General features: G+C 41.6%; 3 protein-coding genes and 1 long non-coding RNA gene across 9 annotated transcripts; 1 reads left to right on the top strand and 3 right to left on the bottom strand.

Annotated features, from left to right (window-relative positions):
- Positions 1-46,690: 46,690 nt before the first annotated feature.
- LOC119651662 lies at positions 46,691-47,562 on the top strand. The gene is made up of 3 exons (XM_038055350.1): positions 46,691-46,905; positions 46,991-47,148; positions 47,211-47,562. Exons 1-3 carry the CDS (start codon positions 46,724-46,726, stop codon positions 47,258-47,260), a joined length of 390 nt encoding a protein of 129 aa, XP_037911278.1. The 5' UTR covers positions 46,691-46,723; the 3' UTR covers positions 47,261-47,562.
- A 170,534-nt stretch (positions 47,563-218,096) lies between these two features.
- LOC119652509 (complexin) lies at positions 218,097-756,549 on the bottom strand. Of its 5 annotated transcripts, XM_038056699.1 has the most exons (8): positions 721,840-721,952; positions 721,159-721,729; positions 626,890-626,919; positions 539,590-539,711; positions 293,445-293,611; positions 245,799-245,928; positions 229,068-229,654; positions 218,097-223,299 (listed from the first exon to the last, which is right to left on the bottom strand). In XM_038056699.1, exons 4-7 carry the CDS (start codon positions 539,642-539,644, stop codon positions 229,581-229,583), a joined length of 426 nt encoding a protein of 141 aa, XP_037912627.1. In that variant the 5' UTR covers positions 539,645-539,711; positions 626,890-626,919; positions 721,159-721,729; positions 721,840-721,952; the 3' UTR covers positions 218,097-223,299; positions 229,068-229,580. The 5 variants fall into 5 exon arrangements, with proteins under 5 accessions (XP_037912627.1, XP_037912628.1, XP_037912631.1 ...); XM_038056700.1 differs by lacking the exons at positions 721,159-721,729; positions 721,840-721,952 and adding an exon at positions 755,742-756,549; XM_038056702.1 differs by lacking the exon at positions 218,097-223,299 and adding an exon at positions 223,313-223,917 and having other exon boundaries at positions 721,159-721,886.
- A 13,181-nt stretch (positions 756,550-769,730) lies between these two features.
- Positions 769,731-770,825, bottom strand: LOC119652744. Of its 2 annotated transcripts, XR_005249593.1 has the most exons (4): positions 770,772-770,825; positions 770,529-770,718; positions 770,336-770,470; positions 769,731-770,227 (listed from the first exon to the last, which is right to left on the bottom strand). It is a non-coding gene; the product is annotated as an uncharacterized LOC119652744 (long non-coding RNA). The 2 variants fall into 2 exon arrangements; XR_005249592.1 differs by having other exon boundaries at positions 770,336-770,718.
- Positions 770,826-783,570: 12,745 nt separating this feature from the next.
- LOC119652301 lies at positions 783,571-784,359 on the bottom strand. Its single transcript, XM_038056303.1, has 3 exons — positions 784,177-784,359; positions 783,887-784,041; positions 783,571-783,831 (listed from the first exon to the last, which is right to left on the bottom strand). The coding sequence occupies exons 1-3, from the start codon at positions 784,311-784,313 to the stop codon at positions 783,785-783,787; spliced, it is 339 nt and encodes a 112-aa protein (XP_037912231.1). The 5' UTR covers positions 784,314-784,359; the 3' UTR covers positions 783,571-783,784.
- Positions 784,360-1,072,230: the final 287,871 nt, after the last annotated feature.

Below are 1,072,230 nucleotides of genomic sequence, written 5' to 3'. Positions count from 1 at the left end.
TGGGGAAAAACTTTAAACGCATATCTCCGTTAATATTGAGAATTTCGCAAAAAGGAGCTTAATTCGTGATCACTACTACTGGTAGAGGGTCTGAGCTTCAAAATGGTATATAGGTTGTGGGGTCTAGGTGCCAGGAAAATTTCTGATTTTTGGAGGAATCTGGGGGAAAACTTTAAACGCTTATATCTCCGTTAATATTGAGAATTTCGCAAAAGGAGCTTAACTCGTGATCACTACTACTGGTAGAGGGTCTGAGCTTCAAAATGGTATATAGGTTGTGGGGTCTAGGTGCCAGGAAAATTTCTGATTTTTGGAGGAATCTGGGGAAAACTTTAAACGCTTATATCTCCGTTAATATTGAGAATTTCGCAAAACGGAGCTTAATTCGTTATCACTACTACTGGTAAAGGGTCTGAGCTCCAAAATGGTATATAGGTTGTGGGGTCTAGGTGCCAGGAAAATTTCTGATTATTGGAGGAATCTGGGAAAAACTTCAAACGCTTATATCTCCGTTAATATGAGAATTTCGCAAAAAGGAGCTTAATTCGTGATCACTACACTGGTAGAGGGTTCTGAGCTTCAAACGGTATATAGGTTATGGGATCTAGGTGCCAGGAAATTTTCTGATTTTTGGAGGAATCTGGGGGAAAACTTTAAACGCTTATATCTCCGTTAATATTGAGAATTTCGGAAAAAGGAGCTTAATTCGTGATCACTACTAGTGGTAGAGGGTCTGAGCTTCAAAATGGTATATAGGTTGTGGGGTCTAGGTGCCAGGAAAATTTCTGATTTTTGGAGGAATCTGGGGAAAAACTTTAAACGCTTATTATCTCCGTTAATATTGAGAATTTCGCAAAAAGGAGCTTAATTCGTGATCACTACTACTGGTAGAGGGTCTGAGCTTCAGAATGGTATATAGGTTGTGGGGTCCAGGTGCCAGGAAAATTTCTGATTTTTGAGGAATCTGGGGGAAAACTTTAAACGCTTATATCTCCGTTAATATTGACAATTTCGCAAAAAGGAGCTTAATTCGTGATCACTACTACTGGTAGAGGGTCTGAGCTTCAAAATGGTATATAGGTTGTGGGGTCTAGGTGCCAGGAAAGCTTCTCATTTTTGGAGGAATCTGGGAGAAAATCTTTAAACGCTTATATCTCGTTAATATTGAGAATTTCGCAAAACGGAGCTTAGTTCGTGATCACTACTACTGGTAGAGGGTCTGAGCTTCAAAATGGTATATAGGTTGTGGGGTCTAGGTGCCAGGAAGATTTCTGATTTTTGGAGGAATCTGGGAGAAAACTTTAAACGCTTATATCTCCGTTAATATTGAGAATTTCGCAAAAAGGAGCTTAACTCGTGATCACTACTACTGGTAGAGGGTCTGAGCTTCAAAATGGTATATAGGTTGTGGGGTCTAGGTGCCAGGAAAATTTCTGATTTTTGGAGGAATCTGGGGAAAGACTTTAAACGCTTATATCTCCGTTAATATTGAGAATTTCGCAAAAAGGAGCTTAATTCGTGATCACTACTACTGGTAGAGGGTCTGAGCTTCAAAATGGTATATAGGTTGTGGGTTCTAGGTGCCAGGAAAATTTCTGATTTTTGGAGGAATCTGGGGGAAAACTTTAAACGCTTATATCTCCGTTAATATTGAGAATTTCGCAAAAAGGAGCTTAACTCGTTATCACTACTACTGGTAAAGGGTCTGAGCTCCAAAATGGTATATAGGTTGTGGGGTCTAGGTGCCAGGAAAATTTCTGATTATTGGAGGAATCTGGGGAAAAACTTTAAACGCTTATATCTCCGTAAATATTGAGAATTTCGCAAAAAGGAGCTTAATTCGTTATCACTACTACTGGTAAAGGGTCTGAGCTCCAAAATGGTATATAGGTTGTGGGGTCTAGGTGCCAGGAAAATTTCTGATTATTGGAGGAATCTGGGGAAAAACTTTAAACGCTTATATCTCCGTAAATATTGAGAATTTCGCAAAAAGGAGCTTAATTCGTTATCACTACTACTGGTAAAGGGTCTGAGCTCAAAATGGTATATAGGTTGTGGGGTCTAGGTGCCAGGAAAATTTCTGATTATTGGAGGAATCTGGGGAAAAACTTTAAACGCTTATATCTCCGTTAATATTGAGAATTTCGCAAAAAGGAGCTTAATTCGTGATCACTACAACTGGTAGAGGGTCTGAGCTTCAAAACGGTATATAGGTTGTGGGATCTAGGTGCCAGGAAAATTTCTGATTTTTGGAGGAATCTGGGGGAAAACTTTAAACGCTTATATCTCCGTTAATATTGAGAATTTCGCAAAAAGGAGCTTAACTCGTGATCACTACTACCGGTGGAGGGTCTGAGCTTCAAAATGGTATACAGGTTGTGGGGTCTAGGTGCCAGGAAAATTTCTGATTTTTGGAGGAATCTGGGGAAAAACTTTAAACGCTTATATCTCCGTTAATATTGAGAATTTCGCAAAAAGGAGCTTAATTCGTGATCACTACTGCTGGTAGAGGGTCTGAGCTTCAAAATGGTATATAGGTTGTGGGGTCTAGGTGCCAGGAAAATTTCTGATTTTTGGAGGAATCTGGGGGAAAACTTTAAACGCTTATATCTCCGTTAATATTGAGAATTTCGCAAAAAGGAGCTTAACTCGTTATCACTACTACTGGTAAAGGGTCTGAGCTCCAAAATGGTATATAGGTTGTGGGGTCTAGGTGCCAGGAAAATTTCTGATTATTGGAGGAATCTGGGGAAAAACTTTAAACGCTTATATCTCCGTAAATATTGAGAATTTCGCAAAAAGGAGCTTAATTCGTGATCACTACTACTGGTAGAGGGTCTGAGCTCCAAAATGGTATATAGGTTGTGGGGTCTAGGTGCCAGGAAAATTTCTGATTTTTGGAGGAATCTGGGGGAAAACTTTACGCTTATATCTCCGTTAATATTGAGAATTTCGCAAAAAGGAGCTTAACTCGTTATCACTACTACTGGTAAAGGGTCTGAGCTTCAAAACGGTATATAGGTTGTGGGGTCTAGGTGCCAGGAAAATTTCTGATTATTGGAGGAATCTGGGGAAAAACTTTAAACGCTTATATCTCCGTTAATATTGAGAATTTCGCAAAAAGGAGCTTAATTCGTGATCACTACAACTGGTAGAGGGTCTGAGCTTCAAAACGGTATATAGGTTGTGGGATCTAGGTGCCAGGAAAATTTCTGATTTTTGGAGGAATCTGGGGGAAAACTTTAAACGCTTATATCTCCGTTAATATTGACAATTTCGCAAAAAGGAGCTTAATTCGTGATCACTACTACTGGTAGAGGGTCTGAGCTTCAAAACGGTATATAGGTTGTGGGATCTAGGTGCCAGGAAAATTTCTGATTTTTGGAGGAATCTGGGGGAAAACTTTAAACGCTTATATCTCCGTTAATATTGACAATTTCGCAAAAAGGAGCTTAATTCGTGATCACTACTACTGGTAGAGGGTCTGAGCTTCAAAATGGTATATAGGTTGTGGGGTCTAGGTGCCAGGAAAATTTCTGATTTTTGGAGGAATCTGGGGAAAAACTTTAAACGCTTATATCTCCGTTAATATTGAGAATTTCGCAAAAAGGAGCTTAATTCGTGATCACTACAACTGGTAGAGGGTCTGAGCTTCAAAACGGTATATAGGTTGTGGGGTCTAGGTGCCAGGAAAATTTCTGATTTTTGGAGGAATCTGGGGGAAAACTTTAAACGCTTATATCTCCGTTAATATTGAGAATTTCGGAAAAAGGAGCTTAATTCGTGATCACTACTAGTGGTAGAGGGTCTGAGCTTCAAAATGGTATATAGGTTGTGGGGTCTAGGTGCCAGGAAAATTTCTGATTTTTGGAGGAATCTGGGGAAAAACTTTAAACGCTTATATCTCCGTTAATATTGAGAATTTCGCAAAAAGGAGCTTAACTCGTTATCACTACTACTGGTAAAGGGTCTGAGCTCCAAAATGGTATATAGGTTGTGGGGTCTAGGTGCCAGGAAAATTTCTGATTTTTGGAGGAATCTGGGGGAAAACTTTAAACGCTTATATCTCCGTTAATATTGAGAATTTCGCAAAAAGGAGCTTAACTCGTTATCACTACTACTGGTAAAGGGTCTGAGCTTCAAAACGGTATATAGGTTGTGGGGTCTAGGTGCCAGGAAAATTTCTGATTATTGGAGGAATCTGGGGAAAAACTTTAAACGCTTATATCTCCGTTAATATTGAGAATTTCGCAAAAAGGAGCTTAATTCGTGATCACTACAACTGGTAGAGGGTCTGAGCTTCAAAACGGTATATAGGTTGTGGGATCTAGGTGCCAGGAAAATTTCTGATTTTTGGAGGAATCTGGGGGAAAAACTTTAAACGCTTATATCTCCGTTAATATTGACAATTTCGCAAAAAGGAGCTTAATTCGTGATCACTACTAGTGGTAGAGGGTCTGAGCTTCAAAATGGTATATAGGTTGTGGGGTCTAGGTGCCAGGAAAATTTCTGATTTTTGGAGGAATCTGGGGAAAAACTTTAAACGCTTATATCTCCGTTAATATTGAGAATTTCGCAAAAAGGAGCTTAACTCGTGATCACTACTACCGGTGGAGGGTCTGAGCTTCAAAATGGTATACAGGTTGTGGGGTCTAGGTGCCAGGAAAATTTCTGATTTTTGGAGGAATCTGGGGAAAAACTTTAAACGCTTATATCTCCGTTAATATTGAGAATTTCGCAAAAAGGAGCTTAATTCGTGATCACTACAACTGGTAGAGGGTCTGAGCTTCAAAACGGCATATAGGTTGTGGGGTCTAGGTGCCAGGAAAATTTCTGATTTTTGGAGGAATCTGGGGGAAAACTTTAAACGCTTATATCTCCGTTAATATTGAGAATTTCGGAAAAAGGAGCTTAATTCGTGATCACTACTAGTGGTAGAGGGTCTGAGCTTCAAAATGGTATATAGGTTGTGGGGTCTAGGTGCCAGGAAAATTTCTGATTTTTGGAGGAATCTGGGGAAAAACTTTAAACGCTTATATCTCCGTTAATATTGAGAATTTCGCAAAAAGGAGCCTAATTCGTGATCACTACTACTGGTAGAGGGTCTGAGCTTCAAAATGGTATATAGGTTGTGGGGTCTAGGTGCCAGGAAAATTTCTGATTTTTGGAGGAATCTGGGGAAAAACTTTAAACGCTTATATCTCCGTTAATATTGAGAATTTCGCAAAAAGGAGCTTAATTCGTGATCACTACTATTGGTAGAGAGTCTGAGCTTCAAAATGGTATACAGGTTGTGGGGTCTAGGTGCCAGGAAGATTTCTGATTTTTGGAGGAATCTGGCGAAAAACTTTAAACGCTTATATCTCCGTTAATATTGAGAATTTCGCAAAAAGGAGCTTAATTCGTGATCACTACAACTGGTAGAGGGTCTGAGCTTCAAAACGGTATATAGGTTGTGGGGTCTAGGTGCCAGGAAAATTTCTGATTTTTGGAGGAATCTGGGGGAAAACTTTAAACGCTTATATCTCCGTTAATATTGAGAATTTCGCAAAAAGGAGCTTAATTCGTGATCACTGCTATTGGTAGAGGGTCTGAGCTTCAAAATGGTATATAGGTTGTGGGGTCTAGGTGCCAGGAAAATTTCTGATTTTTGGAGGAATCTGGGGGAAAACTTTAAACGCTTATATCTCCGTTAATATTGAGAATTTCGCAAAAAGGAGCTTAATTCGTGATCACTACTACTGGTAGAGGGTCTGAGCTTCAAAATGGTATATAGGTTGTGGGGTCTAGGTGCCAGGAAAATTTCTGATTTTTGGAGGAATCTGGGGAAAAACTTTAAACGCTTATATCTCCGTTAATATTGAGAATTTCGCAAAAAGGAGCTTAATTCGTGATCACTACTACTGATAGAGGGTCTGAGCTTCAAAATGGTATATAGGTTGTGGGGTCTAGGTGCCAGGAAAATTTCTGATTTTTGGAGGAATCTGGGGAAAAACTTTAAACGCTTATATCTCCGTTAATATTGAGAATTTCGCAAAAAGGAGCTTAATTCGTGATCACTACTACTGGTAGAGGGTCTGAGCTTCAAAATGGTATATAGGTTGTGGGGTCTAGGTGCCAGGAAAATTTCTGATTTTTGGAGGAATCTGGGGAAAAACTTTAAACGCTTATATCTCCGTTAATAGTGAGATTTTCGCAAAAAGGAGCTTAATTCGGGATCACTACTATTGGTAGAGGGTCTGAGCTGCAAAATGGTATATAGGTTGTGGGGTCTAGGTGCCAGGAAAATTTCTAATTGGATGGATTTGCATGGATGTTACTGGATATAGCGTGACATTTATGTGTACGTCATTCGAGTGAATAAGGAGGAAAGTTCCGTTAGTAGCCATCTCGCTACCGTTCTCGATGATCCTTGCATTGTTGTCGTTGATGAGTATTGTATTCTCGTCGATTTGTACAATGAAATGTGGTGGGCTGTCGTGGTGTTGCACGTGGCTGTGGCGTTACTGAAAATCTGCATTAAACAGTGGTCGAAGGGATGCTTCTGCCAGATAGATAAACTAAAGGCTTCTTTGCAATTTCTTAATGCTTGGTTTCCTGACTCACACGTAGAGATATGCTGATGAAGCAGATTTAGAATAGTATTATTATGAACTACGGGAGAAACTTTTACTAATGGACAGATTTCCTCAATTTTTGGAATTTTAATTAAATATTTTAATATGCTTTCGTCGGAATAGACTTTAACTTGTGAGGCTGTCATTAAATCATTTAGACTAATAGTAACGTTTGAATTAATCAAATCTCTTATTTCATAATTTGCTAAAATAATAGGATTTACAATGTTTAAGCGTGCAAAAGTAACCGAGTAGACGACATTATCTAATAGACCTATTGCTCTTTCATTTCTTATTGAGATTAGTTGAAATAGGCTGGATCTTGCAGAATTTTCCACCCTGATGGAATTACGTTGAATCGTATTAATTTGAGTGGTTAATTCGTTAATTTTTGCAGTGAGTTCTGTATTGGTCTCAATTTGTTGATTTTCCGCTATAAGCAATCTAGATTGTTTTTCTTGAAGTATTGTCCAGTCACTATGATCAGGAGTGCCAGTAATAAATTTCAATGCAGAGCCTATGAAATCAATTGATCTTTTTTGTTTGTGGAATCGCAAGGAGTTTAGTAATTTCGTAATTTCGTTAAAATCAGCTTTTTTTCTTTTTTAACTTAAAATAGCTTTTCAAAGTTCAGAATATTTTCTGCGATTACTTCGAATTCGGTTAGGTTCACGGTGTGTATTAAATAAATAAATTCTTGGTAAATCGCCACGTTACCCTTCCGGAAAGGTATATACATAGCCGTTGAGAAGTCCAATAGTCGTGCGTTGATTGTGGTGAAGACTAGTAATCCGAAAAGACTTTTATCGAATATTATCTTTGTGAATCTTTTTGCCATCAACTAATACAGTTGTCCCTAGATCTTCTTGAACAATCTTCTTTACGTATCTCCTAGTCAGTTTTGTTCCTCGCCGTTTGTCTATTCTAACAAATATTTCTTGACCGGCGTGGAATTCACGGGATACCCGTTTCTTATTCTGGATTTGACATTGTTTCTCTTGAGCTTTCTGGAGGAGATATCTTACTTCCTTAATTTCCTTTTCAGGTAGGGAAAATAAGACGTCTACAGGTCTTCTTTTAGTTACGGAGTGAATTGAACCATTATATTTGATGGCGGCTGTTAATATTATTTCCTCAGTGTCATCGGTGTGGTTCTCCATATTCAAAGTTCTCGGAATTTCAGCAAGTGTTGAATGAACCATTACTTACGCTATGCATTGCAGGTACGGTATAGTGAGATAAGTTGAACTTGTTTTTAATCAGAGATTCGATAGTTTGAGAACAGAATGAAGGTTCATTGTCAGTAACCAGTATTCTTGGTTTCCTAAAAAATCCAATAATCTTGTGTAGAACATTCTTTGTATCGACTATGCATCGAGAGGATATACGTTCTACAATGGCAAACTTAGAGAACTTGTCGATACATGTGATAAAGTAAAGACCATTTGTGTTAAAAATATCCACGTGCAAGATCTCACCAGGGTAGTTGGGGATTAGAGTAGGAGTCAACATCTCTTTCTTCGGATGTCTTGCATACTTTCCTTGCACACAAATAGCACATTTTCCCACGAAAGCCTTAATTTTCTGCCTAAGCTTGGGAAAGAAATAGCTATCTAAAATTTGCTGGTAGTTCTCGTTTGCTGAACGGTGTGCTCTTTCATGCTCTATAGCTATGGTTTCCACTTGATCGTTACTATTGAGAAGATCAATAACGAATTTAGTAGTGTGCCTAAATCGGACTGATGGAAATAATTCCACTAATTCGTTTTGGATTTTTCCGAGCACATCAAGCGGACAATAAATTCCGTTTACAATATTATAGTTAATTACATTTTTAAGAACCATATTTAATGAATGAAAATCCTTAAATTGAATATCGTGCCGGAGATAGCCGGCGAACGGTGCTGTCGTTTTTATTTCGGTTGATTCTGCCGGTGATAAAAATATTTGGTTTCTGAAACTATTTATCGGTTCATACACGGTCCGTATGTACTGAGTAAAAGATACTTCACTGTTTGTGCAAGTTCTCCCAGTGGAATTATCGTTGCTGAGATGTTGAATGTACTGACGAGATAGAGCGTCTGCTACGACATTACTATTGCCAGGTTTGTAAAAAATTTTTGGTGAAAATTCCTCAATGAAACTTCTCCAACGTTTAAGTTTTGTGTTTGGATTACGGTCGGAAATGGAGAATGTAAGCGGTTGGTGATCGGTAAATATTGTGAGATCACTAACGCCATATAAGTAGTTCCGTAACGTTTGAAGTGCCCATACTATAGCCAACATTTCCCGTTCATTAGTTGCATAATTTTCTTCAGTAGTACTAAGGGTGCGAGATATGAAAGTAATTGGTTTTCTGTTCTGTGAAAGAACTGCGCCTATAGCTACTGAAGATGCGTCAGTAGTCAGTTCGAATGGCTTTCTAAAATCCGGGAAAAGGAGGGTTACATCTTCAGATACCAGGATTTTTTTTTAATTTATTGAAAGCTTCTCTAGCCGTTGAGGACAACGCTATTTTTCTATTTTTGGATTGGTTGGTGCCAATATTTCCATTATCGCCTCGTAATATTTCCGTTAACGGTTTGGCAATTGAAGCGTAGTTTTTTATAAATCGTCTATAGTAGCCGGACAGGCCTTAAAACGATCTTAGGGAACGCAAAGTGGTTGGCTCCTCATACTGAAGAATTGCTTGAACTTTATCAACAGATGTTTTCAATCCGTCCTGAGAAACTGTGAAACCAAGAAACTCTATACTGCTTTTAAAGAATGTTGATTTTTCCACTGCGATTTTCATATTAGCGTTAAGCAATTTTTTTAAAATAATGTCAATATCTTCAATGTGTTTTTCCGCATTTTCTGAGAAGATTATAACATCATCGATATAAACGTGACAACGTACACCTATTTCACCACGTAATATATCATCAATTGCTCTTTGGAATATTGCAGGAGCATTTTTCAATCCAAATGGAAGTCGGCAAAATTCATACTTCCCATTATTGACTGAAAAAGCTGTTTTCTCACGATCTTTCTCTGCTAAGAGTATTTGATGAAATCCAGATTTCAAATCTACAGTAGTGAAATATTTAGCCTTTCCAAGGTTAGCTAGAATTACTGAAATATCTGGTATTGGGTATCGATCAGAAATAGTTTTATCGTTCAGCTTACGAAAGTCGATAACTAACCGTTGTTTCTAATTTCCTGATTCGTCGAGATACAGGGCTGTTATAGGGTGATTGGCTTTTGCGTATGATACCAGCTTGTAACATGGAGTCAATTTCGTTCTCAACAAATTGTTTTGCGGACATTTGATATGGGTATGTTCGACAATAAATGGGTTCACTAATCGTAGTTCTAATGGTAGCCACTACTGCCGTATTGTATGGTAGAGCTTCGTTTGGATCAGCAAAAACGTTCGAATTACATCTCAAGATTGATCTGAATTCCGAACGAACCTCTTCAGGAATTTTACTATAATCCATCTTCAAGGTATTTACCTGAGCACCCTCCATAAAGGAAAGAGGTTCCACGCCTTTTTATTGTCTGATGCAGCTTGAACCTGTATCAACAGTAGCGCTGATTTCCTTAAGGAAGTCATAACCCAATATTCCGTCAAAGTCAACCAGGTTCGGTAGAATGAAAAATTCGGATTCCTGTCCTAGAATATGAATGGTGCATTTTTTTGAAATTTTGGTTGACCCATTAATTGATGAAACATAAAATGGATTCTGTACCGGTCTAATAGATTTCAAAAATGAAAGTTCCTTGATATAATTCTTTGCAGCTCCAGTATCAATAAGTACCTTCAACTTTTTTCCATTAGCTGCTGTTTTCACAATAAAAGGTAGTCGAGAGCTAGTGTTCAATAAATGAAGTTGGTCAATAACATTTGAATGTTCTTCATCATCTGAAACATTAGGATAATTCTGAGCTGACTTTGATCCGTATTTCTGTGCACTAATATAATTGGCACGTTGTGATCTTTTATGGTCTTTACCGGATTCTTTATTCTTAGGTTTGCCTTGTCGGGAAAAATTTGTCACTTGGTTTTGGTGGAACACTCTATTTGGTCCACTTGTATTAAAATTTGGTCGGTGAGTCGTCGAATACCTGTTCTGAGTTCTTTTAGAATTTGATACATTATTGAATCTCGAAAATGATGGATCTATATCCATAGGCTCGGGAGGAGGTAAAATCTGTTTCTTTGTTTGGGACTCTACCTTGTACTGTGGAAAATGTTTGCGAGGCATTGGATTGAAAGTTTTTCGTTCAGCGAATGCACTAGCAAAAGCTGACCTTTCTTGGTTCATTTCCAATTCTTGAGCCAACGCTAAAGCACTAGGAAGATCTACGGGTCTGCTGGAAAACAGTATATCGCTTAATGGGCGATTCAATCCAGATATAAATACACGCAGTGCGTCGCTCCTGTATTTTTCATTCAGCAATTGCAATGCTTCCTGGTTCTCGGAATATTGCATTAACGCTTTGTTTGTTATTAGAATGAGCTGTTTTTCCACGCTATCGTAATACTTTACTATAGATAATTTACCCTGCCGAAGAGTTGAAAGTTCCTGCTCTAAGAGATGCAATGGCCTTTTATCACAATACGTATGGTCAAGTCTAACTAGAATAGCTTCAAAATTCAAAGGAGTGCCAAAGGAAGACAAGACAGTGTCGGCTGCTCCTTTAATTTTATTACGAAGAATTGCAATCGCTTGATAATATCGATTTGATCCAACGTATCTCTCATAAGGCTTAATAGCCGCTTTGGCCGATTGTCGCCAAGAGGGGTATTTCTCAGTTATTCCTGAAAATTCTGGCACGGTTTTTACAACGTCCAGCAAAATTTCACATGGAATAGCATCATTAATTTGTACATCTTCGTACTTTTTTACTTCTTTAGAAGGAATAGCAGAATGAAATTGGCAAGATAATTCATTTTTTTACGATTGGAGTGCATACTGAAGTCGCTTCCGCTGAAATCTTTTGACTTTCTATGGCTAATGCATTGATTTGCCCTTGCACTTCGAGTTGCATTTTAGATACAATCTCCGTAGTGACTCGGGTTATAAGGTCAATAATGGCATCTGCGCTCAGTGACATTTTTTCGAAGTTTACGAAATTTCAAAAGAGAATAGAGAAATAAGAGCAAAGTTGATAATATTAGCTACAAGGTTTTACAAAAAAAAATTACTTACAGGATTAACATCGAGATATTTTCACAGGTAACTATAACTAACACTTAACTGTCTCTAATTGCTCGCCAGAATGCCACTTATCACTGCTATAACACCGTGCAACTCGACGCGATTATTACATGTACTATACACTCTCTCTTATACCGGATATAACTTTCCCGTGAAAAAATTTATCATGGAATAGGATAGGTTCAAATCCTTTGTTGGGCGCCAGTTAACAAATAACAGTTGACAAATGGGTTAACAAATGAAACGATATTTGTTTTATACTTTTTTATTCATTCACGAGGGCCAGAGTGCCTACGCTCTGGTAGTACTCGAGGAACTGCTGATCTCCGTTTCTACACCCCCTTAAATACTACGTCTTATTTACTAATGAGTCGACAGGGAAATATACAACACATATTTCCTTGTGACCCATGGTTCTTATCTTTAACACAGGGAAACTTTACAAAACATGTTTCCCTATGACCTGTGATCTTTATTACTATATGGGTTCAGACATTTATTACCCATGGTGATAATGTTCCTGGAAGGTCGGGGATTTATTTATCTAATGGGATATTATTCCAGGAAGGTCGGGGATTTATTTGCCTAATGGGATGTTATTTCAGGAAGGACTACAGACATTGTTATCTATTGAATTGCAGAAGTTGGCATCTGCTTCATCGACTATGACTGGCGCTTCCTTGATGAACACCAACAGAGAGACGAAGTGGTTATGATACACCTGCCATACTTTGAACTTTATGGTACTTTTCGGATCGTGGTAGAGCAATTGGACTTAGCGCACGAGTTCTTCAGGCACGAAGTGTTGTCGTAAAGCATGCCAGATGAATTCGTGTGGTACACGGTCAAACGGTTTTTCCAGATTCAGAAATGCAATGTAAAGAGGGCGATGCTTCTCACGGTGTTTCTCCATGAGTAACCGCGCAGCGTGTATTGCGTCAGTAGTTCCGCAGTTCTTCACAAATCCGGCTTGATTCACGGTTATTTCAACGATTTCGCGAATGCGGTTGGCAAGAATGCATTCAAAAACCTTTATGGTATGGGAAAGTAACCGGATCGGATGCTAATTTGAACATTCTGCTGGACTATCTTTCTTCTTCCATTTTGGAATTGTGCTACTTTCTTCCCAGTCAGATGGTGTTCTTGCTCTTCGCTTTCCAGAGCTCAAATGCGATGTCGTCGTCCTATGGCTTTTCCCGATTTCATTCCTTTTTTTTGCTTTCTCGACTTCAGTTGCACTGACAGGTGGAACTGCTCCATATGTCGGCAATGATTGTGCAAGCAGCATTTGGCAAGTCGGTAGAGATCTTTCTTGTCATCCCGAGTATCCAGTTTATTGTAAAGATTTTTGTAATGGTCCACTCGGGTGACATCGACCGGCTTCTTAGCTTCCCGGCATTCTTGTAATTTTCCCAATTGGCCAGTGTTTTATCATCGACAAATTTGTGGTAGAGGCGTTTCTTTTCACGGACCTTGATTTCAACATCGTCATACGAAAGCCATGTATCTCGGTTGATGTACCGCTTACCTGGTTTGGGGACCCCTAGGTTGCAGAGGCCGCTTTGTGGATCGTGCCTTTCATTTGGTTCCACGATTTTTTCCACATTCGTCGACCATTAAGGTCGCGGGCAATGATGATGTAGTCGTCAGCAGGCACGACACAAGTCTTTTCATCGAGAAGTTGCCAGAAGACATCTTTCTCGTGAATAATGCGATCAGCTGATATAATGATGAGCTTCATCAGCCGATCATCAAATCGTTCGACCTCTTTAAGGAGGTCATCCCGTGTGAAGGCCGTTTTTCTGGCTTTTTTTAGAAATTTTTTGTGAAGAACTAGATAATGATACAAATACGAATTTTTCACCATAGATTTATTAATATTTTGAGCGTTCATTTTTCCAGCCCGGTAGCATAGTTCGTTATTGAAATACAGAGCAATCTATACACCTATCTGCTGCCACGCTAGAGAGCGCCGTGTAAAGCTTTTTTTTGTGAGTTTTGGTGTTTTTTCAGGGCTTCTTCAATGAATAAAAAAAAACTACCGAATGAATCGCAACTATCCTAGTTTGGAGACCGTAGAAATATGTTCTGAATAAGTCGTGAAAATTTCAAAGAATTTCGTTGGATAGATTTTGGGCTATGGTGGCTGCCGATTTTCAACATACAGTTTCGAGAGAAACGCATTTAAAAAGTAGAATCCGAGTTTTAGATATAAAACCTTAACTGTCCACTAATCTTCTATACCTAGTCCATAAACCTTAGGTTTCTTTAAGAAACACATGTACAGCCTTGGCTTCAATTTTTGTCTGTTTAGCGAAGTCATTCGAACGTCGTTCGGACCGATAAATACGCGCTTTAATATGGCGATCGACATAAATCTGGCATATGACTTATCTCGTGTTTAACACTATAAATTATAAACGACTCCGAATACCAAAAAATTACTTTGCCTATATATTCTACACTACACTGCATGGCATCACGGAAACCCTCTGAGATGGCAATGCCAATACCATATTGAGTATGTGGGCTACTAAAATAGAGAAGTTTATAGCTATTTTACTTGCTGAACCAACACAAACAGCTCTACTGCCAAACCCTACCTCAACCTCCACGTGGTGACCGCTGGGAGCTCTTTCTTAACGAAAAGCTGGAGGCGGAGAGGGATGAAGGCGAGGCTCCCGCGCCTAAAAACGGCAAACGAAAAACCCGGCAACCACGGCGGAATAACAGTCCTAATATAAGGCTGGTGCAACAGCGTTGCAGGCGATGCATTGAACAGGGACCGGTTTCCTGGAAAAGAGTCACTACACCATATATTATAGTGGCCATCCAGTAAACCACGTGCTCAGAGTAGGCTTCCCAGTCAGCCAAAAAATGAAACCTGCTGTTATCGGCTTTGAAAACATAACTGAACGGCTGTATACTCTACGCTTGCGAGGCAAATTTAGACATTTAAACCTCGTTAACGTGCACGCCCCTACAGAGGAGACTGCAAAGTCGGAGAAGGATACCTTCTACGAGCCAGTCGAACGTACCCTCGAAGTCTGGGGATTTTAACAGCCAAGTAGGGAAGGTGCCCGTATTCAGGCGATACGTTGGGTCCCATAGGTTACATCAAAATACAAATGATAACGGACTGCGGGTTATTCGATTAGCAGTGTCAAATGATTGTTGGAAGTACCTGGTTCGCACGAAAAAAGGTCCACAAACAAACGGGGGCCTCTCCAGGCGGGACCACTTTCAGCCAAATTGACTACGTGTTGATTGAACGCTGCCACCTTTCAGTCTTCATGAATGTAAATAAGAACACCACCTAGAATCCACTCTCAATTAGGTGAGAGTGAACACTGAAGCCATCCACAACCCCCTATAAGATGGAAATGGATGCCGCAATATCCATAGTCAACAGAGATCCTGTAGATGAAGCATCAACGTATGATCTTCACAATCACCTGAAGAACGTTATCACAAAAAGAGCCGGAATGTTGCATACCGAGTAATGTTGCATTCTCAAAAAACGCGGGTACGCGTAGAGACTTATAACCAACTCCAGCGAGCGGACAAGCGACTTAACAGACGGAAAAGGACGCTTGGGAGAACCAACAGGCCTGCGACCTCGAAAAGTACAGGGAGCAATCACACCAGGCGCGGAAGTTTTACTAGCAAGTCAGCGGGATGTAGTATTATACACCTCGATGATCATCCTGCCAAGACAAAGAGGGAAATCTGATTCCCGACAGAATGGGCATATTGGAGCGATGAATTGAGCACTTTGATGAACTACCGAACAACCAGAACATCGGTGAGTTGGAGGTCCCACCAACTGAAGACGACGGACAAATACTGGCACCACCAACTAAAGAAGCGAACCCCCCTTTTACATGTATGGGGACCCCAATAAATCTCAACGTAGAAGGATATCACTCACTGCATGTCTGGGGGTCCACAGGTCCCACCTTTTCACCAAATTTCGTTCCTGAGAAAAGTGCCTGTGGCAGACAGACAGACAGACAGATGGACAGACAGACAGATACACATTGAACCGATTTTATTAAGGTTTTGTTTTGCAAACAAAACTTTAAAAAGTGGGATATCACGCAGTGCACAATTATAGAGGTATCATGTTGGTGAGTACCATCTATAAGATATTCTCCGCTGTCTTGCTAGGTCCCATAGCCACATACGCCCAGAACATCATTGGCCCATACCAAACAGGCTCCAATCCAGGGAAACCAGCAACAGATCAGATTTTCTCTCTGCGGCAAGCGATGGAAAAACTGTTGGAATCTGGACATCAGTTGCACCATCTTTTCATGGACTTTAAAGCGGCCTATGATAGCATAGCCAGGGTAAAACTGTACACGGCCACAAGAGAATTCGGTATCGCGATGAAATTGATAAGACTGGCTAGGCTGACCCTGACCAATGTGGGAGACCAGATAAAAGCGGCAGGATCACTCTCAAGACCATTCGAGATCAACAACGGTCTACGACAAGGAGATGCCCTATCATGCATCCTCTTTAACCTGGCCCTCGAGAAAGTCATCCGTGATGCTGAGGTGAATGCGATGGCTACGATCCTCTTTAAGTCTACCCAACTGCTGGCCTATGCTCACGATATCCACATCATGGGAAGGACCACCCGAGACGTACAAACTGCCCTCATCCTGATCAAGCAGGCGCCGCTAGATCTTGGGCTGCACATAAACGAAGGCAAAACAAAATACATGGTGGCAACGTCAGCACCAAAAGTCAACCAACCATCAACATTAAATCGCACTGATCGAGCGGGAAGAATAAAGATTGGTGACTACAACATTGAGACGTTGAAAATTTCTCCTATCTAGGGTCGAAAATCACAACCAATAACAGTTACGATGATGAAATCCGCGCACGATTGTTGGCTACCAACAGAGCCTATTTCAGCTTACAAAAACTGTTTCGCTCAAAACGTCTCACCATAAGGTCAAAGCTCTTACTGTACAAGACAACGATCTTGCCAGTCCTCATGTATTCCTCGGAGACTTGGGTTCTTAGCAAGAAAAATTGTGAAGTCTTGGTTTCGTTGGAGAGAAGAATCCTCCGAAGAATTTTTGGCCCTTTACATGAGGATGGACGATTCCGTAGTCTACATAACGACGAAAGCTATGAGCGATACCATGACCGTCCGGTTGTGGATAAAATCCGGCTCAATAGGTTACGGTGGGTGGGTCACTCAATCCATATGGGTAGGGATGATCCAACCCGAAAAGTCTAGAATGAAATATCTACCGTAGAAAAGAAGATGAGGCAGACCCTGCCTGAGATGGAGTGATGGTGTAGGTCAGGACGCCAGACAGCTTTTAGGGATATTGAATTGGTGGACCTCGGCGCAAAACCGGGATGTCTTGTGATATTCTATTGAAGAAATTTCTGTTCAAGTGAAGGGACCTCGTTCGGAAAATCATTGAGCTTCATTTCTGCGATGAAGAGAAGTATTGGAAGGCTGCTCGTAAAGAAGTAATGAAAACTTTTGAAGTCAGTAATAACATGAGAAAATGTTGAAAATATGTTGAAAAAAAAAATTTACATGTAGAATAGTGGGTAGTGATAGTAGCAGGAATAGTGTGAATAAAGTATTCAAAAAGAAAACATTGATGGGGCATTCGAAAAGAGTAGAGTTCGCGAAAGCTCGAAGCACTCTCCTATATTCAGGAGTCGCGGCCTTGAGTCGGCTAATGGCGAATGTCGGGGGCCCTATATCAACTAGGAGACGTCTCCTCATGGGAGCAACGCAGTCCGTCCTTCTCTATGGTGCGGAGGTATGGGCTGATGCCCTTGACAAGGAGATGCATCGTAAACGCCTCGCTCAAGTGCAGAGGCGGGGAGCTTTGCGAGTGGCGTCTGCTTATCACACCGTCTCCGAACCGGCTGTGATGATGATTGCGGGTGTGATCCCCGTTGCCCTCCTTGCCAAGGAGCGCAAAGCTATCTATCGCCGTAAGGGCGAAAACTCAAGAGAAGTGGTTGCCCGTGAAGAACGTCAACGCACCCTTAGCGAGTGGCAACTTTTTTGGCAAAATGAGCCAAGAGGCAAGTGGATTGCGCGGCTCATTGACAAAGGACACAGACAGACACAGGGGAGCTCTCTCCAGACAACATTGTCAGAGAGATGCTGAAGAGCGCTGGCAGCTGGAATCGTATTGCGCATTATGTTCGGGCTCTTCTTACTACGAAGAAGATTGAACTCGACCGGCAGAGGGATCAAACGGTAAGGGGTTCCCTGAACTAACAACAACTCCCTTCCTCCCCTCCCCTCCCGTTGGTGAAAGGAATTCCCTGACTTGAAGACTCCCAAACGGTCAAACGGTTCCAGGCTAGTTCTCTGATGACAGGGAGGTGTTAAGTTGGTAGTCCGCCAGCGTGCTGTTGCGGGAGTCCAACACTCTGTGCGTAAACGCATTCACCTACCCTACTCCTAAAAAACAAAAAAAAAAAACTCTCCTATATTTATGAATGAAGAGAGAAATCTGAAGGAAACTCGAGGGGAACTGTACGGAAAATGCTTGCATGCTAGAATGGGTTGGAACGTGATGAATTCCATGGTCGGATTTATCGGATATTAGGTGAAAGAAACCGAGCAGACCAAAAAGAGTAGAGACCTAACTAGAGTGAGCTAATTTCCTCACCGTGATGTAATACCTTCTAGTTTTCCCCCCAATGAAAGGGGGTTCTGAGATATGAAAGCCCTGGGGGTTTAACGTGAGTACCTGCCGTGTAAGCATAATCCCACGGTCCTCTTCGGACACGGATTGATTTGGAGACCACAATCAGTTCCCTGCCATGACTGGCACAACGATACTGGTTTATACTGAGTGCAGGCTCAGCATTCATGCCAGTGGATGTAAGGCCTATTTAATACGTCTGCCGGAACTAAGGTACTCGAGTTGTACAGCGCAATTCCACGCTTGAGCTCCGAGGAGCTCTATCCGCGATGTAGGCATAATCACAACCACCATGAAACTCCCACTAGGTGGCCACCCGCAAATAACTGGGCCAAGACCACATCTTTTAGGAATTCTCTTGCAGCATATGCTCTCAGAGGGCCGTCTCGGTTCCCATGGTACCAGATAACCTCCGGTGAGGCTTCGTGGCAGAGCCACTTCAGATGAGTCCCTTGCGGACTCGGGTCTGGTCACCCTCCTCCAGTACGGGGTATCTGGGACAGTGATTTTTTACATTGCCTCCACAGACATTAAATCAACTTTATGAAGATTTCATTGTATACAAGTGGTGACTAAATAACTCAAGCGCTGTCGAGGGGTATCGCCAATTCCAAAAAGCCTCTGGTGTTGGAAATCACTGTGGCTTATTGTACACCAAGAGATATAATCAGCTTGTAATCGTTATCGTCATTATGAGAAGTAAAAGTAAAACTCGTAAAAAGACAAATAATTATATATTGTAAAGAACGGTCTGGATAATACTCACAAGTAGTTGAATTGTTCCCATTGTAACCCCCTCGAACTACACTTATCTCACGCTAGAGATACGGGACAATGACTCTGAATTTATTGAGTTATGTTTCTATCTTGCGTTACTATTCTAGGTCACGGTTTTATTAACACAACACCACCAAAGACGAATTACATCCGAATGGGGAAAAACATGAATTCCTGGTTCTGATAGTGAAAATATTCTCTCCAGTACTATAAAAGCGGAACCGTAACGATTTTCTAAATTTCTTAAGTTTAGCTTTCGTTTTCATTTTGGGTATTCTGTGTACAAGGTGATATCGCTGCCAATGTCGTTCATATCATTTTTATGATATCAAATTCCATTCTACCTTGAATGCGAGGAGAAACACAATACCTCAACAGAAAATGGCAGCCACGCATCCTCGATAGCTGGAAGGAAACGCAACACCCTTTTAACTTAAAGAAAGGCAGCGAATAATAAAATGACGGTTATCATGAATTTTATGATATCGTGATGGCATCTCCGTTGCTCTCCTACAACAATTTATGCCAACGGTCGTAAAGTATAGGGAACGTGTTCATGAAAATTCACCATCACCAGGCGAACTCAACTAGGTTCCAGGACGATTGGTACATTGCCATTCAGCGAAAAAAACATCTAATAATATAATACAATACACCTCTGGCGATACCTTTGTAAAAATTCCGATGCTTGTTCTTTCGGGACGTGGTCGTGCTTTCATGAGCGGAAATTACGTATTTTCGCATCGAACAGGCCATGAAGCTCTACGTGCATTAGATATCCCTTCTCTCCAGGAAGAGAAGTAAATCTACGAAGGTGAGTCTGTAATCTGTTATCTATTTATGGAAGGATACTTTCTCTGTTGGCAGCTACTTAATAAAAACGGCTTTTTGGTCGGCTGAGAAAAGATTGATGGAGGAAGTCTATTTTTCGGTCTTAATACAACATACTGTCGATGTTCATCTAGAAAAATATCCAATTCTAACAATAGAATTTTTGCGGAAGTATTTGCTCGAAGTCTGCACCTTAATTCATACCACGTCCTTTTTGAAGGATGTATGTACAATGCAATCAAGTATTTATAGCCCGCCTCCAATCCCCAACCAAACTTGAAGATCTGTTGAATCAATAAATAATTTTTCCATTTTCAACCCCCTGCAGAAGTTATACCTGTTGTAAAAAAAGGACAAAAGTCCGATAATCCAAAAAAACCCGACTTGTTAAAATCTTGATATTATAAATCTTGATTAGATATAACAAGATGTCTAAGGGTTGATTTTATCCGAAAAGCTCAATTAGGGAATAATATTTAAAGGAAACCTAATTCCATTCCTCGGCCCGTTGGAGAGATCCCCCGCCAGAGACTTCATTTAAACAAAACTGCAAAGTTTAAAGGAGTCATCCACCAGATGCTCGTTTAATACACCAATTTTCCCGGAGAACTAATTAAAATTGCTTCCTGCTGATGGAGCTTGAAACCGGACCATCTACGGATGAACAACCAGTTCGGAAAATTGTTTTATCTTCAATAATAAGGGACAAATATCGGAAGGATGTTGGAGATTCTGTTGTGTGCTTATGCTTGAGCAATTAAAAAACCATTTTGTCGTTCATAATTTTGTCATTCGAAATAATTGGCAGTGATGATTATCACTATTACCAGGTCAAATGGAGAAAGGAAGTCGACGACAACGTCGGCTTCATTAAAAGTAAGAATCGATTTTCAATGTAGCATCACGTTACCGGCATATTGGCGGTGCTTTGGGAAATTATAGAAGTAATAGAAGGAGACGTACTCGTATAAGACGGTGAAGTATACTTTTACGGGTAATAAAATAATCCGAGATGGAGTTGATTATTAGCCAATAATACTCGGCGGACGTTTCAAAAATTCATAATAGTGGAAGGGTAGATTGAAGTTTGTTTTCTTGGAAATTGGAAATAACCAGCAATATCTTAAATTCATTTCATAAACTCCATCCTCCCTCCTGTCATTCGTGGAATCATTCTAAGGTATAACATTACTGGGCAGAATTAGCTAATTCTAGCTAGGGATCCTTTATACTATAGGCGACATTTCTCTCAGTTTACTTTGGATGGATCATGTTGGTTGCACTCCAATCCTTTTGGCATTGGCCGTACTAGAAAAAATCGCTAAGTTTCTTTAGTCATCCATGAATCTCTGAATTTGGACCACCAGGTCCAATCCAAGTTTGTAGAGGTACTGAGGTTTAAAAACCGTAAGACACCCCTTTTTTGCGCCGAGGTCCACCAATTCGATATCCTTAAAAGCTATCTGACGTCCTGATTTACGCCATCTCTCGATCTAAGGCAGGGTCTGCCTCGTCTTCTTTTCCTAGAATAGATATCGCCCTTATAGACTATTCGCGCTGTAATATCCTCATCCATACGGATTAGGTGACCCGCACTCCGCAACCTATTGAGCCGGTTTTTATCCACAATCGGGCGGTCGTGGTGTCGCTGATAGATTTCGTCATTATGTAGGCTACGGAATCCTGCATACCCATGTAGGGGGCCAAAAATTCTTCGGAGGATTCTTTTCTCGAACTTGGCCAAAAGTTGACAATTATTCTTGCTAAGAACCCAGGTTTCCGACGACTGGCAAGATTATTGTTTTGTACAGTAGGAGCTTTGACTCTATAGTGAGACGTTTGGAGCGAAACAGTTTTTGAATAAGCTGAAATAGGCTCTGTTGGCTGCCAACAACCGTGCGCAAATTATGTCGTCATAGCTGTTATCGGTTATAATTTTCGACCTTAGACAGGAGAAATTTTCAACGGTCTCAAAGTTGCAGTTTTACCCTGTCTATGCTGTCATAAGCGGCCTTGAAGACTATGAAAAGATGGTGCAACTGATGCCTATATACCAACAGTTTTTCCAATGCTTGCCGTAGAGAGAAAATCTGTTGATGATTTTTCTGGAGTGAAGCCTCTTTGGTATGGGCCCATGATGTTCTAGGCGTGCGTGGTTATCCGGCCTAGCAAGATAACGGAGAATATCTTATAGATGGGAACCAGCAACGTGATATCTCTATAATTGCTGTATTGTGTGATATCCCCCTTTTTATGTATAGGACAAATAATGCCTCGCTGCCAGTCATCAGGCATTGATTCACTGTCCTACACCTTGAGCATCAGTTGATGAGCCGCTTGGTGTAATTGGTCGCCTCCATATATAACGAATTTACTGTAATTCTATAGGTTCCTAGCAACTTTTAAGCCGATGAATTGCACGGACTGTTTCTTCCATGCTTTCTCTGTCGTCTTCAGTTGGTGGGACTTCCAACTCGCCGATATTAAAATTACTCAACCCATCGCTCCAATATGCCCATTATGTGGGAAGTCGGATTTCCTTCTTTGTCTCGGCAGAATGAGCATCGAGGTGTATAAGGCTTCATTCTGGTGCGATTCCCTGTACTTCTCGAGTTCACAGACCTATTGGTTCTTCCAGGCTTCCTTTTTTCGTTTGTGAAGTCGCTTCCCCGCTCGACGGAGTCGCTGTGCATGCCCGCGTTCTTTGAGAATGCAACATTATTCCGTATGCGGCATTCTTTCGTTCTGTTGCTAGCTTACACTCGTCGTAATTGCTTAGGATATAGGAGATCCTAAGTCCACATCTACATGATGTTTAACCGGACCAAATGGAGAGCAACTTACTCTCACTTTTTTGGTTCACGGATCTCTCGTTTGGGATATTTCACCCAAGCATTCAAAAAACAAAAAGGACTAACGGTTTCGTTCACGGTAGAGGTGACTCTTCAGACGCTGCCTCACCTTTGCCCTGGAAGCAGCGTAGAACCAGCCGTTCCGACTTTTCTTGCGGTTGGGGCCAAGTATATTTGTGACCGTATCAATGACAACGCCTTTGATTGTATAGATTATTTGTTAATGCTTCATCTCCAGCACATCTGTTAATTGCGGTTATTGCAGCATCCATTTCTCCCTTATAGGTGTTACGAAGGGCTTTGATGTGGATGGCTTCAGTATTCACTCTCACCTGATTGTTAGAGGGAATTTTACGTGGTGTTGTAATTCGAGCTCGGAGTACTTTGTGGACGAGGTAGTGATCCAAGTTTATATTGGCCCCCCCTATATGTTCTGACATTTATTAAGGCTGAAAGATGGCGGCGTTCAATCAGCACGTGGTTAATTTGGTTGAAAGTTCGCTTTCCGCGAAACTAGCTACTTCCTAGCACCATTTCGTGCGACATTGCAATTAGCAAATTCAATTAGAATAATTTCCAGTCCGTTATTAATGGTATCCTAATGTAAGATATGGGAACCGACATCGCCTGAATACGGGCTCTGTTCCTACTTGACTGTTACAACCTCCAAGTATGTTTTTGATATCATACGTGGGATTTTTACCTACTGAAACCATCCCTGTGTTGTGCTCGTGCTACAATATAATGACGACGGGGAGACGATTTCATCATTAGGGAATACTTAGGTGACTTCGAATCCCGACGATCGACAACGGACCAGATATTGGCAGTTAAGCAGATGCTTGAAAAGCACTGGAAATATGATGTCGATGTGCATCAACTATTCGTTGGCTTCTATCAAGCGTACGACGATATAAATCGTAATGTTCTGCACAGAATAATGATGGAGCTAAAAATTGCACTGAAGCTAGTCCAACTTGTCAAAGCCACAACGAGGGACAGGTAAAAATCTAAAAGGAACTGACACAAAGCTTTTCTGTAGTGTCAGGACTTAAGCAAAGGGATGGTTTCGGCCCTACCCTCTTTAACTTGGTGCTGGAATACGTCGTCAGAAAGGTGGACTCAGTTGATACCAGAGGTATGTTACTGGTAAAATTCGCACAATTGGTGGCGTATACAAATGACGTGGATTCAAGGACCCACCAGCATCGACACAATCAAAATCCAGAAATTGCAATGGGGTGGCCACATCGAACAAGGGAAGAATTCCGAAATAAGTACTGAAAGGCAGGGGTGATGGTAACCGGTAACGAAGATAATTGGAAGCGATGCATCCGGGAGGCCAAGGCTCGATTTGGGCTGTAGCGCCGTCAAAGAAAACCACCCTGACTTCCTCCTCCTACTCCGACCAAACTAACTCATTTTAGTTTGGTCACCTTTCTTGCATTTGCAGTTTGCTCTGGATAAATCTGATTATGGAGTCGATCGCATTTCAATTCTCCTCATATGCTAGCATTCTCAGGGCTAGATTTTATGGTATAAGCACCTCTAGAGTTTGCAGTAGGTTTCCCATTCCTTCCACGAATCTAGGACAATGGAAGAATTCGTGTTCTTTTCTGAGAGTTCTTAATGCTGTTGTCATCTATTTATAAAGGTAGGGTATAAGGGTATAAGGGTAGTATAGGTCCCAGGGCGAAACGTGGATTGGTACCCACGATGAAGCATAAAACCTGGGAAACGCCTGCTGAACCAACACCAACAGCTCTACTACCAAATCCTATCTCCACCTCCACGCCGTGATCGCTAGTAGTTCTTTGTTAATGACAAACTGCAGATAGAGAAGGATGAAGGTGAGTCTCCCGCGCCTAAAGACGGGATAAAAGGTACCAACTAGTCGTCCAGGTTGGGGGTTGGATAGGGCTGACAACCCTGCACGGAAAACCTAAGTTACGAAGGAGCCTCGGACATGTTGGATTTTACAACGATGAACCCGGCAACGACAACAGATTAACGATTTGCCCATTTTCTCATGGAACGTGCGCTCTCTGTACATACCAAATGCTGCTGAGCAGCTAGCCGATACCCTGTCCCAATATAAGGCTGATGTAACAGCGTTGCACGAGATGCGATGGAGAAGAGCCGCTACACCATAAATTATAGTGGCCATTCAGTAAACCATGTGCTCGGAGTAGTCAGCCAAAAAATGAAACCTGCTGTTATCGGCTTTGAAAATATAAGCGAACGGCTATGCACTCTGCGTTTGCGAGGCAAATTTAGAAATATAAGCCTCATTAACGTTCACGCCCCTACAGAGGAGACTGCAGAGTCGGAGAAGGATACCTTCTACGAGGCAGTAGAACGAACCCTCGAAGCCTGTCCCAAGTATGATATCACAATCATACTAAGGAGAATAGAGGAACAGAGACCGTATTCAGGCGATACGTCGGCTCTCATAGTTTACATTGGGATACAAATGATAACGGGCTGAGGATTATTCAGTTAGCAGTATCGCACGATATGGTTGTTGGAAGTACCTGGTTTGCGCGGAAAGCGGTCCACAAACATACTTGGGCCTCTCCAGACGGGAACACTTTCAACCACCAAATTGACCACATGCTGATTGAACGCCACACCTCTCAGCCTTGATGAATGTCAGAACATATAGGGGGCAAATATAGACTCGGATCACTATCTCATTGGCATGGTGCTGCTTTTGACAATGAATGTACGCTAGCTACGGAAAGGAAGAATGCTGGATACCGAGCAATATTGCATTCTCAAAGAACGCGGGTATGCGCGGAGACTTATCACGAACTCCTGCGAGCAGAGAAGCGACTTCACAGACGGAAAAAAAGCCTGGGAAAACCAACAAGTTTGTGAACTCGAAAAGTACAGGGGAGCAACCGCACCAGACGCGCAAGTTTTACCAACAAGCCAGCAGTATAAAGCCTTACACACCTCGATGTTCATCCTGCCGAGACAAAGAGGGAAATCTGATTTCCGACAGAATGGGCATATTAGAGCGATGGGTTGAGTACTTTGATGAGTTACTGAACAACCAGGACATCGGCGAATTGGAGGTCCCGCCAACTGAAGACGACTGACAAGTACTGACACCACCAAGTATAGGAGAAACAGTCCGTGCCAATGATTAGCTTAAAAATCATAAGTCGCCAGGAGCCGATGGAATTACAGCCGAATTGGTTAAATATGGAGGCGACCAGTTACACCAAGGGGTTCATCGACTGATGCTCAAAGTATGGGACAGCGACCCTGACGGCTGCCAACGAGGCATTATCTGTCGCATACATAAAAAGGGGGATATCACGCAGCACATCAAATATAGTTGTTGAGTACAATCTCTAAGATATTCTCCGCTATCTTGCTAGACCGCCTAACCCCATACGCCCAGAATATCATTGGCCCATACCAAAGAGGCTTTACTCCAGGCAAATCAGCAACAGATCAGATTTTCTCTGTGCCGCAAGCGATGGAAAAACTGTTGAAATATGGAGATCAGTTGCACCATCTTCCAATGGACTTTAAAGGCACCTATGAGAGCATAGCCAGTGTAAAAGTGTACACGGCCATGAGAGAATTCGATATCCGAACGAAATTGATAAGACTGACTAGGCTGACCCTGACCAATGTGCGAAGCCAGATAAAAGAGCAGGATTACTCTCAAGACCATTTAACATCAACAACGGTCTACGACAAGCGGATGCCCTATTATGCTTCCAGTTTAACCTGTCCCTGGAAAAAGTGATTCATGATGCTGAGGTAAATGCGAGGGGTACGATTCTCTTTAAGTCCACTCAACTACTGGCCTATGCTGACGATATCGACATCATAGGAAGAACAACCCGAGATGTACAGTCTACTTTGATCAAAATCGAGCGGTGCGAGATCTTGGGCTACACATTAATGAAGGCAAGAAGCGTCAGCGCCAAAATCAAAACCAAAAGAACGAACAATATGGAATCACACTGGTCAAACCTCCTCGGAGACTTGAGTCCTTAGCAAAATAAATCGCGAACTCTTTTCCGCGTTCGAAAAAAGAATTCTCCAAAGAATTTTTGGCCCCTACATGAGAATTAGCGATTCCGTACCCTGCATAGTGTCGAAATCTATGAGTGATACCACGACCGTCTGGTTGTAGATAAAATCCGGTTCAACAGATTACGGTGGGCTGGTCACCTAATCCGTATGGGTGAGGATGATCGAGCCCGGAAAGCCTATAAGGGTAATATCTATGGTAGGAAAAGAAGACGAGGCAGACCCTGCCTGAGCTGGCGCGACAGCGTAGGTCAGGACGCCTAACTAAACTTAGAAAGCATATGATATGAAATTAAGGATCCAGGATGGATTGTGTTACTTTACTGATTTATTTTATTCGTTGCATTTTTACTCCTGATTCAGAAATATGGGTAAACAATAGAGACATTTAGGTTTTTGTTGTTATTTCCCTTTTTGGTGGGAATTAAATTTCAAAGAAAGTTTCAGCGAGTTTACTTTTATGAAGCTGAAATTATTGAAGTTGCTTGCCTACTGTCATTGCAGAGCATTTTGTCCTTAGTTAAAAACATTATCGCATTTTCTTAGATTACATTGCTCGAATGCCTCTTAAAATTCCAGTAGGAATCGCAATTTCCATGTTCTGAAATTAATGTCTATCAAGTATTCGCGTCTTACAGAATTGCATTAGCTGGAATACATCTATTAAAGTAATTGGATTTATCCGAAATAAAATTCAATTCTCTGCTATAATGGCTAGCACTTTAATGAGACGCCTGTTGTAATGTAATATGAGCGTTTTAAGTAGAGTTGAAATGAAAAGCAAGCAACCCTTAGCATCTTAAGTTCTCTCTCCACATAGCCCGAATACGATGAACACAAAAATGCCATTAACTCGAACAGTTTTTTCCTTGCTTCTGCTATACACACGCACACATACGTACTCTCCATTCTATTGGTTGGCAGCAGGATACAAAACGGAATGGTTCCTCCAGATGCCTTAAGAATAGGGACATTGTATGCGATACATACATATAAATGGACGCGAAATGAACATAAAAGGCCTCTATTCTCGCTGTGCGTAGAGTCCATTCGTTTCCTTTGCAATTTATTCTTCCAGACGATTTGATATCCAATCAAGTTGTCTATTACAGACCTCTTAATTCCTTTTCTACATTTTTTCCCACTAATAAACTCAACTGGTCGGGATTTTTCTTTCCGCCACACAGAAATTAATTGAAGACGTTGCTTAGGATCTCGTAGTCCATTAATTATGACGAAAGATGATATCTGCGAGGCTTCCGTTCTATTCAAGGCTTGCACATTACTGTACGATTCTCGCAAAAGGAATCGTCTTGGCGAAGAATTGATAACTCAGATATCCTTAACGGAAGTTGGAATTCTATTGTGGTGACCGTCTCAACATTCCAGGAAATGACGCGGGAGCATTATTCTTGCTTTGATTGACAACATGAAGTTTCCTTCGAGAAAAAGCAGGACTAGTCAGTTTCAATTAGCAGCGAGGAGGCTGCGTGATTCTTTAATTAGTGTTAGAAGGTTCTGACAAAAGCTACTTAGGGAAGGGGGATGTACGTTGCTACATTGTGACACAAGGTTTATGCAAGCCGCTAAGGACTTTCAATCAATAATAAACATTCCTTGACTTCAGCCAAATGATGATCGACGCTTTGTTCCAGCAGTCATCGCCAATAGGATTCTTTGTATCTACTCGTATATCTGCAGCTCCAATCAAGAAAATCCCTACCTTTATCTTCAAGTCATTGAATCAAGAAAATTACACCAAGGAATGAATAAAACAGAACTTTTCGATAATTTTACGACTCTTCCCCTAGCGAGAAGCAGCAGATAAATGCAACTTTATTGTTTGTATAATCTTTCTTAGAGGACGACAGGATTTCGTGGAATAATCCCAACTATCCGCTCGCACTGAATATATTAGTGCGGAAAGCTTTTACTTTATTACCTTTTTTACGGTTAATTTGATAAGTGGGTCATGTGGTTCATGAAAAATGTATCAAATGGAATTCATTGGTTATCCATTCCTGGCTATACGGTGTAACTGGGAAGCGATGATAAGACTGACGCGTTTTGCTTTGGGATAGTTGGGGACAAGTGTATTTTTCCGTTTTTCGCAATTTATCGTATGGTTTGTAGATAAAACTTTATGTATTTTGAAGAGAAAGTGCTTTGGTCCCAGAAATTGTAATACATATTAAGTCCCATGTGGTTATGCTCAAGAGCGTCGGTTGGTTGCGGTATTTCAGAGCTAACCTCTTCATAAATAAACGCTCAAAATTTCTGTGGTGGATTTTAAGTAACAAAATGCCAGGGGAATGTTGTCCATATAGTGTGCACATATTTGCATTCATATGGAGGAATGCTACGTACATCGATGATAGTCTATCATGCTTCACTTATCTATTCGTCCTTTCTTAACCTGCCAATTATTGGTCCTGATTAGTAATGTTTTGTAATGTCCATGTCGTCGCTGAACTGCAATGACTAAATGGATTGGGCGGTTTAAATCTCGGCCGTAGTTGACTTAGGGGCTTGACTGTTGTGTCCCTTCAACACGCGCTTGAACGCCTCTGTGCTAGTCAGGCTCCGGAAAGTGGAGGGGGACCACTTTTGAACACTTTAGCGTTTGAGGTTCCACCCTTCTTTCCCATCCTTAGGTAACAAAAATAGAGGATGCCCCATCTGTCCGCGTGAGTTTGGCAGGTTAGGAAGGAGAGTTAGGCTTCAAGTGAAAAAACGTAGTTCATGTTCTTCTTTTTCTTCAGCCTTTATCCCGTTCACAAGCAGGGTCGGCTCGTTGTGATCAGCTTCGCCATTTGGCTCCATCGAATGCCTGATCTGGGTGCAATCTTGAGGCTTTCAAATCCCCATCCAGCGGATCAAGCCACCGTTGTTTAGGTCTGCCTCTACCATTGACTTCGACGTTCAGACCAATCTTGGCAAGCGACTTCTCGTTTGTACGAATTGCGTGACCATACCATCGAAGACGCCTCTCTCGCAACTTTTCCACGATTGGTGCAACCCCATAACGATCGCGGATATCTTCATTTCGAATGTGTGACGTGTGGCGCCACTAGTCCAACGTAGCATCTTCGTCTCGATTACTGCAAGACGCCGTTCATTGTCTTTTATGGTCGGCCAACACTCAGAATCGTAGAGAGCGACTGGACGGACGACATTGCGAAAAATTTTAGATTTAAGACATTCGTTGATACGTCGATCACAAAGAACACCAGTTGTGGAACGCCACTTCATCCAGGTTGCGTTAATGCGTGAAGCAATTTCATAACGCAGTTCTGAATTGGCTGATTGTTTTGGCCCGGGGTATTTAAATCGCTCAGTTCTGAGCAGATCACTGCCGCTGACAGTGATTGTACCTGTTTTATGGGAATCGGTCGTCAAAAATTCAGTTTTGTTTAAATTCAATCCGAGACCGTGTTGCATGAGGCGATCATTCCATTTTTGTACAAGTTGCTCGAGATCATTTTTGCTATCAGATGCTAGGAAAACATCATCTTCAGTGTGTAGGGCGCTGGACATTGGATATCCCGTGTGACGGTGTCCATAACAAGAACCGGAGGAGGAGGAGGTGTGGTGAGAGGGCGCTTCCTTGATGAACACCAACAAAGACACGAAGCGGTTTTGATATACCCGCCATACTTCGAACTTTACTTTTCGGATCGTGGGAGAGCAATTGAACCCAGCGTACGAGTTCTTCTGGCACGAAGTGTTATCGTAAAGCATACCAGATGAGTTCGTGTGGTACACGGTCAAATGCTTTCTCAAGATCCAGAAAGGCAATGTAAAGAGAGCGATGCTTCTCACGGTGTTTCTCCATGAGTAACCGCGCAGCGTGTATTGCACCAGTAGTTCCGCAGTTCTTGACAAATCCGGCTTGATTCACGGTTATTTCAACGATTTCGCGAATACGGTTGTGAAGAATGCGTTCAAAAATCTTCATGGTATGGGAAAGTAACCGGATCGGACAGTAATTTGAACATTCTGCTGTACTACCTTTCTTTTTCCATATTGGAACAGTGGTACTTTCTTGCCAGTCAGATGGTGTTCTTCCTTCCTGAATAACCCGCTTAAAGAATTCACTTAGCCACAGTGTTGGGTCCCAGCTCTTCGCTTTCCAGAGCTCTGATGCAATGTCGTCAGGTCCTGTTGCTTTCCCCGATTTCATTTGTTTTATTGCCTCCTCGACTTCAGTCGCGCTGACTGGTGGAACTGCTCCAAATGTCGGCAATGATTGCGGATCGTGTCTTTCATTTGGTTCCACGATTCTTCTGCATTCGTAATGGTCGGCAATCGTATGAGTGAGACCGTTTCTTCTCTCTTCTCACCAAATCGCCACCATTTAATCGTGGTGGGCCAGTGCGTTCCTCACCCTGTTTTATCGGTGGCTTAATTCGCAGGACGGCAATCAACGGCCGATGTTGAGGTGCGATGGTCTCATGGGGAACGACTTTGCAATCAGTGACAGTGGTAAAATGTTGGCGTCTTATGAGAATATAATCGATTTGCGTTTTACTGTTCCCACTATAAAATGTAGGAAGATGAGACAATCGTTTGATGAACCATGTATTCATAAGTACAAGGTCATGGGTGTCCGCAAAATCGATTATACGCTCGCCACCCTCATTGCGCGCTCCGAACCCCTTTCCCCCATGGCACCTGTTACCGTCTGCCTTTTCACCCATATCACCATTAAGGTCGCCAGCAATGATTATATAATCGTCAGCAGGCACATGAAAAGGCTTTTCATCGAGAAGTTGCCAGAAGGCATCTTTCTCGGCATCAGGTCGACTTATCTGTGGTGCATACGCGGTGAAGAAGTGAATAGTGCGATCAGCTGATATAATGGTGAGCTTCATCAGCCGATCATCAAATCGTTCGACTTCTTTAATGGTATCACGGAAACCCTCTGAGACGGCAATGCCAACATCATATTGAGTGTGTGGGTTGCCAAAATACAGGGTGCGGCAGCATAACTTCCTTTTTTAAAATGCGCGCCACTCAGTTAGTTGATGTCATAGTGGAGCGCTAGTGGTCTCATTCAAGAGGAGATACTGTAAGGTTTTGTCCTGACATGGTTCAGTCGCCATCATGCGTTGGAATAGTGAGGAGCGTGCCTTTGCCGTTGAGGTTTACTTTTCAAACGGATGTTCGGTTATTGCAACACAGCGTGCATTTCGGAATCGCTTTAATTTAGCCCCGTTGGCTCCCGTCCCAGACCGCAAATCAATTGTTACATGGGTCACTACATTCAGACAAACTGGAAGCGCGACAAAAGGAAGAACTGAAGTCCCTCGGCCCGTTAGATCACCTGAGAACATTGAAGCAGTGAGAGCGTCAATGTTGCGATCGCCACGGCGTTCTGCGCGCAAACACGCATCTGCTCTTGGATTATCCGATCGTTCTGTGAGAAGAATTCTTCGTGATGATCTTCATTTTCATCCCTATAAAATGGCGATAGTGCAGGAACTTTCAGAACGTGACTTTAATTCTCGGATGAATGCGTGTGAGCTTCTTCTTGATGTCGTTCCCGAGGGTGCTATTGTGTTTTTTAGCGATGAAGCCCATTTTCATTTGTGTAGGTCGGTTAACAAACAAAACATGCGCTACTGGGCTGACACCAACCCTCGAGAATTGCATGAAAAGCCTTTGCATTCACCCAAAGTCACAGTGTGGTGTGCAATTTCCTCAGCTGGAATTATTGGTCCCTGGTTTTTTGAGGAAAACGAGGTTACAGTGACAGTGAATTCGGACCGGTATGTAAACATGCTACAGAATTTTTTTTCCCCACGGATAGGAAATTCGGATTTGGGGGACACTTGGTTCCAACAAGACGATGCAATAGCACACACTTCAAGAGCATCGATGGCTTTTGAGGGAGCACTTTCCAGAGCGCCTTATCTCAATTAGAGGTGATTTGGAATGGCCGGCACGCTCTCCCGATCTGTCCCCTTTTCTTTTTTTCTATGGGGTTTTTTGAAATCCCGTGTTTATGTGAACCGTCCAAGAACCCTACAAGATTTCAAGACCAACATCCAAGAAGAAATTGCCAACATAACACCTGCTATGCTAACAAGAGTCATGACAAACGCCAGAAATCGGTTTCCGAAATGTATGGAGAATGGGGGACGTCGCCTAACAGATTTGATCTTCAAAACAATGTAAATAAAAACTTTAGACATGTACCTACATTATAAAAAATAAATAAATATTTTCCGATGCATACAATAGTTTTTATTGAGTTTTGAAAAAGGAAGCTATGCTGCCGCACTCTGTATAATCAAAAAATTCCCTTAAAAAATAAAATATTTGGATACGACGGATTCTCCACCACCATCAGCGCTCCTTTAGTTTTTGAGTAGGTTGGATCGTCCAAGCCTAAATGCTTGGGACTTAGTGTTAGCATTAGGTAAAATCCGGCATTTGCCGAGATTGTGACAACTCGGAAATAAAAAATTAAATTTCACCGTAATTGGTCCCAAGCCTGGTTGTGAAAGGAGGAGGATAAATATCATAGCTTCAGTCTGAATGGCAGTACTTGAGGAAAGTGCAGGAATTTTGCAGTCGTGCAGATTACTCACTGAGGAAGCTGTTCCCATACCTGACAGTTAGGTAGCTTTGAATTTGCATTTTATACGAAAACCCAGAAATGGGAAGAGGGAGCAATTTGAATTTGGCGTCGAAACTGTTCATTGTGGGGCAGTTTGACGTCCTGGCGTCACAATGACCAAGAGTACTGCCGCGTCTGCTGCAGCTATTTCGTTATAATCTGTGGCGACCACTTCAGCAGGTTCGTGTAGGCAGCGGGTGAAGTGGACTGAGGAAATGAACTTCTTTATCATTCGCTCCTACCATGAAATAAGACAGGGGTAGTTACAACATCTTAATATCCCCATTGCAACAGGGATTCTTCAAGCGTTTCCCGCAATACGCGCATGCTACTGTGCAGATCAGTACCGTACCGTATTATTCGCAGCCACACAATCCCAGCCGTCATCAGGGAACTTGTTTAACTTGAAGTCATCGCGGAATCTGATGTCTAAAAGTCAATGGGGGCAGAGGCGGTGGCTGGCATCAATAAGACCACGCTGCACTGCAGACAACAGTTTCAGTACTCACCGCAGCTCTCTCCTTCATCATCCAGCTGAAGTTTCCGCTGAGGTTCGGGACAAATTCCAACAAGTCGGGAGACTGGAAGCTAGACGCTTCAAGTATGAAAGGTTTCCTTTGTTTCTTATGTAAGTATATTTGAGTACAGAACTATTTCATTTGTAGGTAGCCCGTACTGTGTATATGGTTAATTTGGGAATATCATACTTCATACTATAGTCTTTATTATCGCAATTTTTTGTAAATCTAGGATATACTTAAGATGGGAGGGGGTTAGTTTCCCAAAAACACAATAATATACTATTATTATGGTCACTTTATTAGAGTTGATATGGGTGTAGACAGTATTTTGAGGCCTGGACACTGAATGGAGGCAGCTTTACAGTTTTTTTCAGATTTTTTGGTTGGGTAGTTGCTGAGAAAGGGTCATCACATTCTACCCCCGCCTTTTCATCATCATCATCATCAACGGCGCAATAACCGGTATCCGGTCTAGGCCTGCCTTAATAAGCAACTCCAGACATCCCGGTTTTGCGCCGAGGTCCATCAATTCGATATCCCTAAAAGCTGTCTGGCGACCTGACCGACGCCATCGCTCCAGTTCAGGCAGGGTTTGCCTCGTCTTCTTTTCTTACCATAGATATTGCCCTTATAGACTTTCCGGGTGGGATCATCCTCATCCATGCGGATTAAGTGACCCGCCCACCGTAACCTATTGAGCCCCTTCTGCTCTTTAAACTAAACATAGAAAAAGGTAATTTACTGTATGCGTGGGCGTTCACAGTTCCCACCTTTTCATCAAATTTCGTGTCAATCGGCATAGCGGACAAACAGACAGACAGTCATTGAACTGCTTTTCTTGAGGTTTTGTTTCACGAAAAGCTTATATAGAATTCTCGGAAATGGATCCGTTGTATAGACCAGGTATTCCCAGGCTCTATGCATCTCCAGCAACTCCAAGAATTCTATCTCAAATCAATGATGAAATTGCATCTCGACTGTGTGTTGTATGTCGTTGCTGCAACTACAATCACTTGTGCATTGTGGTGCTGTTGCGGCTATCAGATTGCACGGTCAGAAGATTTGCTTTCGCGTTATTGGTTTGAGTGACCGGGACACCATGGAAAATTCCTCTGGAACATCGGCGGGACTCACTAAGGCAGGACATTGCTAGACTGATTCAGAGCAGCACTGGCAATGCCAGCAGATAAGTGAAACGCCCGTAATTGAAATTTTGGACACACTAAACCAGAAACTTTCTATAGTATGCAGTCGGTTACGACGGTATGGCGAAGATCACTCCAGACGTCACCGGAGACCAGCGGAGTTTTTTCAGATCTTTCAATGAATCTCAACAGAGCATCCGGACAATGCAGTTTTCGGTAACGGAAGCCGAGTGGATCACTGCCGAAGGCACAAACCATGCCAATACGTCTGGTATGAATTTTGCGGATGTTGCCGAAGAGGAAATTCGACGAGCCATAAACAGCTTAAAGAACTGGAGGGGCCCAGGTCTGGATCGGGTGCAGAATTTCTGTTATAAGAAATTTACCAATCGGTTGGCGCACAGCATAAATCAGGTCATGAGTCGGCCGGAGGAATTTCTACCCTTCCTCACTGCGGGATTACCTACCTACCTTATCCCTAAGAAGGACACAGTGTAGGACTGCGCAGACACAAGACCGATTACTTGTTTTCCAACCCTCTACAAATTCATAACGTCCATTATTAGTGGAAGGGTCAATGCAAACCTCAAGACCAACAACATTCTGTTCGAGAAGCAGAAGGGCTGCCGAGTTGGGGGTTGCAAGGAGCAACTCATTATCGACTCGGTAGTTCTAGGACAAACAACTAGAGGGCAAAGAAACCTCTTTAGTTGCTAAATCGATTATGTCAACGATTTCGATAGCGTTCACATACCTGGCTAATCGATGTCCTACATCTGTATCGCATTAATCTGAAACTAATAAAGTTTTTGGCGATAGTTATGGACACATCTTATCAGTGCGTACATCTGAGGGTGCTAATACCTCAGCGCCGTATACGGAGAGGCATTTTTCAGGGGGACTCGTTAAGTCCCCTTTGGTTTTGTATGGCACTGAATCCCCTTTCATGGCTACTGAATGATGCTAGAGGGCATGGTTTTGCAATAAAGTATGGCCTACGTGCTAAGTGCGAACTGACACACTTGATGTACTAAGATGACATCAAGTTAGAATTAGAAATCTGTTGCGAATATTAGACATGTTCAGCTGTGATATTCGGATGGAATTTGAATTAGACAAGTATCGAATCCAATCCATCGGCAAAGGTCATCACGAGCTGCATGCCGGACATAGCATTGGTGACCTCCACATTGAAGCTATAACCGAGACAGACTTTTGCAGATACCTAGGAATTCTGCAAGGAACCCATCTTCGATTGGTGATCTGAAGGATACTCTGCTGTCCGAATTCCTACGACGTGTAAAGCTGATGTTGAAATTGCATCTCTCGGGGAAGAATAAAATAAGCGCATTGAATATATTCGCTTTCACTTCCCTGGCTTATGCATTCGGAATATTGTCGTGGACGAATACCGATCTGGAAAACATCCGGCGGCGGATATGGATTACTATATTCAAATTCCGAATGTTTCATCCAAACTCTGCAGTGGAGTGGATGAACCTGCCTCGTGATATCAGAGGCGTAGTTGACGTGGCGGCACAACATCATCGCCAAGTCGACTTGTTGCACCCTTATTTTTACAGCAAAGAGCAGGCGAGTCCCTTGCATGCGGCTGTCTGTAAGGTAGACTGTGGACTGACTCCATTAAACTTGAAGGATCGATCTGTCCGGTTTACTGATATGAGCCGTAAGCAGTACTTGATAGTTCAGCTTTCAGCATGTGTTGGGACCGGCAAGCTCTGACTGATCGCCATATTGCACATAACAAGCCTGATGTACTGTTAGTTGACAAGACGGGTCGCCCCGCATATATTATTGATGTTGCTATCCCCCATAACAGCAACATCGAACGGAGATACATGGCGAAGCAGGTGAACTATGAGTCACTGGCTCGGGATCATGCGATCAATCAATCAAAGCTTGGTTACGAATAATTAAATAGGACCTAATGGACAAATCAAAACCAGGGCGGTCCTTATTAAAAATCACAGGATAAACCATACTGTCAAAATGCGGATTACTAATCCTCCGCCTCAACATCCTAGAGGCGTTTGCACTATGCGCGAGACAAGGCCGCACAGGATAGTTTATCTCTAGCAGACATAGTTGCCGGCTGCTTATTGCAGGAGTGTTGAAATCCATCCTGCTATATGCGACTCCTGTCAGGGTCGAGTATAGACAATACGACGAACAGAAGAAGAGTGAGTTGGGTATACAGGCCAATCGCGCTGAGGGTTTGCAGCGCATATACTATAGTATCAGGTGAAGCAATATGCGTCATCGCGGGAATGATTCGCTTGGATCTTCTAGCGAATGAGACGCATTTTCTCTAGCGCAGAAGAAGAACGAATAGGTCTGGATTATTTAGGAAAAAGCAGAGGGCCGAGCCGAAACACAAAGAATTTTATTACCATTGACCCATAGTTCCTTACGTGACAGGGTGGTTACAGGAAGCGTTTGCATCAGTTCTATATCCAAGGCAACTCAGACCATCTTATGCTCCATTGTCCGGGATACGTGGATGAAATAGGGAGGCTATCTGGTGCCCTCAACGTGCTGTTGAATTGGATAACCACCATACAAAAAAGCTCCAGGAACTCCATCCATAAAAAGTGCATAATTTATTATAAAATGTATAAAGTGTATTAACAGTTTTTTAAGAACCATCACTAAGGGTGTATTGTGTTTTCTTCTACTTACTATCTGGGTTATTATATTCGGATTGATTGTTTATTTATTTGAGTGCATTTTAAGGAAAGTTGACGTATAATACGTCTCACAGCAAACCTTAAGAATAAATGGTGCTCTTTTTACAAATTCTGTTCAAGTTAAGTGCAAGTTTGTGATCGCTTTTACATGGCACCTACTAATGTTTTATGTGGATTATGGGATATCCACATAGCTTTTCATTATTGCCCGTCAGTTTTATTATCTTTACATCTTAATAACAGCTTACACAAACGAGATAATCACAAAAAAAATCATGAACATCTATGTTTTAGATGACCGCGGTCCGTACCCTAGACAACATCTGGATTTAGAGAAGCTAGCCTGTATCTTACTTGGTTCATACGTTTTCAATATTGAATAGAATTTATGTATTTTTAAAATTCTAGTTTGCAGTTTCATATCGATGTTCAGAGAAAAAATTTCTTTTATAGATAGCGTATGTATTTTGCTGACTTTCTTAGTATTTTTTCGTGTTTTTATTTAAATAGCCGAGGTCGTAATGTTATCAGCCTTAACGAAGTGGTTATGTTTTCCAGCTTAGTTAACTTATTAACAAGTACTTTTAGGCGTGATTGATAGGTGACACGGCTCTGACCCCTGCTATTAATAAGCATGTTTAATTTTGCTGGAATGAAGCAGGTTTTAGGGTTTTGTGTAATGCAAAATCTGATTGAACTCGAATTAATGTCTGTCGGCCTGTCGGTCACTTGCAGTTTATTCGAAAACGTGTGCACTCGCTTTGGAATCGCATGGGTAATGACATGACTTTATTGTGATTTTAATTAGTAGGATTAGGTAGTAGTAGGGAGTTGTTGTGATGAGCGGTAACTACCTGCCGAAACAAACTGAAAAAATGTTCGAGGTACCTTTATACGAAATATATCTCGTCCTGTTCAAATAAAATTTTAAAAAATATGTTGCTGAATTTCAAAACCTTAAGTTCTACCTAGGATTTCAATTGTAGAAATAGCATGGGAGCTAAATTGTGGAAAGTTTGGTATAAATTCAACTATTACCAATAAAGTCAGTACTATGTAATAATTTCAGGTATCAAAGACGGCCCTGATAGCTATAAGCTACTGGGCAATTGTGCACTAACCTCGCAGAACTCAATAAAGCAAATAAATGTTCAAAAAAAGAAAAAAATAAAAAAAACATGTTACCTTAAGGTTCTTATTTAAAAAACTGCAAAACCTTTCAAACATGAAGCGCTAGGTTTACGGTTTTCGAGTTGTTTGTCAATAGTCACGGTGCTGTAGACTGTAAACTTGTTGGTGAGCTCGCACCTGAGAGTTAATAAATATAATTAACATAATTTGTAGTCTTTAGTATTCAAGGATATAAATCAATGGCCTCTAGACTGTGACATTCAACTTATTAGTTGTTGAGTAGGCGAGAGTATTTAGATAACTTAGAGTTTGGGAATATTTCTGCTTATTTACAATACAATTGTGAATATTCATATTTTGTGCACTTTACTGAGTTTTATGACCTTTTTGGGGAAATGGGGTATATCGCATCATTCATTATAGACTTAGAACGTACTCTTGAGCAGTTTTGGCAAATGCCAAATTATCACTTTGATTATAAGCAGCCGTACTAGTATAATAATAGATACTTTAGTGCGAAGATGTTGCAAATAACTGCAGCTAAGGTGATAAAGTGGCTCCATATTGGAATAAGCACAGACTCATTAAGGTTTTGTGTAAAACAAAACCTTCTTAAAATCGATTCACTATCTGTCTGTCTGTCACATGCGCTTTTCTCCCAAAGGGCAGAACTATGAAATCCCACGCATACAGCGAATCACATAAATTTTTAAGGAGTATGAATGTACGCAGTTAAAGTGAGACAGGACTCATTTTCGGTAACTACGCAATCCAAAAATCTGAAAAAATCGGGAAAGTTTAGATGAAATCTAGGGCTCAAAATGTGTCTCATTCCGGTATCTGCTCTAATTAACTTATATTACGTATATTATCAACTTTTAAAAATTGACTGAAAACCCCCCTTAAGTTCATCCTAGTAGTAATAAATTTGCACTCACATAGAGGGCAGTGCATACACATGCCATGTTTTATGCAAATCCGACTATTAGTGTCAAAGTTATAGCAGTTCAAACATCAATTTCAAGCGAATTTCTCGCATCCTAAGCCATACAAATAAGATGCTGACATCATAATTAACGAGAGTAATTGACATTCGAATGAAATATTAAAATTCCATTCCTCAAGAATCTACTTCTCCTTAGCCCCCTGTGTAAAACAAAACCTTATTAAAATCGGTTTACTGTCTGCCTTTTTCTTGACTGGCGGAAATCCATCATGGATACGCATCTGAATTCTAGGACACGCATGTCGGACTCTTATCGAATAAAACCTCCCATATTTTCTCCACACTCTCCTCGCGGAACCACCATTCCGGTATTGCTTCGCGGGACTGTTCAGTTCTTAGCTGTTCACTCTACTGCTACTGCTTTGCGTGGCGGTAATTGCAGTAACTCCCCTTTTTTTAGCTGCTAGCGGATCCGTTTCACCATTGCAACTACCGCGTCCCATGCTGGATTTGATTGCACCATGTACTTTATCAGATTTTCCACCGTTAAACGGGTATTTAGCCCTGTTTCAAGTTTTCTCCCTGAACTTTTAAATCTTGGGCAGACGAAGAAAACGTGTTCTGCATTTTCGCTGCACTTTCGCACGTAGGACAATCGGGTGATTCATCTAGACCAAACCTATGAATTTTTGGGCGAACAATGACGAAACCATCTTCCACAATAATCTAGGGCACATAATAGGAGGGGACCTTTGCCTTTTATTGCTGACATGACCCACTTGTACGCTCCTCTCCATTGATCTGAGTCTGCCTCATCACAGAGTTGTTTGAACCAATAATTTATACTTTTCGTGATGGCACACTGCAACTTTTTCGTGCCTTTTTATATTCGAGGTACCGTTGTTCATGCTCTGGCATGTTTCTTCGGCGTTGACTGCGCCTTCTGGCCTTAAAGCATTCCTTACGATACTTCGCTACTTCAGCGTTCCACTAGTAGTTAGAGTTGCGCTTCCGAGAGTGTGGCCGTCTTGGCATGGGAGCGTCAATGCTCGGTATATCTGTTGGGACAGCTGCGATGCTTTTTCTATGGGTGTTCCAGTAAATTCGGTGTTCCACGCAATATCTCCGGAAATGTATCCACATCAAGTGCTCTTGATGGCCAACTTTCCTAGGTAGTTTCCGAAGCTGGTCTTAGTTTTGACATTTATTAGAAAGGTGTAGTAAGGGGGGTCGAAAGTGATCATTTCTTTAACGGACCCATTCTCAGAAACTACCAAACTGAAAAATTTGAAAAGAAAAATCAAGAGGCTGCCATTATATGGTGCCTAGGCTCTGAAATACCTTCCACACCGATATCTGTTCAAATAAAGTAATAATTTTTGGTAATTGGCTGCAAAACCTCAAACAAAAGGTTCATCTTAGCACAATGATGCAGTGATATCGGCTACAACATGAGAGCATGATCCTACCAAGTTTGGTGCAAATTGCACTATTACTCACAATGTTATAATAGGTCAAAGTTGTTGTTCTTTTGCAAATTCAAGACTCTGAATGTCAATATCACCAGAAAGTCGACACTCGCACATAATATATGCAAATATTACGTGCTACGTACTAATGGGGCAAATGCACACTCAAATCTCTTTATATAAGAAATACACAAAGCCTTTCGTACCTGAAGCGTCCAGCTTCCGGTTTCCCGACTTGTTTGGTTATAGGTTAAATTCTTCGCATTTACCAATAATATTAAACTCCGGGTGTGAAGCGTATGAGCTTGACTATTATTAATACAGGGCTTTCCATCAAATGATTTATTTAAATCGCTTTCTAAAAAATAGACAGCAATAGAATTTTTAACTATGTGACACGGTGTTGTCATGCATTCGTCGCTGTTCACATTTTCTTCTTTTCCTTCAGTCTTTGCCCTGTTCACAAGCGGGGTCGGCTAGTCATGATTGGTTTCGCCATTTTATTTTATCAAACGCCTGATGTAATCGCGACACTTTTAAATCCCCATCCAGCGTATCAAACCCCCGTTTTTCCGACTGGTCTTTTGGTCGCTTACCATTGACTTGTTCAGATGTTCAGACTAATATTGGAAAGTGAATTCTTGTTAGCGCAAATTACGTGACCATACCATCAAAAACGCCCCACTCGCAGTTTTTCCACTGTCGGTGTAACTCCATATCGACCGCGGATATCCTCGTTTCGGACATGTCACGCCACTAGTTTAATGCAACATCTTCGCCTCCATTACCGCAAGACGCCGTTCATTGTCTTTTATAGTCAAGGCCAACACTCAGAACCATAGAGAGCGGAAGGACGGATGACATTGTGGTAAATTTTAGATTTGAGATGTTCGCTCATACGTCGACCACAAAGAACACCAGTTGTGGAACGCTACTTGATCCAGTTTGCGTTAATGCGTGAAGCAATTTCATTACGCAGTTCCCCATTGGCTGATAGCATTCATCTGAGATATTTAAATCGCTCAGTTCTGGGCAGTTTATTGTCGTTGACAGAACTGAGCAATTTAAATATCTCGAGTCAATGCTATCAGTCGATGGAGAACTGCGATATGCTCCTCATATAGGGAAACACAAAGCCTTTTATACCTGTAACATCAAGCTTCCGGTTTCCCCACTTGTTTTTATTTTGTGATTGCTTTCATGAGTATCATTCCACCTTTTTCTCACCATTCGTTTGAAGCACTAATTGAGGTTGTAGAACAACTTGCGTGTCGCATGCGCGTAAGTGCCAATCGAGTTGGCCACGGCACGCATATTACCACAGGCGCTTGGTGGCGGTTGGTTATTGTGAATTCAATAGATACTTTGAATTTTCCCCGTTGAAAAGATGAATCCTTGTATCCAGGCACAATGGCCTACAGCTTCGTAAAATCACCTTCGTCAACCGGCGTGTAGTCAATACTTCATTCGAAGCATTGAATCGTTTCAGTTCCACTGGAACTCCTCTTGTTTGAATATCAAGTTTACTTATTTCCGACGAACTTTTGCAAACCAAGGTGTTTGCAGATCTACAGACAGTTGTTGGTCTTCGCCACTTCACATGGTCTCTAAACCCAATAGCAACTACAGACGTCTGAATGCCCAGACCATTCCAGACCGCTATCTCATATCACTTATCTACGACTTTGCGCACCCTATCGCAAACTACCGTATTTTTTCGACCTTAACCATACCATACCATCAAATCCCTGTAGCTCCCGAAGATATTCCGAACACGACAATATGCACACCTTTGGGATTCTTCGAGTTCACTAGGATAACTTTTGGACGGTGCAACGCGGCGCAAACCTTTCAAAGAGTCATTCACTCTGTGCTACGAAACCTCAACTTCTGTTTCGTATATTTGGATGATATTCTGGTCGCGTCTTTTTCTGAGTCTGAGCATTTACAACACCTCGAAGGCATTTTTCAATGTCTCCAGTCTAGTTCTTAACTTTGACAAACCCATATTTCTACAATCGCAGGTGAGATTCTTCGGCCACCTGAATACCTCTGAGGCCATCCAACAAGACCCAGTCAAGACGCAAGTGATTCCGAATTTCCCGTTTCCAAAACTGTTAAGGTGGCCATGTTAAATTTCTATCCCGACTAATCCTTAACGCCTTCTTGTTTGCGCCGAAAACCGAAGACTCTGATTGTGTGGTTTCCACAGGCCTTTTTCTACCATAGATATCTCCTTTATTGATCGGAGCTGGATCATCCTCACCCGTACAGATTGAGTGATTCGCCCACGGCAACCTGTTGAGCCGGATTTTGTCCTATCGGCTACGGAATCGACTATCCTCATGTATCTCGAACGTGGCTAAGAGTTCGCGATTGCTGCCAATAACCGTACGCGCCATAGCTGTTATCGGCTGTGATTTTCGATCCTAGGTAGGAGGAGTTATCAAAGGTCTTTGTTGTAGTTTCCCATCTTTATCATTTCGGTTCACCAGTGCGATTTGATGTTGTTGTGTTTCTTAGTCACCATGCCACCATATATTTCTTTCGTCTTTTCTTCGTTGATGTGCAGCCCGAGATCTTGCGCCGCCTGCTCGATCTGGATAAGGCAGTTATTGTCGCGGATTGCTTTTTTCAGGGCTAGGTTCAAGAGGACGCATGATAGGACATCATCTTATCTTAGACCGTTGTTGATGTTGAATGGTCTCGAAAGTGATCCTGCTGATTTAATCTGCCCTGGCACATTGCTCAGGTTCAGCCTAGTCAGTGTTATAATTTCGTCGGGATAGCGAATTCTCTCAGAACGTGTACATTTTAACCCTGGCTATGCTATCATAGGCAGCCATAAAGTCTATGAAAGGATGGTGTAACAGATGACCATATTCCAACTGGTCGTCCAATTGGTCGTCTCCATATTTAACCAAATCGACCGTAATTCCATTGACCCTGACGATTTATGGTTTTTAAGCCAATGATTTACACAGACTTTTTTTTCTATCTTTAGTGATGGAAGCATTTGCCCGTCATTTTCAGTTGGCGGGACCTTCAACCCGCCCAAATTTTGGTTGTTGAGCAGTTCCTCAAGGTATTCAACCTATCGCACCAATATGCCCATTCTGTCAGAAATCAGATTTCACCCTTTGTCAGGATGAAAATCAGGGTGTATAAGACTTCATTCTGCTGAGCACCTCTATCTGTGAAGGCGTTTCTCCCGTCGATGGAGTTCGTGATAGGCCTCTACACGTGGTCGCTTTCTTTTAGACTGCAGCATTGCCCGATATGCGGCATTCCTCCGTTCCACTGCTAGCTTACATTCATCATCGTACTAGCCGACCTGACTTTTGCGGCTGCGGTCGTATCAATGATAACGGTCTTTAGGAGGTTGTGAAAATGCTTCTCCTCCAGGACATCGGTTAGTTGCGCCATCCGTTTCCCCTTCATAGGTGTCACGGAGGGCTTTGTTGTGGATGGCTTCAACATTCACTTTCACCTGATTGTCAGAAAGGATTGTAGGCGGTATTGTAATTCGAGTCAGGAGCACCATGCTAACGAGATAGTGGTCCGAGTCTTTTCATGTTCTGATATTCATAAAGGCTGATAGGTGACGACGTTCAATCAACACGTGGTCAAATCAAACAACTATTTCGTGCGATACTGCTAACTGAATAATCCGCAGTCAATTGTCATTGGTATCCTTACGTAAGTTATGGGAGCCAACGTATCACCTGGATATGGACTCCCATTTTGATATCATATTTGGGTGATCATTTTGATATCATACGTTAAAAACCCACTCCGATCACATGGTTTACTAGATGACCGATACCGGTTCCTGTTCCTGCAACGCTGTTGCGTCAACTTTATATTGGGACAATGTATCGACTAGTTGCTGACCAATATTTCCTCTGGCCCTGTGCAGAGAAAATGCGCAAATCGTTATTCCGTTTTCGTTGCCGAGTTCGTCGTTGTAAAATCCATCCTGTCCGAGGTTCCTTTCGTCGCTTCGTAATATTGGTTTTCCGTGTAGGGTTCCTGTCCCCCAACCTGGAGGACCAATTGATACAATTTGTCTCGTTTTTAGGCGCGGCTCGCCTTCATCCTTCTACGTCTACAATTTTGCATTAAGAAAGAACTCCCAGCGATCACTATGTAGAGGCGGAGATAGGGTATGGTAGTGGAGCTGTTGGTGTTGGTTCAGCAGGCGCTACCCAGGTTCTATACTCCACCATGTGTACCAATCCACGTTTCCCCATGGGACTTTTACTACCCTTTGACTGCTTCTTCCTTTGATTTAGTAAAAGTTGGTTTCGGTTGCAGGCTCTTTTTTTTCCACAAGCGTTCCTGCAGGGAGAAGGAAATTTCCGTAACGGCGGTCAGAAAGGCTATTGTTTATGTGTACTCATCGATCCGAATTGAGTCCTGTTGGGGAGCACATCAAGATATTTGCAGCTACTAGTGTGGGGCTCCTTTTGTTCGCGATGTTGCTGATCGAAGAGCTTGCTCTATCCAGTGTAGGCTTTACCGAGGTTATTACCTTGTCTGCTGAAAATTTCGGATCATTATGTTTGATTTCTCGTTATATCGCCATTCTTGACGATTCTGTTTTCTAGCGCAGTGTCTGCCGTTGGCTAGGAATCTTTCCAAGTTTACGTTGTTCGCCCCGCATCAACAAGTTTTCACATATCGGTGTCAAGGCAGCAGCCTTCACATTACCATTTTCTTTTTCGCTTACTTTTTCAGATAGAGACGAAAGAGAATATTTCAACCGTACTTTTGGCGTATCTTATCATTTTCTCCCATAATGGGAGGGGAGTGGGTGAAAATAGGTGGTTTGATGGCTCATTTTGAAATCGTTACTATGATTGAAGGATGAAGTAATTTGTTTCATTAGCATAATTAATAAATTTTTTGTTGTTTTATAAATCAGCAATATTAAAATATTGATATTTTGCAGGAAAGGTTAGTGGAAAATTACCAGCATCGCAAGCCATCCAATATAGCAACTTACACAACAGGTTTCTAAATTTTTGCATTAAGTATGTAATTACTTTGGAAAGTAATGTACTTGGATCTACTATATATAAAGAGATATTCTGGCCGTTCAGATGATAGATATCAGAACCCCGCGAAGATGTTAAGATCCGCTTTTCGAAGTTACTTTGTGTTAATTTCCATTATTTATCTAGTTTCTTGTGATGCTGAGAAACCGCGGGTTCTAAAGGAACCTCCCGAGTTGAATTATTTTAGTATAATGCCGACAAGTAGGGCCAAAAACTCCGGTATTATCTATGGCGATGGTAGCTTCGAACTTGCGTGAGTTCTTCCTGTTTGGTTTTATAGTGTGATTGTGTTTGAAATGCATCTAATCGAAATAAGATTTCAATTTGGTTTTTTATAGTGCTTCAGCTGGATCAGATGTGTCCGTTCAAGTTTATGGATATAGAAAAGAAATAAATGGGACACTTACATTTGTTATTGGTGGTGCCTACAAACAAGGAGGTTATTATCTAAAGTTCTCTGGAAGTGAAGCCACCGGATTCGCGATAGAAACGCTACGTATGACTTTTCCGAATAATACTAGCCCATATGTTTTAATAACTTTTTTCCATTATTCACAGCCATTCCCGCCGCATATCCATTAAAAGTGGTATCAACCATTCTTGGATAGCTGTGTTTCATTATCTATCTTAAAATCATCTTATATTTACGACGGAAGAAAAGTATTATATATACACGAGCCAGAGAACATAGTTTTCTCTACGAAATATTTGACACTAGCAGGGGCTGTTGAAGTACATAAAACGCAACAGATTTGTCTAAAACTAAAACAGTGGATGCCACAATGTGAGTGATTAAACCTCAGCGAACAAGGAAGGTTCAGTACCCAATTGTTGTGTTAATAATATAAAAGTATCATTAAAATTCTATAAAATTGATCCAAATCTTAATAAAGAAGGTGATTGCAGCCAGGGTGAAGGTTTAATTTTCTATTAGCTCTTATTGGAAGCTTGTACTCAGTATCAGGTGACAGTATTTGTCAGCCGTCATAGTAAGCCACATTGAACTTACAAATGAAGTTTAAATGATTTTTACATTCCTGAACGATTTTTGAAGTGATCAGTTGCCCCAGGATAAATTGAACATCGCTAAAGAATACGATGCGCCTGTTGTCCAATCGCTCTTACTGTTCTTAGCATCGCAAATACTTGACCGTTTTACATGGTCTCAAGGGAAAAGCACACTTTTTGGCTTTATCCAAAAGGTAGACTTCTGCTGTAGAACCTTGTTTTAATTTCGGGCCAGAAAGACTTCAAGGTCACGCAGAATGGAATACTGCGTGAGCTTGAAGTCTTTCTTACCTTCCAGTTCTTCGCCGTATGATCTAAAGTAGTCGACCTTCTGAGATCCTCTTATAGTCAAACTATGAACTCCTGAAGTTTAACCAGTTTTCATTCTGATTTCTTTTACAAGCGCGATTCTGAAGTCATCGTTCTTTTTTAAGCTTCTGAAATTCTTGGTTCCATCAGCGAATCATTTTACAGTGTTTGCCTTGATTAGTGTAGCATCAGCTTTCTTCATCTTTAAAAGTGTGCAATTCAGAGTTGAGTTTCTATCGTAAAAGGGGGTACTTAGTGGCTTAGAAAGCTGTAATTTATTGCCAAGGAGCTCATCGAAATTTACCTAATCCAGTTTCCTAGTATCCCCTTTTCCTAGCACAGTTTTTGATGAACAAACTATTAAGCCAATTACGTGATTTCCTTGAGTGTATTTGACATAGTTAGATTTTAGTTTCTGTTTTTAGCCCTTACATGTTCTTTGATGCGTTCCAACTATTAGCTATTATCTTTACAACGGCAGGGAGCAAGCAGATACCCCGCCAATTGTCATGGTCCTGTTTGGAATCTTAACGGTCATCATCTTCTTCTTCTTTCTGGGAAAGGTGTCGGATTCCCAAGGTTTTCGCACGAATGGAAGCAGCAGATCTGCAGTAACTGCAGGTGCTGCAATAAATAACTCTGTGGCGAGATTGTCAGGCCCATCAACTTTATTTTGTTTGAGCGGCGAATCGATGGCTGAAATGATTTCTTTTCTGCTTGGAAGAAGAGTCCGTATCCGCATGGCACGATAACTGGCCTTTTCATCCAAAAAAAAGAAGAAATTTCACCGGATGTGATACGGTTAAGAACCGTGGTGAAGTATGTATTATTTCCACCCCTGCAGCTTTCATCATGGATGAGAACATAACGGATAACGTCCTTCACACAGTTCTGAAATCATTGCCTTCTGCGGCATCTTCTGCTTCTCTGACCAGCACAATAATAAATTCCCTTTGTTGCGGCGCATACAGCGGTAAACTTCCTAAGCTTTTGCTCGGTATCGGAGTTCGAGAACATCGGCATCACACGCAGCACCCAATAGAGCCTTTAAGTGCTATCATTCATCGATCCGCTTTCACGATTTGGCAGGCAGTCAGATCTTATGACGCTCTTTCAGGGCGTGCCTTACGACCTGTGCAGCACCTGATTAAAGAGCATTAGCACCTGAAAAAAGAGCGACCCAACGGTTATAGTTATTCTCAGACGGGTTACTAAGTGTAAGTGCAGTCAGATCAGGAAATAGTTCTCCTAATGTCAAGCGACAGCTGGATCAGAGGTGGGGTCGATGTTGAACTTGAAGGCAACAAGTAAGCGAACTTAAGGGACCATAAAATGTTGTCCGAGGCTAATATCAGTGCATCCAGGAGATTGCTCGTATGGTGGCGTTAATGACGAGGCGGTAGAAGCTGCAGAAATCCACAAAACCCCCACAATTATCGTTATTGTTGGCACACCCATGCTTCTTAATCACATGTCCGAGCAAGCTATTGTCAGAACTCGCCTTGGCATTGAGATCTCCATCGTGATCACCATGTCATTTCTGGGAAGTCTCTTCTGTACCACCTGTGATTGCTCGTAGAAAGTATGCTTCTCCACTATATGGGAAGTCTCCTGAACCGGAATCTTGCAGTTCTGCCTGCCAGAAACCGGCTTCCAAGTCAAGAGAGCGTGCCTTGCCGTATCTGTCGGAAACAACGCGACATTGTAGTCCCCATCTACTAATACTCGGCTTTTCAGAGTACAACATCACATTGCTATAAGAGGGAGAGGGGTGCTTTCTAAGGTTCAAACATCTTACTCTGCTTAGGTCAAGATGTCCAGTTTATTTGGTTCGAAGTCTCGCACGAGTTGCAATATGCGAGTATTCTGGCTACCCTGGTTACGGTTGTCGGGGAGCGTGCGCACCTTAAAGAACCCAATCGTAGTCCGTTTTATTGCGTGAGGTTAGTACCTAACCGGGGCGTTGTGGGCGTTCCGGTAGCAGCAAAGTTTCAAAATTTGTAGGATGCTAGCCGACAAATTTCCATCCCTTTTAGTCGCCTTTTATGGCAAACGGTAAACGGAGTCTATTCTTAAGCCCTAACTCACAGAGCAAAGGTCATGAAAGTCAAATGGAGATGCGTCTGGTTCTTTGTGTGAGTTCCACGAGGAGTTAGAAAGGAAAGTGAAAATGGGTCCTCAATGTAAAAAATTACTTAGATAAATTTAGGTTCATTATTCAAGGACATAATCGAAAATGTAAAATTCATGGCACAACCTGGTGGTGAAAGGAAAAGGGATGGATAGCTTCAGTCTGACTGACTGTAGGCCACCGCACCGTGAAAGGGGTTACATACAGGAACTTTGAAGTTTCGCAGATTAGTTACCACATCTGGCAGCTACGTATAAATTGTGCATCACCAAATGGGGAAATGGGGAAATTTAAGTTTCGGCGCGAATAACTTTGGTCGGCCTCCAGCAATCCACAGCATTGTGTGGAAGTCCCTAATCGATGTGGACGGAGGGATTTTTGTGTTCCACCAAAACCCTGCATATAAGGATGGATTCATCGGAGGAACATGTCCGGTTTAGTGATATGAGCCGCATGCAGTACCCGATAGTTCTGTTTACAGCATGTATTGGGACCGGCAATTTCTAATTGATCGCCATATAGCGCACTACAAGCTTGACGTGCTGTTAGTTGATAAGAAGTTTCGCTTCGCGTACATTATTGATGGTGCTATCCCTTATAACAGCAACAAGGGGGGGGGGGCTAATTAAAAAAAATGGTGCCTCGAGAATGGGGTTGCAGTTCCCATAATATTGTCAGCTACAGATATTGTACCTAAAGTCCTTTCGCCATCTCTTGATGTCAGACCCTAGTGGTCCATTGTACTCGATTCCCCCGTCTAACGGAATATCACGGATTCGTTTATGAATCGCGGGATTTCCGTTAGTGGATGTAATGCTACTCGCCATAGGCGAGGCACTTACATAGAAAATGTTCCGCATCATCATATTCTGAACATATGCCCAGCTAATGAAATATGGCCAGTGAGAATGGCCAGAATACTTCTCCAAGTCTTTCTGCTTTTCGACAGGGTAAACTTTATAGTATGGTTGTTTGGTTCCGGTGGGAAAAGTTTGAGGTGTTTAGCAGCATTGATGCGCAGCCACCTGCCATAATGGGAAGCTTATTCCTCGGTTTTCATAGCGGCATTAGGGAATGCTACTGACACCCCAATTGCTGGTTCCGAAGCGAGCATCGGAAAATTGACCTTCCTTCGCTAAAGTACCCCAGAGTTCATTTCCCTCTACACCACAATGGCCGGGTACCGAGAATAGTTCCACCGTATTGAATCTAGAAACAGAGTTCAATCGATTTCTAGACTCCTGAACGATTTTTGAAGTGATCAGAGGACATCTCAACGCCCTCAATAGAGCTTGACTATCGCTACAGATTGCGGTGCGCTTGCCCTCCAGTTTGTCGCCCTTAGGATCGCATATGCTTCAACCGGAAAGACCGTTGCAGATTATCTCAAGGGAAAAGCCCAATTCTGACTTTTATTCAAGAGATAAATTGCCGCTCTAAAATCCTGTTTTGTTTTTGAGGCATCGGTGTAGAAAACGTGAGTGTATCCTGCCACGCATTCCTCTGGAACTTCTCAGTTTTCTCTTCATTTCAAGATAACTTCATATTTTCTACGAAATAGATATATAGGGATCTAAGAATCAGAAGGCATTGCGAAAACTGGATTCAGTTCTGCCAAACAACCCCTCCAATATTCTATGCCCTCTACGTCCATTGTTTCTCCGTAGGTCTAATCGAATTAGTCTATGAACTGCTGTCATTGCAGTGCTTTGAATAAACAAATCCAAAGGCTTCAAATTTAGTAATGTAGTCAGAGCTGCGGCGGATGTCGTGGTCATGGCACCGGTGATACCCAGACACACAGTTCTTTGCAGTGTAACTAGCTTATAGCGAAAACTCTTTTGTTGCACCTTAACCCACCACACTACGGATGCGTAGGCAACATATATCCACATTACTAAATGAGGCCGAAGTCCCCATGTCGGGGCAAAGGTCCGCCTACACAGTTCATAACCCGTGAGAGCTCGTTTCATCTTTACTTTTGTATGTTTGTTCTAAAGAAGCTTTATTTTTTTGAATAATTCTGAAGGTATTGCACTTCTTCAAAGAGTTGAAGGTATTGCACTTCTTCAAAGAGTTGAAGGGTTGTACCCATCATCTCTGGAAGCTAAACATCATTCAGTTTGCTCCTTTTCGTAAATAATACCACTGTGGTTCTATTTGGATTTACTGCAAGTCCATGCCTGAGGCACCAACTGTCAATCAAGCCAACGGTACGTTCCATTTCGAGACTTTGACCAACAACTAGCACCGCCACGTCCTATGAGATTTTGCAGTTTGCATAGTAGTGAGTCAATCAATATACTCCACAGAAGTGGCGATAGCAGCGATCAACACCCACTTCAACATGCGGTAATCTCTGCGTTAGCGTAGCATAGATCCAGTTCGTTAAGTTTCATCAAACCATGTTCTCTCTGGCGGGATCATAGTGCTTTTGGAAGAGCATAGAGTCAAATGCTATTTCAATGTCCACGAACACCCCCATTGCGTACTCACCATTCAGAGTTGCGTCCTCTATCTTTAAAACCAAAGAGGGAAGAGCAGACTCACAGGACTTTCCGCGTTGGTAAGCATGTTGGTTTTCATTTAGTGCGTGCGACCTTAGCGCCTTTTCGCGAATGTGACGCTCATACTGGTTGTTCAGACATATTAGCGAAAACGATGTTATGCTAATTTATCTAAAGTTCTTTGGGTTTGAATAGTCATTTTTCAGAGGCTTAGGTATGACGATTACCTTTACCTTCCACGAAGAGGAGGCCACGCAGCCCGGAGCAGGACATAAACGAAAAATATTTTTTGAAGTTGGTTTAAGCGCTTTATACTCTCCTTGAGCATGACTGGATAGATGCTGCAGTGTTCCAATTTTCGCCTGGAAGTTTCCTTTTCACCTTCCAGTTCCTCACAGTATGCTCTAAAAGAGTCTCGTTTCGAACGTTTTGCGAGTCTCCTATATTCACGCTGTGAGTTCTGGAAGTTTAGCCAGTCTTCATCTTTATTGCTTTCGCAAGCACAATTTAGAAGTTGTCTGGTTGATTTCTTGAGTCTTTGCAGTTCTCGGTTCCCTACGTTCGCGGTCATCAGACCAGCTGAAGTTATAAAATCAAACAGCTTCTTTCCTCTAAAATCGCATTTGCAACTGCCACAACAAATATGCTGAGCGTTCGCATTACAACCACAGCCTGGAAGTTTCCTTTTCACCTTGCAGTTCCACACAGTATGCTCTAAATGATTGTCGTTTCGAACGTCTTACGCACCTCTTATATTAATGCTGTGAGTTCCGAAAATTTAACTAGTCTTCATTTGCAAGCAATTCTCGGTTCCACCATCAAACTGTTTTACCGCTTTGGCCTCGGAAAAACGGACAAGCTTCTTCAAAGCAATCTAAAACGATACTATTCAGAGTTTTCAATTGATCTTCTGTCGCCAAAGGAGACCTTAGTCCCCTTGGGAACTCCATTTTGTTGCCAAGAAGTTTCTTGAACTTTGTCCAATCCGTTTTCCTAGCATTCCGTCTTTGTATTACAGAGCGTTCGCTTGCAATAGGTGGATTAAATTCTAACTTTGATCTGAGAGTGAGACTTCATCTAGTATCCACCAGTCTGTAATCAATTGTAGCACCTTTGAAGTTCAGATTGTTAGGTTAATTACTTCACTTCTTCTTGGTCTCACAAACGTAGGGTGCGCTCGCGGTCATGAGACTAGTTGAAGTGATAAAATCAAACAGCTCCTTAAGGATTGCGTTCGCTACTGCCCCAACAAATATGCTGAGCGTTCGCATCACAGCTTATTAAGAGTTCAAGACCACTTGATTCTGCATACACTAACAAAACCCTTAGTTCTTGCGTCGTCTGAGAAATCAAAGAATCATGGGGCAAGTAAACAGAGGCTACAATGACGTTTCGCATCTTGCCATCAACCAGGTATTCTAAGTTGATCGTAATAAGGCCGTGGGAATAGAATTGACTCACCAGGGTTGCCTCTAACAATTTTGACATCAGGACGCAGGTTCTCCGTTGCGAGGATCTCGCATCGAAGAAGATCCTAGTCCCTTTTACTGATCCAATACCACATATTCTGTTAAAAAGAACCCATGTCTCTTGAACCAAAGATATTTAAAGACACTCCTGCAACTCTGCCAACTTTGCGGTCAGTAGAAAGGATCAGGGTTTGGCATTCTGCAGGTTCATTTGATTAACCTTTTGTTGTTTCCACATACCGGAATTAAACTGATTGTAGCCACATCACCATCTTCCGCTTTTCCTGATAGAGGGCGGAGGAGAAGTTTCTGACAGGGACGTCTGTAGTTTCGTTCTGCCGAGCCCTCCTCACTCGTTTTCTGGAGGAGTTAGGCAGTGTCACCGACAGGCCAGCCGTAGTCAGGTTTTCAGTTTCTCTCACTATGAGAGTCGCTGTACTATCCGTTCTGGCTGACTGCGCTATGTACAACGTCTGCAGGTTTTCCACTGAAGTGGAGAGCCTCTCTTCCGAAACAGGATTACTCAGTAAACAATCTAAATTACACCCTGCTCGGTTTTCGAAATTGGAGAATGTGGTCATTCAACCGGGAACAGAGGAGGTCAAGACAGTGTCATAGAAGAAATTTCTGTTGGTAGGAATCGCAAAGTAACTGGTATCTAGTTTATCGACTTCGGTAGTTCTTTTAAATGGCGTCTCATACTTCTGGATTCTCTGCGCGATTGAATGAAGGAGCACTCCAAGCTGTAACAGCTTTTCACTGAAATCTTTACCTTTGAACTTTAGTTGTTAGGCTTTCCATAAAAGAGCCTGCTCATAACATTAGGATTTCCCTTTTCAATGTCATAACACTTGACATTTCACATTAAAACGAATAAACAATATAACCAGAAACAACTTCAAAAACATATGCTCGGTAACGTATTCCTGTATGCCACAATAAGGAACGTAATTAAGTATTAATTTTGGGAATGATTCACGGTCTCTAAGTACTAATCGACGCAATTATACCTGAATTATTTCCGACCTGCCACGGAGAGCGGTTATGAATGAACCAATCTATGAAGATGGGATTCATTGATTCCCAGGCGAGTTCCGCACGCAATGATTTTCCAGTTTATTAGAATACACAATATGACAGGCTCTCCAATAAGAAAGCGCAAAATGAATCCTGGAATAAAAGTGCTTTTTAATTATCTTGGCAAGTAGATTATTGTGCACCAGAAGGCAGTCAAACTCATCTTCTAGATTGCCTGTCTGACTGGTTGCTAATGAAGTCAATTAGAACGGCAGGCGCACACAGCTTCTCCCTTGGGAGCCAGAAATCGCCTTAAAAGCCTTTGCCAAAACTCAATTAGTTTTGCCAAGAGCTTTGCCAATTCGAGAGACAACTCCGTGAAGTATATTGGGCTCAAGAGGAATGCTGAAGATGCAGAGTAAATAGAGGTGATGCCGTTCAGGTTCAACACTCTATTTAGGTATTGTACCCAATGTGTTCCATGAGCTGGGAACTGTAGCGTCCTTTGGAAGGTATCAGTTTACTTATGACTATGCTGCATTCGTAATTATTTTAAGGATACTAGGCCAACAAAGCCACTATATATCCATACATAACAGATACCTCAAATCAAATGTGCAGGTCCTCAGGACAATTAGAACGTTCAGTCTTTGATTTCTATTTGGCTTGACAATAATTGCAATGAACGCCACTAACTTAAAGCAATCCAGAATCAAGTGCAAATACAGTTAATGGCAACCCGCTCAAATAGAAAGTGCTTGGCTCCCGTATGTGTTCCTTCCATATTCTGGCTTCCTTCGTTCCGGATTACTTGGACTTGTGATCCCTAATGATGATGGTATCGGTAGAAGTTGTGGTTCGTTGTCCACTTGTTAAGTGTAACCCACGCTCTTATGTCTTACTTCATGTCCATCTCCGTCTAAGTTTTATTGATACTCGTGGTCAAGAGTGTGCATTATCAGTCAACCACTTATCGATTCCGACATTTATTCCCTCGATGCATGGATAGAAACTTTCCCATAGATTCAAAAAGATAAAGCTAATCTGGTACGAAATTTAGCATACCCAGCTTACAAACACACCAAGAGGATTAAGTAGGGTATACGGTCCTTGGTAAGCTGTTTGGGGAGTTGTTTTGTGGTTCGAGAAATATTTTTGTTAATACAAATGAATTATTTTAAAACTCTTCTTTAAGCCATTAAGATATTTATATTAAAAATACAAAAATGTTTACTTTTTATCAAAAAAGCGTAACTCATGTCGGTAGGGTAGGTTAATGAATGAAATGAAAATTGGAAAATTGGTTAGGATTTGTTACCACAATGAATCATGCATTATATAGGAAAGATGCAGGTCCACTGAATTGCGTGAGTGCCAGTTACGGATTTTGGCTACTCTCGAATCAAAGACTCCCTTAGGAGATTACATTCTTTACGATAATATGGACAATAAATGCATAGAAGTTTCAAGCCAACTTTACCTCTGTAAATATATGCCATGCTAAAAAAAAAAAATCGGCGAAAATCACGGAAGGAGGAAGAGCTGACTGCTCTTGGGCGCAACACGAAAATGCGTCCCGATGTGATACCGAGACGCGGGGAAGGCAACTTCAATATCCTGAAGTACTCGTATCTCTTTTCCAGAAAGAAGCCAAGTCAGGATCGCTAGTCTTGAGTAGGTGGACTCGGATATGTACCGGGTTGAAGTGTATTCGACCATCCTAGCTAGAGCAGAGGAGGAAAGGCTCATCAGGAAATTGCGAAACATTGGTGAAGCGTGTGTGGTAGGCAACGTTCCCCCAGAAGAACGTCAGCAAAGGTGTCAAGAATGGGCTGATGGAACTGAAGGAACTACTGGACCAGCAGAAAGAGTCGCATTTCCCACTGAGAGCACTGCAAGAATCAAGCATAGTGCAGATACCCTATTGCAAATGCAAAGAAGAATAAAAGGGAAGAACTTGCTTCGCCGCCTGCGGCCGGTCCATCCAAAGACAAGGAGGCTCAAAGCAAAAGCCAGTAACAGAAAAGACTAGGAAACGGAGAAGGACTAGACCGTGGGCTCTGCGCATTAAGCCGACGGATAGTAAGACATTTGCGGAAGTCCTTAGTTTAGTCAACTACCGTATGAAACTCGAAGACAATGGAGCAGAAGTGTCTTCCATACGGAAAACGATGGGTGGCGAAGTCCTCGTCGACGTATGCCCGGAGGCGATTAGCAAGATCCGTCAAGGACCTGCTGTTTGTTTTGAGATGAGATTTTAGATGCTTCTTGGGAAATTGAGTTAATTTTTTCGCAAAAGTGTCTCCATGATGATGACATTTAGCTAATCGTATGTTCTTTTTTATAGATTTCTGCGCCCCTTTGTACCGATTCCAGCCAGCGACTGAATCAGACTTCAGAGCACGATTGAAGAGTACCCTGGCGTTCTCCTTTGTTTTGCTAAATTCGAGTTCCACTATGGTGTTTTATTCTACTTTGAATTTTTGAGTGAGCTCTCATCGAATGCTTCTCACATGCTAGTTGTGATAATCTGGTTTGTTTCCTCAATTTCAGCAATTTCGGTGATCTTAAGTCAGGCGCTTAGTTCTATTTTATACGTCGCCAAATCTGTTTTCCGCGGATTTCGAAATTAGCTAGTTGGAGAAAGTGGGTTCATTACCCAAATCTAGGATCTGCAGATCGGTTCCTATAAGACACCCTAACCCCCTCAATTCTCTTGTGTTGATGTTGGAGCCGCCGCAGAATATGTGGTGGGCGTTGATATCATAACCTACTATTACCCCTATGCCTTTAGTTTTGGTATATTGGATAGCTCTGGCGCTGTTCACTATTTATGGTCAGCTTAGCCGTTGTGGTATCGCCATTACATGGTTAACCCAGCTAGCTTGAAGGTCTTTTGAAACCACCATTCAGGAGCGGGGTTATCACTTCCATTGGCTTACAACAGGTGTGCATGTCGGAAGTTTGTCCCGCTAGTAGCCCATAGTTCCTCCCCCTCAGACACCACCTTGCCGTGGTGGGGGAGCCTGTAGTAGTTTACTACTACACTAAGGGTGTCCAAAAATATGAATATGGAAACGATGGATTTAAACTCTCCAAGTGGTAAGAAGTCACAAACTTCGAATCCACCTGCGACCATGAGCAATCATGTCGCGGCCGAGGCCCGGATTTTGGAGGCCTCACCACATTCATACAGATCAAACTGTAGAAGGCATGCTTTCCGACTCAGTGGAAAGTTTGCACTTGGTGCCTACGGCGAAGTTAGCCAGAAAGGAAAGTACGGAAACTTTCAAATTGGGAGAAACTGGAAATCCGACTACGGCTGAATTCTGCCTGTCAGAACCTTCTCCTTCATCCTTACCAGGAAGAGCGGAAGAACGGGAAGCTGGTGACGTGGACGCTACTGGTTTAACGCCGGTGTGTGGAAATGGATCCAAGCAGTCCGGACACCGTGAACCTGGAAAGGCCCGAAGTCGACGGCAGAAGAGAGCACTGCGAAGGAAGATGAAGCACCTTGGGAATGAGGACATGGACGTGACTGTACCATTAGGCGCGGTAACGCCCAGAGAAATCGGACACAAGGAAGCGGAATCTCCGGTGGAAGGTGGGGATAAACTGGAAACCCCGGTAAGATCCACACTGGACGCACCAGACTCTTCTGTCAGCGATAATGCGCGCAAGAAGCGTACGACCAACACATCTGCTGTGGACAACGCTTTATTGTGCACCGCACCAGGGCTTATATTCACGCGTTTCGCGGGGATTAGGACTGCTGTGCCCCCCGTATGGGGGCTCGCATTGGGGAAGGGACTACAGAGTGAATCCTACCTGCTAGTAACTTCTCCTACACCTTCCAAGGAACAGGCGGAAGGAAGAGCAGCCAGAGACGTGAACGGAACTGACTTGATGCCAGTTCGAGTGATCGAATCTATGCAACCCGGACACCGCAAACCAATTAAGGTGCTAAGTGGAGAACAGACGAATGCTCTGCGAGATGAGATGAGATCTTTCGTGGATGAGAACATGGGAATTGCGGTACTTACGAGTACGACTTTTCTCAGAGAAATCAATCACGAGGGGATCGAGTCTCTGGCGGTACGGTGTGGGGGAAACCCCGTCATACGCGGACTGCCGCATACGCTTCTAACTGTTTTCCATAAGACAATAGACTAAGTTTATGTCGAAAAACATAAAGATTGGTCAAATCAACCTGCAGCATGCCAAAGCTCCCTCCTACCTGTTGGCAGCTAGAATGACAAAGCTGCAGGATTTCCCCTATATCTTTCTGGTGCAAGAGCCGTGGGTTCGATTTAACAGAATCTGTGGCATTGGATCAGTAAAGGGGGCTAGGATCTTCTACGACGAAAGATCCATAAGACCGAGAGCTTGCGTCCTGATGTCAAGACGGTTAGAGGCAACTGTGCTGAGACAATATTGTTCCCAGGACTTAGCTACGGTCATCATACAATACCAAATAAATGGCGAGAGGAAAAACATCATAGTTGCCTGCGCTTATTTACCCTATGATTCTTTGTATCCTCCACCGACGCAAGAACTTAGGGATCTGGTGGCGTATGCAGAATCAAGTGGTCTCGAACTCTTAATAGGTTACGATGCAACATATTTGTTGGGGCAGTAGCAAATGCAATCCAAGAGGAGAGAAGCTATTTGATTTCATTACTTCAGCTGGTCTTATGACTGCAAACGTAGGGTGCGCCCCTACGTTCGTGGGACCGAGGAAAAGCGAAGTAATTGACCTAACAATCTGTACCCCAAAATTGTTAGAGTTGTTTATACACTGGCGAGTGCTAGACGAGGTCTCACTTTCAGATCACCGATATCTAGAATTCAATCTGACTATTGCGGGCGAACAGTCTGCAGTACAAAGACGGAACCCTAGGAAAATGGATTGGGCAAAGTTCAATGAACTTCTTGGCAATAAAGTACAGTTCCCTAGGCGACTAAGGACTCCTTTGGTGCTGGAAGATGAATTGGAAACTCTGAACGGCACACTTTTAGGGTGCTATGAAGAGGCTTGTCCTATTTCCCGAGGCCAAAGCGGTAAAACGGTTCCTTGGTGGAATCGAGAACTGCAAAAACTCAGGAAATCAACCAGGCGACTTCTAAATCGTGCTTGCAAAAGTAACAAGAACGAAGACTGGTTAAATTTCAGGAACTCACAACGTGAATATAAGAGGCTCGTGAGGTGCTCGAAACGAGACTCCTTTAGAGCGTACTGTGAGGAACTGGATGGCGAAAGGGAGACTTCAAGGCTGTACAGAGTCCTCAAAAGGGATGAGTCGGCCAAGTTGGATTCTCTTAGAAAACCCGACGGTACTTTCACGAGCTCCAGACTGGACTCAGTACAGACCCTCCTGGAAGTACACCACCCGGGAGAACGGGTGAGAGAAGTGGTAGGGGGAGAGTTGACGGTTCTTGCAACCCCCTCAACACGCAAGTGTTGCAAGAGGAACTGGAACACTGCGAAAGCGGTTGTTACTCATGAAAAGGTGAGAGCTGCCATACTGTCCTTCGAACATTTCAAAGCACCTCGCATGGATGGCATCTATCCGGCGATGCTAAAGGAGGGTATGGAGCATTTAGAGCGACCTCTAAGAAATATTTTTCGAGGATGTCTTGCTCTGGGCTACGTGCCTTCTTCTTGGCAACAGGTTAAGGTAGTTTTCATACCGAGACCTGGGAAAGATGACTATTCTAATCCAAAGAACTTCAGACAGATCAGCTTGAGACTTCATTCTTGCTGAAAGGTTTGGAGAGACTGGTGGAGCGTCACTTTCGTGGAAACGCACTTAGGTCACACCCACTTAGTGAAAACCAACATGCTTACCAACGTGGAAATTCCTGTGAGTCTGCTCTTCATTCTTTGGTCACAAAGATAGAGGATGCAACTTTGAATGGTGAGTACGCGATGGGGGTGTTCGTGGACATTGAAGGGGCTTTTGACTGTGCGCCTTTTCAAAAACTTTGTGATGCGGCCAGAACGCATGGTGTTGATGATGCTTTAATTAAATGGATCCATGCTATTCTAACGCAAAGATTGTTGTGCGCTGAGGTAGGAGTCGATCGCTACCTGACTTCAGAGGCGACGAAGGGCTGCCCCCAAGGAGGTGTGCTTTCGCCGCTTCTGTTGAGTATGCTGATCGACTCACTGCTATGCGAACTGCAAAATTTGCCAATACACGCTCAAGCTTATGCTGATGACGTGGCTGTACTTGCTGTTGATCGGGATCTTGGAACGGTGTGTAGGTATATACAACGTGCCGTTGATTTGATAGACAGCTGGTGCCTTAGACATGATTTGTCAGTTAATCCAAATAAAACCACAATGGTTTTATTCACAAAAAGGAGAAAACTGGATGGACTTTGTTTCCTTGAAATACTACCCTTCAACTCTCCGAAGAAGTGAAATATCTGGGAGTCACTCTAGATAAAAAACTTCTTTGGAACAAACATGTAGAGGTAAAGATGAAACGAGCTCTCACAGCTTATGGGCTGTGCAGACGGACCTTTGCCTCGACATGGGGACTCAGGCCTCATGTAGTAATGTCGATATACGTGGCCATCATTAGGCCGATGTTCGTATATGCATCCGTAGTGTGGTGGGTTAAGGTGAGACAAAAAGGTTTTCACCATAAACTAGACGCACTGCAAAGAACTGTTTGTCTGGGTATAACTGGTTCCATGAGCACGACATCCGGCGCAGCTCTGAATGCACTACTCAATTTGCAGTCCCTGGATATATTTATTCAAAGCACTGCAATGAGAGTAGCTCATAGGCTAATTCCATTAGATCTATGGGAAAACAACGGATGTGGGGGGCACAGAGCATTGGAAGGGTTACTGGAAGGACTAAATCCAGTTCTTACAATGCCTTCCGATTCTCGTGTCCCCATACATCCGTTTGGTAGAAGATATGTAGCTACCCTGCAGCGTAGAGAGGGCTGGGAAGACCCAGAGGAATGCGTGGCGGGATATACGGAAGTCTTCTACACCGATGGCTCAAAAACAGAAGAGGGTTCTGGAGCCGGAGTCTACCTCTCGAATAAAAACGAGAAGTGGGCTTTTCCTTTGGGACAATATGCAACGGTTTTTCAAGTCGAAGTTTATGCGATCCTAAGGGTGGCAAACTGGGTGATTGACGAGCGGTTGAAGGGCAGGCGCATCGCAATCTGCAGTGACAGTCAAGCTGCACTGAGGGCATTGAGCAGTCCTTTGATCACCTCGAAAATCGTTCAGGAATGCAGAAACCGTTTGAACTCTATGTCTAGATTCAATACGGTGGAGCTACTCTGGGTACCTGGTCACTGTGGGGTAGGGGGAAATGAAATCTCTGACGTTTTAGCGGGTATCAGTAGCATTGGCTAAATCTGTTTTCAAAAACTGGGAACAAGTTTCCCATAACGACAGGTGGCAGAGCTTAAATGCTGCTCGACACACCAAACTTTTCCTGCCAGAACCCAACATACGTACCACAAAGTTTATCCTGTCGAAAAGCAGGAGGACTTGCAGGTGTATTGTGGGTATTCTGACAGGCCATAATTCACTAGCTGGGCATATGTTCAGAATAGGAATTACCGAAGATGATACGTGTCCCTCCTGTAATGAGAAAGCGGAATCCACGAAGCATTTCCTATGTGAATGCCTCGCCTATGGACGCATCAGGCATCAGATCTTTGGTGCCGATGTCCTCCAATTGCGACGGGTAGCATCACATCCACTAACGGAAATCCTGCGATACGTTAACGAATCCGGAATATTCCGTTAGACGGGGGAGGCGAGTACAATGGACCAACACGGCCTGAGTGCTCAGAAGCTGTAGCTTCTCCCCCACCATACACACACACACACACACACACAGCCCATAGTTCTTGTTTAAGGTACATATATATATATATATATAAGGTATATAAATCACTTGTAACTATTGTTCTCGTATAGGGACTGATTTCACGGCTGTGACCTTTGGCTATCGAAAATGGGTTACGATTGGTTTCTGTAGTGTAGGCACGCTCCATGACCACGGTGGCGAGGGTACGCAGGGCGCTCGCTTACTCCACATCGAGTGAGAATTCCAACGATACAAGCTGGACATTCTGGGCATAGGCAAAGTAAGATGGTGAGACTGTGGAGAGTACTCTTCCCCTGTGCTTTGCCGGTTTATGAGAGACTTTTAACAGTAAGATTTCGGTGCAGGTTAGGGAGCATCACAATTCTACAGTGTTGCATCGACGGAGATTTCCGATATAGTGGAGAAGGAGAGTCTTCCTAAAGGTGACATTATCGTCCCAGGCGCACTTGGGGTACAACAATAAAGGAGGAGTGCGAGCGTCGCGGGAAGTCGCTTAACCGCAAACGATGGCGCTATACCTCACCAAGGGACATGGCAACCATAGATATCTCTTCCTTAGGGCTGTGTGTCTACCTCTTGTCAGAAAGTTAAGCTAGTTTTCATACCGAATCTATTAAAGATAACTATTTAAACCCAAAAAACTTCAGAGATATCAGTTTGATATCATTCTTGCTTCTGCTTGGAGAAACCTTTTGAGCGTCACATTCGTAGGAAGATGCTTATGTCTTCATCATCAACAACGGCGGAACAACTGGTATCCGGTTATTTGCTTTTTCTACCATAGATATTGCCCTTATAGACTTTTCGGGCTGAATCATCTTCATCCATACCCATTAGGTGACCTACCCACCGCAACGTGTTGAGTTGTATTTAGTCCAGACAGTCGTAGTATTGCTCATAGATTTTGTCATTATGTAGGCTTTGGTATCGTTCATCCGTAAGTAGGGGGCCAAAAATTCTTCGGAACATTTTTCCCTCGAACGCGGCCAAGAGTTCCCAATTTTTCTTGCTAAGAACCCAAGGCTCCGAGGAACACATAAGAACTGGCAAGATCATAGTCTTGTACGGTGAGAGCTTTGACCCTGCGGTGAGACCTTTCGAGCAAAACAATTTTGTAAGCTGAAATAGTCGTTTTCGACCCTAGATTGGAGAAGATAGGAGAAATTATCAACGGTTTCATAGTTGTAGTTTCCTCTCTTTACTGTTTTTCTTTTGACCAGTGCGATTTGATGTTGATCATTCTTTGGTTCTTGGTGCTGACGTTGCCATCATGTACTTCGTCATTCCTTCATTAATGTGCAGCCCGAGATCTCACGCCGCCTGCTCGATCAGGATGAAGGTAGTCGGGTTGTTCTTCCCATAATGTCAATATCGTCAGCGTAGGCTAGGAGTTGGGTGGACTTGAAGAGGATGGCACCTCTCGCATTCACATTTGCATCGAGAAACACTTTCTCTAGGGTCAGGTTGAAGGGATGATAAACTGTTGTTGAAGTTGATTGGTCCCGAGAGTGATCCTGCTGCTTTTATCTTGCCTGGCACAGTGGCCAGAGTTAGCTTACGCAGTCTTATCAATTTGGTTGGGATACCAAATTTTCTCATTGCAGTATACAGTTTTACACTGAAAAGATGGTGCAACTGATGGTCACATTCCAGCAGTTTTTTCATCGATTGTAGCAGGGAAAGATGGTACTCAGCAACGTGATACCTCTATAATTGCTGCACTGCATGATTTCTTCTTATGTATGGGACAGATAATGCCTCACTACCACCACTACCAGATTCGCTGTCCCACAGCTTGAGCATCAGCTCTCGAAACACTTGCTGTAGTTGGTCGCCTCAATATTTAACCAATTCGGCTGTAATGTCATCGACTCCTGGGGACTTATGGTTTTTAAGTCGATGAATTGCATCGACCCTTTCTTATATGCTTGGTGGTGGCAGTATTTGTCCGTCGTCTTCAGGTGGCAGGACCTGCAACTCCCCGATATTTTGGTTGTTGAGCAGTTCATCAAAGCACTCAACCCATCTCTCCAATATCCCCATTCTGTCGAAAGTCAGATTTCCCTCTTTGTCTGGGCAGGATGAGCATCGAGATGTATAAGGCTTCATCTTGCTGACTTTTTGGTAAAACTTCCTCAGCTGGTGCGCTTGCTCCCTGCACTTTTCGAGTTGACATGCTCTTTTCCCAGACTTCCTTTTTTTTGTCTGTGAAGTCGCTTTCCCGCACGATGGAGCTCCTGATAAGCCTCTGCGCGTGAGAATGAGAATGCGGTATACGGCATTCTTCTGTTCCTTTACTAGCTTACATTCATTGTCGAATCAGTCGTTCTGACTTTTCTTGCGACTGGGGCAACGAATGTTTGTGACAGTGTCAATAATAACGCTCTTCTGGTGGTAATAAAGACCAGTTGTTGATGTTTCATCTCCACGACATCTGTTAACTACGGTGATTACGGCATCCATTTCCCCCTTATAGATGTAACGGAGGGATGCATTGTGAATGGCTTCAGTATTCACTCTCACCTGATTATCAGAGGGAATTGTATGATCGGCTGATGAAGCTCACCATTATATCAACAGATCGCACTATTCACTTCTTCACCGCGTATGCACCACAGATAGGTCGACCAGATGCCGAGAAAGAAGCCTTCTGACAACTTCTCGATAAAAAGGCTTGTCACGTGCCTGCTGACGACTATATCATCATTGCCGGCGGCCTTAATGGCCATGTGGGTGAAAAGGCAGACGGTAACAGGTGCCATGGGGAAAGGAATTCGGAGCGCGCAATGAGGGTGGCGAGCGTATAATCGATTTTGCGGACACCCATGACTTTGTACTTATGAATACATGGTTCATCAAACGATTGTCTCATCTTCCTACATTTTATAGTGGGAACAGTAAAACGCAAATCGACTATATTCTCATAAGACGCCAACATTTTACCACTGCCACTAATTGCAAAGTCGTTCCCTATGAGACCATCGCACCTCAACATCGGCTGTTGATGGCCGTCCTGCGAATTAAGCCACCGATAAAACAGCGTGAGGAACGCACTGGCCCACCGCGCATTAAATGGTGGCGATTTGGTGAGAAGAAGAAAGAAACGGTCTCACTCATACGAATGCGGACCATTACCAATGTGGAAGAATCATGGAACCAAATGAAAGACACGATCCACAAAGCGGCCTCTGCAACCCTCGGGGTGACCAAGCTGGGTAAGCGGTACATCAACCGAGATACTTCGCTTTGGAGTGATGATGTTGAAATGAAGGTCCGTGAAAAGAAACGCCTCTACCACAAATTTCTCCACGATAAAACGCCTGCTAATTGGCAAATTTATAAGAATGCCAACCGGGAAGCAAAGAAAGCGGTCGCTGCCACCCGAGCGAGCCATTACAAAAATCTTTACGATAAACTGGACACTCGGGATGGCGAGAGAGATCTGTATCGACTTGCTAAAAGCCGTAATGAACGCACACAGGATATCGACCACTTCTGTTATGTTAATGACAAGAACGGTACTTTGCTTACCAACCGTCGAGCTGTAACGGATAGATGGCGAGAATACTTCAAGCTGATTTCAACTGAAGAATTTGCTCATCCTCCACTTCCACAATCATTGCCGATATTTGGAGCAGTTCCACCAGTCAGCGCAACTGAAGTCGAGGAGGCAATAAAACAAATCAAGTCGGGGAAAGCAACAGGACCTGACGACATCGCATCTGAGCTCTGGAAAGCGAAGAGCTGGGACCCAACACTGTGGCTCAGTGAATTCTTTAACCGGGTTATTCAGGAAGGAAGAACACCATCTGACTGGCAAGAAAGTACCACTGTTCCAATATGGAAAAAGAAAGGTAGTCAAGCAGAATGTTCAAATTACCGTCCGATTCGGTTACTTTCCCATATCATAAAGATTTTTGAACGCATTCTTGACAACCGTATTCGCGAAATCGCTGAAATAACCGTGAATCAAGTCGGATTTGTCAAGAACTGCGGAGCTACTGACGCAATACACTCTGCGCGGTTACTCATGGACACCACTCATGTACCACACGAACTCATCTGGTATGCTTTACGACAACACTTCGTGCCACAAGAACTCGTGCGCTGGATTCAATTGCTCTACCAAGATCCGAAAAGTACAGTTCGAAGTATGGCGGGTGTATCAAAACCGCTTCGTGTCTCTGTTGGTGTTCATCAAGGAAGCGCCCTCTCACCACTCCTCTTTGTTCTTGTTATGGACACCGTCACACGGGATATCTAACGTCCAGCGCCCTACACACTGCTTTATGCAGATGATATTTTCCTAGCACAACTGGTGTTTGTGATCGACGTATCAGCGAACGTCTCAAATCTAAAATTTACCGCAATGTCGTCCGTCAAGTCGCTCTCTACGGTTCCGAGTGTTGGCCGACTATAAAAGATAATGAACGGCGTCTTGCGGTAATGGAGACGAAGATGCTACGTGGGACTAGTGGCGTCACACGCTTAGATCACATCCGAAATGAGGATATCCGCGATCGTTATGGGGTTGCACCGATCGTGGAAAAGTTGCGAGAGAGGCGACTTCGATGGTATGGTCACGCAATTCGTGCAAACGAGAATTCACTTGCCAAGATTGGTCTGAACATCGACGTCGATGGTGAACGACCAAAAGGCAGACCTAAACAACGGTGGCTTGATACGCTAGATGGGGATTTGAAAGCCAGGCATTCTATAGAGCCAAATGGCGAAACCGATCACGACGAGCCGACCCCGCTTGTGAACGGGACAAAGGCTGAAGAAAAGAAGATTTAGGACTAGGTTTTCTGTATAATCACTGCTTTATTGTCTCTTAATTCGTTTCAACGTTGCTTCCATATATAGAATGCTATTTATCAACCTCGCTTTTAATTTAAACTCCACCAATGGATTAAAAATTTCTATGCTATATATTAATGATTGAGAATACTCAAATAGCCAGGTATTCGCCTACCTTGTTTCGTCCCGAAACAAAAAAGCATGAAACTTCTATTTTTCAGCATGAATGATTTCGAACCATTATCTAATTGAATGGACATCTAACATGGAAGTGGGATAGTTTATAGCAAAATAAGTTTTACACAACGATGAACTTTCGCCAACTCTAATGTACTTCACTCATTTAACCCGCAAGTGGAAACTTTTACACGAAGTCAAAAAATGCCTGGAGTCACTTTGGTTTACTTCCGCCGTAAGGGCTCTCAACTGCTTCAGGAGATAAGCTCTGTAATTTCACTGGAATCCAATTCACGCTTGGTTACGTAACATGTCATTCCTCCTTTGACGAGACTTCCGTGTCTTTTACGATAAATATGTAGAGGTACTTTCAAAGAAAATTGTTACAATCATCAATTTTTCACTCAAGTTCACTTGAATGTTTTTCTGTTTCACTTGATCCCATAAAATGTTGTTTTATACAGGACTCGATGTTGTCGGTCGTCCCGTTTTGCGGTAACCCGCCCAAGAAACAACGAAACCAGTGAGCAACCATTGAATACCCACATTTTCTCAGCCACCAAAGTGTCTAGTTTTTACCATCTCGTCCTTGCTTTTATTATCGTCTATGTCGCAGCCACGACAGCTTTTTGTCGCTCACTACTCCCCCGTATTAATGCTTCTATGAAAATTTTTTTCCAGGGAGTTCGGGATCTCAGTGCAGAAGCGGCAGGACACGGACAACAGCTACTGGAAAAAGTGCCTAAGGTAAAATGATTACTTCCATGGCAATAAATTCGAGTGAACACAAACACCTGGTAAATTAAGGACTCTCAGTCTGTGAAAGTTTTAACGCAATTATTGTGTTTGAGTCAATCTTGTGGTAATAAATAACCGTAGGGTAGGTGATGCTTAAAATGTCCATTAATCTATTTTCTTATCAGAGCTTTGATTGAATTTTTATATTCACTTACAACAAAGTGGCTGTTTTTTGGGGATGATGAAACCATTTTCGCTTATTATGCCATTTTTCGATAGAATAATTTAATGGTAATGAATAGGTAGAAGGGCAGTTGGTCTATAAACTTATGGTAAACATCATCTAATTATGTAGCACTTTTAAACGCTGCCACGAGTCCTCCTTCGTGAGTTAATGACAAAATATTAGATATTTTGTTAGGTAGACAACATGTGGGATGTATTTTATGTGATGTGGCAGCTTTAATATAAGTAGAACATAAAGCTACAACAAGTTGAATGGATTTAAACAGCCAGTCAATGGTCAACATTTATCAATAAAGTAACGTCCAAACTTCCCAGTCACATGTAGCATTCACCATTTCGAGACATCATCTTCAAGATGATACGTTTCTATCTTGTAATGAAAAAGCGGGATCCACGGATCATTTTCTACGTGAACGTCACGCCTATGGACCCATCAGTCATTAGATTCTTGGTGCTGATGTGCTCGAACTGCAGCGGGTAGCATCATATTCAACAACGGAAGTCCTGTGATACATAAACAGAACTGGGGTATTCCGCTAGATGGGGGAATCGAGTACAATGGACCACTAGGGTCTGAGCCTTCAGAGGGGTTGCCTTTTCCCCACTTCACATGCACATATACAAAAGACAGCGCTTCACTGCTCGGATTTCAATTGAAGGACACGGTTGATGGATTAAGATGGTTGGAGGGAGTATATTCTGAAGGCCAAGGCCCGAAACAAGCGTAGAGCCTCGACGAAGACGGTGACCTCAAAAGACCTCATAAAATAAGTGCACGACTTCACAAATAGATTTGAATCATTAAAAGTTGTAATTTTTTATTTGCATATCTTATCCGGTCCGGCGGTCAAAGGGTAGTATAGGTCCCAGGCCGAAACGTGGATTGGTACCTACGATGGAGCATAAAACCTGGGGAACGCCTGCTGAACCAACACCAACAGCTCTACTACCAAACCCTATCTCAACTTCCACGTGGTGATCGCTGGGAGTTCTTTCTTCATGGAAAACTGCAGACGGAGAGGGATGAAGGCGAGTCACCCGCGCCTAAAAACGGGACGAAATGTACTAATTGGTCCTCTTGGAAAAGGCTGACAACCCTACACGCAAAACCAATGTTACGAAGCCACAGAGGAAGTCTCGGACAGGATGGATTTCAAAACGTTGAGCGATGAATGGACCGGAAGAATGGCGCATATCAAGCAATGTTGCATTCTGAAAGTACGCGAGTACGCGAGCACGCGAGCACGCGCGGAGACTAATCGAGAACTCCGTCGAGCGGAGAAGCGACTTCACAGACGGAAAAAGGAAGCCAGGGAGAACAAATACGTCTGTGAACTCGAGAAGTACAGAAAGCAACCGCACCAGGCGCGGAAGTTTTACCAACAAGTGAGCAGGATGAAGCGTTATATATCTCGATGCTCATCTTCCCGAGAAAAAGAGAGAAATCTGATTTTCGACCAAAAAGGCGTATTAGAGCAATGGGTTGAGTATTTTGATGAACTGCTCTACAACCAAAATATCGGCGAGTTGGAGGTCCCGCCAACAGAAGACGATGGACAAATGCTGTCACCACCAAGTATAGAAGAAACAGTCCGTGCAATTCATCGGCTTAAAAACCATAAGTCGCCAGGAGCCGATGGAATTACAGCCGAATTAGTTAAATATGGAGGGGATCAATTACACGAAGCGATTCATCAAGTAATGCTCAAGGTGTGGGACAGTGAATCAATGCCTGACGACTAGCAGTGAGGCATAATCTGTCCCATACATAAAAAGGGGGATATCACACAGTGCAGCAATTATAGAGGTATCACGTTGCTGAGTACCATTTATAAGATATTCTCCTCTATCTTGCTAGGCCGGGTGGCCCCATACCCACGGAACATCATTGGCCCATACCAAAGAGACTTCACACCATGCAAATCAGCAACAGATTAGGTTTTCTCTGTGCAGCAAACGATGGAAAAACTGTTGGAATATGGACATCAGTTGCACCATCTTTTCATCGTCTTTTAAGCGATCTATGAGAGCATAGCCAGGGTAAATCTGTACACGGCCATTAGAGAATTCGGTATCCCAACGAAATTGATAAGACTGACTAGGCTGACCCTGACCAATGTGCGAGGCCAGATAAAAGCAGTAGTATCACTCTCGAGGCCATTCAATATCAACAACGGTCTACGAAAAGGGGATGCCTTACCATGCCTCCCCTTTAATCTGGCTCTGGAGAAAGTGATCCGTGATGCTGAGGTAGATGCGAGGGTTACGTTGCTCTTTAAGTCCAGTCAACTACTGGCCTATGCTCACCATATCGACATCATGGGAAGAACGACCCGAAATGTGCAAACTGCCTTCATTCAGATCGAGCAGGCGGCGATAGCCGCGAGATTTTGGGGTGCACATTAATGAAGGTAAGACGAAGTATATGGTGGCAACGTTCGCGTCAAAACCAAAACCAAAAGAACGGACAACATCGAATCGCACTGGTCAAACGAAAACAATGAAAATAGGAGACTACAACTTTGAGACCGTTGATAATTTCTCCTATCTAAATCACACAACAGGTACGACGATAAAATCCGCGCACGGTTGTTGTCAACCAACAGAGCCTATTTCAGCTTACAAACACTGTTCCGCTCGAAACGTCTCACCATAGGGTCAAAGCTCTTCCTGTACAAGACAATGATCTTGCCAGTCCTCATGTATCCCTCGGAAACTTGGGTTCTTAGCAAGAAGAACTCTTGGTCGCGTTCGAGAGAAGAATCCTCCGAAGAATTTTTGGCCCCTTACATGAGGATGGACGATTCCGTAGCCTACACAATGACGAAATCTATGAGCGATACCATGACCGTCAGGTTGTGGATCAAATCTGGCTCAACAGGTTGCGGTGGGCGGGTCACTTAATCTGTATGGATGAGGATGATCCTGCCCGCAAAGTCTATAAGGACAATATCTATGATAGAAAAAGAAGACGAGACAGACCCTGCCTGAGATGGAGCGATGGCGTAGGTCAGGACGCCAGACAGCTTTTAGGGATATCGAATTGGTGGACCTCGGCGTAAAACCAGGATATCTGGAGTTCCTTATTAAGGCAGGCCTAGACCAGATACCGGTTGTTGCACCGTTGATGATGATGATGATGATACCTTATCCAGAGGTTGTTGGTGAGGGAATTAAGGGCTGAATGTTCGGGCAAGCTGAAGCGCTACACTCGGTTCATGAATGGTGGTTTCGAAAGACGAAAATTAATGTAGGTAACGATCAATAAAAATTGTTAGAAATTCAAAATATTCTTTCAGATATGTACATATTTATTTTGGGATCAAGATTGTTTTCCCCTTTCTGTATAATATGGAACGTACTGATAAGTCGGTATTCGGAGCGGTTTTCAACAGCCGTGTATATGCGCTCGGTCCGTAGAACAATCGTTGGTTCCAGCACCAGGATGTTGATATTTAGGGTGATTCTCCGTAGCTGCCTTTTTCGGCTGTCCGTAAAAGTTGTTGTCGATGGCCGTCGCGTGGCCGTGCTCGTTCGCTGTTCGACCAAGAAGAACTCTAAGGACATATCGAGGTCGAGTTGCTGGAAATATTGGCGCAGTGCGGTGATAAACGAAGCTGAGTCCTAGTTGTTGTGATTTGACGGCGTTAGAAATTGACCAGGAAGCCGGAGACGTTGGCCGTAAATAAGGTCAGCGGCATTGGCTTCTAAATCGTCGTTTATTGCCCACTCTCGTGGCATCGGATAGCAGCTTTAAGCTGCCGATGTAAATGCTCCACATTGTACAGAGATGAGTCGTACCTGTTCAGTGACTGAGTGATTTGAACAGGTGCGGTTAGAACTGTCTTCTCTGATCAGTTGTTAATCGAAGAGGTGTGCCGAGACCACATATCCAGCCGTTATAGAATGCCCAAACAACGGTGTCAGTTTATTGGTCCGACATCGGGAACGCTTCGGGCTAGGGAGAGAATCTGCCAATACACGTGAAACAATGTTGTTTACGCTCTGAGCATAGCATAACGGTTATGTCGATATGTACATGCCCAAAACGTGATGATGGTGGCGAGAAGCTACCCAGCGGTGTGCGAGTGTATCTCGAGATTTCGGAATGCTAGCACTGGAGACACCCTTGCCCCATGCGCGAATGGATGGCCAGATGAAGCAATTGCTGACTGCCTGTACAGTTACCTTCATGCTTGGATGAGATAGGCGATGGATTGAGTCGAAAGCTTCTCGGCTTCTGAAAGTTGAAGGCACGCGGTCTAGCAGTTTGTGTGGAAATATCGCAGTAAATTCGAACGTCTTCGCCTGGAATGTTTATTTGCTTCAGCTGGAGGGGAGGTGGACAAGCGAGTAGTTGTTTCAGCTCGTTGTCATCTTGTTGTGCTCGTGCTATCGCTGCATAGCCAAGTCGTCTTGATATTTCCTCGATTCGAGGGAACGCAACAACTACGGCATCGTCCTTTCCAGCGGTGTGTCGAGCGCCCATAGAATACTGGACGATGAATACTAGGTGTTGAGGTTGGTGTGGTGAAGCTTTGTCGTGTTTCTGATGGAAGACGAAAGTCAGTGGCCTGTGAACTGTGAAAGTTACGAAGTCGCGTCCCTCGAGTATGTGTCTGAACTGCTTGACAGGCAGGTAGGCAGCGAGCAGCTCTTATTTGAAGGTGCGGCAGCGAGTCTGTACAGGACTAAACTTCTTTGAAAAGAATGCTAGCGGCTCCCGCACTTCATGAACTGCTGAAAGGTCTCGTCTGCGCCGAAATCAGAGGCATCCATGAGAAGCGCAAGCGGCGCTCCAACTTGAGGATAGGTGAGCAAGGCCACTTGCGCGAGGGCGTCTTTTGTCTTTTGGAAAGCCGCTTCAGCTTCAGGAGTCCAACGAAGTTCGGTTTTTCCTCCGATGTTGCCAACTATAAGGCCGTTGAATATTGCTTGTGTTTTAGCGCAGTCCGGCATGCAGCTCTTGTAATAGTTAATGACCCCCACAAACATACGTTATTCCTCACATTTCGACCTTTTCGAAAGGTTGTCGTTCGGGTTGCATGACGCAAGAGCAAGAGGTTTTCCCGTTGAATGGTATGGCCTTCTTCGGATGATCTCAGGCACGACTTTTGTTTCCGAACACTACTTACCGCTTCCTTGATGTGTTCATTAAATCTAGTCATTATCAGGCATTTAGTCTGTCCTATTTATATCTTATTACAATCCTTGTACATTATTCGGTAGATACCGCTTTATTCTTCCGCTGCCAAAGGATCCTGATGTTGTTAAATTGATAGGAATTCGGGATATTTATCCGCCTTGTGGTGGCCTCCTTATGCTGCGAGAATAGTATTGTAAAGGAATGTCTATTGTGTTCCTTGATTTTTCTTACGATTAGCTTCTGAATAGTCTGAGGAATATACCCATTATTAATAGCGGTGTCGATAATTTGCTGTCGTTCCTTGTTGTAGCCGTATTCCGAAAGAGGGTATGTAATCAATCGGTGAATCATGTAGTCAAGTTCCTGGTATCGTTCTCTGCGTTGCTGCAGGGTTACGGCATATCTCCAACTTAAGCTTCCCGCTAGAGTTAACGATATTCAGATCTAGGGAGGGTAGAGCCTCATCCTTTGCTACCTCTAGTGTAAATTCGATTTTATGATGATGTCCGAGAAGGATACCTTCTACGAGGCAGTTGAACGGACCCTCGAAGCCTGTCCCAGATATGATATCAAAATCATACTTGGGGATTTCAACGGCCAAGTAGGGACGGAGCCTGCATTCAGGCGATACGTCGGCTCCCATAGCTTACATCACAATACAAATGATAATGGACTGCGGATTATTCAATTAGCACTGCCACACGAAATGGTTGCTGGAAGTACCTGGTTTGCGTGTAAAACGGCCCACAAACAAACGTTATCTTCTCCAGACGGGACCACTTTCAACCAAATTGACCACTTGTTGATCGAACGTTGTCATCTCTCAGCCTTGATGAATATCAGAACATATAGGGAGGCCAATATAGACTTAGATCACTGTCTCGTTGGCATGGTGCTCCAAGCTCGAATAACAACACCACCCAGAATCCCCTCTGATATCAGGTGAGAGTTAACACTGAAGCTATCCAGAATACAGCCCTCCGCAACACTTATAAGAGGGAAATGGATGCCACAATTACCGCAGTCAACAGAGATCCTGGAGTTGAAGCACTAACAAACGATCTTTACAATCACCTGAAGAACGTTGGTTTGACGATGAATGTAAGCTTGCAACATAACGGAAGAATGCTGCATCCCAAGTAATGTTGCATTCGGAAAGAACGTGGGCACGAGCAGAGGTTTATCACGAACTCCGGCGAGCGAAAAGGCGACGGAAAATGGAAGCCTGGGGGAACCAAAAAATCTGTGAACTGCAAAAGTATAGGGAGCAACCGCACCAGGCGCGGAAGTTTTACCAACAAATCAGCAGGATGAAGCCTTACACACCATCTGATTTCCGACAAGCAAAGGGGCAAAGAGGCATTATCTGTCTCATACATGAAAAGGGAGATATCACGCAGTGCAGCAATTATAGAGGTACCACGTTGCTGAGTACCATCTATAATATTTTCTCCGCTATCTTACCAGGCCAGAAGCCCCTTACGACCAAAAAATCATTGGCCCATACCAAAGAGACTTCACTCCAGGCAAATCAGCAACAGATTAGGTTTTCTCTCTGCAGCAAGCGATGGAAAAACTGTTAGAATATGGACATCAGTTGCACAATGTTTTCATCGATTTTAAAGCGGCCTATGGTAGCATAGCCAGGGTAAAACTGTACACGGCCATGAGAGAATCCGGTATGCCGACGATAAGACTGACTAGGCTGACTGTGGCCCATTTGCGAGACCAGATAAAAGCGGTAGGATCGCTCTTGAGATCATTCGACATCAACAACGGTCTACGCCAAGGGGATGCCCTATTATGCGCCCTCTTCAACCTGGCCCTGAAGAAAGTGGTCCGTGATGCAGAGGTAAATGCGAGGGGTACGATCCTTTAAGTCCACTCAACTACTGGCCTGTGCTGACGATATTGACAGAATGGAAAGAACAACCGAGACGTACAAACTGTCTTAATTCAGATCGAGCAGGCGGCAATTGGCGCGAGATCTTGGGCTGCACATCAACGAAGGCAAGACAAAGTATATGGTGGCAACGTTAGCAATAAAAACCAATCAACCAACAACATCAAACCGCACTGGTCAAATGGGAAGAATGAAGATAGGAGACTACAACTTTGGGACCGTTAACAATTTCTCCTATCTAGGGCCGAAAATCACAACCGATAACAACTACGATGATGAAATCCGCGCACGGTTGTTGTCAGTCAACAGAGCCTATTTCAGCTTACAAAGACTGTTCCACTCGAAACGTCTCACCATAGGGTCAAAGCTCTTACTGTACAAGACTATGATCTTGCCAGTCCTCATGTATTCCTTGGAAACTTGGGTTCTTAGTAAGAAAAATTGCGAACTCTTGGTCGCGTTCGAGAGAAGAATCTTCCGAAGAATTTTTGGCCCCTAGATGAGGATGGACGTTTCCGTAGCCTACATAACGACGAAATCTATAAGCGATACCATGACCGTCAGGTTGCGGATAAAATCCGGCTCAATACGTTACGGTGGACGGGTCACTTAATCCGTATGGATGTGGATGATCCAGCCCGGAAAGTCTATAAAGGCAATGTCTATGATAGAAATAGAAGACGAGGCAGACCCTGCCTGAGATGGAGTGATGGCGTAGGTCAGGACGTCAGACAACTTTCAAGGATATCGAATTGGTGGACCTCGGTGAAAAACCGGGATGTCTGGAGTTTCTTATTAAGGCAGGCCTAGACCGGATACCGGTTGATGATGTTGATGGTAGAAGTTGCACTATTACTAAGAAAGTTACATGAGGTCAAAGTTGTCACTTTTGTGCAAATTTCTTGTATTCTTAGACTTTGAATGTCAGTATCATACGAGGTAGGGGCAAATGGGACAACAATGCCCACTTAAACATGCTCGTATAAGAAATCTACAAAATCTTTCATTCCTGAGGTGGTTAGCTTCCGGTTTCCTGGCTGGTTTTACTTTCATTCCAGTTTAGCTCGCGTGATGTTTTTTCGGTAGGTGCACGTGATTCTTCATATTTGTTTATTTTATTTTTCAGGATCCCGTGCGGACCCAGGCATCGCAAATAACATGTCATTCTTTGTATAATGACTCGTGAGGGATTGAAGTGTTCGAATGACCCCCATTTTCCCGAGCCTGGCTAGCACAGAGGAATACTTTAATGGAGTTTCAACTTTTGCGGGTAGACCTGCACGGTCAATTTTGCCATTTTTTAAAGGTTTTTGGGATAGTACTCCTGTCTTGGTTGTCTCCGCTCGTCCAGAATGGTCTTTTAGCCATTGCAACCTTTTTGTTATTACATTAATTCACGACATGTTTGGACGTTCACAGTTCTTTTTTTGCCAAATTTCATGTTAATATCTGCAGCCGTTTCTGAGAAAAGTTTGTGTGACAGATAGGCAGTGAACGTAGTTGAATAAGGGTTTGTTTCAACAAAAAATCATACAGAAGTAATATGAGCAATATCTGGTAGCAAACATATATTCCCACAACCCATTTTAGGGTGCCATATTTTGAAATTGTTGCCTGTCTGTTGATACTTCTCGTTTGTGCTTGCTTTTACCTGTAATTTTGTTTCGTTATCTGAGGTATTGATTTGCCTACCACTCTATGCATCAGAAAATCTACAGTCTTTAGCTTATAAAATCTTTTTCTGAATCGGTATTTAATTTCTGTTCTTAAGGTTTCGTGTAAAACAAAACCTTATTAAAATCGCTTCAATGTCTGTCTGTCTGTTACACGCATTTTTCTCCAAAACAGCTAAACCGATCGGAACGAAATTTGGTGGACAGATGGGAGCTATGAAATTCCACGCATACAGCGAGTGGCATAAATTTAGGTGCATGCCATACATGCAAAGGGGGGATTCAAACATTTTTTCACCGGATATTGTTGCGTAGGGTATCAAATGAAAGGTCTCGATTTGTACTTTCTGAAACTGACATTAGTTTTGGCATAAATTGCAAAGTGCGTGAGTAAGGAGTCAAAATGTACGCACTTGAAGTGAGACAGGACTCATTTTCTGAAACTACCCAACCTAAAAATCCGAAAAAAATCAGGTAGTGCATGAAAAAAATCAGGGACTACCCTGACCATGTACTAACATGAAATCTAGGTCTCAAAATATGTCCCATTCCGATATCTGCTCAAATAAACTTACTAATAGTATATTACACTCTTTAGAAATTTACTAAAAAACCCCCCTTAGATTCATCCTAGGACTTCCAAATTTTGTACCAGCATAGAGGACAATATTTCGTAAATACGTGGAAATCTGACAATTAACGCCAAAGTTATAGCAGTTCAAACTTGGCAATTTCGCGCGAGTTTACTGCTTCCAAAGCCATGCAAATCAGATGCTGACGTCATAATTACCCGGAATAATTGACATTCGCATGAAATATTTAAGTCGCATTTATGAAGAATCTATTTATCTGCAGCCCTTTTTAAGGCTTTGTGTAAAACACTTATGTGAAATCTAATCTTCGAGAGATGTACCATTCCGGTATCTACTCAAATATATTTACTAATAGTATATTATCAACCTTTTGAAATTGACTAAAAAACTCCCCTTAAGTTCACCCTAGGTGTACTAAATGCACCGGCATAGAGGACAGTTTCATGTATACATATGCCAAGTTCCATGAAAATCCAACTGTTAGTGTCAAAGTTATAGAAGTTCAAACTTATCAATTTCGTGTTAATTAACAGCATCCTAAGCCATACAAATAAGATGCTGACATCATAATTAACGAGAATAATTGAAATTCGAGTGAAATATTAAAATTCCATTCAAGAAGAATCTAATTCTCCTAGCCCTTTTAAGGTTTTGTTTGTAAAATAAAACCTTATTAAAATCGGTTCAATGTCTGTCTGTCTGTCTGTCTGTCTGTCCGTCTGTCTGTCCGTCTGTCTGTCCGTCTGTCTGTCCGTCTGTCTGTCTGTCTGTCAGTCTGTCTGTCTGTCACAAGCACTTTTCTCAGAAACGGCTATACCGATTGACACGAAATTTGGTGAGAAGGTGGGAACTGTGGACCCCCAGACATGCAGTGAGTAATATCCTCCTACGTTGAGATTTAGGGGGGGTCCCCATACATATAAAAGGGGGGTTTAACAATTTTTTTCACCAAATATAGTCATGTGGGGTATCAAATGAAAGGTTTCGATTATTAATTTTCGAAGCCGATCTTAGTTTTGAGATTTGTTAAAAAGGCGGGGAGTGGGAGGGGTGCAAAGTGATGATTTCTTTAACGGAGGCATTCTCAGAAACTACCTAACCGAAAAATGTGAAAAAAATCATGAAGCTGCTTCTGTACGGTACCCAGGCCTCAAAATACTCTCCATATCGATATCTGTTCAAATTAAGTTAATAATAGTATATTACCGTATTTTTGGGAAAATTGAGTAAAACCCCCCTTAAGTGTATGTCAGAGTTATAAAAGTTGGTAGCAGTATAAAATATAATATGAAGCATATTATCTCCAAGTTTGATCAAAATCATACTAGTTACAGTAGCTCAAAGTTGCCTTACCGTGTAAATTTACAACCCGAAGTAATAAATCTGATATGCTAAATGCATATTCTTAACGGGCTACGTACAAATGGGATAGTTCTACACTCAAATATACTCACACAAGAAACAAACAAAACCTTTCATACCTGAAGCGCCCAGCTTCCGGTTTCCCGACTTGTTTATATTTGATGTTGGTTAAATTGTTAGCATTTGCTAATAATATTAAACTCAGAGTGTGAAGCGTATGGGGTTGACCATTATCAACACAGGGCTTTCCATCAGATGATTTATTTAAACCGCTTTGTAGAAAATAGAGGGCAATGGAATTTTTAGCTATATTACATGGAGCTGTCGTGCACTTGTCGCTCCTCACATTTTTTTCTTTTTCTTAAGCCTTCAGTTCACAAGCGGGGTCGGCTCGTGGTGATCGGTTTCGTCATTTTACTTTATCAAATGCCTGATCAGGATATAATCTCGAGACCATTAAATCCCCATCTAGCGTATGAAGCCACCATTGTTTTGGCCGGCTTTTTGGTTGCTTACCATTGCTTTCGATGTTCTGACCAATACTGGTTGTCGAATTCTCGTTAGCGTGAATTACGTGATCACACCATCGAAAACGCCTCTCTTGCAGTTTTTCCACGATCGGTGCAAACCCATATCGATCGCGGATATTCTCATTTCAGACGTAATCAAAACGTGTCACGCCACCAGTGCAATGCAACATCTTCGTCCCCAATGCCACAAGACGGCGTTCATTGTCCTTTATATTCGGCCAACGCTCAGAACTATAGACAGCGGCAGACGGACGACATTGCAGTAAATGTTAGATTTGGGACGTGTGCTGATACGTCGATCACAAAGAACACCAGTTGGGGAATGCCACTTCATCCAGGTTGCATTAATGCGTGAAACAATTTCATTACACAGTTCTCCATTGGCTGACAGCATTGACTCGAGATATTGAAATCGCTGAGTTCTGGCAATGGCAGTAACCTGCCAAGAACTGAGCCATTTCAATATCTCGGGTCAATGCTATAAGCCAATGGAGAACTACGTTATGCTCCTTACATAGGGAAACACAAAACCTTTTATACCTGAAGCTTGTTATTTGAATAAGTTCAGTCCATTTGAGTCCATCGAAAACACAAAGCTGGAAAGTTGTGTGTGTTAAATATGAAATCAGCGTACCTTCTGGTAATATCTTTTCCTTTATCAAAATCGCCGAGTAGGATAAAAATGTTGCCAAAATTATATCATCCATGGCTTCAGTAGATTTCAGAAATTTAAATGCACACGGAATCATCGTTCCTGGTCTGCATATTATTTGAATGTTATATTCCCACATTTCATAAATCAAAACTTTGAATTTCTATTCAGGACCTTCTTTCCCTTTATTCGATTCATTCAAGTAATATTTATGTATGTTTCCACCATTCTGTAGAACGTTCAGATTTTCCGTCGAATAAGCGAATTTTCAACTTCTGCATTTTGATTATTCGGGCAGATTTTAACTGGAAAATACGGTCTCGGTGTGTGCTTAATAGCATAGAACTTTTCCATTTCGAGAACTACTCGCAGGTACTTTTATTACCGATGAAACTTTCGCCTGGAATTTTTCTTTAGCAGTTAACAATAGTTTACTGCAGAACTGAACGAAAACCAATTAAAATTTCAGCAATACAACACCACTACCTTAATAACTACTATCTTCAGCCTTTCCGTGAACTGAACTTAAACGCTTGCACTTTTTATCTGAGAGAGTAAAGGTAAGCACACTGTTGAAGCCCAGTCAAGCATCGCCTGTTAAGAATGAAAGTTAGCACCCAACAGTGCGCATTATTATCTATTTAAAATGGAATCAATTTTCAAAAAGATTCCCACGACGTAGCTAAATATTGTCTTGAATCCGTTCTTGGGAAGACATAAATTCATTCAACAATAAAAGGGGCATTAACTGGATAAGAAGTCAGAGTGCGCCTTGAGAATAGCTACGAAGTGTAAATCCACTTCACACCAGGTAACGAAGGTATAAACAACGACTTTACTTGAACGGAATCTCACCTGATCATTGATAAAATGTTGGGCGGAATGTCGCCTCATCCTTGTTGGATGCCCCAGAGCGACGTTGAAGTATCGATAATCTCACTCCATTCCCAACAGGATTACATGAAAGTAAAGCATTTCAAAAGAATCTCAGAGGCCACGGTAGAGCAAGCTTCGAGACAATCTTTTTGCATTTTATTACGTGTTGAAAAGATTATTATACTTTGTAGATTGCAATTTTATTACATGGAGTGTTCGGTAAATCCTGAAGGAACAAGCAATTGCATCTGCAGTGGACAGGAAAATGAAATTCTCAACTGACTTCATTACAATATAACTTCAGTACTGACTACGACGAATTATGTACAAAATGCGGATATTTAAGGGAAAATTTGCACTCGCAGTACATCTGTACTGTTATCGGGAGGGGTAGAAGGGTAAGAGGGTGGTCCTCCTCTGTAACCTCTGTAACCCCCCATTTTTTTCCCTCTATATATCCTCTTATACTATTATATACTTTTACTCTCCGGGATTATGGTTGGCAAACCCAGCTATATCAAAATACCCCCCATTTGACAGTGAAGCCCATGGTGTTTTACGTAGGCACCTGTCGTGAGACTTAATCCTAAGGTCCTCTTAAGACACGGATTGATTTTGTGACGACAATCAGAGCCCCGCTGAGACAAGCAACAACGGTACCAGTCTATACCAAGTGCATGGCTTAGCATTCATACTGGTGGATGCAAGAATTACCTAAATCTCTACCGAACTATGGAGTACGGCACACGTGTTGATACGCAACACCACGTCGAGGCCCGAAGGTCTCCTCTCGCTTGAGCATAACCACAACCACCATGAAACTCCCACTAGGGAGGCCAACCGCAAATAACCGAGCTGTCCCCACATACAACAGGAGTTCACCCGAAGATGGGGGGAAGATGTGGGAGGATCCGAGCTTGAAAACGGTGTATAGGCTGGGGGGTCTGAGTGCCAGGAAAAATTGGTGATTTTTGAAGGAATCTTGGGAAAAACTTAAACGCTTATATCTCCGTTAACACTGAAATTTCGCAAAAAGGAGCTTAATTCGTGATCACTTGGATAGAGGAGAATTAGACCTTTAAAATGGTATATAGGTTGGGGGGTCTAGGAGCTGGGAAAATGACCGCAAAGTGGGGGAATCTTTTGAAAAACTTCAAACGCTCTCCATTAATATTGAGAATATCGAGAAAAGGAGCTTACGGCCATTTTCCCAGCTCCTAGACATCCCAACCTATATCCCATTTGAAAGGTCTAATTGTCCTCTGTCCAAGTGATCACAAATTAAGCTTCTTTTCTCGAAATTCTCAATATTCACGGATATATGAACGTTTAAAGTCTTTCAAAAGATAATTTACGGCCATTTTTCTAGCTCCTAGACCCCCAACCTATACACCATTTGAAAGGTCTAATTCTCCTCTATCCGAGTGATTAATTAAATTCCGTTTCTCGAAATTCTCAATATTAACGGACATATGAGGATTTAAAATTTTTCAAAAGATTCCCCGACTTTACCGCAAATCACTTTCTCTAAGGCCAGGTTGGAGAAAACGCTGATTGGGGATCCCCTGGTCTTAGCCCGTTGTTGATATTGAATATTTTCGAGAGTGATCCTGCTGCTTTTATCTGGCCTCGCCTCAGTGTCAGCCTAGTTACTCTTATCAATTTCGTTGGGATACCGATATCGATATCGAATTCTCTCATGGCCGTGTACAGTTGTACCCTGGCTACGCTATCATAGGGGGTCGTAAAGTCGATTAAAAGATGGTGGAACTAATGTCGAGATTCTAGCAGTTTTGCAATCGTTTGCTGCACAGGGAAAATCTGATCTGTGGCTGATTTACCTGGAGTGAAGCCTCCAGTGGGCATATGGGGCTAGCCGGCCTGGCAAGGTAAAGGAGAATATCTTATAGATGGTGCTCAGCAGCGTGATATCTCTATAATTGCTGCACTGCGTGATACGCCCTTTTTATGTGTGAGACAGATAATGCCTCTTTTCCAGTCGTCAGGCATTGATACGCTGTCCCATACCTTGAGCATCAGTTGATGAACCACTTGGTGTGATTGGCCGTCTTCATATTTAACCAATTCGACTGTAATTCCATCGTCTCCTGGCGACTTATGCCTTTTAAGCCGATGAATTCCGCGGACTGTTTCTTCAATACTTGGTGGTGGCAGTCTCACGCATAAAAAGGGGGATATCACACAGTGCAGCAATTATAGAGATATCACGTTGCTGAGTACCATCTATAAGATATTCTCCGCTATCTTGCTAGGCCGGATAGCCCCATATGCCCAGAATATCATTGGCCCATACCAAAGAGGCTTCCCTCCAGGCAAATCAGCAACAGATCAGATTTTCTCTGTGCGGCAAACGATTGAAAAACTGTTAGAATATGGACATCAGATGCAGCATCTATTCATCGACTTTAAAGCCGCCTGGGACAGTATAGCCAGGGTAAAACTGTACACGGCCATGAGAGAATTCGGTATCCTAACGAAATTGATAAGACGGACAAGGCTAACCCTGACCAGTGTGCGAGACCAGATAAAAGCAGAAGGTTAACTCTGGACACCATTCAGCATCAACAACGGTCTACGACAAGGGGACGCCCTATCATGCGTCCTCTTCAACCTGGCCCTGGAGAATGTGATCCGTGATCCTGAAAAATGCAAGGGGTACGATCCTCTTTAAGTTCATTCAACTACTGGCCTATGCTGATGGTATCGACATCATGGGAAGAACGATCCGAAATGTACAAACTGCTTTCATCCATACCGAACAGGTGGCGCGAGATCTTAGGATGCACATCAATGAAGGCAAGACAAAATATATGGTGGCAACGTCAGCACCGAAAGCCAACCAATCAACAACATCAAACCTCACTGGTCAAACAGGAAGAATAAATATAGGAAAATATGACTTTGAGACAGTTGATAATTTCTCCTATCTAGGGTCACAGCCAATAGCAGCTACGACGATGGAATCCGCGCTCGGTTGTTGTCAACCAACAGAGCCTATTTTGATTTACAGAAATTATTCCGCTCGAAACGTGTCATCATAGGGTCAAAGCTCTTACTGTACAAGACTGATCTTGCCAGTCTTCATGTATTCCTCGGAAATTTGGGTTCTTTGCAAAAAAGAATTGCGAACTGTTGGCCGCATTCGAGAGAAGAATCCTCCGAAGAATTTTTAACCCCCTACATGAGGATGGACGATTCCGTAGCCTACATAACAACGAAATCTATGAGCGATACCATGACCGTCAGGTTGTGAATAAAATCCGGCTAAATAAGTTACGGTGGGCGGGTCACCTAATCCGTATGGAAGAGGGTGATCCAGCCCGGAAAGTCTATAAGGGCAATATCTATGGTAGAAAAAGAAGACGTGGTAGACCCTGCCTAAGATGGAGCGATGGCGTAGGTAAGGACGCCAGACAGCTTTTAGGGATATCGAATTGGTGGACCTCGGCGCAAAACCGGGATGTCTGGAGTTCCTTATTAAGGCAGACCTAGACCGGATACCGGTTGTTGCGCCGTTGATGATGATGATGAGAAGACATAATTCTGGAAAGTTTGAATGGAATCCAACTAATGCTAGCATAGTAATAAAAGGTCAGTATTCCACATGAATTCATTGTAGATGTGTGACATCATAATCATATAAACTGAACTCATATCAAATGCAGTCGACTGAATGGCGATCCCACTAATTTAAGGAGCAACTAGCTCCGTTCCGCTCTTCAGTAAATGGCGGCCTTACGACCACTCATCAGCTGCAACCAGTCTAGGTGCAAACCAGCCGCTTTCGAACGATAATTCATATCTTTGTCGAGCTTTGAATTAAAGAAGGGTAGAGCATAATGCCCTGGGTTTGAAACCAAACAACCACAAAACTTTTCTGGGTAGTGTTCCATCGAAGTGGTTAGTGTCTACGTTTATACCAGCCGTATTCAACTTTTGTACTTATATACGTACAAATGTACGCTTTGCTGCATGCAGGAAAGTGGAAATATTCAGATGCGTACTATCAGTTTAGATACTGGTTCAATGCGCACTACCCGACCAGGGCCCCGAAGGGGCTGGCTTCTTATGCACGTCACAATTACCACCTTGCCAGAGCTAGGTTCACATCACCCCATCGACGTCGTCAAGGAGTTGCTGATGGCTCCAGGGACTCCCAAGTGTGTCCCGGCGTGTATAGGTCATTAGCAGTTCGTTCTCATTATTATGCATTATGCTAACTAGGGGGTCAAAACTACTTGCTCGGGCACCTCAGGGACGCCACTCGCCGTATTGTAAGCGACCCGTTTAGGACCGTTGACCTGATGGGTGGATTTAATGGGTAAGAGTCCTACATAAACGTCTGGCAGAAGCCAATAAAAGCTTTTGGAGATTTTTGTCTTCCATCGAAAAAAAAAAGACCGGGCAAGAATTTAATTTTGCAGGGAAGCGTAAAGATACTACTGTTTCTGTCCCGAGCCATTCTTCACTGCCAGCTTCTAGGGGAATGCTATTCAATTATTGTTTTGACCCACTTAATGGGTTGATAAGGGCAAAACCGAACTTCTTAATTTGGTAACAAATCTGTAGGACTAATTCGGTTCTCCAAAACCAGACGCTTCGATAATTACTAATTCAAACCAAAAATTAGGAAGACTTCAATGGATAGAACTACCGAAAATGATCCACTTATACTGCGGTAGCCAAAAATATAGTGGGGCCTTTTCCTTCCGAATGGCAGAACTAATCAATACAGAACCGATTCACCTAGTGCACTGCAGTATAGTGAAGATAAACCAGCAAATTAATCCTCACTTTTGGCTATATAAAGATTTGCATATGCGCTTGGGATTCGCTCGTGTGCCGCATTCATTTTGCATGAAGTCATCCCCAGTTCATGCGGAAGCTGAATTGCAAGCAAAATTTTAACTAGGGACATTTTTTTGTTCGTTTATAATTACTGCAGTCTCATTCCTGGTAGTTTATGGTAATCTAGATTTTTAAAATTATCCCAGTAGGAAACTAATTTGCATGTACATATGTATGTATTGCGTCCCAATGAAGTTGTTTTCCTTTGAGGTCCTGGAAGTGAATGCCCTTGAGTATCTCATCATCAAGCTTAAGAGTGAAAGTTAGTTAGTCAGGCTAAAAGATTTCGGAGGTTTAGATGTACATACACAACTCAGGAAACATTGACTCGTCAAATTCAACATTGTATGCACTTATTCGGTTCTTTTCGAACCGAGAGAAGTTATCTCCTGTAAAATCGTCCTCATGTTGATGGTTTAGATACAAAGGACTTGAAGCTCCTTGGCACTCACTTAAAACAACTCTATTTCCTTCATTCAGTGGACATTGTCGCCAGGACACCTCTTGCATAATATATTGTACTAACAAAAGTAAGTGGCAAGGATACACAATTTCCACATTACTTTACTGCTGCCACACGCAAGATGAAATAGGATCCGTAAAGTCTTAACTCATTATTCTCGATGCGATATTCAAGCAATTTGTGTACATTAAAATTTTAGTATTCATCCTGGCGTCGACAGCAAAACATGACTACATACGGACGCAATCTGCATGACTGTGTGTATGTAGTCAATCGTAACTTCAAGTGTATCCTTTGCCTTTCCATTCACCTTCTTCATTCCACAACGGCATTAAAGTAATCGCTTCTTGGTAACTCTGTAGATACATAAGATCGGGAGGACAACAAAAGAACTTTGCCCTGAGGATTTCAATGTTGACCGATGTATTAAATTTTATGCGGGAACTTCGAAAGGACGATGGCAACGTGATAGTTCAGAACCTAACCCTCTATTAAATTTCTTGTCCTACGCCCAATAGGTTGAGATTGGGGTGACCAGTGTTTATATTTGTGGATTTGGCCTTGGTTGCGGATATGGTCTCTTGTATATTATTCCGTGTTATTAAATGGCTCATGGACTAATACCCAACTGTTTGTTGTGAATAATGTTCCTTGCCCCAAACGAAGTAATTTCTCCGTGAAATTTTGATAATGTTTTCATTGAATTGGGAGGAGGAAGTGTTTGGTCACTTTGATTTTGTATCGATGTAATTGTTATTACGTCTCGCGGTCTTCTGACCTTAACCGTTTCTAACTTTAACTTCTGCAATTATAATTTAATCCAGATTATTCTACAGCATTTAGCTAAAAGGGCTTTAAGGTAAAATAACTGGATGAAATCTTAACCTTGAGAATATAGGTATAAGCATAATTACATATCTCTATACCACTCCTCGTTTCGTACCCCTTGAACTATGACTATGTACTTTTTTAAGGTTTTGTGTGAAACAAAACCTTATTAGAATCGAGTCGATGTCTGTCTGCCTGTCTTTCTTTCCGATAGAAGGTGGAAAGCTTCAAAAGCTACCGCAGGCTCCTGCCACACGGTTATGTGGGACTCTTATCCACTAAAACCACCTCTTTCTTCTTCCACTCTCCCCGCGGGACTCCCATTTGGTATTACGTCGCGGGGCTGGATCAGAATTTATTCTGTGCTCATGTTCTCGTTGCTCGTGTTCCTCTCGCGTTCATTCTTTCGGATGACTTCTCCCTGCCTAAATTTCTTTCCGATGGCTGCAATCACTTTTTCGACTTCGGTCCATATCCCCTTGGCTTTCACCATAAGTTCCATGATATTTTCGGGTGTAAAGTGTTCCCCGGTTGTAGCTCTAATGTAGCCCTTTGGGCTTCGAATCTGGGGTAATGAAAAAAGGCGTGTTATGCGTCCTCTGCAATATTTGGGCACTTTGGGCAATATGGCGAATCATCTAGCCCAAATCGATACAGATATGCTCGATAGTCTCCATGTCCGCTCAAGAATTGAGTTAGGTCGAAACCTACTTCGCCGTGGGGTCGCTCGATCCATTTCCGGATCGAACTGACCACCCTGGAAATAAGGAGTTGACGGCTCGGCCTTGGGCCACCTATATTTGGGAGCATTCTCGCAACCAGCGCTCCGATGTTATATGCTTGGGTTGCTGCACCCTCCACATGCAATCTGAAATTTAACCTCTGGTCAATCATTACACCTAAGTACTTAAGTGCAGGCTTGGAATGAATTGTTTGCGTTCCAACTTTGCGAGCTGTAGACCAGCATTCTCTAACCAGGATTTAATCTCATAGACTGCTTCATTTGTATAGAGCTCGACTTCTTCGAGAAGGCGTGCAACAACCGTCACACCAATATCGTCTGCGAAACCAATGGAGGCCACACCAGCAGGAAGGTGTCTTTTTTTTTTAGGAGGTGGAAATCTTCAAAAGATACTTGCCTGGATACGCCAGCGTGTGGGATTCTTACCCACTAAAACCACCCCGACTCGCTCCAAGCCCCGTGGAACCACCGTATGGTATTATATCACGGGGCGGAGTCAGCTCGTTTTAGCTTGGTTCCCTTTCGTCTCTACGCGGCGTACGCAACCGCGCTTTTCTGGTCTCCTCTGCCTTTCGCAGTTTGCTCTGGATAGATACGACCATGGAGTTAATCGCATCCCAGTCTTCCTGACATGTTAGCATTATTCGCACCAGATTCTCTGGTACGAGCACCTCTCCTAGAGTCTCCTCTAGGTTCTTCCTTTCTTCCACAAACCTTGAACAGTGGAAGAATACATGCTCTGGGTCTTCTGGGACTCCATCGCAGTTTGGACAGTCGGGTGAGGTATCTAGTTCAAACCTGAACAGGTACTGGCGATATCCTCCATGCCCCGTGAGAAACTGAGTAAGATTATAATTAATCTCACCGTGCCGTCTCTCCAACCACTCCTTGATGGCAGGGATGAGCCTGTGTGTCCACCGACCCTTTCCCGAGCATTCCCAACGCTCTTGCCATCTATTTAGCGATCTCTCCCTTTCGGCGTTTTTTGTCTGCGATAAAGGAGAGATAGACTTCGCATTATATATATTCGTCATCTCATCTGCCAAAATGTCAATGGGCATCATTCCAGAAATAACGAATGCTGCATCATCTGAGACAGTCCTGAATGCCGAGCACACTCTTAGGGCTGCTCTTCTGTAGACTGAACTGAGTTTGTTACCGTTAATTGTAACCCGCAATGCCTTTCCCCAAACTGGAACTGCATAGAGCAGGATCGAACTCACTACCCTAGCTATAAGCAACCTGGAAGCATGCCGTGGTCCTCCACGTTCGGCATCATTCTTGCCAGGGCCACACTCGCAGTGGATGCTTTGTCATAGACATACTGCACATGTGCTTTATAGCTAAGCTTCCCATCTATCATCACTCCCAAGTATTTGATCGCAGGCTTAGAAGTGATGATATGATTCCCCATTTGAATACGGGCACAATTTCATTTTCGGCGCTTGGTGATAAGGACCGCTTCCGTTTTTTCCTCCGCAAGTGTCAGACCAGAACTTTCAAACCAACCCTTCACAGCACTGATCGCTTCGCATGAGTATAACTCAGCATCTTCGAGATGCTTTGCGACAACAACCAGCGCTATATCATCGGCGTAGCCCACCACCGTGGCTTCCTCCGGAAGGGGAAGATTAAGAACATCGTTGTACATGATGTTCCACAGCAGTGGGCCCAGTACGGAGCCCTGTAGGACACCCACGGATACAACGTACTCTTGGGGTCCGTCATCGGTGTCATACCAAAGCCTCCGTTCTTGTAGATAGCTGTTGACAATAGTTGCAAGATAGGCGGGAATACCAAGCTTCGCCAGAGATTCCCGTATTAGGTTCCAATTGGTCGAATTGAATGCATTTCTCACATCCAGGGTCACTACTATGCAATATTTGCTAGTACTGCCCCTTCCGTGGATTGCATCTTCGGCCAAGCCAGTAACCATTTTGATGGCATCAATGGTTGATCTGGCTTTACGGAACCCATACTGCCGATCTGAGAGACCTCCCTGGCTCTCAACAACCAGGAGTAATCTATTATAGATTACTCGCTCTAGCATTTTGCCCACAGTGTCCAAAAGACAAATAGGTCTGTAGGAGGTTGGCTTACCTGGATGTTTGCCAGCCTTAGGCAGTAGCACCAACTTCTGTCGTTTTCATGATGCAGGAAACATCCCCTCGGACATGCACGCTTCGAACAAATCAGCGAACATGCCCGGTCTGGATTTCACGGCAAGTTTAAGGGCCTTATTCGGCACGCCATCCAGACCCGGAGCTTTGTTATCTCCTATCCTAGTGCAGATCTCCAGCAGGCGGTATTGCCGTGTCATTCAGAGGTCGCTGGAAGCTGTCTATGCCCTCCACTTGCTGAGGGAATAACCCCTGGATAATTTTTAACAAGAGTGAAGGGCACGTGATCTGCGGGGATGATCGGCTTCTGAATCGCCCCATCACGATTCTATAGGCGCTCTTCTACGGGTTTACGTCCGCTTCTAAACAGAGCTCCTTAAGGCATTCCCTCTTGCTCCGTTGGATGGCGAGCTTGAGGGTTTTGCGGTCTCCCTTATAGGCGCGCTCTTTTTGCCCTTGGTCGATTGTGCCTACTGCTCTTTGAGTCGCTCTTCTGGCTCGGTGACAGGCTGATCGAAGGCTGGCCAGTGGGAAGGTGTCTGTCTGTCCGTCTGTCTGTCTGTCACAGCCGATTTATTCGGAAACGGCTACACCGATTATCACGAAACTTGGTGGGAACATGTGATTTGTTGTTCCCTTTACATACGCAAGTACCGCCATTTTGTGTTAAGCCTCAAAATACATCCAGTTCCGATATCTGCACAAATAAAATTAATAATAGCATATTTCCACGTTTTAGAAATTTACCCGGCAACCCTACAAACTACAAAAGTATGAGGGTAAGGGATAACATAATGCACATCTTGGTTAAGTTTAAAGAAAATCCAACCATTATTAACAAAGTTACAGGGGCTGAAACTTTGCCATTTTTGATGAATTTCGTGAATTCTTAAACATGCATGACGTCATCATCACATATCAAATCGTCAATACTACACCCAAGGGAGTTCGTATGAATGAGGAAATCTTAAAAATACGGTACCGCGCTGGGTTGTAGGAGTGTGTGGGATTCTCACTCACTAAAACCACCCTTACCTCTCCAACCATATCCCCGTGGGACCACCTTGAAGTATTACTTCACGAGGAGGGTTCTGGTTTACACCAGCACAACTAAGTTACGCGTCTGTCGTGCTTTCCGAGTTCGATCCAGTTGCTGCTGCTTTTCTTGTATTGCAGTTATTGTTGCGTTTATCGCACTCCAATGTCCTTCCGATTTTAGCATCCCCTCCACGAAATTGTGGGGTCCAATAACCACGTTGGACGTATCGTTCAACCTTCCTCTGTCTTTCGCGGATCTCGGAAAGTAGACTATAACATGTTCCGGGTCCTCTGGTGTAGCGCCGCATTTGGGACAGTGTAGGGACTCATCCAATCCGAAGCGATGTAAGTACTTCCTGTATCTAGCGTGTAGCGTAAGGAACTATGTTAGGTGATAATTCAACTCTCCATGCTTCCGCTTGACCCATCTCACAATACAGGAGATCAGTGTATGGGTTTAGTGGCCTTTTTCAGAATTATTCCACCATTGCTGCCATTTCCTATTCAGCTCCTTACTAGTGGCTTTTCGGAAGCCCGCGGTCACTTCAGCCGTATTCACGCTCCTTCTCCGGTGAGCACAGTGTGCCTCATTTACTAGAAGATCCAAGGGAATCATCCCCGCGATGGCACATACTGCCTCACCTGATATTGTCCTGTATGCACTGCACACCTTCAACGCGATTCGCTGGTATGCCGAACTTACCCTTCCCTGGTGTTATCCATTGCACACGCCCAGACGGCGGCCGCGTTTAGTAGAATGGATTTCACCACCCCTGCAATAAGCAGCCGCAGACTAGATTTTGACCTTCCGATATTAGACATCATCCTTCCTAGAGATGAGCTAGCGCTTGCTGCCTTTTCTTTTGAAGCTCAACTTGGCATCGATTATTACCCCCAGATATCTAATGATTGATTTTGAAACGACCTCATGATTAGCAACCCCAATTTTGACAGTATTGTTTTTCCTTCGATTGGTAATAAGGATCGCTTCCGACTTATCCTCCGCCAGGTCCAGTTTCACCATTTGGAGCTATACTTTGATGGCATGAATGATTTCACTTTCATACATACCCCGTCCTGGCGGTGTTTTGCAACTACTACCACTGCCAGGTCGTCTGCAAAACAAATGTCTCCTTTGGCATGCGAACGCCGCGCCCTATGTCATACATTATGTTCCACAGCAGGGGCCCCCTTTGGCCGGTGGTCCGTCTCGTACCGAGGAAATCTCTCCGAGAGGTATCTGAACCAAGTAAGCAGGGACATCCAGTTTAGCAGAGGTGCCTTAATCTAACCCCCGTTGGCTGAAGGCTTGAAGGCTTTGATAAGATGGCACTCATCTTCACACTTCCTGCACCTTCTCGACCTATTGTGCTCACTAGTACATGCTGCTGTGTGACTGAAATCGAGGCATCTGAAGCATCTCTTGGAAAAAAAAGTCAAGCGACGACGGCTTTACGGTTTCTTACCAGGGCAGAGGCAAATCGTCAGACGCTGCCTCACCTCTGCCCTGAGAGCAGCGTGACCGTAGCGGCTCGCAGATGTTGAATGCGCCTTTATATAATTCGTAGAACACGACATGCCTACGAATTATATTGAGCGCAAATCCGCCTTATTGACCAGAGCTTGGCATCTCTTGGAAGGTACGTGCTCACTAAGTCGGAAGCCTATTTGTACCTTGTCCTTGGTAATCAATTTAAACCCTGCATCAACCGGTGAGCTAATGATAGCGACCTGTGTACCTTCATACGCCTTATCCGTTCTTTTTATCGCGCTTTTTTCTATTCCGCTAAGGTTGAATTGTTCCCTTAGGACAGCACAGATATCCTCTCGTGATTTCACTACGTCTAGGTCTTTACACTCGGTTACTGTTTGTGTTTTCGAGCTTTTACTTCAGCTTCCTCACCTAACATCTTCTCCACCTGGCCGGGAAAACTCTCCGTTGTCTTCTCGTTGGATTTGTTTAGCTCCAGGATCAGATCCCCCTTTTGCGTACGTCCGATACGACTCACACTGCCGCCATGGTCTGTCAATCCCGGATTGACTTTGAATTTCTGAAAGATACCGGCGTAGAACCGGAACTGGAAATAATTATTATTTCCGGACGAATTTTCTTTTTTTGCCCTTCTGCCGCTTTTTGTGCCCACCTTTGTCCATTTTTCGGATTTACGATCTATAGACTTTTCCTCTTCCGTCAAAGTTGGGGCCGTAGTTGAAGAAGTACCCGGAGCTTTCTCCGGCGCAGCTTTCTTCGCGAAGAGGTCTTTTCCTCTTTGGCTACTTGCTGGGCATCGAGGGGTTCACTTATTCCGTCCCTACTCCGTTTGACGTCATGTCCATAGCGCATGCACAGAGCGTTCCCTTATCCACACGAAGGGGCGCGCCTGATAGGAGATTTGGCAACTCCACACAGGTATGACTATGTACAAACGAAACCCATTATCGCATGAACATAGCCTGGTGGAAAAATTAACTAGCTAACCTTAAATAGTTAGTCACTAAACGAGATGAACGTGGCAGAGGGTAGTAGTAGGCAAGACTGACAGAAGTCTGCAAGAATCTCATGCTGATTATCTAGTGAACCAAAAGAGGACCTCTTAAGGAACTTTCCATGTGAAAGAGCGCCTATGCGATTGCGAAGGTAAGTCCCCTTGCCTCACTTCTTTACTGAGCATTTTCGGAAATCATTCTCTCTGAATGATAATAGCGTTGATGGCTTCCCGGGACCTCTGGATCCGACCGCGATTCCTCAGTAAGAAGCTCTGAGCCTGGGCTGCACCAAGAATGGGGTGGTGAAGTTGACACCATCGATTTACTTGATTGGCCTTTTGAATCTTTCCCTATCGACCATAGCTGAACAATATGCGGTATTCACATCGAGATTTTGTTCGCTTTTTATTAATTCTGATAATCCTTTTACCAGCGTTAACTGAGAGTCAAAGTAGTCTTTCGTTATAAACCTTGAAGTCTGGGAGTAGTTTGGTCGTTCCCGCGGAAACGAATTCCGATTGTCTGTATGCGTGTGGGCCAGACGGGGGAGTAGCAGAGCTTCTATGCATTCAGACCGTAATGGTCAAGTATACTCAGTTCGCTCGAAATATCCCAGATTCATTTATGTACCACAGGATTATCATTAGTGGATGTGATCTTATCGGATGCAATTGGTGAATATCAGCACCAAGAATCTGTTATCTGATGCGTCGACAGGAGAATCCAAGACTACCATGTGGCTGCCTTCAAATTCTCATCAATCATCCAGGTTGCATATTCTCCGAAGGGAAAAACATACTTTTCGTTTTTAATCGAAAGATGATCCAGAATCCTGTCCTGATTTTGAGCCATCGGTGTAGAAAGCATCAGTATATCCTGCCACTGGTTTGTTTAAGTTTTCTCTGTTTGAAGATAACTTTATGCCTTCTGTCAAACAGAAGTATAGGGATTGGAAAATCAGGGATCAGAACGAAAATCGGGCTCAGTTCTCCCAATAACACATCCAATGCTCTGCGCCCCTCACTTCCATTGTTTTCCCATAGATTTAATCGAATTAGCCTATGAGCTGGCCTTATACTAATGCTCTGAATAAATAAATCTTAAGGCGATGTTGTGCTCATAGCACCGGTAATGTCAAGAAGCAATTCCTTATAGTGAGGCTAGTTTACGCTCCATCCATGATGATTCCAAACTAGCTTCTCGTCTAGAATAATTGTTCAGAGAGTTGAAGGGTTGTACCCTTCATCTCTGGAGGGCAAAGATCGTTCAGTTTCCTCCTTTTGGTAAATAATACTATTGTGGTTTGATTTGGATTGACTGAAATTCCATTCCTGAGGCACCAACTATTGAAGTACGACCGCATCTAAACTACGCGACGCGACAATACATCCAGCGCAGACATGTATTTCACTAACGCGGCAGCCAACTGCTGATGATGAAAAGTTGCCGCAGATAATGATGATTACCCCACCGAAATTGCAAGTGTTGAAATACTTGAAATGGTCCAGTCAGAGACGTCAACAGTTGGTTCCTCATTCACGATGATGAGCAACTTGAGAGGTGGAAACAGCATTTCCGCACGGTTCTTAATCATATAGGATCCGGTGCAGTTCCGTAGATGAAATGGATAGTCGCCAAATAAATGTGAAATCACTGCCCAAGAGTTTTGCAGCCCCTGTAGTCTCTGCGGAAACACTCCTTACGCTCCTGCGAACCTGAGATCTTGCCCGCCTTGAATGCAACAATTGGGCGAGTATTTGCATGCTCCTTGCTATAACAAAAGATAATAGGTAGAGTTGCCCCGGAATGGATTAATGACACACTTAAGCCCATAGATTTCTACCTCTTCTAGTCAGGTTTTATGACAAGCAGGGAATACTTCACTTACTGTTGAAATTTAACTCACAAGTTACAAGACCTAGAATGGGCTGAGCGACATTTCAGCGAACCGGCAACAAACGCGCGAAGGGTGGTTGACGCATAAAGTTCCATTTGGAGGATAAAGGGACCCGTATAATACACTCGTATATGTACAGAGTGAGGGGACGATGGTTGTGACATTGTTTCTCGGTAAGCACAGCTTTTGTAGTGTTGGTGATGCCACGGCTCTTGAAAAAGGAGTCTTGATTATTGGTAATTTCAACAAATTTACGAATATGCTTGTGAAGGGACAAAGGCTGAAGAAAAAAAAACAAGTCGGGAAACCGGAAGCTGGACGCTTCAGGTACGAAAGGTTTTGTGTATTTCTTAGTCCGTAGCAAATAATATATGCATATATTATGTGAGAGTATCCACTTTCGGGTGATATTGACATTGATAGTCTTCAATTTTCAAAGAAGCAACAAATTTGAGGTATTATAACTTTGTTAGTAATAGAGCAATTTCCACCAAACTTGGTAAGATCATGCTCCATATTATAGCCTATATCACTGCACAATTTCATGGTGCTAGGATGAACTTAAGGGGGGTTTCTAACCAATTACAAAAAATTGTAGTAGTATACTATTATTAACTTTATTTAAACAGATATCGGAATGAAAGGTATTTCGGAGCCCAGGCACCATATAGTGGCAGCCTCCTGATTTTTTTCAGATTTTTCGGTGCGGTGGTTTCTGAGAATGGCCCCCTTAAAGAAGTGATCACTTTCAACCCCCAGCGCTCCCCACCCTTCCAACGAATGTCAAAACTAAGATCGGCTTTGAAAAGTACTAATCGAGACATTTAATTTGATACCCCACATGACTATATTTGATGAAAAAAAATTGTACACCCCCCTTTTGCATGTATGGGGACCCCCCTTAAATTCGACGTAAAGGGATGTAATTCACTGTATGCGTGAGCGTTCACAGTTCCTACCTTTCTACCAAATTTGGTGCAATCGCTATAACCGTCTCCGAGAAAAATGCGTGTGACGGACAGACAGACAGACAGACAGACAGACAGACGGACAGACAGACAGACAGACAGTAAACCGATTTTAATAAGGTTTTGTGTTTACACAAAAGAAGGTACTAGGAGCATTCCGCTGGATTACCTACCGGAACGGTTGTTTCGCTACAAGATGGTGTTTTATTGTCCTCAATAATATCGGTCGCTATAAACTCCTATGTGGGGCGCAGCAAGTCTACCACATTCACGAACAACCGCTGTCAGGTCCTGGCGATCAAGATTGCACTACTCCTCCAATGTTCAATGCCAAGTAGTCCAGGGTGACCCATCAATCGACCAGTTTTCTTTCATTACAGCTTTAAATCTCTTCCATAGGAACGTTTTAGCTCGGAGTAGATTTGACTTTTTTGAAAATACGGGAGTACATCTAATCATTTTTTTAAGATGATCATATATTCACGTTGTATTCGGACCACGTCTTGGGGGTACCCTCTTGGGGCTTCACCTGTCTTTTATCCATTGAAGCTGGCACCGCTCCTTCTGCAATTTTATTTATTTTCTTGGCCTTTTTCTTTTTACAATGAGAGACATTTTTGCCTATTAACGTCTTACCAGGAACCGTTCACCCCATATTTACTCCTCTTCACTTGTATGGCTAGGTGGGTGTTCGGCAGTCTTGTACAGAACCGTAATGACCATGAAGGTGGGTATTATAGACAATTTTTCTTGAAACTCTTCTTTCAAGTGAATTCAACAAAGCTAGCATGGTGGTCCGCGCTTTGAATCCACAGCGCAGGTTTAGGATTTACATCCTTGAATTATCAGAATGCATTGGGCCCCTTTATCTGAAAACGTGAGGGATTGCGATATGATGTCAATGTTGTCTACGCAGGCAGCTGTGTACTCCTTGGCTACTGTCTTGCTATGCTAGCTTTCCCTCTGGAATTTGCGAAGTGGGCTGGATTTTATTTTGTATATCCTCCTCTCCTATGGGTTTTCGCGAGGTAATGGATGGAGTCGCGTACTTCCAACTATTTCAACCTGGCATCTAGTATTCCACTCTACACCGGCGTTCCTGACACTTTCCTGGCCAGTTCGTCCGCCGCCTCGTTGGCTTCTAAGTCAATGTGATCTGAAACCCAGAGTATCCACACCTTATTGAGCGAACCACATACCAATTTGGAATTTGGACCTAAATGACTTAATATCCGCATGGCAGTCGGTTAGACTAGGAATGCCTTGCCCCGATAGCTTATCTATCTTTGCCGAATATTTTCTCCCGGAATATATTAGTTTGCTTACCAATGGGTTCCGAGTACTTTTTACTTGGATCAATAACCCGGCGCCGGGGATCAGTGTACCAGATAATCAGTTGCCGTTTTATGCCGAAGGTCACTGCCGCGATCTCCCAGTGAGCTCTATTGCTCCAAACTTTCTAATGGGAGTTAAACCTCACCCCTTTGAGTATCAGTAATTCGGGATTCCGGCTAGAAATAATATCAATTTTCCCTCGATTTAGGCACCCCATTTGGAACTCTCAGACAATCTGAAAATCGTCTCCTTTCCACTGTCTATATGTGCAGACGTGGAGGATTCAATCCCAAAATGGCCTCTAGCGATGCCATGGGGCATGTTCTCATTGTCCAGGTGATTAAGCATACGCTTCCTATTGAATTCCATTATATAACTTATGGGTAGATTTTTGTACATACCCGGCTTTTTACACTAGTTGCTAGTAATTCGTAACTCTGTTTGGATTCTGCCACATAGGGTACTTTGATATTTGCCAATACAGATTAAAACAATGGCATCAGCGCAACCTGAATTTATATTCCAGTATTTGTTAGCTCTCTTGGGAATTCGAAAATTATCATACTCCACATTAACAGCAATAGTATCCTATTCGGTGAACAATGTTGAGTATTATTCATGACAATATAATTTGTACCAGTTCCAGGAGGCTTTCTTGCGGGTCAAGACGTCCCGTATCTCTTGCGTGATGTGTTGCCGAACGCTCCTTACACACACAGTCTACTTGTTTTGTCCATCAGCTGATAAAAGGCAATTTCTGTAGACAGTCCTTCCTGGTAAAGGTGTTAACATGGCTGTAGAGGATTCTATATTAGAAAGCGTTGGTTCTATGATCTTCTCCGCCGTTTTGGATACAAATGATGTTGGGCAAATCGGTCTGAAAAATTTAGGTTGAGAAGAACCTTTTTACCAACTTTTGGAGTAGAGTCCACTTTCGTTCACCTCCACGCGACTGGTATATATCCCAAGGCTATGGTGCTGCTTACCACTATTAGAAGAGATGGTTTCTTACCCACTCTGCGGTAGCATTGAGAAAATATCACTCACTCTGGAGGATCTCAATAGTTTAAAGGTTCTCATTGACTATCTTACTCTAGCTTCCAAGCATACCCCTTTTGCTATTTTCCAATTTTCCTTTTTTCCCTTTCTTTCTTCTGTTCTGAGAAGCAGCTGTATTCTGTCCTCCTCATTCTCAGTAAACATTCCATTTTCATTCTTCAGAAAACTCTCTTTGGCTATAGCTTTGTATGGATTAATTTGTCCATGGTTTGTTCAATCCATTCTCTGAATTTTCTAATGCTGTTTCGTTTTGCGTGCCTGATCTCGCTGCTATACGCTATTCGTGAATTTTTGTACCTCTGCCAATCAACTGGTTGTTTTGTCTAGTTGAATAACTTTCAGATCTCTGTTCTCAATTTGACTAAGTTCCTGTTCCACATACGCCTTTTCATGACTTGACTGCCTTAGCCTTCAGATGCTTCAACAACAACTCCAGCTCTTTTTTAATCCTCATTTCACCACCCACTTGAAGGCACGCTGTTACTCAGGTGACTCCCAGTCTGTTCTCAGGGGACTTGTTATTATTTTTTCTACTTCCGAGTTGGCCTGAATGTCAAATCTGATTATTCTGTGATCCGACAAAAAGGGCTCAATCCTCATCTTAAAATATTCGACGAGTGTTTCCTAGAGTTCTATCTAGTACTTCTTGCCTCGAGCTGGTTAAAAATATTGGGATGTTCCCAGCATTATGTTTTTCTAGCTTATTGATAAAGTTGAATTCAAGAAAATACTTACTCCTTCGATAGCTCTCGCTGCTACCCAGATTTTATAATCGCCGCTGAGGGGAGGGCTCCTAAAACGTCATCAGTCTAAGGGCTAGTCAGATCCAGGTGAATGATGCAAGTGCTTGGTTTTTTGAAGGAAAGGTAACAAATTACTTGTATGCTGCCTCCATGCAAACCACGAATCCGCCTCCGGTATAGCTAGGGTTCTTGAGACATCACTATTCCATTGTAATCCTTAGAACGCGCACTTACCACAGATACAGCTTTCGCATATTGGAAGTTTACCTGGTCTGTCTTAGTGATGGTCATTGTTTCCATTAGCGCTTGAAAATTGTTTGCTTCCTTACTTGCCCCTTCCTTACAGTCACTATAGCCTCCGCGATTCCTTCGGTGATTTTAGTAGGCTTTCCACCTGATGTATGCTGAAAAGTACCTTTCCTTGATTTCTCTCTGCGCACGTGCGTAGCAATGCCACCAAGCCCGAAATTGATGATGCAGTTATGGCACTTAATTTCCTTTAGGGATCGGTCATTTACCCCGATCGTGAGAACTTTGCCTTTTCTTCCCTTCTAGCTTCTAAACACTGTTCGATAATCTCTTGTGGAGAAGTTTCCACGTCACGATCAGTGATCGTTTCGATCGGTAGACTGCCACTATTTGTACTCCCAGTATATCATCCTCAGCACATGATATACTAATTTTACCCCCTTCCAAATTGACAATTTAAACCAATCCGGCTCCCTGGGTTCGAGTTTCTTGGGAGCATTCCCTTTTGTAAGCTGATCTTCGCTACACCCCGCTTTCTTAGGTTTTGTGTTGAAAGCCGAGTCTTCTTAAGGGCCTGTTGTGGTTTCAGACATTGCTTTAGATAGCGCAGATGCTATTTAACACCTAAGCTACTGGCCTGTCTCCTTCATGATCTGGTGTGCTGACCTTAGACGTACTTTCGCTGGTCTTCGCTTTTTGACCTCCTGACTCGCCCCTTCTTGAGTACTGGCTGACTGTTATTATTGCGGAGATGTGCATCTGCCTGACGGACCAGTAGAAGACGGGTTAAGAGGTCCACCGTGTCATAACCCCCATAGCACGGTAATGTCAAGCTTTTTCACTACAGCGACCACCGACTGCAAACTATCCAATGGGCACGATTCACATGGCACTGTGAATTCTGTCGGAGATATTTTATTCCGCATCAGTCTATGTTGCATTCAGAATGCTAGGAGATAATTTTCTCTGGTTGAGCGTATGGTCCATTCGCTTGAATGTAATGCCATGTGGGAATGTGCGAGTCCTTTTACGAATGCATCTATGTAAAAAGTACGTCGATTTCATGATTGGATTTCAGCTATTTATGAAATCAATGAGGCTTGGCCGCTATAATTCGAAGCATAATGAAGAGTGGGGCCAGCGGTTATTAGGCATTGCGCACCCTTGCCTAAAAGTCGCAAAGTTCTCTTTTTGCCTCATTTGATTGCAGTCAAGTCCAGATTATGGTAAAAGTTGTCTTTAACTTCGTCAGTTTTCTCATTCTTTGGGGTGCATATTTTAGCTTTAAAGTTTAGCTTTAAATCACACGCATTCATTCCTTCACTCTCACTTTAAAGGCTATTCCAAACTCCCGTTTTCCTGATAGCTTTTCACTTTTGAAAATTATATCCAACTTCATGTCAGCAATCTCGCAGTCAATCCACTTCCTTCCCTGGGCTGCAGGTACTTTCGGTCTAAGACTGCTGGCCTCCTCATAGTGCCGTTTAAACTATCCAACATTCCAGGATCCAAGAGCATAGCTAGTTGTTTGTTTGTGCGATCATCCCGATAGTATCAATCAATCCGAAGCAACATTGTATTGAGTTTTTATGAACGGCTAGCTCAAACCCCTCGCTCCATAACCTCTAAACTAAAGGACTAGTCCGGTTATTACTTCCGTTTTGGGACTGGAAAAACTCACCTTTCACCGTTGGTCATTTCCAGCTCAGAAGAGCTCCTAGTAGATACCACGTGGATGTTGAGCATTAGATTTGATAGGAAAGTTGGGGATTTACACTACTCAGGGTTTCGCCCCAAGAATTATACTACCGTTGCACGTTGAAAATTAGTAATTTCTCTGCTCGTTTTAATAAATTATATCTAAAAAATTTAAAAACGCAAATTAGTATTTGGTTCTCTTTCAAATTCGGTGAAAGAACCTGGTAACTCTGTTGATATACTTACCAGCCACCACCATTAAAAGAAGTAAGTCTGTCAACCCTTTACAACGCAACTCGTATATACCTTGTTTGTAATCACATTTACTAGAATATTACTGGGGATGGTAGTCGTTTCACGTGGTGCAAACCAGAGCCTAGAAGATACGCAGGAATAAACCGAACCCAAACACTGAAGGACATCCCTCCCTCGAATGGACGATACCTTAAGAAGCAAACTTACGGCTTAAGTAGTGCTTTCAGGTTTATATCCGGATCTTAAGTGAATGCTTGCGGTGAACCCATAAATGAGAAAATCCTTAGCCATAAATGTGGTTAGTCGTTGACATTCATGTATACACATATGCTTGGGTAATATGAATATGTACGAGGTGGATATGGACGACAAGGCCGAGAACTGTAGCAGTGCACAGCAAGGTGTAATTTTCTTTGCAACAAGGTCGTAGGGGTGATATTTTGCTAGTATTTAAGTTTATTTCCTGGTTCTTACAAATAACCGTAATAATTTCATTTGTAAATTCTTGGGATGTAGCAAGATGTTGGTCGACTTACAAATTTTGTAATAGTTTCCTAGCTTTTCCAATCTTTATGGGGCAGTGGTTAGAAATCATACTTGTGCGAAAGTTGCTCCCGGAGAATGGCATCCAAACGAGTTTACGCTATTGATTAAATAATGATTTGGTGTAAAATTAAAAGGAATTAATACCTTCAATTCACCAATCAGTATCTGTGATTGGCTCCCCCATTAGCCTCCAATTTATTCGCGTCGATATTTCCGACAATTAACACCATCCAATTATTATTACCAATGAAAGTTTTATTAGCTCACTTAATTGTAGCTCATCGCTTGCCCGGTCCGTTGCTTACTCATTAAGAAATTGCAACGACGATTTCAGTAAATAGCAATTAAAACTTCTGAAGTTACCCTTAAAGACTGTCGCCTATTATTCTCTCTAGTATCTAGGGTATATACATATGTACATACTTTTCTTGCCAACAAAACAATTGTTTGTAGAGAAATTCGAAAAGATCCCGCAGTGCCGTGGTGTAGGAGGACGATGGTAGTTGTCTCGAAGATATTGTACTCAAGAAAAGAATTAAAGGCGGACACAGCTTAACTCAATTATCCTAGAACAACATTCCCGATTGGACATGAAGAAGATTCAATTTGCGAGAACTAACGAATGCCACTCTCAATCTTTAATGTTGTTTTCACCCACCGTTGTTAGTAGAAGCTTCAATTGTATGCAATGAATCTTCTTAAAGTCCGTCTGGATTTCAGATGACAAACTGATAAAATTTATAATGTGAAGATTAGGAAAAAGCGCTCACAAAGTGAAGAAAAACTAACGCTACTTTGGAGCATCTTATGAAGTACGTTTCCATAGGCCATCCTGGATCGTGGTTTTGTTTATACTCAACACAATTTACTCACCACAACCAATCATCATCAACGGCGCAACAACCGGTATCCGGTCTAGGCCTGCCTTAATAAGGAACTCCAGACATCCCAGTTTTGCGCCGAGGTCCACCAATTCGATATCCCTAAAAGCTGTCTGGCGTCCTGACCTACGCCATCGCTCCATCTTAGGCAGGCTCTACCTCCTCTTCTTTTTCTACCATAGAGATTGCCCTGATAGACTTTCCGGGTGGGATCATCCTCATCCATACGGTTTAAGTGACCAGCCCACTGTAACCTATTGAGGCGGATTTTATCCACAACCGGACGGTCATGGTATCGCTCATAGATTTCGTCATTGTGTAGGCTACGGAATCCTCCATCCTCATGTAGGGGGCAAAAATTCTTCAGAGGATTCTTCTCTCGAACGCGGCCAAGAGTTCTTCTTGCTAAGAACCCAAGTTTCCGAGGAATACATGAGGACTGGCAAGATCATAGTCTTGTACAGTAAGAGCTTTGACCCTATGTTGAGACGTGTCGAGCGGAACAGTCTTTGTAAGCTGAAATAGGCTCTATTGGCTGACAACAATCGGGCGCGGATTTCATCGTCGTAACTGTTATCGGTTGTGATTTTCGACCCTAGATAGGAGAAATTATCAACGGTCTCAAAATTGTATTCTCCTATCTTCATTCTTCTTCTTCTTTGATGTTGTTGGTTGATTCGTCTTCGGTGCTGAGGTTGCCATCATATATTTTGTCTTGCCTTCATTGATGTGCAGCCCAAGATCTCGCACCAATTGCCGCCTGCTCGATCTAGATGAAGGCTGTTTGTACGTCTCGGGTGGTTCTTCCCATGATGTCGATATCGTCAGCATAGCCCAGTAGTTGGGTGGACTTGAAGAGGATCGTACCTCTTGCATTTACCTCAGCATCACGGATCACTTTCTCGAGGGCCAGGTTAAAGAGGACGCATGATAGGGCATCCCCTTGTCGTAGACCGTTGTTGATGTCGAATGGTCTTGAGAGTGATCCTGCTGCTTTTATCTGGCCTCTCACATTGGTCAGGGTCAGCCTAGTCAGCCTTATTAATTTCGAAGGGATACCGAATTCTCTCATGGCCGTGTACAGTTTTACCATGGCTATGCTGTCATAGGCGGCTTTAAAGTCGATGAAGAGATGGTGCAACTGTTGTCCATATTCCAACAGTTTTTCCATCGCTTGCCGCAGAGAGAAAATCTGATCTGTTGCTGATTTGCCTGGCGTGAAGCCTCTTTGGTATGGGCCAATGATGTTCTGGGCAAATGGGGCTATCCGGCCTAGCAAGATAGAGGAGAATATCTTATAGATGGTACTCAGCAACGTGATACCTCTATAATTGCTGCACTGTGTGATATCTTCCTTTTTATGTATGAGACAGATAATGCCTCGTTGCCAATCGTCAGGCATTGATTCGCTGTCCTATACCTTGAGCACAAGTTGATGAACCACTTGGTGTAACTGGTCGCCTCCATATTTAACCAATTCGGCTGTAATTCCATCGGCTCCTGGCAACGTATGATTTTTAACCGATGAATTGCACGGAGTGTTTCTCCTTAAGTTGGTGGTGGTAGTATTTGTCCGTCGTCTTCAGTTGGCGGGACCTCCAGCTCGCCGATGTTCTGGTTGTTCAGTAGTTCATCAAAACTCAACTCATCGCTCTAATATGCCTATTCTGTCGGAAATCAGATTTCCCTCTTTGTTTCGACAGGATGAGCATCTAGGTGTATAAGGCTTCATCCTGCTGACTTGTTGGTAAGACTTCCGCGCCTGGTGCGGTTGCTCCCTGTACTTTTCTAGTTCACAGACTTGTTGGTTCTCCAGGCTTCCTTTTTCCGTCTGTGAAGTCGCTTCTCCGCTCGACGGAGTTCGTGATAAGTCTCTGCGTGTCCCCGCGTTCTTTGAGAATGCAACATTACTCGGTATGCGGCATTCTTCCGTTCCGTTGCTAGCTGACATTCATCGTCAAACCAGCCGTTCTGACTCCTTTTGCGGCTGGGACCAAGTATGTTTGTAGCCGTATCCATGATAACGTTCTTCAGGTGATTGTGAAGATCCACAACCAATATCCTATCGAAATTGTGAGTATCCTCTCAAGTAAGGGGGTCATCCCGTGTGTCGGGTTGGAGAAATCGATTTTTTTGCATGATTTATATCTATATATAGTGGAGAATATGTGGGCAAAGGGATTTTCCGATATTCCGAGTCGTTCAGAAATTACAGTGTTAAACAGGTAAGGAGTTTCCAGCCGCGGCTAGAGTACTCGATGAGAAAGAACATCGAATCTTTTTTACCTGTTAGTTTTTTACCTGAGCCTTATATAATAAATCCGAACATAGCTATAAATATAAAAAAGATGGAAAACCAATCAATTGTCTAAACTTATTTGCTGTTTGGAATAAAAAGGATAATCCAGTCTAGAGTGAGCACTGAAAGGCTTTCAAGCTATACTCAGTTATATTTTGTTGTAAGTATTGTGCTGTTTGTGTGTTCAGTGATTGTTTTAAATGGATCGTACGAAGGGAGATCGCTTTAACGTTCAACGTCATGCTCGCACTAAAAAACGAGTATTTCATGGGAATCGATACTTATCAGAGAAGAAAAGGGACTTCGCATCAACATCGGCAAAGACAATTTTAACAAGCATGAACATGGATGTTCCAATTGCGACAATTTTTGTATATTGTATATTGGATTTTGCTGGAGTTTTCTCCGGTATTTCTGCAAATTTCTGCAAATAATACAAAATACGTGGTAGTGAAAAAGGAATGCGTAGGACATGTCGAGAAAAGAATGGGAACGCGGCTTAGAAATGTAAAGAAGAATCACAAAGGCATTGGTGGGAAAGGGGCTGGGAAACTTACTGATACGGTTATTAACGACCTCACTATATTTTTTGGGCTAGCTATTCGTCGACACGCAAATTCGATAGAAGGAATGAAGCAAGAAATTTGGGCAACTTTCTCCCATAAATGTTCTACAGACGAAAATCCTCAGGATCAAAATTGGCCAGCAGGCGAGGACAGTTGGTGCAAATGACGCAAAGTGGGAGCTAAAGCAGAACTGGATGGTTTCCACCACGGGAAGGCACCTTTGACTGAAGAAGTTCAAACAGTCATCAAACCATTCTACGAATATTTGTCACGAGATGATCTCTTGAACAGATGTTTAGGAGCAGAGACCCAGAATGACAATGAGTCGTTAAATGCATTGATCTGGACTTTCGCTCCTAAGCACCTTCATTCTGGTACCAAGGTCGTAGAAATAGCCACTTTTCTGGCTGTAATTATTTTCAATGAAGGATTCAATGGCATTCTCAAAATCCTAGCGATAATGGGATGTTAAGTTGGTCACATATGTCAGGTTTATGTCGACCGCCGTAATGAAGCGCGAATTTGGCGGTCCGAACGACGATCGACTGACCTCGCTAAAAGAGCCAGAATTGAAACCAGAGAGCAACAATCGGCCTCACAAGACTTTTTTGAAGAAACGGAGGGTGCTCTCTATGGACCAGGTATAGCAAATTAATGGTGAGTGAAAATTTTACTGTTGATAATCACATTTAAATTTTTCTCGAAACTGCATCTTGAAAATCGGCTGCCACCATAGCTCAAAATCTATCCAACCAAATTCTTTGAAATTTTCACCACTTCTTTAATACATATTTCTACGGTCCGCAAACTAGGATAATTGCAATCGGACGGGTACTTTTTTTTTAATTCATAATAAAAGCCGTAAAAAAACACCAAAATCCAAAAAATTAAGTTTAAAAGCCCACCAAAAATTTACCTTTTAATATTTTCTAATTATCCTAGTTTGCGGACCGTGGAATATTGTCCACATTAAAATACCGTTTAGTTTTTTTCCACAGATGAACACAGCGCCCTCCAGCGTGGCAGCAGAAAAACACCCTTTTTTGGAGATGGGTGCATAAATTGACACGTATTCCAAAAACTAGCTACGATATCAAGCTGAAAAATTTATCACATATATTAGAGATATCAGTAAGCATACGCTTCTTCTTTATCCAGTCCTCCAAAATAATTTTTCAAAAAAAGGCAAAAAAACCGGCCTTCACTCGGGATGATCCCCTTAAGGATTAAAAATTTCCTCGCTGGCCATCAAAGGCGAATATTTGTGTCAACCCACTTGAAATTTCCAAAACTTCCTGTTCCAAATAAAATATCATCTTGTGCTGGACTTTTTATTTGCGATGATATATGTAGATCAGCTTCACAACTGGCGACCACTGCGATCGATCCATCAACGATCACCTCAAATTGTAAAATGTACCGCGTCCCGATGGTGGAGAAGAACAAAATTTTGGCATTCGCGGCTGATATGGCGTTGTATTCATCGTGGGGAGGTCGCCAGAGCAGCACTTTCGATGTCTGTGCTTATGTAATTCGCGTTGATGAGAACTCAGCCACCCAAAAGCCAACTGAAACACCAATATGGTAGGATAGTTTGGGTGTTAAAAACATGCAACTCGTACCGGATTCCGGGACAGGGTATATTTTAATCGTCATCTTCTCTCTTCTCTCTCTTCTTTTCAATCTCGTCCTTACTCCCTTCTCTCTCCTATCTCCTCTTTCTTCTCTCTTCAGTCCACTTTGCTCACTCCTCCCTCCTTTCCTGTCTCTCTTCTATTTCCTCCGCTCTCCGCTCTGCAGAGAGAGGTGATGCGACATGATTCACCACTCTCAACGCCCTACCCTATACAATCAGTATTTCGTCAGTTTCGTTTCAGTCGGAATGAGAAATTATGGCAAACTGAAAACTTATGGCAATAACTGGTAGACTGATGAATGTTAAAGTTATGGCAGACTGTTGAAATATTGACTGTTTATGATACTTCTAAGAGTATTATTCATCATCATCAACGGCGCAACAACCGGTATCCGGTCTAGGCCTGCCTTAATAAGGAACTCCAGACATCCCGGTTTTGCGCCGAGGTCCACCAATTCGATATCCCTAAAAGCTGTCTGGCGTCCTGGCCCACGCCATCGCTCCATCTTAGGCAGGGTCTGCCTCGTCTTCTTTTCCTACCATAGATATTGCCCTTATAGACTTTCCGGGTGGGATCATCTTCATCCATACGGATTAAGTGACACGCCCATCGTAACCTATTGAGCCGGATTTTATCCACAACCGGACGGTAATGGTATCGCTCATAGATTTCGTCATTGTGTAGGCTACGGAAACGTCCATCCTCATGTAGGGGGCCAAAAATTCTTCGGAGGATTCTTCTCTCGAACGCGGCCAAGAGTTCGCAATTTTTCTTGCTAAGAACCCAAGTTTCCGAGGAATACATGAGGACTGGTAAGATCATAGTCTTGTACAGTAAGAGCTTTGACCCTATGGTGAGACGCTTCGAGCGGAACAGTCTTTGTAAGCTGAAATAGGCTCTGTTGGCTGACAACAACCGTGCGCGAATTTCATCATCGTAGTTGTTATCGGTTGTGATTTTCGACCTTAGATAGGAGAAATTGTCAACGGTCTCAAAGTTGTATTCTTCTATCCTTATTCTTGTTCGTGTTTGTGTTTGACCAGTGCGGTTTGATGTTGTTGGTTGATTCGTCTTCGGTGCTGACGTTGCCACCATATATTTTGTCTTGCCTTCATTGATGTGCAGCCCAAGATCTCGCACCAATTGCCACGTATGTTTGTGGACCGCTTTCCGCGGAAACCAGGTACTTCCAACAACCATTTCGTGTGACCCTGCTAATTGAATAGTCCGCAGTCCGTTATCATTTGTTTTTTCGTGTAAGCTATGGGAGCCAACGTATCGCCTGAATACGGGCTCCTTCCCTATTTGGCTGTTAAAATCCCCAAGTATGATTTTGATATCATATCTGGGACAGGCTTCGAGGGTTCTTTCTACTGCCTCGTAGAAGGTATCCTTCTCCGACTCTGCAGTCTCCTCTGTAGGGGCGTGAACGTTTATGAGGCTTATATTTCTAAACTTGCCTCGCAAGCGCAGAGTGCATAGCCATCCGCTTATGCTTTCAAAGCCGATAACAGCAGGTTTCATTTTTTGGCTGACTAAGAAACCTACTCCGAGCACATGGTTTACTGGATGACCGCTATAATATATGGTGTAGTGGCTCTTCTCCAGGAAACCGGTCCCTGTCCATCGCATCTCTTGCAACGCTGTTACATCAGCCCTATATTGGGACAGGCTATCGACTAGCTGCTTATCAGCTTCATCTCTGTACAGGGAGCGCACGTTCCATGAGAAAATGCGCAAATCGTTGTTCCTTTTTCGTTGCCGGGTCGGTCGTTTTAAAATCCGTCCTATCCGGGGCTCCTTTTGTGGCTTCGTAACAAGTTGTTTTCCATGTAGGGTTGTCAGCCCTACCCAACCCCCAACCTGGAGTATTATTGGAGCAGAGAAATGAATGCAACAGCAAATATTCGCATGCAGGATGACATGATGAAGCTAGAGAGCGTTCGTGAACTAGGAAGGATTGCGTACATGCCAAAGTTTTCACAAGAGGCAGGTCATAATCTATTGTACAAACTGAGTGAAAAGTAGTAGAAAAACTTTTGAACTTTTCCTTCAAATTTTTTCTTGACAAAGTCAGGTGGTATCATATTTTCAATTTAATAAAGATTCAAGATCTATCATTTCGTACATTATCGATAGACGGTGACGATAGAACGGCACATTAACTTTTACTCTACTTGCGCTCTTCTTCTTCATCTTTTTCTTCAGCCTTTGTCTCGTTCACATGCGGGGTCGGCTCTTCATGATCGGAATGCCTAATCTGAGAGCAATCTCGAGGCTTTTAAATTCCTATCCAGCGTATCAAGCCACCATTGTTTCAGCCGACCCTTTGGTCGTTTACCGTGGACCTCGATGTTCAAACCAACCTTGGCAAGTGAATTCTCGATAGCACAATTTGTGTGACCATACCATCGAAAACGCCTCTCTCGCAATTTTTCCACGATCGGCGCAAAACCCATATCTACATGTCACGACACTAGCCCAAAGCAACATCTTCGGCTCCATTACCGCGAGACGCCATTCAGTGTCCTTTATAATTGGCCAACACTCAGAACCCTAGAAGGCGACAGGATGGACGACATGGCGGTAAATTTTAGATTTGAGGCATTTGTTGATACGTCGATCACAAAGAACACCAGTTGTGGAACGCCACTTCATCCAGGTTGCGTTAATGCGTGAAACAATTTCATAACGCAATTCTCCATTGGCTGATAGCGTTGACCCGAGGCAGTGTTTCATGTTTCATGGGGATCGGTGGTCGAAAATTCAGTTTTGTTTAGATTCCATCTGACACCGTGTTACATGAGGCGATCATTCCACTTTTGGACAAGTTACTCGAGATCATTTTTGCTATTTCATGCTAGGAAAACATCATCTGAATAAACCAGTGTCCCGTGTGACGGTGTCCATAGCAAAAACAAAGAGGACTAGTGAGAGGGCGCTTCCTTGATGAACACCAACAGAGACATGAAGCGGTTTTTTATACACCCACCATACTTCGAACTTTACTTTTCGGATCGTGGTAGAGCAGTTGAACCCAGCGCATGAGTTCTTCTGGCATTAAGTGTTGTCGTAAAGCATACCAGATGTGTGTGTGTGTGGCACACGGTCAAACGTTTTCTCTAGATTCAGAAAAGAAATGTAAAGAGGGTATTGCTTCTCACTGTGTTTCTCCATGAAAAACCGCGCAGCGTGTATTGCATCAGTAGTTCCGCAGTTTTTGACAAAGATTTCGCGAACACGGTTGTCAAGAATGCCTTCAAAAATCTTAATGGCATGGGAAAGTAACCGGATTGGACAGTAATTTGATCATTCTGCTGGACTACCTTTCTTTTCCCATATTGGAACAGTGGTATTTTTTGCCAGTCAGATGATGTTCTAGCTTCCTGAGGAACCCGGTTAAAAAATTCACTGAGCCATTGGGTCCCAGCTCTTTGCTTTCCAGAGATCAGATGCGACGTCGTCAGGTCCTGTTGCTTTCCCCGATTTCATTCGTTTTATTGTCTCTTCGACTTCAGTTGCGCTGACTGGTGGAGCTGCTCCAAATGTCGGCAATGATTGTGGAAGTGGATGATGAGCAAATTCTTCAGTTGAAATCTGCTCGAAGTATTCTCGCCATCTATCCGGCGCGGCTCGACGGTTGGTAAGCAAAGTGCCGTACTTGTCATCAATGCAATAGAAGTGTTCGATATCCCGTGAGGATTCATTACGGCTTTTAGGAAGTCGATACAGATCTCTCTCGCCATCCCGAGTATCCAGTTCATCGTAAAGATTTTTGTAATATTCCGCTCGGGTGACAGGGATCGCCTTCTTCGCTTCCCGGTTGGCATTCTTATAAATTTGCCAATTGGCCAGTGTTTTATCGTCGAGAAATTTGTGGTAGAGGCGGATCTTCATTTCAACATCGTCCTTTCAAAGCCAAGTGTCTCGGTTGATGTACCGCTTACCCGGCTTGGTGACCCGGAGGGTTGCAGAGGCCACTTTGTGGATTGTGTCGTTCATTTGGTTCCACGATTCTTAGGCATTCGTAATGGTTGGTAACCGCGTAAGTGAAATCATTTCTTTTCATGAACGCCATTATTTAATGTGTGGCGGGCCAATGCGTTCCTCACGCTGTTTTATCGGTGGTTCAATTTGCAGGACGGCAATTAACGCCGATGTTGAGGTGCTGATAGTGAACGGTTTTGCAATCAATGACAGTGCTAAAATGTCGGCGTCTTATGAGAATATAGTCGATTTGCGTTTTACTGTTCTCACTATAAAATGTAGGAAGATGAGACAATCGTTTGATGAACCATGTATTCATAGGTACAAAGTCATGGGTGTCCGCATAATCGATTTTACGCTCGCCACCCTCATTTTCGCCCAGATGGCCATTAAGGTCGCCGGCAATGATGATACTCGTATAGTCGTTAGAAGTTGCCAGAAGGCATCTTTCTCGACATCAGGTCGACCTGTCCGTGGTACGTACGCGGTGAAGAAGTGAATAGTGCGATCAGCTGATATAATGGTGAGCTTCAGCAGCCGATCATGAAATCGTTCGACTTCTTTAATGGCATCACGGAAACCCTCTGAGATGGCAATGCCAACAGCATGTCGCAGCTTTTAGCACCAGACCATCGGGTTTCTTTCTGCGCTGCGATATATATTCAGATAAAGTTAATAAAAGTATACTCCTATAATTGTTAGTAGTTGGCTGCAAATTTCATCCTAGAACCTTGAAATTTTGCAGTCTAAGATGCTTCCAAATTTCGTTAAGTATGATCCCACCAAGTTTAGGGGATCGCACTACTATTAATAAAGTTATAGTAGGTCGAATTTGTCGCTTCCTTGCAAATGCTAGATACTAATGGGACAAATGTTCATTGAAATGTTTTTATAAAAGAAATACACAAAACCTTTCATACTTGAAGCGTCCAGCTTCTGGTTTTCCGACTTGTTATGTAAGGTACAGACAATGCCTATTTGCCAGTGACCAGGCATTGATTCTCTGTGCCACACCTTGACCATAAGTTGGGCTTTTTCTTATGAAGAAAAATTAAGATCTCTCTCGCAAAAAAGCTTTGATTTTTGTGAAAAAGTTGTTAACCAATAATGGTAACTCAAATAGATAAATTGTATTGATATTAAACGTTTCGCGGCGGCAGTATAGAAACAGGATGGCATGTTTGGTCTCAAAAGGATAACCTGCTCTAGAAATGAGCGAGAAATTCCAATAAGGTCAACTCGATGTGCCATATAAGAATTGGGTTTTACGTGTCGACGTCCATCAAAGAAACCGCCTTTTACCCCTGCGATGATGAAGAAGTGGCTCAATTGATGCAAATAACGTTTGAATTGGATTGTTGATGATTGGGAAAAGATAAATAGGCTTCTTTTTAATGAAAATCGCTAGCCATTTAGCTTCCATATATGGTAGTCTCAGTTTCGTAAAAGTAAAGTTTACTTCTCGGATAAATCATCAGCATATCAGATTTCGTGAAAAGAAGACCTGGTGAAAAAAAAGAAAAGAAAAGAAGAAGAAAAGAAGATTGGATCGTAAAAATAGTCAAGCATCTATTCAGGATTATGGTCTGCTTAATGTTTAGCAGCAATAGGGGAGAGCGCCTGTTGTTTATCGAAAACGCCATGAAGCAGGCACAATATGTAAAGAACTTAGAAACCAGAATGCTACTCAGATATTTATATTTTTGCATGACGCTGCTATATGTCACAATGCCAAAAAGGAAAAGAAATTTTTAGAAATCCTTTGGGTGCCAATCAAAAGCACAAATATTTCAAAAAAGTATAACGATAGAAGCTTTTATTTCTTTATTCTGAGCATATTTTAAATGTGTCCTCAATATTGTTTAACAACATAAATAATTTGTAAAAATAACAAGTTTATTACCATTTCTTGCATATAAACTGACGTATTCTTTTCAATAATTTGAGTAGTAAAGGTATCTGGAGTGTAGCTGCTGAAATTTGGTGTAATGTCGCTACAATTCAATCAAGAAGCCAGTCGATTACTTCACCACATACTTCAGATTTTAACAGACTGTTATTTTCGCCTGTCTTTTGTATTGCATAGATATTCATATTATCCCTAAAGATACATATATCTAAAGAGAAAATTTAGGGAAATGTGGAGTTTTTTCTTATCACCCCGTAATGCTGATTGGGTTCCGTTACACAAGGCAAAGTTGCTGATCACCTTTAACTCAGCAAAGGCCAATCATGATCCCTGTCTATTTCTGGATCAAGTTGGCTCAAACCTCCCAGTGGTAGCCTTGGATTACTATTAGACACAGCACACATCCTAATACAGAGACCGCTGAATCTGGCAATAGGTATAAATTGTAATGTAGCGAAATCACCTCAGGAAATGGAAAATAAGCGAAAACCTCGAAAAGCTAGAGAAACTTATTATTATTTTTGTTAAGGGAAAGTCGCACCGCGTCCTTGAAGAACTATTGTGCCCCTTTTACTGGTTATAGTGTACTTGTTGATCATAGTATCTCAAGCAGGCCAGTAACCGTTAGGAACTTTAGTATGTTCCCCACTTCCAGAAGTTTCAGCTTTGCATCTGGTATTAAGTGTTCTCCCAGATGTATCGACCTACTTTGCACAAGTGCTGGACACTGTCCCAGGACGTGCATAGAGGTTTCGTCCTCCTCTTCACAGAACCTGCAGGCAGTGTCCGTAGATATCCCTAGCTTCCCTAGGTGGTAGTTCAGCCGACAATGACCAGTGAGAATTCCCACTATGATTCGGAGGTTCTTTTTGGTGAGGTTTAAGCAATCCTTTGTGCGCATGGGTTCGTATCCCCCAATAAGCACCCTGGACTGCTCCATCCCTGGTAGGCCCGCCCAATATAGTTCTCTCAACCGTTTTTCTTCGTTTCTTAGATTCATAGCCATGAAACCGTTTCCGATTCCACAGAAGGGTTCTGGCCCGTATAAAGGCATCCCTGCTCCCTTCTTGGCTAGTTCATCCGCTGCCTCATTGCCTTCCAGCCCAGCATGGCCTGGAACCCAAAGTATCCAGACCTTGTTGGACGAGCCGAGTGTATTCAGTCTCTCAAGGCATTCCCATACCAGTTTAGAGTTCACCTGGTTGGACCTAAGTGCCTTGATCGCTGCTTGGCTATCGGTGAGAATAGCTATGTTCTGCCCCCTGTAGTTCCTTTGCAGATTAAAGGAGGCACATTTGTCTATGGCGTAAATTTCCGCCTGGAATATGCTAGTGTACCTGCCCATTGGCTCAAAGTACATTTTCCTTGGACCAATGACACCGGCACCCGCTCCCTCTGCTGTGAGGGATCCGTCAGTGTACCAAGTAATCAGTTGCTGGTTTAAGCCGTATGTCACAGCCACGCTTTCCCAGTTTGTCTTGTTACTCCAACGTGTTTCAAACTTCTTATCGAAGTGAAACCTCGTTGTCATGTTGTCCCTCGGTATCAGTAATTCGGGATACCGCCTAGAAAGGATATCAATCTTCCTTCGATTTAGGCAGCTCCCCGCCTCACTCATGCTACCGGCCATCCTGAATATTGATCTCCTTGCCTGCATCTGTATGTGCAGATGGAGAGGGGTTAATCCCAGAAGGACCTCCAGGGATGCCGTTGGGCATGTCCTCATTGCCCCACTGATACACACGCAAGCCAGCCTTTGGAGCTTATGTAATTCCCTGGCTTGTGTGCTGAGTTGGGTTCTTTCTGCCCAGATTACCGCTCCATAGGTAATCATTGGTCTTACTATTGCAGTATATATCCAAAGTAGTATCTTCGGGCTACAACCCCATTTTTTTCCTGCTATGGATCTGCAAATCATCAGAGCCCTCGTGGCTTTCCGACAAGTGTTTCCGACATGTGTCTTCCAGAGTAATTTTTGGTCTAGCGTGATTCCCAAGTATTTGACCTCTGTTTCTCTTTTCACCTCCATATCATGTAATGTTATGGCTTTCAGGTGATCCAGTTTACGCCTCCTAGTGAATGGTACTATGGTGGTTTTGGTTGGGTTGATCCGCAATCCCACCTTCCTGCACCAGGCACTAGTAACCCTTAATCCAGTTTGGATTCTATCACATAGGGTATCTTCATATTTGCCCCTACAGATTAGAACAATGTCGTCCGCGTAGCCCTGGACTTGTATTCCAGTATTAGTTAACACGTCCAGGAGTTCATCCACTACCATACTCCACATGAGCGGCGATAGTACTCCGCCCTGTGGACAGCCTTGAGTGGTGTTCATGATAATAGAATTTGTACCTGTTTGTACCTCTATTTGTCTGCTTTCTAGCATTTTGCCCATCCAGAGTGCCAGGGTGTTTCCCACTCCTTTGCGGCTCAGGGCATCCTGTATCTCTGTGTGCGATGTGTTGTCGAATGCTCCTTCGATATCCAAAAACGCGCACAGTGCAATTTCTTTTGTTTCAATGGCGTCCCGTAGTACCTCTGTCAGCTGATACAGAGCAGTTTCAGTTGACCTTCCTGCCCGGTAAGCGTGTCGACAGTGATGTAAGGGATTACGCTTTAGAACGTTAGTTCTAATATAGTTGTCTATGACCTTCTCCACCGTTTTGAGTACGAACGATGTTAGGCAGATTGGTCTGAAAGATTTAGAGTGAAAAGGATCCTTTTTACCCGCCTTCGGAATAAAGACCACTTTTGCCCGTCTCCATGCCCTTGGTATGTAACCCAGTGCTATGCTCCCCCTTACCACCCTCAGAAGAGACTCTAGGATAATTCCTAGGCCCCTCTGGATAAGTGCAGGGAAAATGCCATCTGCTCCGGGAGATTTCATTGGTTGAAAGGTTCCCACTGCCCATCTTAGCCTAGCTTCTGAGCATACCTCTTTTGCTAGTTTCCAGCTCTCTTTCCTTCCCCTTTTATTCGTTGTTGGGGTGTCAGGCAGATTAATGTCGCCTGCCGCCGAGGGGTAGGACCCCGGGAAATGAGTTCTGAGAAGCAGGTGTACCCTGTCCTCCTCATTCTCGGTGAATGTCCCATCTTCCTTTTTCAAGCAGACAGAGGATATTCTCCCGTCTTTGGCTACAGCCTTGTACAGCCTAGTTGCTTCTGTGATCTGTTCAATTCCTTCACAGAATTCCCTAAAGCTATTCCGTTTCGCTTCCCTGATGGCGTTGCTATACGCAGTCAGTACATTTTTATACCTCCGCCAGTCCCCGGTTCGTTTTGCCCGGTTAAAGAGTTTTCGTACCTCCGTTCTCATTCTGGCTAAGTTTCTGTTCCACCATGGTACATCCCTTGATGACTTGACTGTCTTGGCCGGACAGCTGGCCTCATATGCGTCAATGACGATTGTGTTGAGGTCTTCCACCACCGTTTCTAATTCTAATTCGCTCCTGATGTCCCCGCTCCCTTGAAGGTGGGCAATGTTGTTGCTCAGGTGCATTGTGTAGGATTCCCAACCCGTTCTCTTGGGATTCCTTATTATTCTTTTTATTTCGGAGTTACCCTCAATGTCGAATCTGATTATCCTGTGATCAGACATTGAGGGTTCATCCGACACCCTCCAATTCCTGACCATCCCGTTCATTAGGGTATTTCCTAGAGTTATATCTAGTACCTCTTGTCTGGTGCTGGTCACAAATGTTGGAGTGTTCCCTACGTTGTATATTTCTAACTTATTACTAAGAATAAATTCGAGAAGGTACTCACCTCTACGATTAGTGTCACTGCTTCCCCACACTACGTGGTGGGCGTTGGCATCGCAGCCGAGAAGAAGTGGTAACGCCCTCTCCTCGCAATACTCCGTCAGCTTTGCGACTTGTTCCGGTGGAGCCCGGCTCTCGTCTCCTGGGAAGTATCCCGATGCTACCACTACCTTTCGAGTGCTCCTCCCGGCTTCCAATGAGACTTGGATAGCCACAAGGTCCCCGGTTAAGAACTCTGAAAGACATATGTATTTTAGATTACGTTTGAGAATTATGCAAGCTCTTGGTTTTTCACAAGACGAGTTCCAAATTACCTGCATGTCTCCTCCTTGCAGACCGCGAATCTGCCCCCGGTACACCCAGGGCTCCTGAGCCAGCACTATTCCAATGTTCTCCTTGGAATTTGCCCTTGCAATCACTGCAGATGCAGCTCTCGCATGGTGGAGGTTTATCTGGGCTATCCTAGTGCTGGCCATTGGCTCCGTTATTGTTTGGAGCTCTTCTCCACTGTCGGAGTGTCACCCTCCTCCTCCGACATGGCGCTTTCCTGCGCGTCGCTGTCCACCCCGAGCCCTAGCAGTCCTAGGTCTAGGTCGTCCAGCTTCTGCTCTTCACTGGGCAGCAGGTCTATTTCCCTGGTTGATCCCGTTCTTTCCGCCTCTATGGCTTCCGCGACTTCTTCAGGGACCTCGGTAAGTTTTCCACCCGATGCCTCCTCCGAGGTTTCTTTCCTTGGCTTTTCCTTGTGCACATGCACGGGTATGTTGCCAAATCGGTAGTTGATATGACAACTCCGACGTTTAATTGCCTCTAGTGATCGGTCATCTACCCCGATCGTGAGGAGTTTACCCTTTCCCTCCACCTTGCTTCTGAAGACTCTCCATAGTCGAGTATGGAGATCTTCGTTCTGAGCAATTAGGAGTCTCATGAGGTCTTCTGTTACTATTGCCGCGGCCTTTGGGAGAAAAACTGTCACCATGTGGGCTCCTGGTATATCATCTCCAGCACATGTTGACAGTTCCGCCCCTTCCCAGCCTGGCAATCTAGGAATTATGGTTCTGACCCATTGTGCGGTACCTTCCGTCGCGCAGTCCACCAGTATAAGGCCTGGTCGAAAGCGTATCTCGGTGAACACCAGTTTCGACGTCCATCCCTTGATCATCTGCTTGACGACCAGTTCTTCAATGGTTTCCTGTTCCTCCCGAGTGAGTATTTGCTCGGGAAACCTTTTTGGCAGTATGGCCAGCCGAATGCCCTTGACCGCACTAGCATAGCTAATGCCGGGCTTCCTGGGTCCTGCCTTCACTCCTGACCTGCCCGGGTTTTCTCCTCCCGTGGGTTCAGGTCTGGGTTTTTTGGGGGCATTCCCTTCATGCGGGCTGATCTCTGCTGCTCTCCGCTTTCTCGGCTTAATTCGCAAATTAAAGAACTATAACAGGAAAACCAAATCCTCAAAACAACAAGTCAAACTAGTTCAGTCCCAGAGAAGTGCCGCAGCCCTAGTTTAAATGAACCAAACGGATACCATACAGATGAAGAAGAATTGGCCAGTTTCTCTGTCTGGATTTTACAAACATGGAGAGCGTCTAAGAAAAGAAAGGCGGACTCGTCACCGGGTATTATTAGACTTCGCGTAAAAAGCAATCAAGCGAAAACTCTAACGATATTGAAAGTGAAACTCCCTCCGCTAGTTAGCGGAACCGATAAGCACCACAAAGTTAAAAGCTTCTTATCGGCAACCATGAAAAAGGAGTACTCAGTAGTTACTCTAAAGAACAATGTTTGAAAATTATGTACTGTAAACGCAGATAACTACAGAGTCCTCTCGAAAAAGCTGAACATGGAAACATGGTACACGTATGAAGATAGAGAACTAACAATAACAAACAACAGGTCTCTCAGGGTTATAGCTACGGGACTCCACCCAACGTCCCAAAAAGACGACGTTGTAGAAGACCTAAAGGATTTTAAGATCATAGACGCTGTATATATTTAAAAAAGAAAAAAAATCAATGAAAAGGTTGAATCAATAATCAGTAAGCAAGAACTTCCAGTGTTCATGTTTACGTTCGACAGTAGTGAAGACCCAAACAAAATTCTCAACTTAAGAGCTAGTTATACTCAAAATAGAAGCACTGAGAAAACTTAGCGACCTAATACCGCAGTTCACAAGGTGCCTGGGTTTCAATCATACTCAAGGTATTGTAATCGAAATCCAAGCTGTGTTAATTATGGTGGTGACCATGAATATTCAAAGTTTGTAAACTATAAGGCCAACATCCAGCAAATTACACAGGGTGTGAAGTAGCGAGAGAATTACAGAACCTCCTGAGACGTGAAGGACCGCTGCCGTCAAAGTTGGCTGCTCTCGAAAAACGAAAAAAGTGAGTCGCGCCAAACCACCCCAACGTCTGTTGATAGAGCCGAGAAAATATAATATTCGCAGGTGGTAAGACAAAGTGCACTAACCAAAGAAAAAATGACGAGGGTATTCAAATGTTGAAAACAATTTAAGATAAATTTGACATTTTGAATATAAGACTCAGCGAACAACAAATTTACCACAACAAATTTTTGACAAACCTAAGCAGTATAACGGAAGGAGACAGAAATATAATAAGAAAACCACATGACAAATGTCCTGAAAATCATAACGTGGAATGCAAATGGAATGTAACAGCACCTACAAGAGTTGGAAGTCTTTCTTAATATTGAAAAGATATGCCTCATCTCAGAAAGCCACCTCACTGGGCCTACGAACGCTAAAATCCGTGGATCATCTCATGCAACACATCCAAGTCAATAAGCCAGAGGGGCAACTACAACCTTCGTTAAAGAGGATATCAGAGACAACCAATAACAGAAAATTGATGATGAAAAAATGCAGGTTATGACTATTGGTGTACAACTATTTAAAAAAGTTGTGAAGATCTCCTCAAATATACTGTCCGCCTCGGTCCGGCTGAAGATTTCGCTGGCATCTCTCAGTTCATCGGAAGCGCCATCATTTCAGAAGGTGACTTTAGTCCAAAAAATGGATTCTGGAGATTTAGTTTAACAACATTCGAAGGCACAACGTTATTTGAAGCAGGAAGAGCACAAAAGTGCAACTTTCACTCCAGCAGTAAGCTTACATACTGGCCATTTGACGTAACAAAAACAAGCGATGTCATTGTTTTTTCGTAACTAAGGGGATTTCAGACGAATAGAGCCGTGTTGTCAAGAATAAAAATATATTCTCCGATCACTCACGTATTATTATGTTGGTCAGCGAAAAATTGAGGAGAAAAGACTATCCCTCAGGACTGACTAATAGACAAACAAAGTGGGCAGTATTCAAAAAGCAGATGTAAGAAAACATTTGCACAAATGACCAAATCAACAATGCTTATCAACTCGAGGAGGAGATGGATCTGTTTACAATGAAGATACAACAGGCGGCTTGGAAGAACACCCTACTCCTCATGGACCGAGTAAAAAATATACTGACTTTACAGCAGAGATTAACGAACTAATTACAGAGAAACGTAGAGTTCGCAAACTATGGCAAAGAAACCCTACAAAGAAACGAAGTAAACCCTTAACTTTCTGACAAACAAGCTAAAGGGCTTAATTAATAAATATAGAAACGAGTCTTTCAGTAGATATGCCACTAATCTTATAGCACGAAAAGGCGTAGGCTACTCTCTGTGGAGGGCTGCAGAAGATCTGAGAAGACCCGGACAACAAATTTCACCTATTAAACAGGGAAAAAGGCAATGGGTTCGTTCTACACAGGATAAAACAGATCTGTTCGAGAAGCATCTAAAAAGTACCTTCCGGCCTCCAGATACACAAGCGTTTACATACTTAACGTCAGTCAGTAAAGTGGACGATTACTTAATACACCGTGTAAGACCAAATGAGCTGAGGACAGAAATTAAAACGAATTTGCCTCTTACTAAAGCTCCTGGCTATGAACTTATTGCAGGGAGAATAATAAAATAATTAATGCAACTTTTAGATTGAAATACGTCCCTCGATGATGGAAAGTGGTCAAAGTTATAATGGTTATAATGGTTATAATGGTCCCCAAACCAGGCAAGGAGCCAAGTAGAGTCAAATTGTATCGATCAATATCGTTACTCTCTACTACAGCCAAGCTATTTGAAATACTTCTCCTTAAGAGACTGAAGAAAATCATTGTAGATCGAAATCTAATACCACCTCACCAATTCGGTTTCCGCGAAAAGCATTCCACAATCCAACGGATGCACAGGATCACGAATCCGATTGAAAATGCATTGGAAAAGCATGCGTGTTCAGTCATTTTTCTCGATGCCGTGCCGTCGTTTGATAAGGTGAACCACCAAAGTCTGTTGTAATTGCATAGGGATCTCCTAAAAGAATTTTTCGATGTCTTAAGGAACTCATCCCATGTGTCGGGTTGGAGAAATCGATTCTTTTTTGCATGAATTGTGATTTTCGGATATTTCGAGTCGTTCAGAAATTACAGTGTTAAACAGGTAAGGAGTTTCCAGCCGCGGCTAGAGTACTCGATGAGAAAGAACATCGAATCTTTTTTTACCTGTTAGTTTTTTACCTGAGCCTTATAAATCCGAACATAGCTATAAATATAAAAAAGATGGAAAACCAAACCATTGTCTAAACTTATTTGCTGGTTGGAATAAAAAGGATAATCCAGTCTAGAGTGAGCACTGAAAGGCTTTCAAGCTATACTCAGTTATATTTTGTTGTAAGTATTGTGTTGTTTGTGTGTTCAGTGATTTTTTTAAATGGATCGTACGAAGGGAGATCGCTTTAAAGTTCAACGTCATGCTCGGACTAAAAAACGAGTATTTCATGGGAATCGATACTTATCAGAGAAGACAAAGGACTTCGCATCAACGTCGGCATAGGAACTTTCAGCAAGTATGAAACATGGATGTTCCAATTGCGACAAGTTTTGTATATTGTATATCGGATTTTGCTGGAGTTTTCTCCGGTATTTCTGCAAATAATAAAATATATGTAGTAGTAAAAAGGAATCTGTAGGACATGTCGAGAAAAGAATGGAAACGCGGCTTAGAAATGTAAAGAAGAATCACAAAGGCATTGGTGGAAAAGGGGCTGGAAAACTTACTGGTACGGTTATTAACGACCTCACTACATTTTTTGGGCTAGCTATTCGTCGACACGCAAATTCGATAGAAGGAATGAAGCAAGAAATTTGGGCAACTTTCTCCCATAAATGTTCTACCGACGAAAATCCTCAGCATCAAAATTGTCCAGCAGGCGAGGACAATGGCGCAAATGGCGCAAAGCGGAAGCTAAAGCAGAACTGGATAGTTTCCACCACGAGAAGGCACCTTTGACTGAAGAAGTTCAAACAGTTATCAAACCTATCTATGAAGATTTGTCACGAGATGATCTCTTGAACGGATGTTTAGGAGCAGAGACCCAGAATAACAATGAGTCGTTAAATGCATTGATCTGGACTTTCGCTCCTAAACACCTTCATTCTGGGGCCAAGGTCGTAGAAATAGCCACTTTTCTGGCTGTAATTATTTTCAATGAAAGATGTTAAGTTGGTCAGATATGTCAGGTTTATGTCGATCGCCGTAATGAAGCGCGAATTTGGCGGTCCGAACGACGATCGACTGACTTCGCTAAAAGAGCCAGAATTGAAACCAGAGAGTAACAATCGGCCTTACAAGACTTTTTGGAAGAAACGGAGGGTGCTCTCTATGGACCAGGTATAGCAGATTAATGGTGAGTTAAAATTTTACTGAGATAATCACATTTAAATCTTGAAAATCGGCTGCCACCATAGCTCAAAATCTATCCAACCAAATTCTTTGAAATTTTCACGACTTCTTTAATACATATTTCTACGGTCCGCAAACTAGGATAATTGCAATCGGACGGGTTGTTTTTTTTATTCATAAAAAAAGCCGTAAAAAAACACCAAAATCCAAAAAATTAAGTTTAAGTAAGTATGTAAGTAAGTAAGTAAGTAAGCCCACCAAAAATTTACCTTTTAGTATTTTCTAATATATCTAGTTTGCGGACCGTGGAATATTGTCCACATTAAAATGCCGTTTAGTTTTTTCTCCTCAGATGAACACAGCGCCCTTGTTGTGAAGAAGCCAAAATAGCGACATTTGCAGACAGCCATCTTACCACGCGTAAAACTACGGAAGAAGTAAAAATTAAATTACAAACAGCTATTGACAACATTGTAAATTGGAAAATAGAATTGAAGGAAAGCAAATCGCAACGTACATTAACTTTACAAACAAAAAAGAAAATCTAGCTAAACTCATCATAAACGGACAAGATGTGCCACAGGGGTGTGAGGTCAAATATTTAGGTATGACACTCGATGCTAAGCTCAGCTGGAAAAGACACATCCTAAAAAAGAAGGACGAGCTAAATGCCAGATACAGACAGATATACTGACTATTCTAGCTGACCATTGCCAACAAGCTGCTAATTTATAGGCAGAGATAAGGCCCATATGGAAGTACAGCATCCAGCTCTGGGGCTGTATCGAAGAATCAAACCTGAAGGTCATACAAACGTTAGAAGCATAGTAAACGCTGCCTGGCTCATTCGTAATGAGTATCTGCATAGGGAGCTGAAATTACAGTTGGTTAGTGAAGTCGTTAAAGGCCAAGCCATTAAACATAGCCCCGACTACGATCACATGAGAATAACGAAGTCCGAAAATAACGGATATCGCTGATATAATGAGACCACTGAAAAGAGTAAAGTCAAATGACTTGCTAACATAAAGGATGCCTAAAGATATAAGCTACTGAAAACCAGCCAGTTCCTCATCGAAGTCAACCAAAGTGTTAGGGTGGACCACAGGGTCTTCTCCCAAGAAAAACGAAACCTAAGTTTGCAAAGAAAGCGGTTGGATGGGGAAATCTCAGTCATAGCGTGGCGAGAGGTAGTTTTAGTGGGTAAAAATCCCACACTCTCAGGGATCGTGAACCCTTACCTCTTAAAAACAAATACCCTTAATAAATGATTTTAAATTTTTTCTACCTGAAATTACTCAATATTTGAGCTTCCAAAATAAATTCGTTCAACTTTAACTATCTTCACCGAAGTAGATAAAAATTTCAAGAATCAATTCATCATCTATAGATTCAATTTTCGCTATTCAGAGTATTATATCTGAGCGCAGCACTGGAAACGAGAATATTTTGATAACGATCCAGCTCATAACTTTCTTCACTTCAGGGTTCTGGTTAAACTTTTGTATTCTTCCCTGAATAATTTGTTTCGAAAGAAAGTAAACAATTTTGTTTGAATAAATTTTATCCTCTTTGATTTTCCGGAATATTCTAAGCATTCGCAGATACAATACTTTCTGACCAATTTTCCAGCAATATGTATTTAGATCGTTGTTATTTCTAACATAATAAAAGAAAAAAATTAAAAATAATAATGATAATCTGAATCCCGTATATCCTTAACCCTGTTCCATTTCCATCGCCAGTACGTTTTCCTTACATCACAGTCTGCAACCCTTTTTGCTCCACACATGTTTCCTTTTCGAGCAGGGGCGGTATCCAACAAACAAAAGCACCACTAAATCAAAATGTCTGAAAGCGAAACAAATTTGTGATATATAATGTTAAAATGCTCGATATATGAGTGTAATTTTTTACAATTGGAAATTCCGTCTCGATTTTGTTCCTGAATTATTTCACCCGAAATAGCAAAGTGAAAAACATAAATGTTGGAATCGGAGAAAGGAGAATTTTTCATGTCTTATACAAGCATTTGTATTATAAATATATTGTGTATCGTTTGGAAAAAGATGAATTTGCAATGGTTTTAATGGAGCGAAGTTCAAGACTGTAGGGCAATGGGAATGAGAAAGAATGTTGATTGATTAAATTGAAAAATATGACCCCAAAAATGTAACAAATCAGCGGTACATACACTGGGAGCTTTAATTTATTCTGTTGAATGTTTAAATGTCTATTATGCCTTTGGATATTTTTGCGACCAAGTAATTGGGTAATTCTTTCTGAATTAACTTCTTAAAACGGTCAATCCTCCATAATATATCACATAAATCTATATGTAACATTAAAGTATGGGAAAAGTAAAACTTTTAATTTGTATTTTTATTAGGAAAATTGCAGTAGGATACCGATTGACCTGGGATATAAGAACATATTCAAACCATTCAATGCTTGTCACCGACTAAAATTCCTGAATCTAAAAATTCTGAAACTTTCAGGCTATTGAAACCTCAACGGCACCTCGGGTAAGAACTGACCTTACAGGAACGATTATTGGCAGGTTTGCTCTCCACCACGCCAAAAGAATGTTCGCTTTCTTCCACTATATAGAGATTTTCCGCCATAAACGCTCGACATTCTGGTCTTGGGAAATGATGGGGCTCTAGAAAATACTCCCCTCTACCTTCTCCATATCGATATCTGCTCAAATTAAGTTAATAATAGTATATTACCATATTTTTGGGAAAATTGGGGAAAAACTCTTCTTAAGTTTGTCCCAGCATTATAAAAGTAGTAGTAGTATATTCTATAGAATATAATATGAAGCATATTTTTCCCAAGTTTAATCAAAATCATACCATTACTAACAAAGTTACAGTAGCTCAAAGTTGACTTTACCGTGTAAATTTACTATAACTAAATATCAATATCACACTAAAGTGAGTAGTCTGACATGCTAAATGCATATACATAACGGGCTACGTACACATGGGATAGTTCTACACTCAAATATACTCGAGAAAGAAACAAACAAAACCTTTCATGCCTGAAGCGCCCAGCTTCCGGTTTCCCAACTTGTTTAGATTTGGAGGTGAAAATCTGAGACAGACACTACTACGTCAGGTTGCAGCAGTGAATCAAATTCTTACCCATTAAAGCCACCTCCACTGGCTGAGAGCATTACTTTATAAGGACGGCTTCGTTTTGAGTGACTAGGTCTTCCGTTCATTACGGTCTCCTTGCGTCCCCGCCTGAACCCTCTTTATTACGTAATTCATTGCCTACCAGTTTTCCTCTGACTTCATCATTTTCCCGACGATTTTTTTGCGGGGTTAGACTGACTCACAGTAAGTCTTCTAGGCTCCTCCTCTCTGAGAAAAATCGCAGAGAGTAGAACAGGCAAGTGTGCAACAGCATTCAAGACAAAACAAAGCATCATCCAACCTAAATGGGTACCGGTGCTTCCTGTATAATGTATGTTATATATAAATATATGGCTCGCATTGACCTCTTGGTGAAGTGTAGCGCCTCAAACATACCTAGGCGTTGCTTCAACCCGAGGCGCTCACACTCCTTCGCTACTCTTCTGCACTGCATTGCATTCCTTCGTTTGCGATAGTATCAGGTCAGCGTACTCCGACAATACGGCGCAGACAGTTGTTGACAAAGACTTAGAGCCTTCATGTGACAGTGGGGGTCCATGTGCTACTCCCATATTGCAACACAGAAAGAACTGCATGCAGACAGACTAGCATGGTCCACATTCTACAAATTAATATGCACCGGAGTGCAACCGCTCACCAGTTGCTAGTGCAGTTCACTGCAGAGGTAAAGATTGATCTAGTGCTAATCAGTCAACAATACCGGAACAGGGACCCGGTGTCATAGTATCTCGACTTATCGGGTACCGCTGTGTTAGGAACGGCTTTCGATTTCGTGTTCTTGCCCAAGGCCAAGGGAATGGGTTTGTCTGGATTTGGTGTTTAGGGATAACTTCTTTTAGCGTTTACCTGATGCCGAATGATATGATGCCGGACTTTCGGCGTGGGCTTGATACTCTGGAGGAGAATTTTTTCAAAATCGACCTTTTTACTGCATATATTGTTAGCCTAGCTATTCGAGAATACGCTGCAAAAATTTCAAAGCAAAGGTCGTGGTTATTTAGATTTTATAGAGGTAGAAGCGGATGATTGCCGGGTACAGACTTTATGTCCTTACCAAATCTGGTAGTGTTATTAAATAGTGTCGTTATAAATACTTGGCCTTAGTCCCTTGTACGAATGCATTTGTATTTGTTTTAACTGTATTTTGTTCGTAATTAAGAGTGGTAAACGTCTTTATATCCGAAGGGGGATTTTTTCAAACAATTTAGTTTAATTTTTAATTTTTAATTTGCCCTATCCTTTTGATGAAAAATATCCAAGAGTTATTACTCCAGAAAAAAGAGGCATTGGCGGCCCCTGGAGAGCTGCCATCAGAGACGAGCTGTTGGAAATTAGCGACAGAATAGGGGTCAAGAAATACTGGTTACTGATTTGATCAAAAAAGACATTGGGTGCGAACGGAAAATGAATTCAATTTGCGGAAATGGTGCCTCATACAGAAGTCGCTGCCGAACTTAGCATTCTCAGCTATCCCGTTGCAATTGTCGATAACTGATAAAATGAAAGAAGGCTCTGGTATACAACCTATGGCGAACCCAGGGCATGTATTAACAAAACGGGTATCCCACAAGGCTCCGTACTTAGCCGGTTCCTGTCTAACATCATGTGCAATAATATACTTAATCTCTCTATTCCGGACTATATTCTCGTGACTCTCGTGACTGATAGACCTACAGGCAGGCAGATGGACCGTGAATCGATTTTAGTAAGGTTTTGCTATTCACAAAAATTTAAAAATTGTAGTCAATGCAGTTTCATCATACTTTGGAGCCACGGACTTTGATTTGTCGTTGTTTCCGCTTACGTTTGCCTGCGTGGTGCATCCGCCACTTCTCGCATAGTTTGAGAGCTGCAATCATCACAGTTCACGATTGACCGCTTGTAATGTCCAGCTCTTGCCTGATAGTGGGAGGAGTGTCTTGCTGATTGGACGGCAAATACAGAGTAACCCGCCTCAGAATATCGATGAGCATTGAGCCGGCATCAGAAATCCTTTCAGGTACTACGCAGGTCGTCGACCACGTCCAGAATTGACGTCACAAGATCTGGCTGAGTTCTATCGACCGCTGCGAGTGATAGCGTACGTGACGCGCTCGAACTCCAATACAATGTGAACTCTAGAGAAGCTCAACTGACCACCTACACATTTTCATAATTTTCGTGACCTACAAGTTGCCCACATATGACAAAAGCTACTTCCAAAAATAATTAACTTGAAAGGGACTCCATAATTATTCGCAAGTGTCTAGAATAATTTTGCTACTACACTTTTTAGTACGACTACTAATGCAGCTCGGGTCATTTTGGTAAGTTTGCACAGAAGATGTTTCACACTAAAATTTATCGATTCAGAATTTCTATTGTAAGTATGTTTGGGTCCGTGATAATTCCATTCATACATAGTTCATTATGCACAAGCATTGAGTATACCAAACTATTCACTTTAATATTGACCTTTTGCGGCTTTAGGAGCAGTGCTGTCATTAGAAAGGGCAAAGCCTATTTCGCTTCGTTTGTAAAAAAAAAATAAAGTAAATTTTTAGAACGGGTGGAGTACCTGATGAAACCGAATCGCAGATCCTGAATTTGGGTTATGAACCCGCTTTTTCAACGTGTTCAAGCAAGAGGTCATCGGCATCAAGGTGACATATTCTAAAATTGCGGCTCTTGTCGGGGAGTGGAGAGCATCAAACGATATCACGCTCATGGATCACAGGGGCATTGATTTCGTATTGGGCATGGATCCACCTCCACCCAATCCATTTTGGAATGCACGTAACACTGATTGGGCGATGTACAAAACAGAGCTGAGCGCCCGAATTACGATCCCTGGGAGACGCATCAAATACACTACTGGAATTGAGAAAACAACCCAGATGATTACAACTAGCATGAGAAAAAAAGACGGACACATTCAGCCTTCAACAGAAAGATTGGACTCTGGCATGCAAAGTAGTTTCACTGGAAGCATTTAACTCGTTCCCTAGATGCAAGTCTGCAGGGGGAATGGATGCTATGGGTCTACATATTCGGAAAATATACCGCACTTGCCAAAACATTCTGATATTTCAACCAGCTGGCGTGATATGAAGGTAATATTTATTCTCAACCCAGGGAAACCCACCTACACAGAAGCAAAAAGTTTCCGACGGATCAGCCTAACTTTCTTTCTACTAAAAGGACTGGAAATACTAGTAGATCACTTCAGAAGGGATACATACATTCTTAAGTGGCTACTTCACTGTAGGCAACATTACTATCAACGGTGCAATAACCTGTATCGGATCTAGGCTTGCCTTAATAACAACAACGCTTAATAAGGAACTCCAGACATCTCGGTTTTGCGCCGAGGTCCACCAAATCGGTATCCCTAAAAGCTATCTGGCGTCCTGACATACGCTGTCGTTCCATCTCAGGCAGGTTCTGTCTCGTCTTCTCTTCCTTCCATAGATATTGGCCTTATAGACTTTCGAAGCTGGATCATCCTCATCCATACGAATTCAGTGATCCGTCCACCGCAACCTGTTGAACCCAATTTTATCTACAACCAGACGATCGTGGTATCGCTCATAGATTTCGTCATTATGTAGGCTACGGAATCATCCATTCTCATGTAGGGGAGGATTTTTCTTCTCTCGAACGCAGCCAAGAATTCGCATTCTCTTTCCTAAGAACTCAGGCTTCCGAGGAATACATAATGACTGGCAGGATTACAGTCTTGTACAGTAAGAGTTTGGTCCTATGGTGCGACGTTTCGAGCGGAACAGTTTTTGTAAGCTGAAATAGGCTCTATTGGCTGACAACAACCGTGCGCGGATTTTATCACCGTAGCTGTTATCGGTTGTGATTTACGACCCTAGATAGGAGAAATTATCAACGGTCTCATAGTTGTAGTCTCCTTTCTTTATTGTTTTCGTTTGACCAATGTGATTCGATGCTGTTCGTTCTTTGTTTTTTGGCACTTACGTTGCCACCACGTACTTCATCTTGCCTTCGTTAATGGGCAGCCCGAGATCTCGCGCCGCCTGCTCGATATGGATGAAGGTAGACTGTACATCACGGGTTGTTCTTCCCATAACATATCGTGAGGGTAGGCCAGTAGTTGGGTGGACTTGAAGAGGATGGTGTCTCTCGCATTTCGCCTGCATCGCGAATCACTTTTTCTAGGGCCAGATTAAAGAGGACGCATGAAAGGGCTTCCCCTCGTCTTAGACCGTTGTTGATGTTTAATAGTCTCGAGAGTGATCCTGTTGCTTTTATCTAGCCTCGCATATTGGTCAGGGTCAGCCTAGTCAGTTTTATTTATTTCGTTGGTATACTGTATTCTCTCATGGCCGTGTACAGTTTTACCCTCACTATGCAGTCCCAGGCGGCTTTAAAGTCGATGCAAAGATGGTGCAACTGATTTCCATATTCCGACAGTTTTTCCATCGCTTGCCGCAGAGAGAAAATCTGATCTGTTGCTGATTTGCCTGGAGTGAAGCCTCTTTGGTATGGGCCAATGATATTCTGGGCGTATGGGGCTATCCGGCCTAGGAAAATAGGGAAGCATATCTCTATAATTGCTGCACTGCGTGATATCTCCCTTTTTATGTATGGGGCAGATAATGCCTCGTTGCTAGTCGTCAGGCATTGATTCGCTGATTTGCTGCCTCGAGCGTCAGTGGAAGAGCCGCTTGATGTAATTGGTCGCCATCATATTTAACCAATTTGGCTGTCATTCCATCGGGTTTTGGTTTTTAAGTCGGCGGATTGCACGGACTGTTTCTTCTATGCTTGGCGGTGGCAATATTTGTCCAGGACCTCCAACTCGTCGATATTTTGGTTGTTGAGCAGTTCATCAAAATACTCAACCCATCGCTCCGATATGCCCACTTTGTCGGAAATCAGATTTCCTTTTTTGTCTCACTAGGATGAACATCGAAGTGTATGAGGCATCATACTGCTGACTTCTTGGTAAAACTTCCTTGCCTGGTGCGGTTGCTCGCTGAAATACTCGAGTTCACAGACGTATTGGTTCCCCCAGACTTGCTTTTTCCACCTATGAAGTCGTTTCTCTTTTCGCCGGAGTTCGTGATAAGTCTCTGCGCGTGCCCGCGTCCTTTGAGAATGCAACACTACTCGGTACGCTTCCGATGCTTCATCTCCAGGACATTTGTTAGCTGCGGTTATTGCGGCATCCGTTTCCCCTTATAGATGCTACGGAGGGCTGTGCTGTGGGCGGCTTCAGTCTAAGCTCTTGCCTGATTGACCACGAAGACACGAAGCAAACCAAAAGGATGACATTTTCGAGATAAGGATGCATCTTAACTTGTGAAAGGGGTAAACAATTCTAAGAAGAAGAAAATGACGTACTGAAAAACTGGCTGCTCGAATTAAAAAAACTGTAAGCAAATGTGAACACTTTAATTTTTACCTTTTTAATAAAACTTAAAAAATAGCAAAATTTGCTTTGCACTTCAACGATGCAGGAGACAGCAGATCCTTTTGTTTGTAATACGACAATTTTCTAAAGAAAAGATAATTCCACGATTGTGAATAAGAAAATGTTATGGGAAGATATCCTTTTGACTGCCATCAAGATCGGAGCAAGGTAACCAGAAAATACAGATTGCTTTGGAATAGATTTCCATATATTGAAGTAATTTGAAAAAATAACACATCCATCACTCGCAGGAAAGAATATTGTGAATTGTGAAAACAAAGTGGATTGAAATCGGGTTCCAACTCGTCAAAATACAAAGTTCAACTCGAAATGAAATCTACAATTGGAATCATTGACCAGACCATTTATCATCAGTAAAACTCGAAACTACCATTACCCGGCTGCCATCCTTTATCCCAGTCGCATCCTGGCTACCACATCTCCTAAGCTCTGATGAACCGAAGCCTGGAAAATGATGACCCGTTGCTCTACTAAAATTCTTTCCAAGGTTGTAGAATTCCGTATCGTCCATTGAATGCCAGCATACAATCGAAAAAAGTTTCGGATTACGTTACTGCACCAGGAAAGGATATGCATACTTCCCTTTTGAAATAGATTCAACCGGAATATCTGTCGGGCGATTGGAAATTGTATTAGTATTCTATTTCAACAAGGCTGGGTTAATGCACATCGCTAGAAAAAGAGATTATGAAAGTTCATGTTCATCACGTATGGATGCTAATTGCGGGTATCTGAATTAACTTCATCAGAATTCGGTTGAATTCAATGAATAGCGAATAATTTTCATTATAGTTGGGTTGGAAGGCTCTTTTCTGATTATCATCAGTTGAGCGATTTGGTGGATGCTATGAACGATGGTTCAAAGTAATCAGGAATTTTCTGAGATACGTTCTCATCAATTAAACTTTTATCGAAGTGAATATTAAATTTAATAATAAAACTTTTTACTGAAAGGAATTCTGACCAATATGTAGTCGAGGTATTATTATGATTCAACTTAGAATTGCATGAAAACAGCATATTGAAAAATGAAATTTCTAACCTTTAATTCCCTTTTATATTGTATGTACTTAATGATCGTCTTGAAGGTTTCCTGTAAAACAAAACCTTATCTATTACAAAAGAGCAAAGGTGTCAAGTTTCAGGCATTCACTTCTTTACTTGCAAATTGTGTATATTTATCCTATACTCGTATATGATGGCAATGTGATGTCAATAAGTAGGAAGCAAGGTTTTTCTACGAATCGATGAGGAGTAATTGTTCGAGTTTTTGGGAAAGCTGAACAAATCTGATATAAGAAGATATATGCGAATGTTGACGAAATACGACGTACGATAACGCAAAGACGGCCGAATGGAAGTTTCGATAATTATCTTCTTTCGAAAAAAATATTTTCTCAGAATAGATCCTTATCATCCTAATATGATAATATTATCATAGAATATGATAATGCTGTGACATAATTACTTTGATATAATCACATTGAATTACGCAATTAGCACATGGATTGAATAACAGCAAAACGAATATTGCTTTTAATACTTAAGCTTGGTTTGATAAGGTACTCCTATGGAAAGTTCTACGAAAACCTATTGTACGCACTATCCTTTCCTGCCTACGCCGACCGGAAAATTCTTCGAAAATAGTTAATACCTCAAATCGACCTTTATTCAAAACTGATTCAGCACTGACTTGAATGTGGCCGCCTGAAACCCGGGTGGCTCTGTTGCCCATGCAGTAGTGAGGCCTTTATTATCCGGTTGTTGCAAATGAAGTTGCCGTTTTAGTACTAAAATTTGAAACGACTGTAAACCTTACAAAAATTTATTTATTTAGTCAAAATAGGTGCCAGTCGATTCAAAACTCTCTCAGCGAGATTCAAGAGCACGTATGTCAGTTTCGTAGAAGTCCAATTGTCGGGTGTTGATAAATTGGTCGAAGGCAATTTTGACAGCCTCTTCGTTCCTAAATCGTTTTTCCGCCACAAAATGATCCAAATGCTTAAAAAAGTGGTAGTCTGTTGACGAAAGGTGCGGTGAATATGGTGGATGAGGCAGAGTCTCATACTGCAATTCGTTCAACTTTTGAACCGTGGTTCTGGATACATGAGGTCGTGCATTGTCATGGAGGAGTACCACACCATCTCTGTTGACCAATCTCGGCCGTTGAATATTCAATTTTTGGTGCATTTCCACGAATTGGGCACAGTATTTCTGTGCATTAATCGTTTCTCCAGGTGCCAAAAAACAATAGTGGACAACTCCTGCTGTAGACCACCAAACAGTCACCATTACCTTCTTCGGATGGAGGTTCGGTTTCGACATGTGCTTCGGTGGCTCATCAGCATCTAGCCATTGCGCTGATCGGCGACGATTGTCGTATAATATTCACTTTTCATCACATGTCACTATTCTGTGCAAAAAGGGATCGCTTCTGTTGCGAAAGAGTAAAGAACTGCAAATTTCCATTGAAAGCGCCATGTTTTGCTCCGTAAGGGCATGCGGAACCCATTTGTCGAGCTTTTTCACCTTTTCAAGTTGTTGCAAGTGCCGGGAAACTGCCGAATAGTGTATGCCCTGTTTCTCCGCAATGTCTTTCACAGACTGACGTGTGTCGGATTCGACTAGCAAACGCAGCTCGACGTTGTCAATCGATGGTCCTGGATATCCACGTGACTCACTTTGAAGATTTATGGCGCCTGGCCGGAATTTTTGCAATCAGCACCGTGTGGTTCGTTCGCTTACCGTATAGCTCCAAATGCGCTTTTAATTTTCCTGGTCGCCTGCGCTGCTTTATGATCAACAACTTCAACCTCAACCTCAATGAATCAATGTCATGTTGAGGAACCAGCGATGGCACCTGAAATCAAGCGGTAATCAAAATACTAAGCAGAGGTGTGACTACCATGTCGAGGATAGAATAGACATCAAGGTTATGCTCGCTCCGCCACAACACCCCACCCACAGCCGAAACCAAAGGGGCTTTCAGCGAACAAATAGCCCGGCTCCTTCAGCGAGCAAACAACACGACTCCTTCAACCCTGCCACTTAAAGTCAAAATGGGCGCGTCGCGCGCATCTTCATCTGATTGCGCTCTCTTCTTGCAAGAAGGACTTTAGTTGAGCCAAGGAACCCTATTTACCATGCCTCGACGTAGAGGCGATAACGGTGTGGGCCTCGTTTGGACGCTCGGACTTCAAAGGGGCTTTCGTAAGTTGGCTGCAGTAGCTTCCCAGGAACATCCGCCCTAATTAGGACACGAGATTCGAGATCCCTGGGAACGTCACGGTCATGGTTTTTGCGTGGTTCGGGGGTGATGGTGGCTTCAGCTTCTGTATTGTGTCTTTGTACAGCCGCAACAGTAGCGTTGAGACCCGACCTGATGTCGAGAACAGGGTCGCTGGGGAGTGTTAGGTTCTCCCCGTATACCAGCTTGGCGGGACTTGCAGTAAATTTATCTCGATTGGCTATCCGGAGGTCAAGTAGAACGAGTTTTGGGCCATTATAGGGGGTGGTATGTAGTTGTCTGATGGCGTTTGAAGCCGAGGAGTTTGTCCAACTCTGAGAAAAGGAAGGACTCAAGTTGCATTCCTTGGTTGATGATTATAATTGCCGAAACACCAAAGCGTGGAATCCATTCTCGATAGAAGGGCCTCTTTACAAGATTTCGCAGTAAGGTCATTCAGAGTTATCGCCTCAGGTCACTGCGTCAACTTATCGATGATTGTGAGTTAATACCTGAAACCGTGCGATTCTCCCAAAGGGCCAAGGATGTCGAGGTGGATTGTGTGGATATGCTTGGTGGACCGAAGGAAAACTTCGTCCATCCTCACATGCTCTGTAGTCTTACTCTTCCGGAATACGATGCACATACTGGCCCAAGAAATTATGTCCTTGTTCATGGACGGCTAAAAATACTTTGCGGTGACTAACCCCTTCGTTGTCCGAATGCCAGGGTGCGCTAAATTGTGAACGGCGTGAAATGCTTCTTTTCATAAATCGGCCAGAATATATAACCTTGGTTTCTTGTCTGAGGTCTCGCAGTATATACTGGATGTTTAGCCGAAGATAGGAAACTCCTCAAACACGTATTTTGAATTGGTCCTCAAGCTCTGAAGAACTGCATCGCCCTTCTGTGCCTTGGCGATTGTCGCAAAATGGACGGTGGTAAAGCGTCAGTAACCACTTTATCTTTCCCAGGCACGCATTGAATGTCGGAAGTGCCTTGAAGGGAATACCGAAAGTATTTAATTGTGAGGTATGCGGATAATAACCCACGATCGTAGGTTCTGTAGTTCCGTTGAGTAGGATTCAGCTGTTTAGGGAAGAAACTCAACCGCTGCCAGATTTGATTCACGTTTTGGTAAAGAGCAGCATCTACGGCAATGTCTGAGACACTGACGAATGTAGCTAGGGGTGCATCTTGCAGACGGAATGCCAGAAGTGTAGCATCCACCAGCTGTTGCTTGGTGGTCTCAAAGGTCTGGACAGCCCCTGGGAACTACACAATCAGACGGGAGTCTTTGGTTTTTGGCCCAGACAAAAAGGCGTTAAGGATTGGTTGATGGTGGGCGGCATTGGGCAAGAAACGACAACAGAAATTGAACATGCTCAAAGACGTTTTCAGATCTTTAACAGTTTTTGGAAGCTGGAAATTCGAAATCGCTTGCACCTTGACTGGGTCCGATTAAAAATGCCTTCAGGGGTAATCAGGTCAAGAAATCTCACCTGCGATTGAAGGAATTTGCATTTTTCAACATTAAGTACTTGACCGCCTCAAGAAAACGTTGAAAAATGCACACCTGGTGCTCTAAATCCTCAGACTTGGAGGAAGACATGACCAGAACATCATCCAAATATAGGAAAAGAAATTTGAGATTTCGCAGCACAGAATGGATGAATCTCTGAGAGGTTTGCGCCGCGTTGCACAGTCCAGAAGCCATCCTAGTGAACTAGAAGTATCCGAAAGGTTTATATATTGCCGTTTTGGTAATGTATTCGGGGGCTACAGGGATCTGATGATATGCCTTGACTAAGTCCAAAGTTGAGAAAATGCGGCAGTTTGCGATAGAGTGCGCAAAATCGTGGATGAGTGGGATGGGTATTGGTCTGAAATCGTTTGTGCATTTAGACGTCTGTAGTGGCCGCAAGATCTTCATTCGCCATTGGATTTAGGGACCATGTGGAATGGCGAAGGCCAATAACTGTCTGAAGATCTGCAAATACCCTTCTTAAGAAGTCCATCGAACTCTTTCCGCGAATTGGGAGGATTTCCGGAGTTGGTTGCAACTGAGAAAGAATCGGGTAGCCGGTAGTGTAAATGTGGTCCTGGATATCATGCTTAGCGGACTCAGCGAGACTACGCTCGGTATTGATGTTGCCGTATTGTTTAAGAAGTGCGCGAATACGTGCGTCGGCACGTATGATGACCTAAGGAGAGTTGTGGGGTCAGTAAAGGACCTGGTATGAAGATCAACGATCGATAGTGGCACAGAAAATCTGCACCTACGATGGGAATGCTGACGTCCGCGATGACGAAGCCTGCCTGTGGCTATCAGATCGACGAGTGTCAATGATTGCGGTATTAAATTTTGAGATGGGGATACGGGAAGAACCGAGATAATAGCGCCTGTATCGACGAAATAGTTGCGCCGGCCTAAGGAGTCATAGATTGTGAGGCGACGTGGTGCTACATTTCGGGCAAGTCGGCAAGTCTGGTTTCCTCGGCGCGAAATTGCCGAGGCTGGTACATTTCTTTGTTTTTTCGGCGAAGCTATGATGGCCCGCATCATAGGCATGTCTCTGTACTTGGGGAAGATCCCGGCGACCTACTATCTGATCGCCCATTTCGGAATCTTCTCTTACTTCCCGAACGCAAAACACCGACGTCTTCTACCAACTTAGAGACGATAGCTGTTAATGCTGCCACCATTTGCAGCAGTAGACCCACCTAGTTTGACTTGTCGTGAAACACTTCATCAACCATGGGTCGCGCGTAGACCTCATACATCTTATCCATGATGGCGCCCAACGTGCCCAGAGACCCCGAATCCACACATGCCAGCACGATTTATGTGCTCTCCGGCAGCCTCTGCAGCCACAAAATTTATAGCAACTCAGTGCCAACATTGTTACCACCCAACTGCTTCATTTCGCACAGCAGTTCGTTTGGCGCACGGTCACCTACCGTAGGCTCCGTCAGTAAGTGGTTAAGTTTACCCGTCTCACTTACTGACTGGCGCTCTATGAGTTGCTCCTTCAGTCTCATATTAGAGCAGTCGGCGTGAACGTCGAAGACAAGCTCAATTGCTTCCATATCTAGCCTTACCAGCGCGTGATTGAAGCGAATGGCATGTATTGTAACGCCGGCCAAAGCAAATTGTGCCTCGAGCTGTAGAAACCACGCTTCCGGGCTCCTACGCCAAAACTGCGACACCCGTATAGCCACGACAGTTACCATTGTGGAAGAACGTCCAGAAGCGAATCGTAGTCCGTTTTGGGTAGCCAAAGGTCTTTGGCGTGAGGTCAGTCCCCATCTGAGGCGCTATTCATGTTTCCGTAGCAGTGTAGTTTAAAATTTTACAGGTTGCTAGCCCGCAAATTTCTTTCGCTTTAGTACTCCCCTTGCGACAAACAGTGTATTTTTAAAGCCGAACTAACAGACCGCCGACAAAACCTTAAAAACGTTCGTCTGAAATTCCCAGCAAGGAAAATATATATCTTCTGAAAAGCAATAATTTCACTTACTTTAAAGATTTGTGAACTTTCCGAGAAAAATCTCTAGCCAATGTTGGGGTCACATTCGGAAAATTCAAACCTTTCTGGCTTCAAATCTGCTACACTCTCAACCCTGCTCCACCGCCTTATACTTTTGTAAAATGTACAGTGTTTTCTGATGGCTCGGCTGAAGTATGTGATTTACTCTTATTACTTTTCCTCGGTATATTACTTTCACATGCAAATTATTTTCTAACAAAACTGAAGACTACCGTTTTCCGATCCTAGAGAAGAAGCTTTTACTATTCCTACGCAATAATGACAATGATATTCAGACCACCTTGAAGTTTAGTAGAAATGGCTTTGTGGAAAATCGGTCGACTGCTTCATGATCAAACGCCTAAATCAACGAAAGGAAGTGAGCTTATCTATATGGATTCCTTTAAAATATTTGACTCTATTAATTATACAATACCTCCATCCTAACCAGCTGCATTTAACATATCCTAATTACTCGTTAGATTTCCCACCTTCTACCTCTCCAAACCGTTTTTTGCTCATTTCTTTTGATGGTTACACATTCCGTTCCTCTTTCCTTCCTCCTTGGGTACCACAACAGTGCATACTAGGTCCACTTCTATTTTTATCCTTCAACAATGGCCTTCCTACTCTCTTAAGTTGATGACTTTAGGCTCTTTTTCACTGTAACCAGAATAGACTGTATGTCTATGAAGTTAGGCACCTTGTGCTCTACTAATGAGTTGACACTGAACGTCGTGAATGCCACAGAATATGTCACTCCCTTAAATCTTCCCAACGCGGTTTTCTTTTCTTTTAGCTCCCACCCTTTAACATAGTTGAGCTACGTTAAAGACCTCGGTATAACTTTCGATGATGAGTACCGCTTCGATAGATACTGTCTTCGTATAACACCGACAACGGAAAATTTTTTTTCAAAATGACAATAATTTATAGATAGATTTTTCAGGAAACGTTTGCTTATATCTCCTGATTAAAGTTAAAATGAATTTGAGAAACGTTTAATTGACACTCAATCTGATAGCTCCTCCAAAAAGGCTGATTTTTCCATAAAATTAAATATAGACTTTATTGGAGTTGTACCAACTGGGTTTTCCCAAAAAGTAGAAAATTTCAGCAAACCTAAGAACTTGAATAATTTCAAACAATTCGCAACAAACTAGTGCTAGTGAGCCTCTGCAAAATCTGCTGATAAAAACTTCAACAATGCTCCCTCCTACGACTGACTGTGAGCCCAAAACAATACTTTCTAAATTTGCTTGGAAAATGCTTTCACTCTGCTTTCACTAGCAATTTTCGCTGGTTTTTTACATAACACTCGAACAGTTCTGCTGCCTCCCAAGTTATCATATGTTTGCTTGTTGTGAAAGGGCTCAATTCATATGAATTTCAAGTTACTCATATCATCAGTGCCAGTGAACAATGAGCCCTTGATGATTGGAGCAGTGGTTGTAAAAGAAGTGTCTCTGACAATCGGAAACAAAACGATTTCCTTTTATGGACTTGATATCAAATGGTCTGTGCGAAAGGAAGGCGAAACCCGATAACGTGCCCTCACTCAGCACTTCGTAGAGAGAGTGCGGCAAAAGTTGGAACAAGTGGGTGTGTTCATGACACATTTATCGTAGAAGCAGTCATTTAATTAATTTGGAATACAGCTTCAGTTCCGGGCATCGCTAGATGGGAAAGAGTGACGCAGCACTTACTTCTTGTTATCCAATGAAGTGGTGTAGCTGCCATCCTTTGATGGTCCCGTCATGGAATAATATTTTGTAACTTGTTTGTGATACACATCCAGTGAATTTTCAATAGTCGACACTCTTCGCTCCGTTTCAGGAATTGTTTTTATCATCAAATGGAAAGCAGGAGTAAGTTCAGCGCATATAAAGCGGAAGCGACTACGATTTTATCTGACAGTGAGGTCATTTTATCTAGTCAGAATGCAATATTAGGTCATGTAGTATGTCACATGAAAACATAATAGTTTTTCCTTGTGTGAGCCTAAGTTATGCTGGTATGAAGTTGGGGGTTCAGTAACACTCCTTATCTATCGGAAAATAATAGTTCTTTGAAGTATAGTATGATAGTGCACGCGAGAATATTAGATATACGATTTGAACTCTTAGGAAATCCTGTCAAAAGCAATGGAAATAATTGAGCTTCCAGCAATTACAGGCGAAAAACCACTAAATTTGAAAGAAATCACAGCCAGAAGAAAAGCTAACGACGAAAAGGAAAACCGGAATTAAAGATAGTTGGCGACGAAACTGGTCTGATACTAGTATGTGAAACTGAATTCCAACCGACGGCAGAATAAGGGGAAGGGGATATTGCTACACTGCTGGTAACCTCGATGAGACCCTCTCCTGCGCTTTTAGCGGAACCAACCGAATAAAGGACAGGTTGAAACGTGAACAGAACCGGCTCGATACCAGTTTGTAGAAAACGTTAAATCGAAAATAGGAGAATATTTTGCACCGATAGGTGAGATCCATTGTGAGCGGGTGCATTAGCAGTTCTGCGCCGCCAACTATGGCAATCCTCAGAGAAAGCAATTGTGAGGGGACGGCGTCTTTGGCGGTAGAATGTAAGGGAAACCAATGATGCAGTGCTGTTCGGATATCTTTTTCGTGTAAGATGCATGTGGTGTCAGACCAATTAATTGGGTCATTGTAAGTTATACAATGAAAGTCCTCAGTTAAAATTATTAGAAGGGTCCTGAGTTAAAATTATTAGAAGCAACCATGCTGAGGGAACCCCGTACCCAGAACCCAGTTACGATAATCTTGGAATGTCAGAATAAAGGCAAACGAGAAATGTAATACTCCCCTCTGCACCTACACTTTTCGCCGCGCAAGAACTAAAGAACCTGGTAGTATATGCAAAGCCAAGTGCAATAGGCTCCCCGCCTCATTTTCACTAATGGCGGAAATCACTTCAGACGGTTTCTGAAAAAATAACTGATTTTTAATATTATCAGCATTTTAAATTTCAATTAAATTCAAACAGACTGAATCTTTCAAAAACTTGCGATCCATTGTCGTTCAGGAAAAATGTCAGAATTTGCTATATAGCTGTTACCAATCCTGCCGAAACATAAATTACTCTAGAAGGATTGTCAATTCACGTATCAGTTTCCCACTTTTCTCTTAAAAATTGGTCGATTACTTCAAAAGTAACAAGTAACAAAGGCTAAACCGGATGACTTCACATAGATAAGATTGAAAGTTCTCGCTCGATAGCACCACAATATTTTCCTTTCTGCCTTATGAGAATAAAATTTTTAAACCATTATAATAAACAACAAATAGGCGGTCAAAGGATAGTGTAGGTCCCAGGGCGTAACTTGGACTGGTGCCCACGCTGGAGCATAAAACCTAGGAAACGCCTGTTGAACCAACACCAGCAGCTCTACTAGTAAACCCTATCTCCACCTCTACGTGGTGACCGTTGGGAGCTCTTTTTTAACGAAAGCCGTAGACAGAGAAGGATGAACGCTAGTCTCCCGCGCCTAAAAGCGGGACAAATTGTATGAACTGGCCTTCCATGTTTGGGGTTGGGTAGAGCTGACATCCCTACACGAAAAACAACTTGTTACGAAGCTACAAAAGGAGCCTCGGACTGGATTGACTACACAACGACGAGCACGGCAACTACAACGGAATAAGGATTTTCACATTTTCTCATGGAACGTGCACTCCCTGTTCAGAGATGGAGCTGCCAACCAGCTAGCCAATACCCTGTCCCAATATAGGGCTGATGTAACAGCGTTGCAACAGATGCGTTGGACAGGGACCGGTTTTCTGGAGATATCTTATATTATAGCGGCCAACCGCTACTCCTACCGGAGTAGGTTTGTTAATCAGCCAAAAGATGAAACCTGCTGTTATCGGCTGTGAAAATATAATATAAGCGAAAAGCGTCCACGTCTCTACAGAGGAGACTGCAGAGTCGGAGAAGGATTCCCTCTGCGAGGCAGTTCAGCGAACCCTGTAAGCCTGTCCCAAATATGATATCAAAATCATATTTGAAGGTTTCAACAGTCAGTTGGCAGTATCATGTGAAATGGTTGGTTTGCCCAGAAAGCGGTCCACAAATATACGTGGGCGTCTCCAGACGGGACCACTTTCTACCAAATTAACCACGTGCTGATCGAACGCCGCCACCTCTCAGCCTTGATGAATGTAAGAACATATAGGGTCCAATATAAACTCAGATCACTATCTCGTTGGCATGGTGCTCCAAGCTCGAATGACGAAACCACCCAGAATCCCCTCTGACAATCAAGAGGTCTGTGAACTCGAAGAATACAAGGAGGAATCGCACCAGGCGCGGAAGATTCACCAACAAGTCAGCAGGATGAAGCCTTATACACCTCGATGTTCATTCTGCCGAGACAAAGAAGGAAATCTGATTTCCGACAAAATGGGCATATCGGAGGGATGGGTTAAGTACTTTGATGAACTTCTGAAACAAAACATCGGCGAGTTGGAGACCCCGCCAACTGAAAACGACGGACAAGTATAGCCACCACCAAGCATATAAAAAAAATCATAAATCGCCGTTAGCCGATGGAATTACAGGCGAATTGGTTAAATATGGAGGCTACCAACTACACCCATCAACTGGGTAAGACTGCACACAGCCATGAGGGAATTCGATATCCTGACAAAATTGATAGCACTGCCTAAGTTGACCCTAACTAAAGTGCGAGGCCAGATAAATGCGGCAGGATCATACTCAAGACTTTTCAACATTACCAATGGTCTAAGACAATGGGATATTTTATCACGCATCCCCTTTAACCTGGCCCTGGGAAAGGTGGTCCGTAAAGCGGATGTAGGTACGAGAGGCAGTATCTTCTTCAAGTACACACAATCTTGGGCTGGCCATTAGTGATTTTAATGGCAAGATGAAGTGTTTGATGGCAATGTTAGGAAAAAAACAACATCAAATCGAGCTAGTCAAATAAGAATAATAAAGATAGGAGACAACAACTTTTAGATCGTTGATTATTTCTGCTATCTAGGGTCAAGAATCACAACTGATAACAGCTACGATGAAATCCGCGTCGTGGATTAGGAGATGATCCTCAAATTGTACAGTCTGTTTTGACACACGTAGTTATCAGTAAAATTTACAGAACGGAGCCATGGGGTAGGTCAGGACGGCAGACAGCTTTTAGGGATATCGAATTGGTGGACCTCGGCGCAAAACCGGGATGTCTGGAGTTCTGGAGGCCTAGACCGGATACCGGTTGTTGCGCCGGTGATGATGATGATGATGAATGCTGTCCCGAATAATACGATTAGAGAAAAGATCCTAAAGGCAATAATCATTGCCGGAAATTTTCATGCTTAGTTGAATGTAGGGGCAATTAAGTAATAAATCGTTGAGGGCAAGTGCTGCTGAAAGTATTAGTACCATTTGACAATTTGTTTGCAAACACAGGAAATTCCTTCATCTATTGCAAGGAAACGGCCAGTTCAATAATGAACTTTTATTAGAAGCATCTCTGTGTGTGGACTACCCTGCCACATTAATGAAAAATGATAAGAAATAAGGCTCGGACGGAGGTTTCAATAAAGCAGTGAAGGTTGTGGGGAAAAGAAGCCGGGTATATTTATCAGTGCCTTCATTAGTGAGGAAATATCTCAGAAGCAATGGAAATGTCAGCTGCTTATATTCAGTGTCAAGCAAGCCCAATTCACGAACTACATTTCATCATGGCGGCCAATATGTTTCCTGAGTGCAGTTGACACTTTGTCGTAAAGAGCGCATGGCGACCTTTCAAAATACCATTAAAATGGTACGGTCTAACTTCAACACAATCAGCCCGCTCGTCAACTTCTGGCGGCGAATAAAAAGGCAGAATAGACAATTGCTGCAATATCGCCATCATGCTAGAGAAGGGGATCAGCAGGTTAGCGAGGAATACCATCTTTTGGAGCATAGGTTATGGAATACATCAGACAAATGAAGGTAGACATATCAGCTGATTCCAAAAGTTGGATTCTGGCTTATTTATAATCATGGAAAATTAAATTACACTCAATGTATGACTAGGAACGGTGGCTACAGTAGCAATTCCTATCACATAGGGCGATCCTTATTGTGAAATTTGTTGCATTGAATGTTGTTGCATTCCGTGAATCAGGGCTAGGGAAAAGAGCTTCGTTCGGGGCCAAGTGCAGAATTGAGAGTTAAAATGCGCTAATCGCTGTGAAGTGATATTTGACCACAGTTCATGAGGATAATAGATAAATGGAGAGGGTTAGTTGAAATACCTCGCCCCCTCAGCACTTCTCGTTTCTGATAACAACAACTAATGTGAACTTTCTACGGGGGCAAATCCGTAAACAACCGGAGAGAAATATGGCTTCGGATGCGGTTCTGATTTAGCTACTCAGTTTCCCGTGTAAACACAAAACCTTATTAAAATCGGTTTACTGTCTGTCTGTCTGTCCGTTTGTTTGTCTGTCTGTCAGTTAGTCTGTCTCTCTGTCTGTCCGTCACATGCATTTTTCTCGGAAACAGTTGTAGGGATTCGCACCAAATTTGGTAGAAAGGGGGGAACGCATATAGTGAGTTACATCCTTTTACATCGAATTTAAGGGGGTCCCCAAACATGCAAAAGGGGGGTGTACATTTTTTTTTCATCAAATATAGTCATGTGGGGTATCAAATTAAAGGTCTCCGTTAGTACTTTTTGAAGCCAGTCTTAGTTTTGACATTTGTTGAAAAGGTGCGGAGTGCGGGTGGCTGAAAGTGATCATTTTTTTAACGAACCTATTCTCAGAAACTACACAACCGAAAATTCTAAAAAAAATCAGGAGGCTGCGACTATATCGTGCCTAGGCTCCGAAATACACTACCGACACCTGTTCAAATAAAGTCAATAATAGTACATTACTATAATTTGTAGTAATTGAAAGGAAAACCTCCCTTAAGTTCTCCTTAAAATCACAAAATTTTGCAGCAATATAGTCTACAGCATAGAGCATGATCTTACGAAATTTGGTGAAAATCGCACTATTACTAATAAAGTTATACTAGGTCAAAACTGTCGCCCCTCTGAAAATTCAAGACTATGAATATCTTTTGGAAGTGGATATTTTCACATAATATATGCATATTTTACGGGCTACATGCTAATGAGACAAATGCACGCTCAAATCTCTTTATAAAAGAAATACACAAAACCTTTCGTACCTGAAGCGTCCAGCTTCCGGCTCCCGACTTGTTTATTATAACATCAAATAAGTTAGTGGGTAGAACGCACTGCAGAAGTTGGCGGTTCAAATCTGACTGATGGCAGAGGGAGTTGTATCGTGACTGGATGTCGGGTACCAGTTGACTCAACCGTAAATGGGTGCCAAAGTCAAATCATTGTAATAATCACCGATACTAACGGCATTGCATCCTACAGTGCACCGTTCTGGTCTTGAATAAAGTAGCTTCCTCATCAGTACTTCGACATCTAATTGTCCCATACGCCCGTAAAGCTCTTCATTCGAAATTTTGAATACCCCGATACAGACACGTGTTCATGTAGGCTTGGTTTCCTCCTTCTTGCCCCCTTTTCCAAATGCAGAGCAAACATATGTGTGGCGCGGCAGGATCTGCAGCATTCGAAATTTATTTCGGATGTTGCGGATGCGGACGGGTAGATGGCGCTGAACGTGGAAACTCTCCACTCACACGTTTTCAGAACGCACCGGGGAAGTGGAGAGCCAGCGGTAAAAAAGTGCCGTTGGTTGGGACAGTAAGGACCGCATGGAAATAAGTCGGTCTCTTCTGTTCCCAACCGCGACACGGAACACTTCAGCGCGATCATTAAAAAATATTATAATCAAAAAAGTAAGAGTTAAATAGTGAAAATAAATCAAGTCAAATCATTACAAGTCCAACCTTTCCTTTGCTTTCGCTCCGATCTCGACTTTTCTATTTACTGTCCTCGACACCCGAAAGTTACAACGAAAATTCCCCGGGCATCTCACAAGAGCGAGCTTGTCGTGCGAACGGACAATTTTCGATTCCGCCTCGTGAAGTGTGAAAAATTCTGTTTGATAAAAGTTTGAAGAGTTTCAGGGCTCCATCGGTCAGTCTCCTACAAGTGCGGAAAAAGACTATTACTAAAGTGGTGACCCCGACGTGATCTGAACACGCAACCTTCTGATCTGGAGTCAGACTTCGTCGACACTTTCTTTTTGTTGACGAACGTCGTCAGATTTTTACGCCCTTAATCCGCACACACATTGGGAACACTTCTGAAGCGCGGATAGTATTTCCTGCAAAGATTGTCGGAATCTCGTGGCAATGATGGCTGGTCCGGTGTGTGAAAGGCGTTTGAAAGTTCTATTTCTGCCGTGTTGCTCGGACGAATTTTGTCGTCAATAGAACTTCACCAATGGCGGCGATGGCGGATAATTTGTTACTTGTTCTTTATCGGGGTCACCACTTGGAAGCACAGTTCCAAATGTCCGGTATCACATCGGACGCGACCCGTTTCAACTACGCGGTGGTCGGCCTGGACGAAGAGTCCATACTTCTGGTGTCCGACGTGGTGAAGTCGGCATCGTACGCTCAGCTCAAGAGCGAGTTGATCAGGCGCCTGTCGGCAAGCGAGTCGGCAAAATTAGACCACTTGCTGGCGGGTTTAACGTTGGGTGATCGAACTCCCAGCCAATTGCTTCGTGAAATGAGGCAATTGGGTGGGAGCAAGATCGGCGACGACCTGATCAAGTCGCTCTGGCTGCGTCGGCTCCCGGAGGGCACCCAGGCGATCCTAGCCTGCGTCTCCGGTTCCTTGGAGGAACTAGCAGCAACGGCCGATCAAGTACAGGAGGTGTACGTTCGCCCAACCATAGCGGCCGTTCAACCACCGTCGGATGAGGTCGGCGACTTACGGCGCGAGATCGCGGCCTTAACTGCCAGCGTGGCCGAGATGCGGGCGACGTTGGACGCTCAGCGTTCGAGTGCCAGGTCGCGAGCTCGCTCACGGTCTGCCACACGAAAAGGGCGTTCGGGTAGCAGGTCGTCAAGACAGCCTGCGGACCAGGGTATTTGCTGGTATCATCGTAACTTCGGAGATAAAGCGACAAGATGTACGCTACCTTGCAAATTCGCGCCTACCACAAAAAACTAGGTCCGCGGGGGGTCTTGGCGACGGCCACCCAGAGCGCAGCGCCACGTCGCCTAACTATTTTCGACCCCCTCAGCAGGCGCAACTACCTCGTCGACACGGGTGCGGAGGTTTCGGTTCTTCCCGTACCCCAGCATCATCGACTATATCCACAACCCCTCAAACTGGCGGCAGCAAATTCATCCCGCATCAATACATACAGGTACAGGCAAGTGGACGTGAGTCTTGGCTTGCGTAGGACGTTTCCGTGGCGTTTCATCCTGGCGGATGTCAGCTTCCCCATATTAGGCGCAGACTTCTTGTGTCACTATGGGTTGCTGGTGGACTTGCAACATAAGTCCCTTATAGACCCCACAACCAAACTAAATTCGTCGGGCCAAATGGTATCTCACGCTGACAATAACCTTTCCGTTCTTTTGGAAGACATCTCCGACTCTCGTGTTCGGACACTCCTCCAAAAGTTCAGCCAGATAACTACCGAATGTAGTCTCTCGAAACCAGTAAAGCACAATGTGCAGCACCACATAAATACTACTGGTTCCCCGATTTTCTCAAAGGTGCGTCCTCTACCACCCCAGAAACTGGCTATCGCGCGGAAAGAATTTGAACAACTTGTTCAACAGGGTATCTGCAGGCCCTCAAACAGCTGTTGGTCTTCCCCTTTACATATGGTCCCTAAGCCAAATGGCGAATGGCGTCCCTGTGGGGATTACAGAAGGCTAAACGCACAGACTGTTCCTGACCGATATCCGATTCCACTCATCCACGACTTTGCGCATCACCTCGCGAATTGCCGCATCTTTTCGACCTTGGACTTAGCCAAGGCATACCACCAAATCCCAGTAGCTCCTGAAGACATTCCAAAGACGGCAATATGCACACCCTTTGGACTCTTCGAGTTCACCCGAATGACTTTCGGATTGTGCAATGCGGCGCAAACCTTTCAAAGGTTCATTCACTCAGTCCTGCGAAACCTCGATTTCTGTTTCGTCTATTTGGATGATGTTTTGGTCGCTTCTTCTACTGAGTCTGAGCACTTAGCCCATCTCGAGTGCATTTTTCAACGTCTCCTTGAGGCCGGTTTAGTCTTAAACGTTGAGAAGTGCAAATTCCTTCAAAAACAGGTGAGATTCCTCGGCCACTCCATTTCCTCTGAAGGAATACAGCCCGACCCAGACAAGGTGCAAGCAATAACAAGCTTCCCGCGTCCAAAAACAGTGAGGGAGTTGAGGAGGTTCTTGGGCATGCTAAACTTTTACCGTCGTTTCCTGCCCAAGGCCGCCCATCACCAGTCCGTTTTGAACGCGTACTTGTCTGGCCCCAAAACAAAAGACACACGAGAGATTGTGTGGTCTGAAGAGGCTGTCTGCGCGTTCAATAAATCCAGACAGCAACTGGCTGATGCTACACTTTTGGCATTTCCTCATCAAGATGCACCCCTAGCCGTTTTTGTTGATGCCTCTGACATCGCAGTAGGTGCTGCCCTTCACCAAAAGGTGGACCAAGTTTGGCAGCCGTTGAGCTTCTTCTCGAAGCAGTTGAATTCCGCTCAACGGAACTACAGCACCTACGATCGCGAACTGCTCGCCGCATACCTGTCCATTAAATACTTCCGTTTCTCCCTAGAAGGCAGGCCGTTCACAGTGTTCACGGACCATAAGCCTCTCACGTTCGCTTTGAAACAGAAGCCCGACAAAGCGTCCCCTCGTCAGCTTCGACACCTGAGCTTCATAAGCCAGTTCACGTCAGACATCCAGCACGTGTCCGGGAAGGACAACATTGTTGCTGACGCTTTGTCTCGTGTCTCCGAAGTTAACATCCCCGCCGACAGGTTCACGCGGTGGCCTGAGGCAATACCTCTGAAAGACATTACGGCGCAATCTTGTGCCGAAGCCCTCTGCCGAGAGTGGATACCTCGCTTTGGCGTCCCTGCAGTGATCATCACTGACCAGGGAATGCAATTTGAGTCCACCCTTTTCTCCGAGTTAGGTAAACTCCTGGGTTTTAAACGCCAGCGGACTACTGCATACCACCCGCAGTCCAATGGGATGCTAGAACGTTGGCACCGGACGCTGAAAGCCGCCATTATATCACGCGACGACCCGTCCTGGACTCAAGTCTTGCCTCTCGTCCTACTCGGCCTTCGAGCAACCCGCCGAGAGGAATTTGCTGCCAGCCCCGCGGAGCTGGTTTACGGGGAGAACCCAAGACTCCCAAGCGATCCGGTCTTCGACAAGAGATCGGGTCTCACGGAGTCGGGGTTGGTGCGTCTGCTGAGGGACAATCTCCGACGCATCAAAGCGCCACCGCCCACTCGACACTCGTCCATACCTGCTTGTTCGCCCAAGGAGCTGGACACGTGCACGCACGTGCTGATCAGGACGGATGCCGTCCGGAAGCCGCTGCAGCCTCCATATGAGGGCCCGTACCGCGTCCTCGAGAGGGGAGAACATTTCTTCCAGCTCGAGATCGGTGGTCACAAAAAGGCGGTCTCTTTGGCCAGGCTGAAACCCGTGTGCGCCCCGAAGCAACGTCGTGTCCGCTTTGTGGATTAACGGCGAACGAAGTTCGGGGATCCGTCGCCGAAACCCCCTAGGTTTCGTCTGGGGGCGGAGTGATGTGGCGCGGCAGGATCTGCAGCATTCGAAATTTATTTCGGATGTTGCGGATGCGGACGGGTAGATGGCGCTGAACGTGGAAACTCTCCACTCACGCGTTTTCAGAACGCACCGGGGAAGTGGAGAGCCAGCGGTAAAAAAGTGCCGTTGGTTGGGACAGTAAGGACCGCATGGAAATAAGTCGGTCTCTTCTGTTCCCAACCGCGACACGGAACACTTCAGCGCGATCATTAAAAAATATTATAATCAAAAAAGTAAGAGTTAAATAGTGAAAATAAATCAAGTCAAATCATTACAAGTCCAACCTTTCCTTTGCTTTCGCTCCGATCTCGACTTTTCTATTTACTGTCCTCGACACCCGAAAGTTACAACGAAAATTCCCCGGGCATCTCACAAGAGCGAGCTTGTCGTGCGAACGGACAATTTTCGATTCCGCCTCGTGAAGTGTGAAAAATTCTGTTTGATAAAAGTTTGAAGAGTTTCAGGGCTCCATCGGTCAGTCTCCTACAAGTGCGGAAAAAGACTATTACTAAATATGTATGCATGTCATCAACGCAGTCGAGCTATTTAAAGAAAGATACCATGGTCCACTTCGACCACCTCCAGACTTAATTAACTACTTCGACCTACCATTGACGTCTATGAAGTGGCCATCGTGATGTGTTATTTAGTTCTGAAACCAATATCATTTGAGAAAAAATTGATTACCTTTTTCATCGATGACAAAGGTAATCCATCAGACGCTGCCTTTTGCCCTGGGAGCAGCATGACTGAAAGTAGCGACAGGTGGTAATCGCTCTGACATAAGTGCGAAATATATTCAACTGAAATCCGCCGTGTTTTCATTCCACGGACCCCTACTTTGGGTTAAATGCCCAAGGTTTTCAAAAAAATTGACACAACCAGTGAACAACAAGAGAGAAAATAAGTTGCTTTCCAGGTGACCCGGTCCGTCATCAATTCGATGCGGACTCAGAACTCCCTCAAATCTCAAACAAACAAAAAATATCATTTGCATCAACTGATTTTCCCTTCTGTTTCCCGACCGCAATAATAAATTTCCTTTTGTCGCCGCGTTAACTACGCTCCACTTTCCGATATTTCTCACATTGTCAGAACTTCAGGGGGTCACTCTTGAGACTGCTAACCTAAGTAGGTGGTCGAGAGGGCGGTTTTCCTATTGTCGAACGACAATCGCATCATGTAAGCGATGGGTGTGAAGCTTAGGTTCCCCCTAGAGGTTGAAGCCCTCCAAACCTGCAAATAGCAATGGATGCGACACAAGGGTGTAGACAAGTGGACGTTAGCTAATAATCTCTTGCGAGATCTAGATTGGGGTCACTCTTATAAGCATATCCAAAAGTGAACATCCAAATCTACCTTTGATTATGATGTGGTGGTTATCGGTCTGTTGAAACCCAATTGGCCTTATAGCAAGCTGCGTGTTCGAACAATGTTTCACCAAGGCCCAGGTAAGCTGCGGAAATCCACAAACCCGAAACTTTAGCATTCATATGAGCCATAATGATGGGGAAATCACATTTAGAAAGCTTCTGCTTGACTGGATTCTGTTGCTCATAAAACGCCTCTCTCACTATACTAATAAAATGTCTCTTATTTTGGACTGGAGTTAATATCCTGTCCGGAACCATATCCTAGGTAAGGAGCGTAACTTGCGGATGCCGTGAGCTTTAGTATAATACCGTATTGACGTTTACCTACGTCAGGCTTTCCGTAGTACAGTAGCCGCAAAAGAGAGAGAAGCGTTCTTCATAGTCCATCGCTTAACCCCTGGAACACCAGCTTGCAGCGAGTATTCTGGGGCCCCTCGGCACCAATGTTGAGGGGCATATGGGCATTATAAAGACCAAATCAAATCCTATTACGAAGGTGGAAATTCACAATCGATAAGTTGGTGCTCATTCGGGGCATGGATGACGTCACATTAATAGGGAAAAGATCGAAACTTGAAAATTGCTAGCCCACAAATTTCTGTCTCTTTTAGTGGTCTTTTTCAACAAACAAGGATTAATAATGAATGCTGCTAATAAGGCTTAACTTACACCCTGAGACGCTTGGGTATTGCATGGACATTCAGTGTCAAGTTCCTATCTCTTTTTTTCTAACAAGGGCTTGGGATCGTCTTTGGCAGAGTTGGGGAATATCATTGTGCATTCATTCCTAGGCCATCGCTGCCTCTATTAGCAAGTTACCTCTCAATTATAAAATGTTGAAATAGGTACGTTACCTTGCCGAATATATTTTGCCTATTTCAGCTAACGGGTCGTCGAATAAAAGTGACTCCTTGATTTTGGATAATTTTCTATGAACTTGGCAGTGCAAAATACTATAAAGTTCTTGTGAACTTTGACAAGCAAAGAAGACAATCTGCCCTTTCTGTGGTTATATTGAAATATTTTTCCATGCCAGTAACGGGAACGCTAAGGTAACTGGAACGTAATTTTCTCATAATATATTATACCCTCGTTAGTAAGAAAAGCTAAGCCTCGCTGGCTATATTCAGAGACACAAAACTTTAAATCTATTTACTGACAACAAAGGCATCTTTTTTGCCACCCAACAAAATCATCTAATGGTATGCCAACTTTCAAAAGATTTATGCAAACATTTAGGGAAACATTCTTAGAAAATATTTAGAGAACTGCTGAAGAATGTACACGAGTAAGTTTACAAAATTCATCTGCTCAGTCCAATTTCCTCCGGTGGCTTATGAAAGCTAATATTGCCTGACGATGTGTTTGAAATGCTAAGAGTTGAAAGTTACCATGTGGAAAATGAATGTTTGCCGCCCTTCCTACAAATTCTAAATTGAAACCTGTTTTTCACATTATCAAATTTTCAAAGCTATAATCACATCATTATATTTTTTATATCTCCAGAAAATAAGAGTCCTGCGAGTATGTGTTACTGCGACATTGTCAGTGCGAAGTTTGAAATGAAAAGTGTTGTACCGTAATAATCGGATACTAGCTCCTGGAAATGTCGTTTTAACCTTTCAGATTTTCCAAAAACCCTCGCTGATTCCACCCAAACAACTTGGACATAAATCTTAGCATTCCACACTTTTCCTTTTTGGGAAGAAAGATATTTCGGAGGCACTAGCGCACCCGATGTACAAGTATTTTGTGCAGCAAACATTTACAAAATATTCAAAACGTCTCACCTTATAAATTATGGAAAACATCCACCAGAGTCTCGCTCTCTCGGATATCCTGCATATGCACATGTTTATATACATATCTAGTGACTTATATACGAAAATATTTGCATGTGAACGCAGACACATACAGACTAAGATGCTTTATATTTTCAATTTCACCTCAAAGCATAAATTTCCGTTTTATTTGTGAAGGATAACGTGTGTGATCCTGGAACGTATGACAACTGCAAATACTTTTAACGCCACCCATATTTTATTTGGCCTCGCTAGGCTACAAAAATTTCTTAATAAAAGAATAACATGCCCGAAGGAATTTCAGGTATGTGTGTGGTCCTGGCACCTATGCCTGTTCCGAGACAAAAGGAAAAATTACGCAAGAAACGTTCCTAAATAATCCGATAGCAGGTTAAAGGCATGTAGGTTGTAGCAAATGTTTATAGGTTACGGGATGACATTAAAATTTTATGCTGTACTGAATGTTATGGAGTTATGGAATCTTCAATACGAAAAAATAACAGCCCCGGGTTTAGAGCTACTCCGTTAACTTGTAGTCATAAAAGGGATTGTTAGTTTTCTGCTTCAAGGAAACTCTTCTAGACGGAGCGTGTGGATTTCTTCCGAAATTCTTATGGCTTATCTGTAAAAGCAAAGTTTTGCACTTTGAAATATATGAAATTTTTCCAAAAGAAAATTCACAGATGAACTTCAAATTTTAGCTGTCAAATAAGGAAGGGTCATTAAGATTCGCCACTGAAGGACGGATGTGTTCCGCAGGAAAACGTTATACTGTCACTGGTGTGAGAACACCAGCCTACAGCATTTCATTTGTGGTATCTATTTCATCATAAGTAAGCAACTACCCATCTAAAAAGATGGAGCACATATGGTGAAGTATTTGCATAAACTGGGAGCCTTTCATTTGTATGCCGTGTCAAATATAGGAAATTCTAATTGCCTGTCCGTTCGAAAGGAGACCAATCTATACTACGTTGAATAGCTTTAAAATGACGCTTCCTCGTTCATCACAAGAAGTCACCCAAATGCACACCTTCTGACTCCTTTGCCGTCTCTAAATATGCTTCATCTACATTTTTCCCTCCCCGATGATAAAATTCTTAAACGTATCTAGTGCTGGTGTCATATTTTTTATCTTCCACCTAGTTAAGATTCAAAAACGTAAATTAGTCTCTTCCATATTCATCTATATAACATAAAGACCGCGATTATCTCAATTTATGTTCTTTTTAAAATTAAAATAAAAATATTTAAATAATTTAATTTGCGCCCTATGGGTTAGGACTTAAGAATACACTCAAAGTCTTCTTTGCTTGTTGTAAGAAACGACTAAAAAGGATGGAAATTTGTGGGCTAGCAACCTGCAAATTTCGAAACTTTATTACTACCCAAACGTCAACACTGCCTTGGATAGGAACCAACCTCACGCCGAACACTTTTGGTTATCGAAAAAGGACTTTGATGGACTCATGGAATGCACGCATGCTCCTCGACAACCGTAGCGAGGGCCGTCAGAATGCGCGCTTACTCTAACTCGAGAGGACATTTCAGTGACATAAACTAGACATCTTGGGCCTTGGATTGTGGGACCATTCATCTTGCCACATTTATGGCAATGAAAGCCGAGTGTAGGCAGACGCGAATCCGGTGTCTGACGGCTACCGGAAGGGTCACGGTTTCTGACAGACTTCTGACTGCACATTCCGATCCAGTTCATATCGGCCTCAAAAGAGATCACCATCTGATGGTCGCTTATCATCACCTGCGTCATGCGTCCACCACTTCTTACGGGTTGGAGAGCTGCAGCCCTACAAGTTCAATATATATAAGGGTCCTATAAGGTCCACCCGTCGCTCGACATTGGTATGACAGATATTCCAACAAATTCGCCTGAGAATATCGATGAGAATTGGGCCGCCATCGAAAACGCTCTTTTATCGGGTGTGTGTGTTTAAGGTGCAAGCACCCAAACTTTAGTGGTCTATTGTACTCGATTCCCCCATCCAACGAACTATCTCGGATTCGTTTATGTATTGCAGGAGTTGATGCTACCCGCTGCAGTTGTAGTACATCAGCCCCAAAAATCTGATGTCTGATGCGTCCATAGGCGAGGCACACATATAGAAAATGTTCCGTGGATTCTGCTTCCTTATTGTCGAATGGACACGTATCATCTTGGATAATTCCTATTCTGAACATTTGCCCAGCTAGTGAATTATGGTCTGTCAGAATGCCCACAATACTTCTCCAAGTCTTCCCGCTTTTCGACAGGATAAAGTTTGTAGTATGTTTGTTTGGTTCTGACAGGAAAAGTTTGGTCTGTCTAGCAACACTAAGGCTTCGCCACCCGCCATTATGGAAAGCTTGTTCCCAGTTTTAGATGCCAGCATCAGCTAATTCTACTGACACCCAAAATGCTGGTTCCGGTCCAGGCATGGGAAAGTTGCAGCCTCTTTTGCTAAGCATCCGAGAGTTAATTTCCCTCCACACCGCAATGACCAGATACCCGGAGTAAATCCATCATACTGAATCTAGAAACATAGTTCAATCGGTTGCTACATTCTTGAACGATTTTTGAAGTGATAAAAGCACTACTCAACGTCCTCAATGTAGCTTGACTATCGCCTCAGATTGCGGTGCGCCTGCCCTTTAACCGCTCGTCAATCATCTAGGTTACCGTTGTTACGATCGCATAACCTTCAGCTTGAAAGACCGTGGTATATTGTCCCAAGGGAAAAACCCATTTTACGCTTTTATTCGAAAGGTACTCTTCTACTCCAGAACCCTGTTCTGTTTTTGAGTCATCGGTGGTGGTCAAAGGGTAGTATAGGTCCCGGGGCGAAACGTGGATTGGTACCCACGATGCAGCATAAAACCTGGGAAATGCCTGCTGAACCAACACCAACAGCTCTACTACTAAACCCTATCTCCACCTCCACGTGGTGACCGCTGGGAGCTCTTTCTTGACGAAAAGCTGCAGACGGAGAAGGATGAAGGCGAGTCTCCCGCGCCTAAAAACGGGACAAATTGTACCAACTGGTCCTCCAGGTTGGGGGTTGGGTAGTGCTGACAAACCTACACGGAAAACAACTTGTTACGAAGCCACAACAGGAGCCTCGGGTAGGACGGATTTTAAAACGACGGATCCGGCAACGACAAAGGAACAACGATTTGCGCATTTTCTCATGGAACGTGCGCTCCCTGTACAGAGATGAAGTTGATAAGCAGCTAGCCGATACCCTGTCTCAATATAGGGCTGATATAACAGCGTTGCAAGAGATGCGATGGACAGGGACCGGTTTCCTGGAGAAGAGCCACTACACCATATATTATAGCGGTCATCCAGTAAACCATGTGCTCGGAGTAGGTTTCTTAGTCAGCCAAAAAATGAAACCTGCTGTTATCGGCTTCGGAAACATAAACGAACGGCTATGCACTCTGCGCTTGCGAGGCAAGTTTAGAAATATAAGCCTCATAAACGTTCACGCCCCTACAGAGGAGACTGCAGAGTCGGAGAAGGATACCTTCTACGAGGCAGTAGAACGAACCCTTGAAGCCTGTCCCAGATATGATATCAAAATCATACGCCGCCACCTCTCAGCCTTGATGAATGTCAGAACATATAGGGGGGGCAATATAGACTCGGATCACTATCTCGTTGGCATGGTGCTCCGAGCTCGAATAACAACACCACCTAGAATCCCCTCTGACAATCAGGTGAGAGTGAACACTGAAGACATCCACAACACAACCCTCCGCGACACCTATAAGAGGGAAATGGGTGCCGCAATAACCGCAGTCAACAGAGGACCTGGAGATGAAGCATCAACAAATGATCTTGACAACCACCTGAAGAACGTTATCATGGATACGGCCACAAATATACTTGGCCCCAGCCGCATAAGGAGTCGGAACGGCTGGTTTGACGATGAATGTAAGCTAGCAACGGAACGGAAGAATGCCGCATACCGAGTAATGTTGCATTCTCAAAGAACGCGGGCACGCGCAGAGACTTATCACGAACTCCGTCGAGCGGAGAAGGGACTTCACAGACGGAAAAAGGAAGCCTGGGAGAACCAACAAGTCTGTGAACTAGAAAAGTACAGGGAGCAACCGCACCAGGCGCGGAAGTTTTACCAACAAGTCAGCAGGATGAAGCCTTATACACCTCGATTCTCATCCTGCCGAGACAAAGAGGAAATCTGATTTCCGACAGAATGGGCATATTGGAGCGATGGGTTGAGTACTTTGATGAGCTACTGAACAACCAGAGCATCGGCGAGTTGGAGGTCCCGCCAACTGAAGACGACGGACAAATACTGCCACCACCAAGTTTAGTAGAAACAGTCCGTGCAATTCATCGGCTAAAAAATCATAAGTCGCCAGGAGCCGATGGAATTACAGCCGAATTGGTTAAATATGGAGGCGACCAGTTACACCAAGTGGTTCATCAACTTGTGCTCAAGGTATGGGACAGCGAATCAATGCCTGACGATTGGCAACGAGGCATAATCTGTCTCATACATAAAAAGGGAGATATCACACAGTGCAGCAATTATAGAGGTATCACGTTGCTGAGTACCATCTATAAGATATTCTCCACTATCTTGCTAGGCCGGATAGCCCCATTTGCCCAGAACATCATTGGCCCATACCAAAGAGGGTTCACTCCAGGCAAATCAGCAACAGACCAGATTTTCTCTCTGCGGCAAACGATGGAAAAACTGTTGGAATATGGACAACAGTTGCACCATCTGTTCATCGACTTTAAAGCCGCCTATGATAGTATAGCCAGGGTAAAACTGTACACGGCCTTGAGAGAATTCGGTATCCCGACGAAATTAATAAGACTGACTAAGCTGACCCTGACCAATGTGCGAGGCCAGATAAAAGCAGCAGGATCACTCTCAAGACCATTCGACATCAACAACGGTCTACGACGAGGGGATGCGCTATCATGCGTCCTCTTTAAGCTGGCCCTCGAGAAAGTGATCCGTGATGCTGAGGTGAATGCAAGAGGTACGATCCTCTTCAAGTCCACCCAACTACTGGCCTATGCTGACGATATCGACATCATGGGAAGAACCACCCGAGACGAACAAACTGCCTTCATCCAGATCGAGCAGGTGGCGCGAGATCTTGGGCTGCACATCAATGAAGGCAAGACAAAATATATGGTGGCAACGTCAGCACCGAAGACGAATCAACAAACAACATCAAACCGCACTGGTCAAACACGAAGAAGAATAAGGATAGGAGAATACAACTTTGAGACCGTTGACAATTTCTCCTATCTAGGGTCGAAAATCACAACCGATAAAAACTACGATGATGAAATCCGCGCACGGTTGTTGTCAGCCAGCAGAGCCAATTTCAGCTTACAAAGACTGTTCCGCTCGAAACGTCTCACCATAGGGTCAAAGCTCTTACTGTACAAGACTATGATCTTGCCAGTCCTCATGTATTCCTCGTAAACTTGGGTTCTTAGCAAGAAAAATTGCGAACTCTTGGCCGCGTTCGAGAGAAGAATCCTCCGAAGAATTTTTGGCCGCCTACATGAGGATGGACGATTCCGTAGCCTACATAATGACGAAATCTATGGGCGATACCATGACCGTCCGGTTGTGGATAAAATCCGGCTCAATAGGTTACGGTAGGCGGGTCACTTAATCCGTATGGATGAAGATGATCCCACCCGGAAAGTCTATAAGGGCAATATCTATGGTAGAAAAAGAAGACGAGGCAGACCCTGCCTAAGATGGAGCGATGGCGTAGGTCAGGACGCCAGACAGCTTTTAGGGATATCGAATTGGTGGACCTCGGCGCAAAACCGAGATGTCTGGAGTTCCTTATTAAGGCAGGCCTAGACCGGATACCGGTTGTTGTGCCGTTGATGATGACGATGGTATAGAAGCCGTCAGTATATCCTCAGATGCTTCCTTATAGTTCGTCCCAGTTTTCTGTGCATATATTGGGAACCAAACATCAGAAAGAATTTCAAACACTGCATTCACTTCTCCCAAAAACTCTTCCAATGCTTTGTGTCCCCATGTCCATTGCTTCCCAATAGACCTAATTGAATTATTCTATGAGCTACTCTCATGACAGTGCTCTTAATAGACAAATCCAAGGGCTGAGAATTGAGTAATGCATTCAGAGCTGCGTCAAATGTCTTACTCAGGGCACCAGTGATACGAGACACAGTAATACGGATGCATAGGCAAACATTGGCCTAAGGATACCGACGTATATCAACATTACCACCTGAAGCCTAAGTCCCCATGTCGAGGGAAAGGTCCGCCTACACATCCCGTAAGCTGTGAAGCTCGTTTCCTCATTCTTTTTGTAAATAATACCATTGTGGTTTTATTTGGATTTGTGGCGGCACATCGGAGGCGCGAACCTAGGTGTCATTGTAGATTTACCTCCACCGCTGCATTCAATGGCCGCAGAGAACAACTGAGAGAGGAACAAATGTCAATGACGACTTTTGTCAACTGTCTAACGGGAACTCAAGTCTTGTCCGCCGGCCAGAGCGCCAAGTTAAGTTCAAACTCGAAACAACATTTTTGTATAAGAATTCGTTATAGAGAGCTGCGATAAAATTGTGATAATTGATGAATTGGTTAGAGAAATGAGGTTCAAATAAATGAAGTTGCAAAAATTCAGACACAAATATTAAATTATTGGGGAATACAGTTCCCCAAAGATTTTGCTGAAAGTCCATGCCTGATGCACGAATTGTCAATCAAATGAACATAGCGTTGTGTATTTCTACACACCGTTCGGAGATCTCCACCAACTACCAGCACAGCCACGTCATCCGCATTAGCTTGAACGTGTATTGGTAGATTTTACAGTTCGTATAGCAGTGAGTCGATCAACATACTCCACCGAATTGGCGATAGTACGCCTCCTTGAGGGCAGCCACTAGTCGCTTCTGTTGTAAGGTAGCGATCAACGCCTACTTCAGCACAACAATCTCTGCATTAACAAAGCGTAGATCCACTTAATTAAAGTTTTATCAACACCATGCTCTCTGGCGGCATCACTGAGCTTTTGGAAGGACGCACAGTCAAACGACTCTTCAATGTCCACGGATACTCAGATCGCGTTCTCATATTTCAGGTTTGCATCCTCTATCTTTGAAACCAAAGAATGAAGAGCAAACTCACAGGGGTTTTTACGTTGGTAAGCATGTTGGTTTTCATTTAGTGGGTGCGACCTAATCGTCTTCCCACTAATGTGGCGGTCAACCAGTCTCTGCAGACATTTCAGCGAAAATGATGTTAAGCCGATTTGTTTGAAGTTCTTTGGATTTGAATATTTCCCTGACTTTGGTATGAAGACTACCTTCACCTTCTGCCAAAAGGAAGGCACGTGGTCCAGAGCAAGGCATACGCGAAAAATATTTCTAAGTGCTCTATTCCTCCTTTAGCATCGCTGGGTAGATGTTCAAATGATAGTATAGCATGTCTCGCCTTTTCATTGTTGACAAAGGTTCACGGAGTGTTTAATTCCTCATGTTGAAAAGTTTGTAGAAACCGCCAATTCTCTTCCTCCCGCTTCTGAGACCTGTTCTTTCGGGTGGAGTAGACTCATTTCTGGAGTTCCTGAAAGTACGAAACGGTTTTCTAAGAGAGTCCAAATTGGCTGACTCATCCTTATTAAAGACTCTACGCAACCTGGGAGTCTCCCTTTCCTCTTCAAGTCATACGTATTACGAGCCTCTTATATTCACGCTGTGAGTTCCGGAAGTTGAGCCGTCTGGTTGATTTCTTGAGTCTTTGTTGTTCTTGGTTCCACCAAGGAACCATTTTATCACCTTGGCCTTTGGGAATAGGACAAACTTCTTCAAATAATAATAATAAAAATGGCTGGCGCAACAATCCATATTGGATCAGGGCCTTGAAGTGTGTTAGAGCACTTCATTCAAGACCGTAACGGTATACTACAGTACACTGTAGGAGGCAATGTGGTCACGATTACGCTCGTCCGAGATTATTGCCTGATTTGACTCAGGTACTCATTCATAGCTGAGTCGACTGGTATCTGAGGTCAAATTACGATTCAAACCCACTGCCACCAGTGAGATTTGAACCGCGGACATTCCGTACGACAGCCTCGTGCTCTAACCACTCAGCTATCCAAACACTTCTCCTGCAATAGTCAGGCTAAATTCTAAGTAACGGTCGGGCGTTAAGCAGGCGGTTGGCGCAAGATGGTGCGGCATAAAATCTAGTTAAAAGCGGAATCAAGGAACCGGATTGATTAAATGAAAAGATTGAAGGCTCTACTAATTGGTGCAAGTAGTGTGACGTGTGTGACGCGTCATACTCCAATATCGTGCGAAATCCCTAGAAGTTCTACATAGTGTTCGTCGATGAAAGAGAATTTGTTAATGCAAGGAGGTAATGGTCAAGGAAGCAGAAGATGCTGCAGAACACAATGATTTCAGAAGTGTACATCGAAGCACAAAAGATCTTGCGACTCCTACTGCCGCTGCATTGGCACCACCACACGCTTCCTCCTGCGCTTCATCGACGCCTATCGCCGCTGACCCGAAGCCACACCTGCGGTCTTCCCGATCTCATGTCGCCCCACCAGTCCCTTTTTGAACGTTGCCTTGTCACCAAAACAACTATTCGTGCCGAGACTAGCATACTCCACTAATTCCGATGAAATTCTAACCTACATGGGAAGCAAAACCAACCCAACTGGGTCACCTCTCTCATGTGTGAAGCTGACGAAGGATGACTCGAAGTCGTATCAAAGGACTAAGTTTCAAGAAAATTTTCGGCCCTCGCCGAAGTTCAATGATTTTCATAACTTTAGGCAGAATGTATGGAGTCTAAAAGCCAAGCTGTCGGGTTTCAAGCGGTCTGCCTTCGCATTCCAGTATTATGCCACCTGCATTTCTGAGACGTCGTTGAATGATATCATTTTAGATTCCGAGCTCTTCGAAAATTACTCGGCCTCAGCCCCTTCTCTATGCGAGGATTCCATCGACAGATTGTCAGAAGTGCTAATCGTTTTGTTTCCCTAACTTCGTTCTTTACCAACTTTAATCTTCCTATTCTATCCTGGGCTACTATTCCTGGCCTTCCCTTCGACCCAAATAACTCCATCATCCTTCCATTCCTTTATCCGCTTTCATGAATGCTTGTGCCGCCCCTCAATTTAACCTTTTTAGAAAGAACTTAGATGGCACTCTTGACCTCGCTCTTTCTAACCTTCCTGTGTATTGGCTTTCCTAATCAGCTCAAGCTGTATTGCTTCTGACGCCCATCATTCTGTTCTCAAGTTTGGTGCTGTGATACCTGACTACGCTTCTTTGTCGCTCGCAAGCCTCCCAAGTTTAGGTTTCGTAAGCCGAACTTCGGGGATCTCAACTCAGCTCTGGGGACCATCAATTGGGTTCCCCTCATCTCTTCATTAACATGAACTAAGAACTCCGAGCCTTCTATACCATTTTATCTGATGTTCTCCCCTGTTTCGCTCCCTCCTCTCCTAAGTACTTGCGCTCTTAACTTGTCTGACTCACCACTGAAGTCCACGAAAAAGTTCGATAAAAAAAAACTGCGAGGAAGAAGTTTCTGTCCTCTAGAACTTATAATAACTTTCAAAACTCTGTATTCCTCGGTCAAGTCCTTAATATGTAAGTCCAGAAAGGAATGTCTAGCTAGTGTTGAAGACTCACTGAAGCGTCAAATCCTGAAAGTTTTCTGGTGACATATTGGCAATTCCCGCAGCCCCGCTCAGCTATCCCTTGTTCATTAAATTCTCTGGCTCGTTAGCAAACTCACCAAACTATCTTGTGATTTAGTCTGCTGCTAGTTTTCTTCAGTCTATGTTCCCTCTCCTCCTTCATCTTCCCTCCCGCTAGTAGATGTAGCCTGCCCCGCATTGCCTACCATTTCCCCCTTACGCCTCTTCTTGTGGAGTATCTCATAGTCAGTCTATCTCCCTCCGACTTTACCAACTTTGCCGCTGACTGTCTAAATTCACGACAGGAAGTTGAAACTATCTACACGTACTTTGCTGAATCGTTTGACACTATAAATCACAAGGTACCTTTGTCGAAATTCTTGTCTCTAAGCTTTCCCATACCATTTTTTTTATGGCTTGTCTAGCAGCTTTCTAACCGATTCTGTGGTGTCTCCCTTGATGACTACGCAAACCGATCCTTCCCCGTCCTTAATTGCCATTGTTTGTTTTATGTGCTTTGTTTTTCCCGTCGCCTATAGATTCTGTTTTCCTTCAATTAAACCTAGACACTGTGGTTCATTGATGTTTTGATAATGGCTCAGCGCTAAACGTCAAAAAGTATCACTCTATGTGCTACTCGCTTAAATCTCCACCCACTTCCTTCTCCTAGTCCTTTAACATACATTTCTTATCGTACCAGAATCCCACTCAACATCTGGGAGTCATTTGCAACAGTAAGTCACCGACCCCCATTGCACCGCAGTCACCAATTAAGCACCAAAATTGTCAGGCTTTATATTTCTCTCCTCCGTTGACTTTGACTCCATCCGCTTCTAACGGCATCTCTTGTCGTCCTGCGTCTTATAATACAGGCAACGCAGACATTTTCAACGTGTTCTTCGCGGAGCCTCGAAGTCTACTTCCATTCCTCGATACCTAGACTTTGCCGAAGTTATAACGCACAACAGCTTCGCCCTTTGAATTTCCGTTGTTTAAGTACTTTTAAGCATAGGTTAGGGTTCTTGCTTTCTCCTATTGGTAATTTCCCGATTGTGTGCAGGTAAATCTGAAATCACCCATGCGCGCTGGGCAGATGAGTTAGATAGAGCTAACCTTACTGCGCTTTCCATTCAATCACGGCGGCACGTTATTCATGGGATGCTCGGTACTTGTGCCCCTATATTCTCTTTCTCACGATTGCTACTATGGCGGAGCGAGCAGTTTGGGTGTTGGACGCGAATTGCGATGGCCATGACATCGAAAAAGATGTCAAATTAGTTGGAGTCCGAGCGGAGAAACGAACAGAAAAAGGGCTCCTCTCAATGTAATTGAATAATTTAAAAATAGGCTTAAATTTAAAGGATAATTCTACCTTGTGCTGGAAGTGCGGAGGCTCTCTTCACAAGCGCCCACTTCCTTATTTCCCTTACCTCTTCTGGGGTTTATAAACCTCAACTGGTGGAAAGTGGTCATAATAACTTCTGCTATCACTACTGCTGCAGAATTTTCTGCAGTTTTACGAATGTACTCGAAGAAGCGCATCTTCGTGTCTATCATGATGTCGAGGTATCTCACTACCAGCTTGCATAAGACTATGATTTCATCAGCCTGAATAGGAAAAACTGTGTCAACCCTCTCCTTCGATTTTTTCCAGAGCTAGGAAGGATTCATATTCATTTCAGTCATTCATCTGACAGCTGACTCACTATTTCCCGCCTGTGTTGTGATTGTTCGACCGAGCTTGTGGGACAATATCATCTGCGTTTCCCACCAGATGCAATTTATCAGGCATCTCGAGTCGTAGAAGACCATCGTATATGGCGTTCCAAAGGTTCAAGAACGGATCCCTAACCGACACCTGATATCCTTCCCAGGTTTCATAGAGCCACGATCCTTTAAGTAGACCCTTAATAAAGGCAAAAGGTAACCTGAAATATGAAAACAGTTTCCCAGTGCTTTGAGCGTGTTGCACCACCTCGCAGAATTGAAGATATTTCTTATATCTCACGTCACAAGGAGCACCGCTTGCCGACACTGGCGGCTTTGTGGTTCAGGCCATTTCATTTCTTTGGGCGCTTGCTCAATTGCTTCAATTGCGGATCACCACGTCCTAAAATGTTGCATTAGTCATTCCTCAGTACTCCCAGGATTTCTTCCACTTCCGCAGCTTCAACGGAAGTTGATGATCGATGACCACCGCGTTTTTTGGGGCTTGTGAAAATTTAGTCACCTAGTTTGAAGGGCGATTTCAGTATTTCTCAATATCATTCCTCATTAACATTAATCTACCCCTCCATTTAAGGGTATGATTGGTTGGAGCAAACTATGGGTGGTCAACGGCATCACCGCCAAAATATCTAAGTGCGAAAGTCGCCCTGATTGTGTGATGTGATTCTCAAGATTGTTGCGTACTTTCTTGCTATTTTTTGCTCCAACAAAAACAAATGAAATCAGTATCCCCAATAGTGAGAAACAGTCAACCCTAGACCAGAGCCCCAATGTTGCAATTTCCAAAGTTTTTGATTGATTGATTTGATGTGATGCTTAAATTTCACTTCAATGTGCATAATTCAAAAAGCGCCTTAATGCCGAAGGACAGAATGAAGCCACATAGTCATAAATTCTTGGATAATCTTTTCGCTTGTGGTGAGGCAACATTCAGAGTAGGGTGGATTTCGCAATGCTCAGGAGTTTCTATCTTGGATTTACCTAAATCCATTTCAATTCATTGTGTGGCTTTGGAAACATCGTCTACATGTACCTGAACATTGACCTGTGAGTGATATTATGCTAGCGGCATTTCAGGCGGGAGTAAATACAGAGGACATTAACTAGCTGGGGAGAGACATACATAAGTTTTGCATAGTGCTGGAGTGGCAACAGCGGGGATTATATGAACATATCTTTGTAGATAATAGCACCAAAAAGTTCTTTACCATAGCTGCCACGTGCCAGAACGTGCTAGAGTGGTAGGAGAGCCACGTATGCACCTTCGCGAACTGCCCATTTTGAACTCAATCAGGAGAGACCATCTGCATCATTTTAAGATTTATATAAGTTAAAGGACATTAAACCCAACACCATTGCGTCTGCAACTGCTTTTCAGAAACAGTGAAGGTTAGAACTAAACCGAAAGAATAACAACATTTGGCTTATACCCTCATAAAATTATGTCGTGAATATTTATCACCTTCATTTGAATTTTAAATTCCACAAAAAGATATTAAAATCCGTGAAGTGGTTATAGATTGAATGAGTAATTTTAGGACGAGTAAATTCAAATTAAGCCCTAACAAATACTAGAGCGTCGTCTTCAACGTGTGCAAATAATGCGTTTAATTAATAACAATGGGTTCGATCCAGAGATTATGCACTGAATGCATTTGAATATTCAATTAATTGAATAGTTTTATCCACTCATTGTGCCAGTCGATGCATTTAATGATTCCAGTTTTAAGGCATAAATATCGCCTGATTCAATAATCCCATAAATTAATCAATACAGATCTCTGCCTAAATTAACTATTGAATAGTCAAAATCGATAAGTGGATTCAACTTGATACGAAACTAACACTTCCATGGAAGATACTCATCTAGTTCACAATCAAGTTTGCAATATATTCGGCAAGCACAAATCCATTGCATTCATGATGGGTGAACTCCTAGCCTGGAGCTGTTGCAATCTGTTTATTTTGCCAACACTTCATTCCATGATGATATTTTATTGTATTATACAAGGAAGGGTTTGATGAAGGCGTTTCGATGAAACTTAAAGGATGATTGGATGAAGTTTTGATAAGTTTTACGTTATGATGAAACTTTAGATCGGATGATGGTCGGTGGTGATAAAGAACTGTGCTGAGGAAAGAAGGAAAGTTACTCAGAAGAGCGGATAATTCTGCTTTATTCAAATTATTCATAACACTGTGATCTGGGACTTTGAGAAACAGGACTTTCGATCCTTGTAAATGCCTGATAAGATTTAAATTTAAGGTGGAATTCTTGCATCTACATATATGTATGTTATGCATATGAATTGAGAGATTTTATTGATTCTGAAGTCTATACTTCGAATACAATCTTACGGGAATGCAATCACATAAAATTGAGACATTGCTTTAGCAAGAATGATGAAAGTCCCTTAATAATTCGTCAAGTGAAACTCAAGTTTGAAGTGGCTCCTTAAGGAAATAGTCTCGCCGGTGACAATGTCCTGTCTGACCTGTTCTTGAGAAGTAAATACGTTTGAAAGCTTTGCTGAAAGTAAATTCCTTGCAAGGTGTAGGTTGGAAAGACCTTCGCCAAGATGTAAAACCCAAGTATGGACTGCAAAGAATACTTTCTTGAAGAACTCTGATTATTGCCTGGAAATGCAGCTTGAACTTTCGGTATAGGTATGGATAAGAACTACAAACAGAATACGAATCAAATCATTAAGGGGGCATCCTTCCGACATTACTTTGTCGTAGTGGGGAGATCCTGTAGTAGTTTATTGGATTGTAACTCTTAAAATGGTAAGAAGTCATAGACTTCGAATCCACCAGCCACTTTAAGTAATTACCAGATTCATGCTCCCCCACGGAGAAATCTGTTGAAGATATGCTCTCCACTCCAGTGGAAATTACCAGGTATCTATGGAGCCAGAAAGGATAGTACAGCAACTCCCTTAATGGGAGAAACTGGACACCTGATTACAGCCTGTTGGTGACACTGTTGCCTCATCGTTCCAGAAAATGGAAGATGAAAGCGCGGCAGAAGGAAACTTTAGCCGCAAAGGAGAGATGACTACAGGCTTGCCTGTTAGAAGCTTCTCTTTCATCTTTACCAGGAAAAGCGGAAAGCAAAAGAAGGCACAGTTTCTTGAGAATGAGGCAGCAGACTCTTCAGTAAGCAGTGGTTCTCACATTAGAGTACGCTTATGTCTACAAACATTAAGGCTAGTCAAATGAACCACAGCATGCCAAAGCCTCTTTTTGCCTATTGGCAATAAGGCCGGCAAAGTTGCAGGACTGTCCTTGTATAATTCTAAAACACGAGCCAACCTAAAAATCTGCACTTCACTGTTACCTACAATTTAATCTAAATATTGAAAGCAAACAGTCTGTCATACAAAGAAGGAATCTTAGGAAAACGGATTGGACAAAGTTCGATGAACTTCTTGGCAAAAAAGTGGAGCTCCTTAGGAGACTAGGAACCTTTAGCGAAAGGAAGTCAATTAGAAACTATGAACCGCACAGTTTTAGAGTGCTTTGAAGGGGCTTATCCTATTTCACGAGGCCAAAGCGAGACCAGCGAGGGTATGGAGCACTTAGAGCAACTTCCAAGAAATATTCTTCGAGAATGTCTTGCTCCGAACTACGTCCCTTCCTCTTGGCAGAAGGTGAAGGTAGTCTTCATACCTAAGCTTGACCATCATTGTCGCGCATTTTGGTTGAGTGTCACATTAACGAGAAGGTGCTAAGGTCGCACCCACTAAATGAAAATCAACATGCTTACCAAAGGGAGAAGCCCTGTCAGTCTGCTCTTCACTCTTTGGATTCAACTCTGAAAGGCAAGTATGCGATGGGAGTGTTCGTGGAAAACCGCCATAAGTACGGAGTCCGGCATAGCTCTAAATGCATTACTCAATTTGCAGCCTTTTATTTAGCGCGCCGCAATGAGAGTAACTCATAGACTAATCCGATTAGATCTATGGGGAAATAATAAACATTGTGAACACAAAGCATTGGAAGAGTTATTCTTTCTGTTATCTTGAAACATCTCAAATAAAAACGAGAAGGGTTTCCGGTGGGACAATATGCTGCGAGGAGGAACAAGTTTCTCATAATGGCAGAGTCTTAATGGTGCCAAACACAGCAACTTTTTCTCTCAAAACCAAGTAAACGTACTGAAAAGTTTATCCTGTTAAAAAGCAGGAAGGCTTACAGAAATATTTTAGGCATTCTGGCTGGCCATAATGCACTAGCTGGGCATTTGTTCAGAATTGGGATTCTTTAGGATGAAACGTGTCCACCTTGTAATGAGGAAGCGAGATCGACGAAACATTTTCTATATGAGTGCCTAAGTTCCTCTGAGTTCAAGCAGTTAAACCACCTCGAGTGCATTTTTCAAATTCTCCTTCTGGTCGGTATAGTACTCAACGAAGTGCCAATTCTTGCAATCGCAGGTGTATTTTATCGTCCACCTGATTACCTATGAAAGGCATGCAATGGGACCCAGTCAAGGTGCAGTTAAGTCCTTGAGGGTTTTACATGAGCACCTGTCTGGAAGACTTAATCCCACGGTCTTCTTAGGACACGGATTGTTTTTTGTGACCACAATTAAAGCCCCGCTGAGACAAGCAACAACGGTACCAGTCTATACCAAGTGCATGGCTCAGCATTCATACTGGTGGATGCAAGACCTACCTAAATTCTATCGAACTAAGGAGTACGGCACCCGTGTTGAAACGCAATCCCACGCCGAGGCCCGAACGTCTCTTCTCGCTTGAGCATAACCACAACCTCCATGAAACTCCCACTAGGGGGCCAACCGCCAACAACCAAGTTATACTTACATACAATAGGAGTTCACCCGAAGTATAAGAGTCCTGGGGCTATCCCGGTTCCCATGGTACCAGTATAACCCTGGTAAGGTTTTGTGATCGAATTGCTACTCCAGATGAGTTCCCGTGCAGACTCGGGTCTGATCGCCTTAATTGGGCCTTTGGAGCATTCGCCTACTGCATCACGGCCGGCAAACCAAAGTGAGTACAGCGTCCCCCGGTGCCACCACTATGGAGGTTCTCCTCGGCTACTTGGTTTTGGTTTGGGCGACAGGGTTGCCGCCCCGTCTTCTCCCAGTCAAAGTGCAAATGAATTCGAGCTTCCTACTTTCCTACCTTCCTAGAGCATGACAATTTCTGTCCTCGTTTATTTCTCAAGGCCGCCTACCATCAGTTGACCCGTAACGCTTACTTGGCTGGGCCGAAGACCAAGTAATCCCACCTGATTATGTCGTTCCCAGTGGCTGTCCAGGCGAGATCATCAAGCAACAGCTGGTGAACGCTACACTTTTGGCACTTCCTCAGCAAGATGCATTCCTAGCTGTATTCGTCGATGCCACACACACTGCCGTAAATGCTGTTCTTCAACAAAAAGTCAACCAAATCTGAGCTGCCTCTCCAAACAGCTGAATTTCGCTAGCCGAAATTACAGCACTTTTGATCGTGAGTTATTAGCCGCCTACCTCGCAATTGAATACTCCATGTATTCCTTTGAAGGCAGGTTGTTCACATTATTCATGGACCCTAAGCCGCTTACTGTTGATTTGAAGCAAAAGTTCCATAATGGATCTCCTCGCCAACTTCGGCACTTGAGCTTTATCAGTCAGTTCAATCCTACCGTTCAATATGTCTCTGCAAAAGTGGTTGCCGACGGTTTGTTACGTGTTGCAGAGATCAAGATCCCCGCCACCGTCGATTTCCAGGCAATCGCCGAGGCGTAGAAGGACGACGCAATTCTGCAAAGCTGGAGAGCCAACTCCAAATACACTTTTAGGGAGTTTCCTATCTTCGGCTCAACATCCAGCATATGTTGTGAGACCTCAGGCAAGCCACCAAGACCGTATAATCCAGCCGATTTTCGAAGGAAGTATTTGACACCGTTCACGATCTGGCGCACCCAGGTATTCGGTCAACGAAATGCATAGTCACCGCAAAGAATTTCTGGTCGTCAATGAACAAGAATATTAATTCTTGGGCCAGACAGGGCATCGCATGCCAGAAGTCCAAGATTACAAAATATGTAGGGAAAGAGCAGGAGTGTTCCCGTGGTCTACCAAGCGTTTCCACACAACACATCTCGACATCATTGACCCTTTGCGAGACTCGCAGGTTTCAGGTATTACCTCTGAATCATCGATAGGGTGACGTGGAAGCCTGAGGCAATACATTAATGCACAATCTTGTGCTGAGGCCCTCTGTCGAGAATGGGTTCCATACTTCAGTGTGGCCAATTATAATCACGTACCAGGGAATGTAGTTTGAATCCTCCCTCTCAAAATTGCGCAAACTCCTCGGCTTCCAATGCAACCGGAACACCGCGTACCACCTGCAATCCAATGGGATGTTCGAAAGGTGGTACAGGACGCTGAAGGCCGCTACAGTGATCCAAGGCAACCTTTCTTGGTGGCAGGACTTGCCATTCGTTCTATTTGGCATCCAAACAGCCAAGCGAGAAGAATTTACTGCGGAGCTGATATACAGGAGAGCTTGAGACCCCCAGCGACCCTGTTCTTGACATCAGGTCGGGACTCGGGGTATGTTCAAGAGGGTTTCCTTGGCTTGACAAAGACCCTTCTTCCATTAAGAAAGCGCGACTTGCCTTGCAGCAGCCGAGTTTAGGGAGCCGTGCGTCTGGTGAAATTATACCAATAATAATTAATTATAATGATTCAATGAAGCATAGCAATAGAGTTAATTACTTAAGCTTAATAGAAGAACAACCCAGCTTTGATGATCCGCGATTAACAGCTGGTAATTGGAATAATTGAAACCGAAAATTTGGAACGGACACGTGGATACAAGGGGATACGGAAAAAATCCGTAAACTTTCAGAAATGCCGGCAGATAAGCTGAGCTGACGTCAACTTATGCATCCGTAGCACACTTAAAACAAATATCTGCTGCACACTGCGTCTCAATCCATTTAATCTACAAAAACCACGATACTCCAATTGCTATCTTCCCGGTTCAGAAATGCTTTCTCGTGAACTGTCCAGTTAATTGCCAGTGGATAGCGGAACGCACATTTGGTAGTTTCACAACAGTATACATAAATATTTCTCTATTGCCCGCATCGATTCTTTAGCTAAAAAGCATTTAATTGTACGCTAGCAGCTAATAGCACTGGAATAATTTGAAACAATTAGATGAGTTTTGCTTTCCCAATAGCTACACGTGTAGCACTGATGAAGGTTATAAGTAGTTCCCGAAATATCACCATATGCAAATAAAATAAATTACATTGAAGGGAACGCAAAAGCCGCTTAATTATTTCAAATAAAGCATTTGAAAGCATTTTTGCCAGTGTTGAAGTCCCCGCTTTTTGCCCAGTAAACTTTAAGTGGGGTTTAAAGCTCAGGTTGGAGTCGAATGTTACTCCCAAGTATTTCAGCGATGGCTGAGAGTTAACAACGTGCGCCGCGATTCAAATTTCAACAGTTTTTTGTTTCCGCCACTTTGTAGTGCGCTTCGTCGTAGACTTTTCTGGCTAGCTCGAAAACCGGTTTGATAGCATCAATCGCTGACCGAGTTGGTAAATAACCGCCACTATCAATTGATGGATATAGCCGGTTATAGAGTACCCGGCCGAGGACCTTGTCTATTGTATTCAGAAGACAGAAAGGTTTATAGGATGATGGTTCACCTATCGGCTTACCTGCTTTTGTAATTTCCACTCTGCGGGAGAGGACCCTTCTTTTAAGCAGTCTGTAAATATCCGTGAGAATATGCTTGGCGCTATTCTCATTGTCAGTTTTAGCGCGTTATTGGGCTGCGGTATCGCGGACGTCCAAGACTTCATCTGTGGTTTCTGTAGGGGGAACAATGACGAAACTATCTCCCACAATAACATAGAGCACATATAATAATAGGAGGGGACCTTTTGCCTTTTATTACCCACATAATCGACTTGTACGCTCCTCTCCATGGATCTGAGTCTGCCCCATCACAGAGACGCTTGAAGTAATAATTTTTACTTTTCGTGATGGTCCACTGCAAATTTTTGCGTGCCTGTTTATATTCGAGGTTCCTTTGTTCATACTCTGGCGTATTTCTTTGGCATCGACTCCGCCTTCTGGCCTTCATTCATCCACCAGTAGTTAGGGTTGCGCTTCCGAGAGTATGCACGTCTTGGCATTGAAGCGTCACATGCTCGGTATATCTGTTGGGGCAGCAGTAATAATTTTGGGGTTACGATTTTTGAAGTCTCTCGCCAGCCAGTCTGCCCGCCTATCTGTCTGCCTGTCACATGCATTTTTCTCGGAGACGGTTGCGAGCGATTAACACCACATTTGGTGGAAAGGTGGAAACTGCGGACGCTCATGCATACAGTGAGCTACATAGTTCCACGTTGAGTTTAAGGGGGGTCCCCATACATACAAAAAAGGGGAGTACATTTTTTTCATCGAATATAGTCATGTAGGTTATCAAATGAAAGGTCTCGATTAGTATTTTTCGAAGACGGTCTTAGTTTTGACATTTGCTGGAGAGGTGGGGAGTGCGGGGGGTTAAAAGTGACCATTTCTTTGACGAACCCATTCTCACAAACTAACCAACCAAAAAACTTGAAAAAAAATCAAGAGGCTGCTTAGGGTACGAAATACCTTGCATACCGATATCTGTTCAAATAAAGTCAATAATAGTATATTACTATAATTTTTAGTAATTGGCTGCAAAACCCCCCCGAAGTTCATTCTAGAATCACGAAATTGCAGCAATATAGGCTACAGTATAGAGAATACCAAAATCAAGATTTTGAATGTCAATATCAGTTGGAAGTGGATATTTTCACATAATATATGCATATATTACGTGCTACGTACTATGTAACAACTGCACGTCCAAATCTCCGCATTAAAGAAACACACAAAACCTTTTATACCTGAAGCGTCTAGCTTTCGGTTTCCCGACTTGTTAGATGTATACAATTGTATATACAATATATTAGGTAGGATTTAGGGTTGCAGGATTTTTTGATTTGTTCAGGGCTAGCATTTGGAGTGAAGTCAACAAAGTAATTTTGAAAAGTTAATATTTAAAGAACAATATTGTGAGAAAACTGAAATAAACGAATAAAGGAGCAGAATGATTTACATGTCATGAATTCGCAGATACTACAGGACAATACCAATGAATTTTAAACACCGTCATCTCCATCCTGTTCTACACCAAGATCCCTTCTCAAGATATTGGTGTATTTTGCTGCTAGTGTCCAACTCGAACCGATTCGATCATCTTGTTGAATAGTCCTGAAGAAAGGACAGAATTAAATGGTAAACTTTCTTGAAATAATCAGATTGGATATTTATTCTCGATCAGCCTAGAAACTTTCTCTCCTTTAAAATATTATTCTGGATATTGAGAAGTTTTATTGGAAGAAAAACAGATGTTGCGATATTAAGATGAATTTTAAAAGAAAGAATTCCCAAAAAAACACATATTTATGTACATAATGTAGGAGTTGTCCCTAATCTGTTTAGAAAACAAAAACAAGTCGGGAAACCGGAAGCTAGACGCTTCAGGTATGAAAGGTTTTGTTTATTTCTTTTATAAAGAGATTTGGGTGTGCATTTGTCCTATTAGCATGTAGCACGTAAAATATGCATATATTATGTGAAAATAGCCACTTTCAAGTGATATTGACATTCATAGTCTCGAATTTGCAGAGAAGCGACAGCTTTGACTTAGTATTACTTTGTTAGTAATAGTGCGATTTTCACCAAATTTGGTAGGATCATGCTCTATGCTGTAGCCTATATTGCTGCCAAATTTTGTGATTCTAGGGTGAACTTAAGGGGGGTTTTCCTGTCAATTACTAATAATTATAGTAATGTACTATTATTAACTTTATTTGAACAGGTATCGGTATGGAGGGTATTTCGGAGCCTAGGCACTATATAGTGGCAGCCCCTTGATTTTTTTCAGATTTTTCGGTTTGGTAGTTTCTGAGAATGGGTTCGTTAAAAAAATGACCACTTTCAATCCCCCGCACCCCCCACCTTTTCAACAAATGTCAAAACTAAGACTGGCTTCGAAAAGTACTAATCGAGACCTTTAATTTGATACCCCACATGACTACATTTGATGAAAAAAAAATTTACATCCTCCCTTTGCATGTATGGGGACCCCCCCTTAAATTCGACGTAAACGGATGTAACTCACTATATGCGTGAGCGTTCACAGTTCCCACCTTTCTACCAAATTTGGTGCCAATCGCTACAACCGTCTCCGAGAAAAATGCGTGTGACGGACAGACAGACAGACAGACAGACAGACAGACAGACAGACAGACAGACGGACAGACAGACAGACAGTAAACCGATTTTAATAAGGTTTTGTTTTACAAACAAAACCTTAAAAAGAAAACCAATCAAAAAGTTGTTTCAAAATTTTTATTTCCAAGAAGTTAAAACCACAATAAAATCTACTCAATTCAAATCGACAGATTTTCATTCTGCCAGCGAAAATCCTCTCGCACATTTTCCCATCATTCTCTGCATTTCATCTTCAATCGCTTCGGGAAAGTCCATTCTATAAAGTAGTCGTCGAAGAAATCATATCTTCTCCAATTGCTACGACGAAAATGAATTGACCGGGTGACCCCCAAGCAAAATAATTTTCTTGATTTCGGGAAATCCTTTTGTAGTCAGTACAAGGCAATCACAATAGCAATCACATCCCGGCCAAAGCTGCTGGATTCCCATTCAATATCTACTACGTAAGTATACGTACAGTATTTTAAATGTCCTCACACTCTCTATTAAATGAACTTTTTTGGATGGAAAGGAGGAGACCGGGACGAAGGAATTGTGAACCGAATAAAAAACCATAAAATTTAAGGGATAATACATAAAATAGAATGACTTTTACCCTTCAAAAAGTTGGAAATGAAAATTCAGTGCCTGTTTCCTGCAATCGTTTGAAGTTGACGCTATCGACATCCTAGTGCCGCAGCCACGGGACAACCTAGGACGGGACGAGAAATGAAAATGGAAAAATGCTTCAATATTTCCCTTAATAAATTTACATTCAGATTCAGTGAAATCGATTCATTGCGATTTCCTTGATGAGGTGTCTTTCTCGCTTGTGTCGCTGTAATGTGATAGAAAGTGTCCATTAAATTTTCAATTTATTATTTGATTTAGTCATTAAATTGGTATTCAAATGAAAATATGCTGCAGCTGGGACGATGAAAGAATTTTCTATGGAGGCTGAACAGATTTATTTGGAGGCGAAATAAATGAAATTAATTGAGGATGGAGAATGGCGGGGAGGCGGGGAAGCGAAATCAGATGGCGGAACGGATGAACGGAAGGAATGATATTCATTTAAATTATTCGAAATTTGGATGAAAATTGATATGAAATTTCAGCCCATGGACTCGATAGAATATAAGTGTCAAGGCTCTCTGAACATGCATGAGAGGCACTGAGGAGGCATAGTATTTTCGAGTATAAATGAATACTGATTGCACCATTAATGTTTCAAGTATCTGAACGAGTAAAAGACATCCTCGTGCGGAATTACGCAGAACTGACAAAATAAACGGACTAATAAGAACGTAAATTGTCTGCCTTTGAGCGCAGTACACCACTGGAGAGAATCAGCCTAAACTTCATCAATAAATCCGGATAAATTAGAAATAAATCCAATCAGCTGTCTGAAACTTTCAAATTTGATAATTATTCATCAATTTATTAGATATATTTACTCAAGTAGTATCATTATTATTATTCTGTCGCACTGCGTCCTTAAAGAACTATTGTGCCCCTTTTACTGGTTATAGTGTACCTATTGATCATAGTATCTCAAGCAGGCCTATAACCGTCAGGAACTTTAGTATTTTCCCTACTTCCAGATCTTTCAACTTTGAAACTGGTATTAAGTGCCAGATGCCTCGACCTACTTTGCACCTAAGACCTGTATAGAGGTTTCGCCATACTCCTTACAAAACCTGCAGGCAGTGTCCGTAGATAACCCTAGCTTCCCTAGATGATAGTTCAGCCGACAATAACCAGTGAGATGCTCCTTCAATATCCAAATACGCGCACAGTTCAATTTCTTTTGTTTCTATGCCATCCCGTAGTACCTCTGTCAGCTGATACAGAGCAGTTTCAGTTGACCGTTCTGCACGGTAAGCGTGTTTACAGTGATGTAGGGGATTATGCTTTAGAACGTTGGTTCTAATATAGTTGTCTATGACCTTCTGCACCGTTTTGAGTACGAACGATGTTAGGCAAATTGGTCTGAAAGATTTAGGGTGAAAAGGATCCTTTTTACCTGCTTTCGGAATGAAAACCACTTTTGCCCGACCTCATGCCCTTGGTATGTATACCAGTGCTATGCTCTCCCTTACCACCCTCAGAAGAGACTCTAAGATAATTCCTAGGCCTCTCTGGATTAGTGCTGGGAAAATGCCATCTACTCCGGGAGATTCCAGTTGTTTAAAAGTACCCACTGACCACCATAGCCTAACTTCGGTGCATACCTCGTTTGCTAGTTTCCAGCTCTCCTTTCTTCCCCTTTTATTCATTGTTGGGGTGTCAGGCAGAATGTTGTCGCCTGCCACGGTGGGGTAGGACCCCGGGAAATGAGTTCTGAGAAGCAGGTGTACCCTGTCCTCCTCATTCTCGGTAAATGTCTCATCTTCCTTCTTCAAACAGACAAAGGATATTCCCCCGTCTTCGGCTACAGCCTTGTGCTCCCTGGTTGCTTCCGTGATCTGCTCGATCCCTTCACAGAATTCTCTGATACTTCCCTGATCGCGTTGCTATACGCAGTCAGTGCATTTTTGTACCGCTGCCAGTCTCCGGTTTGTTTTACCCGGTTGAAGAGTTTTCGTGCGTCTGTTCTCATTCCGGTCAGGTTCTTGTTCCACCATGGTACATCCCTTGATGACTTAACTATCTTAGCCGGACAGCTGGCCTCATAGGCGACAATGATGACTGTGTTGAGGTTTTCCTCCACTGTTTCTAATTCCAGTTCGCTCCTGATGCCCCTTGAAGATGGGCAATGTTGTTGCTCAAGTGTGTTGCGTAGGATTCCCAATCCGTTCTCCTGGGAGTCCTTATTATTCTTTCTATTTCGGAGTTACTCTCAATGTCGAATCTGATTATCCTGTGATCAGACATAGAGGGTTCATCCGACAACCTCCAATTCCTGATTATTCCGTTCATTAGAGTATTTTTTAGAGTTATGTCTAGTACCTCCTGTTTAAGTCATATATTTCTAACTTATTGGTAAGAATAAATTCAAGAAGGTACTCACCTCTACGATTAGTGTCGCTGCTTCCCCAGACTTCGTAGTGGGCGTTGGCATCGCAGCCGAGAAGAGGTGGTGACGCCCTCTTCTCGCAATACTTCGTCAGTTTTGCGACTTGTTCCCGTGGAGTCAGGATTTCGTTTCCTGGGAAGTATCCCGATGCCACAACTGCCTCTCGAGTGCTCCTCCCGGCTTCCAATGAGATTTGGATAGCCACAAGGTCCCCGGTTAAGAACTCTGAAAGACATATGTATTTTAAATTACGTTTAAGAATTATGCAAGCTGTTGGTTTTTCACAAAAGGAGTCCCAAATTACCTGCATGTTTCCTCCTTGCAGACCGCGAATCTGCCCCGGTTCTCCTTGGAACTTGCCCTTGCAATTACTGCAGATGTAGCTTTCGCATGGTGGAGGTTTATCTGGGCTATCTTAGTGCTAGCCATTGGCTCCGTTATTGTTTGGAGCTCTTCTCCACTGCCGGAGTGTCACCCTCCTTCTCCGACATGGCACTTTCCTATGCATCGCTGTCCACCCTGAGCCCTAGGAGTCCTAAGTCTAGGTCGTCCAGCTTTTACTCTTCACTGGGCAGTAGGTCTACTTCCCTGGTTGATCCAGTCCTTTCCGCCTCTATGGCTTTCGAGACTTCTTCGGGGACCTCGGTATATTTTTCACCCAGTGTCTCCTTCGAGGTATCTCTCCTCGGCTTTTCCCTGTGCACATGCATAGGCAACATACCCCCACATCGGTAGTTGATATGGCAGTTACGACGTTTGATTGCCTCCTGGGATCGGTCATCTACTCCGAACGTGAGAAGTTTACCCTTGCCCTCCACCTTGCTTCTGAAGACTCTCCATAGTCGGATATGGAGATCTTCCTTCTGGGCGATTAAGAGGCCCATAAGGTCTTCCGTTTCTATTGTCGCGGCTTTTGGCAGAAAATCTGTCACCACCTCCTGGTATATCGTCCCCAGCACATGTTGACAGTTCCACCCTTTCCCAGCCTGGAAATCTAGGAACTATGGTCCTAATCCATTCTGCGGTGTCACATCCACAGAGAGAGATAGGTTGGCCGCGTCAGTCTATCCTGCAGTGAACTGCTTGATTCCAAGCAGTATCATACGAACATACATAGTGGGGTGACCAAAAAGTTCTCGGGATTACCTCCTTGTGGCGCGCCTACGTATTGATTTTAGCTCTATAAAACAAAGCCTTATTAACATCGGCTTACCGTCTGGCTGATGGCAAACTCCTGCCAGTGTTAGTCCCATATAATGGGATTTTTACCCACTAAAAGCACCATCCTTCCCATCTCCTCGCGTAACTCCCATATGGCGCCCCACAACGTCGCTGGATTGTACCATTTCTCTGCTGATTTCTTCCTTGCTTTCCGATGGCTAGCAACGCCTTTTCGATTTTAACTTAATTTTTCGGGTGTTAAATGCTCCCCAGTTACAATTCATGCTTTAAAATTGCGAACCTCGGGCAATAAAATAAAACATGTATTCGTCTTCAGAAACGTTCGAGGAGTTTGGGCAATATAGTGAATTTTCCAGGCCAATACGATAGAGGTATGCTTGATAACATTCGTGTCCGCCCAAAATCTGGGTTAGACTGAACACACTTCACCACAGCGTCGCCCAGTCGACTTCGGAATATTGCGTATGATTCTGTGGATCCTGCGTACTCTCTCAGTGATTTGTGTGCAAATTTCCGTCGGCACACAGAAGTTTTCCTGATATCGTCCTTCCTTTGCCATGATCCATGCTATAGACGATCTCAATCCCGATTGAAACAGAACGAGAGATAATACAGTCTAATCGCTCTATAATATTTTGGCATCCCAGTGAGGAGGTGGGCCCTACTCTAGCTTTACCCAGACTAATTATATTTACTTTAAGGACAGGATGTCGGTACTCCCTGTAAGCTAGTGGTGCGAAATTCACCCAAAATGCTCCCTGGTTGTGATAAAAAGCGAATAGAAGAGAAAGCGATTTCTGGGATAGCAACTTGTAAATATTGAATTTTTTCAAACTTCGGAGGCCGCTATCAATCCTCAGAATCGGGCTAATCCTTCGAGCATAAACTTTTGGGTTAACTGATACTTAACGATTACATTCTGGAATATTCGAATGTTTATCAGTATGAAGGCCCTCAGAATACTTCCCAGCGATACTGGCTGGAGACTCTGAGGTTAAGCGAAGCAAGGTATTCCAAGGGGAGGCTTCTCCCAAAAGTAAGCATGAACCCGATATCGGACTAATGCATTTGTTAGTCGCACTATCTTCTGGGAGATGGGATCCGGGGAGATCAGGGAAAATAATTGCGGGATTCCGATCCAGGGTGAGGAATATCTCAATAGTGCCATGCTGTGAACCAACGGAGACTTCTGATGCTGAGGAAAAAAGAGGATTTCTATGAGAAACTCAATATGCAGGAGAGACTTGTTAATGGTAACATGCCTTCAATTTTGTAACATGGACAGATATGCTAGGCACAATCACACACCTATATTGACGGATTATCTGAAAGACCACTCTCTGCTCTATGAGACGCACTGTTGAACAGGCGCAAAGCAGACTTGGCATGTAGATGCGACCGGTAATCGAAATGATAACTGCTCATGGTTTCAGCCTTGCCCTTAAAAAAATCGAAGTAGTCATCTTGATCACAGACAGAATGCGTTCCATATCGATCAGCGAGTGAACTATAGAGTAAAAACCAGCGGTTAAATACCATCGTTTGATGCTCGACTCGAAGATGAGCTTCCTCGAGCAAATCAAAGCAGCGAAACGCAGGTCTGCAGCTGGAGTCTCGCCCTTGAGTCGGCTAATGCAAATGTTGGGGCCTCAACATCTACTAGGAGATACCTTCTTATGGGACGAACGCAGTCTGTTCTACTCAATGGCACGGAGGTTTAGGCTGATGTCCTTACAAAGGAGGTGCATCGTAAACACCTTGCTCAAGTCCACGAGGAGTTTTGCGAATGGCGTCTGTTTATTGCACTGCCTCAGAACCGGGCATGATGGTGACCGCAAGATTGATTCCCATCGCCCTCCTTGCCAAAGAGCGTAAAGCTATCTACAGCCGCAAGGGCGAAATTTAAGAGAGGTGGTTGCCCATGAAGAGTGGCAACCTTCTTGGTAAAATGAGCCAAGAAGCCGATGGATTGCGCAACTCATCGACAATTTAGATCCGTGGCTGAACTGATCGATTGATTACTTCCTCTCTCGACTTTTAAATGGGGGTCGAGGTTTTCAGTTGTACTTACACAAGATTGGAAGGCGCGATCCTCTGATTGTGTGTTCTGCAATCGAGTGGCGGACGAAGTTGAACCCACATTTTCTCTTGCGAAAGGTGGGACAGCTTTCGTCAGCTTCTGTATACAAACACAGGGGAGCTCTCTCTAGACTATACATTGTCAGAGAGATGCTGAGGAACGCTGGCACGAAGAAGATTGAACTAGAACGGCGGGGGATCAGATGGCAAGCAGTTCCCTGAACTAGCAACTCCCTTTCTATACTCCCCTTCCGTTGGTGAAAGGAATACTCTGACTTGAAGGCTCTCAAAGCCGGGAAAGCGAGAGGGCAAAAAGTGTACCATAGGGAAGGGGAGGAGTTTCAATTGATCGGTAAAGTATATTTTATCAGAGCGACCATATCGATAATAGCAACTGATTAAGTAGTTATATTCGGGAAAAGCGAAACAAGAAACATTGGCCCTGATCGAAATCATGGCTTGGCAGCCGCTTGTACATTGCGTCCGCATTTTCCCGGAAGATTGGTGAACTTCCCCTCCCCCTCCAAAGCTTAATATTGTTTGTTTATCGGAACCAACTGTCGTTCGAGAGTGGGAGGGCTACCTTGCTGACCTGACAACAGAGATCTGGGGGCGGGGGGGCTTGATCGTCATTAAAAATGGTTTTCTCTCCGTGGCAAGTGGAGTAGTTGCTCTTCTCCCAAAGAAGCGCTATAAAGTATAACTGACTTCAGGGACTTAGAAGCTTATCTTGGAGCGGAGGAAACTGGACCCCCCGATTCCACTACCAGTGGAAGCGAAGGTATTGTGCTTGAGCTCCTGTACCGCGGAAGGGGGAAGTGCTGCGTAGTCTACACCGGGATAAAAATAAATTTGTTATTGCGCTAATCAGGACAGCAAACTCTTCCGAAAATGAATACGATTTTGCTGCCGTATACAACATTGCCAAAGAACTTAATGGTAGTAGCAATTATCCAGATGACTCTGTGAAAAACACTAATGGCAGACCGCTCGTTCACGACGGCGAACAGCTTAAGAGGCGAGGCAACCCAACTGGGACTAGGAATCGGAGAGAAGACATAAATCCAAGGTTCCCAGTAATAATAATAGTAATCGCTGGGGCAATAATCAAATTGAATCAGGTCCTTGAAGTGTGTTAGAGCACTTCATTCGAGACCGTAACGGTACACTATAGGATTACAGTACCGTATAAGAGGCAATGTGGTCAGCCTTGCGATCGTGCTAGATTATTACCCTGATTTGACTCATTCACAGCTGAGTCGGCTGGTGTGGTGGTGTGTGGTGGTGGAGATTGTGCCTTAAGCCGAATTAAGAACTAAGGGATCTGGTAGTATGTGCAGAATTAACTGATGTTGAACTCTTAATAGGTTGTGATGTGAACGTCCACCATAATTTTTTGAGGGAGTGGCAAATGCAACCCCAAAGGAAAGAATCTATTCAATTTTATCATTTCAGCTGGTCTAATGAACCCGAACATAGGTTGCGCTCCTACATTCGTGGGGTCCAGAAGAAGAAGTTAGCCTTGATGAATGTCAGAACATATAGGGAGCTCGAATTACGACATCACCTACAAACCCCTCTGACAATCAGGTGAGAGTGAATACTGAAGCCATCCACAACATAGCCCTCCCACTTATAAAGGGGAACTGAATGCCCTCATATCCGAACTAACAGAAGTCATGGAGACGAAGCAAACAAATGATTCACGCAACCACCAAAGTAACGTGGTCATTGATACGGTCACAAAGATAATCGGCCCCAGCGGCAAAAAAATCGGAACGGCTGGTTCAGCGGTAATTATAAGCTAACAACGGAACGGAATGCTACAAACCCTGCAGTCTCAAAGAACGCAGGCACGCTCAAAGGCCTATCACAAATTCCGTCGAGTGGAGAGACGTCACATTAGAGATTTCAGAGTCTTAGGCTGGTTGACGTAAATCTGCGACATCAAAAAAATCCGATAGAAAGACGTCTGGAACAGTTAAGTCGCGGGATCTCGCCGGTAATGCAAATCAAAAAAATGGGAGATTAACTGACCCGGAAATACTTCCTTCAGAATATCGATTGTTGCTCGAGCAGTGTGCGTCGTTGCAGCGTCCTTTGGAAAAATTGAGGAAGAAAAAATTTGGTAATCATGACTCTGAAACGCGCGGCTTCCACCGTCGTCGTTTGGCCCGCGCGTTATAAAAGAAAAATGGCCCGATGACTCCTTCAGCATTCACAACACACCACGGATTTTCGGTGCTTAAGAAACGATTATTTTGTTTATTCACGTGACTGCTAAGATAGAATTGACCCTCTTCGCGCATTATAATTTTCGATGAAAAATAGTCTTCCTCTCCGTTGAGATTCAGGATGACTTGAGCATAGATTAGACGCGTTTGGCGGTCAACATTTAATAACTGGTGCACTGTCGGGACGTTGGAAAAGCACATCTTCAAATCTTCCACCAAAATTCTGCGCAGGTATCGCCGGCTAATGCTTAATTGCGTCGCACGTCGTCACAGCTTTTCTCCAACATCTTGGACAGTAGCAGCAATAATCTCAGATGAGCGGCTGCTCCGGAGCCCGCCAGCCTTGGGAACATCCAATGTTGTCACAGTCTCTTCACTCTTGAGACCTCGATAACGGTCTAAGGCAGGGGGTTTCCCTACCTTGTATCCTCTTTAGCCTGGCTCTGAAAAAAGTCCAAGTATTGATCTACGTTCACGACATGGGCTACCTTCATCCAGATCGAGCAAGCGGAGCGAGATTTTGGACTGCACATTATTTAAGGAAAAACGAAGTCCACGGTGGCAACGTTAGGACTAAAAACGAAACAACCAACAACATCAAATGGCACTGGTAAAAAGAAAACAATGATTGGAGATTACAACTTTGAGACCGTTGATAATTTCTCGTATCTAGAGTCGAATATAATAACCGATAACAGCTACGAAGATGAAATTCGCGTACGGTTGTTGGCTGTCAACAGAGCCTATTTCAGCTTACAGAAACGGTTTTACTCACAACGTCTCATCATAGGGTCAAAGCTCCTATTGCACAAGGCTATGATCTTGCTAGTCCTCCTGTATTCCTCGGAGACTTGGATTCTTGGCAATAAAAGTTGCGAACTCTTAACCTCGTGAGAAGAATCCTCCGAAGAGTTTTCCGCTTCCTACAAGAGGATGGACGATTCCGTAGCCTCTATAACGATAAAATTTATAAGCGATACCGCGCCGTCTGGTTGTAGAGAAAATCCAACTCAATAAGTTACGGTGGGTTGGTCATCTAATTTCTATGAATTCAGTCGGGAAAGACTCTGCCTGAAATAAAGCGATAGCGTAGACCACGACGCCAGGCAGCTTTTAGGGATATCGAATTGGTAAACTTCAGCGCAAAACCGGAATGTCTGTAGTTCTTTACTAAAGCCCGCTATCCACGTATAGTTCGGCCTGTCAGTTACGACTAAAGAGTCCGCATTTGGCTAGTGACTGTTACGTGGATATGAAGCAGTTTATGTGTTAATTTTGACTGTTCAGGCGGCCAGTGATCGAATGGAAAATGTTTCGGCCAACCGACTAGACATGTTTGTTTAGACTGTGAACTAGAACTTTATGGGCATCAAATTCCCGTCTCAAGGCCTTCCACGTCCAGAATTGAACTGATGATGCTGCTTGGCATCAAGCAATGTTTCGCAACTTTCGCAAAATTTGTTGTTTCCCATTTTCAATTATTTTAGAGTTATACCGACCAATGAAGACTTGCGGGGAATTAAACGAAAAGGAGGAGGAAGTGTTGATTAACAAGAGCATTTCTACTTTCCGAAATTAAACTTATCCAATACATTCACATGTTTGATGGCATTGATTTCTGAAAATCAAAGTATGAAATAGTAGCTTAGCAACTACAACCTGATCGAATTGCCAGAGATATCTGGTCAACATAGTTTCCGTTTTCAAAGAGTTTGTTGGGAGATTCTAATTAATGGGCATCGGAAACTCAAACCACAAAAACTAAAGGAGAGTTCTACATGGAATACCAACCACTCCCCATTACATCAATTTGCAAAATTTGTTTCAAATGATCCTTTGCAGATACATTAGATTGAATCTATTCCCTTCAAGGAAGACTCCTATGAGCTGTCTTAATAGAATATCTAATAACTTTTCCTGGCTGTCGAGATTAGTGATCAAAACCCAATTCTAGGTAAAAGCGACATTGAAATGTTGGGAGTGTGCATGCAATCCGTCTTACGCCTAACGAAACTTCCAAGGCAAAGTTTAATGCTGATGCTACGAGTGTGTGTGTAACGTTACCATGTCAACAAAAGGATATGTAAATTAAACGACAACTTATGAGTATAGGAAGGCAAAATATATCCTTACCTTTTCACTGGAAACTTTGCAAAGCTGTTGTGAAACGATAACAGAAACAGATGTCTGTTACGGTACTTGTCATCCTGATGCCTTCGCTTACAGGCTTAGTTCTAACACCGTTTCTAGCTCCTCCGACGCTCCATGCAGGGAAGGAACGCTACACCTATTTGAAATTCAGTACCGAATGTCGAAGTACAACGTCGACGAGCCCGACTTCATCTACATTTACAATCTCTCTCTGACAAACTGCCACTTGAGCAACTATTTAATGTAATTAAAGAAAATTAAAGGGGGATTGGCAAATGGCAGAAGCTTGTATTCGCATTCACGTATTGAATAATGACACGAGGAAATGGGGGATGAGAAGAGTCCTATTCGATCGGCAAGTTAGACCGGCTGAAATGGAAGTTTACTAGATGAGGTTTTCGAAAATCTGTTCCGACAGATATTTTGTAAAGAAGTCCTCGAGTTCTGAGGCAATAATTCAATATTTAAAGTCGAAATTCGTCAAATTTTCAGATATGCCTCAACAAATTGTTTAAAATTCATTACTGGCAATTCGAAAATATTCCGGAGTATTGCGTCAAACATAATATTCCCTTGTGTTTTCTTAGAAAGTAGTTGTTTGATTCATAGAGGAGGGGGAGGGAGGATTTATTCATTTCAAGCATTTGACTCTTTCTAAAAACACTGAGATTTTTTTGTTGGAGTATATTTCAAAGCCCAGTTATCATAAAATGGCAAGAGTGCTCCCGTCGCTCCAGGACTTTAAGAAAGTCCTCGTATGGTGGGTGTAGCGGCCTCTGAGGAGCGCCCATCCTTATAAGGACTTGTGTGTCATGAAGGTGGAATTGTCTGCAGTTGCGAAAGCGCGTCCCTGAGCAAGCGCGACATCCGGGAGTCACTTAACCCTGTCAATGAATTTCAGCGGAAACCGCTGAAGAAGGCAACAAGTGGCTGCCGAAATGGGTATCCGGGGAAATAAACTAAATTAAATTCTTTGACAAAAAGAAAAGTAGAATCAATTTGCTTGTTCGGACATGAATTCGGGGCAACACGCAATGCCACTCAACCTTGCTCAGATATCTAGCACTGGGTCGGCGGGGAGTCACAGACTCTCCCTGTACACCATCTGCGCGGGGCCTGGCCGTAAACTCCTCTCGGTGAGCTGTGCGGGGGTTGAGGAGGGCGAAAGGCAAGGACTGTGACCACAACATTGCGAGCTATTGGGCGGCTTTTAGTGTCCGGTGCCAACGTTCCAGCAGTCCCATGACATTTGAAACCAAGGAGCTTGCCTAACTTCGGGAAAAAAGTAGCTTCAAACTGCATTCCCCGCTCTGCAGAGAGCCTGTAATCTCACTCAGAGGTATTGCTTCAGGCCAGCGCGTAAACCTGTCGATGATTGTGAGGCCACGGTTGTATCCGTGTGATTCTTGCAAAAAGCAAATGATGTCGAGGTGCATGATATGGAAGCGCCTGGTTGATCTAGGGAATATGCCTACTTCCTTTCTTACGTGCTTGTTGATTTTACAATTCTGGCACGCGATGCACTATCTAGCCCGTCTATGTCGTAGTTCATGGACGGCTAAAAGTATTTTCCAGTGAATAACCGGTTCGTCGTCCTGATGCCTGGGAGTCCAAGATCGTGTACTGTGGGAAACACTTCCTTGCTAACATGGGCCGGAATGAATGGTGTAGGTCCCTTATCTGGGAAACTCCTTGAACTTGTATTTGGAGTTTGCCTTCAGGTTTCGAAGCTTTGCCTGGTCTTTTTGCGCCTCTGCGATTGCCGTATAATCGACCGCTGTGGTGGCAGCGACTTCTGAAAAGCAGTTTTGCGTTACGGTGGTAGGTCTCGAACTCGTTCACGGTCCTTCACTGGAAATGGACTATCAGGTAGACGCGCGTCGGGGAAAGAAATGTGTCAGCCCGTACACGTCTACGGCTTCAAAAAACTGAACTCGTTGCGAGCTCCAGCGGCGGCTACCCTGAATGTAACTCAACGCGACTTAATCATATCTGATCTTTTGAGTAAGCGCCATTACGTACCAGACACAGACGTTTAATTTCTCCCGGTATCGTGAAATTACAACGGCGGCAAACCCTTCAAGCACATACACTTACGGCTACAGGCAAGTAGATGTAAGGCTGGGACTTCGACGAACATCCTTATAACGTTTTGTTGTAGTGGATATCAGTAGTCCCATATTAGTCGCCTACTTTCTAGGTCTATGGATTGCTAGTGGATCTGCAGATTAGGTCTCATAGATCCAGTAATTTCATTTAGATATTCAGGAGAACTTGCCACCTGCTCTACTGTCAGTCTTTCAATTATTTTGAAGAAGTAGTCGACCCTCTCATTCGCGCGGTTCTCCAAAAATACAGCAATATAACTATCGAAATTAGTCTCTCGCAGCCAGCTAAGCACGATGTACAGTACCACATCCGGATTACTGTCTCTCATATTCCGTCATACCTTTAAAGCAGGGTGTTTGCAGACCATCAAATAGCTGCTGCTCTTCTCCGCTGCACATGGTCCCAAAGTCTAGCGACGAATGGAGACCATGTGGCGATTACAGACGTCTGAATATTAAGACCACTCCAGACCGCTATCCGATACCACTTATCCACAACTTCGCTAGCCGTCGTGTTTTTATGATGTTGGACTGACCTAAGATGTACCATCAGATACTTGTAACTCCAAAAGATATTCCAAAAACGGCAATATCCACATCCTTCGGAATCTTCGAGTTCACACGGATGCCTTTTAGTCTGTGTAATGCGGCGCAAAATTTTCAGAGGCTCATCCACTGTGTCTTGCGAAATTTCAACTTTTGTTTCGTGTACTTGGATGGAGGGGACCAAAACGCCTCTTCTTCAGAGTCTCAGCATTTGGAATATCTCGAATGCATTTTGCAACGTCTCCATGAAGCCGGCCTTGTACTTAACATTGAAAAATTAAAATCCCGTCAACAGCAGGTGAGGTTTTTAGGCCACACGATTTCCCCTAAGGCTTTTGGACATGTGAAACTCCTATCGTCGTTTCTTGCAAAAAGCCGCACAACATCATGTGATTCTCAACGCCTACTTGTCTGGACCCAAGACAAAGAATCACGCGTGATTACATGGTCTACAGAGGTCCTCTAGGTATTTGAGCTAACCAAACGATAGCTTCCAGATGTTAAACTCCTGGAATTCCCTGAACCTGTTGCACCCGTAGCCATATTCATCGATATCAGACATCGCAGTAGGTGCTGCCCTTCACTAAAAGGTGAACCAAAGCTGGCAGCCGTTGAGCTTCTTTCCCAAACAATTGAATACAGCTCAATGGAACTACAGCACCCACGATCGTGAGCTATTAGCCGCGTACATGGCAATAAAGTACTTCCGATACTCGCTAGATGGCAGGCCATTCACAGTGTTCACGGACCACAAGCCCCTTATTTTCACTTTTAAGCAGAAGCCCGACAAAGCGTTCCCTTGCCAACTCCGGCACGTGTCTGGCAAGGATAATGTAGTTACAGATGTTTTGTCACGCATTTCAGAGGTTAAAATCTCTGCCACGGTTGATTTTTCGGCAATCGTGAAGCCTTGAAGGATGACCCAGTGCCTCAGGGACGATTTCAAATAAAAAATTTCGGCTCAACTTTCGAAATGCTCTGAAATACACAACCTCTAAACAGGGATCTAGGACATATATTCCGGCCGCTTTTCGCAAAGAAGTATTCCATGCAATACACGATCTTACGCACCCAGGTATTCGGACAACGAATCGGCTTGCCACTAACAAATGTTTCTGGCCCTCAATGAATAGGGATGTTAACTCCTGGTCCAGACAGTGCATCGCGTGTCAGAAGTCTAAAGTCACCAAGCACGTACAGAAAGAAGTATGGTCGCAGCCATCGATAGGTTCACGCCGTGGCCTGAAGCAATTTCTCTGCCCGACATTTCCGCAGAATCGTCAACGGAGGGCCTTTATCTGGAATGGATCCCACACTGTGGAGTTCCGGCAGAAGTTATTACTGACTAGGGAATGCAGTTCGAGTCTATCCTGTTCTCGGAGCTGCGCAAACTCCTGGGCTTCAAAAGCCACGCGATGACTGCGTACTAGCCGCAATCCAAAGGGATCTTGGAACGTTGCATAGGACACTGAAGGCCGCTATAACGGCACACGATGTCTCTTCGTGGTCGCAAGTCCTACTTTTCGTTTTTCTTGGCCTACTTACAGCCCATCGTAAAGAGTTTGTCCCCAGCTCCGCCGAGGTAGTATACGTGGGGAATTTGATGTGTGTTCGATACCAGGTCAGCCCCTACCTACCACTGGGGTCTTGTGTTTGCTCCGGGACACAGTGGCAAGATAAAAATCACCTCTAGAACCTCTTCATTCTTCGACGAGGGCTAACAGCTCCAAGGACTTGGATATCTGCACACACGTCTTGGTTCGCCTGGATGCTCCCCGGAGATTTTTGCAACTACCATATGAGGGCATATATGAAGTGTTGAACAGAGGAGAGCACTTCTTTAGGCTGAACGTTGACAGCAGATCCAAGGACGTCTCCGTAACCAGGATTAAGCCTTTTGTCCCTGGGGCTGAGGTTTCGGGAAATGGCGTGAGAGGGGTGCAGATCACCCCTAAAATTGGTGGGCCAGGTCAGAGCTGAAACCATGTATCAGCTGGGATGGAGTAGTGTGGAGTTGATTAACGAAGATTCGTCTGAGCTCCCCACCAGATTATCATAATTCACCACGTTGGTAGCGGATTGGCAGCCACGACGGTTGCTGGTGGGCTGGGTGTGTTCCCTGTGTTATTCGAGGTATATTTCACCTTTAGTAATCACCTATTTTTCGGCCGAGCATTTGTTAGCCAAAGGCACAAACCCTATCACGCTCCGACAGAGGATACGATGCGAAAATTAGTACAAACCTACAAAGATTTCCTTCCACGGTCATTTTAAAAAAGGTCGTCCTTATCCAGTTTCAGCTTATGTGCCGCGTATTCTGCCACTTTTGATTCCTTGTGTTACTACTGCTCATGAATTTTCATTATCTTCATTATACTCAAATAACATTATTAGTTTCTTTCAATTTTCCTGGTCCTATTGCAAGCATTGATCGTTCTTTAGATGTTCACTCTAGGATAACTGCTTGTCGAATTACTATGGATAATTAGGCCCAAATTGGCTCGATATTCGCGAGAATCATAACCATGATGTATTCATTCAACATTTGACAGTTGGTAGAGATTCCCTACTGCTTAAAAACGCCTAGTTTCTAATATTGACCTCCACTATCAAAAACAGCATTCACTTTTCAAACTTGGTATATGTATGTCTCCTATTCAGGTATGGAGCAGCTTGCTTTGAATTGCTATTTTTCCTCTATAAATCATTTTCAATGGACTTCACAATCATCACCTAACGCTGCAGTAAGGAGACAAACACAAAACAAGACAAGCAACCATGATCAATCGCAATTCTAACTTGGGGGTAATGAGATTGAGAGACTGACGGTTAACCACCTCGCCTATCACACCGTTTGTCATTAACAAAGTTAGGACTTTCTCACTTAAACTACTTTTTAAGTGAGGATTCGTTGTGTTGTCCTCAGTACACTAGCTCGACATAATTGAACAATGCTATCGGTGATTACCAACGTTGCTGGCAACATGAATTTACCGTAGTGGAAACCTGCTTGTTTCCGCATATGTGCTACCTCAGGCACTATATCTGTCCAGATTGAAAAAAATCCTCCCTGTAAGATTCTTCGTATGGGTGTATGCTATTCTGTTTCGTTGGCAATAATAGTAATTCACTGGAGATAAAAAATGCAGCGCCGCTGACACAGTGATACAACAATGAACAATGAATAAACCATGAAAATTGGTCTCTCACACTCTATTACAGGACGATAGGGAAAAATGAATGTTCCGGAGGTTACTATCGCCAATAATTAACTTTTCGAATTACCGTAGTTTTGCATTCATTGTCAATGCATTTCACATTCACTAATTTAGTGAATAACTATGGGCTTCCAACTTCCAACCCCGTACTCCCCTACAAGATGGTCAATGCCGATCGGAAGTCTTAAGCTGAAAACAGGAGGAGACTATAAGCTTGTCGTTGGGTAGCTTAATAGCGAAAAGTGTTTATTAAGGGCGTCCTTCATACTTGCGAGATTGGAAGAAATTCTGCTGGGTTGCTATTGAGTACACATAACCTACCCTCGTGCATGCGAGCAGAAACACCCTGACGGGACATGTGAGCATAACAGGATACGTCCTCGTCAATGGGTGTTTCAAAGTGAAACACTTTTGATGGAATTTTAAATCGATTTCTAATATAGCGGTAAAAGAGCTCTTTTAAAACTTTGATGGAGTTTTAATTTCTTTGATAGTCGTCTTACTTTGTGAGGAGCCTTTTACATTCAACGATGTGGTTTTACGGGTAGTCAAACAACCAGGAAGGTTATTTTATTGTAGAAGTATTAAACTTTTGTAAATTGGAATAGAGTATGTATAAGTAATCGAGCGAAACTATCACGAAAGGTAGTTGTCTAGCGGATACGTTCAAATTTAGCTTCGGATATAAAATGAAAAGCTGTTACGAGAAAAGGACTGGAAAGGTGGGTTTTTGCGAACTAATATAAGAGTCATTGGAAATTAAGAAAATGTTCTTTTGAGACTTTGTGTAAGACAATGTTTTACTAAACTCGGTATTCTATCTGTCAGATCATCATGTGCATTTGGTGGGCATCTGCTGACTATGAAATTTTTGCATTTAGGAAAGGAATGAATTTATGGTGAATTTAGGGCGGGACTCCCCGGGGTCCATAAGATCTTTCCCTTTGTAGGCTTTTGGGGTGCGAAGTTATTAGTTCCAAAGAAGGTCTTAGCATTCATATCGGCTTTGGAAAAGAGATGTGAGGGACCAAAAACTACAGACTTAAAATGAGACAGGGCGGAAAATACCAACCTAAAAATCGTTGAAGTCAAGCATTACTGAATGTGGCTAATTCACAAATGTCTTTAAATTTCCAAACTGTTTCAATTTTTCTACAGAATGGAGATAGTACATTTAACGACCGGGATTATTCTCGATGCTCTTTAAGTGACCTAGGATAGTATCTTGAAAGGACGCGCTAGCAATCGAAAATATCTGTTGAGATTGGAAGAAGATACTTTGGTCCGATGGAACTTGCATTTCCAGTTTCACACAAAGCCACTGGTCTCCAATGAGCCGGATGTCTCACCCCTCATTTCCTGCGCACAATACGCGCTTTGGGTTCGTATTGCACTCCCCGGCAATATGGCCTCTCCTCCCAAAATTTCCAGCAAACTCACTGACACAAGATTATATACGAACGGTGAACATGTGTTTTGAAGTCATCTCTTAAGCGTGTTAAAACACTTTCAAAAACCTTCTCTGTTCAAACCTTAAATCTACATATGTCTTCTATTTAATTCTTCGTAGAACGTGGAGGTTTTGAAGTACCCATTTTTAAGTTTAGTGTCTGTCTGTTTGCCAGTTCGTCGTTTTTTGTTATGAGGAAGTGGAATCTTCAAAAGATGCTGGCACATGGCTGCGTGTGGGATTTTTCCCCACTAAAACCACCTCCGACTGCCCCATGCACCGCAGAACCACCATATGGTATTACATTACGGGCCGAGTCAGCTCACTCTGGTTTCGTCAACTTTCGTATCTACGTGGCGTACGTAACCGCGCCTTTCTCTTCTTCTCTGCTTTTACAAGTTTACTATGAATAGATGCAATTATGGAGTTGACCGCATTTCAATCCCCCTCACTTGCAAGCATTCTCCACACAAGTTTTCTGAAACCAGCACCTCTCGTGAACGAGAGAAGAAGTTTGGATAGGAGGTATCCAGAGTAAACCTGTACAGGTACTGGCGATATCCCCCATGGCCCGTGAGAAACTGGGTAAGATTATAATTCATCTCACTGTATGGTTTCTCCAACGGTACTCCAACTGCCTCCTTAATGGCAGGAATCAGCATGTATGACCATCGACCTTTCCTCGTCCTTATGGCTGTCCTCCTGCAGATTGCACTCAGTTTATGAGCGTTAGCTGCACTTAGCCTTTCCCCAAACTGGGGCTGCATACAGCAAGATCGAGCTCGCGGCACTGGTTATAAGCAAGCTAGAAATATGCCTTGACACTCCCACGTTCGGCATCATTCCTGCCAGGACCATACTTACAGCCGATACTTTGTCGGAAACATATGTTATGAAATTGCTTCACCCATTAACGCAACCTGGATGAAGTGGTGTTCCACAACTGGTGTTCTTTGTGATCGACGTATCAACGAATCAATCTAAAATTTATCGCAATGTCGTCCGTCCTGTCAGCTATATATTATAGTTCTGAGTGTTGGCCGACTATAAAAGACAATGAACGGCGTCTTGCGGTAATGGAGTCGAAGATGTTGCATTGGACTAGTGGTGTGACACGTTTTGATCACATCCGAAATGAGCCAGTTAACCCGTTGGGGAGTTCCGTCCCCACGTACTCGAGGAGGGCGATCAGACCCGAGTCTGCAAGGGACTCTGAAGTGGCTTCGTCCACGAAGCCTCACCGGAGGTTATCTGGTACCATGGGAACCGGGACGGCCCACTAATAGCATATGCTCCAGGAGAATTCCTGGAGGATGTGTTCTCGGCCCGGTCGGTTAGCCCCCTAGTGGGTTTCATGGTGGTTGTGGTTATGCCTACATCGCGGGCAGAGCCCCTCGGAGCTCAGGCGTGGAGTTGCGCTGTACAATTCGGGTGCCGTACCCCTTAGTTGCGGCAGAGGTGTTAGATAGGCCTCGCACCCACTGGTATGAATGCTGAGCCTGCACTCAGTGTAAACCAGTACCGCTGTGCCAGTCATGGCGGGGCTCTGATTGTGGTCCCAAAATCAATCCGTGTCCGAAGAGGACCGTGGGATTATGCCCACACGGCAGGTACTCACGTTAAACCCCCAGGACTTTCACATCCGAAATGAAGATATCGGCGATCGTTATAAGGTTGCACCGATCGTGGAAAAATTGCGAGAGAGAATTCTTCGATGGTATGGTCACCTAATTCGCGGTAACGAGAATTCACTTGCCAAGATTGGTCTGAACATCGAAGTCGATGGTAAAGGACCAAAAGGCAGGCCGAAACAACGGTGGCTTGATACATTGGATGGGGATTTAAAAGCTTCGAGATTGCATCCAGATCAGGCATTTGATAGAGCCAAATGGCGTAACCAATCACGATGAGCCGACCCTCTTGTGAACGGGACAAAGACTGAAGAAAAAGAAGAAGATACTTCACATGCTGATTTTAGCTGAGTTTCCCTTCTATCATCACTCCCAAGTATTTGATGGCGGCTTGGAAGTAATGATATAATCCCCCAATTTGAATATTGGCGTAATTTCTTTTACCACGTCTGTGATAAGGACCACTTCTGTTTTTTCCTCTTGAAGTATCAGACTAGAACTCTCTAGCCAAGCCTTAGCACCACTGAATGCTTCGCATGAGTATAATTCAGCATTTTCGAGGTGCTTTGCGACTACAACCAGTACTATGTTGTCGGCATAACCCACCATCGTAGCTTCTGGAACTGGGAGATTAAGTACATCGTTGTATATGATATTGCACAGTAGTCGGTCCAGGATGGAACCATGCGGGACTCCCTCTGTGGTGACTGCTGGAATCGCCATCTCCTTCAAAGATTGCTACAAGTTGTCGGTGGTTTTCTCTTGCGGGGGGAGTAACCCATTCAGGATTTCCAATAAGAGGATAAGGCACCTGATCTGCGGAATGGTCTCTGAACCGCCCCATAACGATTTTATAGGCGCTATCCCACAGGTTTACTTCCGCTTCTGGGCAGAGCACTGAAAATATTCCCTCTTGTGCCGCTGGGGTGCTCTTTCGCCTCTGGTCGATACTGCCTTCTGCATTCTTCTGGCTCGGTGACAGCCTATTAGAAGGCCGACCAGCCCTCCATTCCATTATCTCTTGGGCTTGGACGTGTCACATGCTTTGATGCACTGTACCAGATAGAGAGCTGTATCTGCAGAGGTATCTGCTCTATTAGGTTGGTCTTGCCGCACTCCATAGTTCAAAGAGGATTGTCTGGTGATCGCTGTTGGTGTAGTCATCTCTGATGCACTAGGACATACCACGTACGAATGCAGGGCTATCTAGATCACCCTCGTTGGCGATCCCAATTGCGCAAAATTCTCTAATAGACTGTGCCCCCTTGCATTATTTTCTTCGCTAACCCACTCAAGTGCCCAAACATTTAAGTCGTCCTCCTGCGTCGAAAACAAGATTGTCAAGCATTTCTTCGAATTCAGACAGTCTCAGGCTTGGTGGTGCATAACAGCTGTGAGCGTATACGCCACTTAATTTTGCCCACATAAAGCCTGGTTGAATGATTCATAGTACACTGTAAGGTTCGTCGCCGATGTCGCCACACCTCCAGTCAAATCTGCAGCCAATACGCCACAGTGATGGTTTTTATAAGGTTCGATTTTAATGGCAATTTCCATCTCCGATTCGTAGGTGGTCTGCTCAAGCAAACCCTGAGCAACCCTGCAATCATTGAGATTTAGTTGAACAAACTACATTTTCTCATTGCAGTCAATGCTTCACTACTTTCGGGCAATGCACCGGCTTTCTCACCCCTCCCTTTTGCACTCCCTGATAATATAGCTTTTCCCCACACCCTCTGCATTAATTGAATCGATGCGGTTCATGGACGCTCAGATCCTTTTTTTGCTAGAGATAACTATAGCCTCTGGGCGAATTCGTGCTTTTACTTTTCTTTTCGCTGTTGTTGGTAACCTTGATCCATTCAGTACTCCCGTTGCCCTTGGGTTTCCCTACACTAGCCGACATTCATGCTTTAGACGTGTTTTTTCCCCTTTTTTAAACTTTTAGTTCCGCTTTTCGGAACTTCCTGTATTCCTTTCTTTCGAATCGTGGACTGTTGATTCTCTAGGTGGTTCCCCTCCTTTTTCCGTACTCTCTTATTTGGTCGTAATTTGATAGCATTACGGTTAGACGTCACTTGAGTGACCTGTGAGGCTATAAGGCAGTAGGTTTCGGCATTTCCTGGGAATCCTCTCTTCCCCCTGCGATTTATTTTAGAGGACTCTAATAACTCTTATTACCTTCTTTATGGCTTGGTGCATCTTGTGCTTGTCGTTGATAAATTCGGACATCTGAACTATTTTTGCTCCGAGGTGGGTAAAGCGTATTTTATCCGGATCAGGGCTCTGTTCCTTATGTGCTCTAACGGGATTACTCCTTTTATACGCTGCTTTATCTTTGACTTGTATAGACTTTCCAGTATTCTATCTTTTACAGTCTTTGGCATTGGCGAAGATCTCCAAGTTGATGACCTCCTCCTGAGTGGCTTCTTATCCGGATCTTGGAGTACCTCCTTCTGTCGACCCTCTTGAACAGACGCGGTGGGTGTTATTACCGCTTTTTCAACCCAGCTATCTACCTTCAACACACTTTGGTTTTATTCGCACTACGCTTGAACACTCCTTTCTCCGAATCTAAAACATTTGTAGCATTAGATGTCACGGTGGCCAAGTTGTCCGCCACCGAGGCACTGCGGCCGAGGGATATCGTCGGCCGGGTCCTCGGCCTTAATATTCTGACAGTAGTCAGGACTTGTTTCTGACTTGATGACCGTAAAAGTCGGCCACACAGTCCATGTAGAGCTGCCAGTATTTGCGTCGGTAACACATTATGAAGATCCCTGAGGCGAGCTTCCTGAGGTTGGATAAATCTTCATTCCGTTACCAGGGAACACGCATATACCCCTCCAATTAACATGCAAAAGAATGACCATTTTTGAAAGCTTGACAAATTTTAATTTCCAGAGTTTACGGATCAGTAAAAATAGCAAGTGTTCAGGGACTGCTGTGGTGGTAAGAAGCAATTCTGTTTTGAGACTGTCAAGCCTAGTGCTCCCGCTCTTGCGCACTTAAATCAATAAATATCCGCATATTACAATGACTAACTACTTCATCCACAAGAGGCGGTAATTTTAAGAAGTTATGAACTGCGGTGTAATATTATCTCCGCCTCTTAAGTCGTTTTTCATTGTGAATATGGAGTAGACAGTTAACGTCCTTGATCGGACCATTGAAAAACTTGCGACCACTTACAAGTTCTTTCGAGATGTGGTGTACGGTAATCAAATCATTATTATTTGCCCCAGCTTCTGCTTTTTTGACCAGCTCAATAATAAATTCCCTTTAGCACGGTACTGTTTCAAGTGCTTTTCCCTTTCTAGCATTGGCAATAAGAGCCTCCAGCTCCTAATGCTCGTCGATCCGCTTCAAACTCCAACTGTCAGCCAGGTATTCGGAATATTTGCAATAACTTCTCTCTCCCCCAACACATTGTATTCGGAGACGAAACAAAGACAAATAATTTAAGGTCGTCTGCGTAAAGCAAACACGAGCAGGTGAGGATAGAGGCGAGGTCATTGTGAAAAACAGGAAGAGTAGGGGGCCAAATATAGAACCTTAGGGAACGCCAGAGGAAGAAGAGAAGGAACGAGGTGAGCAACCATGAAAAGAAACTTCGCAGGAACGGTATGAGAGATAGAAGGAAAGTCAGGAGATGACTGAGGGAGGGAAGTCGAGCAATGAGAGTTTAGTGAGGAGAATATTATGCTCAACGGTATCAAAGGCTTTTGAGAAACCAGTATTGTCGTGAATTAAAGTATTTAGCAACGAATTTGGTAAAGATCTGAAGGTTTGAAGCCGTAGATCTACGTTTCACGAAACCATGCTGCTCAGCGGTCAACCAGTCGTTGACTTATCTTTCCAGGATTTTGGAGCAAGAGGAGAGAAGAGAAATGGAGCACAGCAAGAGAAGGGTTTCCGCTCTTGATGATAGGGATGATAAGGGTGTCTTTCCAAAGATGGGGAAAGTAGCATTCTTCTAGACTTTTGTTGTAGATTATAATCAGAAGAGGTTAGGAAGGCCAACGGGACCAGATCTGACATTAGGGTCAAAATTACCAATGAGGAACTCAACCAAGGAAGGCGTAAGAAGGGGAATGGCCAGAGATTCGGAGCAGCCAGCAGTGAGAAGAGGCGTAGAGGGTGAAGAGGTTGAGGGAGAAAACACTGAAGAGAAGTAGGTGCAGAAAAGGACCCTGGATTGTTTTCGGGAGTTAGCAGTGGAGTCAGCAAAACTGGCAGAAGAAGAAAAAGATTGAGTGGGATTACGAGAATTCCGAGTGTGAGGCCAAAAGGGTACCGTGGGCAAGGGCGGTGTCGACGCGCAATAAGTACGTTTTGCGCGCTTTTTTAACTATTGACTTCACAGTAGAGCGCATGGTCTTAGTGAACAAGTTCGCCGTTATTCTTAGAAGCCCGAAACTTCTTCCGCAGTGCATGCTTCAGGCGAATGTTATTAAGAATCTCCGTTGTAAACGAAATTGGGTACGAACATAGGCTAGCTGGGGAAGAAGGGAAATAACCGGAGAGGAGATCGGACGGGATATTGTAAAAGGTGTTTAAAGCTTGATCACACCTTTAGTTGCTTAATATATGTACCCAGTTGAAAGACGCTAAAGCTGAGTTCAGACCCTCAAAGTTGGCTTTGTGGAAGTTGAACTTAGTAGATTTACGCTCGGTTTTGGGGTTTGAAAGAGGGACCTCCGCTTCAAATTCGAGAGCGGGGTGGTGAGCGTCCGTTTTGACATACAGGGATATACAAGGAAATAAAGAGAGATGGCGCTCGGGGAGGTGGAGCATGGGGAGATTGAAATCTCTGGAAAGGAAAAAGGGAGGGAAGGGAATCTGACAGTAAGGAATTCAGACACTGTCAAACAATTCTTCATACAGGTGAGAAGGGCTAGCCCAGAGGCAGTATACACAAGAACGTATACACATGAACGGGAGGAAGTTGGGCGGGGAGACACGAAGAGCCAGAGGAGGATAAGACGAGTTCGGCGGGGAGTGTATTTTTATTGCAATTAGGAGCCCATCTTCGGTGGACTTACGAGATGCATCCCGGTCCCTGTCACAGCGGAAAGTTGAGTACCCTTCGGGGAGCTTGAAGTTTAATATGGAATCGTCCTGTCGGCATTCGAAGATACAGATGGCACGGTGTTGCTGAACCAGCGCGGGTAAATTGAAGGTCCCCAGCTTGGTTCTTAAACCCCTAACATTCTGGGGCGCTTATATGGCTTGATTAATATACCTTCAGGCCAGAAAGAAGGGTTGCCGAGGACATCAACTTCGTGTAGATAAGTCACCTTGAACGATGCAATCACCTGGTCGGTGTTGTTGTCTTTTGTCAGTTTGACATAGAAGTTACCAACGCTAGCCTTAAGATAAAGAGCCTTTGGCGCCTTAAGATAAAGAACCTTTGGCTCAGGGCCGCTGGTATGAGTGGATGAAGTGTCAGGATATATGAAAGCGGCGGGAAATGGAGCTTTGTTGGAGACGGGAACGATGTCAACAGATGGAACGGCTGTGTTCCGATTCATGATCTGCTGAGGACGCTGCGGGTATTGTCCCGTTAGAGGCGCGATGGAGCGAGACAGGATCGGAGGCTGTGTGGACAGTAACTCGTCGCATAGCGGCCGCTGAATCAGGGGTGTAGAGCGAGTTGAAGCAACCCTGATGTTGGAGGGTACTGCCGATGAATTCAGCTCAGATTGAGAGACCTGAGAAGATGTTGAGGCTACAGTATTAATGACAGTAGGAAGCACTTTTCAGAATTCAAAGTCGCGTCGAAGGAATTCTTAAGTGACCAGGAACACGTAGATAGCGACGACTAAGTAGATCTTTGCACTGCATCAGTGTTGCGATTCACTTTTTCGGCAATGGCACAGTGATTGTGCTGAATTCCTGGGTTTGGTTCAGTCATCCTTGGCAGGAGGAGAAGGAGAAACAGCTGAAGATACAGTCGGTACCGCCGGTAGAGGGACTTTATTCGACTGTGGTACCAAAGTAGAAGCCTCAATGGCGCGTTGAATAGCTGCCAAGGTCGCAGACTGTTTATTAGGCAGCTTCATCGCATCCGACAGCGTGGAGCCATGGCAAGTATTGCAGCGATAGGAGATGTTGTTGACAAACTTTGTTCGAATCTCGAAAAATATTGCAGGAATACCTAGCCATTTGATGTGGTAAGATTTCCCGCAGTAACCGTCGCAATTGAAGAACTCAGAGCGGGCTGATTCAGGTTTGTTACACTGCGTGCATCGGATATTATAAATTAGAGATGACGTTATATTCAGAAAACAAAATCCAGCCGAGAATCAATAAAATATGCGCCTACAAATATGCGAATCGCAGGTGAACAATTCTGGGGGGTCAAGCAGTGTACTGCAGGATAGACTGATGCGGAACATAGCTCCCTGAGGCCAACCTATCTTTCTCTAAGGATGAGTTGTCTCTCCTCTGGGACGGTGTGTGCCTTTTCAGGGGCCAAGCCTCTCGTCTACCAAGACCGTTAGTGAGTGGTGATAGCCACACCCTGTACGAGGTGACCCTACTATTAACAAAACGCTACGGATCTAGACTGGGGAGTCGAAAAACACCTCCCCCAATCCAGGGTGTCATGTGAACCGTGCCCATTGGATAGTTTGCAGTCGGGGGTAACTGACTGTATTCGAACGGAGCCTCACTGATACCTGGTCGCCTCAGTGAGTAAGTTAGATCTTACCGTGCTACGGGGGGCTATGGCACGGCGGACCTCTTAACCCCCATACTCGTGGGAATCAAATGAGTACTAAATTGGAAAAAAAAAACAAAAACCAAAAAAGCGGGGCCCCGTAACGCACCGAAACTGGTTAATCAGGTGGAGGCACGTCTCCGAATTACTGAAAGCCAGGTGACTACACCCAAGAAGGGAGAAGTTGGGACGTCAAGCAGTGGATCCGAGGTGAGCATTGGTATACTGCATGGACTACAGCCAACAAACACCACTGCTCAAAGAGCAGGGACCAGCAAAAGCACGTCTGAGATAAATATAACAGACGTCAGGAAGGAGACAGGTCTCAGTGGCGCCGGGGTTAAATGGTACCTGCGCTATCTGAAGGAAGGCCTGAAACCAGAAGAGGCCCTTAAGAAAGTTCAGGACAGACCTAAGCCATCTCTACCGGAGCCGAGAAAGCGGGGAGCAGCAGAGATCAGCCCGCATGAAGGGAATGCCCCCAAAAAACCCAGACCTGAACCCACGGGAGGAGAAAACCCGGGCAGGTCAGGAGTGAAGGCAGGACCCAGGAAGCCCGGCATTAGCTATGCTAGTGCGGTCAAGGGCATTCGACTGGCCATACTGCCAAAAAGGTTTCCCGAGCAAATACTCACTCGGGAGGAACAGGAAACCATTGAAGAACTTGTCGTCAAGCAGATGATCAAGGGATGGACGTCGAAACTGGTGTTCACCGGGATACGCTTTCGACCAGGCCTTATACTGGTGGACTGCGCGACGGAAGGTACCGCAGAATGGGTCAGAACCATAATTCCTAGATTGCCAGGCTGGGAAGGGGTGGAACTGTCAACATGTGCTGGAGATGATATACCAGGAGCCCACATGGTGACAGTTTTTCTCCCAAAGGCCGCGGCAATAGTAACAGAAGACCTCATGAGACTCCTAATTGCTCAGAACGAAGATCTCCATACTCGACTATGGAGAGTCTTCAGAAGCAAGGTGGAGGGAAAGGGTAAACTCCTCACGATCGGGGTAGATGACCGATCCCTAGAGGCAATTAAACGTCGGAGTTGTCATATCAACTACCGATTTGGCAACATACCCGTGCATGTGCACAAGGAAAAGCCAAGGGAAGAGACCTCGTAGGAGGCATCGGGTGGAAAACTTACCAAGGTCCCTGAAGAAGTCGTGGAAGCCATAGAGGCGGAAAGAACGGGATCAACCAGGGAAATAGACCTGCTGCCCAGTGAAGAGCAGAAGCTGGACGACCTAGACCTAGGACTGCTAGGGCTCGGGGTGGACAGCGACGCGCAGGAAAGCGCCATGTCGGAGGAGGAGGGTGACATTCCGACAGTGGAGAGCTCCAAACAATAACGGAGCCAATGGCCAGCACTAGGATAGCCCAGATAAACCTCCACCATGCAAGAGCTGCATCTGCAGTGATTGCAAGGGCAAATTCCAAGGAGAACATTGGAATAGTGCTGGCTCAGGAGCCCTGGGTGTACCGGGGGCAGATTCGCGGTCTGCAAGAAGGAGACATGCAGGTAATTTGGGACTCGTCTTGTGAAAAACCAAGAGCTTGCATAATTCTCAAACGTAATCTAAAATACATATGTCTTTCAGAGTTCTTAACCGGGGACCTTGTGGCTATCCAAGTCTCATTGGAAGCCGGGAGGAGCACTCGAAAGGTAGTGGTAGCATCGGGATACTTCCCAGGAGACGAGAGCCGGGCTCCACCGGAACAAGTCGCAAAGCTGACGGAGTATTGCGAGAAGAGGGCGTTACCACTTCTTCTCGGCTGCGATGCCAACGCCCACCACGTAGTGTGGGGAAGCAGTGACACTAATCGTAGAGGTGAGTACCTTCTCGAATTTATTCTTAGTAATAAGTTAGAAATATACAACGTAGGGAACACTCCAACATTTGTGACCAGCACCAGACAAGAGGTACTAGATATAACTCTAGGAAATACCCTAATGAACGGGATGGTCAGGAATTGGAGGGTGTCGGATAAACCCTCAATGTCTGATCACAGGATAATCAGATTCGACATTGAGGGTAACTCCGAAATAAAAAGAATAATAAGGAATCCCAAGAGAACGGATTGGGAATCCTACACAATGCACCTGAGCAACAACATTGCCCACCTTCAAGGGAGCGGGGACATCAGGAGCGAATTAGAATTAGAAACGGTGGTGGAAGACCTCAACACAATCGTCATTGACGCATATGAGGCCAGCTGTCCGGCCAAGACAGTCAAGTCATCAAGGGATGTACCATGGTGGAACAGAAACTTAGCCAGAATGAGAACGGAGGTACGAAAACTCTTTAACCGGGCAAAACGAACCGGGGACTGGCGGAGGTATAAAAATGCACTGACTGCGTATAGCAACGCCATCAGGGAAGCGAAACGGAACAGCTTTAGGGAATTCTGTGAAGGGATTGAACAGATCACAGAAACAACCAGGCTGTACAAGGCTGTAGCCAAAGACGGGAGAATATCCTCTGTCTGCTTGAAAAAGGAAGATGGGGCATTCACCGAGAATGAGGAGGACAGGGTACACCTGCTTCTCAGAACTCATTTCCCGGGGTCCTACCCCTCGGCGGCAGGCGACAATAATCTGCCTGACACCCCCACAACGAATAAAAGGGGAAGGAAAGAGAGCTGGAAACTAGCAAAAGGGGTATGCTCAGAAGCTAGGCTAAGATGGGCAGTGGGAACCTTTCAACCAATGAAATCTCCCGGAGCAGATGGCATTTTCCCTGCACTTATCCAGAGAGGCCTAGGAATTATCCTAGAGTCTCTTCTGAGGGTGGTAAGGGGGAGCATAGCACTGGGTTACATACCAAGGGCATGGAGACGGGCAAAAGTGGTCTTTATTCCAAAGGCGGGTAAAAAGGATCCTTTTCACCCTAAATCTTTCAGACCAATCTGCCTAACATCGTTCGTACTCAAAACGGTGGAGAAGGTCATAGACAACTATATTAGAACTAACGTTCTAAAGCGTAATCCCTTACATCACTGTCAACACGCTTACCGGGCAGGAAGGTCAACTGAAACTGCTCTGTATCAGCTGACAGAGGTACTACGGGACGCCATTGAAACAAAAGAAATTGCACTGTGCGCGTTTTTGGATATCGAAGGAGCATTCGACAACACATCGCACACAGGGATACAGGATGCCCTGAGCCGCAAAGGAGTGGGAACCACCCTGGCACTCTGGATGGGCAAAATGCTAGAAAGCAGACAAATAGAGGTACAAAAAGGTACAAATTCTATTATCATGAACACCACTCAAGGCTGTCCACAGGGTGGAGTACTATCGCCGCTGATGTGGAGTATGGTAGTGGATGAACTCCTGGACGTGTTAACTAATACTGGAATACAAGTCCAGGGCTACGCGGTCGACATTGTTCTAATCTGTAGGGGCAAATATGAAGATACCCTATGCGATAGAATCCAAACTGGATTAAGGGTTACTAGTGCCTGGTGCAGGAAGGTGGAACTGCGGATCAACCCAACCAAAACCACCATAGTACCATTCAGTAGGAAGCGTAAGCTGGATCACCTGAAAGCCATAACCTTACATGATATGGAGGTGAAACGAGAAACAGAGGTCAAATACTTGGGAATCACGCTAGACCAAAAATTACTCTGGAAGACACATGTCGGAAACACTTGTCGGAAAGCCACGAGGGCTCTGATGACTTGCAGATCCATAGCAGGAAAAAAATGGGGGTGTAACCCGAAGATACTACTTTGGATATATACTGCAATAGTAAGACCAATGATTACCTATGGAGCGGTAATCTGGGCAGAAAGAACCCAACTCAGCACACAAGCCAGGGAATTACATAAGCTCCAAAGGCTGGCTTGCGTGTGTATCAGCAGAGGGAGCGGGTGCCGGTGTCATTGGTCCAAGGAAAATGTACTTTGAGCCAATGGGCAGGTACACTAGCATATTCCAGGCGGAAATTTACGCCATAGACAAATGTGCCTCCTTTAATCTGCAAAGGAACTACAGGGGGCAGAACATAGCTATTCTCACCGATAGCCAAGCAGCGATCAAGGCACTTAGGTCCAACCAGGTGAACTCTAAACTGGTATGGGATTGCCTTGAGAGACTGAATACACTCGGCTCGTCCAACAAGGTCTGGATACTTTGGGTTCCAGGCCATGCTGGGCTGGAAGGCAATGAGGCAGCGGATGAACTAGCCAAGAAGGGAGCAGGGATGCCTTTATACGGGCCAGAACCCTTCTGTGGAATCGGAAACGGTTTCATGGCTATGAATCTAAGAAACGAAGAACTATATTGGGCGGGCCTACCAGGGATGGAGCAGTCCAGGGTGCTTATTGGGGGATACGAACCCATGCGCACAAAGGATTGCTTAAACCTCACCAAAAAGAACCTCCGAATCATAGTGGGAATTCTCACTGGTCATTGTCGGCTGAACTACCACCTAGGGAAGCTAGGGATATCTACGGACACTGCCTGCAGGTTCTGTGAGGAGGAGGACGAAACCTCTATGCACGTCCTGGGACAGTGTCCAGCACTTGTGCAAAGTAGGTCGATACATCTGGGAGAACACTTAATACCAGATGCAAAGCTGAAACTTCTGGAAGTGGGGAACATACTAAAGTTCCTAACGGCTACTGGCCTGCTTGAGATACTATGATCAACAGGTACACTATAACCAGTAAAAGGGGCACAATAGTTCTTCAAGGACGCGGTGCGACTTTCCCTTAACAAAATAATAATAAAGAACAATTCTGGGCAGACAAAATGTTGTGTCGATTAATATGTAAACGTAATAGCACGCCGAAGGGGGCAGAAAAGAGTCATTTGGATGTCTGTTTCACACTGCGAGGTTGTTCGAAAAATAAAAACGCATGTTGTTTTTAACTGTCCGGAAATTAACGAGAGCCGAGCCGGAAATTGACACCGGACAATGTTGGCCTCAGTAAAAACCTGGAGGGCGGTGGAAAAATTAATGAAAACGATAGACCATGAGAAGGAGGAGCTTCGGACGAAACTTGCAAATAACGACACGAACCGCAGTTTATAACTGACCCACGGGGTAAGCAAAGAAGAGAGGGGTGGTTTTAGTGAGTACCAGTATGACAGGAGCAAACGGTAGGTTTTGAACTTTTTCGCCTTCAAACGCCAGGTTTGTTTTACCGAAAACCTTAAAAAAGGGAGCTATTTTTGGAAAGACTCTTCTTTTTGGGGACGGGCTAAGTTTCGGTAGCAGAAGAGGTATTAAAACTTGCTTGAGTTACTAATTAACTAGACGCAAAAATGTGATATAAAATTTTCCACTTTTCCTTTCCCTTTTTTTGTTTGATTCTTGTTAGTTACGTAGAAAATGATAAGGATATGAAAATAATCTTCTTCTACACCATTAGCTTGTGCTAGACATGAAAATTACTAAAACCCCCCCTAAAACTTCTCCATTTCATAAACGCCACTTTAATTAAAAAGATTATTATACTCGAGTGTACAATAAAAATTAAATGCCGCAATTAGCTTTCCTTGAAATAAATTGCACACAAAAAGATTTTTCGCCACAAAAAACAACGGTCCTTCCATGAAAAATAGAATGATAAGGAAAAAACTGAGAAAAAAAGTCACAACAAACTGAAAACTTGAGGCTTTTCCCTCTCAAGCACAAGGTAATGTCACGGGTCAGTATGAAAGTGCCAGTAAATTCTAGGATTAATCTGATTTAACTCGAGGATGTATTGCATGCTCTCATTTTTGGGGATATCCTGTGGGAGTCCTTTATTTGAATGAGAAAAAAAGGAAATCTGCGAGGAAAATCTTTTCGGTTTCAGCTTTTTTCTGCGTGGTTCATTTTGGCAAAGTCGGCATATTCCAGAATATTATTGCTTCGGGTCAGAATACGTTCAATATAGATGTAATTTCGCGAATATGAGGAGCAGGGTTTAACGATCCTAAGTTAATTTCTGCGATTAACAGATGATTTCTTTTAATAGATATCCTAACAGCGGAGTTTGGAAGCAAAAGGCGAGAAGGTGAGTGCCTTTGATAGCGATTTAAATAATTTATTAAGCAGCTGAAGCGTAAATATGATCTAATTATAAGTGAATGGGAATTATTAGTGAGAGGGTAGCACATTATTACCTCCTCAGCTACAAGCTAGTACCATTTCAAGAGATGATGTTATCACTGGAGTCGCTGAGAATTCTGGAAAACATTGCTTTGAATAGAGAAAGTGAAATATGGGTGGTGACATTTTTCAATTTTAAGTAAATAGCAATGTATACATTAGAAAAGGAGAGGAGAGGAAACACATTAATTATCGCAGGGATTCATTTCATTTCTTCACCGAATTGGATCTTAATAGGCTCAGACGTATTAAATGTGAAGAAAAGATCAGGCTGGCAGTGAATCGATTTCCATAAAACTACATTTCTTGCTGATACCATATCATATCTTAAGATGCAACGATTTCCAATTAGAAGAAGCATGCCAAATAAACAATTATTATTATTCTGTTAAGGGAATATTAGTCATAGTATCTCAAGCAAGCCTATAACCGTCACGAACTTTAGTATATTCCCTAATTCCAGATCTTTCAACTTTGCATCTGGTATTAAGTATTCTCCCAGATGCATCGACCGACTTTGCACAAGTGCCGGACACTATCCCAGGATGTGTATAGAGGTTTCATCATCTTCCGTAGAAAACCTGTAGGCAGTGTCCGTAGATATCCCTAGCTTCCTTAGGTGATAGTTTAGCCAACAGTGACCACTGAGAATTCCCACTCTAATTCGGAGGTTGTTTTTGATGAGGTTTAAGCAATCCTTTGTGCACATGGGTTTGTACCCCCAATAAGCGCCCTAGACTGCTCCATCCCTGATAGTCTCGACCAGTATATTTCCCTCAACCGTTCTTCTTCATTTCTTAGTGTCATTGCTCTGAAACCGTTTCCGATTCCACAGAAGGGTTCTGGCCCGTGTGAAGGCGCCCCTGCTCCCCTCTTGGTTAGTTCGTCTGCTGCCTCATTGCCTCCCAACCCATCATGGCCTGGAATGCAGAATATCCAGACCTTGTTGGACGAGCCGAGTGTGTTCAGTCTCTCAAGCCATTCCCATACCAGTGTAGAGTTCACCTAGTTGGGCCTAAGTGCCTTGATCGGTGCTTGGCTATTGGTGAGAGTAGCAATGTTCTGCCCCCTGTACTTCCTTTGCAGATTAAAGGAGGACATCTGTCTATGGCGTATACTTCCGCCTGGAATATGCTAGTGTACGTACACATTGGCTTGAAGTACATTTTCCTTGCACCAACGACACCAGCACACGTTCCCTCTGCTGTGGGGATCCGTCAGTGTACCAAGTAATCAATTGCTGGTTTAAGCCAAATAAACAAGTGAACAGATTCTTAGAAACTATCAGATCATACCAGATCTCTTATAAGGTGCATTTCCTGCAGCAAACAGAAAGACTTGATTATTAGTATATAAATCTCTACTGACGCATTTTCTTGCTGTAATTACATATCTTGGTAAATGATGGACTAAAATGTTTATGAAAAGGATAATGTTTTGGAAAGGCTATCAGTTGCACCACGTTTTCATCGAGTATAAGCCTTATCATGCATCCTCATTAACCTGGCTCTGGAGAATGTGATTCGCGATGCAGATGTCAATGCAATAGGCACCACCCTCTTCAAATCCACCCAACTTATGCTGACGATGTTGACATTGTGGCGAGAACAACCCGAGATTCAAAGTCTACCTTCATCCAGATCGTGCAGGTGGCACGATTTCTTGAGCTGTACATTAATGAAGGCAAGACGAAGTACATGGTGGAAACACTAGTGCCAAGGAGCAAAGAACCAACATCAAATCGCACTGGTCAAACGAAAACAATGAAGATAGGAGACTAAAACTTTGAGACCGTCGAAAATTTCTCCGTTGATGATAACGATAATCAGAACAGAAAATGAAAATTAAAATCGAATGACGTCCATCAAGGACAAGTACAAAATGTCCCAAAGCACCGAAGAGGAAAGACAAGAGTCATATTTTAAGTAAAAAGGAAGAGTCCAGGAATGAGAGCAGCGTCTTTTAGTAAGCCGGCCACTCCGAAAAGATACTACCTCATGTGTGAGTGTCAACCAATCAGTTAAAATCGATTGATTAGACTCAGAATAAATTCGGAAGGGCAATAAAAAAGAAAATAATGTGAATACGCGAAAAGGACTGTCGTTCTCCAGAAATTTGACATATGTGAAACTGATATTGATCCCAAGACTTTTAACTGAAGGGTCAATGAATGCAGAATATAGTTCTCAGCCAAGTTTAAAAGATTGTTTGTTTTATAGAAGTGGAGGCATAGAAAATATCGGGATCTAACCCGTTGGCCCCCTCTGTTCACCCGCTATGACCTACGGAGCCCGATCCACTGGTTTTTCGTAGGCGCTTAAGCTTTCAAAACTCATCCGGAAAGCAATTTATGGTATCATGCATGCATTCCACACTTCTTGAATTCTAATATTTATAGAATAATTATCTTCCAACTCCGGCATGCTATTAACGTAGCATTCTGGTCCCAAGCCCAGGTAAAGGTGGAGGATTTGAGGCAGGCCCCGCGACAGGCCGACCAAGAAAATGCATCCAATGTCATTAGAAACAACATGATCGGTTCGAGTAACAAGCCTCGCAAAAATGCTACCACGTCCACCTCAGTCGATGTGTCCGGCCCTTCCGAGAAATGGTCAAGGGTTCTTGATCCATGGACGGCATCAGGACGTAAGTAAGGTAATCCAAACAAAACAAATTCGTCTACACACTGAATATTGGCAACCTAACTGGAAAGACCGATGAACTCGCAAGAGCCCTTTGAAAAAGGCGCATTGATATCTGCGCTTTGCAAGAAACCCGATGGTGTGGTGCGAAACTTCCCTATTTTGGTAGCCCACACACTCACCGTGTTGGAATTGCCACCTCAGAGGATTCCCGTGATGCCATTAAAGAAATCGAACGATCTGATGACTGGCTGATGAAGTAGTTGCCTAAGTGTCAGCAATTTTGTTACTTCCACTAATTCGCAATTGGTGGTAATCTGAGATCTTTTTCACTGAGCGGAAAAAGGGGATGATCGTTGATATTCCAAGAAAAGGGACCCGTCTTGAGTGGGGAGGGAAGGGGCATTTGAGTGCTTCCTGCCGTGGCAAAGATGTCACTTAAAATCATCCTGGATAGCATTATTCAAAAGCTTGATCGACAGAAAGTGAGTTGGTTTTCACCAATCTGGAGCAGTGCGGAGTTCAGAAAACCGCTTCATCTGCTTGCCATCGATTTCGATAGCTTGAGCAGCCAATACGATTGTAATAGCTATTATCAGGCGTCTTGTCACCGATACTTTTCTTCTCGTCATTGTTGACTTTTCTCACTTGGCCTTAATATATTTGACTAAGCTGAGGACATCTGTGTGGTCTCTCTCCGAGTCATGGAGCTTCACTAAACAACTCTCGATAAGAGGCAAGTAGAATTGAACTGAAGATAAACATTAACAAAGCCAGTCAGCCTGACTGGTCATCGGCCCTTTACTATCTGCTTTAATAGGTAGGACGTCTGCTAAGCGTTATTTCTGCTATGTTGGGACCGAACCTGATGTCACTGAAAACATTAACAGCCCTAAATTGGCCTTTACTATTTTGTCTAAATTTTGGACAATGCTGGTTACGCCATGCAATGGAATCCTATTTCCCAAGACTGCTGACGAATAGGTCGTCCTGAAAACGTATAGTTCAGAGCAGTACAGGAGAAGTGTATGCTTCTCAAGAAGTCCTTGATGTAGCTGAAACATATTTAAACAAACCGCCCGACATAGTTGTGAGTGAGTATATGAATCAAATCAGGGCGAGCCCAATATTAACTACATTGCTTCTACAGTGTACCGTAGTCCCGTAGTCTACGGCTTCAGCCGATTAAACTCCCAGATTCTGTCGCGCGAACGATTATTTATGGTAGAACACCCTGGCTGGGATGGAGCAATGGCGTGGGTTAGGATGGCATATAGCTTTTAGGGATATCGAATTGGTGGACCTCGGCGCAAAGCCAGAGTGTTGGAGTCCCTTATTAAGGCAGGCCTAGACCGTATACTGGTTGTTGCGCTACAGCTCTTCTTTGAAGGCGTTTAATCGACCCGAATTATTCACCAAATCTTCATTAGTGGAAATGATTGGACGGTTCTTCTTTCCCGCTAGTATACATGTAGCACTGAAGAAGGGAGCAAATAGCTCCCGAAATACTAGCGAAAAAGAAAAACTATCCAATCATCGCCACTAACATTATCGCTGGAAATACCTCAAGAACACGTTTAGATAATCATCATTTTTCCCCGTCAAGAAGTTTCTTCACCCCTTTCACGGGAAGGTTGATTTTGGTCCATTTTTAAACTCAGTAGTTGACATACATCGTATATATCTATATATCTCCTTTCTTGACGTATCCTTCATGTTCGACAAGCATACCGCCAGTTAGGCGGGAAGTCGACGGAGACAGCACCCCATGTGATAACGGCAAAGATTGAGAAAGTGATATCCGATGAAGAATATGTCTTAGGCACGTTCATGGACATCGAAGGCAATTTCAATTATGACTCATTCCTGGAAATTTGAAACGCGGCATGACAGCATGGAATTGATCCGCTGTTATCAGTTGGATTCTTCACATGCTAAAGTGGAGGTAGATCCACATATTGGTTGGACAGAAGTCTACTGAGGATGTTTTAGGTATTGCTTACAGGGTTCTCTCTCCCCTGTTATGGTTCCTAGTTATAGACACCATGCTATGACTCCAGGCGGGCACAAAAGTCTTCGTACAACCATTTGCATACGATCTAGATGTAATAATTATCGGCAAGTTTGCCGGCACAGTATTTTTTTTTGTGTGTACACGGAGGTGGAAAATCTTAGAAAGACACGTCCGCCGCAACTACCCCGCGTGTGGGATTCACACCTACTAAAAACCACTCCCGGTCTCTCCAGCCCCAACCCCGCGGGACCACCATTAAGGTATTACTTCGCGGGGTAGGTTTGCTCTTAGGCACTCATCCTTCTCCTATTTGCGGCTTTCCTCCTTCTTTGTTCCTTCAGCAACTCCTCCTGCATTTGAATGATTGCGGAGCCAACCGCGAGCTACTTCTCCTCGGACTCCAGCATCTCAGTAACCAAGCTCTCCGGGGTCCCGCTCCTGCCCAGCACCTGGCTTAAGCTCCCTCTTTCCATCGTAAATCGTGGGCAGTGAAACATCACATGCTCTGGATCCTCCGGTATGCCATCGCATCTGGGATAGTTCGGAGAATCATCCAACCCAAAGCGGTGCAGATACTGCCTGTAGCAACAACCGTGTCCCGTGAGGAACTGGCTAATGTGGTAGTTGGTCTCCCCATGTTTTCGCTCAAGCCACACCCTAATGTTGGGAATGATCCTGTGCGTTCACCGACATTTCGTAGACTCGTCCTAACTGCGTTGCCAGAGATCAAGCGACTCTGACCTTGCCGCATTTCTACGCTGTGCATGCCCCTCCATACGTCTTGCATTGTACAGGACACTCATTTCCTTGCCCAGAATGTCAACTGGGATTATGCCTGCCACCACCAATACTTCCTGACTGCACTGCAAACCCACAAAGCCATCGCCGGTAAACCGAGTTCACCTGCTTCCGTCTCTGAGAGTTTGCAAGCGCTTCTGCCCACACAGGCGACGAGTAGAGCAGGATGGAGCGCACCACTCCGGCTAGCACCAACCTCCGTTGGTCCGTCCTGTTTCGGCCCATCAATATTTGGCATTATTTTGGCAAGTGCCGTGGTGGCACTGCCTGCCTTTTGGCATGCATACTCTAGGTGTTCGCTAAAACTCAATTTGGTGTCAATTATTACCCCCCGGTATTTAATAGCCGGCTTTGATACGACCGGTTCGTTATTAAGACCGGTTCTGTTTTCGCGTCTGCCAAGGTCAGCCCCGCTTTTTCTAGACAGGACTTTACCGCTCTCACTGTTTTTGCTTTTTCCACTGGGCAGGGAATATTCCTTCTGTTAGGCACGCCTCGAAGGTGTTGGCGAAAAGTCGGGCCAGTATGTCCGCCTAAATGCAACATGCCTCCGTAATAAATTCACGGTGAATGCTAGGAAGACTGAACGAAGTATGTTCACTGGGAACGTCAGGCGCGGCAGCTACACGCTACCCACCTTAACATGGGTAGACTCGAGTTGGTACAAACAGTAAAATATTTAGGAGTACATTTCGACTCCAAATTAACACCATATCCAGGAACAATACCAGAAATCCTGCAGATTGTTCTGGTACTGCAGGACTGGGATTGGTAAGATTTGAGCACTTTCATCAAAATGAATTCATTGGATATATACATCCAGAACAAAACCCATTTTGATGTATGCATGCATCATCTGGTGGCCAAGACTCAACCTTGCTAACAGCAGGAAGGTACTGACGCGGATTCAAAGGCTCAGTAGCCTAAACATTGCTGGAACAATGAGTAGTAAGCCTACCGCAGCACTCGAAGCTATGCTAAATCTACCGCCATTCAATTGAAGGTGAAACGGAAACTAACTAACGGCGCATGCAGGACTGATAATATTTCCGCGTGGAAAGGGGGCTAGTCATACGGTCATGCGTCCATTTGAAAATTTCTTCGGAAACACCAGGTGGCTCTGATGCCCGCGGATCACATGGTTTCGAAATTCGTCTTCGAAAAGACATACTCCGTTGCAATCATCAAAAGATACGAATGATCGATAAAAGCCCACGAGTCCTTTGGAATCACAGACTTATTAATCTTCACCGCGGGTTAGTCATGGAAGACGGATGGGGTGCAGATGTGTTCTAGGGAAATCCGACTATCGAACTGGCTCGCCCTCTGGAAAAAACGTGGGCGATCAAATTGTACCAACCGGTTCTTCAGATTGGGGGTTGGTTAGGGCTGACAACCCTATATAGAAAACCGATGTTACGAAGCCACGAAAGGAGCCTTGGACAGGATGGAATTCAAAACGACGAACCCGGCAACGACAACGGATTAACGATTTGCTCATTTTCTCATGAAATCTGCGCTCCCTGTGCAGACGGAATGCTACTCAGCAGCTAGCCGATACCCTATCACAATATAGGGTTGATGTAACAGCGTTGCAAGAGATGGACAGGGACCGGTTTCCTGGAGAAGAGTCACTACACCATAAATTATAGCGGCCATCCATCATGTGTTCGGAGTAGGTGTGTTAGTCAGTCAAAAAATGAAACCTGCTGTTATCGGCTTTGGAAACATAAGGGAACGGCTACGCACTCTGCGCTTGCGAGGCAAATTTAGAAATATAAACCTCATTACGTTCACGCCCCTGCAGAGGAGACTGCAGAGTCGGACAAGGATAACTTTTACGAGGCAGTAGAACCAACCTTCGAAGCCTGTCCGAGATATGATATCAAAACCATACTTGGGGATTTTTGCAGCGAAGTAGGGACGGAGCCCGTATTCAGACGATACGTTATTCAATTACCAGCGTCATAAGAAACTGGTTTGGGCGGAAAGCGATCCACAAACAAGCGTGGGCCTCTCCAGACGGGACCACTTTTTACCAAATTGACCACGTGTTGATCGAACGCCGCCACCTCTCAGCCTTGATGAATGTCAGAACATGTAGGAGGCCAATATAGACTCAGATCACTATCTCATTGGCATGGAGCTTCGAGCTCGAATAACAACAACACCTAGAATCTCCTCTAACAATCAGGTGAGAGTTCATACTGAAGCCACCCACAACACAGTTCTAGGAGAACCAACAAGCCTGTGAACTCGAAACGGACAGTGAGCAACCGCACCAGGCGCGGAAGTTTTACCAACAAGTCAGCAGGATGAAGCCTCACACACCTCGATTTTCATCCTGGCGAGACAAAGAGAGAAATCTGATTTCCGACAGAATGGGCATATTAGAGCGATGGGTTGAGTACTTTGATAAACTACTGAACAACCAGAACATCGGTGAGTTGGACATCCCGCCAACTGAAGACGACGGACAAATACTGCCACCACCAAGTATAGGAGAAACAGTCCATGCAATACATCGGTTTAAAAATCATAGGTCGGCAGGAGCCGATGGAATTGGTTAAATATGGAGGCGACCAATGACATGAACTGGTTCATCAACTTATGCCCAAGGTGTGGGGCACCGAATCAATGCCTGACGACTGGCAAAGAGGTATTATCTGTCTCATACATGAAAAGGGAGATATCACACAGTGCAGGAACTATAGAGGTATCACGTTTCTGAGTACCATCCATAAGATATCTTGCTAGGCCGGATAGCCCCATACGCCCAGAACATCATTGATCCATACCAAAGAGGCTTCACTCCAGGTAAATCAGCAACAGATCAGATTTAATTTCTGCGACAAGCCATGGAAAAACTGCTGAAATTTGGTCATGAGTTGCACTATCTATTCATCGACTTTAAAGCCGCCAATGATGCGTCCTCCGGCAATCCTCCGAAGAATTTTTGGCCCCCTACATGAGGATAGACGATTCCGTAGTCTACAAGACGAAATCTATGAGCGATACCATGACCGTCCGGTTGTGGATAAAATCCGGCTCAATAGGTTACGATGGGCGGGTCTCTTAATCCGTATGGATGAGGATGATCCCACCCGGAAAGTCTATAAGGGCAATATCTATGGTAGAAAAAGAAGACGAGGCAGACTCTGCCTAAGAAGGAGCAAAGGCGTAGACCAGGACGCCAGACAGCCTTCGGCGATATCGAATTGGTGGACTTCGGCACAAAACCGGGATGTCTGGAGTTCCTTACTAAGGCAGGCCTAGACCGGATGCCGGTGTTTGCGCCGTTGATGATGATGATGCCACAGGCGGATGTAATGTATGCTATTTTATTGGCAGCAGAAGAATGTTTGCGGCAAAAATGAAGGGGTCGGTAAATCTGTTCTGACAGTCGGGCAGTCGGTATAGAGTTCCCTTCAGGTGCTGGTGAAACTTGGCCGACTGAACGAAATATTCCTGAGGTGAGGCCAGGGCACTCAAGCATCGCTGATAATGAGGAAGCTGAAGAACTGAGTCGCTGAGTTCCTGTGTCCACAATGGTGGGGCCAGAACCAGCTTTTGGCTTCCAGCCATCCACTTTCAAGCAATTCAAATTGCAAGGATTCAAGCAGCCGAGTGGAGAAATTTGAACTTTTACCGGCAGGCGAAAATCTTCGTGAGGGAAACTGGGGCCACTAGAGCAGTATTTTTATTGTCCCTTAAGAAGTGGGACATGAAAACCCTAGTAGGGCTTTTAACGGGAACTGCTCCTTCAAATGGAGTGGGTGGTTTTGGCCATATGCAGCTAATATGAGGAGGAGGAAGAAACGGCCTTTAACTTCGTTATGCAGCTGCAGATACCTTGGTAAAGAAGAGTCTGCGCATTCTCTGTCTCTGGAGAATATCCTCCCATTCGCGAAAGTTTGCGATCGCCGTAAGCTAGAGGCCGTTGAATAGACGATCTCCGGGGATATTACAATGGGCCTAACAAAGGTTTCAGTGCTTTAAGTTGCGGGTCCCCCCTACTAAACTAAACTAAACACCACCATCTTCCGGCTTGACGTTGCTGGGAATTTCCAGAAAAATCTCCGGAAAAGATCTCCCGTCATTTGGGTTAATAAGAAGAGCCTAAGACCTTGCTTTGTCCTATCTCTTCTTCTTTGGTGTCTGTTTTACTATTACAGTTGACTCCAATTTTTCATGGCATATTCGGAAATTTGAATATTGCGTCCGGTCGTTCATGTGTGCCAGGTTATTCTTTACCCATATGGTTACTAAATTGTGATGCAATCAAACGGTGAATACTTTAACCGAATTTTACTATTTTACTTACCTTAACTGAAAGCATTTTTAGCAACAGGGTTCAATGTGTTTCTGGCAATTAAATGAATAAATAAATTGAACAGTTTGATGGGTTTTATTGTAATTTTTCATGTTTATTTTAACATCATTTTTCATGTTTCTTACTTCGTCAATTTTTGTCCATACATGTTTTCAATAAATATATATATTTATATATACACTTGCGTTCAAAACGTGTATATCTACATTGGGAATCAATAGCAATAGTATAATGTCTTTTTAATTTAAACGAAATATGGTTGCTACTCGTCATTGTTTCACTTCTCATTCATATGTTTTTTTTTTTCTATTTCCTCTTTACTCAGATAACTCACTTCGTGGTATTTTCGGATTTTCTCGTTTTGTCTCTTTATTTTCTTAAATATTCAGTAAATTGTATTGTATGTATATTACTTTTTCTTTGCTTTATTTAAATTGTAATTTATTTGCTTTATGTTGCCATTTAATTTCAATGTAACTCAACTCAGTATTTCTTTATGTGGATTTTTTCTTGTTTTACTTCTTTTATTCAATAATATACATTCATAAATGCTTAGATATAAATAACAACAACTATATGTGTTTTTAATGATGACAATAATCATACAGATACAGTTTAAAACTTTTATTTAAGTTGTTGTAATACAAATACCGGGATTTCTGACTAGGGGAAGTGGAAATTGAAATAATTACAATAAAATCCTCTCTCGCTATAGAAATTGCTTGATGTTTTCTGATCATGTGACAAATGTCTTCCTCAAACGATAGTTCAAAGGTAGGTGAATTTCAAACTCAGGTGGAGTAAAAGAGTTGTATGGAATATGTGAGTAAGAGGGATGTATCGACTCAACCAATTTAGATGAGAATGAATTGTTGTTTGTTTTACTTCGCTAAGGACCTGCTGGAATATGAATTTCGTTCCGAATTACAATTTGTTTTAAATATATATATATATATATAATTTCAATGTATATAAGTATATAATATTGTTTTATGCAGTTTTCATGTTAATGTTTAATAAATTTTAACAACTTTTCAGTCGGTCTATCAACATAATATAGACCTTAAGGTTCCTATTTTATTTTTTTCATCTTTTCATTTCATTTTACCTATATTTTACACTAATTCTACGTTTCTTTATTTTTTCAAGATTTAACCTTTTTTTTATGCTTTTATTTTTTATTTTTAAATTTTGAATTACAACAGAGGTCAAAAAGCAACGCTAATTGATTTTTTCAACAATCTTAAACTTGCTTTTAATGCGGCCACTATTTTTGGGTTCATTTCGTATAGAAACGAACTGTTCGAAATAATGGCAATAGCTTGTCTAAAACTTAAGCGCGTTCATTATCGATCGATGCTTTGATAACAATCGAGGCCAAGGAAAATGCTGGCGAACGAAATTCTCGAAGTTTGAAGAATGCGTAAGCAAAAAGAACTTTCTAATATTTTTTTTTCTTCAATGGTTGTCTAAAATGTATCAACAAAGTGTATTTTCTCTGCATGTTCTTCCTAATAATAATATTTTTCCTTAACACTCTAAATAACAATACTTCCCGCCCTCTTTACTCTTTATTATACATATATCGTCATCACTTTATTTATATATACACTCACAAATGTTGTTGGTTTGTGTGCTCGTGTATGTTAAGTATTGCCTGATTTCTCTCTAAAGAGGCACACAAACTTACTAAACCTGTGCATATATAGAGTCCAGTGTGCATTTTATTATATTAATAGCTTTTTAACGATAATAATTCAGTGCTATCGTAAAGTTGCCCTAAAACTTTTTACATATCTTTCAAGACTGAAAATAATCAAATGGAAAAGAAGTTAATTCCTACAAAGGACCATGAAAATTTAGAACACTTTTATTGAGATTGAAATTTTCCATCTCAAAAAACCAACAGTGAAAATTATCTCTAATCTGTTATATTTCGAGGTTTACATTCTAAGTTTTAGCTTCTATATAATATAAATGTACTAGTGTCGTTGTCTCGTGAATTTGTTGTTGCTTATCATGTACTTAGATGTAAATATTTGGTTGTAATACACGATTCAAATATGATTATATAAATGGGTCTTTCAGTGTTTGATATTCAGTATCTTTTTTTCGTTTGGGTTGATATTTCCTGTGTAATATTTATGAAGTAGAATAAGTTAAAAGTTCGAAAAGTTCGTTTTCCTCTAATTAAGCTTTTGTACGAACAGACTTTACATTCCACATTTATTTCCTTAAATTTTTCTGAAATAGGATACGGTAACATCTAAGGTAAAGGTGAATTATTGAATACACTTTTCGTTAAAAATACTGGAGATAATATTAAAGGCATTTATAATGATTAATGTTTATGAGAGTTTTCTCAATTATTTCGATGAAGATACGTTTTCACGTTTCATGTAAGTATATATGACCTCGTGAGTTTACAAACCAGGATCAACTATAAAATTGTTGCTAAATCACCATTTACCCATCTATTTCCCCAATAGAAAACACTTTCGTAAATGGTTTAAATATTTGTTGTTCTCAAGAGGTTGTCTTAAATATTTTCAAAAAGGATTAATATTCGTTAACCAAATTATTTTAGTTTTTGTTTCATCCAAACTCCAAATTTTTCTCATTATTGAGTCATAGTAAAATAACAATTCTTTAATAATCATGAACTCCTTTTATTTCGAATTCTTTTAAATGAAAGGTACTTACATTGAAGCGAGTCACATTATGGTGGAGCAAATAAGACTGAAAATGGCTTCCTGCACCTTGTGTCGTCATATGGTCACTACTTGCGAAAGATAATGAAGGTTTCTTCTCCAATAGACGAAAAATATAGACAAGAGGTAATTTTCAAGCTTAATTATCTCCTCGTGCTCATCTACTTCTGCGTAAGTTGTAAGGTAGCAAAAAATAGAATCTCCCAATACGTTTAAATGTTTTTAATTTAACGATCAACAAAATTTAATAAGTGACGCGATTTCGCGATAATAAGAGAAGGAAGAAAAATTCATAATTATCCAATTGTGATCACCAAACCAATTTAAAATTAATTTGTTTCTTATGAAATAATACAATAAAAAATGCTTATATTACTTACCTTTCGCTTAAATTTGTGTAGTACTTATGTCCTGAAGTAAGTGACACGATAACACGGACATAAACTTTAATTTATGCATTATTTGCACATTTCAATTTTAACCAAAAAGTTTAGATGTTTTTTGTTCGCCTTCACGCAAAAAGCAGGATATTGGTTAACAAAAATAATATTTTACCATTATCATTTGAAAGAGGAAACACCGATTAGGAAAAAAGAGATAACGACACTGAAAGTACACTTAGAAGATGGAAGATATTTAAAGCACATACATTTATACATATAGAGATATCATAAATACATCGATGTAACATGTATTTTATGTAGAGTATATATATTTTCACATATTTCAATATATAGTATAGTAACATACATATTTCGCTTAGATATATAAAGCGCATGTAAATAAAGTGCCATAAATATTTCAAAAGTCTGCAGTAAGAATGTAAAACTGAACTATAATGTCATCAGCGAATATTTTATTTCAACATAAAAATGTTCTTTTTTTTAAGTACATGCTAGCGATAATTTATTGTCGCACATTATATTATTTATTTATAATTGTAACAAACAGAAAAAAAATGGTCTCTTTGAAAAATATAAACCATAACTTGAATCATAAATAATAAAAAGTTGTAGAGCAATTTTAGACAAAAACTTTTCAAGTTTCAATGAACGATTAAAACATACATTTATTTTCACAGCTACGATTTGCATTTTATTGTTTATTATTACTTTTTTTCGTGAATTATCAATGCATAAGAAGTGTCCGCTTTTTTATTAAGCTAAGCTTCGTCAGGAAGTTTAGTTTTACGAATAATTCGAAAATGATTTTAAGGCTTTCGAATTTTTATAAATGTGAATCAGATCTAAATATGAGTGTGTGTAAATGCCCATAAAATGTGTTTTTTTTTTCTTATTTTGGAAAGAATGTTTTCAAAATTTCGATTAGCAGGTTTCATTGTCAGGTGTGCTTCGTTATTATATGGAAATTTGGTAGATTTAACATCATAGTTATTCACAAGAGCATGCGAGAGAGAGAGAAGGTTTAAAAGTAGATACATGAAAAGGGAGGCAAAGCGACAGAAAAGAGAAATAATCTGGGATATTTCTTTGAAAAGACAAATAATTGAAGAGAAGTGAGTAGAAAATGTAAAGCAGGATTTAGTTTTTTTTTAAGAAATTAGATAGATAATACCGGATAATATATGTGTAGTTTGTATTGACTGCATTTACTATTTTTATTGTTCTTGTAATCCCGTCGGTAGTTTTTCTCTCAGGTGTATGTATGTGTATCAAAAAATTACATTTATTCAACTCTTCACCTAATGTATTCGAAAAATAGCTTGAATTATAAAACTAATTTGAAGAGATAAAACTGAACTTGGATTATTTAAATGTTTTCTGTCTCTGCAAGTTATACAAAATTTTTTGTTTAATAAAACTATGTAATATTGATGTAATAATATAGTTCCCTCTTTTATATGTTTCCCTAATTTTGTTTCAAACGATTCGTTTACTATTTGTTTTTAAATACCATGTACATACTAAATATGAATAATTATTAAGTATTATTGTGTGGTAAAGATTTAAATATTTATTTGCTTGTTTTCCAACAATCATAATCAATAATAGGACAATAAGATAAATATATTTGAAATGTTTCAATGTTAAATATATACTGTTGTAATTTGTAATTAAATATTTATTTTTCTTTTGTTATAATTGACACACATATTGTTTTTTTTTTATTTCTTGCTATGTAAAGTGATGAAATTGGAATTTTCTACAGTTTCTATTTGTCATTTGAGTGATGCCTGGATATGAGCTGGTTTAGGAAAGGTAGTTTTCAGAGAACAATCCGCTCAAATTTTTCGGCTTTTCAATTCGAACTAAAAACATATGTTTCAGTTCGGAACAGACTGTTATATATTTACTTTTTTTTTTAAACTTTGCATTGACGGGTCGAAAAAGTGTTATTGTATGTTTGTTTCTTTTGATTCGTAGAGTATTGGGATGAAACTATAACTTTATTCTTTTTAAAAACTACACTGATAACAGGCGGAGGAAGTAGCAGTAGTAGAAGTAGTAGTTGTTGTTGTTTTAAGTAGAAATAGATGTATAGTTAGAGGAAGTATGAAGAAAAACGTGTTCAAATAGATTTAGAATTTTCCAGCTATAAATAAATGAAAGAAAATTGAAGTATATATTATAAAATTCGAGTTTATTAGTAAGTGTAAAAGCAAAATGTGTATATTTGCTTTGAGAATATGGTAAATATTTGAGGTGAGTGTCTGTGAATTTTTATCACGTCTTGAAAGGTTGCAGAAAACATAGCAAAAAAAAAATTATTCGTCTTTATTTTAAACGCAATTATAACTCACCTCAAGCATTTAATATTTTATTTTACATTTAAAATATTGATCGGAATATTAAATTGATAGTTAAATAGCTACAATAACAAAATGCACAAAGAAGTAACAAACAGAGTGATGTAAACTTCAAACAGCATGCATATTCCCGTTCGCTATATATATTATTAAACATGTATATTGTAAAATCTAAAGACACTTCACTTTGTATTAGTATAATACATCAAAAAAGCAACAACATATATAATATTTACAAGAATTGTTTTTTTTTTATTATCAGCATCGTTTATGAATGCAAAGACCAATAGTAACGACCTATTGGAATTTAATATGATTTCTGTCAGACCGAGGATTGAAAGGGTACGGCAGCGTCAGATTAATTATTGCGGGAACAGGAAAGGACTAGCATCGTTTTAAAAGTCCTGTGAAGACATCAGATTAGAATAATTGGAACTTGCGAACATTATAAAAATTTTGGCTCAGAAAATCAATTAGTTATTTTAAACATGTTGAACAAAGAAAATTCTAATCAAGGGCATGTTTAGAAACGATTTGAAGTCATCAAGGTTCATTTGTTCTAGATAAACTTCCAATACCATATATTGTTTTTACACTAATTCTACTCGCTGAAGTAGAATTTGGTTCGCGTAATAATATAGTTATAATATATATAGCTGGTAGCAGGTGACTATAGTATTCATACGTGAAAGAGTTCATCTATGCCTACCGATTTAACTTGAGTTTGGTATGATCTTAGATTTTAATCGTTAAATAAAACAAGTCGTGAAACCGGAAGCTAGACGCTTCACACATGAAAGATTTTGTGTATTTCTTTTATAAAGACATTGGTGGGCATTTGTCCCATTAGTCCCTATCACATAATATATGCACACATTATGTGAAAATGTCCACTTTCAAATGATATTGACAGTCAAATCTTGAATTTGAATAGTGGTAGCCTCTTGATTTGTTTTTGGTTGGGTAATTTCTGAGAATGGGTCCGTGAAAGAAATTATCACTTTCGACCCCCTGCACTCCCCAACTTTCGAACAAATGCCAAAACTAAGAGCGGCTTCTGAAAGTACCTTTCATTTGATACCCCACATGACTATATTTGAGGAAAAAAGACATATTTTGCAAGTTCGACGTAGAATTATTTAACTCACTGCCTGCCTTTTGTTTTCTTTTACACAAAACCTTAAAAAGACGTTTATCAGCTAAGATAAAGCGTATAAGGGGCAGTATTGACGTAAATTGAGGGCGCTTTAAGATTGTATTAATTCTGAAAAGAGTTTCAAATCATAAACGTTTGCTACAAAATTTCACCAATTTTCGTTAAAGCAGATGCAAATGCACACTTTGATCAATGGGTATAGAAAATGTCCCCGAAAATTGCCATTAATTCAAGCATGCTACTACAGTGATTGTTCACTTCTAGCTAGTAAAGGGGCGTGTCTACACTAGACTTTGCTGGGATTTAATCCAATGGGAGCAGGGACTGATATTCGATCAGCTCGCTAATCGAACCTACCTCACTTTTTATGAAAACCTATCTTTAATTTACTGCCAAAGTACTGTGGCGAGAAAGGATATAAAATTTCTGGCTGTTACCAGGAAGGATGTAGGTTTGCTGATAGTTTCCGAAATGGCAACATGGAGCCAAGGGGAGATTGGCTCATTAAAATCTAAGTTTTCTCTCCTAATGATAGGAGTTTAATAATCTTTCCTTCTCTTCTAAACACAATAGGAAGGATTAATAGAGAATGACGAATATCTTAACAGGAAGTAGCTCATTACAACTTACCAAAACACGCTGGTGCAGGCCAACGTAAATCTTTTCCTCCTGTTTTTTTTTGCGCGCCTGGCAATTTATATATGGTAATTTTCCTAATGCCTTGTCGGCTACATCGGGGCAAACATTGGAATTGGACGCCCTTGTTTGTATTTCACAATAGACACAGTACAGCGGCGGCAATATATTCCTGCCAATTTCTGTTCGCGAGCTTAACTTGCTTTCCACCATCAACCTGTAATTTCTCCCCGCGTACTTCGTCATTAGATACTTCCATTTCTCTCTCGAGGGCTGCCGTTCACAGCCCGACAAAGCATCTCCTCGCCAACTTCGGCAACTGAGTTCACTTGGATATTCAAAAAGTATCTGGCACGGACAAAGCGATTGAAGATGCTTTGCCAGGTGTTTCCGACGTCACAGCACCCGTCACAGTCGATTTTACAGCAATCGCCCAGGAGCATAAAGAAGATGCAGAACTTCGGAGCCTAAATACAGATTCCAATTATGGATTCAAGGAGCTTCGGAAATGGGAACACGGTGATTCATCCCGGTCGCTTTTCGTAAGGAAATGTTTCACGATGTCTACGATCTCGTGCACGTAGGCATCCGGGGAGTGAATCCTTTGACCTTCCATGAATAAAGACATCAATTTTTGGGCCATACAGTGCATTGCATGTCAAAAATGTATAACTTCGTTTTCAAACCGTCCACCTAGCATGGTTTCAGTTATTGCTTCACAATCATCGATAGGTTCAGGCTGTAGCCTGCGGCGATTCTCCTAAAATTCATTACGGCACTATCATGTACCGAGGCCCTCTGTCGAGACTGCACTGACGCTTTGGTGTGCCGGCGATCATCATCATTGACCAGCGAACACAGTTTGAATCCTCTGTTTTCTTAGAGTTAAGCGAACTTCTTGGTTTCAAATGCCATAGGACAACTGCATATCACCTGGTAATGGCTTAAGATGATCGACCTTGGGCGCGCAGCGGGATGAATTCCCAAACAGCCCCACAGAAATGGTGTACGGAGAGATCTTGAGACTGCCCCCTGACCCCGCGCTTGACACCAGATCGAGGTTGGTGTGCTGCGCTTGCTTAAGGTCGCGGTTCCGAAGCTGCGACCGCCTGCACCTACGCGACATCCGACAATCACGGTTCGCGCTCCTAAGGATCTCGAGACGTGCTCGCAGACCCTTATCAAAGTGGATGCTACTCGAGAGCCGTTGCATGCACCATAGGTAGGCCTCCTCAAAGTCCTGGAGCGAAGCACTGACGCAGTCAAATTCAACGCCCGGGGCGGACTCAAATGGGTCCAAGCCGTTTACGGCGCAGCAGCAGCAGCACCACCGTATCCATCGGCATTGAACCGAAGTCAGCACATTTGGCTGTCGAACCACAAAGCCCCCAATCACCCTCAAAATAGATTTGTTTAAATTATCAATTTCATTTTAATTAATAAGTAAAAATCCACCCAAAATATGGTCTGACTATGTTTACCGCATGAACCACACGATGTATGAAAGGGTGTTCAAGGGAGAGATGAAAACGGGCGGGAAAAAATCAAGCAACCGCTGGGTAGATTCTGTTGACAAGGACTGCATATAATTGATCGGATTTTGAAATTGGAGGATGCGATCCACGGATCGATATGATTGAAGGAAAGACATGCTGAGGGCCATGGCTCGAAATAGGATATAAAACCTAAACGATCATCTATTGAAGAATATCAGATCCAATCAATCCAAATATTTAAATATAAAACAAGTATTGGAAAAATGCTGGGAGCATAATTATTTTTATGGTGCCTCCAAGCCTAGGATTAGCAGCTATCTTAATGTTTTGAATAAATATCTTCTTGAGTTACGAGTCTTGCCAATACTACCCCGATCATCAATAGCCTCGATAGATAGTATCCAATGTGAAGTGATAATTCGCTCTGAGCTAGAAATATTGTTCAATTGTTTCATTATTATATGAAAATTGACTAAATAAGTTGCCACTATCTGGGTCTGCAAAAAAAATGTAAAAAACAAGCCATTTTTTCACCGAATTAATCCTAGCCCCTCTAAAGTAGAAGCTGTATAAAGTAACTTAAATACTTTTTGAATGAAAGAGGAAGATTAGGGCAATGTGCGGTCGGCTTTGGTACTATTGGTGGAAGTCAATAGTGATTATAATTTACATTATGACGCTGACTTTCTTTACATTTTGTCTTTAATCAAATGCGCTTTTTAATGAACCACTGCAGACTCAAACCTAATTCAGAAATAATAATTTCAAATATTTCCAACATGCCATGCAAAGGATAAATTATAGATATAATTCTTGTATTCATTTAAATTTGAGCGCAACATTCGCTACCAGTCCTTCTCGACGACTCATGTCAATTTGAAATTAATCTTATGAATAATAAATTAAAAGCGAAGTTAAGTGAAATCTATTCCTACAAAAACCACATAGAAATCCAATTGAAAAGCAGAGCAAGCAAGAGCGTTCAAATCACTAGGGTTCCTGTGGAGTGATGCCAAAAATTGGGAATTTGGATGAACAAATCTAATCGGGGTTTAGTTGAAAATTATTGAGAACAGAAAAGAAGGGTCAGCTAACTCAGTGGAATATTTATATATATCTTTTCTTTATACAAACAGCGAAATTGGGCTTCGTTATCTACAATTTTAACTTGGCCCTACCTACAAGATCTATCGCCGTTCTATTTCCATATTGCGTTTGCTAGTAACTTGTCAAATTTGGAATTATATTTGGCTAAATATGTAAGATCACAACGATTGGTAAAGAAACGTAAAACAATCGGAAATCCATTAATCAAATGGGGTCTAGACAATATGAGGAATATTCTCTAGATGTGGTGAGAGCCATATGGTAATATGCCTTCGTCCTTTGATAATTTTTACTTCTTTATTAAATATCAACATTTCATACTTGCTTTTTGTTTTTTTTTTTTAATATTATTATTATTTTTGTCTTTACACATTTTTGGTTACGTACAAATCCAATCAGAAAATTATCACAGATATTTTGTTTGACCAGAACATTTTTTTTGCATTTGCTTTCATTTATAACTTTTTCAATTTATTCGCGTCTCCAATCTTTTCGAAACTTCATCTCGTGCAAAACTCCTTGTGGGTGCATTTATCTTTTAAATCATCATATTCTCATCTTTTTTCGTCAGACACATTTTTGAATGTTTCTTTTTTTCGTATAGGAAATAATAGGATTATGGAAAATTCAACAGAGGCTTTGATGTTGAAGGTCATACGATAATTTTCCGAATGGCGAGATATCCGTGAAAATTTAGAGCCTAAACGTGAAAAGGATGAATCACATGAAAACAACAATGGAGGTCTAACAATAATTTGTTTCTTCTAGTATGTAGGTTAGTTTTCTTGGAAAATTTCTTTGGAAATATATCACATACGCTTTGCATTATTTAGATATTTTCTTGGTTATGTTTTTGTTCGTTTTCTAAGTAGATATTATCATTTATTATCTCATGTTAATACATGTGTATAAGTTCAAATAAACTCTGCTCTTCGGTGTTGGCGACTAATCAATTATTCAAAACACAACTGGGGACAAGGTTTCGTCTAAAAAATATTTAAAACCTATTTATGCCTACAGTAAAACGTTACGCTAAGAATTACAATATCCAAACGTGGAATAAATGAAAATTAAAACAAAAATAAGGAACTCAATTGACTACTTCAATTGGAAGCGATTTCAGCTATCTCATGAAAAAATAGGTTCCAAGTTTACTTACATCGTATGTTGCTTTCTGTTCATTTTTAAAACAATTTTCGAAATTAAGTAGATCGGCTGCTAGGTCGGGTGTTGGTGAAATCAGCAAATTGAAGTAGAAGTTGTCCTGATGCTTTGGGAGTGGCTCCCAAAGTCGGTTGCTGTTGATACGCGAAGCTATTCTGCCAGTGGCGGCGTTTTCGGTTCTACATGTCTATTTGCATCTTGGTACAAAAGCGATAATAAGATTTTCTGTTGTGTATGTTAATTTCTGGTTCGTCGTTAGTTCCAATTTTCCTGTTCTGATTTCTTCGTTTATCCTTATTTTTACTTGTCGGATATTGCATTATCTTTAATTTTATGGTTATGTGTCTGTTTATTACTACACTGATGTTACACACTACATGCTTCTAGGTGTTTGAACAGTACTGTTGTTGGTGTATGCCGGGAAGGATGTTTTTGTTGCTTTTGTTACTGGTTTTGAAATGTAGTGAGTTGTATGAAGGATGTTGTTATTGTTAATATTAATGGCATATCACTGCATTACACATTTTCCTTCTATTTGTGTTTTTAACTCGTTTACTTGTGTTTCTATCTGATTTTTCAGCTCTGTAAAGAAAAAGAAATGTGGAACCATTGTAAAATTTATCATTCACAAAAAACAATTTCAATTTGTTATATCTTACGCAAGTGTAAAATTTTCTATTGATTAAAAAACAAAAGGAAACTCTAATAGTTCTGTTAAGCTGCTCGCACTTTCTTTTAGCAGATAGTAGAAGTTATCAAGTGAAGCCTTTTGAATATATCACGAATTTGAGTTCATTTCGATGGTGTAGTGGAAATTTATTATTACTAAATAACCTAGAATTCAACAGAAATGCAATAGATTTTGTTATAGATCAAAGTGCAAATCTGCAAAAGACGCTTCGATTCGCATCCAGTAAAACCACTCTCACTTTTCCGTCTATACTCCCTTGAGATAACCGTGTTCTTTCACCGCATCAAATGACACCTCCATCGTCCTTGTCGATCAAGTTCCAGTTCCAAGGAATTCTTTGTATCGCGGTTTTTTCTTGCATCCGACCTTAGCAATATTGAATCCAACAACTACGTCCGAAATGTCGCCCAACCCCCTTCTTTCATGAACTTCGGATAGTGAAACATAATATGGCCCTTAAGTGTAGTGGCGCATTCAGAAAAGTAAGAAAACTGGTTTAACCCGGAGGCATGCAACTATTCCCTGTTACCAGCGTACCTCGCAAGGAACTCTTCTAGGTAGAAATCTACTTCTCCATGTCTTCGTTCAACCCATTTCTCAATACATGGGATCAGTGTATAGGTCCGGCCGCCCTTTTCGTAATTTTCTTAATTTGCTTTCTATTGTTATTATCTCGTGTATAACTCATTCCTTCTGGCCTTTCGGAAGTCCGTATTCACTTCCGAAGGGTTCGCTTCCGCCCCCCCCCCCCCTGGTAGAGATAGTATGCCTTATCGACCAGAAGATCCATTCATCAAGACATGTATTATTTCAGCCAATGTCATTTTATATGCGCTGCACTCTCACCGGGGTTGACAGGTGAGAAGGACTCGTGACTTACGCTCATGTCAAGATAGAAACCGCATATTGTAGGATGGATTTCACCATCCCTACTATAATCAACGACGGTTGTGATTTATATTGGTTGAAGTTAACCTCTATGTGGGTTATACCCTGTCAACCATACCTATGCGCCATTGTCGCAAATTCCTGACAATATGCTTTAACATTGACATCCACTGTCCCCCATCGTATAGTTCATGTGCACCTAGAATTGCATCTAAGGGAAGTAGAACAAGTCACAAAACCGCAAGACGGACATTTCAGGTATTAAAGGTTTACAGCCAATCCCCAACCGAGAAGCAAAGAAAGCAATGGCTGCCATCCGAGCGGACCATTACAAAAATCTTTACGATAAACTGGACACTCGGAATGTCGAGAGAAATCTGTATCGACTTGCCAAACGCCGTAACGAACGCACACAGGATATCCAACACTTCTGTTGCGTTAATGACAAGAACGGTACTTTGCTTACCAACCGTCGAGCCGCGACGGATATACAGCGACAATACTTCGCGCAGATTTCAACTGAAGAATTTGCTCATCCTCCACTTCCACAAGTATTTCCGAAACTTGGAGTAGTTCCACCTGTCAACGCAACTGAAGTCGAGGAGGCAATAAAACGAATGAAATTGGGGAAAGCCACAGAACCTGACGACATCGCATCTGAGCTGTGGAAAGCGAAGAGCTGGGACCCAACACTGTGGTTCAGTGAATTCTTTAATCGGGTTATTCAGGAAGGAAGAAAACCAGCTGACTGGCAAGAAAGTACCATTGTTCTAATATAGAAAAAGAAAGGTAGCCCAGCAGAATGTTCAAATTACCGTCCCATCCAGTTACTTTCCCATACCATGAAGATTTTTGAACGCATTCTTGACAACCGTATTTCCGAAATCGCTGAAATAACCGTGAATCAAGCCGGATTTGTCAAGAACTGCGGAATTACTGACGCAATACACGTGGTGCCGTTACTCATGGAGAAATACCGTAAGAAGCATCCCTTCTTTACATTGCATTTCTGAATCTAGAGAAAGCGTTTGACCGTACGCCATACGAACTCATCTGGTATGCTCTACGGTAACACCTAGTGTGAAAAGAACTCGTGCGCTGGGTTCAATTGCTCTACCACGATCCGAAAAATAAAGTTCGAAGTGTCGCGGATGTATTAAATCCGCTTCGTGTCTCTGTTGGTGTTCATCAAAGATGCGCCCTCCCACCATTCCTCTTTGGTCTTGTTATGGACACCGCCACACGGGACGTCCAACGTAAAGCGTCCTATACACTGCTTTATGAGGATAATATTTTACTAGCATTTAATAGCAAAAACGATGAGTTGCTGCATTGGTGGCAAGAATGTTACCAAATGTAAGTGGCCCTAGGCAAAGCCGTCGACTCCTTATCTCAGGAGTTGTCAGCTCAGTCTTGTTTTATATAGCTCCCGTCTGGGCATCGGCATTAAAGATAAAAACAAATGGAAGAAAAATCGCAGCCTCATATCGATTGAGTGCATTGTGAAGGACGAAGCAGCATGTGTGATAGCAGGCATGATCCACATCGAAATCTTGAAGAACGAGGGTCGATGACTCTATTACCCACCATATGCAATTGGCGAGTCCTGCACAATTAAAATTTTGGAGTGGCAAAAGAGATGAAATGGTCCAACTAAAGGACACTGGACTCATAAGATTATTCCAGATGTCGTAAAATTTTTCAAACAAAAGCATGGTTAAGTTAGTTACTACCTGACTCAGTTCCTAAGCACGCGCGGAGGGTACCGTGCATACCTTTATCGCTTCGGGAATAACGACTCTCCATATTGCCCATCATACGAGATGATTCCCGCGGATGCGGAACATGCTGTTTGTAACTGCTCCGGGTTTGCCACACACAGAGTGGAGGCGGAAATTGACGCCGGGGCGCGGTTGTTACTATCGTGGATGAAATGTTGGCCACTCAAAAAACTTGGAGGGTGGTGGGAAGATTAATGAAAGCGATCCACAATCCGCTGAATAAGCTGGGGCTTCGGAGGAAAGAAGTAAATAACCACACAAGCCGCAGTTCGTTTTTACAAAAAAAACTTAAAAATGGCTTGAGATTTGGAGGATGAAAGTCCACGAGTCGAAGTGTGTGCAAATAACTTGCAAAAAGGAAATTGTCCTCAAGTGGAGATGAACAACATTGCTACATCCCAATCGGAAGACGTTAAATATCTGGGGATGCACCTTGATATGACCGCTCTCTTTGAACTGCAAGTTCATGATCTGCAAATCGACACTTAAACCTCTATGGACTTCTGGAATTCAACTATGGGGCTCTGTCAAACCATCCAACATTAACCTCCTTCAGCGATCCCAATGAAGAATTCTGAGATGTACATATATCCGGCGCTCCCTGGCATTTCCGTAACGTTGATCTCCATAAAGATTTGACGACCAAGCCAATAGTAGAAGGAATTGAGTGTTCCGCTAATAATTAATTAGGCGGACGAAATAGACCCCAGCACAATGGCTAAGAGAATTTTGTCTCATTCGAAATTCAAGCAGGTGAAAAGAATTGATCCTCTGGGCATCGGAAAGGTGTCTGAACTAAAACAGTTTAAAAACTTTGCTTTTTATTTATTTTTTTATTGATCAACAGTCTAAAAATTTACGCTTTAGTTAAAGGTTAAAACTAAAACCTAAAATTTCCAGTATTGGCATGGAATTATGTAAATAATTTACTACATTCTAAGATATGGAAAGTGTATGGTTCGAGCCAAATAATAAATATTAATTCAAAAAAAATATATATAAATCCAAGGCAACCCAATCATTGGAAAAGCTAGGATGGAATCAAATTTTCGTCCTTTCTAAATGTGTAACATATCCATTCCTATTTTTGCCATTTAATAAATACTTCTACGAGCATCTGACCCTCGCGCCAGTGAAGTTTCTTTTATGAAACTGTGTTCAGCCAGAGAACCTGGACGACATGACTCAAACATGTACTAATGAAACTTTGCAGCATCCTAGAAACGGCCACATTCAACTTATTGTTGGTGTCTTATGTAGTTACATTAACCGATTTTGAACAAAAGAGTGAATGCAGGTTTAGTGACATCAGGCTTGTCAGCGTCGGCCGTTGGCATAAACAACAGCTCCCAGATAAACAAAGTGATCAATGCCTTGATGTTCTGCCAATTAATATAAATAGGAAGAGAGTGACGTTCAATCAAACCAGTGAACCTTCGATGGTATTTGCCTACAGTCAAATTTTGCTTGCCTCCTTCCCCAGAGCCTGGGTAGAGAACTCCTAATGGACTTACTGTTCACGCGTAGGAGAACTTTTCCAAAACCGATGAGAAGCATATGAAGCGGTGATCAGAACTCCGTACACTGTTCCACAATGATTTGGAGAGTATTAAAGTGGTCATTACGAGAAGATTCAGAGCGGAAGCTAACCTGCTCTGTGTCAATCAGGTTTTTAGCTAGTAATTACGCGACAGTGTCCGGATAGCTGAGTGGTTAGAGCACAAGGCTGTCGTACGGAAGGACGCGGTTCAAATCTCGCTGGTGGCAGAGGGATTTGTATTGTGATTTGACGTCGGATACCAGTCGACTCAGCTGTGAATGGGTACCTGAGTCAAATCAGGGTAATAATCTCGATTGAGCGCATCTCTCTACTACAGTCTACTGTAGTGTACCGTTACGGTCTTGAATGAAGTGCTCTAACACACTTCAAGGCCCTTATCCAATATGGATTGTTGCGCCAACGATTATTATTATTAATTACGCGACAACCGAAATCACGCGAGAATTTGAAGAGCCCTGTATGCCGTTGCCGAGGAGTGTACCCACATTTCGCATAAAAACCAATGGATTACTATGATAACCGTTATATAGCATTTCAACCTTACGTTAACTACATTCCTGATGGAATTAACAATCTTCCAAACCTAGTTGACGACTTTCCACATCAAATTCACGTCTTTGCAAGACAAATTCACGAATTTCCAAATGAAATTAACTCTTTACCAAATCAAATTAACAATTTTCCAAATAAAATCAAAATTTTTGCAAATTAATTTTACAGGATGAAATTAGTAAGTAATCTAAATGAAAAACCCATATTTGGAAAATGGGAATGCACTTAGTCCCCTTTCATATATAGCTTTTTTGTTGTTATAAAATAAATTTGGTTTTATTTGCAAAATCGTTTAGATTAGATTTGGGAAAAAAGTTAATTTCATTTGAAAAATTCAAATTTGACTTGGAAAAATTTGAATTTTATGTGGAAAACCTTTAATTTCATTTAGAAACGGTTTTTTTTTCTTATCATTCAATTTAATCGGCAATCAAGTTTTATGGAACAGATTGATGTTTTGGGAATTTCGACGAGTGCGAGGAAATATTGGCACTTTTGTGTCTTAGAAAAGAGGTCAAGTCTGGCTCGGAAAACAGAGCTTATATTTCCCCAAAAGAAAAAGAAATGATTCCGAACATATTTTTGCAGTCGTGTGAAAATTTTTGCAGTCAGTGAAAATTTGCCGGATCTGAGATATCCTCTTGCCTTTTGTAATCAGAGACAGTACCGTCCGATGCCTCCTGTGTCGTTGAGCTTGATTCGCGGCTGTTTGGGAAGGTTTTCCCTCGATTGTGTTCTGTACTGTAATTTGAAGCAGCCATTCATGTAGTGTTGTGGGAACAATTAATCAACTCTCGTGTAAGGAAGTGAGAGGCGTGGGTCCGAATCATGGCTGCGTGGTAAACCAAGAACATGTGTCAAATGACACTTTCGGGAGCGTAAAAATCAAAGCTGCTGTAATTTAATTACTTTTCTTTAGAAAGGGCTATACGTGGTCGGTAATATACCATTTGAAGTTTAGGAGCGTCTTCGTCGTGTAGCAGCCATTCACCGACATCTAAACTCCAGCCACTTGACGGTCCAAGCCAACTCAACTTTCACTTTCGTTGACCCCAGCATGGAACTTCGAATTTGATGTTGACGATGGCGAAAATAAAAATTACATCAACATTTCACCATCCAAATCGTTACAACAACAAATTCTCATTCACTTCAGTCAGCGACAAACATTTTAGGGTTGCATACAATAAAATGCAGCCTGGGCAAATTTATGTGCCTATTCAGGTCATTCAGGCATTGTAAGACGTCTCAGTAACTTGACTGTAAGGGAAGTTTAACAAAGAATAAAATTTAGATACCAAAAAGTGTACCCACGTTTAAACCTTTTCATGTGCGACGAATTGTCTGAATATAGGAGCCATGATGAGGACTGAGCTCACGGCGAAATTCACGTTTTGTATTTACAACTGAGAGAAATTCGATAATATTTTTTTAAGAATTTACCGATTTCAGATGAGGAGGGGTTCGCGGTAAATTTTTAAAATATCATCATCATCAACGGCGCAACAACCGGTATCCGGTCTAGGCCTGCCTTAATAAGGAACTTCAGACATCTCGGTTTTTCGCCGAGGTCCACCAATTCGATATCCCTAAAAGCTGTCTGGCGTCCTGGCCTACGACATCGCTCCATCTTAGGCAAGGTCTGCCTCGTCTTCCTTTTCTACCATAGATATTGCCCTTATAGACTTTCCGGGTGGGATCATCCTCATCCATACGGATTAAGTGACCCGCCCACCGTAACCTATTGAGCCAGATTTTATCCACAACCGGAAGATCATGGTATCGCTCATAGATTTCGTCATTGTGTAGGCTACGGAAACGTCCATCCTCATGTAGGGGGCCAAAAATTCTTCGGAGGATTCTTCTCTCGAACGCGGCCAAGAGTCCATAATTTTTCTTGCTAAGAACCCAAGTTTCCGAGGAATACATGAGGACTGGCAAGATCATAGTCTTGTACAGTAAGAGCTTTCACCCTATGGTGAGACGTTTCGAGCGGAACAGTCTTTGTAAGCTGAAATAGGCTCTGTTGGCTGACAACAACCGTGCGCGGATTTCATTATCGTAGTTGTTATCGGTTGTGATTTTCGACCCTAGATAGGAGAAATTATCAACGGTGTCAAAGTTGTATTCTCCTATCCTTATTCTTCTTCGTGTTTGTGTTTGACCAGTGCGGTTTGATGTTGTTGGTTGATTCGTCTTCGGTACTGACGTTGCTACCATATATTTTGTCTTGCCTTCATTGATGTGCAGCCCAAGATCTCGCGTCGCCTGCTCGATCTGGATGAAGGCAGTTTGTACGTCTCGGGTGGTTCTTCCCATGATGTCGATATCGTCAGCATAGGCCAGTAGTTGGGTGGACTTGAAGAGGATCGTACCTCTTGCATTTACCTCAGCATCACGGATCACTTTCTCGAGGGTCAGGTTGAAGGTTTTTAAAATATATTAACTTTATTTGAGGAGACATCGTAATGTAAGATATTTTGCGGCCTAGATGGACTACGATAATTATTTTCAGATTTTTCTGGGGTAGTTCTAATAAAGCTAGGAATAAACAGGAAAATTTCACTAGTAATAATCCAGTCCGTTCTTTGTCCTAAAATGGATATGCAGAGCATTAACTGGGGTTTGTGGGAAAATTAGGTGGAAATTACCAGCATAGATAACAGCATCGGATGTAGTTGTATTGAATATCTACTCAATAGCATAGCATATATGGGAAAGTTCAATATTACCCGAAAGTAAAGCAAAAACGTAATTTAAAAGCTCACTGTTTAGTCAATAACCTGTGATCGGTTTCTTTTAACAATGTTCGGATTGTTATGACTTCACTACAGCACCTCTGCAGGCTAATAAACTATTTCCAATAAATCATTACTCCGCACCACGTATGTTATTAAATCGTACTTGAAAAGCAATACACGGTAATAGGAGGCATATCCATGTTATCGATTTGAGATAATCATAATTTATGGGGTTGCAAATGAAATCACTACTCCGAGGCTAACTCACTTGAGCTGTGTTGAGACTAGGATTATTGTTCCGAGAGTCGAAGGTGGAGAAGCAAGCGAATAATGGGGAGATCATGTATCGAATCCAAAGCAAGGATATCATTAATTAGCGCTAATTAAATGTGATTCGACGATAAACACCACTTTCCCTAAATAATTTTATAATCTTCCAGCTTTAACTCGACTCGACGTGACTAAATTATCTGAGACGACAGGAAGGTATTATATTTTGGAAACAATGGGGGTGTGGTCATGGGTACATGGAACTGGGCAACTTATGCCTTCCAGCAACTGCCATATTTAGACAAAAACTCATTTAAAATAAGAACATATAGCACACTATGGCTATAATGTTTCTTTTTCACTTTGGGGTGTAAGTGAGTAGCCTTTGAGTCCGCCATTTGTCGGGAACAAGAACGAACGATGCCTTTTAATGAATCATTCCTCCAGAAATAAATTGGTTTCTTTGATATACTACTTTGAAACGTGGAACGCTATCTTGCGCCCCAAGTTTATTACATCTAAGATCATTAATTATAAAAGAAGCTTTCGAAATGAATTTAGAATATGTCATCCGCAGACACACAGGACCGTAATTAAGTCGCAATTTGAAATGTTATCTTTTGAAACATATTTTGGTATCAGAGGAATTTAAATTGAGTGGAAATGGTGTAAATTATTTGGAAGAATCGGGCATTTCAATGAATTATAGATACTCGTTTTATATAAAAGGGAGGTGGGTGAAATTTATGATAACGGGCTATGTTTAAGCATTTTTAATTAATAAATAATTTATTTTTCTGTAATTTTTGTGCTTTTACTGGAAATCGACAATTTTGTAACGAGATACATTTACATACAGAAGGAACAACAAACAAAAAGAAATATTTCCAAGGAATAATAACAATATCAGTCGCTTTCGCATCATTGGTTTGATTGACCGAAACAATCCAGGACCACGAAATTGTTAGGCTGACTCAAATTAGCATTGGCAATGCTAGCAGATGGATAGAGAATAAAATGCGGAGAATTTACTAGAACTTCCTGCAGTTAAAATTTTGGACACACTAAAGCAAGTATCCCTCCGTTTGCGACGGTAGGAGGAAAGTTCAGAATGAACGTATGCAAGGAACTAGCGGAGTTTTTCAGACCTCTCAACGAATCCAGACAAAGCGTCCAGACAGCACAGTTTTCGACAAGGAAGCCAAAGAGCAATGGTGTGAGTTATTCGACCGGTAAGCTGAGCATAACGAGTGTACTATAGTCGAAGGCTCGCCCCACGCCACTATGCCGGGCATGAATTTCGTGGATCTTACCGAAGAGGAAGTTCGAATAGCCATAAACGGCTCGAAGAACTGGAGAGATCCTGATCTGGATCGGGTATAAAGGGCTACTGAATGATGTTAGAGGACATGGTTTTACAATGAAATATGACCTATGTGCTAAGGGTGAGGGGACCAACTTGATGTACTTAGATGACATAGAGTTATATGATGATTCTGATGACCATATCAGAAGTCTGTTACGGATAATAGGCATGCGTAGTCGTGATATCCGTATGGAACTTGGATTTGACAAGTGTCGAATCCAAACCATCTGCAAAGGTCATCACGACTTTGGTGACCTCCAAATCCATACTATGACCAAAACCGACTTCTACAAATACTTAGGAATTCTGCTCCTCGAGTTGATGATTTGAAGGATGCTCCGACGTCCGAATTCCAGCGAGGTGTAAAGCTGACATTCAAATCGTAACTCTCGAGAAAGATTAAAATAAGCGTATTGAAGATATTTACTTTTCCTTCACTGGCTTATGCATTCGAAATCCCGGAATTGCCGCGAATGAAGGACGATCTGCAAAAAGTACAGCGGCGGATACGTGCAACTGCGGCAAAATGCTAAATGCATTACCTAAATTCTGCCAGATTCTGGAGCGGATGAACCTATCTGGTGACATCGGAGGCAGGGGCGTGGTTGACGTGGCGACAAAACATTACCAGTAAGTCTACTGGCTATGCATTTATTTTTGCTGTGAAGAGCTAGCGAGTCCCTTGAATGGGGCTGTTTGCAAGGCTGACTGTGAATGGACTCCTCTGAATTTGAAGGATCGATCTTTGAATCCTCTAAGTGGGGTGAACTCAGACCAGGCAATGCACGGTTAATGCGTTAATTATTTTTGGTAGCCATTTGTAGACCTTCTTATGTCGAACGTAATGCAAGCATGCCGTATGTAAAGGGATTCGTCAAATAATTGCATACAATCATGGGCTGATGACGGGAACATGCCCGGCTTACCGTTATGAGCCGCATGCAATACTCGATAGTTCTGCTCACACTATGTATTAGGACGGGCAAGTTTTGACTAATCGTCATGTACCACATAACAAGTCTGATGTGCTGTTAGTTGACAAGACGGGTCATCCCCGTATATTGTTGATAATGCTCTCACCTATAACAGCAATATTAAACGGGAATACGTAAAGAAGAAGTTGTGGGGAATTATTATAGCATTATAATTATAGCATAGATAGTTTTGGTCTTCACAAGTTGGTAGGATCGTCCAAGCCTAAATAAGAGAAAGCTGAATTAAACTATAATGGCACCACCCTCCCATCAGAGCTCTAAACGTATTCACGAAAACAGAAACAAAATCGATATGCTCCCATGAATAAATATACGAACATCATAAAAAGATGAGAAAACCAATAAATTTGCAAAAGAAAGAGATATTTAGTCCCAAAATCTTGTCTCAGGGAAGTACACAGCCTGATATAATTAAAACATTGTTTAGATTTGTAGCTGTCAAAGGGAGTACAAACAGTTGAAGCGATAAAGACCTCCGGGAACGGGGTCAGCAACGAGCTAGCGTTATGAAAGGACCTCGCTAAATACCAGGCGACTTTGGAGGAATAAAACAATAAGCAAAACCTATCTCCTTCGAGCAAAGCCTACCTCATAATAAGGTCGACCAGAAAAGTAGCACAGTCTGCAACGGTTTGGAAGAGAAACAGCCTCTATCGAGACCGAGAAGCTACAAAGCCCCGTGGCATTGACAAAACGTAATGCCGCTAGCGTAAAGTGGCGTCGTCGGAGCTGGTCACCCAGCATCCCCTGTATCTGCTATAGACAGCCATGCAAGCACTGCCTAAATAGGTACAAGTCGGCTATTATTTTGAAAACATCCAAAAAATATTTGCAAGTCTGCGGGACTCAGTGAAATTCTGGGTAAGGAACATAGGAGCACATCCTTTCTGAAAAAAAACAGAAGACACCTAGACGAAATTTTCTGGTGAGTCTCTGAGGGCGTCAACGAGGAGGAACGTGAATCAGAAGCCCGCTTGGAGGCTATGCAGCACCAGTCATGTGAGCTTGTCGCATAAAAAATCACGGGTAATGAAGTTAGCTGGGTTGTAAATATGATAGATCTAGATCCACCTACATTCGAAGAAGTGATGTACTGAGAACGCTGAGAAATAACAAAGTGCCAAGTGTGAATGGAGCTATTAATGAGTAGAAGTATGAGAATGTGGAATACGCCCCATGAGCTCATGAACACTATTTAGTTTGGCGAAACTATACCGAAAGGTTGCGACGAAAATGTGATTTGTCCTGTTTTTCAAAAAGAATGAAAACTCTGTTTCAAGAACTATACGGAGGTATCGTCGTTTTGTATATGTTAGAAAGAACTGTTAAAAACAATCAGGGTCAAACCAATGTCAAAAAATATTGTTGGCAAATACTGGAAAGTCAAAAACTGATCAATTACTCTCAGATGTTGGGCACATAAAATTGATGTCCACTAAATTTTCGTTGACTTGAAACAGGCATACGGCGATATCAATTGATCGGTACTCTGCAAAATATAGTTTGAAGTTTAAAGGTATCTGATAAGACTCATCAGAAAGGCGATACGTCAGTCTAGAGCTCCAGAAAAGATACAAATCCAACTAATAAAATGTTTCGGCGAAGATTCCAGGTAAGATTAAAACAATTGGCAGGCCCCAACACTATTCCGCTTCGCTCGAGAAGCCGGTATACCTCGAGAACAGTGTCCCGATGGTGGACAACTTGGCTACCGTGGGCATTGAGTACTATAAGTGTTTTAGATTTGGAGAAGGAGGTGTCCATAGAAAATGTTACTCAGCCAAAAACACCAAAAACAAAGTTAAAGAATAATACTTCAATGCCAAAGACGAAGCCCATGGAAGCTCAGCAAATGATAAAATTCTGACCCAGAAGAACTGTCTTTCATGCAGCATGGTGTTAAACTAGTCAAGCTGTCCGAATTCATCATGGACAAGCACAATGTGTACCAAGCCATTAAGAACACGGTGAGAGCTATCAAGGTGCTTTACAATAGGTCGCAGAAGAATAAAGAAGACTAAGGAAAAGAGAAAAACTGTTATCCCAACAGTATAACAGGTGACCCAAGTGACACCAAGGCCAAAGGTCATCTTCTTCCGATCAAGTAAAAGAGGGCGAGATAAAGAGGGCAAAGCTTTATGGAATCAATTGGGGCCAAAAAAGAAAAAAAGCATTTTGGTCAGTCCAACAAACGGAACTAAAAGTTCAGACGGAGAAAACATGTACCCAAAGCGTTGGTTAGAGAAGTGAAATCTAAGAAAAATGAAAACGGTGAATGGACTAAGATCGCAAATAAAAAGAAGAGCAAGAAACCAAAGGTGCGAATTCCTCCAGAGGCAATTGTAATCTATATCAAGGAAAATCTATAGTATGCGGATATACTAAAAGCTGATCCAATTTAAGACACCTAGGCGGAAATGTCAACAAAATCCGAAGGAACTAGAAAGAAGAAATCCGGCAAAGGAAAAACTGACTGCTTTTGTAATCATGTTATAAACTCAATTGGGGAGAATGTCGCGGTACGTTCCCAAAAACATGACATCTATGTACACTGCAAGGGTCTCGATGAACTGACCCAGGGAAGAAATTTGCACTGCCTTGAGAAACAAGAATTCAAGTAGAAAGAATTCGGAGAAGAACCCGTCGTGGGTTTTAGGAAAGCTTTACGGTGGTACTGAAACGGCCACAATGCGACTACCAATGGAAATAATGCAGAAGTTGTAAGCCCTAGGAAAATTTCGAATAGGATGGGTTATTTGCCATCTAAGGCAACATATCTCTCTAAAGACAAGCTTCAAATGCCTGATATTTGGACACCAGCGGCGTCGACCAGTGCGGTTGATGTCGAAGGTAGGGAGAGAAAAGACACATTGCCAAGGAGTGCCATAGAGACCCCAAATGCAATTTGTGAGAATGAAAATAGGGACGTGATAACCGGCATATTGCCGAAAGTGATAAATGCTCGAATTTAGCAAGGCGTTATTTGAAACATAAAAACGAGGCTCGTATTACCTCGAGCGTTCCAAAGTTGCACAGGATTTGTAGACGCAGAGCACTTACGAATCCGCAATAGAGATTGCCATCATAAGTGAATCCAACCGATACCTTGACGGTGGTGTAGGGGTCACAAATTCGACTGCTGAAGTGACAATGTGGGCGTGCGGTCACGAGGCTAGTGGCTTTGTGTGGGCGAAAATAAGCGGTATATTCGTATACAGCTGCTTTAAACCACCGAGTCTCATATTGTTTGAATTTAAAGACCTGTTAGACGATCTTGCTTTTGACTCAAGAGGATGAAGTTCGAAGGTGATAGCCAGTGATTTTAATAAGTGGGTCATCGAGTGGGACAGTAAAGAGACCAACGCAAGGAGACGGTACTTTTTAGAAGCATTCGCCCAGTTAACGCACTTATCGGAATGGAAAGCTCAAATGTAAATCTGACTATCTTACGTGCTGGCAAGTTCAAGTACAACTACCACCAGACAATCACCTTTAAACTAGGGACGGAGCCACAGAGCATCACATCCACAGGCCGAAAGTCAAAATCGAAAAGAACGCCAGGATGGTCTGCAAAAGCAAAAGGTTAACAAGCATTTATAAAGATGTGACTAGACTAGCCTAACAAGGCAGGCACCTCCACGGATAGAGCGCTCCATGTCCCGCAATGCATCGCTAAAGCATGTGACACATCGACGCCTAGGAGATACTCATTCTCCACTGGCTGATTCAACTGCCGCTGAAATAGTGAACTGGAGAGCCTTTGATGGACTTGCAGCTAAACCAAACGAACAGCTGAGAAGACGGTAGGTAAGATTGATCAGGGCCAAAAGAGCATGCCTATGAGGAAGCTCCCGAGAACCTCAAACTCATTTCGGCATTCACTAGACACAAATGTGCGAGATTTGCGGTAGAATATGCGACAGTAAAGTGCAGACGGCATATCGAATAAGACCCTCAAGCTTGACGTCAAATGTAGAACGGATATATTCGCGTAGTGGTTTGAAGTGTGCTTGTCCGATTAGATGTTTCCTGCATCATAGAAATGGCATAAGCTGGTACTGCTGCCTAAGACTGGTAAACCTCCCCGCGAATCATTTTCGTGTAGACCCATATGTTTTCTAGAAACTATGAGAAAAATGTTGGAGCAGATAATTTACAATAGATTACTTCCGATCATGGATCTTTAAGATTGGCAGTATGGCTTCCCTAAAGCCAGGTCATTGAGGTCATCATGGTTACTGGTTCCGGAGAAGGCCAGAGGGTTACGCCGACGACATAGTAATGTTTGTGGTTACAAAGCACCTCGATGATGCTGAGTTGCACTCAAGCGAAGTAATCAGTGTTGTCTGTTAATGCTTATTTAGATAGAACTGGACAGGCAGTTGCGGAGGAAAAGACGGAAGTCATCCTCTTTACTAAGACAAATTATGCTCGTATTAGAAATGGGAAATCATATCATCTAAACCGGCCATCAAATATTTGAGGAGTGTTGAAGGGTGAAATAATCAATTTTAAACAGCACATAGAGTAAAATTGTGACTCGGCCGGAGTATGAGCCTACCGAGAATAATGCCGATCGTAGGAGCGCCGCGACACACTTGCAAGCTACTCATAGCAGGATGGTGTATGCTAGCTGCATGCAGCCCCAGTTTGGGAACAGCGTTCCATATTTTATGTTATGCATTAAGCTGAGTGCAGTCTACAGTAGCCCTAAGGGTGTGCTTTGCCTCCAGGACCGTCTCGGATGATGTGGCGTTCGTCATGTAGGGAATGATACCGATTGCCTTTCTGGCAGACGAGATAATGAAATGTATAACACCAGGTCCGTCTTTATCGCAGGTGAAAGCAGATCCAAAGAAGATGGCAACAACGGTGGGACCCTGCGGACCCTAGGAGGATACCGCTAATACCTGTATAGGTTTAAATTGGATACCCCACCAAATTGTTCAGACTACGATAGAGTGCGAGAAGCCAGCGCACGTATTCTTCCAATGCCCCGTCGGACGTCATGGGTAGCTTGCGAGGAGGATTGAGATGCAAGGCTTTGTTTCACACCATATCTTAAAAATGTGTACAGGAAAACAAAGTTCACAATATATACAGCTTTGATCCTGTGTTATGGCATCAAGACATGGATGATAAAGTAGGCAGTAAAAAATCTTAGGCCTAGTGAGGTTGTATGGCGGATGACGAATATTATACAACAACACTTATTATGAGATAAACCACGAGCCGCTAGCCATATTAATAGTGACTAGCTAGCATTTATACACATAATCTATGCTAGTCTTATGTAGCCTTTTCATCAAACAGGCAGAAATTTTAGATAAATGACAAATAAGGGGAACTCCAATAAATAATTGATTATCTTTTCACATATTTGTTGTACTTTAACTTCTGTTCGAACTAAGTCATCGCTCCAGGTCGAGTAAGTAGATTTATTGATTTCGGGCGATGGCCTTGAATGAACGGATTGACAGAAGAAGGCTGACCTTGACATTTAGGAAATGGTGCTGCATAATTAAATTCATCTCATATATTATTACCAAAAAACTGGAAACCTCCCTTAAGGGACCATTTTGAAATTATAATTCAATGTGAATTGAGCAAGGCCAATTTTAATGCAATTATGTTTTCCTTTGCTGAAATGTTTTCAATTCCCAGAAATTTAACCTCTTTCAAGTATCTAAAGATTTTTTTTCGACAATTTAAAAGTGAATTTTAAGCGAGGAGGCCTTATACGTAGGAAATGTTCTATCCACGTTCATTTGTGGCAAATACCTTCGCATATCTAGGCAAGAAGTAAGAGCACCGTTGAACTTACATCCAAAAATCTAAATCTATAAATATAGTATTTACAATGTTACAATCTATGACCTACTTGTGAAATCATCTAAGTCTTCCTGTTCCGCCTCCGCAGCAAGTTCCTCGGGCGTTTTCTTTTTTCGCATCAGGGGATTTGGTTCCTCTTGTTGCGTTTCCACGATCTCTTCCTTCTTCTTTATGTTATACTGGAATTGAATAAGACACCAGAGATTATTAGAGATTCAAGGTTAATAATAATCAAGACAATTTGAAATGAAAAATTAAATCAGAAAGTTGCTAAGTCTTAAAGCTTTTGAGCCGATTTTTAACGGAATTTTCTTTAGGTTGACTTTAGGGGTACAATATCAAATTTCTAGGATGTGATGGAAAAGTTTTCGATTCCCGAATGAATCACGTTTCGCAAGCAAAAAGTCGCCTTATTTCCTAATTTAATTTGGCGTTCAAACAGAGATTCTATTACTGGTGTATCTGCCGAAGGGCAGACGGAACCGATGAAGATACATTCCATGTTGATGAATTTTCTAAATATTTGGAATTATCGATAAGAAATGCGCAGAATTTATGGGTGGTTGAACTGAAAGGAAAATTGTGCTTAACCAAGGATGGTAAGCGTGTCAGATAATTAGTATTAACTTTTTTTAAATTTTAAATTTCATCATTTTCCTAATCAGGACAATTTGTGCCTAAACTCTGTCCCAGCCTATTATTGGCGGTTCATAGCGTCGCAATCAATGTGACATTATCTAGTATAAAAGCCAATACCGTCACTTTCGCTCGACTTGGAGAGGTCAAGCGTGAAATTTAATCTGAATCGCATCATTGCTTCTCCCCAGATACAGACAAGAGATATAGGAAGAATATACCAATATACGCGTAGGAAAGATGCAAGGAATTTTCCGAATTTGATTAAAATTTGATTAAAAATTCACTGGCAGCAAGGAAGAAGGAATGCGAGCATGGCCACAGGCTACAATCCAATGCGCCCGGGAGAAAATGAGATATTTACATAGAAGGTTTTTCTGTTTATCTTGTAGGAGTCTCTCAGTTTTCGATATTAGGTTTCACACGCTTCACTATGGATAACTGCAGAAGTAGGAGAGACCGCAGGAGAAATACGTATGAAATGTCTTTAATGAAAAAATGGTCGTGATGGTGTTGATAATGATGATACGACCCGAGTGCAAGAGTGCCATGTTTACATGTTTACTTTGGAAATCGAGAGAATTACTACAAATGGGAAATTCAATATTAAAAAATTAATTGGGAGGGCAGACCTTATTGACTGAATTTAAATTTAATGACATGATATTAATGATATTGAATATCTTCGCTCAGGAGGCAATCACTATCAGTTACATACATATGTCATATGTCATGTATTGCTTTTCCCAACATTTTATCAGTATTTAAAAAAAATGTTGACAGTTTCGTCCGTTAGAGTAGAGTCAAACTGATCGGACCCTCTTAGTGATTTTATTGATTCCGAATGTCAATTCAAATATCCAATCGATAATATCGACCGAAAACCTTGGCGTATATTATGGCAGATATAGGGTGACGACTGACATTCAAAGTCTTCGATTGCTGTAAATTTGCAGAAAACTGACAACTTTCATCTATTATAACTTTGTTGGTAATAGTGCGCTCTCCACCAAACTTACTAGTTTCATGCTCTACATCATAGCCTATATTACTGTTACTTTTTTATGATTTTATAATGAAAGAATGAAATTTGTATTTAAATTTGAGAAGACATCGATATGTAGTTACAGCTTCGTGATTTTTTTCATATTTATCGATTGGATAGCTTCCGAGAATGGTCCCGTGAAATAAATTAACACTTTCAAGCTCCGATACTCCCCACTTTTGCAACCAATATCAGGATTAATTCCAACTTTGAATAGTACTAATCGATACCTTCATTTGATACTCCGTGTGGCTATACTCGACGGAAAAACTCACACTTGCCTTTTGCATGTATGCGGACCCTTAAAGTAGAACGATGTTACCACAGGATACTTGGGAATCATAGTTAGCATCTTCCAACCAAGTTTTGTGTCAATAGAAGTAATCGTTTCTGAGAAAACTTCATGTGAAAAATAGATGGACAGGCAGGAAGCTTCGAAACTAAGCTTTCAACTATATTTAAAGCTTACTGAGCAGAATATAGCGACCATCAGCTCGATATTAGCAAGGAAGTTACTGAAGATTATTTTTATCCTAAGTCAACAGATCTGTCCTATTATACGTGACAGCATGTCGGTGCGAGCGCGTGTGAATCACAAACTACTTTAAGCCATATATCGGTATATATAAGAAGTTGAATCCATATGGAAGCCTGGAGACCTAACCGGAATATAATCTTAAACACTGGGTCACCATAAAAACTTTTATATTCCCGCTGGCGCAAATCAAGTTGTTGACTAGGAAATTAGGAGTTGGTAGACCGACGAGCTACTATTGCAGAAGCCCAACACTCAATGCGTAAATGCATTCAACCCCATCCATAACTTTGCGCATCTTCACGCTGGTAGCCGTATTTTTTCCAACTCGGATCTAGCCAAGGCCTACCACCAAATATCTATAGCTCCTGAAGACATGCCGCAAACGGCAATATGCATACCTTTTGGACTCTTCGAGTTTACCGGGATGCATGTGCAATGCGGGAAATGATTCAAAGATTTATTCACTCTGTTCTATGAAATCTAAGCTTTTGCTTCCTTTACATTGGTGATGTTCTGGTCGCTTTCTCTTCAGGGTCTGGGCATATAACACATCTTGAGTATATTTTTCAACGTCTCCTTCAACCCGGTCTCAACGCTGAAAAGTGCAAATTCCTCCAACCGCTGGTGAGATTTCTCGGCCACAATATAATGCCTGATGACATCCAACCGGACCCGGGCAACATGCAAGCAATCGTGAAGTTTCTGCTTCCCAAAACTGTTATGGATCTGAAAAGGTTCTTTAGCATGGTAAACAACGGTAGTCGTTTCCTGTCCAGGGCCGCCCACCATCAATCGATCTTTAACAACTATCTGTCCAAGTCGACAACTAAAGACATCCGACCGACAGAGTGGTCCACAGAGACTATCCAGGCATTTGAGACAACCAAGTAAAAGCTGATGGACGCCACGCTTCTAGCATTTCCTCAACAAAGTGCACCGCTAACCATTTTCGTCGATGCTTCGTAATAGGTGCTACTCTTCACCAAAAGGAGAACCAAAGTTGGCAGGCGTTGAGCTTCTTCTCGAAACAGCTGCATCTCGACCAACTAAACTACTGTACCTACGATCGTGAGTTGTAAGCCGCGTACCTCGCAATATAATACTTTCACTATTCTATAGAAGGCAAGCCCTTCACACTGTTCACAGACCACAAGCCTCTACCATTTGCCTTAACACAGAAACCAAACAAAGCTAGTTTGCTTTGGATATCCAGAGGGTGTCGAGAAAAGGCAATGTTGAGGAGATCAAGATCCCCGCTACAATCAATTTTGCGGCAATCGTGGAGACGGAGAAGGACGAAGTTCTTCAGGGACTGAGAAGTAACTCCAAGCACTTTCAGGGACTTCTTCATTTTCAGGTCGACCTCTACACTCTACGCTTTTCGTAAGCGCATCCGGACAACAAATTGATTGGTTACTGTGAAATATACCACCTTCAGTCCAACAGGATGGTTGAAAGATGGCACATGACACTAAAGGCCGCTATAATGGCGCAAAACGATCCTTCCTGGTCGCCAGTACTACCTTTCATCCTGCTCGACCTACAGACAGCCAGCCGTGAGGAGTTTGCTGCAAGCCCTGCGGAACTTCTATATGGGGAGAACCTAAGACTCCCCAGTGACCTAGTTCTCAACGCGTGGTCGAGCATAAATACAACCGGCCTGTTGTGTCTACTCAGGGATGCTGTGAGCTGGAATCTTGATTCGTGCACGCACGTCTTGGTAAGGACCGACGGCTCCAGGAGGTGGTTGCAGCCGCCATACGACGGAACACAATGTCCTTGAGCGAGGTTCGCACCTTTTATCCTCGACGTTGGGGTGTGCGCCCAAGAAGCTCTCAACAGATCGCCTGAAACCTTTCTTGCGGGTGAAAACGCGAGCGGCGCGCCGGTACGCCTTGAAAAGGTTCGTTGGATCTAGCGGTGAGGTTGCGTCGCTAAATCTGACCATAAGGCTACCTTCTTCAAATTCGGACAATTAGTCGAGATGGTCATAATCGAAAGTTGGTAAATAAAACAGTTAAGAAAACCCGAACAATTTAAAATAAAAGTTAGTGATACCTCACAGTTTCCTTCATTGGTCAAATATTCGTTCTCCACCTTATCTACTCTGTCAGTGATGTGAGTTTGAGTTTGCTTTGTTTGTTGTTTTTTTGAAGAAACTCACGCGGAGGAGATAAGTTTGGTAATAATAGTAGGATCATGCTCCTAATGTGATCAAGACTGTTATCGCATTCAAGTGAATTGGAATAGACAGACAAGATTTGAATATTATTTTATTTTATACAAAACCTCAGAAAGCACTGAACGTTATATAATCATTTCTCGTCAGAAAAAGTCATATTTTTATTTTTAATTACGTACCATACTCCTTTGCGTGCAGTACTTCTACAAGTACTTAATCAAATGAGGAATACAGCTAACCACGCTATTTTCCACAACATGACAATAATTTCCCGGGCAGAATCATTGTTCATTTTTCCCTTTCTCAGTATGTATGGATGTTGATATTATTAATTTGTTTTTAATGGGCTTTTCCCTCATTTTTCCTAATGCGAATGCAGAATTAATGAAAATGAATCATTCTTGAATGTTTTTCTACCAATTTAGGCGTTATAGATATTACATCATATCAAAAGGATTCTTTCGCTAATCACTGCCAAATGCAATAAAATCCTCTGATTGTTTCAGAATGAAATTACTCTATATCCTTCAGAGTTGTTTGTTGTTCATTTGTACACTATAAATATACAGATACGTGTTATAGAAAAGATACAACTGTTTGTGTGTAGCATTTAATATAAATACCAGAGTACGATGTTTTGGTAATGTTCCCAGGCTTTTTATGTGTTCCTGCTCCTGACGATTTAAGCGTGTAATTATGGTAGACAGACAAATTCGTGACTATTATATGGTCCTGGTTCCTTTGAGTGAACACATGTTGAAAATGATATTATTGAATTGGAGGCCAAATGAGATTTTGTACTAATTTCTTTTTTGTTTCAGTCTTGCTTTCTCTGAGCTGATGAAAATGAGTCGCATTCTGGCGTAATTGCAGTTGGTTGATGTTTTTCTATTCTAATTTATTAATCGCTCGATATTAGAGTTGGAGGAGGGATAAATGGGAGGTTTCGTTGACTTCTTTGATTTTAAAACATTTATTTCAGCCAAGAAGATATAAGAATATCTATGTGTTATAGATTCTTCTTCCAAAGCCGACAAACTTTTAAGGTACATACGGTCATATGTGGGTTCCGCACTAAAACATTCTCCAAAATATCCTTGTAGTCCCTGGCGAACCAATAACAACAATTTACAAGGATATTTCGAAAGTGAATCATAAAATATTAAAATTTCCGATAATAAAGTTCTAAACCAAATCTCGCAAATATGGATGTGGTACATTATCCTGAAAATTTCCTGTAATACGTGATTCTAGAAAACTTATCTAAACTAGTCACGTAAAAGATTCATTCTGCTTTCAATTTAAATTCTTCGATTTATCGCTCCGCTTAGATAAAAGAGGAACAATCAATTCAACTTTTCCCTGTACCCTTTAGCTTGGTGATTGCCGTCATTTGTTATACAATACTTTGTGTTAGGGCAGTATGTGACGCTTCATTGGTAAAAGGTTGATTTTCTAAATTCTGTTGTCCTGTTGTCCCGGTATTCGTTTTTGAAGTTGAGAGTGTACGTGCACATGGGACAAAATACTTCCAACGTTCAGATCATAACTAGCTAAAATATTACAATCTTTGAGCTACAGCTTGATCCCACTATTGATTTTCATAAGTTGAAGGAAAAACAACGTATCTTATTCAGGCAGTATTGTGGTGTGAAGTGCAAAATCTGGTTTAGGCAAAAAACAATATTTTTGATAAAGTAGGGAGTACCATATGAGTTTGACTTAATTTCAAACGATTTTTTAGCTACAAAGTATTGTCTACCATAAGCTAGGTGGAAAAGGATCTTTCCGGGGAAAGGCTAATTCAATGCGGAGGCAATAACTTAAATATGTTCGGAAGGGATAAATGAATCGGCTTATGCTTTTGTGTTTTCGTAGAAACTATTAATAAACCGGAGCGGAAATACGTTGAGAACGAGGTATGCTTGATATGTTATCCCAATGCGTACCTTTATTGCAATCTTGGTTGATTTCGTAGCACAAGATCGTATATGGGCATACAGGAAGATGACATAGCCGTGTCTTTTAGAGCCATTCGATCTAATGGTGTGGAAAATGTCCCTAAGTAATGTTTTCTTCGGATAGTGGAAGCTCTCGAGAGGCGCGTATAAAACTCATGTATATGTAGTATTCCGGTCTGCAGATTATGATGAAAGTTCACCTGGACAGCACTTCCGTTTTTCCATTTCAGTTTATTGTGGTGAATCCTTTCTCATAAGCTATTACGATATCAATTAATGGGAGAGTTCTCTTCAACATAAGCTCTCGAATGCATTCATTTACTTTTACTGGAATTACCTCTTCTGAAAAGAGCGATATTACTATTTTGTAGTTTTCTTAGGTAAGAAAATAGAAGAATTGCGTACTATTTGCCTATTCAGATCATCCTAATTTAATAAATATACGAAATCGGATAGGTATATCTGCAGTATGTCGGTTTATTTACTTCATGTCAAACTGACATTCGATGATGCCCTAGGGAGTAAATTCACATAAAACACCCCAAACTTTTCATATTATGCTTCGCATCGCTATAAGTCCTCCAGAATTTGCGAAGGAACAGGGTTTAGTAAAATTGAGAAAAATATGAATGCCATGTTATTTGGATAGCATGCTGGTCCCAAGAACAGGTACATGAGGAGAGTTTAAGGCAACGTACTTTGTACTATCCTCAGTAAAACAAAAACTAAATGTTGCCATCATGAAAAGAGATAAATAAAGTATAGTTGGAGTTATTTCACTATGCTAAATTCTACCTTATTTCTCTTAGTGACAGGGTCAACGACAGGCCGTCATTAAGAACAAAATGATCATGTTAAAGCCTCGTAGAAATGCTAGGGCATCCAACCTAGTCGGCGCGACAGGACGAGCTCCAGTTCTATTGAGAAATGGGTATGGGTTCTTGACGCATGGCCAACATCAGGACGTAAGTAAATTACTCCGAGCAAAACAAATATGTGTCTGCACGCTAAATACTGGCACTCTCCCTGGGGAGACCGAGAAACTCGCAAAAGTCCTTTGGAAAAACGAATCGATATTTGCGCTCTACCCGATGGTGTGCTGCCAAAAGCTGCAGCAGAAAACACGAACGCGATAAAACTTCTCTATTTTGGTAGCCCACACGCTCAATACGGTATTGGTGTTGCCATCTCAGAGGGCTTCCATGACGCCATTAAATAGGTCGAACAATCTGATGACCGCTGATGAAACTCACCATTACCTCAGCTAATCGCACTATTCACTTCTTTACTACGTACGTAAAACAGACAGGCCGATCTGATGCCGAGAAAAACGCCTTCTGACAATTTCTCGATGCAAAAACCTGTAAGGTGTCTGTTGATCACTACATCATTATTGCCGGCGACCTTTATGGTCATGTGGGTAAAATGGCAGACGGTAACAGGTTCCATGGAGAAAAGGGGTTTTGAGCGCGCATCGAGGGTGGTGAGTGTAGTGTAGTCGATTTTGCGGACATTTTATAGAGCGAACAGTAAAACTCAAATCGACTATATTCTAATAAGGCGCCAATATTTTACCACCGTCAATGATTGAACAGCCACTCCTTATGACACCATTGCACCTCAACATTGGCCAGTGAATGTCGTCTTGTGAAGCAAGTCACCGATAAACGCACAGGCTCGCCGCGCATTAAATGGTGGCGATTTCGTGAGAAGAAAGAAGAAAAGATCTCACTTACGCGATTACCAACCACTACGAATGTGGAAAAAGCGTGGAACCAAGTTAAAGACACGATCTGCAAAGCGGCCTATGCAACCCTCAGGGTCACGAAGCCAGTCAAGCGGTTCAATAACAGAGATACTTGGCTTCGGAATGGCGATGTTGAAATGAAGGTTCGTAAAAAGAAATGCCTCTACCACGTTTCTTGACGATAAAACGCTGACCAATTGGCAAGTTTACAAGAATGTCAACCAAGAAGCAAAGAAAGCGGCCTCTGCTATCCGAGCGGTCCACTACAAAGACCATTGCGTTAGATTAGTTAGTTGAGATGGCGTCTGTATCAACTTGTCAAAAGCGGATAAAAACGCACATAGGATATCGAATATTTCTGTTGCGTTAATGACAAGGACGTTACTTTGTTTACCGGCCCACCTTGCTTTCGACTGCACTCCTTTTCCTCAGACCGCCTAGTTAGTATTGCCAGGTATGTAACTACCAACTTCTTCACTAAATTTAGTATCCTGTCAATCAAATTGCAGAGCTTCCTTCTCTCTGGGCAACCCAACATATAGTATTTGATAGTACATTACGCTCCTTATAGGAGACCTCAATAACGAACCTTGACGAGAGTCAAGCTAAATAAGTGACGACATAAAATTTTCTCAAGGTCTTGTAATTTAGGCCTGTATTGACTTAATTGGTCCAATGGAAGCATTTACAATGCCTAGCATCACCATCTCATTCCTTTTGCGAAGGCTTATCGCGTCTTGAACTACATCCACGACCTTCGCTGTTGCATCAGCTATAGAACGAGCTCACCAAAGGCCAGACAAATGCCTCTTAGTCCCTGCATTGTAAAGCACACGGTATTTACAGGGTCTCTTTTTTGAGATTTGTCGAAAACATTTTTTGAGCGGTATCAATGGCTTCCAGTAGTATTTTCCCAACTATCATTACGTCTTGAGAACAGGCGTAAAGAAGCAGCGAGAAGATTATAAAGTGATCACTAATTTCAAAATCCCATTATTAGAAACTACCAAACTAAGAAATCTCACAAAAGCCATGGAGGTATATAACGTCTAACCTTCAAGATACTCCCCTTTCCGATATCTGCTCAAATAAGATAATAATAATATATATTTTCCAAATTTACTAAAAACCCCGTTTAAGTTCATGCTAGGGCCATAAAGTTTTGTAGTAATATATGTCATAATGCGGAGCACTGTACTGGCGGAAATCCTACTATTATTAGCAAAATGACAACAAGTCCAAATTGACTTTAAAATGTCGGTATCACGTTGAAGTTAATAATCGGACATACTCAATGCGCATACACTACAAGCCTTGTACAAATGCAATCGACCTCTTCGCAAATACTTTTATACGACAATTCCACAAAGCCTTCCATAATTGAAACAGAATTGGGATTTCATTGTTATTACTGTTAATGCTTGCTGTGCAAGTGGTAAGCTTAGAGCAGCAAGACAAAAACAAGTACTAGCACAAACACTCATGAGAAAACGAGAATTCGTGACTACCGCCAAGGACTCGAAAGGCTAATGCTCAACCAACTCGGACGTCGCACTGAGAACCATAATTTTAGTCCTGATAAAACCACCAACGTTCTCAATGATTGGAACCAACCTCTTATATAAGACTTTCCTAAAATCTCGGCTTGCTTCCCCTTTTGATTTACGCGAAGTTTGCCGTCTACTGCTCTAACCACCCGCTATTTATCCCGGAATATTAAGTTTCATTGCACGGCATAACCGGCATGAAGTTATGGCCCTTTCTTAGTGTACGGTCTATCCACTGCATCTCGCACCCCGTTTATAACAACTCTGAAGACAATGATCTAAGAGTCCTTTTCCACCATGCTTTAAGGGGGTCATCCCGTGTGTCAGATCCGCGGGATCGAACTTTTTTTTGCATCAATTGTATCTAGGTATAGTGCAGAATATATGGCCTAAGTGATTTTTTGATATTCGGAGTCGTTCGGAAATTATAGTGTTAAACACGTGATCAGTCACATGCCAGATTTATGTCGATCGCCGTAATATTCATCATCATCATCAACGGCGCAACAACCGGAATCCGGTCTAGGCCTGCCTTAATAACGAACTCCAGACGGTTTTGCGCCGAGGTCCACCAATTCGATATCCCTAAAAGCTGTCTGGCGTCCTGGCCCACGCCATCGCTCCATCTTAGGCAGGGTCTGCCTCGTCTTCTTTTCCTACCATAGATATTGCCCTTATAGACTTTCCGGGTGGGATCATCTTCATCCATACGGATTAAGTGACCCGCCCACCGTAACCTATTGAGCCGGATTTTATCCACAACCGGACGGTCATGGTATCGCTCATAGATTTCGTCATTGTGTAGGCTACGGAATCGTCCATCCTCATGTAGGGGGCCAAAAATTAATATTCGCTCGTATTTATTGGTTCGAACGATGTTGGAATGACTTCGCTAAAAGGACAAGAATTGAAGCCAAGGCTGTACATGTGTTTCTTGAAGAAACCTAAGGTTTATGGATTAGGTAAAGCAGATTAATGGTCAGTTAAGGTTTTATGGCTAAAAATCGTATTCTACTTTTGAAATCCGTTTTTCTCGTAACTGCATGCTGAAAATCTGCTACCACCATAGCCCAAAATCTATCCAACCAAATTCTTTGAAATTTCCAGGACATATTTCTACGAAGTAGTTTTTTTTTATTCATTGAAGAAGCCGTGAAAAAACATCAAAATTCATAAAAAAAGTTTAACACGGCACCAAAAATTTAGTTTTCAATATTTTTTAATAATCCTAGTTTGCGGACTGTAGTTAAGTCTGTGCGTTAAAATGCCGTTTACTTTTTTCTTTAAGATGATTACAGCGCCTTCTAGTGTGGCAGCGGAAAAACACCTTTTTCTGGAGATGGGTGTATAAATTGCTCTGTATTTCAATAACTAATTATACGATCGGGCTGGAAAAATTACTGTGAGCAGATATTAACAAATCTATAGTGAAAAATTTGTATTTATATCTTCATCCAATTTTTCACAACAAATTTCTAAAAAAAGGCAAAAAAAACGGCCTTCACACGGGATGACCCCCTTAAGCTGCTTCGGAAAGGTCAGTCAGTCTCTTGCTGTCATCCGCCGTGCCTAGCCCGACGCGTATGACTTTTCTTATCATAGCATCATCGTCTTCTAGAGTCGTCAAAAATGTATCCCCTGAAAACGCATCATGCGGACCAACGAGGTGCCCAGATAGCTATGCTGTAGGGGGCCTAGGGGGAATTGGTTTGTACTTTATGTAGGTGTCGTGTTCATTAACAAGATGACCATCCAAATCAAAGAGGAGCTGACATAGGTTGGGTTGACAATGGAGCCTAACTACCTCAAACTGGCAGGTCGTCAACTGTCCTACTTGATCTGCACCATGATTTAAGGTGAGTGTGCTTCCAAATATTCGTCAATTAGCTATATGTCGCAACCATTGAATAGAAATAAGTTGTTGCCTTTGGCGTGCGACGGAAAAGTATGCAATATCTCATTATGATGTACGGTTACTGCATTGGAATGGTCTACGAAAGCAAGTTCTGAACCACCTCGCTCGTACCAATCCCGACACAAAGAACTAACTAGTCCTTATAAGTCGAATTTTGTAGATATAGTAGCGAAGTACACAATCCACTCTTGATAACAATTCTTAAGTAAGTTCAGTTGGCCATGAATAGACGGTACACTTCTCTTTTTCTACTAACTATTTCTTATTTTGCCAAACATGAAACTATTGATTAATAAACTATGAAACTATAAAACAATGAAGTTTTCTTAATTTCCACCTCTTAAGACATTTTGCTAAGTTCGTTCTCTAGATAGGACGAGAAGCTCTTTACAATGAATTAATGCGCTTCTTCGTAACTAACATGAAATTTATCAGGAACAATAGAGACTAAAAAGTTTTTGCAAATATTTTCACTTCATTATTCCTTGAATAAAATACTCAAATGGATTATTTGACAGAAATAGAAGTTTCCCACTGCCTTTCAGCGAGTTGTATTGCAGCAATTTCAAATTAGTCCATATTATCTCTCTCTTGCTGTGGGCTCTATAAAACTTTAGCAGTTTAGCCAACGAACGGGAAATTTGTTTGCAACTGTTTGGTGGAGATACGTATTTCCTGAGGGTGTTTAAGGACTGAGTTTCACTCCCGATAACATCCTGTTTGCACTCATTTAATTAAACTCATTTTCAATGTATCGAAAATGATTAAAAAGATATATGTACGTAGGGAGCGAATTGTGTATAGATGGAATCCTTGTATGTAAGCTTGGAATTATTGGCGTGAAAATGAAATAAATGCGTCTATTTTCATAGTACATATATGTATGTGTTCAATAAGCAACTTGGTTACAAGGACGAGCGTGTGATTTTGACAGCAGCCCTTTTGTGGCGAGGGCGATTTCAGAGTTCAATTGTGTGTGAGGCTACAATTCATTTGGGATCAAAGTTAAAATTTCGAATGCAATTTTCCAACATCAATGTTCAGAAGAGAGTATAGGGGTGGCTTTATCAAATATAGCCAGAAATGTATCAATCAAAAATTTTTTTGGTTTAAATTTAAAAAGTTCTTGGACGGTTTGAAATTTTCTTTTAAGGCCAACGTCGAATCGCATCCCTTCGGCATATTTGATACTAAATTCTTGGCTGAATATTGAACGTACAACAATATCTCACTTATTATATATTCCATCCCTTTAGAAAAAAACAGCTTTATTTAATCATCCATGACAAAGCCACCCATCCATCGCTCCTTCACGTGTCGGATCTCCTTCATAATGAAATACATAAGAAACTTTTAAGTATCCAAATTATTTATGATAGCAGTCATCTTTCTTCATTTTGCGAGGTAGCATAACAATGATAATTCTACTTGTAATGACATTAACTTACCCTTCTTGGCTTTATGACACAAAGCTCTTCAATAAAGTTGGGAGTCTTAATCACAGAACAAGACATCTGTGAATTGATAATGCACATCATCCCATATGAAGAGCACAAAAGCAACCAACCGAAATAAAATCCAAATCATAAATTAGCTTTTCTATGCATGGATCATATACGTTTGTGTACAGGGTTCAAGTACGAAGACATTTTCGTATCCCATCCCAAACAGGATGCTGAGAAGAAAAGTTTTTCTCGAGATAACTCGCAAGATGTTCCTTTATACTTTGAGTTCTTAGACGTGTTCATACGACAAATATGTCACTCCTATTCCATTCGGATCATGCAGACAAACAGACTCTAGATGAGGCGAAAGGATGCGACGGGGGAAATTTGAATGAAAAATGTATTATTTATGCATCAAAGTTGTACATGGTGGGTAGTCGCATGAGGCATGGACTAGGAAAGTTAAATGACGGTGATGAATTTCCGAGATGAGAAAAACTGTTTGGAATATAAATATGTATGCTTCCTTTGTCTAACCGGAATAGAAAAACTTAAGCATGTTTCGTATATTATGGCATATACTTTGGTAGCATAATACACAAACGTCCAATTTTCAGAAGAGAAAAGAACTCAATTAAAGAATAAAACAAAGCGAATTTTCAAAAAGCAATGGTCTACTATAGAAGGCTGAGAAATTTACATTTTTAAAAATGCAACTTAATACTTAATTCAATAACAATTTGAGTCTTCACCACTTTGAAAAAAGATACTCTATCTTCTTTGAATTTCTGCCCGTTGAAGCTTCATATTCAACTAAGATGGTCGTTCGAGCTCGAAAATTTAGAAGAGTTAAAAAATTGCATTGCATTCATATCTATTGCATTGTTTCCAAATGTTTATCCGTAAACAGAACAAAAGGGTCTGCTGAATTTCATAATTTAATAACTCAGTTCATTTATAAGAATAATTAAAAATGTTGACCAATCCCAATTCATTTAATATATTCAATTTCTTGGGACGTATTTTACTAAATGCTAGGAACGTTTCGCGATAATTATTATTTACTTTTCATTTAAAGCTTCATGAACCAATTTACAACTTTCCAAATACTACCAGATCTGCTAATCCTAAAAGTTCAATGCAGACAATTAAAACTCAGATCAACCTTCAGAGCCGGATTCAAACGCCGGTTCGTCATGGATGTTTGTGATCGTTTCTGCGATCTCTCACTACTGCAATCTCATCACTTGCACAATATTAACAGTTTAAGGGAAGTATGTGTCCTAGCAAGGCATACCGTATGGCATGGTACCGTACCTTAAAAATCTTGGAAATCTATTTTGACTTATAACTTACAGCTCTTCTACCAAATCATATTCTCCCCTCCACCTGGCAAGCGTTGGGAAATACATAGGTAGCCAACGAAAGAAGAAGACTAGCATGTTCCCTGAGCCAAAAAAACGGAATACTAGGAGCAAACAACTTTGAAGTTCAAAAGAGAGCACGTAGCTGAAGGAGACAATTTGTTGTTTCGAGTGCAAGACCCCATAAGGGGAATCATATAGTAACAATTGATAACAGTTTTGAGAAAAAATCCAACTAATAAAAATACAAGTAACATGAAGTAATACCGGACGGCCTGGTTGGACAATCGAGGAAATCGAAACAATATTATGTAAATAATGTAGGGGCAGATGTACAAAATAGAGGTGCGGCAAATATCTACGGTGACCTCAACGCAAGGGCTTTCAGACTGGGCAGCAGGCATACTTAGAGCAATGGAAATAGGGTATTCGAAACATTTATGTCTTTACACTTAAAGTAAAGCCGGTATAGGCTCGATCATTGACATTACTTTCGCCAATTTTCCGTTTCTGCCCAAAACGCGGTGGTAAATTACTGAGGAATTTATGTACAGATAATAATGTTCGAAATCAAAGAACACAAGAAGGTGTAAAACCAAAACTCGAAAGGGTAAAGTGGAGCGATACAGACGCGTTTGAAGCATGAATTTGCATTAACCCAACATCAGCAGAAAAATTGTCCGAAAAATTAATTCAATGCATTTTCAACGCCAAGAATAGCACTCAGCAGGAAAGGTTGTCCTTGCGAAAATAGAGGAGGTTAAAAAGCTTCCAAACGTAAACCTGATCAAGTAAAAATATAATGTAGAATCTACAAATATACAAGCAAAGAAGCTCAAGTAAATTTCTGAGGCACAGCCTAGAAAGCAGTAATGCCTAGAATAAAGTGGAAGAAAAGGAGTTTGCATTAAGGAAAAGCAGCTTCACCGTCGATGATGGACGTGGCATCCGTTGTCCTAGAATGTGAGAGATGACGATAAGGAAGCAATCAAATATGTAGGATTACTGTTCAACAATAGACTAAAATTTATACCCAACCTAACTACGCCATCACCCCATCTCAGGAAGGGTTTGCCTCGTCTTCTTTTTCTACCATACATATTGCCCTTCTAGACTTTCCGGGCTGGATCATCCTCATCCATACGGATTAGGTTATCCGCCGACCGCATCGGTTTAGAGCAGAACGGTTTTTGTAAGCTGAAATGGGCTCTGTTGGCAACCAACAACCGTACGCGAATTTCATTGTAATAGCTATTATCGGTTATGATTTTCGACCCTACATCGGAAAATGTTCAGCGGTCTCAAAGTTCTAGTCTCCTATCTTTATTCCTCCCGTTTGACCAGGGCAATTCGATGTTATTGGTTCTTTGTTCTTTGGCGTTGACGTAGCCACCATGTACTTCGTCTTGCTTTCATCAATGTGCAGTTCGGTATCTCGCGACACCTGCTCGAGCTCGATGAAGGTAGACAGTTCATCTTGGTTTGTTCTTCCCATAATGTCAATATCGTCAACGTAGGCCAGTAGTTGGGTGGACTTGAAGAGGTTGGTGTTTCTTGCATTGACATCTGCGTCGCGAATCATTGTTTCCAGAGCCAGGTTTAAGAGGCCGCATGGTCGTAGACCGTGGTTGTGAGTGTTCCTGCTGCTTGCAACTGGCCTCGCACATTGATCAGAGTCAGCCAAGTCAGTTTTATCAATTTCGTCGGGATACCGAATTCTTTCATGGCCGTGTACAGTTTTACTTTGGCTATGTTATGGTGGGCGGCTTCGAAGTTGATGAAAAGATTGTGTAACTGATGACCATGTTCCAGAAATTTTTCCATCGCTTGTCACACAGGAAAAATCTGAACTATTGCTGATTTAACTGAAGTCAGGCCTCTTTGGTATGGACCAATAAAGTTCTGGGGATATGGGACTATCCGGCCTAGCAAGATAGCGAAGAATATCTTATAGATGGTACTCAGTAATGTGATAGATCTATAATTACTGCACTGCCTAATTTCCCCCTTTTGGTGTATGGGACAGATAATACCTCGTTGCCAGTCGTCAGGCATTGATTCGCTACCCCACACTCTGTCCACGATGGATATCTAAAATACTTGCAGAGGTTCGGGCAAGACGACTATCCAGCATATTCAATTTGGCCAGGCCAGTTAGGAAGGGCAAGCAATGTTCTCATACATGCAACTTATATAATTATCTACCTTATCAGCACTTACGACGAAAGTATTCCGAAAAGTTTTCTCCGACAAGAAACTTGCACACTCTCTGAATTTAGGAGACATTCGCAGATATACACAGGAAACCGACTGAATAGTCATTTTAGGATTTAAATGAAAATAGTATGGATTATCGTGCCCAATAGTTCCAAACTAAAACCAGTTGAGACCATTCAACGCTAATATTCTCCTGTTTCATCACATGATACATATGGAGGTGAGAAACGTTGGCACTCACGAGCTGCAAAAAACCCGAGTTTTTGCCCGAGCACAATTTCAAAATTCTACAAGATCAATTAAGAAAAAAAGTATTTTTGAGTTACGATTATAGAATTGGAAATTTGTGTTGGCATATTATTGTATATAGTTGAGCATGTCTTTTCTCTCCTTATTTCGGAACAAAGATTTACATCCACGGAACACCATTAGACCTAGCTAAGAAGTCATTGCAAGATGGAGGCTTTACCATTTAGGAAACGCAGTTGCAGAATCGAGATCTTCGAAAAAAGAGCGTTGACGCTCTTCCCAAAGAGCAAATAGCGGTACCATCTGCAAAAGAAAATGGTCATCAAGGACAGCGTATGAGGCCTAGAGAAAGATGGCTTTCAAGAAAGGTAGTCAGAAAGAGGATGTGACCGGAAGTGACCATTATATTCTAAAAAGAGATAGATACATGCCGAAATTTTTCGAAAAAATCAAGCAGATCTGAAACTCGAAGAGCAGAATTTGATGATAAAAGCTTTATGTAAGGTCTGCGGTTGCTGCAATCACCAACTGAAATTCAAAGTGGCATTTAACATGGCTAGGCTATGGCAAAAGAGGTTGCGACATACAACATCGTAGCAGGGAATGGGAGACAACACGAAAAAATATTCTATCCACACGTCCTAAAAGTAATACCCGCCCTTTTCTCACCCAACGAAAGCAAAAGCCCATGACGACACAACCCACTGAGACCGCGTTATAACTTCAGTTACTACATTTCTAAGTAATTGGCGAAGCTGTTCGATAATATTTTTTAGAGACAAGACTATTGTATACGACGTATGATAAGTCCAGAGAGTGTCAATTTGTCGTTACAAGGATATACTGTTATGGAATCTCAGGAGGATCCGTGGTTGTAAGCCTTTTTATTAAATTGCTTAATCTCTACTTCTGTTCCAACATAAACTTACCGAAGGATACCAATTTTGAATTTTAATAGATTTGAAATCTGTGCGGTAACAAAAGTCAGACGGATTCCTTAAAACGTTCGTTTGCTGGAAGTTACAGCAGAACTTTTATCAGTTCGGTCGGATGATTTTGAAGTTTAGATTCATAAGCTTGGTTGATTCCATTGATCTCGGTTTTTCATATCGCTGTGGGCATTCACAGTTTTTACATACAAAGGAGCTTCAGTAGCAATACATTAGGCTACGTTCTTTGCAAAAGTTCAATGTTTGACTCCAAGTATAAATGCCACGTCGGCTTGATTGCTACTATTTATAAAAGGATTCTGTATTGAAAAGAATAGAATAAGGCTGGCCTAGACCGGATACCGGTTGTTCCGCCGTTGATGATTATTGAAAAGAAATCTTCTCGTCCTCCACTATTGACAAGTGCATACTATTTAAATTTATCCACATTTCACGTTTTTTGGCTTCTATTTACTGTCATCAATTAAGACGTTTGTAAATGTACATGCCAAGGTGTCTGACGTCTTCACTCGAATGGAGGAGAATGTTTGTCCGTTTATGTTCACAGGCTGCCCTTTTCAGAATAAAAGTATTATATGTTCATTGGTTTTCATTACTTTTTGTTCACAGTGAAAGCCAATTTTGAGATTTCTGAGGGAGTCTACTGAGGTAAGAAAATGCCACCATTCGGCGAAAATGCGCGCTCAGTTTTATGGTATCGCTTGCAAATATTTCCTTATTACTTCATCACTAACATCCGGCTTCTCAACTTTCATTCACCAGGGCAGTGATAAATTCGTCAGATGCTGTCCACCTCTGTCCTGCGGAGCATTGTGACCGAAAGCGATTAAAGGCGGTGCTGGCTAGGGTATGAACTGTAACAACTGAAAACCCCCAGTTTGAAACGTAGACTGCCCTGAGCCACGATCGCAACTCTATTGTTTATTTAGGGATTGAGTGGTTCTCGTCTAATTTTAAGGACTGACTTACTTCTTGTTTATACGACCAAAATCCCACCCCAACGAAAAGTTGGGTATACGCCCAAAGAGGGTTACCCATGCCCCAGGAAGAAGGAGTAAGTCACTCCTTTTAGTTAGTTATCTATTTCATCCCTAAACAAAAGAAAAGTTCCTCTCTAAATCGGTCTGGACAGGTACGGGCACAGTCCTGAATTTTGAACCAAATGCAGGGCGCGACCGAAATTTGATTTAGCTGCTTATATAGAACGAATTATTTTTGATCAATTGAACAAAGAAGTAAACACCGGACGCCAATTCCAGTGTCTGCAGGTTGAAAGAAATGGAGGTTGGATATTGGAAAAATTGAATGTAGTATTAAAGGTTTACCTTTATGCCTCAGTGCTGATTCTCCCACAGTCTATCATAGATACCTAGTAAAAATTCCATTTAAGATATTAAACTAAAGATTAGCCAACTTTACCAAGACATTAAAATCCGCCAAGATGTCAAGGACAATGAAACAGTAATGCTTAACAGGAAGGACTATAAAAGCAAACGAATGTACTCACGAAGGAAGCTTACTAAGAAATAGTCCAGAATCTTCCCTCTAGCTTACAATCATTACAATCATTGTGCTGGACCATTGAAGGCAGCTTATTCGGGAAACCCGGATACCAAATATGTTGTACCGCGAAGAGTTTCTTGCTGTTAAGAAGTGCTAATCCAAAAGCTGTATTAAGCTGTATTCTCAACGAAAGGTCCACAAATAAGGGATTCCTGTGCAACTTATTGAAAGGTTAGTTCAGGGGAAAGGCTGTCAGTTTTCTCTAGTGTGAAACATGTGGTTCCTTCTAGCAAGAATCTGCACACTCTCTGCCTGCTATCTCCTTTTTTGTAAAAATCTACGGCGCGGACAAGAAACGGTGTGGATTCCCTATTCTATGACTGCTGCATATTCCTTATTCCACTCAGTTCATCCCTGAATTGCTATCGTCACTTTTGTGCCTATTTAGTTCTAAATGTGATGTTTTAGTTTCGCTATCAACAAACTTAATATTCGCAAACCAAGATTTGAACTTGGGGTATGAAAACTAAAAACCAAAGCTTAGCCATCCATGCGATGGCATTAACGCAGGATCAGGACAGGTTGTTGCATTTGTCAGTAAAATGTGGAATGCAAAAACATAGGAGAGGAAATGGAAACATCAACGTAATAAGACCCAAGTTAGAACTCAAGTAAGACAGATGAAAAGGACAATTCGAGTTTACCATTAGACCGAGATGAATGCCTTTGAAAAACACGTGAATTGAAGACGAATCCTTGGATTTCTAAGCGTAGAACGTCATGCCATGTGTACTACATATGTGCAATACAGATGCACTAAAAATAGAAGGAGTGTAACCGAGGAGCGTAATCAATAAAATTTTCTTTTTCTTTTTTTATTCAATGTATGTATATATGCTTATAAAAATAGGAACTGCTGCAGTCGATCATTCTACTAGAGCCTTGAAGGCAATTTCTTTCCGAAACGCGAATTTCTAGCATGCTGTATCGCATCTATAAATAAATCATCAAATATTTACCTGAAAAGACAAAAGATGGAAAATTGGCCTATCTAAGAAAAGCAACTAAAAATGGGTAGGGGCATGACGTATAAGCATACAATGAAATATCAGGATCATAATCAACAGAAAATTGTCTAGCTCTTTGATGAATGACCTTAAGGAAGTCAATCTGACTCCGTTAGGGAGTCGCTTTAATAAACGGACTCCCTACTAGAGTCAATTTGGCCCCGATCAGGTGTTTATCTGGCGTCAAAAATCAATATAAAATAATACTGTATCTAAGATATAAACTGTATCTAAATTCCGAAAAAGGGTTTTAAAAGAAGCACATAATACATATGTATGTGTATGTTCGATTTTATTTATTTAAATCCACTATATTGATACATACTCTGTCGTCCTTATAATATTCAAAAATTCACCACACATATTGTCAGAATCAATGGCTTAAATTGTGTACAAAAATGCTTAAGATGAAATGAATATTTAATGGAATTATTCGTGGATAACATCATTGCGACACATTACATTCTATTATCTTTTTATTGTGATTTGTTGTACAATCTCGCTCCTTTGCAGGTCTGTTGTCCTTTCGAAGCAGCGCCGAGTTGTTTGTTTTCTGATTGCATTAAATTTTCAGATTTCGAGATTTTCTCATAATTGAACACGATTAGACTCCAGAGATACTGCGTTCCACCCACGTTTCAGATTTCAATTGTGTAAATTTACATTTAGGATCATGGGTACATATATTAAAATATATGTATGAGTGCCTAAGGGTATTATGAGGTATCATACAGACTGAATGTTTGGTCATGTTTGGTTTCAAAGAAGTGCGAGATACAATTTGATAATGAGCTCTTTTAGATATTGCTATTTATTTTCAAAATAAACCTTTTGATTTGCATGATTTAGTTAAAACGTAAAATGTCAGCATTACATACAAATATCCCTGCCATGGTCATTTACAAATTCTGGAAGTTAGTGCTTCCAATTGATGCACGGATTATGGCAGCAAATATCAGTCAATGTTGGTCAATAGTTCAAATCCTAAATAATTTTCCATGGTCGACTTTGATCGTTGGCAATAATTCCTAATGCACTTTGCTCCATCAATGTATGCTATGTTGATGAAAACAAAGTGAAATAGAAATGGCTGCGGGGGACCTGAGTACGGTTTAGCAGGACTTAACGTTATTGAATGGTTGCGGCTTGAAATCAGAGCATCGTCATGAATTTAGTTGAAATGAAATTAATTCTGTTTGATGTTATGCAAAGCAGGACAATCACGTGAATTAGCATTTAATTTCGAGTTGATTCTAAACCGGGTGGTTACACTATCAGAATAGCTGTCGACGAAAGGGTGGCAGAGGATTTCGGAGATCCAGCTGCTATCAAAGTATACTTGATGACAAGGAGACAAGAAAATATACCAAGAGAGATTAATTTTGATGGACTATATCGACAATGGCAAACTGATGATAGTCAAAAAAGGGGATGTCAAACAAATGACCACAGTAGAGAGAATACTTTACTCATTTACTGTGATGGATTTACTTCAACAAAGGCGATTTAATATTTTAGCTGATTAAGCGATTAATTGCTATTATGAAACGAGATAATCGGGATTACCCTCCATAGTGTGTTAGAATGCTCAGAGCACCTGGTCATATCACAAAAGAGATCAAAACATATCTGAAATCAAACCATGTATCTTAATATAACTCACAAAGCAAATTACCTATTTAGTTTTAAGTTTAGTTCAATCAGTTCCCTAAAGCTAGACTTTTCAATTAAGGTCTTGTTTTGTTTAAGGATTAAGGGGTCCAAGTCTGCGTCCACTTAATGTCAGACTAGAACAAATGTAGAGTAACTAACTTAGCGCCCAAAGTTCAAAAATGACGAAATCGTAAGCCGCGTTATCGCCGACTTTTCAACTTTGGGTTTTTCGAATGTATAAAAGAAGAGCGTTGGTACCTACGAACTGCTTCGCCAATGTCTGATGAGGTGGCTCTGCTCTCGACGACGCCGTAAGTCGTCCGCGTTCTTGATTTAAGGCTTAGGAAATGAATAATTCATTCTGCTGCTCGAAACTACCGAGGACCCTCACTTCCTCAGCAAGACTAAAAACTCCCATGCAGAAAATGAAGCATGGCAACGAGAAATAGGAAAGCAGATCAGATTAGTCAGTCAATTAAGGGATATAGTGAAATTCCTAAAAATCAAACCTTAGCTAACGCTCTACATCTAAGCCAGAGGAATCCACACAAATAGTATCCACTGGCAGTGTCAATATGGAGAAATGCAAATAAAGGAAGGACGGTATGTATCTTCACAAAAACCCATTTAATTCTGTCATCAGGCGAAAAAAAAAATAAAAGGGAAAATTTGGCACCAACATTTTAAGTGCCCCTACAGACAGTAAACCTATTCTTTGCAATTTGATCCTACTATCGACCAAAAAAAAGAAAATTCCTGCAATCATTGTATATAATGTGAGAGAACCATCATTTCCAGAGGCCTAGAAAGAGAAGAACTTCAAAGGGTTCATTATTGGAGAGAATGTCACAACAAGCACACCACAAACACTAAGGACTCAGTCCCTCATAATCAAAGGCCTCCACAGGGAAAGAGATCCTTAAAATATCCTTTTTAATTACCATGCAGCATTCCCAATCAAAATTGAGGAGTTTGCCACTGCCACTTTCAAGCCCTATCAGCAGCTTGAAGATATTATCAAAGTGAAGTACATCCTCCACAAGAAGATTGCCCAAGGCAGCCTGCTGATGCGTAGTGGTCTAAATGTCAAAGCTTCGGCACATTCCTAAGGATTTTCGATCATACATAGATCCGTTAAGTGTATAAACATATAGACTTTTCATAGTGGGAAAAATCATAAAGTTTGGCCAAACCAGGTCTTTCTTGTGTCGAGGTCGCGAAAAGATCTTCTCCTAAAATGTGACCCCATCTATTCCTACTTCTTCTCCTGACACCTATCAAGATTTGGCTGCAAGCAGTTCGAAACGATCAAGCTTGTTATGCATTTATGGAGTTGAAGGGTATGAACTTCAACCTCATGCAACTGATCGGACGTCCCCAACGTGTCACTACACAGATGCTGGTCGATTCTCTTAAAGTGAACTTCTACTGCATTTCAGAGACTCATTTTCAGAGCATGCATAACCTCAATTTCACCATATATAACACCATTCGGAATGACTACAACACGGGCGCTAGCCTTTTTGTTAAAAAATACTATGATTTTGAGAAAGTCGCCAAAGAGAATCTGCTCTCTTATTTTGACGCTGCGGCAATAGTTAAACCACTCATAAATAGGCGGATTTTGATAGTTTCATCTCGTCTTCGGTCCCGATTTTAATTCAAGGCACACGTCCCAGTGGAAAAGGGAGACTTAAATTTAAGATGGTCTTGCTAGGTTTACCAACAATACCAATCCGAGCAAACAGGACAAAGTTTTCAGGTAAAATCTTGCAAAAGGCTACCAGGCATATCCAATCAGTAAACAGTTAAGGTTGAACTGTCCTGGTCTTACCAGCTGCAAAAGCGAACAATGACCGCAGTAAGATCTTTTGATCATATTAGCTTGAACAAATACAAATCAAAGTTTACACCAAAGCTGAATTTGAATAAATATATATTTGGAGATTGAGGGAACCCAAATCCGCTAAACGCAACAACACTGAGTTTGGCAAAGTTGATCCTCTTCGGTACCACTTGCTCCCTCGTGAAATCATATGACCCTTGTTCCTATCAAGGCAAATTTTCAGAACCAAAAAGAAAATAAAACTAGTACTGACTATAAAGCACTGCATCCCTGGCTTAATGGTTTGCATCCAACAATCCAAAAAATGGTGACGAAAACCAGGCGATGAAGACGGTTTACAGTTCTGTAGGAGGGTAGGCGCAACTTATTATACGTTACCTCACCTCTGTGCTGGGAGCAGCCTGACCGAAGAAGTTAGCAGATGTTCAAAGGTCCTTTATATAATTCGTATCTTTGGACGATTAAATAAGGTAACGGAGAATTACAAATCACACAACCTCCTCCCTCCTAGTAAAGCGAAAGTCTTTCTAGAATCCGATGCATTTCAATTCTAGTTTTCTTTGAGAGAAAAAACTGACTAAAACTTCCATTATTAAATCAGTGGTCAGTGATTTAATTTCGGTGGGTTCACTGCTTTCCATTTACTTTTGCTTAGAGGTAACAAGAAGGCCAATGACACTGCAAATCTGTCTGCTGAGCCAACACTAAACGACCAAAGGAGAACGTCCTTCGTGGCCGTGGATGCAGTAGGGGAATGCTGAAAGGCCTAGGGTGTCAGACCCGTTTCCGCAAGGGGCCCATCTAAAGCTGTCCTTCCCATGAAGCGTCACCAGAGGTCTGGTGCCATGAGAACCTAGGTGCCCTCTGAGAGCATATGTCCCTTGGTTGGTCCACCTGTTGCCGCTCGAGCACCATATTTGCTAAGCTTATCAAAACTCACAGATCTTATCAAAAATCAGCTGGCGAAATCCCTAACTTCGCCATCAGAAACCTTTCTACGAATACGATCAATTTTGCTCATGTAGTTTTGAATTCCAGCATAAACATTGGCGATTTTCTCTCCACCTGAATAATAGCTAAAATAATATTTCTCACAAACCAGAAACTTTGGGACCATTTCCTTTCCATCAAATTTTGAAGAACTTTTTGAAGGAAAATCAACATTTGAGTTGGCGCAGTAGTGCGACCTAAATAATATTATTACTAACAATCAGCCATAAATACCATGTGCATTCGATTTAGAAAAGGCTTTGGATCTCGTATGTTTACACGCACTAATCTATAAAGTTAAAAAAAAATGAGTTTATTAGCTCGACGAGTAGACTTGCATCGTTTGAAAATTGACCTGAGAAGTAAAATGGCTGATGTACGTCGAGAGTACCGCAAGGATCCGTAACACACAAGTGGCGTTCCAATCCGTGACCTGATCCAATTTGGTGATCATACATAAAACGCAAGTCTGCTTCTAGTATTAATGTTGGGAGCAGCACAATGAATAGATCGAAACCGATCAAATACTCAGCAAATAAACTTAATATATTCCTCAAATTCAGTCTCAATTTTGAGCTTATTGTCAGTAGTGTGAGTAGTGAGCAGCGAATTGAGTAGCATCTATTATCTTTTTTATTTACAAATACCTCAGACGACCAATTGTTTGTTGCTTAATGGCAGCCATTGGAAAACGCTAGCTTTGGAACACTAGGTCTTACGGCGTTGTATTCACAATTCTTACAATTCGAAGACAAAAAATTATGGGAGAAATGCGGTAGTATACCGATGAGCTAATGTTGAACATCTCCGAGAAAACGTTCTGAAACTGGCTGGCTGGAGAGAACTGAGAAGCATCACTTACCAATAGTAGCCGGTCATACCAGCAGAGTGAAACACTCTCATTTTAGCGCAACCTTCCAACTGCAGGGCTTGAGCCGTGTCAGAGCATTTCGTTCGTGACCAAAACGTGATTATTACTCTGATTTGATTGGAGTGCTTACGCAGCTCAACTGGTATTCGCAGTGGAGTTGTCGCTGTTTCTCAATGTGTCACCTATGCACTGCCACTTCTGTCTTCTGATGGCTATATCTATCGATCCGGCTGTTCTTCATCACTTATTGCCTCAGGCCAGAATACGCCGATGACACGACGCAGACATAAATTGGCGGTAGTAGTTACTTTTCATTCATTACCCTCATATGGTAGGACGGAGGGGATATTGGCGCAAAAAAATTTCAGCTTTATGTTGATGTTGAGGTAAATGCATTTACAAATTGTAGGCATCCGCAATCCGCTTTGACTAGATTTACCACTACTAAAGCGTCAAGTGACAGCCAGCTCGGTGTCACCGTCGGTAGAAACAATGCTGCCTAAATATACAAATTTTTCAAGCCTTTGATATTCTGCCCATCAATGCAAATGCTTTTTTCTCCAAATTCAGAGCCATTTATACAAGGTTCATGACCCGATGAATAAAAACTGATCGTCACTAACATAGTGGAGGTGCTTGAGGAGAGATGACATTGTCCACCCTTACACCAAATGCGATAATTAGAATGGAAATGAAAGATATGCCAAGCATGCGCGGTATGTATATCGAACGTGCAGACTTTGGGCACCCATGGCCTCTATTACTAGCACAGGAATAGTGTCATTTGTGGTCACAGACTTATGTCTAAGAAGCGGTCCATTTTAATCGTTGAAATGACAGCGTTTTTCAAGCTAAGTTAATGTCTCTGGGTTAAAGACTTTGGTAGGGTCTCGGTCCTGTGTTGTAATGTGATGATGATTGGATACTGCCTAGCAAGTGCATTTCAAACAGATTCCAAGTGAACATAGTTAGCCAGCAGGTTACGTTCATTGACTCAAGGGTGATGGCTTCTTTGCAAAAACACGTTCTTGATGATGATTTAGTCGACCTTATTTAATTCGTCAGCCGATTGAATTAGACTTCAGAGTTCAAGTGAAGGTCCTGGTTCTCCACGGTTTCTTTAGCTTACTGAGTGAATAGCTTCCTTTGGAAGATTCTATCGTATAAGTTATTATTATCTGAGTTGTGTTATCAATTCCGGCCATAGATACCTACCGCCCCAATCGGTCGTCCGCTTTTTTCGTGACGATGTCCATCCGAAATCCGAAATCAATCTGCCTTTGATCTGAGAGCTTGACATCGTTTCTGTCAGGGGCTATTGTGAATATTAGATCTTTTCTCTTCGACGGTTCGATTTATTACAGTCCCTAGACCCACAATGAGACTTGACACTACCTGTCAAAGGCGTCACAGATAATTCGAAATTACAGTCGTCATCAAATCGTTATTATCTACAGGGAATAAGTTAGTTGTACACGTATAATAAGAGCGGGAAAAGTTAATGTCAATGCGGGTTTAGAAAGTCGCTAGCTGACCACATCGGCTTTTCATATTAGTCCCTTTTTCAACATCCACTTTAATATTCACTCTCTAAAAACATTTGAGACTTCTGGGTAGTTTGTATTCAATTAGACGATCCTTGCAAAAAAAGCTGGATCAACATAAATTCCCAAATAAAGTTGAATTTTAAATTAAGAGGTCAAGATTTTTTCGTACCTTCGCAAACTTCCTCTTTCACGGCCTTCCTACATTAGTACACAACTTTTTTTGATACGGCAGTTTGCGCTATCTCCACCATCCTATTTCACTTGATTTTAATTGAGGAGTGCAACAAAGATCCTTTGCTATCTTTCCAACTACTTCAGGAAGAAAAATTGAAACTCTGACTATGTTTGAAGTAGTGAATGCTTTCCTACAGGATTTTTTTTGTTTTTTTATTTATTTTTTCTTCTGCATGAAAACATGTCTAAAAGTTGTGCTGAAGTAGATGAGAGAATGCTTGGCAGTAAATAACTGGAGGGAATTTCTCGTTCCGAAAGTTTATGAGAACACCAGAGAAAGGAATGAATGGAAATGCTTTGATTATATGTGGTGAGTGTATGTACATATATAAATAAAAATAAATACGTCAGCAACGGGCCTCCTTTCAAAATAAACATGAAATGCAAGTGGGTTGAAGTGCTGTATGTCATAGCAATTTGTGTTTGGCTAACAGCATTGTATACGGTGCGACTATGTATGTATGTCACGTGAAAGAGAAAATGGGCTAACAAAATGCCGGGAAATAAGGCTTTTTGTATTTTCTATGTAGTCCTTAGTTGTACTAGAAAAGCATTCTCGACCTTGTGTGCAATAATTATTGTTTTTCCTATTGTAAAACATCTGTCCGTCACCCAGGGGGCGTAATTTGTTGGAGTCGAATGCCGAATGTTTGAAAAGTTTCCAGGTTAGATTTGTATTCAGAAGTAAATAGGACTCAGCATTGCAATTATTTTTTATTGTATAATAAATCAATTATAACATTTGAGCATACTAAGTATAGTAAAACGTTGACCGAGTGACACTTAGCAGTTTATGGCAGTATTAAGGCTCCAGAGGACTCTCAGAAAAGATTTATTTCACACAGGGCGGTTGACCACTCAACGTTCGTCTCGAAGGAGGATTTCTACAAAAACAGGGTTTGACTTTGATATTTCCATGTTCACTTTTATGTAAAATACCCCGATGTGCGCCGCATTAAGAGGGCCGTCAAGTATCTTTTCACAAACTTTAAGAATTGTTTTTTCAAAGAAAGTTTTATTTATACATTACATTCTTTTCACAGAATTCACATACACCACAAAATTTTAATATTTTTCGCACTCATGGTGATGTGGATGCCTCAAAAAATAACATTTTTAATTGGTTCACTTAATATCCCGGCTCTGAAAACTCTGATGAAAAAAATTCAAAATGGAGATTGAAGTCGCTATAATTCATGCCAAAATCAGGAAATTTGGGTAAAAAAAGACAAATTTGCGATTTTCCTAATTTTATGACTCCCGTTAAGAAAATGGTATTAATGAAAACTAATAATTCTAATACGGACTATAGCTATACATGGATAAAATAATCCTTCAAAATTTGAGCCAAATCATAGTGGATCGTTCAGAAACTCGTCAATCAGTCTAAACAAGTCGAAAAACCAGAAGGAAGGGTTTTGTATTCATGTTGTGTAAGAAATTTCCTACTCAAGTTTTCCCATTCGCATATATCTCCAATTCAAAATATTCCTAGATATACATATATATTTCCAAACTCTAACTCCGCCGTTCATATGAGTTCACTTTTTATGATGTTGAGGTCAGATACGTCTTAGAATGCGGGAAATTCGCGTGAAACACACAAGTTTCGCCTTCTATAACTTTGTTTATAATAGTTGGCTTTTTATCAAACCAAAATTATGCACTGTGTTATTGCTTACAAACGTATCCAATTTTGTACATCTTTTATTAACTTAAGGGGGGTTTCGGGTAAATTTCTTATAATATGCTGGTATACTATTATTAACTTTATTTAAGCAGACATCGGGATAGGATGTTAGTGTTTTTTCAGATTTGTCGACTGGATAGGTTCCGAGAACACTTTTCGGGGCACACACTTTTGAGCTCTCACTCCCCTATGTTTCACGCAATATCAAAAATATCACCATTTCCGAAAAGTACTAATTGAGCCTTTTCATTTGATGCCCCACACGACCATATTCTGTAAACAAAATATACACCCCCCTTTCACATGTACAGTGAGCCCCCTTAAACCCAGTGCAAAATAATGGAACCCGTTATATGTAAAGGGATTCACAGACCATACGTTCTCACTAAACTTTGTGACAATTAGTTTAGCTGTTTCCGAGCAAATCGAGTGTGACAGACAGACAGGCAAATAAACAGAACCTTGAGCAAAACGTTGTTGACGGCGCCCACTTGGCATTCAGATTATCCATAATGGTTGCAATGTTACTTTTATGAAATCTCTCCTTACAGAAGATATCCTTCTCTTTTTTATCGAAAATCGCCATTGGTGTTTAGGACTGCAGAAATGTGATGAACTTTAACCTGCACCTGTGTTCGGACGATCTTGTAGTTAGAAAGCTAGACTATTGCGAAAAGTTGTGGTTCAAATCTTACTGATGGCAGAGGGATTTGTATCGTGACTGGATGTCGGATACTAGTCAACTCTCCTATGAATGAGTATCTGAGTCAAAATAGAGTAATAATAATGGACAAGCCCAATGCTGACCACCTTGCCAATTGTATTGTCGTGTTAACAACTACTATTTTTATTATTAATCTGCACCGGAATCCTGCAGTCAAAATCCTGTCGGAAGCCAGCTCCCAAGTGACAGCTAGCTACCACGCGAATTTCCAAAGTGCAAAAGGGTACTGCTTCAGAGTTTCAGTATCTCAAGGCAGTCTATAGTAAGAACGAAGTGGTTTATACAAATTGCTCCTAATTTTCTCAGTAAATAAAATATGAAATCATACCCTTGGCGGGTTTTGAATTCAATAAAAACCAGCTAAATGCCACCCGTTGCCGCTTTCGGTCACGCTGCTCCGCAGGGGAGAGGCGCTGGGGCAGCATCTGATTAGATCGCCTCTGCCCTGCAACGAGGTCGCCGCACAGAATTGGCGAAAAGGCAAGTTGGATCAGAGTCTATCGCTGAAAGATGAAGTGAAGAAGGTGCGACGACCCAAAGAGCGTCTATTTCAGGAGAGAGGCACTATATTGATCGAGAGAAAACGTATTGCGAGTAAATTTGCAAAACTTCAGCACCTAAGAGATTCGGATGGTAATTCATGCTCACCATCATAATACAGATTACAAGCTGCTAACGGTTCTGTGCACCTATTGCGATGCGCGAACAACAAACCAGAATACAACACAACTATCATCATTCAAATCATTCAGAACACCATTACCATTCGTCATCGCAAGGACCACAGCCACCATCATCTTCTTCACAGCACCAAAAGGATTGAGACACACAGCAAAAGTCTAAAAAATGTTTAGTGGGTACCATTCCCTCGTTGCAGGATAGAAACGTTTTATGTTATATTTCACTATTCTCAATATACATATGTCCAGGTTGTGAGTTGTGGCCAGTAATAAAGCCCAAAATAATTCTACATAATAATAACCAGACAGACAGTTCTTCGTAGTAAGGCAAGAAGACTGTGTACAGGAGGAGCAAATCCAAAGGGAACGGAATGCCATTGTGTATTTTTGGGGTAGGGACAAGATAGCTAACTGGCCCGTGGTGCTTAGATGGTTTCCTCGTGTATGTTTCCCCATTCCATGTAATAAGCCATAAACAGCTATGCAATTCCACATGCCCGCAACCACGTGGGTGCACACAAATGCAGCGCATCACATACACGGAATCAACACGAGATCTTACGCGCGGAATTTCTCCCCCGCAATTATCGTCGCGATCGAAAACGCGCAATGATTTTTGGCTACTATAAAATTTCGAACAATACGCTGGGTGTTGAATCTCCTGTATACAGTCTTCTTGTAACGAAGCTAGCTGCAACCAATGGGCTGGTTGTGAGAGCTTGTTTCAACTTTGCATCAACATGTCTTTTCTTACTCAAATAGCGAGGCGAAATGCCCCTCATCTTTGGAAGGCAAAAAACATCGAATTTCCCTCTTTCTTGAATAAATCATTGTAGTTTTTTTCGGTTTCGATTCACACCCATACCTGAAGCATCAACTGTCAATCAAATCAACGGCGCTTTATCATCCGCATAGGCTTTGTTGTAAGTCGATTAACATATTCCGTAGAAGTGACGGTAGTTTATCCTCTGCTGTCATGTTGAGATTTACAATTCCTTCAACCCATAGCAATCTCTTCCACTTAACCATGGTTGCTGGCAGTATCTCAAGGTTTTAAGAAGGGCGCATAGTTAAACCCTTCAATGTTCATTGAGAGGTACTTACTGGATGAATACATGAGTTCCACAAAGCTTACAAAGGTGGATAATTACATGCACCTGTTATGTTTCTACTGAAAACATGGATGAATATAAGAGAATGTACAGTATATCAACTCACGCTTACCCTTTATTCTATGTTAGGTTTTCAGTTTAGCTGCGTCCTTTATTTAGTAAGTGGTGAAACCTGACATCACAATTTTCAGAACGGAAAGTATTAGATTGGTCAGCTCAGTGAAAACTTGCAGTTGGCTCCAAACTAGCTCCCAAATTACTGCCCAAATTATCGTATATGTGGCAGATACTGCTCATATATGCGGTATATACGGCACCTTCTAGAAGTAGATAGCTTTCAGAGCGAGTCAGCTGATATTTAGAGAAGCACTCTAATTGTCCTTGAAACCAAGTAGATCTGAGCACTATTCGCTAATTTATCACTGGAAAAAGTCGGAGTTGTAGACGCAAGTCTACTTGCAACCAATATTAACAAGAGAAGGAGACGATTCTGCAATTCATATGCTATTTATTCCCTGCCCCACAGATTTAAGAAAAAAATAAGTCAGTTAGCTAAGGATCTGCACGCTTATTGTCGTTGGACGACATTCGCAGGGCCTTTAAGTGTGTTAAAGCACTTCATTCAAGATCGTAACGGCACACTACAGTACGCTGTAGGAGGCAATGTGGTCAGCGTTCTGCTCGCCTTGATTTGACTCAGTTGAGTTGGTAATTCGAGATCCAGCCACGATATCAAATCCTTCCTCCCCGCTACGACAGCCTAACTTTCTAACCACTTGAGCCATCCGGTCATAAGTCTTTTGATAGAACAAAATAGTCCAACCGATCATAACGAGCCGATTCCGCTTGGAAACCGGACAAAGGTTGAAAAAAAAAGACGATTGGCAGGATATGAAATCAAAAAAATCGGACTGTTCGTCCTAGCATTGACATCAGAACACTGGGTTAATATATAGGTCACCATGGACTTCATGGGGTCAAGAATTTGGTTGAGGTGAAAATCAAGCAAGGACTTCTCCAAAGAACTATGAAAATTTTTTCCAGGAGGCTTAGCTGACAAGTAAGCAGAGATTAAACATAGAAAGGAAGCAGAGGTTACACATGAATCGACGATTATTTATTCTAGATTTTATCAATATTTCAATATATCAGAACCCAATAATCTGGGTAGAAATCTATTCGAAACGTCTAGATAAGGAATAGTACCTTCCGTAGTCCCATATTACAAGGGATAACCTCGAAGTTTAAATTGTGTTTTTGCATAGTCTAGTGGGGTATATTTCGGACTAGGGAAAACATCCTGATTTTGGAGCTATACTATGTAAGGTTTGAAGCAATACCAATCAATAACTTTTTACAAAGAATTGCACCTTTATATGGTGGTAAATATTTCCTAAATGGAACAAAGCGCGTACACCATACCAAAGTGCCATCGTTTCCAGTTCATGGAAATCGACTTTACTTCTCCCGAAGTCTTCCCGAGAAGCTCACATTTCTTCTCAACTATTCCGCGTTATATGGTTCTAGCGTACCCCACTCGTCGACTTAGGTCATCGTTCGAGATTTTTCAGGCCGGAGTACACTGATGACATAGCAGAGACACGTTTTAGCGGTTACTGCAAGGTTTTGACTAACAGTGGTGGTCAGTTTCCATGCGATACTCTCAGGTAACAAAACAGAGAGAAAATTCTAGATGTTTTGCCTGCAGAAAGAACGAGTACAATGGGCAGTCAGAGAACCTTCAGTTTGTTGGTATTTATCTTCAGTCTTTCTTCGTTTCTATTTTCATATCCAGAGCCATTTGGCTAACGTTCACGGCCCTGTGGGAGAACAAACAGATGTCATCAGCGTAGTCGATGAGATTGTGGAAAGATGTCATTGTCCATTGAAGTCAAGCTAGGCAGCGTGGGGAAAGTCACCAGTAATATGAAGGAGTTGTATAGACAACAGAACACAACCTTGCCAGATTCCGACTTGAACTTCAAATTAACCAGAAATTTTACCTCGTAGCAGTACTTGACATTTTGGATCTCTCTGATAGTAGCTATTAGTTTCCCGGAATTTTCATCCTATGTGGAACAATTCAGATACACTCTCTGTACATTTTCTCGAAAGCCTTCCTGAAATCGATGAAGAGCAGGTGAAGCGGAGGATCCAGAGCGGAAACCAGTCTGCCTCTTGTCAATTAAGCTATCGCGATGTTCTTTAATGCGGTGCAGGATAATTTTAGCCATTATCTTTCCAACGCCAGGTATTCCAGCTTTAATTCTTCAGTTTTATTACAGGAACCACACTCACATCTTGAAACTCTGCTACCTAATATAGATCAAATTAAAGAAAAGTAAAACCGAAAACACTTAATACACAAAGCGTTTGAATTTCCTTAGCAACGAGACTTACTTTGCTCATTCTAAATGCTAATTAAAGTAATTACCAGTTCTTGACAAGGAGGAAGGGTCGTATTTTCTGCAAAATGTAGCGTACATAAGAAGCAATTTCATTAGCAATTTTAATAGGAGACTTAATGGTAATTCAAGTTGTTTCGAAGCTTTTAAAATTTCATTTTTCTTAGTATTCAGTGTCATCTCATCCTGATATCTTGGGGCTGTCATTTCTATAATTATGCATAAATAACAAAAAGGCTTCGTAGCTTCTTAAAGCTTTCGTAATTATTTTCGCTCTTATATGCAATATTTAAATATCAATAACAGATAAAGTGATAGAAATAATTTATGTTGCAGGAATTCATGGATTTAGTTGCAAACTGGTTTGGAAGAAGCAATTGAAGTTCTTTATTATCCTTCACATCTTTGTTGCTTATTTTGTAATATCCTTATTTTTTGCGGTGCTCTCTATACTAGTAGCAAATCACTGATCATGTGTTCTATTCGGAAACATATGAACATGAATTTATCATTATTAATTTTGCATTTGAAATTGTGTTTATTGGAAAGCGTTTCGATTTTTCTACTTTTGTGCAGTAGAAAGTGCAGAGAAAGCTTACTGTATTCGGCATAGGAATGAATTCAATTTATATGCAAATAAGATCCACAGGGAGTTGTTTAGTTTTATTTCAATGCAGTAGTAAATTGCTAAGTGCACAAAGAGTAGAAACAATTGTGGGTGGATTTTGGCTTGCAGCATTTCTTCAATGCATGTGGGTAAATAGTACGAGTACAAAGAATATACTTTCGTGTACAGAATCACAATAGAATTTTGAAGTATTTTCAGTTTTTACTTTTGTCGCGGAAGCATTGTTACCAAGAACGAATGGAGAATAAGAGAAAAATAATGCGAGATTCATATTAAATGAGCATTTGGGAGATTTGCCAACAAAATCTTGTGGGATGCAATTTTGCTATTTTCTTATTTCACACACTCGTAATACCTTTATACTCATATGTATATATTTATGTACATTCTAAAAGCATATATATGTATGTAAATTCCAATCCTTACTTTGGCAACATTCCCCAATCGCTACAGCAAAACCATTGAGGATAGTACCCGACCTATTTGCTTCAATTGCGGGCAAAGTTCCAAATACATTACAGCAAAAACGTGCCAACATTTATCGATCCTGAACTATCAGAAAAAAAAAAAACAACCACAAAACACAAACAATCTAGGCTTTCAGGCGACTCTGCTTCGTGCCTCAAAACACTTGTCCTTACGGTGCACTTACAAGTCTCCAGACGCTCCTGCTTCCCTTCACATGAATGTACAATGGCAAGCAAGACAACCAGCGTCATTTGTGTTCACCTCCCTACGTTCTCAGCAAAATGAAACTTCCACTATTATTATTTTGCATTGGTAAGAAGCAAAGAGTAAAATGTAGGATGCACAAGGACACCAGCGATGCTCTCGAATCACTAACCAGCAAAGAATAAAACATAAGCTGAAAAAATGATATAAATAACGATGTTGCTGGCGCTCCAAGGAACAAACTGGAGAAAGTAAAATTCTGCACGAAGGAAAAAATGCTATATTAAGGATTTGCATAAAGGTGTTGGCAACGATGTTGCTTACTTTTCTGTCGTCTATTTGTTTGCGTTTTCATTCCTTTTCATTTCCCGTATAAACCTTGAAAATATTTCGACGCGTTCTAGTTTTATCACCATCTCAAAGATTTTCATTTGGGTATCCTTCTGGATGAAAGTCAAGTTTCTGCCTATTATTTGTAAGTGAAAAAGGCCAGGGCGTTTCTTGGCATTCGTTCGAGGAGTTCTGTGCGTTTTTTATTTGACCTAGATATGAATTCCGCTGTTTTTAGTATTTCCTTTATTCTTGTGGACAATGAACGAGTTTTCTTAATGGTAAAGGTATAATTTGAGCGTGCTGCTAATTAATGGGATCCGAAACTTTTAGAAAAATGAAGAAGTAAGGAATCATTGCGCTGTGCTTAACGAGAATTTCACTTCTACAAATGTTTTGATTTTCCTGGGTTCAGGGAAATACGAGTATTCAACAAAGTTTTAAGTACATCTCCCTGCGCTCACAGTTTGTAAGTAACCACACAATTCAAGCCTCCATTTATATAAAAATGTTCCAAAATTTTGTGCTGGAATAGAACAACTGCAGGACATACTTAGCAGTTACAACCGGCTAAAGACTATGAAAGAAATCCTGGATTTTAAGAGTTGGTTTTCTTTCAAGCATCTACACAAATAGTTTCATATATTAATGGAATAAGAAAATATAAACAACTTTACGCTTCCTTTTTTGGCAATGGCTTTGTCTATGTTGAATATTACACCGAGTGGAAGTATATTCCCCAATATAACGTACCCTACTCCAAAACAAGCGGGAATACCGAAAGCTCGATGCTTCAGATGTAAAGGCTTTGTGTTCATCTTCCGTGGAAAACTTTCTATCCGCGCTCTCCCATTCGTAGATATCTAAAAATTCGAAGTATTCCGTGATTTACGTATTTCAAAACTCCATCTCCCTCGTTCATATAAGTTCATTTCATATGGTGATGACGTCATATACGTTTTAGAGTCCGGTAAATTCACGTGAAATACACAGTTTTCACTTTCTGTAACTTTTTAATAATAGTTGGAATTTTCAAATTTTCCAAAATTGTGTATTATATGTTACTTATAACGGTATCAAAGTCCACACTTCTAGAATAAACTTAAGGGGGGTTTTTGGGTTAATTTATAAAATAAGGTAATTTACTGGAATTAACTTTATTTCAGCAGGCATCGGAATGGAAAGTATTTTGAGACAAGATTTCCATGAATGCACCATTGTGATTTTTTTCAGATTTTTGCGTTGGATACGTTCCGAGAACGGAACCTGATACACTTTTCGGGCACACATTTTACTCCTCACTCTCCGTTTCTCCCGGTGAAAGAAATAAGATTAGTTTTGAAAAGTACTAATCGAGCCTTTTCATTTGATAACCCACATGACCATATTCTGCGAAACAGAAGACACTACCCGCAAACTTTATTAGCACATATATATACCTACATACACATATATGGCTGTCAGGAATAATTGACATTGATACACAAATGACTAAAAAATTAAAACGAAATGTTTCTTCGCAACCCCCCACTCATATGAGCTCACTTTGGTATAGTATTGACGAATTATTATGTGATGAGGACGTCATACAAGTTGTAGAAAGCACGATATTTTGATAATAATAGTTGGATTTTCTTCAAACTTCATCAAACTTCATACTATTGCCAAATTCTAGGATGAACTTAAGGGGGTTGCAGTGTAAAATTCTATAATATACTATTCTTAACTTTATTTGTGCATATCAGCACTGGATGTATTTTGAGGCCTAGATTTCGTAGAGATGCACCACTGTGATTTTTTTAAGATTTTTTGGTTGCATAGGTTCTGAGAACGAGACCTGCTTCACTTTTTGGGGGAGACATTTAGAGCCCTATCTTCCCTATGACACGCTATCAGAAGTAAGATCAGTTTCAGAAAGTACTATTCATTTGATGCTTCACATGACCATACTCCGCGAAAAGAAATTTTACACCCCCCTTTCGCACGTAGGGGGAGTCTCCTTCAAACCCAACACAAAATAGCGCCACTTACTATATGTAAAGGGACTCACAGACCACACATCCTCACCAACACCTGATTTAGCTGTTTTCGGATAAATCGGATGTGACAGGCTTTGTGTAATCAAGACAAGAAAGAATAAGAATAAAAAAGAATAATATGTAGTGCAGTTTGCACCAAACTTAGTAAGACTATACTTCATATTATAGCCTATATTATTGCAGATTTATTTGAAAAGATATCGGTATGGTCGTATTTCGGGGCCTAGGTACCGTATAGACACAGTTTTAGGATTTTTCTCAAATTTTTCGGTTTGGTAGGTTCTAAGAATTCGTCCGTGAAAGAAATTATCACTTTCCAGCTCTCCCCTTCCCTCTTAGGCTTAAATTGTCAGAATTGAGCTGAGCATTGTAAAGCACTGATTGAAATCTTTTCTTTGATACCCCACGTGACTATAGTTGGTGAAAAGGAAATTCACATCCCCATTTCACATGTATCAAAACCCCCCCTCAAGTTCCATGGCGACATCGTTCAAATGAAGCATTACAACTTGGTCCGTTGGACTGTTCCTCCTACTATAGTTTTAAGTGGAAGGTTAGTTTTCTTCTCCTTTACCGGCGAATACCCAGTTGGATTCCCCCGCTAGTTGATAGTATATTTTTTATGAAAGAATATTTCAAATATGCACATATTTCGGCAGGGTAACTTCTAAGGGCGGGCTAACAATTTTTAGTTTCAACTTTCCATCTTCATGCACCTCTCGTAAAATACTAACTGAAACCTTTCATTTGAAATCCCACGGTGAAAATGAAATCACACCACCTCTTTGCCTGTACGGGGACCCCTGTAAGTTCAAATTTACTTGACGCTATTTATTGAATACGTACGGATTTACAGTTCTAATATCTTCCCCGAATTTCAGGTCAATGGGTACGACCGAACGAAAGAAAGACAGGTAAACAGGAAGATAAACTGACGGATCTGTGGGAAGTGGTGAAATCTCTTACCAGGCGCGACTACAAGTAGCGGACTGACGAAGTTATTATTTGTTCACTGCAAGGGCTCGGAACCTTAGCCATCGATATCCCTCGAGAAGAAATATCCAAACTGGACATCCCAAGCATTACTAGCCTAACATCATCCATTCTGATCTAATGCCCGCTCTACAGGTTGGGCCGCAAACTCCAAACCTACACAACAAATTTGGCAAACCAAACGTCGCCATCCACACGTTTACAAGTCCAGTATCTTCTGGACAAGCAAGCAAATTCCCCTTGATTTACCCAAAAAACTGACACTCGATCGGGTCAGCGGGAAGCGCTTACAAACCTACACAGAGCAAACCAGATACCCTATCCACACGTTTGAATTTGCCATCGCTTGTTAAAGTTTGGCAAGTCTGTGGATCCGACATAACACATAAGTTACAAAGAATTTTCAAAAGATTTGATACATAAATCGCAGAATCTGATAGGATATTCCAGCGGTATTTATAAGCTGCTGAAAGTGTCCAAAAGAGTACATCAAGAAAACCAACAGGTTAGACAGAAGCAAAAGAAAGGCTCCAAAATCCGGGGTAGATCTGGAAGAGAGTCATCGAATAGAGTAGCCGCTCGAGTTTGAAGAAAGCACAATATGCATTAAATAACTTTTAATTGTTCGGCTTCTTCTGGGGTCTGACAACAGCCAATCTATTATAAGCATATTTTGATATTCAACGTCGTACTCTTGGTTGGTACTCTTTTAATTTTTAACAGCCCCATGGATCATTTACCTGCCCAGCAATTTCTAGCGCGTGTAACTTATAACAAAATACCAATAGTGAAGTTTAAAATCTAATCTACTCCCCGATTTGAACTAATATGAAGAGAGGGTCCAGCTTCGCCTCTTGGATTTTTTTCCTATGACAACTTTAAGCAAAGAATAGCTTACCTATTTCCGCCTCCAAATATGTAATAGCATTAATCTATTGATTGTCTTCATTAGTAGATAAGTAAACATTGGAACATCATGTTCACTTGATGATGAAAGGAGGGATGATCTGGCTCAAGGATTTTTGCAAAGTAGTGTCCAATTTCAGATTTTCTTATAACCGGTTTTGTAAGTTTACGTAATCTAAGATTTCATCTATTTCAATTACTCATATTACACAAATCAGGAGTAAAGGTGGATAATCACCCTTCTGCATTAAACTAGGCTTTGACACATAAGAGACTGGGAAAGTAAAACCTCTAATTATAGAGAACATCAGTTGAAATCCTTTGCACTGTCAAACATTCAGCTACCATGAAGTGATACCGGCTAATTAGTAAGTACAAAGAATACTTATCTTTTCATGTGTAACACAGTGGAAGAGTGAACATTATTTGTGAAGTGTTAATTAGAGGTTGGGATTCATTGAGGTCAAACGCAAAGGTGATCTAGAAAAACTATTCTATAGAGGGTAGGAAAGTGGGAAAAAGTTCACAAAGCTCTTGAATAAAAGGTATGAACTACGGGAAAGTGGAGCTAAATTAGCTGGACTACATAGGAGTGCATTCCAAATATTACTCGCAACGTTTCAACTAATTATTTTAATTAGCACTAGGCAAACTGACCAGAAATACTCAAAATATCCAAAAGGTAGAATAAGGCCTAAATCCAAATAGTGGATATGAAAATTCATAAAAGATTGAATAACCATTGTTAGAACCATACAAAATCTGTAGATACCCAATACTAAAAAATCGAAAGTAGTATGACTCTCATCGGTGTTTTTCAAGAACTTACTTTCATATTATGAGTACGCGGCAGTTATGGCGGAGGCCTTTCAAGTTATGGAATGGCAAGATAATTTCATATTTATAATTTTTGAATTTATTTCCAAGTTTTTATAAGCTGATGCGCAACGCTTATAACATACGATATTTGTGAAAGTATCGGTCCTAGTTAATTTCATTTTGATGTTCTGGCAAATTTCATGGTTTTGGCTTTAGGTGCACTAATAGGGAAACAAGTGATATTATAGTTTTTTTATTTTTCAAAAACAGAGGTTACACAGAGGTTAAGTTGCTTGGGAGTGGTATCTAGTAAGCAGATAGCCCTTTTATAGGGATGATATCTGCGTCAGTGAAACTTAATATGAGTGAACTGTAGGATATGGATAGCGCAAGTGTTCATTGCTTACAAATAACAGAGTATTCGTAAAACGTCATTGAGACCTTTACTACCCCAAGCAATATAAATTTTGAATTAATAATGGTTGAGTTATTGAAAAGTCAGAACCATTGGCGATGGGAAGTCTATAAGATACGAAGATTGAGCAATGTCATATTGCCAGGAGATAATGAAAAAGCAAGACAAATAAAAATTAGTGTAACTTGTAAATCGGTATTCACCCTAAAAAGATTATATCTCATGAAGAAGGCCTTGTTGGCCAGGGAAGTATTTTATTATTCTCATCATGATAAATAATTGATAGATAGCAAAGGATTAGACGCCTGTTAAGTACGTCCAACCTTGACGACAAAAGTGCGAAAACAAAGTGCGAGGCAAGAGAATCAGAATAAGTTGATCGTTCAGTGACAATGGACGTTTCCCTTAAATTGTATTTGAATAAAGTTGCCTTTTTCCTTAAAATCTGGACCTTTGTTTAGAGTAGCGTTCTTTTTGACAGATCATGTTTGAAACGTGTCAAACTGTCATGTCGCAGGGTACACTCAAACAAGATAGATTTTAAAAACTGAATACAGTCAATTTTTCTTTCCAATTGTAATACCATTTTTACCATAAAGTTCAATTTCATACCTCTTATTTGAATTTGAAAACATGTCGGGAAACCGGACAGTAAGGAGGTCACTCAATTGGAAAAGTCACGAAGAATTTGGACATATCTGTGCCTGCTCACTTGCTCATGACCCGAGCCTGAAAGTTTCGTATTTCCATAATTATTTTGAGGTGCATGCAGGGTCTTTTTGTAGTTATTGAAACTTCAAGAAAAGTTACACCGGGTCCGGATGGGGGCGTTTTTATTTGCATTTCATATCGCGAAAGATCGTAGGCCGCACAAAATGGTAATACTGCGAAACAAGAGTATACCTCTGCTACTCCCAGCCGAGTGACAGTATATCTAATAGGCAGTACCAGCCTCAATAGACCGGAACCGCGAATGTATTGGGGAGTTTTTCCGTACACATCATAGGCCCTCAACACCTGGTAGCACCTGCATATCACGATGAAATGCGATTATTGTATTCCATACGTGTGATTGTAACTTGTAATTTGTTAAAGAAACTACCGGTGACCGAACGATCCATTAGCTAGGAACAAAGAAACAGATGACGCGGAAAACCGATCACGAAAAGACATCCACGCCGCATACGACAGCCGAATATTGTGAACGCTAGCCGTGAATGCATTTGTTGCAATTCTCTACATCACCAGTAACGACTAGCATCCGAAATAAACATGTCTATAAGCAGTACCATTCGTATTTTACGGAAAGATCTTTAGCTTACGCCCAAAGGTGATCCTTTACTGAAAGAAATGCGGTTAACTCGATGTTCTGCACTCCTCAAACGCTATCGCGGCAAAAAACATCGCGATATTCTATTTATCGAGGAGAAAATCTTTAAAATCTAGGAAAAGGTTAATAAGCAAAAGGATCAAATATACGCCTGAAGATCTTATGAAGCGGAGGACAAAATGCAGCAAGTCCAACGTAGTCACCACCACAGGTCTGTTGGAGAGCATCTTACTATTGGTTTACCGATATTCATTCCTGAGAAATTGGCGTAAAACCGAATTCCACAGTCTACCAAACCATGCTGGAAGAGGTTGTTGAAACCGTAAAAGATACCTTATCAGCTGGAGGGAATTGGTACTTTCAACGAGGGTCATCGTCGGCGCACAAAAGCAAGCGAATTCGATACTGACAGAGCCTGTTCCTAACTTCATCTCCGCAAATGAAAGGACCTTTGGTAGTCCCGATTTAAATTCACTGGACTGTCGACTATGAAGCAAGTTGGAAGAAGTTGCTGCGCACGTTGACATACAACTTTTAGTAGTTTGAAGGCGAGTGTAGTAAATACTGCGCGAGAAATACAGCTTCATACTATCCGTGATGCTATCGACGCTTGGCCCCACAGATTTCAAGTTCGTATAGATCCAAAAGGCGGTCATTTTAAAATTTTTTTAATGAAATCGGTATATATTTTTCTTTTTCTTTTCTGTATGAATTTCGAAGAATTCGCTCTATTGATTCGTGAGGAATAAAGACATGTTTAGCTGCCTGACCTTATGGCTATACTATATACATACAATAGTGGTATATTTCCATTCGAGTAGGTAAAATAAAATTATCAAAAAATTTTACCATTTAGTTGGCGTTTATTTTCGTTGAAGTATTTCCGTAGATTGACCCCCAAAACTAACTAAAAAAGTGATCACTAGGTGAAAAGTTGAGTAAACGTGAAGGGCGTTCCACATCTTGCTGAACCAAACTGGGGTAATGCGCTGTCTTATTAAATCGGGAGTAAATAATGGCGGAACGTGATCAGATAGTGACCGTTGGTCAGTCACTATTCGTCCGTTTTCTTGAAAGTAGCAGGACCAGAAGTTGAAGATACGCCACGCCATACTACTACTCTTTTGGTATACAAAGGCCACAAGTGCAGTTCTAGTGTGTCACTGGATGCCCAGTTTCAAAAACTTTGCTTGTTTAACGTTCCCGATAAAATGGAGTGGGAACTGCCTTTTCTCAGAAACTCTAATATCCTTTCTCTGAACCTGAAGCCGTTTCGCCATTGTTATTGGACATGGTATAATGTACCGCCGGCTGACAGGGATTGACTTTGACGATTTCGTATCTTTTCAATGTTTTCTGAAATTCGTCAATTCTATCACCACTGCAGATGATTCCCGATTTCACAGATACTGTTGTTTAAAAACTATTTCCCCTTCCCCCTTCATAATAGTACCTCATTTTGGGTATGCGACCATAATAACTAACATTGAACTGATTGCCAAATCGACGCGCACTACACAACGGCTCATTTGAATGAATGTGAGGAGCACTTCCAACGAGTTCACATTAACTGTTCAAAAAACTTTCGGCCGAATCCATCCTGAAAAACAGTCTGTCAAAAATACCACATCTCACCCCCAATATAATGCGGAAGGTAAAGTTTTCTGTTAATCTGCAACGTATATGACATAAAAGGCTTTGCTTAGAAACAGAGGTGCTTTATAAAACAACAATTCCAAGGTAGCTTCTGGGTGATTTTCGAAGATTTTTCTACTTTGCAAAGTCAGTACTGGGCGAACAGGGGTCTTGTAATTAACAGTGAAGATAAAATGGTATTGGAATCTCAATATGCTCATTATTTTATCGGACTTTTCCTATTAACTTATGAAATAACCGGAAAATTTATGATTTGATAACAAGGAGTAAGGGTGCCAATTAATTTCCCTATTTTCTCTCGTCTAAGATTCATCTCTCTATTTATTTAGTAGGACCTTATCATCATCATCATCATGAAAGGCGCAACAACCGGTATCCGGTCTAGCTCTACCAGATATCCCCGTTTTGGGCCGAGCTCCACCCATTCGATATCCCTAAAAGCTGTCTGGCATCCTGGTATACGCCATCGTTCCATCTCAAGCAGGGTCTGCCTCGTCTTTTTTTTCTACCATAGATATTGCCCTTATAGCTTTTCGGGGAGGATCATTCTCATCCATACGGATTAAGTGATCCGCCCACCGCAACCTATTGAGCCGGATTTTATCCACAACCTGACGGTCAGGGTATCGCTCATAGATTTCGTGGTTATGTAGGCTGCGGAATCGTCCATCCTCATGTAGGGGGCCAAAAATTCTTCAGAGGAATCATCTCCCGAATGCGGCCAAGAGTTCGCAATTTTTCTTGCTAAGAACCCAAATCTCCGAGAAATACATATGAACTGGCAGTCTTGTACAGTACCCTATGGTGAGACGTTTCGAGCGAAGCAGCTTTTGTAAGCTGAAATAGGCTCTGTTGGCTGCTAACAACCGTTCGCGGATTTCATAGTCGTAGCTGTTATCGATTGTGATTTTCGACCCCAGATAGAAGAAATTATCAATGGTTTCAAAGTTGTAGTTTCCTATTGTTTTTGTTTTTTGTAGTAGGGCCTAGTCATCCTTGAGAGAAATTTGATTACGAAAATTTCGAAAAGAGATGCTATCAGTCCGCTATGCTATCAGAGATGCTGTAGTCATATAAGGCATAAAGTAAATGACCTCAAATATCACTCACCAAACTAACTTTACGCTCGCTTTCGGTTGAACCAATAACGACCATGTTATATTCGAAATATTGGAAAGAGATTAAGAGTTCGGTGTCGGATCACAGAATAATAATGTTCAACATTTAGTGCAATTCTGAAATAGACACATAAGGCACCCGAGCAATAACATCGCTTATTCAGAGGCAAACGGTAAAATTAGTACCAAATTGGAGAACTGGGAATTGAGAACAATAGCGAAAAACTTTGGCAGAGTTTTCATTTACGCGTGTGACGCCATTAGTCCGAAAAAAATGGTCGCTTTAACAAAAAACCCTGATAGCACAGGAACCTAGCCAAACTTAGAATGAAGGTGCGCAAACTCTATAACCGGTTGAAACGAAGCGGCGAGTGGCAAAAGCACAACAAACGCTGACGATATAAAGCCACTCGATAGCAAAGCAAAATGACTTCAGGAAATTCTGTGAAGGAATTGAATACATCACAGAAGTATCCAGGCTGTGTAAGGTTGTGATATTTACCGAAGATGATGAGCATCTCAAAACTTATTTGCGAGGGTTGTATCCCACGGCTGAGGACAGTAATATTCTGTCTAATACAACAACCACAAGCAAAGGGAGCAAAACGGAAAATTGGAGAATGGCAAAGGGGGTTTGCTTGGAGACCAGAGTAGGATGGGTGGGAACTTTCAAACCATTGAAATCACCCACAGTTTATGGCATCTTCGCAGCATTACTCCAAACAGGCCTAGCACATCATTCTAGGCTCCTCTTTGAGGGCGGTAAGAGGCAGTATAACCTTGGGACACATAGCCGGGAAATGCAGGCGGTAAAACTAGTTTTCTGCCAAAACAGGGATGAAAATGATTTTGTCACCCGAAATCTTTCAGACCAATTTGTCTGGCATCTGTCGTGGGAGAGGTCTTGGACTATTGCAGTAGAACTAAAGGTGTAAATTTCAACATTTAGGTCAATCTGCTTACCAGGGAGGACGATCACTTGGAACTGCCCTGTATCAGCTGATAGATGTATTTCACAATATAATAGCTGCCAAAGAAATGACTCCTTATGCGTTTTTAGATATCGAAGATAACAGAATCCTCGAATCCACAAGAGGATGGGGGGGAGGAGGGTGGAAATGTGTATCAATCCTGCAAAAACCGCCATGATTCACTAGTTATCAAATGTGAAATTGATCTCCTAGGAGCTAAGACCAACTCGTTGATCTCTAAGTTGATATCAAATTGCGTTAATAAATTGATTACATATACAATAAGATCTGGATAATCTGGATACCAGGCCACATTAAGTAAGAAGGCAGTAATACAGCGAATGAGCTGACCAGGAAAGGAGCACACTATACGTAACAGAATCATTTTGTGTAATCGGGAAGGAGTTCGTAGCCATGACACTAGGAAATGAAGAGGAACAGCTATTCTTGACGAACTTTCAAGATGCTTCTGGGAAAATGTCGACGAAAGTATTCGCAGGATTGTTTGAGCCTCAGAGAGAGTACTACAAAATAACATAGTAGGAACACACAAATTGCATTCCGTTTTTATATTCTAAAATATTCAAGAAGCTTCTAGATTATTTGAATTGTATAAGGAAAACACAAAAGTGCTCACGGTTGAGGCACCGAATCTCCAGTTTCCGGCATATGTCATATAGCAAATATATTTTACCCTCCCACAACAAACAAAATCCTTCGTTTCTTAGATTAATATTGTGCCGTTTTCTTACGTTGGTTTACTTTCTTATTCGTTCGCCCACGCTAGAAATCTCTTCATCGAGATTCACTGACGAATATCTTAGTGTCACCAAGGTCGCACCCCAACTTACTATGCCATTATTCACTCTTTTTGAGTTTTTATCAGTTGAGATTGAGTGTACTTTGTTTCAGGCTTATCCACATATCAAAGATATTTTCAGCGAGCTTTTCATCGGGACTCATTTATTTAAATCATTCAACGCTATCTTTTAAGATACTCATTGGTAAAATTTGTTCCGGGGTATCTAGGGATGCATTTTATGTGGGAAGAAATTTTCAGAACATTTGATGGCATGGTAGATAGATACAAGGGCGTAGATATCAACACAATATCTCGAGCTTACAATAAGTTGAAAATAATGTTACAATGAATTATGCTTGAAACTGGTACATATAAGGATTTTACTCAGTGTTAACATAAGTAATATAACATATATGAAAACATATATAGTTTAAGTCCTCTCTTCGTAAACGCTCCAATATAATGAATATCTCCATAGCCCATGGTGGAATTTTTCAAAGGCGATTCTTTCAGGGATGAGAACCGCTGCCCTAAGGTACACAATCATGTCACCTTACGAAACCCAGTTGTGCAAAATTTTTTTAGCACTATCCTCCGGCTTAATTAAATTAACAATAATCGCCTCGACCTTTTCTTCATTGCCCTATCTGCATAATTATCGTAAATTTGTTTTTCCAACAAGCAGTTGTATCAGTTTAGAAAAAAGTTTCATCTAATATATATTCACGCCTTCGGGACTTTAGGGATTTTGTAGATTTACATTGGAAGACAGCAAGCAATTTGGTTTCAAAGTTGTGAGAAAATTCAATCTAGGGACGGCTGTCCTCAAGCAGGCTATTATCTTATAATCATTAAAAAAATCAAGCAAAAACATAAGGTTCTATCTAGGCTATCTTACCTTATCACGAATCTCTTGTCTCATCTTTTCCCTTTCCTCTTCCATTTTGCGATGCTTTTCCTTGCGTCGTTCTTCGGCCTCACGAATGGCCTCCTGACGCTCTCTCTCCTCCTCCTCAGCCTTCTCCTTATCATCACCGTCATCACCGCCATCACCACCAACTGCGCCTGTAACAAAGCAAAATAATAAAAGTCAGTATAAAGTAATCACACTGTTGGGAAGTTGACGAAAAACAGTTCAATCAAAAGAAAGATAATTGAAAACACGTGGTTCTGGTTACATGAGTAGAAGATGATATACGTTTTTCCACACAATGAAATGACATAGAGGCAACCAATTCAGGGAAAAGCTTATTGCAGACAACAGCGTTGAAGTAGTCTGTGGCGGTATGGGCCTTTCAGATTTAATGCAAGACACTCAAATCTGTCCTTTCGAGGGTTTATTTGTGTTTAACCGTTCAAAGAAAAGATCCGAAAAAATTCCCTAAAAAATGGAATGGTTATGGTGCCAAAAACTTTTTAAGCCAAAATTTCAGAATTGAGGTATTATCTTCCAACCCTAAAACTGTATTTATTTTTGTCTGTCAGCTCCAGCAAACCCTACCAGCGAAATCGTCTCATTCCGGTGACATATTTTCAAACGCCTGCATGAATTTTGAATACCGAAACAAAAAAAATATATCGGGAAAGTCTCACAGCTCAAACCTACAGCAAAAAGTCAAAGCGATCCCGTAAAAAACATCATTTATCATCCATGCTCCATGTCGTCACGCTATCAATCAGGATTAGTCTTTTATATCTTGCCAACGGTTTACAAGGATCCTAGTTCTAGTTCTAGCACGACACCACCCGGGTCGTGATGATGCCAACTACATCATTGTGTATTTTGTATTTAAGGTGAAAAACAGCTTCACACACTCTCCTTTTCTAACTTCCTTGTTTTTCTGACCGAAAGAAGAAATAAAGAGGCGAAATCCACGTTGCTACTCCAAAAAGGATTTCATGACAAGGTAAATATCCTGGATCGGGAACGGTATGGTTTTGAGTTTTCATACTTCCCACTTTACGGTTATAACCGACGGAAGAGGAGTGGCGGCAATAGCCTTTTTTCGTATTCATTCAAGGTAATCTAATCGAAGGATTCATTTTTCGCTGTTCGTTTAGGTGGAAAAAATAAATTATTTTACAAAGCTTTGGTGTGTCTTTATCTACAGCGTTAGGAAAGTTTACAGAGAGGCCTATACCTGGTTGATGGAATTGCAGGTGTGCGTAATAGGGCGATGATGTGATGAGTTTTTGTTCAACGCAAGGAAATGATACACGGAGAGGGAATACGGTAATGAGGACCGATTTGTTGATGTTTTGTAGGAAGGATAGTTAGGCGTGATTGGAATTTCGTGAGTTTCTAGTAGAAAACTTTTCTTCCTCGGTTATTGGAAGGTAGTATCCATTCATCATTGTAAAATATAGCGTGAGCTTATCAGCCAACTTATTGTAATCAAGCGAAGTTTTCTTTTACGACTAAATATTTTTACGCTATAGCATACTCAACACTTCCGGAATCGTTTTCCCTGCTCTTCATTGCATCAATTCTTTGAAAATGTTGAACGAAGAGTTCATTCAGTCAAAGACACCATTTGCTTGCCATTGAAGAGTGATTATCGCTTTACCATTTAAATTATCTTTCAACGTACCTATGAGATGTTAATTGCATGTTTCAATTTTTTATGGTCCTTTTCTGGGAATTCACTTATATCTTACTATCAATGAAATCCTGCGTGGTTTTTTGTAAAAGGTTCATACATGATAGTTTAGATAGCATTCAATGCTTTTAGATGCGAAACTTACAGTTACAATTTCAATTTTTTTAGGTAAGCAAAAGTGGTTTAAGGTATGGGCTTACGAGCCATTTTCAGTCCTGAGACTACAGCATATAATGACTTGATGGATTGGGGGCTGGGCAAATGACCATCCAAGTCGACCGAAGTCAGAGCTATTCACAAAACATTAACAAAAGACAAGAAGAGAAGATCCATTAAAATCGGCTAAAATTAAATTCAATGTCATTTAAACACACGAAAACGTAAACTGTACTATCGAACCCTCGGGTGGGCATAAAAACTGCACAATGTAACTGTCAATTCATACGCAAAAAAAAAACGCCAATGATAAATTAATTCTTAAATTTAGATTTCCCGATACTGCCTGACTCAGAAAATGTTCCTTTTCACCCCAGTGATCATCAGTGGTACTTCCTCCGAGAAACAGTGTACAGTAACACATCAATAAAAAAATGTTTGCCATTGCCTGAACTGAAGCCGCTAGGCAATAATGCATTTGCTAACACATCAGCATGCCCATGATGCAATTTATGGAGAAAACAACAAAAGAAAAAGTTCATGATAATTTGCATGTTTGACAATTTATGTAATTGAATAATGTTTAAAGAAGTTTAATGGTTTCGATGAACTTAAAGAGAGGAAAGAGTTTTGTGATAGAAATTTCAAAGAGGAATTAAAATAATCATTTATAGATGGGAATGTCAAATGTTAATGTTTTTATATAAGGTGATATCGAGATGGAATTTGAAAAGACGATTGTGGAAGTTGTAAACGATGGAAATAGAAGGAGAAGAATAAACGTCACATACAAGTAATCACATCTTTTCGTTAGCTCCGTGCAGGACAAAGATGAAACGAAGTGATCTACTACTATTATTATCGCTAACTATGGTTGTTTGAACAATTTTTCCCGGAGTGCAGTCTCTACAAATCTAAAAACGTTTTTAAGGGCGGAGAGCATCATTTGGGCAAAAAAATTTACCATGATGTCTTCGTTTCAATTGTAATATAGGTCTGCCACCCTTTCTAGCGTTAGTAAAGTTTACTACTCTGACTTTCTCAAGACGAACATTGCATTAGAAAGAGTCGATAAAAATGCCACTCGGACAGTCTCAAATTCAGTCACTAAGACCCATGCCTACCAGTAGGAATTCAAATTTGCTTGTATATTTTCCTTGTTTAGGCTAATGATCACCTCGAAGAATTACTAATTACTAACTAACAACAGCTGGTAAAATCATTGATTCACATTTCTTCAAAAGCCAGGTCAGACAACGTAATTGTCAATGGTGACCGCTATCAATGAAATCCGCGCACGGTTGTTGTCAGCCAACAGAGCCTATTTCAGATCACAAAAACTGTTCCGCTCGAAACGTCTCACCATAGGGTCAAAGCTCTTACTGTACAAGACTATGATCTTGCCAGTTCTCTAGATACATTTAGATGAGCTAATGATATCGTTTTTAAAAGTTTACCCGGAGTTTAGGGTCAGTTTAGTATTAATTTACCTAGGGAATTTAAGGTCACAAAGGTAAGACTTCCATATTTCACTAGGAGAGTGGTAGAAGCGTAAAAATTAGAAATGTAGGAAGAACAGTGGAGAAAAATTGAATGAGCACAGTTTAGTACCTTTCGGAAAAGTAGGTAGGGAAAACAAACTGAAGGGCAAATGGGAGGATCGAAATAAACAGGGGATTACATCCCAGGACAAGCGACTATTAATTCAAGTATCCTTGCGGAATGGATTTGCAACTGCTTATGAGGAGAACAACTCAACGCAATAAGAATGTATAAGAATGGATTAATGACAGCCAAATAAAGTGGCCTCAAAGCTCGAAAACTAACGTAAATTGATTCTACTGAAGCCAGCATCACAAGTATGGGAGGAATCTGATCACCGAAAAAAACGTTCAGATAAGTATAGCAAAACTTAAATAAAGGAAACCTAGATAACAGTATAAAAATTCGAAGGAAACCGGACGCTTGGCAGTTCACGTATGGAAGGTTTTGTTCATTTTTTATGTAAGAATATTTGGGTATACGATGGTTCCAGGTATACATAGTTTACAGTGTACGTATGTTGGTTATTTCCGATATTTTTATCACACTGGCACTTTACCTCTTAGGGAGAAGTAATTTAACTCGAATGAGGCAACTTTGTAAATAATAGTGGGATTTCCATCAAACTTTTGAGTATGAGTCATATTATAACCTATGTTACTTCCAAATTTTACGGATCTAGAATGAACCTAAGGGGGGTTCGTCGTAAATTTAAAAAATGCATTATTAACTATTAACTTTATTTGAGCAAATATCGCAGCGAAGGGCAATTCGCGGCCTAAAAGACCACCGTATTTTTTCAGATTTTTTAGTTGGGTAGTTTCTGAGCATAGGTCCTTGGAATTGCATTGCAACCAATTTCCAAATTAATATTTGCTTGGAAAAGTAACCTTTCATTTGATACCCAACACGGCTATATTCGATAACAAAAACTTTCCACCCATCTCTTTCACATATATGAGGACCTACTTTTAACTTCAAAGGATAGCAATATAATTCACCGCATATGTGGGGGTTCACGGTTCCAATCTTTCAACCAAATTTCGTGTCAATAGGTGTAACTGTTTCAATGAAAACTGCGTACAACAGACGGTCAGACAGACAAACAGTGAACTAATTTTAATAAGGTTTTGTTTTCAACCATGTAATAAATGTAATAAGTGGCAATATTTTTGTTTGGGAAATGGGTGATGCTAAGTCCACATCTACTTGATGTTGGACCGGATTAAATGGAGAGCAACTTGCAAACATCAAATGGAGGTGGACGTCCCAAAGAAAAGTCCAGCTTTGGCCTAGGTTAGGCCCAAACTATTGGGGGTTTAAATTTGAATATAATTCGCACTCGTCTCATGTTTTCCGATTATATAAAAAGGAGCGTGTTCTATCGGTTACCACCTTCGGTCACGCTGCTACCACAGCAAAGATGAGGCAGCGTCTGATGAGTTGCCTCTATCGTTAGCCGTCTTTCTTTTGAGGCGGTAATATTTTGATTGATACTCCAGAGAAAGTTGATTTGGTAGAGCTATATTAGTGTAGTCGGTTGCAGGTACTAACACAGAAGAGTAATATTAATCGATGATCACTTAATTAAAATCGTTTTTAAATGAAAAGACCTGTAGAAAGACTCGTGGCATCATTGGGACCTGTATGATTTTGGCCAACAAAAATAATAATGGATGCTAGAAAGAAATAAAGCTCGAATCGTGACACGATTTTCTGCACAATGGCCTGAAGCCCACTTTTACGAAACCTCTACTTGAATGTGTCGAACAGATAACATACAGATGGCTCAACAAAATGAATAGAATAGAAAAGTATAGGCCAAGTCTCCATATTACCTGGTAGAATCATTGAAAACGATAATTCAATAAGAAAGAGGCGCTAGCAATATTCGAGTAAAGTCGAAAACTATGTTCTAAAATTTCGAAACTTGAGTCAAAATAATAGTTTAGTAGAGAAACGTCTGACTAGGCTGACTAGCAGCAGGATCACTCTCAAGACATCAACAACGGTCTACGACAAGGGGATGCCCTACCGTCTGTTATCATGAGTCCTCTTTAACCGGGCCCTCGAGAAAGTGATCCGTGATGCTGAGGTAAATGCAAGAGGTAAGATTCTCTTTAAGTCCATCCAACTACTGGCCTATGCTGACGATATCGACATCATAGGAAGAACGACACGAGACGTACAAACTGCCTTCATCCAGATCGAGCAGGCGGCGCGAGATCTTGGGCTCATCAATGAAAGCAAGACAAAATATATGGTGGCAATGTCAGCACCAAAAACCAACCAACCAACAACATCAAACCGCACTGGTCAAACGGGAGGAATAAAGATAGGAGAATACAATTTTGAGACCGTTGATCTAGGGTCGAAAATCACAACCGATAACAGCTTTGATGATGAAATCCACACACGGTAGTTGTCAGCCAACAGAGCCTTTTTCAGCTTACAAAACCTGTTCCGCTCGAAACGTCTCACCTTAGGGTCAAAGCTCTTACTGTACAAGACAATGATCTTGCCAGTCCGCATGTATTCCTCGGAGACTTGGGTTCTTAGCAAGAAAAATTGCGAACTCTTGGCCGCGTTCGAGAGAAGAACCCTCCGAAGAATTTTTGGCCCCCTACATGAGGATGGATGATTACGTAGCCTACATAACGACGAAGTCTATGAGCGATACCATGACCATCATGTTGTGGATAAAATCCGGCTCAATAGGTTACGGTGGGCGGGTCAATTAATCCGTATGGATGAGGATGATCCAGCAGGGAAAGTCTATAAGGGCAATGATGATGACGGCCTATCTGTGTAGAATTTATCATTTACAGGAAATATGGTGACGGCCTACAGAGTTATGTTACGTGATATTGGCAAAATATCAAGGAGACACAAGAGAAGCAAATCGAGTTTTTAGGCGACACGAAATGTTGCATATACGTAGGTTAGGTACGAGGTAGCTAACTGGTACGTTGTCCATGACATCTAAATGGGTTAGTTGTTTGTATGTCCCTATCCCATGCATGACAAACAAGACACTAACACCCTTGGAAATTTGAGAAATTTTTCACGCGCAAGTGATTGAAGATCGTCAGACATGCGCAATGCTTTTCTTCCACCATACAGACTCAAGCAACGGGCCGGAAGATAAATATCCTGTATTTAGTATTATTGGGAGGGATTCGTGTAATAGTAATGTACAGATCATCGATTAACAATAGTAGAACAATCAAAACTCATAGATGGAGAAGGGTGTATTAAAGTGAGCTGGAACTGATTCAGCTTTCTAGAATAGCAGTCTTTGAGACTTTGTTCGCAAGTATTCGAAATGAGCTTGACTTTCACTATCGAAGAAACACGACCTACAATAGTTTTATTCGGGGAAGATCTACGCTATATTTCTTCAATATTTTTAATCAATGTGAAGCTTTGCTGCTATCTATCATTCAAACAACTTCCCAGAGAGAAATGAAAGCATATCCTGACACTTCACTTGCAAGTTCATGTACATTTGGATATTGAATCGGCCGTCAATCAATCTCATTGCTCGACTCTCTCATACATGCCATATGTGACAGGAAGCAAGAATTCAGTGGGTAAAAAAGCAATCGTGATAAAATACCATGTAAAGCACATTACTAGAAACCAAGAGATCTCCCTTGACACACTATACAAGGATAGTGCCTGCCGCATTGCTATTGTGTGAAAATGGAAAATACGTTTTTATCTGCATTCCAAAACATGACAACAAAAGGAAAAGCGAATGTTCATGTCAACCTTTACTACAGCATTTCGGTGAGGGTGGAATTTCCTACCCATATGTGGGGTATTCGCTGGTGTCCCAGAGTGGTATCAAGGCAAAATAGGAGCATGGGGAGGTAGTAAGTGTCTAGTGAAAACGATGTTGATTACATTTTGTGATTTTGCTTCTTTTTTCGGTGGTTATATGCAGACATGTTCCATTTCATTTGGATCTCGAGAGATTCCCGTTCGTTTTGAGGAAACAATGCGAAATGTTTTTGAATGTCTGTTAATGTCAACTTCTATTGCTTGTGTGATGGGAGATGTTTGTTTTTAGTATACAACGCAATGAACGAAAGAATGAAATGCATTTGAGTGGATATTATTGGTTTAAATGTTGCCATAATTGAATGGCAGTCTTTGTTGTGCAACATCCATTTTTAAGGTTTTGTGTGAAACAAAACCTTATTAGAATGGTGACGGTGTCTGTCTGTCCGTCTGTCCGTCTGTCTGTCTGTGTGTCTGTCTGTCTGTCTGTCTGTCTGTCACACCCGATTTATTCGGAAACGGCTGGACCGATTGTCACGAAAATTGGTGAGAGTATGTAATCTGGTGATCCCTTTACATGCAGTAAGTGGCGCCATCTTACGTTAAGTTTAAGGGGGGCTCTCCGTACATGTGAATGGAGGGTGCAAATTTTTTTTTCTCAGAATGTAGCCAAGTAGGGTATCAAATGAAAGGTCTCAACTAGTACTTTTCGAATCTGGTTCAATATTTGATATTAGATGAAACATAGGGGAGTAAGGGTTGAAAATATGACCCACAAAAAGTGTAACAGGTCTCGTTCTCAGAACCTATCCAACCGAAAAATCTGGAAAAAATCACAGTGGTGCATCTCTACGAAATCTAGGCCTCAAAATATATCCGGTTCCGATATCTGCACAAATAAAGTTAATAATAGTATATTTCCACATTTTAGAAATTTACCCGGCACCCCCCCTTATGTTCATCCCAGAAATACAAAATTTGGTATGAGTGTAACGAAGAGTATAATGCACAGTTTGGTCAAGTTTGAAGAAAATCCAACTATTATTAACAAAGTTATTGGGGGTGAAACTTTACAATTTTTTGTGAATTTCGTGCACTTTACAACCCGCATGACGTCATCATCACATATCAATTCGTCAATTCCACAACGAAATGAATTCTTATGAATTGGGTCGCAGACAATTATTTTGTTTTAGTTTTTTAGTTATTTGTCAACCAGACATGTGTATATGTAGGTATATAATATATGCGTGCTAATGAACTTTGCGGCTAGTGCCTAATTCAGATAGATATAAGACGTAAATCGGAAATATGGGTACGATAAATTTAGATACGTGCATATATGTGTACAGCAGGTAATAGGCAGTTTGTTTGTTTAGGGTGAGCGTGATATCTATGGCTCTAATATGTACGTATGTCTCGTAGTTTGGAAAAATATGAAGGATTATGTTGGATTTGTAGCTATATACGGACAGAGAAATGTGCGTCTCTTACATAAGATGAACACAAAACCTTTATACCCGAAGCGCGAGCTTCCGGTATTCCGACTTGTTTTATATTAGACAATAGTGGTATGCTTTGAATTTGATTTTGTTGCAAAAATTCTGCAAGTCGCTACAATTGTTAGATATTTCGCTGCAGTTTTATTGAAAGAAATGAAAAAAAAGTTTATTTAGTTGAGCGTATAGAACAGAACGAAGTGAAATATGCATCGTTAACATTTCAATAGAAAATTCAATGGAACATAAAAATTTATGGTTGAAATTTTAAGAATGATAGAAATCAGCATGAAATTGCGTTCAAAGGACATAGCTTTTATACGATTCTACTGGTATGAAACCTAATAACTAGATTCTTTGACCCTGTCTAGAATTACCATATATCATTGAAATTCTTCCTTGGACAGATCAAGCAACGGAAATGAAAAATCCTGTCCTACAACTTCTATAAAGCAGACTAATTTTTGCGGTCCACGCAATGTCCATATTATATTTTGAGATCGCTGAATTGCGAGCTGAATAAGCTCAGCAAAAAGACTGGAAAAATATTCTTTTAAAAAGTGCAACAGTGTTTTGGGATAACAGATTCAAAGCGAGAACATTGTCAAAGTGACGATTAAGGAGACATTCGCCGCGACCATAAGAAAATAGTTCATACCGCATCGCTTACCGCGGGAATTTAAAAGGAGATCACAAGTTTATCGACAGAAGGAGGGGCTAAAAATAGTAGCCGCTGGTGAAACCAAAATTGACTGTTTCGTTTAACGAACCTGGGAGCTGTAAGTAATTTTCCAAAGTACTATGAATTTGATCATATAGCTGGTGTACTTAGCGGAGAGTGCGGCAGGCTGGTGGAGCCCTGCTTTGCTTCGAAAAGGACGAGCCAAATGTCGATATGCCATAGATCATCAAATAGGTTCAGTATTTAGAAAAATTTAATGTTGTAAACCTAATACAAATAAACCTCTACCATTGTGAAGTGGGTATCTAAGGAAAGGACGCTTTATTGGTCATAATCTGTAAATCTAATTTTAACAGTCGTAGTAGATCCTGGCATGGCAGTAAATTGACTTGTAGGAATGAAGCCATTCAAGAAGTGATAGAGTTCCCGGAAACCGGATTCATTAGAACCATGCCTCCCCTAATGTATGGATGGCACAATGCGGCGGTTCTAATGTTGCAAAATGGAACAGTTGATTTACATATGTTGCTCGAGAGACAAGAAGTATGACGCTTTGAAACACCGAAAGTGCATTCGTTTTCTGAAGGATATATTCTTCTTCAACCTTTGTGCCATTCAGAACTGAGGTCGGCACGCCTTTGGTCGGTCATATGGCTGATCTGTACGGGGTCGAAAAGCTCTCAAATTACCATTTGGCGTATCAACACAATGTTGTTGAACGGACTCGTGGTCATCTCACATCGACCTCGATCTTCCGGCCAAGTTTGGCAATTGAGTTTTCATCAGCACAAATTACGTCTGCATCATTGAAAACGCTCCCCTTGTAATTTCTCTTCGATCGGTCGATCACCGTATCCATCGTGGATGTCCTCAATTTGGATTTGCTCATGGCGCGTTATGTAACTGATCCAGTGCAACATTTTCGCCTTCATCATCGCGAAGAGCAGCTTATTATGTTTGGTAGTTGGCCAACACTCGGAATCATAAACGATAACAGGGGAAAGGACATCTCAATAAATTTTGCATTTGAGGCGTTCGTTGATGTGTCGATTACACACTTCCGATTGCGGTTTACTCGCCATACTTCGAGCTTTACCCTTCGGTTAGTGGTAGAGGAATTCAATCCAGCGCAGCATATCAGATGAGCTCACGTGGCGCCTTCTCTAGATACAGAAGTGCAATATAGAGAGGACGATGCTTCTCACGGTGTTTGTCCTTATTGGAATGGTCGCGCCTTTTGGGCAGGAGTCCCAAGTGCTGTTGTTTCTACCGATTTAATTCGTTTGATTGCTTTATCGACATCAGTGGAACTGCTCGTGGAAGTGTAGGCCATGTTGGGATTCAATAGTGCTTTTGGTGCATATACATATATATCATATTAATGACGAGACTGATAAGCCGAATTAGTGTCCAATTTATTCACAGCGACTAAAGAACAACATAGAAAATGGATCATATGACTTAGAAGATCCAGGTTTTGAAGTGTGTTAGCACACTTTATTTTAAGACCTTAATGGCACACTTAGAGGCAATGTAGTCAGCATTTCCCTCCCCCGGGATTATTATCCTATTGTGACAGCTCCGGATTCAAAGCTGAGTCGGCTTGTATCCGACGGAATAAATCTTGCTTCCACTACTCAGATTTAAACCTCGAATTTTCGTTGTTACAATTTATTCTTCTAACCAATAAGCCGCCACAAATGAACCAAATTAAAAAAAAAAAAAATAAGAGGACACAATGAATCTTTGTGGGTTGGCTTAAAGTGGCCAAATCAAGCGGGAATGTTTCCAAGAACTTTGCGTGGAAGCAAATTTGTATCCCTTTGTGACAGCGTGCAGGATTCATATACAAAAATTGGGGAAGGAAGCACTATAGTCTATGTGGTCATATCCTCTTCCCAATATAATGATGGTGCGCTTTCCATACTGAAATGGAAGCACAATAAAAATAAAGAGCAGGGGTGGATTTCTGCACTATAAATGCGCTAACTGCCTGTGAAATTTTATGGAAGAATCCGGGTCAGTAAATGTATAAACTTGGAAGCCATTGCTAATGGAGCTGCTAGCTAGCTATTCACACTAGAATTGTCTTGTGAGGCATACATGGTGGAGGAGTTTTTTTAACACTTCATGAAGCAAATATATACTGGTTTTGCTGTCGAAACACAATAAGTGCGAACTTGGGGTGGAGCAAGTGCCCGTTGCCTAATACAATGCCCCTGAATATTGTTTTTAAAAGCTAATCGAGAGTTACTTTTCCAAAAATGGATTTTGATTCCATGCATTGATAGGCAATCCTTAAGCCATGTTGTAACGCGGTATGCAACGGAATTCCGTTTTACAGATGACTTCGCTTGCGAAACCCCTTAAAGCTAATGTGATGTCCACAGGCGGTATTATTTGCGCCATAAAATTGAGGTCGGAAATGGTTGAACCTGACCTAACAAAGCAAAAAAATGGAGGTGGTATTGATCACCAATCGTAGGAAAGACAGTGCGGCTAATATTTGTCTTGCAGGCTACCTTATTATTCAACCCCAATTTAGTATTTGAGGGCGATGACCGACGTCTAGCTCAATTTTATTGGTCGTCTGAATAACACTTGGAAGAAGGAGGCAAATACCTGGTTACCGCAAGCGTGAATGATGACAAATATGAAAGGACAAAGATACATACATATAAAGATACATTTTCGACGGGTTTATACGCTCCACTGGTTTAGAAGAAAGCACTATCAATCGAAAGCCATTGAAAAAATCATCCTTATGAATTTCCTGGTAAGGGAGTCGCACTAGCTGTTCGAGGAACAGGGAATGAAATGCCTCTCAAAAAGGTGCAAAATTTCAAAGAACAGTAAGGAAAAAGGTAGTAAGAATTGTCGACTACGGGGAGATGATTCGCAAACAAATCATTGGAATCATACACTAGTCCTCCTTAATGAGGAGTAGTTTATGCTTATTAACATAATTCCGTAGAGTATACAGTAGTTACAGGAAGTAGCTAAAGTAGCAAAGCAGATTTCACTAGCTGATTTAACCAGGAGGGGTATCAAAATTAAATGAAGGTTCGCATAATCCTAAAAATCTTTACCAAGAAATTCTCAGTCAAAGGAAAATTCATACACATTGAATTTCTTAAGCTTAAGAGTTTGAAGGAACGGAACGTATAAAAAAGCACATGTGTGGTCACTCAACGTTGAGCCTTCTCGTGAATTGGTACTTCACAGTAGTTTTTTAAGCAGACAATGGGGGTGGTTTTAGGAAATGTGAGTTGCATCTACTGTTGTGACCCGATGCAGCGGCCTTTTTCTAATATTTGCATCGATAAAGAAAGGTAGACAGAGAGATATTAAAACAATTTTAATAAGTAAAGCTAAGTAGTAAGATTGAACCTTCACACCCTTAATTCGCGACTTAAAATTAAGCACCGTTAAGGTGAAAATACCATATGTTGGTTATACACTTGGAACTTATCCATTGTCAACATCATAACTTACAAACCAGATAAGAGAGGTTGGGTTATTCATCCCTTCCAGTTGTCCTTTATGTTCTGTTCATTCACTTGAACGAATGTGCGGCATTCCTTTAGTCAATGTCTCAATGGCAAACAAGAACAACACTTCGATAGAGCCAACTGACTGCATAAGGCATAGTGAAGAGAATCCTGAGCTTTAAACCGAACAATAAGAAGCAGTGCAAAATTATAGTATCGGTTTGGTTCGCTAGTTTTCCAATTCTTCAATTGGCTTTTGCCAGAGTAGACGAACGTACATTCAGATGTCCTCAACGACTTCTCCCTTACCTCACCGCACTTTTTGCTTCCGCCTCCTTCAAACTCTCATTGTTCCCATTCCATACATGAATTCTTACTTAGAGAAATTAACTTCCACAACTTTTTTTTGTGGAACTGTTTGGGAATTCTTTTCCCGTTTATTATTATTTATTAATCTAAACTTGTTAGTTCTAAGTTTATCAAAAAAAGAATGTTCATTTACACTTCGCTTCCTTAACATTGATGTTGTGCTATCGGTGGATTTATGATCAACTGTATGTACAATCTCCGAAATAGTAAGCGAAATTATTTTGCGTAGGCTGATCTGAGGAATAGGTGCTTAATGAAAATAAACAATATCATATTGAGCAGCCGGTATAATGTGGAGGAATACTTTTTCAGGGATATTAGGTTTCAACGCAATCGCACCTACTAACTGTGTCAACAATATGGAGTTTTTATTGAAAAGTAGGACAATTTGAATATTGAATGGTGAGTCATGGTATACTGATAAGATGAGGAACATACAACATTTCAGAACTCAGAAAAAAAAGAGCAATTTTTCCAAACTGCGACAATTCCTTTGGTTTGCATTACTTTGTTCTGTGATTTATTCAATCATCTACTGATTTCAATTACACAATTCATCTACAAAGCTGTGGGATCTTACCATCTGCAAAATTAGCTACAGACAACGTCTTAAGAGACGAAGATGCTTAAAGTCGGCATATAGATGTTTACAATATTCTCTTTTAATATAATTGAATTAGAATACCAAAAGATATAATGGGAAACATTCAAGGCGAAAGATAATTAAAATATTCACTTTGATTTTCGCCGCTAGCAAGTGGCGGATTTTAATTCATCTCTCCACAAACCTACTTCTCACGCTACCCATGTTTCTCAGAGCCATATGAAATTTACAAAATAACACCCCCGGCAAATTTCGTTTAACTTCAAAAAATCTCCGTTCATCGTAGTGTCGACACCCCGTCATAATTAATTACGTCCAGAATAACTGAAAAAAAAAATTGAAAACTTAACTCCACAAAGCTCATAAAATTTCTTACAAAATCGCAGAAAATCACTTCCAGTATCCCCCCTCCCCCACAAAAGGACTTGCAAAACCAATGACCTAGAACTAATTACAAATCCTGGAGTTATGCTTCTTAGCTCCGAAGCTACTTCGCTCCTAAACGGTTTACCCAAAAACTTAAAGTTTTTAGCTTAAGCCGGGAGTTGGCGAAGCAATGGAAATCGCGATGAAAACGGTTTTACTAACAAGAACTGAGGAAAATTTCAAAAGTTATGTTTCCCTTCAACTTATTTTCCGTGTGGCAAAATACCACCCCGGGATAATAGTATGTGTAGTAATGGGGTTGGCAGTCACAGCTATTCATCGACCATTTCTCCGCTGAAAGTTATGTTGCCTCTTGGAAAAGTTGGCGGGTGAGATGTTAACTCGTTGCGACAGTTTTCCTTTTGGCAACCACGGAAAACCGGCAACAACAAAAATAACAAAAGCAATAATAGGATTCTATCGAGCACAAAAAGAAAAAAATAAAGAAAGCTACGAGTGAAAAGTTGCAACTTTTTGCCGAATGAAAATTATGAAGTCGAATAACTTTCATAACTTTCTTATTCTTCGTCTTTCAGTTTGCTTGCTCTTTTTATGAAGTTTTCTCGCCATCTTTTTTCGGGTCGTAGTACTTAGTGTTCAGTGTTCATCCGTTTGGACCCCCTACCCACGGTCTACTGACATCGGCCAACTTTGCTTATTGGGTTGTGTTTGATGTTTTTTCCGCCCCCCCTTTTGACTTTAAACCAACTTCTATCTTTGCCTTTTATCGTACAGAGTTTTCCCTCTTGGTGGACAGCGAGCAGAAAAGTCTTGATATGAAAAAGATGAAGTCGATTCGAGTTGGAAAATAAGGTAGAAGAATATAAGTTTCCGTTCAGGGAGCATTCAAATTAGAAAGAATTTTATCGTGTGATTGGTTCGAATTTAGCTGATATAAAAGTTTTTCCCTTTGCTAGATTGTATCTGAGCACTCACTTTTTTCGATATGAAATTCCCAACTATATATTGGGTGGAATGATTTAATTTACCTCCCTTCCTGGAAAAAAGTTAATTCTCAGGAGAAATGAGGGTATCATTTTAATACTTCTGTAGATGTATCTACATGAGAAGTTCAATCTAGAAAGGTATCCGTCTTTTAATATTTCTGGAGTGGTATCCACCTTCAATTGTAACGATAATAAGGATTATAATTGAAACTGCCTGCGTAATGGGATTGAACAGAGTAAAATTTTAAGGCTGATAACCATTTCAAGGTAAAGGATATATCTTGTCGGTCAATAGGGTACTAAAGAAGTTATAGGTAGACAGACAAAAAAAGCTCAGCTGTAAATAAACTGAACTGTCTTACCATCGAGGACAACGCAACAAAAAGGCCTTCCACAACTAACTTCAAGTTTTGACACATCTCATTAACCGCAAGGATGTAGAGGGAACATTTTAGAACTTATCACATGATGATGATGCGAAAACAATACAATTCCTGTCGAAATTTGTGGTAGTAGTCCAAGTTGCAATTGGCACCACGTAAAGTCTTGGCATCCAATATATTGAACGCAGCTTTTTTCTGGAAAAGGATAAAACCAGCGTTCGTCCATTCGGTAATACGGTATCAGTTCAAATGCTTCAACGGGAGCTACTCAAAACTCGGCTCCGTTTCAATAGGGGTGTCAAGCATGAACGGCACGAAAGAGTAGAATGGATACCAAAAAAAGACAAATTATCAGAAGATGACGACGTTAGTAGCACCCTAATCCGTTAGAGAAACTGCACTATGAATAATTCTCTTATAAGGAAACCAGATACTATGTAGAACAAAAATTGCAGCTTACAAAATTTTAAGTGGAATCCAAAAATTTTCATAAAAAACCATCTAGGATGTGGTGGCTTAATAAAGTAAGAGATTTTATGTTAAAACTACTGAAACTATGTTGACTCGATACGCTGGATGATGACTTAAAAGCCTCTCGACTCCGTCTACCTCAGGCGCATAACCGAGCAAAATGCGTAATCGATTAAGATGAGCTGACTCCGCCGCTAAACGGGGCAAAGGCTGAAGATAGTGGTTCACCATGTACAGCAACGTAGGTTTGTGGCTTTCCCTATTAGTCCCTGCTGTGCCCCATCTCAGCATCTGCTCACCTGACTCGCTGTGGAAATTCTTTGTTCTAAAGTTGCAGAACCTAAATGTCTGCAACCTTTTTATTTTAGGGTGGAGTGGTTCTGATGGCCTGAAAGATTAAATTTGAGCCGCAATTTACTCTATCCTCCTAATACATGGATCACTTTCAGAAAAATATCAATCCATCTCCATCCTCAGCAAAAATGTAAGTATATCTAAAAATACGTTAGTATCAATGCCATCAAGGAAGCCTTATTCGGTCTTAGATTGGAGTGGTATTTTATGCATTGAATGATATCCTTACTTAGAACCAGAGCTAGTAATTATGAAGGGAGGTAAGCCGCCGGGTGGTGCTACTTTTCCAGTGCTTTGGTTGATAGTGATAGACGAAATTTCACGGGTGTGGGGGGTGGGTGCAGCTGATGAAGCTGGTGGCATACACAGACGACTTGGTGATATTGTTGTCAGGGATGTTTCCCTCCGTAATGAGTGACATCATGGAAGGAGCGTCGGCAAAGGTGTGCCTGTAGCCCGCAGATGCGGCTCGGCATAAATCCGACCAAAAGAGAGCTGATACTATTCGCCACCAAGCCAAGGGTACCCGAATTCCACCTCGCGCAGTTAAATACCCAAAGATAGGTTCTTTCCTCCAATACAAAGTATTTGAGTATAATCCAAGCTAAATTGGTGATCGAACATAGAACCGTGGATTAAGAAGGCCTGTATAGCCGTCTATGCATGCAAGAAGACATTCGCATAGGGACAGGTTTTCGGTTAGTTCCCAACCTAACGTGCGGCTCTATTGTATGGTGGCATGCGGAGAGCAAAAAGTACAAAAGGACGAAGCTTAATAGAATTCAAAAAAAGTAGCACTTGCACACGCGGTGCTACCGGGGGTTTGCAGTCCTAGCCCTCTACCTTAAACACGTTGTAGCGTGCAGTGCTGTCAGCGGAAGTACTGGCGATACTGTCGATGGTTGGACATCATCGGAACCCCAATCGTAACGTAGCCATTCTGACCAATAGCCAAAGGGCTATTAGGGCCTTGGACTCAGTGGCGATATCTTTCAGGCTGGTAGTGCAGTGCAGAAACAAGCTTAGTAGTGTGGGTGACACGCTAATGTCACTCTCCTTTGAGTTCCCGGTTGTACTAACATAGAGGGGAATGAGCGGGCAGACGGACTGGCGGAGCGGGGCGGGGTGGCTCTGTTCTGGACAGTCCTTCGGTGGGAACAGTCCGCGTCCCGTTGGTGATGTTCAAGGGCGGAATCTATTCACACTACTTACTTAGAAACGGACTCCCAGATCGCAGGTTGACCAGTAACATTGCTTCAATTGTCAGTGCCTCTTTTCTTCATATTTTTGCTTTGCCAAAAAATTCAGAGTCTGCTTAGTAGAATATCGTTTGCTAATACAAAAAAAAATCTATTTCCTAAATGGTTTTTGAAAATGTGACAATAATACGCAATTAAATTCTGTGTCAACTTCGGAAAAAAATTGTGGTAACATAACGTTAATTTAATAACCTTGTAGGCACTCTTTTGCTTCTAAAATATCAAAATGCTTAAAAATATTAGGAAAAGCTAAACTAAATATTACCAACGTTTGTAGTTGATTCTTGGACCCACATTCGATGGTATTAAGATGATTTCACAGAAGCTTACCTATTAGGAGACCAGGACCAATCGATCCAATCTGAGTAAACTTTAAATACATTTTCAAATTTAATATCATTTCTTAAACAATGTCAAGGGAAAGCAGAAACTTGATTACTCTCTGAAAGCCTGGTTAACCTGCGATGGCGGAATGAGTCTTGAAATGATTGAATATTGTACATCCTTCGAATAAAGGCAATAAAGGTGTGCTCTAACCCCCCGCCCCCGGAACCTATTCGGTTAGCTTTTGTCTGCAACCGAAGGGCGGTGATATGTCTTTGTTTGCAATGTTGTCACCTAGGACAAAAAATGCGCATTTAATTCAGAGGTGTTCAGAGGTCAAAGATAATGCTCCACAATGGCGAAAGGTACACTTCGGCCTCTCACTGAAAAAAAAGAATGAAAGAATGAGAATGTCAAATTCAAATAGCACTGGTTGAAATTTTCGAGTATAGACCGTCCACACTCTCTACTACGCAGGATACTTGACGAGCGGAAAAAATCATAGTGACCGTGATTGCCTTTTGCAATGCAATTTGGACACATGGATCCAGTCTCCTTACATTGCAAACATAGCTTTGATAAATGTTTTCCTTTATTTCCCCGAGAAAGGGCAGTCTTACTCTCAAAATACAATCTTTAGTAGTATCTTAGCTATTCAAGTTACCGTGACAATTTCTTTTGGTGAGTTTCTCGTGAACGCTTTCTGGAATAAGTAACAAATATCTATTGAAGACATGTATTGATATACCAGTGATATACGCGGTTTCTAGATTTTTGTAGCACTTACAAATCAAACATAACTTTCTGTCTTGACTTCGCAAATATCTATACTCGTAAGGATTGCAAGTGGAGGTGCGTAGAATGTCACCTTAACAGGTAATGTGATATCATACCAATTTTTAAAAAGGAGACATTCAAAGGTGATGTCACAAACATCACCTCACCACCACAGCCAACTTAAAATTCACGCAAGGAAGTCATCCGCAAATAATCGGGCCAGGAGTACATCTCCCAACAATTCTTCAGGAGTGTATGTTTCAGATGGTAATCCCAGTTCCAAAGTTATCATCTGATTTGTTTACTTTTTTCAGGCATGAACAAAACCCGCAGCTTTTGCAAATATACCTAGGCAGAACAATATCTGCCGAGTTCAGCTATGTAGTATCGTACAAATGGTTATTTTCAATATTCTGTAGTCATTTGCTGGGTTTTAGCCAGAAAACATAAATTCGACCTATAACAACTTTGCCAGTAATAGCACCATTTGTACCAAAAATTCCAATGTTGATATAAAATTGTGTGCTCATGAAATGAAGAATGTGTTAATATATTATAATTAACTTTATTTTATTATCCATCATGACATGCATTTTGGTTTAGTTGAGACATAGTACTAATTTTTGTCACCGACATATCCTATCCATTCGCTTAAGTACTTAAAACATTATGACCCAAACTGAAACTATTTCTCAAGAATTTGAAGTCCGCAGTGGAATTGTTTAGGAGTGTACCTTGTTATTGATACCATTTTCTGTCATGTCCAAATTCTATACTCAACATTAAAAGTTATATGGGTTATTTGCTGCAGATAATTATAGTTTCATATGTGGAGAATACATAACTTCTTGCAAATGATGATATTCTCAATAAGTTGTACTGAAATCTTCCATTTATATGGCACAAAGAACAACTCCTTGATAATTCTTTTTAAAATTTAAACTTCACAATTGACAGAATATAGTATTGTCATAACTTATGCTAACACCCGTTTTCCTAAAATCTTTATCTTAGATAGAAGATAGATAGAATCTTTATCTTAGATAGAGGGGGTTGAATGTATATTGTCCTTACTGTTCGAGCCGGTGTCAGCCAATACATTTTCACATTTTTAATTTAATTTAAATATAATTTTGCTAATATTTCACACAGTCTTCACAATTTTCTGTATTGCGTAGTACGTCTAAATTAGCCGCTCCTAAGTAAATATAAAATATAATGCAATTTTAGTAACTTCGCACTCGGTAGTATTCTTCGCAAGTAGTTTCTTCATTATTTCCACGAAAAATAATGACACACGTTATTATTTCTGAACTCAATTTCGCCTCCATAAACAATGCAAACGTACAATGCATGTTTACATATTAACTCACAACAAATTTGAATAATTGAGCAATAAATCTCAAACGTCGTGATTCATATCATATCCACTATGTTAAGCAAATCATCCCAAATCCTGCCTTGATTACACTTCTATTATCCTAATCCTGAACATATGCCCTGTTTATTACGCGTCTACCTATCAACGTTCCCAGGCCGTAATGCTGTAAACAAGATTGCTGCTATGTATCGGAATATCACTAGAAAAAATCGTATGTAGCAGCTTATGTCCTGTGTATCAACGCACATTAGTCCATTAAACTAACCATAAACTTATACTATTTAGCACCACTCAAAGGTAATTTGCTTGACTATGTTTCCGAGTTTTAATTAAATTCTCTGGCGGCCAGGACGCAAGGACAAAGTGACCGTTCGTCGACCATCAGATAAACTCCGGTTGTTGGTAGACAACACTTAATAAACCTGTTCATACGCGTAATGGGATCCTATCCATTCTTCCCATGCCTGCACTTAGCAGTGGGCTGATGGCTCACATTCATTAAATAACTACCAGGGCCGAGAATAAAGGGAACGCGTAGATACATAGTGGTGGAAGCCATAGAACCCGGAAACTTCAGTTGGTAGCTCAAGGAAGGTCCAGAACCCCAGTTTAGTTGAAGGGAAAACGAAACAGACATTGCAAACCGCAAGAATATTGAGTTAGTGAAGTAATTGAATTTATGATATATACATTCTGGAAAAACAGATAGCAGATGCGAATGTCTTTTATACAAAATGATAATGCCACTTAGGATGCCTAACGGACCAACTATCGCACATGTGACAAAGCTTCAAAACAATGAAAAGTAACCTAAAATTTTCCAGTGGTTTCTTTTCCAGTTGGAGAAAATGAAAACGAGTTCTAAATGGCATGAATCTAGGTAATGGAATTCAGGAATAATATAAAAGGATACGGCACTGAGAAAAAACCCTGTCTCTTTTTGGAAGATGAGACTTCGATAATATGGGCAAACTGAACTGAATATTAGATAGAAGGGCAGGGTTGTGGGATAAATTGAAAATGCGTCCTTATTGTGTAGTTTCGTTTAATAATACGAGCCTCCCTTTTGTTTTATAATGCTGGATAGCGCAAAGCTGTAAGCGAGAAATTAACACGTGCTAAGGATATAGTAACTATTATCAAGCTCATATATATATATCCACACAATACCAAAAAGTTGGTGTCATATAAATGAAAATCTATTCATAGAATATCACGAATTGTGTCAAAGGAGCACAATACCAGGGAAAGCATTTACCTATATATTGTAGGGACTAGGGGCAGTAAAATCTTCAGGTAAGATGAATAACTGACTTTAATCAACGTATTCAATGCTGCTTTAAATCAGATCAGATCGTGAAGAGAAGGGAGCGATCGCTTTTGCTGGAGCAATCAAATTGAAGGAGTTCGACGATAAACTGGACAGTCGTGACGTTGCGACCGTTTCTGATTAAAATTTGGCACCAACATGCCCATCATATCAAGCAATTCTGTTGTATTAAGGACACTATTCATAACATAGTTGAATTCCAGCAGCACGTCGACATTTGGAATAATTACCCGTCATTAAATGTGAAGAAAAGAAACATCTGATGATCGCAATCAGTGACAACCTGTCAAAAAATGAATACTTTAAATACATTGAATCGACACTTTCACCTAATGCTGAACGGCTCCATGAAATTGCTTTCCCATCAGGTACTTTCCAGGGCTCAAAAGAAGAAGGCGAAGAAAAAACTTTGCTTAAATTAAGGTAGACACTGTGGATGGAGCCCTACAAGAAAAGGTGGTCAGACGCCGCTGGCTCTCCTTATTAAGCCGACGGAAGGCAAGACCTTTGCGGAAGTCCTCGGTGAAATCCGTTACAAGATCAAGCCCGAAGATAGCGGAACAGTAGTGTCTTCCATTCGAAAAACGAAGGGTGGTGGAGTCCTAGTTGAATTAAGCATGAAGAAAACCAATAAAGTTACGTTCTGTGAAGCAGTCGAGGTGCTTCTGGAAGAAAAAGCTTCGATTTCTAGTCTATAACCCACGTGCTCTCTGTAAATCCAAGACCTTAACTGCCTCACAGGAAAGAACGAAGTAGAAGAGACTATCAAATGTGAATGTCCGGCATCACCTCTGCGAACTCCCAAGGCCAAAAAATCGCTGTGGTAGAAGTTGCGAAGCAATATTCGAGAAAGCTTCAAAACTGCGAGAAAATCAGAATATGTTGGGGAGTGTGTTGGATACGAATCCAGGCCGCCACTATCAAATGTTACAGATGTTTAGATTATGGCCACATGTCTGCAACCTGCGTGGGACTTGACAGGAGGGCAATATGCACGTAGGGTGAGAGCGTTGCACACACTGCGAGCTCGGGGCGGTCGCCAGCCTTCAGTTTAGAACTGGAAAGAGCTAGGACGCAGTGAATATCATCCGCCTCCTACAGGTAAATATGCGACGAAGTGCAACCGCTCGCGAGTTGCTAGCGCAGTTCGTTGTGGAGACCAAACCTGATCTAGTGCTTATCAATAAACATTACCGCTGTCATCTGGATTCGAGAAGGTACTCACTTTAAGATTCTTGCCCAAGGCCGAAGGGCGGCTTTGTCTGGATTCGGCGATTAGGGGTAACGTTTTTCAGTATCTAGCTAACATCGAATGAGATGATGCCAGACTTCCGATGCAGGCTTGATGCTCTGGAGGACACTATCTTGGGCTCAGAGGGGCGGGTTCTTATCGGGGCCGACCTCTATGCTATGGCACTTGAATGGGGCATGCCTCCCCCGGACTCCAGAGCGAAATGAATTCTCGAAATGTCGGCGAAAATAGAACTTGTAGTTTTAAACACGAGACCCACCCATACCATTCGGGCGCCCGGGCTGCGAGGGAAGCATTCCAGCCGTAACCTTCGCGGCGTAGTCACTGGTGACTCTGGTGGATGGGTGGCGAGTTCTGGAAGACATCTCGGCAAGCGACGATCAATACATTGACTTCAAAGTGCTTGACACAAACTCTTTCTGTGCAAGCAACTTCGCGAAGGTAAACATGAAACGAAACTCTTGAAATAGATGGAGCTGCGCTGGGGAGTACTCCTCGGAATGGTGGCGTTGCATTTGACACTGTCGTAGATTCAGTTATGAACTTGATAACGACGGCCTGCTGAGCTGTTATGCCCAGGAGGGCATCGAGACCTGGCAAACCTTCTATGTATTGTTGGACGGCGGAAATTCCAGAGCTCCGGAAGAAGTGTCACAGACTCCACCGCTTGACACAACGTCTAAACGACAGGGAGGAGGCATGTACCATAATCACAAAGTACAGATCAACAAAACGAAGACTCTGTAGCGCAAAAACCAGGAGCAAAGCTCGCAACTGGCAAGATCTGGTTGACGAGGTGAATGGAGCTCGGGAGGCTTGGTTACAAATTGGTAACCTGAAGAATCGAGGCTCAACGGAAACCCTGTTCACTTAAGTACGAGCAGATGGATCGCACTGTACGGACACTCCCTGCGTATATCTGCGAGTACTGCGGACTTTTCTCTATAAGAGTTGTATTAGGCAGTTCTCTCTATGCGAAACAAAAAGGCGCCAGGACCCGATGATATCCCAACAGAGGTATACAAACTTGTGTTCCAACATCGGCAGGACCCAGTGCTCGGCGCATTCAACGCTTATCTGAAAGAGGCTATTTGCCCTTCTCGTTGAAAGGTGACGAGGCTGATCAGTAATGGTAAGTTGACCCTGATTTACCGTTTTCATACCGCCTACTTTGTATACTTGCCACCGCCGGGAAAGTGTTTGAAAATCTCGACGAGTGGTGCTCCTTGTAACGCTTGACGTCAGAAAGGCCTTCAATTCCAGTAAGATGGAAAGATATTCTAAGTACATTAGACGATATTTTCCACGTGCCGAACTATCTCTTACGGATATTGAAAGACGATCTGAGGAACTGTTCCCTGCTCTATGAAATGCTAGTGGATCAGAGGAAGATGGAGGTCACGTCGGGGGTAACGTAGCGATCCATTCTAGCGCCGGACCTCTGGAACGATTCCCATGATAATCTACTTAAACTCGACATGCCAGAAGAGTCCCGCTTGGTCGGTTATACAGATGATATCGCGGCGCTTGTTGCTGGACGCACTGTCGAACAGGCGCAAAGCAGATTTGGCATAGTGATGTGACGAATAAGCGGACGAATGACTGCTCATGCTTTCAACCTACCACTAGGAAAACCGAAGTAGTCATCATGACTAAAAAGGGAATTCCGATCCTGCGTCCCATATCGTTCGCCAATTTGATACTCGAGTCAAAACCAACGATAAAGTACCTTGGACTGACTTTTTGACTCAAAGATGAACTTTTTGAGCAAATCAAAGTAGCAACGAACAAGCAGCAGCTGGAGTTTCGGCGTTAAGTAGACTAATGGCAAATATTGAGGGTTGGCGACGTCTACTGATGAGTTCAACGCAGTCTGTACTGCTTTACGGCGCGAACGTAAAGGTTGACGGTATTTGCAAGAGGGTAAGCGTCTCGCGCAAGTACAGAGACGGAGAGTGAGTGAGGATATGGTGACAATTAAGATTGCATTTAATGAACACCTTCTTGATGTAAACTATAGGACCTTTTCAATATATTATATTTCTACCCTTTGTGTTGCGCAATCTGCTGAATTTCATTACAATTGCTCACTCATATCGATGTTTTCCCATCATAACTTTACAGTCCGATGTCCTTTTTGTATAAGTGATAACTCATCATTTTTGTCAAGCCAAATACAAAACATCTTTGCACCTTTCTTTCTCTTCAGTTCTCCAACAAATCATAATTTTAAATCTGCTGATCGACTGATCATCTAAAGCCCTTCCTAAAATTTGGATTGATGATTCACTGACTTCTGAACTTGGTCCTGCCCTTACCGATGTTGACGATTCTAGTGTATCATCGGCAGTTGAGATTGCCAATTTTAACTGATGAGTACCAGCACCACTTCTGTTATTGATAAGTGAGTTTCCTGTGATAGGTAACTGAGGCTTTCAAAATGACTTCAAATACTCGCGAACTTTCTAAGTTTTTTTGGTCATTAAACGTGATTGAATCCGAATTTCCAAATGGTTTCAACACCAAAACCAGCAAGGGAACTCAGCTTTTGGGGTGCCGTGAAATTTTACGAAAACTAAGTGCTAAGTGTGATATCGTGCTCCTGAAGAAGGTCGATTGTCTGTCACGTACCTATCTAGATTCGAAGAAGACCTACTCTTTTAGTTGTCGAATGGCTTTTAATTAGTGAAAATCTGTGAAAGGGAGGAGGGTTGTATAAGGTAGTATATGTCACAAGGGCGTTTGTAGATTTGACGCTGCAGTTTTCAATAAAAACCTGCGTTATTCAAGCCGATTTAATATTTGCAGTTCTGTTACCAAACAGTAAACTCACCTCCACGCTGGTAACCTCCCGATATTACTGTAAAAATCAATGCTTTCAAACGTCAAGGCTTCAAAGGCCCCGTGTGAGGTACAGCAGCAATGAGTTGTACCAGTATTGTGACGAAGTAATAGGTAGACGATTACTCGAAAGCGACGTAAAAGACAAAAGACCAGATGGCAAATCCCGAAACAGATAGGAGGATTCAAAAGACATCAGAAGTTACATCCTGCCCGGTTTCCGAAATTTGGGGCTGCGGGATAATACTTATTGAAAATTCGTATTTTGAGAAGCAGGATCAGGGTAACTAGGCAAATTTGTTGGGCATATCCAAGCACTTATTCTGGGGACTCTTGAAACCAGCAGACGCTACAGTTTTGAGTTCAAAATTTCTCATAGTATCGTTCTCTTTATAGCTCCTTATAGCTTTGAGTGATGGTAAACTACAAAAGACAATAAAGGTATTTCGTAGTTGTTGAAATGTTTCCTTTTACACGAAACACCCGATTTCAGTATTACAAAAGTAGAATTTTTTATATAATAAAAACTACAAACTTTTCACCACCCGAATTTACTTCTCGGTTGTAGTTCTAGAAAGCTCATTGAGTACCGTATTATTTCACAAAAGTTGTCGATGAAACTCCATTAAAAGGGTTTAACCAGTAAAGCTGGTATCCCTCCAGTCAGAAGCAACCCTCCAAAGCGAAGAAAATTTTAGAATGTGCATAGTACAGATATGGATGATGGATTAAAGTTGAGTTCTTTTGTTACTACCTGTCACTTTATACTTTCCATATTCAGGATATTCCGATATATAACTTTTAAAAGGTAGAAAATGGAGTGAACATTGAAACTACCCCTTCAAAAAAAAAATATATTCTCTGTAGTCTACCACAAAAGTCTTTTCGAAATTACATAATAAGAGCTAATAATACTTTTGGCACGAGTCAAATAGACAATTGGACATCTACTTCGTAGAAGCCTTACTACTATGCCTTTTTCTATGTTCCAAAGTTCAATACTTACATAAGAATAAGTATAACCATTTTATAACCACTTTCTTCCCATATCCAGGCACCCATCAATTGGATTTCGTAACACCATCCATGTCAATCGAAAGGAAATTGAATTTTGCTCGAATTTCTTCGTGTTTTTTCCCATTTTATTTTCTCCTATTCCTGCTACCATCCCGTCGATAACTGATACTTAGACAGTGAAGACCTAATAAGTATGAGTTGCACAAGCCGAAGGAATCACACGGACATAGCTACGTACAAGGAGGCATCATATGCGTATCGAAGTGATACCATCCTTTTGGCACCTTTACCACCAATAGCTGCCTCCTGGCATAGCAATATTCAATAAAACCGAATTAAAAATAGGCCAACTGCAGATGACAGTTCCAAAAATGTAAGCTAAAAGAAAAAGGAAAAACGATGGAGCAGAAGATGAAGCAAATGGAGGAATGGTTTTTATGGTTGCCAATCATCATTGAAATAAAGCCATAAAATATTTATTTGCAGCTGTATACAGGCCGGCATTAATTCAAAGGCGAAATTGTATGTTAGCCGTAATTGGGATTTAATGGCCTGCTTTCTTCCTTGGCATTCAGGACTAGGATGGAAAAGACCCTATACAATGCCATGCATCATTAGCAGCTCCTCCCGAATTGAGTTTCCTCGCCAAGTCCTACTATTTGCGGTTTACGACTCTACTAATGGAGAGCTAGTAAAAACGTCCTCCGAATATGATTTGCGTTAATTTTCAAGTACTGTAAGTAATTTGTATTCGACAAATGGGATCGCATTTATTGTAACGACTCTATAACCTGACAGTAAACTATTTTAGGGTTTTCAGTCTCCAATTTTTCCATTGGCACAGAATACTTTTTACCCGAATTTCTGCAGGACCAAAATGCCCTATTGGCAGTTGTTTAATATTGACAAAACACGCAATTGCAGAAATTGCGTGCAGTTGATTGCTGATATGTAAATGAGCATGGAAATGTTTATACTATTTTCAGGAATATTTCACCAAAAATAGAGTTGGAAAAAAGATTCTTTTTGTAATGGGATTTAGCGAATCACCAAGGTATGTTTGCTTGAATTGCTTTTATGGCTTTTGTGCGTTTTTATGTGTTATGATGAGTGGTACGACAGGATTATGGCAGATGCGTATAAATTCAAGTATACTTTGGTTTAATATATGTATAATAAAATGTCTGGATTGGTATCAGACTGTCAAATAATTGCGAATGTATATTACGATTATTTGCGTTGTTTTCTGACGACCCCGCTACTGAACGAGAGTAAGGTTAAAGGAGGAGAAGCTGATTGGCGTTGTTTTCGACTTGATTCATACGAACAGACAGGTATGAATCAAAATAGATACACGCAAACTCTGCAAATGTCTGGGAAGAAGTACTTTTCGTTGAAAATTAAGAGTACCCTAAATATAGCATTTTAACATCACATTAACGACATTCCAAATGAAATCAATAATTTTCTAAATCAAAGTAATGGCTTTCCAAACCATATTCACGCCATTCCAAGTCAAATTCACTATTATCCGAATGAAATTAACTTTCTCCGAATCAAGTTAATCATTTTCCAGATAAAATTAGCATTTTTTTAAATCAAATTTACAGCATCAAATTTACAGGATCAAATTACTAAGTAATTTAATTTAATTTTAAAACCATGTGTGACAATAGTTTATTTTTTTAGATTATGAAATAATTTCATCCTGTAAATATAATTTGGAGAAATCTTCATTTTTATTTGTTTATTGAAAACCATGAATTTCATTTGGAAAAACGTGAATTTGGGGTGGAAAGCCATTAATTTGATTTGGAAAATTGTTAATTTCCTCTGGAGTGTCGTTAACTAGAGGTGGAAATGCTTGTACAGTTTACTTTTACTCAAAAATTTAAACTATATGAAAAATCTCGCAACAGAGTTAACACCCAAAAACGTAAACATCCATGATGATCATGAATAGAGAGGAATATCTTTATTATGTGCAGCCCATAGAATCCAGACGAAATATCGAACAAAAGTTGAAAATCCATGTAACGAGTTAGTCGCGAAATATCAAAACGGCTTCAGAATCGGAGGGGGCTCTATTTACAAGATATATATATTTCCAGTCAAGTAGACATTGCAAAAATGATGGGAATTGAGCAGCGACTTACGTATTCCAATCATTTCTGGATTTCCTCCAAGCTTAAGATAGCGTCATCCGTAACACTTTGCTTATCCTGTTTCTAGTGTTAAAGAATCCTACTTAAACTGGTCCCCTTAATAAAGACTACAGTGAATCATACTGTGTCAAGTGAATATAAAGTAGCTAAGTTGCTTGTATATGGGACAGAATCAAAATTAAGAGATAGTTTTGTCCCTATCGTCTTTAAGTCTGCTCAGAAAAATGCTACGTTACTAGTAAAGTCAGTGCAGTGAGCAGCCTGTGTAGGTGACGTCAGAATAATAGCTAGACCGCTCCATCAATTGATAATGGTCTTCCAGGGATGAACGTGAGGGGTCGGGCTGGTCAACGATAGTAAAACGGATTCCATGGATATAAACCAGAAGAACTCTCCATATGCAACAAAATGTGACAATGACAAGATCGAAAAAGGGGGCAATTTTGCTTACTACTACTGCAAAAGTTAGCTGCGAATTTACACTTATCTTCTTCTATATCAGTATCAGAAGAAGACGATAACCAAAACATCATATAATTGGATTGACACCTTCAAACAACGGATTACTTGGAAAATATGTGGACTAAGCAAACAAAGAGGTCTATCGTGTTGAGGTCTAACAGAGGCAATATATGTTATTTAAGTTTCAATAACTTGAACGGTTCAGCTGCGTTGATTGAATGGACGCAATATTGCCCAGCTGGTGAGCTAGGAGGATACGACTACTTTTCTAGGAATACCAGACTGGAAGAAAGCGATCATCCTCAGCTACAATACACATACGCTATTGTTCTCCATTCTTCGAAACTTCTCGGTTTTCAGCTTTACAGGTTGAATCTTTTCAATCGACTCGAGAAGAGTTTTCGAGGCAGGTCAGGAGAATAGTCGGCAGTCATATGATGCTAGATCAGGCGACCATGATGTATTATCGTGATGCAAGAACCAAAAGTTACATCTTAATAATTCCGGCGCCTTTCTAGAAGATTATCCTCGGAACATAGTAATAATTATAATGTGCAACCCGCTTCACATACCTAACTACACCGAGCACTGAGCAAGTTTGCCGGATACGTCGACAACTAGGACCGCTTGCTTGCTGAAGAAGCGGGATTCTGCCTAGTCGAGCGAAATCTATCGAGTCGAAAAATTGTTCAAGGCCTCATTGCCGTTATTTTCGACCTGTGTAGTTTAAGTGACGATTCGTATTAAATTAAAAGCGTCTGGTAGAAGTTCTCCTCCTTAACGCTTTATAAGTCCTTTTCTACAAAATTTTGTCAAGTTCGAGCAAAGGGAATTAGTGAAAAAAATTGGTGACCTCGACGTGATCTAGAAGCCTTCTTCTAGCCTCTCTAGAAATCAGTAAGAGTTGTTGATGCGTAAACGGCCCCAGGACATGAGCATATAATCTGAGTCACACAACTCCTCGCCTGTTATCTTAATATTATATCACTTCAAGAGCCCTTCGGAAGAAGCATGTCGATATTTGCGCTCTGCACGGGTCTCCGATACATAACTTGAACGGCTACAAACATCCAAATAATCATAGCCCACCCATTCATCTTTTAGAGTTTCCGCGACGTCATTACAGAAGCTTAGCGATTTAATGACCGGCTGATGAAGTTGACTATTACCTCAATATTCATTTCTTTACCGCCTATATATTTTCGACTCCGAAAATCACGCGCTCTGATAACTACTCAACACAAAAGCCTGTAATATCATCATTACACGTGATCTTAACAGTTTTTCGGCGAAAAACAAACAGCAGCTGGTTTCTTGCGGGTAAGGATTTGGCACACACAATAAGATTGTCTGACGACTCTGGACTGGTTAATACAACATTTTTTAAACGGCTATCTTATTTCACTCTATTTTATACTGAGGACAATAAGGAATAAGTCGAAACTTTTCTGAAATGACGGATTCAACAGAAAAACTATGTGCTTTGTCAGAATGCCTGCTTAAAAAACGCTTCTCTCAACCCTCGTTCTTATACACTAACTTATGGAGATTACAATGCGTATTAACCGGAAAGTAGAGAAGTTGCCCCTCAATCTCAGGTCTCAGCTCATGGCATAACAAGTCCACCAATCTGCCGGTTGACAAATTTCCCATCAAATCGGATAGCAAACGCACAGTTTTAAAGTAGCTGCTAAAATCCTGGCAAGGAGATTGAATGTGACCTCGCATCAGTTAAATGATATTACATTCATTTAAAGCGCTGGAGAAAATCCTCACGAAAGAAGTCCACTCGATTCGTCCGACAAACTAGTATCCCAATATCAAGATGCTGCTTTAAGTTTAAAGACTACAGCAGCCTAAAAGCTCCCTGTACGGTTGAGTTAATCAATGCCTCCACTCGAAAAAAGAACTGATTGATTGGTAAAGTTGTCAGGTTACCGTCACAAACTAGCTTCTAGTCTAGTACAACCTGCATGGATAGTATTAAGCCGCGCCTCATGATCTAGTGGCGAATAGACGCTTGTTCGTCGAAATTTTAAAATTTGCCTGTCAATTAATTGGCAGCAAGAGTTGAAGTAGACAGCTATTGTTTGATTCTGCACACAAAGGACATAAAAACAAACACCACATAGCTCACAAATTGAACTAAAAAAAATCTAATTTTTCTCGAAAAAGTGCCCGAAGAGCTATATTTCGAAATTCTAATCTAGGAATGAAATTGATTCTCAATAGCGAGACCAAATTTAGTCATGTCGCAACCACTTTTGGTCTTTTGGCCACCTTTTTGAACCATCTGAACAAATTATTGACTAATTAGCAGACTAACAGAGGATTTAAGGCTCAGACCTGATCATACTACGACTCAAAGAAATACCAACACATTAGACACTGCCCCAACTCTACCCTGGTTCCCGACCTGGTTCCGAGGTGTTATTCACTTCCTCATATAAATTCACAGTGACCAATACTTGGAGAGTACTTTTGGTTAAGCTACTCCCAGGGCGAACGTGAAACAGAGTTTGATAAGTTGCCTCTGCCCTGGGGGAAATCGCAAGGCGTCTTCTTCTGAAAAAAAGCTCTAGAAAACAGAACGTCATTTTGTTTTAAAACCATATGTACTGGGAAGCTGAAAGACTATGAATACTTTATACAGCTGGAACCGCTGCGCTGTTGGACCGATAAATCACCATTGTTGTTCATTTATTTTACTCGAAAATACTAAATTTATTTTTTCTCAATCAGAACAAAAGCCACTTCATCCAGCATGGTATTTTTCTTTATACATTGATATAATAGGCAAAACCAAGCCAAACATCACAAACTACCCCGCTGCCCCCGAAATTTGTTTAGTTTTTCTTAAAATCACACCCTTTACTTCACTTGACTGGACGATGATGCAGCACTTCCCATAAACATTAAAAAAATTAGCACGTGGGCCTTTGTCCCTTCAGAATCATGTGTTTTGACTAGGTCCGAGAAGAAATAATTCCTTTGTCCTTCTATATGCAGGTCTCCCTTCTTTAATAATATACGGTCATTATATACTAACGGCGGTTCTATACCGACGCATATGGAACTATATTTTTTTTTATTTCATTTAATTATTTAAATCAAACTACGCAGCCAACCGACTTTAAAAAAGGCAGATATATTTATGATACAGCAGACAACGATAACCGAAAATACGTCGAGAAATTCAAGGAATTGGTACTCAAACGTCATCGACTGATAATTAGGAACCTTTGCAAACAACATTGAAATTTCAATTGGATCAGTTAAAACAATTGTGAAAGACCATTTGGACCACAGAAGAGTTAGATCTCGTTTGATACCATAAACACTGAATTGCCTTAAAAAAGAGCTTATCACCCAGTTTTGGTTCTTCGCCAAAAATTGCGCTCATGTCATTCCGCGACAGCTTTATTAAACTGACTTAATATAATAATGTAAGGTAAATGCAAGAGGAACGATCCGCTTTCAATCCACCCAATTACTGGCCTATGCTGACGATATCGACATCATGGGGAGAACCACCCGAGACGTACAAACTGCCTTCATCCAGATCGAGCAGGCGGTGCGATATCTTGGGCTGCACATCAATGAAGGCAAGACAAAGTATATGGTGACAACGTCAGCATCGAAAACCAACCAACCAACAACAACAAACCACACTGGTCAAAGAGGAAGAATAAGGATAGGAGAATACAACTTTGAGACCGTTGATAATTTCTTCTATTTAGGGTCGAAAATCACAGCCGATAACAATTACGTTGAGGAAATCCGCGCACGATTGTTGTCAGCCAACAGAGCCTTTTTCAGCTTACAAAAACTGTTCCGCTCGTCTCTCACCATAGGGTCAAAGCTCTTTCTGTACAAGACAATGATCTTGCCAGTCCTCATGTATTCCTCGGAGATTTGGGTTCTTAGCAAGAAGAATTGCGAGCTCTTGGCCGCGTTCGAGAGAAGAATCCTCCGAAGAATTTTTGGCCCCCTACATGAGGATGGACAATTCTGTAGCCTACATAACGACGAAATCTATGAGCGATACCATGACCGTCCGGTTGTGGATAAAATCCGGCTCAATAGGTTACGGTGGGCGGGTCACTTAATCCGTATGGATGAGGATGATCCCACCCGGAAAGTCCACAAGGGCAATATCTATGGTAGAAAAAGACGACGAGGCAGACCCTGCCTAAGATGGAGCGATGGCGTAGGTCAGGACGGCAGACAGCGTTTAGGGATATCGAATTGGTGACCTCGGCGCAAAACCGGGATATCTGGAGTTCCTTATTAAGGCAGGCCAAGACCGGATACCGGTTGTTGCGCCGTTGATGATGATGATGAATATAATAATGTGACTTTTGGCTATTTGCCACACTCAAAAGACCACTCCAGGGACACCACTTTGAATCTGATAAAAGCTACACAGGGAGACGGATTTTTTATATCCTTCCTAGAATACAAAAACGATGGTGTAACGGTATTTGTCGCTGATGGATTACTTTGAAAGGAATGAAATTGATTTGGACGAATGAGTAAAGTATATTCATTTTATGACAAAATTTACGTCACTTTTTGAACACAGTGGTAGTACCTTCTTGTGTCCAGGGAGATTTTTCGTTACTAAGAATTCGAGTGTCCTATAAACCCTGATTAATATTGCGGTTTTGATTGGATAACACTTTTAATTGTTTTGGCTGATACTGCCAGGTGAAAAGTGACCACTTTGCACGAAAGACATTTACAAGAACGAATAAGGTTTGTTGAATACAGCGATCAGTAAAAGGATTTTTGGCATTATGGGTTGACGACTGGTATGTATTTAAAGATTCTACTTGGTTTGTCCGGCACAATGTAAACAAGACTCCCTTGGTCCTCCTTTTTCTGGGGTATGATTACCACCTACATAAGTTAGTCTATAAATAACAATTTTTTTTTAAAAAAGTACATACTATATGTACTTAAAATTTTAGATAAAAATTATGAAGCGTATGCAACAAATTCCATTTGGTACTATGCAAACTGGCACTTAGCTGACCTTTCAAGTTGGTACCAATTTAAATTCCTGAAATATCCTTATGGCTCCGGTATCTACTATAGCCCAAATACTTCACTAAAATAATATCAGAACACTGTTTTTACATTTAATGAATTTATGTAGGTTTTATAGTCCTTACAGCGCACTAAATCACGTTTGTTTTCACTCTCCCCCTACTATATCACCAATACACAACGAAATCATCCCTTGAAGTTAAATAAAGCTCAAGTAGAAAAGTATACCGGAAGAATATTTACTTAGGTCCCTGGCAAATATTTTCCCGAACAATATTCTTTATAGGTTCACTTAGTTACAAGCCAAAGATAGGCATATAAAGCACACAGAAAAGTTGTTGCCCTTTTCATTCTTTCTTGTGTTCGTACAGTAAATAATCCTTCCGAGTATTTATTGTAAATTAATTTACGATATTGAACCTGGAAGGACCGGGAAAAGAACAAAAGTTGAATAAGGATTATTGGCTTATAAAGTATTAATGAAAACGAATGATTGGTGTTGAATTGCGCCCATTCATTAGTGTCTGAATGGACCTATTAATGAGTTTAAACTTTAACTGGTCGAGATAAGGATAACTCACTGGATTCTGTATGTGAAAGTTCATTTATTACTCAACGAATTGTATTCACTTACTCATTTCACTTGGATGCGAAATTTTGAACTTTCCCTTGATGCAGAAAATTCGAAGAAAACGGGTCCAGCTAGCTTTGCTTGCTTTGGTGAACATACTGAGGATCCTACTGATGTTTTTTGAGCGCATCAAATATGAGAATAATCAGCTCATATGTGTTTGTGTATGCATCCCCATATAGGTACGTAAAGAACAGTGAATGCACTCTTGATTATACTGCAAGCCAAGCGTGTTTTCTGTTTCGAAGTAATTAGCCCAGCAGTGCCACCTCAGTATGGAGAAATTATAGAACAACGCTATCAACATACTTGAGAATTTTTAGAAAATTAAAACAAAAATCAAGCGGCAGCCGCAGTTCGAGACCTTAAAGGAAAACTAAGAAATCGATAATCGATTTAACCGGGAAATGCTCTTCACCAAATGAAGGCTTTTTAATGCTAATTCCCACATGAGTAGCACTAGGACATTGCTAGAGGTGGTGGCAGTGATTGGAGCGCACTACATTAGATTAGGCACGGATGCATTGCATTTGTATGTATGCAAAGCAGTTTTTCATTAAAGTTGCACATGCCGCATGATTGGCGTGTCGTGTTTTCAAGTGAAAGTCCGCACATCTTTTAAAATTAATTTATGCGTGCGCTTTCGATTAAGGGTGCATGCATATGCAAAGAGGCTGACGTGTGTAACTGTAAGTTTCCGTGACGCATTCCTTTATAACTCGATGCAACAAAGATTTTGCGTTGTGATTTTGCTCATATGTAGATGCACTCGCACTAGCAGATGGATATTCACTGAGGATATGCATTTCATTTTACTTCACTAGTTGAAATGTTGCACTCTTTGCTTGCTTGTGAAGGCTGCCACCAGTCAATTCGTATGGAGGGAGACCGGTGGGATATCTAGATCAAGTTGCATTAAGCGGCTCGTATGGATGCTTCTGTTAAGGAAAACGCTAAAAATTATATGAGGAACCTAACAGGGTTCTCAGCATATCCACTCAAATCAGAAACAACATTTACTTGCAAGGTAACAGGATAAAAACAACTGAAAAGTAGCATGTAATTATTGGCGCCCAACGTGGGAAAAGTGGAAACAAATTATTCAGCTGAGCAGTAATAAGTGTGATTTGGAAAATTACAATAGCCGGAAGCTGGCCGCTTCAGGTATAAAGGACATGTGTTCGTCTTGTGTCAGAAATACCCTATTCAGGTTTCCCGTTCGCGTATAACCCCAATTCCAATTATTCCTTGATATATACATATATTTCCAAACTCGCCGTTCGCAGTTCACATGAGTTCACTTTTAATGATGATGACCTCAGACAAATCTTAGAGTGCGATAAATTGACATGAAATACACAAATTTGACCCTCTATAACTTTGTTAATAGTAGTCGGATAATTTTTTCCAGATTATGCATAAAATTATTACTTATAACCGTACCAAATGGTGCAACTAAAGGAGGAGTCTGATGAGTTGCCTCTGCCATGGATGAAACCGTTAGTCAACTTTAAACTCAAACAAATCGGAATACCGGAAGCTCGCGCTTCGGGTATAAAGGTTTTGTGTTCATCTTATGTGAGAAACTTCATCGCACATTTTTCTGTCCGTATATAGTTACAAATCCAACATAATCCTTCATATTTTTCCAAACTACGAGACATACGTACATATTACAGCCATAGATATAACAAACAAACTGCCTATTACCGAATACTGTACACATATATGCACGTATATAAATTGATCGTACCCATATTTCCGATTTACTTCTTATATCTATTTGAATTAGGCACTACCCGCAAAGTTCATTAGCACGCATATATTATATACCTACATACACACATGTCTGGCTGACAAATAACTAAAAAACTGAAACAAAATAATTCTCTGCGACCCAATTCATAAGAACTCATTTCGTTGTGGTATTGAGGAATTGATATGTGATGATGACGTCATGCAGGTTGTAGAGTGCACGAAATTCACTAAAAATTGTAAAGTTTCACCCCCTATAACTTTGTTAATAATAGTTGGATTTTATTCAAACTTGACCAAACTGTGCATTATATTCTTCATTACACGCATGCCAAATTTTGTACTTCTGGGATGAACATAAGGGGGGTGCCGGGTAGATTTCTAAAATGTGGAAATATACTATTATTAACTTTATTTGTGCAGATATCGGAACCGGATATATTTCGAGGCCTAGATTTCGTAGGGATCCACCACTGTGATTTTTTTCAGATTTTACCGTTGGATAGGTTCTGAGAACGAGACCTGTTACACTTTTTGTGGGTCATATTTTGAACCCTCACTCCCCTATGTTTCATCTAATATCAAATATTAAACCTGATTCGAAAATTACTAATTGAGACCTTTCATTTGATACCCCACATGGCTACATTCTGTGAAAAAAAATTTGCACCCTCCATTCACATGTATGGGGAGCCCCCCCTTAAACTTAACACAAGATGGCGCCACTTACTGCATGTAAAGGGATCACCAGATTACATACTCTCACCAATTTTCGTGACAATCGGTCTAGTCGTTTCCGAATAAATCGAGTGTGACAGACAGACAGACAGACGGACAGACGGACAGACAGACACCGTCTCGATTCTAATAGGGTTTTGTTTGACACAAAACCGTAAAAAGAGGAGTCCATGGATTACAAAAGAGGAAGTAAGTGGCTGCCCAAGGTCCGTTACCAACTGGATGTGGGCTCAGGACTCCCAGCATCCTCAACAGAAAAGTTTTCGTTTAAATTTTCAAAGTGTGGTAATATGCTATTATTAACTTAATTTAAGCGGATATCGGAATGAGATGTATTTTGAAGATTTTTCGGTTGAATAGGTTCTTAGAACGAGACGTGTTACACTTTTTGGGTCACAGATTTTGAGCCTCCACTTCCCTATGTTTCACCATGTATCAAAATTATTATGAGTTTCGAAAATTACTAATTGAGCCGTTTCTTTTAATATCCCAAAACAAATTACACCCCCCCCCCTTGCATACGTATGGGGAATCTCCTTAAACTCAACAGAAAATGCTAATGTAAAGAAATTCACAGGCCACATATTCCCCACCAAGTTTCGTGAGAATAAGTTTAGCCATTTCTGATTAAATGGGATGTGACAGACAGATAGATAGATGGACAGAGAGACATCGAATCGGTTTCACACAAAACCTTAAAAAGGAGAAGAATCTAATGATTCTGATTAGGATATGCTTCCAGTAAAAACCGTGGATGAAAAAGCAAATTCTTAACAATTATTGATTAAAAACTACTCCAATCACAAGTTGATAATCACAACCGACAACAGTTGTAATGAGAAAATCCCCGCAGAGTTCTTGGCAAGGAAAAAACCTATTTCAGCTAAAACAAATTTTCGCTCGAAATTTTTACACATTCTTCAAAAAATTGAGTCCTTAATTAGAAAAATTGCCGCCTTCGAGGGAAGAATTTCCGCAGAATATCTGGTCCCCTATAGGATAGACAAAATTTGTAAGCGACATATGGTTATTTAGTTTCGGATAAAATTCGCCTCAATAGGCTGGCTGCGGTCGATTGACCACCTAACCCACATGGGTAAGGACAATACATCCCCGAAAGTCTCTAAGGGCAATATCGAAGATCAGGATGCCATCCAGTTGTTACGGATATCGAATTGATGATCCTCGGCATAAAACCGTGTTGTTTCGAGTTCCTTCCTTATAAAGACAAGTCCAGACCGGTGACCAGTTGTCTCGCCTCAGTGGCTTGATTTTTCATTTTGCTAAATTTCCTAAAACTTTAACCGGACAAAAAACTACACCAAATATGTCCGAAAATCTTGTTCAATTTTTTGAAGGAATTTGTTTATTGTTAAATAAGTTGCGGATCACTGCGGATCCTCAAACAACCACTAACACCAAGCTTTTAAACAAAACTGTGAGGGAAGTTCACAAAGCGACTTCAATCACTGGGGGATATTGTGGTCTTCAAGCAATATAAAAATACTGATTTTATGGAATTACATTAGGAAGTGGTCTTCCAAGACTCTCCAGTATCGCTGAAGATCGAGTGACGTCTTGCAGGGTTTAAAACGATTCAAGGAAATCTGACATTTAAATGTACGCAGAAGGCCACATGAACGTGATTTACACCAAGTATTTAGTAAGTCGAAGACCTTCTATTTGAAATATGCCTTGCAGGAGAACAGTGGGAAAACAGTTGATTGAACGAAACTCGTGTGGTACGCTTAGATTAAGAAAATGGTGATACATCGTAAGGGGGAGAAGACTGGTAAAAGGTTTTTTCACCAGACAAAAGCAAGTTCAATCAAATGTTTCAGCCGACCTCTAGGTTTAATTAGAGACAAGATACAGAAAAGTAAATTCCTAGTTAAATATTGTGCATAGAGGGAGGAGCAAGAAAATGGGTTAACTTGCGCTTAAAGCTAGGGAAGGAGACTAAGCCTCGAGATTGGGGAGTGATAGTAAATGTCGAGCTCCAAGAAGGTACATCAAAAATGTCCGCACAACATATACTTCGAGGGTCGATGCGGAAAATAATATTGGAGTTTGCAGAGCAAACCATCAGGCAATTATAAAGTTTGAAAAGGGTACACAAATCAAGGAAGACGCGGCTTTGCTGCAGGGCAGGGCAGGGGTGGGGATCCGTGACGGATAGTCCACCGGGAGAAGAGAGAAAACACGACAATCTTGGTTGCGGAAAGAGAAGCAGACTACGCGGCAATATTTAAGGATGTTTCTGACAGGCGAGTTAAAAAGTGTTAAGGAGGGCTGAATTGAGGGAAAGTCAGAGATGGAATATAGAATAAAGCTAGACATTTTAGAAACTCGATTGATGATGTCAATGAAGTGGGAACTGAAACGGAGATTACACTCAGGTCTTAAATGACTTTGCTGATATTCAGAGTCAGCTTGTTACCCGAGTACAAATAGACGAAAGTGTCAAGGTTGACTGGAAGAAAGCACAGTTCAGCGCAGATGAAACAGAGGCAAATAATTTAAAGTCGTCAGCATACAGGAAACGTAGGCAGTTCAAGACGGAATGGAAGCCATTGATAAAGAACAGGAAAACCAGGGGTCAAATTCGGAATCTTGAGGAACACAAGGGGAGGGAGAGAAGGAACGGGATGGGTGTCCATGAATAGAAACTTTCCAGGAACGGTATGAGAGGTAGCAGGAAAGCTCGAAGATTATTAAGGAGGAAGAAGAGATAATTTGGATTGGAGAACATTCTGGTTACCGATGTCAAAGGCTCTGGCGAAATCGAAATAAATAGTGCGTACCTTTTGTTTCGATTTTCGATTCAATTATTACTGTTGCGTTTTTGAAACTTTTCTTCCACAACAAAATCTTAAAATCGATCCATTGTCTGTTTGTCTTTCACGCAGACTTTTCTCAGAAACGACTGTACTGATTTAAACGAAACTTGGTGGGAAAGTGGAAACTGGGAACACTCACACATGCGGTGAATAACATTGAGTTAAGGGGGGATCAACATATATCTTAGCGCTGGAAGCAATAATAAAAAAAAAGTAAGAGAATTTCGCACATATGCTTCGAAAGGGATTACCACGATAGCAGCTTAACTTCATTTGCATTTTGCTTCCGTATCCATTCAGTAAGGTGAAAAGGTCCCACCTCCCACGTTGGTCAATGAAAAAAATTATCTTCTTAACTACACGGCAAATATCTTGAACATTCCATTGGAAAATATTGAAGGGGTGCCATAAAAATGGATTGACTGAATTGCATGTTTGGGACTAAGTTGAGTCTTCTGATCCTAGAAATCAAAACAGTTACTGCTCTTGGAAATTTTTCTAATCGTTTTTTCGAAAGGCAAGGTTTTCGACGAAACTTTGTATACTTTGTTGATTAGTAGAAACTCACGTGACGGTATGACGTTATCAATGCATTACGAACGGAGGGGATTCAATACTTCAACCACAGAAAACCTTCCATATCGTCAGTATTCTAACAAACTCTCGCCCTAGGTCAACATTCGACAAGACTTTTTAGTCCACCTGAATTATGTGAGTTTCCGAGAAAACGCCGGTACGATCGATACAACCCACTTTCAATTTGGCGGCGAAAAATACTATATCTTAATTTTGCTGTGTATTGGCAAAACTGAGTTCATGATATTACGATGGCCGTAAAATAGCTTTTATCCCGATTCAGGGCGCATTTGATATGAATTTGAATGATTGATACGAGTGGAAAGAAGGGCAAGAGCACATTAGCAGTGTGCTTACCTGTACTTCTTTGAATTCTGTTAAACTTCCTTTTGCAGGTACATGTTTACACACACCACCACATAATAAAACCGCAAGTGAGAGTATGACTAACTGAGCTCGACTTTACAACTCCATTTTCCAGACTTTTGCACGCATAGAAAGCCATGCAAAACAAAATTGAATATGTTGTAGCTCAAACTAGCCAAGGTTTCAAACCTGGCAGTTTCTAAGCTGTCAAGCTGCTCCGCAGGACACAGGCGCGAGACCGCGATTGATGAGATCCTCGCTACCGTGCGAGCGAAACCGAGGCTACAATCACGAACCAATCTTGTATTTTTTAAACTCTTGTCATCGAGTAAATAAAGGATTTTATACGCATGTTCCTTTTTCGGTTTTCTTTTACGTCAGTTCAATACTAACCAAATATTGTGAAGGGTATCTGACAACTATTGGCATCAATCTCTAAAGGAAATATAGTGCGATAACAAACTTTGACAGATCCTGGCGGTATCCTTCAAGCACAATTTCTATATAAGCCGAAATATAGTAAAAAGCAAGCCATGGCAATGTTACCTGCACTAGTCAAACATAGTCTCGCATCATCTTTCGGAAATTTCGCAGAAGGCAATTGTGTCAAAATTGCATAAAACTAAAGTGTCAAACTTGTCATATTGGATTTTTCATTCGGATTGATAAAACAGGTAATCTGGATACCATAAGCTAAGAACAAGACAATTTTAAAGTCATTCTGAAAAGATTTTGAGTGTGTAGAGAAGTTGACAAAAGTCTTAAAAATGAACGTGAAATTGTGAGCAAAAGAAGCACAGCATTGAATTTGATGGTAATAAAAATGGAGCACAGTCTCACCGGATAAAGGCAAGAATATAATATCAATAAGAGAGAAGAGACCATGCGTATATCCTATCTTGTACAAACAACAGGAGACATACCACCGCCTACCACACCCCGCATGTTTTTTAATACCATCATTTCCGAAAGCCTCTTCCCCTTTCTGAAGCTTATTCCATCCATTATTCTTCTCAACACAATCATGCGTAAACCATTTGGTAACCTGCTCCCTCGCCCTTTGCCATCTCCCATCATAATTCCATCATGAAAATGTATCATTACATTATTGTAAAACCTATCTAATTCCCTTTGTAACGACTGTCCTTTGCTAATCAGGTTACAGAAGGTAGCTATTATCAATAATTTCTGCTTTCTTAGGTAAATGCGATTAAAACGAAGAAACGAAAGTTAATTAAGGAATCAAAACGGTACATTGTTGGAATTTTTCTTTTTTTAAAGGCCAAAGTTATAAGGGAACGAGGTGTAAGTGCTTTAAATTCAAGAGTACGTGGATTGCTTGGGCCCTTGAGTATTTGCATTTGGGGTATCATGAAATCAACGGAGAGAAAGTAAGCAATTTTGGGAGGAATTATGTTCACTGGAAAGAAAGTCATTAATCTGGAATAATTGGACATGCTTAACTACGGTTTAAGCAACGTATAAGAAACGACAATCACAAAAATTAGGTAAAAAAAACTTGGTATAATCGATATCGTCCAAGAAAATGAATTTACCAATAAAAGGCCTGTATGAGTATCTTTTTTGATAGACGATAAAAATCATCTCCAATTCAACAAATTCTCCAAGAACTTTAGTAAATTATGCTAAGGAAGATTAAAGCGGACACCTCTCAGGCTAATATTTAAGTAAATATCCCAAATACATAAGTAAATAAGAAAATCCAGCGAAGACAACAGTAAAGTTTCCTCTGTGTATACTAATTTCGATTTCAGCAGGACCTCACTCGCTGCCGAGCATCGAAAGACAGAAGTATACGTCGCAGGGGTTCACCTGTAATGTAGTTAACTAGCCTATAAACGTAGGCATTCGGATCAGGTAAACAAGCTCCCTGGCCGGACGGGGAGCCGTCAGGTGGAAACTTTCACAAATCCTCCAAAGGACCTAGCCAGTCCGCAGTCAACAAATTTATGCTTGGCCAAATTCTTGACTGACAAACTTCATTACCGTGTTTGGCTGAGGGTGCTGGCGAATCAATACTCCCCAAGGAAAAACAATAATAAATTTTGTGTTGATGGTTGACGCGCAAAATTCTGGTAAACTTTGGTCGTCTTGCATGGAACCGACGAAGGATAATAGTAGAAGCAGAGTAAGGGAAACGGGGGGTGACGAGGTACTTGGTTAAAAGTTATAAAGTATATATTTGGTATTAAGCAATTTATTAAATTTCGATTTAACAGCATATTTGTTTTATAGCAGTGAGTCTGCTCTTTCGGCGGAGGGTGAGAAGTTTTTGAGTCAATAATGTGTTGGAAGTTTTTAACGAATTTATGGGTATTGTTTTGCTTGATTTAATAATTCGATTGGGAAGCTATTCTACGGAAGTCAAACTGGAATTTATCAGCTCGGGTGGATGGAGGTAAAATAATTATGATATACTCGAAGTAGTGGAACGCTTTGTGGAGGGAAGTCTGTCTCCGAAAGAAAATTTATTTGGGAAAGTATACACGCACTCATATCATTAAAAACCATTTTGTCTGAATAAATAAAAAAACTATTTTGTTATCAGCAGGTCCCGGCTAGGTTAAAAGCACAGTCGGCCATTAATTCATATTCGAAAATGAAATGAATACGATAATATTCAGCAATAATTATCCTTGAAACAAAAACTGGGAAAAATTTTCCATTTTTATCGAAACGAAAAACCCTAATTTATTACAATTAAACACGATAATATCAGGGTGCTATCAGGAATTATGAAAGGTACTATTTTCGAATATATTTATGGCGTTTGTGATAAATCATACCAAAATATGTTGTACTACATATTGAAAATATTTTAATTAAAACCAAAAGACCAGATGTGGTAATGGCACTACAGAATACAAAGCTGTAAATGCGTGAAGTGGAATGAATACACATTATAAAGTGGAGAGGGCTGCATGTCACGAACAATCATAATGAAAGTAGGTGTGTGAGGAGCGTGCTTTAATAAATTAAATCGCATTTGATGTAAATGCGTATGTACATATGTATCAATGTGTATAATACATAAAAGCGATTATTCAACGGCTTTATTGAATTCTCAACCGATGGTTTTTTTGTAAAAGGCAGTCTGGAATTCAAATTACATTTAATTATAGCCACTTTCGGTCGTGAATAGTGCTAAATAGTATTTTTGAAAACAGAAGTAAGCTCCAATGGAGTAATTGCATGATTAACCCTATTTTGAAGTTGCTCCTTTGCACATCAAGTAATCCGCCCCCCCCCCCGCTCAAGAAAAAGAAAAGATTGAAAACTCTTCAGTTGGTATACTTGAGAAACCATAGCCCCCTGAATCAGAAGATCCAGTGGATTCACAGGGCGACATCCTCGCTGTATTCAAAAGCAGGTAGTTTCAGTAGTCTCAAGAAACATAAGGAAGTATAGGCTGAGTCATGAGTAGGCTAAAGGAGCGCCTCAAATTCGACCAATTTATAATATCATTTAGTAGCAATCTAGGCAGGTTTAAATGGCGAAGTAAATCCGGAGAAGGATGACATCTGATCAAGGATTGCCCTGGAAACCCATGAAACCAAAACAGGTTGTTCAAAGGGCAAGAAGTTGTTAATATCCAACATGGTGGAGCTGACCGCAAGTGCGCGGTATGTGGAGATGAACCTTCCAACTAAATGAGAGTGATATGAGTCAATTATAACCATTGCGAGGCGGCTGAAGTAGAATGTAATTTTCTAACTACCATATACAACATGAACTCATTTGGTATGCTCTACGACAACTCTTAGTACCAGAGGAACTTGTTCGCTGGGTTCAATTGCCCTACCACGATCCGAAAGGTAAAGTGTTTCGTGTTTCTGTCGTTGTTAATCAAGGAAGCGCCCTCTCACCACTCCTCTTTTTTCTAGTTGTGGACACTGACACACTGGACATCCAACGTCCAGCGCCCTAAATGCTGCTTTATGCATGTGATATTTTCCTAACGTCACACATTTGAAAATCTCCGATCAATGCTATCAGCCAATGGAGAACTGCGTTATGCAATTGCTTCACGCATTAGCGCAACCTGGATGAAACGACACGGTCCACAACTAGAATTCTTTGTGATCGAAGTATCAATGAACCTTTCACATCTAAAATTTACCGCAATGTTATCCTTCCTGTCGCCTTCAATGGTTCTGACTGTTGGCCGATAAAAGGCAATGAACAGCGTCTTGCGGTAATGGAGATAAAGATATTACGTAGGGCATGACACGCCCTGATCACATTCAAAATTAGGATATCCGTGATCAATATAGGGTTGCACTGATTGTGGAAAAATTGCGAGAGAGACGCTAACAAGAATTCACTTGCCAAGATTGGTCTGAACATTGAAGTCAATGATAAGCGATATAAAGACCGGCCGAAAAGGCGGTTGGTTGATACGCTGGCTGATAATTTGAAAGCCCCGCGTCCACATATTGATTAGGCCTTTAATAAAATAAACCGATTACAACAAGCCGACCCCGCTTGTGAACAGGACAAAGGTTAGGGAAAAAGAAGAAGATAAGGGCCTTAGTTTCGTGAGCTGTACATGGAGTATCGCCTCGATATGACCATATACGAAATAGGCCCGCCTAGAAACTATAGTGCACGAGGGAGGCAGCTTTGTAGCACCTGCTACGGAGGGAGTAACAAAAGTTCAGCAAATTGACATTTTAAGTTTTAATTGGGTTAATTTCATATGTGGGGATGGTTTGTCATAGTTTAACGATATATGTGAAATTCCAGGAAGTCCAGTGAAAATGTAGGCCAGAAAGCGTGCATTTGGTGATGCTAGTTCTGCACCAATTCCGGAAATCGATGCGTTACTTACAACGGTTTTCACAGTCATCTCCAGCCAACGGAAGTTTTTAATGAACGCCAAAGTGCATATGAGGCAAATGCACCTTTTTTGGAATCTGTGGGAAATTGGTTTGGACGATTCTACGTTTCTCTGAGGGACGATCCGCGCGAAGCTCGCCGAAATCTTTTACTGTTGATAAGAATACAGACCATGGGAAAGCTAAAAAAAATAAAGTTCCCAGATTGATCTAAGAAATGGTCACCAATGAACTGGGCTTGAATGCCATGGCTTTTAAAGAATACTTGATCATCATCTGGCAACAAATCTTCTCGATAGGCACCACGCATTTTAAATGGCGTTTAAAAGGAGGCATGCATTCATTTCGTTAAATATTTACCTCCGACATCTAAAAGAGGCCAGTCTAGCATCTTCGATAAAATTCCTACAGATGACGAAGTTTGTTTCTATAAACCCCACCCGAAAACCAAACGGCAGTCCATGGTATGGAGCCCAGAAGGAGCCAATCCGCCAATCACCACAGCCAAATTTATAGTTCCTCTGGAAATTGGTCAAAAGTAACAGACGATTTCAAGGAATGCTTTAAAACAGACTCAAATGCAAGGATAAGGATTTATAAGGATGCACAAAAATAAGCATTTCTTATTTTTTATTTACCGAACTTTTGATAGTCCCCGTACGTACCTTCCAATGCAAAGCACAATTTGAGAGGGTCTATTAGCTACTAAAGAATAGAATTAAAAAAAAAATAATGGTGGGTGATTCTTATCCGTTGGCGAGGAATGAGGCTAATTACAGGGTAAATACTACTCCTTGCCTTTATCCTACTAGCCAACATTTGCAACCAAATCACTTTTTTTTTGAGAGTGAGGGCCAGTACCGCATTGACACAAGCTACACCTACATTGCCCATCACCTTCCTTGATATAGGCGACGAAGGATTCAGCAACAAAAAAAGAGTATCTGTAAGAAGATAAGAAGAAGCCTGGTTTGTCAGTCAAGGTTTCTATCGGCCTTAAAAGTAAATGTTGACCCACAGAAAACAGTCATGAATGCAACCGTAAAGTTGTCTCAATACGCAACCCATGTACTTGACGAGATAGTGGTTCCTCAACGGCAAAAAGCAGAGTAGTCGACCCCCCCCCCCCCCATGGTTGTCTTCGCAGGAAAAACTGCATCAAAGGGCGAAACAAAAAGCAGATCAACTGAAACCGAAACAAGAATACCGGAATTTCTGAGAAGCCACAGGGGCAAGTTCGAAATGTTACTGAAAATTCTGCCTTAAACCGCACATGAAACCGAGCCATACTACATACAAAGTTGTTTTGAACAAATGATTAGCGTAGTGAAAAATTAGATATAACTTAGGCATTAGTTCGACTCGGTCTTTAGATACCCTCAGTTGACGAAGGACGTATTAGGGACAATACCACTCTAGAATTGAATAGAATTGTGATCAGATCTTCCAAGCTAGCTCCAAACACTTTATAAGTACTGTACATTTACTGTGTTTTAGACCATACGGGGAGGATATTAAAGGCGATGCAGGTATCGGCAAGCCAAGGGCATTAGACTGGTACTATATGGAGATATCAGATGTCCAAAATGTGTTTAATTCTACTCAACTGAGACTAAACTAAGGGCACTTTAGTCACTGTTCTTACTTAGCTGGGCTAATCGAGAATGGTATACGACTGCTGGAATACCGAAGCAATGCACTGCTACGACAAGATTTCGTCAAGATCGTCATATTTATTGAAGTTTTGGATCTTCTTATTCCTGAGAAGGCTACCGTTTCCGGTTTCAGAAAAAGTTTACTGGTTGAAGTCGTAAACATGTTCTAGCTAAGGGAAATAATTCGTCCAATCATCAAATTGTGGTGTGAATAGCCAACACAATGATCGATCGATGATGAGTTGGGAACTTGGAGTATGTCCACGAGAGAGCAGAAAGCGCTAGTTCATTTTTAAGAAGTGTCGTATTTAACACCGAAGAACCAAAATGCAATCCAGGCGGCAATAGTAGTCAGTGCCGGACGCTGCATTATTACCGATCACTGAAAGGCACCAAATCTGAAGGTATGCATCGATATAAATTTAATTAACAGGAGCGAACACACAAGCGAATAATTCCTTTCTTCGAACTTGGAATGTCCGATATTTTAAAACTCCTCGAACAATAAACACCTCCTCGCACAGGCCACGTAGCAATCAAGCGAGGGTATAGACCAGGAATCGTATACCACCCTTATTGATAAAATACCGAAATCACTTTTTATAGACTTCAAGCGCAAATTGTAAATGAGGACGAACAATGACGAACAGCAGGAAGACACAGTCTTCACGGTACCAATAATCGCAAAACACGCGCCCTTATCCATTTATCATTTACCAGAGAAATAATGATAAGCCCCACATACATTAAAATGCCTGGGCATCTCAGGATGGCCGATCCAGATCAATTATGTGTCTATTCAAAAAAGACGAACCTCCAGCATCTCGGTGTTATTGTCTACGGAGGAGTGAACAATGACTATGATGATCACCTTGTGAAAGCCATCTAACAATGCCGGACGTCTTTACTATATTAAAATAACAGCTTGTGACTCGGGGCTTAAGAATACACTCAAAGTCCACCCTGGCCGCCGTACGTGGCGACTAAAAGGACTAGCAATTCGTGGGCTAGCAACCTGCAAATTTTGAATTTTTACTGCCACCGAAACGTCAACAACGTCTCCGATACGATTTGACTTCACGCTGGAGACCTTCGGATATTGAAAGTGAACAAATATTGGTTTCTGGAATGCGCGTACGCTCTTCGACGACGGTAGTGAGGGACCCCATAATGCTTGCTTTCTCCAACTCGAAAGAAAATTCCAATGGTATAAACTGGTCATTCTGGGCCTAAACGAAATAAGATGGTGGAATTCCGGAGAGTACTCCTTTTTCTCTTACCACACTAATGGTAACATGCTTCAGCACTCTGGAAAGCCAAGTGATAGCAGACGCCAATCCGGTCTCACATTTCTGACTGCAATATTTCGTGTTATGCACCAGCGGAGACTTGCGATTTAGTAAGGAAGGATGCTTTCTACGCGCAGTTCAGGAAAGGCTTGATAAAGTTGACATTGTTATCGTGACGGGTCAAGATCTGAATGTGAAGGTGGGCTTCAATAACACCTTCCTCGGACATGTGATGGAGAAAAGCTCTTCGTGACAGTAATGAAATTGACGGGAGGTTTGTCGACTTCTGCAGTTTCGTCCACGTCATTGTTTTGTTTAAGGACAGAGGTCATTTGGCTTTCAACCGACCGACACTGTACGAGCAATCAGACTGATTACTTTTCGATCACATTAAGGAGTACAAAACGGTGGCAAAAGGTCTGGCTAAGTTATTTTTGTTATTTTAAAAGATTGTTTTTTTATTGTTCATTTTTCCAATCTATATACTATTGTTACCTATTTCTTAAAAATAAAAATGATTTTAAAAACAAAAACAAAAACGTCTGGCTATCTCCGGAATCTTGGAAACAGATCAGTAAGAGGAAGGGACTGAAAATTCTATTGACCGCTATGAGTGATAGCGGGCATCACGCGCTCGAACTTTGATACCATGCGACATCCCGAGAAGGTAACGTAGTTTGGGCTATGACAAAGGGAATTTGCTATTGCGGAACGGAACATGTTGCAGAACGCAATGAAGAAGTGTATAGCGCATCATCACACAACTTGGTAGTGGTCACAAATTGTTCGATGGCCCTGTGAAGGACGTTAACGGTCGACTAGCTGGCGGCCAGCTAGCCGAAAATCATTACTATGGGGACTATTACGAATTTTAGGACTCCCTGTAAGACGCGGATGAATAAAAAGAAGAACACTCTTATTGTACGGGACATATAGAGGCCGTTGGAATATATTATATCAATTCCTTTTGTAATAGATGGTGGAGTGTTCGACCTTCTTGTTCCAAAGACGGCAATGGTTACTTTCAGTCATCGAGCATAGTGAAGAAGTGGAGCTATGCTCCATAAACCACCAAATGGTCAAGCTGGACCTGTTCAAGAAGCCTTTTTCTTAGCGATAGTTACTGTTAACCACAGAAAAAAAAACATTGTTAACATCTAACCTGATGGTTAAATATTTGGGGTGCTGATCGATGCCAGGCAAAGTTTCAAGGGACACTGAATATATCCGAGAGGATACAGCGAAAGCTGCCTTAAGTCAAGAATGCAAGCCAAACATAGAAGGAACCAGGTGCATTCGCAGTCTGCACGTGACTGCAGTGGTGCTACATATCTTGTTATATGCAGCTCTTGTCAAGGCGATAGTTGGTTAACATCTCGAATTAGACAAGGGCAAGCATTTCTGACAACGTTAGTATATTTCAACCAGTACTATGCTTATAATAGAAAGGAAGGAATGTGAATCCGTTTGATGTGACTGTGATTTTCTGAAGAACTACTGAGAAGAAATTTTATTGAAATGGTGGGACAATACTGGAACCATATACTTATCCCTTGTATTGAGAAATGGATGAAGTGAATATTTAGAGGAATTAATTGCCACCTGACACAATTCCTACGATACATAGTGATAACAGGGAAGATTCATATTCCTTTAGGTTAAATGTCTGGAATGTGCGAAACACACAGCTATAACCGAGGAGCGGGAGCTTGTATTGTTCCATTCTCCGAAGACCATGCAGGAGAATGGGAGGTTGATGAATATCGTCATAAAATCAACAGAGAACTGCTTATCTAGATCAGGCTTCATAAAACTCCACGAGGTAAGAGAGAACCACCCTCGGTTTAGGAAAACGAATTGGGCACACTACTACTGCCTCTCTAGGATATCGACCATTAAAACAGCCTTCCGAGTCATAAGTTGGATATACAATATTTCTTAGCATCGGTATACTTTCATAGGAACCATTATTAATAGTAATTACTAATAGGAACAGTGATATTTCTAGCTGGAAATAGTAAGCCGTAGTATTTAAATTAACCTTGTGCCAGGTTTGCGCACATCAAAAAAATTTATATTATATTTTGATTTATCAAACGTTGATATCCTTTATATTTTGAGTGCCCTTCGTTGTGTGCTCATAACTCGATATCATCATTTGGTAGAATATATAAGAACTACGCGCTAAGACCTTTCAAAATTAAACTGACAATATTAAATTTTCCATTTCAGTCCCATTTTTGTTTACAACGCACCGGAAAAGCCCTTGAGAATTTCACTCAAAGCAAATCTTAGTATATTCCCCTGCCATGAACTTATTAAATATATTAAGAGGGAGAAGATCGTGAAATAACAAAACATTCCGAAGAAGCTGGTTCCCTATTCTCAAGAGTGATTCAATTAATAATGAACTTTCAACAATGTAGGTACATATGTCGACTTTATTATATTTATTTCTTCGTTTTCTTGTGCTATGTACCATTTTCTGTGGAACTCTTGATATCGGCTGCATGGGAAAATTTTCTTTGATTTCAAGACTAGCAAAAGAATGGAAGAAGTTCATAAGTCTCTCGTTGACTTACTTCGAAGCGAGACAACGGAGCTAGGACTTAAATCCTCTTAGGTTTTCATTTTTCCTCTGCTAGAATTATAACAGACTTATGTTGCTCACTTTATAGAATTCTTTCAACTTTTTTTCTTAATATTGTGACGGCGCGATTGTATGTGTGTATGAAAGTCCAGAAAATTAAGGTACATGGCTACCAGTTTTCCTTTAAAGTTGACCGAAATGTAAAATAGAATGAACCTGATGGAAGCTGTAGTAAGTACAGGGATAGAATATTGTCTTACATAAATTTTGTTGAAACACCCTTGAATACTTTTTGAAGTGGGAAACCAGCTTAATTTATCTAGAAATTTCTGGAATTTTTTTTTAATTGGATTATTTATCTATTAATCAAGATATATTTCTATTTCGAATCTCATTCTGGAGTTCATAGTCAATAGGTACTTTAGGAGACTCTACTGATTTAAAAAGGATCCCATAATCATTAAATAGACCTTCAAGCAAGAAGATAGAGAACTCTTCCCTTTTTGTTGGTCGCACAACACTTTGAGCCATCTTCTTTATAATAGCAGCGTTCAAACTAAACCGTAAGAAAGGGAAGAAACTTGTACTTTTAAGGAACGAGTGGCTTTTTGCCATAAAATATTAGAAAAGATCGAAACTTTTTACAATTGATAACATTTCGAAATGTCTAACTTAGAACATTCACCAACACAACAAATTACTTAATTCGATACTGTATCTTTATTCAGCCATACGGCAACGGTTAATTTTTTACCAGAATTCAGGATCTTAGAGGGATAATCCGGGACTGGGTCGAAAATTATGTGAAAAAACTGGGTCCATTTGTGGGCCCTTATTATCCCGGCTTCCATTAAAATTTCTTTCCCGTCCCCAGGAGAACCATCTTTCTTCCCGCCTCTATTGTCAGATATTACATCTATAAAATATGTATGGCGGATTTGTTCCGCAATTATGTAATATTGAATTGTTTCCCGAATTTTGATTTAAAATTTCACGTATCCAAACAAGAGTACGAGTAATAAGGCAGACGAAAACGAAAAAGAGATACATTATCTACGAAGAATTGTTCGTATTTCAGCCATTTCTTACTGAACTTTCATTACATTATAAACAACGTTTTGTTGGTAGTCCACCCCAAGAAGGAACATCTCATAAAATTGCACCTTCCCCTCTCCATAATCCGAGCAATAAGAAATTAAATAATTGACATCTTTGGTTTTATTTTTTCTTCTTTTTCTTCAGCTTTTGGCCTGATCCAAAGAGGTGTCGGCTCATCTAGATTAAGTCTGTCATATTCTTCTCAGTCATAGCCCCGGCTTAGTGGAGTCACGAGATTCCTAATTCGTTATTTCGGTCCACGTTTGGATTATTTCCCATTGACTTGGATGTATAGGGCAATCTTAGTTAGCGAGCCTCATTCAGCTCAGACTACATGTCCATACCATAGAAGACGCACGATAAGCAACACTTCGACGATCAATTTCGCGCAGAAAATTTGGACCATTAGCGCGAGGCGGCATTCTATGTTTTTATAGCCGGGCAACAACCGGAACCATAAAAGGCGGAGGGACGGAAGGCACATCTCAAAGCCCATTATCTGCCCATGATCAGCTGTTTGCAATAGTAACTCTACCGAGTATTTATGAAGGGAGGAAGGAACGCACAGTGCAGACCATAGTTTCTAATTTCAATTTAAAGTTCCTATACAATAACAAGCATACTTTCTTGAGATTAAATATCAGCATAACTGGGGCTGTTCCTTATGTCTCCCTAATTAACACAAGGGCATATTACCAGAGAAGATTTCCAATAAACACCGTTGCCCATTTATATCCAAAGTTTGGCACATTCAACTTAAGGCTAGACTTGGTACAACACATCTTAACCCTGACTCAAGTAACAGAGAAGCAGGCAGAACTCTCCATTTTTTATTAAATGGAAAAGGTTTTCCTTAAAAATTCTGGTAAACTTCTGATCTCGAGCCACTGTTTAAAGCAAAACAATCTGCGCACAGAAGTGTCAGAACAAATTCAGATGGCTTTTGTGATTTTCCACAGGCAAAAAAAAATGGAGCCGAAAGACGAAGGGGAAAAAGCAATGCATGGAGTAATACTCGTTGACCAATAATCGCAACTCCCGTATAATATGCTGTTGTGTTACGCAACACTTCTCGCCTTAAAAATTCAATGGGACTCTAGGGAACACAATTCAACAGCACAAAGCGTAGTTATCACCAGGGATGGGCAGTATAACATATGCATGCATATAATTGTTCAACCCCTCTTGTGAAATATATCCCTTTGAAAACGCTATATCAGTTTTAGTTCAAATCATAGTCTGCAGAGAAATTATATTAAATCAAATTAGAATTAATGCCCAAAAAAGAAGGGTCTAAGTGATTCCAATAACTTTCAACCCACTTTGAACAGTTTTCCCAAGCTGGTCAATGCCAACACAAAAGCCAGAATGATTTTCTTCATTAAAGATGAATAATTGTTTTGACTATATGAAGGATTTTCCAGTCAAAAAAACTACAAACAGGAAGCACGGAATGTCATTGCGTATACTTGGGTTAGGTACCAGGTTGCTAGCTGGCGTGTGGCTGTTGAGGTTTATGTATTTGTGTATTGATTTTTCAATGACGCATAGATGATTTTCCTATGTGTGTTTCCCCAAACTGAAATTCACGCTTTCACTCCGATCGACACACCGGAAGCAAAACGTCAAATATGCGCAGTGCTTTTCTTCCACCTTACAAATTCAAACAGTCGGGGATGGTTCTTCTCAATGCAGTCTTCTTGTTGCCAAATTAATAACGATGTCTTCCTAGCTTGAGGGATGAGGCACTAGATTAAATCAGGTCAGACGCCATTGTGTTTCTGAATGATTGTGGTAGACATAAACTACCTCTGAATCTAAACAAGTCTAGAACGATAACTAACTCACCAGAAAGTATTTAGGACCAAGTCGACCACAATAATTACACAAAATGAAAACTGTAGTTAAAATTATGAACTTTGAGTCTCTCAACTCAAACTCAAGCTTTATAGAGGAGCCATTAGAACGATCCTTAACTATGATTCCCCCATTGTTAGAAGATGTCTGGAACTAAAGTCGTTTTTGTCTTTGCCAATGAGCTTGTTTAAACTCTCACCAAGAGAAATCATTATGTGTAACGTAAATAACACCTTTACCTCCCACCAACAAGATTTAACCACCGTCTACCGAAAATTTAGCCACGATTTTGGCAAAATGATGGTAGGCAAGGTCTTATACGTTTACATAACCTATTTAATTAATCTTTTTGGAAATTAGGACTGGAGTATCAGATCTGCATTCGCTAAAACTTGGAAAAAGGAAGCTTTCAGGCTGACAATAATGACTACTTGAATGTAAGCACTGATGGTGTTCTGGGCACCGTGGAAATTTCTATAATGACACATGAGGCCGTCAAGAATACGCTTAGCTGTGGTAGACCAGTGAACCTTTCGCAAACAGATTTGACACCTAAAGTGGGAGTCAAAATCAAGTCCAAGAGGAGTAGAATGAAAAGCTATATTGAAAGCCATATGCTCCGTGCGGGTACTTAGCAAACAGGACAATGAATCACTAAAAGGACCAGAAATCTCGACGCAATTAAACTTGTTAGACCCATTCGGCTATCACTTCTTCGGTCCCATGATATATTTCGTTCAAGGATGGAAATGGGAGTTGAAAGTTTTTCGCCTTTAGGGAAAAGGTGTACATAGAACTTTCGTAGGATCGAGAACCTTGCTTTCACACAAGATACCCCACGTCCAGTGCTTTATGCAAATGATATTTTCCTAGCGTCCAATAGCAAAAGTGATCCCGAGCAACTTATCCAAAAATGGAATGGTCGCCTCATACAACACGGTCTCAGATTAAACCTGAATAAACTGAGTTTTTGATGACCGATCCCCATGAAACAGGCACAATCACTGTCAGCGGCAGTGACCTGCACCGAATTGAGTGATTTACTATAAAAGTCAATGAACGACGTCTTGCGCTAATTGAGGTGAAGATGTTGCGTTGGACAAGTGGCGTGATACGCTTTAATCACATCCGAAATGAAGATATCAGTAATCGATAAGGGGTTGCACTGATCGTGGGAAAATTGAGAGAGGCGTCTTCGACAATATGGTCACGTAATTCATGCTAACAAGAATCCACTCGCCAAGATTGGTCTGAACATCGAAGTCGATGCTAAGCGACCAAAAGGCCGGTCGAAACAACGGTGGCTTGATACGTTAGATGAGGATTTGAAAGCCTCGTGATTGCATCCAGATCAGGCTTTTGATAAAACAAAATGGCGAAACTGATCACAACGAACCGACCTCGTTTGGAACAAAGGCTGAGGAAGAAGAAGTATAGTATCTCTGCAAATTTCAAAGCTTTTGTAGCGGTTTTGAGCGGTACTCAATCAGGTAGATTTCATTCATTTACTGAGTTGCAACCCTCTTTGTCCTGGCCATTGCATTGTGGAGTATAGGGGTGTGGCTGCCTGTTGTTATTGTTGTTTAGCCTCATTATACCCCTTATTACTTTCAGTCAGTCTATGCTCAATTTCATTATCACCACACTTAATGTTGTGAAAGTGGTAAGTAAAGTAGCGAACTCAAGGACAAAGAACACAACCATGCATACCGGCGGGAATTCGACCCCAGGTTGAAAGTCTGGCATTCTACCCCCTTATTGACCTGCCGTGCTACGTTTCCATGTGATTACGTAAATTCTAGGGAATCGGGGAATAATTTTGAGCATTAATCGGACCCATGTCGCCAGGCATGAAGTGAATATATTTTCAAACAATAAGAAAATACCCCATAGTGCTAAAGGAAGGTAGACATATGTACATTCTCAGGAATGCGATATTACAAACAAGACCGGAATATCGGGACGTGATTGATGAGTTCCTTTCTCCGCTTATTTATTGGTAATTATTTTCCGTTATTTCAGCATTTTACAATACTTCCCGTGTGCAGCGTCCTTTAATACATACATACGTAGTTACCACTTTTGGGTTTTGTGGTAAATAGGGTAAGCGGAACTAGTTCTTACTCAGACTCTAAAAAACTAACATTTTAAACAGAAGTAGGAACTATGTACATATGAGCAAAATGTTTATTTGAAATATCACTTTAAATTTTATATATTTCACATCCGAAATGATTTTCACATGTTTCAGACAACTCGGAAACCTCAGAACTCTAAAACTTCACAAGGATAAGGATACATATTTATACATATACGAGTATGTGCAAATTTCCGGATATCCTAGATAATGTAGTTTTGTTTAAACTTGTAAATCAAAGATACCATGCCATTTAGTTTCAGTGTTCCAGCGAACTAACTGAATCCCACTCTAGTTGCAGGAATTCGTAACTAAATGTGGTCCCATTATGTGGGCTTGGATATCGGTCCAACCGCAAAACAACTTCTTGTTAGATAGAAAGGGTCACTTTGTTTGAATTTAGGAAAATGGAGAAATACAAGATTTTTTACTAGGAATGCATATATTGTTTCCTCTTAGTGGAAATAGGTGAGAATTAATTTTAAACACCAAAAGGGAGTCTATAATTAACGACAGTTAAGCATGTATGGCCAACAAACTTTTCAACAAACCAACAAACTTTTTAACAAATCATGGGTGGAGGTGAGGCAAATGAACGGGTGGGGTTCTATAATGATGGGCGTTTTCAGGGGGAAAGGAGACGGGCTAAGTCATTTGTAACCAGTTTGGATGAGACCAGACGGAGTAAATGAAGTTCTTCTTTAACACGGAAACACTCGTCTCTAGTTCGCCTCTTTGGGGGGACTTCCATCCAAAAGCTGAAATTACAATTTTTGCCAAATCATCAGCTTCGATAGTTTCCTAACAGCATACGTGGTATTTCGCTAAAAGGTAAGGTGGCATTTGGGACTGGTTAGATGAATTGTTTCGACTCCAAACCGTGCAATTTCTGCTATAGAGTTAGTGCAAAGTGCAAAAAAAAAACAAAATATTTATCATAGATTACTTTGTTATTATTGTTTAACTCGAGAAAAGCTTTACCGAAAGTAAAACATAAAGCAGGATTTTTTTCGTGTGGACTGTACTTAGGAGAGAAAATTTATTTGATACAAGGCGTAGCCTCCACTGGCCAGATCGAAACTCCGAAATAAATCTTCCGTCCACATTTCTTTAGGCGTAGTTCGCATACAGAAAAAATAAATGAAGTTTGCCAGACCAATCCTCCTGTGCCATGCAGGGCAGTCTGCCCAAGCCGTGAACCACTGCAACTGAAGGAATATCGACAAATGGGGCTGTGTGTATGTAAAAAGGCTCAAGTACTTATCCTTGCATATAGCTGAAGCTGATGGAAAAAGTAAATCAAACATTTATTCTTATTTCCCTCTAATGTAAGATTACGGATTTATTGTTTTTCATAGCGAATAAATATTTATGAATATTTTAAGTGAATTTTTCAAAATTTAATGTCAGAAACACGAAGACCCAGATGTTTTCAAATCAGAACTTATTACCCTAGACACTTACATGACTTCGAATAAAACTCTCAATAATAATTTTCCCTAATAAAAGAAACCCATTTTAACATAGGACATCCAAATAAATTTCATCCCCATACTTCGGCCCCCTGCTGACTACATGTACGGCTCACCATTGATAAAAACTCCTCCAAAAATAAAACCTGAGATAAATTTATCAAATGTCCTTCTCTATTTTGAATTTATTGCAATAAATTTTTGAGATCTGGTAAACTGTGTGAAATGAGGACTTTAAAACTTTTAGGCTGTTGCTCAATGGCAAATACATACGAGTATGCATGGAAATATAATAGAAATTCAACAGCTTAAAAACACAGAGGGGAATACAATTTATTTTATCAACGATCGTAAAAATTTTGATAATTTAATTGAGGTAAAATTTACAAGAGAAATGTGTCATGACAATTGTAATGGGTTATGCTCGTATGCAAAAGATTTCATTTTAAGGTATGTATTTCCGTGATAATAAAAGAAAGCAGTTACTTGATAGAGACATGGATGTTAAAATATCCATAAACATGCGCCTTTCTGTTTATGATGGGGCGTTGGCATTACCACTCTAGGGCAGTAATGCGTTTAATTTCATGGCATTTAATTTAGATGTTATATCTTCTATAATGTTATAACATGGAAATAAACTGAAATTTCCTGGAATAGAAGGTGAACTGAGAAATTAGACGTGCGTATTTCGGGGGCTCAAAAAGCAGAATAACTCTGACTGCTTTTGGAGAAATTCAATTGTTGAAATTTTATACTGAGGTGGAAATTGCTCCATATGCCATTTTTGCCTTTTATGGTTACTCAGATATGTGGGAGTAGTTCTTGAAAGATTTAAAAAATTAACATGATAGTGGGAATATGAATTTTCCAGGCAGTCACTTAAAATAAAGTCAGTTATCCGCAAACTGGAATCCTCAATTAATTATCAAAATTGACTTTATCTCCTCTCTAAAAGGGAAAATTTCAATTAATTTTCAATTTATTCTGAAAAAGGTCAACTTCGATTTGCAAATTATTTCTTTATAATTCCTCTATATTTCCACCCATCGTTGGTTACCCTTTGAGTGTTCAATCAACCAAATAAAATTCTCAACCAAAATGAATTTTATCATATAGAGTTCACCCCATGTGGCAATTTTATATTCGAATGATTGTCAACGCTACTGCAGGGAACAATCGACGAAAACTTTCCTCGCAACAGGATATTTCCGTTTTCATATATTTTTGGGAATTTTTTTGTGTTATTCATGATGATTCAATTAAATCTTCTGAAGTATTCCGGGAACCGCATCTATTTGACAATGGGCGTAGCTAATAAATTAATGCTTTAATATTGCACTTTGATGCACTCCGTTGTCATTTAGTGAAAATATATGCAATTATCATTGCCAGTAAAATATTGGTTTCAATGGGATTCGGGTTTTTCGTCCACCCAAATTAGCTGTAACTGGTATTGAATTTATAGTTTTTAATGAAATTTAATTGATACACCACTCAATTCTAGATAGGAAATTGAACTAAGGATAGACGGTAATCTGCTACGTTGAAGTCGAATGAACCTAAATTGTTTTTTTTTATTGAAAACTGAAAATGAATAGAATTGTTTAGTCAAGTATGGTATCTACGTGGGGAGTTCTTCCGATTAAGAGGTGTGAGCTTCCTTAATAGAAGAGCCCCACAAATGTAAAATATAGCATGCACATTACAAAAATGTACGTGAGTTGTGGTGAGTCGGGGTTATAAGGGGTGAAATAGCGGTACAAAGTTTTGGGAAAAATCGAGTTTTTGCGTGAAACTTCATAACGGTAATGTAAATACAAAATACCCCAAAATACCTAGCGTTTAAATATATTATTGTATGAGGACATAAAGGTCATTTTTCCGATTTTTTACATTTACCGTTACAGTTGATTAATGCTTAAATCCACATCCTTAAAAATTTATCAGTTCAGAGTACTAAGGCATCCTCCTATAGGCTCCCGAAATTTTTTCGGGGTATGTCCTTGTTTAAGGATTTGGCGACCGTGACAATTCACTCAAAGAAAAATTATTTTTTTCATACCCTGTAAAAGGAGAATCACATGTTTTCATGAATTCTCAATTAACGATGCAGGAGATGTTCAGGAATTTTCAATAAAAGGAGGAGGTGTTGCACGTGGTGCCAGACAGAACCGCCAGCTTATCACATTTTTATTATTATTTAATTTGTAAAATTCACTAATTACATGTAAGGCAAATTATTAGTAATTTATTGGAATTTTATATCGATGCCGTAGAAACTCACATCCATCCATCTTTGAAGAAATTCATTTTGAGGACTCGCCGGCTACTTTTAATATTTTGGGTATGGCATCCAGTAACGCTATCGACAAAATTTTTCCTATGGTTAACAGTTTTGTGATCAACCAGTCTCGAATAGTCTTTCCAGTAATCAAAAAAAAAATTATTGAAACCTTATTAAAATCGGTTTATTGTCTGTCTGTCTTCCCGTCACACGCATTTTTCTCAGAGAATGTAGCAGCGATTGACACCAAATTTGCTGGAAAGGTGGGAACAGTGAACACTCCCGCATACAGTGAGTTACATCCTATTACGTCCAATTTAAGGCGAGGTCCCAATACATGCAAAAGGAAGGTATACTTTTTTTTTCCACAAATATAGTCATGTGGGGTATCAAATGAAAGGTGCCGGTTAGTAGTTTCTGAACCTTAGTTTTGACATTTGTTGGAAAGGCGGTGAGTCAGTTGGGTCGAAAGTGATCATTTATTTAACGGGGCCATTCTCAGAAACTGTTCAACTGAAAAATCTGAAAAAATCAAGACGCTACCACTATATGGTAGCTCGGCTACCTTCCGTGCCGATATCCCTTGAAATAAAGTAAATAATATATTAAGTATATTACTATAATTTTCAGTAATTGGCTGCTGAACTCCCCGTAAGTTCATCCGAGCACCACGAAATTGCAGCAGGGTCGGCTATAATATAGAGCAGCAGTATAGGCTATAATATAGCGCCTAATCCTACTAAGTTTGGTGGAAATCGCACTATTACTAACAAATTTATAATAGATTAAAGTTGTCACTTCCTTGGAAATTCATTTCAAACGTGAATATCACCCGAAAGTGGATATTCTCACATAATATATGCGTATATTACGTGTTAGGTACTAATGGGACAAACTCACGCTTAAATGTCTTTATAAAGGAAATACACAAAACCTTACATACCAGAAGCGTCCAGCGACTTGTTTATAATATTGAGGAGAGTTTCAGAATCAGGATACCGCCGGCATATTTCAATATGATAATTGTTAGAATTTCTTTCAATCATACCGACAACCTAGTGTCCATCCACTACACGTCAGCGCTCATAATTCCGCTTGCAAATTTTAGCTTCATCCACTTCTATAATTTTAAGGGTACCGCCAATTTGTCGTCTTTGTTCATATAATTGGTCTAAAACGATCATACAAACTTCTCTTGCATATGAATACCGATCGGATACAATTTTGGAACTGAGGATTTCATCAAAAATAGAAACTTCCCGTACAGCATCATTGAAAGAGAAGTTATGGACAAAGCAATACCACAATATAGTCACTTGTTAGGGACGCACTCGTGATGATTCAAACCCTGTTCCTTTTAGTCCGAAAAATTTTATAGCGTTGGCATTCTTACCAGATGAACCTTTACATACAAATAAAGCTAACACAACTTTCTCGTCGAGAATCATTTCTTTCTTATGTTTTTTACAGTATCTCGTCCGCGAAATTAAACCTTTTCTTCCAACTATCGTCATTTCGATAAATTTCACTCAATTTAAATAAATTCTTCATGTTATGAATTTTTCACTTGATCACACTATTTAGACTTTCTACGGGTGGCTTTCTCAAAGAAAAGCAATTTTTCTAATCTAAGAAAGTCAAAGACGAACATTAGAAACAATTTGCAGCTCATATTAAAGGAGACCCGCCTCGGTGAATTGGGGAGGAGCAAATTATTATGATTATTTCCACCAGACATGATAAAAATATTATATAAACAATGACCTGAATGCTTTTCAAATGTAAGTATTTAGATGAGCGACCGATTCAAGTTCTCATTTATTATAAAGGTTTTCATGAACTCATCATTTTAAAAGCTGCAGAATGATATATGAACGTCGCTCTTGTGACCTACTTGAGAGAAAATTCAAACTGAATCTTATTGAGATGGCACAATATTTTAGTTGTAGAGAGTATAGAAGTCATGTTTTCCACAAATTTATAATTCTCTTCCCCGAAAGGATTCCAAGGATGATATTCGACTTCCACTCGATGACTGACTCTTGGAAAAATCGAATACGTTGATAAGATAAAGATAGATCGAGCAACCATACCTGATGAGTGTTACATATGTGTCTCCCGTCCACTTCTTTGTAAGTCATATGATACCCACAATTCTAATTCTAACTACAGTAGAATCGTGATAATTTGTCTCGGAAGGGACTGGCGATTTGGTATGAATTATCGGGATAACCAATTATCGGGAGTACGAAATAAAGTGAAATTCACTCTGGAGACTGGAAGAATAAACGAACTAGCCGGAAATACAATTAATCGGAATACGAACTATCGGGACTCCACTGTATTTCTTTCTGACTTCATTTTCAATGAATCTATAATTCAATGTCGTTTTCATAACACTCAATGCTGTGCAAGTGATAAGCGTGCAGAAAAGGAGCAAGGACAAAGGCGTTCAGAAAGATCCATAACGAACCAGACTTCTAACCCAAGACCGCGAGGCCGATAGGCCACCAATAATCACAGCATAATTCCCTCTACTAGGCTTATGGTGAAAGTACTCTATTGCTTAGAACCTGTCAACGGTGACTTCCGTGGTTTAATAGTGGAAATTACGATGAAATATAAAGTCTTGGATAGCCAAAAAAGCTCCGATATGAAGATTCGGAGACGTCACTTGGAAAAGGGTCCAACTAAACTCAAGAAGTTAGTCACTGAAACTTAGCCACAAAGCAATTTCTAAGCACCTCTATTTACTGGGCATGAGCCGAAAACAAGAAAATTGGGAACCGAAAGAAAAAAAATTCGGGCCATACATTAGCACCGTTAGCAAAGCCAAATATCCATCCCTCTAAGTCCATGCTCTGTATTTTGCGACATTAGTTGGACGTATATATATATATATATATATATAGGGAGATCGATATTAACTGAAATACGAACAAAGACACCACAAATTTATCATCCAATATGACTACGCCCAATCGAGTATTCCGAAACACTGACATGGGATATGCACCAGACATGACTCCCTTTCGAAAAAGAACCAACCATTTTTCTATCGTGACATCCGGATGCATTCAGAACAATAGGAAAAGCCAGTAGCTAATTTTGGATTAAAGCCTGAGCGATTTATTTGTCATTGTCATCACCGGCGCAACAACCAGTATCCGGCCTAAGGCTTAGTAAGGAACTCCAAATACCCCGATTGGGCACCAAAGTCCTCCAATTCGATATCCTTAAAAGCTATCTGGCATCCTGGCATATGCTATCGCTCCATCTGAGGCAGGGTGTTCCACGTCTAACTTTTCTTCCATAAATATTGCCTTTGTAGATATTCCGGTTTGAATCTTCCTCATCCCTACCGATTAAGTGATACGCCCACCAATCTGTTGATCCAGGTGGTCGTGGCATCACTCATAAATTTCGTCGTTATGCTGGCTACGAAATCGACCATCCACATATAGAAGGCCTGAAAATTATTCACAGGATCTTACTCTCGAATGTGGCTAAGAGCGAGCAATTTTTCTTGCATTTGGAACGATTGTCTGTGATAACCTACAAAGGTTTTGTGTTCATTCTGTGTGAAAAACTGGACATTTTTCCACTCATACTTCTCTTTCTTCAGTCTTTGTCCTGTTTACAAGTGGGGTCCGCTCGTCGTGATCGGTTTCGCCATTTGGTTCTATCGAATGCCTGATATGGGTGCAATCTCGAGGCTTTTAAATCCCCATCCAGCGTGTCAAGCCACCGTTGTTTAGGCCTGCCTTTTGGTTGTTTACCATCGACTTCGATGTTCAGACCAATCTCGGCAAGTGAATTTTCGTTAGCACGAATTGCGTGAAAGCACCATCGAAGACGCCTCTCTCACAATTTTTCCACCATCGATGCAACTCCATAACGATCGCGGATATCCTCATTTTGGATGTGAACGTGTCATGCCACTAGTCCAACGAAACATCTTCGTTTCCATTACCGCAAGACACCGTTCATTGTCTTTTATAGTTAGCCAACATACATACGGAGTTCCCTTGTGTTCACTTTATATAATATGATGAACAGGTCATATACGTGTTAGAGTGCAATAAATTCAGGTGAAATAAAAAATGTGTCCTTCTATAACTTTCCCAATAATAGTCGGATTTGCATTCAAACTTTTCAAAATTATGTTTAATAATGCCACTTATGCTGATGCCATTTTCGATAAGTATTAACCGAGCCGTTTCATTTGATACCCTACATGACCATATTCTGTGAAAAAGCAGCCCCCTTCTTGAAGCCAACACAAAATGGTGCAACTCGTTGCACTTGTAGCGGTTCATAGGCCATATATTCTCACCAAATTTCGTGACTCGCGCTCTAACCGTTTTGGAGTAAATTCAGTGTGACAAACGAACAGACAGATAGACGGGCAGACGGATAAAACAGGTTTTAAGTTAGTCAGAAGAAGCTGCTTAAAATCACATTATTATATCGTTACTGGCGGGTATAGAATGGTACTCATTCGCAGCTGAGTCAACTGATACGCAACATCCAGTGGCGATATAAACTCTTCGGCCGCCAGTGAGATTTTAGCCGCAACATTTCACTATGGCAGCCTAGCGCTCTAGCCACAACCAGTCAGACTAATGGAGTCCACTATTATATCAATTGATCGCACGATTCATTTTTCCACCGGATACGCACCACAGGCAGGTCAACCAGACGCCGGGAAGCATATGCTTGGCAAATGCACTATCAGTCCCTTTCCAATATGCACCAACAAAATAAACCACTGGAGTGCCAGCAGCACCAGTCTACATTAAATTAAGATAATTATAAAGTCCTTTAAACTACAACATTAACGTCATGATCGTAATTGTGATTTTCCACGTTGGTAGCAGTTGTAATTTGAATTTGATGCAAAAACTTCAGATGGAAACCGAAAAGGTGAATTCATAATCATCATATTCATCAACGGCCCAACAACCGGTGTACGGTTTAAACCTGTCTTTTTAGAGAACACCAGATATACTGGCTCTGCGCCGAGATCCACCACCTAACCAGATAAGAACAGTCGGATGTCCTGGGTTACGTCAGTGCTCTATCTCAGCCAGGGTCTACCAAGTCTCTTTTTAAGGTTTTGTGTAAAACGAAACGAAAGATTAAAGGGAGTTTTCATCAGAATATGGTAATACAGTGTATCAAATGAAAGGACTCAATTAGTAATTTTCAAAACTGTTCTTACTTCCTGCTGAACTGTGAACCTAGATGAACAGTACCTTGTTCATACGCAACTATCAATGGCATTTTTGAAGTTTAAGATGACCAGGTTTCCCGTCAAAACACACAAACGATAATCGGAAGGAGCCAGTTCTTTTCTTTCAGTTAGTGTTTCCAGCGTGCCCTTGATCCGTTTCGGTATGTGCAAAGATGCATTATTCTGCCGCTGTTGATAACCGCTTTCATTTGTTATTAGCAGAGTTTAGCGGTAACAGTTCTGCTAGCACCTAACAGCCGGTAACACATCGCACTCGGCTGATCTTCTTCTAAAGCCATATGGCTGCGTGGTCGACATTGCCAGTTATCCTTAATCAACCTATGATTTTCTGTGATTAGGATTTTTAAAATAAATTCCCTTTCCATCGCTGATAGCAATGGGGGGCATTGGGTTGCTACTAACCAAAAACCCTCTCCCTACCATTAAGAGATCGAGAAAGCATGTCAGTTAGTCCAAGCAGAGTTATTGCATTATAATTTTCAAAGTCAAGCGAACCAATCAATCAATTGATATATCTGAAACCAATATTTATGCGTCAACTTTGGTCAATATTTTGATAAAGAAGTTACGACATATACCCGAAACATGATCGAAGACCTTCTCTAGCATTAGCTGGTGTTTACCGGGAAAAAAGTTCCAATGGAATTATGATCACTGACTTTGCAGAATTTAAGGTGATTATGAAAACTTACTACCAATATCAATATCTGGTGAAATATCTTAGGAGTTAAAACTGGGCCATAATTGAGATAAGTCAGTTTACTAGTTTAATAGTTTAGTTCTAATACTAATAGTCTAATTCTACCAAATTTCGAAATGCATTGTTTATAAATATTAAGGTATGGAACACCACCTAATTTGAACAATTATATTTAATATAGTTAGAACAAAACGATGACATCTGTTTACCCCTTTGCAGAGTAATGGGTACTCACATAGTGTCTTCGTATTATCATTTATTCTTCTTGATTCGAACTCAGCGGTACGATGTCGAGAGTCTGATGCTCAACAAACTTGACCATCACACCGTTTCAAAGGGAGGACAAAAACAAAGCATACTGAAAATTATCTGATCACCCTTTGCCATTTTCGCCAAATTCGACAATAAAACCGAATCATAAATGTTGCCTTTCACCGCCTCCTATATGTGAAATTTTCTCAGACAAATTATATCTACTTGGTAATGAATATGGTTCACGGAAAAGAACACCGACAATAATTATTTCGAAGCTAACTAGAGTTCAGACATTTGTAATGGAGATATGAAGGAGCTCACAAGTCAAAAAGGGATCACTACCCGAGCAATAACCTAAAGTAGCCTCTTTCCAAATTCCTACTGAAATCGGAAATGTTCGATCGTAATGCTCGACTCTTTGACTCTTTGGCATTTGTTTTAATTCGATATCCTCGACGGAATGTTGTCCTTAATTTTATTTCTGTACTTGGGTTTTTGTCATTTATCATCGTATTCGGTTCAGTTTATGTCACTTTCCATTTCCTTTGGCAGTATTCGCTTTGTCTTTATATGGCATGAATTATTAAGATGATAAATAGAGGTATGTCCTTATCAGTATTTGGACGAATAATAATTACCACAAAATTTTACCTCGGGTTTCACATAGATTTGATGAGCAAGCATATTATTATATTTATATCAGGTTAACATTTACTTGATCACTTATGTCACTTGCACAGCTATTCCGGAATTAATTCGGTTCGTCAAAATTATTTGGTCAGAAGCATTAAGTTTCAAACTAAATAAGAAAAAACAATGCTTTGCGTATGGAAAATGTTACGAAGTTATCAATCATTACGTGTTCAGCAGAAAATGTTATTATTGATTAATAATAATTGTTATGCTATGCTCATGTAACCGTTCCTTTAATGATGACAAATCATTATAGGGTTCGATAATTAAGTTGGAAAAAATGTAATAAATTTGAATAAATTGGTAATGTTTCTGGGACGAGTTAAAGGTTTCATTTCCAATATAAACATTATAATAATAGTGATGGGCGCTTTTTCTCAACCACAATTTCAAACTAAAACGATTGCTTTTGTATATTTACGTAATCAATGTGGATCCACTTTTTTCACTTGATTACGGAATCATTTGGGGGGACTGAGCTTATAACTTACAAGCTATGATAAGTGGCATAACCATTATTACATATTTATAGACACTTTACATATAGAGTTACTAGTTACTAAGCAAAGAAGTTAAATGATGTTAATTTTAAAGTACGCAAATGTAGTCCAGCCTATGAAGAAGAATCAGTTGAAAATATTTATTTCAAAATGTGCATTTCTATGCGGATTCCATTAGGTCTATCAAAGGTCAGGACCCTTTAATCCCAAGTGAACAGTTAAGTAAAATTGTACCTTTCTAGATACATTTAGTCAGGATGCAAAGGTCCTGAAAAAGCCTGGAGTCATTTTCAAAAAAATATCTGCATTTGACTACATATGAGAATTGCAACCACAATTCAAAAAACCCAAAACTCTTTGTACCGGTGAAAAGTGTCATAGCAATTCAACTAAATGAAATAAAGGCAGCTTGAAGTTTCAAATGTAAATCCAAATATTTTTCTCTCTCCTTTCCGCCCGCCCTTTAGGGATAAATCTCTCCGAAAACGAGTAATGACCACCGGACTCTGAGCAACACACATAAATCCCTGATTCTTAGTAAATGGGTTGATACATTACCTTTCCCATTCATTCTTTGATGAATTTTCCTTTATCATATTATTTAATTAACTTAATATCAGTGACTGCTAAAATTAGACGAAATCGGATCGATTTAGCCTTATACCATTGTGTTAGCTGGGAAGCATACCAATTATGTATTCAATATTATGAGAAAAATTGTATTATTCTAATTCAGACTTCGGAAAACTTATTTAGAATTCGAGCAGATGGTAGCCTCTTTAGTTGAAGAGAGGAGTCTCTGTAGGAAAATGGCAAATATACTACATACTATATGTGCTACTATGATGAACATACATATTAACTATATATTCTTGATAAATGCAGCTGGAAGAATAGAGAAATGAGAGCAGAAATACAAGCGTACATCGTAAACTATCTAAATTTTTAAAGATGTCTTGGTCATATTTTTGATGAGGCCAGATTTACGACTCTTGGCTGTTGCGAGTAATGGCGGGCGTGACGCGATCGAATTCCAATATCGAGCGAAATCCTGGAAAATTCAGGATAGTGTCATCCGCGACAAAAGGGAATTTTCTATTGCGCTGATCAAGGAAGAGGAAAATGCCGCGGAACGCAATGATTTCAGGAGTGTATTCCACATCATGAAAGAACTTACATGTGGTCGAAACTGGTGAAGGAAGTTAAAGGTCGACTTCTCTTCGACAGTGACGAGCAGCTGAAGGTGTGGAAGGAACACTTCACCACTGTTCTTAACCGTATCTTGGGCTGACTAGTCACCGTAATACATACATATCATCGGGTACAGACTGTTCCTCCAAGCAAGAGAAATCATCTCGGTCATCAATGCATTCAAACGGAGTAAAACCGCTAGTCTTGACGGTCTCCCCGCAGAGTTGTTTATCGCTGCACCTTTAGTTACCGCGCACTTGCTACTTCCACTCGTGGGAGAATTTTTCAATTTGAAACGTTTCCCGCAGAATGAAAGAAGAGAATGATCGTTAAGATTTCGAAGAAAGGCACCCGTTTTGACTGTGACAATTGGAGCGATAACTGCTTGCTCCATGCCGTTGCAGTAGTAATAGCTAAAATAATCCTGGAACGCATCAAAGAATATCTCGAAAGCTTGATCGATAGAGAGCAGGCTGGTTTGCGCTCCAGATCCTTCTGTATTGACCACATCAAGACCCTAGCCATAATATAAGAATCGTGCGCGCAATTGAGATCTTCGCCTTTTCTGCTCTTCATTGATTTCAAGTAAGCCTTCGATAACGTGAGCAGGGAGTATATCCGGAATGCTCTACGCAGGAGAGGCATTACGGAGAAACTAATAGCTGTTATCAGAGCGATGATGGCACAAAATGTCGTGTGCTAGACCGAGGTAAAATCTCAGAGGAAATTCAGCTCGAATGATTTCTGCTTGTCACCTTCCTGTCATTGGTGGCCTCTCGGATGCTACCTTGTCCGAAGCACATGGAAGATTACAATATATCATGATATATTTCCTCAAACACCTCGACTACGCTGATAACATTTCTTTGCTCTCTCATCGGGCCATGGTCGTCGCACAGGCCTAACACTCACTTTAATAAAGAGTGACAATTGTATCGCGGGCTTCGCCATGCGGTGGAATCCACTCTCCCAGGATAGCCGACGGATGGCTCGTTCCACAGAAGAAGTCCTGGCATGAACTAAAGCGCACTTAGGGTAGCAGGAAGCGCTTGGATCTAGGTATGGTTGACGCGTTATGCTCCACCAGGAAGTAAACGATGAACATATTATACTACATAATAATCTGAAAACATCTCTGATAGCTTTTATGGTAATCAAAATTTTCTCTAGTTTTTCCTTGATCGCTACGGAAATTAAAGAGGAAGAAAGAAACATCTCTGCATAGCCATTGAGCTGGTGATAAAGTGATAGCTAGTAATTGGTAAAATCGCAAGTCGTGTGGATCTGAATTTTGTTGTTAGTCTACATATATCAAGGAAGACGGAGCGTTGTGTAATTCAGTATCCAAAAATACAAGATAAGAAAGCTCTGCAGAAACTTTTGAGCCTGTCATCACAACTCAAAAGATTTATTGTCGACTATTCGGACAATGCAAAGCCATTAAATATGCATTGGCTAGATTAACTAGACGCTATCAAGGATGGGTGCGGAACTATACTGTTACAAAAAGATACTGATGACCAGCAACCCAAGATGTCAAACTCAAGCCTATTATGAATACATTACAATACTTATAAACCGAGAGATACTGTAAAGGCACCCAAATAAATTATATTTACTCAAGGCTTCGTAAATTATATTTAATGCAATCGAAGCTTCATAAAACTAATTGGTTTCTGACCCATTCGAAAGCCATTAATATTGGAAAAAAACGATCCCGCAAGTTTATGATTCGCGGAAGAGCACTTTCAATGGAGTGTCAGAGGGCGAACAGCCGTGTTCTGTGTTTCGATTAAAATGTATGGTATTTTCAGCAAATTGGATCTGTTATTTTCGACTAGATTTCGAAAAACCTTACAACGTCAAATACCAAGTGCCGACAGTCAAAAAATTGAGGCGCATCTACGGTGGTACAGTCTTTTTTTTTCTCGTGACATAATTGGTCGTGGGTTTAATGACTGTAGCCAACCACTGCAATTTTTGTGTTTTATATTATCGCCTTCTCACACAAATGGGTCAGCGATTGGATTTTTATGTACCTCAATAAGCTTTTGACTCGAATGACGAAGAGTTGGCCGACGACCACGTGACCGTCCTCACAAAAATTGTTCAAACTTTCAAACATTCAAAACATCTTTGATCTTCGAAGCTCTATTCATATGTTTTCAATCAAATTGGGATACAGACTTATACGATCATACTTAAGTAATAAGCACCGGCATAAGCGCAAAGAAAAACACAAATATCCTTAACGAACTGGAATTCAAACCCAAGGCACTTTGTACTCCATTGATATAATTCGTTCTCTGAGGAGTGCTTAAATTCATTTTCCGCTTACGAGTATAATAAATCCACATAGCACAAATGCTGCAGTTTAAACTAAAATCATCAAAAATCCTATCCTCAGAGTTCTCCCTCCTTTAGGGGATATACCTATGCGAACATATGCTATCAAAAAATTTGGGACCCATTCTAGATTTTTACTTCGTTAGTCCTTTCTCTACTGTAATTATGTTTTTCTAAGGTTTTGTGTGAAACAATAGCATTTAGTGTTAAGTTCAAGGGGACTGCTCCCAGATATGTGAGTGGAGAGTGCACAATTTTTTTCATAAAATGTGGCCATGTGGGGTATTAAATTAAAGGGCTCAATTAGCAGTTTTCGAAACTGGACACATATTTGCTATCGGGTGAAACGTAGGGGAGTGAGGGCTCAAAATATGACCATCAAAAAGTGTAACAGGTCTCGTTCTCAGAACCCATCCATCCCAATCTGAAAAAAATGACAGTGGCGCATCTCTAGAAAATCTAGACCTCAAATTTTATCCGGTTCCGATATCCGATAAAGTTAATAATAGTATAATTCCACAGTTTAGATATTTACCCGGCAACCCCCTTATGTCCATCCCAGAATTTAGCATAGGTGTAAGGTATAACAAAAGGCACAATTTGATCAAGTTTGAAGAAAATCCAACTATTGTTAACAAAGTTATAGAGGGTGAAACTTTCCCATTTTTTGTGAATTTCGTGCATTCTGACGAGATCATCACATACCAATTCGTCAATACCGCAACGAAGTGAGTTCATATGAATGGGGTCGGAAGGAATTATAATATTTTCTTTTAGTTTCTTTAGTCGTTTGTATATGAATATCAATGACTCCAAAAAGAATTGTGCTAATGAAGTTTGCAGGTAGTGGCTAATTCAAATAGATATATTTGTACATTAATCCAGCAGTATTTAATATATGTACTATATATGCACATATGTATGCTTTTGTGCAGGAAGCCAATCAATCAAATATGGGTACGAGCTTATATACGGGCACATAAATGTACAGCATTCGGAAACAGGCAGTTTATTTGTTTAGGGTGAGTATAATATCTATGGCTGTAATATGTACGTATGTTTTGTAGTTTGGAAAAATATGAAGGAATAGGTTGGATTTGTAGTTATATGCGGATAGAAAAATACGCGTAGAAGTTTCTCACATAAGATGAACACAAAACCTTTATATCCGAAGCGCGAGTTTCCGGTATTTCCACTTGTTTTGTATTCGTTTAGTGGCTTGAAGAAAAAATGTTACTATAATTATTTCCTGGGTATGTCAGGTATCGGCTATGTTAGAACTGAACTCTGCAAATGACTCTACATGTCGAAAAAAGATTCCCTTCAGAACAGCAACTATGACTTATTATAATGCAAATTATATATTTTATATTTTCAAAAAGCGAACCCTCATCAAAGTTGTTCAGTTGAGCTTCTGTAAATGATTAGAGCCTATGGTTTACATCGCAGCCAATAATGAAGTACTTTTGCTGTAATACCCATTGCTCATTTACTTGCACAAGTTGTAAGGAAACCTTATCAAATGCCTGATACAAAGAAAGATGTGTTTTTCTTCATTTATGTCCTAATCTGGGATTAATAGGCGAACTAATTTATCTGATCGTCACGTCAATATATTACCAAATATCCACAACTAATTCAGTAAAGTAAAAGAAAGTACCTTACTTGCTTTTTCAAAAATATCAAGAAAATCATGGTCTGCATCGAGTAATTTTGTTTATCTGAAGATGACAAAGATCATCTCTCTATTGAGATCACTGCTGAAAATAAACTGTCAACCCTTCTGTCGCATCTAGAATACCATTAATTTATTCTACTATCAACGATGACTCGGAAGGATTTAGTGTTCGCAAACATGTGGAATATACAGGCTCAACATTTGGAGTAACCAGAAATAAATAGCATTTTTTGTCCACTGTAAACACTAATGCTGTCCACTATAACCACTTATTCTAGGAGAAGCACATTGTCAAGAACAAGCTGGAGTTATTTTGCACAATGATTCCTTCGGTTGTCATCTGGATTCACAGCAGAGAAAATTGCAATTTACAAGTACAAAGGTAGTCTCAACATCACACCATCGAAAAACACATTTCTTCTAATATACTAATCCTTACATCAATCAAATTTAGGAGAGCCAATACCGTTTGCAAATAGTTTAAAGCCTCGTTGTTGTTGGAGTCAATTCTAAAGTGGATATCTCGAGGTTTCACCTGATGGGTATCTTCTACCTTCTATTCGAACCAAGCAAATTGCAAGTGATATTATTCTTGTTAAGGCTCATAATGAAGGACGATATCTCATCTCATTAGGCAGAAGGACACTTCACCTATCTCTTGACTCTGAAGAACTCAAACAGGTTATTGTACATTAAAAGCTTCAGATTATTGTCCATTAAAAGCTTATAATTGATAATTTACGAATTATTCCTTCTAGGTGCCCTATGATTTCTTTTGTTCAAAACTCAACTGAACAACCGAATGTGCAACTTTTGCGGATTGTTTCATGAGTCCGGGAAATCTGCGAAAATGCATAAAGAATACATAAGGAATTAAAACAATCCCGAATCAAAAAAACTTCCGACGAATGTGACATATCCTTGATAATCCTCATTGCAGACGGACGGACGGACGTGACAGAGACGGGCAGTATTACTGCAAGACGACGGTGCAGCCACCATGCCAACAATGAGTTATGTTAGTGATTGTGTGATATTTATATTTAAATCTACGCAGTAGAAAGTTTGGGTAAATTTTCAATAATGTCTAATATGTTTGACAATTTTTTGTAATATTTTTTATAATATTTAAATATTAATTATTACCGAAATGACTTATTAAAATGATAACAACAACAAATTAATAACAACCTGCTGCAATACTTCCCAAATATATACATTATGTGTAATATCGGAAGAGAGAGAAAAGGGAGTAATTATTGTTGATTACTGGGGGAGAGGCGTCGAAATTGGACTTAAAGTTGATTACGTAATATATGGATAGCCCTTGATAGTATTTGCAGCATTTAGATACCATTCCATCTCAAGACTAGTAGTGTCAATGCAAAGGAGATTTTCTGAGACGGAACACTTCGACTGATCAAAGTGCCTACATTCAACGACTCATTAACGTCGAATATGTTGCTGACATCATGAGCGATTAATGCTGAAACTTCCAATAAAATTCTATTATAGATGATCATTGTTGTGCTCAAAACTGAAGTAAGGGAAGATGTTTATTCTTCTGTGAGAACAATTGGTAAAAGGCAAAATGCCGGGGGAGCCGATTAATACTGCCAGGGTACAGTAAAAATAGATTCTTCAATATTAAACCTGAGCATTTGGTAGATGTTCATGGTTTAACTCTTTTTCGATTAACTAAATGAATATATCAGAATCAACTACTGGTGCTGTTCCCGACAAACACATGATGTGCTAACCTTTGCGAATCCATTGCATAGTACTCTAAAACGCACTAAACCCAATTTCTAAAATTTAAATTCTCCATTTTACTGATTTTTCACACATCCAATTTCACTCGTTTCACTGGTCTTATAACATATTAAAGGGTTTTAATTTTAATCCTTCCCATTAGTACCCTGAATTTCAACGTTATAAATGCAGCATATCATTTGTTACACACTAAAGGATGGATAATAACTCGAAAACTTCCTTAAACCGAATCTGCACATAAAAGAAACCATAAAAATGTTCAAAGGAAAGTTTCAAGTGTTGAATAGAAGTGCTATAATACTAGGAAAACCATTAAACATATGTACTAAAGGGTTTTATATTATTTTATATCGTATAAGAGTAGTTAATGTGAGATATTTTTTTGGGGTGGTTAACTTTATGGGTATGTACTGAAAAACTGTCTGAAGCAAAAGGGCTTGGTTTGAAATATTTATTTTAAAATGGGGTTGAACATTTTTTGATCCTGCATTTTGCTTCGCGGATGACCCAGTTTTAATAAATTTCCCAGGAACACGTCTTAAACATTTCTAAATGCATTTCGTTAATAATGAAGTTTCGGTGTAGCTGTATGCTCGTAATCGCAATCCACGCCCTTAAGTAGCGGAATGATTTGTATCTAGAAGTATATTTCGCTTATTTGGATATGTTCGTCATTCGGTTGCCTGGACCACACCAAGTGATTTATTGCGAGTAGCCCGCTTTTTGAATTAGATTTCTGTGTCTTAATACAGCCTTAAAAGGCAGGTTTAACATTTCCCGTCTACACTTCTTATCAGATCCATTGGTTTCAATAAAATCCAAATACCAATTACTGGATATGTAGGATTTTTTCCAGAGTACATAGAGCAATCTTCTCATCGTGAGGAATGAAAGTGCCAATAAAGCTTGCATATCAGGATACAATACCTGCAAAACGTTCTAAACTGACACTTGTTAAATAGAAATTCAGGACATTCAGGCTCTTTTGAGCATGATATTCTGGCACACCGCGACAACTGAAGGTGGCAAGAGGCCACGAACAAAGATAATGCGCATGGGGTGGATCCTTCTAGGGCACAAGGGCGAGGGATTTATTTATCGGACAAGTTAAAGGATTAATTCGAGCACAATTGGCTCGATTTCAATCCACTTCAATCCAAACACACAAGCAGTACAGCAGGCCACACAACATCAGTCCGCTTCAACTTATGCGGCACTTGTAAATTACAGAAGTAAAGACAGATTTTATATTTTTACGGAATTCACGGCAGATCCGGATGCGACGACTATGACAAAGTGGACACTGATGACACACCTCTAGAATGTCAGGCACGTCGCTTAATATAGTTTTTGATAGAACCCCAATATCTTTCTCCCATTACAAGATCTTTTTCTATATGGGACTATTAACTCACTCAATTCTACAGGGGGATTTTGGTCCATCCTGTTCAGAAGTAAAGCCGCCAATCGCCACCGTAACGCTCTTTGTAGTGAGTTTAAATTTGTCAGGGCTATCCAATATATCAAAAGTAAAGGGGTAATATCAGGATATAATTTGAACGACTACTTCATATGCTGGGAAAGTTCTAACATCAACGCAAGTAGGTCGAAATTGTTAGAGTATGTGGAATGAACCGATCTGCAGACCCTCCTTTTGAATAATGAACCCACTTTCATCAACGTGGTCAGGCAATAGGTCATCGACATCACGGTGGCTTTCCCTTACATTGCGGCTCGTATCGGAGAGTGGAGAGTTGCATTGATTCTGTAATGATTCAGCCGCTACCTGGAATCGATACAAAGAGGCTTAGGAAGCTCTAAAAAAGAGGCGTTTTAGCGAAGAGACTAACACTCTTGAGGCAACCTGAAGGGGATCCTTGTCCTAGGTTATCTACGTTTACAGAGCGGGAAGTACACAGAAATCGATGAAGAAACTGTCGAAGCGTTCCGATTCCTTAATTTTGACGAACACGGTTTTTTTAATGTATAGATTATAGTCTAAATAAAAACGAAAAAAACCGTACATAATCCTTTTGGACACTTCAAAATATTCTCGTTAAATATTTCTATGGCTTAAGATGCAGTAAATTCGCACAAATTGATTATTTGGATCTACTATAATTTTGTTACTAATAGAAGGATTTGCACCAAACTTTCCAGTATTTTGCGCTATGCTATCCTCTCTGGTGCTGTAATTTGACACTTCTGGGATGAACATAATGTCGGTTTTTGTGGCCTAAATTTGATACAAGTTCATTATCCTGGATTTTAAGATGTTCAGATTATGTAAATTTCAAAAATGAATCCTGTCCACTTAAATATAATCGCGGAGCGATCTCCATCTGTCGTTACTTTCGGTCACGCTGCTCCCAGGGCAGAGGCAGCGTCTGATGAGTTGCCTCTACCCTGGACGAAACCGTCAGTCAGCTTTTTCGTTCTTTTTTGAAAAATTAAATAGTCCTGGTGAAAGGTCATTTAGCAAACTTCTGAAGTCCACGTAACACGGGAAACTTTTCATAAAATCTTAAAGCTCATGACGAAGCAGAATTTGGATACAATGTCTGCTATTGCCGGAAATTTGGCCATTGCGAAAGAAATCATCAGAAGAAAACATAAGACGAATATAAGAAATAGGATCAGGATCATATGCATCACATATATTTTTTAGTGCGAAGAAATTCACGAAAAGTAACCCCTTGGAGGCCAACAATTAAAGTATTAACTCTTTCAGCCTTAGTGTCACTAACCACCTATTTTAGATTTTTTTTATAAAGATTCACGCGCATCAGTTACCGTAAACTTCTAAACTATGCTTGACATAATACCACTTATGGCTCGTATTTCAAATGAATGATAGTTGAATTTAAATTGCGCTAACATGCTTTTATTGTGCCTGTGATGAAAGAATCTGTAAAACGGGTAAGATTGTTTCTTCAAGGCTTTTTACTCAATTTATTCCAATAGATCTATTTTAAATGTGCTCGTAAGAAGGCCTTATTATCTTTATATTATCGTTATGTTTCGGTGGGTACTAAGCAAACCACGAAAACGAGTTTTGCAAATTTTTTGCAGCATATCGTGGCGGCTATAAGAAATCACAGAGTACGGAAGACGTACTTTCAGGTTCCGAGACTGTGATAAGGAGCACCTAGGAGAAACTGAAGTTCAACCAAATAGTCTGACATTAGGCGATTTAATAGGAGAAGCTTTAGATAACAACTTTACCAGTTGTTATGACAACTTTGATTAAGATGATGACCCTATTTGTTTAAATTAATAGGTATGAGCCTTAATTCTACAGAATCCAAACCAACAAAGTGGAAAAAAGAACTATTAGATGGGTTTACCTGAAGGGGTTTTTTGGAAGTGTGGGCATATCCGATCGCATGGAGAATGTTACACCTCTTCTGCTATTTCACCTGTTTAGGCAGAGGATCTACAAGCCTTAATATATATATTTCCAAACCAATCTTAATGTTTATATTGCTTTGAACTAAGTAATGGATTCGAAAAAATTGCGGAATTATACAGATTCTTGGTCTTCTACTCCTGACTTGCATGAAAGTAACTTTTCACGATTTATAAGCCCCAGCAAGTTCAGTTTGCTTTTGAATTACTTGCGTGTAAATGGCAATAGTATGTATAACGGCAGATAGAAATGGCCCAAAGTTTTATAAATTTTTTCGAAGTTAGAGTATCATCAAATCTTAACGTAAAAATTACCTCTAGCAATACATCCCAAAATGCCGGTAAAAAAGGAATACGAAGTCTGGTGAAAGTGTGGATAGTCGGGCCACTGTTTTGATTTTTTTACAGAAAGAAAGGCAACTAATATTATAACTGATTTAGATGGTAAAGCTATCAGGAATTTCTGTAAAAATTTGCAAAAAAGACATTATAAAATCTATTTTGAAAACTACTTTAACAGTTACCCTTTACAAGAAGACTTACTGAAACGCAGAGTTTTTGGAACAGTAGGCTCAAACAGAAATTTTTACCGACATTAAAAGAAGATAACCACCTACAAACGGACAATATGATTACCCAGTTAGTGGCATAAATCAGTGTTAATTTTGTCAAACTATTATGGCGAAATTGATCACAAAGAGCACATGGCACCAATATTGAAATATTCTGTCTAAAAGCCACGAAAGATTATAACGCGAATAAAAACTTCAAAATTCAACCAATTTAACGGAAATTATGCTGTTGACAGAGAAGGTGGTTGTCCAAGATTTTCTTTCATTTTCATGACTTTTCTGCGGTTAAAACCTTTTTGGTTGATAAGAAATTGCATTCCTTTTCACATCTAGATTTAAACACCCTAACTGTGAAAGAATTTAGATGGAACATGTTTCATAAGCAAGGAGAGGGACCAATTAGTAAACAGGAACCGTACCACGTGCCGGCCATAAGGCTGCAATTACGAAGGAAATTCGTCTAAAATGGGGTCGTCAGCAATTTGTCAACTTGAGAGAACACATTCATGAAGATACTGCAAATGTAGCACTACATTATTTGTAATGCGTCCTAAAAGGCAGTACAATATATGCAAAGTCCCAACTTCTTTGCAGAAAGTAGAGACATCTTTCTCATATTTACATGAAATTTAGCTTATTGCTTTGCAAATTATAAAGAGGAGTGTTAACAGCTGCGAGTCTCTTCGGTTAGACTGCTCCCAGGACAGAGGTGAGGCAGCGCCTGATGAGTTGTCTTTGCACTGGACATGACCGTAAGTCGTTGTCGTCTCTTATTATTGACTTAATTCAAACTATATTATTTCTTATAATATCAATAAAGTTAAAGCCGTTAGTATCATTATTCATCTTAATCCTCGAAATCCTTACGTTCTAAATTTGTTTTTTTCCTATTTTTTTTGTAAGCGGTAAATAAAGCCAGAACAAAAATAGAGTTTTTGAAATGTTTGGTAATGTAAAAGTGTAACTGAAAAATTTAAGCCCCCCCTGAATAAGAAGAAAATTTCTGGGAAATTTTAATTATGATGGGTTGAACGGGAAAGAAGCTTTCAACGAATTTCTATCTAAAGAATATCATTTTTCAAGCCACCACCATTTATTTTTTAATTTTTGTTTATTCTTCTTGTCATTGAAATTGATTTGTTGAAAACAAAACCTAATTAGAGTCGGTTTACTGTGTGTCTGTCCGTCACAAGCACTCTTTATATTTTTAAGACGGTTTTGGGAACCCTACTGCTTCCAGACATTTTTATTTCGTAATTGGAGAGAATTTTCTTTTTATTATGAAAAATGTTTCGCAATTAGAATTTTGATAAAGAAATATAGCTCAAGTATAGAGTATACATATGTATATATATGTGTTCATCATTTTCACCTTTTTTAGAGGAATTTTTTTTTTTAGAAAGCTGTTATTTTATCATAAAAGTATACTCGGTATTTAAAGTTTTTAGTAATTATTTTACTTGAATTCCAAATCTTCCAACAGCTTTTTCAATAATTTAGGGGTAGTTGCTAATTTATGCAGTAATACTTCCTTGACATTGATTCTTATACAATCAACTATGTCATCTATTCTGAGTTACTTGTTATTATATTGATTAAGAATCTATTTGTCGGGCAGTGCTAAATATAACCAGAAAAAAAGACTTTTCGTCGGCTTGGTTATGGTTTGAAAAAAGACAATTTTTCCGATAATGCCAATTTTTTTAAAAAAAATTTATGCAGTGGTATTCTGACGACCCTGCCCATTAGTGAATCTTAGTCTGACTAAGATTGATAAATACAGCAAAGACCGGCAGTACCGAAAAAATTAAAAAACTAGCCCTTTTTCTAACTATAACGAAGTCGAACAAAATGACACACACAAAGGTAGAAATTAGTGGAGCTAATGGAGCTACCGCCTATGGCACCCCGATGTTAAACTAGTTTACTCTACGAAGTGAAAAATATATTCAGGAGCATACGGAAAATGACTACCGTATTAGTCTGCAAGCATTACAAGTCCAACCGGATAGTTATTTCACTTATAAACAAATTCGTGTAAGTCAAAAAGTTTGAAACTCTCTGCTTGCTTTTTGCATTGCCACTTAATTTGTGCCAAGAAAATGAGCCATATTTAAAGTTGCGTTTCGTGATTTAATATATATAATTTTTTTGTGCATATTTAAAAAATTTCACAACATAAAATGAGCACTGGTAAACCCCGGTTCTACGCTGATAGAGAGAGAGGACTTTTTTGGTTAAGAAATATACATATTTAATAAATGGTAGAGTGGTCCTTAGTCTATCCATCTACTTGATGACGGACTGCACTAATTTCGAGGAACAACTTACTTTTTCCAATTAGTACAAGGACCACTCTTATATCACTTTTATTTTTGATAAAAAATCATTTTTAACAAAAAATGGCTTATCCTGTTATGTCGAGAAATAGTAACTCCAACTATTTTAGAATTGCTGAGGAAGCATATGTATGTTTTTTGGAAATTTTGGTGATTTCGTGCTAAAGCCAGAATTTACTTTAAATCATACAAAATATAACAACTAGAAGAAAAGTCACTAGATCTAAGGATCCACTTCATATTGTAAGTTTAAGAAAGTAAATTTTCATGAATCTGTGAGACGAAAGCTCCATTAAGAACTGGTTCATTGCTGCTTTACATTATTTAGTTGACTTTCTTAAAATTAAACTATGTAATCTGAGAAGTTTTGCTTCATTCAACTTTAATCTATTACTCGGAACTTTTGTTTTTAGAACTCGTAAGGACGAACTGAAAATAATTTCAGGACAATGCTGTCATATTTGAGAATAGAATTGAAATGAATATTAATGCCGAAATTTTTCTAATCAATCAAAATAGATTTTTTATTCAATTTACTCAAAGTGTTCAAGGAGACTGCTGAGCCTGACACTGAAAATGACACTTTTAAGGCAATAAGAATATACTTCGAGAACTCTTCTTAGAAGAATGTAATATGCATTTATTGATTTCGATGTGAAAATTAAACTACTCAATGGCCTACTTCCATATCGTCTACTTATTATAGTGCAATCGATTGGATTTGCTAAGGACTTTCCACCCCATCTAAATACTCAAGTATATAGAATAGGAGGAATGTTAAACTTGAAAACAATGCCTTTGATCAACCTTTTCCCATGAGCTAGACATGGAAATAACAAATTGGCTTAAAGTTACACAAATCGCATTAGGGTATTGACAAAAACCAGCAGCCTAGGCAAGGCAAAAAAACCGAGAACCGGAATGAATCCAATCTCGTCAATTAAAAGCTGCCAACTTTCTAGGTATACTTTGTAAACTGTACACAAGCATATGTGCCCACATGTAGAAAAAAGTCGAAAGTGTACCTTGAAAAAATATTGAACGACAAACAATATGTTTTCCCAACAGACTATGAATTTTCCGGTCACTTCTCGTATCCAATATGTTTCCATTGTATGGGACTGAATAAATCTGCTTTTGGAAACTCACACATTTTTTTTTTGTTAATGGTAGCCCAGAAAAACGAACACGAGGAAAAGAAAGAAAAATAAAAGAGAAAACTGTCAGATCGAATATTTATTATAAAAATGAAATGGAACTGCTGAATGGTCATCAATCAGAAACAGATATTGGGGACAAGTGGACGCTTATTTTATTCTCTCCCTACTTAGACAGGGCATGATAGATTCTACCTACATTTGTACATATACAAACTAAGCGTGGGAATTTTGATAAAGTCTATCTGAATATGTTTGTTAATGATATCAAGTTGAGCATACTTGGGTCTCAAGTATATAAAACATTGAGAAAAATGCCGCCGGATGGAATGTTGAGGTAAGCCGAAAATATGAGACACCAGAACAAATCACGATGTTAATATCAGATGCATCAAAGACCAGAAACCAGATCGATTTGATTTTGGAATTTCTCACGGTTTATTCCCGAAACTTTGCAAAATTTCACTAACAGATGTTTCGCACACAAACACTTTCTATTTGCCGGAATGAAGGACATTTTGATCACTTGGATCATTATATGATTTTAAACGACAATATATACACAACACTTATATAATAAATGGAAAATTCAATTGAATTTCATAACTTTACAGAGAACATATTGTGTGAAACCATATTTAGAACTGACTGAACTGAAACCAACATTCTTTCTCAACAAAGGATCAAATTCTCAAAAACCAAATATCTACAACACTTAGATCGTAAAAAAGTACAAACATTTATTATAACTTTAAATTCTCATACCGTACCAATGAAATTCATTTCTTTGGCGCCTTAAATAAATACTAGCTCGCCAAGGAGTCCGTCTTGATTTTAAGAATTTGGTTTAGATACCACTTGCACTGCCGCACTTTGTGCACTGAACTCGATTTCATGACGAATTGTTCGTTCAACACTAACTTGTGACTTTTTACTCGCATTCGTTACGTCGGGGTACATTATATGGCAAGCGGCATCAGAAAGTTTAACTACTTCAGGAGTAGCGCGCGATTTTCCGCCGCGCCGGATCAGGATTCAGTTTGCCAACATTACATATCAAAAAATATGTTTTTCTCCTTCGTACATGAATCCTTGAGCCGCTTGTATACAATGCCCCAACTACATGGTATACCCCAATGTCAAATAGTTGCAAATGTCGCAGGAGTGGGAAGCACAGGATTGCAAATGTAAGTCAGTTCTAAGGACGAAGGGAACACACTTCAGGAGTAGTATGCTCCTGACAGGATTGTTGTATATAAACGGGAGCTTTTCGAAGGGGAAAAGTAATGACGTCAGACTATGACGAAGTAGGAAGAAGAGAAGTACTCCATATAATCCCACGACTGATTTGCACTGCAATAAAGGGATGCGCATGCCCACTGCTGGATCCCCTACGTATTTGCACTTTCGAGCTGCGAGTTAGAAGGCATTCGTTTCCATATTTATATCGTGACAGCTACTCTGAAGAAACCACCCTTCCGCATGGGAAAATGTATGCCAAACGCGATTTCTGCCGTTATAGTTCTCCTCCTTGTTCCCCGAATATAGTCCGTTTTGCAACCCCTGCGTACATAATTTTCTTGATTTCACCCCGTTTTTAGAATGCTTTTTCTAGACATGGGAAATATTCCGGTTGACATACTATATGATGATGTCGCATATCTTACTTTTGAATAACACTTCCTTATGTAAGGAGAACCTTACGGTTTTCATGTATACATAGGCTCGTGGATGCAGTATTCCATACTCTATTAGAAGTGGATAATCCTTGCACTATTCATTATCTGCTCTATCTGCAAGAGCAGATAGATGGGCAGTTTAGATATGCGTGCCCGCAAATAGTATTATATATAAAGTTTGCTATGCTGCGGATACACACACACCTTACGCTCTGGTACAGGAAAGCCTTGATGGTCCACCATATATCCTCAAGGCTTTATTCATCTCTCCAAATATTTTCAACCCATTTGCAATACAATGGTTCCAACTATAAACTTTTAAATGAATTTTAAACGAGCGGAATGTACGAAATAGTTGGTCTTACTTGCTACAAGGCCAAAGTATTGTTCAACTATAATACATACCTCGGAAAATTATCTTCCGGCGAGTCAACTTCTGTTCTCTCTAATCCGAGTTTACTCATGCATATATGCCAGAATGCAACCATTCAAGTCAAACCATCCATGAAACATATTTTTTGTTAAAAATGCAAACCACCCCCATAAACTTATCATCCGCATAGACCGGAATATCGCGGTAATAACTCAGAACAACGTAGCCGTGTAAATTAAATATCTACACTGAAAAAAATCAGACTACAAACTTTAATATGGGTCATACACACTCCATGTCCCCAGCCGCATGTAGTAGGCACACAGTAAATTGTAGAAATGAAATGAACTGGCTCGACCGACATGCCGACATGCATATAGTTTATATCTTTTTTTTTCATTTAAAACTTGAGCGGAATAAGATATTCCCCAGTGGGTGGAGAAGGGCTCCAATATCAGGACGGTTAGGATGAATACCCAGATGAAGATGATGACTATGGGTGGTGACATCAATTTTATCCCCATTATACTATATGTATGTGTATAATGTACTGACCCGATAACTGTTCTTTATATTCTCGGTCGTTATTCTGTTCCCACTCCTTATTTTTCCTTGCGTATACGCTTACGCAGAACGAATAAATTTGGTAAATTATTTAGAAAAGTTTCTCAAGTGGTGACAATAAAAGTAGGCGTTCTAGTCACTTTGCAAGGATCTGAATTTTATGAAAGGTTGCTCAGCGTCAAGGAATTCAACCACAAGCCCTACTCGTGAAGCCATTATTAACTAACTTCCGAGGCGTTCCATTTTTTATTCCGGGAGCAGATGCTTTCAAAGGTTGTTAGTGAAGATTGCAAGACCGTGTTAACCTGAATGAGACTCCGTTAGTGAATATGTTCGCAGTTAGGGTTCGACTCATGTTTTTTTTGCGTAAAAAGAAAATATTGTAGTGAATTTTATATGAAAATTCATTCGGAATGAAACAGATTTGAAGAGTTTAGAAAGCGTGCATATATACATATGTAAACCTTGCTTCAATCTAAAATCATTTCCCAACTAATTTCACAGTAGCTTTTCGTTTTTAAAAAATGAATGAAAAAAATGAATGAATCTAAAGAATCTTCATTTATCAGTACAAATAATTTTTTTTTACTCTTATTAATTGAAGATATTGGGATCGATTTGATAGAATTGTTCATGTTTTATGTTTTTTACAATTTTAAAATTTCCGAAATCAAAAATAATCATGTTGTCCTTTAATTTAAAAACAATCCATTACTTTAGATTGCAAAACAACCGATAAGTTCAAAATCTATTTATATGTGGAAGTGACATATCCATGTTAGACTGAAAGATGTTTTATCTTTTATTCGAGATTATCGTCTTTAGAAAGGTGCAGCAAAAGCTCAGACAAATGGTATTTGATGGATGGTGGTGGTGATGATATTTATATTTTTGACGCTAGAGTTGGAAGATTTCTTAATTTCCATTTAAAATTTTAATGAATTTTTGCAATTTTTTCGAACAGATAGTTGACAGATAGTTGGACTTACTGATAAATCCAATTTTTTGTTATTGAACAACAATAGATTCACCAAATAGTGAACAAATTAAAACAGGACTTGTTCATTATTTCAAAACATTACTTTGTCTGTTGCAAAATGACTACAAGAAAAACAAAGAAGATTATATAAATTTGATCTTTCTTCACTGCAACAACTTTTTATATAATAAAATGTGCAGAATTTCTGAAAAGTTAGTTTCCATTCACAAGCCTTCCGTACAGTTTTTTTTTCCTTGGTACCATAGATGCTACAGCGACACTAACATAAATTTTTAAGTTAAATTTTCCGATTTTGTTTTACACAAAACCTTATGAAAATCGATTCACTGTCTGTCTGTCACACGAACCTTTCTCCAAACGGTCAAACCGATCTGAACAAAATTTGGTGAATAGATGAGAACTATGAAATCCCACGCATACAGCGAGTGACATAAATATAGGTGGAGTTTGAAGGGGGCTCCCCATACATACAAAGGAGGGATTAAAAAAACAAATGTTCACCGGATATAGCCGTGTAGATCGTGAAAGGTCTCGATTAGTTCTTTTTGAAACTGACATTAGTTTTAGCGTGAATTGCAAAGTGCGCGAGTAAGGAGTCAAAATGTACACACTTAAGGGAGACAGGACTCATTTTTGGAAAGTACCCAGCCCGAAAATCCTAAAAAATCGGGGTGACGCGCTTGGATGAAATCTAGATATCCAAATATGTCTCATTCCGATATCTGCTCAAATAAACTTTCTAATAGTATATTACCAACTTTTGGAAATTGACTGAAAAAACCCCTTAAGTTTATCCTAGGAGTACGACATAGAGGACTGTCTCGAATATACACATGTCAAGTTTGATGGAAATCCGGCTATTAGTGTCAAAGTTATAGAAGTTCAAACTTACCATTTTCTTGCTAATTAACAGCATCCTAAGCCATACAAATAAGATGCTGACGTCATAATTAACGAGAATAATTGACATTCGAATGAAATATTAAAATTCCATTCATGAAGAATTTACTTCTCCCTAGCCCTTTTTTGTATCCGTTGTATCGATTGGTGCAACCCAATATCGATCGCGGATATCTTCATTTCTGTTGTGATCAAAATGTGTCACGCCACCAGTTCAATGCAACATCTTCGTTTCCACTAGCGCAAGACGCCGTTCATTGTCTTTTATAGTCGGCCAACACTCGGAACTGTAGAGAGCCGCAGACGGACGACATAGCGGTAAATCTTAGATTTGAGATGTTCGCTGATACGTCGATCGCAGAGAACACTAGTTGTGGAATGCCACTTCATCCAGGTCGCATTAATGCGTGATACAGTTTCATTACGCAGTTCACTATTGGCTGATAGCATTGACGCGAGATATTAATTCGCTCTGGGCAGGACACTGAAGCTGACAGCACTGAGCAATTTAAATATCAAATAGATAAGCACAAAACCTTTTATACCTGAAGCGTCAAGCTTCCGGTTTTCCGACTTGTTAAATGATGATTTGATCAATGATATTTTTATGAGACGTTATTTCCCTAGTCTACATTATTTTAAATTCATTAGAAAATAAATTTTAAGTTAGAATTAATTGGCCAAAAAATTGCTCCATTTTAAGGCGAATCACGCAATTGATCTGAAAGAATATCGCTCTTGCCTCTATCTTCAAAATCTCAGGAACCCAAAATTCAAGTTTTACATGTTTGGTACAGTGTGATACTAAAGGGTAAGGGCGCAGTGAATTAAGGGTAATTTTTCAGAATTTATGCATCTAAAATAGCTAGTCCCAAAGTATATTTAAAACTTTTCTTTAGATTTTTAAAAAGCAAAATGGTGTTTCGGCCAACTTAGCTGGGCAAACTGCTACAGGTCGCAGTTTTAAATATGGAAATGAAACAGAATTTTTTTTTGTAAAATTTAGTGAGGATTTTTTTCCAAAAGTGTTTTTAAAAAGAATGACATCAATTTGAATTTCTCTCCTGGCTTTTAGCCATAAAATGGTTTAAGCTGTTTACCTGGTGGTCACTGAAATGCCTTATAACATCAAAGCACTACAATAATCATCAAATATGTCGCATGCACAAAGGTTAACAGCGTGGAATAGAAATCTATCAGTTCCTACAGTCTAACCCCGTATACCACAACCTCACAAATATTAACGGCTACAATATACAACATACCAACATAGTTCGATGCGTCGTCAAAGGTAAAAACTGCAAATTGATGGCCACCCATATGTCATAACAAGTAATTTTGGATACACAATGGATGCTAGCAGTCAATAATGAGCATGTCCTCCATAGAATCAAGAGGATGCATGGAACTTAGACATTTAGACATTTATTCGAAATTTTTGACAACTTTTTAAAAGCAATACCACGAGGATATCTAGTAAACCGATAAAAGCCAAGACCATTTCAGGAAACTATACAACATTTGTTCGCTTGATCCGCAAATCTATGGTGGTATACGCCGGCGTTCGATGTAGACCCCGCCGCGCGGCTACCCGAGCACGTCGCCTTACAGTATACGACCTTGTGGATTCAATCATCTAGTGGACACAGGCATAGGAAATTCCACGTGCATGGCAACTTAAGGCTACACGCAAGTAGACGTGAGCCTCGGTTTGCGTAGAAACTTTTGGTGGCGTTTCATTTTGACTGAAATTAGGAAATTAGGACCCATATTAGGCATCGACTACTTCTGTCACTATGGGCTACTAATGGATATGCAGCATATAATAGACCCCAGAATCTCTCTTCGGTTGTTGCGAAAATTGTAACCTGTTCTAACGACAAAACTCTTTCTATCATTTTTGAGGACATTGCCGATGAACTATTTAAGCAGTGTATATGCAGACCTTCCAACAGCAGTTAGTCATCTTGCGGAGATTATAGACGCCTGAATGCTTAGGCGATTGTTGAATGGCACCGTAACTCCCGAAGATATTCCAAAGATAGCAATTTGGACTCTTCGTGTTCACATGGATGACTTTTGGCCTACTTAACGCCTTTGCGCCTGGTCCTAAGACCAAGGATTCGTGAACATCAGAAAGATGACCATTGAGAAAAATTGGAACTGAAGACGATTCTCATAGAATCTTTGGAACTATCATATCATTAACTTTATTCCATCTTTTCCCTGTATTTCGTAACATATCGAGTGTAAAATATATGAACCAGATATAAAATTCCTATAAATAGTCCTTCGGTGGCGAAATTTTCTTTTTATTTGTAGAATTATCAATCTTTTCAACTGTTGCCCAGCTCTTACTTTTTGGCATTCCGGACAAAAACTTATTTCTTCGTTATATCCTTTTGCGTTTTGTATCCCGCAATTTGTGCAGAATTTCATTTGCTTTTTTCAGAGGCAATTTTACTAGGGAGTATATTTAATAATAAGTAATATTCCCTCTTTTTCGACTCCTGAGCCTTCCCAATATACTCCCCTTAATTTTCTACTTTCCATCCCGACATTCGTTTATATCCAAAATTTACTATCAAAATGATTTATTATATTTATTTAAAAAAAAAAACATAAGAATAGATAGCTGCCCCATAAACGCTAAAATCCGTTTCCATTTGAACAAATTCCCAATTCTCTACAAGCCCAAAGTTAGTAATAACCGAGGAAAACATATGTTAACCCTCCCGCTTGCACATAAACTTGCCAAGGTTACATATTATTGAATGTAGGCACACCGGTTAACCTTGACTGGGGCTATGCCGCTGGCACCGCAACAATTTGATGTAATTTTTGCTTCTGCTGGGCCGATTTCGAATTTGAATTTCAAAGCCGGGGTCGGCAGAATCAGAAATTAGCGGGATCGGGACCGGCTGCTGAGGTCGATAAATTGATCAACCGGATTCGGCGGGGAGTTCGTTCTTGACTTGGGCAGAGTGATCGCCCAGTGTATAGCTTGTAGAAAAGAATTTGGCAAAGCATGTGCCCTTCGGCGATCACCGTTATTCGCGAGTCGATCGATAAACTTTAAAAAGAAAAAGCACCCTACCAAATCGGATTGATGCTTATTTCGCGAAGTTCATGCGTTTTCGTAATAAGCAAATGCAATGAATTCGGTTGGATTCAGATTTTTTTTTTTCCGGTGTAGATTGCTGAAAGTGGAGCCAACGCGGCGCGGCACAAGTTTCGAGGAGGAACAAGGGGAAAATATTAGGGACATTACTTCTGATATGTCAAGTTGATTGGCTTCGCAGTGTCTTTGGGCGGAAGTCTCTTAACTTAGTTGAGTGTGGGTGAGAACCCGCATCAACATCACTAAGTGGATCGAGGAAATATAACTATGTCAGTCAGTTGGAATGGAACGGTTTAGCATTATAAATAGAAAGCGTAGCTTTGTACTGATGAAGGAAGTAAGTTGCTCCCGAAATATATATATGCACTGCAAAATAAAAATTGAAGTTTGAAGTAAGCTACTGGTCTATCAATTTTAGGCTTGACTACAAATAGAAGACAATATCTAACCTATTTTAAACAGCTTCCCCGGTAATTGTATCTTTCTTCTTTCTTTTCTTCTGCATGTGAATCCCACATTACCACATTTATACATAAATACCCCGTCAATGATGTCGTAAAATATATGGAAGAACAGAGTGTAATACGAAACAATATCCGCATGGATTCTAAATGTAGAAGATTGACACATTTTGTGCTGTCTATGAAAATGCCGAAATGTGAGTGAATGTGTTCACGTTTTCCACCGAAGAAATTACTTCCTAACATACTCGATCTCGGTTCATGTTCTGTACTACTCTTGAGGCTCAAAGCAAGTAGAAGAAACTGTCAAATACAGAATCTCTCTCTAATTGGGTGACTTCCTCTCCCCTCTTTTCCTTTTGTAACCCACAAATGTCACGAAGGGACTTCCTCCAATAAAATGGCATAAGGATGCCAAGGCAGAGAGCGAGCCTCAAAGACTGCGCGCCATTGCACGGCTGAGCTTGAAGAACCATCGATTGAGGATGCGGTCCGTCGTCTCATAATTTGCCTCTATTCTGCACCAAACCGTGACTACTTACTACTATCTGAGAAAACCAAGCAAATTTCTTAAAGAAAATCTGTGTTAGCATTACCTGGTATAATATATTTAACCAGTTTGCAGTTCAAAGTGAATTATCATAATGCATTCCCAATGTAGTAATATTGCGAAAACTCGCAACGACTCGTAAATTATCAGATACGTAAATCGATGAAGTAATTACTTTGATTAGAGACCATCATCAAGCTACGCACAGCAATGCTAAATAAATCGAAGTTGATAAATTTCACCGCAATTTATGAATTCCAACCGAAATCTGAACGGAATTTTCACTTTTACGACGATAAAATCTAATTCTGAATGAAAGACACCGCTTCCTCGGATTTTTGACACATTCACTTAAAAATTGACGCCTATCATACCCGGGCCAAATATGTTTCCGGCACCGGCGTTCTTTCTTAAAATAGGAAATCAATTTTCGTCGATACAAATTATTGTGAAATTGATCGAAAACTAGCTTAATACACCGCCTCCGTGTAATAACCCAGCTATTACCTCGCTTGCCAATTCCTCAAGCTTTCTGTCCGAGAACTTCTCTGATCCGACCATTTGACCCTCAACGATTCCTTTAGACGAGCCAATGATTTCGAACAGATTGCTGGGTTTATTACAACCCACAGCCTGCCCCAAAAATCCTAAGCGGTTAGCAGATCATGAACGACCAAATACTTCAGGGCGAAACGTCAAGAATCCCTTAAATGTAGCCCCCATTTAGAGCTGAAAAGTGCAAGGTTCTGTTGGAAGCATTTACTTCATGTCAAAATTAAGCTGGTTTTAGATGAAACCCTATTAAGACCGATTATTCACTGCGTAACTGTCAACATGAAATGAAATCATTGGTTCAACCGAAGCTATGGTAAAATACGAATTCCATAATGGGAGGATAATAAAATGCCAATGCAATGCTGAAATCTGCCGGCGAAAAGGACAAGACCTTTACGGAAATATAACTTAACGGACAAATATACTGCAATGTAATATTTCCCCATTGACGCCATTTTTAAGTCACTGTCAAATCTTTCTCCTTGTGTTTCATAATAGTTACAGATTGAATGTATGTATAGCTACGATACGAGGAATACCTTCAGGTCTGATTTAATGGATTTAATGTCCTGGGAATCTATCTCAAGTGACGGAACAATTATCAAGTTTAGGTTAAGTTAAAGATGATGATTGTATATGGCTCTCCATTGAACAACATTCCGTTGTTAAGTTCCATCAAACCTTCTTGAGAATTTAAGTTCTGGTGGATATTACAATTGCACCTCATCATATGTCATTCCTTCTGCGTGTTTCACAACATATAACAATATTTTTTGTTAAGGATGCTGGGAATCCTGAATCCGCACCTACTTGGTGACGGATCGGACCACTTGGAAAGCAACTTACTTCCTCTTCTGTAGTCCACGAACTCCTCTTTTTAAGGTTAAACACCCAAGTTTTCTAAGGTCTGAATTTATGACGGATTTCGTACCCATTACGTATTTGCGATTATATATGAATGGAGTGATTACCATCTGTCTTTATTTTGGTCACGCTGCTCCCAGGGCAGAGGTGAGGCAGCGTCTGATGAGTTGTCTCTGCCCTGGACGAAACCGTCAGTTCACTTTCTCTTTTCTCTTTTTTATATAACAATAGTTTAACAAGATTCAATTTCATGTCCTTTTCTGAATATGCTATGGTTATAAATAGGACAATTATATCTGGAAGATGTAAAAATTTAATCACAAATCTAGATACGCCATGTTTCTTAATATTGATTGAATTAATCCTTCATTTTAAATCCAAAGGCAATGCATCTTCTTTGATTAATCATCCACTACCATAGTGATTTTAGGGGTGTTTTCCGAACGATTACTATAAAATAATCTTAACATTATGTATCTGCTCCACCCAAAATTATCAGACCGTCATGCAGTAATCTTTTGTATTTAACTGTTTCAATTCACCCCACTTTCTCCTCCCCCCAAAATCTAATGAATATATTGTCTACCAGTTTGGAAGGTGTCTGCTTCAAAGCGATTAGCTTCATTTATCATCTTACTAATATTACACTTCTAATCTGCTTTACAACAAGCGCAACGAGTCAAACGGGAGAAATTCGAAGGAACTTCATTTTCATGTCTTAAGCTTACATGTTCGCAAGAAGAGGATTAACGTCATGGAAGCGACTCTAGAGTGCTTCAAGATTAATCAACAGTCTACGATGGGGTTTTGGAGGAGTTTGATAGTGTTTGAAATTGAATTTGTTTCAAATTTAGTATTATTTGTGTCCTTTATTTTGCTACCTTTGATTAAAACTTCGCATTTTCTACGTCTCAAAAAGTATTCTGCGAAACTCAAGGAATATATTAAACGGAGCGGAACGTATTGTTTGTTATTTGGCTATGAAAATTATACTTCTACTTATCGTGTGCATACTGTACACTATATGGGTATGCATTTCCCTGTGCTTAAATATATCAATTGAACATTTTCTCATCAATAGCATCCAGTTGAGATTTTTATTCAGGAGTTGAGTTTTTTGTCTAACATCCAAGTGACACCAATTTCATTCTTCTTCTTCATTCTTTATACCGTACGACAGCGGAGTCAGGTCAAGAAAAGTTATGATTACCCATGGCTAGATAGCTATCATTGACTGATCGATGAGATCAATCAACATTGTGGCGTACCGTTTTGATGCCACAAATTCCTAAAACCGTGACTACTGTGGGGACAACAGGAGGAACAGAATCAAATTGCCCCAGATCTTTAAAGCTAGACTGTAGTGTTTATGAAGGATAGCAGCTCCCCCAGATGTCTTTGTGGCCCACAGGGAAGTGTTGGCCTAGCTCTAGTTAGAGCTGGGCAATTGCAAAAGGAGTTCCTGAGGGTTTCTGTATCCTTTGCGCAATTTCGAAAATAGAGTCCTTAAGCCCTCCATATAAGCTCTTGTAATTACGTAACGTTGTAGGAGGACTAGATTCTCCTTGATTCCATCGTGATGAGTCTTCGCCATCTGAACTCAGTGGGTGTCGAATAGTGCAAGTAGATTTCACCCTTCATAGCAGCCAGCAACACGCTGACTGCATGTCCGAGAGACTATTAAGAACGGTACCTTGCCTGGCTAGGGAGTCTGCCAGCCTGTTATCTTCTATGTTTCCATAACAGGGAACTCAGAAAATGATCACTGTGTCTTTGTGCTTCCCACCAGCCTGGAGTATATCACAAGTACTGGCTCTTAATGGCGATATGACTGTCGATCGGAATGACTAGGTTGTGCATGGAGCTCGGATCATGCTTTAGCCAAGGACAAGCCAATATCACCAGTACATTCGTTCGGAATACACTGTCGCATCCAGCGTGCCTACACTATGTGTATCGAAAAATACATCGAATCTGCTGTCTACTTTTGATCCGTCGGTAAAGACTACTGTGTCATAATTTGGAAGGCCAATATCCCCTGGGATTGGCCGGAGTTTCCGAGGTACAACGTCTAGGATGCTAATACAGACGGAGAGATTCGTTGTCGGACAGCCAAACTCACGGAAACAAACAGCACTGGAGAGCCTTGACAGCAGCTTCACATGCTGTTCACAGTAGAATGCTTTTGGAACCAACCATGACTGTATATATCATGTCTTCCACCAAAGAACCCATTTTCTAATGAAGGTCTTCTTACAGACCTAGAAGGCTAAACAGGACTTAGGCCCCAGTTCTATGTAGATTTGGTCTCCAATTTAACTTACGATCTAGCACCACACGCAGAGACTTTATGTTTGAGGAAATTGTAAATCTTTACCTATTTAGCGATCAGATGCGAAACTTGGGTACCTTGGTGATGATTATCCATCAATATAGGTAAATACTTACACCAGCGATTTAGGATCTATTGTACGTTAATAGAGAAACATTAACTGCTAATTTGGAAACACAATTTTTAATAGAGGACATTATAGAGAACATTACTTTGTTGTAATCAGCAAATTAAAAATGGTCATAAAGAATTCAGTCAAACTTCCATGGATACTGCCGGTTATGCAATACGCTTAATTATTCAAGGGAATTTTCGCAGAGGATAAAGATATAAACGTAATGCAACCAAAAATCTAGTAGAAACTGCTTTTCGGGATAAGTGGTTCTACTTACGACTGGGGACATCTATAATATTTTCAATAACCTTAGGTGGGCTGATGTAGAGGCGCTAAACATACTTATAGAGACCCAGGATATTTGCGAAAGTTACTACAGATTTATCTGAAAGATCCTAAGACTATATTTAAGAAAAGATATAAACAAAACAGGTAATAAGTGGTGTAGCTCAGGGGTCGATTCTAGGTCCTGACTCCGCCGATTGATACGAGATTCTGGGCATAGAAATTGCAAATAGTACGCATCGATGAGGCCGCTAGGCAAATCAGGTGACGTTAAGGACACGGCCGTGGCTCGAGGCAATGGTGTAAAGTCGGAACATGTTTTTTTAACCGCCATAGGCTGTCCCAAGCCATAGTCGAGAAAGGAGGAGGGATAGCTGCAGCCTGAATGGCTGAGTTACATCTAAGCATCTCATGTGAGTAGGGTGTCATGAACTATATAACAAGACCTGCAACACAACTGTGTGATCGCTGACACATTTCGAACCACCGAGGCCAACGCCAGGATTTTGCAATAGGCAGACAACCCTTTTATGTAAAAACACTCCATGTAAAGGAACCTGGAAAATTTGCCTCGGATTGGACAGATAAACGAGGACGACGAAGGAACGTTTAACTGACTATTCTTTTGGATCACTTCATCAGATCGAGATTTATAAAATGAGCATGATTGCAGTCCAGGAAACAGGAATTTAGATTTGCATTTATAGTAAACAAGCAACTCAAGCCGCACGTCACCGACTTCAAACCTATCAACGAAAGGTTGCATACGATTGGCATCAGGACTCCTTTTTTTCAACTTCTGGCTCATCAACGTGCATGCCCCGGCTGAAGTCAAGGAAGATGCCATGGAAGACGAGTTTTAAACAAGCCTGGAGACACTGTTTAACGCACTGCCAACAAACGATGTCAAAATGCGGTTGAGAGAATTCATTGCGAAAAACAAAAATAAAAGCTGTCATCGGGGAACCGCTAGAGGACACAGTCTCCATGATGAATGCAATTCTAACGGTCAACTATTAATTGACTTCGCCAGGAGTAGAAATCTTTTCGTAAGCTCCACATGCTTCTCGCACTAGCGCATTCATAAACACCAGACGCTTATACCGCCAACCAAATTGACCAAGTTATCATTGGTAAAAGATGGACGTGCAGTGTATCGGATGTACAAACCTATCGAGGAGCAAACTGCGATTCAGACTATCACTTACTGAAGGTAACATATCGGTGCAAAATATTCTCAGTGCACCAATCGGGAATCAGCCCTACCAAAACTTTCGCTGTTAATAACGATGCTATGGCGCAGGCATATACAGCCGCCCTGCAGGAAAAACTATCACCTATGCTACACGACATCAGCAACACAGGGATACGCGGGTTCTGGGGAGAACTTAAAGGTACCAACAAGGAAGTCGCAGAGAATGTCATGGGATACAAACCCCGGTGAACGCGAATTGACTGGTTTGGTGATGAACGGATGAAGCCTACAGACAATATATCAAACGTGCAACCAGAGCCAAAAGGAAATGTATAACTTATGAATGCAATATCTGGCGCCTCCATTCAAGTAGCCCAACTCGATGATGGTATTGGTGATCCTGGCCGCCTACGACAGCAGAAGTAGTTGTGTTCCTAGCAGTCGAATATGCTATCAAACAGTGGAACACCAGCGCGATGCTACTCATTAAGTCGACACAACTGTTAGCGTACGCGGATGATATACTCTTGACACTGCGTCGAAAGAAGTGTGACTTCGCATCATTGAGGACAAAACGAAAATAATGATGCAATCAAGAAGTAGGACGCCAGCTCATTCGTTATATATAGAGTTAGCAGCCTGTCAAAGGACGCCAATGAGACCAATAAAATCAAAGCGTATACAAAACTATCAAACCAGTGCTAAGCTATGGGTGCAAAACCTGGACCCTAACATAAACCTGCAGATTGGTCCGTTTGAAAAATTTTATGAAAATTGCAAATTTTGACTCAGCTAGGAGATTGACCGGACGAGTTGAAAATGAGCCATCCCTTTACCGAATCTTAACTTGTTCAAATTATAGTTTCACTCTAACTAGAAGTCAACCCGAAAGCCTAAGCACACGTTTGTTGATGAGTTGGATTGTGGATTGGTGCATACAGGAATAGAAGTAGCATCGAGGGCGACTTTCATTCATTAAAGCTTGATCATATCTAAACAAAATGCTGTCAAAACCCATTGCGCTAAGTCCTAAAATGGAAGCTATTCCTAAAGAAGGCGATGCCTGACTGCTGCGTGCGTGGACCATAATTTGATGAACTAATGTCTGAAATGTACATAAAATATAACTCTACCCCAACCTCATATGTGGTTGGAAACATTCTGAAGCCATTAATGAAAATTTTCCAGATGCATGTTCAGGAAAATGCACACTTTATTATGACATTTTTTAATCATTACCATACTCTTTTTGCGGTAACCACCCCAATAACTTCCATGTCATAATACCCTAAGTTTCAATTATTAACAATTACGTACTCATCATAGCAAAATAAGCCAATAAAACAACACAATTGGTAGTACCCGACACTATTTAAGACACTTGTATTTTGCTTTGAAAATGGCCCTCTCAACAAGCTCATGTTACTGCGAGCCACCCTTAGGTACTTTCTTGTACATATTTGAGTATGCGATCGATATATTCAAGGCAATGATGGGGGATACTTTTTTTTCATTTTTTACTGCAGTCTTTCTACACAGATTTCATGCCCTTCAAGAAAACGGCCATTTTTAGCCATTTGGTAAAGTACAGCCTGCATTTTTAATGTCAATATTCTGTTTGAATTTCAACCGCAGAATCGACAAAAGCAAAATTATTTATAATTTAAGATTAAGATGTAAAAATTGGTTATAATGCCACGCGTAGGTAATGCCCAGATGGGCGTGTGGGATGTCACCTTAGTAGGTAGTGGAAAATTGACTTTGGTAAGACAAATCTGAGGTAAGATGACCTTATATTTCTTTCCGTATTATTTAAACTAGTCTAGCAATGTTTTTTCAAGTCACGTTAGAGACAGCCAAGCTATTATCCTAGACGCTAATTGTTCACCGCCGCTTAATATGTAATTCGAATTTTGTTAATTTTTTCAATACGCAGAATAATTTGATGAAGATCCCTTGATTTAGTGAAATAAAGTGTTTTACGCAAAAAGACTACACAAGCGCGAAGCAAATGAAGTGTTTTGGGGGCGCGGAATATCTGTGCGTATCGATGGGGTAGAGAAGAGGTAGCGTGACCCTTATGGTTTAACGCATTAGTGTGTCCTAGATGGTTTTCTTGTGTGTGTTTCCCATGTGACAAGCCGCCAACACTTGCACAATGCCACATACTCGCAGCCAATACACTGCATCACGTACGTGATATTAACACCAAACCTAATGTGCGGAATTTTTCTCGCGCATTCAACGTAGGCAGTCCAACATGCGCAATGATTTTTCCCCATCATACAATTGGTTTAAAAGAAAAAGTTTTTATCAGTTGAACTCCTCCATCCTCTCTAATCAAACGGTAGCAGTATGGATCATCTATCAGAAGTAGTAGCAGATAAGATATACAGTACACCCTCAACCTATTCGAACTTCCCCAAAAGGATAACTTTGTGGCACGTAATATTTTGTATAGGTATATTTGGTTTTTAACAGAAACTTCAATCTGGGAAGCCTTCCTACACAGATATAGATATGGATATCCTAGGGGATTGGGTTCAGTATATTGCTTTTGCCAAAGTTTGGGTAATTTGACTCAACCTTCTCCGTGACTTTCCAAAAAAACGTATATCTTTTCGTCCAATTTACCCAAAGAGGCGACTACCCAACCTTTCTAGGTTAGAGAATAACCAGCAACGCATTGCTATCTTTTTTATGGTATGACCTAGCCACTGCTGCTACGCCCTATTAATCCATTACATAAGTACGTCTTATATATATGTCTAAGGGAATTTTCATTTGAAATTGTTTCGGGCAAAAATATAAATTTCAATCCAGAATATAAGTGTCGAAAGTTTAAGCCTTTCGAGTGATGAAGGCGGTCACTATGGAAGACAACAAAACAACGTGGTGGTATCTAGCTACGTTTAAGAAGACACAGTTTCAGATTTTAGACAAACTAACCACCAACACAACGTATTTAGCAACTCAGGTAAGTCAAACAAATTGTCATTTTAATTTTACTCCTTGCGACGACCAATTATTAAACTTCAGACAGATGCCCTTTTCATCCCTGCTTTGGAAAGTGTTTTAGTATCGCTAGTGGTATAAGTTTCAAATTGTAACTTATCTGAAGTAGTTTCAAAGTATTGAGTTCAAAGACTGTCAAGTCCGTCTATTTCATTTCATCAGTTAGAATTGGTTGTGAAGATACTTCCCACTGCCTAGAAAAGACGTTTCGGAAAACATCATAAATGTTTCCAGATAGACAAACGATTGTGTATAGAGTAAACAGTTAGAAAAATTCTAAGTCTAAAGTGCAGCTTTAACTAATATTCTGAGTTCCACTAATCAGAGTGGAGTCCTCCACGTTACCGTTTTTAGAGGATATGCAAAAGTTCAATGACAAAGAAACACGTCCTTCATTATTTCAGTTCAAATGACTCAACGAAATCGACGATTTGCTTGAAACTGTCAGACCACACATCCGAAAAAGATAATGATTCAGAGAGGGTAAGTACTGTAATTTCTTTTCAACGGGCTTGGTCCAAACACAAGTCTGAGAACTAACTTTGATGAAGGGTTAGAAGTCAATCTCTCACTAAAAAAGGGACAAATGGTTCCCGAAATATGGTATGCGGGGTAGTTCAATAAAATGTTGAGTTCGAACTGGAAAAATATATTACTATGCATTGAAGGATTATATTTCATCATTTACACTTAAGCTAATTCCAAGCCTAATTGTATTGGCTTTTACATTTCAATGAGTAGTTTGTAGTTTTACATTAATTGATACCCCCAAAAGAAAAAATTTTAAGGTCAGCACGCAGATCTGAGAAAGATATCTTCCGTATCAACTGTAAACCGACGAATCGTTGATAACGATTTAGGTAATTTCTGTAGGCGTCGAAGGAAAATTTACTTCACACTGGCAGTGCTTAAGTATCCTCCTCCCTGGGCATACATACATCCAGGATATTTTGACCTTTAGTTGGGATGTTTCAAATGAACATCGGCACATTTCATGTCTACTTTGAGCATTTTTCATCCAAGACGTCTTCTTCTCTCCTCTATGGCTTTCAAATTTTCAATTACCTAGCAAAACACCATGAAAAGCAAACAATTTTTTCGTGAAGAGGCACTAATTACAGCTGGAACTATATTTAATTGAAAGATAAGTTGAGTATACACCTATCTTTCGCTGATGATGTGATTATAGGGTAGTAGGAAGAAAATTGGAGCCCAGGGTGAAAATGGTAATGTGAAGCTTTGTATTAAACTAGGCACCAGTACTCTAGGAGTCAGTTTCCTCCATTTTAAGTACACGATTTTTTTTTGGAATTTATTGGTTAAGGAGAATGAAAATAAAGCAATGTCAGTATCAGGAAATGCGATTCGATACCTCGATGTCATTTCACAGTGAAAGAACGTTCCAAAAAAATCAAGATGCCCTTAATAACTAAGCGTAATTTTATTTAATGCAAATGTTTCAAAAAGAATTTCAACCATAAGACTAAAGATCCCCCCAGAAAACAAGAGGGGAAGCATGGCTTTCATATTTGTGGAATACATCAGGGATAATGCAAAAATTTTCGTTCCAATCCAAGACAACGCGTTTAAAGTTATAACCAGTACCCCTCCTTCTGCCTGCTCTTAACTATTCGAGCACATTATGAATGAGATCGCGGTAATCATACCCAGCTAAAATTGCCAAAAATAAGTCTCTACATAAGGAGATTCTTGCACTGCCGATTAGAACTTTGGAACCATCTCCCCAAACTGGCTTATATAGTTACTTAAAGTGTTTGCAAAGTACCCTCATAGGTAATGCCTGAGGTAAACAGTTCAAACGCCATAAACACTCTCATGATCAAATTAGACATCTTCTCAACTATTGGCGATACACAATGTAAAAGGAAATGGAGACAAGAAGCTAAAGAACAAAAATTCATCAAAGCGATATGGGTCAAAGGCCCAGAGGCATTGATACCATAGATACTACGAAGAATTTGCAAAAAAGTTTGTAGAGTCAAGCTCAGTCTGTACATGACAAAACAATAAAACTAGGTTAACGCAGAAGTAGCAAATGCTTTGTCTTCCTTCTCATTAACCGCAAAAGACCCGTGTTATTTACTAAATAATTTAACCTTCACTTAAGCACACTTCCGCCCTATATCATCCCGACTATATGCTACATTTGAACATCTTCCATAGGAACCCCTAATTGGGTCATTGAGAAAATCCCTAAAGTAAAAGCAAAGCTCCTGCAGAAGCAATCCTTTTTTGCTAGTAAAGGGAAGAAGTTGCTACTAAACTTTAGGCCATCTTTCTAACTAAGGGAAACTTCTTCATAAAGCATCGCGATCTCAATAACATTGTCCTCTAGAAATTGCATGGCCCGCGGGGATAAGGTTGTTCGATTTATTTCGTTTCAGTACACTAATTGTAGAGTTTGACTGCTATCTACAGGAGTGATTGTCCTTTTATGTGCAGGAAGCAAACATATCATGCGCAAAAATTTCACCAAAAAGCCAGCAGGATGAAGCCAATGCACAATCTACTGAGGCAAAGAGGAAAATCTGGTTTCCTACATGATGGGTATATTGGAGGAATGGGTTGAGTACTTGCTCAACAACCAAAAAATATTGACGCCTTGGGGATTCCGCCAACTGAAGACGAGGGATAAATGCTGCCACCACCAACCATGAAAGAAATGATTCGTACAATTCTTGGGCTTAAAAATCATAAATCGCCAGGAGCCGATGGAATTAAAGTCAGACTGTTTAAATATGGAGGGGACCAATTACACCCCATTACGCAGAACATCATCGGCCCATACCGAAAGAGGTTTCACTATAGACAAATCAGCGACAGACCCGATTTTTTACTGTGTAGCAAGCCATTGAAAAACGTTGAAAAACGTTAGAATGGGGTTATCATTTGCACCATCTTTTCATATTCAATTCAATTTTATACGGCAAATTCTGTGTACCGATTTCATTGTTAATTCTGACTAGCCTGGGAAAAATGATCAGTGATGCTTACTTTAATGTGAGATTCACGATCCTTTTCAAGTCCACCAAACTACTAGCTTACGCTGACGATATTGACACTATGGGAAGAATAACCCGAGATATATGGGAGAGCCTACCTTCTTCCAAATAGAGTAGGCGACGATTTTCGCGAGAAATTGGACTGCACATTAATGAAGGCATTCTAACCAAATTAGAACAATGAAGATACAACTTTGAGACCGTTGGTAATTTTTCCTTTCTGGGATCAGAAATTGGAGCCGTTCGCAACCAACAAAGCCTATTTCAAAATACAAAAACTCATTATAAGGTAAAATCTCTTAGTGTACTAGGCGATAGTTGTGTCAGTTCTCATGTTCTTCTCGGAGACCTGGATTCCTAGTAAGAAATGTTGGGAACTTTCAGTCTCGCTTGTAAGAAGAATCCTCCGGAGACTGTTTGGCTACCTTCATGAGGGTAAACGATTCCGATAAGGACACTATCAATCCACGAGAGGTTTAATGCTCAATAAGTGGAACCCTTATGGATGTTATACTATTGAGAATCGTGGGTGGTATGCCTTCATTTCCTACCAATAGCGTGCCTCACAAGGTAATCGGAAGACTGGTAACGATCTATGGGCAGAGCAAAGCAGAGTGAATTTCAATGTTTCACTATGTAGCCAAGGAGGCAGTTTTCTAGTCTCTTTAGGCAGGTTTTATGTTGAGCCGTGGCCCAGTACTCGGATAGCACCAAAGCCGGCAGCACCCTTGTGCCGGTTCAGAACAATATTTTTGGAAAGCCTCTAAAAAGCCAAGAAATAGCAGTAATAATCAGTAAGAAAATAGATGTAAAATTTCGGTATAATATTTTGTTCTGCAGCCGAAAAAGACCAAGAACAGGAACAAAATCAAAATAATGTCATTTAAAGATTCTTTTTTCCATAACTTTTAACTCCAGTCTAATCGAAGAACTTCTAAATGATGCTGAAAAATAACCACGTCAAACCCACTCCGGATATTAAGCAGATTGAGCCAGGAACTCGAAGAAATAAGATGGGGATGAAGCCAGTCAGGAAGCAAATGGGGAGACGAATACAAATAACATTTGTCCAGCAAGATTTGAAGTTAGAGTACGCTATTTTCCATGGGCTCAGTTTTGTGGCACTTACAGAATGGTAGCTCGACGTTGGGCCCTATTTTTAAGTTAGATCGAAAGTCCCGATCCAGACTTGAGGCAAACAAACCGTGCGTAGAAGGAAAAAACATTAACAATTGCGGAAAGAATCTGCAAAAGTGTACGAAAGAATCATCAGGGCAAAGGGTTGAGGGCATCCAACGCGCCCTGAGAGTTTCTGCACTTTCGTTACATGCAGGATATAGTGGCTAATTATTTCAGTCTGATTTATATGGACATTTAATACTTTTCTTTTCAATTTTCAAATTTTATAGCTTCATTTTTATTGCCTTTTTTTGGTGGGTGGGACTGGTATTTATCAAACTTCTAGGATGCTTAAATAAAAGTTTGTGATTCCAATATGCCGCTATATTCACGCACAACCTGAATTAGAGCAACAAGAAAAAATGGGAGGTTTCTTTCTTTCCATAAGCAACCGGGCCTTGAAGTGTAATTGCAAATTGATCATTCATTCGCGGGGCAAGACTTAATTTTTGCCCCAGGTAGTTTTAGAGTTTCTTTTCCTTTCTCTTTCCTTCTGCTCAGGATGGGTAGGAACGGTTTTAACCTTTCTGCAAATTTCAAGCCGTCATGATAGATGAATGACCAGCAGGACGTTTCGATAGTGCGTCGTAAATTGAGTGGATTATCTGATCTGAGCTCTCAAACTTTTAAAGCATAATAAGGACATTTACATTTGCTAGCCATCATAATTTTTTAATTATTTAAAAGATGTATGTCTAAGTGAAGGAATCATAATAATCCGGAAGTGCTAAAATTTCATCGTTAAATTAACAATTCATCCCTCTCTACACTCCCTACTTCCTAACGCAACAAAATGGAGGCATCTCCATCTATTGCGAATAGAAGGTACCAACATAAGGAGGTCAAAGGCTTGTCGGAGGGCTTCACAATTTTTTTTCAATATAAAAATTTGGAGTAAATCTCCGTGCGACAGTCAAACGCATTTTGATTTTCACTGATAACATTCAGCTTCCAAAACCTGACTAGCGCAGGACCAAGCAAGCGCGTGTCGATGGGACAGCAGAGTTGAGCGCCGATAGACCTACTCACAAATTTTCACCACTTTTAATTTTGTTAGCTTAGCTTCTTCATGGGGGTTGACTGTAGTCAGTATTATGGTGATTTTATGCATTCCCAATAGTGCATCCTGAAAGTAAGTGTGATGGTGCTCTTCGGGCCATAGGGAATGGTTTTCCGATATGTCGGTAGCACTATCGTACAGCCTCACTCCTCTCCTTCAAAATAAGACCAGTATCGGTATCTTAACTCTTGATTCAGGACCATTCCGTGGGAAAAACGTTGACTCCAAATGCGTACGGTCATCTGCCACCTCGCCATGAAGAGAGAAACTCCAATTGAGATTTGTAATAAAGTTAAAACTGTCTATGGTAATGGCGATACATAACTTTTCAACGGGAATGCATCGACGCCGCTGGATTTTCGAATAGTATGAGTGGCTGAGTGTAATTATGCGGTGTTTCCAGCGATTAATTATCTGAAATAATAAAAAAAACTTGTTGTTTCTTTTTCGTTGGTATAGATATTTATTCTTGCAAATGCCGATATTTCGGGAACCACTTGTTCCCTTCATCAGTGCTAACAAGACTAAATGAAAAAGGAACAACAAGTTTTTTTATTATTTTAGAGTATGAATGTGCTCAATTTGTAATATGATAATTAGGTGAGCGGTATGCTTTCAATTGTCATTGACGAACTTGCAGACTGACACTGGATAAGGCTTTTTTCGATATTTCCGTAAAACTCCCAGCTCTTTGCTACACAAAGTAATAACAGAAACCCTCGGATATCTGTCTGCGAATTGGGTCACAAGGTAGGTGACAGAATAACTCAAATTGAGTTGTGTGCAGACCTCCAAAGAGTTTTAGGAGCATCTGATGCTAGATCAGCCTTCTACACGTCTGCAACTAGAAGACAATTATAACAAATCTCAACTCCTTCTTTCTCCACCAAAAAATGAAAAACCGCAATTTCAGAGAAAAAAATCACGGCATCCATGTTTTGGGACCATCAAGGCATAATTTTGATGAAATAACTGGCTTCGAGGAGACCATCACCGCGGCAAGATACTGTGAAGCCAGAATAAAAGCATAACATTGTTGACAAAGGACCTCACACGGCCGACGGCACGAAGCAACTCCTGGATTTCTGTAAATGGAACGGTTTCCATAACCCTCGCATCCCACTAACCTAGCATTTTCAGATTACCACACGATCACTTCGCTGAAGGTGCGCAGGAATGGAGAACAACAGATATGGCGGTGAAGATTAAGGTAAAAGAGTGAGGTCTGGTGGAGTTTTCGAGGTAAGCATCAGGCATCTGGAGTGTGTGTTACAATTTCGATTACCTGAACAGCATGGAATATTTTCAACTATTTCTTCCACAAAGGTGGGGGGGCAAGATACGAGGGGATTTTGGATGCCGTTATGATGGAGCCTACTTACATTCCAACAACTAATATTTGTCTTTGAAAGATAGCAAAAGACCTTGCTGAGAAGTCCACCCCTATCCCAAGCATGCACAATGCTTCATAAGTAGTCATTTCGTTTGCATTCCTTTTAGTCTCATTTCATGGTATGCAATTAACACTTTCAATTTTAATTCTCAGCTTAAAAAGAAGTTCCTATTCCCTAAGGATATCTGTTGGCTTGGCTTAATAATGAATGTTATTTAAAAAATGAAATTCAACACGATGGTCATTTAGTTTATAGAAAATCATCTCTCCATCTTTTTTTGGACGAGTTTACGACCATTATTATATTTGAAGTGACGAAGTTTGCAACTCTCATCCTGTATTTGTATTGTAAAAAGCTTTAAGATTTTTTATATGTTTTGCTCCGAAAAAACATTAAAAGTCACCTTTTAAATTCAAGTTAACTCACTTAAATTAATTTTTAATTTCATGGAATTAGCAGGCGCTGAATTTCAAATCTTTGAAAATGATGGACGTTCCGGGCTCAACATCTAACATCAAGTGTCAATAACTGCATAATTAACACCTACCAGGAATTCTTTTTCTTGACATCTCGAAACGTGACTCTTATTGAAGTTTGAAGAGCCTTTTTGGGCAGCTAGTTCGGTCCCATGGTAATGTTTTCCAGGAAATCGATGCTACTTCGGTAATTAGTTAACCATCGTTAAAGTCAATTAACGATGTTCCAAAAAGAAATCACCGCGCAATGGAAGCATTCTCCCTTGGTTACATATTTACGGTGTTGTATTCAGTTCGTTGATATACGTCACTCAATGGAACTTTAAAGATACTACAGAGTTTCCATTCCCACTGGTTGTAATTAGTGGGAATAAATTACTACCAGGGGGGCTGTTGGTAATAGCATTTATTTTTTAAGCTGGCTTTCATGAAGTATCCATGATTGGAAAAGTAAATTAAAAGAGCATTAATGGGACTGAGCTAATAACCGATTTTCCCAGAAATTATGTCAAATGAAGAGGAGGAAATAAATTGATATCCACCATCAGCCTGAAATTGAAGGCAATTACATAATGGCTGCCCTTCTCCTTTAAATTCCGCTTTTGATTCACTTATTATATATGTTATTTCTATATACATATACAGATGATTTTGTCCAAAGAATTTCTTGAAAGCACTTCCTGCTACAAATCCCTCTTCCTCCTTCAAATTCCGCAGTATCTTCTCCTCTCCACGTGGAATGATCTGCAAGCGATTTGCATACTTTCAAATTGGAATATTCAGTTTACCAAATTCTTGGGTAAATTGCTCAGTGAGGAATATGAAATTAGTCTATCGCCTACGTTACGGGTATGAACAATTCAAGAAGGCAAAATTAATCTCTCCGTCATGGTTGCCTTCAAAGTTCCACACAAAATAATGCAACTCGATTACGGCATACCCACAGTGGTAGTTGCTTAGTATTAGGCCATTAGTTCCTCGTGTTCATACTAAGGAGACGTACGTGATACGCAAGATTGATTTCAGTCAACTACGAGACTAAAATAATTTCCAAGAGAATTTCCTCATCATCTTATCTAGCACATCTTACATATTTAGGAGCAAAGAACATCCCAAAATATTCGATAAGGAATTCCCCAACATATTAGCACCATATGTATTGATGCGACTAACTAACTCAAGCGCTGAAATTGTGTGAAGAGAGCATCAAGGATCCTAAAGTTGGCAAGACAGGAGAAAGGAAGATTGTTTGGTGAGAATATCTTTTGAAATATTTACCGATTATGTGGCTTTATGTCCTATTTTCTTCTTCCGTAATGTGATCTTTCTGTTCCTACATCCTCTTCCTTCTACATGAGCCCTAATGTAGGACAAATGTAAACGAAAATGAAGACGAAGGTCAAAAGTTCCACCAGAAGTACGTGCGTGATGCGAGCGTAATACGTAGATGTGTACATACCTGTAAATAGAAAGAAAGAGAAACAAGTTTCTGTTAATTACTTGAGTTTACATAACGAAATGTGTTGTTAGATTTTGATTAATAGATTCGAGTTTCCAAGGAAAAGATATTTTGATGTACGAGTCTGTCTAATGTGGCAATCTTGATGTTTAATCTTTGAACAACTTTCGAAGAAAGCACTACAATACGACCTGATAGATAGTATTGTGAATGAATCAAGAAATTAATTACTTGGATATAATAGGAACGAGGAAGAACTTTTGATCGCTGAATTAGTATCTGAAAGTGTATGGTCTGTGAAAGGCATTAAGGGATTTACTGTAGATCGAAAACAAATAAAATTTGGAGGCTATTGGACAAGCAAAAGAAAATTGAAATAATTTATTGCAACTAGCGATAGAATGCTGGTATTACTGTTGATAACTATCAATATAGACGAAACTAATGACTCTGGCGTCTGTCCGTCTGTCTGTCTGTCTACCCGTCTGCCATACGAGATTTACTCCGAAACGACTCGAGCTATCGTCACGAAATTTGGCGAGAATATGTGGTCTGTAAACCGCTACGGACGTAACGAGTTGCGTAATTTTCTGTTGGGTTTAAGTGGGGGCTCCCCATATATGTGAAAAGGGGGAGCAAATTAGCACGAAAAGGATTTTCATTCTGATATTATGTGAAAAACAGGAAAGTGGGCCCCAAAATGTGTGACCGAAAATTGAAACAGGTCTCGTTCTCGGAACCATTGAACCGAAAAGTTTGAAAAAAGTGATGCATCTATACAAAATCTAGATCTATCTGCTCACATAAAGTTAATAATATCACATTACTATATTTTACAAATTTACCCGAAAACCCCCTTGAAGTTCATTCATAATTGGTACCAGTATAGATGATAATATTAGACATAATTCATAAAAGTTTCAAGGCAATCCAACTATTATTAACAAAGTTATAGAAGGTCAAAGTTTTCGATTTCACGTGAATTGATTGCACTCTAAGACGTCTGTGACGTCATCATCAGATAAAGTGAACTTATATGGAAGGCGAAGTTGTTAAATTTATTATGAAAAGGTGGTTTTCGAAACTATCTATGTCCATGTAGTAATTGGGTGCTTCTCACCTAAGTGGAAGGATTTGTTTTTACAAAGTGAGACCATGTGGTGGTATATCAAAAGAGGGATTCAAGTAATTCCATTTGACCCTGACAATTCTAAAAATTGAAATGAATTTCGTTTTTATCATATCCAATGAAAAATGTTGGAAGACAATCAGAATACATCTACGCGAAGTATAATGTTCAAAAAATGCAATATTTTTAGAAAGTTTCCGGAAACCCTCCCTAGTTTATCCCCAGTACAAAATTGGTTTTGGACAATTTAATGCAAAATTGTATTATTAGCACAAAAGTTCTGAAACTCAGAATTTGTGAGCCTAGTGAGTCCAGCGGGTTTTGAGGTTAAGTTTTCTTAGAAGCAGTTGACCCTTATATGGGGAACATGACCAGTCGAAGTTTACCTTTTTAAGGTTTTGTATAAAACAAAACTTATTAAAATCAGTTTACTGTCAGTCTGCCCATCTGTGTCTCTGTCTGGTGCTCTGACGTGGCGGCGGGGCCGATGGGGCAGCACCTCTGTTAGTCAGACCAAAACCAAGCAGCCGAAGAGAAACTCCACGTGCTGCCAACGAGAAATACTGTACTCACTTTGGTTTGCTGACCCCGATGCCGTAGGCGAATGCTCCAAGGCCTAATTAGGGTAATCATACCCGAGTCTGCACCGGGACTTATTTGAAGTGGCTTCGGTCACCAGGGGTATACTGGTACCATGGGAACCGAGATAGCCCTCTGAATTTACATGTCTGAGGAAAATTTTTGATTGACGTACCTTTAGCTCGGTTGCGCCGTACTTCTTAGTTCGGGAGAGATTTAGGTACGTCATGCATCCACCAGTATGAATGCTGAGCCTTGCACTTAGTATAGACTGGTTCCGTTATTGCTTATCATAGGGACTCTGATTGTGCTCATAAAATCAGCCTATGTAATGGCTTCAAAGAATTGTTTTTTTATTCTAGAGCATGCATAGAATACGCTGGCAAAGAGATTAGATTTTCGTCTGCTACTTGTAGTTCGGATAGCTGAGTGGTTACAGCATAAGGCTGTCATACGGAAGGTCGCGGTTCAAATCTCACTGGTGGCAGTGGCATTTCTGTCGTAATTTGACGTCGAATACCATTCGACTCAGCTCCAAATGAGTACTTGAGTCAAATCAGGGTAATAATCTCAGGCGGGCGCACTGTTGACCACATTGCCTCCTATAGGGTACTATAATCCTGTAGTGTACTGTTACGGTCTTGAATGAAGTGCTCTAACACACTTCAAGGCCCTGATCCAATATGGATTGTTGCGCCATCGATTATTATTATTATTATTACTTGTGATGTAGCCTAAAATTATAAAAAAGGAGTAGCTTCCTTCAAACTACAATTTCTGGTTTTAAACGAAAATATGTATTTCGGGAGCGCGTTACCCCCCTTCATCAGTACAAAGCTTCGTGCTGTAAGTCACTCCCGAAATATATATTTACGTTTAAAACCAAAAATTTTAGTTTGGGGGAAATTACCTTTTGCATATTAATTTTATGCTGGAGAAGTAATTTTCCAAAATTCTAACTCGTTGGAAAGTTGCAGCAGTTGAAAGGTAAGGTGGGCAGCTGAGCACTCAATAAAGCCCAGAGAAGCTCTTTCGAAAGGGGAATGAGGGGCGCGGAAGGAGGCGATAGAATTTCAGTCTCCATTTTTATGCCGGGAAGCAAATAAGGAAGGGTGAAACGGGAAAGACCACTCCTCTTGGAAATCTGAAGTAAGAGAGACATCTATTGAAGATAAGATCTGCCCTGGACCATCCCTCTCAATAGCGGCGGGTCTCCATTTTTTTTCGGGGGTTTTGCGTTTGGCTCCACTTCACTCCATATGCTTATTTCCTTTTCCAGGTTCCGGCACGGCATTAGAGGGCCTGAATTGTTCAATAGGACCCCACATTCCCGAAACTCTTTAGCGCAGAGGTGTACAAGCACGTGTTGACGGGACACTTCAGTGGAGTTGCATTATTTGCGGGCCGAACACAACGATCAATTTCGCTTTTTCTTCGAATTTTTAGGATAGCTAGCTGTCTTGTTCGAGCTGAGTCAATTTATATGGAAGATGGGAACTGTGACTACCCTTGCATGCAGTGGATAACATTGTTTTACGTTGAGTTCAATGGGGGTTCCCATACATGCATGACGGTATAAAATGTAGAGCCATGTAGAGTACCAAATGAAAGGAGCAGTGAGGGGTCCGAAAGGGGTCAATTATCTTAACGACCCGTTCCCAGGAACTACGCAACAGAGAAGATTGAAAAAAATCACGGTGGTCCGTGCACACGGTATTTAGGCTCAAAATACTTCCTGTTACGATATTTGCTCACAGTTAATAAAAGTATATTACTATATTTGGAAAATTCAATGGGAACCCTTTTATGTTTATCCTAGGTCCGTAAATGAAATGAGATAGACGTTTCGAGCGGAACAGTTTTTGTAAGCTGAAATAGGCTATGTTGGCTGACAACAACTGTGCGCGGATTTCATCATCCTAGCTGTTATCGGTTGAGATTTTCGACCCTAGATAGGAGAAATTATCAACGGCGTCAAAATTGTACTTTCCTATCTTTATTCTTCCCGTTTGTCCAGTGCGGTTTGATGTTGTTGGTTGGTTGGTTTTCGGTGCTGACGTCGCCATCATATATTTTGCCTTGCCTTTCTTTGATGTGCAGCCCAACCTCTCGCGTCGCCTGCTCGATCTGGATGAAGGCAGTTTGTACGTCTCGGGTTGTCCTTCCCATGACGTCGATATCGTCAGCGTAGGTCAGTAGCTGGGTGGACTTAAAAAGGACCGTACCTTCCATTTACCTTAGCATCACGGAAAACTTTCTCGAGGGCCAGATTGAAGACAACGCATGATAAAGCATCCCCTTGTCGTAGACCGTTGCTGACGTCGAATGATCTGGAGAGTGATCCTGTTGCTTTTATCGGGTCTCGTACATTGGTCAGTCTTATCAATTTCGTCGGGATACCGAATTCTCTCATGGCCGTGTACAGTTCTACCCTGGCTATGCTATCTGTCATAGGCAGCTTTAAAGTCGATGAAAAGATGGGGCAACTGATGTCCACATTCCACCAGTTTTCCCATCGATTGCCGCAGAGACAAAATCTAATCTGTTGGCGATTCGCCTGGAGTGAAGCCTCTTTAGTATGAGCCAATGTTGTTCTGGGCGTATAGGGCTATCCGGTCTAGCAAGATAGCGGAGAATATCTTATAGATGGTACTCAGCAAGGTGATACTGTGTGATATCTCCCTTTTTATGTATAAAACAGATAATGCCTCTTTGCCAGTCGTCGGGTGTTGATTCGCTGTCTCACACCTTGAGCACAAATTGATGAACATCTTGTTGTAATTGGCCGCCATATTTAACCAATTCGGCTGTAATTCCATCGGCTCCTGGCGACTTATGATTTTTAAGCCGATAAATTGCACGGACTGTTTCTTCTATACTTGGTGGTGGCAGTATTTATCCGTCGTCCTCAGTTGACGGGACCTCCAACTTGTCGATATTCTGGTTGTTCAATAGTTCATTCAAATACTCAAAACATCGTTCCAATATGCCCATTCTGACGAAAATCAGATTTCCCTCTTTATCTCAGTAGGACGAGCATCGAGGTGTGTAAGGCACCATCCTCCTGACTTGCTGGTAAAACTTCCGCGCCTGGTGCGGTTGCTCTCTGTGCTTTTCGAGTTCACAGACCTGTTGGTTCTCTCAGGCTTTCTTTTTCGTTTGTGAAGTCGCTTTTCGGCTCGCCGGAGTTTGTGATAAGTCTCTGCGCGTGCCCACGTCCTTCGAGAATGCAACATTACTTGGTATGCAGCATTTTTCCGTTGCGTTGCTAGCTTACATTCATCGTCAAACCAGCCGTTCCGACTCTTTTTGCGGCTGGAGCCAAGTATCTTTGTGGCCTTATTTATGATAACGTTCTTCAGGTGATTGTGAAGCTCATTTGATGCTTCAGCTCCAGGATCTCTATTGACTGCCGTTATTGCGGCATCCATTTCCCCCTTATAGGTGCTGCGGGGGGCTGTGTTGCTGACGACTTCAGGGTTAACTCTCACCTGATTGTCAGAGGGGATTCTGGGTGGCGTTGCTATTCGAGCCCGATGCACCATGCCATCCAGTCAGACGCTTCTGTTTTGGCTTTGTAACAAGTTTTTTCCGTGTAGAGTTTTGAGCCCTACCCAACCCCCAACTTGGAGGAGCAGCTGGTATAATTTGTTCAAAGTAAATACTCATGTATGCAGAGCCTTTCATACCTGGGCGCTGCTGTTTCAGTTTTCGAATAATTTCCTTTTGAAAGGCAAGCAAAAAGAACCTAGAGTAGCTACGAACACAAATTATTACAATGTGACTGGCACAGTACGCCTTTAAAGCTATCTACTTTCCTTAATTTTAGGTGCAGACACTATCTTTCCTTCCAAAGGATTTTTTCGAAACTCACCAAATAGACCTGTTAAAGCTACTACTGCTAAGGATGTCCCAAATTAACTTATGGGATTGAATTAAGAAAGGTAAATTCTTTCCTGACTTTAATCTTCCGGAAAAAGTTCTGTTACCAAGTTGTATCATGTTTAAATGTCGAACTATAAGAAATTCATGAAATCTTTCACGTTTAGATCAGAATCTTCAAAACTATCCTTAATAATTTTCTTAGTAAGGTGGTTGTATTAATGATAACATTGTTGTTAGTTGAATATGCAAAATATTTCTCAACGACAACTAGACAGTTTCTAAGAAAATTTGGCAGGAGTGGTAAATAACTATCTTAACGGCTGTATCTAAAGCACTAGAAACTAGCAGTAGAGGGTGAACATTTTATTAGTTGTGGGATACCTTATTCTCTGGAAGCAACAAACCTTTTTTTATTCTCATACAGAGAGAATATGTAGAGTATATTTTGTTTTATATGTGATAAGGAACTTCGTACGATAATTTTATTAAAACTAGAAATGTTGAGGGAGGATATGGAAATTAATTAGTTTTATGGGCACTAAATACTTCAAGTCCGGCTCCTTGCAGTAGGTTAACTTAAATCACTTAGAACCCTGATTACAGGACCCACTGTTTAAACATGCATTCATGCATGCATACAAAGATATGTCCATACTGATTTTGGCCCCAACTTGTACATCACTCCAATCATCTGATCTGGTTTCTGTGCAAACAAGTCGGCAAGTTTTGTGTTTTTTTTATAAAAACATTCCAGTGGATATTTGTCCCACTAGTAATAAGCGTGCAATATATGTATATATTATGTGGGAATAGCCACCAAATGAGAGTATGGATATGTTCGCGGAGCTGGTTGAAGCGTGCATGTCGAGGGTATCTTTCCTGCACGATGGAAGCGGCAGTAGCTGATGCTGCTGCCTAAGGCCGGCAAACCCCCAGGGGAACCGCTCTCCTGTAGACCAATGTGCCTTCTAGATTCTATGGGGAAATGGTTACCGGCTTGGCCGAAAATGCAATTCACGAAAAGGGAGTGATTGGAGAGAAAGCATGGGCGGATCAATTATAATCACACCCAGTTGTTCACCGCCCATGGAGGATACCGTCAATACCTGTGCAGGTTTAAATTGGACCCCTCACCTATTTTCCCAAACTGAGACGACGTTCTAGAGGACCCAACTTACGTATTCTTCCAATATCCTAGGTTCGCGAAAGAAAGAGATTTTCTCTTTACCGGGAGAATTAGGATGGGTAGACGCAAAGTGGTTCCACGGGGTACAGGGGAGTTGGGGGTGGTTTAAGTGAGTAAAAATCCCACACTCTGGCGTGCCCAGGCCAGTATCTTTAGAAGATATCCACCTGCTCACATACGGATAGACAGTACAGCGACTTTAATAAGGTTTTATTTTACACAAAACCTTAAAAAAGAATACCACACATTTGGCCATTTTATTATTTTTTATTATAAATATATTTTTTCGCAATATTTCCAAGATGCATCTTTGCTATAGAAATATAGCCATCCCGGAGACCCACAACACAAAAATTCTTGCAAGAAATCATCTTAGTCAATGTCATGCAAGTACAAGGGGACTACTTTTCTAGGAAGTTATGACCCGATGACCCGAATAGAATATTTTCTCAATCGCTCAGTATTTCCGTCGTTTGATATACTCGCATAAAGCCATCATTATCGGGTAAGTTACCAATTTCCTGACGATTCTCAAGTTCCTGACGGACTGACCGCATGTCTGCATATTTTTTCTCTTTTGAGGAGTGAAATTCTTGATGTCTGGAGTTGATACCAATTTTTCTTTTTCCATAGAGCCGAGCATAGTGAGTTTAAATCGCAAGTGACTGACGGGTGTAAAATTTATTTTAAGATTTGATGCTGACATAAATATGTAAAATTTTCTAAATGTCAATCCTGTCTGCCTTCCACGGTAAAGTGAGACTCTCTCGCAAAAGATTCATATTTTACGACGGTCAAATTCAATATAAAGAGGATGAACTGGGGCTGAGTTTAGCGGCAAGCGTATCCTGCGAGTCTCTGTGTCAGTTCTGTAGGCACCCTCTCCGCCCCCGTCTAGTACTTCTATCGACATAAAGCAGCTAAAGCCTCATTTCTCAGCATTGCAAAATTATCTGAATGGGTTATATGAGTAACGTTAGATATTAAGAATTTGAAAACTCATTATTGGAGACTCCGTAAACGTCCATTAATAGGACAACTGACCCAGTTCTATTTTAGACGTTCTTAGTTCTTATCTTCTGAAATGGATTCCTCACTCATTTTAAAAATAAAACCAAGATTCTAAAAGAAAAAGGTCTGGGGAAAGTTTTTGAAAGTTTGCGTTAAACGCGACTTAATTGAAAGTCACCTTTATGAAGCCCAATTTAACGAGTTTTACCATTTTTTCATTTTATATACTAAAAGGCGCTGATAAAATTCCTTTAAAATGAGGACCCATGAATTTTCCTTTTATGAAGTTTTCTTTATTTTAACATGTTGTGTGAAACAAATTCTGACTAAAATCGGCTCAAGTTTTATCTGCCCATCTGTCTGCCTACCACGCTATCACGTTCGATTTTTTATATCCTTTGCATGTAAAATGATTTATTATTAAATTTACGGAGAGGTTCGAAAAATGTTTAAATTTATTTTTTTTTCACAATATGGTCATGTGGGGTACAAAACGAAATGTATCCGCAAGAAAGTGAAGAAAATAGAAAAAGAAGAGCCAACATAACAAACAAAATCGTGAGAATGGTGCACTTATACGAGATTCAAGGCTCAAATTGCATTCTTAATTTTTTTTTAATTTTTTTTTTATTTATTATTATTTGAGAACTCCCTGTAAGTTCATCCAAGAGATTAAAAATTTGTAAGAAACTACGTTATAATGCTGCTTGCTCTAGGAAGTCTATGTGAATTTACTGCACCTTAGGATATATAAAGTGTCAATATTTCAATAGTTTGAGATACTAAAAGCAATCACGCGAGAACCCCACTCAGGTGAAATCCATTTATTAATGAAATCTCAAAATTACAAATTACTATACATCAGATCGAATAGTATTAAACTACCCGATATTATATTACATTCCATTAACAATTGCTGGGAGGTAATTAGGTCCTGGGTGGCTGAGGGACAAATCATCATTTTCCAATCACCCAGGTTAAGCGCTGCTGCGAATCGCTAACTCTTAGATGGACGACAGAACAGAAATATTTTATTTTATATTTATTTATTTATTTATTTATTATATTTCGTAGATGTTCAAGTTCTTTAAACATCGCACACACAAGCACCTGCTATAATCCATATTGTCTGACTGAAATGGAAAGAAGATGTAGGACAGATTCTATTGCACTCCATAGATCGACAGATTTCTGAGTGTATATGATGGCCTCGATACCCAAACCTTGTATATTTTCCCCAGAGCCTGTGCTAAATGGGAATATTTTTTTAATTTTATACATTCCATTAACTCGTCGTCTCGTGATTAATTAGGATTTAATTTCCAAGACGATCATGTAGATTTGCGCAATGTTGTTATATTTTTCGGGAAATGCAAACCAAGGATGCTATTTTCAGATAAATGTATTCTGAATAGGAACAATTTCTCGAATATTTCTAATCCCTGTCTTATCTTTCTCGATTTTTTAATGGTAGGGTAATAGCAGTGTATAAGTTAAGCACATTATCTATCCTGCTAATTTCTACACTAAACTGACTCGACTAGCCTTCTCGAATGTATTTTTTTTCCAAATAATCAACATTTTCTTGCTTTTGGAATGAAAAAGAAACCCCTAGGGTAGCAAGAGGACCCAAATATTTGCGTTATATGACAAGCAACAATGTTATAAGAAAATTAACAGCCACTGCTTACTTAACAACATCCCTTAGCTCCATACAAGCCGTGTGGGCATCAAACGTAAGGTCCTGATAAATACTTTCCGATGCAGGTCTGACATTGTTTGCGAAATGGAGGGAAGTGAAACGGGACTCATTGTCATAAAACACCCAACCGAAAAATATGAAAAAAATCCTGTCGAAGCTTTAATATAAAATGTAGGTTTGAAAATATAGTACCAATCCCTATTCAAATAAAATTAAAGGTAGTACAACACTATATTTTCGCATTTAACTGGAAAGCCTCCATGTTAGAATCCTAAAATCTCTCAATTTTAAAGGTGTAGAAGGTCAAAGTTGCCTCCTTTATGAAAATTTCAGAATGTGCCAAAAAGGGCCAAGGTAGCTCCTATAAACCTCCAATATAGTAAAACCGTTGCGGCAATATTTGACCAATTAATTTGACCGTGGAATTTTTACCAATACGTTAACATGATGAAGCCTTATACACCTTAATACTCATCCTGCCGCGACAAAAAGGGAAATCTGACTTCCGACAGAATGGGAATTGTGGAACGATGGACAAAGAGAGATATAACGTAGTGCAGTAATTATAGGGGTATCGTTTTGCTGAGTACCAACAATAAGATATTCTCCGCTATCTTGCTAGGTCGGATAGCCCCCTACGCCCAGAACATCATTGGCTCATACCAAGAAGGCTTCCCTCCACGTAAATCAGCAACAGATCAGATTTTCACTCGGCGGTAAGCGGCGGAACAACTGTTGGAATATGAACATAAGTTGCACCATTTTCTCATGGAGTTTAAGGGCGCCTATGCTAGCATAGCGAGCTCTACACGGCCATGAAAGAATTTGCCATCTCGACCAAATTGATAAGATTGACTAAGTTGACGCTGATCAATGTGCGAGATAAGATAAAAACAGCAGGATCACTCTCAAGACCACTCAACATCAACAACGGCTTCAGACAAAGGGATGCTTTATCCTGCGCTCTCTTTAACCTGGACCTGGAAAAAGTGATCCGTGATGCAGATAATTGAAGAAGGACCATCTTCTTCAAGTCCATCCAATCACTAGCTCATCCTGACGATATTGACGTTACGGGAAGAACAACCCGAGAAGTATAGTTAACTTTCGCCCAGATCGAGGAGGCAGTGATTTCTACCAGATCATGGGGTGCACATCAATGAAGTCAAGACGAAGTATATAGTGGCATTGTAACCATCAAAAGAAGAACCAACAACAACGACTCGCAATAGTGAAACGAGAACAATAAAGGTTGGAGACTACAACATTGATAATAATTGTTGGTAGCCAGCATAATCAGTTTCAGCTTGCAAAAACTGTTTCGCTCGAAACATCTTACCATAGCGTCAAAGCTCTTACCGTTCAAGACTATGATCTTCCAAGTCCTCATGTATTCCTCGGAAACTTGGGTTCTTAGCAAGGAAAACTGCGTACACTTGCCCGCTTTCGAGAGAAGAATCTTGCGAAGAATTGTTGGCCTTCCATATGAGAATGGACGATTCCGTAGCCTATCTATGAGCGATACAATACCATCTGGTTGTGGAGAAAATCTGGTTCAATAAATTGAGGCGGGCTTAATCACTTAATCCGCATGGATGAAAATGATCCAGCCCGGAAAGTCTATAAAGACAATATCTATGGTAGGAAAATAAGACGCAGCGGACTTTTTTTTCTTGCTATGAACCCAAGTCTCCGAGGAGGTGCTGGCGTTCGATCAGCACGTAGTCAATTTGGTTGAAAGTGATCCCCTCTGGAGAGGCCCACATTTCTTCCTTTTTTTCACCCTTTTCCCGTTCACAAACGGGGTCGGCTCGTCGTGATCGGTTTCGCCATTTGAATGCCTGATCTGGATGCAACCTTGAGACTTTTCAATCCCCATCCAGCGTATCAAGCCACTCCATATTGATCGCACATATCCTCATTTCGGATGTGATCAAAACGTGCCACGCCGCTAGTCTAACGCAACATCCCATCTCCATTATTCCAAGACGCCATTCACTGTCTTTCATAGTCGGCCAAAGCTGGACTGGACGGACGACATTGTGATAAGTTTTAGATTTGAGACGTTCACTGATACGTCGATCACAAAGAACACCAGTTGTGGAACTTCATCACTTCATCCAGTTTGCGTTAATGTGTGAAGCACTTTCATAACGCAGTTCTCCATTGGCTGATAGTGTTGACTTCGGGTATTTAAATCGCTCTGCGCAGGTCACTGCCGCTGACAGTGAGTGTTTCTGTTTCCTGGAGATAGATCGTCAAAAATTCAGTTTTATTCAGATTCAATCTCAGACCGTGTTGCATGAGGCGATCATTCCATTTTCGGGCAAGTTGCTCGAGATTACTTTTGCTGTTAGTTGCTAGGACCGCTTTCCACGCAAACCAGGTACTTACAACAACCACACTGCTAATGGAATAATCCGCAGTCCGTTACCATTTGCACTTCTATGTAAGCTAGGCGAGCCAAGGTATCGCCTGAATACGGGCACCGTAACTTATTATTATTCTGTCAAGGGAAACTCGCACCGCGTCCTTAAAGAAGTATTGTACCCCTTTTACTGATTATAGTGTACCTATTAATCATAGTATTTCAAGCAATCCTATAACCGTCAGGAACTTTAGTATATTCCCTACTTCCAGATCTTTCAACCTTTCTTCTGCTATTAAATGTTCTCCCAGATGGCTCGACCTACTTTGCACAAGCGCCGGACACTGTCCAAGGACGTGTATAGAGGTTTCGTCACACTCCCTCCCTACTTGGCTGTTAAATTCCCCAAGTATGATTTTGATATCGTACCTGAGACAGGCTTCCAGGGTTTGTCCTACTTCTGTTTGTAGAAGGTATCCTTCTTCGACTCTGCAGTCTCCTCTGTAGGGGTGTGAAGGTTAATAAGGCTTATATCTCTAAATTTTCCTCGCCAGCGCAAAGTGAATAGCCCTTTGTTTATGTTTTCAAAGCCGATAACAACAGGTTTCAGTTTTTGACTGACTAAGAAACCTATTCCGAGCAGGAAACCGGTCCCTGCCCAACGCATCTCTTACAAAGCTCTTACATCAGCCCTATATTGGGATAGAGTATTGGCTAGCTTGGCAGCCCCATCTCTTTACAGGGAGTGCACGTTCCATGTGAAAATGTGCAAATCGTTATTCCGTTTACGTTGCTGGGTTTGCCGTTGTGTTGTGAGTCCAACACGAGGCTCCTCTTGTGGCTTCGTAAGAAGTTGTTTTCCGTGCAGGTTTGTCAGCCCTACCCAACTACGAAACTGGAGGACGAGTTGGTACAATTTCGTTCGTTTTCTCCATTGATGCGTAGCACTGTACAATAGTGGTGATCCTTAATCTGGACCGAAATCTTGCAGTCAGAAGTCTGTCAGAACACTCCATGCGGTTATTCAAAGTACAAAACCACATTACCATAAATGCGGCAAGGGGAAGACGAGTACTTTCCATAGTCCCATCATCTTACTTCGCATAGGCCGGAAATGTCCAGCTTATATGTTGGAATTCCCGCGCGAGTTGGAGAAACCGATCATTCTGAGGATTCTCGCTACCATTGTTGAGGAGCGTGCGTACATTGTAGAAACTGACCATAGTTCCGATTGCCAAAGGCCGTTTTCGTGAGAGCAATGCTTATCCGAGGCGTTGTTAACGTAAAAGCAAAATTTCAAACTTTGCAAGTTGCTATCACATAAATTTCCATCCCTTTTAGTTGCGTTTTATGACAAGCAGGGAGTCTGATATGTCGAAACCTCGAGAATACGAGTTGTAAAAAGATTGTAAAAATGGCTGTACACATGGTAAAGAATTTGCTTAATTCTAGACCCCTATCCATATCACATCGAAGAAAGCGTCAAAATGGTACTTAAAAATCATCATACTAGCCTAAGAGAGATTGCTAGTGAACTTGCCATTGTATATGGAACCGCTCAGCACGTTGTGGTGGAAATTCTGCGAATGGGACGTGTCGGATCCCAACTCGTCCCAAAAGACTTGAATTTCGTGTTAAAACAAAATCGCAAGGCGGTTGCTGAGGGCGTGGTTTTTGAAGAGAATAATGACCTGAACTTCATGAAACACAGAATTACTGATGATAAAGCGCAGGTCTACGAGATGGACATGGAGACAAGTAAAAGGTCATTCGAGTAGCGCTTCGAAAACGAGCCGAAGCCGAAAAACAGAATGCGGCGAGAGAGCTAAAGACCATCCTTTTGGCGGGTCCTACCAAAGATCCTTTATTTATAAGTTTTATTTTTTAATCGTAGGGTATATTTGTAGGTCTCAGTAGCTGCAATTAAAAAAGTTTTCAGACAGGCTTAGCACTCCTGAAATTTACCTCCGCAATATAGTAGATGTTGTGGATGTAAAACCTTTGATTGAAAGACCTCTGCCTCTTTAAATTTTTCTAACTCATAAATTCAAGGGTGCGGGTGTTTTATATGGGTAAACTGAGCTGCTTCTCGTAAGGGAGGAATGCCTGCAAGTTAGAACTGTATAGACTAATTGAATCTAAGTTCAGATTATCAATGTTAGCTACCAGTTTTTACCCTAGAACTGTAACTTTTTTTACATGTACATACATATAGTCCTAATCTATAACAGAGTAAACTAACTTAATGCACATATCTTTTTACAATCTTTAAGCGAGCATTAATAAAACCTCAGCTTTCAAAATGTTACTGAGTTGCAATAATAATTCCTCTCCTATTACAGAAGAATTCAACGGAATCAGGACATTTTTCTAAATTACTTGCAATTTTTAATCCATTTAAGTACAGAGAAGGAGCGAATATGCCGGATAGACGAAATTGAAGAACTTAATATTGCAATTTATTGTGGTCGGAGTAAGAAGCGCTATTCATTCACGTCTTGTGGTTAATTTAGAATTCCACATATGGCAGGGAAAGAGCCCTGAATATACAGTAAATGGTGGAATCTACACATTCGCGTGGAAATGATGAAACGCTGCAGTCTATCTTGTCTATTGTCTACCCCAGCAATCACTCAACCGATTTCGCTTGGAGTTTCCGTTTCGATGGCAAGGGAATCTCCCCACCGAGCTCTGGTTGAAGGGTGAATACATCCTGCAATTTCTATATAGAGTTACTGATAATGTAGGACAATTTACGTAAGTAACTTGATGCGAAGGATTTACGTAGCGCAATGGGTAACTAAAAAGGATTTGAATGAGTAGGAATGAAAATTTTATGCAACTTTTATAACCGCTTTTGGAAATAATGTGAGGTTTGAGTGTCACTTTTGAAATTAGTGAAGAAAGAAGAGCCTTACACATGTTTACTTTCTTATTTATTTCCGCTCAGATTTAAATAAAAAAAATGTTTCTTCAGCAAATTGCCAGGGATACTCTGGAAGGGAAGTTGTCGGGACCTGGGATGCCTCGAGGAAACGATCAGTTTTTGCTTTTCTACAGGATATATATACCAGGAATTATCGAGAAGTACCCCGATCCGTTGACTAAGCGAATTTAATAAGTTTGGGTCTATCAGTGACTGTGAAGCAGGAAAACTATCATTCGCAATCCATTATGAGTTACAATTCCCCACGGAGCCCCACAGACACGACGCTTTTCATCGGAACTGCTCCACATTCGTCCCCTTTTCAATGTGGCTACAGAAATTCTATTCTATCTCGTACGCCATGTGTGCAATTTTATTCGAGTGAAGAATTTTGATTTATCGCTAAAACGAGTCCTAGCGCATAAGGATACGTTGAGCTTGAACTCTAGCTGAAGCTAGGGTGCGAATTGCCCTGGCGCTTGCCGGAACTAAATTAAAAACCCCGTCCTGAATGATAAGGGCACGTTAGGTAACGACGAATGACACGCTTCGCACGTTCATTTCTACTTGGGTTTGATTTTGGTTCAAGTGTCCTTTTCTCGTATTCTTGTTATTTTACTGCAATACGCTCGGTTATTTTATTCTCTTTCCTTTTTTATACTGCACACTATGAAATGAGCTCTTAGTTCGTATTTTGTTCAAAAGGGACAAGTATTTTTATGGATTCGAACGTGCTTTTATCCCACGATTTATTTCTTTACAGCCTGAAGAGGTTCTAGTGAGAAAATTATTTCTATGTATGTGGAAGTGTATGGGTAAAAAGGCTTCTCCTAACCAGGCGGAAGGAATAAGTTTACGTAGAAGTCTTGCAGGGTGATTACTAAGTTCATCATTCTGTGCTTGTGATTAAGCCTTTGATTTATTGTGATAGTTAATATAATACACATTCAACGAAATCAGCTCTTACGTAAATTATTATCACTATTCTAAGTTTCTTCTGAATTTGACCTAATTTCAATATACATTTATTATCATCTTTATGACAAATTTAAATAGACTTTTGAAATTTTCCCCCAAATGAATAGGAAAATCTCTAAAATACTCATTAACCATACAATTTAGAGTTCACTTGCAAGTTTTCATTAAATTAAATCTTCATGAATGCAGAATAGATGTTTAGAATAATTCATGAAAGCCTTTTCGTCTTTGAATATTTCTAATTATTAACATTGTATGTCCTATTCAGCTATATAGGGGGCAAACCGTTTGACATCATTATAGTGGGGTAATTTTCGTTGCATGGTTATTACGATTGAATGAATTTTCAGGAACCTGGATATGTTGGGAACTTGTGAACTTCCACGCAGTCAGACATGCTATTGAATTAAATATAAAGGCTTTCTTCTTCAAATTTTGAATATATTGCTGTTATCAGAGATAAAGTTTCAACTAATATTCCATGATGTTAGCTTTAAAGGAGAAAATAAACAAAACAACATCCCTGTGCACTATATGGACATTACTATAATTTATTTCTGATAACTACTCAAACGAACTTAATTACAATAGACTCCTCCAGACACTAAGGATGTCCACAAAGCCAATATGAAAGCTACGGATTTGATCCCTCCATGCTTTCTAACTCAATGGAGGACTTGTATTACGACATTGCGGCAACACATTGAAAGTAGACAATTCACGCCTTGCCTGGAAATCCGTCTACGGCCGACCCGTCCGCAGTATTACTGCCTAAGTCGACCCGTAAACGGGACAGGCAGGCTCGACAGAAGGAAACTTCAGCCACTAAGGTGGCGGGGCTACAAGTTACATCCTGTCTGCCAGAATCCTCTCGTTCACCCCTACTAGGAAGAGCGCAAGAAAGGAAACCTGAAGGCGTGGAAGCTATTGAGAATGGAGTCAAGTGTCTCGGACACTGTGAATCTGAGAAGGCTTCCAGTCAAGGGCAGAAGTAGGCAAAGTTTCTTGGAAATGAGTACATGGACACGGCAATGTCCAGAGAAATAGGATGCAAGGATACGGAATCTTTGGTGTAAGATGGGGACAAACTGGTAGTCCCAGTAAAACATACACTGGATGCCACAGGAAGAAAAACCGTAAGACCCACATATCTGTCGTGGGTAACGCCGGTGCGGCGAGAGGTTATCAAATCAATAAGAGAGATCTCAACAATGCTGGTCTCTTCCACAGCAATACGAACACGAAGGCGAGCAAGAAAAGGATAAATGCGCTCTTTCTCACCGTTGCCGAGGAAGCTTCTTCCAAGAAGGCCAAAATGTCACAGGCTTAATTTACCATCTTCCCAGAGTGCCTGGAGCCTGGAACAAAGCCAAGATTTAACAACAAAGGTTTTTCCATTTTTAGTGCACACGCGGCTTCAACAGGCAATCCCCGCATTGGGTTGATGTGGCCAAGTACAGAACATATCGGATGTTAGATACCTAGCCCTTGAAAGAAGGCAAGGGATATCATTCGGATGCCGGGTGAACAGAACCCGGGCATTGATTTCGGACACTGGAGGATAAAATTCATGAATGAGAGGAAGAACCAAACATGAAAGGTTTCAGCATGGGGTTCGAACTGTGCCCAAAGATTTTATTTTGTTAAGAATGGAGGGAGCATTAAGTCTGCTATCCACTTGATGGGTGGCCGGACCAATTGGAGAGTGACTTTCTTTCTTCTCCCGTGGACTCCTCTTTTTCGGTTACTACCCAAAGTTTAAAAAATTCAGACGACGGTTTCGTCCATGAAAAATGAAACTTATCAGACATTGCCCTGCCTTTGTTCTGGGAGAAGCGTAATCGAAATGGTTCGAAAGTGTTTTTTTCACGCTTACATTCTTCTCAAACCGCTATGGGTGTGAGATATAATCAACTTAGCAAACCGAATATAAATTCTGCGCTAAGTCGAAATTTTTGTTAAGATTATAGGGACCCCTGAGTCGGTCATCCACTTAATAGTGGACCGCACTAATCCGAGAAAGACTTTTTTCACTTTTATGGTCTATGGACTCCTCTTTTTGGATTCGTATGCAGTTTCTTACGTTGAATCAAATTCGCATCCATGGCGCGTTTGCGAATTAATATAAGCGAACAAACACCACTCTTAAAGCAATCCGATCATGCTGTTTCCTGGCCAGGAACAACTCATCAGATGGAACCTCAGCCGTCTGAATTTTTTTTTACACTGACTAAAAGAGTTTGATGGTGTACAGGGAGAATCACCAAATGGCGCTCCATTATGTCTCAGAAAAATTTAATTTCAATCATATAACTAAACTATAGCGGATCATATTTATCCTGAGAAGAGTTTTCGTCTCATGCAAAATCAATTAAAATGCAGCAACTTCAACCTTTTCTACAGTGGAACTACGCGCAGAAAACAGTACATACACTGGCAGAACTCCCGTAGAGGGCTCGTACTGGCGAAAGGTACTACAGAGTAAATCCTACCTGCGCAAACTGGACACCCCAAATCGGAGAAGGCGTTAAATGGAAAATATAAGAATGCTTTCAGTGCAGGGTTGAATCCCCCTTTGTGGATGAGTAAATGGGAACCGCAGCACCTCCAAATGCGCAAATTCACAGATAAATCATGACCGTAATATATACTTGTGTTTTCTATTACGTATTAGACTAAGTTTATTTCAAAAAGTTTATACTTTAAAAAAACTTTTTGAAATAAACTTAGTCTAATACGTAATAGAAAACACAAGTATATATTACGGTCATGATTTATCTGTGAATTTGCGCATTTGGAGGTGCTGCGGTTCCCATTTACTCATCCAAATGATTGATTGGTTGATCAAATTACCCTGTAGATACCAAAACGTCTTCCTACCCTCTGACAGCGAATTGCTCTTATATTTTTTTGGTGTAAGGGCCATGGTTCAAATTTAACAAAATCTATAGCGTTAAATCAGTCAAGGAAACTAGGACCTATTGCAATAAGATATCCATAAAAGGGGGGCGGGGGGGGGGGGGGGGGGGGGGGGGAAGAGTAAGAAACCGTAAAGCCGTCATCGCCTGATAGTTCTTTAAAGACGCGGTGCGACTTTCCCTTAACAGAATAATAATAATATTTTCAAAGTTTGGGTCCTAAGCCCTGAACGAGGGGTTGAATTGACCTAACAATTTACACTTCAAAGATGTTAGAGTTGATTATAGACTGGGTGCTAAACTATATCTCAATGTCTTTAATCTGACCATTGCAGGTGAATAGACTGTAATACAGAGCTAGTCCCAGGAAAACGGATTGGATAAAGTTCAATAAACTTATTGGCAATAAAGTCCGATTCCCTTGGCGACTACGGAATTCTTTGGCCATGGAAGATCAATTGGTAATTCGGAATTGCACACTTCTAGAGCACTTTGAAAAGACTTGCCCTATTATCCGAATGAAGGCAGTAAAACGGTTCCCTGCTGGAACTGAGAAAAGCAGAAGGGAAGGAAATTAAAGGCAACTTCTGAATCGTGATTGTAAAAGCAATAAGATTGGAGACTGGTTAAACTTCCGGAGCTCACTTCATGAATATAAGAGTCTCGTTACCTGCTCACAACGAGATTCCTTTAGAACGTACTGCGAGGAACTAGAATGCGAAAGATAGACTTCAAGGCTGCGCGGAGTCCATAAAAGAAACGAGTACGATAAATTAGACTCATCCAGAAAATCAAATGAAACTTTCACGAACTAAACACCAGAGTTTCTTTGAAGCACACCATCCGGGCGAACAGGTGGCAGCTGTAAGAGCGATGGTTACTAATGAGAAAGTAGGAGCTACTATACTGTTCTTTGAACACTTCAAAGCACCTGATATGGAAGGCGCAGGGCACGTAGAGCGATTGCACAGAAATATTTTTCTTGCATGTCTCCTTCCAGGAACGCCTACCTTTTGAAAGGGGAGGTTGTGGTAGTTCTCATAACGAAGGCTGTAAAAGATGATTATTAGAACCAAAAGGACGTATGACAGATCAGCTTAAGATGATACATGCCGAAATGTTTGGAGAGACAGGTTGAGCTACGCATTCATGAGAAAGCGCAAACGTCGCACCTACATGAAAACATACTTACCATCGCGGAAAGACCTGTAAGTCTCTCTTCATTCTTTAGTTTCAATGATAGGGGATGCAACTCGAAAAGGTGAGTACAAAATTGCTTTGTTCGTGGACATTGAAGGGGCCTTTGACGGTATCGATAATACTTTATTTCAGTTTATACATAAAGTCAAAATTAAATCGATTAACAAATTTCCTCCTTCCTTCGAATTTGACTCTGGAAATTCCGTTCTTTGAATTTGTTGCTCATTTTCTTATCGAAATTATCACACGACAGACTTCATAGGGGTCACCTTAGGGGCTCTTGTTCACGAACCTGTCTTAAAGCCTCAAGGTAGGTATACTTAGTGCACTAAGAGTGATGACTGCTACCGAGGAATTTTGTAGTTCCCATCTCCAAACTGAATTCATCCAACATACCTTAAATCAACAATTCTATGAATACTTCTTCAGCAAACCCACTCCGGCAATGGATCTCACCACTAATCGATTTCTAGAAAGACAAATCTCTCATCAGATGGAAACGCTGCGCTTGAAGTAAAAGCGGATCCTCCGTGCATTGACCACATCAACAACCTACGGATCGGAGTTTAGATCTTCGCTGCACCTGCTCTTCATCGATTTCGAGAAAGCTTTCGGTAGCGTGAACAGGGAGCGCCATTCCAGAGATACCAATAGCTATTATCAGAGCGACATAGGATGGCGGAAAATATCACTTGCTGCACCCAGGTAAAATCTCTGAGGATTTTGAGGTCCAAATCCGATTCCGCCAAGGTTGCATCCATTCACCTATATTATTTTTTCTTGATATTGGTTATGTTCTTCATGCTGCGTTGTCCGGAGGACGTGAGTTCACTAGTCAATGCCATCTTTCCTCAAACACCTCAACTACACTGATTACATCCGCTTGTACTCTCACCGGGTCATGGACCTTGGGCAACTAGCTTTCAATTTGGAAAGAGAGGAAAGTATAGTTGAACTGAAGATAAACACCAACAAAACCAAAGTACTCAGTCTGATGGGTTAACGCACTTTCCCTATCTACATTGATGGATCAATTTGTATATTTAGGAAACGTGATTTCTGCCAACGGTGGCACCGAACTGGATATTGCCCTGCGCATTAACAGCACCAGATCCGCTTTCGATGCTTTATCTAGAATCAATGCAGTTATCTCAAGACCAACGTCAAGTTGAGACTGTTCTGTACTAGTGCTCTTTCTGTGGGGGGGGAGTAGCGCATTAAAAAAGAACTTGACTGTTACTCCTAGCTTTCATCAATACCTGTCTGCGTATTGTCATCGGTGTACGCTGGCCAGACACTATCTCAAACGAAGAACTGAAGCGCATTTTAGGTAACCCCGGACAACAAATAGCGGCTTCGAAAACTTTTAGATTATGTATTCGACATTCGATTGTACAACGGCAAATGCTGGGACTAATAATAAATTGGCAAGATAACAAATTAGCTGCTTTAATTTTGGCTAAGCTACACGAACTATTCTATGATAAGTCGCGCATGTACAGATGATAATAATGTTCCCAAGCAGAAGAGCTGAAAAGATCAGAAGTATTCTGGAAAAACGGGCATAATTTGAGACACTGTGCTATTGTGATGAGGCTTCTTTTCTTGTCGGCAGTATTTGGTTCTAGATAGAGAGGCAGGATATTGCGATTTTAGATGACACCAGGCGGCTATCAAAGCAATTCGGCTCTACTAAGCGAGCTCTAAACTGTTATGGGACTGCCTTCTATGAGCCATACTGGATTAAAAGGTACTGAGCTGACCAGGAATGGAGGAAAAACACCGATAAATGGACCATAATCCTTTAGTCTTACATACCTAGTATCATAGCTTACTTCTATTATCATAGCTGTAATGTAATGCAATAGTCAAGGGTACTTGCAGGTTCCAGAGATTTCCAGGGACATAGTCTGTAGATTCTCTGATGTGTGTATGAACTCCTGGGGTTTTAACGTGAACAATAGACAGTAGACAAAAATCACGATCTTTTTTGGACACTAACTGATTTAAAGGCCACAATCTGAGCCCCGCCATGACTGGCATAGCGGTACCCATCTATAGGGAGTGCAGCCTCAGCGTACATACCAGTGGACGCGAGGCCTATCTCACAGCTACACAACGCACGCTTCGGTCTGGAAGGAACCCTGCCCGCGATATCACAGATGGATGCGACCACTATAAAACTCCCACAAGAAGGCCAACCGCAAAAAACTGGGCTTAGAAATTGGGAGATTAATTCCGATGGAATGCCAGCAATACCGTTTAGTATGTTTCTCAGGTTTGAACACATAGTTGTCCCAGCAATGTATTGATCGCTTTCAAATGTTGCAGTGAATTATGCTGAAGCGACAATTTTGGCTTGTTACTAATAGTGCGATTTCCACCAAACGTGGTAGTTAATTAGTTTAGTTTACTGGGGGGAGCCGCAGCTCCGAGCACACGGTCCATTTTTAGGTCCATTGTACTATCCCCGTAAATCACCTATTCAGTGGCTTTCCGCCTACGGCGTTCGCAGGCTTTAGCGAATCTGATAACATTCTCCAGAGGCAGAGAGTACACAGATTCTTCATTGAAGAAGACCCTGCCAAGGTGTCTTCGTCTGAGATCTGAGGAGGCCGGGAAGCTGCATAAAAAGTGCAGGGCCATCTCTTCCCCCTCCTCACATTGGCTGCACATAACTCAAACCACCACCCCAATCTTTTTCATATGGTAGTTTAAGAAGCAATGTTCCGTTAAAACCCCTACTAGGGTTCTCATGTCTCACTTCTTAAGGGACAACAAAAATGTCGCTCTTGTCACCCAAGATTCTTTCACAAGGATTTCCGCCTGCCGGCATGAGTTCAAATTTTTCCACTCGGTGCGTGAATCCTTGCAATTTCACTTTCCAAAGTAGACTTGACAGCGGATGGTCGGATTCCAAAAACTGATCCCCGCCCCACCATTGTAGCTCCAGACTCTCGGCGAGCCAGTTAGTCAGCCTCCCCACTACCAGCGATGTTTGAGTGCCCACTACTTTGCATGCCAGATTCCAGTCTCTTGGTTGAGAGCTGTATGCACCTGCTAGACCCGAGATTAGATTTGGGATGCTGCCTGGGAAGTGCACTTCAAGCAAATGGTTTATCGTTTCTTCATCGCTTTCTCTGTACCTCTCGTTCTGTAAACATAAATAACCCAGTTTCCGACTACGTTCGTTAACCAGAATCCGTTTCAGCTTTTAGTTTGCCTCAAGAGAGTTAGTCTCTTCGCAAAAGCGTTTCCATGATGATCGTTTAGCCGATTTTATGCTCTTTTGTAGAGCCTTCTGTGCCTCTTTAAAGCGATTCCAGCTAGCGTCTGAATCACAATTCAGAGTATCCCTGTCTTTCTCATCTGTTTTGCCAAATCTGAGTTCCATCATGGTATTTTACCCTTTTTTCACATGGGTTCGATGCGCTTCCCAGGGATCGTCACTCGGGCGTTCAATTCCATTTTATACGTTACCCAATCTATCTTCCGCGAATTCCGAAATGCAAGTGGATCCATGCCCATTACGGAATCAAAGCGTTTGTGATCTGAGAGTGTGGTATCGTTTGATACTATCTACTCTCCGACCAGGGCCGCGATGTCAGGGGTTGCCATCGTTATGTCGATGACCTCTCGCCTAACCACGTTGAAGAAAGTGGGTTCATTACTCAAATTAGGGATCTGCAAATCGGTTCCTACTAGATACTCCAGTAGTCTCGATCCTCTTGCGTTGATGTTAGAACTTCCCAACATATGTGGTGAGCGTTGACATCACATCCTGCTATTACCCTTATGGCTCTACTTTTGGGATATTGGATAGCTCTGATGAATGTTCCAATGAGAACGCCTTCTGCGTCATAGGGGAAATATGGAGAGCACCATAGTATTTCCTTATTTTTCTGTTGACTTTTTATGGTTAGTTCAGCGGATGTGGTGTCGCCATCACATAAGTCGTTAACAAAATTAGCCTAGAAGTCTTTTGAAACTATCAAGCAGGAGCGGGATCGATCACTTCTATTGGCGTACTACTGGTGTCCGGATAGCTGAGTGGTTAGAGCGCAAGGTTGTCGTACGGAAGGTCGCGGTTCAAATCTCACTGGTGGCAGTGGAATTTGTATTGTGATTTGACGTCGGATACCAGTCGACTCAGCTGTGAATGAGTACCTGAGTCAAATCAGGATAATAATCTCGGGCGAGCGCAGTGCTGACCACATTGCCGGTAGTGTACCGTTACGGTCTTGAATGAAGTGCTCTAACACACTTCAAGGCCCTGATCCAACATAGATTGTTGCGCCAACGATTATTATTATTATTATGTTGGAAGTTTAGGTCCTTGACTACCCCACCAGCAACTCGCGGTTCTTGTATGAGGCACCAAACTTGGTAAGATCATGCTTTAAATCATATTACTGCATTTCATGATTCTAGGATGAACCTAAGGGGGGACTTGCACTCAATTTACAAAAATTCCAGTAATATACTATTATTAACTTCATTTGATCGGAGATGGGTATGTAGATTATTTTGGAGCCGTATAGTGTAATTTGTTTCATATTTTTCCATTGCGAATGACCACTTTCAGCCCCCGCTAGCCCGCTCAATAAACTTCAGAACTAAGACGAGTTTTTAAAAGTAATAATCGGGACCTTTCATTTGATATCCCACGTGCCTATGTATATTTGGTGAAAAAATATTACACTCCCTTTTGCATGTATGTTGACCCCCCTTAAATTCCACGTATAACGATGTAACACTGTATGCGTTTACGTTCACAGTTCCCACTTTGCCACCAAATTTGGCGAAAATCGGTATAACCGTTTCTAAGGAAAATACGTGTGACAGACAGACAGACATTTAAATGAGGTTTTATTTTACACGAAACCTTAAAAATATGTGAGCTTTGTAGATGGTTTCAGAAAGATTTTGTGTACTCAGAACCGTTTCGTATGATTAGGCATACTCCACTGTTAGTATTACGTCGATTGATGTTCTGGTCCCTGAAATGGCCCGCGATTTCGGCAGAAATGACGAACTGCCAATGAACGGTCAAAAGAAGATTTTTAGACCCACAAATTCACACCACCAAGATTTGGATGCAGGGACGTCACGGAAAGATTAACTGTAAGGTTAATCAATTTCATACGTGGGGGGGGGGGACCAGAAGCTTGACGCTTCAGGTATAAAAGGTTTTGTGTTTCCCTATGTCAAGAGCATAACGTAGTTCTCCATTGCCTGATAGCATTGACCCCAAATATTTAAATCGCTCAGTTCTGGGCAGGTTACTGCGATTGCCAGAACTGAGCAATTGAAATATCTCGAGGGGCAGGTTACTGCCATTGCCAGAACTCAGCGATTTAAATACCTCGAGTCAATGCTATTTAGCACGTATATAGGAAATATTGTTCTCTATGCGGGTACAATATTCGGAAGTCCTGGGATGAATTTAAGGAGGGTTTTTCAGTAAATTTCTAAACGGTAGTAATTAATATACTATAAGTAAGTTTATTTGAGCAGATATCGGAATGGGACATATTTTGAGGCCTAGGTTTCATCTAAGCGCAACACCCTGCTTTTTTTCGGATTTTTAGGTTGGGTAGTTTCCGAAAATGAGTCCTGTCTCACTTTAAGTGCATACATGTTGACTTCTTACTCACGTACTTTGCAATTCACACCATTCGGTTTAGCCGTTTTGGAGAAAAATGCGTGTGACAGACAGACAGACATTGAATCGATTTGAATAAGGCTTTGTTTTACACAAAACCTTAAAAAGCGGAGAGATCGAGAAAGATGCGGTTGTGAGCGAATCGACGGGCAGGAGGCATCTGTTGACTTTTATCGTTGTACGAGTTAAATTACGATGACCTTTCTAGTGACTTCTACCTTTAAAGTTGATCTCAAATATTAGATGGAGAGCAGGGGAGATTTCTGTACCATTTGTCTAGTATGCTCTGCTCCAATAATTTATTCAAGCTACAATACTACAATAATCCTGAACCATCCCAAAGGAAATCATTTACTCCGATCGACGAAATCCAAGTACGTACTAGATATTAATTATCAAGATACTAGCGACAAAATGTACAACAATTCTTCCTAATATCCCATGTGACATGTTTTCCCAACTAATAGCAAAACGTTTCAAAATTTGCCTAGTTTCCTTGGGCCATCAGTTCACCCTGTCCCAGAAAAAGTAGAAGAAATTGCTTACTCATTCCGAGGTAAATCTGCTTACGTTTCGTGTAAGAAACATGGAAAAAGGAGGGTTTATAACATATTCCACTTGTCACGAACTAGTACTCCATCCTACCATCAAAACCAGGGTTTCGCTTACAGTTGTACGTACAAACAGACATATGTGTTATTGGGACGTATAAATACGTACATATGTGTAACGAACGAGCTAGCAGAATCGACACAGCATGTAACATTTGCGTGAAAGCCGAAGAAGGCTATAAAAGCCCTTAAGTAGCTTGTAACTTGGCTAAGATATATGAGCGAAAATCGCTGTAACCTTTCACCCTCTCGTCGTACTCTTTTCACCATGTGCTCACAGCCTTTGATTCCGAGCTGGTGGTTAGGCGCTCGAAAGATGTTTCATTTCCGTTGCAAGACACGTGTCGGCTTACAATTATCGAGTAAAGTGTATTTCTGTGTAAGGGAATGGGCTAATTGAACTATGCCTATGGTGTGGTCTCTCAGCAGACTTGTAATTAGTGTGGAGATATGCAATCATGCAACCGCTTTACAAGCTAATCATTAGAATTAGAGAAGATTGATACAACACCAGCAAACTCCACTTGACACGGCGCAAGGGTTACAGACACAATCGGCATAGATTGACGACTATCGGACTAAGGGTGGGAGGGACTCCGCACTATTGACTAAACGAAGTATGAACGCGGTTTGAGTGTTGTGCTGGAGGGCTATTGAGAGTAAAGATTAAGTATTGAAGTAGTTTCATCAAGTTAGACTTTCAAGCAGTTAGATCGAAGCCGCAGACTCGGAAAAGTGAAGACAGAATCTCCACCGAACTGCTCCCAACAGATTCCGCAATGCTCCCTTATTCGACTGAATATGATTTCATTGGTAGAAACGTTCACAATCCCTGACTACCATCTATCAGCAGTAAGAGTCAATTTTGAATTTTAAATGAGACTTTGATAAAGCACGGAACATGGGCACAGCTCCCTCATCTCCCCCATGCCTACTCGTTCCCAACAACATGTATGATGAAGTGACCCTTAAATTCTCTACAAAGTTTCGGAAATGAAATACTCAATCAATAAAGGACATTACCATTGTTCATTGTTGAAACTTTCGACAAGTTTCCATTCCCAACTTTTGAGAACTGTAATTTATATTGGAACCGTTCCGATCCTATTTATTATCGGCCAATCCCAATTCCACCTGAATTGAAGTAAGATATGAATTTCGATTCAATTTCGATGGTTCGCTACTTCGATAGTGGGTGCTCGTGTCAATTATTTCGATTAACTTTGATGATTTCTAACTTTTGCAGGAGAGGGGCGTAAAGTTGTGTCGGTTTCATGTAACTTTGTCATTTTAAATTTTGTTGGGAGTTGTGCCCTGGGAAGGTCAGAGTATTAGAAACTTTTTGAGCCATTTATGTTGAGTAGAGTTCGGAGAGACATTCTGTTACATGAAGCGGTTTAATGCTAAGCAAAGGGTTCCCAGATAAAGTTCTGATTGTTATTCAATGGGACTTCAGACCAGCACAAAGAAATTGCACCGCAGAGACTAGGGATTTACAATTTACTTATAATAATTGGAATTAGTTCTCAGTCTCAACTGCGGGATGCAGAAATGTTCAGTTCGAAAGAGGGGGAAATGTGCCTGAAATACATAATGATATGAAACAAGTTTTGCCAAAAGTGAAATTCCTCTTTAATTGATTCAGGTGTTTCGTCTTCGACAAGCACTCAGTTGTCTCGTAAATAATAGATTTTCTTAAAGTTTACCTCCTGACTGGAATATACAGAAATACTATATATACTTGTAGGATGTGTGCCCGACCTCCATTTAGCTCAACAGAGTATTTGGCCGTATCGTCGTACGATTTTACGTACAAACGTTCAGGCGTGAATATAGAAATTGTATTTTCTAGATAAACGCGTCAATGTCTATAGAGAGTTTCGAGAAGTTATCAAGAACTCCATTCGCTAGAGACACAGGGAAACTCAATTACTACTTCTAGACTAGACAGATAATCAATAACCGAAATATATGAGGATTCTATTCTGCATTCGGGAAGTTCTACTTTGAGAGAATAAATCTGATTAGAATATTACTTTATGCGGAAATCTATCATCTTAGTTGTAAGGAGAGCTACTTTAAAGAGAAAATTTTCATGGTTCATATAATCAGAAAGTTTTTCCCGAACTAGCCGGTAATAAATCCATTGTATGTATTTGCATCTATTTCACATTACTATTAGCCAATAAAGAAAGGATCTTCCAAATCAATCTTTTACTTAAAACTTTGGCTAAATAACTACCTCCTACTTCAAACCAGTGAATGATGTTTTGAAACTGCTTTTATGAGCAACATGATTGAAAGATTAGTGGTACCGTATCCGCTAGCCCCAGTAGCACAGTTTAAGATACCGACGAAGGCTTCCACTTACGAGGAGAAGGGGACTTTGTACGAGTGTAAAATCCAAAGTGATTGCGATTGTGATGAGTGATCTGAATGCCAAGGTGGGCTCTGATGTCATCTTGCGCGCACATGTGATGGCGAAAGGATCGGAGTTCTCTGGAGATTCGACCGCTTCGTAATTGGTTGCACATTTTTCGAGCGCAGAGTTTCAACTAACGGGCAACGTATATCTAATCAGATCAACCACACTGCGATCAGCAATAGATATTTGAGTTGCCGTCTGGAAGTGCAAAACAATGCTGATGTCGGTCTCATATGAATTTCATTTGCCCTCGGTGATGTATCGAGTCCGCATTTTATCGGAGGGATAGAGAGCTGCGACCCCTGAGGCTCAACATGGTTTAGTAATGGAACCAGGCTGTTATTGGAAGACAATCTTGCTGACCGGCTGGCATACATCCTGAACAACTGCCGGCTGTCATCAAACGCGGGGCATGGAGGTGGATTGAGTAGCGAAGGCTCTTATTACCGTTGGGAGTGGGGGGGATCATGATGCTTTTGAGCTAGACAGCATGAATAGAGAGTTTATTTGATATGCTAATATTGGAGGCGTATTTCGGAGAAACTATTAGTTATTATCAGAGCGATATAAAATGGCTCAAAATGTCACGTGTTGTTCCGAGGTAATTTTCGGAGAAATTTGAAATTCAAAGTGAAGTCCGACAAGATTGCATTCTGTAGCCGATACTATTCCTTCCTCCATGGTGGTTCTTCCCGAGGACGCGAGGGACTTCAATGGATAACGTCGTCTTCTCTCAGACATTTGGACTATACAGGGGACCTCTGTTGGCTCTTTTCTTCTTTCTTCATTATCTGAGATTCAGCACCTAAACAATCATCCATTTTTTTAGATGTGTCTGGATAACTGAGTGGTTAGAGCACAAGGCTGTCGTACAGACGGTCGATGTACAAATCTCACTGGTGGGTATGAGATTTGTATCGTAATTTGATGGCGGTTGCTAGTCGACTCAGCTGCGAATGAGTACCTGAGTCAAATCAGGGTAATAATCTCGCGTGAAATCGCTAACCACATTGCCTTCTATAAAGTATTCTAATCCTGTAGTGTACCGTTACGGTCTTGAATGAAGCACTCCAACAAACCTCAAGTTGTTGTTATACAATAAAATGTTTCACCCATTTTCATTTCCATTTCTTCTTCCCAACAAAGAGCGGAACATAAAATCATAATCAATTTGCAAAAATCTAGTGCTCTTCAAACCTGGCCCTCGGAGTATTCAGAACATCAAGTAGAACCTTTCGTCGCATGAAGCTGCACCAACCGGATACTCTTCATTAATCAATTTTGGCTTGCCGGCAACAATGAGAAAACCATTTTTATTCGAAAAATGGAAAATTCAAATATTTTAACTTTTTCCTTTTGGCGAGGAGCCTCACTGATACCTGGTCGTTCAGTTAGTAAGTTTGACCTACCCGTGCTATGGCACGCCGGAAATCCTAATCCAAAAACTCGTGGAAATTAAATGAGTGCATGAATAAAAACAAAAAACAAAAAAAACTAAAATCAAACAAACGGGGCCCCGTACCACACATAACCTGGCCAACCAGACGGAGGCACATCTCAAAAATACAGAGAGTCAGGTGATTACAGTCAAAAAAAGAAAAACTGGGACGTCAAGCAATAATTTTAAGGTGAACATTGGCATTCTGGAAGGGCTACTGCCAACAAAGTCTACTGCTGAAAAAGCATTGACACGTCCGAGATTAATATATCAGACGTCAGGAAGGAGATAGACGTCAGTGGCGCAGGTTCTAAATGCTACTTGTGTTATCTGAAAGAAAGCCTGAAACCAGAAGGGGCCCTTAACAAGGCTCAGGATAGACCTAAGCCATCTTTATCGGGGACCAAAAAGCGGAATATAGCAGAGATGAGCCCACATCAATAGAACTTCCAAAATGTCTGGTTTTATCCTACGTTCCTCTTCCGATTATACCTCACTTCAGTCCTTTATAACACCCTTCAATTCCCTTGTCAGAAATATCCTTGAATATTAGTATGTAGGCCGGTCCCCCTTCCGGATCCGAGACTGTCAAAGTCTTTAAGTTGTACAACGCAAATTTAAACGGACCCTCTTTACAAAAAGAACCTTCCACGGATTGACTATCCGCCACGATTCAGCGCCCTCAATCTCCCCTCCCTGCAGCAACGCGGTATCTTCTTTAATATGTGTACTCTTTCAAACTCTGCAATTGCCTGATGGACTGCTTTGCCAATTCGGATATTACTATGCCGGTCCTACAACGCCCTATAGCTAGGGTCATTTGACTCTATGTCCTCCTCTAGTTTTAAGCGTAAGGTAAGCCATTTACTTGCTCTTCCCTCTGAAGACAATATTTAATAAGGAATTTGTTTTATGTGTATTGTCTTCATTCAATAAACAAATAAATAAACTGTCGACATGCGCTGGGGAGCACACATGGTGACAGTATTTCTTCCTAAAGTCGCAGCAATACAGACGGGCCTCCTAATCTCTCAGAAGGAGGATGTCCATACCCGATTAAGGAGAATCTTAGAAGCAGTTGTGTGTGTGTCCAGATAGCTGAGTGGTTAGAGCACTAGGTTGTCGTAAGGAAGTTCGCGGTTCAAATCTCACTGGTGGCAGTGGGATTTGTATTATGATTTGATGTCGGATACCAGTCGACTCAAATGTGATTGAGTGCCTGAGTCAAATCAGGATAATAATTTCGGACGAGCGCCATACTGACCACCTTGCCTCCTACAGTAAACTGTATTGTACCGTTAAGGTCTTGAATGAAGTGCTCTAACACACTTCAAGGCCCTGATCCAAAATGGATTGTTGCGCCAACGATTATTATTATTATTAGAAACAAGGTGGGCGGCAAGGGCAGACTCCTCACGATCGAGATGGATGACCGACCCCTCGAGGCGATCAAACGTCGGAATTTTCGTATCAACTGTAGATTTGGCAGCATAGCTGTGCACGTGCACAGGGAAAAGCCGATAGCAGACACTTCAGAGGAGATATCGGTTGGAAAATTTATCGAGGTCCCCGGAGAAATCTCGGAATCCAGGAAGGCGGGATTAACTGGATCAGTCAGGGAAGCGCACCTGCTGTTCAACGAAGAGCAGAAGCTGAACGACCTAGACCTAGTTCGCTTAGGATTTAAGCTGGATAGCGTCTGCAAGAAAGCGCAACGTCGGAGGCGGACGATGCTACTCCGGCAGTGGAGAAGAGCTCCAAACAATAACGGAGCCAATGGCCAGCACAAAGATAGCTCAGGTAAACTTCCACGATGCAAAAGCTGCATCTGCAATAATTGCGAGGGCAAGTTCCAAATGGAATATTGGAATAGTGCTGGCTCAGGAGTCCTGGGGTACCAGATGGACAGACAGAATTTTGGACTCCCCCTGCGAAATACTTGTACCATTCTTAAACGTGATTTAAAATATATATATCTTTCAGAGTTGCTGACCGGAGACCTCGTGGTTATCCAAGTCTCACTGGAAGCCTGGTGGAGCACTAGAGAGGCAGTGGTGGCATCGGGGTGCTTCCCAAGAAAGGATGTCCGGATATCAGCAGAGCTAGTCGCTAGATTGGTGAAATATTGTAAGTGGGAGGCGCGATCGCTTCTCCTCGGCTGCGTTGCCAACGCCCATCATGAAATCTGGGGAAACAGCAACACCAATGGAAGAGATGTGTACCTTAATGAATTTATTCTTAGCAATAAACTAGAAATATATCATAGGAAAGATTGCAACATTCGTCACCAGCGCTAGACAAGAAGTGCCAGACATAACTCTATAGAATATTCTGACGAACGGGGTGGTCAAGGAATGATAAGGAATCCCAAGGGAACGAATTGGGATTGGGGTGATATCAGGAGTGAACTGGAACTACAAGCAGTGCTGTAAAACCTCAACAAAGTCGTCGTTGACGGATATGAAGCCAGCTGTTCGGCTAGAACAGATAAGTCATCACTCATCCTAAAGGTCGCTCTGGTGGAATAGGAACCTAGCCAGAATGAAAACAGAGGAACGAAAACTCTTCACCCGTGCAATAGAAACGGGAGACTGTCCAAAGTACAAAAATGCTCTGACTACGTATAGCGAAGTGAAGGAATCGGAACAAACCCACAGAAGCAACCAAGCTACACAAAGCTATAGCCAAAGATAGAGCAATAACTTCTGTCAGTTTGAAGCAGGAAGATGGGACATTTACCGAGAATGGGGAGGGCAGAGTACACCTGCTTCTTATACTCAATTAATTGCGTTGCGTAATCACCTACATCAGCGTCAACCGAAACTGCCCAATATGACCTGGCGGAGGTGTTACAGAATATCATAAAAACAAATACTGTGTCCGTTTTTGGATATCAGAGGAGCATTCATAACACACCACACGCAAAGATACAAGATGCCCTGATCCCAGTGGGAAACGCCCTGGCTTTCTGATTGAGCAGAGTGTTAAAGAATAGGCAAATTGAAGTACCGACAGGTATAAAAATCTATTGCCATGAATATTACTCAAAGTTGTCCACAAGGCGGGGTGCTATCACCGCTTATGCGGAGTGGGTGAACTCCTGGATGTGCTAACAAACACTGGAATACAGATCCAGGATTACGCTGATGGCCTGGAGGAAGGCGGGCCTGCGAAACAATCCAGCCAAAACCACCTGAGGACTATAAGGCTACACATGGCATGCAGGTGAAACGAGAAACAGACGCAAAATATTTGGGAATTACGCTTGACTAAAAATTACTCTGGAAAACTCATGTCGGAAACACTTGTCAGAAAACTACGAAGGTTCTGATGACTTGCACTTCCATAGCAGGAAAAAAATAAGGTTACATCCCGAAGATAATACCTTGAAGATACGCTTCAATAGTAAGGCCAATGATTACCTATAGGGCGGTAATCTGGGCAGATTGAACTGAACTCAGTAGTCAAGCCAGGGAGATACACAAACTCCAAAGACTGGTTTGTGAGTGTATCAGTGGCGCAACGAGGACTTGAACAATGGCATGCCTGGAGGTCCTCTAAAGATTAACTCATCTCAATCTGCACATAGAGATGCAGGTAATCTTCAGAATGGCCGGAAGCATCGGTAAATCGAAGGAAGATTGATATTCTTTCTAGGCGATACCCCCGAGGTTTTACTTCGATAAGAAGTTTGAAACACGTTGGAGTAATAAGGCAAACTGGGGGACCGTGGCTGTAATATAAGTTTTAAACCAGCAACCAGATTATTTGGTACACTGTCCGTCTCACAGCAGAGAGAGCGGACGCCGGGGTCATTAGTCTAAGGAAAATGTACTTGGAATCAATGTGCAAGCACACTAGCATATTCCAGACGGAAATATACGCTATCGAGAGATGTGCCTCGATTAATCTTCAAAGGAACTGCTATTCCGGCTGACAGTCAAGCGGCGATCAAGACCAACCAGGTCCAACCAGGTGAACTTCAAACTAGTATGTTAATGCCTTGAGATATAGAATGGGCTCGGCTCGCACAACAAGGTCTGTATACCCTGGTTTCCAGGCTACAGGGGGGCAAAGTCTGCTCCAATTTTTGCGGTTACAATGGAATTCGGAGGGCACTCATCCCATTTTGTGCGGACTCTGGTTCGCTAGACATGTTGGCAGCAGCTGCCGACAAAATCCATAAAGTGCACTCCCATGGTTGGCGAGGTATCGAACGACACACTGGATAAACTCGTACAACTACAGAACTCAATGGCCGCATTGGCAACCATCACGTCAAGACTAGGCGACATCGTTGCTGCGAATCCATCCGGGACGTAGCTCGCGAAACAAGTCGAGATCCGCTCCTCGAAATAGACGCTTGGGCAGTAAGTCATCAAGACTCTCGACAGGTACTAAACTATCCTGGTACCACAGAGCATTCGTGAAAAGTGCCACAAAATGCACCAGCCTCTGAGCCATTGCAACGAAAAAAAAATCTGCGGTAGCCCTGGCCACAATCACCCGAAGCACAACAGGCGCTAAAACTTCGGTTCTCCCTTATCCAAGTGTCGTTTTGAAATTGACGGCAACAAATTCATCGCCGATCGGCCTTACAGACAAGCAGACCTGAGTTTGGAACCCGACGAACGCATTCGTTATCGATCTCACCACCAACCTTGCATCATACATTCCGAAAACAGCCATTTTCATAATTTTCGGACTCTTCGAGTTCACCAGGATAACTTTTCGACTGTGGCGCAAACATTTCAGAGACTCATTCACTCTGTTCATGTTCCTAAACTTTTGTTTCGTTTACATGGAAGATGTTCTGGTCGCTTCTTCTTCAGAATTTGAGCATATAGCGTACCTGGAGTGCATTTTCCAAAGTCTTTTTGAGGCCGGTCTTGTTCCAACCGGACCCGGACAAAGTGCAAGCAATCGCGACCTTCCCACTTCCCAAAACTATTAACGATCTGATAAGGTTCTTGGGCATACCAAACTTCTACCCTGGATTTCTATGCAGGACCGCCCACCATCAATCAATCCTTAACTACCTGCCCGGACCGAAAAGCAAACACACCCGATTGATCGAGTAGTCCACAGCGGCTATCCAAGAATTTCAGTCAACCAAGCAACAGCTGGTGGAAGCTACGCTTCTGGCATTTCTTCAACAAGGTACACCACTAGCCATTTTCGTCGATGCTCTTCACCTAAAGCTGTTTATCGGGACAAGACTCGCAACCTTCCAGCGGAAGGGAAAAACACTCGCTGTCAAACATGTGTTGAATGCGCTGAGTAGAAAATGTGGTTTATACGTGTGCTCGACCTTAAATTCAACTGGCCTGTTGAGTCTGTTCAGGGAGGTCATTAGGCGGATCAAACCATTGTCACTAGTCAACCGTACGAAGAACGTCGCCAGGGTGGCTAGGGATTTCGATTCCTGCGCACACGTTTTGGTAAGAATGAAAGCCTTCCGAAGGCTGTTCTTGAGTGAAGTCCGCACCACTTTACACTTGACGTTGGAGACGAGCCTAAGAAGGTCTAGGTAGGAAGGAGTTACACCTTGGACTTTCGCTGAAACCCCCTGCTTTCAGCTGAAGGTTGACTGCTGTGGAGACCGCTGTAATAAAATCTGTAGCGGAGTACTAGAGGGTCGCACACTTAAAGCGCCCGGTTCGGCGAACCAAAATTCGTTGCATTTAGCGGTGAAGCTGCGTCGATCCCCACAAGGGTCCGGCACTTGTGCGTAAATGCTTTTCACCTCGTTAATAAGACCTTCAGTACAGTTTCTAAAACCCTCTATCGCTAGCGTTCTAATTCCCAACCACTTCTATACCTTGCATGTATGACTAGAACAGTGAGTTGGAATTTTTTTAGACTTTCTATCTCCCTGATTGCAAGTTCAAACTCTCAATATAATATGGTCAACATTTGTGATGACCTTTGTGAACTTGATGTGGTAACTTCTGCTTATTAAAATAGAGTTCAATTTGTCAGTAAATTTTACAAATATTCGTCTAATACACTATATACGAGTATTAGTAAAGATTTCATACATGATATGCAACGCAAATGGACATAGAAGCTTCAGAGTTAAAAGATAAAATTCAATCTGGATTGAGATTGCTCAAGCAAGCTCAGCATTGCCTACTAAATGACAATCAGATGTCTTTCGATCTTTTGCGGTTCGTACAAAGCCTAATTCAATTGTATCTAGTCATGGGTAGTCCTCTTCACTAGGCTGCTCACATGAAGTAGGATGCATCTCAGCTTTAACAATCGAACCGAAAATAAATCAATGCCGACACATATCATCATTATTACCGTTTCCCACGAGCATCATAGAAGCTCAATTCCTCATCGTCGTCAGGTATATGAAACTGCGGGAGAAAATTGCAGTGATGAATAAGGAATCATTATATCGAAGTCGTAGGTTAGACATGAAGAGGAACGTGCTTAAGGCCATACAAAAGCAATTTCCAGCCTTCAAAAAGGACCTTGGTTGTTGCGGCTCTACCTAAAGCAAACGCAAAAAGGAATCCAACATCTGAAAAATGCTTTTTACAGTTTCCTCATCTCCAAGTAGAAAAATGCTCTCCTTTGTATTACGCTTGCTAGCTTCCTTTTTTATGCAATATTTCGAATACTAGAGACAAATCCGTAACGGTATTACGGTGGGAACGTTCTGTAAAAGATAATAAGACAAAAGAAAAAGCACGCAATTTGTGACAAGTAGATTAAATGAGGGAGATCGTGACAAGATGAGAAAAAAATTAATCAAAGTCATAGACGTAGACGGCAATGATACTGTCTTTGAAACGTAAGAGCTGAGCTGGTGGAGAAGCGCGGTAGAAGCAGGGAGACAACTGGCGCTCCTTATAAATGATATGGACAGAAACCTCGTTCCCCGTGGGATTTACAACTTGCAATCTCTCTAATTGTGCGAGTGTATGTTTAATTAATTACGGTTGCTGTAGCTGAGTCTTCTTATGAATTTCCGGCGGTTTTATAAGTCAAGAATATTGCAACTTAATCCCTGACTATAATAGTAGTCATCAGTTATGTCCTTGAGGATTTCACTTCACGATTAGTTCTTCATCTTATCAATCAGCCAAATGATTTTTTTTTCTGTCTAAAAAATTAATCTTATCAAATTGCTGGATAATCTGTGTAATTTGTCTTAACTTTTGTTTAGCTAAGGAGGAGTAAGAATGTCCTTTCTAGTGGTGGCAACTATACGTATTGAATTTCGCTCTGAAAGGAAATATAGTAGTATTAATTGGAGGTAGGCCCCCTGACCAAAAATTGGCAACTTTCCTACAGCTTCCTACAGTTTGTGTTGAATACTACGCCGAAAAGCAAATATCTTCCAATTCCTCATACTTTTCCATATTTTTCCGGGAAATATTTTGAGTTTCTCTTCCATCCCGAAAAATTCCCGGAATACCTACCGGAGACCAACTTCTTGTAGAGGCGGAAATTGGGACGTGAGTGGAAAACTAATAAGGTTCCAATATGGTAGTCCATCCTTCGCCGAATAAAAGAATGCCAAGAATTCCTAAAAGTGACTTTAATATGTAAGGAACAACTGCAATAAATCATAAATATTCCATTCAAAATGTGGGTATCCGTGGTATGCTTGGGTACCCATCATAAAACGTCCTGGCTGCGCGGGAGTCAGTTGCCCTATTTAGGATTTAATTCGCACACAGAATTTTATGCATACTTTTCCGTATAGACCAGATGAGGCCAGCATATAGTATAATATATTCGTAGAATTTCTTAATTAATTTTTTTGCCTTGTTGGCGGAATACACTTGACTTTTGAACGAGCACGGAGTTCCTTGGTTCCTCTTCAATGGCTCTGTTTATTCTCTCTCTAGAGTGCATAAATTGAGATGTCTTGGAATGTAATGACTTGGTGGCGACATGTACTAAGTTCCTTCAATTTCCCGCTTCCCTCTGCTGCGTTATGTAATCATTGTCGTCGACTCTCCATGTAATTTCCCGTTTTTTTTTCGTCCTTGCTTTCTTTTTATTTTCATGGACACCCTTACCCTAGGCGACAGCAGTTCTAAGCTAAGCATAGAACTATGCATGCAGATGAAATGTAGAATATCTTAAGTGGTTGCAATGCCGGTTATAGTGTAAGTGAAATGTCGGCGAAACCTACAGAGGAATTTCTGCGTTTGAAACCCTGACGGAAAAAGCAGAATGGGAAATGTGTTGTGCAAATGCAGGCAAGTTGGAGGAAATAATATTGAAAGAGTTAAAGGACCAACATGGCGAACGTGCTCAACTGCTGTGCAGCGTTACATGGGTACATTTCCGCTTTTCGACTTTCAGATTTTAATTAAAACTCAATCGGGATAGCTTCAGAAAGTAAGCATTCCATTCACTGTATGTTAACCAGTTTTCAATGAGCACATAACATGTACATGTATACACATGTGAACTTTCGAAAATGGACGAAGCAAAAGAAAATACGAATGGGAGCCATTTCCGAAAAACAACTTTCTCCGCCACAGAGCATAGCCCTCATCAAATTCGACTCTAGCTCGACTAACGTTAAGCAATTATTGTCAATTATATCACCTGCGAAAAATCTCCCCGTCCATCCCTGTAAGATAAAAATAATCACACTAATCTCGCTGATATCATTTTAAATCCATGGTCCTTGCGAATTGTCCTAATTTATATTGCCCCCCATAAAACCCGTTCTCCCCAGCCAGACGACAATTGCGAGGATAATGTTTAAATCATAACCGAAAATCAAATACCTCATTTTTCAATCACATTTTTATTCTCGTCCTCGCAACGGGGATATTGTTAAATCATCAAAGATAATCTAAGGGGAATTTTCCTTGAAATATCATCCCATTCTACCCTAGTATCCTGAATTACTTGGGAAAAGATTGGAGCAGATCTAAAAATTAGTACGGTGGATTCGAAAAATCATGTAGCGTTTAATTTTTATTGCGAATTTAAAAAAGGATGTAAAAATTGTGGGCGCATGGAGACGATAAGGAGATTTTAAACTCACTCAATGGATGAGTGATTTCAATTGGCAAAGTGGTGGAGCTACTTATTGTTCGGGAGTTGTGAATGGGCTTTAATCTGTTTATCGTATTTCCACATGCATGGATTTGGTTTTTTATGCTGCTTCGATAAATCCCTTTAGAAATTTACTTGGTTGAATTAAAGGTAGAAAATATTACGCAGAAAGTAGTCTTCTTGAAGTACTTAGGTAAAGTACTTAGGTAGGTTACATTACTAACCTTTTTACATTTACTTTTATTAGGCCTGGAGTTATTAAATAGTCGTTCGCAACCCTTAACTCCCTCCCCCTTTTCTATCAACGATATTATCCATTTGAGATCTTAGAAACCACTTGGTTTTCCTTGATGCCTAAAAATGGCAAAATCGTTGGAGATCAAGCACCGATCGCTTTTATGAAGCAGCTGTCATTCGACAGTGGAGAAACTATCCTACAGATGCTCCTTTTCGCTCAAGCAAAATAAAGTCTCTAGGTTTCACTGTCTCGCTGCGAAACTGTTCATCGCAGCTCTTTTGGTTTTGAGATGTTGCCAATTAGTGGAAGACGGGGATGAGTATTTAGACTATCGAATTGAAGACCTGTCGTTGATAATAAGCAGCTTGCATTACTCTGGAAACCACCAAGGAACAACTCAAACACTTTATCAACAGGGGATAAGCTCGTTTCCGCTCAGGATCCTTCTGAACTAACTATATTGGGTGCGGATCACTTTGAAATAATGCAGGGAGTTCCACTTACTCTCCATCGATTCTAAAAAGGCTTTCTAGAGCAGGAAACGGGAGTACATCTGAAATGCTCTAAGTAGGAGGGTGATTCCCGAGAGATTACTAGCTATTATCAGTGCAGCAAATAATGGCGCAAAATATCAATGGATGCATCTAGATGGAAGTCCAAAGTGAAGTCCGTCAGGATAGCATCCTATCGCCAACATGGAAGTGAAATTGAGGGAGGATGCGAGCGACTGATACAAAACACAATTTTCTCCGCCTTGAAAGAGTCTCGAGCTGGCTCAAACGGGAAGCAATCAAATGTAACGAGAGGTTCAAACAAAAGCTCCGCATGAAGCAAAGGAGAAACGTGTAGACCAGCTATAGTTCAGTTTCGCAATCGGAACTTTCGTGAACCAAGAAAGGGTTATAAATTGTGAAGAGAATCATCGCCGTCGAAACGCTATCGTTTCCACAGGTGACAGATACGAACAAGTGAACCCCTACCCAAGAAGTAAAATACAACCACCTATGGTGAAGTGCTTCCCGAGCGAGCAACGTGCCCACGGAAAGTAAAGAATTTGTGCGAGTGTCCACACCATCTCAAAAGCCCGACAGGCAGCAGATGAAGACAATTCCCACAAAAACGCGCGAACTAGGAATTTGGGCAATTTTCTTTTATCGCTAGTCATTGGAGTACAACAACGAAGGTCTCAAATCTAAAATTTACCGCAATGTCGTCCGTCCAGTCGCTCTCTATGGTTCTCAGTACTGGCCGACTATAAAAGACAATGAACGGCATCTTGCGGTAATGAAGGCAAAGTTGTTACGTTGAACTAGTGGCGTCACACGTTTTGATCACATCCGAAATGAGGATATCTGCAATCATGGAAAAATTGCGAGAGAGGCATCTTCGACGTATGGTCACGCAATTCGTGCTAACGAGAATTCACTTGCCAAGATTAGTCTGATCATCGAAGTAGATGGTAAACGACCAAAAGGCAGGCCGAAACAACCGTGGCTTCATACGCCGGATGGGAATTTGAAAGCCTCAAGATTGCACCCAGATCAGGCATTCGATAGAGCAAAATGGCGAAACCGATCACGACGAGCCGACCCCGCTCGTAAACGGGGCAAAGGTTGAAGAAAAATAAGAGTTAGTTACTATACAGAGCCAACCTTAGGTGACCGTTCGCCAAGCGAACTTTTGCGCAAGATGAAGCAGTTAGGTGGTGACAAAGTCAGCAAATTTGGTTCGGTAGGCTGGTTTGGATTGGGGTCTACATCTGCTTCCGCCGAAAAGGGCGATAATAGGTCGTCACGACCTTTGACGAGTACTGAATATGCTGATATCGTTGAAGGTCTGCAGAAAAGCCACAAAATCTACAAATCCCTGCGTTTTTTTCAGCAAAAAATAGACTTGCCGTGGACTTTGACGACGGTTGTTCGAAGCGGCACCACGGCAGCTGACAATTTATAATCCCCTGAGCCGGCGCAAAAATCTTGTCAATACAGGCGCTGAAATCCAAGTTCTTCCTGCATCTCCGAATCATAAATTAACACCGCAAATTTTGACACTCGCGGCAGCGAATTTCTCGTTAATCCACACTTACTTCTCGTCAATTCACACTTATGGCTACATAATCGGCCCCCCTTACGTCATCGGGAAGCATCTCGCCCAACCCAAATTCAATCGTTTTCGAAGACGTTGCGGACTCACCTATTGCCGCAATTCTTGAAAAATACCACAACACAAAAATGAAGTGTACACTCTCTGTGCCTGTTGACTGCAATACCTTTTTTAAAGTGTGTCCCTTATCACCGCAGAAACTCGCAGTTATACGGCAAGAATTCAAAGAACTCCTTGGATAAGGCATTTGGAGACCCTCAGGGGTTTGTTGGTCTTCACCACTTCCCAAAACTCATGGAAACCAAGCGGCGATTACAAGCGTCTAGATGCCCAGATAATTCTGGGCAGCCTTTGCGCGCTCTATCGTATACAGCTGTATTTTCTCCGCTTTCGAATTAGTCAAGACATGTCACCAAATCCCTGCAGCTCCCGAAGATATTTGAATACGAAAGTTCCACTTTTATTTCGTACATTTGGATGATGCGTAGTTCCTCGTATGCATTTTCCAACGCCTCCTAGAGGTCGGTCTAGTCCTCAACGTTGAGAAATGCATATACAATCGCAGGTTAGACCACCTGATTATCACTGAAGGTATCTAATCCAGCTCTCCAAAAACGGTTAAAGATTTGAGAAGGTTCTTGGGTATGTTAAACTTTCACCGGCCTTTCTAACATAGGGCCACCACTATCAGTTGATGCTGTATTCGCTGACGCTTTAGACGAATACTGTGAATGAGCACCTGAATAAAATCAGGATTTTACAGCGTAGCGTTACGGTTTTGAATGAAGTGGTTTAACATGCTTCAAGGCCCTGATGCAATTGGATTGTCTTGCCAACGTTTATTATTATAAGTAATAATATTGCCGTGGGCTCACCAAAAGGTAAAGTTAATCCGGTAACCGTTGAGCTCAAGTCATTCACGATCTAGCGCACCCAGTATCCCGCCAACAAATTGGCGAGTCATCAAAAAATATTTCTAGCCGTCCATGAACTAGGGCAGCAACAGCAGCAGACAGTACATCATACGCCAGAGGTGCAAAATTACTAACCATATTTCCGCGGTCCACCAAGCGCTTTCACACAATCCAGTTTAACATGATCGACCTTTTCCGAGACTCGGACGGTTTCAAGTACCGAATCAGAATCGTCGATATGTTCACGCGGTGACCTGAGACGATACTTCTGAACAATCTTATGCTGAGGCCCTTTGTCGAAAATGGGTCCCACGTTGTGCTGCGCGGGCAATTATAATCTCCGACTAGGGAATGCAATTTGGGTTAACCCTTTTCTCGGCTTCAAACGCCACCGGACAACCGCGTACCACCCGCAGTCCAATGGAATGCTCGAAAGATGGGCCAAGATGCTGAAAACCGCTATAGTGGTCCTTCTTAGTCGCAAGTCCCGTCAATGCTTCTAATTGACCTCCTTACAGCCAATGGCGAGAAAATTTGCTGGAAATCCAGCAGAGCTGGTATACGGCGATAACTTTAGACTCCCTGTGATCCTGTACTTGACAATACACCGGGCATTAACACTACCGGACTGTTATATTTGCTCAAGGAAGCAGTAGTTACAGTTTTTAATGTGAAGTGACATATTTGAAAAATAGTACTAAATCGGTTAAACTAAAACTATAACAGAAGAAGAGATTTGCAGATATCTCTAGATGGCATGGAAGATTTAGTGAACGCACTGGGCCCCATTGATGGCAAAACGAGAGATGAACAGAGTGAATTATTCCTGAGCTGATCAGTGAGATAAGTAGGCTAACATATTGGTCAGCGATATTCCTTTCATATATATAACCACTAGTTATTGAGGTGATTAAGGAGTTTTGACTGAAAAATCTTATTGTGTACATCTACTTACGGTTAGACACCCATTGAAAAAGTTAGCATGACATTACCTGCAATGAAAATAAAAAACATATTCAAGTTATAATCGACTATATAATTAAAAAAATTAATAATATTAAATTCTTGGATACGAAGAATGCCAGCAGGATTCCACCTCAGGGCTATGCTTTTGAGGGATTCAGCGGGAAATTTTCCGGAGACATAGAATAGACTCAAAATGGATGGGTCCAATATTCCGAGGGAGACTTAATTTCAACATACTCTTCGCACAGAGCAGGTGCAAGGTTTGTACTGGGACCTGTCCCATTACCTAGACTAGAAGGATGCACTAGATGAATACTAATTAACAACACAGCGCCGGATTGGAATAGAAAAGCTCCGTGGTTATTAAAGAACATTCGTTGCGGGTAACCTTGATGAGCTCCTAAATGCGGTTTGGTCTACGGAATTTTAACGGAAAATGGCGCAAAGGTGTTACTTGGCCTATTTATAAAATAATCCGCTGCGAGAACTATGTTACTAAGATGCTACAATTTGTTTCGAAAATAACCGAAAGGATACAAAAAAGATCGAATCAACATATAGGGAACCCAATATAATCATTTCGGATAATTCATACCTTCAGTCCGCTATACGGCCAATTCGAAAAAATAAAAATGAGCATAAAAAAAACAGAACTGTGTCCATCGAATATATCCACCCAGGATATCAAATGAAAGGTATCCATTACTACTTTGACATCAGTTTGAAAGCGGAAGCCTGGGGTTTAGAAACAGGTCACTTAAATTAAAAAAGATTATTCTCAGACACTGCACACAAAAAACCTACCTCTCTCTCTAGGCCTCTAAATATTCTCTAGGCCGATATCTCCTCAAATAAAGTTAATAACTTTTAAGAATATGCTACAATTACAAATAAGTGCTACTAATATACTACCTTTCCGAAAAATTTGGAAATTATTATAGTTACCCAAGTTATGTTGGTTAAAATTCTTTATTTTACTACATGTGCCACCTACTTCATGTGAAAATATGAAAAACTACCTTAAGGGACGAGGAATTTGATACATTTTGCCGAACGGATCGAAGCGGGCAATCGAGAATTTCGTTGTATTTGTGGCAAGCCAAAAAGTCAGTTTGTGTTTTTTTTTATTCCGAGTGGAAGTCACCATTTTGTTTGTTTACTGCACTAGTAATGTGAAACAAAGAGAAACTGATTTTTCTGCTTTTGGGTCTTCTTTGATCCTGTAATCATCTGGCCTGGAATTTAGGTTGGATGAATGGAAGCTAAACTTTGGGGTTGTTCGTCTGCAAGATTAGAGAAAACGCGGAAATCGGAAAAATAAACCATTCATGCATGTAATCTGCTGAAAGTTTTGGTGGTGGAAAGAAAACAGTTTGAGTGATGCAAATTCTGACCTTGCTGAAGAATACGGAAGACGATTCCTGGATAGAACGTAGAAGATTGTTCTTTCGTGCTCGTGCTCAATTGGTAAAAGTTGATTTGGGAAGCGCGATTGCTGATGTCAACGAAGTGGAAATTGAAACGGAGTTCACCATGGACGATTTACCCACGTTTTGAAAGTAGCTCAGTAGTAATATAGGCTGTCTGCCAAGAGAGTAGGAAAAGAATGTTGGGAAGGATTTAGGTGAGTAGCACATTGGGTGGCATTATCGGATAATTGATATTAGCTCGTTTATCGAGTATCAATGCACTAGAGTACCTAGGTTGGATCACAAAGGAGCACAGTCGAAGAGATGGCCATTTGCAGTGCATGCCTCAGGCGGGTGTTCCTATGAATCTCCGTGGTGAACCAAGTTGGACAAGAACGAAGAGATCTAGAGAAAAAAAGACCGTGGCAGAAGAGGAGATCCGAAACGATATTGTAAACATTATTAAGCGCTTGCTTGTCGGGTAGAACAAGCATTCATAAAAGAAGAGATTGAAATACTAGGACGATTAAGCCCACTGAACATGGGGAGGTTAAAATCCCAACAAAGAAAGAGAGGAAGGGAGGAGAACCTGACAGTAGGAACTTAAGACAAACTGTCAAAGAGAAGAGCAAGCACAGGGAAAATATTTGCAAGGTGCAATAAACGATACAGAGTTGGATGGGAAGGCACATAGGGTAACACAATCATAACGGGAGCCGGGAGTAGCAGACAGATTCGGCGTGGATGCTTAACAGGAATTAGCACCTCACCGTCAATTGACTTAAGTCATCCCCCAGGTACCCACAGCAACGTTAGTAGTAATTCAAATTGCGTGATCCTGCTGAACCAGCGGGTACATATTGAACGCTCCCAGCTTGTTTCACAAATAGCTAACATTCCGGTAAAATATCCAAACAGTGAAAGCAGAGTCAGTTACATTGATTGGCGAGGCACGCGGGCTGAATTGAAATTTACTCTCAAATTGATGCGGTTGTACGGCATTCACCTTTCGGTCAAGCAAAGGTGATTGAGTCAAATTCGTGGGTATAAATTATTTTGTAAAAAGCTATCACTCGGTCGGAGTTGTTGTCTTTTGTAAGTTTAACACAAGACAGTGGTGAAAGCTAGCCAACTTTGCTCTTAATTTACTCCAATACCTCGTCCGTAAAACTAGGGTATATTACCCTGGAGATAAAGAGTTGTTTTGGTTGGGAGGTCATCTTCAACCGTGGACCACTGTATATTGGGAAATTATAACGAATATTTAATGGATAGTTTTATTTTTTGCCTAACTTTATGTTTGTTTATCGCATATCTATTAGATTTCGCCAAAAAGTCGACCTTTTGCTAATGCTATTAAAAACGCTGTTAAGAATATCATGGTAATTTAGCATCCCTAATATGGTGAAGTATGTGATCTTGAAGGTGACTAAGAGACCATGACTGGCGCCTAACAAAATCTGATGGAAAGGGGAGCTTGCTTGTCTAAAGGGGAATGCAAATCCAAACCTTCACTAGAGAGGGATTTTAGGCAGACTGTTCAAATCTGTTTTTGCATTAATCAGTGTCTACCAATGAAGGATTTCATCAGTGATCAGCCTAAGTAAATTATAGTTACGTCTTTAAAAAGATTTTCTCAATTATATTCGTTATATGACAATTTATGTTGCATCTCCACAACCTCCCGGAATTACACTGATAATACAAAGGGAACAAAATCCGAGGAGAATACCTGGACCTCAATAAATCGTGGAGAACCAGTAGCATTCTCTCAGGAAGCAGCAAATGGAACTCTTGTACAATGAATTGAAATTTACCTGTCGAAATCGAACAAACAATATAATAACAACAAACAGAAATATGAGAACAGGGTGAACTCCGTGCCGATTATCCGACACAACTCATGAAAAAAGTGGAGAAAGTAATCAAGGGAACAACAGACTGATAGTTTCAAACCCTGTATTTCATAGGATCAAAGGACTCCTCAAGATCTATAAAGAAAACGACATAGCTTTTAGAGGCGAGCTAGAAGGAGCGTCGATGCGAAATCCCTCTCCCCATTGACCAGCGAAATTTTCATGGCCAAACTAGAAACACAGAAACCTGACCCAAGTTTGATGTCAAGATTTGGATATGGATAACGTCTGCCCCATCGTTGGTAAAGATGAAACCGAAAATAAGATTTACAATAGACTACAACCAAATATCCATTTTTCCCTGGAGATAAAAAATGATGGACAGCTACCATTTTTGGACCTGAACATCCACAGAAAACTATGGACATCAAACGGGTTATTCCCAAACTTCAATCAGATGATCCACACGATGCTACCCCATCTCATATCTTCGGAAGATGTGGTGACAGAAACCAAACGTATTTTAAATGCTTAAATGAAATGAAAGGGTCTGAAGTATCCGAAAATACCTTTCTAGATTCCTGAGCCTGCCTAGCAATGAGGCATGCAAGTGTGTGCCGACGGGACACTTTAGTGGAGTTGCACGATCAAATATCGCCACCTTTCTTTGCATTTTTGTTTACCCTACCCTCATTACATTTCAACGTTGATAAGTAAACTACCACCCCAAGTCCCACATGCTCATTAAACATAAGTGACGAAAGATATCTGTAAGCATATTTGGTATGACTGCAGTAAAGCCGAAAAATCATGACGTTCCAATTGAATAAATTTTTAGATATTTTGGAAAAATATTGGAATTGGCACTTTTATCTGAAGACTGGCTCGTAACTTTCTAAAATATTCACCAGGATCTCGTGATTTCTTCATCGGAATATAAGGAAAAAAGGTGTTTTCGCAAGGAACGATACCAAACTGACGCGGTCTTTTATTGTTTTCGCAACTTCCATCTGTTTCCGATGCATAATCATTTTATATGTATTTTACCTATCTCGATAAAGTCTTCTTTCGATGTGAATTTTCACCCAAGCATTCTCTCTCGAATTTCATTTAAGTTGTATGTCTCCTGTTCACTCTTTCGAGGAAGAAAGTTGCCCCGAATCAAATACAATGTTGTAATCAATTTCCAACTTTATTATCTAAAACAGAACGCAATAAACTATTCAAAAACGAAATTGAAAATATGAAACTGAAAAGTTCTTTATGGACTATTTCAAGTTCGCCTGCTAAAAATACTGCAAACTAAAATAAGGGAAAATTGAAAAATGCCATTTCTTATGACAATTCCGTTTCGAGTAAGCTCGTTTTCAATACTACTGAGGCAAAAGGGAAAAACTAGGGAAGAAATCTTGCAGTAAATTGTGGAACGAGAAATTGGAATCGGTTGTAATGGGGTTGGCAATTTATTATATGCTTTATTTTTATTTGACAGCATTTTACGCTAGGAACAGTTGTACGGGAAAGGTTCGAAAAATATTGGATTTGTTAAAAGACAAACTTCATTGACCGTGAATTTATAGTATCCTTATAATATCTATTTGATAATCTTCCTTTCAAGTCATGACTCCCTCATCAACACTTTTTTTCCTGATTCATCGTTTCTGTATTTTCACAGACATGGAAAATTTTCCCAGATGCCCTGGCTCTTCATCATTCCCAACTCTACTCAACATTCAATCGAAAAAAAATCCTCAAAAGACCTAAAATACCAACGAATTTTATGCAGCAAAAGAAAATCTTATTGGTCCCAGTGTGCCATGTTCTAGTGAGCTCCTTAATACAAAGTCCTTTCAATGCCGTCAGAACGAACGGGAAAGAAGGACTGTTTGATGATGAAATTCCTTTTTTCCAGAAGATATTACCCAAAAAAAATTGTACTTTAATAAGGGTCTTACGGCATGCGACTCGAATTACGCAGCTTTAACTGCAGTGGAAAAAAAGGAAGTTGCGTTGCGGAGAGCTTCTTTGCGAATAATGTCATTCCATTGAAGAATTTCGTTAGCGTAAACCCAGGAAGAAGATTGATATGATTGGAAGAGAATTTGGTATATTTAGGAAAAATAAGCGAGACTAATGGAAAACGCAGATACTTTTAATAAACCTAGAGGGATAATTTGGTGAATTCCAAAATGATATCCTGGTTGGTCTCCCTTGTGCTATGGCTTCAAAAGTTTCGCCGCTATTCGAAAATGAATAAGTACAGTCTGGGGATGAGCAAATTCATAGGACAGAACTTCACCCTCATCTTTACCAGTAACGAGTACAAATTGAAAAAAGCGTTGTAAATGGGGGAAAATTCATTACACAAGTCCAAAAATATAGATTGGCAAATGTTTATCATATGGTGAAAATAAAATTCAGAATACTTTGGGTTTAAAGTTCAGCCAGCTGGACGAAAATGTTCTGGGACAAGCAAACTAGTTTATATTCATCAACATCAGTGTTACAAACTTGATGGATATCCCATCAGATCTAATGGATTATGGTAAGTGAGCTGAGAGAATCTTCGCAATTATTATGACACCTAATATTTCCCTTAGCATAGGAGTGCCCTTGGATTCGTTTTGTCAAGAGTAATTATCTACCCAAAGATGTAAATATAATATACACACGTTTAGATGATTATCATCAATGGCGCAACAACCGATGTTCGGTCGAAGCCTACGTTAGTAAGGAACTTTAGAAATCTCGCGTTTGCATCGAGGTCGACCAATTCGATATCCCTAAAAGCTGTCTAGCGTCCTGGCCTACGCCATGGCCCCCCCTGAGGCCGGGTGAAAAAAAGATCCAGCAGAATGAAGTGAATTTGAAATCAAGGGAGATGCTAACTGCATTAAATAAAAGAATGAAAATGGGGGCAATATAGACTCAGATCACTATCAAGTTGTCGTAGTGCTCCGGCCTCGAATAACAACAACGCCTAGTATCCCTCCTGAAAATCAGGTGAGAGTGAAGACTGAAGCCATCTACAACAAAGCCCCCCGTAGTACATAAAAGGGAGAAATGGATGCCGAAATAACCGCAGCCAACAGAGGTCCTGGAGATGAAGCATCGCCAAATGATCTTCGCGGCCGTCCTACAGGAGGCTCATTGATACTAATATAAACATATTTGGCCCCAATCAGAAAAAAATCGGAACAGCTTGTTCCACCTCTGCCCTCGCAAAGAATGCGGGCGCGCGCTGAAGCTAAACAGGAACTTTCTGGACCGAAGAAGCGATTTCACACAAGGAAAAAGAAAACCCGGAAGAGCCAACTTGCAGAGTACAAGAATCAAGAGCACCAGGCACAAGTTTTACGAAAAAGTCAGGAAAATGAGGCAAACTGATTTGCGACCGAAGCCGACGGACAAATGCTGGCACTACCAACCATGGAAGAAGTAAGAATTATAAGTAACCACCACCAGACTGATTACATATGGAGGTGACTAACTACACTGGTAAATAGGCTTTTTCTTCAATAGATAAAAACAAGTCAGAATATCGGAAGCTGGCGCTTCGGGTATAAAGGCCTTTGTATTCATCTTATGTGAGAAACTTTCTTTCTTTCCGTTCGTATTTGGCTAAAAACCCAAAATATTCCTTCATATTTTTTTCACCTTACAAGAACTACGTACATATTATAGCCGTAACTATTATGTTCATGCTAAACAAACAACCATTGTCTATTACCGAATAATGTATCTATATAGACTGATCGTACAAACCATCCAGTAATGTTTCCCAGCGACTCCCATCCACGTGAGCTCACCTTGTTGTGGTATACACATTTTAGATTGCACGAAATTCACAGAAAATGTGAAATTTCACTTTCCATAACTAGAATAATAGCCGAATTTCCTTCAGATTTACCAAGGTTATGCCTTATGTTATAACTTATGCAAGTGCAAAATTTTGTAGTTCTAGCACGAACTTAAGGGGGGTTTCCGGCTAAATTCCTAAAATGTATTGTATACTATTAGTAACTTTATTTGTGCATATATCGGAACAGGATGCTTTTTGAGGCGTGGATTTCATTTAGATACACCACTCCGATTTTTTTCAGATTTTTCGGTTGACTAGGTCCTGAGAATGAGAGCTGTAACACTTTTTAGGGTTACATTTTGAGCCCTTACTCCGTTACGTTTCAGCCGAGGTCAAATATGGGACCAGTTTTCTATTACTAGTTGAGCCCTTTCAATTGATACTTCACATAGCCATATTCTGTGCAAAAATTGCACCCCCATTCACAAGTATGGAGAGCCCCCCGTCAACTTAGCACAAAATGGCGTCAATTGCTGTATGCAAAGGGAATAACAGACCACACTCTTTCCGAATAAATCGGGTGTGACAGAGAGGTAGACGGACAGACATCGACTCGATTCTAACAAAATTTCACACAAAACCCTAAAAGGGAAGATATCACGAAGTGCAGCAAAAAGGCTTCACTTCAATATCAGCAGCAGATCAGACTTTTCCTTTGCAGCAAGCGATAGAAACACTGTTAAAATCGACTTCAAGGCCACTTATGATAGCATAGTTAAGGTAAAACTGTACACTTCCATGAAAGAATTCAGTATCCCGATTGATAAGATTGAATAGGCTACTCCGAGTAAACTGCGAGGCCAAATAAGGCAACAGGATCACTCTCGAAATCATTCAAAGTCAACAACGGTCTAAGAAAAGGGGATTCATTTCAACCCTGCTTTGGTAAAATTATTCTGTCTTATAGTCTATATTACCACCAAATTGAATGAACCATTACTAAAAATTATAGCAATAGAGTGACATCCCCGTAATGCGTACATCCATAATTCGCATTTTCGGAAAATTCATTCAGTCGGTCCCTAGAATTAATTTTCTTTATTTGGTACTCCCGATAATTGGTAATACCGATGTTCAAAGGGTCGTATAGGTTCCAGGGCAAAACGTGGATTGATGACTATGATGGTGCATAAAATCTGCGAAACGCCTGCCGAACCAACACCAACAGCTCTACTACCAAACCCTATGTCCATCTTCACGTGGTGATCGCTGAATCTTTATGAAAAACTGCAGACGGAGAAGGATGAAGGCGAGTCTTCCGCGCCTAAAAACGGGACAAAATGTACCAATTGGTCCTCCAGGTTGGGGGTTGGGTAGGGCTGACAACCCTACACGGAAAGCCGATGTTACGAAGCCACGAAGGAGCCTCGGACAGGATCGATTTCAAAACGACGAACCCGGCAACGACAACGGATTAACGATTTGCGCATTTTCTCATGGAACGTGCACTCTCTGTACAGATCGAATACTGCTGAGCAGCTAGCTGATACCCTATCTCAATATAGGGCTGATGTAATAGCGTTGCAGGAGATGCGATGGTTTCTTGGAGGAGAGTCGCTACACCACATATTATAGCGGCCATCCAGTAAACCATGTGCTCGTAGTAGGTTTCTTACTCAGCCAAAAAATGAAACCTGCTAATATCGGCTTTGAAAATATAAGCGAAAGGTTATAGACTCTGCGTTTGCGAGGCAAATTCTGAAATAAAAGCCTCATAAACGTTCACGTCCCTTCAGAGGTGACTGCAGAATCGGAGAAGGCCTGTTGCAAGCATGATATCAAAATCATACTTGGAGATTTCAACAGTCAAGTAGGAATGGAGCCCGTATCCAGGTGATACATCGGCCCCCATAACTTACATAGGTATACCAACGATAACGGACTGCGGATTATTCAGTTAGCAGTATCGCACGAAATGGTTGTTGGAAGTGCCTGGTTTGCGCGGAAAGTGGTCCATAAATATGCGTGGGACTCTCCAGACGGGACCACTTTCAACCAAATTGACCACGTGCTGATTGAACGCCGCCATTTCTCAGCCATTGATTAGAACATACAGGGAGGCCAATATAGACCCGGGCCACCATCTCATTGGCATAGTGCTTCAAGCTCGAATTACGACACCACCTACATTCCCAGGATCATCATTATCAATGGCACAACAACCGGTATCCGGTCTAGGCCTGTCTTTATAAGGAACTCCAGACAACCTGGTTTTGCGCCGAGGTCCATCAATTCAATATCCCTTAAAAGCTGTCCGGCGTTCTGAGCTACGACATCACTCCATCGCAGGCAGGGTTTGCCTCGTCTTCTTTTCCTACCATAGATATGGTCCCTATAGACTTTCCGGGCTGGATCATCCTCATCCATACGCATTAAGTGAACCGCCCCCTCCGCAGCTATTGAGCGGGATTTTATCCACAATCAAGTCATGGTATCGCTCATAGATTTCGTCATTTTGTTGGCTACGGTATCGTCCATCCTCATGTAGGGGGTCAAAAACTCTTCGGAGGATTCTCCTCTCGAACGCGGCCAATTTTTCTTGCTAAGAACCCAAGTCTCCGAAGAATACATAAGCACTGGCAAGATCATTGTCTTGTACAGTACGAGCTTGGACCCTATGGTGAGACGTTTCGAACGGAACAGTTTTTGTAAGCTGAAATTGGCTGCGATTTCATCATCGTAACTGTTATCGGTTGTGATTTTCGACCCTATATAGGATAGGAGAAATTATCAATGGTCTCCAAGTTGTAGTCTCCCATCTTTATTCTTTCAGTTTGACCAGTGCAGTTTGATGTTGTTGGTTGGTTGGTTTTTAGTGCTAACGTTGCCATCGTATACTTTGTCTTGCCTTCATTGATGTGCAGCCCAAGATATCGCGCCGCCTGCTCGATCTGGATGAAGGCGGTTTATACGTCTCGGGTCGTTCTTCCCATGGTGTCGATATCGTCAGCATAGGCCAGCAGTTGGGTGAACTTAAAAAGGATCGTACCTCTTGGATTTACCTCAGCATCACGGATCACTTTCTCGAGGGTCAGGTTAAAGAGGACGCATGATAGGGTATCCCCTTGTCGTAGACAGGTGTTGATGTCGAATGATCTTGAGAGTGATCCTGCTGCTTTTATCTGGCCTCGTACATTGGTCAGGGTCAGCGTAGCCAGTGTTATCAATTTCATCGGGATACCGAATTTTCTCATGGCCGTGTATATTTTTACCCTGGCTATGCTATCATAAGTGGCTTTAAATTCGATGAATAAATGGTGCAACTAGTGTCCATATTCCAACAGTTTTTACATCGCTTGCCGCAGAGAGAAAACCTGATCTGTTGCTGATTTGATTGGAGTGAAGCCTCTTTGGTATGGGCCAATGATGTTCTGGGCGTATGCGGCTATCTTATAGGTACACTGTGTGATATCTCCCTTTTTATGTATGAGACAGATAACGCCTCGTTGCGAGTCGTCAGGCATTGATTTGCTGTCCCACACCATGAGCCTCCATATTTAACTAATTCGGCTGAAATTCCATCGGCTCCTGGCGACTTATGACTTTTAAGCCGATGAATTGCACGGATTGTTTTTTCCATACTTGGTGGTAGGACTATTTGTCCGCCGTTTTCAGTTGGCGGGACCTTCAACTCGCCGACTTTATGCTTGTTCAGTAGCTCATCAAAGTACTCAACCCATCGCTCCAATATTCCCATTCTGTCGAAAATCAGATTTCCCTCTTTGTTTCGGCAGGATGAGCATCGAGGTGTGTAATGCTTCATCCTGCTGACTTATTGCTAAAACTTCGCGCCTGGTGCGGTTATTCCCTGTGTTTTTCTAGTTCACAGACCTGGTGGTTCTCCCAGGCTTCCTTTCTCCGTCTGTGAAGTCGCTTCTCCGCTCGCCGAAGTTCGTGATAAGTTTCTGTGCGTGCTCGCGTCCTTTGAGAACGGAGCATTACTCGGTATGCAGCAATCTTCCGTTCTGTTGCTAGTTTACAATCAATGTCATACTCCATTGATATCTTCTATGTTCTCGGGACAAGGCAGCATGAGGAGCGCCACCGATAACGGGAACAGATAATATAGATTATAGTCACCACGGCTTCGCAGCAGGTGCATCATTTCATGGACTTTGTTCTGTGATCAGCTAACATGAAAGTTATTTGGCCTTCTTTCCTTTCCTTGCTTTAGTTTCGCTAACATTTTGATTACCTTTATTTCAATTTTCTAAATCCCATGCCCACATTCAGAATGATCGATAATGCTATATGTTATTACATGCATTTCTAGCATTTGTTTTAAGCTCATTCATATGTCGAAAGCATACAAATGGAAACGCTGAGTTTTTAGGGGGATTTTGTTGTTAGGAGGAGGCCTGTTCTATGAAGGACGGTTTATTGCATGAATCGAATTACGGCCGCGGTAGTGTTTCGAATGCATATGCCAGTGAAGGCATAGCGAATCTAGTCAGTACACTTCTTTGTTCGTTCCCAAGTGGTGTGATTTCACCACCAGCTTCACAGGCCGAAAGCCAAGCATCATTAAAATCACCATCGCGAGCATATTTGTACAAGCTTGTCTCGATCATAGCTGAAACGCGGCTGATAATGACCATTGCTGGTGACTTAGATTCGAAACTTTTCTAAATAGAGCTCCCTACCAGCATTACGGCTAAGCATGTCAACTAGTCGTAACAGAGTTCTAAGATAGTAGAAAGGTCAGTACCAGTATACAAATTAATGCCATCAAAGTATATAACGTTTTTCAGCTCGCACTTAGCAAGTAATGCAAAATCATGCCCTCTAGGATCATTCGATAACCACGAACCATGAGAAAATGTCTCTCCATAAATGAATGGGCTCTGAAATGTTGGTACCCTATTATGGGCGAACTAACACCATCGCTCTTCCCTGACGGTCGCCGTAGGACATGCATTAGCCAGCTGTCAAAAGCCTTTACCTATTTGTCTATCCTTAAGCTACCGAGTTGATAATGAGTTGCTTTTTATAATACTTTGATCCCTCTCAACAGGGCTCCTTCTTCCTGGCATACCTTGTATTCTGAGCACGCCTGGAGTGACTTTCGAGATATCACAGCAACCAACCAATGTGTCTAGAATTTTAACTACGGGTCTTACTGGGGATATCGTAATTCCGGCAAACTATCTTCACTTTTTTCCTTGGTCTCTCCTGGCGTTGCCAGTGCTGATTTCAGTCAGCCTACAAATCCCTTGCCTTTATAAGACGCATCAAATTTCGGGATGGATTTTTCATGGTAAATCTCGCTCGGTCACTCAAATCAATAACGCACCCCGAGTGCGGTCATCAGTTTCCTCGATAGCCTCAAGCCGAACACACTAACTAACGGCGGAAGTGATTCTGTCGCTTCGAACAATAAAGCGGTGCTGGTCTGCAATTCCCCGCGAAGTGATTCATTTTGTGGAGTAATTACTTAGTTTTCTCTTTGATTTGAGGATTCTCTCTTCTCCTAACTCTCGTGAACTTATTCTATTCTATGAGGATCCGACCCATCGGAGATCTTCCTTTTCGATCACGGCGCAATGTTCTCGAGTTTAACGGTTCCACACAGGCGGTCGAACCGATATTCTTTTATTTTCAGTTTAGGTTCACGTGTGCATTCTGATTCTCGCGATATTTCCTTTTCGTTTTCACGTTCCGTTGTAGTCCCATGCACCAGCTAAATAATACGTGAAGTTCAGGTAAATGACACGTAGGGGCCCTAAGTGTTTAAAAGAGCGGTTCTCGCGACCCTGGCGAGCACAGGGGCGTGAAATCTTCTGTCGACGGGACACTTTAGTAGAGGCGCAATATTTGACGACGGATATCCATGGTCATTTTCGCCATCTGTTCAGGTTTTTGGGATAGCTTTGCCCTTTAGGTCGCTCCAACCTAGGGAGCCATTATAAGTAGTACTGATAGCCCCTTTGTCAATTGTTATATTAATGATTTTTTATGATTTTTATAAGCCCATAAACTCTACTAAGTAGAATTGAAAGATTCGCAATAGCTAAACCACCATATTTTCTTCAAATGATAATTTCATTGCTGAAACAAATAATTGAAGCTCATTTCCAATTCCTTTCACTGAAATCAAACTATGCTCAAAATAGAAAATCCACGTGGCGGATATTACCTATAGACATATAGACCAATCAATCCTATTTAAAGGATGCTTCGAAAATTAACTCAGCATTTTCCCTGGAGATAAATGTGTAATACTATGTATCTGTATCGAAATCAATTGTCACTCAATTTTAGCTGATTTGATTTACTGCAATCAATACAATCTTCTTGGATTTGATATACTTTTAGTGTCTCTGCAACCATGAGCAGAAACAAAAGTTAGGCCGCCACTAGGCAATATTGTGTATCACGTATCGAAAAAGCTACAGCCCCAGGATGTACCACAATGTTTCTTAATATTGAATGCAAGATAAAGGGAATTCGTTCGTGGACGCCCCATCACAGCATGCTTCAGGGCTTTGGTGTAGTCCTTACAGTAGCGCTTGAAAGAATTACTGCTTGTATATACCATTTTCGAAGAAAGCTTAAAAATTTACAAAAAGGACTACCTGAAAGTTCTCAAAACGCTGACCGGCTTTCATCTGTAATACTTTTCACCTCCAGCAGCGTCTACGGTAATGAGTAAATACGAGTACAGCAAGATCTTATCATGGTTTTCACAAGCATACATATGGATATGACATGCTTCTGTCATGAATACGAAACACATAAATATGTCGTTCATGGAGCATGATGAAGTACTTCAACCTAAGGAAGTTTAGCTCTGATAATCAAATGCTCTTCAAACCAATCCTCGTGATGGGAGTAAATGTTTACAAAAGATTTATATTGAACCTATCAGGCAGAGCATCCAACGGAAAACCATTTGATTTCAAGAATGATAGAATTCCTTTACATGCCACTGTACGCATAATATTTCGAAAAGGACTTTCGCAATTTCCTAATGAATTGGTTGTTGTCATTCCATCAAATCAGCATTGGCTAAGGTAATAATATTGACTGGTCATCATTGTTATGGCATTCACCAGCACAGAGTAAGGACGATTGAATCTAGCTAGCAGTGGAGTCGGTACATTAGTTCCAAGGGTAGTTCCTGATTATTAACGTCCACTTACTTAAACTTCATGCATAATTCATGGCGGGACCAGCAAGAAAGAAATATTCGACGTACAGGGGAACTCATCGAGAAAATCTGTTAGCGACGAGGACTCGCCCATCGTTCATTTCGGTGTGAACGTGATGTTTATGGATGATGCAGCAATGGTGTACCCAACAGGAAGGCCAACTATGCTTGGCAATGGTGTTGAAAATCCATGTTGAGTAAAATGGTGCAAACCATTTAGTACGAGGATGTGACTTATGGAGCGATCTACGTTGGACGTCCTGCTCGGCAGGAATAGGGGCGCGTTTACAATCACGACGTTGAATGCTCCATTGACCACCACAACGTGATGCACAGTTCAGATGAGCAGGTAATGGCTGAACGTAATAAATATACATTTGACCAAGCTAACTTGGCGTAACGGTCAATTTATCGCGTCGAAACCATTTAACTGATTATAAAAATATATACTTCCTGCAGCAAGGTCCATACAATTTTCATAATAAATGCGGTGGTCAGATACTAGGATGCTTCTGGACAGCGTTCTTCGCTAGGCCCTCTTCTATAAACGTCCAGAATCCCCTGAACGGGATTGAATTAATCTCTCAGAATGGAAAATATCATGTTAACATTATCTGTCGATAATTTTGAACGAATTCCAGCTGTTGGCAAAGGATACGAACAACACAAAAGATACTCTTATCATACATATATACGTGCATATGCAAGAATTTATTATCACTTTCCTATAAATTGGTTCTAGGTGGGAATTTCTATAACATCCTCCACTTGTTAAATTTTTGATAATGGTTTTAATTAAACAATATTCAGAATTCCTCCCGATACCACACATGCCTCCATTCCATTGAAATTAAATTCAACAAATTTCATTCCAGTTCGAACCCTGAAATTCAATGCTGATCATATCCTTGCATCAGGAATGCAGCCGGCCATGTATGCACTCATTCAAATAATAGCCTGGCACCCGTTCAATTGGATCAAGTATAAATTTTAATCAGGAGTGAACACGAGATTGCCACAAATTGATAACGTAAGTTCCGCCCTCCCCTTGAGCCTGACTAAATAACGTTTTTTTTTCGAAATATTTTGACGCTACCTTCAGTGGATAATTATTGTCCATCCCCCACTATGGAATTGAAGAAAATAAATATTTGCTAATTCATCGAGGATTTTCTGAAACAATGGAAGGATCCTAAGCCAGTTGTTGTGGAAAAAGTCGGATTTAATTTACATTTTTTTGATTGGCGAACAAAAGATTATTTTGGTGCAGCTTGTGGCTTATCCTCTAGTGTATATCCGATTGAAGTTCAGCAAAGTTCAGGACATGCGAAATTGCTCGGCGGCATGGGTGGACAGGTGGAATAATAAAAAGTTTTGTGACTCATCGTAATTTCATGAAATTGAGAATGAATATTTGATGTGTTTGGGTTTACTCTTTCTTTTTATGTAGTTACAAGGAGGGATTAAGGGTCTGATTGCAAAGCCTGTGTTCCGCGTTGTAAATTATTTCGGAATGGAAAAACACAATGAAATTGCATTCATTATGTATTGCAAGGAGTGAAAAGCAGGAAGGGGCTTTTTGTTATTGGAGCTGGAATATAATCAAATAATATTAGATATATGATATATAATAGACGATAGTTTCACGACCAATTGTCATTTCTCTGCGTTGCTGTACTGAACGGATGGAGAGAGGCACTAGATTCCATTTTTTCCTACAACATAACATTTTCGCATCATTTTGATTATCCCGTTGTTGTTGTTTTCGCAACTTAACGTGACAACATAGCGAAAGGATCATTATGTTATTGGGTGCATGCACTATGTTTTTTTTGTTTTTGAGTGGGTTATCCGGGGTATTTGACATTACAATGCTACGTAATATTGCCTGCTAAAATGCAATCGGGTATATTTCTGCCTAGCGGATCGATATTGGCAGATGAGAATTATTTATTTGTGCACTATTATGGAACTGCCAAAGGTGTGGTGGACGCGGTCGAGTACAACCTGAGTTTGTTGTTATTCCGTGCAGAACTCCAAATTCTCGGTTATTGTCCGATATAAATAGGTTCGTTTGTTTCAGTTGATCGGTCGATCATCGGCTTTATGCTGTTAATATTGGCGGATTATTTCAGGCAGATAGCTTTATATATTGATCTAGCAACCAAATTTAGGTTCAAAACCGGAAGTTAGTTGTGATACGATCGGTAGACGAAAATCGATCTTTCTTCGTGGGTGAAATATTCGTATATTAAGGGGAGAAACTACATAAGGATGTTTTTAGAGTCGACTTTTAAGGTTTTGTGTAAAACTGAATGTGATTATAATTAATCTCACCGTGTCGCCTCCCCAACCACTCCTTGATAGCAGGGATAAGCCTGTGATACCACCGACCCTTTCTCGAGCGTTCCCACCACTCTTGCTATCTATTTATGGATCCATCCCTCTCAGCGTTCTCATCTGCGATATTGGCTTCGCATGGAATATGTTCGCCATCTTATCTGCCAAGATGTCAGCCGACATCATTCCAGAGATATCAAATGCTGCATCATCTGAGACAGTCCTGAAGGCAGAGCATACCTCAAGGCTGTCCTCCTATAGACTGCACTCAGTTTGTAAGCGTTAACTGACATCCGCATCGCCTCCCTCCAAACTGGGGTCGCATAAAACTTGAATGAGGTCACCACCCTGGCTACAAGCAACCTTGAAATATAACCTGGCCCCCACACGTTCGGCATCATCCTTGCCAGGGCCATACATGCAGTGGATGATTTGCAACATACTGCACATGTGCCGATAACTGAGTTTCCTGTCTATCACCACTCCAAGTATTTGATGGTCGGCTTGGAAGTGATGATATGATTTAATACAGGCGTAATTTCTCTTCCTGCGATTAGTGATGAGGACCGCTTTCGCTTTTTCCTCCCCAAGTGTCAGAGCAGAGCTCTCTAGGCAGCTTTTAGCAGCACTGATTGCTTCGCCTGAGTATAACTCAGCATATTCGAGATGCTTTCCGACAACAACGAGCGCCATGTCGTCAGCGTAACCCACCACCGGAAGGGGAAGATTAAGTAGCGCGCCCAATACGGAACCCTGCGGGACACCCGCGGAAACAACGTAATCCTAGGATCCGTCATCGGTGTCATACCAGAGCCTCCTTTCAGCTTAATACCTTTCAACCATAGCGGTGACATAGGCGGGAATACAAACGCCTGGGATTTCCATATTAGGTTCCAATTGGCCGACTTGAATGCATTTTCGCGTCCAGGATTACTACCACGCAATATTTGCTGCTACTACCCTTTCCGTGAATTGCGCGGTCAAGTCACTAACCAATCTAATAGCATCAATGCTTGATCTGGCTTTATGGAACCCATACTGAAAAAAACTTCGTCTTGGCTCTCAACATCCGGGAGTATTCTATTATAGATTACCTGCTCTAACATTTTCCCGATAGTGTCCAAAAGACATATGTTTCCCATGCGTAGTATAGTATCCTCCCCCCGCAACGTTTAGACTTCTTCACGCAGTAGGTTACCACTATATTAACAGTGTCTAAAAAAGGAAATGGAAGTCAGGGATATTACATTATAGACATGGAACGTACGGAGGCGGAACCTTTGGCGCAAGATGCAGGCAAATTAGTAATCCCACTGGTAGCCTTAATGGATCCTGTAGATAATTCAGTCAGTGCTTTTACCAGAAAATATGAAAATATAAAAGTTGGTCAAATTTATGCCAAGCGTGACAAAGCCTCATCTTTTCTATTGCCAGCAAGTCTGGTAAAATGCCTGAATTGACCTTATATTTACTTATAATTACATTCTTATCAAAGTCATGGGTTTTATCTATTTTAAGAATGAAAGACTTTCAAGATCACACATCAGGCGAAATGTGTTAGTTGTTTCAGTGCACTAACCCAATTATTCTTTCTGTCATTTACCGATGCAAGGATTAAGGGATGAAGTGGTTTCTAAGTCCTGATATGCGCCCAATAATGGTAGATTCATTCCTAGAGGGCAGATGCTATCTAATTTCATCACTTCAGCTGATTTATGCACTGATTAGTGGTGGTAGATATCAATCCATCGTTCCTAAGAATTTAATGTCAATATTACGCTTGAACAGACTGTAAAAAATCAAAGATCAAAGCACTTTTTGGTGGCGTAGCTTTCTTAAGCAACTAAAGATTCCTTTGGTAATAAAAGCACAATTGGAAACTCTGAGTGGCACATTTCTAGAGAGCTATTAAGAAGCGTCCACATCTACCACGCTGTAAAACAGTCCAATTGTGCTTAGTTTAGAACCCCAAATTAATCAAAAAGCCAGAGCGAGATTTCAAGGCTGTGCAGGGACTTTAAACGGAAAGATACGGCCAAGCTATCAGAAATCGGGATGCCATCTCCACAAGCTTCCCAGCGAATGACGGAAGAATTGCTACGATGCAAGCCCTAACCAAAATAGTTCCATTCAAGTGGAACAAAAAAAGGCATAATTATTAATGAGACTGTATTTGAATCATCCAGAGAGTATCCTGAAAAATTTCTTCAACTCCGCATACAATTCGTGCAAGTTGTTAATGGCCGCAGCCGTTGCTTCACGTCATATGATTATTGACGTCGACGCCTGGTTTAGGTTTCCAATTGGCCGTGAAGGCTATGTCAAATAGAACAGATTAAATCTGGGTAATTTATTACTCCCTGTCCGGATAGCTGAGTGCTTAGAGCAAGAGGCCATCGTACGAAAGGTCGCGGTTCAAATCTCACTGGTGTCAGTGGTATTTGTATCGTGGTTTGTCGTCGGACACCAGTCGAATGAATACCTGACTCAAATCAGGGTAATAATCTCGGGCGAGCGCAATACTGACCACATTGCCGCCTGCAGGCTATTCTGTAGTGTACCGTTACGGTCTTGAATGAAGTGTTCTAACACACTTCAAGGCCCTGATCCAATTGGATTGTTGCACCAACGATTATTATTATTATTAATTTATTACTCACTTCGACCCGGGTAAAAAAGTACCGGTAAAGTTTGAACCCAGAACCATCATTTGTAAAGCCAGGAAATGTTATAGGAACACTATCACCTTCGTTGAACGTCGCAGTAGAGGGATCGCCTAGCTTTGGCGAAGCCAAGGTTGTCTAATACGAAAAAATATTTAAAAAGTGTTTCTAGAGGAAGACGTACAGGCTTAATAGACTTCTGACGACAATTAGGACAAGTGCTACTGTACTGTTCATGAAAAGTACTATCAATATGTCAAAATTGTCAGTTACGTTGTAAATCCACTGTAACCAATATTATGAACCATAATGCTGTTTAAATCTGTATTTTCAAAATGAATTTGGAGCATCATCATGGCTTTTTTTAGATTGTGAAAGTAGATGAACTACGAGAACGAGACCAGTTACTCTTTATAGTTCTTACATTTTGAGTGTAATTCCCTCTATTCAACCTGATATTAAAAGGCCAGTCTCGAAAAGCATTAATTTTTAAAATTCAGCAGCAAACCATCCCCATTTCCTTCATAGAAAGGATTTCACGAAACGCAGCGTTTCAACAAATTTTGTGACAATAAGTTGCTTTTGGATAAATTGAGTACGACACAAAACCGAAAGAATGGCTGCGGGCTTAGTACGAAAATTACTTTTCATTTAATTTTCTTATCTTTGCATATATTATAGACAGAACCAGCCACTTGTGAAATACGCCCACGAACAATTAGTTGGAATCTTGAGTTTGGAAAGCAGACGGATTTCAAATCAGGCTAGCTGATGTGTAGCCATCTTCTCCTCGTATATATATCGGAAAACATCAAACAACAAATTTCAATATATTTAGCTTTCTTAAACAAAGGAATCCATAACTCGTTGGAACAGTAATTCATTTTCCAAATACCTCGGATGTACAAAGTGAAACTCCTGAAAGAAATGCAAAGAAACGATGAAAATAATCTTTCATTGAAAAACCAGACAAACTCGTCAGAATAAGCCAAGCAAGCATGCTGTTACCTACGCTTTTCAATTCGACTCTTCGAAATCTTTTCCAAACAATAGATTGAGGGCAATCAAGCGATTGCTTGAAAAACGGTCCTTCCAATAGATCCTTCAGCAGAAAAAGAGAGGCGGCAACCTGATATTCTATGTGCTCTACATCAAATCGAAATTTCTAGCGATAATTAATCGTCTCCATTCAGAACTCTTCGCGAACAATCTACTATGAATGATGAAACTAGCCGAAAACTAAGCAAAACCGTCAGTAATTCTTTTGAAAATTTAGGTTTTTGGTTCAAAAGGAGGGGTTGTTGGTTATGCTCATGCGAGAAGAGACCTTCAGGCCTCGGCGTGGTGTTGCGTTTGAACATGCGCGCCGTACTCCTTAGTTCGGTAGAGATTTGGATAGGTCTTGCATCCACCAGTATGAATACTAAGCCATGCACTTGGTATAGACTGGTACTGTTGTTGCTTGCCGCAGCGGGGCTCTGATTGTGGTCACAAAATGTCTTAAGAAGACCGTGGGATTAAGTCTTTCAGACAGGTGCTCACGTTGAACCCTCAAGGACTTAACATCCGAAAAGATGATATCCGCGATTGATATGGGATTGCACCGATCGCGGGGAAATTGCGCACTTGGGTCACCTAAATTAGAATGATTGCACTCCTTTGAGACATCTATCTATCGGACAGGTTCCTGTTTTCAATGTTTCTGATCTTTAATGAATCATAGGAAGTTTCTCAATTGCAGCAAGCGCGCAGACTTCCTGATAAAGAAAGCTTACCTTTATTTTAATTTGCCGTGGAGCAACAGCGTATGAAATGTAAGAAACCACCATTTTGTTGTGTACGCGGTTTCTTGATATGGCCGGTATTCCATTCGCCTTTTTGAAGGTCAATCTGACAAGAGAGTGCGTTCAATAACACGCCCTAGCATTCCCAATTACCCCACTCACTTTCATAATTCACATCCATGTATTCATTTATATCCAACACATATCATTTAAAATAATTAATTTTACTTACATAAAATAAGCAAAAACCTGACAAGTGGCTACTTTCATCTCAATCCAAGAATTCATTTTCATTTGAGCAATTCCCATTTGTATTTATAGATAAGCGGTTGGCCTATCCTTGAACGAAGCTTTTGCATTTTGCTGTGCTAAATTTGAATTCTGAAATTTAAGATCGGGGTCAGCAAGAGTAAAAATTAGCGGGACCGAAACCGAATGATGAGGTTGGAGTTTGCATTATCTGGATTCGGTGTGGAGTTCAGTTTCAAAAGCGAATCGAAGTATGAGGCAAAACCAGGAGAACTCCTCGGCGAAGCCACCCGTTTTTTCTTCGTTTTTGAGTGAAACATCAAAGAAAAATGATATCGAGTAAGTGACGTTATTCGGCATATCCCCCCGGAATTGGATTTGAATTCTCCTTGTGTGGCTAGGAAGAGGAAATGTCCGCGGAAAGCCGGAAAAAGTCAGAGGGTAGGGATTTATGTGATCGAAGCAAAAAGGAGAGTCCTCGCTTGGCAGTTAACAATTGTGGAGCTTCCATGTGAATTCCGAAGAAAATTTCCAACTAGTGAGTATGACATACGCGCCGATCCACCGGCACACTTCCCAGTCTATAAATTGGGTAAATAGGGCCAAAGCACCTCCGAACACTCGGCACATCTTACGAACGTTACCATATGTTCAAAGACGTCTATCCATTCGGTATCATATCTACGATCCAAGAACATGTGCAAATATTTCACAAATGATCCTTTCGAGATATCTTCATTGGCTTTCGGGGAAAAATAGACATGCAGGCCACTAGTTTAGAGAAAAGTGCTTCGTTGAATTCCTAAAAAGGCTTTTCAAGTCTTCCTTCTTAAAACACAATACACTCTTTTGAGGTTTCAGGTTGTGTTGAAACTTTCCCATGTGCTCTGTGGATCTTAACCACTGAAACTGAATGACTTCAGATCAATGGCCATCAGTGACCCTACCTTTGGGGAGCCAATCTGTCACTTTTCGCATTGTCAGGACCGAATTCCACCAGTAGCTGTGGATAGTATCACACACAAATATTTAGTTAGGCCTTATCAAAAACATTCCTGAGTCGGCCCTCGTTTCATGACTGACACGTCTTTGAAAAAATCTGGTGGTAACATGAGGGCCAATCCGTTTGGTGATTACGACAAAGTATGAATGGAAGTCACTTGGTTTGCAAGTATCAAATCCACTTGATGTTTGGGCTGTGACTTCCTAGTGAATGCATTTTAATTCAATTCATCACCTTTCCATGCGCAAATAATAGCAAACCTAAATGCCTGTTTTTTTAATAACTTCCGTTTGCTAGTCAGGATAGCTTCTCAATCGCGGACAGCATAATTCTCACAGCGATGTTTGGGCAAACGATCCTTATTAGCACAATTTTTGCTCTGTTACCGATGTTCGCATGCATATTTTGGATGTATACATCCAGCAAACCAGTTAAGATGAATGCCCTCTTACCTCGGTATTAAAACACTAGAGTAATCTTTCCTAGCGAAGTTACTTAGGCGATTCCCGTCTAAAATAACTCATTATATTTATATTATTATATTAGAAATTATTATCAGCAAACAGTACTTACTCGAATATATAATGGATATGAATAATTACCTAAAAATATAGAAAAAAATATATGAGTACTGTAAATGAGGACCCAAATTTAGAAAACTGTTTGAATTAATTATGAGGAAAAGGAGCGAAATCTGGATAATGCGCATTCCATTAGAATGCGATGGTTGAAGTAAGGTAGAGCGCTAGCTTCTCCGCTTCAAAAACGAACAATAATAACAGCAGTGGGACCGTCTGGATGCCCTACACTCTTCTTCTTTTTCTTCAGCCTTTGTCCCGTTCACAAGCAGGGTCGGCTCGTCGTGATCGGTTTCGCCATTTGGCTCTATCGAATGCCTGATCTGGGTGCAATCTCGAGGCTTTTAAATCCCCATCCAGCGTATCAAGCCGCGGTTGTTTCGACCTGCCTGTTCAAACCAATCTTGGCAAGTGTATTGTTGTTAACACGAATTGCGTAACCATACTATAAAAAAATCCTCCCTCGCAATTCTTCCACGATCGATGCAACCCCATTAGGATCGCAGATATCCTCATTTCGGAACTGATCAAAACGTGTCACGCCACTAATCCAACGCAACATCTTCGTCTCTATTACCGCAAGACGCCGTTCATTATCTTTTATAGTCAGCCAACACTCAGAACCATAGAGAGCGACAGGGCGCGGATATCCCACACTCTACAAAATGACATGACATACTATTCCGTAGCCCAGTAACAGTGTTTAGCGTAGATGCGGATGATGAGGTAAAAAAACACTTAAAATTAAACCTGGCAAATAAAAAAGTACTAGGATCGTCCGTGCGCATGCTTTTTTTTCGGATTCATTCCATGTTGCTCTTTGATGTTTTTCCAGGTCCCAGTGGGGTCGCGCGCATTGGTTAGAAGGACACGGTCAATTTTTGGGACGGTTCTCCCCTACTGGTCAACTTTGGCCAACCAGAATGGCCTTTGTATTCCCACTTAATCTTCTAAGTCATTAGAACACGCAAGATTGAGTAATGATTAGTGAAGCTAAATCCGAAGGTATCACCCCCAGTTAGATGGATCGTTGCATTCTTCCTTTCTTCCCTTTGCCACTCAAAAGCTCTACGGTTTCATAAGGTTTGCCTAGTTTCATACAAGCTTAAACGAAAAGCTAAGCTATCTATGGACATCGTGATCAGAGCAGCTCAGCAGCAAGGGAGTAAACCATACACTAACTTTATCGTTGCTAATGTTATCGGCTATTCCAGCCTGGCTAATGAGCAGGGTGGTCTAGAGGTGGAGGTGCATGGTGCAGAATCAGCGGAACCCTAAAACCTACTGAGCAGCCGTTGCTCAGAAGGTTTTAATGAAAGTTGAAGCACATTGTCAGAAATTAGAGACGATAGGGCCAACGCGTTAACCCGATATGTCCCATATGCAGGGTACCTGACAGGAGCCTCTGTACAAAGGTCTGTGGCGCGGCAGGATTCGCAGCATTCGAAATTTATTTCGAATGTTGCGAGTGCGAGCGAATAGATGGTGCGGATCTATCCACTTTGCGTAGCACGCCAATGGAGTGACAGGTCTCAAAAAACAAAATTACTCATCGCACACTTTTCTGAGATCTTCCACTCCATTGGCGTGCTACGCAAAGTGGATAGATCCGCACCATCTATTCGCTCGCACTCGCAACATTCGAAATTTATTTCGAATGTTGCGAGTGCGAGCACGCCAATGGAGTGGAAGATCTCAGAAAAGTGTGCGATGAGTAATTTTGTTTTTTGAGACCTGTCACTAAAATTTAATTATTCAGTTGGACTTGAAAAAGATTAGAAAGTTTAGATAATATTAAAGTGATTTCAGATTGTTTATGAATTGGCTTTTTAGTCCGAATTATTAATAAGTTATTATTGGAAGTTTTTCCAACTAGCAGATCGAGTTGAATGGCTGCTACTGAAGACTGTATCTTGTGTGCTTAATCAGTGCGGAGTAAAGGAATAGATAGTCTATTGTATTATCAAGTGAAGTAGCAAAAATTGAAGGATTACTTAATTGGTGACCCCGAAGAGCACCGCAGCCCCGGACACAATCCAATTCCGACAGCTAATCACCACGGGCAAAGGAAGAAGAATGTAACGCAAGGACCTCTTTTCGCTGCTTCTCAAGTTCTTAGGAGGCATCGCTATCTGCTACCGCTAGGCGCAATCAGTGCATCCTTAGCTCTCGGAATTTCCGCTCTTTCGACGCCAAGTCCATCGAGCTCCACATCCCGAGTCGGAGCAGAGGCAAGAAAAAACGCGAGAAAACCTTCTCTACACAGTGTACTGCGCGACACACGTCGGACCCTCTCCAGAAGTAGATTTTTACGCGACTTCCCGTACGCACGCCCTCCTGCACAACACCTTTCACGCACCGGACTAGTCATCATTGCCGCAACAATCAACAACGGCAACAAACGGACGTCCCCAGCACCGCCAACGCCGCAGCTACAGCCGACAAACAACGAGGAGTTATTCTTAAGTGAAATTATTGTTCATTTATATATAATATTTATTTATTTATTCAGTTAAAAAAAAAAAAAAAAAAAAAAATAGTAATAAAAAAATTGAAATCGCTGCAAGAGACGGCGTGCAGGTGTTTAGCATCGCGAGTCCTCCATTCTCATTGGTGGTGTTTTTGGTCTGCGCTGGATAGCGTCCGCTTCGTTTTTTCTCGTTTCGTGCGTGCATTTGTGGGTGCGGCCTGCCGTGTCGGTGTAAAGTTCACCGCGTTTCAGAATAAACTCACCGCGTTTGCATTTCAATCTCGTACTTTTCGTGAAACAAGATGTCTTTTGACAATAGGGACGCGGCGGGCCCATCGAACCCGCAAGTGACCGCCCTCGCCGTACGCGTTCCTCCGTTTTGGCGGCGGAACCCCGAACTGTGGTTCGTGCATCTGGAAGCACAGTTCCAAATGTCCGGCATCACATCGGACGCGACCCGCTTCAACTACGCGGTGGTCGGCCTGGACGAAGAGTCCATACTTCTGGTGTCCGACGTGGTGAAGTCGACATCGTATGTGCAGCTCAAGAGCGAGTTGATCAGGCGCCTGTCGGCAAGCGAGTCGGCAGAATTAGACCACTTGCTGGCAGGTTTAACCTTAGGTGATCGAACTCCCAGCCAATTGCTTCGTGAAATGAGGCAATTGGGTGGGAGTAAGATCGGCGAAGACCTGATCAAGTCGCTCTGGCTGCGTCGGCTCCCGGAGGGCACCCAGGCGATCCTCGCTTGCGTCTCCGGTTCCTTGGAGGAACTGGCAGCGACGGCCGACCAGGTTCAGGAGGTGTACGTACGCCCAACCTTGGCGGCCGTTCAACCACCGTCGGATGAGGTGGGTGAATTGAGGCGCGAGATTGCTGCATTAACAGCCAGTATGGCCGAGATGAGGGCGACGTTGGACGCTCAGCGTTTGGGCGCCAGATCGCGAGCACGCTCGCGGTCTGCCATCCGAAAAGGGCGATCAGGTAGCAGGTCGTCAAGACAGTCCACGGACCAAGGGATTTGCTGGTACCACCGCAGATTCGGGGATAAAGCGACAAGATGTACGCTACCGTGTAGATTCTCTCCTACCGCAAAAAACTAGGTCCGCGGGGGGTCTTGGCGGCGGCCACCCAGAACGCAGCGCCACGTCGCCTAACTATTTTCGACCCTCTCAGCGGGCGCAACTACCTCGTCGACACGGGTGCGGAGGTTTCGGTCCTTCCCGTACCCCAGCATCATCAACTTTTCCCTCAACCGCTCAAACTTGCGGCAGCAAATTCCTCCCGCATAAACACGTACGGGTATAGGCAAGTGGACGTGAGTCTTGGCTTGCGTAGGACGTTTTCGTGGCGTTTCATCCTGGCGGATGTCAGCTTCCCCATACTAGGCGCAGACTTCCTGTGTCACTATGGATTGCTGGTGGACTTGCAAAACAAGTCTCTTATAGATTCCACGACCAACCTTAATACGTCGGGACATATGGTATCTCACCCAGGCAATAATCTTTCCGTTCTTTTAGAAGACATTACCGACTCTCGTGTTCGGGCACTTCTCCAAAAGTTCAGCCAGATTACTACCAACTGTAGTCTCTCCAAACCAGTGAAGCACAATGTGCAGCACCACATTATCACTACTGGTTCCCCGATCTTCTCGAAGGTGCGTCCTCTACCATCTCAGAAACTGGCAATTGCACGGAAAGAGTTTGAACAACTCGTTCAACAGGGTATCTGCAGGCCCTCAAACAGCTGTTGGTCTTCCCCACTGCATATGGTCCCTAAGCCAAACGGCGAATGGCGCCCATGTGGGGATTACAGAAGGCTAAATGCACAGACTGTTCCTGACCGATATCCAATTCCACTCATCCACGACTTTGCGCATCACCTCGCGAATTGCCGCATCTTTTCGACCTTGGACTTAACCAAGGCTTATCACCAAATTCCAGTAGCTCCTGAAGACATTCCAAAGACGGCAATATGCACACCCTTTGGACTCTTCGAGTTCACCCGGATGACTTTCGGATTGTGCAACGCGGCGCAAACCTTTCAAAGGTTCATTCACTCAGTCCTGCGAAACCTCGAATTCTGTTTCGTATATTTGGATGATGTTTTGGTCGCTTCTTCCACTGAGTCTGAGCACTTAGCCCATCTCGAGTGCATTTTTCAACGTCTCCTTGAGGCCGGTTTAGTCCTAAACGTTGAGAAATGCAAATTCCTTCAACAACAGGTGAGATTCCTCGGCCATTTCATTTCCCCTGAAGGAATACAGCCCGACCCAGACAAGGTGCAAGCGATATCAAGCTTTCCGCGTCCAAAGACAGTGAGGGAGTTGAGGAGGTTCTTGGGCATGCTGAACTTCTACCGTCGTTTCCTGCCCAAGGCCGCCCATCTCCAGTCCATTTTGAACGCGTACTTGTCTGGCCCCAAAACTAAGGACACACGAGAGATCGTGTGGTCTGAAGAGGCTATCTGCGCGTTTGACAAATCTCGTCAACAACTGGCTGACGCTACGCTCTTGGCATTCCCTCTGCAAGATGCACCCCTAGCCGTTTTTGTTGATGCCTCTGACAACGCAGTAGGTGCTGCCCTTCACCAAAAGGTGGACCAAGTTTGGCAGCCGTTGAGCTTCTTCTCGAAGCAGTTGAATCCCGCTCAACGGAACTACAGCACCTACGATCGCGAACTGCTCGCCGCATACCTGTCCATCAAATACTTCCGTTTCTCCCTAGAAGGCAGGCCGTTCACAGTGTTCACGGACCATAAGCCTCTCACGTTCGCTTTGAAACAGAAGCCCGACAAAGCGTCCCCTCGTCAGCTTCGACACCTGAGCTTCATAAGCCAGTTTACGTCGGACATCCAGCACGTGTCCGGGAAGGACAACATTGTTGCTGACGCTTTGTCTCGTGTCTCCGAAGTTAACATCCCCGCCTCACTCGATTTCTCGGCTATTGCCAAGGCGCAAGTGGATGACGCAGCACTTCAGAGCCTCAAGTCCAACCCCAAATACAAATTTCGGGAGTTGCCCATCTTCGGCTCAAGCCTCTCGCTCTGCTGCGAAGACTCGGAAAAGGGACCTCGGCCATACATTCCGGCCACATTTCGCAAGGAAGTGTTCCACGCAGTTCACGACTTGGCGCACCCCGGCATCAGGACAACAAACCGGTTAGTCACCGGAAAATACTTCTGGCCCTCCATGAACAAGGATATTAATTCCTGGGCCAGAGAGTGCATCGCATGCCAAAAATGTAAGGTCTCCAGGCATGTTAGGAAAGAAGTGGGCTCATTCCCCCGCACTACCAAGCGTTTCCACACCATACACCTCGACATAATAGGGCCTTTGCGAGACTCGCACGGTTATAAGTATTGCCTCACAATCATCGACAGGTTCACGCGGTGGCCTGAGGCAATACCTCTGAAAGACATCACGGCGCAATCATGTGCTGAAGCCCTCTGTCGAGAGTGGATACCTCGCTTTGGCGTCCCTGCAGTGGTCATCACTGACCAGGGAATGCAATTTGAGTCCACCCTTTTCTCCGAGTTAGGCAAACTCCTTGGTTTTAAACGCCAGCGGACTACGGCATACCACCCACAATCCAATGGGATGTTGGAACGTTGGCACCGGATGCTGAAAGCCGCCATTATGGCACGCGACGACCCGTCCTGGACGCAAGTCTTGCCTCTCGTCCTACTCGGCCTTCGAACAACCCGCCGAGAGGAGTTTGCTGCCAGCCCCGCGGAGCTGGTTTACGGGGAGAACCCGAGACTCCCAAGCGATCCGGTCTTCGACAAGAGATCGGGTTTCACGGAGTCGAGGTTGGTGCGTCTGCTGAGAGACAATCTCCGACGCATCAAAGCGCCACCACCCACTCGACACTCGTCCATACCTGCCTGTTCGCCCAAGGAGCTGGACACTTGCACGCACGTGCTGATCAGGACGGATGCCGTCCGGAAGCCGCTGCAGCCTCCATATGAGGGCCCGTACCGCGTTCTCGAGCGGGGAGAACATTTCTTCCAGCTCGAGATCGGTGGTCACAAGAAGGCGGTCTCTTTGTCCAGGCTGAAACCCGCGTGCGCCCCGAAGCAACGTCGTGTCCGCTTTGTGGATTAACGGCGAACGAAGTTCGGGGATCAGTCGCTGAAACCCCTAGGTTTCATCTGGGGGCGGAGTGATGTGGCGCGGCAGGATTCGCAGCATTCGAAATTTATTTCGAATGTTGCGAGTGCGAGCGAATAGATGGTGCGGATCTATCCACTTTGCGTAGCACGCCAATGGAGTGGAAGATCTCAGAAAAGTGTGCGATGAGTAATTTTGTTTTTTGAGACCTGTCACTAAAATTTAATTATTCAGTTGGACTTGAAAAAGATTAGAAAGTTTAGATAATATTAAAGTGATTTCAGATTGTTTATGAATTGGCTTTTTAGTCCGAATTATTAATAAGTTATTATTGGAAGTTTTTCCAACTAGCAGATCGAGTTGAATGGCTGCTACTGAAGACTGTATCTTGTGTGCTTAATCAGTGCGGAGTAAAGGAATAGATAGTCTATTGTATTATCAAGTGAAGTAGCAAAAATTGAAGGATTACTTAAGGTCTGATCTGATGTTCGTTTGGCTACTATAATACATTATACTAGCCGCAGCAAAATCAGACCGGAAATACAATAGTTAGTCAGTACTATGTGATCCACCATAGTCAGAGAAGAGGACGTTAAATTGAAATTTATTATTATAGAACAATTTTTGTTTTCTGATAATGTTACTGATAAACTTTATGATAATGAATTCTGTTTTGAACGTGGTTATTGATTTGCTCTTTCCCAAGTTTTGTGCCTTTACTACAGCACTCCAACATTGCATTCAAAATTCTACTCGACGAACGTTACAGTTCCATTAGCGCTTGCCAAGAAGGCAACTTGAAATTAGATAAATGCTCATTTAGCTTCAATTTACATGATAATTTCTCTCTGACTAAAGCCATACGGTTCACTGTAACCTCCGCACCTCCAAGTGTGGGAGCGAAAGCAATTCCTTTTTCGAACACTTTCCATTACATTAAGCTTGTGCTTAGAAAATCATTTTACAGGAACTCGAGCACAGATGATGCCCACAACATCGCCACCATATCCAACTAAAGTAGCGAAGACGGGCAAGGAGACGACATAGTACATTTTGCGCTGCCGCCTTTTCTAATAGTCAAGTCTGGTAAGGAAGACCGTGTTTTCGGAACTGTGCTGTCAGAACATAATTTCGAAAATAGCTTTAATACGACCCTGCGTGTTTCGCATACGTGCGTATTTGCCGGTGACGAGTACGTGAATACAAAATAAGCCGAACATATGCTACCCCATAGGTGACGAAGACATCATCTCCATGATAAAAACCACTTTGTTGATGAGAAAATTTACGAAGAATTTCACTAGATGGAAGCATTCTATTGACGAAAGAATCACTTGAATGTGACCCTCAAACTACGTGCAGGATATAATATTGTATTCCCCCATAATTTCACGAAACAATATTATGCAGTCTCGCTTTGTGGTTTTTAATGAGATCATAATTCACTGAGACTTGAAATTGTGTTCATTTTTAAATTATACTTGGTAAGAAAGCATGTAGAGTTTGATTTCAATGTTAAATTTTTTTTTGCAGAAACGCGGAACCTAAGCAATGAATAGAATCGCTTGCTAATACAGTATGTCATGATTGTGATTAAATCTAAGGTACAGGGCAAGAAGGATCTGAAAATAGATTTTTAAAAATTTTTTTTTCTGATACTGCAATTTTCAAAAAATATTGTCAGAAAATTTGACGTCATTAGAAGCAAAACTTTTTAAGTTATAGACAATTGAATCTCCTTGACCGTCATTAAGAAGACAAAAAACCCATATGGAAAGCAAAATACAGAACCCAGGCCGCTTCTCAAGAATGAGAGCATACATCGAAGGATGGAATAAAATGATGTTTTGGAGCATGCAGCAGCTGCAGGCGAGTTGTTTTATGAAGCTGGAACCGACTGTTCTATGTATTTTTTTTTTTAATTTTCTCACTTTCATAGTTCAGCTTTTAGTACATTTTTTCCCAAAACTTTCGAAAGGCTCTGGACCGATTTTGCTTAAACTTTGCACATTCTGAACGAAGGATTGCGTTTTTTCCCGATTGCAACTTATGTTTTTAGTTAAAACAAACCGGGAAACCGGAAGCTGGACCCTTCAGGTACGAAAGGTTTTGTGTATTTCATGTATAACGACATTTGAGTGTGCATTTGTCCCATTAGTACGTAGCACGTGATATATGCATATATTATGTGAAAGTATCCACTTTCGGGTATTATTGACATTCATAGTCTTGAGTTTGCAAAGAAGCGACAACTTCGAACTATTATAAATTTATTAGAAATAGTGCCATTTCCACCAAACTTCGTAGGATCATGCTCTATGTTATAGCCTACATCACTGCAAAGATGAACTTAAGGGGGATTTTGCAGCCAAATATCAAAAATTATAGTAATAGACTATTATTAACTTTATTTGAACAAATATCAGTATGGAAGGTATTTCAGAGCCCAGGCACCATATACTGGCAGCCTCGTGATTTTTTTCAGATTTTTCGGTTGGGGAGTTTCTGAGAATGGGTCCGTCAAGGAAATGATCAATTTCAACTCCCCGCACTCTCCACCTTTCCAGCGAATATCAAAATTAAGACCGACTTCGGAGAGAAAAAAATGTTCACCCCCTTTTGCATGCACGGGGACCTCCTTAAATTCCACATACAACTTTGGAGCCAAACCGACAGTAAACCGATTTTAATGAGGTTTTGTTTCACACGAAGCCTTAAAAAAGAGTATTTTTTGGAAAAAATTACGAGGTTTTGGTTTGCACCTTCACCAAAAATTCAACAATTAACATTTTCTTAATTCCTCCGTTCAAATCTAAAATAAACTTTTGCACTAAAGAAATCGTTTTTCAATTTGATGAAGCAATCATGAGTTACCCTAACTATCGAATGGATTTTTTTTGAGGTGCCTCGGTTATCACCACTGCCTTAATACGCAATCTTTTTTACGAAAATGTTGCATTATATTCTGAAAATAATGCTTAATAATGTGCACAAGTTAAAAAAAAACATTAACGAATAGGATACTCTGAGGAAAATTTTTAAAAAATGCCTTCCCCTTGTATCCCAGACCCTTTCTCTCTTTTAAACTTAGCTGTACTTCCCAATGCGGACAGGATCAGAAGAGAAAAATACTCCCATATAAGCTAACGTCACTGTACGAAAGGTAACTATAGTGCATCCAATAGGAAACAAATTTGTGGAAAATATACCCAATTACGTAGCGAATAAATTACAAAGAAGAAGAAGAATTAGCGTTGAGGGAACTATATGGTATCTGGACAGAGACAATTTTGAGTGCATAGTTAAGAGCATAATCCATCAACTTAGTAAAGGGATGAACAAGCAACAAAGCAAACATGAATGAACTCTCAAAGAGATAAACGAAAAATCAGTACTGCACTTAAAAGTAAACAAACGGAAGAAACTGGTGATAACCGACTAAATAGTTCACAACTATCTGACGTTTTCAAAATTAGACCACGGCAATTTCTATAAACCAAGAACAAATCCGCTCCTTGAATCAATAAAGAGTAGAGAAAATGGTGAAAGAATGTACCGAGCTTGTGAAAACCCCGCTGCACTATGCATACGCAACCCATTACTATCGAGGAGTCTGGGTCGTTGAGAAGAAATCCGTGTCCGAGGGAAAATTTTATTTTAGTTACTTCGTTTAGTGTTTTTATTTGGGGTCTGATGAGATATTTGGGTATAATCTTCGCTTGGACAATATTGTTGGTGGACTTTTGTAATAAGCTGTTTAAAATTGAAGGTGGCACCTCTCATTTCTCTTAGAGGTTTTGCTATTCGTTTTTTGGACCCTGATTTTATTTTCATTTGAGTCGAACCAAGCTTCCCATATATAATTTTATATCCTTAGCATTATAAATAATCGGTGGTTGGATATATCGTCATACGTATATGGTTTTCCACAAAAGTCGGCACAGATTTTGACCTTGAAGGCAATATATTCCCTAAGTACACCATTAGTGCCATACCAAATTTATCTTTCCTGGTTATAGTCATGGACAAAAGCAACTACTTTACTAGGTTTATAAGTCGTCACTTCCTAATTTGGCTCAAGCTGACCAGTTGTTGTGTTCTCATATGTTCACGTTGTGAGACATGTCGCGAATTAAATCTATGATTTCAATCGCTTCATAGAAAGCAGACCACTATCGGAGCCATCATAGTTCTTAGAAGATGTACGGGGCAATAAAAGGATGGCTCGCCTCAAAGCTTACCAGCTTAGGGTGCCAAAACAAGCTACTCCCACCTCCTAGCGCTGATAATATCTCCACGGCAGCACATGTTCCTCACAACTTGGCAAACGTGCCAAGCTTTGACTATAACGCTAGGTTTAAGGTCTTATTCCGTTTTATTGCTAGGCCCAGAACTCTCTTTCCTATATTGTATTGCAAAATTCCAGTAGCTTTTTTCTGATTATACCTGAATGCTGATAAAATGAGTGCACATTATCCCTCGTATGGCATTTGAGTAACGGTAGCACAACCCTCTAGAGATTAATCGAAAGCGCTTTCAAGCATCTCTCTTACTTTTTTAAATAATTAACTTGAGCTTAGATTATTTTACGGGGTGGTTTTTTTTTCACTCACTTTCTGGCAGTTGTTCGATTCGACAGAAGTCAACTTTACTGCTGTGTAATATGCATAATCTTAACATTGAGCCACATTTAGTTTTGTAGATAGTTTGCTTTGTCTGGGTATTCGATTTAACCATACCTCAGGAACAGTTTGTTGGAACATCGAGCTAGACAATCTAACCCAATTTTTAGACTTTTGGTCTGCGCCCCCTGTAGGCTAGAATAGAAGGTACTGCAATTCGTTGGGATTTCACCTGTAATCAACAATCAGAGGCACGGAAGGGCAGGCTGTCGAAGCATATTTTCACTGTCAAAATAAGGCTTGAAGTAGCGCATAGCTGATAATGCCGCCTACCATAACTCAAAGCTGCCTTTTGTGATGTCATAGGATGCTGTCGCGGTGACTCATATTCAATCTTCGTCAACTCAATCCGTGATACACTCAACATTCCCAATTAACTTCTATTTCTGTTCTGAATATTTGACGCCAGCAATGTCCTTTTTCCTGCAAAGCATGGATTTGAGGTCATGCCGCACTCTTCGACAATGCGCCTTTCATTCTCAGAATTTTGCATAAAGTGGATTGAATAATACACTTTGGCAAAATCCAACTGGGTGTATAAGGGTGCCTCTGATTACCAAAATATCTACATAATTTTGCTAGTCTTTATTCCGGGCCACGGAGAGAATCTCCCTCTTCGCCTCTCTCTTCAACCCCTATTAGAAAAAACAAATTGCCTAGTTACTTACTACACAAATGGAAACGAAATACGAGAAATCGTCGCTAACATCAATTTTTCAATCTATAACAATGGGAAATGGCTACATAAGGAAAGTAACGCCATCGACGACTACTACAGCAAATATACCGTAAAAACAAGCATCAGGTGGTTGAGAGTCTTCAAGGTCTCCAGATTAAACCGAATGAAATACTCGTTACGTTCGATATAAAAGCACTTTTTCCGAGCAAGCTAGAAAGACAGTCATTACATAACCTAGATATGTGGTTACACAAACACCCTACCTCAACCAGGGAAAGAAGCAAAAGTCGTCAATTACTTCAAATTTAGAAGTCAATATCACAAAACTACAGCTTCTTTTCCTCCAACCTTATCAGTAATTGTTTATAGCAAGTCTGAAAGAATTAAGTGTATAACGAGAAATAATGCCCACTTTACGGATTAGGTATGTTAACGTTTGTTCATCGTTGTTAAATAGAAGCTAAAAATCAACCAACTTCACAAGAGCAAAACCAAACAAATGGGGAAAACCCATTACTGAATATGAAAATAACCCAAAACGAGAAAAGCCTGGAATTTGATATCCACAGAAACCAAAGATATACCAAAAAGTAGACAATAAGAATTACAGAAATCAAAGAGGAAAAAACAGGATCTACAAAATCACATGCCACAACAAAATGATGAAAGTGAGATTCGATGAACACATCAAGGAGGTGGAAGTGACTGCAAAGAACCCAATAACCCATCTTAAACCTTTGGTCGCAAAACACATTCTCGAAAGCGGCCAGCTAATTTCTCGGCACAACTTGGATATTAGTCGGAAAACCCATAGAACCGTGAACTAGATGCCGCAGAAAGCCTTGAAATATTCAAACATGACAACATTATGTCCCTGACTTAGACCAGTATGCATCTAACCTCTCCCAAGTAATTAACGTCAAGTAAGTGGAATGATTGCCTCAAGGTCTGAGACTGAATTTGGACAAAACAGAATTTTCGATAACTGAACCCAATGAAACAGATACTATCTGTCAAGGGAAAGTCGCACCGCTTCCTTGAAGAATTATTGTGCCCAAACAGATACTATCGCTGACCAATTTAAATATCTCAGATTAAAACTATTTGCCAGCGATGAACTGCGGTATGAAATTGCTTCCCGTATCATCGCAACTTGGATGAAGTGGCGTTTCACAATTGACGCACTTCTCAAATTCAAAATTTACCCCAGTGTCGTCTACCCTGTTAGCCTTTACGGTTCTGATGGTTGTCCGACTATCAAAGACAATGGACGTCGGTTCGTGATAATGCGATAATCGAAGTCGATGGGATATGACCAAAAACCCGAATGGAACAATGATGGCTTCATATGCTAGACGGTGATTTAAGAGCCTCTAGAATGAATCGAGATCACACCGAGAAAAATAGCTTAGCCAATAAAAAACAACACCTATACTGAACTGAACAGGGGCTATAGAGAGATATCCGTAATACATTTTCTCAGGTGATTAAGCATAAAAGGAATATCATCCTTTTCTGCGTATTTTCTTTTCAGTATTTTAACCTATCGTTTCATCTTCACTCCACAAAGCGGAGAAGCAGTGGCTTCTTGTGCATCACTTTCAGCTCCCTGGACAATGCAAAACGGCAGCCAAATGGGCCAACTGACACTCCAGGTTTAGGAACTATATGAAAGACTGACAACCTGTTCACATGATACTATTGACATGAAACACATATATACTCCAACAAAAAGCAAGGCAATGTCATTGACTTGTTTCCTTTACTACTGGACGTCCAAATGAACATGGATTTCACCAGATTGGATGATGTTCAATTAGAAGGATCATGTCCTCATTGAAAAACAAGTTACATTGCCTTTTACAAATTGCGGCAGCAACCACTGACTCTTTAGAGCAAGATATTTATAACGGATAGAAAAAAATAGAGTCATAGGTTCTGAATTTCAAGCTCCAAGCGAACGAAAAAGTAAGAAGGAGTAAAGATATAAAATTAAATAGCAAGGTGTTTTGGCATAGAGTCCAGATTAAAGTGGGGCGATGTGCTGGTCCCAATACTATTCAACATCGCCTTGGAGTATATAATTCCAAAGGTACTAGTGAATATAAATGACACGCGACAGTGTAAACCATCCCAGATAGACCTATGCAGATAATGTAAGTATCCTGAGACGATCAAAAGAAAACACGAAGATCTTTGTGAAAACTCCATTAAGCTGAAAAACCTAACTAAACCTAAAAATAAGCAAAGAGAAGACCATGACACAAACTAGAAGAGAGACGCTTATTAGCGTAAATTGCGACAACTTTAAACAAGTCGATAGTTTTGTGTGCTTAAATACAACTCTCTATACGACAACAACTAAATATACGAAATCAACAGGCGTGTCATGTACACGGGAAAACAAAGTTCGCGATAACTAAAACTGCAAATCAAAACTGTTCAATCACGGCGAAAAGTGGACGATGAACCAGATCAGAAAGTAGAAAATAAATGAAAGATTGCCTTGGAAGATATTTTTCCTTTTTATTGGCTAAAAAATATCTAATCTAATTTCGGCTAACAAAGTATCTCCTAATTCAAACCAGAAAATACATGCTTTTGAACGTCCAGTCCTCAAGAGAATGTTAGAGCTAATAAAGGTGGGTGGCGAATAAGACACAACAGTGAGTTGTATTAATTACAACTCCAGTGGACAGGCTATGTGGAGGTATGGAAGACAGAAGGATTCCCAATCTTGAAAAAGATGGTAAAATCCCATGGACAACGCAAATTACACGATGGTCAGTTCTAAGAACTGGAGAACACGATGGCTCGACCGGTAAAGAAGGTGACGGGGACTTCGGGAGGCGCAGGACTATCACCGAATTGTAACGCCATAGAAGAAGAAGAGAAGATCCCAGAACATTGGGCGCTGTCTATTCTATGTAACTTGATAATATTCAGTTTCACTCCAAATATTTTTTTAAGTCTCTAAACAAATAATTCCTTGTCAGGACTCAAAAAGTCAGACCTAACAACACCAAAGTGCAACTTCGCCGAAGTACCCGCCGACATATACTATCAGTTTGCTAAGTAGATTTCAGGAAGGTGTCTCATACGTCATTAAATGAAACCAAGGTGCCTTAAGTCGCGTTAATGCCTCCTGTAACCCGAAATGTAACCGAAATTAGCACGATTCGCAATCAGATAGAGTACAAAATGAAGGGAAAAATATAACGCAAGTGAGGGTTGAATATTACCCGAAGATTCCTCGATGGAACGAGAAAAAACTGCATCCTAGTTTCTAACATTTTTCATGCTTCAACTGTAAGAATATTCAAATATACTATGGTTCCACCTATAGATAGTTCGCAGTACGTTCAATACGTTCAATATACCCAATATTCAATTCGATGTGGCACTGAGTAGGAATTTGGCAGTTCTGATCTAAAAAATTGTAAGTAATAGTAGGGTTTCCATCAAACTTTCCAGTATGCTAATTCATATTAAAAGCAGTAAATTTTGAAAACATCGTATAATAATATACAATTATTAACTTCATTTAAGCAGATATCGTAACGGGAAATATTTCAGGACCTAAATACCATCTGCATCGACCACCATATCTTTTTCCAGATTCTTCGGTTGGGTGGTTTTTAAAAGTCGGTCCTTGAAGTAATCAAGGCCTTTCATTTGATACACAACATGGCTGCCAGAATACGTCAACGGGAAATAGAAGAATGTGGGAAATGATTTTACTTTCAATTCCTTTCTGGTATGAAAGAAGGGACAATATTTGAATACAAAGATAAACTGTTAATGAAATTTATTCAAAGCATTTCGTCTATTATTTGGACAAAGGTGTACATTTTTCTCAATGGCCTACGGACCAAGGAAAATATGAAAATAATTTCCCAAAATTGTCTGCACAATAATTAATTCGCTGGAAATCCAAATTTATTATTTATTAATTGGCCCCTTTGTCTCTTACGCTAACTTTCTTTATTCTGAGTAAGCCAAACAAACAATTTAATTCCACACAGATTCAAAATATTTGGGTTGAAGTTCAAACAAGTGCATGAGGTTGATTTCTGTTCTGGACATCCAGCAAGTATTCAAGCCTTCAAAAGGTGCATGAAGGTATGAAATCAATTGGCCATTACGATAACAGCTTGCTTGCATAATGGGTCCGAATTGAAAATTTCCAAAATTTTCCGATAATATTCAATCGAATACATTTTCCTTTCAATGAGCATTTGCCTCATTAAATTGAAGAGATTAACATTGTAAAGATAATAAATCCCTGCAGTCGGTGAAAATGATTTCCAAAAATATTTCATTACACAGAAAGTAAGCATTAATTTCATCGATGTGTCTGGTCTTTTGTGTACCCATGTGTTTGCTTTTTGGATTAAATTTGCGACAAAATTATGTCAGATGAGGAACTGCCTTTCATAACTGGCTTCTGAATTCATAACCAGGTTGAAATATTTATGGGAGAAGAAAATATAAGTAAAAACCTGCTAACACCAAAGATGATAGAAGCGCAGTTCTACAGGAATTTCCAAAAGTTTAGCGAGCTTTCGCTGTCTGCGTCGCTGCTGGGATTTGCATTCCCGGTTTGCGATTTCCATCAAAACTTGGTAGGATCATGCTCTATATTATAACCTTTATCTCATGATTTCATGATTCTAGTACTAACTTAAGGGGGGTTGTGAATTAGTAAAAATTCTAGTAATATACTTTTATTAACTTACTTGAAGAGATATTGGTGTGAAAGACATTTCGAGGCATAGGTACTGTACAATGGTAGCTTGGTGATTTGTTTGGATATTTTTTGGCTGAGTAGGTCCTGAGAATGGGTCCATGAAAGGAAGGACCATTTTCCAGCCCCCACCCTCTGCCATTTTACATTAAATATCAGAACTGCCAGCATTGAGAAGTACTAATGGTGATCTTTCATTTGCCTGTATTTGGTGAAAAAGTTCCAGATATTGCGGAACGATATCAATATTTGTGCGGGTGTTCACCAAATTCTCACCAAATTTGGTGCCAATCCGTACAACGGTTTCTGATAAAAGTGCGTGTAACAAACAGACAAACAGACGATTTAAATTTGGAGAAATAGGTGCTCATGCGAAGCAAGACCATGTCAAGAACACCAATAACGAAAATTTATGGGCTGAAAGAAAGTCGCTGGCCCACGTATGCCGTTTCAACACCTACCGCATCTGTCTGAGAGGGTTAACGGTGGAGATTCCAAGGTCAACAGGGATTGACCCATTCAGGAGGAGCTGTTCAATCCTCCACCAATGCCAAAGACCGCAAAAAGGTCTGCAAAGCACATTAAATACAAAAGGTGACGGAGTTCTAAAAAGTGATCTGGTCACAGTTTATAGAGAAGAGATCACTGATATGAAGGAAGTAACCTTCATGCAATTTGGAGCAGAAATACTTGAGCAGTACGGGTTCATCAAGGAGCATAACGTGTACCAAGCTGTAATAAGTCGCAGGAAAAGAAAAGAGCACCGAAGCAAAAACTGAAATCGACCGACGAAACAGTCTTACAGGCGAACCAAGTGACATTTGACTGCAGTGCCATCAACCTACCACCAAACAAAGGAGTGCGGAAAAACATGGTGATCCGCTAGGGAATCAGCAGGCGAAGAGGAAAAAAAAGGTACGAAAGAAGGAAGCCTGAGTCCTCAATATGATCGTCGGGGATCGAAGCGAAATCTAAGGGAACCGAATATGGTGGGTGGACCAAAGTCACTTATAAAAAACAAAAAAAATTGGAAACCCATTTAGTAAATTGCAAAGCTTAAATTTTTAATTGGACTGTCCTCCATATCATTTCCGAAGTCTCCAACAGGAATTTCAGAGGCAATAGCTGAGCTAAGTAAGTCACTCCCCTGCACTTTTTAAGTTTTATCTCCACCAGGCCTATCTAATACTTCCGCGGTCTCTGGGTATTATGTAGACTGATTTAGAAAGGGCGATTCAGAGTTTCAATCACAACCAACTTCAATAAAGTCAAGCATCACACTGTTAATAACCTGATCTGAGGTTATCGCGATTTCCCTCATATTAAATGAAATCTCGGGTCGATCGCCAATTGTGTACTTTGTAAATCAATACCAGTACCACCTTTGAAATATGTGGGCTTCAGAATTCAGGATGTGTAACATTTGCTAATGAACATTTTTCTGTAAAAGGTCAAGAAACTGACAAATGTTTATCAAGCCAAGAGATAAGCTCACAGTAGCAAGCCACACAAATATAGGGAGAACTCAAACATCAACGAAGACTAGAATTTGAATCCAGAGCAATGACATTCATGGGCCAGAGTTCTTCGTTTCGAAGGGAATAGTTTTCGTAACCTGAAATGGGCTCTCTTGGCTTCCAACAACCTTTTCATCGTAGCTGTTATCCCTTGTAATTTTCGACCCTAGATAGGAGGCTCGATCGGGATGCAGGCAGTTTATACGTCTTGGGTTGTTCTCCCCGTGATGACTATATGTCAGCATAGGCCAGTAGGACAGGTTCAAAACAGTGCATGATAAGCATCTCATTGTCTTAGACCGTTGTTAATGCCGAAAGGTATCGATGGTAATCCTGTCACCAGTGATGATTATCCTTCGTAGAATTTAAAAATACTACCCCGCAGTGAATTTGGGCTTAAGAATACACTCAAAATCTTCTTGCTTATCGCAAAAGCGATTAAAAGGGACGCAAATTTGAGGGTTAGCAAATTTCAAAACTTTACTGCTACCTCGGATGGGGAATAACATGAAATAATTTGTATATCTGAAGTGAAGCTTTTGTCGACGATAGCACCCCCTGCTCTCGCTGTCTTGTCTAAAATGCAGTTAGATCAACACCAACCTAGTGGGGACTATTTTGTATTTCGCCACTGTAACTCAAAAGCTCCAAGCCTTCCTCAACACTTACCGGCGACGTATCATCGGAGTACGTTAGCCTGATACTACATATTTCGAACAAAAAACTTGGTCGGCACAGAGGCCAATCACTTGTGCACAATGTGGTCGGAAATTGTAAGTGGAAGTAGATAAATCACACATTAAGAAGGAACGACAATTCCAATGCTGGCTATGCCATGCAGTGGAACCCACTTCCAAGATGACTAATGAGTGAGTCGGACCAAGAGCATCTCGCGCAGAGCAGTAGAGGAAGAATGCAGGTATCTCGGAAAATCCCGGAAGGAATTGAAGCGAGTGGACGGAGTGCAAGTGTGTGCTTGACGCGCTATAGCCCAAAAGGTGTAAACAGCAACCATACATCGCGCTATTTAAAAGAATAAGATAACTCCATCTTCATACCGTTTTCACTTGGTTTAAGGCTAGTGTATAAGTAAATCAGTTGTTTCTTTTACCCAGCCGTGACTGCTTCAGATTTCTTACTCATTGGTATTATGGAATCTCTCGCTTTTCGCAATTTCAATTAACAGCCGCCCTATCCAGTCTATCATGAAAGTGCTTCGCATAACCGATCTATTAGATTCATTGCAATGGTCTGTAGGTTGCAAATTCGCAGTCCTCCCAATTTTCCAATCGCATTTATATAACATAGTAAGTAATTAATTGAGTAGATCTCGTGGCCCATTCACCCGGTTGAACCATTTGCATTATTTTCTTTATAAAATCTTAGATTGTTTAGATTCGGATCAACGTTCGTTCGACTGTGTCAACTGGATTCCATTAGATCTAATTCACTCGTTAAACCCAAATATGGCCCATTCTATTTGGAAATTATTCATTCCGCACGAACGTTCGTAGAGATATAATGAGCAAGATACATTTATCAAATGGGAAATGTATAAGACTTTCCTCAGTTGATTCATACGATTTTCTGGCGCCTAGTGATTATGTAGACCTCCAACCAAGTTTTTCTTCTTCTAGATGACAGTATGGTAGTTAGCATAATATTTGTACATATGCTATGTACAAACATATGTACCCTTTCGCTTTTATTGCAGGGTTAAACCCTCCCCTCTTAGGCGCCATTTGTGCCATTTTCCATTGTACTCAAAACATTTTAATAAATAATGCGTGTACTTTTCCTTACACGTGACTATTCATCAAATAATTCTTCCACTTGCCTAGGGAAATTTGTCTAGCTTCTATCCAATGAATAAGAAGTCAACTCGTTTTACACCTATTTTAGATGGTATCGTTGAGTACATGGTGTGAGACTACATATAAAGAACGGAATTTTATGATTTATTACACGTAATATTTTTTTTCGTTTGATCATCAAATAAGCCCCGAGGTGTACGGCTCTTAGGTGTAAGTTCCTTAGAGTAAGTGATTGTTGATTTATGCCGTTCCATTAATTTTAAGTGGTAGGCGGTCAAAATAGAAAGATAAAAATGTCGAGATTGTTACCTGACATGCCCCATTTGCATCATATTTAGGGGCTGTCTAGAATGAACTTTAGAAAATTCTAGAAATCAGGGGAAATGGGTAAAGCAGCAATGCATAACCTAAATTTTGTGAAACTGTCACTACGAAGAAACTATGCGGCAGTAATATACCTTCACCGTCAAATCTGAATGATTTATATATAGATTTATATATATTGTAGACACAGACAGACAAACGCACCCGCAAAGTTTGGAGTAATGATTTGAAAGTGGAGGGAGTTTCTGGACCCACGATGCAACGGACAAGGCGGAACTAAAATTCAAGTGCAGGGATCAGGAGTAATTCGTTTGAGACACGGAATGAGATGATTTGTTACAAGAAATTTACTCAACGAAACCAGGTTGATCAGCCTATCCTGTTTGGATCTAAGTGAAGAAAAAAGGAAAACTGCAAAAGGTATTGTGACCACCAAGTTCATGTACGCGAAGATTAGGGCATATAGTTCCCTGCTGGACTCGGATATAACATAAGGCGTACAGAAGAAAATGAGTTGATGTTTGAACTCAGACTCAACGAAAGTAGGTGCCTTGACTCCGGTAAGCATACCGACTCATGCCTACAAAAACCAGTGGAGGTGAAGCTGAGTTTAGAACTCAATATTTGAATTCCGGGAGCTGAATATGATCACCACAAAAGCACTGATCCGAGAATTACTCCCGCGATCTCCATCATAATTTGTTCAGAGATATTGTGGTAAGTAGATGCCACCCGCAAAACTACCCATCTACGTACTCAAGCAAAACGCTTACGATACTGATTAGATGGCGGCTCCTAGTCGACTTAAAGACGAAATTTCAACTGCAGCCTTTTTCACTGCTGCTTTGATTCGCTCGAAAGAGCCCATCTTCTAGTCGATCTTCAATCCAATGTACTCCACCAGTTCTTTCCCTAGGCAGGATGACTACTTTCATTTCATGCCGTCCTAATGTTGTTCACTGATTAGCATAAGATCAGCTTTAACCTACGCGGCGAACTACGTTAGCAACTCGTGAGCAGTTGGAATACGCTGCATACTGATCTCTAGGAAACGAATCATGTTAGCCGCGTCCAAGTTTTTTTTTTCAATGCCATCCTGCTGACCGGACTCCCCCCTGAGTCGCGCCACGAATACCGCAGAGAATGCAAATCTTTTTTTCGTTGCAAATCTTTGCTTTATGACCAGCCTGGCCGAATCTGTGGCATGCAGCCCTACCGTAAGACCCCCGACAAGCTGTAGACGTGAACCCATAATTTAAGCATGTGTAGCCCTCGGTGGGGGCTAAATGAATTCATATCGTATATACTACCTAACCAATTTTGATCCTCGTACTGTTAACAAATTCGCTCAACATTCCTTGGAATTGGTTATCTCTGGGCATTCACATTCGACAGGCTCCTCCTCTTCAGTCATTTCTATAAGACAGTAAATATCTTGAAATTCCAGAGAGTATCTTGGTTGAAGGCTAAAAATTTCATTCGCAGTAGCGCTTGACCAGCTCACAGAATCCACCCTGTTATCTTCGACTTTAGTCCAACAGAAACTCCACCAACCTTCGTTTTCCTCATTTTCATCCACTGTCTGCTCGCTAAGACTTCAATAAAGGTCGCGCCTTAAGTCGGTTTAAAGATCAGAAGTATCCAATGGCTCAGTGGTAAGAGCATCAGGCTGTCGTAGGGAATGTCACGGTTCCAATCTCGCTGATGATTTAAATCTTGATTGGATATCGAATGCCAGTCGACTCAACTGCAAATGAGAATCTGAGTCAAATCAGGGTAATGTTCACGAACTAGCGCAATACTGATCACATTGGCTCCTACAGTGCATAAGCCAAGGGATCAGATTACCAACTCGAGCATTGCTTCCTTGCAGCATTGCTAGGCATTTGTTAAAGTCTTTCTCAGTGATAGCTTGAATGGTGAGGTCGCGAATCCAATGTCCAGCATGCAGTTCGTGATGACCTTTATGGAAGAGTTGAATTCAATACTTGCCAAATCCAAATTCCATCCAAATATTACGCCAAAACATGTTGACTGTTCGCAACAGACTCCTAAAGTGAGCATTAGTACCAGCATGCAGCTTGACGTCTCCAAGTAAATTGTGTCAGCTCGCAATTAGCATATAGGCCATATTTGATTGGAAAACCATGCCGTCTAGCATGATTCGGTAACCATGGTTCAGTGTCATGCAAAACCAAATCCCTTGCAAGATGGCCATTCCTATGCGGATGCGACCTGAGTTGATATACTTCCTTGACTGTCGCCAAAATCTAAGTGAACTTTGGATCAATTTCGGACAGAATTAGGACGTCGATTAGACAGATATGCGGAACGCCATGGCGTAATCGAGATAGCAACTTGGCTTCCTGTTGCCTGCCCTACAAATATGGTATCGTGTCGATAAAAGGTTGCTCTTTGCAGCCCCTTGACCCAACTTGGCATTTTTTATACCAGAAATCCTGCACCCGATCCAGACCAGGACCCCACTGATTGTTTGAGCTGTATATCGCTCCTCGACCCTCCTCCTCGGTAACACCCACAAAATTCATGCCCGGCGTTCAGCATGCTGGACGAGTAACCTTTAAAGTCAACCTAAATACCCTTTTGCTGCCCTTACCAAAAATTGCATAGTTCAGATGCTCTGTTGGGATTCATTGGAAGATCTGAAAAACTCCTCTGTTTCCTCGCATGCGTTGCATTCTGAAGCGGTCATTTATGACCTTCGTCATATCGTCGTAATCGACTGCATACGACAGAAAATTTCTACTTTAGTATGTCTAGAATTACAACTATGGGTGCCACGTTAAGAATGGCATGGTTCCTGTAAACCCTTTTCACTTTATTCTTTGCCCGTCTGCTGGCATTGTCGGTGCTGATTTGAGTTAGCCTAGCAACGTGCTACCTTTGTAAGTCGCGCCGAAATTCCAAACGAATTTTCCATATCTTTCGAATGTGTAATCTGACAGCCGCAACTGCACCACAATACCCAAGTGATTGTACAGGGTGCGGCAGCATAACTTCCTTTTTTAAAATGCGCGCCACTCAGTTAGTTGATGTCATAGCGGAGCGCTAGTGGTCTCGTTCAAGGGAGGATACTGTAAAGTTTTGTCCCGACATGGTTTAGTTGCCATCATGCGTGGGAATAGTGAGGAGCGTGCCTTTGCCGTTGAGGTTTACTTTTCAAGCGGATGTTCGGTTATTGCAACACAGCGTGCATTTCGGAATCGCAGCGTGCGTTTCGCTACTGGGCTGACACCTAGCCTCGAGAATTGCATCAAAAGCCTTTGCATTCACCCAAAGTCACAGTGTGGTGTGCAATTTCCTCAGCTGGAATTATTGGTCCCTGGTTTTTTGAGGAAAATAAGGTTACAGTGACAGTGCAATGAATTCGGACCAGTATGTAACCATGCTACAGAATTTTTTTTTCCCACGACTAGAAAATTTGGATTTGGGGGACACTTGGTTCCAACAAGATGGTGCAACAGCACACACTTCAAGAGCATCGATGGCTGTTTTGAGGGAGACTTTCCAGAGCGCCTTATCTCAATTAGAGGCGATTTGAAATGGCCGGCACGCTCTCCCGATCTGTCCCCATGTGATTTTTTTCTATGGAGTTTTTTGAAATCCCGTGTTTATGTGAACCGTCCAAGAACCCTACAAGATTTGAAGACCAACATCCAAGAAGAAATTGCCAACATAACACCTGCTATGCTAACAAGAGTCATGACAAACGCCAGAAATCGGTTTACGCAATGTATGGAGAATGGGGGACGTCACCTAACAGATTTGATCTTCAAAACAATGTAAATAAAAACTTTAGACATGTACCTACATTATAAAAAATAAATAAATATTTTGCGATGCATACAATAGTTTTTATTGAGTTTTGAAAAAAGGAAGTTATGCTGCCGCACCCTGTAGTTGCAGCGGGAAGATATCAGCACACAGACGAGACGCAATCTCATTATTGATTTGAGATACAATTTTCCGGCCCTATTTCCGAGAATTTAATACACACTCTTTGGAACTCATCCTGAAGCTCAGCGGAGACTTCGGCTGACCGGTGAAGCTTCAACAGGCAGAGCTATGCTTTTGGCCATTGTGACACCTGGAATTCGAACTGCTCCACTATTAGTGGTTTCGAAGCAGTGTTGTCCATTACGAAAGCCCGACGCAGTCACCAAATCGGGTGACTGCCGCTGCTTCTTCTTTTTCTTCTTCAGCCTTTGTCCCGTACACAAGCGGGGTCGGCTGCTTATCCATGCCGAACCTTAAGTTTCCCCTTCTCTTCATTTCTGCATTTGCATTCCATACCTAACTGGCAGATGTGCTAATTGCCTCCTCAGTGAATAATCTACTTACCAACAAAGTTCCTGCACTTTTTTCACCTACCGCCTGAGAGGCTGCGTGGTGTACAGCCATTCAGACTGAAGCTTATTATTATTATTAATTAACAGAACTGGCGCTTTAATCCTAGCATTAGGTGCTGCTTCATTCGTCTCCGCCGGTTGCCTCTATTTTATGAGCATCTGCTTTTGTTATCCGCATCTGCATGAGTTCCTCCAGCTCCATTACCTGATTTTTTACACCTTTGCTGACGTTTTTCTGCATGCGCTCTACAGCTGCTGCGCATTTCCTGATAAGCCTTTTCTTTGCGACGCCCGTAAGGACAATCAACTGCTTACATCCAAAGCAATCTGGCTAGTTTCAGCAATTTCCTCTGGGCCTCTTTTCAGAATAACAGCGCAACTAATTCATGCGCGTACCGGTGTGTTGTCTTTTGTTTCATTCTTTGTTCCTTTCCCACTAGCTCCTCACTTTTATAATTTTTAATGTTCCTGGAAATGATAACAGCTCATCGTATGTGGGCCGTAAAAGTCAGAAACAGTTGTACGAGGATAAAGCTCCAAGCCCGATTTTTTGAGGCCAGACCTTAACTGACTGATCCCAGACACATGGACGGATCAGCGCTCGCCGAGGGCGAAGCGGCTTACTAATACCGGTTCAATGTACACTTCTCGAGCAGGGTCTCGAAGGGGTTGGTTCCTGTTATAAGCCGTAAATGCCACATAGGTAGAGATAAACTCACATCATCCCATCGATATACACGGAAACTGTCAATGGCTTTGGAGATTCCTAATATATCCCGTCAGGTATCGGTCACTAGTGGTTTGCCTTTCACCAAGGAAATTCCTTAAAGCTATTTCATAGAACGTATCATCCAGATTACTCCGGTTTTTTTTTCAGACACAATTCTGATAACAGAACTAGGGATACTTTATAATGCACACATTTAAAGCTCTCACTTTCAGCCTTCCACAGGAAATTAATAGCATTCATATGTAAACGAAATTGGTGGTTGTTTACTTGAAAGTTGATAGCAATTTCCTAAAGTAGATTTAGGGTGTTAACGTGCCGATTAAACAAAATAGTCCTCATAGATTACTTCATAAAGAAGTACCATGAACTATCATAAAATTTTTCAAAACTATTAAACTGTTGTATCCAAGGAGCATTCATCTACGTCTTTCCGTATTAACGGAAGCAGTAAAAAGCGTCCAAATTTAATCTTTCTATTTCCGAATGACCTATACCATAAAACATTCTGGACATCATCAATTCAGAGAGAAAACGATGAACTAATCCCGAAAGGTTTTACTAGTCCTTACGTGTAATAGATGGAACGTCAAATCTTCCTCCGTTTCTGTCATAAGCCTTACAATGTCCAAACGATTCAAGGGTCTTTGCAATAGGACATGACATAAAGCATAGAACATATGAAGCACATCATGGAATCCTTGAAATCATTTCCATTACTTTAGTCCTTTGAAAACTTAAGTCCATTCAACAAATAAATCCTCAAAATAGAGAGAGACAGAAAGTCCAGGGTTAAGAGCTTTCATATGTTTGTTCGAAATTATGACGAATGGCTAGGCTTCCGTAAGGGCTCAATGTCTTCTTATTGCTAATTCCGATAAAGTGTTGACCAAAGAATGAGTTCTCCATTATTTCGTCAACTTTTCCCGGTCGAATTCTATATTTAGTTCCTCCTTCTGGAATGAAATTGTTATCACAGAATTTTCTGATGCCATTTGGTAATTGTATATCTACATACACCGGTGCACACGTTTGCTGGTCGATGTTGTTTGTATTTATATGCGTAGAGCATCTCCTGGTGCTTCTTTCGTTACGGGAATTAATCAGAGGAAAAAAGTAAACCCCTTAAGAAGGCCTTTCCACAGAAACTAACATGGAAAAACTCTTAGATGTGAAATATTTGCCAAATAGAAAAGTACTTCCTCGCAATGGAGTGAAGGCTTTCCCACTGTTTCTATTGTGTGCATTACGAAAAGGTGTTGCTAAGCTGAAAATGGAGGTTTGATGAATAGGATCGAAAAAGTAAGGGCTTTGATGCTGTATATCGGACTTAAAAGCCAGGAAGTAGAAGGAGCAGTGGAGAAACTATGTGATAGTGGCCACGGCATAGCCAAACAGGCTTCCGATACTAAATCGAGTAGGAGCTATACTGAGAAAAGGGATTACACAGTTTTGATAACGAATCCACTTTAAGGGCAATAAGGCTTAAACGGTGACTACTGCCGGTATCTTTCCCTTACCTTAGTCCTATATATAAGTACATATTAATATGCAAGCACTGAAAGTATCTGATTTTGAGGAGAAACTAAATTCAAAACATACATCACCATTCAAATCTTGAGGTGTTGAGCTATACAAATGTTTTCCAACTGTAGGAACTGCATCTTGGGGATTCGGTGTAATATATTGTGGAATATATCCTGCAGCAGCTATCACTCAATTCGATTGAATACCGCAGAGTGGGAAGCTCAACGAATGCCTCCCTGAAAAGCGGGCCTGATAACCGCCAGAGAAATCAAACATAAAGCCATTACCATACACATGAAGCAATTTTCTGCATCCTTTGCTCTAAATTGTATTTAGTTTCAAATACTCTTCCTCAACGTCTATCTCAAAACTTATCAACTTTCCTCGCCGAGACCGCCACTACATATATGCTTCTGGCAAGGCTCCAAAAGCAGTTTCTTCCGTTCAGCGTTAATCGGTTTTGCAGCGGCAGCGACTCTACGTAGTTACATTCCTTTTTAAAGGAAAAATCATCGAGATTTAAGTGCACAATGCAAACAAAGCACAATGAACAAAAACCTCAAAATCGATATCTTCTACTGCATTTATTTTGGCTTCTCGGTCTTTAGATTCAACCATAATTCCTTTTTTTCCCGGGGAACTGTATATGAAGATATCCTGTCCTGTGTATGAAGATATCCTAGCGAGCCAGTCAGCTAAGCATTTATTGGGAATAATCCGCACATGGTGGCTGTGGGTAGAATTGTTATGAAGTGCTTCTGTGGAGATATGTAACGTATTTATCCTGCGGTGGAAAATCGAAATCGAGCTAAAGCGAATTAGGTGATAGGGAACTGAGTGTACTAAGCACTTTAGGGCAGTATTTATTATGTGAGCATGTTTGAATTAAGATAGGGACAGAATCCCCCAGGAATATATTGTTGACGACTGGGAGGATTTTGATTTTCGCGGAGCGGACTTTCCTCATTAAACTGTAATATTTTGATTAATCGTAGCTTCAAGGTGAATATTTACCTCCGCTTTATACATTATTGAAAGACGTTGAAAGCCGGGGGTTCGGTGCTTCAGGTGTAAAAGATATTCTGTTTTTGATAAGAGTAAAACTTTGGGTGCACGACTGTTCCATTTACACGTAACTAAAAATTCAGCTGTACACTGTCTTTCTAACTAATTTGCCAGATGAGTTCATTCTAGAGTACAGCATTTTACAGTCAGCCCAAGGTAATCCATATCTACAAAACCGAATGCAGAAAAGATTATAACTTTATTTATTATTCTAATCTACGTACTTCTATCTGTTTTAGAATCAAATACACATGCTAAAAAATTAATAAAATAAAATTCCCGTTTTGTCACCCATCCAAATACCAACAATTCTCATCAACGCCTAACCTTGTTCGCCATACGAAAATATTATAAATTTGAAATAGGTATATACACCTATAATATAATATAACAATAATATAATATTGAATGATGCTAGAGGGCATGGTTTTGCAATAAAGTATGGCCTACGTGCTAAGTGCGAACTGACACACTTGATGCACTTAGATGACATCAAGCTGTATGCTGGGACTGACAACCATTTCAGAAGTCTGTTGCGAGTAATAGATATATTCAGCCGTGATAATCGGATGGAGTTTGGATTAGACAAGTGTCGAATCCAATCCATCCGCGAAGGTCATCACGAGCTGCATGCCGGACATAGCATTGGTGACCTCCACATCGAAGCTATGATTGAGACAGACTTCTACAAGTACCTAGGAATTCTGCAACCCATGCTCGAGTTGGTGATCTGAAGAATGCTCTGCTGTTCGAATTCCTGCGACGTGTAAAGCTGGTGCTGAAATCGCATCTCTCGGGGAAGATTAAAATAAGCGCTTTGAATATATTCGCTATCCCTTCACTGGCTTATGCATTTGGAATATTGCCGTGGACGAAGACCGATCTGGAAAACGTCCAGCGGCGGATACGGACAACTATGTCCAAATTCCGAATGCATCATCCAAAGTCTGCCGTGGAGTGGATGAACCTGCCTCGTGACATCGGAGTTAGAGGCGTGGTTGACGTGGCGGCACAACATCACCGCAAGTCGACTCGCTCCGCGCTTATTTTTACAACCAAGAGCAGGCCGGTCCCTTGCATGCGGCTGTCTGTAAGGCAGACTGTGGGCTGACTCCAATTAACTTGAAGGATCGATCTTCCAATCCTCTGAATGGAGTGAAGTCGGGCCAAGAGCGAATCGATGAATGAAAGTCGAAGGCAATGCACGTTAAACACGTGAATTGTCTTTGGCAGCCATTTGCCGATTTGCATTTGTCGAACAGATGGCTGTGTGCTGGGGAGCTCTTTGCTGAGACGGAGAGGTTCATGTGTGCCATTCAAGACGGCGTGGTCGCCACCCAAGCTTATAAAAAGCTCATCATGAAAGAACGGGTGGAGAATGACCAGTGCAGAATATGTGGTTCGGCGTTAGAGACGTTGGACCATCTCATATCTGGCTGCACTGTTATGGCACCGGTGCAATACATCACCAGGCATAATGCTGCATGTAAGGTTATCCATCAAAACCTTGCATACAAGCATGGGCTGATCACGGGAGCATGTTCGATTTACCGATATGAGCCGCAAGCAATACTTAATAGTTCTGCTTACAGTATGCATTGGAACCGGCAAGTTCTGACTGATCACCATACTGCACACAACAAGCCTGACATACTGTTAGTTGACAAGATAGGTCGCTCCGCGTATATTATTGACATTGCTATCCCCTATAATAGCAACATTGAACGAAAATACATGAAGAAGAAGGGGAACTATGAGCCATTGGGCCGGGAAATCAAAGAAATTTGGCGTCTCGAGCGGGTGGTTGTAGTTCCCATAATATTGTCAGCTACAGATATTGTACCTAAATCCCTCACGGCTTCCCTTGATGTCCAGGGACTTTCGCACAGTCTGATTCAAACCATGCAGAAGTGCACCATTCTGCATACGTGCTCGATGTTGCGGGGAGTACTCGACGGATTCCCTCACTGACCTACCACCGGCCACCACCAGTAGGTAGGATCGTCTGAGCCTAAATGCTTGGCACTTAGTGCTAGTATTAGGTAAAATCCGGCATCTGCCGAGATTGTGATAACTCGGTAATATATATATGATATATAATATAAATATAATTGGTATCTTTTACGTTTGATCATTGGCAATTTTAACATAGTCAGTCAGCACCTTAAAACAAATCGGGAAACCGAATGTTTGGCGCTTCAGATATGAAAGGTTTTGTTTATTTCTTGTGTGAGTATATTTGAGTACAGAACTATCCCATTTGTACGTAGCGCGCATATGACATGTCAGACTACTCACTTTAGGATGATAATGATATTTAGTTTCTGAGCTTCAGTAACTTTGTTAGTAATAGTAAAATTTTCATTAAAATTGGGGATAATATGCTACTTACTATTATAGAATCTATATGACTGTAAATTTTTATAACCCTACGATGAACGTGAGGGGGCTTTCTAGTCAATTTCCTCAAAAATTTAGTAATTTGACTCTGTGATAAGGCAGACTCCGATCCATGGGGAGCAGTGTACAAATCGGTTATGTCGGCAATAAAATGTTTCGAAATTGTTCCACCAATATCCGAAAATAATCTTCCCAATGATACCAATGACCACCAAAGATATCCCTCCAGTAACCACAGATGAAGTCTTGGACACAGTGAAAAGGGTCCGGGATACCTCAGCCCCGGCATTGAACGAATCTCCAACAAGGTGCTGAAATTGGCAATGATAATGGCATCAAGTATTTACAAACTGCATAAAAGAAGGGTCCCTCACCGCAGAGTGGAAAATACAAAGTCTTGTATCCCGAAGACAGGTAAGCCGATAGGTCTTCTAAATATAATTGACAAGGCCCTCGAGCGAGTAATTTATAGCCGACTATAACCATTAGTTGATAGTGGCGATAATTTATCAAATAGGTAGTTTGGCTTCCGGAAGGCTCGGTCAGCGGTTGGTGCTACCAAACTGGTTTTTGATTTCGGCAGAAAAGCCTACGACGAAGGGAAATACTGCGCACTGGTTACTCTTGACATCAAGAACACGTTCAATTCTGCCAGATAGAACCATATCATCGAAGTGCTCATCCCAGCACAAACGCCAAAACATATATTAAATATAATCTATATTATCTTCGACTACTTCCGACAGCGGAAGCTACTTTATGATTCGCACGAAGGGTCGAAGATGTATGTAATAACGGCAGTAGTTCCGCACGGGTCTGTTCAGAACCCTATGCTATGGAACTTAATGTACCTATAATGGCGCTTTACGGCTGCTAAGCAAGCCGTTGCCGTCGAATTCGCAGATGACGTTGGACTCCGACGAGAATAAGAATGATCAAGGATTAAAGACCACGGGCTGGAATTTGCCGAACAAGACGGAGTTGGTGCTCTTTACAAAGCGGCGGAAACAGAAAACTGTTGAAATTTACTGCTCTTTTATACGCGGCACCAGTGTGAGCACCGGCTATAAAAATCGCAAATAACCGCGGACAGTGTCAAGCCGCATATCGGTTAAGCGCTCTTCGAACATGTTGCGCCTACCGAACAACATCTTATGAGGCAGCATGCGTGATTGTGGCAAGTCGTCTGTATGAGAATCAGGAAGCGAGCCTAAACAAGCAAAGTGAGCGTATCCAGCCATTGGCTGCATGGCAAACAGCATGGGGCCAAGCCGGAGAATGGCCGGTGCACACACAGTCTTATCCCAGACATAACCACGATGAGACAACTCAGTTCTTAACCGGATACGGTGGATATAGGAATTACATCAATACGTTCCGTCTGGATGAATCGCCCGATTGTTCTACGTGTGAAGGTGCAGTCGAAAACGCAGAACACGTTTTCTTCGCCTGCCCAAGATTTGGGTTTAACGGCGGAAAATCGGATAAGGTACATGGTGCAATCAAATACCGCATGGGACGCGGTAGTTGCAATTGTGAAACGGATCCACAAGCAGCTAAAAGCAGCAGGAGCGCAAAGCGATAGCAGCCCGTTTAAAGTGAACAGCTGAGAACAGCCGCGCGCACCAGAACGGTGGCCCTGCGGGAGGTTTTAGTCGGTAAAAGTCCGGCATGCCTGTCCTAGATTCCAGATGCGCATCCATGATGGATTTCCCTCAGTCAAAAAAGGCAGACAGACAGACGAACAGACAGAGAGACAGACAGACATTGAACCGATTTCAATAAGGCTTTCTTTTGCAAACAAATAATAAAATTTGCTAAAAAAAATGGGGGGCCTGGCACGGCATTGAATTTGCAAGAGATTCAGAGATAATAAGGCCTTTCCTAAAAGAAGTTGTCTGTGAAAATCAACATTTGTTGCAGCCATGGTTAATACCCGTAAAATAGAAATCCATTGGCAAGAAAACTTCAACTTTCGAAATTCTATTGCCAACGAGACAACAATAATATGCTCTTTGATGCCTGCTCCAAAATGCCAGCGATGTTAGCTCTCCGGAGACTAGTCCTCTACCTCTTGCATGACGGCCACTATTTTTTATATTCTATCTATTCATAACATCCGTTATTAGTGGAATCATTGTTGTACACTTTGATACTATCGACATTCTGTCCAAGAAACAGAAGAACTTCGAAGTTTGATCAAGCAGTTGTAAAGAGCAACTTATCATCGACTCGGTAGTTGTAGGGCGGGGCAGACAACTAGAGACCAAAAAAAGCTGTTTAGTTCTCAGTACATCTGAGGGTATCGTAGACCTCTTCCGCATACGGAGGGGTGAGAGGGAATGGTTTTCAAGCCAAATATGGCCTATCTGCTAAGCACGATGTACTGATGCTCTTAGATGACACCAAGTTGTACGATGATCCATTGCGAATAGTAGTATTCAGTCGTGATATTCGGATGGAATTAAGTCTCCACTGACCCCAAGTTATTCACAAAGGTCATCACAAGCCGCATGCCGGGAGAGAGCATCGATGACCTCAACATCCAAACAATGACGAAGGTAAATTTCTACAAATATCTAGGAATTCTGCAACTAGCCCATGTTTGCATTATTGATTTAAGCGAAGCTCTGCTTTCGAAAATTCTGTGATGTCTGATAAATGAGGTAAGCACAGTGAATGCGTCCGTCATCTGTTCAAATGCATCGCCAAAATTATCCATTGGAGCGGAAGGACCCGCTTCTTGATATCAGAGAGAGGTGTGGTTGACAGTCCGATACAACATCACTGCTGAGTCCACCTACTTATTGTTATAGGGCATTTGTAAACTAGATTCCAGCCGGACTCCATTTAACTTGAAAAATCGCAAAACTCCATAATTCTGCTTACCGTATGTATCATCATCATCAACGGTGCAACAGCCGGTATCCGGTCTAGGCCTGCCTTAACAAGGAATTACAAAAATATCGGTTTTGCGCCGAGGTCCACCAATTCGATATCAGTAAAAGCCTGCGCCGATGCTCCATCTCAGGCAGGGTCTGCCTTGCCTTCTTTTCTTTTCTACCATAGATACTACCCTTACAGATTTTTGCACTGTATCATCCTCATGCATACGGATTAAGGACCCGCCCACCGCAACGTAACGGTCATGGCATCGTAGGGGGCCAAAAATTCTTCGGAGGATTCCTCTCTCGAACGCGGCCAGGAATTCGCAATTTTTCTTGCAAAGAACCCAAGTCTCCGAGGAATACATGAGGACTGACAAGATCATGGTATTGTACACTAAGAGCTTTGACCCTATGGTGAGATGTTTCGCGTGAAACAGTTTTTGTCAGTTGAAGTAGGCTCTGTTGGCTGCCAACAACCGTACGTAGATGAGTTATGGTCGGGGCTTGAGGACTTTCCCTTCGGCGACCTTCTTCCTCCTCATCTAGACTTATAGCCACGTTATTTCATGTTGTTTAATAATACACTCGTGTAGAGTTACATACCTGGGTCATCATGCTGTGCAGCTATCAATATAGGATGGGCGATGGTTTTTAGAAAAACCCAGGTCTTGAGCGTCTTACCGTAAAATGCAGGTTCTATATTCACCAATAACGCCCATACATGTGTCTTGATTAAGTGCAAATGCTATAAATTTAGATAGTGTGAATCTAGTGTGCATATTGGTGCAAGTAACTTTGTGAATTGGGGTAGACAAGGAAAAACGGATTTGAGTATGAGATCAAATTTACGGAAACGGATGGTATAGCCTCCTTTGCTAATATGAGAAAATAAAATCTAATGAGCGAAAAACCGTGTAGGTTGTACTGCGGTGCAGCGCGATGGGATTTTAAACCTGCATGCATCATCCAGAGATATCGAATTGGTGGACCTCGGCTTGAAACCGGGATGTCTGGAGTTCCTTATTAAGGCAGGCCTAGACCGGATACCGGTTGTTGCACCGTTGATGATGATGACGATGCATCATTCAGTGGTCCTTCTCACTCATTTTCGGTGAGAGTATATTAACGCTGTGCCAAACTCATTCAGGACCTCATCTTGTGTTCCTCGAGGAAGATTATGAAATGTTTGTATGCGTGCATTGTGGACACAGAATTAATTGGTTGAGAGGCAAGTATCTCTGTATGTATTGGGGAGAGGACTTTATTAAGCAAACGGCGGAATAGGTTTGGGTGTCCAACTTTTTTGGCGTCGTCGACGCACTATCTTCTACATTGTAGGCAGTCTGACCCGCGACTATCAACCCATGACCATTCTAAGGCTGTATATTCTCGTGAAGAGGCACACACTAACCTAGATGAGGAGGAAGAAGGTCGCCGAAGGGAAAGCCCTAAAAACCCGGCAACAGCCCACCACCAACATCGTAGCTGTTATCGATCGTGATTTGAACCCTAGATAGGAGAAGTTTTCAATCGTTTCAAAGTTGTTTGACCAGTGCGGTTTAATGCTATTGGCTTTTGGTGCAGACATTCTTACCATATATTTCGTCTTGCTCTCATTGATGTGCAGCCTAACATTCCGCGTCGCCTGCTCGGATGAAGCCAGTTTGAACGTCTCGGGTCGTTCATTCCATGATGTCGATATCGTCAGCATAGGCCAGTAATTGGGAGGACTTAAAAAGGATCGTACCCCTAAATTTACCTCAGCATCACAGATCTCCTTTCCCAGGGATAGGTTAAAGAGGACGCATGATAGGGCATCCCCTCGTCTTAGACCGTCGTTAATATTGAATGTCATCGAAAGTGATGCTGCTGCTTTTATCTGGCCTCGCACATTGGTCAGGTTCAGCCTAGTTAGTATTACTAATTTCGCCGGGATATCGAATTCTCTCATGCCCCTGTATAGTTTTACTCTGGCTATGCTATCAAAGACGGCCTTGAAGTCGATGAAAAAATGGTGCAACTGATGTCCATATGCATATTCATCGCTTGCCGTAGAGAGAAAATCTGATCTGTTGCTGACTTGCCTCGAGTGAAGCCACTTTGGTATGTGTCAATGATGTTTTGGGCGTCTGAGGCTATCCAACCCAGCAAGATAGAGGAGAATATCTTATAGGTAGTACTCAGTAACGCGCCTGGCGACATATGATTTTTAAGCCGATGAATTGCAAGGACTCTTGACTTGTTGGTAAGACTTCCGCGCCTGGTGTGGTGGCTTCCTGTACTTTTCGAGCTTACAGACCTCGCTTCGCCACTCGACGGAGTTCGTGATAGGCCACTGCGGGTGTCCGCGTTTTTGAGAGGGCAGCATTCCCCGGTATGCGGCATTCTTCCCTTCCGGGGCTACTTTACATTCATCATCAAACCAGCCGTTCCGACTTTTCTTGCGGTTGGGGCCAGGTATGTTTGTGGCCGTATCAATGATAACGTTCTTCAGATGGTTATGGAGATCATTTGTTAATGCTTCATCTCCGAGGCATCTGTTAGCTGTGGTTATTACGACATCCATTTCCCCATTGTTATAGGTGTTACGGAGAGCTGTGTTGCGGGTGTCTTCAGTATTCACTTATTAGAGGGGATTGTAGGTTGTGTTATTATTGACGATAATGAGACAGTGGTCCGAGTATAAATATTTACTGTTCAAATCTCCAAGTATGATTTTGATAACATACTCGGGATAGGCTTCGTGGGTCCGCTCAATTGGCTCGTTGAAGATATCCTTCTCCGACTCTGCAGTTGCCTCTGTAGGGCAATGAATGTTAATGAGGTTTATATTGGCTGACATATTATTGACGTGTAATGTCATTCCATCAAATGCCCGTCCTGGTTTCCACAACAGTTCCCTTACAAAGCCTTTAATTGTCTGCATAATGTACCTCATGCCGGAGTTAAAGTCCAGTCAGCAAAATTTAAAATTTCGCGACATTATGTACGTACTAGTCCCTAAGTGGTATAAGTGTCGTTTACCCGGCATTGAGAGATTATCTCATTGCACGATTGCAAAAGTTATGGAACTGCACCAAGAGCTGGTCTTCTCATCTGATGACTGACAAAAGATTCAATTTCAGTCGAACCTTCTTAGAAGACTGAACCGACTGGTAGGAATACCTCATTTGAAAGCAACGGGATATCATTCATTAGCCATTGGAGGGATGGCCAAACGACTACATAGGTAACTCAAGGGCTTAATCGTGTGTCATGGGCATTCTCGTTGTGCCGAAGTTTTACTAACAGTGATAATTGAAATTCATTCAGTGTGGAAGGAACTGCAGTAGCAAAGTTACATGAAGAACAACTGCGATTAGCATGAGAATTTCCCGTCTGAACGACGAGCTCTAAAAAAATTTGGAACGGAACGTGGTTTTGTTCAAACCCGGAGAAAACATATGGAACGACTGTGTTCAGTCCAACGCCTAGACATGATAGGCACTATCATTTGTTTTTAAAGTCTTGTTCGTGCGTCATGACACCTGGATCGAAGGCACCTCTACAACCTCCTTAAGAAGGTCCTTTCAAAGTCATAGACAGACGCCGGTGTACATGATGGAAGACAGAAGCAGCTGAAGTTTTAAGTTGTGTTTAACGAGTACGCTTTATAGATCGCTTCCAGACCCTCAACCCTGGCCCGACAGCAAATATGTTCACAGGAAGAGTGAGGGGATCGGGATCTGGCTTATTTATGTACTGTATCAGAATAATTGCCGTTTATCCTTCATCCAAAAATAAATAGTTGTAGGGACTTCCCGCATCCATCGACATGCAACTTCTACTCTTTTTACAAAGGGAACAACCCTGATATATGTTACCAATTGAAAATCAAAAAATAGAACAAAAACATTCCTTTTTGTCCACAATTCATTCCATAGTAGCCAGCGTCCATTCAGAGGCGAGTCCACTCCTCGTTGGTAGTATTTTAAATTTATTACATTCTATTCAATCGTTAATTTGTTTACTGCGAGCGAGATAGTTGGAAATAATTCATTAGCGAAAATTGAATTGCGGTCGCACGCCATTACGAATTCCGAATGCGATCGAATACCAAATGGAATTAATCATTAGCAGCGACTGCCCAGCAGGCATGGTCCTGGTTTCCATATAGAAGTTTATTCCATATTGAAGATTTAGAACTCTACGGTGGTATGCCTGCATGTTTTAGTTCCCACCGCACATTCTTCAAGTATAGGGAGGTGAGGGGGTTGAGGAACAAAATCAACCCCAGTAATAATTGCCGGTATGATGCTATGATAACAGATTTAATAAAACTCATTTTATAATTCCCGTGTAAGTTCGTAAGGAGCAAGTATAACATGATTCATACACCTACGTACGAGTACATGCGTCAGGACCGGGTCTTCCTTTTCTCAGTTGAAATAACCGAATGTGCAAAATATGGAGTGTTACTTTGTTTATACGTTCCCCCAATGGAACGAACATGTTTTATTCTCATTTTGATCAACTGTAAAGTGCTCTAGGCCGTATGAGGCATTGGTAGCACGTAAAAAGCCCCCTCCCGGCCGCATTAAATCGCAATTATACCTACCCGAAATTGAGCACGGCACGGGCAGGGAGTTTTAATTAATGAAACCATGGAGAAAGCTAGGCAACCCCGTGTATCCCAACGATGATGCAAATGCGGCAACCATGTGTATTCGAATTGGTTTCATTTGGTTTTTCGATTAAGGGAAGATAATCGACTTGAAAAACGCCAAGCGGGTAGCGGTTTCAAAATATCAGCATTATCCGCAAAACCATTCTTCAGTGTATTCACGAGCTTCGAACCGAGGCTGGTTCACCTAAAAAAAACTAGGATACTCTGACCGAGATCGTGGCCGGAAATGAAACGGACGTGGTGGCAACAAGGACAAGGACTATTTGTTAGGTCTACCTCCATTCCGGTAGACAAATTTGGTCAAATTTGCGTTGCGTTACTCCTGCAGGATACATAACACGAATGTAACACTCTGTGGGCATCGATTAGCAATTCGATTTTTGCGGACATTGCTCACGGTTTTATGCGAGCGAACCTTCGAGGAGTGGACGAGGAAAATAGGTTTCATTAGGCAGAGTAATTACGTTCGTGTTTAGGACTTTTACTTTATGTCGCGCCGAAATTGGAAAAATAGGCGAAATTTATGGGGCACGTTTCAAAGGACACTTTTCATGTTTTTTGTAGGGTATTTTCCGCTAAAAATAAACAAAGCCGTGACCAGTGTTTTTCTCACGCATTGAGCGTGGTATGGTATTCAATTCGAAATTTGAGACTATGAATATAAATGCGAAATTAACATGAAGAGCATCCCAATTGAATTTGATGAACGATGCTGGTATGTACTATTAGTGAAATAAAAGATAGTGTATGAAAAATAGTAAAATTCGACGCGAATTAAAAAAATAGCATTTTTTTACGACCGGAGAAAAATTAGGAACTACGCAAATGAGGGCCATCAAATTCAAAAACAAATGCTTTCAGCAGAGCTTAATTTACTATATACACAGAGATTTAGACTCAATATGCAAGCCAAATGTAAAATGATATCATACATCATAATGTAATTAGGTAGCGCTGCAGATTTTGAATAGGTATTCTACGGTGTAGGAGATGCGCCTACAGGGAACTACAGTCACTCAAAGTGAAAATGATCCACCCATTGAAAATGACTTTAGTCGAGTTAGATTAAAGTATAGTTAATACAAATGAATTTATTTCAACGTAATAATAATTCTTGATATGTTAGTAATAAATACTCAAGATATATTTGAAATTAGTGTATTTTCTTTGCAGTTACTTATTAATATTTGTCATTGGTCCGAATATGGGGTCAAAGTGAAAATGATCCAGGCAACTTATTCCAATGAACTTGGTACTAAACTTTTGTGATGTACTGTTAAAATGCGTAGCTGTGCAACTGTGCAGTTGACTATAGCCCTTCGCTGAGTGCAGTCATCAGTTAAATTTCTATTTCGGCAAGTTTTTCTAGTGAAATGGGTCGACACACGACGTACGAAGAGCGGGAGGTAGTGATCCATCATTTTATGCTTGGAAAAGGTAAAAGAGCGATAGCGAATATTGTTAATAAAAGTCCTTCAACTGTACAACATATAATTTAGCGATTTAGAGAAAATCGCATCGGTAATAAAGTTCGTATAAGTCCTAAAAAGGCTTTTTCCGAGCGTGACGAACGATGGATTTTAAATTTGGTTCGAGACAATCCTAAAATAAGTGCACCAAAAATACGTGTAGAAGTTGAAAAGCATTTAGGTATCAAGGTCTGCGACGAAACAATCCGAATCGTTTTGAGAAATCATGGATTTAACAACAGAGCCCCTCGAATAAAGCCGTTAATTAGTCCAAAAAATAAGCAACGCCGGCTAGAATTTGCAAATCGTTACTATTCACACGGTCCAGAATTCTGGAACAACGTTATCTTTGCAGATGAGAGCAAATTTAATGTTTTTGGATCCGACGGAAAAGTTCGAGTATGGAGAAAGAAGAATGAAGAGTTAAATTTGAAAAATTTACAAGCGAGCGTAAAACATGGGGGCGGTTCAGTAATGGTTTGGGGTTGCATGGCAGCCAATGGGGTCGGGAATATTTATGTCATAGACGGCAATATGGACAAATTTATGTACCTTCAAATTCTAAAGGACAATTTACATGCCAGTGCCAGAAATTTGGGTCTTGAAGGGAATTTCCAGTTTTACCAAGATAACGACCCCAAACACAAATCGTTTCTCATTCGCGAATGGATGCTCTACAATTTTCCTAAGATTATCGAAACTCCACCACAATCACCAGATCTGAATGTTATCGAGCATTTGTGGGACTTTCTAGACGATCGAATCAGGCAACATAGAATATCTAGCCGAAATCACTTAAAGCAGGTTATTTTGGAGGAATGGGCAAAAATTCCATCAGAATTCACAAAAAAACTTGTTGAGTCAATGCCAAGAAGACTGTCAGCTGTTAGGGTGGCTAAAGGGCTTCATACTAAATATTAATTAGCTAAAAAAAATTTTGAATTTACTTTGTTTTTGCCTTTTTTATTTTAAATAAATAAATTTTTTATTTTTTTCAAACTTAAAAGTAAACGAGTTCATCTTAAGCAACATTTTTTTATTTATAGTAGTTCATGATTTACTTATTTTCAATCAGTACAACACATTTTAACTGCTTTATACCGGGTGGATCATTTTGACTTTGAGTCACTGTATATGCAGATGCAAATTTCAGACTTTCAGTACAGTATTCTCTACAAAAATGGAATGAAGAAGTTTGGCATACATTCTTCAGGTGGTTTGGTGATATCTTCTTAAAGATAATTGAAGTTCCCTTTGCACGCAGGCAAAAAATGACAATCAAAATTTTCCAAGAATACTTTAATCCATCCAGTAGCAGCAGAGCTTCCTACGAATTACCACGGGGTATGAAGATTTCTGCAAAAATTACGACAACGAAAATATAGTACATACATATATGCTTCCCCAGGTAAAACTTTCAATAGTGGAAAACTGAAGCAGTTTCTTGGCGTACATGTATAGAGGATAATGTTACTGTAGCACTCCTTGGGGCGATACATCAGTCAATAGAAATGGAGAAACCCTTCTTAAATGGATCCAATACCCTTAGTCGCCAGCCTACGCCAATTTGTCTTGCCAGATTCTCCGATAAAACCCAAAAGTAAATGTACGGAGCAAACTTTTTTGAACTTTCAAATGATATCTTGCAACACTGTCTGTCTGTCTGATCATTTTGCGGTACAACTTTCCACGTCCTAAAAACTGTGAAAGTGAGTGATGACCACCGTAAGGTCCTTCGTCTACACTGGGTGGGACAAATTCAAGTCAGAACTTGCACCGAGGATGAACCTAAAAAAGAAGCTCGAAACTAACCGTAACCTATCAGACATAGAGATTGACGAAGCCATCATTTTGGCCACAGACGCCATTAATACTGCTACATGCAGGAGCACAAGGCTTATCAAAGTCGCCGAGTTTCAGGATAACTCAGTCCCTCATGATATCCTGTTTCACATGAAAGTCAGACAAATTTGGCGTAGAAAATCCAAGCGGATTTTCCACAAATACAGCAATAAAGTTATTGCTGAGTTCAAAGCATTGTTTCCCCTGACCAATTGCTTGAGTACAATTATCTGGCAAAGAATGGCGAATTTCCGCAACATAGAGTTTACAAGAAAGTTAGCAGATATTAAGCCCGGGGCAGATATGTTTCAGCATATCAACAGTCTAACCAGCAAACATAAATCCCGCAACTTCGCTCTTTCTAATAACTGGGAGCTTATCTGCAGAGATGCTAGGAAAGCGCAAGTTTTCGCGGAATCTTTTGAGACTAACCCAAGTTCCCCATCGCCTCCAAACAAGCCGGCTATATCGTCGATTGTTACTAAATTCACCATAACGAACTCTTCAGTTAAACCATGGGACTCACAACACTTTCTGAGATTACCCCAACTCACCTACTTCACCAAAAACCGGTAAAGGGTCAGCCGGGCCTGACGAAATCCCGAATTTTATAATTAAGAACCTTCCTAGCGCCTCATTGAAATTTCTGTTAGCAGTTTTCAATAACTGCATTAATAATGGCTACTTCCCATCTACGTGGAAATATGAAGTTGCAAAAATTATTGCGACCCAGAAAAAAGGCAATGAGCCAAACAATTTTAGGCCCATTTCCTTAATAGCTAATTTAGGCAAACTGTTTGAAAAAACATGGACAGTTATCCCTGATCACCAATTCGGATTCCGCTCTAAACACGGAACCAAACACGGACTAACCTACCTCCACGACGTTGACTGGTGAATGGCGTTGACCTGATTCAATTCCCCGATGACATGACTTCGCATTGAATCTTCACCCCAACAGGACAGCCAAAAGCGGTTGAGAACTACATTGTAGATTATTATCGTGGTTGGAGAATTAACGAGGCAAAAACGTAAATCTGCACCTTTAGGAGAAAATATAGATACTTAGATTCTAGAGATATCCACAAAAAAGTTAAACCCTTAAAGATGAAAATCGGGAACACAACTGTGAGTAGATCTAGCCCTAGCCCACCTTCAGTCCGCTGTCAGCAAGTCACGCGGTGTAGTTAGTGGCATCTATTATCTTCTTCGCAAGACAGTAGGTTTCAAAACCAAAACCACTCTGTATCTCTTCTTAAAGCGTCAATTGGTGAAATGCGCAAGAAATTATTGATCCCAGCTACTAAATAGTACATTGCTGCACCCATTATTAACACCGGCAATGCCTTCCGTAGATCCAGTGTGAGCCTCAACTTGCTGGTTCCACAATGGAGGCAGTGAGCAAGTGGTTAGATAATCGTGGTAAGAATCAGAGATATCAGAAACCCATAAATAAATAAAATAGAAGTTCCTGGATACTTGGTAAGTTCGTTTGAAGATTAACTCTCGGGAGGACTCTCTGATATAGGATGGATGAAGGATGGATTCTTACAGAGAGGAGGGAGATGTATAATGGAATGCCTGTGTTTCTTGTTCCAGAAGAAGTCACGATTGTCGACTTTGTACTTGACTGCGCTGAAGTTGTTACAGGGAAGCACCCAAGGGATGCGAAGGCGAGAGTGCGAAAATAGGGAAAGCAGTGAAGTCCTGGCTGAAAGAAGCTGAGCAGATCCTGGTTAGCAGAAAAAAAAACAGAGAGTGTTCTTAATAACGAACCTTTTAAGAAAAATAACAGTTGAAGGGAAATTTGATGGAAATATAGTCACCTCCATTATGTCTCGTGTTCAATTCTCTGTGAACATCAACGTAGCCTCTTCTTCGTATTGCTATTTTCCTGATATTTAATTTTCAATATGACTGTGCTTCCGTTTTACTATCGTCGGCTGCATATGATTATGCATGTGATAAGCTTCCAGCAGCGGGACAGCACAAAGGCGAACATAAACATCCATGACAAAATGGAATTCAATCCCGGGACAGCGAGATTAAAAGGCCTACGTTCCAACCAATTCGGTCAAAACACTGACCTTATTATCTTTAAGCTGATTAACAAACTGAGGGTAACGTGATGAGGCAGCATATATGATTGCCAAAAGGCAGCTAGCGCTGTCGCGGTAATAGAAAGAATAGTTTTGAACGTCAGTAGGCTGAAACACAGTCGGAGATTTTTCTCTACGTGGCGTGCGAAAGTAAGTGAGTCCAATCGACCATCTGATGGCTGTTACATGACCATAGCAAATAAGGCGCTTATGGGCGGGGGCATGACCCCATGGGATATACTCCCCTAAGAAATGAGTTCGCTGTGCCATATAAACGTATGGATTTGCATGTAGGAGACAGGAATGCGGAAAAAATTTAGGTGGTGGGAAAACAAAATATAAAGTTTCGCGGTTTTTAGAACGGCAAAAGAGAGTGTCCGCCGTTCTCTTGCCCTAGGAGTTTTTCCGTCATTTTATCTCTCTGCTCTGCTGTCGCCTAAAATGGCATTCCGCAATCCTCGTCTTATTTATTTGACCCTGTAAGACGTTTTGAACGGAACAGTTTCATGAGCTGAAATAGGCTTCGTATACTGACAATAACCGTTCCCGGTTGTGGTTTTCTACCTTAGGTAGAAGAAATTATCAATGGTCGCGAATTTTATTTCGCTTATATCTATCGTTTTCAGCTACCAGTCCTATTCAAAAGTATTGTTCCTTTGTTTTCTGGTGCTGAAGTTGATACTATGAATTTCATGCCGATCAGCGCTTACTCGATTTGGATCAAGATAATTTGTACATCTCGGTTGTTCTTCCGATAACGTCCGTATAGTCGATAGACCAGCATCTGGGTGAATTTTGAGGTAATAGCGCTTCTAATATCTACATCATCACGGGTCACTTTTTTCAGGACCAGGTTTGTAAGGGTGCCTTATGGAGCACCTCCTTGCTTTAGGTCGTTTTTGATGATGAAAGCACGCGAGAATGATCCAGCAGGCATTGTGCATTGATGAGGCAGTCAGAGCCTAGTCAGTCTTGTTAGTTTAGTCGGTTTACTGAATTCCCACAAGGCTGTGTTTTACCCTCGATATGCTATCATAGATGACCTTAAAGCCGACCAAAAGATGGTTTTCCTATTAGTGAATAGTGAATGATGCTATGGTGGTTTTGGCTGGACTGACATGCAGTCCCGCCTTCCGGCATCAGATACTAGTAACTCTTAATCCAGTTTGGATTCTATCACGTAGGGTATCTTCATATTTGCCATATAGATTAAAAAAATGTCGTCCCTGTACCTGAATTCCAGTATATACTCCATATAAGCGGTGATAGAAGCCCGCCCTGTGGACAATCTTGAGTAGTATTTATTACAATAGAATTTGTACCTGTCGAACTTCTATTGGCTTACTCTCTAACATTTTGGCCATCGAAGGAGTTAGGGACATCTTATATCTCTGTGTACTATGTGTTATCGAAAGCTCGTTCACTATCGAAAAATCCACACAGTGCTACTTCTTGTGTTTCTATGGCATCCCAGAATACATCTGTCAGTTGCTACAGAGCAGTTTCGGTCCTGCCCTACATACATGTTGACACTTATGTAGTGGATTACACTTTAGAAAGTTAGTTCTAATATAGTCTATGAAGTTCTACACCCTTTTTGAGTACGAATGATTTTAGGTAAATTGGTTTAAAAGATTTAGGGCGAAAAGGATCCTTTTTACCAGCTTTCTGAATAAAGACGATCCTTGCCCACCTCCATGCCCTTCGTATATATCCGAGGGCAATGCTGCCCCTTACCACCCTTATAAGAGGCTCTCAAATGATGCCTAGGCCTCCCTGTTTTAGTGCTGGAAAGATGCTGCGGTGGTTTAAAAGTTCCCAAGCATACCTCTTTTGCTAGTTTGCGGTTCTTCTTTCTTCCCCTTTTATTCATTGTTGGGATATCAGGCAGAATATTGTCGCCTGTCACCGTGGGGTCGGACCCCGGGGACCCGGGGAATGAGTCTGTCCTCATCATTCTCAGCAAATGTCCCATATTCCGTTTTCAAACAGACAGAAGATAATGCTCTGTTTTTGGCTGTAGATTTGTAAAGCCTGGTTGCTTCTGTGGTTTGTTCGATCCCCTCACAGAATTTCGTTAAGGTATTCTGTTTTGCTTCCGTGATCATGTTGCTATAGTCAGTGCATTTTTGTATCTCGGCCAGTCCCCGGTTTGTTTTGTTGGGTTGAAGAGTTTCCGTACCTCTGTGCTCATTCTGGCTAAGTTCCAATTCCACCAGGGTACATCCTTTGATGACTTAACTGTTTTAGTCGGACAGCTGGCCTCATATAAGACAACGACGACTTTGTTGAGATTCTTCCATTACTGTTTTCCATCAATGCGCGTCAGATCCTCAAATTTACAAGATCAAGTTTTTTTGTAGGAGGGCCAGATTATCCCTGACGCAGATGATGAGCCTCCACTATCTGCAGTTAAGGGCTAACAAGTAGAGCGAGTAGATTACACACTTCACAGCTGCCAGCGCTGCACCGAGGGACTGTCAAGAGCGGAGCGCCGCCTAGCCAGTTCGTTGACATGCTCATGCGTTTAGGAAAAAGCGCGTTTGGCTAAAAAGGAAAGAAACTGAGGATGAAGAAAAGATTGCAAGGAACGTTATGGAAATGAGGCTGACATTAATGGTGAAGTTAACCGTTATTTTTCAATTATCCTTTGTGGTAGAATTTTATGACTATGTCAAAATCATGGGATGATCTACACAAAAATCGTAGGATAAATACGGCTTCGAATTAGAAGCGAAAATGTGAAATGTGATTTGTAAAATATATCCCCGGTAAGTTATGATATTGAAAATGGAAACAATTATATTTGTTCCAGAGTGAAAATAGATTTGGCTGAAAGCAAAAATAAGGGGTCCTTTAAACTAGTGTTCAAACTTCGGAATCTTATACGCCATAACTAGAAAACTAAATTAGACCAGTTAGGCGAAGGAAGAGGTTCAAATAATCGGAATCATTAGCGTGAAGAAAGTCGACATTAAAAGGTAATGCATTAATACAGTTGAAGAGTTTTCATCTATAAATGAACTGCTCATTCATTTAGTTTCCGTATGTCACATGGAAACCGATGCCAGAAGGTAATATGTTGAACTGTTCTGACATTCCGGAATCTTGCATCTGAGCTGACCGTAGGGGCTCGTTTAACAAATTAAAGAAAAATTTTCTGGTACTTTCAAAGTTTACTTACGATACTTGTATGAAATAAACTAAATTAAATTCTCAGAACTACGTACCTCTATGTATAACAATCACTTCAAAAAACTTTTCTCCCATCTTCTATTTACGCTACCCTACACGTAGCCGTAGTAACGTAAGGTGTTACGTGCTTTTATCAAGAAATGGATTCGTAAGACGTGCAGCATGTGCTTGTGTTCAGAATGCCCCAAATGAATGTATATCGCGTTCATTTGAAATAAGTTCCGTTTTGTTCGTGGACTTGGGGACTAGTTCATACGTTTTTATGTTGATTACCATTCTGCGGGGTAAAAACTAGAATAAAAATCAAATATGGTGGACGATGCGTCCTCGAATATACACAAAAGTTCTATTTTCTGTTAAATAATATAAACCTCTAAGAAAAGTAAAATGGGAAATACTATAACTTTGGAATGGTTTTAAATCAAAAGTTTGCATTTAACACTCCCTGTAAAATAGGAACTAATTATCCAGACTAGCAGAATACCATTTGATACGGGAAAAGTAATCCTAACCGCCTATTTGTTGAAATATCATTTCTTTGAATCTCAAAATTGAATTTTACCATTGGAGTTATTATACTTCCAGCATTACTTCCAGTATTCTTATTTCATCCTGACAGTAAACTTTCTTTATATTATTTAATGGAATACACTTGCTTCCCCAACCATGTCATAACGCTGTGATAAGGTCAAAAAAATCCATCAATCTAATCACAATAAAAAAAAAACATTTGACAGATTGACTTTGAAATCTCCTGGCACCAGAACTTTCTCGGTTTCTTTATAAGATTCGCACTAGCATTATATATGTCATCCATCACTCGCTACATAATACAAGATTATCCCCGAGAAAAATAAGTGAACACATCCTAATGTCGCATACCATCGACGCCATTATACAATATCAAGTACCTTTTGGGCCTAGAAATTGATAATATGTCTTCTAAAAGTGTATCTTATGAATGAAATTAGGGAGAAGAGAGAGGTGACAAGGAGGGAAAAAGGATCATCCAAATTGACTCAGTGAACTGAGAATTATTGAGTGCAATAACACACTAAGTTTTTTTTTTCTTTAAAATCTGGGGGTACGTATGCTGGGATAGAGGAAGCACTTGGACGTGCATTCATGCAGAAATTTTATTGTCGATAAGAGAACCTGAACCTCTGAAAAGTTGAACACTGATAGGATTTAGATTTATTGTTCAACCAACTACCGCACTTACAAAAGCACTTTGTGGCTGCTCTAAATACATGAGATAAGTTTTCTTTCCTTCCAAATCGAGGTAAACGGAGAGAGTTAAGTTTTAAATTTCAATTGATCTGTGGAAATGTTTTGTGATATATGAACCTTATGATACCAAGGAGTGAATAGTTTTTAGGAGGATATGATAAATAGATGGACTGAAGGATTCGATCAACTTTAATATATGAGATATCATTTTTACCAGAAAGTATTACAACAGCGCGGGGGACATGTGAAGCTATGTTTCCAAGAATGGATGAGAAGAAGCAGGGTAAATTTCAATTTTCTTGGGAAACTACCTTTCAGCGTAAGGATTCTATATTTTGGGAAGGTGCCTTTTGAAAAAGGAAATACCTCTGTGCTTTCTCCTGCCCGATTTTGAAACAGTTTTCAAAAGCGGAATCGGAAGGAAGGGAAAAGGAGTACAACGTCAAATGATCAATTGTGCACAATGTTCTTTCCCTCTTGGGTTTGAATTTCCATTAGTTCATTTCTAAAATTTAAAAAATGAACACCTGAGAGAGAAAAAAATGCACCTATGCTTATGTTATAAATGATTTTAGGGGTTGGGAAACTGAATCAGTGATTCATCCTTGACGTCAAACAAAGGGCATTCTCAAAACAACAATTGACAGAGCCAGAAGATCTAAGAGGATAGATGCCACCGAGCCGTAAGACAGAAAAGTGCGTGACATATCCTGGTCGTGAAAGAACACTGATGAAGTCGTCAACTTCTCACCGGAGAAGTTAGAGTTCAGTCAGAGGCTGCTTCTGGTGCTTCATGGCCGAAAATAATGGCTGCCACTATTATCTACTTTTCTTTCATTCATGAATATTAGAAATGACAAAACGAAGTTCAAGGCTCTCCTCAAGCTTACCGTGCACCAGCGGCGCTTCTGGAAGACCGCCGAAGAGGAACTTAGATAAAAGCAACTCAGTGGCAGCTAAGCAATACAATCCGCTTGCCAGAAAGGGAAAAACTACAGATAAAGTCATGCTACGGGAGAACAAATAAGAAAATTTTGCAAAGTGATAAACAGAATAACTAGCTTCGAAGAATAAAGTCCAGGAACGACTTTAGTGGAAATGGGGCCACTAAGAAAACTGAATGCATTTGGCGGGTAACTGCAGTATCGAAGGAAAAGGGAAGAGGCGGTCAAAGGCCCCTTCTAATAGCTGAATGATGGGGATACCTTTTGCAAAAGTCCCGGCAACTGCGCCAAGCCAGACATGTGACATTCAGTCGTCGATATTTGTTGAAGTGGGGTTAACCACTCACAAGTAGAATACGTTTAACAAGCATCCTAGGTAAAAGAAGCAATTATTTCCAATCTCGGAGGAAAGGCGCCCTAAACGTAAAGGAGCGAGGAAAGAAATAGTAGAAGAAGTGATCAAACGGAATTACTTAGATGTGATCAATTTTAAAGTGGGAGTCACACCTATCAAGAACTGGCAATTACCGGGGTTTCTATGAAGACAACAAAGCGACTTGTCATTGGCGGCGGAACAACGATTCTGACGCAGCATTTAAGCTGCTGGGGCATAACAATATGCACTATAGATGAGGTTAACCTGGGTATGAAGGCAATGCGACCCAATAATGCTGAGTTCTTTGCAAGGGCCGCGGTGTGTAGTAAGTTGGAGACCATGTCAAGTCTTCATAGAAAAATCTAACAATTTGAAAAGTTAAGTTCATGGAGTGAAGGGGTAGACCGTACAGAAAGAAAAAGGTGGACAGTACCGACATTGAGGCTGACCATCGTGGTATCTCAGTACATTTGTTACCCCTCAAATGAGGATTTGAGATACCGTCAATTTATAGATGCACCGCTATGACTTTGAACAGGTTATAATAGACAGTTATGTTCTAAACTGGCGCCAAAGTATTTTTTTTTAATTTTTATGTTTTGCAATGACCAAAATTGTGGGGAACTCACCTCGACCAGAAAATTTCGAAGGGCTAAGTTGGTCAAAGGATTTAAAAAAATGAGGCATTTTTCACAAAATGGCGAACGATTAAACATTGATGCATTGAATAATCCGGGCAAGTTTCAAAAAGATCAGTTCAGTAGTTTTCGAGAAATTTTGGTCACGGTTTCAAAAATATTATTTGTACAGAAAAATGCGTTTAAAGTTTCAACTTAAGCTCGTTTACGGTACTGATTTTTCTCTTTAAATGATCATATCTCAGTCAATTTTGATCGGATGGACTTGCAATTTAAAGACGTATTCTCAGATAGTTGTCCGGAAGGGCCAAGTAGTTAGAGCGTTCGGCTGTCGTAGCGGAAAGTCGCGGGCCAGATCTCACTGGTGGCAGAGAGATTTGTTATCGTGATTGAATATTGGATACCAGTCGACTCAGCTGTGAATGAGTACCTGAGTCAAATCAATATGGATTGGTGCGCCAAAGGTTATTATTATTATTAACAGCTAAACAGGTGTACAAGAGTCGTTAATTGACATTGACCTCGTTGGTATTCATCTTCTTTTTCCAATAGAGATTAGATTTTCGTCTGCTACTTGTAGTCTAGCCTAAAATTAATAGACAAGGGGTAGTTTCCTCCAAACTACAATTTAAACGGGATTTTCGGGAGCGACTTACCCCCTTTATCAGTACAAAGCAGTAGCTTTGTTTAAAATCCAAAATTGTAGTTTGGAAGAAGATACCCCTTGACCATGTTGGTGTTCGTCATGGCTTGGTGAGGAACCAAGCAGATGTTTACCTTTATTAACTCCTTTGTGGAGTATGGGGTATTCGCATACTGAAAATGTGCCTCAGTTACATTATTATTAAACTTGATGCTGTGCAAGGGATAACCTCTCAGCAGCAAGACAAATGCAAGACGACTGCAAACATCCACGACGGTTAGGATTCGAACCCAATGCAACGAGAGCAAGAAGCGAATGCCCCATGGTGTAATGACTGCGATCTGCGCGTCCCTTAACAAAGGCAGCATTGAGAATCTTAGCGATAACAAAAAGTAATACTATGGGCGTCATGTACGACATTAACCGCCTTTAATTTGGATTTCAACTCCTCTGAAATTTTTCTTGATACAGCGCATGGTATTTTGCACTGTCTGATGTTGTTGTAATTATAGGTATTTCCCTGGAAGAGCAGTATATGCTGGTTATACTGGAATGTTTAACTCATCGATGTTTTCGGCAAGCAGCTAAAATGGAGAAACTTCTCCTTGTTTTTCTTATTCGATTCGAGCTTTTAGCAGAAGGAAATTAGTAGAAACTGCTTACTATTCACCATAAACGAGTGGGAAGGAATGATTATGTTCCTTAAGGACAGGAAAGTGCTAGAAGTGGATAGTATCACCAGCAAGGTGGTTAAACTTACAAGGACATAAGTGGGACTTGATACTCACCGCGTTCATCGAATGGGTGAGTGCCCCCCCCCCTGTTGAACAGAGCATAAACCTAGTACTAGTGGCTAACGAAATGCACCCTGGGGGCGCCAAAAACTATATAGTTTTACAACAAGGATTGAGGAAATAAGCCAAGTCGCTCACTGTAGAAAAGAGGCAGATGGATCTAAGGATTGTTCCAATTCTGCGAGATCAGTTGATATGCTTATTATTATGCTTAAATTATCTTCATCTTGCAAACTACCTCTGCGTCTTAAGCTCTATTCATACGATTCAGTAGATAGCGTACCGAACACTACACAGCCCGATTGAAAAGATTTACACGATCCAGCAGCTAGTATGTTGAGCACTGCACTTTTCAGACACAAAAGAATTGTTCCATGCATCAACTTTGAAAGTATTCATACGATCCAGCAGCAGCCGTGTCAGAAGCGGCATCGCAGAAGCCAAAACCAATCGTCTCCCGTCTCGAATGTTATGGCAGAAGACAATTATTGCGCAAATACGTCGTTGCGCGCATCCCAGTGCGGCTTTGTGCAAGTATTTCATTTTTTAAGGTTTTGTGTGAAACAAAACCTTATTAGAATCGATTCGATGTCTGTCTGTCCGTCTGTCTGTCTGTCTGTCTGTCTGTCTGTCTGTCTGTCCGTCTGTCTGTCTGTCTGTCTGTCTGTCTGTCTGTCTGTCACACCCAATTTATTCGGAAACGGCTGAACCGATTGTCACGAAAATTGGTAAGGGTATGCGATCTGCCGTTCCCTTTACATGTGGTAACTGGCGCCATTTTGTATTAAGTTTAAAGGGAGCTCCCCATACAGGTGAAAGGAGGCTGCAAATTTTTTTTTCACAGAATGTAGCCATGTGGGGTATCAAATGAAAGGTATCAATTAGTACTTTTCGAAACTGGCTCAATATTTGATATTGGGTGAAACATAGGGGAGTGAGGGCTCAAAATGTGACCTCCAAAAAGTGTAACAGGTCTCGTTCTCAGAACCTATCCAACCGAAAAATCCGAAAAAAATCACAGTAGTGCATCTCTATGAAATCTAGGCCTCAAAATATATCCGGTTCCGATATCTGCACAAATAAAGTTAATAATAGTACATTTCCATATTTTAGAAATTTACCCGGCACCCCCCTTATGTTCATCCCAGAAGTACAAAATTTAGCATAGGTGTAATGAAGAACATGGTGCACAATTTAGTCAAGTTTGAAGAAAATCCGACTATTATTAACAAAGTTATAGGGTGTGAAACTTTACAATTTTTGTGAATTTCGTGCACTCTACAACCTGCATGACGTCATCATCACATGTCAATTCGTCAATACCACAACGAAATGAGTTCTTATGGATGGGGGCGGAAAGGATTATTTTGTTTTAGTTTTTAGTCATTTGTATATGAATATCAATCACTCCAACCAGACATGTGTGTATGTAGGTATATAGTATATGCGTGCTAATGAACTTTGCGGGTAGTGCCTAATTCAGATAGATACAAGAAGTAAATCGGAAAGATGGGTACGATCAATTGATATACGTGCATATATGTGTACAGTATTCGGAAATAGGCAGTTTGTTTGTTTAGGCTGAGCGTAATTACTACGGCTGTAATATGGACGTATGTCTCGTAGTTTGGAAAAATATGGAGGAGTATGTTTGATTTGTAACTATATACGGATAGAAAAATGTGCATTGAAATTTTTTAGATAAGATGAACACAAAACCTTTATACCCGAAGCGCGAGCTTCCGGTATTCCGACTTGTTTATCAATCATTTGATTAATACAAACTAATTAAGAAGTCGGGAAACTGGAAGTTGGACGCTTCAGGTATGAAAGGTTTTGTGTATTTCTAATTTAATAATATTTGAGTGGACATTTGCCCCATTAGAACCTAACACGTAACATATGCACATGTTATGTGAGAATACCCATTTTCGCGTATTACTGACATTCAGTCTTAAATTTGGACGGAAGCGAAAACTTAGACATATTACAAATTTGTTAGAAATAGTGCGATTTACACCATAGTTGGCAGGATCATGCTATATGTCATAGCCTATACTGCTGCAAAATTCGTGATGCTTGGATGAACTGACGGGGGGGGGGGGGGGGGTTTACAGTCAATTACGAAAAATTATAATAATATAATACAAAAAAATCTTCGCAGGATTCTCCTCTCGAACGCGGTCAAGAGTTCGCAGGATCATTGTCTTGTATAGCGGAACAGTTTTTGTAAGCTGAAATAGGGTCTGTTGGCAGCCAACTGCCGTGCACGAATTTCATTGACATAGCACTAGTTAGGAGAAATTATCAACGGTTGAAATCTCCTATCTTTATTGTTCTCATTTGACCAGTACGGTTTGATGTTGTTTGGTTCTTATTGCTGACCATGTATTTCGTCTTGTCTTCATTGATATGCAGCCCAAGCCATATCAATGCATCAATACCGTTTCCTCAAGAAAATTTGTTATATTTTGATGATCTCAGGCATCTTTAATAAAAATGCATTGACTGCATGGTTTCAACGAAAGAACTTATACCTAACATAATTTTGGAAGAATTAGAGAACACAAAAAGTGGAGTCATTCGTTCTGTGTCCGGCGATTGATGATTGTATAATAGCATGAATGTTGTTGTAAGTCCAGAAAGCGAAAAATTTTGGCTTCCGGAAAATGAGACTGAGCAAACACCAAAAACGTTCTAGATTTTCAATCAGTCAACCAATGAGGTATTATCATTTGAATTTTACCTTCCAATTCCAAGGCAGTTTTCTTCGTTTTGCGAGCCGCTTAGGGAATTCATTTGAATGCACGCAGCAATTTCCCTTTGCCTGATGCATAGCATTTCCCCGAGCCTAAGTTTCTAATCCCACAACCCCTTGCTGACTTCATAGCAATAAAAAAACAAGCAAGGAAACCGGAAGCTAGACGCTTCAGAGTATGAAAGCTTTTGTTGATTTCTTATGTAAGATTTGAGTGCAGAACTATTCCATTTCCATATTTAGCTTTCAAACTATGCACTTTAATGTGATGTTGATATTTAGTATTTTGAGTAGCAGCAGTTAGTTTAGTTTAGGCCATTGTTAGGCCCATTATATTATCCACGTAAATCGCCTATTCAATGCCTTCCCGCCTACGGCGTTTGAAGGCTTTAGCGAATTTGAGAACATTCTCCAGAGGTAGAGTGTGCAGATTCTTCATTGAAGAAAATCAAAATGTCTTCTTCTGAGATCTGAAGAGGCCGGGCAGCTGCATAAAAGTGCAGGGCCGTCTTCTCCTCCTCCTCACATTGGTCGCACATAGCCGAAACCACCACCCCAATATTTTCCTTATGGTAGCTTAAGGACTAGTGTCCCGTTAAAACCCTACTAGGGTTTTAATGTCCCACTTCTTAAGGGACAAAAAAAAATGCCGCTCTAGTTACCCCAGGCTCTTGCGCAAGGATTTTCGCTGCCGACAAGAGTTCACCACCATTGTGGATCCAGACCCTCGACGAGCCAGTCTGTCAGCCTCCTCATTACCAGTAATGCTAGACTGCCCCGACACCCATATCAAGAATGTTTGGTTCAGTCGGCCAGGTTTCAATAGCACCTGATAACAACTCCACACCAACTGGTTGGCTTGAGTAGCAGCAAATTTACGCGGAAAAGACAATTTTGAGCGGCTGTAACTTCATTTGTAATAGTACGATCTCGATTTTAGATCAAATTTGGGAGTATTATGCTTCATACTATGGTCTACATTAATGCATTACTACATTTGTAACTCTAGGATGAACTTAAGGGGGTTTCTAGTCAATTTGCCCAAAAGCATAGTATAGTATTATTATTAACTTAATTTGACTGGTCGATATTGAAAGTGTTTTGGGGCCTGGCATCTGTATAAGGGCGACTTCATGATTTTTTCAGATTTTTCGGTTGTGTAGTTTCTGGGGATGGGTCCGTTAAAGAAATCATCACTTTCGACCCATAGCACTCCCCGCATTTCCAGCAAATATCAAAACTAACACAAGCTTCAAAAAGTACTAATTGAGACCTTTCATTTGATACCCAATATGACTATCTTCGGAGGAAACAAATTTCGTGTCAATCGGTATAGAAGTTTCTGAGAAAAGTGCGTGTAGAGATTTTAATAAGGTTTTGTTCCACAAACGCTTCAAGTATTAAAGGTTTTTTTTTTGCTTTTTATGTAAGTATATTTAAGTGCAGAACTATCCTATTTGTACGTAGACCGTAATGTATATGAATATTTAGTATGTGAAAATATTCACTTTAATGTAATATTGATATTTTTTTTTGTTTTACAAACAAAACCTTAATTAACGTTACTTTAATTAATCGATTTAAACTTTCATTGTAAAATGTTTCTCAAAATGCATCGATTTTGCGATAACCCTAAATACTATTCAATAATCCTATCATAATACAATTTTTAAACAAGAAAATATCATTGCTTGACATCACAATATTATATGCATGCTCATGGTTGCGTGCAATTAAATGCATTTAGTTTAGCGAATCGAAGTGACAATGAAAACGCTTTTGCGTTGTAATGATGGATTTCGTTTCACAGTACCATGAACTGCTGTTATGCTAGCAACCAGCGAAGCGAAACAAAGGATTAACTAGCGTGTATTTGTTCTGGATGACCGTCTAATCAATGAAACAGTTTATGAGAAGATAACAAGACCACTAGTAGGCAAAATACTTTAGTTTTTCTTTACTCCAGGATTGTAGTCAGCTTGTTTATAATAGAAATACAAAAAAACATTTGAAATCGAAAATTTAATGAATTTACATCAAGTACAATAATTAGAGAAATGTTAATTGAATTATACAATATACACACATATGTACATAATATAATTGTACAGATATTTACATGTTAATATCCAAAGATTTCAAATCATATTTATGGCAGAATTCGGTAAAGTAATATGGTCTTCATTACATAATATCCCATTCAAATTCTGTTTGAAATATTTGAAGCTGAATGAAATTCTATAGGATTAAAACAAAAGCTGCATAACTTCAAAACTGCTAAAGAGAATATTGCGAACGCTTGTCCGAAACGTTATTGAAAGGTAATTGTTCTTGGGAGTAGGAATTACCGTTAGTATTAAATGACAATACTGACCCATAAAAAGGTTTTAAATTTTACAAAGTAGTGAATAGACCAATATGCTCTGTTCAAAAGGGGTTTAACTGTCCAAAAACTGTAGCCAGATGAATTCCTGTTACAAACAGCCAATTTTTCTTTTGTTTGTGTGCTTAAAATTTTACCATACTTATTCAAAGGAGTTTACATTGCTTGTTTTTAGGATATTTATTAAATTTATAGGAACCCAAAAAGGTAGTAACTATAATCTTAGGAAAAAAGATTGATGTGTCTAAAATTAACGTATCATTTTACTTTCAGATTCAATCATTCTGAAAAATGACAATTGTTTGGAAAAATCACGTCTGTGAAGATAAAAATATCCAAATGCATTTCTTCAAAACGGGTGAAATTTTGATTGAAGACATTCGAAAACTCACTTGCCTGCAATGCTTAGCATCAATAGAAAACCACATTCAACGAGAAATCGTCGAATTGGAGAAATGTATTCGAGCTGAGAAATGTAAATTAGTTGAGGCACCACAAAATTATAATATGGGCATAAAAAGAAAGAAGACAAAATACCCCCAAAATTGGACAACTAAACGGGTTAGGATAGAAATAAAGTATATATTAGAGACAAGTGTAGTTGCTTGGAAAGAGTAAATTGTTGTTTGTTTAAGTTTTATCTGATACTCTCAGTTCTTCTTTATTTTGTGTTATTTATTTTTGCTTAGTATTTAAACTAATTTATTAACACTTTACCTTCATGTATTTAATTAATATACTACACAACATACCATCTCCTACTGTTTTTTTTCAATCAAGTTAATACAAAAAGATTAAAGCCATTCAAAGAATTTAAGCATAAGAAAATGAACTACAGTGAAAACTTTCGTGGGCGGACACCGACCGTTAAGCAATTTTTGCCCGCTCAAGAGGGGTGTCCGCCCATAAGGAGGAATAATACAATTTTTCGCAAAAATTCTGTGGAAGGAGGCCACCATTGTAAGCACTTTCTAAAGATAAGACAAAATTTTTATTTCATTCTTTCATCATCATCAACGGCGCAACAACCGGTATCTGATCTAGGGCTACCTTAATAAGGAACCAGAGACATCCCGATTTTGCGTCGACCAATCCACCAATTCGATATCCCTAAAAGCTGTTTGGCGTCGTGACCTACGCCATCGCTATATCTCAGCCAGGGTCTGCCTAGTCTTCTTTTTCTACCATAGATATTGCCCTTATAGACTTTCCATACGGATTAAGTGACCCGCCCACCGTAACCTATTGAGCCGGATTTTATCCACAACTTGACGGTCATGGTAGAGAGAGAGATTTCATCGTTATGTAGGCTACGAAATCGTCCATCCTCATGTAGGGGACCAAAAATTCTTTGGAAGATTTTTCTCTCGAAGGCGGTCAAGAGTTCGCAATTTTTCTTGCTTAGAACCCAAGTCTGCGAGGAATACATGAGGACTGGCAAGATCATTGTCTTGTACAGTAAGAGCTTTTACCCTATGGTGAGACGTTTCGAGCGGAATAGCTTTTGTAAGCTGAAATATGCTCTGTTGGCACTCAACAACCGCGCGCGGATTTCATCATCGTAGCTGTTATCGCTTATGATTTTCGACCCTAGATAGGAGAGATTATCAACGGTCTCAAAGTTGTAGTCTACTATCCTTATTATTTTCGTTTGGCCATTGTGGTTTAGTGTTGTTGGTTGGTTGGTTCATTGATATGCAGCCCAAGATCTCGCGCCGCCTGCCCGATCTGGATGAAGGCAGTTTGTACGTCTCGGGTGGTTCTTCCCATGATGTCGATATCGTCAGTATAGGCCAGTAGTGGACTTAAAGAGGATCGTACCTCTTGCATTTACCTCAGCATCACGGATCACTTTCTCGAGGGCCAGGTTAAAAAGGACGCATGATTGAGCATCCCCTTGTCGTAGACCGTTCTTGATGTCGAATGGTCTTGAAAGTGATCATGCTACTTTTATGTGGCCTCGCACGTTGGTCAGAGTCATCCTAGTCAGTTTTATCACTTTCGTCGGGATACTGAATTCTCTCATAGCCATGTACAGTTTTACCCTGGCTATGCTATCATAGGCGACTTTAAAGTCGATGAATAGATGGTGCAACTGATGTCCATATTCAAGCAGTTTTTCCATCGCTTGCCGCAAAGACAAAATTTGATGTTTTGCTGATTTGTCTGGAGTGAAGCCTCTTTGGTATGGGCCAATGATGTTTCGGGCGTATGGGGCTATCCGGCCTAGCAAGATAGCGGAGAATATCTTATAGATGGTACTCAGCAACGTGATACCTACAATCGCTGCACTGTGTGATATCTCCCTTTTTATGTATGAGACAGATAATGCCTCTCTTCCAGTCGTCAGGCATTTATTCACACCTTGAGCAATATTCGGCTGTAATTCCATCGGCTCCTGGCAACTGATGATTTTTAAGCAGATGGATTGCACGGACTATTTCTTCTATACTTGGTAGGGGATTTGTCTGTCGTCTTCAGTTAGTGAGACCTCAAACTGGCCGATGTTCTGGTTGTTCAGTAGTTTATCAAAGTACTCAACCCATCGCTCCAATATGCCCATTCTGCCGGAAATCAGATTTCCCTCTTTGTCTCGGCAGAATGAACATCGAAATTTGTAAGGCTGCATCCTGCTGACTTGTTGTGAAACTTCCGCGCCTGGTGCGGTCGGTTGCTGTACTTTTCGAGTTCCTAGACTTCTTAGTTCTCCCAGGCTTCCTTTTTCCCTACTTCCAACAACCATTTCGTGTGACACTGCTAATTGAATAATCTGCAGTCCGTTATCACCTTCACCATCTTTATTAAATTAAAATACATTAATTTCCAAATATATAAATACAATCATTAATCTTTTTTGTAGTTATTTTCCTACAAATTCTTTGACTAGACCGTATATTAGTACATATCCATATAGCCATTCTGTAGACGAATAAATACATACTGTATAGCGGTACGTCTCGGGTTATTTAGAAAAACTTATGTAAGAGCTATTGGGGAAACAGTTGACATATGTGGCCGAGGATTGCGATAAAAATTTGCGGACGGCGTGCTTGATATAAGTATCTTTTCTTTTGTACTTTGATAAGCAACGCGGACGAGGTTTTTTCTTTTTTTTTTTTGAGGCAATGAGTCAATGTGGGCCCATTTCGTGATAAGTTTGATTTGCCATCGTGGCCAAGTTTTAAGACCAAGTTCATTGTTCTTGCTGGATAAAAGAGCATACCATAGATAAGTGCAACACGAAAGGCCATCTACAGGGGGAAGGAGTGGATTCGAGGGACACGCCTGAAAAATCCAGTGCACTAGCTATTTTTAGCATTATGCGGAAAGTAGAAGACGATATTTGAAATTGGGACAACTGTACTGCGACGAGTGTACTAAGTGCTGTTGATGTAGGTTACGGAAAAAATTCGCCTTGTTGATTTGTATTTTGAATGAAAAAGTTACAAACCTCTCAGTAGGTCTTTAATTTGAGGACACCCTTTCCACACTTCTCCCTAATTCCCACAGAACTCGTATATAATCAAGGGACATCCCCTATTTTCGTGGCCTGAGGATGAGAACTCCAGAAGTCGCACCTCTTAAAAAACTGAATCGAGCGAACCATTAATTGAGGATGCAATCTGTCATAGATCTTTCCAGTTTTTTTATTTGTTTCAATCTAGCTTCGCGTATACTTTTGATTAGATTCCTGTGAAATTCCCCGTTTTATATTCGAAATTTTGAGGCGGTTACACCCGAACAAGACATGCCGAATTTGGTTAATAACGAGAAAGGGTTTGAACTATATAATACACGTTTAAGATATTCATTATAGCCCAGAAAATAATTTCTTTCTATTAGCCGAGATACGCGATAGCCAGAGGAGAGATGTGTTCAGCGTCGAATGACAACAATCATATAGTTAAAGAGGACGGGGAGGAAGTTTAAAACTACAGACATTAATACTTTCCACTACTGATTGGAAAAGGCAGCAGAAGTGTGCACATTGACTAACGGTCAAGGGAAAAAACTTGTTTGGTATGTTGACGATTTTTCTCGAAGGCGAAGTAAGGGGAGCTTATTGTGACTATCGTTGTATGGCTGATTTTGTGCTTGTTGCGATTTTGGTCAAAATTAAATGAAGGAGATGCCTCTAAAATGGATAGTACTTAAGCACATAGCTTCTCTCCTACAAGTTGATTTTATTTACCAAATAAGTACTCAGTTAAGCACCGAATAAGAGAGTAAGTAGCTCCAGAAATAAATATTGGTTAAATAAAATCTAATTGTAAAAAAAGGAAGCTATGTGTTGAAGATTCTTTCATATTATTCGATCATAACCTTTATTTTTTGGAGAATTAATAATGAGATACAAGTGGATAAACATTTAGCAGTATCCTCCATATTACTAATCTCAATACCTGCAATAGTGACAAGCGTCAGAAGCATCTATTGAAATTAAAAAAGATTTTTACTAGCTTACTAACAGCAAAGTTGTTACATTTAATTTTAATTAAGTGGGAAAATGTGTTCATTTTTATAACATTTCTTGTCACAAATGTGTCAAAAATCAAAAACAGGACAATTTTATGTCAAAATAATGAGGGATGATTTCAAAGGTATAATTGCGATTGACAGCAGGAGGTAGTTCTACTATAAAAAGTTTGCTGATTATTTTTATGAAATCTGGTTTGTATATTGATAATTGTGCGAATTGGTTAAAATAATTTGATATGTAGAAGTGATGTCCGATTATGGGCAAAATATTATGTTTAAGATCCACTTTTTGGTAATTTTTATTATTGCATTTTTCCATAAATTAAATGAACTGAGTTTTGTTTTTCGTGTCGTTTCCGCTGAAATTTTGTAATTAACTGCCCGTAGCAAAATTGATTCAACATCCCATCTACCTGATACGAACCCATCCAATTGAAAGGTAACAATATAAATTGCGAGGGCATTTCTAACAAAAGGTGCATAATTTCAATTCAAGTGAACTTGTTTAGCATGTTCGCTCCTGGCTTTCGACCTTTACTAAGCTAATAATTATTTGATGGATTGGAGCTATTAGATGTCGGACATGCAAATAACAGTTTACCTACTATACACACCAGATGAAATGGGAGTAGTAATTACAGAATTTAATGAAATACAGGATTTTAAGGTTAAATTATTATCACGAATAGGTGCATCAGCTTATAGCATGGAATTCTAACGACTAAACTGCACATCCGAATGGTAATTATGAATGTAATTGTGATCAATCAGTCTTGTGTCCATAGTATCTATTCCTGTTTCAAGTCTCGATAAATAATCACTGCGATTTTGGGGAAAGCTATCCCATTTGAATGGGTTTCCTCCGATATTTGGCAAGGCTTACACTCCCTATTCCCCTTGGAGTTCCCTTCAGCATGACCAGAAAGATGTTCAGTCAGATGGGCAGTCGTCTTTTCAAGCTGAGATAAAAAGTCGTGCTGATATATATATTTCTTAAACTTCTGCAGTTCCGATCAATTAGGTCCTGGAATCATTACCGTGTGGTGCTCCTATTAATTTAATTTAGGTCCTGCTTTTGTTAGGTTGCCAATGCTGTTCCTTGTATTCCTTCAAAATTTCAACGTCATAACTCATCGGGTGTGGAAGTGCCTGCATTCGCTTTTTCGGTTTTTTACAATTTTGGAAATGGAGTTGATTTAGCAGCAATGAGTTTGTATGAAAATTTTGCAAAATCCATGATTTAAGTTACTGAATTCGACCCAGAAAAGGCTCAATACTGGAGACGTGTTGCGGCTCTATTTAAGGAATCCAATGGTAGGCTATGAATGGGCTCAGATACAAAATAAATCTATAGTTTTATAGAGATGCTCACGATCGATTACAACGGTGTTATACATCACGGAACATTGGTAGAACGCTAGGAAACTAGGTGAAGGCTATCAGGCTTTCGCGTGAAATAATTGATCAAAAATGAAACAATTTGTAGGTAAATAACTAGTTGATATTATACCGCGATAACACACTGAATGAATACCATCCAGCAGTCACCAAATTCACGTAATTCAGCTCTCTGTGCTTTTCCGTCAATTCAATTGAGCCCTGCGGGAATCGCGTTTGAAGAGCAGAGAGGAGAGAAAGGATTTACAGGGAGAGGGGCCGAATCGACCTACCAAAGACCCAATGAGGACTGTATGATGCGCTGTCCTAAATATCAAGGAGATAATATCAATTTTGAGATATAGTTCTGCATATAAAATTTTCTAAATAGCCCCCTTGAACCCTTTTCCAAGATAGCATAATTCCATACTCACATTAAACAAATTGTATTAATTTTGAAATGCTCCGTAAATATTCAAAACTTCAATTAGATTTTGTCAATGAAGCGGGTCTCGATGTAGTTCCCCAGGAATACGGATTTTTACTTTTGCAATTAGATTGCATGGTGATTCCATGCTTCCACCATTTTCTTCTGATTTAGTGGTGCTGTCCATTGAGAGTGTGGCGCGGCAGGATACTTTTTTGGATGACGCGAGTTAAGGTATACGTTGGAGTTGAGGTATACAATCATACACAGGTAGGCGTTTGCATGAAAACGAGTTGAAATGAGGGAGGCCAGCTAAAAAGCCAAAGTTAATGAAAGCGGTGCGCCAATGACGATTTTTATGGGTCCCTTTACACGAGGATTACAAATCAAACAATTGGAGAAAAATAAATTGGTTAAAAATTAGATTTTTCTCGGCTTTTTTGGATTGCAATTTTCCTTTTTTTAATTTTTTATTGGTCATCTTTAGTTACGAATGTCATCTAGAGGCAATTTTTAAAGTGGCAAATTATGTTTAGAGAGGAATGGGTGAACACCTCTCTGATCCATGAATGGTTAAAAACATTAAATATCCACTGAAAGTAACCAATAAAGATTTCATCCAAACAATCTGCTATGTCTAAAGATGTGGTCAGGAAAATATAGAATAACTCGAGAGCAATTTACTCAGTTCTTCAAGACTTTGGGGCTGACTCAAGATTGACACCAGCACAATGGCTGATAGAATTTTGTCTCGGAAATTCAAGTGGCTGGAAAGAATTGACTTAATGGACCTCAAAAAAGTATTTGCACTAGCATCAGTATCGACAAATTTTGCTTTTTGAAAATAATTAATATTGACCACCACTCTGCAAATTTGCTCGTTAACTTAATTTAAATTAAAGAAAAAAGTGTGAAAAATTATAGTTAATGCTAAAATATAAAGTTTTTAGCATTGGCATGGAATTATGTAATTGATGAGTTCAATGTATGGTTGGAATCAAATATCTTTTGAAAAAAAAAAAATCTGAATTCTGAATTTGATACTCACACTAAGCAATTTGCATTGACTTTGACTCGCGCGAAAGACCACTTTGAAATGATCCGTAGATATTCAAAGCTTCCACTAGATTTGCATCAGGGTAGGGGACTCCTAGTTCCTAGACTGCATTGCATTTCACATCATGCTTCTACCATTTTTCTTCTGGCTTAGTAGTTCCACGAACAATTCGAGTGAACTCAGTAACATTGTTCAAAAAGTGGAATATGGCTCAGAGAAAGTTGTTATGTACAAAATATTATCGCGAACGGATAGGTGGTACCTGTGAAATATCTAAACAGTTCTGATATCTCCAAATTATAATTCACCCAGAAATACTGAACGACGAGGCTTATTCAAGAAGAACTATAGCCTACACGTCCCCATAGATGCTAGGCATAAAAGTAGTATGTTGGAAAGCCTACAAGGAATGCGTGTGAATAGGTCCTTAAAGGATACATACAAGCATTGCTTCAGTGCAAATAAACGGCAGTTACATGTTTGAGTTGGCTGCTGGAGCTATCAATGATATTTATTGGTCCTTATTCTATTGGAAAACTTTTTTTGTAGTACGTAGGATTTTTCAAGAAAATTTGTTGCTTAGTAGAGATCTTCATATTTGAGTATGTACATACTGCAACCTTTCAAACTCGAATTAATTGTAAACGTATCTAGAAACCGTCAATCTATGGTAAACTACAGTTAATTTTCCCGAAATGATGGCCACAAACGTTCTTGGTTTACTAGTCGAATTGAAATAAACTTTTGACATACGCTCGTGTTATGTTTTGAAAACTATGAACATTGAATGCTACGCAACATCCTATAGTACATCAGATGCCAAAACTGATTCGCCCTCCCCTCATTCAGACGTTTCTCAATGAGAAAGATTCCTTCTTTCTTTTCAATGGAAGAAAGGAAATTTCTTCATTGAACCTGAAACAGCGCAAGAATGACCAACCACCACGCAGCTATGTTGCTCTTATCGTTGCTAACGTTGTTGAAAAATGGCACGCTTACAAATACTATAGGAAGTCCTACAAAACCAATGAATGATGAAATGAAATTCTCGTAAATCGTCCTTTTCCTTTTCTGGCTTTTCAACAATGAAAAGAAATGTCATCGATTGTTCTCTGCACATTACTTGGCTTGATGCCTTGGAACTTTCGCTACCATTATTCCAACCATTTCCTCGCTAAACCGATTATCTATCTGACACATAATTATCTTTGAATCTATTCTTTAATCGATTTACAGCGTCTGTAGAAGAACAAACTGGGAAAAGCTGGGAAAATGAAGGCAAGAAAGATGATACCGAACGCGAAGTTAAGATCTCAAGACGGAGCACCATTTCTTATGTTGGAGACATGTACTTAGAGGGTGTAGATACTCGTATACTACAGATATTAGATATTGAAAGAAATGTCGGCGTAGAACCGAGTATTTATAGATGTTGTCATGTTCGAGCCTTCCGTCTAAATGGAAATTCTTTACGAGTGCTTGGCTCTAGTAAATGACGAACGGAATGCCATTATTCACATTCCTTAAGGACCGGATGCGAAGAAGCGTTAATGGATTTTCGCTTTAGCAACGTCCTCGTTTCGCCTTGTCTTTCATGAGGTGGTTCCTTGTTGTTCTCGATGTCGCCGCATTCTACCGTTATTTCTACCATTATTGTCTAATGAAAAGATTCCTCCGATAGTTGTACATTTTCGATATTAATTCGTTTTTCAATTCGATTGCGTCATGTTTTATAATTAAATTTGAAAGGGTGAAGCAGAGGCAAGAAAGTGGTATTTGGGTTCTACTGAATTAGGTTGATGAGCTTACTAGGAATTGTATATTATCCGGCGATTTCGGTATAAAGAACGGAAACTGTGCGTAGTGTTAGATATTGAAAAGCCTTGTCCCTTCTATTGTTACTATTTTAAGAAAGTCTATTTTCCAAATTCTTATTTCCAGTGTTGTCTCTATAAAATAAGGAGTTTCAAGTTCGGGATCCATTTCATATCTATAGTATAATACGCAGTTCTAAACAGAAGAATAATTTTACATTGAAGGGAGATTGGAGACAGAGAAGCATTTCTCTGCTCGACCTGGTCTTTTGAAAATTGTGGGTTTTGTGTTCTGGGAATCTGCGTCATTCAGAATTATAGAAAGAAATGTTTAAATAATTACTAAGTTTTATGTACCATTTGCAAGTTAAATGAACACTTTTACAAATGAAGTTAACGCTTCAAAAAATGAAATTCACTATTTAGCAACTTAAATTAACGCTAATAACCATTTAAAAAACGAAGTTAACGCTTGAACAAACGAAATTAATGCTTTAACAAATTAAATTAAAATTTATTTCATCTTATTTTAACCAACAAGTGGTTAAAAAGTATTTATAATTTGTTGTAAATAAGTAGATAAATGGCAGTAAGCACCGGTAATTTCTAGTCAAAATTTCAATAAGGCCTTTTCTAATCTTACCGCTGTAAATGCATGAATGACAAGATTTTGTGTGATTCCCTTTATAGAGTCTAAAAGGCAATTTTTTACTGTAATGGATTGGCAAAACTTGGCATCACCCTGAGGCTTGCGCACTTCGAGTTAGATATTGTTAACGCTCCGGGTACTATTGAGCATAAAAAAGTATGCCATTTTTGAGCTACAAATGCTCATTTTATATGTTTATCTGTTAATGATATTACTATTTCCTATATCTTACGTCTCAAGTATTAAATAATGACTGCACAAAAAAGGATTTCAAATACTTGTTGTGCTTCAATTTGGCGTATCCATCATGAATCAACATGGCGCAATCGTAATTTTATGAATTTATTGAGCACGTGAAAACCATCAGAATAAAAATTTATCGGAAGAGATTAGGGATCAGTTAAGAAGTAAATCCAGGTTTACTGATTATTTAATGGTCAAGCAGTACTGAGAACTAACTGATCATGATAATCTTTGTGCAAAAGCCCATTTCGAACCTGGGAAATGCTGTGTGTTTGAATTACAATAGATTTTTTTGAGTCTGAGTGATCTGAGTGACACGCTCGATCCCCGATACTCAACGAAATGCCGAGAAGTTCAGTGCAGTGTATGCCGTGACAAGAAAAAATATGCTATTGCACTGGTTAGGGAAGCGGAGGATGCTGCAGAATGCAAAGATTTACGAAGGAGCTTTAATGTGGTCGTAAATATTTCGATGGTTCAGTCACGGATATAAACGGTGGGCTTCTCATCTACCCCGCAAAGGTGGAAAAAGATTTCACCACGGTTCTTAACCGCATCATCTCCGGTGAAGCTAATCCTCTGCCCTCAGCGTTGCGCTTGATGCTCTTCCCGCAGAATTATTTATCGCTGCACCTGCAATTTCTACCAATCTGGTGCTTCCACTCGTACAGAAATCTTAGGAATCCGAGACCTTTCCAAGAGAGTGGAAGGAGGTGATCAATAACATTCCAAAAAAGGCCACCCATTTTGAATATGGCAATTGAAGGAGTATCCCCATACTTCTCGCCGTAGTATAGATAATGGCTAAAATGATCCTGGAACACAACAAAGTATAACTCGATATCTTGATTGACAGAAACTAGACTGTTTTCCGATCCAGATTTTCTTCCACTGACCGCTTCAACAGCGCGTTACCACTGTTTTTCAACAATTTCGAGAACGCTTTCCATGTATAGTGAGAGTATCTAGAGTGCTCTACGCAAAAGGGGCATTCTGGAGAAATATCTATTATCAGAGCGGCAAATAATCACCATCATCAACGGCGCAACAACTGGTATCCACTCTAGGCCTGCCTTAGTAAGGAACTCTAGACATCCCGGTTTTGCACCGAGGTCCACCAATTCCATATCCCTAAAATCTGGTTCTTTGGTTGTTGGTTCTTTGGTTTTTGGTGCTGACGTTACCACCATGTATTTCGTCTTGCCTCCATTAACGTGCAGCTGGAGATCTCGCGCCGCCTGCTCGATCTAGATGAAGGTAGACTGTAGATCTTGGGCTGTTCTTCCCATAATGTCAATATCGTCAGCAGAAGCCAGTAGTTGGGTGAACTTGAAGAGGATGGTGCCTCTTGCATTGACATGTGGATCGCGAGGGCATCCCCTTGTCTTAGACCGTCGTTGATGTTGCATGGCCGCGATAGTGATCCTGTTGCTTTTATCTGGCCGCGAACATTGGTCAGGGACAGACTAGTAAGTCTTATTAATTCCATCCATTCCCCGCTCCACTGATATATTCACCATCGCTTTAGCTTATTTAGTTCGCTCGCTGTGTCGTGTTGAGTAGACATGTGTTGGTAGTGCTCGTCACGAAAATTGAGAAGAGAAATCTAGAGCAACGCGGCGCGATAACATTGAGCCAGATTGAGGGAAACAACCTCGGAAACGGACGCTAAAATTGTAAAAGTGCATGGTGATAGTGCTTTTAGTCGTGCCCAGGTGTTTCGATGGCATAAAGAGTTTAAGGAGGGGTGTGAAAGCGTGGAAGACGAAGCGCGGAGTGGGAAACCAATCAAGGTGCGAACTGACGCAAATGCGCAGCGTGTGCGCGCCCTAATCCGTGAAGATCAGCCTTTAGCAGTTCGAATGTTGGCTTCGGAACTGGGTATGAACCAAGAAACAGTCGGACGAATTTTAACAGACGATTTCGGGACGAAAAAGTTGTGCGCGAGGATGGTTCCAAAGAACCATTCTGAGGAGCAAAAGCAGCATCGAATGACCGTCGGAGAAGATTGTTTGGAACAAATGGAAAACCATCCCACGCTGCTCGATCGAGTTATTACAGGCGATGAGAGCTGGTTTTTCCAACACCAATGCTCACAATGGTTGTCTCCGCCCGTCCCCCGCCCGAAAAAAGCTCGCATGAGCAATTCGAGGGTGAAAACGATGATTATTACCTTTTTTGATAGCCGTGGAATCGTTCACAAAGAATTTGTTCCACCGGGACAAACCGTAAATCAAGAGTACTATCGCCAAGTACTCGAAAGATTGCAAAAAGGAGTCAACAGGATGCGCCCAGACATCGCACGTAACTGGATCCTTCGCGTATCCCAGTATTTAGCCTTTAAATGGACCGCCATGTTGCAACAGACGTCTTATTCGCCCGATATGTTACTATGCGACTTTTTTTTGTTCCCTAGAACAATCTCGGTGGCCAAAGCAACTCATTTTAAGTCAATTAGGGACATCCAAACGGCCGTGACGAAGGTACTCGCGGACATCTCAGTGGAAGCGTTCCAGAAATGTAACAAAGAGTGGAAAACGCGCTGGAATCGCTGTATAGCTGCTCAAGGGGACTACTTTGAAGGGGATGACAGAGTTGTAGAATAATTTTTAAATAAACGGTCTTTATGGAATCAGTCCCATTACTTAATTGTCTAACCTCATATATGTATAGTGTAGTAGCTCGTCTCCAGCAAAGTGGTCCTTGTTCAGCGCATCTCTTGTGGATTTGTTACATCAGCCTTATATTGGGACAAGGTATCGGCTGACTGCTGAGCAGCATTCTGCATGTACAGGAAGCGCACGTTTCATGAGAAAATGCGCAAATCGTCGATGTCCGAGGCTCCTCTTGTGGCTTCGTAACATCGGTTTTACCCAAACTCAACCTGGGGGAACAGTTGATACAATTTGTCCCGTTTTTAGGCGCACGAGACCTACCTTTATCCTTCTTCGCCCGGAGTTTTTCATTAAGAAAGAACTCTCTGCGATCCCCGCGTGGAGGTAGGGTTTGGTAGTAGAGCTGTTGGTGTTGGTTCAGTAAGCGTTTCCCAGGTTTTATGCTGCATCGTGAGTTCTAAAGCGGAGTCCTCCAGCATGGCATCCTGTTACCGATATTATTTAATCTTATTATCGGCTTTTAGGGATATCGAATTGGTGGAGCTCAGCGCAAAACCGGGATGTCTGGAGTTCCTTATTAAGGCAGGCCTAGACCGGATACCGGTTGTTGCGCCGTTGATGATGATGTTATCGGTGACTTTCTTCTGATGGTTTGTCTGAAGGGCATGGAGGAATTCAAACAACACTGATCTGTTTGCACTCTCACAGAGTCATGGACGTGGGCCAAATCGTTTTGGATTTGAAAAGAGAGGGGGCAGTTAAATTGCTGACTATGCCATGCAGTGAAATTCACTCTTCCAAGATGGCCGACGAGTGGGTCGCCCCAAGGGCACTTGGCGTAGAACAGTAAAGGAGGATGTGAGCGTCTCAGGAAATCGTGGAAGGAGCTGAAGAGCATTTCAGGTAACCGTGGACGATGGCGCATAGGTGTGATTATAGCGCTGTAGTCCATCAAGGGGTAACCATATACGTATGTTTAAACATATACATATGTATTGCCCCAATAAATGAGTAAACCTCTACATTTTTGTTTCTAATTACGTACTTGCTATCAGAAGCATTCGAATCATTTCAATATTTTCCCACCACTTTTGATACGCAGAATGATTCATTTTGGTGTATTGGGAATACAATTTTTTATCATTTGGTGCCTATTCTTCCTCCAAGCTCTGTCGATCATCCATTTCAGCTCTCCAACGTTACTTAAATAGTGGTCATCGTCATAAATTTTCTGAAGTATGGTGGCTTTATATTAGGTGTGAACTTCATTCGTAACAGGCCACTCTTTTGTGACTATCTGCTTAAAACTGCCTTAAATAAGGCTAAAAATTATGAAAATTTTAACTGATTCAGGTGATGATAAACACCAATGTCGATTTGCTAAATATCGAAAATGCTAACCAAATCACCGCACATGCTCCACCTAGACTGCACTTAGTCAAATAGGTACGTTCTGCCCTCAAAATAATCGAATAACTGGTTTAGACCAGAAAATCTACGCATTAAAAACTTAAAATCCAAATGGTACATATTGAGATTTGCTTTATCTCCTGCCATCTATGCGCTCACTTTTGAAGATAATCCTCGAAACTGAACCTTATTTCACAACGTTCCGACTCTCTTTGCGAACTTTCCATTTCAGGTTCAGCATGGGCCGTAAATTCGCTAAATCCAGATTAAAATCACGCAAACGAGTAAAAGCAGGTAAAACTAGCCAATGATTTCAAATAATGAGTACCATGGGTGCACTGATCAATGGAGTTCAAATCTTTTTCCTGGGTGGATGCATGATACTTTTAAAATAAGTTTCAAAAGAATGCTTTGTATTTGAAGTACATTAAAATTCATTGCTAAAGAAGCCTCATTGTTGCCTTTTTGAGCTGAAAATCATATAAACCAGAAAAGAGTAAAAATATCCCCCGTCTAACAATGTTATTAACAATATCTCTGATAAGTAATCTCTTAAGTCCAACAATTTTTCTAGAAACCCCTCCGCTTATCGTCTCAATGAAACATATCCCCATTTTCTGAAGGTAAAAATACATTTGTACTTCCTGGCGATACACAAGGATATGTACATGTACGTAAGGTTTATACGTTTACCGGAAACGTATCCACCTGTTACTCCACCCTGAGGAGACAGCAGTCGGTGTACATATAGACATAAAGACATCCTTTCATCTTGTATCTTTGAAAAATTGCTTCTACAACTCCTGAAATCGAAAAAGGGTACGAGCAGGAGAGTATGCAATCATACGCGAGGTACAAACAGATCAAATAGAAAGCATAACGATTTGACAGTCCTTACATTTTCGGGAGACGTTTATAGTTTGAAAACGGATGACGTGACGTGAAAAATGCTAGATCAGATAGAATATAAGGTTCAATGCTGGAATAGAAGGTTAAATGGATGTCGTACGTCGGAACACTCAAACGTATATATCATGTTCATTTTCTGCAAGTTGCTGTATTGAATTTAAGGAACGATGATATTTTTTTAGGTACGTACAATACGTGTCTACATACGTTGATGTAGGTCCATTGGTTTTACCGAACCTTTTCAACTGGTGATTGTGTTAGTTGCCATTTGAAATTAGATTTTCACACATTTGATTTGCGACTGGAGTCATATCGAGGCGGAATTTAGAGCTTGATAAAATCATGACCTATTATTTTTGAGATGATACTGAATATCTTGTTTCTCGAAACAAGAGTTTTGACAGCCAAGGACGAAGTTGGAAACTGATAATCAGAATGCTGTCTCCTCTAGCGGATACCAGTCAACCAACGATTATTTGTCGAACCACGAAAGTAGTTGTAGATTTGCTAGGTTTGTATATAAACATAAAATTCTACGAGATAAGGTCGGATTCCGAAACCCACGTCAATCACCAATCCAACGTAGCACAAATGGAACTAGCATCCCTTCTTAATAGTAAAGTAGATTCTTTTATAACGTTCTATAGTGAAGCTTTTATTTGCATTGATCCTAATTAACCTTTTGCCTCTCCTCATTTATTGATGTATCTTGGAATAAAAACGAATGATTTTCTCGGAACTCACCTTTTACAGCACTAAGTTTATTGCCGACCATCTGCTTTGCAACGAACGCAGCCATTTTGAGTTAGTCTGAGTTTTACTTTTGCCCTTTAAACTTGGTGTAGAGTTGAGGTATTTTCCAATTCCTGAAAAAAATGAATGAAGTTTTAATCTGCTGCTACTTGACAAGAAATGGAGTATGCTATTCCTATTTTCAATTTTCTTATGAATTCGGGTACTATCTTCTTTTGTCCTTTTGCTAAAATTCTAAAACAATCACTGTTCACTTTTTTTGTTCAGAAATAACTATGGGTCAAAGAGGTGCTTAAGAAGGGCAATATTTTTATTGTTGCAGTCTGTCTTTGAAAGGCATTAAAAATTCGAGCACGGCCTAGTTCGATTTTATCAACTTTATTTTGGGATTTCGTTCTGTTCTCCTTGAAAAATTTCGTAAGTATACCCATATCATGTCCAACTGCTATTGACAAAAGTGGTCTGAACTTTTCATTGATGATTCCTCGAATTATTAAATCAATTCTCTTATATTTCTAGTTCTGCCTCTTACCTCTTCAAATTTATTATTAAATTAATATATTGATGAAATTAAAAAAAAAACCTAAGTAGGGTTGATGTTCGATAAATTGATGATAACGTCGAACCAGAGCTCTCAAGTGAAGCTTAGTAGAAACCTTACAAATAGGAGCATTTAAAGTACTGTTTTGTCCAGTTGTCTCCCGGAATACGAATAACAATCAGCCGCCTAAATCTTCAGTAAATTTGGCCACTTCATCATAGATCCTCTCGCGGTCGCCAAGTGTGTGTAAATAATTAAAAAATATTATCGAAACTCCGGCTCAAATTTAAATTCTCATCTTGAATTTCGTTATGAACTTATGGTCCTTGCCGTGGCTTCAGTACGTAGGCAATTCGTCGCAGCATGAGACACTTTGAGGCTTTGAAAGTCGGGAAACCGGAAGCTAGACGCTTCAGGTATGAAAGGTTTTTTGTATTTCTTTTATAAAGAGATTTGAGTGTGCATTTGTCCCATTAACATGTAGTACGTGAAATATGCATATATTATATGAAAATAGCCACTTTCAAATGATATTGACATTCATAGTCTTGAATTTGCAGAGGAGCGACAGTTTTGACCTAGTATAACTTTGTTAGTAATAGTGCGATTTTCACCAAATTTGACAGGATCATGCTCTATACTATAGCATACACGGCTGCAATTTTGTCATTCTAAGGTGAACTTAAGGGGGGTTTTCCTGTCAATTACTAAAAATTATAGTAATGTACTATTATTAACTTTATTTGAACAGGTATCGGTATAGAGGGTATTTCGAAGCCTAGGCACCATATAATGGCAGCCCCCTGATTTTTTTCAGATTTTTCGGTTTGGTAGTTCCTGAGAATGGATTCGTTAAAAAAATGACCACTTTCAACCTCCCGCACTCCCCACCTTTTCAACAAATGTCAAAACTAGGACCGGCTTCGAAAAGTACTAACTGAGACCTTTAATTTGATAACCCACATGACTATATTTGATGAACAAAAAATTTACACCCTCCTTTTGCATGTATGGGGCCTTCCCTTAAATTCGACGTAAAAAGATGTAACTAACTGTATGCATGAGCGTTCACAGTTCCCACATTTCTACCAAATTTGGTGCCAATCGCTACAACCGACAGACAGACAGGCAGACAGTAAATCGATTTTAATAAGGTTTTGTGTTTACACAAAAATATATTCTAGGAATCTAGATTAACAACATCCAGAGGCAGAGCATTATTTGAAGCTGGAAGAGCAAGTGCAATTTCCAGTCCAGCGCTAAGCCTACATACTGACCGACTGACACCCGATGTCATTGATTTCTTTGTAACTAAGGCGATCTCAGATGAATACATCCATGTTGTCAATTATGTAAATATAACGTCCGATCACCTGTACGATGCTGATCAGCTAAAAATTGAGCTGAGAAGACTCTCAGGCTGACTAATAGAAAAATAAAGTGGACAGTATTCAGCAAGTCGGGAAACCTTGACGCTTCAGATACGGTAAGTTTTATTTATTTCTTTTATAAAAAGATTTGAATGGACATTTGTTCCTTTCGTACCTAGCGCATGATGTATATGCATATATTCTGAGAGAATATCGACTTTCGCGTGATATTGATACTCAAAATCATGAATTTGTACAGAGGCAACAACTTTGACCAATTATAACTGTACTAATACTGTAAGTAATAGTGCGATTTTCACAAAATTCGGTAGGATAATGCTCTATGCTATTGCCTATATTGCTTCATGGTTATAGGGTGAACTTATTACTGTAATATACTAATAATAACTTTATTTGTAAAAGATGTCGGAAAAGATGTTGGTATCGACGGTATTTTGGGCATTTAGTGGGAGTCCCTTGTTTTTTAAATTTTCCGGTTGGGTAGTTTCTGAGAACGGATCCTTAGTCTTGGTACGATTTGATTGTAAGATTCTTCTAGATATTAGATATGAATATAACTAGCAACTGCTTTCGATCCGGAGCCTTGACACTTTAAAATAAACGTAGAAATTTCGAACGCTGTTAACTCTGCTGCGCCACATCACGCCCCCAGATGCAACCGAGGGGTTTCAGCGACTGAACCCGGAACTGCGTTCGCCATCATTCTGCGAAGCGAACGCGACTTAGATTGGGAGCACACACGGACTTCAGCCTGGATAAGAAGACAACCTTTTTATGCCCCCCCATCTCGAGCTGAAATAAATGCTCTCCCCGCTCGAGAAGGCGATGCGGGCGTTCGTATGGAAGCTGCAGCGGCTTCCGGAAAGCATCCGTCCTGACCAGGACGTGCGTGCACGTCTCCAATTCCTTGGGAGGTACGGATGTGTGTTGGGAGGTGTAGTTTTAAGGCGGTGGAGATTGTCTTTCACCAGGCGCAGTAATCCCGAACCTATAAGACCCGATCTCTTGTCGAAGACCGGATCACTTGGAAGCCTTGGGTTCTCCCCGTATACCAGCTCTGCGGAGAAAATTCCTCTCGGCGGGTTGTTCGAAGGCCAAGTAGGACGAAAGGCAAGACCTGAGTGCAGGACGGATCGTCGCGGGCCATAACCGTGGCTTTCTGCGTCCGGTGCCAACGATCTAGCATCCCATTGGATTATGGGTGGTATGCCGTAGTCTGCTGGCGTTGGAATCCCAAGAGTTTGCCTAACTCCAAGAAAAGGGTGGGCTCAAAATAAATTCCCTCGTCAGTGATGATCACTGCAGGGATCCACTCTCGACAGAGGGCTTCGGCGCAAGATTGCGCCGTAATGTCCTTCAGAGTTATTACCTCAGGCCACCGCGTAAACCTGTCGATGATTGTGAGCCAATACCAGAAACCGTGCGAGTCTCGCAAAGGGCCTACGATGTCGAGTGGCCTTACACTTCTGGCATGCGATGCACTCTCTGGCCCAGAAGTTGACATCCTTGTTCATGGAGGGCTAGAAGTATTTCTCGGTGACTAGCCGATTTGTGATACTGATAACTGGATGCGCTGAGTCGTGAACCGCGTGGAACACCTCCTTGCGAAATGTATGGCCGGGGTCCCTTTTCCGAAACTTCGCAGCATAGAAAGAGGTTCGAGCCGAAGATGGGCAACTCCCGAAATTTGTATTTGGGGTTGGATTTAAGGCACTGAAGAACTGCGTCATTCTCCTGCGCCTTGGCAATAGCCGAGAGCCGAGTGTGGCGGGGATGTTAACCTCGGAGACACGTGACAAAGCGTCAGCAACTATGTTGTCCTTGCCGGACACGTGCTGGATTTCTGACGTAAACTGGCTTAGTTGCGCCAGTGATTTTTTTAATTCTCAAATAATTTTGGAAGTTGACGATGTGATTTTAATTTCATCTAGACTTGCAAATCTGGAATCCTTACGTTGCCCTTATTTTCGGGAGCAAAAACAGTCATTAGAAACCATATCTGAAAAACATGGAAACTCATTTTTGTCAGTTTCTTAATGATTGCTGTAATATATGGTGTAGTCATTCTTCTGTTTAGGCCCTCCGCCATCCATTCTTTTTGCCGAAGTAGGGAGAACGTTACGCCGCCTGCGAATTCCAGTTTGCCAATACAATTTAATGTAATTTATATCAAATCAAATTGTCAACTAACAACTGGAGAACTAGTTGGCACAGTTTGTCCCGTTTTAGGAGCAAGAGACTCGCCTGTATCCTTCTCCGTTTATAGTTTTTCAGTAAAAGAAAGAACCTTCAGCAATCACCGCGTAAAGGAGATACGATCTGGCGCCAAAGCAGGCGTTTCCCAGATGCCGTGTTCTGTCTTTCGTACCATTTTTCCTGGTGCCTGCACTACTCTCTTACCGCCGGATAAAGCTACGTACAAAGAAATATTCGAACCTCACTCCCTCATAGATCATACTATGCATAAAATCATTATATAATAACTGTGTGTATTTCATCAGCAAATTAAAAATGTTCCATGCTTAATCAAACAGAGTTGATTAATTAAGGGTTTCATTAATTTAACCTGATTGATAACGGACTTTATATATACTCTGTAAAGTAGACAACTGGTAACTTATTTTATGTCAGCTATTTTACGGTTTTATTCAACCTTTTCTGAAAACAATCACGTCTGGCGAAAAGTTTGTTTTTCAGATAATTAATTTTATGTAATTAAAATCAATAACGTTAGTGCTCAAGAAAATACATTATTCGATGATACATATGAAGTGAAATCTTCAGGATTTACTTTAATTTCTTCTCTAACTCTGGTTACTTGTATTGTGGTGTGATGTGTATCCGAAAATACCTTTTCGGAGAATTAATATGAAAAGTTCAATCCAATTCGATATGTCTTCACTTTACTTGTCACCCATCTTCACCGCCCTGGATATTGTTTTGTTGACTTATAGAAACAAACATCTTAGCAACAATAAATATCCCAACAAATAAATTCCGCAACTTAATTTTCTCCGACAATCTGTCTAGACTTTGGGCGCCACGTACAATCCATCTTAGTATCTCTGCTGTGCTTCTTTTTCACATTGTCGTCAAGCTGGCAAATATACCCTCTCTCCCTCACTGTTATTGAAATCTGAAGCCATTCCTCTGCAGAGTCATCTAGTGACATACGTGCTATATGGTGTACGGATGACAACACGGCCTTAGAAGCAGGATGCCTCCGTAAAGCCGCTATTATATCTTAAATATGTCAATGGTGAGAAGGTTTAGGAAAATTAAAACGATGAGCGACCACGAAAGCTAAAATTGGGTTAATGTCTCACTCATAATCACATCATGGCCCCGAATGTTTCCACGCTGTCCGACTTCATCCTGTTTTTCCAAATCAGCCAACAGTTTCAAGTGCCTGATATGACTAAGCCCTGACCCTGTTTCCATCAGCAGCTCTCCCGCTGAAGCTGACTTCAATTCATGCTGGTACATAAAGCTGGAAGTGAGTACAATGCCGTCGTGTTTTCCTTCAACAGCGAGTAGTGCTCCATTTAGAGTCTCCCCTATATGATCCTTCAAGGACGTGTTATTGACGAGAAAGTAGTTATATTGGGGAAGAACGGTGGAGTGTGCTGATTTTCAAAGTAGCGAAGCTTAATGCAGTTGTCAGAAGATTGCCGTTTATGAGGAAATTGTTGTTCCTAGGAAAGTATGACAGCAGAAAATCACTGGAACATGCAGGGCTATCGGCAACTGAAAGCCTTTTTGTAATAATGACAGCGCATTATTATTTTGCACTCGTATTTTTACATAATTTGCGGAAGAAGTACTTTCAAGCATTTTAAGCAGACTATAGACTTAAGAATAGATTGGGTCACTGGAAAATGGAGTAAGAATTTGCTTTTCAGTCAAGAGAGAGAATGGGGAAATATTGTAGCATTACCAGTGGAAAGAAGAAAATGAGCGAAAGATGCTAATTCCTGAGAACCATCACTCTTAGAGAAATGGTTTTCATGTCAAGGCGGATCAAGAAGTAAACGGCTAGAATGAGTTAAGCAAAGTGACGAATATCGTTTGTATTGTTATTAGCAGTGATATGTCAGTTTATGCCAAAATACGAAATATAAATAAATATATCCGATTTTTTTCGTAAACGTGAAGTCCAAACGCAAGATGGTTAAGAAGAAGGGGTGTAGTTTAATTAGAAATGGATCCATACCCGTAGTTCTGGGATGCTTTAGAGGAAGAAATATTCACCACCAGGCAATCCTCATCAAAAGAAGCAATTTAACCCGAATGGGAGCGAATGATTGCTAACTGAAGCAACTTCTTAAGTTTTCGTTGAGGCAAAGTACAACTGGATCTGGACTCAAACTGTTCCAGCATCGTAAGAAGCACTGGGATACCTGGGGCAACACGAGGTGCCGCCTCTTGCCGCAACTAGCTCCTTCTACACATATCCATCGAGAAGAACCAACAAAAATGTTCTCGATTTATCCATTGACATCAGCAAGGCTTATAAAAATGCCAAAAATAACCTTATCATAGAACAAAGAGGACTTATAGCAGCGTACTGAAGAAACGAAGAGCAGAATTACTTTTCAGGACTAAAAATGGTCCGATAATAATCTATCGTTTACCAAGCCGTATTTATGGATAAGAACAGAATGAAAGTAATTAATTTTCATGAACTCTAACCCGAGGAACCCAACTAAACCGCCCAAGTGGTGTCTGTCTATGTTAAATGCACGATTGATGTTCGCATCAGGGAAGACGAATCTATGATAATACTTTGGTCGATCCTTGCCACGAGTAACAGGTTGGAAGAAAGCGCAACTACTTGGGAAATTCAAAAGAGCTTGCCGCGCAATTAAGAGTACACGCCACAGCATCCCCTACTAAAGAAACTAGAATAATCGGACCAGTAGGAGATTTAGGTTCACCATCAACAAAGACGCAACAAGTGGCATCCAGTCTAGGCCTACGTTAGTGAGGAAACAGTATAAGTTACTTCAATACAAATCTACAGGAAAAACGCCTCAAAATATGAAAAATATGAAACCGAATTGCTGTTTCTCTAATAAGGCGCTGTAAACCGCTGAACGGTAAACTGGACATTACTGACGTCGAGAAAGACCTGCCTAAATTACCCATAAACAAACGACAGCATAACTTTTGCCTTCTTAAAACCAAACACAGTAACTTTCTTACCAAGCTGCAAACCGCAATGTAGAGGTGGCCAAATATATCCTCGAATATTAGCGAAGAATTTTCCCATCCATCACTTTCGCAACTGCTGTTCATATTCAGACTAATTCCACCTAATAACGCCACAGGAGTAGTAGAGGTGGTTAAGGGAATTATGTCTGGAGAAGAAAAGGGACAGGACAGCGTTGCATTTTGGAACTATCGCCCCACGTAGCATAATCTATGACTAGTTGTGCACATACATTGGCTTGTCTGGAATGGACCACTTTAAGGACCTCCGAACGGTGCACACGGAGCAAACACTATCCGTAGCCGCTTTCGAGCTTTCAAGTTGCCCCTTCAAATAGTGCGACCCGCCATTAGGTAGATAATGAGACTACTCCACACCCAAACTAAATTATAAATGTGTATGAAGGTTTCACTGTCTTCCCCACTGAGTCCGCATATAACATTCTCAGATATCCCTAGCTTTCATGGATGGTCGTTTAGTTCACAGTGGTATGACCCAAAGGTACTTTTTGGGCAGCTTGAATCAAGCGGTTGAGGAGAGCCACCGTGGCATCTAATACTATCAGCGGCTTCGACAGGGAGGTGTCTAAACCAAGCATAACGTTCCCTTGCACACCCATCACAAAAGCGGAGAAGGGAGAACGATGGGTGTCAAAAGCCGCAGCGACACCAACCGCATGCGAGCGTAAAGGATTAGGCAGGCTCCGCAGGATTGAGTACCGGGCCCATTTAGGAGAAGCTCAACGAGTATGAGATCTCCTACAATATGGAAGGCGGAAGACCTCGAGAATGTAACAAGGATCGTAAATGAATGTTGTGTGATGAGAAGAAGGGACTGGACAAGCAGGGATTTTTCCGGAAGCGGCAAATGCCCCGAGTTCAAAAAGGCGCTAAATGCAGTGGGAAAATGATGTTCACCCAAATAAACCTCAATCAGTGTAAGATCGTTCAAGACCTTCTTTCGCAGACCACCGACGGCTCAGCGGTCCAGGTGGCACCACTACTAAGCGCACCCTAAAGAACGGAGACCCAGAGTCATTGCCAGTGACTTCAATACATGGGCCACATAATGGAGAAGTTCACCGACGAATGCAACAGGGTATTGTCTCTTGAAGACTCTCGCGCATATGGTTATCATACTGGCTAAAGACGGTCAGGTTGGGAGACAAGAAAGTGCCAAAGAAAGCTCGTAAGCTGGCCGTCAAGTCGAGGCTAGACATATTCGTAGAATTGTTTGAAGCATGTTTGGCAGATGAGATCTTTCCCGAGACATGGAAAGGACAAAGGCTTGTGTTGTTACTTGGTAAGCCTTCTCGTGATCCATCTTCCTTCAGACCTATATGCCTATTGGAAACTTGCTCCTAGTTGTTGAGAGTCGGGGAAGCTTATCAGACCAAAAATTCGGCTTTCGTACGACCAGATCAACGACGTCATCAAACTGGTCACTAGCTTGACTGAAAATGCAATGCATGAAAGGCATAGCATTAGCAAGTATTGTGCTGTGATTACCCTTGACGTTAAAAATGCATTCAACTCGTTATAAGTAGGTCTTTGGCGGCGATTGGGATACTCAGTTACTTAGCTGGAGTAGTCGGCAGCTATTGAAAAGGTGAAAGCCTCTGACCAAAATGGAACCAAAGAATGTATTGCCTCCATGGCTGTTCCACAAGACGCTGTTCTTGGGACGTATAATGTATAATTATGTCCTCAACCTCCTCTCAGTTGCTAGTGAGGCCACAGTAATGGTTAAGCAGATAACGTAGCGGTGATTGTTGCTGCAAAACATCTGGCGGATTTGGTATTGTATTCATCTAAAATAATCACTGCTTTAAAGAAGTGGCCGAAAGATGCAGGTCTTGCACTCGCCGAGGATAAAACAGAGGCTGTGCTTATCACAACAAAACGGCGTATGGAAACCACTGCCTGTATCAGAATGGGAAAGCATATCTTCACTTCAAAATCAGCAGTTAAATTCCTTGGAATGATGATGGATGCGAGGCTGAATTTCAAGCAGCTCCTACAACATTTCTGCTCTAAGGCATCCAATGTTAGCATGGCCTTGGAAAGAATAATGCCAAATGTAAGGGGCCCGCGGTGCACTAGTAGAATGTTTACAGATATAATAGTGAACCCTATACTCCTCTACGCAACGCCAAGATGGGAGTAGTTTATAGAAAGAATGTTTAAGGGTGTGCTGTGGTTATAGAACCATCTCAGAAGAAGCGGTCTATGCGGTAGCCGGAATGATGCCGATCGACATTTTAGCCGATGAGATGACGCACCCCCTTCTTCCTCTAATTGGCACGTGAAAAACACCGAAAGATAGGGAACGTTAATCAGGTGGCAACAACTGTGGGAACGATCGGAAAAGGGTTGATGGACCCACAGATTGGTTCTCAGTATCAAGGTGTCGCAGCAGGAAAGGCATGGTGAGATAAACTATGATCTCACGCAGTTTCTCACGGGACATGGCCATACCTCTATACATTTAAACTGGACGGCTCATCCAACTGTCCCAACTGTTACGGTATTACGGAAGACCCGGAGCATGCTCTCTTCTATTGTCCAAGATTCGCGGAGAAAAGCAAGAGTCTAGATGAGGCATCGAGAGGAACAGTAGGTCTGGAAAATATAATTGGGAAAATGTTTGCATGCCAGGAGAACTGGCGTGGACCAGTGTCTTTGAAAGGTTTCCTTCTTCGAAAAAAAAGACGGACAGGTAGGCATTGAATTAATTTTAATAATTTTTTTTGTATACCTTAACACATTATATCAACAGCAGATTCTAAATAGGACTATCATCAGCCCGCCGCTGGTGGTAAAATTGGATCAGAAAGTGTCATTAACGCCGTTAAGCACCGAGTCCTATGACGTATTCTTGGAATGACTCGAGGAGAATCAAATAGAACGCAACGTTATACGAAATCTTCCTCTATTCAACGTCATAAGTGCACGCTGAAGACTGAAGCTCGATGAACAAAACTGCAAGTAAAACTACAACAAGTCGGGAAACCGAAAGCTAGACGCTTCAGGTATGAAAGGTTTTGTGTATTTCTTTTATAAAGAGATTTGGGTGTGCATTTGTCCCATTAGCATGTAGCACGTAAAATATGCATATACTATGTGAAAATAGCTACTTTCAAGTGATATTGACATTCATAGTCTTGAATTTCCAGCGGAGCGACAGATTTGACCTAGTATAACTTTGTTAGTAATAGTGCGATTTGGCAGGATCATGCTCCGTACTATAGCCTACATTGCTGCAAAATTTTGTGATTCTAGGGTGAACTTAAGGGGGGTTTTCCTGTCAATTACTAAAAATTATAGTAATATACTATTATTAACTTTATTTGAACAGGTATCGACATAGAGGGTATTTCGGAGCCTAGGCACCATACAGTGGCAGCCCTCTGATTTTTTCCAGATTTTTCGGTTTGGTAGTTCCTGAGAATGGATTCGTTAAAAAAATGACCACTTTCAACCCCCCGCACTCACCACCTTTTCAACAAAACTAAGACCGGCTTCGAAAAGTACTAACCGAGACCTTTAATTTGATACCCCACATGACTATATTTGATGAAAAAAAAAGTGTACACCCCCCTTTTGCATGCCCCTTAAATTCATCGTAAAAGGATGTAACTCACAACATGCGTGGGCGTTCACAGTTCCCACCTTTCTGCCAAATTTGGTGTCAATCGCTATAACTGTCTCCGAGTAAAATGCGTGTGACGGTCAGACAGAGACACAGACAGTGACGCCTAACCGTACTACCATCGAATCCCAGCGAAATAAGCGAGTACGTGAAAAAGAGGGGGATCCTTTAAATAATCAGCGGGCGCCTAAGAGAAAAAAAGGCGGACAGGACATCCCGAAAATCAACCCCAACAGCTCAGAAGGAGGAAAGCATACAGCGAATTTAGGAAACTCGACCAGCGTTGCGTTGGATGGGTTGTCTGCCGTTTAAGGGAGCAAACTTCACTAAAGAGGTGCTTTAAATGCCTCATTTTTGGGCACTTCGCGAAGGCATGCACCAGCAGCATTGATCGGTTCGATCGATGCAGAAGGTGTGGGGAGAAAAGCCATATTGTCAGAGAGTGCAATAGGGACCCCAAATGCCTATTGTGCGAAGCAAAAGAGGGACAGGATAACCGGCACATTGCCGGAAGTGGCAAATGTCCGGAATTTAGGAAGGCACTCTCTGCAATGAGAAAATGAGGTTTATTCAAATAAACCTAAATCATTGCAGGGTCGCTCAGGATTTACTTGAGCAGACCACGTTCGAATCTAAGATGGAAGTTGCCATCATAAGTGAACCGTATAGAAACCGTCACGGTGGCGTATGGGTCACAGATTCGACTGGTGGAGCGGCGATATGGGCTTGTGGTCGACAGGCCATACAATGTACTGCAAGACAGACAGCCAGTGGCTTTGTGTGGGCGAAAATAAGTGGTGTATATGTATACAGCTGCTACGCCCCATCAAGTTTGACACTGTCTGAATTCGAGCAAATGCTTGATAATCTTGTTCTCGACGCAAGGGGACGAAGTCCAAAGGTGATTGCTGGTGATTTCAATGCTCGAGCCCTAGAGTGGGGTAGCAGAGAATCAAATGCTAAGGGGCGCAGTCTATTAGAAGCTTATGCGCTAACGAAGGTGCTGTAAACACCTTTCAGAAAGGGGGGTCAGGCTCGGTTGTAGACCTGACCTTTATCAGCCCTGCGCTGGTGCGTGGTATGTCCTAGTGCGTCAGCGAACGCTACACCCACAGCGATCACCAGGCAATCTTCTTTGAGACATGTGTCGAGCCACAGGGCAAAGAGCAATCATGTCCGAAACCGAAAAAGGTTTCAGGCTGGTCTGCAAAATCTTTGGATGAGCAGACCTTCATATAGGTGTGGTTAGATCAACCTGATAAAGCAGACGCCTCTACGGAAAGAGCCGTCCATCTGGCTCAATGCATCGCCAAAGCATGTGACGCGTCTATGCCTAGGAGGTGCTCATTCCCCAGTAGAAGACCAAACTACTGGTAGAATGATGATCTGACGGGTCTTCGATCAGCCTGCCACCGAGCCAGAAGAGCGGCTCAGAAGGCGGTAGGTAGAGTCGATCAGGGGCAGAAAGAGTACGCCTATAAGGCAGCGCGCAAAATCCTCAAGCACGCCATCCAGCGAAGCAAGACGAAATGTTTTAAGGAGCTCTGCTCAGAAGCGGACATCAAACCGTGGGGGAGTGCTTACAGAATAGTGATGGCACGATTCAGAGGCCGCTCCTCTCCGCAGATCACGTGTTCCACCCTCTTGTTGAAAATCATCCAGGGAATATTCCCCCAGCAAGAGGAGAGCACCGACATATTCCAACCACCTCTGAATGTGACGGCAATTCCTCCAGTCACCAGAGACGAACTGCCGGAGATCTGCGGCAGAATAGGAGACAATAAAGCGCCGGGCCTGGACGGAGTACCGAATAAGGCCCTTAAGCTTGCCTTGAAATCCAGGCCGGACATGTTCGCTGAGTTGTTCGAAGCGTACATATCCGAAGGAATATTTCCGGCGGCTTGGAAGCGACAGAAGTTGGTACTTCTGCCTAAACCTGGTAAACCTCCAGGTGAACCATCGTCATACCGATCCATATGTCTTTTGGACACGGTGGGGAAAATGTTAGACCGGGTAATCTATAATAGATTCCTCCCGGTTGTTGAGAGCTAAGGAGGTCTCTCAGATCGGCAGTATGGGTTCCGAAAAGCCAGATCAACCATTGATGCCATCAAATTGGTTACTGGCTTGGCCGAAGATGTAATTCACGGAAAGGGTAGTACCAGCAAATATTGAATGGTAGTAACCCTGGACGTGAAAAATGCATTCAATTCGGCCAATTGGAATCTAATACGCAAATCCCTAGCGAAGGTTGGTATTTCCGCCTATCTCGCTGCTATCGTCGATAGTTACTTAACTGAAAGGAGGCTCCGGTATGACACTGATGACGGACCGCAGGAGTACGTTGTTTCCGCGGGTGTCCCACAGGGTTCAGTATTGGGCCCACTACTGTGGAACATCATGTACAACGATGTACTTAATCTTCCCCTTCCGGAGGAAGCCACAGTGGTGGGTTACGCTGATGACATAGCACTGGTTGTTGTCGCAAAGTACCTTGAAGATGCTGAGTTATACTCAAGCGAGGCAATCAATGCTGTCAAATGCTGGTTGGAGAGCTCTGGTTTGACGCTTGCGGAGGAAAAAACAGAAGCGGTCCTCATCACTAAGCGCCGGAAGAGAAATTACGCCTGTGTTAGAATCGGGAATCATATCATCACTTCCAAGCCGACCATCAAATACTTGGGGGTGGTGATAGACAGGAAGCTCAGCTATAAGCAACACGTACAGTATGTTTGTGATAAATCATCCACTGCCAGTATGACCCTGGCGAGGATGATGCCGAGCGTGGGAGGGCCACGGCATACCACTAGGTTGCTTATAGCCGGAGTGGTGACCTCAATCATGCTCTATGCGACCCCAGTTTGGAGCGAGGCATTGCTGATGCGAGTTAACACTAGCAAACTGAATGCAGTCTACAGGACAGCTCTGAGGGTATGCTCTACCTTCAGGACTGTCTCAGATGACGCAGCATTCGTCATTTCTGGAATGATGCCGATTGACATCTTGGCGAGATGGCGAATATATACCATGCGAAGCCAATCTCAGACGAAGAACGCTGAGAGGGAGAGATCCATAAATAGATGGCAAGAGCGGTGGGAACGCTCACAGGAGTGGTTGGAGAGATGACACGGTGAGATTAATTATAATCTCACCCAGTTTCTCACGGGACATTGAGGATATCTCCAATACCTTCACAGGTTTAAATTGGAGACCTCACCCGACTGTCCAAATTGTGAGGGAGTCCCAGAGGACCCAGAGTATGTATTCTTCCACTGTCCGAGATTTGTGGAAGAATGGAGGAATCTAGAGGAGACTCTAGGAGAGGTGTTAGTACCAGAAAATCTGGTGCCTAAAATGCTAGCACATCAAGAGAATTGGGATGCGGTCAACTCCATGATCGCATCTATTCAAGATAAATTGCGAAAGGCAGAGGAAAAGAGAAAAGCGCGGTCACGTGCGCCGCGTATAGAAGAAAAGGGATTAAGCTAGAGTGAGCGGACTCCGTCCCGTGATGTAATACCTTATGGTGGTTCCGCGGGGCAGGGAGGGGTCGGGGGTGGTTTTAGTGGGTAAAAATCCCACACGCTGGTGTCCAGACCAGTGTCTTTTGAAGATTTCCACCTCCTCAAAAAAAAAAAAAACAGAAAAACAGTAAACCGATTTTAATAAGGTTTTGTGTTTACACAAAACCTTAAAAAAGATGAGACGGCACAATTTGCAACTGCAGCAGGTTTTAGGAGATTGAGATTAGTCGATTCAATTTCGAAAAATCTTAAGATTCGTTAGATCTTATGAGTAAATGTACTCTTCCTACCAGCGGACGGAAACAGAAAAGGGTTGAATAATCGATGTAATATCACTTGATTTAATAAAATACTAAATCCAACTTGGTGTAATCTAGAAATATAATTAACTGAGTTTCAACATCAATTCCTGGTTGTAATGACATATTGGCGAGGTTGATATGCCACAATTTGGAAAAGGATTTTCGAAAGACATCTGCTCGCTTTTTTACTGAGTCATGGACTATGACCTAATACCCCCGGATTGGGGAAAGAAGGGAATTGAACTAAAGGCAAACTCAAACAAAGTCAACGCTGGAGACTTCGACTTCGCTACTTTGTTCAAAATCTAAAAGTGTAGGTTTCTCCACACGGAGGTCAAGTTGAGGTTGTTCCCCGCCAATGCTCTCTCTATTTTGGTATATTTAGCCATAATTTCAGGCAAAATAGGCATGCCTTGGACCAACACCAGACTCCTTTGTATCATCAATTTTAGGTTACTTCTTATAAAGGGAACAATTGCATCCCCGGCTTTTCCAGGTCGAGGAATCTATGTTACCCGGAAGAGCGGGAAGCACGTGAAGCCAGGAAGTAGAAGACTGGGCGAATTAAGGGGGGGGGGGGGGGAGCGGGCTTCAATACATTTTCAGATACCGCCAGCAATACCGTGTAGGTGTAGTTAATACATTGTGTCCCACAAACGGATCATTTTGAACTGTGTCTATACATATTACTGCAGTTTTCATACATATAATTAAAAATTCATCCCCACTAGATAAGACATACTTTCACCCGGTGAAAGATATTACTTGCTATGAAATTTCCTTTAAGCACATAATGAAATCTTCATTTGTCCTTGAACTAATTGTCTCAGACAGATAAGGTATTATCCGCTTAGCAAGAATGCTTGCTCTTCAGAAATACACTGACATCCTTCTTGTCTAACCCGCAGCGAGTCTAATTGAATAACATTATCTTTTGTCACCGATTCGCCATCATCCATAAAAGGCATTAAGTATGCCATTTAAATGGATTAAGTTGCCCATTAGAATCAATTATTAGAGCACATACACGTATCGATTTCTGCGAAATAACCGCCATGAAGTGTATCTAATCACATTTACTTGTAATCAACTATTCTGTCTAGCGAGACATAGGAATACGGTCGATGTACTTAGCCGTGGGGCAATGGGGTTGATAAGGAATTCGAACATATGTCCCTTGTCAGAGTGTATTCAGTAAAGCTTCCGCTTCTGATTTATGACCGTATTGCTAATTAATATTGATGTGGATTTTTTATGTGACAATTTGAGTATGTGAGCAATGTCCCCAATGCATCCGGGGCTGTCTGCTGGGAATTGATGACAAGCTGTGAGCTTGTTGAAAGCGATGAGCAAGGCAACTTTTCCATTTTCACTCAGCATCCCTGCAAGTGCAAACAACCACATCTATTATGTTTGTCCTTATTTAAACGATACCGTCATTATTTTAAATGAGCCCCTTCTGCATATTATACAAAAATTTGCCAGATGGACCCCGTAATGTTGTAAATATGCTGAAAACTTGCTGACTCTGATTCGAAAAATTGTCTCTGGTGAAGCTTGATTTGAAATTATCATATCATTCTCAGCTCCATGGGCATTATCACGTACTTGCACTGGGCCATCATCCTTGAACTTTTACATTCCAGTTTGGAGTCAACCCGATTCTAGACTGTATCTGAAAGCATATATATGCTCTTTATGTGTGGCTAGAAACAAGATACCAAGAATATGGCATTTAAAATGTGGAAAATTACAAGGCATTGCAACTTGTTTCCATGTATTTGTGCAATTTGATATGATATGAAGTATTTTAAATAAAAGGAATTGCTTGCAAGGAATAGTGAATTCGAGTTAATTATTATTCTAAATTACTGAAAAAGCTTCTTTCCGGCTGAAGATAGCTTTTTAAATACCTTCCATAATAACACTATATAAAGTATAGTTCTCAGAAGTTGAATGCTTCAAATTAGTTTCGACAATCTATATTTTTACGGGTCATTAATTTCGAATTAAGGGAACGTTGTAATTAGGGTAATTCCATATGAATAGGATTCAGCATTTGGCTCCCATTTATGCCCATGTTATAGACAAAATTTTATGTAGGAAATATAATAGCCTCATTATTAGAGTAACTAAAGGGAAGTTCAGTTATCTTAAGTTTCATTGCTATTTCTACTTTTTCATGGGACTATCAATGTTCTGACAGGATTGATATTTGTGAAGTTGGCTTCCGTCCAGAGAGATAAAGAGAGCTGAAAGGTTAGTGATGACAATCATTCAACCAAATGAACTGAAATATGACAGACAAATGAATAGAAGTCAAAACATATTAATGATTTGTGTTGCCTCTTATGTATTGAAAGAAGAGAACATATTGACCGCATTATCCACTTGTTAAAAGACTAACTGAGAGTGATGGAAACTGCGCTCTTTCTCGATCCGTCTCTGCTTCACTAGTCATAAGAATTCCAAGAATGCTCATTTTTCGCAATGGCCGATATTTGTTGAATTTTAACTTACAAAAACTGTTCCGCTCCAATTGTCTAATCTGAAACTTAATACTACTACGGTACTAGGTAACGATCTTAGCAGCCCTATGTCAAAATAGCAGACCTCAGCCTAAAAAAAGATGTTGAGAGCCACTCACTAAGGCAGGATTAGAAAGGACACCATACGTTATTTACCTTCGCTCGATACAGAAAGCCAAAGCTTGCATCCTTTTTTATGCCATGTAGGCAAGCTAGGTGCATGGGTTTTCATCTCGGTTGTTTTGTCAGATGAAAAATTGCTTTCATGCCTGGATTGGCCTCAAGACATTCACAAACCAGTTAACCATAGGAACATCCCAACACTTAATTGTAGGCAGACCAGCATGGTTTACCTTCGCTACATTTGGCAAAACTCAATTCAAAACGGCCATCTGATACCACCAATACTTTGTGATCATTACAGAACTTGACAATCTTAAACTACTTATCTACATATAAAGTACTTTCGTTCCTGGTTGAATCATTTTTACCCATACGAAATAAGTGACCCACCCACCACAACCTGTTGAACCCGATTTTATTCACAACCGGACAGTCGTGGTATCGCTACTCAATTTTGTCGTTAGCCTACGGAATTATCCAACCTCATGTCGGGGGCCGCAGTTTCTTTTGTCAAGAATCCAGGTCTCCGTGGAATACATGAGCAGTTGTAAGATCATTATCTTGTACAGTAAATGCACCCTATTGAGAGACTAACTGCCCTTAAATTGGGAATTAGAAATACCAACACTATCGGCTTGATATTCTTCGGTTAAACGTGGTCAGATAGTCTGATTTGTAGAGTGCTCATTCTCTCTCCTGCCGCACTATGCTATTGAATTTTAGAAGGCTTCACGGCGCAGTAAGCATGAATTCAATGTCGTTCGCCACTACTTGGCAGCTAGTTTCGGACAGAATACTGACTGCACGGCTCCGCCTTCTCGGCACTGAATTCGTAAGAGCTTCCTACACCGTCAACAGAGAATATATCTGGAGTGCCTTAACGGAGATAGGCGTTTCAAAGAAACGAGTAACTATTATAAGAGCAATGGTGCAAAGTGTCACGTGTTGTATCAAGGTAGTACCTCAAAGAAATTGAAATTCCAAAGTAAAGTTCATTGCATTGCATTTTGTCGCCGATATTATTTTTTCTCGCTGTCGTTCTCCCTGCTGCGCCAGGTGGAAGCTTCAATCAACCATGACAACTTTCATCAAACACCACGACTAGAAAAAAAAGGAAGACCGCTAACAGTTTCGTCCAGAGTGGGAGCAGCGTGACCGAAAGTGGAATCTGTTCCTTTTTATATAATCGCAAACACAAAGCAGGCACGAAATATATCCAAGTTATAACCGCCATTAGTCTAAGCTTAAGCTAGGCCAAACAATATTGGAATATGGGGGATCCGAAGCCCACATTTACTTAATGTCGGACCGGGCCAAATGGAGAGCAACTTACTCTCAATTTTGGGCATAATGTTCAACATAAAAAGGCAGATAACGGAGCCTAAAGATGGCAGACCTTTTCACGTATTGATAGTTTGGGACATTATATTAATGCCAGACAATGGGTGCATAAGTAATATTTTCAATAGATATCGCCAAGCAAAGCTCTACCTCCAGGCCTACCGTGACGTGCTGTCAAAAAAATCGAAGTCAAATTTTTGGTAGCGGTGTCGGAATCAATGACCGATCTGCCCATCCTGGGCCTAAATACGATATATTTCGCTATCAATGACCGATCTGCCCATCCTGGGCTTAAATACGATATGATATTTCGCTATCATAACCTAAAAGGGCTCTTTAGCGTCTTCTCAAGGAGCTGGAAATAGTTTACTGGACTAGAGGTGGAAAGTGTGGATGTGAGGTCACAGATCTATTCGATAAAGATTTTGACGAAGATAGAATGAAGCTAGGTCTATAGCTATTGAGATTCAAATGGGATTCATTTTTTTAAAGAGGAGGGAGCGATACTAACAGCACCTACCAATGGGAAACACTAAGAAATCTAAATAAAATAAAATACAATCAATTTTTTCCTATTTATTTCAGTACCTGATCAACTAAGATATTAATTCCTATTCTGCTCTATAAATATTAAATCTAACATTGGAATCTTGCAATTATTAACAGATTACTTAATTAGAGGTCGTGGTAAGACTAACGTTGCCCGATACCTCACTTGTCGTCTCTCTCAGAAGCTCCAAATGCACGTTGTCCCTGTCGTGCTTCAATCTGTTCCTTTCTGGTTCCCTTAAGATCGTCAATCTCTCTAACAATCTGGACATGTCACTTTATATATCCCAGTGGATTCAGGTTTTAATTTGCGATCTTTGGTGATTGCAACCTGCTTTCGAGCTGGCAAATCCTACTCAATGGCACCATGTCAATGTTCCCTTTCATAGGTTTTGTAAGTTTCGATGAAGTCGCAGAGTGTGTGATCCCTATTCTTCTTTTTTAAAAAAAATCGATCAAACATCTCCATGGACAATTAGCTAAGGTGACTTTGGGATCATGTAGTTCCCATTTAAAACGCATGGGAAAAAAGTATTAGAGGAATGCCGTCAGATTATTGAGAACCCGCCCAAACTTCGGATGCACAATTCCGTACGGTCAAAAATGAAGTATCTGCCAAAGATCCACAAACCTGGCAACGAATTCCGGGAAATCATAACAGCCGCAAACTCGCCCACACAAAATATCAATAAATGGCTGTTGAATAGGTGTAAGGAACTAAGGGGACTACCTCCTAAAAAAGCCATCAGGAATAGAGAGGACCTCGTCAGGAAACTAAAAGATATGGAATGGACGACTTCATCCAAGCATCCCAGTGAAGGAGGCGCTTCAGTATCTGTAAGAGTGGCTGCTCAGTAAAAATCCCATATCCTTGGCGTGGAAAAGCGAGACAGAGATGCTTATGAAGCTTGCGAGGGTATGCATGTCAGAGAGTTGCCTGATATTCCGAGGCAAATTCTACAAAGGAACCGGAGGAGTGGCAATGAAGAACTCCTTTTTCGTGTAACATATTCATGGACAAGATTGTGAATGCTCTACATTCCAAAGACCCGGTCTCAAAGATCTGGTCAAGGTATCTATATGAAATTTTCATTATTGTCCATGAAAAAAAAGTGGAATAGATGCTGAATAGATAATTTGAACCACCATCGTTCACATAAAATGGCTTCTTTCCAAGTCTTGATCCACCGATTGTTCACCATGTCCCTCAGTGATCAGAATTAGGAAATAAAAGAAAAATGTAATCTATACCGGTGTGAAGAACGGCTTCCAGCGGTCGATTATTGAAAGACCCATGTGCAAAAAGGCGAAGCGGCAGGGAATAAGGATAATGATATCCCTTGCTAATAACTTACAAGGGAAAAGAAGAATAGGGGTTAATATTTGTAGAGCAAAAGTGGAATTAATATCTTAGTTTATCAAGTACTGAAGAAGGACACAACTTGTACTCGAAATACTTTAATAATAAATAACACATCCCTTTTCAAGGAAAAATCTTTTGTATTTTATTTTAATTAGATTCTGTTAAAAAGCGTGGATAGAAGCAACAAAATTGAGATTGATGTTTAAAACTAATAACTGCTTAATAACTGAAGATGGAAAGGTAAGGTGAAAACGCTTGCAACGGATTTTTAGGCCTGTGGATGCGATCAAGGACAGGACAATTATTAGTACGGTAAAATGGGTGGATAAAATATTCTCGCGGGTATCCCGGTGATTAGGAGAATGGATGAAGGTGTTTTATGTGCGCTGGGTGTGGTAAAAGGGTAAGGTTGACTGGAGTCAGGAAACTAACTTAGCTTGGCTTCGAAGTCTTGGCTACGAGTGTGTCGAAGCAGTGTTGGACTTCGAGCAAATAGTTCACTAGGACCAATTGGGGTATTAGTAGCATTGGCTAATGCTGCTATCAAAAATTGGGAACAAGCTTGACAGGTGGCTGAGCCTTAATGCTCTTAAGAATACACCAAACTTTTCCTGTCAGAACCAAACAAACACACTGGAAAGTTTATCCTGTCGAAAAGAAGAAAGACTTGCAGAAGTATTGTAGGCATTCTGACTGGCCATAATTTACTAGCTGGACATGTATTCAGAACAGGAGTTCTCCAAGAGAATAGCGTCCTTCTTGTAATGAGGAAGTGGAGTCCAGGGAACATTTTTGGTGCTGATGTGCTACAACTGCAGCGGGTAGTATCACAATCACTAACAGAAATCTTGCGATACATAAATGAATCCAGGATATTCCGTTAGACGGGGGAACCGAATATAATGGACTACTAGAGTCTGCCCAGAGGCTTTGCATCTCGTCCACCTCAAGCACACAGACTTAATTGTCATATCAGAAACACTGTCCTCATCAAATGTCGCCAACAACTAGGGATAGGGCATCCTTACAATAATCAATAATCAACTAAAAATAATGAAGACAACTTTAAAGCCGTTGCCAATTTTGCCTATCTAGGATAGAATATCATAACCGATAAGTTATGACGGAGAAATCAGCGTAGGATTATTGGTGGCCAACGGAACCTATCTCAGCTGAAAAGGAAACTATCCGGCTCGAACCTCAAAGCGCTTATTGTACAAAACAATGACCTTGTCGGTCCTCACGACTTCGTCGGAGACTTCCAGAGAGATTCCCAGCAAGAAAAATGTTAACTCTTAGCCACATTCAAGACGAAAATCGTGCGAATTCGAAAATTTCGGGCCGCGACAGGACAATGACGATTCCATAGTCTATGTTACAATGAAATTTATAATCGGCCTCAATAGGCTGCAAGAACCTGGTCGCCTAATTCGTATGGGTTAAAATAATCCAGTCCAGGGAAATATCTAATGGTAGAAAACGAAGATGGGGCAAACCCTGTCTCAGGCGAAGCGATGAGGTCGGCTAGGACGCCAGCCAGTTATTATAGATATATATAGATTGATGAACCTCGGTCCAAAGCCAGGATGTTTCGAATTCCTTATTACAGTTGTCTTCTACACGACTCTGATTATTACGGCCATGTATTCTCCCACATTGTACACTAATTGGTAATATGAAAGTTTTGCAGCACATCATACCCAAGTTTTGTTGTCCTTTCAGGGAATTTATTCCCTACTTCGCTTATACGTATAAAGATTTATGATAATTCTCTACTTTTTATTTCGTTTCCCAAGAACTATCAAAGCGATTTCGAACAGAAATTCCAATGCCAAATGTCGTACGGAAAGTTTACCTTAGATTAAGTTTACAGAAACCGCAAAGTGTACTGTGCACCATGGGAAATACAGTCAAATAGCAAAATGGTTCTGATAATACGGAATAATCTATTAATGCAAGTGAAAATTATTGCCGAATTCCAACTTTGTCGCAATTATGCTGTCCGAAGTTATTGCAAGGATTCTCAAAGGATTCGACTTATTTTCAATTTATATAAGAAAACCCGGTCTTGCTTTTATTGATTTTTATATCAAAATTCTGTTCTGTCTTCTCCGGGGTGGGTACCCACACATCGGTACTATATAGCTTTTGTTTCTTATGCCACCCTGTAACCCCACACAAAATTTCATGTCAACCGGTTTTGACTAAAAGAATTCGGAGGTTAAAAGCTTTAATGACAGCACTATTCTTGCAAATTTGCCGATTAGATGTTTTTCAAGAGAAACTTATGATGTAGGTGTTTTCCTCGGGGAAATTAATCGTCATTCTAAGGCCAAGTATCTCACTTCCTGGACTGCTTCCCAGGATTGGTGACGCCACAAGTTGAATACTAAGTCGTCTTTTGTAACACGGTGTAAATTATTCAGAGCTTGGAAAATATGGGTATCTTGTAACCTGACTGACTATACTTTAATCCAGTTAACCCGGAAATTAACATGAAGAGACGAATCGCATCGATTTTAATAGAAGACGATTCGCAAGGACGATTCCGTAGCCTAGACAATGACGAAATCTATGAGCGATACCATGACCGTCCGGTTGTGGATAAAATCCGGCTCAATAGGTTACGGTGGGCGGGTCACTTAATTCGTATGGATGAGGATGGTCCCACCCGGAAAGTCTATAAGGGCAATATCTATGGTAGAAAAAGAAGACGGGGCAGACCCTGTCTAAGATGGAGCGATGGCGTAGGTCAGGACGCCAGACAGCTTTTAGGGATATCGAATTGGTGGACCTCGGCGCAAAACCGGGATGTCTGGAGTTCCTTATTAAGGCAGGCCTAGACCGGATACTGGTTGTTGCGCCGTTGATGATGATGATGATGATTCGCAGCAAATAAATGGAGCAATTGCCAGGAATGTTTGTCAAATCGAGAATGTGGTTATGGTAATTGTTATATCGTAGACACTATCCTCTTCAAGTGCCGCAAACTATTACCCTACGATACTGACCTAATGGGAGGAAAAATCCGAAATATACGAACATCTTCACCCAGCCCGAGCAGGCGCGCGAGATCTTGCGTATCCACACTAATGAAGGCAAAAAGAGTATATGGTGGCATCATCAGCATCAAAAATGAAGATAGCATCAATAACAGCGCTAATCCACAGACAACAATGAAGACCGTTGTTGAGGTACAACAGCCCATTTCAGGCCTTGGCTTTCAAAATATCTTTTCTATTCGCCACCAATCTTCCTCTTGTTTAGCTCATTTTATTCTCTTCAGGACCCTCCCCTCAAAGGTGTTGACCATTATTCGGAAATTTCTGTGGGGGTCCATGTTTGATATCCGTAGCGTACCACACGTCTTACTAAGGTTTTTATCCAACTGACTTTTTAAATCGGAAGGATTTGTCCTTTTATTTTGTAAGTTCAAATTAATTTTTCGTCAGTTGTATACTTAAGTATATAAAGTTGTCTTCAGTTACTAAGTTAGGCGCCATTTTATTGAGGTTTGAAAAGGTCTGATGAGAAAGATCGCACCATCGTCCGCATATACGACAACTTCGCAGGACTTACAGAGCAGCGTGCTTTTCGTGTCCACAGCCAGCTTTCGTATAACCAGTGGCGTAAGTGGCAGACTGAACAATAGAAGTGCCAGCTTATCTCCTCGTTTTAATCTAACATTCGTCTGAAACGCATCGGTCAGGTTATTACTGGCTCTGACCTGTGTTTTTTTTATGGAATTCCAAAGTCAAGCATTACTTTACAATACATTTCCCCCAATATTGTTGCGCCTGCTGAAGTCCCCAAATGTTGAACTCACATGGTTTTTCTAACTTGACGTTCGCACTTCGCCTCTACTATTCTGCGCCAAGTGCCCTTGGGGCGACCAGCTCGTCAGAAATCTTGGAAGACATACAAGTCACCTGTGCACCGACCAAGTTTTTCGTTTGAGGTGTCAAGCTAGCACACTCCGATGATACGACGCAGACAGGTATAGACGAGCGCTTAGAGCTTTTGGGTAACAGTGGAGTTCACTTTCCATGTGCTACTCCCATATATTAACACAGAAAGGACAAAGTTCTGGGTGTTGATATAGCTGCATTTCCAGGTTTTAGACAAGCAGCGAAAGCGGATCTAGTACAGTTAATACGTCAATCAGCATGCAGTACGGTGTCATCGTCCGCAGAAGCCACCCTTCATGGATATACAAATTGATGGACACTTTCGATGCTCCGGCCAATAATGTAGATAGGGAGAGTGAGGTAACCCATCAGAGCAAGAACCTTGCCTCTCCACTTTCCCTTCTTTCCAAATTCATATCCATTTGGCCAAGGCCCATGACCCGGTAAGAGAGCAAGCAGATATCATCAGCGTAATCGAAGAATTTGAGGAAAGATGTCATCTCCCATTGAACTCATTCACGTCCCCCGGGCAACGCAACATGAAGAACGCCACCGGTAAAAAGAAGAAATAATATAGGTGATAGGATGCAACAACGGTGGACACCGCTTTCGACCTCAAAATCCTCCGAGATTTTACCTCGGTACTGCACGTCACATTTTGTGCCATTATATGTCATTCTGATAATGACAGGTCAGATACGCTCCTGTCCATACTATCGAAATCAATGAAGAGCAGGTGCAGCGAAGATCTAAACTCTTCGCACTGTTCCAAAATGATTCGTAGGGTCTTGATGTGGTCAATACAGTACGATTGGTTTTTGGAATCTCGACGGAGTGGGGATTTCACTGAATGTCGGAGCTCTTCACGCTGGCCGTCATTAGTAGCAGACAGAAGAACTTTGGCTCCCATAGCTTACACGAAAAAACACATGACAACGGATTGCGGATTATTCAATTAGTAGGGTCACACGAAATGGTTGTTGGAAGTACCTGGTTTGCGCGGAAAGCGGTCCACAAACATACATGGGTCTCTCATGGGTCTTCACAATCACCTGAAGAACGTTATCATGAATACGGCCACAAACATAATTGGCCCCAGCCGCAAAAGGAGTCGGAACGGTTGGTTTGACGATGAATGTCAGCTAGCAACGGAACTGAAGAATGCCGCATACCGAGTAATGTTGCATTCTCAAAGAACGCGGGCACGCGCAGAGACTTATCACGAACTCCGTCGAGCGGAGAGGCGACTTCACGGATGCAAAAAGGAAGCCTTGGAGAACCAACAAATCTGTGAACAGGGAGCAACCACACCAGGCGCACAAGTTTTACCAACAAGTCAGCAGGATGAAGCCTTATACACCTCGATGCTCATCCTGCCGAGACAAAGAGGGAAATCTGATTTCCGACAAAATGGGCATATTAGAGCGATGGGTTGAGTACTTTGATTAGCTACTGAACAACCAGAATATCGGCGAGTTGGAGGTCCCGCCAACTGAACACGACGGACAAATACTGCCACCACCAAGTTTAGGAGAAACAGTCCGCGCAATTCATCGGCTAAAAAATCATAAGTCGCCAGGAGCCGATGGAATTACAGCCGAATTGGTTAAATATGGAGGCGACCAGTTACACCAAGTGGTTCATCAATTTGTGCTCAAGGTATGGGACAGCGAATCAATCCCTGACGATTGGCAACGAGGCATTATCTGTCTCATACATAAAAAGGGAGATATCACACAGTGCAGCAATTATATAGGTATCACGTTGCTGAGTACCATCTATAAGATATTCTCCACTATCTTGCAAGGCCGGATAGCCCCATATGTCCAGAACATCATTGGCCCATACCAAAGAGGCTTCATTCCAGGCAAATCAGCGACAGAGCAGATTTTCTCTGTGCGGCAAGCGAAGGAAAAACTGTTGGAATATGGACAACAGTTGCACCATCTGTTCATCGACTTTAAAGCCGCCTATGATAGCATAGCCAGGGTAAAACTGTACACGGCCATGAGAGAATTCGGTATCCCGACGAAATTAATAAGACTGACTAGGCTGACCCTGACCAATGTTTGAGGCCAGATAAAAGCAGAAGGTTAACTCTGAACACCATTCGACATCAACAACGGTTTACGACATGGGGATGCCCTATCATGCGTCCTCTTTAACCTGGCCCTTGAGAAAGTGATCTGTGATGCTGAGGTGAATGCAAGAGGTACGATCCTCTTCAAGTCCACCCAACTACTGGCCTATCCTGACGATATCGACATCATGGGAAGAACCACCAGAGACGTACAAACTGCCTTCATCCAGATCGAGCAGACGGCCCATGGCGCGAGATCTTGGGCTGCACATCAATGAAGGCAAGACAAAATATATGGTAGCAACGTCAGCACCGAAGACGAATCAACCAACAACATCAAACCGCACTGGTCAAACACGAAGAAGAATAAGGATAGGAGAATACAACTTTGAGACCCTTGACAATTTCTCCTATCTAGGTTCGAAAATCACAACCGATAACCGCTACGATGATGAAATCCGCGCACGGTTGTTGTCTGCCAACAGAGCCTATTTCAGCTTACAAAGACTGTTCCGCTTGAAACGTCTCACCATAGGGTCAAAGCTCTTACTGTACAAGATACTGATCTTGCCAGCCCTCTTCCTCGGAAACTTGGGTTCTTAGCAAGAAAAATTGCGAACTCTTGGCCGCGTTCGACAGAAGGATTCTCCGAAGAATTTTTGGCTCCCTACATGAGGATGGGCGATTCCGTAGCCTACACAATGACGATGTCTATGAGCGATACCATGACCGTCCGGTTGTGGATAAAATCCGGCCCAATAGGTTACGGTGGGCGTCTGGAGTTCCTTATTAAGGCAGGCCTAGACCGGATACCGGTTGTTGCGCGTTGATGATGATGAGAAGAACTTTCAAAGCCTTCCGTTCATCGATTCACTTCCACGATTCCGAAGTCAGCCAGATCTTATGACGGCCCTTCGTGGTAGCACCCGAGAAAAGATCAATGCTTATCGATATTCTCAGGCGGGTTACGCAATCTATCTTCTGTTCGATCAGCAAGATAACTCTCCCACTGTCGAGCGACAGCCGGTCTCTCTAGTTATCCACATGCAGCAGACAACTCCTAAATCTAATGCTGATCGCGAAGTGGTCAATCTAATTGCTGGTACACACTCTGTGCTCGGCAGAGAGCGAAAAAATCCATGAACAGAACATGTCCGAGCAAGATGTTGTCAGATTCCAATTGGGCATTCAGATCATCGATCACCATCATAATATCGTTTTAAGGAAGCCTTCCTTGCATTGTGCTTAATTGCTCGCAGCCTTCTCCATAATATCGGAAGTCTCAGTTGAGGCATAGCATTGTACAATTGTGATGCTCCTTAACCTGGACCGAAATCTTGCAGTTAGAATTGTCAGAAACCGGCTCATTGGCGATCTTGAGCTAGAAGTCAGAAGCAACCTGACACCAGATTCTTGTGTGTCACAGTGTACAGAAGCACATTGCTACAAGAGTCCAGAATCCCACCACCATTTTACTCCGCTTAAGCCCAGAATGTCTAGCTTATATCGCTGGAATTCCCGCTGAAATTGGAGGAAAAGAAGCATTCTGAAAACCCTCGAAACCGTAATCGTAGAGCGTGTACTCATTCCAGAAACCAATCTCCGTTTTCGATAGCCATAGGTCATTGCGGTTAGATCCGTTCCTATCCAAGATGTTGTGGACGTTTCGGTAGCAGAAAAGTTTCATAATTTGCAGGTTGCTAGCCCACAAGTTTCTATCTCTTTTAGTCGCGAAAAAAATTTGAGTCTATTCTTAAGACCCAACTCACATGGCATCCAGTCTAGTTTTGGGGAAATTCCTATGGTAGAAAAGAAAAATATACCAGAGCCTGCCTCAAATGAAGCAATGGAGATAGCTAGGACGCCAGACAGCTATTCGAGATTTCGAATTGGTTGACCTCGGATCAAAACAGGGATATTTCGCATTTTTTATGAGGGTAGTCCCCAACCAGACCTCGTAACGCAGCTGATGACGACGGTGAATTCTCCCACATTGCACATTAGTTGGTAATAGGAAAGTTCTGCATCAAATAGGTCACTTCATCCCCTCGTATTATTGTTATTTCAGGGATTTTTTCCCTGCTTCTCTTATGTATATTAACAGCGAGATAATTCGAAATTTTTCATTTTATTTCTCAAGAACTATCAAAGCTATTCTGAATCGAAATTCCAAAGCAAAATGTCGTGCGAAAACTTTAGTTTTCATTAAATTCAGAGAAAACCACAAAGTTTACTGTGCAAACACCACCAGAGAAAGTACAGTCAAATAGTAGAATGGTTCTAATAATACGGAATAATATAATAATGCAACTGAAAATTATTGCGGAACTCCAACTTGTCGCAATTATGCTATCTGAGCAACATAACTTAAATCTTTTTCTCAATTCCGAAAATTATGGCATGTGGGGCAGAAACTTGAAGCAGGGTTGAAGAGGGCTTTCCTGGTTATTCGACAAATGAATTTCTGCCCTGTCCTCTAATATAGCAAAGATGATGACAAATAGGTATAGCTAATATCATTCAAATTTAAGACAAAGTTGGGACAACGAGCAGGGGTCCATGTTCGGAAATATAACGCTTATTCTCGCATCCTCAGTTTGTTACAGAATCAAGGCTAAGAAATACAAAGTTAGTTTTACACCTTCGTTACATTAAATCTTTACATCAGCGATATGTGCTTAATTCTACAATAGTTCCTAACCAAGCACTTTATTCATTCACAGATTTGTGGTAAAATCTGATCCAACGATAGCGTTTCCCTTAGCGTTACTTCAGCACTATCACCTCATTCTTTTATGATCCAAAGTGTATCATAAAAACAAACTAAGGGAATTTAAGTACATCTATAAAGTAGCATTTGGCTTCAGGATACTTCCTATACCTTTGCACTAGCTTCCTTCCATCAGCCATAAGCGTCTTGGATTTATTTGGGGCAAACTTTAATAGAATAATATTTATGTTTAGGCAATCCTTAAGGGGATGGATATTACTTAGGAGAAAGAACAAGTACACTATCTGGCGACTACCCATCCATTATGTGAAAATGTATCTTTTTCCTGACATGTGAAGGAATAAGATACCAAAGATACATATGATACGTCCTTATGTCCTTCACACGCACTCGTATGAGATTCGAGTTCCATTATGCAGTATTCTGTATGCTTGTGTGCATGTGTTGGTCATATAACAATGTTCTTTGTGGTCATGATGTGCTTGAGCTCTTTGAAAGATCATGGTGGCGACGAATTCAAGTTGTAGCTACGGGCATTGAAGAAAATTCACTATACAATTCACTCTCTCTGACAATTCAGATAAATAGAGTATGATAAAAACTGACTTTTATCCGAATGTCATATGCAGCAAATTCCGGAAATAATGGGACTTTCACAGGCAATTTCAGTAGATAATCTATTCTTTGTTGGATAGCCTTTTCATGCAGGGAAGGAGTAAGGATTTCAATAGAGCAGTTACTTCCGGTTAGAAAACTCAGCCTTTTAGAAACTGAGTGACGTTTTCGGTATTCTTTGAGGTAGTATTCGCTGATGTGTTTGTATAAACATTGCTGAATATGATGGACTGTTTGATTGATTGCAAAAGGAACAAAATTATTGTCGCTGGGATGAGCGCAGAATAGTGGTTCCATGCATGACAGCCGTCTTTCATTTTAACTAAGGCGGGTAATAGCGGGGCACTCGGAAATCTTCATTACTGCTTTGAAAGCTGTACTATTCAATTTTGCCCAAAGCCAGATATTCAGTACAAATGACTGTTGTATTCACAAGTTAACGCCGCTATTATACAGCGCAATATTTCATGAGGTTCTTCCTGGAAGGTTTCACGTAACATATCCATTACCGCCAGCAATTCCCGCCAATTGTTGGAATCTCGCTGAAACAAACATGAGCGCTTTCAACATTTCTTATCCACACGTTTCTAATTGGCCTCTAATTATAATGTGGAATGGCACTCAGCAAACCTACTTTCATAGTTCACAGACTGCCTATTTTCAGAACTGTAGCGACTTTGCCAGCAACCTTCAACCATTTAGAAAGCAGAACACTCATATGTGCATACTTGGATATGGTTCGTAGCCCTGTATGTACGTAAGTATACCTTCGGATGTCCGGATACTAAGCATAGGTAAGGAACAATGTCTCTCCTCTAGTTTTACGGAGCTAAGGAGAATAAAATTCCTATTAGGGTTAATAATAAATGAAAAGCATGTCATACACACAAGACGGCATAGGATAATGTTTCTCTTGGAAAAGAAATGGTCTATTTAACAACTCTTTGAAAAACATATCTAAGGTGTACTTCTTCGGGTTGTAACATACGCTGCCGTATCTTTGTGTTAGAAACGATACAAAGTCCTCCTTTAACCCACACAACTCCCACATTATCCGGAACATAAGACGTTATTAGACATCGATTTTTCAGTCTTCATAAACTATTCACTACATTAAGGCATTGTACGAACAATTTGAAATGTTATGAGTGCACAGAAATGGATCCGCTTCTGCTTTTCATTGTGGTTAGGGCATGAGGAGAATGTCAAGAGGATTCGCAATAGAGGCAAGCGAAGGGTGTGTGACATAAATCAATAAATTTTCAATTTTTGCGTTGCTCCGAAAGCGTAATTGTAAACACTAAACTCTTTCAGGGGAAGTACACTATTCAGAAAATACAACTGATGAGAATTAAACCTAAATCCATTTTCCCAGTTAAATACCTTCACATACTTGTATTCGAATAAAGTAAGCATCTACATTTCCTTTTTGACAAGGACATTACCCTTGTAAAAGATACACGTTCATAAATGTTAAGGGAGTGTACATTTAAATTTGTAGAAACAACAACATGAAAGATTCTACTGACAGGGGATGGACAAAAGACCATTCTCTGTTAATTTTTTAACCACGGATGCAGAATTCTACCTCACAATGCGGAATTTGGGCGCAGCACGTGATTGCCTCATTCACCGCGGGGTTCAGTGAAAGAGGCAGCGAAGGCTGAAATACCGGATATGAAAGTGGGCCGTCCAAATAAAGAGGAAGCCTTACAAAGTGAAGCGGGTGCGTGGGCGGCAATTGCAGAAGTCTAACATACAGTGTGCATACTCCGGAAAAAAAGCCCAAGTTAAAATCGCTAGTCTGCATAAAGCGTGAATATCCAGAAGTAACCAATGCCCAGATAGGTATCACTGCTTTGAATGCTCCATGCTAAAAACTCGCTGTGGTGGAAGTCGCCGAGCAACAAAAATCAGAATTGGATGGGTAGTATGCAGGATATGATTGCATAAAACACAAACCAACTGTTACAGCCGTGTCGACTATGGATACACGTCAGCAACTTACAAGGCACCTGACAGGAGGATAGGATGCCGCGAATGCAATCAGGTAGTTCACCACCCGTTGACCTGCAACGACAGCGAAAATTGTATTCTCAGCAAAAGATCTTGGCACGTCTAGTGAAATCGTTGCACACACTGCGGGTTTGGAGTCTGTCCGATCTTCAAGGAGAGGGCTAGGCCCCGACTAGCATGATCCGCATCCCACAAATTAGCATACACCAGGGTGCAACCGCCCACGAGTTGACAGTGCAGTTCGTTGCGGAGGTGAAAGCTGATCTGATGTTAATAACCGAGCACCCGGCTTCATGACATCTCAATTTATCGGGTATCGCTATATTTGGGTCCGAGAGGGCATTTGACCGCTCAAGACCTAGGGAGTGGCTTTGTCTGCCGTGTTTATATACAACGTTTTTACGTGATTACCTAAAGCCGAATGATATAATGCTGAACTTCCGACTTAGAATCGATGCTCGATGCTTCAGGTAGGAGGTGACTTTAATGCGTCCCTCATAGAACTTTTGCATCGGAACCTCTGCCACAGCCAGTAAATGAATGGCGGGCGCTAGAAGGCCTCTCGGCAAGGTACCACCAGTGCATTGGGTTAAGGGTGGTTGACTCTACTTCCCGGCGTGTACCAACCCGGCGCTCCCCATGCTGGTGCAACACCGCGAGGGTGAACATCCGAAGATTCGTCCTATGCAAGTTGATTTTGTCGGAAGTCCAGCGGTGGACCCTGTAATTCATCATCATCATCATCGGCGCAACAACCAGTATTCGGTCTAGGCTTGCCTTAATAAAGAATTCCAGACATCCCGGGTTTGAGCCGAGGTATACCAATTCGATATCCCTAAAAACTGTCTGGCGTCCTGACCAACGCAATCGCCCCATCTCAAGCAGGGTCTGCCTCGTCTTCTTTTTCTACCATAGATATTGCCCTTATAGACTTTTCCACCTGGATCATCCTCATCCATACTGATTAAGTGACCCGCCCACCGTAACCTATTGAGCCGGATTTTACCCACAATCTGACGCTCATAGATTTCGTCGTTATGTAGGCTACGGAATCGTCCATTCTCATGTAGGAGACCAAAAGGATTCTTCTCTCGAACGCGGCCAAGAGTTCGCAATTCTTCTTGCTAAGAACCCAAGAATACATGAGGACTGGCAAGATCATTGTCTTGTACAGTAAGAGCTTTCACCCTATGGTGAGACGTTTCGAGCGGAACAGTTTTTGTAAGCTGAAATAGGCTCTGTTGGCAACCAAGAACCATGCGCAGATTTGATCGTCATAGTTGTTATCGCTCGTGATTTTCGACCATAAATGGGACAGAAAATTATCAACGGTCTTACAATTGTAGTCTCCTAACTTTATTCCTCCCGTTTGACCAGTGCGAATTGATATTGTTGGTTTGTTGCTCCTGGTGCTGACGATGCCACCATATATCTTGCCCTGCCTTCATTGATGTGCAGCCCAACATCTCGATGATGGATGAAAGCAGTTTGTATGTTGTGGTCGCTCTTCCCATGATGTCGATATCGTCAGCATAGGCCAGTAGTTGGGTGGACTTAAAGATTTACCTCAGCATCACAAATCACTTTTTCTAGCGCTAAGTTAAAGAGGACGCATGACAGGGCATCCCCTTGTCATAGACCGTTGTTGATGTTGAATGGTCTTGAGAGAGATCCTGCTGCTTTTATCTGGCCTCGCACATTGGTCGGGGTCATCCTAGTCAGTCTTATCAATTTCGTCAGAATACCGAATTCTCTCATGGCCGTGTACAGTTTTACCCTGGCTATGCGATCACAGGCGGCTTTAAAGTCGACGAATATATGGTGCAACTGGTGTCCATGTTTTTCCATCGCTTGCCACACAGAGAAAATCTGATCTGTTGCTGACTTGCCTGGAGTGAAGCCTCTTTGGTATGGGCCAATGATATTCTGGGCGTATGGGGCTATCCGGCCTAGCAAGATAGCGGAGAATATCTTATAGATGATACTCTGCAACGTGATACCTCTATAATTGCTGCACTGTGTGATATCTCCCTTTTTATGTATGAGGCAGATAATGCCTCGTTGCCAATCGTCAGGCATTGATTCGCTGTCCCATACCTTGACCACAACTTGATGAACCACTTCGAATAATCGGTCGCCTCCATATTTAACCAATTCGGCTGTAATTTCATCGGCTCCTGGCGACTTATGATTTTTAAGCCGATGAATTGCACAAACTGTTTTTGTATACCTGATGGTGGCCGTGCCTGTCCGTCGTTTTCAGTTGGCGGGATCCCCAACTCGCCGATGTTCTGGTTGTTCAGTAGCTCATCAAAGTTCGCAACCCATCGCTCCCATATGCCCATTCTGTCGGAAATCAGATTTCCCTTTTTGTCTCGGCAGGATGAGCATCGAGGTGTATAATGCTTCATCGTGCTGACTTGTTGGTAAAACTTCCGCGCCTGGTGCGGTTGCTTCCTGTACTTTTCTAGTTTACAGATTTGTTGGTTTTGCCAGGCTTCCTTTTTGCATCCGTGAAGTCGCTTCTCCGCTCGACGGAGTTCGTGATAAGTCTCTGTGCGTGCCCACTTTTTTGAGAATGCAACATTACTCGGTATGCGGCATTCCTCCGTTCCGTTGCTAGCTTACATTCATCGTCAAACCAGCCGTTCCGACTCCTTTTGCGGCTGGGGCCAAATATATTTGTGGCCGTATTTATGATAACGTTCTTCAGGTGGTTGTGAAGATCATTTATTGATGCTTCATCTCCAGATCCTCTGTTGACTGTGGCTATTGCGGCATCCATTTCCCTTTTATAGGTGTCGTGGAGGGTTGTATTGTGGATGGGTTCAGTGTTAACTCTCACCTGATTGTCACAGGGGATTCTGGGTGATGTTGTTATTCGAGCTCGGAGCACCATGCCAACAAGATAATGATCCGAGTCGAGATTGGCGCCCCTATACATTCTGACATTCATCAAGACTGCGAGTTGGCGGCGTTCGATCAACACGTGGCCAATTTGGTTGAAAGTGGTCCCGTCTGGAGAGGCCCATGTATGTTTGTGGAAAGCTTTTCGCGCAAACCAGCTACTTCCAACAACCATTTCGTGTGACACTGCTAATTGAACAATCCGCAGTCCGTTATCATTTATATTTTGTTGTAGGCTATGGGAGCCAGCATATCGCCTGAATACGGGCTCCTTCCCTACTTGGCTGTTAAAATCCCCAAGTATGATTTTGATATCATATCTAGGACACACTTCGAGGGTTCTTTCTACTGCCTCGTAGAAGGTATCCTTCTCCGACTCTGCAGTCTCCTCTGTAGGGGGCGTGAACGTTTATGAGGCTTATATTTCTAAACTTGCCTCGCAAGCGCAGAGTGCATAGCCGTTCGCTTATGTTTTCAAAGTCGATAACAGCAGGTTTCATTTTTTGGCTGACTAGGAAACTTAATCCGAGCACATGGTTTACTAGATGACCGCTATAATATATGGTATAGTGGGTCTTCTCCAGGAAACCGGTCCCTGTCCATCGCATCTCTTGCAACGCTGTTACATCAGCCCTATATTGGAACAGGGTATCGACTAGCTGCTCGTCAGCTTCATCTCTGTACAGGGAGCGCACGTTCCATGAGAAAATGCGGAAATCATTGTTCCGTTGTCGTTGCCGGGTTCGTCCAGTCCAGTCCGAGGCTCCTGTTGTGGCTTCGTAACAAGTCGTTTTCCATGTAGGGTTGTCAGTCCTACAGAAACCCAACCTGGAGGGCCAGTTGGCGCAATTTGTCCCCTTTTTAGGCACAGGAGACTTGCCTTCGTCCTTCTTCGTCTGCAGCTTTTCGTTAAGAAAGAGCTCCCCACGTGGAGGTGGAGATAGGGTTTGGTAGTAGGGCTGTTGGTGTTGATTCAACAGGCATTTCCCAGGTTTTATGCTCCATCGTGGGTACCAATCCATGTTTCCCCCTGGGACCTATACTACCTTTTGACCACCTAACCATGAATGCAGAATTTTAGCTCACATAGAAAAGTGGCGAATAGGGACTTTGGAAGTGTTCACAGATTTAAGTGAAACTCCGCGAAAGTCTCCTTTGAGACAGCGCTGCATACCGTCATGCTAGTAAATTCACAAATCTGAAGATTGTGGACAGTTTTGATTCTGACATCACCGGACTTTCTGTTAACAGTTTGTTTTTCGATTGAACAAACCATATAAGCATCCAGATTACACAAGGCCACAGCCAAGGATAGGGCCTTTGTCTGTCGGAAAAAGGAAGACAGATGAGACAGGTACATTTGCTTCTTTATCCCGTCGCCGAAGACAACAACTTTACGTTCGCTATTTCAATAAGACACAGAAAATAGCAAAAAAATGCCGTCCGCTCCCTTGCACACAGATGAGTAAACTAAAAAAATCGGCAATTGGGAAAGGAGGAAGAGTAGACTGCGCAAGACGGAAATGCGTCGTTTACTGCAGCGTCCAGCGAAAGAGGCACCGAAGGCTGAACCTCCGGGTATGGCACCGGGACGCCCAAATAAAAAGTATACATACATGGACGGCAGTCAAAATCGTTAGATCTGAGCAGGTGGATTCAGACATGAACCGAATGGAAATGCAGTCAATCGTTCTAGCTAGTGCCGAAGAGGAAAAGCTTCTCAAGAAATACGCGACAGTGGTGAACTGTATGCAGTCGACAACGTTTCTCAAGAAGAATATCGACAAAGGCGTCAAAAACAGGCTGATGGAACCAGAGGAATTATTGTACCGCACTTCCTTCTACAGGCAAATATGGACAGCAGAGGAGGACACGTGGATAGCAGAAATCACTGCATTTTCCTTTGAGAACCCTTTAAGTGCCAAACGGATCGTAGATAGCTCACTATAAAGCGGAAGGAGGAAGAGGCACCTCAGGAAGGCTTTGTCCAAGTAGTTTCTGTGGCCCAAAAAAAGAAGATTAGGAAAAATAAAAGGAAAAGATACACTATGCCGCCAGGAACACGTCAGTCCAAAGACAAGAAAACTACAAACTGAAAACCAGTAACAGAAAAGACGAGGACACTAAGAAGGCAACATTGAAATCGTCAGTGAAATCCGCGACAAGAGGAAATCCGAAGACAATGGAGCAGAACTGTCCGCCATACGAAGAGTGGCGGAGTCCTCGTTGAATTAGGCCCAAAGATGGCTAGCAAAAGTATGTTCTACGAAGCGGTCAATTGGCTACTAGGTGAGAAAGTGGATGGGGACTTAGGATCCCGCAGATCCTCAACAACAACCTAGCTTTAGTCTAGCTTAGACTACAACGACTGGCGTTTTAAGTCCAATATAACCCGCAACCTTGTCGTGTTTTCGCGATGATAAAAGGGAGCGTCTTTCCACCTGTTGGCACTTTCGGTCAGGCTGCTCCCAGGGCAGAGGTGAGGCAGCGTCTGATGAGTTGCCTTTGCCCTGGACGAAACCGTCAGTCAAATTTTTGATTTTTTCGAAGGCTCTCTTTTCCCGGACCAACGCCCGGGTAGATATCACTTCTGTTAATGCCCGAGAAGAAAAACTCGCTGTGGTGGAAGTCGCCGAGCAACATGCGAAAAAATTTAACAGCGCGAAAATCAAAATTGAATGGGTAATATACACGACTCGAATGCATATAAGCCCGCACCAACTGTTGCAGATTTGTGAACTGTTGACACATGTCAGCAACTTAGAGGGATCCGACAGGAGGATGGCATGCCCCAGATGAGGTCAGGTAGCTCACCAAGCAAAGACCTGCAACGACAGCGAAAATTGTGTTCTCTGCAATTGGTGCGTCTGGTGAAAATGTCGAACACACTGCGAGTTCAGGATTGAAGGAAGCGACGTATGCCGACGATTTGGTGATATTAGTGTCAGGGACGTTTTCCTCCGTTATGAGTGCCATCATGGAAGGAGCGTTGGGAAAGGTGTGCCTGGGGACCACAAGATGCGGACTCGACATAAACCCAACCAAAATGGAACTGATGCTATTCGCCACCAAGCCAAGGATACCTGAATTGCACCTACCATGGCTGAATGAACCAAGACTTGTTCTTTCCTCCAATGAAAAGTATCTGGGTGTAATCCTGGTTCCAAAACTAAGTTGGAGATTGAACATATAATTGAGGGTTAAGAAAGCGTGTATAGTCTTCTATGTCTGCCAGAGAACCTTTGCAAAGAAATGGAGTCTCCGGCCGAGGATCGTTCAACGGAACAAAGCTTAATAAGATTCAAAAAACCGCATGTGCAGGTGCTACTAGGGCTCTGTAGTCCTGCCTGGCAGATGCTCTCAGTGTACTCCTGCATCTCGTCCGCCTAGACCTCCACATTAAATACATTGTAGCGCGCAGTGCCGTCACACTACGTGAGTCCGGATACTGAACAGCGACAGTAACATCCTAGACGAAGTACCTCGGGAAATCTAGGCATCCCTCACCGACTACATCACACGCAGCTGTGTCATGACAGGAGGAGGATTTGGCCCGCTTATAACATTGTCCGACCACGAGGGCGCCAGTGCCGGGCCGCCAGGCTCGGTATACCCTACAATTCGCACGGCCAAAGCTATGGAGATGGGGGCAAACCCTCAGGCACTTCCTTAGCGATTACCCAGCTCTAGCCAAGGTTAAATTACGGACACTGGGTAAACCATTTTCTGGCTACCTAAAAGAGATTTCTAGCTGCAGGATGGGAGAGCTTATTTCCTTCGCGAATGCTACGGGCTTGCTCTGAAGATTCGAGCCGGCTGGACTCTGTCCCCTCCTCTCATAACAGAAGTCACGGTCTTAGGAGTTTATGGCATCAGAACGGCGCATCACGGCACTAACTGGGCTCTTAGGAGTGGCCACTGATACCCACGTACCTACCCTATATTCATAACGTCAGGAAGGTTATTACCAGAACTGAGCATAATACAATAATGATCTTATTTATTCTTACGGTGGGGTCGGGTACACCCGCCGTAAAAAAGACAATTTGACTATACCAAATATAGCTAAATTCAGCTACGGGAATACATATTATTTTCGCTTGGAAGGATAGCAGCGTGACAACACTAATTAGTATGCCCGGCGACCCGAGCGTTGGAATACTATCCATGAATGCTCTTTCAACTTGCTCATTAATTAATATTCCGGTAGAAACTTGTGAATACGCACGCCATGTTTCCAAAACGATTCAAAATGTTAATTTGTATTTTTGTCGTTATCTGGTTATGTATACATTGGATACGCTGCGACCGGGGCCTTTATAGATTGAAGTTCTTTAATCATGAAAATCGACTTCGGTATTGGAAAATTTTAATAAAATTATTTTAATTAGAAATATCGCTTGATCTGGCTGCAAATTAGATTGATTTGGTGAAATATGAATGATTTCTGAATGATTCAGATATGGAAGCAGTTCACACTTTGAGGACTGAATTATCTACGAGATTTTACTGTTGGCATTTCAGATTTACCGAATGGATAATTTCTGAAAACGAGAGCGGTTTCACTCATGTGTACATAAATTCTGTAAAGCTTGCCTATGTACACAGCGCTACACGTATTTATGCCCTCTACTTTTCCAATTCAGCTCGCAACGTTCTTGAATTTAAAATTTATTTCAACAACTGCGGCGTTACATTTCGCTACAAAATAAGGACGAATAAAACCCGCTGGAACAGCAGTTACATAAAAATAAATTTCCGAATAGAAAGGATTTGCTTCCTGCAAGCAAAACTCTGTTGTATGCAAATTCAAGCAAAACCCGCGAAGAAAGTCATTTGCATTTTTTTTACAATTCACACTCAAAGCCTAAATTAAGATTTAACGTTCTTGAAATTCCCTTCATTTGAATCATTGGCGCGAGCTTCAAATATATGCAAAGTGGAAATTCCGAGCTCCGTTTTTTTGGTAGAGGAAAAGCAAATTTCAGGCTGCCGATTCTTTTATGGAGAAGCCTTTTAATTTTATACGTTGGCCATGAACAGCAGCTACCGTGGAAAACAAGAAAGAAATTAATTAAAGAGATTGCCTAAATATTTTTTTTCCTTATCATTATTTTGTGTTTGTTTGTGAGCTTTTGTTGCTGAAAGGCGCAGTGGTAGTTGCTGTTGACCATGGAGATCGCACCAAGTTTTTGTAGAAACTGTAGGAATGTAAGAGTGCTTCTGAAAAGTTTCTATTATTAAACTACCAAACTTTTAGATGGAATGAAAAATCAGAAAAATTAGTGGGGTAAATGGCTGCTAGGCAATAGTTGTTCTACGACCGTAGAAATGACGTAAATATTTCAACAAAAACCTCTAAATCCAAAGTAGTATTACAGCCTCATTTATTTCCCTTTCAGCATTTCGAAAAAAAGACCGAAAGTTTTTATAATAGTTGACGAAACGCCTATTGTCCACTTTTCACTACTAATTTCAACATTTTAATTTTATTATTCCTTAATCAACTCAATTAGAAATATTTAAAAATTTAAATTCTAGGATAAGGATTTGACAAAGCAACCGCATGAAAATGGTATTGTGCAGCATTTTATGTTACACTCAGCTACTAACTGTATGTGACCTAGAAAAAGCTACCCTTCAACCCTTTGAAAATCTTCTGAAAACAGTCCCCATCAGTTAGCAAAGTGCACTCCTTCAAAGTACGCTTTAGTGCTTGTAATGAAATCGATTATTTGTTATTTTCCAATGAAATTATGTCACATCTCTTGAAGCCGCTTTTCCACCAATACAGATAAACAGCAAAGTGACTATAGACCTTCTTTAATATCGATTTGTTTCTAAATTTAGATATAAGAGGGAATTTTTTATTTGATTTGGCATATGTCAAATAGAGCGAAAATCTGCCACTTTGCTGAGTGAACAGAGCGGAAGCTATATTGACGCCTTGATCCCTTTTATTTATTTATTTATTTATTTGGATGTATAAATATATTTTGCATCTTGATGTGAATATATTTGTATGCAGATATTAAGAAGCGCTCGAAAAAATACTTTCACGAACTGACAGTATACACGTTTGTATATTTACGAGCATACTGTTTACGGCGTTTGCCACCATTCCTCTGCCAGAAAGAAGTAAGACTTAAGGATATCAGTGCGAACATTTTTAAATAAAGTATAATAGAATAGCCGTTGCAAGGTGTAAGGGATGAATTCACCGGACGTGCAGGCGTTCCGCTTCTTTCGGCGTCCTTGTAATACTAATACTATTCAAAAATACAAGGCTAACCGTTGAAGATTACCAATATATATTCAACGAAGATATAGAAGTTAAATGGTTTTCGGTACATGCCAAAAATCGCTTAAACAAATGTAGGAGTCAGTGGTCTGACATTATGCCTTTAGTCAAATAACATCGCCACCAGCATCAATAACTCGAAAACCAGAAGCTCAAGGCTTCAGATATGAAAGTTTTGTACCTAACTCGCATTGTGTGTTCTTTTTGATGTGATATTGATATTCAAAATCTTCCGATTCCATAAATTTGCAACAAAGCAACGAGTTTCCATCGAACTTTCCAGTATCCTTCTTTATTTTATAATCATGCAATGACATCTTTGGAAAGTACTAATCAAGGCGTTTCATCTGATACCCCAAATGACTACATAATACAAAATAAATTGCGGAGGAGATCAGAAAAATACGTGGGCTATGGACAATTGAATTACTAACATATTATTACCGGCTGATTCGTGAAAACTTTTGAAGGGGTTGCATTCATAAATGTGCTTTTGGGAAGCCATAATCCCGGAAATGACAGCAATCCCACATGAGAAGGGCATGCGCTGCTGCCATGCCGAGGCGGCCAAGCTATTTGTGGAGCGAAAAAATCAGGGAGTTGGGGGCTGCTAGCTTTCGAAAAAAGATTGGTCTGACGATCTTCTGTTGTTTTGAGAAGCGGAGGAATACCACAATTCATCTACCCGCATCTTCTTCTCGATATAGTGATGGCGCTCTTCCCTCCGCATCAGGAGGTCAGCAAAATATATAAACAGGCGTTGGACATCTTTACCATACCTACGGTAAATAAGCAGGAGCTTTTGGAAATCGGTGATCGGAGATCGGTGTTATTAGAGTTCTCTTTTTAGAAGCCGTTCCCAATAGAACCCGTAAGCTCGCTCCTATGACCAGACCCGACGGGTTAATTGGCGTGTTTGAGACATGCACGTTAGAAAGGTCTTTCTTCGCTCGATGAAACCGGCAAAAACTACTTTTGCTCCCGAAGCTCAATAGGCAAGGGAAGCATTATCTCGTGACCCGATTTGCTTTACAGACACGGTAGAAAAAGAAGAATGTTACGTAAAATAAACGATTAAATATCACAGAATATAGGCATGGCATATCGGAGCTACAGTTTAACTTACGTTTAGCTTATTCAACGATCGACGCGGTAGACATGAATTTGAAGCTGATTCGTTACGTCATGTACCTCAATAAATGAAGTGCAGTCAGTGGTAACATTGGACATCAAAAATGCATCCAATTCAGCCAACGCGGAGCGGGTAAAAAACTTATTGGCAAAGCTGAATGTCCACGTTACTTGACTAAGCTCCTGGAAATTTTGGTGCAATAAGGATGAGGAACCTGCGACCACGAAAGGAGTACCATACGGTCTAATAGGGTAATATGATGTCTAATTTTGAATGCCCAAGATTTAGCCGCAGATTATTTGCGGTCTGAGTGGTTCGATCCGCACTACCACACGCAGCACCGCTCTAGAAGGAAGCACTAGAGTGCGAGAGCATTTGGAGGAGAATAAGCAGGACTTATCGCCTAGTGACGCTAATGGTGTGCAGCACCCTTCTGGCCAATCTCAGGTGACGCAACGTGTGCTTTTGTGGGATGGTCCTGATCGACATTCTGGCAAGTGAAGCAGGCAGAAAGCTTGATCGTTTAAAGTGCAGTCAGTCCCCCCCGCGAAGTGATACCGTGCGGCAGTTCCGCAGGGAAATAAGAAGGAGAAAGTGGGGGTGGTTTTATTGGGTGAGAATTCCATAGACCGATGCCACCTGACGTCATCGAGCTTTTCTAGGATTTCCACCCGCAGCAATAAAACAGACAGACAGGCAAAAAATCGATTTGAATAAGGTTTCGTTTTACGCAAAGCTTTAAAATGATAAATGCAGTAGTAGCTCCAAATTCCGATTTGTTAGGTTTGCTACGGAAAAATTAGTTCTCTCCTGGGCACATATTGTTTCTGAGATGCACTCCACATAAGTGGTTAGAGCTTCCTGGTGGCAGTGGGATTTGTATCGTAATTTAACGCCCAGGGGTCTAGCATTAACTCTCCAAATTCAATACAGGTCGTCTCTACGATCCGGATATCGTCCAGTGGTGGACAATCTTGCTTTCTGCGCAAACGACGCAAACTTTAAGCGACCTCGGGAAAATATCGATGAGCGCTTACATAGGGCTTTAAAAATGAATGAAAGAGCAAAATAATAACAGGAGAAGAAAAGAAGAGAAGAAAATGGGAAAGAAATAGCAAAACGCCAAGAGGAAAACATCTTGAAGCGGCAAAATAAAGTTGTATCGAGTATTAGAGGATAACCACAAAAAGCAAGTCTTCCGAAAGCGGTTAACAAGTAGGAACCAAGAGTTGATGAAACACCGCAAAATTTGGAAGTAGAAGTAGAAGCGCTGTTTGGCCGGCAATCATGATCTTGAAAGCAAGGTATTATTATCTCACTAAAACAAGTCTTCTGGGAGGCTATTTTGGGTGCATTATCGAAAAAGACAGCTGCATCATTACGTAAATTCACTTAAAAAAACACGAAATTCTGAATGGGAAAATAATGAATTGCCAATAAAAGATCGTAGCTTACGAGTAGAGAAGACTTTGGAATTCTCAACTCCTTAAGGCTTTAGAGGTAAACCCCTCAACTGTAATGTGATTTGATTGACATATACCTCAAGATTACTGAAAAGCCCACAAACGACCCATGCCGTCAAAACGAAAGTCGTGTATTGAGCGGGAGCTGGCCTGAAAAGAGAACCACCCCAATATCTACAGTTTCCCCAACGTTAACAGGCTAACGATGGAAATTTAGGTGAACTTAGAGATTTTGCAAAAAGCTTTGCTGCGCACGTATAGATTTGGAAACGAATATTTGATAAATTTTAAAGTTAACAGAGTTTTAATTGTAACAGAAACAGGAGCAGGGCATTGTACAGGAACAACACGTGAGAAGCAATAAAGATAAATGAGTCATGGAACGATCCGATGGTCTTTGTTATTCGAAAGCTTTAGCTGAGGAAAAGCACGTTTCTAAGCAAGTTGACGAAAACAGAAGAAGTGTGTTACTTAGTGTGGCAAAAACAGCAGAGGCAATTAACTTTGAGAAGGTGAATTAAAGCAACTCTGGAATTAAATGAGAATCGAAAATTAGACAGCTAAGCCTTAAATAAGTAATGTAGGAGGTAATGTGATCAGCATCTGATTACTGCCCTAATTTGATTCAGGAACTGGTTTACAGCTGAATCAACTGGTATCCGACATCCAATCACGGAACGAATCCCTTTGTCGCCGACGAGATTCGAACCACGATCTTCTACTATGAGAGCTTAGCTTTCCAACCACTGAGTCATCCGGTCACAAAAAGTAAGCCAAACATTATTTTGGAATATCAAAAAGGAGCAACCTGTGAGACCCTGGGCATCACCAAAGCCAAAGCAAGCAGAAATTGGTCTTTGCACTGGATTCTAACATTAGCTGAGGGGATAAGACTATGTAAACAATTTGAACCACCAAAAGAGCAGAAGATGCAAGGCATCAGATTTCAAATGGAATGCCATAATTGAAGCAAATTCACCATGAGTCAGTGAAAGTCAAAGATTGCATTTTCCTTTGTGAGGGTAAAGCGAAAATCAACTTGAAAATATACGCTTTTGGACCCAGAAGGAGCAACTTATGTATCTCAAGAGATGCTCTGAATGTCGGTTAGATCCTCCTATATTTAAGCAGTTTTATACTAAAGTATTTGGAATATTCAGCTGTATTACTCAGAAAAAAATAGCATCCACATTTTGCATATATAAAGAGCCCCACCTCATTGCTCAGTACATACGAAGGATTCCAAAGCTTCCAAGTAGTCATCAAATATTATTATGAAGTACTCATAACGAGCGGAGTATTGGCCAAAAGTTTAACGTAGGAGTATAGGCTTGTGGAAATAAAGCCATTTAAGAAATGATGTGCTGAATCAACACGTTTGGCACATGACCATGCAAACTTCAAACATGCACAAATGGTTGGCTTGATTTTGGGAGCCAAAGATCCCCATACACCCGCTTGTAAATGCCTTAATATGTTCTGAACAAGCAAGCACCACAGACAGACTGCTAAGGCGACACCATGCACCGGCTCTTGTTTTCCATCTTATGGTCAAGCGTGTGGATGTGTCTCAAATGATTGCGGCAAATTTCTTTTGATTTGTGCCGAAAAATCGACACTCGATCGGATTGACTGCAAGCGCTTGCAAACATTAACAAACAAACCAACCACTCTATCCAAGCGTGTGGATCCGGGATTGGAGTTCGAAATTGTCAAGGCTGTATGCTAGATATCTTCGTTTCAAATGAATCCCCCCGAGTAGCAGCATGTAGACTTTCTATGAAACAATTTAACTGTTCGCATCTCCTTGAGATTGAGCATTGAACACCTCACAATTCATCCGGTCGTTGAGGATTTAGCGGGTTCCCAAGTCCGCATCCAGTTGATGTTGATCGAGTCAATCGGGAAGAAACTTTCTTCCACATTTGTGACCCACAGACACTCGTTTTGAGCTAAAAACCTAGATTTTAAAAAAAAATGTCTGAAGGTTTAGTAAGGCAGCATCTGATAAGTTGATTCTGCCCTGGACGAAACCATCTTTATGAAAATTTGATGTTTTGGCAAATTATGACCAGCATCAAGCGCCCGAAGTACGGTCGCAGATTAGACATGGCCGGCGAAAAACAACATTTTTATTTCCCTATTTCACTATAACACAAATTAAACTAACTTATGGGCCACCTTAACAGCTTAATAAGATATAATCTAAGGGCTAAACTAACTTATCACTAGAGAAGTATACTAACAAAAATTGATGAATATTCTGGAGGAAAAGTCAGGAGCGTGTTGTGGAAGAAAACTAGAATTGGCGCTGGGGATGGGTGGGTTTTGAAAATCGGGATGAGGAGTAGTTACTGGTGTAGAAGATCATTCCGCCGTCGGAGTTGAAAAGGAGGTTTCGGGTTTGGAGAGATAATAGGATTTGAGGGAAGGGATGAGTTCGTAGAAGATCTCGATCTGCATGGCCTGGGAGATGAGGTTATTAGGATAGTTATTATTGAGAAAGTTGAGGGCATGAAGGGCTAGGACGGCGTCGATGCGGGGCGGTTGGCAGGAGTCGTTGAGGATCTGTTTGGAGATGTATTTGGAGCGGTCTTCGTTTTTGTACGTGTTGGAACAATGGCGTAGGATTATGCGCACTTTGAGTTGGAGTCGTTCGATTTGAGTAGGGGAATTGTCGGACCAGAAGATGAAGCCGATAATGAGGAATGAACAGATAAGCTGGTTTGTAGCAAAACAGCTTGACTTTCGGAGGTATTGGGATGTTGTACTTCAGGATTGGGTAAAGCGATGTGAAGGCAGCAGCTGCACGGTTTAGTGCCTTCATGATATGTGGGAGGTGGGATAGGCGGGAATTCATAGTCCCCCCGAGGTAGGTATTTTCGGCGGATGAAGAGGATTTTGTCAAGTCTAACCGACGGACGGAGTTTGAACTGAAAAAGTAGATGGGAGGACACTTTCGCGCTGAGTTGGGCCGGCGATCGTTTGATTAAAGGGGTTTTGCGTAGATTGCGAGATGTGGAAGGAAGGAAGGGAAAGGAGTTGGGGGTTTTTCCGCTTATATCGTTGTCAAAACATCGTTCACGGAAGTGGAGAGCATAGTGGTGTGCTTGGAGGAAGTGGTCAGCCCGGACGTTCACCTTTTCTGTGTGTACAGGATCGCGTTTTGGACAGATCTGCCTAGTCGCGGGCATGTTTTCCTGAGTTTCCTGTATGTACCATGGTTCGGTACGATTTTGAAGAGGCGGTTGTGAAGATATTAGGACTCTTTCGCGGATGTGTCTGTCCAGTTCACGGATTTCGGAAAGTAGATGAGACGATTACAGAGAGTACCTATTTCTAAATAGTCTCCGCCTGCGGAGTTTAAGGGACGGGATGGGATCAGTTCGTCACAAACTTGCCAAATTGCTTCAGTGTATTGACGGACTGTTTGGTCGATGGTGTCGTTGGAAACTGTACTGCTGGATCGGAGTAGGAGGGGTTCAATTTCAGCTTTGAGGACCAAGTTAATGTATTTCCAGTTTGCACGCTGGAACTGAGAGCGGAGTGGAACGAATGACTCTGTCTGTGAGCTTGATGTCTAGGATTATGGCATCATGGTCACCGATTTCAGGGACCGTTTCGAGGAAGGGAAAGGTGCTTGGGTTGGAAATAACAGTTAGATTACTGCTAATCAGGAAGTGGTCTAGGTATGATTGGTAGTAACTTTTGTTGAAGGTTCTGCTTCGACCGTGCATCGAACCAGGATGGATGTCTGGCGTTGAAGTCTCCACCGATAATTAAGGACCATTGTTTTCCAGGAGAGCGGGATTGAGAAGCGCAGAGGGACTTGATGCGGAGGAAGTCGTGCGTGTCGAGGGATTGGGTAGGGCAGTAAACGGACGCGACGAAGACCGAGGTTGGTTCGGATTCGAAAGAGATGAGGGTGGCTTCAATTGTTTGGAAAGTGTTGGGAGGCGGGTGTATTTGCGTGGCTGGGAATTTTTCAGAGATGAAGGCCCCCGTTCCACCGCTAGTTAGATGTAACTGGAATAGCTTGTTCGCCCTTTTATATGTGATACGGTCTAGGAGGATAATCAAGTGAAGGTAAACTTGACTCAGCGCTTAATGAGGCTAAGCGTGTAAATTGCGTCAGGTTAATCAAAGGCGAGGCAGTGAATTCTATTGTAGAAGCTCCCCAGTTTTGCCAGTAAAAGATGCGCGTTATTTGAATAAGAGAAATGAATCTAAGTTAGTAAGCTGTTGAATGGATACCTCGGTATACCAGCCAGAAAAAAACGCACAATTTTTATGTAAATACGTGATAACTTAGCGAACGATCGAAATACCAAAGGCTGAACTGACTAGCGGAAAGGAAGGCAAACTCATGTAACGAGTATTTTAGTGGAAGATTTGGAGTTAATATTTGAACACTTTCCCAACTATCATACTCATTACAACCCTCAATCAAATTTAATCCTCTTCTAAAGCATGTATAACGGGAAAAAATATTATTAAGGAGTCAGCTTACTAAGTTAGGTATAGCTCACACACCATTAAAATTAAAACCAAAATATGCTTGCAGCTAGAAACAGCATTCCGGGTAGACAATCTTTTATAAGGTTTAAAAGCACGAAAGTCTATAAACTGAATAATGGAGAACTGTGCTAATGAAAATAAAGACGTTAAATAAAACTTATTCAAAGATTACGTTAGGTCCCTGCAACTTGTAATTCACCCACCATTCAGCATAATTTTCGGGGAAAAGTGCAGTCCTATCTTCCCTAAATACCCACAACAATGATCTTTTCACCCTGAAGCCTAAATAATTAATGCTAATTAGCAGAATCCAGACAGGAAAAAAATCTTGTTCCTTATCAAGTAAAAAATAGAAGATTAGGGGAGAAATGAAAGTTCCATTGTTGACAAAACGACCACTGTACCTTCAAATTTGCCCAGATGAAAAACTCTCCGTAGGATTTCCATTATACCTACCACACAAATTTAAGGGACATTAATTACTTTGCTTTTCACCTGTGTATGTATGCATAGCCGTGTTTAAAAGAGGTTGCATTAATTAAAAGTCTGGAAAATGACCTTTGCCACAGTTTATGTAATTGGTATACTTTTGCCGAAAAGTAATTACCTGTTTGCAGTGTTTGGAGCTATTTCAATTTTATTTTCTGTGTTAGAAAGAATATCCTGGGGACGCTGAGTTAGTCCAGGATTGAATAAAGTGAATAATAGACAGCTTATGGTACTTTTACGTCAATGTACAAACCAACTATGGGCGTAAAGACAGTTGTTTAGCTTCCAGTAGTTTCAAAATTTTGCAATTATTCTCAATTAGGATTCCATATACGAGTATACAGTACGTGTGAATACATTGCTATAAGATATTTACCAAGTAAGTGCTTATCCAGCAAAAGGCATCATAGTAAATAAATAAGTCGAAAAAATGTAAAAGCTGAGAGAAAGTTCTTTACATTGAAATGAACATGGACAGTATTAATAGCCGCAGCAAAATCGATAGATGGCAGCGGCTAGAAGGCAAATGTCAAGTATGACATTTAAATCTTAAATATAAATTATCAAAAGAAAAAGTAAAAAGTTCTCGTCCGCCATCCAGAGAAAAGTCCAAGTGCTACTTTGTTCAAAAATTGAATAAAAAATTGTAATACTGAATTGAAAATTATGGCATTGAATATTGAATAGAAAGTAAATAATGAATATTTCTGACTGACGTACTGTTAATTGACAAGACAGGTCGCTCCGCGTATATTATTGATGTTGCTATTCCCCATAATAGCAACATTGAACGGAAATACGTGGAGAAGAAGGTGAACTATGAGCCATTGGCTCGGGAAATCAAAGAAATTTGGGTGGTTGTAGTTCCCATAATATTATCAGCTACAGGTATTTTAACTAAATCCCACGTAGCTTCCCTTGATGTCCTGGGACTTTCGCACAGTCTGGTTCAAACCATGCAGAAGTACACCATTCTGCATACGTGCTCGATGTTGCGGGGAGTCCTCGACGGATTCTCCCATTAACCTACCACCGGCCACCACCACCAGCGCCCCTTTAGTTTTTAAGTAGGTAGGATCGTCCGAGTCTAAATGCTTGGCACTTAGTGCCAGTATTAGGTAAAATCCGGCATCTGCCGAGATTGTGATAACTTAGAAAAAAAATAAAGGCAGTGTACTTAATTATTGGGGAATAGAAACCGCAAAGTGAATAGCTTTTTACGGATACAGTTTAATTTCCCAACCCGTACAGTTCTTTGAACAGTTATTCCCGAAAAAGTTCTAGCGGGAAATAAAAATAATCGATTTTTTCAAGTCATCAATTTTTCCATTGGGAAAATGGAAATTCGGAAGCAGTTTCTTGTGAGATTGCAGCACAGTTGAACGGAAAAAAGTCGCTTGGAATATGTGTGCCCCAACATAACATCACACATTTCGTTAATAGCCCGGTTCCGGTATTCTGTCGCTTCGCCTACTTCATTTCAGGTTCCTCGTAGGTCTCGATGTTTGGCTCAACAAAAAACTAGATTCGCTGGGTGCCTCGGCGGCGGCTACCCGAACCGCAGTACCACTTCGCCTTACAATATTAGATCCCTTGAGCAGACGTTGCTTCCTGGTCCGTACGGGCGTTGAGGTGTCGGTTCTCCATGTACCCCGTCCGAACTCCTTTATTCTGCAAAACTTGCGTTTGGCGGCCGCGAACTCATCTCCCATCAGCACCTATGGCTATAGGCAAGTGGACGTGAGTCTTGGACTCCGCCGACCGTTTTCTTGGCGTTTCAATTTAGCAAACATCAGCATCCCCATATTAGGCGTAGGCCTCCTGTGTCACTATGGGTTGCTGGTTGACATGCAGATTATGTGCTTGATAGACTCCGCAACCTCGTTACAGATATCAGGGAAGATTTTTACCTGCCGAGATACTCTCTCAATAATTTTCGCGGACGTTGCCGTCCATTGTATTCGTGCACTCCTCCACAAGTTTCACAACATCACTACGGAAAGTAGTTTCTCTAAGCTGGTAAAGCACGATGTCTAGCACCATATCACTACCACCACTCTCCAACCTTCTCAAAGGTACATCCTCTTTCACCCCAGGAGCTTGTTGTTGCGAAGAGAGAGTTTCAAAATTTGATGAAACAGGGTATCTGCAGACCATCAAACAGTTGTTGATCCTCTCCGCTTCATTTGGTCCCTAAGCCAAACGGCGAATGGCGGCTATGCGGAAATTACAGGCGTCTAAACGCATAAACAGTTCCAGACCGATATTCCATACCAATCATCTATGATTTCGCGCACTCACTAATGAGCTGCCGTGTTTTTCTGACCACCAAATCCCTGTAGGTCCCGAAGACATTCCGAAAACGGTGCACACCGTTCGGACTCTTAGAAATCACTAGGACGACTTTCGGTTTGGGCAAAGCTGCGCAGACTCTTCAGAGGTTTATCCAGTTTGTTTTGCGAAACTCGAACTTTTGTTTTGTATATATGGATGATGTTTTGTCGTTTCTGAATCTCAGCACATAGAGCATCTCAAGTGCAATGAGGCCGAACTCGTCCTAAAATGCAGATTCCTGCAGAAACAGGTGACATTTCTCGGCCACTTAATAACAATACAACTTGACGCAGCCAAGATTGGGGCAATTAAAGGTTTTCCACTACCAACCGCGGTGAAGAATCTGCGAAGGTTCTTGGGCATATTAAATTTCTATCGTCGTTTCTTGTCCAGGGCCGTTCATCATCAAGCAATCCTGAATGCCTACTTGCCTGGGCCCAAATCTAAAGACTTCCAAGAGGTTGAATGGTCTGCAGAGGTCGTCCATGCATTTGAGACGGTCAAACAACAGTTTGTAGAGGCAACATTGCTGGCATTTCCTTAGCCAGATGCTCCCGTAGCTGTGTTCGTCGATGCTTCAGATACTGCGGTAGGCACCGCTCTGCACCAACGGGCGAATCAAATCGGGCAACCGATGAGCTTTTTTTTCAAAAAAGTTCAACCCAGCTCAACGCGACTACAGCGCCTCGATCGTGAACTACTTGCCGCGTACTTCGCTATAAAATACTTCCATTTTTCCCCATTGAGGACAGCCGTTCACCGTGTTCACCACAAGCCCCTTACATTCATGCTTAGACAAAAGCCAGACAAAGCGTCCCCTCGCCAACTTAGGCACTTGCGTTTTATGCGTTCGCCAGTTTACTTCTGATATCCAACATATGTCTGGTAAAGACAATGTTGTTGCAGACGTTTTGTCTAAAGTTTTCGGAAGTCAAAGTCCCTGCCGCGGTCGATTAAACGGCAATCGCTGAGGCACAAAAAGACGACGCGGAGCTTCAGAGCTTGAAGACAAATTCCAAATATAAATTCACGGAGTTTCCTATTTTGGGCTCAAACTCTTACTTACACTGCGAGACCTCAAAAAAAGGCCCAGGCCATTCATTACGGTGAATTTCCGTGGGGAAGTATTGCACGCGGTTAGTGATTGAAAAATATTTCCTTCTGAACAAGGACGTAAACTCTTGGGCCAGACTGTCAATCGCGTACCAGAAGTGCAAAATCAACAAACACGTTCAAAAGGAAGTAGGTGTATTCCCTCGGTCAAACAAATGCTTTCCATCCATCTCGACATCATGCCCAGCTAGTGAATTATGACCAGTCAAAATGCCCACAATACTTCCTCCTTTTCGACAGGATAAACTTTGCAGTATGTTTCTTTGGTTCGGACAGAAAAAATTTGGTGCGTTTAGCAGAATTAAGGCTCAGCCACCTGTAATTATGGGCAGCTTATTCCCAGTTTTTGATAGCAGCATCAACCAATGTTACTGACACCCCAATTGCTGGTCCCAGCCCGGGCATAGGGGAAATTGGAGGAGTAATTTGTTTTTGAATGTTATAACAGCTTGCCATGCCATTAATGGAAACTAGCTTTACACCAAAGATGATGTATTGATCAATATTCTTTGATGGACTGTGGAAGAACCCTTGAGGCCGCTGCCAAATCATTGGAGGCCAATCCATCTTTCTGCTCATTCCAATCCAGTCAAGATTTTTCTGCTTTTTTGGTATGGAATGATGATGTTATAGTTATATGGTGCTATTCGGCCTAGGAAGATAGTGGAAAGTATCTTATAGATAGTACTCGGTAATATGACACCTCTATAATTGTTGCACACTTATTAAAATCGGTTTACTGTCTGTCTGTCCGTCACACGCATTTTTCTCAGAGACGGTTATGGCGATTGACCCGAAATTTGGTGGAAAGATGTGGACTGTGAACGTCCACGCATACCGTGAGATGCATCCTTTTAGATCGAATTTAAGGGGAGAGGGAAAGGGAGGGGGATCTCTATACATGCTAAAAGGTGAAGTACATTTTTCATCAAGTACAATACATGAAAGGTCTTTATTAGTACTTTCCGAAGCCGGTCTTAGTTTTGACATTTGTTGAAGTGAGGGGGGTCGAAAGTAATCATCTCTTTAACGGAATCATTCTCAAATTGCAAAACGGATTAATTTGAAAAAAAAAAACAAATCACTATATGGTGCCTAGGCTCCGAAATACCCCCCATACCGATATTCTTTCAAATAAAGTTAATAATAGTATATTACTCTAACTTTTAGTAACTGGCTGCGAAACCACCCTTAAGTTCATTCCAGCACCACGAAATTTTGCAGTAATGTGGACTATAATATAGAGCTACCAAGTTTGGTGGAAATCGCACTATTACTAACAAAGTTATAATAGGACAAAATTGACGCTTCTTCGCAAATTCAAGACCATGAATGCCAATATTACTCGAAAGTGGATACTCTCACATAATATATGCATATATTACATGCTATGTACTAATGGAGCAAATGCACACTCAAATGTCTTTATATAAGAAACACACAAAACATTTCATACCTGAAGCGTCCAGCTTCCGGTTTTCCGACTTGTTTATGTATGGCGCAGATAATGTTTCTGGTTGGTTACCAAAGATGAATTCCCTGTCACCAACTTGGGCCATAAGTTAACGAACTTCCAGGAGTAAATGGTCACTTCCATATTTATCCAGTTCGGCTGTAATTCCATTGGTTCATGGTTAGTCTCGGCCTATCATTGCATTCTTTGAGATTCCTAACTAATAACCGAGATAGTGATCCGAGTCAATACTGACTCTACATGTTCGATATTCGATTAGCACACGGTTGATTTGGTTGAAAGTGGTTCCGCGTGTAAAGGTCCACATTTGTTGATGGACCTCTTTCTGCGTAAGCTAGATACTTTCGACAACTTTTCTGTGTGACGATGCTAGTTAAAGAGTCTGGAATCCGCAGTCAATGGCAATTTTATGCAAACTATGAGAAGAAGCAGAGTAACACTCCTGGGTTCGTCGGTCCCCCAGCACTTGCAGTTTTAGTAGATCTACAACTTTCACTCGTGCGATAATCCTGAGAATCTGAGATCTCTCCCAAAGAGTTGAAGAAGGGGGGTTATCGTTAAAATTCTAAACAAGGGTACCCGGTTTGAGTGTGAGAATTGGGGGGAGGGGTGTTTGCAAGTTCCCCGCCTTACGCGACAGAGAGTAGAGAGGTTTCCGATCCAGATCCTCCTGTTTTGGACATATTAACATCCTAACAATAATTTTGGGAAGGTGCGCGGAGTTTAGATCTTCGCTTCACTTCCTCGATCGATTCCGAGAAAGGTTTCGACAAAGAAAACACGGAGTATATCTGGTATGTTCTATGTAGAAGGCGCGCCCCGTGGAAACTTATAGCTATTACAGGAGCGACATATGATGATGACAAATGTCACTTGCTGCATCGAAGTAAAATCTCAGATAAGTTTGAAATCCATTTCTCCCCGTTATAGATCACGTTTCTCATGCTACCCTGTCTGGAGAACGAGGATCAATTCAATGGAATATGACATATTTCGTCAAACATCTGGACCACGCTGATGACATATGTTTGCTCTTTCATCGGGGGATGGACTGTGGTTGTTCTTTGACCTCCACTGTCACTGTCAACACCTGTCTGCACCGTATGATTGGAGTGCGCTGGCCTCATACTATTTATAAGCGAGAAACTTGGTGGCCTGCAGGCCTGGCCTCCCGATGCAATGTGCTCGAAAGGGAGAAGTGATAGTGGATAGGTTCCACATAAAGGAAAGGCAACAGTTGCATTGCTGGCTACGCCATGCAGAGTAGCCTAACCTCATAGGAGTACTTGGTGTAAAACAGTAAGGAATCGGGAACGATGGTGCGTTTAAGTACAAAGATACCGTTTTTACATAATGTATTTCGAGTTCTCCTTCCCGTTTGTGATCCTACCTATAAAAATGTTCACCTATTGGCTCACTAAAGCAAGTAAATGGAAAGTACACTTAAATTAACTTCTGGCCTGATCCCACATCCATACCGACGACTGATCCAAACTAAAATATTACCAGATCACCTTGCATTACTTTGCGTTTATTTGTAGATACTTTTAACTTGCTTAATTTAGCAACAGGAAGTAAATACGTAGATAGTGTGAGCGCTGGTACATTCCTTTTAATGTGTTCACCAAACAAACAGCTTGACGACAGAAACAAGCTTTTTCCTAAAATCTGCTCATGAATAGGAGCAAGAAAAACCTCCCCTAGAATCTTCCTTCATTTCCGACTCTTGAAATACATGTAGTAAAGATATTTCCTCGACGATGCCAGAGGTAAGGGCGAGCATCGCCAGTAGACCTGACATAGTCAATGTGCTGAAATGTTGGTGAGGTTTGTTCCTCACACAGACTACTGACTTTTCCATTTAAAACTAAAATTTTATCTAGTGACACTTCATGCAATTTGAGTGGATGTTTCCATTGATTAAGTCTGAGGTTATGTACCCATTTTGCCTTCTTTTATGTAACTTGAACTCTTTAAACGTTCGCTTTAAAAATGTTTTTAGAGGCTTTAATGCAGACCACTACGCATATCAAATGTTTGAAGTTAAGATTTACAAAATTTACGTTTGTAAACTAAGCAAAATGTCTTGACAGATGTTACAACAGCCATTACCGGAAGTAGCTCAAATAGCCAAAGCCACACTGGGACAGGTCGGGTTAACCCACAACACAACTGCTCCACATGTCCAAGCTCTAAATGTGCTTGCTTCGCTTCGTCTCCTGGATGGCATTCCTTTACCAAAAGCATCCCTTCAGGCATACAAACACACCTTTGAGTTTCACAATTGTAAGATGTCGTGATAAAACCACAAAATTCTGGAACACCACCGGTGCAGTCTCAAGGAATCCAAACCTTAACAAGGCATGAACTTTGTAAGTAATTAAGGACGACGTCACGCTTTTAAGGTACCATTTAATGTTGCTCATCAACTTAGGAGCTCAGGGACGCACAACACTGCATACTCCAGCCTGGCGAATCGGGAGGCATTCTCACCCCCACTGTCTTACACGGTAATCAAGAATGCAATTGCACCGTCGCATGTCATGTTGAACTTATTCGGTGAGAGTAATGCTGCAATTAATTCCAGTGCTTAAGATGAACATCTAACAGCAAATATTTGCAGGTGATTAATGGATAGAAGGATCTTAGTGTGCGGATATCTGCTCAAACCTGCAAATTCTCTGCGACTGGTGGATTAGGCGTTATATTGTAGTAGGTAAACGCAAACCGCACCTTAATATGTTTTGGTTGTCCTGTTCAAACAACTTCGGGAATTACAGGTAACTAAAGCATTGAATTTACCCTTGTGCAAACAAGGGTTCTGAAATGAAGCATACATTCATGAAAGTGTGCACAAATGCACTAAACGGAAACCAGCTTGCAGTGAAAGGACTTGAAAGAAGTGGTGCTAACAACAAAGCTCACCTCAACTTTTCTAATTGGAAAAAATTGATTTGATCTAAAAACTGCTTTGGATGCAGAGACTCGAATTCACTTTTGAGCCGCCCTTATATGTTACCTTTGGTGTCTTTTCAACCCTGCTGAAGACTACCTGGTGTACGTAATAAAACACTCGCAACGTCATTTGTTCAAGCTTGCAAGAAAGTATTTTCTGCATGTTATGCATTCATATGCAACGCTTCCTGGAGCCGACTAGTGTAGTTTGGCAGACCACGTTCCCAAAGGCACATATGTGCAGTTTTATACTGATAAATTTAATTTAGGTCGGCAGCCAGGATGCGTTTTTTTATGGTTTTCCATGGCGAATTTCTATGAAGTCGATGTTAGTTAGATTAGCGGTTGAAGCGAGTGTGGTAGTTTCATGTTACACAATTTTTCAACGAAGGGCTCAAAACGTAAACTATTTTTTCATGTCTTCCTTTTTGTGTATTCAACCCCGAAATGAAACCACGTAGTCATAGGTATATACGTATGTGTGCTCATTCAGGCATTAAGAGGCTCAAGTGATGACTAAGTTTTATACATGTTTGGCTTTTGAAAGGTAAATTGCATTAGTCTAAAACCGCAGCAGAATTATAAGTGCTACATGAAAATGTAAAAGGTACCTTGTGCAAAAGAACGCATGCCGAAATTTCTCTATAATGCTTTGAGCTCTACTGAGCGAAACAAATTTAGTCAGAGACTTTGTGCATCTAAAAAGAGTTGAATGCATACTCATACTCAAAAAGATATGATATGATTTAAGTGGATTGCACTTTAGCTTTTTGATAAAGAAAGTCCTGCTGTGGCACCGCCGAGCGACAACCTCTATTCAAAAGGGAGACGTTATATAACTCTTATAAATATTAATTAACATTGACTATCACAAACCGCATAAAGGAACAAACAAGTCGAAAACCGGAAGCGCGGTACTTCACGTATAAAGGGTTTTGTGTATTTCTTACGTAGGCTCCAATTGTGTGTCACTCTTAATATATTATATATGCAGCTAATGGGATATTGACATCTATACGTACAACCGTTCCTAAGGCAAGTAATGTCGACGTAATAACATCGTGATGCTCCTAGTTGCCTGGCTGTCATTTTCGATAGCAATTTAGCAGATAGAAGGCTTTGGTGGTATACCGACGACGGACTCCAGGAGTAAGCTGCCTCGCAATAATTATCGGCAAGTTTGTGGGCACAGTATGTGACCGCCTGAACGCAACACTGCATGTAATCCACAGTTGATACCTCCACAACGAACTCACGATGAACACTAGAAAGGCTGAACCAGCTGCGTTCACTAGGAATGTCAGGCGGGACAGCTACACGCTACCCACTTTAGCAAGAGCAGAAATCCAGCTGATAAAAACCGCCAAATATTTAGGAATACATCTTGATTCCAAGTTAACGTGGAAGCACCATATCCAGGAAGAATATCAGAAATCCTGCAGATTACTCTGGTGCTACAGGTAAGATAGGTAAGACCTGGGGACTTTCACCAAACAGATGTATACATTCATGATAAAATCCATTTTGGTGCATGCATGCTTCATCTGGTGGCCGTGACTGAACTTTGCTAACAGCAGGAAGCTGCTGACGCAGATTCAGAGGCACAGTTTTCGAAGTATTACTGGAACCACGAGTAGTACGCCGACCGCGGCACTCGAAGCTATCCTAAATCTACACCCAATCCATTTGGAGGTGAAACGGAAAGCAGCTAACGACGCATATAGGCTTGATACTATGGGCGTGTGGAAAGGCGGCCAATCATACGGTCATGCGTCCACCTGGAAATTTCTTGTTAAACAGCAGGTGGCTCTGATGCCCGCCGATCAAATGGTTCCAAGATTCGTCTTTGAAAACACATACTTTGTGGTAATCACGAAAGGAAGTCGATAAATGACAACGAGTCTTTTAATAATCTTCACCGACAGGTCAATCAATCAATTCGATTACCTACCTCTCAGAAAAATGACGACCATATTCCAGGTGGAGATATATGCCATTTGATGAAGAATGTTTGCGATAAAAATGGAGGGGTCGCACTATTTAAATCTGTTCTGACAGTCGGACAGCATTAACAGCACTAAATAGCGCCAACATATTAAGCCCGCTGGTGTGTAGTTGTTATCAAGTGTTGTTGAAACTTGGACGACTGAACGATACATTCCTGATGTGGGGGTCAGGGCGTTCGAATATCGCTGGTAATGAGCTGATAGAATGGCTTGCAAAGATTTTGGATCAACAACGGTGGGGCAAGAACCAGCTTTTGGCATCCGGCCATCCACTGTCAAGTCTACTCTGAAGGGGGAAGTTGCAAGGATTCACGCGGCCTAATGGAGAAATTTGAACATCTACCGGAAGGCGAAATAGTTTATGAAGGAACCCGGACCGCTAGAACGGCATTCCTGTTCTCCTTTAAGAATAGGGCTTTTAACGCGTGTGCATTCCTTCGTACGGATAAGGAAATACTCGGAAGATGCATATGAACGCGGATATGTACGCAATTGGAGGTGTGCGTATATAGCCACCATTACGCACTGGTTGGGTAGGTGGCACGAAAACACTTACCCGTAAACAAAAATGGCTGTAGGAAAGTCCTTTCTACTTTTTCTTCTTAAACACAACCAGTAATATACCTATATGGGTTGTCCATATGGACGAAGAGAGAAAGTGTAACCTTACAGTGCAGGTACCCGGGGGATAGGCAAGCAGGCTACCAGTCTTCAATATACCTCGATTGCAGTACCCCAGCGTGGGATCTGGCGCTACAAGAATTCAGTACGTCAATTCAAAGAGCACCCATAACAAATGCGCAGAAGAAAGTGCCCAATGGAGAACGATGGTCATTACAAGTTGTAGTAACACCATCCACTTCTCAGTAACAACAGTCAAATCCGGCGAGGATAACCTGAACAATTTTGAAATCTCCTCTAAAATCCGATAAAAAAGCTTGAGCAAAACATCGCAAAATGTCAAGAAGGCGAAATGTAGGTCAATCTGGCATGGAAAAGGGCTATTGAAATGAATTCTAACTTCTGAATTACTACTTTGAAGCTAACGTAGCCAACGCAGATAGTACCCAAGCGTATACTTGAAGATATGCCAGGAGCCACAAGAACGTTTAGGAAAGGCAGATCCCTTACTTTAAAAGGGAGTTTAAGCCTCAGTAGGTGAGAAAATGGTACCCAAAATGCTAAGTTTGGGCTAAGGTTGAGCTACAAAGAAGAGTGAGGGAGGATCCTTCCGAGGCGATTATCATTTCTACCATAGGTAGCATGGCGCACACAAAGATGCTAGTAAAGGTGAAAGCTGACCCCGAACTTTAAGACTTAGGGGAAATGTTAGCAGGATGCGGGGGAATCAAAAAGAGTTAAAAAAATTCCAACCAGAGCAAAGCAAAGGCGTCCGGAGCCAAGTCGGAAATCTTCTTGGTGGGAAAGCTGCCGTGCGTGCTCAAAAGTGTAAAATCTCTACCCAGTGCAAGAAATTAAACGAGGTCATTTTTAAGGTAAAAATCTTATGGTTAAATCTGCACAATTTATATGAGGCATCGATATCGTATATGGAGATAGACATACGGCGATCATTCGACTACCAGCAGAGGCAATGCTCAAGCAGCTGGATGTCTGGAAGGATAGTATTGCATGGATAATTGTTTACCTTAAAGAGTAGAACTCTTTGAAGAGGTGCTTCAAATGTCTCTTCTGTAGACATCTGGCAAGGATATGTGCAAACACAGTTGATCGATTTGACCGATGCGGACGCTGTAGTTTCCATTGCCCGGTAATTTAACAAGGATTCCAAGTGTATGCTGTACAATGGAATACTACCGAAAGTGGAAAATGTAGTGTATTCAAATAGGCACTCACTGCGATGATTAAATGAGGTTAATTCAAATCAATCTCAATTACCGTAGGGTCACACTCAAGACCTACTATAGTAGACTAGCTGCGAAATGGAGATGCAAGTGCTAATAATAATCGAATAAGCTCCTGCAAATATTTGGAGGAAGGCTTCAATATTTGGAGTGAAGTGAAGCGAAGAAAGGATCGTATTAGCAAATATTGCACAGTGATCATATTTGATATGAAGAATGCATTCATCTTGATCAATTTGAACTAAATTAGGAGGCAACTGGAGACGACTGGGGAACCCAGTTACTTAGCTGCGCTTATCTATAGTCACATAGCAAAAAGAACAATGAATCCAAAGAATACATTGTCTGCGACAATGCTCTAAAAGGCTCCGCACTGGGACTATTGTGGAATATTTTGTTTAACATTGTCCTCAATGTTACAGTTGCTAGCAATGAAACGGTAGTGGGTTGGGTCGCGTTCGACTGGGGGATCATATCATTACTTCAAAACCAGCAATTAAATATCTTGGAGTAATAAAACATTGTAGATAAGTTGAAACTTAAGCAGCATTTGGAGCATGCTTGCATTAAAGCAAGGGCGCGCGATGCACTGGTAGCCTGCTTAGAGGCTACAGCGGTGAGCTCTACACTGCTTTACGCATCACGAGTTACACATACACAAAAGTTAGGTAAGATTAATAAAAGGACCACATTAAGGATTAAATATAAGTACTGCAAAGATATTTCATCTAGAGATAGTGGGCCTCATTGTATGACACAGCCAACAATACAGTTGTCATTCTTCCTTTATCTATGATCTATTCGATGGAATTTTCACTTTTTTATCAAACCAGAGTACTTCTATACCATGACGTAGTGTCACTCTCCATGCGCTGTTCCCACATAGAAACACAGAAAGAACATTAGCATGAACCAGTCTCAATTTAATGTTGGTATTCAGATAATTGTATTTTATCCATCAAAGACGAAAGTTCGCCGGAGATGACATGGTGGACAACGGTTGTGAAGTACTGATTCCACCATTTCAGGAGTCGATCATTAACGACCGCCTGGCAGCTTTTTCATGATAGACTGAACTGTTTTGAAATAATTAATAGCTGTACTCCTGTAGTGGTCCATAATTTATTTTAGTTTGGTTATGTTTGAGGTTGCTCTGAAGGATACCTTTGAAGCGACAATGCTAGTATTTTCTAGTCCGGGGATAAAAGTCTTTAAAAAATTCCGGGATTTTTGAAAAGATATTGATATCACATCCTATATTTCCGGCGTCAAGATTTGCGAGCAACTGAAACAAAGAGCAAAGAATATTTTAGACTTTTAAATGATCAAGTTAAATCCAAACTTAATCACTACGGCAAATCGATGTATCCGTTTGAGCGATTAGAAGTTCCTCGATATTATATACATATATACATATAATTATATGGTTGCAATTTACCCTTTGGTGGGGTATAACGCATCAACAATATCAACGTGCCATCGTTCGCAGTCACCTGAAATGCGCTTTGGCTGCCCCACAGCGGAGACGATCGCACTCATCCTCTACTGTTCTGCGCCAAGTGCCTTTCGATGCGATCCACTTGTCACTGCATGGCGTAGCTCGCAATGCCCCTCCTTAAAGTGTGACCTATCCACTGCCACTTCCGTCTTGCGACCACAGTGCGTACGAGTGGCAGGTCTGTGCCCGTGTCAGATTAGCGCATTCCGATGACAAGACGCAGATAGGTATTGAGGAAAGCTACGAGCTTTTGGTTAACAGTCAAGTTCACTTTCCATGTGCTACTCACATATAGCAACACAGAAAAAATACTAGCTCAGAACAGTCTCAACCTGATCTTGGTGCTGAGATAACTGGATTTCCAGATTTTAGACAGGGCAGCGAAAGCGGTTCTAGTGCTGTTAACACATTGGCATTGGATTGGAAAAATCTTTATCACAAATATATAATATCTGATGGGGATTACTTTGAAGGGGACAAAATCGGTATTGATGAGTAAATATATAACTTTTTAAAAAACATAAAATCCGGGATACTTTTTGCACAAACTACACGCGTTACGGCCGTAAAATGGAATCCCTGCAGCAGAAAAGGAGGTGTTTTCCTTCCTTGTTTACTGGGTAGTGTAAGTCAGTTGGTTTTACTTTATGAGTTTCTGTCTGATCCACTAGCAGATCTAGCATGAGGCATAAGGAATAGTTACAAATAATTAGATGAGAAAGGGCAGGTTCGGAGGTGCAGAAGAATTGAATGACGAAAAGAGCATGCAAAAATGACTTTCTACTTACTTAACTGTTGAATGAATGAATAACTAAGAGTGAACAGTACCTGCAAAAAAGATAAAGAATGTTAATAATTGGATAGTTAGCAAGAAATGAAATATACGTATAGAAATGTTATTACACTGCAGTAACCCCAATTCTATTACTAATTTAAGCCTATTATTCCACTGCTTTGAATAAAATACTTTACTAAAGTATAAGAGATTAGATTTAGAATTATTAGACAAGGGGTAGCTTCCTCCAAACTAAAATTTTTAATGAAGCGGATAAGCTGCTCCCGAAAAATATATTTACGTTTAAAACCAAAAATTGTATTGTTTCCTGGATTCGGGTTATAAACTCTTCATTTTCTTTCCATCTCTAAAAAATTGCACGACTTCACCACTGTCAGTGGATCACACCCTTCATTTCTTTTCTAGCTAGACGTCACAGGCGGATCAGCCTGCTGACCAGCAAAATACCGTACCACTTTAACACAAAGACCGTCAAAATACGTGCCAATCGCTAGATCGTCACTGCGCGTGATTTGACTGGTTATGTCAACGAAAAGACAGACTACAACCTGTTCCACAAGAGTAGAAACTTGGCAAACCTAATAGAGATGGTGCGCGTATCGTCCAACATTTTTCAACACTCACAACATTGTACTTCACACTATATGATTTAGTAAATGCGTGTCTCATCTCAATATATTTTATCATAAACATCGACTTTTGGCTAGGATTTCACGAAGAATGGGGTAAAGTTATTTCAATACCGCGATTCCTCATCATTACGAAAGTCGTTCGGGCATTTGAACCTTGATTACCAGCAACAAAGCAGCCTAAGCCAAAACTCAGATCCGCCAACCGGATCTCCATTTATCAAACAAGTAGCTGTGCGCTGGGAATCTCTTTAGTAGGATGGAGAGGCTTATGCACGCAATCCAGGACGATGTTGTCGCCACCCGTGTTTATCGAAGCAGAAAAGTGTGGTTCAGGGTTAGAGACGATGAAACATCCATTTATAATGACTGTATAGATTTTCGATGGTCAAAAGAGCATTCATAGTGACCGGAGACGACCAAGTGGGGAGAACTATTCTAAAAACCTAAAACAAAAATTCCAAAATTGACTACGAAGTTCCGCCCATAAATATCGAAGCTCAATCAAAGCACTCCGTCGACACCTGCTAGCACACCTCTGTGCCAGCCAAGCTCGGGAAGGGGAGGGTGCCCTTTGAGCACTTCGATCTCTCATGTGTTAGTACACCAAAATTCATGTGTCTGTTCATGTTTCCGGTACGTGCCACCCCCGAATCCTAAAAAATAAACCAAACACATGTTTGCCATGCTTCAGATGTATTGGGAGGCCTTTTCTAGATGAGATTTGCGGGACCGTAGAGGAGTAGGGGAAAGGAGGAAGGCCTCAAATCAGAAGTGTCTAAATATAATTAATCATAAAGTATATTTTAATAATACTCATGCCGAAATTACTCAATTTAAAGGAGGAAAAAACAGAATCGTTGAGAAACAAAAAAAGATGTAAAATGACAAAATAATAAATTATAGAAAATGTTAAGGCTAATATATATGATAACAAACAAGTCGTGAAGCCGGAAGCTGGACACTTCAGGTGTGCTTCCTATATAAAGATATTTGAATGTGAATTTGCCCCGTTAGTGCCTAGCGCATAATATATGCGAGAATATCCAGTTTCGGATGATATTGACATTCATAGTCTTGAAACGACATAGTGAGAAACGACAACTTTGACCTATTATGACTTCGTTAGTATAGTGCCATTTCTACCAGTGGTAGGATGGTGCTCTTTGTTATACCCCACATTATTTCAAAATTGCATGGTACTAGGATGAACTTGCGCAATCAATTACTAAAAATTATAATAAAATACTATTATTAACTTTATTTAAAAGGATATCAGGATGAAAGGTATTTCGGAGCCTGGGTACCGCTTGGGTAGTTTCTGAAAGTGGACTCGTTCTAGAAATGATCAATTTCGAACCCCTGCACTCCCCCCTTTCCAACAAATATGAAAAACCAAGAGCGGCTTCCGAAAGTACTAACCGAGACCCTTCATTTCATATCCTACATAACTATACTTGGCGAATGAAAATTTATACCTCCCTTTTGCATGTATGGATGGGGACCCCTCCTTAAATTCGACATAAAAGAATGTAACTCATTGTATTCGTGAGCGTTCACAGTTCCAGCTTTCCACCACCAAATCGCTATAACCGTCTCCGAGAAAAATGCGTGTGACGGACTGACCGACAAACAGACAGACAGTAAACCGATTTTATTAGGTTTTCTTTAGACAAAGCCTTAAAAAAGAGAAAACAATAAACAAATAAAAGGAAAAAAACAAAATTCAAGAATCTAGATGGATATTGGATGGTCAAAAAGTAACTAAAAATAATAAACTAAAAAAAAAAATTCTAAGAAAAAAATAAGAAACAGGAATTCAGGCCTATCGTTAGTCGTTTAGGCTGCCAAGCTGAGCAACCTCGTAAACGTTAGAATGCTACAAGGACATCCTAGGATGCAGCAAAGTATCGGTTAGAGGTGTTCGCAAATTACTGATGCAGTGAACGCCAAATGTCGATGACTTCATCAATCTTCTCAAAAGTTTTCGATTTGACGAGAATATTGGTCGCTTCCAAACTCCTAACTTGTGAAGAACTTGCCTCCAATTGACCACATTGCGTCGTCTGCTCAACATCCTCTGGACTCCTCCGATCCGGTGCCACACTAAAGCTCCTGCAACCATTGACGAAGAAAACGAGAGCCTCCTCTGGGCGTAAATGAATATGTTTATGAATGCGTTTACGAATTAAAAGAAAATCCATTGACTTACAGTCAAATCAGAGGGGACGAAATACATTTTCTAGCTCACTAGTTTTCGCTTTTGGGGACTTTTCTACGACAACTGGGACCCTGTCCATATACCTCCCTTTAAATCGTCACCTTTCGCACGTCTTTTCGAAAGGGTGCTCTTCCCTAAATTGGAATCTTACTTTTTCTCGCTTCCTCTGTTGATGAAGGTAAAACTAAATTAAATATTTGTTTTCGTAGCGATATAACACAAGCCCGCAATACTTTAGATGATCACTAAAGATACGACACAGTGTACACCTTTCTACTTTAAAATTCGTCGCAGAAGCACTCGTCACTAATCTCCCCGTCCAAAAAGAAAGTATCCACGCCATTTCTCCAGTCCAAGTATTCCGCTGTTCATCGATCAGCCGGTCACGGTCCTGCTAATTTTCATGCGAAATGCATTTTCAAACGCCTGAATTAGAAACAACTGATAGGCATCCGTTCCACAATATATGACCTGATCAATTGCAAGATTTTAACCGGTCATGCAATTCGAACATGCTATTATGTACAAACTGATTTAATTTGTAATTTGTATATATGTATATATAAATGAGTTTTAGAATTTTTCGGAAAGGTAGCAGGTGGTAAGTTTTTGGTGAGTGAAATGAAATCATTAATGTTAACATTTTAAGTGGTTGGGGTGGAAAATAGGAAATTAAAAGGAGTATTTTGGGAAAGGCAAGGGGCATTCAAATGGAAGAAAAGGGGAGAATATTGTATATTATTAAATACATTCACTTTTAAGATTGCCTCTGGAAGAGATGAAAGATATACTACACATGTATCCAAAGACGCGCACACTACAAATTTCTGGCTGCACTGTAATACTATTTTGCGGGCGATTGCCAAATTTCACACAATAAACTTGCCATTCTGTCAGTTGACAACATGAACCGCTCCCTGTACGTTACGGTCAGTGTACTTCCTCAGATGTCCTGAGAGTCTGTCTAGTCTAGTTTAAAGCACCCACAAGCACGTAATTCTACTAACGTGCTCGATTTTGTGAAAGGTTTTCGACGAATTTATTTAATAACTTACCACCGATCACCACCCCCACAGCCCATTTATGCTTTTCAAGTCGGTAGGGTTGTCCAAGCTTAAATGCTTAGCACTTAGTGCTAGCGTTAGATAAAATCCAGCATCAGCGAGATTGTGACAATAAGGAAAAAGTTGGCGAATCACTCTAATACGACATTTCTTCAAGAGAAAATTGTTCTAACAATTATAAACATCTGTTTTTGAACTAATAAAAGTACTACCAATTGGTGACGAGTTTTTATTGCTTAAAGAATTTAATTTAGCGTGTGTTTCTCTTTACGCTCCTAAGGCCAACAAATATCTTTTTGCAATTACGTTTCAATACAAAATATGCTAGCTTCCCAACGCTATATATTGATTACTGGACAAAAATCGTGAATATTTGATAAACGGAATCACGATGAACCCGAATGAATAAATAAAGGCCAAGTTTGCTCCCAATAAAATTGACAGCAATGACCGAAAGTTGCCAACTTTGTAGCTTTCTAAAGGAATCTCCAACTTTTTGAAATATTAATATATTTTGATGTGACCCCCCATTCCATATTCTTGAAAGCTAGATAAACTCATTAATTAAAAGGATTCCCCAAAAGGAACAACAGGAAGGCACTTCCACCAGATTCTCACTTAAATAAGAGAAATCGATCAATTCAATTTATGCATAAAGGAGTACTCCCTTCTATTGCCATTGTCGTCGCCCGGGCCTCATGCTCAAAATATAAAATATCAGTTCCGAGCGAACCAATGGAAACTTTTACGCCGAAATATGCAATTTAGCCGAGATTTATACTACCGTTCTCATGAATATGCTATTAACGTTGAAATTTATGACAGAAAGTTTAGAAGACATTTTTGAGATATAGTTTAACAATTGCCTGAACGGGGATGAATTTTCAGCTGAAAAATGCTGTAATATGCTGCCTTGGAAGGTAAATTTCAATGTATATGTCACCGAAGTTTGCACTACATTTTAGCAATTTCCAGCTAATATTTATGTACATTATTCTGGCACATAAATCTAATTAAATTGAAAGCTGTAATTAATTTTGACCACTGAGCATCTTTCCCTGCATAAAACTTTTTATTTGGGTCCTTTTAATACATTTTCAAACACTGGAGAAAAATCTTTTCCAAGGATTTCAAATCCATTTCATTCATGTCATATTCAATTCAGGCTGAATCTATTATTGCCACAGTTGCAGTTTTTTTGGCTTTCAAATTTATTATGCTCTTGGGATGTGCATGGGACCTGACAATTCAGAAAATTGAGGCAGACCACGATGAAATAAATTCCTCAAAAAACTCAACAGCACACAGTGAATTAAAATTGATTGGCGCAGCACAAACAAATCGGAAGCTAATAATGACCGCAAACAATCACTGCATTCATCTGTATCTTCCATTCTGTTTTATTTTCATCTGATTTATTTACGTGGACGCAATTTCTTTACTATTTACAATGTTCTTCATATTTATTGTGAAGTGAAGCGGAACTTTAGCATAGAAGACAATAAAATTGATTTCCCAGGAGTTGAATAGCCGAGAATGCCGCTTAATAACTTTCCTTTCGCTGGGAGCGATGAATATCTATTACCCCCGGGGACTAATTCATGAATCGTTAGCGAAATAGCTTAGGTGAAATGGATACTCTATCATTTGCCTTCGGAGATTTATGATTTATGCTGGTGAACGAATTGGAAGTTTAAAGTTATTTTCTGGATATTCTGGAAGGAGGATCGAATGAGTATAAATAGATGCTTCGGCCGAAATGATGCTCGTAAAAATACGCCACTAAAAATAATCCGATGAAAGGAGATTCTCTCTGGGGAAGGTTTATGATTTATTAACTGGCTAATAAGCCCTAGGAAGCTCATTTGAATGCCAAAGCCACTTGGAGAGATTATCGTTCTACCTCAGGGTATAATGTCGAAAATAATCTCGCTGAATTATTCCAAGAAATCTACTGGCCATTGTTTCAAAATGTCATAATCCTCTCTTTTTCCTTATAGCGGAATCTTTTCTTTTCGAGAAGAATTTATTTAATGAATCTTATATGTATGTATATCCAAGTAATTTTTATTTGCATTCTCCTATATATTTAAGGTCAGGATGCTTTTGGAATCATCCCTTAAATAAGGTTTAGCTGAAAGCTGATACCAACTGTGGGTTTTACTTTTAAGTGCAACAAAAGCCAGGGTGAAAGTGAAGGTATCAAATTGTAAAACCTTTGACTACCAATTCTTTCTGTAATGGTAAAGCTTCTGGTATGAAGAGTTTTGTTGATTTTTTATCAAAAGAATATTTGGGTACATTATCCTTCCATATATGTCTCGTAGTTTGTAGTGTATATATTTTGATTATACCCGATATTCTATTCGATATGGGACTGGCATTTTATCTGCTACTAACTAGTAATTTGAAGCGAAGGAAGCAGCTTTGGGCAACCATAACTTTGCCAAGAATAGCGTGATTTCCATCAAACTTTCCGGTATGCTTCATATTAAAACCTATATTACTGCAATACTTTATGGATCTAGGGTGAACTTAACTATAATATTATTTATCTATTTCAAAATATGTCGTAACGGAAAGTATTTCGGGCATTAGATACCATTTTACAAATCCACCAAAACTGTGACGCCGGGTCTTCGAAGTAATTGATCACTTTCGGACCCCCGCACTTCTCCCCTTGGGAGCCAATATCGAAAGTAATACCTGCTTCAGAACCATTCGTTTGTTACTCCGCATGGCAACATCCAGTGAAAGAAAATTTTGCAACCCTCTTATAGGTATATGGGATTCCCCCCCCCCCCTCAAGTTCCACATGCACCAATTTAATTCATCGCGTCCGTAAGGGTCCACAGTTCCAATCTTTCTAGCGAATTACGCGTCATTCGGGCTAACCGTTTTTGAAGAAAAGTGGGTCTAGCAGACAGATAGATGGACAGACAGACAATTGGGAAATCATATCGTAGCTAGAAGCGCTGATCTGGCGCACGCAGAGCATAAAACGGAGGTAATTCTGATCACCAAACGAAGGAAGTAAACGTTGATGAAGATTAGGATTGACAAACTACCAATACACCCGCAAAAAAATATAAATATGCAAAAATATCTGAAAATCATGATTCACAAAAAATTAAACTTCAAGCCAGCAAGCCCCTACATTGTTGGCGAAAATGTTGCCAAATATAGGCGGCCCAAGACAAAAATCGTCGAGTCCTTATCTCCAGAGCTCTTGGCTCGATTTTGCTTAATGCAGCTCCTGTCTGGGCCTCGACATTAGAACATAAATCAACTAGGAAAAAGATTGCATGCCTCTACCGACTAAGTGCAATGAGGACATTATACAGTAGGTACAACATCCGACGAAGCAGTATCTGTGATGGCTAGCATGGCCTTATCAACATCTTGGCGAACTAGGGTCGACGCCTCTATGACCGAATATATGATATCGGCGAATCCTATACTTATCGTCGGCAAATAGCAGGGACTGAAGCAATTCTGAAGTGACAGAAGGGATGAGATGATTCACTTAGACACTGGACAAATAGAATTATCCCAGATGTTGCAAAATGGATTAAACGAACCATGGAGAGGTAGCTAGATTCAAGAAGATGTGGAACACGTTGTTTCTAACTATTTGAGATGCGTCGCACACAGGGCGGATGTGAAAATTATCGCCGGGGCGCAATAGTCGTCCGAGAATATTGTGAACCACATGCTAGCACCTGAAACATCGGTAATAATCTTGGAGAAACTATGGTGGCGATCAACAATAGGGAGGAAAAAGGAGCTTCGAAGGAAGGATATAAGTGCGAGTAGCAGTTCGTATTTAGTTTCCCAGGTGTTGAACCCTCCCGTCTTCCACAAAAACAAAACAAATAGACAGAGAGAGAGTGAACCGATTTTAATAAGGTGTTGTTTTTAACAAAGCCCTAAAAACAACAAAACAGCTACAAAGAATTAATTTTCCCATGTCTTGCTATCCGTACCGGACAGAATATTGTATGCATCAATCTGCCTCAGAATTAAGAACACCTTAATAGTACAGTGTCTTATATTAACGGGAACTTCCGAAACAGAGAAGAAGAAGGCTTCCAACGAGTATTTTATCAATGCCAAGGTGGGCACTGATGACACCTTACTAAGACGCGGGACGGGTAAACACGGTCTTGGTCAGCGAAATGAGGGAATTTATGCAATTTATGTCTCACCGCCTCTTCACTAATGGTACAGAATTTGAGTTCAGAGCCTGCAATTATTGGATTTGAACTGGGTGGGAGCGTAAATTTAATTAGATCGACCGCATTAGTTTTAACAATTGTCTTCAAAAGAGGCGGCACCGGGCTAGATCATTACTGGATGATTATTTACGTCCATATCTATTCGCAGCGATGGAGAGCTTCGATTTCCCAAACTAAACATAGGGGTTTTCGTGATATGACAGCAAAAAAATGGGCAAAAGACGTAAGTTTTCAGTACACTAACCCAATATTTTGATGAGCAGTGCGCCGTCAAGAAAAGTGTATTTATCTATAAGGCAGACGAGGTTGTCGTCTAAGTTCCAAAAGGAACTTAGAAGCCGTGGATAACCACGGAACCGTAAAGGCAGATCGATGAACGTAAGGAGTGATAGTCATGGAGTGGGTGGGTGGGGGAGCGGGCATCATCACTCTGACATTGTGCAGGGAATGCAATGTAGTCCACATAGGGGCAAAAGAAATTCCCCCATTGCTTTGGCAAGGAAAGAAGATGGCAACGATTTCACTACCGTATACTGTAAGTATTTTTATGACCCAGTCAGTCAAACGTTAAGAAGCGAAACAAATGAAAGGATAACTTTACCAGGAAGTACCGTGAACTCCCTATTGTATGCGGAATGTCTAACTCACGTTCCGTGCGGACATGGAATGCTGCCCCAGATGGGAGCAAAATCGTCGTTGCCATCAACGCGCTTAAGTGAAAAATCGCGATCTGTTCGTTGCAGCTCCTGCAGTTTCTGCGAAATTTCTGCTTTGACTCTCCCTTGAATCCTAGAAGTCCCAAATATCTCCGATAAGGTAGAAGAGGGAGATGATCGCTCGTCCGTAAAAAGGCACCCATCTTAAGTGGTTTTTCATTTTCTATGAAGATGTTGAAATGATATATCACCGGCTACAGGCAGGTTCATCGACGTTGTCCACTGATAAATGCTGCGCGGTGGTGCGTTAGATGCCAGAAATACCATTAACGTGGCCAAATGGGGAAAAAGAGGGCGAATGCATCCCAGGTGACTGCGGACTTCCGAAACGCCACTAGGCAGGGACTGTACGGGAGATGGTCGCAACGATGGGATAATTCTGGAAAAGGCGGCTGAACCCCCACACTGATCCCGTGTATTGAGTGGTGGGTCAACCGAAAACACGGAGAATTGAATTACCATCTGGCAGAGTTAATTAAGGTGCATTTTAGTCGTTTGGGAGAATATTCCAGCTGTTCCAAATGCGCTGCTACACCAAAAGACCCGGAAGATATTACGTTCTATTGTCTGAGATTCGTGGATGGAAAAAGAAGCTGAAGTGCGCTTTCATCGTAATTATCGCACCCCGCAATCTTGTTAAGGAAATGAGGTCGGAAGCGTTGTAAACGCAACGACAATCGCAATACAAAATAAACTCTAGGAACTGAATTGAGGCCGAAAAGGGTGACGCGGACTTGATCATACGAGTATAGACCAGCGACCGGCAAGTTTTATTTTACGATGATTCCACGGGGATATGGGCAAAAAATGGCAGTAATTTTAATGGGCTGGAACTGCATCCGTTGCTGCATTCTGGCACAGCAACACCCTTTTAAGACTTCAGTCTCTATTCATAATTCAATATCTTCTTGAGATACGGACACTTCAACCCTAACATCAAGTTGAGGTTGTTTTGCGCCAATGTTCTGTTCTGCTTGAAAGACGCAGCAACTGCAGTTGTTATTTGAAATATAAACCTTCGCCAATATTAATTTCGCTGTGTCATTGAGGTTCTGCGGCTAGATACAATCTAGACTAAAAACTTCGTAGCTGTGCTAATTAGAAGACATATTTGTCAGTGGATAAATCACACTTTAAGAAAGGACGGATACTGTACGGCTGACTATGCTACCTAATAAATTCACCATCCTAGAGTAGTCCTCGAGGGATATTCCGCAGCATTCGGTTCTCGGGAAGACCCGGAGGGCCTGAAACATATTTCGAAACGGAGATTAAAACGGGTAAGTATCCCTTCTAGGAGGAAACAAAAAGCAGAGTTTTCTTATATTATCAGAATAAGATTTAACTATTCTCTTGCATTTTCACATAATCGATGTTATTCTTCGATTTGAAATAAAAATATTTTTTTTTGTTCAATAACACCCACATGTAATCATAATTTAGGACTATAGTCCCTAAATTGCCAGGCTGAAGAGGAGTAGAATTGTTGACATGTGCTGGCTATGATATATCGAGGATACACATGGTGATAGTGTTTCTTTCACGAACGGGGATGGGATGGGATCCCTGGAGGAAATCAACCGTGAAAATTGGTATATCAACTATAGATTTGGCAACATACCTGTACCCATGCGCAGGTAAAAGCCGATGAAAGACTCTTCAGAGGAGATATCGAGTGAAAAAATTACCGAGGTCCTCAAAAGAATTTCAGAGGCCACAGAGGACAGGATCAAGCAGGGAAGAAGACCTGCTACCCTGTGAGGAGGAAAAGCAGGGCGACCTCGACCTAGATTTCTAGGACTCAGGATTGACAGGGACTTGTAAGAGAATGCCATTTCGGAGGGGGAGGGTGATACTTTCACAGTGGCGAAGAGCTCCAAACACTAACGAAACGAAGGGCCAGCATTAGGATAATCCAGGTAAACCTCCACCATGCAGCAACTGCATCTGCAGTAATTGAAAGGGCAATCTTCAAGGACAACATTGGAATGATGCTGGTTCAATAAGACTGTGTGCACTGGTGGTAGATACGCGGTGCGAAAGGAAGTAGTACCCAGGTTATATGGGTCTCCTCTTACGAAAAATGGAGAGCTTCTTCCTCAAAAGAAAGTTACGATGCACATGTCTTGCAGGGACTCTGACCTTATGGCTGTGAAATGGGAGAACAACTCGATAGGCAGTCGTAATACCAGGCTACTTTCCAGGAGACGATATGTGGATCAAATCGGAGCTACTAGCTAGACAAGTGAAGTTCTGCGAGAAGAAGGCGATACCACTTCTTCTCGGTTGTGATGCCAGCACCCACTATAAGATCTGGGCAAACACTATTGAAATTCAAAGAAGTGGGTACTTTCTTGAATCCATCTTTTCTAATTAGTTAGAAATACATAACATATGGAACGCGCACAATTGTGACCAGCACCAGGCAAGAGGTGGAGATATAACTTTAGGGAACACTCTGATGAGCGGCTTTGTCAAAAATTAGAGGGTTTCTGATGAGCCCCCTATGGCGGATCATAGAATAATCAGATTCCACGTTGGGGGCAACTTGGAAATATAGAATAATGAAGAATTCCATAAGAACAGATTGGACTCCTTCACAAGACACTTCAGTGAAAATATGGCTAATCTACAGGTGAACGATGACATCAGGAGCGCAATAGAGATATAAGCATACGTATCATGGTGGGAAAAAAACTTAACCAGAATGAGAAAGGAGGTGCGAAAACTCTTCAACCGAGCGAAACCACCCGAGAACTAGTAGAGGTACAAAAGAACACTGACGACATATAATAACGCGATCAGAGAAGTAAAACAAAACAGCTTTAGCCAACTCTGTGAAGGGATCGAACAAATCACCGAAATGACCAGGCTATACAAAACTATAGCCAATGGCGGGACAATATCTTCTGTCTGCATTTTCCCAGCACTACTCCAGAGAGGCCTAAAAACCATGTTAAAGTCTCTCCTAAGGGTGGTCAAGCCCATACCTTATAGAACCCAAAACGGTGGAGAAGGTCATAGACAACTATCTTAGAACTAACGTTCTAATGCTTAATCCCCTACATCAGTGTCAAGATGTTTACCGGGCAGGACGGTCAACCGACACTGCCCTATATTTGACGGATATATTACGGAGTGCCATAGACACGAAGGAAATGGCAGTGTGTGCGTTTTTAAATATTGAAAAAGCGTTCGATAAGACATTGCACACAGAGAATTACCTAATCTGCAAGGAAGTGGGAAACACAGTGGCCTTCTGGATGGGCAGAATCTAAGAGAGTAGGTGAACAACACTACCAACAGGTACGAATTCTATTGTTATGTACACTACTCAAGATTATCAAGAGGGTATTAGAACCATTAATGTGGAGCAGTTGATGAACTTGTAGTAGAGCTAGCAAACACTGAAATACAAGTTAACTCCTCTCCATCTGCACATATGGATGCAGAAAAGGAGGCTGATCTTTAGAATGAAGGGGAGCTCCAAGGAAGTGGGGAGCTGCCTAAACCGAAGGAAAATTGCTATTCTTTCCAGGGGGTACCCCGAATTACTGATACCCAGAGGTAACATCACTTTGAGGTTTGATTTCGATAAGTTTATGACATGTTAGAGTAAAAGGGCAAACTGAGAGAGGGTGGCAGTGACATATGGTTTAAACCAACAACTGATTGCCTGAAAAACTTACGGATTCTTCACAGCAGAGGGGTGGTTCAAGGAAAATGTACTTTGTGTAAGCATGCTAACATATTCCAAGTAGAAATATACGTATTGGTTTGGAAGGCAGTGGATGAACTGGTTAGGAAGTGAGCAGGGACGTCTCTACATGGGCCCAAAACTCTTCTTGTGGAATCGGAAACTATTCGTGGCTATGACATTAGAAAATGAAGAGGAACGGCTATGGGGACTATACTGAGCGAACCTACCAGGAATGGAGCAGCCCAGGTTGCTTATGGGGGGAGACAAACCAAAGCACTATTTGAACCTAAAGATGCGCATCCGGGGTATTGCATTGGGAACGTTCACTAGTCACTACCATCTAGGCAAGCTAGGGATATGATGAAATCTGCATACACGTTCTGGGACAACACCTGGCACTTGTGCAAAGTAAGTCGAGGCACCTGAGAAAATATTTAATGCCAGAGACCAAGTTGAAAACGATTACAGGCTTGCTTCACATACTACAGTTGATAGGTACACTATAACCACTTAAAAAGGCACATTTCTTTTTTTAGGACATCACAACTTCAATTTACAGAACAATACTAATAATCTGAGAACTGTCGCTAACTGCGGCCAATATAGATGTCAACGCGGGTGCCGGCTTGTAATTACCTGCCGCAGAAAGTTCGCTGGATATTGCCACACTTGGTAGTGTAGAAACCCCCATGTCCTCATCTCCAGGAAAGTTTGCCTGGGTGCTTTCACAGGTTCACGATGTCTGGATTGCATGGATCTATTTCCACGAGTCGATATTAGACCAGTTGTGTCGGAAGAGAGGCATGGCTGTAATCCTTTGCCTTTGTGGCTGAAGTCTCTTTCTGCCGAGCTTCCTCTGTGATTTTCTGGAAGAATCAGGTAACAGTGTCACCGACAAGCCGGCCATGGTCAGGTTTCCAGTTCCTCTCATTAAGGGAGTTTCTCTGCTATCGTTTGTGGCTAACAGCGCAGTAGACACTGGGTGCAGGCTTTGCGTTGAAGTGGAGGGCCACGTCTTCCACAGATGAATCTGGCGAAGCCTCCACCTGGGTGAATTCGAAGTCTATGACTCCTGACCAATTGGAGAGTTACAATCCGTTGCTTCCACTTTCATGTGTTGGACGCCGTTAGTGTAGTAGTAAACTACTACAGCTTCACCACCACGACAAATTGATGTCCGAGAGGGAGAAGAGCAGCAGGTAATCACATGATTCATCTTAAAATTTCTAAGACAATTAGTAAAATTATCGTTTCTATAAAGATATCATCAGCCATCTAAGTTCTGTGAAATATGAAATACGTTAATCTATCTATATAAGTATATGGTGTCACAGAGCCTTGACTATGAAACTTTACATTCTCTTAGAAATATTTGAAATATTTTGCCTCTCGCATATTTGCCTTAGATAAGTTTATATGCCTGTGTGACTTATTCAAATACCAAGCCAGAAACTGCCGAGAGAAATTCCTTGAAAAATGTTTACGTAGCATAGTTTCCATTGAAAAACTTTACTTTTCCAACTCACAATATGAGGGAGCTGAAATCAGGCAGCACGTGCAGAGTTTCGCTTTGAGAGCTTTGTTTCCAGAAGCATACCTGCCAATTAATATCCCCATCATAATGTCAATTCGCCTAGATTTACTTACGTATGTTTGCATATGAATGTACGTACGAAGGATATGAATATAGACGTATATATGGGTATGTATCCTCCTATATAACATGGACCCGGATAATCGATTTAAGTACATCGCCGTACACATATTATACAGACCAGCCTGAGGGTTGATATCAGTGTGCAAAAAGGCTTCTAACCGACTTCCCTTCAATGGCATGGCATAACAAAGGAGGAAAAAATTACAGCTATACATATTCTGCACACTGAAGGCAGGTGAAAGGTTGCTTTCACAATATAAAGGTCTATTGAGGTGAGTAGCCGTCGTCGTCGCCGTCGCCAGTGGATTGGCTGGTCGATAGTTCCAATATTGGATAAGGTTGATTTATAGAGATTGTGGGTTCAGACGATTATGAACGAGCCGCAGAGCAAAGTAGCATTTTCCGTAGCTTTTCATCAGGAAATGTTGATAATATTTTCACATACCGTACACTCAGTGGAGTTCGAAAAGACGTACTTACTGGAATGTTTATTTTGCTATTAAGAGTGGACTTTCAAGGACGTATTACAATTTGTTCACATATTCACCTATGAAATTTTCGATGTAGCATTGTTCTGAAGAGAAAGCCAAGGAGGATTTGAAACATTTATTCATTAACGGAGTACCTGAATATGGAAACCAGGACCTTTTGTTTGGGAGTTGCATTGTTATTAGGTTAGGTACTAGTACGCCCGAATTTAAAGAGCTAACTTTGAACAACCTCTGGAATTTCTGGAATTTCGAACTTGAAATAAAGGTTTAAGTTAGGATGCTATAAAGCTACCTATGCACTGATCTACTTGATCTGTATTTTTGTATGGATACTGCCCAATTTAAGGATGCTCAGCGGTTCATCGCATCGTCGTTGCAGCAAAAAGCCACTTTTCCCTTGACAAAGTTTGATTCAACGAAATCAATTCATTGCAGCTTTTTTGCTTCCAAGGGAACACAAAGGAATACAAAGGAGCAGAAATTGTCGTATTCTCTTGGAGATGGCATGCAAAATCGCTATCAACCCGAAACAGATCCCTTGCAGACGCATTTGCATTTCACAAGGCCCATCTTTTGAGCTGCTTTCATACAAGTCTAACCTGCAAACACTCTTCTGATTTGTCTAACATGTGAAATCCAATACAGTGCCAGGATATTCATTGCAAGGACAAATTTTCCGTTCCTACGTGCCTTTCTGTGAATATTCCTGCTACCTCTTTCGATATATCTTTCATTGCCGGCGTGGTTATGTCGACTAATGTAACAATTGTGTGAAAACTTAACAAAGTGGGATATAATTGTGCTCGCAGGATTGGATCACAGAAAATTCATGTATAGAGTATGAAAGGAAAGTATCACGGATTCACGCTCCGTTGCCAGGCTTGCGATTTATATACACGCTTTTGTCCCGGCAATAATATGGAAAAATTGAAATGAATGCAATATGACTACTACCTACAGGCGAATGGATTTTTAATGATCTGCAGTCTCCTAGTCGTGAAAAATGGTAATACGCTGTGCAATTAAAATGCATGAGTGGTTATGCCTCCAAGAGGCAGAATACTCCATAATTAATGTGTTTAAAACGAGTAAATGTCGCATTCTATGACACACCAATTATTTTAAATGGATGTGAATGACGTTGTGAAGCACATCCATACAGTTTTGACACAAATATTGTTCTTCATTGAGTATGTTTTTCAATAGAAACTTTTGCAATGTCATCGGAGCCATATTTGATGGAGTTTTGAGATGTGCAAACTACTGCAAAAGTTCATCCCAGCAGAATCCACTCTGCAGCAACGTTTAGAAATTATTTGAAAGCTTTATGAAACTCAATGCTCTCCAGCGCGAACTAAAAATGCACTTCGCAAATTTTACGGTTCAAACAATCTAAACAGTTTGCCCATTATTCGACCTTCCATTCACAAATTCAAAAGTTAATTTACATTTTGCCGAACTGATATCAGAACCCAAACAATTAACTGCAACTGCATTTCTCTCTTTTGACCTAGAATCTGGTTAAATGCATTAGGGAATTACTTCTGGAATGTTGGAACAGACATTCTTAACATTCCATAGACCTGCTTCGCATAGCAGCATAGTCTATAATTAACTACAAACCGGTAATAATTATCGTTCCAATCCAAAGAAAGGAGTAGGTGGCTCAGCAACTAAAGGGGAGAATGCTGCGTATATATTTATATGTACCTGCTGACCAGGATACTTCTGACCGGATTGGTTGCGGATAATGACATGATCCACCATCTATGGATCTCGCAAGTTAACTTTGTAAGCAAGTAGCCGCGCACAGGCAGAACGATTGGCTTTGTGTCTGTCTTCCTAAACCCTTTCCTCCTTTCTGGGGGAGTAAGCCTCCTTAAAAAATCCGTAATCTGGGCAGAAGAAATCGACGCGCCTATTGGATGAATTGTAGTGACGTTACACTGTACTTTAGCGGCTCCCTTCCAAATACTTTCCCTACATTTGGAGGTAGCCACGTGCATTGCAATATTGTTGTTGCAAAGCTGGTCGCTCCCTCCCTACTCAGAACGGGTCATCGCCCTTGAATGTTTTGACGCCAACCACTAGAGTTCGTCGTATGATTTAGACGAACCAACTCAACGAATTTGTCGTCGGCGCCTATTGCCGTGTTACAGATTAGGAGCGGAATCCATCAAGGTTCAGACACCGATTCTATGACGCGTTAATAACCTGATTTCCGGAACTAAGTCATGTTCTCGAACAGATCGTTGTCAACCACTAGTGGATACTACTAAGCAACAAATCTTCACTTCACTTCTTTCACTTGAGCTCGGTGTGGAGTCGTCAATTTACCGGGCTAGTCAAAGGACCAACTAAAGTACTCCACCTGTAAAGCATTCAATGAGCCCAGTAGCCAGGGGAAGCTTAGCAACTGGGATATCGGCCCAATGTATAATGAGAAGATTTAATTCCAGATCGTATTCACAGAATATGCTCTCTTAGACGCTAGGCCAAAACTTACAAAACTAAAGTTTGCTTCGGCAACAATCAACATCATTCCTGCCGGTGCTTCTGATCGTTTGGCTGGCGGTCTACATTCAACTGCCACACTTATTCGTCTCAATAATCAACATCTTCATCATCATCATTCAACAAAAGAATCGAAAAACCCTTTCACGCAAGCACTTCTTAGAAATTCATCACTAATTGAAAACTACCATCTCTCCAATGATATGCAACTCCAAGAAATCCTCAATGTGCTGAAGCAGAATTTTGCGGTATGCCCCAATCACATCCGTAGGTATCAAATGCACTTTTAACGAAAGACAAATAACTGCGTTTATAAAAAATATCAACAACTCAGGTCGGTAAGGAAATCTTGATCTGGATGAGATAGAAGACTTCTGGAGAAGTGTCTGGAGCCAACCCAGCCGTTGCAATTTCGAAGCAGCATGATTCCCACACTTTATGCAAGTTCCTCTCTGAAATAATATATCACAAAAGTCGACATTGAAGCAGCCCTTGAAAAGCAGTTTAAGAACACTCATAGGGTATTGACAAACCATTTTAATCAAATGATTGTCGATCCGAAAGTAGTTCTATCATTCTTCACCAACGGGATAGCTTGTTTCATCCTCAAGAAACAGGGTATCTCTTGCTCTTTGTAATTTTTCACTTCTCTGCGCGAACATCTCAAAACATCTTGGTGTTCAGAAATCACTTAAAAACATTGCACTACAATCAAGCGCATTCATTTCGTGAAATCCTCTAGCCAATTACAACAGACTATCGTCTTGACAGATAATAAATTGTCTCCTTTGAACTTGAAAAGCAGAGAATGAGATCCCATGTCGAATATTACTTCAGTCCAACAGAAGATCGACATGTGGAAAGAGAAACCCATTCACAAAGGTCATATAAAAAAAATTGCAGTTGCCAGGCATTGACAGTAGTATTCTATGAGACCGAAGGAGGATGCTTCGCCCATAACATTATTAGACAGTCTGATGGATGCTCCCCCAACACACAACATTTGCATGCCGGATGTTGAGCAATACCGAGTACACGAGTAGCTATAACTCCGTCCGCAAGATTCTCTGTCAAAACCTTGCGTTGAAGTCTAACTTAGTGGCAACCTACCATCCTTACTATAAGTATATTCCGCAGAGAATCTTGGAAAATGATCAAGCTAAACTACTGTGGAATCACACTATTGTGACCGACCACAGTGTTAATCACAATAGACCCGATCTGGTTCTGCTTCTCAAGGAAGAAAGAGTATGCTTCATAATCGAAGTAGCCGCACCGTAAGGCTGGAACATTGTTGAAAAATACCAAGAAAAACGCCTCCTTTTTGGGCGATATTAAGTAGGCCTGTAGGTTACAAAAGATCGAAGTAATACCGTAGATAATTTCAGCGACGGGATTACTCCCGCACAATTTACATAGAGCGCTGGAAACGCTCGATCTTAGGGCCGGACTTTACATGACAATGCAAGAAGTGGTCATCTTTGCCACCTGTGCTATATTCCGAAGAGTCCTGTCCGGTAAGAATCTGTCGGCTCCAGTCTTTATATGCACTGTGTTGGATTTAAAATCTATAGGCGGCCGCGTCACTGCTTGAAGTGTTTGCGACAATCGGGGCAGCAGCGGTACACTTTGCGTTAAAACGCATCATCACTGTAATGGGCACTTGGATGCCTTCAGCCCAACCTCAGGTTGGTCGCCCCACGGTCCGGTTGGGCGGGGAGAGGGTTTGTGGGCTTTCTAACTATCTATATAATATATACACACGGTTGTCCCAGCGGATCAGCCGCACTTACGCGCCATCTTTCACAGTTCGCTGAAATATGCTTCAGCTCCCCCGTACTCCTCATCTACTATTCTGTGCCTAGTGTCCTTGGAGTTACCAACTCGTCGGCCAATTTGGGAAAGTGTTCCACTGTATGGCGGAGCCAGCAATGCATTTGGCGCCCCTCCTTCATGTTTGGCTTATCCATTACCACTGATCAAATCATCCACGGCTGACAGGCCTGTGCGTGAACCAAATACTTCGCTTGAAATAGTATCAGGTCAGCAAACTCCAATGATACGTTGCAGAAAGTTTGGAGCTTTCACTGTCAGTCTAAAGCAGGTGGTGGTAACTTTCCATGTGTTACTTTTATATACTCGTAATAACACAGAAAGAACACTAGCACAGAACAATCTGAACTCAATCTTGGTGTTTAGATAACTGAAATTTTCAGATTTACAGAGCAGCGAAAGCGGATATGGCGTTGTTTTGATTTGGAATATACTTATGAAATGGTTGTATTCTACGGTATCTTCCGCTTTCCTGACCAGCGCAATAACAAACTCCCTTCTGTCACAACGCACAGTACAGTGAACTTCCTGTGATTTTGCACGGTATAGAAGTTCGACCGCATCACGCCCGCAATCATTCGCATCGGCCAATAGAACCTTCAATCTCTTCTGTACTCCTTTGCGTTATTCATTAATCCAACGCGCAGTAGACTTTACAGAAATAGTAAAAACATCAATTCAGGCCTAACGAGATGGAGTAGGGAAACGGATCAATCACTACGGGCCCGGAGGTTACTTGGCCTGAAATATGAATTTTAACAAAATTAGATGTGTATTTTAGTAATGCAAAAGGATCCCTATTTACCCCGAAAAAAAGGATTCTTGTTGCGCAAACCAGGGACTTGAATTACCGGTGTGATGACCTGTTGTATGTGCTGACCTTGGTTAACAACCTATGTGACGACGACATCACAACTTCTAACTTCAAGTAACCCTAAAAAGTCAACAGGGAAATAACGAGATTCTTCGATGTTTTGCTTATTTCTCTTATGGTAAAATAGAGAGAGAATAAGAAGGCTCCCCAACGGAGCTCTAAAGTCTGATTTAGCTGCTGGCTACAATCGTTATAAAGAAGCGCAGAAAGCTTCAAAGAAAAGGTTGGCTAAACGATCATCATGCAGAACCTTCTGCGAAGAGAATAGCTCGCTTAAGGCAACCTCAAAGGTGAAGCGGATCCTTGCCAAAGAACGTAGCCAGTAGCCGGGTTATCAATGTTTACAGAGGAGGTGGTACATACTTTTTAATCAACATTGGAAATCTCAGCTCAGGACCGATCACCCTCAACCGAGAGCGAGTAAAACGCGATTTGACTCGCTCCACAGATACAAGTCTGCGGGCATGAATGGCATAATTCCTGCTCTAGTAATAGAAAGAATCGACGCCCTGGATCTCATATTCGGAATAAATACCGGTCATGCTGAGCACATGCTTTTATTCCAATTAATTGGCATGATGTGAAGATGATATTTATTTCCAAGCAAAGGAAACTCATCTACAGTGATGGAAGAAGCTTCCGACCAACAGTTGCAGATGATCTTCCTGTTATAATCACAATATCCAACCGCTTGTAATCCGCGTTTGGTACCTCCGTAACGAAATGGCGGTGAATGCTAGGACGACTAAACTAGTTATGTTCACTGGGATAGTTAGATGCAGCTACATGGTACCTACCTTTCTAGGAGCGGAAATCCAGCTGGTACAAACAGACAGGTATTTAAGAAGTGCATCTCGAGTCCAAGCTATCGTGGAATAATTATCACCGACGTCATGGAAGGCAAATCGGGGGGAGTGCACGGGAAATCTGCCCAACTTCTCGCTAAGAATTTCTACAGAGAAGAATCCGCGCACTCACTGGCTCTGGAGAATGTTTTTAGATCTGTAAAGGCCTGCGGACGCCATGAGCGGGAGGCCACTGAACTGAGGATTTCCGAAAATAGTACAATGAGACTAACAAAAGGTCTAAGTGTTTGGAGCTGCAACTCCTCCCACTAACCTAAACTAACTAAGCTAACTTTACCAAGAAATAAAAGTGAAAGCAGTAAGTAAAGTCATACATACTATTAAGAACTGTAATGAGCCACCATATGAATTACTTGCGCAAATGAAGCCAAATGAGTACTTCCATAAAAACGACATCTTGTGAGTTGACGCTTAAGAATATACCCAAAATCTTACCTGCTTGTCGTAACAAACGACTAAAAGGGATAGAAATTTGTCGACTAGCAACCTACAAATTTTGAAAGTTTATTGCCAAAATGTTAACCCCTCGAACAAGGACTAACCCCACTTAGAAGGTCTTTGACTATAAAAAACGGACTAGGATGGGTTCCTGATAGGATCCTCAGAATGCTCGCTTTATCCAGCTTGAGCGGAAGGAACGATGTAGGCATTCTGGTCCCAAGCGAAGTAAAACCATGAGACTTTAGAGAGTACTCCGCTTCCTCTTGCCACACTAATGGCAATGGGCTTATGTACTCTAGAAAGCCATATGGAAGCAGACGCGAATCCTGTATCGGGTTTTTTTCTGACAGCTACCGCAAAGCGCACTCTTTTGACCAGAGAGCCGGTTTCTGACAGACTTTGCAAAAGGTTAAAGAACATCACATTTTTAACGGGGACTTCCAATATAGTGGAGTGCTTTCAACAAACAATTACACGCAGTTCAGGGGAGGCTTCCAAAAGATGACATTGTGATCATAATGGTTGATCTGAATGCTGCCTCGCTCAGACATGTGGTCTTGACCGGCCTTGGCGACAATAACAATAATGGCGGGAAATTGGTGGATTTCTGCAATTTCCACCGCCTTATTATTGGTGGCACATTGTTCGAATACAGAGCCTGCCATAAGGTTAGTTGGGTTTCAGCTGGCTTGCGCTGTACGAGCAGTCAGATCGTCCACTTCGCGATCAGCAGTAAATTTAGTAGTTGTCTCTTGGATATGCATAACAAGAGAGGTGCTGACATGGGCTATGAAAGGGATCACCATCTGATGATGGCTTCCGTTCACTTGCGTGTTACGCCCGCGACTTGTGGCAGGTTTTGGGAGGTGTTTCCCCTAAATTCAACATCGACTGCTTGTATGATCCAACTCTCGCTCGACAATTACAGAGCTACTTTGCCGATTGGACGGCAGATATACTGAGAATATCGACGAGCATTGGGCTACCATCAAGAATGTTCTTTCCTCGGGTGCTACCCAGGACCTCGTCCTCGTCTTGACTGCGGAATCATGGTAACGGATCGATGAACAGAATAGATTAAAGGCCCAACTGACTCCTTATCTCTCATCAACATCCTTCGGATCATTTTGCAGTGCATCTGGAGTGCTTTACACAGGAGGCATTCCGGAGAAATTAATAGCCCTAATCAGAGCGACATATTTTGGGGTAAAATATCACGTGCTGCACCGAGGTAACATCTCGGAGGATTTTTATGTTCAAAGCGGACTCCGCCAGAGTTGCATCCTGTCACCGATATTATTCCTTCTTATTACCCGTAACGTTCTTCATGCTATCTTGTACTATACCGATGAAAACTACTTGCTCTCTCATCGGTTATATAATATATACATACATACATATAATAAACACCAACAGAACAAAGGTTCTCAGTCTGACGGGTAATTGCACTCTTCTTATCTGCATTAATGAGTAGAACATCGAGGGCGTCGTTCTATTCGTAGATCTAGGAGGCGTGGTTTCTGTGGACATTGGCACCAAACTGGATGTTGCTCGACGCATTAATAGGGCTAGATTCGTTTTCGTTGCTTTGCCTAAAATTTGAAAATTCAATTATCTCATCACTAAAACCAAAGTGAGAATGTTCTTCTGTGTTGCTGACTGAGAGAGATACGCTGGCCTGGCACTATTTCCAATGAAGAACGTGATCGATGCACAGGCCTGGCACTCATATGCACTACAGGCGGAAGGCGTGGATAGGCTGCACATTATGGACAATTGCATTACGCGCTATGGCACGCAGTGGCCGACGAGTGGGTGTCTACTGCCTGGAGGTCAAATTCCTAAAGCATTTCAATTAAAAATCAAGAATTCATTGACTAACTTTTAAAGAGGAGAGGTTAACCCGAACTAACCTGGAACTATTTGGCCTATTAAGTCTATTAAGTCGATCAGAATAAAATTTACTGAGAAAAGGATCCAAACCGAAAGTGACCTGAAGTTCAAAAAAGCATTTAATTTTATACAATTGACGTGTTTGAAAGCGGTGACAACAACTGCTCGGAAACTTCTAAACTGATCTTTTTAAAACTTGGTGAAAATTACTTTTTTTTTGCGCGGCAACTGATGTTTATCACTTAATAAAAATAGTTGTTGAATTAATCAACTAAAGCTTATGTGGAATGGAGATGAGTAGGTATCCAATATCACCGAAGTTTTATCACATTACAATCACCAAGTACCTCCCAAACATCACAACATAAGAGCATCATTTAAAATACTATCACAACATAACCAAACCACCTCCAATAGAGAAGTGGTGATGATATTTCTCTTGCGATTACTAATTTTATGCACTTTCTAATCTAATATATCATTAAAAGACATCACTAAACATCGACGAGTAATACCGTAATTTTTCGTTGGATACATCACATCTTCCTTCCTAGTGCAAGTGATGTGGCAGCTGGTAATTTCGACTGCCAAGTATAACATTTAATGTTGGTGTATCTCGTATATAGTTAGGACAGGGAAAAGTGATATTTATAATATTACAAAAGTAATGTGATATCAATGTGAAATTATACACGATCCCACAGTAAAGCCAACTAAGGTACAGAGATGGACAAGAGAGTCACTTTTCTACAAATGTGTAATTAAGACATGCAAATATAGTTCTTGAATAGAAATGCAGCATCACAAATGGTGGTGCGAATCCCACACTCCCAGCATCCGTCAACCTTTCGAGGTCAAAATCTTTACTAAAAAGGCAGACATTGGGTAAAGAAAAAGTGACTACGTTCAAATCGATTTTCAAAATTTTTCTCGAATGCGTTTAACAAATTTGAGTAAAGGGTTTAGGATCTGTTCAATACTATTTGCTGCATTGAGGTGAAGCTAGAAGTTAAAGCGAATTTTACATTGAAGTTCTTACATATTTTCGTGGGGCAGAAACACATATTAAAACATGTTTTCATTTGGGGCGAAAGGTCTAGCATTTGAGGATCAAAGCGACCCCGAAAAGCAAAGCCAGACATAATGCAATCCAGTACTACCAAAACAAATAATAAGGTTAACGGGAATCTAATTATATGTATATTATAAAACAGAAAGGTAAAGCCTATTTGCTACATTTAAAGCACCTACGTATATACCCACCGAGGGTACGCGTAATTAACTTGAATATTCCAAATATCTTCTAGTAGAACAACACCAATGAGTTTCAAATTTTTTTTATTCAGTGTTAAGCACAATTTTAAATTTCGTATTCAATTACCCTTTCGCAATTTGCATACACTTTCATTAAAATTTGATTAAGCTTACCTTAAATATATTTATGGAAATAGCGTAGATCTGAAAATAAAAATATATATTTTAGAAAGGGTTGTTTTTATATAATCAATCAATTTAATATATTCTATCATAGAATTCAGAGGTATGGGATAAAATACATGTAATAAAGATATTTTCAGTTGTCATAGATCAAACGTGCCCAACAACTCCCAAGAGTACTATTAAAAAGGGATGTTACTACCCATACGCCCTATTCCCCTGAATGTGAAAATTCAAATTATTTCCAAGATATTACTTCGGAATTATTGCAGAAAATAAGGTCCGTAAAACAGTTTGGGGAATCTACATTCCCTGAAGACTAAACTAAGTCATTGTAAAAAGCATTCGTCTTCGAATGAATGGAAATTATAGTTGATGATATGGGACTGCTGTAGGCTTAGTGTTAACTTTAGGTTCAGCTATTCTGAGATGAAAGATTTTCTTAGACTTGAACGTTCTTCGAAGCAGATTTTTTAAATTATAAACGAGAAGCAACAGTTAATTTGGAGATATCCTAACTAGCTTAATTGTTGGTATGTTTACTAACCTCGGTGTACTTTTTCTTGAAGCATACAAAATCCACATAATTTGATCTTAAACTATGAAACAAGGAACTCAGTCGGCTATTATTCCTGAGATTCACAGATTTAAAAGGAGCATGCTTTTCCATTTCCCTAATAAAAATAATATTTCTAGAAGTACTATTGTCATCGGGATCATCATTTAAGATAACATTTTATTTACTCATATATAATTTAGAAATAATTAATAAGGGATTTAAAAAGGCTTATACCGAAAAAAGGTCCACTCAATTTCTTAGTAATGTCTGTCAGATATGGCGATATCGCCTATTAGGACGTATCGGCTTTAATAATTTCAAGGAAAACCAGCCTTCGTTAAAAGCGGCTCATTGTCTTTCTGCCCGTTGGAGGTGCTAATCGCAATTGTCATATACTTATAAATCTCTCTCTTTCGGTTTTCTTTATTTGTGATAAAAGAACGTGCACTTGATTTTATATAAAGTTCGTTATCTCGTCTACATCATTCGATATGGCCCTGGACATCCTTTGGAATGCTCTTATGTTGACCGTACTGATTTTATGTATGTTACATGAAACATGCAGCGCAACTTCCTAAACAGAGGCTGAATACAACAAGATGTTGTCACCATCCTGGCAATAAGCAGCCCAAAAATACAGGTTGCCCTCCTGTATTTAACATCATTCTTGGTAGAATCGTACTCGTGGTATGTTCATTACCCCGAATATAATACATATACTGCTTAAAACCGAACTCTGCATCTACATATCATCATACCCAAAACGTGCTTTCTTCATGTCCAGAGCCACCACCATGGAATATCTGCTGGTACTAACCTCTCCGGAAATTGCGTCATTCGCCAACCAGTAACAAATTTGATAGCATCAGTGGTTAATCCCACTTCACGAAGGCCATACTATCGATCTGGAAGGCACTTAAGGATCTCAAAAATTGGAAGTAATGCCTTTTAGATTACTCTCTCCGACATTTTTCCCGTAGTTTCTAAAAGACATGGTTCTGTAGGAAGATTGCTCGCCTGGAAGTTTACTAGTCTTAGGTTGCAGAACCAACTTCTGTGACGTGGGAAGTGTTCCCCTCGGAATGTACACCTTGAATAACTCAGCGAATATTCGCGGTCTAGACTTCACCGCGAGCTAAAGTGCCTTCTACGGTACTCCGTCCAGACGTGAAACTGTCGCGTGGTTCCAATGTAGACTTCTAGCACCTCACCTGTATTGTTGGCGAAAATTCCCATCGCATCTACGAGCCCTCGTAGGTCGTCATTACTTCCCCCTTGCTGGGAAAATAGCTCTTAGATAACTTTGCAAGAAGAGAATGGAAACAAAGGCAGATTTGCAACTGAACCACCGATAGGTGTTGGTAAGTATTTATATGTACCTTGCTAGGATAAGTGTGTGCTGACCATACGTTGAGGAACGGAAAGCCCGGCAATATGCCATGTAGTGGACGAATGCACTTCGCAGCAAGTGAAGGGATGTCCGTGACTTTTGGGAAAAGATTGCAAATGGAGCGTCGTTAAAGTTAAGTTGATCCCCTTGTTGGTGTTCACCATTTAGGCTCGCTTACAGCCGAAAAGTATCATTTAACAAAAAATTGTGAAAGCATACGAAAGAAAAATACTGGAGGGGTTTGTCGGTGGGCATAGCGATGCTTGTGGGACGGTCTACTAGATATCCAAAGGGAAATTGAGGTGAACAGAGAGCTTATGCTAATATTGCGTGATAGTGGTTGTGCCAGGTGAGGTTATTTTGAAATCTGAGCCTTTGGTGTCGATCACGCTGAAGAGAGAAAGAAATTGTTACTCTGCAGTGTTGCGAGATGGAAGACGGTATGACTAAGCTCAAAAATTCACCTGGGTTGGATTGGATAACTGACAAGAGATGGTAAGCCGCTTGGCTGGTCTGTACAATTGTTGCACACGGGAGGGATTTTCGTGCCCCTGAAGTTATCGAAGAAGGATAGGAGTAATTCTCGGTCGTTCAAGGTCATATCTGTATTACCAAATCCGTCCTTGGAAGATTTGTAAATTTCAAAAGCGCATTTAATTCCCTTTGTTGGTCAATGGTGTTGCAAAACTTCCTGAGTATGACTACCAGGAATTAGCTTTGTGGAATCTATCTCCACGTCCAAGATGTCATTGAGCCTATGTCGGTGAATGTGGAACGTGGATATCTAGATGGATACCAACATGGTGGATCACGGATACCTATCCATCATAGGCTCATTTATATGGAGCTTGACGATACACTTGCACTTTTGGTGAACTTAGTTTGGTGGTTAAATGCGCGGCTTATGCGGATAATCTCCTCATTGTTGGTGAGGGAAACGTCTAATTTGAGCTCGAGCAACGCGGTATGCACATGCGAGTATATGTTCGCATCATTAGTCCTTAAATTGGTACGGGGTCTCAGCGGAAGGATTGACCGCGATTTTCAACGAAGTGAGTTTAAAATAACTGAAAAAACAGCATACATTGGAGTCGCAATTGCGGTCGTACGTACTTTTAACCGCACCTGATCGAGCGCAGGATGCATTTCTCGAAATTGCTGTATATGTTGAGGCGTGTAATGAATTGTTAATGAGGTAGAAGCAGAAAAGATTAAATCCTTATATGTGAGATTCTTTGTTAAGTTTCCTACGTATAGGTCGCCTATATTGTATCGGTTTGCAATGACCGAACAGGGGAGGAAACTCTTCTACGTTAACTTGAATTCCTCTATGTCGGACGGCTTCGACAAATTCCATGTATTTATTGTGGAATGTATCTCTTTTTGGTCTAGAGGTAGACCGTCGTGCCACGGCCTACAAGATCAGGAAAGGTGTACCTTGGCTGCAAACAGATCTTACTAATGGCAAATGGATGGAAGAGTTAAGATCTTGCGCCCAAAACGTTAAATGAGAGTGTAACATCTAAGTGGCAGTTTAGATAGAATGAAAGTTGTAAAGATTGGGTCACATATGAGCACAGAGAATGTGTGTGCTCGAAATGGGTATGATATAATGAACATGTCAAGGCTGTGATGTAGATGGCGCTGGTTTAGAGAATGGATGAACTCTGTGCCAGTTAAGCATATTGCAATGTCTGCAACCCATATGACATGGGCATTCATGTAGTCAACGGTATCTTTGCTTTTAGACAAAGCCTTGCTAGCAGTGGTACGCTTCGAGGCGGTAATGCATACGTGCATGTTGCCTTCCGTTGCAGGAAGGAGTTCCCCGACGGTGCCGCAACTAAAGGATGATCGACCAATGGCCGCCGTGGACGTGGTGCCCAGCCACCAGTTTGTTGCTTTTTTCGTGTTACCTTATGATATGATATGCGTTCTCTTGTACGTGGAGTGGAATGTAACTGGTGTAAAAGCTTCGTTGCGGTTCTCTACTTCGAGCTGATTCTAGTCAAGTAAGGGTACGAGTCGCCCATAATCGAGAAGGACGATAACACCCGAGTCTACAAAAGACTGATCGTGCCACGAAGCCGCACCGGAGATTATCTACTATCACAGAAAGTGTTTGGCTCTTCGAGAGCGTATGCTCCTCGAAAATTTGAGGAAGATGTGCTCTCGATTGGCTGTTTGTCGGAGTTTCATGTTGGTTGCGTAGACTTCCACTGCACAACTCAAGCCCCGTACCTATTATTTTGCAGAGATATTAGTAAGACTCGCTTTCGCTGGTGCGAATACTGCAAGTATGAAACCAGTAAAGCAGTGTAAGTCAAGGCGGTTTCTAATTATGTTTCCTCAATCAATCTGTGCCCGTAGAGGATCATATGATTATGGCTACACGGACGAAAATTTAAACGTTTAATGGAAATTTGTTTTCTAACGTACGCTACCGTTGATCAATCGATTCACTAGTAGTCGAGACTCATGGCCAGTAGCACCCTTCCCATCAAGTCATGATCGGAGATTGCGACTTCCACACGGGACTAGAAAAAACCCAAGCTGCACTTGCTGCCACGTGAATAGTGCACTTACCAGTTTCACAACAATACACACACAAATGTTTCTCTATTTCCTGCAGCGATCCGCTAAGTAAAATTGCGCTAATATGCAAAAGATACCATTTTAATTTTCAAAGGTATATAATTGCATAGCTACCAAATAGGAATTGGGGTGGAGGGAGATTTTATTGATGAGTTTTGTGTAAATATTTTAAAGTAGTTAAATCAACCCTTTAAAATGAATATTTAAGTAAAGTAAAGTCGATTTGATGATTATTAATGGGATGTCGAGATAGGATACGGGTAACTAGAAACGGGATGACATAAAATAATAGAAGAAACTATGTAATGACGAGAATTGAAATGAAGAAACAAGGTGATTTGCATGTCGTGAAATTGTGGAACTCTTCCACTCCATTCAGTCAGCAATGTTATTTCACAAAGGCAGATCCATCCTTGCCATCCAGAATTTTAGAAATTTTATATTATACAAACAAGCATCGGTAGGCACTGGGAACCTCTTAGTGCAAAAACTCTCTTTCCCGGAGTATTAATTTTTTCAAAGCTAAATTGTCCGGTCAATTGATCAGAAGGCACTCAATATTTCCCTTACTTCACCCTTACGTCTTAGCGTTTTGAAATTTTCAGTGATACATCAACATCTATATTTTCTTTTCGACTAAAGTTCAAGTTTACAACGCCGTGTATCTGTCGATCTGCCACTTACAACTTATTTCCATGATAGTCTGTCAGGAATTCGGAATATGTCAGTTGAGAAGTGTGTCAGAATTATTCCATTTTAAAAAGAAGTGGGAACATAGTAAGGAGAAGGAAGAAGTGGAATTTTAAATTGAACATGCTTCCCTTCGTGATTTAGTTCACAGTGTTTTTAAGGGTTTTTTCTCCCTTTAATATTCACCTTTATTGAAAAGCCACTCAGTGAAGCCTTTTGTCCAAAACAAAAGAGTGAACATTCTAGCCCCAGCAATTAACGGGCATTCTCCGCATTTTGTTAACTTATGTGTGTCTTTTGACATCAGCACAATACGTCAAAACTTAGCAGTTTATTATTATACCCCAAATGTTAAGTATTCTCTCCAATATTAGCCCTCTAGTAATTACTGTCGTAGTCAATAATAGATACAATCGATAGTAATAGTAATATAAAGAATAAGGTCGATTGCTAGGCTGCTCCGTTTCCTTATTGATTTTTATAGTTCGCCCTTTGAGCAGTTTATAAAGCTATATTTACGAGTACTACAATATACCTACAGCTAATGACCACCCTGAACTTTTATTAACCTTTACGAACTGTGCAATAGAGCTATCAGCTAACAGGTTCCTTCAACTGTGTTAAGCTTGCCCTCGTAGCCAATGTAATCATGTTGGATACGGTGTATTTAAGACATCAAAGGAAACATTATGTAACCCTCGATAACAAAGTTGCTATTAGTAAGGTTGCTTCTGTACTTTAGTAAAATGTGAATTACTAATATGGGGAGTGGATTCTCTTGTCCTAAAATGTTCAATGCCCAGTCGTTTTAAGAGGGAGTATAGATAATTATAATCTTCACTCATGCTCATGGTCTGACGAGAAAAAAATACTATTGCCATGAATATGTCCCCATTAACACACTTAGAAAACACCTCAGTAACAAAGTATACAATGACGGGCCACAAGTTTATAGTCTTCAAAAGAAGCGATACAGTCGCATTCAATTTAATTTTATGTGAAACAACCTAAATGCTTATTATGTACTACTCAGTGAAAGTTTGGTTTACAGTCGTGGAACCTAATCAGCTTCTTCCATAGTAATCCCTCGATTATCTAGAAATCGCTATGCACTGTTCATTAGCATCTCTATCATCTTCCCATGTTCCAGACCCGAGTTGAATTCAGATACTGCCTTCTTATTGTGAAGTGCAATGCCAAACTCGCTCGTTAAGTGAATAATTCGATAATCCCTAAATCCCGCGGCAACTGTTAAATTCAATGTGACATAAAGTTGTTTCGAAGTTAGTTCAAAACTTGACATAGAATCATGCATCCTCCAATGGCTACACAAAATGACCATTGTAGCAGATCGTGTGTACAATATTTAGGTTTTAGCTACAACGATGTTGTTAGAATAGAAACACATTGACAGATATGGGAGGCGCAGATTTTAGCTTTGGATTATGCCTGCAAAAAGCTCCGAATTATGTTTAGGATGACCTCCAACAAAAGAGGATTTTAATATTGCTCCATAATCACTTCCTAGTTCTTTACCAGAAAAGGAATTTTAACATAAACTTAATTGCATCCTACTATTGAGGGAATATCGCCCCCAATGTATAGCAATCAATCTCATGCAATGTACAACATATTCCTTCCAAACTCGCATCGTTTTCCATTTCACGGGAGGAAAGGGCCTGAGATGTCTAGTGAACCTGACATACGTGATCAGCCCTTTGTCAAGAAGAGTGGTTTTTCAAGAAGATTGTGCTCACAGTGATTACCAGACAATATGCATGACAATCAAGAGCAAATCTAACTCAAAAAGGAGCATTTGCAGAAAGCCAAGTAGGTTGCCTGGACGGGCGACGTCATGTTTTCCTCGGCGGTCAGAACCAACGTATCCTTAGATGGTACAGCCAGAGAAAAAGTCACCCAAATCACTCAATATTAGACGGAAGCATGCATTGCTACTATACTTAGAAATCGACTGCTCCCCGATGGCCAACACTGAAATCGCAACTTTGGAGATACTGTTTCTGGGAAAGGAGCTTTACTAGAATCTTTTAAGCTGGCACTGAAAACTAGGCAACTTCGCTAGATGGAACTGAATTGATGGTTCGTTGGCTGAAGTAGGTGTTCTTGGGTATTTGGCAAGTGTGTTCAGGAATTACCTCTCAGAGAGGAATCCCTAGTAGTAGATGAAGGAGAGACATAAAGTGTCTATCCTCAAAGCGGAGGTAATGAAGAGCCCGAAACTAGGCTGCTGGTGTCGAATGTCATGTAGAACTGGTTGCTTGTTCTTCCCGTCCTAGAAGGTGCTATGATTGTTGGCTTTACGAATCATCTGGCTCTATTTCTTACAACAACAAAAAATACCCGGAGGACTATTGCTCTAGGCGACGGACGCAGTGGGCGTAATAAAGTTCTGGCTTGGATGAACCGAGCAGACCCTGCCTGACGAGAGAACCGAAGCGGTACAAATAACGAACCGTACAAAGAGGAACACTGAGAAAGTGTAATTGAGTGGACATACGCTCATCTCGAAGCCGACTATCAAATACCTAAGGGTGGTAAACTGAACTCTATAGAACAAGTAGAGTATGCATGTATGCATGACCTGTTGTTCTCCTTGACCTTTTTATTCCATCTCCCCTCGGTGGAGTTTTTGGTAGGTTTTTGCGTCTTCGTTCTCAAGATCACTGTATTGCACGATATGCAGTACTTTGTCATTCCGTTGTTAGCTTATACTCATCATTACCCAAGTTATGCCGAGAAAAGGTACTTGTGTTCGTACCAACGATAACTTTCTTCTACGGTTCTGAAGATTATTTGCGATGCTTCATCTCCAAGACCTCTGGTAGCTTCAATAATTGCGGCATCAATCCCCCTAATAGGAGTTGCGAAGAATTTTGTTATGAATGGTTTTAGTGTTCACTCCATCTGATTGTCAAAGGGGATTTCAGGAGGTATTATTATTCAGCACTTGCAGAATTGTCTAAACCTAATGTCTTAGGATAACAGTTGTTATGCTATATCAATACTGATAATTTGAAGGATAAACCGCAGGTCCTATGTGGCTGGCAGTGAAGTATCAACTCGCATTCTGGGGCAACGCCCAGCTTTTATCTCATATTCAACTTTTATGCAAAGCAGGAAATCGCAACTAATGTGTAACGTCTCGACATTGAAGACTTGTTGTTCGAGCCTAAAATCACAACGTCAGTTGGATTTCAACTGACCGACGCAATAAAGGCAATCAGATTGGATACTCTGTGATCAACAGAAGATTTAGGAGTTGTCTTCTGGATGCGCGTACCAAGGCGGGCGCTGACATTGACCTCGGAATCAAAATCTGATGGTCGCCTGCTTATGAATAAAATCACTTAATCTATATGGGAGAGGATGACGCAAGTCGAAAAATTTATAGGGGAGAAGTGCATACTTCAGTCGGAAGACAAATGGCAGGAATTAGCGACATTCGTAACTAATGTGCGAAAAGGGCTGCGTATAGTAGAAAGGGAAAGGCGAGCGACAGCCACACAGGAATGACAGCATAATTGCTACCTGGTCCGGTGAAGTAATATCTAACGAGAGTTCCGCAGGATGAGCGTTTGAAGGATGCACAGATATGGTTTAGTACGTAAACGCCGATTTTCATCTACAAATCGTGTAGGTGATATCTCTCCTCGTTGTGTACCAACCCAACGTTAGAATGTCCCAAAGGTGATCATCGAGAGATTGGTCGAAGCTCTTGGATAAGGCCGAGGACATTTCAAAGTATGATGGGGTGAAACTTGGCACTGTTGTAAATTAAGTTATTCGCTGCTAGCGGGAGCTTGTCGACGCCGTGGATACGGATCCGTGAGAAGTTAATTATAAATCCGAAAAATCAATAATAATAATAATAAACTCCGCCGAAGCCGGTCCCAAGCCCGGTTGTGAAAGGAGGAGGGATAGTTAGCTTCAGTCTGAATGGCTGTACGCCACCGCAGAATCTCAGGGGGTAGGTGAGGAAAGTGCAGGAACTTCGCAGTCTTGCAGATTACTCACTAAGGAAGCTATCTCAACACCTGGCAGCTAGGGATAAAATGCACCACCAACAATGAGAAGAAGGAGAAATTTGAGGTCCGGTACGGATAACCGGCGGGAGTCGTCTGACTTGGTGACTGGGTCGGGCTCTCGTAATGGACAGCACGGCGTCGAAACCGCTAGTCGTGGGGCGGTTCGACGTCTAGGCGCCACGACGACCAGGAGCACAGCTCCGCCTGCTGCAGCTGTTTCGCCACAATCTGTGGCGACCACTTCAGCAGGTTCGCGTAGGAAGCGGATGAAATGGACGTTTCCCGCAATTCGCGCACGTGACTGTGCAGCGAATCGCAGACCAGTACCGCTTTATTACTCGCAGCGACACAATCCCAGCCACCATCAGGGAGCGTGTTCGACTTGAAGTCATCGGGGAAACTGGTGACCGAGAGTCGATGGGGGCAGAGGCGGCGGCATCAACAACACCACGCCGCACTGCAGGCAACAGGTTCAGTACTCGCCGAAGCACTCTTCTCCACCGTCCAGCTGAGGTTTCCGCTGAGGTTCGGGACGAATTCCAAAGAGCGTGTATAGAATTCTCGGATATGGATCCTTTGCATAGACCAGGTATTCCCAGGCTCTATGCATCTCCAGCAACTCCGGGAATTCTATCTCAAATCAATGATGAGATTGCATCTCGACTGTGTGCTGATATGTCGCTGCTGCAACTACAATCACTTGTGTATTGTGGTGCAGTTGCGGCTATTAGATTGCACGGTCAGAAGATTCGCTTTCGCGTTATCGGTTTGAGTGACAAAAGAGATCCACCATGGAAAATTCGTCTGCAACGTCGGCGGGACTCACTAAGGCAGGACATTGCTAGACTGATTCAGATCAGCACTGGCAGTGCCAGCCGACGGGTGAGAAATAAAGTGCAGAGGGTTTACCGGAACTATGCCATCCTCTGTGAGACACCCGTTGTTGAAATTCTGGACACACTAAAACAAAAACTTTCTGTCATATGCAGTCGGTTACGACGGTATGGCGAAAGTTATTCCAGACGTGTCCAGAATGCAACATACGCGAGGAACCAGCGGAGCTTTTTCAGATCTCTCAACGAATCCCAACAGAGCACCCAGACAATACAGTTCTCGGTGACGGAAGCGAAAGAGTATTGGGGTGGACTTTGGGGGTTACCTGCCCAGCATGCTGAGTGGATCACCGCCGAAGGCACCCGCCATGCCAATACACCTGGCATGAGTTTCGCGGATGTTACCGAAGAGGAAGTTCGACGAGCCATAAACAGCTCGAAGAACTGGAGGGGCCCAGGTCTGGATCGGGTACAGAATTTCTGGTACAAGAAATTTACCAGCGTACACAGTCGGTTGGCACGCAGTATAGATGAGGTCATGAGTCGGCCGGAGGAATTTCCACCTTTCCTCACTGCGGGGATTACCTACCTTATCCCTAAGAAGGACACGGTGCAGCACCCCGCAGACACAAGACCGATCACTTGCTTACCAACCCTCTACAAATTCATCACGTCCATTATTAGTGGAAGGATCAATGCGCACCTCGAGACCAACAACATTCTGTCCGAGGAGCAGAAGGGCTGCCGAGTTGGGTCAAGGGGTTGCAAAGAGCAACTCATTATCGACTCGGTAGCTGTAGGACAAGCAACTAGAGGCCAGAGAAACCTCTTCAGTTGCTATATCGATTATGCCAAGGCTTTCGACAGCGTTCCGCATACCTGGCTAATCGACATCTTACATCTGTATCGCATTGATCCGAAACTAATAAAGTTTTTGGCGACAGTCATGGAAGGGTGGCATACCACCTTATCAGTCCGTACATCTCAGGGTGCTAATACCTCAGAGCCCATCCGTATACGGAGGGGCATCTTCCAGGGGGATTCATTGAGTCCCCTTTGGTTTTGTATGGCACTGAACCCCCTTTCATGGCTACTGAATGATGCTAGAGGGCATGGTTTTGCAATAAAATATGACCTACGTGCTAAGTGCGAACTGACACGCTTGATGTACTTAGATGACATCAAGCTTTATGCTGGTACTGACGATCATCTTAGAAGTCTGTTGCGAATAATAGACATGTTCAGCCGTGATATTCGGATAGAGTTTGGATTAAACAAATGTCGAATCCAAGCCATCTTCAAAGGTCATCACGAGCCACATGCCGGACATAGCATTGGTGACCTCCACATCGAAGCTATGACCGAGACAGACTTCTACAAGTACCTAGGAATTCTGCAAGGAACCCATGCTCGAGTTGGTGATCTGAAAGAAGCTCTGCTGTCCGAATTCCTGCGACGTGTAAAGCTGGTGCTGAAATCGCATCTCTCGGGGAAGAATAAAATAAGCGCGTTGAATGTATTCGCCATCCCTTCACTGGCTTATGCATTCGGAATATTGCCGTGGACGAAGACCGATCTGGAAAACGTCCAGCGGCGGATAAGGACAACTATGTCCAAATTCCGAATGCATCACCCAAAGTCTGCCGTGGAGCGGATGAACCTGCCTCGTGACATCGGAGGTAGAGGCGTGGTTGACGTGGCGGCACAACATCATCGCCAAGTCGACTCGCTGCGCGCTTATTTTTACAGCAAAGAGCAGGCGAGTCCCTTGCATGTGGCTGTCTGTAAGGCAGACTGTGGACTGACTCCACTTAAATTGAAGGATCGATCTTTCAATCCTCTGAGTGGGGTGACGTCGGACCAAGAGCGGATCGATGAATGGAAGTCGAAGGCAATGCACGGTAAACACGTGAATTGTCTTTGGCAGCCATTTGTCGATTTGCATCTGTCGAACAGATGGCTGTGTGCTGGGGAGCTCTTTGCTGAGACGGAGGGGTTTATGTGTGCCATTCAGGATGGCGTGGTCGCCACCCGAGCTTATAAAAAGCTCATCATGAAAGAACGGGTGGAGAACGACCAGTGCAGAATGTGTGGTTCGGCGTTAGAGACGTTGGACCATCTCATTTCTGGCTGTACTGTTATGGCACCGGTGCAATACATCACCAGGCATAATGCTATATGTAAGGTTATCCATCAAAACCTTGCATATAAGCATGGGCTGATCACGGGGACATGTCCGGTTTACCGATATGAGCCGCAAGCAGTACTTGATAGTTCTGCTTACAGCATGTATTGGGACCGGCAAGCTCTGACTGATCGCCATACAGCACACAACAAGCCTGACGTACTGTTAGTTGACAAGACGGGTCGCTCCGCGTATTTTATTGATGTTGCTATCCCCCATAATAGCAACATTGAACGGAAATACGTGGAGAAGAAGGTGAACTATGAGCCATTGGCTCGGGAAATCAAAGAAATTTGGCGTCTCGAGCGGGTGGTTGTAGTTCCCATAATATTGTCAGCTACAGGTATTGTACCTAAATCCCTCACGGCTTCCCTTGATGTCCTGGCACTTTCGCACAGTCTGGTTCAAACCATGCAGAAGTACACCATTCTGCATACGTGCTCGATGTTGCGGGGAGTACTCGACGGATTCTCCCACTGACCTACCACCGGCCACCACCACCAGTGCCCCTTTTAGTTTTTAAGTAGGCAGGATCGTCCGAGCCTAAATGCTTGGCACTTAGTGCTAGTATTAGGTAAAATCCGGCATCTGCCGAGATTGTGATAACTCGGAAATAATAACTCCGCCGAAGCCGGTCCCAAGCCCGGTTGTGAAAGGAGGAGGGATGGATAGCTTCAGTCTGAATGGCTGTACGCCACCGCAGCATCTCAGCGGGTAGGTGAGGAAAGTGTAGGAACTTTGCAGTCTTGCAGATTACTCACTAAGGAAGCTATCTCGACACTTGGCAGCTAGGAATAAAATGCACCCAAAAATGAGAAGAAGGAGAAATTTAAGGTCCGGTACGGATAACCGGCGGGAGTCGTCTGACTTGGTGACTGGGTCGGGCTCTCGTAATGGACAGCACGGCGTCGAAACCGCTAGTCGCGGGGCGGTTCGAGGTCTAGGCGGCACGACGACCAGGAACACAGCTCCGCCTGCTGCAGCTGTTTCGCCACAATCTGTGGCGACCACTTCAGCAGGTTCGCGTAGGAAGCGGATGAAATGGACTGAAGAAATGAACCTCTTCATCATCCGCTCCTACTACGAAATAACGGCGGGGCAGGTACAACATCTTACCGCCCCTTGTTGCACCAGAGATTCGTCAAGCGTTTCCCGCAATTCGCGCACATGACTGTGCAGCGAGTCGCAAACCAGTACCGCTTTATTACTCGCAGCGACACAATCCCGGCCACCATCAGGGAGCGTGTTCGACTTGAAGTCATCGGGGAAACTGGTGACCGAGAGTCAATGGGGGCAGAGGCGGCGGCATCAACAACACCACGCCGCACTGCAGGCAACAGGTTCAGTACTCGCCGAAGCACTCTTCTCCACCGTCCAGCTGAGGTTTCCGCCGAGGTTCAAAACGAATTCCAAAGAGCGTCTATAGAATTCTCGGATATGGATCTGTGGCGCGGCAGGATCTGCAGCATTCGAAATTTATTTCGGATGTTGCGGATGCGGACGGGTAGATGGCGCTGAACGCGGAAACTCTCCACTCACTCGTTTTCAGAACGCACCGGGGGAGTGGAGAGCCAGCGGTAAAAAAATGCCGTTGGTTGGGACAGTAAGGACCGCATGGAAATAAGTCGGTCTCTTCTGTCCCAACCAATACCTACCTCGCTTTGGCGTCCCTGCAGTGATCATCACTGACCAGGGAATGCAATTTGAGTCCACCCTTTTCTCCGAGTTAGGCAAACTCCTGGGTTTTAAACGCCAGCGGACTACTGCATACCACCCGCAGTCCAATGGGATGCTAGAACGTTGGCACCGGACGCTGAAAGCCGCCATTATGGCACGCGACGACCCGTCCTGGACTCAAGTCTTGCCTCTCGTCCTACTCGGCCTTCGTACAACCCGCCGAGAGGAATTTGCTGCCAGCCCCGCGGAGCTGGTTTACGGGGAGAACCCAAGACTCCCAAGCGATCCGGTCTTCGACAAGAGATCGGGTCTCACGGAGTCGGGGTTGGTGCGTCTGCTGAGGGACAATCTCCGACGCATCAAAGCGCCACCACCCATTCGACACTCGTCCATACCTGCTTGTTCGCCCAAGGAACTGGACACGTGCACGCACGTGCTGATCAGGACGGATGCCGTCCGGAAGCCGCTGCAGCCTCCATATGAGGGCCCGTACCGCGTTCTCGAGAGGGGAGAACATTTCTTCCAGCTCGAGATCGGTGGTCACAAAAAGGCGGTCTCTTTGTCCAGGCTGAAACCCGTGTGCGCCCCGAAGCAACGTCGTGTCCGCTTTGTGGATTAACGGCGAACGAAGTTCGGGGATCCGTCGCCGAAACCCCCTAGGTTTCGTCTGGGGGCGGAGTGATGTGGCGCGGCAGGATCTGCAGCATTCGAAATTTATTTCGGATGTTGCGGATGCGGACGGGTAGATGGCGCTGAACGCGGAAACTCTCCACTCACTCGTTTTCAGAACGCACCGGGGGAGTGGAGAGCCAGCGGTAAAAAAATGCCGTTGGTTGGGACAGTAAGGACCGCATGGAAATAAGTCGGTCTCTTCTGTTTCCAACCGCGGCTACGAACACTTCGGCTCGATCATAAAAAATAAGAAAACGGGTTATAATTTATTTTAAATTAATTTGAAAGAACCAAGACACAGTGAAGATTAGTTAAAGTAACCAAGACACAGTGACGATTAGTTAAAGATCCTTTGCATAGACCAGGTATTCCCAGGCTCTATGCATCTCCAGCAACTCCGGTAATTCTATCTCAAATCAATGATGAGATTGCATCTCGACTGTGTGCTGATATGCCGCTGCTGCAACTGCAATCACTTGTGTATTGTGGTGCAGTTGCGGCTATCAGATTGCACGGTCAGAAGATTCGCTTTCGTGTTATTGGTTTGGGTGACAAAAGAGATCCACCATGGAAAATTCGTCTGGAAAATCGGCGGGACTCACTAAGGCAAGACATTGCTAGACTGATTCAGATCAGCACTGGCAATGGCAGCCGACGGGTGAGAAATAAATGCAGAGGGTTTACCGGAACTATGCCATCCTCTGTGAGACACCCGTAGTTGAAATTCTGGACACACTAAAACAAAAACTTTCTGTCATATGCAGTCGGTTACGACGGTATGGCGAAAGTTATTCCAGACGTGTCCAGAATGCAACATACGCGAGGAACCAGCGGAGCTTTTTCAGATCTCTCAACGAATCTCAACAGAGCGCCCAGACTATACAGTTCTCGGTGACGGAAGCGAAAGAGTATTGGGGTGGACTTTGGGGGTTACCTGCCCAGCATGCTGAGCATGCTGAGTGGATCACCGCCGAAGGCACCCGCCATGCCAATACACCTGGCATGAGTTTCGCGGATGTTACCGAAGAGGAAGTTCGACGAGCCATAAACAGCTCGAAGAACTGGAGGGGCCCAGGTCTGGATCGGGTACAGAATTTCTGGTATAAGAAATTTACCAGCGTACACAGTCGTTTGGCACGCAGTATAGATGAGGTCATGAGTCGGCCGGAGGAATTTCCACCTTTCCTCACTGCGGGGATTACCGACCTTATCCCTAAGAAGGACACGGTGCAGGACCCCGCAGACACAAGACCGATCACGTGCTTACCAACCCTCTACAAATTCATCACGTCCATTATTAGTGGAAGGGAGGGCATGGTTTTGCAATAAAGTATGGCCTACGTGCTAAGTGCGAACTGACACACTTGATGTACCTAGATGACATCAAGCTGTATGCTGGTACTGACGGCCATCTTAGAAGTCTGTTGCGAATAATAGACATGTTCAGCCGTGATATTCGGATGGAGTTTGGATTAGACAAATGTCGAAGGAGGAGGGTTTGAGGCAACGTACTTTGCACTATCCTCAGTAAAACAAAAATAAAATAACGAGATCAAGGAAAGAGATGAATAGAGTATAGTTGAAGTTATTGCACTATGCTAAATCCTACCTGATCTCTCTTGGTGACAGGTCCCGCGACAGGCCGGCCAAGAAAATGCATCAGATGCCGTTAGGAACAACGTGACCGGATCGTGTAACAAGGCTCGGAATAATGCTAGGCCGTCGAATGCAGTCGACGCGGCCGGACGGGACCTGGTCCTGCCGAGAAATGGGCAAGGGGTCCTGACTCATAGACGGCGATCTCGAGCAACTTGTCCAAAAATGGAATGATCGCTTCATACGACACGGTTTTAGATTGAATCCGAAGAAAACTTAATTAGCCTGGATAAAGTGGCGTTCCACAACTCGTGTTCTTTGAGATGGATGTATCAATGATCGTATCAAATCTAGAATTTGCCGCAATGTCGTCGGTCCTGTCGCTCTTTATGGTTCTGAGTGTTGGTAAACTATAAAAGACGATGAATGGCGTCTTGCGGTAATGGAGATGAAGATGTTGCATTGGACTAGTGGCATGACACGTTTTGATCACATCCGAATTGAGGGATCGGCAATCGATATGGGTTTGCACTGATCCTGAAAAAATTGCAGGAGAGGCGTCTTTGATGTATGCTCACGTAATTCGCGCTAAAGAAAGTTCACTTGCCAGAGTTGGTCAGAACATCGATGGCGATGGTTAGCGACTAAAAGGCCGGCCGAAACAATGGTTGCTTGATACGCTGAATTGTGGTTTAAAAGCCTCGCGATTGCAGCAAGATCAGGTATTTGATAGGACCAAGTCACAAAACCCATGACGACGAGCCGACCCCGCTTGTCAACGGGACAAAGGCTTAAGAAAAAGAAGAAAGAAGATTTAATTTACAGGTTTAGCTCGCGTTTTACTTATTCATTAGACTCGCACGAATCCCTTTGTTATTTGTTTTTTAGGATAAGATAGGCCGTGTGAACCTATACATTGGAAAGGACACGTGATTTTTTGTAAAATGGCACGTGAGGGATCGGATTGCGCACGAATCGACGTACCACTTCCATGGAGTGCGTCTCAGATCCGAATTTGGTCACTACAACCATACCAGATCCGAAAGCATGGTCAGATTGACCAGATTTCCTTACCCGCTTTCTAAGTGCTACTTGCACAAGATTAATAAAGCACGATTTCTGGTTGTGTATTCTGCATGGGGTGGCTACTGACCTAGACTACATCTGTTTCAGGTTATTGTAAAACAAAACCTTAGTAAAATCGGTTTACTGTCTGTCCGTCTTTCTGTTTGTCACCTTTTATCTCAGAGACGGTTATTGATACAACATTAGTATAAAAGTGGGATCTGTGGATCCCTTTGAGATTAAGGGGTGTACATTTTTGTACCAGGTATAGTCGCGTGGGATATCAAATGAAAGGTCTCAGCTAGTACTCTATAAAGCTGATATTAGTTTTGACTTTCCTTTTAAATGAGAAATGTGTGAGGCTCCAAAAAGGATCAGTTACTTCATGAACCCGTTCTTAGAAACTACCTGACCCAAATATCTGAAAAGAAATATGGTAGTCCATGCGCATAGTGTCTAGGCCTGAAAATATCCTTGAGGCTTCCGTTTACCCGAGGTGTTTTCTTATGCAGTGTCAGTAACTCTATGCAGATAGAGGGGGGCTCTCTCCAAATAGCAATGTCAATGTGTTGCGTATTACATTCAGGTTCATTCAAAGGAGATCGAGCTCGACCCGTGGAGGTTCTTTGAACAATCAATTACCCTTTCTCTTTCTTCCTCTTTCCCCCCATTCAAGGGTTCCAGAAGACGGGAGAATGGGAGAGCTGGCCGGAAGATAAGTGTCAAACGGTTCCAGCTAGTTCTCTGATTACGGGGAAGTGTTTAATTGGTAGTCCGAGGCTTGCTGTTGCGGGAGACTGACACTCAGTAGGAAGACACATTCACCTGCCCAACTCAAAGGAATATGGTCACGTATGGAATCTAAAACTTAAAGAAATGTCAAATATCTAAATTTGAAAATTAGAGCTACTTATCCTAATTTTGGAGCGCCACCATGTAAATAACCTGTTTCCTTTTCTAATTTCTGGGAACCCTAATTGTCAGGCGGCTACTGTATCTCATATGCCAAGGAAACGTACTTTCAAAAAGACATGCCTATAATATGAAGTCGACGAAATTTTCATTTGCTACATTACGCCGATATGATCATGAGATGCTTCATATTATACGCAAAAAATGGCTATATACTATTATCACTTCTATCTGTACTCGAAAATTGCGGGAGAAATATGCTGTGCTGAAGACCAGACACAACAAAATTCAAGGAACGTTTGAAAGGCACAAAATGCTTGGGTTGTACTTCAATACAAATCAATATTTTAGGCTCACGCAATTCGCACATGACGAATGTATCCACTATTCTGTTGATCTCTTATAAATGGAAGTTTACTTTTGAATAAATACATTGAAACCTTTACGCAGTTCTGTTTGGCACCATAAAATATGTTCCATTAGAGAAATTGCACTTTCAATACATTCAAGACCTACACACTCACTGAATCGCCCCACCACCCCCTTATTCATCCAAATAATTGAAATTTTATACAACTCCAAGAATTGAAAATTTATCTAAAGCTGTAGATAATTTCAGTGCACACAAGATATAAATTTGCATTTGCCACATTTAATGGTCACATAAAATTCTATCCATTGTGTACACACACAAAGCAGCAAAAAACACTTGAACCTTATTTTTTTCAAGTCATTTTTAAAAAGTGGCGCCATTTGTGTAGCGAATTTCCTTATTCGGTCTTTTAATGCCATCGACAGTCGGAAAATGTAAATATAAAAACCGTAAAAAGCTAAATGCCATAATAACGTTTTTATGTGAGTAAATAATGTAAGAAGCCATATAATAACAAGTGCGGGAAAAATGCTGAAGGACATAGTAGGGGAAGGGATGAAGTGTGCTTTGCAAGGACGAATTTTTAGGATGCAACGAAGATGCTGGCGAAATAAGCAGAATACGATTTTCAGATGTGATTTCAAAAGGCGAATTCCATCAATTGCGATAAAGTTACCACAAAACTGAAATATTGAAATATTGGGAGGGTGTCCTTCCCTAGTCAGTTGTAGCATAACTACATCCACATATATATAGGAATGTGAGTCTAAAGAGTTTTCTTTAAACTCCGAAATTCAAATTTTTCATTAACAAAAAGACCATGAGAAGCCTTACTGGGATTCTCAATTGAAGCACTTTCTGGAAATACCTCGGCAATAAAGAGTCGTTCGTCCCCGCTAAAGTCATCAACAATAATATTTTGCCTGAAAGGCACAGATGCTGAAAACTTTCCGGCGAAAACAAACGAAAAGGTAAATAGCACATGGATTAAAATATTATGTTTATCAGCTTTTCGTTCAACAAAAACAAAAACTCCGAGAAATAAAGGACAAGAAATAAAAAAATAATGATACGTCTCTCCTGTCTATCAAGGAGGAAATTGCACGAAGTTTATGGATGTGGCGGTGATGTAAAACGTCAGCAACTGAACATGCTTTGTTTGTCAGGACTGACTGAATTATAAATATTGAATGAACAATTTAAAATGCCGTTCCGAAAACGTGCCTGAATCAATAGCGCAATGTGTGTGTGGCTATAATAGATTTATAAGAAAAGGGATGTCAAATGCGTCCCTTGCATGCAACAACAAACTGTCTTGATAAGAATATCTAGGTTTATACGTGCATATATGTACTGTACTTACATATATTCGAGACGTACATCATATATTATAGATACATTCCAGAGGCGTGGGAACTTCCCAACGATATATAAATATAGTTTAATTTTCACCGTATTACACCCCTCCCCCCCTCCAATCGATGGAATTTATGATTTCTGGGTGAAATTAAATATCCTTTTTGAATATTGCATTAACAGGGAAAGTTGTATCTATAATTGTTTTTCCGCTAGACGTGCAGTTCTCCTTAGGATATCAATTATGCACGACAAAGGATATGAAGCAGCTTCGACCATTACATTTGTGGAAAATGTTTGCGCAAAGTGGAAGAATATTGTCCCTGACCTCCAAGGCATATGCGTGCACTGAGGTTTCTATGTACATATAAGACTGACAGCTTGAGTTCAATGTAGATTTGACCCTTGGGTTATATAAATCACTCAACCGAGTGTTTTATTTTAAAGAGAGTTTATGGCCGATTTTTCTTTGACATTTGATGTCAGCAATAATTTGAACAATTCCCAGAAGGACGATTTATTCTTTATTCTGACAGCCAAATAGGAGCACGTGCTTAAATGCTAACAGCTCAAGTTGGATTGCGGTGTCTACAACTAAACCTTTCCGGCAATGGGATTATCCAGGAAATTTGCTGCATGTGTGCATGGAATTGGAATTGTGTAAGCCTATTTGAACACTTTTGTCATAAAACTTTATAGATGCGATCCAAAAGTTTTCCACGAGTTTCACAGACCTTAGAAGTAGCCTGTTAGGGGCGGATAATTGATTTTAAATTTGATTGAAAACTATTCCAAAACAACCCACAAACGTGAAGCTTGGCGCTACAGAAATGGAAGGTTTTCTATATGTTCCATTTATTTGCAACTCGTAATATACGAGAGTCTAGGGTGGAAGTTTAACGACTTCGGTTAGGCTCTTCAAATAAGCGACCACTTTGCAACCCCCGTAATCCACTTTCACTATATGGGGACCCCCTTCCTTAAGCTCAATATGGGCAGATGGTATTCACAGTTCTATATTAGACTGCACTTATGGCTACATACATAAGAGTTAGTCAAATCAACCTCCAGCATGCTCCTTCCTATTTGGCGGCAAAGCTGGCAAAGTCGCAGGACTGCCCTTATATATTTCTGGTTCAAGAGCCATGGGTTCATTTTAACAGAATCTGTGGTATTAGATCAGTCAAGGGAACTAGGATATTTTTCGATGAAAGATCCTCAAGACCAAGGGCCTGCGTTCTGATGTAAAAATTGTTAGAGGCAACCATGCTGAGACAATTCTGTTCCCTTCTTGCTGCGATCAACTTGCAATACCAGGTTAATGGTAAGATGAGAAACGTCATGGTTGCCCCTGCTTACTTACCCTATGATTCTTTGTGCCCTCCGCCGGCGCAAAAAACTAAGGGATCTGGTAGTGTATGCAGAATCAAGTGGCCTTGAACTTTTAATAGTTTGTAATGCGAACGCTCAGCATATTTCTCGAGGCAGTAGCAAATGCAATCCTAGAAGAGGGAAGCTGTTTGATTTTATCACTTCAGCTGGTCTGATGACCCCGAATGTAGGGTGCGCCGATACGCTAGTGGGGCCAAGAGGAAGTGAAGTAATTGACCTAAAAATCTGCACTTCAAAATTGTTAGAGTTAATTACAAACTGGCGAGTGCTAGATGAAGTCTCACTCTCGGATCACCATTACTTAGAATTTAGTCTAACTATTGCAGGCGAATAGACTGTAATGAAATCCTCGGAAAACGAATTGGACAAAGTTCAATCAACTTCATGACGACGAAGTTGGGCTCCCTTGGCGACTAAGGACTACCTTGGCGATAGAAGATCAATTAAAACTCTGAATTGCACACTTGCTTTGAGTGCTTTGAAGAGGCTTGTCCTATTTCCCAAGGCCAACGTGGTGAAATGGTTCCATGGTGGCACCGAGAACTGCATACACTCAGGAAATCAACCAGATGACTTCTAAATCGTGCTTGCAAAAGCAACAAGAATGAAGACTGACCAAACTTCCGGAACTCGCAGCGTGAATCTAAGAGACTCGTAAAACGTTCGAAACGAGACTCTTTTAAAGCATACCGTGAGGAACCGGAAGTTATAAGAATAATAAGGATGAGACGGCCAAGTTGGGCTCTCTTAGAAAACCGAATGGTACTTTCACGAACTTCAGAGTTGAGTCTTTACAGACTCTCTTAGAAATGCACCACTCGGGAGAACAGGTCTCAGAAGTGGGAAGAAGTGAATTGGCGGTTTTAGCAAACGTTTCAACACAAAGGTGTTGCAAGGGGAATTGGGACACTACGAGAGCGGTTGTTACCAATGAAAAGGCGAAAGCTGCTATACTATCATTTCAATCATCACTTCAAAGCACCTGCCATGGATGGCATCTACCCAAAGATGATAAGGGAGGAGTAGAGCATTTAGAGCAACTAAGAAATATTTTTCGATGATGTTTTGCTCTAGGCTACGTATCTGCTCTTGGCAGAAAGTGAAGGTAGTTTTCTTACCAGAGCCTGGGAAGTGTGACTATTCAAATCCAAAGAACTTCAGGCAAATCAGCCTAACATCATTTTCGCTTAAAAGTCTGGAGGAACTGGTTGAGCGTTACATTCGCGAGAAGGCGCTAAGGTCGCACCCCCTAAATGAAAACCAACATGCTTACCAACGTGAAAACTCCTGTAAGTCGGCTCTTCATTCTTTGGTTTCAAAGATAGAGGATGCAACTCTGAAGGGTGAATACAGGATAGGGGTGCTAGTGGACGTTGAAACGGCTTTTGACTGCGCGCCTTTCCAAAAGTTCTGTGGCGCCGCCAAAGAGCAGGTGTTGATGAAACTCTGATAAAATGAATCTACGCTATACTAATGCAGAGATTGTTGTATGCTGAAGTGGGTGTTCATCGCTACCTAACTGCGGAAACGACGAAAGGCTGCCCTCAAGGAGGTGTGCTATCTCCGCTTCGGTGGAGTATGCTGATCAACTCACTTCTACGCCTACTGCAAAATCTGTCAATATACGTTCAAGCTTATGCAGATGACGTTGCTGTGCTGGCTGTTTGTCGAGATCTCGGAATGGTGTGTAGAAATACACAAGGCGCCGTTGGCGTCTCAAGCATGAACTTTCAGTAAATCCAAATAAAAACAACAATGGTATTATTTATCAAAAGGAGGAACCTGAATGGTCTTTGCCTTCCAGAGATGAGGGGTACAACCCTTCAACTTTTCGAAGAAGTGAAACATCTGGGAGTTATTCTAGACAAGAAGCTTCCTTGGAACAAACGTGTGGAGATGAAATGAGCTCTCACAGCTAATGGGCTGTGTAAGTGGACCCTTGCCTCAATAATTCATCTTCTGTTTGGAGAAACCGCATGTTACGGTTAGGTAGAACTTCACCGGATGTGATGCGGTTAAAAATCTTGGTGAAGTGTTTCTTCTACCTCTTGAGTTACTCGTCATCCTGGGTAAGAGTAGGGTCCTTTGCAGGAACATCGAAAGATTTGCGACCACATGCAAATTCTTTCGTGATGCGGTAAACACTTTCCTCACCAACGCAATAGTGACTTTTTTTTGTCATGACATACACTATGTTGAACATCCCGGATTTTCACTTGGTATCGGAATACCAACGGATTACTGGCAGCTTCAGTGCCTTACGTTTATCGTTCCGCTTCCATAATTCCAGAATCAGATAGGTCTTGTGACAACCATCCGGAACGTGTCCGGCGGGCTGCGTAGCTTCCGAGAAACGAGCAGTTTTGATGGCGGCCCTATACTGCTCGATATTCTCAGAGCGGTTACTCAATTTATGTATCTGTCGTACGTCATCCACTCTCATACAAGTGATCTATTTTGAACTAAGAGGTTTCACTTCTTCAACTTTAAGAAAGTGACGAAAGAAACACGCAAGAGAACATAAACGCCCAACAGATGGTGAGACCTTTCGAGGTCGATATAAGCGCCTCTCTTGTTACATCCTGGAAATAACTCCCAAATCTACTGCTGATAGCAAAATGATCAGTTGAAACCCAACTGACCTCATGATAAGCTCTGTGCTCGAACTATATGCCATCAATAATGGAACGATGTAAGCTGTAGAAATCCACAATCAAAATCCTGTCAGAAACCGGCTCCCTAGACTTGGGAGCGTACCTTGCGGGAGTCATCAGTAACAATATGACACCGGATTCTCGTATGTTACCACTTGGATTTCGAGAGTAGAAAACACATTGCCGCCAGAGCAAGAGACGTGCCTTCCAAAGTGAAAGAATGTCTAGCATTATATCATTGGAATTCACTCTCGAGTTGGAGACAGTGAGCATTCTAGGGCGCCTAAACCTACGTGAATAACTTCATCATACTTCTGAAAAAATGATTTCAAAATGAAACTACCGAGCACTTTCCACAAGAAGGATTTGGGCGGAACGACCACTAACGTTGAGATTCCAATTGAGTGCGGCATCAACCAGGAGTAGTAGGCCGGAGTTACGCTCAATAGGTTTGGCATGGATTGGAAATCAGCATTGTGTTCAACGATATATTAGAAGATTGTGAGGAGGATTTGAGTTTTGTGATTAATAGCATTAGCCTATTTGCGACTGGTTCACCGGTTCACTCCAGATGGGAATGTCAAAATTGGATTCAACTCAAAAAGACTAGGATTAAATTTTTGCGATTTGTGAATCATAGCCATAATAATAATCTTAATCTTGTCATTTATTAATGGAAGCAAGGAATGAAGGATGGAAATGAAGTTGACAAAATAAAACGCCGAATTCAGCTAGCAAACAGAGCCTTCTACTCGGTCCTGCCGATTTTAAAACCCAGTTGCATATATAATAGGAACGCAAAGCCCAGAGTATACAAAACGATAATAAAAGCTGTGATATGCTTGGAGTGGAGTACTAAATACGGGTTAATATTATCGAGAGGAGCGTCCTACGGAAAATAATAGAAGCTAAATGAAAGGACGACCAATGGCAAATCAGATACAAAAATGAGTTGTACCAAATATTTGACAAACTAGTCCCCAAATTAGTTGCAATGGGCGGGCGACTTTCAACCTATGGATGACACTCTGATACCTAAAAAAGTATTCGAAGGGAGGGCAAAAGAACGCAGACCGGTAAAGCCTCGGCAGATTGAATCGAAGAACGCGTTCAATGGATGGAGGGAGGAAGGACATCCTGAAGTGCAAGGCCCCAAAATAGGCTGTAAAGTCTCAGTGATGACGGCGACGTGCAATTCGCTCCTAACAGCCTTAATCATTTCTGAATTTTATTTCCTCTTGATTGAAAATCTGACCAAATTTGCGATGTTGGGATAGTGAACCTTGGCCAGAATTTGTGATTTTTTGGATAAACTTGATATTTTATAAGCAGTTCATCAACCGAGGTCTGTAAGACTTAAGGTCTCCAACACAAGCTTCTCGTCGATAAAGCGCTAGCCATTTGGCAAATTTTCAAGAAGCGATCGCTATTAACCGAGATATCCATTACAAAGATACTTTTAATAGACGGGACACTAGAGATTTGTATCAACTTATCAATCGCCGGCAGTAGCACACGCTGGGTGTTGAATCCATCTGCAAAGTTAACGACAAGAACAATACTTTACCTACCGGCCGATAAGCCGCGACGGAGGAGAGATGGTGTGAATAATTCGTATTTTGCTCATCCGCCGCCGTTACGTACTCCTTGTAATCAAGCAAGCGATCAAACAAGGGAAAGCCACACGATCCGATGATTGTTGTGGATGCTATTACGTGGGACATCCAATGTCCGGCGCCCAGACACTGTTCTATGTATATAATGTTCTAGTAGTGCCTAATAACAAAGCTCATCTCGAGAAACATATCAAAAAGTGGAATGGTCCATGTCTGACTGAATCTGAACAAAAGAGAATTGTCGAGAACCCACTGCAATGAAACACGCACTATCACTGTCAGAGGTGCGACTTGTCGAAAACTGAATGAACTCAGACTGATGTTATCAATCAAGAATAAAGTGGCATTCCAAAACTGGTGTTCTTTGTAACTGACGCATCAACTAATGCTTTAAACCCAACATTTACCGCAGTGCCCTCCGTCCTGTCATCGTCTATGATTCTGAGTACTGGCCAACTATTGAAGGCAATGAAGGGTGCTTCGCGATAAGCGGGATAAAGACGTTGCATTGCACTATTGACATGACATGACATGATTACAACCGAATTCAAGACATACACGATCGATGTAGAGTTATAGCGATCGTGACAAATTTGCCAGGACCACACCTTGCACGGTGTGGACATGTAATTCGCACTGACGAGAACTCATTTGCTGAGGTTGGTCCGATCATCAAAGTTGATGGAAAATGACCAAAAGGTCGACTGGAATGATGGGGATTTGAGAACCTCTCAACTCCATCCAGATCAGACTTATGACGAAGGAAAATGGAACAATCGACCGATACGAGCTGGCTCCAGTTCAGAACGAAGCAAAAGTTTAAAGACGGAAGCGAGTTCCGTGCGCTTCTTTTTTTAGAGCTTGTTAGTCGTGCGGAATAAGTCCCTCCACTATTTTTTAACAAAATTTGTTCTTTTTTAATTGACAAATTTAGTATATATAATTCATGTAACTCATATCCACATGTTGCGTTACCTATAGTATTTGTTTCAGCTACGAGTGAAGTTTCTGCAATTTATCTAAAATTACTTGCATATTCTTTTTTCAATTTCCCATATTTTTTATAGCTATTTATAACCACAGAAACGTTGTTGTCAATAAATAGCAGCAGTCTAGGTTCAGTTCAGTTAACCTGCATGTCTAGCGTAACGCAGCCATTGGATTTTGCCCTAGTATCGATTATTAAAATATCTTTTTATAATCGCGGGTTGGCGGAATGGTAGGATAAAAGAGGTGATACTGCAGACGATCCTATTTTCAGTTTTAAAGGAATTCACTGATTATAAGAACTCCAGAGCCTTTACGCACCGACTGATATCTTAAAATGTATCTATAGTCACTCTTTTGTAGCTGCGCTTAGATACTGATGCATCTACTAGAGAAAATCTCGTAATGATACTACTAAAACCTCCTACTACCTTGTCCATCCCAATATACAGATATGTATGTGCGTTTAAATCACTCTTCATTCATTATCATTTTCTCTAACCGTCTTCATCAAGGATAACATCAAAATTTTGAATCTTCAACCTCCATCCACATTGTTACCATTCAAACGGAACAAATTTATAAGCAATTGCGTTGTTAGGAGCAATTAGGGCCTTTCTCTTCCCTGATCGAAATGCGAAAAAACGTATCAGCATGACACTTTCCCTGATAAAGGTATGGTGAGGCTTAATACCTTCTGTTGAGGGTTTTTACAGACACTAATAATCCTTGAGCACGGTAAATATATAAACATACATATTATACACTTCGGGTAACATTTGGAAAATGTAAGCCGACAGACCCGTAATTCTATCGTTATAATCTCTTCAGAATTTTACCTAAAATCCTTGCGGATTTAAATTTTTTGTAGCCTACACAGGAAAAGGTACATCTTAAGAAAGAATTTCTGACGTTAATTAACTCAAATAAAGTAATGCGATATATTTATCTAATGATTTTGATTTGCATTGGGTTCGTCGTGTTCGAGTATTATCCTATTGTCTGGTTGCTGACTTACTTTCTTGCCAAATACGAGGGTTTATACAGTATTTAAGCACATTTCTTTTTCGTTATAAGCTGTAACAACCCCATGTTGATGTAGGAACAAATACCACTGAATAAATTCACTGTACTCCCTTAAAAACCCTTAAATAGATGTGAGCTGGTTGCCGAAGATTCGACTTCGGTTCAAATGAAGTCTGAACCCTTCGATAAGTAGTAGGGGGTGCGAGTCACCAGGGCTTGTCTTCGGAAAGAGATGGGTTGCGTTCTCAGATACTGGATGTGGGGATACCATGTAGTGACTGACACTCGGATGCTGTATCTAATTGAAGTCAACCAGTTTGAAACTTTTTAAATACATTTTCCAACAGCTTGTCAGTAGCAGCAATGGGGAAGTGAAGTATCTGTTTGTCTGTTCGGAATATAAATTAATGGAAGCTTTCAATTGGCTGAGATTGAAATTTATTTCTATTCAATGAGCAATTGAATTACGAGCGAACAGTTGCGTTTCTATTAAGGAGATTTACATACGATTCGTACGATGATGCCCTTTGCCTCAAATTCAAGTCTATTTTGTAGCCTTACAAGGTCTGCTGATGAATGAGTTCAACTACGTGAGAGTATCGATGCAATGATTGTATGTAGATCTGTTCATTCATCCTTACTGATAGATTACATTAAAGGTTCTTTGTACAAAAGGACTATTCAACGAACATGTGTTTTCAGCTTCTGGCAATTGAGCCTGATTACATGGAATTCTATTAGGACCGTAGATCAGGTAAATTATAAACTACCTACGGAGAATACAGATCTGGAACATTTGAGTTATTGTAACATAATGGCCAAGTTGACTACGATTTTCTAAAGAAGAAAGAAAAGGAAACTTCGATTGAATGGGGTACATTCCGATTATCCTGTATTTATTGCTGGTAGACTATTGTCTCTAAACGTATAAATTTCTGGAGTATCGACGCAGGAAGCCGTTGATACTCTTACTCCTTTTCTCATTATCAACTGTAACAATATTGTACATTTCCTGGCGCCATTCGATGACATCGATATTGATCTTGATTTTACAATTCCTCCTTTTCGATGTTACATTTCATAAATCCTTGGCCGTCGCTTCCTGACGATGACACTCCAACATTTCGAACCAATGGCAATCGTTGGTAGTGCTGCCCATCCATAAATTATCAAGGACGAACTCATGCTGTCTATCATCAGCAGCGCTATCATCGTCAACATTCCCACCGTCATCATCTACGTTACAGTCATCGACAAAACGCAAACTTTTTGCATGTCATTCTCGAATATATTTCCAGGACATCCGCCTTAATTTTGGATTTATGCGACCAAAGTCGTTTCGATCTAATAAAAGGAACTCAATATCTTGAAACCAACTAAGTCGTCTTGGTTTCGCTTCGCAATCGAGCGGATTTCGATGAATATTTCTATAAGAATAAGAATAACGAATTGAAGATAAATATCACAGCGTGCTATCTAATCGACTTCCTTAGAATCGGAAGTGAACGGAATCTCTGTGCTTAGTAGGAAACCTCCCCACTTATCCATCATGTCTGCTCAGCGGAACCAGTGAGTATTGCATATAAGTGGTATGTTTGCGGAATCATTGGGATTGAAATAGACCGGGCAATGGGGGAAGGAAAAATCGATTAGATACTTTTGTTAGTTCAGATACCTTTCCCCGTCACCACTAGCTATTCTGATTATTGTTGGTAATATTGAGGGCATGCAAGAAGTGTGTAGTGTGGAAGAAATAAATTCACAGCTTTATGCACGAGTAACTTGATTAGAATAGACCAATGCACACATACTATTCCCTCCAGCAATTTTCCGACTGCTTAACCGAAGAGTCTTTGAAAGTCATGACGAAGGCTCCTTGATGCTCCAGCGAGTAATACAGAAAATGATTTCGTTACATCATAATTCACGATTCACATACTAAATGATAAGGGCGAACTTATGAGGGTTGATAGAATAGAAGCTATGATTGACGAGTTACCTGAAAATGGAGGTAAAATTTTCAGAAGTAATTTTTCAAAAGAATACATCCTGGACTTTATGCAAAGATGTTTTCATCCTCTGCCAACTTGCTAGAGGTCATTGGTTCATTTGTGTCTGACGACATTGAATTAAATTTAGACTTACATTTTTCTGATCGCAAAACTCAACGTAGACATAAAGGTCATGAACCTTTTCAAAGTTTTTGATATTGGATATTCAATGCTATTTTGATGATATTTAGATTTTGAGGTATTTTCTCAGGTATGATACTGACTCGCTCATTTTAGGGGAATCATTATACTTTGATTGGACTTCGGATTTACCGAAAGGTTTCGTTGACAAAACTTCATATTAAATAATTAATTTACAGAGGCTTGTAGATCCAGAGGGTCATTATAAAGAAACATGATTTTAGAGTAATGCCAAAGATGACCTAAATGTCACAAAATTCCTCAACTATTTAAAATTTAATACATGCAATTTATCAATTTTTTCTGTTGGAATTTATCGAAGTTGTAAGAGGGGAAAGAGGGTGAACCACCAATTGTACTTCTCACGAGTACTGGAGAGGTCAACATCTTCTGGACTCCGAATAGCGCTGAGGAAAAAAGATCGCGACCATGTGATGTTCTTCACATCAAGGCTAAAATACAGATTTCCATCAGAAAGTCTATTGATAATCGGAATTATTTTTTAAGCTGGCAAGGCAATTATGGCACCACCGTCGCAACAGCACCTCGAGTCTCCTCAGAATTGTACACCATCAGCTCCAGTGGACGCTATTGCTTGCTTGATTAGCCAGGACCTTTAGCATAAATTTTATTTAGTTATCATAGACTATGACTGTTGGTTACTGGCAATGTACTTGAATAGACCCCGCAATGTTACGAGAAGCTTCCGTTACTAATCGTAGTTCTAGAACGACCCATTCGTTGCCTATTCTAGGATAGTACGTACTAATGTTTGGGATAACAATGGAGTTAACGCGCTCTCTTACTGTGTGATTTATCCATTGCCACTTACACCTTCTCATCAACACGTCCACGGGTATCTGATCCGTAAACTGACCAATCCCTTAATTAGTTATTGTCTTTGGTAGCAATACCCTAATGGTAGGATGTACGCATAAGTTGATAATAATTTGGAGCTTTTGAATAACAGTGGAGATTACTTACCATGTACCATTCACATATAGGAACACCTACAGTCCAAAGTTGCTCGCCCCTTTCTCTACATCAAAAATAATTTGACCAAGGTCCATGAATTGGTGGCAGAGCAAGAAGATGTACTCATGGTAACCCAGGAAAGATCTCGTGATTAAGTGAAATACCTCACGTCTTCCAGTCAAGGTAGCACGGAGAACATTTCCGATAACGAGAGAACAAGATCAGTGACAGGATTCAACCTGGCCGGGTTCCACCTTAGTGTTTGCTGTTCACTCCTGAGTGGAGTATAGGGTATCGACATAGTCTCTGACTATGCCACTAAATGCTCTACAAGTGATAAGCAAGGGAAACATGGATTTCGAACCCAGGGCAACAAGATTGAGAGCCGGACGCTTTATCCCCCGCCCCCTCACACAGCACTTGACATTTTCTGCCACCATATGCTGCTCAGATAATAGCTACCAACTACCCTGGAATGCCCCTCCTCCTATAAGTATTTCAGACACACCCCTTGTTCACGCTGTCAAGAGTCTCCGAAATCGATGAACAGCAGGTTAAGCGAAGGTCATACTACTTCACAATGATCCGGAAGATACCGGTTAGTATAGGAGGTTCAAGAACAGAAACCTGCCTGGTATCGATTGGTAAAAATTTCGAGGTGTTACTTAATGCGTTCTGGGGTGACTTTGGATAATGTCAGTTCTAGCTAGCTCACCGACGTAATGGTGGAATTCCTTTCGTCGTGTCACACGCTGAGCTAGACGCACGCACTTTTGCACGATCTCGAAGCACCAGCACGCCGCACTCAGCCCTGCTAGTCAACAACAGAGCTCTTAGTTCATAGTCCCATAGTCTGTCAATATTGTAACCGACAACTTCATCCGTTGGTGTGGATATTTATTTTGCTTAAGCACTGATGAAGGGAACAAGTGGTTCCCGAAATATTGGTATTTGCAAGAATAAATATCCACACCAACGAAAAAGAAACAACAAGTTTTTTATTATTTCAGATACAACATATTGTTGAAAAGATGGCGAGAGCAAGTGACGCTTTTATTCAATTAAAGAATATGCAAAGCCTGCCTCTAAGTCAGAAGACGCAATCAACTGAACAGGAACAGATATTCATTTCAAGCTTCAGATGAGTTATACAAAAAGGCGCAGGAAGAACTGCACGGGAGGAAAGTGTGCGTACAAGGCAGCCATGTCATCAATTAAGGGTAAATGCTACCGTTAATTAGCAGCCCTGATTCCCTCCGGGATATTTTGACTACTCTTTTCCCACAAGTTCCTAGCAAGGCTCAGACAGGCTCGGTTACTGGAAAACGAGTTTTAAACACCGCCATATTATTTACATAGGATATTTGTCCAAAGCTGAGGTAAAGCGGAGGGTTTGAGGAAACATTTATACTATTGTCAGTAAAGGAAAAATAAAATGCTGAGGTCAGCGAAAGTGATAAGTAAAGTATAGTTGGAGTTATTTGACTATACTAAATTCATCAGCGAAATCTAGCGGGCCTGGACTGGTTGATAAGACGTGTCCAGAGCAACCATTGAAGAGCTGTCGTTGGGGGAAGATCCCTTTGTTTAAAGAGTGCGGTGACTGTTTTTCATTATTAGCTGAGGGTGTCCTAATGAAATCGAAGAAATTTCATTAGATTGTTAAGTAAAACGAAATGGTGAAGTTGGATCCAAGGACAGACTACGGCTCCTGATTTTGTGAAATTGCCAGCAAGACAAAAAGGAATTGTTGCGGAATTTTCAGCCAACAAATTTCTTTTGAAATCGTCCACCATTGGATTGTATAACAACCTTGGCTCCTCTTGAAAGGATACATGAAATAACGGAAAGTACTCTCGAGCCGTATATGCTGTACCATATATCTGGAAGTTATGTTCAAACCAATCCGAAGAAGCTCCAAGACGGCCGTCAATGAGTAGAAAGTTGTTCTTTCTTTCAGTTCCCTGCGTGAGAATTTTACTCAGAGAAATTCCATGGGTGATTTCCCTGAAAAAGGGGCAGTGCAATGCATCAAGACGTTAATGCTCACGTAAAATAACTTTCCTGTGCTATTGCGAAATTTGGGGGAAAATGATGAGGTGCTCAGTTCATTCATGAGTCTTAAGTGGGTTACTTGCTTTCGTTATTATTGTATACGGATAATACACAGATTTACTGCAATTAATTGAATTTAGCGAGTTCAGGGGCAGGTAACTATTCCTTCTTGTGTGGTTACTTTGATTGAAATGAATTTTCATATTGCTTGTCCATTCAATGAAATTTCGGAAATTTTTTTTTAACACTAGAAAGCGGACCTTGTGAGCCCAGAAGGAAAGAGCGTCTTCCTCTTGTAACCCGCAAATCTCACTCTATACAAGGGACATCCTCCAATATCGTTACACCTCAAAGGCCGCGCCTCTCAATACATCTGAGGCGGGGAAAATACTGATCGAGGATTTGATCCGTCATGGATCCTGCTTCTCGATCGCGGTACTCGCATTCGGAGTTTTTCGGCTCCACGCATGCGGTCGAGCCGTTATTTTTTCTTTATTTTCAGGTTTAGCTCGCGTGTGGAATATTTCAATACATCGTGCGAAGCCTAATTCTTGGTTTTTTTTTTCAGGATTCAGTGCGGATCCAGGCATCGACAAGGAGACGTGAATTTTGTGCAATGACATGTGAGGGTTCGAAGTGTTCGAAAGATCCCCCTCCCCTCCACATTCTCGAGCCTAGTTTACACGGAGGCATGCAAGAAGGTGTCAAAAGAGCACTTCGATGGAGCTTCAGTATTTGTGAACGGGACCTTCACGGCCAATTTCGCCATCTTTTTAGATTTTTGGGTAGCTCTCGCCTCTTGGCCGTCCTCGGCCACTCAGAATTGTGGCTGACCATGCCAACCCATTCTGTCACTACAGAGATCAAGAACATTGGAAACGAGGTCATCTAAAGAAACGAAGGCTCTTGTTCAAATCTCATTGGTGACACTATAATCAAGGATGGTTGCCGAATACCAGTCGACTCAGCTGTGAATGAGTGCTGAGTCGAATTAGGGTAATAACCACAGGTAAGCCTAATTCTGATCACATTGCCTTCCAATGTACTTTCACGGTCTTAAGTGAAATCCCCTAACATGCTTACACGACGGCATGGAGAAGTTATGTACGACCTAATACATTGCAAACAGGGACGGTATAGCGCATATCCTTCATTCTACGGACATAAAGATTCGCTATATTGACAGAGGTATGTGATAATTGCGAAGGGAGTGGAACATGTTTCTTTTATATGGTCGAAATCGACCGAATGATGGTAATCCACAATGCTCTGAGGAAGGAGGAGCTTCCAAGAAAGTAAACGAATGACGAAACGAGCCACAGGCACTAATTGATCCTTCCCCGCAAAGTGATATCGTAGTGGGTGCACCGCAGGGAAGCGATAGAGAAGAAAAAGTCTCATAAGACCGCAATGCAGGAACCAAGGGTACGTTTTAAACCTCCCTCCTATTTAATTATTAAAATCCAGGCAGGAAGACATAATGAATAATGATTTGCTTGAACATAAAGCCTTAAAAACTAAATTTTACGGGATTGGGGGTTGGAGCAGGAAATGTAGGTAGTAGTTGAAGTAGAAGGAACTCAATCACTGTTTGGAAAACGGAGGGCTTTGTAACCAGGGTCCTGAATGAATTCTTACTGGACATATTAGTGGAACTATGCGGTCTTTTCGAACTGCGTATTTTTGAAAATGGTTATTTTGAAATACCGTCCTTACCTTTTTTTGTTTTCCTTCCCTTTATCACATGTCCCGATAACATAACACTTACAAAATAGGTAACCGCTGGTGAATCCTCGATTGTACTCTTCTACATATCAAGTGCTTATAGTGCCCAATTTTATATAACCGGCTAATACGACGGCCTGACAAATTGGTCACTTGCAAATCAATAGTGAATAAACTGCGGCTAACGCAACCACATATAAAATATTCCGCAAATATGCAGCAAAACGAGGTTATGTGTTAAACAATGCCAATCATACTTAATTGGGATGCCAATTATTAAACGCAATAAGGGTTTGATTTATCAACCACTAAAACATTTTGTACAGCCAAATCAATAAATTTATATGAATGTCTGCAATTTACATGCATAGGTGCACAACTGTCCAGCATGGAATGTCCAGGCTCATGTTGGAATACGGGGTAAAGTGAATGTTCTATGCAGGCTGCCCATAATTTTCTGACATTATCCTCTATTGTGGAGTGTTCATAGTTCACAAGTCCCTCATCATTGTGTGTACAATCATCATTAGAAAATGCCGGAAAAATTATAGAAATCAAACATATTTGGAAATATGGAAGTGAGACTGATTTCACCTCTTTTATCAGTGTTGAATTATTGGGGGTAAATTAACCGATAACGCTAGCAAGCATTTCCGCTCAATGTGAAATACAATGAAATCCAGTTAGATTAATTTGGGTGTAAAACGTTTTTCCACAATCATAGAAATTTTTGCTGCAGCCTGTGATCGGAATTGTCCCTTATTTGAAATATGCACAAGGACAAATTTGAATTTATATATCTCGAACAAGATAGGATTCGTCCTGTCCAAAGCGAATTGCCCAGCAACGTATAATTTATATATGTGCAAATTCAATTTTGGCAGCAGTGGTCGCATGGCACAACTTGCGCTCATATTAAAATTCCATTTAAGAGGTATAAATTATTGAAAAATTAGTCATGGGTGGGTGGTATTTAATTATGAAGCAAAGTCACGTTATTTTGTAGTAATTGCCGAAATAGCCAGTAGTTGTAGATAAAAGATTACGCCGTAGTAATCAGTGAAACGTTATTAGCGTGCACAGGGAAATTGAAACAATTTACAATTTTGGTTTTTTGGTTTCTGAAATTATTAAACAATTTGGTTTGTTTCTCTGATGACATACAGTATATTTATATATTTTTGCCTATAGGACACACACATCATCATCATCATCAACGGCGCAACAACCGGTATCCGGTCTAGGCCTGCCTTAATAAGGAACTCCAGACATCCCGGTTTTGCGCCGAGGTCCACCAATTCGATATCCCTAAAAGCTGTCTGGCGTCCTGGCCCACGCCATCGCTCCATCTTAGGCAGGGTCTGCCTCGTCTTCTTTTCCTACCATAGATATTGCCCTTATAGACTTTCCGGGTGGGATCATCTTCATCCATACGGATTAAGTGACCCGCCCACCGTAACCTATTGAGCCGGATTTTATCCACAACCGGACGGTCATGGTATCGCTCATAGATTTCGTCATTGTGTAGGCTACGGAATCGTCCATCCTCATGTAGGGGGCCAAAAATTCTTCGGAGGATTCTTCTCTCGAACGCGGCCAAGAGTTCGCAATTTTTCTTGCTAAGAACCCAAGTTTCCGAGGAATACATGAGGACTGGCAAGATCATAGTCTTGTACAGTAAGAGCTTTGACCCTATGGTGAGACGTTTCGAGCGGAACAGTCTTTGTAAGCTGAAGTAGGCTCTGTTGGCTGACAACAACCGTGCGCGGATTTCATCATCGTAGTTGTTATCGGTTGTGATTTTCGACCCTAGATAGGAGAAATTGTCAACGGTCTCAAAGTTGTATTCCCCTATCCTTATTCTTGTTCGTGCTTGTGTTTGACCAGTGCGGTTTGATGTTGTTGGTTGATTCGTCTTCGGTGCTGACGTTGCCACCATGTATTTTGTCTTGCCTTCATTGATGTGCAGCCCAAGATCTCGCGCCGCCTGCTCGATCTGGATGAAGGCAGTTTGAACGTCTCGGGTGGTTCTTCCCATGATGTCGATATCGTCAGCATAGGCCAGTAGTTGGGTGGACTTGAAGAGGATCGTACCTCTTGCATTCACCTCAGCATCACGGATCACCTTCTCGAGGGCCAGGTTAAAGAGGACGCATGATAGCGCATCCCCTTGTCGTAGACCGTTGTTGATGTCAAATGGTCTTGAGAGTGATCCTGCTGCTTTTATCTGGCCTCGCACATTGGTCAGGGTCAGCCTAGTCAGTCTTATTAATTTCGTCGGGATACCGAATTCCCTCATGGCCGTGTACAGTTTTACCCTGGCTATGCTATCATAGGCGGCTTTAAAGTCGATGAACAGATGGTGCAACTGTTGTCCATATTCCAACAGTTTTTCCATCGCCTGCCGCAGAGAGAAAATCTGATCTGTTGCTGATTTGCCTGGAGTGAAGCCTCTTTGGTATGGGCCAATGATGTTCTGGGCGTATGGGGCTATCCGGCCTAGCAAGATAGTGGAGAATATCTTATAGATGGTACTCAGCAACGTGATACCTCTATAATTGCTGCACTGTGTGATATCTCCCTTTTTATGTATGAGACAGATTATGCCTCGCTGCCAATCGTCAGGCATTGATTCGCTGTCCCATACCTTGAGCACAAGTTGATGAACCACTTGGTGTAACTGGTCGCCTCCATATTTAACCAATTCGGCTGTAATTCCATCGGCTCCTGGCGACTTATGATTTTTTAGCCGATGAATTGCATGGACTGTTTCTCCTAAACTTGGTGGTGGCAGTATTTGTCCGTCGTCTTCAGTTGGCGGGACCTCCAACTCGCCGATGTTCTGGTTGTTCAGTAGCTCATCAAAGTACTCAACCCATCGCTCTAATATGCCCGTTCTATCGGAAATCAGATTTCCCTCTTTGTCTCGGCAGGATGAGCATCGAGGTGTATAAGGCTTCATCCTGCTGACTTGTTGGTAAAACTTCCGCGCCTGGTGCGGTTGCTCCCTGTACTTTTCTAGTTCACAGACTTGTTGGTTCTCCCAGGCCTCCTTTTTCCGTCTGTGAAGTCGCTTCTCCGCTCGACGGAGTTCGTGATAAGTCTCTGCGCGTGCCCGCGTTCTTTGAGAATGCAACATTACTCGGTATGCGGCATTCTTACGTTCCGTTGCTAGCTTACATTCATCGTCAAACCAGCCGTTCCGACTCCTTTTGCGGCTGGGGCCAAGTATATTTGTGGCCGTATCCATGATAACATTCTTCAGGTGGTTGTGAAGATCATTAGTTGATGCTTCATCTCCAGGTCCTCTATTTACTGCGGTTATTGCGGCATCCATTTCCCTCTTATAGGTGTCGCGGAGGGTTGTGTTGTGGATGGCTTCAGTGTTCACTCTCACCTGATTGTCAGAGGGGATTCTAGGTGGTATTGTTATTCGAGCTCGGAGCACCATGCCAACGAGATAGTGATCCGAGTCTATATTGGCCCCCCTATATGTTCTGACATTCATCAAGGCTGAGAGGTGGCGGCGTTCGATCAACACGTGGTCAATTTGGTTGAAAGTGGTCCCGTCTGGAGAGGCCCACGTATGTTTGTGGACCGCTTTCCGCGCAAACCAGGTACTTCCAACAACCATTTCGTGTGATCCTGCTAATTGAATAGTCCGCAGTCCGTTATCATTTGTTTTTTCGTGTAAGCTATGGGAGCCAACGTATCGCCTGAATACGGGCTCCTTCCCTACTTGGCTGTTAAAATCCCCAAGTATGATTTTGATATCATATCTGGGACAGGCTTCGAGGGTTCTTTCTACTGCCTCGTAGAAGGTATCCTTCTCCGACTCTGCAGTCTCCTCTGTAGGGGCGTGAACGTTTATGAGGCTTATATTTCTAAACTTGCCTCGCAAGCGCAGAGTGCATAGCCGTTCGCTTATACTTTCAAAGCCGATAACAGCAGGTTTCATTTTTTGGCTGACTAAGAAACCTACTCCGAGCACATGGTTTACTGGATGGCCGCTATAATATATGGTGTAGTGGCTCTTCTCCAGGAAACCGGTCCCTGTCCATCGCATCTCTTGCAACGCTGTTACATCAGCCCTATATTGGGACAGGGTATCGGCTAGCTGCTTATCAGCTTCATCTCTGTACAGGGAGCGCACGTTCCATGAGAAAATGCGCAAATCGTTGTTCCTTTGTCGTTGCCGGGTCCGTCGTTTTAATATCCATCCTATCCGAGGCTCCTGTTGTGGCTTCGTAACGGTTGTTTTCCGTGTAGGGTTGTCAGCCCTACTCAACCCCCAACCTGGAGGACCAGTTGGTACAATTTGTCCCGTTTTTAGGCGCGGGAGACTCGCCTTCATCCTTCTCCGTCTGCAGCTTTTCGTCAAGAAAGAGCTCCCAGCGGTCACCACGTGGAGGTGGAGATAGGGTTTGGTAGCAGAGCTGTTGGTGTTGGTTCAGCAGGCATTTCCCAGGTTTTATGCTCCATCGTGGGTACCAATCCACGTTTCGCCCCGGGACCTATACTACCCTTTGACACACACATAGTCTTTGTAATTATTTCCGGGGTATCATAATCTCGAATTTATCTCGCGGAGAAACATGACGTTAATATATTTTTCTGAGCAGTCAGATCAGGCTTTTGATAAAACAAACCGATCACGACAAACCAACCCCGCTTATGAACGGGACAAAGGGTGAAGAAAAGAAGAAGAAGCAGTGAAGAAACCGCTTGCCAAGAGTTCGTACCTAAAAGTTCGGCAGTTAATAGTCACCATTGCTGACTTTTCATCTTGTCTATTTTTCTCAATGAAAAGATTCCCAAGCGACAAAGTATTTGGACCATTCGTATCAATATTGATAAGAGTCAGCATTCTCAAGTTTGAGCGAGCCTAGATTTGTGCCCCTTCTTTAACATTGAGCACCTTCCCCGTGCTTTTTTTAATTCGAAGTGATAGTTCAATTCAGATTGGCATTGGTGCACCTATCTAAATAGATTGCAAATCCAGATCAAATGCAGCACACATGGGGCAATGATGGAATCAACCACAACGAAGGCGAACCGCAAACAATTGTTTCGTTTCCAGATAGTTATCCAAGCTGCTGTGCCGCCAGATTAAAACTATGGTTAATTGAGCGCCGTGTAACTTGACATTAACAATCACCAATCGAAAGTGCGGGGTAGGCAGCAAAGGCAAAGTGAACCCTGTGTTTCCCAGTGCCACAACGGGGAGGATCTCTTCTAGGCAACTTAGTATTGAGCCAAAAAAGGGGATGCTGCTTTCTCCAAATCATCGTTAAATTCGATCCCCATTCACCAGAAGTCCAACACTACCAGTTCTAATTCCACCTCTACCAAGAACGCTCCCAAGCTCAACCCTCTAGGTATATCACGCCGTAACTCCCCCCACAACATTAATTGAGACAAATATCACGGTGCCTCTTCACTTTTGGTGAACATGCTTCCACTCTCTCCATAAGGTTAGTTGGGGTTAAATTAGCCGACACCGTACGAGTAGCTAGATCGACTACTTCGAGATCAACAGTAGATTTCCGAGTTGCCTTGTGGATGGGCTGAACAAGAGAGGCGCTGATATCTGCCTCGAAAGAGATCATCATCTGATGCTGTTTACGTTCGCTTCCGTGTTAAATTAGCCACTTCTCGAGAGTTAAGTTCATCATCGACGGCATGCGCAGAACGCAATGGTTTCAGAAGTGTATGTATGGTTCTGTGAAAGACGTTAACGTTCACCTTCTCATCCATGATGACGAGCAACTGAAGAGGTGGGAAGAAGACTTCACGATGGTTCTTATCCGCAAGTCACCGCAACAATCGCATACACACTGTTCCTTCAAGCAAAAGAGAAGTCATTTCGGCCATGCACTCAAACGTAGTAATACCGTTGGACTTGACGGTCTTCCCGCAGAGTTAATCACCGCTGAAACTCCAGATCTGCTGCTTCCACTCAGATGAAAATCTTGAGAACCCGCGAACTTCCCCAGACCCGTTCTGAGTGTGACGTTTGGAGGGCTATTTACGAGCTAATAGCTAAACTAATCCTTAAAACCATCAAATAACATCTTGATCAACAAAGAGCAGGCTGGTTTCCGCTCCTGCATTGACCACATCAACACTCTATAGATCATCTTAGAACAGTGCGCGGAGTTCAGATCTTCGCTTCACCTGGGCTCCATTGATTACAAGAAAACTTTCGATAGCGTGAAGAGAAAGTTCTTTGGAGTGTTCTATGCAACTAAGGGCATTCTGGGGAAGCTAATATCTATTATCAGAGGTCACATGCTGAACGGAAATAAAATGTAAGAGGATTTTGAGGTCCAAAACGAAGTCCTCCAGGGTTGAATCCTGTCACCGATATTATTTCTTCGTGTTATGGGTGAAGTTCGTGAAGGAAGTAGAGTAATTCAATGGACGATGATATCCTTCCTCAAACATCTCGAATACGCTGATGGCATCTGTTTGTTCTCTCATCGAGTAATGAAATGCGCAAATGGCGTTGGATTTGGAAATAGAGGCAAGTACAGTTGGATTGAAGATAAGTAAAGGTTCCTAATCTAACGGGTCATGGCACTCGCTCTATCTGCATTAATGGGTAGAGCATCGAAGGCGTTGATCAATTTGTATATCTAGGAAGCAAGGTTTCTGCTGACGGTGGCACCGAATTGAATGTTGCCCGACGTATTAATAGTGTAAGATCCGCTTTCGCTGCCTTGTTTAATGGAAATGAAGTTTACTTACCACCAGGATCCAATTGCTAATGTTCTTTCCATGCTGTCTGCGAATAACAGAGGCAGAGTTGAAGGGCACTTCAGGTAATCGCGAACGATGGCGCGTACTTGTAGTTGGCGCACTATACCCCACCATGAGGTAAATGTCAACTATGTATGTATTCGGTGTTTCCGAGGCTCCCAGTTTCGATTCTGGCATACTTATTGTACAATCCAAGCAGTTGGGTGGTTGATTCGATGATAAAATGTCGCTGGTGGTCGAAGTCGACCATTGCTTTTAGCGTCACCAGTTCATGCCTAGTATTTCTCACCACAGCCAACACAGCGCCGATAATAAACGAGCATTTCCCTCAGCTATTTATGGATTGGTGGTTACAATAAAAGGCTGCGCATCGGTTCATAGCTTATTAGCCTTAGCCTTGTTAGCATTATTATTGTGAACTAACTTTTCATAGTTTACTGTATGTACGCATCTAGAAGTAGCATTTTTGATTCTCGTGTCTCTTTTTAAGGTAATTGAAATGCATATTGTGCGCCTTTACCGAATCGCTCCGTTTAATTTATATAGCCTATTTTTTTAATGGCAAAAGGTACCCGTTGTACTATCTCCAATAGTGAATGTTTCTACTTTCTATGATTTTTTGGATGCCTAAAATGTCCAGTGCCCTGAAGAGACTTGTTAGTAATTCTATCCATTTGTTGAAGCTAGGTATGTCTGAAGTTACCCCAATAAGTGATTCCTATAGTTGCCATAATTGAATATATTGTATGTCCCAATGCTCAGTACTTATATCAATGCTGTCCATTCATCGTAATTTTATGAATAAACTCTGTATACACGAGGGGGTTCAATAAGTACCCGTGTTTGACGACCGAGGGCTTTCCTGAGGGAAATTAGTGTTATCGTCGTGTGCTGCCATCTATCAAACAACGGCAAAACAAATTTCAGACTGATTGATAGGTTAGTTTGGATTTGGCAGCCATTCAAGTAAGACGTGTTTCATGATTTTCGCTAAGATGGAAAAAGAGCAGCACCGTTCGGTAATTCCCTTTTTGTTTTTGGATGGAAAAAATGCGAGGAGATAAAAGCAAAGTGGATGCTGTTTATGGGGACACTTCGCCATCAACGACCATAGTTAGATATTGGTTTAACGAGTTTAAATTTGGGTGAACATCCGTTTTTGATGAGGACGCCCGGCAAATGTGGTTACGGAGGAAATCATTAAAAAATTCCATGATATAATTCTCGCTGATCGACGGACGAAAGTGGCAGAAGCAGCAGAGGCCATAGGTATGTTGACCGGAATGGCAATTAATATTTTACATGATAAGTTGGCGATGAAAAAATTGTCGGTCCAATGGGTGCCGCGATTGCCCACGGTGGAGAACAAGCGGATGCGGCAGTGAACTTCGAAGCAGTGTTTAAAGTAATTTAAGCGAGATCCGCAGGAGTTTTTGTGTCGAGTTGTCACCACCGATGGAACCCGGATTCATAATTATACACCAGAAACTAAGAGACTATCAAAACAATGGATTTCACCCCGTGAATATGCTCCAAAGAAGCGAAGACGGCCCCATCGGCAAAAAAAAGTCATGGTGACGAGTTTTTGGGATACGATCGGCGTCATCCTTATGGATTTTTTAGAAAAAGGAGTAAAAACGATCTCTGGACAATGCTACAGTGAATTATTTGGCGAAAAAGAAGGTGCTGCTTCACCGCAATAACACATTCATCCGGAGTAATACAACTAGCCAACACCGATTTCTACAGCCCCCTGAAAGATTTTGTATCCATTCTGATATTGCAAAGCATAATACGGTGGTTCTTAGAATGAACTTAAATTTGCCGTAAATAATGATAAGATTGATGACAAGCATTTTACCATAATGTCCATAATTTCTTATATTGCCGACAAAAAATATATTAAGTTAGTTTGACAGACAGTCTTCAAATATGGAGATATATAGTTAAGTTTGATTGACCAGATATGGAATGAGTTGCATTTAAAAGCCTGCATTATCTACAAGAGGGACTCTAGGATTCATTTCTAAAAGATTTTGTTACCCTTTCAGTATCAGAAATACAGACATATCCTTTGATGTTGGTGGTTATTTGACAAGGTGAAAAAGGATACCATTCATCCATCTAAGCCCGCGGCCAGATAGGGGAGAGAAGTTTTAACAAAATTACGTTGACCGTGTTTTTCAAGTGGGGCCTGTTTAATTTTCACCTCATTCCTAAATTTCCACCCAATACCCCTGCATCTATTACAGAAATAGAGAACTGCCCCATCCCCTTGAAAATTTGTATGTTGGCATTTTTTGTCGTGAAGCCAAAATGATACCTTTTCTATCAAATGCCATGACAATGTGTTCATTTCTGTCTAAATAAATTGACGGCGAAAGGCAGGTAGACATTGCATAAGAGCTTTGATGAAAAAGGGACCGTATCTTCCACGTTGTTTGATTTTCCGATTTTCGAAACCTGTCCGTCTTGAGGCTCCCAATATTCAAGGACCATCTTCGTTACTATTAAAGTCGAAGATATGAAATTTACTGCAAAGATGTATAGTTTTTTTCAGCAAATTGTTCTATACTTGCCCTACTTCCGGTTATGGGAACAAGGGATGAATGTTTTTCATTGGATATACCAGTATAACATATTCAAAAGCTGAGTAAGGGATCAAATGAAAATACTTCTTGAGCACTATTTCATGCAACCCAATTTTAGGCCTACATAGCTATATATGTTATAATATAATAGCGGGGAGTTTACAAAAATTACGCCAAGTAAAGGCATCGTAAAATAGAATCATTCATGATAATGAACTTTTATCTTTCGATTACCATTTGTCCTTTATCTACTGGTAAAGAATGTGGTCATCGCGAAGAAGGATACAAGTGAATTCATTAAATCGTAAGGATATGACCTTATGAGGTAATATAAAAAATCCTTCAACCGTAAAAGTATGAATATTTTACGAATATTATGTCAAACGTTATATTATACAAGATATCATATTGCAAAAACTAGCTAGAATAGTGAAATATCAGATGACTAACGAGAAAGCCATTTGAAAGATTTGCGACTTAAGGTAAGAAACAGTTTACTCCTGTCTAAAGATTAATGTATTGACATTCTTTTGTCTAGTAACGTAAGTGTTGACCTTGAATATAAAGTATCGTACTTAACTTATAAGATACAGATTCATTCAAAATTTTATTATGCAAATTCAGGAGGCTGCAACAGGGTAAAAATAAATGAAATTGGATGATTTCCCCGGGCATTCTTCCTTGTCTGTAAAGTAATCCTGACTGGCACTACAGTACTTTATCCAGAAGGCCCCTGGCAATAGAGAGCATTTGTTCAAAATCGAATTATCCAGGAAGTATCCTACATACCAGGATGGGATTTGCTTCTGCGCCCTATTTTTAGGCTCAAGGAGTTATAATTAATATGGAAAAGAGCATCTTTGGAGCTATGCAACGTGAATTACAGGGTTATATACTACCATTTTCAACTGCCTAAGCATCGAAAATAAGGGGGGGGGGATTTAAGATAAATAGGGCACCATGAATTAAGATATGCTTTTGATTAACGTAGAAACAGCTAAACAATTATCGCCACCTGGACGAAGTGGCGTGCCACAACTGATGTCTTTTGTGATCGAACGTGTCAAATCGAAAATTCACCGCAATGTCGTCCGTCCTGTCGCTCTCTATGGTTCTGATTGTTGGCCGACTACAAAAGACAATGAACGGCGTCTTGCGGTAATGGAAACGAAGATCTAGGTTAGACTTTGATCACATCCGAAATGAGGATATCCGTGATCGATATGGGGGCGCCGATCCTGTGAGAGAGGCGTCTTCGTTGGTATGGTTACGTAATTAACGCCAACGAGAATTTACTTGCCAAGATTCGTCTGAACATCGAAGTCGATGGTAAGCTACCAAAAGGGTGACCACTTGATACGCTGGATGGGTCATTAGAAGCTTTGCGATTGCATCCAGATCAGGCGTTTGATAGAGACAAATGGCGAAACCGATCACGACGAGCCGACTTCGCTTGCGAACGATACAAAGGTTGACGAAAAAGAAGATCTACAAAAATTATTGTGTAGATTGACGCTTTTGCTAACTGGTTGTATGGATCCGAAATTACGAAATCTAATTCGGTTTAGGGTGATCAGCTCGTTCTCGCCAGAAACTCATGAGAGAGTGATTTGGCGCTTTACGTGCGTAGTCAACGAACAGCTACCTGATAGAATCACAACTTAAGAAATAACAATCGTATTAAAAACAACTAAGGAATGGAACTTTTGAATAATTTTGATGGAGAGAGGTCCGTTTTGTCGGTACTTGAGAAACGAGTTGCGTGGCTCGGGGAGATTTTGAAAGATTCATTCATTCAAAGAAGTCTAGTAATCCTAATCATTATTCGAAGAAAAGCAGTGAGGATTCCCAATCTATAATAGGAATCAATTGGCGCTGTGGAGCCGATCGATAAGCTAGAGAGGAACTTTGGTGCCAACATTTAACCACTTTTGGCGAGCAAGCATGGTTGTGCCTCCCGTGCTAAAGGCCACTGAAGCTTTGAATTTAATTATATCCTTGAGATAAAGAGGGCCATCCAAATCATTAAATAAGACAAAATTATACAGCGGTCTCTCAGACTCTTATGTCACAACTTGAGTCAAATTTTTGTAATTTCACTGCACCGGTTAGTATTACCTTTTGACACTTGGTAGTTTTAATGGTTAGAGAGGAGACAGGCATATCGTACCAAGTACAATAACCTAGCTTTTGTCAGTAATGAACTTTTAAAATTTTGAACATAAAAATCGAAGCATGATGGGAAGAACTGAGTGCATTGGAACACAAAGTTCTGGGAGATTATGTCCAAGAACAAAGAGATAATAATAAGGAAGCAGAGAAAAAAGCTTCGGAAGATGAAAAATCAGAAATACTTCAATAAAACTACTTTAATCAGCAGCCAGAAAGTTATAGTGATTATGAACCGTTATCATGGTTAGATAGATCTTTCTACGACATAAATCGGCACAAATGGACAAAAGTTCGTCCACATAGAGCCATATGAATTCGTCAGTACAGGATTATAGCCCGTGTTTCTGAGTTAAGATTAAACGAACATGAAGAAATAGATACTTTTTCACCCCGAAGGAACATCACGAGCTCTGATATTTTAGAAAACACTTTAGCGTGGATAAACGTGAAAGTTCGCTGGACTACAGGGTATAAACACAGCAATATCTTAGACCATGCACTTCTTGGCCTTCTCATGTATTCAGCTGTGTTTAACCAGCAAAGGATACATACGTTCAACAACGAGAAGACTAATTTTACAGTTGCTTCCGAAAATACTTATATCTTATTATCCAGATATGTAATCGGCTCAGATTTTATCGAAGGTGTTGGTCTATTTTCTTGGGTTATAAAATTTGCTTCCCTTAGTTCCTCCCGGGAAATTAATCTATGGTTTGTCGGATGCATTATTTTTTGTAATCCCTGCAAGTTACATGGAAAATTGGACCTTTTATGCTATCGTTGTTGGGGTCTTTAAAGCTTCTTAATAGCTTCATGAGTAGATTTTTGATCTAATTAGTGATTTTTGTGTGGATAATAGGCACCCGCCGCCCTTTTGTTGGTTCTACTTCTTTTAATAGTGGATGGACAGCACTCGTTAAACCATTAAGGTATACATATGTGAACGGGTGATGTTCGGTTGATGGGGTCGTTTTCTGTGTGGAGATCGCTTTCGGCATATGTCAAATACAATTTTTGTAAGTAAGTCCAAGAATGATATTTGATGGTTATATTCCACTTTCATGGTGAATGTAATCTCATTGTTGATTGTACTAAACTTGCTTGACTTCGTCAAAAACTTTGCTGCATGAGCCGGTCGTTCTACTTTTTGGATGAGTTATTCGAAATCAGCTTTGCTATGAAACGCTAGGAAAATGTCGTCTACATGAACGAGTATGTAAGTCGCTGGACTTTGAATCTTCTGCGTGACAGTGCCCATAACAAGAGCATAGAGGAGTGGCACCAACAGAGGCACGAAGCGATTTGAAAATACTAGGTAAACTCGGAACTTCTCTCTTCGGATCGCAATAGTGCTATTTAACCCAGTTTACAAGTTTACCTACCTCTAAGTGTTACTGCGATGCGTACCATGCCTGCATGCTTTCCCTAGATGTATTTGGAGTGAGTGACGGTTCTGGGTGAGCCCCTGTGAAGGGACAAGCAGCCACACAGTCACTGTTTCTAAGGAGATTGTGTTTCAGTTTGACTATCAATAAATCTATTACTGTTCGTGATAAGTCCACAGAGGAGGAACACCACAAAGAGGAAAAAAGACATCTATGATGGGGTAGCGAAATCCACCAAGATCCCACTTTGCCACTGATATCTCTTCTTCCATTATCGGAGGATTTCTTCATGCTTCTTTGGTTGGAGTACGTGGAGCACTTCAATGTCATTCCCTAAGTACTTCAATTACGCAGATGATACCTGTTTGTTCTCCACCGAATCATCAACTTTTGTGAAAGTTTCGCTAAGGAGAGGAGTGGAGTTTGACTGAACTTAAACCGCAACAAAATTATGGTTACTGTTAGTCACACACCACAACTTTCCTGTTTTGTTATTGGACACACATCATAGGCGGCGATCAGTTTTGATAAAACTCCAGTAAAGGTCCATGAATGAGTCAGCCTAAGAACAATTGAGATAAGAATAAAATTTACGACGCAAATAAGGAGGACCTTACTGCAACAAAATCTCTCAATAGTCGAGTTCAGTATGGAAATAAATTTATTTACCTTGGGATCAACCTTACACCTGAGCTACACTCGTCAAAGGTGCGCTAAAAGTGCTGAGAAACAAGAAAGCGCCTACAAAAGGATATAGTTTTTGTGCACACGTTACAAAGTGCTGTCAAAAATAATCGAAAGAAAGTTCGAGCCTTTTTCAAAAAACATTGATGACGACTACTCCGACGACTCCAATATAAGATTTTTTGGGAAGTCAACATTAGAATAGATATTTCCAATGAAACAGATGCTGGAGAAGTGCTGGGAATTAGGCTTTGATCTTGCCCAAATTCGCTGAATTTAAGCAGGCATAATACCGTGACAAATAAAACAAAAACGGTTTATTTATTTTTCAAAATTTATTTCGTCACCTTGAAAGTAATCCCCTCTGAATACATTGCAGTTATGTCAACGTTTCTTTCTAGTCCTCGAAACAGTTGTTAAAGTCGATTTCCTGAATCGGCTTTAGGGCTTTCTTCGATGCGATTTGAATCTCCTCAATCGATCCAGACGATATCCACGAAGTAGCAATTTCAGTTTGGAGAACAACCAGAAGTCGGACGGAGCTATATCAGGCGAATAGGGTGGCTGCTGTACGATGAACTTCGAATTTTTGATGAAAAAGCCACGGATAACCAATGCTGTCTGCGAAGGTGCGTAGGTTTTTCGACACCAAAAGAAATGGGACGCGTCTAAGGCCTAATTGGTCCTGAAAAATCAATTAGGTTGAGCCAAATGATACGTTGGTGATATTAACAAGATCTCTAATTGATAAGTGATGATTTTCGAGCACTCAATCCTTGATCGGTTGGCGTGATTCTCATCGGTAGATGTGGAAGGATGGTCGAGACCTTCATTGTCCTCAACGCATTCTCTGTCTTTTTTGAACAATTTGTTCCAACCAAAAACACGGGCTCTCGGCAGAACCTTATCACCAAATGCCTTTTTTTATACAACTTCTTTGTTGATTTTTTTCACTTGCTGCAAAAATCGAAAAATAAAATAAAAAATCTTGACTGATGGTTTCGTCAAGGCAGAGGCAACCCATCAGATCCTGCCTCACCTCTGCCCTGGAAGCAGCGTGACCGAAAGTGGCGACAGGTGGTAACCGTTCCATTTATATATAATCGCAAATACGACATGAGTGGAAATTATATTGAAGTGAAATTCGTCCCAAGTTCAAACCTAACCTAACCTAACCCAAATTTTTTTGTTGAGGATGCTGGGAGTCCTGAATCCGCATCCTCCCAGGGCAGAGGTATGGCAACGTCTGATGAGTTGCCTCCACCCTGGACGAAACCGTCAATTAAGATTTTTTTCTTTTTGGACTTGGGTGTTTGACCCGAAATGAGGAGTCCGTGGACCACAAAAGAGGAAGTAAGTTGCTTCCCAAGTGGTCCAGTCCGTCATCAAGTGGATGTAGACTCGGGACTCAGTATCCTCAACAGAAAAATCGGACGATCGAAATAAGGAAGGATTGTGTTGTTTAATGGCTATAGATCTTCACAAGGGCCACATGTTCCTGCTCAAATCGGATAAATTAGGTAGATCTAGCCGAACGGGCAAATACGTCCGCTTTTGGCAAATTTTGGACAATCAGATTCAGTGCCAAATTATGCTTGTCAATGCTTGCAATTTTGTAATTCCCATAACCCTGTTCTTGTAAATTTTGAGTGGCACGTAGCAAATGGTTTTCAACCAGCTTTTATTATTTACAAAACATTGAAAATAACAATCCAAATCGTAAACAAATGGATAAAATCAGAATTCACGATTCTTGATAATGACAATGAAATGTTTATTCCTTACCCACAGAAATTCTATTATAAGCTTGACTGGCTGCATTACCAATTAGTTTGACCCAATTTACTTGACACAAGGCTCATATATTTTCTCATTAATGTGCTCTCTTCGCTTCCAAACCGATCTTGTAATAAATTATTCTTCTCCGCATTTTACTTTCCAAAATAATGGAAATTTGTTTGAAAAATATATGATATTCGATTAAGAGACGAAATCATGAATTTGAAAATTCCGAATTTTAATTTGGAAAAATAACCAAGTCTCTAGGAACCAGTTTAAAAAGAAAATTAAATGGCCGAAAATATGAAAGAATATCTAGTATTTTTAGCATATGCTATTCTTAGTGTTGACAAATATCTTTGATTAATATTAGGATTATTCCTTTTGATGGATATATTTGCCAAGCAGACACAATGTATCAAATAGAAGTACTAATGTGGTGCAACTCTAAAGGCAGAACACTGAGTAGACGGGCCTTTCTGTCTTCCACGAACTTATCAGTTCTATGCAGTCTTCACAAGAATATCAATATTGGATGTTCTTATGTTTTGTCAGTAAACTTGCCATAAGCAACCCATTAATTGAGTTTCTTTGTGTAACAAAATTTGCCAATATACTCGTATGTACAGACAAGCGATATGCATATCATCCCTTTGTACCGAAGGCAATTAATACTTGCTTTGATTGAATTATTATCGACTAGTCTGGAGGAAGTTTCCCGGAATTTCTCACCTTAATGCAAACAATTTGCAGAAATAAACTAACAAGGCAATTTATAATTACAATTAGAACTTATCGAGATTATTTCGTTCAATATCTATAAAAAAAATCAATTTCTAGCATGAAACTAGACGAGATTTGGAAAATAAAGAAAAGATTAACGCAACATTATTTTTAAAACATATGTTAAATTACACATCTGAATTACTGATACGGTCTATCGGAGTCATGGCTGGCTCATTTTGTTTGGAAAATAATCATTGGGGTCTCCAGTGTTTCCAAAAATGTTAAAAGTGAAGAGCTGTAATGTTCGGGGCTGACTTTGGGACATAGATACCATTTTCTTTGCCTTGTCCAAGGACAATCTGACGGAAGAAGGCATTTAATAATATGCAATATTTCTTCGTTTTCTCCCGCGCTAACACCAGCAATTTATTTTGCGAAAAACCTTATAGCTTGGCGCTTTCCACTAACCCGCATTTGAAGAAATCCTAAATTTTTAGGTCATGTTTTACGGAATTAGGATTAGCGGGACCGAGATCGGCTGATTGGATGGACAGCTGAACAGCTGGATAGAGGATTAGAGTTGAGTGCTGGGAAAGTCATATTTTTTTTATCAGAGGAAGGAAGATTTTCGTGGTATTTCGGGTGAAGTGAAGTCTGCCATAGTTCTTCGTTGCAATTTATTCTAAAGATAATGAATAATCACTTTGAAGAGACGAAAAGACTAGAAAAAAAGATAGGAAGTTCATTAAGGAGTGGCGTTTTTAGATGAAGTGAGGATGCGAGGCTGGAGAAGAAGTGCTGAAATGACTATCACCTGAGTTCGTTTTGTGGGAACAACGAGTGATTTTGGAAAGAAGTTTTATTCTGTGGGAAGAGTTGAAGTTATAAAAATGCCAGAAGTTTTGACGGAAGTATGGTATAGGAACTTAAATGAAGTTGAGGAATCGAACCTAATTGATAGCGGGTAAATAGTATAATTAGAGTGCCAAGCGAACCCGACTTTAAATCGTCAAATTCGTAACGTTAGAAACTATTTAAAGAAGTTATACGAATATGTTTAAGCGATTTGGCCAAGTTTTCTCGGGCACCCGCATGTTTGGAGCCAGCCCAATAAAACCAAATCTACCATAATCGGCTTGCGCATTTAGCCTCTTCCGTTGTTACATCACATGCTATGCAAATGGCCTATTTGGACATGGTGAGATTCTTTTCCGTCGTTGCATCAGCATATTACCTACGAAATGGTGTATTTGGCCTCATCATGGTTCTCTTCCATGACATCACTTCACATTTGTGTAAACAACAACAAGTGTTTGCCACAAACAAGAAAATAATAAATAATAATAAACAAGTGATCTTGTTTTGAGCAAAAGAACACTTTCGGACTAGTGTGTAAACACGGAAGGGTCAAAGATAGGTGAATTAAAGAATGACATTACTTTTGATTTTTTAATATTCGATAAGTCTCCGGAAAGAGTTTAGCTGTTTTTATCGAGAACACCTCACCCACGCGGTTGTTCTCTAATTCGCATTTAGTAAGGAATAGTGAAAATTATATAAGTAATGTAGGAATAGTGTAGTCAACGTCTAATATTGTTTTTTTTTGAAAATAAAGCAAGTTTTGAAAGTGGAAACGCAGGTGTATGTAATGAGTTCAAGACTCGGAAGTTCACAGTGGAGCAACGACGTAAGTGGTAGTATTAAATCTATTAACTTCTCCTTTTCAGGACTAAGAATACCATATCGTTCCGAAGCTAAGTTTCGGCAGGCCGGAACGAGAGAAACCGCGGCCATCAAAGTAAAATCCAGGAGAGCTTGGCCAACGCCCAAGCAGAATAGCCCCTGGCCGAGGCCATCTAGGATATCGCCCAAACAAATAAATTACACAGAATAACAAGAAAGGACATAAATTAATAGAAGTTAATCAGTGAATTGATCCAGGAGGTTGGTTTTAAATGGCAGAAGAATTAATTTAATTGTTAGATTAACTAACACTAGTTATAGTGCATTCGTTATTGTCATTTGACAAGAAGGATTGTTTATAGCGGTTCTGTTCCTCAAAGTTTCCAATCGGTACGTAACTAGAAATGCTTGAATCCTTAATTTTGTACCCATTTTACAATTTTATGGCGCCAGTGAAACTTCTGTCATAAAATGAAATATGAAAAGAAACGATGGGAAGAAAACTGGAAACTTAATTACACAGACACTTAAATACTTGAATAAAAGCTTGAATTTTGGATTTATATTTTTGTCTTGCTTCTGTCGGTATGTTATATTCGTGTAAACCAACCTAGAGCTCTGAATGAGGGGTGTTTAATCCAATTTTTCTTTTTTTCTTATATATTATATTGCATTATATATTATATTGCATTATTATCCCTTTTTTTTTTCAGTCGAGCCGTAATTTTTTTAAATTTTCATTCCAACTTAGATCGGGTCATGTTTCAGATATTTCAGTAAGCTCGTGCGAACCTCCTTTTTAAGGTTTTGTTTGCAAAACAAAACCTTATTAAAATGGGTTCAATGTCTGTCTGTCTTTTTTTTCAAATAGAAGGTGGAAAGCTCCAAAGCTACCGCAGGCTCCTGCCACACGGTTACGTGGGACTCTTACCCACTAAAACCACCTCCTTCTCCTTCCACTATCCCCGCGGGACTCCCATTTGGTATTACCTCGAGGGGCTGGATCAGAATTTATTCTGCGCTCATGTTCTCGTTGCTCGTGATCGTGCAGGCGCGATCATTCTATCGGATGACTTCTTTCTGCCTAAGCTTCTTTCCGATGGCTGCAATCACTTTTTCGACTTCGGTCCATATCCCCTTGGCTTTCATCATAAGTTCCATGATATTTTCGGGCGTAAAGTGTTCCCGGTTGTAGCTTCTAATGTAGCCCTTTGGGCTTCGAATCTGGGGCAATAAAAAAAGACGTGTTCTGCGTCCTCTGCAATATTTGGGCACTTTGGGCAATATGGCGAATCATCTAGCCCAAATCGACACAGATATGCTCGGTAGTCTCCGTGTCCGCTCAAGAATTGAATTAGGTCGAAACCTACTTCGGGGTGGGGTCGATCGATCCATTTCCGGATATCCCATATTATTTTGTGAGTCCAGCGGCCTTTTTCTGACTCGTCCCACTTCTCTTGCCATTCCGCGATAGTTTCAGTTTGTGATGATTTTGTGAGTCCAGCGGCCTTTTTCTGACTCGTCCCACTTCTCTTGCCATTCCGCGATAGTTTCAGTTTTTGCGAACGGTCGCCGACGGGCAGTAGATTCTCCGATGAGGTACGTTCGGTCGTAAAGTCGTCATATTTCTTTCGCCAAAATCTCAATAGGGACCATTCCTGCTATCACGCAAGCTGCTTTATTAGATATTGTTCTGTAAGCGCAACATGTTCGGAGTACACTTATGCGATACGCAGCTCCAATCTTTCTCTTGTTTCCTATATTTTCCAGTGCATCTGCCCATACTGGGGCTGCATACAGTAGAATCGAACTGACCACCCTCGAAATAAGGAGTCGACGGCTTGGCCTTGGGCCACCTATATATGGTAGCATTCTCGCAACCAGCGCTCCTACGTTATATGCTTTGGTTGCTGCACCCTCCATATGCAATCTGAAATTTAACCTCTTGTCAATCATTGGACCTAAGTCCTTAAGTGCAGGCTTGGAATGTCTGTCTGTCTCTCTGTCTGTCTGTCACAGGCACTTTTCTCAGAAACCGCTGCACCGATTGACACGAAATTTGGTGAGAATGCGAGAACTGTGAACCCCCAGACATGCAGTGAGTGATATCCTTCTACGTTGAGATTTAGGGGGGTTCCCATATATGTAAAAGGGGGGTGTAAAATTTTTTTTCACCAAATATAGTCATGTGGGGTATCACATAAAAGGTCTCCATTAGTACTTTTCGAAGCCAGTCTTAGTTTTGAGATTTGTTACAAAGGTGGGGAGTGGAAGGGGTGGAAATTGATGATTTCTTTAATGGACGCATTCTCAGAAACTACCCAACCGAAAAAAACTGAAAAAAATCACGAAGCTGCCTCTATATGGTGCCCAGGCGTCAAAATACTCTCCATATAGATATCTATTCAAATTAAGTTAATAATAGTATATTACCATATTTTTGGGAAAATTGAGTAAAACCCCCTTAAGTTTATCTCAGAGTTATAAAAGTTGGTAGTAGTATAAAATATAATATGAAGCATATTATCCCCAAATTTGATCAAAATCATACTATTAGCAACAAAGTCACAGTAGTTCAAAGTAGTCTTTCCAACCCGAAGTACTAAATCTGACATGCTAAATGCATATTCTTAACGGGCTACGTACAAATGGGATAGTTCTACACTCAAATATACTCACACAAGAAGAAAACAAAACCTTTTATACCTGAAGCGCCAAGTTTCCGGTTTCCCGACTTGTTTTATTTTTCAGGGATTAGGTGCAGACCACGTGGAAAGGACAGGTGAAATTTTGAAAAATGTCACGTGAGTGATCGAAGTGTTTGAAAGGCCCCCCACATTCCCAAGCCCGGCTAGTACAGGGGCGGGCAAGCACCTGCCGACGGAGCCCTTCATCAAGCTTCAAGATTTGTGGGCGGAGCGGTCAATTTCGCCATCTTTTTAGGTTTTTGAGATAGCTCTCTCCTCTTACGCATATCCGGCCACTAAAAATGGTTTTTAGCCCATGCCCATCGCAAAGCACATTGATATCATTGCAAGCCACTTATTCTATATAATAAAAACAAAAATATAAAAACAAAAATTGCAACAATTGCAAATTACAGTTTTATGTGTTTTGTTAAGAAACCACTTCATTTTCATCACAATTCAATTATCATTCAATCATAAATCTCCAATAAAGTTTTAAGCAAAGTACCAAGATTACATTTGGATAGCTATTTGATGTGTGGACTTTTTATTTTTTTTTAATTTTTCATTTCACAAATACGCTACACATTTCAAGAAGTTGCTTTTCCGATTATCTGTGCGACTTCTTCCAATAGATAAAACGAATAATTTATTGTTATTTATTATACATAGTATATATTCCTCTCATTTATTTACTTTCCACGGAAATTTTGGAGATTACCCCGTTATTATACATTGGTAATCATATAATAATGTAAATATGTCTGGTTGTTATCACAAAATTGATAATATTTACATGCAAACTGTTAATACAAGTCGGCGCCCTACATATCTGAAAGCAATCCCCTTACAATTCCCATGATATTCTCCAAAGTAAATTCAAACATTGGCCGCAGAAGACAGTCAAATGTTTATTATTAACAATTTGAATGACAGTTTATCGTGCTTATGAAACATTTCGACAAGAGGGGGGAGCATATTTATAAATTAGATATGAATATGCAAAATTTCACTATCTTGTCTGTCTACACCGCAATACGAATATCAGTGTAGATTGCTCTTTGCAAAATCAACTAACATACAAACACGTTTGTGGATTGTAAACAATTTAATTTTATGAAAACAAAAATATAATTTGCTCAGGGAATGTTTGCGATAAAACATGAAACAATTATATTTTGCTAGTAAAATGTTATTCATGTAAATGTGACACATTCAAGATTATGTTTATGTTCCTGAATTAAGATGGGTTGGTTTCCCCTGTGGTGAGTTTGATTCAACGTAGAGATAGTAGGGTTTCCTGGATCGTTTAATCATTATGAAGGGAAAAATAAAACAAACGTATTCACCCCTGTAATAAAAAACAACCAGTTTGGGAAAGTATCAACACCTAAGATTTCGAAATATTAATTGTCCACGTAAACAAAATATCCCCCCCCCCTTCCCCGCTGTTAATTTTTTTTAATCCCCTTGAAGTCATGCATCTGGGTGGCTTAGTTCTCAGCTTTTGATACACAATATTCAAAATGATGTGGATATGTGTTATATGATACCGCAAAAGAAATAGTAAGTATAAGGGCTCATACGAAACCACAATGCAAGAATAGCTGGTTGCATATAGATACAAGTAGCTTACAAGTAATGACGGAAAATAACTTTGAAATTTTGGTAAAATTTACAGTATTTTTCAGTGAGATGAATGGGTTCAATAACACAAGATACAGTTCCTGATCACCTTCAACTTAGCAAAAGGCAATAACGATCCTGGTTCATGACTGGATCAAGTCGTCTCACACCTCCCAGTGGGAACCGTGAAACCACCAGACAACTACACATCGTAGACTGTCATGCAACTGAACTGAACCTACCAACAAATGTAAATTATATTAAACCATATGCGATGGAACATAACAATGAAATAAGTACCCTAATTAGCAGATCAGTTATACTGGAAAATCGAACCTTTTACAAGGTAAATCCTACGAATTCTAGAGATGAAATTTTATTGTATTTAATTGAATCTTTAAGAAAGTCGAGAGTTATAAGATCACTGCCATAAAAAACAAAACAGAATGTGTATCACCTTGGTAGAAACGGAAGGAAAACTAAAAGCTATAAAACCAATTAGTAATGTAGCAAAAACACATCAGGAAAATGAAAATCAGGAACTCGAAGGAAACTTCAGGAAGCTAGGTTCAGCACATGATACAGCTTGCCTTTCAAAGAACTTGAACAAAAAACGAAACCCCTTAAAAGAACAGGCCAAGCTCCCTCCCTTGTATTAAGAACTTCTAAGGGAAGAAAAGCAGAAACGTTTTCAGAAATTATTAAGCTAAGCCCAGTGAAAACCGGTAAACCGAAAAACGCAACGAAATTGAAAGTAAAACTTCCCTCACCGATTAATATCAGGGAAATCGATAAGCAGCTAAATGTTAAAAATCTACTATTAACAGTCTCAATAAAGCAGTATTCAATAATTGTTCTAAATGATAACACATGGCCGCAGACAACTACAGCGTCCTCTCGACAATGCTGAACATGAAATCAAATGGTATATCTCTTTGTAAATGTACGATACTGTTAGAAAGGCGACATTGTAGACGACCTAAGAGGAAAAAGTTTAAAGATTCTAGATGCAGTTCATATCCTGACAACATTTTCTTTGTTTTGTTCAGAGAAGGTCTGACGGGAAAATGCATTTAATAATATGCGATATACCTTTCTTTTCGCCCGTCTTAGCTCTCCCTATTTCGATTTACCCATTTCCACCCCCACATTCCAATTTTAACTTTCAATTTCAACATAAGTTACATATACATACAAATAAGTAATTTTTTTATTCTCCAAAAGATCTAATAACTCGTCGCTTTTCCCTAACCCAAAAAATCCATTTACATTTGCACAATTCCAAATTTTCTTTTAATTTCCCAAATAGCGCAAGCTACTATTGAACGGTACACGCAACGCAACGTTCCAACATAGCGAAGGGATCACCGTATTATTGGGTACGTGCTCTAGCCGTTCTGTTGCTACTGAACATGGCATGAGGTGTAGTTATTGTTTAGCGGAATCAGGATGAACGGGACCGGGTGATCGGAGAGACAGCTGATGAGCGGGAGATGGGGAGGAGATAGTTTTTGCTTACGGAGATCCATCGCGAGGAGTTCTGCTGTGGTGAAATAAGAGAGCTGACAGCTTTTGAAAAAGTTGCCGGTTGTTGGCACCAGGTGTTAAAAATTAAGGCGTTAAGATTTAAAATTCTGATGATTTTCGGAAAATTTTCAGTACTTGAAGTTAAAATAATTCCATTTTTACAATTATTCGCCCGAAAAGAAGTGTTGCACGCATTGCAAGGACTTTTCTTTGGATATGTAGGGGCGGAAAAATTGGGGAATATTTCTAGCGACCCAGCATTGGTGGCGGCTTCAATTTAACTTCAGTAACAAATGGAAGACAGAAGGAACTACGAAAGATTCATTGATGTGTTACAAGTGCTAGTTTTAAACAAGAACTGAAGTCTGAAAATTTAGCATTTAAAAAAAATCCAACCAAAAATCAACTTAAATATTTGGTGATGTTAGTGATTTGTAGAAATGCAGAAGGCCTTCATACGGAAGGTCGCGGTTCAAATCTCACTGGTGTCAGTGGGATTTGTATCGTGATTTCAGTCAAATCAGAGTAATAACCTCGGGCGAGCGCAATGCTAATCACATTGCTTCCTATAGGGTACTATAATACTGTGGTGTACCATTACGGTCTTGAATGAAGTGCTCTAAAATACGTCAAGGCCCGGATTCAATTGGATTATTGCGCCAACCATTATTATTGTGTATGGTGTTCAGTTACACAAAGTAAAGTTCTTGAACCCTTTTAACTGATCAAAGGCTAGTGACGATCCTTGTTCAGGTCTCAATCAGGTCGACTCACACCTGCAAATATGAACACTAGAACAAGTCGGAATACCGGAAACTCGCGCTTCGGGTATAAAGGTTTTGTGTTTATCTTATGTGAGAAACTTCAACGCACATTTTTCTGTCCGTATATAGCTACAAAGCCAACATAATCCTTCATATTTTTCCAAACTACGAGACATACGTACATATTACAGCCATAGATATCACGCTCACCCTAAACAAATAAACTGCCTATTACCGAATACTGTACACATATATGCACGTATATAAATTGATCGTACCCATATTTCCGATTTACTTCTTATATCTATTTGAATTAGGCACTACCCGCAAAGTTCATTAGCATGCATCTATTATATACCTACATACACACATGTCTGGCTGACAAATAACTAAAAAACTAAAACAAAATAATTCTCTGCGACCCAATTCATAAGAACTCATTTCGTTGTGGTATTGACGAATTGATATGTGATGATGACGTCATGCAGGTTGTAGAGTGCACGAAATTCACAAAAAATTATAAAGTTTCACCCCCTATAACTTTGTTAATAATAGTTGGATTTTCTTCAAACTTGACCAAATTGTGCACCATGTTCTTCATTATACGCATGCCAAATTTTATACTTCTGGGATGAACATAAGGGGGGGTGCCGGGTAAATTTCTAAAATGTGGAAATATACTATTATTAACTTTATTTGTGCAGATATCGGAACCGGATATATTTTGAGGCCTAGATTTCGCAGAGATGCACCACTGTGATTTTTTTCAGATTTTTCGGTTGGATAGGTTCTGAGAACGAGACCTGTTACACTTTTTGTGGGTCATATTTTGAACCCTCACTCCCCTATGTTTCATCTAGTATCAAATATTGAAACAGATTCGAAAAGTACTAATTGAGAGCTTTCATTTGATACCCTACATGGCTACATTCTGTGAAAAAAAAATTTGCACCCTCCATTCACATGTATGGGGAGCCCCACCTTAAACTTAACACAAGATAGCGCCACTTACTGCATGTAAAGGGATCACCAGATTACATACTCTCACCAATTTTCGTGACAATCGGTCCAGCCGTTTCCGAATAAATCGGGTGTGACAGACAGACAGACAGACAGACAGACAGACAGACAGACAGACAGACAGACAGACGGACAGACAGACACCGTCTCGATTCTAATAAGGTTTTGTTTCACACAAAACCTTAAAAACGATACACAATCGTCATGTGATGAACAAGCGTTAGCGACCTCTATAATACAGAGGTATAAATTGCACCCGTCCATACGCGATGGAACAAAACGGTGCAATCAACGCCCGAAGTTTCATCTCACACCAGTTGTACTGGAGAATGCACCCTTTCAAGAGGTTGTACGGTTTCTGGGAAGGAGGCTTTATTGCATTTGATTGATTCTTTAAGTAGGAGCCCGATGGTTACAAGATTACTACCATCAATCAAAAACAAAAGCCAGCGTACGGAAAACATCTCATTAACTGGAAAAGAAGGAAAATCTAAAGCTACAGAATCAATTATTAATGTAGGATGTAAGGAATATAATGCAATGTAACTTCGGGGAAATTTTCAGCAAGCTAGGGAAACTCTGCTCTTGAATGAAAGAAGAAAACGAAATCCTCAAAGAGAACATTCCAGGCTAATTTACCCTCAGCAAAGTTTCAGTGTAAAGTGAAGAGCTGGCTGCAAAAAAATTGTGAAGGACAGAAGACAGAGTCATCACCAGAAATTATTAGACAAAGCTCAGTAAACCTGATAAAGCAAAAAACGCAACGAAATTGAAAGCATCGGATAATATCAACGTAATCCATAAGCAGCTAGTCGCAATCTAAACGCTAGACGCAGACGACCACAGCGCCCCCTCAAAAACGCTGAACAAGGAGAAAATCCAATAGTTTAAGGCTTCTTAAGAATTTGTTCCATTCAGGGGCGGCTCAGATCATGGACCAGACCTGGATACAGCCAAGAAGTTCTCAAATCACCATCTAGCGAGCCAAACCATCTTACAGACGTCACAGGGCGGTAGCCAGGGGATTTCACCGAACGTGTCAAAAAGGGGACATTGTGCAAGATCTAAGTGGAAAAGACTTGAAGATTCTATTGTATAATAGATGCAGTGAATATACTGACCCGGTGTGCGTGGTTTGTACGTAACTCAAGGTTTTTGAAAAGAATATATTTATGTTATTAATACAGCATGCTGGTTCCAAGCCCAGGTAAAGGAGGAGGGTTTGAAGCAACATATTTTGCACTATCCTTAGTAACTAAAAAAAAAATGCTGGGATCATCCCCTGTACTTAATCCAACCTGATCTCTCTTGGTGGCAGATTTTGCGACAGGTTGGCCAAGGAAATGCATCCAATGCCGGTAAAAATAAAATGATCGTGTTGAGTCACAAACTTCGGAAAAATGTTAGGGCGTTCAGCCGGCAGAGATTTACCCGGTCTTATCGAGAAATAGGCAAGATTTCCTGCCCATAGACAGCGCCTGGACGTAGGTAAATAAGTCCGAGCAAAATAAAAACAAATACATACACTGGAGAGACCGAGGAACTCGCAAGAGCCCTTCGGAAAAGGCGTATTCAAATTTGCGATCTACGGAGGACCCGATCGTCTGGTACGAGATAGAACGTGAACGCGGTAAAAATAGCTATAAACTTCTCCATTTTGATAACCCGCACACCCAACACGATGTTCCGTGATGGCATTAAAAAATCCGAACGATTTGATAACCGGCTGATTAAGCTCACCATTATACCAGCTGATGACTGCTTACGCACTACAAACAGGTGAACCTGATGCCGAGAAAGATGCCTTTCGGAAATTTCTCGATGCAAAGACCTATAATGTGCCTGCAAATGGCAACATTGTCGCGTCCTCCGCATACTAAATGGCGACGATTTTGTGAGAAGAAGGAAGAAATGAACTCACTAACGCGATAAGCAACCATTACGACGGGAAATAATCGTGAAACCAAGCTAAAGACATGATCCACAAAGCAGCCTACGCAACCCTCAAGGTCACCAAGCCAGGTTAGCGGTACATAAACCGAGATATTCGACTTTAAAATGACGATGTTGAAATGAAGATCTGTGAAAAGAAACGCCTCTACCACAAGTTTCTCAATGATAAAACGCTCGGCAATTGGCAAATTTATAAGAATGCCAACCGGGAAGCAAAGAATACACCTGAGCGGTCCAATACAAAGATCTTTACGATAAACTGGACACTTGAAATGGCGAAAGAGATCTGTACCGACTTAACAAAAGCGCGTTAATGATAAGAACGGTATGTGCTTACCGACCGTCGAGCCACAGCGGCGAAAATATTTCGAACAGATTTCAACTGAAGAATGTGTTCATCGTCCACTTCCGCAAGCATTGCTGACATTTGCAGCAATTGCACCTATCAACGCAACTAAAATCAAGGAAACAACAAAAGGAATGAAATCGCGAAAACAACAGGACCTGGCGACATCGCATCTGACCTCTCGAAAGTGAAGAGCTGAGAATCAGCGAATTCTTCAATCGAGTTATTCAGAAAGGTAGAAAACCATCTGACTGGCAAGAAAGTACCACAGTTCCAATTTGGAAAAGAAAGATAGTCCGGCAAAATGTTCAGATTATTGTACGATCCGAATACTTTCCAATACCATGAAAATTTTTGACAAACGTCGCCCCTCTTTACATTGCATTTTTGGATCGATGGGAACCGTTTGGCCGAGTGCCACACGAACGAATCCGGTATGGTCTACGATAACACCTGATACTAGAAGAACTTGTGCACTAGGTCTAAGTACGCTACCACGATCCGGAAAGTAAAATTCGAATTATGGCGGGTGATCGAAACCGCTTCGTGTCTCTGTCGATTTTCATTAAGGAAGCGCCCTCTCACCGCTCCTCTTTGTTTTTGTTATGGACATTGCCACACAAGACATCCAACGTCCAACCCTCTTTACACTGCTTTATGCATATGATGCTTTCCGGACCCTCATAGCAAAATGATCTCGAGCAATTTGTCCGAAAATAGAATGATAGCTTCATGCTTCGGAGTCAGATGATAAAACATAATTTTTGACGAACTATCCCCATGAAACAGGCACTACCACTGTCAATAGCAGTAACCTGTCCAGAACTGAGAGATTTAAATATCTCGAGTTAATGCTATCAGCGAATGAAGAACTGCGTTATGAAATTGTTAGAATTAGCGCAACCTGGATGAAGTGGTATTCCAGTGGTAATCAACGTATCAATGAACGTCTCAAATCTAAAACTTATCGCAATGTCATTCGTCCTGTTGCTCTCTATGATTCTGAGTATTGGCCGACTATGAAAGACAATGAACGGCGTCTTGCGGTAATGGAAAGGAAGATGTTGCGTTAGATTAGTGGCATGTTTTTATCACATCTGAAATGAGGATACCCGCGGTCAATATAGGCTTGTACCGATCGTGGAAAAATTGCGAGAAAGGCATCTCCGATGGTATGGTGGTAAGCGACCAAAAAGCCGGCCGAAACAACGGTGGTGTGATACGCGGGATGGTGATTTGAAAGCCTAAAGACAACATCTCGATCAGGCCTTTATTGAAATAAAATAGCGAAACTAATCACGACGAGCCGACTCGTCTCGTTTGTGAGCGGAACAAAGGCCAAAGGAAAAATAGAAAGAGGAGTCTGGCACCGTGGGTCTCGCTGGGGTTGCCCGTTTGTCCCTACCTTCGGCGGAGATTCCGCATTCTTGTGTGCAACCAGTCTATATCTTGATTTCCAAAGTGCTTCATTTTTCTCCGCAATGCCTTCCTCTGCCGCCGTATTTGCAGATGGATATTTCAAAATTGTATTTGTCAATAAGATGATTATCCGATGTAAGGAGGATATCGATCCCACTGTTGACGAGGAATACTAGTAATTGCAAGCAGTAACTGATGATGGTCTCTTTCAAGGCCGAAGTAAACACGTAAACACGCTACGCCCATTTAGAGGACAACTCCTGAAAATACTACTAATCATGATATGGTCGATCCGATTAGAGATTGGTCGGTGGTCTGTCGAAAACATTTTTGCTGCAATCAACAAGATCAAGTATTTGTCAGAAAACAACTTTAAATGCAAGATCCTAATAGAAACATGAAAATGCTTATCCTTGAATAGTAAGATTCTAGACAAAAGATAATGGAATCGAATTAAGAATAGGCGTGACAACTAGATTCATATGTCAAACACTGTCAATTTTCCTCAGAAAATGTTGTCAGGCTTCCGCGTAAATGTTGAAATAGGAATGAGTTGATGTCATTTGAAAACTGCGTGTTGCCGGGCAAATTCCCAAAGCTTCCCTAAGTACCAGCAGATGCTTCCACTGAAGTGGAAATTATATCCCTATACCAACATACATCCAGGATATTACCTTTCACGTACTGAGCAGTTCTCAATGCTACCCAGCTAACTTTGAAAATTTATAAAATCAATCATCTGCATAATGCTGAACACGTACCCACTACCATGCCACTCCATACTTTCTCTTGGAAAATAATAATTATTGTGCTTAAATGACCATAACTCACGTCCGAAATCACCCTTCAAATCAAATCTTCAAAACCCTCGACGTCATCATCCGGAAAATTGTAATAAAGGCGGTTCAAAGAGTAAAACGAAAACGAATAATGTGCGGGGGAGGCAGAATACTACGACGAAACTATCGCAAATAAGAAACATTTTTATGGGCCTTTAGAAATGAAATTACATAACGCAAGATGTCTCCAAGACTACTAGTCGTGCCAAACATAATGTCATCAACCCCATTTTCGCAATGGTACCAAATGGAAAAACGCTAGCGACGACTGTGGAGGTGACTGATTCCCTGGGGAATGAGGAGTACCCGGGCAACCCACTTTTCATTTTACTCTGCCTTTTTATCGTATTCGTTTTTCATTTGTTTCGACCGAAATAGGCGTTTTGTTGGCCCATTTCAGGGAAGTAGGTAGTTTCCGCAGTGCCAGCGCCAAACTTCATGGGTAGTACGGTCAGGAGTGGGGCCGTAGGGAAGGATATTGCTTGATTTTCTCCTTTTTCTTTGCATTCGAGTAGTTTTGTGCCTACTGTACAGTGGTGCTAGTCTACTCGCCAGGACCTAGGGAAATGAAGGAGGAACCTTCTGCACGCTATCGAATCAATACATGAAATTGTCTTTTCTTGGCGTCGTTCCAAGTTTTCTAAATCTTTTAATTTTTTGCTTGCGATGGATAACAAGCGGGAATTCCATTCTACATATAATGGGAAGGTAGAAGTCCACGATATTTTTTTCTGTTCTGCAACTGTGGCTAAGATGAAATGAAGTTTTGGGTTCTCTGGAAGTTTGGTTGGGGTAGATTTCGGGAGTGAAATCGGATTATAGTTTTCTGTAAGGAAAAATATTACTTAAACTTTGGCAATTTAAAGGATATGGTGATATTTGTGCTTACTATGCGGTCGGACTGGAATATTTCTTTATGTTGTATTTTTTTTAATTTAAACCCAAAGGGACAATATTCTAGCTGGCTCTTATTGGGCTTATTTTTGGACGGATTCAGAATTATACCCGTTTGTGGAATGCCCAATGGTATTGATCTCAACACTAATAAAGCTAAAGCAGACATTTTATTCCACTTGGCCAGATTTCACTTCAAGTACTTTTGCTTAGATCCTTTTTCCGTTGAAAACGACATGCATGCAAAGGAACCGGATTATTATACGCTTGACTCTTTTCTCAGCATTTTACCTTAAGATGTCTGTCATTTTTGCAGAAGTACCCACCAATGACAAGGATCGATATATGATTCTAGCCACCTGAATTTGAAATCATCGAGAGCACATATACTGTACAGTAGGTATTTTGGGTGAACTACTTGCCACTGGATTTCAAAGCTGAACTCAACGAATGTATTAAAGGCTTTTTACCTTCCCTTCCTTATCATAAGAGATGATACTTAAATTCAATGGTTCCCGTTACAGAACAAGTTTGAGGAAGAGTACTTGAAACAGATACCGGAGCGTCTATGAACTGAAAGTATCCTGGATATTACTCGTACATGGTACTTTGGAATAGGACCATGGATTAAAATTGCATTAACATTAAAGAGATAGCTCCGTACAGATGAAAATATGAATAAACGAGGGCGAAAACATGTTTTTGGGAAAGGGAGTAACAGGAGAATATTATCAAGCGCAAAAAGCTCCCATTTTTTCCCGGTTTGGAAAATCCTTGATAGCTCTTTCATGAGAGTTGAAGCTGTACACAATGAATCATGGACAGAACAGAACCGTAGTCTGCCAGTGAAATTAGTTTTGCTTCATTGTGTTTCTGCTTTTGTTTGCATTGAAATATTCAAGAAGATTAATGGAATACTCGTGTAGAGTAGTTTTTCCATGCATATCTATATCCTCTGACAGAGCAAAGGCGGATTTATCAAAAATTTATTATATAGGCCGACATGGAAGACTATGTTTGAATTTAATTTGAACTTTACTCTGAAGTTGCAATTGTTTCAGCGGTAAAGTATAAATGGCACTGTGGTGTGTTGCAGAATTAACTGAATTTAAAATCTTTTTAAGGGCGTCCCAAAATGACTACAGAGACATCCAAAGCAACGGCTGTAACTGGTCTGAATTTTCAATATTTATCCGTCAGCGGCAACTACCATAGCCATGCGTTGTTGCTTTTGTCCTTATGAACCTTTAAAGGAATCCAGCGTTTCCTCTCGAAATTAGATCCTAAAAATAGTGTATTTTCTCCTGACTGAGAAGCACTTTGTGTTTGATTCTAAATTGCGAGCATTGGACGAAGCTAAAGTGTTAGAGTGGCGAAAAAGATGTGAAAATGGGTAGAACGAACCCAGATATCGCCGCAATACGGAAGAGCATTTCAGAAAATATGTAGACTTTGTAAATTTTTTGAAATTTGGATCTTGGCCCAAAAAGCGGAACCCATGGACCGAAAACGTGAGAGTTTCTCTCCAATTGGCCCCATCTAACATCAAATAGATCAAGGTTGAGGTCTTCCTCAGTTCCAAACAAAAATTATTTGAGGACAGTTTTTGGCTCGGTTATACGGTTATACGGTTACGCTGACTCAGACATGGGCACCATATAAAACTTCTGTGACCACATCCCTTTTGGAAAGGATAAGGCAAAGTATGATGAACTAATCAGTCTCAATATGCCCCAGTAGTGGGAAAGTTGACTACTTTGGCATCTAATGATACAAAAAATGTTAGTGGAGTGGAAATGATCCTTTTCGTAATAGTTAAAACTTGAAAGGTCACCAGGGGCAGTCGAGATTCGTCCCGAGACTCGGAAAGCAACTTGGTTAGTCTCCAGATCGACATGATTACTGATGTTGTAAAAGACGAGCGTAGAAGGCAGCAAATTGCATTTGTTTCACTGGGAGAATGCTTAATGAACTCCGTGAATTCATAAATGAGAGGAGGAGTATCCACCAAAATACCAGGTCTCTGATACGCGGCATTAAGGGGGTCACCCCGTATGTAGGGTTGGGGAAATCGATTCTTTTTTTGGAAGAATTGTATCTATATATAGTGGAGAATATGTGGGCAAAGGGATTTTCCGATATTCCGAGTCGTTCAGAAATTACAGTGTTAAACAGGTAAGGAGTTTGCAGCCGCGGCTAGAGTACTCAATGAGAAAGAACATCAAATCTTTTTTTACCTGTTAGTTTTTCACCTGAGCCTTATAAATTCGAACACAGGTATAAATATAAAAAGATGGAAAACCAATCAATTGTCTGACCTCGTTTGTTGTTTGGAATAAAAAGGATAATCCAGTCTAGAGTGAGCACTGAAAGGATTTCAAGTTATACTCAGTTATATTTTGTTGTAAGTATTGTGCTGTTTGTGTGTTCAGTGATTTTTTTAAATGGATCGTACGAAGGGAGATCGCTTTAACGTTCAACGTCATGCTCGCACTAAAAGACGAGTATTTCATGGGAATCGATACTTAGCAGAGAAGAAAAAGGACTTCGCATCAACATCAGCAAAGAAACTTTTAGCAAGCATGAACATGGATGTTCCAATGCGTAGGACATGTCGAGAAAAGCATGGGAACGCGGCTTAGAAATGCAAAGAAGAATCACAAAGGCATTGGTGGAAAAGGAGCTGGAAAACTTACCGATAAGATTATTAACGACCTCGCTACATTTTTTGGGCTAGCTATTCGTCGACACGCAAATTCGATAGAAGAAATGAAGCAAGAAATTTGGGCAACTTTCTTCCATAAATGTTCTACAGACGAAAATCCTCAGCATCAAAATTGTCCAGCAGGCGAGGACAGTTGGTGGAAATGGTACAAAGCGGAAGCCAAAGGAGAACTGGATAGTTTCCACCACGAGAATGACTGAAGAAGTTCAAACAGTAATCAAACCAATCTACGAAGATTTGTCACGAGATGATCTCTTGAACAGATGGTTAGGAGTAGAAATAGCCACTTTTCTGGCTGTAGTTATTTTCAATGTCAGGTTTATGCCGACGCCGTAATGAAGCGCGAATTTGGCGGTCCGAACGACGATCGACTGACGTCACTAAAAGAGCCAGAATTGAAACCAGAGAGCAACAATCGGCCTTACAAGACTTTTTGGAAAAAACGGAGGGTGCTCTCTATGGACCAGGTACGGCAGATTAATGGTGAGTTAAAATTTTACTGTTGATAATAACATTTAAATTTTCAAATGCGTTTTTCTCGAAACTGCATCTTGAAAATCGGCTGCCGCCATAGCTCAAAATCTATCCAACCAAATTCTTTGAAATTTTCACGACTTCTTTCGTCCGCAAACTAGGATAATTGCAATTAGATGGGTCATTTTTTTTATTCATAAAAAAAGCCGTAAAAAAAACACCAAAATCCAAAAAATTAAGTTTAAAAGCCCACCAAAAATTTACCTTTTAATATTTTCTAATTATCCTAGTTTGCGGACCGTGGAATATTGTCCACATTAAAATGCCGTTTAGTTTTTTTTCCTATGATGAACACAGCGCCCTCCAGCGTGGCAGCAGAAAGACACCTTTTTTTGGAGATGGCTGCATAAATTGACACGTATTCCGAAAACTAGCTACGAGATCATATGGTGAAAAAATCACGTTTTTATCTTTATCCAGTCCTCCAAAATAATTTTTCAAAAAAAGGCAAAAAAACGGCCTTCACACGGGATGACCCCCTTAAGTTATCCTATATTAGTGGAAAAGTCAGGCGGGAGACACTGGTGACAGCCTGCGGAGTAAATGCGGAATAAGTGAACCCCTCTGTACACAACAAGCGGCCAAGAAGAAACAAGTTGGGAAACCGGAAGCTAGATGTTTCAGGTAAGAAAGGTTTTATGTTTCCGTATGTCAGAAAAGACGAGTGCATGGCAGCTCCGTGGGTACTTAGTTAAAATTCCATAGCAGTCTATTTTTTGAAAAGCCGTAATTTGCTCTGAAAAGCCATTCCACACTAGGAAGTCAATATTAATCACAAATATGAAAAACAACAGATACAAAAAGTCAACAGATAAAAAAGTCGGCGTTCGGGCGTCTTTGCAGTCAAGTACCAAAAATTATAGTAATATACTATTATTAGCTTGATTTGAACAGATATGGGTATGGAACAGATATTGGTATTTTGGAGCCTATGAACCATATAGGGGAAGCCACTTGCCTTTTTTTTCAGATTTTTCTGTTTCGTGATTTCTGTGAATGGCTCCGTGAAAGAAATAATCACTTTTGACCCCCGGTAATTCCCATTTTGCCAACACATGTCCAAAATAAGACCGGCTTCAAAAAGTGCTAACCGATACCTTCCATTTAATACCCCACTTGGCTATATTTGGTGAAAAAAAATGTACACCTCGAAAACATTGATATTCCCGCCTATCTTCCAGCTATTGTTAACAACTATTTACATGGACTGAGGCTTTGGAATGACACTGACAACGGACCCCAGTAGTACATTGTAGGCTACGCTGACGATATAGCAGTGGTCGTAGTTACAACGGATCTCGAAAATGCTGAGTTATGCCCATGCGAAGCGATCAGTGCTGTTAAGGATTGACTAGAGGGTTCTGGTCTGATACTTGCGGAGGAAAAAATGGAAGCCGTCCTCGTCACCAAGCGCCGTAAAAGAAATTATGCCCGTATCCGAATTGGGAATCATATCATCACTTCCAAACCTGCCATGAAATACTTGAGAGTGGTGATAGACGGGAAGCTCAGCTATAAGCAGCACTTGCAGTATGTTCATGACAAAGCATCCAGCGCAATTGTGGCGCTATCAAGGATGATACCGAACGTTGGAGGGCCACGGCATGATCTATGCAGCTTCAGTTTGGGGAAAGGCCTTACATGTAGCACTAACAAACTGGTGCAGTCTAAAGAGGAATAATTCTAACGGTGCGCTCTGCATTCAGGACTGTTTCAGATGATGCAGCATTCGTCATCCCGAGAATTACGCCCATTGACATTTTGGCTGATAAGATGACGAACACATACAATGCGAAGCTTATCTCTCCTTTATCGCAGACAAACGAGAAAAATCTGCGAATAGATGGCAAGAGCGTTGGGAATGCTCGGGAAAGGGTCCTCGGATGCACGGGTTCATCTCATCCAGGAGACTCTAGGAGAGTTGCTGGTACCAGAAAATCTGGTGTAAAGAATGCTAGCATGTCAGAAAAACTGCAGCATGAACTTAAGGGGGTTTTCAGTCAATTTATAAAAAGTTGATAATCTACCATTAGTAAGTTTATTTAAGTTGATATCGGAATCGGACATATTTTGAGGCCGAGATTTCATTAAAGAGCACCACAATGATTTTTTCTAGATTTTTGGGTTGGGTAGTTCCCGAAAATGAGTCATGTTTCAGTTTAAGTGTGAACATTTTGACTGCTCACAATTTACATCAAAACGAATGTCATGTTTTACATCCCGCTTTGCATGTATGGCCCTCTTTTAAACCGCACGTAAATTTATGTCATTCGCTGTATGTGTGGAATTTCGTAGTTCCCGTATGTCCATCATATTTCGTTCGGTACAGTTTAGCCCTTTTAGATAAAACTGACTGTGACAGGTAGACAGACAGTGGGACGATTTTAATAAGGTTTGTGTTACACAAGCCGAAGAAAACTTAGTGGGCGAAAGTTCCGGGTAATACTTCGATTTCGCAAAAGGGGAAGGTCTACAGCTCGTAAATCCAAACTATGGGCTAAGATGGCGGCAAAAAGAGAATATCCTTCGGTAAGTCGAAGCCGATCCGGAACTGGCAGACCTGGACGGCAGTGTGAATCAAATTAGGTGCACGGAGAAAGAGATGATCATTACCATCTATGGTGTAACAATCCAATTGGACCAAGGACTTGAAGTGTGCTAGAGCACTTCATTCAAGCCCGTAACACTACAGGATTACAATACTCTATAGGAAGCAATGTGGTCAGCGTTGCGCTCACCCGAAAGTATTGCCCTGCTTTGACAAAGGTACTCATTCACAGCTGAGTCGACTGGCATCTGACGTCAAATCACAATACAAATTCCACTATCACCAGTGAGATTTGAACCGCGACCTTCCATACGACTGCCTTATGCTCTAACCACTCAGCTATCCGGACACTTCTGGGTTCTTATGCTGGAGGTAAACATATCCAACGAGAAGACAGCGGATGGTTTTTGCGTCCAGCTGGGAAAGGTGCTAGGTGAGCAAGCAGAAATGAAAGTTCGAAAGCAGCAGATGGTAATCTAGTGTAAAGGCCCAGACGAGGTTACATAACGAGAGGATATAAATGCTGCGCTAAAGAACAATTCAACCTTAGCGAAATAAAAGAAAGCGCGATAACGAGAATGAAGAAGATGTATGGAGGTACACCAACCCCTATTATTAGCTTGCCGTTTGAATCAAGGATTAAACTAATTGCCGCGGGCAATATAAGAATAGATTAGGTCGTACACCAACTTAGGGAGGGGGGGGGGGAAGTATCTCTCAAGGGATGCTTCAGATGCCTCGATTTCCGTCACGTCGCAGGAAAAGGACCACCTTATCACAGACTGCACTGGAGACCCATGATATATTTTATGTAAAGGGAAAAAGGAGCGGACGATCGGCACGTTGCAGGTGATGGCAGGTGCCCGGCATAAAACAGGGAGCTGACTAGTAGGGCTAAAGGTTGATGCAAATCAATCTCAACCAAAGCGAGGCAACTAAAGACTTGCTCTAGCAAATCATTCGAAAGTCGAATGTGGACGTGGCGGTAGTCTGCAAACCTTACTGAAATTACGGTCGTGCTACGTGGGTGAAGGACTCATCTGCAAGCGTGGGGATATGGGCATGCAGACGGCAACCCATTCAAAAGACTACAGTCAATCCGGTCTTGACGGCTGTAACGACACTGGTGGGAGTTTTGTGAATTCCTGCAGCATCCACCGCCTGGCACATTCACCTACCGGAGAGCATACCGCAAGATCAGTTGTGTTTCAAGTAACCGATCACATTGCAATTAGTAATCAATTTTGCGGCTGTCATCTGGATGTAAATAGAAAAAGAGCTCAAATATCGGCTTTGAAAGTGATCATCAGCCGATGATCCTTTCCTTGTTACTTTCGAGGCTTCTCCTAGGGTTAAAGGGTGCTCCAGGAATCGCTTTATACTGAGAGGAACATAATACCGATTGATGTGACCGACAAAGAGCCCGTCTGCGAATAAAGATAAGCATCGGGCCGTTCGTTATTAAGGACGCCCTTCCGACATGAGGCACTACACAGCGCAGGGTTACCTCAGTACGATGCAGTACCTGACTACCTTTACAAGACCAGACTAACTGCGGATGTGGATTAATGATCGTAAGGGATTAAGGGTCCATTTGATTACCATGAGTGGAGAGAAACGTGATGCTCTCGAACTCCAGTCTGCCTGTGTGAATCTGTCTCCCCAACGAAAGACCGTTCCGTGCTAATGGTCTTGTTTTGCTGCAATATGGCAGTGGTTTAATGCGCCAGTGATCTCGAATATTACTGGGCAGCTCCAAGCCTTCGTCAATACACAATACGTCAGCAAAACAATACTTGTCAGAGTTTGTTGGATAAAAAAGAGCAGATATTCACAAGGAAAGGATAGCACCTAACATAGCACCTAGCACCTCACTTCACGTCATAACTCTTATAAACAACATACATTAAATCCAAGGATAAAGTCAAAATATACTAATTTCATGGAAATTCGAAAATATTTTGATAATTATTAGATTCACCTTTCTGAGTGTTTTCCTTCTGAACGGTTTAAAAAACCAATTATTGTAAAAGAACAATTGTTCAGGTGATGTGAAACAAGGAGGTATCTTATATCTGTCAGTAATAAAAGCAGTCACCTCTCAAATATTTTATCTAAGATAGTGAATGTAATTACATTCGAAAGGAAATTCAGCAACGACAAGGAATGTACGTGTCCATAAATTTGCTAGAATAATAGCACATGGTTAACTGGACCACCAAAGAGGCCAAAAATGTTTCTCCCAATTAGCAAATATCAAATTACAGACATTTTTTTAATCGGTCTAATCCAATTACTGTGTTAATTTTAATTGAGTTGCTCCAATTTGAATCCCTTCTGTTCAATTTTACTGAAAACTAGTTCATACCGGTATATACCGATATATATTTATTGAATACCTTTGTCTGCATGATTAAATTGCTATATGAACTTTTCAGAGTAATATTATCTGAATATATAAAAATATGTGTTCGTCAGTTTACAAAAATTTAAGCCACAGGGTTCTCGCTGACTTGGTGTAATATGTATGGGACTGCTCATTTTTAACAATTCAGTGAACGAAAAGGTTATGAAACAGAACTTCTGATCATTTTAAGGAATGACTAACACCGATTGATTTTTAAATTGTCAGTCTCTAGAATAACCGTGAATTTCCCGCTGACCAACTATCAAATTCGATACTGGAAAATTCGAGAATGAAGGTATGACATCTAAATATATCGGAGCCTTAGGAAAACAAATTCAGCAGGCGCTTAATCGACAACAGGATGCCGAGACTGTTGATGTGTAGTAGTGTGGGCTAAAAGACGCCATCGAGACTGTCACGGAGAAAACTTGTGGACGTAAACCTCGCCGCAAGGACGACAAACGATTTAGCGAAGGGTGCTAGCAGGCAATCGAAGAGTAAAACAATGCATATAAACAATATCCGGATATCAAAAAAATTAAGCAGAGAAGAAACAAATCAAGTGTTTAGGGGGCATGGAGTATCATTGCATATTCGCGGGGTAAGGAGGACATAGCTAGCTGGCCGTGGCCTCATGGATTGGTGTGCCGGTATGTCTTAGATGTTTTTCTTTCGTGTTTTTCCAAATCCCATGTGACAAACCATACACAACTGTCTCTGATCTGAACTGAACTGAACTGATCGTGCATGTACCGAAAAAGGTCGGACATACACCATAGAATTTCAAGCAATGCGCCAGGAGTCGAACCTCCTGTAGGTACTGTTTCTAATCAGGAGTAATCCGAAAGATTCACCCAAGGCAAATAGATACAATTAAGACGTACTGCTGGAAAAAGCTGCAGAAAGATGAAACGACTGCATATAAATGACGAGATCTGTAGGTTAAATGATAACTTTAACAGGCGTAATTTAAAATCCGCCTACATTGACGGAAAGAATATTTCGCAGGGACACAGCTGAAAATCTTATCGGATACGTAGAAATTGATGGGCGCATTATTTCGAGGAACTTAAAATGAGGATGGCGACCAACCTTCATGAGCTCATGGCCTGAAGAAACTATGCCAGGAGATTGACGCAAAAGTGTTATCTGACTTATCTGTAAAAGGGTGACAAACTCTACCGCGAGAATTATAGAGGGACATCGTTGTAGCGATGAAGGCAGGCTCGAAATAATTTCAACGTGGAAAGTCAACGGTGGATCACATATTCTCAGTGAAACAGATACTGATGATCAGTTGATGTTGATGATGTTCATGTCTACCAAATTTTCGCTTACTTCAAACAGCCATACGATAGTACCGATCCATCTTTACTGTACGAAATATTGTCTGAGTTTGAAGTTCCAGCGAAGCAAATTAGATTGATCAGAATGACAATGAATCAGTTCATGATAACCCTCAAGTGAAGATACAAAATCAACTAACAAAATGTTTCGGCACAGGCTCCGAATGGGATGGGCAATAGGACGGCCCCAACATTATTTAACATCGATCTAGAGTATATAAACCGAAAGATGCCAATGGATATAAATGATGCGTTACTGTCAAAGCGATTCCGGATAGTCACCTATGCGTATGATATAAATATCTTGGAACGACTGAGAAAGCCAGAAGGAGAACCTGGTGAAACTTAAGGAAGTAGCAGACAAAAATGGTGTTAAAATAAACGAAGATAAGGCGAAAATCATAATACAAGCCAGAAGAAAGATGCCAATCAAGCAAAACCCAATACTAAGCAATCGTAATTACGAACAAGTCAACAATTTTTTGTACTTAGGTATAACTCTTAAAGGGCAAACGAAATAGACGATTTCAACAGGAGGATAATGCTTGCCGTTAAAAGATATTACCGCATGCTGTCAATTCTGAAATATAAAACTATACACAGGAAAACAAAGGCCACTCCTATCGTAAGTCTGCGGGACGTGGATGAGGCTTTAAGTCGGAGACCACAAAGTTAACGCTTTCGAACATCAAGTCCTCAGAGGAATTCTAGGCCCAGTGGGACCAGTGCACTTCTGCATGGTTTGAATCAGACTGTGCGAAAGTCCCAGGACATATTATGGGAACTATAACCACCCGCTGGAGACGCCAAATTTCTTTGATTTCCCGAGCCAATGGCTCATAGTTCACCTTCTTCTCCACTTATTTCCGTTCAATGTTCCTATTATGGGGGATAGCAACATCAATAATATACGCGGAGCGACCCGTCTTGTCAACTAACGGCACGTCAGGCTCGTTGTGTAGAGTATGGCGATGAGTCAGAACTTGCCGGTCCCAACACATGTCGTAAGCAGAACTATCAAGAACTGCTTGCGGTTCATATGGGTAAACCGGACATGTTCCCGCGACCAGCCCTGCTTGTATGCAAGGTTTTGATGGATAACCGTACATACAGCATTATCCCTGGTGATGTATAATACCGGTGCAATAAGAGTGCAGCCAGAAATGAGATGGTCCAACGTCTCTAACGCTGAACCACACATTCTGCACTGGTCGTTCTCCACTCGTTCTTTCATGATGAGCTTGTTACAAGCTCGGGTGGCAGCCACGCCATTCTGAATGGCACACATGGACCCCTCCGTCTCAACAAAGAGCTCCCCAGCACACAGCCATCTGTTCGACAAATGCAAATCGACAAATGGCTGCCAAAGATAATTCACATGTTTATCGTGCATTGCCTTCGACTTCCATTCATCGATCCGCTCTTGGTCCGACTTCATCCCACTCAAAGGATTCAAAGATCGATCGTTCAAGTTAAGTGGAGTCAGCCCACAGCCTGTCTTACAGGCAGCCGAATGCAAGGGACTCGCCTGCTCTTTGCTGTAAAAATAAGCGCGCAGCGAGTCGACTTGGCGATGATGTTGTGCCGCCACGTCAACCACGCCACTACCTCCAATGTCACGAGGTAGGTATCCCCGCTCCACGGCAGACTTTGGATGATGCATTCGGAATTTGGACATAGCTGTCCGTATCCGCCGATGGACGTTGTCCAGATCGGTCTTCGTCCACGGCAATATTCCGAATGCATAAGCCAGTGAAGGGATAGCGAATATATTCAACGCGCTTATTTTAATCTTCCCCGAGAGATGCGATTTCAGCACCAGCTTTACACGTCGCAGGAATTCGGACAGCAAAGCATCCTTCAGATCACCAACTCGAGCATGGGTTCCTTCGAGAATTCCTAGGTACTTGTAGAAGTATGTCTCGGTCATAGCTTCGTTGTGCAGGTCACCAATGCTATGTCCGGCATGCGGCTCGTGATGACCTTTGCGGATGGCTTGGATTCGACACTTGTCTAATCCCAACTCCATCCGAATATCACGGCTGAACATGTCTATTATTCGCAACAGACTTCTAAGATGGTTGTCAGTCCCAGCATACAGCTTGATGCCATCTAAGTATCAAGTGTGTCAGTTCGCAGTTAGCACGTAGGCCATACTTTATTGCAAAACCATGCCATCTAGCATCATTCAATAGCCATGAAAGGGGGTTCAGTGCCATACAAAACAAAAGGGGACTCAACGAATCCCTCTCGTATACGGATGGACTCTTGGGTATTAGCACCCTCAGATGTACGCACTGATAAGATGGTATGCCACCCTTCCATGACTGTCGCCAGAAACTTTATTAGTTTCGGATGAATGAGATACAGATGTAGGATATCCATTAGCCAGGTATGCGGAACGCTATCAAAAGCCTTGGCATAATCGTTATAGCAACTGAAGAGGTTTCTTTTACATCTAGTTGCTTGTTATTATTATCTTGCTGGACCGGATAGCACCATACGTCCAGAACTTCATTGGCCCGTACTAAAGAGGCTTCACTCCAGAAAATAAGAAACACATCAAATTTTCTCTGTGCGGCAAGCGATGGGAAAACTGCTTGAATTTGGCCATCAGCCGCGCCATCACTTCATCGACTTCAAGGCCGCCCATGATAGCATAGTCAGGGCAAAACTGGACACGACCCTGAGAGAACCAACTAGGCTGACACTCGTCAACGCAGGAGGTTAGATAAAAGCAGCAGGATAACTTTCGAAACCATTCATCATCGAAAATGGTATAAGACAAGACGACGTCGTATCAGTCATCCTTTTTACCCTGGCCATGGAAAAAGTGATTTTCGGTGCTGGTGTAAGTGGCCTATAGTGACGATATTGACATTATGGAAAGAACAACCTGAGATGTATAATCTACCTTCATTCAGGGCAAACAGGTGGCGAGAGATCTTGAACTGCACATCAACGAAGGCACGTGAGCACCAAAAAGTAAAGAGGCAACAACTTTAAATCCCACTGGTCAAATGAGAAAGATAGGAGAAAGTAGGTTTGAAACCGTTGATAGTTTTTCCTATCCAGGGTCGTGCACGGTTGTTGGCAGCCAGCAACAAGTACAACTTCTCACCGTAGGGTCAAAGCTCTTGCTTACCAGTCTGGATGTATTTCTCGAAGACTTGGGTTCTTAGCAAGAAAAATAGGGAACTCTTAGCCACGGTCGAGAGAACGAAGAATTTTTAACACCCTACAAGAGGATGAGCGATTCCGTAGCTGTATAATGATAAAATCTATGAGCGATACCACGACCAGATAAAATCCGCCTCAATTTGTTGTGGTAGGTGGGTCACTTAATCCATATAGGTGAGGATGATCCAGCCTGGAAGGTCGATAAGGGAATGATTTATGGTAGGAAAAGAACCTGCCTCCGATGGAGCAAACGCGTTGGCCAGGATGTCAGACAGCTTTTAAGAATATCAAATTGGTGGACCTTCGCGCAAAACCGGGATATCTGGACTTTTAGAGCAGGCCATGGCTGTATACCATTTGTCACGCCGTATTATAAATAATATAATAATAATAATCGTTGGCGCAACAATCCATATTGGATCAGGGCCTTGAAGTGTGTTAGAGCACTTCATTCAAGACCGTAACGGTACACTAGGAGGCAATGTGGTCAGCATTGCGCTCGCCCGAGATTATTACCCTGATTTGACTCAGGTACTCATTCACAGCTGAGTCGACTGGTATCCGACGTCAAATCACGATGCAAATTCCACTGCCACCAGTGAGATTCGAACCGCGACCTTCCGTATGACAGCCTAGTGCTCTAATCACTGAGCTATCCGGACACGCCGTATTATATTAATTTCAATTTAAAAACTGTTTTAGAAAACAAAATCCTTTCGGAGTTTTTGGAAAAGTTGGCAAACGTATAAAAGGATCACAGCTTGCTCATCACTTTCAGTCTAGTTTGCGCTGATGTTAGTATAGTTGGCAATAGTAGATATTTTAAATGTTATCAGAATAGTAGAAAATGTTGCTTTTCTGATATTTGTTTGCCATCGTTCTTCCTTCTCATGTAACTTTCGAACAGGAAGATAATGATTATCCACCAATTTTGAAATCTTCGTATTTACAAATCCTCTACGTCATTTACGAAATAAAAATATGGTCATTTCACTACAAAGGTAGACCCAGTGGTGTCCCAAATGGCTAGCCCAGTCAAAGACATTTGAAAGGGATTTTGTCGGATCATTTGCAGGATTATCCTCTGCCAGGTCTGACTTTCGTTCATAATCTGATCAATGTGATGTAGTTTCCGGCTGTTAAGAAATAAGATAGATGTAAAGTGTGTCTTGCCGGGTACATTATTTTTAACATTTGCCATAGAAATTTGCTTGTAGATTCCAATGAAGATCTGTATAAAGCAAGGAATATACATATATTATGGTTCGTGTGCATACTTTTATAACCCGACCTAGTAAAGGGTTTGTTTTTATCCTTGGCAGGTGATTGCCCGAATGCAACTTGCAGGGTATGTTGTAACTCTTAAACTAAATAAAAGAAAACAGTCCTAGGGTAACGTTCCTTAATTACGGACTAGAATTCTTTTTCCAACACAGGGAATCAGGCATAGTTACGACTGACAATATCACCTATTTTGCATTGACTCCCCCAAGAATCAGTTAAGTTTTCTATTGACATTATTAACCACTATAAGATTACCATAGGATTACAACCATGCAGGATGTTTTTTATCCCATCAGTTTACAGAGATTGGAAGAGATAGGCTCCTCGATTTCTAAGTACTTGGTTACAGTTCAAAAGTTTTCCTCCAGCTGAACTGAGAAGTTCAGATTGGTAAATATAATCCCCAGTCACATTGTTTATCTAGAAAATTTTCATAAAAGTCAAGCAAATATAATCTCCCAAACCAGAGAAGCGACACTTGCAAAGTGAAATGTAAGAGTTCATGCGGGTGGGGAATGTGGAAAATTTTGTTGATAGTAGAATTGAATAGGCAAATTGAATTTGCTTCCACCTATTGTAAAGTTTAGATGGAAAGATGATAAAACAATACCCCGGGAAGAGCGGCAAGATATTTTCCGTTAATATATAGTCTCAGGATAAAGTTAAAAACGTCTTCAGGAGAAAAAAAGAGCGAAGTAAGTATGGGGTTTCAACAGATTCTTTTCAATGTGAAAAGGCTGAATTAAATTTAAAGCTCGGCAAGATACCCCAAAATTCAAAAATTCGAAAATTCTGAAAGGAACCCGGTTATGATATTGTGTACCTATGTTTGCTTGTTTTAATTTTCCTTAATTCAAAATTAAACAGAGCCACCTAAATGAGAGAAAGCCTGATAGTGTCGAAGGTAGCATGTAAGTAATATGTATGGTTTAGCGATGAACACAAAGGTAGAGACAGCTGAATCCATATGTACAGGAAACATTATATAGTTAAGCAGAAGGACTATGGTAGCCTGGGAGAATGACATATAATACAGATAGTACTCTGATAGCATTTTTCACATCAATCAAAATTTACCTAAAGAAAAATGTCCTCTCCTAAAAAGTAAATGTAAATATGATGCAATTATAACTGACAGTTTGCATGTTTATAAAGAATTACTTTCTGACTTGTTCAAAGTGTTTAGCAAAGACAAATTTCTTCCAGGATAAATTACTTCTAATTGGCAGATGCCCGGTGATAGGTGATGAGAAATGATAAATTCGATAAAGAGCAGGACCATCACGAATTTTACGTAAATTTATCGGAAGCATTATGAAGGAATGCCACAGAAATTGTTGGTGGAGTATCAAGAAATATTCGATAATGATCCTTCATGGATATCATTTTTCACGTCATATAAATTTCCGAGGAGTGCTGGAAATGCGACAGTGATGTATTTTATTCTATAATATTTTCGTGGACCCCAAAAGGTCATACGACTTCATTGACTAAAACGAGGTATTATTGCAAGCATTGTCTTGATTCGAAAACGGAACAGAATTTATTAATATGGCAGAATTTAAATTAGAAAAGTTGTAATGTAAGGAGAAGAAAATTTACGTTTTTAGCTACTATATTTCGAGAGCCAACAACCAACCGTTCCCGACAGTTGCTCCCGAAATACTGTATCTACGTAACTTCAATAAACATTTTTAGCTAAGAAGGAAAATTTTTCCTATTTTTAAATACGTAAGAAAACAAATTGCTAGCTTTACATTAATAGTAATAATCATATCTCCACCGCAATCGGTCTCAAGCCTGAGTGGGAAAGGAAGAAGGTTAGAGTAGACAGTGGATGGAGTAAACTGGTGAAATGAATCTGTTTATCATCCGCTTCAACTGCTAAATGACAACGCAATACGCGCACGCAACTGAGCAGTACCCCTTTATTACTCACAATCCCGGCCAGATCATCAGGGAGCGTATTCGTCTTGAGATCATCACGGAAACTCGTGACCAAGTGTCAATGGGAGTAGAAACGGAAACATCCAGCCAGTTTCAGTACTCTATTTCATCATCCGACGATGAGGTTTGGGACGAATTCAGAAGAGTGTATATAGAATTCTAGAAGTTGTATCATTTGCATAGACCAGGTATCCCCACGCTTTATGCGTCTCCAGCAACTCCGAGAGTCCTAACTCAAATCAATGACATTTACAGCATTGTAAAGCGGCAACTGCATTTATGAGTCCTCGGATCAATACCTGCAAGACATTTATATATCTCATACAAGAGCAATGGTTTGTTGGTGAGGTATTCAAAGGCCAAAACTCCCGATATGCTGACCTGTTATACGCTCCTGCAAGGTGATCTCAAAAGACCCCCAGGCTAATTTGGTTAATTACCTATGGAATGGTGATACCACACGACCAAATAAAAGCCCAACAGAGTGAGAAGGAAACTATATGGTGCTCTGCATATTTCCCTTATGACCCAGACAAAATTCCCAGTGGAACATTCATCAGAGCCATGCAATACGTCAAAAGTAAAAGTATAGGGTAATAACGGATCACAATGTCAACGTCCCTCACACATACTGGGGAGGTTTCAATGTAAATGCAAGAGGAACGAGACCATTAGAGCAGCTGGTAGGAACCCATCCGCAGATCCTCAATTTAGGTAATGAAACCACTTTCTTCAATGTGGTCAGGTAAGAGGTCGTCGACATCACGGTGGCATCCCCTTACATTGCACCTCTTGTCGATGACCGGATAGTATCAAGTGATATGACAGGTGCATCGATTTCGTAACGAGCATGAGTCCACTTCCAACCACTTCATTTGGGAATCCGCGGAGGACAGATTGAGCGACGTATAAAACGAACTCAACGCCCGAGTTACGATCCTTGGGAGGCGCATTAAATCCATTGTTAGAATTGAGAAGACAACCGAGATGATGAAAATTACCATGGGAGAAGCTTTCGAAGAAAGCTGTGCAGTTAAGACGGTGGAACACGGATTTGGAAAACAGAGGGAAAAGACAGGAGTGCTCGTCAATCGTACTCTGAAGTCTGACTCAGCCGCTGGCTCCAATCGGTATAAAGAAGCACAGGAAACCTCTAAGGAAAGGCATAAGATCGACTAACCAACTGACTAAACTGACTTTCTTGAGTCAACCTCAAAGTTAAAGCGGACCCTTCTCAAAAAACTGATGCCTACGTTAGCCTTAGCCTATTACCTACGTTTTCAGAGCGGGGGGAATAAAGAAGCGGTGAAGAAACGAAAAACCATTTGCTTGAAAATCACCTCCCAGTGAGAATCCAAAATTTGATCTCGGAGTCGACAGATGCATACAGCTCTCAACCGAAAGACTGGAATGTCGCATGCAAGGTATAATTAGTAGGTTGAATAAAATGGGCATTTAAGTCGTCCTATAGATACAAATCTGCAGGTCCGGATGTCATCATTGCTATGCTATTAATAGAGAGAATTGATTCTTTGAGTCAATATATTTAGAATGTATAACGTGCATGCCCATCATATCCTTATATTCCAATTAACTGGCGTGATGTGAAGGTGAAATTTATTCCCAAATAGGGGAAACCCACCAAGATCGATACAGAAAGCTTCCAACTGATCAATCTAATTTCCTTTCGAGAAAAAGGACTGCAAACACTAGTCGATCGGTTCAATCAGAAAGGCAGATCCACGGCAAAAATTGAAAAGGCTATGTTCACCTTAGGACATCGAAGGTGCCTTCAATTTGCCGCAATTTGTGATGCGGCCAGACAGCGTGAAATCGATCCGCTGGTAATTGGGCAGGATGTCTTTGGAGCCGCCTTCAGAGAGGGATTCTCTCTTCTCTGTCATGGCTTCTGGTAATGGACGCCTTGCTAGTCTTGCAGTCAAGCATTTTGGAGTAGGCCTCCGCCCTAAGCTAACGGTATCCAGAAACAATATCAGAAATCCTGCAGATTGCTTTGGTGCTGTAGGACTATGATAGACAAGACTTGGGGACTTCCACCGCAACGGAATCATTGCATGCATACATTCACAATAAAGTCCATTAGGGTGTTTGCTGGAACTTTGCCAACAGCAGCAAACAACTGGCGCACATACAAAAGGCTCGATTTTCTAAGTATTACTGGAACAATAAGTACTACGCCCCCCGCGGCACTCGAAGCTATTCTAAATCAACCCCCCATTCATTTGAAGGTGAAGAAATTCGCAGCCAATGACCCATATAATAGGCTTAATACCGTTAAAGGGTGAAAAGGCGGCCAAATATACGTCTAGAAATTCCTTGATGAACATCTGGTAGCTCTAATATCCGTCGATCATACGGTTTCTACATTCGTCATTGCAAACTTATTCTGTCGTAATGGTCGTCAAATGGCCAGCAGTCTATTAGAATTATAGCATTGATTATCTTCACTGACAAGTCAGCGCGTTCTCGGATAGTCCAGGCGGAGATATATGCTGAAACTTGGCCGATTAAACGAAACATTCCTGGTGTGGGTGACAGGACACTCAAACATCGCTGGTAATGAGGAAGCTGGCAGACTGGCTCAGCTAGGATCTGGATCGATAATAGTGGGGCTTTTGGCATCCGGTCATCCAGTGATTCACGCCGCCAAGTGGAAAAATTTAAACTCCGGCCGGCGAAGATCCTTGTAAGGGAACTCGAGACCGTTAGAGTGGCAATTGTTGAATCCTCTTTGATTTTGAATGGTGCTGAACCCTTTTACATGGGTAGTGAATGAGGGTAGGGTTTTGCAATAAAACACATAACGTACAATACTTAGATGACATCAAGCTGTATGCTGGATGACAACAATAGGATTCTGTTTCGAATAGTAGATATGCTTAGCCGTGGTGATTCGGATGGAATTTCCAATAGACAAGTAAAGTTGGTGCTGAAATCACGCCTTCCCTCCACTGACTTATAAATTTGGAATATCACCATGGCAAAGACCGATCGGTCCAATTTCCGTGGAGCAGATGAGCTCGCCTGATGACGTCGGAGGCAGGGGTATGCTTGACATTGCGGCACAACATCACTGCCACGTCGACTCGCTAAGCGCTTATTTTTACAGCAAAGAGGAGGCGAGTCCCTTGTATTCAGCTGTATGTAAGGCAGATTGCGGGCAGACTCCACTAAACTTGAAGGATCGATCTGCCAATTCTGTGAGCAGGGTGAAGTCACACCAACAGCGGATTCATGAATGGAAATCGACGAACTTGCGAATAGTCTCTGACAGTCGTTTGGTGACCTACAACTGTCAAACAAATGACTGTGTGCTGGGGAGCTGTTTGCCGTGATGGAGGAATTTGTATGTGGCATTTAGGATGGCGTGGTTGCCAAACGAACTTATGGAAAGCCTTACATACCAGCGTGGGCTGATCACGGGAACATGCCCGTTTTACCAGTATGAGCCGCAGGCAGTACTCGATATTCCTACTTGTGGCATGTATTGAGCCACTCAAAGAATTGCGGCGTTTCAAGAGGGCGATTGTATTTGGTATAATACAACAGTGGCAGCTGCAGGTATTGTACCTGAATCCCTCACAGCTCCCCTTGATGTCCTAAGACTCACAGTCACAGACACAGTCTGGTTGAGAGCATGCAGAAATACACCATTCTCTATACTTGCCCGAGTAGGTATGATCATCCGACCTTTAATGTTGGCATTTAATCCTAGTATCAGGAGAAATCCGGCTTCTGCTGAGATTGTCACAGCTTCGAATAATACGAAAATCAGCAATTAGAAACATCAGCATAGTATTAGAAGGCATGTTGACGGAAATTAAGCTATTTTAAATATTTATGAAGACCATTCCCTACAAAACACTAACAAAATAGAAAAGAAAAAAAAAATTATTCCCAATACTAGTACCTAATTTGGAGACCGTTTTTTAGATGCAAGAGCATTCCCCAAATCCAACTGGATTGCAGCGTTAATGATTAGTATGAATCGAACGTCAATCGGTGGGAAATTTCCATTCATATGTAATCTTCCCATATTGAAAATCTTGGACAGATACATAAAGAGCACGCACGGATATTAAAGCTATTTTGTGAAAATGTCCCACTTCCATCAACACAGGGGAAATTATGAAAAACGTTTTCAAAAGCTTTATTTGTTATGAATTTGAAAACTAGTGTCAAGGATGCTTCAGAATAGCTCGATTCACATTGACAATATATTCATGACGAAACATTTGATTGAAAATATTTGTAATGAGAAAAGCTAGATGCCCTGGGATTTCCTTAAGTATCTTTGACTTACTTTGAAAAGTGTATGTAATAATATCTGCAGAACCTTCTCGAGAAATTCAAAAGAAAGTTTCAAACAGGTCAGAAGCTGTACTATTCAGGTATGTAAGGCTTCGTATCCTCCCTAAGGGCAGCGCAAAATAGTTGTATTCATTACTTTGACTCCAACAGCATGCTGACAGGTATGTCCGCGGACTGCCTGATAGTGAATCGATTTATCTGGTAGGGAGGATTTATATAGTGTTAAATTCAGCGCGATTGTAGGAGTATTATATTTTGTACAGAAATTAAAATCCTAAAGGGGGGTAAGTAAAGATACTTCGCAATATCGAATTATTACGGGGCTCAATAATTGCATGTGCTTAACAGAGGGTAGGTCTAGAAAGTATTCTGCTTGCATTTAGAAATAAATACAGAACTGCGGAAGCTACGGTAATTATACTAACTTTTAACAAAAATGCATGCCAAACTTTTCCTTGTACTTGCTACAAGTACAGGAATGTGGAAGTAATGTGAACCAAAATATATTGAAAACTATTTAATAATATGCTTCCTCAGCACCCGCAATAGGTGAGCTGATAATTTAGGCTCATGCAAAATTCATAAACCAATAATTTGAATAAATTATCTGGTTCACCTTGGAAAAAACCAAGTAAGGATATGTACGGTTTAATTGAAAAATGTGTCCTAATAAAGTTAAACTAAGAGCAATGCGGGGATTTTTTTCCAAGTTTATAAGATTGTTAAGAAAAGCATATTCAGAGTTAGTTTTGCAATTTATACAGGGCGAATCGTGTATTTCGTAACATTTAAAAGTAAAGCAAAAGAAAACACTCAAGTTATTTTAAAAATGAATTTTTAAGGACATAGTTTATCGGCGAGAATACACTTTTTGAATTGGCCTTAATTGCCAACAGAGACTGTATCTACATGGTGAATGCCTTTGCTTTACTACAACCATGTGTTGAAGATTGTGATCGACAAATTCCTGCTCATGCGCTGCCAGAAACCTTCTTTACATACTCCGCGCTCAAAAGAGCTAAGTGATCGTACTGCTTCGAAAATCTTGATTTCTCTGCGCCTTAAAGTGGAGATCAACCGAATATTCCCCCATATTAGGGGCTCCCTAATAGGCTGACAACCTGTCGTCTTGTAGCTCTAAGGTGCGCGTCGTGCCGCAGCGGGAATACAACGGCAACTACAAAATTGACATTTTGGCGTTCCAGGAAACGTCATTATTGAGCATTTGATATTTGGCTCTAGAACGCATATTATCTTTAAAAACGAAATAAAGAAATGTGAGAAGCCGCGTATCCTTTGCCCTCCACAAGGATTCCGCCCGGAACTTCAAACTAATAATATGTGGGTGACTTGAGGGGGACAATCACTATCTGATACCGGGTAACAAATAGCAGACCCACCCCTACCATCTAACTAAAAAGCTGCAGAACGGAGAAATGGTGTAGAGATATGTCGAAGCGTTTCAAGAACAAATCCTGCAGAAAACGATCTGACTGCAGGAAGCTAATAGCATTGACTTGATAATCATTGGACACGAACCTCGGCGTAAAAGGAAAGAATAGCTTAACGAAAAGCGACAGTAGGGAACATTAGTAATATAATTTAGGATCCGTTAACAGCTTAACGAAAAGAATAGGACCAGGATGCCAAGTGTGGATGGAATACTTGCAGAGCTACTAAAAGCAAGGTGTATGAAGACCGAGCTTCATCAACTAATAAACACGGTCTGCCGAACCTATGCCGAAAGCTTGGCGCAAAACTGCCATTCACACTATTAATAAGAACGCTAGCAAACTCTGTTGCAAGAACTATAGAAGAATATCATTGAAGCGTAAAAATATTGAAAGGTGAACTTTTGGTGTTTGTTAAACTTTTATTTGTAAACTTTAAAGTTAAACTTTTTTTTTGTAAACTTTGGTTTCTTTTCATGGCTTCCTTAATGAATAAAAAAAACGACCAAATGAATCGCAATTATCCTAGTTTGTCAACCGTAAGTTTGGTTTCTTCAAGAAACGCATGTAAAGTCTTGGCTTCAATTCTTGTCCTTTGAGCGAAGTAATTCTAACGTCATTCGGACCGATAAATATACGCTTTATTACGGACACTTCAGGTATGAACGGTTTTGTGTATTTCTTATATAAAGACATTTAAGTGTGTATTAGCCTCATTAATACGTAGCACGTAATGTATGCATATATTATGTGAAAGTATCCTCTTTCGGGTGATATTGACATTCATAGTCTTGAATTTGCAAAGGAGCGACAACTTTGACCTTTTATAACTTTGTTAGTAATAGTGCGATTTCCACTAAGCTGGTATCCTGCTCTATGTTATAGGCTACATCACTGCTCTATATTATAGCCTACATCATTTTGTGGTGCTAAGATGAACTTAAGGGGGTCTTGCAGCCAGTTACTAGAAATTATAGTAATATACTATCATTAACTTTATTTGAAAAGATATCAGCATGGAAGGTATTTCGCAGCGCAGATACCATATAGTGGCAGCCTCTTGATTTTTTTTTAGATATTTCGATCGGATAGTTTCTGAGAATGGGTCCGTTAAATAAATGGTCACTTTCGACCCCCCGCACTCCCCACCTTTCCAACAAATGTCAAAACTAAGACTTCAGCTTCGAAAAGTACTAATCGAGACTTTTCATTTGATACCCCACATGACTATATTTGATGAAAAAAAATGAATACGCCCCCTTTTGCATGTATGAGGATCACCCCTTAAATTCGACAAGGAACGGTGTAACTCACTGTATACATGAGCGTTCACAGTTCCCACCTTTCTACCAAATTTTGTGTCAATCGCTGCAACAGTCTCCGAGAAAAATGCGTGCGACGGACAGACAGACAAACAGTGAATCGATTTTAATAAGGTTTTGTTTTACACAAAACCTTAAAAAAGGGCATAGCGAGCGGTGAAATACAAAAGCGTTTGCTGGGAAACCGCAAAGCCAGTGGGAGACTACAATTACAACTACTACCGGGTTGTATGTTCTTATTTACCACAATGTTATTATAACCCACGTATATACCCCGTACCGTATTTTTTTATAGACATTTCAACTGGAAATCGCTGGTACACTGTTTTCTGTTGAAATGTCAAAGAAGCTTCATACGAACATTTCATGCTATCAACTGAAATTTGACTTTAATGAGGAACATCTACTCTTCAGTAGTGTGCATAAGTAGTCTCCATTTGCTTGATTATAAGTAGACAGCCTTTGATGAGCTTTCAGACGTTGCTTGCCGCTACTTCCACGAATCCCACAAAAGGAACGAGAAGAAGAAAGAATACTAGGCAGCTAATGGAACTACCGTCAGAAAGTCTACTGTAAATGTTGTAATCACAAGGAAGTTACAAAAGAAAATGAAGGCAGGAAGAGGATGGGCTCGTAGGGATGATTGCGATGTTGATCTTATGAAACGTCATCTACAGGAAAAGTATTGAAAGGTGAACACGCCAGTCAAGAGAATGTTGCAGCTGCAAGGATGCTAATGTTGCTCAATGTATAGGTAACGCTCAGTGGAAATAAAACTAAGAATAGGCTATGTTGTTGAGGAAAAGGATATTTCTTTTGTGGGGTTCCCAAGGCTGGAGAAGAGGTCTAACTAGTACTTGATTATTGTCAAGCTCTAGCTAGGGAGATCATCTACTGTTTGCAGGCTCTGATTAACGTCAGATGGAGTACCCAAAACTGCCTTTAAGCATAGAGTCAATTTGTAGACTAGAGTTTGGTGGAACTTTTTATTTCTTTTATAGGAGGGGCTGCACAGGATACGATTAGTCTTTTGGCTATTTGGATTTGGCTAATCATCAAACTATTCTATACCGTTTACTAATTTTTGCAACTTTTCTCTTTACTTGAACACGAGCCATCGAAATTGCCCAAAATGCAGTTATGCTCAGTACGGGGGACAAATATTGGGATCGGCGTAAAGAAAATTTTGGGATCGCGGATTGAGAAGTGAGAGGTGGCTCAAGGAGTAGAGATGAACCTCATTAACAACAATTTTTGGAGATAGAGATAGAAAACTAGAGCTGCAGCGGTGAATAAATAGTTTTACAACAGTTATGTAAATGTGCACATGTGGTAAGCATTGTTGAAGTTATACCTTCCGAATATATAAGTCCGGATTGGTTAGGGAATAGGCTTTCTGATTTAATATTTTTTCAAAAGTGGGAGAAGGGCGATTACTTTTTACGAAGCGACAAATGATGGAGCAACGGATACTACTAAAGAATGAAAGTAGTCTTCGATTTGGTTTTTGGAGGTTTCAAGTCAAAGGCCTTCAAGGGTAAGGCTTTACCACCCCCTGTCTATGATTGCCCTAATTATCCTCCTCGATTGAAAATGACCTAAAAACTAATCGAAACAGCGCTAGCTTTATATGCTAAATAGTGATTCGTGGCAAATATACAACCTGGATAAAAATGAACCTAATCCGGATAAACCAACGCTACCATCAAAAGAGAGAAATATTTACGAAGAGGAAGAGGTGTGCCTATTTGTCTTCCGGAAATAACAGGATTTTTGCAAAACTTAAGGACTTCAAATGTGATTTATCTTACACATTCCTCGACCGAAATTATGTTAAAATCTTTAGAATTAAAGAGTTTTGGAAAAGTATTCCTTACCATCTCCAAAAATATTTTTCAGGCTCGGAAAAATTATGATAAGAGCGGTGGCAAAACCAACCATTTTGGTCAACTACTATTCAAGAGTGAAGTTACAACAAGTGAACAAGTTTGAAGTGAAAACCATGTTTCTGGTTTTTTTAGGTTTTGTATGATTCGATGTCTGTCTGTTCATCTATATGTCTGTCTGTCTGTCACACCCGATGTATTCGGAAACGGCTGGATCGATTGTCATGGAAATTGGTGAGAACATGTGGTCTGTTGTTCTCTTTAGCGGCGCCATTTCGTTTTAAGTGTAAGGGATGACTCCCCATTGGAGAATGCAACCATTTTTTTTTACAGAAAGTGGCCATGTGCGGTATCAAATGAAAGCGCTCTTTTCCCATATTTAATATCGGGTAGGAAAGCGATGGCTCAAAATATGACCCCCAAAAAGTGTGACAGGTCTTGTTTTTAGAACCTATCCAACCGAAAAATCTGAAAAAAAAATCAGAGTTGTGTATCTAACAGAAATCTAGGCGTTAAAGTATGTCCCGTTCCGATACTGCACAAATAAAGTAAATAATAGTATATTAGCATATTTTAGAAATTTTGCCGAATCCGCCTCAAGTTCATGCTAGAACTATAAAATTTGGCACTTGCATAAGTGATAACATAAGGCAAAACTCTGGCAAGTTTGAACGAAATCCAACTATTATTAACAAAGTTATAGAAGGTGAAATTTTTACATTTTGTGTGAATTCCGTACATTCTAAAACGTATATGACGTCATCATAACATATCAATTCGTCAAAACTACAAAAAATGAGCTCACGTGAATGGGAGGTCGCAACATTTCGTTTAGTTTTTTAGCCATTTATATATCAATATCAATTACTCCAGACAGATATATGTATTTATATGGTATGTATATGTAAATGGAGCTTTGGGGTAGTGCCTAATTCAGATAGATATATTTGCGCAGTAAAGCAGCGTACTTCATATATGCATATTTATACTTTTGTGGACGAAGTAAATCGGAAATTTGTGTACGATCAATTTATATACGTGCATATATAAGCATAGCATTTGGTTATAGACGATGTTTGTTTGTTTAGGGTTAGCATAATAGTTACGTCTAAAATATGTACGTATTTCTTGTAATTTGAAAAAAATATGAATTAATATTTTGGGTTTCTAGCCATATACGAATGGAAAAATGTGCGTAGAAACTTTCTCAAAATGAACACAAAACCTTTATACCTGAAGCGCCAACTCTCGGTATTCCGACCTGTTTTTATGATAGTGACGACATTCACAAGGAATTTATATCTTCTTGGTATATCGCGAATGGATAGTTTTACGCACTTGGTCGGTTGCGAAAACCAGTGAACCGCCTGCAACCAGACCTAGCGAGTTCGTGAAAGCTCTACCACGGCAATGCGCAGTGCCTTACAGTAATACTCGTCCGGCAGCAGCTGGCTCGGTACGCGGCGTTGCGAATATGCTCACTCCTACTGCCCCCCCCCCCCCCCCCACCAGATGGATATCGCTTAACAGGACCATCAAGGCACCATAATTCGACTCTAGAGAAGGCGACCAAGACACTGTAAGAAGGGCTCTTGGCAACGTTTCGGCAAATGGCTTATAAAAGGCGTTTGACATCTGGCAAACACGTTATACTCCCCCCCCCCCCCCGCCTTCAGAATTTTAGAAATGGAATTGAAATTACAGCAAGAATGTGTTAAATTTTACGGGACAAAGTCTGGTTTTATTGAGCTTATGAGTACCATGCACAATCCAGACATCAAGCGTGAATAACGTGCTACTAATAAGTCGATATCGAAGAAATCAAATAGTCGAAAAAGAGGGCATGCTTCCAGTTTTCATCGATTTTTACACTTTACAGTCTCAAAATTAGATTATTTTTTGATTGATGGCAAATTTTCTACCGATTACCAGAGAGCTATTTGCCAAAACTCGGGAAGAAGGAACCAAGGATGGAAAGTAAAAGTTATTGGCAAACATACTTAACACGTTTTGCAGCCTGATTTCCTCCCTTTAATTCCCCTATCATTACATAGACACCAATAAAAATTACGTGCGTGTAGTGTTATTTATTTGCGAATCTATAACATGAAGTAAGAAGCAATAAATAAATTGAATTGCGCAGTTATCCGGAATGGGGTAAGCCAGCTTTATCGGACCCTTAAGTGTCGAAAAAAGTACGGTCAGCGGTTATTAGTTATAATATATTGCTGGGTGATATACTGCAGAAGACAACGATGGTATTTACTTAGGTCAAAATAGAGAGGGGACCATTTTACAGGCTATGTATTCTTGCGCACACTATTATTGCCGAAGACACGTTTCTGATTTTCTTTTAATCGTCCTGCGGTTGCCTAACTTTCATCAATTGAGTGGTGTTAGAAGAAGGTCCAGAGATACCATATTCATATATTAGAGAATTTTTTACTTAAAACCCATCAATAACGATTAAGTTTATCTGTTCTAAATGGTCAAGGTAATGGCAAAGCCGCCAATTTTTGAGAGCATGAACCGAGGAAGTCAACTGCTTCGCGGAAGTAGCCAATTTCGACTGTTCGACGCCATGAAATCATGATTTCTAGATAATGGAAGGGTTGAATCGATAGTAGCAACATAAATACAGAAAGGAGACGTAAGAGAAATATTTCTTAATTTCAATTTTAAATTGTAGCTCTGGGTCTCAATCAATTGGCGAAATTCTGTTTTGCACTTATACTTGTTTATACTTCTGTCGGTTAAGGGCTGAGCAAAGCGATTTTTAGTGCTTAATATAATTCACAACCGTGTCGTGTTTGCGGATATATAAGAGAGCAAACAACACGTTGTAAACTCTTCGATCACCCTCCTCTCAAGGCAGACGTGAAGCAGCGTCTGATGGATTACTTCTACCCTGGCTGAAACCGTCAATCATCCTTTTCAGAAATACTTATTATAAATTATGTAGCGGAGAAAATAGAGAACGAAACTTGGAAAATCTACCCCGCATAGGGCAAATATGTATACAACTTAGGTCATTACAACCAAACAAAACAAGGGTAGGCTCAATTCTCATTCAAATCAAAACAATTACTGGGGCCTTTCCGCGGAAGAATGTCTATTCTTAGTTTAGCGAAAATCTGTGTCGCAAAAGTACGTTTTGCAAAAGACCAGAACATATTGCACAATGATGCTTAGGGGGTTATGTAATCAACAAGATAAACAGACGTGCTAATAAAGGTGCCCCGAATGAATAGTATTCTGTTTTATTTGAACTCCATAGCTTCAGGAGCTCGTCCGAACTCTGAGGTGGCAATGTGATATATTCACTTAACTTAATTAATAGCTAAGAACAAGGGTAATTAAATTCCTTGATTTCAAAGGCATAACAATGGTAAATATACCCCCATTTTAACGAAGTATTTGGTCAATTTGTCTTAACTCAAATGTTTGATCCATTATTAAACTTTCCCAGTATGTTTTATGTGAACCTATCCGAAGTGTTCGGTTTTATCTAAGATAACTTCAACTTTCCAAAATAGATAAAAACATGGGTACGATAAGCGAAATATACACGGTGATCGGGTCTCATACTATCAGTATTGTATTGGATAATTAATAAATTTTCGCTGGGCAATCTAATTTTGTCGAACGTGATAACGGAAAGAATGAGATAGTATTGCTTTGAGCAGATAAATTCGATTCTGCACTTCGTGTTATCTGGCTTGACGGGGTATACATATTATCGAATGGTTCGTAACATAAGCATTCTAGTAATTTGAGAATTGTTTTTTCAGAACATTTTCTATTCTTATGATATCCAATTGTAATTATGAATAAATTGTAAAAATTTGAGTAATTCTATCAAGAACATACCTAGAAAATCTGAAGAGACGGTGGTACAATTCAAATTGGTATGTGGAAGGTCCTTTGGCTTCTTGTTGACTGCACTGCAAAAAGTCTGCAGGTTTAGTGGCAGCCTCCTGCTATCACGATTCGTTTCGAATTCGGATTAATTTTGAACACTTATTTGCTTCCGTTCTATATACTAAACGGACACCACTTATTTATGTACAATACGCACATATACTACTACGACACCACGTTCTTATATAACTTCGTGTCGTTATATGCAATAGGGTATGCTATATGGTTTCCGCAAATTTTTCATACGTTCCGATGCATTTAAAAGTACGTACGAACCTACACTAAAAAACAACGCAGCGTGTGAAGCACAGCACAACTGTCAGTCTAGGAGTGACTTTATGTTATCAGAAGGATTCCTTCGACAATGCTAAGCTTCTATGGTTATATATGTTTTTATATATACGAGCACTATTTATTTATGTATGTAGAACGTTGGATACGGTTTATATATCATATATAGATTAAACACACAATAGTATAGTTATTTATTCAAGAAATTGTCTAACGTCTTTTTCCGTGGCTGAGATAGAGATCGAGAAATAGAAAGAAAACAGGAATAGAGACTCCCTTTATGGATAACCTCAAAAAAGAGAAGTGCAAGATAACAACTAAGAAAACACAGCTACCAACCGATAGATCGAGGAGACCTGCTTTCACTCTATTGCAGCGCACAACTGCTCCAATACTAGAAGTGGATTCTCAGTGAAAAATAAATCGCTGCCTTTTTTGTTTTTCGCGCCCTACGTTTGGCACGACTGCCCGTACCGAAGGCGAGAAAAGCTCGCGCGACGCACCCCCTACAATAGTCTTCTCTCTCCAGACAAGAGGAACAACCCCGTAATGCATATGTATTGGGAACAATGTACCCTACAGAAATTTGACGTAATAGATGCATGCGCGCTGAGTCCTGCGAGGCATGTGCCACATAGTGTTGTGGGTGTAGTTGAAACTATGGGAAAAGTATATAAGGCGCCAAAATTCTTTAACGCGCAGTTGGCGTACTCGCACATGGTTCTACATTTTATATACTCCAAGGCTACTACAAGAATAAATGTGCTCCTAGATTGGGAAGAAGCTTTCAGTGAACTTTCCTCTTCTGCTACTTAGTACAGAAGTGAGTCTTACCAGATTCGCATCACCCTTCGAAGCCGGATTTCGTTTGAATCCTTGCCCTTCCTCTCTCGATATTTTGCCGATTCCCTGCTTGAAGTACGTAAAGTACTCCCTAGTTAAGATGCTGAGACTATGCGGAGATATTTCTTGGCACCAAGCCAAAACGTTGCATCCCGTGTAGGTTGTTTTCTTTCGATTTCGGAAGTAGGTCAAAACTCTTTATTTGCCGAGTACGAATAAGTTTCCAGTTAGTCTAGGAACATTTGGCGGAGCATTGTATTCTATTTATGTTTTCAAACAACCATTTCATTATAATGAGCAGCGAACTGCAATAAGCCCCGAACTTACATATCTCGAAAGAGCATGTGAGGAATTCGATTTGTCTGATTCTTAGAGGCTGCTTCAAAGTGATTTTGAATTTATTTCAATTGTCAGAGAAGTCATTTGGAAATGATTGCGAATTGCTGTAATCCAGGCGATGGCTTAGCAGTTTGAAGCCCTGCGAAACGTTAGATAAGATTGATAAGATTAGCATGGCTATTTCAATGTTAAGGAACCATTGTTTGACTTTTAGGTATTAAAATTGATTTTAACCGCTTAAAAGTAATTACATATCGCAAAACTTTGTTCTATATCAACTCAAAGGAATAATTTTACCTTTAATTCAAATTTTTGAATTTATGTCATTAGAAAATTAGTTTCATTTTATGGGAAATTATCTACTCTTATTGGCGGTCCAAGGATATTATAGGTCCCAGTGCGAAACGCGATTGGTACCCACCTGGGAAACGCCTGCTGAGCTAACCCCATAAACTCTACTATCAAATCTTATCTCCACCTCCACGTGGGGACCACTAGAAGTTCTTTCTTAATGAAAAACTGCAGATGGAGAAAAACGAAGGTGAGGCTCCCGCGCCTAAAAACGAGTTGAATTGTACTATACAACTGATCCTTCAGATTGGGAGTTTAGTAAGGCTGACAACTCTACACGGAAAACCAAAGTTATGAAGCCATGAAAGCATCCACGGACAGGCTGGATTTTACAACGACAAACCCGACAACGAAAATGGAGTAACGATTTGCACATTTCCTCATGCAACGTGCGCTCCCTGAATAGACCGAATGATGCTCAGCAGCTAGCCGATACAATCGATACATTGATAGGGACCGATTTCCTGCAGAAAAGCCACTACACTATATATTATATCCACTAAACCATGTGCTCCGAGTAGGCTTCCTGGTCAGCCAAAAAAATAAACTTGCTGTTACCGGCTTTGAAAACATAAGCGAAAGGTTATGCAGTCTGCGCTTGCAAGGCAACTATAGAAATATAAGCCTCATTAAAGATCACGCTCCTGAAGAGGAGACTGCAGAGCCGGAGAAGGATATTTTGTACTTGACAATTCAGCGGACCCTCGAAGTCTGTCCCAAGTGCGATATCATGCTTAGAGATTTTGACAGTGAAGTCGTCATGGAGCCCGTATTCGGCTCCCCCCACAAATGATAATGGACTCCGGATTATTCAGGCAGCAGTAACGCAAAAAATGGCTGTTGGAAGTCCACAAACATACATGAGCCTCTCCAGATGGGGCCACTTTCAACCAAATTGACCAAGCGTTCATTAAACGCCGCCACCGCTCAGCCAATATACTTTCGGATCACTATCTCATTGGCATAGTACTCCGGGCACGAATAACAAAACCGCCTAAAATTCTCCCTAGCAATAAGGTGAGAGTGAAGATTGAAGCCATCCATAAGAAATTCCTCCGTAACATATGTAAGGGGGAAATGGATGCCGCAATAATTGCAGTCAACAGAAGTCCTCCAGATGAAGCACCAACGAATAAGATAGACGGAAGAATGCCGCATACCGGACAATGCTGCACTCTCAAAGAACTCAAGCACGCGCAGAGACCTACCAACAACTCCGTCGAACGGAACAGCGATTTCACAGACGGAAGAACCAATAAATCTGCCGAAAAGTACAGGGGCAACTGCAAGAGTCAGCAGGATGATGTCTTATACATCTCGATGCTCATCCAGCCGAGACAAAGAGCGAAATCTGATTTCTGACAGCATGGATATATTGGAGGAACGAGTTGAGTACTTTGATGAGCTCTTCAACAACCAAAATGCCAGCGAGTTGGAGGTCCCACCAACCAAAAACGATTGGCTTAAAAAATCGCCAGGAGCTGGTAGATTTACAGCCAAATCGTCCAATACGAAGGCGACCAACTACATCAAGCGGTTAATCAACTGATGCTGAAGGAGTATGCGATAGCCAATCAATGCCTAACCACTGGCAAAGAGGCATTATCTGACCCATACATAAAAGCGGGTGGGGTGCCACGCAGTGCAGCAATTATAGAGGTATCACGTTACTGTGTACCACCTGTAAGATATTCTCCACAAGAAAATTCGGTTTCCCGACGAAATTGATCGATTGAGCGGATCACCTAATCCGTATGGATAAGGTTGATCTATCCTGGAAAGTCTATAAGGACAATATCTATGGTAGAAGAAAAAAGGCGTGACAGACCTTGCCTGAGATGGAGCGACGGCATATGTCAGGACGCCAGACAACTTTTAGGGGTATGGAATTGATGGACCTCGGCGGAAATCGGGATGTCTGGAGTTCATTATTAAGGCAGGCATTATTCAATATGCCACATAATCCTTTACGTTCATTGAAATTTGTTTTATTCTGATTTTAACTGCTTGTCCTTGGAGACCGGCTTCTCAATTCACCCTCTTATTTCCAAGTTCGATTTACCTTCCTGCTATATGGCAATAAATGTAATAGCGGGCTACTTCCAAACCCGATGACAATTTAGCATACTAACATCCGCATTTATTTGCTTGTAAACCTCAAATTAGACTAATTATTGAATAAAATATGGATTGACTATAAAAGCAATTTATTGGTTTCATTTCCTTCTATTATTTAATTATCTTTTTGGCTAATACTGCAGTTTTTATTTAATTTATTACATTTTAGGATTTTCACCCTCGCCTCACCTAACTGCCTACTTACACAATCAGGGGATTCATTTGGCGAGTGCACTTTTCAGCTGAAATGACGGCTTGCAACTAGGGCCCATAATACAATGACAACAACCGCTACAAAAGCAATTACGGGGACACAACCTACATTTTCCGAAAGAGCGACAATACATCCCGTTCACCGTTCTTGGCAACTAAGCTGGCGAACCCTATTACAAATTACGAAAGAAATGCAAAACTACAAGGGTTACGTTGTGAAAAGATAGAAAGACACACTGTCCTAATGAAGAAGAGAAAAAGTCATGAGAGAGGGACTAACACCGCGGAAGGCAGCCAAAAAGGAGAGACACTGTCGAGTTTGAAGTTGAAAAAAGGACCACGGAGAATATGGCAAGCTCTTAACTGCGGAAAAAGATTGACGAACTCCCCAACCAGGTGGAAACCTCATCCGAAAGGCAAGGACGAAGGAAACACGGCTACCCAGGTTGCGTTGGGCGGTCTTATGGAAAATACATGCTGCTGTCTGGAAAATGTATATCGATCCCAAAAGTGGAATAATAAAAATGGACTAACACTTTGACTTTATCACGCTCCAACGAAACTCTAGGAATTCTGCGGATGAAAACTTGAAGAAAAAGCAAATTGCCGGTGCAGCCCCAAGATGCACAAAATGCAATGCTCTTAGCCTGACAGAGGGGAAACAGGCAACTGATAAAAGGAGACAGGCAAAAAGCAACGGAGCCGTCAGTCAGCTTTTTCGTTCTTTTTTGAAAACTTGGGTTTAACTCAAAAAAGAGAAGTCCGTGGACTATAAAAGAGGAAGTAAGTTGCTTCCCAAGTGTTACGGTCCGTGGCCAAGTGGATGCGGAGTCAGGACTCCCAGCATCCTCAACAACCCAAATTTGTTGGCCAGGGATAAACAAGAATAATCTTTCAACATGGGAACCAAAATAGCCAAGCAGCGTCGGAAGAAGGTGGACAGAAACAACCATGTAAGTTCAATATCAACGGAACTGACTACACTGTAACAAAGTCGAGGTCAATTGCAGCATCAGCACCACAGAAAAAAAGACGCGAGAACCACAAAGCTCTTTTTATCAAGCCGAACGAAGGAAGATCTTTCGTGGAAGCTTTTCGACCGCAAAATTGACAAAGCAGAAAATGCTAGGATGCAGGTTAAATCTATCCGCGGGCACCTCAGTTCAAAGACTAACAAAGAGAATACATTCCGCGAGACTGTGCAGAGCATTTCAGGCATGAAAGCAATTGTTTCCAGCCAGGAACGCATGTGCACCTTCGAAGTAAGGGATCTGTCCAGCATCTTATTCACGATAGAATGGTGGAAAAAGCGATAAAAAGGGATTACCCAACTGAGAGCAACCTTAAGGTGGGAGTTATATATCTGAACTCTAGAGGGCAAAAATTGTTATCACCCCTGAGAAGAGAGCGAACAAACTTCTTCATTATGGAAAAGTTAGGATTGGACAGATCATCTGCAGGATAAAGAGAAGTGCAGTTGTGTGACGTATCCTCTGCCACTTCTCCCTTTTTATAAGCATGTTCGGGGATATAAAAGCATGAAGTTCTCCGTTTGGTATTGTCCCAAACAAGAGGCCCAGATGACACGACGCAAACATTATTTGATAGAAGTTTGATACTTTCAATGTAATGCTCTCACGCATCAACATATGAAGAACATTCGGGCCAAATAACCTCAACTCAATGTAGGTGTTGAAATAGCTGTATGTGGAGCTGTAGGTGGAATTAAAGCTGCTAATGCGTCGATCGACATCGAGTTCGGTACCAGCGCCGGCAGAAACAACGCAAGGAAAATCCCATTAATAGAATGCGACAGACTGAAAAGCTTGTTTTTGACGATATTTATCTTCCGTTTGATTCTCCTTACATTCTTCTCAAAAGCCAATACAGTTTGGCCAAATCCATTACTCAGTAAGAGAGCAAACAGATGTCATCAACGAATTCCAGTGATTTGAAGAAAGTACCCAAGCCCCTCCGCATCAGTTGGACTATGCAGGGTAAAGGACGTCACCCAATAGCAAGAGCATCGCCGACAGAATTCAATCATGTATTACTCTGCTTTCGCCTTGAGATGAGAAAAACAATGAAAAGCAGAGGATCCACAAAACTAAACTTAGCAAACTGTTCAACAATGAAAACCCTGCACAGAAAGTGAATGTTACGAAGCCGCGGAAGGAGCTTCGAATCGAATCGACTACAAAACCATAAACCAAGCAAACAAAAAGGAGAAATGATTTTCGCACTTTTTTCATCGAATAACCGTGGGGACTTGGGATTTTAAAAATACTATGATTAACTTATTATTAACTTAATTTGAGGAGATACCGCAATGGAGAGTATTTCATAGCCTAGATACTATACACATGGACCACCATAATGTTTTCAAAATTTTTCGGTTGGGTAACGGATCCTTGAAATAATTAATCCCTTTCCGACCTCCGCATCCCTTCCCATTGCAGCCAATGTTAAAACTTATACTTGCTTCGGAAAGCATTAATGAAGACCTTTGGTTTGATAACGCATATGGCTATATTCGGTGAAAAAATGTTCAACTCCCTCTTTTAGGTATATGGGAACCCCCTTAAATTCAACTTGCATTAATGGTTTCATCGCATGTATGGGGGTTCACCGAACTTCATGTCAACAGGACAGAGAGACAAAAGAATAGGGCAGCCGCGAAACAAACACATGAGGACGTATACTCCTTGAAGCTTTGACGTGCTTGAACATCATTTTGACAAATACCGAAGGACTAAACACATTCCGAAGAGGAGAAATGGGCCGCATAATAGACATAACATTCATCAGTGGTACCCTAACTAACGATCTTCAATAGTATGTTAGGGAGCATCGCACGCGTAGCTACCATCCACCGATTATCTTTCAAATGGGGTGCACGATTAGACCAAAACAAGGCAGAGCTCCACACATAGGATGGACTTTCGAAAAGTTCGATGAAGAAACATTTTGAGAGGTATTGCTGCAAGGTACAAACTTGTTAGGAAATGAAAAGAATATCACTGCACAGATTCTATAACGAATGCAGTTGACTTGTGACGCTTCCATGTCGCAGCGAACGGGATTTTCGAAACGAAGTCTGAATTTTTAGTAGAATTTTGATTCAATGAACATTGCAAGGCACGCTTAAATGCGAGAAGGCGATGTCAACGCTACACCAACTATATAAGGTTACCAGAAAAAAAACGCCAAACCGCTATTAGAAACAATAAAACCATGCATGTCAAGCAGCGTTGAAGGGAGGCTGCCTCTGATCTTTGGGGTGGCACATACAAGACAGTTATGCCATCAACCAAGGAAAAGCGTGGCCAATGGATTACGTGGTCCAATCTGCTAATGACATAATTAACGTCCTATAACCTCAGAATATTAACGATGAACGTTCCAACCGTTCAAATCAACCACAATGAAGTACCAGAGATAAAAGACGAAAGGGTATTGGAAGCGGCTAAGAATATAAAAGCCAACAAGGTTCCCGGCTTAGAAAGCATACCGGGCATAGCTATCAAATTGCCAGTAGGGATAGTACCATAAACTCTCGTACAAGTATTTACCGCGTGCTTGAAAGAGGGTATCTTCCCTACACAGTAGAACAAACAAAAAGGGATCCTGATCCGGAAGGCAAACAAACAACATTCGTCAATCTGGCTCTCAAATACCATCGACAAACTATTCGAGCAAGCAATATATAAAAGATTATTCCCAATCACGAAAAAGAAAGGCGGCCTATCAGAAAGGAAGTTTGGATTCCGGAAAGCAAAATCAACGATCGACGCTGTCATTTTGGTAACAAATCTCGCAAAATCAGCTACTGAAGGTAACAAAGTTTGTGCAATGGTAACTTTCGACGTTGAAAACGCCTTCAGTTCAGCAAAGTGGAAAGAAATTATTGAGACACTTGCCAAGCTGGGTGTCGCGACATGCATTATACATATTTTTCCCAAACTTTTGAAAGAAAGGCGCTTGCTGTGACTCAGATGATGACCCTAAAGAATACCGAATAACCTGTGGTGTACTATAATACAAGGATCAGTCTTCGGGGATATTATGCATTGCTGGCATGCTGTCAAATATCTCGAGGTTATTTTGGATCAGAAGTTGAACTTCAAGCAACATCTACAATATGAAGCCACAAAGGCGTCTGACATCAGCTCGTTGATCGCTAGAATGCTACCGAATATTGGGAGCCCAAGACAAAACTGTCGAAAACTCATTTCAAGAGTGGTTGCTTCGGTGTTATTGTACGCAGCATCCATGCGGGCAATCGCTAGGTAACATCAACAATGGAAAAAAAACAGCAACGGCTTATCGACAGTGTCCTCCAAATATGCTTCGCTTACCGAACGGTATCAGACAACACAGCATATATGATAGCTAAGATGATGCTTATCGATATCTTGGCGACTGAAGACCTATGGATTCAAGAAACTGTTGAAACTAAGCCGCTCGATGACAGGCAAGAAATCTATTACTAGTAGAACGGCAAAAACGATGGGACGGGAGCAAGAAAGGACGATAGCTGGACGAAACGGAAGCATGGCGACGTGGGCTATGACACAGAGTCTAATTGGACAAGGTGGTTATCGATGACACCTTCAGCTATTTGGTCATAATGATTCTTCGAACTGCCTGAGTATGTAACGGAGGATGCGAAGCATGTATTCTTCCACTGCCCAAGGCTCGCATCATACAGAATGGAAACGGTAGCCAATATCCATTTATCAGCGGAAAACATGCTAGAGAATATGTTGAGTTTGATTCAGGTTTGGAAACCGATGATATAAGCAATAACAAATATCCACGAAATTCTACGTCAGGAGGAGTTTAGAAGGAACAAAGAGAGGGAGACGATCGCCATTATGAATAGTAGTTAAATACTGATCCAGCCCCGCGACGTTTTATCATATGGCAGTCCCGCTTCGAGCATGGGTGGAGGAAGAGGTTCTTTTAATGGGGAAAAGTACCAGCGGTGGCTTTTGATGCTTTCCACCTACCATTAAAAAGCAGACAGACACTGAACCGATTTGAATAAGGTTTTTTTTTCAACAAAATAGTAACTGTGCGAAAACCGTAGTGGCCGTAAAGAAGAGTTCAGCCGGGAGACGGCCAAGAATAGTTATTCTACCTTTCTCGAACGCTTTGCTGGAGGAGATAAACTCGCTTAACCCTGACAATTGAATCAGTAAATAGAACATTAGATTATTGCATTAATAATGGTTATTTCTACAAGAAAATGGTCAAGAGGCTTATCTCATGAGAAGTTAGATTATTTCGAAGACTCTCATATTCTGAAATGAATTAATACTTTCGTTAGAACTATTCTGGATATCAATATTGTTCCTAAACCTTTACTTTTGTTACAAACAATTATGATATTTGGATATTTGCAACAAAAGTCAATCAAAAATTATTTACATAAAGAGCATGTATTACATAGCCATCGAAGATAGTGGTCCTTTTCAGAGAATTTTGATCCGAACTAGGGTAGCAGGTCTTTATTTGCACATTTTGTGTGCACATCATGTTATCTATCATATATGTAACTACATATGATGCAAGCATATCGGGTTCAAATTCCAAATGTAACATTTCTTAACATACAATGGAACAATATAATAGAAATTCATATCTCACAATGTATTGTATTAGATTTACCCCCATTCATTAGTACGTTCAGACAACAAGCAAACATTTCTACCTCTTGCATCAAGGACTGGTATTTGACTTTTATGAGTTTTATATTACTCAATGCAATGGCTTTTATCTAACTTTACTCAGCAGTAGTTTAAATGAATAAAAATACTAATTGATGTTACCGATGAACCAAGGCCCAGCATGGAAAGTGGATTTTAATATCTGGGTTCAAGGATTAATGAATGCAATAACACACAATAGAAATTCGTGATCACATCTGAAAAAGCGTCCGATTCTAAAAGACATTGTCTTTGAGTTCATTTGGACACGAATAAGGGCAAACAAATTAAAATTCAAACCGCAAGGGCAAAAATTAGAAAGCGTTGGCAGCAAATCAGGAGGAGCTTACATCGAGTTTATAGGAAATAAGGTACTCAATCGGCCTAAAGTGCACGCAAATATATAGTCTCCAAAGAACGAAGGGTACCGGACGCGTGAAATAGGCACCAAGAAGCAAGTCCAAAAGGAAGCTCTGTAGAAAAAATTCAATTAATTTTGGAAAGGATTGCTGTAAACAGTAATATGCTTTTGATAATTCTCGGTCAGATAGTCTTGATGGAGGCCTGAACTTGATTCATTAAGCAATCACTATCACCATGAAATCAAATGTCATACGTAAACTTAGGAATTCAATATATCCAGAGCGATATAAGAAGATACCAGTCCTTTCCGGATCGAAGTCAAGCCAATTAATCTTTTCTTCAAATCCTAAACTGAGGCTGCCTCGCATCGGCTCCGAAAAAAAACACTACAACTTTGGGGTCTGAAATGTGTACCCCTTGTTCAAAACTGACGCTCTTAGAGGACTCATCGGAAAAGTCAAAAAGTACAAAATAGAAGTTGGGGTAGTCCAGGAAACGAATTAATAATTTCGATGACTCTCGAGCGCACACTATTTTAAAAAGCGGAAAAATCTGACTCGCGAGAATACGGTATAACTAGCAATGAAATAAACGATCGGCGATAACCAAAACCATGTTAGTTGGCCGAAGGTCACCTAGAGGGCAAAGTTACACCGAAAACCAAAAAAAGATTGACGAAATTGACTGCACAAGTCCATCCGCAAATACTGCTTCGGGAATGTCATGGTATTCTTATAACCACTTCAATCCTTCACGTATCCTCCTACCATTTGAAGTGTTCTTTCTTCTTCTGATATGAAGCATTGCGCCGCGAAAACAAATGCGGAATGTCGGAACTGAAAATCCGGGCACGACTGCGTGCGTGAATTCGTAAAACTCGGGATCCAAATGGCATGATCGGGTGGGAAGGTCTACGACGAATCGCATCCTCACTTGATGCCTCCCTTTAACCTTTAACCTACCACTGACCACCACCACCCGAGCCTCTTTATATTTATTGTCAAATAGCTGGGATCGTCCAAGCCTAAATGTTTTACACCTAGTGCTGCATCAGGTACAATCTGACATCTGCCGAAATCGTGACAACTCGGGAGAAATATGTGGAGAAACACCTGGAAAAGATGACTGATTACTGTTACTTAAAGCCCTCAGACTCCCCAACTCCTGAAATAATTTTGAAAATTTTGAAACTCCCAATTATGCAAAACTGAAAAAATTCTACACTCGTGGTTCTTGCGCACATGGTGAAGCGCTTTTTTCTAATGACGGTAGTCGAAATCTTAAAAGGGCACTACTCGCTAGATTTCTATCACTAGAACCACTCCCGCTATCCTGCCCATAGCCCCCGAAAAGCTATCACTTCGAGTGGAGGACCCTGGATTCCACTAGCATGTTTAAATAACGCTGCTCTTTTCGAACTTTTCTAATACCAGAAAATTCTTTTGGATCGCGGCTACTGTGGCATTTACTGCGATCCAATTCGATCTGATATCAGTATCCTACACGAGATTGTGGGGTCTGACATCTCTCAGGTTCTCACGTGGAGTGGCGCTTTTGGGAGTGTCGGGAGACTCGTTTAATCCCGAAGCGAAGTAAATACTTTATATAACCATCTCGTTCACATGGTATAAATTAAATCCTTGTTACCTTGTTCGAATCATGTTCCATTACACGGCATCAGTGTACAGATCCAGCTATCCCGTGTGCGGCTCCTTATTAGTGCTTCTTCGGACAGATTTGCTCTTGAACCTCCTTTACAGATAGGATGCCTCATTCGCTAGAAGATTCAAGGAATCCATTCCCGCGATTAGATACATTGACCACCCAATGTGATCCTATACGCCCCCTTGGCGTGGTTGGCCAATATGCTGTACTTGAACTTTGATTCACGGCGTTACCCAATATTACCACCCAGATAACAGCGATAAGCGGCCTAGCGCCGTAAATTTTCTAGAGCCTTACGTCCAAAAATTACCTGAGTGAATGTACCGAGGGAAAAGCACCTTAGAAATTATTGTGACTCTGTGCAATTTTTCTTCAAAAAGCCCACAGACCCTCTTCCCGCCCAACGGGACCGAGGGGCGACCAACCCAAGGATGGGCTGAAGGCAACATCCAAAGGCCCGCATCACAGCGATGATGCGTTTTAACGCAAAGTGTGTGCGACCATGCGAAAATGTATTACTACATCCCAATTGTCGCAAACACTTCAGCCAATGACGCGGAGGTTCTACACTACAGAGACATGGATCTTATATTGAAGACAGTGCGGATCAAGACTGAAACCCATTAGGTCAGATTGTTACCGGACAGGACTCTTCGGACTATAGCACAGGTTGCAAGGATAACTGCTTTTTGCATCTCCATGTATAGTCCAGCCCTAAGATCGAGCGTTTTCAGCGCTTTATGTAAGTTCTGCGGGACTAATCCCGTCGCTGAAATTATTACTGGGACTACTTGGATCTTTTGTAGTCTCCAAGTCTGCTTCATATCGTCTGCCAAGGAGCCGTAGTTCCGGATTTTTTCGTGTTTTTCAACAGTGTTCCGGTCCAACGGTGCGGCTACATCGATTATAAAGCACGCTCGTTCTTCTTTCAGAAGCAGAACTAGATCGGGTCTGTTATGATTAACACTGTGGTCGGTGACAATAGTGTGATCCCACAGTAGTTTGACCCGATCATTTTCCAAGATTCTCTGCGGAGTATACTTATAGTAAGGATGGTAGGTTGCCACTAAGTTATACTTCAACGCAAGGTTTTGATGGAGAATCTTGCAGACGGAGTTATGACGATTGATGTACTCGGTACCGCTCAACATCCTGCACGCAGATGTTATGTGCTGGATGGTCTCCTCTTCACAGTTGCATAACCTACAACTGGAGTTGGTGATTGAGGAGTCGTGAACAATGTACCGTTTATAATTTTTTGTTGGGAGCGAAGCATCCTGAATTGAAGTTAGGAATGCTTCGGTCTCATAGAAAAGTACACCATTTGTCAACCATTTAATGGAGGCTTCGATGTCAATGCCTGACAACAACAAATTTTTTTATATGACCTCCGTGAATGGGTTTCTCTTTCCACATGTCGATCTTTTGTTGGACTGAAGTAACATTCGACATGGGATCACATTCTCTGCTTCTCAAGTTCCAAGGAGATAATTTATTATCTGCCATGACGGTAGCCTGATGTATTTGGCTAGAGGATTGTTTCTCATAGAAAAACTCACGAAGAGAATGCACTTGATTGTAGTGCAACGTTTTTAAATCAAGTACCCCCCTTCCTCCCTGATGACGTGGGATAGTGATCCTCAATTTTTCGGCAGCTCTATTGTGCATGTTGTTGTTTGCAAGAACTACCCTTACCCGTCTATTGACAGATTCTAAATCAGTATTACTCCACTGTATTACACCGAAAGTGTATAGAAGGACGGGAATGGCAAACGTGTTGATTGCCATGATTTTATTTTTCCCTGCGAGCTGAGTTTTAAGGACAAGATCCAGATGCCGCTCAAATTCCCCCAGCATCTTAGATTTAATTATTGCCACAGCAGGTGTTGTTGCTTGCAATATGCCGAGGTATTTGTAGACGTCGTCCGAATCCATACCCTCAATTCGGATGTTATTTTGGCTGTATCCTTCGTTGTCGGTGTGTTTTCCCCGAACAATTGTTTTTATGCGACATTTCTCCAAACCCAACTGCATGCCAATATCCCTCCTGAACTGAATGGTGATGTCCAGCAAGGAGCGAAGTTGGTTCTCGTCTTTGGCAGACAATTTGATGTCGTCAATGTACATCAAATGGCTTAATGTACATTTTTTTTTCTTTTCATTTTCTCATATATATTCTTATATATTTTCTTATATATTCTTATATATTTTCTTATATATTACTAGGTGGTAAGGTAATGTAGCAAGAATCACCACCGAGTAAGAATTCCCAAAACCAGATCGGAAAATCTCCGTAATCTCCGAGAAAATATACAGATGTGCCGTTGACTTGTTCCCTTGGATACTTTTTGGTAAGTCCCAGATGCAGCTTCCAACAGAAAACAAATCGGGAAACCGGAAGCTGGACGTTGCAGGTATAAAAGGGTTCATGCATTTTTTGAATATACATTTATCCCACTTGTAGTATAGGCATATATTAAGTCAGAATATCCACTTTGACTTATTATAACTGTATTAGCAATAGTGCGATTTCCTCGAAACTTAGTAGGATCATGCTCCATGTGTTATTTTGCTGCAAGTTTCATGATTCTAGGATGAACTAAGGGGGCTTTTGCGATCCATTACCGATTTTTTTCAGATTTTTTGGGTTGGGCAAGTTTTGAGAATAGGTCCATGAAAGAAGTGACCACTTACAGTCCCTTCCTTTTCTCCTTTTGAACTGTCATGTCATGTCAAAACTGAGAGAGGCTTCGGAAAGTTGATTTGATACCCCACGTGGCAATATTTGGTGAAAAGAAATTTTGCATTCCCCTTTTACATGTATGGGACCATTTTAAATTTGACGTAAAACGATGTGGCGTTTGCGGTGACAGTTCCCACATTCCCACAAAATTTGATGTCAATAGGTGTAACCGTTTCCAAGAAAAATGCATGTGATAGACAAACAGACGGGCAGACAGTAAACACAAAACCTTAAAAAGTAGGACTTGGACATGAACTTTTATGCAATATCGCCATTCGAAACCAATACCAAACATTCACGAAAGGGCTATTGCTTTGCAAAATAACGTAAAGTCTATAAATCTTGAAGGTAGATAGGTGGGAATTGATAGCTAAGCCGAAAGGCCCATTACCACTGTAGTGCCTCGTTTTCATGACAGAAACTCCTACTATAGTGGTATCAAAGTAAATCTTTTAGTTGGCAGCAACGCTGAATGCACCTGTTATGACGGGTAGAAATTCAAAAGATGCATGGGCTTAGTTATAACAACGGTCATATCCCTAAAATACTGAGAGAGATTAGATTTCTTCAGATAAGTGGAGAGGAGGAGGAGAAATGGCCGATCACCAGCAATTTCCGCAGAAACAAAAAGAAAGTCCGCCCACTGAGATGAGATGGTTTAATGTATTCATGGAATTCAGTTAATAACTGTCAACCAAATGAATGGAATAGGAGCATTGACAACTTTTGAAACCACTACTTTTCACTAAGAACATCCGCGATTGCCCTAACTTTCGCCAGAAGTTCCAAATACTAGGTTTCGCTGAAGATAACGTCTGTAATCAGGAGAGGCTTACAAACATCCCCAAGTCGTGGATACAACTGCAGACGACACCCAATCTACAAAACAGAGCAGTGAGAACGAACAAACCCGCGAATATTCCCCATATTCGATACAAAAATCAGCTTTGCTGCCGGAGTGAAAATATGTATATTATATATATATATATATATAATGAAGTGAAAATTTCACTATGAAGGAGGAGCGCTCTCTAATAGAAAATACTATAGAGGATAACACCCCCTCCACCCTACGAGTGTGCAAAATTCCTGAATAGTCTCGCATTAATTTGTGGGCAGAGAGGAAACGATTCAATGCAGGATGGAGTTAGCCACAGTTTTGACAATCTAGGAAACGATTTAGGAACACTTCGCGACTGTTTGAATAGATTGGCTTGATAACTCTCCCGGCTGGAATTCTACAAAAAATGTTTGGTCCCAGTGGATGCAGCATATGATTACCGGGCCTACACTCAAAAATAGGTAGCTCTTGATGGAAGAAGATGAATATGGCGCAATTTCTGCGAAGGATGTGAAAAATTTGTGCGAAAGCTTCAGACAAGAAATTCTGGACTGAATAAGAAACTAAGAACTTCTTAATAATTTTATATCATATAACTCAATATATGTCCTTCACAATAAAATTATGTAAACTAACCTGCCTCCCTTCGCTCAAATTTTCTAAGAAAAGCAAAAGGTCTAGAAACTTTTGCGCTACCCAGGCCTATATTTTGGAGCCCTCATACTAGACACCATCTTTGCTATTGATGACCTAGTTTTTGACACTTTCTCTGCCACATAGTCCAAGCACCCCCTGGAGCTCACCACCGATCGTAATCCCCAGGTACTTAATTATCCACTTAGAGGAGACATTGAGATCACCAACCCAGATCATGGGAGTGGTGTTTCTCCTGCGCTAAATAATGAGGACCGCTTCATATTTCCGACCGGCAAGTCCAGCTTAACCATTTGTAGCGTTGATTTAATAACGCGCACTTCACTTGGATAGAGTTCCACACCTACGGTGGGTTTTCCAACTACAATCACCGCTATTTCCTCTGTAAAACTAATCAAAGTTACCTCTTCGTGCAAACAAATCATACATTATGTACCGCAGCAAAGGCTCCAACATAGAATCTTAAGGAATATGCGGAGATGTAATATATTCTCTGAAACGTGCTTATAAATAATTCGAGTCTGGCCTTCGTAACCAACTTGACAGGTTTGCTCGTAATACCGCTGACGAACCTCTAAAATTCCCGCAGATTCTCTACAGTTCTATTGAACCCTCAAATCCTTCTGCACCAGTGGATTATAATTATCTTCAAAGGTTGCAATAATTGTCCACCATTGCCGCAGGCATATCACTAAAGGCTCCATGAGCAATTCGGCTTAATATTGTAGTTCCAAACGCCGTCGAGTTATTGCAACGTGATATTCCTCAGTTACTCGTTGAACAAATTGGCACCCCAATTCTATCGTCGTTCAGTAGACCGTCCAACCATCCTAGCCTTTTATAGGTAGGTAGCTTTGTACTGATGAAGGGAGTAAGTTGCTCCCGAAATATATATATACATAATAAAATAAAATTGTAGTTTGGAGTAAGCTACTGGTCTATCGATCCTATGGTTACTGTGGGTGTAGTGCATTCCTCTCACAAGCTAGGTACTGAGGAATGTCTGGTTAACAATCGAGCCTAATTGTCTATCGACAAGGATGGGCATACATTCAACATTGACAAAAGGGAGTTTAGCTCTGCAAGGCCCCGATTAAGATTTGGCTTATTATATTCGTCACGTCTTCCACATTCAAATTAGTTTAGGGCTGCAGTCTCTAGGATCTAATACAAAACTGTCTAACCTGTTCCTGGGAAAACCACTACTTCCTGTATGACTTATTTTCCACATTCGGGAAGTTTGTCAACACTTCAGAAGCCAATTGTAAATCGTTTTCGATAGCGAAAAGCCTTGGCTGCCAGGTCAGTTCCTAAATGGGTCGTTCACGTTTCGGTAGCAATAAAATTTCGTAGCTTGCTGTTTGGTAGTTCACAAATTGCTATATCTTTAGTCGCCTTTTACGAAAAGCAGGATGGGTAGGGCTGACAACGCTACACGGAAAAAACTTGTTACAAAGCCACAACAGGAGCCTCGGACTGGACGGATTACACAACGACGAACCCGGCAACAACGGAATAATGATTTGCGCATTTTCTCATGGAACGTGCGCACCCTGTACAGAGATGAAGCTGCTGAGCAGCTAGCCGATACCCTGTCCCAATATAGGGCTGATGTAACAGCGCTGTTACAGGAGATGCGTTGGACAGAGACCGGTTTCCTGGAGAAGAACCGCTACCGCATATATTATAGTGGCCATCCAGTAAACCATGTGCTCGGAGTAGGTTTCTTAGTCAGCCAAAAAATTAAACCTGCTATTACCGGCTTTCGAAACATAAGCGAACGGCTATGCACTCCGCCCTTGCGAGGCAAGTTTGGAAATATAAGCCTCATTAACGTTCACGCCCCTACAGAGGAAACAGCACAGTCGCAGAAGGATACCTTCTACGAGGCAACAGAATGAACCCTCGAAGCATGCCCCAGATATGATATCAAAATCATACTTGGGGATTTTAATAGCTAAGTAGGGAAGGAACCCGTGTTCAGGCGATACGCTGGCTCCCACAGCTTACACTAAAATACAAATGATAACGGACTGCGGATTATTCAATTAGCAGTGTCACACGAAATGGTTGTTGCAAGTACCTGGTTTGCGCGGAAAGCGGTCCACAAACATATACGACCAACAAGTCGGCAGGATGAAGCCCTATACACATCGATGAACATCCTGCCGAGACAAAGAAGGAAATCTGATTTCCGACAGAATCGGCATATTGGAGCGATGGGTTGAGTATTTGGATGAGCTACTGAACAACCAGAACATCGGCGAGTTGGAGGTCCCACCAACTGAAGACGACGGACAAATACTGCCACTACCAAGTATAGGAGAAACAGTCCGTGCAATTCATCGGCTTAAAAATCATAAGTCGTCAGGAGCCGATGGAATTACAGCCGAATTGGTTAAATATGGAAGCGATCAGTTATACCAAGTGGTTCATCAACCTGTGCTCAAGGTATGGGACAGCGAATCAATGCCTGACGATTGGCAACAAGGAATTATCTGTCTCATACATAAAAAGGGAGATATCACACAGTGCAGCAATTATAGAGGTATCACGTTGCTGAGTACCATATATAAGATATTCTCCGCTATGTTGCTAGGCCGGATAGCCCCACACAACATCATTGGCCCATACCGAGGAGGCTTCACTCCAGGCAAATTAGCAACAGATCAGATTTTTTCTGTGCGGCAAGCGATGGAAAAACTGTTGGAATATGGACAACAGTTGCACCATCAATTCATCGACTTTAGAGCCGCCTATGATAACATAGCCAGGGTAAAACTGTACACATCCATGAGAGAATTCGGTATCCCGACGAAATTGATAAGACTGACTAGGCTGACCCTGACCACTATGCGAGGTCAGATAAAAGCACCATTTAACATCAAAAACGTTCTACGACTAGGGGACGCCCTATAATGCGTCTTCTTTAACCTGGCCCTCGAGAAAGTGATCCGGGATGCTGAGGTAAATGCAAGAGGTACGATCTTCTTTAAGTCCATCCAACTACTGGTCTATGCTGACGATATCGACATCATGGGAAGAACCATCCGAGACGTACAAACTGCCTTCATCCAGATCGAGTAGGCGGCAATAGAGGCGAAATCTTGGGCTGCACATCAATGAAGGCAAGCCAAAATGTATGGTGGCAACGTCAGCACCGAAAACCAACCAACCAACAATATCAAACCGCACTGGTCAAACGGGAAGAATAAAGGTAGGAGAACACAACTTTGAGACCGTTGATAATTTCTCCTATCTAGGGTCCAAAATCACAACCGATAACAGTTACGATGGTGAAATCCGGGCACGGTTGTTGTCAGCCAATAGAGCATATTTTAGCTTACAAAAACTGTTCCGCTCGAAACGTCTCACCATAGAGTCAAAGCTCTTTACTGTACAAGACTATGATCTTGCCAGTCGTCATGTATTCCTCGGAGACTTGGTTTCTTAGCAAGAAGAATTGCGAACTCTTGGCCGTGTTCGAGAGAAGAATCTTCTGATGAATATTTGGCCCCCTGCATAAGGATGGACGATTTCGTAGCCTACACAATGACGAACGATACCATGACCGTCAGGTTGTGAATAAAAGCCGGTTCAATAGGTGCGGTGCGAGTCACTTAATCCGTATGGATGAGGATGATCCAGCCCAGAAAGTCTATAAGGGCAATATCTATGGTAGAAAAAGAAGACGAGGCAAACCCTGCCTAAGATGGAGCGATGGCGTAGGTCAGGATGCCAGACAGCTTCTATGGATATCGAAATGTGGAACTTGGCGCAAACCGGGATGTTTGGAGTTCCTTATTAAGGCAGGTCTAGACCGGATACCGGTTGTTGCGCCGTTGATGATGATGTGGATGAAATACGCATTTGGAGGTGGCTGTGGAAAAGATAATGGCAGACGTCCCGAAGGAGTTGACAGAAGAAGACTTTCAAAACTGTTTCGAGGAATGGGATAAGTTTCGCAATTTGCACTGTAGAGATAGCGGGGGGGGGGGGGGGGGGGGGGGTATATTGAAGGTGTCTTTCACATTTGCATACGACGGGGTTGTCAGATGAAACGCTCACCCCAGTAGTGCTATCCTGGCTGTTGTAGAGTTCACATGTTACCGCCACGACAATATCTGTCGTTCATACTGAATACAATAATTCGTACTGAATTTTTTAATAAAAGAATTCTCTTTTTTCACTTTTTATTCCTCTTACTTTATAATTATATCGTACCCTAATGAACAAGTTATAAGGTTTCAAATTAAATGAAATTGATAAAGAAGAAATATATATTTTTAAAGTTTGATGGTGTCGTCTGGATAATGTAGTCAATACTTGCCAAATTAGAGAAAAATTGAGGATGACTGCTATGCTATTGACTGGCAGTGTAACGTATATGAAAATTGACCCAATTTCGAAGACATAAGAAGGAAGTAAACTGCCAATAAATTCAATTGAATATGAGCAGACGCGAATGGAAATTATGGAAAATTTATGGATCTAGGACATAATTGGGGCAAGGAAAAACTAGGATAAGCCAATGCCAACACAATTGAAAACAATGAGAATTATGCAAAACAAAATATAGCTGAAGGCAAGAAAAGGAAGAATATTTTAACCATCATATTATGCGCTGGCAATGGAAACTCCAGGAGAAAGTCAAGCTGTTTTGATTAAGATTCAATTTTACTGCATTTTTCATGGTTAATTACTTACATAAACACCGATGGGATAGATTTCGAAGTCATTGGCAAGTTCATATATTAAAGTTAAATTCGGAAGGAATGAAGGAACTATTAACGCTGACTTCGAAGGAAAACCGTAAGAAAAGTTATAATAAAAGCAATGAAAGTCGATGCAAATATAATAAGCGTGATAAGAACTATTCCGTCAATAGACGGTGAGGAGGATTCCCCTTGGGTCGGAGTTCTTCTGAGGGCTAGGGTTAGATTTTAGAAAATTAGATCAATTATGCAATTTAGGGAGGCCGAACGATTTTCAATTTGAAACCGGTCTTCTTTCCCTAGAACTAAATAAAACAGATCATGAATAACGAATTAGCATATCAAATCTCAGAAGGATGAGAACTTAGTGTGGAAAGGCCTCTCCATTGTAGACTTAACGTCACCGGTAAACCGAAGAAACGACTGATTACTATCGAACAATCGGTAATTCAGAAAATGCTTGAAATATTAGGTTGGGGAAAAAGAAATGTCGCATTTCATCAATAGATGGCGACACTTAAACATATCTTGTGTTATACTTATCGCATAGGGTCATACTATACGGGGATTTGAAGACGACAATCTGGGCTACAGGTGTTACTTTGACAGTTTTATGATCGTACGTTTCAGTCTCAAGTTATAGCGCGTGAAAGATAGAGTCCACGAAGGAAGAAATTCGTCATGAGAGGTTAAAACGCAACGAAGGAGGCTGAAAAAATTTGAGAAGTTTATGGATCCGATACTGTAACGATTCGAACAGCACAGCGTTGGTTCGATCGATTTCGTTCTAGTGTAGTGGATGTCGAAGATACACCCCGTACTGGTAGGTCAATCGTCATAGAAACCTATACAATCGTCGAAATCATCCAAGTAGACCGGCATGTAAGCATTCGCTCGTTTGGCCAGGAACTGGGTAAGGACCGTAAAACCATTCGGAACCATTTGCAGAAGATTGGATTCCAAAAAAAGCTGGATGTTTGGATGCCACACGAGTTGACGGAAAAAGTCTCTTGGAACAAATCAACGCCTGCAATGCACTGCTGAAACGGAACGAATTCGACCCATTTTTGAAGCGGATGGTAACTGTGATGAAAACTGAATCACGTACGAAAAGCCAAGCCCGGATTGACGACCAGGAATGTTTTGCTGTGTTTGGTGGGATTGGAAGGGAATCATCCGCTATGAGTTGCTCAACTATGGCCAGACCTTCAATTCTGTTCTTTACTGTGAGCAACTCGACCGTTTGAAGCAGGCGATTGACCAGAAGCGGCCAGGATTGGTCAATAGGAATGGTGTTCTGTTCCACCAGGACAACGCTCGGCCTGACACATCTTTGATGACCCGCCAGAAGCTACGGGAGCTCGAATGGGATGCCCTATCGCACCCATCGTATAGTCCGGACCTGGCACCAAGTGATTACCATCTCTTCCACTCCATGCAAATGCTCTTGGTACTACTAAGTTCGCCTCAAAAAAGGCTTGCGATAACTGTCTGTCTGAGTTTTTTGCAAATAAGGAGGGGGGTTTTATAAAAGGGGGATAATGGAGTTGCCTTCTAAACGGCAACAAGATTGCAAACAAAACGGCGCATATTTGACTTAAATCGAATAATTCTAAGTATGTTAAATAAAGCGTTAAGATTCGATCACAAATACGACATTACTTTTTCCCCAACCCAATATAATAAAGTTGGTAGCAACTGTTTGCATATTCCGAGCATCAAGAAATCCAAAAATGATATATCAGAGAGCAGCCGCATAAGACGTCCATAGTTATTTGAGAGAAGCAAGTAAAATCGAACAATACTGAATAATGATGTATGAATTGACATTAGCAATTATTTCTTGCCGTTTTAAAAGCAATTACGCCATCTCCTTTCTTTTATTAGACTTAATGGGAATAGAGCCCCTTCTTCACTTTGGCGAAACATCCGTAAGATACATCCACTATCGTAAATGATAGTGTTAACGGCACCCAGAATCGATGAAGGTGCGATTTATGGTAAAAGAATGATGACGAGTTGTCTTATTCAGAATATAGTTGCTTTTCTATTTATTTATTTATATTATTTTCTAACCAAATTTATCAGAAAACTCTCCTCGAACAACTGAAAATTAGAAAAATTGTGCAAGAGTATTATCTTCACTTCCACCAAGTTGAATTTAAATTAAATTAAAATTTTCAAGGCTATATAACAACCAGGCCCAACAATGATACTTAGAAAAAGGAACGACCTTTAAGCTGAGGTATCCGCGGTTTCGCAGCATGTGCGAGCTAACGAGAGGATCATTTGCTCCTAAGCAGCATTTTCTTTTTTTTAGGATTTTGTGTGAAACAAATTATTATCAGAATCGGTTGTCTGGTTGTCTTTTTTTCGGAGTTGGAAATCTTCTAAAGACACTGGTGTACATGTGCCAGCGTGTAGGATTTTTAGCCACCAAAACCACCCCCTAATTCCTGTTCTGTTCCTCGTGGTTCTAGCCTCTCCCTTCGCCCTTCGATTGCATTCGGAACCGCGCCTTAATCGCCTCTTCTGCCTCTTTCAGCCTACACTGAGTCCGCCCCACCATGTCGTTAATTGCATTCCAGTTCTTCTGGCATAGAAGCATTTTCCCAATTATATTTTCCAGTGCTATTGTTCCTACCAATGTCTCCTCCGAACTCTTCCTTTCTTTTCTGAATCTAGGACAATTGCAAAAACATGCTACGGGTCCTCCAGAATAATGTCGCAACTGGGACAGTTAGGTGAGCTGTACAGTATAAACTTATAGAGAGATTTATGGCTTTCGTCATGTCCCGTGGAAAACTGCGCGAGATCATAATTTACCCTGCCATGCGTTCTCTGCATCCACACCTTGATGCTGGGAATCAATCTGTGGGTTCATCGACCCTTTCTACCCGTTCCCACCGTGGTTGACACCTGCTTAACGATTCCTCCCTTTCAGCATTTTCCACATGCCGAGCATAGGAAGAATCGGGTCCAACATCAATGCGCGTTATCTCCTCGGTCAAAATATCGATAGGCATTAACTTGGCTACCGCATAGGCCGCTTCCTCTGAAATGGGATCTTTCAATAAACCACGTTCATCTTTTGAGCATTTCATGCGCTATGCAGTGCAAATGCCAAAGCTGGTGCTCCATAGAGAAGTATAGAACTTACCACTTTGCCTACAACCAGCCTACAAGTGCATCATGGAGCCCCTAAATTTGTCATCATCCTCGCCAGAGCCATACTAACATTGGACGCCTTGCTACAAACATTGTAAGTGCTGCTTGAAATTCAGGCTAACATCTATCATTACTCCAAGGTATTTAATTACGCATTTTGAAGTAACGATATACTTCCCCATTCTGATACGAACACTGGTTTCCTTACGCATTTGTTTTATCCTCCGCAAATGCAGGACCTACACCTTTGAGCGACTTCTTAATAGCAGTGATTGCTTCGGATGAATACAATTCCACATTCGCCAGATGTTTTGTGGCAACAATTATCGCTATGTCATCGGCGTAACCTACTATTGTGGCCTTGCTAGCAACTGGGATCTCCAGGATATCATTATACACAATGTTCCACGATAGCGGTCCAAGAACAGAGCCCTGTGAAACACCCGCGGAGGCAATTTATTCTTTGGTTGCATGTTCTGTGTCGTACCAGAACCTTCTACCTGCGCTGTGCTGTTACTAAAACCGCCGACGGCACAATTAAGTGACTAGGTATACCAATCACCGCCAAAAACCTTCTTATAATGTTCGAACTGGCGAAGTGGAAAGCATTTTGCACGTCAAGGGTAATCACAACACAATACCTACTAGTACCACCACTTCTGTCACATTTTCAACCAAGGCAGTGGTCATTTTGATGGCGTCGACGGTTGGAAGCCGAATTGTCGATCTGAGAAGCCTCCCAGACTCTTTATAGTCAGGAGCAATCAGTTGCAACATTTTCCCCATAGTGTCCAACAGACGTACAGGTGTGTAGGAAGATGGTTCATCAGGAAGCATACCAGGCTTAGGCAGCAACACTAACAGTTATCTTCCATGTTTCCGCAGGGGGCCCATCCCTCCAGGCATGGTTCAAACAACTCTATGAATATTTGTGACCTCGAATTAACGGCCAGCTTAAGGGCTTTGTTTGGTATGCAGTCGAGACCCGATGCTTTGTTGCCTCTCAGCCTACCACAAATCTCCAATACTTCTTTCATCGAGTTGGGGGATAGTATAGCTTCATCTGAACACACCCGCAGCCTGTTACAACTCCAGCTCTCCTGAGAAAGCAATTTTCAGTAGGAAATCGGGACATGAGATTTGCGAAGCTGCCTGTCCTTTCAGTCTCTCCATTACAATCCTGTAGTCGTTTCTCCATAGACCTATATCCGCCTCTGAGCATAGTTGTTGGAAACAGTCCCTAGTTCTTCGCTGAATAGCTAGCTTCAGGTTTCTTCGAGCTTACTTGGAAACACGTTGACATTGAAACCTATATATCAACGGTACCGTTCGGACTATGAAATGGGAATAGAAATAAACAGCGTCGAACCGAAAATAACGCTAATATTCTAATTTGATATTATTTTTTATGTCCTTAGTTGTTACTACCCCTTCTTGGCATATCACGATCAGTAGGATAGTCGCATGAAGAGGAAGAGAGAATCCGATGCATATAAAATTCAGGGCAACAGTTTCTGGAGCGTGGCATACCACCCTGGAAGTGGGTCCATCTGAAAGTAGTAACAGCTGGAAGCCTATCCGCAGGCAACCCTCATGGGGATCTATTGAGTTTTACATGGCGATGATAATGGTGTTAAATCCATTCGAACTAAGAGCGAGGGAGACGTTCACAAGTATCTAAGAATTTTGCAAGCAACCTACACTCTAGGTGGTGATTTGAAGGATATTCTGCTCCGAATCACGACAACGCGTTAAGCTGGTGCTTTTCTAAGAACGAAATCGAGTTTGAAAACATTCAGCGGTGCATACCACCTCATTATCGTCATCAGCGGCGCAATAAGCGGTATACGGTCTAGGCCTGCCTTAATAAGGAATCGCCATCGCTCCATCTAAGGCAGGCTCTGAATCCGCTTCTTTTCCTACCATACCATGCTATATATAGCATTTATAGACTTTCCTGGCTGGATCATCCTCATCAATATGGATTAAGTGACCCACCCAATGCAACCTATTGAGCCGGATTTTATCCACAGCCTTTAGAGGCTTTTGGATCGTGCATCTGCATGTATGGGGCCAAAAATTGTTCGGAGGATTCTTCTCTCGAACGCGGCTAAGAGTTCGCAACTTTTCTTGCTAAGCACCCAAGTCTCCGAAGAATACATGAAGACTGGCAAAATCATTGTCTTGTAAAGTAAGGACTTTGACCACAAAGTGAAACGTTTTTGTAAGCTGAAATGGGCTCTGTTAGCTATCAACTCCTTGCGCGGATTTCAACTTTGTAGCTGCTATCGGGCGGATACCGACAAATATACACAAATGAATGCATAACCTACATTGTAGAGAGGAGCGGATGAATCTCCTTTCTGACATCAAAGCATCAGCACACTGCGCACTTGTTTTTACAATAAGGCGCAGGTGAACCTCTTTATGGATTGTCGAGCCATGTAAGATTGGGGGTGGAACTAAATAGTGGCAGCCTCCTGATTTTTTTCAGATTTTTCGGTTGTGTAGTATCTGTTAAAGAAATCATCAATTTCTCACCCCCCGCACTCCTCACTTTTCCATCAAATGTCAAAACTAAGGCCGCCTTCGGAAAGTATTGACAATCGCTATAACCGTTTCCGAGAAAAATGCTGTCACACGTAGACAGAAAACCTCAAAAAATGTGCATAAATCCAAATAGGTTCTACGCTGTCGTATTAAGTGGAGGTTCAGAAAGCGGAGGCGGAAGGGATAATCGTCACGAGACATGGTTTCTTAAAAAGGCAACGGGTGAATTTACGTTGCACATTTTCACGGGCAAGATAATCATAGTTGCTGGAAACCAGATCACCGAACAGTACTCGAGGGCACTCCACATAAGATAATTGAAGAATACTAACAAGGCTTGGATGGAGTCAAAATCAGAGAATGAGCGAATTATAAAGCCTGACAATTCTGTGGTTGAGGAAATGGGCGTCGAAGTGAAACTTATTGTCGAAAGGTCTTGAGTGGAGTTTTGGTATGATAAGAAATTTCCGTTAAGAAAATAGGAGAAGGAAGTGGGTGAGGATTTAAGCGAGTAGCACATGGAATGACACTTTCTGACCTTGAAGGGCCAAACCATTAGCAGAGCACCAACGAACCAAAGTGTCTAGTTTAGATTGAAGGGGAACACGCTATAGTGCAAAACAGCTTAAGGTCGTTGGCATATTCCAAGCAGAGACACGTAAGGAGGGAAGACGGTCATTAGTAAAAAGCAAAAATAATAGAGGACCCAGAATAGATCCCTGTGGAATGCTAGAGAAGGGGGGGGGGAGAGGAATGACGAGATGGGCAGCCATTAAAAGAGACGCGGCAGTATTGGTTCGAATGGTGATAGGCAAGCCATAGAACAAGAGTTTGCACATAACTACTTTGCGATTTACAGTGTCGAAGGCTTTAGCAAAGTCAGTGTAAATAGTATGCACTTCCTGTTGTGAATTTAGACATTTAGCGAGAAGGTTGACAAAGTCGAGCAGGTTGGAGGCAGTGGACCTACACTTAAAAACCTTGTTGTTCTTTCGCTATGTGGTGGTCAAAATGGGTGCACAACTAGTCACTGGCTTATCTTTCCATGATTTTCAAACAGGAGGAATATACCCAATAAATTCGACGTTGTGTTGATTGACAAGACCGGTTGCGGAGAATGCATCATTGATATTCTTATGGTAGCTATATTCAGAGGAAATACGTAAAGAAGGAAGTGAACTATAAAGCTCTGCTCTGGAAATCAGAGAAATTCCAGATTAGATTTCCTAGGACTATCGCAGTTTGGATCAAACCATGTAGAAATACATATTTTGCGAAAATGCACGGAATTGCAGGTGGTTTTTGGTGGATCTTGTTAATAACCTGTCACCGGTCACCACCAGTGAAATCCTTTTGTTGCTTTAAGTAGGTATGTTCGTGGAAGCATAACTGCAAAGCACTCAGTGCTAACAGTAGGTAAAATCTGACATCAGTGTCTTCTTCTATTCTTCAGTCTTCATCCCATTTGGAGGCGGGATCGGCTCGTATTGATCGGTTCCACCGTTGTGTTCTGCCAAAGGCCTGATTTAGATGCAATGACGAGACGGGGGTCGCTAGGTATGCTTTCCACGTGCTAATAGACTGGCTAAAGGGCAGGACGCAGACAGGGATCTCCAATGGATTGAAAAGTAAGCAAATATTTTGATTCATATAAACGGGTCGGGTCGGCGAGGAGCCACGGGTGGCTACAACCTTCGTAGGGTTGGCTTTGCATTAATATGAGGAATAGCTCGGTATCTTTTCCTCTTTTTTACATTCATAAAATCATATTAACATCTTTGGAAGGCCAGACCTTTAACCAAATTGATGATCTAAAAACGGTGAGCGAAGAGCATACATCGCGTCGACGGGCTCCAAGGCACTAACTATGACTTGGATCATTAATTTATGAAAACTCCCTACCAATGTTGCACACCTAAAACTATTAGAAAAAGCCAACCTTCTTCAAAAACTGTAATACCAATATTCTTCAGAATTAAATCGAGCGAAGTCGAATTGCGAATATGGCATCTCTAGAAAACGAAATAAACTGGCATCTGAATGGGTTCACATATGAATCCATAAACATCAACACAATGGGACGGAAAGGTCAGATACAATGAACAAGCCGGGAAACCGGAAGCTGGACGCTTCAGGTATGAAAGGTTTTGTGTATTTATTTTATAAAGACATTTGGGTGTGTATTTGTCCCATTAGTACGTATCACGTAATATATGCATATGGTATGTGAAAATATCCACATTCAGGTGATATTCAAAGCCTTTGTTTTATACCCTACATTATTGCAATTGTAGGGTGGCACTGCTGTCACTGTCAGTGGCAGTGCCCTGCTCAGAACTGAGCAATTTAAAAATCTCTCAACGCCATTAGCCAATTTTGACCTTCATTATGAAATTGCCCCACGCCTTAGCGTAAGCTGGATGAAGTGGTATTCCACAACTTATGTTTTTTGTGATCGACGTATCAGCAAATGTTTCAAGTTGGACGAGGGGCGTAACACGCCATGATTACGTCCGAAATGAGGATATCTGTAATCGATATGGGGATTCACCGATCGTTGGAAAATTGCGAGAGAGCCGTAATTCACGCTAACGAGAATTCACCTGTGAAGATTGCTCTGAATATCGAAGTCGATGGGAAAAGCACAAAAGGCCGACCGAAACAACTGTAGCTTGATAAGCTGGACAGTGATCTGAAAGCCTCGGGACTGTATACAGATCAGAACTGATTTTTCCTTATTATAATTGAAAACAAAAATTATTTCATTTAATTGCACATACTAAGCACAATTTTAACAGCCGCTTGCGATAGTTTGTAATTCTCAGTGTTAGCTTTGTGGTATAAAACCAATTTATTTTATGGTGGTGTTTATTGTGTGAACCCGTGTTTCCTCAGTTGGTTGAAGACGCATCATGGTGTAGAAGTTCTTCTGCGGTTGTTAATATGCTATTAATTTAACAATATTTGAAAATTGTGAAAATAAATCTTTGAAATAGACGTAAATAGTGTAGATGATGTGATAATGGTGGTTTCATCGATGACTTCATCTGCCTCCAGGAGCTTGATGATGCGCACTAAATACAGAGTTAAAAATATTTTCTTTCATTGCAGGATAAAAATCCATGTTTAGTTGAGATAATTTTAATGAAAATTTGGAAACATCTAAGATTTACATGCCCAGTTGAAAGCGCTCCTCTAAATCGTTGAAGTACTGTACTTTGGAGCCAGCAACAGCGCTAGAGATACATACTGAAATTTCGCGGATTTAGATATCTTTTATTTTCGAGGTCGATAAATGGAAATTAATTATAACTTCAATCAACTCAAATAATTAGATGAATTTATTCCATATTAGCAAATGTTAATGATCGCAATAATCACCTTAAACAAATGGTATGCGATTGGTGATCATATACTCACAGTTAAAGTAATGGGCGATATCCCCTTGGTGGTCAGTTTAAAGTTTATAACAATGAAATTTGGAAGAAACGAAGTAACTTCATGGATCTCTGCTACTAAACAACATCAAAATATAGCTCCGCCATGCTAACGAAACAAGTGGTAAAAAAGTAAAGCGAAGGATCAGTCGGAGTGATAATCCTCGATTACACATCCAGGGACTTTGCATTAACAAAAATATAGTGATAAAAACAGTCTTTGTTACAAGTGCTTACCAAAGGGCCCTATGGTCCCCAAGGGAAACAAACGTTTTGATAAAAAGCATAGAAAAGAAAGGGTAACTTTTGCTGATTGGAGCCAATAAGGCTGGGCCAAACAACCTGAAGTCTTCAATTATAGAGAGAAGTAATAAATCTTAACAATCCACCAATTATATGGCAAACAGGCGGCAATAGATCGTTTGTTAATCGGTGAGGACATGAATATGATGGGTTAAGTTTAACCAATGGTAATAGAAATGATTCAGAACTTGAAAATCTATTACCAGGAACACAGTTTAAAGAAAGGCCTGTAACTTTTGGAAGATCAAAGGGCGTCAAACTGGTATACGAAAATTACGAAGGCATCAAGGTACCATGCAACAAGGTGTTTATAAAAATTTTAGGGTAAAGGCTCAGACTGATTGACAAATATCAAGGTGGCTTTATAGCTGAATGAGCTGCAATAGATCAACTATCTTCAATGAAGCTGATTTTAGAGAAATGCAGGGCGTATAACGTTGACGTCTACCAAATATTTGCATCTTCAAGCAGGCTTACGACAGCATTAATCGCTCAGCACTATAAAAAATGTTTGACATTCCAGACATTAGTTCGGTTCATAAAATCGGCGATAGCGATCGTGAACTCAGAATACGCCAAACAAAGAGTCATGCTGATCCCCATGCTCTTTAATTTAACACGCGAACATTTGGTCAATCAGTTTCAATCAGTACCAAAGAGACGCCACTATTTAAGTGATTTTGACAGGTCTTGAAATTTTTTTGGAGCTTGAATATGAAATCGGAAAAAGCGAATGCAACCAGATCAAAAAAAAAATTGACGAAATAGAGCCAAGAATTCAGTTTGTGAATAAAACTTATTACTCGGTTCTCCCCATTCTAAAGTCAAAATACATACAAGAGGAAGAAGAAATTCCGCATTTGCACAAAAATACTGAAGGCCTTTGAGAGAAAGGTCTTACTCGGGATATTGGAAGTAGTTCACGTGCGAGATAAGTGGTGCATTAGATACAACAGAAAATTGTATGAAATCTATGTTGAGCTAGCAGTCTTGACTATAATTCGATTACAAAGACTCCATTGAGCTGATCTTCTACACCATATGGACGAGCCGAAAGGGTGTTCAAGGAGAAAGTCAAGGAACCATGGGGAAATCAAGGAAAAGGTAGAAAGACGCATTCGAAGCTGACAGTGAAATGATATTATATACGGTGGCCAATATCTTCTAAAAGAAGTATAGGAAGTCCAGCACACCTACATGCCATAGTTCCTTTTTTGACAAAATGTTCTTCAGCGCACACTTCTCCCCTAATGTTGTGCGCCATATCATTCTAGAGCGATGCATTCGTCCGGAATTCTGGAATAGTGGTTTGCACTGCATAACATAGCCAGCAATGCATTTGCCCCCACCCCCCTCAGATTTTTCCGTTGAGTAGTTTCGCTCTCCCCACCATTCCAATAAATGTCAAAACTAAGACCGGCTTCGAAAAGTAATAACTGAGACCTTTAATTTGATACAGAATCGTGATGTGACGACTCAGAGGTCATTCGTCTGCGCTGATCACGTGTCCCACCCTCCTGCTAAAAATCATCCAGGGGTTATTCCCCCAGCAAGAGGAGGGCACCGACACATTCCAACCATCTCTGAATGTGACGGCAATTCCGCCAGTCACCAGAGACCAGCTGTTGGATATCTGCGGTAGAATAGGAGACAATAAAGCGCCAGGCCTGGACGCAGTACCGAATAAGGCCCTTAAGCATGCAGTGAAATCCAGACCGGACATGTTTGCTGAATTGTTTGAAGCGTGCATGTCCGAGGGGATATTTCCAGCGGTATGGAAGCGGCAGAAGTTGGTACTTCTGCCTAAGCCAGGTAAACTTCCAGGTGAACCATCCTCATACCGACCCATATATCTTCTGGGCACGGTGGGCAAAAATTTAGAGCGGATAATCAATAATAGATTACTCCCGGTTGTTGAGGGCCAAGGCGGCCTTCCAGATCGGCAGTATGGGTTCCGTAAATCCAGATCAACCATTAATGCCATCAAATTGGTTACCGGCTTCACTGAAGATGCAATTCACCGAAAGGATAGTACCAGCAAATATTGCGTGGAAGTAACCCTGGACGTGAAAAATGCATTCAATTCAGCCAATTGGAATCTAATACGGAAATCTTTAGCGAAGGTTGGTATTCCCGCCTATCTCGCTGCTATCGTCGATAGTTATTTTACTGAAAGGAGACTCTGGTATGACACCGATGACAGACCGCAGGAGTACGTTGTTTCCGCGGGTATCCCGCAGGGCTCCGTATTGGGCCCACTACTGTGGAACATCATGTACAACGATGTACATGTACGTGTACGGTCCTCATCACTAAGCGCCGGAAGAGAAATTACACCTGTATTAAATCGGGAATCATGTCATCACTTCCAAGCCGACCACCAAATACTGGGGATAGTGATAGACAGGAAGCTTAGCTATAAGCAACATGTGTAAGTAAGTAAGGATGGCCCTGGCAAGGATGATGTCGAACGTGGGAGGGCCACGGCGTACCTCTAGCTTGCTTATAGCCAGGATGGTGGCCTCGACCATGCTCTATGCAAACCCAGTTTGGAGGGAGGCGTTGCGGATGTCAGGAAACGCTACCGAACTGAGTTCAGTCTACAGGAAGACAGGGTATGCTCTGCCTTCAGGACTGTCTCAGATGATACAGCATTCGTCATCTGTGGAATGATGCCGATTGACATCTTGGCAGATGAGATGGCGAACATATACAATGCGGAGCCAACCTCTTCCTTATCGCGGACGAAGAAGACTGAGTGCTCGGGAAAGGGTCGGTGGCCTCACAGGCTCATTCCTGCCATCAAGGAGTGGTTGGAGAGATGACACGGTGAGATTAATTATAATCTCACCCAGTTTCTCACGGAGTATGGAGGATATCTCCAATACCTTCACAAGTTTAAATTGGAGACCTCACCCGACTGTCCAAATTGCGATGGAGTCCCAGAAGACCCAGAGCATGTATTCTTCCACTGTCCGAGATTTGTGGAAGAAAGGAGGAATCTAGAGGAGACTCTACGAGAAGTGCTGGTACCAGAAAATCTGGTGCCGAAAATCCTAGCACATCAAGAGAATTAGGATGCGGTCAACTGCATGCTCGCACCTATCCAAAATAAACTGCGAAAAGCAGAAGAGAGGAGAAAAACACGGTCACATGCGGCGCGTATAGAAGAAAGGTGACTAGGCTAGAGTGAGGTGACTCCGCCCCGTGATGGAATACCTTATGGTGGTTCCGCAGGGCAGGGAGGGAGTCGGGGGTGGTTTTAGTGAGTGAAAATCCCACACGAGGGTGTGCCCAGACCAGTGTCTTTTGAAGATTTCCACTTCCTCCTCAAAAAAAAGGGAGAGAGACAGACAGTAAGCCGATTTTAATAAGGTTATGTTTTGCACAAAACCTTAAAAGATGTAGTTAACTTTTTCTCAGAAATACAGATCTCCTACCCCAATTTTCTCGGTCGTTAATATAGGATATGCAAGCCCCATCAATTTCCACTAGTGCAGGTCCATTGAAAGGGAAGAGTTGAAACGAGGGATTGCCGCCGGATCTGAAGTTCACTGGGAGCCTAGAGTTGGTGGTCCGAAACAGCGAAACTTTGGAAAATTAAATGTATTATTTATGTAATTTTGATGGTCCACATGGTTTTCACTCCGACCCCTACGATATACGACTGATCACACATAGTTTCCACCAAAGCTATTCACAAATGTTCACCTTCTAATGAAGCATATAGTATTTATGTAGCGACACATTGCATGCATATGTGCCAATAGGGAATTATTATATATAAGTTTGCGGTGGCTTATCTTTAACTTTCAAGTAAAGTGGCTTATCGTCTGCTGTACACATATTACGTTTCGAAATTCCTATCCAGAATCTGAACGATGTCCATCAAGTTGAAAATAACCCGTCCACTTGGCAATAGCGTTAGTTGTTATTGATATTTCGAAGGTGTAGAGCTAATTTTCTGTGTGTAATCTTGTTTCATTGTTGAATACCTAAAACTGGTAGCCCTTGCGTTAATACTATTGAAAACAAGGTATGCAAGGCTTTTTGACCCCATATTCCACACTACATTACGAGTACTACTGCAAATTCCAAACTTTGCTTTCTAATTATTTTCGCTTGGTCTTACCCAAGGAATTTGGCATCGAATATAGTGTGTTATCACCCCAATAATCATACCGCGACCAACACTGAACTAGTCGGGATTCTGGAAACGCAACTTACCTTGAACGTTGTAGTCGAAATCGGGAACACCGTTGGAATATCGTATCGTAGTAGAGAATCTCTTCACAACCAGGAGGAAATCATCCCTCGTAAAGCTTTCCGACCGGAATCAAATCCGCACTTAGAACTGACCGCCTGCGCTCGAAAACCTACACGCACTCACACACATAAACAGATACAACTTTTCCCTTTAGTCAAAATTGCAGGAATCCCCATTTACGCACACACTCGTTTCCCACAAAGCTTTTCACTGTGATTTCGAATGCAATGCCACGGAGCCCCAGGCCACACCAAGGTCGTTGTTGCTGTCGTGTGCAATACGGAACGTTAGCGCCCACTGGCCACCTTACGACCCATTCAATTCACCCCAACTCAAATCGTAGCGACGAGAACGACGAAATCGCCGACAAAATCGCGATAAAAACTTTCTCAAGCTTTCCACACTCGCTCGTGGGAAAGCAAGTTTTTGTGGAGGCTGAAGGTGATGGTGCGAGGGGGTGGCAAGAGCGCCTCACGCGAATGAAATATACTCGTATGTACTGCAGTCGTAGAGGAAGCTTCACGTTCCCAGCTAAGGCTGGATTAGGGTGAGGGTGGTCGGGTTGTGGTTTTCCTTCTGTAGAGTAAATTTATCGAAATGGGAAATGCACTACTACAGCAAAGTTGGGACTGTTATTTGCAAACTTTTCCCAGTGGACACTCACTCGATGAAAAACCGTCCGCGCGAACAAGTTTTGAGGTCTTCGCGCGTCACTTGCTCACTTTTTTGGCACCTGAGATGCAGACGCACCGAATTTTGTGTACGGAGGGTATCGTCAAAAACGCGACACTCTGCTGACAAGAGCGATTTTTTTTGGTTTTCCAAATATGTACGAAAGAGATAGTGGTTATGATAACGCTTAAAGCGGGGAAGATTCGTATGGATTTTCCAGCAACAAACAGCATTTCATCTCTGTCCGACGCACCTTGCAGTCAACTTCCAGTGAGAAACGGAAAGGATGGTAGCGGACGGGCCATTTTCTTAGTCCCTATCACAGCCGTTTCCGAAGTGCGTGTGGACATGAAGAAGGACCCTTAACATGCGCGTTTGTATCCTGGAATCAGTCTGTAGGGCTGTCATGTAAGATTTTGTAATATGACGATTTTCACAAGAGAATTTCCAATAAAAATTTATCTAACAAATTCAGTACGGATGAATAATAATGTTTATAAAGAGGCGGATATAGGAATGTATAAGAAACATGCTGATAAATAGGATACTACGAAATTTTCTTAGAGTGAAGAAGTGCGCGCTTATAGTGTAATATATGTTTTACTAGCAATTCTAATTACCATATTTTCAATTACTTTACGTATAAATTTTCCTTCAAATTTCTCCTTTATTAAAATTGGAGTTGAAAATAACCATTCCAACCAGATAATTTTAGATATAAGCTTCAGGACAAACAGTAAGGATAATATTGGCTTAGATGGCAAAACTAAAAAGGAACTATAACTACCAACTGTTCGTCACTTTGAGGATGCTAAACGCTATATGTAATTGGTAGATGTGGATTACGATACTTGATATCCGCCACATTCTATGATATAAAATAAAAGACGAAGATTGGCTTAAACAAAAACAACCTAAGATCAATCTGACCACCAGAGCTAGATGAAGATAGTGCAGGCAGTTTGAGGAGTCGCTGTCTTCTTCTTAATAAGTATTAATTGTATTAATTGATTAAACGTTTCTTAGGTACGACCCAGGAAGCTGCTCACAGTCGTCTGATCTAGTATCTAGGCCAAGCGCTCACAATGGGAAACGCTTACATAAAACTACTAATTGTGTTGACTACTAAGGAACCACAATAACTAAGTGGTTTACTAGTTTGCTACGATGGTTTCCTCAGATTTTCGAACAAGCTAAGCGAACTGTCCATTTTTACTTTGAAGTTGCTATTGTAGGACATCATGAAAACTGGTAACCATTAAAGTGACGGAGGCAACAACAGTACTCTTTGGAATACCCTTGTTCACCTTTAAATTCAGTAATCTGCCAAATTTAAAATTGAATTTCAGCATCAGGTATTTTCAACTTCATTGCATCTTCTGCAATTATATAGTCCTATTAACAACTAATGAACTTAATCTTCCTGCAAACTATTCAACAGGACCCTGTTAAGTCGATATAAATCAGTAGAGATAATGTCATAAACTAACGGAAGAAAAGGGTGTAAAGACGTGTCTCTGGACAATGCTTTTTTCAAGGACACCCTTTATTCTTCCTCCAAAACGGAATTCAAATTTGTTTTGAGTCTGGATTCCATACGTATGTGATGCCTCGGCGGCTTCCGGTGTTCGCGCGGTGCTCTCGACGCAAGCAAGTATTGGTCCCGCGCGTGCTTTTCCGCGTGAGTCGGAGAACTAGACCGAACAGCAGACTGTGACGAATAGCATGAATGCCAATTGAGTTAACTTTTCGAAACGCTGGGCTAAGCCAAGCTCCGAATCGATTGGGGCAAGTGCCATGTCGGTCTCCTAGAAGATCGGATTTTCAGTCAAAAGCGAAGGCTTCCCGCCCACCACCTCCGAAGACGCGTGCTATCATCGAGTTCTTGAAACCGACTAACTCATCGCAACTCAGGCGCTACGTTGGCATGATTAATTATTACTGGTGTTGCATCCCACATGCCGCCCACAACCAGGCAGGAATTGCTAAAGAGTGCAGAAGTAAACGGTCTAAGCTAAACTAGACACTAGACGCCGACGTGTTTGGAACGCTGTAAAAGAATGGCGTCCACAGCTCCACCTACCTCATGCCTTTCCAGACGCTGGCTCTCGGGGCTGATACCTTGAATACAGCTGTCGGCGTGGTGCTCAATTGACGGAATCTGCGTCCTTCCCGGTTTCTTTTCAATGAAATTGTCGGAAACCGAGCAGCATACTCAACGTAGGAACGCGAGCTTTTGGCAATCTTCACGACCATTAAGTGTTTCCAACACAACGCTCTGACAAGTCTTCGCCCAGGCAGAGTATGCAACTGGATTTTATCAGATAGTTCGATGCGCGCCTGCAATACACGCCGGTTGCGGACAACGTGGTCGTAGACGTCTTTCACGGGTTGAGATCATCTCTATGGCCACAGCGATATCTGCGAAGAATATTAGCGAGCCCCAGACCAAGGACATTCCGCTTCCTTTCCTCCAGGCCTATCCTCGTCTCAAATTTCACTGGCTCGATCTCGATGGCCATGAGGCCAACTAGGTGAAGCTCAATGCTAACATCAAGCCGTATCTGCCGCCTTCTCTTCGTCGCTAAGCTTCCGGTACGTCACACCAACTCTCCCACCCGGGCGGACGCGCCACCGCCAAGAGAGTAGCACTTCAATTATTCTGGCGAAGTTTCCGTAAATACGTCGTCGACTGCAGAAAATAATGCGATCATTCTCCGCTATCGGTTGATCGCCACAGCCGCGCCGAGCTGGGCAACTTCCGAAGTCTGGCCGGACGTTATGATCACATCCATCCACCCAGACCTGATCACCAAGCCACTATGCGAAGGCTACGAGAACTGCCTCAAGATCATCCACCGCTAGACAGGCTGGCATCAAGCCGTTCCCGTACGAGCTATCAAGAAGTCTATAGTCGCCAGAGCCCCTTTGACCACTGGATTTCCATGTTTAATGCAGCATTCGAGATCACAGCGAAACAAGGTCGCTAATTGAGACGGAGGTGATGACTCATCTCGGCCACTTTGTGGACGCACACCACGTTTGCATGACGCCATACTATCCGCAGCCAAACGGCAGAGTCAAGCGGATGCATAGAATAGTCAAGCCGGCCCTGAAGTACTCACAAGAGACACCCTGGTTTCGCGCATTTCCGGCTGTCTTTCTGGGCCTTCACATTTAAAGAGGACATCACCGGTCGTAATGGTATTTAGCATATCGCTGTGCATATCGGACGAGTTCATCGTGCCATAGAGTTCCACCGAGATTACTTCACACGAGTTCGCCCTAGAATTACGACAGCTCTTCAACGTCTTCCGTCTGGTACCCCCGGAGATTCAACGACCGAACCTTCCTCGTCGATGTTAACGATATTGAGAAAACACTCTTGACAGACCACCTCAAGCCGGCTACATGAAACATGCATACCACACTTCACTACCTTCGAAACCATCGCTTCCGTCGTCATTGCCACCTTCAACGCCTGGCCACGAGCCTGTGTCAGTGTCAGCACCATGTTCATCCTCGGATCGTGTTCTTCTTCAATCACCTCGCCTGAATAGCTCAATTGAATTGCTCGCATTATTTTTGTTTGCAATTAAAGAAATTGTTTAACTTGAATCGTGTGTTCTTATTAATTTGGGCCCTCCATTCTTACGGCATGTAGTCTTCAAAGCGATATCAACCTCAGATTGCAATTTCAATCAACATCAATTTGTAAACGTTGACAGAATTCAATCCCAATTGAAATTGGCCGAACTTACTAACTTCCGTGTCAGAAGCTACTGGTGTTACCAGCTTGCGTGATCTTTTTTCGTTAAGACCGTCTCTTACTCTTGTTGTTCCACTTCCAGAAAACTCCGAAGTATTAGATCGGAAGGCAAGCTGATCTTTAAATAACTCTGCTCTTGTTTATCGAACTGCAACATGGCGTTCCTCGTCTCTATTGCTTCCCTTATCCTACTTGGAATGAAGTAACGAAAAATGCCACATTCTCCGAAACGATCTGTCTGTCTACTCACTGGTCGGCATATCATTTTTAAGGAAGTAGAAACTTGAAAAGACCCTGGTCTGTAAACGCTAGTGAGTTAATTTCTATCTAATGAAATCATACTCAACTCCCCCTATACCATGAAAACACTATTAAATATTAATTAACCGGGATGAATTAACTAAACCAAGTTTCCTTCTTTTATTGGTGGCTGCGTTTCCCTGGTTTCATCGGCTGCTCTCAATTTGGGTTGCATAAATCCATTCGTGGTGTTAATGACATACCAATCCTTCTCTACCAAGACATCAGGTATCAGTTTTTGGAGCATTCTCGTCATTTGTTGCGGTCTGATCTCTTTCCCGTTCACCGTTCTTCCAATGCCAAGATGTCAATACCAAAAATTTTAAACTATATCTGCATAAAGATGGAGATCTCTACCCTGCCTTTAAGGAACTTACAGGTATCACGAAACCCTCCTACATTTGACATTATCCTCCCCGGAGTCATAAACTCGTTGGATGTCTTACCGCAAGGAAGTATATGTGGCACTATTAATAGTATCCACTACTAACTTAACTCATCTTATTCCTCACTGAGACAGTTATTCCCCTCTAAGCTGGGAATTCTAATGTTACTCAAGGTACTTCTTAGTTGTCGCAAAAGGTTACTACTAAGAATAAAAGAAAATTTGTTTTTATTGAAATTTTATGCGCACTTCCGACACGGATGGATTTAAGGCCTTGGCACGTACCGGAGGCCCCAAGAGTGCTCTGTTTCTCTAAATTCAGTGGAAGTGTAAATCTACAAGCCAGGTATGTTGCGATTCAGCTAGGTCAGATGGTAGGAATCTCTTCTTTTTGGGGTACTGTGCTATTGGACTGTGGAAAATCTGGTGGGTGTAAACGGGAATCCCATGCCGAATGAATGCTGATGGCGGCCGAAAGTTGCGTCCTCATAACCCGGGGACTAGTTTCAGGTACGATACCGACAAAGAGATACCGGTGCAGGATGAAGAATATCTCAATATTAAAATGTTAAATGCCAACAGAGATGCAGAAAGGAAGGAGGTTTTCTATGAACGAGGTGATCATAATGCCATTGTGGTGACAAACGATTTTGATGACCGCAATGGTTTTCGTTTTTTCCAGTTTCCACTCCATCCATCATGAACAAATTAGGTCAGGTAAGGTTATTAGGTCTTCAATTGCTGGACACCGTACGAGTAATCAGATCGGCCACATTGGGATCATCAACAGATTTAGTAGTATGATGTGTGCATCAAAAATTGCGGAAATGGGTCTGGCAAAAGATAATCACTTCCGCCTTCGCTTGGGTATTTAACTCCCTCAGGAAGTCTGACATAGTATGTACCGTGGCAAAATAAAAGCTAGTATTGCGCTGGACAGGGTAGCACAAGTTGCCGCAAATAATGGATGATTTCAGAACAACACACAGCATCATAACAGAACGAGCAGTGATAGCAGATCCTTGGATACTCCGGCCAGGGACGTTGACGATCAGCTTTCGGTCCCGTTTCTCAACCGTATAAAGTCCGGCGAAGTCCCACTTCTCTTGGGTGGCTTATTACCGCCACATGTAAATACGGACTGCTCTCCTCCAAATATTATAGAAGTGAATTTGTTCATCACGAATTTTACAGTTTCTGAGGGCAGGATTCCGAAAGGGAGTACCGCGAGCAGGAGTGTGAGTGCTCTGCACCGAAGGGACATTGTGGGGACATATGACTGCAGAAAATGTTACGTACTTTCGGTCACGCTGCTCCCAGGGCAGAGGTGAGGCAGCGTCTGATGAGTTGCTTCTACCCTGGACGAAACCGTCAGTCAAATTTTTGATTTTTCGATTTTTAATGCTTGGGGTGCTACGCTCCAAACTAGGGATCCATGGACTAAAAAACGTGGGAGTAAGTTGCTCCTCATTTAGTCCGGTCCACCATCAAGTGGATGGGGACTTAGGATCCCGCAGATCCTAAACAACAACCTAGTTACGTACTGGTAAAATTAAATCTGGGAGGAATTTTAGGTTTAAAGCAGAGTCCTCCTGGCGATATTATATTATCGATAATGTCTTCTATGTGTGAATGAATTGAAATTCGTGCCAAAAGCTGCAGAGCAACTAAATAAATCGCGAAATTAACAGTGAAACCCGGAAATTGCTCCACATAGGTGCACAGTCGCAAATAATATGGCATCAATAAAGTGAGTCGTGTTCAGGTTTGCACACCTCTGTTCTAGCCAGGCTCAGAGATGTGGAAAGGCGCGGGAGAGTTCTTGCCTAGGACACTCCGGGGATTCTCACGTCATTAGTAATGATTTCTTACATCTTTTAATCCGATTCATGGAACTGCATCGGAGCCTACAATAGGAATATCGAGCGAAGTCAAATCCGAACAGATGCGAAGCTAAAATTGAAACATAGCAAAGTACTGTTTTGAACGCATGTGTGGAGCCGCAAAACTGGAGACTCGAGTGGGGCGATCAATAGGGAAGATCTACGATGGATAGTGGACCCTCAAATGAAAAATTTAAACTCAGCCGCTCATAACTACTTCGTCATTCCAGACTTTAATCAACATGGACAGAAAAGAAAAAAAAATACAAATAAGGAACACATAACATAATATTAATGAAATGGAACATATTAAAATAAGAATATAATAAGATAGCAAATTAAGGAAAGTATTAAAAAAACACAAAGTCAGCAAAAGAAGCAAATTAAGGGATAAATAAGAACCATTTCATTTTAGAAATAAGAAAACATCGAATCCCTTTTATCCAGGGCTCACAGGGTTAGTTCACATTACTGTTTAGGTCCGGCGAGGGTAAATCATGATACTTTCCATTTAATGCATTCCTTCTACGTAATTATTTCTGTAAAGTCAAATTACCGAAAGCTAAAGATTTTCCCACATTTTTGCTTTTCACGGCGATCACCTTCCATCGAAAAGTTTTGAGTTTTCCTAACCGCTTCATGTTCCCCGACTATACACAATGCTGTTTTCCGGTATAAATCACTTAACATGCACGATCGGTGGATATGCTACCTTACGACAAGCATCTGCACTCAGCATCACAACTAATAAGCCCGAAATATCGGTATGTCCTAAATTCAGTAAACAATAATTGATTGGTATCAAAGATTAATCAGAGGTTTGTTGACTTTTCGATATTAAATTTGTATTCAATTTGACATGCAATTTTGTCGTTCTATGCACTGATTAATAGGGATGTACATAGGAACAATTCACACTGCTATGTTTTTTATATCACAAAGTAGCCTGGCTCCAGCTAGAACTGGATAATCGCATAGGAATGGAAATTTTAGCGTATGCCTAGTCTGGCAGCATGATCCCCTATAGGCCAGTGACCGGGTATATCGCTATTGTGTTATATGTCATTACACGCGTTCTAGCAAAAAGACTTTAGCGATCGGGTCTTGTCACAGGAGGGCTAAATCTTCCATACCTTTGCGTAGGTGGTGAGCCTTCACCATCCGCATTCCACGACCATATTGTTCAGCGCGTGCATGTGCTACCCTACTAGCCTGTGTACAAAGCTTTAACCTTTAAGTTTCGCATTTTTTGTAACGTTAGTACCGACATGAGGTCTGAGAAGCCGCGTAAATTATGTTTTGTAAAGAAAGTTTTTTTGAGTTTAGGATGACATGAAAGACAATTGCTTCGAGTCTTGACTTTCTTAGCATTATCTTCAAATGTATCTGGCCTATCAGAACCAAGTATGCCAAACTCATTCTAAGTTCACGGGACAAATTTAGGTTAGAAAATCATCGCTTCATGTGCTCTAATACTAACTGTCGAGCTAATTTTTTTTATAAAGGCGCCTCTATCACTTTGGTTTCCCAAGTGTACATCATGTAAGAGATGAGAATTGACTGAACTTATATCGAAAAACCGGTAGAAAATTGTCACAGGCCAGCGTCTTGATCGGCGGCTGCAAGTGTATATCGAACACTTTTTATCTATTTCATCTACGCAAACTTTCGTAGAATTATAAAAGTTTATAATTTCTGGCTTCCTTGAAGCATGCATTGATGCAGGAAGACGAGGGACAAATACTGCCAGAAACAGTCCGTGCAATTCATCGGCTAAAAAATCATAAGTCGCCAGGAGCCTATGGAATTACAGCCGAATTGGTTAAATATGGAGGCGACCAGTTACACCAAGTGGTTCATCAACTTGTGATCAAGGTATGGAACAGCGAATCAATGCCTGACGATTGGCAAAGAGGCATTATCTGTCTCATACATAAAAAGGGAGATATCACACAGTGCAGCAATTATAAAGGTATCACGTTGCTAAGTACCATCTATAAAATATTCTCCGCTATCTTGCTAGGCCGGATAGCCCCATACGTCCAGAACATCATTGGCCAATACCAAAGAGGCTTCACTCCAGGCAAATCAGCAACAGATCAGATTTTCTCTGTGCAGCAAGCGATAGAAAAACTGTTGGAATATGGACAACAGTTGCACCATCTATTCATCGACTTTAAAGCCACCTATGATAGCATAGCCAGGGTAAAACTGTACACAGTCATGAGAGAATTCGGTATCCCGACGAAACTAATAAGACTGACTAGGCTGACCCTGACCAATGTGCGAGGCCAGATAAAAGCAGCAGGATCACTCTCGAGACCATTCGACATCAACAACGGTCTACGACAAGGGGATGCCCTATCATCCGTCCTCTTTAACCTGGTCCTGGAGAAAGTGATCCGTGATGCTGAGGTAAATGCGAGGGGTACGATCCTCTTTAAGTCCATCCAACTACTGGCTTATGCTGACGATATCGACATCATGGGAAGAACCACCCGAGACGTACAAACTGCCTTCATCCAGATCGAGCAGGCGGTAATTGGCGCGAGATCGTGGGCTGCACATCAATGAAGGCAAGACAAAATATATGATGGCAACGTCAGCACCGAAAACCAACGAAGCACCAACATCAAACCGCACTGGTCAAACAGGAAGAATAAGGATAGGAAAATACAACTTTGAGACCGTTGATAATTTCTCCTATCTAGGGTCGAAAATCACAACCGATATCAGCTACGATGATGAAATCCGCGCACAGTTGTTGTCAGCCAACAGAGCCTATTCCAGCTTACAAAAACTGGTCAGCTCGAAACGTCTCATCATAGGGTCAAAGCTCTTACTGTACAAGACAATGATCTTGCCAGTCCTCATGTATTTCTCGGAAACTTGGGTTCTTAGCAAGAAAAATTGTGAACTCTTGGCCGCGTTCGAGAGAAGAATCCTCCGAAGAATTTTTGGCCTCCTACAGGAGGATGGACGATTCCGTAGCCTACACAATGACGAAATCTATGAGCGACACCATGACCGTCCGGTTGTGGATAAAATTCGACTCGATAGGTTACGGTGGGCGGGTCACTTAATCCGTATGGATGAAGATGATCCCACCGGAAAGTCTATAAGGGCAATATCTATGGTAGAAAAAGAAGACGAAGCAGACCCTGCCTAAGATGGAGCGATGGCGTAGGCCAGGACGCCAGAGAGCTTTTGGGAATATCGAATTGGTGATTGATGTCTGGAGTTCCTTATTAAGACAGTGTAGTGACCGCGGCTGCGCGACGGGAGCGGAATTTCATTCGGCTCTTTCTTAATTACTTTGCTTAAACAATGCATTTAATAGTGTGCAATTGCCTTAATGTTCGCCGCAGATTGCACATTATTCAATGCATTCGAGCGAATTGATCTTGACAGGAGGCGAATGATTTGCCGCATCTGCAGGCGCATGCGCATGTTGCCGCAACATTGCCGAGTGAGAAAAGCTATGTAGCGGGAATAGAAGCGGTGCACGAAGAAAGACAGCGAGAATGTGCTGGGTGGAAGACAGGAGAAAAATAAGGAGCGGGTTTTTGCTAGAGAATCGAGGAAGAGGAACAGAATTCAATTTTGATAAAAGGAGAAATAAAGAAAGAGGAGAGAAAGTCTTGGAGAAGAGAAGAAGATCCGGAGGTGTGAAGATTTTTCGCGAGCAAAGGAAAAGAATTCAATGAGAAGAAAACGAAAACCATATCGTGCTAAACCCTAACGCAAGGGCATTTTAAACAAAGATTCCGGGGATAAGTTCAAATCGTTGACAAATCGTTCAATTGTTGGCATGTGTTAAATGCACAGTGATTTAAGGCAAAGAGGAGAAAAACAATTGAAAAGACAGATAGTTGAAGTGTCGCATGATTAAGTTAATATTTAGCTGCAGAAGTAAAGTGTCGGAATTCCCGCGCTGTGTATAAACAAAAAAAAAACACATAAAACGTGAAGTACGAAATTATAGAGAGGAAGTGAATTAACGTTAGTTTTTTTCTAAGGACTATATATTTTGTTATTATTAATATTTTAAATTTAAAAAAAAAAAAAAAAAATATAGGTACTAGAAGCATCAATCCGAGCTCGGAGTGACATCAGAGTAAGTTGTTCGTTTATTTTCTTTTCTTCTTCTTCTTTTTTTTTATGATTTTTATTTTATTTTATTCTTTTCTTGTAAGTTTTACATTTTAGTTATCTTTATTTTAATTTTTTTTTTTGTAATAATTTTTGTTTTAACATGTATTGAATGCTGGAATAATGATGACTGAATAATCTGAACGTAGTTTGAAGACTTCCTCCCCTTAGTTCCTCCTTACTCCCGCAGAATTCCTATTTAAGGGACATCCTCTAAACGAATAACTGGCCGGAGGATGTCGAGGAAGGGTGGGAACCTCAGAGGCCGCGCCTCGTACAAGATCTGAGGCGGAAGAGACAGCAATTGAGACGGTGATCCGTCGTGGATCTTCCCCTCCTTGATCGCGGCACTCGGGTCCGGAGACTTACGGCTCCACGCGCGCGGTCGAGCCGGTTTTTTTTTTCTATTTTCCAATTTAGCTCGCGTTGTTTGTCCATCGATAGGCCGTCGCGAAATTCCTTGTAAAATCGAATTTAAAATCCGGTGCGGACCCACGCATCGGAAAAGGCACGTTGTTTTAAGTAATGAAGCGTGAGGGATCAAAGCGCTCAAAGGACCCCCCCACATTCCCGAGCCTGGCTAGCACAGAGGCGTGCAAGAACGTGCCGACCGAGCACTTTGATAGAGCTTCAATCTTTGTGGGCGGACCTTCACGGTCAATTTAGCCAATTTGTTTAGCTTTTTGGGATAGCTCTGCCCTCTAGGTCGTTATCGGCCACTAAGGATGATCGACCTGATCTCCTATTCCACTCTTATCATTACAACAGGCCTAGACCGGATACCGGTTGTTGCGCCGTTGATGATGATGATGATGACATGGGTCAATTCACTCTGCTTCAATGCTTCAATTAGTTGAATTGACGTGAACCAATTGCCACACGCTATATTTTTGTTACTGCCATGTAATGGTTTACTCAAACAAACCACATTAGTTTTACCTCGTCCGATACCATCAGTAGAAAATATTAATTCTGCGTCTTCATAGTTAGGCTTGACTACAGCTGTGTACGACTTAGGTCACACCCACTTAGTGAAAACCAACATGCTTACCACCGTGGAAAGTCCTATGAGTCTGCTCTTCATTCTTTCGTCACAAAGATAGAGGATGCATTCGTGGACATTGAAGGGGCTTTTGACTGTGCGCCTTTTCAAAAACTTGGTGATGCCGCCAGAGCGCATGGTGTTGATGATGCTTTAATTAAATGGATTCACGCTATACTAACGCAAAGATTGTTGTGCGCTGAGGTAGGGGTCGATCGCTACCTGACTACGGAAGCGAAAAAGGGTTGCCCCCAAGGAGGTGTGCTTTCGCCACTTCTGTGGAGTATGCTGATCGACTCACTGCTTTGCGAACTGCAAAATTTGCCAATACACGCTCAAGCTCATGCTGATGACGTGGCTGTACTTGCTGTTGATCGGGATCTTGGAACGGTGTGTAGGAATATACAGCGTGCCGTTGATTTGATAGACAGCTGGTTCCTTAGACATGGTTTGTCAGTTAATCCAAATAAAACCACAATGGTTTTATTCACAAAAAGGAGAAAACTGGATGGACTTTGTCTCCCTGAGATGAGGGGTACTACCCTTCAACTCTCTGAAGAAGTGAAATATCTGGGGGTCACTCTAGATGTTCGTATATGCATCCGTATGTAGTGGATTAAGGTGAGACAAAAAGGTTTTCACCGTAAACTAGACGCACTGCAAAGAACTGTTTGTCTGGGTATCACTGGTGCCATGAGCACGACATCCGGCGCAGCTCTGAATGCACTACTCAATTTGCAGCCCCTGGATATATTTATTCAAAGCACTGCAATGAGAGCAGCTCATAGGCTAATTCGATTAAATCTATGGGAAAACAACGGATGTGGGGGGCACAGAGCATTGGAAGGGTTACTGGGAGGACTAAATCCAATTCTTACAATGCCTTCCGATTCTCGTGTCCCCATACATCTGTTTGGTAGAAGATATGTAGTTACCCTGAAGCATAGAGAGGACTGGGAAGACCCAGAGGAATGTGTGGCGGGATATACGGAAGTCTTCTACATCGATGGCTCAAAAACAGAAGAGGGTTCTGGAGTCGGAGTCTACCTCTCGAATAAAAACGAGAAGTGGGCTTTTCCTTTGGGACAATATGCAACGGTTTTTCAAGCCGAAGTTTATGCGATCCTAAGGGTGGCAAACTGGGTGATTGACGAGCGGTTGAAGGTCAGGCGCAGTAGCATTGGCTAAATCTGTTTTCAAAAAGTGGGAACAAGTTTCCCATAACGACAGGTGGCAGAGCTTAAATGCTGCTCGACACACCAAACTTTTCCTGTCAGAACTCAACATACGTACCGCAAAGTTTATCCTGTCGAAAAGCAGGAGGACTTGCAGGTGTATTGTGGGCATTCTGACAGGCCATAATTCACTAGCTGGGCATATGTTCAGAATAGGAATTACCGAAGATGATACGTGTCCCTCCTGTAATGAGGAAGCGGAATCCACGGAGCATTTTCTGTGTGAATGCCCCGCCTATGGACGCATCAGACATCAGATCTTTGGTGCCGATGTCTCCAATTGCGACGGGTAGCATCACATCCACTAACGGAAATCCTGCGATTTGTTAACGAATCCGGAATATTCCGTTAGACGGGGGAGGCGAGTACAATGGGCCAACACGCCCTGAGTGCACAGAAGCTGTAGCTTCTCCCCCACCATACACACACACACACACAGCTGTGTACATCAAAAGTCCAATAAAAGCTGCAATTCAATTATATCAATATCTTTTAGTGCTGGTTGATCCTGCTTCATATATTTACATCTATATTCAAGTAGCTTCTCATTGGTCATGAGCATAATCTCCGATAACATATCGTCATTTATATATTGCTTCTATAAAGAATAAGGATCCTTTCCATCATTTTCGGTCAAATTGGATGTAGGTGCCCGGACAATAATATTGAGTCGTGGCGTTCTAACTGATGATCTGTTTGGAGGTGATTTACACTACTTTACACCACAGCTTTGAAAGCGAAGCATCTTCATCTGATCACGATGATGGTTCATCCAGGTGTTCGGGTTGAATGTCTTAGGTATCAGATATATCAATGCTAGTATCCCTATCATGCTCACTGCGCACCGGTCAACCTCGGAACCGCAAGAATCTTCATCCTCGAGCCAGCTCTCGATCACTCCTGTCAAATATGGATTTGATTTGGATTTCTCTTTGAAGGCTGTAAATCTGAGGCAGAAGTATTTCTTTTACTACCTGAAGTAACTGGTACATCCATAGCTCACAATTCCTGTAACAATAACAGTTTACAATAACGAAGAATAAAACAAAAAGCTTGCGTAAGTACCGACGTGAGGCCTGAGAGGCCGCATCGGAATTTCAAACCGTAATAACTCACCAAACTTCCAACATCAACGCGAACGTGGGCAATATTCACACAGCTAGCTAAAAGTAGGGATCATTGTTGCGCGGAGAAAGGGGTAAACAAGCAAGTCAAGCGCCTGCTGGAGCATCTTGGACCGCACGTCGGTACCTAAAGGTTAATGGCCGTTTGGTTGTTGGTAAGACAAGTCGATATGGATCTCTCTCACCGCTCCCAATGTCAAACTTATCGTAAAAATCTTGGCGGTGGACCGCTCGAGTAACATCGATCGCTCTCTCTGCTATCCGATTGGAATTCCTGATAATTTACTAATTGACCAGCGTGTTATCGTTGAGAAACTTGTGGTAGATCCGTTTCTAACACAAGGCTAGGCCCCGACATAGCCTCTATGCCGATATCTGTTCAAATAAAGTTAATAATAGCAAATTGTTTTAATTTTTGACTGCTGAACCTTTATTAAGTTCATCCTAGAACCATGCAGTGTAGCCTATTACATAGAGCATGATCCGGCCAAGTTTGGTGGAAATCGCACTATCACTAACAAAGTTATACTAAGTCAAATCGCCGCCTCTGTGTAAATTCAAGACTTTGAATGTCAGTATCACCTGAAAGTGGATATTCTCACATAATATATACATATATTGCGTGCTATGTACTAATGAGACAAATACACACTCAAAAAAAAAACACAAAGCCATACCTGAAGCATCCAGCTTCCATGTTTGGTAATCTCATTGCTGTTTCCATCCGCTTATAGATCGATTTTAGTTCCCAGCATGCTAGTCCTCTGCTTATGGTTCCCCCATAGTTCAAAAGCGGTCACTATTCATGAACTCATTGCTAACTTTGCAGAACACACTACGTGCTAGCGCAGGTTTTGTCAAAAATCAGATGTTCAATTGAACCATACCTCATTTCATCACCCTCGTTGACCAGTACCATAATTAGTAAAGTGCTCCCTTGCTTTAGTTTGCCTGCTTCCAGACTCGTAGTCCCACACATTAAATTCATAGGTTGTCACCTTTGGACTTCATCTCCTTGCGTCGAAAAAAAGGTGGTCAAACAATTTCAGACAATGTGAGGCTTAGTAGAGCGTAGTGGGGTATAGCGCGTCAACCACACCTACGCGAATAGGCCACTTGTTTTGTCTCCTCAAAACTACTAGTCGACTGTCTCATCAATATTGATGAGAAACAAGGAGTTATCAATAGAACCAAAGCTTTGAGGAAGTTAGTGTAGATTGCGTAGACATTGTTTCTTCTTCTCTTCTTCGATAGCGATCGCCACAAAGTTGGTGAATTCCAACAAAGTGGTTAAAATCGAGCGATCGCGTTAAAACCCACACTGCTCTAGTCTTTTATGTATCTTTCAAAAATGTTAGAAAGCGAGGAAAGGATATGCTGTAGTTTTTGGCCCGGATATTAACGTCGTAGATGATGAAAGGTAGACCAGGATATTTAACTAGGAGGACATCCGAAAGAATATCGAGAAAGTCTTCGACATGATGGGATAGGCAAGGTAAATACATCATATTTTAAACGGGGCACTTTTTAGGGTGAGAAATTAGGGCAATGAGCGGCTGAAAAGGACGGGCATTTAGGGATATAATAGGGCTAATAGAAAAACGCTGCCTTACGGCAATTCAAACAGCAAGCCCAAGTAACCAGCGAGTAGCTCTCCATTGTGTACTCTAAAATTTGCAAAAGTTTCAGATGATACTGCAGATAATCTAAAATCCGGCAGCTTGGTTTTAAGGTCCTTCATATTTGGTGGTTTGAAGAAAACGTCATTAAGCGCGACGCTGATTACGGTGATCCTTTCAGAGAATTTCTTGATGAAAACGGCGGGTCGCGAAATCTTGAGATGATTCAACCCCTTCAAATCTTGAGGGTAGGTGATTTTGAATTATGCCATGATTCCGCCAGTGTTGTTTAACCTCGTTAACTTACAAACGTTACGTTAACAACTAAGTACTAGCAAATAGGTTTGGCAAGTATCCTAGTCTGCTTTTAACATAGCCCAAGATGTCATCTGAGGATATGCCGAAGGGAAATCTCGAGGCAAACAACTGTGTGGGAGGTATAGCAATGTGCAAAGGTGACATAGGCATAGACGTAAGAGCTGGATAATGTGTTGTCAACTTTTCTTTTGAAGCTTGCTGCAAATTTAATTTGCGTAACGAACTGTGGAAATATCGCTGTTTAATGTCACTGGCAGATCTGGTATGAGGATATTAAAGGTTGTGTCAGTGAATAACCCTCCACCAGTAGTTGGATGATCCGATGTCCCAGATAAAATATTGTTGAAGGAACACTCCTTAAAGTTCTAACATGTGCATCGGAAGCTGAACAAATGAAGGAAGAACTGTTGCGTTGGTCAAGCTAACGAGCCCAGCACAAAGCAATTTGCAATTATAAAACATTTTAGACATTTCTCAGTAATAGATATAAAAGTCGTGAGGTCAATAACACGACCGACACGCATGAAAGATGAGATAAAAGATAAGAATAAAGTTGGGCATACAAACGACGTACCGACGAGGAAGACGTATTTTAGATATAACAGCCAAATTGCAGGACAATTCCGCCTAGGTCAGGTTCACCTTTTTTCGTATCTATCTTTTTGTGTAAAACAAAACCTTATTAAAATCGATCTGCTGCCTTTCTGTCCGTCTGTCCGTCTGGCCGTCTGGTTATGTGAGACTGTTACTCACTAAAACCACCTGCTTCTCCTTCGCTTACCCCGCGGGACTGCAATTTCGGTATTACATCGCGGAGCAGGATCTGTTATGAATTGCGGCTCCTGTTGTTATTTACAACTTTCCTCCGAAACTCCCCCCTCCTCAGCAGAGTGTGGATCGGCTTCATTAATTTTTCCACCGCCCTCCAATATGTTTCAGAGGCTAGCATATGGTCCACGATATTGTCGGGTGTCAACCGTGCCCCGGGGGGTGCAACTTTTTTTTTGACTAAATATAGTCATGTGGGGTACCAAGGCCAATGAAAGGTCTCGATTAGTACTTGTTGGAAAGGTGAGGAGTGAGGGGGTCGAAAGTGATCATTTCTTTAATGAACCTGTTCTCCGAAACTACCCAACCGAAAAATCTGAAAAAAAGTCAGGAGGCTGCCACTCTATGGTGCCCAGGCTCTTAAATACCTTCGATATCTGTTCAAATGAAGTTAATAATAGTGGATTTCTATATTTTTTAGTAATTGACTGCAAAACCCCCCTTAAGTTCATCTTAGCACCGTTTTGTAGTAACGTAGGCAATAACATGGAGCATGATCCTACCTACCTGGTGGAAATCGCACTATTACTAACAAAATTATAATACATCGAAGTTGTCGGTTCTTTGCAAATTCAAGACTATGAATGTCATATCACCCCTAAGTGGATAATTTTACATAATATATGCATATATTACGTGCTACGTACTAATGGGACAAATGCACACTCAATTGTCTTTATATAAGAAATACACAAAACCTTTCGTACCTGAAGGATCCAGGTTGCAGGTTTCCCGACTTGTTTGTATATGTTGTAGGTTAAATTCTTCGTTTCTAAAAAATAGAGGGCAATGGAATTTTTAACACAAAACCCGTTATACCTGATGCATCAAGCTTCCAGTTTTTCGACTTTTTTGTATCTACGCGTACGATACGCTTGCTGGAAATTATTATAGAATTGCCTCTGGGCTGATTCGCCCCCTCGGTTTCTTTTTGGCACTTTGTTGTTGTTCATCCTGTTCCATTCATCGCTTCACTTTTAGCATTTGTTGAACTTCACTGATCATTAGCTTTTGTCTTCTTTGGCATTGGAAGGGATTTTTCTTCTGGATGGTCTACTGCCTGTTTCTGGAGTACGTCTTAAACAGATGTGGTGGGTATCCAAATTGCTCTGCGTTCTTGGTAGAATCTTGATTTGTCTGAACACATTCTCCTCTGAATCCGAATTATTTGCAACATTGGATGCCACGGTGACCGTCGGCAACCACTCACTGAAGAAAACCACCGGTTAAGAATAATATATTATTATTTGTTAAAAATTTACTGCAGACCTCCCTTAAGTTCATCCTACAACCATACATTGGCCATGATATCAAACATGATACAGCACTACTACTATTATGAATAAAGTTATAACTAGGTGAAGTTGACCTTTTCGAGTAAAATCCCTGCAGGGAAAGTATCACCAGTACATTAAGGTGAATATGCGGATATACTTATTGAATATACGTTATGAGCTACGTTCAAAAACTTTACAAACCCTTTCACACCTGATGCATCGAACTCCCGGTTTCCAAGTTTTTAAGAATCAGAAATGCTTTACTAACTGGCCATTCTTACTATCATAGTTTTCGACTGACAATATAATAACGAATTCATTGAAAATCCCTGTGAGTTCCTACTTGTTTTCTCCCCAACTCTTTCAAAGAAATTAGTTTCCTTTTCTAAAATTAGATTCTACCAAAAATAGGAGGTATGTACATTACTTAAGTACTCCGAAAAATGTGCGGACTCCATTTACAGGGTAATGAACCAAACAACTCTATGGTAGCCATCAACGTACAAAGGTAAGTGTGTAAAGTTCGAAGTAGTTACACACAATCTTCCTTAAAATACTCGCACTGTGTGCCTTATTATCCTAGAGAAACTCCAAAACTTTATCCATTCCAACGGATAATTTTACTTACCATCCCTAATCACATTCTACTAAAAACCAACGATACATAAAATTAGATATACTTACATCGTTGATTCGACTCGTCGGTTGCGTTATACCGTGATAAGGATCTGCCCGAAACCGCAATAAGAATTATTATTTTTGCTAAAACTGCCTTTCGCACTATTCATAAATGCCTGGCCCTGACTTTTGTCCCTCCTTCACCTATTCAGTTCCCGCTCGCAGGGTATAAGGAAATTTTAATTAGTGGAAAAGCTCTATTCTGAGTCTTGTAAGGAGAGTCTCGTTCACACTAAGTGGGTACCCTCCTATTTTCATATATTAACTACAGTACAATTCGCAACACTAAAGTAATTTCCCACAGAGCCTTTATTCCTTCAAATGGCTCTTATCAGACGAATTTTACGAGTCTTGTAATTTGGAAGCCTCAAATGTGTAAGGCTTAGAGCTTGGAAGGTTAGGTAGGGCGGATGACGCCGCCCACCCCCTGGAACATGTACTACGACCACAACCAGCCTATAAATTTTGCTATGACCTTAATTAGGCTCAGTCGATACATTTTCCTATTTCATCCATGCCATGATGTTGTGACGGCAAGAGTCATGAGTCCTAATCGATTCCACACTTGGAGCAATAGATAATTAAATTCCACTCGTATGTTAGCGGTTGGCGAATTGTACTTGTCGATCTTTTCCGAGCATGAATTATGATAAAGTGCGGCGATATTGTTTTCTGAGGATTTATGGTACTTGATTCAATAGAGGGACCAGTGTACATCCATAAACGTGCTCCACAGATACGAGCGCCGCAACGCATAGCAGAATGGAGCATTACAAAACGGTAGGCCTGAGGGTTTGTTTGTTTGCTGGGGGTGTCTATTCCATTAAATGGGTTTAGAGTGTGTAATGTTTGACTTGGAGATAAATTTAATCGAGTTTGGTGTAGACATGGGTTGAAACGGAGTCAATAAAATCAGAGCAAATTATCGCTTAAATTCTTATGAGAAAATATGATAACACTTTTACTTCTTGCTATGATTCTTGGGAGGTAATACCTAAATTGGAACTGATAGTTGCGTATATATGACGTACATTTGGCAACTTTTTAAAACATGTGAAACATGAATTTTCTTCCCATTCTGAAATAATAATTCTGATCAGACCATTTTCCGTTCTTAAATAGTTGCGTCCCTCTTAGATTTGTTCTTATCTGAGATAATTCCGAAGGTTTGGATAAAGATAATAATGTATATACCTTCGGCACTGCATAAATGAACGTTATTCATTCATCAACTCTCTATGCTGATTGCAAGTCGCTACCTTACAAGTTAGCGATAAATCATCATCATCAACGGCGCAACAACCGGTATCTGGTCTAGGCCTGTCTTAATAAGGAACTCCAGACATCCCGGTTTTGCGCCGAGGTTCACCAATTCGATATCCCTAAAGCTGTCTGGCGTCCTGACCTACGCCATCGCTCAATCTTAGGCACGGTCTGCCTCGTCTTCTTTTTCTACCATAGATATTGCCCTTATAAACTCTCCCGGCTGGATTATCCTCATCTATACGGATTAATTGACTTGCCCGCCGTAACCTATTGAGCCGAATTTTATCCACAACCTGACGGTCATGGTATCGCTCAAAGATTTTGTCGTGATGTAGGCTACGGAATCGTCCATCCTCCTGTAGGGGGCCAAAAATTCTTCGGAGGATTCTTCTCTCGAACGCAGGCAAAAGTTCACAATTTTTCTTGCTAAGAACCCAAGTTTCCGAGAAATACATGAGGACCCTATGGTGAGACGTTTCGAGTGGAACAGTTTGTGTAAGCTGGAATAGGCTCTATTGGCTGACAACAACCGTGCGCGGATTTCATCTTCGTAACTGTTATCGGTTTTGATTTTCGACCCTAGATAGGAGAAATTATCAACGGTCTCAAAGTTGCAGGCTCCTACCTTCACTCTTCCTGTTTGACCAGTGCGGTCTGATGTTGTTTGTTGGTTGGTTTTTGGTGCTGACGTTCCCACCATATACTTTGTCTTGCCTTCATGGATGTGCAGCCCAAGATCTCGCCTCTATTGCCGCCTACTCGATCTGGATGAAGGTACAGAGACGTACAGTCTCGGATGGTTCTCACATGATGTCGATATCGTCAGCATAGGCCAGTAGTTGGGTGGAATTAAAGAGGATCGGTACCTGTAGCATTTTCCTCAGTATCACGGATCACTTTCTCGAGGGCCAGATCTTGCCATAGGCCTTGTCGTAGACCGTTATTGATGTCGAATGGCCTTCAGAGTGATCCTGCTGCTTTTATCTGGAGACGGCATTGGCCAGGGTCAGCAAAGTCAGTTTTATTAATTTCATTGGGATACCGCATTCTCTCATGGCTGTCTGTACACGGCTACCCTGGCTATGCTATCAGAGACGGCTTTAAAGTTGATCAATAGATGGTGCAACTGGTGTCCATATTCCAACAGCTTTTCCATCGCTTGCCGCACAGAGAAAATATGAACTATTGTTGATTTGCCTGCAGTGAAGCCTCTTTGGTATGGGCCAATGATGTTCTGGGCTTTTGGGGTTATCCGGCCTAGCAAGATAGAGGAGAATATCTTATAAATGGTACTCAGCAACGCGATTCCTCTATAATTGCTGCACTGTGTGATATCTCCCTTTTTATGTATGGGACAGATAATGCCTCTTTGCCAATCGTCAGACATTGATTCGCTGTCCCATACCTTGAGCACGAGTTGATGAACCACTTGGTGTAATTGGTCGCCTCCACATTTAACCAATTCGGCTGTAATTTCATCGGCTCCTGGTGACTTATGATTTTTAAGCCGATGAATTGCACGGACTGTTTCTCCTAAACTTGGTGGTGGCAGTATTTGTCCCTCGTCTTTAGTTGGCGGGACCTCCAACTCGCCGATGTTCTGGTTGTTCAGTAGTTCATCGAAGTACTCAACCAATCGCTCTAATATGCCCATTCTGTCGGAAATCAGATTTACCTCTTTGCCTCGGCAGGATGAAATTCGGGGTGTATAAGGCTTCATCCTGCTGACTTGTTGGTAAAATTTGTGCGCCTGGTGCGGTTGCTCCCTGTACTTTTCGAGTTCACAGACTTGTTGGTTCTTCCAGGCTTCCCTTTTCCGTCTGTGAAGTCGCTCCTCCGCTCGATGGAGTTCGTGATAAGTCTCTGCGCGTGCCCGCGTTCTTTTAAAATGCAACATTACTCGGTATGCGGCATTCTTCCGTTCCGTTGCTAGCTTACGTTCATCGTCAAACCAGCCGTTCCGACTACATTTGCGGCTGGCGCCAAGTATGTTTGTGCCCGTATCCATGAAAATGTTCTTCAGGTGATTGTGAAGATCATTTGTTGATGCTTCATCTCCAGGTCCTCTGTTGACTGCAGTTATTGCGGCGTCTATTTCTCTCTTATAGGTGCCGCGGAGGGCTGTGTTGTGGATGTCTTCAGTGTTCACTCTCACCTGATTGTCAGAGGGGATTCTACGTGTTATTGTTATTCGAGCTTGGAGCACCATGCCAACGAGATAGTGATCCGAGTCTATATTGGCCCCCCCATATGTTCTGACATTCATCAATGCTGAGAGGTGGCGGCGTTCGATCAACACGTGATCAATTTGAATCTCCAGAGATTAGTATTGTTGTCGCACCTTCTAGTATCATTATAAAGAGATTATAGAGACATGTCCACCCTGCGACGAAATACTTCCCGTTGATTTTGCGGGAAAGAGGACAATATTACGGGGTGGTTTTAATAGGTAAGAATCCCACATGCTGGCATATGTGTACCACTGTCTTTGGAAGATTTTCACCTCCGGAAAAAGGCAGACACACTGACAGAGAGACAGTAAACCGTTTTTAATAAAGAAAACCTTAAAAAAATGGTGGTTGCTTTGCAATTTAATTTTTTAATTGAATTATATCTTTCAACCGACTATCAGGTCCAGTTCGGGATGTAACTACATGTGTTTCTAAACAAAATTGTTCACAGTTTGGTCAAAAACGATGAAGACATCAAATTCAACCCTATATACACGAACGACAACCGGTCACATTTTTCATTTTGGTTTCATTCTTTATTTAAAAAAAAAACGCTCTCGGTGTGAAAAGTGCCTTTCTGCCTGTCTTGCCGGAAATTCTACGCCGGATGCAGACCAAGACGTTTCCAGTTCCTCGAGCTGTTTAAAGTATGGATCGTCAAATTTCCTATACGGTAACGTTTGCAAATTTCATGCCTGGGATAGTGGCATGGCAGGTGCCTTCAGCGATAATCCACTGATTATGCTGAACACACTAAGCTGATAACTCCTAGAGTTCACTCCAGCATTTTTTCACTATCGTTGCCAGAAATTGCTCAGCCATTTGAAAAGGCTCCGCAGTTTCTATGTGTACATTGCGTTCTGAAGTCATGTGACGTAAATTTCGCTCTATATCAACTACAGGTGTCTCACCGGGGATGGTACAGTTCTCGTTATGGCCGTGTAAATTATTTCTAGACGCTTGCCGGGAAATAGAACTTTAAATTAACTTTCTTTTCTACCGAACCGGTTCCTAAAAGTTAGTTAATTGCTGGAAGATCAAGCAGAGCAGTCACTCGGGAGAAGAGACAGTCTACTCATAGCTCTCACTTTGTGGACATCACAATGAGATGCAGGTCACATGTTTTATTTAACTATTATAAACACCTTGAATTTATAAACCAGTCGGGAAACCGGAAGCTCAGCGCTTCAGGGATGAAATGTTTTGTTTGCTTCTTCTGTGAGTATATTTGAGTGCAGAACTACCCCATTTGTACGTACCCCGTTATGTATATGCATTTAGCATATCAGACTACTCACTTTAGTATGGTATTGATATTTAGTTGCAGTAAATTCACACTGTAAAGTCAACTTTGGACTTCTGTGGGTAGTTTCTGAGAATGGGTCCATTAAAGAAATCATCACTTTCTGCCCCTCCAAATCCCCGTCTTTCCACCGAATGTCAAAGCGGCATCAAAAAGTACTAATCGAGACCTTTCAATTTGATACCCAACATGACTATATTTGGTGAAAAAAAATTGTATACTCCCTTTTTGCATGTATGGGGACCCCCCTTAATCTCAACATGGAAGGACATCACTGCATATCTGGGCGTTCACAGTTTCCACCTGCTCACCAAATTTCGTGTCAATCGGTATAGCCATTGAACTGATTGAACCGATTTTAATAAGTTGTGCAAGCTTCTGGGGCATGAGCTGATACTTTCCTTCATGTCGAATGTAAAATAGTCTAATGATTGAACACCGTTAGTTTACAACGCCTCAGATAGGATTTCACTTCACGTCGAAGACCTTTGGCTATCGAAAACGGACTACGATTGATTTCTGAAATGTGTGCATGGACAACGATAGCCAGAAAGCTTGCTTTTTCCAACTCGAGCGGGAATTTCAATGATATAAACTGGATATTCTGGGACACTATGATTTTATACTCTGGAAGGACGAGCAGCAGCGAACTCGAATCCGGTGTCGGGTTGTTTCTGACAGTTACCGCAAGCAGCGCTCACTTGACCTGGGAGCCGGTTTATGACAGAGTTTTGACTGCAAGACTCTGATCCAAGTTAAGAAACGTCACAATTGTGTACGCACCCACGGAGATCCCGATGTAGTGGCGAAGCATGCTTTCTACCAGCAATTAAGGGCAGTTCAGGGAGGCTTCCAAAAGGTGACACTGTGATCGTGATGGGTGATCTGAATGCTAAGGTGGGTGGGGTGTGGGTCCTCGACATGTGATGGCGATTAGTGACCGTAACAATAATGGTGGCAGGTTTGCGGATTTTTGCAACTTTCCCGTCTCGTAATTGATAGCAAATTATTCGAGCACAGAGCCCGCCATAAGGTCAGTTGAGTTTCAACCTATCGGCACCGTATCAGCAATCAGATCAACAATAGATTTAGAAGTTCCATCATTAGTAAATTTAGGAGTTGTCTCCTGGATGTGCTTAACAGAAGAAGTGCTGAAATCAGTCTCGAAATGGATCACCATCTGAAGGTATGGTATGTGCAGCTGTCACTCGATAGTGGGAAAGCTATCCTGCTGATCGAACCCCAGATGCAATGATTAACTCGCTTGAGAATATTGGTGAACATTGAGCTGCCATGAAAAATGCTCTTTAGCCACACCCTGGAGAGTCTTCAAGATCTGGCTATCCGCAGGCGTGAAACTGGATCAATAGACAGAAAGGGTTGAAGGCTCTATAGACTATTGCGAGCTATGGCGAGCGTAACACGCTCCAACTCCGACACCTACCGAAATCTCGGGGAGTTCAGTGTAGTGTGCCCCATGAAAAAGGAATTTTGCTATCGCGCTGATTGGGGAAGCGGAAATGCCACAGAACGGAATGAATTCAGAAATGCACGCCGTGTGTGGTGAAAGAGCTGGCATGTGGTCGCAAATCGTACAATGGTTCTGTGATGTACGTTAATGACCGACCCCTAATCCACGATGAGGAGGAACTGTAGAGGTAGGAAAAACATTTCGCCACGGTTCTGAACCGTATTGCATCCGATGAGGTCCTTCAAGAAAAAGAGAAAACTTTTTGGCCATTAATGCATTCAAACGGGTTAAAGCCGCTGGGCTTGACGCTCTCCCTGCAGAGTTATTTATCGCTGCACCTGCCGTATCTGCAGGTCTGCAACTTCCACTTATATGGAAATTTTTGGGAGTTGCGAACTTTCCTAAAGGGTGGAAGGAGGGATGATTATTAAGATTCCAAAGAATGGCACCTGTTTTGAGTATAACAATTGGAGGAATATCTGCGTGCTTCATGCCGTCGCAAAGATAATAGCTAAAATAATGCTGGAATGCATTAAATAACATCTCGATAGCTTGGTGGACGATGAACGGGCTGGTTTCCACTCCAGATCCTCCTGCATTGACCACATCAACCCCCAACCTATCATTTTGGGACTGTAAAACTTTGAAGGATTTTGAGGCCCAAAGTATAGTCCACCAGGGTCTTCTTGTTATCAATGGCTTTCCAAAAGTTATTTTATCCGAAGTTTGTTGATGAGTGTAATTCCACCTCAACTACACTAATGACATTTGTTTGCTTTCTTACCGGGTTACGGGCCTTGGCGAAATGGCTCTGCATTGCGAAAGAGAGGCAGGTAGGGTTGGAGTGAAGATAAACATCGACAAACCCAAGGTTTTTAGGTTGATAATATGATAATAGTCGTTGACCCAATAATCCATATTGGATCAGGGCCTTGGGGTGTCTTAGAGCACTTCATTCAAAACCGTAACGGTACACTGTAGTAGGAGACGATGTGGTCAGCATTGGACTCGCCTAAGATTATTACCCTGATTTGGGTCAGGTACTCATTCACAGCTGGTATCTAACAACCAGTCACGACAACAAATCCCTCTACCACCAGCGAATTTGAATCGCGACTTTCACTACGACAGACAGGCGTTCAAACCACTTTAGCCATCCGAACATCTCTGGTAGATAGGTCATGGAATTTTCTCCGGCCTGATTAATGGGCACAACATTAAAGACGGTGACCAATTTATTTACGTGCTAACGATGGCATTGCCGTTGCCCTTAACGCGTCGGGCAACGCTAGATCCGCAGCGATGTCAATTGCAAAATCAAGTTGACACCGCTCTGTGCTACTGTTATTTTTGTGTTGCTATATGATAGTAACCCATCGAGGGTGACCCCCATTGCCACTCGAAGGCCCCAGGCTTTCGTCAACACTGGCCAGTGACGTGCCATCGGAGTACACTGACCTGACACTATTGCAAACGATGAACTTGGTTGGCTTATAGGCCTCACTTCCGTACGCCGTGGCATCGAAAGGCAGAATTGACACTGGATAGGTCACACATTACGGAGTGGTGGTATTTGCATTGCTGGTTACCCCATGCATTGGAATCCGCTCTCCAAAGATGGCCTACGAGTGGATCGCCCCAAGGGGACTTTTCTTGGAACAGTGGAGAAGAGGCATCTCAGGAATTCGTGCGGGAAGCTAAAGCGCATTTCATGTAATCGCGAAAGATTGCACGTGTGTGTGGTTGACGAGCTTTACCCCGTCAGGGGGTAAATGTCAACCATACATCGCTTTGCAAAGAGTAACCACTAACGATTTAATCCTTTTTTTCTATCCTATAGCCATCTAAAACTTTTCAATTGACTTCTCTACGTTTGTTCTCATCTTTTCTGCATTAACAAATCAGCCATTCGTTTATGTAAAAGGTACTATACATGCTAGACTCTAAGGCAATATATATATATATATGCCTATCTGCTGACTTTAGCCGGCTTGGCTTAGGAAATGCAAACAGGACCAAAGATCAATTTTTTTAACCGATAACTGATATTTAAGGTTGAAATTAGTACAAATAAATCTATGGAGGAGTACTATTTAGGAAGGGATATTGAAAATAAGAATTGGAATTTATACATTTGAATGTTTTGAGGCAGACGATCAAGCCTGAATGGAGTTTGATAGTTTAACCATTTATAAATACACAATAGAACGCACAACCGTAAATACCATACTCATAGTCTAAGTTGGGACACCATTTATTTTAATTCAAGAAAGCACTGACCATCACCGTATGAATTAGTGTTAAATGTACGACGAAACCATTACTATAAGAGGTCGCAGTAATGTTAATCGCTACTCCCAACGAATTATCCCTTACCTCCTTCTTGGAAAAAAAACTTAGCATCTTTGAGGTTATTTCCGACTAAATTGAAGATGAAGAAGAAAGAATATTTATCCAAGGATCGTTGCCACGGTTCTTGGTGCAAGAGCAGGAGCCACTGAAAAATTAAAACTGTTAAGATAAATTCACCATAATAATGAATATAGTCATACCAGGTGGTGCGCAACCAGAAATATAAGTTCCATTTGCATCCCACTTTATAAGGCAAGTTCCATTGCTATAGTAACCGAAAATTTCAAATGATTGAGTTCCATTTATTTCTATCATGGAGCCTGCAAGTAGTATGATGGTATTGCCTGCTGCTGAACTGAAAATTATATTATGATATTTTAGTAAAATTGCTAAATTTAATTTGCAACTGGAATTTTAATACTTAATAGATGGTTATTGTTCATTATGTCCTCTGTAATGGGGTACCGTTCACTATAAAATAAAGACTTACCTGAGTTCGAAAGTGCCATCGCTATTAATTTCACTAAAAGTACTGGCTAAATTGTTCGGGTGTTGTGGATGTTCATCGCAGAAAACTAAGTAGGTCATCAAAATTAACAAGTTGCAGGTGTAGATCAACTTAAACATCTCGAACACGTCTTACTTATACGTATTTATGAAAATTTCAATTTTCCATGGCTTATACGAGTATATATATTAACTTCCCCCACCACGTTCCTAGGTTATTTATTAGATTAGTGCATATTTCATGTACTTAAGGGGGTCATCCTGTGTGAAAGCCGTTTTTTTTTTCGCTTTTTTTAGAATTTTTTTGTGAAGAACTGGATAAAGGTACAAATACGAAATTTTCACCATATTCAATATTTTGAACAGTAGTAATTTTTCCAGCCCGATAGCATAGTTCATTATTGAAATATAGAACAACTGTAAAAATATGTTCTGAATAAATCGTGAAAATTTCAATGAATTTCGTTGGATAAATTTTGGGCTATGGTGGCAGCCGATTTTCAACTTGCAGTTTCGAGAAAAACGCATTTCAAAAGTAGAATGCGATTTTTAAACAGAAAATCTTAACTGACCATTAATCTGCTATACCTAGTCCATAAACGTTAGGTTTCTTGAAGGAACACATGTAAAGTTTTGGCTTCAATTCCTATGATTTTAACGAAGTCATTCGGACCGATAAATACGCGTTTTATTACGGCGATTGACATAAACCTGTCATGTGATATTTTACCTGTTTAACACTGTAATTTCCGAACGACTCCGAATATCTACAAAATACTTTGCCCATATATTCTACACTATACCTAGATACAATTGATGCCAAAAAAATCGGACCCGACACAGGGGATGACCCCCTTAATGCAATTAAATATAGAAATCTGTTTTGTGGCTAGAACATGAGATACTTGCATTGTATATATTCCTTTCATATAAGTAATTACTCAGATTACATTACCAAATGCGATGATGTTGCGGGAAATCTCCATAAATTATTGATTTTTCCTAGTGAAAATAATTAGCAAATCTTTAAAAACAGCTATTTAATAATTTATTGCACTATCATCACTCTATTGTAATCTATAAAAAATAGATAAGGTTGTACTTCGAAAGGTTGAATACCTGTTTTTGTCCTCTGAAAGAACTGAATCTAGACTATAAATAAAAGTGGATTCTTTATAGATATTAGATATTTTCACCTCAACAATTCACTTATTTCACGCCTTCTTTACATTTCACTTTATGATAATGGTTGTTATATTGTATTTTTTTGTTAGTCAATTCAGTCAACATTAATTACTTCGTTGCCAGTGGCGATGAATACATTAGCACTATCATTACTGTTCAACTGTATAGGGGAGAGTCTGGTATATTCTATTTCTTGATAAGTTGTACCACGTCAAAATTTTACACTTAGTTTAACTTTTTCTCCTTCCCGGCAAACGACACTGAGCGCTGACAGCGCCCTCAACTACTTCTCATTTTGTAATTGCGCCCGCTATATTTTTTATTGGTTAGGTATATAATCACCGCTTAAACCATAAAGTTGCGAAAATATTATGTTTAAAAGTTTTGTGACAAACATTTATTTTTCAAACCTCTTAGTTCGGTAAATTGTACCACCAACGGTTGTTTCATTTGTACTGGTACAATTTACCCAACTTGGTGCAACATTTATTATTTCGTATCTTTTCAGATGAATGATGACCAAAAAAATATTAAAAAGGAAAGAAGGAGGATTTTCAAAGGATATTGTTGGCACTGTAAAAGAAGGAGACGAGCTTGAACCAGATATCTGCAACTTGTTCAATTTCAAAACCAACTATTTTACGTCATGCCAGGAAGCGAAATAAGTTTGCCAATGATTTAAAAAAAAATGTCGGAACGGCTGGTTTGACGATGAATGTTAGCTAGCAACGGGACGGAAGAATGTTGCATACCGAATAATGTTGCATTCTCAAAGAACGCGGGCACGCGCAGAGACTTATCACGAACTCCGTCGAGCGGAGAAGCGACTTTACAGACCGAAAAAGGAAGCCTGGGAGAACCAACAAATCAGTGAACTCGAAAAGTATAGGGAGCAACCGCACCAGGCGCGCAAGTTTTACCAACAAGTCAGCTTTACCAACACCTCGATGCTCATCCTGCCGAGACAAAGAGGGAAATCTTGTTTCCGACAGAATGGGCATATCGGAGCGATTGGTTGAGTACTTTGATGAGCTACTGAACAACCTGAACATCGGCGAGTTGGAGGTCCCGCCAACTGAAGACGACGGACAAATCTGCCACCACCAAGTATAGGAGAAACAGTCCGTGCAATTCATCGGTTTAGGAATCATAAGTCGTCAGGAGCCGATGGGATTACAGCCGAATTAATTAAATATGGAGACGACCAATTACACCAAGTGGTTCATCAAATTGTGCTCAAGGTATGGGACAGCGAATCAATGCATGACGATTGGCAACGACGCATTATCTGCCTCATACATAAAAAGGGAGATATCACACAGTGCAGCAGTTATAGAGGTATGATGCCTGATACCCTGCTGAGTACCATCTATAAGATATTAGTCTCTATCTTGCTAGGTCGGATAGCCCCATACGCCCAGAACATCATTGGCCCATACCAAAGAGGCTTCACTCCAATCAAATCAGCAACAGATCAGATTTTCTCTGTGCGGCAAGCGATGGAAAAACTGTTGGAATATGAACAACAATTGCACCATCTATTCATCGACTTTAAAGCCGCCTATGATAGCATAGTCAGGGTAAAACTATACACGGCCATGAGAGAATTCGGTATCCCGACGAAATTAATAAGACTGACTAGGCTGACCCTGACCAATGTGCGAGGCCAGATAAAAGCAGCAGGACCACTCTCAAGACGATTCGACATCAACAACAGTCTACGACAAGGGGATGCCCTATCATGCGTCCTCTTTAACCTAAGCCGTCGAGAAAGTGATCCGTGATGCTGAGGTAAATGCAAGAAGTACGATTCTCTTTAAGTCCACCCAACTACTGGCATATGCTGACGACATCGACATCATGGGAAGAACCACCCGAGACGTACAAACTGCCTTCATCCGGATCGAGCAGCCGGCAATAGAGGCGAGATCTTGGGCGGCACATCAATGAAGGCAAGACAAAATGTACAATACAACTTTGAGACCGTTGATAATTTCTCCTATCTAGGGTCGAAAATCACAACCGATAACAGCTACGATGCTGAAATCTGCGCACGGTTGTTGTCAGCCAACATAACCTATTTCAGCTTACAAAAACTATTCTCACCATAGGGTCAAAACTCTTACTGTACAAGACAATGATTTTGCCAGTCCTCATGTATTCCTCGGAGACTGAAAGAATTGCGAACTCTTGGCCGCGTTCGAGAGTAGAATCCTCTGAAGAATGTTTGGCCCCCTACATGAGGATGGACGATTCGGTAGCCTACATAACAACGAAATCTATGAGCGATACCATGACCGTCAGGTTAATCCGTATGGATGAGGATGATCCAATCCGGAAAGTCTATAAGGACAATATCTATGGTAGAAAAAGAAGACGAGGCAGACTCTGCCTAAGGTGGAGCGATGGCGTAGGCCAGGACGCCAGACAGCTTTTAGGGATATCGAATTGGTGGACCTTGGCGCAAAATCGGGATGCCTGGAGTTCCTAATTAAGGCAGGCCTAGACCGGATACCGGTTGTTGCGCCGTTGATGATGATGATGAATGATTTAAATATCCTTAAAGGAAGACCCACTACTTTTGATCTGGAATTAGAAAATATGCTAGTCAAACATGCCGATGAACGTGAATTCTCCACAGTCCAAAAGAAGCCGTCCAATGCTTATTTTCAGAAACATGAGACTAAACCCAGGATTGGGCAATGACGCACTTTAGGATAGTGTTGTCACTATTTTAGAAGCGGGCTACATAAATTCTGCTCTGGGGGGGGATTGTAATGGTTCGACTGCCTGGGCACACTACCCACCGGCGTCAACGATTGGACGTTTCTTTCATCAAGCTAATGAGCACTTATATGTAACAAGTTGTGGGAAAAAGGACTAGGACCAAATCCTGGTCGCCAAGTGACTCAGTATGAAGTAGCTGGTTTATCTGCGGAAGTTTGCGGACGAGCTGCAGTGATTGGTACAATTTATAATGGATTTAAGACATCTGGTGTGTGGCCAGTGAACAGAAATGTATTCCCAGAACATTTTTTGTAAGCTCCTGGCAATATGGACGCTGATAGTTCCAAATCCTAAGCAATGAAAGTACATCGATTTTGCAGGATTCTACGATTTTGATAGCAAATAATGATCACCAAAAAAGCAGCATAAATCAGACAGAAACAAGTCGTGAAGCAGGAAGCTGGACGCTTCAGGTATGAAAGGTTTTGTGTATTTCTTTTATAAAGACGTTGAATGTGAGTGTGAATTTGTCCCATTGGTACGTAACACGTTGGATTGGAGGGTATTTTGGATCCTAGGCATCATACAGTGGCAGCCTTTTGACTTTTCTTTCAGACTTTTCGGTTAAGTAGTTTCTGAGAATTGATCCGTTGAAGAAATAATCACTTTTAACCCCCCCCCCCCCATACCCCACCTTTCCAGCAAATGTGAAAACTAAGACCGACATCGGAAACTACTAATCGAGGCCTTTCATTTGATACCCTACATGAGTATATTTCATGAAAAAAAAATTATACCTCCCTTTTACATGTATGGGGACCCCACCTTAAATTCGACGTGAAAGGATGCAACTCGCTCTGCGCGTGAACCTTCTTTGTTTCCATCTTTCCACCAAATTTGGTGTAAATCGCTGCTACTGTCTCCGATAAAAATGCCTGTGACGGACAGACAGACAGAGGCAGACTGAAGATCCAAAATTATTGCTGACGACTTCAACGCTTGGGCAATGGAGTGAGGAAGCCAGAAAACAAGTGAAAGTGGAAGAGTCCTACTCGAGGTTTTCTCCTACGTAAACGCCACCCTGGCTAACATCACAAGCATAAACATCTTTAGGCGTGGAAAGCTAGGCTCCGTTGTACATCTTACTTTTTTAAGTGATTCGCTGGTCAAGCATCTATATTGACATGTTAGCGAAGAATACATGCATAGCGACCACCAGGCAATATATATTACTATTGATAAGGGACCCCGAACAATAAATCCTCACCGAGAGAAACCAGAATAAGGTTGGCCATCAAGAGCACTTGATGAGGATACAATTCTGGAGGTATTGCAATGAAACACCGAGTTTACTGGAACGGCCATAGAAAAAGCGTCATAGTTGTCCCAGCAGATATACCAAGTATGTAACACTTCCATGCCAGGACATGCAAGCTCTCGGAAGCGTAGCCCTAACTACTGGAGTCAACGCCGAAGAAATATGCCAAAGTATGAACAACGGTACCTTAAATATAAACAGACACGCAAAAAGTTGCAGTGTGCCATTCGAACAATCAAAGTTATTGCTTCAAGCGACTCTGTAATGGCGCAGGCTCAGATCCATGGAGTGGAGTGTACAAGTCCGTTATTTCAGGAATAAAAGGCAAAAGGTCCCCTTCTGTTCTGTGCCCTAGATTATTGTAGGAGATAGTTTCGACATTGTTCCCCCAACATCCGGAAGCAATCTTCCCAATGATACCAATGAGCGCCGAAGACATACCTCCAGCAACCACAGACGAAGTCTTGGACGCAGGAGGGAAATACTGTGCACTGGTGACTCTTGACATGAGGAACACGTTCAGTTCTGTCAGATGGAACCATATGATCGAAGCGCTCATCGCGGCAGAAACACCAAAATATATATTAAATATAATCTTCGATTACTTCCGACAGCGGAAACGTCGGATTCGCAGATGACGTTGGAGAGGTCATAACATCACCCCGACGAAGTACAAATATATGCAAATGAGAGTATACGGACGATCAAGTCTTAGCTCAAAAGGCCACGGGCTGGAGCTTGCCGAACACAAGGCGGAGTTGGTGCTCTTTACAAAGCGGGGGAAACAGAAAACTGTCGAAATTTGCATCGCGGCGCATGTTGTTAGTGCTCAGTCATCGCTGAAATACCTGGGAGTAATATTCGACTCGAAGCTGCGCTATAAACCCCACTCAAAGCTTGTTGGACAGAAAGCGACAACTATCAGCTCAACACGGGGAAGGATGCTTCCAAATGTAGGCGGCCCGAAGCCCAGTCAACGATTACTTTTATCGTGAGTCGTCAGCTCTGTACTTTTATAGGCGGCACCAGTGTGGGCGTCGGTGATAAAAATCGGAGAAAATCGCAGACAGCTTCAAGCTGCATATCTATCAAGCGCTCTCCGAACATGTTGTTCCTACCGAAAAACGTCTTATGAGAGGGCATGGGTGATTGCGGGGATGATGTAGAAATTCTAACCGATGAGGCAAGACGTCTGTACGGAAGCGAACCTAAATAAGAAAAGTGAATGTATGTGGTCATTGGCTGCATGGCAAACAGCATGGAACCAGGCGGAGAATGGCCAGTGGACACACAGGTTTATCCCAGACATAAGCGTATGGACTACGCCGAGCCGACCCCGCTTGTGAACGGAACAAAAGCTAAAAAAAGAAGAAGAAGCGTGTGGACTACGCAGAACAACGGCAAGACGAGTTACTACCTGATTCAGTGCTTAACCGGACACGCGGGTACAGGAGTTACTTCTATAGGTTCGGTCTAGATGAATCGCCCGATTGTCCTACGTGTGAAGGTGCAGTCGAAAATGCAGGACACGTTTTCCTCGCCTTTAGATTTAAAAGCTCAAAGAGAAAGATTGAAACAGAGCTAAATACCCGTTTAACGGTGGAAAATCTGATAAGGTACTTGGTTCAATCAAACACAGCATGGGACGCGGTAGTTGCAACGGTGAGATGGATGCACCAGCAGCTAAAAGCAGCGGAAGTACAGCGTAGATATAGAAGGGAAGCTACTGCAAATAACGCAGTAGCAGCTCGTTTAGAATGAACAGTTAAGAACTGAACAGCCCCGCGAAGCAATACCGGAACAGTGGTCCCGCGGGGAGAAAATATGGGAGGTATTTTAGTCGGTAAAAGTCCGGCTGTTGCCGAACGTTGCAATCTCTAATTAGAGAAATGTGGTAGCGAAAATTAATATTCTAAGAAAATATCCAGGGATAAAGCAGAACTTTATTCGGTGAAATACAAAATGTAAAAGAGAATTAGCAATACAGATAATAATGCAACCAACTAACACTAATGAACAGTTTTCATCCAACCTTGATTCAGTAATTCAGTTATGAACTTTCACTCTTGTTCCAAATCAGATCGAATCCGCAATCAACTGGCGGTTTTGTCCTGCGACACGGTCAACTCGTCAGATGCTTTTCCCTTTACTACTAAGGATAACCAAACCACATCCATTAAAGAAAACCTCATTAAAATAGGTTTACTTCCTGCCCGTCTGTCTATTTGTCACAAGCAATTTATTCCGAAAAGTTTGGACCTGTTACCACGAAATTCCTCGCGAGCGTGGGAACAACGAAATTCCATGTGGGCAGTGAAAGTCATGAACTGGTGATGAGTTTGTGAAGGATTCGGCATGCAGGCGAAATGGAAAACGGACATGTCAACAATGCTTTAATCATTTTCTCAAAAATCAGTGCTGAATTAGACAAAACAAAATTTAGAACCTAATGTCTAAGTTGCATCACAGGTTCAAGGCATTCGGAGTTAATTAGTAAATATCAACAAGGCCTGTTAAATACCTAAAGCGGACGTTCGGTTATAATATAGATAATTGTTTGCCCAGCTTGATTGTAGTCCTCATTTATGTCGAAACCAGCAGCTAGCAGTCTAGCGGCGCTTTCTAAATGAGGATTACATGGACGAAGAAGGAAGGAACTGAAAAGTCCTTTGAACTAGCGCATAGGCAAACGACTCTTTGCAATAATTTCATACTATTAGATCATCCTTCTGGAGCGCCTCAGAAACGGAGAATGTCTCAAAAAACGGAGAGCCACTGAGCGGGGATAAATCGGTTAGTTGAAAAAATCATTATCATATTGTCACCCCCTTCCACTTTCTCCGCGGAACTCCCATACGGTACATATTACTTTTCGGTTCTGGATCAGAATTTATCCTGCGCTCCTAAATCTCTATCGAACTAAGGAGTGTAGCACCCGTGTTGAAACGCAACACCATGCCGAGGTCCGAAGGTCTCTTGTCGCTTGAGCATAACCCACAACTCCCATGAAACTCCCACTAGGGGGCCTATCGCAAATAACCCAGCTGTACTCACATTCAACGGGAGTTCACCCGAAGTAAGAGGGTATCGCGGTTCCTATGGTACCAGTATACCCCTGGTAAGGTTTCGTGGCCAATTACTACTTCAGATGAGTCCCCGTGCAGACTCGGGTCTGATCGCCCTGATTAGGCCTTTGGAGCATTCGTCGACTGCATCACGGCCGATAAACCAAAGTGAGTACAGCGTCTCCCGGTGCCACCACTATGGAGGATCGCCTCGGTCACTTGGTTTTGGTTTGGCCGACAGGGTTGCCGCCCCGTCTTCCTCACCGCCATCTTTCAGCACCTAGTTGTGTTGACAGGTGGAACTGGTTCATATGTCGGCAATCATTGTGAAAAAGGAGGATGAGCAAATTCTTCAGTTGAAATCTGCTCGAAGATCGTCGCCATCTATCTGTTGCGGCTCGACGGTTGGTAAGCTAAGTACAGTTCTTGTCATTAACGCAACATAAGTGTTCGATACCCTGTGTGCGTTCGTTACAACTTTTGGCAAGTCCATGCAGATCTTTCTCACCATCCCGAGTGTCCAGTTTATGTTTGTAATGGTCCATTCGGGTGAGAGCGACTGCTTTCTTTGCTTCCCGGTTGGCTTTCTTATAAATTTGCCAATAGGCGAGCGTTTTATCGTCCAGAAATTTGTAGTAGAGGCGTTTCTTTTCACAGACCTTCATTTTAACATCATCATTCCAAAACCAAGTATCTCGGTTAATGTACCGCTTCCCAGGCTTCCCCGAGGGTTGCAGAGGCCGCTTTGTGGATCATTTCATTTGGTTCCACGATTCTTCCACATTCGTAATGGTTGGTAATCGCGTAAGTGAGATGAATTCTTCTTTCTTCTCACGAAATCACCACCACCGCATCACGGAAACCTTCTGAGATGGCAATGCCAATACGATATTGAGTGTGTGGGTAACCAAAATAGAGAAGTTTGTAACCTTTTTTTCCGCGTTCGTTTTCAATGCCGTAGCTTTTGGCACCAGACCATCGGGTGTCTTGCAGAGCGCAGATATCAATGCGCTTTTCCCGAAGAGCTCTTGCGAGTTCCTCGGACTATCCAGTTAGAGTGGCAAGATTTAGCGAGTCTTTAAGAAGATATACCCGGTCATAATCATCAAAAGACGAATTGGTTGACTAATGGCCAAGAGTCTGCTGGGATTACAAACTAAATGGTCTTTGCTCACGGGTCAATCAAAAAAGATGATTCGGACACGGGGTATCCTTGGAAAATCCGAACATTGGACTGGCTGGCTCTCTCGGAAAAATGGCGACTATATTGCACGCGGAGATATATGCCGGACGGAGTCGTACCATTCGAATCTGCCCTGGCAGTCGGGCGGCGTTATCAGCATTAAACAGCAACATCATATCAAGCAAGTTGGGGTAGAATTCTCACGGAACTGAACTTGACGGACTGAATGAAACTTTCTCGATGTGGGTGGCAGGGCATTCGAACATCGTGGTGTGGCCAAGAGTCTGGATCCACAATGGTGGGGCCAGAGTCAGAATTTGGCATTCGGTCATTTACTCTCAAGTTTGCTCTGAGGGGTGAAATTCCTGCTGGTAGGTGAAAATTTCTGTAAAAGAACCCGGGACGAGCCCGCTATTCGTGACATGATATCAGATAGTTAACAGAAGAAAGTATAGTATCTAGAAGAAATTATTGCAGCCTTAAAGTCGTGGTCACTACCACAGAAAGAAGTCATAACTCAAATATGTAGACGAAAAATTTAGCAAAATTGCAACCAATGAAAAATGGCTATACTCGCTAATTAAGGATCAGATATTTATGTTAGAAAGCGCTACTGATATAATTAAGGAAAGTAAAGAAGAGATACTTGCGTGGAGACCGTCTTTCACAGAAACACATTCCTTTCAGTTGCATTACATTCAAAGTATTTTTGTGAGGATTAGGGGGGGGCAGTCTATCCCCAGATCGTTTGAGGTTCAGCTACACAAAATACCATTGGCAAATTGTTCATTCTTTTCACCTTTCACCTTTGAAGGGATCTATATAAAATGTATATCTGAATCTTTTCGCTGCTACTTTTTTCGGTTGTTTAATTTTGTGGAGTTCGTGCTGAAAATGCCAAACCAATTGGATTTTATTTGAATATTATAAAATATTTATTAGATTTCAAATGAAACGAGGAAAATATTGTCTAAACATAGGATATCAAGCCCTGGTCGTAAAAATTTATGTCGACGCAAAGATATATTTAAAATAAATAATGAATTAATGCATTTCGGAGCCTAATCGGATTTCGCTAAAAACACAAGTGTCGTCTAATCATGAAATTTAAATTCAAACTTTAACCATCATCGCTCCTACATTCTACACTAACTTAACTATGGTAATCCTCCCTTCATTTTGGAATATTTTGTCGACGGTTTCCTTCGCTAGGGACCTGTTTCTGTCGCTACACTGAAATCGCTAGAAAACATATTACTGACTTTCAGTCAGCAGATGTATTTTCTAATTGCGTTAAAATCTTATTCTCGACAAACATGAAGCGATTAAAGCGCTCTAAGCTCTTAGCCGGATGCTAGATATCGTTTCACATCAAGTGTCAGTGAAATTAAATTAAACTTTGCATCTTGTCAAGATAGGATTCGAGCGAAATCCAATCACCTAAAAGTGGGTTTTGAATGATGAGAAACTTCAGAGAAAGTAGGGCGGATTTTAGCTGCTAAGAAAATGAACTGCAATCAGGACTTAGGGGCTCCGGAATACGAGTGTTTGTGAAAAAGATGGAGAGTATATTTTTATTTAATATCATAAAGAATTTTTGGGTCTGTTTTCTATCATATTTGAGCTGCATAGGGAATGCATAAAGGTATATGAGATTCTATTTACTAGAACTTCCTCTCCATCATTTAGGGCGGCTCCTATTACGCACCCTCGTAAAAGTATACCTTTATCAGCATCATATTATACGTAAAGAGGGGAGAATCTACAAATCGCTATTATTAAATGCCATCTTCTGGAAGTGCCTACGTGCCTTATAATAATAGAACTTATGCCGGGATCATCTAATTTAAAATGTATCTACACAAAGTACCGTGTAATATTGCGTGACCCTGTGGTATTTTTTCTCCATTTGCATCCTGTGTATTCCTCCGGTTCTCTCGTTTTTATTATATTTGATGATTTCGCTTCCAGCACTTTGTAGCAAATGTTTCACCTTCCTTCTTCCTAATGCAAAACGAAACGGTCGGGAGCGGTTTGGAGCCGGATCACATTGTTGAGGAGGGTAAAACCTCGAATGATATAAAAATGAAAATAAAAAAGGGGTTAAGGCGATTATTCTGACACCTTCCAGGGTGGATATCCGTCCTGGCGTAAAGAAAGGTGTATAGGTAAGTTTAGATTGCGGCGGAAATACGCTTGGAGAAATTGCTTTGATTTACAGCTTAACACGTTCTCTGAAAAGAAGTCAACAAGAAGTTTCTGTCACAAAACTCTTATAAAGCGAATGAGACGAGATTTTTTCTTCTATTTAAAGATTTTTGTGTGAAGGTTTGGTTTTCCTATTGAAGATTTTTTTTTGCTACTGCCAACAGCGCACCATTCTTGTGGAAATTAAAGCCATTCTCCCCCGGATCGTTCTTCGTTTGCTGACTTTCACATTTTTCACGTTGATTGATTGTTAGGGTGCATTTCTCTACTTTCCCATCGTTATTTCATTCGACAAATAGTTGTTTTTCTACTTCTTTGGGGGTTTTCGTTTTTGCAAAGTACTCGCTAACTGAAATGTAGAAAGAGCGGGCGAAGGTTTTAGGTCGCTACCCCAAATAAGGAGCCCGGTCCTTATGGCGGCTCTTTAGAGATTTTATAAATGTTCTAGTAAATTACAAATAGGACAGGGTTGAGGATGTGGGATATGGTTGAATGGTTCCATTAGAGATCATTAATGTTCCAGCTCAGTATGGAAGAAAAATAATATACCAAACGCCAATTGCTTACCGCACAATCTGCCAAAATTAAACCAAATGTGATGCTTACACCTGAGCATTTTGAGATGCAAAATCGTATTCAATTCAAGTCAATATTTATATATCTGTTTTATTTATGAATAGGGATACTGAAAGTAGAAAACAGATATGCTCATAAACCTTTTACTATCAAATATGTAATTTAGAGATTCAATTTCATATTTTTGTGCGTAATTTGGTCCTGCACTTGCAGATTTTCATAGAATATTAGTAGTGGCCGTGCGCACAACTTAGAAATCGACTTGACACTTCAATTTACTCTAGGAAACCAAGCCATTCATAATTGCGAAAGGAATCATGACAGAATCACTATAGGTCAGAGAGATTTCAGAGGCCAGCTGTCGTCAACTGGCGTGTCTATTCTCAAAAGGGCTGTACAAGTAGTCACCAAATCAGATGACCCCCACCAGTTATCTGCACCGGACCTTAGATTCCTCCTTCTTCTCATTTAATGGGTTTGCATTTTCTACGTTACTACCAGACATACTGGAGGTCAAAGGGTAGCATAGATCCCAGGGCAAAAAGTGGATTGGTACTCACGATGGAGCTCTACTACCAAACCGTGTCTCCACAGCTACGTGGTGACCCCTGGGAGCTCTTTCTTAACGAAAAGCAGACGGAGAAGAATGAAGGCGAGTCTCCCTTGCCTGAAAACGGGACAAATTTTACCAACTGGTCCTCCAGGTTGGGGCTTGGATAGGGCTGACTACCCTACATGGAAAAGAACTTATTACGAAGCCACAACAGGAGCCTCGGACTGGACGGATTACACAACGACGAACCCGGAAACGACAACGGAATAACGATTTGTGCATTTTCTCATGGAATGTGAACTCCCTGTACAGAGATGAAGCTGCTGAGCAGCTAGCTAGCCATTAGAGGAGATGCGTTGGACAGGGACCGGTTTCCTGGAGAAGAGCCGCTACACCATATATTATAGTGGCCATCCAATAAACCAGGTGTCAGCCAAAAAAATGAAACCTGCTGTTATCGGCTTTGAAAACATAAGCGAACGGCGATACACTCTGCGCTTGCAAGACAAGTTTAGAAATATCAGCCTCATTAACGTTCACGCCCCTACAGAGGAGACTGCAGAGTCGGAGAATGATACCTTCTACGAGGCAATAGAACGAACCCTCGAAGCCTGTTCCAGATTTGATATCAAAATCATAATTGGGGATTTTAAAAGCCAAGTAGGGAAGGAGCCCGTATTCAGACGATACGCTGGCTCCCACAGCTTACACCAAAATGCAAATGATAACTGACTGCGGATTATTCAATTAGCAGTGTCACACGAAATGGTGGTTTGCGGGGAAAGCGGTCCACAAACATACATGGGCCTCTCCAGATGGACCACTTTCAACCAAATTGACTACATGTCGAAAAAAGCACCACCCAGAATCCCCTCCGACAATCAAGTGAGAGTTAACACAGCCCTCCGCGACACCTATAAGAGGGAAATGGATGCCGCAATAACTGCAGTCAATAGAGGACCTGGAGATGAAGCATCAGCGAATGATCTTCACAACTACCTGAAGAACGGTATCATTGATACGGCCACAAACATATTATACTTGGCCCCAGCCGCAAAAGAAGTCGGAACGGCTGGTTTGACGATGCATGTAAGCTAGAAACGGAACGGAAGAATACTGCATACCGAACAATGTTGCATTCTCAAAGAACGCGGGTACGCGCAGAGACTTATCACGAACTCTGTCGAGCGGAGAAGCGACTTCACAGACGGAAAAAGAAGCCTGGGAGAACCAACAAGTCTGTGAACTAGAAAAGTACAGGGAGCAACCGCACCAGTCGTGGAAGTTTTACCAACAAGTGAACAGGATGAAGCTTTATACACCTCGATGCTCATCCTGCTGAGACAAAGAGGGAAATCTGATTTCCGACAGAATGGGTATATTGGAGCGGTGGGGTGAGTACTTTGATGAGCTACTGAACAACGAGAACATCGGCGAGTTAGAGGTCCCGCCAACTAAAGACGATGGACAAATACTACCACCAAGTATAGAAAGATAGTCCGTGCAATTCATCGGCTTAAAAAGCATAAGTCGCCAGGAGCCGATGGAATTGCAGCCGAGTTATGGTTCATCAACTTGTGCTCAAGGTGTGGGACAGCGAATCAATGCCTGACGACTGGTAACGAGGTCTCATACATAAAAAGGGAGATATAACACAGTGCAGCATTATAGAGATATCGCGTTTCTGAGTATCATCTATAAGATATTCAACATGGCTCATACCAAAGAGGCTTCACTCCTGGCAAATCAGCAACAGATCAAATTTTCTGTGTGTGCTGCAAGCGGTGGAAAAACTGTTGGAATATGGACATTAGTTGCATCATATTTTCATCGACTTTAAGGCTGCCTATAATAGCATAGCCAGGGTAAAACTGTACACGCACATCAGAGAATTTGGTATCCTGAAGCAATTGATAAAACTGACCAGGCTGACTCTGACCAATGTGAGAGGCCAAATAAAAGCAGCAGGATCACCCTCAAGAGCATTCGACGTCAACACACAAGGGGATGGCCTATCATGCGTTCTCTTGACCATGGCCCTGGGGAGAGTGATCCGTGATCACTTGAAGTCCATCCAACTGCTGGCCTATGCTGACGATATTGACATCATGGAAAGAACGACCCGAAACTACAAACTGCCTTCATCCAGACCGAGGCAGGCGGCGATTGGCACGAGATCTTGAGCTGCACATCAATAACAGCTACGATGATGAGATCCGCGCACAGTTGTTGACAGCCAACAGAGCCTATTTCAGCTTACAAAACCTGATCCGCTGGAAACGTCTACCATAAAGTCAAAGCTCTTACTGTACAAGACAATTATCTTGCCAGTCCTTATGTATTCCTCGGAGACTTGAGTTCTTAGCAAGAAAAATTGTGAAGTCTTGACCGCGTTCGAGATAAGAATTCTTCGAAGAATTTTTGGCCCCCTGCATAAGGATGGACGATTCAGTAACCTACATAACAACGAAATCTATGAGCGATACCATGACCGTAAGGTTGTGGACAAAATCCGGCTCAACGAGTTGCGGTAGGCGGGTCGCGTAATTCATATGCATGAGGATGATTCAGCCTGGAAAGTCTATAAGGGCAATATCTATGGTCAAAAAAAAAGATGAGGAAGACCCTGCTTGAGATGGAACGATGGCGTAGGCCAGCACGTCAGACAGCTTTTAGGAATATCGAATTGGTGGACTTTGGCGCAAAACCGGGATGTCTGGAGTTCCTTATTAAGGCAGACCTAGACCGGATACCGGTTGTTGCGCCGCTGAATGTCGATTACATAACCTAGTAATGTCTTTTAGAGTCGTTATCCTACAATCTATATACATAAAATATTTTTGCAACTGCGTTGTAATTTGGTAACTCAAGAACGGGTGAGCCGATTACTAACAACAGTGAAGAGTACGTTCTTATAGTATAGTAGTTTATGTCCACGGAATCGGTCTTCGCGTCCGTAAGTTACTATTTTTTATTTCAACATCGGATTTCTTCATTCAAAATGAATATGGGAAGCAAAAGCAACAACAAATACGTACGCCTCCGAGCCTCTCTGTGTTATACACACGCAAATACACGCTGGAACCCACAGACGCATATACACTGTCAAATACACATCGATAGACAGCTTTCAGTGAGTGATCATATTAAAGTTCTTTTTCATAAAATGGACGTAATGGGTAAGATTGACAGGTAGGTATCAGTGCGCCCCGAGGAGCACAATTAGCGCTGTGGTGCGCCGTTTTGGAGCCACAAATTCATAAGACCATGACTGGTGTTATGTGAGCATGGAGGTAGAGTCCAGCCGAAAGCAGCTCTCCTACCCTGCAGCTAGAAATCGCTCTGGCGTCCCTAGGGAATAGTCCACCCAGTATCCCTCGCCTGACTGAACTGGGGAATCGCAGAGGACGTACCAAAAGTATCTCCCTCTTCTCCACAACTTCGGTAATGCGCATTGTAGGGTATACCCAGCCTGGGCATGGTCTCCTATGGGCCAGTGCCCCGTGCAGACCGCCGTAATCTTGTATGCATTTGCATGCGTCTGGCACAGGAGCTCTCGTGTTCTAGAGTTTATTATAATCGGGCTAAATCCTCTTTGATTTGATGCAGGTGGTGATTCGCCATCTGAAGTCCGCGGTTGCTAAGTAGTGCAACTAGATTCCGCCCTTGACAGTTTCCAGTGGGACACTGACTGTACCCCCTGAAAGACTGTCAAGAGTGGAACCCCGGCTGGCCAATCTGTTAGCCCGTTCATTCCCTCGATGTTCCTATGACCGAGAACCTAGAGGGCGGTGATCTTGAACGTGCCGCCTAGACTGTTCAGCGCGTTTGTGTAAAGTCCCACAAGTCTGGAGGATGTCGTTGTTGAATACCAGGCCTTAATGACCGCTTGGCTGTCGGTCATAATGGCTATGTTATGCTTGGAGCTCGAATCATGCCCAAACATTGACAGGCTTCCAGAATGGCCAGTACTTCTACTTGGAATGCACTGCCGAAATCTGGAAGAACATATGACCCGGATACACTGTGTGTATTCCGGAAAACCCCCGCACCGACTCGACGGACTATCTTTCCCAACCATCTATAAAAAAACTGTGTCATTGCCTTGCAAAACGTTGCCGGTCTTCAACTCTGCTTGGTTAGAAAGTCCACAGCAAAGTTTCTCGTGGAGTTCAGCTTACGTGTAGCATCGTCCGTGGGGAATGCCCAGATTTCCCGAGGTACTTCGTCTAGGAAGTTACTATGGCCGTAGGTTTCCGCTGTCCAGCATTCGAATTCACGTAGTCTGATGGCACTGCACGCTATAGCGTATTCAATGTGGAGAGCTGGGGGAAGAAGATGCAAAAGTACGTTGAGGGCATCTGCCAGGCAGGACTGAAGAGCCTCGCTAGCACCTACACACGCGTTTCTGTGCGTCCTGTTAAGCTCCGTTCCATTGTAATTTTTGCTCATACAATAGACCCGTATGTTAGGATGGGAAGCACTACAGCAGTGTCCATCCAGAGAACCATCCTTTGCCGGAGACTCCATTTCTTTGCAAAGGTTCTTTTGCAGCCATAGAAGGCTATACAGGCTCTCTTAACCCTCAATCTCCAAATTAGCTTTGGATCCAGGATTATGCCCAGATACTTTGGAAGAAAGAACAATCTTTGTTCATTCAGCCGCGGTAAGTGGAGTTTAGATGCCCTTGTCTTAGTGGTGAGTAGCATCAATTCCGTTTTGGTTGGGTTTATGCCCAGTCCGGATCTTGCGACCCACAGCAATGCTCCTACCATGATGTCACTCATAATGGAGGGAAACATCTCTAATACTAATATCACCAAGTTTCGGCATACGCTATCACCTTTACGCCGCTGCTGCCCAATATTTGCAAAACTTTGTCCATCACTATTAAGCAGAGCTCCGAAAAGATGGCGCCACCCTGGGGAGCACCTCTGTTTACAACTCTGATCAAATTACTGCCTCACAGATCCGACTGGATTATCTTGGTTCTTAGCATAGATATTATCCAAAGCGTGAGAAATGACTCCAATCCAAGACTAGTCAAAACTTTCTTGATAGTGTTGGTACTAACATTGTTGAATGTTCTCTCTATATTCGAAAATGCTGCTAGGGTATGCTGCTTATACGGTAGTGACCGCTCAACCGTGCCAATTACCTCGTAGAGAGCGGTTTCTGTGAATTTACCTTGTAAGTAGGCATGCATCGTTCGTAGCTGCACTCTGGGGTCTTCATCATAAAAGAGGTGAGGCTGATACGTCGAAAGCCCTTTGCAGAATTATGACCGCGTCTGCCCGCTTTCGTTGAATGGTTTGCAAGGGTCCAAGGGTTGATCCTGCACCGACTCGCAGTAGTTGAGGTTGATTTTGTATCACCCTTATCTGCGGCTTGTGTTGGGAGCTCTCATGTATTTCGGGCACTTGCTGCTGCCTGTAATGTGCCGATGGTCCACCCCTCCTTGCATTTGTACAGTAAACGATTTTTGTCTGCTCCACACTCCTTGCTGATGTGACCCTCCGCTCCGCATCTCCGCCATTGCTTCCACTTGTTTAGCCTTTATCCCATTCAGTAGCTTGGTCGGCTTATATTGATCGATTGCGCAAGTTTTCTTGTCGAAAAGTTCCCATTTCTCATTTACTTTAATAATCAGATCAATTTTAGTCAGTGGGCTCTCGTCAGTGCGAATCACATGACTATACCATCGAGCTGCTTCTTTCGCAATTTCTCCCCGATGGGTACAACCCCATATCAATCGCGGAACATTTCGGATATGATCATTGTGTGTTACGCCACTGATCCAACACAATATATATGCACCTATTACTGCGAGGCGCGGTTCATTGTCGTTGGTAGTCATCCAACACTTAGAACCATAGGATGCGATAGGGCTGACGACACTGCGGAAATTATAGATTCGAACCGCTCGTTGATACGCTTATCGCGGGACCTGTCACCGAGGGAGATGGGGTAGGATTTAGCATATTCAAGTAACTCTAACTATTCTTTATTTATCTCCTTCCTTGATCTCAGCATTTTATTCTAATGTTAGTGAAGGTAGAATAAAGTACATTGGGGTCAGCATATATAATAAGTAAATAACGTGGTTGTCATTATTTATGCTAAGTACTGAAGGGCTCAATAATTCCAGAACTTTATTGGCAAAGCAATGATTTTAAAGCAACAAAAAAAATCCAATAGAGAATTATTCATTGCGCTTTTTGAGCATAATGTAATCGCTTGCTTTTGTTTCATTTTAAAGGAACAAAAAAACATGAAAATCAGGAGGAATGAAATAAACTATAGGAACAGAAGATTATTTTAGCACAACATTCAAAGGGATATATTCTGCGCTTTTAGAAAAATATATTCTGGGCTTTTAGAGGAAGCGCAAATCCGCTTAAATTTTACCAGCTTTCCACAATATGAAGTAAGTGAGCTTTGTATTTCCATTGAAAATATTAAGGATGCGGCCTACAAAAACACGAAAAAAAGCAATAATACAAAACTGTCTGGTTAATTATTAAAAACTTTCCATCAGCGAATTACCGGCAGAATTGTAAAAGTGCACTCCAAAATCAATTCCAAGGAAGACTGCTCAATAACCTGCTGCTGAGTACTACTTGTTCAACATTTCCTTAATCCAAAACAAACCTATAATTTATTATAAGCTTAAGCGACAACCATTCAGTTTCTACTTGAGTAAATCGAAAATTTCCTCGAAGAGAAACGTTCGGAACTTTCTCTAATTCAGTTCCACTCTCTACTTTAAAGTACAGTTTTTTAGGTAATTAAATTCGGGGTTCCCAGTAATCCAGGATTACATTAGAGCTATAAATTAAGTTGACTGTGACTTGAACCTAAACCCGAATATTGAGTAAATTCCGAAGCGACTACATACATCATCCGATAACGATCTCTCAACGACATTCAAACTTAGTCCTGGTGCTTCTGGTCAAGTTACAATGTACGATGAACAGCTATGCCATGACGTAATAATGTCTGGAAATCCCTGAATCCCTACACGATATCGGAACATTCGATTTCAGATTTGAAGATTTTCTTTCCTTTTTAGGTGCATAATGTTGTGGAGTTTCAAGGAAGCTTGTTCATACGTTGATAGGGGAGAGTTGAACTCAATGCAAATTTTGGGTTTGGATAGTCATTAGAACAGAAAAATTTCTAATTTAATTTACTTCGAGGATTTATTGCATTCAGCTACGAAGAATTTAAAATTTTGTAGTAACTCAGAGTGATTTCCTCGCAAAGAAAATACCATAGCTATAATAATTCTGAAACGTATCAAAGAACATCTCGGAAACTTGATCGACAGAGAGAAGGCTGTTTTCCTTACGGGATCCTCCTGCATTGACCACATCAACACCCTAAGGACCATTTTGGAACAGTGAGCAGAGTTTAGTTCTGCCGTGCACTGCTCTTCATTGATTTCGATAAAGCTTTCGATAGCGTGAACATAGAGAGCATTTGGGGTGCTCTACGCAAGGGGGCATCCCGGTGAAAGTAATAGCTATTATCAAAGCGATATATGATGGCGCAAAATGTCACTTACTTCACTTGGCCAAAATCTCGGAGGATTTTGAGATCCAAAGCATTGGTTGGAGGAAGTGGAGGAGTTCAGTGGAGTATCACATCTTTCCCAAACACCTCGACTAAGCTGATGGCCTCTATTTGTTCTCTCATGGGGTCATGGACCCTGCTCAAATGGCTCTGGATTTGGAAAAAGAGGGAAGTAGAGCTGGACTGAAGACAAACACCAACAAAATCAAAGTTCTGAGGGATCATCGCAATCTCCCAATTTGCATTAATGAGCAGAGGATAGAAAACGTCGATCAATTTGGTTTGTGGTTTCTGCGGATGGTGGTGCCGAACTGGATTTTGCCCGACGCATGAAAAGCGCTAGAGTCCTCTTTTGCTACCTTGCCTAAAATCTGGAAATGCAGTTATCTCGACGCCAAGATTAAATTCAGGCTGTTTTATGCTAGTGTCCCTTCTGTGTTGTTATATTTACATGGAAATTGAACTCCACTGCTACCCAAAAGCTCCAAGCTTTCATCAATACTTGCGTGCGTCGTGTCATTGGAGTGCGCTGGCATGGCATTATCTCAAATGAAGAACGTTTTCGGCGCACAGGTCTGGCACTCGTATGCACTGTGATCGGAAGACGCAACTAACAGTTGGTGGGTCACACCCTAAGGAGGGGCAGCAATTGCATTGCGGGCTACACCATACACTGAAATCCATTCCCCCAAGATGACCGATGAGTGGTTCGCTCCAAGAACACTTGGGATGAATGGCAGCCACCGAAGGGTGAATGGAAACAATATATAGGGTAAATTGATTAAATGACACACAAACCATTTTTGAAGGTTCCGCATACCCACAATTTTATCTAAGTGGAAATAGTTTTATTTGTAATGGCAACAACTGTTAATTTTTTCAAAGTAGGTGTGGTATCTCGGACCGTGGAAACTCCTAGGATATATAGATTTTTACTCACTAAAACATCCCACACAAAAATTCAACTGAAATCATCTCAACTAGCAATTTTTCTATTGTAAGTAATTCCCCAAGGTTGCCACTCCTATCGGCCATGGGTTTAGGAAGAGTGGATAGATTGTCAGATTTAAACCCATTTACGTCGTTTTTATTGGTTTCGAAGTTCTAACCAATGTTGCTTAACAGATTACCAGCAGCTTAAATGTCATGATCTCATCAGTGAACGCGCTTCTCTCCCAACGTATCAAGGATTGGTTTGATCCCATTCTGTTAAGGGTTACACTGCTGAATTTTGTCTTCGATATTTCCATACGCAGTTCATTATCCGTGTTTTTAGATTTAAAGCATTGGTTTATATGTCGCTAACAAAGTACCCCCCCTGTTGAGCATAACTCCATCGAGATTGTGATGATTTGCGAAGAAATTTCAAGGTGCCTATTACCATTTTATGGGGATGCCGAGGAGCTACTTAAAACGTCGATCTCATCGACGTCAGTTGTCAGGAAATTTACTCTAGCCTACACAATATTACTTGAAGTGATCATTCCAATTTTGGACGAGTTGCTCTAGAGTAGTTTTGCAGTCATATGGTAGGTACTCAATCCATTCATCAATTAGATAGATTAGTGTATATTACGAATACCACCGGGGAATCAGGGAGGTTTTTCTCTACCGGCATCACTTCTTCACTACCAGATAGATAGCTATATGCTATCGCTGTCCATACCAGATGTGTCTGTGTGACACATGATCAAAGGCTGTGAAATATCCCTTTGAAAGGAGATGTGATATTATATCTAAACAACTCCACATGCATTGATCGCCAACTCTCCTCAAAAACACACATAAAATCGGTAAAAAGCATGGAAGTAGGTAACAAAATTCTACAATCGAAGCATGAATACGAGTGGGCTACAATGTCCCTCTGAGGTAACAATCTTCAAGCACTAAGACCGTGCAAGCTCAAGAAAGAAGTGGGGAAGGTGCGAAGTTGATTCTGCAAATCCGCCATCACCCCACCTTTCTCATGTGTCCCGTCGACACGTACCTGCACCCCTCCGTGCTAGCTAGGCTCATGTGTCTGTAATCTAGAGCCTTAGAACCGCATCCGAATCTGAAATGGAAAATGTCTCGAAAAGTTCTGGAAACGCATACGAAGCTAAAATGGAAAAGAAAAAAAAATACGGGCTATACGGTTATAGTGATCGAGGAGGGAAGATCCACAGCCTTATCTGATTTCTCTTCTGCATTAGGTGTCAACGAAACGCGATCTTTGGAGTCCTCTTTCTATCTCAACATTTTCCGGCTATTGTAATTTGACGTTCTTTTTTTGCGTGTTGTGAGTTCCACGGGGACTTAGGAGAAGGACAAAAGGTATCCTCGAAGTCGAAAGTAAGTTTGACAAAAGTTCTGTTTTTATAGTCCAACGGAGCACATGATGGTAGTCATGCTAGTTTTCACCAATTTGTAAACGTCACTATAGATGAGTTTCCTATTGAGGATGTTTTTATGTTGTTTCCATCTCACTGAAAGGCATGCAGTTTCCAAAGTTCCGCCGCAGTAGTAAACGATATAATTGTTGGGACGATGAAGCACGTAGCAGTTCCGCAACAAATTCAATTCTCTTATAAAATGAGTACACCAACAATTTATGCAACAGTCAACATTGAGCCCAATCTATGGTATATGAAAAAATGCTTTCACAATGTTTCTAATTTAAATAGACAAAATGATTTTAAAATTTGGTACAGAAAAGGAGCGAGTGTAAATCGTGCTAATTAATATTGTAGAAATTCTAGGCAAATAAACCGCAAACGTCACCGAAGTTTCACCCTCAACCAACATAACGTGGCTCTAGCTTTCCAAATTTAATGTGAGTTCGCTTTTCGCGTGTGTTCTTTATTATACAAACGGAAGAATAATCCTTTGCAAGTGACAGCCTTTAAATTTTTATGTTTATCCCCCATTCGATCATAAAAAATATAGAAAAATCAATCCAACTGAGTTGTGATACTCTGATACGACGATTGCTTGTCAGTCTGCAAAACTTTCTTCACTCAGCTCGCTCGGGACAAAAACAAACACGCTTCTCTTTGTTTTCCATTGCCGATTGCCTGCATTTCATCAGGTCATGGAGAAGCGTTAAACATTTTGACTTCCGCGCAACAACAAAAATCTCTGGCCTTCTTACAGAAATTTCTCTATCGCCTGCACTGAGGCGCTACGCAAAATGCATTTAACCGCACGCTAGTATGGGTATAAAAAATGTACATGCTAAATGTAAAAAAATAAGTCACTGACCATTTTAATTTTCGAAACTCTATAAATAAATAATTATTAAGGAGGATTTTAGGGTTATGGGGGATTTTAAATTTGAGGGGATTCAGATAAAAATTTCGTCGCAAAGTTAATTTGATGGAAGTGATGTGATGTGAGTTGTCAAGTTTCAGTATTATGGATTCGGGATGGAATAAAGGAAAATGAACCGAACTCCACTTTCAGTCAGTCAATTTATTAACGCTAAGCGTAGGAAGTAAGTGTCGAGTAATAAACTACCAATAGTCAAAAGCGGCGTGTTTCATTTTTCTAATAGAAAGTGTAAAACAGGGAGACAACGGCGGGACGACTATTAGGGCAAGCCAGGCAGGTAAGTATTTTTTAATCAGAAGAGAATTCTACAGGAATCGCGACCTCCAATCGTCTCTTGAATAATTCACCTCCTGCCGACTCCCAAAATAAGCGAGCTAGTGAATCAAACTAGTGGAAATTCAGGAGCATCCTTAGAAGTGAATCCTAACCCGTAAACAAATTGGTATAGTATGTACAGGGCAATCCCGAATAGAACCTGTCCTGCTATTCCTTGATAGAAAAGAGGGAAATAATTTGATATGAAAGCTTATCTAATATCTATTTCTAACTATAAGCCTTAGTTTGGCTAATGATAATTATAATAGTTGAGTTCATTCAAAACTGTTATCTTCAAGGTAATTGCTCTATAAGAGGATATCCAGGGTTCTTCTTTTCTTCTTGGAAATGTTCCAGTTTAATATACAGAAACACGAGTTGGTGGACTATTCATATAAGTTCTGAAAATTTTCCTAGAAAGTAATAGAAGAAACAGCAGTTATAATTCGGAGGTTCGGATAACAATTTTTACATATTTTTGATGCTCTGGTGCTGATTGATATTATGATATGATATGATATGATATGATATTAATTTTTAGATGATCCCTTGGTTCCCATCGACGCATTTCATTTAGAGACTTTTCAAGTGAGTATTTTCTTCCAAAAGGTGATTTGTTTCCAGTTATAACTTTGTTCAACATCAAACGATAAGCGTAAGCGTCTATAGATAAAATATCGTTAGCTTAAGTTATGCCTCAGCCTCCAGTGTTAGTTGCTATCAATCGTATCAGTCTAGTGACAACACCATCCGTAGCTCCTAATTCTCTGTATTGCGCCCAAAAGACTAAAAAAATCATTTCACCATTCCCATTGGATACTTTGAAGTCGCGAGTAACAGATTGGATTCTACCAGGGTCTCACTTACGCTCTTCGCTTCAGTTCAGAACAATTAGAACCTATACCACCTACACCACAACGGACTTTTTAACCCCATACTCGTGGTGAAAGGGTGAAGCGTGGATTGGTACCCACGATGGAGCATAAAACCTGGGAAATGCCTGCTGAGCCAGCAGCTCTACTACCAAACCCTATCTCCACCTCCACGTGGTGACCGCTGGGAGCTCTTTCATAAAGAAAAGTTGCAGACGAAGAAGGATGAAGGCGACTCCCCCGCACCTAGAAGCGGGACAAATTGTACCAACTGGTCCTCCAGGTTGGGGGTTGGGTAGGGCTAGGCAACCCTACACGGAAAACTGATGCTACGAAGCCAAGAAACGAGCCTCGGACAGGATGGACCTTACAACGATGAACCCGGCAACGACAACGGATTAACGATTTGCGCATTTTCTTATGGAACGTGCGCTCCCTGTACAGAGATAAAGCTGATGAGCAGCTAGCCGATACCCTGTCCCAATATAGGGCTGATATAACAGCGTTACAAGAGATGCGATGGACAGGGACTGGTTTCCTGGAGAAGCGCCACTACACCATATATTATAGCGGTCATCCAGTAAACCATGTGCTCGGAGTAGGTTTCTTAGTCAGCCAAAAAATGAAACCTGCTGCTATCGGTTTTGAAAACATAAGCGAACTGCTATGCACTCTGCGCTTGCGAGGCCTCATCAACGTTCACACCCCTACAGAGGAGAATGCAGAGTCGGAGAAGAATACTTTCTAAGAGGCAGTACAACAAACCCTCGAAGCCTCCCCCTGATATGATATCAAAATCATATTTGGGGATTTTAATAGCCAAGTAGGGAAGGAGCCCGTTTTCAGGCGATACGCTGGCTCCCACAGCCTACACGAAAATACAAATGATACCGGACTGCGGATTATTCAATTAGCAGTGTCACACGAAATAGTTGTTGGAAGTACCAGGTTTGCGCGCAAAGCGGTTCACAAACCTACGTGGGCCTCTCCAGACGGGACCACTTTCAACCAAATTCACCACGTGTTGATCGCACGCCGCCAATTCTCAGCCTTGATGAATACCAGAACATATAGGGGGGCCAATATAGACTCGGATCACTATCTCGTTGGCATGGTGCTCCGAGCCCGAATAACAACACCACCCAGAATCCCCTGTAGCAGTCAGGTGAGAGTGAACACTGAAGCCATCTACAACACAGCCCTCCGCGACACCTATAAGAGGGAAATGGATGCCGCAATAACTGCAGTCAACAGAGGACCTGGAGATGAAGCATCAACAAATAATCTTCACAATCACCTGAAGAACATTTTCATGGATACGGGCACAAACATACTTGGCGCCAGCCGCAAATGGAGTCGGAACGGCTGGTTTGACGATGAACGTAAGCTAGCAACGGAACGGAAGAATGCCGCATACCGAGTAATGTTGCATTCTAAAAGAACGCGGGCACGCGCAGAGACTTATCACGAACTCCGTCGAGCGGAGAAGCGACTTCACAGACGGAAAAGGGAAGCCTGGAAGAACCAACAAGTCTGTGAACTCGAAAAGTACAGGGAGCAACCGCACCAGGCGCGCAAGTTTTACCAACAAGTTAGCAGCATGAAGCCTTATACACCTCGATGTTCATCCTGCCGAGACAAAGAGGAAATCTGATTTCCGACAGAATGGGTATATTGGAGCGATGGGTTGAGTACTTTGATGAGCTACTGAACAACCAGAACATCGGCGAGTTGGAGTTCCCGCCAACTGAAGACGACGGACAAATACTGCCACCACCAAGTTTAGGAGAGACAGTCCATGCAATTCATCGGCTAAAAAAACATAAGTCGCCAGGAGCCAATGGAATTACAGCCAAATTGGTTAAATATGGAGGCGACCAGTTACACCAAGTGGTTCGTCAACTTGTGCTCAAGGTATGGGACAGCGAATCAATGCCTGACGTATGGCAACGAGGCATTATCTGTTTATACATAAAAAGGGAGATATCACACAGTGCAGCAATTATAGAGGTATCACGTTGCTGAGTATTATCTATAAGATATTCGCGGGTATCTTCCTAGGCCGGATAGCCCCATACGTCCAGAACATCATTGGCCCATACCAAAGAGGCTTCACTCCAGGCAAATCAGCAGCAGATCAGATTTTCTCTGTGCGGCATGCGATGGAAAAACTGTTGGAATATGGACAACAGTTGCGCCATCTATTCATCGACTTTAAAGCCGCCTATGATAGCCAGGGTCAAACTGTACACGGGGTGAGGGGGGAGAGTACGGTATTCCGACGAAATTAATAAGACTAACTAGGCTGACCCTGGCCAATATGCGAGGCCAGATAAAAGCAGCAGGATCACTCTGAAGATCATTCGACATCAACAACGATCTACGAGAAGGGGATGCCCTATCATGCGTCCTCTTTAAACTGGGCCGTCGAGAAAGTGATCCGTGATGCTGATGTAAATGCAAGAGGTACGATCCTCTTTAAGTCCACCCAACTACTGGCATATGCTGACGATATCGACATCATGGGAAGAACCGTCCGAGACGTACAAACGGCCATCATCCAAATCGAGCAGGCGGCAATAGAGGCGAGATCTTGGGCTGCACATTAATGAAGGCAAGACAAAATTCATGGTGGCAACGTCAGCACCGAAGGCGAATCAACCAACAACATCAAACCGCACTGGTCAAACAGGAAGAATAAGGATAGGAGAATGAAACTTTGAGACCGTTGATAATTTCTCCTAACTAGGGTCGAAAATCACAACCGATAACAGCTGTGATGATGAAATCAGCGCACGGTTGTTGTCAGCCAACAGAGCCTATTTCAGTTTACAAAGACTGTTCCGCTCGAAACGTCTCACTATAGGGTCAAAGCTCTTACTTTATAAGACTATGATCTTGCCAGTCCTCATGTATTCCTCGGAAACTTGGGTTTTTAGCAAGAAAAATTGCGAGCTCCTGGCCGCGTTCGAGAGAAGAATCCTCCGAAGAATTTTTGGCCCCCTACATGAGGATGGACGATTCCGTAGCCTACACAATGACGAAATCTATGAGCGATAACATGACCGTCCGGTTGTGGATAAAATCCGGCTGAATAGGTTACGGTGGGCGGGTCACTTAATCCGTATGGATGGGGATGATCCCACCCGAAAAGTCTATAAGGGCAATATCTATGGTAGAAAAAGAAGACGAGGCAGACCCTGCCTAAGATGGAGCGATGGCGTGGGTCAGGACGCCAGACAGCTTTTAGGGATATCGATGTCTGGAGTTCCTTATTAAGGCAGGCCTAGACTGGATACCGGTTGTTGCGCCGTTGATGATGATGATGACTCGTGGGATCCATAAGCTTCATAATAAAAACAAAACCAAACAATCAAGACCTAATATTGCATGCAAACTTGTGTAGTAGGCGGAGGCACATTTCCGCAAACAGATTGCTAGTTAAGAGAGGGAAGCTGGAAAAGTAGGCATCGAAGACAAACTCAACACTATTCTGGTGTCAAACTCACAAGCAACAAAATCTATGATCAGAAGGGAAAGACAAAACAAGACATTAATCGCGAAGCAAACAGACCACCGACAGGAGAACTTCCTGAATGTTCTGGATAGACCTAATACTTCAACGATCGAAGTGATGAAGAGGGGAATGAAGGCAAGGGCTAAGAGACGGGTATTCTACTTGAAAAATTTACTTAGATACCTGAAGGAATCGTAGAGATTATGGAGGCGAAATGGCAGGAGCTGAACGTACTATTTGTTGACGAGGAAAGCTTAATGATCTCGACCCGGAGCTCCTAAGACTCGAGGTATAGCTGGTCACAGGAGGGAGATGCTACGTTGATAGAGAAGAAGATTATTAATGGAGCCTAGGACAGGTAATAATATAGTCTTAGCCTCATAACATGACTTTCCATACACTGATAATTTTGGTGAATAAATTCTTCTTCGATAGAAAAAGTTTTTTCATCCGTTAAAAGAACTTTTTGAGGCTCATTTTTTGCGAAGCGTTTTATCAGTTTTTTGCACCGGTGCAGACGGATTTATTTTAACATAGGCGCAAGCAAATGGCTTTAACAGCATCTGCAGGACGCTAGCTGGAGATACGTAAAATACGACTCATCTTACGCTGCAGACATTCTTTCTACTCTTTAAACGCTTCTGCTTGCACAACGGATTCCGATAAATTTTTGCACGAACAGCCTGTACAACATTCGGCTCTCGTACAGACCTTGGATACCCCTCTCATGGCCGATCTTGGATGTTGCCTGTTTCTCTGTGCCGTTGTAACGTTCCTTACATGAATCGTTCACTTATGGATGGCGGTTTGAGCATTTTAGAAATCTCTTGCCCCTGTTTTTCGTTTCTCATTTCTCTCGCTATGATGCAACGTTTCCCGATTTACTGACAGAACTTATGGCTATACTGTGTACTATTTACCACAAAATCCTATCAGAATTATGGGGAAAAATGTTGGATTAAGCTAAATATTTATAACAGGTAGTCATAGGGCCGGTGGACACGTGGAAAAAATAATTTTCTAATTTAATATTTCTGGTGAACTGAACTTTAAACTTATTTTATTCTACTTTCCTATCACTATGCCTTGTTCCATATTAACCCACTTTCCTGTACAATGTCAATAGAAAAATTGATTATAAAATCCGGAGTATCGATTTTCTCTTGGTTTTTTTTCGCATTACCACCGTACTTTCTTCCTAATGTTCATCGGCTTACTCTGAACCAAGTGTAAAAATCCATCGTAGAGATAGGAATTCCGTCCTTCGTACGTAGTCTGGTTCTATAAAGCTTTTCATTATGGCCGGGAATCCTCAAATTTAAGACTCTTTGTATCCGTTTCTCACAGGCTCACAGTCTTCGCTTCTGACTGATTCACAAAATATCCTGACGGACAGGCGAAATTGTGCACAGCGTGTATTTCACTTCGTCTTACTTAAAGGAATTATTGGTTGAAAAATTAAATTGCCTTTTTGCCTCTTTTGAGTGGTTCGGAAGTTGTTAGACCTTGGCCGTTGCCGTCATCGTAATCGCAGAACAGTCAATGTTTCATGCCCCCTTCGAGCTACAGACTAAAACCGCAGTGTTTGTAAAGGTTTCGAAGCTTTCGTAAATTTACTAACTAGTTGTGGTGAATATGGCTTTCTGGCTTTTTTTGAAAATATGGAGAAACAATTCTATGAAACTCATGGTGATGTGGGGATTCCATTGTGCAGAAGGTAACGAAGATGGTCCCAAATTGAAGATACTTTTTCATAGAGCCTGAATGAGTCAAAGATTTACGAAATGTACAAAGACTGTCTTTATCTAATGTGTTCAGTCCTTGCTAAACAGCGCTTCATACTATATACTTATGTACATCCTTACGACAGTAGATTTTGTGATAAATTTATAACGAAAATAAAAGCCTTCCTAATATGACTTCAAAAGAATTTAAAGAAAATGTTGAGACAAATTTAAGTACGCTCAAGGAAAATCAAATAAAAAGATATGTTCATTTTATGAAGATTGTGATGGAGTGGATGGGAAAAAGTGGCCCTGTCGTTTTATATATATTTAAAATTTGGATAACGTCGTACTCGGAGCTCGCAAGCACAAGTGGTGGAAACGACATAAGACGAGGAAGACAAAAAAAGGGTTCCAGATCCTAATTTATTACAGCCATTTATTTTTTGTTCAATTCGTGGGAGAATTATTGTACAAGTGGATACTATGTAAATATCGGCTGGATACATATTATGGGGGTGGGGGATATTTTTTTCGAAAAGATATAACTGGTTCATTCCATTTAATTGTTGTTGTAAGGTTGTAAGTTACGATGGAACAATGTCAATTAGGTTTCGTGACGCATTAAATGGAGTTTATCCAAGCGTTACTAGGGAAATGACCGGGAGTGGGATAAATAACTTTTTTTGGTTGGCTATCAGGTCTTAAAGATCTCTGTTGAGCTCGTGATGAAAATATAATAAGCTTGTATTTTATGATTTAAAATATGCGAGACTTAAATAAATCATCCCATCCAATTTATCTATGAAAATTAGCTCCAAAGTTTAAAATTAGCCAAGCCAATTTAAACTAACTGAAGAGACCAGTCCCGCGTACATTGTGAAAAGATCATTCACTCTACTCTGGTATTTTTGGCGTGTCGAAATGAAATGAAACATGTATACCAGTAGAATAACGCGAGAATAAGATCAGTCCTTTTAGGCATTTCTGACCTCCTTCACGACTTTTAGTTAATTTCACTAGAAAGTTTTCTAAACGCGCTTGCTTGTTGATTCATTTAGGCGTTGAAGTCGCACTTCAGGTCACTTACTCACTTCAACTTCCCAGCACTTTCAACAACGTATCTCTCATTGCTGCAGCTTCTTCGTTTTCCTCAGGATCACCTTCACGTCGATCATACCTGCCCCCCCACTTCCATCATCATTATCTACGGGGCAACAACCGATATCCGGTCTATGCCTGCCTTAGTAAGGAACTCCAGACATCCCGGTTTGCGCCGAGGTCCACCAATTCGATATTCCTACGTAATCGCTCCACCTCAGGCAGGGTCTGCCTCGTCTTCTAAGAACCCAAGTCTCCGAGAAATACATGAGGACTAGCAAGATCATTGTCTTGTACAGTAAGAGCTTTGACCCTGTTTCGAGCCGAACAGTTTTTATAAGCTGAAATAGGCTCTGTTGGCTGCCAACAACCGTGCGGGGATTTCACCATCGTAGCTGTTATCGGTTGTGATTTTCGACCCTAGATAGGAGAAGTTATCAACCGTTTCAAAGTTGTATTCTCCTATCTTTATTCATCCCGTTTGACCAGTGCGGTTTGATGTTGTTGGTTGGTTGGTTGTTGGTGCTGACGTTGCCTCCAAATACTTTGTCCTGCCTTCATTGATGTATAGCCCAAAATCTCGCGCCGCCTGCTCGATCTGGATGAAGCCAGTTTGTACGGTGGTCAAAGGGTAGTATAGGTCCCAGGGCGAAACGTGGATTGGTACCCACGATGGAGCATAAAACCTGGGAAACGCCTGCTGAACCAACACAAACACCGCTACTATCAAAGCCTATCTCCACCTCCATATGGTGACCGCTGGGAGCTCATTCTTAACGAAAAGCTGCAGACGGAGAAGGATGAAGACGAGTCTCCCGCGCCTAAAAGCGGGACAAATTGTACCGAATGGTCCTCCAGTTTGGAGGTTGGGTAGGGCTGACAACCATACACGGAAAACAAGTTGTTACGAAGCCATAACAGCCTCGGACTGGACTCGCCAGCTCCGCTTTCAGTTCAATGACTTTTGAATCCTTCACATAACGCGTCCTCCACGTTTCACGCTCTATATTCTCTGTCTTCACACTCTTCACTAGTTTCCTTGAATCCCACTTCTGACATCAATTGTTGCGTGCTAGGGCTCATACAGATTCATGGAAAAATCAGTTTTTGTAAAATAAAACGCGCACGCTTTTATTAGTTTGTATACCAGAACTTGACGTATTTTTGACATTTTCATTTTCAGTGTACAAAAGGCAGTAAGAATGATTTTGTCTGGTACGCGGTTGAGATCTTGTGAAATATGAAGTGTAAAACACATCAATCTCTTCAGCTCTGCTACTGAAAGCGAGCCTTTATAGGTTTACTAGGAGCCAAGGAGGTAGAAGCAGGATACAGTATCTGACATGCTCGCAAGAAGGTTATTATATTAAAAATAAACTCCATTCTCTATTGGGAAAAACCTTAGACAAGTCAGCCTCCAGTCAGGTACTTCGAATCCACCTGCGGCCGAGGTACGGGTTTTGGAGTTCTCACCAGATTCATGTTCCCGAATGGAAAAATCTGCGTTGCTCTCCAATTCAGCAAAAAGCCTGTAGCCAGTGTCAATCACTGACCGCGCTATAGGGAAAGAAGAATACAACTCTCTTGATGAGAGGAACTGGACAACTTCCTACGGCAGACCTGTCTATAACATTGTGGCCTAATTCGTCCAGAAAATGGAGTATGTATTGAAGGCTAATTGTTGCCTGTCAAAACTTTCTCTTCTGCCTCTACCAGGAAAAGTGGAAGAAAGGAATGCAAAAGATGTGAATGCAGTTGGTCTAATACCGGTTTATGGAAACGGACCGATGCAGCCCAGACCTCACAAACCGGTGAAGACTCCCCGCCGACGAGAGTGAAAGGTACTGGGAATAGAAGCGGAGTTTATTGCCAACGAGGGCATCTGCATTGCTACACAACCAAATGAGGCAGTATCTAGAGAAATCGGACGCAAGAAAGTGGAATTTTCTGGAACTAGATGCAGGATGAACGGAGGGTGTTGAAGGCTTTGTTGACCGCTGCGTGTGATGGTGGGCGCGACGCGCTCGGACTCCAATAGTCATTCTTTTGAAAATTGCCGTAGAAGAATGATTTCAAAATTTTATGTCGCATTGCGAAAGAACTTGCATGTGATCACAAACTTTCGATGGTCCTGTGAATAGCGTTAGCAGTCGATTCCTCATCCACAATGACGAGTAGCACCACGGTTCTGAACCGTGCCACATCCCTTAAGATTCTTCCTCTTGTGGATAAAATGGCTAGTCAACCGTAACATGCAGAAACGGATTGTTCCTCCATACGGTAGAGAAATTATTCCAGCCAATTTACTCAAACAGAGAGAAGCCTCTGGGTTAAACAGTCTCTCCACAAAGGTGTTTATTGGTGGCTGCAGACTTCTATCAGAGAGTGGAAGAAGGGGATGATTCCAAAGAAGAATACCGCCTTTAAGTGTGACAATTGGTATAATTGGGGTTTTGCGTAGTCCCGTCCGTCCCATAAATAATAGCTTAATAATTCCGGAACGCATCAAATAACATCCCGAAAGCTTGATCGATAGAGAGCATGCTGTTTTCCGTTGCAGATCCTCACGCATTCGTTACATCAACACCCTATGAATTAATTTGGGATAGCGCGCGGTGTTTAGATCCTTGCTAATTCTGTTCTTGGAGAAAGCTTTCGATAGTGTGAGCGGAAAGTGTACTTGTATGTTTTACGCAGGAGGAGAATATGATTGCGCACAATGTCACGTAAGGGAAAATCTTGGAGGATTCTGAAGTCCAAAGCGGAGGCCGTCAGAGATGCATCTTGTCACCGATATTATTTCTTCTTATTATCGGTAACGTTCTTTATACTGCCTTCTACAGACGACATACAGGAGTTCAATACCTCCTCAAATGGCTTGATGTGTTGTTGTTCATTGTGTGTTGCTTTATGAGAGTACTACATGGATAGTAAAAACAATCAAGCCTTAGAAAACACCTGTTCGCGACATATCATCGGAGTATGGTTGCCTAATACGATTTCAAATGAAGAACCTTGTCGGCGAACAGGGCTATCACCCGTGGGCGTAATCAGAAGGCGGAAGTGCCAGTGGGTGGGTTACATCTTAAGGAGGAGCGACAATTGCATTGCTGACTATGCCTTGCAGAGTAACCCACTCTCCCAAGATGGGCGGCTAATGGATTTGCGACGCACGAAACGAGAAAGTCCATGGAGAATTAGTTCTCGCATGCTATCACATGGGACCCATTGACCACCTGCGGGGAACCAAAGCTGTGCTCCCCCTATTGCCCTTTGCCGTTTTAGAGATGCTTGGTTACCATCTCCGATAAAGGAGCCCTAACACAGATCCAAACTTTCGGCGCTAGTTTGCCATTAGCGGAATTATTATTCCCCAGGGCACACGAGACGGACTCCTGTCCACGTCGCTGAAAGGTTTTGCAGTTCGTAACTCGTTCTACTATTCACAGATTTTGCCTGGCGCCGAAGCCCTCATGCTCTCTGCTCTTCCTGTTTTGCTGCTCGACCTCATTTTCAAATCGATTGCGGTTGAAAGCCGTAGGTTTCGCCTTGAGCTAGTTCCCCAGGCGTTCTTTATTAAATTCTTCCTCATTTAGCGAGCTCCTTTTCATTCGCTCTCAATTACAATTCATAAGCGCCACACCCAAGTGACTCCTAGCCAGTCAGGTTATGTATCGGCTTCCGGTACTGACTCTAACGAAGCTCCGCTTCTTCGTTGGCTTGGAGGGGGACCCCGATGGTGACGGTGACGGTTTTGGGGTCGGATTACTAGGGCTGGTACTCTCGGACAGTAATTTCCAAGCTGGAAATCGCTAGTCCATTGATCCCCTTGCTCCCAAGGGTCTCTGATGCTGATTTCAGCACAACGGTGTTTCGGCTGGCACTGACTGTATTGCCCTCGATGGCTATTACGTCTTGGCGGGATACCAACAGCTTGCCATCCGATGATATGCCTGGCACCAGCATTACTTCTTCATCTATCATCAGTTCATTGGTCTTCAATTGGAATTCATGTTTTCGTTCTAGGAGTTCTCTGGGGAAATGTCTACCTTGGTTAGCTCGCCACCAGGAAAAAGATTTTACTTGAAACTGAAGATACGCCATGTATGCAGAATCCGCATACCATAAACCAAGCATCCCATTAGCGATGCAGCTTTCGGCGTTTTCTGATCTTGGTCGGGTTACATTGGCACTTTTTGAGTGCACGAAGGACGATCCGGATGGCTCAAGTGGCTAGAACGCCGGACCACCGTAGCGAAAGGTCGCGATTCAAATCTCACTGGTGGCAGTGGGGATTTGCCCACTTGACTGGATGTTGGATACCACTCTTGAGTCGAATCAGGGTAATAATCTCGGGCGTAACGCAGACCACACTGCCTGCTACAGTGCGCTGTAGTGTGCCGTTACGGTCTTAAATAAAGTCCTCTAACACACTTTAAGGCCCTAATCCAATATGGGTTGTTGCGCCAACGGTTATTTTTATAAGGACGATCCCCAGCCTGTTGCTTCGGTTCATCCTCCCGTCAGATCCGCTAAAACATGACCTGCAGACAAGTACATCTTTGTCACTTGAATGAATTTTTCCCTAACTTGGCGCTACAGACTCTTGGCCCTTCCAAAGACTGTTTCCAGAGACCACGGTGGGAGCTCGTGCGAGGACATGCGAATTATGCAAGCTGAAAGGCAACCAGAGTGTCTAGTTATTCTTACTAACACTCTTGACATTTGTTATAAATCTTTGTCGAACGTGATTATTGCCCTCAGATGCAATACGGCTGTTGCAGCTACAAACTGTGACGCTCACTCTTGCTCCTGATGCTTTTCACTTTCTTGTTGCGCGCAAGTCTGCTAAGTTCACCTTTCGAAGGCTAAATTCAGCCCTTCAACTATCAACTGAAAACTCATTCTCAGTTTATCGACATGACGATCTAATCCTCGGCTCTTTTTATAAAATTTTACCTAACCTGCTTTCCTATTACGCCGCTTTTCCTCCAGGCCCCTGTGCTCCTATTCAATCTGACTGAAAATCAATTTCCTCTTCAACTCGGAGTAAGGAAAACCTATAAACCTTTCGAAAATAACGCTGATTTCGATTATTTTAAGGCTCTTCACACTTCTAATAACTATGTCTGATGCGATAACTATGTTTAAATTAAATTTTTACCCCTTCTAGGCTTACATCGGTTACAGCCGCAAACCCTACCCAGTTGTATGACAAATTGTAATTGGACCATTGCGTAATAAGCCATCGTGAGTGGCCGAAGGCAATCAGGGGGGGGGGGTACAGAATAAGCGTGCTTTACGGTGATATTGTTCACTTTACGCGCATCAAGGCAAAGACACAGTTTTCCCGGTTTCAAAAGGATGCCTGGTGAAGACCAGGTGCTTTGTGATTCCTCGATGACTCTCAAAGCCAGTACCCATTGGATTTCTTTATAGAGGAACTTCTAAATGGCGCGAGAGACTGAGAAAAGCTTCTGCTTAATTGGTTTATTGTTCTCGACATCGATGACGTATGTCGGGAAACTTGAACGCCCTAAGCACTTCGACTCGAAAGACGGAAAACTGCCAATAAGAGCATCGTGCCTGGGTCGCGGTGCCTACTGTCGAGTGGCTAGTTTCGTCGGTTGTCCTGAGGTTGATGCGTAATCTGTCCTATTTCTACTGACTATCGTTAGAGATTTTCCGGGCGAAAGCCGAAGCCAAACAACTGACGGTAGCTTCGATATCAATAAGTCCTGAGATATGTTCACAGTAGACGGTGAATATCGTGGCTGCGCCGACTTGTCAGAACGGCAGAATAGTAGACCCGAAGGGAGTGCATGATTCCCCAACAATAATGACGTAAGTGAAGGCTTTGGTATTTGCGTCGTCTCCTCTGTTACTCCGAAAATTCGTTTTCTGGTCGGTCCAGGGCAAGGACCTCAAAACCGAAAGTATCGGTTTCCTAGAAACAATAAGTGGCAGGGACAAATCAGGGTATGTCTTATCTAAAGTGTCGAATCGCTTCAACGTATTAACTTTCGGAATTACTGTGGAAGGCGTCGCAGGCCCGTGCGTCGGATACAGGAACATCCTGATGACTGGGACCGGGTTCTGGAACTCGACATTTTGGATCCAAGGGACATCCTCCAATATGCGGAGACAGAGCGGGAACCACGAATTCTGCCCCTTACAATACATCGTGGATTTTGCCTTTCGGTCGCGGCACTCGGGTTTGAAGTTTTGCGGGTCCACCCGTGCGGTCGAATTTTCAGTTTCAGCTCGCGCGAATCCCCGTTTGCTAGATTTTCAGGATTCGGTGCGGACCCAAGCATCGTTTCATTTTACTCTGCTTTTAGTTTCTGGCCAGTCGAAGGCTGCAAAGCAATCAGAATACTGATGTGGAAGAATGGTGTCCCGTCTGCGCTTCTTCTTACTGGCTATTTTCGTTAGACGTGAAGTAATAATTGGATAAATAAGCCTCTACATATTCTGATATATAGAAATAAAAACAGAGTTATGTGATTAGATGTTCACCGGCTGCCACTCTACTTAACTTTTTTTCTGAAAAAAACTTATTTTAAAGATAAATATGGCCTTATCGTTCTTTTGCACAAGTTTGTTCAAGATATTGTCATCTTGATTGATGCCTTATTTTCCCGGTTAAAAATTTTCCCAAAAGAATGATTGAGTTTTGAGTATCATCATTACTACACACACGAACACAGAATTCAGATGACATACGTCATTATTTATAACATATGATATTCCACTTGCATTCATAGGGCTTGACTGAGAATGAAAATGTTGCTCATATCTAGATTTGTAGTGAATATCACATCGACCTTTCTTGAGTAGCAAAATAAATTATTTTCTGCTCGCATAGTTCCAGAAGTGTTTACTGGATCAATCCACCGGATGGTGATTTAGGCTGAAAGGTAAAACGTTCAGGCCATTTTTGTCGTTTTATTCGATTGTCCCACCACCATTTATCTATGAAGAATTACGAATTATATATTTCTGTCGAGTCACATGTAATATTCTAAACGTCCTTTGGGAACTTCTCGCTAAATTCGAACGGAGCCTTCTACCATTCAATTATTGATCCGAATACCTCGGCAAATTGTGATTTTATTGAACAAAAGGGATGGTCGTATCTTCCGTTCGATAGCGTCATTCGATTGAAAACACCAATATCCAAAATACTGTGACCCGGAGTTAGGCCTGGAATATCAATTAGATTACAAACAGTGCGAACATGAAATCTTCAGATTTTATTGCCGTCGCTGTATCGGAAAACGAAAATTAGATTGCGTCCCGGCAATTAGATTTCGGAGATTCCCCCGGATCGTCTGGGGCTGGAATTTGTACCTTTTCAAAGTCATTTTCGTGCATATACAATACCCGAGTGTACCCAAAGTTGGCATGACCATTGATGATAATCTTTTAGCAGAGAGTTTGAGGGTGGAAATTGTTATGCAGAATGATAAGTTTTAGCAAGTTTACGGTACTATATGTCTCAATGTAAGTTTTGGGAATTTTAGTGAAATTTCAGAACAAAAATGAAATCATGATGATGAAAAAAAGTTTTGGCCAATTCTAATTTCTTATAATATCTAATTTCCAAGCGTTTTTAATAATGCTAAAAGTAAAGTCCGTGATAACATTTCAAAAGGATTTCAGATAATGTTAACTATGAATGTCTACTTATGATATTCCAAGAATTTATACTGCATTGAATAATAGGGCAAGTGAATCTCAAAGGTAAGGAAGTGAAGAAATAAAAGATTACCGTTTGCCAGCGTTTGAAGGTCAGCTTTCGGCTTTGACTGTAACATTTTGTACGGTAATAATTTCGGGTTCTGAAACCCGTAAGAACTAAAATAATTTCTTCTGCATCCCCGGAATCGCAGTTAGGAAAAATTAAATTTTTGGTCAATAATATCCTCATTTCGTCCGTCGATATGAACTCTCGTTACTTTCTACAAGAATCAGGGATCCTAACATTGTGTGTTATACCATTCAATAAATTCATAATCAACCTGATCTAGAAGTTTTAACAGTCCTATGTTTCCTGCCGAAATAGCGCTGGCGTCGGTGGACAGATGGCTAATTCTGGAAGATTTCCCGGTGAGCTTCCATCAGTACATTTCTTTCAAAATAGTTCAAGCTATCTCTCGGATGGAGGTGGAAATCGTAGAAAGACACTGTCGCGCTAGGTTCCAGCAGTGTGTCAGATTCGCACCCATTAAAACCACCCCTTATCCTTTCTCCTTTTTCTTTCCCCAACGAACTTCCGCAAAGTATTACTTCGCCGGGAGGACTGCAGTTTAACTGTCCACGCCTTCTGTTCTGCGTGCCCTCCTTGCGCTATTCCAAGTCCGACCTGAATCTTTTTGGTTGCGGAGTTCACCGGATGATGATATGAGTGCTTATCCTGATTTTCACAGCGTCTTCCTGAGTAAAATCCGGGACAGTAGTACATGACATGCTCCGGGTCCTTTCGTGTGCAAACACATTCAGGGAAAAATGGAAATCTATCCAAACTGTACTTATTGTAACCACCATGCCCTGACGAAAATTGGGTCAGATGGTCATTAATTTCGCGGTATCGCCACTTAATCCACTTGTCAAAGTGTGGGTCCAGCGACCCCATCTGCAAGTCATACCATCGTTGTCGCCACTTTTCCAGCGACTCTCGCTGTCGGTGTTCTGTTTTCTTTTCAGGAGGAGTCATTTTCGTTTTCTCGTGCAGATAGCATGCCTCACTTGGCAAAATGTCAACTAGGATCATTTCCGCAATAACACACGTTGCTTCGCTTGAGATTGATCAAGCTGAACCATATTCAGCCAAGCTTCTATGGGGCTAATGTTTTCGTTAACGTACAGTTCAATATCTTCAGGGTATTTTGCGATGACAGCCATGGCTAGATCATCTGCGAAGCCGATTATCGTGGCCTCCTTTGATGCTCAAAGTACAAGGATTCCATTGTACATCACATTCTACAGGAAAGGACCCAACACTTGACACTGTGGTACTCCTGTTGTGACGTTGTAACTTTCGAAAAGTTCAGTGAAGTAACTAGTAACATCTTGCAACCCAACAGCTAACTTTCAAACCATATCTATGGCGTCGAGAGTTTAGTGAACTTCCCGAAACCTAAATTGTCGCTCCAATTATGTCGGATCAAGTTTAGTGATATTCCCGAAACCTAAATTGACGCAAGCCGTATAGTTTGCTTAAGCCTATTTCGAAGGTTCGCATATACTTGCCATTTCGTTTCGAAGTCTGGTCTTCCTCTAAATCGTAGGCACATCATTCTTGGTTGAAAACGTGCATCTCGCAGCTCCGCCTCTCTTCATTTTACCAATAGTTTGACCACACCGCCGAGATTGTGGTCTTCCAATAGCATCTCTATGAATGCATTCTCTTTAAACTTTTTCACGGACCAACCGCTCGCCAGGACAAACATCGCCGTATGACCCAAATTCGGTCTTCAGGAAAATTTCCTGGTGGTTGCTATGAGTATAGTGCTCACTGACAAGCCAGACAATTCTCCTCACCAATGTGATAATCACATACCACATACCCACCAAGTCTAGCACCGCGAAAGCAGAATGCGACCTCTAGTGTTCGTACTTTTCGTGAGTGTTCGTACACGGCCCATGCGCTGAAATCTTGGTTGGCTTGATTTCGACACACCCATATTGCAACCTCGGCACTACTCTAATTGTTACGATAAGGCTCGTTGATTATGGCCGCCTGAATTGGTTTCTCATATATAGTCTGGGAGGGTAGATTGTGGTTAAGGTTGACTTGTATCAACCTCATTTCTTCACTACATCGAAGGTTCCCCTCTACAATGGACCGACAACCCTTTTTCCACTTTGCGAAGTATACATTCAGGGCCGGCCTAAATGCCTAAATATCTAACTTTCTCCCCTAGATTTTCTGCGCATTTCTTACACAGTCACTGGGGCATTGCGCCGTTATGTGGCTAAATTCAAGGCATATAAAGCAGCGCTTGAGGAACACCTGCTCTCTGGGTCGACGAACGACCCAACCAATTTTTACTTTATAAGCTGGTAAGCTTATGGTTCCGTTTGCGTAACTCTATATATTTTCTTCAGTCGTCTGATGGCGAAATCTTGCAAACCCAGAGGTACGAATGGTTTGTCTATGTCCTCGGGGATAACCTTGTTGGTCGTAATTTCATCAATGTCTTTACAGTGTATCATATTCTTTTGTTTTTTGATTCGAACTTGTGCCACTTCTTCTAAGGACCTCTACACCTTGTCGAGGAAATTTTCAGACGTTTTTCCCGGGGACATCTTCTGTTGTGCGTCGCACTTTTCTTTTTGCCAACCTTGGTCCATAGTTTCGCGGTTCCCTTTTGGACCTTTACCTTGGGACGAATGAAGCCGGCACTTGGGCTCATGCTGCGAGATTCTTACTAAGTGAGCCCTTAGTTTGGTTATGAAAGGTATCAGTTCTTTCCAAGTTGGATTTTTTCAGCTCAAATATGAGATCACCTTTGTGGGTCGCACGGATCTTGCTCACATTTCTGCCTTGATCTTTTAGGTCGGGATCAGTTTTGAACTTTTTAGTATTTTCGCGCATGACAGATTGCCTTGCTTTACCTATTGACGAATTTATGCCTTTGCCTCCTTCTCCAAATTTTTGCTTGCGCTCTTGGTTAATTCACGTCCTCCTGTACTTTTAGTTCCGTTCTTCGAAATTGTTGGTCTGCCTATCTCCGCTTAGTTACATGTGGATTCTCTAGGCATGTTCATCTTTTTTTCACCCTCTTTCATTTGGTGGAAATTCGATAATGCTACAGTTAGGTCGGACTTGCGTCACCTTGGGCACTGTAGACACGAGAGGTTTCGATTTTTTGTTTGGGATCTCTTTCCCCCTCTTGTAAACTATAACAGAAAATCCTAATGGCTCTTGTTATATTTTTAATGTCTTGGTGCACGTTGTGCTTGTCCTTGATAAACTTGGACAGTTCAACTATGTTCGCTCCAAGTGGCATGAAAGATAGTTCCTTCGTGTCGGTGTTATGTCGAGTCGGTGTCGAGTTATGGGTTGAAAGGGGCAATTGGTTTTGGAGGAGCTCCTGTGGTCGCCGCTCTGGTGGCTGGTGTTAATCGGCCAACATTCTCAGCCTCCCATGTACCATACATACTTCCTGTAAATATGGACCGTAGCAAAATAGAAAATCAATGTGTGTGACATCCTACAGTTGTTGCTACTTTCTCAGTGACTCCCGCCTTGCTCTTTGCAGTACCCTATATCTTTTTCAGGTAGATACAGCCGCGCTTTCTTATATAGACAGCGTACATATCTCACTTGGCATTGAGACCATTCTCTCACATATATGCTATCTCGCTTGGGATTCCCAGAAGGTGCTCCACACCATTAGCTCCACTAAGTGGTATGTCACGTTTACCCTCACCGGATTGTTTATACCAACTGGTATTGCGTGCAATAATGTAATGATAACTATTCAGGTCTCAGGTGGCAGCATTTTGAGCCCCCAATGTTAGACATCATCGTAGCACTACATAGGCATAGCGTCAATTATCATCTCCAATTATTTGATAATCGACTCTAAAGTTATGATGGCGAATACTAACCCTATTCTTCTCCCTCACCTTTTATTTCGCAAGGGCAAGCTAAACTATCTCTCAGCACGATTTTATGGCGTTGAATAATTCACTAGCATACACTTCAATGTCTTAAAGTATCATTGAATTAAGCCGGGTTTGTCAAGAACTGCGGAACTACTGGTACAATACACACTGCACGACTTTTTATGGAGAAATACTGTAACGCAGCCCTCTTTACATTGCATATACGGATCAAGAGAATGCGTTAGACCGTGTACCATAGGAAATCATCTTGTCTGCTCTGCGATAACATCCATGCCGGAAGAACTCGAGAGCTGAGGTAAATGATTCTAGTACATTAAGTAATGGTATCACCCAATGTTGGACTGCGTTAAGAAATCGCTTAACGCTTCATCGCAACTTAGATGAAGTGATGTTCCATAACTGGTCCCAAATCCAAAATTTAACGCAGTGCCGTCCTCCCTGCCTCTCTGTATGGTTCTGAGTGTTGGCCAACTATTAAAGACAATGAACGGCGCCTGGCGGTAATCGAAGCGAAGATGTTGCCTTGGACCAGTGGTTTAACACGCCTTTATCATATCCTTGAGGATATTATGATACAACACAAGACATATCCATCGTAAAACAGGTATATTCCGTGCCGACGCTTTCAAAAGGTTTTTCGAACCCTGTGATGAACCGATGATGCAAGGAGTTAAGCCTTACCTACTGCTTCGCAGTGATCCGAAGAGCGTTAATGCCTTTAGGGTGGGAGCAGCCAGACCGCAAATTAGAGTGCTTACTGTTGGTCAGGCACGTTATGTTGCCTCACACCCTCGCAATTCAGTCAAGACTAATAGTAGTTTCGTAATGCATTAATTGAAGCCATTTGTCTGATATTCAAGGGGAGACTCTGTTTGAAATCCCATGTCATATCATACCAGTTGCAGAACATGAAGGCTTTTATGGACCTCATACCCTCACTAAGTTTCAAAGCAGGTAGGATAAACTGCTTCCGAAAGGCACACCCATAAATTGTATTCTCTAACTATCTAATATTTATGCACGGAAGAAGAAATCTTGAAACAATCTAATCAAGGAATATTCGAGGAATAAATGCGTTCATATTCTTCCTGATCAACTTTCCCGAACTTTTAGAAAGATGCAGATGCTTGTCTGTGCACATCTCTGAAGTTTCTAATGTTGATGGTGTAATTTGTACCCGGACCTAGGTGGATGAAAATAATAAGACAAATCTGGTTGATCCTTTGATTGATCTTATTCATTGCTAATGACTTCTTAGTCAGTGATGTAATGGTTCATGTACCTATATCTAAGCAAGAAAACCATTTGTTAGTTTATTCAAGAACATTCAAAAAAATTAAAAAGTTAATCCGTTAAGAGAGCCCATTGTGTGGAAACACCAAATATCACTTCTGATGACCATGCGAAATTTCACGCAAAATTCTGTAATTTCACCACCAGCTTTCGTTTATCTTTCACATGTCCTTTATCCGTATTAATAGCTATATTTTACTTTTTAATCAGATCCAATATTTTCCATTACTTTCTGCTGCTTTTCGAATTATCTCCAAAATATGGAAGCAAGTGCCCAAAATAATTAAATTGCATGAGAAAAAACGACAGGAAAAATGCATTTCCCGAAAATTGAATGGGCTTTCAGTGGCAGCACACAAAAATATTGTTCGCTAATTCCTTTACATTAATTCTGGGCGGGATATGAACTAGACTGTTGTGTAGACTGTATGCACTTCCAGGAACGTTCAGCAGCCAACCGGCCCAAGTATGAATGGTACTGGGTATTGCGGCCATTATCCTTTCGAAACAATTTGGCTTTACAACGATATTTCTGCTTTTAAGCTGTATTGTAAAATAAATTTCCTTTATTCGTCCGCAATTCCGGATATGTGAGATACATAGGTGCATGTACCACGGGGGTAGTAGTGGCGATGACGAAATTAACTTGGGCTACATTTATCGTGGTTAATTCTGAAGTAAATCATGGGCCTGAAAATGTAGAAAATATTCGTATGCGGTTGACGTGTTTAATGAAATTTATTTATGATTGCTTTATTATGAAGACCGCGCCTGGGAATCAGTTGATTGCAAACAATCCCACGGCCGGCGTTATAGTTGTAAATGCGAACACTTCCAGTGTATATACTATTGATTAATAAGCAGATTTTAATCTTGTTTTTTATGACAGGACATTGAAACAGAGTTAAGGAGACAAGTTTACAATTAAAATGCCAAATATCATTACTAAATGATAGCGACAATCCAAAGAGGAGTATTCCAAGAGGGCTTCCAATATACATAAACTGGTAACTTTGGTGATTAAATGCTCGTAAGGATTTGCACCATAGCAAGCATAGATTTTGTGGGCTTTTGGGAGTACTTAATAGCCAACTCTGCCTTCGTCATATGCTCCCTAAATCTAGTGGTTACCAGCCTTTTTGTTTGTCCGATATACACCTTCGGACAATCTGAGCAAGCCATTTCATATATACCGCTCATCGTTTTTCGAAATGAAAGAACTTTATTTTTTTGATTTCAGATTATCCGAAGAATTGCTGCCATTGCCTCATTTCTAACGTTTTGTGTGAAACAAAATCTTACTAAAATCGATTCAATGCCCGTCTGTTCGCGCGATGTTCGTAACCCGCTTTCCTCTCCCTTTCCGCTTTTCAGAGTTTACCCTTGATTGATGCGATCAACTAAATAATCGCACACTTTTCGATATGAGTTCCTCACCTAAAGTTGCCTTCAAGTTTCTCACCCCGTCCCTAAATTTCGGACAGTGGAAGAATATATTCTTTGGGTTCTCGGAAACTCTCGCAGTTTAGACAATCGGGCAAGTTGTCCAATTTTAATTGTAGAGGTACTGGCGGCATCCCATATCCCGGCAGAAACTGAGTGAAATTATAATTAGTCTGCCCGTGGTGTCTCCCCAGCCAATCCTCGATGGTAGGGATCAACCTGTTTGTCTGGCAGTCCTTCTGGAGTGGTAGCAACGATCATATCATCTATTTACATATCTTTCCCTTTCGGTGTTCTTCGTTTGCGGCAGAGGAGAGACTGACTTCAGAATGTATATAGTCGTCATATCATCTGCCAAGGTGTCAATTTGCATTATTCCGGAGATGACGAATGCAGCTTCATCTGAAATGGTTCTGAAGGCAGGACACACCCTTAGGGCTATCCTCCTGTAGACCGCACTCAGTTTATGAGCATTACATGATATGCGACATACTTTTCCCCAAATACGGGATGCATAAAGCAAGGTCGAGCTGACGACTCTGGCAAGAAGTAGCCTATAAGTATGCGGTCGCTCCCCCACGTTCGCATTATCCTTGCTAGGGCCATACTCGCGTGGATCGTTTGTCACAAGCATATTGTACGTATTGTTTAAAACATAATTTCGGGCATAATTTCGCTTTCGGCGCTTTGTAACCGGACCGATTCCGTTTTTCACCGAAAGTGCCAGTACAGCGCTCTCTAACCAAACCTCAGCAGCACTGATTGCTTCGCAAGGGTATAACTCAGTTACCTTTTGAATATGCTCCTTTTGTCTCTGATCCACTCCTACCTACCGCCCTCTGAGCCATTCGTCTGGCTCGGTGGCAGACTGATTGAAAGCCAATTCACTATTTATCCAGTAGTTCGGTCTTCTACTGGGGAATGAGCACCGCCTAGAAATGGACGCGTCATATGCCTTGGCGATGCATTGTGTGACATGGGGAGCTCTTTTCCTGGCACCGCCTATCTTAGTAGGTTGGCCTATCCACACTTCCAAGAATCTTCCCTCGTCCAATGCTTTTGCAGACCAGCCGTCAGGCTTTAGCTATCCTGTTTCCCTAGTCTGTAGCTCTCTCCTCAGTTCAAAGATGTTGATTGTTGATTGTTGGTGTGGTCCTCGCAAACATACCAGGACATACCACGTACTAGTACAGGGCTGACAAAGGTCAGGTTCACGATTGAGGAAGACCTCCTTTTGCGAGAGGTGCCTGCATCAGCTTCACTGGTCAAAACTAAACCAAACTGGACTAAAGCCTCTAATAGACTTCGGCTCCTTTGGCTACTCTCCCCGCTTCCCCACTCGGCACCTTACCGGCAATCACCTTTGGATTTCGACCCATTGCTTCGAGAACAAGCCTTCAAATTCAGACAATGTGAAACTGGGTTGAGCGTAGCAGCTGTAAACGTACAAACCGCTTATTTTCGTCCACAAGAAATCACTGGTCGACTAACTCATACAGGTGCATATCGACTGATTCATGGAGCATTGGATAGGTTGACGCCGCTCCAAAAATCGATTCGGTGACCCATACACCACAGTCACAGTTTCTGTCGAGTTCACTTGGGATGGAAATTTCCATCCAAAATTCGTTAGTAGTCTGCTAAACTAGGCCCTAAGCGACCCTGGAATGATTGAGGTTTATTTGAAAAAATCTCACTTTTTCATTTCGATCAACGTCTTCTTGAATTCATGGAATTTACCACCTCCGGCAATATACCGGTTATCCCTTCCTTCCATTCCATTTGGGGTCCCTATCGCACTCCTTGGCAAAATGTCCTTTCTCCCCACACCTTCTGCATCGATCAATACTATTGGTGCATGCCTTTGCGAAGACTCCAAATATGAGGCACCCTTTTAATGAAACCTGTCCTCGCGAAAAACATCCCGTCCAATTCGGACCTTTCTGACCAACAATAATTTCTGCGCTGCCTCTACAATCGCATTATAGCCGTCTGAGTGTTACCATAGGCTTTTCTCAATTCTTCCAGTTTAAATTATTCTTTCAACGCACATTTCTTCCCTGGATTTTACTTTGTCAAGATCCTTGCTCTGGATGTAAATCTCATCCTTTTGGACCCTCACTGTGGCATTCTCCCCAAGTAAACTTTTCCCTTGAGTGCGAAAGCCTTCGGTTTGCCCAAGCTGGATTTTTTCAGCACAAATATGAGATCGCCTCTCTGGGTAATTCGGACTTTATTGACATTTCCACCCAAATCTTTTAGGTCGGGGTCAGATTTCACCTTTTTGAGGTTTTGTTTGCAAAACAGGGGTGGGGGGCAGTCCTTGTATAGGCAAAAGGAATATCATGTTGGGTATCAAATGAAAGGTCTTGATCAGTACTACGATGCCTGTCTTAGTTTCGACATTTTTTGGAAAGGCGGAGAGTGGGAGGGTCGAAACTGGTGATTTGCTTAACGGACCCATTGTCAGAAACTAACTAACTGAAAAATTTGAAAAAAATATTCTCTATATCGATATTTGCCCAAATTAAGTAAATAATAGTATATTACTATATTTTTGGGGAAATTAATTTTATTTTAGAGTTATGAAAATATTATCCCCAAGTTTGAACAAACTAGTATACAATTATACTATTACTAACAAAGTTACAATAGCTCAAAGTCATCTTTACCGTGTAAATTTACTGTAACCCAAAGTACTTAAAATCAAGATTCTACCTTTTTTTGCACCAATTGAGGCTCCCCCTCTTCTTAAGGATAGAATCCATGTTAGAAGGCTTATTTTTACTAATTACTAATTTTGAGATTTTTTTTTGTGGGAAGAATTAATGGCAATTGAAACAAAGGTGGACATTATATTAGTCATATTTCGAAAAACTTTTAAGTATTTTCTCGAAATGGTTAAGCCAATAATAAATAAGCTACGCCACATTATTCCGCTGAAGGTCGTGACTAGAATTTTCCAACTACGGGACGTGAAGCAACTCCAATTTTTATCTAAAACCAAAAAGGTTTTAATTTCACATCACCAACTTATTTTCTAAGAATATAGACCTGAATGCGGGTGAAAATAATCAAAATCAAACAAACAAATATCGATTTCGACCATTATTTTTTTCATTAATTATAGAAGAAAAGGCACCCTTTGAAATATGATATCATCCCAAATCGGTTCCCCTTCCATAAAATATAAACTGTCAAAAATTTCGCTTTGACATTTCTGTAGCCTACTCTAGAATAGCTAAGCTAACGATCCATGAAATAAAAAGAGTCGATTTTGAAAACCTCCTAATGTGGTTTCCTCCCTTAAGGGCAGAATTATAAGCTTTTATCTTTGCAATTTTAGCTTGAGGTAAAGAAAGCGAGCACTCTGGGAGTCCTCTGAATGCATGTGCACGCGCCCCTTTCAGGAGCCAATTATTGGCCGTTTGCGGTAGCCAAAGGTCGTAGTCATGAGGTCAGTCCTTATCCGAGGCGTTTTCGATAGCAGTAAAGTTTTGAAATTTGCTATTGCTAATGTATCCATTTTAGTCACCTTTTATGGCAAACAGGGAGTAATTTGAATATATTCTTCAATCTCAATAAACAGGACCGCATCGGAGTAGATAGAAGAAATTACTGAGAATCTCGATAGGTCAACACCCAATCAACTTGACCCCAGAAATTTCCTTTTTACTATAAATCTTTCTTTCGCAAATGAAAGCTTGGTGAATTCCACGGTAACATTCAATTAGATTGCGTTTGGTTTATGCAGCAACCTGCTGTGTAAAAACTTTACTTGTTAGGAATAGTAACCTTCATAACCTCAAAAAGTGCATTACCACATTCACTGCTGATCAAGCATACGTGGCGTGAGTATAATTTTCTATGGAGTGCCGTTCACGCACACGCTCGTGAGTAGATGTATCGTCGGCTATTCCTTTTCTAAGCCCTCAGTCTGGCTAGAAGAGGGGTGTGAACCTCTGATAGACCCAGTTTAGTCCTATCTATGATGTCCTTGTGACCGTATTAAGTTTGCAGGATTTTGTGAGTACCCATTCCTTCTTGCTTCCAAACTGTTACCTTCCGGTTGGTTTTCGTTTAATCTTTTTTGTTTGAAAGATTGAAAATTATAAATTTGGGCTTTACTATAGTTTCTGTTTTTCAATTGCACAATAGTGTGAGTTTTCTTTGTTGATATTTAGTAGTGTGGCGGCACATCTCCAGCGATTTCGAGTCCACGCAGGCCAAGATAGCACGGGTGCCCTCCGGGAGTCGCTGCAGCTTAATCACTTGCTGAATAAGCTGACGCTAGGCGATCGTACCCCCAGCCAGTTGCTACGAGAAATGAAGCAGCTGGGTGTGGATAAGGTCGGTTCTGAGCTGCTAAAGTCTATCTGGCTGCAGTGACAGTTTATCCTGGAGTTACAAAAGTCTGTAGTAATATAGTACATGTTATCCCTTGATTTGATCAAAGTCATACTATTACTAAAGTTACAGTAGCTCAAAGCTGTCCTTACCGTGTAAATTTACTGCAACCCTAAGTACACGATATCAATATCATACTAAAGTGAGTAGTCTGACATGCTAAATGCATATAATGGACTACGTGCCAATGGGATAGTTCTGTACTCACTTCTGTGACGAGTATTCTTTCGCCAGTGAAGTATCGCAAGTGAAAGTGATTGCACTCCAGAAAAAAGAAAAACTATGTACGTACGCTGTAATTTAAGGAAAATAGGATGGTCAGACTAACATCTTGAGGGTCCGAAGACAACCTAGAGGGAAGAGCAATCTCAGAAACCTAAAAAGTTGGCGAAATTGACCGTGAAGGTCCGCCCGCAAAAACTGAAGCTCCATTGACTCGGTTGACACGTTCTTGCACGCCTGTCGGGGTCCTTTGAGGGCTTCGATCCCTCACGTGTCATTAGTACAAAATTAACTTGTCTATAGCAATGCGTTGGTCCGCACCGGATCTAAAATGAGACAACGAACAAAGGAATTCTCGACGACCTCACGAAATAAACCAGAACGCGAGCTAAACCTGGAAGCGCGTGGAGCCGTAACTCTCTGGCTCCAAATGCCGCAATCACGACGGATCACAGTATAACTGTTCCTTCTGCCTTAGAAGGTTATTGAAGCGCGGCCCCTGATGTTCCCTCCCATCCTTGACATCCTCAGGCCATTATTCACTAGATGTCCCTAATAAAGTTTTCCAGGATCAAGGAGGAGGAGGAGAAAGGAGGAAGTCCCCAAATTAAAAAAAAATTAACTTGAGTTTGTTTTGCTCTATACTATAAATTCAGTATGAACGAAAACAAATCAGGAGAAAAATAATTATTAATGAAGAGCTAAATTTCAAATATAAAAGAAAAATAAATCATGAAATAAAATGCTTTAAGAAGAATAAGTATAAAAAAAGAAAAATAAAAAAATTAACTCAAAGAAAAATTGGCGCGTTTTTACACTCCGAGCTCGGCGTGGCGGGTATTTCTTGTTTTTTTTAAAGAAGGAAATTACTTGCCTCAAAAAAAAAGAAAGAAAATGTGTATATACAGAAATAATAAAATACTAGATTTAAGGCAAAAATATACCTAAATATTTTTTCCGTATTTTCTTCTGTCTTTCCAGTGGCACACACGTAAACGGGAAAATGTTTCGCATACACTCCGACCAGAAATTCTTGAAAGCTACAAATGCGATATTCTCTGCATTATGGGGAGGGACAAAGAAGCCACTCAATGAGGAAGGTGTCCCGCAGCTCGAATCTAAAACTTCACCTCAAAATCACCACAAGATTTGCGCTAGAACGCGAAACTGTGGGAATTCACATCAGCGGCAGCAAAGCAAGCTCCTATTTGACAAACGTTTTGCCGTTCGTTAATCACGTCATCTTGGTAGACTATGTTTTCTTCCGTTTTTTATCTTGCCGCCTCACCCCCATGCACGAATTTCCCAAAACTTGATTTACGTCGTTTTAAAACACATATTAAAAGTAGAAAGATCAATCCCCTCGCTCGCAAACTTCCTTTCAGAATCCCAACTTTTTCCAATTCTCTTCTCACCAAAAAAAAATCAGTGGACTCCACTTCCACAGTGGTGATCCACCTGGTAACCATCAAATGCACGAAACTGAAATTTGGGAGACAAAGAAACCGCTTCAAACGTAAGCGACTGGAGGAACTCTACGATAAACGCCTCCAGCAAAAACGATGAAATTTTTAAATCCCGGTATTCAACTCTTTCTCATCCAAAATTAATTCGAATTGAAACATTAATGTATCATGATACTTTCGAGACACAACTTCAATTTACTAAAAAAAATATAATAATAATAATCGTTGGTGCAACAATCCATATTGGATCTGGGCCTTGAAGTGTGTTAGAGCACTTTACTCAAGGCCGTAACTGTACGCTACAGTAGTACACTGTAGGAGACAATGTGGTCAGCATCGCGCTCGCCCGAAAGTATCCGACGTCAAATCACGCCATTGCCACCAATGGGTTTGAACCGCGACATTTCGTACGACAACCTTGTGCTTTAACCACTCAGCTATCCGGACACAATTTAATATGCTTGAATCTTAAATCTTGGAAGACTCCTGAAATCCACCATGCAAAAAAATATCAATCCCACCGGCCGTGGATCACCTGTCCACCCATGAACCGGTCTCCATGCCGCTGCGCTCGCCTTGCACTCGATTGAACTCCGAGACTTCATGTTGCAGCAATATGCACGTACGCCTGCGAATGCGGCAAATCATTCTTCGCTGCCAAGATCAATTCGCCCGGATGCATTCAATAATGTGCAATCTGCGGCGAAAGTTAGGGTAATTGTACATTATGGAATGTATTCCTTGAACAAATTAATTCAGAAAAAAGTGAGTGAGATTCCGCTCCCGTTGCGAAGCCGCGGTCACTACAACGCATTGTTCGAAAAAGGTAAAAATTCATCTAAAACATCTAAAACAGTTGATTCCTCCAGGAAAATTATTTACAATGCCAATCAATCAACGAAAAAAAACCCAAATTCATTGATTAAAAATAAAAATCGCGAACCTCCCCCACATAACACCTCCGCCAGAGTCGACAGAGCAATTGTCAGGAAGCCGGTCGCTGATCCTTTTAAGTACCGTACACTGAAATAAATGTAGGTACAGATATTTCAAGTAGACTTGTAAGAAGAAGACTCCACGATGGAGCGCTATTCGGACACGACAGGAGAAAAAATCTATTATTGTCCAAACAAAAATATGGAAGGACCTTGAATTTTGAAAGAGAGCGCTTTGCTCATTGGACCTGATGTTAAAGCGTCCGTTCATCGCCCAAAATCCTATTTTACATTTAGGAATAAATTTTATTAAACAACCTCCGGTGCAGCAACGGGCAACCCCCTCTCACCGCTGCTATGCGAGGTATTTATGAAGAACCTGGAGAATGAACTCGAGGAAGCTGGAGCACTCCCGAGATTCTGGATCAGATATGTAGATGATGTATTAGCAATTATCAAAAGGGAGGAAGCAGGAATAATCCTCAAGAAACTCAACCGGGAACACAGGAACATCGATTCCTAGACTTAACAATAATCCCGGAAAGAGGGGATTTTGAATTCGACATCTCCAGGAAACCGACCTAGACACAACGAACTATCACAGACACCTCAAACCACGATTTCCACCATACAACGGCGGCATACAACTTTATGATTCACAGGATGGTCACAACACTGCTCAATGAGAAAGGAAGAAATAAAGAAGTGAACTACATTCTGGAAACAGCTAATGAAAACGGATACAACAGGAACCTCAACGAAAATCGGATCAAAAAGAAACTACGCCAGGCCTCAAGACAGCAACTGTCAACACCCTTCCAGGAGGTGAACACAGAACCTAGGCAATGGATAGTATAGGGTGCGGCAGCATAACTTCCTTTTTTCAAAACTCAATAAAAACTATTGTATGCATCGGAAAATATTTATTTTTGATAATGTAGGTACATGTCTAAAGTTTTTATTTACATTATTTCCGTCCCCCATTCTCCATACATTGCGTAAACCGATTTCTGGCGTTTGTAATGACTCTTGTTAGCATAGCAGGTGTTATGTTGGCAATTTCTTCTTGGATGTTGGCCTTCAAATCTTGTAGGGTTCTTGGACGGTTCACATAAACACGGGATTTCAAAAAACCCCATAGAAAAAAATCACAAGGGTGCAGATCGGGAGAGCGTGTCGGCCATTCCAAATCGCCTCTAATTGAGATAAGGCGCTCTGGAAAGTGTTCCCTCAAAACAACCATCGATGCTCTTGAAGTGTGTGCTGTTGCACCGTCTTGTTGGAACCAAGTGTCCCCCAAATCCAAATTTTCTAGCCGTGGGGAAAGAAAAATCTGTAGCATGTTTACATACCGGTCCGAATTCACTGTCATTGTAACCTCATTTTCCTCAAAAAACCAGGGACCAATAGTTTCAGCTGAGGAAATTGCACACCACACTGTGACTTTGGGTGAATGCAAAGGCTTTTGATGCAATTCTCAAGGGTTGGTGTCAGCCCAATAGCGCATGTTTTGTTTGTTAACCGACCCACACAAATGAAAATGGGGAAAAAACAATAGCACCCTCGGGAACGACATCAAGAAGAAGCTCACACGCGTTCATCCGAGAATTGAAGTCACGTCCTGAAAGTTCCTGCACTATCGCCATCTTATAGGGATGAAAATGAAGATCATCACGAAGAATTCTTCTCACAGAACGATCGGATAGTCCAAGGGCAGATGAGTGTTTGCGCGCAGAACGCCGTGGCGATCGCAACATTGACGCTCTCACTGCTTCAATGTTCTCAGGTGATCTAACGGGCCGAGGGACTCCAGTTCTTCCTTTTGTCGCACTTGCAGTTTGTCTGAATGTAGTGATCGATGTAACAATTGATTTGCGATCTGGGACGGGAGCGAACGGGGCTAAATTAAAGCGATTCCGAAATGCACGCTGTGTTGTAATAACCGAACATCCGATTGAAAAGTAAACCTCAACGGCAAAGGCACGCTCCTCACTATTCCCACGCATGATGGCAACTAAACCATGTCGGGACAAAACTTTACACTACTCCCTCTTGAACGAGACCACAAGCGCTCCGCTATGACGTCAACTAATTGAGTGGCGCGCATTTTAAAAAAGGAAGTTATGCTGCCGCACCCTGTAGAGCATCAAAAGGCGGCTACATAAACTTGGATTCCGCGTCACTTCGACCAGCAGACGATACCTACTTAGGACACGGTTACAATCAGTCAAGGACAAAAAAGAGTGTACGGAAAAAACGGCATTTATAAGATTTTCTGCCCACACTGCGAAAAGATTAAAGTACGGCAAACAAAGCGGCTAGTCCACACCAGGTTGTTAAAACACTTAAAGGAGGCCGAATCCGCTAAAAATCAGAATATCCCCACATAAGGTCCGCGGTTGCCAGACATATATTAAAGCAGGGACACCATTGGACAACCCCAATATTTTGAAGGAAGTGGACGAGGTTAGGAGACTGGCTTCCTACTATCTACTATACTTCCTTACTATCTCGAAAATTCCCCTCGAAAAAACCCTAAACACGGACATGGGCAACAATGTTTCCGCTGGTGGTACTTTTAGGAAGGACTAGGTGTGTGGGCCACATAACATATTGAATGGGAGGCTAACATTTTTCAACTAGGGAACTGACCACTAGGTATGGTGAGCACCATATTTCCTAGAATTTGATCGACTTCATAAAAAGGACATCAGAGTTAGTATAATTATCTTTCGCACTGTTTTGCGTAAAAAAAAATTTCAGATTCCCAGGTAGGTTTCCGTTTTTTGCTTAGCAGTGAATGTGTTAAAACTAATATCTTAGGTAATCCTAAATAACCAAAATCTCAAAAAAAAATATTCAGAACAAGCATCTTTAAATAATGAGCACAGCTAGCTTTCCAGTATGTCTGATTTAATATATTTAATTTCCTGTTGACAAGAACATAAAACATAGGGAAAAAACAGGAAATTCCTGTCAATAAATGTTTCATACACCCCCATAAATAAATGGGGTTCGTCTGTCTTCCCAGCAAATAATTGAACAGAGGAACATCCCGTCGAAAATTTCACTATGCTGGGGTATTTATTCAAAAAGCTTACACGCATTCAAATATAACATTAACAGACGCAGTACAAAGATGACTACACATATGCTCGTATTGCCAATATTTTCGGATTCGAGATATCAAACGGATCTGTTCAAAGTTCGGTGAAGTATGTATGTGTATTACACGTCCTTACTAGACACGTATGCAGACGTCAACATCCCATTTCGACACCCCCTGCGTCATTGTAGACAATCGATTACAATAAATTTGTTTTGATTTTTATTGCACCCAGAATCGGAGGGGGAGAGAAGCGAAAGGAGGAAAGGAAATCCGTGAAGCCCCAGCAAAGTTCATTTGAAAATAGGCGTTATTGAAACAATTCTGCTAAAGGGTTTGAATTTTATTAAGAAAAATCTTCTCCTTTGACGAAGTAGCTGTCTAGCATATTTGGACGTTCATGGCAAGGATAAGAATCTAGAGCATTGGTCAAATATTTGAAAAGAAAAGGAATAAAGGTCGGCTTTTATTCTTTCCAAGGTCTTCGTATCTCATAGCAGCTAAACCCGGTCAAATTTCCTTCAAATGCTTCAATCTAGACGGATACACGTTAAAGTAAAGCCCGTTGTCCTAGAATACAAATAATAGAAAATGAAGAAAGGAGAAGACACTGAGATCCCGATTTTCTTTTCAATTTCTATTCACTTTTCCATTGAAAACGGATAAGCTACGCAAAAACTCAAAATAAAAGTGAAAAAAATAACACAAAGTAAAGGCTTTTAAGAAAATCCACCTTGGAATGAACTCGTGAAAAAGCAATAGACCGAAGTTTCCCTTTTCTACTCTGGATCTCCTTTTCAACCACAACCGCAAAAGTTTTAATGCATTTAATGGAATATGCATTGAGTATTGAATTCTTACGGGTTTGCGAAACTTCTGGTTTGAAAACCAACTCCAGGTGCTGTACTCAGGACTCGCTGATACCTAATCGCGAGAAACTACTCAAAGCGCGAGTGGAGGCGAGATAACGAACCCGTTAAGACGAAAGTTCAAAAAGTAGGGAAACAAATTGAAGGATTTTCTCGAACTGAATGTGATTAAATGGCGAGAATAGTAAGCAATGGAAAGGTACTGAAGGCCAGGATAAAGTTTGGTTGTAGAAAGAGGAAACCCAGATATACCAGGCACGAAAACAACTAGTTAGTTTGTACTAATGCAATCGTACTCTTGAATTGAGGTACTTCCTAACCCCATTTCGGGGTGCAAAATAGGTTAGGAAGTCTATTACCACTATTAGGGAAGGAAAGTATAAATATTCTGAATAGAACAGTTGACTTTTATATTTGACTTGGCTTTGTACTTTTCGCTGCAAAGTCTATACTCGAAATGCAATGCTACACCGAAAAGGAAGCGGGTTCCTATTTCCCGATGTGCATTTTGAATCGTATTTGCTCCGCGCACACTTTAATATGACTGAATATTTTATTGTTCAAAAGCGGTTTAACAATGCTTTTCACATGGATCTTTATTTAATATTCATCCCGAAATTTTAAGAAAGACGAAAATGAAAAGTTGATCATATCTGAAGCTTTTCGTCTTGCTGCATACGAATACATCACAGCTTCTTTTACCCGTACGGAAACTACTCTGCATTCCATATCTTAATCCTGCCCGGATATTTACTTGCATCTGAAACCAAGAAAGAGCCTTACTGTATTACTCACATGAACTTTCTTATCTGATATGATCCTTCGTAGACGATGATGACGACGATGACGATGACTTTATTCGTAGACAATGTGGAAAACGTTTGCAAGAATTTGCAGAGTTATCTTGATGCACACTACATACATTAGGTACTCCTCTGTTATCAGGCACAGTGCTTAAGGATATGTGAAGGCATCGTGAAGCACTATATTCTATGAAAGAATTCTTCAAATTGCTTAGCAAATTTATACCATATATACGAGTACTGCACTGCAGCAAAGTAGAATCTCTAGTGGCAAACAGGTCCTCTTTGATGGCATGCACTGAGACGAGGAATGGCCTTTGTGTTTTTATTCTAGGACAAAATTGAAAAAGTAGGAAATGTTGGAGCCACTTCATCCTTGTCTTGCCTTTTAGTTAATAAGGTTGTTACCATATTCAGTTGGGAAGCGAAATACCAAAGGCAATACTGACATGCTAATGATGGAGGTGTGAAAAGTTACATTTCTGGCTTCATCTGGAAACATTTATGTATATTATATAATTATATGAAGCGAATCATTATATTACATATAGTCTTCGGAGAAAAGAGAAAGTAAATAACTTATCATATGCTTCATCCTTGGAATTGCAAAAAAGTTAGGTGGGGAACAACCACACTTTAGTGCGTTACCCAACCAAAAAGCAACTGATGCTATTCACCACCAAGATCTAACACGGCTGAATGAACAAAGATTGGTTCTTCCCTCTAATGGAAAGTGTCTGGGTGTAATCCTGGATCCTAAGCTAAATTGGAGATTGAACATAGAACTGAGGGTTCAGAAGGCTTGTATAGCCTTCTATGCCTGTAAGAGAACCTTTCCAAAAGATGGGGTCTCTGGCCAAGGATGGTTCTCTGGATGTACAACGCTGTAGTGCGTCCGATCCTAAGGTACGGCTCTATTGTAAATGTATGGTGACAGGCTACAATACACACACACAATACAATAGAACGAAGCTTAATAGGAATGAACAAGTCTGGAAACCGGAAGCTAGACGCTTCAGGTATGAAAGGTTTTGTGTATTTCTTTGATAAAGGGATTTGGGTGTGCATTTGTCTCATTAGCATGTAGCACGTAAAATATGCATATATTATATAGCCACTTTCAAGTGATATTGACATTCATAGTCTTGAATTTGCAGAGAAGCGACAGCTTTGACTTAGTATTACTTTGTTAGTAATAGCGCGATTTTCACCAAATTTGGCAGGATCATGCCCTATACTATAGCCTATATTTGTGATTCTAGGGTGAACTTAAGGGGGGTCTTCCTGTCAATTACTAAAAATTATAGTAATGTACTATTACTAACTTTATTTGAACAGGTATCGGTATGGAGGGTATTTCGGAGCCTAGGCACCATATAGTGACAGCCCCCTGATTTTTTTCAGATTTTTCGGTTGAGTAGTTTCTGAGAATGGGTTCGTTAAAAAAATGACCACTTTCAACCCCCCCGCACTCCCCACCTTTTCAACAAATGTCAAAACTAAGACCGGCTTCGAAAAGTACTAATTGAGACCTTTAATTTGATACCCAACATGACTATATTTGATGAAAAAAAAATGTACACCCTCCCTTTGCATGTATGGGGACCCCCCCTTAAATTCGTCGTAAAAGGATGTAACTCACTATATGCGTGAGCGTTCACAGTTCCCACCTTTCTACCAAATTTGGTGCCAATCGCTACAACCGTCTCCGAGAAAAATGCGTGTGACGGACAGACAGACAGACAGACAGACAGACAGACGGACAGACGGACAGACGGACAGACAGACAGCCAGTAAACCGATTTTAATAAGGTTTTGTTTTACAAACAAAACCTTAAAAAGGGCTAGGGAGAACTAGATTCTTCTTGAAAGGAATTTTAATATTTCACTCGAATGTCAATTATTCTCGTTAATTATGACGTCAGCATCTTATTTGTATGGCTTAGGATGCTGTTAATTAGCACGAAATTGATAAGTTTAAACTGCTATAACTTTCCCAATAATAGTTGGATTTTCATGAAACTTGGCATGTGTACACACGAGGCTGTCCTCTATGTCGGGTTAGTACACTTAGGATGAACTTAAGGAGAGTTTTTTAGTCAATTTCTAAAAGTTGATAATATACTATTAGTAAATTTTTTGAGCAGATACCAGAATAGGACATCTCTCGAAGATTAGATTTCACATAAGTGTTTTACACAAAATCTTAAAAAGTGCTGCAGATAAGTAGATTCTTCATAAATGCGACTTTAATATTTCACGCGAATGTCAATTATTCCGGGTAATTATGACGTCAGCATCTGATTTGCATGGCTTTGGAAGCGGTAAAATCGCGCGAAATTGCTAAGTTTGAACTGCTATAACTTTGGCGTTAATTGCCAGATTTCTACGAAATTTTGCAAGTATATACAGAGTATTGTCCTCTTTGCTGGTACAAAGTTCCAAAGTCCTAGCATGAATTTAAGGGGGGTTTTCAGTAAATTTCTAAAAAGTAGTAATATACTATTAGTAAGTTTATTTGAGCAGATACCGGGATGGGACATATTTTGAGGCCTAGATTTCATCTAGGCGCACCTCCCTGATTTTTTCCGGATTTTTAGGTTGGGTAGTTTCCGAAAATGAGTCCTGTCTCACTTCAAGTGCGTACATTTTGACTCATTACTCGCGCACTTTGCAACTTATGCCAAAACTAATGTCAGTTTCGGAAAGTACAAACCCCTTTCATTTGATACCCTGCACACCTATATCCGGTGAAAAAAATTTTTGAATCCCCTCTTTGCATGTATGGGGAGCCCCCCTTTAAACTCCACCTAAATTTATGCCACTCTCTGTATGCGTGGGATTTCATAGTTCCCATCTGTTCACCAAATTTCGTTCGGATCTGTTTAGCCGTTTTGGAGAAAAATGCGTGTGACAGACAGACAGACAGACAGACAGACAGACATTGAATCGATTCTAATAAGGTTTTGTTTTACACAAAACCTTAAAAAACCGCGTGTACAGGCGCTACTGGGGCTCTGCTGTCCTGCCCGGCACGTGCTCTCAATGTACTCCTGCATCTCCTCTCCCTAGACCTCTACATTAAGTATGTTGCAGTGCCGTCAGACTACGTGACTCCGGATGTTGGGCAGTGAAATCCTACGGCCACAGCAACATCCTCGGGAAAGCTGGGCATCCCCCACGGACTATGCAACACGCAAGCTGATCTTCACGAGAAACTGCTGTGGACCTTCCAACCAGAACAAAGTGGAAGACCGGCGGCGTGTTGCAAGACTATGATACTGTATTCTTTACGGATGGATCAAAGATGGCCTGTGGAGTCGGCGCGGGGGTCTTCTCGAATACACATGGTGTATCCAAGTCGTATGGTCTCCCAGGTTTCGTCAGTGTATTCCAAGCGGAAGTACTGGCGATATTGGAAGTCTGTCGATGGCTGGAGCGTGATTCAAGCCCCAAGCGTAACATAGCCATTCTGACCGACAGCCAAGCGCCCATCAAGGCCTTGTACTCAGCGACGATATCTTCCAGGCTGGAGGGCAGTGCAAAGACGCGCTGAAGGTCACTCTTCTCGTTCCCGGGAATATAGAGGGGAACGAGCAGGCTGACGGATTGGCCAGGCAAGGCTTTGCTCTTGGCAGTCCTTCGGCGAATACAGTCGGTGTTCCGCTGGCGACTGTTAGGGGCCGAGTATACTCCCGCTACCTAGCAGCCGCGGGTCTGAGATGGCGAAGGCTTACAAGCTGTGCCAAGTCAAGGAGAATTTGACCCGCTTATAACATAGCCCGATCACGAGAGCTCCTGTGCCAGACGCGTGCAAATGCATTCAAGATTGCGGCGGCCTGCACGGCGCACCGGCCCATAGGGGACCATGCCGGTAGGCTCGGCATACCCTACAACTTGCTTTGCCGAAGCTGTGGAAAAGGAAGGGAAACCCTTATGTACTTTCTCTGCGATTGCCTAGCTCTGAGTCTGAGTCAGGCTGCGGACACTGGGTAAACCATTCTTTGGGGACCTCAGAGAGATTTCTAGCTGCAGAGAGGGAGAGCTCCTTTCTTTCGTGAATGCTACGGGTTGGCTCTAAAGATCCGAGCCGGCTGGACTCTGCCTCCTTGCTCCCATAACAACAGTCACGGTCTTAGGAGTTTGTGGCATCAAAACGGCGCACCAAAACGCTAACTGGGCCACTAATACCTACCTACCTACCATAGTGTGTAACAGCAGCATATCCTCGAAATCGATAGTCAAATTAGATATGGACCTCTGCTCGAAACTGTCCATTCAGCATTTATAAAGGCTGAAAAGAATATGCATACCAAGGCAGTTCTTTGTTGTGGCTGGGAAAGGAAGGCGAGTTGGATCGTCTGCAGATCGGGTTCTTAAAGACGATTTGACGTTGCACCACTGGAAGAGCAGGTCAGTCTTTACTGCAGAAGGAGAGTAAATCAATAAATATAAAGGTTGTTTCATATTTTAAGAGCACTAAGAAGGGCTGCTTGGAGAGCAAAGCAAAATAAAATCAGCAACCGGATTGAAAGTATCGAAGAAATGATAACTCAGACGGAACTTATCGTTTGTAGTAACACCCACATCTTGAAATTGGTTTTAATATAATAAATAGCTATAACCCATCAAGTGCTCAGGGCAAACTTAATCACAAATAGCCCGGATGGTTTAATAGCTAGAACACTAAGTTGTTGGAACAGAACTTCGCTGTTCAAACCTCACTGGTGACAGAGGAATTAGTATTGCGACTTCATCTAGACTGCAGTTGATTCAGTGAATCAAAACATGATAATAATCCCAGTTAAGCAAAGTACGACCCATATTACTACTAGTGTGCCTTTTGATATATATGATAAAGATTTCTAACACGCTTCAGGATCTAGACCAAAAGCTGTATTGCTGTGCGCTTTTATTAGATTTTTGTTATCTCTATCATTTCTAGTTACCACAATCTCGGAAGGTGTCAGATTTTACTTAATACTAGTACTAAGTGCCAAGCATTTAGGCTCGGATGATCTCATCTACCTCAAAAATATATAGCAATTCTGGTGGTGGTGGCCAGTGGTGAGTTAGTGGGAGAATCCGTTAGGAACTCCCCGCAACATCGAGTACGTTTACAGAATGGGATGGCCGCGGTTTTTGGGAGTGGGAAAGCAGCCTCCCATCCATTGGTATACAACAACCACAACCTACTGTGGCTACTGTGGCAGCTAATGCTACAACTGCACGGGAGGAACTAGAACTGGCTCCACTGACGAACCCGTTCAAAGAAAACCCGATTCGTCGTACATCCCTGCCCAAATGGGCACAAACACCTCGAACGAAAACGTTATCCCAGTGGGAAGTCTATAGTGGGAGTATACATTAATTAAGAAACTTCGACACCAAATCATCCGAGCGATATTGGAGGCGGTGACGAATCGGGAGTTGACTTTATCGCACGAGGTAAAAGGATCATAGAACTTTGTAAATTCATCATGAAGTGCCCGAATTTTTCCAGGATATAAGAGCCATAATAAGAGATATCCGGTCGGCGTGCTTCAAGTGAAAGAAGGATGAAGGCGTCGAACGAAGAAGTGAGCCGGGCGACACAAGTAGCGCCTGTTCAAAACACGAAAGAGGATGTGCGGATGATTGAAAGAATTACTAGGCCAGCAAACCCCGAACAGAAATAAACGGGTAAATTCCCTAAAAGTGGAGCATATGAGGATGGCGGCTGGAGCTGCCGGCGAAACTCAACTACTCGCAACTTTGAGAAAAGGGAGTGGAACTATCAAGACGGATGATGAAGCTTGGGAAAAGGTGGTACCTTGAAAGAGAAAATATCGGAGGAAGATAAGACCAGAGGTGATCGTCATCAATAAAGCATCCTTCAGGTCACCACACATGCTCGGTTCCTTGCAGAATTCCTAGGTATTTGTAGAAGTCTGCCCCGGTCATAGCTTCGATGTGGAGGTCACCAATGCTATGTCCGGCATGTGACTAGTGATGAGCTTTGCAGATGGCTTGGATTCGACACTTGTCTAAATCAAATTGCATCCGAATATTATAGCTAAACATGTCTACTCGCAATAGACTCCTAAGCTCCAAAGTTGTTGAGGTTACTATTCAAGAAGTCATTGATAATATCCATGATAAGATGATGGATGACAGAAGAATAAAAATGAGGGAGATTGTTAGCGATGTGGGCATCTCGAATAAACGAGTACAGAATATTTTGTATACACATTTGGACGTGAAAAAGCTAGCCGGAAGATGGGTGCCGCGATTGCTCACTCTTGACCAAAAACGAAATCGTGTGTAGTGTGGCGAGGACGGCTTGCAGCTGTTCTAGAAGAATACGTAGAAATTTAAGCATCGTTTCGTCATTGAGGATGAAACTTGGATCCACCAGTACACTCCTGATACCAAGGAAAAATCTAAAGAATGGATTATCAAGGGGGAATCAGTTCCCAAAAACCCGAAGACAGTTCCTTCGGCCGGAAAGATTATGATGACTCTTTTTTGGGATTCGCAAGCAGCAATCCTCATTGACTATCTGAAAAAAGGTACAACTGTCACAGGTGCATATTATTCGGCGTTATTTGACCATTTGGAAATCGAGCTGCAGAAATGGTTGGCAGGAAAAAGATTTCTTCAATCGCGGAGGTATTTGCAGAGGCGAATAGCTCTTTTCAGATTTCGACAAATTCTATTATTTGTAAAGGAACCACAAACTATAGCAACGTTAGACCAAGCGCGTAAGTATATAAGGAGACTATGTCCAAAAATAGGAAAGGTTTACCCCAAACAATTAAGTAGTCTTTATTTTTGCACGGACTTTTTAAATGACCCTCGTATATTATATTAATCACAGACAATTAATGCCAAAATCTCATACTGAAATCCAAAATATTTCTTAAGTTATGCAAAGATGCAGTTCGCAGCAGTAGCTATAGAAGCAGCAAACTAGTCGGCAGCGACAGCTCCAACCGTCCATTTTATACACATAATATCCTTGATATTCTATTCTTTTAGTCAGCTGATGCAGGCCTATAGGTAATGCAAAAATATATTCTGCTTGAAAATGAGAATACAAGAAAAGTAGTTAGCAAGTCCCATTAGTAAGATTTCAAAGTTTCCGGGAAACACTCTCAAAAAGCGATTTAATTGGTCAAGTTGAAATTTGAATCCTTTATTCTACATATCCATGACCAAGTGTGGAATCCGCAAAATATTTAATTTTATAATAATTAATATTTATTTGAACGATTGTTTTTTTTTTTAAAAAGAAATTTTCAAATTTTTCCTTCCCCGTATTTTTTTAGAAATATGTAAATATATATTGGAAATTCCAGACTTTGGGATTAGCCTCTGGAATAAAGGAAATTAATCTTTTTCAATTCAGACCACAACAGAAGGACAGAGTTATATCATCTTTACTTTTTCCATAAAAAATCATAAGAAATTAATGTAAAATTCAGAGGGAATACTATTATACTTTGTATGCATGAAACCAAGGACGACCATCTTCTACGAATTATAGAAGAAAAACGAATTAATATTTGTTAGTTCTGTTTATTTTATATGTTAATCTAAGGCTTAGGATCTAAGGAAAAACATTTCTGCATTATTTTAAAACAAAATGGCAACGCGATAGATGATTCAATGAAGTTCTTTTTTTGTGCGTCTCGACCTGACCATGAGCGAAAAATTGCAGGTCGCAACTTTTTATCTAGAGCAATCTATTGAAGTACGTAGATTTTTTTGAAAATATTAAGTTCTAATAAAATGACGTCAATTTGAAGTAATATTGTTTATTAGGAAAACAATTGTCTAAAATCGGTCATAAAATAACTTTTTTTAGGAATTCGGGAGTCTTAAGTCCTTAGTGGGGACTCCTCTTTTTGGGTTTAACACCCAAGTCTCCAGAATTAAAAGAGGGGCGAAGACGGCTACGGTTTCTTACCAGGGCGGAGGCAACTCTTCGGACGCCGCCTCACCTCTGCTCTGGGAGTAACGTGACCGAAGCGGCGAAAGTGAGGCATCGCCTGAAGAGTTGCCTCTACCCTGGAAGGAAACCGTAGCCGTCTTCGTCCCTCTTTTAGTTTTGGAAACTTGGATGTTAAACCCAAAAAGTGAAGTCCGCGAACCATCAAGAGGTAGAGCAAGTTGCTCTCCATTTGGTCCAGCCCGGCATCAAGTGTATGCGGACTTAGGACTCCCAATCCCTAAAAAAAGTTGTCTAGCTCCGACCAAGCTTTGGTCGGAACTGTGGGTGGATGTACGTTGAATATAATTCGCACCCTTGTCGTGTTTTGCTAATTATAAAAGGGAGCGTACAACTTCTGTGAGCCGCTTCGGTCACGTTACCCCCAGGGCGGAGGTGAGCCAGCATCTGAAGAGTTGCTTCTGCCCTAGTAAGAAACCCTAGCCGTCTACGCCCCTCTTTTAATTCTGGTCATAAAATAGCTAAAAGAAAATAATGAAATGAAAATATTACTATAAAGTTGCAGTTTTTTGGGGTTTGAGTTTCATCATCATCATCAACGGCGCAACAACCGGTATCCGGTCTAGGCCTGCCTTAATAAGGAACTCCAGACATCCCGGTTTTGCGCCGAGGTCCACCAATTCGATATCCCTAAAAGCTGTCTGCCGTCCTGACCCACGCCATCGCTCCATTTTAGGCAGGGTCTGCCTCGTCTTCTTTTTCTTTTTCTACCATAGATATTGCCCTTATAGACTTTCCGGGTGGGATCATCTTCATCCATACGGATTAAGTGACCCGCCCACCGTAACCTATTGAGCCAGATTTTATCCACAACCGGACGGTCATGGTATCGCTCATAGATTTCGTCATTGTGTAGGCTACGGAATCGTCCATCCTCATGTAGGGGGCCAAAAATTCTCCGGAGGATTCTTCTCTCGAACGCGGCCAAGAGTTCGCAATTTTTCTTGCTAAGAACCCAAGTTTCCGAGGAATACATGAGGACTGGCAAGATCATAGTCTTGTACAGTAAGAGCTTTGACCCTATGGTGAGACGTTTCGAGCGGAACAGTCTTTGTAAGCTGAAGAAGGCTCTGTTGGCTGACAACAACCGTGCGCGGATTTCATCATCGTAGTTGTTATCGGTTGTGATTTTGGACCCTAGATAGGAGAAATTGTCAACGGTCTCAAAGTTGTATTCTCCTATCCTTATTCTTGTTCGCGTTTGTGTTTGATCAGTGCGGTTTGATGTTGTTGGTTGATTCGTCTTCGGTGCTGACGTTGCCACCATGTATTTTGTCTTGCCTTCATTGATGTGCAGCCCAAGATCTCGCGCCGCCTGCTCGATCTGGATGAAGGCAGTTTGTACGTCTCGGGTGGTTCTTCCCATGATGTCGATATCGTCAGCAAAGGCCAGTAGTTGGGTGGACTTGAAGAGGATCGTGCCTCTTGCATTTACCTCGGCATCACGGATCACTTTCTCGAGGGCCAGGTTAAAGAGGACGCATGATAAGGCGTCTCCTTGTCGTAGACCGTTGTTGATGTCGAATTGACAGTGATCCTCCTGCTTTTATTTGGTCTCTCACATTGGTCAAGGTCAGCCTAGTCAGTCTTATCAATTTCGTCGGGATACCGAATCCTCTCATGGCCGTGTACAGTTTTACCCTGGCTATGCTATCATAGGCGGCTTTAAAGTCGATGAACAGATGGTGCAACTGTTGTCCATATTCCAACAGTTTTTCCATCGCTTGCCGCAGAGAGAAAATCTGATCTGTTGCTGATTTGCCTGGAGTGAAGCCTCTTTGGTATGGGCCAATGATGTTCTGAGCGTATGGATATGGATTGTTATTATTATTTTATAATGAGACAATATTTGGCATTGCTTGACTATATTCATAATTTCTTTTATTTCCTTTAAAGATGCTAAGCACACCATGAGCTCCCTCCATTGCCGTAAAACTAATTTTGGGGCTTAGAAATGATAGAATAAAGCGTGGCTCTTGTTATTTGAGCCACGCCTAACCCTAATTTGTAAAAAATTAATTTGCTTTCTGTCGGCCTGCTTGTCATACCCACTTTTCTCAGGCACGGTTGCGCTTATTGATACGAAGTTCAGGAATATAGCCATTTGGGGTATTAAAAGAAAGGTGAGAATTACTTTCCGGGAAAGGTGTTAGTTTTGACGTCGGTTGCAAATGGGACGGGTGTGGGGGTCCAGTATGTATCAATTACTTCCAAGGCCCATTCTCAGAAACTACTTAACCGAAAAATCTGAAAAAAAAAGTTATGGTAGTCATGATATCTATGCTCCCAAATACTCTCCGTTCGGATGTCTGCTCAAATGAAATAAATAATAGTATATTATTATATTTTAAAATTTTTTTGCGAAGATTATCCTAGATCGCCAAATTTGTAGCAGTAAACGTTTTAACATGAAACAGAACACTTCGAAGTTTGATGGAAATTCTATTATTATTAACAAAGCCATAGTAAGCTGAAATTGTATTTTTCGCGTCAGACTACTACTCCCTAAAAGATAAAATGTCAGTACCATATCGCATTGAATATCGGGTATATTCAAGGTACGAGTTATATATAAATCCTTTACATCAAAAATCAATAAAACCTTGCATGCCTGAAGCGTCATGCATAGGGTTTCCAACTTGTTTTAATATCTTCAATTGAGTTGCAATTTCAACTTATAATTTTTTCCATAACATACTTACATAGAACATATATTACATTTATATAATATACTACAATATAAATACACACATACAGTATATTTACAATACATTTATGATATATTACAGCATAAAAGGCGGACGAAATTAATTTAATTGCGAGATACACGAGTTACGACAAAACCTATTTTGCGTTTCTAGCGAATTTTCTGCACCAACTCTTATTCTAGGATGAACAGTCAAGTACTTGTGGCGCGGCAGGATTCGCAGCATTTGAAATTTATTTCGAATGTTGCGAGTGCGAGCGAATAGATGGCGCGGATCTATCCACTTTGCGTAGCACACCACGGGAGTGGAAGATCGGAGTAAAGTGTGCCATGAGTTTAAAAACGAATTAAAAAATATATTCCTGATGTCAATTGAAAATTTTGTGAAGAGAGTTGAAAAATAGAATTAGAAAGTTTTGTTATAAATAAATAAAATGAAAAGTTAAAATGTAATAACCAAAATATAAATGTTGTTGAAACTATAAGTTAAATATACTAATTTTGAACAACTAAAAATAATAAAACTAATCAAGTTTTGTCAACTTAATACTATAGACATCTAGTGAACTATTTCAAAAGGTAAATAAACATTAATAATCCATAGTATTTTAGGCAAAAAACAAATGTCGTAAAAAAATTTACAAAACGGTGTTACTGCGTTAAATACAAACCAAATTAATTTTCAATTTCAAACAATCCAGCATTCAACTAAAAGCAAGGATATACCATCCTAGATTGTAAAATCGATATTTGCTAACAAAAACAATAAGGTTGTCTCAAACAAAAAAAAAATATTTTCTTCAAGTTGAAATCCAGGACAACCAAAGAGTTTGGAACCACAAATCCAGCATTATTAAAAAAAATAATGGAATAACAATGAAATTTCTAGCATCAGACTACTACCTCAACCTTTTTGAAATTACGATTTCCAACTGTGTATACGTAAAGTGAAATTATTTTTATCGTGTTACCATGAGAAAACCTTCACTCTACTCTTGTTATCCTTGGTACCCTGGCTTTTACTCGTTTTGGATTGATTGTTCTATAATAATGTACCATAAACAACTTTCCAAACTTTTATAGATACTATTTGAAAACTTTTTATCAAGCTAAAATATCTACATTGTTCATATTTTGAATGATAATCACGCAGGGATATATTTAGACATATGTGACTGAGGGCCTGACCTTCAACGAAAGCAAATATTATTTATTTATATTTTCAGTATGTTCATCCTAATCCAATCCACTTCAATATACATACATTAACGTAAAGAACGACGGTTTCCCGCAATCAACATTTCCCTGGCCTTAGCTACCATACGAGTACAATAGATGCCTAATCCCAAGAAAATGTTCAATACATTATCGTGGAAATGGTTCGTAATTTTTCTTTGATTCTTATTCCATACCATCAGCGCTCAAATGTCACTTAGATTTTATCCCATGAGTGATAATAAAAATCATCGCAAATAGCAGAAAAAAATTCCTCCAAATGACAAAGACGTGGACATTTTTGCTACATTTTATTAGATTCAAAATAAAACGTGACTAGAATTGGAACGTATCCTTTTCCCATTCATACTTAAAATATATTTTACCTCTTTTTGCTTTTCGTTTTCGGCTACCATGAACTGCTTTTACTTTTTCAGTTTTTCATGTCATCTTATTTCAATGATAAGTGCTCCAAGTATCTCGTAGGGAATCATAAGGCACTTATTGTCAACATGTTACATATTTAATGTGTGTGCAAGTCTACTTGTACCAGCGCACAAAATATACATGCAAATATACATATTGTATAATATATAGACAGAAACGTGTGAAAAAATGGATTTTGTTGAATTTAAAATTCAACAAGGACTAGAAACTTCACACTGTTACGTAAATAATAGGAACGCACATGCTTTAAAAATAACTAAACAAATTTCTTATTTGCATCGTGTGCACATATTTATAGTACAAAACGCCCTTGAAATTCAATGTCAATGTCCCTTACTTTCTAACTTTATGGTTGCATGTATATTGTATATATAAAATTATGGAGGATTTGTTCTTTATTTTATTTTCAAGGGAAAGCCCTCGGCATCCTGAAGTGAAAGTTCTTTATTCGATAATTCAGGTAGCTTAAATGTCGGACAATATAAGATTTCCTGCATTCCATTGGATTGGAATGAAAGTTGCATAAATAAGAACTTTTTTGTATGAAATCATCATTCTGAACATTTAGTAGATCAAGCGGACGGTCTGTTATCTTTTTACAATTTTTTAACACTTTTTTTAGGTTTTTGTACACATTATGGCACTTTCTCACTAGAAAATGTACATTTTGAAATATACAAACATTTTTCTTTTAACTTATCTGGTGGTGGATAAGGCTACGACTGTCTCAATGATTTTTTAAGCGATTGATACAATATCTCAGCTCTCGAACCTTTGAAGGAAAAAAATCCAAAATGGATATTGAAAAATATTGTAGCGGCTATAGACCGTACTAAAACCTAGAATTTTGGTGGAAAATGGTATTTATAAGGTTTTGTTTGCAAAATAAAACCTTACTCAAATCGATTCAATGTCTGTTTGTCTGTCTGTCTGTCGGTTACACACACTTTTCTCAGAAACGGCTATACCGATTGACACGAACTTTGGTGACAAGGTGGGAACTGTGAACGCCCTGACATCCAGTGAGTCATATTCTTCTACGCTAAGATACATGTAAAAGGGCGGTGCACAATTTTTTTCACCGAATATTGTCGTGTGGGGTATCAAATGAAAGGTCTCGATTAGTACTTTTTAGTTTTCAAATTCGCTAGAAAGTTGGGGAGTGGGAAGGGTGGAAAATCATGATTTCTTTAACGGACCCATTCTTAGAAACTACCCAACCGAAAAATCCGAAAAAATTCATGAAGCTTTCCATATCGATATCTGTTCAAATTAAATTAATAATAGTATATTACCAGATTTTTGAGGAAATTGAGTAAAATACCCCTTAAGTTTATTCCAGAGTTATAAAAGTTGGTACTAGTATAAATATAATATGCAGCATATTATCCCCATTTTTTTCATCCAAATCATACTATTACTAACAAAGTTACAGTAGTTCAAAGTTGACTTTACCGTGTCAATTTACTGCAACTAAATATGAATATCACACTAAAGTGGGTAGTCAGAAAAATTATAGCAGATTTTTTTCTGTGCGTAATTGCTCACAACAGGAACGACATTAGTAAGACGTCGATTAGGAATTATCTGCGGAAATTATCTGAACTTAAGGGTATCTGGTTAATCGGGGCAGATCACCACTCCAGGCACACGAATCGGGACTGTAGAAAAAACAATAAGTGGGGAAACATCTTAAATATTTTTCTCTACTCTCATCCTTTTTCTCTACTATTTTGGGATGGTGCGACTTACGTTATATTCAAAAAACAAAAATGTTATATAAATGAATTCAACTCAGGCCATCTAATAGTAATTTTTAAACTCTATACTTCTGCGACCTCAAACGGAAGACATTTTTCTTGAACTTTCAAGTGGCTGATTGGGAAAGGTATGAATCCAACGAACGCTGATATTGATCTTATAGGCAATTCTCAATGGAACGTTCGGTCAACTAATGTATGATAATTGACAACTTAATTACTAAACGCTTTACAAACAAATTGTAAGTGGCCCTTTTCCCTCAGAGTTAAAAAAACTCATTGCTCAAAGAAATGCTTTCAGAAGGAATTGGCAACGGCATTCAAATAATGCCACAAAATTCAGCTGGAACCAAATAACTGCTATCATACAGGTGAAACAATAAGATAGGTGAACTTAAGGAAGGGATTAAACCCTTCTAGAATGTAAATAGAATTTTAAAAAACAAGAACAAAAATATTCTAGTGCTTAAGGCAGGTTGTAAGTCGGTGCGAGATTGTACGTTTGTGGGCAAGTCGCAATCTGATCGACCAACTAGAACTTGTCCACAGACTTGCAATCTCGCTGCAACCGCAGCTTACCGACAAACATGCAATCTCGCTGCAACCAACAACTTACTTGCACGTATGTGGCTAGTATTGGCTCAACACGTTTGCCGCTTATCGCAACCCAGCAGGAACGAAGGGCAGAACTTCCTTACGGGACTAAAAAACGGTCTTGTTGGGAATTTTTTTTGGGTTCCTTTATTAGATATTTACATGAAACTTTTTTCAAAACATGATTATATAAAACAAGTCGAGAAACCGGAAGCTTGACGCTTTAGGTATAAAAGGTTTTGTGTTTCCCTATGTGAGGAGCATGACGCTCAGTTCTGGGCAGTTTACTGCCATTGCCAGAACTCAGCGGTTTAAATATTTCGAGTCAATGCTATCAGCCAATGGAGAATTGCGTTATGAAATTGCTTCATGCATTAACGCAACGTGAATCCACCACTGGTGTTCATTGTGATCGACGTACCAGCGCACGTCCCAAATCTAAAATGTACTGCAATATCGTCCGTCTGCCGCTCTCTATACTTCTGAGTGTTGGCCGACTATAAAAGACAATGAACGGTGTCTTGCGGTAATGGGGACGAAGATGTTGCATCGCACTAAAGGGCGGTGTGGAACTAGATTCTTCAAACATGCGGCTCTAATATTTCACGCCAATGTCAATTATTCTTTTTAATTGTGACATTAGCATCTTATTTCCATGGCTTAAGAAGCAGTAAATTCGCGCGAAATTGTTAAGTTTGAACTGCTACATCTTTGGCGATAATGGCCAGATTTCCATGAAATTTGGCAAGTGCATGCGAAATATGGTAGTCCTAGAATGAATTTATAGCGGGTTTTCTAGTTAATTTCCAAAAGTTAGTAATATACTATTAATAAGTTTATTTGAGCTGGTATCGGAATGGGACATATTTTGAGGTCTAGATTTCATCTAAGCGCACTTTTCTAACTTTTGGGTTGGGTAGTTTCCGAAATGGAATCCTGTCGTCTCACTTTAAGTGCGTACATGCATGGGATTTCATTGTTCCCAACTGTTCTTAAAATTTCGTTCGGATGGTCTTAGCCACTTTGGAGAAAAGTGCGTGTGGCGGACAGATAGATAGACAGGTGGCCCAACGCCGAGCGTCGAGTCCTTACTTCGAAGATGGTCAGTTCGATCCTACTGTATGCAGCCCCAGTATGGACAGATGCACTGAGAAATATACCAAATTAGAGAAAGATTGGAGCTGCGTATCGCATAAGTGTACTCCGAATATGTTGCGCCTACAGAACAATATCCAATGAAGCATTCTGGCGAAAGAAATATAACGACCTTACGATCGAACGTATCTCACCGGAGAATCCATCCGTCCATCCGTGACAGTTTGCACGAACCGAAACTGTCGCGGAATTGCAAGAGAAGTGGGACGAGTCAGAAAAAGGCCGCTGGACTCACAGAATCATATGGGATATCCGGAAATGGATCGAGCGACCTAACAAAATTCTTGAGCGGGCACGGAGGCTATCGAGCATATCTATATCGATTTGGGCGTGATGATTCGCCATATTGCCAAAAGTGCCCGGATATTGCAGAGGACCCAGAACATGTCTTTTTTCATTACCCCAGATTTGAAGCCCAAAGGGCTACATTAGAAGCTACAACCGGGAGCACTTTACACCCGAAAGTATAATAGAACATATGTTGATAGCAAAGGGGATATGGACCATAGTCGAAAAAGTGATTGCAGCCATCGGAAAGAAGCTAGGCAGGAAGAAGTCATCAGGAGCGCAGAATAAATTCGGATCCAGCCCCGCGACATAATACTAAATGGGAGTCCCGCGGGGGGAGTGGAAGGAGAAGGAGGTGGTTTCAGTGGGTAAGAGTCCCACATAACCGTGTGGCAGGAGCCTGCGGTAGCTTTTGAAGCCTTCCACCTGCCATTGGCAAAAAAAAGACAGAGCGATAGAGAGACAAACAGTGAATCGATTTTAATAAGGTTTTTAACTATAGAAAATCTGGTCCTGAAAAAATTATTCTTCCATTGCAGAGAGTTAATCTCATGATTGTGAAGTCTGAAACAAAAAAATCAAAATAGGTTTTTTAACAAACAAACAAGTCGGGAAACCGGAAGCTGGACATTTCAGGTGTGAAAGGTTTTATGTATTTTTTCTTTATAAAACAGTTTAGTCTGAGTTTGTCCCATTAGTACGTAATATATGCATATATTATGTGAGAATATTCACTTTCGGGTCATATTGACATTCAAAATCCTGAATTTCCAAAAAAGTGAAACTTTGATCTATTATAACTTTGTTAGTAATAGTGCGATTTCGCGGTGCTAGGATGAACTTAAGAGGAATTCTGTAGCCAATTACTAGAACTTATATTAATATATTATTATTAACTTTATTTGAAAGCATGGAAGCCTGCGAAAGTCATTCCGATTTTAAAGGTGTAAAAACCTTCCTAGTTTGCAAGTAGCTGTAGGCCTATAAGTCTCTCAGTCGAAATTAACGGCTATATGGAGAGTAAAAGATGGATACCAAATGAGCAGTATAGATTTCGAGAAAAACATTCGACAATCCACCAGTTGGTTATGATTAAAATCTCGAGACATTGAAAAGGCTTTTGACAGGATCTGGCATAAGGGCTTGATTTATAAACTCTCTATAGATTAATTGTCCCTCATATATTATTGACATAATAAAGAGTTTTCTCACTGGTAGATTATTTACAGTATGCATTAGTAACCACTTTTCAGAGACCCAGATTATTGAGGGAGGTGTCCCATAAGGAAGAGTCTTAGCCCCTCCAATATACCTCATATATGCTCACTACTTCCCTTGGCCCGAAAATGTGAGCATCGGAGAGATAGAGCCTCTATGGGACGTGCCTCAACTCACAGCTCCGGTCATGCTGCTACCTCCAGATCCTACTGGATTATCCTGGTTCTTAGCATGGATATTATTCAGCGCGTGTCATTCACCTAGTCGAAAGCGGTTTCTTTGGATTTGTTTTTGAGGTAGGCATACTGATATTTAGAGAAAGGCATTGTGTTCATAATTGTTCTTAAGTGGATGCCCAGGACATGCTCTCTCCCTTCAAAAAGAAAGAGGTGAAGCTGATTGGTCGAAAGTTTTTGGTAGATTCATGGTCGCTCCTGCCCGCTTTCGGTATGAAACCCTTTCGTGTGCTTATGCAAGGCTGTAAAAAGCATCCCAAAGGAATTGAGCTCCGGTAAATATCGACAAACCCTTCTTAAGGTTTTATGTAAAAAAAAATTATTAAAATCGATTCAAGGTCTGTCTGTCCATTTGTCCAATCGGATCACGTTCTCAGAACTTATCCCACCGAAAATAAAAAAAGAATCACAGTGATGCATGTAAATGACGTCTAGTCCTCAAACACATCCTATTCCGATATCTAAACAAATAAAGTTAACAATGATATATTAGCATGTCTTAGAAACTTACTGGAAAACCCCCTTAAGTTCATCACAGAAGAATAAAATTCGGCATCGGCACAGACGATAATATATAATATAACATAACATAACATAATTCTGAGAAGTTTGAAGGCAATCCAACTATTATTGACAAAGTTAACAAAGTCACAGGAAGTCAAAGTTTCGCATTTCAAGCATATTTCTTACACTTTAAGACTTGTATGAGGTCATTATCATATAAAGTGAACTTATATAAAGGATGGTTCCTGGACGTTTCAATTTTCCTTTTTGGGCTATTTAAAGTTTTTTGTGTGTCCGGATAGCTGAGTGGTCAGAGCACAAGGCTGTCATACGGAAGGTCGCGGTTCAAATCTCACTGGTTGCAGTGGAATTTGTATCGTGATTTGATGTCGAATACCAGTTAAATCTGGGCAATAATCTCGGCGGAGCGCTATGCTGACCAGATTGCTCCTTCAGGGGACCGCAATCCTGTAGTGTACCGTTACGGTCTTCAATAAAGTGCTGTAACACACTTCAGGGCTCTGATCCAATTCCATTGTTGCGTCAACGATTATTATTATTTTGTGTAAAACAAAATCTTATTAAAATCTGTTTACTGTCTGTCTGGCTGTCAAGTATTTTTTCTCGGAGAGGGGGTTCCTCATACATGCAAAAGGAGAGTGCGAATTTTTTTTCATCAAATATAGTCATGTGGGTTATCAAATAAAAGCTCTCGGTTAGTTAGTTTACGAAGCCGCTCTTAAATTTGACATTTGTTGGAAGGGGAGGGGTTGAGTGCGGAGGCTTGAAAGGCCCATTCTCAGAAACTACCAAACCGAAAAATCTGAAAAATATCAAAAGGCTGCTTTTGTATGGTGACTAGGCTCTACATACCGATATCTGTTCAAATAAAGTTAATAATAGTATATTACAATAATTTTTCGTAATTGGCCGCAAAAGCCCCCACTGAAATCATCCTAGCACTACGACACAATTTAGTAGCAATATAGGCTATAATATAGAGAATGATCCCACCAAGTTTCGTGGGAACCAAACTATTAATAACAAAGTTATAATAGGTCAAAGTTTTCGCTTCTGTGCAAATTCAAGACTTTGAATGTCAATATCACTTGAAAGTGGACATTTGCATATAATGCATGCGTATATTAAATTGGTTTTTCCTAAGCGCCCAAATTTCAGTACTTGTAACGTCTACAGCATGACTGGCATTATGCCATCTGGGCCCGGATTTTCATATGCGGAGAAGCTGTTTAGAGCCCAGCCGATCTTATCTATGGTAATTACTGGTTTGATAGTATCGTACGGCTGAGGCGGTTGCGTACTCCCCAAGCAAGTCTCTGAGCGACAGTCCTCCTCGTTAACACAGAAGTGCGTCTGAGCTCACAGCTCAAGAGTTTCACCAAAAGATTCCGTCCAATAGCCTTCCGACTTTTTAAGAAAGGCTTGGCACCTATGTTCTTTGGACAGAATCTTACTGAGCCTTGCAGTTTTGCCGGTGCTGATAATAGTCCAACTAGAACCGTCTTTTGCCAATCTTGATGGCTGATTTCTGCTTCTTCAGGTAGTCCTTGTATGGCTGTCAGTATTTATGCCTGTAGTAGAAGATCTCTCTGGTCAATTTCCTGAGGCTGAGCAGATCTTCATTCCACCACGGTGGCACTGTTTTATTACTGTATTTATTAGGGCACGAGACTCTAAAGACGGTTTCGAATGCCTTTTCCAGAGCCCTCACGTTGAGGTCACTGGAACTCAGGTCCAAGTACAGAAAAACGTATAGTGTCTTCTTCACGAGGATCCATGCTCTAAGTCTGCTTCGATCAGCACCTCGTTCGTGGTGGAATAAATTATATATGTATTTGCTTTTGAGTCCTTTGATGGTTTGGTCGCCTCCTACCCAGGGTTCCTGTACTAATGCGACACGTACGTCTTCCCCTAGGAGAAAGACAAGCAGATTAACTGAAGTGCACTTCGAGTGCTGAAGATTTATCTGCGCTATGCACTGCATGATCTGCTTGCATGAGAGTTCATTAGTCCCCGTCGGACCGTCGATCCTCATCTCCTCTTACGGCTCGTTGCCGGTTTTGACTGGATCCGGGTCGTCATCTGGTATCGCGGAGTGGAACACTTTCACTTTTGCGTCCTTGACTCTAAATCGCACTTTACAGTCTACTTCTCAATTGCCTTCAGGTACTCTCCGTTTATGTGTCTATGTTTATGTCTGGAGTTCCCCGTCCTTGATAACTACCCAGTCGTTCAAGGGAATCCTGGGGTTTTGAAGGCCCAGGGATTAGGCGTGCTTGCCCTTATCCGTGGGGATCTTCGTCAACTAAATGCAAGGGAGCGGGCTCCTATGGATCTCGTCGTAAGGGAAGACTTTGAGCGTCACACCCTCCCAGACGTCGCTAATTTTAGCGACGCACGAACTGAGAAAGACCCTGGAGAATTATTCATTGCATGCGATCACCTGAGAGGAGTCGAAGCAGGTGATGAATCCCGTGTTTTGGCCTCTGTCGTCCAGGGGGTGCTCAACGACCAGCTTGCACAGTCTGGCCTCAACGCTGGTCCACACATGATTGCGTCTGCCAGCACCTCACGTGAGTCCTGGGGACGTCGCAGAAGGGTTTCGCAGTTCGTGGCTCGTCAGCTGGTTGTTGTTGCTTACATATTTGCAGAAGTTGTTTAACATCCGAAACCTTGCACAGTTTGCTCCGATCAATTTGAAAAAAAAAAATATTATTTATTTCTTTCTTTGATGATGAGACTAATTTTCGAAATTCATCTCGACATTTTGATTTGATTTTGATTTTGCAGAAAAAGCGCCTTTTATGTTTAAAAGAGTTGATAACGAACAACAATTTAAAGACATTCAGTGAGTACTTAACATACAACGAAACAACATTTATGTTTACTTGCGCTGCAAACACTTTTTTCTCCAGAAATTCAATATTAAAGAATTTTTTCTGGGGAAATTCAACGTCTCAGGATATCATGTTATGAGTTTTTCCAGAAGATTAGGTAAACATTTTCGGTAAAAAATCAGTTTTCCTTTTATTTTTTCCTTAAATATATATTCATTTCAATAATTTAAATAATACGAAAATGCCACATGATCATCCAAGGGAAACTTCTTTATTCTGTTTACATTCTCCACAAACAGCAGAAAAATGTCCCTGTCTCCGTTGGGTATCCATTTATTAATCAATCCTCAGAAAGAACACGATTTTCTGCTTGGAAAACAAAATATCTCAACATTCTTTCTGATTTTCTATTTGATTGATAACGTGATATTTTTTCAATTCCCCCAAGAAAGGATAGCTCGTTGGTCTCTGGAGCATGGACTTGAAACTTTTCAAGCAAATGAAGTAGAAATATCGCGCAAGAATTGCAGTAGAATTGCTCTTGCGGATTCAACCACATTGTATTTGTATTCTGGTGGTTGTATAGCTGGAAGCATTTATAGGGCAAATAATTCTGGTGGTTTCTGTTTTGAACACAGCAACATATTCAGCATTAGGGGATGGTGTTGCATTCAAAGTGGACTTTAGTCGGGGTGCCATGACGCTGAACTGATGGGGAAAATATTTTGGAAAGTACGTGCATTACGTTCCTTCAGAGATTAGGTTAGATTTGAACAAGGAGATGAATACAGTTCAACTTAATGTCCTGCACAGGTCCTTGGGGATTAAACATATATTTCTTAGAATAATGCAAAAATAGTTTATTATTGCAATATAGGTCTTTAAGTATAAAGGGTTCTGTTGATTCCTCTTAAAAGAATGTATAGGTGCTCAATGGCAGCAAAAAGCTCATAGTTTATGTGTATTAACCAAGTTAAACTTTTTAACTTAATGTGGTATTGGAAATCTACGTACAAAAGATGCTTTATTGTGTGGTGAATTTATGCAAAACGAACGAAGCTGATCAACCGTAACCATAACTTAAAAATAATAGGATTTGCACCAACTTTTTAAGCATAATGTTCTCTATGTGAATTTTGTGCTGAATAATCTTGTGTTTGTAAGCTGAACTTAGGGAGGGGGTCTCTAGTACATTGGCGAAATATGATAATACACTATCATTAAATTTATTTGAGCAGATATCCATGTGCCAACATAGCTAAACAAACGCAGCTGACTTCGAACTTTAACACGAGAGTCAGCAGCATCGGTAAAGAGAGGTAGCGAGACGTCAGCCGCAACATCGTGCAACCTTCTAGCTTAGTTTTAGTATTCTCGGTTGGAATAAAGTAGTTTCTATCTAGAAATGCCTCCTCGTGTTTTTTTTTTATAAAGAAAGACGTACACCATCGTGGTGGGCCACGATAACTTCGGAAAACGAAAATTTCATGGGCGCAAACAAAGGTAGCATTATGGTTTATCGAAGCTTATGGCTTATCGAAGTTCGATAAGGTCATTGGAGAATCGGACATCACCGCCTTTGCGCAGTTGGCGGACATCATAGAAAATCTTCCTCCAGGGAAATATGCTATGATCAAGCAACGTCGTCTAGCCGCATTCGACGCAAGCGAAGAAGAGCAGACTCGGGAACTCGTACACGGCCTTGAATTGGGCAACCAGCGTTTAACGCAGGTCCTGTGTAATATCAAACGCATTGCAGGTAATAGAGTCTTGCAGGCCTTTTTGAGACCACATCACAGAAGTTAACAAGCAGACCATAAACTTCATCGGACCGCCCACTAAAAGCCAGCCGGCGGAAACCGCGGAAACTCAGTGGACTTGCAGTCTCGCCACATATTAGCGGACGACTTTGCAGCTTGCGACAGTCTGCAAAATCCCTACATTTCACGACCAGATAAGGAAATATCCAGCGTTAACAAACTCAGCAGCAATCAACACAAAGCGGGACCACGCGGTACAGCACACATATCCACAAGAGGCCCGCCCCTCCGATATATGAACGGGGACGCCGATTGGCGGAAGAAAAATTGAAAATCACACAATAGGAGTTGACAGACAGAGGATTCTGCCGGCTGTCATCGAGTCCTTGGGCAAGCCCGCGACCAAATGTCAGGGGCTTGCCAAAAAAAGGAGGATGGCGCCCACGAGCGGATATCCATTTCGGCATATATTGGTCAACTTCGCAAAACATCTTTACAAAATTGGATCTATTATACGCATTCTATCGCATCCCGATAGCAGAAAACGGCATTCCTAAGACAGCGGTAATAAAGCAGGCAGGCTCTATGAGTTCGTGGTAATGAGCTTTGAGCGACGTTTCGGAGTCCTTTCATGAATAAGGTACTAAAAGGACTGGATGTCTGTTGGTGTTATATTGACGACAATTTATTCGCATCAAGCAATCAGGAATACAACTAGTTGCAACACTTACGAATCGTTCCAGAGCGGCTAAACAACTTTAGAATTATTATAAATATACCGCTGCTTTTGGTGTTTATAAGATGGAATACCTGGGACGCACAATAAGTCAAAACGGTATAAGCCCCACAGAGACCCGTGTCGAAACGGTGCGCAATTTCAAGAGACCAGAGATTGTCAAAGAACTTCATAGATTTCTCGGAACCCTGAACTCTACAGACGTTTACTCCAAACTGCAGCACACCTTCAAGTGCAATTGAACGAGCTATCGTGTAGAAAGGCGATAAGACACCAATAAAGTGGATGCCTAAATAAAGAAAGCCTTCTTAGACTGCAAAGGATTACTGGCGAAAGCAATTCTTCTCGTCCACTACAAGAAAAATCAGCCTCTCTCGTTAGTAGCGGAACACCCCAATCGGTTCAGTCCTGTAGCAGCTGCAGGACAACCGTCCGCTACCGCTGGTGTTCTTCCAATGCAAACTTTCTGGTTCGGAAGAACGTTATAGCGTTTATAATAGGGAGCTCCTCGCCATTCACGACACCATCAAACTCTTCAGACAATATCAGGGTAGAGATTTTTTAGTCCAGACGAGTCACAAGCCCCTTACGTGCGCGTTCCAGAAGAAAAAAGGGAAACCGGAAACTGGACGCTTCAGGTATGAAAGCTTTTGTGTACTTCTCATATAAACCCATTTGAGTGTGTATTTGTCCCAATAGTACTTAGGGTGTAATATATGCATATATTATGGAAGAACAACACGGTTACCATCCGGGTTGGTAATCGTGAGGTCGTCTCAAAATCGGTTGTCAAATACCTGGGGGTGATGATCGATGCCAAGCTGAGTTTCAAGGGACACTTGGATTATGCGCGAGAAAAGGCAGCAAATGCCAGCTCATCCCTTGCAAGGATGATGCCTAACGTGGGAGGGCCGAAGTATAGTCGCAGGCTACTCATCGCGGGAGTGGTGAGGTCGATCCTGCTATACGCGGCCCCTGTCTGGGCGGGAGCGTTGAACCACGCTGTCAACCGGAGGAAGATAAGTTCGGCATACCGGCCAATTGCGCTAAGGGTGTGCAGCGCATTTAGGACGGCGTCGACGGAGGCAGTGTGTGTTATCGCAGGAATGATCCCTATAGATCTTCTAGCGAGCGAGGCACACTGGCTCTACGAAAAACGGAAGGCAAATCCAGCCGAGGTGAATGCGGATTTCCGAAAAGCCATCAGGAGAGAGCTGTGTGGCAAGTGGCAACAACGATGGGATAACTCCGACAAGGGCAGGTAGACCCATACATTGATCCTGTGCATCGAGAAATGGGTCAACCGAAAGCACGGAGAATTGAATTACCACCTGACACAGTTCCTTACGGGACACGGTGGCTATAGGAAGTACTTGCATCGCTTCGAGTTGGACGAGTCTCCCAACTGTCCTGAATGCGGTGCTACACTCGAGGACCCGGAGCACGTTATGTTCTATTGTCCCAGATTTCTGCAGCAGAAAAGGAGGTTGAACAGCATCTTAGGGGCGGACATCGAGCCCTCCAACCTTGTGGAAGAGATGTTGAAGTCGGAGGAAAACTGGATGGCGGTAAATGAGGCAGTAGCCGTGGTGCAAACAAAACTCCTGGAGTTGGATCGAGCTCGGAAGGCGGCGCGACGGAGACGTAACATGGACGGGCTGGTATAGCGAACCAGAGCCTCCCCCGCGAAGTAATACTTCACGGTAGTCCCGCGGGGAGGGGCGGAAGAATGGGGGTGGTTTTAGTGGGTGTGAATCCCACACACTGCTGCAACCTGGCGCAGCAGCGTCTTTCTAAGATTTCCACCTCCATCCATAAAAAAAAAAAAAAAAAAAATATGCATATATTATGTGAGATTGTCTAGATTCGCGTAATATTGACATTCATAGCCTTGAATTTGCAAAGAAGCGACAAATTTGACCTATTATAACTTTGTTAGTAACAATGTGATTTCAACCGAACTTGGTAGGATCATGCTCTATATTATATATATACATTGCGAAATTTGGTTCTAGGATGCACTTAAGGGGAGTTTTTGCCGTCAATTACTAAAAATTATGATAATATATTAGTAACTTTATTTGAAAAAATGTCGGTATGAAGGGTATTTCGGAGCCTAAGCATCAGTGTCAGCTTCTGATTTTTCTCAGATTTGGTTTGGCAGTTTCAAAGAACGGGCCCGTTAAAGAAATGATCACTTTCGACCCCGGCACTCCGCACCTGTGCAGCAAATGTCAAAACTTTCGGAAAACACTAACCGAGACCTTTCATCTGATATCCCACATGGCTATATTTAGTGAAAAGAGTGTAAAGAGCGAAATGTGAAATCACCTCGTTCCCACCGTTTATAAAATACTTGTTTTTCGTGTTTTTTTTAAATTCTATAATGTCGCGGGCACATCTACACATAGCACGAACCAGCTGATTTTTGTGTGTTAGACTAGCGACACAAAATAGCAACTTTTTACAAATATTGCGAAGAAATTATAAAAAATTTAAAAATCGGATCACCTCATCCCCGGGAAGGGTAGAAAGCGTTTGAAGGGAGAAGCAGTTACCATGATCATCATTAACGGCGCAACAACCGATATCCGCTCAAGGCCTGGCTTAGTAAGGAACTCCAGACACCGCGGTTTTGCGCCGAGGTCCACCAATTCGATATCCCTAAAAGCTGTCTCGCGTCCTAACCTACGCCATTGCTCCATCTCAGGCAGGGTCTGCCTCATCTTCTTTTTCTACCATAAATATTGCCCTTATAGACTTTCCAGGCTGGATCATCGTCATCCATACGGATTAAGTGAACCGCCCACCGTAACCTCTTGAGCCGGATTTTATCCACGACCTGACGGTCATGGTATCGCCCATAGATTTCGTCGTAATGTAGGCTACGGAATCGTCCATCCTCATGGGCGCCAGAAATTAATTGGAGGATTCTTCTCTCCCACTCGACCAAAAGTTCGCATTTCTTTTGCTAAGAATCCAGGTCTCCAAGGAATACATAAGGAGTGGCAAGACGATTGTCTTGTACAATGAGAGCTTTGACCCTACGGTGGGACGTTTTGAAACAGTATTTGTAAGCTGAAATAAGCTTTGTTGACAGCAAACAACCGTGCGCGGTTGTGACTTTCGACCCTAGATAGGATAAATTTTCAACGATCTCAAAGTTAAAGTCTCCTATCTTTGTTATTTCCGTTTCACCAAATACGATTCGATGTTGTTCTTTCTTTGGTTTTTGGTGCTGACGTTGCCACCATGTTCTTCGTCTTGCCTTCATTAAAATGCAACCCGAGATCGCGCGCCGCCTGCTCGATCTGGATGCAGGTAGACAATACATCTCGGGCTGTTCCCCCCATAATGTCAATATCGTCAGCGTAGGCCAGTAGCTGCATTGACATTTGTTTTGTGAATCACTTTCTCCAAGGCCAGGTTAAAGAGGACGCGTTCCCTTATCTTAGGCCATTGTTGATGTTCAATGATCTTGAGAGTGATCCTGCTTATTTCATCTGCTAACTAAACTTATCAATTTCGCCGGGTCACCGAATTCTTCCATGGTCGTGTAGAGTTGAGCATCAGTTGACGAACCACTTGGTGTAGTTAGTCGCCCCCTTATTGGTAGTGCTTGGTAGTGGCAGCATTTGCCAGCCGTCTTCAGTTGGCAGTTTCCTCTGTAAGGGCGTGTACGTTAATGAGGCTTACATATTAGATTTTACTACGTAAAGGCAGAGTTCATAGCCGATAACAGCAGGTTTCATTTTTCGGCTGACTAAGAAACCTACTCCGGGCACACGGTTTACTAGATAGCCACTATAATATATAGCATAGTGGCTCCTCTCCAGGAAACCGGTCCCTGTCCAGCGCATTTCTTGCAGCGCTGTTACATCAGCCTTATATTGGGATAGGGTATCGACTAGCTGCTGAGCAGCATTCGGTCTGTACAGGGAGCGTATGTTCCATGCGAAAATGCGAGGTTCCTTCTGTGGTTTTATGCTCTATCGTGGTTACCAATCCATGTTTCGTCCTCTGGACCTGTACTACCCTTTGACCGCCCGGAAGCAGTCAGCTCCTTGAAGAGATTAGGGGTTTCAAACGGTGCGTTTCTGGGCTCTAGTGTCCTACCGCTGCCTCGATTTTTAACGAAGTTCGAATTGAAGGATCTCCGCTCACACTTCTCCCCCCCCCCCCCCTCCCCCGGTTTCGGGAGTAAGATTCCGGTTAAACATCACCTTTTTGGTATCAATATAGCCGCACTTCGAGGTGTCATAAATTAATAAAGGGGTTGATGCTCGCAGCGGGTCTAGAGAGGAAGAATCTCTCCATATCCCACCCATCGTAGGGCGTCGTCATAATTGAAGGGGCGACCGTCGAGACCCCCCTTCCTCAACTACAACATGCACACAACCTTGGGGGTGGGGTTGAAATCTGAACCTTTATCATAATTTAAATAAAAAAGAAAAGTTGAGAACTTCACAAACGTTGTGTTGAACTGAAACAATTCGGAAACCGGAAGCTCCTCACTTCAGATATGAAATGTTTCGCATGTTTCTTATGTAAGTATTATATATTTGAGTGCAGAATTACCATATTTGTACGCAGCGTATATGAGGACCCCGTAAAACTCAATGTAGAAAAATCTAGCTTGCTGCATGTATGGGCGTTCATAGTTTCCACCTTTTCGTGTTAATCGCTTTAGCCGTTTCTAATAAAAGGGCGCGTGAGAGACGGACAGACATTGAACCGATTTTAGTAAGGTTTTGTTTGGAAAATAAAACCTTAAAAAGACTTATGAAAATGTGCAACTGAGGCAGACAACAATGCGTGTAAAAGAGGCAAGGTGAATCGTCACCGGAAAGAGCAACACATAGTTAAATTACAGCTCAATGCCTTACATGACGTTTCGGGGTTGCAATTATTATATTTTACAAAACGGTATCACCCAGTTTAGAGCAGGAAAGTTTCCAAAATACATACTTATTCTTATTGAACTGAATGAAAATCAGAGGGTATTCTCTTCTGTTGCTTTTGAACAAATATGCTTGCCAAAGAGGGTAACTTTCAAATGTGGGGAATGCCGTTGGAAATCGTGAATTTGAAACGCTTTACGAGCATATCGTCCCTGTCAGTGGAATTCTCATCACCAACTCTATTTGAACATATTCAATAGACGTTCAATTTACATGTTTTCGAATAGGAATGCAATGAATGCAGAGACGAGTATACAGTATATATATTACACATATATACATATTATATTCGTATGACATATTCGTGTATCTTTATGAAAGCAAAGCGATGCATACAGAACTTAGAATACTTCCGGGTGTTTGTAAGCGTTCCAGGCAAAGCAGCAGCTCCGCTGTATATTATACACGATTTGTGCAACTTTGCGAGTCACAAATGAAATGCTGATTCAATACGTTGCACCCAAATAATTTATTCTGCAAAGCTTGTCGTTGCTAACGAAACTGACAGTTATTATATTTGAATATTTGTTTGAATTGATGAGAAAGATCCATGGAAGCCATACTGGAGAACTTAATACTGAATAGTTGAATTTGTAAATTCGGAAAACATCTTTTTTTCATTTGAAGAAGTTCAAATGAATGTTAAAGTCAAAGACAATTAAAAAAGAATTGAATAATAGATACTTTTTTTATTTGAGGAATTTGCATCTCTCGTGCGAAATACCAGCTTAGATATAACTATAACTATACCAAGTACTTCGGTGATTAAAGGTTGCAACTAAATGGTAATCAAGCGATATTTCGAAAACTATTTGTTCTATTTCTTAAGGCAAGGGGATAACAAAATACAGAAGGAACTAGTTTTTCTTGAAACATCAGAGAAAATAGTGGTGTCTTATGAGAGTATAGTAGACATCCATTTTACTGTTCGCACTTTGAAATTTGAATTTGAAATTATTCAACATGGATGTCCACGCCGAACTCCTATCGTCCAATACCTTTCCTTTGACCCCCACTCTTCCCATGGGATACCCTCTGGCATTGCTTCGCGAGGCTGTGCAGTAATTTCCCCTTTAGGCATTCATTTAATACCTGCTTCTTTTAGCCACTGGTGTCTCCGTTTCACCGTTGCAACTACCTCGCTGCATCTGATTTCATCATGTAGCCTACCCCTTTACTTTCAGAACTATTAAACAAGACCCAAGGCAAGTGAGTTCTGTATCTTCGATGCACTTCATAGGACAATCTAGTGATTCAACCAAACCGGATTTGTAGAGGTGCTTTCTGTACAAGCCACACTGGTGCCGCGTATGAGAACACTGAGCTGGCGAATAGTGATAGGAATAATCCTTCACTGTGTTTCTGACTACCTATATTTGATCGCATCCTTGCTAACATTGAATTGAAAATAGCTGCTTTTTTTCGATAAGTTTTAAATATGTGTTAAGGCTCAGCTTCAATTCCAAAGTTACTCGCGGGTGCTTCAATGATGACTGAGAATGGGTAACATATTCACTGATGCAAATTTGAACAGTTTTCTGTTTCCGACATCATTTCCAAATCCGATGACAACAACTTGTTTAGATATCGCAACATCATCATACATAATGTTCCGTAGTAGAGAACCTAGAACAGAACCCTGTGTAATTTTTATCGTTCTATTGTAAATCTTCCAGCCTGCATCCAAATCATAAGGTAGCTTTCGCTATTAGGAGTAGTAGCCAATGGGCAGAATTTATCCTCATAAAAGCGTTTCTTGGTCTGATCGTCAGCTACTTGGTCCCATCAATTTATCGTTATCAATTATCGGGGACAGTCACTAATTTATCCTCTTGAGAATGTTGATCATTGTAGTCCCAAAATCGATAGCACTATAGTTCGGCTACCAACTTTACCCCTAGGCTTTAGGGCCAACACACAGTTTTGAATTTTCAGTCTGCCGAAAAAAACTCTTCTTTTAGGGATTCTGTAAACACTTGTGCGAACATACTTGGTGTCTACTTGCCTTGTTAAGGATTCGAACAATGCCGGAGGCTGCGCTATATCGGATTCCTTTATCTGTATACATACCTCGATTTTCAGTTAGTTTACACTTATGCGGATACTTACCCGGACAAGTATCCGGATAGCTGAGTAGTTGGAGCACTAGGCTGTCGTACGCAAGGTCGCGGTTCAAATCTCACTGACGGCAGTGGGATTTGTATCGTGATTTGACGTCGGATACCAGTCGACTCAGCTGTGAATGAGTACCTGAGTCAAATCAGGGTAATAATCTCGGGCGAGCGCAATGCTGAATACATTGCCCTTTTACAGTGTACTACTGAAGTGTTCCGTTACGGTCTTCAAGGCCCTGATCCAATATGGATTGTTGCGTCAACGATTATTGTTATTATTACACTTATCGGAAAGTAGTTTCCTGATGTTGGGGAAACAATGCAGTAACTGCCGACTACAACAATTTAGGGTATTTGATGGGACCGTGCCTTTCTTCTTTTATTGCCGACACTGCAACTCCCCATGGGACGAAACCTGTCTCACCAAAAACTTTCTTTTCATAATGTTGCATCAAAACATTTTAAGCATGTGTTTATATTCTAGAAATCTGTGTTCATACACTGAGATATTTTATCGGCACTGATCTCGTCTTCTGGTGTGAAGGCAATCCTTACCGCATTTCACAATTTGCGATTTCCACCTGAAGCCAGGGTTACGCTCCTGACCTTCGATCTATTTTTTAGCACAACTGTGACACTTTAATTGCGGCCCATCCGTCGATATTTCATAGCAATGCCTCCCAAATTGTATCCTCGTTAAGTGATGACCAACCTGAGGCCACTTAATAATGGGGACTAGTCTCCGTCCTTTAAACTTTTTTAAATTTTAAAAATTCGCCATAGTGATGTTTAGGCAGGAGAAGAGCTGGAGTAATATTGTTCCCATTTCATTTCTATCCCACCTTCCCTGCCAAAGCTTTGAAGTCGCCTGCAATAATATTCCGACTTTGGTGTTTGGCGCCACTCTGTCTGTTAGTCTGTCTAGCATAATATACAACCCAACACATAATTGTTATTATACTTTTTTCGGCAAAATAACTGTAGTCGTGTTTAGGATGCATTCATATTCCTGCACCTTGATGAGGTTTCTTGTATTGTTCCCAGACAATAGGAATATTGATTCACTTTATTCACAGACCTTATGTAATAGCAGGTCCTGGGCGGTTTGGAACTCGTTTTCGTCGATGCGGATAACTTTCATTTATGTAATGTCCTGAGAGTGATCTTGAAAACTGTTGTTTCTGGTTATATGATTGCAATCGCAATTCTTGACTTCTTGCAAAGCGGACTCACTGTCTCTCATTAAAAGTATTCGTCAAACAATTTTATCCTCCTCAGCTTTGTTCAGTCCGCGGCGGTGATGTAATCCTTCGTTTTGTATCAAAACTAGTAACGTTAGTAGTGTTTGCTAACACAACCTGTAACGATGTTTTAGTTTCTTTTAGTTTTAGTTTATCCTTGAGAGCCGTGCTTCCTGCTGGTAACTTTTTCAAGATCCTTGCAATTTGCCGTGACAATAGAATGACTTAGGTACGAGTAATACCTAGATGCCTGGATAGTTTTGCGGTCAGCCCCTCCGGCACCAACATTGGCCTATATATGGTCACCATTCACTCATTGGTGGAGTTTAGCACGAGAACCACACCGACGCCACATCATTCGATGTTACCTGAAATGCCGTTCAGCACCACTTTCCGAAACGCTCGCACTACTCTTCTACTGATCTGCACCAAAAGCCCTTGGGGCAACCCTCTCGTCAGCCATATTGGGACAGTGGATTCCACTGCATAGCCTAGCCCGCAATGCAATTGTCATGCCTCCCTATAGTGTGACCTATTCACTACCCCTCCTGTCTTCCTCTGATAGTGCGTACGGATGGCAACGAAAGCGGGTCTGCCGCTGTTAATGGGTCGGGAAACATCCGGTTGTCACTGATAACAAGAAGAAATAATACCAGTGACAGGAGGCAACCCTGGCGGATTCCACTTTAGACCTGAAAATGCCTTCCTGCGTAGAGCACTCCAGATACACTCCATATTCACGCTATCGAAAGCTTTCTCAAGGGTCGAAATAAGATTTAATCTGTGAAGCGGGCGATACTTGTCTTTCTTGGTAGTGCTTGATAACCCCCATATGTTCCTCACAGATTTTGTTGGGGAAATCTCCTATAGTCGGCATTCGAGTATTGAAGGTGTGGTGCATTTTGTTCTTCGAGGCATCCTATATGATAAGTTGTCTGTCTATTTCTCTGTCTATTTGTCTATCTTTTACATATACTTTCCTCAGAAATGATTGAATATATGTATTGACACGAAATTTAGTAGAATTGATGGTTTTCACGATGATCCCGAACGAACGTAGTAAATAACATGGTTCCATATTGCAAATTACATTATTGTAAATTGAAGCTCAGACGGGAAGGGCAGGTTCCCATTTATACAGAAGGTGGTGTAATTTTTCCCACCAAATACTTGGTCTCGACTAATACTTTTCAAAGCAGGTTTTAGTTTTAACATCAACTACAAAGGAGAAGTATCTTCCTTTCTTGGAAAGGATGATTAGCGTGAGATATGAAAATGTTTTAGTGTTTGATGGTAGTTATGGGTCCCGGCGCTGTATTGTGTTTAATGATTTTTAGAGAACTTAAACCAAGGAATGCCTACCAGAATAATACCAATAATAGGAAGATAAAATCTTGCCATGGAATCCCAATTATTATCGCACTAGCCGATAGGTGGGTAACTTGTAACATAACACAACATACAAGGAACATCGAGCTCCGCATTGAACAAACAGTGGATAGTAGTTAGGTATTAATGTCCGGTCCGAGGAGCCCAAATAGTGCTGTGGTGTACAGTTTTGGTGCCATAAACTCAGATCTTCTGAGCCAGTCCGTAGCATTTACGAAGAATCGAAAGAACTAGAAGAACTAAAGATTTCATTGAGGTCCTCAAAATAATGTCAGCCTAGTGTCAGCGGTTTGGCTCTAGCTAGAGCTAGATAATGGCAAATAAAGTGCCTGGGTGTGTCTCCCACCTCTTCGTAACTTTGACATATGGATTGTGTGCCGAGTCTGCCGCCACGATCTCTTAAAGGTCAGTATCATTCAGCTCGTTTATTCCCCTTTATATACCGAGAACCTATAGACAGTGACTTTGAGTGTGTTCAGCACGCGTTTGCACTGCCCCGTCAGCCTGGAAGATATTGCTACTAATTACAATGCCTTAATGACCACTTGGCTCTCGGTCAAAATGGCTTGAGGTATAGCAGATCATACCTCAGCCATTGACAGACTTCCAGTATCGCCAGTACCTCAGCCTCGAATATACCAGAAAATCCTGGAAGACCGTGCGACTCGGCTACACTATGTGTATCTGAGAAAGCCCCTACACCATGCATGTCGACAAAGAATATTAGATCATAATCTCGTAATACGTCGCCGATTTTTCATTGTGCTCTGGTTGGAAAGCCCTCAACGAAATTTCTCTTGAAGCTTGATTGAGTATTTCGTTGGGAACTACCAAGGTTCTTGAGGCAGTTCACCTAGGATGTTACCATGACCGTAGAGCTTCGGGGTGCAACATCCGGGCCCCTCTGCATGCTAAAGTATATTTAACGTGGACGTATATGAGGTGGGAGCGCAGGAGTATATTTAGGGCATTTGCTGGACAGCATTGCAGAGTACCAGTAGCGCCTACGCACGTGGTTCTTTAAACCCTATTAAGCTTGGTTGTACTGTATTTGCCACCATGTTACCACACAATTGAACCGTACATTATGGCGTGTTGAATCCCCATTATATACAGCCAGATGATCATCCTCAACCGAAGACCCGAACAAGATTATGCAGTATTATACAGGCCTTCCTAACCTTTAATGCTGCATTCAGTCTCCTATTTAACTTAGGATCCAGGATCCCACCCTCCTTTACACTGGAGAAAAGTGCTAAAGTTTGTCCATTTTATCAGGCGAGGTTAAATTTGGGTACTCATGTTTTGGTGGTAAATAGTATCAGCTCCGTCTTGGTTGGATTTATGCCGGGTTCTCCTCGGGAGTGTCCCTCTATTCACAGCTCTTGTCAAGTGCTACCTCTCAGATTAGGTTGGACTATACTTTTTCCTACTACCAAATGTGAAAGACACCCCACCAATTTGGTTAGAGCCTCTTAAGTAATCCAATTAAGTAATTATGATTACTTATTATTTTTATTGAAATATTTAAGCGAACTCAATGCGAATTTTATACAGCAAACTCAACGCGAATTCTATACAGTAAACTCAACTCAAATTCTATTTTCAAAAAGGACTTCCATATTCTTTAGCAATTTTCAACTTAATAATTAAATTCAGTGACAGGTCTCAAAAAACATAATTACTGCGATCTTCCACTCCCTTGGTGTGCCACGCAAAGTGGATAGATCCGCGCCATCTATTCGCTCGCAACATTCGAAATAAATTTCGAATGCTGCGAATCCTGCCGCGCCACATCACTCCGCCCCCAGATGAAACCTAGGGGGTTTCAGCGACTGATCCCCGAACTTCGTTCGCCGTTAATCCACAAAGCGGACACGACGTTGCTTCGGGGCGCACGCGGGTTTCAGCCTGGACAAAGAGACCGCCTTTTTGTGACCACCGATCTCGAGCTGGAAGAAATGTTCTCCCCGCTCGAGAACGCGGTACGGGCCCTCATATGGAGGCTGCAGCGGCTTCCGGACGGCATCCGTCCTGATCAGCACATGCGTGCATGTGTCCAGTTCCTTGGGCGAACAAGCAGGTATGGACGAGTGTCGAGTGGGTGGTGTCGCCTTGATGCGCCGGAGATTGTCCCTCAGCAAACGCACCAACCCCGACTCCGTGAGACCCGATCTCTTGTCGAAGACCGGATCGCTTGGGAGTCTTGGGTTCTCCCCGTAAACCAGCTCCGCGGGGCTGGCAGCAAATTCCTCTCGGCGGGTTGTACGAAGGCCGAGTAGGACGAGAGGCAAGACTTGCGTCCAGGACGGGTCGTCGCGTGCCATAATGGCGGCTTTCAGCGTCCGGTGCCAACGTTCCAACATCCCATTGGATTGTGGGTGGTATGCCGTAGTCCGCTGGCGTTTAAAACCAAGGAGTTTGCCTAACTCGGAGAAAAGGGTGGACTCAAATTGCATTCCCTGGTCAGTGATGACCACTGCAGGGACGCCAAAGCGAGGTATCCACTCTCGACAGAGGGCTTCAGCACATGATTGCGCCGTGATGTCTTTCAGAGGTATTGCCTCAGGCCACCGCGTGAACCTGTCGATGATTGTGAGGCAATACTTATAACCATGCGAGTCTCGCAAAGGCCCTATAATGTCGAGGTGTATGGTGTGGAAACGCTTGGTAGTGCGGGGGAATGAGCCCACTTCTTTCCTAACATGCCTGGAGACCTTACATTTTTGGCATGCGATGCACTCTCTGGCCCAGGAATTAATATCCTTGTTCATGGAGGGCCAGAAGTATTTTCCGGTGACTAACCGGTTTGTTGTCCTGATGCCGGGGTGCGCCAAGTCGTGAACTGCGTGGAACACTTCCTTGCGAAATGTGGCCGGAATGTATGGCCGAGGTCCCTTTTCCGAGTCTTCGCAGCAGAGCGAGAGGTTTGAGCCGAAGATGGGCAACTCCCGAAATTTGTATTTGGGGTTGGACTTGAGGCTCTGAAGTGCTGCGTCATCCACTTGCGCCTTGGCAATAGCCGAGAAATCGAGTGAGGCGGGGATGTTAACTTCGGAGACACGAGACAAAGCGTCAGCAACAATGTTGTCCTTCCCGGACACGTGCTGGATGTCCGACGTAAACTGGCTTATGAAGCTCAGGTGTCGAAGCTGACGAGGGGACGCTTTGTCGGGCTTCTGTTTCAAAGCGAACGTGAGAGGCTTATGGTCCGTGAACACTGTGAACGGCCTGCCTTCTAGGGAGAAACGGAAGTATTTGATGGACAGGTATGCGGCGAGCAGTTCGCGATCGTAGGTGCTGTAGTTCCGTTGAGCGGGATTCAACTGCTTCGAGAAGAAGCTCAACGGCTGCCAAACTTGGTCCACCTTTTGGTGAAGGGCAGCACCTACTGCGATGTCAGAGGCATCAACAAAAACGGCTAGGGGTGCATCTTGCAGAGGGAATGCCAAGAGTGTAGCGTCAGCCAGTTGTTGACGAGATTTGTCAAACGCGCAGATAGCCTCTTCAGACCACACGATCTCTCGTGTGTCCTTAGTTTTGGGGCCAGACAAGTACGCGTTCAAAATGGACTGGAGATGGGCGGCCTTGGGCAGGAAACGACGGTAGAAGTTTAGCATGCCCAAGAACCTCCTCAACTCCCTCACTGTCTTTGGACGCGGGAAGCTTGTGATTGCTTGCACCTTGTCTGGGTCGGGCTGTATTCCTTCAGGGGAAATGAAATGGCCGAGGAATCTCACCTGTTGTTGAAGGAATTTACATTTCTCAACGTTTAGGACTAAACCGGCCTCAAGGAGACGTTGAAAAATGCACTCGAGATGGGCTAAGTGCTCAGACTCAGTGGAAGAAGCGACCAAAACATCATCCAAATATACGAAACAGAATTCGAGGTTTCGCAGGACTGAGTGAATGAACCTTTGAAAGGTTTGCGCCGCGTTGCACAATCCGAAAGTCATCCGGGTGAACTCGAAGAGTCCAAAGGGTGTGCATATTGCCGTCTTTGGAATGTCTTCAGGAGCTACTGGAATTTGGTGATAAGCCTTGGTTAAGTCCAAGGTCGAAAAGATGCGGCAATTCGCGAGGTGATGCGCAAAGTCGTGGATGAGTGGAATTGGATATCGGTCAGGAACAGTCTGTGCATTTAGCCTTCTGTAATCCCCACATGGGCGCCATTCGCCGTTTGGCTTAGGGACCATATGCAGTGGGGAAGACCAACAGCTGTTTGAGGGCCTGCAGATACCCTGTTGAACGAGTTGTTCAAACTCTTTCCGTGCAATTGCCAGTTTCTGAGATGGTAGAGGACGCACCTTCGAGAAGATCGGGGAACCAGTAGTGATAATGTGGTGCTGCACATTGTGCTTCACTGGTTTGGAGAGACTACAGTTGGTAGTAATCTGGCTGAACTTTTGGAGAAGTGCCCGAACACGAGAGTCGGTAATGTCTTCTAAAAGAACGGAAAGATTATTGCCTGGGTGAGATACCATATGTCCCGACGTATTAAGGTTGGTCGTGGAATCTATAAGAGACTTGTTTTGCAAGTCCACCAGCAATCCATAGTGACACAGGAAGTCTGCGCCTAGTATGGGGAAGCTGACATCCGCCAGGATGAAACGCCACGAAGACCAACAGCTGTTTGAGGGCCTGCAGATACCCTGTTGAACGAGTTGTTCAAACTCTTTCCGTGCAATTGCCAGTTTCTGAGATGGTAGAGGACGCACCTTCGAGAAGATCGGGGAACCAGTAGTGATAATGTGGTGCTGCACATTGTGCTTCACTGGTTTGGAGAGACTACAGTTGGTAGTAATCTGGCTGAACTTTTGGAGAAGTGCCCGAACACGAGAGTCGGTAATGTCTTCTAAAAGAACGGAAAGATTATTGCCTGGGTGAGATACCATATGTCCCGACGTATTAAGGTTGGTCGTGGAATCTATAAGAGACTTGTTTTGCAAGTCCACCAGCAATCCATAGTGACACAGGAAGTCTGCGCCTAGTATGGGGAAGCTGACATCCGCCAGGATGAAACGCCACGAAAACGTCCTACGCAAGCCAAGACTCACGTCCACTTGCCTATACCCGTACGTGTTTATGCGGGAGGAATTTGCTGCCGCAAGTTTGAGCGGTTGAGGGAAAAGTTGATGATGCTGGGGTACGGGAAGAACCGAAACCTCCGCACCCGTGTCGACGAGGTAGTTGCGCCTGCTGAGGGGGTCAAAAATAGTTAGGCGACGTGGTGCTGCGTTCTGGGTGGCCGCCGCCAAAACCCCCCGCGGACCTAGTTTTTTGCGGTAGAAGAGAATCTACACGGTAGCGTACATCTTGTCGCTTTATCCCCGAATCTGCGGTGGTACCAGCAAATCCCTGGGTCCGTGGACTGTCTTGACGACCTGCTACCTGATCGCCCTTTTCGGATGGCAGACCGCGAGCGTGCTCGCGATCTGGCGCCCGAACGCTGAGCGTCCAACGTCGCCCGCATCTCGGCCATACTGGCTGTTAATGCAGCAATCTCGCGCCTCAATTCACCCACCTCATCCGACGGTGGTTGAACGGCCGCCAAGGTTGGGCGTACGTACACCTCCTGAACCTGGTCGGCCGTCGCTGCCAGTTCCTCCAAGGAACCGGAGACGCAAGCGAGGATCGCCTGGGTGCCCTCCGGGAGCCGACGCAGCCAGAGCGACTTGATCAGGTCTTCGCCGATCTTACTCCCACCCAATTGCCTCATTTCACGAAGCAATTGGCTGGGAGTTCGATCACCTAAGGTTAAACCTGCCAGCAAGTGGTCTAATTTTGCCGACTCGCTTGCCGACAGGCGCCTGATCAACTCGCTCTTGAGCTGCACATACGATGTCGACTTCACCACGTCGGACACCAGAAGTATGGACTCTTCGTCCAGGCCGATCACCGCGTAGTTGAAACGGGTCGCGTCCGATGTGATGCCGGACATTTGGAACTGTGCTTCCAGATGCACGAACCACAGTTCGGGGTTCCGCCGCCAAAACGGAGGAACGCGTACGGCGAGGGCGGTCACTTGCGGGTTCGATGGGCCTGCTGCGTCTTTATTGTCAAAAGACATCTTGTTTCACGAAAAGTACGAGATTGAAATGCAAACGCGGTGAGTTTATTCTGAAACGAGGTGAACTTTACACCGACACGGCAGGCCGCACCCACAAATGCACGCACGAAACGAGAAAAAAAACGAAGCGGACGCTATCCAGCGCAGACCAAAAACACCACCAATGAGAATGGAGGACTCGCGATGCTAAACACCTGCACGCCGTCTCTTGCAGCGATTTCAATTTTTTTATTACTATTTTTTTTTTTTTTTTAACTGAATAAATAATATATTATATATATAAATGAATAATAACTTCTCTTAAGAATAACTCCTCGTTGTTTGTCGGCTTTAGCTGCGGCGTTGGCGGTGCTGGGGATGTCCGTTTGTTGCCGTTGTTGATCGTTGTGGCAATGATGACTAGGGGAAGTCGCGTGAAAATCCACTTCTGGTGAGGGTCCGACGTGTGTCGCGCAGTACACTGTGTAGAGAAGGTTTTCTCGCGTTTTTCTTTCTTGCCTCTGCTCCGACTCGGGATGTGGAGATGTGATACGTTTTCGTGATGTTTACCACGGCACTCCACACTCAACTGTAGATGCGAACGCGTGAAAATCGCTTGCCGTACGGTCTTCTGATGTTTTGGAAGGATTTCTCAGTCCTTGGAAGTTCTATTTCTGCCGTGTTGTTCGGACGAATTTTTGTCGTTAATAGAACTTCACCAATGTCGGCGATGGTGGAGTTGAGTGCGGCGGCGAAAGTGGCTGCGGCAGCGATGGCGGCTGCGGCTGCGGCTGCGGAACTCTTATTTATCTCCAATCGGTTGTTGCGGCTGCCTGCTGGGCGATTGTGCTTGCGCAGACTGCGATTTGTTGATGGGGATGATGATGTGCTTGAGTTTTTCAATTTTGCAGGTTCTGGGAATTCGGGATCCCAGTTGTTGATGCTGTTGGTGCGAGTTCCGGGGTCACCAATTAAGTAATCCAATTAAGTAATTATGATTACTTATTATTTTTATTGAAATATTTAAGCGAACTCAATGCGAATTTTATACAGCAAACTCAACGCGAATTCTATACAGTAAACTCAACTCAAATTCTATTTTCAAAAAGGACTTCCATATTCTTTAGCAATTTTCAACTTAATAATTAAATTCAGTGACAGGTCTCAAAAAACATAATTACTGCGATCTTCCACTCCCTTGGTGTGCCACGCAAAGTGGATAGATCCGCGCCATCTATTCGCTCGCAACATTCGAAATAAATTTCGAATGCTGCGAATCCTGCCGCGCCACACCTCTTTGGTTCTAATGTCGTCGATTGGTCCCTCTATATCTAGAAAGGCAGTTAGGGTATATTGCTTGTAGAGTACCGTTTAACCATGCTAATTACCTGTGAAGAATTGCGTCCCTTCCAAGATCTTCCTTAAATGGATATTCAGGATACGCGCTATGGTCTTCAACACGGAAGAAGTGGGGTTGGTTGGCCAAAATTCTTATTCATGGCGGTCCACCTCGGTAGGAATTATAGGAGGTTAGATATTGTCTTCTATTTGTAGTTAAGTCTAAAACTGATAGACCAGTAGCTTACTCCAAACTACAATTTTATTCTATTATGTATATATATATTTCGGGAGCGACTTACTCCCTTCATCAGTACAAAGAGTAATAGCATCTAGTAAAATCGATGAATATAAATAACGAAGGCAGCAGATATCAATATAACACTACAGGAATTTGACAAAAAGCATTCCCTACCATGTTCAACGAGTAACATGTCCGCAGCCTCGTGAATGACCTCCCCGAATGTATTCCCCTTATCGGTTAAACACTTCAAATTAAAGCTGCTTAATATATTTTAGTTTAAATCTTTTAAACATACAATATTAAAAAGCTACACTCATAACATCTATATAAAATCTCCATCTCAAAATCTTCTAAACATATGTGCGTCTCCTCGTGTACACATGTCATGTACATATCTTTAGAAAATCAACATAAAGATTCTTTTCATAGAAAATCATTTTAAAATATCTTCGGTTTCCTTTTTCTTTTGCTACTCTTTGGATAATAAACTCTTGGCTTAGAAATAGATGGATAAATAGAGCACGGAGGAGAGAGCTTTTGAAAAGGAGACATGTGACACCAATTTATGTCCTTTCATGTAGAACACTGTTGTCTCTTCGCATAATGTAAACTCCATCCTTTTTTGCTGATATCTTCACAAGAGCGGTTTGGGGGTCTATGTATTCAGTGTTCGATGATCCCATTTTTTAAAATGGATGATAGTGTCAAAAGTTTTCTGAAGGAAATTGACATAAAATGTCGGAATAAGGATTCTTACACGAATAAAAGAAGAATTGAGATAGATTTGGATGTATTTATTTTATTTGTCGTATTGAATTTGGGTGATTTCGTTGCTTTTCAATAAAAAGTTAAATAAAAAATAAAAATTTACGTCATCTTAATATTTCTTTGAAAATATCTGTTTTGCTTATATTGAAGTGCTACAAATAGATTATATTATCAACTCGTTACCTCAACTAACCCATTGGGAATCTGTCGTGGTCTCAGTCTACTCATTCCTCTAAGACGAGTTATGCACATAGTCTGAAAGCTTCATTTTCACTTCGATTTTTAAATTTTGGATTAAAGTTTAGATTTATTTATTAATTGTAGAAAGTAATTTTGACTAAAGGCTACCATCGATAAACATAGAGAGAATTGAGTTAATTATTGCCCTCAGAAACAGGAGTAGCTAGAAAGCCTAGCTCACGCTTTAAACTATATCAGGGGGAATGATCTAACAGACCAAGCTGAGGGGGGGGGGGGGATAATCCTTCAAAAAGAAGACGGATCGAATGAAATTTTGCTTAACTTTTTTTTGGGCAAAACCGTCACAGTTGTATGAAAGGATCAAATCTCAATACTGAACGATGTTTGAAACTAGTCATAAGGAGGGTTGGTCAAAGTCAGAACTGATGCTCAATATGAAGCTAGACATTTTGGAAGCTGGATTGCTGATATCTGGGTAGTGTCTGTCTAAAAACAGAGATGGAGCTCAGATATGACAAAAAGCCAAGAGTGTAGAAAGACCAAATGAGAGAGGATTTGAGAGTCCACATTGAATTGCATTTGTCAACCCATTTATAGAGCCTCTGCAAACCACAGCATAAAAAGTAAAGCAAGCGAAGGGCAGAGGCGGAAAAGTGAGGCAATTGATGAAGAATAAGAGTAGTAGTAGTGCATCCAGGATAGATCCTTGGGAACATTAGAGAAGGTGGAAAAGAGTGGGCGGGTCATATAAAAATTGACAGGTAATGTTATGTGAGACGAATTTGAACAATGGGATCGTGTGATTAATGCGGCGTGCACTTCCTGTTGAGAATTGAAACATTTGGCCACGAATTCGGTAAAGTCTAGCAAGGAGCACAACGGCGTTTCACGAGATTACATTGTTCATTAATTATCAGGTGCCCGGACTGAACGGCCAATATATCTTTCACGGACTTTGAAATAGGCGGAAAGTAGGGAAATAGGGCGGTAGGTCACTTTGTTTATACGGATAATGGGATTCTCTTTCTACAATCTAGAAAAATTGCTTTCCAGACTTTTGTTCAGAGATACCTGAGTCGTAGTCTATCTTATTCAGGATTACTCTTATGTTTGGAATGTTGTTTTTGGAAAGTATTATATATTAGCTATTCTTTTCTGGATATAATTTGCTTTTCCGGACAGGGGGGAGAGCATATTGTTGATTCGGCTTGGCTGATTATTTCATCTTTGGAAACTTTTGTTGGTGCAATGACAAGGTTGTATCCTTTCAATGAAGCTCTTATGGCCATTTCGTCAATGTTTCGATTAGGCAAATTCTTGTGTGAACGGCAGATTTTTTGTTCCTGTTTACGGTGATCTTCTTGCTCTGCTTCAGTCTTTGTCCCGTTCACAAGCGGGTCGGCTCTTTGCCATTTGGCTCTATCAAATGCCTGATCTGGATGCAATCTCGAGACTTTTAAATCTCGATCCAGCCTATCATGTTACCGTTGTTTCGGCCGATCTTTTGGTCATTTACCATCGACTGCGATGTTCAGACCAATCTTGGCGAGTAAATTCTCGTTAGCGCGAATTACGTGACCATACCATCGAAGACGCCTCTCTCGCAATTTTTCCTCTATCGGTGCAATTCCATATCGATCGCGGATATCTTCATTTCGGATGTGATCAAAACGTGTCACGCGACTAGTCCAACGCAATGTTTTTGTCTCCATTACCGCAAGACGGCGTTCATTGTCTTCTATAGTCGGACAACACTCAGAACTATAGAGAGCGGTAGGACGGACGACATTGCGGTAAATTTCAGATTTGAGACGTTCGTTTATACGTGATAATTTGCCGAATTCCCTTTTTTGTGTTTCTGTGGATTGTAGATGAGTTTGGCCTGCATGTTTGTGTGAAATTTGGCCTAGTTTATTTCATATATCCGGCTTTATTTTGTTTGATAACTCTACGCGAAATTTTGTATTCTTTTGAATCGGTTTTCAATTTGTAGGAATTTTGGAAAATGTCCTTGTCTCTGCATAAAGAAAACTCTAGCGTTGACTCAGTACAGTGTATGTAATTTGGATTTATGGCGGTGATTTGCCAATAATAATCGTTGGCGTAACATTCTAGGATTACAGTACCCTGTAGGAGGCAACGTGGTCAACTTTCCACTGGCCCATGACTCCTACCCTGATTTTACTAAGGTATGCATTCACAGCGGAGTCGACTGGAAGCACAAGTTACGTTAAAGATGCTACTGCCACCAGTAAGATGCGAACTGCGGCTTTCCATGCGGTAGCCTTGTTCCCGAACCCCAAAGCTATCAGGATTTTGAGTGTTGGCTGACTAGGAAATGTAATGAACGTCATCACGGATAACGAAGAGGAAGATGTTACGTTGGACCAATGGCAAACACGCTATGATCACAAGCGAAGTGAGAAAAATTGCGAGAGGGGTGTCTTCGATGGTATGGCGCTAATAGAGAATTCGCTTGCCAGAATTAGTCTAGCGGCCAACGGGTAGTATAGGTTCTAGGGCGAAATGTGGATCGGTACCCCCGATGGAACATAAACACTGGGAAACGCCTGCCGAACTAACACAAAAAGCTCTTCTACCAAATCCAATTTCCGCCTCCGGTGACCGCTGTTATTTCTTTCTTATTAAAAAGCTGCAGACGATAAAAGATGAAATCTGGGACACATTTTACCAACTGGTCCTCCAGGTTCCAGGATGGGTAGGGGTGACAACCTTACACGGAAAACTGACATTACGAAGCCATGAAAGGGGCCTCAGATAGGATGGATTTTAGAAGGACGAACGCGGCAATGAAAACTGAATAACGATTTGTTCATCTTCTCATGGTACAGACCGAATGCTGCTCAGCAGCTAGTCGATACCCTCTCCTATTATTAAGCTGATGTAACAGTGGTGCAAGAGATGCGTTGAAAATGGACCGACTTCCTGGAGAAGAGCCACCACATATATTATAGTGTCCATCTATTAACTGAAATCTGTTGTTATCGGCTGCGAAAACATGAGCGAAAAGCTATAAGCTCTGCGTTTGCGAGACAAATTTCGAAAAATAAACCTCATTAATGTTGACGCCCCTACAGAGGAGACTGCAGGGTCGAAGAAGGACACCTTCTACTAGTCAGTTGAGCGGACCCTCGAAGCCTTTCCCAAGTATGATATGACGTCGGTTCCCATAGCATACATCAAAATACAAAAGATAACGGACTGCGGATTATTCAATTAGCAGTGTCACATGAAATAGTTATTAGAAGTACCTGGTTTGCGAGGAAAACGGTCCACAAACAATGGTGGGCCTCTGCAGACGGGACCACTTTCAGCCAAATTGACCACGTGCTGATTGAACGCCGCCACATCTCATGAATGCCAGAACATATAGGGGAGCCAATATAAACTCGGATCACTATCTTGTTGGCATGGTGCTCCGACCTCGAATAGCAACATCTAGAACTCTCTGACAATTAGGTGAGAGTTAACACTAAAGCCATCCACAACACAGCCTTCCGTTACACTTATAACGGAGGAACGAATGCAATAATAACCACAGCTAAAAGATGTCCTGGAGATGAAGCATCAGTAAACGGTCTTCACAGCCACCTGAAGAGCGTTACCATTGATACGGCCACAAGTCCACTTGGCCCCAGCCGTAAAAGGAGTCGGAACGGTTGGTTTGACGATGAATGTAAGCTAGCAACGGAACGGAAGAATGTTGCATATCGAGTAATGCTACATTCTCAAAGAACGCGGGCACGCGTCGAATGAAGAAGCGACTTCGCAGAAAGAAAAAGGAAGCCTGGGAGAACCAAAAGATCTCTGAACTAAAAAATATAGGGAGCAACCGTATCAGGCGCGGAAGTTTTACCAACAAGTCAGCAGGATGAAGCCTTATACACCTCGGTGCTCATCCTGCCGAGGCAAAGAGGGAAATCTGATTTCCGACCGGGCATATTGGAGCGTTGGGTTGAGCATATTGATGAACTGCTCAACAACCAAAATATCGGCCAGTCGCAGATCCCGCCAATTGAAGATTGCGGACAATTGCTGCCAAGGGCAAGCATGGAAGAAACAGTCCGTGCAATCCATCGGCTTAAAAACCATATGTCGCCAGGAGCCGATGAAACCGATGATACAACCAAATGGGTTAAATACGAGGGCCACTAACTACTCCAAGCGGTTCATCAACTTATGCTGAAGCTGTGAGACAGCGAACCAAATGCCTGACGATTGGTAACGAGGCATTATCTGTCCCATACATAAAAAGGGGGATATCACACAGTGCAGCAGTTATAGAAGTATCACGTTGCTGAATACAGTCTATAAGATATACTCCGCTATGTTGCTAGAGCGGATATCCCCATACGCCCTGAATATCATTTGCCGATACCAGAGACGCTTCACTCCAGTCAAATCGCCAACTAATCACTTTTCTCTCTGCGACAAGCGATAGAAAACTGTTGGAGTATGGACATCAGTTGCACCATTGTTTCATCGAATTTAAGGCAGTCTATGATAACATAATAATAATAATAACAACTCCGCCGAAGCCGGTCCCAAGCCCGGTTGTGAAAGGAGGAGCGATGGGTAGCTTCAGTCTGAATGGCTGTACGTCACCGCAGCGTCTCAGGGGGTAGGTGAGGAAAGTGCAGGAACTTTGCAGTCTTGCAGATTACTCACTAAGGAAGCTATCTCAACACCTGGCAGCTAGGGATAAAATGCACCACCAACAATGAGAAGAAGGAGAAATTTAAGGTCCGGTACGGATAACCGGCGGGAGTCGTCTGACTTGGTGACTGGGTCGGGCCCTCGTAATGGATAGCACGGCGTCGAAACCGCTAGTTGTGGGGCGGTTCGACGTCTAGGCGCCACGACGACCAGGAACACAGCTCCGCCTGCTGCAGCTGTTTCGCCACAACCTGTGGCGACCACTTCAGCAGGTTCGCGTAGGAAGCGGATGAAATGGACTGAAGAAATGAACCTCTTCATCATCCGCTCCTACTACGAAATAACGGCGAGGGCGGGTACAACATCTTACCGCCCCTTGTTGCACCAGAGATTCTTCGAGCGTTTCCCGCAATTCGCGCACGTGACTGTGCAGCGAGTCGCAGACCAGTAATGCTTTATTACTCGTAGCGACACAATTCCGGCCACCATCAGGGAACGTGTTCGACTTAAAGTCATCGGGGAAACTGGTGACCGAGAGTCGATGGGGGCAGAGGCGGCGGCATCAACAACACCACGCCGCACTGCAGGCAACAGGTTTAGTACTCGCCGAAGCACCGTCCACCGTCCAGCTGAGGTTTCCGCTGAGGTTCAGGACGAATTCCAAAGAGCGTGTATAGAATTCTCGGATATGGATCCTTTGCATAGACCAGGTTGCGGTTATCAGATTGCACGGTCAGAAGATTCGCTTTCGTGTTATTGGTTTGAGTGACAAAAGAGATCCACCATGGAAAATTCGTCTGGAACGTCGGCGGGACTCACTAAGGCAGGACATTGCTAGACTGATTCAGATCAGCACTGGCTATGCCAGCAGACGGGTGAGAAACAAAGTGCAGAGGGTTTACCGGAACTATGCCATCCCTTGTGAGACACCCGTAGTTGAAATTCTGGACACACTAAAACAGAAACTTTCTGTCATATGCAGTCGGTTACGACGGTATGGCGAAAGTTATTCCAAACGTGTCCAGAATGCAACATACGCGAGGAACCAGCGGAGCTTTTTCAGATCTCTCAACGAATCTCAACAGAGCGCCCAGACAATACAGTTCTCGGTAACGGAAGCGAAAGAGTATTGGGGTGGAGTTTGGGGGTTACCTGCCCAGCATGCTGAGCATGCAGAGTGGATCACCGCCGAAGGCACCCGCCATGCCAATACACCGGGCATGAATTTTGCGGATGTTACCGAAGAGGAAGTTCGACGAGCCATTAACAGCTCGAAGAACTGGAGGGGCCCAGGTCTGGATCGGGTGCAGAATTTCTGGTATAAGAAATTTACCATCGTACACAGTCGGTTGGCACGCAGTATAAATGAGGTCATGAGTCGGCCGGAGGAATTTCCACCTTTCCTCACTGCGGGGAATACCTACCTTATCCCTAAGAAGGACGCGGTGCAGAACCCCGCAGACACAAGACCGATCACTTGCTTACCAACCCTCTACAAATTCATCACGTCCATTATTAGTGGAAGGATCAATGCGCACCTCGAGACCAACAACATTCTGTCCGAGGAGCAGAAGGGCTGCCGAGTTGGGTCAAGGGGTTGCAAAGAGCAACTCATTATCGACTCGGTAGTTGTAGGACAAGCAACTAGAGGCCAAAGAAACCTCTTCAGTTGCTATATCAATTATGCCAAGGCTTTTGATAGCGTTCCGCACACCTGGCTAATCGATATCCTACATCTGTATCGCATTGATCCGAAACTAATAAAGTTTTTGGCGACAGTCATGGAAGGGTGGCATACCACCTTATCAGTGCGTACACCTGAGGGTGGTAATACCTCAGAGCCCATCCGTATACGGAAGGGCATCTTCCAGGGGGATTCGTTGAGTCCCCTTTGGTTTTGTATGGCACTGAACCCCCTTTCATGGCTACTGAATAATGCTAGAAGGCATGGTTTTGCAATAAAGTATGGCCTACGTGCTAAGTGCGAACTGACACACTTGATGTACTTAGATGACATCAAGCTGTATGCTGGTACTGACAACCATCTGAGAAGTCTGTTGCGAATAATAGACATGTTCAGCCGTGATATTCGGATGGAGTTTGGATTAGACAAGTGTCGAATCCAAGCTATCCGCAAAAGTCATCACGAGCCGCATGCCAGACATAGCATTGGTGGCCTCCACATCGAAACTATGACCGAGACAGACTTCTACAAGTACCTAGGAATTCTGCAAGGAACCCATGCTCGAGTTGGTGATCTGAAAGAAGCTCTGCTGTCCGAATTCCGGCGACAAGTAAAGCTGGTGCTGAAATCGCATCTCTCGGGGAAGAATAAAATAAGCGCGTTGAATGTATTCGCTATCCCTTCACTGGCTTATGCATTCGGAATATTACCGTGGAGGAAGACCGATCTGGAAAACGTTCAGCGGCGAATACGGACAACTATGTCCAAATTCCGAATGCATCACCCAAAGTCTGCCGTGGAGCGGATGAACCTGCCTTGTGACATCGGAGGTAGGGGCGTGGTTGAGGCGAGTCCCTTGCATGCGGCTGTTTGTAAGGCAGACTGTGGACTGACTCCACTTAACTTGAAGGATCGATCTTTCAATCCTCTGAGTGGGGTGAAGTCGGACCAAGAGCGGATCGATGAATGGAAGTCGAAGGCAATGCACGGTAAACACGTGAATTGTCTTTGGCAACCATTTGTCGATTTGCATTTGTCGAACAGATGGCTGTGTGCTGGGGAGCTCTTTACTGAGACAGAAGGGTTCATGTGTGCCATTCAGGATGGAGTGGTCGCCACCCGAGCTTATAAAAAGCTCATCATGAAAGAACGGGTGGAGAACGACCAGTGCAGAATGTGTGGTTCAGCGTTAGAGACGTTGGACCATCTTATTTCTGGCTGTACTATTATGGCACCGGTGCAATACATCACCAGGCATAATGCTGTATGTAAGGTTATCCATCAAAACCTTGCATACAAGCATGGGCTGATCACGGGGACATGTCCGGTTTACCGATATGAGACGCAAGCAGTACTTGATAGTTCTGCTTACAGCATGTATTGGGACCGGCAAGTTCTGACTGATCGCCACACTCTACACAACAAGCCTAACGTACTGTTAGTTGACAAGACGGGTCGCTCCGCACTGCGCTCGCCCGAGATTATTAGCCTGATTTTTGACTCAGGTACTCATTCACAGCTGAGTCGACTGGTATCCGACGTCAAATCACGATACAAATCCCACTGCCGCCAGTGAGATTTGAACCGCGACCTTCCGTATGATAGCCTTGTGCTCTAACCACTCAGCTATATTGAGAACTCTTAGCCGCGTTCGAGAGAGAGAAGACGATTCCGTAGCCTCTATAATGATGGAATTTATGTGGTTCTGGGTGATATCCGGCTCAACAGGTTGCGGTGGAGGACCCCTAATCCATAAGCACGAAGATAATCCAGCCCGGAAAATCTATAAGGGCAATATCTTTGGTAGAAAAAGAAGACGAAACAAACGCTGCGTGAGATGGAGCGATGGCGTAGGCCAGGGCCCCAGATAGCTTTAAAGGATATCGAATTGGTAGACTTCGGCGCAAAATCGGGATGTCCGGAGTTCCTTACTAAGGCAGGCCTAGACCGGAAACAGGTTGTTGCGCCGTTGATGGCGATGAAATTTGGTCTGAACGTCGAGGTCGATGGGAAACGACCAAATGTTTGAGCGAAACAACGGTGGCTTAATATCCTCAGTAATAATAATCGTTGACGCAAGAATCCATATTGGATCAGGACTTTGAAGTGTGTTAGAGCATTTCATTCTTCATTCTTACTTCATTAATATCCTGAATAGTGATTTGGAAACCTCACGACTGCATCCAGTACATACTTTTGACAGAGCGAAATAATGCAACCGTTCAAGACGGGCCCACTCAGCTTCTGAAAGGGACAATGGTTAAAGAAGAAGAGGAAGTAGAAGATTCCACAGAAAAGTTTGAATAAGGATCAAGTCTTATAGTTATTAGTAACTGTAGACCCGGTATAGTTTAATCGATATTGTTAAACGTCAATGCTATTGAAAAACAAGAAAATTTTCCGAACTACAACCATTCGGCGGACAATATGAACCAGATGTGGAAACTTCGGGAGGTTCAAATACTTGCCAAGTGTGGACTATATTTTTAGTTCGTACTTTGTTGGAGAAATTGGGATCTAGTTAATATTAAACCATCGAATCATTGTTTAATTTCTTAAAGCAGCAATTCTTTTCTGCATGATCGCATATATGATACTTTGTAATAAAAGCATCATAAGAGAGAGAGAAAATCTTTTGTATTATATAAATTACATAGCATTCTCTCATACCAGTCTCTATTCTGGTATAGCAGAATACGACTACAAACTATTTCATCCTTTCAAAGATCTTGTTTGTTTGTTTAAAGTTTTCATATTCTCTGTTTTAAATTTACTCTAGGAAATAAATGCAACTTTATCCCAAGAATTAATTATTTGTTAGAAATTGTGTCCGCCATTTGTAGCGAATGAAGACAAAAGTCAAAATTTTCACATTGTTTGCTTCATGAGGAAAACAACAAGTTCTGTGTAGTATCTGTAGTAGTTCGATACATAGTAAAAGTACTTTCTTTGCCCTGAATATATATAGTGTGTAAGTGCTATAGTCCGTTTGGAAGTAATAAACTACGAATAAATGCTCTCAAACAAGTCAACTACACCTATGAGTTCCTAAACGATTATTTCTTCTCTCTTATGGAACATATAATACTTAAAACTTTATAATTGAGTTTCCGTACTTCCATACTTCATTCTCAAGCGTGTTCCGTTTCCTCTCTAAATCAACGTACAACTTATACAAGTATATTCACATCTGGACAGCACTTATTTACATACTTCTATTCCTTTACGAAATAATTTTGAGTTGCTGACGTTGAAGCCAGAAATCAGCTACACGTACACATATACAAACTTTATCCTGTGAAGATATGAACCTGTTTCAGCAAAACTTTTATTCAGAATTCTGCATCCAAAAATTTACGTTCGTAGTCATTGTCGTTCTATCCAGCTTCACGCAGCCTTGTTTGTTGAGGCCGCCAAGAAACATAGATGCGGGCTAGTTAGTTGGCTCGTTTGTTACCCGGGTGGTGATACTCTTAACCATAAATATTTATCAAGGCTCATAAAAAAGGAACGGGGATAGGATGGAAAAGGCCCAACCTTATTTCAACATAAACTTTTCACTCCATTTTTACGCTATGACAATAAGTTGCAAGACGTTACCCGCAAATACGTTTAGACTAGACGGTAAAAGCGGGTAAACTTCATGAAAAAATCTTTTTTTATCCTCCTTGGAATGAAAAGAAAGTACGAAATGTGGACTATATTTGCAGATGAATTTTTCGGCGAAAAGAAGTCGTACAAAGAAAGAATAGATTCTGAAAGTTAGTCATGTTTCCCTATAGTGACAATCGATCCAGTGTAAGGAGTTAACCTGGTTAAAAGATAGCACTGTCAGCCAGGGAAGTAAAGCTGCCCAAGGAATCATCCGACTTTGGCTATTTCTCGCAAATCATAATAATTACCAGCCAAAGGATTATATCGCCTACATAAACTAAAATTGCCCTTGCTTCTACAAGGCCTCAGAGTCCTCGGTGTGGGCATTCAATCTGCGGCTTCGTTTGCATAATTTTTAAAGAGCGTGGATCCACTTTCATATAGAAAAGAGATAACGTAAAGTTCGATTTTTAAGTTTGATCATTCAAGAGATATGGTAGACCATGTGCTCACGTTAGGTCTCCTTGTCCACTTAAAAATTAAACCTATTGCTATCAGCTTTGGGAACATGCACGCACGGCTATGCACCCTGCACTTCCGAGGCTATTTTCGAAATATAACTGCTGATTTCAAGATTATTATTCAGTTAGCAGTATCGCACGAAATGGAAGTATCTAATTTGCGCGGAGAGCGGTCATAAACAAAGGTGGGCCTCATCAGACGGAACAACTAACAACCGAACTGACCACGTATTGATTGAAGGCTACCACCTCTTAACCTTGATGCAGGTTATAACATAAAGGGGGACCAATACAGACTCCAATCATAATCTCGTGGGCACGGTGCTCCGAGCTCGAATAATAATATCCCCTCGAATCCTCGCTGACAGTCGAATTAGAATAAACACTGAAGCCATCCACAATAAAGTGTTCACCTATTCGGGGGAAATGGATGGTTCTGTAGTTGGAACATCGACAGATGATCTTCATAACCACCAGAAGATCGTTACCATTAACACATCATCATCATCAACGGCGCAACAATCAGAATCCGGTCTAGGTCTGCCTTAATGAGGAACTCCAGACATCCCGGTTTTGGGCCGAGTTCCACCAATTCAATATCCCTAAAAGTCGTCTGGCATCGCTCCATCTCAGGCAGAGGATTCAGAGGATTCTTCTCTCGCACGCGGCGAAGAGTTTGCAGTTTTTTTTACGGAGAACCCAAACCTCCGAGGAGTACATAAGGACTGACAAGATTATTGTCTTGCTTTGACCCTATGGTGAGGCTCATGGTCGTGTACAATTTTACCCTGGCTACGCTATCATAGGCGGCTTTAAAGTCGATGAAAAAATGGTGAAACTGATGTCCATATTCCAATAGTTTTTCCATCGCTTGCCGCATAGAAAAAATCTGATCTATTGCTAATTTGATTGGAGTGAAGCCTCTTTGGTATGGTCCAATGATGTTTTGGGCGTATGGGGCTATCCGGCCGAGCAAAATAGCTGAAAGTATCTTATAAATGATACTCAGCAACGTGATACCTCTATAATTGCTGCACTACGTGATGTCCCCCTTTTTCTGTATGGGGCAGATAATGCCATTGGCCCGCTATCCCATACTTTGAACATCAGTTGATGAACACTTTGGTGTAATTGGTCGCCTCGATATTTAACCAATTCGACTGTAATTCCATCGGCTCCTGGCGACTTATGGTTTTTATGCCAATAAATTGCACGGGCTGTTTCTTCTTCGCTTGGTGGCTGCAGTATTTGTCCGTCGTCTTCAGTTGGCGGGACCTTCAACTTCAACTGTAAGCTGTTGCGGAGGGTTGTGTTATTAACTCTCACCTGATTGTCAGAGTGGACTTTAGGTGGTGTCGTAATTCGAGCTCGGAGCCCTATGTCAACGAGATAATGGTCCGAGTCTCTGTTGGACGCTCTATATGTTAAGACATTCGTCAAGGCTCAGAGGTGGCGGCGTACGATCAGCACGTGGTCAATTTCGTTGAAAGTAATCCGGTCTGCAGAGGCCCACGTATGTTTGTCGGCCGCTTTCCACGCAAGCCAGGTACCTCAAACAACCATTTCATGCGATGCTGCTAACTAAATTATCCGCCGTCCGTTATCATTGGCATCCCTATATAAAGTATGGAAGCCGACGTATCGTCTGAATACGGACTCCGTCCGTACTGGACTGTTGAAATCCCCAAGCATGAATTTGATACTTGGGGCAGGCTTCGAAGGTCCGCTCAATAGCATGTTTCATTTTTTAGCCTGACTAAGAAACCTACCCCGAGCGCATAGTTTACTGCATGGTCGCTATAATATATGATGTAGCGGTTCTTCAGGAAACCGGTCCTTGCGCCTCTCTTACAACGCTGTTACATCAGACTTATATTAGGATAGGATAACGGTTAGCTGCTTGGCAGCTCCATCTCTGTACAGGGAGCGCACTTTCCATGAGAAAATGCGCAAATTTTTATTCCTTTGTCATTGCCGGTTTCATCGTTTTGAAATCTATCCGTTCCAAGGCCCCTCCCGTGGTTTCGTAACTTTGGTTTTCCCTGTAGGGTTGTCAACCGTACCCAGCCGTCAACCTGGAGGACCAGTTGGTATATTTTATCCCGTTTTTAAGCGCGGGAGGCTTGCCTTCATCCTTCTCCATCTGCAGTTTTTCATGAAGAAAGAACTCCCAGCGATCACCAGGTGGAGGTTGGTATTTGTTCAGCAGGCGTTTCCCAAGATCTATGTTTCATCGTGTATACAAATCTACGTTTCGCCCTGTGTCCTATCTACCCTTTGACCCTACTATTAACACAGCCACGAACATACTTGGCCTCAGTCTCAAAAGAACTCGGAACATCTGATCCGAAGATGAATGTAGACAAGCACCTAGACGGTAAAGTCCTGCATATGAGACAATTGTGTACTCTCCAAGAATGCGAGTATGCGCAGAAGGCTACCATGAACTTAAACAACGGTCTAAAATAGGGGGATGCTTTATCACGCATCCTCTTTGACCCGGTCGCGGTAAAAGTAGTTCGTGTTGCTGATATAAGTGCGAGAGGCACCATGTCCTTCAAGTACAACCAATTACTGCCCTATGCTGACAATGTTGGCATTATGAAAAGAATTAACGAAGTTGAACAATTTGCCTTCATCTAGATTGAGCAGGCGGCCAGCGAAACGAGATCTTGGGTTGCATATTAATGAGAGTAGGACAAAGTACTTATTGGCAAATTCAGCATAGAGAAAACTACATCAATTTGCTCTGACCAAATCAGGATAATAAAAACAGGGGATTACAACTTTGAGATTTTTAATGATTCCGTCTCTCTGGGGTTAGAAGTCACAAGTGTTAATAGCTACGACATTGAAACCCAACCTATTTCAGCTAACAGAACTCTTCCCCTCAAAATGTCTCACCATGAGGTCAAAGCCCTTATGGCCATTTACACGAGTCGAGTAAACGGTAGAGTCCTTTCTACTCTACCGCAAAATCTACCGCGTACTCGACCGGACACAAGTTGGATCATTCATACGTCAGTAGAATACGAACTGCGAGAGTTTCGTAGGGATTGTTTTTATATTTAATTGTGTCATCTGCTAGGTGAAGTGAAAGGTGGCTACCATAAACAGGAACATTAGAAAAGCTAATAAGAGTTTGCTGAATGTGTCGAGTATTTTGTTGGATGAATTAGAGGAGATGTTAGGGAAGAAAGGAAAACAAAAAAGGAGTGGGTTAGTAGCTGGATCGGTCGGAGAGAAACGCATGGAGCATCAGCCACTCTGCCTGAAAGCGATCATCTTTGAGGGCACACGGAAGTATACTCTTGCAATGAGAACGCCTCCCAAGGCTTTCGAACAGTTGCTGCAACTTGTTTCACCATTGATTCGACATGAGGACGTTGTAATCATGGATGCCATAAACTCAAAAGTAATGTTAGAGATGACATTGGGGTACCTTGCCACTGGCAACAGCTTCGTACTTTCAAAATATGAGCAGGGTCTCGAAACCGGCGATTTCCAACTTTATTCTTGATGTCTGTGATAAATACTGCGGGTGGGGTGAGAGAGTGTCTACCCAACCCGAATGGACTACTTTCCATGAGGTTTGAAGCACATTTCAGCAATCTGAAACTATGAAGGACAAACATACTGTGTATCAAGCCATAAGAAACATGGTGATAGTTATTAAGGTTTTCTATAATAGGTCGCAGGAAAAGGAACGAGGTTCTAAGTCCAAGTCACACCTCACCATATTTTCATCTACCTATCACCGAGCAAAAGGGAGCTGGGGGAAAATTGGGATCGTCTAGGCTACAACCTAAAAGGCAAAAGGAAATACTATCAGTTTTGAAAAATGGAAGGGGGAATTATAGCCAAGTGTGAGCATCCACAATCGAAGTGATGCCCTAGGGAAAGAGATTGATAGATGGACCATGGTCATAAATAAGAAGGCGAAGAAGTTAGGTTGTCATCACCGGGACCAAGATTAACGCAAAGGTTGCAATGACGTACTTGACTGAGGAAAGGATAAGGATATCATAGCACACCAAGCGGGGGGAGGTAGGAAGAAGGAGAAGGAGTTACAAAGAAAGTCAGACGATAATTGCGAGTCAGCAGAAGAGGTTGGAAATTCGACAGTGGATGAAGGCTGGGCTGGATTGCGGCTACTGCTGATGTACGGCCAAAAGAGATTGAAACTTCCACTAACCAATGCAGCCTTGAAGGACTTAACAAGGAAGCTGATTAGTGGAAATGGTATAAAAGAAGTCCAAGCCTTCGTTGCAAGTTAGAGGAGTAAGGACGGGATCCCCGTTGATGGTCACGATGAATTGCGGTTGTATTTAGTAGCAAACTAGCAGTCACAATTAAGATCGATTCTGTTGCGAGGTAGGCTTTCAGCTAGTAGGCAGGACAATAAACCCACTGTCAGAATTCTACCAGAACGTCCTGAGATGAACAAGTCGTAATCGACAGTGAAAGTTCTGCTGATCGACATAGTCATTGCGTTAAAGATTATTTGGAAATAAACGTTGCAGCGAACGCAAGATGTATATAAAAACATCAACTTCTGCAATAATTTTCAACTTCGGTAATTACTTATGTAGTCAATTGGCTAGGATTTTGATGATTTATGACGCTATCCTTTGTGCATTCGCTCGTGCCATTGGTTTTGGTAATAATGTATCGAATTGAAGAACTGTATTTTACGCTATTAGATATCTGGTCGTAAAATTCCTTTTTCATTTAGTTTACCCTTGCATGTATCTCAAAAGATTGAAGCGCAACAACTTGATTCTTATGCCACATAAACCGTAATAAAAGTGTTTAAAGCTAACGCATGGTTCGCTTATAACGGGCGGGGAAGTACGCAAAGAAAGTGTGTGTTGACCTTCATCATGTCAATTCACATCTTGCTGAAAAAAGCAAGAAAGAGCCGTTGGTACAAAGACTGATTCCTCTCCATACTGAACTGGACAAAAAAGTCTTCGCGCAAGCATTTGCGGACGTCCTAGTCGTAATAATTACCGGAAAGCTTGCGGAGACAGTATGTGACCGATTCAAAGCAAATTTGTATGAAATCCACAGTTGGGGCTTCCGTAATGGACTCACGGTGAACGCTAGGAAGACTGGACTAGTTATGTTCACTAGGAACGTCAAGTGGGACAGCTATACGCTACCCACCTTAGCAGGGCCGGAAATCCGGGTAGCACAAACAGTCAAGTATTTAAGAGTACATTTCGACTCCAAGTTAATGTGGAAGCACCATATCCAGGAACAATATCAGAAATCCTGCAGATGGTTCTAGTTCTGTAGGAATGCGATAGGTAAGACCTGGGGACTTTCACCAAAACGGATACACTGAATGTATATATCCATAATAAAACCCATTTTGATGTATGCGAGCATCGTCTGGTGGCCTAGACTGAACTTTTCTAACAGCAGGAAGCTGCTATCGCAGATTCAGAGGCTTTGTTGCCTAAGTATTACTGGAGCAATGAGTACTACGCCGACTGTGGCGCTTGAAGCTATCCAAAATCTTCCCTCCATTCACTTGGAGGTGAAACGAAAAGTAGCCAACGACGTATATAGACTCGATACCATTGGCGGGTGGAAAGGCGACTAATCATACGGTCATGCGTCTATCTGGAAATTCCTTGGCGATTCCGGCCGATCATATGATTTCCAGATTCGTCTTTGAAAAGACATCATTATCATCTTCATTATCAACGGCGCAACAACTGGTATCCGGTCTAGGCCTGCCTTAATAAAGAACTCCAGACACCCCGGTTTTGCGCCGAGGTCCACCAATTCGATATACCTAAAAGCAGATTAAGTGACCCGGCCACGCAACATGTGGAGTCGGATTTTATCCACAACCAGACGACCGTAGTATTGCTCATAGATTTCGTCATTATGTAGGCTACGGAATCGTCCATCCTCGTGCAGGGGGCCAAAAATTCTTCGGAGGATTCTTATCTCGAACGCGGACAAGAGCTCAAAGGTTTTGAAAAGACATACACTGCCGTAATCACCAAAAGAGAAGAAAGATCGATAAATGGCGATAAGTCTTTTCAGATTACAGACTTAATAATCTTCACCGACGGGTTAATCATGGAGGGCGAAGGGGTGTTCTCCGGGAATTCCAAGGCAACCTAGAATCACATTTTTGTTGTCCCTTTAGAAGTGGGACATGAAAACCCTAGTATGGGGTGGTGGTTCCGGTTATGTGCAGCGAATGTGAGTATGAGATGGAAACGGCCCTGCACTTTTTATGCAGCTGCCCGACCTCCTCAGATCTGAGATGAAAACACCTTGGGAAGGTTTTCTTCAATGAAGAATCTGCATACTCTCTGCTTCTGGAGAATATACTCAGATTCGCTAAAGAGTGCGAACGCCGCAGGCGGAAAGCCGTTGAATAGGTGATTTACGGGGATAGTACAATTGACCTAACAATGGCCTAAGTGTTCGGAGCTGCGGCTCCCCCCAGTAAACTAAAATAACTAACTAACCTCTCCACACTGCGATGGACTCCCTGGGGGCCCAAAGTATGTATTTTTCAATTATCTGAGATTTATGGACGAGAGAAAAAAGCGTAGAGGAAACTCTAGATGAAGCGCGGCAAATGCTTGCCTTCCAGGACGATTGCAATGCGATCAACCATGTATTGGATCCATCCAGGATAAACTCTGAAAAGCGGAATGTACTAGGAAAGTGTGGTTACATGTGGCGTGTATGGAAGACATAAGGCCAAGCTAGAAGGGGCAAACTCTACCCAATAATGTTATATCCTATGATGGTTTCACGGGACTGTGGGTGCCGACGGTGGTTATAGTGTGTCCGGATATTATAGATATCCTCCTTCTGTACAAGAAAGACAGATAGAAAGACAGGCAGGCAGACGGAGGGACAAAGAGACTCAAGAGAGAAAAAAACCGATTTTACTAAGATTTTATTTTATACCTTCAAAGTTGAATAACAAATGAATGCTTCGCAAAAACTACCATATGACTGAATGCAGCTATTATACAATTAGACTACCCTGACACACAGATAAAAGCTTGCGTGAATAAGCAATATTGGATTCCAGATCGGAATAACAGCATTGAAATCATTTGAATCAGATCTTCTTCTAAGAAAAAGAATTCCTAAGATTTAAATTTAACTACTTGTCAGCGAAACAGAAAGGGTCAATCTTTTTCAATCGCTAGAGAGTGGGCAGACTCTTTGCAAAGCATACGAGTATAAGGGTATTTAACAATTTACTAAGTACTTCCTAAAATTGATTTTGTAATTCGTTGTATTATATGTTTTTTTAAGTAATAATTTGCGGTACATGTGGTACATGCAATACACACATATATATATGTAATATATCCATGGATACCAGAATGAGACTGAGATGATATGTCAAACCATTTGAAAACGAAAACATTCTCACTAACCTTGGAAATTATACGGATTCAAAATATCATCCTTACAAAATCCTACCGGAATTTATACATGACAAATGGATCAACCCGAATGCCGATTAGCAATCTCCCCGGGGAGCCTTTGTGCCAAAAAGCTGTATCGAGTCGAGATTTCGCAGGACCCAATAAATCACTATCCCATCGGTGGATCCTACGTCGAAAGTGTTTAGATTTACATAAGTTTTATCTTGATTTCTGCTGACTTCACCTTCGAGCAACGTAAACACGCTTGAATACTATAAAATTGGCATTTACAAACGTAAAATTTCCGTTTACAAAACCAGTTTAGCTATTTAAATCGACCCACTTCGCCAAGGAGACGTATGGAATCTGCGGATTCGCGGAGACGTGAAAGTATGGACGTATATTTATTGTACTTTGCATACAGATGTGTCTGCGGGTAATGTATGGTACATTGTGAGATACCCCAGATAAATTTGTGGAAAAAGCAGGATTTCGGTTACATAAGTTCTTGTGGGCACTTGCCTATGCTGAGTCTGCTAAGCATAAATTATAACAGTAGACATAGTTAAGAATTTATCTATTGGTTGATGTGAGAAGAACCCGGAATCCAAAAAACACTACGATATCCTGTTCACATCCACGAATGTCCGTGAAACTTTAATATATATCATAACTAATTCATTCATCTTTGAAATTAAAAAATACGGAGAATAATTTTTAATTTTACCAAGGGGGTTCTAAGCGCCTACTCTCCCCCAACGCAATGTAAAATCACCACACGCACTCACTGTACGATTCAAAAATCTTACGATTTCGGGTATAAGCACTCTAGATACAACCCTTTCGCTATGTAGCTTGTTATTATTCTTGTCAATGTTATTCCCTAGAGTTCAGATTCAAAATTTTGGTTTTCTTCCTTCGCAGATGTTTCGCAGATCCCTTGCCCATCAATGGCGCAAGAACCACATCAATATTTCGCACTTGGTATCCATAAGCACGTATGTAAATTTTTCAGTTTTTTTCCTATCTTTTTCTCCAGAAGAGGTGAACCACATGTTCAAATCGTAGCTTCCTAGTGAACTGCCATCTTGGACACAGAAGAACGCCCAGCAGAATCTGAAAGGATGAAACTATGGTTCCTTTTGTGCTGCGTAATGATTCTTTGATATGATTTTCATTTTGCTTTTTTATTGTGCGCTTTTTGCTCTCCTTGACAAGTTGAGTTATGAATTTTATAATAAAATTTCATGATTATGTTTTCATATACTTTTTGTGAAGGATATACATATTTTAAGGATGATGCAGCAAATTTAGTTCGTGCGATGTTTAAGAGAAAATGGCCGTTGTTTTTATGTACGAGTACCAGTATATACATAATTGGAAGGAAAAAATGTTCCCTAGTTAACTTGGATGTCCTTATTAAGAGACGTGCATGGGAGCAGCTTCGACAGAAAGCTCTTCATTTTCGATTTCCGTCCCTCCATCCATCCATGACAAGGCTTAAGAAGCTTTGTTCTAACCGTATTTCAAGTATACAATACTGTCCATCCCATATTTCACCTTAACAAAAGGACAATATTTACATATGTTTTAAAGTCTGAATTATGACAGTGAATCTCGAGATACCAGTGCGACTCAGGCAACGATTTGTTTCTGACCGTCAAAGCGTAGCCATATTCTACTACTGTAACTAATACTTAGGTGCTATTCTTTTAAGGCTTTGTTTGTAAAACAAAAGTTTATTAAAATTGGGTCAATGTCTGCCCTGCCTGACCATCTGTTTGTCTGTCTGCACTTTTCCCAGAAATGGCTATACATTTCAAAATCTCTTCTCTACTTGTTATATTCTCATAGTTACTTTTATTATTATTAATATTCTGTTAAGGGAAAGTCGCACCGCGTCTTTGAAGACCTATTGTGCCCCTTTTGCTGGTTATAGTGTACCTATTGGTCACAGTATCTCAAGCAAGCCTATAATCGTTAGGAACTTTAGTATGTTCCCCACTTCCAGATCTTTCAGCTTTGCATCTGGTATTAAGTGTTCTCCCAGATGCCTCAACCTACTTTGCACAAGTGCCGGACACTGTCCCAGGACGTGTATAGAGGTTTCGTCCTCCTTCTCACAAAACCTGCAGGCAATGTCCGTAGATATCCCTAGCTTCCCTAGGTGATAGTTCAGCCGATAATGACCAGTGACCAAATTCGGAGGTTCTTTTTGGTGAGGTTTAAGCAATCCTTCGTGCGTATGATTTCGTATCCCCCAATAAGCACCCTGGACTGCTCCATCCCTGGTAGGCCCGCTCAATATAGTTCCCTCAACCGTTCCTCTTCATTTCTTCGATTTATAGCCATGAAACCGTTTCCGATTCCACAGAAGGGTTCTGGCCGGTGTAAAGGCGTCTCTGCTCTCTTCTTGGTTAGTTCGTCCGCTGCCTCGTTGCCTTCCAACCTAGTATGGCCTGGAACCCAAAGTATTCAGACCTTGTTGGACGAGCCGAGTGTATTTAGTTTCTCAAGGCATTCCCATACCAGTTTATAGTTCACCTGGTTGGACCTAAGTGCCTTACTTACATCTAGACATGATTTATCTTAATATGGGTAGCAATTACATTGGTTCGGCCAACCCGACTTTCTCTGTAATTTATTTGTTCGTATATTTATTGCATCGATCTTAACAATTTTTAGAGTTTTGTATGAACCAAAATCTTATTAAAATCGGTTTAGTGTCTGCCCGTCTGTCTCTTTGTCTGTCACACCTATTTGCTTAGAAACGCCTGCATCTATCGTTAAGAAATTTGATGGAAAGGCAGGAACAGCGAATCCCATCACATGCAGTACGTGCAGTTTGAAGCGAATACGGTCTTGTAGAATATCAAATGAAAGGTATCGAAAAGTACTTTTCAAATTTGGACTCAATTTTGATATTTGATGCAAAAGGGTGGAAGGCGGACCAGAAAATGATAACAGTCCCGTTCTCAGTATATACTTAACCGATAAATCTGAAAAGAATTATGAAGCTGCCAATATATAGTGCTTTAGCTTCAAAATACCATCCACACTGATATCTAGAAATTGACTGGAAACTCCTCTTCAGTTTATTATAGAACCATCAAGTTTCACAGTAATATAGGAAAAAATATAGAGCATTATTCTGCCTCGTTTCGGGGATATCCTTGAGCGTTTTGTCAAATTTACTTCAATCCGAGACTGAATGTTAGTATCCCGCTAAAGTGATTCTGATATACGAAATTCCTAAACATTACCAGCTAGGCGCAAATGTGGCAGGTATGCATCCAAATATTATTACATAAAAACACACAAAACTTTTCATACCTAAAACCTGGAGCTTCCGGTTGGTTTTTATTTAAAGAAAAGTATATACTTAAAAGTAGGCCAGCATTACTTCAATATAACACCAAGTGTAAAACAAAGCCTAATTAAAATCGGTTTAAGGTCTGTCCGTTTGTCTTTCTGTCGCCGCGTGGGGAAGAATATCAACCGACCCTTCCGCTCTTCGTGTCCTCCTTGCACGCTCTGCTTTTCCAAGTTAGGTATGACTCCTTTTGATTACGGTGCATTCACCGAACACCAGTTTGTTATCCTCTTCATTGACGATGTTCTGAGGGATTATACTGGTTTTCAGAGAGTCGTCCAAGCTAATCCTGTCAGAGTAAAATTATGGACAGTAGAAAATGACGTGCTCCGGATCCTCAGAAGAACCATCCAACCCGGATTGGTGCAGATACTTCCTGTAACCACTATGCACTGACAGGATTTCAGTTAGGTGTCAACTCTTCAATAGATTAGAGTGTGGGTCCAGTAACCCTTCTTTGAGTCATCACATCGTTCCTTATACTTTCAGCGGCTGCTGCCTTGCCGCCTTTCTGTATCCTTTTTAGGTAGATTCATTCTTCTTTTCTCATACAGACAGCTTGCCTCACTTGCCAGGATGTCCATTGGGACTATTCTCACTATATCACATGCTGCCTCGCCAGAGATCTGAAGGTAGTGCATACCCTTAGCACCATTAAGCGGTAAGACATGTTTACTCTCCTTCGATGGCTCTCAATTGATCTTCGCATGCATCATTAACTCCAACTATTTAATAACCGTTTTTGATATCTCGTAATCGCTAGTGTATATAGCCGCTATGCGGTCAAATTGACGACTTATGAAAAACCCCTTGAGTGACCAGCTCTTTGAGTTGGCAACCGTTCGAAACTACTTTCACTTTGCCAACTGCGAGTAGTGTGAAGGCGGCTTCAATCGGTAAACTGGTAGTTGCAGTTTGCGTACCTCCCTACGCTTTCCTACTTTTCTAGGGCTTCGCGGATATCTTTTTTCATCGTAACTTCATCAATGTCTCTACATTGAATAACAATCTCCTATTTTTAGCTCTTACTTGAACCTCTTCCCCTAAGGACTTCCTCACCTTGACGAGGAATTTTTCAGGCTTCTTCAGCTCCAGCATCAAGTCTTCTTTTCGAAGATGTCTTTCAGTAGCTCAAAGTTATCTCTTCCATCTAAATTTAGTGCAACCCAAAACACTAACTAACACTATCACACAAAAGGGAGTAGTCCGATATGCTAAATGCATTTGAATTATTAATAGATCTGCACTCAAATATACTTACACAAGAAATACAGAAAACCTTTCATACCTAAAGGGTCGAACTTCCTGTTTTTGACTTGCTTAAGGTTTTGCGTGTAGGAAACAGGTCACTCAAATTAATTATTTTAATTAATGAAGATTATGATGACACGAGGAGAACAGCTCGAGGAAAAGTATGGTTGATGTTTTAATGTTTAGGTGTTTATATTTGAGAAATTGAAGTTGCTGTGTGTGCTCTACTGATAAACATTTTATGCGCGTGTCATACTCCACGTAAACAAGGCGGGCTTCCAGACTAGTTCCTGTCAATCTCTCGCGTTTATGCGGTTATAGACGAAGAAATCGGCATACCATCCTTTGGCCTGTTCCCAATTAGCTCAGCATCAGTTCCAGCATCCCAGTTCATTGCAAAAAAGTTCGTCCTGCGAGCTGCAAATCTGCTGTCGGCTGTTACTGCCGGCTACCTTAAGTTGCGGCACTCTCTTCACTTGACAGCCGCATTCTGACAGATTCTGAGAACACGATTTATACACAGGTTAAGAAACATCTCATGTATAATGCTACTCGCCAGCGAAGTGAGTTTCAATAGCGTCTTGACATCTGGAAGGGACGCGTGGTTTTGGTAATCCTAACAACAACTATCTAAAAGTTACCTAATCTTTGCCTTTTGATAGCTGTGCAATCTGTTGAAATACAATAACTGACCGTAGACTTGCAATTTCGGCCATCCGCCAGGACACAAATGACTTTCTGTAACAGGGAGTCAATGCATCGTCACCCGCCGTGATAAGGCTTAATGTCAAGTTCACTACCTATTCAGTTGTAGCTCTTATATCCGTGTCCGGGTCAGTCACGTTTTTCCATTCCTCCATAGCTTAGAATGCAAAACATTCTTTCATAAATTGCCAAACTCCAAGATATTAATATGTACTTATTCAAACGAACGTTGCCTATTACCGTATACTAATAAATATAGATTGGTCTCAATATCGAAGTCGATGGTAAACGACCAAAAGGCAGGGACAAAATACCGGTGGCTTGATACGCTGAATGGGCCTCAAGATTGCATCCAGATCAGGCATTTGATAGAGCCAAATGGTTAAACAGTTCACAACGAGCCGACCCCGCTTGAGAAGGGGACAAAGGCTGAAGAAAAAAAGAATACATATATATTTACATATCATTTCATTTGATACCCCACATGACTATATATGCTTATATAGGGAGCCCCCCCTAAATCTCAACGCAAATTGATGCCACTCACTTCATGTTAAGGGTCACACAAACCAAATGTTGTCACTAAATGTCAGCTATTTTTGGGTAAATCGGGTGTGGCAGACAGACAAGCAAACGGATAGACTATCCTGTGGCAAATTCTCAGATTTTCCATCAGTTCCGACCCGAGGTGGCGGATAGGCATACCTCTTGATGTCGAAATATGTGCCCATGCATTTTCTTTTCTGACTGTGAATCAGTTAGTGTTTGCTTGCCCCTGGTGTGCGGACCAAAATGACTATGGATAGGATACCTAGAAAATAAAACCAAAATGGAAGAACAGAGAAGGAGGAAACTCACGGTGCAGGAGTTCGGAACCCTAGTACTGGTGGCATTTGGGAATGAATAAGCGGGCTAACGGCCATCAATATCACTCGACTATTTGGCCACCGTGGCATCTAATGCTACAAGGAATTTAGAGTTGGAAAATAAAGTATTCAAGCGAAGCAAGACCTTGCCATGAACACCAATAACGAAGGCAAAAACGAGTGGAAAGATATGGCTGCGCAACTCAGGCGGTTTCGACACCCACCGCATTTGTCCAAATGGGACGACCACAGGAGATACTTCGAGACCAAAAAATTGACCCATTCAGGAGAAGCTCCTCAATTCCCCGATCTCCACCAATGCAAAACGGAAAAAAATAAAATGCAGGAACGCACGTTAAAAGTTACGGGTGAAGGTGCATTTAGAAGGAGTAATCCAACCAAGACTCATAGAGAACACACCCCTGATCCGGAAGAACTCTACCTTTTCAGCAGCTTGGAGCAAAAATGGTTGAGCAGTCCGAGTTCATCAAGGACAAGAACAACGTGCGTCAAGCTATTAAAAACATAGCAAGAGCCATTAGGGCCCTCTATAAAAGGTCGCAGGAGGAGGAAAGAGATCCCAAGGAAATGCCGACACCAGCCATTCCAATAATGTCACAAGCGTGTCACAACGTTACATACGTTTAACCGAAGTATTAGCGACCTGCCAGTAATGAAAAGAGACCGTGAGAAAGACTGTGGTCTTCTAGGGAATTAGCAGGCGCGTAAGAGGAAAGAAGTTCACTAGCAGTTCCGAAGAATGTGGAATGGACGGAGGTTGTCAATAAAAAGCCGAAGAAGAAAGCAAAAGTGCGGCTTCACCCAGACGCAATTGTTTTCTCCACTTAGAACAATTTGTCATATGCTTGTGCTAGCTTCTAAAAAAGGTGAACCCTGACCCAAAAAATCTGGTTTTAAATGTCAGCAAGATCCGAAGGACCCAGAAAGGCAATATCATGTTTAAACTAAAAAAAATCCAGCTTCGGCAAAACCGAAGTCACATCCACAAAAGAAACACGCATTGCGTTAAAAGAAGTTGGAGGAACTGGAATTAGAATCCATTGTAAGCCTATGGTAATACTTAAACAGCCACAATGCGACTACCAGTGGAGGCAGCGCTGAAATCATTGTTGGCCGGAAAGGTTCGAATTGGATGGGTTGTCTGCCACCGCGATAGCAAGTGGCTTATGTTTGAACATTTTGCGAAGGGATTCACCAGCGGCATTGAACAATGCAAAAGGTGTGGGGAGAAAGGACATATTGTCAAGGAGTGCAATAGGGATTCCAAACGCTTATTGTGTAAAGGAAAGAAAGGAAGGGATAACCGGCATATGGCCAGAAGTGGTACATACCCGGAATTCAGGAAGACGTTGATTGCAATGAAAAAATCAGGTTTATTCAAATAAACTTCAATCATTACAGTGTCGATCAGAATTTACTTGAGCAGGCCACTTATGAATCTCAGATGGAAATTCCCATCATAAGTGAACCCTGCAGAAACCTGCAGATGGTGGTGTACGGGTCACACGCCCAGCTAAACAATGTTCCATGAATCACTCGGACAGCGGTTCCGGGTGGGCGAAAACAAGTGGTGTGTACGTGTACAGCGCCCTACCCAGTCACACATTGGTTGAATTTGAGAACATGTTGACAACCTTGTTCTCGATGCAAGGGGAGGAAGTTCAAAGGTGATTGCCGGTGACTCCAGTGCCTGGGCCCTCTAGAGGGAGAATAGCGAAAGGGGCCGAAGTTTGTTAGATGCTTTAAACCAGTTGGATTTAGTTTTGGACAGTGAAGCTGATGCAAGCACGTTTTACAAAGGGGGTTTTCCTCAATCGTGGACCTGCTCTTTGTCAACCTTGTACTAGTACGTTGTATGTCCTGGCACGTTAGCGACTACTCCAACAGCGATCACCATCTTTAAACTGAGGAGAGAACCACAGACCAGAGAAATAGGATACCTAAAGCCGAGAAGGGCATCAGGCTGGTCTGCAAAAGTATTGGGCGAGGGAAGCTCTATAGACCAACCTACTAAGGTAGGCGGTTCCACGGAAAGAGCTCTCCATGTCACACAATGCGAGGCATGTGACGCGTCGTTGCTTAGGAGGTGCTCACTCCCCAGTAGAATTACCAACTACTGGAACTACAGCCTGCTACCGAGCCAGGCGAACGGCTCAGAGGGCGGTAAGTGGCAATGATCAGAGACAAAAAGAGCATGTTTACAAAGTAGCTCGCAATAACCTCAGAAGCGGATGTAACTCCATCGAGGAGCGCCTATGGAATTGTGATGGAACATTTGAGAGAATGGTTATCCTCACAGAACACGTGTCCCACTCTCTTGTTGAAACCCCTAGCAAGAGAGTGGCACTGACACATTTCGTAGATCTCTGAATGAGACGGCAATTACTGCAGTAACCACGGACGAGCTGTCGGAGATCTGCAACAGAAAGGTGGCAGCTAAACAAGAAGAGAGTCCTTAAGCGCCCCGTAAAATCCAGACCGGACATGTTCGCTTAATTGTTCGAAGTGTGAATGTCCCAGGGGATATTCCCAACAGCATGGAAGCGGCAGAAGTTGATACTGTTGCCTAAGGCTGGTAAACCTCTAGGTAAACCATCTCCCTATAAACTCATAGGTTTTCTAGACACAATGGGTAATACACAACAGATTACTCCCGATCGTCGAAAGCGAAGGATGCATTTCAAATCAGCAATTTGGGTTCCATAAAGCCAGATCAACCATTGATGCCATCAAAAGGGTTACTGGCTTGGACAAAAATGTAATCCACGGAAGAAGTTGTACCAACAAATATTGCGTAGTAGTGGCACTGGACGTGAGGAATGCATTGAATTCGGCCAATTCGAACCTTACCCTCTACTTAAACTTCCAGTTCCGGAGCAGGCCACCGTGGTGGGTTATGCCGATGACATAGCATTAGTTGAAGTCCCAAGGCATCTAGAGAATGCTGAGTTATGCTGTTAAAACCTGGTAATAGAACGCTGGACTGGCACTTGGAACTGGGAAGAATAATGCCAAACAGGGAGGCCCAGGATATCGATCTTGCTTTATGTCACCCCTATTTGGGGAAAGGCTTTTCCCATATCATATAATGCTCATAAACTGGGAAAGAGCTTGTAAGCACATTGGCTGATGGTTGTAATGGTTAAAAATTCTCTACTCTGGCGTGTCCAGGCCAGAGTCTTTGGAAGATGTCCACCTTCTTACAAAAAAATCCACGAACAGACAAACACTGAATCGATTTTAATAAGCTTTTGTTTCACATGAAACATTAAAAACTATTAAACTTCCAGTGAAAGGAGAAGAAATTATCCTGTTCATGCCTTAATCGTAGAAACAGGCAATTACTCTTTATGCTTGACGCACGTGGTATAGGTACTACAATACTTACTGAAGTTCCTTTCCGGAAAATCCAAATTACCGCTGGCATTCCCACATTATGATTTTCTCCTTGAATTCGGGGGTATAAAAAGCCTTTAAGTATTTGTAATGGGAAGGATCAAACCATCAGTTATCAGCACATTATATTCATTTCATTGTTCAGGGCTGCATCAACTGCGATATGTAGAACGACAATGGCGAAACGATGTGAAAGACATTAACCTTCGCCGAATACCATTTCTTACATTTTTGCGTAATTTGTGTCGTTAGACTCCTTATCAGAAGACTGGCAATATAAATCACATTCTGCGGAGGAAAAAAAACTGAGAAAAATGGGAAAAACGAATCGAATGTGAAGCGAACCGGAAAAACTGCTGCACACTATTTCGTGGTCGTTGTCGTCTACGTCCTTGTCGATATATAGTATATATTCAGGGAATGATTTTTCCAGGCAATTTGTTTCTTGGGACTTCTTATGGAGGCCATCACCTCGTTCTGTTCCATGTGCGATAAACGTCATTGCGGATACGCTGCTGGGACTCGGAGTGCTCGAGGTTGAACCCTACATATGAAGCGCCACCGTACTACGAACAGGACACATTTTACCATTTTAACATTTTATTTTCTTTATTTTGTATTTAATTTTTTCCGTTTCTCCCCTTGCCTCTGCTTTTTCCATCAATTTTCCTCCATCACATACTTACTCCGTCCTGAACATGCTTTTAAGATTAATCTACAGTGTAGAAGTGAAGTGCTCTCCTGCACAATCTTCACTCAGCGTTAAATATATGAAATACGAGGAATGCCTGGAACATTAGGGAAACATTGGAGCGGAAATTTCCTTGAGATCGAAGAGGAAAATATGCTTTTGAGGAAGTGAAATTATGCATGAACTGCTTTAGGTAGCGGCATTGTTAGAAAGTGAAACAATAGTGTACCAAGTTTAAGAAAGGCTTGATAATGACTCAAAAGTTTCATAAGGGAGTTGAAGGACTTTTTGTGCTTAATTTGATATTGTTCCTTGGGATTTCCTCACTTGACCGGGTAAGTTGTAATCATTACCGTCGTTGAAATATTACAAATTGATAAAGTTTATCTGCTGGCAAAAGTTACATCTTTACATAACAAATTTTAGGGTTACTTGGTATTACCCATTTGCTGTATTACGAACAATAAATAAGGACAAAAATGTATCTACCCAGATGTAAGAACCGATCCCAAGAAGTCCAATCCCAAGATTGATATTCTAATCACTTGGCTCTGGCAATCGTGAGAGAACAGTCTATTATCGCTCGCGAAAGCCACACAAGACGTATCCCGTAGATCACTATTTCAGGCGAGTCAATAGTATGCTAATAGGTAGTATAGTAAATAGTATACTAATAGATATGGTCTTCCCCTCGGACACCACCTTGTCGTAACGGGGAGCTTGTAGTAGTTTACTACTACACTAAGGGTGTCCAAAATATGAATAACCAAGGATTTAAACCCTCCAGGTGGTAAGAAGCCACAGACTTCGAATCCACCGCAGCCGAGGCGCGGATTTTGGAGGCCTCACCACATTCATACCGCTCTATAGACAAACCTGTAGAAGGCATGCTTTTCAACTCAGTGGAAACGAAAGTCCGGTAACTCTCAACTTGGGAGAAACTGGAAATTCGATTACTGCCGGCCTGTCCGCTGTACTACAGCCCAAATCTACCCGCAAACGGAAGGGGAAGGCTGGGCAAAAGGGAACTTCAGCCACTAAGGATGGGAGACTACAGGCTGAATTCTGCCTATCAGAACCTTCTCCTTCACCCTTACCGGGAGAGTGAAAGAAAAGGAAGCTGGTGACGTAGACGCTACTGGTTTAACGCCGGTGTGTGGAAATGGGTTCAAGCGCCCGGACACCACACCAGACTCTTCTGTCAGTTGCAATGTGCGCAAGAAGCGTAAGACTAACACATCTGCTGTGGCCAACGCTTTATTGTGCTCCGCCCGAAAGCTTAAACCCATGCGTCCCGCGGAGATTAGGACCGGTGTGCCAGGAGGTAACCAAATCAGCGAGAGATATCTCAATGAAGCTGGTCCCTCTCATACAAATATTGACACGAAGGCGGGAAGCATGAACCTCTGTTCTGACTGCTGCCGTGTGAGTTTCCTCCAAGGATGGCAAAATGTCAGAGGGACAATTTACCATCCTGCGAGAATGCCTGCGGAAAAAAATCCTTCGGCCTGGAACGAAGCCACGATTTAACAATCAAGGTTTCCGCGATGGGCTTCTCCATTTGGAGTGCACTGACGAGGCTCCAGCAGGCAATCCCGACTTTGAGTTCCGGCGGTCAGCCCAAGTTCACTATTGTAAAAACTGAGCAGAGGACATCATCCGCATGCTGGGTGAACAGAATCAGGGCATGCACTTTGGACACTAGAGGGTAAAGTTCATGAATGCCAGGAAGGACAAATCTATAAATGTGGAGGGTTTCAACTTGGTATTCGAACTGAACCAAAAGAGTCTGAATGTGCTCAGGGCAAGGCACCATATGGTGCTCCACTTTTTCCTGGATAGACTGAAATTCTGTTTTGTCAGGAAACTGTAGAACATCATCTCCATTTTGAGAGCGAAGAACAATGATGGTCTTCGACTCACACATTATAGAGCAAATTGCAGCACCAATGGAGCTGCGCGCGGAGGATAGTGCATAGAGGGGGCAAACTACCGTATGGGGGCTCGCATTGGCGAAGGGACTACAGAGTGAATCCTAGCTACTAGTAACTTCTCCTACACCTTCCAAGGAACAGGCGGACGAAAAGGACGCCGTAGACGTGAACGGAACTGACTTGATGCCAGTTCGAAAGATCGAATCTATGCAAACCGTACACCACAAACCAGGCAAGGTGCTAACTGGAAAACAGACGAATGCTCTGCGGGATGAGATGAGAATTTTCATGGATGAGGACATGGGAACTGCGGTGCCTCCAAGTACGGCTTTTCTCAGAGAAATTTAACACGAAGGTATCGACTCTCTGACGGTACGGTGTGTGGAAAACTTGGTCACTAGCAGACTGCGGTATACGTTTCCAACTGTTTCCGATACATAAAGATTGGTCAAATCAACCTGCAGCATGCCAGAGCCTCCTCCTATCTGTTGGCAGCGAGAAAGCTGCGGGACTTCCCCTACATTTTTCTATTGCAAGAGCCGTGGGTTCGATTTAACAGAATCTGTGGCATTGGATCAATAAATGGGGCTTGGATCTTCTACGATAAAAGATCCAAAATATCGAGAGCTTGCGTCCTGATGTCAAGACGGTTAGAGGCAACCATGCTGAGACAGTTCTATTCCCAGGACTTAGTTACGGTCATCGTATAATATCGGATAAATGACGAGAGCTTATTTACCCTATGATTTTTTGTATCCTCCACCGACGCAAGAGCTTCGGGATCTGGTTGCGTATGCAGAATCAAGTGGTCCCGCAATGCGAATGCTCTACATAGTTGTTGGAGCAGTAGCAAATGCAATCGAAGAGGAAACGGAACCCTAGGAAAACGGATTGGACCAAGTTCAATGAACTTCTTGGCAATTTACATTTCCCTATGCGAGTGAGGACTCCTTTGGCGCTGGAAGATGAATTGAAAACTTTGAACTGCGCACTTTTAGAGTGCTATGAAGAGACTTGTCCTATTTCCCGAGGCCAAAGCAGTAAAACGGTTCCTTGGTGGAACTGGGAACTGCAAAAACTCAGGAAATCAACCAGACGACTTCTGAACCGTGCTTGCAAAAGTAATAAGAACGAAGACTGAGTAAATTTCAGGAACGCACAACGTGAATATAAGAGGCTCGTTAGGTGTTCGAAACGAAACTCCTTTAGAGCGTACTGTGAGGAACTGGAGATGAGAGATTTTAGGGCTGTGCAGAGTCCTTAAAAGGGATGAGTCGGTCAAGCTGAACTCTCTTAGAAAACCCGACGGTACGAGATCCAGACTGGATTCAGTACAGACCCTACTGGAAGTACTCCACCCGGGAGAACGGGTCAGAGAAATAGCAGGGGGAGAGTTGACGGTTGTTCCAACCCCTTCAACATGCAAGTGCTGCAAAGGGAACTAGCACATTGCGACAGCGGTTGCTAGCCATGAAAAGATGAGAGCTGCCATACAATCCTTTGAACATTTCAAAGCATCTGGCATGGATGGCATCTATCCGACAATGCCAAAGGAGGGTATGGAGCACTTAGAGCAACCTCTAAGAAATATTTTTCGAGGATGTCTTGCTCTGGGCTACGTGCCTTCCACTTGGCAAAAAGTTAAGGTAGTATTCAAATCGAAACCTGGCGAACCCAAAGAACTTCAGACAGATCAGTTTGACTTCATTCGTGCTGAAAGGTTTGGAGAGACTGGTGGAGCATCACATCCGTGGAAACGCACTTAAGTCACACCCGCCTAATGAAAACCAACATGCTTATTAGCGTGGAAAGTCCTGTGAGTTTCCTCTTCATTCTTTAGTTACTAAGATAGTGGTTGCAACTTTGAATGGTAAGTACGCGATGGGGGTGCTCATTGACATTGAACGGGCTTTTGACTGGGCGCCTTTTGGAAAACTTTGTGATGCCGCCAGGGCACATGGTGTTGATGATGCTTTACTCTGGTCTATGCTATGCTAACGCAGAGATTGCTGTACGCTGAGGTGGGTTTGGATCACTATCTGACAGCAGAAACAAAAAAAAGGCTGCCCCCAAGGAAGTGTGCAATCGCCACTTTTGTGGAGCATGCTGATCGACTCACTACTATGCTAACTGAAAAATTTGCGGATACACGCTCAAGCTTATACAGGAGAAAACTTGATCGACTTTGCGTCCCTGAGATGAGGGGTACTACCCTCCGAAGAAGTGAAATATGATAGATAGATAGATGATAGATAGATAAACAACTTCTTTGCAACAAACATGTAGAGGTAAAGATGAAACGAGCTCTTACAGCTTATGGGCTGTACAGACGGATCTTTGCCTCGACATGGGGACTCAGATCTCATGTGGTAATGTGGATATATGGTAGTGTGGTGGATTACGGTGAGACAAAAATGTTTTCACCACAAACTAACCGCACTGCAAAGAACTATGTGTTTGGGTACACTGGTGCCATGAACACGACATCTGGCGCAGCTCTAAATGTATTACTCAATTTGCAACTCCTTGACATATTTATTCAAAGCACTGCAATGAGAGTAGCTCATAGACTAATTCGATTAGATCTATGAGGAAACAACAGATGTGGGGGCACAGAGTACCCCACCAAACGATGAATGGCAACTATATACATAAAAGTTCAATGAATCTTTAGTAATAACCGAATACGTATATTATGTCGGCCGCTACTTACTGTCTCCTTCTGTGGTTACACAGCTGAAGAAGGCAGCAGGTGACTGCCGGAAGTTGGAATTTCTTTACTTCTAGAGAGTATGACTTCAAATGAACCGAGTGCAACACTAAATACTATTCAAAATTTGGTTGGAGTACAAATACCACCCTAAGTTCAATGGCTTATAATTTCAGAAAACAGAAGTGAACAAGGTTGGTCCCTGCTTCTGCCGGCTATTATTTTCAACATGGTCACGTTGTTTTGCATTGTAGTATATCAGCACTGTGCGAGATATAAACCCTTCATTTGTTTGCATTCATATATCCCTGCCCCCGATTCACAGTCACCCTGATAAGCTACGTGATTCACTACAAGGCAGGATGTGGATACATGCATGTTTACAGTCTTTTTTACGAGGGTCAGCTCTCGCGTCAATTTGCGATTCCTTAGGAAACGTCACGCACGCAGAGGACTGATAAGTTTTTCCGACCCACTCCTCCCCTCTTTCAATAAAAAGTGGATTCATTAACTATAAAGGACTCAAGCATGCTATATAATAAATATTTATTTCGCTTGTTCTAACTGCCCTTCAGTGTAATCAAACGGATTATCCAAATGAATGCTTATTAAAAGAAATAGTTAACCATTTGAATCTAACACCAAAGCCAACTCTCCGAAACCCGTAGAAAATTCCAAATGTGAAAATTAGAAGCTATGCATTTGTACTTACATACATTTAAGTGGAATTACTCCGTGCGGACATGTCTCGAGAATTATATCCCATATTTCATAATTTTCATGTTGCCATGTTTATGGTGTCTGCTACATTTTCTTGCGAATTATTTATGGGCCTAGTGGAGAACCAAAATGTAATTTAAAAGCTTAAATTTCCTGGAAATAAATCAAATTGCAAAACCCACTTTTATACACGATGAAGTTTGTTGAGAGTTTGTTGTGTGAGCAATTACATAGTTTTCGGGTAGTTTTCCATTTCTCTTCATGAATTAAAGGAAATTCAGATGAAAGGTTTGAACTTTCCTGGATGAATCACTGTAGCATATGAACCTGGAACTATTAACAAATATAAACTCAAACTTTCAAAGAAATAATATACTGAAATTATTACTCTGGCGTAACCTTAATTCAAATGTTGATATATGTATATTTAGTTTATATTGACATTTAAGAAATAAATGCAATTTACACGTGTTAGTACCAATTGCCTAGTTTCCTAAATCAATTAATAATTTTGGCCCAATATTTTTTAATTTTTTGTTACCATTTACACTAGGCAGAAAAAGTGTGCGTACACTCAGTAGTATGATACTTTTCCTTAGTAAAACAAAAAAATTAAGCTAATTTTTGTGGCGAATTTATTATCCAAACATTACAAATAGTTCCGTAGTTTTAGTGTATTTAATTCACTAAGTTATAAGTCTTACAAAAACCAGGTTATAAAGCCAAAAATTAAAAGAATCGCAATAATTCAGTAGAAAAAGTCTGCGTACAGTAAACAAATATTTAAAAAAAATTATATTTGAGTAAATATGAAAAGCAAATCAGTAGCTTGTAGGATACCCTTTTCTTTTTATGACCTCTTTTAATCTTTTCGGCATAGAAGGTACAAGTTTAGATGTTTCTTCAACACTTATTTTATTCCATTCTTCTTGTAATACATTTTTCAGCATATCCTTTGAAGTTATATCGTATTGGCGAATTCTGCGTTCTAATAAATCCCACAGATGTTCTATGGGATTTAAATCTGGCGATTGTGGGGGTGTATGTAACTGTTTGGGAACATTATATAATAGCCACAGCTTATTAGCCTCAGCCGTATGCTTAGGGTCGTTGTCATGCATAAAATAAAATTCGTCACCCAGGCGTAAATTTTCAGCACTTTGTTTTAAATTACGTTTTAAAATATTTAGGTAGTCATATTTGTCCATGGTAGACTCTATAAATTGCAGATTTCCTACGCCACCACTTGCCATACACCCCCAAATCATTATTCCGCCACCACCATGCTTTACCGTTGGCATCAAATTTTCTTTATTCAATGCTGTACATGCTTTTCTCCATAATATTTTTGTTCCTTTTATTCCAAAAATGCAGTATTTACTTTCATCTGAGAAAAGCACATTTTCCCAGAATTCATTTGATTGGTTTACGTACTTATTCGCAAATTTTATTCGTTTTCGCCTATTAGTTAATGAAATAAATGGTTTCTTACGTGCAACTCGCCCATGGTAACCAGCTCTCTTAAGTATTTTCCGTGCAGTATCAGCACAAATTTTTTTGTTGAACTTAAGTTCAATATCTTTCGCGATTTGTGGTGCAGTTATTCGTGGATTCTTTTTCACCGAACCTATAATACTTCGCCTTTCCCTAATCGACAACTTTGATGGGCGACCAGATCGTGGCTTCGATGTTATTATTCCCGTCGATTTAAAGTTGTTAACTACCCTTTGAACAGATGAATGTCGCCTTCCTACTATCCTGGCTATTTCGCGGAAACTTTTTCCTTCTTCCCATAATTTTATTATAACTTTTCTTTCACTTACACAAATCTCTTTTCGCTTCAATTCCATAATAACAATTATACACACAAAATAACGAAAAGACGTCCTTATTTTTCACACTTCAAACACAGCCATAAACCAATAACTCACAATCAATTTACTCCAAATGGCAAGGATTTATATTTCGGGGAATCACCTAATTATGTGGCTGTACGCAGACTTTTTCTACTGAACATTTGTGACTTTTCTTATTTCCCTTTTTTTATTTCAGTTTCCTTGAATTCTAATTTCGTAAAAGTGGCCTTATCAAAGCAACAAGATCACAAGCAATATGCAAACAATAAAATGTTTTTAAAAAACTAATTTATTCGTGTGTTTTACTAACGAATAACCAGGAACTGCTTAGTGTACGCACATTTTTTCTAGCGAGTGTATTTGACTGATTAAAACATCAATTGATTAGTGGCTGAGTTATTTATGTTTCATCGTAATCGAAACCAATATACTAATCAATTGTTGAATTGTTTATGGACTTCCTTAGAAATATATGAAGGACTTACAAATTTTGAAAACTTAACGTCTTTTAATTTTTTAAATTATTCTGGAAAGTGTTTCAGATTTAGTTATTTAAAATTAATTAATTAAGATGTTTATAATTAATCATGATTAAAGACTAGTACATAAAGTATCGTGGTGATCTATGATTGGCAGCTAATGAGCAAAGGTTGATTAACTTCAACTATTGGTTTGTCTAAGAATCGAGGGATTCCTAAGTCCGCCATCCACTTAATGGCGGACCGGACCAGTGGGAAATCAACATTCTTTTTTTCGATTTTTTGAACAATATTTTAGTTTAGCCTCGCCCGGCTTAGGCCTAAAATTTTACATAGCGGTTTTGTCTTCAATATAATTCATACACACAACATGTGTTTGAATTAATATAAGAGGCAAATACCAAATAGTAACCACTTCAGTCACGCTGCTCCCAGGGCAGAGGTGAGGTGGCATCTGATGAGTTGCCACTGCCCTGGACGAAATCGCAAGTCATACTGGTTTGACTTTATAATATCATAGTTGTTAATCGCAATTAATGGTTTAATTGTTACCCCCGAGTAACCGCGCGTGTGTTTCTATCAATCAATTCCTGACCTCTGACCTGTTCACGTCTAACCAAGATGATCTTAAATTTATCGAAATTAGTCTTTTCACTCAATTTTCAAGTACGCAAGGGTGAGGAGGGCAGGCCAAATAGGATAAGAATAGAAGGAGGAATTATTGTTCTTTCTTTAATGACTTATAAATGGAAACACAGCCATATTTAGTTATAGAACAAAATTTTCTTAAAACGGTGGGTGTCAAATAATTTAATATTTGTCTGCAAAAGCTTCTTCTGTGAAAGTCTTCTAGTCAGGAGATTTTCTGTTGAATGAATTTGAAGAAAAGCAATGAAATGGCATCGGCGGCGAACCTAAATTAAACAAAAGTTTGAATAATATCTCCCTTAGAGCTTCACGGTTTAGAGCTTGATAACTATTCATTATATTTTAAAGTACGAAATAGGGAAAATCAAATAAAGAAGTAACGGTTATTTAGTATTTAAGCATAATAAACAATTTAGTCGGGTATATATATATGGTTGCCATTTACCCCCTAGCGGGATATAGTGCGTTAACCACATCTACGCGCCATTGTTCGCGATTATCTGCCTTTCAGCTCCACCATCTTCCTCTTCTTTTCTGCGCCAAGTACTATTGGGGCGTTTCCACTGGATGGCATAGCCTCCCGCAATCTTCAAACAAAAACCCACTTCGGCCTAGCTCAGCTCTGAAGATACGACGGATTTTGCTTCAATATAATTCGTACTTATGTCGCATTTCCGATTATATATATTTTAAATAAAGCGATTAACACTTGCCGCCACTTTCGGTGACGCTAGCCCGACCAGAGGTCAAGTAGCGGAAACTAGCTTGCTCTCTGTCGATCAAGCTTTCAATATGTACTTTGATGCGTTGTACGGTTATTTTAGCTATCATCTTTGTAACGGCAGCGAGCAAGCAGATGCCCCCCCCCCCAATTGCCACAATCACAACGGATATCCTTTTTTCAAATCTTAACGATCATCCTATTCTTCCACCTTCTGGGAATGGTCTCAAATTCCAAGAGAATCCGGTACGAGTGGAAGCAGCAGATCAGCAAATGGGGAGACTATCAAGCCTAACGGCTTTACTCCGCTTCAGTACATTGATGGCCGAATTCATTTCTCTCCTATTTGGAGGAACACTGCATACTTGTGACTAGCCATATCATCCACAAGAGGAGGATATGATACAGTTAAGAACCATGGTGAGTATTCTTCACAGCTCTTCAGTGGTTTGTCATCGTAGATAAGCCGACATAAACGTCCTCCACAGAACCATCGAAAGATTTGCGACCACAAGCAGGCTCTTTCGTGATGCGGTGTACACTTCTGAAATCATTGCGTTCTGCGGCATCTTTTCCTTCCCTCGCCAGCGCAAGAGCAAATGCAAGACTGCGAAGGCCAGCAACTTTACTCCACTTAAGCGCATTGAGGGATAGATAATGTCGCTTCTGTCTAGGTGAACATATTACGACGGCTTGCTATATCGTCCAGTAATTACCCATCATCGTAGACAGTGGGACCATCAAAAGCCGTACGAGCAACTGCCAACTGCTAGCTAATTCATGAGGCTGCATACAATATCGGATATGCTTTTTCGCCCCCTCTCTTCAACCGAACAGAACGGTAGTGGAGCTCCGTTTGTGAAGACGTACACCATGTTGCATTCCTTGTATTCTGTCACGGTAATAGAGCTGCCGTGTAGGACCCGACTCGTGGCAAACAGCGGAGTCCTCACCTCTTTAAGCTCATAGATATAACACCATGTCTCCATAGTCAACCAGGTTTTCACCCGATATAGATAAAGACACTTTCGATACATAACACATTCAATTTCTGCTTCCAAAAACTGTTCCACGAGAAGCACTTCACGATAGGGTTAAAGCTTTTACTGTATAAAACAATGATTTTGCCAGTCCACATGTATTCCTCTGCGGTCAAATGATAGTATCTGCCCCAGAGCGAAGCGTGGATTGGTACCCAGGATGGAGCATAAAACCTGGGAAACACCAACAACTCTACTACTAAACTCTATCTCCACCTCCACATGATTATGGCTGGGAGCTCTTTCCTAAACAAAAGCTGCAGATGGAGAAGGATGAAGGTGAGTCTCCCGCGCCTAAAAACGGGACAAATTGTACCACCTCCAGGTTGGGGATTGGGTGGGGCTGACAACACTACACGGAAACCAACGTTAGGAAGCCACGCTGGGCTGGATGACACAACGACGAACCCGGCAACGAAAATGGAATAACGATTTGCAATTTTCTCATGGAACGTGGGCTCCCTGTACAGAGGTGGAGCTGCCAAGCAGCTAGCCGATACCCTTTCCTAATAAAGGGCTGATGTAACAGCTCTCATTAACCTTCACGCGGCTGCAGAGAAGACTGCAGAGTCGGAGAGGGATACCTTCTACGAGGCAATAGAACGAACGAGGCCTGTCCCAGGTATGACATCAAAATCGTACTTGGAGATTTTAACAGCCAAGTAGGGACGGAGCTCGTATTCAGGCGATACTTTGGCTCCTATAGCTTACATTAAAATTCAAATAATAACGGACAAATAGCAGTGCCACACGGAATGGTTGTTGGAATTACCTGGTTTGCGCGGAAAGTGGTCTCTCCAGACGAGACCACTTTCAACCAAATTGACTATGTGCTGATCGAACGCCGCTATCTCTCAGCCTATAGACACGAATCACTGTCTCGTTGGCATGGTGCTCTCGAACTCGAATAACAAGAACGAGATGAAGCATCAATAAATGATCTGTCCAATCACCTGACGAACGTTATTTAAATTACGGCCGCAAACATTCTTGGTCCCAGTCGCGAAAGGGGCTAGAGCGGCTGGTTCGGCGATGAATGTAAGCTAGCAACGGAAGAATGCCGCATACCGCATAACCAGTAATGTTGTATTCTCAAAGAACGCAGTCACATGCAGAGACTTATTGCGAATCCCGCGAGCAGAGAAGCTATTTCACAGACGGAAAAAGGAAGCCTGGGAGACCCAATAGGTCTGTAAACTCGAAAAATACAGAGAGCATTTTTACCAACAAGTCGGCAGGATGAAGCCTTACACACCTCGATGCTCATCTAACCGAAGGAAATCTGATTTCCGATAGAATGGGAATATTGGAACGATGGGTTGAATATTTTGATGAACTGCTCGACAACCAGAACTTCGGCAGGTTGGAGGTCCCGCCAACTGAAGAAGATGGACAAAGGCTGCCACCACCACCGTGCAATTCACCGGCTTAAAAGTCATAAGTCGCCAGGAGCCTATGGAATCATAACCAAATTGGTTAAATATGGGGCCGCCAATTACACCAAGCGGTTCATTAACTTATGCTCAATAGGTTGCGGTGGCCGGGTCACTTAATCCATATGGATGAGGATGATCAAGCCCGAAAAGTCTATAAGAGTAATATCTATGGTAGAAAAAGAAGACGAGGCAGACCCTGCCTGAAGTGGGAATGGCGTAGACCAGAACGCCGGCAGCTTTTAAGGATATTGAATTGGAGGACCTCGACGCAAAACCGGGATGTCTGGAGTTCCTTATTAAGGCAGAACTCGCTCGGATACCGGTTGTTGCGCCGTTGATGATGACATGTATTCTTCGGAGGCTTGGGCGTATAGCGGAAAAAATTGCAAACTCTTAGCCGTGTTAGAGGTAAGAATCCTGCAATAAATTTTTCGCTCGCCTATAGCCTATGTAATGATGAAATTTATGAGCGATAACCTGACTGTCGGGCTGGGGATGAAATTCGACTCAGTAGGTAGCATGAGTGAGGATAATACATCCAGGAAAATCAATAAGAGCAATATCTATGACAGAACTTGGCAGGCGTTGGCCAGGACGCTTTCGAGTTAGCCGTTTCTTACTAAGGCAGACATAGACCGGATATAGTGATCCAGTGTTCACCAATATTCACGTGCGAGCTGTTCAAAGTTCTTGTCAACTTTTCCAATGCTGGACGATATTCATATTCAATTTGAGTGGTGGGTACTCTATTCTTCGTGAGCGATTATCAGATGATGATCCCTTACGAGACTAATGTCAGCACCTTCTTCGATATGTGTATTTACAAGACAACTCCTACATGTATTGTTGATTTTTTTATGATATTATCGATCTAATGAGATATTAACGGCCAGTCGAAGTAAAACTGACGTTGTGATAAGGTCTATGCTCCAGTAATGTGCTGCACTATTGGCGAGGCACTAAAAGTCAGAGAAAACTACAGATTTTCCACTGTTGATGGTAGGCCCAATAAGACCATGCCTTCCCATTACATGTCCGAGGAAGTTGTTGTCAGAGCTCACCTTGACATTCCGATCACCCATCATGAACACAATGTTGCCTAGTAAAAAGCATCCATTTCTACTATATCGGAAGACTCTGTTGGTGCATAGCAGTAGGGCGTTGAACGACCGGCATAGCTTTAGGATCGGGGAGTGAAAGTAGGTGTCGAGCTCCGTGGAAGGTAGTTCAAAAATTGGAAGTGGCACGGAAAATGATATCAGGGTTTGCGAAGCAGTCCTTCAGGTAATTATAGAGTTTGAAAAGGGTAGACAGTTCAAGGTAGATGTGGCGTTGCTGCAGGGAAGGGAGATTGAGGGTAAGGAGTCCTGACGGATAGTCAGCCCGTGGAAGGTCCTTTTTGAAAAAGAAAGTCCGAGTGAATTTACCTTGTACAACTTCAAGAGCGCTCCGGAAGGCCAGGATGATTAACCCAACATGGAGAGTATTGACCTTCGAAGTTCCACCATGTCATTTCACATAAACCTAGAATGTTCAACGTGTATGTCTCTTGTTCATCCTTTGTGGAGTATAGGGCGTATGTATTAGCTTTATAGTTTTGTGACCCTCCTCGGCTTTCAGTGAGTGTGGGGGTGATAAGCTAACGTCAGCTATAGACAAACACTAGACAAACACAAACATCCACGATCATCCATTGTTTTTTAACTTTTCTACTGTGAATTCTAGTTTGACGTGTCTCGTAATCCTGTTTAAGGTGTTTTTGATTTCGGTGATTTAATTTTTCTGTAATTGATGCAGGAAGGAGCTGTTTTTTCTGCTTTTGCCAGCTTTATATTTATTCGCCTGATGACTGTAAAGCCGATTAATTAATTTAATTAATTTTGTTGTTTTAAAAGATTGTTTTTTATTGTTTATTTTTCCAATCTATATACTATTGTTACCTTTTTCTTAAAAATAAAAATGAATTTAAAAACAAATTAAGTCGGGGATTTTATGTTTGGATGGACAGTAGACCAAAGCGGAGTGGTGTTTGATGATTTTCCTTATGAACATACCGGTATCACCGTTTATCTTCTGGTGGTTTCTAGATCAACAAGTATAATCGTGAATGAAAAAAAACCTTTTAAAAGTGGGGTGGATATCTATTAATAAAATGCCAATTTGATTTAGTTTTGGACATAAGGATATTTTCTAATTTCGGTGGGTTATGTTCGCATTAAAGTTTATTGTGTCTCTCAGTTAAGAACCATCTGACCTAAAGTATTTCAGGTGCAAAAAGAGACAAAGGGACTCATGCCAACATGCTCAGCTCACCAAAGTTAGCATACATCTTCATATTAGATTGCACCAGTAATATTATGCATTACTAAGCATTTTTACTCCACTATTACACTAGGGTAAGCTTTTCAGTACATTATGGTCACTCATATACGAATATATTGAAGACAACAAACTTCAAAATATTTTCTAATTATAGGGAACCATTCGTCAGTAAAATTACCATGAATCGATTTTATTTTCTAACAGCCCTTGGAGTAACAAATGAGTTTAGAGGATGATTAATGGTTTCTCAATTTCGATGTCGTTCATTTTCTTGTGCAGGCCGGGTTCCTCGTCTATGCTCAATTCCATATATTGTTCTTTATTACAGCCTGCGTCAATCTTAATTACATACACTCGACTTAGCTCCATTGAAGGATTGAAACCCAATATATAAAAGCTCATGCAATATACGCTGCTGTAGTAGATGTAAGGACTAATGACATCCTCATAACCAGCTCCTACATTTCGTTGCAACATTGATTGATTACCATAAAATGAATCGATGGTATCATAACCGTCTATTTCCAGCATGTGTGCCAATTCAGCCAAACACATCCTTCTCGAATTTGATAGGATGTAATTTGTGGAATTTAAATATGAAACAATGTGTATGCATGTGTATATGTCTAACATATTTTCACATATATGAAAATATACATAAATCAATTCCTAAATATTTGCTTCAACCAAAGAAACAAGCTGGGTAGAGGCAAAAGGACAGGAGAAATAACTACTTGAAGGAAGCAGGGTGATACCATTTGCAACATTTATCCGAGCTGCAAAAACAGGCTTATGGTTAGGAAATGCATCGACTTGTAACTCTCATTTCATCCGAAAGTCCATTTCTTTGACACAAATCTCCATCCATACTACACACAACTCCAGACTTTTCATCACTGTTACTGCTTAAAGCCTAACCTCGTTAACAAATCGAAACTAATTTTCCTAAGTGTAGGCATTGGGGATTTATTCAACCACAAAAGTTCGTAAACAATTCCTGATACCCAAGCACTAAAAACATGTCGGAATGGATTCCCAGCCGTAAATTGAAGGCCATAAATAAAGCTGGAATTAGGGAATGTTAACACCGAGTCCCTCTAAGCAGCTCAGATGAATTTTCACTTGTAATATTTCGTATCTGAAATCTGTAGCGTTCGTATGTGAGGTGTATCTTACCGTTCTTTCATACATAATGCATGAGGAGTTGCACAAGTTTAATTGAATTAATTCGCAATATAAGATTGTGGTGGAAGCATATCGGCTCCTTTCGACTAGCAATGGGTGTTTGGACAATTCCGTGGTCTTTGTTTTGTGTAGAACCCTATCCAAACATTCCGTGATTATAAATGAGAATGAAATTGAGAAAATCATATCATGGCTTACTGTATATTCTCATATACATATGTATGCCGGACTCCTTGCGATGAACATTATTGTGCAAATGCATAAACATGAACAACGTAGTTAATGGCTTCCGTAATAGAGGCACCTTTTAAGATCTAAAGCGGTAGAAGAATCAGGTCACAGCCTTTGGAACCCAAATATTTTACAAAATATGGTTATTAAATGCCACAGGAGAACAATGGGAAAGCTAGATACGTCGTAAGGAATATATAAGTATTCAGAAAGGGGGTAAAAGGAGTTGTATGTATTTGGTTCTTTTTAACAAGAACGAAAAGTACAACCTATATGGCAATGCGAAGAAAATCGACGAAAATGATAAAATAACACCCCTACTGTGAGCCAATTTCCAAAGAAACCGTATTTTCAGAGGCAAAGTGGAAATCAGGTGTGAAGAACTGCGGAAGTTCTGACGCAATGCACGCTGCGCTGTTACTTATGCAGTAACACCGTGGGAAGCGTCGTCCTCTCTATATTGCATTTCTAGATCTAGAGCAAGCATCTGATTTTTTGAAATAACATTTTGAAGGTTTTGTGTGAAACAAAACCTTATTAAAATCGATGGTGGTGATCAGAATTTATTCTGTGTTCGTGCGCGCGCTCGTGCTCCTCGCTCGTTCCTCCTTCCGGCTGACTTCTTCCTGTCTAAGCATCCTTTGGATAGCTTCGACCACTCTTTTGACTGCAGTCTAGGTCTTCATCGATTCCAACAAATGATTCATTATGTTTTCCGGAGTGAAGTGGTCCCCAATTTTAGCTTCTAATGCCGTTCTTTTTACTGCGAACCTCGGGCATTGAAATAACACGTGCTCCGCGTCCAATGTGATGTCCGGGCACATTGGACAATATGACAATATGGCAACTCGTCATGACCAAATCGATAGAGGTATGCTCGATAACCTCCGTGTCCGCGTTAGGTCGAAACCTGCTTCGCCGCGGAGTCGCTCGATCCATCTTCGAATATCCCATATGATTCCGTGTGCCCATTGGCCTTTCTCTGACCTGTTCTAACTCTCCTGTCAGTCGGCGATAACTTCACCCCGCGTGGACTCCCGCCGACGGGTAGAAGGTTCTCCGGTGAGATGCGTTCGATCGTAAAGGCGTTGTCCTTCTCTCTCTAGAATGTCAATTGGAATCATCCCAGCTATCACGCAGGGAGCTTCGTCAGATATTGTTCGGCAACATGTTCGAAGTGCAGTTTTTTCTATTTACTTCCTTTTTCAGTGGATCTGCTCACACTGCACTGCATATAGTAGGATCGAGCTGACCACTCTTTGAAACAAGGAGGCAAAAGCTTGGACTTGGGCCACCAATATTCGGTAACATTTTCTCTGTGTTATATACATTGGTTACTGCACTCTCCACATGCAATTCGAAACTTGGCCTCTGGTCGTTCATTACGCTTAACTATTTGAGCGCAGGCCAGGAATGTATTATCTGTGTCCCTCTTCATAGACGTTCTCTTTCTTTGCTTAGTGATAAGTACCACTTTGGTCTTATGTTTTGCAAGTGATAGGCCTGCATTCTTCAGTCAGGACTTAATGTTGTAATTTGTTTCATTTGCGTAAATCTCAACTTCTTCGAGGAGGCATGCAACAACCGTTAGCCCAATGTCGTCAGCAAAGCCGATGGTGGCCACCCCTGTGGAAAGATCTAACATCAACACGTCGTTATACATAATTATCCATCCATTATCCGATTGGTCCTAGAACGAACTTTTATGGGGGGGGGCCTCTAGTATTTTGCTCCATCTGGCGGAATTGAAGCCATTCTTCAGATCAAGTGTTATGACTGCACAACATTTGCCTTCTTCGAGAGCGGCTTTTGCTATGTTAGCCACTAGGTTAACCACATCGGTCGTATATCCTTCCTTTCGAAATCTAGACTGGTTCTTAGAATGACCATCTTCCTCTTCAGCGATCGGAAGTAATCTGTTATAGGTTATTCGTTCAAATAATTTTAAAGTATTATTTAGAAAACAAATCGGTCAGTATAATGAAGGTTTACCCAGAGGTGGGTATGAGAATCGGCCACTGCTTTCACCAATCTGTGTCAAGGGCTTTGTTGGAGGAGCCTCATTTTCTACTATTTTTTGCAGCTTCCAGGACTTCTTCATAGCTTACCACTGGGATATCGACGGACTCCACTTAGACAATAGGAAGGCTAGCGGTATTCACATTTTGTGGGGGAAAAGTTCGTCAACACAGATGGTCAAAGGGTAGTATAGGTCCCGGGGCGAAACGTGGATTGGTATCCACGATGGAGCATAAAACCTGGGAAATGCCTGCTGAACCAACACCAACAGCTCTACTACCAAACCCTATCTCCACCTCCACGTGGTGACCGCTGGGAGCTCTTTCTTGACGAAAAGCTGCAGACGGAGAAGGATGAAGGCGACTCTCCCGGGCCTAAAAACGGGACAAATTGTACCAACTGGTCCTCCAGGTCGGGGGTTGGGTAGGGCTGACAACCCTACACGGAAAACAACCTGTTACGAAGCCACAACAGGAGCCTCGGATAGGACGGATTTTAAAACGACGGACCCGGCAACGACAAAGGAACAACGATTTGCGCATTTTCTCATGGAACGTGCGCTCCCTGTACAGAGATGAAGCTGATGAGCAGCTAGCCGATACCCTGTCCCAATATAGGGCTGATATAACAGCGTTGCAAGAGATGCAATGGACAGGGACCGGTTTCCTGGAGAAGAGCCACTACATCATATATTATAGCGGTCATCCAGTAAACCATGTGCTCGGAGTAGGTTTCTTAGTCAGCCAAAAAATGAAACCTGCTGTTATCGGCTTTGAAAACATAAGCGAACGGCTATGCACTCTGCACTTGCGAGGCAAGTTTAGAAATATAAGCCTCATAAACGTTCACGCCCCTAAAGAGGAGACTGCAGAGTCGGAGAAGGATACCTTCTACGAGGCAGTAGAAAGAACCCTCGAAGCCTGTCCCAGATATGATATCAAAATCATACTTGGGAATTTTAACAGCCAAGTAGGGAAGGAGCCCGTATTCAGGCGATACGTTGGCTCTCATAGCCTACACGAAAAAACAAATGATAACGGACTGCGGACTATTCAATTAGCAGGGTCACACGAAATGGTTGTTGGAAGTACCTGGTTTGCGCGGAAAGCGGTCCACAAACATACGTGGGCCTCTCCAGACGGGACCACTTTCAACCAAATTGACCACGTGTTGATCGAACGCCGCCACCTCTCAGGCTTGATGAATGTCAGAACATATAGGGGAGCCAATATAGACTCGGATCACTATCTCGTTGGCATGGTGCTCCGAGCTCGAATAACAACACCACCTAGAATCCCCTCTGACAATCAGGTGAGAGTGAACACTGAAGCCATCCACAACACAACCCTCCGCGACACCTATAAGAGGGAAATGGATGCCGCAATAACCGCAGTCAATAGAGGACCTGGAGATGAAGCATCAACTAATGATCTTCACAACCACATGAAGAACGTTATCATGGATACGGCCACAAATATACTTGGCCCCAGCCGCAAAAGGAGTCGGAACGGCTGGTTTGACGATGAATGTAAGCTAGCAACAGAACGGAAGAATGCCGCATACCGAGTAATGTTGCATTCTCAGAGAACGCGGGCACGCGCAGAGACTTATCACGAACTCCGTCGAGCGGAGAAGCGACTTCACAGACGGAAAAAGGAAGCCTGGGAGAACCAACAAGTCTGTGAACTAGAAAAGTACAGGGAGCAACCGCACCAGGCGCGGAAGTTTTACCAACAATTCAGCAGGATGAAGCCTTATACACCTCGATGCTCATCCTGCCGAGACAAAGAGGGAAATCTGATTTCCGACAGAATGGGCATATTAGAGCGATGGGTTGAGTACTTTGATGAGCTACTGAACAACCAGAACATCGGCGAGTTGGAGGTTCCGCCAACTGAAGACGACGGACAAATACTGCCACCACCAAGTTTAGGAGAAACAGTCCGTGCAATTCATCGGCTAAAAAATCATAAGTCGCCAGGAGCCGATGGAATTACAGCCGAATTGGTTAAATATGGAGGCGACCAGTTACACCAAGTGGTTCATCAACTTGTGGTCAAGGTATGGGACAGCGAATCAATGCCTGACGATTGGCAGCGAGGCATAATCTGTCTCATACATAAAAAGGGAGATATCACATAGTGCAGCAATTATAGAGGTATCACGTTGCTGAGTACCATCTATAAGATATTCTCCACTATCTTGCTAGGCCGGATAGCCCCATACGCCCAGAACATCATTGGCTCATACCAAAGAGGCTTCACTCCAGGCAAATCAGCAACAGATCAGATTTTCTCTCTGCGGCAAGCGATGGAAAAACTGTTGAAATATGGACAACAGTTGCACCATCTGTTCATCGACTTTAAAGCCGCCTATGATAGCATAGCCAAGGTAAAATTGTACACGGCCATGAGAGAATTCGGTATTCCGATGAAATTAATAAGACTGAACAGGCTGACCCTGACCAATGTGCGAGGCCAGATAAAAGCCGCAGGATCACTCTCAAGACCATTCGACATCAACAACGGTCTACGACAAGGGGATGCGCTATCATGCGTCCTCTTTAACCTGGCCCTCGAGAAGGTGATCCGTGATGCTGAGGTGAATGCAAGAGGTACGATCCTCTTCAAGTCCACCCAACTACTGGCCTATGCTGACAATATCGACATCATGGGAAGAACCACCCGAGACGTTCAAACTGCCTTCATCCAGATCGAGCAGGCGGTAATTGGCGCGAGATCGTGGGCTGCACATCAATGAAGGCAAGACAAAATACATGGTGGCAACGTCAGCACCGAAGACGAATCAACCAACAACATCAAACCACACTGGTCAAACACAAGCACGAACAAGAATAAGGATAGGGGAATACAACTTTGAGACCGTTGACAATTTCCTCTATCTAGGGTCGAAAATCACAACCGATAACAACTACGATGATGAAATCCGCGCACGGTTGTTGTCAGCCAACAGAGCCTACTTCAGCTTACAAAGACTGTTCCGCTCGAAACGTCTCACCATAGGGTCAAAGCTCTTACTGTACAAGACTATGATCTTGCCAGTCCTCATGTATTCCTCGGAAACTTGAGTTCTCAGCAAGAAAAATTGCGAACTCTTGGCCGCGTTCGAGAGAAGAATCCTCCGAAGAATTTTTGGCCCCCTACATGAGGATGGACGATTCCGTAGCCTACACAATGACGAAATCTATGAGCGATACCATGACCGCCTGGTTGTGGATAAAATCCGGCTCAATAGGTTACGGTCAGCGGGTCACTTAATCCGTATGGATGAAGATGATCCCACCCGGAAAGTCTATAAGGGCAATATCTATGGTAGGAAAAGAAGACGAGGCAGACCCTGCCTAAGATGGAGCGATGGCGTGGGTCAGGACGCCAGACAGCTTTTAGGGATATCGAATTGGTGGATCTCGGCGCAAAACCGGGATGTCTGCAGTTCCTTATTAAGGCAGGCCTAGACCTGATACCGGTTGTTGCGCCGTTGATGAAAAGTTCGTCTCTCTCTCGTCTAGCAAATTAGGGCAAGTAATCCATTGAGAGCAATTGCCTTTGATTTTGGATATCGCTGTTTTGTAGGCGACGCTTCAGTGGTCCGAATCCGCTTCCTTACATAGCGACTTGAAATGTTCACTTTTACTTCATACTATAGCCACATGCAATTTTTCCCGCACCTCTTTGCATTGTTGCGGTAGTTGCTCGTATCCAGATCGATTCCTGTTTAGTTGACTGCTTTTTCTGCCCTTGAGGGATAAGTTGCGGCATTCTTCGATTTCAGGGTTCCACCAGAAGTACGGTGCTCGTTTCTGGGAACCAGCACTCACTGGCATGGACGCGTCGCATGCTCTTCGTAACTTTTCCTCAACCTAGGAAACAATACCATTTGCGTTTCCTATAAGCGTTGTTTTTTTGCAGTAGGACCTCTTCGAAAGTTTCCTCGTCAAACCTGTTGACTACCCATTTTACAGCAATCTTTCGGAACCAATTTATTTTTGAAATTGCTTGAATTCGAAAATTATGCTCTGATGGTTGCTCTGTGTCCAACGTTAACTAATGTGCCACTGGAGATTCTTCGATAAAGTTTCACTAACAAATGTGACATCTATCACCGACTCCACTTCTCTTCTTCGGAAAGTGTTGACGCATCCAGTGTTGCATCCCTCGCTAGCCTCTCCGCCATTGTTTGGAACTCCTCCTTGTAAGACTTGGTGCTGACCGTTAGACAAACATGTGTGGGAATTAGGAAAGGAAGGTGGGTTATGGACGGTGTGAGGAGGTTTTCCAGCCACTCAGCAACTAAGGAGGTAAGGTGTAACAGTCATCTGTCCAGGAATTTGACCGCGTATGCCAGGATGACATTTATGCGTGGTGTTTTGGAGGCTTCATAGAGTATCTGATTGGATATATGCTTCGTACCATCGTCACTTTTAACTATGCCGGTATAATCGCGGAGAATTTGCCTCTCATTGAGGCGCAGCCTCTTCATCTAGTAAGGAGATATGTCAGTCCAGAAGATGAAGCCGAAAGTAATTAAGGGTTGGATTAATCACTTGTAGCAGAAAATTTTGACTTTTGGGTTGAACACGCCGTTTACACGGTTTAGAACTTTACTGATATGAGGAATGTTGGATAGGATTGAGTTAATAATGACGCCAAGGTAGATTAGTTCACTGTGTGGATCAGCGTTGTATGAATTTTTAAGAACAGGTTTTTGTATCGGTGAACAATTTCGGAGTCATCTCATTTTTCCCTTCATGACTATTATTTGGCATTTCTGCGGGTTGAGGACTTGTTTCCACTTAGTGAAGTATCGGCAGAGTTCATCTAAATATGAATTCAGACGAGCTCCGCCACCTAATATGTCCCTTGTGGTGGTCTAGACGATTAGATCATAGGCATATTGGAGGATCTTGATAGAATTGGATGTGGAAGTAGGTTTCGGGATATCCGCGGTAAAAAGAGCAGGAGGGGAGAGGTGAGAAAAGGATTGCGGAGGGGACTGATCCTTCCGGGGTTCCACCTGGATTAGTGTAAGGGGATGATAGTTGCTGCTGAACTGTTGCTTGAGATTGCCGCCCTTCAAGAAACCTAAATATTAGTTTACAGTGCGGATGGAAGTGTAATACGTTGTTTAGCTTATAAACGAATCCGTATTGCCATACAGAGTCAAAAGCGTTCCTTATGTCAAGGAGACAGGCTATTGTACATGTTTTGCCACTTGTCTGATATCTCCCTTTTTATGTATGAGACAGATAATGCCTCTTTGCCAATGGTCAGGGATTGATTCGCTGTCCTACACCTTGAGCATAAGTTGGTGGACCACTTGGTGAAATTCGTTGCCTCCATATTCAACCAATTCGGCTGTAATTCCATCGGCTCCTGACGACTTATTATTTTTAAGCCGATGAATTGCACGGACTGTATAGAAGGTGGCAGTATTTGTCCGTCGTCTTCAGTTGGCAGGACCTCCAACTCGCCGATTTCTGGTTGTTAAGTAGTTCATCAAAGTACTCAACCCATCGCTCCAATATCCCCACTCTATCGGAAATCAGATTTCTCTGTTTGTCTCGGCAGGATGAGCATCGAGGTGTGTAAAGCTTCATCCTGCTGACTTGTTGGTAAAACTTCCACGCCTGGTGCGGTTGTTCCCTGTACTTTTCGAGTTCACAGACTTGTTGGTTCTCCCGGGCTTTCTTTCCCCGTCTGTGAAGTCGCTTCTCCGCTCGACGGAGTTCATGATAAGTCTCTGCACGTGCCCGCGTTCTTTGAGAATGCAACATTATTCCGTATGTGACATTCTTCCGTTCCGTTGCTAGCTCCGACCTTTTTTGTGATAACGTTCTTGAGGCGTTTGTGAAGATCATTTGTTGATGCTTCATCTCCTGGACCTCTATTGACTGCAGTTATTCCGGTATTTCTGTGCACACCAGGTACTTCCAACTACCATTTCGTGCGATACTGCTAACTAAATAATCCGCAATCCGTTATCATCGGCATCCCTATGTAAGCTATCGGAGTCAACGTATCGCTTAAATACAGGCTCCTTCGGGTTTCCTTTTTTGGTTAACTAAGAAACCTACTTCGAACGCATGGTTAACTGGATGGCTGCTATAATGTACGGTGTAGCAGCTCTTCTCAAGGAAACCGGTCCCTGTCCATCACATCTCTTGCAACGCTGTTATATCAGCCTTATATTGTGACAGGGTATCGGCTAACTGCTTGGCAGCTCCATTTCTGTACAGGGAGTATACGTTCCATGAGAAAATGCGCAAATCGTTAATCTGTTGTCGTTGCCGGGTTCGTCGTTGTAAGATCCATCCTGTCGAAGGCTCCTTTCGTGGCTTCCCAACATCGGTTTTCCATGTTGAGTTGTCAGCCCTACCCAACCCCCAGCCTGGATGGCCAGCTGGTACATTTTGTTCCGTTTTTAGGCGCGGGAGACTCGCCTTCATTCTTCTCCGTCTGCAGTTTTTCATAAAGACAGACCTCCCAGCGATCACCACTTTTCACCTTCTACAAATGTTGTGTACATAGGCAGCTGTACAAAATCAATTTCGAATAATAAAGTGCACTAATTTAATGTACTTTTATTGGAATTAGAAATTGATCCGTATCCCTGAAACTAGTGTAATAATTGGACTGTCAATTACAATTCTATTTACACATTTACTAGACGACAAAAAGTGCAATCAATGGGCCTGAACTAAATGTAATAGAATTTCGGTTGTTACTCTAATTAAATAAATTAATGTGAAATGAAAGCGTGATTAATATTGAGTAGTTTACACAGGGTGCCATTTTCTCCTCTATTTGAGTGGATTTCTGTTCATTAGAAATTTAATGAATGGTAATGATCCTAATCAAATGTTATTTTTGATCAACGTTTCGTGTGTTTAATTTTCAAACCTATTACGTGTGTACTTTTACACAAACGTTTTCATATGTACATAAATATGTCTGAATGCATTTATCTCATGAGTGCAGAGTTGGAATCTAAATTTACGTTTTATACCTCTCTTGGAACGTATTCCTCGCTTCGTATTTCATCAGACCATATGTATTTTATAAAAGAACGACGAAGCTTCCAAAAAACAGGAAACCCGTCGTCAAATTGCACATCAACATAGCAACGCTTCATTTAGTTATTCATAAGGAAATTCCAAGGAACATCTAATTAAATGTAGACTAACACGCGGAGGACTCGCCTCCTCCATCGTAGAAATTTGGTTTAATCAAAAGAGCTACCATTCATTCGCTACGACATGTGTTAGTCCTCTAAAAACTAACCGAATATCATGAGCTTACGTAAGCCTGTGGCCCGTTTGAATGCTCTGCTTGGTTTCACCATTTTCATATCAGGAGAGATGTCTTCTACATATTTGCGTGGCTGCCGGTAGTATTCATGAAAATCAATTTTGCTCGCAAATTGCATACCTGAAGATGAAAATATGAATGAAATTCTACCTTTTATCAATATTAAGGCACATGAAGCGGATTTTCGACGAAAATCGAAATTCCTGAAATATTTCATACAGTCGTGGGTGTATTTCTCAGATATGAGAGAGAGAATGATCGATTGTTTATACAAATATTGTATCAAATATCTTGGAAGCACGGTTCGCACTCTACCGCTGAATCAATACAGTTTGAAAGGAAATCAGTTTCAAACAACCCCCAGGACTTCTGCGTGGATTTCGACTGCGGGTTGCAGGAATGTTTGGTGTAAAATCAATTGGAGCATAGTTCCAAAGGAAAATCAGATTATGACGAGCAGAGCAATTCTAAATATGCAAATCAGCCCTGGAGTATGTGAGGCATGGGGTGGATATCGATCAAAATGATTAACTTTCAACTCAATCCCAATATGGAACTCACCTTTCCCATTTATCGAGTTTTCACTGTAATATCTGAATACCATGCATGTAAATCATTGGTAAGGTAACTCTGCTAAGGAGAATCATTGAAAATCCTGCATATTTTCGTATCCATATTTGGAGTGGAACTTCGTAATAGTGGGATTCAAAATCTTTATGCTTACAATCCTCAATCTTTCATAAAAGATTCACACCGTCGTCGATATGGTGTCTTTGAACAAGCACATGAATTTAACATTATGAAAATCTAACCATTCGGAAAAATGACATGACAGTTCCAATAGAATACGAAATTAAAAAAGGGAAATACCATGTCAAATTATTCATTTCGGTCGATTACTCTTGAAGGCAATATAGCAACCTATCACTAAAGTGACAGTTTGCGAGCTAATTGAAAGTTTTAGTTCCAAATGTAAAGAGCAATTGGAACCATAATTTCGGAAATTCACGAAATATCCTTTTGAAATTTTTGGTGAAAACCAAATTATCTTTTTTCTTATAACGATACCGCCGCCTTTAAATCTTATTTCACTGGATTCGCTGCCCTTTGCCTTATACTCAATAAAAAGATTTCTTTTTTACGGATTCCCGATTTAAGTAACATTATCGACTTGAATACGGGTGGATAAAAATAAAATATAATGAAAATGTGATGCCAATTATTTCTCATTTCGGTTCATCACGAGGGCATTGAACATGTTTAAAGTATCCAAAAATGGACAGCGCCAGTGATATTTTTAGAAAAGTTTGACTGTATTATTTTATATTTATCATAAAAGAACTTTCTAAATGTAAATCATGATCATCAACGGCGCAACAACCGTTACCCGATCTATACCTGCCTTAATAAGGAACTCCAGACATCCCGGTTTTGCGCCGAGGTCCACCAATTCAATATTCCTAAAAGGTGTCTGGTGTCCTGACCTACGCCATCGCTCCATCTTAAGCAGGGTCTGCCGCATCTTTTTTTTTCACCATAGATATTGCCTTTATAGACTTTCCGGGCTAGATCATCCTCATCCATACGGATTAAGTGACCCGCCCACCGTAACTTCTTGAGCTGGATTTTATCCACAACCTGACGGTTATGGTACCGCTTATAGATTTCGTCATTGTGTAGGCTACGGAATCGTCCATCCTCATGTAGGGGGCCAAAAATTCTTCGGAGGATTCTTCTCTCGAACGCAGAAAAGAGTTCGTAATTCTTCTTGCTAAGAGTCTCCGAGGAATACATGAGGGCTGGCAAGATCATTGAAAGAACATGGTAAGACGTTTCGAGCGGAACAGTTTTTGTAACTAAATAGACTCTGTGGGCTGCCAACAAACCGTACGCAGATTTCATCATCATAGCTGTTATCGGTTGTGATTTTCGACCCTAGATAGAAGAAATGATCAGCGGTCTCAAAGTTGTAGTCTCCTGTCCTTATTCTTCCCGTTTGACCAGTGGGGTTCGATGTTCTTGATTGGTTGGTTTTCAGCGCTGACGTTGCCACTATATATTTTGTCTTGCCTTCATTGATGTGCAGCCCAAGTTCTCGCGCCTATCGCCGCCTGCTCGATCTGAATGAAGGCAGTTTGTACGTCTCGGGTGGTTCTTCCCATGATGTCGATATCGTCAGCATAAGCCAGTAGTTGGGCGGACTGAAGAGGATCGTACCTCTTGCATTTACCTCTGTATCACGGATCACTTTCTCCAGGGCCAGGTTAAAGAGAACGCATGATAGGGCATCCCCTTGTCGTAGACATTGTTGATGAAGAATGGTCTTGAGAATGATCCTGCTGCTTTTATCGGGCTTCGCACATTGGTCAGGGTCAGTCTAGTCAGTCTTATTAATTTCATAGTGATATCGAATTTTCTCATGGTCGTTTATAGTTTTATACTGGTTATGCTAACATAGGCGGACTTTATGGCGATGAAAAGATGATGTAACTGATATCCAAACTCCAACAGTCTCTCCATTATTTGCCGTAGAGAGAAAATCTGATCTCTTGCTGATTTGCATGGAGTGAAGCCTTTTTGGTATGGCGCAATGTGGTTCTGGGCGCATGAGGCTATCCGACCTATCAGAATAGCGGAGAATGTCTTATTGATGGTTTGCAGCAACGTGATACCTCCATAATTGCTGCACTGTGTGATATCTCCGGGACAGATAATGCCTCTTTACCAGTCATCAGGTGTTGATTTGGTGTTTCACACCTTGAACATAAGCTGATGAACCGTTTGGTGTAGTTGGCTCCTGGCGACTTATGATTTGTAAACCGATAAATTGCACGAACTATTTCTTCTATACTTGGTGGGGGCAGTACTTGTCGATCCAACTCCAACTCGCCGATATTCTGGTTGTTGAGCAGTTTATCAAAATACTCAAGTCATCCCTCTAACATTTCCATTCTGCCGGAAACGAAATTTCCATCGTTGTCTCGGCAGGATGAGCATCGAGGTGTATAAGGCTTCATCTTGGTGACTTGTTTATAAAACTTCAGCGCCTGGTGCGGTTGCTCCCAATCCATATCGAGTTCAATGAGCTGTTGGTTCTCCTGGGCTTCTTTTTTCTGTTTGTGTAGTCGCTTTTTCACTCGAAGTAGTTCGTTATAAGTCTTTAAGCATGCCCGGGGTTCTTTGATAATGCAACAGTACTTGATCTGCACCATTCTTCCGTTCAGTTGCTAGCTTACGTTCATCGCCGAACCAGCAGTTTCGACTTTTGTCTTGCGATTGGAGCCAAGTCATTTCCGATGTGAAAGATAACGTTCTTCAGCTGTTTATGAAGATCATATATCCATGCTTCATTTCCAAGAACCCAACTTCGGTTATTGCGTCACCCATTTGCCCCTTACAAGTGTTATGGACGGGTGTAGTGTGAATGGCTTCAGTGTTCTCACCTGATTGTCATAGGTGATTTTAAGCTGTGTTGTTGCTCGTGCCCGGAGTAGCATGTCAACAAGATAATGGCTCTTCTCCAGAAAACCGGTACCTGTCCATCGCATCTCTCATTAGGTTGTTCCATCCATCTTATGTTGGTACAGGATATTGGCTAGCTGGGCAACATTCGATCTACACAGGGAGCGCACCATTTATGAGTAAATGTGCTAACTGTTAATCCGTTTTCGTTCCCGACTCCTTTTTTTATTTCGTTACTTCGATCTTCCGTGTAGGGTTGTTAACCCTACACAACCCCCAACCTTGAGGATAAGTTGGTATAATTTGTCCCGCCTTTAGGCGCAAGGGACTTGCTTGTGAACGGGGCAAAGGCTGAAAAGAAGAAACTCACCTTCATTCTTCTCCGTCTGCAGCATTTCGTTAAGAAAGGACTCTCACCGGTCACCACGTGGAGGTAAGGATACGGTTTGTAGTAGAGCTAATGGTGTTAGTTCAGCAGACGTTTCCTAGGTTTTATGCTCCGTCGGGTGTACCAATCCACGTTTCGCCCTGAAACCTAAATTACCCTTTGATCACCATAATTCGGTATATATTTCCGAACTCATTGTAGTCTGTGGCATCTGTCAATTCCCTGAACAGCGCAACTACAAATTCCCTTTTTTCACAGCACACACTATCTTGAACTTCCAGGGATACCGCTCGATATTGGAGTTCGAACGCGTCACGCCCGCCACCACCCGCAGTGGTTGGCCTTTAATCCCTTCCATTCACCAGTCGGCTCCCACAATTCTCCAGTCAGCTAGATCTTATGTTTCGAGAAATAACCAACGGCCTAAGGGGTAACTAAGAAAAAGACCATTTTCGGTGGCGATTAAATGCTCATCCATATTCTCAGGAGTATATCTGCCGTTCGGGCGGTGAGATAGATATCCCACTGTCGGACCACAACCGGATCATGCAAACGGTCGATGTTGAACTTGAGGGTCGCAGTTCTCCACCCGTGAGAAAAAAGTGAGAAAACCATCAGATGATGATCGCTTTCGAAGCCAATATCAGCACCTTTCTTGCTACACACATCTAGGAAACAATCTGTGTATTTATATGGTGTCGGTCAGTTGAAATCCAACTCAGGTCTCTCATATAACGAGGATCGTCATTTTCCAATACAATAAGGTCGTAGTCGTGAGCTCAGCTGACGTTTCGGTAGCAATAAGATTTCACAATTTGCAGGTTGCTAGCCCACCAATTTGCATCCCTTTTTGGTCGCTTCTTATTACAAGTGGAGTAGACTGTGTGGGTATCCTTAAGCCCTATTTTATAGAGGGCAATGACACACTCAAGCAAATTGGATTCAGGATCACCCATTACTATCGCAATGTCACTTTTAGGTGGCTATTCTTTGACCTCACTGGCTTGCTTATTGAAAAGCTTCTTCGGATTTGGATCTGAGGTCCCCGTTGGAGCATAACACTGTACTATGGTCATGTTTTCCATTCCGAGAGAGACCGAGACCGCCTAATCGGAAACCGGATTTACGCCTACTCGCGGCAGATTTCCTGCAATAAAATAGTAGTGCAATAGTAGTACTTAATATAACAACACTTACAGTCTAATTTTAGTATGATCCTTCATGTTTAACAAAAGAAGAAAGCCAACGTAAATTCAAGCTGAATCAGAACAATTCAAATGACAAATAACCTCCCAAATATGTACGTTGTCAATATTCTTATATATTTCTTAATTTACATCCTTAATTAAATTAACAATAATTTTCTGTGCTTCTTAAAATACAGACTTTGGTACATATCTTCCTGATTTTCGCCTTTTAGGTTCAGCCAGCTTTTTTAGACGAGGAAGCAATTCAACTAAAGGTTTCTTCTGGCGAGGCTGGAAATAGAATCAAAATTCAATTCAATCAGAATTTGTTTATTTAATATGTACATAGATAATTAATTTGTTAACAAGAAATTGGTTCGATGTCCGTCCGTCTGTCTGACTGTCACACGTTCTTTTCTCAGAAACGGTTAGATTGGTTGACACACAATTTGGTGGGAATTGCTGTGAGTTGCATCGTTCTATATTGAATTTAAGTTTGGGTCTCCACACAGGGGGCGCAAAGTCGATTTTCACCGAATATAGTCATGTGGACAATCAAATGAAAGATCTCGAAATGAGTCTTATTTTTGACATTTGATTGAAAGGCGGGGAGTGAGGGGGCTCTAAAGTGACAATTTATTTCACAGAATCACCAATACTTCTGCTCTCAAATATACTTACACATGAAATACACAAAGCCTTTCATACCTGAAGAGTTGAGCATGCAGCTTGTCGTGCCTAAAACTGAGTAAGCTGTTCTTAATATGAGGCATGTTCAGAAATTGAGAGAAAAGTGAATTTTCTCAAAGGTTGTCTAAACTGAGTAGTAAGGGGGTTTTTATGAATAGAACGAACAGAGGCGGTAGCTTGTCAGTATGAAAATTCGCCTCATAATGTCGGCTTGAAGGGACTATAGTATATAAAATTATTGGTGAAAACCAGCAACAAATACTGAATGAAATTTCTCCGATTTTTCGTCTACTCTCCAGATCTTTGTTACAAGAATCAATTAGAGAAATGCTCTGATTCTAAGAGGGTCACAAAACAACCGACGGAACAGCACAAATAGACTCTGGTCGTTGGCGCACGCAAGCACCTTAACCGTCTCCAAATATGCCAAGAAATTCAGAACCTCCATTTCGGGCAAATATATTGTATTATGCTGATGTTTTATGTTTCTAGGCCGAAAACGGAATATGTTTGTTGCAGGGCAATGCCCACCCGCAAGCGCTTAACGCCACCAAATTGTATCTGAACTCATTGATCTAGAACATTTCAAGCAACTCCGATACTCCCCTGATTTGGCACCTTAAGATCATCTTTCTTTTTTTTGGAGACTAACACAGGTGGAAAATTTTTTTCAGGATGGACGCCTAAAAGGAAGGTGAATACACCAAAACCTTGATGTTTTCTCAGATTATTATAAGAATACATCAATATCGTACGAAGGAATATGCCTGCACCGAGTGAAAGTAAAGCGGATCTCCCGGAGAGATCTCCTATTTCCAATCCCTTCTCGATGAGCCGAGGGAAGATCCATGATACCAAGCTGGACAAGATAGAAATTTTGTTTAGATAAATAATCAATAAAAGAAAAAATGTAGAACACAAATTCTACTCACGGCCGGTTCAGGATCGGAATGGTTTTTCTTTGGTTGTGCCAGGCGATTAAATATTTTTTCATGAATGGCCCAATCCTTCTCTGTCCATGGTTTACTGTCTGGTAATCTTCTATGGTAAAAAAATAAATGTAAAACCACTCGTTGGTATGCATATGTCTCACAGTTTCAAGTAGCTTTTAACGTCAAATGTTACAGGGCAAACTTCTACAGAGATGAACTTCGAATTCACCATTACTTTGTATTGGCAGAACCAAAAATTTAAATAAATTGCACTCAAAATTTTCAATACTTTAAGACAGCTATTTGTACGCGGCGAACGCTTTTCAATTTGACAAGCCAAACCGCCCTACTATGTAAGCTGTGGTAAAAATGCTTAGTTTTGTTTAGAGAGAAATATCTGCGAAAACTATGGCATAAAATCTATATAGGTTTGTTTTTGGAAACATTAAACCATTAATATCTGTCAAACCGCGATGCTTATTAATTACCTGCACCACAACTCACATCATTTGATGTGATACAAACACAATTATGTACATTGTCATTCCGCTTTGCAATTTTTAATGAAAAATATATTTTTCGATAAATATTGACGAATTTAATTATGGAATATTCTGAAATATTCACTGGATATCATGCGACGTCCCTTTCATAAAGAAATTGGGAGCTGATTACATATCGGGAAATTGGCACTTTAAGCCCCAGCCTGGTTGGAAATTAAAATGTTAAAATATTCATATACTCGAAATGTAAATATACATACTATATATAGGCACATGTAGTGATAGAAATGATGACATGATAAACAGCAAAAAGTTGTGCATAGATTATGATGTAATAATGAATACTGTTAGGAGCTCCACTAGAAATTTGTTGAAAAATGGTGAATATTTGATTCACCACTTAATTGATTTAAAACTTCGCTTACATAGGAAAGTACAATTCCATGAAAGTCAAGGCCAATTTGTTACTTTTGGCTTTGCCTGAAGCAAAACCTTATTGAAATCAGTTCAAAGTCTGTCTGTCCGTCTATCTGCCTATCACATGGGATTTACTCTGAAACGACTGGAGCAATCATGACTAAATTTGGTGGGAATATGTGGTCTGCAGCATCATTTCGTGTTTGGCTTAAGAGGAGGCTTCCATTTTTCTCACAAAATATGGTCATGTCGGCATCAAACGAAAGGGCCCTATTAGTACTTTTCAGAAATGGTCTTCTCTCTTATACTAGACGGAATACAGGAGTCTGTGGACTCAAGATCAACCGTAGAATTTGAAAAAAATCACAATAATAAATCGACACAAAATCTTCAACCACCGTCACGCCAATATTGTCCGCGAAACTAATGGAGAGCCAACAAATAGGACGGTCTAGCGTCACTACTCCTTTATACATACATAATAATCCACAAAACTGGGCCTTGGACGGACCCTTGTGGGACTACACATCTCTATATCATTTCATTCTTTCATCCCATTCGCAGCACAAAAGGTTATCAATTAGGAAGTCAGCCACGATACGCTAAGTTGATTAGGGACTCAAGTATTTTGTTCAATTTCGTAGAATTGAAAGTATTCTTAACATCGAATCTGATCAATGCACAGCATTAACTGTGTTAGCCATCAGGCTAACGCACCCGTCGTAGACTTCCCCTTTTGAAAACCAAGCTGATTCTCAGAGAGATCGCCTTCCTTTTCGGCAATTGGAATGAATCTGTTATAGATTATTCGTTCTAATAGTTTTAAGTATTATTTAGTTGGCATAACAGCATGTAGGACGAAGCTTCACCCAAAGTTTGTTTGGCTTGGGGATTAGTATAAGTCTCTGTTTCTTCCATTGTGAAGGAAAGGCTCTTTCTTTAAGACATGTGATAAATACCTCGGCAAATATATTTAGCGTTATTTTGACTGCTACCTTGAAAGCCAAGGAAATTTTGATGGAGAATATTTCGACAGTGAGAAGGTTAGCGATACCCACATTTTGTGGGAAAAAATTTCTTACCATTTCATTAAGCAGATTAAGGCGAGAAATTGGTGGAGAGCATTTGCCTTTGACTTTCGATACTATTGTCTTGTAGGCGTCACCCCAGAGGTCTGCGTCAGCTTCCTTACACAGTCGCTTAAAGTTTTTACTCTAACGGTTTATGAGAGCTACTTTTAATTTCTTTCGAGCCTCTTTGTATTTTTCAGGATGCTTGTATCCAGACTGGTTTTTATTTCGTTGACTGTATCTTCTGGCCTTGCCGCATTTTCCAATTTCAGAGTTCCACTAAAAGTTCGGAACTCGCTACAATATACCTTAACATGGATGCATCACACGCTCGCCGTAACTTTTCGCCAATCTGTAAAGTTTTATTTGGGCGTTTCGTTCGAGAGTTGAATTTTGCTGGAAAATTTCTTTCAAAATACAATATGTTCGTCAAACTCATTGGCGGCCCCTTTTCAACCCTACCCCGTTAAAGAGAGATTATATAGACGGAATACGATATGAAGGGGAGGTCGCAAAAGGTGACTAAAGCTGATAGAAATGCTTGGGCTAGTAACCTCCAAGTTGTGAAACTTTACTGCTACTGAAAAGTCAGCGACGCGACGGATAGGAGTGATCGATCCCCAGGGCTATATCTCTTAGATATCGAAAACGAAATGTGCGTACGGTCCTCGACGACGGTGTCGAGGGTCCCCAGAATGTACTTTTTTTCAACTCCAGCGGTCGATTCCAAGGATATAAGCAGCACATTCTGGGCCTAAGCGAAGTAAGATGGTGGGATTTTGGAGAATACTTCTCTCCTTCTTGCGGTCCTTACGATACTATGTTTACTGTTTTGTACCCTAGCTGGAAAGCTATGTGGTAGCAGACGCGAATTCGATGTTGGGTTGTTCCCGATAACCACCACAAAATGCGTTCTCTTGGGGAGCGAGCCAGTTTTTGGCCGCATTTTAACGCAAGATTCCGGTTTAGCTTAATTAGTACCACAATTGTATAGTGCCATGCACCAACGGAAACTTTCCATTTAGTGGGAAACGATGCTTTCTACGAGCAATTGCACGCACTTCAGGGCAAGTGACAAAAGAACAGGCTTCTTAAAAGTGACTTTGTGATCGTGATAGGTGATCTGAATGTCAAGGTGGGCTCTAACAACACCTTTCTCGGGTATGTGATGGAGGAAACATGGTTCTTGCGACTGTAACAAAAACCGCGGAAAGTTTGCGAATTTCCGCACCTTCGACCGCCTCGTCATTGGTGGCACATTGTTCGAGCACAAAGCATACCATAAAGTCGTTGGCCAGATCCCAAAGCGCTTCATATGATCTGCCTGACTACCGAATAGTGAAAGCGAAGTGGAGAACTTAAGGGATTGAAGGCTCTATTGGTCGCTGCGTCTGATCGTGGGTGTGACGCGCTCGAATTCCTCATCCACAACGACGAGCAGTTGAAGAGCTAGAAGAAACACTTCATCACGGTTCTTAGCCGTATCATATCTGATGAAGTTCTGCGGATACGGACTGTTCCTTCATGCAGAAGGGAAATCGTTTCAGTCATCAATGCTGTCAAAAGAAATTAAACCGATGGACTTGACTGTTTCCCCGCACAGTTATTTATCCCTGCATTTTACGTTACAGTTTTTACGGTTCAGCCTCTTCCACTCATACGAAAATCCTGGGAATCTCCGACCTTTTCCAGAATGTGGAAAAAGGAAATGATCGCTACAATTTCAATGAAGGGGACACGTTTTGATTGTGACAAATGAAGGGTTATCTGCGTGCTCCCTGCTGTCGCAAAGATAATAGCTAAAAAAAATCGTGGAACCCTTCGAAGAACATCTCGAAAGTTTGATCTGGAGAGAGCAAGCTGGTTTCCTCTCCGGCTCTTCCTGCATTGACCACATCAACACCCTACTGATCATTTTGGCATTTGTTTTCCATGGTGCCATTGTGAACACAAAGTGCTCTACGCAGGAGGGATGTTACGGAAAAAGTAATAATTATTGTCAGGACAATACATGATGACGCAAGATTCCACGTGATGCTTCGAAGGTAAAATCTCAGAATAATTTTGGGGCCAAAGCTGAGACTGCGAGGGTTGCGTTTCGTAATCGATCTTATTTTTTCTTGCTCTTGTTTCTTGTTTGTTTTCTTGTTATGTTTTTCTTGTTCTTCATAATGCCAAGTCCGGACGACAGGGATGAATTCAATGGACTATGACATCTTTATCTATATTTATGTTCTATGTTGCTAGAAGTGACGTTTGGAAAGTTGCACACCAGGATCACTTGGAAGCTCCAAGCCTCAGCGATCTATCATCGGAGTTCACTTTCTTGTAGTACAAGTATGCGATGTGATTAGCAGACGGAAGTCGCAATGGATAAGTCACTCATTGAGGAGGGCAGCAATTGCTTTGCAGGCTACTCTAGCCAGTGCAATCCAATCTCTCAAGATGGCAGGTGAGTGGTTTGTCGCAAGAGCACTAGCGCATAGCAGCACAGAAACAGTGCAAAGCGTGAATAGCAACCGTGTTTATCATCATCAGCTGTCTGGCGTCCTGACCAACGCCATCGCTCCACCTTAGGCAGGGTCTGCCTCGTCTTCTTTTTCTACCATAGATATTGCCCTTATAGACTTTCCGAGCTAGATCATCGTCATTCGTACGGACTAAGTGACCTGCCCACCGTAACCTATTGAGCCGGATTTTATCCACAGCCTAACGGCCGTGGTATCGCTCATAGATTTCGTCGTTATGTGGGCTACGGAATCGTCCATCCTCATCCTCATGTAGGGGGCCAAAAATTCTTCGGAGGATTCTTCTCTCGAACGCGGCCAAGAGTCCGCAATTTTTCTTACTAAGAACCCAATTCCCCGAGGAATACATGAGGACTGGCAAGATCATTGTCCTGTACAGTAAGAGCTTTGACCCTATGGTGAGACGTTTCGAGTGGAACAGTTTTTGCAAGCTGAAATAGGCTCTGTTGGCTGACAACAACCGTGTGCGGATTTCATCATCGTAACTGTTATCGTTTGTGATTTTCAACCCTAGATAAGAGAAATTATCAACGGTCTCTATCTTTATTCTTCCAGTTTGACCAGTGCAATTTGATGTTGTTGGTTGGTTGGTTTTCGGTGCTGACGTTACCATCATATATTTTGTCTTGCCTTCATGATGTGCAGCCCAAGATCTGGCGCCATGAGCAGCCTACTCGATCTGGATGAATGCAGTTTGTACTTCTCGAGTCGTTCTCTCCATGATATCGATATCGTCAGCATAGGCCAGTAGTTGGGTGGACTATACCCCTTGCATTTACCTCAGCATCATGAATCACTTTCTCCAGGGCCAGGTTAAAGAGGACGCATGATAGGGCATCCCCTTGTCTTAGACCGTTGTTGATGTCGAATGGTCTTGAAAGTGATCCTGCTGCTTTTATCTGGTCTTGCACATTGGTCAGGGTCAGCTTAATCAGTCTTATCAATGTCGTTGGGGATACCGAATTGTCTCATGGCCGTACACAGTTTTACCCTGGCTACCATAGGCGACTTTAAAGTCGATGAATAGATGGTACAACTGATGTCCATATTCCAACAGTTTTTCCATCGCTTACCACAGACAGAAAATCTGATCTGTTTAGATTTGCCTGGAGTTAAGCCTCTTTGGTATGGGCCAATAATGTTCTGGCCGTATGGGGCTATCCGGCCTAGTAAGATAGCAGAGAATATTTTATAGATGGTACTCAGCAACGTGATACCTCTATAATTGCTGCATTGTGTGCCTGTCCCTTTTTATGTATGAGGCAGATAATGTCTCGTTGCCAATCGTCATGCATTGATTCGCTGTTCCGTACCTTGACCACAAGTTGATGAACTACTTGGTGTAATTTCTCGCCTGCATATTTATCTAATTCGGCTGTTATTCCATCGGCTCCTGGCGACTTATGATTTTTTATCTGTCGGAAATCAGAATTCCCTCTTTCTCTCGGCAAGATGAAGATTGAAGTGTGTAAGGCTTCATCCTGCTGACTTGTTGGCAAAACTTGCGCGCCTGGTACGGTTGCTCCCTGTACTTTTCTAGGTCACAGACTTGTTGGTTCTCCCATGTTGTTGCTCGATGGGGTTCGTGATAAGTCTCTGTGCGTGCCCGCGTTCTATGATGCAACATTACTAGGTATGCGGCATTCTTTCGTTCCGTAGCTAGCTTATATTCATCATCAAACTAGCCGTTCCGACTTTTTTGCGCCTGAGGCCAAGTATCTTTGTGGCCGTATCAATGATAACGTTCTTCAGGTGGTTGTGAAGATTATTTGTTGATGCTTCATCTCCAGGATCTCTGTTGACTTCGGTTATTGGGGCATCCATTTCCCTCTTATATGTGTCGCGGAGGGCTGTGTTGCGGATGGCTTCAGTATTCACCTCTCCTGATTGTCAGAGGGGATTGTAGGTGGTGTCGTAATTCGAGCTCGGAACACCATTACAACGAGATAGTAGTCCGCATCTATATTAGCCCCCCTTTATGTTCTAGCATCTATCAAGGCTGAGAGGTGGCGGCGTTCAATCCGCACGTGGTCTATTTGGTTAAAAGTGGTCCCGTATGGAGAGGCCCACGTATGTTTATGGACCGCGCAATTCGGGTACTACCGACAACCATTCCGTGCGATACTGCTAGATGTGTTTATATTCCCCTTAAAGAGTAATGGCGCCCAAAATCGGGGTTATTTTCTTGTCAAAAGGACTTCATTTAACTTTGAAGAATATGGTAAATTATGATTTGTCAGCGCTATTTTTGGAGAATAATGAGGTAAAGAAGGCATTTAAAAACGTCCCACCCTAAAATATCGATAACGGTCGCTACTCCTTGAAAAGTTACGGCGGCGAACAGGGGCTATTTTTGCATTATTAATAAGCTTATAATTAGGGTGACCATCACCACGATGTGCAAGATGCGTTACAGAGGGAGCAGCATAACCTTCCGACAGGAAGTGTTAGCCACAATTTTTCAACGATGTAAAGAAAAAGTGACCTTCTTCTTCCTCTTCCATACCCTCTTCATCCGTTCCATCTCCGAGAATAGCGCCCACAAATCAAAATTTACCATGATGATACCAAAATATCGATCCCGTTTGAATCATAATGATTTTTTAAGGGGGACGATTGCCTCAATTTCCCAACGGAGTTTGAGAAGGAAAATCTCCAGCTTCTCCGTTCATACCCTACTTTCTTCCTGCAGATACAGGGTTCGAAGTTAAAGGGGTTGAAAATTCAACCTTTACCTCATTTCCTCCCTTTTTTCTTCTTTCTAATTGATCAATAAGAGGATGGGTGTGTTTTGTTTTATTTATCACCTTTAACCTCATTAGGTTAATTCCTCTCAAAATTTACCTTTACGCTTCCTTTTTTAGCAATGTAAAAATCCCAATTTCAGCGAAATTCGCTAACGCAACCTAATGGAATTAAAATTCTATCTTTTATTATGAAAATTCAACGTCACACACCAGCAAATATTGTATTATCCTTGAGGAAATCTAGAAAACGTACGGAATGCGGACCTAATTGATGTAAATATTGACTGACACAACCTAATAAGTGCACTTTCACCTTTTCAGTTAGCTCCCACATTACGAGTACTATTTCACCGCAATTGAATAACCGTGGTAACTGATATAACATATGTAACTTCCGACGCAACGTGAAAACCCCAATATATCATTTTCATTCCAGTTTATTTTCCGGCTTTGAAACAAAAAACCGTATCTGCCCATATAAAGCTACATATTCAAAATCGGATAACAAATTCTCCATGCTGTCATCTGACCTCAGTTGTCCTAAATTTTCGCTATCGATTAACCTGATAACGGTGCATACATACATATATTTATCTGTGGAAACGGAGAAAAAAATATTGTGGAAGTTCCATAACATAAAATATTTATCAAAAATATCCATGACCACTGGAAATTAGTGGCGGCGAGAGTAGTTCAAAGATTTACTGGCTGAGGTTAATCGATACTTCACGTCTGACCGGGAGCACGGAAAGGGGGACCTGAACATGGCGAAACCATTCTGGGATAGGAAAGATTTATGTTATATTTCCTGACCGGGATCCAACGCACGTTTACACGCAACGTATTCTGCAATCGCGTTTGCTGGAAATATTCACCGCAACTTGCTAATGTTAGGTCATTTCTGAAATTAATAGTGAGATAATAATGAGCTCCATAGCTTAACCCGTTTGGCCAATAGAATTAATAATGATAATATCGGCAAACAAGAACAATGGGGCGTACTCTGCTTGAAATGATTACAGCCATTTAAACATCGGAATTAACAAGCTCATTTGCCAACTTGGCCTGTCGACCAGTATCTGGTCCTATTCGGGAGTACATTTGTTCGTCTGCTCTCCACATAGAGCCTTGCCTTGTGCCTTGTGAAGTGACTTCAAACAGACACAACCCCTAACCGGATGAATGCTACTCCACTCAATTATTATTCAGGAATGCTTCCATTTAACTTAAACTAAACTTTTTCCACCACCACCCAATCACCCACAGATAAATTTCACTTTATTTAACGTCGACTTGAGAAATATGATACAATAAAAAAACAAAACGTTTCTCCAACAAAAGATATGGCCATAAAACTGATTTACGAAAAACTTTTCCTATTTCTGAAATTTACATTTTGTATATTGTATCTGCCCTGCCAGTGGTCTCAGTCAACCAAGTACAGGATGCCCGACACCCCCGAAGCTACGTTCGGTAGTCGCGTCCTGGCAATCTTGTATAAAATAAAAGCTAGGAAAATAAAATACCTTCAATCCGGGCACTAGATTACAATAAGAGATAACCCTGCTACATATGTATGAGGACGAGATAAAGAGGGAGATTTGTTTAGGACGTCAAGGATAACAGAGAAAAGTGTTTCATACAATTAATCTTACTAAGAGGTGTATTGTTTCCAGTTTCTTCGATTTCCGTGCGGCCAAATGATAGCCAATAAAAGATGTGTTGACTGAAAAGCGAACGAGAAGAGCAATCAAAAGATTAACGATTGCCAAAATTTGGTATGTATTTATCTTGTGTCAAAGAACAATTAATCTCGCTGATTGATACTGGCAGGGGTGTCGAAATATTTTGGATGTTGACGGAATGTTGTTGGTCATACAACTTCATTTTAGAAACTGTTGCATTATTTTAATCGGTAATTTCAGATACGAGAATATCTTTTTGAGAAAAGCGAAATTGCTTTTTTTTTCCCTGATGGAAAATACTTTAGAATACCTATTCTATATGAAATCTGGTTCATATAAATATTTATTATTTATTTCCGAGTTGATACAATCTCGGCAGAAGCCGGATTTTCCCTTATACTAGCATTAAGTGCCAAGTATTTACGTTCGAAGAATCCTATCTACTTAAAAATAATATAAAGGGGCTCTGGTGGTGAAGGGTGGTTAATGGGAGAATCCCTCTAGAACTCCGCGCAACCTCGAGCACGTATACAAAATGGCGTATTTCCGCATGGTTGAACCAGACTGTGTGAGAGTTTCAGGACATCAAGGGAAGCCGTACCGCTGACAATATTATGGGAATTACAACCGATATGCCAAATTTCTAGGATTTCCCTAGCCAGTGGCTCTTAGATCACTTTCTTCTCCACGTACTTCCGTTCAATGTTACTATTATGATGGAAAAAAGCACCAATATAGGTGGAGCAACCCATCTTGCCAACTAACAGCGCGTAACAGCGTATTAAGCCATTCTTGTTTCGATCAGCCTTTTGATCTTTTCACATCGACTTCGATGTTCAGACCAATCTTAGCAAGGGAATTATCTTTTATTGAGATTTGTGGGGTCCTAAGTCCGCATCAACTTAATGCCTTAAGTGAGCTATCGTTAGCGCGAATTACGTGAGCATACTATCGAAAACCTTTCTCTCGGTATTTTTCCACCTTCGAATTACGTGAGCATACCATTGAAAACCTTTCTCTCGGTATTTTTCCGCCATCAGTGCAACCCTAATCAATCAAAGCGTGCTACGCCACTAGTACAACGCAACATCTTTGACTCCCTAACCGTAGGACGCCGTTCATTGTCTATTATAAGCGGTCAATACCCAGAATCATAAATAGGCGGCAGAGCGGATGACACTGCAGTAAATTTGACGACCAGTCAAAACTTGCCGATCCCAATACATGCTGTAAGCAAAATTATCCAGTAGTGCGGCTTATATCGGTAAATCGAACATATTCTTATGATCAGCCCAAGCTTGTATGCAAGGTTTTGATGAATTACATTACATACAGCATTATGCCTCTTGGGGAATTGCATCGGTACCTTAACACAGTAGCACGAAATAAACATCTCTAACGCTGAACCCCACATTCCGCACTGATCGTTCTTCACCAACTTTTTGAACCTGAAAGATCGACTATTCAAGTTAAGTGAAGTCAGGCCACAATCTACCTTACAAACAGCTGAATTCAATGGATTCGCCTGCATATTGCTGTAAAAATAATCGCGTAGTCTACTTGATGGTAATGTTGCACCGCAACATCAACCAGGGCCCTGGCTCGAATGTCATGAGGCAGATTGATTCGCTCCACAGTAGAGTTTGGATGATGCATTCGGGATTTGGACAAAATAATTTGTTTCGGCCGTTGGACGTTTCCTAAATCTGTCTCCGTCCATAGCAATATTCCTAATACATATACCGCCGAACGGATGGTGAATATGTTCAATGCACTCACTTAATTTTTCCCCGAGAGACGCGATTTCAGTAGCAGCAGAAGAAGCAGAATATCACAGAATATCAACTCTTATATGAATTTCCTGCAGAATTCCTAGGTGCTTGTAGAAGGCTGTCTCGGTCATCGCCTGGAAATGAAGGTCGCAAATGCGTGCTAGGCTAATCCCGACCGAGTGGCAAACGCAGAACTGCGTGTGACCAGATGCGTATCATGGGTTGCGGATAATGACATGATCAACCGGGTCAGCCACGAATATCACAAGATTATCTTGTAAATAAGTAGCCCCGGACAAGCAGAACGTTTCCATTTATGTGCGTCTTCCAAAACCTATTCTTCAATTTCAGGGGGAGTAAACCTCCTCAAAAAATCGGCAATCCGGGGTGAAGGAATCGACGCGCCTATCGGCTGAATTGCAGTGACGCTACACTGAATTTCAGCGGCTCCCTTCCAAATATCTTCCCTACCTTTGAAAGTAGCCATGAGGCATTGCAATATTTGGGCCCTCTTGCAGGGTTGACTGCTTCCCCAATACTCAAGGAAACAAAATTGGGGACATTGTAAACAATTTTAATGGGATCCCAGGGACATGAAGGTTGTACCCAACACGATTGAGAGTTGCTCAACAACATCATAGCGGCTCTGCGCCCATGGATGTTTTGACGGTTATGCTGTCAACCACCAGGGACAGAAGACCTAGGCATCGTATAGTTTGGATGAACCAACTCACGGATTTGGAACGGAATACATCAAGCTACCAACACCGACTTCATGACGCGTTCATAACCCGATTTCCGGAACTAAGTCATGTTCCGGAACAGAACGTCGTCAACCAATACCGGGTGATAGTGAATAACAAGCGAGTTGCCCTACCAACTAGGCAACAAATTCCAAGAGGTTTCACTTGAGCTTAAATGGGAATCACCAACTTACCGGACTAGTCAAAGAAGCAACGCAAGTACTCCACCTATAAGACATTTCATTAATCCAGTAGTCAGGAGGAGCTTTGTAACCGGGGATGTTGACCCAATTTATCATGAGGCTTTGACCGCATTCCAGGTCGCATTCACAGAATATGCTGAGATTCTCCCAAACGCTAGGCCAAAGTTCCCAAAACTAAAGTTTACTTCGGCAACCACTAACATCGTTGCTGCCGTTGAAAGCCAGGCTGATAGTTTGGATAGCGAAATTACTGCGGCAGACGTTCACAGCCTGGTCTACGTTGCAGCTGCCACGGTTATTCGGCTCCATAATCAACATCTTGGAGTGAATAACAGAGGTATGCGCGGGAGGTCTTTACCGTCCTGGATATTTCGGCTCAACAAAAGGGTCGGAAAGTTGAGAAAGGAGATTGGCCGTGGCCCCCAAGCACTTCTTGGAAATCACCAAGAGTGCACCAAAGTGTTGCAAACATCATTGGAAACTACCATCTCCCCAATGATGTGCCAATTGAAGAAATCCTCGAGGCGCTAAAGGGGAAACTTGCTGTATGTTCCAATTGCATCCGTAAGTACCAAAAGAGCTTTCAGCGAAGGACAGCCAATACCTTGTTCCTGCAGAGTCAACGGGGATTTTGTAAAACTCACTTACCCAAGCCGTGAAGTAACTTCTATCTGGATCAGGCAGAATACTTCTGGAGAAGTGTTTAGAATGAACCTAGCCACTACAAGTAGCGTGGCTTCCACACCTTATGCGTTCATGGGAGACCTTCTCTGAAATGGCCATGCCTGACATAACTGAAGCTGACGTAAAATCAGTTCGTGAAAAGCAGGTAATTAGAAGACGCCAGGGGTTGATAAGATTCAAAACTTCTGGCTGAAGCGGTTCCAGACTACTCGCAGAATACTGTAGATCATTTTAATTAGATAATTGTCGATCCAAAATTAGTTCCACAACAGGGTGCCCCTTATCCTTCAAAATATCGACCTATTACTTGTCTACCTATCAGGTGCTCAGAGGTGGCGGTGAGGAACAGCGGCAACCCTGTCGGCCAAACCAAAACCAAGTGGCCGAGGAGAACTTCCAAAGTGGTGAGACCGGGAGACGCTCTACTCACTTTGGCTTCCCGGCCGTAATGCAGTAGGCGAATGCTACAAAGGCTTAATCAGGGCGATCAGACCCGAGTCTGTACGGTGACTCATCTGAAGTGGCAAATTGGTCACGAAACCTCACCAGTGGTATAATGGTACTATGAGAAACGAAATAGCCCCTGGACCCTCATACTTCGGGTGAACTTGAGTCCACGTTGTATGTGAGTACAGCTCCTAGTGGGAGCTTTATGGGGGTTGTTGGTTATGCTCAAGCGAGAGGAGACCTCCGGGCCTCGGCGTGGTGTTGCGGGCGCCGTATTCCTTAGTTCAGCAGAGATTTAGGTATGTCTTGCATCCACCAGCATGAATGCGAAGCCATGCACTTGGTATAGACTGGTGCCGTTGTTGGTCTGATTGTGGTCACAAAATTAATCCGTGTCTTAAGAAGACCGTGGGATTATGGCAGATGCTCACGTAAAACCCTCAAGGACTTAATTTTAAGCTTACCTGAGGTCGAGGCGGCAACAGGGCCTGACAACATCGAACCTGAGCTCTGGAAAGCGTAGAAGTGGGACCCAACAATGTGGCTCAGAGAATTCTTTAATCGGGTTATTCAGGAAAGCCTGCTGAACCAACACCAACAGCTCTACTACTAAACCCTATCTCCACCTCCACGTGGTGACCGCTAGGAGCTCTTTCTTAACGAAAAGCTACAGACGGAGAAGGATGAAGGCGAGTCTCCCGCGCCTAAAAACCGGACAATCTGTACCAACTGGTCCTCCAGGTTGGGGGTTGGGTAGGGCTGACAACCCTACACGGAAAACAACTTGTTACGAAGCCACAGCAGGAGCCTCGGATAGGACGGATTTTAAAACGACGAACCCGGCAACGCAACGGAATAACGATTTGCGCATTTTCTCATGGAACGCGCGCTCCCTGTACAGAGATGAAGCTGATGAGAAGCTAGCCGATACCCTGTCCCAATATAGGGCTGATATAACAGCGTTACAAGAGATGCGATGGACAGGGACCGGTTTCCTGGAGAAGAGCCACTACACCATATATTATAGCGGTCATCCAGTAAACCATGTGCTCGGAGTAGGTTTCTTAGTCTGCCAAAAAATGAAACCTGCTGTTATCGGCTTTGAAAACATAAGCGAGCGGCTATGCGAGGCAAGATTAGAAATATAAGCCTCATAAACGTTCACGCCCCTACAGAGGAGAATGCAGAGTCGGAGAAGGATACCTTCTACGAGGCAGTAGAACGAACCCTCGAAGCCTGTCCCAGATATCATATCAAAATCATACTTGGGGATTTTAACCGCCAAGTAGAGAAGGAGCCAGTATTCAGGCGATAAGTTGGCAGACATAGCTTACACGAAAAAACAAATGATAACGGACTGCGGACTATTCAATTAGCAGGGTCACACGAAATGGTTGTTGGAAGTACCTGGTTTGCCCGGAAGCGGTCCACAAACATACGTGGGTCTCTCCAGACGGGACCACTTTCAACCAAATTGACCACGTGTTGATCGAACGCCGCCACCTCTCAGCCTTGATGAATGTCAGAAAATATAGGGGGGACAATATAGACTCGGATAACTATCTCGTTGGCATGGTGCTCCGAGCTCGAATAACAATACCACCTAGAATCCCCTCTGACAATCAGGTGAGAGTGAAAACTGAAGCCATCCACAACACAACCCTCCGCGACACCTATAAGAGGTAAATGGATGCCGCAATAACCACAGTCAACAGAGGACCTGGAGATGAAGCATCAACAAATGATATTCACAATCACCTGAAGAACATTATCATGGATACGGCCACAAACATACTTGGCCCCAGCCGCAAAAGGAGTCGGAACGGTTGGTTTGACGATGAATGTAAGCTAGCAACGGAACGGAAGAATGCCGCATACCGAGTAATGTTGCATTCTCAAAGAACGCGGGCACGCGCAGAGACTTATCACGAACTCCGTCGAGCGAAGAAGCGACTTCACAGACGGAAAAAGGAAGCCTGGGAGAACCAACAAGTCTGTGAACTAGAAAAGTACAGGGAGGAACCGCACCAGGTGCGCAAGTTTTACCAACAAGTCAGCAGGATGAAACCTTATATACCTCGATGCTCATCCTGCCGAGACAAAGAGGGAAATCTGATTTCCGACAGAATGGGCATATTAGAGCGATGGGTTGGTTACACCAAGTGGTTCACCAACTTGTGCTCAAGGTACGGGACAGCGAATCAATGCCTGACGATTGGCGACGAGGCATTATCTGTCTCATACATAAAAAGGGAGATATCACATAGTGCAGCAATTATAGAGGTATCACCTTGCTGAGTACCATCTATAAGATATTCTCCACTATCTTGCTAGGCCGGATAGCCCCATACGCCCAGAACATCAGTGGTCCATACCAAAGAGGCTTCACTCCAGGCAAATCAGCAACAGATCAGATTTTCTCTGTGCGGCAGGCGATGGAAAAACTGTTATAATATGGCCAACAGTTGCACCATCTGTTCATCGACTTTAAAGTCGCCTATGATAGCATAGCCAAGGTAAAACAGTTTTACAAGGTAAAACTGTACACGGCCATGAGAGAATTCGGTATTCCGACGAAATTAATAAGACTGAATAAGCTGACCCTGACCAATGTGCGAGGCCAGATAAAAGCAGCAGGATCACTCTGAAGACCATTCGACATCAACAACGGTCTACGACAAGGGGATGCCCTATCATGCGTCCTCTTTAACCTGGCCTCGAGAAAGTGATCCGTGATGCTGAGATAAATGCAAGAGGTACAATCCTCCTCAAGTCCACCCAACTACTGGCCTTTGCTGACGATATCGACATCATGGGAAGAACCGCCCGAGACGTACAAACTGCCTTCATCCAGATCGAGCAGGTGGCGGGAGATCTTGGGCTGCACATCAATGAAGGCTAGACAAAATATATGGTGGCAACGTCAGCACCGAAGACGAATCAACCAACAACATCAAACCGCACTGGTCAAACACAAGCACGAACAAGAATAAGAATAGGAGAATACAACTTCGAGACCGTTGACAATTTCTCCTATCTAGGGTCCGAAATCACAACCGATAACAACTACGATGATGAAATCCGCGCACGGTTGTTGTCAGCCAACAGAGGCTATTTCAGCTTACAAAAACTGTTCCGCTCGAAACGTCTCACCATAGGGTCAAAGCTCTTACTGTACAAGACTATGATCTTGCCGGAAGCTTGGGTTCTTAGCAAGAAAAAATGCGAACTCTTGGCCGCATTCGAGAGAATAATCCTCCGAAGAATTTTTCGCCCCCTACATGAGGATGGACGATTCCGTAGCCTACACATTGAGGAAATCTATGAGCGATACCACGACCGTCCGGTTGTGGATGAAATCCGGCTCAATAGGTTACGGTGGGCGGGTCACTTAATCCGTATGGATGAGGTTGATCCCACCCAGAAACTCTATAAGGGCAATATCAATGGTAGAAAAAGAAGACGAGGCAGACCCTGCCTTAGATGGAGCGATGGCGTAGGTCAGGACGCCAGACAGCTTTTAGGGATATCGAATTAGTGGACCTCGGCGCAAAACCGGGATGTCTGGAGTTCCTTATTAAGGCAGGCTTAGACCGGATACCGGTTGTTGCGCCGTTGATGATGATGATGATGATTCAGGAAAGAGGAACACCATCTGACTGGCAAGAAAGTATCACAGTTCCAATATGGAAAAAGGAAGGTATTCCAGCATGCTGTTCAACGGCGATATGGGCTTGCGGTCGTCAAGCCAGACAATATAGCATGGGTCAGGCGGCTAGAGGCTTTGTGTGGGCAAAAATAAGCGGTATTTCGTATATAGCTGTTACGCCCCACCGAGCCTCACACTGCCTGAGTTTGAAGACCTGCTAGACGATATTGTTCACGACGCAAGGGGACGAGGTCCAAAGGTGGTAGCCGGTGACTTTAATGCGTGGGCTATTAAGTAGGGCAGCAAAGAGACTAACGCAAGGAAGCGATGCTTATTAGAAGCATTCCCCCAATGGGATATGGTTCTGGCTAACGAAGGCGATATAAAGACTTATCGGAAAGGGGGAACTGGTTCAATTGTGGATCTAAATTTTGTCAGCCCTGCGTTAGCACGTGACATGCTCTGGCAAGTTAGCGAGGACTCCACGTACAGCGACCACCAGGCGACAACTAAGGACGGAGCCACAAGGCAGGATACCCGCACCTCGGAAGCCGAAATCCAGAAGAACACCGGGATGGTCTGCCAAAGCGGTGGATGAGCAGATATTCATGGAGGTGTGGCTAGACTTGCCTAGCAAAGCAGGCACCTCCACGGATAGAGCTCTCCATGTCACACAGAGGAGCTATAAAGCATGTGACGCATCGATGCCATGCTCATTCGGAAACGGACATAAATCCGTGGGGTAGCGTCTATAAAATCGTGACAGCACGATTCAGAGGCCGATCGTCTCCGCAGATCACGTGCCCTATAATCTTGTTGAAAATAATCCAGGGGTTATTTCCCCAGCAAGAGGGGGGTACTGACACCTTCCAGCGCCCCCTGAATGTGACCCCGACTCCACCAGTCACCAGGGACGAGTTGATGGAGATCTGCAGTCGAATAGGCGACAGTAAAGCCCCGGGTCTTGACGGCATACCGAATAAGGCCCTCAAACTTGCCGTCAAATGTACCGAGAGTAACTTCCCTGCACCATGGAAGCGACAGAAGCTGGTGCTGTTGCCTAAGGCTGGCAAACCTTCAGCGGAACCGTCCTCCTATAGACCCATATGTCTTCTAGACACTATGGGGAAAATGTTGGAGCGGGTCATTTATAATAGATTACTTCCAGTCATCGAGAGCCAAGGGGGCCTTTCAGATAGGCAGTATGGGTTCCGTAAAGCCAGATCAACCATTGATGCCATCAAAGTGGTTGCTGGCTTGGCCGAAAATGCAATTTACGGAAGGGGTTGTACCAGCAAATATTGCGTGACGGTGACCCTGGATGTGAGGAATGCATTTAACTTGGCCAAACCTTATACGAATGTCTCTGGCGACGATTGGTGTTCCCACCTACCCTCGCCGCTATTATCGGTAACTACTTGAAAGAGCGGACACTTTGGTATAATACCGATAATGAACCCAAGGAGTACGTTGTCTCCGCGGGTTTCCCACAGGCTCTGTATTGGGCCCACTACTGTGAAACATCATGTATAATGATGTACTCAACCTTACGGTTCCGGAGGAGGCCATGGTGGTGGGTTACGCCAATGATATAGCACTGGTTGTGGTCGCAAAGCATCTCGGGGATGGGCTCAAACGAAGCAATCAGTGTTTGCTAACGCTTGGTTATGGAGTGCTGGACTGGCACTCACGGAGGAAAAGACGGAAGCGGTCCTCATCACTAAGCACCGGAATGAAATTACGCCTGCATTAGAATCGGGAATCGTATCATCACTTCCAAGCCGGCCATCAAATACTTGGGGGTGATGATAGGCGCAAAAGTCAATTTTAAGCAGCACATAAAGCATACATGCAAAAAAGCATCCACCACGAGTATGGCTCTCGCAAGAATGATGCCGAACGTAGGAAGACCGCGGCATACTTGCAGGCTGCTCATAGCCAGGGTGGTGAGTTCTATCATGCTGTATGCAGTCCCAGTTTGGGGAAAGAAGAAGAAGAACATCCCTAAGGATGTGTTCTGCCTTCAGGAGCGTCTCAGACGATGCAGCGTTCGTCACCTCGGGGTAAAAGTGGGTAAAAATCCCACACAGTCTTTTGAAGATTTCCACCTCCTTAAAAAAAAAGATTGTGAATAAAATGTGGCTCAACAGGTTGCGGTGGTCGGGTCACTTAATCCGTATGGATGAGGATGATCCAGCCCGGAAAGTTATAAGGACAATATCTATGGTAGAGAAAGAAGATGAAGCAGACTCTGCCTAAGATAGAACGATGGCATAGGTCAAGACGCCAGACAACTTTTAGCGACATCGAATGGGTGGACCCCGGCACAAAACCCGGATGTCTGGAGTTCCTTATTAAAGGAGACCTAGACCGAATACCGGTTGTTGCGCCGTTGATGATAATGATAGACCCGTTTGCTGGTAGAAGGCCTTGCCACCTTTAAAATTTATTATGTCTCTGACTGTGGGTCGAATGCATATTGATATATTATGGCTTTCAGAATTGGTTTTTATAACCCACCTAACCATAATTCCCTGACGATTGGCGAAGGATTCGTTCAGCCTCTTTCCATATTATTTTCTGTAGGAATAACTAATTCACACAAATTGTTCCACTTACTTCAGTACTAATTCCCTGTGTCAACTTGATGGTCACTTTGATAGTTCCAATCATTTCATGACGAAAGAGTCAGTCTCTCGAAAAAGGTGTTAAGACCAAGGGGACATCCAAGCATCTCACTTTCAAATAGTTGCAACGTTAATATTGAATTCAAGTGAAGGACATCTATATTGCCAATCTACAATCAATGTGAATGATTCGCAACAACGGTCATTTGTTTAGATAACTTTATATGCTATTCATCTATGCGAACAAATTATTTTGATGTGATACGTGCTGTGGTCACATCTTACTACCTAATATCCAAATACTAAAATTTACGATCTACATGCGCTGAACAATAAAGCGATTATGACCACTCTAGCATCCTTTCCTCTTCCCATCGAAGCAGCATTTGATCGCTATCATTACTCCTAACAAGCTGACATTTGTAGTGTAATTAGACCTGGAGATAGCAATTAATTCATCAGTGTTATCCGTTTATAGCCGGAGGAAGTTACAGCGAAATGAAATTTCCGAACGGCTGGACAAATTCAATATTTCCGTGGTTTCAGGAATGATTCCACAAAACTATACACGTACACACTTAGGTGTAGCGCTCGAATGCAGAGTACATCGGAGGTGGGAATATGAAAGATAAAGTTTACGCACGTACACATCACGTTTCTCGGAATGCAATACACCATCCTGCAACAGTAGCACAGTAAGATAAATGTCAGTATACTGTTGTGCTTTTTCCCTGGAAATGGGGTGCATATAGTTGCCTACACTTGAAAGCACTTGTGCTGATGCCCATTCATAGTCTAGGAACTTATAATCAGCAGCAAGGAAACTCGAATAAAGCCGCAACGCTTTGTTTCACTTAGTTAAACTTTCAACCCTTTCAATGTTCAGTTAGAAATGCACCTCCTGAGGGATGTCTCTGAAATTATGTTTTAGTGAAATTTTCATAGATACAAATGAGGCAATTGAGAACTCTAAGTACCACAATCCTTGCTCTTTTTTCCTCCGGTTTTAATGAATTTTCGTCGACTGTGTGCACACGGTATCCCGCAGGGCAGATTGCTGTTATTGCTTCAATGCAATTAGAGTGATGCCACTACAAAGAAATTTCAACTCAAGGTAAATGACATATGGCAAGTATTTGGCATCAAAGGGAATATTCCGTGTGTCCTTTCATGTACATATTTCAATGTAACGCAGAACCAGAATAAAGTGATATAACTGTATGACGGTCGTGACGTATCAATGACAACGGCCTTCACACAGCAAAACATGGCCTGCATCCTGTGCATCCTTTAAGCACTTTCAAAAGCATGTTCTTAATGGTGCAATAAATGTGGTCCACATATTGAGAATGACCAATACCACGTTTCGTTAAAACTTAAATTGGAATCTGTAATTACTTGTATTGAAACCTTTACCTCCAGAGTAAGTATAGACTTTATCGCTTCTAGATTAAACAGGTTCTGCAAAATTATAGCAAAAATACCCTTTCAAATTCTCAAGAGTACTCTGAAAATGAATGAAAATTTGCTTGTTTTATTTTGAATACTTTAAGTGGACAAAGACGCAAAAAGTATCATCATCAACGGTGCAACAACCGGTATCCGGTCTAGGCCTGTCTTAATTACGAACTCCAGACATCCCGATTTTACGCCAAGGTCCACCAATTCGATACCCCTTAAAGCTGTCTGGCGTCCTGACCTACGCCATTGCTCCATCTCAGGCAGGGTCTGCCCCGTCATCTTTTTCTACCATAAATATTGCCCTTATAGACTTTCCGGGTGGGATCAACCTCATCCATACGGATTAAGTGGCCAGCCCACAGTAACCTAACGACAACCGGACGCTCATGGTATCGCTCATAGATTTCGTCGTTATGTAGGCTACGGAATCGTCCATCCTCATGTAGGGGGCAAAAAATTCTTAGGAGTATTCTTCTCTCAAACGCGGCCAAGATTTCGCAATTCTTCCTGTTCAGAACCCAAGTCTCCGAGGAATATATGAGGACTGGCAAGATCATTGTCTTGTACAGTAAGAGCTTTGATCCTCTGGTGAGATGTTTCGAGCGGAACAGTTTTTGTAAGTTGAAATAGGCTCTGTTGGTTGACAACGACCATGCGCGGATTTCATCATCATAGCAGTTATCGGTTGTGATTTTCGACCCTAGATAGGAGAAATTATCAACGGTCTCAAAGTTGTAATCTCCTATCTTTATTCTTCCCGTTTGATCAGTGCAGTTTAATCTTGTTGGTTGGTTGGTTTTTGTCTTGCCTTCATTAATGTGCAGCCCAAGATCTCGCGCCCATCGCCGCCTGCTTGATCTGGATAAAGGCAGTTTGTCGATATCGATGTCGATACCGTAAGCATAGGCCAGTGGTTGGGTGGACATAACGAGGATCGTACCCCTCGCATTTTCCTCAGCATCACGGATCACTTTCTCGTGGGTCAGGTTAAAGAGGACTCATGATAGGACATCCCCTTGTCGTAGACCGTTGTTGATGTCGAATGGTCTTGAGAGTGATCCTGCTGCTTTTAACTGGCCTCGCACATTGGTCAGGGTCAGCCTAGTCTGTCATACCAATTTTATGGGGATACGGAATTCTCTTATGGCCGTGTAGAGTTTTACCCTGACTATGCTATCATAGACAGCTTTAAATTTGATGGTGCAACTGGTGTGCGTATTCCAACAGTTTGTCCATCGCTTGCCGCAGAGAGAAAATCTGATCTGCTGCTGATTTGCCTGGAGTGAAGCCTCGGCAGGATAAGCATCGAGGTGCATAAGCCTTCATCCTGCTGACTTGTTGGTAAAACTGTCGCGCCTGGTGCGGTTGCTCTCTGTACTTTTCTAGTTCACAGACTTGTTGGTTACCCCAGGCTTCCTTTTTCTGTCTGTGAAGTCGCTTCTCTGCTCGCCGGACTTCGTGATAAGTTCTTTGAGAATGCAATATTACTTGGTATGCGGCATTCTTCCGTTCCATATCTAGCTTACATTCATCGTCAAACCAGCCGTTCCGACCCCTTTTGCGGCTGGGGCCAAGGATCTTTGTGGCCGTATCAATGATAACGTTCTTCAGGTGGTTATGAAGATCATTTGTTGATGCTTCACCTCCAGGATCTCTATTGATAGCGGTTATTGCGGCATCCATTTCCTTCTTATAGGTATTGGGGAGGGCTGTGTTGTGGATGGCTTCAGTGTTAACTCTCACCTGATTGTCAGTGGAGATTCTGGGTGGCACCTCCCCAACGAGATAGTGATCGAAGTCTATAGTGGTCCTATATGTTCTGACATTCATCAAGGCTGAGAGGTGGTGGCGTTCGATCAACACGCGATCAATTTGGTTGAAAGTGGTCACGTCTGGAGAGCCCGGTATCCGGTCTAGGCCTGCCTTAATAAGGAACTCCAGACATCCTGGTTTTACGCCGAGGTCCACCAATTCGATATCCCTAAAAGCTGTCTGGCGTCCTAACCTACGCCATTGCTCCATCTCAGGCAGGGTCTGCCTCGTCTTCTTTTTCTACCATAGATATTGCTCTTATAGACTTTCCGGGCTGGATCATCCTCATTCATACGGATTAGGGGACCTGCCCAGCGCAACCAATTGAGCCGGACTTTATTCACAACCAAACGGTCATGGTTTCGCTTATATATTACCCCGTTATATAGGCCACGGAATCATCCATCCTTCGTGGGATTCTTCTCTCAAACGCGACCTTCCTGAGAACCCAGATCTCCAGATCGTACAGTAAGACCATTGAGCCTATGGTGAGACGTTTCGAGCGAAACAGTTTTTGTAAGCTGAAATAGGTTCTGTTAGCAGCAAACAACCGTGCACTGACTTCATTGTCATAGTTGCTACCGGTTGTGATTTTTGACCCAAGATAGGAGAAATTAGTTGTAGTACGATCCGATGTCGTTGGTTCTTTGGTTTTTGGCGCTGACTTTGCCATCATGTATTTCGTCTTGCCTTCCTTATCATTATCATGATGTCAGTATCGTCAGCATAGACTAGTAGTTAGGTGGACTTGAAGAGCATGGTGCCTCTCACATTTACATCTGCATTGCGAATCACTTTTTTGAGGACCAGGTTAAACAGGCCGCATGATGAGGCATCCCCTTGTCGTAGACCGTTGTTGATATTGAATGGTCTCGAGAGTTATCCTGCTGCTTTTATCTGACCTGGCACATTGGTCCGGGTCAGTCTAGTCTGTCATACCAATTTCATCGGGATAATTCTCCCATGGCCGTGTATAGTTTTACCCTGGCCATGCTATCGTAGGTGGCCTTGAAGTCGATGAAAAGATGGTGCAACTGATTGTCATATTCTCACAGTTTTTCCGCCGCTTGCCGCAGAGAGAAAATCTGAAATGTTGCTGATTTGCCTTGAGTGAAGCCTCTTTGGTATGGGCATATGATGTTCTTTGGTGTGGGGCTATCTGGCCTAGCAGAATAGCGGAGAATATCTTATAGATGGTACTCAGCAACGTGATACCTGTATGATTGCTGCATTGTGATATCCTCTTTTTATGTATGGGACAGTTAATGCCTCATTGGCAGTCGTCAACATTAGTTCGCTCTCCCACACCTTGAGCATCATTTGGTGTAGTTGGTAACCCGCGTTCATTGAGAATGCAACATTACTCGGTATGCAGTATCCTTATGTCACTTATGGGAGTCCCTACTCCCTACTTGACTGTTCAAATTACGAAGTATGATTTTGATATCATATTTGGGACAGGCTTCGAGAGTCTCCTCAACTGCTTCGTACAAGATATCCTTCTCCAACTCTGCAGTCTCCTCTGTGGGGGAGTGAACGTTAATGAAACTTATATTTCCTCGCAAATGCCTTCCTCCGTGGACGTGAAAGGCCCACCGTGACTAATGCGTTAAAGTTGCCGGTAATGAGATTTTGCCACCATTTGCGTCGCAGACCAATCTGCCCAATATGTACTCGTACTTAGCCTACGTCAAGCTTGGAGGAGCATATTTTATTTTTGTCCATACGGATTGTTGCCGTCTGTGTGCCCTCATACGCTTTTCTGAAGATAGCGATTTTTTTCCTTAAGCTCGCACAGCAGCAATCTTGCCAAATAGATTTTGACTTGGTTGTCGTTCCAACATGAGATTCCCCATTGCAGATTTGGTGAACATTTCCTCTCGAGTCTTATAGTTTAGACTTAATTTACACCTTTTTTAGTATGTCGGGATAAGGCATGCTATAAATAATAGAAATGTTGAATGTCCTCGGAAGATCCTCATTTTTCCCAACTTCTTTTTAGTCTTTATTGGTTCAAACTTATTCAAACCATAACGTATTTTTTGGTTAGATCTCTCAACGGCGCTAGCATTTCTTTTACCGTTTCCCCACCTACCGAGACCTACGCCCCCTTCTTTAAATTGGGAGACGTACCTGTATTTTTTTTAAACTTACTGGATTCCTAGATGCCATTCCTCCTTTTTCCAGAGGCTTTTGCTTCTTTACTTTTTTGCAAGCATACGGTAATCAATTTGTTAGCATCAATAGTAGATCTGGCTTTACGAAACTCATACTGTTAATGATCATTTTAAACCAAAGGATGGGGCACGTGATGTGCGGAGATAAATGGTCTCTAAATCATCGAGTAACAATTCTATAGACACTGCGCTGCCTCCTAGCAGGGCCTCTTAAAGCATTCCCTCTTACTCTATTGGATGGCAAACTTAGAAATCTTGCTTCCTTCCTTCCTGCGCAAAAGCACCTGATAGACTACCTCTTCTTGCGCTTTGATTTTCCGCTACCTCACTTAAGAACCTATGCGTGAAAGTCTACGGCAGTCACCTTTGAACTTCATCCTCTTGCATTCACTTATAATGATAATTTCCATCTCAGATTCGTAAGTAACCTGTTCAAGTAAATCCTGGGCGACCCTGGGATGATGCAGGTTCATTTGGACAAACCTTATTTTCCCTTTGCAATCAGTGTCTTCCAGAATTCCGAGCATTTGCTACTTCCAGCAATATGCCGGTTATCCCGTCCTTCCTTTCTTTCACACAATAGGTATTTTGCTTCCTATTGAAATCCTTATGTCACCCATTCTGCATCCATCTGACCGATTAATGGCACTTGTGCATGCCTTCGCGTGGTGTCGAAACATGAGACATTTGAAACATCTTTTGAGTTAGATCTTTTGTTTCAAACGGCAGACTACACATTCAATCCGAACTTTTCGGGCTACCGACAACTTCTGCGCTGCTTCCACTAGTAATCATATTCTGAACGTTTGAGTGCCACCATAAGTTTTCGCAAACTCACAGTAGACTCCTCTTCAAGCCGCCAAGGCAGTTCAATGCCTTCATTCGGAGTCACTCCATGGAGATTTTTACCCTGTATGTAGATCTCATATCTTTCGCCATGCACTGCGACGTAATGTAGGAAATAATATAGATCCTATCAAGTTTGGTGGAAATGGCACTATTATTAACAAAGTTATAATAGATCAGAGTTGTCGCTTCTTTGCAAATTCAAGGCAGTGAATGTCAATATCACCCGAGAGTGGATATTCTCACATAATATATGCATATATTACGTGCTATGTACTAATGGGACAAATGCACACCCAAATGTCTTTATATAAGAAATACATTAAACCTTTCATACTTGAAGCGTCCAGCTTCCGATTTCGCGACTTTTTTTTGGTAATGAAAGGTGCTGTTTGTGATATGACATTACCTACTAAGGTGATATTTAGCAGATCTGTAATAAATGGAACCATCGTGCACCCAAATATTCTTGCATAAACAATCAACAGAAGCTTTATTATGATACCTGAAGGGCTTCCGTTTCCGACTTGTTTCAGAATATTTGATAGTTGAATCGGTTTGAATAGACACTATACGAGTATATTTAGGACGCATAAGAAATCACAATCAAATGTAAACATAGTTTAGTAATTATATTCCATTTTAGAAATTGTATTTATGTGCAGAAATATATACTCCAGCAGCCCCAATGATGGAATCAAATGATATTCCCTTTGTTTATGTTTGCTATTATTCCCCCTTTGGCGCACAATTTCTAAATTTATCACATTATTCAAATGATAAAACGTTCAAGGGATGGATTAGCTTTCTAATCTTCTTGAATCACTATTTTTGTCAATATTTACAAATCCGTTGATAGCAAACACGTTCCTTAGATAAAGCAAACACATCTTGTCGCCGGAGTATTCATAAATTATTGATATAAATTTCGCAACATCTGTGGAATACATAGATTTACACAATTTCTGCGTTCCGCATAAATTCCACTCGAATATACAATACTATATAGGTTTATAATCAATTCTTATCCTTCCCGTATGGGTGAGTGTACAATTTCTCATTTACCGCCGCCACCACTCCAGGATGACTATGACTTTCGCTATACTTTCCTGAAATAAATTACTCCAAGTTGCCGAGAATTACAAATAAGCCTAAAGCATAAAACATTATCCTTCCAAAGTGTGTACAAGTTTTCTTCTGCCGCCTATTCGGATATACGTGTACATCCTTCGCCTTGTTCCTCAAGAAAATCATGTAAATTTAGTTGATTTTCACAAAAAACAACTTACCACAGATAATGGCTTTAATACACTCAGGGGAAAGTGAGAACTTTTCACTGGCTCAGATTTATTGGCGATAGGCCTCCAAATACTTTGCGGTGTCTCGAATATTTAAATGAGAACTTTTCGGAGGTTGGGCTCTCTCTTTGTTTGTTTGTTTTATTTCTAAGTGCTTTCCTGCAGCGTGATGAATATGGAAATTCTAGAGAGGCTCCGCTCACGACGTACACATATGGAACAATGAAAAATATCCTTTGCAATTGAGCTCGCTTAGGGTTATTTTCGTCATTCAATTACCTTCCTACCAAAATCTGCTGCGTGCTTGAAACTTTACCCATTCCATTTATAATTAAAAGAATTTACGGAGACCTAGCATAGGAGTTCTGTACAGGCACAATTTTCAGGTTGGAAATTCTTATTGCATGTTTGTACAAGAGTGAACAGGATACTGTCCACTAATTCAATACATATGTATAGACTCTACCAATTTTATAATTGGGGAAATCAGGGTTTGACAAAAAGAAACACCGTTTTATAGCTAAGATTTAATTCAACACTTTTCTTATTTTGAAACTCGTTTGTATTTGAAGAAATGCCAAGGAATTAACTCACTAATAACAGTAATCATAATTATTGACACAAGAAGAAAACGCGACGAAATTATCGGTTGAACCTGAAAACCTCTTATATTTACTAGAAAATACTACTGAATGTCAACGTTCACTTTTCTTTCTCCCTACCCAAATGCCCGGAACTGCTTTGCTGTAGACTATCTATAGACCTCTCTCATTAAAATAAATAAAAGGCGGTAGGTATCACTCACAGTTTCTTTAAGATTATTTGCGAATAAAAAATTCCTTCTTATTTCCTTATCAAGTATTGGATGTGAGTTCAGTCATCAACTGTTACCTCGAACCGTGGCTATGTATATACATATTTCAACTTCAGCAAGACTTTCCAAAAAGTGTACAGTTTTCCTTATTTTTGCTAAGATTTGTAGTGTACCGCCTTCTGGTACATGTGCATTATTGCTTTCGCCTCTCTCGTAACAACCTTAAAAAGATGTTCGATATTGCCTTCTGTTCGTAGTTAAGTCTAAAGTTGATAGACCAGTAGCTTACTCCAAACTACAATTTTATTTTATTATGTATTATTTATTATTATGTACATAATAAAATAAAATTGCAGTTTGGAGTAAGCTACTGGTCTATCAATTTTAACCTTAAAAAGGTTTGATAATACACAACCTTCATTCTTTCTACCCCACTTTTAGACCCCTTACTTTTCTATATACTTTTTGCAATTTCCTTTTTACCCTCTCCGACATTAATAGTTACATTTTATTAGGTTGTTGCATATGAAATGGCCGATTTGCCAATCAAATGAAGTTAGTTGCGATTTTGCTGCATCAAACCACCACCAGTAGGCGCTGTTGGTGGCGGATAATGAAGTATAAATACTCCTACATTTAATCAAGGAGTCATTTCAGTTTTGACCATTGTTGTGATAACAGTTAATGAAAAAGAAAAAAGGATGGAAAAGAGCCAAAAACGTATTCTTTTTCTGTATGAGTTCAAACTCGGTCATAAAGCAGCGGAGGCGACCAGGAACTTTAACGGCGCATTTGGAGCTACTACGGTAAGCGAACAAACCGCACGGCCATGGTTCAAAAAATTCCGGTCAGGCGACGTAAACCTTCAAAGTGAGCCACATGCACATCCAGGACCATCCATTGATAACGACGAGCTGCGTGTGCTAAGCAAATCCGACACATGTCAGTCTATGAGAGACATTGCAGAGAAACTGGGCGTACATTCTTCGACAATTTCCCGGCACTTGCAACAACTCGGAATGGTGAAAAAGCTCGACAAATCGATACCGCAAACCCTTATGGAGCAAAACATGGCGCTTCGAATGGACATTTGTAGTTCTGTCATCATCATCAACGGCGCAACAACCGGTATCCGGTCTAGGCCTGCCTTAATAAGGAACTCCAGACATCCCGGTTTTGCGCCGAGGTCCACCAATTCGATATCCCTAAAAGCTGTCTGGCGTCCTGACCTACGCTATCGCTCCATCTTAAGCAGGATCTGCCTCGTCTTCTTTCTCTACCATAGATATTGCTCTTATAGACTTTCCGGGTGGGATCATCCTCATCCATACGGATTAAGTGACCCGCCCACAGTAACCTATTGAACCGGATTTTTCTCTCGAACGCGGCCAAGAGTTTGAAATTTTTCTTGCTAACAACCCAAGTTTCCGAGGAATACATGAGGATTGGCAAGATCATAGTCTTGTACAGTAAGAGCTTTGACCCTATGGTGAGACGTTTCAAGCGGAACAGTCTTTCTAAGCTGAAATATGCTCTGTTGGCTGACAACAACCGTGTGCGAATTTCATCATCGTAACTGTTATCGGTTGTGATTTTCGACCCTAGATAGGAGAAATTGTCAACGGTCTCAAAGTTGTATTCTCCTATCCTTATTCTTCTTCGTGTTTAACCAGTGCGGTTTGATTTTGCTGGTTGATTCGTCTTCGATGGTAACGTTGCCACCATATATTTTGTCTTGCCTTCATTGATGTGCAACCCAAGATCTCGTGCCAATCGCCGCCTGCTCGATCTGGATAAAGACAGTTTGTACGTCTCGGATCGTTCTTCCCATGATGTCGATATCGTCACCATAGGCCAGTAGTTGGGTGGACTTGAAGAGGATCGTACCTCTTGCATTTACCTCAGCATCACAGATCACTTTCTCGAGGGCCAGGTTAAAGAGGACACATGATAGGGCATCCCCTTGTCTTAGACCGTTGTTGTTGATGTCGAAAGTTCTTGAAAGTGATCCTGCTGCTTTTATCTGGCCTCGCACATTGGTCAGGGTCAGCCTAGTCAGTCTTATAATTTCGTCGAGGTACTGAATTCTCTCATGGCCTTGTACAGTTTTACCCTGGCTATGCTATTATAGGCGGCTTTGAAGTCGATGAACTGATGGTGCAACTGTTGTCCATATTCCAACAGTTTTTCCATCGCTTGCAGCACAAAGAAAATCTAATCTGTTGCTGATTTGCCTGGAGTGAAACCTCTTTGGTATGGGCCAATGATGTTCTGGGTGTATGGGGCTATCAGGCCTAGCAAGATAGCGCAGAATAGATAGAATAGATGGTACTCAGCAACGTGATACCTCTATAATTGCTGCACTGTGTGATATATCCCTTCTTAAGTATGAGACAGATAATGCCCCGTTGCCAATCGTCAGGCATTGATTCGCTGTCCCATACCTTGAGCACAAGTTGATGAACCACTTGGTGTAAATTATAATTTTAAAGTCGATGAATTGCACGGATTGTTTCTTCCATACTTGGTGGTGGCAGTATTTGTCCGTCGTTTTTAGTTGGCGGGACCTCCAATTCGCCGATGGTCTGGTTGTTCAGTAGCTCATCAAAGTACTCAACCCATCGCTCTAATATGCCCATTCTGTCGGAAATCAGATTTCTCTCTTTGTCTCGGCAGGATGAGCATCGAGGTGTATAAAGCTTCATCCTGCTGATTTGTTGGTAATACTTGCGCGCCTCGTGCGGTTGCTCTCTGTACTTTTCTAGTTCACAGACTTGTTGGTTTTCCCAGGCTTCCTTTTTCCGTCTGTGGTGTCGCTTCTCCGCTCGGCGGAGTTCGTGATAAGTCTCTGCGCGTGCCCGCGCATTCTTCCGTTCCGTTGCTAGCTTACATTCATCGTCAAAACAGCCGTTCCGACTCCTTTTGCGACTGGGGCCAAGTATGTCTGTGGCCGTATCCATGATAATGTTCTTCAGGTAGTTGTGAAGATGATTTGTTGATGCTTCATCTCCAGGACCTCTGTTGACTGCAGTTATTGCGGCATCCATTTCCCTCTTATAGGTATCGCGGAGGGTTGTGTTGTGGATGGCTTCAGTGTTCACTCTCACCTGATTGTCAGAGGGGATTCTAGGTGGTATTGTTATTCGAGCTCGGAGCACCATGCCAACGAGATAGTGATCCGAGTCTATATTGGCCCCTTATATGTTCTGACATTCATCAAGGCTGAGAGGTGGCGACGCTCAATCAACACGTGATCAACTTGGTTGAAAGTGGTCCCGTCTGCAGAGGCCCACGTATGTTTGTGGACCACTTTCCGCGCAAACCAGGTACTTCCAACAACCATTTCGTGTGACCCTGCTAATTGAATAATCGGCAGTCCGTTATCATTTGTTTTTTCGTGCAAGCTATGGGAGCCAACGTATCGCAGAATACGGGCTCCTTCCCTACTTGGCTGTTAAAATCCCCAAGTATGATTTTAATATCATATCTGAGACAGGCTTCGGGGGTTCGTTCTACTGCCTCGTAGAAGGTATCCTTCTCCGACTCTGCAGTCTCCTCTGTAGGGGCGTGAACGTTAATGAGGCTTATATTTCTAAACTTGCCTCGCAAGCGCAGAGCGCATAGCCATTCGCTCAAGTTTTCAAAGCTGATAACAGCAGGTTTCATTTTTTAGCTGACTAAGAAACCTACTCCGAGCACATGGTTACGCTATGATATAATATATGGTACAGTGGCTCTTCTCCAGGAAACCGGTCCCTGTTCATCGTATCTCTTCTAACGCTTTTATATCAGGCCTATATTGGGACAGGGTATCGGCTAGCTGCTCATCAGCTTCATCTCTGTACAGGGAGCGCACGTTCCATGAGAAAATGCGCAAATCGTTAATCCGTTGTTGTTGCCGGGTTCGTCGTTGTAAAGTCCATCCTGTCCGAGGCTCCTTTCGTGGCTCCGTAACATTGGTTTTCCGTGTAGGGTTGTCAGCCCTACCAAACCCCCAACCTGGAGGACCAGTTGGTACAGATTGTCCCGTTTTTAGGCGCGGGAGACTCGCCTTCATCCTTCTCCGTCTGCAGTTTTCGTTAAGAAAGAGCTCCCAGCGGTCACCACGTGGAAGTGGAGATAGGGTTTGGTAGTAGAGCTGTTGGTGTTGGTTCCGCAGGCATTTCCCAGGTTTTATGCTCCATCGTGGGTACCAATCCACATTTCGCCCTGGGACCTATACTACCCTTTGGCCACCTCTCTTTACTCTCCCGCAACAGAAGCAATCCCTTTTTGCACAGAATAGTGAAATGTGATGAAAAGTGTATATCATACGACAATCGTCGCCGATCAGCGCAATGGCTAGATGCTGATAAGACACCGAAGCATATGCCGAAACCGAGCTTCCATCCGAAGAAGGTAATGGACACTGTTTGGTGGTCTACAGCTGGAGTTATTCACTATTCTTTTTTGGCACCTGGAGCAACGAGAAATGCACAGAAATACTGTGCATATCTCGAGGAAATGCACCAAAAATTGAGTATTCAACGGCCGAGATTGATCAACAGAGATGGTGTGATACTCCTTCGCGGCACTGCACGACCTGATGCATCCAGAACAACGGTTCAAAAGTCGAACGAATTGCAGTATGAGACTCTGCCTCATCCACCATATTCACCGGACCTTTCGGCAACCGACTACCACTTTTTTAAGCATTTGGATAATTTTTTGGCGGAAAAACAATTTGGGAACGAAAAGGCTGTCAAAATTGCCTTCAACGAATTTATCAACACCCAACAGTTGGACTTCCACGAAACTGGCATACATGTTCTTGAATCTCGTTGGCAGAAGTATTTTGAATCGACTGGAACCTATTTTGATTAAATAAATTTTAAATTTTAGTACCAAAACGGCCATTTCATTTGCAACAGGTTGTTGCATATTTATCAAATCTACCACTTATTATGTTTCTAAAAATTTATGAAACTCATGTATATTTTTATATACACACTGTTAACCAAAACAATGCCATTGCTCGAACTTTCACCGGATCATGTATTGTTGAATGTGAGGATCAGGAAATGACAGTAGAAAAAATGATCATTTTTTAAGGTTCTGTTAAAAACCTTGTTTAAATCGGTTCAATGTCTGCCTGTCTGTCCGTTTGTCTGTCTTCTTTTTTTTTGAGGAGGTGGAAATCTTCAATAAACACTGGCCTGGACGCACCAGCGTGTGGGATTTTAACCCACTTAAACCACCCCGACTCCCTCTCTGCCCCGCAGAACCACCATAAGGTATTACATCACGGACACTGGAAGAATACATGCTCTGGGTCCTCTAGGACTCCATCGCAATTTGGACAGGTGGGTGAGGTCTCCAATTTAAACATGTGCAGGTATGAGAGATATCTTCCATGCCCCGTGAGAAATTGGGTGAGATTATAATTAATCTCACCGCGTCGTCTCTCCAACCACTCCTTGATTGCAGGAATGAGCCTGTGAGTCCACCGACCCTTTCCCGAGCGTTCGACCGCTCTTGCCAGCTATTTATGGATTTCTCCCTCTCAGTCTTCTTCGTCCGCGATGAGGAAGAGGTTGGTTTCGCATTGTATATGTTCGCCATCTCTTCTGCCAAGATGTCAATCGGCATCATTCCAGAGATGACGAATGCTGCGTCACCTGAGATAGCCCTGAAGGCAGAGCATACCCTCAGGGCTCTCCTCCTGTAGACTGAACTCAGTTTGGTAGCGTTCCCTGACATCCGCAACGCCTCCCTTCAAACTGGGGTTGCATAAAGCATGATCGAGGTCACAACCTTGGCTATAAGCAACCTAGTGGTATGCCGTGGCCCTCCCTCGTTCGGCATCATCCTCGCCACGGCCATACTAGCAATGGATGATTTATCATAAACATACTGTACACCTTGCTTATAGCTAAGCTTCCTGTCTATCACCACCCTCAAGTATTTGATGGTCGGCTTGGAAGTGACGATATGATTCCCGACTCTAATACAATTTCTCTTCCGGCGCTTAGTGATTAGGACCGTTTTTCCCTCCACAAGTGTCACACCAGAGCCTTTTAGCCAACTTTTAACAGCACCGATTGTCTCGCTTGAATATAACTCAGCATCTTCGAGATGATTTGCGACGACAACCAGCGCTATATCATCAGCGTAACCCACCACTGTGGCTTCCCTCGGAAGGGGAACATTAGGTACATCGTTGTACTTGGTGTTCCACAGTAGTGGGCTCAATATGGAGCCCTGCGGGAAACCCGTGGAAACAACGTACCCCTGGGGCCTCCATTCAGTTAAATAACTATCGACGATAGCAGCGAGATAGGCGGGAATACCAACCTTCGCTAAATATTTCCGTATTAGATTCCAATTGGCCGAACTGAATGCATTTTTCACATTCAGGGTTACTACCACGCAGTATTTGCTGGTACCACCCTTTCCTTGAATTGTATCTTCGGCCAAGCCAGTAACCAATTTGATGGCATCAATGGTTGATCTGGCTTTACGGAACCCATACTGCCGATTTGAAAGGCCACCTTGGCTCTCAACAACCGGGAGTAATCTATTATTGATTACCCGCTCTAACATTTCCCCCACAGTGTCCAAAAGATAAATGGGTTGGTATGACGATAGTTCACTTGGAAGTTTACCAGGCTTAGGTAGAAGTACCAATTTCTGCCGCTTTCATGCCGCTGGAAATATCCCCTCGGGTATGTACGCTTCGAACAACTGGAATCTTAAGGGCCTTATTCGGTACTCTGTCCAATCCCGGCGCTTTATTGTCTCCTATTCTACCGCAGATATCCAGCAGCTCATCCCTGGTGACTGGCGGAATTGCCGTCGCATTCAGAGGTGGTTGGAATGTGTCGGTGCTCTCCTCTTGCTGGGGGAATAACCCCTGGATGATTTTCGGCAAGAGGGTAGGACACCTGATCTGCGGAGATGAACGGCCTCTGAATTGTCCCATCACGATTCTGTGCTCCCACGGATTTATGTCCGCTTCTGAGCGGAGCTCCTTAAAGCATTTCCTCTTGCTACACTGGATGGCGAGCTTGAGGTTTTTGCGGGCTGCCTTATAGGCACGTTTTTTTTGCCCCTGATCGACTCTACCTACCGGCCTCTTAGCCGCTCTTCGCCAGTTCACCATTCTACCAGTAGTTTGGTCTCCTACTAGGGAATGAGCACCTCCTAGATATGGACGCCTCACATGCTTTGGCGATGCATTGAGTCAGATGGACGATTCTTTCTGTAGAAGCGCCTGCTTTATCCGGTTGATCTAACCACACCTCTATGAAGGTCTGTTTATCCAAGGTTTTTGTAGAAATCTTTCTCGGTTTTTGGCATGATGTGTCTTTGCCCTGTGGCTGGATACATGTCCCAAAGAAGATCGTCTGGTGATCGCTGCGGGTGTAACGTTTGCTGACGCACCAGGACATATCACGCGCCAGTGCAGGGCTGACAGGTCTACAACCGAACCTGACCCCCCTTTCTGAAAGGTGTTCACAACACCTTCGTTAGCCAAAACTATGTCCATCTGCGCAAAAGCTTCTAGTAAACTAAGCCCCCTAGCATGATTCTCTGCTACCCCACTCAAGGGCCCAAGCATTGAAATCACCAGCAATCACCTTTGGACTTCGTCCCCGTGCGTCGAGAACAAGATTATCAAGCATTTCCACGAATTCAGGCAGTGTCAGACTTGGTGGGGTGTAGCAGCTGTATACATATACATCACTTTTTTTTGCCCACACAAAGCCACTGGCTGACTGACTTGCAGTACATTGCATGGCCTGTCGACCGTAAACCCATATCGCCACTCCACCAGTCGAATCTGTGACCCATATACCACCATGACAGTTTCTGTACGGCCCACTTATTATGGCGATTTCCATCTCAGATTCGAACGTGGTCTGCTCAAGTAAATCCTGAGCCACCCTGCAATGATTGAGGTTCATTTGAATAAACCTCATTTTCGCACTGCAGTGAGCGCCTTCCTAAATTCCAGACATTTACTACTTCCGGCAGTATGCCGATTATCTTGCCCCTCCTTCACCACGCACAATAGGCATTTGGGGTTCCTATTGCACTCTCTGGCAATATGACCCTTCTCCCCACACTTTCTGGACAGGGTAGGTAATTCCTGAAGTGGGGAGACTCCTCCGGCCGACTAATGACTTGATTTATGCAATGTGCCAACCGACTGCGTATACTGGTAAATTTCTTATATCAGGAGTTCTGTACCCTATCCAGACCAGGGCGCCTCCAGTTCTTCAAGCTATATATGGCTCGTCGAACTTCGCCTTCGGTAACATACGTAAAATTCATACCATTCATACCATATTGCTATGACGGGTGCCTTCGGCGGTGATCCACTCAGCATGCTAGGCAAATAACCCCCACTCCGATATTTTTTCGCTTCCGTCACCGAAAACTGTACTATCTGGACACCCTGTTGGGATTCGTTGAGTGATCTGAAAAAACTTCGCTGGCTCCTCGCGTAAATTGTATTCTCGACACGTCTGGAGTGACTTTCGCCTAACCATCGTAAACTACTGCATATAACAGAACGTTTCTGCTTTAGTGTGGCCAGAATTTCAACTACGGGTGTTTCACTGGGGGGATAGTTTCTGTAAACCTTCTGCACTTTATTTCTCACCCATCGGCTGGCATTGCCAGTGCTGATCTGAATCAGTCTACCACTGTCTTGCCTTAGTGAGGCCCGTCGACATTCCAGACGAATCTTCCACGGTGGATCTCTTCGGTGACGCAAACCAATAACGAAAAAGCCAATCTTCTGGCCGTGCAATATGACAGCCGTAACTAGTGGTTGTAGTTGCAGCAGCGACATATCGCCATACAGCCGAGATGCAATGTCATCATTGATTTGAGATTAAATTCTCGGAGTTGCTGGAAATGCATAGCGCCTGGGAATACCTAGTTTATGGATCCATTTCTGAGAGTTCTATACACGCTCTTTGAAATTTGTCCCAAAGCTCAGAGAGGTTTCAGCTGGACGGTTTCATTCAACGCCGTAACGGTACAATGACGGTAACAGTAATGCTGTAGGAGGCACTGTGACCAACATTGCGCCCGCCCGAAATTTCTACCTTGATTTGACTTAGATACTCATTGATAGCTCAGTCGACTGGTATGGGACGTCTAGGCACGATACAAATCCCACTCTCTAACCACTAAATCATCTGAATGGAACAAAGACTGAAGAAAAAGAGGAATATAATTCGTTCCAGATCGTTCCTACTGTCCACCTTTTCTCTTCCCTTCTTTCCATATGGACGACAAATTCTTAAACTTAAATACCCCTCGAATAGCCGTACCTAACACGGGTTCCCTCCTTCGAAAACACGATTCCCTTCGTCCACCCTTTCGGAAGGATCTCAGATTTCCAACATTTGCCAATGAGGGGAAAAAGTAACTTCGCAGGTAGAGCCGGAGGTGCGATGAACAGTTCCGCCGTGAGACCAGCAACTCCAGTGGTCTTGCCTCACTTGGGTGCATTAATGGGTAATTTCTCTTTTGTTTGGAGGAGTAGTGCGTACCTGAATGGTCTTCAGATGTTATACAGTTGAGTACGATGATGGAACCTCTTAATATGATCGGCATCGTCCATGATGATTTTATCGTTTCAACCCCCTGGAACGTCGTTCGTGATGTGGTATACAGTTTCTGAATCGTAACTATTTGCAGTAGCGCCCGCTTGCCTGTCGAGGATCGTTCGTCTATAGAATTCCCTTTTGTCACGCAGCACGTTACACTCTACTTCCTGATATTTGGCGCGGTACCAGGGACCAAGCGCATCACTCGCGACAGCAAGAAAAGCCTTTAGCTCTATAAGATCTTTAATCCTCCATCATGTCCTAACTTTCAATGGCATTCCCTCTAGAGTACTTTTGATAGCAGCCTAGTTCTCATCAATACTCTCCGGTAAGTGGCCCTCGAGAAAGTGATCCGTTATCCACCCAACTACTGGCCTATGCTGACGATATCGATATCATGGGAGAACCACCCGAAACGTACAAATTGCCTTCATCAGATCGAGCAGGCGGCGATTGGCGCGATATCTTGGGCTGCACAGCAATGAAGGCAAGTCAGAGTATATGGTGGCAACGTCAGCACCGAAGACGAACCAGCCAACAACATCAAACTGCACTGGCCAAACAGGAAGAATAAGGATAGGAGAATACAACTTTGAGATTGTTGATAATTTCTCCTATCTAGGATCGAAAATTACAACCGATAACAGTTACGATGAGGATACCGGTAGTTGCGATGATGATGATGATGAAGTTGTTTAGTAAGATAGTTTGGCCACTGTTGAATGACAGCCACTGTTGAATGACAGCCGGTTTCGATGGTTGAGGATTCCTTACTGTGCGACAAGATACGATGGCAATACGCGAAAGCAAAGGTCAATGACAATCCCTCTCTAATTTCGCAGAACACAGCACCTAAATCTATTGCTGATTGCCCCATCATTTTCGTTGTGGTCACTGACATCGTATTTCCCGCTTACTCTTTCGAATAAGGTATAATCAGAGTCCAGCTTGGTATTCAGATTTTCCATCATGATGTCCCCTTTAGGAAATCTCTTCTGAATTCCGTTGAGTTGTTCATAGGAAGCCTCTTTCCCTGCCAGATCGAAAGTCTCCGTCGGTGAGTAACGCAACACATTTCAAATGTTCCTCATAATGGACTGGAATATCGTAATTAGTATTCTGTGTGATGCTGGCCGATGCGGTAAGCACTAATGCGACACCAAGTTCACTCTAACTTATGGCAGACTTGTCAAAATACAACACCACAGCGCCGCAGGGGGGAGAGAAATGCTCCCCGAAATCCCATCATCTTATCTCGTTTAATCCCAGAATATTCAGTCTATATTGCTGAAATTCTGGCTGAAAGCGAAGTGGGTGACTCAATATCACCCACGTCCATTCTTGGAGACGCCAAAGTGTTACACGGCCATGCAAAGTAAGGCGATTCTTCTCTCCTCCTCCCTCAAACGGGTTTGGGACCGCCATCGGTGGACCTTATGACCAAGCAAATTTTTCGAACTCGATGCAGGGCAATGAAGTTTGCGCTTTATAGCGTAAGATTGAAGAGTAAGTTAAGGTTTCTGTAAGATTAAATACTTTTAAATGTTGGATCCAGCGTTTATATAATAAATATCTTTCACCAAAAAATGACATGCAAATAAATTGACGAACCCTGCCTTATTGTCTCATCAACCAACCAAATACTCTGCCTGAACTTCACTCATTCAGAGATCCTGTCTTCACTACAATATTTTAACACTTTACTAGTACGTGAAAACCCAAAAATTCCTTATTGACCTGATCAATTGATAGCCTAAGCGATGTGCAAATAAATGCTGACTCCACGAATAACTTTTAATCGAGCAATTCAATTGCCCTGCAAACAACCAATATTTAGCAATGCATTGCCGTTCTGCAGTCCTGTGGAATGTCAAGAGCTTAACTGCTCTGAATTGGATAAATACATGTTTCTATTTTCATTTTGCGCTGGGATTTGCACTAAGTAAATTGCAATATTCCAGTTCCTCTATCTCTAAAAATCAACACATGCAGACTCCAGGATGCGGAGGTGATTTGGTTGTTCACTGGGACCTTATTTTTCGAATTCTTTTCAAAGGACCAACCATATTTCACCAAATAGCCGTGTTTGAAAGAGGTGAATGCCTCTGTTTTCCAAAAAGGATTTCTAGAAAGAAAGCCATACCCAATTTCCAAGGACGTCCCTTGGAAAGATAAACGTGTATTGGGTTAGATGCCTGGCATGGTAAAAATAAAGCAGGATCATATCACAATTACCAAAGAAGGGTAAATCCAAGGAGTCAACTATTTCTTCTACTTAAAGTCGAAAGCTGAATAGACTCTATGATCATTTGGGCTTATCTCTCTCCTACGCCGATAGCCGGCCAACAACGGCACACAAAATTTTATTTCCAGTTCCAATATCGGAATCAAACTGTTTAGTTGTACAAGTTCAATAGAATAATTCTGTGTCCGGCAGAAGATAAATATTTAACAACTCGTTAAAGGACTTTGGGTGGTTTGTTGGCGGCACTAGGCACTCCAGCTCTACTTCCGTCCTCCCAGCAAACTGCGACGCCGTCCCAAGAAAACGTCCGATCAAAGTCCGAATGTTCGACAGGAATACAGCGGACAATGTCTAACAATGGGCAACGGGATTTTTATTTGCCTTGAGCTTAAGGATCGTCCGTCTATAAAAGAGGATTTACCAGCATCCGAGGGATTTAAAATGAACGAAATGAAAAGAAATATTTTGTCCTTTATTGGATCTGCGCCTCGCTTCCTCCTTTTTATAGCCGGATAATAAGGATTTGTCTCTAGGATTTCCATTCGTTTGTTAAGCGGCTGCGGGTGGCGGACGGACAATGTGTCCCGTCGTCGATGTTGTCTTTGCCTTCTTGCCAATATTGAAATGATTGGCTGTAAGGGAAACGTTGCGAAAGGAAAAGCAACATTAATTAAGGTGAAGTTCGAAAAAGCTTACTGGCTATTTATTGATTGAATGATTTGCAAGATATCGGGATGAAGATAGAATTAAATTTAAAGTGTCCCATTCTCTCTTCCGTTTGCGATAAGCTTAGAAGGTCGTCGGGAAATTTTATGGTTCTTCAGCATAATCGAAGTGAACGTCTATGAAGTTAAGTAGGTTTCATTGTTATTTATTTTGGTTTCCGAGAGACAAACGGAAATGTGTAATTCAATATATACTCGGATAAATAGGAACTCATAGATTTCAATTAAATTACTATTGTTTTCAAATATTGGGGGCAAAATCGATTTGGGGATCGTTTACGGTGATTAAGCTCTTCGCCATTAGTTTGACGAAATATCAATTTGTTGCGACTTTCGACCAAAAGGATCATTTTGACTATCTTTCATATAAATACATGACATCTCGTGTAGACTCCTTTACGAATCATAAGGCATATATACATACATAGTTTCGTGCTATTAGTTCTTAAGGTTTTACAACGTTTAAACGTTTATCGGTCGGTCTGTCTTTTCTTATAGAACTCGAAAATATCGAAAGCCATAAGTTAGCTAGGTATCTGGAGGAGCCAAATTGGACCTGTGTTGCGTGGCGCTTTCTAATGCCACAAACTGCTAAGATCATGACTGCTGTAGCAAGAGTAAGGATAGGATAGTTTACCTAGTTTCCTGCCTGCCTCCAGCTAGAACTAGATCATCGCAATGGAATTGCCTGAGGATTTCTCCCTCTTCTCCGCATCTTTGTCAATACGAATTGCCGGATATCCCAAGTCCTAGGAACATGGGCCCCTACGGGCCAGTGCTCCGTGGAGACCGTCTTCATCTTGAATGCATTTGCAAGCGTCTGGCACAACACCTCTCGCGGCCAGGTCCTGTTATAGGCAGGCTATATCTCCCTTGACTTGGCGCATTTGCCATTTCATGTCTGCGGTTGCTGAATAATAAGAATAGGTTCCACCCTAAATAGTCACCAGTGGCACACAGACTGCAGGTATAGAGGGATTTCCAAGAACAGAGCCCTGCCTGGCGAGTCAATCAGCTCTCTCATTCCCTCCTATGTTCCTAAGACCAGTAACCCAGAAGAGCTGACCTTGAGCGTGTCATCAAAACTGTTCAGTTCATTTCAGCACTGCCGCTGAGTATAAAGCGTTAATGGCCCCTTTGTTCCCGGTCAGAATGGCTGTGTTACGTTTGGGACTCGGATCATGCCTCAGCTATCGACAGGCTTAAAATACACGAGCAAATTCTGAGAGACCCTACGACTCGGAAACACTACCTGTATCCAAGAAAACTCCCGCACATTTTTGATCTGTCCGTGAAAAATACAGTGTCATAGCTTTCAACATACCGCCCGTCTTCCACAATGTGCTGGTTGGAAAGTCCACAGAACATTTTCTCGTGAAGGTTGGCTTGGGTGTGTGGTATAGTCCGTGAGGATTGCCCAGAGTTCTTAAGGTGCTTCGTCTAGGATGTTATTATCGTCGCAGGGCCTCGCTATTCACATCGGCTGATAGCACTCCACGCAACAGAGTATTTAATGTGGAGGTCTAGGAAAGAACCGCACGTTAGAATGAGACATATCACGGCTGTGTATATCCAGAGAACCATTCTCTGGCGGAGACCTCACTTCTTTGTAAAGGTCGTCTTGCAGGCATAGAAAGCTACATAGGACTTCTCAACCCGCAGTTCTAAATTCAATCCCCAATTTAGCTTTGAAACCAAGACTACACCCAAGTTTATTTAACCGCGCGTGGAGGAAATCAGAAGCAGCTCTGTTTTGAATGGATTTATACATTGTGAACAATGTTCTTTAAATGATGCCACTCATAATGGAAGGAAACAGCCCAGTTGTCGGCGTACGCCACTTCTTTCCTCTTTCCCTGCCTAATATGCAACCAAACCAATCAACTACTGGAGAGATGGCGCACACCCTGAGACGTACCTCTGTTCACACCTTCCACCTCAAATTTCATTGTCCTAGTTTTTACCACTAATATTGTCCAATACGTTAGATACCCCTCCAGTCCTATACTGATTAGGCTTCCTTGATGACGTTGGTGCTAAGTAATTGGAGTATTCTCGGATTATTTTTCATCAAATAAATAAATATCAGATTGAGGAAAAGGCTAGGTTCTTTCTTTATTCTCTAATTTTTTTATTTCCTTTAGCATACAATTGTCTCGGAGACCACGTGGCTCCTTCACAAGTGGTAATACCTAATTGATTGATCTGTCTTAAACTACGCCTATTCATACACTAACTTTTAAGTCTATTAATCACTATATAAGTGTTTTCCATTTTTCCAATCCATTGGGTTTTTCCTCTATTTTTTTATTACCTGATGCTTCCCTTTTGTACCAAGCTTGTTGCGCAGTTTCCTTCATCCTTCTTTGATTATGCATATGCTTTCCACTGCACCCAAGCGGTGTTTTCCGCATCCGCTTTATAATTTCCACACTGTTCATCGTTACGGTACGTCCCTCTTCCACCATGTGCTTTACTACCATTGACTTAATGTTTCGAGGGTCGTCGCTTTTTCGTTTGGTGTATTCTCCTGTGTGTTCCTCTTGTGGTCACTATCCTTTTAATGTGACCAATGTGCACTTTTTCACATAGTGGGCAGCTGAGCTTATAAATTCCGATAATTTCTTTTTCTTAGGATTTTATGTAAAATGAAATTATTAAAATCGGTTTAAGGTCTGCCTGTCTTTTGTTTTGCCGATGGATTTAAAATGGCTCCAGCCACACGGTAATGTGGAACTCTTGCCCACTAAAACCATCTCCTTCTTTTCCACCCTCCGATTGGTGATAAGTACTACTTCTGTCTTATATTCTGCGCGCTGTAGACCAGCATTCTCTAATCAGGATTTAATCTCAAAGATTGCTTTATTTGCATAAAGCTCGACTTCTTCGGGAAGGCGTGCAACAACCATCACACCAATATCGTCCGTGAAACCAATGGAGGTTGCACCAGTAAGAAGGTCTAGCGTCAGCACCCCGTTCTACACAATAATCCACAATGGTGGTCCTAGGACGGATCCTTGTGGAACCCCGCATGTCGTTTCATATTATTTCATTCCTTCAACTGATTCGCAGCACAGAACCCTATCGATTAGGAAGTCGGCAACGATACGCACCAAGTACTTCGGCACGCCTAAGTTGATTAGGAACTCAAGCATCTTGCTCCGTCTAGCAGAATTGAAGGCGTTCTTTACATCGTGTGTGATCACTGCACTACATTTGTCCTCGTCAAGTGCGGTCTTAGCTGTGTTAGCTACGAGGACAATTGCATTTGTTGTAGACCTCTCTTTTCGAAAAACGAACTGATTCTCGGAGAGATCACCATCCTTTTCGGCAATTGGAAGTAGTCCGCTATAGATTACTCATTCGAATAGTTTGCCAGTATTATTTGGAAGGCATATCGGCCTGTAGGACGAAGCTTCACCGAACGGTTTGTTTAGTATTAATTTCTGCTTCTTCCATTGTGTAGGAAATGCTCCTTCTTCAAGGCATGTCGTGAACGCCTCGGCAAACATATTTGGAGCTATTTTCACTGCTGCCTTGGGAGCTTTATTCGCGATGCTATCCAACCCAGGCGCTTCATTTCCGCAGCTTCATGAACCTCCGTCCTTCACATAAAGTGAATATACTATTACTAGTAATTGTTAGCGTACCATACCAAGGACCTCAAAATACACATATCGGCAGAAAATGGTGGCTTACCACAGTATTGTACACAGACTGCTAGTGACACCATTTCCATTCAACAACAACAAACTACATAAAAGACACAGCGGTGAAAAATGGATATATAATAGTAGGGAGGAAATAGGCAGAATACTAAGTAAAAAAACAAAATAGAATGAATGAAGATACAGTACAAATAGGTGTAGCTTAAGACAGATCAATTAATTAGGTATTAGCACTGATGATGGAGGCACGTGGTCCCCAAAACAATTCTATTCTAAAGAAAATAAAAAATTTACAGAATAAGGAAAGAAACTAGTTATTTCCTTAACCTATAATCACTGTAAAAAAACGCATACCTTCCAAGCAAGATTCTGACTCAGAGTCATTCTCGTTAACAGTAAAGTGGGTTTGAACTAGAAGCTCCTGAGTTTCATTAGAAAATACCCCCAATGTTCCAGAATCTTACAGAGTCTGCAAGACTTGCTGGCATTTTTAATGTTCTGACAATGGTACAACGAGGACCGTATCTTAGTAGTTTTGAAACCCGACATATACTTGTTACTGAGGATGGGCGGGCCTTCATTCCACCCCAGCGACCACGTCTTCTTCCTATTATTAGCGAGGCACGAGTTTTTAATGGCGGTTTCGAATGCCTCTGGAACCGGCATTCGACCTGACCCTTGGCTCCAATTATTCTGTCGTACCAATTTTACCAATTTGCACACCGCAGAGTTTGTTTTTGATAACGTGGTCAAACTTCCTCCAGTCGATCGTCATGGAGTCTCTGAACGTTCCCTTTGGCACCCAGGAGATGCTCAATGACCATCTTCGACGGACTCGCCTCACCAATGTTTTACAACTCCGCGCAAGTTTGCTTGACATCCGAGCGTTTGAAGGTGGTTGGCTTCGACTTCTGCTGGTTTCTCAGGCATTTGTTGTTTCATTTTTCGACAATTACCTGGTGCGAACTCCTTTTATTTGGCTGTTCGACCATACCGGCCTGCTTATTCTTCGCAATTTTGCGATTCCCATGAAATAGGCACCTGCCCAGAACTGGGCGATGTAAATATCTCGGATCAATGCCATCAGCCAATGGAGAACTGCGTTACGAAATTGCTTCACGCATTAGTGCAACCTGGATGAAAAAGCGTTTCTGAACTGGTGTTCTCTGTGATCGACATATCAGAGAACGTTTCGAATCGAAAATATATCGCAGTTTCGCCCGCTCTATTCTATGGGTCTGAGTGTTAGCCGAATATAAAGGACAATGAAATGTATCTCGCAGTAATGGAGACGAAGAAGGTTCAAATGAGGATTTCCGCAATTGATATCGGGTTGCACCGATCGCAGAAAAATTGCAAGAGAGGTACCTACGCATGGTCACGCAATTCGCGCTAGCGAGAATCCACTGCGCAAGATTGGTCTGAACATCGAAGTCGACCGGAAAGGACCAAAAGACAGGCTTGAAAATGATATTTTAGTTATGAAAAAAGTGAATGGTCAACCAGGAAAGATAAATATCAAGAGGAAATCGATTATCCTGACCAAAGGCAAGATGCACCGATGATGCTAAAGACCATATTCATGAGTTAACCTTATTTGCATGGTCACTAAGTCCACTTTTTTCAAATTAGTAAAACCCCTGATTAATCTAAAGTTTATTCTCGAATTGTTACAATCTGTATTGGATCGTCCTTTTCAATATAAATAGTACGAACAATAGGGTTGCAACTGTAGATTACAGTTAATGTTCACCTTCATTTCTTCTCTTTAGACGACTGCCGAACATACAACTGAGGTTGATTTAATTTTTAAATAGGCCACCTCCACATACATATTCATCAAGGAGATGCTCCATTTTCCAAAATTCCATTTATTTAGTTCTACCAAGTGTACTTCCCATTTGTCATTTTTCATCTCGAAAAAGATAAGTCAAATTTATCACAAGTCATTTCCTAAACAAAAACATCCAAAATCCCTTTCACAGCAACAATATATAACTTCATGTGGCACATTACAACGATAAGAGCCGAAAAAGTGCAATTCAGTGAAGTTACAAAAGTTGTCATCGCGTCCTAATGGCTCTCATTAAACACCATTAGCCAAATCTTTTAAATAATTATGAAATACAGTTTTCACTCGTTAGAAAGTTTCGCTGAAATAGAGAACAATGACGGGACGAACGTACTTCTACTTCACCGAGAAAATGGAAAGTGGAAAATGTCAGGAAGTCATTGTCTGTAACGGAACGGGATTTTTCCGTCAGCACAAGGACTAGAAGAGAAAGGCTCGTATAGTTGCAGCCTTCATACGCCGCACTGTGAAGTGTATGTTTTCTTAGCAGGTCAACCGCAATTAAAAGGGCCAGGCAGGAGCAAAATTTGAATAAAATCATAGGTAAATGTTAAAAGAGTCAAAGCATAAGTGAATGTACACACGTAAGCGTCCAGGTGGTTCAAAGTGGAATATTTAGTAGATCTGAATAATTGTTATAGTTTGCGACGGGAAGAAAATGGACTTTAGATAGTTAGTAAAATTAAGATTTGAATGAGAGTTTTCTTTTTACATTTTTGCGCGGAAATAGCAGAAAATAGCTGCTAAGAAATCACAAGAAACTTCCTAAGAAGTTAAAGTGTACGATCCCGACGAGTGATAACAAAATAGTAATGGAGGAAGTTGCTGAAATCTGCTCCAGTTTGGCGCATTTAGGCCTTGCCCGACAACAGGACGTTAATTTAAATTTATCAGGCAAAACGTGGGTACTGGTTAACAGCCATCCAGAGTATAATCAACCGCATATTGTATGTACATTGCCCTACTTTTGCGTGCAGCTTTCATGCGGCTTTAATAAGGACGTACATCAAGGACTTGGATATAATACCGCGCATTTCCATCCATCCCAGTGTACATTTCACATTCTTAATAACTTCCTTTGCGTTACGATTTAAATTCACACATACCCAACGCAACTGTGTTCGCTACCGTAAATTCCTTACGCTGTCACATGAGTTTCCTGCCATAATTACGTTCAAAAGCGGAAAACAATAAAAGCTTCAAGGTGGAAACTAATGTAAAGGCGACGTCTATTACATCATTATTTTAATGAATATTGTAAACTCATGGGAAAACTATGCGAAGCAGCAGCCATCTGCGTTTTCCGTGCCTTGCCTCCTCAACTTTACTAATGAGGCGTTTCCGACAACCGACAGATTTCCGTGTCTTTGGCGCAACAAAGGAATTTCGTAATGAAAACCACTGACAACATGTCATCGGAAACATCTACCATCGGAATTTTCCCAACTGCGGTAACTATTGAAACTTTTAATAAGACGAGGTTCAAAGCTTTGATTGCATTCAGTTCGTAAGACACCGTTCGGGTTTTTCATGAGAAATTCATCTTTTCTACGACAAAAAGAAAGGACCGGGAACATGAACCTTGCAAGGGATGTTACAAGTTGAAGAAAAGACAGAAAGTGAAGCACCAAATTGTTCGTATTTTCTCCAGGGAAAACTTCTTCATAAGGAAGCCTTGGACTGCAAAAATAAAAACCATGCCACTAGGGTGCCAATTTCGTTCATTGATAAGGTCTTCCCTTACCCCTTTACATGATGTTTGTTTCCAACGCCAGACTAAATCCTTCACGAATTCATATCGAGCATCCATTCTCGTAATAATTTCGAAAACTTCGAAATAGGAGCTGAATCAATGTTCCGACAGCGACATACATAAATTCACATAATTTATTCTTGACTCCAGGAAAACTTCTCACGTCCATTGGGGCACTTTCCAGCTAACAGCAACTGTGGGTCTCCCGGAACCAAATGCAAAACGGGCAGCATTCGGAACATGATTTCACTTCAGAAGTTTGTGAGATAGCATGTTTTCTGTACAATGGTGAGAAATAACGTAAGCGCCTTGTAAAGTCGAAAAGGACATGTTTTGGAACATATTCCGTTACATGAATGTCGTGTGAGACAACATTGTCCTCGAATTATATAATAGTTGTTTTAGCAGCTCAATGCAGGAGGAACACTGACATGTTGAAAGAGCATTGTTACCGTCTACAACGTTGAATAATGTCTGGTGTGCATTCAGTTCTAGGATTACCTAATGTAAGGACATGAATTCGGTCCTGGGGGGCAGCAGATAAAGTGGACTTCTTATACGAAACGAAAACTTTAATATTTTGCAATTACTTTGTTGCACTTTCATGACTTGTGACTCCATAGAGATCAACATCTTTTCTCTTGTTCATTGGGAAATAAAACAATAGAAGAGACTCAAATAAATAGATAGTAAATCCCTACTGTGAAGCTTTACCCTCTACTGTTCTATCACACTCTGATGGGTACGAAAATCTTTCTCACCTTTGTACAAAATTGATTTTTGGCTCAGATGTATGGTAGTGGCTTTGAGGTGAAGTAGTGCTGGAATACCGGAATGCAAAGTTGTAATATTGTATAGTTATATAAAGAGATTCACGTATGACCTTTCCTTTCCAAGCGACACAAAGGTTGCCTGATTGAATCTTTTCTATCTTCGGAATCTCGAATGAGGAATTCGGATACATCATATCGTTGTGTGGGCTGTAAACAAACCATCGACACCGGTGATCAAAAAATTGTCTGAGAAAAGTCGCAAATATCTTCAATCTGGACCCTGTACGCCTAAGAAAAAAGAAGAGATCCACAGGGAAATTTGTCCTGATTTGAAGTAAGAGATATTTAGAACCAAAAGGGATATTTGGAAAACTTACAAAACGCCACAATGGAGACAAAGGCAAGACAAGAGGGCCGCACAAAACTGCCACCTTCAATATCTCTGTGTAAAATGCAACGGCACACAAGGGCCAAGTAAGTGCCCCAGTGCAACTGAAGGTAGTGCATGAATTTTGGGGCAAATTACCACTCCGCTAGGGAGCAGTGAACTTCAAGATGGACTAATGCGGAATCTAGCCCTCTGAAAGCCAAACTATCTCCCTCTTGAGTTGATTTATGCCAGGAGCCAGACCTCTCGCGTATTAAGATGGTTAATGGGTGGTGATAACCACACCATGTATGAGGTGACCCTACTATTAGCAAAACGCTACGGATCTAGTCTGAGGAAAATATCTCCCCTGATCCAAGGTGCGATGCTACTGTGCCCATTAGATAGTTCGACTGATCGACTCAGTAAGCACGCTTGACCTTACCGTGCTACGGGTCTACGGTATGACGAAGCTCCTAACCGATCATTCCTGAGAACCAAATGAGTGCACTAACAAAAAAATCAATTCGCAATAGCGGGAGATGATCGCCTCAGATATAAAGGTTTTGTGTGCTGTGTGTCACCTTAATTAAGGAACTTTTCATGCACGTTTTTCTTTTTTCATATAGCTAAAAGTTTCCGTCTTAATGCAGATAGGTATTCATCCTCAGCCAAGACCTTCGAGCGGACCATTAAGTCCGTTATCGATGAGTTCTGTGACTCCAATTGCACACTTTCCGAATTCCAGTTTGCAAGCTGACTTACCACTCGGTCGAGCAGGTGCTTCTTGTCTTCAAAACGGACATTCTTCTCGGTATTGACCAGAAGAGTCCAACCATAGGAAAAGCTTCCGACTCCGTATGGCAAAACGGTCTCGCTTTTAAGCTTTCTGAAGTTCTCGAATTCCATCCGCATCTCTGTAAGCTAATCCTTAACTTTCTATATGCGCACAGAATCCACAGTCAATATACAACAACACCATTCATCGCCTTACAGATGCCCAGCAGACATTCCCCAAGGTTCAGTCCTTTCAGCCACCTTATTTTCCTTGTTCACCGCTAACCGACCTAATCCTATCAAAATCCTACAATACGCAGATGACCTGATCCTTTACATATCCACTAAACATATTTCCCTGGTGGTCGAAAGGTAGTATAGGTCCCAGGGCGAAACGTGAATTGGTACCCACGATGGAGCATAGAACTTGAGAAATGCCTGCTGAACTAACACCAACAGCTCTACTACCAAACCCTATCTCCACCCCCACGTGGTGACCACTGGGAGCTCTTTCTTAACGCAAAGCTGCAGACGGAGAAGGATGAAGGCGAGTATCCCGCGCCTAACGGTACCAACTGGTTCTCCAGCTGCTAGCTGATGAGCAGCTAGCCGATACCCTGCCCCAATATAGGGCCGATGTAACAGCGTTACAGGAAATGCGTTGGACAGGGACCGGTTTCTTGGAGAAGAGTCGCTACATCATATATTATAGTAGCTGTCCAGTAAACCATGTGCTCGGAGTAGGTATCTTAGTCAGCTAAAAACCTGCTGTTATCGGCTTTGTAAACATAAGCGAACGGCTTTGCACTCTGCGCTTGCGAGGCAAGTTTAGAAATATAAGCCTCATTAACGTTCACGCCTCTACAGAGGAGACTGCAGAGTCGGAGAAGGCTACCTTCTACGAGGCAGTAGAAGGAACCCTCGAAGCCTGTCCCAGATATGACATCAAAATCGGTTTACACCAAAATACAAATGATAACGGACTGCGGATTATTCAATTGGCAGTGTCACACGGAATGGTTGTTGGTGCCTGGTTTGTGTGGAAAGCGGTCCACAAACATACATGAGCCTCTCCAGACGGGACCACCTTCACCCAAATTGACCACGTGTTGATCGAACGTAGCCACCTCTAACCTCACTTAAACCGTATGGATGAGGATGAGCCAGCCCGAAAAATCTATAAAGGCAATATCTATGGTAGAAAAAGAAGACGAGGCTGACGGCGTAGGTCAGGACGCCAGACAATTTTTAGGAATGTCGAATTGGTGGATCTCGGCGCAAAACTCGGATGTCTGGAGGTCCTTATTAAGGCAGGCTTAGACCGGATACCGGTTGTTGCGCCGTTGACGATGATGATAATGATAATAACCTTCTTTACATGATATTGGTTTCCGCGTTACCATTTAACAAAGGATACTTTATTTTTGAGACTGCCATATTCTCAACTCCGCCAGACTATCTTAAGCCCATTTGAGAAAACATTAGGGCCACTGTATGAACATCGTGTAACATGTAAGCGTCTCGGACAGTACCTAGATGGTGTAAATTTCTGTCAATAGTATTTACTGTTAAACTGGGAATCGATCCTCCGCTAAAGTAGTTATTCTCCTGTGTGTTGAGTGGTTTAGAATTCACTCCAAGTATTCCTCGTTTATGGCAAAATCCGACTAATAGGGAAGGCGGTTTGTGACCTACAAATCTTGGAGTCTGGTATGCTCTACAAATGACTTCCTTGTCTTTAAGGTTGTCTGATTTTTCGACTACGAACTTTCAACTTCGGCAACGGCTTATGACAGCATTTTGTAAATGCATGTTCGACGGCGACATTGATGCCCTCAGGAGAGCAACATATAAGGTTGCAAAATGACACGTACACATTAAGGCAAAATTTACAAGAAGTTAGAAATCCAAGGTATAGTACGCTTTGGTTGAATTCCTAACAAATCTGCCTTTGTTGTTTTCTTTAAAATATGGTGATACAAATACCTCAACACCAAACATCAAGTTGAGGTGACAGTCACTGTCCCTCGAAGCCCGCAAGCCTGTCATAGTACGTGTCCCCGCGGTATCATCGAGGTGCTCTGGCTTGACATTACATCGGAATACGGAACAGGTATCATGTTGATCAGAAACCGGAAGTAGCCTGATAACCAAATCTCCATACTCATATGTGCTTCTTAAATATTGACCGTCGCAAAAAACTCGCCAAGCAAACGCAAACCCTAAAGTACAGCATCCTGGTAACTTCTCTCTCACCAACATTCATCCTAGCCTAATTTGTTTCTGCCAATGTATACTGATATAGGGATGTGCTTTCCATGTGGACTTTACAATTTAAGCCCAGAGAATGGCCTCATAAAGGACTATGGGAAAACTTTAAAACATCTTTAGTTCCATTATATAGCCTAGAAGTTTACGTACTAATTGGTCAACCGAAAACATTAGTTTCTTTCCATTTATTTCCTAGGAGCCACTCAAAAAATGGTTTTCAACTTGTAGCGGAGAAATTTAAAATTTAATTTATCATTCAACAAAGAAAACTTAATAGCATAATCCGAACCAAAATTATATTTCCTTTTTTATATTCTGTCAAAGAAAAATGTCTATAAGGATATTAATGATGCCTCGCTTTTCATTTTTAATGCTTATCATTTTGATGATGAAAATGGTGACGGGAATGACGACGACAACGATGACCTTTTTACCTTCTCTTGTAGAGCATATTATTCATGAACTGACATAAATTCCTTTTTACCTGTCTAATAACATTTTGGTTCGTAAAATAAATTTCAAATCGTTAGGCTATGTCTCTCAATATCGTTTCTGATCCTTGCAGCGCAAATCCTTTAACCACTTAAATCCAAAAAACGGAGGATTTCATCTTGTTATATAAGAAAAGTGGCGAGAAAAATCGCTGATGGTAATGGCGAAAGAAATTAACCATAAAATACAGAGGTATATCGCGACTCTGCTCCGATATCCACTTAAGTATTTATGAACGAGAAAGGATGAAGGATATGCCACCAAAGAGTTTTCTTGTTAGGGATTTATCGTTCCGTGTTCCTCATCTTTGCTTCAGAAGTTTGAGGATTTCAGATACAATTCATGGTTTAATTTGGGAGTTTCGTAATGGGTCCGGAATACTGCTTGTGACATTAACTTCGGATATAACACTCGGAACCTATGATAAATTTGATTGTTTGTGGGAGGATTATCAGACGTTAAACATGCTAGGCAGTAAATTATAATACCACTTCCACCTAAATATTCGATTATTATGGTCTTTTGATGGTTACAAATAGTCTAATTTAATTCTATCTATCAAACATAGTAATCATTCTTAAGAGAGGATGAGATGTACGTGTATATTCAACTAATTTGAAAAGCCGATCGTCGTCGTAAATTTTGCGAAGAAAATGAGAGATAAACGAGGTATTCAACGAGAGGCTTACTATCTCCGTAACATAGCACTGATTAAAGTAACACAATCTAGAGAGCATAAGTAACAGATGAGCTTTTTGACTGAAAAAATTTCTCCTGGTATGATTTTTTTTTTTTTTTGCATTATTGTGAACATTTCCTCTCCTGGCCCGAAATCTTTTGAATTCCAACTAGAAATATCAAGTTAGCATCAGTAAGATCCTTGATTGCTGGTACTTCGTAATACTAACCAAAACTGCCAAAAAACAAATATATAGTATAACCACATAATATCGGATTAAAGAGAGATAAACTATCCAGTTACATACATAGAAACCAATCTTCTAATCCAAAATAAAAGGCTCATCCTTATCCCCAACGAAGATAATGACTCTTCAGTAGAAAACTTCGAAATTTTGCAGAGTAAAGACCCAATAAGTTCAATGCACTTTAGTTAACTCTTCCGACGTACACGGAATGCTTTAAGTTAACTCTCCCCGCCAAATCGTAAAGGTCTCCATCATCTTCTTTTGGCAATGTTGTTCAGCAGCAACAACTGAGCTAACCTAATGGAAGTCGAACTATTCACATCAACCTATTATTTGGTGTAGCTGGTTAACGCAAGTAGTTCTATGAAATGATGACTCATCCAACGAGTTTTTCGACTCCTGAATCAATATAACCCTTTGTTATTTCCAATCTGTTTGGAAAAGCCCCTTTTTAAGTTTGGGATATGAGGGATCCTAAGCCCACATCCAGTTGATGTTGGACGGGACCAAATGGAGAGCAACTTACTCCCACGGTTTTTGGTCACGGACACCTTGTTTGCGGCATAGCAGGGCAGAGGTGAAGCAGCGTCTGATGAGTTGCCTTAGCCTCTGAGTTCTTTACGGACGGATCAAAGATGGCCTATGGAGTCGGCGCGGGGGTTTTCTCGAATACACACGGTGTATCCAAGTCGTATGGTCTCCCAGGTTTCGCCAGTGTATTCCAGGCGGAAGTACTGGCGATATTGGAAGTCTGTCGATGGCTGGAGCGTGATTCGAGTCCCAAGCGTAACATAGCCATTCTGACCGACAGCCAAGCGGCCATCAAGGCCTTGTACTCAACGACGACATCTTCCCGGTTGGTGGGGCAGTGCAGAGACACGCTCAACCATCTGGGCGGCACGCTCAAGATCACTCTCCTCTGGGTTCCCGGGCATAGGAACATAGAAGGGAATGAGCGGGCTGACGGATTGGCCAGGCAAGGCTCTGCTCTTGGCAGTCCCTCGGGGAACACAGTCGGTGTTCCGCTGGCGGCTGTCGGGGGCCGAGTCTACTCGCACTACCTAGCAGCCGCGGGCCTGAGATGGCGAAGGCTTACAAGCTGTGCCAAATCAAGGAGAATTTGGCCCGCTTATAACATAGCCCGATCACGAGAGCTCCTGTGCCAGACGCGTGCAAATGCATTCAAGATTACGGCGGTCTGCACGGGGCACTGGCCCATAGGGGACCATGCCGCTAGGCTCGGCTTACCCTACAACTCGCATTGCCGAAGCTGCGGAGAAGGAAGGGAAACCCTCATGCACTTTCTCTGCGATTGCCCGGCTCTCGCTCGAGTCAGGCTGCGGACACTGGGTAAACCATTCTTTGGGGACCTCAGTGAGATTTCTAGTTACAGGGTCGGAGAGCTGCTTTCCTTCGTGAATGCTACGGGCTGGCTCTGAGGATCCGAGCCAGCTGGACTCCGCTTCCCTGTTCCTATAACAACAGTCACGGTCTTAGGAGTTTGTGGCATCAAAACGGCGCACCAAAGCGCTAATTGGGCTCCTCGGAGCGGCCACTGATACCTACCTACCTACCCCTGCCTCTGCCTTGGACGAAACCGTTAGTCCCCCTTTTTCAAGTTTTGTGGAAAACAAGGGCTTATTAAAATATGTTCATTGTCCGTCTGTCACAACTGACATAATTTGGTGTGAAGATTGGAAATGTGAAACTCATTGTATGCAACAAATGATATCCTTCCACGTTGAGTTTTTAAGGACCCTACTCGCACAAGTAAAAATAAAATATACATTTTTTTTCAATAAATATAGTATAGGCTCTCAAAGGTCTTTTTACAACTTTTTGAAGCAGTTAGTTTTAACATCAGTTGTGAAGGAGTGGAGTAGCGGGATAAGAATTTGGATACTTGAATTGAGGGGCCCATCCCAGAAATTCGGCAGACGAAAACTTTAAAAAAAAATAATCAGGGTATATCTCCTTATAACATCTAAGCCTTAAAATCTACCCCATTCCGATATCCGTTCAAACAAATTTTTCAGACGACTACGGTTTCGTCCACGCCAAAGACAACTCATCAGGTGCTGCCTCTACCCTAAGAGCAGCATGACCGAAGTGGTTATCAGATGTAGTTCAAACGAGGTTAATTATAGTATGTTACTATACTTTTGAATTTTTTCCTGGAAATCTGTCCAACTCAAGCATCATAAAATTAATAATAATATCAGCCAAAAGATGAGGTACGAAATTGGAAACGATGTAGGAGATACGAGATAACTTTGTGCATAACGTGGAAAGCATTTTCGATGATAGCTTCTCCTTTTGTCCGAACTAAGTCATTCTGATATTTTCTCATCTTCGCATTCCGTCACCCGTTGGGTACACCAATTATGATGCATATGATATGACAGATCATTTAGCATGCCTTCTTCGCGGTAGACATCTACCTTTCGAGTTATCCATGATAGAACCTACTTTTAGTCGCCAGGCCGTGTTCTCCTCTTAGGCATAAGGCAATGATGTTCAAGTGGCAGAAGCCGTAGAATGAAATCTTTCCTCATTCGTTTATTTCCAGGCTTCTTTATTCCTATGTCCATACCTTGACATCGTCGGCAAGAATTTGTAGACTATAATGCTTGTCATGACTAATTATATTGTGTCAACTAAAGGGATAGTACTTCTCTAAAAACCTAAAGGAGTGATCTCTGCAAATAGTGAAACTGCATAGAAATGTCCCGGCGACACCCACTCGCACGTCTCTTTGGTAGCCAGACTCGGGGTTGCGTTTGGAGAGATCTTCCTGACACTGTAATCCCTAACATTTCATTCACAAACCTTCACGTGCCATTTAATCTTATGTCTGGCACAGCACCAAAACCTGAAATACAAAAAAAATGTCAAATGCAAACACTACGAGCAGGAAGTGTAAAATAAAAAAAATACCGATTCATTAACGTGCGTGCCTCCCAAAAGCTCGACACCCAAGTCCGATGATCGAGAATGAAGATTCACGATGGATCTCTTTTCTGCCTCAGATTTTCAGAAGGCCTCCTAAAGTCATAGTAATTGAAGATACTCCTTTTGAACAACGAAAAACTCAATCTCAAAAATTCGCTCACTGATTCTATTAAGATCTACTATCATCAATCCAAAATGAATCTTTAAGGAAGCTCTGCCTTTGACATCAACCCTTATGAGCGGAATTTTGGTCTTGCAGCTTCCATCGCTGTCGAAGAGGTGGAAGGATTTTCCGGCTCCATAAGACTTCAAAGAATGTGCAAATCGCTGGACTGAAACTATTTCGGGCAAAGAACTTGGTTGGCGCACAGGCCTGCCATCCATGGGCAAAATGACCTGAACAGTAGATAGGTCACATATTAAGGATGGACGACAATTGCATTGCTGACTATGCCATGCAACGGAATCCATTCTCCCAAGCTGGCCGACGAGTGGTAACACTTGGCGCACAACAGTAGAGAAGGAGTGTACGGTTCTCGGGGAATCCTGGAAAGATTTCAAACAGATTTCTGCCGACCGTGTAGGATGGTACACGTCCATTTCACGAATGCCATGGTGGGTATTTTACATATATTGTTGATAAACTTCCCTTTCATAAATTTACTATGATATGAGTCCCCGAGCAGTACTTTAAATTCAGTTCCGCGGACGGTCATTTGCGTAACATGCTTAAGATCACTCTGAAAGTTGGATACTTTATATTACCCACTATAAACTTGCTAGCACCTCCCTTAACTTCCATTTTGATTGATATTTGTTTCAGATCCTGCACGCTGCATATCCGATACAAACTTTACGTGTTGAAAGTACTTTGCTCATTCATGTTGCAGAAGTTTCAGATGTAGGTTTCTTTCCAGGTATCGACGTTTAATCCTTGTATTCCACTGAAACTAGCGGTCGGCTTATGCACAGTGTAGCTTCATTTATCAACCCGTTAATGCAGTTCTGTGTTCTTCTTATTTGCATGGGTGGAAGCTGCTTTGGTCCTGTGGAAAATATCAGCATATGATTGTTCCAGGGCAATTCCGCTGTCGATTTTTGACTTTCGACCTGCCTGAGGTAATGTGAATCCTTCAACTTCGATATTGGCAAACGTCTTCATTTCTTTGTATCTTGCTTTCTAAACTCCTTCGATGAAGTTTAGGTATTGTCTACTTTAGAGATGTTTTTGCGCTTGAACTGACCTATTTCACTTTCCCTTTGAGTGTTCAAACAATAGCGAACTTCATTGAAAAAAGTTTTTCTCAAGGAGACCACCCCTTTTCTTTGGTTTTAAAGTTAAGGTTGAATCAACTCCATTGGACGAATAGGCTACCACTGCAAAATTATAATGTTGAAAGTAATTGAAGAGCAAGTGGTGCACATTTCTTTTCAGCAAAGACTTGAAAGGCATTAATGGTGTCATTACAGGATCCGAAATGGAGACCAATCTACCCCCTACCAATCTAAGCTGTCCAGTTATTCTTTGAGACGTTCCAGCAATATTTTGACTATTATTTTCGCAACAACACGGATTATGCAAACACCCCCGCTGTTCCCGTCATCACGGCAGAAACCTTGTTTCAGAGCCTTCATGATTTCAACTTTTTTCTCCTCCAAGGAAAGATTTTAGATTCTCAAGCTTTTCAGTTAAGTTCAAAGAGCAGTTTTGCAGAAACGCTAGGAGTAGCAAGGAGCAGTTGTGGGACAGACCGTGAAGCCCTGCTTGAGTGCGTTGAAAAAAAAATGGCTTTGCTTCTGCTTGGAAGAACAGTTCATATTTTTTTAATTTTATAGGGGATTGATGAAGTTCTGAGTTCTGAATGCAGTACTCGTTTTAGATAAATTGTTCCATGAAATAACTACTCTATCTTTTACCGTTAGAGGGTTATCGAGTTTTTCAAGAATAGCGACAAAAAGCTTGGCCTATCCAACAAAATCATAGTTTTATACTCCTCAAACCATTTAATTCCAAATTTGAGTACATAAAGCATGTACATCGATATTTTTCCAGTTGTGAAGGTCATCTCTCCGTACTATTATTCTCTTGGCACGATACTGTCTTTAAAATATAGGTCATGTATGTGACAACTAGTCATCTTCATCCATGACGCTACAGCGCAAATCAAGCCCTGGCCTCTCAGACTCCAATTATCTTGATCTAGAGACCGCGCCCTCCAGTTAGAAAATATTAGAATTGATCTGCAATCTGCGTTCACTGAGTCCTCTAAGTGTTTTCTTGACTTTCCTTTCGGTTGGCTACCATCAGCTCAGCCTTTCAGCGCTCGTTTCGGAATCCTTCCTTCGTGCATTCGTTCATTGTGGCCAGTCAATTGCAATTTCCGAATTTTGACTAGTGTCGATGCAAATAATTGATATTATTCATGATTATATTTGATTTGTCAAGCATCTCCTTACCGCTCCTTACAGCTCCGACAATTTTTCGAAGGACTTTTCCTTCAAGATATCGATCTGCTTTTCCGACATTTATGTCAAGAACCACGTCTCCCATCAATATAGCAGCACGGGACGAACCAGTATCTTGTGGATGCGTAGTTTATTGCGTCTGTGTACTTTTCTCGATCTCATTATGGAGAGAACCACATAAAATGCTTTATGAGCAGTAGTAGTCCGCCTTTGGCTTTCGTGTTTTCCATCTCCATCCTTCGAAAGTAGGGCTACTAGGTAGATGAATTGGCTCACCTGTTCGAAATTACCCTCGCCCATTGCAATAGTCTGTGTATTAGCAGCCACCTTCCTAATTACGTATTTGAGCATCAAGTTAAAGAGGGTGGGGGCACTCTATGAAGGCTTTATGTTAGTTCATTTTGAATTTTGATGGTTCCTCCGTTCTACATGCCCAAAGATGTTTCAAGCTTCACTCTGGATACCATTGCTAATTTTTCGCTGCTTTCCGCCACTACGATCGTCAGGACCAGCATGCGGTAGTGCGTCGAAATCTGCCTTGATTGTGAACATGTAAATCACTTTGACCGTATCGTCTTTCAACTTGCTCACTATGATTTTAGAAGTCCCTTTAACTGTAGCTATTTTTGGCTACTCGACAATAATATTTCCCGCTAACTAGGAAATTATCCGAGTCACAATTAGCACCTCGTAGCGTCCTCACGTCCAATATGTGGTCGACTTGATTGAATATCTGTCATTTCACGTTGCCGAAGTCGTTGCCGTTTGATACATTCAATCTAAGGCGGTATCCTGGGTTCCTAAACACGTTGATGTTTTACGAGAAAGCGTTGTTAACGCTTCGTTCAACTCCCTACCAGGAGGACCAGTCAGGATAGTTTTGTTTTCCCATTTTAACGCGCCAAAAGCTCGTCTTCACTCTCATCCGTCTTCTATTTAGATGACAAAACACCCAGTGGCAACCGCGCGGAGGTGGAGGAAGGAGTGGATAGCAAAGCTATCACTGTGTTAAAATACCATGCTAGTGTTGTCTTCGCACTATGCTGTCTCTAAATTATAAATCATATGTGAGATAACTACTCATCTGTACCCCAGAACTCAAAATTTTCATCGGTGTGTTTTTACAAAAGTTCAGGTGTAATGACTAATAGGAATTACGATAGTCACAAGATCCTCCTGAGTGGTTGGAGACGACCTAGAGAGAAGAACTATCCCAAAGACATAAAAAAATTGGCTAAATTGGTCGTGAAGGTCCGCCCGCAAATTTTAAAGTTCCGTCGAAGTGCTCCATCGACATGCGCTCGAACCCCTCTGTGCTAGTCAGGCTCGGGAAAGTGAGTGGATCCTTTGAGCACTTCCATCCCTCACGTGTCATTATAGAAAATTTCACGTGTTCTTGCCAGTGCGTGGGTCCGCACCGAATCCTGAAAAATAGTTACACAAACGAGAATCTTACGATGTAGTATGACAACTTAATTTTCAAGCATCTATCATATTACCAGTGGAATGACAAGACGCTGTCTGCTACCATTTATATTCTTATGTAGACCGGGTGTTGTTTCTAGAAAACATTTTACAGTATTTACGATTGACAGGAAAAGTGCAATCCGTATCACCCCATAACCTATTCTGCCATTTGAGCACCTTCCTGTCCCACCTATTTCATAAAGTCATAGGCAACTGAAAGTTGTTGGCTCCAGCGGTTGCGTTACTAACAGTTTTATGTGAGTAATAATGGCGTTCATATTCCTAAATTATTAAGATAGTTCCCATCGTAATAGAAGCAAAAAATCTCCCTTGAAGCAACAGAGCCCTTAATCCGAAAAAGTGGTACACCCAAACCGAATTTTCAAGGTACATAATTGGAAGCAGTGTAAATTCTGCTTCCATGTGAATGTTCCTTTTAATTTCCAAAAAGTTTTCATCAACTTGAGTAAACCTAAACTTTGAATAAAGCCACGTGATTCAGTACATGTTCATAGGTACAACTTTCAGAACATATATGTACCTTTCATCCCTCAAGAATTATTCGTTTTTGAAATTTTCTTTCCGCCAGAACAGGGAAAATATCAAATATTTCCTGAGATAATCATGAAATTTAGAAAATTTTTAAATCCTTTCAATACACACCTCACATACTCAGTGCATGCGATCTAAAGGTGTACGTACGGGAGGTAAAAATACTTTCCGTAATTAAAGCAACTCTAATGCGTAAAACATGTTGCTGTTAGTAGATGACGATGTAACATACTCGTATGTAATTAATAGGAAGGAGAATGAACGTTGCAGACTTTTGCGCCTTATGGTTTCACTAGATAGGTGAATGTTTAAAGAAGACTTCTTAAAGTAAATATACTCGTATGTATGTGGAGATTTTATAACAATATTATTTTCGAGTTTCTTTACAACTTTACTTTGTTGGTAAAGCGAACTTCGTATTAGAATCCAACGCTTTAGCAATTAATTACAAACACGTTTGAATCAAAATCTTCGTTATTCTCATATTTTAAATCGATATCGCGGAAGGCAGTTGTTCTAGGCTATTTACTGTTACTCACACTGTTCAATTTATGCTAGCACAAATGATGACCCCGCCGTTTGCTGGAAAATATCCTAATGGTATCCAAGTATTACAAGTTATAATTGTCCTACTGCTTCCAGACGATAGCGGCCCTTACTTCGGTTTACCACCCAGTCACTAAGAAAAAGCATTTAGTGTTCCTCATTCCGATCTCTTTCTACAGCATTTGACTCCATTTACCTAAAGTTCTTCTATCATTCAATTCTTAATTATAAAATTTATAATTGCAATGCTTATATTTAATTTCCATTAATCCTCATTTTTCATTTAAAAACATTCCTTTCGCGGCTACAGGGTTATGCTATTGCTTTTACCATCAACAACTAGATGGACGGTTCAGACATTGACTGGTCGTAGTATTTCACCTCACCAATCTAATTATCGCAGACAGCTGAGCTAGGTTAAGGATATATTTTTTAATCTGCTAAATAGCTAACTTTCTGGCGAGAAACGACATACCGTTGCGCAGAACCCATTAGTGTAGTAGCACCAAATTTTGTAATACTCACCCTAAAGTGAGGACTTAATTTAACTGGCCAGTAGTTTTATTTGTTTGCCTGTTTCCGAACGCTTTATAATTCTGGTTCTTCCTCTTATTTCTTTTAGGACACAAAAACATAGGAAGATTTATCTCAATAAACCCATGGAATCCAATAGCCACGTTCCATGAACTGCTGTGGCATGAAAGGCGCATTAAATGAAATTGCACTCTATCGAGATTCTCGTTCGATCACGTAGTCGGAGTTAACGAGTTATTCAGCTCCAGTTAGTTTATTTTTTTTTTGCTTTAAGTATGACCAGGAAGGTTAATCTTCGTCCAGATAGCACTTTGAATTCTAAGCACCGTTCCAGATCAAGTTTCAATGCACGTTAATTGTGTTTAATAACTTGAGAAATACCACCGCGCAAAAAACAAGGCTTATCTTCCCGAACGGGAGACATCCAGGCGAATATCGGCACAAAGAGTACTTAGGCACGAGCCGACTTCAGCGACCAAAAATTCACCTATTTGTAAGATTGCTCTACAAGAGTGGCACGCTAATTCAGGGAATATTCGCTTGGAAATATTCTTTAAAAAAATAAAGGAAGAAAAAGCTGAAAACTAAAAGAAAAAGAGGAAAATGTTCAATAAATTTATCATGGAAATAAGTGATAATGTAAGTATAGTCGTAAATTCTTAGAGTTGACATAGCACGTTGACTACACCAACGCGTTATCGATTACTATCACTATTTACTGTGTATTTAGAAGAAGCATGCCCGGAAGCTAGAGTAAGATGTGCAGTGGGAACCTTTAAACTACTAAAATCATCCAGAGTAGGTGGCATTTTCCTAGTACTAGTTCAGAGGATCTAGAAATAATAAGGGTAGTAAGGAGCACCATAGGATATATACCAAAACCAGGGGGAGGGGAGGGCTAAAGTGGTTCCGAAAGGGTGTAAAAGGGATTCTTTCGCCTTAAATCTTTCAAACCAGAGTCATAGATAACTATATTAGAACTAACATTTTCATTTCATTCATTTCAATTATTTACAGCCATGACAACACCGTTCAGAAACGGACAGACAACCAAAGTTGACCTGTATCATCTGACGGCTATTTTACGGATGTTCTACAACAACTTAGAGTCCGGCTGCTTTGGGTAATCCTGACATGTTTGAATTCGGAGTCTCTGGTCCATCCGCGGCCCGTAGTTGGCGAAGTTTCCAGTAACACATGCAGCAGACGGTGATAGCGTTAAAAGCTACAGTTTCTAAGTTGACAGAGGCAGTTAGTGTTTTGCGTTGGGAAAGTACGTCTAGATCCGCCTCCCGAAAAAAGGAGCGATCGGATGGAAGGTCTTCAAAAAGGCCACAAAATGTATGACCATCTGTACTTTCTCAGCAAATCTTCTAGGAGCTCTGACGACGCCTACCCGAAATGCGCCTCATAATTCTCTACCAGTTGAGCCGGTGCCACTACCTAGTCGATATTGGCGCTGAAGTCTTGGCTCTTCAAGTATCTTGGAACCATAAGTCAACATGATAATCGTTAAAACTGGTGGCAGCAAAATCCTCGTCGGTCCTCACCCATTGCTAGAACCAGGTAACCATGAGCCTAGGACTTCGACGAGCGTTTCCTTGGCATTTTATTATCGCAGACATTAACATCCCTAATGTCAGACGCAGACTTCCTGCAGCATTATGGATTGATAGTGGATCTGCACAATAAGTTCCTCTTGACCCCACAACTTTCCTTAGGCCATTATAAAGAATGTAATTCTGCATGCCCAACACTCTTTCCATGGTTTTTGAAGACCTAGCCGATCCACGTATTCGCGTGCTTCTTAAAAAATTCCGCTGCATCACAAGTCTCTCTAAGCCTATTAAGTATGATCTTCAACACCACTTCTACGCTACTGGCTCGAAGCAACTCTTAAGCAGGGTATTTAAAGACCTTCAGTGAGCTGCTGGTCTTCGCGACTTCACCTGGTCCGTAAACTCAATAGTGAATGGAGAGCTTGTGTAGACGATAGAAATCTTAATGACAAACCATACCAGGCCGTTCCTCCACTCCACTCGTTGACGATTTTAAGTACTCTATTACAAACGGCAGTATTTTGTCGACCTTGGACTTAGTCAAACCATATCATCAAATCCCTGTAACCCCTGAAAACATTCTGAAAACGGCAATATCCACACCATTCGGGATCATCGAGGTTACTAGGATGATTTTGGACTTTGCAATGCATAGCAAACCTTTCACAGATTCATACACTCTACGCTCTAAAATTTCCACTTTTGTTTCGTTTATTTGGATGGCATTATGGTCAACTCTACTTTTGCGTCCGAGCATTCAGAGCACATCGAGCGCATTTTTTAACGTTTCTTTGAGGCCGGTCTAGCACGTAACGTTGAGAAATGAAAATTCGTGAACTACAGCATCTATGATCATGAGGTATTAGCCGCGTACCTAAAGCAGGCCGTTCACAACAATCACGGACGCAATAAGCCACTCACTTTTGTTTTGAAGCAAAAGCCCCACAACTTAGGCACTTGGGCATTATCAGCCAGTTGACTTCCAATATTTAAAACGTGTCTCCAAAAGATAACGAAGTTACTGACGCTTTGTCACGTATTGCAGAGGCCAACATCCACCCCACCGTCGATTTTCCGGCAATCGCTGAGGCGCTGAAAGCCCAAGGAGTTCTTCAGAGCCCTAGGAGAAATTTTAACTACACATTTAGAGAGTTTTCTATCATCGGCTTAACGTCCTGTATAAAGTGCGAGACTTCAGGCATCCCGAGATTATTAATAAAAATAATTTAAAATTGAAATTAAATTAACTTTTATCAAGAATATAAAAAGATATTTATATTACTTAATTAATAATATATAATTTAAAACTTAATTGAAACTAATTTACTTTTGAGTTATTATCTAAGTTACTTTTCCTTAAAAAGTTTTGAGAAAAAATTGTTTTTTTTTGGCTTGGCGGGAATGAGCGGCGAGCCGCCGGCGGGTGGCGGACCAGACCGTCCCCCCACCATAAGGCCTAGGGGCACTCGGATCGGTCGTGGACTCCGCAACGAGGAGGATCCAGACTTGAAAATAGCCAAAGTGAGGATAGCCAATCTTGAAAGAAGAAATGGCGAGCTGGCGAAGACATTCGAAGATTTCAAAAAGCAAATGACAACATTGATAAAAAAAAATGAAAAGCTTACAGAGCAGCTAATGGCTGGGGAGGCGGGCCCGCCGTCTCCAAAGGTAGCCAGAAAAAAGGTTAAGCTATCTTCGACTACTTTTGCAATCATGGAGGAACCGGGCTGCCTTGAGGGCGAACAACTTCTAGACAGCGAATCTGTCCGTATGGAGGACATAGAGAGCAGTAAAGCAGACGATACGAGAGTCGGCGACAACGGTGGCGATGGAAATGTCCCAGAAGAGGATGCTAACCAGGCAAGTTGCAATAGTGAAGATGGAAAATTGGGTGAGTTTTTGGTCTATGTTTCCAAAAAATTAAAGAAAAAAAACAAAACTCAAGAAAAAATGAAAAAATAATATTAAAAATAATGCAAGTACGAGTGAAAATTTAAAAAATAATGCAAGTACGAGTGAAAATTTAAAAGATGGTCTGACTGGGGATACAATTAGCATCCGAAATAAAGAAAATGGGGAAAGGGTGCCCCCCATTAATGTTTATAAATTAGGTGGTAGAGATTTAGCCACTCTACTTAATAGGAGCGCGGGGCTCTCAAATTTTGTTATTAAGACGGGGGCCGAGAGAGCCCAAGTCAAATGCAATAAAATTGCAGATTACAAAAAAGCACGGGAGGTCCTCGAGCGAGTGAAGGCTCCTCACTTCACCTACACTCCAAAGGAAGAGAAGGTGCAAACCTTCCTTCTGAAAGGCTTGGATGCGGAGGAAGAGCCCGATGAGGTGCTCAAAATGCTCCGGGAGACGGGAACTGAGGTTAAGTTCCTCTCAGTGTCATGGTTTAGTACGAAGAGATCCGTTTTGGAAAAACAAATCCTGCCGCACTTCCTCGTGCAGATAAGCCCGGAGAGCCGGGGAAGCGATCTGATCGGCATCAGGTCGGTTAATTACCAGGCCATTCGTTTTGAGCGCCTGCTAAGGGGCGAAATAGTCCAGTGTCGAAGATGCCAGCGCTATGGTCACTCGGCAGTGAACTGTCAAATGACCTTACGATGTGTAAAGTGCGGGAAAGACCATACCGCAGCTGAATGTTCGCTGACTGAAGCAGATGGCAAGGAAAAAACTTTCTGTGTTAACTGCGGAAGCGGAGGGCATCCGGCTTCGTACCGTGGATGTCCTGCATACCGCAATGTTAAGGTCACAAGGCAGCAAGCACCGAGATCGGCCCAAAGAACGAAGGTGTCAGCGGCGTTGGACGGTACCGTCCCTTCGGCACCAATCGTCTTGGGGATCCCATTTGCAGAAGTAGTTCGGCAAGGGGGAGATAAGAAGCCCCAACAAGATGCAGGTGGCGGGATGAACACTATCCACAATAAAATACTAACCATGTGTGAAAACATGCAGCATACGCTACACGTACACAATACAAAAATGAATAGCATAACAGAATATTTACACAAACAGCATGTCCGCTGCTAGGTCCGCAGTCACAGCGGTACCACTGGATGGTCTCCGTATCATCGCGATTAATGTGAATTCCATCGTAGGAATCCATCGAAGAGCGGAGCTCCTTGATTTCGCTGCCAGACAACAGCCTGACATAGCCTTGATTTCAGAAACCCACCTCAATCCGAGGCATTCGATACATTCAAGGATTTTGAATTCGTGAGGAACGATAGACGAAATTGTGATGGGGGAGGTGGTACCGGAATACTTGTGGGTCGCCATTATCGTTTCAGGCATATTAATAGGCCTGAATTTGAAACCTTTGAGTGTATCGAAGTCTCATGTATTCTTTTTTCACTGCCTAGAGGAGGGAATTTATACATTCTGTTAGTCTATGCAGTGGGAAACAACCGAGCCAAGTTCAAGGAGGAATTCCATTCTCTGTTTACGATACTCGAACTGAATAGGCTGCATAATTACTATATTATAGCTGGCGACTTGAATGCTAAGCATACCTCGTGGCTAAACGCCACAAACAATCCCAGAGGGATATTCCTCAACTCTTGGATAGAGCCATACCAGATAGAGTATAAATGCTAATTATATAGGTCAGAGAGTCCAACCTGGCCCAGGGCAAATTCCTATCTGGATTTGTGCATTGCTGACGCGCGCTTGAACTTTAATTTTAGGAATCCTCAACGGAAACTACAGACTCTTCCTTACGATAGCGATCATAACGCTATTCTTATTGAAGTTCTGTTTGATGGACGAAGAGTTCGCCTTCTGCCGATGGACAGTGGCGTCCACAGGCTGAACTTTAAACAAACAAATTGGAAGAAATTCCAAGAGAGGTCTATTCGGGGATATCGAGAGGAATGCCCACCTCTTGATGGGGAAAACGATAGTACAATTGCACCAGGTGACAGGAACTTGAGCAACGAGGAAATACTTCAGTATCTTCTCAAGCTGGAGAACTTGACGCTGGAAACAATTGAACAAGTCGTCCCTAAAATTAAACCTCGCAATAATATGGAAGGATATGAAACTGCAGCCATAAAACGGTTGAAAAAAGTGAAAAGCCTTCTGCTCACTCGCGTCAACAAAATCTATCGGAGATATGGGGACTATCATCATCCCATATTGGTTGAGTTCAAATCACTTCTAAAGATCGCGCGGGATCTTATCCGTCAACATTACATAAATGAAGTGAACTCCCAGTGGCGAGAGAAGTTAAAGGGTATTTCACCAAGCGATCCAGATTCCATGTTTACTAAGATAAATACGTTATTCCGGAAGAAGTCACGAATAACTGTGCCGAGAATTAAAGTCGGTGGCAGCGAGATACAACTCCTTATTGACTCAGGTATAGACACGAATAGTGTAACTGCTGATGCGCAAGGCAATTACATCGTGATGGATGATGCTCTGAAACTCGAACTTATAGGGGAGCACTTTGAATCGGTGCATCGGCCCAGAACGGACTTAGAGCCAACGCGACTTTCGGAAATTGTAGAACGAGATGTCCACAATTTCAAATATAGCCTGAACGGCACCACAGTTCTCCAATTTAGCTCTGCGTTGCAGGCTGATCTCATACCGAATGATAATCTGCTTGATTACTTTGTCTCATGTGTTGAGTTAACTTCCATATTCAGAAGAGTAAACAATAAGAGATCATCCGGTATGGATGGCATTCCCAACGTGGTCCTCAGGCATTTACCAGACATTGCCATTCGTAATTATTGCATTTCAATGATTTATTGAACAATTCCTTCTTTCCAGGACAATGGAAGAAAGCCCGAGTATTCCCGATTTTAAAGAGAGGGAAGGATTCATCCAGCCCTCAAAGCTACTGCCCAATCAGTTTGCTGCCTAACACCAGCAAGGTGTTTGAGGTTTTGGTATTGAAAGCCTTGAACGGGCATATCAAGAAGAAGGAATTATTGCCGAACGCGCAATTCGGATTTCGATCTGGACATTCGACAATACATGCAATAACGAAGTTAACGTCTGATATTTGCTGGCGGATTAACAATGGTGAGTGCGTAGGCGCTTGCCTTATAGACATGGAGAAAGCCTTTGATACCGTCTGGTTGGATGGACTGATTTTCAGGCTCCTGAAGAATGAGTTTCCCAGTCACCTCGTAGCGATGATGTGTAGTATGCTGTATGGCAAGTGCTTTGTCATTACGGACGGAAATCTCACTACTAATAGAGAATTTCATGTTCTGAATGGATTACAGCAAGGGACAGTGACTGCGCCTACACTTTTTGCGGTATTTGCCGGCGAATTGCTCAGTTCTTTCGATTTTAATAAATCTCCTAAAAGGTCGTTGGTTGCCTTTGCTGACGATCTGATAGCCTACACGGCGCACAAGAAGGTAACTGAGGTGCAAGTTGAACTTCAGAAGATGTTCAATGATATTAAGTTCTTCACGAACAGTTGGCGGATGAAAATCAATGCGCAAAAGTGTGAAACGATTCTGTTTCGAAATTCCTTGGCGTATGCCAGTAAGAACTTGAAAAGGAATTGGAGATATTTCCACATTGTCGCGAACGAGGATAGTTCAGAGCGCATTCCTCATAAGAAGTGCGTTAGATACCTGGGTGTGCGTCTTGACGAGCGTCTCCAATTTAACGAGCACGTTAAAGTCGCGCTAGAAAGCGCTCGCAAGGCATTCATGTCTCTTCGAAGACTCTTTTATGCTCCTCATCTTAGCCGGAAGGTTAAGATTATTTGCTATCTTATTTTGGTTAGACCGGTGCTTACCTACGGGTGTGCTATCTGGTTTAATTTGAGTGCTAGCCAAATGGAGAAAATAAGGATCTTTGAAAGGAAATGTCTGCGTGCTTGCACGGGGCTTAATAGGACTACTTCGTCAAACTATGAGCACTATGTAACTAATGAAGTGATGTATGCAGCTGCTGCTGTGCCAAGAATCGATACAGTTATCGTCAGATTGATTCGGAATCATATAGTGCGATCTGCTCCGCTTGGCAAGAACCGTTTCGCACCCGTTCTACCCAAATGACGGGTATTTTGAGAAAACTCTCACGACAGACTTCATTCCTCCCGAAGCGTTCGTGTATCTTGACAGGAATGGTCTAATTCTTGATTCTGCCGGTGATCCGGTTATGTATCATATACATAGACGGGCCACGGACAAAAGGATAGAATACCCCCCGAATTTGACAGTGGGGGCTCCGGGATTCGACTGGAGATACTCCAGAGCGAGAGCAATTGACATTAAGCGGGATGAAAAAGAGAAATCTTGGTACTGGTGGCTGCGGGATGCCGGTTAGCGGTGGCCGTGCTCAGTTCTGCCATTTGTTTCTTGGTGGGGCTTTGTAAATATATATACATTGAACGGGTGCTGATTTTGTCTCCAGTTGTAACTTATAAATACATACGTTATTAAAAGAAAAAATGTGTAATATAAAATATATAATTATGATAGTTTTAAGAACAATAATTTAAGTTAAAAGTATCTTTTGAAGCGATCAAATATTTATTATTACTTTCATATTTCTTTATTTGCCACTAAGGTCAAGTGAATTCTGTCGGGTTTTTGACCATTTCCCGACAACTTATTGTAAAATTAGATTTTCATTTCTTACTGTTTCTCTTCTCTGTCTGTAAATCGTTATTCAAAAATTTTGAGAGCCCACAGTGGCCATTAGATTTAAGTTATTTTTGTTATTTTAAAAGATTGTTTTTTTATTGTTCATTTTTCCAATCTATATACTATTGTTACCTATTTCTTAAAAATAAAAATGATTTTAAAAATAAAAACAAAACAGGCATCCGGACAATGAATCGGCTATTCACCACAAAGTATTTATGTTCGTCCATGAACAAGGACGCTAATTCTTAGACCACACAGCGCATCGCATGCCAGAAGTGTAAGACTACGAAACAGGTGAGGTAAGACGTACGCGTGTTCCCTTTGTCCACCAAACGTTTCCACACAATTCATCTCGATTTAATTGGTTTCAGGCACTGCATCATAATCATCGAAAGGTTCAAGAGGTCGCCTGACGGGATGTTTCCAAAAGACATTTGGCCAAGACGACCCTTCTTCGTCCTGCCACTCATTCTACTTGGTCTTCGATCACGACGAATTTGCTTAAATGAGGCTTCCCAGCGAGTCTGTACTCGACATTTTGTTTTGTACAGTAGCCATTTCACACATTCAGCATGGATGTATGGTCTTTATTTTGAAACTCGTTGATGACCACACTCAACTCGAATGGAAACTTTGGAAACCGGCATTATCTCATTACTTAGACTTTAAGGGGGTCATCCCGTGTGAAGGCCGCTTTTTTTAGAAATTTATTGTGAAAAACTGGATAAAGATACAGATACGAATTTTTCACCATATATTTATTAATATTTTGAGCATGCACAGTATTTTCTCCAGTTCGATAGCATAGTTCATTATTGAAATACAGAGCAATGTATACACCTATCTCCAAAAAGGCAAACTTGGTAAGATCAAGCCCTATATTATAGCCTACTTTGCTGCTGCGGTGCTGGGATGAATTTAAGGGGGGTCCAATTACTAAAAATTATAGTAATATACTATTATTAACGTTATTTGAAGGTATATCGGTATGGAAGGTATTTCGGGGGCTAGTCACACACGGAATGGCCCCGTTAAATAAATGATCGCTTTCGCCCGCTGTACTCCCCGCCTTTCCAACAAATGTCAAAACTAAGTCCAGCTTTGAAAAGTACTAACCGAAACCTTTCATTTGATACTTTGACCGCCCCACACGACTATATTTGGTGAAATATTTGGTGCATGTATGGGGACCTCCCCTTAAATTCGACGTAAAACGATGTAACTCACTGTATGCGTGAGCGTTCACAATTTCCACATTTCCACCAAATGTGGTGTCAATCGATTTTAATAAGGTTTTGTTTTACACAAACTGCAGGACACCAGTGCACTAGGTATCTAAATGGCGATGACTCGATTTTGGAGAGGGTATCTCGTTGCTCCGAGCTCAAATCGCGGTCTTCATGTATATGTTGTGTTCGTCCTACTTGTCTCCGCTGCTGTAAACTTAGCGCTTGCACTGTATAAAATGTGATGATAGTAAAACTAAAGTACAGTTCCCCATCCAGATTCTCCAATACGCGGATGACCTAATCATCTATACGGCCACTAAAGACATCTCCGGTGGTGAAGCGCGTCTGAATGCTTATTTGGACGAACTTTACCACTATTTCACCCGTTGGAAACTTTCCCTAAATCCCGACAAGTGTGAGACCATGGTCTTCCATGGAGACATGAGAATGACACCGTAGATGTGGAGTGACACCAGATCATTATCACTGACAATCCACGACGAGCCCATTCCCACTGTTAAAGAAGTCACCTACCTCGGGGTGACAATGAACCCCCGCCTCTCCCACGTACCTCAAATAACAAAGACACTAGGCCGTGCAACTGGTGCCTTCCGGTCCCTGTATCCTATCCTTAAATACAACATCCCTACTCCAAAAAAGGTTAAGCTGTTTTGCTATTAACACCTTATCCGCCCACTCCTTATCTTCGGCTTCATTTTCTGATCCGATTGCTCCCCATCCCAAATGGAGCGACTCCACCTCAGAGAGAACATAGATATTGCCTTTATAGACTTTACAGGTTGGACCATCTTGACCCATACGGATTAAATGACCCACCCAAAGCAAACGATTCAACCGGATTTTATCCACAACCAGGCAGCCATTGTATCGCCCATAAATTTCATCGTTGTTTAGGAGCTTGCATTCTTCTCCTTTTGATAAATTTAAGAGCTTCTATTCTTCGAAATAGGTTTCTGACATGTTTTTCGTATTTTACAAAGTTCAATACACAATTTTAAGAAAGTACTCTTATTATAACTCCGAGATATTAGAAATTAAACTGATTTCCGTCTGTAACTATTTTCTTTCTGCACAAAACTCGTTCTTCTCACAGTGACTGCCAACTGTCTGTTTTCTTATTATCATTCTTTTTTTTATCTGACGTTTCTCGTCACCTACTCTGTTCTTCACTCTTGTAGCGAGGTCTGAACTGAGTGGAAAGTGCCGGTAACGTCATCTTTCCGCTGGTATTCGCGACATTTGAAATAAATTTCGAAAGCCGTTCTACTCTAAGCAGCGTTTAAGATCGGAAAAAGAAAAGAGTGATTCCCAGGAAGGGTTAGTTAGTTTAGTTTACTGGGGGGAGCCGCAGCTCCGAGCACTCAGGCCATTGTTAGGCCCATTGTACTATCCCCGTAAATTGCCTATTCAATGGCTTCCCGCCTACAGTGTTCGCAGGCTTTAGCCAATCTGAGAACATTCTCCAGAGGCAGAGAGTGTGCAGATTCTCTATTGAAGAAAACCTTGCCAAGGTGTCTTCGTCTGAGATCTGAGGATACCGGGCAGCTGCATAAAAATTGTAGGGCCGTCTCCTCCTCCTCACATTGGCTACACATAGCCGAAACCACTACCCCAATCTTTTCTATATGGTAGTTTAAGGAGTAGTGTCCCATTCAAAGCCCTACTAGGGTTTTCATGTCCCACTTCTTAAGGGACAACAAAAATGCCGCTCTAGTGGCCCTTGGCTCTTTCACAAGGATTTTCGCCTGCCGGCAAGAGTTCGAATTTCTCCACTCGGTTGCGTGAATCCTCGCAATTTCACCCTTCAGAGTAGACTTGACAGTAGATGGTCGGATTCTAAGAACTGGCTCTGGCCCCACCATTTTGGATCCAGTCTGTCGGCCTCCTCATTATCACCGATGTTAGAGTGCTCCGGCACCCACATCAAGAATTTTTCGTTCAGTCGGCCAAGTTTCAGCAGCATCTGATGACAACTCGACACCAACTGGCTTGATATGTCGTTGCCATTTAGCGCTGATAATGCCGCCCGACTGCCGCAACAGATTCGAATGGTGCGACCTCTCCATTTTTGTCGCAGACATTCTTCTGCTGCCAATGAAATGGCATATATCTCCACCTGGAATATGGTCTTCCTTTTTCCGAGGGGTCGGGCCAGTTCTATAATCGGATTCTCGGAATACACACCTGCGCCCATCCTTCATGACTGACCCGTCGGTGAACATTATTAGGTCTGTAATCTGAAAAGACTCATGGCCACTTGTCGACCATTCTTCTCTTTCGGTGATTACGACAATGTTTGTCTTTTCAAAGATGAATCTGGAAACCAGAAGATCGGTCAGCATCAGGGCTACCGGATGTTTTTCAAGGAATTTCCAGATAGACGCATGACCGCTTGGTTGGCCGCCTTTGCACGCCATTGCTCCAGTAATACTTAGGCAGCCGGGTCTCTGAATCTGCGTCAGCAGCTTCCTGCTGTTAGCAAAGTTCGGTCTTGGCCACCAGACGATTCATGTATGCATCAAAATGGGTTTTATTATGGATGTATACATCCAGTATCTCCGTTTGGGTGAAAGTAACCAGGTCTTACCTGTCGCATTCCTACAGCACCAGAGAATCTGCAGGATTTCTGATATTGTTCCTGGATATGATGCTTCCACGTTAACTTGGAGTCGAACTATACTACCAAGTACTTAACTGTTTGTGCCAGCTCGATTTCTGCCCCTGATAAGGTGGGTAGCGTCTAGCTGCCCCCCCCCCCTAACGTTCCTAGTGAACATAACTAGTCCAGTCTCCCTAGCGTTCACCGTGAGTCCATTACGGAGGCACCAGCTGTGGATTTTATGCAGAGTTGCATTCAAGCGGTCACATACTGTGTCCACAATTGCCGGTAATTATTACAGCTAGGTTGTCCGCAAATGCTTGCGTGAAGACTTTTTTATCCTCCAGGAGTCACAGCGGGGTATCCATTACCAAGAGCCAGAACAGTGGAGAGAGAACCTATCCCTGTGGGCAGCCCTGAGACATCCTGCTTTAATAGACTTGTGGCCGACCGATATGTGGATTTTTCCCCACTCTAGCATGTGAAGGATCCAACTGATTAGCAGCGGTTCGATCCCATGCTGTCTTGCCGCATCACAAATTATCCCGAATGAGGCATAATTGAAGGCTTCTTCGATGTCCATGAATGCGCCTAAAGCGTATTCTTTTCCGAACATCGCCTTTTCAATATTTGCCGTGAGTTCATGGGGTGCTGTCTCCGTGGATTTGCCTTTCAGGTAGGCGCCTATGGTGAAGTGGGTAGGAAGAGTAGTTTCGCTATGATAAAACCTCTAGATTTATGGTAATTTTATCTCAAATTCTAGGACGTAGGGCAGGGTATTGAGATCTTTCTTTTACTACGAAACTCACGTTCTTCTATCATTTGTCATCAAACAGAATCTCTCGCAAAATGATGCGACACACTACATATATCCACCTCCCATAATTTTCGGGAAAAGACTACTAATATATTCTCAACTAGTGCATTCTCATTTTGCTACCACTTGAATAATAATTGAAACATCCTCTCCCGAAAACCAACAAGACAACTTCTGAGAATACGATGATAAATTCATCTCTTTGTTATTGTGGTCTTTAACTAAATGCACTAAATGTCCATACGATATGTTCCCACTGGACAAGCTCGTCGTATATCATATTATACTTGATATCTAGGTGTCAGACGTATTATCTCGTAGATTTATTATTTTGTGTGAGTGTAGTATGGTCGGAAATTTGGGTTTCCGTTTTCGTAGGGGTGTTTCAAGCAAAAATGTTCCCAGTCCCACATGAATATGACCGACCAACTGATTACTATGTATCTAGATGTGATACTTAAAGTTATTATTATCCTTTGCAAAGGTTTCCTTGCTTGCTATTATCTACGCTTCATCCTTGGGACGGGTATTACTACAAAGCTCTGGTTTACAAGTGTATTCTTAAATACGGGGGTTATCTACCTGAGTCAGGTCAAAAATGTTTGGCAAAGCTGAAATGTAATCTAGTAACAACTGGGCCGTATACAATTATATTTTAGATAGGTAAGTAGATGAAATTTATGGTGGCTATATGCGTATTTATATATATGGAATTTCTGTTTCTGTAGGGTCCGACTTTTCTCCTAGACGTACTTAAATTCAAATGAGCTATGCACATATTTACTATAATTGAAGCTATTGAATCCTTAAAAATCTTTGCAGCAGAATTTAGTACACAGACTTAAGGGGGTCGTGTGGTGGATCCGCGGAATCGAATTTTTTTTTGGCATCAATTGTATCTAGATATAGTGTAGAATATATGGACAAAGTGTTTTTTTGATATTCGAAGTCGTTCGTACATGTGTTCATGTACATGTGTTTCTTGAAGAAACCTAAGGTTTATGGACCAGGTATAGCAGAATGGTCAGTTAAGATTTTATGGTTAAAAATGGCATTTTACTTTCTAAATGCGTTTTTCTCGAAACTGCACGTTGAAAATCAGCTGCCACCATAGCCCAAAATCTATCCAACGAAATCTTTGCAATTTTCCCAACTTATTCAGAACATATTTCTACAGTCCGCAAACTAGAATAATTGCGATTCATTCAGTAGTTTTTTAAGGTTTTGTGTAAACTCAAAACCTTATTAAAATCGGTTTACCGTCTGTCTGTCTGTCTGTCTGTCCGTCTGTCTGTCTGTCTGTCTGTCCGTCACACGCATTTTTCTCGGAGACGGTTATAGCGATTGACACCAAATTTGGTAGAAAGGTGGGAACTGTGAACGCTCACGCATACAGTGAATTACATCCTTCTACGTTGAATTTAAGGGGGGGTCCCCATACATGCAAAAGGGGGGTGTAAAATTTTTGTTCATCAAATATAGTCATGTGAGGTATCAAATTAAAGGTCTCGGTTAGTACTTTTCAAATCCGATTTTAGTTTTGACATTCGTTGGAAGGTTGGGGAGCGCGGGGGGTTGAAAGTGATCACTTCTTTAAGGGGGCCATTCTCAGAAACCACCAAACCAAAAAATCTGAAAAAAATCAGGAGGCTGCCACTATATGGTGCCTGGGCTCCGAAATACCTTCCATGCCGATATCTGTTTAAATAAAGTTAATAATAGTATATTACTACAATTTTTTGTAATTGGTTAGAAACCCCCTTAAGTTTATCCTAGTACCATGAAATTTTGCAGTAACATAGGCTATAATATAGAGCATGATCATACCAAGTTTGGTGGAAATCGCACTATTACTAACAAAGTTATAATACCTCAAATTTGTTGCTTCTTTGAAAATTGAAGACTATGAATGTCAATATCACCCGAAAGTGGATACTCTCACATAATATATGGATATATTACGTGTTACGTACTAAGAAATACACAAAACCTTTCGTACCTGAAGCGTCCAGCTTCCGGTTTCCCGACTTGTTTTTTTATTCATTAAAGAAACCTTAAAAAACCGCCAAAATTCACAAAAAAAAAATTTACCTTTTAATAGTTTTTAATAATCCTAGTTTGCGGACTGTTACTAAGTCTGCACGTTAAAATGCCGTTTACTTTTATTTAAAGATGATTGCAGCGCCCTCTAGCATTGCAACAGAAACATACCTGTTTTTGGAGATGGGTGTATAAATTGCTCTGAATTTCAAGAATGAACCAGGCTATCGATCTGAAAAAATTATTACGCATGCTCAAGATATTAATAAATTTATGATAGAAAATTCGTATTTGTATCTTTATCCAGTACATCACAAAAAATTTCTAAAAAAAGCAACAAAAAACGGCCTTCAAACCGGATGACCCCCTTAATTTATGGCCTTGAAATTTGCAACTGGAATTGTATATATAGTCTAGATTCCTAATTAAAGGCGAAATCTTTTAGAGCTTAAGCTACTTATCTTAAAAAATATCTCGTATAATATTAAACTTTTTTACTGAATAATTTTATGTGAGGAATTTCCAGCAATTCAGTTTTTCCACAAGTAACCTTTCCATTTCCAAAGTTGAACACATTAATTGCAGTTCCAAATTTATATTGCAAATTCTTTCTGCATACACCAGCATATTTTTCCAATTCAACATTCGCTTGTTTGTTGACTAAATATTGATTGATTGATTATAAGTAACTTTTCAACTTTCGAATGGGAAATCTACCGAATATGCCAGAAACTAAGCCAGCCAGACAATGGACAATATATTCCGTATTCTGAGTATGTCGGAAAAACGACAGGACATCAATTTTTTTTTATTTTCAAGGATGAAAGGCTTTATTATTCGTATCAATATACAGTATGGTGCAAAACTGGTCCACAGAGTATGAAAATTGATTTTCTGAATTTTCCAAGAAATACGTGAATAGTCCTTTGGGCCAGTTTTGCACTAAAATTTTCTGATTCTGATTTTAGAAAATTGTAATATTATGGAACCCGATAGTACCTATTTCATCTTGCGGCTAATACCTATTCTCGTGGCAATGCGTAAAAAAAATTCAGTTATCAAAGATATATTGGTTCAAGCCCAGAAAGCGTCTCTAATAAATCAAAGCTCACAAAGAGCTAACAAAATCAACCCCGGGAAAACTCGTCACCCCATCACCCAATTTACTCAGTACCGGGCCCATCGGAAGCATCTGATTGGACGATAGACAGTAAACGACAAAATCGGTCCCAACAATGTGTTTGAAAATAAAAAGCCCTCGCTTTTTAAGATTTTGTCTAAATCAAAACCTTTTCAAAATCCATTTACTGTCTATCTGTCCGTCCGTCTGTCTGTCTGTCCATCACTCGCATTTTTCTGGGATGGAGTTATAGCTATTGACACAAAATTTGGTAGAAAGGTGGGAACTGTAAATGCTCACGCATACAGTAAGTTACATCCTTTTACGTTGAATTTAAGAGGGGTCTCCATACATGCAAAAGGGGCGTGTAATTTTTTTTCGCCAAATATAGTCGTATGGGGTACCAAATGGAAAGTACTTTCTGACGCCGCTCTTGGTTTAGTTGGAAAGGTGTGCAGTGCGGGGGGTCGAAAATGATAATTTCTTTAACGGGCCCATTCTTAGACACTACCCAACCGAATAATCTGAAAAAAGTCTGCCACCATATCTTACCTAGGCCCCGAAATATCTTCCCTACCGATATCCTTTGAAATAAGGCTAATATTAGCATATTATTATAATTTTTACTAATTGGCTGCACAGCCCCCCTTAAGTTGATCCTAGTACCACGAGTAATGTAGTCTATAACAGAGAGAATGATCCCACCAAGTTCGCACAAGCATTTGCAGATGATCTAGCAATAATAATTATGGGCGAGTTTGTGAGCGCAGTATGTGGCCGCCTGAACACCACACTGCATGTGATCTACAATTGATGCCTCTTTACTGAACTTACGGTGAACGATAGGAAGAGTGGACTAGTTGTGTTCACTAGGAATGTCAAGCTACACGTTACCATGGGCAAAAATCCAGCTGCTGCAAACAGTCAAATATTTAGGTTTCGCCTTCGAAAAGACATAATCCGTCGGAATCATCAGAAGAGAAGATTGGGGTTACAGACTTAATAATTTTCACCGACGGGTCAGTCTCGAAAAACGGATTGAGCCCAGGACTGTGGGAAATCCAATCATGGAACTGGCTCGACCTCTCGGGAAAATGATCACCCTAATCTAGGCGGAGATATATACCATTTGATTAGCAGCAGAAGAATGTTCGCGCCAAAAAAGGAGGTGAGTTCCGACAGTCGGGCAGCCTTATCAGCACTAATCAGCAAAGGTATATCGAACCAGATGGTGTGGAGTTGTCATCAGGTGCTGCTGAAATCGACTAAACGAAACATTCTTGATGTATATGCAGGGCACTCAAACATCGCTGGTAATGACGAAACTGACAGAATGGTGGGGCCAGAACTAGCTTTTAGCATCCGGCTCACTCTCAAGTCTACTTTGAAAGGGGAAATAGCAAGGATTCACGCATCCGGACGGAGAAATTTGAACTTCTGCCAGCAAGTGAAAATCCTTGTGAATGAACCCGGGGCTGCTAGAGGGCAATGTTTGTTATCCCTTAAGAAGTAGGACATGAAAACCCTTAAACTACCACATAGAATAAATTGAAAAGTAGGAAGAAGCGGCCCTGCATATCGTGTACAGTTGGCCGGCCTTTTCAGGCCTGAGACGCAGATACTCGAATGGTCTTGAAAGTGATCCTGCTGCTTTTATCTGGCCTCGCACTTTAGTCAGGGTCAGCCTAGTCAGTCTTATCAATTTCGTTGGGATACCCTCATGGCAGTTGGGAATTCTCTCATGGCAGTGAACAGTTTTAGCCTGGCTATGCTGTCATAGGCGGCTTTAAAGTCGATGAAGCGATGGTGCAAATGATGTCCATATTCCAACATTTTTTTTATCGCGTGCCGCAGAGAGAAAATCTGATCTGTTGCTGATTTGCCTGGAGTGAAGCCTCTTTGGTATGGGCCAATGATGTTCTGACCATATGGGACTATCCGGTGTAGATAGAGGAAAATATCTTATAGGCGGTACTCAGCAACGTGATACCTCTATAATTGCTGCACAGTGTGATATCTCCCATTTTATGTATGAGACAGATAATGCCTCTTTGGCAGTCGTCAGGCATTGATTCGCTGTTCCACACCTTGAACCTAGCGTAAATCCCTGCAGACTTGGATTGTGAATTTTTTTGTTAGAATATTTAGATTGTTTAAGTTGTACATAGTTCGCAGTACATATTTATCGAGATCGCCGACTATTCACTTCAATGTGATGCTAAAATTTTATTTAGTGCTGCAATTTCAGGCGCATGAGGCGATTTTGACTTATTGTAACTTTATTAATATAATATGATACATACCCAACTTTCTCAAATGATGTTCCACATCGTGACCCATATTATTACATTTGGGTGTTATTATGGCTCTAAGAAGAACTTAAGGGGCTGTAGATAAAACTACAAAATTTATATATATACTCTTATTAACCTTATTTGAGCAAATTGCGGTACGAAGGGCATCTTGAGGACTAGATGTCGTATGGAAGCATACCATGATTTTTTTCAAGTGATTGCTGTTCCTCAGAGTAGTCCTCCTCCAAAACGTTTCCTACCGCAGCTTCGAGAAAGCCGATAGTTACCCGTCGCCCCTTTGCCCAATCTATAACCGAGTAGCATACCAGAACATCAATGTAGCTGCCTCGAATTCTTCCTGTGACTGGCACTTCTTGCACCCCTTGAGTAACCCTTTTCAGTGTTTGACTCATGCGTCCCCTTCTCCCCCAACCTCCATCTCAACTTACCTTTGACCGTAGCTGCTTCCTCTGACTACGGTATGTATAACCCGAGTATTATGGTTTACCTGAGGGCATTATTTTCCGGAAGCGAATTTTGGCCCAGCGGCGGATGTTATCTACAGGTAAGGCTTTCCAACCAACAAATGAGATCAATTGAAGATTATATGGTTACCGTTTCTTACTTAGTAGGGTATAGCGTGTAAACCATACCCACGCACCGTCGTTAACGATTCGCTGAAATGCGCTTCAGCACCCCCAGTACTTTCCAAGATTCCTGCCCCCAGCTATTTTGGCAGAGTAGGTTCCACTACATGGCGTAGCCAGCAATACAATTGTCGCCCTCCTAAAACTATCACCTCGCCACTGCTACTTTCGCCCTCTCTTCACATCGCGTACGGGTGACAGACCTGTGCGTCAATCAAAGTCTTCGTTTCAAATAGTATTCTTGTCCGCCTGCTCGATCTGGATGAAAGTAGACTGTACATCCCGGGTTATTCTTCCCATAATGTCAATATCGTCAGCGTAGGCCAGTAATCAGGTGAACTTGAAAAGGATGGTGCCTATTGCATTGACATCTGCATGGCGAATTACTTTCTCCAGATCCAGGATTAAAGACCACCCATGATAAGGCGTCCCCTTGTCTTATACCGTTGTTGATGTTGAATGGTCTCGAGAGTGATCCTGCTGCTTTTATATGGCCTTGACCACCCCCCCCCCCTTCAGTCTTATTAATTTCCTTGAGGTAACGAATTCTCTCACGGCCGTGTACAGTTTTACCCCGCTATGCTGTCATAGGCGGCTTTAAAGTCGATGAAAAGATGGTGCAACTGATGGCCATATTACAGCAGTTTTGTCATCACTTGCGGCAGGAAGAAAATCTGATCTGTTGCTGGTTTGCCTGGAGTGAAGCTTCTTTGGTATGGGCGAGTGATGTTCTGGGCGTATGGGGCTATCCGGCCTAGCAAGATAGTGGAGAATATCTTATAGATGATACTCAAAAACGTGATGCCTCTAAAATTGCTGCACTGTGCGATATCTCTCTTTTTATGTATAGGACAGATAATCCCTCGTTGCCAGTCGTCAGGCATTGATTTGCTGTCCCACACATTGAGTATCAGTTGATAAACCGCTTGGTGTAGTTGATCGCTCCGATATTTAACCAACTCGGCTGTAATTCCATCGGCAGTTCATCAAAATACTCAACCCAAGTGCCCTCAAGTGCAGTTCATCAAAATACTCAACCCATTACTCCAATTTGCCCCTCCTGTCGAAAATCAGATTTCCCTCTTTGTCTCGGCAGGATGCGCATCGAGGTGTATAAGACTTAATCCTACTGACTTATTGGTAAAACTTCCCCGCCTGATGTGGTTGCTCCCTGTTGCCTGTTTTCAAGTTCATATACCTTTTGGTTCTCCCAGGCTTCCTTTTTCAGTCTGTGAAGTCGCTTCTCCGCTCCACGGAGTTCGTCATAAATTTCTGCGCATGCCCGCGTTCCTTGAGAATGCAACATTACTGGGTATGCAGCGTTCTTCCGTTCCGTTTCTAGCTTACATTCATCGTCAAACCAGCCGTTCCACCTTTTCTTGCGGCTGGGGCCAGGTAGATCAGTGATTGTGAAGATAATTTGTTGATGCTTCATCTCCAGGACATCTGTTAGCTGCGATTATTGCAGCATCCATTTCCCACTTATAGATTTACATCAGCCTTATATTGGGAAAGGACAGCGGGTTCGTCGTTGTAAATTCCTTCCTGTCCAAAGCTTCTTCTGTGGCTTCGTAACATCAGTTTTCCGTGGAGGGTTGTCAGCCCTACCCAACTCGAACCTGAAGGACCAGTTGACACAATTTATCCAGTTTATAGGCGCGGGAGACGCCTTGATCCTTCTCCGTCTGCAGTTTTTCATTAAGAAAGAACTTCCAGCAATCACCACGTGAAGGTGAAGATATGGTTCGTAGCAGAGTTGTTGGTGTTCCTTCAGCAGGCATTTCCAATGTTTTATACTCCATCGACGGTACCAATCCACGTTTCCCACTTCGACCTATACTACCCTTTGACCGCTAATCCTCAAATGGTGCTTCGTTTCTCTTGTTACGCATATCCAGACGACAACCGCTTAATCTACTGCAGATTGCAAAGAGGTCAATCTGATTGCTCGTGCGTAGAGAAAGGGCTCTAAGCTATTTTTTGATAAGACCCCTTTTAGAGTAAGTCCCCTGTCATAGTACTACTATCGCGTTGTCTGTTTGCCTTTCATAATAATATGGCATTTACTTATCTTATTCTTCTCCTTATATTAACGGCTAGTTCAGCTCTACGTTAAGTTTGAATACAGCAATGTTTAGTTAATAAAGTTTCTTCCTTATTGCTTGGATGCCCATTGGAGCTGCTTCATTCTTACGCATTTAGGAAAGTCCTAAGTCTCTCCACAGAGAACACAACGAAAACTTAATAAACAAGGAGCAAGCTTGTTTGCATATATTGTATTTATGACTACCAAAAGTCATTCTAAGTGATCCTTCGTTTGGTTAGATGATTTCCTTTACTTATGATCCTGATCGTACTTCAACCTAACATGACTGCTTAACTGTTGTGACAACACAAACGTGTCCCAAATGTAATGCAATCAAAAGCTTCAACCGCTCCAACCATTTTAAGGCACCGATCTATCCCATTTGAAGAAAAGTAAAACTTTTTCACTCCAAAATAATGAAAGATTAAGGAATGTACCATCATTTCCTCCACCACTTTCTCGCTTATCGCCAACCTTCTATTCCCAAAATGTTCTTGTCCAAGAGTAAAGCCTTCTATAATTAATGTCCTCTGGTTTATGGTCAAGTAAAAGTTTCCTGCATGTCCCTTTACACACACAGTTGGATAAATGTGGAGAATATTTTCATACCGTGGAATGTAAAAGAGTAAGAAATTCTTTTCCATGCGCACTGTTTACAAATGAAGGAAGCATTTATGATAATATTGAAGGAAAGGAGAAACGGAGAGAGAATAGTTTTGGAATTTCTTCTGTCTGGAATATGGAAAGATTATTGATTTTCTTTTATTTGCAAATGCAGGTTAAAAGGAAGTCAAGTTGAGACGGAGAATTTGCATAACATTTAGATAAATTTGAATCAATTTGAGATATACCTCAAACTCTTGAATTTAGTTTACATTTAGAGAAGTCAATAGTCGCAATCTCAATTTTAAACTATTGGAAGGGGTAGCCAACCAACACGGCCAAATAATTCACTCATCCTGGATTTTTACGGTTCGATATCAATAGTTGTACTTCCGGACAAGTTCTTGGGTTTGAGATTCACAGCTTAGATCAAGTGGCATCTTGCACATAGTACACTCTCCTTGCCAGGTGAGAATAGAATTGAAATTTAAGTGTGAAAATTACATGATCAGACATGAATGACCTGGCAAACCAATTTAGGTGACCAGAACCAGGCCAACCATGCTTCTATCAACTGTGATTTTCGTAGGGCGATCTTCTCTAATATCAGCTCGTCCGGAATCCTTTCGAGATCTGTTGTTTCTGCGACACATTTAATAATAATAATAATAATCGTTGGTGCGACACACGTCACTGGTATGTAATTTGATCATATCTTTGCTAGTAAAAGGAAGGAAAGCAGCTCTCCCGCCCTACAGCTAGAAATCTCTCTGAGGTCTCCAAAGAATGGTTTACCTAGTGTGCGTAACCTAAATCTAGCTAGAACTGGGAAATAGCAGAGGAAATGCCTGAGGGTTTTCCCCTCTTTTCCGCAGCTTCGACAGCCTGGCGGCATGGAAACCGCCGTAATCTTGTATGCATTATGTTATGTTATAAGCGAGCCAAATCATCCTTGACTTGGCACAAGCGGTAAGCCTTCGCCATTTAAGGCCCGCGGTTGCTAAGTAGTGCAAGTACATTCCGCCCTTGACAGTCACCAGCAAGACACCGACTGTACCCATCGAAGGACTACCAAGAGCAAAGCCCCGCCTGGCCAATCCATTAGCCCGTTCATTGCCCTCTATGTCCCTATGCCCGGAAACCCAACCCGGAGGGTGAACTTGAGCGTGCCGCACAGACTGTTCAGCGTATTTCTGTACTGACCCACCAGCCTGGAGCATGTCCTCGTTGCATACAAGGCCTTATTGGCCGCTTGGCTGTCGGCCAGAATGGCTGGAGGAGATGCAGGAGTATACTGAGAGAATCTGCTGGGCACGACTGCAGAGCCCCCGTAGCACCTGCACAAGCGGTTCTTTGAATCCTATTAAGCTTTCTTCCATTGTGTACTTTTTACTCAAAACCTGCCATCATACGATGAACCGTACGTTAGGATTGGACATACTGCAGCGGTGAACATCCAAAGAACCAGCCTCAGCTGGAGACCCCATCTTTGCAAAAGTTCTTTTACAGGCATAGAAGACTACACAAACCTTCTTGACTCTCAGTTCAATCTCTAATTTACTTCTGGATCCAGTATTAAACCTAGATACTTTACATTAGGGGAAAGAACCAATCTTTATTCATTTGGCCGTGATAGGTGAACTTCAGGTACCCTTCTCTTGGTGGCGAATAGCATCAGTTCTCTTTTGGTTGGGTTTATGCCGAGTCTGCAACCGTGCCAATTACCGCGTGGATAGCGGTTTCTATGGATTTGCCTTTGAGGCAGGCATGCTGGGACCTAGATAAAGGCGTTCTCTCCGTAATAGTCCTTAAGAGGATATCCACGACGCGCTCTAGGGTCTTCAACACGAAAGAGATGGAGCTAAAGCCCTTCGCGGACTCATAACCACACCTGCCGATTTTGGCATGAAAACTACTCGTACGCGTATCCAGGACTTTGGTACAGATGCAGCTCCGGTAAATCTCAACTAGCCACGGCGCAACCATTTCCTGCTGATTCTGTAGCATGACCGGCATTATGCCATCTGGGCCTGTAGATTTATATGCGGAGAAGCTGTTTATAGCCCAGCCGATCTTATCCACGATAATTACCAATTTGTCTTGCACGGCTGCGGTAGCCGCAAACCTTCCAAGCAAAGCTCTGACTCACAGTCCTCCTCGCTGGCGGGTAAATTCGTCTGAACCAGCAGCTTCAAAGGTTCCCCAGAACATTCCGTCTAGAAGCCTTCCGACTTTTTAAAAAAGGAGCGGCTCCTATGTTCCTTGGACAAAATGTTACTAAGCCTCACGCATTCGCTGGTGCTTTCGATGTTCTGACAATATTCCAACCAAGACCACTTCTTGGCGGTCTTGATTGCCGACTTGCATTTCTTCAGGCAGTCCTTGTGTGACTGCCAACATTTATGCCTGTAGCATATGTTGAAAATTTTCCTTGTTAGATTCCTAAGGCCGGAAAGATCTTCATTTCACCACGGTGCCAGTGTCTTATTGCTGCATTTAGCAGAGCACTAGACTTTAAAGGAGGTATCGAATACCATTTCCAGAGCCCCAACCTTTGGCTCCAGTTTCTCTGTTGTGCTAATCTTGCCAATCCTAATTACGTGACCAAACTTTCGCCAGTCGGCCCTCCTGGGGTCTTTGAAGGATTTGGAGACCTCTGCAGCGAAATCTAGACTGAAAAGTAGCCAGTTGTCATCTGAGAAGGATCTCTGGTCAGACACTCTGCAGTTTTCACCCTAAGAATCTTATTGTTGGTTAGTAGACTGATATCAAGGACTTCCTCTCAACCGTCACAGTTTTCCGAGCTGGGAAAACGGATGGTTGGTGTACTGTCCCTGTAACACACCAATAAGTTTATAGTAATAATAAAATTAAAGAATGACTTACCTCTGTTGTTGATTTCCTATCAACAGGTTTGCCTTCTTTATTGATATGGAGTTCGTGAAATGTTGTAGTTCTTTTGGCGGAGCTGATTGGCCGTGAGCCAGGTGCGCCGAAGAAATGTACACGTACTCTAACCCCGCTTGCTCCCGTTTGACCACGACTAGGTCACTGGAACTCAAGTCCGGACACAAAAAAGTGTGCAGACTCTTCCTCGCGAGGATAGATGCTCCAAGTCCATCCTGCTCAGCGTCTCCTTTGCTGTGGAATAAATGAAAATATTTACTTTGGAGCCCTTTACTGGTTCGGTCACCCAAGGCTTCCACTTTAGTGCGATGTCGATGTCTTCCTCTAGGAGATTTGCTGTAGATTTAACTGCGTTACCCTCAGTATAATCTGCATGCGGTTTTGCAAAGCGAAATACTTTTACCTTCGCGTCCCTGACTCCGAACCGCACATCATAGTCGAACTTTTCCAGTGCCTCCAGGCACCCTCCGTTTATACGGAGCAGGAAACATTGGCTGTTTGTCTGGGGTTCCTCCTCCTTGATAACAACCCAGTCATCGATAGGAATCTTGGGGTTTATCTATCCGGATCTTCGCCTCCCAGATGCAAGCAACCGTTCTCCTGGTAATATCGTCGTAGGGGATGACTAGAGAGAAACGCCTCTACCATAAGTTTCTTCTCGAAGAAACACTGGCCAGATAGACCATTTACAAGAATGCCAATCGAGAAGCAAAAAAAACGATAAACTGGACACTCAAGGCGGCGAGAGAGATCTGTATCGATTTGTGAAACGCGAACGCACACAAAATATTGAGCACTTCCGCTGCGTTAATGACAAGAACGGTCCTTTGCTTACCGATCGACTAGCGGCGAAATGGCGGCAAAGTTTCAAACAGATTTCAACGTAAGAATTTGTTCATTCCTCACTTCACAAGCATTGCCAACGTTTTGAACAATTCCACCTGTCAGCGCTAATGAAATCGAGGAAGAAATCCAACGAAAGAAAATGGGGAATCCGGCAGGATCTGTCCACACTGCATCTGAGCTTTGGAAAATGACGAGCTGGGGTCCAACACTGTGGCTAAAAAGAGTTATTTAGGAAAGTGGAACACTATCTGAGTGGCAAGAAAATACCACCGTTCCAATATGGAACAAGTCGGGAAACCGAAAACTGGGCGCTTCAGGTATGAAAGGTTTTGTTTGCTTCTCCTGTGAGTATATTTAAGTGTAGAACTATCCCATTTTTACGTAGCCCGTTATGTATTTGCATTTAGCATATCCGACTACCCACTTTAGTGTGATATTGATATTCAGTTGCAGTAAATTTACAGGGTTCCCATACATGTATGGGGACCCCCCTACATCTCAATGTAGAAGGATATCACTCACTGCATATCTGGGGGTCAACAGTTCCCACTTTCTCACCAAATTTCGTGCTAATCGATATAGCCGTTTCTGAGAAAAGTGCTTGTGGCAGACAGACGGACAGACAGACAGACAATGGTGGGTTATGCTGACGGCATAGCGCTAGTTGTTGTCGCAAAGCATCTCGAAGATGCTGAGTTATATTCAAGCGAGGAAATCGGTGCTGTTAAAAGTTGGCTAAAGAGCTCTGGTCTGACACTTGTGGAGGAAAAAACGGAAGCGGTCCTCATCACTAAGCGCCGGAAGAGAAATTACGCCTGTATTAGGATCGGGAATCATATCATCACTTCCGAGCCAACCATAAAATACTTTTAATAAGGTTTTGTTTTGCAAACAAAATCTTAAAAAGGTAGAAATCCAACGCAATGTCGGAACTACCTTCCGATCCGACTGCTGTCCCATACTGTGAAAATTTTCGGGCATACTCCTGACAAAAGTATTCGAGATATCGCTAAAATAATAGTGAACCAAACCGGCTTAGTCAAGAACTGCTAAACTACTGACGGGATTTACGCTGCGCAATTAGTCATGGGAAAACAATGTGAAAAACCCTAGTGTCAGAGGAGCTTGTACGCTGGATTAAATTGTAGAGCAGATCCAAAAATAAAAGTCCGAAATATGACAGGTATATGAACACCACTTCGTATCTCCGTTGGTGTTCATCAAATAAGTGACTTATCACCACTCTTCTTTACTCTTCTTATGGTCACTGTCACACGAAGTATCCAACACCAGCGCCCCCGATATATACTTTATGGGGATTATGTTTTCCTAGCGTCTCACAGCAAAGCTGATCTCATGTAACTTGTTCAAAAATGAAATGATTACCTCATGCACACGTGCCTGTGCGGTGTAGTATCCTACCCAGAACTGAGTGATTTAAGCATCTCGGATCAATAATTTCAGCCAATGGTGGCCTGAGTTTCGAAATTGCTTCACGCATCATTCAAGATGAAGTGGCGTTCCACAACTGGATTTCTTCATAATCGACGTATCAACGAACGTTTCAAATCCAAAATTTATCGGACTGTTGCTCACTCTGTCATCCTTTATGGTTCTGAGTATTGGCCGACCATAGAAGACAGCAAACAAGGCTTCGCGGCACATATGAGGTTGCATCGATCGTAGAAAAATTTCGAGATAGCCATCTTCGAGAGTATGGGCATGTAATTCGCGCTGATAAAAACTAACTTTGCAAGATTGGTGCGAACATCGAAGTCGCTAGGAAACGACCAAAAGGACAGCCGAAAAAACGTTGGTTTGATACACTAGATAGTGATTTGAGAGCCTTTCGACTCCATCCAGATTAGGCACATGAATCAGCAAAATCGTGTAATCGATCAGAACTAGCCTAACCTGCTTCTGAATGAAATAAAGGCTAAAAAAGAAGATACTTTTAAATTATGTTAATTTTGCTAAGAAGTTAATTTTGCTAAGAAACTGACGGGTTCACATATGTGACGTACCCATCTCTAGCTCCGTACCTAGGCTAAATCGCGTCAGTCATCAGCCTTGTTTAACAAATGCATCGCTATACATGATGAAGTCAGTGGTGGAATGATAGACCTTCCTCATTGGGCAACCTACCTACATACTCGTATGGTATATTTTACGACTAAAATATATAATTACGCCCGTTAGAAAAGCAAAGGACTCATATCAACTTTAATCAAAAGAGTTATGAAAGCATATCTTACAAAAGAAGAATCTATCTAACCATCAAGGTCGATTCTATTTATGGTACTGATAATTTGGAGTCAATAAATTGATCCCGCCAGATATGTGAATTTTGAATGATAACTTATAATAGATACGAGATAGATATGGTCTGTGAAAAGTAAATTCATCTGTGAGCAAGTACTAACTAATTTGAAAAAAATTACAAACATTTTCCGCTTTTTCTCAAACTACTTCTAATCAAATTTAAAAGCAATCGGTCACTCCCCCATAACGAAGCTTCCGCTAAGATTTGTATGTACAACTTGGTGGTGAACTTTTTAAACTCATCAATAAATGTTCTGTGGTAGAAATGATAAAATAAGCATACAAAACTTCTACCACATGCACATACGGAAAAAAATTTCCTCGATAATCCCATAGCCGGAAAAGTTTGACCGTAGACACCGCAATCCAACTTAAAATCACCACATCGGGGAGATAGTACCATGCTGTGTCGAAACAATGTCCAGAAGGACTACAGTGGATTTTGAGTGGAAAAGAAAGGAAAAGAGGAACTAGGTTTTGTACTTGAACAAAAAAAAACGCTTCAGCATGGCCATCTTTTTTCCCACCGACCACAATATATCGGATCGAATATTTAGTTGCAAGCTGGTGGTGCTAAAGTTTCGGTTTTTAGATAGCCACAGTTTCCTGCTTCAGTGCTTCTGCCCCAGCTTTCTTTGTTGCTGTTTGTAGTCTCCCTTGATGCAATCCAAGCCATGGAATTGGGAACAACAAAAAATCTGATCAGCATTTTCAAAGTTCCAAGTGAAAAGTTGCTTTCTTTCGCCAGTTGAAAGTTTAAAGAAAGAAAATATATGAGATTGGACCCTGGCCCCGGTACTTTTGTTTCAATCGTTATTCGCCTCCGTATATAATTTCATTGTTGCATCCTTTTGGATTGCAGAAAGCTCGTCCTTGTTTGCATTACTCAAATTCACTTGGGAAAGTTTGCTGCAGTGACCAAACTTATTTCAAATATATTTGTACTTAACAATCATGAAAACTTGCTGAATGCGCAATGTCGGCCACTTTCATTCTTCTTGAAGTTTATCTATGTAAACTATATAAAACGTGGTGATTAATAATACTTTGATTAGTTAATAAAGTGGACGTGAAAAATGTTCAAAACAAAGCACCCGTTTGGTTGATTTACGTTACTTGAGTATTCATATTTATATGTAGACTATAGGCTCACAATTTTGTAGCCTTTTTAATCGCACGTCAGGTTAAGCCCCATTCGAAATAACTTAACAAATTGAAATTGGGGATGCAGCAAATCGGCATCCACTAGCGAAATCCATTGACCTTGGGAAACTATTAGAATGTTTATAAGTTTTCAAGGTTTTGTTTGTAACACAAAACCTTGTTAAAATTGGTTCAGATTGCAGCAGTGTGCGGGATTCCTACGCACTAAAGCCACCCCGCCCCTCCTTTCTCTTTCTTCGTTTCCCGCGAAACCGACGCAAAGAATGACTTCGCGGGAAGGACTGCCCTTTAAGCGACCAAGCCTTCCATTCCTCGCGCCCGATTTTTCAATTTCGGCCTGCATCCTTTTAATTGCGGAGTTCACCATACACCAGTTTCACCAGGGTACACCGGAGATCGTATTCGTTTAGACATTCAGGGTAGAAGGGAAAATTGTCAGATCAAAACGATGTAAATACCTTAGGTATATCAATGGCTGCGCATAATCCAAAATTGGATATTTGGAATCAACCTATGCGTCCACCTCCCCTTGTAGGAATTTTGTCAACGCTCCTGCCACTCTCTGATTGTGCGTGTTCTCTCTTCCCTCGTCGATTTGAAGCATTATAGCCACTTTGTGACTTCCCGTTGCATAGTCTTCGCATCTCCTCAGAGAAAATATCAATAGGCACCTTTACTGCTTCGTCTGACATTGTTCAGAGTGCGCTAGTGACTCTTAACGCACTCAGAAAATACGCCTCATCATTAAGGGCTTTTGTCCAAACTGGTGCTGCATTCAGCAAAATGGTCGATCAGCAATATCCTCCTCGATGGTTTGGGTCTTCCAATCTTGGGCATCATGCTAAATAACGCAGCTACAACTTTTCGTGCTTCGTCAATCAATGATCCAGCATAACGCCGAAGTATTTGATGAAAGGCTTGCACTCTACCATATGCTGCCCCACACGAAACCGTCTAATTTCTTTCAGTTTACGACTGCTGACTAATATAACCTCAGTTTTGTGTTCCGCCAACTCTATTCCATCATCAGCCTAACCGATATCTCACATGCCCATACAACATCCTCCAGATCTTTGTCTACAGCAACAGTTGCGATGTCATCTGCATAGTCAAAAAGGGTAGCTTGTCGCGGGAGTTTGATGCATAGCACATGGTCCTACATCACGTTCCACAGTAGTGGACTCAGCACCGATCCTTGAGGCACTCCGCCCGTTACCAAATATTCAACTGGGTCTACGTTGGTGTCATAGTTTTCCTTACGAATAGCTGAATATACGACGCTACATTCAGATGCCTCAAGGATGTTACTATATGTTGCCGTTGCCCTGAGTTGACAGCAATCCTCATATCGAAGGTGATGATAGCACAGTATTTGTTTGGTACCACCCTGCAACCTTATACCTGCAATTGCTTCTTCTGCCAGATTGACAAGCGCGAAAATCGTATTACTTTGTAGACATGCCTCCTAATTGGGAGCATCCGGTCGCATAGAATGCGGTTCAGCAACTTTCCCATATTTTTCAGTAAATAAATGAAACCATACGCCGATAGTACACCCGGTGATTTACCACTCTTTGATAGCAGCGCTATCATTTGTCATTTTTACTGAGCCAAGCAAGTATTAAAAGTGGAAATGAACCAATCCGTTCTTGTTTTTATCGCCACCTTCAAACAGAGAGAAGATACTGCCGTGTCCTGGGCTATAGCTTTGTATAGCCTGGTTGGCTATGTGGTTTGTCCGATTCCTTCACATAATTCCCTGACGTTGTTTCATGTTGCTTCTCTAATCCCGCGACCAGTCTCCTTTTCGTTTTGCTCGGTTAAAGACTTTACGGACCTCTGCTCTCATTCTGACTAAGTTCCTATTTCAGCCAGATAGCTGGCCTCATAAGTGTTAATGACAACTTTGTTCAGGTCTTCCACCACTGTCTAATACTTCTTGTCTAGTGCTGGTTAGGAATGTCAGAGTGTTTGCTCACCCCGTCAATTAGTGGCGCCCTTTCTCCAGCTTTCATGATGGGCGTTGGCATCGCAACCGAGGAGAAATTATGGCGCCCTTCTCTCACAGAACTTCACCAATCTAGTGACTAGCTCCGATGGGATCCAGTTGTCGTCTCCTAGGAGTACCCTGATGCCACGACTGCTTCTCGAGGTCTCCTCCTAGCTTCCAGTGACACTTGGACAGTTACCAGGTCTCGGTCAGGAACTCTGAATGACATCACAAGTATATTTTAAATTAATAATAATAATAGTCATTGGCGCAACAATCCATATTGGATCAGGGCCTTGAAGTGTGTTAGAGCACTTCATTCAAGACCGTAACGGTACACTAGGAGGCAATGCGGTCAGCATTGTGCTCGCCCGAGATTATTACCCTGATTTGACTCAGGTACTCATTCACAGCTGAGTCGACTGGTATCCGACGTCAAATCACGATGCAAATTCCATATATATTTTAAATAACATATAAGAATAATGCAAAATGGTTTTTCGCAAGAGGAGTCCCAAAATTCTCACATGCTTCTTCGTGCAGATCACGAATCCACCATCAGTACACCCTGGGCTCCTGAGCCAGCACTATTCCATTGTTTTCGTTAGAGCTTGCCTTTCCGATCGCTTCACAGATTCAGCTTTTGTATGGTGGAGGTGTACCTGGGCTATCTTAGTGCTAGCAATCGGCTCGGTTAGCATTTGGAGTTTTTCTCCATTGTTGAAGTGTCATCCTCGTCCTCCGACATGGCGCTTTCTTGCACTTTAGGTCCAAGTCGTCCAGCTTCGCCCCTTCATTATATATAGTTGTTTAGCCTGTAGTCTATGAGATTCCTTCGTAGACCTAGGTGGATTTTTCGTGTGGGCTAACTTCCGCTGCTCCTCATTTTCTTGGCTCAGTTAGTGATCACATAGGACTGTCCTAAGGCTTCTTAAAGGCTTTTTCTGGTTTCAGACTGCCCTTCAGATAAGGCAAGTACCATTTATCATCTACGCTACTTGGGTCTGCCTCCTACCTGACGTATGATGTACTGATTTCAAACGAGCTTTTGTTTGTCCCTGCTTTTTAGAAAGTTTGTGGTCCCGCTTGTATATTTTGAGTTTTCTTTTACGTTCATTTCTGTACTCATATGGTTCTCACGAGTATGAACGTTAGAACGTCCGCCGTGTCATAGCACCGTGCAGCACGCAGGAATCGAACTTACTTACTAAAGTAACCGGGTCTCGACGAGGCTTCGTTCGAATAAAGTCAATTACCCCCGACTGTAAACTTTCCAATGGGACATGACGCATGACACCATGGATTGGGGATGGTATTTTTCCGCTGCCTAAGTCTAGATCTATAGCATTTTGTAAATAGTAGAAGGATTTCATCACTTTCTAACGGTTTTAGTAGATGAGAGGCTTGGCTCCTGGGGAGCCACAAATCACCCAAAGAGACATATCACTCTCTGAGAGAGACAAGTTGACTCCCAGGGAACTATATTTCACTTCAGTCTATCATGCAGCCTATTGCTTAACCGACAGAGGATACAAATAATGAAGGGGGGGGGGGGGGAAATGCGGAGGCCGCTATGACGTTCCTCCGCTTGCTAATGGCAGCTGGTATTGTAAGAAGAACACGATTAGGCCCTGGGAACAAAATTGTTTCAGCATACTTGCCTCTAACAATTTTGACATCAAGAAGCAGGATCTCAGTCCCGAGGATCCCTTTTCAAATAATATCCAAGCTCACTTTACTAAAATCGAGAAAATCGCAATTGGCTGGATAATATATAGGATACGAATCCGAGGCGCCGTAACCAAATGTTAAAGATATCTTTGGATTATGGGCACACCTGCAACCTGCCGGGGACCTGACAGCAGGGCAACATGCCAAAGATGCGGTCAGGCACGCCATCAAGCGAATACCTGCAACGAAAAGGAGAATTGATTTCTACAAAGGGATCGTGGCGCGTCTGCTGAGAAGAGTGATGTCCAGTCTTCACAGCAGAACTCGAAAAGGCTCGAATGCTGATATAATCCGCAACCTACATATAACTAAGCACCTGAGTGCAACCGCTCAAAAGCTGCTAGTTGGTCTCCAACTAGCTGATTTAGTGTTCATCAGTGGGCAGTACGGAAACAGCGGCCCAGATTCATGGCACCACGATATATCCGGGAACGCTGCCAGCTAGGTTCGGGGCGGCACCCACCTTATGCTTCTTTCCCAGAACCATGGGCCAGCTCTGTCTGGCTTCGGTGGTTGAAGGTCATGTTTTTCAGTGTCTATCTAACACCAAATGAGACGATGCCGAACTTTCGAGGCTTGAGAGGCTTGATGCTCTGGATAATGCTCTCTTGGGCACAGATCTTAATCGGCCAGTTCACTTGATTCTCGAAATAGCGACGAGAATATAACTTGTAGTTTTGAAAGGCGGAACCATTCCAAAGCTCCGCACGCTGTAAGGGAAGCATTCGGTATAAGCTTGACGTCCGAATCACTGGTGTCGCTGATGGACGGGTTCATGCAATTTGGTGACTGACTTGACTTGAAACCTTCTCAAGGTGAAAGAGCTCGGGGCTTGACCAAAGTAATGTGATAAACGGTTACAGGCTAGCTCTCTGACGATGGGTGAGGTGTTTAGTTGGTAGTCCGACGACGTACGGTTGTGAGAGTTCAACTAAAAAACCACAGATACCTGCAACTTACCATCCGGTAACAGTATCTACGACAGCCCGACCACAATTGCCGGTGACTCCCATCAAAGGTGTTGCTACACTCTCCTTTCTAGTTAACCACGCATTGACATTGGATGGAAGCTTTCAACTGAAGTGGAGAGTATGTCGTCCACCGACTTCTTCGCTGGCTAACATGAATTAGGCGAGGTCTCGAAGATCCGTCCTTCGATCGCGATGAATGTGGGATGGACTCTACGTGCATTTATATGTTACGAGCTAGGTATAAATGTAACCATTGTGTACCCAAATATTCTTACATAAAAGATCAACAAAACCTTTCATACCTGAAGTACGGGTTTCCGACTTGTTTGGCTTGGCGACAGCCATCTTATGTCGATTTTGTGCATTCCGAACTTATTAAGCCATTAGGAAAAGCACTTTCGAATTTAATTCGTTATCGATTTCTGTTAACTGATCTTGTGTCGTCCCCTCAGCGTTCCCAAACCCAATCAAATCGATGAAGCTATCATAAGTGCAACGTATACTACCTATGGGACAGAAGAATTGAAAAGTGTCATATGTGGCAAATGAAACTTTCATATTTTTCCTGATACAAAGTAATAGTCTTGCATCCACTTGAGACGCAGTCGAACCACTTAAGTGCACTTGAGGTAATTGAAGTGTCGATTATGTCTAACATACATAGTCTTGCATTGACACAGTTGGGAAGTGCAAAATGTGCTCTTGCCTGTTTATCGTTAGCCATTAAAGTTACTTGCAACTTCCAGAATCTTCACATAACACTTAATAGTTGACTTTACGTTCTTTGTAAGCAATTGACTTTTAGTTGAAATTTTCCAAGAGAATGATTCCCACAGTTCAGTGAGCAAATTACCTAAGTAGGCATCAGATTGCTATAATGAGAATTAGATTGTGGTTAGTCCCTTTGTTAGAGCTTTAAATTGCATATATAAAGTCCAAACTTTGTATATTCCGTATCCAAAATTGTATTGTTGCATAATGATAACCTGGTGTGCGCTCTTGGAGATGTCGTTTTGGATATGCATATGTAGATGCAGGCAAAACATGCTTTAAGCTCTCAAATAAACTGCACTAATTGAATAGCATACCGGCAGAGATAAATAGAAATTAATAGTTGCAGCAAACATTAATCAGATAAGTGGGTTTCGCATTTGAGAATTAATCTAGAATGAGCCTTACCTCGATGTGAGGCAAGGCAAAGTTAGTCCTAACCTCCAACAGAGATAGATAAGGTAGATTACTTACTGACCAACACAATTAACCGCAATTTACCCGCTGAATCAGTGAGTTACCATAAGCTTATGATAAACAGTTCATTCGAATAATAATTCCAGTTCTGCAAAAATACTGGGTATACCATGGTTGCTGCAAAAGGCGACTGAACAGCTCTGGATTGGCATCCTGCAATTTGATGGCTTTGATTACGAAGGAGTTTTTGTTTCAATTTTTCTATATTCGATATATTCGATCGAAATCCACGATGCTCTAGTGGAGTCCAAGGAGCACTTAACATCTGCGAGCCCCTTCGGTCACGCTGCTTCCAGGGCAGAGGTGAGGCAGCGCCTGAAGATTTGCCTCTGCCCTAGTAAGAAACCGTAAAGCTGTTACCGTCTAATATTTTTAAAGTTTGGGCACTAGGCATAAACGAGGGGTCCGTGGACCAAAAAAAAGAGGGATAAAGTTGCTTCCCATTTGATCCGGGCCGACATCAAGTTGATGCGGACTTAGGACCCCACAATTCCCAAAAAGATATGTAATTTGTATTTCTGAAATCTAGCTTGATGACAACTCTGAGCTCCCCGAAGGATATTTTATTTTCTGCTGCGATAGGAACCGTACGACGTCGTGTAAATCCACTAATCCAAATTGCAATTAAAGATCGTCAAACTCGTCTTTTCCTCCTGTGGCTCACCATATGATTCTATTGCCCTACCACCTGTTTATTGTATCTTGTATCTATGTCCCCTATGCTAGCCCTGTACCAAGAATTGTTTGACAGCTTGTCGAAACTCCTAACTGCCAAATTCCCTTGCCTCTCTTTCAACCTATGTGGGGATTTTAACCTCCCCAAACTCAATTCGCCTAGTCGTCCTAGCCTCCCTATTCCTTTCAACATCCCCATCTACTCCTCCTTTCTAATTTCTTCCTTCACGATCACCTGTGCTGCCCTGAATTTCAAAACCTCCAAAAACGTTCTGAGTCGCACTCTCGATTTCTTCCTTTCCAACCTCCCGGGCTCTACCTCTCTCCATTTCCTGGCCCAACCACCTATGTCAAAATTGACGCTTATCCCCCCGTATGATAAAATTCAACTTTCAGAAAGCCAGTTTAGACCGGTAAGGTCTAAACTCGGCTCTAGCGTCAATCAACTAGGATCATATATTATCAACCTATACATGCGATGAAAGCCTTGGTACCTTTTATAATATCCTATCCGAGCTTCTCCCCTGTTACGTCCCTTCTTCTCCAACTTATCTTCGCTTCTACCCAACTTGGTTCACCAAGGAGATTTTTACTAAGATCCGGAAGAAGTTTCAGATTTCACAGAATGACGCCTACCTTTCCCATTTCAAGGCTATGCACTCCACTGTGAAGCGTATGATTAAAATTTCGCATAAGAGATACATGTTGACTGTGGAGGCCACCCTTGCCCACGGCAACTTGAAACCGTTTTAGTCCCATATTCGCCGTTTCCGTAACCCCACCCTATCATTCCCTTCTTCCATCAACTTTGCTGATTCCACTGCTAACTCCCCACAACAATCCTGTGACTTTCTCTGTTCATACTTCTCTTCAGTGTTTACTCTCTCAACCACATTCCACAACTCAACCCCGTTACGAGCCGAATCCATCTTTCTTCATCTTCTACCCCCTCTGATTGTATCACCTTACGTGTTTTCCCACCCAAACCCCAGTCTTTCTATTATATGTTGCATATACTTCCCTTACCTCAGTCCCTCCTATCTGTACGATGAATTCGTCGACAGTTTTTCAGAAGTCCTTACTGTAACTGTCCCTTCTTTTCCCTTCATTGTATGTGGTGACTCTAACCTCATCCGTCTCTCCCTTTATTCACTTTCATGAACACCTGTGCAGCTCATCAGTTCAATCGCATCATAAATCATCTAAATTGCACTTTCGATCTCGTCCTCTCCAACAAGCCAGAACGGCTTCTTTCTGCTCCTCTTGCTCTTCCCTATGTTGCTTCTGATGCCCATCATCCTGCTCTTGAGTTCGAGGTACAACTGCCACGCCTCAACTCCCATACTATGCACAAGCCAAGTTTTTATCCACTGAAGGCCGTGCAGACTTTGACCATTTTAGCTGTCTGCGATCTTCAGTTAAGTTGCTGATAGTTAAGTCTAGGAAGGATTATCTGCACAGTGTTGAAGTTGAATTGGCGCGTGGTAACTTGAAGCCTTTCTGGTCTCACATCCGTAACGCCCGCAATGCATCACAGTTCTTTCCGACTTCCATTGAATTCTCTGACTCCACTGCTACCTCTCCTCAGCTATCCTGCGATTTACTTTGCAGTTACCGCTCCTCGGTCTATAACTCCTCTCCCTCTTCTCTGAGTACAGCTTCCTCCGAATCTCCTGTCATTCCCCTCCTTACTTCCCCTTTGGTGGAGCAGCTCATTGATAACCTGATGCCAATGTCGAACTCAGCCCCGATGGTCTTCCCAAATTCTTCCCGATTAAAAACTACAAGTTCATCTCCCCTCTTCTCTGCATTATTTTCAATAAGAACCTTGAAGAGTGTCATTCGCATACACAAAGGCGGTGACCTTACTCTTGTTGAGAATTACTGCACTATTTCGCTCCTCCGATCCTACTCCGAAATCCTCGAGAGATACGTCAATAGGTGGTTGACCACCCACTTAGCAACACGGCTCCATAAAACGCCGAACCACTTCTACCCATCTTCTGGACTTCACCAACTTGGTGGCCAAATGCCGCAACTGTGAGCCGTGAGCTGTGAACCGTTAACCACGTGATACTATTATCCAAACTCGCCTCTCTCAACATTCCTCCACCACTTATTACGTGGCTTGCTTCCAATGGATTGTGCGTCCCTGCAGGCAAATCTGGATACTTTGGTCCATTGGTTCACAATTAATATATTGGCGGTTAATGTCTACAAATGTCACTCAATGTCTTACTTGCTTAAAACCTCTCCCACCTCGGTGGTTGCTCTCTGTCCTTTCTGTCCTCAATTTTGACAGTCACTACTTCGATATCACCAACCGTGTTTCCAAGAAGTTAGGTTTCATACTGCACTCCTATACTGACTTCACCTCAGTCCAACCTTCCATAATGCTTTTTAGCTCCGTCGTGAGAAATGTCCTTGAGTATTGTTCCGTGATTTGGTCCCCCTTCTGTATTTGTGATTGTCTTGCCCTATAGAAGATACAGCGCAAATTCACCCTCTCGGTTTTCTTCAAGATGAACCTCTCCCGTGTTGGCTATCCCAGCCGTCTCCGTACCTTTCGCCTCCGTTACCTCTAACAACGTAGAATCTTCCTCGATCTTTGTACCCTCTTCAAACTCTCTACCGGCCTAATGGACTGCTCCGCCTCTGCTGATATCGTTCCTCGTAATGCGTCATATAACACGCGTAACGCTGACATTTTCGGTGCGTCCTTCGCGGAGCTCGAAGTCTGTTTCCATTCCCCGATCCAGAGACTATGTCGGAGTTAGACAACACGCGTAACGCTGACATTTTCGGTGCGTCCTTCGCGAAGCTCGAAGTCTATTTCCATTCCCCGATCCAGAGACTATGTCGGAGTATAATGCATTACAGCTTGGTCTCATGGACTCCTTTTCGCAATTTAGTTTTAAGTGTAAACTATGATCTTTGCTTTTTCGTCCTTCTGAGGTATAATTTGATTTTTTACTGTTTATTGTCCATTCTCTCCCTCTAAACTTAATGCGGAAATTTCCCGCTGACACGTGTATTCATTTTTGAATGAAATTAATGTGAAATTGGCTGACGAATGTCTTAACCATTACGAAGTACAATAATCTAATATCTTCCTTCACATAGCGCTGGAAACATACAGAAAAATACTATAGATCTTCCGCCTCATTTTCGATTGTCAATTAATTGCAATGAATTTTATCTATTCAAATTTCCTCTATCAAGCATGCACCACCCGTATAGTCAATCGCCTACTTTTGGCAAATTTCCTTGTCCATTTGAACGAGTGATGTGGAATTTCCTTTATTCAATTGTCTGCACGTTCTGCTCCCTCTCTATTGAGAGAAATATCTTTGAAAAGGCAAGAAAAAATTTACGCAAATAATCAAGATTGAATGACTATAGCATCCCTATTCTGCTATATGTACAGCCAGCTGGCAATATCACTGAAATGAGGAAGAAGAAATTCAGAAGTGATTTTAAATAGGATTTCAGGGACGTGAAGAGCGTATCGATACTGTGTGACTAAACATCCCTTACGGTAAAACTAAACCACATTCTCTAGCAGAAGACTTAGCATGGAAGAGGCAGCACAGCTCAAGCGGCAAACATAGCACTCTGCCTACTAAAAGCAGATTGCCTTACCCCCCCCGATATACTGTAACTACCGCATAACTTAATCTGGTTCGCTGAGGATATGAACTTTTCCCAATACTTTAGGAGAAACGGAGTATTGATTTTTTGCGAATCATCGAAACTAAAATAAGAGGGGGAAGGAGGCTTCATCAAATAAAAGGCTTTGTATCATATTCTGAGACAAAATCTTATTCAGATGAGAGGATGAGGTTAGCCAATAACGAAACTTGCTGCAAATGAATAGCTTACGGTGTTCGCAGGCTTTAGTCAATCTGAGAACATTCTCCAGAGGCAGAGAGTATGCAGATTCTTCATTGAGGAAAACCTTGCCAAGGTGTCTTCGTCTGAGATCTGAGGATGCCGAGCAGCTGCATAAAAAGTGCAGGGCCGTCTCCTCCTCCTCCTCACATTGGCTACACATAGCCGAAACCACTACCCCAATCTTTTCCATATGGTAGTTTAAGGAGCAGTGTCCCATTGAAAGCCCTACTAGGGTTTTCATGTCCCACTTCTTAAGGGACAACAAAAATGCCGCTCTAGTGGCCCTAGGCCCTTTCACAAGGATTTTCGCTTGCCGGCAAGAGTCCAAATTTCTCCACTCGGTTGCGTGAATCCTTGCAATTTCACCCTTCAGAGTAGACTTGACAGTAGATGGTCGGATTCCAAGAGCTGGTTCTGGCCCCACCATTGTGGATCCAGACCCTCGGCGAGCTAGTCTGTCAGCCTCCTCATTACCGGCGATGTTAGAGTGCCCCGGCACCCACATCAGGAATGTTTCGTTTAGTCTGCCAAGTTTCTGCCTGACAACTCCACACCAACTGGCGTGATATGGCGTTGCCAACAGTAACCACGGCATCATGATAATTTTGGTGAAGACCTAATTTTAACTTACATGCATGAGCATAATCAACTGATTAAGGAACATTTCAAATCAGCTCTAATTTTAATTATCTTCTCTCGGATAGTCAACTATCAAACAAACAAAAAATGGCTTCCATTGTTAGTTAATTCACCATAGTTTATATCGTTCATATCCTAGTTTGAATGACTCAATTTTATAAATAAACCCTGCAATAAAAAGGGTTAATAGGATTTGGGAGCCAAACACTTGAAAGCTGGGCTAGACAAGAAAAACATATATGTTTTTTGAATCCCTCCAGATGGTCGTGTAAAATAGGCTACGGTGGACGAGTCCCTTAATAATCCACCCCGGAAAAATTTATAGATGTAGAAAAATAAGAACTTGCAGACTCTGCTGCAAATAGAGCGATGTACTGTTAAGAATACCGAATTGGTGGAGCTCGACGCAATACGGGGTTGTCTGTAGTTGCTTACTAAGGCAGGCCTAGACCGAATACTGATTGCTGCACCATCGACGGAAAGTGGATGGATGAACAGAAGGGGTTCAAGGCTAACTTGGCGCTACGAGCAATTGCAGCCGTGACGCGATCGAACCCCGATACCAAACGAAATTCCGAGAAGCTCAGCATAGTGTACGGCGCGGCAAGAGAGAATCGCCAAACACGCTGGCCAGAGACGCGAAAGATCTGGCAGAACGCAATGACTTTAGAAGCGCATACCACGTCACGAAAGAGCTTGTGGTCCCAAATCTTTCGTTGGTCCTGTGAAGGATGTCAACGGTTGACTTCTCATCCACGATTACGAGCAATTGCAGAGGTGTAAAAGAACACTTCACCGTGAAGCAGCATCTGATGCGTTGCCTCTGCCCTGAATGAAACCGTCAGTCAAATTTTTTGGAAAACTTAGGTGTTTAACCCAAGAAAAGGGGAGTCCATGGATCACATGAAAGAAAGTAAGTTGCTTCCCAAGTGGTCCGGTCCTCAAATGGGTGCGGACTCACACTCCCAACATTTTCAACAAACAAAAACTTCACCATGGTTTTTAGCCGTATCAAGAAGAAGAAGGGGATCCGTTTTGAGTATGACAATGGGAGGGATATCTGCGTCGCAAAGATAATAGCTAAAATAATCTTCAAATGCATTAAAAAAACTTTTTAAAATCTTGATCGACAGATAGTAGGCTGGTTTCCGCTCTGGTTCCCCCTTCATTCACCATATCAACACCCTACGGATCATTTTAGAACAGTGCACGGAACTTTGACTTCGCTACACCCGCTCTTCCTCTCTCGATTTCGAGAAATCTTCACTCAGTTTGTAATAGTGTAAACAGGGAGTGTATCCGAAGGGTTGTACGCAGGAGTCGCATTCTGGAGAAACTAATAGCCATTATCAGTTTCTGATGCATAAAATAACACGCATAGCACCGAGGGTAAAATTTCAAAGGAGGTTCAAAGTAGAGTCCGCCAGGGTTGCATCACGTCACCCATATTATTTCTTCTTGTTATCGGTGACGTTCTTCATGCTGCTTTGTCCGGAGGGCGTGGCTTACTTTAATGGATCGTGACATCTTTCCTTTAATACCTCGACCACGTTGATGACATCTGATTGCTTTCCCACCGGGTAATGGAGCTTGGGCAAATGGCTCTGGATTTGAAAAGGGAGGCAAGGAGAGTTGGTCTGAAGGTAAACAGCAGCAAAACCAATGTTCTCAGTCTGACGGGTCATCGTAGTCTACCAACCTACATTAATGAGCAGAACATCGAAGCGTAGGCGACGTATTAGCAGCGGTAGATCCATTTTCGCTGTCCTGTCTAAAATCTAGGTAAAACTGTACACAGCCATGAGAGAATTTGGTATCCCGACGAAATTAATAAGGCTGACTAGGCTGACCCAGACCAATGTGCGAGGCCAGATAAAAGCAGCAGGATCACTCTCAAGACCATTCGACATCAACAACGGTCTATGACAAGGGGATGCGCTATCATGCGTCCTCTTTAACCTGGCCCTCGAGAAAGTGATCCGTGATGCCGAGATAAATGCAAGAGGTACGATCCTCTTCAAGTCCACCCAACTACTGGCCTATGCTGACGATATCGACATCATGGGAAGAACCACCCGAGTCGTACAAACTGCCTTCATCCAGATCGAGCAGGCGGCGCGAGATCTGGGGCTGCACATCAATGAAGGCAAGACGAAATATATGGTGGAAACGTCAGCACCGAAGACGAATCAACCAACAACATCAAATCGCACTGGTCAAACACAAACACGAACAAGAATAAGGATAGGAGAATACAACTTTGAGACCGTTGACAATTTCTCCTATCTAGGGTCGAAAATCACAACCGATAACAACTACGATGATGAAATCCGCGCACGGTTGTTGTCAGCCAACAGAGCCTATTTCAGCTTACAAAGACTGTTCCGCTCGAAACGTCTCACCATAGAGTCAAAGCTCTTACTGTACAAGACAATGATCTTGCCAGTCCTCATGTATTCCTCGGAAACTTGGGTCCTTAGCAAGAAAAATTGCGAACTCTTGGCCGCGTTCGAGAGAAGAATCCTCCGAAGAATTTTTGGTCCCCTACATGAGGATGGACGATTCCGTAGCCTACACAATGACGAAATCTATGAGCGATACCATGACCGTCCGGTTGTGGATAAAATCCGGCTCAATAGGTTACGGTGGGCGGGTCACTTAATCCGTATGGGTGCAGATGATCCCACCCGGAAAGTCTATAAGGGCAATATCTATGGTAGGAAAAGAAGACGAGGCAGACCCTGCCTAAGATGGAGCGATGGCGTAGGCCAGGACGCCAGACAGCTTTTAGGGATATCGAATTGGTGGACCTCGGCGCAAAACCGGGATGTCTGGAGTTCCTTATTAAGGCAGGCTTAGACCGGATACCGGTTGTTGCGCCGTTGATGATGATGATGCCTAAAATCTGGAAATATAGTTATCTTAATACTCATATCAAGTTGAGAGTGCTCTGTGCTAGTGTTATTTCTGTGTAGCTATATAAGAGTAGCACATAGAAAGTAAACTCCACAGTTATTCGAAAGCTCCACAGTCTTCGTCCACACCTTTCTGCGCCAGGAGTACGCTTGGCTGGTACTATTTCAAAGGAAGAAGTTGGTGACATTCTTATGCACTGTTTGCATGGAAAGCGGAAGTGGCAGTAGATAGACAACACATTAAGGAGGGCCAAAAATTGCATTGCTAGCTGCGGCCTGTAGTGGAATCCACTCTGCCAAAATGCTCAACGATTGGTCGCCCCAGAAGTACTTGGCGCAGCATAGTAGAGGAGGATTCCGCGGATCTCCGGAAGTCGTTGGGAGAGTTTAGGCGTATTTCAGGTAACCGCGAACAGTGGCGTATCTGTCTGCGTGTCTGATCGTCCATTTGTCTGCCTGTCTGTCATACCCATTTTCTCAGAAGCGGTTATCCGTGTTTCATCTCCAGCATTTAATGTACCTAGGGAGAGGGCAGGAGCTGAAAAGTAGTCGCAACTAAAAAAAAATCTGGGAAAAATCACGAAGCTGCCACAATATGGTGCCTAGGCTACGAAATACCCTCGATACCGATATCTGCTCAAGTAAAGTTAGTTAGTCAAATAGTATATTACTATAATTTTACTATATATTACTATAATTTTTAGCAATTGACTTCAAAACCCCCCTTGAGTTCATTCTAGAATAATGCAGCAGTATAGACTATAGTATAAAACATGATCCTGTCATGTTTGGTCGAAATCACACCATTACTAACAAAGTCGCCGCTTCAGTGCAAGTATCTAAGAAATACACAAAACCTTACATACCTGAAACTTACAGCTTTAATCATCAGGGAGGTAACCCAACCTGTTTTTATTTGAGTACGACATGCGTTTTCAGACAAATATTATCTCTAAGACAATGATGAGATAATGATATTGAAATCCCCGATTTCGGGTTGAAAGTCCTCCTGTATATCTTTACTTATAATACGAAGTCTGTATAGGGCCTAGCAACCAATGTGTTTATAGTAGCTAGTAAAGTCAGTCGATGTCAGAACATATTGAAAAAATTTGCAATTATCAGTCTACCACTCTCCAACCTAAGTAGTTATGGCCCTTACATTTCCGTATAAAGCCATAACTGGCCAAATTGAATGACTTTCACATATCCATGGTCATAATAGTTGCTGGAACTATCATTTCCTTCGCGATCTCCACCAATTCAGCAACCAATTTGATAACATCAAGGGTTAAATTAATTTCTAGGAACCCATACTGCCAATGTGAAAGACCTTTTTGGCTGTGAACTATCAGGACCAATCCATTTTAAATAACCCGTTCTACTTTTTAGAAAACATATGGACCTATAGGAGGTTCGCTTACCAGTTTTAGGCAGCAGTATTTGCTCTTGCCACTTGCATGCCGCAGTAAATATCCTCTCGCGCGTGCTCGCTTTCAACTGCTAAACGAACATCTCCGGTCCAGATTTCACGGCGTGACTAACGATCCTAGTCGATACTCCATCAAAGACAAGAGCTTTGTGTTTCTGCCGCAAATGCAGACCTCGTTTGTGGCTACAGTAGGAATCGCCATCACTTTTAACGGTCTTAGCACTTTTAACGGAGTTAGCACCCCTCTTTTACTGGGAGAATAACTTCTGGATGATTATTAACGAGAGGGTAAGGCACCTGATCTGTGGGGATGACCCGACTCTGAGCCGTCCCATCGCAATCCTATAAGCGCTTCCCAACCGGTTTATATTGGCCTTAGAGTAGAACTCCTTAAAACATTTCCTTTTGCTCCGTTTGATGCCAAGTTTGAGATTTTTGAAGGCTTCGTTATATGTATGTCCTTTTTGCCAATGAACAATTCTACCTATCGCCCTTTGAGTCATTCGTCTGGCTCGGCTGATCTAAGGCTGGCCAGTTCACTATTCCACCTGCATTTGGATCTTCTACTGCGTAGATGCGTCACGTGCTTTCACAATGCTCACGAGGGTCGCCTGCCTTAGTAGGCTGGTCTACCGACACTTTTATGAAGGTTTGCTCCTCCAATGCTTTGTGAATTAGAATGATATTCTTTTGCGCTTTACGTAAGCTGTTTCCCTACCTTATGACTCTTCCCGTAGTTCCTAGTGATCGCTGTAAGTGTACTCTTCATATAACGTGCCAGAGCGACCCGCACACCATTGCAGGGCTAATAAAACTTGGATCCACGATTGAGGCTCCCCTTTCCAAAAGGTGTTTACCCCAGCTTCGTTTATCAGGACTATATATAACTGGGCAAAGCCTCTAATAGACTTCGGTCCTTTACATTATTTTCTCTGCTTGGACCTTGTCCCCCTGTGGGAAAACCGTTATCCAACATATGTTTATATTCATTCAATATGTGATCGGATTGATCGACGCAGCTAGGGCATGTCTTCCCAAAATGTCCAAATATGAAGCACTTAAAGAAGTCGGCTCTTTCAGATGGCAGACAAATCATCCAGTTCAAACTTTTCCGGTCGTCATCAATTTCTACGCTGCCTGCGCTGGTAGTCGAGATGTGACCTTTTGAGTGCTGCCATAAGCTTTTCTCAAACTCGCAATGGATTACTCTCCCAATTCCTTCAATTATCAACGCAGGGCAAGGATGCTGTGGATATCAGTTCGGTCAGATTTTTGCACTGTATGAAGGCATCGTGTTTTTGGGCCCGTACTGTGATATCCTTTCTAAATGAGTTCTTAATTTGTCTGCGAAAGCCGTCAGTTTTAGTCAAGCAGAATTTTTTCCACTCAAACATGAGATTACTTTACTGAATCCTTCGGATTTTGTTGACATTTCCGATCTTTTAGGTCGGTCAGCTCTAATCTTTCTCAATATCTCCGCGTAAAATAGACTGCTCTTGCTGTAGATAGCAATTCCTTCTGGCGAATTCTCACCTTTGCTTTCGCCTTCGTATTTTCGCTGCTTACGGCATTGGTAAATCTATCATATTCGTTCATTCAAAATCAGCCAACTATCAACTTCAAACCGCACTGGTCAAACTGGAAGAATAAAGACAGGAGACTACAACTTTGAGACCGTTAATAATTTCTCCTATCTAGGGTTGAAAATCACAATCGATAACAGTTACGACGATAAAATCCGCACACGGTTGTTGTCAGCCAACAGAGCTTATTTCAGCATTCGAAAACTGTTCCGCTCGAAACGTCTCACCATAGGGTCAAAGCTCTTACTGTACAAGACAATGAATAATCTTGCCAGTCCTCATGTATTCCTGCCCCAGCATTATCGGAGACTTGGATTCTTCGCAAGAAAAATTGTGAACTCTTGGCCGCGTTCGAGAGAAGAATCCTCCGAAGAATTTTTGGCCTCCTACATGAGGATGGCCGAACATAACGACGAAATGTATGAGCGATACCATGAACGTCAGATTGTGGATAAAATGGGGCTCAACAGATTGCGTTGGGTGGGTCACTTAATCTTAATGGATGAGGATGTTCTCACCCGAAAGTCTATAAATGAAATATCTGTGGTAGAAAAAGAATACAAGGCAGACCCTACCTGAGATGGAACAATGCATACACCATACTAGGATGCCAGGCAGCTTTTAGGGATATCGAATTGGTGGATCTCGGGGCGAAACGGGGGTGTCTGGAGGTCCTTATTAAGGCGGGCCTAGACCGAATACCCGTTCTTGTGCCATTGATGATGATGATCATATTCATTCCCCTTGGATTTCCCTTCGATTGCCGACACTCGCATTTCCGTACTTTTGATTGGGCTTTTTTTAGAATTTCTTGTATATTTTATTTCATTTCAAGAGGAGTTTGCTGATTTTCTAGAGCCTGTGACACTGTTGTGGCCACAGGTTTGGGTTTCTAGTTAGTATTTCTTTCTTCCTCTTTCAGTCTACTATAGAGGACGCTAAAAGTTTTTACCATGTTCTTTATGGGTTAGTACACATTATGCTTGTCTTTGGTGAACTTGGACCGCTCAACTATCCTTACGCCAAGCTATGTAATTCCTCCGGATCAGGGCTCTGTTCTCTACGAGTACCTCCCCTTTCACATAAGCTTTCAATTTTAAAATTCTTTCATCTTACCTGTGCTTTATCTTTTTCGGTCTTTGGCATTCTTGAAGATCTCAAAGTGAACGAGCTCCTCCTGAATGCGTCTTTCTATTGATACTGGTTCATCTCTTACTGGTGTTCTCGTTTAGATACCTTCTTCTCCAAATTTAAATCACTTGTAGCATTAGATGTTGTTAGATGTTGTACACCGCCACTGCGGTCAAGGGAGATTGACGACCCATTTGCTCGCTCCCAAAATCCGCCGATAGCCTCTGTACCGTAAGTTTACTTTTTCTCTCGTCTTCAGTAGTGGTTTGGTGTTCTGGGTATCGTTCCCACAGCCAGTTTGGTCCAGAGAGGAGCAGCACGTAACCATGCACAGCCGACAAATAAACACGCGTTTAGACGTCAAAAGGTGGGATCTCTTCAGAAAGTATCCAACCAGAATGTCTGAAAAAATCACAAAACCGCCTCTCTACCAATTTAATTGCATCTGATTCAACAATTCCAAATGCTTAGATGAATTCTGCTCATTCCGATTTAAATGACCCTGCGCTCCTCAACCGGGTATGAAATTAGCTACGGCATAGTTGCATATAAAAGAAAATTCGCAGGTGCTTCCTTTTAGCTCGCTAGGAGACCTCATGTTACATTTGGTAATCCTTACAATATGTACATAGCTACGCATAGTGTCAAAGGATCTCAGTCTTCTATCGCCCACGTTGGGCGCCAATTAACATAGAAATTTACTTCAGCAAATTATTGGAAGCATACCAGGAAATTATCGATACTCAAACCAAAAAGATTCCCAACTATCCCTGATCGAAGGAATAATAGACACAGGACCAAACTAGATTCTGAATTCCTAATATACGATGTGAACTTGGTTGTGGTCTAAGGAAACGGATGAGTGGTCTTCAATTCAAACTACGGGCCAATCATAAAAACCGTTGAAAATGATTTATAGTGGTGGTGTTGGGACTCAGAGGGTTCTTTTGAGCATAGAAAGAAAATGTCAAAAGCACACATACTTTGAGAGTGCTTTCAAACTGTAAGTAAACAACTCAATTTCCGTTAGTCGTTGTCAGTATGATTTTCAAGTGGGTTCGATTTGAAAAGTCCTTAATGAACTTCTCGTCGACTCTTGTCTCTTTCGACTCAGCATATCTGTGGAAGATGAATGATGATGCGGTTCACTGTAGCAATGTGTAGTAGGATTATGGTATGGTTATGGTAAAACGAAGAATATGTGTCTATTACTGTACAATAGGAAAATGCAACAATTGAACAAAAACTGGAAAAATTCTTATTGAGAGTTTTATTGATGATTTTACTGGAAAAACGGAAACAATTTGCAGGTTTTTTTGGTAAATAATCACATGTTGGAAAGATAAATGAGAGCAAACCAAAATAAGATGTCAGCGAAGCTTATATATACTTTAAACAGTCCCCCAACTACAATTAAAACCCAAACATGTATCTCATCATAGAAGTTCACCATTCAAGTAATTTATAAGACATTCGCTCCACATATCCTTTCCGCCGGAGTTGACTTTATGAAGGTTTCCAGGCGATATAAAATGTGAACATCGCAGAGGCACTTGTGGCCTTTGCTGTAGGTTTTTGGGGCGCTTTAATGACTTTCTTCGACCATTCCCCTCCCCATTAGAATGGGATCTTTGTATGTAATATCTATTCATTGCTGGCCATGATTGTGTATTTTCTTTCACCGCCATATCATGATATCAGAAATCTCTGCTGTACACGCAAGCCACACATGTATGTATATATGTATCAAACAATGTGCTCAATATACTATATAGAGTCGGTTAGCTCCAATAAGTTTAGGGTAATTAAATATCGTTTTGTGGATTTACGCCATAAACCAAGCTGAGCTCATTAATTAGAAATTTCGTTATGGTTTTGGTATAGAAGTGTCGATTAAAGTCTAAACTGAGAATAATTTATGTAGTCAATTTGGTAGCTATTTAGTGGGATTGGGTCATAATGGCAAGTCTTATGGGGAAAATTGTGAATATGTAAGCAGAAATGAAGTCTTTCCAATGTAATTTATATGAGGAAAGTCCCACCTCTTATATGGAAGAGGCAATAGTTGTGCTGGAAAATGTTATTTGGCTCGAAGAGGTCAGAAAATATAATGCTCTTTGGGGATTGCATAGAAGCATTTTGTATTGATTTGACTCTTTATAGAACTATGGGGACTACCATTGCTTTCTTCAAATAAACAAACAACAACAAGACAAATAAATAAGTTCGCGATTATTTATGCAATAGTTAGTGTGAGTAGAAAAAATCAACTCAGGTCATAGCGCGGAAAGTACTTGGCTCGAAAAGAAGACGATGACATTCTAACTAATCGGCTCTCATATTTGGGACCCTGAGAAGGCGGCGGAAACGAGGGAGTTCCTGTTGATCCCGCTTTCAATGGTCTAATGTCAAAATTGGATTGTCGATAGTCAAGAGATTATCCTGAGTGGCAGGAAACGACCGAGAGGGGAAAGCTATCTGAAAAGATGGCGAAATTGAAAGCGAGGTCCGCCCGCAAATTTTGAAATTCCATCGAAACGCTCCGGCGACCCTTGCTTGTCCGCCTCTGTTCTGAGCACTTCGATCCCTCCCGCGTCATTATGCTAAAATGGATCCAGTCGCACCGGATCGTGAAAAATAAACCGAACACGGGAATTCGCACGAGCCTAACGAAATGAATTAAAAAAGAAACCAAAAGACGGCTCGAACGCGTGCGTAGAGCTACATAACTACGATCCTGAGTGCCGCGATCGAAAAGCAGGATCCACGACCGATTACATCCTCGATCAATGTTCCTCTTGCCTCAGATATATTTTGAGCTCTCGCTCCCCTACGTTTCACCCAGTATCAAAAATATTATAATAGCAGTCTCGATAAGTGCTAATTGGCGCTCTTTTACTTGATATCCCACTCGACTATTCTTTGGAAAAAAATTTTGCCACTCTGAAACTCAACATAAAATGGCGCCACTTGGTATGTGTAAAGGGATTCACAGATTAGACCTTCCCACTAAATTTCGTGAACATTTTAAGACATTTCCGAATAAATCGGGTGTGACAGACAGACAGACGTTGACTTGATTTTAATAAGGTTTTGTTTCACACAAAATCGTAATGAAACAAAAAAAAATAAAATGATAAAATAATAAATTTCCCAAGCCCGGTTATGAAAGGGGGGCCTGCGCGCCACCGCAGCATCTCAGGGGGTAGGTGAAGAAAGTACAGGAACTTTGCAGATTACCACTGAGGTATAAAATGCAAACCCATCTAGTAAGAAGAAAGAGAAACTTGAGGTCCGATGCGGTTAATTGGCGGGAGTCCTCTGACTTGACTGGATCGGGCTCCCGTAATGAACAGCGCGACTTCAAAATCGCTAATCGCAGGGGGATTAGACGGCTAGGCGCCACGATGAACAGGTTGTTTCGTTATAACCTATGGCGACCACTTCAGCATATTCGCTTAGGCAGAGAATAAAGTAGACTGAGGAAAAGTACCTCTTAATCATCCGCTCCTACTATGAAATAACGACGAGGCAGATCCAACATCTTTCCGCCCTTGTTGGACCAGAGATTCTTCGAGCGTTTCCCGCAATTCGCGCACGTGACTGTGCAGCGAATCGCATACCAGTGCTGCTTTATTACTCACAGCGACACAGTCCCGACCATCATCAGGGAGCGGAGCCGATGTACTCTTCTCCACCGTCTAGCTGAAGTCTCTCTGAGGTTCGGAACGTATTCCAAAGAGTATGTATGAAATTCTCGGACATGCATACTTTGCACACATCAGGTACTCCCAGGCTCTATGCATCTCCAGCAACTCCGAGAATTCTATCTCAAATCAATGATGAGATCGCATCTCGTCCGTGTGCTGATGGGTCCCTTTTGAAACTACAATCATTTGTGTATTATAGTGTACGACTGTCAGGTCGCACGGTTAGAAGTTTCAATTTCACGTTATTGGTTTAAGTGACCGAAAAGATCCAACATGGAAAATTCGTCTGGGGCGTCGGCGGTACTCTCTAAAGCAGGGCATTACTAGACTGATTCGAATCAGCTCTGGCAATGCCAGTAGACGGATGAGAAATAAAGTGCAAAAGAGTTTACAGAAACTATGCCATCCCCAGTGAAACACCCGTAGTTGGAATTCTGGACGCACAACGGTATGGCGAAAATCACTCCAGACGTATCCAGAATGCAACTTACGCGAGGAATCAGCGAATCCCAACAGATCGTCCAGACAGTACAGTTTTCGGTGACGGATGCGGAAAAATATTGGGGTGGGCTTTTGGAGTTACCCGCCCAGCATGCTGAGTGGAAGGCACCCGCCATGCCAGTATAAATTGTTACCAAAGAGGAGATTCGACGAGCCATAAACAACTCGAAGAACTAGAGGAACCCAGGTCTGGATCGAGTGCAGAACTTCTGGTACAAAAAGTTCACCAGTATACATGGGGGTGACACACAACATAAATTAGGTCATTAGTCGGCCGGAGGAATTTCCACACTTCCTTACTGCGGGGATTACCTACCTTATCACTAAGAAGGATACGGTACAGGACACAAAACCGATTACTTGCTTACCAACCCTTTACAAATTCATAACGTCAATTATTAGTAGTAGGGTCAATGCGCACCTCGAGAACAGCAACATTCTGACCGAGGAGCAGAAGCGCTGTCGAGTCGAGTCAAGGGGTTTCAAAAGCAACTCATTGGACAAGCAACTAGAGGCCAATGCTACGTTGCTATATCGATTATGACGAGACAAGACGACAGCGTATCGCATACCTGGCGAATCGATGTTCTTCGTCTATATCGTATTGATCCCAAACTAATAAAATTTTTGGCGACAGTCAAGGAAGGGCGGCATACTACCTTATCAATGCGCTCATCTAAGGCAAATAATACCTCGGAACTTATTCGTATACGGAGAGGCATCTTCCAGGGGGATTCGTTGAGTCCCCTTTGGTTTTCCATGGCACTGAACCCCCTTTCATGGCTATTGAATTATGCTAGCGGGCATGGTTAGGCAATCAAATATGGCCTTTGTGCTAAGTGCGAAGTGACACACTTGATGTACTTTGATGACATCAAGCTATATGCTGCTATTGACGACCATCTTAGAAGTCTGTTGTGAATAGCAGACATGTTCAGCCGTGATATTCGGATGGAATTTGGATTAGACAAGTGTCAAATCTAAGGCACCCGCAAAGGTCATCACGATAGCTGGTTGCTGGGGAGCTCTTTGAATGTACCATTCAGAATGCCGTGGTCGCCACCCGAGTTTATAAAAAGCTCATAATGAAAGAGCGAATGGAGAACGACCAGTGCAGAATGTGTGGTTCGGCGTTAGAGACGTTGGACCATCTCATTTCTGGCTGTACTGTATGGCACCGATGCAATACACAAACGGAATAATGCTATATGTAAGGTAGGTCATCAAAACCTTACGAACAAGCATGGGTTGATCACGGGAACATGTCCGGTTTACCGATATGAGCCGCAGGCAGTACACCTTACAGCATGTATCGGAACCGGCAAGTTCTAACTGATCGCAATATTCCACACAATAAACCTGACGTGCTGGTAGTTAACAAGACGGGTCACTCCGTGTATATTGTTGATGTTGCTATCCCCCATAAAAGCAACATTGAACGAAAATAGATGGAGAAGAAGATGAGCTATGAGCCACTAGCTCGGGAAATCAAGAGATGTTGGGAAATTAATTACGCAGTGAACGCCAGATCTGGATGACTTCATCGACCTTGGGAACAGTTTTAGATTTCACGAGAATATTGGTTACCCCCAAAGCTCCAACTTGCGAAGAACCTGACTGCGATTGGTCACACTGCACCGTCAGCTCAACACCCTGTGGATTCCTCCGCTTCCGTGCCACTTCAAGCACTGAAGCCCCGCCGACGTTGGAAGAATCATATCACTCACGAAGAAAAATGTTTGCTTCCGAGGACCTTTCTACGAAAATTGGATCCTGTCCGGACACCTGCTACTAACTCTTCACCATCTGCAATCTGTGTACTTTCGCTGCTGAGTCTGTTTTACAATTAACCAAGCCAAAAGAAATGTCCTCAACAACCGTCGTAGTACAAACCGGTGCCATGAATGCTTATCTCTGGAGATTCGACACCGTTTTTAAGGTTTTGTGTAAACACAAACGCATATAAAGGCAATACCTGTGGCAGAAAAACAAGACACACCCTGCCTTAGACGGAGCCGTGGCGTAGGCCAAGACGCCAGACAAATTTTAGGGATATCAAATTGGTTAACTACAGCTTGAAACTAGGATGTATGGAGTTCCTTTCCCAGTCAGGTCTAGACTGGATATTAGTTGTTGTAGCCTTGATAATGATAAAATGTTTCATGATTGCCTGTCTATTTCCAAAATCGGTTTGAAATGAACACTTCTTCATTTAAAAAGTGTTTTTAAAAGTTTGTACCAGATTTAGAAAATAATTATGCCCACCTAAACTAACCGTTTGAGCGCCCACTTCTAGGGAACATCGCCAAGAGTGTGGAAAGGTAGCTGGCGACTACCAGTTTCAACTAGCCTTGTCTCGCAAAAAGGGCTCTGTTGCGATCGACTTATTTTATGCGGTAGAACAAACGCGGCCATGGCAGTCAACAATGAAAAAATTAAAAACCTAAAATACAAAAGGAAACAACAACCCTTCAATCATGACGATCGGACCCTGAGCGAAGGGGCAAGCCTGAGGAAGGATCGTCTGTTGCAAACCAAAGCGGCAGCGGTCTTCTGAAGATCCCAACTAATCGGCCCAAACGGCTGCAAAGAAGGCTCGGTCAGCCACGGCCAAGTCTTCATTTGCAGCTAAGACTATCGAAGCCAATGAATGTGTCTTGTATGACGACACCAATCCTTCCGGCTACGATACAAAGCAGCTTGAGTTGCTGCTTTAAGGACTACATCATTGCAAGAGATTATACTACGCTTTGATTCGGTAGTGTGTATACTGTATCATGTTACGGGTAAACTTTGCCGACGAAAACCCGAAAGAGTGGCTCAGGCAATACTGCTCCTCCTTCAAGGATATGTGGGAGGGTGCGCGACTGAAAGCTGCGATGGTTTAAAAAGTACCTTTCTCTGGCTTTCAGAAGAGGAGCGTAACGATGCCGAGGTGCAGAATATTCTCATCACTTCCTCTTAGATGCAATTAGGCCACAAAGCAGGAGGAAGAGCCGGAAATTTTCCTCACTATCGACGTTCCTCGACCGGATATTAAGAAGGTTCGGGAACAAACAGGCTACCGGCTTTACTACGGGCTTGGGACCGTCACATTACAAATGTCGACTCCTAAAATCATCGAAGGAGACGTGCAGCCAAACTTTCGGCATGCTGACTTGTTGTATGTCAGTGGACGTGTGGAAGTGCGCTCTTGTATGATGATTGCAAAAGCCCTTGAAGCTATCTTGGTTAGCGACCTATGTGATGTCGACACCACAACGACAAATTGACCATAAAAAGGAGATTTTATGGTGCTCTGGATATTTTCATTATGACGTAGACGAAGTTCCGAGTGGAACATTCATCAGAGCTAACCAATAGGCCAAAAGTAAAGGCATGGAATTAATAACACGATATGATGTTAGCGCCACCATATATGCTGGGGAAGTTCCAACATCAACGCAAGAGGATCAAGACTACTGCAGTTTTTGGTGGAAACCGAATTGCAGATCCTCAATTTGGGTAATGAACCCACTTTTTTCAACGTGGTTAGGCAAGAAGTCATCGACATCACGGTGGCATCGCCTGACACTGCAGCTCCTGTCGGATCACAGGCACATTGATTTGGTAATGGACATTGATCCAACTCCACCCACTCCATTTTGGAATCCGCGTAAGATAGATTGGGCGACGTACAAAATAGAACTAAGCGCCCGAGTTACGATCCCTGGGAGATGCATCAAATCCATTGTTGGAATTGAGAAACAGCCCAGATAATCAGAACTAGTATGAGAGAAATCTTCGAGGAAAGCTGTTCATTCCTGATGCTAAAGAATGGTAAAACACCATGTTGGAATTCGAATTTGACGAAACAGAGGAGAACGACAAGAGTTCTTTACAATCTGACTTAGCCGCAGGTTGGATTCGCTAGGGGGGGCTCAATAAGCTCGAAAGAAGATCATAAGGTCGGCCAAACGATCATGATAGAGACGCTTTATCCAAGAGACCAACTCTCTTCAAGCAACCTCAAAGCTAAAGCGGATCCTTTTCAAAGAATGTAGCCAGCAGTTGGGCAATCCACGTCTACAGAGCGGGAGGTACACGGAAAACGATGAGGAAACGGCAAACCATTTGCTCGAAGTGCACTTCCCAGGAAGCATCCAAAATCTCATCTCGGTGCTAACAGACACGTACAGCCCTCAACCGGAAGATTGGGCTCTGACAGCTAAAGTAGTTTCACTTGAACCAGTGAAGTGGGCATTTAACTCGTTCCATGAATACAATTTTGCAAGTACGGATAGCATTGTTTCTGCTCCAGTAATAAAGACAATGGATGCCCTGGGTCTACAAATTTGGAAAATATACCGTGCTTGCCTACCACATACTTTTATTCTAACCAGCTGCCATGATGTGAAAGCAATATTTATTCATAAACCAAGGAAACCCACCTACGCAGACACAAAAGCTTCCGGCTGATCAATCTAATTTCCTTTCTTCTAAAAGGACGAGAAAGATTAGTAGATCGGTTCATAAGGGATACATATATGCCTAAGTAGCCACTTCACCAGAAAGGCAAATCCACGGAGACAGCACTCCATGCTAGAGTAGAGAAAGATCTACATATTGGTCGGACAGAAGTCTATTGAGGGTATCTTAGGGGTTGCCCACAGGGAGAGGTTCTCTCTCCTCTGTTAGGCTCCTGGTAATAGAGGACACAAAAGTCTTCGCACAAGCATTGGCGGACGATCTAGCTGTAAAAATTATAGGCAAGTTTGTGGATACAAGAATGAGGTGATGTATTCCACTCCATAATGGACTCACGGTAAACGATAGGAAGAATGGACAAGTTCAATAGGAACGCCAAGTGAGGCAGCTACACGCTACCTACGTTTGCAGAGGGGGAAATCTAACTGGTACAAACAGTCAAATATTCAGGGTTACATCTGGGCTCCAAGTTAACGTTGAAGTACCATACCCAGGAACAATACCAACAATCCTTCAAATTACTCTGGTGCTACAGAAATGCGATCAGTAAGACGTAGGGATTTTCACCAAAACAGATTCATTGCTGCTGACGCAGATTCTGAGATTCAGTTGCCTTAATATTACTGGAGCAATAAGCAGATCGCCAACTGCGGCACTCGAAGCTATTCCGAATTTATCCCCAATCCATTTGCAGGTAGAACGGAAAGAAGCTAACGACGCATATTGGCCACATACTATTGGCGCGTGGAAACGCGGGCAGTTATAGGTCATGGGTCCATCTGAAAATATCTTGGCAAACAACAGGTGGCTTTGTTATCTGACGATCGTATGATTTCCGGATTCGTCTTTGAGAAGATATTATCCGTCGTAATCACCAAAAGAGAAGATTGGCCAATAAATGGCCACGAGTCTTTTAGGAGGACAAACATCTTCACCGACGGGTCAGTCATAGAAACGGCGCAGGAGTGTTCTCGGAAAATCCGATTATGGAACTGGCGCGACCTCTCGGAAAATGACGACCATATTCCAGGCAGAGATATATGGCATTTTATTGGCAGCAGAAAAAAGTTTGCGGCAAAACTGGAGGGACTGCACCATTCAAATCTATTCCGACAGTCGGGTAGCATTATCAGCATTGAACAGTAAAGATATATCGAGCCAGTTGGCGTGGAGTTGTTATCAGGTGCTGTTGAAACTTGGCCGACAGAAAGAAATATTTCTGAAGTCGGTGCCAGGGCACTCAAATATCGTTGGTAATGAGAAAGCTGACAAACTGGCGCGCCAAGGTTCTGGACCCACAATGGTGGGGTCCCTGAGACTACCACATGGAAAAAATTGGAGTGGTGGTCTTGTCAAGATGCAACCAATGCGAGGAGGAGGAAGAAATGGCCGCGCACTTCGTATGCAACTACCCGACCTCCTCAGATGTCAGGCAAAGATACCTTAGTAAGGTTTTCTTCAACAACGAGTCTGTGCGTTCTCTATCTCTGGAGAATGTTCTCACATTCGCGAAAACCTGCGGACGCCGTAGCGCGAGGCCGATGCATAGGCAATCTCCGGGGATAGTACAATGGGCCTGACAGCGCCTGAGTGCTTGGAATTGCTAATAGTACATTCCTTTTCTTCCTGACTATCAAAACGGTGAGATTAAAATGTCCTATTCTCATAACTGTTAACTTCGTTGTCGAGCCGTCCAAAAACATACTTTTGCCCAGTAAGATCGTGTAAGAATCTACACGCGCCAGCAATCAACTTTCGGAATTTGCGTGTAATATTGTAACTGAATACTCAGTCTACAAAGGATAGAGTACACATCATTGAATGATAGAAGCAGCAGTGGGTAGGTCATCCAACAAGACAGCGTGACAATTGCATTGTTTAGTTACACTGGGATCCAACAATGACCGACTAGTAATGCTTGAAATATTTCCTAATGTAAAAAGGGTAGTATGAAAAAACTCTTCTATATTTACTGTTACTAACACGATTATTTTTTAAAAACTCAAATATTAAGCATTATGTGTGTTATTTTTGAATAAATTTGTGAACTGAGTTCAGACTTCGTAAAACTTGGCGAAAACTCCCGCGTCAGACAACATAGTTCTCCGAGTTTTGAACTCAGTTTGCTTATAAGTTTTCTATCTATTTGTTGGCTTGAATTTTCCATCCTCACCCTATACGTACATATAATCATTTATCTAATATTCAATTAAAAAAAGATTGAAAACTTTTCTCATTTTAAAACCAAATTGATTATCGACAGAATCGTTCGAACAGCTACATTAGTTGCATCTTTTCGAAACTTCGTAAAAAATAACCTGATGCGAAAGGAAAGTTGTTGGAAATACTTACAAAAAACTAAACTTCTTCTGGATGTTCCTCTATTAAAACATTATCGTAACAATAAGATGAAGGTGAGAAAACTCAAACTTTATAGTGCAATCTCTACTACTACTCCTCAACTTTGTTCATACTTAATGCTTGAGCGAAATAAAAGAGTTTAGACGCGCCCTCCATGACAAGGAAGATGACGATGATTATCAGATAGACGAAAAATTCTTTCATTAAAATTCTTGTAAGTTAAACCTTTTGTAGTTTTGCGAACATACCTTTAGGGAGTAACACAAGAATTCCTTTCATGGAGAACATTCCCTTCGCATTTTCACCGGGAAAGGCAAAACGGTAACCGAAGAGCAAAGATATGCGCCACACATAACTCCTTCTTGAGATGAGACGAGATGAGAGAAGGAATTGTGGCCTCAGCCTCGACGAGACAAAGCGCAAGGAATTATAAGGAGGTATGAAATTTGTAGGAGCTATCTCACGGTCGGCATTCGCAAAAGTTTTCCTCAATTCATTGTATGGAAACCTGCAAAGGGCCACACTACCCCGACTACTATCCGAGTAGATTTCAACCTTACCAAATACCGAAATTCCCTTGGGATTTTATACGAGAAATTCCAGTGGTAAAACGTGCTAATGAAATTATTTCTGCCTTAAGTCTTTATTAAAATATGCACGAGTTGTGGGACATGGTTTTGGGGTTGATTGCGTATGCACGAGGGGGAGCATGGCTTTTCTTTTCAAGGGAGAATGCATGAATGGAAAGCGCTGCCCGTGAATTCCTGTGCGGCATTATTCCGTTCAAGATTGTATTAAAACAGAAGTAATTCGGTACACGAGTTCCGTTGCAGAAAGGATGCGAGGCGAAACAATTTTCGATAAGAACTTTTGTTGATGATTGGGGAAAATGCGAAAATATAAGTGGAAAAGTAATCCTGCGGTTGGCTTCAAGACAACATTTTTTCTTATTTATACAAAAAGAAAGGCAATGATCATTTCTTTAGGGAAAATGAACGTTTTTGTTAAAATTATTATTGTCGTCAAAAATAGTTTTCCCTGGAAATTGGCTAGCGGGTGCTGAAAAAAACGAGTTATTCTCGACAGTTACGCAATCATCGCGCTTTCCGAGCTCATTCCAGTTCCTTCAGTTTCTCCTGTATCGCTTATCGCATTCCAGTTTGCTGTGGGCCTCAGCATCTCCTCCACGAAATTGTGGGGTCCGATAACTGCGTTAAGGGCACCGTTTAACCTCCTTCTTCATGCTCCGGGTTCTCGAGTGTAGCGGCGCATTAGGGACAGTCTGGACACTAACCCAATCCGAAACGGTGCAAGTACTTCCTGTATCCACCGTACCCTCGACCCAACTCTCAATACACAGGACCAGTGTATGGGTCCAGCGGCCCTTTTCGGAATTATCCCACCGTGGCTGCCATCTCCTGTACAGCTCTTTCCTAGTGGCTTTTAGGAAACCCGCAGTCACTACGGCCGGATTCACCCTCCGTCTCCGGCAGAAACAGTGTGCCTCATTCGCCTGAAGATCCAAGGGAGTCATTCCCGCGATGACACATTACTTCACCTGATACCGCCCTACATGCACTGCACACCCTCAGAGCGATTGGCCGGTATGCCGAACTTACCCTTGTCTGGTTCACTGTGTTATTCAGTGCGCACGCTCAGACAGTAGCCGCGTATAGCAGGATGAATTTCACCACCCCTGCGATAAGCAACCGGCGACTAGATTTCGGCCCTCCGATTTTTGGCATCATACTTGCTAGAGATTAACTAGCCTTTGCTGCCTTTTTGCGAGCATAGTCCAGGTGCCCCTTGAAGCTCACCTTGGCATCGATTATTACCCCCAGGTATCTAATGATCGATTTTGAAACGTCCACGTGACTACCAACGCGGATTTTGACAGTGTTGTTTTTCCCGCGATTGGTAATAAGGACCTCCTCCGTCTTATCTTCTGCTAGGTGTTGCCAAGAATGTTATCGAAAATAGGTGCCCCTAGGCAAAGCCGTCGACTCCTGATTTCGAGCGTTGTTAGCTCCATCTTGCTTTATGCAGCTGCAGTCTGGCCACCGTCTTTGAAGTTGGAGGCAAATGGAAGAAAAATCGCAACTCCATACCGATTGAGTGCATTGCGAACGTGATGCGCTTACCGTACAACATTAGACGAAGCAGCCTGTGTGATAGCAGGCATGGTCCCAATCGACATCTTGGCGAACGCGAGTCGACCCCTCTATGGCCCATCATATGCAATCTGCAAGTCCTATACCTATTATCGGTAATTGGCATGAATTGAATTTTGGAATGACAAAAAAGATGGGATGATTCATCTAATGGACGCTGGACACACAGGGTTATTCCAGATGTCTCTAAATAGATCAAACGAAGACACGGTGAGGTTAGTTACCATCTAACTCATTTCCTAAGCCGACACGGAGGGTACCGTGCATATCTTTATCGCTTCAGGCGTGACGACTCCCCATATTGCAAGGCATACGTGATGATTCCGGAGGATGCGGAGCATGTTGTTTTTAACTGCCTACTGTTGGCCGCACACAGAGCAGAAGTAGAAATTGACGCCGGGGAACGGTTGACACCCGAGAATATCGTGGACTATATGTTAGCCTCTGAAACATCTTGGAGGGCGGTAGAAAAATTAATGAAGGCGATCCACAATCTGCTGAGGCGGGAGGAGCTTCGGAGGAAAGTTAAAAATAACAACATGACAGTTCGTAACTGATCCTGCCCCACAACGTAATACCGAAATGTTAGCCCCACGGGGTAAGCAAAGGAGAAAGAGGTGGCTTTAGTGAGTAAAAGTCTCACATAATCGTAAGGAAGGAGCCAGCGGTAGGGTTTGAACCTTTCCACCTTCCAACGCTTAAAAAAAAGAAAGACAGACAGACAGAGAAACAATAAACCGATTTAAATAAAATTTTGTTTTACACAAAACCTTAAAAACTAAACTGGCTTTTTACTTAAACGCCAACATGCCTTATTTGCTGGAAATGCATTACATATGTATGTATTTATGTATGTATGTATGTATGTATAATTCAAGCCGAACACAAAACAAGTTGGGAAGCCGAAGCTCGGCGCTTCAGGTATGATAGGTTTTGTTTGCTTCTTCTGTGAATATATTTGAGTACAGAACTCTCCCATTTGTGCGTACCCCACTATGTATATGCATTTAGCATGTCAGACTTCTCACTTACAGGAAATTTACACGGTTTAGCCAACTTTGAGTTTCTGTAACTTTGTTAGAAATAGTCTGATTTTGATCAAACTTGGAGATAACATGCTTCCTATTATATTCTATAATACTACACACTTTTATAACTCTGGGATAAACTGGGAAAATTGAGTAAACTCCCCCCCCCCCCTTTTTTACTCAATTGTCCCAAAAATATGTTAATATACTATTATTAACTTAATTTGAACAGATATCGATATGGAGAGTATTTTGAGGCCTAGACACCGCATAGAGGCAGCTTCATTTTTCGGTTGGGTAGTTTCTGAGAATAAGTCCGTTAAAGAAATCATCACTTTCCACCCCTCCCATTTCCCGCCATTCTAACAAATGTTAAAACTGTGACCAGCTTCGAAAAGTACTAATTGTGACCTTTCATTCGATAGCCAACATGACTAAATTCGATGAAAAAAAATGTTACACACCCCTTTTACACCCCTCCTAAATCGCAATGTAGAAGGATATCACTCACTGCATATCTGGGCGTTCACAGTTCCCACCCTCTCACCAAGTTTTGTGTCAGTCAGTATGGTCGTTTCTGAGAAAAGTGCGTGTGACAGACAGACAGACAGATTACGTGGTGGTGACCCTGTATGTGAGGAATGCATTTAACTCGGCCAATTGGAACCTTATACGAAAGTCTCTGGTGACGATTAGTGTTCCCACCTACCTCGCCGCTATTATCGATAGCTACTTGACAGAGCGGACACTCTGGTATGATACAGATGATGGACCTAAAGAGTACGTTATCTCCGCGGGCGTCCCACAGGGCTCTGTACTAGGCCCACTACTGTGGAATATCATGAATAATGATGTACTCAACCTTACGGTTCCAGAGGAGGCCACGGTGGTGGGTTACGCCGATGATGTAGCACTGGTTGCGGTCGCAAAGCATCTCGAGGATGCTGAGTTGTACTCAAGCGAAGCAATCAGTGTTGTTAAGGCTTGGCTAGAGAGTGCTGGACTGGCACTCGCTGAGGGAAAGACGGAAGCGGTCCTCATCACTAAGCGCCGCAAAAGAAATTACGCCTGCGTCAGAATCGGGAATCGTATCATCACTTCCAAGCTGGTCATCAAATATTTGGGGGTGATGATAGACGGAGGACTTAGTTTTAAGCAGCACTTAGAGCATACTTGTAAAAGAGCATTCCCCACGAATATTGCTCTAGCAAGGATGATGCCGAACGTAGGAGGCCCGCGGCACACTTGCAGGCTGCTCATAGTCAGGGCCGTGAGCTCGATCATGTTGTATGCCGTCAGTTTGGGAAAAGTACTGCAGGTTTTAGGCAATACACATAAATTGAGTACGGTTTACAGAAGAACATCCCTAAGGGCGTGTTCTGCCTTCAGAACCGTCCCAGACGATGCAGCGTTCGTCATCTCGGGAATGATGCCGATTGACATCCTGGCAATCGAAATGATGAACTTTTATAACACCAGGTCCATCTCTCCCTTATCTCAGGTGAAAAAAGCCAAAGCCATAAGCAGATGGCAAGAGTGATGGCACCAGTCAGAAAAGGGTCGGTGGACTTACAGGTTGATCCCTTCCATCGGGGAGTGGCTGGAGAGAAAGCATGGGGAGATCAATTATAATCTCACCCAGTTTCTCACCGGCCATGGAGGATACCGTCAATACCTGTACAGGTTTAAATTGGACACCTCGCCTAATTGTCCAAACTGCGGGGTCCCAGAGGATCCAGCGCAAGTTTTCTTCCAGTGTCCTAGGTTCTTGGAAGAAAGGAAGAACCTAGAAGAAACTCTAGGTGTAAAAGTGGGTAAAAATCCTACACTCTGGCGTGCCCAGGCCAGAGTCTTTTGAAGATTTCCACCTCCTAGAGGCGCAGTTTACTAGAAGCTTTTGCGCAGATGGATGTAGTTTTGGCTAACGAAGGCGCTGTAAACAGTTTTCAGAAAGTGTGTCAGGCTCGGTTGTAGACGCGACTTTTGTCAGCCCTGCGCTAGCACGTGGTATGTCCTGGCGCGTCAGTGTACGCTACACCCACAGCGATTACCAGGCAATCTTCTTTGAGACATGTGTCGAGCCACAGGGCAAAGAGCTATCATGCCCGAAACCGAAAAAGATTTCAGGCTGGTCTGGTGTGGTTAGATCAACCTGATAAAGCAGGCGCATGTACGGAATGAGCCGTACATCAGGTTCAATGCATCGCCAAAGCATGTGACGCCTAGGAGGTGCTCATTCCCCAGCAGGAGACCAAACTACTAGTGGAATGATGAACTGATCAACCTTCGATCAGCCTGCCACCGAGCCAGAAGAGCGGCTCAGAGGACGGTAGGTAGAGTCGATCAAGGGCAAAAAGAGTGCGCCTATAAGGCAGCCCGTAAAACCCTCAAGGTCACCATCCAGCGAAGCAAGAGGAAATGCTTTAAGGAACTCTGCTCCTCTGAAGCGGACATAAACCCGCGGGGGAGTGCTTATAAAATAGTGATGGGACGATTCAGAGGCCGTTCCTCTCCACAGATCACGTGCCCCACCCTCTTGCTGAAAATCATCCAGGGGTTATTCCCCCAGCAAGAGAAGAGCACCGAATATTCCAACCACCTCTGAATGTGACGGCAATTCTTCCAGTCACCAGAGACGAACTGCTGGAGATCTGCGGCAGAATAGGAGACAATAAAGCACCGGGTCTGGACGGAGTACCGAATAAGGCCCTTAAGCTTGACGTGAAATCCATGCCGGACATGCTCGCTGAGTTGTGCATGTCCGAGGGAATATTTCCAGCGGCATGAAAGCGGTAGAAGTCGGTACTTCTGCCTAAGCCTGGTAAACCTCCACGTGAACCATCCTCATACCGACCCATATGTATTTTGGACACTGTGGGAAAAATGTTAGAGCGGGTAATCTATAATAGATTACTCCCGGTTGTTGAGAGCCAAGGCGGCCTTTCAGATCGGCAGTATGCGTTCCGTAAAGCCAGATCAACTATTAATGCCATCAAAATGTTTACTGGCTTGAACGAAGAAGCAATCCACGGAAAGGGTAGTACCAGGAAATATTGCGTGGAATCTAATACGGAAATCCCTAGTTGGTATTCCCGCCTATCTCACTGCAATTGTCTAGTTATTTAACTGAAAGGAGACTCTAGTACGACACTGATGACGGACTCCAGGAGTACATTGTTTCCGCGGGTGTTCCGCAGGGCTCCACATTGGGCCCACTACTGTGAAACATCATGTTAAACGATGTACTTAATCTTCTCCTTCCGGAGGAAACCACAGTGGTGGGTTACGCTGACGACATAGCACTGGTTGTTGTCGCAAATCATCTCGAAGATGCTGAGTTATACTCAAACGAGGCAATCAGTACTGTTAAAAGTTGGCTAGAGAGCTCAGGTCTGACACTGGCGGAGGAAAAAACAGAAGCGGTCCTCATCACTAAGCGCCGGAAGAAAAATTATCCCTGCATAAGAATCGGGAATCATATCATCACTTCCAAGCCGACCATCAAATACGTGGGGGTGGTGATAGACAGGAACCTCAGCTATAAGAAACACGTGCAGCCTGGCGAGGATGATGCCGAACGTGGGAGGGCCAGGGAATACCTCTAGGTTGCTTATAGCCAGGGTGGTGGCCTCAATCATGCTCTATGCAACCCCAGTTTGGAGGGAGGTATTGCGGATGTCAGTTAACACTAACAAACTGAGCGCAGTATACAGGAGGACAGCCTTGAGGGTATGCTCTGCCTTCAGGACTGACATCTCTGCAATGATGCCAATTGACATCTTGGCATATGAGATGGCGAATATATACAATGCGAAGCCAATCTCTTCCTTATTACAGACGAAGAACGCTGAGAGGGAGAGATCCAAAAATAGATGGCAAGAGCGGTGGGAATGCTCGAGAAAGGGTCAGTGGACTCACAGGCTCATTCATGCCATCAAGAAGTAGTTGGAGAGACGACACGGTGAGATTAGTTATAATCTCATCCAGTTTCTCACGTGGCATGAAGGATATCGGCAATACCTGCACAGGTTTAAATTGGAGATCTCACCCGACTGTCCAAATTGCGATGGAGTCCCAGAAGACCCAGAGCATCTATTTTTCCACTGTCCGAGATTTGTGGAAGAGAGGAGGAAACTGGAGAGGTGCTGGTACCAGAAAATCTGGTGCCGAAAATGCTAGAACATCAAGAAAATTGGGATGCGGTCAACTCCATGATCGCATCTATCCAAACCAAACTGCCAACGGTAGAGGAGAGGAGAAAAGCGGGGTCGGGTGCGCCGCCTATAAGAGAAAAGTGACTAAGCTAGAATGAGCGGCCCCGTAATGTAATATATTATGGTGGTTCCACGGGGCTTGGGGGGAGTCGGGGGTGATTTTAGTGGGTAAAAATCCCACACGCTAGTGTGTCCAGTGTCTTTTGAAGATTTCCACCTCCTGAAAATAAAGACAAACATTGAACCGATTTTAATAAAGTTTTGTTTTGCAAACAAAACCTTAAAAACTCAAACGTTTGGGGTGGCTCATTTTCAAACCTTTCGAATAATTTGAACTTTTTAATGGATAAACTATCTTTGATAATAGAGAAAATATAACAAGTTACCCTTTAAGTGTTGATTAATATCAGTAAAAGTTTTCTATACACAACCCACATGAACGAGAAGTGATATATTTATATTCATTCAGATAAGCTAAAATTATCCATCAACATGAATATTTCCTGAATTTGTTCGTGACATTTCGAATGTGATTTTCATCTGAATAGAAAATCATCTACCAAAGAGTAGCAGTGATTACAAAGAAAATATCAATTCATCATTTCTATGTTGATTCATACTGATATGTCCTTCCAATGGTATTCCGCCAGGATGAGCACGAAATGCTTTTTGCATTTCAACTGTGACAATGACGATGACTATAGAGCTAACTTTAAAAGGAATTCATTTTTAAGGATGGTAACGCACATTTCAGACAGAATAACGAGAACTCGGTGAAAGGAAGCTTACTTAGTTCGCTGTAATTTTATGATAAAAGGAATCCGCTTGGCTAAAACCCAAGGGTTTATCTTTACGGTTCATCTCTAAAACCGAGAAGGACAAAGAAAAATGCTTATCCGCGTGCCTGATGTTGTCATCAGCTTGAATAAGAAAAAGTATGAATTGTTTAGCTGGATTACTCGTCCTGATTTGTGTGGCTAAACGGGTTTCCCTTCATTCCATTCTAGAATCTGGCTGCAATGCAAGTACATACTTTAAAATAAAACGAAATTAAATCATTCCTTTGGGTGAACCGGGGCAGAAATATATCCAGACCATTCATTCAAAATTCAAAAGAAGAATATCATCTAAGATGAAACGACAGCCCAACCACATACAAGGGCTACTCAGCACACAAGGGTGGGAAATTGGAGAGCTTAATAATCTTAAAAGCAAAAGGAACTAGTCTATCCCGTGCCGGCATCATTACTCACAAAACCTTATCTTACACAATGCGCCATTTTTTTAAGCCAAATCCAAATCCCTTCGTTAATAAAGCATTAATACACACGCTCGAATCATCAAACACTCAGTTCACAGGCGTGCTTTCCTTACCTTTGGGCTACTTAATTCAAGTGGATCCGGGGTGAAAGTATCGAATATATACACATATATTAAGGTGTTTTTCCTTTCCATTTATTTCAATGATGCTTGCCTTCTAGGTTAATGCGTTAAGGATTGCGTTACCAAACAATGTATGGTGTATATGTAATTGAGGTCAGGTTCATGGAAAAAAAGTCGAGGCTTTTCGGATATTTTTTCTCTTCTCTAGCGAAAATAAATGGATGTGAGATTTTTAAAAGTGTTTGATGAATCGATACCACGCATAAGTTTAGTTCCCATCCGAGTAAACACAGGATCAAGTTACTGATGGGCTGTGATTCTTTTCGCTCTTCCCAATCCAATTGTAACAAGGATAAATTAGATTCAGTATAGGAATAGATTCAATAGTGTTGGAGATTTATTTTGGAGGGATGCGGGAAAATAGAGTAGAAATAAGAAATGGTTCAGTTAACTTGAGTAATATATGTAGAACTCGATTAAAGAAGAGACTTTCAATAGCTCAAGGAACTCCTTCGTTCATAGGGCGTTGTTAGAGTAGACCCAAGGAAGTTCGGAAATCGCAAGCTTGGAATTGACACTATTTTGTTCCATGTTAAGATTAGACACCCAAAGAAGAGCTCGAAGTATCTTAAAGGAGTTAGAAACATTCATTTAAATCAGTTTGCGTAATATTTTTATAACTACCAGTACATCTGTCTGCCCTTTGTGGCTTCACTATTTTCTGAAAGTACGATTTACTTAAAATCTAAGATATAGAATTTCATCTCAATATTATGAAGCAAATTACACTAGTTTTCTTCATATGATACGCTTACCCATATTTCAGTTTCTTAATATCTCCGAATGATTAGGAGAAGGAGGAATGCCAACAAGTTATAATGCCTGAGCCACTTTTAAGCTGGTCATGAAAATCGATTCAATGGTTGTTTAAATATACACACCAAACACCTTCCAATATCAGTTGAAGGAAAACACCTTA

This window comes from Hermetia illucens, chromosome 3 (genome assembly GCF_905115235.1).
Source record: "Hermetia illucens chromosome 3, iHerIll2.2.curated.20191125, whole genome shotgun sequence".
Lineage (NCBI taxonomy): Eukaryota > Metazoa > Arthropoda > Insecta > Diptera > Stratiomyidae > Hermetia > Hermetia illucens.
The sequence above is the reverse complement of the archived record's forward strand: the minus strand, read 5'-3'. Positions and strand labels throughout refer to the sequence as shown.

Excerpts from the sequence above, each read along its gene's own strand:
- LOC119651662 (XM_038055350.1), top strand. The coding sequence starts at position 46,724 with ATGTTAAGATCCGCTTTTCGAAGTTACTTTGTGTTAATTTCCATTATT. Across the intron at positions 46,906-46,990 it reads GATGGTAGCTTCGAACTTGC|TGCTTCAGCTGGATCAGATG; the intron begins GTGAGTTCTTCC and ends GGTTTTTTATAG. Across the intron at positions 47,149-47,210 it reads ATTCGCGATAGAAACGCTAC|CCATTCCCGCCGCATATCCA; the intron begins GTATGACTTTTC and ends CATTATTCACAG.
- LOC119652509 (XM_038056700.1), bottom strand. The coding sequence starts at position 539,644 with ATGGCTGCGTTCGTTGCAAAGCAGATGGTCGGCAATAAACTTAGTGCT. Across the intron at positions 245,929-293,444 it reads GACAAGAGATTCGTGATAAG|TATAACATAAAGAAGAAGGA; the intron begins GTAAGATAGCCT and ends ATTCAATTCCAG. Across the intron at positions 229,655-245,798 it reads AGACTTAGATGATTTCACAA|AGCTGAAAAATCAGATAGAA; the intron begins GTAGGTCATAGA and ends TTTTCTTTACAG.
- LOC119652301 (XM_038056303.1), bottom strand. The coding sequence starts at position 784,313 with ATGTTTAAGTTGATCTACACCTGCAACTTGTTAATTTTGATGACCTAC. Across the intron at positions 784,042-784,176 it reads GATGGCACTTTCGAACTCAG|TTCAGCAGCAGGCAATACCA; the intron begins GTAAGTCTTTAT and ends TATAATTTTCAG. Across the intron at positions 783,832-783,886 it reads TTCTGGTTGCGCACCACCTG|TGGCTCCTGCTCTTGCACCA; the intron begins GTATGACTATAT and ends TTAATTTTTCAG.